Source organism: Pleurodeles waltl, chromosome 5 (genome assembly GCF_031143425.1).
Source record: "Pleurodeles waltl isolate 20211129_DDA chromosome 5, aPleWal1.hap1.20221129, whole genome shotgun sequence".
NCBI lineage: Eukaryota > Metazoa > Chordata > Amphibia > Caudata > Salamandridae > Pleurodeles > Pleurodeles waltl.
This window is the reverse complement of record NC_090444.1, coordinates 932,739,512-933,891,641: the sequence shown is the minus strand read 5'-3', so window position 1 is coordinate 933,891,641 and position 1,152,130 is coordinate 932,739,512. Positions and strand designations below refer to the sequence as shown.

At 44.6% G+C, this 1,152,130-nt stretch overlaps 2 protein-coding genes and 2 long non-coding RNA genes across 4 annotated transcripts; 2 read left to right on the top strand and 2 right to left on the bottom strand.

Annotated features, from left to right (window-relative positions):
- Positions 1–26,717: 26,717 nt before the first annotated feature.
- Positions 26,718–37,257, top strand: FBXO5 (F-box protein 5). The gene is made up of 5 exons (XM_069235058.1): positions 26,718–26,873; positions 29,400–30,099; positions 30,577–30,667; positions 34,568–34,747; positions 36,412–37,257. The coding sequence occupies exons 2-5, from the start codon at positions 29,429–29,431 to the stop codon at positions 36,664–36,666; spliced, it is 1,197 nt and encodes a 398-aa protein (XP_069091159.1). The 5' UTR covers positions 26,718–26,873; positions 29,400–29,428; the 3' UTR covers positions 36,667–37,257.
- A 209,058-nt stretch (positions 37,258–246,315) lies between these two features.
- MRPS5 (mitochondrial ribosomal protein S5) lies at positions 246,316–741,951 on the bottom strand. Its single transcript, XM_069235057.1, has 11 exons — positions 741,824–741,951; positions 629,584–629,721; positions 573,857–573,982; positions 563,035–563,268; positions 504,447–504,481; positions 325,546–325,636; positions 315,496–315,542; positions 312,930–312,987; positions 274,905–274,967; positions 254,149–254,285; positions 246,316–246,800 (listed from the first exon to the last, which is right to left on the bottom strand). Exons 1-11 carry the CDS (start codon positions 741,897–741,899, stop codon positions 246,576–246,578), a joined length of 1,230 nt encoding a protein of 409 aa, XP_069091158.1. The 5' UTR covers positions 741,900–741,951; the 3' UTR covers positions 246,316–246,575.
- Positions 394,385–405,208, bottom strand: LOC138296166 (uncharacterized). Its single transcript, XR_011203776.1, has 2 exons — positions 403,055–405,208; positions 394,385–402,982 (listed from the first exon to the last, which is right to left on the bottom strand). It is a non-coding gene; the product is annotated as an uncharacterized lncRNA (long non-coding RNA).
- LOC138297335 (uncharacterized) lies at positions 437,285–447,172 on the top strand. Its single transcript, XR_011204035.1, has 3 exons — positions 437,285–437,324; positions 437,400–437,493; positions 447,135–447,172. It is a non-coding gene; the product is annotated as an uncharacterized lncRNA (long non-coding RNA).
- Positions 741,952–1,152,130: the final 410,179 nt, after the last annotated feature.

The following is a 1,152,130-nucleotide window of genomic DNA, read 5'->3' as shown; positions in this document are numbered from 1 at the left end:
GTCTTATGGCCCCTTCGGTGGGATGTGGTCTGGGCAAGTATCTGCGTCCACACTACCAACTGTACCTGCCAGTTCACCACAATAACCAGTCCTTTCGAGAGCGAGGTCACAGATCACAATAAGGATGTGGGAGTCAGACCTAGTGTGTGTCCAGTCTCTCAGCACTCAGACCGCAGCAGCCTCTATGCCTCTTCAGTATGCCATTCACTCAGCACAGGGATCTCGTTGGCGACAGGATCAGGCACCACCTGCGACAACCTCTAGCAAGAGGGTGCTTCCAGTTGTGCCAGAGCATGCCATCCCATTTTGAAAATCCCTCTCCCTCTGCCTTTGCCGCCGTCCCAAGAGCGGCTGGCGGAGGACCATCTCTACTTAGTCTGTCAGGATCACTGGCTCTTCTGGCCAATGGAGCCAATAAAAATTAAAGCAAGTCAAATTTGCAACATGCATGAAAGTTCCCAGGTTTAGTGGGAAGTCATCTTTTTTTCTGTGTGACTCCAATAGTTTAACAATTTGTACATCACTTGTTTCAATCCACGTTACTCCCCATGGCACAAGACGCTTTTCTCCTTTCTCATGAGAACAGATCTTTTAAACAATAGTACTACTCTTCTTTCACTCATAAGGTTCTAATCTTGCAACATCCACGGACACTGCAGTGTAAAACTTACATATAATACAGTATGACTCTTCACGAATCATATGAAACAGCCTAGTGAAATAATTAATGTTGGAGAGAAAGAAATGATTCAACATTCTATGCTGCCGCAACTTTGAAGACCTCAGGTCTAGATATCCTAATACAAAATACAATGCATTAATATTGTCATTAATAAAGCACACATAATATGCAAACTTATTAATTCACCATTAATAATATATCAAAATAAGCAAAAGCATTGCATTAATAATTGAATCTTTGTAAAGGCACCACATTGAATATGACAGAGGTGCATTTATTTTTTGATAGACTTCTAGTTTCAGATTCCTTACCTTAGAATTTCCTCAGGTGTCACTGAATCTCGGCACGGTGACGTAAGTTCTTTACTTTCTTTGCCACCCGTAGATCTGAAGAGAGCTACCCTTGTCATTTTGTTGACTAAAGTAGACCTTTTTGACGTGTTTTTGTTACTTTTTTGTGTGTCAAGGGATGTCTCCAGAGACTGGCTTCAAACTGTGCGACGTCTGTCACCGCACGATGGCGGTCACGGACCGATACCTGGTCTGTTTATGGTGTCTGGAGCACAACCACGACCTGAAGCCGTGCTTCAAGTGCCGCGCCATGCACCCGAAGGCTTTGAGGGAGCGGTCCCAGAAGCTCATGGTGGCCCAGCACTCGACTTCGCATCGCTCCTGGTCTCACTCGAGAGAAAGGTCCCAAGACCGCTCATGGAGTCCTCACCACTCCTCCCTCTCCAGATCGTCTGGTCATTTAGGTAAGAAGTCAAAGAAGGCGAAGTGTTCTTCGACTTCACCCCGTCGCTCAGCCGATGCGACGGGAGACAAGCGTCGATGCTCAAGGCCTATGTCCGCGGGCCTACTTCTGGGTCCGCTCCACGCCTCCCCGAGTTTCCGGGAGCCGGAGTGGCCCCTGCCCAAATCAAAGAATTCTTTGAGGCCATACGCCTCATCCTTGGGCAGACCGACCCCTTGCAGTGCCTTAGGGGCGTAGGGGCTCGGATGGGGGTCCTTTGGGTTCTGCACCAGCAGCTTTGGCCTCTGAGGGCCCCTCCGGAACCATTAGCAGATCTGTGCCGACGCCAGTTGTACCATTGCAACCTTCCCCATTGCCACCTTAGACGTCGACACTCAGAGCGCTGGTTGGGCCCACAATGGTCATCGGCACAATCCTCATCCTCAATGAGCCAAAGCGGTGTCTGCTGACGCGCTTCCGACTTCAGTTTGGCCTACTCACCCCAGGTCAGATTTGCACCCTTTTTCTTATGGGTACGAATATGAGGAGGGATTGGAGAGGTTGCTGGACCCTTTAGAATGCCAGCTGGATAACCCTGACTTGGATTGGGCACAGGAATTGGGTGAGGCTATTGGTCTGGATACTTCTCCAGATGCTGGCATGCTTTCTCCTCCTACCGTGGCTACGGCGGAGGGAGCCTCTTACTCCATGGTGGTCGGTAGGGTGGCTGACGTCCTTGGCCTCAAGCGTTCCTCTGCAAGAGTCAGGACTAACCTCCTGACTCTTACAGAGGATGCTTCCACTTCGGAGCCTCTCCTCCCATTAAATGAAGCCCTCACAGATGTCCTTCTGGGTAGGTCCAGACCCAGCACAGAGGCTCCTGTGAATCTGACTATCGTCCAATACCATCAGCTCACTCCAAATGACTCTAAATTCCTGTCCAAACACCCCACGCCTGAGAGCCATGTCATCCAAGCTTTTTTTTCCTCTAGCGCATTCCCTCCGCTCCCTCAGGTCAGGAATCAAAGAAACTGGACCAGCTTGGGAAGATGATTTCTTCCTCCGGTCTGGCATTGCGGTCCGTGAACACCACATGCCTTTTGGGCTGTTACAGTAATTCATTATGGCATACAGTTGCGCAAGTCTAGCCGCAGATCCTAGAGGGGGCCCGGGCCTTCGTCTCCCAAGCTGTTGCTGATGGTAGGGACGCAGCTAAGTTCACGATTCGTTGTGGGCTGGACACAACCGACTCACTAGGCAGATTGGTTGCATTGACAGTGGCCTTGAGGCACCACGCCTGGTTGAGGATGTCTGGTTTTTCGGGGGAAGTCCAACAGACCCTTATGGACATGCCCTTCTATAGCACCGTCTCTTTGAAGACTATGCGGAATTGGTGCTCAAGAGGTTCAAGGAGTCCTGGGTTACGGCTCGGTCCCTTGGACCTCGCGACTGCGTGTGGTCACGGAAGGGTCTACTGTTGCATCCTTTCCCTACCGTCCACCGTGCAGAGCATGCAACTCATCCACTGCACGGCCTGGGATGAAGAATCCCACAGGCTTGTGGGACAGGTAACAAGAGGTCTGCCCAGTCCAGCCTCGCCCAGCTTCAGCCTTCAAACCCTCCTAGTCCATTCCCCCATTTGAACCAGTTGGAGCATCCTGCTGGTGACACATGAAAGGTGGCATATGCAGGCTCCTTAGTGGGATCTGAAGTTCCAGTGGGCGCAGCATCGGGGGAATCTCTCCGACATTGTCCAGATATCGGAGGGAACTTTGAAAGACATGCAGTGGTGGCTTTCGAATCACAATTGGGTCAATGGCAGATCCATCTCCCTTCCCCAATCAGTTTTTACAGTAGTGACAGATGTGTCACTCTTGGGATGGGGGGGCCACATAGGAGAGGCGGAGATCATAGGTCTCTAGCGGAGTCTGGACTCCACATCAGTCTCTTGGCGTTCCGGGTAATCAGACTTGCATTGAAAGCATTTCTCCCCTTTCTAAAAGGGAAAGTAGTGCAGCTGTTCACGGACAACACTACCGTCATGTGGTACTGCAACAAGCAGGGCGGAGTGGGGTTGTGGATCCTTTGTCAAGAGGCTGTACGTCTCTGGACATGGTTGGCACATCAGGACATAACCCTGGTGGTTCAACATCTGGTGGGCTTTCTGAACACCAGAGCAGATGAACACAGTCGTCGATACATAGTGGATCACGTATGGCATCTCCATCTGAATGGGATGCATGGCCTCTTTCGATAGTGGGGAGAGCCTTGGTTAGAGCTGTTCACCTCCGGAGAGAAAGTGCAGTGTCAGCTGTTTTGCATGTTGGAGTTTCCAAGGCCGCACTCGTTCTGCTGCGCTTTCGTCTCGAGTGTAACTCGGGCCCTCTTTACACCTTTGACCAATACCACTTCTGTCTAGAGTTCTGAATAAGATCAAGAGCGACTGAGGCCAAGTAATCATTGTGACTCTGGACCGGGCATGAAGAGTTCGGTATCAAGAGCTACTAAGCATGGCGAGGGATCCTCCGATCAGACTGCCCCTTCAGAAGGATCTTCTGTTGCCTTCATGCGTGTAGATTGAGCAGCGGCAGTTGATGGCATTCGACCTTCCGCCCGAAGTCTGTGATGTTATTTTGGCAGCCAGGCATCCCTCCACCAAATCGGTATACGCCTGTCGTTGGCATAAATTTGTGGCATGGTGTACCAACTAGTCAGTCGATCCCCTTTCTCCACATTTCTCTAAGGTCCTCTTGTTCATCCTTTCTTTGGCCCAGCTGGGCTCTGCGTTGGGCACCCTTAAAGGTTACTTTTCGTCTATCTCAGCCTTTCTTAGATTGCAAGACAAACCTTCCTTATTCATGTTGCCCATTGTTAGAAGGTTCTCTAAGGGACTCACCCATTTGTTTCCTCCCACCCCAGTGGGATTTGAACCGGGTCCTGACTTTCCTTATGTGTGCCCCTTTTGAGCCGCTGCACAATTGTCCCTTGTGGCTGGTCACAATCAAGACTGCTTTTCTGATTGCCATCACCTTTGCTCACCGAGTGAATGAGCTTCAAGCTCTGTCTTCCAAGCTCCCATTTTTGTCTGTCCACCCTGACAAAGTGGTGTTTTGTACCAGGGCCTCCTTCATTCCTAAGGTTGTTACACCTTTTCACATAGGCCAATCCATCACTTTGTCTCCTTTTTACGCACCCCCACATCCTTCTCATGAAGAAGAGAGACTCCATCGTCTGGATCCTAAAAGAGCATCTGCGTTCTACCTCAATCGCACTAAAAATTTCCAGGTAGACAATCGGCTCCTTGTTGGATAGGTGGGTGCGATGAAAGGGAAAGCGGTGCAGAAGCATACCATCTCACAATGGTTTTTGCTTTACATCAAAATGAGCTACTTTTTAGCAAAGAAGCAACACCCTGAGGACTTGCAGGCTCACTCGACCAGAGCAACTGCTGCTACCACAGCATTAGCACACAGAGTTCCTGTCCTTGCCATCTGCCAGGCAGGAACGTTGGCATCCTTGCACACATTCATAAGACATTGCTGCCTGGACAGTCAGGTCCGCAGAGACGGCTACTTTGGTCGTTCGGTCCTGCAGGACTTTTGAGTGTGATCTTGGTTCACAGCCCACATTCGTGATTGAGTATATTTTCTGAGGTAATTAATCTGCAACTAGAAGTCTCTATCACATGAACAAGTTACTTACCTTTTAGTCATGATTTTTCTGGTAGAAACATATTCTAGTTGCAGACTCCTTACCAACCCACCCATCCTCCCCGCTAGCGAACTGATTTCTAGGGACAGGGATTTCCCTCTCAGGGCCTTACCTCTGGTGCACCATTTTCAGTGTTTTTCATTGCTCCGTGCTGTGGCGTGGAAAGTCGTGAAAAGAAACTGACATCACCGAGGTGACGCCTATGTACAACTGCAACGTCATCACAGTGACCATGACGCTAACGACGGTGTGCCAATTTACTGCTCAAAGAAAAATCTACGGATCCAGTCTGACAGCTGGGGAAATTCTGAGGTAAGGAATATGCAACTAGAATGTGTCTCTACCAGTTAAATCGTTACCAAAAGTAAGTAACTTGTTCTTTCTGCACACATGTAACTTCATACTAATTAATCATAAATCATTATAAATCATATTAATTTCTACTAATAATAGTTCATTCTAATGAGTGAAGTATATTTCAACATTGTTTGAAATCATGTTATCACATTGTCAGTTCTGGTAAGCACATCTGCCATAAAAGTTGAACTTGCACACTTGAAAAATACATGTCAGTGCAGCTTTTTCGCTGTTAGGCTTTTAAACATGAATATAAATGTCACCTAATGCTGACGCCTGGTGCCCTAAAAGCATTACTAAAACGTATGATCCAAAAGTCACCCTTGATGGCAAACTATGCAGTCACAAAAAAGACACTCTTATTTCAATGAGACAACTCAAAGCCTGGTTGTTTGAGAATGTAAGAGCCTTGAGCTACTGAAATTCTTATTTCATTTCAGGTTCTTGTAACAATTGCTCCTAGTTTTCTCCATTTCAGTCTCTTCCCTCCTCTTTTTACTCTTAGCGCTTTCCAAAATGTGTATAACTTGTAAAATCCAAGTGCAACTACAGTACACAATGTCAGAGTCGATCTCAGAATCATTCTCACAATTCCCTTTCGCAAATCTCCAAATGATAATCCAACATCTACAAATCCTTTACCAATTGTCTCTGAGATATGTCTCCTTTAGATCTCTAAGGTCATTTTTCAGATTTGTCATGTTAGAGATAAACTTCCTTATCTCCTTACAGATGTCAGTATAAACGTTCAACAGTGTTGCACCTGTAAAGCTTTGCAGACTCCTCCTTCCTTTGCCAGTATGATGTCTAACGCAAGATGATTTTGCAAACGCATTGATCTCACAGCAACCATTTCTTTATCCATAAGCAACATTGCTCCAGCATAATCAGTAGACATCTTGTCCACAATTGTTGACAACTGTCTAATCTTGATATAATTCAAGTTCACACAAACTGGCGGAATAAAGGCACCAAATATATCACCCTTTTATCTCTGCTGAATTAGCCCATCTTCTGGTTCTGGATTTAGGTCTCTGCTTCCAGACTGGTTTTCAAAATTGTCCACGTTAGTTTTTCGGAAAGCCTACCCCTAAATATCATGTACCATACCAGCCTTTCGGAAGCTTGTAATAGGCATTTTTTCTACAAATTAAATAAACACCTGGTACGGCATGGTCTTGTCCAGTTAACATGAAATTCCAAACACTTGTAAACAAAAATACATGTTTACATTCACTAGTCCCCACAAACTCATTGTCAGCCTTTGACTGCGGCCTATATATGCACAGCTTCCCTGCAAGTTGTCAGTCTAAAGTTAAGCACCCTTGTGTATCAGCACCTCCAAGATGGGTAACATCTTTCTGCTAATCCTTTAAAACGACTCCCTTTTCTATTTTGGTTTTCATTGCTTTTCTCCTGCCATCACTTTGTTAATGAAATACTTCTCAACTTGTGTGAGATTACAGGTTAAATTATTTTATGTGTATAAGTAGTTCCAAACGTTAGCCTCCCTTTATGTCTATATTTATTATTTTAGCAGTACTACTCAAATGCTGGGTAATAGGCATAAAGGAAATCACAAGATCTACTTTGGGGTAGAAATACTGTATATACTCTTGGTTATACAATCGGGTTAGTAACAAACTGCAACTAATGCCATATGTTAAAGATGAGCTGTGATATGTGATTCCTTCCTGCACAGATGAAGGGACCTGTGTACACATGTAACAATCACACAGCTCCATGGAGTCAATGTAATTATACAGTAACCTGTAGTATACATTCAAAGACAAATCTACCTTTGAGTCATCAACATGGAGAAATAGCTCATCATCATACAAGGGATCTCGTTTTGTGTGCACCGACTCATGTACTGGTGTAATTGTGCTCTCAACATTGTCTTTTTCAGACACACTTGAGCTAGCAATCAATAAAATGCTCACAATCTTACACACTATTGCTAAACTTATACACACATACTTAGACTCACTCATTTAAACACATACTTACACTCACTCCGTTTAGCTTGATCCGGATTCATGACTTGTCTAGACTCAGACAAAAATCAATGATAAAAATGTAAAGCAGCTTTTAAAATGTTTTTTCTCTTAACGTTAACAAAGCAAAAACAAAATGAAAAATATTTCAGTCTTTTTGCACTTATTTACAACATTCTTGATCTTTCAAAAGTTCATCAAGTTGTTCTGTATTTGCAAATGTTAAAAATCTGTGCCAAAAGTTCAAATGTTTCTAGTAATGCACCATCTGGTAATCACTTATTAGAACTTCCAGGATGTAATGTCTCTGCTCATCGAGCAGCAATGAAATTTAAAAGTTCAGTTCAAGAGTAATTTAAAGTAGCTGGATCCGAATTGTCAAAACAAAGGTCGGTGTCAATGAATTCCTTTTCCCATTCTTTAGCAGCAGAGTATGTCCATTCAGGTGCTAAGTACCTGCGACTTGGCACTCTTATTCTTTTTGATCTCCTTGCTGCCCAATTTTTACTGTCTCTTTGAACTGATTTTTCAGCAACTTCAGCTATAGTTGGAAGCACATCTGCTACAGTTTGGACTTTTTGCGGGCCACTGGTTTCTTCTCACAGTTTTTCAATGTTCACTGAGCTAGCAGGATTACTGTGACTTGACCCTCCTGCACCTCTGACTGCTTTTGATGCACTCAGATTTTCACCAGCTTGTGCAGGCTCTGCGACAGCCACTTGTCCAGTCCTCACAGTTTGGCTATCCTGGACCTCTTCACTCACCAATTCCGACTCTAGAGGAACAGGCACTGTACCTTCAAGAGGAGTTGGAAGTATGGCTCGCATTAACCCAAATCAGAAGAGGAGCACACTAAACAACTGTTGTAGTCGCCAAGATAACTTGGAATGGCCCTTTCCAGCACGGTTCTAAGCAGGACTTTCTTACATGCTTCTTCACCTTAACCTAATTTCCTGAACATACCCCATGACACTGCTCTTCTGCTGTCTGAACATTTGCTTCTTCACCTCAACCTGGCGAGGCAAAGAGCGAACCGGATCAGCTAGTCCTTTGCAGTAATCCAGCACAAAGTAATCTGTAATGTTCACAAGTGCATTTGCAGTCGCAGCTGGCAACCTCCTAGCACGACCCATGAGTATCTCATGGGGGGACAGTCCTGTCTTCCTGTTGGGTGTTCTATGCATGCTCATCAGAACAAGTGGCAATACATCCGGCCATTTCAAAGTTGTAGATGCACACAATTTAGTCAGTCGAGACTTTGGAGTTCCAATCATTTGCTCGGCCAATCCAGATGCTTGTGGTCTGTAACTACAGTGCAATCTTTGCTTGATTTGTAATGCAGCACTCAACAATTTTATGATCTCATTATTAAAATGAGATCCTCAGTCTGATTCCAAAGGAGCCAGAAATGTTAACCGTGTTATCAACTCCCTCAAAAGAAGCATTGCAATGGTAAGGGTACCATTCCTGCTGCTGGGGTAAGTTTTTACCCAATGTGAAAAAACACAGGCATCTCAATTAAATCAAGTTGCATTCGGTTGGAAGGACCTTCTGATCTACCTATGTGGCTCAGGTTAACAACAGTGCGTTTCCCTGCATTCATCTGTTGACGTGTTACACATCTATGACACACAACTTCTGCAACCAATCTGAATCTGGGATTGTACTATGTTTTTCTGAAAGTCCTAATCATAGCATCTCTGCCAATGTGTGCTTGACCTTGGTAATATATTGCCATTGACTAACAAACTATATGGCAACACTGTTTTCCCTTCACTGGAAATCCAAGCATCTCATTGAACACAGCCTGCTCTACTCCAGCCTCTGCGTTTCTCTTCAGTCACTTCTTCCTGCAGTACTTTAACCTCTTCCCAGGTATCAATTGTAGTCATTAAGAAACGTTGGTTTGTCTCACTGTTGCTACTTCCATTGCCCCATTCCTTCTTAAAGGATTTGCCATAGAGTGCACAGTATCTGGACACTTGATCAGCATAGACATTGCCTAACAAAATGTAATCACTTGACTTTTGGTGTGCTGCACATTTCACAACTGCAATTTTCATTGGCAACTGTAATGCTTTCAGCAACTGATAGACTGTCACCATCTCGGATAGGTGATCCAGAAGAGGTCATAAAACCTCTCAGGGACCATAACTGGCCAAAATCATGACTACTCCAAAACCATATTGACTATCTCTGTAAGTGGTTACTTTGGGCTGTTCAGAAACACAGTATGCTATAGTAAGAGCCTCCAATTCGGCTACTTGGGCAGAAAAGACTCCTTGAAGCCATGAAGCTTCTATCACTCCTGAGATTGTGCACACTGCATAACCAGTTCTCAGAGTTCTGTCATTGTTTCTAAAACAGGAGCCATCAACAAGCATGACATAGTTATTTTCGTCTAAGGAGATTCAACACTGTGCACCGCTTAATGTTTACATTAGCCGACCCAAGGATCAGCTGCTCATATCGTGTCATACACACATTAGTCAGGTGTTGGGTCTTTGTTCGTGTCAAAAGGACATCGACTGAGTGAGGGACATATACTTCATGGTGTGGCCCATAACAATGCTTTAGCACTGGGCTATACTGATACTTGCGGCTGCCACCGCTTTTAAACAGCCAGGCAAAGCAGTAGCTACAGGGTCCGATGTGGCAGAAAAATAAGCCACTGATCTGTTGACTCCTCCATGTAATTGCGTGAAAACCGAAAGTGCACAACCATCACGCTAATGACAAAACAAAGAAAAACATTTGTTGTAATCAGGCATTCCCAGAGCTGAGGCTTGGCACGGGCTTCCTCTCAACTCGGAAGACTTTCATGCATGTGTCATCAATTGGTACCAGATCAGACACCTCCTTGTTTGTCAGTTTGAACATTGGCTTGGACAACTATGAAAAATTTGTGATCCAATGGTGCCAGTAGCCGACTATGACCATTAACATTCTGACATCTTTCTGTGTTACAGGGGGTTCATTTGCATGATTGCTGAAATTCTCTTTTGGGACACCTTTCCTGCACCTTTCTCAATGTGATGACCTAAGCATTTCACTTCTCCCTAACAATACTGTAATTATGCAGGGGATACATTATGGCTACTCTCACGCAAATGATTCAACAGGACAATGGTATCTCTCCTACAGGCTTCATGTGTTTTTGTTGCGACCATCAAATCTTCTACATACTGAACTAGGATTGAATGAAATGTCATGTTCATAGACTCTAAATTGTTTTTCAAGATCTGATTAAAAAGGGATGTGACTCCGTATATCCCTGTAGAGTATGACTCCAGGAATGTACACGGCTTCCGAATTTAAATGCAAATCATGAAGTGGAGCGGAAAAGAATGCCTGACACAGGTCACTGACAAAGAACCACTCTGCTTCATAAGGAATCTGGAACAAAATCACAACAGGATTTGGTACCACTGGAAAACAGGGAAACAACAATTGTGTTCACCTTTCTCAAATCTTGGACTATGCAGTATTTCCTTTGGGCTTCCTCAGTCCTAAAATAGGACAATTACATGGGCTTCCCATTATTTTTATTCAGGACACCCTGCATAACAAAACTTTCAATTATAGGAGTAATCCCTCCGGTCACTTCTGGGGTCATTTTATAAGGTGGTATTCTTGGAAACACTACATTTGGCTTTTCTGAGATTTTAACTGGCTCAGCACATCTAAGTAATCCTATATCTTTCTTTAAAATATCCCAAACCTTCACCCTCACTGCTCCCTGCAGCTCTTTGGGCAAATCATTAACGGTCATCATCGGGAATGGGGAATTGCTGGGTGTCTCATCACTATTTGTCTGTATGGCTATTCCACTGTGGCTGCAACTAATAGAACAATTTATTTTGCAGAACAGGTCACATCCTAGTAAACTCACAGGACTTGAATTGCAAACTACAAATTGGTGCAAATCCTCAAATGGCCCTGTTCTCACTGGAATAGGCTATGTAATTGGGTTTGTTAAATGTTGATTTGCTACTCCTACCGCCTATACGTTCCTTTCTGACAAGGGCACATTTGGCACTTCTGCGGTTCTGACAATGGAACGTGTTGCTGGAGTCTCGACTAGGAATGAAACCTTATGTCCTATAATGTTGGCATTTATATAGGAACCACGCTGATCCACCTCTAAGGATCCAGCCTGTTCACATTCTTCCTCATGTGTCCTGTTATATGTTTCGGGGACCTCATCATCACTGAAGTCAATTAATGGGTATGGTTTGATTAACTGTTTCACATTTTTGTTTGCTCCTGGATTTCTGTTTTGCTGAGGAACCATTACTTGCTGCTGTTGCATTGGGGCTTGAGGAGCCGTATTTGCTGAGGGACTTGAATCTGTTGGGGGACCTGCATCAGTTGCAATCCAGTAGGAACAGTCATATTTTGAATTCGGGGTCTTTGAACTCTCTGGATTTGAACTTGACTATTGTCCCACAGTCTGAGCAACACCACCATTCTGCACCAAATTATTCACATTACAGTACAAACAATCTCTCTTTCAGTGCCCGAAACTACCGCAAGCATGACTTGAACTTAGTTTCTTCATTGAGTGAACATCAACCATATTACCACTCTGATCTATCCAAACACCACATCCTCTACCTCTAAATTGAGGCATGCTGGTAACCTGCTGTTGCATGCCTTGCAACCCCCTAGTGTTCACCATCATTTGTGGATTCTGCAGTCCTGTCTGAGCTGACTTAATATTATCACCATCAGTTTCTCCTTCAACTTTTTCTGCTTCAATTCCTTTTCACTTCATCAACTGTTTATTCTGTCAGCAAATCAAATCAAATTATTCTGAATCATGCTGCTAATCTCAGGGTTCAGTTCTCGCACAAATCTAAACACAAAATGACTCCTGTCATTTGGCTCAATAACTTCAGACCTACTGTGCTGTTTGAAGGCTTGCCACAATCTCTCATAATAAGCATTAATTGACTCCTTTGTTTCCTGTGCTGTACTCTGTCATTTGCCAACCAACATCTTTTGGGGACATTTTGTTCTCTCAGTCACTTTGTAGTATCCTTTCATCACTTCTTCAGATAGCGCACCTGTTTTTGGATCTCTTGGTGTTTCACAAGTTGGCCAATCAACACTCCGTTTGCATTCAAACCACAAATCGATTGGAACCACAGTGTAAATAATGTATTCAGATCTTCCCACAAGCATTTTCAAAGTTTAACAAACCTCTCTGTTTGCTTGTACCATTCTACTGGTTTCACCCTCAATCTTGAGCTAATCCTTTGTGAATGACTATATGTCACTTCTGCGCCATGGGACATCAACTTAACCTCCACCTGGTATCTCTCTCATTGGCTTCATTTTTATGTTCTCCTCAGCTTGATTTGCTCTGGCCAGAGGCAAATTATGCCTTGCTTTTTTCTGATATCTTTTCTTTGCCGATCTGCCTTCCCATTTATCTAATGCTCCCCATGTTCGAACGTTTGTGACTAATTCTTTAATTAATGTGCATAATCGTGCCGGATGATCTCATGTTTGCAATGTCCTTTGAACTGAATTTTAATTTGGGCACATTCACTGACCTGTCTCTTTCTGGGGCCTCTTCTGTTCTAACACTGCTGTTTACCACACCCGTTGCTCAACTCAAGCTGTCTAGCTACTCAATCAACTGTTGTGCTGAAAATCCCTGCAAACTGATGCTGTTTCCCTATGCCATGTTCTGCAGGGTATTACAAAGTTCTTCTATAATCTGTTCTTGGATGGGCATGTGTGAAACTGGAGTTCCTGGAGGACATCTCACATCTGTTATTGGACTTGTTCGATATAACATCTGGTTGGGATCTTCAATTCGCATGAGGTCAAAGCTGGAACAGACATAGGTAGCCTTTCTATTTCCAAATTAGTCGACTACACTGATCTTTATGTATCGCACGGTGAAACCCCTGCAGATATGGGATTTGGGGTCTGGAGCCTACTCCCAGTATTACTTGGAGCATATAGTGGGATAAATGGACCTATGGTTACTTGGGCTGTCAATGCTTTGGGTCGTGTCCGATTCTGCTGGACCATCATCCCTGCGCTATGACGTGTTAATACTGCATTGAAAGTCTGTCCTGATTAGTTCTGGGCAGTATTTGGGGTTGTCTACACTGGGGAATACATGGGCATTGTCTGTCTCTGATTAGAATTGGTGGGTACTGTCACATTAGGCGTTGATTCCATCTGAATCATTTTTGTATGGGACATTATCTGATTCACAGCTGGGCTCATAATTTGCTGTGCTGTACTAACAGGAATTGCTGGATAAATTGCGGGTATCAACACAGAACTGACAAGTGCATTTGGGACGACCTGAATCGGACTCTGTGAAACTGGGGCTGTTGGCACACATGAAGCTACAATCTGAACTACTCTCTCAACTGAATATGGTGGGGGATTGATTCAATAAAAGCTGATTCATAAACTCGTCTTTAAAGTCACTATCATGTGCTGCTGCCTTTTTATTCTTATCTGCTGCCTGCTCTTTCTTGTCTGTCTACTTCTTTTTCATTTAGGTTTCTCACCCCTTCTAATGTTTATTTTCTCAACATTTTCTGTTCCTCATCCCATCTAGGTTCTGCAAATGTTTGCTCAGCTCTCCTCATTCTATTTTGAAATCTTTCCGTTTATTTGTGTCTCACAACAAGTTCCCAAATAACAAGAGCTTCAAATTGTGCGGCTCTTGGCGGAGGCTTTAATGCGCACAATACTCTCCTCAAATTTTCTAAGATTCTCAAATCAAAGGTTCCGTAACTTAGAAAAGCCTATGGGTCCTCTTTCTCCGTGATCTTACACCACTGTTTATCCCAAATGCATGCTGAAACTCCCCTTGCCTCTGCCACTTCATATGCTGGTGTTCCTTCAGGTGCTGGCTGCTCACTCTCCCTGACTATAATAAGCACATCTTCTCTTAGCACACTTCTTAAAGCTTTGATATTTTTTATTTTTGCACTAATTTCAATCAATAATGCGTATTTCAATGACACCAGAGAGTAAATTCAATCCCACAATTCTTTTCGCAAACTGTTCTCAACTAATGGCAACCCAGTATTAACCACCAATATGTGTGCGGCTTCTCACCAACCTACTTATCGCAGCGCTGAACAAATGACATTATGCTCACTTCACTGAGCAGCTGCACGTTGCTTCGCATCTGTTCCTTACACTACTCATGCATACACTAAATGCAAAATATTGCGAGCACTAGAAAAAACAAAAAACGGTTTGCCCACTAATGGGTAGGACTTAAACTCTTTGAAACACCCTACACATCGAGCTGTGGCTTTCTCAATTATGAAATTAAGACTTGACCAGCAAATCTCGCCCTGGTCGATACGGACCCACCACATGCCCTCAAGATTTACCTAATACCAACCAACAACTCAAACTCAGTCAAAGAAAACTACTTATATTGTCAATGACACCTCATGACAAACAGCTCACTGCAGACAATAAGTTAACCAAGTGTCTCCATAAACCTGTGCATTACTCCGGAGTCTCGCGCTGCGACGGACCCATCAACAAAAACTACAGACATTTTTGAGCACATAGCACCACAATCGCTTTGATTATGACGATTCCACAAACACCTCACAACATCACACTTCATAGCAATTTATAGCAGAAAGCACCGCGAACACAAATCCCTACTTACACATCCGCCGTACACTTGTAACCCAATGCTGAAATGTAATTAACGCTCAAACTAACCATAGAACAATTCTATTACCAAATTGGTCACCCTTAACACTCTTCACATAAATGGTTCCCCTCCTCAAGAGACTGAACGTCCTCTGCTATTAGCTTTTGGTAGTGCGTTTTCCTCACCCTTTTTAGGATTTGAAAACACCCTTTTCTTCCTCCCTCAAGCCGATGGATCTTTTTGTTTGTTTAAGTGTGTGGTAACCATATCAATCAATGCAAACCCAAACAACAAATTTAAACACCATGACCCATGTGGCCATGGAAGAAAACTCCAATCAATTGCTTTATTTTATAACCACAAAGCCAAAGTCACAGAAATTGTGCGCAGAATCAAGTTGTAAAGAGAAATGAACACCATAGGCTGTCTACATCTACGAAACAAGTTGAATCTACTCAACAACTACACCATTAAACATTCAAGAAGAACAATACATATTAAGAAAGCAATCACTTGTGAGACAGAGGCACATTGGAGTTTGGGTTGTAAATATATTAGTCAAATCAATTGCACAGATTAAGAATTCAGGGATGAGTGCATAGGTTCTCCCTAACCAAATTAGGACAAGCATTTGTTAGAGCAGGCTACACGAAAAGCAACGATCTTGGGCTAAGTTAATCTAATTAAAACAAAAGTGGCAGGTGCCAGCATGCTAACTTTACTCAGGAAAGCAGGTCAAGGGAAAATAACATTTGCATTAGAATATACCTCTCTTAAATTCATCATTCAATTCAGTTTTATCAGCAAAGCATGTAGATCATCAGCAAAGTCCGTTAGAAACATCATTGGGGGGGGAGTGCAGAACATAGGCTGCACATAGAAATCAGGAAACATCCAAGGGAACAAGTTAGCAGAACACGATTCTAAATGGAACTGCTGCCGAAACGTACAAGTCTTTCCCTTACTTGGAATTACTCAAATCAGTATGATTGGTCCATTCAATAAGTCCACATTACACAAAAGGGGCAACATCCAATACAAATTAAAGCACAAGCTGAATTTGCAACATCCAGGAAAGTTCCCAGGTTTGGTGTGAAGCCATCTCTCCTTTCCGTGTAGCTCCCAATAGTTTAACAATTTGTGCGTCACTTGTTGCACTCCACGTTCCTTCTCATTTCTCAGTACGGTTTTCTCCTTTCTCATGAGAACAGATTTGTTAAACAATAGTACCACTGTCCTTCCAGTCAACAGGTTTTAATGTTGCAACATCCAAGGACACAGCAGTGTAAAACTTGCACATAATACAATAGGACTCTTTGCTAATCATATGAAACAACCTAGTGAAATAATTTATGTTAGAGAGAAAGAAATAATTCAACATTCTATGCTGCTGCAAGTATGAAGACTTCAGGCCTAGTTATGCTAACACACAAAATACATTGCATTAATATTGTCATTAAAAACACACACATAATATGCAGACTTATGAATTCAGCATTAATAATATATCATCAAAATATGCAAAAGCATTGCATTCATAACTGAAATCTTTAAGGCACCAATTAAATATGACAGAGATGCGCACTTATTTTTCTGCACACATGTAACTTTATACTAATTAATCGTAAATCATTATAAAGCATATTCATTTCTACTAATAATAGTTCATTCTAATGAGTAAAATATATTACAACATTGTTTTAAATCATGTTAGCACATTGTCAGCTCTAGTAGGCACAACACAACGTCTACCATAAATATAAACGTGAACACTTAAAATGTGTCAGTGCAGCTTTTTCTCTGTTTGGCTTTTAAACTTGAATATAAATGTCACCAAATGTTGATGGGTGGTGCACTAAAAGCATTACTAACATTTATGCTCCAACTGTAGCCCGAGACCCATTGCAAATCAGAATTGAGTCTAGTAAGTACTGTCTATTAAAAGCGAACATTCAATTTTATGACTTCAGGAATCTTTGTAATGTATGTTCCACCTTGGTGAGGGAGGGGTGTTGGAAGTTTAATACGCCCACTTATCTTTATTACAACCATAATTTAACATCAAAATTAAACAGTGCTCTAAGTAATTACTCACAGACATTGCTGTCTAGGTGGCCATTTCTTGTCAACCATCTGTTTTTAGCAGTGAAAATACATATAAATCATAATTTTGTCGAAAAATCCATCTTTGTGGTTCTCCTGGCTTTTTAATCTGGGTAGGTGATATTTCTGACCAGTGGAAGGTAATGCGCTGCTAAACAGTTTTTATGGTGTGTGCATTTCCTTAAAGTTAGTAACTGTTTAAGCTAAAGTATTTAGCAGATTTGTCTTTTCTGTATGTTTGCTGTAAATTGCCACAGAGTATGCAGGTAGTGTAGGGGTCAAGCACCTCATTCTGGGATGAGCTGCAAGCATCTGGCACTACAGGCCAAGCCTACGTGTTGGTTTGCAACACAAACCTATCTTTAAATTTAAATCCAAAATCTCACATTATATAACGCAGGTGTCATTTTGACTTTCTGTAACAAAGTCGGACTACATAATGTTGAGATTTAAAACCTGGAATGTATCTCACTTGCAGATTCAGGTTAGCACACATTTCTAGTTAGCCTAAGACATGAACACCTCTTAATAAAGGATGGCAGGCTCAATGACACAGAAAATAGAGAAGGATCAGAGTATAGTCTTCGTTGGGAACAGCTAAAAGAAGTCAAACAACAATGAAATGTGAAGTTAGCATCCATAGGGAGGTACTTGAACATCAGCACTTAGGAAGGGGAGTCCTTGTCAGACAAGACACAGCTGGGGCCAGAGAGAAAGAAACAGCCTAATCAAGCCCATACAGCTGTCAGTAAATCAGAACTCACAAAGGGTAACCCTCTTCTTTTCCTACAGGCTAAGTCCTTAGAGAGTGGGCAGGCTTTCCAAGAAAAGATTGTGCAGCCCAAACAAGTGAGAGCAATAGATCAGGATAGGTATTTCATAACCTGCATATCACTGTGAGTGACCTGGGAACATAGAGGTAATATCGGCCTAAAAGCTGCACTCTCAATAATGCGCAAGAGAGGGGGGAACCCTAGAATATTACATGGACTCTAAAGTGAAAGAACCATGATAACAAATGCAATGCATCTGCAATTAGGCCAAGCACGAGTGGACTAGGACATAACCTCCAGGCCTAGCTGTGCTACATGCTTGCCCCACCCATAGAAGTAGAGCAGCAACAAAAGCCAATGTGTATACAGACAAATAAAATAACTCAAAACGTTATAATTCAAAAGGTGGTGGGGTACCAACAGCCTACCTAACCCACATAAGGAAAGAAATAGACTACTGATAATTGAACGTTCGTGGACACCAACTGGAAAGCCGGGACATTCCAAGTGGCAGATATAAACGAAAGACCTATCCGTTGGAGTTCTATGGGCACAGACAGACCTGAAGGGAGACAACTGTAAAATACAGCAAAAAACCTGCAGGTGAAAGACTCATTAGTCCAGAAAGAACGTCCTAAAGTTATCAAACAGTAATATTTGGAAACCTTCCTAATAGAAATCAAATAAGAGGTGGGTATGCTAAAAGCTCATCTACGTACCTTCCTACAAGAAGTATGCAGTGAAGTGTCAGAGTGGAGTAACTGCTAGGACACCATTGAGCTTGCGACTGACATAAAACAGAATATCAGGAGGAACTCTGGGTCAGAATCCAAGTTTTGGAAGACTAAAACATTGAATTTGAAGCTCTGCGGGAATACCTGCAAAACCACTACTGTAGAAATAACAATGACCAGAGGGGTCCCAAGTGAGCTGAAGGAGATCGTTACCAAGGCCTTGTAAGGAACTTACTATAGCACATCCATGGATACCCAGAGGCTCAAATAATTAAACTGGACAATGTGCACAAAGTGCAGTCAGCTGGCCACTTACTAAGGGCCACTTTTTTAATGAAAAGTTGGTTATTATGAAGCTAAAAGAATGGTGGATGAAATAAACGTCTGCAAGGGACTTAAGGTTCAAATATACCAGGACCTCTCACCCTTAACACCATACAGAAGAAAATAATTCTAGCCAGTGACAAAGGATCTTCAGAACCACAACATTGCATACCAGTGGGGCCAACCCTTTTGTGTTCTCTGTACAAGAAAACAGCAATTAAAAAGCAATATTCTCCTAAGACACAAAACATACTAGGACTGACGAGGGAGAATAATTCACTGGAAAACTTCCAAAGGACTACAAGAGATGAGAGTTAAAACCTGAAACCAATCTGCCAAAAAGATTAACCAAGAAGCCATTACATGCTGCCCAGAAGGAAGCTAAGGAAGGCATACTCCACCATCAACTGAGAACCATGGAAAAACACCAAGAGATGCTGACTAAGTAGACTAATGAAGTAATGAAGGCAGACAGCAGTGATGATGCCTAATGGGCTCTAAGGAACCATTAGCAAGGAAGGTGAAAAGAACGCTTAAGGGGTTGAGTACAGTCTGGGACACAGAAAGCTGGGGATACAAGTGGGAAGAGGGTGAACAGGAAGAAAGAGAGAACTATGCAACTAGCAACTGCTCTGCACCCCATGTGATGGGAATATCCTGATCCAGTAGATGGGAGGAGTCACGACCACTCTGATAATCCTAGAGTAGGGCAGTCGATCTCCTGGGCGCGTGCTGGTTTGCAGCTCTTAAAATAATTGTGATCACTTTTTAATTTTCATCACAGACTTCATGCCTCCTTTGCAGTGAAGGTACTGTGTCTTCTTGAATATAGGGTGTCTCAGATAAGGTGGCAATATACAGCTTGTTTACATTCAGCCCATACGTTTTTCAGAATGAATACTTTAAAAGGTATATTTAAATCTTCCCACAATACCTTTAAAATTGTTACAGTCTGATAGATTTGGGTATAACAATTTTCTGGGTTCTGCCTTGGCTTTAGAAGAGTATTCGTGAAGTGGACGAGATCTGCTTGGGACCAGGAAACTTGTACGTAGGCTCCTCTCAGCAGCTCCCTCAACATTGTCTTTTTCATTCCATATGGTTCCTAAATTCCATCTCACCTTTGGCCTTTCTTTTTTCAACCACTGCTCAATGAATTTCTCTTAAGATGCTCCATTCTCAGATGCATGCAATCAGCTCCTTCAGTGTTTTTAACCCTTTCAGTGGCTGTGACTTCAATTCCTTGTCACCTATGGTCATTAAATCAAACCCACATTAATTTTCCAGTCTCCATTTTTGCATACGTCTCATGTGGCTTACTTGCTCAAGTACACTAATTCATGCTTGCTATAAAACCCAAAAAGTCTATGCCTACATTGCCCTTCACAATCTCTTCCAGCTCAGACTTTAACTGTGCAATGTTTTCTCCTCTGAGAGCATCCTCCGTTACGCTGTTGGTTGTTTCAGGAGCTACAGATTGGGCAGGGGTGTCCCAAGTCCACTTTCCTGACTTCTAAAGGCCATGATTCTTGGTTAGTCTACAGCTTTTTGGGGAATGTTTAGGTCAGATTGGATTTGAGGTGCACTCTTGACTATAGGGGTAGAAGGAAGACTCATGCTACTTGGGGTCTTTGACGTGGTCAGAGTGCTTGGAGCTATTGTGGTCTGTGAGAATCAGGTCTTAGTATAACTTGGTAGTGCAGTGGCCTCATTAGAGGTCGATGTTGTGATTTCATTCCTGGGGGACCTCTGAGGTGCCATGCCTGTTGCTGGGCTACATTGTTTGGAGATGGACTTGTCCTCAAGAGTTCATCTTCTTGTCGCTGTCTCTTCTTCCGGATCCTTCTTTGATGTGGCCTTTTCCTTTTCTAGCGTTTCACTGTCTGCTGTCGCATGCTATGTACCTACTTTCTTAATCAACTCCTCCTGCCACCTTTTCTGCCCCTTGTCATCCTGTATGTGTAACCCTGAAAAGACCTTTTAGAGAGTATTAAGTGCAAATACTTTCCCGTTTTTTTTTTTTTCTTTTTTTTTTTTTTTACTTTCTGCTTCCAAAGTTTTAAAGCCTTAAATTGGGTGGGTCTAGTTTGGGATTTTAAATCCTATATTTTCCTCCTTAAATTCTCAAGCTTAATCATATCAAAGGTTCCGCACAAGAGGAACCGCAAATCACCATCCTTTTAAGTATATCAATGCCCTTGTTTGAGTAACACATATAGCCCCTCATTCTAACTTCGGCGGGCACCGCCCGCCGGGCGGGGACCGCCACTTGGCCGCTCCGCGGTCAAAAGACCGCGGAGGCCATTCTGGCTTTCCCGCTGGGCCGGCGGGCGCCTGCCAAAGGAGCGCCCGCCAGCCCAGCGGGAAAGGCCCTGCAACAATGAAGCCGGCTCCGAATGGAGCCGGCGGAGTTGCAGGGGTGCGACGGGAGCAGTTGCACCCGTCGCGATTTTCACTGTCTGCTAAGCAGACAGTGAAAATCTTTATGGGGCCCTGTTAGGGGGCCCCTGCACTGCCCATGCCAGTGGCATGGGCAGTGCAGGGGCCCCACGACACCCGTTCCCGCCATCCTGTTTCTGGCGGTGAAAACCGCCAGAAACAGGCTGGCGGGAAGGGGGTCAGAATCCCCATGGCGGCACTGCAAGCAGCGCCGCCATGGAGGATTCCCCCAGCCGGGGGAAATCCGGAGGGAAACTGCCAGACCCGGCTGGGCGACCGCGGCTTCACAGCCGCGGTCGGAATACCTAAGGAAGCACCGCCAGCCTGTTGGCGGTGCTTCCGTGGTCGTCGACCCTGGCGGTCGATGACCGCCAGGGTCAGAATGACCCCCATAATGTATAATCCTTTCTTTGCTGTGATCTCCCTAGCTGGTGTTCCTTCTGGTGGAAATTTTTGCCCCTGACTTGAGGGCTTTCTCAAAGAGAGATTCTTCATTTTTATTTTAAAGTCCACAATCGTCCCACCTTATAGTCCCTACACAAGCTTTCTTCAGTCACATAGCTCACAGTTCATCCACCAATACCAAGATGACTAAGACAAAGGTGAACCAATCACAGTGCTGTTCTGGCTTCTGCCAAACTATCCCTGTGTGGCACCTTATGATGCATCTAAACTAGCGTACAATCAATCCTCTTATGAGTTTGATTGAAAAACTCCTTCAAAACTATCTTTGTCTGCTGTCTCTAATGGAAAGGAGATTTTTACATTGCTCTTAAGACACAGAAAATGTATTTTGTAGGAATCGCACTCATACTATGGCAGACTCACGACCAGCAAGATTTGCTTTGACCAATGTGTCCACTCTTGTACGCAGAAGAATGAACAGTCATTGACATTTATTAGTACATTTGTTCAAATTATTAGTACGTCACTATGCCGGTGCCACTGATAGCGCTTTAGTGTACACCTCACTCTAGTAGACAAAATTACAATACTCGGGTAAATCTCAAGATTACAACCTCCAGAAGTCCTACCAACTTAACTGCTACTTTATGCATTGCGCGTATAAAAAAAACAGTTGTACAGCGTTGTCATCAAAATTCAAAGAAGGAAATTAAGAAAACACTTATCACAGTCCCTGAAAGTCCCAAAATCATAGCCAAATAATAGAGATTCCAATTCTGGCCACTGCATTCCAATGCTCTCTCCCCACTACAAACCCCAGCATGCACCATGTTGCTTTCTGTCCACTCACACCTTCTCACACTCTTTAATCCCTATTAATGCTTACTTTATTGACTTCCGGCAGCTGATTCAGTTTACTCACCTCTCCGCAGTTGCCATGGATCATGATTGAGGATGTGGACTAAGTCAATTTGAATCTCTGTGCATAGCCACCGGTACCGTGAAAGTAGAGTTCATGGTCTCTAAACCCAATTTACCTATGCAGGTCCAATCAATTCTTGATAGATCCATTCAGAACCACCAGCTTTGCTACCAGATCTGTCAGCACAAAAACCCACACAATTCTTATCAACCTGTATGTACTGATTTTCCAACAGGAAGGGTGTAGTCCTTGTGCGAACTTTCGTGCTCCCTAGTGAACCGGTCTCCCTTGTAATGGAAATACAGTGGTGCCTTGCCTCTTAATCACATACAGGCTCTTTAAGGACAACAGATCAGACTTTCTGAAATTTAAAGTTCTACTTCACAAATATTCAAAATATAAAGTGCAGTTAATCAATTAGTAGTTTAGTTAGTGTGTTAAGCCCAATATGCAGATAATCATAAACAAGTGTCCAGAGATAAAACTGACGGATTTGCCTTCTAAGAATAGTGAAAGGACTCCTCCCAACATCTCAAAATAGCATACTCTTATGGCATTGTCGAAAGAAAAAGGTTTCATAAGTTCACTACACTAGTACATGGTGCTCAGGCTCATAACCAATAGGATTCAAACAAAGGGAAACCTTTGCAACAGAAAACATTTGAGGATTTTCTCTCTTTTATTCTACACAGGATTTTTTGCTCACAGCGTCGGGTACATGGGGACACAGCTGTTACATAGTATGTTGTTCAGTCTAGGACAGAGACTCAGCCTTGAGCAAAGTACATTTTGTTTGGAACATTCAGTAAAGTTTTCTTCTTGCTCCATGGAGCCTAAAGTTATTTATTCTGACAGCTAATGTAACACCAAAGTTAATCACGGGGTGTGGCACAACATCAGGTTACAGTTGGATGATGGGCTAAATTAGCATGGTTCATTTAAAGCATGAATTCTTAGGTTGTTGATATTACATTCCTACAAATAGCATTCTTAATTGTTTAAATGGGCATCTCACAGTTGTTTCCCTTTGTTTATTGGACCCATGGGCCTTTTAGTTTTAGGATACTCATGGTCAGTGTATTTTTTTTTTGTATGATATGTTGTGTTATTTTATTGTAACATGGTTGCTGAGAATAAAAAGTGAGGAAGAGACTGTGTATCTGAAGCCTCTGGTCCTGTCAGAGAATCAGAAGTCTATGGGAAGGTAATTTTTCCATGCATGGTTTTAGGAGTATAATGGGAGGTTTTTGAGATAACATACAATCTGAGGATGCAAAACTGTAAAAATGTATATTTGCATGTGGGATAATGTTTATTTGGTACTTTGGGTGGGTACTAGAATCAGGCGAACAGTCTATCCACTGCTGGACTTAGACTACCACTTCAACAACAACAGCTGATCAACTAAGCTGTTCTAAGTGTAAATTTCTGGTTCAGTTAACCTATAGGTAAATAGTGAGAGCTTCAGGCTGTGCTTGGTGGAAGCATTAATGTCATGATCACAACAAATATATTAGGTATATAATTTAAGCACTGAAAGGAAGATACAACAAATACTTAGGTTGATGCTCTCTGATGTTCACCCCTAAAGTTTGTCTCACAGTATAAGTTACAGAATCAGAGTGGGACCCATTGTTGATGGCCTTTGGTCCAGCATTGCACAAGATGGAGAGTAGACACTGCTTCTGGGTGGGGGTGGGGATTCTTGAACCCCAGACGTCACATATAGTCGGTATGCAAATCCCACCACTGGTTGTTTGTACCTTTTCTCATCTACGTGAAGAGAGTGTTAGGAGCAATCATTAAAATATGTTTCTAATAACAGTGGCAACCTACGGATCTCCGCAGGAAGTGACAAGATTTGAATGAGTTTTAATAAAAAAATTTAAACAGGTATAGTTTGGGAAAGTTCATTTAAATAAGGAAAGGTGTAAGCTTTCGAAAAACAAATAACTGTCTCTGATGAGAGAATATGAATGTTTATGCATAAAGTGTTTGCACTCGGGATGTGGAGATCTCAGGATATGGTGACCAGCAGATGTGAGAAGAATATTCTCGGTTTAAAGTCAGCAAGCATCCCCTCTCTAGTATAAGGAACACATCCTATTATTATTCAACAAGGCATTAGTTTGCAACATGACAGTGTGTTCTAACTCTTGAGAACCCGTCATATTACTTCAGACTCTAGCAGCAGTTAAACTCCCCTCTTACTCAGGACAGCACAATGGTTCATGAGTGGCTATGTTCTTGAACTGTTATACTGGACAGACTGCTGGATGCAGTCAGCTTTTCCAACTAGTCCCTCTCCCATCCTGGCATGTTCTCCTACTTCCAGTGAAGACCTCACTATAAGTCATATAATACATAACAATAAACTGTTGTCTAGGTAGCAACAGGTGTCTGGGAAAGAACACAGCATCTGCAGTGGAAAAACACAACGTACAAAGCAAACAAATGAAATAGGCAGGCCTTTCAGCCTTAGACGTGTAAAATTTGACATTACTTAAGTTGCATAGCTTATAAATATGTTCAGTATGCAAATGACAAAATTACACGTCCCCACTTCTCAGACATGGAAGTATACTGGCTGCACTCCCGTGGCTGGAAGGTCATGGTTGATGGATCTGCTTTTAGGGGCAAGCTTAGGGTGACCAGGTGTCCTGGATTTGCTGGGACAGTCCTGTTTTTTCACCAGCTGTCCCGGGAGGATTCGGGAAATTTAGCTTATGTCCCGGTTTTTAGAGAGGATTGGCCTGAAAATGGCGGGAGGTGATTTTTTTTTTTTTTTGTTTTCCAACGAAGATAGCAGGTATTCTCCGAAAACAATTTAATTAATGGGTATTTTAATGGCTTTAAAAAATGCATTTTATTTATGTTCATAGTGCCTCTGCTGTAATTCTATGCTGATGAGCACTGTCATTCTGTGCGCTTGATTGAAGTAAAATTGTAATCCTATTTTTTGTGTGAAATGTCCCGGTTTTTGTCTTTAAAAAGCTAGTCACTCTAGGCAAGCTACACCCAAGTCTGCTCTAATTATTAATTTAATGACTTTACCACCTCGATATACTGGCGCAAATCTGCACACAGTCAGTTTACTTATGACTCAAAAATAGTTTTTCAGAGGGACAACCTACGCAAATGCATATAACTGACCCATACAGGTCAATGCCCCGATTTAGGCAAGAGGCTCTTGATTTTTATTGCAAAAATTATAGTTTGGCTTTCTCTTGCTTAAAACCTACTCCACTAGGAAGAAAATCCATGGTGTCTCGCACCCAGTACACATTTTCAGCGTAAGAGATCAGTTAGCCATAGTGTTCTAAATGTGGAAGTCCGGGGCTACGAGCCTTCTTCTGCAGAGATGTTCGGTGGCCATCTTGGAAGAGGTCTAGCTTGCTGCCAAGCATGTAATCTCATTGCATTATTAATAAAGCGAGCAAGGTTATCTCTATTTCGGTGCTGTTCATTATACTCTTGTAATCCTTTCACTACGCTTTACAGTCGCACGATATAATAAGTAATGTATTTATTGTAACTAACTATATGGTATTTATAAATGTGTATTTACAGTTATACTAGTATTGCAGAATGCTATACGAGCAGTGGTGGACAGTGAAGTCTCCTGCAATAACGGGCACGACTCGATGTTATGTTATGGTCGTCCTTCCTTGATGTCCCTAAACCGCCCTTCTCTGTACGTGCCCACTGTCCTGTGCGTCTGCCAAGGGTAGAGGAAAGGATTAGAAGGGGAGCACGGGAAATCCCGAGCGCTGGTTGGCTACCGCCACAGAATTGACTTCTGGAGCATTTCGATTGGTAGCTTCATGCCTTCCATCCCTCCCGCGTTCTTCTGATTGGCTGTGGGTACTTTTGGATACGAAATTCAAAGTGGTTTAAAGATTTCTCAGCTGGCGCTTTTTACTGCTTCAGTTCACAGTGCAGACTGCCCGCGTTCCGAATTCCCCAGAAAACACGCGGATCGGCTTGCCCGATCTCTGGAGAAATTTATGAGAGGCGCGCAGGGGGTGTCAGAGGTAGGTGGCTGGACTGCGTGCCGGTGATGTGTGAAGCTGACTGGTAGCAGTGTGAATGGACTGATCAGCCCCACCATGCCTTTGATATAATCAGCATCGGAGTAGGGATCGGACCATTGTGATACTGTTCTACACTGCCATAGGGGTGTGTGATATGTAAATACTTTCAGTAGCAAACTCTACTGTGCAAGATGGGATAGAATTCCGAGACGTACTTCATAAGTCACCACAAATGGGTAGTCACGGCATAGAGTATTTGTTCTCCTGTTTAAAGTGGAACCTAGCGCCTTTATTGTTGCTGTTTGTGCCCGGCGAGTCTGGTAAGCGCCGAAAATGAGTTGGGCAGCCCTTATGTATTTGAGAGCGAAGAGGCGGGTAGCGCCCAGCAGGGTCAGATTGGCCTGTTGGACAATCAAGCAGTACCCGATGGGCTGATCTGTCAGCTTACTGTGGGGGTCGTTTTTATTTTGGTTTCTGTGCTTATTTAGTGTCCTAGTCCTACTCTGGCGCCAAGAGTGTAGATGATTTCAAGAGCAATGACGAGTCAGTCAGGTGCCGCTTTCTATCCGAGTGAACGCGTTTGTGGAGAGTCGGCGGGATAACTTGTTCCTTTAACTGCTTGTGGCGCCGCGCCTAATCCAGGCCCCTACCTCCCTGCTGTAGACAACGTCCAGTGGCTACTAGTGGCGCTAAGAGCAGAATGCGATGTGGCAACTGAAGAATATATTATAATTGTGTTGTCTAGAAAGTTTCTTTTCACTTAAATGTGAGAGCGCGAGTAGGTCACATTTAGGCTCCAGTGCTATCTTTAGAGGTTGATGCCTGACTTCCCGGACGAGGGGGAAAGTCTTGCAAGACTATCTAGGTATATACGTCCGACTGTTTTCTCCCGCGTCCTTCTAGGAGCAGTGCGTGTCAGCTGTTATCAGCCGGCGTTAAAGCCAAAAGACAAAAGCTGATGGCGGCGTCTCGTGGCAGAGAGTTCCACCTGGGCCTGACTGATGAGGTTCGTTTAGTATATTGTCTGCATAGTGCTCTTCGTGAGGTATAGTACTCCCCCGGAGTCGCAGCACTTCCTGATGAGAAAACTAGAAGAAAGTGCCCCTAGACAGTGAATGCGACAATGTGTTTTTTATTTTATTCTATGAAACTATGAGTATGAAATGATGTCGACCACTGCAGAAAGAGTGAAAATAACAAAAAATATGCTTCGCGCCAAATGCCCCCTGGACCTAATGAACCCGTCCTTAGTCTTACTGGTCCTGTACGTGCATGCATTCCCTCTCTCATTAATAACGTATACTTTCCGCATTCTTTGGTGCTACTGTTGGACATCAGAGCAGAAAACAGTATATGTATGTGCACACATTAAATGCTTGGATCACCGAATTTTAGTATTCGCCGTTTCATTCAATTGAGTACTTTACTGCAGAAAACCGACCCATTTCGAGATGGTCACCTCCAGTCTTTGTTGTGTTTTTTTTTTTTTTTGGTTTGCTAGAAACATGGATAAGCTGAAACGGGCTCCTCTTCCAGTAACTTGTGTGAATGAACAGCAACCCCCCCCCCCCCCCCCCCCCCCCCCAAAAAAAAAAACACCATAACACGTAATCACTGCACCTAGCTTCTTTCAGCTCAAACTGCAAACAATGTATGCGTAATGGTTTTCGCTCCTAAAGCATGCCTACATGTTTCAGGACGTGGTAGTTGGAATGAGATGAGTGCATTTCCTCACCCCAAGAGTGCTCTGTGGCCGTTATGCTCCCACGGTAGACAGTCTCCTGTTGCTTCATGAGACGGAAGTACAGCTGGAGTCCAACTGTGAAACTATTGTCTCAGGGTCTGCCCCTTTTCAGTCTTCTATGCTTAAGAAGAGAGCTCAGAGCCCGATGTGGAGTTTGTGGTGTTTGAAGGGGGATAAAGCTTATATTTAGATCTGCAGGTGTGCAGACTCAGTGTCAAAAATGACTACCCCGCTTAGTGCCCCATATCGGGACCGGAATATAGAAGGCTTCTTTCTTCGTCACCATTAAAGTGCAACTGTGCATTTCCGATGACGTTTATTTTCTTTTGAGGGTGGTAATGAAAGCTTTGATGCTGCACTGAATGAAGTTTGTTCTACAAACCTTAGTAATCTCTGGATAGGCTGCTTTGTCCTTTCAGTATCGGCCTGGCTCTTGAGAGAGGGGTTCTGGGAGTTGCACCAGATAGTCTTTACATGCATTCGCTTCACTCTGCCTGACAATGTCATTTAATTTCTTCGTCAAAGTGTCCTTTACCCTGCCAGTAACTATGCAATCTCTCTTGTGCAGTCTGAATGCTTCCTGTAGTTCGAACTCGAATGCCAGCTACTCTAGCCAATCTTGCAATTCCGTGTTGGACCAGCTATGGGGTTTCAGCCTGTTTTCTACATTAAGAAAGCTGGGTTTTCTCTTTAGAGCACTAGTCACTGCTTTTGGCTGTATATTTTTTCCCTTGTATATACGATATCTGAAACAGCATTTGACATGTCTGTCTTCTTTTTAGGCTTCAATAAAAATTCCAGCTGTCTTAAGATGAAGTGCCATCTAAGTGAAACCACTACCAGGCTATCTCCAAAAAAGCAAGAACCACCAACAGACACAAAATTAGAAGATTTCTCCAGCCAAGACTACGAGGGAACGCCATGTGCTTGTCACCTAAAGGAACAGGGCACATACAGTGACTTGGATTGTGTGTCAGCAAGAACATTAGACAGTAAAGATGAGTACAAGCCAAAATATGACAAAGAAAATCAAAATGTTACTCCTCGACATGGAACTGATGTGTGTAGATCCCTGGATCTTAATTGTAGTGAATCCCAAGACGATAGTGGATATAATTCCATCCTGAACAGTGATTTAACAGAACCTGGAGATGGTGCACTTCTTGGAGATATTTCCTTAGCTGATGCACCGACTCCTTTACGTAGTCAGTCTCCACATCAACTCCTGAAACAAAATTTACCAATTGTCTGTTTTGAGGAAGTCGTGTGCTCAACTTTGAAAAAGGGTTCCAGGAGGAATGCAAAACTGGATTGGCATGTAGTGGACACTATGGTTTCCCAAAAAAATTTTGGACTAAAGAATGTGATTGGAAGAAAAATGGGCTTGGATCGAATGGATGTTCTGGGCGAACTTTTCCTAAGGGATTTCAGACACCTTGTGGCACAAATTTTAAGACATCTTAGTGAAATTGATTTAATAAAGTAAGTTTATTTTTGTCTGCAGCAAAATGTCATGTGTACTTTTCATGGTGGTTCTTAAGCCACAATACTTTTCTGGTTGATTTGGTCTTGTGATTGTGACCAATACATGATGTAGTGGAAGCAGTCTTCATTATTAGTCATCCCGCTTTTTAAATATTTTATATATATGTATATATATATATGTGTGTGTGTATACATATAGGTCACACTGGCTGATCTTCTTTTTTTTTTTTTTTTTTTTTTTTTAGAAGAATGCAGTCCCTATCCTTAAGCACTTATAATGCTCGTTCCATACTGCAGCTTGTCTGCTATGGATGAAGCTAAGTGTTGGTTATTCTTCAGCTGTAATCTGTAAATTGGGGGTGTGTGGGGAGGAGGTACTTGGGAATTTGGGTACACCAGCAAGTCTTAATTTCAATCAACATTTATTCAGAATTCTTGTATTAAGACTTGTCTTTTTTTTGTTCCTTTGAATAGTGTGGCAGGCGTAAGTAGAACCTGGAATACCATGTTAACAGCTGATAAGTGGGCGTTCCCATTATATTTGACCACGCTGGAAACAGTTATTGTAAGTATTCTGACCTTCCTTTGATATGGTCAAGTGTTGTCTTGTGTGTTTTTCTTCCTTGGCCTACACGTTGTCATAGACATTTAACACTAGTGCGCAGAATGCACAAAGCCCACCCTTATCTGAGGTTGTGTTAGGATTGGGCATAGTGGGGGGTTTATGAGTGACAGCAATGAATATTGATTGGCCACAGGCAAACGAGCGATGTGACCAACTTGAGGTTTTAGCCAGACATGTTGGGAGCTGGACATTGCTCCCTCACTACCCTCGATTGCCTCCTTGCTATCAGTTCTTGCCAATCCAGTTGCCTGTAACATGTTAGCTGGAGTGTTCAGTTCAAGTTTATGCGATATGTTGCTGAATAGGCAAATTAAACATTACAATCAACAGATAGGTACAAACTTTTTTTTAATGAAAGACAATACTATACGTCTAAAGCTGTAAGCACAAAATTCGATTCTGAATTGGATACATTTTGTTAAGAAAGAAAACTAAGCAAATTCACTATGTAAGATAATGAATAATAGACTTCAGCGTGCCTGCTCACTCTACATACTTTATGGTAGTGGTTCCCAACCTTTTGACTTCTGTGGACCCCCACTGAGTCATTACTAAAACCTAGGACCCCCACTGAGTTATTAAAAGCTGGGTATCTAGTCTGTTAATATAATTTCATTTTCTAAGCAGCCGTGGGCCCCCTCAGGGGCACCGGACCACAGGTTGGGAACTACTGCTTTATGGTATTTCATCTGTAGGAGGCTGGCCTGGCTTATAGTGGGTACCGATGGTACTTACACCTTGTGCCAGGTCCAGTTATCCCTTATTAGTAGAGTGTAGTAGTGTTCTAGCAGTTTAGGCTGATAGAGGTAGCTACAGCAGAGCAGCCAAGGCTGAACTAGGAGACATGTAAAGTTCATGCAATACACTTATATCAATAGGTACTATATCATAAGAAAGACAATACTCATAGTTACTTAAAAAATAAAGGTACTTCATTTTAGTGACAATGTGTCAAAAATATCTCGGAGGATATACTTCCTTAGGTGGTAAGTAACATACACAAAATATACACAACAAACCAAATCTGGTAAGTAAAACAGTCAGAAAGTAGTGCAAACACTGTAGAATACAATAGGATGCAAGAGGCCTAGGTGCAACACAAACCATGGATGACGGTGCAAAATGGCTGCCTCCGGATGAAAGAAGCTGAAAATTCTGCAAAAAGAAAAGTGATAGGAACTTCTTTCATGCAGAAGATGTCCCATGGAGTGCTGGAGGATGCAGAGTGGTTTCCTTGGCAAAATACTGCAAACAAGCCTTGCTAGCTGCAAGAGTCACAGTTCAAGAAAAAGGGTGCTGCCCAGGAAGGACCAGGATGTTGCCACTTGGGAGAGGAGACAAAGGGGGCCCTCAGCCATGTAGAGAGCCCACGCACAAGCAGGAAGCACCCGCAGAAGTCCTTGAACATGGGTTCAAGAAGTCTGAACACTGCGGTTGTCTCAACACTGCAAAAGAGGGTCCCACGATACCGGAGATCAGCTCAGGGAGCTGAGCATAGCAGGACAGGGTGCTCGGGACCTAGGCTTGGCCATGCATGCAGGAGTTTGTGGAAATGTGCACAGAATCCCTTGTAGCTGCAGTTCACACGGTACTCAGGATTAATGGAGAGGAGAGGGAAGGACTCCCCACCTCCGAATTTGGACAGTTGGACCACTGGACAGTCTGGTTTACTTGGGTCCACCACCTGTGTTCGAGGGGCCACGCTCGTCAGGATGAGATGGGTGACAGAGTACCGGTGACGCTGAAGTTTGGTGCCTGAAGAAATGCTGCAGCCCATAGATACATGTAAAATTGGGGGTAACATGCCAGGAAAGATGGTACTTTCTTACATCATCTATAGCCATCCTCCACATACTTTATAGTATTTTATCTATTGGCTAGACAAGAGGCCTCCATGATTAATTCCAGACTCCGATTGGTTTTAGTAGAATTCTTTGTACAGTCTTCCATCTTTTTAAGTGAAGCAAAATATGGAAACGCCAGAGTTCTACAATAGTACCGTGTTGGTTTCAAATAAAGTGCAAGATCCGATTGTCTAACTCCATACAGTTTGTTTTAGTGGTCATTTTAAGAGACTTTAAATCTATATAAACATAATTGGTAGATAAGTTCTATCTTTAACATCCCACCTCATCCAAATATCTATCGATTTCCCACCATCCAGCTCAAAAAGTTAAGAATGTTGCATAGCTATATATATATATATATATATATATTTTTTTTTTTTTTTTTTTTTTTTCTTGTGGTAAGGTAAGAACTCCTTTTATTCACACACATCCGCTTGAATGGTAATGTAGATACTTTTTTTTTTTTTTTCTGTCTTAAGGGGGGTTGCTGATGGTTTAACACAAGGCGGGTAGACCTTTATTGTTCACATTACGTTGGTAAAGGTTTTAGAACTTGTTTTAACTCATGCGTGGGAGTGGTCAGGACTGGGATACACATATGCTCCAGTCCCTAGTCCCATGCTTGGTCCTTCACACTTCATTCTCTAAGTATTTGTGAGCAGTTTGCTTTTGGCAGGGTACCAAGTAATTTGGCCCCAATTACCAGGCACCTTCTCCCGATGGCTGTAAGATGGCACCTACAGGGATGCCTCTCTCACACAGTCTGGCCCAGGCTTTGAACTGACTGTTCCCTATAATGGTAATGTGACGTGGATGAAAGGAATTATTGTGCCCCCACCAGCAACAGTTTGCATTTAGGTTATACTGGGGAAGCCTGCTGAGTGGCCAACCAGGAGTCTGTTTTTAAATGGCAAGGTTACTAGGCAGTGGTCTAGAAATATGCAATGTAATTTTTGAGCTTTTATGAATTTTGGAATGCAGATGGGATAATTTAATAATTACACAAGTGAGGATTAACCTATTAAATTGTGATCTCTTTAAGTCGAGAGGTCAGCTGACTGGCCCCAGTATACCTCAAGATGGTAAAGAATCCGCACCCAGGTAAATTAGTGTTATCCTGGTGTCTCATGAATATAATAGTGTGATCCTCACCCATAGGTACCACCAGTAGCAAGCTCCATCGGATCCTCACCCACAATTCCTAGTGTGAGTAGGTGGGCTCAACGTAGTTTGTAAGCGGATCTCTTTTACTACAGGATTACAATTGCAAGTTAAAATCCCCCTTCAGGATCTTAAATCAGATTTACCATCACTAGTCTTTGGTGAGAATAACAGTGAAATATTCAGTGGGAATGATGGCCCCTAACATAAGTGGGTCGACATGGTCCTGCCTGTAGGTGCCTCACAGGATCAGGCTTCCTCTCTTGAGAATCAAAAGTATTCATAGAATCCCTTGGGTATGTAGTTGATAATACCAACTTTGAATATTAGTTCACACAGACATCATGAAGCACACAAACATACAGGTCATAGTGGAGCTTTCCCTCTTTGTGTTCACTGAAAGTTATACTTCTGATAAGAGGTAGTTATGGCTCATGCTTAAGCGCACTTTGGTGGACACGTACAACAGTGCATGCAGACAATGTGAGTTACCCCTACAAGACGTGTGTGTGTGTGTATATATATAAATGTGTGTGTGTAAATAAAAGCAACATAAGTTTGCACATAGTGTCCAGCATGCACACAGGTGTATATCAGGTGGGGGCGACTGGGAGCAGATGGTGCTTGCAAAATCTTTTCATTAGTATTCCACCAAATTGATTGAAACATTTATGTCCGTGTACCAGTGTATTTCCTTTGCATTCATACATTAGTTTGCAGCATGCTTATGTCTTTCCCATGCAAGCTAGTTGATCAAATTATGTGTTGTTGTGCCCGTCCAGCTCATTTAATTAATATTGACCCTAATACTACTTTCTTTATCTAAAAACAGGCTAACACTGCAAAATTATCACCTGATGCTGCTACAAGGACTTATGCTCTGCGTCGTGCAGCATTGACATCGGTTCAAAAAGCTGCCAGTCCGAAATCCAAGTCCTCTAAAAAATCTACAAGGCAGTTGCAGACTAGCGAGGGAACTGTGCAATACAGTCGTCATGCTGAATTTACAGAGGTATATTGAACTTGCTTTAAATGTTTTTATCCTAACGAGAATTGAATTGCTACTCTATGACGTAGAAAATGGGATTGGGTGGAGATGTACAGTAGTTGTGTATCTGCCTTCAAACTGGCTTGCACCATCTATGTGCCTGCGTTTTTGCCCAGGTGTATCTAGTCCTAGGCTGTTAAAGGCACCAAAAAAAAATAAAAATACACTGGTGCAGTTTGAGCATAAGCCCTTATTAGCACAGATGAAGGAATCTGAATGGGAAGGTAGTAATTTTAAGCTAAAATGTACTAGCTGTATGCAACAGTGACTCAGTTGCATTTAGTTCTCTGAAATGCCTACACTGAAAAAATTGTAATCCAAATACGTTTTACGGGAATAAAGCGCCCCCTGCTGTACATTATAAGGAAATTGTAAGTCACCAAGGAGTTTCATAAATGTATAGAGGAACATGACTGAGCTCCTTTACAAAGTTTTGAACTCCAAGGTGACTTGCAATATCCTGATCATGCATTAGAGGGGGGTACCTCATCCCATATAATACATGGCTGCACCATCACATTTCCCACAGACCTCTTAAAACATTATGAAAGAGCCAGCCTGTTTGCAAACATGAATAAAAATAAAACCTACTGCAAAACTAAGCACACCAAAAACCTGCAATAGTTCTGAATGTAAAGGAACGTGCTGGAAGATTCTAGCTTATCAGAGGAGTGCAAAGAATAAACATTCTCTCTGCTTTTCATTGTAAACTATTAAAATAGAGCAGAAGGGTGAAGCAACGTCAATTACGTTTGTTTTAAACAGCTGCTTTAAATGTGCTCCGTGACTTCACCTTCCTTTTGCCTAAGCTGCTGGGTCTGGCAGTAGGCAATGACTTCACAGCGTTACTGTAATGGCCCTGTTCTGACATCTCTTCTTTATAATCAGCGACTTGGTACATCACAAGTCGCTGATTATAAAGAAATTAGTGGCTGTCATTTATACAGGGATTAGAGTCCCATGTGTTATAATGGTTTACACCCATCTTTCTAAACAACTTTTACTCTACCATCTGCTTTTTAACTCAACACCTCAAGGCTACAACTTCTGAGCATTTTCTTTGTTGTGAAATCTAAATCCTTAAGGAGCTGCAAGATGTTGATAGCGCTTGTATGTGCGAATATAGTATCTAGAAACGTAGTCTTTTTTTCGTCCTAAACATCATTTACTAAAATGATGCACTGGGTGTAGATTTAACACCAAAGTTATTTTTTGTATAAAATAATTAGGGCGCTGCCTGGCTATATTACGTAAAGATGACGATCTAGTACCATACCTGTGGCATCCAGATTGTGATCTCTGTTCTAGTATGTAGCATTTGATAAAATGCATTTGAAGTTAAATGTTGGTAATGCATCTTCCTAGTGGCACAGTTCAGGTTTGAAGTTACTTCAACAGCTAGAATTAACTGAATAGTGTAAACCAACTTGCTGAACTGACTGAAACACCAAAGCTTACTTGGTGCAACATTTTGTCCATATATGGGAGTTAGCAATGTAATCTTTAATTTTTGACATCCTACTTGGAACTATTAATGCAGCCAAAGCATAATTAATAACTAGATTTTTCATTCTCATTTGTAATTGCAACGATAGCTCTAATCTTAATATATATTTTTTTCTTTTCAGGCGGCAAAATCTCTAAAAAATGACGAGAGCCTTAGAGTTTGCGTGAGTTGTCTGTCCCCTGCAAAATATGATTCTTACACGCACAGGGCTACATGCAGCAGGGACAGTTGTGGCTTTGACTTTTGCACAAAATGCCACTGTAAGTATCACTTTTCAAAGGACTGTATGAGCAGCAGACCGCACACTTATGACATTGTCAGGCAAGGACCACTGCCAGGAAGCAAAAAAAGCAAACAGAATTTGCGAAGATTGTGACGAACCCCTATTGGAAACTACTGCTCTCTTTTTACTGGATCATTGGGTTAGTCTGTTCAACGAAGTTGTGATGTAACCGTTGTATTCAAAAACAAAAAACATTTTTTAATTCGTGTAATTTGCCATGCTTTTAATGTTGAGTTGCCAAGGAATTGGTGTTTAACCACAATTTTAAGGACCTGCTGCTCTTTGGTGAAAATCAAATCCGGTTTAAAGCAGTATGTGGCTGTTAGTGTTTATATAATTTAAAAAAAAAAAAGTATGCCGGTTGATTTTTAGATGGGCAGACGTTTACAACCTTTTTAACGTGCAACACAAAGCCGCCGCCCCTCAGGTTCCAGTTAAAAACTCCTGGACTGTTACGTCACATGCCAAAGAAAGGCAAACCTAGTGTATGATGTACTGACTAGCTTCCAGATTTTTCCTGGAGCAAATGAGCGCTTGTAAATATATTTTACAGATGCGTATGTATGTAGATAAATGTACTAATGCAATTCAGTTTTATGAATGAAATATGAACAGGTTTTCTTTGTTCTGATTTTTGCAACATGTTTTTTGCACCGTTTAAAATAAATTATTGTAAAACACTGACCTTTTCATGTTTCATTGAACCTATGTAGCCAATATTTGTATTTGGAAAATGTGTGTGTGATCATGCAGTCAACAATGTAAGTTAAAGCCAAGGAGGTCGATTTGGTGGGGCATCTGTTGCATGATTTGACTTCAAAAAGTATGATGGGTATCTAGGGATAATGTATCTGACATCCGTCTGACATTTCACCTGATAATTTAAGAATGGTAAACCAGTAGATTGGAAAGAGGGGGGGTGTGGGGTGGGGGGGGGGGGGGGTAAAGTAACCTGCAATTCCAAAGCAGGAAAACAGCTTGTGGTTGCATCAGCATATCTTCTAAAAAAAAAAAAAAAAGAAGCTTAGTAGAGAGTAAAAACACAACTTTCAATAACAATGAAATTCCTGTAGCCTCCTAAATCGTGTTTTTAAAGCCAGTCTATGGCCTAACAATGAACTTGCTACTATCACTTAACTATGTCGAGATTGTGTTTTTTTTTTTGTAATTTTTTTTTTAGGACGATATCTCTATCTGCCTGTTATATCTTTTTATGGTCCTTGCATTGCAGCAGTAGACAGACTTATTCAGCTTATATATTAAACTAATTTTACGGCTGGTGAAAATTCAAGATAGTGGAATGGAAAACTATGGAAAGCCTGGATAGGTTTTAGATATTTCAAGGGTTGTTGTCAGGGAGGTATGCTAAGATTCCGTTCAAAGGTTTGGTGCGCGCACACAAATTACTCATCTAAGTCCCAACTATAGTCCCAACTGCAAGGCCATTGCCCCTATATTCAACACACTGTCACTCTTCTACAGCCTGTCATAATCCAACCCTTTACTATACCTGTATCCCAGACCTTCCTGCTCCTTGGAATATACTAGTGTTCAGGACGCTGCATCCAAGCAGCACTTATTGGAACCACAAGCCAAGACCCCTCCAGAGTCTGCACTGGGTAGCAGTTGCCAGGAAATAGCAGAGATTCTCGATATAGGGGTTCTTTTTGCAGCATCCAGTAAAAGTATACATCAGCACTAGTCCTTATTTTCTCTATGCGTGCAGTACATGTATGTAGCCCAGTGATCTTCATGGGAGTAACTGTCACTCCATCATGACCTCTTTAAAGCAGTTTGCACGCATTATCGTGTATGCGCCAAGCAGCCTCAAGTGACTCAATCATTAGCACTTTCCATGCTGTGTATTTAAGCCTGGGCTAACATTAAGTGAAGTTTCAAGTCCTAGATTCTCTATGCTGTTTGCTGTAGATGACTTGGCAACATTAGCTAGATTTGTGAATCATAAGACAGTCCGAACGAAATGGTGAACTAAGATACTCTAAACTGGAATATCTGCACACATGCAGATTAGTTTTATCTGGGACTAAGGATGTTATATAGCCTTGATCTGTCTCCCTACCTAAAAGTGCCCAAGCCGTGCGGGGTGTTGAAAACTCAGACTAGCCAGCTGATCCTCTGCTGACATTCTCATTGGCTACCTGCATTATAAAAGCAGTGCAGCTTCCGGAGAGGCATAGGTACTATAAAACAGCAATCTCTATGGCTGTGCTTTCAGTATTATTATTAAACAAGATGCATCTGCTGTGTCACACTCTTCCCTTCTCGTCAGAAAGGTTGTACATCTTGTGGGGGTGGTGACGTCCTAGACTGGGAGAGGGCGGTGAGTAGTGCAACGTCTGCTGTGTGCCCATTGGCTGGTGGAACTGAAAGCGGCAGGCTTCAGAATGGCTTACACAATGTGGGTCTCAGTCTGGTCAAAGAAGAAACCACGATTGAATCAGAGACTCGGAATAAATAATTGTTAATCTGTCTAATTTAAAATCTCTGCCTACTATTGCCCCCCCCCAAATCAATGAACCTTTGAGTAAGTGAGATGGGAAAAACATTCTCAATACCTCAATTAACATTTCTTTTTATGAGTCGATGAGATTTGGATTCTGTTTTTAACCGTTCATTAAATCATTACTTTATCAATATCTTTGACAGGTCAATCAAGATCAATATAATGTACGGAACAATGCATATGGGTTGTCCCATAAATGTCTAATCACTGTTTTAATTTGTCTGGAAAAACTTAGTTCACCAGAACCCTTGAAGAGTTCTGGTCTCAGATGTGAACGCATACAATTTGCTGAAATGGGGTAGTAAGGGTGAGAGGTGCCGCACATCTGGAAAGTAAAAACCCAGTACAGTTGATGAGTATAAGTACAATAAATCTGGTGGCAAGTGGTCAAGTGCCTTACTACCCAGTAGGCACAAACTTGAGTACCAATGTACACAGTTAAAACAATTGCAGTGTGACCACAGCACACAGATATAAATAGTCCAATAACGTAGCAAGGATATGTATCCCTGATAGAACGGTTCAGGTTGGAGAAAGAATACGTGAAGATCCCAAGATTATTGAAGAAAATGTCTTTAATTATAGGCATACAATTTGCTAGTCAAGTGCCTCACTAGGATTTTCAGTAGAATCTCCCAGTAATAGGTTCAAATATAATAGTCTCAGAATTAACCCAAGACATCAGCAAAGAGAATAAAGCAAAAAGTGTTAGAATCATTGGACTCTCGTAGCGTCTCTAGGAAGTATCTGCATGTAAAGAGAATCTCAGAAGAGTGAATTTGCGAGCAAAGTCAGTTTGTGAGCTCAATAATATATCCTAGTCTTGGAACACACTTCTATAACATTTTACAATGAAACAAGTTACAAACCATTAGTCTACTGTACTGTTTCGGGCAATCATCTCTTGGTTTATTCATGTGAACAGGGCAACTTTAATTGATTTTGCAAGTTTGAACAAGGAACATTGTAAATATACAATACTTCCAAATATTTTCTAAACGGCAATGAAACACTTGTCTCTTCCCATGGATGAGGGTCTATGTGATAAAGAACAGTTTAGTAGACTTGATCCATTATCTTTTTTTTTCCATGGCAACACATTTTTTTTTTTTTTTTTAGAAAAAGCTGATTCATAAAGTTATGGTTTATCTGAAATTGCAGTATTTTTTTTCATAGGTTAAATGATCATGAAACGAAGCTCTAAAATAGTCTCTATTCATTAGCTTACAACAGGACATTTTCGTCATGAAATGTTATGCTTGTTGCAATGACACGGGTCAAAACTAACAGGACAGAAAGAACAAGATAAAAGAATTTGTCCTTATTAGCTCAGTCAAGTACATGTCGCCATGCAAGCTTCAAATGCAAATCCCACGTTTAAATGCAGTGTTTGGTAAAGGCCTAAAAAAATCCTTTTGTACAGATGAATGTGTTTTTAATCTTATAAAAGACTCACCACTCTGCTGGATTTTTGTGCCAGTGGGCAGGCTGGGGGGTTGTATTTTTTCATTTTTTTTTATATCTTCTGGTCCAGCTTTACATCAGAGCTGCCAGACCTTATGGGATTGCGAGCTCACAGGAGAGTCATTTACAATCTCATCTTTTGGGTCTTTTTAATTTGACTGAAATGCTGAGGGAGTTACCAATAAACAATTCAAGTTTTGTGAAATCTGTTTGGTGACAAAACGTTTCGAAAATATAGAACACGATCACTCATTCCATGAACGTACTTCAATCTATGCCTTCAGACCTCAACCTTTCTGGGTCTATCTTTCTATCTCATCAGCTCAGCCTTAAAATGCCCTGCTACTGGAACAAACTCAGTTATGCTCAAACTGCCACGCTAAGTAGCCACAGACCGACCTTCATCAGGTTTGCAACCTGTGCTTGTCTCCCGATCACAGGGGAAAAAGACTGTAAGGCATGTCAATTGTTTTGATTAAAGGAAACCTAAAGGACCAAATGGTGTGTCACAAAGAGATGCAGTGTCTGGAGGTCGAAGAAACACAGGACATCTTCGGTCAACAGGATCTTGAGGAGTAAGAACTCCACAAGGCCTCTACAGCTGAAGAATTGGCCTTTTCTGTTGAAAGCTCAGACCTGGAGAGTGACCTTCAGATGCAGGACCTTCCATTGGGTCAGCATACCGTGAGTACTAACGTCCTCATTCTGCCACCCAAAAAACATTCAGTCCCATTTGAACATACAGCTCCCCGGCCACCACTGCCAGCAGGCCATGGCAGGCACCGATCATCTGCTACGGATTCCCCACCCTCTGGCTCAGCACCAAAAGTAATAAGCACATTGATCTATTTGCAACTGTGCAAAAACATTGTTACTTTCTTCCTTTACGGCTCTCTAGGCTTGCCTACACTTCGATCAGCTTGCATTTAGGTGCAGTAGCTGCCTATCCACAAAATGGGCATCACTTATAAGGCATTCATGGAAGGCCTTAAAAGATGCACTCAGAGTTCCACCTGCACCCACATGAAATCTCTATTGTCCCCACCAGTTCAACGTTACATACCTGTCCCTCTATATTGAAATTCTTAAAATACCCTAAGAAGGGCATTGACCACGCTTGGCATGGTTGTCAGGAGAAGCTTCTGGATGACTCTGGTCCTCTTACAAAGTTACCTGATATGGGTTTCCATGCGAAGGAATCTGGGACTTCCATCGACCTTGAAGTTCTGGTTGGCTGGGCTCAACGGGCCTTGTGTTTTCTGGGAAAATCTTATTGTGCTATTTCCATGAAAGGCATTGTTCCGCTAAATGAACCCAAAATTGACTGATCTGGCCACTTCAGAGTCGGGACCCTTGGCTCTAGGGTTACTATTCTGAACCCTTTTCCTCAATGAATTATTTAAGTTTGCAGCATCATATGCAAATGTGGATAAGGCCCAGGGATCCATCAAGAAAGTTCTTTGTCCACTTTTTGCCAGATACTTCAGAGGGAGAGCCTTCAGCCACATCTACCAGCAAGGTACTCAGAGAGGCTCCTCCCATCAATCCAGAGGGGGCTACCAGGATTCCTCGTCCACCTTCTACCACTCCGTCCTCAGGCGGGTCGCAACCGCTTCTGGAGAGGAAAATCCAGAGGCTCCCAAGACTCCTATTGAGCCTAATTTCAATATCAGATGTGATGTGATTTTGGTGGGACGAACCACATTTCTACACAACTGGGAAAATATTACTCGGGGCACCTGGGTTCTAGACTCAATACAGGGTTACAAATTGGAACTCGGATTCCCCAGTTAGGAGTATTCCTACACCCTCCCCCCCCCCCCCGAATGTATTTTTCCCAACAAGATCAGGAGTTCATCTCCTCCGAGGTTTCAGGTCTCTTGCCAAATGGGCCATTGAGCAAACTTTTCCTCACCATTGTGGTGTCCTCAGTCCTATCTTCCTAGTGGAAAAGAAGGTGGGCGGATCCCACTTGGTTCTTAACCTGAGAGACTTCAATGAGTGGATTGTCTACTGCCATTTCAAGATGGAGGACATTCACTTGTTAAGAGAGATCCTACAGAAAGGGGATTGGATGGTCTGCATAGATTTAAATGATGCCTACTTGACCATTCCTATTTTTCCACCTCATTGATGGTTCCTGCTGTTTCTTTGGCAGGGGCGCTGCTAAGAGTACAAAGTTCTCCCCTTTGGCCTTTCATCAGCCTGTTGGTGCCTCACGAAAGTGATGCAACCAATAGTGGAATCTCTTTGAGCCAGAGATGTCTGTCTGCTAATTTATATAGATGATATCATTATCATGGCCCAATGTCCCCTTCTAATCCTGATGCACCTGGAATTGGATATTTCTCTTCAAGACAGGCTTCAATGTCAACATTCAGAAGCCCACCCGGATCCCTTCTCAGCGGATGGAGTTTCTGGGGTTTCAGGTGGATTCCACACAAGCCCAATTCCCCCGCCCCACCCCCTCCCGATCCGTAACATTAAGAAAGAACTGACATTGAATGTTGTGCAAACATACGGTATCATTGAGATGGATAGCAAGTATGGTAATTCTATCATCCTCAATTCAGACTATTTTCCCAGGTCCCATCCATTATCAGGCCCTTCAACATCTGAAAATTTCTCAACTCCAAAAGAGACTGTTAGACCTGGCCCTTGTGGCAGGTTCATCCCTGACTTTTTGCCTCCTTCCTCTTATTTATTTCTGTCCTCTTGCTGTTGGCTCTAGGACTCTAAGCACTTTATCACGGCTGATCAGTGCTAAAGTGCAGGTGCCCTCCCTTCTAGAGGATTGGTATGATTGGCTTATACCTAATTGCCATATTTAATTTGCCTGTAAGTTCCTTTTACTGTGGTATCTCTATACCCATGGCCTGTAAATTAAATGCTACCAGTGGGCCTGCAGCACTGCTTGCGTCACCCACTGAAGTAGCCTTTTAAACCGTTATCAGGCCTGCTAGCGCAGGGACTGTGTGCACTTTTCTGCTACAGGGACCTGGCATCTAAATTTACTTTCCAGGCCCAGAATGCCCCTTTTTACTACATGTAAGCCACCCCAAGGTAGGCCCTAGCTATCCCTATGGGCAGGGTGCTATGTATGTAGAAGGCAGGGCATGTGCCAGGTTGCGTAGCCTGTCCTGGTAGTGACAAACAGCCTAACTTGGTGTCTCACTGCTGTGAGGCTGCCTTCTTATAGGATTGCATTAGAAATGCCCTGCCTTATACGTAGGGGGTATTGTCTGATTTATGAGGGGTAGCGTAGGCATGTTTGGTATGGTTGTAGTGGTAAGAAATGCTACTTACTGGTGTAAGTGGATTGTTTATTATTATTACAGAAATGCCAGTTCTAGAAAGTGAGCATTTCTCTGTGCCAATGACTGGTGTTTTGCAGCTTGACTCCAATCCACGTCTGGGCAGAGTGACAGATCGGCTTTGTGCATACCTTTCAGACAGCCTGTATGCGGGGAGGGTGGAGGTGTCAGAGATGCATCTGCATACTAAATAGTCTTCCTGGGCTGGGAGAAGGGAGAGGCGGGGCTCGTCTGCATTTGTAAAGGCTGTGCCCTGGCCTCACACAATAGGGTGGTTTACCCCCAATTGATGTTTGGAGCCTGTGCTGGAGGAGAGAGGGGGCAACTGGCTGGAACCTCCTCGCCCCTTTCTTTGTGTAAACACTGTAAAACTGAGTATAAGTACAGGGGAATTTCCCCCACAATTTGGAGACCATTTGGAACTTACTTGAAACTGGACACAGAATGCTGGAGGAACTTACCAGGAACGACCATGGACTGCTGCTGCTGTGCTGACCTGTTGGTCACTGCAAGGAACTGCCACTTGCTTGCATTCACCTTGTGCTGGCCTACTGCTGGGCCCTGCTGCCTGTGCTCCTTTTCTGTTATTGCTGTCCCCCTGGGGCTGGATGCCGTGGCCCTGGACCCCTGCAACAAGTCCATAGCGACGTGAGAGCGATTTGCCATCTTTCCCTGAAGCGCTGGGAAGGAACTTTATTTCTGGCACACGTTTTTGCTTTCTCCATGTGTGCTGCAGTCTGCAGCACACATAGAAAGAGCAAAAGGCAAAGAATGATTGTATGTGTGCAGGAAGGTATTCTTTCTGCACGTGAACAATCATTAAAAAATGACGATTTGCTACTTCTATGTGCTGCATTCTGCAGCACATATAGAAGTGTTAAATTGCCATTCTAGATTGTTTATGTGCAGGAAAGGGCATCTTCCTGCACAATCATTCCCTTCAATGCAGATACCCTTGCACTATGGTTCAAATATGCCTGCATTGGCGCTGGCAGCTATATTTAGCTGCGGGAAAGAGGGAAACACGGGGGTGCTCCGTATTTTAGTAAATACAGTGCATCTCTGTGTTTGTAAAGTGATGCAGCGCTGCAAATTTTGGCCCAGCACCGCACTGCGCCACTTTGTAGTAAATCTGGCCCTAAGTTCATGGGTTGCTGAAACTGGTGTTCTCTCTGCCCGATATGGCCTAAATGAAATGTACGAAGTCGTTCAGCCTGGGTCAGCGGGTGGAGGGGTTCCAACAGGGCTGTGTCCTTGCTCCAATATTCTATTTATTCTATCTTAATGGGCTTGTCGAATTCTGCCATAAGGAGGCATGATATGGTACTTATTAAGAACAGTTTTGTCGCCATGTTAATGTACGCAAAAAATGCTGTTTTACTGTCCAGAATGTTCAAAGGGCATAAAACCCCAAAGGACACCTTTGCTGAATATAAGGCCACGTTGAATTTTAGAAATTAAACCAAGTAAAACCTCTGTTAAGGTTTTTGGTCACAGAATTTTTAAAATTCGGTGTTTGACTACCCAAGGCAAACCAATTGTGAGAATCAATTAGTTTTCATATCTTGAATATACCATTAATTTGTTGTCCCCTTGTATTGTGAGCACAAGATTGCACTTTACGACTTATGTTTGTTTTTAGTCTGGCATCAACCATAGGTAAGAAGCCAATTACCCCTTTTCTGGAAGTGTACAGAATAAAATGTATACCTTTTTTAACCATGGCTCAGGACTGTGGGTTATAATAAAGATAGTGGCTTGCAGGCTGAGGAGAATGGAGTCTGCAGTTGCCTTTTAGTTCTTCGTTCGAGTTGGCCTACCATTGCAATCCATTAGGAGCGTGGGCTTGATTATGTTGAAGACCAGGGTAATCTGGCCCACTTATGGTGCTCAGTCTGATGTAACCCCACGTCTCACTGAATAAAAAGGATATTTGATGACTGTTTGCCCTGCAATCTAGATAACTGATCCCTTGGTTGGATTATATTAGGCAGGCGAAAATTACTTTGGGCAGACCTACCATCTTTTTCAAGCCGCAAGAGCTAACTAAGATAGATCTTGAATCAGAAAGTTCTGTATGAATTTCAGGCAGTGGGAAGGGGAGGCAGTGGAGGTAATTAAGCCTCAAATTTGAGAATATATTTTGATTCAAACCTCACCAGGCCTGGAGCTGTATCTTGACCTATTGACAAAGACATGGGAACTGATGCTTTTAACTAGATTTAGATTTGGGGCTAATCAGATGTAATCTCTGCTTTCCTTTTGGACACTACGATTTTCCCAGCATTCTCGTATGCCCTTGTGATGAGCGATCGCCACAGAGTCTGCTCCAGTTTATATCTTTTTGTAAATTTTATTATTGTTTCACCAGAATTTTTTTTTCGCAAAGTATTTTTATTTGGTTTTTAATAAAAAAGGAAACCTACATATGTTAAAAAGGAGCAGCAGGCTACCATACTTCAAGCCCAGTTTGACTCGGGACAATACACCCATAGAAAAAAATGTGTGAAGCTGTGCCATCATAGTGCTCCTGGCAGCTGCTGGTAAGCTAATAAAGCAAACATAACAACAAATACACAACATTGTAGGAATAAGAAAAAGAAAAGAGAAAAAAATTAGAAAGATGGGATAGAAAAGGAAGAACAGGGGAAACAGGAGGCACCCCTATATGATACCCCGGCACTCAGTTTGTTTCTGGTTTGGGCCCGTCTTGGTAATCGAATTAGGGGGGTTAATATGGGCTGGCCTGCCAGGTGCATAAGGGTGGGAAATAAAAGGGTGACCCGGGTTGAACACCTGATGTTGACCAATGGTTAGCTGAGGTGGCAGGTAAGGGGGGGGGGGGGAGGGAGAAGTCTAGAGCCCTCTCCATGACCCCCGACGGGCAGGCTGGGCTATAAGGAGCACCTCAGGAGAATAACTGAGGACCCTGTGAAGCTTAGGGGAAGGAGAAACCCTGCAAGGCTTAGTGAAAGAGTTGGAGAGTTCAGAGCCTCTGGGGTTAGAAGCAGTGGAATTCCAGACTTGCAATATAGTCTATTAAAGGTTGCTACACTTAGGTCAAATAATCATCTGAGTAATTGAGTGTGTGTGTGTGTGTGTGTGTGTGTGTGTGTGTGTGTAAAATCTTTTCCCTGACAAGCACTTGCCACATTTTGTGGAACCTGTGGATCATGAATGGTGGTTTCAGCTTTTTCCAACTAAGCACCATAAGTTGTCTAGCACCCTAGCATGGGAAAGACAAGTGTTTTTATCATGGTGTGCAATGCCTTTTAAGGCAGGCAGCTAAATGCCAAGAAGGGTGGTGAGTGACTTGGTAGGTACGGGATAACCCAGTGTGCCTCTAACAAGGCCCAGGATCTCATTCCAGAATATATGTATGAGAGCACATACCCACCAAATACCTAGAAAGGCTCCCTCAGCCAGGCCACATCTCCAACAGAGCTGTGAGGTGTTTGAGTACATTCTGTGGAAGCGAACCTGAGTAAGATCTATGGATGCAATCGTTTGTAGGCAGATTCCTGTTGCCATATGCCACAGTGTTTTGGGAATGTCCCTTCAGAGCTCATTCCAAGCCTTGGTTCCAGTCTGCTCCCCAACGCTAGGTCCCAATTGGATTGATATGGGTGAGGGAGATTCAGTTTGGATGCTTGAATAGTTTTATTTGTCTGAGCTATCAGCCACAGAGAAAGACCTTGTAAAAGTCTCAAATGGCGACAGGTCTCACATCACTGCCTTTGCATTGGCCAGGTGTCGGGCCCTGTGTCATAATTGACCATATTGGAGTCTTGCTGTTTCAGTCATGTGAAATTCTTGGAAGCAGTGCGCAAACTACTTGATTCTGCCAATGAAGAACATGTCACTGCGACAGTCCACCTTCATCCAGTTATCGATGGTCCTAGGTTCCAGAGCCAGTGTCAAATCTGGGTTCTAAGCCATCTGTGTATTAGGTGAAGGGGAAGCTAGCCTTTTTTAGTAGCTACACGGTCACAGATATCTGACTGTTCTTGTTGGACTGACAGAGTAAGCGCCTCTGGGGCGAGCTGCTCAGGACAACCAGGCCAGATCCCACAAGAGATGACAGACGACCGCCCTGTCCATGTGGCACCAGTGTTTCTTGCTTTCCTATGAGGTTCCCTCCAAAATAAAGAAGAGGTGAGAATCACATTAGTATTCTAGAAGATTGGGGCAGGCAAGGCTGCCCCTCTCGTTGGGTAGCATTAGAATCTTATTTCATATGTATGGTTGCTTCCTGTTCCAGAAAAAAGTTAGTGTCTTTGCTGAAAGGTGGCAGTATCCACTTACGAGACAGGTGTGGGAAGGAACTAGAAGAGATAATAAACATGGGAGGACATTTATTTTACGTTGATGCTACCTAGCCAGGAGAAGTACAGTGGCTGACATCTTCGCAAAGTCTCAAGAATGTCTTTGTGGTAGTAGTTTCAATTGATAGTTGACTAGTCTTCAAGTCAAGTGGTAATCTGGAGGCTTAGATATCGCAAGGATGTTGAGGCCCAGTGGAACTGGGCTTAACCTTGTACGGCTTGTTAATCCTGTTGCCTTAACGTGAGGTTTAGTACCACATTTTTGTACTTGTTAAGTCAGATCCCAGAAACTAATTCAAAGTGGTCCAGCTGAAGTAGCAGTGCTAGTAAGCAATCTGTCAAATTAGTGAGGTTATAAAGGATATCATCTGTGAATTTACTAAGGGGCTTATTTACAGGAACTGACAAATCACTGCGGTAATGCAGCAATGCGTCAGAAAAACCTGCACTTCTATACAACCGTTTCCAACACCATAGATGTGTCGTATTTACGAGACTGCACACCATGGCATAAGGTCCCATAGTGCGTCAAAAAATGAAGCATTCGTGGGAGGGATGTCATAGGGAAAACTAGTGCATGTGCTGCAAAAGTGACACATGGTTGCTTTATGGCACGTAAAGCAAGGCAAATCAGCGTTGAGTAACTTTTGAGTGCATAATGCATCAGTAATCCTTCAAAAAGTGACAATTAAAAAAAAAAAATCCCTATACATCTAAAGGGAGAGATGAAGGAGGCGGCAGCAGACAGGGCAACAACCCCAATAACTCCAACACCAGACACGAAGTCCAGACAGAAGTCCAAGGGAAGAGGAAGAGTAATTTTAGAGAGGAGGAGAATCAAATACTTATAACCGAGGCGATAAAGTATAAATATCAACTCTTAGGTAAGAAAGAGGCCATTTGGAAGTCCATGGTGGATACAATCAACAGTGTAGGGCAATTCAAAAAGACAGTGACAGACTGCAATAAGAGCTGGAACAATTACAAGCGTAGGACCAAGGAGAAACTGGTCAGCAACCTGAAGGTACCCATGCGGACCAGAGGAGGAGGACCCGAGGTCCCAGAACAGTTGGTGTCCTTAAAGGTGCTGGTGGCAGCAGTCATCCCCGGGGTGTAGGTGGCAGGAGTGAAGGGACCCTACAGTGCAGCCTATGAGGACCAACAAGACTTACAGGGCAAGTGGCAACAAGGGACAATATCACCAAATATGTCATGCTCTCCAGCACAGCATCCTACGTTCTTGCATTGTGCTGAGTGTAAGGGAAGGGGATGGAATTGTCCACATGTCCAGACGTACATCATAGAAATGTAAGTCAAAATAACAGCCCAGTCCAGCGCCATCAAGTTTGTCCAGTCAATGTGTGATGTGTTGCACCAGTCCTGCTTCACCTTTGTATAATGGGACTTGTTCGACAATGTATAACACTAGTGACCAGGACTATAAGTCCCACAATACAAAGCAAAAGATCTGGGGGCATATTTACAACACAGTGGCTTAGGGCATTGCAACAAGTCACCTTGCTGCGCTGCCCTGCGCCACAGGGAAAGGGCGGGAATGCACCGTACTTAAAATAAAAAAAATATATGGAGCATTTCTGTCTCTCCCCCCTGCACAGGTGCACAATTGGGTGTCTAGCGCCAATGCAGGCACCATGGCGCAAGGGTGTCTGCATTGCATGCAAGATTGTGTTTGGGCAGGAAAGGACACCGTCCAGCACAAAAACATACCATGGAGGCCTTTTTCTCTGTCTGTGTGTGCAGCAGGAGCGAGGAAAATGAGGTGAAATAAAAATATGTCTCCTCGTTATGCCTCCCATGAGGAGGCATACGGTTTTGATGCCTTCACAGGTCTACGTGTCCTTGTAAATCTGGGAATGTGTCAAAATCCATGGCTGTTGCGTGAGAAAACTCACTGCATTGCCCATGTAATGCCCCATGATGCAGAGTAAGGCAATGCAGCAAATTGCGCTGCCTTGCCTTACTCCATATCTGCGAAGCCATGACGAGCCATGCAAAGTTGCTCGTAGATATGATTATGCACTTGGCGCTGCTGGACCCTGTGTTTGTCTTGGGGCTATGCATCAAAATCTGGACTGCAAAGCAATGGAATGGGGTTGTGAGAGGATAAACTTATCACTTGAGAGGGGAGTTGTGTGTTGGGCATGTGAAGTATCACCACATAGGAGCATGTAAAAAGTCACAATCCTAGTCCCTTGCTTGAAACTACATTGCACACAGCCACCCTGATGTGTGGGGTGTAAGCGCAAAGGTGTACCCTACCATGGTAGCCAAAACCCTATCTCCTGTTATGTACAAAAATTTAGAGGAGACGCAAGTGATGCATAAAATAGGATCATATAGTTGTAAAAACAACAGAGGGTGTGTGAGACTAGTGGGCCTCTGGTAGTGCTCTTCACGGTATCCCTCCCGTAGCTGTGGCTGAGAACATTGAACTGGCACTGTTTGAATGGGGGCACATTGCATAGCATGCATGGCATGCAAAGTGACATGTACTGCAAGGTAGCCTGAGCAATTCACATGCACTGCACACACATGTTATGTGGACCAGTGGTAAGATGTAGCACCTGTCATGAGGGACACAGAACAAAAAATCTCGTACCTGGCTATATACATCAAAGTAGGAGGACTGCAAACAGGTAATTTTGATGTGACTGGATGAGGCAGAATGCGTCAACTATGTGCATTATTCTGTGATTGTTAGAGACTGAGAAGTATGGGCCTGGTTGTGTGGCTAACCAGGGTAAGTACATATAACTGATTATTAAAAACTACCAGCATGTGTGGGTGCAGATTGCAACATAGCCCTCAAACACAGGCAGTCATGCTGGCGAATTGGAAGTGGTAAATCTTATTGTAGGTTTTGGTGTCACATGAGAGTCAATGTAGGATCAGATTTTCATCTGCATGTTACAGTAAGTAGAATCCCTGAGTTTAAAAGAGGATTGCCAGAGGAGACATATACACATAGAAGTGAGTGGGACAGAGTCAAACAATGTGTGATACTCTTCAGAAAACCACATCTGGCTGATGAAATGGGGTGAGCATCAGTGCCAGCAATCTACCTAGTGTGGGTGGCCCTTTCCCCTCAGAGTTAGCACACACTGCCCACTGTTTTCACCGATAACACAACCAAGGTAGGACATGCACTTACACATTCATGCAGTTTAGCAAGCTTGCTAGCTGTTTATAGTAGTGTGGATGCATGACCAATATAATCCTTGCCCACATGAATGCACAATGTGCATGCAAGATAGCACAACAAGGCATACTGCTGTGGTGTAATGTATTTAAGGCTGGCAGCAGGGTCCGATTAAATACATCACCGAACGGACTTCACTTTCACAGGAGCTGTGGCCTGAGTAGTGGCCAGAGGGAATGCATGGCACCCTGGTGACTTGGTGCAATGTGTACAGTAGTGCTGTCAATACATGAAAGTACATTATGAATAGCCATCACGAAGAAGAATGCTAATCGCTAAGGCAGATGTTGATCTTACCGGCACTGGCAGGTCAGCAAGCTGTGTAGCTATGTTGCAATGTGTGGTACCAAAACCACGAATATGTCCCTCATACAAAATGGGTTCCTAAAATTAGAATCCCCAAGTCCAAACAAACGGGTGTCTCAAGCCACTGACGTCCATGTGCATTTAAATGTATCTAGTGTCAAAAATCATGTTTTATTTATTTAATGATATATATATATGTTCGATGGCATGTGTAGCTGCAGGTACACATGCTGTGCACATCCCGCCATCTGGTGTTGGGCTCGGAGTGTTACAAGTTGTTTTTCTTTGAAGAAGTCTTTTCGAGTCACGAGACCGAGGGACTCCTCCCATTTCGGCTCCATTGCGCATGGGCGTCAACTCCATCTTAGATTGTTTTTTTTCCGCCATCGGGTTCGGACGTGTTCCTTTTCGCTCCGTGTTTCGGGTCAGAAAGTTAGTTAGAATCTCGGAAAAATCGTCGGTATTGTTTGCGTTCGGTATCGGGTTAGTTACAACAGATCGACACCGACTTTTGAAGAGCTCCGGTGGCCCTTTGTTTTTTTTTCGATCCCCCGTCGGGGCCTGGTCGGCCCGGCCACGTGTCTCTTCAAGGCTGATGGAACGGACCCCATTCCGCTTCTGCCCAAAATGCCATAACAAGTATCCATATACAGATCAGCATCTGGTCTGTAACTTGTGTTTGTCGCCGGAACACAAGGAAGATACTTGTGAAGCCTGTCGAGCTTTTCGGTCCAGGAAGACACTAAGAGACCGAAGAGCAAGGAGACTGCAAATGGCGTCGGCGCCGACAGGACAAGAGCGTTTCGAGGAGGAGGAAGAAACATTCTCCATCCAGGAATCGGACTCGGATGTGTGAGAAAGTAGCCTCTTTCTAGCCTTGTTACCCCCACTTTTGGCCTGTTTGTGAGTGTATGTCAGGGTGTTTTCACTGTCTCACTGGGATCCTGCTAGCCAGGGCCCAGTGCTCATAGTGAAAACCCTATGTTTTCAGTATGTTTGTTATGTGTCACTGGGACCCTGCTAGTCAGGACCCCAGTGCTCATAAGTTTGTGACCTATAGGTATGTGTTCCCTGTGTGATGCCTAACTGTCTCACTGAGGCTCTGCTAACCAGAACCTCAGTGGTTATGCTCCCTCATTTCTTTCAAATTGTCACTAACAGGCTAGTGACCAATTTTACCAATTTACATTGGCTTACTGGAACACCCTTATAATTCCCTAGTCTATGGTACTGAGGTACCCAGGGTATTGGGGTTCCAGGAGATCCCTATGGGCTGCAGCATTTCTTTTGCCACCCATAGGGAGCTCTGACAATTCTTACACAGGCCTGCCACTGCAGCCTGAGTGAAATAACGTCCACGTTATTTCACAGCCATTTTACACTGCACTTAAGTAACTTATAAGTCACCTATATGTCTAACCTTTACCTGGTAAAGGTTGGGTGCTAAGTTACTTAGTGTGTGGGCACCCTGGCACTAGCCAAGGTGCCCCCACATTGTTCAGGGCCAATTCCCCGGACTTTGTGAGTGCGGGGACACCATTACACGCGTGCACTACATATAGGTCACTACCTATATGTAGCTTCACAATGGTAACTCCGAATATGGCCATGTAACATGTCTATGATCATGGAATTGCCCCCTCTATACCATCCTGGCATAGTTGGCACAATCCCATGATCCCAGTGGTCTGTAGCACAGACCCTGGTACTGCCAAACTGCCTTTCCCGGGGTTTCACTGCAGCTGCTGCTGCTGCCAGCCCCTCAGACAGGCTTCTGCCCTCCTGGGGTCCAGCCAGGCCTGGCCTAGGATGGCAGAACAAAGGACTTCCTCTGAGAGAGGGTGTTACACCCTCTCCCTTTGGAAAATGGTGTGAAGGCAGGGGAGGAGTAGCCTCCCCCAGCCTCTGGAAATGCTTTCATGGGCACACATGGTGCCCATTTCTGCATAAGCCAGTCTACACCGGTTCAGGGACCCCTTAGCCCTGCTCTGGCGCGAAACTGGACAAAAGAAAGGGGTGTGACCACTCCCCTGACCTGTACCTCCCCTGGGAGGTGCCCAGAGCTCCTCCAGTGTGCCCCAGACCTCTGCCATCTTGGAAACAGAGGTGCTGCTGGCACACTGGACTGCTCTGAGTGGCCAGTGCCATCAGGTGACGTCAGAGACTCCTTCTGATAGGCTCCTTCAGGTGTTGCTAGCCTATCTTCTCTCCTAAGTAGCCAAACCCTCTTTTCTGGCTATTTAGGGTCTCTGCTTTGGGGATTTCCTTAGATAACGAATGCAAGAGCTCATCCGAGTTCCTCTGCATCTCTCTCTTCACCTTCTGCCGAGGAATCGACTGCTGACCGCGCTGGAAGCCTGCAAAACTGCAATAAAGTAGCAAAGACGACTACTGCAACTCTGTAACGCTGATCCTGCCGCCTTCTCGACTGTTTTCCTGGTGGTGCATGCTGTGGGGGTAGTCTGCCTCCTCTCTGCACTAGAAGCTCCGAAGAAATCTCCCGTGGGTCGGCGGAATCGTCCCCCTGCAACCGCAGGCACCAAAGAACTGCATCACCGGTACCCTGGGTCTCCTCTCAGCACGACGAGCGAGGTCCCTTGAATCCAGCAACTCTGTCCAAGTGACTCCCACAGTCCAGTGACTCTTCAGTCCAAGTTTGGTGGAGGTAAGTCCTTGCCTCCCCACGCCAGACTGCATTGCTGGGAACCGCGACTTTTGCAGCTACTCTGGCATCCGTGCACTTCCGGCAGAAATCCTTTGTGCACAGTCCAGCCTGGGTCCACGGCACTCTAACCTGCATTGCACGACCTCCTAAGTTGTCCTCCGGTGACGTGGGACTCCTTTGTGCGACTTCGGGTGAGCACCGTTTCTCTCCACTTCGTAGTGCCTGTTCCGGCACTTCTGCGGGTGCTGCCTGCTTCTGAGAGGGCTCCTTGTCTTGCTCGACACCCCCTCTGTCCCCAGACGCAATTGGCGACATCCTGGTCCCTCCTGGGCCACAGCAGCATCCAAAAACCCTAATCGCACGATTTGCAGCTAGCAAGGCTTGTTGGCGGTCTTTCTTCAGGAAAACACTTCTGCACGACTCTCCACGGCGTGGGGGATCCGTCCTCCAAAGGGGAAGTTCCTAGCCCTTGTCGTTCCTGCAGAATCTCCAGCTTCTACTGTCCAGTAGCAGCTTCTTTGCACCCACAGCTGGCATTTCCTGGGCATCTGCCCATCTCCGACTTGCTTGTGACTTTTGGACTTGGTCCCCTTGTTCCACAGGTACCCTCGACTGGAAATCCATCGTTGTTGCATTGCTGATTTGTGTCTTTCCTGCAGAATTCCCCTATCACGACTTCTATGTCCTTTGGGGAACTTTAGTGCACTTTGCACTCACTTTTCAGGGTCTTGGGGTGGGCTATTTTTCTAACCCTTACTATTTTCTAATAGTCCCAGCGACCCTCTACAAGGTCACATAGGTTTGGGGTCCATTCGTGGTTCGCATTCCACTTTTGGAGTATATGGTTTGTGTTGCCCCTATCCCTATGTGTCTCCATTGCATCCTATTGTAACTATACATTGTTTGCACTGTTTTCTAATACTATTACTGCATATTTTGGTATTGTGTACATATATCTTGTGTATATTTGCTATCCTCATACTGAGGGTACACTCTGAGATACTTTGGCATATTGTCATAAAAATAAAGTACCTTTATTTTTTGTATATCTGTGTATTGTGTTTTCTTATGATATTGTGCATATGACACTAGTGGTACTGTAGGAGCTTCACTCGTCTCCTAGTTCAGCCTAAGCTGCTCTGCTAAGTTACCATTATCTATCAGCCTATGCTGCTAGACACCCTATACACTAATAAGGGATAACTGGGCCTGGTGCAAGGTGTAAGTACCCCTAGGTACTCACTACAAGCCAGTCCAGCCTCCTACAGATGAGATCGATCCCAAAGAAACGCTGAAAACCGTGAGTAAGACGTCGAAACACAAAACTCACGAAAAAAACACTAAAGCCCAGGGGACGCCACCGCCAACAGGCCATGGCTTAACCCGAAAAATAGGTGACTGATCATCGGCACCGAAAAAGGGCACGCTGGTGGCGAAGTCATCCGACTCCGGTCGAGATACCGCCACACAGCAATCAAGGGCCCAAGATAGTGGCTCTGAGCAGGTTCGGCACCGAAATGGGTCGGCACCGAGAGACCACGACGCCGAAAGTAAAGAAGGCTTCGTCGGAACCGAAAAAAGCAGCCGAAAAGGTTTCGATACCGAAACATCCGGCCTCAGAACCGAAAACAAGTTCCTACACTGAGGAACAAGGACTGTCCACACAAATGAAGACACACAGATTTGGACAGGAATTGGAAACAATAGAGCCAGACTATACACAAAGAAGGCTCCATATCCAAAAAGAAACAGTGAAGATCAGTACTCTCCCTCCGATTAAAATGAAACGCAAACTTGCCTTCCAAGCAAAAGATAAGCAGCCACAGGCAAAGGTGGCTAAACAAGTAACCCCCCCACCATCTCCACAATGCTCTCCGCAACCATCACCGGTAGCCACTCCACCAATGATGCAATCCCCAACTCATACAGGAATGAGTCAAGATGACCCTGACGCTTGGGACCTTTATGACGCACCAGTGTCAGATAATAGTCCTGAATGTTATCCAGCTAGACCGTCGCCACCAGAGGATAGTACAGCCTACGCACTGGTGGTGTCGAGAGCAGCGGCATTTCATAATGTCAGCCTGCATGCTGAGCCCATAGAAGACGACTTTCTTTTTAACACTCTGTCGTCCACACACAGCCAGTATCAAAGTCTTCCTATGCTACCCGGAATGCTAAAACACTCCAAACAAGTGTTTGAAGAGCCTGTAAAAGGAAGGGCCTTTACTCCAAGAGTGGAGAAAAAATATAAACCGCCACCAACAGACCCCGTGTACATCACACAACAGCTAACACTGGACTCAGTTGTAGTAGGGGCAGCGCGCAAAAGAGCGAACTCACATACTTCAGGAGATGCACCACCTCCAGATAAAGAAAGTCGAAAATTTGACGCAGCAGGCAAGAGGGTGGCGGCACAGGCAGCAAACCAGTGGCGTATTGCCAATTCACAGGCTTTGTTGGCCAGATACAATAGGGCCCATTGGGACGAAATGCAACACTTTATAGAACATTTGCCCAAGGAGTTCCAAAAGAGAGCACAGCAGGTAGTAGAAGAAGGACAGAGTATCTCCAACAATCAGATACGGTCAGCAATGGATGCTGCAGACACAGCTGCTAGAACTGTCAACACAGCAGTAACAATAAGGAGACATGCATGGCTGCGTACATCAGGATTTAAACCAGAAATACAGCAAGCTGTGCTGAATATGCCATTCGACGGACAGCAGTTGTTTAGGCCGGAGGTGGACACTGCGATCGAAAAACTTAAGAAAGACACTGACACGGCCAAAGCCATGGGCGCACTCTACTCCCCACAGAGCAGAGGCACATTTCGAAAAACACAGTTTAGAGGGGGGTTTCGAGGACAAAGCACAGAACCCACAACCTCACAAACAAGACCCACTTACCAGAGCCAGTATCAGCGGGGAAGTTTTCAGGGACAATATAAAGGGGGACAATTCCAAAAGAATAGAGGGAAGTTCCAAAGTCCCAAAACTCCTCAAAACAAGCAGTGACTTCCAAGTCACAAATCCCCAACACATAACATCTGTGGAGGGGAGACTAACCAAGTTTTACAAACATTGGGAGGAAATAACAACAGACACTTGGGTCCTAGCAATTATCCAGCATGGTTATTGCATAGAATTTCTCAAATTCCCTCCAAACGTCCCACCGAAAACACACAATATGTCAAAACAACATATAGATCTTCTAGGACTAGAAGTTCAGGCATTGCTACAAAAAGAAGCAATAGAATTAGTACCAAACCAACAGAAAGGGACAGGAGTTTACTCTCTGTACTTTCTCATACCCAAAAAAGACAAGAGTCTGAGACCTATACTAGATCTCTGAACATTAAATACATACATCAAATCAGATCACTTTCACATGGTGACATTACAGGACGTAATCCCACTGCTCAAACAACAAGACTACATGACAACACTAGACCTAAAGGATGCATATTTCCATATACCGATACATCCGTCACACAGAAAGTACCTAAGGTTTGTATTCCAAGGGGTACATTACCAGTTCAAGGTGTTGCCATTCGGAATAACAACTGCGCCAAGAGTTTTTACAAAATGCCTAGCAGTAGTAGCTGCACATATCAGAAGGAAGCAAATACATGTGTTCCCGTACCTAGACGATTGGTTAATCAAAACCAACATGCTAAAACGGTGTTCACAACACACGAAGTACGTCATAGAAATCCTCCGCAATCTAGGTTTCTCAATCAACTACACAAAGTCACACCTTCTGCTGTGTCAAACACAGCAATACTTAGGGGCGACAATCAACACAGCAAAAGGGATTGCCACTCCAAGCCCACAAAGGGTTCAAGCATTTCACAATGTAATAAAGACCATGTATCCAAAACAAAAGATACAAGTCAAAATGGTGATGAAACTACTAGGCATGATGTCCTCATGCATAGCCATTGTCCCGAACGCAAGGTTGCACATGCGGCCCTTACAACAGTGCCTAGCATCACAATGGTCACAAGCACAGGGTCAACTTCTAGATCTGGTGTTGATAGACCGCCAAGCATACACCTCGCTTCAATGGTGGAGCAGTATAAATTTAAACCAAGGGCGGCCTTTCCAAGACACAGTGCCACAATATGTAATACCAACAGATGCCTCCATGATAGGGTGGGGAGCACACCTCAATCAACACAGCATCCAAGGACAATGGGACACTCAGCAAAAACAGTTTCACATAAATCACTTAGAACTATTGGCAGTATTTCTAGCGCTAAAAGCATTTCAACCCATAATAAGCCACAAACACATTCTTGTCAAAACAGACAACATGACAACAATGTATTACCTAAACAAACAGGGAGGGACACACTCAACACAGTTGTGTCTCCTGGCACAAAAAATATGGCATTGGGCGATTCACAACCACATTCGCCTAATAGCACAATTTATTCCAGGAATTCAGAACCAGTTAGCAGACAATCTCTCTTGGGATCACCAACAGATCCACAAATGGGAGATTCACCCCCAAATACTAAACAAATACTTCCAGAATTGGGGAACACCACAAATAGATCTATTTGCAACAAAGGAAAACGCAAAATGACGAAACTTCGCATCCAGGTACCCACAAGATCAGTCTCAGGGCAATGCGTTATGGATGAGCTGGTCCGGGATATTTGCTTGCGCTTTTCCCCCTCTCCCACTCCTTCCATATCTGGTAAACAAATTGAATCAAAACAAACTCAAACTCATACTGATAGCGCCAACATAGGCAAGACAACCTTGGTACACAACACTACTAGACCTCTCTGTAGTGCCTCATGTCAAACTACCAAACAGACCAGATCTATTAACACAACACAAACAACAGATCAGACATCCAAATCCAGCATCACTGAATCTAGCAATTTGGCTCCTGAAGTCCTAGAATTCGGACACTTAGACCTTACACAGGAATGTATGGAGGTCATAAAACAAGCTAGAAAACCTACCACTAGACATTGCTATGCAAATAAGTGGAAAAGATTTGTTTATTACTGCCATAATAATCAAATTCAACCCTTACACGCATCTGCCAAAGACATCGTAAGATACTTACTACATTTGCAAAAGTCAAAGCTAGCTTTCTCTTCCATAAAGATACATCTTACCGCAATTTCAGCTTACCTGCAAATTACGCACTCAACCTCACTATTTAGGATACCAGTCATAAAAGCGTTTATGGAAGGACTAAAGAGAATTATACCACCAAGAACACCACCAGTTCCTTCATGGAACCTCAACATTGTCTTAACACGACTCATGGGTCCACCTTTTGAGCCCATGCACTCTTGTGAAATGCAATACTTAACATGGAAAGTTGCATTTTTAATTGCCATCACATCTCTAAGAAGAGTGAGTGAAATTCAAACATTTACCATACAAGAACCATTTATTCAAATACACAAGCATAAAGTAGTTCTACGGACAAATCCAAAATTTTTACCAAAAGTTATATCACCGTTCCACTTGAATCAAACAGTAGAATTACCAGTGTTCTTCCCACAGCCAGACTCTGTAGCTGAAAGAGCACTACATACATTAGACATCAAAAGAGCGTTAATGTACTACATTGACAGAACAAAACTAATTTGAAAAACAAAACAATTATTTGTTGCTTTCCAAAAACCTCATACAGGTAATCCATTTTCTAAACAAGGCATTGCTAGATGGATAGTTAAGTGTATTCAAACCTGCTATCTTAAAGCAAAGAGAGAACTGCCTATTACACCAAAGGCACACTCAACCAGAAAGAAAGGTGCTACCATGGCCTTTCTAGGAAACATTCCAATGACTGAAATATGTAAGGCAGCTGCATGGTCTACGCCTCATACATTTACCAAACACTACTGTGTAGATGTGTTAACGGCACAACAAGCCACAGTAGGTCAAGCAGTACTACGAACATTGTTTCAAACAACTTCAACTCCTACAGGCTGAACCACCGCTTTTGGGGAGATAACTGCTTACTAGTCTATGCACAGCATGTGTATCTGCAGCTACACATGCCATCGAACGGAAAATGTCACTTACCCAGTGTACATCTGTTCGTGGCATTAGTCGCTGCAGATTCACATGCGCCCACCCGCCTCCCCGGAAGCCTGTAGCCGTTAAGAAGTTGATCTTGAACATTTGTAAATTTGTAAATTTGAAAATATATTACTTTAAACTACATTATGTACATTACTCCATTGCATGGGCACTATTACTAGCATACACAACTCCTACCTCACCCTCTGCGGGGGAAAACAATCTAAGATGGAGTCGACGCCCATGCGCAATGGAGCCGAAATGGGAGGAGTCCCTCGGTCTCGTGACTCGAAAAGACTTCTTCGAAGAAAAACAACTTGTAACACTCCGAGCCCAACACCAGATGGCGGGATGTGCACAGCATGTGAATCTGCAGCGACTAATGCCACGAACAGATGTACACTGGGTAAGTGACATTTTCCATATATATATATAAATAAACCCAATTATAACATAGAAAAACAATTACATAATAAAGGATTATTGTTATATCCCCTGGTAAATATCAATAAAATATTAAAACAGTGAACACAAACACCCCAAATCACTCATATAAAAAATACAACAAGGACAAGACATAGTTATGAATTACAATGTAGATAACAACACAGAATGTCCTTCCCCCGGATGGACCATCCTGTCTCACCAATTATGTTCCAACAAAGTTATAATTAGCCAATGTATCCAGCTTCATAGTCCACAGACTATCATATTTTAAGGAAGTCCTTTATTCCTATTATATTATTTATTGAATCAAAATTTCTTGTGTATAAATCTCATTCTTTTATATAAGTCTTTGTTCACATTGTTATATATTGGGGAGAAAATAGATTCAATGCAATGTCCTTGTGCTACATAGTAGTGCCAACGTATGTTTTGGTGATAAGTGGCCCCTCCGGGTCACTCACCTTCTTCTCAGGGCACATAGGGTTGATATGAATAAAAAAATCCCAGGGACAAATATATTATTCATCAGATATATATTCCTGAAATGTAAAGAACAAGTTTAATATACCTCTGGGCTTGAGACAGATGCTGTACAATACTAAAAAAGAAAAAGAAAGAACAAGAAAAACCAGGAAAGAAGAAAAAGAAAAATGAAGGTTTCCAATGTCACCCAAAGATGTGATTCTCATGCATAGAAAACAAAGGTGTGCCCTAAGTCACTCTCCAAGAAATGTAGTTTAGTGTCCCTAATCATGGATGGTTCATTATTTAATGTTTTTTCTTGACACAATCCTTGTGATTTTAAAAAATAGGCCATCAAAAGAGTGATCTAGGATAGCTTAAAGTTATTCATTGCGCCAATAAATGTAGTATCCAATATGTAATACTACAAAAGTACTCCCAAAGTCATGATCCATGGGAAGTGTCCCTCTATTTGAAAACCAAGGAGAGATAGAATGACTCCCTTACTTGAAACAGAAGAGCTGATAGAGTTCCTGTTACTTGCTTACGTAGAGGGAATGTCCCCTTAAACACCTCTTTATGGTCAAGGTACCTAAATACAATAAAAAGTAATATTCTAAGATGTGTAAAAACTTACAAAACTGCTTGTTTTAAACCATCAGCTATGAAGACCAAGGCAACCGGTCTCTCGACTGAGGGTATCTGATTACAACAGGATACTTTTTAGGTACTTCCTATTCCTTACCTCATAGATCTTGATATTACAATGTCAACAATGTTAAATCACTGTTACGTGCCCATACACTTATGTCACACATACTATTTTCCAAAGTTCAAAGGCCTCACCTGGGACTCCATAGTCGGAGATCTGTAGGGTGTAAAGGAATTTCAAAAGGGTGACCATCTTAAATGTAGCTGCTCTATCAAATATCGTGAGAGGCAGGTCTCTCCAAGGCATATAAATGTATCAAAGTAGGAACACCAGGAGTTAGATAACTTCTCACTGTGGCCTTGTCTGCTTTAGGCCCAGTAGAAAACAAGAAATACTCATATTATTTCAGCATTTATTTCAGCATTTATTTTAGCAGAGAACATGTTCTTAAAGAGACAGAATATTTTCTCATTACGTTAGTACAGTATTATTGTGAGAGCCGAAATCTAGCGTGAATCTTTTACGTAATCATACTTATGTACTAATTGTGTGAAATGATTAACCATAAAATGAATGTTAACACAGAAAGTGCCTTTTTATTGATGATCATCGAATTACAAGGCCTGCACATGTTTTAAAACACTGTATTAACGTTGTAATGAGAAAATATTCTGTATCTTTAAGAACATGTTCTCTACTAAAATAAATGCTGAAATAGTACGAGTATTTCTTGTTTTCTGCTGAGCCTCAAGCAGACAAGGCCGCAGGGAGAAGTTTTATAACACCTGATGTTCCTACTGTTGGTACATTTATATGCTTTCATGTCTGTTGTTTTACAGACTCCATTCATTGAATTCACATATTTATCTGTTGTTATGTTTCTAACTCATGTTTCTCTCTCGTGGATTTTCTGTAACAACCTGTCACAAAGCATATTTGGAATGTACCAAACAAAGAGTATAAGTATAAGTCAGAATTACGCAAAGGGAACAGAAGCGATTCAACAATCTAAAAGCTAACATTTTATGCAATTGTGATATTTGATGTTTTTGTAATTGGATGTTCTTTCTTCGCCTGATGTTTTTGTCCAATGGAAAATGTTTAGTAAGTTTAATTTGATTTTTGGGTGCTGGGAAGAGAGGGTCAGTCACCGTTCATCTTTCAGCGCATACTTTCCTGGTTTCCAGAGACTTCACTTTGTATCTTGGTGTGACCTGTCACTTTCACATTTCATGCTTTGCCAGTGCACTGACATTCTGGTACTTTATTATTTTCTGAGTTTGCTATGCCTGTTCAATAGAGAAAATGTGTCCTCAAACATCCAATGTGACTTTCCCCGGTCCTTGGAGTCTGCCTATGTTGTTGGGGAGTGTTCTCAGCGTTTTGTTGTTAGAATGAATGAAGTAGATTACGCACTTGCACAGCTTTAGCTAATTCGCAGGTGATTGAGTTCTTTGCGAGATTTTAGGGGAGTTGGCGTACTCCAAATGTTGTTGAAGAAGGATATCAATAAGTAATGGCACATGTGTAAAAATTACAATATAACAGTACATTTAATATGTCGAATTTATATATGAAAAATCAAAATAATATTATGTGCAAAATAATGTCCTTTCATGAGTTCAGAAACACAATGTTTATTTTAAATGAAATTTAGCAGTCCAAAATTACATGATCCGTCTGTGATTTCCACGTAAGGTATAATCCTACTTCCAAAGCAATCTCTGATCCAAAAAAGTCCCAAGTAATTTCGCATTCCGTTTGGTATTCAAAACAAATTCACATAGCAATATCCAAAAACAATTCCTTCAATTTTCACTTGCTTGTCCGTCAACACGTGTTTCATCCGGGGAGTGCCCCTGGATTTCTTCAGGACCTCCTAAAACAGTATTCCCATAAATAACATATCAGTATTCAACATGTATATTACATTCCAAGTCTCATGCTTAATAGTAAACATGTATATCCATGCCGAACAGTGGGAACCGTGCGAATTGTTCATATATAACACTTAGTGATATCCAACCATGTGATAATCTTATAAAATTAACTGTGTTATATGTAGGGCATGCTCATGAAGGTTAAGATACCACCATATATATGCTGTGTACCTTGTGTGGGCCCCAAGCGCCACCTCAAATCCAGACCAAAACGTGCATCCAAATAAATTAAATATACTATATACCTTTCATTTAGATATTGATTATTTCTCCAATTCTTTAGAAACCCGTTTTGTTATTAGGAACTTCACTGTGTCTATACATATAACTGAAATGGATAAAAATGACACAATTATTTAGTAATCCCATATTCTTCAAAAGATATGCATGTTGTAGTGATTTTAATCATCAGTACTTCTCACCTATCCCAGAATAAGATTCCATATGTTCTGTATATTACATTAGTCCATTGATGTCACTGACAGCGTCTCCTAAAATATATTCTATGAGAGAACCAGAAGTAAATTTTCTTTAACATCGTACCACCCTAGTAAACCGAAAACCTAGTGCTAAATAGCGTATCTTACCTGTGTATTGTCACATATCGTTATAACTCGTGCCCATTAACCAGTTTACGGCGAGTACGCCCACGAACAGCTATCAAAGCCGAGTTACTACAACTACGTCCTATTTGAGAGCTGCGGTCTTGTAATAACAATAGAAAACGGACTAAGAATTCTTAGCGTCCATGTATAGATAGAAAACAGACTGTATCTATTTAATATGAATGCCTTTTACCGATAGTTCCATATGTAATGGTACTATCGAATATAAAACAACAATTATATTGCATGAGATAATAAACAAAAAAGAGAATCAATGTAAGATTGTGTAAAACCTCCGTAGCAACCATAATAAGACCCACTTTTAAAATAATTTAATTTCTACCGCGAGTTCTATGTAGAATGTCCGAACCACATCAAACTGAAACGGGTTCCTATTCCCAACTCATACTACACTAAGTTATGCCAATACACGGAACATGCCCCACATGTATGCAATAAAGTACAATATACTAATATCAGTTCTTATGAAATTCCAAAATAATAAAGGCAAAATTCCTGAATCTAAATAATCCAAGAAAGCTACATTCTAAACCAATAGATTCAAAAAATTAAAAAGTTCAAAATGAGAGCAAACTTTAAAAGGTTTATCCACTATTAAACTTCAAAATTAATCACCAAACCAAAAATCCCAAAAGAAATGGTTGTCACCAGTTCTAATAGCTTCAGTCATCCAAATGTTGTTGAAGAAGGAGTTTGTGTACTCCAAAATTATGTTATAGGGTGGGTTTGTGTACTCCGAAGTGTTAGAATAGGGAAGTCTGCGAACTTCACATGTGTGTGGCACTTGCTGCTCAAAAATTGTCCACGTGGTTCTTGGTATATGGGTCCTGCATTGGTCTAAGACTCCGGAGTATATTGAAAAGTGTAATAAGACACTTGGGTTTTTGTTGTAATTTGTCTTTTTAGTAGGCCATGCCCAATTGGCCTGTTTAGTAGGCAAATCAGGCATGAATGGCAAGTTGAGTTTGTGAGACAAGTAGAGTGTAAGGTGTTTTCGACTGAGATTTGGCGAGTCCTATGCACACCAGGACAGTATCCATTGATCTGTTGAGAGTAAAATTTGCGGGTCGAAATTTGCTTGTGAATCTGGGGAACTGAGAAAGATAGAATAGCTGTTAGAACGAAAAGCCGTCAGTAAAAGTCTGTATGGTTCCTGAAGTGATTGTGATTTCCTCTACCTGTAGTAAACAGACAGATTTGTTTTTTATTGGTTTTGATGAAGTGCTCACAAATAATTTTGCATTAGTTTTGAATGTTTTTGTGTTTAGGAGGACAAGCCGGAAGACTTTGTCAGCCTCTGTATGTAAGTGTGACGTCATTTTGTGCCCTGCTGGGATAGGTTGGTTAGTGAGAAGGGCCGTGCACAGATTGGTGGACAACCGTGAAGCGCAGTTGGTTGAGAAGGGAGACGAAGAGGATTGTGGGAATAAAAGTCACTTCCTGATTATTGATTTTTGACATAAATTTGTGAAAATGAAGATTTTCAAAGCTTTAAAAAATGCTCTTTGGGGAGATTAATATAGTCCAGCTAGGGTAGGAGAAATTTGTCCACCAGAAGGTACTCCGCCATATATTGTAATTGAAGAGAAAGGTACTGGAGCCTGCCTTTGGTTAAATCATTGGTGTAAGATCCCAGGAAAAGAAGGGAGCTTAGCGTTTCCTGAAAATGGGACATTTCATTTGAGAATTTTAGAGAATTTGAGACAAGTGATGTATAGTTTAAAACCTCTGCCAAGACCAGCACAGTTCGAAGCATTAGCGATCTGGGAGCTAGTAGCCAGACAGCAACAAGCGTTGAAGTTTGAGAGAAAAATAAGAAGAGCAGAGAAGTCACTAGCAGAAGCTAGGTGGGACAATAACCAGTAACAGTGGAGATTCGATACCTTACATGGTATTAGGATCTTTCCTGTGATTTCAGAAGACAGTGAGAAAGAAGCGAAGAAAGCTTCTAATAAATCGAAAGTGAATTCATTTTCCGATGAAGATCAGAAATGCAGAAAGGCAAGGAAAGCTCTAACTCCTGATGAGGAATCGGACGATGATGAATTAATTTTACAGTTATTGAGAAATTGTCCACCACCATATGTGCCACAAGAAGGTCCAAGTACTAGTGTGAATCCCACTGCACTGCCACCGGTTAACATGACACAGAGTCCAGTACAGAGTAACCACAGCATGACTGAGAGTTCCATACAGGTTAGTACTAACATGAACCAGAGCTCAGCACAGACTAGTCCTTCTGTACAAATACCCAGATGTGCCTATTATAAATTCAACAGCTATTTTATTAATGCTGTCGGGGCAAGTTTACAAGAAACCAATGTTGGTACAGACAGAGCCATCTCCGATGTTACTGCATCAAATGCAGAATACCGGGGTAGTGCAGTCTCAAAACGTAACTGCCAGACCAAATTCAGATGCTGTATCTGTACCTATTAATATTGGTCCAATTATACCATTGTATGTACAGGGAAATGATGGAACAAATGGACAGGGAATCCTAAGTCAAAAGTTTGAGTGGGACAAAGTGAGAAAAGGACATAATGATAATGTCGGAATAGTTTCTCCGATGAGACAGACGTTTGATGGGACAGGGTCATTAATAGACCTGAGTCCTATTAGAGCTCCTTTAAATACTGAGACAGGGTCGCACATTGGCACCAACATGAGGTTACAAACACCTGAACGTCCGAGTCTAACTGTACCACAGCTACCTGGTAGTCAGCCTAATAACATCTCATTACAGTGTTTGACAGCTCAGCAATTAACCCAGTGGTTAGAAAAGCTGAGTACTTCATGAAACACTGCCAGTGGAGGAGATTATATTAACTACACTGGGCTTTAAATGGGAGGGGAGGAGCTTGTTGAAGGAACTATAGGTGTAAATAGGTTAGAGTCCTACACTGTAGAAGAGTTGCAATTCTTATGTCCAAAGTTTACAAAAGAAGCAGGTGAGATACATCAACAGTTAGCGGATGTAGCAGACAAATATGGACTATACCTTTCAAAAATGAAATGTTTAAAAAGGATTTACAGGTTGGATGTCGAGGCAAAAGCCTTCGAACACATGAGATCTGCAGGGGTAAAAATGCATCTTACAGAGTTGCTTCAGGGCGTCTAGATATGGAGAGCATTAGACAAATGGGAAGGCAGATGTGTGTACAATAGAGATAAGCTGAAAAAAGGTCCTGATACTTCTTCTGCAGAAGCACCACAGAACAGGGAAGAAGTGAAAGTTTTACCAGTGAAAGAAATTCTTGGAGAGAATTTTGTACATGTCCCTTAGAGCAGGAGTGACATTTTGTCATTTACAAATGATTACCCCAGGTTGAGGGAAAAACCAGTGGAATGGTACCAGCAGACAGATAGGTTTGTGAAGCTTGCAAAATGCCTGTGGGAGGATTTGAAGACTCTTTTAGAGATAATTGTTCTAGCAAGATTATGGATTGAATGCAAGAGGAGTGTGGATTGGCCAACAAGGGAGCCGCCAAGAGATCTAGCAACAGGTGCACCGTCTCCTGAAGTAACAAAATATTGCTATAAAGTCATTGAGTTTCTGAAAACTATAATTTCGCCCAAAAACATTGATTGGCAGCGCATAGATAGGACAGCTCAGGAAGCGAAAGAATCAATTAATGCATACTATGTGAGGTTGTTAAAAGCATTTAAACATTACAGAGGAACAGAAAGACATGATTCATTTTGTGTTCAGGTTTGTTGAAGGACTCAGACCAGCAATTAGTCAGATGATTAAGAGCCATTTGATGTGTTGGCAAGCCTAGCTGATTGATGAGGTGCTGCAGTATGCACAATATTGTAGTGATGAGATTGAATTGAAACAGAAAAAGTTGAAGGAGAGAGCGATGGTGATGCAGATTAAGGCTGCACAGACAGGGATTCAGGGAAGCTTTCAGCCTCAGCAGCAGCAGGGAAATGGCTTGTTTTAGAATCAAGGCATGTTTCAGAATGGAGGCAGAGGTAGAGGTTGTGGTGGTATGGGAAGTGGTAATCATGGTCCAGATTTTAATAGAGTCATGATACAAGGAGAGCCGTAAGGAAAGAAAAGTTACCTTGTCACGCTTGCAGGGGAATTGGGCATTGGAAACGGGATTGTCGATGGTGAATCAGGGAGGTATGGTTCAGCAGGTGAACGATATCAATTCATTTCAAAATGTGAGAGGACCAAGAATGAGAGGTAAAATTCAAAATTTCCAGAATAGTGTAAACCTGAATCAAAGTTTTCAACCTATGCAGCCCATGCAAAATGTACAGCCATTACAAATGCGAATGTCTCAGTTACAGCAAATGCAGCCACAGGTGCAGATGGAGCCTGCACAACAAATTCAAATGCCTGGACAACAAATTCAGATACCTCAAGCCCCTATGGATCAGCAGCAGGTGATGCTTTTTCTGACGGTCACAGGTCCAAATGTGGATCAGAGTAATAATACTATACACCAATTTCCATTACACAGTGAGGACGGAATAAACAGTGAATGGATGTCTGAGAGCTCACATGAAGAGGAATGTGTGATGACAGCTTCTTTAGAAGGGGATCAGAAAGGTCACAGAGTTTCATTTTTGGTTGACTCTGGAGCTACACGCTCAACGGTAAGATCTGCAGAAGTTGCAGATGTTCCCTTATCAGGGAAAACAGTTCAGATTGCAGGAGTTGCTAATCAATATTTGACAAATCCCATTATGGAACCAGTTTTGGTTAAAATTGGCAATTTTAAGGGTTTACACAAGTTTGTGATTCAAGTCCCGTGTCCTTACTGGGAAGGGTTTTATTGTGCAAAACAAGATGCTCAATTACTTGTTCAGACGAGGGTATTGAAATATGTGTGGCCAATGCACTATACGCCTGTGGAAAAGTGTTTGCTAAAACTGTTTGCCTATAGTTTGGTTATCACAAGGCCATTATGAGTAGGCCAGACAAAGGTGATAAAAACCAACTGGAAATATGTTACACATCTTCCTACAAAACATTGTTCAGAACCAGAGAGGGGTTACACCAACTTAGAATATGTGTTACCATTCATACCAGATGGGCATGTGTGCATTTACTGACAGATGACAACATTATAACCTGGAATGCTTCAGTGGGTGCTTCTTTGACATGAGTGAAATTCCATGTCATTAGGCCTAGATATCTTATTTTTAATTCTCTTTTTCTTTGTGTCATGTTTTTGGCTGCACACTTACATGGTGCACTAGGACTTACAGCATTGTTTATTTAACAATATGACACAACAGCACAGTCACATCCATTCAGGAAGGAAACAGTTCCATCCTTGCCTAATGGGGCAAGTGTGCCTGCATTGGGCCTAGGTAGCCGATCCATCACCGGCACAACTCCAGAGTCAACAATTATATGTATTAAGCATACTTATATTGCTATGTGCTAGAAAACATTGATGTACAATAGGGAGACTACCTTGGCTGCACTGTGCGCCAATGCACATTAAATGCCCCTATGTTCACAGTCATAGGAAAATAAGATCACTATACTGGCCTTCACAAATGTCAGGCAGGAAAAAATGTCAAGATGCACAACAAACACTCAGTCAACGCACATAGTTTATATCTACACTCCTTTGGATTGTGATAGGATGTCTGACGGTCTGTACACTGTGGCAACGCACATACTCTCAACATGTGCACACTGTTCTACATTTGTTTGGTTTGTGTCATCCCGAAGCATTTGTGTTTGACACATGGTATTGATATAAATGATATTGTCGTGGGGTGAGTGTAACCCCTAGCTACAGACCTTTGAGATGGGCCAAATTCAGGTTGATGAAATTTCAGTGTTTTGATTACAGTGACTGTGACATAAAATTACATACACAAAGGTAGAGTTCATGCATTTATTTACATTTTAAGTGTTAAAAGAAGTGTTTATGGCCATTAAGCTACATCGCAGTGGTGCTCAGTGAACTGCTCTACCTCCTGGTAGCTCCTCCAGTAAGTGCAGCCCGTGTCTGTTGAACTCTGACCATGGGCAGAAGTTCCAGGCCCTCCTCCATCCACAGGCTCCTGCCTGCGCCTCATCCCTGGTGTCTAGTGGGAGAGCTTTGCTCTTCTGCTAGGCTGTCCAACGGCTCTCAGCCTCTTTTTCTCTGTCTTCTCCCTTTTGCGCTTTTCTGCTTGCTGTATTGTGCCCTTGCGCTTTCTCTGATTTTTTCTATCTTATTCTTCTTTTTCTGTGCTCTACTTTTCTCACATTCTCTCTCATTTCTTTCTTTCAAGCTTTTTCCCAACTTTCCCTCTTCCCTCTTCCCGCAGCTGCTGACCCATGGCCCACCCCCCTTCTTGCAGTGCTGCTCCCGCTCCCACCTGTCCTCTCCTCCCCCCTCTCCCTACTTAATGGCGGCCGCTGTGCGGTAGGAAGAGCAAACTCACTGACCTGGTCAGTGAACTGCTCTGCCTCTGTGTAGCTCCTCCAGTAAGTGCAACCTGTGTCTGTTGAACTCTGAGCCCAGACAGAAGTTCGAGGCCCTCCTCCACCCGCAGGCTCCTTCCTGCGCCTCATCCCTGGTGTCTAGTGGGAAAGCTTTGCTCTTCTGCTAGGCTGTCCAACGGCCCTCAGCCTCTTTTCTCTGTCTTTTCCCTTTTGCGCTTTTCTGCTTGCTGTATTGTGCCCTTGCGCTTTCTCTGATTTTTTCTATCTTATTCTTCTTTTTCTGTGATTTTTAATCTCATTTTTCTCGCATTCTCTATCATTTCTTTCTTTCACACTTCATCCCAACTTTCACTCTTCCCTCTCCCCACATCTGCTAACCCGCCCTCCTTTTTCATGCTGTTTCTCCCGCTCCCACCTCCCAGCTGTCCTCTCCTCCCCTCTCCCTGCTAATTGGTGGCTGCTGTGCGGCTGCGCCACTGGCGCACCAAAGGCAAGTCAATCTGTGCACGACCAGCCCCAGGACCCCTGTACCTCCCACCCACCACCTCTACATGCCAGCAGCACTCCATGCACTCAACCCAGGACGCAACAACAACTGCAAGCCCTCATCACTGGCCAACACCCACAGACCCTTCAGCTGCCTCTGCTGCCGCCAATCCTACACCACCACCAAAACCTTCGACCCGGCACAACCCACCCACAACAACACACCCACACTGAAGATCCTGAAATGCATCCTTCTCAACGTCCGCTCCCTCCACAAACAGGCTACTGAAATCTAGGACCTCCTTGACAACACCACCCCGGATGTCGCATTCCTTACTCTTAACCTGGACCAACACCACCTCTGGCCCAGACATTGCCATCACCATTCCCCAAGGAGCGGGGGGCAATTCCATCATCCACAAGTATAACATCTGACTCTGAAGACCCCACAAGCCAGATAGAACACCTTCACTTCAAACTTCAGACAAGTCTAACGTCCACCTTCAGGGGAGCCCTCATCTACTGCCTCATCTACCGCCTCATCTACCACTCACCCTAGCCACGCGCACCTTTCTCCGACTCCATCACAGACAGTATCACCGTGCAAGCCATCGCAGCCTCCAACTACACCCTGCTGGGAGACCTCAACTTCCACCTCGACAACCTGCAAGACTCTAACACCGCATCCCTCCTAGACAACCTCCACAACATAGGACTCCAACAGATTGTGATGGTAACAACGCATTCAGCAGGACACACCCTCAATCCCATCTTCACAACAGGAACCTCCGTCACCTTCAACCACACCTCCGAACTTCCATGGACAAACCATTGATGCATCCATTTCACCTTCAAAACACCCCTCATCCTCATCCTCAGACCCCAACACCAACCATCTCATATAAGCTGGGCAAGAATCACCGACGACCAGCTCACCGCCACCCTCGCCAACACCGCCCTCCCATCACACACAACGATGACCCGAACATCGCAGCCCGCACCTTTCACAAATGGATCGTCGACTGCGCCAACACCCTAGTCCTGCTCAAAAAGAATAACAGCACCCACGCCAAGAAAGCCAGCTGGTTCACCGCAGAACTCAGAGAATAAAGATGCACATGTCGACGCCTCGAGAAAATCTGGAGAAACACCAAATCTACAGAAGCCCAAATCAACTTCAGAGCCGCCACCATTGTCATTGTCAATTTATTGCTCAGTTAATTAAAACCATTACAAATTCTGATAAGAAAAACACATGTGATTCAAATTCATTTTAAAACCAATAAAATTAAAACAGTACAATAGTCTTGTTTGTAACAAGGGATTGCTTACACGCGGTTAGAGTCCTTGAGTGCTCTGCTATCTATTGGGCTGCCTGGGCTAGCAGCCTCCTGAGAGCTTTCACATACTTTGCACATCTTGCCAGAGCCCAGGGCGTGGAGTGTGAAAAGCAAAGATTAGATACCTCCATACAGGACCGTGCTCCCTGCGCCAGCACCAGAGGAATTATTAGTTTTCTTCTTTCAGCTGCTAATTTGGGACAGCAGCACAGAAGTTGTAGCCAAGTTTCTCGGTGGTAAGAGCAGAGCCTACAGGCGCTTTTTTGCCTATATGCAGTCCAAGAAGGATTGAAGTCCTTGATTGGAAGGACTAATGTTTGTATATAGAGGATTTGGTGCCGGGTCCCTGCGTTTATTGCTGCTAGGAGGTATGGTTGAGGGGCTCCGACCAGACAAGAATCATTTAGCGCAGGCACTGTTGTGGGTGATTTAGTTAACGATAAGTCAGTCTCTAGTTCCTTTGCTCTTTTGTTAATCAATGTTTTACAAACACTGTAGGTCACTGTGTCTGATAACTGGATGGAGTCGGCCATTTTGAAAGTCCTCTGTGCCTTACGTAAATGCGTGTGCCACGGATTGCCAGGAGTCTAGAATATCGTTCTCAGGTGATGTTTTAACGTAAGGGAGTTGGCTTTCCTGAGACTGATGTAGTATTTCAAGATTGCAGCCTGGCAGTCTATCTGTGGTGACTTTAAGCCTATTTCTAATCTGAGCCTAGTGCGACATCTATACTTTGGTTGTTGTAGTATTTTTAAATATGCTCTGTAGTGATTTCCAAGGACCCCGGAAATGCCAGGTAACTGTATTGAAGAGCAGGGAGTAATGCCACCTTTGTTACTCTCAATATTGGTGCAGCCGAGGCACTTCTGAGTTGATTGTTCAATTTGGCAAGCTTGTATGTGATAACAACAGCCTTGTGTCTGATTGCATATTTCTGTGCCCATGCCTTGTTGTTTTCTGTGAACCACATCCCCAAGTAGTTGTATCTCCTGGCTGTGTGGATGATCTGACTTCCCAATTGCCAGGTTGTGATTTTTTTTTATTCTTGAACCTTCCAAATATAAGGACTTTAGTCTTTTCTTGATTGACCTGCTACTGATTGTCATTGTTAAAAATATTCAGGTCATTTAAAGCTCGCTGTAGTCCGGTTTTCGTACAGTCCATTATCACAATATTGTCTGCATGCTGGATGATTTGGAGTCTTGTGGAGCCCAACTTTGGTAAAACCAAACTACTAACTTTCAAATATTTCTCCAGGTCTGCAGTATTCAAGTTAAACAGTAGTGGAGCCAAAACACACCCCTGTTTAGGCCTCTGTTCGTTTCTATTTTCCGTGATAGTGATCTGGGCCCGGTGAGGACCCGGACCCAGTTTCTGGAGTAGAGAGAAATTATGGCTTTTAAGAGGTGTGTAGGAATGCCCCATAATGACAGCTTCTTCCACAGGGTTTCGCGGTCAAACCTGTCAAAGGCCACACTATAGGCTAAGGTTGACTGCCTGATGCTGTAAAAATGCAAGTGCCACTATATTATCCACTGTAGAGGCTCCTGCTCTGAAGTCAGAAAGGCAGTGGTGCGAGCTGACTCTACAAGCTGGAATGGATGTGCCCTTCTTGGGCCATTTGCTGATCTTGGTAGTTGCTCTGTATGCTGCGTGGCGTGACGTACTCCCTTTCCCCTTCCATACGTGTGCAATCTGTTATAATCCATACCGATAGTGTTTGCGGGCAGGGCCTTGCATGTTGGATCCTAAGGTCCTTGGAGGGGTTCTGAGGCCCTGGGATAATTGGTGAAGCGATTGGGCAGCTTTTCCTGCTAGCTGGAGTCACGCACGACCCAATGGTTTCTCCTGCATCATGGTCCCTTTGGGTCAGCGTTGTTAGCACTACTATTTGATCTTGTGATTGAGCCCGGGGTGCTGACCACAGTGAGGCAAATGTGGACATTTGTGCCCAAAATGGGGCTTTGCCCTTCCTACATTGTGGAGCCATCATCAGTTCAGCTGCCTGTTCGTGTTGCTGGGCTATTAGTTGAGTGCGTGCCTGAAATATTGGAAAATACTTCACAGTGCCACTGACTTCCTTTGCTTCTAAGACGTTATTTATTTTGTGCCCTTTAACTGATCTCATTTGGCACCTGTGTTTCCTAGCTTGTTTTTTCTGTTTCTTTCTTGCTCTCCTTGTAAGAGCTGTGAGAGGCTTTTGAGTGAACTTAACTGTCAGAAATTAGGCCAGGCGTGGTCCAGGTCTCGCCCGAAACTCTGCTGCGTGACTCTGCGGTGCTTTATGCGCACCACTTGTCATCCCCTCTTGTTCCAAAGGTGAGCATCAGCGTCGTCTGCCCTGTGGCAAAGCTCATAGAGCAGCAGGTTCAGGACACTGGTGGAAAAAATGCACTTATCAGTGGTATTCTATGAAGAGACTACAATTCCCATGTTTTTAGAGGCAGCAGCCATCTTGGGGTGTGGCAAGCCTATAAAGCCCAGCCACACCCAAGCACGTTGATCACTATTTTGAAGACTTCGATGCAGCCAGACCTCGTGGGGGTTTCTCTGGAGAAGAGCAGAGTTCCTGATTGGCAGAGTGTCATCCAACCAAAGTATCTTTGTTTCCATGGTGCATTCAAAAACCAGTAGGTCGTACTCGTAGCGGTAAGGCCTTGCTGAATCCAAGTTTGGAGGAAGTCGTTAGCATAACGAGCAAAAAGTTTTCAGTTTCCAGAGTACAGCGGCCTTGACTCAACAATCAAAGGCATTTCAGAGCACAGGTATAAAGCGCTCTTTTGCACAGCAATTCAGAGCGTTTCAAGTCACAGATGAAAAGTGCTCTTTTGCACAGCAATTAAAAGCGTTTCATTTCACAGATAAAAAGTGCTATTTTGCACAGCAATTCAAAGCGTTTCAGTTCACAGATGTAAAGCGCTCTTTTGCACAGCAATTCAAAGCGTTTCATTCACAGATGTAAAGCGCTCTAGGCACGGCAGTTCAAGCGCTTCAGTTCACATGTGCAAAGCGCTCTCGGCACGGCAATTCAAGCGCTTCAGTTCACAGATGTAAAGCGCTCTTGGCACGGCAATTTAAGCGCTTCAGTTCATAGAGGCAAAGTGCTCTTGGCACTGCAATTCAAGCGCTTCAGTTCACAGATGAAAAGTGCTCTTGGCACGGCAATTCAAGCGCTTCAGTTCACAGATGTAAAGCGCTCTTGGCACAACAATTCAAGCACTTCAGTTCACAGATGTAAAGCACTCTTGGTACAGCAATTCAAGTGCTTCAGTCCACAGGTTTAAAGTGCTCTTGGCACGACAATCAAAGCGCTTCAATTCACAGGAGTAACAGGTTCTTGGCACAACAATCAAGGTGATTTAGGCCACTTGAGTAAAAGCGCTTCCTGGTATTATTAAGTAAAGCGCTTCAAGTTCAATGAGTAAAAACTTTTTGGCCTTTATTGTTGTGAATGTGAAAGTATTTCTGGAGATAAGCAAATCATAGTTTTCGTTGTTCTTTGAAAAGCTTTTAAGATGTGAAAAGCATATTTAATTCTTTGAGATTTTCTAAGTCATGATCAAAGGTTTTATGTTGTGAATGCATAGAGCTTACACTATTGATATTCTGAGTATAATCGTAGTCCAAAGTTCTTGCCATCTCTTGATTCTGAAGTCGTAGTTTACTCTTGTTCCATGTTTCAAAGAAGGGGCTTTGCCCCAGTGGCGGTTGGTGAAGTTTGAGAGTGGTGGGGCTGGGCTTGGCCCGGGGTGGGGGGAGGAAGAGGTTCACATTGTGGGGAGTGAGAAGCATGGCAATATTTGGGATGCTAGTCACCATTTCAGTGTTTTCAATTTGGCACCAACCCATTTTTCTAAGTACAATCCATGTTATTTCCACATTATTGTAGGCTACTTAACACTGATCAGCGGATGGGGGCTAGTGAAGAATCATCTTTCCTTTGCAATATTACTTGATTACTTTAGTACACCCACTACATGTTATCCTATAGAGTATTATGTGCACTACATTGGTTAGCATGGTTTTAAATCACATATATCATGTTAATTGTACTGTCTGTTTTTACACCAACACTAAGATGGTGTCTGGAGAGAATCTGTCTCCCTGGCCACACAACATGTTTGCACTAATGGATGAATCCATCACTGCCCCCTAAACATGTTAATGGGCAGTTTCAACATATACCGTGTTTGGCATGTTTTTTCGGCCACAACTGTGCGCACACTTGGCACCTTGCCGTGCAGGAGTTTTAATGGTTTTGCATGCCCTTTGGGGACTTCTGGCCCAGCGTTCACTATATCTGCTCTGTGGCTGGTTCAAGGGAGAAGCCAGAAAATTGAAACACCACACACTTCGAACAAAAGCTCTTACTATATGGCACCAAGCAAACAAAGCAAGTCATCACATCCCTTCCCAAAAGAGCTCTCCTGTTTTAATTGTATCCATTCCCCATTTCCTCCTTCCATTCGCCTGCTGATATCCACCATTTCATTCTGTCATTCATTCATTCTTTCATCCATCATTCAGTCTTTCACCATTCTGTCCGAACACCCATACATTTCCAGTCTATTCATTCATCTCAATATGTAGCCATCAAACCTATCCATCCATGCACCTATCATTCATCCATCCTTTCACACATCCATCTTTTCACTCACTCATTCATCCATCCACCCTTTCATCAATCCATCGACCCTACCTTTCACTCATCCATCCGTTATTTCCCTCATCCATCTATTATTTCCCTCATCCATCTATCCACCCTTTAATCCATTTATCAATCCACCTTCCCTTTCACTCATCCTTCCATACTTTCACTCAGCCATCCTTTCACTCATCCATCCATCATTTTATCTCTCATAATCTTTCCATCCATCCATCCATTATCCACCTATCCATCCACCTTTCACTGACCCAACAATTCACTCTTTAATCCATCTATCTACCCTCCCTTTCACTCATCTATCCATTTTTTCACTCATCCACCCATCCACCCTTTAATCTATGCATCAACCCACTTTCACTCATCAATTCCTTCTTCTACTCATCCATCCTTTCACTCATCTGTGCATTCCTTCGTTCATCCATCTATCCACACTTTCACTCCATCCATCCATACCATCACTCAACCATCCATACCTTCTCTCATCATCCATCCACCCTTTCACTCATCCACCCATCCATACATTTACCCTTTCACCCTCTCTTTCATTCATCCATCCATTTTTTCATGTATTCATCATCCACCATTTTATCCATCCATCCACCCTCTTTCACTCATCCATCCTTTCTTTACTCACCAATCCATTCTTTTACTCACCCATCCTACATCCATCCTTTCACTCATATATCCACCCACCCACCCTTTTACTCACCCATCCATCCACCCTTTCATTCATACATCCATCCATCCTCCCTTTCACTCACACATCCATCCATCTGACTTTTCACTCAACCATCCATACTTTCACTCACTCAAGCATCCATAATTTCTCTCATCATCAATCCACACTTTCACTCATCCATCCTCCTTCCCTTTCACCCTCTCTTTCATTCATCCATCCATCATCCATTCTTGAACTTAATCATCCATTCGCCCTTTTACCCATCCATCCATCCTCTTTCACTCATCCATCCATTCTTTTACTCATCCATCCTACATCCATCCCTTCACTTTTACCCTCCAACTGTTTACTCACCCATCTATCCACCCTTTCACTCATACATCCATCCACCCACCCTTTCACTCACACATCCATCCATCAGCCATCCATCCATTCACTCACACATACACCCATTCACCCTTTCACATTATTTATGACCCCCAGCTGACATTTTTGTTGCCTCACCTGGTGACATGGAGGGAAGCTTCAAGCCAGTCGGGACTGACTAGTTAAAATAAACACACGCAAATGCAATGTGCAACACCTTGCTCTTTGCTTCACTGTCCCCACGAGTCTGCTTGCTGGCAGTAAATCTAAGGCATACCGGAGCTCAAAAGGCATCCAGCATAAACTGCAGCGTGGGAAGCAGCACCTCGAGTCTGCGCAGTGTGTCTTCAAAAGTCCAGCTCACACACTGCGCACACTCGATTTCGTGGCTTCCTGCTTGTAGTCTCTACCCCACTCGTCACAGGGTCTGGTACCACCCCACCCTGTGACAAGTTGGAAAAGGGTGTGGTGACAATGGTCTCCTCTCACTGATTGACGTGGAGGCCGAGAGCTCGAGGGCTTGAATCTGAAACGCCCAGAGCTAACTCTACCTCCGCGTCATCAGGGGGTGGAGACTGAACCTTGATGCAGTGTCTTTGCCGAGTTGTGACCTCACAGGCCTCAGGGATGTGAGATTGTCAGCCCAGCAAAATTCTCTAGACTTTGTGCCTGCCCAGGAAAGTGTCACTCCACTGTCATCACTGCAAGGAGTACAGTTCGTAGTGTAGAGCAGCCTTAGAAAGATAATTTAACATGTATATACACTGTGTTCACAAATTGTTTTAAGGAAGCAGTTTCAGCTTTGCTTCCATGCATTATTTTTCACCGAGAATGTAAAGGGGGCGGAGCCCCGACGCCCTTGAAGAGAAACCACCACTGCTTTGCCCTCATTTCAACAGGGGTCCCCATCTGATATCTTGCAGGGGCATTTAATCAAGAGTCTATTGATGAGTTGCATTTCTATGAATGAGTAAATGCATATTGCTCTAACCTTTTCTTTTCAGATCTCTCTCCCTGCTGTTCCCTACCCTAATTCCCTTCCCCCCGACTGGCCTCGCCATAACTCTGTGCTATAATAGCTTTCTGAGTTGGAGACGCCCGAAGGTGGGCCTTTTGTTCAGCGACGTGCAGATCCCGAGGAAAGGGCACTGTGAACTTAACAGAAGAAGTGCGTGATATCATGGTTTCACCGAGAGTTGTAATCACGCCTTCGACATTAGATTCCAATTTTTCATGTGCACAAGACATTGTGATTCTGCCTGGGCTAGGAAAAATGACCGGGGTTAGGCCGTTAGGCCCTGGAGCTAAACACAGTGAGCTGCTTGAGTTTGCTCTTGTTGTAACTATATTTTAGCCTTGAGTGAGGGCTATTTGGGTGAATTGACACCTTTGGGTAAGCAGGGTGGTTGTTATAACTTTATAAGTGCTTGATGACTCTTTGACTGCTTCGACTAGTTCATGCAAAATGTTTGGTAGAATGCTTAGCTTTTCAAGGATCGGAAAGCAAGAACATTGACCTCCCTTCATTGTAGTGGTGAGGAGGTTCTCTATATTTGTTACCTTTGTTCTGATTTCATGCAGATGTGTGGCCAGAGACTGAAATAAGTCCAGTTGCAGCTCCATCTTGTTTGACTGACATAGAAGCACCCTGGCCATAATATCCTGGGAAGCTCTGATGGCCGCCAGTTCTTGTGCATTTGTGAAATACTCGGTTGTTCTGACTGATGGACCATCTCCAGCCTCGTCCTTATCAAAGTGTTTCTTTGCCATTGTTGCTGTTACTGTTGTGGTAAAACAGAGTGTTCTGTTAATCTGCTCCTCTAAGTTGTTAAGGAACTCCTCGGAGAGTGCCCCTAGCTCCCGGTCTGTGAGACTAGACCTGCCCTGGGTAACTGGCAGATTTTTTGGGTTATCACCAGGTGAGGGTGATAGCTCTGGGGAGTTGACTGGCTCCGTTAGCTCCACTTGTACCAGAGACCACTCGAGTTCCCGGACTACTTGTGCAATTGTAGTCTGATTGTACATTTTGTGGCCAATCCCTGCGGGAATGTATTCCTCGGACTTGTTGGCATGCTAGTCGGCCATGTCTGCTGTAACAAGTGGGTCTTTGTACAACGATGTTTGTGGTATGAACCCTGGAGAGGAGCAGTCCACCACAGAATTAGGATACTGAATGGCGCTGTCTGCTGTGTTGGAAATGTCTCTGTTCAAGGGTGGCAGTAGTGCTGTGCCTGCGTGTGACGGGGAAAAATTGAAGACTGCAGAATCCTGGAGACCAGCTATTGATGCAGAGCTTGCAAGGGATCTGTGGGCTCTAGCACCTCTGTGGGTATATCTTTTTCTGTACAAATAACTGGCGAGTTCGTGCAAGGTGCGGGGATTTGCTACTATGTGCTTATCTGGCTATAGATTTCCTCCTCTGTTGCATGAGGCCTTACATGCTTTCTTCCCCGCTCTGGACACTCTGTTGCTGTTCTGCAAAGAAAGCGGACTATAGAGTCCTTGCCTTCAAGTCAGGCCTGTTAGGCCTGTGTTGATGCCTGGTACGGGAGGGGCTCATCTTCTTCCGGCACCCTGTCGGCCGTCGGGTAGGCGGCGCTCTCCCTGCGCATTTTGGTTGTGGAGTCGAGCAGTCTCCCATCCCTTGTCAACGAGTATTGTGTTTCCTTTTGGGCATTGCCCTTGAGGGCTGCAAGGGCCCCTGTGGAGTTTGGTGCGCTTGGTGGTCTTGGGGACCAGCCCCGCTCCTTGCTACTGACACTCCTGTCGTTGTCCCTCTACTGTGCCATGTGCTTTGCCCAAACTGGCTGACGTTCTGAGCGCTGCCTCTCCTCCACACCCTTGAAATGCAACCAGCACCGGGCTGGCACTCAGTGAGTGATGGAGATCGTAAAGGGGCACGAGCATGCAGGCGAGGTGAGTAGGTGGGCGGGAAGGGCTTCGGAGCGAGCAGAGCAAAGTCTGCGGAGGACTCAGCAGGCAAGGTAGTCACCCCCACTGCTGGCCTACTCGGGCACCTCTCCCCTACTGCCCTCCACAGGCTGCTCCCAACTTGCTGTGGGCTGGGCTGGGCTGGACTGGGCTGGGCTGGTGACAAGTCCCAGCCCGAGGGTCAGGGGCACTTCTTAACAGTGCTGTGCTGTGCGATGTCTGGCAGGCTGGCTCCGATCCTCACTGACCCCCGAGCTTCAAGCAGCGGCGTGAGCAGGAATGCCGGGAGGGAGAGGATGCGTTCTTGCCAGCCGGTTATTTGGTGTTGATGGTCTTTTGATGGTCTTTTTTCCTGCAACAGTGGTGATAGGAGGGCTCCCCTCACCCCCTGCAAGCCGCACCCAGCTAGGCCTGCTTCTGCAGGGGACTATGGGAGGAGCCACGGGAGGAGCTGCGGGTGGAGCCGCTCACCCAAGAGCTCTGGCGGATGGAATGCCCAGAGGCCTCTAGACATACTCCAGACTGCACCGATCGGGCCGCTTTCTGAGCTCCGGAGCTCAAACGGATGGAGTGCTGCACTCTCCTAGGGTGTCTTGTCACGTCTCGTCACGTTTCAGGTTCCAGTTCATGATGAAAGCCGTACCTGTGCTGTGGGCTGTAGTTGTTAAATTAAACGTGACCCTTCGAGGGGTAGGTCGCCACCACAGCACACCACACTCATCAAAAGCACCAGAAAGAAAGCAATACAAGAAAGCATCTCCTCACAAGCACACAACAGCAAGGAACTCTTCAGCATCATAAAGGAGTTCGCCCAACCCAACAGCGAAGCAACGGACATCCCACCCTTACAAGATCTCTGCAATAAACTCAACACATACTCCCACCACAAAATCAAGACCCTCTACAACAACTTCAGCGAGGACAACCTACATGCAAAACTCCCTCCACCGGAACCCGACACTAAAAAAACAACGATCACCGACTGGACCCCCCTCACCACTGAATATACACTGAAGGGAATGAGGACCATACACTCTGGGTCCCCCACAGACCCACGCCCCATGCCTCCACCACATCTTCAACAGAGCCGCTGAAACCATCGCCCCCAAGCTCTGCCTCACCATCAACCTCTCCCTAGCAGATGCCTCCTTCTCCGATGACTGGAAACACGCCGAGATCAACCCTCTCCTCAAGAAATCCTCGGCGGACCCCACCGGACTCAAGAACTACAGGTTCATCTTCCTTCTTCCTTTTCCAGTGAAAGTCATCGAGAAGGCCATCAACAGCCAACTCGCCACTTTCATCAAAGACCACAACATCCTTAACGCCTCCCAATCTGGCTTCAGAAAAAACCACTGCACCAAAACAACACTCCTAGCCGCAACGGCCAACATCCGCTCCCTGCTAGACAAGGGAGAGACTGCCGCCCTGATCCTGCTTGACCTCTTGGTGGCCTTTGACACAGTCTCCCACCACACTGATACGCAGACTTCAAGAGGCTGCCATCAGAGATAAGACCCCCCACTGGATCTGATGTTTCCTCTCTGGCAGAACTCAACTAGTAAGACTTCACCCCTTCGTCTCGGGCCCCACACCTACCACCTGTGAAGTTCCCCAGGGATCGTCCCTCAGCCCCATGCTGTTTAACATCTACATGGCCCCGCTAGCCGCCATCATCAGAAAGTACGGACTCAACACCGTCTCCTACGCTGACGACACCCAACTTGTTGTGCAGGCATTTTAGTTATAGCTCCATGCACGTTATTTTAGCACACTAGGCTTGCCGCTGTTCACTTTAACTTAGATATATTTTATTCAGCTTTGTTTATTATTTTAATAATAGCCACATTTGCGGTCTTGTTTGATTTATTTCTATCTAGCTGTTCTTTGCTTAGGCCAGCACTGTGTTCTTAAACAAGCACTCTGTGCTTCTCTCAAGGCTGCAGTGAGATAGGTTGCCGGTAAAACGTGGTAATGCTTTGTCTCTGGTATTCATAGAAACATACACATCCTTACATAGGGACATTTTCTCAGAACATTAGCTGTTTTATTATAAAAACACCTCCCTGTCCCATACACGTTAGAGGGAAATTCCAGCCAGATGACCCTGACTGTATGCTGATTGCTGAATGCTTCGCTACAGCTCCTTATGCAGACTTCAGACCTTTGCTCAGGTATGGGGATGATGTCTTTCCAGGGGAACCTGAAGGGCAGAACTAGAGCTTCACACGCTGTGCTCTAATATAGCCTAGGAAGGAATTAGTCTATTGACTCTAGTGACAATATGGTAGATTTATTTCTATGCTTTCCTCTCCTTGTCACAATGTTAATCCTGTCAAGCTTTATCGTCCTGGTTATTGCAGTACATGCTTTATTGTCTAAGATGCAGTTGCTTCATTAAAACCCTATTGAAACTTATACTGCCTCTGTTTGTCCTTGTATATGTGAGACTAATGTAACTGAGAGAAACGGATGAGATCTGAGTGACCACGATTTCCCTGAGGAGTCAATTGTGTCATGAGTTCGGCTGCCCAACCATCCCTGCTCTTGGGTGGAGATGAGGCACTGCTAGTTAGCTGGAACAAAACCCAGATTGGGGCAACAGGTGTCATCTGCAATGGGTCAGAGTCAGTCTCCCACACTGCAGGTGATTCTGCTGTTCAAATCCAGTAGTCTCATTAGAAGAATGAGAGCCTAAGCAACAAACTCATCCTCTCCCTATCCAACGAACCCAACACAGCAAGACACAACTTCTGCAAAGGCATGGGAGCAGTCGCCAAATGGATGAAAAGCAGCTGTCTGCAACTCAACCCAGACAAAACTGAAGTGCTCATCATGGGCCCTCAACCTGACGCGTGGAACAACTCCTGGTGGCCCCCCCACACTCGGAAGCCCGCCCACCCCCATGAACCAAGCCCGCAACCTCGGAATCACCCTGGACTCCAAACTCAACATGGACCACCAAATAAACTCAGTCGCATCCACCTGCTTCCACACCCTCAGCCTCCTACGCAAGACATTCAAATGGATACCCCCTCAAACACAGAAAGACCGTCATATACGCCCTTGTTACCAGCAGACTGGACTATGGCAACGCACTCCACACCAGAATCAACAAGAAACTCACCCGCAAACTACAGAATATCCAGAACGCCACTGCCAGACTGGTCCTCGACCTACCTTAACACTGTCACATCTCCTGGCACCTGTGCACACTACACTGGCTCCCCATAGAGAAAAGAATCACCTTCAAGATCCTCACCCACGCACACAAAGCCCTCCACGACATCAGCCTACCTGAACAGGCGACTCAATTTCTACGCACCCAACAGGACCCTATGCTCAGCCCAGCTCTCTCTCGCCGAAGTACTCCGCATCAGAAAAGCAAGAACAGGGGGGCGCTCATTCTCCTACCTCGCCACCACAGCCTGGAATGCCCTACTGCCCAATCTAAGACAGACTACACTCCTCCTCAACTTCACAAAAGAGCTGAAGACATGGCTATTTGAAGAACCACCGCGATGGATGCCACGCCCCCCTCACTAAGTGCCAGGTGCGCTAAATGAACTTGATTGATTGATCACATTTCAGAGAAGAAGTTCTGGGCAATGTGGTTGTGTCGCTGGGTAAAAAAAGAGAGGGACAGGGAAATTAATTAAGGTCCAGTGTACAGCCTCCCACACATTTTTACTTCTGTCCTCATCCTCATCCTGTGCTACCTGCTCCTTATGGGCCACGTCTCATTGGACATTTGTCCTCCCTCAGATGTTGTAGAGTAAACAACAGACTAGTATCACTTTGCACACCATAGGGGGACATATAGCAATCTTCCCCTGGACATATCTAAGAACTCAAAGCGAGACTTCAGGACCCTGAACATCTGCTCTACAATACTCATGATCTTGCCCAGTGGCTGGTTGTAATTGCGTTCTGCCTCTGTCTGGGGATATGCAAATGCGGTCATGACCCAGGGCTGCAGACCATATCCTTGGGCAGCTGAAAATACAAAAAAAGAAAAATCAGTCAATGATCATGGTGATTGATCCACACAGATTCAAGTACATGTCTGTTATATGCACTGAATGACCCGTACACATTTCTACCAGTATTGAACAATATTCCTTACATGTAGATTTGCAATTTTTTTCCCAGGTCCCTTCCTGTTCTCTGTGTCATATTGAATGATGTGCATGCCCTTTACTTTTGACACTGACACAAGGGCCCATATATTTAGAAATGTGGCACTGCACAGTCCTGAGTTTTCAAGTTGCACTGGCACACAACAGGCTGCATAGCACAGATACGGGCACAATTGCAGCATGGTGCTCATGTGGCTGCATTTCATGCAGGATTTACTTTGTGCATGAGGGGCCACCTTCTTGTACAGCATGAACTCTTAGAGGCCCGATAATCTATGTCTGTGTACCATGGAATGCACCACACATAGGTTGCAAGAGTGTGTTTGATGACTTAAGTTATTTTTCCATGTCACGCATGACATGGGGAGATCAATTGATTTGATACATTTCAGTTTTCCTGGTGCTAGATGCATGACATGCCTCATGAACCATGGAAGTTACATGTGGACTCACAGACAACAGCCATGGAAGCCTTTCCTTGTACACAGTGATGTAACACAACATTTTGCCTAGCATTGCATTGCTGTGGATCTTTCAACCATTGAAAGGCACAGTGGTTTTGAATGTCTTAACATGTGTGACTTGTTAGTTTGCATTGCACATGTCCCATGGTGTATGGTGCAAGTATGAGGCACACCTCTCCTACATATGCACTATCTCAGTCACCAAACAAAGAGATGGGTAACTTTCATACAATATTTACAGTTATTAAGGGGCATATTTATACTCTGTTTGCGCCGAATGTGCGTCAAATTTTTTTTACGCACAATCGCCGCAAACCCTGCCCCATATTTATACTTTGATGTCCGACCCCGCGGGCGTCAAAATTCCACCATGTGTGTCATTTTTTGGAAGGGGGAACCAGCCTTGCGTTAATTATATGCAAGGCAGGCGTTCCCTTCCAAAAAATGACTTTAAGGCCTGTGCCCCATATTTATACTCTGACGTCATTTTGACGCACAGGAGGGGGTGGGCCTTAAAAAACAGGGGTAAAATCTTTGACGCACAACTGCGTTGGCGCAGTTGTGCGTCAAAAAGTATAAATATGGGCCTAGGTCTGTTATGTACTTCAGATGTACTTACCAACCAGGCTATTTCCATATCGCCCATTCTGGGAGTGCTTGTTGATGATGGAGGGCCTGAAGACGTAGGCATCAAGAGCACTCATTGGGTACTTGGCCAACACATATGTAAACATCCCCAGATAGTCCACAATTTTCTGTACGCTGACTGAGTATGTGTGCTTTCTATTGCGGTAGAAGTGTGATGTTTCAACAGGAGGCACCAGTTGCAGATGCGTGCAATTCATAGCCCGAAGACATATGGAAAACCTGCAATGGTATAAAAGCCTTGCTTTGTGTCCAGTTGTTGTTGCTGTGTCTAGGGGAACATGAAGTACTGGGGTATCCGGCAGATGATGGCATCCAGGAGGGGGCGGTAGGAAGACAGAAAAAGATGGCTGGGAGTTTCCTGTCACTCTGGCTATACCGGTCTGGAATGACCCAGATGCCAGCATGTGGAGGACTGGCATCTGCTTGATCCGTGGAGGGATGTTGGTGGACCTCTGAGTTGTTGCCTATAGCCTTTGTGTAATCTGGTTCAGCAAGCATATGATAGACTTTGTCCTGAGTCTATAGCAGGTGATGACCTCCTCCTCCCAGAGGTCAATGAGGATAGTTCTTTGACGGTAGACATGCTCCTTTCTCCTGCACTGCTTACATGGTGAGGGGGTGGTAGTAGTGGAGGCGAGTGTGGTCTCCTCGCCAGTCTGAGTTGAAGTATTAGCACCTCCATGGGGTAGTTCAGTTTGCCAAAGTGATTTGTGTGTGTTCTGTGAAGGTACTAGTGCCAATGCATCAATTTTTTTTATGCCAGGGTTGCTGATGCACACAAATTTTGATGCATGTCATGATCTGTGCGCCGCTTTCTGACAGTGTCACTTTCCTGAAATTTGCAAATATCAATGCGTCGGTTTGTACGTTGGAATTTACGAAGATATTTTAGGATGTGCATGAGGCAGCCAGTTCTGGCACAGGTATTTTCTGAAGCAGGCCTTCGGAAAAAGTAACAAATTGGCCGAAATGCATTGGATTGTAAATATGGCATACTGCCTGTGTTGCTGGAGCGTTTTATGTTGGAATTTAGGAAAGAACGCCTACCTTGCATATTTTAGGATGTGCGCTGCACAGCCAGTTCTGGCACAGGTATTTTACAAAGCAGCCCTACAAAAATTGGAACATTGCCCTATATGCGTTGCCTTATAAATGTGAAGTACTGACTGTGCTGCAGGAGCGTAAAAAATAATGACACAACAGCAGTGCAAGCTGCTTGTAGAATATGCCCCTAAGTATATGTTTGATACCCTCAAACGGAATGGCAGTGATTGTTTGGTGCTGTTGTAGTGTCAGAGCTATGAGTTCCACCACAAGGGCAAACAGGAGAGGGAGAGGGGACAACTCTGTCTTTGCCCCTCATGAGTTTAATTGGGGCGGTGCAGTAACCATTGACCTGAATGACCGCTGATGGTGAGCCGTAAGCTGCTAGGATTTAGTTTTTCATTTTGGGAAATATCTGAATTTTATTAAGAACAATCTCCATGAACCCCCTACTGACTCGATCAAATGCTTTTTCAGCACCTAAAGAGATGAGGAATGTGGGAATGTCCCATTTTTGTGCTTTTTCTATGAGGTTGGCAAGTCACCGGAGGTTGTCCGCACCTTGGCGACGGAGAATGAAGCCCACCTGATCTGAGTCAATTAACCCAGGTGGGAGATGGTACAGGCAACGTGCCAGAATTTTAGTATAAAGCTTTGCATCTGTAGTTAACAAGGTGCTAGGGCGAAAGAAATGCAGAGAGCTGGGTCATTCCTGGATTTGGGAATCAGATAAATTTCAGCCTTGCACACACCCGGGGTGAGACTAGTCTACTTCATGAATGAGTTAAACAGGTTCCTAAGGGGTGCTAGTATCTCAGACAGAAATATTCTGTAGAAGGCCAGAGGGATTACCCATAGGGAGTAGCTTAAATGCCTACTGGATCTCATTGTCTGAGATTTTGGCCTCCAGAGGGTCCCAGTGATGTCTAGCAAGGGCTAGTGGCAATCTTGCAAATGTGCTCAGACCTCTTCTGGTTTATCTAAGGGCTGCATATAGATATCCGTACAGTATTTGTGGGAAGCCTCTCTCTTGCCTGCTTTCCCCATAGTGTAAGAGTCATAAGCCCTCTTAATTTGTGGGATAAGCTGCTTCGCTCTAATAGTTGAATCTTATGTGCTAGAAGGGAGCCAACGTTGTCTCCTTTATCATAAAACCTTTGCCCTAATGTTAGCAAGGCCCTTTCCACTGTGTTAGTCCTATGTGTTTTCGACTGGCCCCTGAGAATTTCAAGCTTGCTCATGTATGGTCCCTTTTATCCTCCTCCCGTGCCCTTAATCTTGGCAATGAGTTTGTCCTCCACCAGACATGATACTCTTGCCTTGTCTTACGCTAAGGAAATCAGAAACCCTCATATTGTCGCTGTGAATGCACCCCAAAGTGTGTGTTATAACACTACCTGTGAAGAGTTATGCTCAACATTTTCCTTGATTGCAATGAAAAGTGTCTCTCTGTGAACTGGGTCCGTGAGACATTGTGGGTCTATGCACCAGTCCGGTGGACCTTTTATGGTGGCAAATGTGTCTCTACATACGAAAGCCATGTGGGCACGGCCAGATATGCATATCTCAGACATAGAGACTAACGCTATGATAGGAAGGAGTGGGTGTGTGACTAGGATATTATGTATTCTTGAGTAGGATGTGTGCATGTGTGAGTAAAAGGAATAATCTCTCTCATCCGGATGCATGTAGTGCCATGCGTCTATCAGCCCTAATTCTGTAATCTCTTTCTTAAGGAGCACTGACACGACTCCAATGCCTTGATAGACATGAGTTTGTCTTTCCTGCTCAGCGTCCCAGACCAAATTGAGGTCGCCTCTAGCATCAAATGCCTACGATATACAGCAATATGCCCCCTATGACTATATGGGTTCAACTGTTGTGACAGGAGCCCATGGAGGTAAGTGTCTTGTCCTGTGTTTCGGGCATAGATGTTAAGCAGTGCAAGGGTGATTTGTCCCCAAGGAAGTGTAAAGTTTGCGAAAGCCCCCTTCTGGGTCTCTAACTACAGAGGAGAGGGTTCTCCCCAGATGTGACCTACAGAGAAAGCTTCTCCAGCAGTTTTCGTGGTGGGGAGACTCAATACTGGTCGAGATGGGTGGTGTGTCACATACGCTTTTGGTCCTCTTTAAGGAGAAGGATTTCCTGAATCATAATGATGTCCACTCTCTGCAGTAGGAGGTAATGCCAGAGCTGGCTATGCTTATAGGGGGAGTTCAGTCCCTATATATTGAGGACAGGACTTTCATTGTGTTGGGGGCGGACGATAAGTGGAAGGCCTTCCCAGTGTGCATGTCATATCAGTGACAGGTTGTAGCAGATGTGTCATGCAGAGCTGGAGCTCATGCTCAAATCCAATCAGCAGTTCACCCCTGAAGGTCATGAAGTCGGAACCCTCCATTCCAGGCAGTACTCCCCTGATACTTATGTTGTTATGTTGACAATGGTTCTCCAGATCGTCTTGCTTCCACTGTCAGTCGGATGTGCGTTTCTCCAAGCATTGGACCTGCCGGCACAACATCTCATTCTCTTCTACCTGCACAGCTGCTGTGCGCTCCAAGTCATCAACTCTGACCAATATCCGTGACCTCTTTTCTCAGTTCCTGGATGCAGGATTTGAAGTTACCAAGCAGCAGGCATATATTGGAGTGCATTTGTGCAAGAAACTTGCCCATGTAAACCTGAGTAATCTGAACTACGCCATCAGGTGGGTTTACTGGAGGAGGAGTTGCTGCCAATCCAGAGGGGCCCTTGAACACCTGTCTCCACATTGCTGTGACTAAGTTGTCCTTAAGATTGTTTACCCCTGACTATTTTGGCAGGGGATCAGGTGATCAGCAGGGCCCGGGAGCAGTCAGAGATGGAGGCTACAGGTGTGAAGTGCCCAAAGGATTGAAATAAGTAGCTTGTGTGGAAGTGGTCCAGGGTCAGTTCACTTCATCACCCAATCAATCTGTCAGGGCAGCAGGAGAGGACAGCTTCAATTGTAAGGTCAGCAAGTGTTTGACTAAGTCCGGTTCTATCGGACTCCTTTCCCAGCGAGACCTTAGATCCAGCGAGATGGGGCCCTTGTGCCTGGTCAGGAAAGCCCCTCCAACAATGTCAATGGGGCTCAGCAGAGTTTAGTCACAACCTCTCGTCACATCTCACTCTGCCCCTGGGGTCCGCTGCGGGGGAGACCATCAGGGTGGCACAGGTGCAACCAGTTCCCACTTAAGTGAAGGATCCAAAGGCCAGGGCCCAACACCACACCAGTCAGAATCTGTGGGCACAGTGTGGGGCTTGCTTCTCCACCCAGGTCTTTCCAAGGGGTCCCCAACCCCATGGTCGTTCTATGACCCTATATGATGAAGGGTGAGACCCCCCCACCACCATTGATCACTCACCAGGAGGGCTTCACTGGCCAGGTGCTTGCATCGTTGCCAGTTCTCCACATCCAGGGGACTCCCCTGTCACCAGCACCTCCAGCGCACACCCTCTCAGGTGCGGTCCGTCACTCTAGGATAGCCCCTGCACCAATGTGCTTTGTAGGTAGAGGGAGCTGATGTTCCCTACCAGGCCAGATCTCTGCCCAAAAGTTCAGCCTGCATTGGAGCCACCAGAAAGGCCACCCTGGGTGGGGGAGGTAGCCAATGCTTATTTCAATATGGTGACTGAGACCATCCTGGGGCCCTTCCACAATATTCAAATGGGCTACGGAAGAGCCCCGACAACTGCTTCATCATTCTGTGGGCAGAAGGCGGTCAGAGGGCCCAAGCTCAGGTTGTCAAGGTAGCCTCCATAGCCCCTGCCCATTCTGACTGCTTTGGGCCTCCCATGGCATCTGCCAAGATGTCAGCAGCACTCTTAGGACAGCAAGCTCCTTTGTCCAAAGACCCACCAGGAAGGCTTTCAAATGCAGCTTCTACCCTTTCAGGCCAGTTGTCACGGCTGTGGCATGTGGGAAGAGGAGAAGCCAGGACATTCAGCAAGAATGGGGTGCCACAAAGGTGGAGTGGAGCTCTAGCGGTGAGCATCCGACTCCATGATCGGCATGGCCATGCCCTCTCAACAGGAATTTTTTAATTACAGTCTTGAGGGATTTATTGTTATATCTCCAAACACTCAATACACATAGGGACATATTTAGCAAGGAGCTGCATCACCTTTGCACCATGCAAAGGAGTTCAAGGGGAATGCAATTACTAAGTTACATTTATCAAGTAATAGAAGGCCACCTTGTGTGGCCCTGAGTGGCTTGATAAATGTAGAGTAAAATGCAGCACAGCACAAATGACTGCATTGCATTACTTTGCCCCACGAAGGTGTTCCACAGGTGAAGCATGCTATGCCAATGCTACCCCCATGAATTTTGGCACATTCCCAGATTTACCATTACTGCTAGACCTGGTTATGCGTCAAAATGCTACAGCTCCCCAGGTGAGGCGTAACAAGAAGAAATATGTTTATTTCTCTTCGTTTTTCCTGCTTCTATGTGTGCTGCATTATGCAGGTGAAATATTGATAAATGTGCTCCCGATGTTTGTTTTGGTGTTTGTATTTTCCTCAAACATGCCTTCTGTACTAGGAAATGTGTGCATTTCTGAGCCAGGGAGATGAAGCTTTTTTTGTGATGTTATGGTAGGTACTTTGAGATCTACTTATTAATTATGATGAGTTTATCGTTTTATAACAATGGCAAAAACTTTGTCAGATGTATTTAATTTTAAATGTACTTACTCGATTTTATGATTATCATCTAATATTCAAATTAAGCCATTGATTGATTTATTTATTGTTTTGCATAGCGGGTACAAGGCCCTAGATCAGCTGAGTACTTAACGCAAAAGTAGAACAGTATTTAAAAAATGTAAAAGGAAAGATTAGTGGCTATAAACAACGATATCAATCTATTTGTTGTGGGAACTTATAAAATGATGTACACATTGAAACTGGAAATTCATATTTTTATGCTTCTTTATTCATAAATGGCAAAATAGAATGCAGCTTATACTGTCGGAGGAAGTAAAATGACAGACCAAACCGAAAGGACAAAACTAAAGTATCTGTTATGATTCAATGGCACAGAAGAATCTATGTCAGGGATATCAAGAGGATAGGTTGTAGTATTCTGGGCTTGTGCCAAAGATAGTATTCTGGGCTCGAGCCAAGTTTAGGCCCATATTTATACTTTTTGACGCTAAACTGCGCTAACGCAGTTTAGCGTCAAAAAGTTTTGCGCCGGCTAACGCCATTCTGAAGCGCCATGCGGGCGCCGTATTTATGGAATGGCGTTAGCCGGCGCAAGCAGACCGGCGCTGCCTGGTGTGCGCGAGAAAAACCACGTACACCAGGCAGCGCCGGCGTAGGGGGAAAATGGCGCATGGGCGTCTTAAAATGGGGCAAGTCAGGTTACGTCGAAAAAATCGTCGTAACCCGACTTGCGCCATTTATTTTCGACGCCCATCCCCCATCAACATGACTCCTATCATTGTAAAGATAGGAGTCATGCCCCCTTGCCCAATGGCCATGCCCAGGGGACTTCTGTCCCCTGGGCATGGTCATTGGGCATAGTGGCATGTAGGGGGGCACAAATCAGGCCCCCCTATGCCAAAAAAAATTATTAAAAACAAATAAAAAAATACTTACCTGAATGTCCCTGGGGTGGGTCCCTCCAGCCTTGGGTGTCCTCCTGGGGTGGGCAAGGGTGGCAGGGGGGGTCCCTGGGGGCAGGGGAGGGCACTCTGGGCTCATTTTGAGCCCACTTGTCCCTTAACGCCATGCCTGACCCAGGCGTTAAAAAGCGGCGCAAATGCGCCGTTTTTAGCCACGCCCACTCCCGGGCGTCTCTTTTGCCCGGGAGTATAAATACCACGTAAAGGCCTGGGAGTCATTTTTTAGACGGGAACGCCTCCCTTGCATATCATTAACGCAAGGAAGGGGTTCACGCTAAAAAATGACGCACATTCCGGGAACTTTGGCGCTATTCGCCTCTAACGCCATAGTATAAATATGGCGTTAGTTGGCGTTAGTTTAGCGTCGAATTTGCGTCGAAAAAAACGACGCAAATTCGGCGCAAACGGAGTATAAATACGGCCCTTAGGATCTCTACATGTAAGACATGGAGGCCCGTATTTATACTTTTTTTGCGCAGCATTTGCGTCGTTTTTTGACGCAAAAATGGCGCAAACTTGCAAAATGCCATTGTATTTTGTAGGTTTGTGCCGTTTTGCGTAAAAAAGCGGCGCAAAAGCGGCGCTAAAAAAAGTATAAATACGGGCCGGAATGTTTCGTACATTCCATGTCAGTTGGATAAATTTGTCGGTGCGTCGTGCCCGCGTCATTGCCATCAGTGGCAGCTCCTTATGTACAAATAAACAAGGATGGAACTACACTTTTTTGATGCTTATTAAAGTTCCTGAGAAACCACCCCATCTTTTGATGGCAACGAGCAGCTGGAGCTGTCACAGGACAAGCTTAAAACCAAATACTCTGCTAATTTTCCTTCAGCAAAACGCAAGTAACTATTTTAACTTTACATTTGAGACGTTTTACGCTCCATCTATTAACTGTGTTTGAAGCTGGAAATATGTACGGAGCCTAATCGAGCTCCCACATTAGAAACCTTAACGTCTTCCTTCTTAAGTCCATTTCTAAAGGGAAGATGCTAGTGTGCTTCTGATGGATACAACTACCTGTGGATTCCTCACCTAATGAATTCTCCCAATGCGCCAGTATTCTACGGAAATTTTCTTCCTACCTCCTCACGTCGACGAGGACATCACAATTGCACGGCACTGCACGCGACTACATCTGACATCATCGGAGCCATAAGAAGTCCTCGCCGGCGTGCTGGTGTCAATTCCTTTTTTTCCACGCCTTCGAAGCTAACGTTTTTTTCCTACCTCTTGGCAGTTACTGTTTTGAGGGAATTGTTTTAGAGTGCTATGGTGTCTCCACTGAAAAAATCAGGATTTAAGCCTTATAGCGAGTGCGCGGTGGTCACATGACGGTGACGGATCCGTATGAAAATTGCCTTTGGTGACTGAGCTCTGATTATGACGTGGAGGGGTGCGTGTCCTGCCAGCGGATGAACCCGAAAGCCTTGAAAGAGATAGAGGCTAAGCTTTTATTGGCAAAAGCTAAGAAGGAGCAGAGAGGTCGTTGAAGATCAAAGGCAAGGTACACTTTGTTGCATAGATCCTTGAAGTCGCTTAAGAAACAACACCAACAGCATGAATCTCGTCGTTTGTCCCGAGATCGGTCTCGGTCTACTCTGAGATGGCACCACACGGCGTGGGAGATCAGCCCTACAGTTTATCCTCAGAGTCCACAGGCTTCTCCGGCCTGACTTTAATTGAGATCTCTGATTCCCCGGCAAGCCCAATAGCTCATTTTTCTCCTGCATCCACTCATGATCAGGAGTCAGGTGTACAAGCATCAGATCCAGTCCAGCCACCTCAGGAGGAGCAAGGGTTTTTCCTGCCTTCCCGGCTCCGGGAGCGGATCCATCAGCATTCCTTAATGCTATGTTTAGCATTTTTAACAGAGCTATAGCCCTCTCTGGTGCACCTGCTGGTCCCACAGGCCCGTTGGCATTCACACCCGGCGTCCTACAAGCAGGCCCCGTTTTAATCTTTCTTCCATGTGAACGTATTGGTTCAGCGCTGATGACATCACCACTTCTACCCTGAATGATGGTGCCAGTGGCACCGACGGAGTTGATACCGACACCAGATTGATCCCGATCGGAGCGGAGTGTGGATTTGCCTCCCTCTCCTGTGCCAGAGCGACCTTCTACTTTGAAGCCAGTGTCATTGTTGTCGGTTAACTCTCTGTCGACACCACATTTGGATTCCAGGCTGAGAGCGAGAAGGCGGGCCTTGAACTCTTGGAGGAGCAAGAGTATCGACAACAAGTATTGGAGGAAGGAGAAATTCCAGATCCTGCAGGTGAATTTCAGCACCTAGACTCTGCTAGTGGTTTGGATACATCACCTGAGTGGGAATTGTCATCCTCTGGAGGTGAACTCACGGCAGAGGCAGCTTCTTACCACAGTGTGATGAGAAAGGCTGCTGAATGTTTGGACTTACTACTACCGGCATCGGAGAAAAAAAATATTTTAACTGACGTGCTGTATCCATCGGCTACATTTTCTGATCCTCTCCTCCCTTTCAATGATGCCCTAACTGAGCCCATTTTAGAAATTTGGAGGAAACCTGTCACAACACCGGTGGTTTGCAAGACTAGGAGGTGGCTAGGAGGTACAGAGTTGCTCCAGTAGATCCTCAGTTCCTATCACAGCATCCAACGCCTGAGAGCTTGGTGGTGGAAACCTCTTGTTCTGTGCGGTCAGCTCCTGGTTAGTTCCCTACGACTCCATCTGACAGGGAGTCTAAACGGATGGAGCAGACAGCTAAGAAGTGCTTCTCCTCAGGCAGCATGGCCTTAAAGTTTCTGAATGCTACATGTCTCCTGGGGAGGTATATCTATGCCTTAATGGATACAGCAAGAGCAGTTGTACCAAATTTGCCACAGGATGTGTAGGGGCACTTTGAATGACTCAGTTTTGCTCCTGCTTGACTATCCTGGAAGAGTTCATTAATCAGGTTTGGAAACTGCAGACCTGATTTCTAGGGCTTATGGCACTTCTGTAGCAACCAGGAGGCATGTATGGCTCAGGGGTTCTGGTTTCTCCTCTTATGTTCAGACTACGCAGATGGACCTCCCTTTTGATAATAAGAAGCGGTTTAGGGCTAAAGCAGATTCAGCCTTGGAAAGATTTAAAGAAAACAGGGCTACTACAAAAACTTTGGGTCTTCAAGAATCATCTTCTGCACCCTTTCGGTGTTTTTGGAGATTCAGAGGATTTGGCTGTGGGTCCTCATTTAGTGGAAAGCTACAACCCAACGTCTAGCAGCCTACCAACCCTCTCTACAGGGGCTGTAGGAAGGTTAGAATGCGAGGAGCCACGCACACATCAGCCTTCTGCTTCATCCTCATCCTCTGAGGGAGCCCAGCAAGTAAAGCAGCCCTAGTTTTCTCTCCATATTCCAGCATGTTTTACCTGTAGGGGGAAGGTTGTTACATTTTTTCCATGAGTGGGAGTTAATTACATCAGACTCTTGGGAGCTGAGTATAGTGTGAAAAGGTTATGCCCTTCCTTTTCGGGAGATACCCCACTTCTTCCCGCCCGTCATTTATTTTACACAGAAGAGCATCTACTGTTGCTTCAGCAGGAGGTGCATGCCCTTTTGTTAAAAGGTGCGTTGGAGTTGGTTCCACAGCAGGAAAAGGGTCAGGGATGTTATTCGAGGTATTTCCTGATTCCCAAGAAGGATGGTCGAATGCGGCCTATCCTGGATCCGAGGATTTTGAATTGGTTCCCAAAACAGGAGAAGTTCAGAATGCTGACTCTAGCACTGGTGCTTCTTGCGTTGAACAAGGAAGACTGGATAGTGGCTATTGACTTGCAGGATGCTTATTTTCATATCCCTATCCTGAAGTCGCACAGGAAGTGTCTCTGGTTTATGGTAGGGTTGCAACACTACCAGTTTGTGGTCCTTCATTTTGGTCTTACTTCTGCACCTTTAATCTTCACGAAGGTGATGGCAGTGGTTGCAGCAGATCTCAGAAGGAAGGAAATATCTGTATCCCTTACCTGGACTATTGGCTGATCAAAGCCGGGTCCCCAGAGCTCGTGCTGCATCACTTGCAGGTGACAACCCAGTTGTTGTTCAACCTGTGCTTTACAGTAAATGTGCCCAAATCTCACCTGGAGCCCTGGAGCCCTCTCAGCGCCTCCTGTTCATAGGGGCAGTACTGGACACAACATTGAATCGGGCCTACCCTCCTCCTAAGAGGATTCAGGATGTTCAGGTTTTGAGTCCAATGTTTCAAAACTGAGCGGCTGTTCCAGTCTTCAAGGTCCTACACCTGCTCGGTCTGTTTGCTTCATGCATTCTGTTGGTCACTCATGCACGCTGGCAGATGAGCGAGTCGATAACGATCTCCAGAGACGCTGCAGTGGATCTATGATGGTGGGCTGTGGACAGCAACCTCTCTCAAGAAAGGCCCTTTTGTCTTCCACCTCCAGTGACCACAGTCATAACGGATGTTTCCACTCTAGGGTGGGGAGCTCATCTGGGGGACCTGGAGATCAAAGGCCATTGGTCTCCAGTGGAACAGATGTTTCACATCAATCTGTTAGAATTGCGGGTGATACGTCTGGCTATTAAGACCTTCCTCCCGTCCATTCGCAGTCAGTAAGTTCAAGTCTTGACAGACAACACTACTGCAATGTGGTACATCAACAAGCAGGGAGGAGTAGGGTCATACCTTCTCTGTGGAGAGGCTCTGCGTCTCTGGTTCTGGGACAGGACCATCAGATTTGCATAGTAGCAAAGCATGCAGACAGTCTCAGTCGGCACTTCTCGACTGCTCACGAGTGGCGTCTCCATCTGGACGTGGTTCTTCACGTCTTCCGGATGTGGGGAGTTTCTCAGATAGACCTGTTTGTCATTCGTGAGAACACACACTGCCCATCGTTCTGCAGCCTCCAGGATCTGGTGGAGGGGGTGTTGGTGGACACTTTGCAGCTGTCTTGGTGCGACCAGCTACTTTAAGCCTTTCCCCCCATACCCTTGATTCCTCGAGTTCTGGGGAAGATTTGCCAAGATCAGCCTCAGGTTATTTTAATAGCCCCGGATTGACCAACAAGGGTGTGGTACACAGACCTTCTTCAACTCTCACTGTGCCTTCCGTTCAGTCTCCCTCACAGGGTAGACCTCCTCTTGCAGTCGCTGGGGCAGGTTCTACAACCCCACCTCCAGAGCCTGCACCTACATGCCTGAAGATTGAACAAGGCAATCTGAGTTCCTTTTTACTCCCTCCAGAAGTGGTGGATGTTATCTTATAGGCCTGGCGACTCTCCACCAAGACAGTCTATGCCGGCAGATGGGCAAAATTTGTTACTTGGTGTTGAGAGAGACAAATTGATCCCTTCACGGCCCATTTAGCTGATATTTTGCTTTTTGCCTTTTCCTTGGCACAGAAGGATTAGCGCAGTTGCAACAGTAAAAGGTTACTTGTCAACGCTGTTGGTTTTTCTTTGCCTTCCTGATCAGCCTTCATTATTTATGTCCCCTACAGTTCTTAGGCTTCTTAAAGGCTTAATTAACAAGTTTCCTCTCACTCCTTTTGTAATGCCTCAGTGGGATTTGAATTTAGTTCTGACTTTTTTAATGGGCTCACCATTTGAGCCTATGCATTCTTGCCTGTTGAGGCTTTTAGTTTTAAAAACACTTTTCCTAACAGCCATCACGTCTGCTAGACATGTGAGTGAGCTTCAGGCTCTAAGGGGCATATTTATACTCCGTTTGCGCCGAATTAGCGTCGTTTTTTTCGACGCAAATTCGGCGCAAAACTAACGCCATATTTATACTTTGGCGTTAGACGCGTCTAGCGCCAAAGTATGGGCAAATAGCGTAATTTTTTTCCGTGAACGCCTTCCTTGCGTTAATGAGATGCAAGGAAGGCGTTCCCGTCGGAAAAAATGACGGCGACGCAAATGCGTCGTATTTATACTCCCGGGCATAAATCACGCCCGGGAGTGGTCGGGTCAAAAAAACCCGCATTTGCGCCACTTTTTAACGCCTGGGTCAGGGTAGGCGTTAAGGGGCCTGTGGGCTCAAAATGAGCCCACAGGTGCCCTCCCCTGCCCCCAGGGACCTCCCCTGCCACCCTTGCCCACCCCAGGAGGACCCCCAAGGATGGAGGGACCCACCCCAGGGACATTCAGGTAAGTTCAGGTAAGTATAATTTTTTTTTTTTTTAAAATTTTTTGGTGGCATAGGGGGGCCTTATTTGTGCCCCCCTACATGCCACTATGCCCAATGACCATGCCCAGGGGACATAAGTCCCCTGGGCATGGCCATTGGGCAAGGGGGCATGACTCCTGTCTTTACTAAGACAGGAGTCATTTAAATGGCGTCTGGGCGTCGAAAAAAATGGCGCAAATCGGGTTGAGGCGATTTTTTTGCCTCAACCTGACTTGCCCCATTTTAAGACGCCCTAACGCCATTTTCCCTCTACGCCGGCGCTGCCTGGTCTACGTGGTTTTTTTCCACGCACACCAGGCAGCGCCGGTCTGCTAGCGCCGGCTAACGCCATTCCATAAATACGGCGCCCGCATGGCGCTTCAGAATGGCGTTAGACGGCGCTAAATTTTTTGACGCTAAACTGCGTTAGCGCAGTTTAGCGTCAAAAAGTATAAATATGGGCCTAAGTGTGAAACCTCCATTTACAACCTTTCATGCTCACAAGGTGGTACTGAGAACCAGGGCGGCTTTCCTTCCTAAAGTAGTTATTCCCTTTCATCTGGGACAATCAATAACACTCTTGTCCTTTTACCCACCTCCTCATCCTTCAAAGGAGGAGGAAAGACTGCACCACTTGGATCGAAGAAGGGCTCTGAGTTTCTACATTGAGAGGACGAGAGACTTCAGCATTGATTATCAACTCTTCATTGGATATGTGGACAAAATGAAGGGTAAAGCCATCCACAAGAGAACTCTTTCAAGGTGGGTCATTATTTGCATAAAGATTTGTTATTCACTAGTAAAGAAGGTTCATCCGGAAGGTATTAGGGCCCATTCCTCCAGGGCTAAGTCTGCCACTTTGTTATTAGCTAGAGGTGTAGCAGTTGTTTATATTTGTAAGGCAGCAACTTGGGCTACCCTCCACACTTTTGCAAAGCATTATTGCTTAGACTCAAAAGTTAGGAGAGATGGCCATTTTGCCCGATTTGTTTTGCAGGACTTCTTGGTTTGACTAGTCGGGCACCCACCTCCAAGTGCAGGACTGCTTTGGGATTCTATTTATAAGGTGAGGAATCCACAGTTAGTTGTATCCATCAGAAGAACAAGTTACTTATCTTCGGTAATGCTTTTTCTGGTGAATACAGTAGCTACCTATGGATTCTTCGCAGTCCCTCCCGCCTCCCTGTTGCCTGTCTGGTCATACCAAGACTTCAATTATCATAGATAGAATGTATATATTTTTGTTTTTATGTAAACAGATATTGTGATCTATATATATTTGTGTGCATGTACATGTATATGTATTTGCACATGTTGTGCTTGTGAGGTCGGTATTCACCTGTTCACCTTGTAGGCATAGTAAAAAATGGTGAAACTGATGTCAGCACGCCGGTAAGGACTTCTTATGGCTCTGATGACATCAGACTGAGTCGTGCGCGGAGCCGTGCAATTGTGACGTCCTCGTCAATGTGAGGAGGTAGGAAGAAAACGTCTGTTGAATATTGGCGCATTGGGAGAATTCATAAGGTAAGGAACCCACAGGTAGCTACTGTATCCACCAGAAGAAGCGTTACCGAATGTAAGTAACTTGTTCAACGGGAGCATTCCTGCCATTCTGAATCAGGCTTTTTCAAGTTTCTAAGTGTTTAAACTTAGGCCCATATTTATACTTTTTGACGCAAATCAGCACCAGGGCAGATTGGCGTAAAAAAGTTTACCGTCAGCAAACGCCCTTCCAACGCGCCAGCCAGATGCCTTATCTATGGAATGGCGTTAGCCGGCGCTGCGGCCTGGTTTGCGTCAAAATAAATGACGGTAACCGGGCAGCGGAGGCAAAGGGAAGACTGGGGGTTGTGCGCCAAAGAATGGTGCAAGTCAGGTTAAAGTCAAAAATATTGGCTCTAACCTGACCAGCGACATTTTTTGACGCACAACACCCATGGACATGACTTCTGTCTTAGCAAAGACAGGAGCCATGCCCCCCTGCCCAATGGCCATGCCCAGTGGACTTCTGTCCCCTGGGCATAGCCATTGGGCACAGTGGCATGTAGGGGGGCCCAAGTTAGGCCCCCCCATGGCACTTTAAAAAAATAAAAATGGATACTTACCTGCACATACCTGCACTAACAATGGATGGGTCCCCCCATCCATGGGTGTCCTCCAGGGGTGGGATAGGGTGGCAGGGGGTGTCCCTGGGTGCAGGGAAGGGCACCTGTCGACTGCTTCCATGGTCCCCCACCATGGAAATGAGCCCACAGGTCCCTTAATGCCTGCCCTGACCCAGGCGTTAAAAAACGGTGCAAATCCACCTGGGAGCCTTGTTTTAAGGCCCGCCTCCTCCTGTGCGTCATTTTGACGCCGGAGGATAAATAAGGCGCGAATGCCTTAGAGTCATCTTTTGCATGGGAACACCTACCTTGCATGTCATTAGCGCAAGGCAGGTTTTCACGTACAGAAAATTACTCAAACTCCATAACTTTGGCGCTAAATGGGTCTAGCGCCAAAGTATAAATATGGAGTTAAGTTCGCGCCGAATTTGCGTAAAAAAAAATGACACAAATCCGGCACAAACAGAGTATAAATATGGGCCCAAGCACTTTTATATTGTGACTTCTGGAAGCCAATAATGCGTGCCATTTTTAGACAAATTAAATTTATTTAAGAATGGAAGCACAAAAAAAGGCAGTCGTTTTCTGCATCAATGTATTTTTTTAAGCTTTTGAAAGTCACAGCACGGTGCTATTCTTGCTAAGTCATTTTCTGCTACTTTCTTCTTTTTGTGAAACTTTGCAGGCAGCGCCATCTACTGGTGCCAACGTTTGGAACAACATTGTCATCTATGGAAGTCATTCAGTGATCAGCACACTTTTAAATCGATGCTGGTTTGTTGACAATGATTAGCACACTATTGGGTGCTGATTACCCACAGTGTATTAGTTGCTCTTGTTAATAATAATGCTTCTCGAACCATGTAATGATTATTACTTCCAGTTTTTGGCCTGTCAACATAATGCTTAATCTAAAATACTACCTGCATATCAGAAAGTATAGCAGACTATTCTGTGATGCACACACTTACATATTGTGTTAATCTTTGCAGCACATCATAATTTTCAAAGCTATTCAGGACCAGTTTTACAGTGATACACACACTCGCCCATTACCTCGGAACACAAACATTTTACAATTGTTGCTTTCTTCACAGTGATGTGCACACTGTGATAGCCTGTCATTCCCAGTTTATTTGGTGATACTCACACAGTTACCAGTTTTCTCCCATGCAGTGATAGGCACACTCTTGTCTGCAGTTGTTTCTCCTTTGATCATAACAAAAAACTTAGTTGAGGGTGGATTATTTGTCTACTATACTTGGCCATGCAAGCAGCTTGCCTTCTGCCTCCATTTCTAGAATCACCTGGAAATCCCGCAGTGGTCTAGAGAAACTGGTTTGATGCAGTGCTTAATTTGTGCTTGTTGTTTCCGGTGCTGAGCACTTATTTTTGAGGGACGGGGCTTAGTCTTCTGCCCCCAGCACTTGCTGCGAGCAAAAGACACATATGGAAAAGACGAAGGAAGAGAAAAACAAATAAACGTCACAAAGGGAGAAAGTAGAAAGCTTCTAGAGTGAGCTGAAGAGGCAGGGAGTGGTGTTAAATAGATTGAGGAGGCCCGAGATGGCTTCGGGATTCTGCTGCCTCAGTATTCCGTGTTCCCACATTTAATTGCAGCAGCCACATGTTTCAGAAGAAGGCTTTGGGCACCGGCACTTTTTTATTTACAAATTAAGCACTGGTTTGATGCATTTGAAACTTAGGCCCATAATTTATACTTTTTTAGCCCCTCATTTGCGTCATGTTTATATATAATGGGGGTCATTCTGACCCTGGCTGTCCATGACCGCCATGGCGGAGGGCGGCGGGAGCACCGCCAACAGGCTGGCGGTGCTTCCTGGGCGATTCTGACCGCGGCGGTAAAGCCGCAGTCAGAAAAGGGGAGCCAGCGGTTTCCCGATGGTTTCCCGCTGGCCCAGGGTATCCGCCATGGCGGCGCTGCTTGCAGCACTGCCATGGGGATTCCGACCGCCTTCCCGCCAGCCTGTTTCTGGCGGTGTCCACCGCCAGAACCAGGATGGCGGGAACGGGTGCCATGGGGCCCCTGGGGGCCCCTGCACTGCCCATGCCACTGGCATGGGCAGTGCAGGGGCCCCCTAACAGGGGCCCTAACAGGGCCCCACAAAGATTTTCACTGTCTGCTTTGCAGACAGTGAAAATCGCGACGGTGCCACTGCACCTGTTGCACCCCTGCAACTCCGCCGGCTCCATTCCGAGCCGGCTTCATTGTTGTAGGGGCTTTCCCGCTGGGCCGGCCGGCGGTCTTCTGGCGGTCGCCCGCCGGCCCCGCAGGAAAGCCAGAATGGCCGCCGCGGTCTTTTGACTGCGGAACGGTCTTTCGGCGGGAACCGCTTGGCAGGCGGCGACTGCCGACCGCCGCGGTCAGAATGACCGCCAATATATATTTTGTAAGTTTGTGCCGCTTTTGCGTCAAAAAACGATGCAAATGCAGCGCTAAAAAAGTAGAAATATGGACCTTATTTGGGTGCAATAGGAGTTTTGAGATTTTGTCCTGAGAGGAAAAAATATTTATTATTATATTCCTGAGGTTTCGAAGGGCATGCTATTTATAAACATTTACCTGAATTGGAAGAAGTAGGTGAAGAACAGAGGGATGAGTACACCGATTGTGTAAAAAAAACTTGAATTGCGTTTCGACATCCAGCGAGCATTGTGGTTTTACGACATAAATTTCTAATTAGGAAACCACATATTGGGAAAAAATGTAGATATATATGTGTCTGCACTTTGGAGGCTGGTGGGCGACTGTCATTTTGAAAATTTTACAGGCCATTTAGTTGGTAATCAATTCATATGCCACTGTACAAACAAAGCAAAAACTATTGTCTCTAACAGATCTAACTCTTGAAGGAAAATTGCGTATAGCTGAGAGCTTTGAAACATCACAGTTATCTGTGAAACCACTGGAAGAAAAAAAAACAAAGGTAGTTAATGCCATAAGGCAGAAAAAGAAGACCAATGTAAAAGAGCCTGTTTTTGCTAAAGATGTAATTAAAGTGGAACATATTTTTGTGCAAACTAATGTGTGTGTCAGATTCAGAAATGTACCACATTTTAGGACTTGGAAACAGTGTCCTGCAAAAAATTTCATTTGTAGGAATTGTAATAAGAAGGGGCTTTTTGCCAAAGCTTGTCACAGCCTAAACACAACAAATAGGTAGAAATAACTCTATGGTAGCAAAACCTGGGGAAGAAGCTGGAGAGGTCCCCTTAGACAAACTCCAGAAATGGTTTTAGTGGTTAGTGAAGATCCAGTTAGTACAGACGACCCTTCTAATTGCATAGATCCTTATGCTGAAATCCAGATTGCTGACACATCTGTAATGCGAGTTATTTGAAGAGCTTTGGCCAGTTAAACTACTGGAACCCCCTGATTGTGCACCAGTATCATATCAAGGCAGGCGTATCAATTACTCAGGATTTTTTTGAAGATGTTTTAATTTTTAGGAACAGGAAATCTTTTGGTAAAGTTTACATGGCTGTTAAAGTTCTGTGTATTTTAGGAAGGTTTCACCAAGGCACGCAGTTTTGCGTCAAAAGTTTTACCGCCTGCTAACGCCATTTTGGTGCGCCGTGCGGGCGTCATATTTATACTTTGACGCACGTCGGCGCAAATCACACGAGGGAGTCATTATTTTTGACGCACACCGCAGCATCAAGTCGTAAAGCAAAACGACGTTAACACAGCGGAAATGACTGTGGGTCGATTTACAACCCAGCAAACCGGATATGCGCCGTTTTTTGACGCAATAGTGTAAAAAAAAAACGCGAACACTGCCATTACACCAGAGGAGAGCCAAAATGGATCCCAGATGCCACTATAGGCCCCAGGAAGATGACAGCAGACCATGAACCAGCCAGGAGGACCCACACAAGAACCAGGACACTTTTAAGAAGAAAAGAAAGTGTCGCTTTAGTGCAGAGGAGCAAGAAATTCTGGTGAAAGAGGTGACGGAACACCAGCACCAACTGTTTGTCACATCAAAGTTGCCAATCAGTAGGAGAGAGGCTATATGGCAACAAATTGTCGACAAGATTAACAGTGTGGCTGAAGTACGCAGAACAGTCATCGAGTGCAAGAAACGCTGGCATGACTGCAAGCGCAGGACCAAGGAAAAAATGGCCAGGAACAGGAAGGCAGCACTGCAGACTGGAGGGGGGAGTCCAGCACACCAGGAGGCCCTGGACCACATGGAGGAGATGGTGGCAGCCGTCATCCCTGAGGAGATCGTCACAGGGATTCAAGGACAGGACAGTGCAGACTACCAGGAGACAACGCACATGCAGGGTAAGTCACATGGGAAACTAAAATGCACTAATGTCAACTGTGAGCAGGGGGGGGATACCGCCCACTAAATGCATGGAAGTCATCTAATACATCGAGTGGCATGGGTAAAGGGGCTCGGCATGGGGGCATGGCCCGTTCTGTGAAGACCTGGGGCACACCATTACACAACACCAACAACAGTCCCATGGGGGCATGCTGTCATGCCAACAATGGAGCAAAGGGAAAGCCACGCCAGGAGGGAAGGCTACAAACATCAAACTGACATCCCGGCACACGTCAGCCACTATACCCCATACATTAACTAGGGCCCTATTAACAACCTCTAGCCATACCGACAACTGGAATGTAACTGCGACAACAGATGCCACTACCACCTCCGCTCTGTGTGCAGCTCAAGTAGCCAATGGCAGTAACTTCCCCATGGATCATACACACCTAAATTAGGGGGTGAGGATGACAACTTCAACAATCCCCAGAAACAAGACAAAGGCCCCAGTACTCTCAAATGTCAATGCCCATAGTTGTCGCAAACATCAGCCAATGTAAACAACAATAGGAGCTACACAGCACTAAGGACACACCCATGCTGCATATGTCAGGGTCCATCCTGTGCCTGGGTAACAATGCAACATTCCAAATGTCATACTGCTCAGACAACAGCATTGAGGGGTGGACACATGTAACTGGTCACTGAAATACACCTGCACAGTCAGAGGAGGAAATAGGACACTGATACGATTATCAGGGCAATCCAATGTAACACACATTCCCCAACATCAGCAGGACACATTACCAATGTCAACATCCATATCGATCATAACATTGCCATGCATAGGATATGCCACATGGCAATTACATTTAAGTGGATGTGAAAGATCAGAGATTGGGGCAGGTCCAGATTGTTAAATGTGCTGCCAGGGCCATCAGTACACCCAGAGACAGTGAAAGGTCTCACCATGAGAATGGATGTAGACAGAGGCTTGAGTAGGAAAAGAAGGTGGCAATTCTCTATTTGTCATAAACCAACACCTAGAGGCAATGAGGCTGACAAGTCTGATAACTCAATAACATACATGTGACACACAGGTGGGCCATAGGCCTGGAAGAATGCCCATCTGAAGGACTGGAGAAATTAACACAAAACAAGATCACAAAGTGAATTCATCAAAAGGCAGGCACGTCACATAAAAATTGCCACAACACAGGCACACTAATTGTACCCTGTTTCATTGCAGAGGAAGATGGATCTCCTGCCGATATGCCTGTCCCAGATTTCCCTGATGACATGGATGACGAGCTGATAAACATTCCCCAGGAGACTATCCAAAAGGCCCTTGACACCCTCCAGACCCCACCTTCAGTCACAAGGAGGAGCACAGAACAAGCAGCCATCGCAGAGGATCCACCCACAACCCCAATTGTAAGACCTGCCAGCTCCAATACAGCTGAGGACTCAGACGACACTGGCACCAGCTTTGAGAGAACTGTAGTTGGAGTACAGTGGGAGCTGGCCAAGGAGGTGCGGGTGGGGATGCAAACTATGGCAGCCAGCCTTGAGGGGATGCGTTCGTGCATGATGTCATCTGCAGATCAGGCAGCAGCTATGCAAACCCTAACATCCATACTGCAAGGACTACAAGAAACTGTCAAGGAATTCACCACTGCAGTAAGGGAGATGCCACAACACCTCGCACCCCAAACCTTCCACTGCATGCACAAATGCAATCATGACTCCATCAGGGCCGACCTGGCTGCCTACCATCGTGATGTGGCTGCTTTTCTCAAGAACCAGCAGACCCTCCTTGCTGCAGTAATGCCCTTAAGACCTTTACAGGGAGCAGCGACCGGGATGTCTGACTCCACGTCTTCTAACACTGAGCTGTGTGTTGCCCCTTCGCAACCACCACCACCAAGGACAGAAGAGGCAAAACACACATCAGAAGAAGAAGACATGGAACAGATCACCTTCACACGGAAAAGTACCCGGAAGCACTAGTCCCTGCCACATGGCCACCTATTACCAAGGTCCTGCGCTTTGTAACATGCCAGTCTTGCAACAACTTTACCCAAGCACTGTTCTGCAAACCACTGTATATCTTGTCACCCAGCCCAGTGATTGTCTCTCTCCTACTCATTGGCAAATCCTGTCCCTCTGGACTGTCTGAAACATCAACCCCAGCATGTCAAAAGCATTTCCGTAACCCCTTGTGTTGGATCACAATGTAAGATGTCACTATAATGGACTCACTATCATGGACAATGTACAGATAGCACTACAGCACGTTTCAATAAATAGCACTTACACAACAAATCTGTCTCTGGGTAATGTGACATATCAACTGTGCAGTAGATAACTGAAATGTGCCTACTGTCAAATTACGTAGCTTGTCAATACAACCGTCCTGATAATATGTAGTCAGAGAATTCTGCACAGTGCCCATGATTGCATCATACTCTGCCCATCCTGAGGGACAAATCAGATGAAGTGAGAAACCATACACCACTATGCTGTGTTGGACAGAAGAATGCTTCCTCAGGGGATAACTAAGTCATCAAATAGTGGCCGCAAAATGTTGTCAACATGCAAAAATAACACAATAAACATGCCACACTAATCTAAGTAACCACTAAAAAAACTGCATAAATGAAGGTGTCTGAGTTAACATACAAATAGGTAATCATGCCGAACTGTGTCACAAATGATGTATGAGGGTCATGAAGACAAGAATACAAGATTGCCAATGAGAACTCATCTTATAAGGGTGTGCATGATCATCACACTGCAGTCAGACCTAAAACTGTTTCCCCAAAACCAAGTCTGGAAGCACTGTTTGTGACTTTCAAAACACACTTATCAACAGAAACACATTGGGATCCATATTAACTGCGATTGGTGGTTGCAACGAAGGGTCAACACTTTGCAAGGTAGCTCTGGGCTAGCTGCCAATCGTACAGCTCAGTTGGGATTTGTTTGTAGCATAGGACACAGATGTTATAGTACAAAATTGATGTACACTGAATCCAAACCCACAATCTAGTACCATTCAACACATACTATTAAGGGTTAACCAAATATTTATTAAATGCTAATCACAGATGAGGAAACTGAGGGAAAAATCTTACCTACCCTAATCTACCCTGACTACTCATTACCCACAACTGTCCCTAACTAACCTAAGCTACACTTACTTATCACATGTAACTAAACATTCTAAACATCTACCCCCCACCCCCCTTATGAGACAGGACACATGGAGGACAACACACACTAACCTAAACACATACTATTCTATCCTATACAAATATATATTTATTGTAACTTTTTGGTAATTTTGTTCGTTTTTTTGGATTTTTTTTTTTAAAACACACAAGAACCCCAACATAGCCCAAACACATGCCCACCCACACATGTAATAAGTAAAAATAGAAACAAGCAGGACCCCCCACCCACTAACACTAACTAAACTAACAGCCTATACTAACCTAACACTAAGCCCCCTAAGCCCACTAACTATAAGAACAAGGAAAGAGGAGGGAGGGGAGGGAATCATGTCCATAGCAAAACGCCTAGAGGTTGGCCCTCCGGAGGGTCCTCTTAATGGACTAACACGCCGGTTAATGTGGCGCACATCCCGGCTCAGGTGGCTCAACTTGCGCAGCACTTTGTCCATCTTACGATCCATCCGGTTGAAGGCTGCAGGGTCAACAGATGGAGCAGTGGCAGTCTGGGTACCGGTGGAGGAGGTCTGTGTGGGTGTGGTGCCAGGCCTAGTGGGCTGTCCTGCACCGGTGGCAATGCTGGGGCCTGGAAGTCCAGCAGATGTCGGACCAACAGTGGCAGCTGTGGGTGGGGCCACCTGGCTCGGATTGGTGGTTGTGCTGGTGGTGGCTGTGGTGGGCAAAGTAGGCCCACCCTCTAGAAAGGCTCTCCATGCCCCGGAGGCCCGTTCATGGCGATATTGCCGGGCCGTCCTCCGGAACCCCGACTCCACCAGCAGGATGTGCTGGTATTGCATGGCCCGGCGCTGAAATTCATGGGCCTGGTCTGGAGTCATGTTAGCAGCTGTGAAGACAAATGCAAATATTCTACATTAGTAACTGCATTGTGTGAAATGGCACAGGAAGTTAATCAGACAATACATCTACTGTACTTGTAACAGCTCAAATCACAATACAGATCATTGAATGTCCCTGAGGAAGTACATGGCAGGCCAGACTACAAAGGTCAGATCACACATAGCACATCCATAACCTACAGGATGGGTAACAACTGGCTTTGACTTGCAATCTGAGTTCTGCCAGTTACCAGCTAAGAATCATGCTGCATATCCTCCGCCAAGACCTTTGCTACAAATGTCAGTGTACGGAAAGTAAAACTAAAGCAACATGGTCTGCAAGTCGTAACTGGACTTGCCAGTATAGTACCAAGTGCCAAACCTGAGTGTGTATACTAGTTTGCAACCAAACCGTCACTTATTCACATGTAGGTGTAACATACTGGTAGCATCAGTACTAGGTACCCCGTTCACAAATCCATGCCCATGTTTGAGTGGGGGGGGTGGGTGGATAAACAACTATAATTTGCCAACAACATGTACACCGAGGAGTGTATAGAAAACTCCACACATGTTTGTCTCTACAGACACACCACAGGTAAGGTCTATCTACAATTAGGAGTCAGCAAACCCTAGAGCACTCATAAGGTCAGACATGTCAGGAAATGCAGAACTTGGTACACAACATATACTTCCAGTGAGGCCTGACTTACATCAGACACAGAGTTGCTAGAACACCCATGATCATGAATTTCATGCACACCTAGGCCATTGCGCTCAAGTTCCACATACTTGTAGCACTACATGTGGAAGTACATGCTGCTAGGAGGTTCTACCTACTGTTTCAAACTTACGTAGGTAAATAGGGAAGCAGATGTCTATTGGAAAGCAATTTGTTGTACCAATCTGAGAGAATGTGGGTCTGACAGGCTGACTAAATCGGGGCTGACTTCCAGTGCGACTCTTGGTGATACAAGTGTCATACACATGACTAACCCCTGTACTCACAGTGGGGCCTATAGGAATGGCCAACAATCCCTACATGATACCATTTGATACGCATTGGCCAACTCAAAACATGTGAGAAACTGAATTCCCACTCATGGAACAAGAGAAAAGCTTGCCCAACGCATCACACCTTGCTATGCGTCCAACTCACACGAGTCCATAGCCAGCAAACACAACACATAACAAACATATCAACACTTACTGGAGTGGGTGGGGTACTCAAATTTCGCCACCTCTCCCACAGTGTAGGGTGCCGGTCCACCTGTAAGGTATGGAAGGAAGAAATGTGCTCAAAATCTGTGCACAGCGCAACAATTTCATAAACATATACAGGCCCATATTTATACTTTTTGACGCTAAACTGCGCTAACGCAGTTTAGCGTCAAAAAGTTTTGCGCCGTCTAACGCCATTCTGAAGCGCCATGCGGGCGCCGTATTTATGGAATGGCGTTAGACGGCGCAATCAGACCGGCGCTGCCTGGTTTGCGTGGGAAGAAACCACGTAGACCAGACAGCGCCGGCGTAGGGGGAAAATGGCGCATGGGCGTCTTAAAATGGGGCAAGTCAGGTTACGTCGAAAAAATCGTCTTAACCCGACTTGCGCCATTTTTTAACGACGCCCATCCCCCATCAACATGACTCCTATCATTGTAAAGATAGGAGTCATGCCCCCTTGCCCAATGGCCATGCCCAGGGGACTTCTGTCCCCTGGGCATGGTCATTGGGCATAGTGGCATGTAGGGGGGCACAAATAAGGCCCCCCTATGCCACCAAAATAAAATATAAAAAATAAAAAATAAAACTTACCTGAACTTACCTGAATGTCCCTGGGGTGGGTCCCTCCATCCTTGGGGGTCCTCCTGGGGTGGGCAAGGGTGGCAGGGGGGGTCCCTGGGGGCATGGGAGGGCACCTGTGGGCTCATTTTGAGCCCACAGGCCCCTTAACGCCTGCCCTGAGCAGGCGTTAAAAAGTGGCGCAAATGCGCCGTTTTTTGCCACGCCAACTCCCGGGCGTCTCTTTTGCCCGGGAGTATAAATACCACGTAAAGGCCTGGGAGTCATTTTTTAGACGGGAACGCCTCCCTTGCATATCATTAACGCAAGGAAGGGGTTCACGCTAAAAAATGACGCACATTCCGGGAACTTTGGCGCTATTCGCCTCTAACGCCATAGTATAAATATGGCGTTAGTTGGCGTTAGTTTTGCGTCGAAATTGCGTCAAAAAAAACGACGCAATTTCGGCGCAAACGGAGTATAAATATGGCCCACAATGTGTAGGCTGAATAAGGAAATGGCAGCCATTCAGACATGATGGTACTGCATCTGATACATCATGGCCAACTTGTACATAGCATGGGTCTCCTGTGACAGTTACACACATATCTCCACACATACATTGGCCCTATCATGTGGTTGCAAACATGCCCCTTAATTGGTGAGCAGAAAAAAATATGGAGTGTAATCGTCTCATCATGTGCATCCAAGAGAGACATCCAAAGCCTGGTTACTTGAGGACTGCATTACCAGTCAAACATGCCTTGTGGCCATGACACATTTATTACACATAGGTCCAATGTACAGAGGGAGGGGCAGGGACTTTTGTAAGCCATCCTCTTGTTACAGTTTATTCAATTGATGAGGCCCAGCTATGGTGATTTGCACCAACCATGGAGATGTGAAGCCATGTGCATACCTTTGGACTGCCATCAATATTTGGATTGTGGCACAACTAACTCCAACAAACATTCTAAGATGTTAGCTGAGGGCACCTTACACCTTTTCACGATGTTTTCAAATCCAGAACTGACATGTATCCAAAAAAGATCAAGGAACACAATAATCCCACACATTCATAGTGCTTCCGTGAATGCTTTCCTTCCACACTCACCAGACTCACATGAGACATATGTCTGAGCCACTTTGCTATTATCAATTGACGTGAAGGCAGCACTCATTTTCTGCATCATGTAGTGATTCTAAAGTCAGTCTAGCAATTGCATCAACAAAGTTGGCCTAAATGTTGGTACATCTGTACTTCTCTGTCAATAGTACCCTTTATAGACATGATTGGCTCATATTTTGTTAGCTTTTCTGACAAAAAGGCTGCACCAATTTCCTTCATGGAAAAGTAACCTGTAAGTTTGCTGAGCACGTGCTACCTGACAGCAATCAATTGTGATCCTTGCCATAGTGCATCAATGATCCCTTTATATTTCCCCAGCATTACACACAGTCAGCAAGTTAGCTGGCAGACATTGTACTAATCCCCTTATGTCACTACAGAGCATTTAATCGTGCACATTAACATGATTCGTACTCACCAACATTGCCACCAATCATGATTCCCAGGTGGTCCAAGAGATCCTGCTCCTTGGTGATGAGGTCAGCCTACCGGTGCTTCAGCTCATGGTCACTCCTCTGGCTGGCATACACACGCTGCAGGTGATGCAGCACCTTTCCCCACCGGATTCTGCGCGCCTCTATTGGATACCCCTGTATCACCCTGCCCCCTGCCTGGATCATGAGCAGCAAGAAATGCGTCACAAGCTAGATGAACCCCCCCAACTCCTCTTCCCCCATCCTGCCAAGACGTGGCCTACCAGACATACTTGGGAGTGAAAGGGAATAGGGGTAAAAGAAATAGAATGGGGAAAAGGGGGAAAGTAGGGGTACAAAGACAGATGAAAAGTAAACCTAACCACTAAAAGAGCCCAACTATCCCAAAACTAACACTACCCACAACAGACTCCCACAAACAACAAAAACACAAGATAAATGGACAAATGTACACAAAACACAGTAGTACGGTATACAGCAACAATTTTTATTTCACAAATTGAAAATACAGATAGCACACAGGACAAAAACAGCACAAAATCTCAGGACAACACTCTCTACAGAGCCACACAGTCTAAAAGGATCATAGACTGCAAAGTGAAAGTACAACCACTGTACATGATCTGTAAACAGGATATCCCATGACATCACTTCCTGTATGAAAAGTCCCGCCTTTTTTGCGTTATGCGTCATTTTTTGTTTACCAAAACTGTATTTGCGTCATTTTTTTTGACGCACAGAAGTGAAAATTAGCCCGCATCCACATAATAGTACATGGCCTGTACAAATATCTGGCTGCAGGCTAAATTTCACTCCTGTGCATCTAAAAAAATGACGCAAATACAGTTTTGGTAGTCAAAAAATGACGCATAACGCTAGGGACATCAAAATTACAGTGCATTAACTGGTTAGGGGCAATTTTACTTGTTTTTTGGTTATGTTACATTTGGGACACATCAGAGATAGGCTGATTGAAGACAATATGGTGTTGATGGTGTATGTTCACATGTGTGACATCATACTGCAGTGGACCATGATCGGCTACTCCCTTCACAGTATTTTTACAGTTGGCTGACGCAATAGTTGGTCATAAGTGTGGCCTACATATATGTGTTGCACAAATTGTGCATGTTTGGCATAAGGAGAGGATAGCAATGTGACGCAAATATGTACAATATCTAAATGCCTTTGGCTCAAATTGTGTGCTTTGGCAACTAATGTATTTGTTTACCAAGTGTGTGTGTATCCCATGAAGCATATTTGTACATATGCTTGTATGAATGTGACGTCCATGTGTCCAATCCTTAGATGCAAGTCATATTGGAAATGAGCGAGGGCATGTGCTAGTCATACATGTAACAACACCCGTAAAGTGGACTTCCAAGTTTTAGGGTCACGTAGACACCACATGTGACATAGCATGCACCAGATGGATGGCAGACGCTTGTTCATGTCAATGGTCCACATTTTCTACATCCTATGTCCTACAGTATTGGTTAGAGCTTCAAAGGCACTACTTGGTGAATCCCACAGTGAGTCATACACATGCATTGAGGAAGTGGGTATCATGTTGTTTGCACAGACAGACAAGGGTGAATCTCAAATGTATGATGACACCACAGTTGAGGCCATAGAAGTGAGCACCAACTATCAAGTGGCTGTGGTGGACCAGCTTACAAGACAGCACATGTCCACTTATTTCCAGTGATCAATTGCACATAGGTGTCTTGTTCAAGTGTGTGGTCCAATGATGATCCTGTATATTTTTTGGGGTGTAATTTGTCACAGTTCGGTCCAGGACTAATCATGAGTCAGTGACAGCTGTTCCTGTATCTACTGAGTATCCTTGGTTGATCTCAGGTGTCATGTTCTGGCAGGTGTCATTACAACATTTGTACACGGTTGGCCTCTGCACTTCCCACTGCATCTGGGAACATCATAGCCTCTGTGCGGATTATTCTCGCAGCTATTCACCACACACGGCCCATCACTATGTTGTGCGCACTGTGATTCTGTGTGTGAACTGTCATGGTCCTGACATTTGTGTATTATTCATGAACATTATCAGAGGTTGCTGGTTGTGCTGAAAGCCCCGTACCCAATCCCTGCCTATGGCCCTGGGACACTGTCACACTTTGTAATTCATGCATAAATGCAACCCAGACAAGGGATGGGCCATGAATTTTGCTTTTCCAAGAGGATGTAACTCAAATGGTACAGTTAAAAGGCAGATGATGCTATACAATATATTTGTGTATGCATTGAAGAAGCCCATGCCAAATACCCCCTGATGAATGAGAGGTTTGCTAACGCAAGTGTGGTACATATGTAGACACAGGGATACTTTAGTGTGATGCACAGACAGTTGCCAGTCAGGCTGACAGAATGCAAGGTGATTCAGGATCCAGCTACTTTACAAGTTACATAATCAGTGGTCTGACTAAGACTGTTTGGAGGACAAACTAGAGAGGTGACATGTCAAACTGTGTATGTCCTGTGTTTTTGAAGGTGACAAATTAACCCAGTGGCTGTGTTACACGGCTTAATTAGTATCAATGCTTAACAGTGTGTTTGACATAATGGCAACTCCTATGCTGTTCCAGGCATCAGCAGGGGCAGTGCTTTTTTAAATGGGTGGTGTGCATGGAGGTGATCACAGGTGTGGGGTGCATCTGTTTCTCACCAGTCCTGTAGGTGAGACTTGCATTCTAAGTGCCAACAGACATTTTCACAGGGGAAGCAATCTACATATGCTAACAGGGCTTTAAAACTAGAAGACAGTGTATAAATTGACCTGACGTCCTTCCAGTCAGATGTTCTACGACAATGGCATACCATAGGAAAGAGTGTATCACACTGGTTTGCTAATGTTGGTCTGTGTGTGTAGAGGAGGGAATATCAGGGTACACATCTTAGTATTCCAGGGACCTCTTCCGACAGGTGGGTTGTGACTAGGTGCATGGGTGTGTCAGTGTAGGAGGCTGGACTGGCTTGTAGTGAGTACCAAGGGGTACTTGCACCTTGCACCAGGCCCAGTTATCCCTTATTAGTGTATAGGGTGTCTAGCAGCTTAGGCTGATAGATAATGGTAGCTTAGCAGAGCAGCTTAGGCTGAACTAGGAGACGTGTGAAGCTACTACAGTACCACAAGTGTCACTTGCACAATATCATAAGAAAACACAATACACAGTTATACTAAAAATAAAGGTACTTTATTTTTATGACAATATGCCAAAGTATCTTAGAGTGTACCCTCAGTGAGAGGATAGGAAATATACACAAGATATATATACACAATAGCAAAAATATGCAGTATAGTCTTAGAAAACAGTGCAAACAATGTATAGTTACAATAGGATGCAATGGGGAAACATAGAGATAGGGGCAACACAAACCATATACTCCAAAAGTGGAATGCGAACCACGAATGGACCCCAAACCTATGTGACCTTGTAGAGGGTCGCTGGGGCTATTAGAAAATAGTGAGAGTTAGAAAAATAACCCTCCCCAAGACCCTGAAAAGTGAGTGCAAAGTGCACTAAAGTTCCCCTAAGGACAAAGAAGTCGTGTTAGAGGAATAATGCAGGAAAGACACAAACCAACAATGCAACAACTGTGGATTTCCAATCTAGGGTACCTGTGGAACAAGGGGACCAAGTCCAAAAGTCACAAGCAAGTCGGAGATGGGCAAATGCCCAGGAAATGCCAGCTGCGGGTGCAAAGAAGCTTCTACTGGACAGAAGAAGCTGAGGTTTCTGCAGGAACGAAAAGGGCTAGAGACTGCTAGAGACATTTGGTGGACGGATCCCTCTCGCCGTGGAGAGTCGTACAGAAGTATTTTCCCGCCGAAAGAACGCCAACAAGCCTTGCTAGCTGCAAATCGTGCGGTTAGCGTTTTTGGACGCTGCTGTGGCTCAGGAGGGACCAGGAGGTCGCAAATTGGACCAGGAGAGAGAGGGGACGTCGAGCAAGACAAGGAGCCCTCTCAGCAGCAGGTAGCACCCGGAGAAGTGCCAGAAACAGGCACTACGAGGATGCGTGAAACAGTGCTCACCCGAAGTTACACAAAGGAGTCCCACGTCGCCGGAGACCAACTTAGAAAGTCGTGCAATGCAGGTTAGAGTGCCGTGGACCCAGGCTTGGCTGTGCACAAAGGATTTCCACCGGAAGTGCACAGGGGCCGGAGTAGCTGCAAAAGTCGCGGTTCCCAGCAATGCAGCCCAGCGAGGTGAGGCAAGGACTTACCTCCACCAAACTTGGACTGAAGAGTCACTGGACTGTGGGGGTCACTTGGACAGAGTCGCTGGATTCGAGGGACCTCGCTCGTCGTGCTGAGAGGAGACCCAAGGGACCGATAATGCAGCTTTTTGGTGCCTGCGGTTGCAGGGGGAAGATTCCGTCGACCCACGGGAGATTTCTTCGGAGCTTCTGGTGCAGAGAGGAGGCAGACTACCCCCACAGCATGCACAAGCAGGAAAACAGTCGAGAAGGCGGCAGGATCAGCGTTACAGAGTTGCAGTAGTCGTCTTTGCTACTATGTTGTAGGTTTGCAGGCTTCCAGCGCGGTCAGCAGTCGATTCCTTGGCAGAAGGTGAAGAGAGAGATGTAGAGGAACTCGGATGAGCTCTTGCATTCGTTATCTAAAGTTTCCCCAGAGACAGAGACCCTAAATAGCCAGAAAAGAGGGTTTGGCTACCTAGGAGAGAGGATAGGCTAGCAACACCTGAAGGAGCCTATCACAAGGAGTCTCTGACGTCACCTGGTGGCACTGGCCACTCAGAGCAGTCCAGTGTGCCAGCAGCACCTCTGTTTCCAAGATGGCAGAGGTCTGGAGCACACTGGAGGAGCTCTGGACACCTCCCAGGGGAGGTGCAGGTCAGGGGAGTGGTCACTCCCCTTTCCTTTGTCCAGTTTCGCGCCAGAGCAGGGCTAAGGGGTCCCCTGAACCGGTGTAGACTGGCTTATGCAGAATTGGGCACATCTGTGCCCAAGAAAGCATTTCCAGAGGCTGGGGAAGGCTACTCCTCCCCTGCCTTCACACCATTTTCCAAAGGGAGAGGGTGTAACACCCTCTCTCAGAGGAAGTCCTTTGTTCTGCCATCCTGGGCCAGGCCTGGCTGGACCCCAGGAGGGCAGATGCCTGTCTGAGGGGTTGGCAGCAGCAGCAGCTGCAGTGAAACCCCAGGAAGGGCAGTTTGGCAGTACCACGGTCTGTGCTACAGACCACTGGGATCATGGGATTGTGCCAACTATGCCAGGATGGTATAGAGGGGGCAATTCCATGATCATAGACGTGTTACATGGCCATATTCGGAGTTACCATTGTGAAGCTACATATAGGTAGTGACCTATATGTAGTGCACGCGTGTAATGGTGTCCCCGCACTCACAAAGTTCAGGGAATTGGCTCTGAACAATGTGGGGGCACCTTGGCTAGTGCCAGGGTGCCCTCACACTAAGTAACTTTGCACCTAACCTTTACCATGTAAAGGTTAGACATATAGGTGACTTATAAGTTACTTAAGTGCAGTGTAAAATGGCTGTGAAATAACGTGGACGTTATTTCACTCAGGCTGCAGTGGCAGGCCTGTGTAAGAATTGTCAGAGCTCCCTATGGGTGGCAAAAGAAATGCTGCAGCCCATAGGGATCTCCTGGAACCCCAATACCCTGGGTACCTCAGTACCATATACTAGGGAATTATAAGGGTGTTCCAGTAAGCCAATGTAAATTGGTAAAATTGGTCACTAGCCTGTCAGTGACAATTTGAAATAAATGAGAGAGCATAACCACTGAGGTTCTGGTTAGCAGAGCCTCAGTGAGACAGTTAGGCACCACACAGGGAACACATACATATAGGCCACAAACTTATGAGCACTGGGGTCCTGGCTAGCAGGGTCCCAGTGACACATAACAAACATACTGAAAACATAGGGTTTTCACTATGAGCACTGGGCCCTGGCTAGCAGGATCCCAGTGAGACAGTGAAAACACCCTGACATACACTCACAAACAGGCCAAAAGTGGGGGTAACAAGGCTAGAAAGAGGCTACTTTCTCACAGTCAGGAGTTAAGAAATGGGCTGACATGTACATGGAATGTCATGTGTGCAATACTGCTCATATGTGTGGCACTTGTGCTGTCTCTGTTCTGCTTCTTTGGGACTCTGGTCACAGATATTCCTTGCAAATATTGGATGCAGTTGGACTTACTGCTGTCAAGGGTCTGGTCGGGAATTCATGTTACTGATGCAAAAGCACATTGACTGCCTCATGTATGAGGCTTGTTTTCCCCTTATTAAGTGATGGTGTCTTAGTTGTGTGCCATATGCTGCGTTGGACCTTGATTTCAACATGTATGTGTGAAATAGTTGTGGTCCTGCCTTCAAAGGAGAAATGTACATGATATATGTCATTAAGAGTGTGTGTGTGTATGTGACCATTGTATGTTAGGCATCACATTAGCTCTGGGATGTTCTGTGTCCTACTCAGTATCTCAGCAATGCTCCATGAGGCAACACTCTTATTCTGATAAGTAGAGATGAAGGTGTGCAAAAAGGAAAAGCCAGACCATGATATGGTGATTAGAATAGGTGTTCATTTAAATTTGTTAACTAAAGTGGTGAAGGTGATCATGTTAAAAAGAAATTGTCGACGATCTGTTGCCACCTGCGTATACCAGCAGCTGTGTTCTGTAGTTCCCCCTCATGTTGCAGGCCAGCATCCTCCTCTTCAGGCATGTGTGGCTCTGGTTCCAGGAGGGGAATGTTTCTTTTGATGCAAATGTTGTGCAATATTGCACAGGTTAAGATGATCCTACAGACCATCTCCGGGGAATATAGGAGGCTACCACCAGTGATGTTGAGGCACCGGAACCTTGTCTTGAGGATGCCAAAGGTCCTCTCGACAATGCTGCGTGTCCTCCTATGGGCACCGTTGTAGGCACGCACTGCAGCAGTACTTGGGTTGCCAAATGGTGTCATAATCCATGGCTGGATGCCATACCCCTGATCAGCTGCAAGAGAAAATGATTGGGATCATGTTGATGTAGCTGGCACTATTGAAATGACCTTTCATGGCAGTAGTTGTCTTGTGTTGTCTGTGACTCTTTTGTGTTATAATGTGGCATCCTATGCTTGTAGGATGTACCATCTGCATTGTGTTGTTTCCTTGTCTGAACGAGTGTTTGGCTGCTGACTGGTTGTCAGCAGTATGTTTTGGGATTTGCAGTACAGTGTGCCCTCCCTAGCATTGTGACTTGTGATACAGCTGTCCGTCTATCTTCACTGGGGGTGAGAAGGTAGTTCCATACACAGTTAAAATTGACAGTGTTGTTAACACGTTCATATCAATGTACCCTGGACATCCAATACCTTTAGACTTAAGCAATGGATTAATGTAAAGGTCATTGGGACACTTACATTTTGCAAGGTGACATTTGGGCAACCCACTCCACACGTTGTGATCTTTGACGTCTTAACATTAGGCTGTACAGTAATTTCCAATGTGTGACAGGTTCAATGGTGACCTAAGAAACATGGCTAGCGATGTCACGACCTCAGTATGTTCCTGTTCACATGTTGCTGTTGTGGTGTATGTGTTGTGTGTCCTAGAGGGTTGCTGTGCAGTGTGTGTATATAAGTAGGTTTATGTACTTACCAACAAGTAGTCCATTGCCATACCGTCCATCCTGGAAGTGTTCATTGATGGTGCAGTGACGGAAGATGTATGAGTCATGGACACTCCCGGGATATTTAGCCACGATGTTGGTGATCAATCCCTGGTGATCGACTATGGCCTGCACATTGATGGAATGTGTGTGCTTCCTGTTGCGGTAGAGGTGTTCAGTTGCAGCAGGTGGCACAAGGCGTACATGTGTGCAGTCGATTGCACCAAGGACGTATGGGAAGCCACTGTTGAGGTAGAACCCCTGTTTTGTTTCCTGCTGCTTCTGCAGGGTGTTAGGGAAGCAGATGTGGCGGGGTGTCAATCCAATGATGGCATCCAGTACTTTGGGCAAAAAGGCGGAGAATGATGGTTGTGATATTCCGCCAACCAGGGCACCAGTTGTTTGGAAAGAGCCACTTGCCAGCATGTGAAGTACGACAAGCAGCTTGGTTTCTGTTGGGATGGTGCAGGGTGTCACCAAAGTGGGGGCCAACTGCGGTTCAATGTTGCGCAGCAGCTGCTGAATGGCCTGCCAGTTCAACCGGTACCTCTGGAAGATGTCGTGTTCCCTGAGGCCCTGAAGGGTGGTTCTGGGGCGGAATATCCTTTCCTGCCTTCTGCGCTGCCTTTGTGGTCCCTGCTGGTGTTGTTGTAGATGCAGTTGTTGCTGCTGGGCTCTACGTCTGCGTGCACGCTGGATTAGAATCACCTCCATGGCTCCCTGTTGCTGCTCTGCTGCTCTGCTGTTTGTTCTGTGTGTTCTGATAAAATACAGGTGTGCTTGCCCCATTTTAACGCCGCCCTGACCCAGGCGTTAATTTTTTACGCAAATCGGGCTGTGCATCATTTTCTGGCTCCACCTCTCGGCCGTGCGTCATTTTTGCCCAAAAGCATAAATATGACGCACAGCCGTTTAAGCCATTTTTTGTACGGGAACGCCTACCTTGCATATAATTAATGCAAGGCGGGTTGCCGCACCCCAAAAATGACGCACATGGCAGAATTTTGTCGTCCGAGGGCTCGGGCGTCAAAGTTTAAATACGGGGCAATGTTTGCGCTGATTGTGCGTCAAATTGTTTGATGCACAATCGGCGCAGACGGAGTATAAATATGCCACCAAGTTTCTATAGTTTGTGAAAATCTGGTAAAGGAGGTGTGTGTCAAGTTTCCTTCTGGGTTTTCTGATAATTTGGAAAGCATTAAAGGGTTCCAAAACAAGATCAAAATAAAAGAAGGAGCTATTCCTGTGAAACACAAATTTTGCAGTGTCCTGTTCTCCATTAGAGAGAATCTTCAGAAAGAACTGCCAAGACTGTGTGACAATGGAATCATCAAACCTATTGATTCATCACTGTGCCTGTCACCCTTCGCAGGAGCAAGGAAATGGAATGGTGAGCTGAGAGTTAGGGTGGATTTATGCAGCCTTAAGAAGGCTATTTGCCTAGATTGACACCCCCTTCCTGAAAATCTCTGATCTGCTTGCAGTAGTGGCTGGTGTGAAGTGGTTCAGTACGTTAGTCCTAGCCTCCGCGTACCACCATATAATGTTAGAACCAGAATCCAGACATTATACTCCTTTTGTGTCACCAATGGTAACATTCCAGTTTGGTATATTGCCTCGACGGCATCCATATTCCAGAGAATAAGGTTTCAGATGTTCAGGGATGTGAAAGGAGTTGTAATGTTTCAGGACGATATATTGATACTTACAGAATCAAAAGAAGAACACCAAGCTTTTATTGATTGAGTGTCAACTATTTTGCAGGAGAAAGGGTTAGTCCTTAAGATTGAGTAATGTGAACTTTGCAAAAACAAAGTTGAATATTTGGGACATATTGTTTCTGGAGAGAGCATAGACCCAAGACCAGGTTTGGTTAGTACAATATAAGATGTACAGGCTCCCACTGATAGGACATTACTTAAGTCATTCATAGGTATGCGCAAGTTCTATGCTTGATTTATTCTTGATTATGTGTCTCACATCAAGCCTTTGACAGTTCTTTTGAAGAAAGATGTTTATTTCATGTGGGATGCCACATGTCAGTATTCTTTTGAGTGGGTGAAAAAACAACTTGCCATTTCTACAGTTCCTAAATCATTTGACCCTAAGCTTCCATGTTGCATAACTGCAACTAACCATGGTCTTGGTGCTGTTCTTACCCAAGATAATGGTGGAACAGAAAATACTGTTAGTTATACATCTAGAGTGTTGGGAAATGCTGAGATGCATTTTTCAACTATAGAAAAAGAGTTACTGGAATGTTGGTGGGGCATACAGAAATTCAAACCGTATATTTGGGGTACAAAGTTCACTGTTTAGACAGATCATAAACCTCTAATATCTATCCTAAAAGGGGAACAAATTAAGGTACAAACTCCACAACTTTCCAGATTTACAACAAAATTATTACAGTATCATTTTGACATCCAAGGGGGAAAAAATGTGCGTACAGATGTTTTGTCAAGGTTTGCTGTACAAGATAACACTATGGAAGATGCTGCAGACACTATCGCCTGATTTATGGAACGATTGCGCCGCCTTTGCATCATTTTTTTATGCAAAAGCAGTGCAAATTGACTAAATACAATTATATTTTGTAGATTTGCATCGCTTTTACGTAAAAAAATGACGCAAAGGCGGTGCAAACTTTTCATAAATCAGGCCCTAAGGATGAAAACTGTTTGATTGCAATGTTAGATCTAGAGGGAATGTGTGCAGTATCAGAGCATCAGAGCATGAATGGAAGAATGAAATGGAATTGGATGTAATTATGAAAGTTATATGGTCTTATATTGCCAAGGGATGGCCCACAGAGAGATCACTTGCTGGTCTGTGTCAATCATTTTGGAAGGTATCTGATGAGTTGTCATTGGATGATGGTCTAATTTTAAGGGGAGAGAGACTTGTACCTCCTGTTGGTCTGAGGTTCAAGCTCACGAGGATAGCTCATGAAGGACATTTGGGAGTCACCTTCCCAAAAAGACGTCTCAGACAAACACTGTGGTGGCCATTAATGGACAGGGAAGTTGATTGTTTTGTGACAAATTGTGCACTGTGTGCTAGTTCAGAGAAGGGTTCGGCAGTTAGGAAATCATTGTTGCAGCCAAATGACTGTCCATCTAGAGCTTGGAAAAAAGTAGGTATTGACTTAGTGGGTATGTTCAATAGGTTACCTAATCAATTTTGTTTTGCCTTGGTTAAAATGGATTTGTTTTCCAAATGGCCAGAAGTAATTTTTTTGCAAATAACTTTTCTTTTGTGAGGGATATCCTCAGTTCCTTATTTCTGACAATGGGGTTCAATTTGTCAATGTGGCAATTTCACTATACCATCCCTACAGCAATGGTAAGGATGAGTGCATGAATCAGGTGCTAGTGCATTGTGTGTGGAGGGCAATCACCAATATGTGTGTTATTATGAATGCTGTTCGGTCCATGTTGTGGTTTTACCGGACCAGCCTACAGTCGTCCACACAAGTTTCACCTTTGAAATTGTTGAGAAATAGTAAACCTGCCATCAGAATATGTCCAAGTTGGATGAGTAAGTGGGTAAAGTTTGGAGTAGAATGGAAGGATTGTGATAAGGCAAAACAAAATATGGCTGAAGCAAAACACAAACACTAAAATATTTGGACAACAGGAATCATGTGAAGGATGTGAATTTTAAGGTTTGTGACAAAGTATATAAAACAATTGGCTAAGTGAGGAAGGGTTATGAGAACTTCAGGGGACCATTTGTGGTGGACAAAGTGTGCGGAAATGCTGTAAGAGTCAATGGTGAAAATTGGTGGAGTGTGGCATGAGTGGTCAAGGCTAAATCCAACTAGGATATCACTGGAAACAGTTGGAGACATCAGGTGCATCTGGTGAGGACAAGGTTGTCAAAACGAGGAATGAAGAATTTAGAAACATTGGAAACAAGAATGGTGTGTGCGAAACATTGAGACCAAGAAATATCAATCCTGAAATTCGTAGTTGCATCCGTGTCAGACATGTTCCCCTTAGGTTCAGGTAATTTTTTGGGATCTTGATCATTTGGTTTGAATAACTTCGACCAGACTCTTTTGGTATTACTCTATATTTTATTGCCAGGCTTTGTTGTTCTTCATTGTGTATGCTTACATTGATGCTGCTTATGTTTCAAGGCAGTTTTTTTATGACTCATTAAAGTATTTTATAGTTTGTAGCTATTTTTCTTCTGTTTAGTTTGTTTTTTTAAGGGAAAAGGTAAATATAGTATCCTGGGCTCATGCCAATGATAGTGCTTTAGACTTGTGCCAAGGTTAGGATCTCCACATGTAAGACATGGAGGCCCACATTTATACTTTTTTTGCGCCGCCTTTGCATTGTTTTTTATGCAAAATTGGTGCAAACTTACAAAATACAATTGTATTTTGTAAGTTCGCACTGCTTTTGCATCAAAAAATGACACAAATGCGGCGCAAAAAAGTATAAATATGGGCCGGAATGTTTTGCACACTTCATGTCAGTTGGAGAAATGAGTTTATGGCAGTGCGTTGTGGCCGTGTCGTTGCCATGTGTGGCAGCTCCTTATGTATAAAGTAATAAGGATGAAACCATACCTTTTTGACGCTTATTCCAATTCCTGAGAAATCACCACACAGGCTCTAATTATCGATTGAAAGATTATGATGATTTTTTATGAGAGGCATGATAGCAATGCATACTCTAGGGAACATGCAGAAAGCTATTGGCTTAGGGTAAGTTTCTTGTTAAAAATTGGGGTTTCCCAGAAGAGGGACTCCTAGCTGCAAAAGAGACAGCGGCCCCTATAGATTTTCAACTTTGGATCTAAATAGAGAGATCAGTCATAATTGAAGATTTTCTGGCCCATATTTATACTTTTTGACGCAAAACTGCGCTAACGCAGTTTTGCGTCAAAAAAATTAGCGCCGGCTAACGCCATTCTGAAGCACCATGCGGGCGCCGTATTTATTGAATGACGTTAGCCGGCGTTAGCCGCCGGCGCCGTCTGGTGTGTGTTAAAAAAGACGACGTACACCAGGCAGCGCCGGCGTAGGGGGATATGGGGCTTGGGCGTCAAGAAATGGGGCAAGTCAGGTTGAGGCAATTTCTTCGCCTCAACCCGATTTGCGCCATTTTTTTTCCACTCCGAACCCCCATAGAAATGACTCCTGTCTTAGCAAAGACAGGAGTCATGCCCCCTTGCCCAATGGCCATGCCCAGGGGACTTCTGTCCCCTGGGCATGGTCATTGGGCATAGTGGCATGTAGGGGGGCACAAATCAGGCCCCCCTATGCCAATTTTTTTTTTTAAAAAAAACACTTACCTGAACTTACCTTAATGTCCCTGGGATGGGTCCCTCCAGCCTTGGGTGTCCTCCTGGGGTGGCCAAGGGTGACAGGGGGTGTCCCTGGGGGCATGGGAGGGCACCTCTGGGCTCCTTCAGAGCCCACAGGTCCCTTAACGCCTGCCTTTTGCAGGCGCTAAAAAACGGCCCAAAAGCGGCCGTACGTAATTTTTTTTGACCCGCCCACTCCCGGACGTGATTTTTGCCCGGGAGTATAAATCCGACGCACATGCCTCGGAGTCGATTTTTTAGACGGGAACGCCTACCTTGCATATAATTAACGCAAAGTAGGTGTCCACGCTAAAAGATGACGCTAACTCCATGGACTTTTGCGCTAGACGCGTCTAACGCCAAAGTATAAATATGGAGTTAGTTTTGCGTCGAAATTGCGTAAAAAAAAACGACGCAATTCCGGCGCAAACGGAGTATAAATATGCCCCTCTGTACGCAGCATGAATATTTATTTGTATACTATCCTTCCATCAACAGCGAACCAGCTCGGCGAGCAGAGTACAGGGGTAACGAGTTTACAACATCTGGTCCCAGAGATTAAACATATTGCGAAATGAAAACAAGCTATCAATAAAGATTTTAGGAATGCCATAATCAAGCCTATAGAGTGAAAGTGATTGGATCACATTTTGAGAACGTGTTCAGGTAGAAATAGTTTCATATCACAAATCAATCCAACTTGGTAGTTTTTCTTAGAAGCTATGGCATGGATATGTTTGTCAAGGTGTAGTTAGAGAAGAGTCCAGAATGAAGCCAAGAGATTTAACATTTTTAAAGACTTATATGGAGCAGCCAACAAAGTTGATAGAATCAAGCTAATCCTAAATCTGGGAGTGGTTGGATTGAGATGAGGAAGATCTCGGTCTCAGTAGCATTTCAGATGATGAGCAGTCATATAGTTTTGAATATTATCAAGTGTCAAGGTGACTAGGGTTATGTCATCAGGAGAGGTGACCTCAGGCAGAGCTAAGTTTCATTTCAACGTTGATTGTACGAAATCCTGAACTTTGTGATGATTGCAGGAAGAGACTGAACAGAGCTGGTGCTAACAGAGACACTTGTGGGATGCCTTGAGAGAGTGGCATGGGATGGGAAAGAGTTATAATTTCAGACCACTTGATTTGTAAGGTAAGATTAGAACTAGTTAAGCGTTTTTGCAATAACGTTTAAGTGTTGCTTTATGGTGAAAATGAGGTTGTCATGACTGACTGTCAAAAGTTGCTAAGAGATTGAAGATAATTCAGAAGCAGCAATTTCCGCAATCTGGACTGTGCAGTGCATCATTAATAATTTTTAAAAAGACTCTTTAGGTAATTTATTCAGTCTTGAAACCAGATTGGGGATTGCCCAGGAGCTTATTCCCATGGGCAAATTGTTTTATTTGATTATTCACACAACTTTCCAGAATTCTGGTGAAGAAGGGAAGGGCAGAAGCAGGCTGGAAGAAATTAAGATCCACTGGGTGTGCCTTTACTTCTTACGGGACACAAGACAGAAATTCCATTACGTATTGAAAGTTATTAGTAACAAGTCTTCAGTAATCAGTCCACATCATGATTCAATAAGAAGGTAGGCCATCCTTCTTCAGTACACAGTTTTTAAATCTTCGCGGAAGATGGAACACCATAGATTTTGAGTATGACTCTTCAATCAGCATGTCGTAGAGGCCCAAAATCAGTTTTTACCCATTCATTCTAAATAACTTTATCAATGAGGTTTCCAGGGCACCCAAGTTAAAGTTATAGTTAACAGAGAAATTGCAAAGAATCCAAATATATCTTCCCTTGAGCACTGTCATGAGGATAAGCCATACTTGGGATGAATGAGAAGCTGGGTTGTTGGTTGAGGGGTGTGAGCCCTGCTCAAGCAACAGTCACAATCCTTGTCATGGTGAACCACAAAAGTCAATAAATTAATTGGTGCTTAACCCTTTGGTAGCTTGGTACAAAGCAGTCAGGCTTACTTTAGAGGCAATGTATAAAGTACTTATGCAACATTTAAACAGTGATAAAGTGAAAACACAACACAAGGAAAATCCCACACCAATTTATTAAAAGAGCAACATTTTGGAAATTATTTGACACCAATAAAATAATAATCCAAGAAGAAGAACTGGAAATAAGCAATTTCAAAGATTTAAGGCAAGTATAACTCCTAAAGGCACTAAGGCCCTGATTTATACTTTTTGATGCAAATCTGTGTTAGCACAGGTTTGCGTCAAAAAGTTTACCGCCGGCTAGCGCCATTTATGGATGTCAGGCAGGTGCCATATTTAAGGAATTACGCCAGCCGGCGGTAAGGCCCTATTAGCGTCAAAATAAATTAGGCTAACCGGGTAGGGGAGGCGTTGGGGAAACAGGAGGTTATGCGTCAAAGAATGGCGCTAGTCAGGTTAGAGTCAGAAAAAGGACTTTTTACCTGACCAGTGTCATTTTTTGGCGCACAACCACCATGGACATGACTCTTGTCTTAGTAAATGCAAGAGTCATGCCCCCCAGCCCAATGGCCAGGACCAGGGGACTTATGTCCCCTGGGCCTGACCATTGGGCACAGCGCCATGTAGGGGTATCCAAGTTAGGCAACACCTGGCACTTTAAAAAAAAAATCATAACTTACCTCCACTTACTTTGGATGGGTCCCCCATCCATAGGTGTCCTCCAGGTGTGGGTGGGGGTGGGTGGGTTGAGTGGGGGTGTCACTAGGTGCAGAGAAGGGCACCTGTGGGCTGTTTCCATGGCCTCTGTCCATGGAAAATGGCGCACAGATCCCCTAATGCCTGCCCTGCCTTGACCCAGGCATTAAATAATGGCACTAAACAGGCTTAGCGCCATTATTTAAGGCCCTCCGCCTGAACGCCTACCTTGCATCTCATTGACACAAGGTAGTTTTCCGCAGGCTAAAAATGACGTTAATTCCAATATTTTGACGGTAGACAGGTCTAGCATCAAAATATAAATATGGAGTTAAGTTTGCACCGGATTTGCGTAAAAGAATTTACGCTAATCCGGTGCAAACAAAGTATAAATATGCTCCTAAACATCACTTGCGCTTATCATATCGAGAGTGACCAGGTGAAAGTCACAAGTTCAGAGTGACCACAATGAAGCAAGGGCTGGATAAGGGCCCCAGGCAGTGGTGGCTCCTTTGCAATGACAACGGAGTTTCGCTCCCTCTGGCTAAGCCAGAAGCTGAAGAAATAAAACCACATTTCTTTATCATTTTATTCTTTAGCTACTGGCTCATCCAGCAGCATGTGAAGAGAGGGGCAGGGCTGGCACGGGGGGAGTGTTGGAGATAGTTCACCCAAGTGTGCATGTGTGTTTGGCCAGCCGTCTTAGGTAGGCTAAACACACAGGCGCACTTAGGTTTCTCCAGCCCAGCTGTATTGAACATCTGGCTGGAGAAACTGCATAGACCCCAGGGCAGTGTCTGAGCAGCAGTCCAAATTGCTCATACCAATCCTGATGCTACTTTCATGCTAGTTTTAGCGTGAAAGCAGCACCAGGATTGCTGGGGAGCCTGTGCTGGTGTCTAAGTGAATGCTCAGACACCAGAAGAAGAGGAGTGAGGCAGCAGCAGGTGACGGGAGGAGGTAAGTTCTTTTTTTTAATTTATTTTTTTACCCCCCCCCTCCCATCCTAGTCCCTCGCCCCTGCCTGCTCCTCCTCTTGAGAATTGTGGCAGCCGTTACTGGGACCCGGTTTGCCTGCTGAAGAAGTTAACTTCTAAAGTCTAGCACGAAGAGTCAAGTTAGTGGTGAACACCACAAGCAGCAGGGAGATGGTTGTGGATGGTTGTGGCTGTAGCCAGAAGACTAGCCCGGTGTTGTGGACGGTCACCGCTTTAGCACTGGTGGTCACTGTGGGCTGTCGATGATATAGTGTGAAGTAAATATCTCGGATTGCCAGTCATCGCAGGTGGTCACTGTAGTGCAAAGAGTCGGATTCACCAGAGCTTTGCATTGGCAGTCGGTGTAGGCGGCAAGATCTTGGCAAGAATGGACATGGTCGCAAAAAGCCCCAAACTTCAGTATTTCTCCTTTTCTTGAAGGAGTAGCTCAACTGATGCAACACAAAGGGTCCAGGAACTGGAATGCACCTCTTGGGGATCAGGAAATCACGCCAGCAGAGTTTAGCAGGGCTCAGGAAGGTCTAGTTACAGGTCTAGACAGGGCTTGTTGCAGCAAGTCATCTGGGTAGCTACAGAGAGACCCCTGGAGCTTGCTGTGTCCCTGAAGCTCAAAACAGGAGATCAGTCAGCAAAAGCTTGGAGTCACTTAAGCCTGGGAAGAAGGGTGCAGGTCCAGTATTCCTTCTCAGAAAGCAGGGCAGGCCTCAAGCAGTATGGTAGCAGGGCGTCCTTCTGTAGTAGCCACAGGTCAGGAGTGTACTATACTGGTGCCCCCTTTAAAGTGGGAAGGTGCCTGGAGTTTTCCCTTTAGAGAAGTGTCTAGAATTTCCTACCACCTTGCCCTGAACCCAGAATGTCTGGGGTAACAATATGATAGTGTAAAGTCCTTTGTGTGTTATCTGGGCCAGTGCCTTTGAAGGGCAAGTATGGTAGGTGACAGCTCCGCCTCCCCATCCTGCTAGAGATGGCCTATTCTGCCAACACCAGACCCTCTACTGTGATGCTGTCTAGGAGGAATACACAAAGGCCAACTGCACCTTGTCATGTGACCCAGGAAACAGGCTATAGGCACCAAATGGTTAGGACAAGAAAATACCAACTTTCTAAAAGTGGCATTTTCAGAATTGTAACTTAAAATCTGACTATACCGTTAAAGAGTGATTTAAATTACAATTCCTCAGACACCAAACATGACTTTCCTCATCACTTATTAAAGGTGACAAAGTAACGCAATGTTATCCTATGGGGGAAGTAGGCCTTACAGTAGTGAAAAATGAATTTGGGAGTTTTCCACTACCAGGACATGCAAAGCTTAAACGTACATATTCAGCTTTTTAATTTCAATGCACCCTTCCCTATGGCAGTCTAGGGTCTATCTTTGGAGTGAAATATGTAAAAAAAAAAAGGGAGTTTTAGGGTTCGCACGGGGCTATTTTGCATTTGGCATTTTAAAACAGTATACAGACGGTTTTGGGGGCTACTTAAGTGGGCGGCACAACAAGTGCTGCAGGTCCACTAGTGGCATTTAAATTACCAGCCCTGGGTAAATGCTATATACTTTACTAGGGGTTTAAAAGTAAGAACGCAAATCAGGTGGACGCCAGTTTTACCATGTTTTAAGGAGTGAGCATAAGCACTGTAGCACTGGTTAGCAGTGGGAAAGTACACAGATTCCTAAGGCCAACAAAAATAAATTCATATAAATAGGAGGGGTGAAGGGAAAAAATTGTGTGTGACTCTGCAGAGAGAGTCAATTCAAACAGGATGGATCTGTCATGCTAGGCCAGTATGCATCTCTTGTTTTTTGTGCTCACTGTATCAAGTTTGTAGAAATGAAGTTTGTGCCTAGTTTTGCCATCAATAGGCATTAGAAACTCTAGGCTAGCCTTGGTCTGTTAGATGTGTCTAAATCACCTCTATCCAATTCTTAAGGGCTGCTGTGAGCCCAAGACTGTGTTTGGAATAGTATAGTCAGGGCCACTGGACTTATGCGGCAGGAGAGGGGCAAATTATGTGGCAGGGTTGAGGTATAAACAATTGTTTGTCAAAATCTGCAGATTATGCAGCAGATGATGGATCATATGGCAAATCTATAGTTATGTGCAAATTGCTGTGGTGGCACAATCATATAATTCCAGCAGCCCTGAATACAGTGTACAATATCACAATCAATCAAGAAGATGCTCCTGATTGTGTAATGAAGTCTTGTATTTCTGTACTTCTGTGATTATTTAAGATGATTTTTTAAAGATATTACTGACACAAAGGGGTATAATTAAAAAATTTCTTGCAACGTTGCATAAGAAGGAAAAATAAGGACGGAGCCCTATCTACAGAGATATTGTGTTGTCAGCTCTCTACCCAGGACTGGCACACAACAAGCTGCTGCTCCCACCACTCACACATCCTTGAACATTAGTGGAAAAGTATCTGTGTCAAGTGTAGCCAGGGATTTGTACTGAAAGAGTACCCTTCCAGTACAAAATACAATGCTTAGACTAACTTTTAAACTTTTTCGGCTTTACAGGTGTGCTGTACAGTGCAGCACACATGCAAAGTTTGGAAAAGAACAAAGAAACAAAAGTGTTTTTCCTCAATAGTAGTCAAAATGGCGTTATTGTTTTAGGCAAAGCCATGCCTACTTTTGTGTCAAAAACAATGGAGGGATTCATAGGACCACCCATGTACCAATCAATCAATCAATCAGGATTTATAAAGCACAGCTAATCACCTGATAAGGTATCCAGGCACTTTCAGGTCCCAGAGGGTTATTCGTGCAGCCAAGTCCTGATGGCCATTCGGAGTTCCGGAAGTGAGGTGATGGTCCAGAGGTGCATGGGGAAGATGTTCCAGGTATTTGCTGTTATGTGAAAAAAGAAGCATTCTACACTTCTGCTTCGGTAGATATGGGGAGTATGGGCAAGTGAAAAGGAGGCAGAGCCAAGTCTTCTTGGTGGCTGGTAGAAGTTCAGGCAGTGGTTAATAAACTTGGGTCCTTGGTTGTGTAGAGCCTTGTGTGTGGGGGTCAGCAGCTTGAATTGGCATCTCTTCTGTATGGGGAGCCAGTGGAGTTACCTGAGGTGGGGTGTGGTGTGGGTTCGTCGGGGAAGGCCGAGCATGAGTCTGGCTGTGGCATTCTGTATGGTTTGAAGTCTCTGTAGGAAGTGTGTTGTGATTCCTAAGTAGAGGGCATTGCCATAGTCCAGTCGACTGGTGATCAGGGCCTATGTCACGTACGTCTCATGTGTAGGGGTAGCCATTTGAAGATATCACACAGCATGCAAAAAGTGAGGAAGCAGATGGAGGAGAGAGTGTTGATCTGTGATTTCATGGAGAGCTTGTTGTCAATGATGATTCTGAGGTTTCTGGCATGGTCAGAGGGAGTGAGTGTGGGCCCTATGTCTGATGGCCAGCAGGAGCCATTCCATGTGTTGCTGTTGTTGCCAAATATCAGTACTTTTATCTTGTCTGTGTTCAGCTGCAGGTAGGTAATTGTTCTTCATCAAGTCAGCGACGCTTCTCATGCATCATTGGAAGTTGGTTGAGGTGGTGGGGGGGTCGTCGGTGAGTGAGAGGATGAGTTGGGTGTCACCTGCATAGGAAATTATGTTAAGACTGGGGGATCTGATAATGTTTGCCAGCGGGGTCATATATGCATTGAAGAGTGTGGGGCTGAGGGATGAGCCCTGGGGGACACCACAGGTGATCGCTTTAGGTTCGGAGGTGAAAGGTGGGAGGTGAATCCTCTGGGTTCTTCCTGTGAGGAAGGAGGTGATCCATCAGAGTGCGTCCCCTTGGACGTCTGCTTGGTGGAGTCTTTCCATCAGCCAAATCATCCATAAAATACCCATAAAATGCCCTGTGACAAAGTGATGCAAAGCAGCACTAGTCACTGCTTTGTGTTACTTTCTGGTGACTTAGAAACACAAAACAATCTTTTCGCTTGAAAGTACATATCAATTAAACATTTTGTGCAACTTTTCTGAAGCAAAGTTGATGCAAAATGTTAACAAATATACCCCTTAGTGTTTTTGACAGTTATAGATTTGTTATTTGGAATTACTGGAAATATAATGTAATTGTCCTGTATTTTGATAACCTTCTTTGGTCAAAATCAAATATTTATATTGTTCAGTTGAATACCTGATAAATCATTTGGATGTTTTTGATAAATGTAAAGCCCTCAAATTTGTACTAGATTGTTCAAGTGACTACAACGTATTCAATTGTGTATTGAATCTAAGCAAGTTATATAACCAACACGGGAAAAGGCCCTTCTGTAATTCATGGACATCAGAACTGTATAATTGTGTGTAATAAGGCTTCAGAACTTGATTGGCTGGGTGGATTCATGCACGTGAAGGCAGATACCAGGATACTGAGATATGTTAAATGAACTAAGAACAAAAGTGATAAGGGGAATGCTGCGGGTATTGAGGAAAACTCTCAAAGCGGAGATAAAACCTTGAAGAAAGTTATGCATTTTAGGAAAGATTCCGAAAAGCTACTGAAAATGACAAGCATAGACAGTAACACATGAGCTAGTTGCAGTAGCTAGTACCGCCAGATAGGGATTTAGAGAGCTAACGAACCACGAGGCTAGAGAAAAGCTAAATATTTTTTTTATTCTATGTATTTTTAAATGTTATAATAACATACACGTCATCAAGTGCAAAGATTTACAACTGAATGTAATTCCTAAAACCTAAGATCATATCACTTCAGTGATCTCAGTATATCTAAGTTCCAGTCTTTGATCGTATCACGCTACTAACATGATATGGCTCAGTGGTACAATAATAAACTAAAACATGCCTGCATTATGACTTCCGCCTCAGTGCGCCTCAATAAAAAATATTTTAACCGGTATGTTTATTTGAGGTATCGCATGAAGTCTACAGGTTCCCGCAGACAACTGCCCAATATAAGGCTCCCAAATGTCTTTGAAAATGTAATTGATCATTAATTTGATAGATTAGCCGCTCCTGTGACACCATTATCGTCACTGCTTTGACATTGGTAGAGATGTACTTCCTTTCCGGTGCTGCAGAATGCACACTCTAGATACAGCTAATACAGAATGAAATAGTCTCTTTTTGTGTTTGTTCAACTTAGGCATTCCTAGTGTATCATGAAATAAAGCACGCTCCGGTGATTTTACAATTTATAATGTGCTTGATTCGTTCAATTGAAGCCACACTATAACCATAAACTCTGCAAGATTGTGTAAAGACATAAGATATGTCCCACATCTCCCTCTCCTTGTTCACACCCCCAGCATCTTGCATTCGAGGTTAACTTTGCCCTGTACAATTTATATGATAACTAGAGCCGGTTGTAAGAGACCAGGCTTTTTGTAGGTTCCCCCCAACGTTTTGCCGTCTTTTGGACTACTAGCTGCTGGTTTTCAACTTTGAGAATGCACTGTGGCCTGCTGTCCAGACTTCAGTGTCAGTGTTCTTTCCACTCTCAAAATGGTATATTTAATTGGGTACCCCCAGCTGGCATGTGCTGACTTACTGGTAAGTTCCTAGTATATGGTACCCAGGTACCAAGCACATGTATGGCTTTTTGTCAACACAAGAGCTGCAGCACTGGTTGTGCCACTCTGTGTGTGACAAAAGGGAAACACAACTTTCAGCTGCCATTGCAGACTGAAAAGGCTGTGCATGCACTGCACACATTTACATTACCAATGTCAAAGCACCATAGTCCATTAGCTATATATATGTCTCCTCTAACGCAGGCCTATGAAACCCTTAAGCAAGGAGCTGTATATTCTTAACTCAGACATATATTTTTGATATGTCTGTGCAGTCAGCCATAAAGTGTTGGTGCTTACTGAGGACAGATAAGTAGCCTCATAAGGTTTACAGTTGGCACTCCAATGCTTCTAACTTCTGACAGAGGCTACCTAACTATGCCATGCCATGCCATGCCATGTTGAAATTAAAGGGGACATCAAATGTGACTCAATGGTACAGTCAATATTTAGGACTTTAGTACTTGCTGGATTTGGACCAATAACGAGAAGAAGACCACTTTGCACTTGTTGAAAGGGCTTCACTTTCAAGAGCATAGTTATACTCTATTTGCCCCATATTTAAACTATGACGCCCGACCCCACGGACGTCAAAAAACCTCAGTGTGCGTCATTTTTCTGGATGCGGAAAACCGCCTTGCGTTAATGACATGCAAGGTAGGCGTTCCCGACCCAAAAATGACATTAAGGCCTGTGTGCCTTATTTATACTCCTGAGTCATTTTGACGCACCGGATAGGGCGGGCCTTAAAAAATGGCACACAGCCTGATGTGAGCCGTTTTTTAATGCCTGGGTGAGGGCAGGCGTTAAGGGACCTGTGGGCTCATTTCCATGGTCTCAGACCATGGAAGCAGTCCAGAGGTGACCTTCCCTGACCCCAGGGACACCCCCTGCCACCCTCGCCCACCCCAGGAGGACACCCAGGTATGGGGGGACCCATCCCAGGTAAGTACAGATAAGTTGAGGTAAGCATTATTTTTGTATTTTTTAAAAAGGCATAGGGGGGCCTAACTTGGGCCCCCCTACATGCCACTGTGCCCAATGGCAATACCCAGGGGACATAACTCCCCTGGGCATGGCCATTGGGCAAGGGGGCATAACTCCTGTCTTTGCTAAGATAGGAGTCATTTCAATGGGGTTGTGCGTCAAAAAAGGTGAAAGTCCGGTTTGAGCCATGATTTTTTACTCAAACCTGACTTGCACCATTTTGTGACCCACAACCCCCATTTTCCCCTACGCCGGCGCTGCCTGGTTTGAGTCATTTCTTTTTAACGCTGACCAGCCAGCAGCACTGGCTAACGTCAATCCTTAAATAAGGCGCCCGCATGGCATAAGTCTGCGGTAAATTTTTTGATGCAAACCGGCTCCGGCGCTGGTTTGCGTCAAAAAGTATAAATATGGACCTCAATGTGGTAAGAGCTCTGTAGAAGTCTGGAACCAGGCCATTGGTTTCCCTTGCTTCTTTGAACATTTTCCCAAGCAGGGGAATGGAAAGCTTAGCTGTACATTAATCACATTTGATCAGGATGCCTTCCTACCCTTGGAAGTTCCCTGTCTACATGGTCTTAGGGGCTTCTATGATTTCCTCATCGGAGACCTTTCAATTGAGGTCTTCTCTCAGTTCTGCTGTTAAGCATAGGATAGGACTGCCCAAGAATTCCATCTGTGTACCTTCGTTAAACGCTGCTTCTGACTTGTAGAACGGGACAATAAATGCAGAAAATTATTTGACAATCACTCTAGGACAGATCACCAATGTGCTTTGCTCGCCAAATATCGGTAGTCTCACATATCTTTGTTTCAGCTAAACAGCAAGAAATCTTCTGGACTTTTCACCATGTTCTTAATGACGTCCTTTGATGCGTCAAGGAGCTTTTCCAGCTTGCATCGGCAGCCGGATATTTAATTCATACTTCAGTGTGAAAGCTTTAAGGTAGGACTCTGTTGAGATCGCTCTATTTTCCTTCCAGTCGCGCAATTCAGCCCATAATTTTGATTTCTGTTAATTGGCTTCCTTCTTTGCTATTGCAACATCGCACAACAAAAGATGCGATTTTCGTGCAGCATCCCACAGAGTTTGCATGGAGGATACAGAGTTCTAGTTTAGATCCAGGCATTCCCACATATGAGGAAGTAGTTGTTTTTCTATTCTGCAAGTCGGGGATAGTGTCCATTCTCCAGATTTTATCACCCCATTTTGCTAACTGTATATCTGGCTCTGAAACAATTGTTGCCTGGTCCAAAAGAAACCTAGATCCTGTTGTGCAATCTGTGAGTTTTAAAGAGTAGTCTTAAATCAAGAAATAGTCAGTCAGTTCTGGTTTCCGTTCTGTGTGGGGATTAAAAAATATATATTTCCATCCTGCTGGACTTCAGAATCTTAATGGGTGGATAAGTGGGTGATCTGACATCAGACCTTTTAAGATCCCCTGTCAGTATTACTTCTGACGTTTGGGTGACTTGAGCGATCTAGGATTGCGTCTATAAGTAAAAGTGACTTACCTCAATCACAATTATTCCTAGTACTCTGTGATTTTTGAAATAGTTACTGTTTTCTTTGTTTTGGTGGCATATACCAAGCCGATTACCATTACTTGTTTCTGGATCGTTAACTTCACAAAAACATAGCGGCCTGCTCGGTCTTGCCATGTTTTCTATGTGTGCTCACTAGTAAGGTTCTTTGGATCAGAATTAGAACCTCACATTTCCTGTGGGGCGTCGTCGTACGGTGCCGACTTTCTTGAGTGTGACAGACCATGAGGCAGCTGACACTGCTCCCACCCACAGGGGTGTAGGAGACAATACATTTCTGGGGGGACAGGGACAGCCTTGGGGACTTTTCAACCGACCCTATACAAATCGCTCATTGTACACACAGGAAGGCATGTTGTCACAGTCTGAAAGTATCTTTCATTGTTATTTACATTCACAAAGTACTTAGCTCAAATGTGAAAATAACATGTTGATTAACCTTGCATCTTCGTGAGCCAAGCAAATAAAGGGAGGAGGGGAAAAATGGAAGAACATACCCTTTGCGCCGCACACCCATCACGCCCCTCGCTTCATACCAATTGGAACAGCACTGGAGATGTCAAAAGCGATCAGGTACAACAGTTGTAAACTGTGCCCAGAAACCATAGTTCAAGCAACACTTCTACTCCTGTGTGTGATCTTGCGCAGCTCAGCTCCACATCAGTCATAACTGGAAGCATTTCAACTGAAGAAGCTCTTGGAGTTACAGGCAATAAAAACATGGGATTCTTTAATCCTTGTATGTGGGAGTATCAGACGTGTATCCGAGCGTAACGTCAAAGGAACGTCGGAGGAATCTGTTTCCGGTCCACGGCAGCAGCGGCAGCAGCAGGGCGAGAGAGCCGCGATGGAGCCGCGCTGCACAGCGGAAAAGGTGAGGGCCGCGAGTGCTGGGACTTCAGCCGGGATCCACAGCAATCAATCAATCAATCAAGGATTTATAGAGCACACTAATCATCCGTTAGGGTCTCAAGGCGCTTGGGGGGGGAGCTACTGGTCGTAGAGCCATGTCTTGAGGCGTTTCCTGAATGTCAAGAGGTCTTGGGTCTGGCGAAGGTGGAGCAGTAGGGAGTTCCAGGTCTTGACGGCTAGGTGAGAGAAGGATCTTCCTCCGGCGGTGGTGCAGCGGATGCGGGGGATGGAGGCGAGGGCGAGGCTGGCGGAACGAAGATTGCGGGTGGGGGTGTGGAAGGTGAGTCTGTCGTTGAGGTAGGCTGGGCCTGTGTTGTGGAGGGCATTGTGTGCGTGGATGAGGAGTTTGAAGGTGATACTCTTTGATACTGGTAGCCAGTGAAGGTCTCTGAGGTGGGGGGAAATGTGGTTGCAGCGTGGGATGTCCAGAATGAGGCAGGCGGATGCATTCTGGATTCTTTGCAGCTTTGTTAGGAGTTTGGTTGTTATTCCTGCATATAGGGCATTTCCGTAGTCCAATCGGCTGCTGACCAGGGCGTGGGTGACAGTTTTCCTGGTTTTGACAGGAATCCACTTGAAGATTTTGCGGAGCATGCGGAGAGTGTTGTAGCAGGAAGAGGAGATGGCATTGACCTGCTGAGTCATGCTGAGTGTGGAGTCCAAGATGAAGCTTAGATTGCGTGCGTGGGTGGTGGGTGAGGGCGCGGTTCCTAGGGAGGTGGGCCACCAGAAGTCATTCCAAGTTGAGGGGTTGGTGCCAAAGATGAGGATTTCTGTCTCGTCTGTGTTTAACTTGAGGTGGCTTGATTCCAACCAGCTGGCGATGGCGTGAAGTCCGTTGTGGAGGTTGTTCTTTGCAGTTGTAGGGTCTTTCGTGAGGGATAGGATGAGCTGAGTGTCGTCTGCGTAGGAAACTATGTTGATGTGGTGGGTTCGTGCGATGTTGGCGATGGGGGCCATGTAAACGTTGAAGAGCGTGGGGCTGAGCGAAGATCCTTGGGGAACGCCACAGATGATTCTGGAGGCTTCTGACAGGAACGGTGGGAGGCGGACTCTCTGGGTTCTGCCTGAGAGAAATGATGAGATCCAGTCGAGTGCCTTGTCGCAGATTCCAGAGTTGTGGAAGCGTGTGCGGAGAGTGTCATGACATACCGTGTCGAAAGCTGCTGAGAGGTCCAGGAGGATGAGTGCTGCTGTTTCTCCTTCGTCGAGCATGGTCCTAATGTCTTCTGTGGCAGCAATGAGTGCAGCCTCAGTGCTGTGGTTTCTGCGGAATCCGGTTTGGGAGGTGTCGAGTACCTTGCTGTCTTCCAGGAACCGGGATAGTTGGCTGTTTACAATTTTTTCGATGACCTTGGCTGGAAAGGGGAGGAGGGAGATCAGCCGGTAGTACTTGGGGTCGTCTGGGTCTGCCTTTGGTTTCTTCAGCAGGGCGTTGATTTTTGCGTGCTTCCATCTTTCTGGGAAGGTGGCTGACTCGATGGAGCTGTTAATGGTTTTGCAGAGGGGGGGCAATAATGATGTTTGCCTTATTGAAGATATGGTGTGGGCAGGGGTCCGATGGTGATCCGGAGTGGATGGAGGCCATGGTGGTGGCTGTGTCCTCTATGTTGACGGGGGTGCAGGTGTGGAGGAGGTGGGTTCTTGGGTGTTTGTAGTCAGCTGGTGGGTCTGGGGTTTGAAGCTATTGTGGATTTCTTCTATCTTTCAACGGAAGTGGGTTGCCAGAGAGTCGCAGAACTCCTGTGATGGCGGGGGTTTGTTGGTGCAGGTCCTGGGGGTGGAGAGCTCATTGACGATGCCGAAGAGCTCTTTACTGTTGTGAGTGTTGGCGTCGATGCGGTTTTTGAAGTGGGTCCTTTTGGTGGTGCGGATCAGTTGGTGATGTTTGCGTAGGGCATCCTTGAAAGCGATGTGGTTGGAGTTGGTAGGGTCAAAGTGCCAGGTTTTTTCCATTCTGCGACATAGACGTTTGGATTCCTGTAGTTCTGGGGTGAACCAGCTGGCCTTGATTCTGAGCCACAGCAGGGGACTGGCGCTGAAGCAGCGAGACTGCACCATGGGCAGGGAAGGGGCAAGGAAGTAAGCAGCAAGATGGAACAACGGGACGGGATCAGGACCAGGAGAGCTACGGTAAGAGGCAGAAGTGGCGCTTGGGTGTTCTCCTGCTCCGCAGCATCCCCCCGCCCTTCGCACGCCAGTGGTCTTCAGACCTCATTTTTTTCATCAAGGCCCTACTGGCCCTACCTGGCCCTACCTGACCTATCTGCGGGCTGTAGACTGTGGACTGTAGGCTGTAGAAAGCCACCCTGCCACCTCTCCTTTGGCGCCCGAGCTCCCAGCCCCTGAGGGCCTGAGTATAATACTGTACAGCCTGTCAGCGCCACAGCTCGCAAGACTGCTAAGACTGCACTAAGTCAGGCTGCCCCACCCTGAAGGACATAAAGACACTGAATTCCAAGCTGGGTGGCTTAGCTATCTAACTAGCTGGCAATCTAGCTCAAATATGTAATGGTTAAAAATGAAAAGACTATTGGGATCCCGGGCGACCCCAAGTGCTCCCCAGAACTCCAGAGGGGTGGCTTCACAAAAGAGAGAACACAGTCCGGTCAGCGGAAGTGGCCACGGATCTCCGTGGTGCGGTTTGCTGACTTAACCACAGACTCCCTTCACCAAACCTCTCCGTGACCTGAAACTTAACTTGGCTGGGATAGTACCAGAAGAGGACTACATTTGCTCATGCCCCTCAATCCAGAGGGTGGCGGCGTGTCCATCTGATGGAAAAGAAAAAAGGAAAGAAGACTGCTTGTGCCTTAATAGGAGCCAGCAGCCCATTTGGGCAGCATTTGAAGAGGATCACGCCCCTCACCTCTGAGGTGTGGCGGTGCACACTATCAGATAAAGTAAGGAGGAATATCTAAAGGAAATCTTCACAGACGGGGAAAATGGGATCAGGGAAGGAAGAGGCATTTCAGCCGCAATCCAAGAGAAACAAGAAGCAAATTAAGCCCATACTTTCACCATTAACACCAAAATGGGAAGGGAAAACAAAGACAAAGCATCAAGCCCTGATCTCCCATATAGCCCCTTTCTTCAGCAGGCTTCAACATCGGTAAGGGTCCCCCGAAAATCAGATTTTTTAAAGGCCCCTTTGGATAGGATTTTTTCTCTGCCTAATGGCTCCATGACCCTACCGCATCCAATCTTCCCCATAAAAAGTGCATGCAGCCTGCTATATGAGCAAGATGATAAAAGTAGATTTAAGGAGGAAAGGCAGTCTGGAAAATCTACCCTTGGAAAAAATAACAGTCAAATTTAAGATAATCCTAAAGAAAATGTTTGGGGTTCAATTAATGACCTAGAATTACTGACCCTCAGGTCGGCTTCGCCTTCCCCTGTTACCTCCAACTTTCCATCCTTGGAAAATCAAATGAACTTTCCCTATCTAGGTACTCAATTTCCATTTGAGGTAAATGTGATTATCAAAGGAGCAAATGATTCTTCCTCAAGTGAACCTGTTGTGAGGACACAGGAGCATGGCAAAGTGAGGCATTTGAATCATTCGTCAGAATCTAAACATATTTCTGAAAGTCTCAATAATCTGGACTCGTTAAACTTAAATCTTTCTTGCCAAAATAGCCACTCGAGCCCCACAATGTACATCTTTAACAAGCCGTTTTACAAAGATACAGGAGTGTCCCTGCAAGAAGACATAATTGCAGTCTCAGAAACACAAACGGATATCTCAGTCCTTAAATGCAGATCCCTAAATGCATCCTTTATATTAAATGAAAAAACAAGTGAATCTGAAGGTAAGGAGGAAAATAAGGAAAACTCCCTGCAAGCACGAAATACCAATCAGCAACTGGATCAAAATGCGGTATGGGATATCTTTTTGAAAACCTAACAGCTAACACTGGATGCTCTGTCCTATCAGTCCTCTAAAATGGATGTCCAGGTGGATATACTGAATGCCATGGCCAAATCAGTAGCAGGGATTGACCAGAAATTGGCAAATTTAAACAACTTGATTAAGCAAGCTCAGAATCTTGCCGAAATGTCAATAACAGAATGCACTTGTGAGCCGATAATTGATAAGTTGGCCACTCTCCCAGAAGCTCTAAACTCATTGATAACAAAGAAAATTTAAATATGAGAAAAGAGGAGGAAATTATAATCAAAGGATCCCCCTCGTATCAGAGGGAGGCGGGGGAAAATAAAAACTCGGGGAACAGAGCGAATTGGTGTACAATGAAATCAAAGGACAAAGAGATAGAATCCCTTGAAGAACCTAGATGTGATCAGGAAGGAGAATGTAAAGAACTTATAGGCTCTTTTGACTCCTCCAAATCAGTGGGGCCCCCGTTTCAATCAGTAAAGCCACCTACTAAAAGACAAAAGAAAAAGCAACGAAAAGCGAGAAATAAAAAAGAGGTGGCCTTAATGGGCCCCTTGGCTATAAAATTGAATATCTTCTTAAGCCAGGTCATAGGAGATGATATGCCAATGTCGAAAGACCTCGTGACAAACACAAAGAGTACTTCAACGGCAAATAAATTGTTTCCATTATTTAACACTAGAGCGAGGGGCCATATCATCCAAAACCAAAAGGGGCAAAATGAAATCGACCTACACTCCAATGAGGGGGATATAAAAAGTAATGACCAACGAATTATGGTAATGTTAGATGATATAAGTAAATCAGACCAGGAACCTCAAAATATTATATTACATCAACGGGAGACACACGCTGTAACAAGTCCTAGTCCTATAATAAATAGGAGGCCTTTTGAAGAAGAGGGTATCACAATTACGGTGGCAAATTCGGAATATGCAGGATATCATGGGGCTCAAATTGGAGCCCATTTGGCCCAACATCAAGCAAAAAAAGGAAGAATGCCAAGATCACCCCTGGAGGAAGAATACCTAAGTGGCTCAATAGCAAAACAAAAGGCTATAAAGTTAGAACGGTCCGATAGAGAGCCACCGTCAGGGAGTCAGGTAATAGAACATCTAAGGGCTGTCCAACTAGATGAACAGGTGGATACTATTGGTAGTTCCGAATTCATTCTGCCAAATGATTGTTTACAACTAATATTGGAACCACAATATCAATCTAGGGGACGATTTGATATCTTAAATAGAGGAAATATAGTAAAACTATTGCAAGCTATTCCTGCAATAAAAGATATAAAATCTACGGATATTGTCTCCATAGAGTTTTTACCTAGGGAAAATACAAATGAAAGAGGTCTAAACAAATTAACCATGGTAACCTGGAGGTCATCGCATTTAATAAGAAGAAAAACGCTCCTTCTTAAAATGGGGAATTAATTTCCGTATACCCAAACAAGTAGGCTATCTTGACCCGCTAGGGGAACAGATTAATTCGCCTAAACAATCAAAGCCAAAAGAGCTGGTTAAACATTTCTCTGTTCTTAGATCGGCAAGTGGAAGAATGGAAGATTTCCCCTTAGGACGTATCATATCCAATTCATGCTTACCAAACCTAGATTTAGCATGGATATCGGAAATAATCCACCTAGAACAACCTCATTGACTTATGAGTAGTAGGGTGCACAATGAGTTGACAATTGTGCATGAAAACCCTCTCCAAGTTTGCTCCTGGAATATAAATGGGGTAGATCAAATACCAAACAAAAAGGTCTATCAAGCCTACTAATGAAATTTCAAATTACTCCTCTCCAGGAGACCTGGGCAACTGACCCTTTTTCATTTGATGGATATATGGATTTATTTCCCCAGCAATAAAGGAGAAAAGGTACGGACATCCAAAGGGGGGATTAGAAATTGTTATCTCAGCAGGATTAAACATATTATGTACTCGATTATATGAGGAAAACACAGATTTCCTGCTAGTAAAGCTAGATGGGTGGAATAAGGAACATTCCAGCCTACCCCTGCTAAATAATGTCTATATCCATCTGTAGGAGGCTGGACTGGCTTGTAGTGAGTACCAAGGGGTACTTACACCTTGCACCAGGCCCAGGTATCCCTTATTAGTGTAGAGTGGTGTCTAGCAGCTTAGGCTGATAGAAAAGGTAGCTTAGCAGAGCAGCTTAGGCCGAACTAGGAGACGATTGAAGCTCCTACAGTACCACTAGTGTCATATGCACAATATCATAAGAAAACACAATACACAGATATACTAAAAATAAAGGTAGTTTATTTTTATGACAATATGCCAAAGTATCTCAGTGAGTACCCTCAGTATGAGGATAGCAAATATACACAAGATATATGTACACAATACCAAAATATGCAGTAATAGCAATAGAAAACAGTGCAAACAATGTATAGTCACAATAGAATGCAATGGGGGCACATAGGGATAGGGGCAACACAAACCATATACTCTAGAAGTGGAATGCGAACCACAAATGGACCCCAAACCTATGTGACCTCGTAGAGGGTCGCTGGGACTGTAAGAAAACAGTGAGGGTTAGAAAAATAGCCCACCCCAAGACCCTGAAAAGTGGGTGCAAAGTGCACCTAAGTTCCCCAAAGAGCACAGAAGTCGTGATAGGGGAATTCTGCAGGAAAGACCAACACCAGCAATGCAACAACGATGGATTTCCCGATGAGAGTACCTGTGAAACAAGGGGACCAAGTCCAAAAGTCACGATAAAGTCGGGAGTGGGCAGATGCCCAGGAAATGCCAGCTGTGGGTGCAAAGAAGCTGCCACCAGATGGTAGAAGCTGAGGATTCTGCATGAACGACAAGGGCTAGAAACTTTCCCTTTGGAGGATGGATGTCCCACGTCGTGAAGAGTCGTGCAGAAGTGTTTTCCCACAGAAATACCACAAACAAGCCTTGCTAGCTGCAAGGGTCGCAGTTAGGGTTTTTGGATGCTGCTGTGGCCCAGGAGGGACCAGGATGTCACCAATTGTGTGAGGGGACAGAGGGGGTGTTCAACAAGAGAAGAAGCCCACTCAGAAGCAAGCAGCTCCCACAGAAGTGCCAGAACAGGCACTACAAAGTGGAGTGAATCGGTGCTCACCTGAAGTTGCACAAGAGAGTCCCATGCTGCCGGAGGACAACTCAGGAGGTCGTGCAATGCAGGTTAGAGTGCCGGGGACCCAGGCTTGGCTGTGCACAAAGGAAATCCTCGGTGAGAGCACAGGAGCCGGAGTAGCTGCAAAACACGCAGTTCCCAGCAATGCAGTCTGGCGTGGGGAGGCAAGGACTTACCTCCACCAAACTTGGACTGAAGAGTCACTGGACTGTGGGAGTCACTTGGACAGAGTTGCAGAGTTCAAGGGACCTCGCTCGTTGTGCTGAGAGGAGACCCAGAGGACCAGTGATGCAGTTCTTTGGTGCCTGCGGTTGCAGGGGGAAGATTCCGTCGACCCATGGGATATTTCTTCGGAGCTTCTAGTGCAGAGAGGAGGCAGGCTACCCCCACAGCATGCACCACCAGGAAAACAGTCGAGAAGGCGGCAGGATCAACGTTACAATGTCGCAGTAGTCGTCTTTGCTACTTTGTTGCAGTTTTGCAGGCTTCCAGCACAGTCAGCAGTCAATTCCTTGGCAGAAGGTGAAGAGAGAGATGCAGAGGAACTCTGATGAGCTCTTGCATTCGTTATCTAAGGAATTCCCCAAAGCAGAGACCCTAAATAGCCAGAAAAGGAGGTTTGGCTACTTAGGAGAGAGGATAGGCTAGCAACACCTGAAGGAGCCTATCAGAAGGAGTCTCTGACGTCACCTGCTGGCCCTGGCCACTCAGAGCAGTCCAGTGTGCCAGCAGCACCTCTGTTTCCAAGATGGCAGAGGTCTGGAGCACACTGGAGGACCTCTGGGCACCACCCAGGGGAGGTGCAGGTCAGGGGAGTGGTCACTCCCCTTTCCTTTGTCCAGTTTCGCGCCAGAGCAGGGCTGAGGGATCCCTGAACCGGTGTAGACTGGCTTATGCAGAGATGGGCACCATCTGTGCCCATCAAAGCATTTCCAGAGGCTGGGGGAGGCTACTCCTCCCCAGCCCTGACACCTTATTCCAAAGGGAGAGGGTGTAACACCCTCTCTCTGAGGAAGTCATTTGTTCTGCCTTCCTGGGCCAAGCCTGGCTGGACCCCAGGAGGGCAGAAGCCTGTCTGAGGGGTTGGCAGCAGCAGCAGCTGCAGTGAAACCCTGGGAAAGGCAGTTTGGCAGTACCCGGGTCTGTGCTAGAGACCCGGGGACTCATGGGATTGTCTCCCCAATACCAGGATGGCATTGGTGGGGCAATTCCATGATCTTAGACATGTTACATGGCCATATTCGGAGTTACCATTGTGAAGCTACACATAGGTAGTGACCTGTATGTAGTGCACGCTTGTAATGGTATCCCCGCACTCACCAAGTCCGGGGAATTGGCCCTGAACAATGTGGGGGCACCTTGGCTAGTGCCAGGGTGCCCACACACTAAGTAACTTAGCACCCAACCTTTACCAGGTAAAGGTTAGACATATAGGTGACTTATAAGTTACTTAAGTGCAGTGTAAAATGGCTGTGAAATAACGTGGACGTTATTTCACTCAGGCTGCAGTGGCAGGCCTGTGTAAGAATTGTCAGAGCTCCCTATGGGTGGCAAAAGAAATGCTGCAGCCCATAGGGATCTCCTGGAACCCCAAGACCCTGGGTACCTCAGTACCATATACTAGGGAATTATAAGGGTGTTCCAGTATGCCAATGTGAATTGGTGAAATTGGTCACTAGCCTGTTAGTGACAATTTGTACAGAGAGAGCATAACCACTGAGGTTCTGGTTAGCAGAGCCTCAGTGAGACAGTTAGGCATCACACAGGGAACACATACATATAGGTCACAAACTTATGAGCACTGGGGTCCTGACTAGCAGGGTCCCAGTGACACATAACAAACATACTGAAAACATAGGGTTTTCACTATGAGCACTGGGCCCTGGCTAGCAGGATCCCAGTGAGACAGTGAAAACACCCTGACATACACTCACAAACAGGCCAAAAGTGGGGGTAACAAGGCTAGAAAGAGGCTACTTTCTCACACAACCCCCCCCCCCAAACGAAGGACAATAAGGCTAACCTTGGCCAGTTGAGACTTTATTGTCTAAGTGGTGATAAGTAGAGACTAGCTCTGCAATAGACTGGTTACTCCCTATATCATCCACTATATGGTTACTTCCCTGTGGGGATGTAAACCACCCTGTTTGAAGTTTTTTAGCTAAGCAACAATGTGAAGATGTATTTTCAGAGTTTTTATCAGTAAGTTTTAGTTTAGAGCAGTGGGAATTGTCCACTGAACCTATTTGTAGTGATGAAAATGCCAGACAGAGATGCTGTCTCAGTAAAGCCATAGCTGGGCAAATTTTTTGTCCATATGGCTGGAAGAGAGAACAGGGATGCTGTTTCTCTTGATTTGGAGCAGGGCAGGGATGCTGTCCTATGAGCTCCACACTAGGGCAGGGCTGCTGTCCTAAGTGTTGTGAGGCAGTGCAGGGTTTCTGCACTAAAGTTTCTCTGGGAGGGTTGGAAGGATGCTCCATGTTAACTAAAATGGTGCTCTTTTTCTCACCAATGTTAGTTATCCCACAGAGAGGTACTTCCACCTCAGGGAGTACAGCTATGCCAGCTGATGATTCCCTTGGGACAGGTGCCACCCCAGGAGAGGTTTCTCCCACCACAGGAATGGTATCCTGAATGGCAGAGTGGTTAGGGGATACTGTGATACCCTTTTTACCTGTTGATGGAGAGGGATTCTGAGTTTTCAGGCCTTCTCTCCTTTGCTTTTTCATTTCAGTAGAAATGAGAGGGAACAATTCCTCTGGGATGCCCAGCATGGCTGCATGGGCATAAAACTCTACATCAGCCCAACCTGAGGCCTCTAGGTCATTACCTAAGAGACAGTCTACAGGTAAGCTAGGTGATCCCACCACCTGCTTAGGGCCAGTAACTCCACCCCAACTAAACTGAATTATAGCTAAGGGAAGAAACTTAGTGGAGTTATGGACATCAATAATTTTATACTGTTGTCCAATGATGTGTTGTTCAGGAGCCACTAGGTTTTCAGTCACCAAAGTGATGCTGGCACCTGTGCCCCTGTAGGCCAAGGCCTCAACACCATTTATTGAAACTGTCTGCCTGTACTTATCCATTGTAAGGGGACAAGCAGCCAGTGTGGCAAGGCCAATGCCACTAGGTGTGACATAAACTGTCTTGGGACTGACTACCCCAGTTTCTATGATGGACCCATAAGTGAACCCAACTACACCCTTTGCTTGACTGTTGCCAGCAGTCCCACCACTAGTACCACTACTGCTAGGGGCACTAGAGCTTGATGTATTAGTGGTGGTAGGCTCAGGGGGTTTACCTGGACAGGACTTATCCCCTGGCCTATGGCCTCTGTTTTTACACACAAAGCACCAAGGCTTTTTAATTTGTGTAGGTTGAGAAGAAGAGGAAGAATTTGTTTTATCCCCACCCCCTGAAGAGTGTTTAAGATTAGAAGAAGGATCTTTGGTTTTACCCTTATCCCCATGCTTATCTTGAGATTTCTCACCATCTTTCTTCTTGCCATCATTGTCACCACCTGTATGAACTTTTCGGTTCACTCTTGTTCTGACCCATTTGTCTGCCTTCTTTCCCAATTCTTGGGGAGAGGTCAGATCTGAGTCCACTAGATACTGGTGCAACAAATCAGACACACAATTATTAAGTATATGCTCTCTCAGGGTTATGTTATATAGGCTTTCATAGTCAGAAACTTTTCTGCCATGTAACCACCCCTCCAAGGCCTTCACTGAATGGTCAACAAAGTCTACCCAGTCTTGTGAAGACTCCTTTTTGCTTTCTCTGAACTTCATCCTGTACTGTTCAGTGGTGAAGCCATAACCATCTAGGAGTGCATTCTTAAGAACTGCAAAATTATTGGCATCACTTTCCTTAACAGTAAGGAGCCTATCCCTACCCTTTCCACTGAAAGATAGCCATAGGATAGCAGCCCACTGCCTTTGAGGGACCTCCTGTACAACACAGGCCCTCTCAAGTGCAGCAAACCACTTTTTAATGTCATCCCCCTCCTTGTAAGGGGGAACTATCTTGTGCAGATTCCTAGAATCATGCTCTTTTGCAGGATGACTATTTGGAATACTGCTGCTGCCACCATGGGTTTCTAAACCCAATTTCTGTCTTTGTCTTTCTATTTCCAAGGACTGCCTATCTAAATCCAGCTGTTGCTTCTTGAGCTTCAGCCTGGATTGTTCCACTCTCAATCTATTGAGCTCCCCTTCTAACACTCTGTCATCAGGGTGGGTGGGTAGGGCATGTCTTGAAACAGAAGAATGGTGAGAATGAACAGAAGGAGACCTGGCCCTAACAGATGAAACACTAACATTCTGGCCTACAGAAGTGACACTTCTACTGTGATGAGAAACGACACTATTACTGTGATGTGAAGCAACACTCTTACTGTGATGTGAATTCACATCAGTACCAGCTATGCTAGGTGGCTTGCTAAGGGGCAGGTTGGAAAGATTCCCTCCCAACTCTTTTGCTAGGGGTGCCCCAGAATCTGAGTGGGAACCATCAGCTAATTTCTCACCAGAAGTACCAACAAAAGTCTTGTCTTGTTCAACTAGCATGTTAACTAATAGTTCTCTAGAGGGATTCTTCCCTACCCCTAAACCTCTTTCTACACAGAGACTCCTTGCTGCCTTCCAGCTAAGGTGACCATAAGCAGTCTTGGACAGATCAACAGTTTGGCCTGTCCCAGACATTATAGAACGTGTTTAAGGGATAGAAAAAGAAAGAAAAAGTTTTTAGAACTTTTTAAAGAACAGGAAAAAAAACTTTAAAAACTTTTAAAGAACTTTTTGAAAGTTTTAGAGGTACTTTTCAGCTCTTAGAAAAGAAGTGAGAGAAGAAAAGCAAAACGTTTTGGTTAGGTGTACATACACTGAACTTGTTTTGTATATTTTTCTCTTATGAAAAGTACAATGACAAAAGTGGTAAGTAGTTGCAAAGTACTTATCCCACCGCTGCACAACCAATGTAGGAGGCTGGACTGGCTTGTAGTGAGTACCAAGGGGTACTTACACCTTGCACCAGGCCCAGGTATCCCTTATTAGTGTAGAGGGGTGTCTAGCAGCTTAGGCTGATAGAAAAGGTAGCTTAGCAGAGCAGCTTAGGCTGAACTAGGAGACGAGTGAAGCTCCTACAGTACCACTAGTGTCATATGCACAATATCATAAGAAAACAGAATACACAGATATACTAAAAATAAAGGTAGTTTATTTTTATGACAATATGTCAAAGTATCTCAGTGAGTACCCTCAGTATGAGGATAGCAAATATATACAAGATATATGTACACAATACCAAAATATGCAGTAATAGCAATAGAAAACAGTTCAAACAATGTATAGTCACAATAGAATGCAATGGGGGCACATAGGGATAGGGGCAACACAAACCATATACTCTAGAAGTGGAATGCGAACCACGAATGGACCCCAAACCTATGTGACCTCGTAGAGGGTCGCTGGGACTGTAAGAAAACAGTGAGGGTTAGAAAAATAGCACACCCCAAGACCCTGAAAAGTGGGTGAAAAGTGCACCTAAGTTCCCCAAAGAGCACAGAAGTCGTGATAGGGGAATTCTGCAGGAAAGACCAACACCAGCAATGCAACAACAATGGATTTCCCGACGAGAGTACCTGTGAAACAAGGGGACCAAGTCCAAAAGTCACAATCAAGTCGGGAGTGGGCAGATGCCCAGGAAATGCCAGCTGTGGGTGCAAAGAAGCTGCCACCGGATGGTAGAAGCTGAGGATTCTGCATGAACGACAAGGGCTAGAAACTTCCCCTTTGCAGGATGGATGTCCCACGTCGTGAAGAGTCGTGCAGAAGTATTTTCCCGCAGAAAGACCGCAAACAAGCCTTGCTAGCTGCAAGGGTTGCAGTTAGGGTTTCTGGATGCTGCTGTGGCCCAGGAGGGACCAGGATGTCACCAATTGCGTGAGAGGACAGAGGGGGCGTTCAGCAAGAGAAGGAGCCCACTCAGAAGCAAGCAGCACCCGCAGAAGTGCCGGAACAGGCACTACGAAGTGGAGTGAATAGGTGCTCACCCGAAGTTGCACAAGAGAGTCCCACGCCGCCGGAGGACAACTCAGGAGGTCGTGCAATGCAGGTTAGAGTGCCGGGTACCCAGGCTTGGCTGTGCACGAAGGAAATCCTCGGTGAGTGCACAGGAGCCGGAGTAGCTGCAAAACACGCGGTTCCCAGCAATGCAGTCTGGCGTGGGGAGGCAAGGACTTACCTCCACCAAACTTGGACTGAAGAGTCACTGGACTGTGTGAGTCACTTGGACAGAGGTGCTGAGTTCAAGGGACCTCGCTCGTCGTGCTGAGAGGAGACCCAGAGGACCGGTGATGCAGTTCTTTGGTGCCTGCGGTTGCAGGGGGAAATTCCGTCGACCCACGGGAGATTTCTTCGGAGCTTCTAGTGCAGAGAGGAGGCAGGCTACCCCCACAGCATGCACCACCAGGAAAACAGTTGAGAAGACGGCAGGATCAGCGTTACAATGTCGCAGTAGTCGTCTTTGCTACTTTGTTGCAGTTTTGCAGGCTTCCAGCGCGGTCAGCAGTCGATTCCTTGGCAGAAGGTGAAGAGAGAGATGCAGAGGAACTCTGATGAGCTCTTGCATTCGTTATCTAAGGAATTCCCCAAAGCAGAGACCCCAAATAGCCAGAAAAGGAGGTTTGGCTACTTAGGAGAGAGGATAGGCTAGCAACACCTGAAGGAGCCTATCAGAAGGAGTCTCTGACGTCACCTGTTGGCCCTGACCACTCAGAGCAGTCCAGTGTGCCAGCAGCACCTCTGTTTCCAAGATGGCAGAGGTCTGGAGCACACAGGAGGAGCTCTGGGCACCTCTCAGGGGAGGTGCAGGTCAGGGGAGTGGTCACTCCCCTTTCCTTTTGTCCAGTTTCACGCCAGAGCAGGGCTGAGGGATCCCTGAACCGGTGTAGACTGGTTTATGCAGAGATGGGCACCATCTGTGCCCATCAAAGCATTTCCAGAGGCTGGGGGAGGCTACTCCTCCCCAGCCCTGACACCTTATTCCAAAGGGAGAGGGTGTAACACCCTCTCTGAGGAAGTCCTTTGTTCTGCCTTCCTGGGCCAAGCCTGGCTGGACCCCAGGAGGGCAGAAACCTGTCTGAGGGGTTGGCAGCAGCTGCAGTGAAACCCCGGGAAAGGCAGTTTGGCAGTACCCGGGTCTGAGCTACAGACCCGGGGAATCATGGGATTGTCTCCCCAATACCAGGATGGCATTGGTGGGGCAATTCCATGATCTTAGACATGTTACATGGCCATATTCGGAGTTACCATTGTGAAGCTACACATAGGTAGTGACCTATATGTAGTGCACGCTTGTAATGGTGTCCCCGCACTCACAAAGTCCGAGGAATTGGCCCTGAACAATGTGGGGGCACCTTGGCTAGTGCCAGGGTGCCCACACACTAAGTAACTTAGCACCCAACCTTTACCAGGTAAAGGTTAGACATATAGGTGACTTATAAGTTACTTAAGTGCAGTGTAAAATGGCTGTGAAATAACGTGGACGTTATTTCACTCAGGCTGCAGTGGCAGGCCTGTGTAAGAATTGTCAGAGCTCCCTATGGGTGGCAAAAGAAATGCTGCAGCCCATAGGGATCTCCTGGAACCCCAATACCCTGGGTACCTCAGTACCATATACTAGGGAATTATAAGGGTGTTCCAGTATGCCAATGTGAATTGGTGAAATTGGTCACTAGCCTGTTAGTGACAATTTGTACAGAGAGAGCATAACCACTGAGGTTCTGGTTAGCAGAGCCTCAGTGAGACAGTTAGGCATCACACGGGGAACACATACATATAGGTCACAAACTTATGAGCACTGGGGTCCTGACTAGCAGGGTCCCAGTGACACATAACAAACATACTGAAAACATAGGGTTTTCACTATGAGCACTGGGCCCTGGCTAGCAGGATCCCAGTGAGACAGTGAAAACACCCTGACATACACTCACAAACAGGCCAAAAGTGGGGGTAACAAGGCTAGAAATAGGCACTTTCTCACAAGTATGATAAAAAGAGATTGAAAAGATATGGTGCCAGCACACAGCCCTGTTTCAGTCCTTGTTTTGTTTTATTTCCCTTGAAAGGAAAGATCCATCCCCTATTTTAATTCTTACCCATGTATCTGTGTATAGCTGTTCAATTGCCTTTAACAGATTCTCCGGTATCCCCCAGGAGACTAATTTCTCCCATTGGAGAGGTCGCTGTTCCAGGTCAAAGGCTGATTTAAAATCTACAAAACACAGATACAAGGGTTGATTTTTTTGTTTAAACTTATCAATAATCAAGGATAGAGTTAAAATGTTTGCGGTAGTACCCAGGCCCTTCACAAAACCTGTCTGATTGGAGGGAATTATGCTATTTTCAATTGCCCACCTACGAAAATGCTCCAGCAAGATCCCTGCGTAATATTTAGCTTCTACATCTGTTAAGGTAATTAATCAATAACTCTCAGTTTGTGATTTATTACCACCTTTGAATATTGGATGAACTATCGCCCCCCTCCAAGATTTTGGAATACTTCCTAGCGCCATACAATGGTTGAAAGTCAAAGCCAGTTTCTCACCCCAAAAGGCAGGATTCTGTTTAAACAAGGCATTTGGAATCCCATTTGGACCAGGAGCTCACCCAGTTCTGCTGGTTTTTATTGAGCTCATAATTACAGCCATTGTAAATATTATTTCTTTGGTTTCCTTTTGGTGTATGAGGGGTTTTAATTTTACTCTTTTTAGGCTTAACTTTTTTGCTTCCTCTTCTAAATTTTGCTGGCTCTCTTTTGTTCACCAAAAAGTTGACTTAGGTAATCAAACCAGACGGCTTCCGAGATATTAGAGCTGGTCAGGGTCATCGGGGCTTTATTCAGGACATTCACCATTTTCCAAAAACCCTGCGTATTTGGGGCCATATTTATACTTTTTGACGCAAAACTGCGCTAACGCAGTTTAGCGTAAAAAAATTTAGCGCCGTCTAACGCCATTCTGAAGCGCCATGCGGGCGCCGTATTTATGGAATGGCGTTAGCCGGCGCAAGCAGACCGGCGCTGCTTGGTGTACGTGGAAAAAAACCACGTAGACCAGGCAGCGCCGGCGTTGGGCAAAAATGACGTTAGGGCGTCTTAAAATGGGGCAAGTCAGGTTGAGGCAAAAAAATCGTCTTAACCCGACTTGCGCCATTTTTTAACGACGCCCATCCCCCATCAACATGACTCCTATCATTGTAAAGATAGGAGTCATGCCCCCTTGCCCAATGGCCATGCCCAGGGGACTTATGTCCCCTGGGCATGGTCATTGGGCATAGTGGCATGTAGGGGGGCACAAATCAGGCCCCCCTATGCCAAAAAAAATTATTAAAAAAAACAAAAAAAATACTTACCTGAACTTACCTGAATGTCCCTGGGGTGGGTCCCTCCGTCCTTGGGTGTCCTCCTGGGGTGGGCAAGGGTGGCAGGGGGGGTCCCTGGGGGCAGGGGAGGGCACTCTGGGCTCATTTTGAGCCCACTTGTCCCTTAACGCTATGCCTGACCCAGGCGTTAAAAAGCGGCGCAAATGCGCCGTTTTTGGCCACGCCCACTCCCGGGCGTCATTTTTGCCCGGGAGTATAAATACCACGTAAAGGCCTGGGAGTCATTTTTTAAGACGGGAACGCCTCCCTTGCATATCATTAACGCAAGGAAGGGGTTCACGCTAAAAAATGACGCCCACTCCGGGCACTTTGGCGCCCGAAGCGTCTAACGCCATAGTATAAATATGGCGTTAGTTGGCGTTAGTTTAGCGTCGAATTTGCGTCGAAAAAAACGACGCAAATTCGGCGCAACCAGAGTATAAATACGGCCCTTGATTTTTTACTTAAGAATAGGGCCTATGCCCACAAATCATGGTTTTCCTGATGCTTGTATTCCCATATTTGTTTCCGATATATGTTGTTTAGATTTTTTAGGTCAGCTTTGAGATAAATGTTTGCTGGATTAGTAGTATGTTTTCAGTATGTTTGTTATGTGTCACTGGGACCCTGCTAGCCAGGACCCCAGTGCTCATAAGTTTGTGACGTATATGTATGTGTTCCCTGTGTGATGCCTAACTGTCTCACTGAGGCTCTGCTAACCAGAACCTCAGTGGTTATGCTCTCTCATTTCTTTCAAAATTGTCACTAACAGGCTAGTGACCAATTTCACCAATTTACATTGGCATACTGGAACACCCTTATAATTCCCTAGTATATGGTACTGAGGTACCCAGGGTATTGGGGTTCCAGGAGATCCCTATGGGCTGCAGCATTTCTTGTGCCACCCATAGGGAGATCTGACAATTCTTACACAGGCCTGCCAGTGCAGCCTGAGTGAAATAACGTCCACGTTATTTCACAGCCATTTTACACTGCACTTAAGTCACTTATAAGTCACCTATATGTCTAACCTTTACCTGGTAAAGGTTGGGTGCTAAGTTACTTAGGGGGTCATTCTGACCTCGGCGGTAAAAGCCGCTTACCGCCGGTCAGAAGACCGCCACAATACCGCCGCGGCCGCGGTCAGCCGCCACGGTCATTCTGACCCACAACTGCCAAACCTCCAAAAATCCGACCTCCATTGCAGTCCGCCACATCAGCGGCCAGCGATAAACTGGAGATGACCAAACCTCCACCGCCACGCCAACAGAAATACGCCCATGCCATTACGATCCACAAATCCACGCGGCGGTCTTTCAAACGCGGTAGTCTATTGGCGGTACACACCGCCGCGGTCAAAATACACACACCTTAACAAAACACTGCCACATTGGACAATTTGAAATACACACACCTGATACACATACAAACAACACTCCCACACATCCAATACAATATAAAACACACACCCACATCACCCACAAACCCCTACTACCAAAAATCAGAGACGAAGGAGAGAGAGACACATCAGAGAATAGAGAGCCAGACACAGAGAGGCACACTACAACATCACACACACCACATAGTAGCACAAAGCACCACACACCAACACACTCATCACCACATACACCACCCCACACCTCATCCACACCACCCCATGGCACCACAAAGGCACCCACGCTTTACGGACCAAGAACTCAGGGTGATGGTGGAGGAAATCCTAAGAGTGGAACCCCAGCTCTTCGGCTCACAGGTGCAGCACACCACCATAGCAAGGAAGGCGGAGCTATGGCAGCGGATCGTGGACAGGGTCAACGCGGTGGGACAGCATCCCAGAAATAGGGACGACATCCGCAAACGATGGAACGACCTACGGGGGGAAGGTGCGCTCGATGGTGTCGCGACACAACATCGCGGTGCAGAAGACCGGCTGAGGACCCCCCACCAGAATTCACAGCATGGGAGCAAGAAGTATTAAACATCCTGCATCCTGAGGACCTCGCTGGAGTACCCGGAGGAATGGACTCTGGTAAGTCCTATCTCATATACTTCACCCCCCCACCCCACCAGCATGGCAACCCACACCCCCACCCTCACCCCCAACCCACCATCACACATCATCCCTGAGAATGTTTCCCTAGCACAACCCACCCAACCCCTCACCAACCCTTGCATGCCACCACAAACATTGGACACCCATTACCTAAGCATGACCACTGCACATACCCATCCCCCCCACAAACCACCCTCACAACACCACCCACAAGGGAATGCCTGCACTGGAGGACAAGGGCACCCATAAATCGCACGCTTTTTCACACACAGAAACAATAACCATACTCTCTCACCCCATGCAGGACCCAAACGCCAACACACCGGTCTGGAGGGTCCTCAAATGTCCATCCCACCCCCGGAACAGGCCCCCAGTGAGGACAGCAGCTCTGTCGACCTGGAACCTGATGACCAGCCCGGACCATCGGGGACCTCTGGGCAGTGGGTTCCCCAAACACAGACACAGGCCACAGCAGACCCAAACCCCCCTGGGAACAACAGCACAGCTCCCACCCAGCGGGCCCATGCCTCTGTCTCTAGGACAGGTCAAGCAGCGGTGTGTCTGCCACTACAGGGCACCCAGGCTAACCCAACACCCCAACAACAACAGGGACCTGGGGGCAGTGGGAGTGGGCACACCGTCCAGGGGACAGAGGCCCAGGCAAACAGGGCAACTCGGAGGGCTGCCGTGCGACAGGGGGGGGAGGAGAGGCCCAGGGAACCCACTCTCCAAGAGGCCCTCACTACCATCATGGGAGCATACCACCACTCCCAAGAGACGATGGCGACGGTACTGGCCAGGTTCACCGAGATACAGGCACAGCAGGAAGAACGCTACATGGGGTTCAGCAACCAACTCACCACCATCGCTACCACCATGGGGAGCATGGTCCAGGCCCTCAACAGGATAGAAGACACGTTGCGGGACCATGTGGCACCACACAGGGCCACTGTCACTAGCCAGGAACAGCCTACCACCTCCGCCGGCGCTAGTGGACAGGAGGCCCACACACAACGACAGGCCACAAGAACCCCACCTCCTGCTGAAGAACAACCACCCCGCAAGAGGAGCCTAAGACCCCAAAAAAAACCAGAGTAGCATGCCAAGACCACCGCCAGCATGAGATACCCCCAGAAGTCATCCCACTGTCCCACATTGCCACCCTGTCCAAACTCAAACAGCCCCTGCTCCATCCTTCCACAGGCATATGGACAATAGACCTGTCAGACTGAGAACTGGACTCTGCCATGGACATTACTCCACCCCCACCCATCACCGTCTTCATATAATGTACCATTATCTAAGCACACAAAATAAAACAATTATTGCACAGAAAACCATTTGGAGTCATGCTGTATTCTCAAAAAATCATACAACACATAACAGTTCACAATATGTGATGTCAGTTAGTGATGACAACATACCAATGTCAATACGCTGTAGTACATGGCCAAACCAAGCAGAAGTCGGGCTATGAGTCATTAAGCACTGAGAAGGGAAGGGAAAAAGAATATGTTATTTAAAAGAGCTGGGGGGAAATACATAAAGTTGAGATGCATGAGGCTCTTAGTAACTGGGAAATGGCGTGGCTGAACCTTACCTGTGTGCTACTGAAAATACTGTTGTATGACAGCTTCCCTGTTGTCTGTTTCCTCACCGTCGTCTTCCTCCTCTTCACTCTCCACAGGCTCCACAGCTTCTACGACACCACCATCTGGACCATCCTCCTGCAGGAAAGGCACCTGGCGTCGCAAAGCCAGGTTGTGAAGCATACAGCAGGCCACGATGATGTGGCACACCTTCTTTGGTGAGTACATTAGGGATCCACCTGTCATATGCAGGCACCTGAACCTGGCCTTCAGGAGGCCGAAGGTCCTTTCAATGACCCTCCTAGTACGCCCATGGGCCTCATTGTACCGTTCCTCTGCCCTGGTCCTGGGATTCCTCACTGGGGTCAATAGCCACGGCAGGTTGGGGTAACCAGAGTCACCGATTAGCCACACACGCTGTCTCTGTAGCTGTTCCATCACATAGGGGACGCTGCTATTACGCATAACATACGCGTCATGCACTGACCCAGGGAACCTGGCATTTACATGGGAGATGTACTGGTCTGCCAAACAGACAACCTGCACATTCATAGAATGGTAATTGTTCCTATTTCTGTACACCTGTTCATCGTCATTTGGGGGTACTAATGCCACATGGGTCCCATCAATGGCACCAATGATGTTGGGGATATGTCCAAGGGCATAGAAATCACCCTTCACTGTGGCCAAATCAGCCTCTTCTGGGAATATGATGTAGCTCCTCATGAGTTTCATCAGGGCAGACAACACTCTGGACAGAATCTTTGAAAACATAGGCTGAGACATTCCAGATGACATGGCCACTGTTGTCTGGAATGAGCCAATTGCAAAGAAATGGAGGACTGATAGAACCTGCACTAGAGGGGGAATTCCTGTGGGTTGGCGGATGGGTGACATCAGGTCTGGCTCCAGCTGGGCACACAGTTCATGTATAGTGGCTCGGTCAAGTCGGTATCGGAGTATTATATGGCGTTCTTCCATTGTCGATAGGTCAACCAGCGGCCGGTACACGGGAGGATTCCTCCTTCTCCTCGCAAGTCCCTGCGGACGGTGCTTAGGAAGGACAACATGGAGCACTGAGTCAATCAACTCACAGGTACGTACAACACAGCTTGCACAGTACACGAAAATGTTTTGACTGCTATGTTTGTATGTGTGCAAATGCAAAGCCTAGGCCTGTGTGACGCAGTAGAATTTAAGCCATGTGGGCCCTTGAAATGGCAGCTGCCTGACCTCTAAACTGGGACAATGGGATGTGAGGTCAATGCGCTGGCGTGGCACACAGTGGCGGTAGGCGGTCGAAGACCGCTGTACGAAGTCGCATTGGTTAACATTGAACCCTATGGGATTCAGGAGCCAATGACGATGTGCGCCGGCGGTCGCGGTACGCACCGCCGTGGGCGTGACCGCCATTTTCTATCTGCTTAATCACTCAAGACCTGATCATCCACAGGAGAGGACCTATACTGCAAGTGCTGCTGTGAACTCGGTATGGAAGTGACAATGGCTGCTGCGACTGGGGAAAGGGCCCCTGCCTTCACGTCTGAAGAGTTGGAGAAACTCGTGGACGGGGTCCTCCCCCAGTATGCGCTACTCTACGGTCCTCCAGACCAACAGGTGAGTACACTGAGTGCACATTGAATGGGTAATGCCTGTGTGGAGTGGGGTGGCTGTCAGTTGGTGGGGTGGGGAGAAAATGAGGAATGCAACGCACGACTGATGAGAGTATGGGCCACATGGCAAGGGTGGGGAGGGGGGGCATGTACTCCAAACATGCAGAAATGTGACGTTTTCTCTTTCCCACCCTGTACATGTCAAACAGGTGAGCGCCCATCAGAAAATCGATATTTGGCGTGCCATCGCCAAGGAAGTCCGGGCCCTGGGGGTCTACACCAGACGGGGCACCCACTGTCGGAAGAGGTGGGAGGACATCCGCCGCGGAACCCGAAAGACCGCCGAGTCACTGCTGGGGATGGCCTCCCGACCTAGGAGGGGTGCCAGTCGTACCCTGACCCCCCTGATGTCCCGGATCCTGGCGGTGGCCTACCCTGATTTGGATGGGCGCTTGAGGACATCACAGCAGACACAATGGGGTGAGTATCAGCACATTCTCCTATCTATACGCGCAGTGGAGGCGTCTGGGTGGGGGAGGAGGGCTGTGGGTGACAGTAGGCCAGGGCGCTTTCTGTAGTGTAGTCCCCTCCCTTAGACATGGCCCTGTGCCCCCGCCCACCACCTCTGTAGGGTGCCAAGTGCAGCTATCCATGGTCCAACATCACCCATGAGCGCGTCTGTTGTCCCTAGACCTGTTGGCCTAGTCAGAAGTACAGAGTAGTGTACCCCAAGTTCGCGGCTTAGTGCATGAGGCACCTGTGTCTGTCCTCTCCGCCAAGGCTATTGACAAGGCATGCACTCAACTTTGTTTTCTTTCTCCCCCCACCATTATTCTTTGTTTCTTGTGCATTAGCATCATCAGGCGGAGGAGAATTGGCGTCGGAGCACGAGGGAGCTGCAGGTCACCAGGCCCCGGTGGGCACTGACACAGACACCGAGGGCACCAGTGATCCGGAGGGCGAGGGGAGCACCACAACGGGGGCCGGTGGAGACACCAGCGACACGGACACGTCCTCGTTTGGGAGCTCCCTAGCGTGGGCGGCAACATCTGTGCCCCCAGCAACAACAGGTACAGCTGCCACCCAGCGCACCAGCACCGCCCTCCCAGCAGCCCCTCAGTCTTCGCTCCGTGCCCGTTCGCCCAGGAAGGCGCGCGTCTCCTTCGCCCCAGGCACCTCAGCCCCTGCCTCTGTTACCCCTGCTGCCCTCAGTGCGGAGCTCATTGACCTCGTGAGGACCCTCATTGTTGGGCAGACTACCCTTTTGAATGCCATCCAGGGGGTGCAAAGGGAGGTGCAACAGAGCAATGCCTACCTGGAGGGCATTCATTCGGGTCAGGCTGCCCATCAACGAGCTTTCACTTCTCTGGCCTCAGCACTGACAGCAGCCATTGTCCCTGTCTCCAGTCTCCCTCTTCTAACTGCCTCCAGCCTTTCTCTGTCTCCTGTTCCTCAGCCTATCCCATCCACACCATCTGACCAGCCTGCACACACCTCAACACTCAAGGCCAGCTCATCCAAACATAAGCACCACAGAACACACAAGCATTCACCCAAGCAACACCCAGTTGCAGACATATCAACATTCACTACCACCTCTGTGTCCCCCTCCTCCTCGTCTCCCTCCTCCCTCCCTGTGACGTCTACACTCACACCTGCATGCACACCAACATCAGCCAGTTCTTCCATCACCAGCACACCCTCCACTACAGTCCTCACACGTGCAGTCACCACCCCCACTGCCATGTACACGTCCCCTGTGTCCTCTCCCACTGTGTCTGTCACCCCCTCTTCCAAGACACATAAACGTAGGCAGACACCCAAACAACAGCCAACCACCTCACGACAGCCTACGTCTCAGTCACCTGCACCCAAGGACAGCACACCTGACTCTCCTACAACCACACCCTATTCCTCCACTTCTATCTCCACTACTCCTACCCTTTACCCTGGTCCAAAGAAATATTACCTCTCAAATGTTGACCTCTTTCCCTCCCCTGACCCACCCCCTCCATCTGGGAAAAGTCCCAAAGACACCTCAGCCACCACCAGCCCAGCTTCCAAGGTACAAGTGGTGCATGGAATATGGAGTCCACCCTTTGGCGGCAGTGACACTTCACTGAGCAGCAAGGGGACTGGCAGCCCCCCCCCCAGGCAAGAGGACCCGGAAAGTGAAGGGCCGCCGTGAGCGGACTGAGACGGCTGCCCCCAAGGAGGTGACTCAGGCCACTTCACCTGCCACAACATCCAGGGGAGGCAAGGGCCCGAGAGCCCCATCTAAGGAGCGGAAGGGCAGCAGGGCGGAGAGGCCAGCCAGCAGGAGCGCGGAGCAGGAGGGCCCCACACGCCCCATCCCGCCTGCAAGGGACGACACCAAAGGGCCCAGGACTCCGTCTCCGCAGGGGCCTGACACTGCACGTTCGGAGGGCGAGTGAGCAGGTTGTCCAGGCCAGGTCTGACTCCCTACACTGACTGGAAGAGCACCGCTGAAGAGGGCCCCGCCGTGAAGACAAGCACCGCTGAACAGGGCCCCGCCGTGCAGAAGAGCACCGCTGAAGAGGGCCCCGCCGTGAAGACAAGCACCGCTGAACAGGGCCCCGCCGTGAAGACAAGCACCGCTGAACAGGGCCCCGCCGTGCAGAAGAGCACCGCTGAAGAGGGCCCCGCCGTGAAGACAAGCACCGCTGAAGAGGGCCCCGCCGTGCAGAAGAGCACCGCTGAAGAGGGCCCCGCTGTGAAGACAAGCACCGCTGAACAGGGCCCCGCCGTGCAGAAGAGCACCGCTGAAGAGGGCCCCGCCGTGAAGACAAGCACCGCTGAAGAGGGCCCCGCCGTGAAGACAAGCACCGCTGAACAGGGCCCCGCCGTGCAGAAGAGCACCGCTGAACAGGGCCCCGCCGTCTCAAGCACCGCTCCGCTGGGCCCTTCATCACAAGCACCGCTCCGCTGGGCCCTTCCTGTCAAGCACCGCTCCGCTGGGCCCCGCCGGGCCCCGCCGTCTCAAGCACCGCTCCGCTGGGCCCCGCCGTCTCAAGCACCGCTCCGCTGGGCCCCGCCGTCTCATGCACCGCTCCGCTGGGCCCTTCATCACAAGCACCGCTCCGCTGGGCCCTTCCTGTCAAGCACCGCTCCGCTGGGCCCTTCCTGTCAAGCACCGCTCCGCTGGGCCCCGCCGTCTCAAGCACCGCTCCGCTGGGCCCCGCCGTCTCAAGCACCGCTCCGCTGGGCCCTTCCTGTCAAGCACCGCTCCGCTGGGCCCTTCATCACAAGCACCGCTCCGCTGGGCCCTTCCTGTCAAGCACCGCTCCGCTGGGCCCCGCCGTCTCAAGCACCGCTCCGCTGGGCCCCGCCGTCTCAAGCACCGCTCCGCTGGGCCCTTCCTGTCAAGCACCGCTCCGCTGGGCCCTTCATCACAAGCACCGCTCCGCTGGGCCCTTCCTGTCAAGCACCGCTCCGCTGGGCCCTTCATCTCAAGCACCGCTCCGCTGGGCCCCGCCGTCTCAAGCACCGCTCCACTGGGCCCCGCCGTCTCAAGCACCGCTCCGCTGGGCCCTTCCTGTCAAGCACCGCTCCGCTGGGCCCTTCCTGTCAGGCACTGTTCAGGGTTCACTCTGCCCACCATGCATCCTCCTTGCCCAGTGGGGACATTTATCCACCTGATGGACTGTGGCTTTGCACTCCCCAGGATGGCACAGTGGGCAATCCACCCACTGTAGAGACTTTGCGAGACTGTGGCTTTGCACTCCCCAGGATGGCACAGTGGGCAACCCACCCACTGGAGAGACTTGAGAGACTGTGGCTTTGCACTCCCCAGGATGGCACAGTGGGCAACCCACCCACTGGAGAGACTTGAGAGACTGTGGCTTTGCACTCCCAGGATGGCACAGTGGGCATGGTGGGCCCTTCGTGGATCTGGCGTCGTGGACTCATGTGGCTGTGGTGCCCCCCCCTTCCCTTCCCCCTGAGGTGCCTGTAGTTTTGTCACCAGATGCCCCTGCAGTGTTCTCTCCAAAGGACTCAGGTCTCCTGTGTGGGCTTTGCCCTTGTTTCGCTACACTTTGGCCCACGGACATGATGGATTCGTAAGATGTGCAGGACTACTTGCTTCAGCTATCCACTGCTGTGTAAATAATTTGTTTATCAGAAGAAAGTTTTGATGGTTGAAAAATAATTTTCTGAGACTATTTTGTTCATAAATATTAATTCTCAATTTGGTTATGTGATTGTATTTTTTACGGGTGTTTGGGTGGTGTCACTGTGACTTGTTGCTCTGCATTGGTGTGTACATCTTGGGGGGGTGGTGGGGGTCGCATATGTGTGTGCCCGTAACCTTTCCTCCTCCCCCCCTCCTGTGTGTCGTAGGTGCAGTACTCACCGTTGACGTCTGCGGCGGAGTTCGTACTCGTGGTAGATGAGCAGGTAGACGAGAGCAGGTATGATGTTCAATTCGGGTTCCATGCTGTCCTCCGTCCTCGTGGAGTGCGTAGAGGTGAGCGTTTTCCCGTTCGTAGTCTGTTTCCGCCGTGTTTTTATCGGTGGGGCTCCCGCCCCGGAAAAGGTGGCGGATTGGTGAGTTGTGATAGGGTGGGCGGTAGATTGTCTGCCGCCTGCCTGTTGGCGGTGACCGCCGCGCTGTTTGTTTGTCCCGCCGTGGCGGTCGGAGTGTTAAAGTGGCGGTCTCTGTTGGCGGTTCCCGCCAGGGTCAGAATTCCATTTTTCGGACCGCCAGCCTGTTGGCGGGTTGGCTGCCGCTTTATCACCGACCGCCAGGGTCAGAATCACCCCCTTAGTGTGTGGGCACTAATCTGCTCGACAAACACCTCCTGTACTTTGCTGATTTGTTTTTCCTTCCGGTCAATCTTGATCGTAGATACTACCAGCTGTTATACAATGAGCAGCAACATGCCCTAGGCCATACGACTTCCCCTCCATGTTTGACAACGACGTGTCACAGTATATTGATGCAAGTTGATTACTACAGTCACATTGAATAGAGGGATATGACCCCTTTATATTTGTTTCCCATTGCTGCTGAACATGTTTAACATTTTTTCTATTTGATGGTTTGAGTTTTGATACTATAACATTTGTGTTTGTCCCCTTGCTATGTCTTTTTTCCATATGACAAGTAGTGTGTTTGTGAGCCTGGCTTACGGCCTGCGTGATCCCATGAAGCCCTGTCTCAATTTGGGAGGGTAAGCATATCTTTGTCTATTTATTTGGCATGGGAGTGTTATCACCGACACCATCACCGTGTGCCACACAGTTTATCATGTGTTTAGGGTCTTTCGATTGAAACAAGGGTATTTGGTATATAACCTATGTATTGATACCTTTTATACATTTCCAGGGTGACGAATAGGAACGGAAACCCGGGTCAGATTGGACTCCCGTAAGTGACTGACGATACTTTTTTAACTGTCAGCTATGGTGTGCAAGAGCCAATTTAGTTTATAGTTGGAGAAGTTTAATACATTAGGTCCTGAAGAAGCATCATTGGATCCTTGTGGACCACGGAGACGTGAAACATGTCGACCCTATTCTGAGGTGGGTCTTGTAGTTCCTGACCTCCTCGTTGTTAGATATAGTGTTAGAGAGTGGTCGAGCATCATCTCTATCTCACTCTCCTGTTAATTGTTTTAATCTTGGCCATCACCCCACACAGACAAATAAACATAGTACTTAGTGAGGGTCTTGAGCCAATTTTACTCTATTTTCTTTGAACTCTCCCCCCTCTTTTTCTCCTTACTCACTTGCGGGATAGTGTGGCATCATCGAGAAAAGATCTCCGGCAAAGAGCCCCCCTATGGGAGGTGCCCGTCAGACATTGCAGCGCCGGTCAGACGAGGAGCTCGTCCGATGATGAAGCATGACACCCAACTGGGTGTGTGAGGACTCTTGCTCCTGATAAATTGGACTCCCTAGTACTCACCCTTCTTCTTCTTTTTTACTTTCTTTTTGGAACAGTGTATTGCATTATTAAGTAACTTTCATTGGAGGGTATACACTGGACCATTAATCCTCCGAATCCCCTTATTAGTGAAATGTAGTAGTGTTCTAGCAGCTTAGGCTGATAGAGGTAGCTAGGCGACGTTGCTTAGCAACTTCCAGACGCGGAAGACGCGCTCCGAGACAGTATCGTCGAAGAACTAAGCGATACCAGCACACTCCGTAGCCGGTGGGCTTTATGAGCCTCAATGGTTTCTTTGGCCAAATATAAGCAATAATAGCTTGTCCCACCGCTCTAGAACGAGAGATAACTAATGGGCGTCTCCGGGCTTTTTTCACAAAATCACTTGTGCCCTTATCCAGTCCTGATGAGGCCCTAAATCAGCAGGCCGAAACGCGTTGACTTCATTCTCCTTACAAGTGCATTGGGTTCGCCGAACAAATGGACTATATTGTAAAAATTTAAAAATGCACTAGTTCACGCTTGTGTGAAAGAAATACACAATGCGGTGATAGTTAAGTGCATGAAAAGCCCATTGCCTTAGTTAATAGAAGTGGATCACATTGGGAGTTGTATAATAGTGACCACTATTTAAATGTGTAGGGTATGACTTTGTGTACGTTTTTTTCACTGTGTGTTTTATTGTGTTTTACTTGAGAGTATTGTAAATAATAGCTTAGTAATTGATGTAATGTGTATTAGGTTTTGGATTACACAACCATAGTTCCTTTTTGACTACATAATTTTTTTAAATAAATAAGAGAAAGAAATTAAACTCAGGATTAACAGAATTAATGACTGTTGATTTAATTCAGGATTAAATTTGTCCCTACCTGTCGTTTTCTCTTTTTTGATAGAGGTAGCTAGAGCAGAGCAGCTTAGGTTGAACTAGAAGACATACAAAGCTCCTGCAATACCACTTATAGTTACACAGTATGTATATACAAGTAAAGACAATACTCAGGCCCGTATTTATACTTTTTTTAGCGCTGCATTTGCGCCGCTTTTTGACGCAAAACGGCGCAAACCTACAAAATACAATGGCATTTTGCAAGTTTGCGCCGTTTTTGCGTCAAAAAACGACGCAAATGCGGCGCAAAAAAGGTATAAATACGGGCCTCAGTGTTACCAAAAATAAAGGTAGTTTATTTGGGTAACACAAGGCCAAAAATATCTTAGAGACAAAACTCCTTCTGGAGGTAAGTATTATACACAATATATACACTAGACACCAAAATAAGGTAAGCAATTAGACACTGGATAGTGCACACTGTAGTAAATGCTATAGAATACAACAGGAGAAAATAGGTCTAGGGGCAACACAAACCATATATTAAGAAAGTGGAATGCAAATCACGAATTCCCCCCTAGACAAGTGTAGTGTATAGAGAATTGCTGGGAGGGTAAGAAAACCACAAAGGTGAGTAAAATACCCCACCCCAGAGCCCAGGAAAGTAGGAGTAAAGTACTGTAAGTTTCCTTAGGACACACTACAAGTTATGATTAGAGTTATTGCAAGACCCAAGCGAGACTGCAAACAACAAATGGTGGATTCCTGGACCTGAAGACCTGCAAAGGAAGGAGACCAAGTCCAGAAGTTGGAAGAAGTTCCAGGAAGGACAGGAGCCCCTGCCAACCCAGAAGAGGGTGCAAAAGAAGAGTCCCCGGTTGGACGAAGACTGCAGAAATGCACCCAAGGAAGATGTCAGCGGGTTCCTCCATGATGCTATGGATGTTCTACAAAGAGATGTTGGCTGCAAGTGAGTTTTGGCGCTAGATTTGTCCAACAAGCCTTGGTTCCGCAAAGTCGTGTTTTACATCAAAGTGGCGCTGTATGGACCCAGGTGGAACCTGGGGGCCTCAACTCTGCGTGAGGAGGAAGAAGGGGATCTCAGCAATTCAAAGAGCCCTCAGTTAACCGGACAGCAGCCAGGACATGCGGACAAAGGAGGTGCAAAATGCAGTTGGTGCAGCACTACAAAGGAAGATCCCACGCTACCGGAGGTCAACTCAGCAAGTTGAGCATCACATGGTAGAGGCCTGGGGACCTGGGCCAGGCTGTGCATGAAGGAACTTTTCAAATAGTGCACAGAGGCCTCAGGAGGTGAAAAAGACACGGTGCTCAGGGGTACTGTCGTACTAGGAGAAGGCAAGCTCTTATCTCCTCTAAATTGGGACAGTAGGACCTTAGGACAGTCTGTGTTGAAGGGGTTCACCTCCTTTGTTCCAAGGAGCACGTTCGTCGCCAGGAGAGGAGTCCAAGAGAACCGGTTGTCGACTTAGAAGGTGCCTGTACGAACAGTGAAGTGACTCTGTCACTCCACGAGAGATTTCTTTGGTCCTCCTGGTGCAGGGTGAAGACAGGGAGTCCCCAGAGCGTGCACACCTTGGAAACTGTTGCAGTTGCTGGCTGGAGCTGAAGTTGCAGAGGAAAAGTAGCCCTTGTGCATACTTTGTTGCTGTTACAGCGGTTCCTGGAGCAGTCTGTGGTCGATCCGAGGTCAGAGGATGAAGTAGTAGTTGCAGAGGATTCCTGCTGGAAACTTGCAAGTAGAACCTGAAGAGAAACCCACAGGAGAGACCCTAAAATGCCCTGAGAGGGGGATTGGCTACCCTATCAGGTGTGACCTAAAAGGAGGGGTCTCTGACGTCACCTGCTGGCACTGGACACTCCGAGGCCTCTAGATTGTCCCCACACCTTGGAAAACAAGATGGCTGAAGTCTAGGACACACTGGAGGAGCTCTGGGCACCACCCCTGGGGTGGTGATGGACAGGGGAGTGATCACATCCCATTCCTTTGTCCAGTTTTGCACCACAGCAGGGACTGGGGGTCCCTGAACCAGTGTAGTCTACCTTATGCATGGAGAGCCCTATCGGTGCCCTTCAAAGCATTTCCAGAGGCTGGGGGGGCTACACCTCCTCAGCCTGTAACACCTATTTCCAAAGGGAGAGGGTGTAACACCCTGCTTCCAAAGGAAATGCTTTGTTCTGCCTTCCTGGGACTGAGCTGCTCAGACCCCAAGAGGGCAGAACCCTGTCTGTGAGGTGGCAGCAGCTGTAACTGCAGTGCAAGCCTCAGAGAGCTGGTTTGGCAGTACTAGGGGTCCATGGTGGAGCCTCCAGGATGCATGGAATTGGCTCCCCAATACCAAATTTGGAATGGGGGGACAATTCCATGATCTTAGACACCTTACATGGCCATATTCGGGGTTACCATTGTGAAGCTACATATACGTATTGACCTATATGTAGTGCACGCGTGTAATGGCGTACCCCACTCAAAAAGTCTGGGGAATTGGCCCTGGACTGTGTGGGGGCACCTTTGCTAGTACAAGGGTGCCCTCACACTTAGGCTCTGATTTATACTTGTTTTGCGCCTCGTGTCATGTTTTGTTGCAAAAGCGGCGTGAGCTTACAAAACGCTATTGTATTGTGTAAGTTTGCGCCGCTTTTGCGTCAAAACATGATGCTAATGCAGAGCAAAAAAAGGTCTTAGTAACTTTGCACCTAGCCTTCAGTAAATGAAGGTTAGGCATATAGGTGACTTATAAGTTTCTTAAGTGCAGTGAAAAATGGCTGTGAAATAGTGTGTGCACTAATTCACGCAGGCTGCAATGGCAGTCCTGTAAAAAGGGTTTGTCTGAGGTCCTTATGTGTGGCAAAAGAAATGCTGCAGCCCATAAGGATCTCCTGGAACCCCAATGCCCTGGGTACCTGGGTACCATATACTAGGAACTTATGAGGGGGGCCCAGTGTGCCAATTGAAGTTGGTAACTTAAGTCACTAGCCTATAGTGACAAAGTTAAAAGCAGAGAGAGCATAAGCACTGAGGTTATGGTTAGCAGAACGTCAGTGACACAGTTAAGCACTACTGACAACACACACATAGGCCACAAACTATGAGCACTGGGGTCCTGGCTAGCAGGATCCCAGTGAGACAGGCAAAACATACTGCCATATAGGGTTTTCACTATGAGCACTTGGGTACTGGCTAGTAGGACCCCAGTGACACAGTAAAAACACGCTTACACTAACTCACAAACAGGCCAAAAGTGGGGGTAACCATGCTGGAAAGAGGCTACTTTCTCACACACTCCAATAAACGGTGATATTAAAGTAGTATCCAAATGGAAGGTTTTGTGCATTTATTCAGTCAAAATATCAAAGATCAAATGTAGTGGGAAAACATCAACAGGGGAAATCAGGAAATACTTTGGTATTCGGGCATTACACAAGTTATCTGGATGACCCAATGTCACCAATTACAAGAAAAATGTAGACAGTAACCTGTATAGCACAGTGTTTAGCATCCACAATAGTGATTTACATGCTTTCATACACTGGCTTTTACATGAATGACACAAATAGTGAATCAAGACGTCATTAGCTCATAGTACCTATGCTTATGCCAACTTATGTGCAATATCACAAATTCAAGTGAAGGTACTTTGGCCGACAACATTTTGATCCCCTAGACAAGTATCAGGATCATCCTCAGCCTTAGTAATGCTTGAGATAAAAGGGTTACCAAGGGCTTTTAACCAAAAAGACCAAGATAAATCTGGCTCACGTCTCACATGAGTGAGAAGGCAGTCAATGGAAATCTGAATCTCTAATAAAGTGCCAATTCCATAAAGTAGTAGTAGAGTGGAGTAGTGTAAGAGTGTAGTAGAGTGTCGTAGAGTGGAGTGGCAGAGTGTCGTAGATTGTTGTGGAGTGGCAGAGTGTTGTGGAGTGGAAAGGCATAAAGAAGAGTGAAATGGCATAGAGAGAGTTGGGTAGAGTGTTGTTGAGCATAGTACATTGTTGTATAGTGGAGTGGCATAGAGGGTTTGGAGTGACATGGAGTAGAGTATCATAGATTGAAGTGGTATTGAGTGGCATGGAGGGGCATAATGGATTAAAGTGTAACGGAGTGCCATTTAGGGAGTTGTGAAGGGAGTTACAGAGTGGAGAAAGTGCTAGAGTTTAATGGAATAGAGCATCAGAGACTAGTACCGTGGAATGGAATGTCAGAGTGGAGTTGAGTGGCCTAGAGTGAAGTGGCATAGAGTACAGTGGTGCAAATTAGATTGTCATAAAGTGAAGTGGTATAGAGTGCATTGGTTTTGAGTAAAGTGGTGCAGAGTGCATTGGTGTAGAGTGCATTGGTGTAGAGTGCAGTAGCGTAGAGTGGTGAAGAGTATAGGGACACAGAGTGGAATGGCACAGCATAGATTTCAGTGGTGCAGCGTGCTGTGTTCTAGAGTGATGTGGTGCATGGCAGAGTGGAGTGGTGCAAAGAAGAGTAGACTGCTGTACAGTGCAGTGGTGGAGTGCAGTGATGTAGTGTAGAGTGGCATAGAGTGTAGTGGGATAGAGTACATTGGTGTAGAGTGCAGTAGAATGGCATAAAGTTGCACTGTGCAGAGTAGAGTGCCATGGTGCAGAATAGAGAGGAGTATAGTTCAGTGGCAGAGTGCAGTGTTGCAGAATAGAGTGTCATAAAGGGCAGTGGTGTACAGTAGAGTGGCATAGAATGCATTAGTGTACAATACAGTGACGTAGAGTGATGTAGAGAAGAGTGCCATGGAGTACAGTTGAGTGGAATAGAGTGCAGTGGCATAGAGTAGATTGTTGCAGAGTATAGTGGTGAAGAGTAGAGTTTTGCAGAGTAGAGCACAGTGATGTAGAGTGCAGTAGCATAGAGCAGATTGGAGTGGCGCAGGGTACATTTGAGTGGTGCAAGGTAGATTGGACTGGCATAGCATAGAGTGGAGTTGCGTAGATTGCAGTGGCATAGAGTAGATGGTTTCAAAGTAGAGTGAAGTGCCCTAAAGTGGAGTGGTGTAGGGTAGATTAGAGTGCAGTGGTGCAGAAAAGAGTGCAGTGGGCAAGAGTACAGTGGTTTTGAGTGCAGTGATGCTGAGTAGAGTGGCATGGAGTTCAGTGGCAGAGAGTGCAATGTTGCAGATTAGAGGGTCGTAGAGTACAGTGATGTATTGTAGAGTGGTGTAAAGTGCATTGGCATAGGGGGCTGTAGTGCAGAGTACAGCATAAATTGCAACGGCATAGTTAGAGTGCTACAGAGTAGACAGGTACAGCATAGATTGTAGTGATGTAGAGTGCAGTGGAGTAGAGTAGCACAGAGTGGAGAAAAGTGGTGTAGGATGCAGTGGCATAGGGTAGATTTTTTCAGAGTAGAGTGAAGAAAACACAGAGAAAAGATAATATTCTTCAATATGCTTTAGTATGTAACAATAACAACATAAATAATAACTCTAGGCATAACAGCCCAAAACGAAATATGGCTTCTCTATGTTAGCCACGCTGTAATCAAACCCTTTATTACTTAGATAAAAAAACATTAAGCATAAATGTTAGAAAAAGATACCCTTATAGTAGCTAAATTGTGTAGTGTGAAAAAGTAAAATCTGGGCTCAATCTTGACTTCCCTGTTTCACCAACTGGTGTGATCTTAGGCAAATACAAATATTGTGTTTCACATTCTCCTTTCCAGTCTGCAGGCGTCAGGTGGAGTGGGACTCAGTTTCCTCTTTAGATCTTCCTCATTGTCCTGCAGCTCCTCTTCAAGGCGTTCTGCAGCGTTCCTCTTCAAGGTGACAGTCGATGCAGACAGCAATCATCAAAAACACTTTTCTCCTCCCCACTCCCTTTGTTCTCATGGGCCCTTAATGCCCACAGCTGTAAACAGGACAAACAAAAGGGCAGAGGGCGAAGGTGGCCTTCTGACTCACCTTCATTCTGTGACCATCAGATTGGAGGCAGGTCAGTGCAGGGCTATTATAAGTAGAGCTTTAGTGTGCTAATGGCCCTGTGAATAATAGAACTGAAAGTGGAAATTCCCCTTGTCCCCCCCACCCTCCAAAATCTAGGGGGGATACATCCCCCACATCCCCCACACTTCCTAAGCCCATGCCCACCAAGTCCCTTTAAGTTTTTCTGCCTCTATTCGTGCCATATGAGTCTCCTGTAACAAAGCAATGTCCGGTCTCTGAAACATGAGGTAGCTCAGAACTTTCTTTCACTGTACATTGCTTTTTAGGCCATCAACACTGAGAGACCAACATGATAGTGCTTTACCTGTTCCTTATTTCTATGGATACAGCATGTCAAGTGATCCTGAGTAATGCCTCTTTGTTCTGCGTCCCCTCGAATCGTTTGAACTTCATAATAGTGTTGATTATTCCCTATGGAGAGAGCGTTATTTGCTTCTACCCTGCAGCGGTGAAGCTTCTCCCTGAGTTCCCACCAATTCCCCCCCCCCCTGCAAAAAAATGTTAGGATATCTGTTTTTTGCGCCTTTATGTGAAATTTTTGCTGAATCATTATCAGCCAAATTCAAATGTGGAGGAAGCTGTGGCCTCCATTTTCCCCTGTCTTTATTTTCATTAACGGTTCCTCCAAGGAATCAAGAAAGCATTCAAGATCGTGCAGGTCATATAATTTCTGCGTTCTTTGGTCTAATATCACCAGCATTGTTGCAGGATATATTAGGTTGTACCTGATGCCTCTTGCATGAGAGCTGTTACTGTGCTAGGATTTTTCCCAGAGTATATTGATCTCACAAGGGATGTCTGAGCTGAATATGATCTTTGGACCTTTGTAGGGGTATCGAAAGCACATGATCACTAGTCTAGTAGCGTCCAGATTGCTAGCCAATCACTGTGTTAGTCTGTTCGTCCTCTGGAATTTGATAGGTGGTTGAAATTCAGTATTCGCCAGTTTAGGGACTGTCGGGTCATTGCGGCGATGGTAAATAACGACACCGAAGCTGTTGGTGAACTGACCGGATACTGTACTTTTTTTTTTTCTGTCACAAACAAGCTTTATTCGGTTATATATTCAACATCAAAGCAATAACATCATAACGTTACAAGAATAAAATTAAATTCAAGAAAGAAAACACAACTATCATACTATCAAAGATAATTAAGAAAAAGAATGAAAACATAAATACTTAAAATCCTTAGCATACTTTTCCTGCAAATTATATTTAACCACCTAAAAGCCCATCTCTCTTATCATCCTCATAAAACTATTATATTAATCAAGAATAAATAATTAAAACTATAAAACTTGAGACAAGTCATTTTAGCTTTGTAGGTGACGTATGCGTATATGCCGTGCGGCCGCATGGAACTTGCTGACCGCACAGAATAAGGGAGTAGAGGTGTCCCTCATCATAATCCTTAGAGCATCTTCACAGTGTCTCATGCCCATATTCCTGCAAACTGAGCAGAGCCACTTCCGCCGAACAATCCTGTATGCAGGGCAGATAAACATAAAGGGGCATATTTATACTCCGTTTGCGCCGAATTTGCGTCGTTTTTTTCAACGCAAATTCGACGCAAAACTAACTCCATATTTATACTTTGGCGTTAGACGCGTCTAGCGCCAAAGTTCATGGAGTCAGCGTCATTTTTTTGCGTGAACACCTTCCTTGCGTTAATGATATGCAAGGTAGGCGTTCCCGTCTAAAAAAATGACTCCGATGCTATTGCGTCGAATTTATACTCCCGGGCAAAAATGACGCCCGGGAGTGGGCGGGACTAAAAAACCTGCATTTGCGCCGGATTTTAGCGCCTGGGTCAGGGCAGGCGTTAAGAGACCTGTGGGCTCAGAATGAGCCCAGAGGTGCCCTCCCAAGCCCCCAGGGACACCCCCTGCCACCCTTGCCCACCCCAGGAGGACACCCAAGGATGGAGGGACCCACCCCAGGGAAGAAAAGGTAAGTTGTGGTAAGTATTTTTTTATTATTTTTTTTGGCATAGGGGGGCCTGATTTGTGCCCCCCTACATGCCACTATGCCCAATGACCATGCCCAGGGGACAGAAGTCCCCTGGGCATGGCCATTGGGCAAGGGGGCATGACTCCTGTCTTTGCTAAGACAGGAGTCATGTTAATGGCGTCTGGGCGCCAAAAAAAATATGGCGCAAATCGGGTTAAGACGTTTTTTTTGCCTCAGCCTGACTTGCCCCATTTTTGGACGCCCGAACGCCATTTTTCCCTACGCCGGCGCTGCCTGGTGTACGTGTTTTTTTTTCACGCACACCAGGCAGCGCCGGTCGGCTAACGCCGGCTAACGCCATTCAATAAATACGGCGCCTGCATGGCGCTTCAGAATGGTGTTAGCCGGCGCTAATTTTTTGGGCGCAAAACTGCGTTAGCGCAGTTTTGCGTCAAAAAGTATAAATATGGCCCAAAATGTACTACGGTTTCTGAGGTACAATTGCAGCTGGGACATGAATCGATTATCAAGGCAGAACTCCAGGAGCTGCTAAAAGATTTGAGAGGTAAACATCCGTATCTAAACTGGACATACAAGCTTTTACTTAATGAGTCAAAGATTAGATCCATAAATGGTTCAAAGTGAGGGTACCATTTGAAGTCAAGGAATTGGGATATCAATCTGCAGTGTGACATACATAGCAAATAGTTTTCCCTGACATAAGCCCAATAAACTGTTTTCAAGTGTTTCTTGTGGTCCCTCCTGAGGTTGTGGGGTTGACTCCAGAAATTACTAAGTCCCAAAGTATGAAACCATCTTGAGATATACTTAAGCCAAGGAATGGAAAGTGCATTGGGTCTATCTAGGATGTATTAAAGAGACTCCTTGTATACAATTAATTCAGGAGTGGTGCAGATACGTACCCAGAAAAGCAGTGGTCTTAGGGCTATTACGTCTGAGATACGAGAAAGTACAAGATCCCAGAACATTGGGATCAATGGGCATTCCAAAAGCGACCTTATAAAGCTGTTTTCCCCCACGGAAAGTTTACTAACATTAGAGAATCACCAGACTTCTGCACCATAGGCCGCAGCGCCCTGAGCCTTCGCCAGAAAGATTTTAATGGCTGGAGAAACCGCTTTCTCAGTGGTGGATTTATAGAAACGCAAAATGGCCCCAGATCTGTACGATAGGAGGGATGTGCTTTTATCAATCTGGGCCTCCCATTGCCTGTTATTACTAATTCTTACCCCCAAGTAATTGATGCAACATACCTTGCTTAGGGGGGTCCCCTTGTGAAGGATGGTATATCTTTTAGTGAGGCCACAGCCCAGGGTCATAAGTTTAGTTTTATTATGATTAAGCTCCAATCCGTAATCAGCACAGAATGAACTGAACCTGTCCACTAGGACCTGAAGACCCATAGGTGTTTTGGAGATCCAAAGGGAATCATCAGCAAATAATAAAATCGGGATTTTGTGATTGTTCAAGGAGGGCGCGTCATTATGGCAATCGGTTACAATTTGCACCACCTCATTAATAAACAGGGTGAAAAGGGTCGGGGCAAGGACACAGCCCTGGCGCACCCCCTGCCTGATATCTTTTCTGTCGGTGAGTTCCCCCTGGCTGCTCCATCTTACTCGTGCGTATGTGTTCTCGTGCAACCTTTGAATTAAATGCACTAAGTTCCCTGGGGCACCAATTTTGTTCAGAACTTCCCATAGCTTCTCTCTAGGGACAAGGTCAAAGGCAGATCTTAAATCTACAAAAGCAACATACAATTTTTGTTTAGCTAAGATGACGTATTTCCAAAATAGCAATGAAAGCCTAAAGACTTGGTCCATGGTGCTGGTTTTTGGATGAAAACCGGCCTGAAGAGGGGATAAAACCTGGTTGTCTTGAACCCATTCCGTGAGCCTGTCTAGGACTTGCTTGGCAAAGATCTTTTGCAGGTTATCAATAAGACTGATTGGTCGGTAATTAGCTGGCAAACCCACATCACCTTTTTTATATATAGGGATTATTTCTGCCCCGTGCCACGAATCCGGAATGGGACTACCTGTTGCTATAGCATTTGACAGTGTATTTATATACCATGCCCATATGATGGGTTCGGATTTGAACAGGTCCCCCGGTATCTTATCAGGGCCAGGGGCCTTCGCTTCTCTCAAGGAATTGATGGCTGCTGTTGTTTCGGCTATTGTAAAAACAATGTCCTCCACAGTACCTTTGGCGGAAACTCTGCAGTCATCACACCCAATATCCGCAAAGTCCTGTTGGGCAGGGGAAATAAGCAACCCATCTTTCAGGCTGGATATACAAACTAATAGTGTCATTGCCCCCCCTTGATCTACTAGACAGCAGCCGCCGAAAGGAGCCATCGTCTCGATTCATGACTGCATCCAACAACCTCTGCCAAATCTCATATTTCCAGCTTTTTTTGGCTCGTTCCAGGGCCCTGGTGTACTTAAGTCTGGCATTCCTAATCTCCCCCTTTGAGGGATTTTTTAGAGCTGCTTTTAAGTTGGATCTTGCATTAACACAATCCTTATTAAACCATTCCCTTCATGGATTATTGTCAGATATCTGCCTAGAAGACGTTTCCTTATAAAAGATGGCCTGTAGGGTACCTACCATTTCTATATGAATAGTCATGATTTGGATAGTGGCAGCGGCAGCCTCTTGTTCCCCAAAACTAGAGAAACATTTTAGAAACAATAAATAGATTTCCTTGATCAGATATGGATTTGATATCACTTTTGGCCAACTGACACGGGTTTGTCTAAGATTCAAACAAGGAGTCGGAACAACAGTGGTCTCTAAGTGCTGGGCTCTTACAAATACATGATTAGTTAGAGTAAGACACAAAGGATTATGGTTGCTATCATGGCGAGATATTATTTCCATATCTAAGGTACTTGTCCAAAGCCTAATGTCCACCAGGAGGTAGTCAATGGTGCTAGAGGAAAACCCTTGCTTAAAGGTGGAAGCACGGTTAGGATCAGATCTAGTGCGGCCATTACATTCTCTTAGTCCAAATTTTAAACATAGGGAGGCCATCTGTGAGGCGACACAAGAAGCAGAGGGGGAGACAACCTCCTTAGATTGGGGAATACCCCATAGCTCATATTCCTCTGTTGTCAGGCTTCTAATAATGTTCTTTGATACAAAGGAACAGTTAAAATCACCTGCAAACATCAGGTAATCTGATGGATGCAGGAGCTCCATATAATCGACTAACTGAGTAAGAACATGAGACTCTATTGCACGTGAGACAGACCTTGCATAAACATTTATCATAATCACCTTGAAACCAGTCCGATATGTGAGTTGTACACCCAGTAGACCATGAGAGTTAAACCGTATTACTGAGTGGTCACATTTCAATCTGTTATTCAATGAAATCATGAGCCCCCCTATCCGTCTACCAAAACCCCCAGAAGCAGGTTGAGCCGCAGAAAAGTAGGTTGTAAACCCTTTTAGATGGTTCAATTTTGCAGTCCAGGTTTCCTGAAATAAACATATATCTTGCTGGTTAATAAAGCTAACCCACAAGGGATCCTCTAGCTTTTGCTCTATTCCTGCTACATTCCCGGACATAATGGTCAATTTTGGGGATGTGATTCCTGCCTTAATTCTCATTTGAAGGGCAATCTTTAGGTTCCCTGGGCATTCTGCTTGTCTCGCCTCAGTAGCTGCATTTAACGTCCCTACATAAGGGTCAGCATTTAGCCAGTCCAAATCAGATAACAAGGGAGAGGAATTCTCTGCCATAGATGGTGGGCAATTCTTAAATAAAACTTTGGCCCCACCCGCGCAGCCATCAGATGGACAGCAGCATCTGCACATCTTACCTCCAGGTGGATGCATACAAAGACTAATGGCAGTTTTTTCTGCCAACTCTTAAAGGGCCAGTCCGTGTATTAAAAGCTATGAGATTGTTCATGAGGGTGCTGTCAGTAAAAAGGATTGAGATGTAATCGAATTTCGACCCCGGTTGATTATTTCTACACACACCTCCAGGATGTCAGACCGGATAACAGTGAGACAATTCCTCTGTGTACGTAACCAATTTATAACTTTGTTAGTGAGAGAGTCAATAGACCCTCTCTGGCTAGTTGGCAACCTGGGAACCCCTGTCAAGAATATATGGACACCTTCCCTTCTCCAACCGTATCTCCCCTTCGTATCGTGGGTCTGTGTTGGTCTCAGTTGGCCAAGGGATGGAACTCTAGGGCAACTAACAGGTGCATATGCACCGAAAGCTCCCCCAGAGTCCTTGGTGGAGACTGTTTGGCAGACAATACCTGGATCCTGCAAACCAGGGGTATATTCATATTTATTTGTATCTAATTTGGAAATTCACCCGTTAGTAGCCGGTATGGTCGGGCAAATAGGCCTCTCATTCGCTAATGTGCTTCTAGACCTTGCCCCAAGGCCTTTGCATGTAGGATGGGTGGTCACTTTGCCACCAGTGTTATGTGTGATTGACATACTTGGCCCCTCAATCGATTCAAGATTATAGTCAACCTCATTGAGCATTTTACAGTTACATACCGGCCTCTGTTAAGTGAGTCCAGAAATGTTGTTCAAAAGTTTTACCAACAGGAGCTTTAGGTCATCCAACTTGTGAGAAATGGTTACCAATTCGGAGACACCATTGCTTTCCGACTTCCTGCCCTGATTCCCCTCGTCAAGTTCATCTGGAGCTAAGACTAGGGGACATTCTGGACTTTCACCAGGGGAAGACAAGGCCAAGAATCTATTTGAGCAGGGAACGTCAGTAGAAATTAGGGTCTTATGCCTTGGAGATGAAGGGTCCTTAGCATGAGTACGTTCAGCAGATTCCACATATGGAAGAAATCTCTTCGGAGGTGAAAGGATTACATCCTGGGTTTTTGGCGGGGAGTGAAGATCCACCTTTACATCCAATCTAGGCATCTGTACTTTTTTCCTGAAAAGATCAGGGATCCTCTGAGGCAAAGGAATATCTACTCCCAAAAGCGTGAACCTGCGCTGCTGTGGGTTTCAGTGGCGGTGGTTCAGTGAGGCTTCAATACACATCATCGGCCATGAGGTTGATCGACTCCCCAGTGTCGATTAGGGCGGAAACACGTTGGTGGTGCAGCTCTAATGGGCATGTGGGCAGTTGTCGGTGGCCGACAGTGCATACGACATGGACTACCTGTTGGTCATCGTCCATGTCATCTGTCGGATGTTGTGTTGGGAGATGCAGTCACTGCACGGATGGTCTTCTTGGTGGTGAGCGCCTTTGGTGTGGAACGGCAGATTTTTGCGAAGTGGTTTAGCTTGCCACATGCACTACACGATTTTCCTTGGGCTGGGCAGCCTGCTGGGTGAGGTAGTGGGTTGCCCCACCATTTGCAGACTTTGTCTCTGGGATTGCCTCTCGGGCGTCAGTTCTACTTTTTTGTGTGACTGCTGTCACAGCGTTTACCAGTTCTTTCTTGGACGCTCGGTGCCTGTTCAATGTGCGCTGCTCTCGTCTTGGAAAACTCCTATAAGCGGCCTACGGTGAGGATGTCTCTCATCTGCATGTTCGTTTCCTGTAGGATGCGTTCCCGGAGTTTGGACGAGGAACAGCCTTGGATGAATTGAGCCCTAATTTCGTCTTCCTCATCGGGCAAAGTGCATGTGCTGGCTAGCTCTCTTAAGCGTGCGTAGAACACGTCAACTGACTTGTCGGTGGTTTGGCGTGCTTGACGGAGCATAAAGTGTTCATAGTCCGGGTTGGACATAGGGCTCGAAATGTGCAGTGATCACCTTCTTCAGCGTGAGGTACGTGTGTGGTTTTGCTTCGTGTACTGACTTGGAAATCTTGTGGATGTCTGCCCCGCCTAGGTGGAGAAGTAGGGGCCTCCTCCTTTCATCTTTGACCTCAAGGGCCTCGAAATATGTTTTGAGGCGTTCCAGCCATGCCTTCCATCTAGCAGCCTGGGTGGGCGGGGCACTGGTGATGGTGAATGGCTCTAGGGCGGGGATTCCCGATATGGCGTTGATGTCAGGTGCGCTGGGCACTAAAGCCAGCACAAGGTGGAAACGATCAGGCCCTCAGAGCAGGAAGGCGAGGGAAAGATAGGGCGAAAGAGAAGAAAAAAAATCTTCACACCCAACCGGACACAAGCTGAGCAGGAGTTTGTGGGATGAGCTGTAGGTGGGCTCTTCCTTCAGATGCTGGCAGGCATTGGGGTGTGGCAGCCACAATAAAAAGGTGTTGCACATGGGGTGATCAGCCTGTGAATTGGGAGAGCAAGGCAGGCAATGGGCTTGGGACATCTGTTGGGGTGTCTTGGCCGTGAGAGGGGCCGGCAGACACATAGCACTCACAGCAGTATGGGCAGGCTGCCAGAGGAGGTCCGCCAACGGGGAAACGTGCTGCATGCTCCGTGGCTCCAGGCAGACTGCAGAAATGCGGGGCTGGAGGCACTGACAGGAGCGCTGGCAAGTAGGCAGCTCGTCGGTGGCTGTCAGAGGAGGGGCTCGGAGAACCAGTGGTCATGACCTGGATCAGGTGAGGCAGTGGGCTTCGCCCCCTTGTCGCCAATTGTTGGGTCGTTGCGGCGACGGTAAATAACGACACTGAAGCCGTTGGTGAACTGACCGGATACTGTACTTTTATTAAATGCTCTTCACAAACTCAGCTGCGTTGAGCGTCATTAACTAAAACTCGCGGCTTCGCGCTGCATTTAAGTATCCTAGGACACGTCATGCCTGGGCAATTACATATGGCCCACGAATGAGGGGAATCCCAGGATCGGCACCTGCAAAACAGTGCAGGGTGGGCTGATCCAAGCACAAGGGCCAATGCTACAGGGACAAGGTTTGCTAAAAAGCTCTGGACATTGTCTCTCTCTTTTGTTTCCGGAAGACGATAAAGACGCACATTGTCTCTGGTGCGTTTATCTTTAAGATCTGTAAATTTCTTGTGTAAATTCCATTTTCCTTTCCCAGTCTGGGGTTCCCAGTACTTTCTGCCCTAGATTTTCAAGGTGCTTCTCCGCAGAGGAAAGCTGTGCTTTCAAATGGGACATTTCAACAGGCATTGGTTTCAGTTATCGTATTTTTCTATGGAAAACGCCTCCCCAGAACTGAGGGAGGACTTAGGCCCATATTTATACTTTTTTAGCGCCGCATTTGTGTCATTTTTTTACGCCAAAGCGGTGCAAACTTACAAAATACAATTATATTTTGCTAGTTTGTGCCATTTTTGTGTCACAGAATAACGCAAATGCGGCGCTAAAAAAGTATAAATGTGGGCCTTAATCTCCTTTAGTTCTTTTAGGACATATGTACTCGCAAACATTTTCCCAGGGGCCAAAAATGTTGGTCTGTGATGTGCCTGGGGGCCGCATTGATGCCAGGGCAATGGCCGTTGGGTGGGGTGGGGTGGCTGGCGGGGATTAGGGGCAAGGTAGGTATAGAAGGAACAAAGAATATACATCTAGTGACTAAAATACACACTAGGAAACCGGAAAACCTGGAATGAATCCTGGTTTACCCACTTTTCCAAATTCTGTGATCCTAGGCAATTTTTTAATCTCTCTTTCCCTCCTTTCTCTGCATTATCACATTTAAGAGGACTTCAAAGTATATGATTCATGGTGTGCTGCACAAAACCTGCTTCTATATTTGATTTAATAAACTATAATGTTGTTCATGTATGATAAGAACACAGGCCACCCATAAAGTGCACATACCAAGTGACTTGCCTCTTTAATCTACTATTGGTGGTGTTCTCAGGGTAAGGGTAAGCATTAATGTTTCCAAATTTATGTTTGAAAACTATCACTTTTAAATGAATACATCTCAATGCACTGATAAAATAAATTGTGCTAAGACGAAAAGGTTTTGCATGTTAACTAAATACACTTTTTTAATTTTGAAGAGACTGTCTTAGTTTTACACTTATGCTGCAAGATGTCTTTAAAAATGAAGGGGTTTCTAGAGTTAAGTGCAGGAGTCCCAAGTTACTTCCTTTCTTCAACACCAATTAAGTTTGAAATAAATGTCTACGTTTGCTGATTCCATGGTATGTTGTTCAATTGCTGGATAAGTCTTATTTTTATTTCCTACTAGGTCTTCGAAGAAGAGTGATTGTTTTAATGCCTTGTGTCCAAACATTCACTGCAATCTGCTGATTTATTTGCTCTGGACTAATTGTGAATGTTAGTCACTATTGCTGCCTAACTTGAACCATTTTTTGTGGTCAAGAACTGTTAGTCACTATTCGGATGTTGTATAATGGTGCACTTTTTACCATTGACCATCAGATGGCAGCATATGCTTAAAATTCCATTACAATTCATAGATCGTGACAAATAGGGCAGCCTCTAAGGCACTAATACTAGCACTTCTTAGAAAGACCTGCTCAGAGGGGGGGCCTCGCGCAGTTTGACCCAGTAAGGTTAATGCAGACACACGCCCTACCATTTCTGCCTGTACATTTAGGGCCGTATTTATACTCCGTTTGCGCCGAATTTGCGTCGTTTTTTTCGACGCAAATTCGACGCTAAACTAACGCCAACTAACGCCATATTTATACTATGGCGTTAGAGGCGAATAGCGCCAAAGTTGCCGGAATGTGCGTCATTTTTTAGCGTGAACCCCTTCCTTGCGTTAATGATATGCAAGGGAGGCGTTCCCGTCTAAAAAATGACTCCCAGGCCTTTACGTGGTATTTATACTCCCGGGCAAAAGAGACGCCCGGGAGTGGGCGTGGCTAAAAACGGCGCATTTGCGCCGCTTTTTAACGCCTGGGTCAGGCATGGCGTTAAGGGACAAGTGGGCTCAAAATGAGCCCAGAGTGCCCTCCCCTGCCCCCAGGGACCCCCCCTGCCACCCTTGCCCACCCCAGGAGGACACCCAAGGCTGGAGGGACCCACCCCAGGGACATTCAGGTAAGTATTTTTTTATTTATTTTTTATAATTTTTTTGTGGCATAGGGGGGCCTGATTTGTGCCCCCCTACATGCCACTATGCCCAATGACCATGCCCAGGGGACAGAAGTCCCCTGGGCATGGCCATTGGGCAAGGGGGCATGACTCCTATCTTTACAATGATAGGAGTCATGTTGATGGGGGATGGGCGTCGTTAAAAAATGGCGCAAGTCGGGTTAAGACGATTTTTTCGACGTAACCTGACTTGCCCCATTTTAAGACGCCCATGCGCCATTTTCCCCCTACGCCGGCGCTGCCTGGTGTACGTGGTTTTTCTCGCGCACACCAGGCAGCGCCGGTCTGCTTGCGCCGGCTAACGCCATTCAATAAATACGGCGCCCGCATGGCGCTTCAGAATGGCGTTAGCCGGCGCAAAACTTTTTGACGCTAAACTGCGTTAGCGCAGTTTAGCGTCAAAAAGTATAAATATGGGCCTTATTGTGCTCAGCCCCAAGCTTTTTTTTTTCCTCCCCAATGGCTTCCAGAATGGGCTTCGCGTCTCTAGGTGGTATACCGTTCTCGCTAGGCGCTCCACGAGCTTGATGTCGCGCTCAGCAGTATAAGCAGAGATGCCTGACATTACTCCATCTCACCGCTTTGGTCTCGGCCCATCCATCTTCGGCACTGCCGGGCTCCGCCTCTAAGTAAATAGATTATATTAAAAATGGCAAAAAACCGAGATTCATAAATTCATTGTAAGTGTGGGGAATAGTTCAGGCACCCCGATCACTTTTCATAGCACTAAATATGAAGAACAGCGAATGAGGGAAGTAGAAGTGTTTAATAAACATGAGAAAATGGCTGTCAAAATGCCACAATCACTTTCACTACTGATGGACTAAGGAGACTTATAACGTGTACTTACGCCTCTAGGGTTCCGCTACCAGAAGGGGTTTGGGGGCAATAATAATAATAAAGCAGAGCTGAGAAGCGAGAATGTGAAGCTACAAGTGTGTTTCGTGGCTGTAGTAAATATACCCAGGAATTCTGGAGAGTTATTTGGTGAGATTTACAGTGAGAGATGGGTCCTAGAAATGTACCAAGCTGCAATCTTGATGCCACTGGAAAGCTCTGCATGCAATAGATCCTAAGGTATCTTTTGCAACAGGTGGCAGAGTTTAACATTCTCTCTTAACCCAAAAGGGAGAGAAGAGAGGCTCTTAACGAACACACGGCCTCCCAGTTCATAAATCGATTACCACAAAAAGTATGGCGGCAACATACACCACAAAGTTATTGCCTATCTCAGGTCAACACCGTCAAATCCCAGTTGGGGATTGGCGGGAGCGCTGATTGTAGCATGCAGGAAATTATTTTGTTATGGAAGAGACCAATATGTCGTGCTTCATCATTTACCATCTCTCCCACCCTGGTAGGATCATGCTACCAGTGCGGACCCAACCTCTTGGTGATATTAGACAAGAGGGAGTTCTTAGATAAAAAGCAACTGGAGAGTAGATGGGATCCAGATATGTTAAAATACCTTAAAAACTACTAGTATATTTGACCTTTATGGGTGGTATCCGTAGATATGGTTAAAAACATTGGGATGGTATTACTGAGAGCAATGGTTCAGACCATCTTTTTACACTGACATGTTTCTGCCTTTACAGTGAGCCTATTCAAGTGCCGTGGTGCAAGGGGGCCTGCATTGTAGGCATTATTGTTTTTGTGCAGGAACGAATATCTTCCTGCATAAAAATAATCCTCCAAGGCATTTTCCTCTTTCTGCGTTTGAAGCAGAATGCAGCTCACGTAGAAAGAGGAAACACTGAGGAGAAATACATGTATTTCTCCTTGTTACTCCTGCCTTGCAAAAGCCTAGCATTTTAACACATTCCCAGGTCTACCACTCACAGCAAATCTGGGAATGCATCAAAATCCATTGGTGGATGCATAGGAACACCCATGGAACACCTTCCTGGTGCAGAGTAATGGAAGGCAGCACTTGTGCTCCCTTGCGTTACTCCAGATTTACTGAGCCACGCAGGTCCATGCAAGGTGGCCTTGCATTGCTTGGTAAATCTCACTTTAGTGTTGCATTGCCTGTGCAGTGTCCCGTGATAATTCTGGCCCTAGGTCTGCTGAATGTGCAGCCCCCCCAAACCTAGGGGATGCATGTTTTTTCAGGCTCAGACATGGTTGCAGTTTTTCAGTGTACTTGTGAGAAAGCGTAGCTTATACAATCTATATTAAAATGAAATGCTTATGAACTAATGTATAGTAATATCGCATAGAAACTGTATTAATATGTTTTGCTAAATCGTGCATTTGAAATGTGCCCACGGTGGCCGCCAATGTATACGGGGACTAATAAAGATCACTAATGTTGATGAATTCTTATATTAAAGGATAGTTTTATACTAATTGTTAATGATTATGTTATTAAAGTTTTGCTAATAAATCATTAGGCCTTAGTTAGCATGAGTCGAGGCCTAGCTGCCTGGCTCTCATATTAAATGTATTTTTCCTAACGTGCAATGTGCTGACTTGCTAAAGGACATGAACTCTTGTTTTCTTCAAACTAGAATCTGAATGTAACTATAGTAGATCTCTTCTCATGAAGTTCACTGCGCTTGTAGAAATTTGTATTAACCAAATGCAACAGTGTAGACTAATGTTAAATACAAGGTCACCCAAGCCGGTACAGACAATGGAGCTACTGACCGAAGATGTGCAAAGAATTACAAAAGGATGAAATCATACTGGACATTCTACCTCTAAAGACGTCAATCAAATGGACCAATAAAATGCCTGAGAACTGATGCGGGGTGAAAGATTTAATGACATGATGTTAATTTAATTGGCTAAAGATAGTGGGGTGCAACCCCTTGACCAATTAGATTTTAGGGGAATGTACAACAAAAAAGGGATAAAAACCTATGACACGGGAAGTTACTTCGATTGGTTAGGGAAATGCTGATGATTTGATCCAGAAACTTTGTCACTCTGTTTGGTGACTTGCTGATTTTACTTAGAATAATCATTGTCCTTAGATTGCCCATATACACTTTACCTCCTCATGAGGGAAGTGCCCCTTTGCCCATCCTGCCTGAGCTTGGTTCCTGACTGATGGCGAATCAACTGATGTCCTGAAGACGAAGACTGAACCGGAGTGCTGACCCAAACCTTGGAGGGTAACTATATGACAATGAAATTGTGATTGTCTGTTTGCTTTTCCTTTCTAGGTACCAACTGCTTTTCCTTTGACAGAGACCATAGCTAAATGTTTTCCAAATTGGTGTTCTAAATTGTTTTGCATGAAGCCCAACATGCCAATGCTAATTCGAGGTTAGGTGAGGGGTACACTAAACTGACGCAAATAGACAAATGACTGAAATAATGCTTTGTTAACAATACTCTGCTAAGGATAGTTTATGTTTGCGACGTGTTATGTTCTGATGTTTGTGATTCTTGCTTTGATAAAATCTTACCAGAGTTGCCATATTGTGACTATGCTATTGTGTTTCTTGGTTTTGAGATTAATCAACTTGCTAGTAGTATTGTAACCAATAGGGAATAAATATCACTAAAATTACATTAAACTGGTGTGGTTATTCATGACTGAAAGGTCATGGTGGTGTCCTGAGTCTAACTAAATGTCATTAACTAAAGTGAAATGCATTGTGGTAATAAGCATTGACGATATTATTGACGTATTGATTGATATGCTGATTAGTTACCTCGTCCTAAGGTGTCTCTCAACAGGGTCAAAATATTCATTGGCCTAAAACAAGTCCTAATGTATAATAATTTATCATAAAGGGACGCGTTAACACTTGTATACTCCAATGATTTGGGTAAGAGACTTTAACTGGCCATTAGATGCCACAGTTGACTGATAGGCCCTGTGTATACCATACACTATTTATTGTTTTTTCAAGAGCGGATGCCAAATGAGGATGAAATAGAGAAGTATTTAGGGGAGCTGGTATGTTGCGTCTTACAGTGAAATCGGGAGAAGTTTTGAATGCTTAGTTAAACAAGAAGATATATGTTTCTATAGTGCAGATTTTTCCAAGTTGGGGGCTTGCCCGTTTGAGGGGCTGAATTGATTTCAGGGTGGAGCCAGGCACTGGTCAAGCGGAGCTGATGCTGAAAACATTGCTATGTTTTTAGTGAAAGACCAAGTAGCAATGAGCCACTGCTTTTTGGGCTATCAGTCTGATCTTTTGAAACTAGTGTCCTGGCCGGGATTAGGCGGTGCAAATAACTCTCAAACGTCTGATAAAGGACCACAGTGTGAATACTTTTACATTTTACGGAGACATGGCTTCCTATGGCATGTTGGCAACCATGTATGTATTCAACTGTATTTTTAAAAGTGATAACTGAACACAACTGCACCGTTGGAATTGTTAAATATATTTAGAGTTCTTAAATTTATAGTATATTTGTGAAAAAAATATTGTGTGTTTCTGAGGGGCCAGATGACTTTTTTTTTTCCGCACAAAGGGGATTGAAGAGTTCAATATGAAACAGTTGGAGTGCTATTGCTATAGACAGTGGGGCACTGGGAAGTCTAATGGGTCCAATGGGCACTCAGAGGAATTTTATCAGGCCAACACAGGCTTACTGGTGAACAGATCCATTGAAGTATAGGAGGTATCCAAGGCAGATGTACTGCCATGCTTCATGATGGAGGCACCGATTATAGAAGTGCCCAATACAGATGGAAACCAGGTATCATTGGTTATCAATGATTAACAGACAGCAAGAGCTCAGCAAGATACTGGCATCCTGATTGTTGAAAGTGAATCATACCTTGGTGCAACCGAATCAGTCGGGTTTTCCGACTAGTAGGGGCGCAATGACTAATATAAGGCAGTTCATGTGAAACAATTCCTGGGGACAATAGTGGGTGACTTCTCGGTGTGGCATCGCTCAACCACGAAAAAGCATTTGACATGGTTTACTGACAGTACCCCCTTGAATATCATGATTTTAAATTGAATTTCATAAGGTGAGTCAGTTTCCTCTGTGCTCTCCTGAGCGCTGTGGTTTGGTCTGGAGCCTCGATATCTGAGAGTTGGGATTTGGAGATGAGAACCAGACTAGGTTGCCCACTCTCCTCTCTTCTCCTTGCTTTTGTGATTGAGCCTGAGGCAGCTATTCTCAGTAACAATATGGACTCACACAAGGCTTCCTGAATCTGGCAGCAAATCTTGGGTGCTCCTGCATTTGGGAAGCTGAATCACTGTTCTGCTTCTGTTGATCACTTCCAGTTCCCCCTTCACACCTGCACACTGCTTCAGGGTGACAGCCCTTTCACTTCACAGCAGCCCACCTCTCATACTGGCATACTGGGTGTGAACAACAGCACACAGGGAGATGGCCCCTTCAGGTCACAGCACTGCGCAGGGTGATCGACTGTGTCTCATCACAAGGGTGAACCAACATACAAGGGTTGTGAGGAGGACGAACAAGGTAATAGCCCTCCTCTAGTAACATCGCTGCACAGGGCAACATCCCTTCTCTCGCATCAAGAGCGATAACTCTTACTCTGCATCGTGGCACCTACCTGGCATACGGGGGTCACAGCTGCGCACATGGGCAGACAGCACGATCGGTGGACTCATCCAGTGGACCTGAATTTCACACTCCTTTACTGGGATCCAATCAGCAGGATCCCCACTGGACCTCACTCATTCTAGATGATCTTCTCCTCACAGGGTCCTCTGGTGTTGGGTCAAGCAGAAGCTGGTGCTCCAGGCGAATGTTCTTGATTCCCTTGGGTGATGTCCCCTCACACAGCATGGGAGACTGGCAGACCCTTAGTTCACTGTCTTGGTCACAACAGGCAAAACTCGAGTTGAGCTTCTGATGTAGTTTTAGTTTGACTATTTGTGATTCTCAAGCTACTTTAAAAAAAATCAATTTCCAGAAACACATGTGATTAAGGCCCTCATTACAACCCTGGCGGACGGGGGAGAAGTGGCGGTAATACCGCCAACAGGCCGGCAAAAAAAAAATGTAATTATGATCAAGGCGGTTACCGCCATGGTCATCTGCCACTTCTCCACTCTGACCGCCAGGACGGTGATAACCGCTGGGCTGGAGACTTCGGTCTCCAGCCCGGCGGCCGTCACCAGACTGCCGGCGATATCACGACCCTGGATTTTGGGTGGTTTGGAACCGCCATGAAATCCATGGCGGTAGGCACTATCAGTGCCAGGGAATTCCTTCCCTGGCACTGATAGGGGTCACCCCCACCCCCCTCCCCAAGTCCTCCCCCCTCCCACCCACCCCCCTGCCACCCCAAAATGTGGCAGGACCCCCCTCCCCACCCCTAGCCCCAACATGCACAGATACACACCCCCTCCCCACGCCTACCCCCAACATGCACAGACACACACCCCTACACTGCACCAACACATACCCGCACACATACAAACAGACATGCACACAGACCGACCCGCACACATTTCCCATACACACGACACCTCCCGCATGCATACACGCACTCACACACCCCCTCTACATACTCACACGCACACCCCCATGCATGCATACAACACCCCCCACCCCCCTCCCCTAACGGACGATCGACTTACCTTGTCCGTTGATCCTCCGGAAGGGGGCGGGATCCATGGGGGCCAGCTCCCCGTCACCAGAACACCGCCACGCCGAATCATGGGACATGATTCGGTGGGCTGTATTCTGATGACGGGGCGGTGGAGCAACCTCCACTTCCCCGGCGACCGCCAGTATAGCTGCTGGCGGCTCTCCGTCCGAAAAAGGACGGAGGGCTGCCAGCAGTCATAATAAGCCAGACGGGAAACCGCCTGCACTGGCAGTCTTCAGCACAGCAGTTCCTCAGCGGTCTTTGAAAAAGAAAGCCAAGGTCATAATGAGGGCCTAAGTGTCTTTAAGGTGCACACTCCTTTTGTGTCCAGATCTCTGCTGATGCATGGTTGGACTTTCCATTCCAATACTTCAACAAGAGGATGTAAAAGTGAATACTGGGCTTTGGGGAAACTTGCTGTGACTTATTTGCTACAGCATGGGGACACTTTGATTCTTGTCAAGCCTTTTTGGAACTATTAAGACTTGAACTCACTAGTGTGGCTGAACCTGGATGTCACCTCATGTAACTGGGGAATAACAACAGACCTATGATGGGAGGGGGTGGGATATGAGAAGCTGGTACAGAGGAATGCTAAGGGACCTGCCTTGAGAAGACTGTAATATTTATGGTGTGACAAATTATACTTTGTTTTCATAGATCACTAGTACATAAAGCAAGTATTTGACTGGACAATTATTTATTGGGGATTGCTGGATGTATTTTGAGCCTGTGTGCGCCCTACTCCTACTTCCTACCACTAATAGTCAAGTGCTTGAAAGGGTAGTTGGCCCAGTTGCTCGGAGCTCATAGTGAGTCAGGCCTCAGGACATCAGGAGCCCTTAACCGTCACTGTTGGGCCCAGTAAATCCTGCTTGCCCGTGGCCCTCTGAAAGGGGTTCTGACACTTGTAAATGTAACCAGTAACCTTGGCTGTTGTTGATTAAGAGTGTTGTACCATGAAACACCAGCTGCCGTTATTTACAGAAATTATATATTCACTGAAAAACCCAAAGGTTTCAGGAACGTTATAGTTAGGAAATAGAATTAAAAAAACCTTTGCAATTCATTGAAAAAACAAAGGTTACAGAGACATTATTATAGTTAGGTTCAGATATACACACACCTATATGGGAGTGCGTGTGTGTATGTATGTATGTGTGAGTGTGTGTGTATATGTCCTGTTGAAGGCTTCGGCCGAAACGCGTAGACATTTGGTGGGGACAGCGTGTGTTTTTTGTATGGTGGGCACATTATTGATTTCCTTTTTGTGCTTATGTACCAACTTTTGCGGGTTCTTATTTACCTGCATACAAATCTTTTTCATTAAATAAGCAGCCGATTAAATTATTTAAAAGTGGTTTTTGATTATTTTACGAGCTGGTTTTGGATGATGTGCAGCCCTTGGTGTGCGATTACAATGCACCAGTTTCTTTGAATATATATATATATATATATATATATATATATATATATATATAAATAAAATGTGTGTGTGTATACATATACATACGATATCTCCAACTTCCAGACATCCAAGAAAGGAAGAACCACAATTAAAATCATCCTTTGTTTATTCCATAAACAAACAGTCAATTTACCATAAAAACACCAGACGTGTTTCGGTCACCAAGACCTTAATCACAAGCTTAAGTTACATAGTCCATCATTTGTGTTTATATACACCGGTTCTGTATACTGTGACAAAACAAAATTATTCAAATGCTGTGCTTACAAAACAGTAGAATTAAAACAAGGTTGCACAAAAAGATTTTTAGCAACAAATTACCAAAGAACGATATTACCAATTTGACCTGTACCATTCGTAAAGCACTGTTGACAATAAACACATACCCTGACAGTGCATTATGTTTTTTCAGTGAATTTCTATGTTTTTAACACAAAGTAATTTTAACTACTATATGTTAATCCAACCCCTATAACGACCCAGCTCTGCACTGCGTACATTTTAGGACTGTGCACGGTGGGTGTTGGCCACAGGGCCTGTCTCTGTGGGTGTGAGAATAGGTGTGAGAGGGTGTCTGTGGGTGGGAGAGTGGGTGCGACAGTGTAATGAATCCTAGTTTGTTTTAATCGGATACAGGATTTAGCTTAGCCTTTGACTTGCAGATTCGGGCCCCCATCACCTAGTGACTTTTACCGTACTTAGCTTGCTCTGTTTTAGCGCATTTATTTAATTAAATCTTTTAAGATGGCTGCCTTGTTTTTAGTTAGGCCCATGTTTTAGTTTGCATTATCAGTGCCACCGCGCTAAGGCCTCAATATAAAGCAACAAAGATAAACAAACTATAGGTGTTCACTTGAGGTACTTTCCCTCTTCACGCTTTCGAGGGAATTGTTTATATAAATTACCATCCCAAGCATGCCTTCTTATCTATCATTTGGGAACAGACTTCAGTCCGGGGTCCAAGTAGATCTGTATAAATACTCCTCACTTAAACAGATAGTCAGAGGGATTCAGACCAGATGCCATTGCTTCTATTGATGCTGCTCGTCGCCTTGATGCTGACCCGGTCTTCGTGTACCTACGGAGTCTGTGCTAGAGACCTCATTCCGAGGTAAAAAGGGTTGGGCGGCTCTTCTCATGGACATGGCATTGGCAGATTAGGTTTAACATACGTAGCTCTCTTTTAGGTTAGAGGTTAGGCTCATTATGCTAGGGTATTAGGCATATCCCATTGTTTATGTCTTTCTATGTTATTGGAAGATGGTGGGTGTCTTTGTATTAATGACTCTTATCTTTACCATTCTGTTTCTTGCATTATTCATTATAGTAATCATTGCAGCCCATGCAACTTATCGCATATTGCAGTTTTGTTAAATAAACCTATTGAAACTTTACTCCATCTTCTTCATTTGCTGTGTTTGATTAAGACATGGTGTTTGTGTGAGAAAGGGGTAATCTCCGTTTAACCACAACACTCCCTGAGATGTCACACCCTTGAGTTCATGCGTAAGAGCTTCCACAAATCACCTTTTACTGTTTGGGTTTTTGGTGAGGTGCTGCTTGTGAGCCGGGAGGTTTGGGACGACAGTTGCGAGTTGTGGTAGGACTGGCATAGTCGTCTACAAACATAAGTACTGTCATCCTTAAACCAGCAGTCTTGCCTAGAGCAAGAGTCCAACTACGACATGGCACCACCAACTATGGTATTTAGGCACTAATTTATGAATACCCTGACAATCATTGTCTCACAGACAACAGGTACCCTAAGTACCATTATACGGAGATCGCTGTGGTCTTGGGGAAGATCTTCCTTAGCTAAACAGGGATCACCTGATTAGGCTGTAGGTTGTCCTAGCTCGAACTCTTAAAAGGACTTTGCTTCCCATTTGGTGTTCCATCTCTCTACCCATTTCACAAAATAGCTAACGCTACAGACATTCCTGAGAATGCAATACAAGCATTAACACTACATCTAGTAGTGCATGGCTTAACAGATGAGGGCGGGGATGTCACATTCATAGGAGAAGCTAGGAAAACCAAAGATCTTTTACATTCCACACATACAGAATTGTAAACGTACCTCAACGGTACCAAGCATACGAGTATTTTGAGATTCTGATTACTTATCAAGAACACAAGTACTGGTTTAATGGCGCCCTACCACATGTAATACAACCCATGAGATTAGGTCTCTTAGGTAACGATGGACCAATGTGGCAAATGTTTGCCACATACACACCTCACGCAGGTATACAAAATATGCAGGCAGCAGACCTGCAAAACTTATATCTTGAATTAGTAACACTATACAGACGACTTGTTCTGTTTGCAATGCAAACTTTGAACACAACACCAGCGCGTCCAGTACCTGCTGGATACCAATTGGCTACTGGGATTAATCCACAAACACTACATACTAATATGGGTAAGGTACCAACAGAATGAGAAAAAATCCCGTTCTGGACAGCCCCCAAAACAAATCAGCTGGAAGCTGTGTTTCTCCATACAGGACCACAGGAGAAACAAAGAATTCTCACACTGTGCTTGCCCTTCGGGATGGTTCCTTCGGTGGATGACTGTGCCACATGGGGTACAATCTTTGCTGTAATTTATACTACCACACATGGTAACCCGACACGTGCCAATTTACCAGAAGTGTTAAAACAAATACAGAATGAGCCCGGGGCTGCACCAGCCCTAGATTTGGGCATGAAATTAATGCATAACTTCGACACAGCCTCCTCAATCATTCTCAGTAACATAAAAGGGGAAGCGGTAGCATTGGCTATACGCCAGCGTCTCCAAGAGATTCCACATATGGACCGGGAGAAGGAGGTACTGAAAATTATTTCCGATACCTATATGAGTATAGGATGGGATAGTTTGGGAGCCAAGCCGAAGAAGCTTGAATTACAGAGTACCACTATTAAGGAAGGTAATAAACAAGCACAGGAGGGTTCTAAGATGTGCTGGGATAAGCAGAAATAATTTAAGGATAGACTAAATCAGAGAGCAGATTCTCCACATCCGGAGAACTCCGAAAGGAGATACACTCTTAGAAATAGAGAAAGTATAAGAGCTCTGGACAGATATACTGATTTGCGTCCCTCTCGTTCCTTTCAGGACACACCAGATAGACATAGAGAGAGAGGGGGCTGTCCTGAATGACACCCTGAATATGTGAAACAGAAGAAAAACTCACCACAGTCTTCAGACAAAAAAGAATAAAAGTCCCCACAACAAAATCAACAGTTTAAAAAGAAAAAGGTGGCAGCACTGTCAATTAAAAATGACAGTACACTTGAGAACATTGCTGGAGAACAAGACGTGGGTAGTGATACTGTTAGACAGCGGAGCAGAGGTCACAATATGTCACCAGAGTCTGAAAGATCATCTGGATGCGACAGCAACTAGCGATTTTATTGCAGTTGAGACTGCGGACGGCTGCGTCCTCCACCCAACAGGGTTTATGATTTAAATATCCAAATTGAGGGAGACGTGGAGCGCACCACTGGTGTGATGTTTTGGGATGAACTTAGTCGCGATATCTTTCTGGTCAAAAGAGACTGGCCACCTGAGCATGTCCGTAAGCTCCCACATGGGGAAGATGTCATTTTGCCTTCATTCTCTGATCTTGTTCTGGAGGCGGTAAAACAAGCCCGCGCTGTCAATAGGGCTTTAGCGCAGGCACCTGGGTTGTACCGCAATCATGTAGGTTGGGACAAGGACTCTCCATGTCATGTAATACCTAACAGGTCTACACCCCAATCTCAGTCACAATAGCCTGTTAAATACGAAGCAAAAGCTCCAGTGAGGGAGACCCTCACTCAGCTTGAGTACCAGGGAGTAATTGAGCCCTGTGTCTTTGCAATGAATAACCCGTTATTCCTCGTTGCAAAACCAGTCCATTCCTACAGAACAGTCTTTAATTACAGACACTTAAACAGTCGTATATGTACAGACACTATACAAAATGTACATAGCACAGCACTAATCAATAATAAAGTGCCCAAAAAATACAAAACAACGTTGGATATTTCCAACGGGTTTTCCTGCCAGAATTTAGCACATGAAAGTCGGGACCTGAGTGCATTCTCATTTGGCTCACTGAAACGCTTTTGTCGTTTGCCCCAAGGTTACAAAAACAGCCCAAGGCTGTTCTCAGCCTGTGTAACATCAATATTACATTATATTGATTCCGAGGCGTTGTCCTATGTGGATGACATCTATCTCACAGATGACAATTTCTACATTCAGCTTGCCAGGGTCAATAGGATTGGCTTAGGATTCGCCACCCTTGGCTGCAAATTCAATTTTAGAAAAAATAAAATAAACTTTCTCAGCATACTGTACCTGGGATAGGAGCTATCAAACGAGGAGAGGAGCCTGGCCCGCACTCTCTAGAGAAATGTGCACAACTTCACCCACCTAACACTCTCCAGAAACTACAGTTGTTACTTGGTTTCTTTAATTTTAGCAGTACGTATATTTCTGACTATGCGCAACGTATCAAGCCACTCTATGATTTAATACACCCAGATTTGTCTAGCAAACACTGGACAGTTGAACACACACGCATCCTTAGGGAATTGCAGCAGGACATGCTAGAAGACAAACACTTCAACATCTGTGACAATAAAACAAATTTGGTCATCAGAATAATTGCTGGTGCCATTGGGTTTACTTATGTCACCTTTAATGAGGGCGACACAGTGCCCATAGCATATAAATAACATTTATACTCAGTGCTTAATTTGTAAATAAATAGGTGCCGGTGCCCAAAGCCCTCCTTTTAAACACGCGGCTGCCGCTATTAAATGTGCGAACACGGAATACTGAGGCAGCGTAATCCTGAAGCCATCTCGGGCCTCTTCAATCCATTATAAGGTACTTCCTGCCCCCACAGCTCACTCTTGCAGCTTTCTGCTTTCTCCCATTGTGACTCTTTTGTTTTTCTCTTCCTCAGTTTTTGCCATATGTGTCTTTTGCTCGCAGTGAGTGCTTGAGGCAGAAAGATACGCGCTGGCCCGCAAAAATAAGAGCCAGTGCTCAGCACCGGAAACAACAAGCACAAATTAAGCACTGTTTATACTCCAATGCAGAACAAAATTTTGCACCTACATAAAACATCCTAACTGCAGTTCAAATGGCTGTCATTAAAGAGAGGCCACTTGCCCAAGGGAAACTTATCATGGTCATTATCCCGGTGCCAGCCTTAGAGGCCGTCACCAAAGCAAGCATTCCTAACGCTAAAGCATTACATCCACACTGGATTAAGTGGGAAACCTCTCCGACTGCCACCGATGTAGACTACAGCTTTGATCCAAAACTTCAGACACAAGAATTTCTCCAATATGAACAGGAGTACCCCGCTCCTCTAGATTTTTTGCCATTTGACAGATACAGTAGTGTAATTTACACTGCTGGCTCAGCACAACCAGCTGTAGGTACCAAACATCAATATTCAGCCGCTTGCGCAGCCATGCGTGGAGTGAAGGATGGAGTTTTCCACCCTCACAATACCTACATGCAGATCCTAGGGGACTGCACAGCTCAGGTGGCTAAACTCAATTCCCTTATTTTAGCACTAGAACACACAGAGCAAGGATTGCTGACTTTAATTGTCTGTGACTCATACTAGTGCGTCCAGTCTTACAATGATTATCTCAATCATTGGAAACTGAACAGGCATAGAGATTCCAAAGGGAACACCATAAAACACAAAACATTGTGGGGGAGGGAGGCTGATCTCGAGGATAACCTACTGTGTGTCCATGTAGTACATACACTGGGCCACCAACGTGTAGAGTACACGTTATCGGCAATACTTTGGCTGATGAAGCAGTCAAATCCCTAGTAGCTACGGCTTCTGTGGCTGCAGTGACTCCTTCTCAGACAAGACTGGATAATGAAATTCTGACTGCTGTGAAATCTTCGGCTGAAGGCAAGTCTCTCTCAAACAGCATACCCTACAAAATATTCTTAACATATTAGTGCACAGAATGTTGCCTATGCAACAATTCCTGGGGTTGGAGATTGAGCGAACCCGAATAAAGACTAGAGATTAGATCTAATAAAAGCAGTGCATGAGGGTGTCGCTTCTACACATGCCGATATCTCAGCCACAGTAACACTCTTACAGAAACGCTTTTGGTGGCCAGTTCTATACAAACAGACCACACAATATGTCCTTTGTTGTGACATTTGCCAGCAAATCAAGGGCTCAAACATCAAACGCCCACCACAGACATCTCTCCTAGTGTCCAGCAGACCACTACAATGAGTGTACCTGGACCATTGCAGTCCACTTCAACTTGATGGTGCATACAAATACATCTTAGTCGCTGTAGATTCTTGTTCTAGATTCATGTGGGTATGGCCTCAGCAGTCGGCTGATGCTCGAACTGTTATAAAAGACTTGCTGATCTTTATCGGTACCTAATCGGTTGCAGCATTCTATTCAGACCAGGGCCCTGCATTCGCTCTCTAAGGCATTCAGCGACACCATGGGGACGATGGGTGTTGAACTCCATTACTCCTCACCATAAATTTGGTTGTGGAAAGGTAGAACAGTGATCTAAAGTAGTTCTTACCAGCTAGAGTATTAGGTTCTGGCCGCAGCTGGCTTCATCAGCTATATGGGGTCGAGAGAGGACTGAATAATCGCCAGGACGGTCCTTGGGGGGACGCACGCCCTATGAGGTTCTCTATGGCATACCTATGTATGTCCTAGATCTTGATGGCCCTGGTTTGGTGACAGCAGACACACCTTTTGACATAAATGAACATCTCACTGTTTTACAGGAGCTTTAGCAGTTTCATCAGCCAGTGCTGCCACCTTAAGAATAAGGGCTTTACCAACAACTTCCACTGGCTGGATTCCCAAAGTCGGGGATCTGGTTCGTGAGAAGTTCGCTGTGAAGAAGGAATTCGGTCCATCCTACAGAGCACCGGGCCCAGTTCTGGGAGTACAAGGTACCAGAACTGTCAACCTACCACCGCTGCCTGGTTCCAAAGGAAACGGATTCATTTCCATTGACGACATCAAACTTCACCATGTGGCCGATCCTGCACAGTAGACCCAGAGGTCCCTTGGATAGTTCTCAGTCCCCTCTCACTACTCAACAGGATATACCTCTTCAAAGCAAAAATAACAACTCTACTTCTGACTACTTTTGACTACACAAGCATGTCCCACTATGCTACAAATACCTCCTCGACCATGGGGAGGGCAGGAAATGAGATCTTGCGGATTCCAGTTACCACTTTAATGACTGCACATATCCAAGATTGGGCTGTTTTCTACATTATCACTTTACAGACTGACATCTTCTACTATGAGCCTCCACGAGAAGTTGATCCATCCACCAGCAATGCACCTGCTCCTGCGTTTGCAGAAACTGCCTCTGGTTATTTCATCGACATAGATGACTTTTCTTCAGACTCATCCACTCCAGTAATTAAAAATGTATCAAAGACACGTAAGCTGTACAAATGGCTTAAAAATAACTATTTAATTCACCCATGGAACTTTTTGTGGTTCTGCTTGACAGTTTTTGCATTGTTTTATGGATTGGTTTCATGACTGTTTTCATTTTACTCATAAATGATCATTACCTTCCTGAACACTCCTCGGTTGAACTTATGGATGAAGTCTTAACTCCATATCATTCCTCACATAAGAGACTTGTCCCTTGTGAACATTTCAGTGGTACCAATTCCTTATGGAACTGTGTGGGACAACATTCCATATGATATATACGGGCGTACTGAGGTCATTCAAATTCCATATGTATTCAACATTTCTTTGACAGATGTAATTACACCTGGTGTTGTATCTGATGATTGGGATGTCCAGACAGTGGATTCCATGTTAACTGAAATGAAGGACTATTTAGTGTTTGAAAGTGATGATGTATATAGATATACAATGAATTATGGGTAAATGTTCTGTTATAATAACTGGGGACATTACTACCTGCACCGTGCCACTAAACACAGACCAGTACTTAACTATAAACAGTGGGAACACAGTTCAACACCACCAGTGGGGAGCCCAAAACGCTATTTAGATAAATTGACTTATTTTTCTGGGCATGACACAAAACATCCAGAGTTGTATTATTTCAAGTTACCTCCTTCTAAAATTAGGAACATTTTGCTAACTAATACAAAGCTGATCTATTGTTTGTTTCCCGTCTTGCAGTTGAAGGTTACGAATACTGGAAGAACACTGTTGATTTAAAGAGTCTATGGCGAACAGAAGATTGCAAATATAGGGTAGGGAATCTTCATTTAGAGTTGCTGATTCCTGTGCAAATTACCTTTTTAAATGACACCATTCAACAGACATCCTGTCTGGGGTAGCAAAAATAAAAGAAATGAGCACGCCCAATATCCCCACACCGGGGAAGTTTAATGACTGGCAATTCTTCCTGAATGTCACAGAGGAAGAGCTAGAGGCAAAGGTTCAGGCTGATACCTATAACTCTTCACTTTTCAGTCCCAGCGGGTAGTTGATTTAGCCAGTAGACACCAATGGATGTCAGGTAAGATTTTTGAATTTCTCAGGCAGTTTCAAGATTAGCCAGCCAGACCCTCACTTCGTCTCGGTTCAACACACGGGTACAGTTACAACATACAGTGTGGGTAAACTGTACCAACAATGGGTATAGTCTAACATGTTTGCCGCAGTTGAAGAACACCTTAACACTCTTTCTGAAGATGCAGGACTTTTTGCTAGGTCCTAGAAAGACACGCTCTAAAAGATTCATCTATGCGATGTATAATGAGATCTGGAAGCTTTCTCAGACAGAAGCTGCTGCTGTTTAAGGCAGATAAATAAGGAAAACGTAGAAAAGGCTTTAGCTGTTGTCGATAATGGCATGAACACTCTGTCCAACAGGATTTATTCCCTAACAAACATAGGCCCTCATTACGACTCTGGCGGTCGGTGGTATAGTGGAGGTATTACCGCCAAAAGGCTGGTGGTACCTACCTCAACTATTATGACGGTTTGGCTGAAGCCCAACCGCCAATGCACCACACTAACCAGCATGGTGGTAACGACCGCCGGGCTGGAGACTTCAGTCTCCAGCCCGGCTGCCGTCACTAGGCCGCCCATAGCATTATGACCCCGCCCACCGCCATGGTTTCAGTGGTTTCAGTGGTTTCTGTCCCGCCACTGAAACCATGGCGGTAGGCACTATCAGTGCCAGGGTATTCCTTCCATGGCACTGATAGGGGTCTACCCCGTCCTCCCCCACCACCCCCTCCCGACCCCCGCACATTTACACACATACACACCAATACACACATGCATACACACATTCACCCACGCATTCATACACACTCCACTCCAGACACACACAAAATCTCGCGACACACATGCACGTCCACTCACACCCACTCATACCCACTCATGCACACACGCATTACACATGCATGCACGCATTCACACACAGTCACACCGCCACCACTCAAGCACACAACACCCCCCTCTCCTGCAAGAGAAGCCAACTTACCTGCTTGCAGGGGGTCCTCCGGCAGGAGACAGGACGCGGCGCTGCTGCCAGCAGCATCCACCAGCAAAACACCGCCAACCATATCATGGAACATGATACGGTAGGTGGAGTTTTGCTGGCGAGAAGCTGTTGCAAGCAGCAGCGCCACCTTACCGCTGTCCTCCGCCATGACCGTTGACGGAATTCTGCCAGCCTTCTGGCGGAATTCCGTCTACGGTCATAATGCCATGCACGGTCGGTAGCCACGGCGACGGTATGTTGGTGGCTGTTGTCTTGGCAGTAGGTGGCATTTGCTGCCAAGGCCCTAATGAGGGCCATAGTGTCATATGTGATTGATATCATTCAGACAGACATGTCCCTGTTATATCATGGACAAAGTCAGCTGCGTTCCATCATGCAGTTAGGTTGTACATTACAGACATTGAAAAACGGCTGAATTCCATGGAAATACATTAACAGTAGTGAATTGTTCACCGCTTTTAATTTATCCATGGGACAGCAGACAATGGCTAAAAGAGAAGCGAGTTTCACCATGCTTCATATAGAGAAGTTAGAAAAATTGCCTTTCGCAGTTGCAGAGTCCTTAAACAGTATGGCTCCTACATGGCATCATTAATCTGCCCATTTCCACTTTTCGTTTTTTGAAATGCCTGAAACATCTTGCTGTGGGTAGGTATGAGCCACTAGGCGATAGCTATATTAAAGAAGAGTGGGAGTTGCCCTTTGATAATAAATGTGGAACGGAAAAACAGAGGTCTTTCTTAGAGGAACCAAATGTGAGACTGTCATGTCATTCAATTATTCGAAAACAGGTGTCCCTTCACAGCCTTTGCAATGCGGGGGTCACAAACTTGGCCTGTTTTCTGAAGGGTACTGCCATCCCTTTGATTCGCCAGCATTTCATGTACTTTCAAATGGAAGATATGTGGTGCTGAACGACCAAAGCTGTTGCAGTATGCGACCAGGAATTGCATACGCAATTTCAGTCTCTAAGGTCGTTACATGTTGTTAACAAGTTTAATTCCCCCCCACATGAGAGATAAAAGTATCAGAAATGTGGCCTCACATTGATACTGTTAGTGTAAATTATGACAAGCTGAGCAAACTAAAGCCGCTACTGTTTCAAAAACAAGTCGCGTTGACATCAGCTATAGAGACGTATGCTCTCCAGATAGCGAGATCATCAGCCGAGGTATCATCCCTATTAAATACCAACTTCCTCAAGCACTTTGGAGAGCTGGTATCTAGAATATTCAACGCCTCGAGCACTACTGGGATTGTCCACTTCTTTAGGGCTGTTGGGTCTGGATTTGTCTCCATCTTCCAGACTGTCTCCGGAGTCTTCCCATCGGCCATCCATTCACTCTTTTCAAGTGTGTTTGTCAGTTTTCCTATATTTTTGGCATTGCTTGGAGGGAATACCACTGCTATTTCTTCTGATTCACAGTGGTTGTGTCTTTCCAGCTACGCAAAGCAATGGCATCACTGCCACCAGGTCAACTGTGCCGTGAACGCATGGTTCAGATCTTCGATGTTTCCTTGCTGGAGGAATTGGAGCGTGATTGGTCATGGTCATTCCGACCACTCCTATGGTGCGTGCAACTAGTCTTTCGCTGCGTATGGTGCCTCTTTGAACACTTGCCTACAGTGTGTCTCGCTGTTACTCCAGTGCCTCCTGAGGACCAAGAACTGCTGATGTCCCCGATGAGGGTTCATTCACAGTCATGCCCCTTGAGACTAAGGCTGATTCGCGGGGCCACTTATGAGCCATCCTTGTTGAACGATTTGACTCTTTGCACTATGAAGGATGCCCTTACTGCAGGTGGACCTGCACAAGAGACTACTATGCACTACCGTTCCGTGGATCCATCTACCTGTCCTGTGATCGATCTAACATCTGACGATGTGGCCTCTTTTCTGAGGTCCTTTCCATTTCGATAGCTTTGAAGATGCTCTTCAAGATCATGACTATTGTTAGAAAATTTGATGATTGGCCTATAATACCAAATTCAATATTTGCATTACTTGCCCTTACTTTGGCCAGCGGTGCTTGTCATGATCAACATTATGGGCTACATTGCAACCCCGGCGGCAGCCAAACACCGTCAGGTCGGCTACCAGCCATCCGCCCTATTATGAGCACAGCCGGATTTCCACCAGAAGGTTGGCGGAAATCCAGCTGAGGTGAAGCAGGCGGATAGCGTGCAGCAGCGCCACACCAGTAGACCACCGCAGAACATATAATAACCCATGATACAGCCTGGCGGTGTTCTGCTGGCGGACGCTGCTGCTGACAGCAACACCCCATCCAGTCTCCTGCCGGAGGACCCCATGACATCAGGTAAGTCAGGTGCTCTGACAGGGGAGGGGGGTGTTGTGTGTGTGTGTGTGAATGGATGTATGCATGTGTGGATGAATGTGGGTATAAGTGTGTGTGTGTGTGTGTATGCGTGTGCTCGTGTGTGCATGAAGGTGCATGTATGTAGTGGGGGGATCTGGGAAGTGGGTGGGTGGGCGGTGTCATAATCCTACAAGCAGGCAAGTGATGGCCACCGGGCTGGAGACTAAAGTCTCCAGCTTCACGGGCGTGACTGCCGTGGCGGTCGGTGTGGTACATTGGCGGTTTGGCTTTAGCCTCTCTGTCTCACTGTTAGACCTCTCTGTCGTTAGGTCCAAAACTGCTCCTCTTCACATTTACTGTATGATATTAGATTTACATGAGGAGCTCCCTGCCACAGTTTTGCTTTCTCCACATTGTTGATACCATGTTTTAAATTTGGGGTTCTTATGTGTTTCTGTGGTCTTTGTGGGTCTTCACCTGGCTCGTTACTGCTGAGTGTGGGGGGAAGGGGATTTACTTTTGTATTGTTATGTTTGAATTTAAGTTTAATGTTTATATCTTGACACATGCTGGCCAATCAAAACTCTCCCACCTGCGCCTTCCCCTGATGCTCCGATGTGTGCTACACGCAGACGTATGTCTGCACTTTTCCCTCACTTTTATGTCCTGGAACATCAGGGGTCTCAATAATGGCCATAAGGACAAACAGGTATTGCAGTATTTAAATAGACATGACATTCAATTGCCTTCCTACAGGAGATGCATCTTGTAATCTTGCACCCCGTTTCACATACACATTCGCATCACAACAAAGGCCCAATCGCTTATCCTCCAGTTACAATTCTTATTCCCATGGGGTTTGCATATTAATACACAGTAAAGTCCCCTTTTATCACAGCTCTACTGTGGACGATTCCAATGGCCGATTTCTGCTAGTTGAGGGCAAGATAGCTGGACATATAATCCTGCTAGTTAGCATTTATGCCCCAAGCACAGATGATGCAGACTTTTTCCAGACTCTGCTGACCCCACTTGCTAGAAATGACATAGTAAATGTAATCATTGGTGGAGATTTTAACATGATCAGGGATCCACTACTAGACATCACTGCTGTGAAACCTGTGCTGAAACATAAATTGTAGTGAGTTCTTCAGCATATTTGTGACACTTACTATCTACGTGTCCCACAGTGCGTTCCACTGCAGACAACGTTAGCATTTACACATTACTCGGCTCCTTATAACACGTGGACATGCATAGACTACTGGCTGATCTCCCCTCCAGTGGCCATTTGACTAACTGCTGTTTCGCACTTGCCTCGTACTCTATCTGACCCCTCTCCGGTGACAATGAAATGTTCTATCCCACATTCGGGCATGCACAAATGATACTGGCGCTTTCCCGCCTTGGCGCTCCCAGATGCACTGTTCCGCACTGAATTGCAGATAACAATCTCAGAGTACTACGCATTAAATACAGGAACATTCTCTACACATGCCCCATTTGGGATGCATTCAAGGGTATGCAAGGTTTATATGCACTGCAAAGCACTCCGGGTATTAAAAGACATACTCAACAGTCTGGTGTGGGTAGAGAATACACTGAGCAACCTGGACATGGTGGACACCGAAGACGGCAGCAACCCCATCCTAGAGAGACACACCATCCTCATGAAGGAGTTCTAAGACATAGCACACCATGAGCTCCTCTATTTGGGGAAATATGCTACCGCTCGCGGCTACAGCAAGGGTGACCATGTAGGGCGCACAATGGCTCGCCAGCTCAGGCCTCCCTGTCAATCGACATGTATCCCGAACTATACACCCCTGAAGGAACACACAAAGCTGGCACCAAGGAGGTACAATCAGAACTCCTCTCCTACTACACCACGCTCTATGGCAATCAATACCATCAGGAGGTCTCAATACTGACAATACCTGGAGGAGGTAGCTATGGTCTGGCTCACAACAGCACAATAACTAAGTGAGCCATTACCATGCAAAGAAATATGTTTATCTATAGATGCCTTGAGTAATTCCATGCCACACAGGCTTGATGGCTTCATTGGGGAGTTTTGCAAGACCTATAAGCAACACCAGGCCCAACACTTATTAGGGGTATACAGTGAGGCCCCTACACAGGGCACTCTGCCACCATCAATGAAGGAGGCTGTGTGCCTGGTTGCCCAAACGAGGCAAAGATCCTCATTGTTGAGAATCGTACAGACCATTATTGTTACTTAACTTTGATAAGATACCGGTGAAAGTTCTGGCCACACACCTGTCCCGGATGATGGACAAAATTATAGCTCAATGGCAGTCGGGCTTTAACTGCTGCACAGAATAGACGCCTCCACCCCAGCGGCAGTCACGTTTTTGGATGCCGAAAAGGAGTTCAACTCTCTTGAATGGCCCTTTCTTTTCGCCATTTTACACCTGCTAGGACTCCCTTGGGACTTCACTGCCCTGATCAAACTGCTATATTCCAACCCTCCTGCTTGAATCAGAGTAAGTGGCACTATCTCTAGCTCATTCCCTATTTAAAAGGGGGACCCATCAGGGCTGCCCTCTTTTCCCATTGCTTTTCATAATAGCCTTGGACCCCTTGTTCTGGCATCTGCCACAAAATCACCTTCAATGGGAGTTACAGTTTAATAACAGCCTGCTACTTCTCACTGTACATGGATGATATCTTGTTATTCATCATCTAGCAGAAAACTTAGCACCTAACCTGCATGAAAGCACCCATTCTGGTAACCAGTCAGGGCTTCAGATCAACTGGTCAAAGTCTGAATTATGTATAAGTCACAGACGCGATAGCGCCATTCGGCACATAATACCATTAAAATGGTGCACAGACACTGCTAAATATTTGGGTATACATGTACTTTGCAATAAAGAACAAATTCTTCACCTTAACTATGGGATAGTGATGGAGAAACTTGCCACATCAAATAGATCATTGGATTACATTGCCATTATCCCTTGCAGGGTGCATTGCCATAATTGAAATGGTGGTACTCCCTCAATTTCTATATTTCTTCACGAACATTCCCATACCCTTAACAAACTCCTTCTTTGCTGAACTTCCTAGATTGTTAACCCACCTCATATGAGCAGACAGGTGCACAAGGGTGCAGTGAGAAGTGCATGTTCTCCCCTATGAGAGGGGTGGCTTGACCCTGCCTCACTTTCAACTATATTACCTAGTGGCACAATGTTGTTTTTCATGCCACTGGTACCATCCAGACGTGCGCCTTCAATACACCATTCCAGAAAGGGATCTAGTACACCCTGCGTCGCTGCGCTCGTTCCTCCCACTGGGTCACCCTATGGACCCCCTCAGAGATACAGACAGTGTCCAGTGCATGCTGAGCCTGGGGTCCAATGGCCCGAATGCTAACTGGGGAACATTTTATTCCCCTGCAGTACCACTGGCTGACAACCCATGGCTGCCACTCAACTGTAAAAACATACACTAACGGCCTTGTCACTTACAACTGTGGGCGATCTGTTTCCCAATGGTCATGCTCTCTCTGAACAGACAATACATGTTTTATGTCCGCAACACACAGACTTCTTCATCCTCCGTAGACTAAAAAGTACACTATGTGCTATTATTCACCCTTACCTGCTTGCACCAGATGATCTTATACCCCTTATGCTACTTGTCACGGGCGCTGATGGTGCTAGACTGGTGTCTAGGATGTATAGAGCATGCTCGGACCTGTTACCAAAGCATGCTGCAAAATTTCGCAGCCAATGGGAAACCGACTTGGGATGTACCATATCAAATAAGATATGATCTGTCACACATATTTATAGTCTGTTTGCACCAAATTAGTGTCATTTCTTTCACTCTAATTCGGTGCAAAACTAACTCCATATTTATACTTTGGAGCTAGACCCGTCTAATTTATGGAGTTAGTCATTTTTTGGAAGTAGAAACCTACCTTGCCTTAATGAGATGCAAGGTAGGCGTTCCCGTACAAAAAATGACTATGGCCTTAACGCCATATTTATACTGCCGTGCAAAAATGGTGCAAGGGAGGGAGGAGGGATAAAAAAAAAAATGGTGCAAAACTTGCTTTGCCCCATTTTTTAACGCCTGGGTCAGGGCAGGCATTAGGGGACCTGAGGGCCTATTTCAATGGTGGTACACCATGGAATAAGCCCACAGGTGCCCTTCCCAGGCCCCAAGGACACCCCCACCCACACCAAAGGGACAGCGGAGTATGGGGGACCCCATCCCAGGTAAGTACAGAAAGTATTTTATTTAATTTTTAAGCCTACCTTGGCCATGCCCAGGGGACCCTGGCCATTGGGGTGGGGGCTTGACTCCTGTCTTTTCTAAGACAGGATTTGTGTGGTATGGATGGTTTTGTGTCAGAAAATGACTCTAGGCAGGTTAGAGACATTTCTTTACACTAACCTGCCTAACATCATTTTTTGGTGCAAAAACCCATTCTTCCATACTGCCAGCCCAACCCGACTAAAGTAATTTTTTTTGCCACTAGCCTACCCTTTGCACCAGCTTGCACCATTCCATAAATATGGTGCCTGGCTGGTGCCTAGAAATGGTGGAAGCCGTTGCTAAACTGTTTGGTGCAAAACTGAGTTAGTGCAGTTTTGTGCCAAAAAGAATAAATCAGGGCCCATGTATCTATGAATAACTGCCATGGACTGATACATCACAAATTCCTTCAGTGCATGTACGTGACACCTGCTGCAATTTACAAAATTGACTCTTTGCATCCCCAACACGTGCCCCAAGTGTCAGCAACCGATGGCAGATTTTACCCATATGACGTGGACGTGCTCTATTATTGCCGCATATTGGTGGGAAATATTCAACCGCCTTTCTCTCATGGTAGGAATACCGCTGAACCCTGACCTCCACCATGGTCTACTAGGACATGTTTCTGACCTTCCCAAGTCAGTCAGACACTAAGCTGCAATGGCACTTTTACTTGCTAAACAAAAGCTAGCTATACATTGGTGGTCCAAAAACATACCCAAAGTTGAGGTTTGGATTTGTAGTCTTATCTACTGTGACACTAACAGGGAAAGCTAGGCCTCTCTTAACCACCTGCATTACAACTTAAAAACATTTGGCAACCACTAAGACTACCTTAATACATACACGACTCACTGACGGAAGTGGGGGATGAAGGATAGAACGGAGCACAGTCACAGCACCCTGTCGCTGCAGACTTGAGGACACTTGTCATGGGTAGGGCCATTAATGCGATATGTCAAGTGCATGACAAGCACTAATACTGAAACTTAATCTTGCATGCCTATGGATGCTGTACCACCGTATGTTCTTGTTACAGCATCTGTCTCTCATTGACTGCAAACCTGCCTGATTAGCTCGTTTAAGGAGTTGTGAATGTCCCATGTGTCTTTTTCTTCTTCTGTTGTATTATATAACAATAAATAAAGTTATAAAAAAAAATACCTACTGATGACCGCCAGTAGGCAGTTATAGTTACAATCATGCTTCCACAGAAAAAGTGTTTTTTACTTTGCCTATATCTTTGGCATCGTTTGACGAATCTTCACAAAGTTTCCAAATAAAGCGTGTAGGTGATTTTTGTTGCGCATGCAAAGTTTTGGGGTGATACGTCAAGCGAGGGCTAAAAAAGAGGGGTCAAAAACATGTGCTTACCATGTTAATTCCCATGGGACTTTTGAACATGACTACAGCCCGAATCGCTAGATGGAATTATACCAATTTTGGCAGAAAGGCAGCTTTCAGTAGGCAGATTACGCTTTTTGTTATTTGGTGTAAATCCGTTCAGAAGTTTAGGAGAAATAAAAGCAAAACAAATTTGCATATCTAGGGTCGCGGATCCATTGCGACGTTTCCGCACCAATCGTGGCATATTCACAAATGCGCACGCCAACAGGAATGGTGTGATTGGCTGGACACAACCTGACCAGAAAATTGTTGCTGCCATTTGAGGTAACGGGACACGGTCCCCGAGATTGAAAAATAAAATGAAAACTGGCATAAGGGGTCAGGGTGGAGGCACCCTGACCCCAGGGCTGTGGTATAAGGTTCTTGGAGGGTGAAATTATGACCTTAAAATTATTTGTTTCACAACGCATGATATTCGTGAATATGTCGCAAACTCAAGCTTGGACCCCATGTAACGTTGCAACGCATTCGCGATATCAGTGAAAAAAAAAAAAGAAAAACATTCACAGTTTCATTCATACAATATTTAATTCACTCATAGTAGCATTCAGACACTCATGCAGCTACTGACATAGCCACACAGACACACACACACCTACTAGCAGCCCCACACAGACACTCGTGCGCCCATTCAGACTCTTACACACCCACTCATAGAGCCACTGAAACACTGACGCACCCACTCCGAGCCACTCAGAACTGACACACCCACCTACAGACCCTCTCAGATGTTACACATCCACTTAGACCCTCATGCAACCACTCACAGACCAACTCAGACCCTCACACATCCAACTCACAAACCCACTCAGAAACTCATGTACCCACTCTGATGCACCCATTCACAGACCCACTCACAGACTCACTCAGACTGTCAGACATCCACTCACAGAACCATTCACACCCTCACACACCCACTGTCCCACCCGGAGACATCTATTCTTTCACCCAAAATGACAGACCCTTCAGCCATGCATGGCGGGGCTTGAGTGGTTATAGGGGTTGGCTGCAGGGCCAACACCCGTGGCACAAAGTGGAGGGCCATATGCTGCAGTGGTTAGGTTAACATATAGGGGGTGATTCAGACTATGGCGGACGGCGGAGGCCGTCCGCCATAGTACCGCCGCCAAATGACCGCACCGGCCATTCAGACATTTCCTCTGGGCCGGCGGGCGCTCTCCAAAAGAGCGCCCGCCGGCCCAGAGGAAATGCCCCTGCAACGAGGACGCTGGCTCAGAATTGAGCCGGCGTAGTTGCAGGGGTGCGACGGGTGCAGTTGCACCCGTCGCGTATTTCAGTGTCTGCAAGGCAGACACTGAAATACTTAGCGGGGCCCTCTTACGGGGGCCCCTGCCGTGCCCATGCCATTGGCATGGGCACGGCAGGGGCCCCCAGGGGCCCCGCGGCACCCCCTACCGCCATCCTGTTCATGGCGGGTTTCCCGCCATGAACAGGATGGCGGTAGGGGCTGTCAGAATCCTCATGGCGGCGGAGCGCGCTCCGCCGCCATGAAGGATTCCCCCGAGCAGCGGTAAGTCGGCGGGAGCCCGCCGACTTGCCGCTTTCTGACCGCGGCTGAACCGCCGCGGTCAGAATGCTCGTGGGAGCACCGCCAGCCTGTTGGCGGTGCTCCCGTGGTTGGTGGCCCTGGCGGCCACCGGCCGCCAGGGTCAGAATGACCCCCATAGTAATTAAAATTACTTCATGTTAAAAATAAAAAATAAAAGACATTCACTGAAAAAAACAAAGATTATAGGGACGTTATAGTTAGGAAATAGATTTCAAAAATAGAAATTCACGTACAAATCCAAAGGTTACAGGGATGTTATAGGTTCTGAATTTACTTGTACAAAACCTAGAAGTTCAGCAGTTATAGTTACTTCAAGTAACTATAACTCGCATCCTCAACATGCACTTCTAATTACCCCAGATACTGCAGCAATCATGACAACTTTTATAAGGTCATTAAAAAAATCAGTTAAGCATGGGCAGTCTGTTACACTTGGCATCCTTGGCGTGATCTCCCCTAGGTTTCGCCTCTGCTTCCCAGGTTGTTGATGTGCGCTGGGCTCTGTTTTTAATACTCTGGGCACTTCACCACTGCTAACCAGAGCTAACGTGCAAGTGCTCCTATGTAAAATGTATGTGTAATTAGCTTATCCATGATTGGCATATTTGATTTTCTAGTAAGTACCTAGTAAAGTGCACTAGAGGTGCCCAGGGCCTGTAAATCAAATGCTACTAGTGGGCCTGCAGCACTGGTTGTGCCACTCACATTAATAGTCCAGTAAAAATGGCTCAGACCTGCCACTGCAGTGTCTGTGTTTGCAGTTTTAAACTGCCAATTTGACTTGGCAAGTGTACCAACTTACCAGGCCTAAACCTTCCCTTTCTATACATGTAAGGCACCCCCTATGGTAGGACCTAGGCAGCCCCATGGGTAGGGTGCAGTGTATGTTAAAGGTGGGGCATGTATTGATGTGTGTTACATGTCCTAACAGTAAAATACTGCTAAATTCAGTCTTCACTGTTGCAAGGCCTATATCTCTCATAGGTTAACATGGGGGCTGCCTTTAAATATTATTAAAGAGCAGATTCCCTTTGGGAACAGAACAAAATGTGGATTTTGGGGTCTCTGAACTCTCAGTTTAAAAATAGATATTTTAGTGAAGTTGATTTTTAGTTTGAAAATGCCTCTTTTAGAAAGTAGGTATTTTCTTGCTTACACCATTTTGTGACTCTGCTTGTTCGTGGATTCCCTTTCTGAGTCAGTTTGATAGTTGGGCTGTTTGTGAATCCCCTCTGGACAGTGAGACAATCTGTGCTAGAGTGGAGGGAGGAGTGGTCACTTGGGCTGTGCATGCCCTCTTGCAATGCAGTCTCCAACCCCCTGGTGTGTGTCTGGGCCTGGCCCGCGCAAGGCAGGATCTTGTGAACAACAGAGACTTTCCTTTGAAGTAGGCCTATTTCAAAGGCAGAAAGGGGTATAAGTATTGGACCCAAAACCCCTGAAAATTAGATCACTTCTGGAACCAAGAGGAACCTCTGCCAAGGAGAAGAGCTGAAAAGCTGAGAGGGAGTGCTGCCCCTGCCTGTGCTTTGTTGGGCTATCCTGCAGTTGCTGCTTCTACCTAAGAAAGGGGCAAAGACTGGACTTTTTGGTATATTCCTGCTTGTGAAGAATCTCGAAGGGCTTGAACTGAGCTTGCCTCCTGTTTTGAAGTCTCAGGGCCATCAAAGACATCCTCTGCTAACATCTGGACTCGCTGCTGAGACTCCTGCCCTGCCAAGTGGTATCCTATCCAGTCCCAGGGCCCTTGAAAGGTGAAGTTGGCAGACCAGAGCTGAAAATCTACACATAGAACGCCATGGGGGAAATTTTTTATGCACCTTCCGTGACGCGGCTGATGAATGACGCGCCGCCGGCTTTGTAGCTGACATCGATGCTCCAGCTGCATCGCGGCTGGGAGGTCGATGTGGAGAAAAGATGGGCAACATCCGCTTGCGGCTGCTGATAATGAGGCGAACTCCACACAGTGTAGTTTTCTAACACCGTACAACAAGATTTTCCACACATCATGTCTGGGCAGCAAAGTCAACCCGACTCTGTGCGGATCTGAGGTGCCCCGTCCAGAAATCAATGCATCGCTCTCTCCTGCGAGGGAGAAAAACAAAGCATCGCTAAGCCTGACCGGAGAAGAAAAGGCACACAGAAGGAAGGAATCGATGCATCACTGCCCTTTCCCATGCCTCCTCACCCATGCACCTTTATTTTTGACGCTAAACAAGTACTTTGTGCAAAATCAACGTTTCCATTGTTTTCTATAGAGTAAGACTCTTATTCTTTTGAAAACTCATATTTTAACTTGTGTATGTTGGATTTTTGTTGTTTTGGTCTTGTTGTATTTGGATAAATATTACCTATTTTTCTAAACTAGTGTGGTGTCCATTTTGTAGTGTTTTCACTGTATTACTGTGTGTGTTGTTACAAATACTTTACACATTGCTTCTGAGATAAGCCTATATGCTTTTGCCAAGCTACCAAGGAGGTAAGCAGGGGTTATATAAGTGTGTTTCTCCATTACCCTGACTAGAGTGAGGGTCCTTGCTTTGACTGGGGGCAACCTGACTGCCAACCAAAGACCACATTTCTAACACAGTCAAACTAGAGAAGAAAACACTGTGCATGGTGGGGAGCAAGAGAAAGTTACCATAGGGTGCAAGTTATAGTTACTTAAAATAACCAACTATAGCTTCTGAACCTAATACTATAACGTCCCCGTAACCTTTGGTTTTATAAGTGAATATATATATATTACATAGTGGCAGTTGCTGCTAGGTAGTTATCTTTAGGACCTTGTTTCTATATAAAAAGCGTTTTTGTTTACTTGCCTATATCTTTGTCACCGGTTGACGAACCTTCATGAAGCTTTCCAAAAAGAATTGCCAGTCATATCAGCTGCTGTCTGGAAAGTTTTGGGGTGATACGTCTGGGTGGGGGTGAGAAAAAGGGGGGGATCCCAAAACAAGTTTTCCCCATTCATTTTTCCATAGGGATTTTGAACAGCAATAGCGCTGAAACTACTAGACAGAATTACACCAGATTTTGCAGAAAGGTAGGTACTGGTCCCCCTTTTTTTTGGTGTAATTCCGTTCTGTAGTTTTAAGGGGAAAACAAATTTGTATCTACAGGGATGCGAAGGATTTGCAACACCTCCCGATCTCGTGCAGAGATCTGATTGGCTGTCAACTAGGAAGTGTTGGCAGCCATCTTGGGACTCAGTAGCCAAGTCCCAGAACAAAATGTAAAACAAAAAAAATGAAATAAGGCCAGGATACAGACAACATGACTCCTTAGCTCTGGAGGTGGAATCCCAGATGCCCCCCCCACCCCCCATGGCCGGGCTAAAAGCATTTTTTTTTTTTTTTTTTACAGATTTGCAATGGATCCACTGAACATGGTTAAAAAATGGAAGCATGGGCTTCTGTTTATTATGCCCCCGGATGGGTCAAGTCCAAGGGGCAATCTTTTTTTTGAGTGTGGGGGAGCCTCCTAGCCCCCGCAACCCCAGGGACCCCCCACCTCCCCAGGGAAAAATGGAAATTATGTGTGTGTGTGGGGGGGGGGGGGCTGTACCATCCCCCCCCAGTCCCTAGGAATCACCATCTCACCAGGGTGAAATAGTATGTTGGTGTGGGAGAGGACCATCAGCCTCCCCCTCAGCCCCAGGAACCGCCACCTCCCAGGGCTTCAATTACTCAACAAGTAGGGGCCATCCGCCCATCCCACCCACTGCCCTGGGGATTCCTCAGGACTATATCAAATAAATAGGGTGTGGGTGCCGGCCCCTCCCCTCCCCTTCCCCACCCCGGGGAACTTTAACCCAAGGGATCACCACCATCCCAGTGCTATGTGCACGTTGGAGGGGGGCTGCCACCCCTCAGGGCCGACTCCTGCTAAGTCCCGGGGTGCCCACCACCAGGACATAGCTGTTTGCTGTGGCTTGGCTGCAGCTCTGCAGCTGCAGCCAAGCAACAGCAAACACTTCAGTTTTTGACAGCAGGAACTGTCAAACAGGTCCAGCTGTCAAAAAGCAAAGCTTTCATCTCTGTTCCCTGCACGTGTGCAGGGAACAGAGATGAAATAGTTTAGCAACCAGGGAGTTGCTGATAAAGCAGTTCCGTTCTTGCTGAAGCAATGGCACCGCGAGGGAACCCTTCAAGCTTCCCCTGCGGTGCCATATAGCCCATAAAGGACCTTTTAAAACATCACAAATTAAAAAAATATATATATATAAGGAGAGACCGTGGGGGAGCCCTTGAGGGCTCCCTCGTGGTCCCAGATAGCCCATAAAGGGCTAAAAAAACAAAAAAAAGAAAAAAAGGAGTAGCTCAGTGTGAACTTTTCAGACCCTCACACTAAACACTCAAGGTTCAGGTCCAGGCAGACTCACTACCTTGTTTTTTTAAACATTTTTTTTTTTATGTACAAATTATTTTGCCATGTGCTATGTTGGAAATTGCCCTTTTTGCAAGGTTATCCCCAACATTTTTGCCTTCTTCCTCCTATTTTTTAGGTCTGTTTTTGCTGGACTATTGTCTCTGCGCACTGCTAATCAGTGCTAAAGTGCAGGTGCTCCCTAGGTAAATTGTATTGTTGATTGGTTTTTCCATGTCTGGCATATTTGATTTACTGATAAGTCCCTAGTAAAGTGCACTGGAGATGCCCAGGGCCTGTAAGTCAAATGCTACTAGTGGGCCTGCAGCACTGGTTGTGCCACCCACATTAGTAGCCCTGTAAACATGACTCAGACCTCCCACTGCAGTGCCTGTGTGTGCAGTTTTAAACTGCAGATTCGACTTGGCAAGTGTACCTGCTTGCCGGGCCTAAACCTTCCCTTTTACTACATATCAGGTACCCTAAGGTAGGCCCTATGTAGACCCAGGGGCAGGGTGCAGTGTATGTTTAAGGTAGGTCATATACAAGTGTGCTTTATATGTCCTAACAGTGAAATATTGCCAAATTCGGGTTTCACTGTGGAAGGCCTATCTCTCATAGGTTAACATGGAGGCTGCCTTTAAATGTCCTTAAAGCACAGATTCCCTTAGAGAGCAGATAAAGTTTAAAGCTTCTGAATTCACAATTTAAAAGTAATTTTTTTTAGTGAAGTTGGCTTTTAAATTGTCTGTTTGAAAATGTATCTTTTAGAAAGTAGGAAGTTTTCTTGCTTAAACCATTTTGTGACTCTGCCTGTTTGTGGATTGTCTGTCTGGGTCATTTTGACAGTTTGGCTGTTTTGCACCTCTCTAGACAGTGACACAAAAGGGGGTGGGGTGTAGCCTGCATATCCTGATGAGCCATCTGAGCTAGAGGTGAGGGAGGAGTGGTTGCTTACACCTGAAAGGACTGCGCCTACCCTCACACAATGCAGTCTCTGACCCCCTCTTGTACGTCTGGGTCCTGGCCTGGAGAAGGAAGGATCTTGCAAACACTTGAGACTTTGCTTTGAAGTTTGCCAACTTCAAAGCCAGTACAGGGTATAAGAAGAAGACCCAAAAGCCCAGACTTTTAGAATCTTTCTTGAATCAAGAGGAACCTCTGCCCAGGACAAGAGATGAAGCAGAAGCACTGTCCCTTTGCTGTGTTGCTTTGCTGGACTGGCCTGCAGTTGCTACTTCTGCCTGAAGAGTGCAAAGGGTGAACTTTGCTGTGTGTCCTGCTTGAGAAATTTCTACAAGGGCTTGGAGTAGAGCTTGCCTCCCGTTGGAAGTCTCAGGGACACCAAAGACTTCAGTTTCCTTGACCTGCAGCACTGGGAACTGTGTGCTTTGTGCTGTTCAAGAGGAGAAACAATTGCGACGCCACTGTCCTGCACCGTGACCTGCCAATGCCGCATGGAGTCGCAATGCCCTGCTTCACACCACGACCATGGTCTCACCGACGCTTTCATTGGATGACTTCACTGAGCCGCTACTTGCACCGTGACCTGTGGGCCCCGCACTCTGGCATTGCCTGCTCACACCGCAGCCTGGGCATCCCAGACGCAGCCATTCCTGCTGACGCAGGTGCCGCTGCCTGCCCCTTGGCCTGTGGACACCGCTCGTGAGGTACACGAAGCACTGTCCCATCCCACACGGCAGCCCCGGTCCACCAACGCCAGCATCATCGACTCCAGTGTCTTCACCAGGCATCTTGCCTTCAACGTGGCCTGTGGACACTGCTCGTGAGGGCATCCCGTCTCGCACCGATGGCTTGGGCTTTTCAATGACAGCGCTTCAACACTGACGCCACTTCCTGCACCGTGACCTGTGGAGACCGCACGTTGCACCGCCCCGCTTCACACCGTAGCCCTGGTCTCGCTGACGCCGCTGGACGCCATCACCAAGCCGCTGCCTGCACCATGACCTGTGGGCACTGCATGTTGCATTGACCTGCTTCGAACCACAGCCCGACGCCATCAAGCCCGGCGCCCCTGACTTCCTCAGGCCGGAATTCGATCTGCAAGGTGTGTGACTTCAAGAGCCAGACGACTCCTGCACCAACTCCGGAAGCAACACCTCAGCTTCAGCGACACCGCTCTCCGGAGCTCACCCAGAGGAGCACAACGCCTTACAAATCCAAGGTACTGTTTGTGGGTCTTACCGACACCGTAGCTGGCCCGTGACGCATGGCCTGAACTGTTGGTTTTGTTGATCACAACGCCGTGATAGCCCCAGATGGAGCTATCGACTTCAAGGAACTGTATTTTTTTAGTAGATATTGCAAGATTCATATCTTTAACACTGTATGTTGTTTTCTTATCGTTTTGGTCTTGTTTTGCACAGATAAATATTGGCTATATTTCTAAAACTGGGGTGGTTCCCTTTTGCAGTGTTTTCACTTGTTACTTTATGTTATGTGCAATTGCGTTACACATTGCTTTTGAGATAAGCCTGACTGCTCATGCCAAGCTACCAAGGGGGTGAGCAGGGGTTATCTGAGCGGTATCACCCTTATCCTAACTAGAGTGAGGGTCCCTACTTGGACAAGGGTCAAATCGACTGCCAACTAGAGACTCCATTTCGAACACACTGCTAATTACCCCACAATTTACGGCACTCAGGACATCTTTCATAATACCATTGATAATATCAATGTACTATTTGCAGTAATATTTTGATGAAAAAGCTGTGCATGGCTAGGGCGTGAGTTATAGTTACTATGTAGTTATAGTTAGGACCTAGTTTCCATAGATGGAGCTTTTTTTGTTTTGCCAATAACTGTGGTGCCACTTGATTAATCTTCACAAACTTTTCAAAACTTGAAGGTTGGTCAGTTCAGCTGCTGTCTTGAAAGTTTCAGGGAGATCTGTCCAGTGAGGACCAAGAAAAAGGTGGGTCCCAAAACAAATTCTCCCCATTTATTTTTCCATAGGACCTTTAGACATGCCTAGAGCTTGAAGCAATGAAAGGAATTACACCAAATTTGGTGAGAAGCTAGATTCTGTTCCGCAGATTGTGCTTTTAGTGGTTTGGTGCAAATCTGTTCAGTAGTTTTGGAGTAATTTAGGGCCAAACAATATAGGTACCTAGGAACGCTAATCGTCTGCGGTTCCAACTGTCCCTGTGCTGATATCTGATTGGCTGCCAACACTTCAACAAGGAAGTGTTGGTAACCATCTTGGGACCAGAGTCCCGGAAGAAAAAGGACAACAACAAAAAAAGAAGAGGGCCAGGGTAGAGTCATCCTGACCACTTAGCCCTGGGGTTGCGGTCCTTGAGGGATCCCACCAGGGCTAAAAAGCATTTCTTTTTTAAAACATCAGAAAAATCCACAGATGGCTCTGGGTGCCCCCCCCCCCGCCTCTAGACCACCACCTCTCCAGGGCAAAATGGGACCACCACCTCCCCTGGGCTTTAAGTAATTAACATGTGGGGAGGTCACCTCCCCCCCTGCTGCCCCAGGGGCCATCTCCTTCCTGAGGCTTTCTGAATTAAATGTGGGGGGGGGTAGCTTGGGCACCCGCTGCCCCCGGGGCTTTGTCCACATTGGAGGGGGGTTCCCGGCCCCTCTTGAGGAGACTCTGATGGCCCTAGGGATCGCCACCCCCAGTGCCGGCTCCTGCTATGTCCTGGGGTGCTCACCTCCAGGACCTAGCTGTTTGCTGTAGCTTGGCTGAAGATTTAAAGCTGCAGCCAACCCACAGCAAACACTCCGGTTTCTGACAGCAGAACCTGTCAAGCAGGTCCTGCTGTCAGAAAGCGGAGTTTTCATCTCTGTTCCCTGAACAGTTATGCATGCAGGGAATAGAGATGAAAGCTTTGCTTCAGCAACCAAGGAGAAGCTACTTAAAGTAGTCCCTTTCTTGCTGAAGCAATGGGACCGCGAGGGAGGCCTTGAGGCTTCACCGTGGCCTCAGCCTGTAAAGGGCATTTATAAACATTTGCTGCAATTCGGTGGTGTCCATGATGTCCTTGACTTGAGGAGGTGAATTTTTGGGGCTTTCGGAGCCCGACATGCACTGCCGCGACCTAAGCCCCTGGACTCCGGCTTTCATTGTGGTTTGTGAGATATATATGTATAAAACGCTCGGGAGTTCCCAGGTTTAGGTGGAAAGCAGCTCCGGAAGGGAGCATCCTGGAACACCAGCGACACTCTAGATTTGCTCACTTCAAATGTTTGTTTTTTAAGTATAGGATTGGCACAGTGCTATCCACGCCAAGCTAGAAAGGGACAACGTTTCTTGCCTTTTCTACAACAAAATCTATAAGCATAGGATTGGCACAGTGCTATCCTCACCAAATATATATTTAAAGTGTTACCATTCTTTTTAACCTTTTGTAAGATGTTAACTTTATTCTCTGGTATTACATGAGATAATGCCTAATATGTGTTAAAGTTTAGAACCTGCACCATGATGTGTGCTAATGTTCTGAGGAGGAGTCCACTTGGACTGTTCCATTAAATCATTTGATTAGGTTTTGGTCATGCTGCTTGCTCACCTATGCTCAACTACAACTCTTTGTTACTGTATTAGAGGCAAATCAACTGTATTGACTGTGAGGTCACTTGAAGAAGTCTCCTTGGATGTTGGCTTGAAATTTGACACATTAATAAGACAAGCTACAGGGAAACCCGTACACCAAGTTAAGACCTGGGTAATTTGTGGAATTGTCGAAGTAAGCCGAAGTAAGCCAAAGCAAGGCCTACTAGTGCAAGGGGTTTGCCCTTCTCTGTACAAAGTCCTCATACCATATAGGAAGAAGTTGGCACAGAAACTGAAATAAAAGACAAAGTTTATTAAACCTCAAGAGGTGGTACTACAGTTCAAACAGCACCCTTTGGTAATGTTTGAAGTAGCACACTGAACTAAGAGAGCATGGTCCTTTTATACCCACGCAGGGGCTAAAAGAAGGTGGTACAATTATAGAAGCAAGACTTATATACATATAAGGTCATATGGAAATGCACAGTCGACAGGTAGAAGGGGCTAACAGTTTTCAAGGACTAGTAGACACATTACTGTTGGTTACTAATTACTAACAGCTGCAGACCTTACTGGGCATGTGCAAAGTGGGAGATGTTAAATATAACTTGTCACTAGACAGATTTTCAAGAGTAGTTAACAGGAAGATAGGACAGAGCACATGGCAGCATGTGTCAGAGATAATGGCTGCCATGAATACAAAATGGATTCCGCGAAATGTTCACAATAGTTGCGAAATACAAGATGTCTTCTGCTAATGCTTAATCTAATCGCTGCTAAATTACAACAACGACCCTTTCAGCATTAGCTGAAGACATTTGTCTTTCTGGGACAATCTAAATATTCATCTTGTATATTTATGCTCATCATTTCAGCTATTTCCTTATCTAACGTGTTGTGCTTTCATTTCTGTAATATTTCTTTTGGTAGGCATACAAGCAGTAATACACCTGGAGCAGAACATTGGACCACACTGAATACAGATACAGCATGTGAAAAATATTGCAATCATAACACACAGGATAGTCAGTAGTTTCAAGCCCCAAGTGGAAACAAGAGCCCAAAACCATCCAGAAAAAGTCCAAGTACCAGTCTCTGTTGAATTTCTGCAGCAATTTTATGAAATTTAGATATTGCATCATATACTGAAGGTGAGTGATCTGGAATGAAAACGCAGAAACTACTACAGATGATGCGACATGCACCACCTCGATCAGCTAATATCACATCTAGTACCATACGATTTTGGAGCACTACAATCCTTGCAATTTGGAGCTCCTCAGTAATATTCCCAAGTGCCAGAGCTGCCTGATTGGTAACAGCTTCCACAACCCTAGTCAATCGTCTCACTTTCCTACTGTTTAACGCACCACCCACCAAGGAGAACAACCCTAAATTAAAATCAACATATTGTTGCAGGCTAGTGTCCGTTTGGTTGACCTCATTTGTACTTACTGTCCTTTTATATCTATTTTTAATAATGTCATTGAACAGTTTAAAATCTTAGTGATATGATGCAGGTGCCAAAACACAGGGGGTAATAGAAAAGATACATAACACACAACTGACCACCCAACAGGTAGTTGGTAATATCCATAGTTACCACAAACAAAATATGTATTATGTGAAGTTGTAAAACTACTAGTATTTACCCCCTCAGTAGTTAAAATCAATGTACAATCGCTTATCCACACTGGAATTCGCCCAATGCTACGTATACATAAATCTGCTTTAGTTTTTGTAACAGAAATCACAAATTGTTCTTTCTTGTCAGAGTCTCTTATATTTGTGAAGACATATGGTATTGAAACATTGTCCGGTTGATACTCTTCCCATTCCAATTTAGTTCCTTTGGCTTGGGGATACCCATCTTTGTCTTGGTAGCCTACTTTAAGGCAAAAAAGAAGTCCGCCCTCTGTACGTTTTCCAGATGCAAAAAAAAACGTATGCCAAGCTTGACAAGAACCATTGTGTGAAAAAAGAAGAGGAATGAAAGGTGTTCCTCCTTTCTTTTGATGCACAGGTATCATTCCACATACCCAACAGTTAGTAGTATTTGTAGCATTATGAGTATAATGCAACATCTGAATGAAAGTATTATTGAAGTACGATTGACGGTGCTTCTGCTCATGATAGGGAAGCGTAAAGTAATAGTGATCCTCTGGTACTGGAGTAGTGGCAACAAAAAACTCACGAGCAGGAGCCTTCTTGTCAACAAACCAGGTGATTATTGCTATAACCACCAAAACAACAACAAACCCCATAGTACTAATGATCACTTTGTTATTGATTTTAGCAACAGTGATAAACTACCCTCCCAGAAATTAATTAAAAACAATTGTTGGAGCTCTTATCCCTGGGCAGCCGCTGATTTCTTCACCACGGGCCAAGACGGGTGTCACTACTCTAATGCATGACTGACCCCTCCCCCTCCCCCCCCTTGCCACATTGGCTCTCTGTTTCACTAACCCAGGGCGGTAGCTCAACCAGTTTTCTCCAGCACTACAGATCTTTTCCTCGGTCTCAAATTATCACCAACAATGTCTCAACAGGTATCAATGTCTCAACAGGTATCAGACATGAGTCTATCAATTAGACACTGGTAGGTTCCCTCGGGCTAATCTCTTGAGTGAACCACATAGGTGTAGTCAAGTCTTTTTCTTTTGTCAGTCATTTATGTTGTTGTTTTAAGCGGCACCTCAGATGGGGAGTGGTTGTCGACAAAGGCGGATGCCCTCTTTTGTTGGTGTTGTTTTGGTTATTAGTTGTTTTGGTATACATTCCGGTCTTTTAATGGACATCTAGAATCTGATTCCAGCAGTTTTTGTTCTTTTCGAGACCAACTGTTGACTCATACTAAACCACAGGTAGTTGATTTCTACCCCCTTCCCCATACACCAATTTCTGTCTAGAGGCGGGTGCCTCCCTCTCTTGCCTTAAGGTAAGATAGGTTCTGACTTACTAAATACTTTTTATATACCTGCAGTTTTTGAAAACCTAATGTTTTTCCACAGATGGCCATGATTTCTTCTTATCAGCTGATGGGCTAAAAATCACCAATTTGTATTGGACCATATGTTTCCCTTCTGGCCAATTAGGACCTGTACAATATTTAGAGGCCTGTATTATTTATTGTGTCCTTATATAAATGAATTCTATGTAGATGACAATGTTGGCGTTACTTAGTAATTGTTTTATTTTGTACCTTATAGATTTCCTTTGGGGGATTGTTTCACCTCTGCTCGCTGTTTGTTCATCACTCCTGGTGCCTTACTGGAATAATCTGATGATTAATTCTGGGAAAACCACCTTACTTCTTCTATGTAGCACACTTCTTAGCCATGTAACAGGTCTGTGAGTTCTAAATTAACTCACTTTTACTCGCAGCCTTGGCTTTCTTTTCTTTTTTGTAATCAGAATCTTTCTTCGGTCAACACCACTACAATCTCTATGTGCAATGCTGTCCTGTTGATGACCTTGAGTTCCCATGGCCCAAACGTCGTTGACAACTGAAGCCGCGAATTGTGGCATTTGATTTATACCATGATATTTTAAAAATGTTGATATTGTCTTTCTTCTTCTCTTTCAAATCTCTATTTTGTCACACATTCGACCATAAAAGCACAGAAATAAACAACACAGCAAAATCTAATAACAAAACAATAAAAAAAACTCACCTCATAAAACAAATCATGAAGCAAATTGTTTCCTAAGCTTCAAAGCCAAAATACTAAATTTCAGAACAGCAAAGCATTCTGATGGTGACTCTGAATGTTGTACAATCAATAAACCTTCTAGATGCAAAGTGAAACATTTTCCTTGAAAAACTGGACATAAGAACTGTTTTCTGAAAACAGAATACTACGTACAAAACAACATAAAGTGCTTGGTAGACTGTGCAGAAGTCCCTTCACACAGGCAACAGGGTAACAAGGCAAACCATGGGCCTGAAGCAGGAAAAGCCCCCAAGAAATGAAATGTATTGGCTCAAAGCCAGGTTAAATAAAACTTGTGTTCAGGGTCCCTTATCTACATTAAGTAGGGTTCCATTCAATTGCATGTGGAAATCCGTATTTACATCTGCACTGAAGCCATATCAATGACTTTTGCTGGTCTTCCCCTCTTCCCAGTGGACGTAATACAGTTCCTTCACCTTGGCCTTAACCCCTTTGGCTGACCTTCTTTGGAGTCTTGAAAAGTGCCTTTTATGTAAGAAATCCAGGGGATAGCTAATGAATTGCTTAAATTAAGACAATCCTCCAAGATTCTACAGGTAAAATTCAGTTCTGAGGAAGACCAGACTTTAACCCATAATAGAATAGGTGCCAGGCCAACCAGATCTTCTAAAAACCCTAACCCCACTTTATAGTGAGAAATAAAACACGATGTGGATCTAGGGAGTCTTAAAAGCCTGCACAAGAACCTATTCTCTATTATCTGGAGAGGCTTTGGGGTCAAATGTCCCCAAACACCCACCCAATACGTGCCAATAGAGCGGCATTTACTTTTATATAACAGAATGAATTCTCTTGGTGGCTTTTGACCAAGTTCCTCGCTTACTTAAGCAGCAATTCACACCCTGCCTCCATCATTTGGGACCTTTGTAGACGTAAACAGTTCCTGGACCGATTTTCATAAAAAAAATGCCCAAGTAGCTAAAGTGCGTAATATTAGTGATTGGCATATCACCCATAAAAAAACATTTCAGAGCATGTATTCTTAGGGCCACATAATACAATGTGCAATTTATCACTGTTAATCTTAAGCCTCCACCCCTGCATAAAACTGAGAAATCTCATGTGGTTATCTTGCTGAAGTTTTTTTTTTTTCCCAACGTCTATGGGGGGTTGGGGGGGCAGAATCAACACCTGCTAGACCCATGATACCCCATAGTATGTACATGTTTACTAAATCAAAAGCACAGGAGAGGTCAATCAAAGGTATGGCCCCTTTCGTGGCATGGACATATTTACCACGAATCAGGGCTAAAGTTAATGCTTGCTCCGTAGTACCCCGACCCGGGCGAAAGCCATATATTACATCTGTAAAGAACAGGTTTTTCTCTGCCCAGGTTTCCACTGTCCCCAAAATAACTGTGCCAGAATGTTTCAATGAGGAATCAATCAAGGAGATAGGGCAATAAAAGGAGGGGGTATTTTTTCTACCTTTTTTATAAATAGGAACAGTAATTGACTGTTGCCATTACTTCAAGGGCTCTCCAATTATCAAGTATCTAAACACACTGGTCAACAATAGGGCCCAAAGGTCCAGGTGATGACTAAAAGATGTGCACGAAACCCCATCTGGACCTTGCACCTTCCCTGTTACAGAGTTTAGGATTGCCAATCGCACCTCTCCCAATGAAATAAATGTACTAAAATCTATGAAGGCCAAATGCAGCACACTAACAACCCCTGACAACGTCTTAGATTCAGCCAATGCAGGGTTAAATATTTTAGAAAAATAGGTAATCCATTTCTGCTCTAGTATATGACAATCAATCCTAGAAGGGCTCTTTTCAGTAAAAAGAAAACAGTCTGTTCATCACTTCTCAAAAAGCCCTGCTATCTTTTAAGATATCAGCACGTTCCTTATCATCCCAGGCCTTTGCTCTGATTTGTCATTCTTTTCTCGATGGCAGGTTTATAATTTCTTCTAGCTGCCCGTACCACTTAAGGATCTCATGGGATTATATTGGTAACACGTTTTAAAACTCTTAGGGTTTTAGTGCACTCAGAGTTGAACCAGGCAGGGACAGGTCGCTACCTCCACTGGCTGACCGTCAATAACAGATTAAAGACGACAGAGCAGATCTTAGTAAAACTGGAACAGATGATAACTGGAGCATGATCGTCAGTTAAACAGCTATCAACCTCTCCATGATAGTTACTAATCACTTCTGCTAAGAATTTATTGGTGTCGACATGATACCACTTTTTCCCAACCTCTTTTTGGGGACAAAAATTAAAGGTAAGTGCTGCCCCTGGGTGGAAAGGGTGATATTGGCGAATGATAGCTCAAAGGAGATCGAGTAGTGGTCACTCCAAGGGGAACAAAGAACCTCATATGTCCCAAGCTGCTGAGATAGGTCCTCAGACAATAAAACATGGTCTGTGGCTCTCCCCTTGCCCCTCCCAATGAAAGTTGGGGGCGTATGCAAAATATTAATCTCCTAAATTCAAAGCAAACTGTTAACTAACATTACTTGTGTTAGGGCTTCATCATACTCTGAATGGTAAAAATGGCCCACATGATCACCCTGGCCATTTATAATTTCACAGGCATGATGCCCATCATGGACACATTTAGATATGTTAAATTCACACACCCATAAACTGGAAGCGTTAGACTCCTTTTCCATGATTTCTAAGAGGATAATTTCCCATTTCCTCAATAATTCCCACAGGTTGACACCCATAGAAGTTATAATAAAAGTTAACAAGTATTATGTTAAATGTTTCAAGGTAGGATAACTTCAAAAGCTGGTATCAGAGATTTGTAAACAATTCCTCGGTTGTAAGTTGTGGTTCTGCAGTGGAAACCAGGACTAAAAGATCCCCCTTGCCCCTGCCAGCCACCGAATGAACCGCAGGGTAACAAAACGACAAACCTGTTGATGAATGGGCAATCTAACAATCAAGACCCTTGGCACGTATAATGTCATAGTCCTTGATGAAGCCCCACCACCCCTGGTTGATCAACTTAGGTCTGAGTCTTGCCACATTCCAAAAGAGAAACCGTAAAGCCATCAGGCACTGGAGAGCAGGGCTAGCCTTAATTACTGAACAATCATCCTGGGTTAAATTTGAGGCAATTATACTGGAGGGCAAGACTTCAGAACACTCCTCATGAATTGACCATCCTCACCCTTAACTGGGTTTGTTAGCAGAACAGGGCTTCTGGCCTACAATACATTTGAACTCCACATCAGACTGGCCCCTATCCACCCACTGGTGAAGTCAGGGACCACTGTATTACAGGCGGGGTCTCCCAAGCCATGAGGCACCCCTCCATGAGCAAACTGCTATTGCCCTAATGCAATGGAAACACCTAATAGGCAATGGGTCAATTAACCCTTTATCTGAGGGGGCTTCAAGCTGTCGAACAAGTCAATCATTGCAATCCGGCTCTGATGGCACCTGGAACCGGTTGCGTGTCGCAATCTCATGGTCTTCTCGTGCCACTGAGCAACAGAGAATGCAACAGCCTGCTCTCACCTTTGCCCTGTGAACATAAGGTAAACGATAAAACTCATCCAATGGGACAACCGACATCTGATTAGCAGCGCTTTTCTTCCAGCCCCTAAAACTCGATCTTATTAATCGGTGGACCAGCTCTGGATACCTACAATTAACAATAATACAGTCTCCTTTTAAAGCCTTGACAGACAGACCTACCCAGCCCACTTTCCTCACCACAAGGATATTATTGAACTCATGAATAGTAAAGTCAGTATTTCTAGAAAGCCAGTGACACACTTTATTTTCAAAGGCTGTGTAAGATTCATCAGCAGTACTTACTATGATAGGAACCCCTGTCAACACGGCCACATTCACAAACAATCAAGAGGCAAATGTAAAGGTTCCTGACCATGAGTAGAGCTGTGCTGATAAACTATCTCGAAGGTAGCTGAAATGAGTTGGCCTTTTAGTCCTATGACCATATGGTGGTTGCAAAATACCCTGTTCAGGCCCATGACATGTCACAGATGCAGCAGTGTGGTTTACCACTGTTGCGATGTGAATACCACTTGACCTCACAGGGCTACGAGCTGACATTCCTGTGGTAGTAGACTCGCAAACATTACAAACTGGTACATGGGCTGACTCAGAGAGCTGGCACTGTATGGGGCTGCAGGGCTGGTGGAGTAGGAGGGGGCACTTGCTTAGCAGTTCAGTCCTTAATAGCACCTTCAAAATCACCAAGTCTTTCAAAGACTGGAACAATTGCATCAACATTGAACGTCTTCATTGTGTCGACCAGGCACTCCCTGGATGAAATATGCTCCCCTGACATGTCTCATCTTCAGCAATGGTGCAAGGCTGGAAGATCCGTGTTCCAATAAAGCAGACTGTGGCTCAAAGTTTTAGAATTTACTGAAGGTGTAGGTGTTTCATTTTTCACCACAGGCTCTCCAATACACCAATTAAGGCTAGGCTTGGAAGTAACAAACGCTAAGCCCAGTATTGGCCCATCCTTCACATGCTTATCTAAAGCTGGAATTGGGGGTTCAGGGCACATGGTGTTTGTAGCGGCTCCCACGGCTGGGCCCAATATTTCAGCTGGTGGTGAAATTAAACGGAGGGCAGGGGTAATGTTTCCCCTAGCTCAAGTAACAGCCTCCTTTCTGCAAGTTCGATTTCCTTAGATACAACACTAACAGCCCGAATCAGAAATGAGTTTAAAGAAAGACCCTGCTTTAATAGGGTCACAGCAGAGTTTTGCCCTGTCACCAGCTTGCGTTTGCCCATTACTGGGAGCCAAACCCCCAGTAAGAGGAATAAATACACAATGTAAAATGATGGCAACGAGGAAGGACCAGAAGTGTAGGGTGGCCCGGCCCAGCATGGCCTCTTATGGTCAATAACAGGCAAAGATGGGCCAGGTTTTTGCCCGGGCGTGTCCCAGGTCACAGGTTATCGCACTTTATAGTATAGACCCTTGCCCCTCCTCCTTCTACTTCACTTAGAGTCAGGGATGATAGAGGATGTAGTCCCACCCCAGCATGATGTCACAGGATGGGGCTGCTGACAACAAAAAATATCCTGCACAAAGGACTGCCTATTGTGCTTTACAGCACATCTTGTGAGTCCCTGAACCCGCCTCCTCCTCTTCACCTCAGAGTCAGGGATGCTGCAGGACGTAGCCCTAACCCCAGCACGACAGGAGGGGTCTGCTGGCAACAAAAGTATGCTGTGCCGAAGGCTGTCTATTGCACTTTATAGTGCATATTGAGAGTCCCTGGCCCCACCTTCTTCCACTCCACCTTAGAGTCAGGGATGCTGGGGGACTTAGAGCCAGATTTATGGAAAGTTGTGCTGCACTAAGTAAAATACAGAGCACCATGGCGCAGGGTAGGGGGCAATAGTGTCATTTTTTTATGACGTTATTGATGTACTCTGCAGGAGTAGCAGCAAAATATTGCCGCTACTCCTGCAGAGTACATAGAAACCCATTCTAAAGAATGGAAGCCCTCTTAACTCCTGCTCTTGAGTGGGCGTTAAAAGTGCCAAAATAAATGGTGCAAGGATTTCCTTACGCCTTTTTTCCAGCTCCCCTAACGGGGTAACGCCTCCTTCGCATACATTATGCCTGGCGCAGGCATAATATAGCGCAAAGGGTTACAGAGTGACACAATGCATGCAATGTGCCACTCTGTAAATACAGCGGGAAAGATTTTGGCATCATTGGGCCACATTAACGTAAAAATAAATGATGTTACTGTGGTACAAGGGGCCTATAAATAAGCGCCTTAGTCCCGCCCCAGCGCGATGTCCCAGGAGGGGGCTACTGGCAAAAAAGTATCCGCCGCTGCAGGCAGTCTATTGAGCTTCATAGCGCGTCTCGTAAGTCCCTGGTCCTGCCTCCTTCCGCTCCACCTTAGAGTCAAGGATGCTGAGGGACATAGTCCCACCTCACCGCTGTCACAATAGGGGGCTGCTGACAACAAAAGTATCCCATGGCGTGGACTGTCATGCTTCATAGTTATAGGAGGCTGGACTGGCTTGTAGTGAGTACCAAGGGGTACTTACACCTTGCACCAGGCCCAGGTATCCCTTATTAGTGTAGAGGGGTGTCTAGCAGCTTAGGCTGATAGAAAAGGTAGCTTAGCAGAGCAGCTTAGGCTGAACTAGGAGACGAGTGAAGCTCCTACAGTACCACTATTGTCATATGCACAATATCATAAGAAAACACAATACACAGATATACTAAAAATAAAGGTACTTTATTTTTATGACAATATGCCAAAGTATCTCAGTGAGTACCCTCAGTATGAGGATAGCAAATATACACAAGATATATGTACACAATACCAAAATATGCAGTAATAGCAATAGAAAACAGTGCAAACAATGTATAGTCACAATAGAATGCAATGGGAAGCACATAGGGATAGGGGCAACACAAACCATATACTCTAGAAGTGGAATGCGAACCACGAATGGACCCAAAACCTATGTGACTTTGTAGAGGGTCGCTGGGACTGTAAGAAAACAGTGAGGGTTAGAAAAATAGCCCACCCCCAAGACCCTGAAAAGTGGGTGCAAAGTGCACCTAAGTTCCCCAAAGAGCACAGAAGTCGTGATAGGGGAATCCTGCAAGAAACAACACCACCAGCAATGCGGATTGATTTCCTGACGAGAGTACCTGTGGAACAAGGGGACCAAGTCCAAGAGTCACAATCAAGTCGGGAGTGGGCAGATGCCCCAGGAAATGACAGCTGTGGGTACAAAGAAGCTGCCACCGGATGGTAGAAGCTGAGGATTCTGCAGGAACGACAAGGGCTAGAAACTTCCCCTTTGGAGGATGGATGTCCCACGTCGTGAAGAGTCGTGCAGAAGTGTTTTCGTGCAGAAAGACCGCAAACAAGCCTTGCTAGCTGCAAGGGTCACGGTTAAGGTTTTTGGATGCTGCTGTGGCCCAGGACGGACCAGGATTTCACCAATTGCGTGAGGGGACAGAGGGGGCGTCCAGCAAGACAAAGATCCCACTCAGAAGAAAGCAGCACCCGCAGAAGTGCCGGAACAGGCACTACGAAGTGGAGTGAATCGGTGCGCACCCGAAGTTGCACAAGAGAGTCCCAAGCCGCCGGAGGGCAACTCAGGAGGTCGTGCAATGCAGGTTAGAGTGCCGGGGACAAAGGCTTGGCTGTGCACGAAGGAAATCCTCGGTGAGTGCACAGGAGCCGGAGTAGCTGCAAAACACTCGGTTCCCAGCAATGCAGTCTAGCGTGGGGAGGCAAGGACTTACCTCCATCAAACTTTGACTGAAGAGTCACTGGACTGTGGGAGTCACTTGGACAGAGTTGCTGAGTTCAAGGGACCTCGCTCGTCGTGCTGAGAGGAGACCCAGAGGACCGGTGATGCAGTTCTTTGGTGCCTGCGGTTGCAGGGGGAAGATTCCGTCGACCCACTGGAGATTTCTTCGACGCTTCTAGTGCAGAGAGGAGGCAGACTACCCCCACAGCATGCACCACCAGGACAACAGTCGAGAAGGCGGCAGGATCAGCGTTACAAGGTCGCAGTAGTCGTCTTTGTTACTTTGTTGCAGTTATGTAGGCTTCCAGCGTGGTCAGCAGTCGATTCCTTGGCAGAAGGTGAAGAGAGAGATGCAGAGGAACTCTGATGAGCTCTTGCATTCGTTATCTAAGGAATTCCCCAAAGCAGAGACCCTAAATAGCCAGAAAAGGAGGTTTGGCTACCTAGGAGAGAGGATAGGCTAGCAACACCTGAAGGAGCCTATCAGAAGGAGTCACTGACGTCACCTGCTGGCCCTGGCCACTCAGAGCATTCCAGTGTGCCAGCAGCACCTCTGTTTCCAAGATGGCAGAGGTCTGGAGCACACTGGAGGAGCTCTGGGCACCTCCCAGGGGAGGTGCAGGTCAGGGGAGTGGTCACTCCCCTTTCCTTTATCCAGTTTCGCGCCAGAGCAGGGCTGAGGGATCCCTGAACCGGTGTAGACTGGCTTATGCAGAGATGGGCACCATCTGTGCCCATCAAAGCATTTCCAGAGGCTGGGGGAGGCTACTCCTCCCCAGCCCTGACACCTTATTCCAAAGGGAGAGGGTGTAACACCCTCTCTCTGAGGAAGTCTTTTGTTCTGCCTTCCTGGGCCAAGCCTGGCTGGACCCCAGGAGGGCAGAAACCTGTCTGAGGAGTTGGCAGCAGCAGCAGCTGCAGTGAATCCCCGGGAAAGGCAGTTTGGCAGTACCCGGGTCTGTGCTAGAGACCCGGGGAATGGTGGGATTGTCTCCCCAATACCAGGATGCCATTGGGGGGGCAATTCCATGATCTTAGACATGTTACATGGCCATATTCGGAGTTACCATTGTGAAGCTATACATAGGTAGTGACCTATGTATAGTGCACGCGTGGAATGGTGTCCCCGCACTCACAAAGTCCGGGGAATTGGCCCTGAACAATGTGGGGGCACCTTGGCTAGTGCCAGGGTGTCCACACACTAAGTAACTTAGAACCCAACTTTTACCAGGTAAAGGTTAGACATATAGGTGACTTATAAGTTACTTAAGTGCAGTGGTAAATGGCTGTGAAATAACGTGGACGTTATTTCACTCAGGCTGCAGTGGCAGGCCTGTGTAAGAATTGTCAGAGCTCCCTATGGGTGGCAAAATAAATGCTGCAGCCCATAGGGATCTCCTGGAACCCCAATACCCTAGGTACCTCAGTACCATATACTAGGGAATTATAAGGGTGTTCCAGTATGCCAATGTAAATTGGTAAAATTGGTCACTAGCCTGTTAGTGACAATTTGTACAGAGAGAGCATAACCACTGAGGTTCTGGTTAGCAGAGCCTCAGTGATACAGTTAGGCATCACACAGGGAACACATACATATAGGCCACAAACTTATGAGCACTGGGGTCCTGGCTAGCAGGGTCCCAGTGACACATAACAAACATACTGAAAACATAGGGTTTTCACTATGAGCACGGGGCCCTGGCTAGCAGGATCCCAGTGAGACAGTGAAAACATCCTGACATACACTCACAAACAGGCCAAAAGTGGGGGTAACAAGGCTAGAAAGAGGCTACTTTCTCACAATAGTGTGTCTTGCAAGTCCCTGGTCCACCTCCTTCCACTCCACCTCAGAGTCAGGGATGCTGGAGGACGTACTCCCACCTCAGCATGGTCACAGGAAGGGGCTGCTGGCACAAAAGTATCCTGCGCTGTGGGCTATCGCACATCATAGCGTGTCTTGCAAGTCCCTGGCCCTGCTTCTTTCCACTCCACCTCAGTGTCAGGGATGTTGGGGGACGTAGACCCACCCCAGCGCAATTTTATAGGTGGGGGCTGCTGACAACAAAAGTATCCCACACTGCGGGCTATCTATTGCACTTTATAGCATGTCTTGTGAGACCCTGGCCCTGTCTCCTTCCACTCCACCTCAGAGTAAGGGATGTTGGGGGACACAGTCCCACTCTAGCGCGATGTCACTGGAAGGAGCTGCTTGCAATTAAGGTATTTTCTCAAAATACATGTACTAAAATCTTATAAGCCTTGCCAACATGCTGTTTTCTTCCTATTTGTTTTTGTTTGTGCTTTACATGCGCCGCATACAGGCACCTATTCACAAGCAGTGCTAATTTTTTCTTATTCACTGTACTCATTCTAGAGTAATATGGATGCTGTCATAATTGTGTGCAATATCCAACTTGAAGCTTCCTCCTTGCAATTTCGTTTTCTCTTATTCACTACTTTGTTTGAATCATGATCTTGATTGACTCCTGTTGAGACATTGCTGATCATACCAGAAATATGATATCTGCATGTTTCAACTTGTACTTTTGTTAAGACTACACAACACATAGTATTACCACACAGACATTTTGCTTTTCCTCATGTGGCTTCAATTAAAAAGGTGCTATTGCACTGACCTAAACTATTAGCACTATGGATCAGTCCCATCTTTGATCTGAAAAAGCTGAATGATTCCTATTTGGCCCTATTTAGTGTTTGCCATGCTTCAACACACTTTAGATAAGCGGTCTCTTTTTACAGTTTGTTTCTTGTTTTGCACGCCTGCCTTTGTATAGGGCAGACATCACTAATAGATGAACAAAGCTCAAACATTTGTTATGGTACTCCTTATACTATGTATGCTGATAGCCACAAAATGGCTCCTTCCATCAAGTCTGTCCTGACCAAGTGTGCTTTTACTTCCTCATCTCCCCAGGGTGGTGTTGCTTGTTTTTTCCTTCTCTGACTAGGGGGAAGGTTGATGGCCTCACTTTTCAAAGGCTGGCCCGCAGCGGTAACTCTCTTCCCATATGTCTCATAACCCAGTGTCTGACTTCACACTTCAGGCTTTCAATTTCTTTCTTCCTGGTACAGGAAATTGAGCCATTCAAGATTGTAGCTCTTTTGTGTTATGGATTTCTTCTAGACATTTCTACCTTTGTTCTAAGAAGCCAGTTTTTTCTTCTGAGAGGGTTTCGCTGGTCTCGAATAAGTATGTCACCAGATTGTTTGAGTTTTCTCATCCTGGAGTGCGCTTTCCTATAACAATTTTGAATCTTCCACTGGAATTTTAGGCCTACAGTTAACTCAATTTCAGCTACTAATAGAAGTGCCTTTAGATTTTCTTTTGACTAAGATCCTTTTCCTTGTGGCTATTACTTCGAGTAGGAGGATTGGGGAGCTTGGACTGCTGGTGCCCAGGAATCCCCCACTAAATTTTTTTTTCTTCTTAAAAGTGGTTTGTATTTTGACCTTCACCTGACATATGTCCAAAGATATTCCTCGATTTCCAAGATAACTAGGACACTGTGCTTTTCTTTTTTTTTATAGAGCGTTCTTTGGATGAGAAATCCCCTTGGCTTTGCCTGGATCTGGAAAAATCTATTGAGCTTTCTCACAATCACACTTTTAGATTCCCTATTTGTAAGCTTTGGTGCTTCTTGCAGGGGTAGGAAATCTTGATTTGCTTCTCTCAGTATATTAATTGAGCTAGCCTCCTTACAAGTGCAAAATCAGATGTTTCTCTTCGTACAGCCCACTGCACAAACAAAATAATTGATTCCTGGGTGGTGTGCAGGATGTTCGGTAAAACAGATTATGGTAAATAGTTGTTGCATTGCATGTCTTCAAAAACGTCCAGATTCTGGATAGGTACACGCAGTAGGAAGAACCTGAGGGAACAAAGACTTCTAAACAAATAATGGCACTACTCCACCATAGGGCTAAAAGTCCATGTGCCTACAGCCCACACCAGTCTAGCACTCAACAGAAGATTTCTGACTGGTTTAAACGTGCTTCATGTTGACATGTGATAAGTTGTGAAGAAACAGCACAATGAATGACAATACATTGTTACAGGAAATGGGGAAAATGGACGTGAAAATATAATGTAAGACACTGGCAGAGAGAGTTATGCAGATGCATGTAATAAAAGAACACTGCAAGCCCAAATCCAATACTGACCAGAATAAGGTGAAGAGTTCACTTGAGGACACACTGAAATGAGTAACTTGAAAGGGTTGCAGTTAAAAGCTAACTTGTGTTTAGCAAACACATAGGTATTCACAATTCTAGGCACACAGGTTCACTGGCACATACTTCATGTTTCTAAATAGATTGCAACCTGATTAGAAAATGAGTGCAGGAAATCTAATCAGTTCAGACTACATAGAGGTCTCAGGAATACAATGGTAAGGCACACTTGGAATTAAAGTCATATTTACTAAAAGTATATTTATTCCAGAGTGAAGAATGGTTAGTTTGTCGAGCACTATTAATGTCACAAGTGAAGTATGTGCAGACTAGTTTAGAATTAAGGGGATGCTAGTGTTCAAGTGTTTTTCTGTTTCAATCTATGACTGGCCAGTCAATTATTTAATAAAGCATTGTGTGATTCTGTATATATGAGGCTGTCTCTGGTACATCAACTTAAGACCAGCTGCCTGCCTGTGTGTTTGTCACTCTCCCTGTAGAGACAGTAAAGTTTTCAATTACCCTGCAACAGTGCTCTTGAACACCAACAGCAGAGCTTCATGCACAGAATGCCAGTACTTTACACCACAGGTAACTGCTAATACTAAAATGCTTATACGTGTTTACATTCCACTATGCTGACATAAGCAAGAGGACTGGAGAACAGACTCTATACACCTTTCTCCTTCACCAAATACAAGATAGTATAAAACGTGACCCTAACACAGAGCCATAAGAGAAACTTAGAAAGCAGGGCTAAAATAAAATAAACATATAGGATAACACAACAGATAACTAATAAACAAACTACATGGTTGAACTGAACATTTGGAAGCTAAATAATCAAATGTTTAGTGTATCATAAAATCTTTGTTCCCATCAGGTCTCTGACTAGCGTTAAGAGAGTGTGGAAGGCACATCTTGTCTTTAATCATTATTCGTCTTATTTGTTCCACCTTTCAAACAATAGGGCACAAAATCAACCTGGTCAGATGGTACCACAGCCAGCCTTTCTCTGTTACATACATTTCCACTGTTTGTACCACACTCAGTGACCAACTGGATCGGGGATGAGAAATTGAATTGGCTCTTTTGAACATAACCAGGTTTCTTTACTTTGAACCCACTCCATATCTACTGTTTTTCCTCCTATGACACCTTGCCTTTGGCTTCATGCTTTCCCTGCACTTATTTCCTCAAATCCACCACTTTGTATAATTGTGAAGTATTTATTAAAACCTCCCCATTCATTCACTATTTAGAATGGAAACTGGTACACGTCCTCTTGAAAGCACAAATGGAGTCACACCTGTGCTGGTATTGGAAGCCGTTTTAAAAGCCCACAGCATATTATCAAAGAGAACTGCAACTGATTGGCTTAGTTCTTGTTAAAGTGCTCAAAAACGCCATTTCATTTTGCATTATATAAAGATTTTCTTACATGTATGCAACCGTGCATTTCCAAAAACGTTCTCATCTCTTCTGAGACAAATTGCATGCTATTGTCTGTTATAAGTTCACTGGGGCATCCTCTCTCTGGAACACATTTTATAGAAAATGAATTACAATTTGTGTGCCAATATTGCTCACAAAAATAACTTAAAGCCACTGTCATATAATCAATAAGCAGTGTACTTAGAGATTTCACCTAGAACCTTGAAAGGGCCAGAGATGACCAGAACCAAGTTTGAGCGAGTGATCAGTAAAAGCTTAGTCACCTGTGACATGTAACCTAAAATACACAAACCATTCTGCTATTCTACCCACATGGGCCACTAGAAATCTTCCTGCTTTCTGTGCTTCATTGTATGGATTCCTATGTGACTTGTGAGTCAATACTTTCCTTATCAGATTTACAGGACCTCTAACTGTCCATACATCGCAGAAATCCTTACTCACCCTTTAGCTCTTGCACCACTTGCACATACGGCACCACTTCAGTATTCAACTTCTTAGTACTGAGCCATCCATTCACTACCCATGACATTTGTTTCAGAATTAAATCCTCATACCAACAATTTCTTCACTCTTCTACACAAAGAGCTACTACCAACACACCCCTGAGATAATGGTCATGCACACAATTTCATCATCTTCAAATGTCTTCACACATAAGTCCTATAAAGGCATCTTATAAAAGAAATCTGCCACCACATTGCCTTTACACTGCACATACTCAATATTGTGATTGCATTTTTGCAGACGAAATAGCCAATTAGTTTTTCCCCCTACCTGTGTGCTGAACACTGTGTAAAACAATCAATCAAAGGCTTGTGGTCTATACGAACAGCAAATGGAACACCTCAAATGTATGTTTTGAAATGTTGTGCCCCCACAATAATGCCAACACCTCTTTCTCTATACTAGAATATGCTGATTCTGCCCACCCTAGTACCTTCAACACAAAAAACATTACTGCTTCCCTTACATCATCCCTTCTTTGCATCAGCACAGCCACTAAACCAACATTACTAGCGTCCGCAATAATGATACAAGATTTCCTGGTACCAAAATGTTTTAATGGTTCTGCGGACACGTCTGCACTCACATCATCAAAAGCACGTTGACACTCACTGTTTGTTATATACGTCACTTCTTTCTGATGCAAAACTCTTAGCGCAGATTTTGTTTTGTGAAACACTGAGCAAAATTGAATAAAACTGAGTCCCCAGAAGGAGCGTGGACTTCCTTAATTGCTTTGAAAATGTTCAGTTTAACCTGTACCTCTTTCCTGGATATGTGTTGCCCCAAGTAGTCGCTCCTTAAATTTAAAAACCTTTGCCCACTTTCACTAGCCTGGCATAACGCTCCTCTACATCACTCCTGTAGATCAAAATGTCATGCTGAAAATAAAATACGCTCTCAATGTTACTAAACAATACTCTCATAAGGCTCTGGAACACAGAGGGCGCTGACCCTAAACTAAATGGCATTTCCTTGTAGAAAATGCTCCTTTTGGTGTAACAAAAGAGGGTAGACCACTGCTGGAGCAGGGATCATGGTCTAACTATCCGTTTATGAGATAAATCTTACCAACTCTAAAGGGGGAAATCCCAGTTTTTGGGCCGTAAGGATCTTTGACGTTGATGAGATTAACCAGGTGCTGTACAAAAGTTCCTATATCATCACATTCTATTTATTTTCAGTCAATATTGAGAGTTGATGTGAGCTTAACAGCTTTATTAATCAGATCTTTAAATAGCTTGCCTTTATTGAGTCAGTATTAAATTCATACATATCAATCATTAGTTAAGTCAATGATCACAAATAAGCAATCAATAATTCATAAACAATGTATGAAGTGTGTTCCATGAATGAAATAATCCCTATTCTAAGAATGAGGATGGTTAAGGGAAGAGAGAGAAGGTGCCATTCAGGACCTACAAAGAGCTCCAATTAGAGAGTTCAAAGCATAAAGCTGCAATATAAAATATCAGAATCATTCAAAGCAGAACTTCCAACAAAGAGGTTCAATAAACTCAGTAGAGTCTCAGCATGAGCAGCACAGATTCAGGCAGGGGAAATGGCATAAAAGAGAGTCTCTAACCTACTAAAAAAATATGCACTATTAAAGTCAGTAGAATTGAAGTGTTTGCAACATGGTGCTTTCTTCGTTCTTCAGTTAGCCAATCAGCTTTCAATGTCTATATGAGAACAGGAACAAACCTTGGTCTTCACACCAAGAATACAATAGTCTTGCATTTTAATCTTCCACACTCCCTCACTAAAATACAAGCTACTTAATTATTTATTCTGCAATCATCTTTGTGTAAGTAGAAACATTTACAGGGTTAAACAACATTTCAATACAACTACTGTATTGTGCAAAAAATGCCTAGGAGAAGGTCAGGCAACATGACATCTCACATTCTTGAACCAGGTCAGCGTGTCAGAAAATGCTGCTTTAGCAATTCAAGCCTACTACATTTAACTATGGCTGCTTAGTATGTTTCTTTGCAATTTAAAATGATTATTTTTCTTCTAAGGCCAGCATGTTAATCCCGCATGTTACTGTATTCATTTTTCAATATTAAAAACACCTTTTCACAGCTGACATATCAAGAGTCGTAAAAACAACTGCCCCTCATAAGTTAATAACATTTCAGATATGTTTGGTTGGGGCTCACAATCAATCCAAATATTGCAATTTAGATCACGTAGCACCACACAAATGCTCAATGAGTACTCACCTTTACGTACCAGGGTCAATCACTTCAACTTGCAATGGGCCCTATAATATCAAGTTCACACATTTTGTCTAATTGCTTGCACAATTCTTCCCTTAAACACAAACATACTTTCCACAACTTGTGAACTATTGAACTACAGGTGAGGCATTCTATTTTAAAACAATTGTGTGTAAACCTCCCTCTGATCTTCCTAAGTATTCTAAAAAGACGTCAGGAATATTGTGCACCCACTGATTCACATTCATACACCAACATTTTGGTTTAGAGATCACACAATTAAGGTGTTTAGCTTCCAGAATTGTGAGGATTGTGGTGTATCATATGGTATGATTGTGTGACCTTGTCTTGTAATACACTCACAAAACTGTCTTGGGTGCAGGCAGACTTGCTTGTAAAACATTTAGCTCAACTGTGGGCATTTGTGGCTTCGAGAGGCAAAGCTTAATGAAAGGAACTAGTGTAAAGCATTTAGAAGCACAAAAAGAAATCCAACATCAATTTATACAAATAGATTTTATTTTTATGAAATTTTAGACACCAAGATGAGCAAAATCCACTAGAGGTTTGCAAAGAAATAGATTTTTAAGGAACATTTTAATCTCAGCTTCTTAGTCCAAAGTGCAAACAAGTATTGGTAAACAAAGTTTAGAAACTTTTGAAAAGTTTGAAAGAGTTGTGTTTGGCTACTGCAGCCTGACTGTGGTGACCAAGTCCAACAGGGAGAAGGTCAAGGGGGACATTAAGTAATATTTGGACAATTAGCTGGTAACCAAACCAGTCTCAGTTCCACACTTTACATCAAGCCCACCATAGACTTCAATAGAGTGGTCCTGATGCTGGCCAGAAGTTAGACTGACAGCTTCTAGGTGGTGTGGGGTTGACTCAGTCTCCCACATTTGGTGGTGTTGCTGCCCTATACACGCAGTCTTATTACCATAGGAGCAATGAGACATGGCGCTACCAGCATTGGTCAGGTACTAATTTAACAGAGTAACTCTTTCTCACATGCCAAAGGTGCCCTAAGCAAACGTCTGTGGTGTTACGAAAAATCCTCCTTGGCAATACAGGTAGGTCCTATATTAGTCTGGAGGTGGTTCAAGCTTGAACCTTAAAAGGATTCCATGTTTGGTGTTTTTATCTCTGAATCGTAATTCCAGTGAACTGTAGACAAGCAGTTGTACAGTTTGTACTTACTAATGGGCTTCCTAATCGGGGTGAAGATGTTATGTTCGTAGTAGAGGCACACAATGTGTACAGAACAGATACTTTTTATTTCTGAGTTACTTTTTCTGCTGTTGATGCAAATTCAAACACTTAACACTTACACTGTCGCAAATCCACCTGCACATTACAGAGCTTATGCACATTTAAAATTACCACTCACTTATTAATAACACCTAAAATTGGTTTCAAGGAGCCCTTCCCCATGTTATTGGACACGTTAGATTAGGACCCATCAGTAATGATGGGGCCTTGCTGCTTACACACCATTCCAAAACATACAACATTTACACGCACCGGATCTTCACCTACTATATACTAATGTAGTTAAAATATACAGATGATTAATACAATTCGTAATGCGAACTTTGAATACTGCTTCAGCAAGGGCTGCTCCAGCTAACCAGCAATTTGCAACACATGGTAGAAATCCAGTAACTTAAGATGCAATTATGGGTAAGGTTCCCACCAAATGTTATACATGGTATACGTAAGCTTTTTAACTAGTTAAAACAGAATTATTTTATTCATCCATGGTACCACCTGTGGATTACACTGGCATTGCTTGTGTTTCTTCTATAGATTAGATTTATTGTCTTCTGTTAGCTGATACATGGCCATTATTTGCATAAACCCCCTGCTGTTGAACTGGTGGACAAAACCTTATTTGTCTTTCCACAAAGTGCTAAGAAACTTGTCCCTAGTGAACACTGCTGCTGTTCCAGTTCCTGATGAGATTGTTTGGGATAAAGTACCTTTTGATTTATTTGGACCAACTGAAACGAAACAAATTCCATATGTGTTTAAGATGTCTATGAGTGACGTTATTACATCTGGGGTTGTTTCTGATGACTGGGATGTTAAAACAGTTTATTCTATGCTTTCTGAATATTATACAGTATTTAAAAGGGAATATAAGTACATGAAACACGCAATTTACAGGGAATTGTTCTATTACCACTATTATGGACATCATTATTTACAATGAAGGTAGTACTCTAAGAACAGTTTTAATTATACTGTCAGACTCCTCCAGTAGGAAGTTTTAAAACATATGTTGGAAAATTCACCTATTTTTCTGGGCATGACATTACTAATCCTGAGTCATAGTATTTCAAATTACCAACGAAAGCAAGAAAAAAACTGCTTAAAGATATTACATTAATTTATTCAGACTCATTTGTTTCCCAGTTGGCCATACAAGGCTATGATTATTGGAAGAAATCAACTGATTTAAAAACAGGTGGGGAACAAAGATTGGTAGGTACGGGGCATGGAAGCCTTATTTAAGGCACATATATCTCCCTTGCAGATTTTTCGAAACAACACTGTCCAGCAGACTACTTACCTTGGATTAGCAAAAGTCAAAGAAATGAATGTGCCCAGTATTCTCTCCCCAGCTAAATTTGATAATTGGCAAAATATTATGAATATTTCAGATGAACAGATCAATGGTATGGTTAAGAACAGTACCTTTAATTCATCATTTTCAGGTCCCATTAGGTGGTATTTGTGGCCAGTGGACACAAATGGTTGTCATGCACTTTTCAGCAACTCCACACAGGGTTTTAGAGAGCGGAGACTGGACCATTGTTACGACATAACATTCATGCGTCGTTACCACATACAGCATGGGTAAATTATGCCAACAATGGTTGCAACATTCCACATTAACAGCTGTTAAAGAACACCTCTCTTTCCTTTCTGAAGAAACAAACTTACAAGATTTCTTATTTGTTTCCTAGAGAACCACGCTCAAAAAGATTTCTATATTCAATATATAACAAGATCTCGAAGCTTTAACAAATGAAAGTAACTACTCGTTTGAAGAAAATAGATAAGCTATATAAAGGAAATTTTGAGAAAGCGTTAGCTGTTGTCGATAATGCTATGAACACATTTTCACTCATTAAACATTGTATCTTCTGTTAATAACATTACTCAAAACTATATGTCATTTTTACATAATAGACAAAGTCGGCTTAGGTCCATTGTGCATTTGAGTTTGACTTTAATAGTTCTGAAGGTGGGCCACTTGCATCAGAAGCATGTGGACTCTAAAGAGTTGTTTGCTGCATTAAGTCTTAAACGTAAACAGATTGTTGTGACAAAATGAAGCTAATTACATAATTCTTAATGTAGATAAGCTAGAAAAGTTGCCTTTTACTATAGCTGAAGCACCATCAGCAGTGTGGTTAATACATGGGGTGAACTCAAGAGGTGTGGGAGCTGGACTTTGATTTCGAATGTGTGAGTGGTGAAAAGGAGGTTTTTCCTCAGCAGAAGTGAGAGGCTTCTGCAAGCCATTCAACAATTTGTAAATAGGTGCTGTTGCACGGCGCCTGCCAAGCGTCAGTAGCAAACTTAGCTTGCTGCTTGAAGGGTATTCCTGTCCCTGTGATGCACCCGGTATTTCAGTTACTTTCGAATGGGAATTACTTGATGCAGAGAGATCAAGGCTATTATGGGATGAGAGCAGGTGTTGCAAATGTGGTTTATTTTTCTCAAATAGTGACCTGTTGTGGAAATGTACTTTTTCCATCCACACAGGAGATAAAAGCAGTGATTATGTGGCCTAACATTGCTACTTCCAATGTACATTTTGCCAAGCTGAGCAGACTTAAGCAACTATTGTTTCAAAAACACGTGGCGCTTAAATCCGCCCGTGAGACCTGTGATCTACAAGTGGCAAGGTAATCAGCGGAGATGCAGTCCCTTTTAAATACAAACTTTCCAAGACACTTTGGTGAACTGATCAGTACATTTAACACTGCAGAGATTGTACACTATTTTAAAGCTGCCCGGCCTAAATTTGTGAGTGTGTTTCAGACCGTCTTTGGAATAATACCTTCTGCAATTTACTCACTTTTTTTTTGTTTGTGTTTTTAGAGGTTTTCTGGTTTTACTGGCATTAATTAGTGATAACATTCCTGTTGCTATTTTTGAGTCAAAATGGCTGCCCCTTCTCAACCAAGAAGAGTGATGGGGCACCCACCAGCTCAGCTGTGTTGTGAAACCATGATACAGTACTTTGGAGTACCACTGTTGGAAGAACTTGACAAAGACTGGTGACTGTCATTTGGACCAGTATCCTGATGTGTGCAGCCCATCTTCCGCTGGTCATGTTGAACCTTTGAACATGCACTGGAAGTGTGTCTTGTTCAGCAGCATTTTCTTTCATTTGTACTTTCTGTGGACATAAATCTGATGATGTTCTCAATGAGGGTTCATTGCTGGAGTTGTCCTATGAGACTGCAGTTGCTACGTGATGCCTTCTATGAACCGGCCCTTCCTGGTTCGAGTGACTGTGACGTCTGGTAACTTGTCATCTGAGACTGCGCAGAATGCTGCCTCCTCTGCTGTGGTTACTGCTGAGGCAAAGGACCATATGTGCTACTTTGGCCTTTTAAATTAGGAACTGGTGGATTTAATGTCTACCGAAGTGGAGTCTGTTCTGGATTCTGTCTCCATTGATGTACTGCATGACCTCCTGAGGGAATCCACTGACTTTTCATTTGGCTTTGTTTATTTGGTTGCTTTGCTTGTCGACCTGGATATTTTTTTCCTTATATATATTTTCAATATTCAGTTTAATGCTGTAGTGTTTAATTAGAAGTAGGTTAAAAAAAAAAAAAAGATTTTATGGGTTTTATTCTACTTTATATTTACTAAGATTTGCACTCCTGAACCGACAAGGGGAGGGTGTTGTAGTGGCCCTTTAGTGCTCGTTTAGACACCCATGGTTTAGTTAGTTTCACAGCCTGAGCATTTAAACACAGATATATTTGATTTATTGTCATCTATTTAGCAGAGCCTCCTTTTAGTGCATTGTTTTTACATTTTTAATCAGCTGCCTCTTTTTAGGAAGATAGATTATGTACGGCACATTTTTATCAGATTTTAGCACAACATGCATTCTGTGCCTTCTCCAAGGTTGTTACGTTCAGTACATGATATGCCAGCTTGGATTGTCACCTCAGGAGCAACACATAAGCCTAAGGAGGGCTGAGGGTATTTGAGTCATAACTGTCCTGTACACTATGCTGTAGCCAGATGTGCTGATCCTGACATGGATCCTTCAGCTCCTCTCGAGGACTGCCATCCAGACAACAGGCAGACCCCTGCTATCCAATTCAAGTATGGAGTTGAGGTCCGTTCCTTAGATTGGGTCCGGCAGATTGGTTACTACCACTATGCTCTCAAAAATAAGAGCTAGGCAGGAATCACTAGACCTTCTAGAACCATACAAAATGTTGGGGTTGTTTATCCATTTCAAGCTCATTGTAATAATAATGACTTTATTATATTTAATCTGCCTCATTATTGCAGCTCATGCTTTTTATACTAGGACGCAATTGCTTCAATAAATATATTGAAATCCAGCTTGCATACCACGTCTTGCCTTGGCATGTGCGAGTCTCTGAGTAACTGAGCAAAAGGGGTAGATCTGTTTCCACAAGTTCCCCGAGGAGTCAGAGTGTCAGGTTTAGGTTGCTACAAATCACCTTCTCCTTGCTAGGGTTAGGTGAGGTATTGCAGGCTAGCCAGGAGTTAGGCCTACAGCTTCCAGATGGTGTGGGGCTGACTCAGTCTCCCACACTCTGTGGTGCTGCTGCCTTAAACATGAAGTCTTATTACCATAATAAGAGCCACAAGACAGTTTGCGTACTTCACCCATGTGTCCTGACAAGATTAAAGTATGTTTCTAATACAGTGACTGTGTGGTGACAACTTATTTGTGAATTATGATAGATTTATCAATCTAAAACGGCGATCTTAATGAGTACGCAACATGTTGTGCTTCTCATGTCCTGTGTTGTATAGCAGCATCCTTGTCCTTACAGCTGCCTGACTTTCCCATATACAGGGAAGCACATAGTTCGCCTTGATCTCTGACGACTAGATTGATACACAATGAAGGCCACATCTTTAGGCAATTTAAAATGTATTGCTGTCAACTGTGCATGTGCACCTGAGTATCGGAATTGCCCAGGTATCGGCCCCAACGTTTCAATGATTCACTCAGCAGATTGGTGGCAGTGAGGTCATCATTAATAGCTCATTTAGGGTGGGAAGCGGGTGTTCAAAAGAAGCAAGTGCTGCCATTCCAACTCATCACCAGTGATAAGATGTGAAAAAGCACTACAGAGGATGGCAATGCATACTTTTATTGACTAATAGCAGATCTTTATGCAGCAAACACCACCACTTCACCCCACAGGTCACTACCAATATTAGAATGCTTATACATGTTTACATTCTACTGACATTACACACAAAAGGGCTGGAGAACTGGAGAACAGACTCTTCACAATAGTTTTAAATGAACACACAAATTTAGAATGTGTTTATTACTTGTGCACAGGTTGTCAACAGAAGCGGACCAAAATATTGTTTACAAAATTTAGAGAGAGCAATATATGATGAATTAAAATGGATGGCATACAATGCTTTAGCACAGGAAAGCCAAAAAAAACTCACACTGCTGTGACTTTTGTTGGATACTGAAAGTCTTTGGCTTTTCCTAATTATCAGGTTCATTTATTTCACATCTCATGCTACTGTTAAAACACCTGTTTACCACACTGTTCTTTTGACATTTGCCCAGACTGAACGCTTCATTCCTTGAGCAGCCTTTACATCATTCCAATCTAGCTTAGTGTCTGGAACTTCATCTTCAGGCTCCCCATCTTTGCGTACTAGTCCAGCCGGTGAGGCTACAACAAGAGGCAAGGGTCCACATTCCTCCCGAAATTCTACAACATGGAGTTGTTTCTTTTCTGCCAGTTCTTGATGAGTTTCCTGTTTGAAACCAGGAAGCAAAACAATTGGTGCTTTGATCCAATAACAAATTTTACTAAAACATTTTTTTCAAAGAACCACATATTAGTATAATGACAATCACTTGTACAGGGATCTAAAAAGTCTATCGAGCGAAGGAGGCAATAACCAACACTCAAATGTTGCCTAGAAAAAAAAAAGTCTGAACTATATTATTTGGGGCCCTAAAATAACACTGACCACTGCAATAATAAGTTAAGTATACTATTTAAAACTATGTAACACAATGTTAGCATCCTGGGCCAAATAAGCACAAAAAGCATCAGTTTGGCATGTTATATGTCCTAGAACTACCCTACTGCTTATGACTCAAACCCTGAAACAACAAACTGCGTTCCTCTTATAGTGGATATTCAGACTACATAGCTGTAAACACATGAAGGTAATTAAGTATACAAATTATTTGTTTTGGAATAATTTATAAATATATACTTTGCTTTCAGTTCATAGCCACATCGCACAATTAAAAAATATATTATCACCTCAGACAGTAGTGTGTTTATGGTATCTCTGTTGCATCTTACAAACGCTCCTGTTAGAATGTGTAGAAGCTGTGTTGTCTGGGAATGTTGTGGTTAGGAGTTGAAAATTGGATTGTTGGAGATTGGGTTGCTACGTAGTGGCTGCAAAACACATGAATAAAGGTGGTTTGAAATATCCATCAGTTCAGTGTACTTTTTTACCATGATGGATCTATGTCTAACCACCTTCTTTATTGTTATTCCTCTGGATCTCACAAATGTCCAGCGGTGGTGGTAGAAGATGACTGAGTATCATGATCCTCAGAGTGGCGAGAGAGTTGTACAGGTGCAGGATCGGAGTAAGAATGGGCCAATACACCATGTAAAAGTCAATAGGTTCAGAGTGAAAATGTTGTATGATTCAGGTTTAAAAACTTTCAGTTGTGCCTAGAGTGTTTTTTTATGAGCAACATCTAAAGAAAAAAGTAAAGTTATACAAAGCAAATATTAAACCAGTCACCCAACTAAACAGGTAGGTTATTTTCTTTGTGATTTGGAATACAGAGATCACATCACAACAGGAAAGATTTATTTTTCCTATAAGGATGACAGCATCATCAGCTTATTTCACCAAGAGACATGGGTTTAATGTTAGACCCGAACAGTATGCCTCCCATTGAATTGAGAGATACAGAAGCAGTGCCTGTTAATTATGTTCGAGAGAACTAAGTGAATTTGTTGTTAAACTACACTGCAAGTTTGCAGATGTCTTTTGTGATAGGATGTTTATTATATTATTTCCACAAAATAGTGTTTTAGGAAGATGCCATTTCAGTAGCCTGTAAAGTACGAGAAGTTCCCTTCAGCATGAGGCATGCAATGGTAGTGGAACTGGACAAGTTAATAAAGGAAGGGATCATTAAGAAGGTGGAGGCTACAGAGTGGGGTTGCTCCAGTTGAGTTGGAACGCAAAGCATTTGGGGAGGTAAGATTGTGTTGATCTGAGAAGCTTGAATAAAACAGTGCTGGTGGGTAGATATCCTCTACCTAACACAACAGAGTTGTTGTCCCAACTGGATGATGCTGTTTTATTTTCCATCTTAGATCTCAGGTCTGCTTACCTCCAGATTAGGCTTGATGGTCAATCCATTTATTTGACATCTTTTAGCACTCCTGTTGGTATGTTTAGATTCACAAGGATAACCTTTGGTCTGATATCTGAAGCATCAGCTTTTCAGAGGTCCATGGAGGGCCGTGCTGAATGGTATTTCAGTAATGAAAATTTATCAGGATGTTGTGTTGATATAAAGTGCTTCACAGGATGAACATGGCTACTTGTTAAGGTGTGTACTGGAAAGACCTAGGAACACAGGGCTCATGTTTAAAGAATCTAAATGTAAACTTAATTCTAAAGAAATCGTATATTTAGGTCACACATTAACTAGAGAGGGTGTGAAACCTAATGAGGATTTAGTGGTAACTAAAAACAAATTCTCTGTATCTGAAAGCAGAGATGAGTTGATCAAATTCCTAGGGATGGCAGAATACTAGAGCAAGTTTGTTTCTCTGTTACCTAGTCACACATGCAGGCCTTCAAAAATCATAAAGAAGTTATTAGACCTGAAGGTTGAGTAGTCCGAATAATCTACTCGACCTAACCGTAATGTACTTGGGCTGGAAACGGGTCTCAAATTGTGTCATCCTCGGGAAATATTGTATTTTACAAAGTCGCCTTTTACTTCATTCTCACATGGGTGCACCTTCAAATATGTGAGTTCAGCATTTCTGCTGTGAATAAAAACCTCTTGTTTGATTAAATAAACTCAGGGGCATGTTTACAAGCTCCTTACGCCGCCACAGCGTAATTTATTTTGATGCTGCAGTGGCACTAACCAGTTCCCCCATCCTGCGCCATATATACAAAGTGGTGCAACGGTAGCCACGTTGTAAACCTTTGTGCCACGTTATACCTGCGCCAGGTATAATGTATGCAAGGAAGGCATTCCCCAGCAGCAAGGCCCCAAAAAAAGGCCCAGTGAAATTTACAAGATTTCACTGTGCCATTCTAATGTCATTTTTTAACGCCTACTCAGGGCAGACGTTAAAGTGATGCTAGGCTACTTCCTATGGCACTCCCCGAGCTTTGCTGGACTAGTGTCAAAACTTTTGCCGCCACTCCAGCAAAGCACCACAATCATGTCAAAACCGTGGACACTATTGTGCTAAAGACCGCCATGGTGCACTGTATTGTAAATACAGAGCTACTTTAGTGTCATCAGGGGGGATACAGGTTGATTCAAGAAATCTACTGCATTGAAGCCGATGCACCAGTTCCTTGTAAATATGCCCCTAAAGATTTGCTCCATGTATAATAAATCTAGCCCACATATAGTGTACACATGATCCATGACTTGCCTCTTCGTTTACTAATAGCTTTGCCATCTCAGTTTATGTTTAAACACTCACTTTTAATAAGTATATTACTAATGCTTGATGTGGTAGCGCAATGTCATTTACAGGCAGTAAATTTCCAAGACATGTCCAAAAACCTTCCCACTAACTTGCAGTTTCAATGATTAAACTATATAGTGTGGAAACAATAAAGTGTTCTAATTTTTTCATCCTAATAAATTTGTTTTTCATCACAGAGAAGTAAAAAAAATGGTCTTTCACAGCTACTAAAATATATTTTTTTAATGTTTATAAAATTGACTGTTATATAAATGTTTTGTTTTGGGAAAATCCTGATACCCACAGCCTTTCATTTCAAACAGGTCAGACAGTTCACCTTACAAAATCCTGGAACTCTGCAGTCACACGGAAAAGTATTTGCAAGAAGACAAACTGACTTTTGGCCTCTGTCTCTGAACACAGAGCAAATATGACAAGAATAAGACTTAAAGGCATCTTAATTGCTAATTCAGTTTCTGACTGAATAGAACACCTGTTCTTTGCAAACTCACCATAAGGGGCGAGTAGGTTTTAAAAATAGCTCGCCCGGATCAAATATGACTCGCCATAGCGAGTGGTCCAGTATGTTTATCAAGCCCTGGCATGTAATAGGAGGATATTGTTAAAGAAGAGTATTACTTTTTTTTGGTCATCACAGTATGATTTAGAGTCTCAGGATATAAAAGAATCCTTGACAGATGCTTCATCTTTACAGACTTTTCGCACTACAAGGAAATCTATTCTGGTAAGGGATGACAGCGCTAAAAGGCTAGGATTGATTTTAAAGCAAGGGGAAAGCAATAGTGAGAGAATGATAATCTAAATTTCAAGATGTTTAAGAGGTCCAAAACATAGATCTTCAGTTAGAGAAAGAGAAGATATCTTTCTATAGTTTGGGCTACCTAAAAAGGTAAAAACGTTTGTAGGGTACCAACTTTGTGATTAAAACATATCACAAGCATCTTAAAGATGTTTTTGGCAAGAAAGGACTGGATGCTATTTCTATCAGAATTTGCGAATGGGTTATTACTCTGCAGGAGTTCAATTTTCATGTTATGTACATTCCAGGGGGCAACAACAGTGTGGTAGACTTTTGAGATTAGTCTATTCTGAGCCACTGGTAGATAACATAATGAAGGATGGGTGGGATTTAGTTGATCACAATGTCTGTGGGATCACAGGGGCATGGTAAGTCACGAAGAGTGGAAGAATTATATGATAGGTGATGCAACTTTGTAGGAGCTTGCTAAGCTAATTACCTGTGGGTGACAAAACATAATTTAAGTCAATAGTGTAAGACGTTTTGGGAGGTTAGAAATGAACCACCAGTGCAACAGGGTGTATTGGGGAGAGGAACAAAATTAATTCCTCCAGTCTGCATTAGAGAGTTGATAATTCATTTGGCTCATCAGGGCCATTTAGGTGTAGGCAAAACCACAAGGAGAAAATCATATTACATTTTTGGTGGCCGAGCTTGGATGTTCAAGTGAAGGGGGTCGTCAGAGATTGCTTGGACTGTATGACTAGTGATAGGACCATATGTATGGAACCTATTTGCAGTCGCAAAAGTTGATTCACGGAACCAGCCCATTTTCTAACGCAAAAAAGCATTTTGGTATGTATGAAACCCAAATTGCAATTGGGTAACATGTTACCAAATTGCTATTTGGAATTGCGAATACATATAGATTAGGAATTTAGAAAGGGCGTTTTTAGGGCGAGCCTTTCAACTACTGAATAGCAGTGGTATGTATTAATGTTCTGCAACTGAATGACGTTTGTAGATCATAATTTTTTATTGACTCCTAAAAGGCAGTTGTAACCATTCACAAATGGGAAGGGGTTCCGAAGTGACCCATTCCCATTTGAGAATGTAAATAGATATTTTTTAGAACCAGCAGAGGTCCCACGGACCACTGCACTGCCTACTCTTAAAACACACCCCGTTTACCTTCAAGGAAAATGGGCTGCATTTAAAAAAAATAATAAATAAAATAATAATACATGGTTGTCTGCTGACCGCAGCAGTCCACCATCATTCCTAATGACCATAGGTCCTAAAGGGTCCTAAACTCTAACCTATGTCATTATTATTCATGAGGTAGGTCCTAATGACCATAGGTCCTAAAGGGTCCTAAACTCTAACCTATGTCATTATTATTCATGAGGTAGGTCGATTCATGAACCGCTAGGAAGCTCTATTTAATATTTGTACATTTTCTTACACTAGGATTGTAATTTCGTACTTGAGATTCAGTAAGAATCGTAATTAGGAAATCACAATGCCAACTTTTTGAACATATGGCCCATGGTATACAGAATGGAAGTACAATCTGTGGTTGGGGGAAAATATTGCAATAAAACCATTAGAAGAAGCAGGGTTGAACATTTTGGGGTCAGTGATCAATAGAACAGGTCAATAATGTGTGTTTGTGCTTATTGGCATGTTCACTCGCTGGCCTAAGATCCACATTACCCAGGGTATTGAAATGCATAATGTGACTGCAATCTTAAGAGATGTGTTTGGCAAAGAAGGTTGACCTGATTATATTCTCATGGACAATGGTGTTCAGTTTGTTTAGTCAGGAATGGAAAGCTTTGTCTCAAAAAGGTATCAAGAATAAAAAGTGTTCTCTCTACTGCCAATAGTTTGGTGGAAAGATTTAATAGGGTTCTAAAAGAATCTAGTCACATTGCCAACCTACATGGTAAGGACTGGAGGGAGGAAATGTTGTCAAGAACGGGAGTATATTGTTTTGACTCTGCCTTCTGTCACCTGCAGAGTGCTCTTTGAACTTTTCAGAGGTAGGAAGCCTAATTCCCTGAATTGTCCTCCTTGAATGAACAAACTCAATACTGGCTCTTCTGATATGCCTGATGGCTGGTGAGATAAACAGGAGGAAAAGCTTTGTGAAAGGAAGAAGCTCTTAGATAGTCCATGTTCTGTACTGCACAATTAAGGTGCTGTTTATCTCTTAGTGAAGTTAAAGAAGCCACAAGGACCTGTTAATTTGTCAAAATGTCCACACCTGAAAGTAGTTAAATTGTTTCATGAAACTGTAGCAATTGCATCTTGAATGTAGGAAGGGTGGTTTAGGTGGATCGTGATGCTCATGAAGCCTGCGAAGGTGAACATATTTACACAGAAAGTAATAGCTTGGTAGAAAGAAGCAAGAGAATGGGACAACCACCATGAGTCAAGTAAGATTATGTATTTAATATTTGAATCTTTTTATTTAGAGTAACATTTTAGCTGTAACGTTGTGTTATAAAAGAAGAGAGTAGTGTGGTATCTCAATTGCATCTTACAAATGTTTTTGCTGTATTGTGGAGTAGCTATGTGTTCTGAGAATGTTGTGGTTCGGAGTTGAGAACTGGACAGTTGAAGAGCAGGTTGGTGTGTGGTGGTTGAGATGTTATTTTTGAAAGATACTTGAATAAAGGTTTTTGGAAATAGCCACCAATTCAGTGTTTTCACAGAGTTTCTGTGCAAATGTGTACAAAGCAGACCAGATGGTCTCAACATGTCTAGAAAAGTAACTGAAATAACTGGTGCGAGGAAGAGTTGTGGTTGATATGACATCCTTCTACATCAGAACAAATTTTACCTAAGTGCAGTCAATTGCACAATAGGTTTTCTAAGTAGTACTTTTTCTTCTAACGATTGCAAAATAATTGTCTGTTACATCACTCTTCCTTTTTAGCATCATGCTCAAAACTACCTTTTTAAATCCTCCATCAATAAATTTAGGACTGGTGACTGACTAGTTGAAACCTCTTATTTTCTCTTCCAGCCGTGTGCCAAGCTATTTAAAAACTGTTGCTCGTGTGTCAGATGGGACTATGAAGGAAAATTCAGCAGTGTCAGTGGTCCATCATATGACCATGACATGAAGAAAACAATGTTGTATAATGGTAGACAATTGTAAGCCTTCTTGAGGGCGTGAGGGAGAAATATCAAATCCAACTATTTCAGTCCCCACATGAAGCACAGCAATTGGCTTGCCCTGAATTCCCAAAATGCTGTAATAAAATACCTGTGTTGCAAAATTGGCTCCACTCACAGTGTACAGCATAAGCAGTAAGCTTAAAAACATTAACCCTGACTGTCCCACTGGCAAACTAAGCAGCAAAGAGGACAATAAACATGCAAAATATCTGAAGATAAATCTACAAAGCTAACTGGCCCACACTAAAAGCTATTCACATTCGTAACAACGTCTAGAATGATACATGGTATAGAAGAATACATTTTGAGGAGAGCAGCACGTGCTCTTTTTTTGCTGCGCCCTTTCAATTAAAGTGGCTCGACAGAAAAGCAACCCAAGCCTTGGCATGCTCCTCTCAAATGTATTAACATACAACGACGTCCAATGTTTCTATTAGAAAACAAATACCTGAGAAGTTAATCCAAGAAAAAGCGCTCTGGTGAGGTTGAGCATATTGATTGATCCAGAAACCTTTGCATACATATCGGTAATGCCAATCAACTTGCAGATAGTAATGATGGCTCGATGACAATGAAGACCATAACCTGAGAAATAGAATGCGGTTTATTGAAATTTTATCAAGACAACTTTGAAAGCAAACCGTCTTAAAGAAAGAACCTATCTGTGTCTGACACGCACGTTTTATAGTACATAAGGCCACACTAAACTTTACTTTGAACTCTCCTTAGAAAATCTAGCTGAAAATAGTTGCTAATCATCATTTTTACTCAATACTCATTTATAAATGTAACGTATATACTTTGATTTAGACTTTAAACAAAATAATATGTTACTAGTACGGAAATACATACAAGTTGTTTCTGTGCTTTACAGTTCGTAAATCTTTTTTAAACTTCACCAGGAGTCAGGCACAAATATTTTGGATTAGGTATTTCTACTTATCTATGCATCTGATCATTATTCTCTCCACCAGGGGCATGTCCGTATTTCCAATAAATATGTATACATGAGTATGCAAAGTGCAAGTATATAGATGGCATAATGCACAAACTATCTCCTGGGGTGTGTCACAGTGGTCAATACAGAAAAAAGGGAGAGGGATGGTATACAGCATCAGTGATGGGGAATAAAGCGGAGAGCGACGGGTACTTGGGTGAGTGTCCGTGTGAGGGCCAGAGGGAGGGGCAGAGCAGAAAGAAACAGAGAGAATGGGCAATGTCGGAATTCCCTGATTAAAAAAAAAACGTAACTTTCTGCGTTTATAGAGAACTTGTTCACCACCAGAACAGCATGCTGGCATTTACTAACCTGTTATTTATTGTTATCCAAAGCGATATACTCATTGTATAGAACTCGGAGCCAGGTTTCAAAATAACCACCGTTCATGGGGACTCAGTAAAAGTTAGTCTTTTTTTTTTTTTTTTTAAATCAGTCAACCCCCATTTGTAATGTCTGTACCCTGGGCTATACACTGATTTTTTAAGGCATCAGCACCACCAACAAATAATTTTTCGGTTCTATTTCACTAGGTCATGTCTTGTAGTTGTGAGTAATCGAGGAAAGTTTACTTTGTATAGATAATGTATTCACATGGTGATTTCAATACTCACATATGTAAGCAAGTTAGGAGTCCAATTAAAAGGGGTAGTGACCCTAAAATACATAAACGTATCATTGTGAAGGCCACATTAAAAACCTAAGAAGTGCCCAACTGATCTGACACATCACTTTGAACAAATAGCGGAATAAGTTTTGCACAAGGACAGAAAGAGACGATTTCAGATCACTCAATGCCAATAGGATATTGTGATTGAATAAGGACAATTTATGGTTTCCACAACCAAAGGTACGATACATGCATCCGATTCACCAAGGCTTCAAAACCCGATGAAAAAAGTAGGGGAGGCGAAATTCAACTCTGTTGCATTCTTCTGTGAAGATGTAATGGGGAGAATGTATAGCCAATCAGATTTGTTACAGCAAACGGGTTAGCATATTTTAACAAGCTCCACCTGATAACACCATTGCAGGGGCATACTCTGCACAGCACCTTCTAAAAGAATATCAAATCCATTCTATTCGAGGCCTTCTAGATATCCAAGGGCTCCAAGATCACCATTGTCTTATCGTATTCATGCTGTCTACAGGGAGCCATATACATTTGTTCATAAACAGCACAAGTGATGGACTTCCTGTTAATCCCAGACTAGTAATGTCTTCCCGGCAGAAAGGAGCTATCCAGTGTAAGCTTCTCAGACATACTATACAACCCGTAGGACTTTTGTTTAAGGCATGATAACGCCATTTCTGCCTGCTTTTTGTAGCCATACAGAGCAGCGAGCTGTGGTAATAAGGGATTTGCATTTTCAAAGAAACAGATTTCATATGTTTAACCTCCAGATTTCTATGTTCTGTCTCTAGTTTATGTGTAACCAACCTGTGAATACAATGTAAACAAGTGCTATGGTCTTACCTCAGAGAATGGCTTTAAAAGTGTCCCAAAAGGTGGACTATATCCTCAGATCTTCCATTAAGTGCAAAATAATCCACAATTATAGTACAAATCTTTCCTAAACACCAGATCCTGGTAAAGGCTTAGCTGCAAACTCTTTTGTCTAGTAAGCGAGCTAGCAGCGAATGAAGCAGACATCATGGCATGGGGAGAGAACATTATGAGGCACGGATGAGAGTCAGACATCTAAAATCATGGGACAGCTCAAAATTATGTAGTCAACTGTACAGTCTAACTGGAATGCAAAAGAGAATAGATATCTTTAATGTCAGATATCCAAGCGGCACATAACTTTTTAAATCCACCTTTAGTGATTACGTTTATCTCCAAGATCTATCAAGATTCCCATCCCAGACCAGCCTGAAGTCACCTGGGAGAATATTACTACCGTCATCAAATGTGGACATGGTCTATAAGAATAGAGGTATCAATTCTTCATGGATGGTGTTAGGGGCTAAGGAGTGGCATAACATTCCTACATTAACATTAATACCACATTATCCACGACAAACCTTCACGCCTCAACATGACATCTGACATCAAGAAGTGGGCATCCTAGTGAAAAAAATATGGCCATCACATTGGGCTCAAGAAGAAGAATAGGAGGAGAAGTAGTTTGGTTCATAAGGGTGATTAGTCAGTGCATGAGGTGTGTCTCCTGGAGATATAGGGCAACTGGCTTCAGATCTATGCAGTAGCTCCAGATCTTCACCCTCTTGCCCAGGGAGTCCAACCCTTCATGTGTCAATCTCAACCATAACTTTCAATTAGACCTGCTGATCTGTGTAGTAGAAACTATTGCATGCGTATGTCAGCAGCTGCCACCATCAACTAAATGCATCTATCTGCCAATGTAAGAAGAACCACATGAAGTTAATCCAATTCATAACACCTACACTCAAAACGGAAAGTGGGCCACTGAAAAAAGCAACATCAGAGTAATTCCCTTAGAGGTCACTGTGAAGTGCATCTATCTGGTGCATGTGCAATCTCAATTAAGTAAACATTACAACCTGCTGTCAAGGTCAATAACGGCTGTTAAAGGCCCTGGACCTGTGGCTCAGACCTATAAGGAGGGTGGGAGCCTTTAACAACAGCTAGAGTTCGAAGCACACGTGCAATAGGACTGGAAGAACATTCCATCCGTTGGGTGTAGAATGTTCGAAATTAAAATGGGAGAAACAGAAATGTAAAGATTAGAATGTTTGAGCAGAAGGTCTGCATCTCCAATTATTGTACCTGAGCCACTCCATTGTCTACACTGGAACTCCTATCATTCGAATATTCGAATATTGGGTAATGAAAATGTCACTTACCCAGTGTACATCTGTTCGTGGCATCAGTCGCAGTAGATTCGCATGTTCTGCAATAGCTCGCCATCTGGTGTTGGGCCGGAGTGTTACAAGTTGTTTTTCTTCGAAGAAGTCTTTCGAGTCACGGGACCGAGTGACTCCTCCTTTTGTCTCCATTGCGCATGGGCGTCGACTCCATCTTCGATTGTTTTTCCCCGCAGAGGGTGAGGTAGGAGTTGAATTGTAGTAATAGTGCCCATGCAATGGAGTGACTAAGTATGCACCTATTTAAGGTTGAGATGATACATATATAGATAATTGAAGGTAACTACCAAACTGCTACAGGCTCCCGGGGAGGCGGGTGGGCACATGCGAATCTACTGCGACTGATGCCACGAACAGATGTACACTGGGTAAGTGACATTTTCAGTTCGATGGCATCTGTCGCTGTAGATACGCATGTTCTGCAATAGACTAGTAAGCAGTTATTTCCCCAAAAGCGGTGGATCAGCCTGTAGGAGTGGAAGTAGTCTGAAATAATGTCCTTAATACAGCTTGACCTACTGTGGCTTGTTGTGCGGATAACACGTCTACACAGTAGTGCTTGGTGAATGTGTGAGGCGTAGACCATGTGGCTGCCTTACATATTTCTTGCATTGGGATGTTTCCTAGAAAGGCCATGGTAGCACCTTTCTTTCTGGTTGAGTGTGCCCTTGGTGTAATGGGCAGCTGTCGTTTAGCTTTAAGGTAGCAGATTTGGATGCATTTAACTATCCATCTGGCTATACCTTGTTTTGAAATTGGGTTTCCTGCATGAGGTTTTTGAAATGCAATAAAGAGTTGTTTAGTCTTTCTGATGTTCTTTGTTCTGTCAATGTAATACATTAATGCTCTTTTGACATCTAATGTATGTAGTGCCCTTTCAGCTACGGTATCTGGCTGTGGAAAGAACACTGGAAGTTCCACTGTTTGATTTAGATGGAACGGTGAAATAACCTTTTGCAAAAATTTAGGATTGGTCCTTAGGACGACTTTATTTTTGTGTAGTTGTATAAAAGGTTCCTGTATAGTAAACGCCTGAATCTCGCTTACTCTTCTCAGGGAAGTAATGGCGATGAGAAATGCCACCTTCCAGGTTAGGAACTGTATGTCGCAGGAGTGCATGGGTTCAAAAGGTGGACCCATAAGTCTAGTTAGGACAACATTTAGGTTCCATGAAGGAACAGGTAGTGTTCTTGGTGGTATAATTCTCCTAAGGCCCTCCATGAATGCTTTAATGACTGGTATTTTATATAGGGAAGTTGAATAGGTAGTCTGCAGGTATGCAGATATTGCTGCAAGGTGAATCTTAATGGAAGAGAAAGCTAGGTTAGATTTTTGTAAGTGAAGCAAGTAACCCACTACATGTTCTGGAGTTGTGTGTAATGGTTGTATTTGATTAATATGGCAGTAGCAAACAAACCTCTTCCATTTACTTGCATAGCAGTGCCTGGTGGATGGCCTTCTTGCTTGTTTTATGACTTCCATACATTCTTGGGTAAGTTGTAAGTGCCCGAATTCTAGGATTTCAGGAGCCAGATTGCTAGATTCAGCGATGCTGGATCTGGGTGTCTGATCTTTTGGTTGTGCTGTGTCAACAGATCTGCCCTGTTGGGCAATTTGATGCAGGGTACCACTGATAGGTCTAGCAGCGTTGTGTACCAGGGTTGCCTTGCCCAAGTTGGTGCTATCAATATGAGTTTGAGTTTGCTTTGACTGAGTTTGTTTACCAGGTAAGGAAGGAGAGGGAGAGGAGGAAAAGCGTACGCAAATATCCCTGACCAGTTCATCCATAGGGCATTGCCTTGGGATTGTTTGTGTGGGTATCTGGATGCGAAGTTTTGGCATTTTGCGTTCTCCCTTGTCGCAAACAAGTCTATCTGAGGTGTTCCCCAGAGTTTGAAATAAGTGTTCAGTATTTGGGGGTGAATTTCCCATTCGTGGACCTGTTGGTGATCTCGAGAGAGATTGTCTGCAAGTTGATTTTGTATCCCTGGTATAAACTGTGCAATTAGGCGAATTTGGTTGTGAATTGCCCAATGCCAAATTTTTTGTGCTAGCAGGCTTAACTGCGTGGAGTGCGTCCCTCCCTGCTTGTTTAGATAATACATTGTTGTCATGTTGTCTGTTTTGACGAGAATGTATTTGTGAACTATTATTGGTTGGAAAGCTTTTAGTGCTTGAAAAACTGCTAGAAGTTCTAGGTGATTGATATGCAGTTTTGTTTGATGTACGTTCCATTGTCCTTGTATGCTGTGTTGATTGAGGTGTGCTCCCCACCCTGTCATGGAAGCATCTGTTGTTATTACGTATTGTGGCACTGGGTCTTGGAAAGGCCGCCCCTTGTTTAAATTTATGTTGTTCCACCACAGAAGCGAGAGGTAAGTTTGGCGGTCTATTAACACCAGATCTAGGAGGTGACCCTGTGCTTGAGACCACTGTGATGCTAGGCATTGTTGTAAGGGCCTCATGTGCAGTCTTGCGTTTGGGACAATGGCTATGCATGATGACATCATGCCTAGGAGTTGTAATACCATCTTTGCCTGTATCTTTTGTGTTGGATACATGCGTTGTATGATGGTGTTGAAATTTTGAATTCTTTGTGGACTTGGAGTGGCTACTCCTTTTGATGTGTCTATTATGGCTCCCAGGTATTGTTGTACCTTGCGTGGCAGAATTTTGGATTTTGTGAAATTGACGGTGAACCCTAGTTTGAAGAGGGTTTGTATGATATGATTTGTGTGATTTGAGCACTCTATTAACGAATGGGCCTTGATTAGCCAGTCGTCTAGATATGGGAACACATGTATTTGCTGCCTTCTTATGTGTGCTGCGACTACTGCTAGACATTTGGTAAAGACTCTTGGTGCGGTTGTTAATCCGAAAGGCAGTACCTTGAATTGGTAATGTATTCCTTTGAATACAAACCTTAGGTATTTCCTGTGCGATGGGTGTATTGGTATATGGAAATAAGCATCCTTGAGGTCTAAAGTTGCCATGTAGTCGTGCAGTTTTAGCAATGGCAATACTTCTTGTAGTGTGACCATGTGGAAGTGGTCTGATTTGATGAAAGTGTTCACTACTCTGAGGTCTAGGATTGGTCTCAGCGTTTTGTCCTTCTTTGGTATCAGAAAGTACAGTGAGTAAACTCCTGTGTTTATTTGTGTGTTTGGCACTAATTCGATTGCATTCTTTTGCAATAGTGCCTGCACTTCTATCTCCAGGAGATTGGAATGGTGTGTTGTTAAATTTTGTGCTTTTGGTGGTATGTTTGGAGGGAATTGTAGAAATTCTATGCAATAACCATGTTGGATAATTGCTAGAACCCAAGTGTCTGTAGTGATTTCCTCCCATGCTTTGTAATAATGACCTATTCTTCCCCCCACTGGTGTTGTGTGGAGGGGGTGAGTGACATGTGAGTCATTGTTTTGTAGTAGGGGTTTTGGGGCTTTGAAATCTCCCTCTATTTCTAGGGAATTGCCCTCCTCTATATTGTCCCCGAAAACCTCCTCTATACTGTCCCTGGTAAGTGGACGGTGTTGCTTGTGAGGTGCTGGCTTGTGTGCTTTGACCCCGAAACCCCCCACGAAAGGGCGTTTTACGGAATGTGCTGTAATTCCCTCTGCTCTGCGGGGAGTAGAGTGCGCCCATGGCTTTGGCAGTGTCCGTATCTTTTTTGAGTTTCTCAATAGCTGTGTCCACTTCTGGACCGAACAGTTCTTTTTCATTAAAAGGTATATTGAGAACTGCTTGTTGAATCTCTGGTTTAAATCCAGACGTTCGGAGCCATGCATGCCTTCTGATAGTTACAGATGTATTAATTGTCCGTGCAGCTGTATCTGCAGCGTCCATGGAGGAACGTATCTGGTTGTTGGAGATGGTCTGTCCCTCCTCAACCACTTGTTTTGCCCTATTTTGGAAGTCTTTGGGCAGATGTTCAATGAGATGTTGCATCTCGTCCCAGTGGGCTCTGTCATAGCGCGCAAGTAGTGCCTGGGAGTTCGCGATGCGCCACTGGTTTGCAGCTTGTGCTGCGACTCTCTTACCAGCTGCATCGAACTTGCGGCTTTCTTTATCTGGGGGTGGTGCATCTCCAGATGTGTGAGAGTTGGCTCTTTTCCTAGCTGCTCCTACAACAACAGAGTCTGGTGGCAGCTGTGTTGTTTTGAAAACCGGGTCCGTAGGAGGCGGCTTATACTTTTTTTCCACCCTTGGTGTGATTGCCCTACTTTTGACCGGGTCCTTAAATATGTCCTTTGCGTGCCGGAGCATACCAGGGAGCATAGGCAGGCTTTGGTAGGAGCTGTGGGTGGAGGAGAGTGTGTTGAACAAGAAATCATCCTCGACCTGTTCTGAGTGGAGGCTTACGTTGTGAAATTGTGCTGCTCTAGCTACCACCTGAGAGTACGCGGTGCTGTCTTCTGGTGGAGATGGTTTTGTAGGGTATGCCTCCGGGCTGTTATCTGACACTGGGGCGTCGTATAGGTCCCATGCGTCCTGATCTTGGTCACCCTGGCTCATGGTGGTGTGAGCTGGGGAGTGTGATGGCGTTTGTGCTGGTGAAACGTTAATCACGGGCGGAGGAGAGGGTGGTGGTGTAACCCTTTTCACCACTTTTGGTTGTGGTGCTTGTTCCGTCTGGAACTCCAACCTTCTCTTTCTCCTAATGGGGGGAAGGGTGCTTATTTTTCCTGTCCCCTGCTGAATGAAGATACGCTTTTGCGTATGGTCCACATCAGTTGCTTGTAGCTCTTCCTCAAACCTATGCTTTTGCATTTGGGAGGTTAGCGAGTGCTCTTCTGTATAAGAGCCTGAAGCTGGGTCGCTTGCAGTTTGTTTCGGCATCAAAACTTTGTCTGCGTGTTTTTTCGGCTCCGAGGTGACTTTTTTCTTTTTCGGGGCCGAAACCTCTCGGCGTCGATCTGTTTCGGTGCCGCTGTCTCGGCGTCGAGCCGTGTCCACACCGGCATCTCGGTGTCGAGGCTTGTCTCCAGCACTTTCTCGGTCCCGAGAAGGCTGCGTGCCGGTGTCTCGACCGGAGTCGGACGATCTCGGCACTGTTTGGGCCTTTTTCGGTGCCGACGGTCGGTCACCGAATTTATGGGTCGAGCCATGGCCTGGTGGCAGTGGCGTCCCCTGGGCCTTGTAAATGTTTCTTTGTGTGGTTTTCGACGTCTTACTCACGGTTTGTGTATCGTCGAATCCTTCGGAGTCTGAGTCTTGGATCGAGAAGGTACCTTCCTCTTCTTGTTCCTCGAACTCCCGTTGGGCTGTCGGTGCGGACGCCATTTGAAGTCTTCTGGCTCGACGGTCTCGGAGTGTTTTTCGGGACCGGAACGCACGACAGGCCTCGCAGGTGTCTTCGCTGTGCTCAGGTGACAGGCACAGGTTGCAGACCAAGTGTTGGTCTGTGTAGGGGTATTTATTGTGGCATTTGGGGCAGAAACGGAACGGGGTCCGTTCCATCGGCGTTCCTCAGCACGCGGTCGGGCCGACCAGGCCCCGACGGAGGATCGAAAAACTACCCCGAAGGGCACCGGAGCTCTTCGATCTTCGATGCAGTGTTGAATCTAAGTACGCCGATCCCGAACGCAACAATTCCGACGAAAATCTTCCGAAATTAACTATTTTTTCCGTTCCGAAACTCGGAGCGACAGGAACACGTCCGAACCCGATGGCGGAAAAAAAACAATCGAAGATGGAGTCGACGCCCATGCGCAATGGAGACAAAAGGAGGAGTCACTCGGTCCCGTGACTCGAAAGACTTCTTCGAAGAAAAACAACTTGTAACACTCCGGCCCAACACCAGATGGCGAGCTATTGCAGAACATGCGTATCTACAGCGACAGATGCCATCGAACTATAGCTTATTGAAAACTATCTGCTGAGGTCACAATGTTCAAGTTTATTAGGAGAACATTCACTGTATATTATATTGCATTTCTTATAGCGAGGAGCTGGTGGCATGATAAAGAGAAGACTCAATCACAGATAATGAATCACATCAAAGAGGCACGAGTTTATTATCATATCACTCGATACCACTAAGAAGGCAGCAACACCTATCATTAATTACCTTAAAGTAATTCACTTAAAATGTGCTTAGTAAATGTGGTCTTTCTGGTCTACATAACTCTAGCAGCTTACATAGAACACTCTTATCAAATAGGGTAAAATAAGCCTTTCACACGCCACTAAACATCGAGTGTGTCTGATAAAAAGGCATTAAAAGAAGCTGATCACAAAGACGTGAATTTAGAACAAGCTGTACAGATCCATAAGGCTCGCAGGTTACAAGGTGCTATCTGGGAGGGTAGTGGGTATGCGTAACTGCAGTGGCGATCACTGTGCAATCTGCAGCTTACAGCTACCAATACTAGCAAGAATGAATGATTGGTTAATTAACCCTTCAGCATATATCTCCGTGTAGCATTCTCAAATGAGTACAATATTCCTAAGGGGGTGAACATGCCTAATGCAGACACCTGTTTGTAATGTTTTTTTTTACCGAATTTTGCAGTAATCAACTACAGCATAGCAACAAGACTATGCATTCAGGACTCATATACATAGGCCCTCATTACAACCCTGGCGGTCGGTGTTAAAGAGGCAGTAATACCGCCAACAGGCCGGCGGTGACAAAAATGGAATCATGATCACGGATGAAACCGCCAACACAGACAGCCACTCTAACACTCCGACCGCCACGGCGGTAGGAACAAACACTGCAACGGTAACTGCCAACAGCCAGGCAGAAGACAATGTACCACCCAGTCCATTACAACCCGCCCATCTGCCAGCTTTTCCAGGGTGGTACCAACGCCATCAAACGCACTGCGGAAACAGTACTTTGAAGGGAAACCACTCACCTCTCGACACTCAAGGAAGAACCAGGACGCCATGGAGCCCGAGCTCCAGGTCTTCCCCTTGCTGGTGTATCTGCTCACATACCAGGAGCACCGACGCTGGCGACGACGACCACGGTGAGTACTGCACCTAGCACACAAGGGAGGGGGGGGAGGAAAAAGAGTGACACCCCCACAACACGAAACACCCCCACCCCTAACCACACCCCCAACACCATACACACAAACACATGCAACAACATTACATATACACCCCATAACCCTCAGGAATAACAGAAGGACAAAACAAATTGAGTCAAATGAGTGCAATATTAGAAATACTTAGAACTACGTTCATAAATAAACAGTATGTACAATATATACAATATATACAAAATGAGGGACAATGTCCACACAAAAATATTCCATGGCCCACTGGGCCATAACACAAAGGCCAAGCCCACACTTGACTCCTGCCTCAAAACAGAGAGAACACTGCAGGGGCATCAGGTCGAAAACACACAGGCTCCTCAGGGAGATGGGGAAGGGGGGGTGGGACACCTCAGCCGGAAGATGGTAAAACGCCACTGCTCCTGGGGGGGCTCCATGTCCACTGCTTGGTCCTGGGGAGTGCAAAGCCACAGTCTCTCTAGTGGGTGGTTTGCCCACTGCTTGGTCTTGGGGAGTGCAAGGCCATAGTCTCTCTAGTGGGTGGTTTGCCCACTGCTTGGTCTTGGGGAGTGCAAGGCCACAGTCTCAAGTGGGTGGCTTCTTCACTGGTTCTGGAGGGGGCATTGTGACCAGTGTGCTTCATCCTGCCAAGGATAGGGTGAGTGGATGCCTTCTTCCACTGGTTCTGGAGGGGGCTTTGTGCCCAGTGTGCTTCATCCTGCCTAGGATAGGGTGAGTGGATGCCTTCTTCCACTGGTTCTGGCGGGGGCTTTGTGCCCAGTGTGCTTCATCCTGCCAAGGATAGGATGAGTGGATGCCTTCCTTCCACTGGTTCTGGAGGGGGCATTATGCCCAGTGTGCTTCATCCTGCCAAGGATAGGGTGAGTAGATGCCTTCTTCCACTGGTTCTGGAGGGGGCTGTGTGCTGGAGTCTTTGACGTGGCCTTGCTGGGTGGTTGTGGCTCCTTCTCCTTGCTGGATGCTGTCCCCTTCTTGACCTTGCCAGGTGGCGGAACATTCTTGGCTTTGGCAGGGGTTGGTGGTACACTGGTTGGGCTGACGGGTGCCCCCTTAGAGCCTCTGACAGCTGCAGAAACCACAGCGGACGTGGACTTGGTGGCTAAGGTGCTTGGCTGGGTTCTGGCAACCCTGGATCAAGGTGAAGTATGGGGGATGTGGGGAGGGGTAGGGAAGAGGTCAATGTTGGCCAGGAAAAGCTTATTTGGGACATTGGGGTGGGAAGAGGGTGAAGGTTTGGGAGTGGAGGTAGAGGGAGTGGTTGTAGGAGATGTCAGTCTGCTGTGTTTGGGTGCAGGTGCATGAGCTGGATGCTGTTGTGAGGTGGATGGCTGTTGGGTGGGTGTGTGCTTGCGTTTTTGTACTTTGGGAGGAGGGGTCACAGACACAGTGGGAGAGGACACAGAGGACGTGTGCATGGATGTGGTGGTGGTGACTTCCAGTGAGGGGCGTGTGGTGGTGGGTGTCTTGGTGATGGATGTAGTCCATGCAGGTGTGAGTGGAGACGCTACTGAGAGGGGGGTGGACGAGGAGGAGGAGCGGGACACAGTGGAGGCAGTGGATGTGGGTGTGTCTGAATGGGGATGGTGCATGTGTGAGTGCCTGTGAGATGAAGTGTGGTGCTTGTGTTTGCCTGAGCCACTTCTGTGTGTTGATTTGGGTGAATGCTGGTCTGAAGGTGTGCTTGGGATAGGCTGGGGTTGAGGGGATTGAGGCTGGGTAGAGGAAGTTGGATGGGGGAGGCTGGAGATAGGGGCAATGGCTGCCATCAGTGCGGAGGCCAGAGCCTGAAATGCTCTCTGTTGGGCCGCCGCGCCAGAGTGAATGCCCTCCAGGTATGCATTTGTTTGTTGCAAATGCCTTGCTACACCCTGGATGGCATTTAGTATGGTTGACTGCCCAACAGTGAGGGATCTCAGGAGGTCAATAGCCTCCTCACCGAGGGCAGCAGAGCTGACTGAGGCAGGGCCTGAGGTGCCTGGGGCGAAGCAGATGCCCACCCTCCTGGGTGAGCAGGCACGAGAAACACGCTGAGTGGCTGCTGGGAGGGCGGTGCTGGCACGGGGTGGCGGTTGTACCTGTTGTTGGAGTGGGCACAGAGGTGTCCGCCACCACCAGGGAGCTTCCATCGGAGGAGGAGTCACTGTCTGTAGTGTCCCCTCCGGTCTCTGATGTGGTGCTCTCCTCGCCCTCCATCCCACTGGTGCCCTCACTGTCGGTGGATTCGGCCTCCAGGCCCATGTGGGATGCAGCTCCCTCCTTCACCGGTGCCTCTGCTCCTACGCCAGATGATGCTACTGCACACAAGGACAGGGTGACAAAACAAGAAGGGGGAGAGAAAGGATACACTAGGTCAATGCCAGCAACAACACTACAGTTGGCGTACAAAACACACAGGAAGCAGCCCTATGCAGTAGGCCATGCACTACCAGTTACAAAGCTAGTCACCAGCCCATGGGGTACATAGCATAACAGCATCAGCTGCACACCTGAAACAAACAGGACCCTGCCCAGTAGTAGATGGCCACTAACACTATTGGCGTTGGAGTGCTTCAGAGCCTGCCCAACAAGGGACCTACCCTGCCAAGTTCACCCTGACCTAGGGGCACCCACAGCCCACATCCCTCACCCAGGTAAAACCTTAACATGCGCAAAGTCATGATTCTGAATCAGCAGTCACCCTCTTGTGGCTGCTGTGATGCCTTCAAGCACCCATCCAAATCCGGATAGGCCACCGCCAGGATGCAGAACATCAGGGGGGTCAGGGTACGACGGGCACCCCTTCCTGGTTGGGAGGCCAGACCCAGCTGGCCTCTAATGTCTTCCTTGCCCAGCGGTGCAGGTCCTCCCACTGTTTGCGGCAGTGGGTGCTCCGCCTGTCAAAGACCCCCAGGGTCCGCACCTCCTGGGCGATGGCACGCCAAATACCCTTTTTCTGATGGGCGCTGACCTGCAGGAACATGACAGCAGAAAAGGGATTAGTCATACCGTCTGGCCCACCAAATCCCTCCCATCCCCTTACGCACATATATTGACCACCATACATGCAGCACTCTGCCCAGGACTCCTCAGCCCCCCCCCCCCCCCCCCAACATGGGGCTTACACACACAGCACTCCATACATTTATGGCCCACGCATCATGCACACAGTGTACTCACCTGTTTGTCTGGAGAACCATAGAGTAAAGTGTACTGGGTAGGACCCCATCCACCAGTCTCTCTAACTCCTCCGAAGTGAAGGCAGAGGCCCTTTCCCCAGACACTTGAGCCATTGTCGCTTCCAGACACAGGTCACAGCAGCACTTACAGTGTAGGTCCTCAAGTGTTAAAAGTCAGGTAGCAAGTGAGTGAACAGATAGAAAATGGCGGTTACGTCCGCTATGGTGTGTACCGTCACTGCCAGCGTACAATGCCATTGGCTCCTGGAACCCTTAGGGCCAAATGTTAACCAATGCGAAGTTGCGTGGCGGTCGTGAACCGCCGACCGCTACGGCACACAATGCCAGCGGAATTACCTCATTTCCACTAGTCTCTCCTCAGAGGTCAGGCAGCCACCATTTCAGGGGGGCACAGGCCATGGCACCTAACTCTGTCACAGCAGACATTGGCACATCAACTGATTTTCTAATTCACGTACTGTTTCTGTAAAAGAAGAAATGCATCATTATTTCAACAGATGTATGAATATGACCCTCTGCTCACCGTTTTTCTCCCTAGACTTCAACCGCTGAGGATGAATATGAGATGGAGACATCCTCCCGTGTACAGACCCTGGTGGACCTGGCTACAATGGAGGACAGACATATTATCCTAACATACAGACTTGATAGGGCCACAATCCAAGAACTGTGTACCCAATTGGAGCCAGACCTGATTTCAGCTATCGGCCAGCCCACAGGTATCCCCCCTCTTGTGCAGGCCCTGTCAGTGCTCCATTTCCTGGCAAGTGGTTCATTCCAAGCGACAGTGGCCATGGCATCAGGCATGTCACAGCCTATGTTCTCAAACCTGTTGACCAGAGTTTTGTCTGCCCTGCTGAAACACATACGCAGCTACATCGTATTCCCCAGGTGGAGGATTTGGCCACAGTGAAAGCTAACTTCTATGCCCTGGGACATATCCCCAACATCATTGGTGCCATTGATGGTACACATGTAGCATTTGTCCCCCTCCCCCCCGAGGAATGAACAAGTGTTCAGGAACAGAAAAAGCTATCACTCTCTAAATGTGCAGATGGTGTGCTCGGCGGCCCAGAATATCTCCCATGTGAATGCCAAGTCTCCTGTCTCTGTGCATGATGCCTTCATCTTGAGGAATAGCAGTATTCCATATGTGATGTCTCAACTCCAGATGCACCGGGTGTGGCTAATAGGTGAGCCCATGGTCCCCACCCAGTTGATGTAGGTATATGGGTGTGGGGTTGTCCCTAAGGGTGAGTGTCTGTCTAACAAGTATCCCTCGAATATTTGCAGGTGACTCTGGTTACCCCAACCTCTCATGGCTACTGACCTCAGTGAGGAATACCAGGACAAGGGCAGAGGAATGTTACAATGAGGCACATCGGCGAACAAGGAGGACAAATGAAATAACCTTTGGCTTCCTGAAGGCCAGGTTCCGGTGCCTCCGTCTGAGAGGTGGATCCCTGTACTACTCACCCAAGAAGGTGTGCCAGATCATCGTTGCATGTTGCACAACCTGGCCTTGAGACGCCAGGTGCCTTTTCTGCAGGAAGATGAGGCTGGGGGAGGTCTTGTGGCAGTGGTGGAGCCTGTGGACAGTGAGGAAGAGGAGGCGGAGGAAGATGTGGACAACAGAGGTTCACTCATTCAACAGTTCTTCCAGTGACACACAGGTGAGACACTAACTTCACTTTCCATTGCAGTTTTGTGTTGGACATTGTACATGGCAGCCTGATTTTCCATATTGTATGGCCACTTACTGTACCCTTTGGCATCTCTATTTTCAGATCTCTGTGCCCTGCTCTGGCTCCTGGTGTGTTCCCTGCTGCCCACTACAGGTCATACCTATGTATACATGACTGTACAGTTGAATTGCAATGTTTACAGCTTGTTAAAGGAATACATATTTGAATCAATTGACAGACTCCATACTTGTATTAGTTCCAAGGGTGTTTATTTATGTGCTAATAAGTGGAGGGGGTATTGCAATGGGCTGGGTTGATGATGGAGGAAAGTCCAGGGTAGAGTCCAGTCTATTGGTATCATAGGTGCATTGTTCAATGGGTCATAGGAAGGGGAGCATTAGCAGTTCAAGGTGGACAGGCTAACAGAGTGGGACAGAAGGGTAACAATCAGGAGAGTCTTATTTCCTGGCGGGGGTCTTGGCAATGTTCTCTGGCTTCTGCCTGGATCGCAGGGACCTTTGGTGTGGTGGTTTTCCTTCTGCAGGGGGTGGGGTGCTGGTGCCCTGTTGTTCCTGTGGCGGGGCCTCCTGTCCACTAGCGCCGGCGGAGGTGGAAGGCTGTTCTTCAGTTTGGCTAGTGTCAGGGGCCCGTTGGTGTGCCATAGCCTCTCTCATGGTGTTGACCATGTCTGCCAGCACCCCTGCAGTGGTGACCAGGGTGGTGTGGATGTGTTTGAGGTCCTCCCTGATCCCCAGGTACTGTCCCTCCTGCAGCCGCTAGGTCTCCTGCAACTTGTACATTATCTGGCCCATGGCCTCCTAGGAATGGTGGTATGCTCCCAGGATCCCTGCAAGTGCCTCGTGAAGAGTGGGTTCCCTGGGCCTGTCCTCCCCCTGTCGCACAGAAGTCCTCCCAGCTTCCCTGTTGTCCTGTGCCTCTGTCCCCTGAACCGTGTGCCCACTGCCACTCACTCCAGGTCTCTGATTGTCTTGGGTTTGTGGGGTTGCCTGGGGTCCCTGTAGTGGTGGACACACTGCTGATTGACGTGTCCTGGGGACAGAGGGATGGGCCCGGTGCTGTGCTGTTGTTTCTTGAGGGGGAGGCTCTGTGGAGAGTTGGGACTGTGGCAGGGTAACAGACTGTCCAGAGGTCCCTGATGGGCGAGGTTGGTCATCATGATCCAGGCGTGCAGAGCTGCTGTCATCACTGTGGGCCTCTTCCAGGGGGGGGGGGGGACTGGATGTTGGTGGCACCTCCTCTCCAGTGACGTTGAGTGGGGGTCCTGTGGGGATGTAAATGCAGTGTTGTTGCTACTGAATGTATGTCGGAACAACGCATGCCTGAACAACGAGGTCGGAACAACGACTGCGTTGTTACCACTAATGCCTTTACCACGAATGCCTTAACAACGATTTTTCGTTATGAAGGCATTCCTGGTAAAGGCATTAGTGCTAGGCATGCATGGTCCCAGCATACGTCCCACCTGGCCCCCCACCCCTAAAAATTACCGTGACCCCCCCCACCCACTCCACTAAAACCACACCAACCCCCCACCCTTGCCCATAAAACTACCCCAACCCCCACCTCGTCCCTAAAATTACCGCGACTCCCACCCTGCCCCTAAAACAACCCCAACCCCCACCCCATCCCTGAAACCTAAAGTACCCCAACCCCCACCCCTTAAACCACCCCGCCCCTAAAACTACCCTGAGCCCCCCACCCCGCCCCTAAAACCTAAACCCCTCAACTCCCCCACCCTGCCCCTAAAATTACCCGACCCCCCAACCCACCCCTGAAACCTAAAACCACCCCAACAACCCCAACCCCCATCCCTAAAACCTAAACTACCCCAACCCCTACCCCTAAAACCACCCCAACCCCCACCCCTAAAATTACCGCAACCCCTCACCCCACCCCCTAAAAACCTAAAACCCCCACCCCACCCCTAAAAACCTAAACCACCACTCTGTTGCATGCAGGGCTTGGTATTGGGATGGGTGGGTTGTGATGGTGGGGTATATGTGAGGTGGTGGAGTGATGGGGTGAGGGTAGGGGTGGGAGTTTGTGATGGCATGCAGGTAGGGTGGGGGGGGGGGGTAAAGTAGTAAAAATTTGACTTACCAGAGTCCAGTCCTCCTGCGAGGCCCTCAGGATGCATGATCGCCAAGACTTGCTCCTCTCAGGTTGTTAGTTGTGGGGGAGGAGGTGGGGATCCACCGCCAGTCCTCTGTACGGCTACCTGGTGTCTTGCACCCACGGAACGCACCTTCCCCCGTAGGTCATTCCACCTCTTCCTGATGTCATCCCTTGTTCTGGGGTGCTGTCCCACGGTGTTGACCCTGTCCACGACTCTACGCCATAGCTCCATCTTCCTTGCAATGGACGTCTGCTGCACCTGTGATCTGAATAGCTGTGGCTCTACCCGGATGATTTCCTCCACCATGACCCTTAGCTCCTCCTCTGAAAACCTGGGGTGTTTTTGTGGTGCCATGGGTGTAGTGAGAGTGGCATGTGTGAGGGTGTGTGGGGTGATGTGTTGGGGTGTGTGCTGTGAGGTGTGTGGGTGGCGTATGGGTGATGGTGTTATGTGTCTCAGATTGAGTGGGTGCTCCTGGCTTGTCGCTCTGTCAGTTGGCAATATTTTTTTCCATTGTTAGGGATTGTGGGTAGTGTGGGTGTGTTTTATATTGGATTGGGTGTGTGGGTGTGGTTTGTGTATGTGTGTCAGTTGTGTGTCGTTTGAATTGTCCAATGTGGTGTAGTGTGTGTGTGTGTGTATTTTGAGCGCGGCGGTGTATACCGCCAATGGTTTACTGCAGTTGAAAGACCGCCGTGGTGATTCGTGGGTCCTGATGCTGTGGGCCTATTTCTGTTGGCTTAACGGTGTGGGTTTTGGTACCGCCAGTTTATCACTGACCTTTGGGCTGGCAGACTTGTGTGGGTGTCTGTACAGTGGCGGATTTCTCTGTGTGGGTCATAATACCCGTAACGGTATACCGCCGCAGTCACGGTATCCTGGCGGCCGTCAGCACGGCGGTCGGCAGCATTTACCACCAGGGTTGTAATGAGGGCCATAGAGTTGGTCGACAGACACATCCCAAATCACTGGAATTCACCGGGTAGGTATGAGGAGCAGGGAGCACCCTTTTGTAATTTGAAGATCACACTTTACTATCACAGAAAATCTGCACACATTGTTAATGTACCTCTCTTTTACTTTTCAGGTGACACATTACAGCTCTGTGCGATATCTTTGGGTTCTGGAGCAGGATGGGTGTATTGTTTTTTTTTTTTTTTGGAGGGGTAAGAGTAAGTTTGCAAAGGGGTAGTGCACACGTTGTTCAAATGTGCCTTTCACAAAATGGGCACAACTTCCAAGCCAAGTAACACAGCTTAGTGGGTATACCTGTATTGACAAGTTAGCCTTAGAGTGGAACAGTGAAAACATTATTTGATTATCAGGATCTTACGTACAAGAAATGCTTAAGGCATTGACAGAAAAGTTACTTGACTTCAATACCCATCTTTCTGATGGATACTCTATCTGCAGATTCCTCATCAGTTAAATATCGCCAGGCACCATTCTGAATCCGGACATTTTACCACAGCTTTCCCTCATTGGTAGGAAGTGCTGGTTACACCTTGGCACTGGAAGCAACCCTACAGTGATGTTATTTGAACCACAATGCATCCACCTGGACTCACAGACGTCAGCTGACCATCCTTTATATTTCTGTCCCATTAGAGGAAGATATGAGAATAATACAGATTTTGTAAGGCAGTGCAGTGCAACAATCTCCAGAATGAGGAGGATGGTGGGAAACCTACAGGTAGATACAGTATCCATCGGAAAGATCATTACTGAAAGTAAGTAACCTTTTTCCTCTGATGAATAACTACCTGCAGTATCTGGACATGCTGAGCAGATCCCAAAGCAGTACGACTCCCAGGTGGTGGGTCTGAAGGAATGGTGAGATGGTTACATTGTGGAGCATCGGCATGAAAAATAGCCATCCTTACTTACCTCTAAATCCAAACACTAACTCTTGCTAAGGTGTAGAAGGACACCTATGTCGCTAAATGACAGATACCCCCCACGGAAACATCCTTAGCCAGTGCTGAGATAGAGCGCTTCACAATGGTGGATTAGGTCCAGATTCCCTTAAGCGGTTCCTTTTTGGCAAAAGCATAGCACATCGTCAACATAGTATTATCAGTTGGGATAACGTCCTATTCTGCATGTATACCCCACAAACAGCTGTTCATCAGACCCGATATCCTTGGTGCAGTTCATGTAAAAAGTAATCTTTCCTTTTTGGTAGGATGAGGGAAAGGTAAAAAGAGTAATGGATTGACTGAGATGGAATGGGGTCAGCACCACAGGAAGGAAAGACACTTTAGTTCTGAGGACTAATTTGTCTGGGAAGAATTAGGCTTCAAACATGTCAACAATGGTCTGTGCCCTTTTTAAAAACAATTCGAGCAACTGGAGATGCTCCCCATCGAAGGGCATGTTGAGCAGATGCTACTGTACTTCAGGGCTAAAGCCCGAGGACATGCAGCCAGGTGTAGCAGCAAATCAGGACATGTGTAGTAATGCCACATCCTGCAGTGTCGGCTGCGTCAAGGGCACACCTAACAGAGGTGTTACATTTTATTTTATTGTCTGCAACAAGGTCTTGGTCTCTTTTTTTATACTGCTCTAGGAGTTGCTGAAGAAGCTTCTCTATCTCATCCCTTCTCTAGGAGTTACTAGAGGAGCTCCTCTGTCTCATCACAGAGTGCCCTGGTCATACCTTGAGAGAATGCCGACAGAACTGACGATACACCAATGTGTTGCTGACTGAGTAGTGACGTGTCTATTTTCTGCAACTATCTTTTTGCTCTCTTTATCAGATGGTGGTATCACCGATGCCTTGGGCATTGGCAGCTTTACAAGCTGTGTATACTACCACAGAATGTGGAGGAAGTGGTCTCCTAATGTATGGAGGGTCAGAAGATGAGACTCTGAACTCTTTGCCCACTCTTGGGTTGATTACCCAGGACTTAACAGACCCTTTGAAGCCCTTAGGGGTGTTTTTTAACATCCCTTTTAGCATTGCGAAGAACTGCATGGAGCACTGGGAAAATAGTCATCCTCTTGTGTTTTTTTTTCATTTCTATTTTGAGATAAATGGCTACCCTTTGCAGAACCTTATCTTAGGAGGTGGTGTCATTCTGTGGGGATGGCCTGGCCAGATACGGGTTGTCCTGTGGTTGTGGTCAACTGGTACAGCATAAGGATTTTGAAGTGAGCCTGCACAGAAATCACGTACAAAGACCACTTAGGATCTGGCAACAATTATAGTTACAAGATGTGCAGTATATAAGGCCTGGTGGTCTTCATTTCTTAGATACTCTGAATTCTATCCTTGAGACAGTAATAGCACACTTGTATTCATTAACACATTTGTTTAAATTACCTCTGTTTTTCTTCTTCATCCGGATGTTAGTTTGTCTGTAAGTTGTAGAAATATCATGATAAACTACAATAAAAGAAAGAAAATATATAAGAATAGTTTTGATATTCTCAAAGTAACTCACTCAGCCGATTCTGCATAACTAAGATGTGTCATAATTCGTAAAATACAAGCAAAATCTATGTAGTTTGTTTCTCGACTGAAATGAAGAGCAGCACTTCAGTCACATGTGTAAGAACAAGCATTGGCAAGGCCAATACATTTCGAATATTGCCTTTGACAATGCTTTTTAGAAAAGCTGAACACCACTGGAAAAAAGCAACATGCTTACTGGTGATGCTGAGAAGCATCGGCAAAAAAATGGGTGATTATGTTATATGTTGCGTCACTCAGGAGGCATAGACATGGATGACGACGTATGTATCATGCATATGTGCTACTGATTGACATGGATGCAATTTTGTTATTTTTTTTCAACTTTTTGATACAAGATGTTGGATGCCACTTAATGCTGTAAATGAAAAACAAAGTTTAACTCATGTGAAAGAGCTGTTTTAAAAGTGCAGTCGCCCAACAGCAAATGGCAGAGCGTGGGCCCTCCAAAAAAGGGTTTATTTTTGTTTTTGTTTTTTAAATGACTGCAAGTGCTGTGGGGATAACACAGGACCTGGTGGAAGGGAAGCCATGGAGAGTGGGCTTGGAAGGAGAATAATACAAAGCTAAGGAAAAGGAGGAAGCAAATGACAGGCTGGGAACAAGGAAACAACACGGCACACATGGGGGTGGGTATGGGACAGAGCACATAAGGGAGCGAGCTAGTGGAGTAGGAGGAGCAACAGAGTACTTGGGGAGGGGAAGCGAAGATTTAAAAAGGTGGGGGTGGGCAGCACATGAACGAGAAATCCTGAAAGCATATGTACTCATGCATTGCTTTAAGAAAACATCCATGTCCAATGACTGGTCTCTCAAAGCTATACTCAACTCTAAGCTGACAGTGGTCCCAGAGGAATCCCAAGTGGCTACTTCCTATTTTTAACCATCTATAGGATCCCCCTTACATTTATAACAACTTACACATCTCTGTGATAATTGCTTTCATTAGGTTAAGAATGGATTATCACAACTCTGTATCTCTGGTGTTACATGACAAACATCTACAACATATTTCCTCCCCTTGTTGTTTTAAATGACTATTAGTTATACTGTGCTTTTTTCAGCTAATTAATAACATAGAACTATTAGCTTTCAGTATTGCCATGGTCTAAGCACACTCAGAAAATGTCTGTCAACATTTTATCTGAGCAAGGAATGGACACTTCTTCAACTCTACTGTTCCTCTGAGAAGGTACATAAGATGAAACATTTCACTGTTACAGACTGTTCGGTCCTAACTCTATGAAGAAGGACCGTATTTGGGTAATGTGGCACAGCATTGGTTTCCCCGTCTGAGCCAGAGTGGTGAGTGGCAAAATTAGTTGGTAATACTTTAGAGATGAGGTAATCATGGTCTAACGTTGGCAACCCAGAGACGAAGGTTTGAAGAGACAGAAAATAATTGACATCCATTCAAGTGAAAAGAGAGACCAGCCAGGCGAAACCTCTGACCAGGAAATTAAAGGAGGGATCATTATTTTCAGTACCTGGGGGCATGCCATAACACCAACACACTAAGATCCCTTGAAAACACAGTCCTGAAACAGAAGCCTGATGGCAGAGACACAAAGGAAGGGTGGGAAGCTGTTTCAGTGCTGTGAGATATAAATGAAGAAAGGGGCAGAGACTCCAATTTCTTTTGGAATAAATTCCCCAAGTATTTTCTATTTCAATGTGTAAGCACACTGCTAATGAGCAAGATCCACTATTTTATCTTAAATCCTCAGCAGCCATGCAAATATTTGATACCACACATTTAAAAGTTAAATTCAGGAACCCTAATTGAGAAAATCTATTGCTTTTTTTGAGTTGATGCCTACCAGACAGCAAAGCTGTATGGTTTGCAAAGACTTCTTGGTGGTTATTTGAAAAACTTCCCTGTGAATACATTCTACCCGTTGCTTACCACTGGCTTTGTGATTTGTAACTCACAGTTGCTTGCTTTCTATTTTCAGGCTTTATTTGTTTTAGGCTGTCCAGTATGTCTTTGTCCCGTGTAGAATAGCCCATTTGCGTCCTTCTTGTACTCTGCCAAGACTGTTCGCTTTCTGTAAACAAGCCTTTAACTGTTGTTCTTATCTTGTCACGTGTGCTGACATTTTAAATGCCCAACACTAATGTCATTAGGCACGATTTATGCTCTGTAAAAGTGCCTTAAACAAATAAAACAGATTGTGAATTTCTGCTTGCATTTTAACCTTTGATCTCAGAGACACCCATTGTTGGATTTCGGAATGAAATTAGAAATTCTGTAACGAATCCCAGCTTAATCAAACGACTCCCAGCGTGAGCGAACTGTGATCCACCTAGACAAATACTTATTTTACAGAACCACCTCTTTGATCAGTATCACATTGAATGCACCTTCAAATACCTGTGTTCAGAATGTCCGCAGTTCAAAAATCCTTCATGTTTGAATTAATAGCCTAAAATGTTGCTCCAGCGTTTAGTAGAATTTAGGCCATATATGGGTACATACAACTAACTTGTCTCTTAATTCACTAATGGCATTAACATCAGGATGGCGCCAGGAACGTATTTCAGTAAATGTTTTAAAACTCTTATTTTTAATACTTCTAAAGGATTTACTCAGGGGAAAGCTTCAGAGTTTAACAGAAACGCACTTTTGTGAATTATGACCACACTATCATATTCTATGTAGATGTTGGTTCCATATGTTACATTTCATTTTTTTATGGCTTGGCTCTTGCACATGCTCTATGATTCGGAGGCCACCCTTTGCACGCCTCTAGCTCCGTTCTCCCAGTACATTTTTGGCATGCTCTCCTCTATTGCACAGCACACATCCTGAGCTTAAATATTTCCAGGTGATCACATATGCACTCGTGAGGTTATTAATCACACTAGAACAAGTGTGGCCTTGTTCTAGTATCGGTTTTCAGAAGCGAGGGACTTCACATTCCTGCTGTAAGTAGTGTCTGTTTCCTAATAAAACATCTGTTTATTTACACAAACTTACCTGTGATTCTTCATGAATAAATACCTATTTCCTGTAGGGAGTGTTGCCTTTTTTCTCATGTAAAAACAAATCTTATTCCCCTTGATGGTGCACCTGTGTTTTGTTATATTGGTATTTGTTCTTCCATCGTGAATTTTGTCTGAGAGCGCTCATAAGTTTCCTGCTCTGCACAGGCCTGTGTTTTCCCATGTACATGCATGTGTTCTCTCCTCAGAGTTACTTGTAGTGGTTATCAGACAAACCTCATCCATTAGTCAGTTGTTGCGTCATTCAAATATTTCTTGTGCCCACTCCAGCATGCATAATGGGGCAATGGGTCATCCCACTTCAGTCACTGACTGACTTCACTGTAATGCTGCCTTTCACAGTGACCACATTTACAAAGGAATTCCCTTCAATGCTAAGAACTACGTTAAATCTATTTTTGTGCCAGAAAAAAAATGCATTGTCATTTTTTTTTAAGACTGATGAGGGCTCGCCACCTTCCCTGACAAAGTTTTGTAATAATGCATGTCTGAACAAAACAAATTGTCAATTCCAAAAGTCTGGCGTGCGACACCAGACTCATTGGCTTTGTCAATGATTTTTTCTAAATGTGAGTGCACATCCCCGAGTCTTCTAAAGTTCATGGTATGTTCGTCCATATTTACTCAGAGTTCCCTGGAATCCTTGCCACATAGTCATGCAGCAGTTTCATGTCCCCTCCTCGAGGAAGGCTGGATACGGTAACTTGCTATGTTGCGCATACCGGATTGCAACAAATTCATGGGTATACACAATTCAATCATTTCAAATTACATTCTGTCATCCATTCAGTCTTTCATCCATTCAGTCTTTCATCCCTCCATCGTTAAGTCTTTCACCATTCCATTCTTTCATTGGTCAGTACATTCATCGTCATATACGGATGCATCCTTCCGTACATTCATCAATCTATACATTGATTATTTGATTTGCCCTTCCACCAATAATTCCATCCACCAGTTGATCATTTTATCCATCCGTCCTCGTTGATTTCCACACTGTCACTGGAGTCTCGAAATTAGTTCTTCTCAGATCCTGCCTCTCCAAGGACTGGCTGAATGAGGTAAAGCAGTTTAGCCAAGTCCAGAGAGAACGAGAGGCGGACGAAAGGCTCCTTTCACAGCCATTGCTGGTTGTGTTTAATGGTTACCTACAGTGGCACTGCAAGTGGATGTTAATTATTGAACATTCACAGCAACAGCTGTGAAACAAACTTATTGGAGCTGTGGACGATTTCAACACCCTAAGTCTCTGAGAGGTATTTGTTTTTTATTTAGGCCATTCCGGCCTCAAAGATAATAACCTTAAAGCCAGCCACAGCGGGCTATGTGGGTAACTGTTCTTTCCTTTATTATAGGTCCTTGCCTCCGGCTTGGGGCTATAACTCTGGAGTGGGCCTTTCATGGGCATTATAGTCTGTTACAGTAAGGCTACAATGTTATATTATGGTATCCAATCTAATGGTTTGTACTATTAGTTCATATTTGTTTTAATTGCTTTTGAGATTGGATGGTATTGAAAACAGTTCTGTGTTTTTCCTGTATATATTATGTGGAAGATGTTTATGGTGACATCTCTTAATATTATTTCCTAACTCCTTATGCAAATGTAGTAAAACTTATTATTGCAGTGAATTCAGGTTCATTTCTCTCTCCACAGGCAGATTACTAGCAACGATTTGTGAAGTCTGAATAACGACCACTGTTGTAAAACTGACAAAATTTATAGTCGGGATTCCAGGTTCTTACGGATGGAGCCGTTACAGCTTATGACGATTTTTGAAAGACAAGTCTCCAACACCAGTGGCTATTGGAAGTCTCAGCTCTGGCAAAGCATAGCAGAAATAAGTAACCCAGTGGTGCCTGCTGTTAGAACTGTTCAGAAGGTAAAAAAAAAAAAGATGGTATAACCTAAAGCAAAAAGTGAGGGACAATTTTAAAAATAACAGTCAAGCCTGCAAGATGATAGGCAGCGGGTCCTCCACTCGTGCTCATCATGAGGGCATTGAAATATTTATGCATGCTGTGATTGCCGCCACATCCATTTTGGGCCTCGATGGGGAAGCAGGAACGGATGTTTTTCCTCGTTAGTAATATTTATGTATCTTTTGAAGTACTGAGTCGAAATGCCTGGACCAATAATGTGTGGCCTCAAGTTAGAAAGTCAATGTGTTGGTTTTTTTCTACTGAAACTTTCAGCCATGCTCCTTGTCACTTGTGTAACATATGTATTACAGAGAGTGGAATGATCAAGTGTGAGCATTTCCCAAATTAGTCTTTGATGACAAACATTGACATATGCATGTCAGAAGATTACCCATTAAATCAAACTTCCACAGGAGCAGATGCCTTTTACCCAACTCCCTCCAACAGATGCGTACTCAGACTGACTGATTATCTGAACCCTGCATCCACTATGGGGAAAGGGGAATGGCAATAGAAAAAGAGAGACCGCCTCCAGATCCAGTTCCAGCATGCGTTTCCCACTTGAAGAAAGGATATTCAGTCGGGTGATAAGAGCATAGATAAGTACATTCCTACTGCGCATTCAACTGTTCAGCCATTCACTTTTACCCCATTCTATTGTTCTCCCAAACTGGATCTTTTGAGAGAATAGCCTCTCTCTAACAGAACAATGTTAACTTAATAACTTCTTTTCTCCAGGAGTCAGAGGTTTCAAAGGTTCTCTGCATAACAGTTCAAAAGTTCACAAATATACAAACTACTAATGTATCTTACAGGAAACGAAAATTCCTTCTTAAGGTTCAGTTTTCTCAACCACAGTCTCTAGGAATTAGTCTGAGCACTGAGGTGTGTCTCTAAGACTGACAAGTCTGCAAAGCAAAGAGTTCTTGAATATATATGTACATATATATATATTGGCAAGTCTAGAAGTCATACAAAAGGATTCCTTACTGCAGTTGCTTGAAGGTCTGTTAAGCCAAAACAAATTCCCCTCAGAAAGCCGATAGCCAGTTGTTGGAAGAAGGAAAAAATTCAGCTTATTCTAAAGGGAAAAGGTAGCTGGTGTACACACCGTAACAAGAAAAATACTTAATTACTCAAAACTGGAAGAATTCTCTATGAAACGAAGCGCCTCAGGACACTGCTCATTCTCCTCAGGATGACAGTTGAAGTGCAGGGCTCCCAGAGAGAAACAGATGGAGGGAAGCTTCAGCACAAGACTAAGGTAGAAACACTGGAGCGCTGACCTCACAAGGATTTGCAGCCACCATCTTGAGTGGCAGTTAAACCTAAAGAAGCTAGTTCTAAGAACAGCCTCCCCAAGAGCCACTGGGAGTGAGGACACCGCTGTAACCAACGTGGGTACAAGGAAAAGGGGAATAATTTCTGCTGAGGGAAAAACTTAACAACGCTGGCAATAGTTTTCTTGACAGTACCCACCTCCAAAGAACTCCCTCCCACAGAAGGTTTGTTGGGGAAAGTGTTATGAAATTGCTTTACCAACCTTGGAGCATGCACATTTTGGAAGGCTTCCCAGGACCTTTCTTCTGGGCCAAAACCTTTCCAATCAATGAGGTAATATAATGTTCTTTTTTTAAACTTTGAGTCCAAAATTCTATTCACTTCATGTTGCAAATGTGAATCTACTTGGATAGGATCTGGAGGGGGTGGTTGTCTTTTGAGTAGCAAGACATGGAATACTGGATGAACCTTAATCTGAGGCGGCAAGGCGAGTTTGACTGTTACTGGATTTACCATTTTCTTTTTTTTTTTTTTTTTTTTTTTTTTAAAGAATCCTACATATCTAGGCTGGAATTTTTGTTCCCTCTTAAATGTAAATGTCGAGTGGATAGCCAGACCTTCTCACCCTCGCAATAACCAGGGTTGCCTCTTCTCTTTTTGTCAGCATGTTTCTTGTAAGAGATCTTCACCTTGGTCAAGTGTTCTCTAGCGGATTGGTAGGTCTTTTGAATATTCTTTCTGAATTCATTCGCAGCTAGGACCGAGCCTCCAGACCTTCCTAAGATAATGTTTGGGTGCCTACCAGAGTTCAAATAGAAAGGAGAATAACCAGTGGAGGCATGAAAAGCATTGTTGCACGCAAATTCTGCTGTCCAAATGAAATCTGGCCAATCATTATTTTGGTCCAGGAGATATAAGCGTAGGTAGTGTTCTATCTCCTGGTTAACTCTTTCTGTCTGTCCATCAATTTCCGGATGATAACTGGTAGAATAACGTTAGTCTATTCCAAGTTGTTTCATAAAGCCCCTCCAGAACTGGAAAACAAATTGGGGACCTCAATCTGAGATTACAACCACTGGAATGCCATGAACTCTCACTATGTGCTGTGAAAACAACTGTGCTGAGAGGCTCTAGGAACCTTCTTCAGAGGGATGAAACAACTCATTTTAGAAAAGGTGGCTACAAAAACTAGGATTGTGTCAAAACCTTGACTTGAATGTAAATCTACAATCAAATCCATAGTAATGGTGTGCCAGGGATATGGTGCAATGGGAAGAGGCTGAAGCTCCCCTTCAGGAGCTAATCGTGTTGTCTTTCCCCGAATGCATTCATCACAGGTTTGAACGTATTGTCTTATTTGAGGGATCATTGCAGGCCACCAGAAATACCTCTTAATTAATTTGGTAGTCTTCAAAATTCCTTTATGGCCAGCAAAAGGATCATCATGCCATGCTTGTAGCGCTAGTTTTTGCAACTCACGAGTTGGCAAATATAAAGCATTTTCAACAAAAGGAAGATCTTCTAAACCCCTTCTTCATTCTTTTTTGTTGGCCCAACCTGAAATTTCTTGGTCAGACATGGACTCTCAAACTTCTTTTTTATTTCGGAAAATTGTAAGGTACAAACAAACTTGTCTGCTGGAATAATTGGAATCTTTTGAGCTTCTCTGGCTCCAGGTATATTATTCATTCTTGATAACGCATCTGCCTTGCCATTGGCGGAACCAGGTCGATAGGTAATGGTAAAATTAAAATCTGCAAAGTACAAGGACCATCTCAATTGCCTTGGAGTTAATATCTTAGCAGACTTTAAAAACTGAAGATTTTTATGATCGGTGAACACAGTGACTACATGACGAGTCCCTAATAAATAATGCCGCCATTTCTGAAAGGCATCCTTCACTGCCAATAGCTCTTTGTCAGCAATTGGATAGTTTCTTTCAGGAGGAGTTAATTTCCTGGATCGAAATTCGACTGGGTGAAGCTGACCTGTTTCCTTGCGCCTCTGAGACAATACACCACTAATCGCTTCCACAAAAAGCGGCAGCTTCCACAAAAAATAAAAAAAAAAAAAATAAAAATACAATCGCTCCTCAGGGATAGGATGGAGAAGGATTGGGGCTGTCGTAAAGGCTCTTTTGAGGAACTCAAGATTCTTCAGCATCAGTTGACCATTGGAAGGGTACTCCTTTTCTCAAACGTTTTGTAATGGGGACCACCTTTTTAGAAAACTCTTTTATAGGTTGGCAGTAGAAATTGGCAAAGCCAATAAAACTTTGCACCTCCTTCACCGTTTTAGGAGAAGGGCAATCCAGGATTGTTTGAATTTTAGCAGGATCCATGGAAACTCCATTTTCCGATATCCAAGAATTCTACTTCCTTCGCCGGAAAGGCACACTTTCCCAACTTCACATATAGGTTATTTTCCAACAATTTCTTTAGAACTGTTCTCACGTGTTCTACATGGCTTCGCAAATTCTGGGTGAAGATTAAAATATCATCAATGTAGACTACTACAAATTGATCTAAAAACTCTTTCAGAACAGCATTCACAAAGTGCTGGAAAGCAGCTGGCGCGTTACATAGCCCATAAGGCATCACTTGGTACTCGTATATACCAAACCGGGTGCGGAAGGCCATTTTCCTTTCGTCTCCCTTAGCAACTCGAATTAAATGGTACGCTCCGGGACGATCTAGTTTGGTGTAGATGTTTGCATCTTTTACCTGATCTAGAAGTACTGAAATCAAGGGCAGGGGATATCGATTCTTCACCGTAACTTGATTTAACGCTCTAAAATCGATACAAGTTCTTAATTCTTCATTCTTCTTCTTTGAGACAAAATAAAAGGGGAAAGAGACTGGGGATTGAGAGGGACAAATAAAACCGTTTGCCAAATATTCTTTTAGGAACTTGTTCTCCTTTTCAGTAAGGGCATAGATTCTACTGCAAGGTAGATTCGCACCTGGCTCAAGTTCGATCCTGCGATCATAAGATCGGTGAGGGGGTAGCTTCTCTGAATCTGCTTGGTCAAACACTGTAGACAATTCTTTATATTCTGGAGGAATGACAACCTTTTCCAGAGCACAAACCACATTGGATTTAGTAGCTAAAACTTGAGCGGGAGATGGTACACTACTTATCTCTTGAGGACCAATACAATGCTTCTCACAGTAACTTGAATTTAATTGGACGGTCCTCTTTTCCCAATTAATTTCAGGGTTGTGTTCCGTAAGCCACGGTATGCCCAAGATCAACTGAAATTGAGCAGCATCTGTGAGATTGAAAGATTTATTTTCTGGGTGTCCTAAATGATCTTTCACAACTATAGGTTCAGTTTAATCTGAGATAGGACCTGAAGACAAGTTTGTTCCATCCACCGCACGAACAGACTCTGCTATTCTCTTTTTTACAAAATGTATTCCCATTTTTGTGGCATACTGGATGTCACAGAAATGTCTCGTAGCTCCTGAGTCAATCATCACTGAAACCTCCTACAGTTCCTTTTCTCTGAAGATGAAGTCAAAAGAGATGGCAAGATGTGGGGAAGCAGACTGTAAGGTGTTTGCCACTAATTGGGATTCAGGGGCTGGTTGGTTTTGTAAGTCAACCAGGGCTACTGTATTGGTAGAATGAGTTTTCTCTTTTCCTAAATTATCTTGTTTAGGGCTCTTTGGGCATTCTCTTACAAAATTCCCAGACAACTCACAATAGAGACATAGATTCTTAGATCTTCGCTTGCCCTTTACCTCTTGAGACAGAGGACCTCTAACATTGCCGATTTGCACTGGGTCTTCCAAAGAGTGTGTCTCAGCGGTCTTGATACTTTCCACTTAACTCCTATCGAAACATTGTGGGATAGGACAAAATTCTCTCTTGCGTTCAGCTTTTCTTTCAAACATACACAGATCAATCTGTAAAACTAGATCAATTAATTTTGACATATCAGTAGGTCGATCTGGAATTTGGGCTAATGCATCTTTTAGTTCTTCTTGTAAACCTCTGTAAAAAAACACAGCCCTTATGCTCTCTGGCCAACCTGTCTCCACAATTAATTTGTTGAATTGGGCCAGATAAGAGATCAAATCCCTAGTACCTTGTTTTAAGTCTAGTAATTCATTATCTGTGGCTTGGGAATTTGTTCTGCAGTCAAAGATTCGAAGGAATTTGGTTTTAAAGACTTCAAAATCATATAATATAGGGTCATTTCGTGACACCAAAGCCATGGACCGTGAAGCCGCGTCTCCACTCAAATAAGACAAAATGAACGCTGTTTTTGACTGATCCTCTGTAAAAAAAAAAAAAATAAGACAACAAAGGAAGTGTAGGGAGCACTGGGTTAAAAATATCTGTGCCTTGTAAGGATCTGCACTAAAACGTTCAGGTGGGTCCAGGGAAATGATAGGGGAGATGGAATGAATTACTTATGTGGATATTTCTGAGGTAGAGGTAGGCAAGGTTTTACCTGAAACTCCACTAGCTCCTGTGGTTTTCCCAGATGCGGACTTATTTAATTTGTTCATGAGCTGTTGGGTCTCAACATGGGATCTTCTTATTTCCTCTCTCAAGTTTTTGTATTAATCTAAGGTATGGGTTAACTGTTTTCGCACTTCGTCCATAAGTGGCGCCAAGGCATTAAAATGTAAACCTTCAGCCATTCTGCTTGGGAAGAAATAAGTATTTTTAGGCACTTCAATCTGTCAGAAGATAACCCATTAAATCAAACTTCCACAGGAGATGCCTTTTACCCAACTCCCTACAACAGATGCGTGCTCAGACTTTAACTGATTATCTAAGCCCTGCATCCGCGAGGAGGAAAGGGGAACAGAAAAAGAGAGACAGCCTCCAGATCCGGTTCCAGCCTGTGTTTCCCACTTGAAGATAGGATATTCAGTGTGTGTATCTGAAAACCTGCACCTTTCTTTTTATTGGAATTTCTTTAAAGGAAGGACCTGCAGTCAGGTGATAAAAACATAGATATGTACATTCCTACTGCGCATTCAACTGTTCAGCCATTCTCACTTACCCAATTCCATTGCTCTCCTAACCTGGATCTTTTGAGAGACTAGCCTCCCTCTAACAGAACAATGTTAACTTAATATCTTCTTTTCTCCAGGAGTCAGAGGTTTCCAAGGTTTTTTGGGGAATAGTTCAAAAGTTCACAAATATACAAACTACTAATGTATTTTACAGGAAACAAAAACTCCTTCTCAAGGTTCAGTTTTCTCAATCACAGTCTCTAGGAATTTGTCTGAGCACTGAGGTTTGTCTCTAAGACTGACTAGTCTGCAAAGCAGAGTTCTTGAATATATATGTACATATATATATATTGGCAAGTCTGGAAATCATACAAAAGTATTCCTTATTGCAGTTGCTTGAAGTTCTGTTAAGGCAAAACTAATTCTTCTCAGTAAGCCGATAGCCAGTTGTCAGAAGAAAGAAAAAATTCAACTTCTTCAAAAGGGAAACAGTAGCTGGTGTGCACACCGTAGCAAGAAAAAGAATGAATTACTCAAAACTGGAAGAATTCTCTTTGAAACGAAGCGCCTCAGGAACACTGCTCCTCGGGATGACAGTTGGAAGTGCAGGGCTCCCAGAGAGAAACAGCTGGAGGGAAGCTTCAGCACAAGACTAAGGTAAAAACACTAGAGCACCGACCTCACAAGGATTTGTGGCCACCATCGTGAGTGGCAGTTAAACCTGAAGAAGCTAGTTCTAATGCATGAGCCACCGGAGGGAGGACGCCGCTGCAACCAACATGGGTACAAGGAAACGTGGAATCGTTTTTGCTGAGGGAGGAACTTGAAAATGCTGGCAATAGTTTTCCTGACAATGCGTTTCCACGCTTCATAAAGGATTTACTTTGAATCTTTCTAAACATGTTTATTTTTTCTAAAAATGTTTTCTTTCTCTCTTCAACAGATAATGCAAATGTCAAATATTCTTTAAAAAAAGCAGAAAATACACAAATAGAACTAACAGCCAAGAGTATTTTCACTGCATCAAATATTTTTACTGACATGTTAACACCTGCATCTGGGTCTATGAATAGATTACAGGAAAAAGTGTGGAGAAATTGAGGAAAATCTTTAAATTGCTGAGAGATCTAATCCATTTGAAACCGTGTGCTTATGTCAAATGTTAATTCACACTACCAATCAGCATATGTTTGAGATAGCTCCATGTGCCTCTGATTGTGTGAAAACTCTTGAGACAATTGAAAGACAAAATGTTGATTTTAATCACCTCAAGGGCATTAGTCGCTCAACAATGACAGAAGAAGACCATAATGGAACAGTGGTCCCAACAACTGATAATGAACAGGGTACTGTTGTTATAGCTTTTGACCAGTCCCATAAGGAACATGAGTTTAATTGGGGGAATGAAGCAGAATCAGCTGTACAAATCAATATTAAAGGACATATTCAGTTAATGAATGAAACATCTAATCCACATTAATAATTATAGATTGACAACAAGAAACGGCTATTGCTAAGCCACAGGAAGGGTTGGGGAACTGATTCACACAAGTATCATAGGCTCTGGCTCAGCCCCATTGTCGTGGAAAAATATAATCTGATGTAACATCAAATATATTAGGACAAGCAGAAGTTAACAATCAGACTATCAATGACGGAGGAACCGTTTTAAGTCAAATAAAAAAAATCAAAGAACAGTCAAATAGGTTAAGATCACATTTAGAAAATGTAAAATACATGTAAAGTATGTATCTCTAAGAAAGTGAGTAGGATCTAGACATTTTTATCTTTTTTTCTTATAAATCATAACTGGTATATTGTATAGTATACCGAATTAGAGTTGTCTGGCTGGCAAGTTGAAAAGCGAGTCTATGGAGGTGCACTACTTATAATAATTTTAAGGGGGTGGACAAATTGTAAATGAAAGTTATAACTAGAACTTTAGCATTTTTTTAAGTTTGTGCGGTTTAGGTTTGGCTTAATTATGGAAAAAGTGTTCTTAAGTATAACTAAGCTTTGATTTTTTTCACTGAAATTCAATGTTTAAAAAAAAATAATATTTCAAATCGTAACCTAGTGTCATCGAGTGGAGTGTCATGTGGAGTGTCGAACAGTACATACAGTGGAATGGTGTGTCAGAGGAGTGTAGTGGTGTATCATCAAGTATCATACAGTGTACTAGAATGGCTTGGAGTGGATGGGAGTAGAGTGCGTTGAGTGTTGTACAATAACTTTGCATACAGTGGAGTAGAGTGTCGCACAGTGGAGCAGTGTAGAGCAGAGGTAGATACATTGGTGTAGTATTGAGTGGGGTACACTGGTCTGGGCTATAGTAGAGTGAAGGGTCAGAGGGAATGGCATTTCGTAGACTATAGTGGGGTGGACAGCAGTGCAGTGGCGTACCTTGCAGTTGAGTAAAGTGTCATAAATTGAAGTACCGTTGTACAGAAGAGTGTAGAAGCGTAGAGTATTGGAAAGTGTTGTAGACTACAGTAGAGTGACATACAGTGTAGTTGAGTTGTGTGGTGTACAGTACAGTGAAGTGTAGTAGAGTGAATTGGCATACAGTGTTAAAGAGTGGAATAGCACAGAGTAGCATGGCGTACAGTGTAGTGAAGTACTGTGTCAGAGTGGAGTAAAGTGGGGATCTTGGGCATACAAGAAGTTGTGTTCAGTGTTGTATAGTGGACTAGAGTTTCATAGAGCAGCATAAATCTGAGTAGAGTGTTTTACAGTGGCACAGAGCATAGTACAATGTTGTTCACTGGAGTGTAGGGGTATAGAAAAGAGTAAAGTGTTGGAGAGTGGCATATGGTCTAGTATACTAATGTAGGGTAGAGTTGCATAGGGTACAGTAGGGTGTCACACTGCAGCTGCATAGAGTAAATTGTACAGTTATGTAGAGTGAGGTAAAGTCTTTACAGTGGAGTGGCATAACGAAGTGTGGAATAAAGCATGACGGAGTGCACTGGTGTGTCAGTGGTGTGGAGTGTTATAGCGTAGAGTTAAATAAAAATTATAAACGGAGTGGGGTCTCATACGTTAGGGTTGAGTGCTGTGTTGTAGAGTACAGAAAAGTGATGCATAGTGGAACAGAGGGTTATACAATTGAGTGTACAGGCTTAGAATGAAGCAGAGTTGGATAGTGGAGTGTATGGGGATAGAGTGGAGTACAGTGTTCTAGTGTGCCATAATGTGTAATAGAGTTTTATAGAGTGGAGGAGAGGGTTGTACAGGGAAGTGGCGTAGAGTGGAGGGGAGTATAGTGATGTGGTGTAGAGTGGACTACCATACAGTGGCGCAGTATACTGTGGAATATCGTTCAGTGGAACACCATACAGTGGATTGTAGGAGAATGGAGCGCAGAATGGAATAGCGTAGAGTGGAGTGGTGTACACTGAAGTAGTGTAACTGTTATGCACTGGAGTGGCCTCTCATATAGTAGAGTGGAGTGCTGTGTGTGTTGTATAGTGTTTTAAACTGTTGTAGAGTGTTGTACAATAGTGTGTAGGGACATGATTAGGGTAGAGGGGAATACCATATAGTAGAGTGGATATTCCAAAGTTGTGTACAGTGTATTTACGTACAGTAGAGTGGTGTTGAGTTGCATACAGTGGAATGACTGAGTGGAGTACAGTGGAGTTGTGTAGAGTGAACTAGTGTAGAGTGGAATAGAGTAAAGTAGAGTGGCACAAATTGAAGTGGTATACAGTGGAATGTGCTAGAGTGTAATAGCATACAGTGAAATTGCTTAGTGATATAGTGTTGAGTGGACTAGTGTAGAATGGAGTGGTGTATACTGGAGTGGTGTAGAATGGAACGGCTTATAGTGTAGTGGTATTCAGTGGAATATTGTAAAGTGCAGTAGAGTGAAAGAGCGAATAGAGGAGTAGTGTACAGTGCAGTGACATACAGTGGAGTGGTGTAGACTGAAATGGCATACACTGCAGCTGGGTAGAGAGTCATGGCATGCAGTGGAGTGGCATATAGCAGAGTGGTGCCCAAAGTAATAGTGCAGAACGAAGTGGTGTGGAGCAGCATACACTGGAGTGGCGTACAGTGCAGTAGCGTGGAGTGGCAGAGTAAAATAGCATAAATTGGAGTGTCCTAGATTCGATTGGCGTATAGTAGAAGAGCGTACAGTGGGGTTACATACAATGGAGTGGCAATAGGTGGAATAGCGTATAGTGGAACAGCTTACAGTGGAGTGGTATACAATAGAGTGGTGTATACTGTAGCGGCGTATAGTGGAGTGGGGTGAGTGTAAGAGTGTAGTGCGTACAAGACAGTTGCATACAGTGTAGTATCGCAGAGTGGATTGCTAGAGAGTGGACTCCTGTACAGTGGAGTGGCATGGGTAGAGTGAAATACCATATAGTGGTGTGGCATACAGTAGAGTGGTATACACTGGAGTAGCATAAACCAGAATAACAGAGTGGAGTGGTGTATAGTGTAATGGCGTACTGTGGGCTTGTGTACATACATATATATATATATATATATGACATTTTGCAGCAATGTAGATTATGGTGTGTAGAGTAACACGGAACAGCGAATTGTGCTGCCTTGCGTTTGTCTAGATTTACCAATCAACACAGGGACATTCATGGTTGCCTTGCACTGCTTTATGAATCTGAGTTAAGTATTGCGTTTCACTTGCGACACCATGCGTGACGCAAGGGTACCACAATATAATAATACAGCTTGGCCTTAGTTATATTTTGGGCCATGTTAATAACATTGCAGTATTCTGCAGCACATTGCGACAAGCCAGTAATATAATTGGGTATTGGCTGTTTTCAGAAAAGGAAAAGGCAGCCATATTGTTTTTACTACATTTTTGTCTGTGCTAGGGCCTCAGATATAGCTAAGTAATAGGTTTTATTGTAGCTACCTACCTATTATCACTGTATTAAAGTGGAAATAGGTAGCAAAATGTGTATTATTTTTTCACACATTTTTGAAAACGTTTACAGAGTACTGAGCTCGTACTTAGAGCAACATTTCTTTTTTTTTACATTTTTTAAAAATATTGTGCAGTATTTTTTATGAATTTTCATGCTGTTCTGTACACAGAATTAAATGTTATACATATGTAAATACACTCTACTACAATATATTTGTGAACTATAGTGTATTACAGTGTTTTTTTCAATTTTTAAAGATATTTATTTTTAAAAAAATGAACCTGCTGCTTCCTAGGTAGTACTGGGGTAAAAATAAATAGAAACTTATATTTACTGTTCCCTACCTATTACCACTTTACTAAAGTGGTATGAGGTAGGAAGACATATAAAACCTAACACTTACCTATATCTAAGGGCCTATGCCAGAACACGGGCAAAGAGGCCTAAAACTACATGGCTGCCAGAAACCTTTATAAAGGCAGTCATTATCCAATCAGACAATGACTTGTCATCCCCATGAACCGAGGTAGTTTAGTGAAATTTCGCAAACGTTGACCTATATACAGTCGTCACAGATATCACTAAGTTTAAATGCCTTATAACTTAAAAATAATTATACCTGCAGTACCCTAAAATGATCATCTGTGCACCATAATGTATAATCCTACCAAATTTTACGTAAATCTGTGCAGCAACTTTCAGGCTACTTCAAATACAATAGTCTATGGAAAATGCATTGGTCAAAAACAGATTTTGGGGCCTCCGTTTATCTTTCCAATCCCGTAAAGTTTCACCATGAAAAATGTCCTTAATCAAAAAATGTACAACAGAAATGTAGGTCTGGAAGGTTTTGTGGTGATTTGTCAAAAGGTGGAAAGTTATTAGGGTGCAAAAATCCAAAAAATCCCTATATCTGGGAATGCTATCTAGAACTATAAAGTGGCAATAAGATTTAATGTGATTTTTTTCTTTTTATCTATTGTATTTGTTTATTGGTTTACATAATCATGTGACCATACATGTGTCTTTTAGTTGTTCATGTAGTAGTTTTGAAACTTTATATATGACCTCTAGTTCATTATTTGGGGTTCCCTGTTACTTTTAGTAGTACTGTGCTACATATGAAACAACAGATATCACTAAGTTTTTGGCCCTTGCAACATCATAACCACTTCATAACATCTCTTGCAATAGCAAAAAGTATCTAGACACTATAATGTACATTAATAGCAAATTTAATCAAAATTCAATTTAGCCGTTTCTGTGCTACATCAGATACACAAGTCTAAGTAAAATACATTTGGGGAAACAAATATGTTTTAGGGCCCTCCCTTTTTATCTTTGCACCCCCTTAAGGAATCACCACAAAAATTTCCATCATTACAAAATGTAGAAAATGCGATCGGCCTTAGGGAGAAAAAACCTAACAAATTCCTATCTCTAGGGAATTCATATCTCCACAGATTACTGTCACTCTGTAAGCTAAGTATTTTTTATATGTGTGTATGTATATGTATATGGAAAATGTCACTTACCCAGTGTACATCTGTTCGTGGCATTAGTCGCTGCAGATTCACATGCTGTGCACAGTCCGCCATCTGGTGTTGGGCTCGGAGTGTTACAAGTTGTTTTTCTTCGAAGAAGTCTTTTCGAGTCACGAGACCGAGGGACTCCTCCCATTTCGATTCCATTGCGCATGGGCGTCGACTCCATCTTAGATTGTTTTCCCCGCAGAGGGTGAGGTAGGAGTTGTGTATGTTAGTAATAGTGCCCATGCAATGGAATGAATACGTATGTACATAATAAAGGTTAAAGTAATATGTTCACAAATGTACAAATGTTCAAGATCTACTTCTAAACGGCTACAGGCTACCGGGGAGGCGGGTGGGCGCATGTGAATCTGCAGCGACTAATGCCACGAACAGATGTACACTTGGTAAGTGACATTTTCCGTTCGATGGCATGTGTAGCTGCAGATACACATGCTGTGCATAGACTAGTAAGCAGTTATCTCCCCAAAAGCGGTGGTTCAGCCTGTAGGAGTTGAAGTAGTTTGAAATAATGTTCTTAGTACAGCTTGACCTACTGTGGCTTGTTGTGCAGTTAACACATCTACACAGTAGTGCTTGGTAAATGTATGAGGCTTAGACCATGTTGCTGCCTTACATATTTCGTTCATTGGAATATTTCCTAGAAAGGCCATGGTAGCACCTTTCTTTCTGATTGAGTGTGCCTTTAGTGTAATAGGCAGCTCTCTCTTTGCTTTAAGATAGCAGGTTTGAATACACTTAACTATCCACCTAGCGATGCCTTGTTTTGAAATTGGATTTCCTGTATGAGGTTTTTGAAAGGCAATAAATAGTTGTTTTGTTTTTCTAATTAGTTTTGTTCTGTCAATGTAGTACATTAGTGCTCTTTTGATGTCTAATGTATGTAGTGCTCTTTCAGCTACAGAATTTGGCTGTGGGAAGAACACTGGTAATTCTACTGTTTGATTTAAGTGGAACGGTGAGATAACCTTTGGTAAAAAATTTTGATTTGTCCTTAGAACTATTTTATTTTTATGTATTTGAATAAATGGTTCTTGTATGGTAAATGCTTGAATCTATCTCACTCTTCTTAGAGATGTGATGGCAATCAAAAATGCAACTTTCCACGTTAGGTATTTCATCTCACAAGAATGCATGGGCTCGAAAGGTGGACCCAGGAGTCTTGTTAAGACAATGTTGAGGTTCCATGAAGGAACAGGTGGTGTTCTTGGTGGTATAATTCTCTTTAGGCCTTCCATAAACGCTTTAATGACTGGTATTCTAAATAGTGAAGTTGAATGAGTAATTTGCAGGTAAGCTGATATTGCGGTGAGATGTATCTTTATGGAAGAGAAAACTAGATTTGATTTTTGCAAATGTAGTAAATATCCCACTATATCTTTTGGAGATGCGTATAATGGCTGAATTTGATTAATATGGCAGTAATACACAAATCTTTTCCACTTATTTGCATAGCAGTGTCTAGTGGTAGGTTTCCTAGCCTGTCTTATGACCTCCATACATTCTTGTGTGAGGTCTAAGTGTCCGAAATCTAGGATTTCAGGAGCCAAATTGCTAGATTCAAAGATGCTGGATTTGGATGTCTGATCTGTTGTTTGTGTTGTGTTAACAGATCTGGTCTGTTGGGTAGTTTGACATGAGGTACTACTGAAAGGTCTAGTAGTGTTGTGTACCAAGGTTGCCTTGCCCATGTTGGTGCTATTAGTATGAGTTTGAGTTTGTTTTGACTCAACCTGTTTACTAGATATGGAAGGAGAGGGGGAAAAGCGTACGCAAATATCCCTGACCAGTTCATCCATAGAGCATTGCCTTGGGATTGATCTTGTGGGTACCTGGATGCGAAGTTTTGGCATTTTGAGTTTTCCTTTGTTGCAAATAGATCTATTTGAGGTGTTCCCCAAATTTTAAAGTAATTGTTTAGTATTTGGGGGTGAATTTCCCATTCGTGGGTTTGTTGGTGATCTCGAGAGAGATTGTCTGCCAACTGGTTCTGAATCCCTGGAATAAATTGTGCTATTAGGCGAATGTGGCTGTGAATCGCCCAATGCCATATTTTTTGTGTTAGGAGGCACAACTGTGTCGAGTGTGTCCCTCCTTGTTTGTTTAGATAATACATGGTTTTCATGTTGTCTGTTTTGACAAGAATGTATTTTTGGGTTATTATGGGTTGAAATGCTTTCAGCGCTAGAAATACTGCTAACAGTTCTAAGTGATTTATGTGAAACTGCCTCTGATGTATGTCCCATTGTCCTTGGATGCTGTGTTGATTGAGGTGTGCTCCCCACCCTGTCATGGAAGCATCCGTTGTTATGACGTATTGTGGCACTGGGTCTTGGAAAGGCCGCCCTCAGTTTAAATTTGTACTGTTCCACCATGATGTATGTTTGGCGGTCTATCAACACCAGATCTAGAAGTTGACCCTGTGCTTGTGACCATTGTGATGCTAGGCACTGTTGTAAGGTCCGCATGTGCAATCTTGCGTTTGGGACAATGGCTATGCATGAAGACATCATGCCCAGGAGTTTCATTACCATTTTGACTTGTATCTTGTGTTGGATACATGGCCTGTATTACCTTGTGAAATGTTTGAACCCTTTGTGGACTTGGAGTGGCAATCCCTTTTGCTGTGTTGATTGTCGCTCCTAAGTATTGCTGTGTTTGACACGGCAAAAGGTGTGATTTCGCGTAGTTGATGGAGAAACCTAGCCTGTGAAGGGTCTGTATGACATATTTTGTGTGCTGTGAACACTGTCTTAGCGTGTTGGTTTTGATTAACCAGTCGTCTAAGTACGGGAACACATGTATTTGCTGCCTTCTGATATGTGCAGCTACTACTGCCAGGCATTTTGTAAAAACTCTTGGCGCAGTTGTTATTCCGAATGGCAGCACTTTGAATTGGTAATGTATTCCTTGGAATACGAACCTTAGGTATTTCCTGTGTGAAGGATGTATTGGTATATGGAAATACGCATCTTTTAGGTCTAATGTCATGTAGTCTTGCTGTTTGAGCAGTGGGATTACGTCTTGTAACGTGACCATGTGAAAGTGGTCTGATTTGATGTAGGTATTTAGTGTTCTGAGATCTAGTATTGGTCTCAGAGTTTTGTCCTTTTTGGGTATTAGAAAGTACAGTGAGTAAACTCCTGTGTTTTTTTTGTAGATTTGGTACTAATTCTATTGCGTCCTTTTGTAGCAATGCCTGAACTTCTAGTCCTAGAAGATCTATATGTTGTTTTGACATATTGTGTGTTTTCGGTGGGACGTTTGGAGGGAATTGGAGAAATTCTATGCAATAACCATGCTGGATAATTGCGAAGACCCAAGTGTCTGTTGTTATTTCCTCCCAAAGTTTGTAAAATTGGCTTAGTCTTCCCCCCACAGGTGTTATGTGATGGGGTTGTGTGACTTATGAGTCACTGTTTATTTTGAGGAGTTTTGGGGCCTTGGAATTTTCCTCGATTTCTTGGGAATTGGCCCCCTCTATATTGCCCCCGAAAACCTCCCCTCTGATATTGACCCTGGTAAGCAGGCCTTGTTTGTGAGGTTGTGGTTTCTGTGGGTTGACCTCGAAACCCTCCCCGAAAAGGTGTTTTCCGAAATGTGCCTCTGCTTTGCGGGGAGTAGAGTGCGCCCATGGCTTTGGCTGTATCGGTGCCTTTTTTGAGTTTCTCAATGGCAGTGTCTACCTCCGGCCCAAACAATTGCTGTTCATTAAATGGCATATTGAGCACAGCTTGTTGGATTTCCGGCTTGAACCCTGAAGTGCGCAGCCATGCGTGCCTTCATATTGTGATTGCAGTGTTTATTGTCCTTGTAGCTGTATCTGATGCATCCATGGAAGACCGTATCTGATTATTTGAGATACTTTGTCCCTCTTCCACCACCTGTTGTGCTCTTTTTTGGAACTCCTTGGGTAAGTGTTCGATGAAATGTTGCATTTCATCCCAATGAGCTCTGTCGTATCTTGCCAAAAGTGCTTGGGAATTGGCAATACGCCATTGATTTGCTGCTTGTGCTGCAACCCTTTTTCCCGCAGCATCAAATTTGCGGCTCTCTTTGTCTGGAGGTGGTGCGTCTCCTGAGGTATGAGAGTTGGCTCTCTTACCAGCTGCCCCGACAACTACTGAGTCTGGTGTTAGTTGTGTTGTAATATAGATTGGATCTGTTGGCGGTGGCTTGTACTTTTTCTCCACCCTTGGAGGTATGGCTCTGCCTTTAACTGGATCCTGAAATATTTGTTTTGAATGTCTTAGCATTCCTGGGAGCATGGGAAGGCTTTGGTACTGGCTATGGGTGGAGGATAGGGTGTTAAACAGAAAGTCATCCTCAATTGGTTCAGAATGTAAGGTGACGTTGTGAAATTCGGATGCTCTTGCGACCACCTGTGTGTAGGATGTACTGTCCTCAGGTGGTGAGGGTTTTGTAGGATAGGAGTCTGGGCTGTTGTCAGACACTGGAGCATCATAAAGGTCCCATGCATCGGGATCATCCTGACTCATTGTGGTATGAGCTGGTGAGTGCATCAGTGGTGGAGTTGTTGCTGGTGATGCATGTGTTGATGGTGGTGGGGAAGGTGGTGGGGTTGTTTTCTTTGCCACCTTTGCCTGTGGTTGCTTGTCCCCTTGTTGAAAGGCAAGTTTCCTTTTTATCCTGATTGGGGGAAGAGTGGTTATCTTCCCTGTGTCCTCATGAATATGAAGCCTTCTTTGCGTGTAGTCAGGCTCTACAGCTTGAAGCTCCTCTCCAAATCTATGTAATTGGGAGGTTAATCCTTGTTCCGCTGTATAGGAACTAGTTTTCGTCTCCGAGGCTGGATGTTTCGGAACCGAAACCTTTTCGGAAGTCTTTTTAGGCTCCGAAGAAACCTTCTTTGTTTTCAGCGTGGTGTCTCTGTGCCGAAATTCTTCGGTGCCGCTGTGTCTGTGCCGAAGTTTCTCGGAGCCGCTGTCTCAGCTCCGAGGTTGCTGTGTGGCGGTATCTCAACCGGAGTCGGATGACTTCGACACCAGCATGCCCTTTTTCGGTGCCTTGGATCGGTCACCTATTTTTTGGGTTAAGCCATAGGCCATGGCGGTGGCGTCCCCTGGGCTTTTGTGGACTTCTCGTGAGTCTTGATTTTCGACGTCTTACTCACGGTTTTGGTTGTTTCTTCGGCGTCGAGTTCTTCAGAATCCGACTCGTGGATGGAGAAAGCTTCTTCTTCCTCCTCGAAGCGTTCTTGACCTGTCGGCGTGGACGCCATTTGTAGTCTCCTGGCTCTTCGGTCTCTCAGCGTCTTCCTCGATCGAAACGCTCGACAGGCTTCACAAGTATCCTCCTTGTGCTCGGGGGACAAGCACAAGTTACAGACCAGATGCTGATCCGTATACGGATACTTGTTATGGCATTTTGGGCAGAAGCGGAATGGGGTCCGTTCCATCAGCCTTGAAGTCGCACGTGGCCGGGCCGACCAGGCCCCGACGAGGGATCGAAAAAACCCCGATGGGCCACCGGAGCTCTTCAAAATTCGGTGTTGATTTGTTCTAACTAACCCGATACCGAACGCAAACAATACCGACTATTTTTTCCGAGATTCTAACTAACTTTCCGACCCGAAACACGGAGCGAAAAGGAACACATCCGAACCTGATGGCGGAAAAAAAACAATCTAAGATGGAGTCGACGCCCATGCGCAATGGAATCGAAATGGGAGGAGTCCCTCGGTCTCGTGACTCGAAAAGACTTCTTCGAAGAAAAACAACTTGTAACACTCCGAGCCCAACACCAGATGGTGGACTGTGCACAGCATGTGTATCTGCAGCTACACATGCCATCGAACATATATATATATATATATATATATATATATATATATATATATATATATATATATAAAAAGAGGAGAAACTGGTTAGTTCCCAAGTTTAGGTGGAGAGCAGCTCCGCAGCTCCACTAAGAAGCACTCTGCAACACTCTATATTTGCTCACCTCAAATGTCTGTTTTTCTAGCAAAGTTTTTAAGCATAGGATTAGCACAGTGCCATCCACACCAAGCTAGAAAGTGACAAAGTATTTCGTTATTTTTACAGGAAAGACTTTAAGCATAGGATTAGCTAACAGTGGCCATGGGGGTCCACATCCCAGAGCCCAAGCAAATATTTAAAGGAGGAGGAGGGCACACGTACCTCATTCATGAGTCAATACTGACCCAGCGACCCCATTGTCCATGGCCTTACGTGAATGCCCTAATGCCCTCCCTCAGGCCCCTATACCATACACTGTTGAGGGCGACGTGGGGAGCACCACGGCCTTCATGGTGTCCATGGTCCATGGTCTCCACACGCACCCGTCCTGGGCTCACTGTTAGGTATCTTTGCTCCAGCACGGAGAGAGCAGGTATTTTTTCTTGCCATCTCTTGGTGGAAGGAATTTGGGTTTTTCTGCCCACAGAAGCACAGGCAGGTAAGGCATGCTGCTCCTTCCTGGTGGGAACTTTAAAAATGCTCGAGCTGCGTGGGAGCAGATTTTTGTTTTCCACTGTCTATGCTCCTAAGGGCAGAAAAACTATAGTGTCCCAGGTGTGGCCGCCCTGAGATACAGTGTTTGAGCAGACCTAAGAGTATGGGGTAATGATCTTGGCCCCATTGGGTAGGTTCACCAGGGCTGCCAGAGGCTTGGGAGAGGTGCTCTGCGCACTTCTCCTGAATTTGCTACAAAACAGAAAAATAAATGTTTTTGGTCACGGGGGTTACATGCCCAGGGGTCAGTGTATCTTTACCCTGCCCCTTATATCTTTTTTACATTTTTTCTATGACTTAGGACTGAGCCTCGAGTCCTAAGATGGCTGCTGCAACATCATCGTTGAAGTCGTGGTAGCCAGTCAGATCTCTGCTTGAGATCAGTTGGGTCCCATGGATCCTCTTGCGGGTTGAAATATACAGTTTTGAGCATTAATTGCTCAAAAACGACGGAACTGATTTATACCAAATCACAAAAAGCATGCTTTCTGGGGAAAACACATTTTGGAACCCTCCCCTTTCTTGTCCTCCACTTGATGGTACACCCCAAAACTTTCCAGGAAGGAGCTGAGGCGGAAAACATTTTTTTGGTAGAGTTGTGGAGATTCGTCAGACGACATCAAAGTTACAAGCAAACCAAAAAATGCTTTCCATACAGAAGGGCGATCCAAACTATATTTACCCAGTGGTGAGCGACACAGGGTTAACTCCTTGCTGCTAAGCCTCCCCTACCTCATGCTAAGCCTTTTTCATGACTAGGGGTAGTTTGCGCTTAGGCCCCCATAACTTTTTGTCCACATAAGGTATCCACGCCAAATAAGCGTCCTTTTTTCAAACATCCTGGGGATTCTTAAGGTACCCAGGGTTTGAGGATTCCTCTGGAAGGGACCGGGAAATAAGCCAAAATAGAGCTAAATTTGGGATTTCATCTGTAACTTCTAACTATGGCAGATTTTCAAATGCGATATATATACCTTTACTTCCGCTAGACCCTTTATGCTGCAGGGGTATATATACAGGGCTTGTAGGTTCACCAAGAACCCTAGGTACCCAGAGCTAATAACTGAGCTGCACCTTGCAACGGTTTTTCATTGTGTACCAGGTATGCAGTAATTAATTTGGTAAAATATAAAGAGTGAAAAATAAGTATTCAGGAAACCTATCTATTTCTGAAATGGGAACAAGATATGGAGTTTAGAAGCACATCACTGAATCTGGGGTTACCCATACTTGCATGTGAATTAGAGGGCATTTCTCAAAATGACTTCTTTCTTACACACTCTCTGCATTTGGGCCATCCAAATGTAAGACAAAGACAATTGGTATTAACACTTGTTCTGCTATTCTGTGTTCCTCTAGGTCTCCTGATAAAAATGTTATCTCACTTGTGTGGGTAGGCCAAGTGCCCGCAGCAGGAAATGGGCCAAAAAACAACAGATGTATCAAATGTTTCCATGCAAAACTGACCAGTTTTTTGCAAAGTGGGTAGCTGTGATTTTTAGGCCCTATCTCTGCTGCCACCTAGGGAAACCTAGCAAACCTATCTTTTTTTAAACTAGACACCTAGGGGAATCCAGGGAGGGGTGACTTATGTGTCTTTCACCAGATTGTTTTACCCTTAACACCCTGCAAACCTCAAACACTGACTAAAAGCATTGTTCTCCCCACATTTCTGTGATGGAAAGGTCTGGAATCTGCACACAGCCACAAACTTCCTTCACCCAACATACTCCTACGTCTTCTTATGAAAATGGTACCTCACTTATATGTGTAGGCCTAGTGTCCGCGACAGGAAACAGCCCAAACCAAAACATGGATACATCAAATTTTTCCCTGCAAAAATGATCCATTTTTGGAATGTGGGTAGCTGTGGGTTTTGGGCCCTGCCTCACCTGCCACCTAGGGAAACCTAGCAAACCTGTACATTATTGAAAACTAGACACTCCAGGGAATCGATGATGGTGTGACTGATGTGAGACTTACCAGGTAGTTTTACCCCAAATTCCTTGCGAACCTCAAACTTTGACTTAAAAAACACAATCTCCTCATATTTCTGTGATGGAAAGTTCTAGAATTTGCACAGAGCCACACACTTCCTTCCATCAAGCACTCTCCTAAGTCTTCTTATGAAAATGGTACCTCACTTGTGTGGATAGGCCTAGTGCCTGTGACATGAAACGGCCCAAAACGCAACATGGATACATCAAATTTTTCCTGGCCTGTTTTTTGCAAAGCGGGTAGCTGTGGTTATTGGGCCATACCTCACCTTCACCTAGGGAAAGCCGGCAAACCTGTACAAGTTTGAAACCTAGACTCCAAGGAGAATCCAGGATGGGGTGCCTTGTGTGGCGCTCATCAGGTTCTGTCACCCAGAATCCCTTGCAAACCTCAACATTTGTCTAACTTCTTCTCACATTTCTGTGATGGAACGTTCTGGAATCTGAGGGGAGTCACAAATTTCCTACCACCCAGCGTTTCACTCGGTCTCTCGATAAAAACTATACCTCACTTGTGTAGGAGGGCCAAGTGCCTGTGACAGGGAAGGGGAATACACATTTAGAAATTGAGGGGGAAACCAAAGAGGGTCCAAAAGGGCAGGCTTTTTAATAAATCTTTAGGCTGATTCTGATGTGGGCAACCACACAAACGGGGCAGAGTTTTTATCAGTACAGATGGGGCAATATTGGGTGATAGATTCTGAGTTTTCTTGTGGATTACAGACGTTTCCATCACAGAAATGTAGGGAAAATAAATGATTTCAGGCAAAGTTGGAGTTTTGGAGGGCATTATGGGTAAGAATATGGCTTGGGGTGCATGAGAAGCACACCACCCTGGGCTCCCCCAGATGTTGAAGTGCCTTGGAGTGGTAGGTTTTTCCAGGTGGCAGCGTATCCAAGTCCAGAAGTGCAGCCGCTCACCATTGCAAGTGGGACTATATTGGGAGTTAGCTAAGCTCTCTTAGCCCATAAGTGAACTCAAAACCCAAAAGAGTCAAATGTCCCCTTGCTTCCCTTTGGGACTAGATGCATTAGTCTCCATTGGGGGGGGGGGGGGGGGGTGAAAGGCTGTTGCCCCCTTCAGTTGGGGAGGGGGGATAACCATGCCCAAGGAGGCAGTCCACCCCACCCCTCTTAAAAAAAATTTTTTTTAAAAAGATTTTAAAAAAAGCTCCCCTGGTGTCTAGTGGGCGTTCTGCCCACCCAGGGGGGGCGGGGGGGCAGATTGGAGTTAGTAACCCCCCATCTGCCCCCAGAGGGACAGAAAAACACTGCCCATTTATTTGGGAAAGGGGGCATTCACATGCCCATTCGGGGCAGCCCCTACTCCTACATTACCAAAATAAAATCCTTGATGCTTTCTGCACCCCTCCCCCTTCAGAGGGCCATTTTTTGTTGTTGTGAGGGGTGGGGGCATTGCAATGCCCATTCTGGACAGCCCTCACCCCTAGATGAATAAAAAAAAATCCTTGGTGCCTCATGGCCTTTCTGTCCCCCCCACCCTTTCCCCAAGATCGGGGGCTATAAATCCCCATCTCCCCCATAGAGAGGAAGAAAGTCTGTGCTGGGGGGAAGAAGTGAGGGCATTGCAATGCCCATTCTGGGCAGTCCCCACTTCTAGATGAATGAAAAAAATCCTTGGAGCCTAGTGGATTCCTGCCCCCAGTGGATGGCAGATTGGGGGCTCTTGCTCCCATCTGCCCCCACTGGGTGGCAGAACGGGGGCTCTTGCCCCTATCTGCCCTCCAGGGGGGAGGCAGAAAAACTGTGCTGCTTTTTGGGAGGGGTTTGGGCATTACAATGTCTATTTAGGGTAGTCCCCACCCCTAGATGTATATAAATAATACATTCTTGGTTTCGAGTGGGTTTTCTGCCCCCACAGGGGTGCAGATCGGGTGCTACTGCCCCCATCAAGACTGACCATGCCCCAAAATAAGGAGGCGCAAAAGCCCTTGCGCAAGAGGCTACTCACCATCTATGGTGCCTAGTGGGTGGATCCCTGCTTAGGGATTGCCATCCTTTGGCGGTCCCCAAGCAGGGATCCACTTGCCTTTCCCATTATACCTCTCCTTTTTGACTCCATGCTTGGGGGGGGGCTGAGATGCCGCCCCCATGAGTACAGAGACAGTGAAAGTGAAAAGAGCCGATTGGTTCATTTCACGTTTGGTTTCAGTGAAATGATGTCAGTGCACCCCACGTGCTGGCCGTCATTTCACTGAAACAAAAGAAACAGCCTCTGGAGCTGGGGAAGCTTTTTCCCATCTCCCAAGGATGTTTCTTTCAGAAGGAAATCCCTCTGGTGTCTGCACCAGAGGGATTTCCTGTGCCAAGCGCAAAGACGGCTGGGAGCACCATCTGATGCATCGAAGCGGTTAAAATAATAAAATATAATATATAGATTTTCCTCATTACCTCCAGTCACACCACATCTCTTTTAATATACTCTTATAGGCTGCAGGTCTTTGATGGCTGGTACAGCCCATTATGTTCAGCTTTGAGGCTATTAGCACAATTAGCACATTCCGTCCCCTGAGGCAGTGGGGCTGGAACAGTTTTCAGAGTAGGGATGCTGTCATCACTAATACGTCACTTAAGTCATAGAGACTGTGAAAAAGTCAAGCATCACAGAAAGAACAACTGTAGCAAATGAATTCAAAAGGCAAGTAGTAAGGGTGGGGAATGAAGCTAATGATGCATTTTGTAACGCACAGTCACAAATTTATTACTGAAGTATGGTGTGGTAGTGTACAGGCATTTCCATGCAGCACATGCTCAAATGGCTACCTAAAATTGCAGAATTCGTTTTACTGGTGAAACTATACAGGGTTTCAGTGAGTATTTCATTTGCACATCATCAAGTGTATTGCTTTGCTTTGATCATTTTCAAATCTATTATTCCATCACACTTCAGATTTACAAAAGTTATACTTCATTTTCTGTGTTTCTAACTACTGATACTTGTTTAATATTTGTACAGTTCATTTACAGGTATTTAAATGTGTGTCAGAAAACAAAATTACATCCCACAGCCTTTCCTTTCACAATAGCTGTACCCAACATGATTGCACATAGTTCGCTTTACACAATGCTCTTACTTTACAGTCATAACAACCAACCTTTCAAAAGGAGAAACAACAATTTGTCTGAAGACATAGCTTGACATCTGACATGTGTCTTTGAATGTGACATGATAAAAACAACATTTAAAGGCATTTTTGATGCTCCTTCACCTTTTGAACTTCAGCATGAATATTTGACTTTCAGCGCCTATGCTCTCAGGGCAGACTGTCCCAACTTTAAAAAAGGCCTTTCAAGAGACAGAGGGTTGAAATCCACCTGCATCTTCAAAGCCTTTGCTTCACATCTGTTGCTGTGAACGTCCAACAGTTAACAGCTGTGTTCAGGGCCACAGTTGCTAACTGATGAACATTCACAGCAACAGCTGTGAAATAAGACTGAAGACTGCTCCTTGTTCTCCCTCAGCCAAACAGCTTTTCCTCATTCACCCAAACCAAGGAGATCCAGGGATTAATTGCAATTCTTCCCTCCCTCCTTCCGAGGCACCAGTGACACTTATTTACCGGATTGGGAGGGAGCTCCTATGGGCCCTGCTGCATAGGCTGACTTTCGCTTTTCCCTGCCAAAGCCATATAGTTTGGAAAGGCAGGGAAAAGAGGCACAGGCCATGTATTAGGACATTGTAGTGTTATGCGCAGAGGGCCCATACCAGGTTGTTTAGGCTGCTGCTGCCCTATTGTCTTCAATGGAGAGCTCAACATTCCAGTGTTTTAATATCCATTCATGGGCACCATAAACCCCTCTCATCAGTGGTGCATGGCCATTCACCATGCATCCAACTGTGGATTTTGATGCAAACCAATATTTGCAAAGACTTGTATACATGGATTTATTTCTAAAGAAATATGTTACGTACCCTGTAAGCATTTGTTTGTGACGTGTAGTGCTGTAGATTCACATGCTCTGCAAACTCCTACCATTTAGTGTTGGGTCCGGAGTTGTGCAAATAGTTTTTTTTACCAAAGAAGTCTTTTGAGTCACGAGGTTGAGTAACTCCTCCTCTCGGTGATACTGTGCATAGGCATCAACATAATTGTTAGATTGTTTTCCTGCAGGCGTGTAAAGTATGTATAAATAATACGATGTCCATGCTAAAGATAAGTGCATAGTGAAACTGCAATGGAATCCGGCACCGGGGAGGAGGGAGGGCGCATGAGAATCTACAGCACTACATGCCATGAACAGATGCTTACAGGCTAAGTAACATTCCACTCGATGGCATGTGTGGCTTTAGATACACTTACTCTGCATAGACTTGAAAGCAGCCCCTCCTTAGACGCAGTGGCTAGCCTGTGGATGTTGCAGTGGTTGAAAATTGGTACGTAGCACTGCCTGACCTACACTGGCTTGTTGGTGTGCTAGAACATCCATACATTAGTTGTTTGGTGAAGGTGTGTGGTGTGGACCAAGTAGCTGCCTTAAAAATGTCAGCTATGGGAATATTTCCTAAAAAGGTCATGGCTGATCCCTTTCTGTGAGTAGTGTGCGTTCTGGGAGAACAAGGTAAAGGTCCTTTGGCCTTGAAATAGCACATTTGTATGCATTTTACTATCCATTTGACTATGCCCAATTTAAATATAGGGTTGCCTTTGTTAGGTGGTGAAAAGGCGACAAAAAGTTGTTTAGACTTTCAAAAACGTTTAGTTCTATCATTGTAGAACATAAGTGTTCTTTTAACATCTAGTGTATGAAGAGCTCTATCCGCAACAGAATCTGGTTGAGAAAACAAAACTGGCAAGTCGATGGATTGGTTTAGATTAAATTGAGACACAACCTTAGATAGAAATTTAGGACTGGTGTGAAAAACCACCTAATCTCTATGTTTTTGGAAGAAAGGTACTTCTTAGGTTAAAGCCTGGAGCTCACTAACATACGTAAGTGAAGTGATGGCACAAATAAATGCCACTTTCCAATACAAACATTGAAGAGGGCATGAGCGTAGAGGATGAAATGAGGGACCCATGAGTCTTAAGTACTACATCGAGATTCCAAGACGGTGCAGGAGAAGTCCTAGGTGGAATCACTCGTTCAAGTCCTTCCATGAAGGCTTTGATGACCGGAATTTTGAAAGAGAAAGATGCTGCCTATTTTGTAAGAAGTGTTCGCTAGGTGTGTCTTCTGCAAATGAAGTAGGTAGCAGAGAATGTCTTGCACTGTGGCTTTGAAAGGGTCAAATTGCTTTGAGTGACAATATCAAACATAACGTTTCCATTTTGCTGCATGCTCTAGTGGTGGGTTAATGTGCTTCCTTAAGAATGTTCATACTTTCTTGTGGCAAGTTAAGGTAGCCAAACTCTATGACCTCAGGAGCCAGATTGCTAGGTTGAGAGCTTTGGGTTCTGGGTGTCTGATTAGTCCTTGATTCTGAGTCAGAAGGTACAGTCTGTTGGGGACCTTCTCATGTGGAACTACTGAGATATAGCAGTGTTGTGAACCTGGGCTGAAGCAATGTAATAATATGTGAGTTTTGACCACTGACTCCACGTTGCACTTAGGCTAGCACTAAACCATCACATTAGTGAACACCAGCTTCATTTTGCCTATTGACTTTATTTTAGCATTAGCCACTGCCACGTTAAAAGCTGCAAGTAGTTTTCCACGTTGAACTGTGCTCATGTTTATATTCTTCGTGTTTTTTCCCACCAAGGGCTTAGGTTGATAAGAATGTACTCAGATGGCAGGGACGGTCTTGTTTTGAATTAGCACCTTGGGTTTGTGGCCAAGTCCTGACGTGTTATTTTCAAAGCAGGCCTAAAGCAATCAGCATTTTCTGGAATAAATAAACTTCTGCAGGGAGAGAGAGGTTCTAGACTTTTCCACTCTTGTTTGTTCAAAATATAAGAGGCCGAGACCAGATGGACCGGGGACAGAGAGAGTTTGCAGATCTCAAGCACATCCGGGACGCTGGAGTGTGACAGCCTTCCCCTGAGGATAACTGATCTCTCTCTCCTCAATCGATTGTGGGATCTGGAGATCTGATGCTGAATAGGAGGGAGATGAGCAGTCATGCCCTTTTCTCATGGTGATGCATTTTTTAAAATTCATTATTTGCTTTGCATTACAATATAGATACAGATATTTGCTGTGTGTATATTGCAGTGGGGAATAATTTGCAGAGTCTTATTTCTTTGCTGTGACCTTTTTTGAATGTGTGCTTTCAGCATGCTAATCTCCTTTTAGGAACTTTGCGTAGTGAAATAATAAATGTCTTCCTTGGACTAAGAAGCGCAATCCTGAGATTTCTGTCAGTGCATGAGTGTTTCAGCTTGGTCATTAGTGAAGCGAAACGCGCGCCAAGTGGGAGCTACTACAATCATTGTGAGAGACGTCTGCCTGAGCTTCTGATCCAGAAGAGGAAGGAGAGGGAGAAGTGGAGAAGCGTAGGCAAATATCCATGACCAACTCATCCATTGCGCATTACCCTTGGATAGTGGGTGTGGAAACCTGGAGGTGAAGTTTGCAAATTTTGCCTTTTCTGCTGTGGCGAAAAGGTTTACTTGAGGGAACCCCCACTTTTGGAAGTATGACTAAAGGACCTGTGGGCGGAGTTCCCTCTAGTGGACTTGCTTCTGCATACTGATGAGCAAGTCTGCAAAGTCACTGTCTGTTCCTGGAAGGTATTCTGCTAACAGATGAATGTTGTGATGTAGAGCCCACTTCCAAATGGTCTGAGACAGGAGTGATAGTTATGAAGGCTGTGTCCCACCTTGTTACTGCAGGCCAGTGGTTCCCAACCTGTGGTCCAGGGACCCTTGGAGGTCCGCAAAGCCTTCTGAGGGGGTCCGCAACTACTTAGAAAATAAAAAAATATTAATAGATTAGGTCCCCAGCTTTCAGTAATGACTCAGTGGGGGTCCCTGGATACCAATAATGATTCAGGGGGGGTCCCCGGGTTCCAGTAATGATAAAGCGGGGGTCCGCAGAAGTCAAAAGGTTGGGAACCACTACTGTAGGCAAAACATGGTTGTCATATTGTCTGTCCTATTAAGACAACCTTGTGAGTAAGGTGAGGAAGGAATGCTTTCAATGCTAGGTGAATAGCTTGAAACTCTAAGTAGTCGATTTGGGGAGTCTGATGTCTGGCATCGCAGAGACCCTGAACTGTTAAGTCTAGTAGATGTGCACCCCATCAAGTCTCTGATGCGTGCTTTGTGAGAGTGATGTGGGAAACAGGGTCAAGAAAAGGAGCACTTTCAACTGATGGTTGGTGTTTCACCATTCAAGAGAACGGTGAGTATGGTGGACTATTAACACTAGATCCTCCACCTGACCCTGTGACCACCGACGAGATAGGCATTCCTGTAATGGATGCAAGTGTAGTCTTGCGTGGGGAACTATAGCAATGCATGAAGCCATAATTTCCAGTAGATGCACAGAGCTGGTGGTTTGTCTGAAATTGGGACAGCGTTGCTTGGAAGATGTGAATTAGTGCAGGATTGAGGTAGGCTAAGCCTATGTATTTAGGATTGCTCTTAAGTATGGTTGAACCTGTTGTGGTTGCAGGTGAGACTTGGGGATGTTGATAGTAAAGCCTAGTATGTGAAGATCTATTGTCATCTGAGTGTGTTGCTGGCACTGATGATGAGTGCTGGTTTTGATAAGCCAGACGTCCAGGTAGGGAACAGGTGGACATTTTGTATGTGTAGATGAACTGCGACCACTGCTAGGCATTTGGCGAACACACAAGGTGCGGTGGTTCACCCTGAAAGGAAGTACCTTGAAGTGGTAATGTTGGCCCGCTATGACAAATTTTATGTATGTTTGTCCGCTATAACAAATCTTAAGTATTGGCAATGAGCTGGATGTCTTGGCATGTGGAAGTAGGTGTCCTTCAGTAGGCATCCTTCTGATCTAGTTTTGCCATGAAGCCGCCATGTTGAAGCAGTGGGATGACATCCTGTAAGATGACCATATGGAAGGGCTCTGAAAGGACATATTTGTTTAAAGGCCTGAGATCTAAGTTTGGCCATAATGACCCATACGTTTGGGGATTAGGAAGTATAGAGAGTTTACCACTGAGCCCTGATGTCGTTTCCTGCTTGAGTAGTGTTCGATGTTCCTGCGTTAATCTGTGAGTGTGAGGTGGAATGTTGGGTGGTGTGGTAATGAGCTCCAGACAATAGCCATGTTGGATAATGGCTAATACCAATTTGTCAGTGATGATGGTATCTCAGACTGGGTGGAAATATTGTAGTCTGCCCCCGACAGGTGCTGTGTGGTCGGGGACAAGGGGAGATAATGCAGTCACTGTTTCGAGGAGGGTGTTGCTTGCAAGAGGAGGCACCCTTACCCCTACCCTTGTTATTATCTCCCCTTAACGAGCCTCTGTAGTAACCGTTGGTGTAAGAGGACTGGAGCTGTTTCTGTTGGGAGGTGGATGCCTTTGTGTAGGTGGACTAATAGATAACCCTGTAGCTTGGGTGACTAAAGGAGCCATTAGGAGTGGTAATTTGCAATGCTCCCGTAGCTTTGGCCATGGAATTGCCTTTTTTCATTTTTTCTATGGTAAAATCTACTTGTGGGCCAAAGAGGTGTTCCTTATCAAACAGCATATTGGGAACAGCCTGTTGTACCTCCTGCTTAAAGCCAAAACACCTGAGCCAAGCATATCGCCCATGAGGAACACTAGTATTTATTCCCCTAAATGCAGTTTCCACACCGTCAAGGCACAGCGAATAGAATTGTTGGTGAAGGTGTGCCTCTCTAAAACAATTTGTTGACCCCTCTTTCCGCATTCTTCCGGGAGGTACTGGAGGAACTCCTCTATCAAGTCCCAGTGGGCTCTGTCATAACGAGCCAAGAGGGCCTGATAATTGGCAATAAGCCAATGGTTAGCAGCCTGCGCTGCAACCCTATTTCATTCAGCATCTATATGCTTTCCTTTTCGATGGGGAGGAGTATCCCCTGTAGCCTGAGAATGGTCCCTTTTGAGTGTGACAGTGTTACGATGGAGTCTGGTGGCACATGACCCCGAATAAATAAGGGGTCTGATGGAGCTGCCTCATATTTTTTGCCCACCCTAGAGGTAATGACCCTGGCTCTAACAAGGTCCTTAAAGATGTCGTCTGCATGTCTCATCATGCCTGGTGACATTGGCAGATACTGTGGGGGTCATTACGACCCTGGTGGCCGGCGGTAAGCTGGCGGTAACACAGCCAACAGGCTGGCGGTGTTCCGCCAGCTATTATGACCGTGGCGCAATAGCCACGGCCATACCGCCGGCCCCTCCAACATACCGCCAGGCAAGCACCGCTGCCCTGGGGATTATGAGTCCCCGACCGCCAGCCTGTCCGTGGCGGTAAACACCGCCATGGTAAGGCTGGCGGTAAGGGGACTTGGGGTGCCCCTGGGGGCCCCTGCACTGCCCATGCACATGGCATGGGCAGTGCAGGGGCCCCCAGGCATAGCCCCGTCGCGCATTTCACTGTCCGAATTTCGGGCAGTAAAATGCGCGACGGGTGCTACTGCACCCGCTGCACATCAGCATTGCCGCCGGCTCTATTACGAGCCGGCAGCAATGTTGATGTGACTTTTCCGCTGGGCCAGCGGACGGTAACACTGTTACCATCCGCTGGCCCAGCGGAAAAGTCATAATAGGGAGCCAGGAATTCCGCCGGCAATGGCGGTATTCTGGCTCCCGCAGCCTCGGCGGTCTTTTTGAAAGACCGCCGAGGTTGTAATGAGGCCCTGTGTGTCCATGTGGTGGAAGCTAATGTGTTGAATAGGAAATCCTGTTTGACTGAAACTATAAGCAACTAAACATTATGGAGAGCAGCCACTCTTGTAATAACCTCCTGGTAGGAGGTTGCGTCCTCAGGAGGGGAGGGTCATGCTGGATACAGGTCAGGATTATTTGGTGTAGTGGGATCGGTGTCATAAATATCCCTTGGGTCAGGATCTCCTAATTGCCATCCTATCCCACCAGTGTCTTCTGTGGTGACCCCTGAGGTGAAGCAGCCAGTGGATCATCTGTTGTTGACAATGGATGAGGAGAATGAGGAGGGATGGTGGTGGAGGGGGAGGAGGTGGATGATAGGCAGGGCTAGAGGCCTTGTCCTTTGTTTTCTTCATGGGAGGAAGGAGAAAATCCAGTTCCTCCTCAAAAGTCAATTTCCTCTTCAGATGTGGAGGAGAGGAAGTGGAAGCAATAGTTCGCCCAGTCTTCACTTGCATCTGTATTTTCCTCTGCCGAATGTCCAACTTCTCCAGAATGGGCTTGACAGGAGACGTGGAAGCTGATGACACTGCAGTCTTTCGGTTCCGAAGGTTTCAGCACTGAGTGCTTTGTCTTTGAAGTGTGAGGCTTTGTCGACGCTGAAGGAGATGGAGTCGGCTGCTGGGGCGGCACCCAAGTCAGGGCGGTGCAGAAACATGCTCTCAGTCCGAGGAGGTCAATGCCAAAGGCTTAGCTTTTGTAGTAATCATTGGCGCGGAGGGCGGGCATCCAAAACAGTTATTTAGATCTGACCGTGGCCAAAAGGCAGTGGTGGTCTGACAACCTCTAATCGTGGTGTTGAAGCCGCAGATTTCTTGGTCAGCTTGGGTGGAGGAGCAGGGGTCACAGTACTCGCACATTGAGAAAAGTGGACTTCCTGCATCTACATGTTTATCTCAACGTCGGATCCGGAGCTGTACTCGATCGAGAAGGCCTCTTCTTCCTCAACGGTAGGTTCTTCTTGGGTGTTTTTCTTCACGAAAGTTGTCAGGAGTGTCGTTTGTGGCCTTTTGTGACATTTCAAGATAACAAGCCTTTCGGTCCTATAGGGTTTTCTTCAACCGAAACGACTTACATGCATCGCAGTCAGCTTCCTTGTGGTTGGGTGAAAGGCACAGATTGCACACAAGGTGTTGGTCTGTGTGTGGGTATTTCACATGGCAACCCGGGCAGAATCTAAAGGGTGTGCATTCCATCACCAGCATCACATCTCCAAAAGGGCTGGTAAGACGCTGAGGGAGGCACGAAAGGGTGGTGTTCCGAAGGGCTCTCGGGCAAACTAATTTGAACCGACGAGATTTTAAAAGACGCAGATGTTAAAAGCATGAACGAGATACCGTCAAGGACAGTAAAGAACCAAAGAATCAAGCTTGCCGGAGTTGAAGCACAGAGCAAAGGCACAGAAGTCTGAGCACGACGGCAGAAAGAAAACAATCTAAATATAGAGCCAATGCCCATGCACAGCATCACCGAATCACTCAACCTTGTGACTTGAAAGACTTATTGGAATAAAAACAACTTGTAAAACTCCGGACCCATTACCAGAAGGCCGAAGTATGTAGAACATGTGTATCTACAGCCACACATGCCATCGGATATTTTTTTCTCCCTAGTAATTTCTCTTTTCCATGTGTGCTACAAAGAGAAAATAGCCTGAAAGCTTTCCCTTCCTTCACAAAAGGTGTTGGTGTGACTGGCAAATTGTGTATCGAGTACTGGAAAGAGCCAGGTTGTGAGGTAGTCAAACTCATCAATGGCATAGCCTGCTGTACATGTAGATAGAAACAAGATTAGAAAGCTGATATACTGGACTTGAACACAGGGCTGAATGTTGTAATAGTGTGTGATATTTGGCATGTAAGACATCATTGTTATTTATGTTGCTTATGCTTGGGGGGAAAAAACAATTTAAAAAAAAAGATTAGAAAGCTGAATGTCTACTTACTTGTGTGGTCCTGGTATCTTTCTATGTAGTGCAAATAGTGAATTGCTCTGTTCTTTGCCTGTAAGTAAAAAAAAACAAGTTTTACCCAAAGCATTATGCGATTGACTGTAAAGTGTTTGCCTAGTTATTATCATGTTGTGCTCAATGTGTTGTTGCTTTTCTCCTTTCCACAGGATGACATCAACTGTGTGGTTCTTTAATAATGTGGAGTTACACCAGTGGGGAATGAAAGTTGGCCTACACTGATATTATGTCCTTCAGAAGAAAAGGTCTTTGCTCTTGCCTTTCCGTGGGCATCATAAAACCTGACACATAATGGGTTAAAAGCATCTTCACATAGGAGAGATCAGAAGGAAGGGCACCCTACTCATCACAGATGCAATGCCTCTTGCACTGCCCCTGGATGGATGAAGTGGACAGGAGAGCGGGGGATAAGGTCAGCCAAAAGAGCATCAAACATTTGAATTGTATCTTTTATTTGCAATTTGACTAAATGAATTCATAAGAATTTAAGAGACTTACCTTGTCCACATAAAACCAGTAGTAATGTCCCCAAAATTATGAAAACCTCAATCATGCACTATTCTTTTACATTATTTACTATTTTCCTGAAGTACTAGAGCACCCACGTATTGTCCTATATTGAAATATTTGTAATAAAATGTACCCTTTTTAACTAATACAAAAACATATACAAACTGAGTTGAGCTGATGATGACATGGTGAGTGCTGGACTGAGCGTTCCGATGGCTACTGTGAGTGTACTCAAACTGAATTAACTTAGCCTCCCATTTGAGTTGTAAAGACTGTAAAATGGGTAGCAGTAGCAGCACTCTGCTTGTCGGTAACTTCACTATTAGGGGCCCAGTGCTTGGTATGACATTTAAATTAGGGTGTCAGTCTGCATAACTTATGATTCCAATCCCTGCAGGGGCAGCTCTTCGATTAGGGTGGAGAAGCGTCACCCCCACCCCACTGCACCCCGTCAACAGCAGCGGCAAAACCTTTAAAAGAAAAGGATAATAAACTTTAATATGCTCTTCTTTTAAAGGGGTGGGGCCACAGGCGTGACGAGCAGCGAGGGGGAGCGCTCAGCACTTCCCCTCACTGCGCATGTATGGCCAGCCAAATACACATGCGCAGTAGGCTCTCTCCAGCCCGGCAACCCAGTTGCCGGGCTGAAGAGAGCCTGCACAGGTTCCCAGTCTGCCTGGACAATCCTGACGCTGCTTTGAGCAGCATCAGGATTGGCCGCAGGGCAGGCTGGGAGCCTGTGCCTGCTGCCTGGAGTGACGAGGGACAGAGGAGCGGTGCGCAGCGGAGGAGGTCCTGTTTTTTTTTTTTATTATTTATTTACCCTCCCCCTTCCACACGTTGTCCCATCCCTTCATGTTGTCGCAAGCCGCAACTGAATCCCGGTGCAAACAGGAGTGGGAATTGTGTGGGCTATTAGTATTTTCTGCCTTCTAGATGAATTGATGATTAAATTTTTCAGCTATCACAGCTTTGGTCAATTGGTATCTTTTGGCATATAATACTGAAATACTGACATTTCTGTTTTGCTGTTTTTAAGGGAGTCTATGTACCTACAGTTCCTAGAACAGGCACAATGTCAGAGGGGCATATAGAGCAATCAGGCAGTGTCCAATGTGCTGGTCTGACAGGTCTGTGTTAGGGCAGTTTTTTGGCTGTGCGCGTGCCTGTGTTATGGTTTGTTGGGCCAGGTATCACTGTTCATTTTCCTGATATTAAAACAAACATGCTTGTAGCTAGCTTCAAACGATGCAGTCTTCCATACCTTTTAAAATACTTGGCACGTCTTTACAAGTTCAAAACTGCCAAATTTGCAAATATGGGTCACTTCTGTAACTATGTAATTCAATAATGGGGGCAACTTCTATTTTGCTGTCCGGACCTATTTTTAGCCAGAGTCCGTCTCAGATAAGCCGCTCATGCAGAGACAGCAATTCCTGACTATTTAGGCTCTCATCATGAGTGACCAAGTAAATGGGATGGATTTTCCCCACCAACGTAGTTATTGTTAGTGGGGGGTAGTTTGGGTTACCGGTAACTCTACGGGTGGTGAAAATCTAGCCCATTACGACTGGTACCTGAAGGATCCAGTAAGAAAATACCAGCTACCCACTCCCTTCATTTACTGGCAGTTTCTATTTCCATCAGTCCATTCACTTCTTCTCTTCTGCCTCTCAGATCGTTTTCTCTCCAATACCCCCACATCCGCCTCTCTCTCGCTCTCTCATCCAGAAGCAGCCACTGTGCTTGTCGCAGGTAATGTCGGAAAGCAGGGAACACTGGTAGAGCCACAAGCAACGGCCCTGAATTGTCAAAATCGGCCACCAATGCCTCCAGGTCACTAGGAAAACGCCCGATGGAATAAAAGGCCAGGTAGGCCCTGGTGAGTAACCTTGAGTTATCCATGTTTACAACGAAGATACAAGTGCACTGGAAAAACAAGATCATTGGTCTCTTTCAATTCAACTTATTAAATTGATTTGTTAGAAGGTGCATTTAAAAGTCTATTATTGTAAGAGTTTAAAATACTTACTTTTCTGAGTGCAACTGTTCTCTCAGATGCCTTCCCTATTGCGAAGCCTACAAAAAAATCAAATTTAAAATGCATTTATGTACCGAGGAAGTATTGCTATATCAAGACACAAATAAAAATCGGAATGTGTATAGCCTCTGTAACGTGGAAAAATGAACAGTGAAATACCTTGCAAAGGTTCCTACACAGACATCCTGGTAAGCATAACCACATTGATTACTGCTGCCCCTTGAGGGCTTACAATAGCTGATATACCATATTATAATTGAGCTCTATGTGGAAACAAATGGAGGGGGAGCTAATAAACACACATACCAGAAGTCCTTTCTCATAATTGTGGCCTTATTTGAGGAGGAAAACTTTCTTAAAGAGCGATATCTCCTCAAAGTCCACACAGAGGTGTCAAATTCAACTGGAAAAGAATGCCTTTATCTTTTGAACAGGTGTTAAATGCTCCAGTCTACATATGTTCAATATTTACCTTGGCAGTACCTGCTCCTCATAAGCATGGCTGTTTCAGCACCAGATAAAAGTTGATTTCCTGGAACTGCTTACCAACATTTCTTTTATAGAACATTACAAATAACTTATCAAAAACAGAAATGTAATTTAGAATAAAAACAAATCTTGGAATTGCTGCCAAGGTGATAATAAGGAGAAACAAGAACAACAACATCTGGTCATTGTTACTGTAGTTTCACGTTCTTATAAATAACAGGTGTTATTATCGCCCTGAAGTAATGGCACTGTTTATAGGTCTCAAAAGGATACGAGACTTAGTGGGGCTGCCTTGTTAAAGATTACACTTACATCTCATTGGGAGGAGATGTTGTTAACTGCTAAGACCAGCGACTTTACAAGTGGTGTACCACGTTCAAATCCCAGACTCGCCTCAACATCCTGTAATCTTGGGCAAAATCACTTTACCATCAATAAACTTTATTTGGCCACGTAAATGACCATAAAAGCACAGTATTTAAAAACAGATCAAATCACATCCAGATCATAAACATTTAGTAATAAATACAACAATAAAATCACCAGTCCCCCCGTTAAAAATCATGTGGCATCCTTCCTCCTTATTCTCTGAGCCTGAATAATAAAATTCAAATTTTTGGTCACTCTAAACGCTGTACAATCATAAAACTCTCCTCATATGTTATAGGACGTTTCTCTCTAAAAATAGGGCATAAAAATGTTTTTAAAAACAGAGAACAATGTGCAAAATTGCATAAAGTGTGTTGTGGACTACTTAGAAACCCCATCACACAGGCAATGATGAAAACCATGACCCCGCTGACTGGAAGAGAACCCAAAAATGAATTGTATTGGCTCTAAGCCGCGTTAAGCAAAACTTATGTTCTGACCCCTTTATCCACGTCAAATAATACTCCGTGCCAATACCTGTCGAAATTGGTATGTACAATTGCAGTGAAAACATGTCGGCCACTTATACCATTTACAAACTATCCCTATGAGCCAGGTACAGTTCCTTAATGTGGGTCTTATAGTTCAACCATATATTCTCGGGGTTTTCAAAAAGGTGATTCAGACTTATATCCTGCAGTGCACTCTTCATATAAGAAATCCATGGGATAGCCAGGTATTTACTTTGTTTATGGTAGTCCTCTAGGATTTTACATGTACAATTCAGTTCTGGAGAGGACCAAACCTTGACCCATAATACAATGGGCACTAGACCCACCCAGTCCTTCAGGAACACCAGTCCTGCTTCAGAATGAGAAATAAAACTCGAAGTGGATCTAGGGAGCCCTAACAGTCTGCTCATAAATCTGTGTTCTATTAACTGGAGTGATGTGGGTGACATGTTCCCCCATAACCCACACCATATGTGCCTGCAGAAAGGCATTTGCCTTTATATAACTGGACCAATTCTTTTGGGGGTTTATGCCCCAACTTTTTTGCAAACCTAAACAATATTTCACACTCCACTTCCATAGTTTGTGACATCTAAGAAAATAAACAACCCCAGGATAGGTATCATCAAATAAAATTCCCAAATAACTAAAGTGCTTGATTTTTTTTAATGGGTATTGTACCCACATATTTCTTTTTTTCAGTGAATGTCTTTTGGGCCACAGGTTAAAATTTAAGATTTTTCATTGTTCACCTTAAGGTCCAGTCCTTGTGTAAAACTAAGGAACCTGTTTAAAAGTACCTACAGACCACTGGCTGAATGAGGTAAAAGAACCACCACATCTGCATAGAGCAGGACCGGGATAGGTCGTGAGCCAATTTTGGGCAGTCCAAAGTGAATGTCTTTAAAAAGGAATCCAATGCACTAATATAAAACAAAAATAAAAAAGGGGCCAAAGCGCTGCCCTGTCTCACCCCGTGAGTAACTGGGATAAGGTGCGTCAAGTCACCCAGATGGAAGTACCGCACTCTCATATAATGGTCTTGATGTAAATTTTTCAGAAAATCCAAGAGAGGGGGATCAATATCTGCTAAAGCCAAAGTATCCCAAAGTTTTTCCTTTCCACTAAATCAAAAGAGGTCCATAAAAGCCATATGAATGCACCTCCCCTGGCTTTTACATATTTACCTAGGGTAGGGAAAGATTTAGGGCTTGTTTTATCGTTCCCCAACCTAGGTGAAACCTGTATTGGAAATCAGTAAAGAACAAGTAATTTTTCGGCCCAGGTTTCCAATTTCCCAAAAATAACCCTGCCAAAAATCTTCAAAGAGGAAAAATTAAGGAGATGGGACAATACGCGGATCATTTTTATCTCTTTTTTTGTATATCAGAACTATGACTGACTGTTAACACTACTCCAAATTCCCCCATTATCAGCGACCCAAAGACGTTAGTAAACAAAGGGGCCAACAAATCAAGATTATGTTTAAAAAATTCACATGGGACACCATTCGAACCTGGTGCCCTTCCTGTAAGGGAGGGTCGAATGGCTGTTCGAACTTCTCCCACTGAGACAGAATTGCTTAACTCTTTAAGTTCTGCTAACCCCACAGACCTTTCTGTAAGGGGCAGCCTGTGATCAAACAGTACTGCATTAAATATTTTAGAAAATTGAGTAACTTACTCCTGCTCCATTATATGACAGTCTATCCCTGTGGGGGTCTTTTCTTTAAAAAAAAAAAAAGAGGATTTTAACAGCCTCTCAAAATAATCTACTATCTTTCAGAACAGCAGCTCGTTCCAGTTCCTTTCAGGCATTTGCTCTAATCTCACTTATTCTATTCTCAATACCTGCTCTATAGTTTCTTCTGACTTAATTGCGTGGTACGATATTTGTAACTTGTTCTAAAACCTTTGAGGTGTTTGTACATTCTGAATCAAACCAAGCAAAGAGGAGGGGGCGGGGTCTCTCCTTACAAGGATTCTCTATTAACAAGGAATCTGAAACGAAAGTATACATTTGGGTAAAAGGAAAACTGACTGTCTGGTTTAAAGTCATCCTTTAGGCAACAATTCACCTCTTTCATATTGTTGCCAACCATTTCTATTAACATTTTATTGGCATCAGCATATGTCCATTTTCTACGACCCCTTTTATTAGAGGTAAAAGTTAATGATGGGTATTTCTCTTGCCACAAAGGAGAACTAAATACATTGGTTAACTCAATCATAATTGGGTAATGATCACTCTACGAGGAATAGCACACCTCATACTTCCCATCTTTTGGCACAAATCTTCGGACAGAAGAATTTGATTTGTGGTGCTCCCCTTACCTCTCCCTACGAAAGTTAGATCAAGCATAGACTTACTATTTGACCTGATGCAAAAGACAGACTATTATCCAGTACTATTCTGGTTAGTGCTTCCCCATATGCTGTATGCTGAAAATGGCCCGTATGATCCCCCTGCCCATTTATAATCCCACAAGCGCCACTGTACCAGCATTTAATTATATTAAAATCACCTACTCATCATAGAGAAGCATTAGGTTGTTTTTTTTCTTAATTTCACAAAGCAGAGCTCCTAGCTCTTCAACAATACCCATTGGCTTGTACCCAAAAAATTATAATAAAAGTTAGTGAGGACAATATTATACACAGCAGGATAGGATAGCTTCAAAATTTGAAAATAAAAATTTGAAAAGACTACCTTGATTATAAGCCCCCCTTCCCACTACCAGCCACATAAGGGACCGTAGGGGAGCAAAAAGATATATACCCATTAATGAAAGGAATCAGGCAACCATGCCTCTTGGAAGCATATACGCCCTCATTACGACTTCGGCGGTCTTTCACAAAGACAGCCGAAGCCGCGGGTGCCACTATACTGCCACCGTTTCCGTCAGCTGGCCAAGCGGAAAAGTCACATCAACATTGCTGCTGGCTCATAATAGAGCCAGCGGCAATGTTGATGTGCAGCGGGTGCCGCAGCACCCGTCGCACATTTCACTGCCCGAAATTCGGACAGTAAAGTGCGCGATGGGGCTGTGCCTGGGGGCCCCTGCACTGCCATGCCAAGTCCATGGGCAGTGCAGGGGCCCTCAGGGGCACCCCAATCCCCTTTACCGCTAGCCTTTCCATGGCAGTGTTTAACCCATGGACAGGCTGGCAGTTGGGGACTCCTAATCCCCAGGGTAGTACTGCTTGCAGCGCTGCCCTGGGGATTATGACCACCAGGAGGAAGCCTGGCAGTCAAGTGGAGGGGCCGGCGCTATGGCCATGGCTAATGCGCCACGGTCATAATACACTGGCGGAACACCGCCAGCCTGTTGTCGGTGTTACTGCCAGTGTACCGCCGCCCACCAGGGTCACAATGAGGCCCATAATGTCAAAACATTCAAAGAAGCTCAACCATTCCTGATAAGTCTATTTGGACCTAAGCCCTGCCACATTCCAGGAAAGGAGATGTAAAAACTATGAGCGGGGTCTAACCATACTATCTGCAGTTGGTAAACAGACATTCTAGGGTGGAACGGGTGAGAAAGTAGCTAGTCTGTGTTCTACTTGCCCTGCTGACTCCAAAGGGGAAGGTTCGGGACGCTGCATAGTTGTTTCATGTGCCACTAAAATGTTAGCGGTACCAACTACTGGTGAGTTTAGGATGACTTAACTAGGCCAATTGTCTCCCCCAGCTTGAGTGAAAGACACCTTTCTGCCAATTCATTCTCCTTCGATACAACAGCAACAGTCCATACTAAAAAAGTCCAGGGAAGGGTCTTTTTTTTAAGGAGTTAGCAGCAGAGCCTTTGCTACCACCTTCCATTTTCCCATGATCTCAGTCTGAACCCCAAACTATAAAATGTATGTAAACTTACTTTACCAGTCAAGCCAGTAAACACCAAACCAAAGGGGATGGCCTGGCCCAGCCTCTTATGGCCGATGACAGGCCGGGTCTTGGCCTGGTCGCGTTCTGCGCTGTGGGTCATCCTGTGCAATTTTAGCACGTTCGCTGCAGGTGGCTGTCCCAACCTCTCCTCACCCAAAGGATGTTGGTGGACATAGTCCCACCCCAGCACGGCACAACAAACAGCGAGAAGGAGGAGGTCCACAAGTTCCAAGCGCCACAGGCACTCCTGCGTGCTTTTAGTGCTATGGTGCTGGCTGGCTGGCTGCTGTTTCCATCTCTCCTCACCCACAGGATGTAGTCCCAACCCAGCAAGGCACAACAAAGAGGTCCACAAGTGCCAAGCGCTGTGGCCCCATGTCTAGAAAATGGGTAGCGTAATATGTTTCTTTTGTAAAGCGACTCTGGTCAGTTTACTAATCTAGTTAGCATAATGCACATCACAACTTAAATTATATATAAGCTTTCAAATAAGAAACACCCTTTTTACCAAACTCAATGGCTCGCATTTTCTTGACTAGACTTTATCAATCTTCCTGGGCACAAGTAGCGAAAGAGAAAAGCTTAAATAAAAATAAAATTAGGGACATCTACGTTTGGGCCATACATATTAGCTGGCAGAAACTGCCTCCCGTCAACTACAATGACTACCCTGCCTGTCGTGTCAGTTATGTGTTTCACCAGCATAAAGTTTAGGGCTTTTCTGATCAGGATAACCACTCTCCTAGAATAGATGGAGTATGGGGAAAGCAGCAATGCAGGTCCAAAGCAGAGGCAAATGTGGGGTGACTCATCGGTGAGCAATGCGTATCATGCAGCATGGCAACATCTACCTTGTGCTGGTCTAAGTATAGTGTATAGTATAAGTATAGTAAAGGGGTTGTTTACTACACAAACATTCCCGGTTATAATATCTGGCATATGAACTCACAAGCAAACCGCCCACAACTGACTGCACCACAGGTGGCCAGGCCAACCAGCAATGCTCGTGCAGAAACATTGTCAGGGTGTCTGAATCTATCAAGATGGCTATGAATATACCAAAAAGAAACAGCAAAACAAAATCCTCCCCCTCCCGCTCTCATGCCAAACCCAATTGTCACCCTACCCCTGACAATCAACAAAAAAAGTTCCAACAATATGATAGATTTAAACATCATGAATGTGCTACACACATGGGGGTATCAGGGAGCATGGCTTTGCCATGGGCAGAATGCCCATAACTGTCAAGAATTTCTGTTCTACCTTTAGCCACCTTGTGGACTACCATCACTGTATGTTATGTAAGGTGCAAGACATTTAACTTACAGTAGTATATCAACGTACAAGCAGTAGAATTTTTCATTTTTAACATATAAATGCAATGAAATATTAAACATCTACATATTTGTGGTGAACACACCCTGGATCTGGACAAGATACCTTGTGTGAATCAGCCGCCTCAACGGAAGTGAGGTTATAGTTTAGTAAAAAATCAGTGTTAGCAGTCTGCTAAAAAGTGACGCCAATGGTGCCAGCCCTTCCTGGTGGAGGCTTGGCTGGTAGGCTCAGAGGACTAAGCTCTGAGGTGACATGTGATATCTGAGAATGTCTTGTGCCACACATTTTATCCAGTAGGTTCTCCACAAACAGCTCCATTTTGCTTCTTTTCGCAGATTCAGGGATGCTTACTATCCATATGTTGTTTCGCTGGGACTTGCCCTCCAAATCTTCATTTTTGGCCTTTATTGCTTTCAATTCACGTATAGTAGAGGAGAGGGCAACTTCTGTTTGATACTGCTTGTCCTCCATATCCAATACCCTTGCCTCTGCTTGTACAAGTCTAGTATCATACTTATCAACTTGCTCCTGAAATTGATCCATTCTAGAATCGAGTGTGTCTAATCTGCTGTCAATGGAGCCCAAATTGTCTTTTATTTCTTTTAACAGAGCAGCAATGTCCATGTCTTGAGTGTCAGGGCATGCAGTATCCTGACGTTCTGCCTGCACTGTGAAGTGAGTATTATCAAAGTGGAGCTTGATTTGTTTATGGTCAGCCTTCCCCAAGTTTCAGAACACAATAATCTACTTGCCCAACTGGAGGATGCAGATGAGCCACCAAGAGTGCAGCAATAAAAGCCCAGCTGTGAAAAAGACAGAGCAGTGGTGTAGCTACAGCAAAGTGTATTAGGGTTCCCGGAGCAGTCGAGGAGAAAGCACATAAATATTGCCAAAGTGTAGTAGAGGCAAAAAGTCAAGTAGTGCAAAGTTCCAGGTGGGGTCTGATGACAGTAGGAGAAGGCAGCAGAGAGGGAGGGTAATCAATTGTCTATCTACCTATGGCAGGTCAGAACATTATCCCCTCCCTCCTCCAAAAGCACCCTGGCCCAGGCAAGCAGCCTATTCCCACGCACCAATTGTGCAGGGAATCACTAGCCAGCATCCCATACCAGAGACAGGAGGGCACAACGTGAAGAGCAGGAGAGGCTCACAGTTCAGCCCAGCTGATGAACCCCAGTCAGTCCCCAGGATACTGAAGCGGCGCAGGGAGCAACAATACAGTGCAGGGTCCTCCCCAGGCATGCAGACAGCAGCGGGCGGCTGCACAGCAGCATTTTGAGGCCTCCACAGGCCACAGTCAGTGCACCCAGGCTGCACCTCCAAAGGGGGCTCACCAAGTTTTAGAGACTGCATGGCCAAGGCCCAGAGGTCTGAAGGAGGCAGACATGCAGCAGCGACTGCTCCCCCGGAAGGCACCAAGACCACCACGGGGTGGAAGCATACCCCCGATAAGAGGGACGTCAATGGGCAGTAAAGAGCGGTCCAGAGAGCCCGATTTGATTTACATTCTCTTTCCCCAGTGGGGGGGAGGCTCACAGTAACCTCCAACCCCGGGTCTAAACATTGCTCCAGTCCATGGCCACGGTGTTACCAGGCCTCGATTGGCCCCCCCATCAGCAGGTCGACAACTTACTCGTAACATCAATCCAGGCTGCCACAGAGTCGCTCCTCAACGCACTGGGATACCGCAACACTTGGTGCAGTTGTCAGAGACCTCCTAGCCCAGGTGCTTAGATTGGTGTGACTAGGCACTGCAAGCTGGGAATCAGGCCGCTTGAGAGAACCATACCTCCGTCTCACCACTGCAGCAATTAATCTGCCAGAATCCACTCTCTGCCTCGCTCCAAACAAGTCCACAATCAGTCTGGCAGATTCAGGGGTCTAGAGGCATCGCTAATGGAGCAGCCTTCCCCCTCTATACCGGCTGAGGTGCGACTTTATTTGAAGAGGGCCGCCTGTGGCCCAAACTAGGCAGCAATCCTTGGTGTGGACTCTCTGCTGCCCCTCCTTCGCTGTATTCAGACTTGAATGTTATTCAGCATTGTTATCTCCTCATTACTTACCTTCCTGTATTCACCACAATTCTAGGATTTATTTTTCGGAACTAGTAAATTGGAACTTCCGATCAGTCACATCACTGCCCTACCATAGCTCTTCACTTTCCACTGTAGTCATTTACATATTATTCAAGAATCCATTTGTCTTGTACATCCCAGTAAATAATCAGCGTGTGTGCAATCAAATCCAAATTGGATAGGCCTTTGTAATCTCAAAAAACACATGACAACTCCAATTCCCTCATTAGACCTTTGGGGACACAGCAAATATTCCATCTACCATGGTTCCTTCGAAGCAGGAATTTGCCTCCATTTTCACCACACTCATTACGGAATAAATCAAGCAACTTAAATTTTGATTGGCTCATATGAAGGATCAGCTCGAAAAAATGCGTTGCTCTCGGCAATATCATGTTGCATGAATGGACAATACTTTTGTGTCCCTTTAGTCTCTACCTTAACCTCAGGCAAGAACAACATAATAAGTATTAGCCACAGTACACATTATGATTTGTAACATTTCACCCTAATTTTGTCTAGACCCCCTTAAGACACTCAGCGACTAGGTTCTCAAGAGTTTCCAAATTCAAGAGACAAGTTATGGGGCACAAAATGTTTTTGGTACAAGCTCTTACATTATAGAATGTCCTTTCAAGCTGCTTGTAATCTTTGATGCAAGTCAAGACATTTTTCAAGCACCTAAAAACATGTCTATTTTTATAAATGAAAATGATAGAGCTAAAACCTGGGTTCTGCTTTCCCTTCTTCTAGTGCCATGCAACCAAGGAGCTGTAAGTAACAGTGCAGTCTTATGTTATGCTAACATAGAAGGAGATGCTCAGCTATAAAATAAAGTGTAGCTCCCTGTCGCTCAAGCAAAATATGCAGTGTTGTGCTCCAGGGACTTTCTTAGCGGCACATCTAAATATATGGTACAGATGTATTTGCCTACGTTTATTATCCCCATTCTATGTAAAAAAAATAATTAAAAAAAACACGTTTCACAAATACATTGTTGAGTAAGAGATATACTTCAACCTACTTCAAATCATTACTACTACAAGCGAGCAACTGCCAAGTCTCTTCGCCATTCTGGACCAAAAAAACCCGCACGCATGTTAAACCGTCTCATATTTCACAGAGGAAATGCTTGGTCGCACACACAAGAAATTACTAATTTGCAACGAAATTGAATATTACAGTTAGCCAAATTTGGGGTCTAAGGCATGACAGACTGAAGGTCTTTGAATGCCTGCCTCACACGTTCCAAGATGCAAATGATTCCAAAAGTATTTTGAGAGTTGTATTTATACGTGCATGACCAGGACAAAGAAATCGCTGTCAAAATCATTTAACCGAAATTCAGACAACAACAAAAAACATCCACTCACCTGCAGCACCATTTCCATTTCCCACCACCACCAGGGCACTCACAGATTTCTTCCTTCCTTCCTTGGCAGTCATATTAAATACATTTTTCAACTGTGAAAAATAAAGAACATACATTGTAAAATTACTATGTCTATTATTCAATTAAATAATCGAAAAGTCTTGTATTATGCACGGTGCACGATTGTTTTAACAATGCACAAAAATCTAAATATGGAGCCTTTTCAAGCATTATCAATGCACCAGACTGGTTTTAATTAATATCAAAGAGGAGCAAAACTACATTAGTTCAGAGACAAATTGATATTTAAACAAATATTTGCAAAGCTGATAGGTATGGTCTTTAATATCTGGCAGCAGGACGTTTCTCATACTTTGCTGTGAGCTTACTTTTCATAGATGACTGCCGTGTTGAAAGTAACACATCACCCACCTTGGACCATTAGTATTCTATAATAGCCATCCATGCACAGACCGCGGCTTTAAATGTTTTTGGCATATTTTATCATTTTTTACAGCTCTGCGATGGCCGACGCATTTAGAAGCAATGAGTCGGACAGCTTTGTCTGCACCACAGTAACCTACCTTGCCAAAACATATCCGTTAAACCTTCCAAGATGAAACAACTACTGCTGCACAAAGGTAAGCAAGCGTTAAGTAGCGCTGAGAAAACAGGTTCTCCTGGTCTATGTAATGGTGCTTTTGGCTGTCTGTGCCAAGGCCTTGGAATCACTGGAGATCACAATGTCTGGAAAGTGTGGAGAGGCAATGTGTGAAACGGCAGGTGTGCAATAGCAACATGAACAGAGGTATTGGCTTTTCTGGTGCTGCAGGTGGAGCAATGATGCCATTGAAATGTTTGGGGCAGGAGGACGACTCAGAAGAAATCAATTTACATGTGGTGGGGGCATGGAGAAAGGACTACCATGTGGGTTCAGAAAGAAACACCGATTTTTAAGACAGATGCATCAGTTTTATTTTAAATGTGTCAGTAAAGACATTTATATTGAGTATATATTATATGTACATGAAAAGATAATACTGGAGAAACGAAAAGACAGAGAGAAGCACAAGGCCTGATGTGACTAGGAGCTGAGTGGCATAGGGTGGGTAATGGCACCTCAGGAGCTGCTCCTGGCTATTAATGTAGATTTTCCGAGTATTTTATGATGGAAAGTCTTAATTTTATTAAAGACATGGAGGCGAGTATTATGCTTTCTTTTCCTGCATTATTTTAATAGCAGCCAAGAGAAAAACACCAATTCCAGAGGTTTGCGTAACAAGCAACCAATGGGAGACAAGACTAGTAACCCTAACCAATCAGCACAGTATACAACGTAACATATACCAATCCTGACTGCAGGCAGCCCTCTTTTCAGCTGCGAGACAGTCAAGAAAATGATTTGAATAAAGGTACAATACAACAAATGAAACATATTGCCAGGACTAGTGCGAAAAAGTATTGAATTCTGTCCAGGTTAGGTGAGTAGGACGGCTTGACAGGATGGTGAATGTAGGAGTCAATCTTCAATGGAGATTGCAGTGGATGAGTACTTCTAGTAGAATCGGCATCCGCTGAATTAATTTGAAGGTGATGCTGGAGCGTTAGTAGTAACTAAAAGGGTGGGAAAGAACAACATTAGTACAGTAAGCGGTGGGATAATACTCGCCTCTGTGTCTTTAATAAAATTAAGACTTTCCATCATAAAATACTCGGAAAATCTACATTTTATGACAAGACCAGAGGCTCCTATTATGCTTGTTTAAAGCATGTTAACTACTACAGAAGTTGCTGTATTAACAGGTTTACAATAAAACGTGCGAAAGGTAGAATCATTTGACCAATCTGCCGATCTTAAAATATCTTCCAAGCGTGAACCAGCCCAAAAGGCTTTTGACGCCATAGCCCCTCTAGCAGAATGGGAACCAAACTTTGACGTATCAATGCCCGCTAGAGACATTACCCATTTGACCCAACGAGCTAAGGTAGGGGAAGATACAGGTTTATAGGGTTTCCTGAAGGAAATTAAAAGTTGGGAAGCAGAAGATGTTCTAAGATCGGCCATTTTTTGTTCATAAACGTTTAAACAGTTTCCCACACAAAGCTTCGGATGATTGGGAAAAAAGGGGTAGAAAACAGAAGTAATGTTGGTTTTTGTACGACGAGAGACATTGAACAGTACACCAGTAGGGGTGAAGTGACGAGCTGAGATATCCAGGGCTTTTACATCTGACAGACGTTTGATAGATACTAGACAAAGTAACATTGTTAGTTCAGCGGAAAGCATTTTCAAAGATAATAAGTTATTATCCTGCCATGAAACAAACATTTGTAAGACAAGATTGACATCCCATAAAGTGGTCTATTTGGGAATTGGAGGATTGGAAAATTTTACTCCTTTTAAGAGACGACAAATGATAGGATATTCTCCTACGGGTTTTCCGTTTATAAAAGGGTGATGTAGGGATATAGCTGACCTACATAGGTTAATGGTTCTGTATGATTTGCCGGCACTAGCTTGAGAAGCATGAAAATTAGCTATCAGAGTAAGATCTGCTGAAAAGGGATCACATGCTTTTCCCAGACACCAACTAGACCAGATGGACCAAGCTGATTTGTAAGCCTTGGAAGTGCCTGGAGCCCATGAATTGTTGATGTAGGTTGAAGCTTCGAGTGAAATTCCTGGATAAGATTCGGAAGACCTGAAACTTTCCAGGCGGGTAGGAGAAGGGTTTTGTTGAGAACGAGGTTGTGAGGGAGACCTTGTGGATTGAGAAGGAGGGAGGGGAAGGAGGGAGGGGAAGGAGGGCAGAAGCACAGGGAAGTCGATAGATAATTCTAGAAGAGTGGGATACCACACTTGGGCTTGCCATAACGGGACTACTAAAACTACTGTGGCTTTTTGACGCCGAAGGTGGGTGAGAACTCTGTTTATCATGATGAAAGGAGGGAATGCGTAGTTTATTGCATGAGGCCACTGTTGAAGAAATGTGTTGGTCGCTAAAGCGTGAGGATCTGGCCTCCAGCTGAAGAAACGAGGAAGTTGGGCATTAAGATGGGATGCGAAGAGGTCCATATGGAAAGGACCCCATTTGCGATGAATAGAGTTGAAGACCGAAGAGTGAAGCTTCCAGTCGCTGTAGTCGGAAAGATGACGTGAAAACCAGTCTGCAACTGAGTTGAGTGAACCTGGCAAGTATTCTGCTTGAACTGAAATTTTTTGGTGAAGGCAGAATTCCCCAAAGTTTTTTTGCTAGTTCTGCTAGCGGTTTGGATTTGGTACCGCCGAGGTGATTGATATATTTTACCGCCGTGAGATTGTCCATACAAAGAAGTACGGAACAAGAGACTCTGTTTTTGGTGAAGCTTTTGATTGCAAAGGAGCCTGCAATCATCTCTAAATAGTTGATGTGCAATGAAGACTCCTGCAGAGACCATGTGCCTCCAGTCGATATCTGCCCACACCTTGCGCCCCAGCCTGTTTGGCTTGCATCGGATTCTAAGACAAGATCTGGGGCTGAGGCAAAGATGGTCCTGCCATTCCAAGCTTCAAGATGGTCGAGCCACCATTGAAGTTCTGTACGGGATTCGAGGTCGAGGGGGATGAAATCTGAATAAGCAAGACCTTTGCGTAAATGTCGAATTTTCAATCTCTGAAGAGCCCGATAGTGAAGAGGGCCTGGGAAAATTGCCTGTATCGAGGATGAAAGAAGACCTACAATCCTTGCAAGAGACCTGAGGGAGAGAAAAGTCTGCTGTAAAGGTAGGGTTATCTCTGATTTGATACTTTTTATTTTTGAGTTCGGAAGTTGTAGGAGGCCTTGAGAGGAATTGATTAGAAATCCTAGGAATTCCATTGTATGTGACGGGGTAAACATTGATTTCTCGGTGTTGACTAGAAAACCTAGATCTGAAAGGAGTGAGATTGTGTAAGAAAGTTGAGACCGAAGGATAGAGATGTCTTGATGCATTAGAAGGATATCGTCTAGATAGATTATCATTCTGAAGCCTTGAGATCAAAGAAGAGCTACAATAGGTTTCATTAACTTGGTGAAACACCAGGGGGCCGAAGAAAGCCCGAAGGGTAGGCAAGTAAACTGGTAGGTGTGATGTTTCCATTGGAACTGGAGAAACTTTCTGTGAGAGTGATGAATAGGAACTGTTAAGTAAGCGTCTTGAAGATCCAGACGGACCATCCAGTCGTTTAGAAGAAACGAGTCTCTTAATTGAAGAATTGTTTCCATCTTGAAATGTCGATAGACAACGAACTGATTGAATTGTCTGAGGTTGATGACTGGTCTGATTTTCTTGTTTTTTCTGATCTCTAAAAACAGGGGGCTTATGAAACCTGACGGAAGAGGAGGAGCTGGTTGGATAGCTTGTTTTTGAAGGAGATCTTGGATTTCTGTAGAAATGAGATTTGACATTTCTTCTGCAAATCTGAGGGGGAGAAGGCTGGGAAGGAGTTTCGTAAAATTCTATTAAATAGCCTTTGACGGTATTGAGAACCCAGGGGTCTGAGGTAATCTCTTTCCATTTGTGGAGAAAATTTTTTAGACAACCCCCTATAGAAAGATAGCCATAAGATTGGCTTACCTGAATTGTTATAGGACCTGCGTTGGTTCCTCCCTCTGAACCCTCTGGAACGCTGGGGGTAGAATTGTGGACGAAAGTCTTGTTGTTGTTGCTGTTGGTAGTTATGGGACCCTCTGAAGCCTTGATTCCTGAAGGACCGGCCGGTGGAGCGGCCTCTTCCTCTACCGGCCCTGGCAAAAACCTGTGAGTTAAACACTTTTTTTAATTGACTGTTGAGCTTTGTCTAGAGAAGCAAAGGTGGTAACGTATTTGCTTAGTTCCTTAATGAAGTTATCTCCAAAGAGCAAGCCGTCAGCTTTAGCTCCTGGATCCATAGCTGCCAGGTTAGCAAGCTTAGGATCTAGCTTGAGAAGGAGTCCTTTTCGACGCTCGTGCGTCATGGCCGAATTCGCGTTACCAAGCAAACAAAAAGCTCTCTGAATCCAGAGGGACAGTTCTTCAGGGTCAATTGACTCTTCGTTGATTCTTGCGGATTCTGCCAGGTCGAAAATGCGGGATAAGGGACCGACCAAATCAAGGACTTTATCCTGGCAGAGGGGCCAGGCTCTGTCCACCCCTTTTCGGGGATCTTTACCGAATTTGGAGAAAAATGTTAGAAGGGACGGATCTATAGAAGGGGTAGCAGTAATGTGTAGGGGAAGAGAGGGTCTGGGACATTCAGAACGTAGTTTTGCCCGTACTTGCTTATCTAGGGGAAGACGTAATTTTGCCAGAATGTAACTCGCAACATGTTCAGAAGGTAACCATTCAGTAGAATTGGGATGGTGAATTAAGCCAGGATCAAACATGGGATTACCATCAGAATCCAATAGAGGGGCATGAGCTTGGTCAGCTGATGCTGATTTAGATTTTTTTTGGGGGGGGGTCCAATCCAAAAATCAGTGGTGTTATCATCCTCATTGTCTGAGGAAGAAACATTGTTATCCCCATCATCATCAGTGTCTCTAATGCCCGCAATCACAATTTTATGGGTCTTAGACACATTTTTTGTTTTATTTTTACTTTTAGTACCCATAACTTTATTCCCCTCCGTAGTAGGAGGCCTTTGAGGAGCTTCGCCCTCCATCCTGAGTGAGTTTGACTCACCATCCATTAGCGCAGGCGAGGTGTTAGCCTGATTAAAAGAAGCCTCCGAGGCTTTGCGCTTTCTGCTTTACCCCGCAGAATGGGCCACTTGTGATTGGGATAAACAGGACGACACAGTAGATTGAATTTGCTTGGAAATTTTTCCCATAGAAGCAGAAACTGCTTTTTTAAAAGAAGATAGAATAAAATTATTTAAATTATAAGAAAAATTCTCTTCAGAATCATTTGTTGTGAAAAAATCTGAAAAATCCATTTTGCTATGGAAAGAAAAATAAACTGGTAAATAAGGGGTTAACTATGAAGGGCAGGGCTTTAAAATTAACAGGCTTGTGACTCACCAGGAAGTTAAAAGATGAGAGGCTGGAAACACAATGCCACGCCTCACCAGCAAGTAATTGGGTCAGCACTCGACGAGGTGAAAGGGAGGAAGAGCTGCTGGAATGTTTGTAGTAAGCGACGCCGGTAAAGGAAACGCGCGTTGAACAACGGGTGCGCTCAGGCTGCGCAAGGAAGGTAGGAATTGGTGAAAGCTTTAATTCTTGTTGAAAGGCAGAAGAATGACACGAGCGCTTCACAAGGAATGCGCTCGGGAATGCAGACACAGAGTCTGAGAAGCTCGCGTCAGCCGGCGTTCAAGTTAGAACGTTCACGGTTACGCGAATGGATGAGGCTGGGATAGAGGCTTCTCTCCGCGCGCGCGATGAAATATTTAAGAGAAATACATGCCAGAGGCAACGAAGACGCGCGAATTCAATTAAAACATTAGAAAATAGTATAACGTGAACATGAAACAGTAAAAGTACATTAATATTAAACAAACTGTATGGAGCAACGAAAGATATACTTATCTTGACTGCGAGCAGCAAGAAAAGAGGGCTGCCTGCAGTCAGGATTGGTATATGTTATGTTGTATAGTGTGCTGATTAAGGTTACTAGTCTTGTCTCCCATTGGTTGCTTGTTACGCAAACCTCTGGGATTGGTGTTTTTCTCTTGGCTGCTACTAACATCAAGCAGAAAAAGAAAGCATAATAGGAGCCTCCGGTCTTTTCATAAAATTACCTCATGTGAGGCATTATCTTAGTAGTGGCATTTTAAAACAGAACATACCAACAAAAAAAACAAACAAAAAAAAAAAAAAAACAGAATAGGGATAAATGCAATCTTCATTTTTTAGGGTTGCTACAATACATTTACCTAAACAAAACTGTGACAGATGAAAACAAGCATTTGCAATGCAACAGGTCTGCCATTTGCTTGAGTTAGATCTATTGGTGTTTTAAATTCATAACAGGACACATAAATTGGTCAAACCTGCCTCATAATTTCGCCTTTTCGGCCATGGAATTCCGGTGGCCCGGCAAATAACTAAAGCACTTCCATTTCCCTTCTTCCTCTTTCTGCAGCCAAAAATGAAAATGTTGCCATTTAGCATCTTAATTTAAATGCACCATGCTAATTCCAATAGAATACCACTTTCACCACCCCATCATCAGCATGGCTGACTGGCTAACACAATTCCTAAAAAAAGACACAAGACAGCCACAGAGGAGTAATGAGAGAAAGAAACTAAAAGGGTCACCCAAACATTGATGGCTCAGAGGCAGCCCTCGGTTTCCCCACCTGCTGCCCCTCCCTCTGACCGATCCCACCCCAGTGGCAGCTGATTTATTTGTTCTGTAGTGCTCAGATGCACCAACTGAAGTGTCTTCTGGGGTTCCCCTGTAAATGAAGATTGTAGGCGCGGATCGATGATCACATCAGCGACGTCTCCCCTGCCTTGAAGGCCATGCACTGGCTCCTAGAGGCTGGAAGAATCTCACCCAAGCTCCCTATATGGCTAACCCGGTGAGCCATAAGTCGGAGCCACATCTCTTCAGTTAAAACTACCGCTCTGCCACCAAGCGAGGACTGCCAGATAAAGGCTGGCACCACTGCTGACCACCTCTCCCTTATATAACCCCAAAAAGAAAATAAAAAAGGGGACAAAAGTCGATTGAGTGAGTAATCGGACTTGCAAACTTGGGAACACGCTCCCTAACAAACTAAGGATAACGACCTATCCGTGGGGTTCGGAATGGCCATAAAAACTTGGCTATTACCGGAAATAAACACAAAAAGTATAGTAGCATAAGAGAAGCCAAGACTTATTTCTCTACTTAGAGATACAAGTTTCAAAAGGGATGGCTTTCCTACATGACCTGACAGGATAACTGTGATCTGCAACTAGGGCTGGCTCTTGTATCTTTAATAAGTAAGTGAAGAAGTCTCGGTTTTTCCAGGGGCGTAGTTTGGTCAGTAAAACTGGGGGGAGGGGGTATTATGAGCTTCAGATTTTCCTACAATCAGGCTGGCATTTAATATTTACTACATTAGAAGACAAGCATGGTGCATGAGAGGAGCTTTAGGGACAGCGGGCACGGAAAGAACTGCGGATTAGTAGGAGTACTAAGAGAGGGAGAGAGTGTGCGTTTTTGTTTTGTGTATGTAAAACTTCCTGGTGAATTCCGACTGATTTCACAATCCCCGACAGAAAGCAGCTGAACCCAACTGTTTATCAGAAAATACACCCCCCCACATGCATCGTAGCCGCACCACAGGAATGACAGCATATATAATGATAACAATCTAAGGGCCTACTTACTAGACTAAACAGTAAGCAGTTTGTGTGTCGTCCATGTAGAGAAAGCGCGATCTTACTAACAAAAGAACATTATTATCAACGTTATATCTCATCTCTTAACGATTACACCAGAATAGTAAATGTTTGATACACTACCGCGCAATTAAAACACAATTTAATGAATAACTCACGCAGGATAGTTTTAGGATTACTGCACGTGGGTATGTAACTGAAGGAGGCTGAACATGCTCCTTCTGTCCGGACGGTGGCAATGTTGGCACACTAAAGATCTCCACCTCGCCTCACCATTCAGAAAACATTGTCCTTGTCAGCTGTTTCGGAACAGCTCTGAAGGGGAATGCATTCTGTCAGTCAACCATTAAAGTCGCATTTCTCTTCAACGCTGAAAGACCTTTCTAGACAAGGCTTCTGCGATTCATACAGAGGCTGTTATCACTTCAGCGCTGCGCTTTGCCAATGATGTTTAATCAAGAGAAGGATTTGCTTCCCTTATTTAAATCTCTTGTCCTGCTTCACTACAATCAAATACATGTGGGCTGCCAGAGCTGTACATCAGAACTGTACATCCTTAGCTATCCCAGCGTTAATCTAGTGACCTCGAAAATACTGTAATGCCTTTGCTTTACGTCTTCAAGAGTCCCTTCTACGTAGTATTTGTTTAGGAAAATAGCAGCAGAAGTGTGCCCCTCTTTATAACAAGTTACTTACCTTTGGTAACGCTCTTTAAGGTGGATACTCTGTCTAACAACGGTTTCCCCACCTTTTGAATCCCTACAGGTGCCAAACTGGAACAGAGATTGTTCTTAGCATCGGCCCCGCATGCTGATAGGTTGCGCAGTGTGGCTCAGCATGTGTGCATTCTCGCCCAAGCTTAAGGCATAAGACAAGGTGTGGTTTTCACAGCAGTTAAACATGGCTCTGGGAACTCTGGATATTTCTTGTTGCTGCCCAGTGGCATAACAAAACGTGAGGGCCACCCTGCAAAATACAGACTTGCACATTCAGCCCCAACTCCAGAAGCTCAGTAGCAGAAGAAATAGGAGTCCCTGCCGCCGACTTGCTCCCACGGTTCCTATATCATGGAGGGTGTACGAATCTAGCTCTGCCAATCGTACAGGAGCCGAGTGCCTCCAACTTCACGATTTCAGTGGCAGAGCTGAATTGTACCCATCTGAATTCCTGACTTGCATGAGAGCTGGGTCTGACAGATCAGCCCTCCAAAGAAATTCCTGACCCTCTATGATAATCCCACTACAGCATCCAAACTTCATTTTAAGCCATTTCGTGAAGGGTCCTGGGATGCTCCGATCCTGGTTAAACTGGTAATGATGGCTAGCAAAGGAGAACACCTCAAAGATATGCATTTGCCGCGACCCTCTAACAAAGAAAAACATTGGCAAAACCACATATCTCAGCTTTTGGGCTTATTGGCACAATTGTAAAAATGGTATGATGCAGGAGCTTGCCGCATCATTTTCTAGGAACATATATGAAGACGTATGTGAGTGCATAAAGCAATGTATGTGAGTGCATAATGCATTACATGTGCAAGCATGTAGGAATGGACACAGGTACTATTGTTTTTCTTTATGGATCCATGATGGTCCAGTAAAAATAAAAAAATAAATATATATATATATATATATATATATATATATATATATATATATATATTATTAAATATTAGATTTCACTACTGATTTTGTTTTTTGGAAAGACGGAGGGGGCTGGCAACAATTTTTTGACTGGCCCTCACAATAAAAAAAATTAAAATATGAAAAAAAAAACATTGGGGTGAGGCAGCAGCAACGGATGAGTGGAGGCGGAATAAAATACAAATAAAGCCATGTCAGGAGAGGAGGGGAAATGCAGCACACAAAGGAGAAAGCAACAAGGGTGTGGGGGAGACGCACATAAAGGAGAGAGCAACAAAGAGTGCAGAAGAGTTTGGCAGACGCAAAGCCTATCAGAGAGAGAATGGGCAACACAAAAAAGAGAGAAACATTGAGCGCAGGGGGGGTATTTAGGGGAGGACAAGCGCATGATAGAGAAAGCTGAAAAACACAGGCACTCTCATGAAGTGATTACCCAAAAACAAAAATGTAGTTCCATAAAAGTAAATAGTGGAAAGCTAGGGGTCCATGAATCAGAAGGTTAGTAAAGAGGCGATGCTTCAGGGTAGGAATAAACACAAGAAAAGGAAAGCAAGCCATCGAATAAACAAGCAAGCAAAAGTCAATGGTAAGCAGAGGGTCAACTGTTATACCACTATGTTTTTGGTAAGCTCGCAAAAAGTCTTTTGAAATAGACAGCTTGAGCTGTCTGGTAGGCAGGGCCTAACCAGTTAGGTTGAGGCATGTGTGAGAAAGTAAATCTGCAAGTAGGAGAGCATAGTCAGCAGAAATATAAATATTTGTAAAAGTAAAAAATTGTGGAAATAAGTAAATAAATTAAACCATATAGCAATAATAAAAAATATGACCATAACAAATATTAAAGTATAAGAGAAGTGGTTTCTAAAACGTTTTATAAGATGAAGCACAATGGGGGCGTACAACAATACTGTCTTCAGTCTTAGGAGCTGGTGAGTGACAAGAGATTGACATAAGCACACCCAGGTGATGCGGAATAAAGGCAGCTCCCAACAGTTTCCTCCCCGTGCCCTCCATGATGCTTTCTCCCAGCACCAATGTTATTTTTGCTTCCCCCCCCTTCCCCACTGTTGCTTTTGAGTCCACTCCCACCTCTCTCTTGTTGCTTTCACGTTCCCTCCTGTGTTCGTCAGCGTTCCCCCCAACCCACTATTTTTCTGCGACACAACCCTACCCTCTCCATGTTGCTTTCATTAACCCCCACACCCCCTTGTGTTGCTTTCTCTAAATCCTACCATCTCCTTTGTTGCTTGGCTGTTCGCTCCCCAGACTCCCCACATTGCTTTGCCATTCTCTTCATCCAACCCGGTCTCTCTCTTCTGCTAGCCCTCCTGCTTACAAAAAAGCACCCAAGTCACCTGGTAGTCGCTTGCCTGCATGTTGTGCATGCCTACAAAATGATGCAGGTGGCCTCGTTAAAGGAGTTTGTTTTTGTTTTGTTAAACCTTAGTCACAGTGTACAGCATCAAGGATGCCATTCAGCATGGTTAAAAACCATTGGCAAAGCCAGTAGGTCACAAAGGTGAGACCTTATGACTTTGCCAGTGCTTGCTGTTGGCAGAGTGGGAGTCTGGTATTCAGGAGTCACAAGGTTCGCTTCTCTAATAACAAATGTGCCATCTGAGAGTATTTTACAGAATGTTCCCTTTAATCTTTCGTAGCATTTCACCATGCAAATGAGAGCATTCCAGTGACTGTGTGTACATGTTGTTGTTAGCAAAGTATGCACAGAGGAAATGCACTTCCAGTACAATTTTCACTCTCTCAACATCCGCGAGTGGTGCATAGTTAGCTCAGCCCTAGAGGGGCATAGAAGAGCTATTGATCTCACTCATTTGAAATGCAGCTGCAGACGAAGAGGGTCCCAAATTCCCTTCAGTATTTATGCATAGGCTGTTAAGTCCACATAGACAATGGCAGTGTGTTTTGGTGCATAGGGCTAGACTAGAATTGCATCTATTGTTGCAGGAGATTCCCCACAAGGGTTAATGTTCTGGCCTGCACATCGACATGGAGTGGCCGCTCCATATCCGTGTCCTGCACAGTTTTGTGTTATTGAGCTAATTAGGTTGAAGCCTCTCGTTTGCTATCATCATCTTGGGGGCATTCAGAAAGCTTCCCTAGGAATGTATTTTACCTATTGCTTACCAATGACTATGTTTAATAACTCACATTTTCTGCCTTTCTATTTGCTGTTTTTATGTGTTTTAGGTTGTCCAGTTAGAGATTCTCCCTTTCGTTGCTTAAACACTATTTACTGTATTCAACCAACAGTACTGGATTTCTATAAACGGACATTTAAATCTTGTTCTTAGTTTGTCACATTTGCTGTGCATTCAAAGACAGAGGTCAAATGTCAGGTTCTGTCTTCAAGGGAGCTTGAAGTGTTCTTCTCTTTCTCCAACTTTAAAGTGAGAGGATTTATATGACAATCATGCTGGCTAGAGTGGGTATAATGCTTGAGGAAGGCTGTAAGATTTTATTGGTCTCTAGCACACAACAAAATTTAAATGTCTAAATGAGCTGTGCAGATATTTCAGAACATAACAAAATTAGGACAACACAAATTAAGCTCATTTTCGGGTAATTTTGATGTGTAGTGGAAACAAATATTTTAATAGGATCAAAACAAATCAAGACACTAGGTGATGAAGTTTCCACACATTATTGTTTGTGCGCTGTATATCAGTAAAACTGCATGTCTGTGCAAACGTATTGGTCTTTTCAATTGAAGATGTGTTGTTTGTAATGGAAGCACACTACCACACCTTGCAAACTCCACTTCAGTGGCGTAACACAAATAGAGGTGGCCCCCCTGCACAGAACATGGAGGGAGCCCCTCTCCAGACTTACTCAGGCTACGTGCTGTGCTGAGGGGTCCCATGGAGCTCTGAGACGCCCACATCGTGGGGGCCTTGGTTATGCCCCTGCTCCACTTTAGACTACTCCACTGTTCTCTGCACCACTCCACACCACTGCACTCTAGGCCACTCCACTCAACACTGTTACTGCACTCTACTCTGCATCACCCTACACTTCTCTGCTCTACACCACTCTACTCTATACCAATGCACTCTACCCCCACACTACTATACTATGCACCACTTGTTCCATGCTACTGCACTCTACATCACTTCACTCTATGCCACTCTACTCTGCAATAATGCACTCTACCCTGTACCACTCCACGCCAGTGCACTCTATGCCATTCCACTCTATGTCACATTAATCTACTCTGCATCACTGCACTCTACTTTACACCACTGTACTCTACGGTGCAACACTCCACTCTACTCTACTCTGAAACAAACCACTCTATGCAACTGCACTCTACTATGTGTCAGCATTCTACACCACTTAACTGAAAACCAGTGCACTCTAACCCACTGCACATCACGATACTCTGCAACACTCTACTCTGAGAAACAGCCTTTACTAAGCAACATTTACCATGCAATTCCTTTATAACAAAGTGGTAAATAAATATATATATATATTAATTAACACAAGTAGGTAGTTATAGTTAGGACCTAGTTTCCATAGAAAAGGAGTTTTTGACTTGGCTATATATTTAGGGCAGTTTAATGTATCTTTATGAAATTTTCCAATAAAAGTGTGCCCAAGGCTCTTGTACACACAAATTTTCAGGGTGATCCAGCAAAAGGAGCAGAGAAAAACGGGATGGTTAAAAATAATAAAAAAGGGCTTTCCCAATTTTTATTCCCATTGGAATTTTGAACACGACTACAGCCCAGGTCTATGGCCGGAATTACACCAAATTTGACAAAAAGATAGCTTATGGTACAGAAAGCACACTTTTTGTTATCTGGTATAAATCCGTTCAGGAGTTTTATGGAAACTAAAGGAAATCCACATACGTGTATCTAGGGTCACGACGACTTCATGAATACACCCGATCTCATGCAGAGATCTGACTGGCTGTCAATACTTCAACCAGGAAATGTTGACATCCCTAAAAGGGTGGGGGGCGGGTGGGGGGCGGGGGGGGGTCGGGGGTCAGGGTACAAATACTCTAACACCCTAGCAAGCGGGAGCTGTCAAAATGCTCCTGCTTGCTGAAAGCAGAGTTTTCATCTCTTTGTCTGTGCATACATACGGGCAGGAAAAGAGGTGAAAGTATTGCTCCAGTATAGAGGGAGCTGCATTACCAGCAGCTCCCTGCATGCAGAAGCAATGACAGCCCTGGGTGAGCCGGCTGGGGGGGTCTTCAGGCTCCCCACGCAGTCCGCTACAACAGTAAAATAATGAAAAAACACTCAATTGTGTTTTCTCTGCAGTACTACCTCTAATAGTTATCTGATGAAACCGCTTGAGGAACAATTACACTGGCAAAGTTACAGACTGGATTCATTAACTTGGCGTCCTTTAGCAGCTGTAGTGTAGGAGATGCACTATACATTTTCCCAATGAACTGGGTGTAAGGGTATTTTTAGAGTTTTGGGGTGGGAGACTTTAGGGGTTAAGCGTCGCTAAGGGAATATATAAATATATATTGTACATACACACATATATAGCTGTAAAAAAAAGGTGCATGTATATATATACATGTATATATATATTCATTGTAAAAAACAAAGGTTACAGGGAACGTTATAGTTAGGTTGATGTTTTACCCACACAATCATAGACATTAAGCAGGTATAGTTATACTTTGTTATACCTAAGTTAAGAAACTATAACTCATGCTCTAAAGTTACTTTAAGGCACAAAGTTAGTTTCGCCAGATAAGCAAACTATAGCTAGAACTGCTGAATTTCCATGGTGTTGTGTGGTTAAAACATCAACCTAACTATAACACCCCTGTAACCCCCGGCTTTTCAAGGGATTTTTCGATTTAAAAATAAAAATAAAGTAATATAACTCTTTATGTCAGTATTCATGTTCTAATTCCCCTCCCCAGCCGAGCCGACAAAGAAGTTGTGGCCAGCCAATCAGAGCCCTGCTTTTGCCCCAGAATCCACGTCTCCCGCCGGTAGATCCGTGAAGGATCCCCGTCCCTAAATATACAAATCTTTATTTCTTTTGTAACTTCAAGACTATTGAACAGATTTGCACCAAATAATAACAAGAGATCTTTCTGGAACAATATCTACCTTTCTGACACATTTGGTGTAAATCTTTTCAGTGGTATGGGCTGTAGCCGTGTTAAAAAAGGCAAAATCCCTACAGACATTGCATGGGGAAGTTTTTTAGGACCCCCTTTCCTAGACGAATCACCCCAAAACTTTCCACACAGCAGCAACAGTGTGTGGCAAACTAGTTTTGAACATTTTATGAGGGTTCATCAAACGGCACTAAAGTTAGTAGCAAAGCAAAAACTCTATGGTCCTAACTATAACTACCTACTGGCTATCACAATGCCTTTACACTGAAGTGGTAAGTACATATCAGGTAAGTGTACACACACACATATATATATGTATACACACACACACACACACACACACACACACACACACGGTTTTCACTGTCCTAATATATACTTACCATTTCACTGTAAAGGCATATGCGTGAAAGACTTGCATGGTGTGATAAAAGCTTTCACTGTAATGTCATACAACCCTCTACTTAATACCACTGCGCTCTATGTCACTTTATTCTCCATCACTCTACACAACTGCATTCTAATCAAATGCACTGTACGCCAGTCAACTATATGCCACTGCACTCTACTCTGCCCCACTCTACTGTACTCTACACCACTACACTCTGCACCACACTAATCTTCTGTGCACCACTGCACTCTACGCCACTTCACTATACTCAACACCACTCTACTCTACGCCACTGCACTTTACACCACTTGAGTCTAGGCCATTTCACTCTACTCTGCAGAACTCCACTTTGTCACTCTACTCTATGCCACTCTACGACGCTTCACTCTATTCTGCACCACTCTACTCCACACTACGAAGCACCACTGAACTCTACATCACTTCATACTAGGCCAGTTCACTCTACTCTGCATGACTCCACTCTACGCCACTGCACCACTCCACTCTACACCACTTTACTCTGTCACTGCACTCTGCTGCTCTACATCATTGCAATATACACCACGATATTCTACTCTGCACCATTGGAGATTATGCCACTGCTCTCTACACCACTCTACTCTAGGTCCATGCACTCTACAATACTTTACTCTGAAAGATTGCTCTCTCAGCCACTGAAATAAATGCCACTTGACTCTGTGCCTCTGCACTCTATGCCAATATACTCATTGACACTGCATTCTATGCCACTCTATTCTCCTCTGAACCACTATACTCTATACCAATGCTCTCGATGCCAATGCACTCTATGCCACTGCACTCTTCAACTCTTTACTGTGCAAGATTGCACTCTCCACCAATGGGCTCAATGCTCCGCTCTATGCCACTCTAATTTACTCCGCCCCACTGCATCCCAAGCCACTGCACTCTATTCCACGGCACTCCACACCATTCCACTCTACACTACTTTACTCTGAAACAATCTACTCTATGCCACTGCACTCTACAACACTGCAATCTATTCTGCACCACTGCACTCTATGCCAATATACTCTACTTCACTACACTCTACGCAAATGCACTCTGCACCACTGCACTCTATGCCAATCAACACTGCATAACTGCATAACTGTACTACTCTACAACACTCCACTCCATGATACTCTGCTCAATGGCATTCTACTCCATTAAAATCTAATACACTATGCCAATACGCCACTCTATGATGCTCTATGCAACTCAATGCCCCTTTACTCCACTCTATTCTATGACACACTACTCCACTCTTCCATTCTGTCCCACTCCACTCTATGCTATTCCACTCTCCTACACTACTCCACTCTGATAATCTACTCCGCTGCATGCCGCTCTACTCTACAACACTATACACAGAACCCTCTATGTCACTCCACTCTCTTCTACACCACTCCATGACACTGGCACCTCCATGACACTCCACAACACTATATGACACTCCACTTCATCCCAAACAACGCCACTCAACTCTAAGCCACTCCATAACACTTTACACTACTCCACTACAACACTCTATGCCACTCTCCTTTCCCCCACCAGCTTTCAGGTATACTGAACAGGAGCTGTGCAGGTATACAACATAGCTAAAACATTCTTACAAAGCTAATAGTTCTTGTATAGGCAAGACCTATTGGTTTTGCCAATGCTTGTTGTGATGTATTGTATCACTTGGATCCGTCGTAGAGGTCTTGGATGGCCTTTTTCATTAACTGCTTCAAATAAACAATAAAAAGTTTCAACACATAAGGAGAACACAAGCAGTTCATGGAGCACACAGCCCTAGCTTCACCAAATACATTCAGAATGGGTGGGCAAAAGCTCTGCGAGAGACAGCACGCGCCGTCAGTAAAAAATAAAAATAAAAAAAAATAATCCTCCCGTGAACCTTAACTGATCTTTACATTAACAATATGGAGTAATCCAACAAAGTAGGTCCTGTTGGATGGCTTCAGGTGTATAGAGCACATCCTGCATGAGGATGGAGTTTCATAATTTTTGTGAAGAATCCAGTGTTTAAAAATGCCTGTGACTGCATCATTGTAACAACATTAGCTAGGCATATAACAAAACACAAAGTAGAATTCCTAATTTGGAATGATTTCATAAGTGATCCTTTAACAACCAACCATTAAACTATCGAGAATGAAAATCCTCATGGTGGAGTAAAAATAATTTTAGAAAAAGATAGGAAATTCCTAGTCTGAACTAGATAATAGCTGCACATCGACATATTGCCAAAATAAATTGTCATCAGCTGCTCTGGAAAAGTAATACAACATTAAAAAGAAAAAATATACATGCTTTTAAGTATATTGAAAGAATTTCCAGATTTGTACATGATCTAATACAACGGTACTCAAAGTACGGCCCGCGGGCCGCCAGCGGCCCCACGGACCTAGCTTGGCGGCCCGCGAGACGCACACCAAACGCCACATCATAATGGCAGCAGTATGTAAACATAGAAGAGGGTCGCGGGAGCATGCTCCCGCGGCCCTCCTCTATGTTTACATACGGCGGACATTGTTTATGGCGTTGCCCTGACGATCCTGGAAGCCAAAGCCCCATAAAAGTCAGCGCTTGCAGCTAACTTTTATGGGGCTTTGGTCGTCTGCTTCCTGTCACCGGCTCCACGTCTGCTGCCCGCCTGCCTGCCTGCTGTTCCACATTTGTGGCATCTTTACAGTGCTTTGAGTCAGGTAAGGCTCTTTGGTTATTTATTTATTTGTTTTTAATGTAGTGTGTGTTACTGGAGTAGGCGTGAGAGCAGATTGCGCTGTGTGTGTGTGCGCTGTGTGTGTGCGCTGTGTGTGTGTGTTACTGGGGTAGGGGTGAGAGCAGATGGCGCTGTGTGTGTGCGCGCTGTGTGTGTTACTGGGGTAGGGGTGAGAGCAGATGGCGCTGTATGTGTGCGCGCTGTGTGTGTTACTGGGGTGGGGTGAGAGCAGATGGCGCTGTGTGCAGTTGGCGCAGTGTGTGTTACTGGGGTAGGGGTGAGAGCAGATGGCGCTGTGTGTGTTACTGGGGTAGGGGTGAGAGCAGATGGCGCTGTGTGTGTTACTGGGGTAGGGGTGAGAGCAGATGGCGCTGTGTGTGTTACTGGGGTAGGGGTGGGAGCAGATGGAGCTGTGTGCAGATGGCGCAGTGTGTGTTACTGGGGTAGGGGTGAGAGCAGATGGCGCTGTGTGCAGATGGCGCAGTGTGTGTTACTGGGGTAGAGGTGAGAGCAGATGGCGCTGTGTGTGTTACTGGGGTAGGGGTGAGAGCAGATGGCGCTGTGTGCAGATGGCGCTGTGTGTGTTACTGGGGTAGGGGTGGGAGCAGATGGCGCAGTGTGTGTTACTGGGGTAGGGGTGAGAGCAGATGGCGCTGTGTGTGTTACTGGGGTAGGGGTGAGAGCAGATGGCGCTGTGTGCAGATGGCGCTGTGTGTATTACTGGGGTAGGGGTGGGAGCAGATGGCGCTGTGTGCAGATGGCGCAGTGTGTGTTACTGGGGTAGGGGTGAGAGCAGATGGCGCTGTGTGCAGATGGCGCTGTGTGTGTTACTGGGGTAGGGGTGGGAGCAGATGGCGCAGTGTGTGTTACTGGGGTAGGGGTGAGAGCAGATGGCGCTGTGTGTGTTACTGGGGTAGGGGTGAGAGCAGATGGCGCTGTGTGTAGATGGCGCTGTGTGTATTACTGGGGTAGGGGTGGGAGCAGATGGCGCTGTGTGCAGATGGCGCAGTGTGTGTTACTGGGGTAGGGGTGAGAGCAGATGGCGCTGTGTGTGTTACTGGGGTAGGGGTGAGAGCAGATGGCGCTGTGTGTGCGCGCTGTGTGTGTTACTGGGGTAGGGGTGAGAGCAGATGGCGCTGTATGTGTGCGCGCTGTGTGTGTTACTGGGGTAGGGGTGAGAGCAGATGGCGCTGTATGTGTGCGCGCTGTGTGTGTTACTGGGGTAGGGGCATTGTTTTGAAAAAGGGGGTGGGGTGGTTGTTCCCCCTCTAAGCCCCGCCCCCCGCTGTCACTTCAGTGCGGCCCTCGGCCGCAAACCATACTGCAATTTTGGCCCCCGAGAAAAAGTTTGTGAGTACCCATGATCTAATAGATCATACGATGCGATCTGATTTTCAGCTTCAACACAAAGTTAGAAAATGCACTTAAGATCCCCGATCACCATCACGAAACTTTCATAGCACTTTTTCATTTAAATTCTCTGTTAATCAACATGTTTTCGCTTGTTGTTTGATTACATGACTTTTGCAATTTTAAAATGTTAAAATTCTGAGTAATTATAAAAATTAAAGACAGTGTAATTGCCTTTTCAGGACAAAATAGGAGAAATATGAAGACAGTGACAAATTGTTAAACTTCAACACGTAAACAGCAGTGATTAAAGATAACTCTATCCCTTTTCAAAAGTGTAGTGCGAATACAAAGTGTGCAAAAGCAAATGTAAATTCGATTGGTGTGTGCAAATAAAGCACGTGCGTTGAAACAGGATCAAACAAAACCGATGTGCTTAATCAAATATTTAAGGTTTGCTCCTATCTGATCTTGCTTTGTCAAATATTTACTCACTTAGTGATTACGTCTTCATCTTTCAAGCTGGTTTCCTGAAATGACCTGAAATTCTTTACTTAATCAATCAATATCATCTCTAGCTCAGGGAAAATCTATTTTTAATTAGTGCGGACAGATATGTCTGATTGAAGCGAGGCTGTGGCGTTATTGTCATGCAGATTTCTGCACGATGACCTTGAAGTGTTCCGATGTTGCAGAGTATTACCTTCATGGCCATCAAAACGCAGGCGCTCTGGGCCTTCTATTCTTCTTCACTCCACAAAAGCTTCAGCCTACCCTGTTCTGCAAAACTGCATGATTTGTTCTCGAGTAGGATGGACACAAATGTTTTATCTCTTCAGAGGCCATCTTTCGGCTAGTACGGAAGCCTCCCACATCACCACCACTATGATCAATGGGTAAAAAAATCTAATAAGGAAACAATGTAGAGGTGGATCTAGATTTCCTAAACGGAGTTTCATTAATTGCAATGCATTTAACATTTATTAATTTGTTATGCTAAACACATGCTATGTTTCCGCATAATGTGAACTTTCCAATGAAAACAGCCTACATGGGTCTTTTTTTGCTGTTAAATTGCCACAGTTAGCATATGTAAGTCGTCCACCCAGTACCCAGTGAGGTGGTGGTATCAGTAATGTGTCAAACGATCAAGTAGTTTTGTCCACGGATCTGAGACAATCGTTCTATCTTGCCTGGTTTATCTGCTTCTATGAGAAGCAACGACTTGTCCTTCAAAATGGAGAGTGAGGTTGTCCTGCATGGGGCAGGGGTGCTGGCATGGACTTGCTGACTTTTTGAAGTTATGCTGAGCAAAGTAATGTTTCCTGCAGAGGAGTGGATAGAGGTTGGGTCATTACTCTAGGTAGGATTAAGCTGATATCTTGAATGACAGAAAAGAGGCAATAAACGAGGTGATTAAGAGAACTACTAGGGTGACTGGCTGGGTAAAGAACTGCCAAGGGAGCTCCAGTATATGGACCGTTGATTATTCTAGCCTTAGCCAAATCCGATGGGCCCATTCTAACAGAAGGATGTTCTGTGTGACAGGATATGATCCATTGAAACTAGTCTTAGTGGGTGTAAGCTTTGCCACAACCAAATGCAATGATTTTGCCTCATTTCTAAAAGTGAGCTGCCAGGTTGTGGGTCAGGTCAACCCACTGTTGCTTGGTACATGATTATTGTTCCATAGATTGCTTTCAAGAGGATGCCTTTTGGCAGACTGAGCCAAACAGATGGGGTTCTGAAACAGTCCTATCCTTCACTAAATGGTGGTTACTAGACTGGCAGAAATTGCTTATTTGGCTCGATACACACACTGCGTTCTAGTCACTTTTGTTGCATTCTGTTCGCAGGTCACCTTGTTTTTTTTTTAGGTATAACACTGCAATAGTCGTTGAACTTGGATTCTTGCTTGAGTCCATACTGTTATTCTGCAAAGTAAAATAATCACTTGGGGCTTGTCTACTGCAGAGGGTAATAAGTAACTGTTTCAAAAAGATTAATACAATTCACCCCCAAAAGCTCTACCTTTGGCCTGGTGATATAATGACTGTACCTTCGAAAACTCCAGGCAAGTCACCCTCTATGATATTGGCAATTAGACTTCGCAATGCAACATTCCAATAAACCAGCCATATTTTTACTATTCAAGGGGCAAATTAATCGCTGGTGAAATGCAGTACCATAAAGTAAAGGGGCATCTACAGGCAGATTTGCTTCTCTGACCATAGTCTTCTTGTCTAAGGAGAGTACCTTCACTTTTCACTTAAAAGTAAACTCCAAACTAAAACTTTGACTTTTTTATGACATTTCCACCATTCTGATAACCCACGCTTACCCTTCTTTTTGGTCCAGTTGTAAAGTATCTTATTTGAGCCTTTTGGATTTTGAAACATACACCAATGGAAGAGTCCAAGTCTTGCATAGATTTCCATGATTTGCATCAATTTATCAAAGTGTCCTGAGGGTGCTGCTTCAATTTGTTAAACTGTTCTGTGATCAAACATTCTCCAGTAGAATTTCCCAGCTGGGATAGCACTGCAGCTTCTCTCACTGTTTGCTGGTAAGCTGCCTGCATGGCAGAAGATCCCTTGCTCAGACAGATAATAGTGGAAATTTACCCAGGACCACAGCCATGTCCTACTTTCATGTTAAGGGTCAGAGTAATAAGGCAAAAAGCCTGAAGTATGCATTTAGGAGCCTTCCATTTTGTGAAGCTACTTGTACACCTGTGACATCTGGTGCCAGGAAACTTTAAGGATCAACTATTGTGCTGCTGTCTGCTCTCACACCATTTCTAGGTCTTTAACGATCAAGTCCTTCCTTGCTGCAATTATGCAAGCATAAGACGAAATTCAGTCTGTAACTCCATGTACATTTGCAGAAAAACACACATTTTAAGTCACCCTTTAAGTGACAGAATTCTGATGAAAAACAAAACATCTAGACAGAAAGTAGAAGACTATCTCAACATGATCACCTTTTCAAGATTATCTAATGATTAGCAATAAGTGGTTAGAGCATTCTAGTTCAAGATCAGACTCTCTCAGTCGCTAATCCATCCTTGCTCCTAGAGATGGGTGCAATATGCAGGAGGGGACTGTTCACCATTGTCACAACACTTCCTATACGTGTTGATTTATGTAAGAGTCTCTCTGATTTAGCCTTCTCCAGCTGATTAGCTTGGCTTGGGGCTACCTTGTAAGCCTCTGCAGCTTGATATTTTGCCACTTGGGTTCATACAATCAGTTCTTTTCGGCTTGCAAACCTATTGGTGTATTGCTTGGCTGCTATATCATAATTTTTACAACAAGCACTAAGAACAAACCTATTTGTGTCTTAGGACTTGGCACTCCTATGCTCCCATCAATCTGCAAGTCTTTGCTTCAAAGACTGCAAGGCCCTACACCGCGATCTTTAGAGGTTATGAGTTCTGGCGCTGAGACTCCTATATGCACTGGAGTTGGCCTTGCCATTAACCCTTCCTGTTAAAGTGGATTATGCTCACTCTACTTATTCTATATTCTCCATGTTTCTACTCACTTTCCGCCATCCTTCCTTTGAGAAGTCAACCAAATATTATGATCCAAAATCCCCAAACAAGAAACCCCACCTATGAAAAAATTCTGTGTTGTCAACTTTTCTGGAATTTTAGTACAAATCAGGATGCAAGATTAGCCCAAGCATTCTAAATACTACAGGCACGTTTGTCTCTCTAGAACTGGATGGCTGTATAGATAGGTTGCACCAGCTTCAGACTACTATATTCTGGAGCACCTGGCTGAAGAGTGGCATATACAACATCAATCCACAATTTACAAACTCTATCACCTCCATTCCAAATCCTTTAGGAATGACACACCCTTGGTAATAATGAACACTTGGAAATTAAGATATAAGATGCTCATGGAACAAGAATATTAAGGGCATGATCTAACTTGAATTCAATTTTGAGCCTCCTTGCTAAATCATACAAATCAACTAACCTCCACCGGAACCTCTTTTCAAAGCTGCTACCATCTACAAATACATCTGGAACAATAATGTTCTATCAACCCTGAAAGGAAATTGAGTTTTTGACTGAGGGGGGGTGAAAACCTTTTGCAAGCATTTACCACAATCCTTCTGAAGGTGAATCATAAAAGTCACTAAATTAACCTGTGCTTAACCCTCTGATATCCTCAGCAGTCAGGCTTAACTAAGAGGCACTGCGTTAAGCATTTATGCAGCATGCAAACAGTAATGAAGTGAAAGCACAACACAAGAAAAATCCCAAACCAAATTAGATAAATTGAGTAAAATGTAATCCACAAAAGAAGACCAAAAGGACAAAAATCTAATCAGTAGAATCAGAGATATTAAATTTCAAAGGTTTAAGTAAAAATAGCGCCATGAAAAAAAAAGTGCTAACGGTGGGTATCAGGAAGTGCTAGGCCGGGAAATCACAAGTTTAGGATGACCACGATGGAGTGCAGGTCAGATACAGTGACTAGGTTAGTCCAGCTGAAAACGTTACCTTCTCAAAGTCCGGAGTGCAGACTTCAGAAATTCAGGATCACACAGGTGGAACTGATGCCAGCCATGGGTTCAGTACCTGTGGAAACACATCTTGGAGATCAGGAACTAACTCCAGCAGAGGCCAGCAGAGCTTAGGCAGGTCTAGTTGGAGGTAGGTCCAAGCAGGGCCAGTTGCAGAAGGTCAGACGGACAGTTGCAGGAAGGCACCTGGAACTTGCTGTGCCCTTGTAACTCAGAACAGGAAATCAGGCCCTTGGAGTCACTCTGGTAGTACTGGGTTCAAAGAGATTATCCTGTCTTCTTCAAGTAGCAAGGCAGGCTTCAAGCAGCCTGAGGGCAGGCCTCTAAAGAGCAAGGTAGGTCTCCAAAGAACAAGGCACGCCTATAGTAGCAGGGTAGTCCTCTGACACAAAAGGCAGGCTTCAAGCAGCAGGGCAGCTCTCTGAGTGCAAGGCAGCCCTTTGGAAGTCTTCTACAGGTCCAGGAATGTACTGAAGAGTTGGTTTAAGCACCTACTGTTTATACCTGATGCTAGCCCTGAAGTGAAAGAAACTTCTGGAATTTTTCCACCACAGATCGTCTGTGATTTCTTTCCTCCCTCCCTAGGCCCCAAGATGACTGGGGTGACAAAACGTTGGTGTCAAGTTCTTTGGAAGTGTGCAGAGGCAGCTCCTTTAAAATGTAAGTATACAGGGAACAGATCAACCACTCCCATTCTGGCAGGGTGACCCTCTCCCAGCTACACCCAAGTCCTAATGTTCCCTGTCGAGGCCCAATTTGCATTCCTGATGGGGGAGCAATTAACAGGCCCAGGTAGCTGGAAACTCCTAGATGACCTCAGAAACTTCAGTGGTGGGTAGTGGTACAGGGAGATAGGAGGGTTTTTAGGGGTCAGGGAAGGGTAGTGGGATAGAGTTTTTTTAGCATTCAGAGATGAGTAGTGGTAAACAGAGTTAAGGGGTTTTTAGGGTTCAGGGGCAGTTAGTGGTAAAGTGAAGTAAGTGGCTTTTAGGGTTCAGAGGGGGTTGTAGTAAATGGAGGTAAGGGTTTTTTAAGGTTCAAGGACTGTTAGTGGTAAGGGGTTGTGAGGGGTTTCTAGGGGTCAGGTGGGTAAAAAGAGGTAAGTGACTTCAAGGGTTCACAGTTGGGTAGTGGTAAATGATGATGAGCAGTTTTCAGGGTTCAGGGATGTGTAGCGGCAAAGGGAAGTGAGGGTTTTCTAGGAATAAGGGGTTACTGGTAAATGGAGGTAAGGTAATTTTGGGATTCTGTGGAGGTTAGTGGTCAAGGGTGGTAAGGGATTTCTAGGGTTTTGGGGTAGGTACTGGTAAAGGGAGTTAAGGGGCTTTTATGGTTAAGCAGCAGGTTGCAATGAAGGGAGGTAACGAGTTTTAGACTTTGGGGTCAGTTTGTTGTAAAGGGATTTCAAAAAGGGGGAAGTGGTTAACGCCCCCCCCCAAAAAAAAGGAAAAACAACTCAAAAACACTATATATATATATATATATATATATATATATATATATATATATATATATATATATATATATTAGGTGCACACCCTAGCCAAACAGAAACTCAATTTCTAACATTGGTGGCAGCGGAGGGATAGGACTTTGGCCTGCACAATAACATTGTGACTTACTGGTGCACCACAAACTGCACTTAGACCACTTAATGTTCTAATTCTCTTTTTAAAAAAAAATATTCTCCTGTTCTCTCAAACCAGTCATTTTAATTTAGTGCTCCTGTATCATATACTTGCACTTTGGACTCTGGTTGTTTTACGCCTGTGTTGTGCGCTTATCAAGATGGAGTCTACCTTTGACATGGATGAATTGTGGTATTACACTCTAAAAGAGTTAAAGGGATTCTGCAGGGAAAGAGGTCTTCCTGTTATGTGTGGAGAATCCAATGTGATGGTCTTCAAGAGAGCCCTTTTTAATTTTGAGGAGGCACACTGGATAGCAACAGTAAAGGAGGCTCAAGTGGGGGACAGTTCTGAGGGAGACCCTAAAGAGACCCATGAGAGTAGTGAGGACTGAGTGGGAGGGTCTCCAGTCCACACACCAGGGGGACAGTGGTCCCAGAGAGGTAGACACTGAGGGAGAAGATGACTGGCCAGGGACGCAAGTAGAGAGAGAGGACACCATAGATAGGGAGTGTCTTACTGGGTCCCTGCCAAACAGCAGCGCCACTTCCCATCCCCTGTCGCCTGAGCTCAGAGATAGGCGGAAAGAGAGGAATCTGAGGCTTCAGTTAGCCCAGCTAGCTGTAGAAGAGAGATGAGCTGAGGTCGAAAAGGCCTTAGTTCAGGACAGGATGGCAGAGGCTGAAAGGGCTTTTGCCAGGGAAAGACTCGCTCTAGAGCCCAGTCTGACTAATCTGGACTCATCAGCACTGCAGGTGGAGTCCATTGGTGGCAGCATTGATTGTAGTGTTAAGCACAATCCCTACATACCCACAGATTTAGTGCCTGGGTTCAAGGAGGGGGACAACCTAGGTCAGTGGCTGAGGGAGTATGAGGAAGCTCTATTTGTGCACAGGATCTTCGAGAAGGATTGGGGCACTGGCCTAGGGAGCTATATTCCTAAGGTGTGGTGGGATGCCCTACTGGCCCTAGAAGGGAGTGACAGGCAGGAGTATCCCCTCATCAAAAAGGCCGACAGAAAGGTATGGTCTCACTCCTGAAGACTACAGGTTGAGGTTCAGAGGCAGCAGCAAGCGGTCTCACCAGTCTTGGGTGGACTTTGTGGGGAATTGCTGCAAAGCACTAGAAGGATGGGTGGAGGGTAGCACAGCAACCACTTATGAAGGGCTGTTCAATCTCATTGTAAGGGAGCACATGTTCCGTTGCTGTATTCCTGAGCTACGCCAATACCTGTCACAGAGTAAGTTCTCTGACCTCAGGGAACTTGCAAAGAAGGCCAACCTCTGGCTGAGTGCTAGAGGAGCTGGTAAGGTACAAGGGGGTGATCCGAAAGGGAATGGCTTAGGTTCATTCCATCAAGGGGTCAGGGTAAATTAGGTGAGGTTCTGAGCGGGGAGGGTGCAGGTCCTAGATGGCCCTGTACCCCAAGGCATGTCTTGGACGGCACCCAGAAGGGGCCCCAGGGCAGGAACTTAAGTGACCACGACGAGGTTCTGAGTGGGGAAGGTGCAGGTCCAAGATGGTCCTGTACCCCACCACAGGTCTTGGACAGCACCCAGAGGGGGCTCCAAGGCAGGAAATTAGTCACTACCGAAGACCGATCCACTAAAAAGGATCCCTAGTGTCAAAAGGATTGGGAGGGACAACTGAGACCAGTGTCCCGCCAGCTCTGCTGACCAGCAGCACCACCCCACAAAGGAGGATGCAGATGCTTCCACTGAGGGGTTTGTAGGAGGGGGCCAATTCTCCCCTAACTCCAGTCTCACCCAAGGGTACAGATCCTAGGTGGAAGACCAGGTCCAGGGCAACCCTACTCAGTCTCTCTACCGATACTCGTAGGGGTATCACTCCTGGTGGGAGGGTGCGCAACTCTAGAAGAAGGGGCAGGAGGAGGAAAGGGTCTTTCCTGACCCCAGCTCAGCCAGCGGGGAAGGACCCTGGGTTGGGAAACCAGTTATAGAGGGGCTCCCCTGAACTGGTGGGTGAGCTGACCAGAACGACTGACACCAGCGCCCTGGCAGTTCTGGATTCTGGGGGTACCACTCCGACACAGAGCGTACGGAACCCTTGAAGGAGAGGTAGGGTGAGGAAGGACTTTCCTCTGACCCCTATTCAGGATATGGGGCCAGGTCCTAGGTTAGAGGACCAGTGGCAGGGTGTAACCCCTGAACTGGTGGGAAGCAGAGTGGAGAGAGGATGTTATGTATGCACCTGGGGCTACCCCCTCCCCCCAACTCAGAAAGGTTTCAGAAACCAGAGACCCCGGGATGGCCTGGGACCTGGCTCTGGCCACAGACAACTAGGACACATCCTTCGGTTAGCTTAGATTGTCTAGGGAGCATAGACGAGGTATCCAACTGGGTTCAGATTGGTGTAGAACTGGATCATGCCCCTGCAGTTGTGGGCCAGAGTCCTTGTTCTATCGCCTCAAGCAGGGAAGTCCATCAAGGTAATTTATTGGTTCCTCCTGGCTTTAGGCTGGTAGGGGGTCATGTTGGAACTGGCCCTTTTTACAGGGTCATTCCCCAAACCTTTTTGCCTTCTCCTCCTAATTATTCTGACCCTTTCTGGCTGCTAACCAGGGCTAAAGTGCATGTTCTCTCCCTTGTAAACTTGATATGATTGTTGGCAAGTCCCTTGTAAAGTGGTATCCCTATACCCAGGGCCTGTGTATTAAATACTAGTGGGCCTGGAGCACTACTTGCACCACCCACTGAAGTAGCCTTTCAAACCTGTCTCAGGCCTGCTAGCACAGGGCCTGAGTGTGCAGCTTTCTGCCACAGAGACCTGGCATCTAAATTTCCCTGCCAGGCCCAGAACTCCACTTTTACTACATGAAAGTCACCCCTAAGGTAGGCCCTAGCTAGCCCTATGAGCAGGGTGCTATGTACGTAGAAGGCAGGACATGTGCCTAGTAATATGGCCTGTCCTGGTAGTGACAAACAGCCTATTTGGTTTCTCACTGCTGAGAGTGCTGCCTTCTCATAGGATTGCATTGGAAATGCCCTGACCTATGTCTAGAGGGTATTGACTGATTTATGCTCGGTAGCTTAGGCATGTTTGATATGGATGTAATGGTATTAAGAAATGCTACTTACTGGTGTAAGTGGATTTTTTATTACTGTTACAGAAATGCCACTTCTAGAAAGTGAGCATTTCTCTGTGCTTATGACCCTGGTGTTTTGCAGCTTGACTCCAATCCGCGTCTGGGCAGAGTGACAGTTGGCCTTTGTGCATACTTTTCAGACACTCTGTACACAGGGAGGGTGGAGGTGTCACAGCGGTGCATATGCATACTTAACAGTCTGCCTGGACTGAGAGAAGGGAGAGGCAGGGCACACCTGAATTTGTAAAGGCTGTGCCCTGGCCTCACACAAAACGGTCATTTACCCCCAACTGATATTTGGAGCCTGTGCTGGAGGAGAGAGGGAGCACTCCCAGAACCAGTTGTAACTGGTTGGAACCTCCTCTCCCCTCTCTTTGTGAAACACACAATAAACTGAGTATAAGTTCAGGGGATTTTTCCCCACAATTTAGACATTCTTGGGACACCAGAAACTTACTTGGAACTGGACACAGGACACTGCTGGGAATAGGACTCACCAGGACCCACCTTGGACTGCTGCTGCTGTGCTGGCCTGTGACCTGCTGGGTCACTAGGAGGATCTGCCACCATCTGCATCCCTTGTGTTGGCCTGTTTTGGGCCTGGTAGCCCTGTGCTCCCCCCCTTCTGTCTCCAGGGGCACGGTGCAGTGGCCCCGAGCCCTGCAACGGCCGACAGCACAAAGAGTGCGTAAGCTGGAACCTCTATAGTGCCTAGGGAAGCGCCCTTGCTTGGAAACATAGCACCTTGTGAGCGCTTCCCCTGTAGTGCTGAAGCGCGCAGTGAGCGCTTCTGGTGTTCTTCTCTTTTAGCGCTTCGAATCGTGTCACTGTTGGAAATCATCACCGCAGCCCGGGTGTTGTTACTACCAGGTGCGTCACCCTTGCGCTTCATCAAGTGCCCCTGGAGCACCATCCGACATCCACTTCTGGGTCCAAATCACTGATGCGACCAGAGAGGTGTTCGCGCATCAGGGTGTGGGTACCATAAGGAGGAAGCAGGCTGCCGTCTCTGAAGAGCTTAAGGTGTGCCCCCTCCCCTTCCCCTCTACGTGGAGTCACAGCCTCGGGAGGTCCCCCTCCCTTGAAGCGACGCATCAGCCTGCCTTCTCGCCCCTGACTGCCACCTAAGGTGATGCGGCTGGGCAGGAACACACCCCAAGGAGCCCTGTGGCTCGGGGTATCGATAACCCCATTGGAGTTAAGCTACTTTCTCCCCCTCCAAAGAGGGTCAGTTGCGACCCAGGGGGCCCCAGAACGTGTCAGCACCAGTTTCGGCGCGAGCCCCAGGAGGGGCCCGACACTCCAAAGCCGAGGGGGTGCGTACCACCCTCGTCCCCCCAGGATCAACATATGGTCCCTGTTTTGCAAAGGGAGCGCCGGGGGCCCCGCTTGTCCACATCGCAGCACTAGAGGTGCCTTGGAAGCATAAAAATAGGTACTCTCACAGAACATATGACTTCAAATGTTCCTAATATCGACATGTTGAATTAATTATGTTAGCCTGTGTCTTTTTGCACCATATACGTGCTAATGTGCCTTTTAGGGACCGGACATACTGTATTGTGTTGATTACTTGTCATATGGCTTTATGATGTTCCTGGTTTGGGCATGTATGATACTTTTATGACAAGTGTATTTCTTTCTTCCTGTGATTCCTGCCTACTGCTTATTATTGCAGCGTATTAGTAACCTATGTAATGTTCTGACAACTGCTAAGGTAGCAGGATATTATTAACATGTAATGTTTGATCTGATTATGCTTTGTGCATTACAGTTTATTTTTACATAACTTGGTGTTGTGTCTCTTTGCGGTGTATCTACTGTGTCACGTTTGTTGTGCAAACGCTTTACACATTGCCTCCGGGTTAGGCCTGACTGCTCGTGCCATGCTACCAAGGGGGTGAGCAGGGGTTATCTTTGACGTGTAACTCCCTTGCCCTGACTAGAGTGGGTGGGTTCTGCCTGGCTAAGGTGCACACCTTAGCCAACCAGAAACCCCATTACTAACAATATATATATATATATATATATATATATATATATATATATATATATATATATATATATAAGAAAAGATGTCCTGATCTGCGTGTTACGGCGCACTTAATTCTCCGGTGGTGCTGGTTTGAGGCAGGACAACCATATTTTCAAAAAACAAGATTCTCTTTCTGTTTTAGCAAGAGAAAACCGCACTCTGTCGTTGTGCCAAAAATACCTTAACTTTTAATACATTAGTGAGATCATAAACAAACAAACAGGAATCCCCTGACGCGTTTCGGTCTCACCAGACCTTGTTCACAGGTGTTTCCTGTGTGCTAATTTCGGCGCTTAAAATAAAGTACTCCAAAGTAACAGAAAAAATACTATATATATATATATAGTTACTGTTGGGACCATGTTTCCATAGGAAGTGGATTTTTTTAAACTTTAATAATAACTTTAGTGTTGTTTGACAAATCTTTATGAAACTTTCCCCCCAAAAAACCCACAAGTACTTCAGTTCTTTCCTGGAAAACTACAGGGTGATGTGTCAAACGGAGCAGAGAAAAATAGGTGGTCCATTAACGTATTTTTCCCATGAAATATTCCATAGGCAAATCAGCCACAGCTACAGCCAAAACTGCGGACCGAAATTACAAGAAATTTAGCAAAATACTAGATCTTGTTGCAGAAAGTGTGCTTTGTGTTATTGGTGTAAACCCATGCAGTATATTTAAATAAATGAAGGTTTAAAAAATATTCATATATATGGAGACGCAGAGCATCTGTGGATCCACCAGATCGAAAGATAACAAATGTCTAGCTGCCAGCACATCAACAAAAATGTGGCTGCAGCCATTTTAGAAGTCAGAGATTCACTCCTCTGTCCTACAAAAATAATTAAAAAACATATATGGGGCAGGGGAGTCAATCAGGGCCAGAAACTTATTTTTTGTTTGAACGGTATTGCAGATCCCTGGAGAATCCACAGATAAAAAAAAAAAATTGTGGCCTTTTCAAGGCTCTCCATTGAATGACAGTGAGTTCTTCTGACTCTGAGGACGCCTGTCTGGAACACACTACGGTGAAAATTAGGCATTTTTAGAGTACTCATTATGACAAGCCAAAGAAGAGTGAGTGTAATTCTTATTGGTGTATTAAGGGATTCGAGTTTTGTCAGTTGGGAAGGTAAACCAAATACTTGGATTACTTTTGAATAGACACTCCCTAGTCTCATTCACTGGACAGGGGATGAGTAATTTGGTGATACAGGAAAAAAAAAAAAAAAGACACTCAAAACTGGATATATAGCATTGATTTAGGATCAACATATTTAATTTACCCCACTTGTTGTACTGGGTCAAAGAAGAAAGATTATGGGTGATAGGTCCTGAAGAAGGTGGTTAAAAGAACTTGATATTCACTGAAATCTTCACTGACCAATACTGTTTAAAGATCCCAAATCAGGACACAGCAATGAAAGACTAAATGAGGAGTCTCCTTGATTGTTTGATGAAGAACATTGCTTTGGGGGACAGGAAAATGACTGTATGGAGTGTGTATGAGCATCATGGTAAATGAGAGAGACTGATTTACGAGTTGGGAAATCAGTCATTTTCTATTGTATTGTTTTGATTTTGTTATTGTTGCATTGTTGGTGGGATAAAGGAACTAGTTTGTGGGCTTTGTTATAACAATAATTTGAAGAAAATAAGGACAATAAAAAAATGAAGTATATGAAAATGTGAAAAACTGAAAGGAAAAAAGATATGTAAAATGGAAGTATATTATGAATAACAAAATAAATACATAAATGAATTTTTCTGGGTCAGACTAGACTGGATTAATTCCATCTAAGAATGTATTTAGGTTAAACAGGATATTTATTCCCGATTGATGTACCTTGGAGTGGTGTACAGTGTGGTGTATTGGAGTAGCGTAAAGTGGAGTAGTGTAGAGTGTAGCAGAGTAGAGCTGAGTAGCATACAGTAGAGTAGTGCAGAGTGGAATAGCGCTGAGGTCACTGGCGTACAGTGTGGTGATGTAGAGTGGAATGGCACATAGTGGAGTGTAGTAGATTTGAGTGATATAAACTGGAATGTTGCATGTTGGAATAATGTAGAGCAGTGGTTCCCAACCTGTGGTCCGGAGACCCCTGGGTGTTCGCAAAGCCTCTTCAGGAGGTCCATGACTGCTTGGAAAATTAAATAATATTAACAGAATAATAAAGAGTATATAGATGAAGTTTTTAGAAACGTATTCTGCATTTCAGGTTACAGTCCTGGATATAGGTAACTAGTAAGTTTTATTGTTGTTCAATACCTATTAACACATTATTAAAGTGGTAATAGATAGAGAAATGTATTTATACATTTCTCTATATTTTTACAGAACTTTGGAGCAAACTGTGCATTTAAAAAAATGTTGTCTTAAGTGGCGCAATCATTTGTAGGTATTACTGTGTTACGCCATAGAATTTTTTTGTGCATATTTAAATATGTTAAAAATATAAAATACATTGCAGTACACTATATTTGTAAAACGTAGTGTATAAAAGTGTATTTTGAGTTAACTTTTATTTTGGTACCGCAGTACTCCTGAGGCAGTACTGCGGTACACATTTTTTAAAATATATAGAAACGTATAAATATTTCTTCCTACCTAGTCCCTCTTTAATAAAGTAGCAATAGGTAGGGAAAATATCAAATCTGAAACTTACCTTTATCAAAGGGCTAAACACAGAACACAGCAAAAGTGTACCTAAAAACAATATGGCTGCCTTTAACTTTTGTAAAGGCAGTCATTAGTAAATCACATAATGATTGTCATCGCTATGTACCACGGTACTTCTGTGAAATACCGCAAAATAGTGAGAAATTTCACAAAAGTACAGCAATTACATATAACACTAGGTTAAAATGCTTTATAATTTAAAAAAAACAAAGGGAAAAAAAAGGGGAAAAAAAACCAAAAAAAACCTACCCTACTTACCTGTAGTAGATCATCTACTCACCATAATGAGTAATTTTGCCAAATTTCATTCAAGTCTGGCTAGCCATTTTTGCGTTACACAGGAGTACAAAGTATATGGGCAATGCACTGGTGCCCAAATCTGTTTTAGGACCCCTCCCAATCTTTTTTCTTTGCACTCCCTTGATGAATCTCTGCGAAACCTTGCATGCTCCACCAATGTAGAAATAGGAACAGGTCTGTAAAGTTTCAGAAAATGGGTGCCATGGTATTAATGATGAGGGATCTGAGGAATTCCCATCTCTGTGAAATCTAATATACACACACGCACATGCCCACCGTACTTGTGGGGCTGGGAGATGCAGGAACCGTGGTACTCCAATGTAACCCAAGAAAGTCTTGCCTTAAGGTACTGCAGTATTCCAGCATGACCCACCACTCAAGCTTCACCCTCATAGTATTGTGGTATAGTGCAATCTTCAGCGAGGAAACCTGCACACTACTACAGTACCATGGAGAAAAGGCTCATAAAGCAGGAACCGCAGGAGTCTCGATGTAGCTGAAAACTATTTAAAGAACAAAGAAAGAAAATATGGGTTGGGTGGGGTTTGAAGGCCTGCTCAGAATGGGAATTGGGTGACAGCAAGTTAACTGGGTGCGGGGTCTGGTCTCAGGCCTGGCCCTGCAGTCTGCCCCCTGCTGTGCTCAGCTGAAGGCTCTGTGAAACAGGAAGTGATGGCTCAATAGGATTAAAAATTCAGAAATTGACTGAAAAAACACAAATGTTAAAGTCACATTACAGTTAGGTATGGGAATAGGATCTTAGCTAGCTTAAAAAAAAAAAACTAGGTATTCACTGATAAAACCAAAGTTAAAGTGATGTGACAGTTAGGTCTTAAAGTAATATATAAAACAATGTTTCAAACAGAAAAAACACACCACTGACGTTCACCAGTCATAGCTTACTGAGATGTGAATAGCACCCTTGCCGTGCACTACTTACGACCTCACACATTACATAATTCAGGACATGTGAAAGGACATCATTGATGACATCACTGATGACATTTCAAATTGTTATTATAGGTTTTATCGAGCACACAACTACCAACCGAGTGTCTCAGCGCTAGAGTCCCAACCCACAGTCAGAAACAGATGGCCATTACAACGCCTGCTTAAACAACCAGGTTTTTAAACCTCGTTTAAAGGACCACCCTCATCTTTATTGGCACGTAGGTAACAGGGGAGAGGGAAATTACATCACTAATTACATCATCCAGTCTTTGTGCCCGCATCCTATCAGGTTTGTGAGCTTGGCAGTAATTCAACATGCGACACTGTGGCTGATTTCCTAATCACCTAATGGGATTAAGTCAATAGGTTTATAGGTATGCATTTGACTCTGAAAAAGACACCTTTCTAAGGCCCTGTGGACAACCTTCCATTGTTTGGCAAAATACACTACACATATTCATGAGGACTCCATGGTATACAACCTTACAGCTACCCTTACAACGCCAGCCTGACAGAAAAACATCACTAAGTGGGAGACCCCCAAATTCTACATTATTCAACAATCTGCAATGCTACAAAATCTTAAGTGAAGTTCGAGTAATAAAATACACAACCTATAAATGTCCTTGCTCCATAGAATTTTACTTCAGCACTGTATTGCAGCGATTTAACATGGCCACATGCCCAGACATACCCTGGTGGGTTATCTAGTCTCAAAAGAAGCTGTGGCCTTCCAAACAGGTTTTTGGAACACACTTTGGCTTTTAGCCACAACCTACTTTCAATCATAAATCTGCAACCAATATCAGGTGCGATCAAACTTTACCTTGTTGAAGATGGGCTAATTCTTGTGCCGCAAACTTTAGTGATTTTAAAACAGTGCACCATATGGCTTTCAACATGCACAATCACATTTGCATCAAGGGTTTACACTATTTCCATGCTATGGACCCATATGTGTACACTCATCATCATCACAATTGTTTATTTTGGATTCGCAATCCATAAAACATACAATAAAATACAACAGATATCTCATAGCAGCAGTAACAAAGTGCATACTCCAAAGTTTAAAAACAATTAAAATGCGATCCGTTGTTAACGTGTCCATACCATGCAAGAATGACAATACAGCAACTATCTTAATAACATTTCACTACGTGCTTTCTGATCAGCACAAGGCCAATATTATTAGGTCCCAATAAAGTTTGAGAAAATAGCCACCTTCCAACTGGGATTTTTTTAAATGGGCTATGTTCTTAACAGTTCCTGTCTGATACTGTCAGAATGGAATCATAGTAATTGTCCATCGGCATGGGAGAAGAAACACAGACCACAGCTGCATAGTCTGATTAACCTTGTATGTCCTGCTTCCTAGAGCTAAAGCAGGCACATTGTAGATTCTCTTAGTCACTTACAGATAGACCAGGCGGCAGGAAGAAATATGGCCATGCCAACCACAATTACTTCCCCTGTATCAGACTTCAGGATCCGTAGGGCTATCTCTGGAGTCCCAAGACCTAGAAGTTGGCACAATGGGATCTTACACAGAAATCAGTAAGCAATTCAGAAAAATACAAAATGGGATGTAGGCTCAGGAGCACTGTTGAATGCTGGACAAGTTTTACTAGGCCTATTAAGGTATTCCAATCTGGTGTGAACTCAAATAATGGGAGTGTCCCATACCTAAACTTCAGATAGAGCTGCCTTGGGAAGGAACCTTGAATGGCATCTAACGAAGCTTCATAGAACTGCATGATCTTGTGATCACGAAATAGGTCTGACAGGCTGCCTGAGACAGCCCCTACACCGATCTTTGATCAGCTGCCGAGAAAAAACGGGTGGCCTCATCTGGATTATTCCAGAGGGTCTCAAGGGCTAAAGCATAAAACATACAGGATAACCAAGTAATTATTAAGTGGCCACTTGTATTTAAAAGCCCCCTAAGTGACTGCCTATAAGATTCTGGCTCTGGGGTTGACTAGAGCCCATGTCAGAATACTAATTGCCTCATTACAAGTTTGGTAGTCGTAATGTGGGATCCCCAAACTTGCGGGGAAGACGCCATCACCATGGCTGTGGCACCCTCCCCCCCCCACCCTATTACAGTGTTCCCGCCAGTCTGACCGCGGGAAACATTGTAATAAGGCGTTCCCGCTGGGCTGACTAGGGGGAACAGTGCTAACTCGTAGCACAAAGGGGGCCGAGCAGCACTCTTGACAGTGCGCATTCCGATGGTTCTGGGCAGGGGCATCCTTGTACACCCTCACCATGGACATGGGCAGTGGAGGGGCCCCCCTGTAGCCTCCAGCACACCCTTTTCATGCTGGTGAAACCGACATGGAAAGGCTGGCGGTGAGGGGAGTTGTAATCAGCCAGGTGGTGCCACCCTGGCTGAGTACAACTCAGACTGCCATCACCACATTGGAAACCAAGTGCCCGGCGGGGACGATGGTCACCTGGCAGGTCAACCTGGCAGGGTTGTAATTGGGCGGTCTGACCGCGCAGAGTGTGTCGGTCCGACTGTCAACGTGAGTGTGGCGGTCCTCAGGTGCCACACTCATAATGAGGCCCTAAGTGTCTCAGCTGAAAAATAAAAACAAATTAGATACAGGCCCATACCTTGAAGCAGGGGAAGAATGGGAGTGCTCTGCAAGAGGTTGGTTAGGTGCCCTAAGGAATCAATTCTCTACCACAGACAGCTCATTAGTGCCTGAATGGCCCCAAAGTTCTGCACCCTAGAGAGGGCAGTTTTTGCCTTTATTTTATAGAGCGTATACTCAGTAACTATGTTGTATATGATTAGGTGTTGTCAGTGATGTCATCAGGAATCATCTTTATTTGCATCGTTACTTAAACCCATTGCAATAAAACAACCTACATTTAAAACTAAAGTGTAAAACACCTAGTATTTACGACTTAAATATATAAAACAAATGGTGCTGCACATGGCCGTAAAATATGCATTTTTCCCTATAACAATTTAATAATTCCTAAAACGCAATGCATCGCATAATTTACCTATTCAGGAGGCCATCTTTAGGTCAATAAGCAGTGAGTGCAAATGTCATGGCCCTATCAGGTATTGTATGCTAAACAAAAATGTGGACTTTACTGACCTGCATGAAGTCAAGGTTACTTGAAATAAACAGTTACAGGTGCATATATACATATTACCTATTCGGGCTACTTATATCAAGTTGTTATGGTGGCCCATGCCGGTTCCTATTTGCCAGAGTAAGAAATTTTACCACCCACAGTTTAGCTGTGGATCACCAAAGGCAAAGCAGGCCAGCACGCCTGGTCTCCTTCTGTGTACGCTCCATTCATTAAATACGTTTTTCAGAAGTGATTTCCTTTCCGTTAAGAGCTTTTCGCAGGTGGGAAGCACATGCAATATGTCTTCAATGCCAGTGCAACAGACTGTATATGTCGAGTCTTTCAGGCTGGGGGTGTGCTTGAGACGCAAGTTGTTAATCCCAAATGGTACAGCAAAAACTGCTTTTTGGTGTGTCTTGAGAAGTCCAGGCCAAGGTAAGACTGTGGTATTAGTGAAGTATAAGAATGTAATGTCATCCAGGCGTGAACCCTCCCTGAGAAGGTCACCTTGTCCCCAATTAAAGATTGAAGCTTGATGGATTTCCGGACCACTTTTTTTTTTCTTCTTTTTTTTCTTTCAAGAGGAGGTGGCTAGTGGAAGTCTCCTATAGTTGGACTCGTTGAGGTATGTCCTGGCGGGCGAGGACGCCTTCTGCTGGAGCTCCTGAAATAGATGGTAGTTGAGGGTGTTGGGGGCTGCTACCATTATTTTGTTCCAGAATTAATGTAGGTGCCTTGTCTTGCAAAGGATTTATTTAACAGTCTAATTTGCATGGGAGAGGTGTGTTTCGGTAGACTGAAGACAATCCTGTACACTTTTATTAATGTGCAGTCTAAAGGTCAACTCATCCCTTCTTTTGAGATCTCACTAACATAAGTTATTGTGGGCAGAAGCTTTGCTTGCATTACCTGTAGAAGAGGTGTAAATAACGGCCCACTCAATTGGGGTTTCAGTCTTTATGGCTACTGTGAAGGCCTGGCCTTTCCCCAATATTGAGTTCCTTTGTTGCGCGTAGTTGCCTGATTTATCAACAGTCACTCCTAGATATTTGTATTTGTTTGCTTGCTGAAGCCGTGTCTTGCCACAGAGCCATTCGGGAGGTCCTTCCTCTTGTTACTAATTGTAATTAGGTGAGTTTTATCAAAATGTATACTCAGAATATTTTCTTTCGAGTATTCTTGAGTTGCATTGATAAGTCGCTGGAAGCCTACCGTGGTGGACCTGATTAGTACTAGATCGTCCTCATAAATGAGGCTCAACAAAGGCTGGTCCCCAAGCCTCGGGTGTGTGGATTACAGGTATCCAGGACCCTCGCTAAATCGGCTAAGTACAAGATGAACAATGGGGGAGCCGGAACGCACCCCTTTAGCACTTTGCTGGTTGGTATCCTCCTGGAGATGTGTGTGCCTGTTCCCAGCTTTACCTGTACCCAGGTATCAGTATGGAGACCTATTATCAGGTCCAGGAGGGGCTGTTGAATGTCCCAGAATGATAATTTTCTCCACAGCCTGATCCTCTCCACTTGGTCGACAGCTGCCCCAAAGTCAATAAAGCACAAATGCACTGATTGTTTAAGTGCCTTTGCCTTATCAATAAGGCGAGAGATGGCCATGATGTTCATTGTAGCACCTGATGTTTTTGAAAACCCAGTTTTGTTAAAGGGTATTATACCCTTTACTGCCGCCCAAGTTGACAGGTGTTCCAGCAAAGTTCCCGCAAAGTACTTTGCCTCGTTGTTGATGAGGGCGATTAAGCTGTAGTTTTTTGGCAGCGATCTGTCCCCACTTTTAAAAATAGGTGAAATTATGGATCCCCTCCAAGAGGGCGGAATTTTACCGGTTAGTCCAATTTCGATATAGAGGGTCTCCAGTACTTCAGCCCAGAAAGCCATGTTGTGTTTGAAGATGGCAGGAGGTATGCACTTAAATATTACGGTTTCTATATGTAAAGCATGTCACAAGGAAAATATACTCATCAAAGTGGTTGAGGGAAGATATTGAGTTAATAATGATGATTGTTAACATGTATGTAACTGAAATGTTATTATAGGAGGTCCTGACGAAGTCAAAGAGGGCACTCCCTATATGAAACACGTGTTGACAAATTGGCTGACAAATTGGATAATTGATGGTGATAATAAGAAGTGGTGACTTTGATGAAAGTATGAAACATGACAAGTGATGACCTAATCATGGAAACTTGGATTGCGATATTAGGATGATTGTGAAGAATAAATAAGAATTTGTTTATGGTATTGATCGGATGGAGACACTGTAGATGTTTTTGCAGCACTTTCTTTCTGTTACTCATTTTCACACTTGTGTTGATTAATAATCCATTCGTGTGCTGTTATATTTGAATGCATTGGATAACATTGGTTATTGTGTAGGGCTTTATTAGGGGTGCAGCTCTAGCATAGCAGCACCGTGAAATATTATATGATTAGGATATGGTGATATAGAGCGCCAGATACCCTTTTTTCACCCTTAATTGATTTGGTTTTTGTGTTTGAAGATGGCACGAGGTATGCGGTTAAGACCCAGAGCTCCTTTTCTCCTGCCTTTGGCGATCAGGCACCTGATTAAATTTGTCTTGTTAGGGCTCAAGTTGGTTGTTGCTATTAAAGGCTGTTGGGTGGTCTCGAAGGAGGAAGTTGTGCAAGCGCTTGTCAATCCTGTGATTGATAATACTTGGACAGCATGTGCCTGGTGAGTGTGAATGAAATGATCTCCGAGATGACTTGCCCAGACACCTTCCGGTGTGTGGGAAGTGATGCCCCCTTACGATGGACGCGAGAGCTTGCTTATTGTTCCACAAAATTGTGTGCTATTGCTGCTTTTAGCGTCTGCAAATAACTTTGCCCATACCTCATCCTCACGTGACCTGTTGATTGACCACTTGAGTTTCCTCAATGTCCTTTTTTGCTGTCTTAGGTCGTCTCGTAGGGCAAGGTCATCCGGTGTGTGTCAGAGGAGCCTTAAAGTGTTGTTTATCGAACTCTTGTGCTGCTGCAGTTTGGTCATTTGTGTCTTTGGGAAAGGAATTATTCCGGTAAGTACTGATTTGTGAGGAAGTGGTAACCGGTTTTGCAAAGATTCCCACTTTGCTGCTGGTTCACATGCAAGTTCCACTGCTGGTTGGGGTACATGTTCAATACTTGTTTGAGCGCATTTAATCCATTTGTAATTGATGGTGAAGGTAGTACTGGGAAGGGCCCTTGCTCTATCAAATTTGAGAACTGTGACTGAACGTACTGTCTCTTGGGGACAGTGATCACTTTCACCTCTATCCCCCAGATGGTAGGAAGCAACTTGTTCAAACAGTGGGAGGGAGAGGAAGGTATAATCTATTGTTGTGCAGTGGGACGTTGAGTAGAAGGAGGCAAGTGGGGGGGAATCTTCCTGGAATCAGTCATTCAAGGCCCTTAGATATAGTTATTCTAGACCACTGAGCAATGCCGCAGTGATCTTAGGTGCCCAGCCCAACTGTTTTTCCCTTGCGCTGGTATATCCCAGATTGAAGACGGTGCTACCACAGACTCATTAGAGAAGGCACCAAGCAAGTGGAAATTAAAGTCTCCAGAAACAATAATGTTCACTATGTCTCCCTTGCATATGTGTTCCACAAGTTGCTCGACCAGCTGGGTAGCTGCCTTAGTTTTGTATTTAGGATGAATTTAAGCATTTACTATTAATAGCTCAGTTGCCGGTTTCTCCACAGCTGTGGTACCTATAACAGCAAAAACAGATGAAAGGGTGGAGTGTAGGGACCTGGCTGTGACACAGCAAGCTAATGAGATATATGTGGAAAGATCACCCTGAAGGTGACCAACTTTTGCTCCTGATGGCTGGCGTAGAAAAGCACATATATCTATCCTTGCAGATGGTATGGTTCAGCCAGCCAGGTTTCCTGTATTAGGATGATGTCGAAAGATCTGATGTACCAGAGAAAGTCTTGATCCAAGATCTTGCCTACGAGACCATTGATGTTCCATGAGCAGAGCCACAGGATTGTTGGCTACTTTATCCAGAGATTGTCATTGGACACCATTTTGGTTGTTGATTGATCTAGAGATCCACCTGGGGTCAGTGTAGAGGAATTGTGGGTCTGTAGAGTTCCAGCTATTCCTACAGATTTCTGAAGTGGTGCTGGTCATAGTACTCGCTCTCCTCAATGAGTGCCCAAAGCACCCTTAAGGAAAGAGCAAGTGCAATTATTAAGTTGTTCTGATTTGATGCTGTGGTCCAAAGGCAGCAAAGGGAGGGGATACTCAGGTTTGCGATATGGAGTAATGTTTATGCCCTAGTTCTCAAAGGTGGCTCTTTAAGCAAGAATTGTCTGGGCAATTACATTTGTCCTCCATGTGGCCTTAGTGGCTTCACTTAATGACAGTGCTTCTGGGCGGATGAACTCTACTACTAGGGGAGCTGTTGTGCTCAAGCCAGCCGTAGCTGGGATGTGAGATAGCAGCCAGAGAATATTTTCCCTGTTCAAGATGTCCCCCATGCCTCTTGATTTGTAATGTGGCTTGAACATAAGGATGTGCGTATCCAGGTGCCAAACCAGCACCTTCCAGGTTTGAGGGGACTGAGCTTCCACATGGTTTTGTCTGAACCTTGTTTCTTCATCATCAATGAGGTTCTGAACCCCCATGGTGTCTTGCTCAGGTCCAGTTCTAACACTGGCGACGGTGTTTAAACCAAGCACTCTTGTATTGAGAGAGTTGGATGTAGCTTGAGCGGAAAAGATCACAGCTCCTTTGCTGTCCATTCGATGGATTGTTCTGTCGGAATACACTGTGCTCTGTTCAGTTACAATAGTGGTGAGAGTGTTAAATGTGGTTTGAGGCTGATAAGGTGCTCCATCCATATGTGGGGCCCAAAAGCTGTATTGGTCTTGCCAGTTAAGGGTGCTCTGGGGATCTTGCTTGATCCCTATTGTGTTGGAAAAGGCAGTATTCTCCCACCCTTTCCCGTGTGTTGAAAGGATTAGTGACAGTTTGAGACTGATGAAATACACCATCAGTATATTGGTCCGGGAGACTGGCTGTGTGCTCCCTCATTCGTGATTGTTACCCCTGGGACGACGTCCGTAGGCTTATTAACAGTCGCTGTTGAGGATGCTGCTTCTTCTGTTGAGTGCATTGTAACCGGTCTGCCAGTCTCAGATAGAATGTCCTGTGGCCCTGCAATAAATTTTCTCTACTCTCTTACTGTGTCAAAGGTGCCAATGCCTGCTGAAGTTGGAATTATAGCTTGTATTGAAAGAGCAGGCAGTCTAGCCGTAGTCTTAGTTGCTGTCCCTTTATGTTCTGGCTCACTTACTGTGTTAGTTTGTTCTTTGGAAAAGGCCGCTGGTGTGCTAACTGGAGCTATAGCGCCCCTGCAGAGATTGGTGGGAATTGCGTTCTCCTGTTCAATGGTAATAATAGGCTGTTGTTCTGTCGCTCCTTTGGCCTGAGGGCCCCCAGGTCCCTCTTGGGCCAATGCTGTTTGACTGGCCTCTGTTGGTGCGGACCTGATTTTAGGCCAGTCACTGACCTGAACATTAGGGCGATGTTTGCTGTAGCTCCGTGAGCTTTCTTGTTCCCCCCTTTTCTCCTGTGGGCCCGCCTTTGCTTAGCATTTGTCATTGGTTCTGCGGTGCTTTCCGGGGGCTTATTGTTTCCAACAGCTGAGCCTGAGATCTTTGTGAGTTCTAAACCATCCAAGGAGCATGTGCTACCCCTTTGTGGACCTTGGCCCCTTGCTCCTCTTTCGCACACTGTTCCCATTAGTGCATCTGTTGTATTTCCACTATGTCTTGAGGTTGGAAGGGATGCTTGCTCTTCTTAAGGCGGTGTACTCTGGTTGTTGTTGGATGGGGAAAAGCTGCTTGATACCCAAAGTTACAGGCCCTTGCACAGTTCGCTAAGCATGGAAGGTAGCGACGATAACTTGTCCACGACAGGGTCGCATCCACAACTGACGAGTGCAAAGCAGGTCAGACTGTGCCTGGGTAAAGCGTAGTTTCAAGTCACCTAACTTCCCGTCAATTCCCGCAACAAAGACTACCAAGGTGTTGAGTAATGTAAGTTGGAAATCCATTTTATCTGATTGATACTGGAGCGCCTCCACCAAGAGCTGCATAGTTTTAAATAGGGATGCCCACGCACTGTGGTTGAATTCTCCTTTCTGAGGTGTTCTCTTCTCCTGTAGCTTGGTCCGGGGCCGTTGCCACGCCCCGCCTGCAGGCAGCTATGTTGGGTAGAGGGGAGGTGTCCTGGAAATAAGCTGTTAACATATCCTCCCACTCTTGCCTACTGAGATACAATAGTATTCCTTCATCTTCTGTAGCAGGGTGTTGTCCTGCCTCTCAGTGCACTTGGAGTACAGGTGATGAGTAGTGTACGTTTTCACTAATTAGAGGTGGTTGCAAGGTAGGGGTTAGGTGAGTTGTCCCTTTGATAGGGTCTAAAGGTGGCAAGTTTCTTTCCTGGGGCGAGACTGATAGTGTCTCAATTAATTGGCAATTTTGCGCCTTAATATATTTTTTCTTTTTTGTTTTGGTCATTTTGAGCTACATGTGTTTCGTTAGGTTTTCCTTGTGACCCAGGCGTGTTAGTAGCTGGTGGAATATGGCTTTTTCCACCTTGTCTGGGAGATCCTAGCTCAAAGGCCAGCGCCTGTTCAGTGCTAATATCTGTTCAGACGATTAGCCCATGTTGTCCCGTGGCAAACGAGTATGGTCGCAACTGGGCTGAGTCTGGGCCCTCACTCCGCCACAGCAATGTGTAAACAAGGAGGGCTTTCTTCCCTGTAAATGGCTCATACTAGTGGTCGTAACGGGATCTGCAGTCCTTGGATCTTATTGTTGCTTGAAAAAAGGACTGAGACAGTATTTTCCAAAAAAACTAAACTGTGTGTATATTTTGGAATGATGTTCATTGGTGCTGCGTTTCTTTGCTTTAGCTGTTACCTTGCCTACCCTGTAGCTTACTTTGTCCTTCCTTGCCTATCTTGATCTCAAATCACGGAGGAACTGAGTATTTGCTTGCTTACCGGGGAGATGGGTGGTCCTCTTGAGCTTTCCTCCCATAGACTTGCTGAAGGGTGATCTTCTTACTTTCCGTGACCTCATGGTTTCTTCTCTAGCCTTTCCGATATGACTGCCATCTGTCTGTATTGAGACTGGTTTTGCATAGTAATTGGAGGATGCTTATATTAGTATGTGCCCTAGCTTGATCCTGGTATGGCCCTGGTGGGCTGCACGTGCAACTGATGGCACCGTCACACCCCCTCCCACTCTGGTTCGTTGTTAATGGGTGCGGGGGCACAAGCATGCTCGCCTGCTTTCCAGAGAGTTTGTCCTATGTACTCCATGGACCTTGTCAGCTTTAGCACCGCCACACCCCCTACCGCTATGACGGTACAGCAGGTGCTATAGATGCTACTATTAGTGGGTGGGGGGGCAGGAGCATGCTCCCCTGCCTTCCAGAGGGTATGCCTGTGTACTCCGTTTAAACTCAGTGGGCTCCAGTGCCACCACTCCTTCTCCCACAATGGGCATTATCAATAGATGCTTATAGTGGGTGGGAGAGCGCAAACGCACATGTGCTGTTCAGGGGGTGGACCCCATGGGCTCTATAACTGGTTCCAGGCTGCGAGTCTTGTAAGTGGAGACACTTTAGGCCAGTGGCGTCTATTCAGAGGAGGGCAGGAAAGTCTATAAGGCAAGTGAGGCTCACCAGGTCCCCGCAAGCAGCACCCAGCTTAGTCGCGTCACTTCTGTGGGGACACGAGGCACACTCTTTGCAGTGGCTGCGTACAGCCACTGCACTTGCCTACCAGCCAGTGTCTTCTGAGTCACCAGGAGCCTCCAATTCCTACCTCTGATTGTTAGAGCTTTGTGGTAGAGGGGGCAGGAGTGTAGATGTAGGGAGCAGGTACCCTGTTACCAGATCCTGACTTTCTGCCAAGTCTCTGCCAGTAGCACCATGTTCACAGTGCTCCGATGGGGCTTCTGCCGCGGGTCCACATGAGGTCCTCTCTGCCCAATCCACCTCCTCACCGCCACACATTTTGCCTTCGGCAGCATTGGGCAGCAGCTCTGCAAGCAGAACGGCATAAAGCAGGTCCTACTGTTAAAAAACAGACCTTTCATCTTGGTTACCTGCAAGCGGGTATGCATGTGGAGAACACAGATGAAAGGTTTGCTTCAGCAACAAATGGAGTTGCTGCTTTAATCAGCTCCGTGGTTGCTGAAGCAATCGGGCCAGAGGGGAAGCCTTGAGGCTCCCCCAGGGGTCTCAGATGGCCCATAAAGGGCTTGGTTTAAAATAATAAATAAAAGAAAAAACTATGTAGGGACTGCGGGGGGAGCCCTTGAGGGCTCTTCCGCAGTCCCAGATAGCCCTTAAAGGGCTAAATAAAATGGCACCAAATCAAAAGAAATGGATAGCTCAGTGTGAAGGTCACAGAGAAAGCAAGACAAAGGGGTTGAAAGAAATTGAGAAGAAAAATAAGACACTACAGGGAGGAAAAAACAAAGAAGGATGGAGAGGGAAGAAAGAAAAAGGAGGAAAATAAATAACAAAAGAATCTTTCAGACGAGGGTAGGCTGCATCATCATGCACTGTCAGCTTGTGAGTCCTCACAGAAATGAATACATGAACAGCTGCCTTATCAGTTGAGCAGCTGTATATTCTCAAGCCTGCTGACAGACAATTATTGTGTGCGAGCTACTCAGTGGCAGTCTGCTAGCTACTGATAGCTCATGTTTGACCTCAAGACCTCTGAATTATGAATTTTGCTTAAAAAGGAGCAGATAATTGCTGTTCCTGAAGACTCGTATTTGGTAGATTGTGTAAGTGAGGAGTGGGATTGCAGACTCCTATGTCAAGGATGGGAAACCTTTAAGTGAGGACTGGCCTTCTGTTTTCACCAATTGCTCCTTCAGTGGAGCTAATGGCACCCAGGTGTAGAAACATCACAACTCTTTGTTCCTATTTTTTTTTTAGGTGCATTGGGATAGAGACTACCAAGCTGTGAGAAGCATAACTCCATATGAAGGCTTTGTCTGGAAAACAGCCTGGAAAGCACACTTGAAAGGGGAACCCCCCCTGTTGGGATGAAAAAGTCCTCTGCATAATAAAAGATGTGTACCCCTTTTCGAAGTGCTCGACTGTACCATTCTCTGGATCTCAAATGCTGATTTTTGCAGTCACAGGAAAATAAGGATCATGCGTTTGTCCCATGACATATAACAGCATACCATGTAGTTATTAATAACAGTGCACAGGTCCCTAACCTGTGTCACTGGAGTAAGGCCTACAGGCTCACTCACCTTTAAAAAAAAGTCCCACTGCTGTGCGCTTAACTCACCCTTGCTAATGTGCTGCACAGCGCTGTGCAAGATTGGTGACTCTGCATTGGGCGCATGTGCATTTGGGACGGGGACAGTATAGGGACACAGCAGTGCTGTGCAGTACATGCATGTATTGAGTTTATGAATACCTGTGTGGAATACATTACATAAGAGATGTAGTATTGTGCAGTGCATGTGCAATGGAAGCATGTGCTGTGTCTGCTTCTGGAAAGTGCAATACATGAATTGTTAAGTGCTGCACAGTGCATGCATGATGAATGTGTGTACTGGTAGTATGGGTGTTTGCAAGTAGCACGCCATGGCACAACACAGGAAGGCTACAGAGATGATCATTGCACAGTGAGGATGTATGTGATGAATGTATGTGCATCTGTGAGGGCACAATGCATGGCGGAAACACTACCGAATAGAATATGTTCTGTGTCCCTACCTACTCTGATTTCAGGTGTCTGCAATGCTAAATTACATGGGGGACACTGGGTTCCATTTTGAGATGCCCAGGCCTAGCTGGTGAAGGTATAAGGAGTAGAGGAATACCCCAGACAGATTTGTGTAGTGTTGAATTCCCGTGAGCTGGGTGGGACACATTGGAGAAGGGAGAGAGAGTCTCCCCTTGCACACTTCAAAGTGTGCTATTTGATTCAGTGAGAGATTACAAGGATGGGGTCTGGATGCATCTCAGAAAGACGATGGGGCTAATAAGAGAATCATAAAGATAGGGCTTGGATCCCAGGATTAACCTTTTGATGCACATATCACTGTGGTTGACATCCAAGTGTGAACTCTAGTCAATCCCATGGTCTGTGTTGTGGGAGCATCACCTTCAAAGTCTCTCCTGCTGTGACAGAATTCCTTTCAAGAAGAAGGGAAGAGAGAAGGATCTACTTCAAAAGAAGAAGAACCCTAACATAAAACTTAAAAGACACAGACCCTAAATCACATTTGGTCTCTAGAAGTGGACTACAAGGAGGGCAGGATGAGATCCCAAACATTTGTCATCTGCCAAGCAGCCAGATGGGCTCCGAGGGATGGGAAGCACTACAAGACATCTGTCTGTGACCAGGGTCCAAGGTCTGCTAGTTTCCCTACTAGGTGAGGAGACATGCAGTTCCTGGTAGGATCCGAGACACTGAGACCACAACTGTAGAGGCCGGTCGGGGCTATGATTGTGTGTTGTGATAAACATGTGCTTGACCGCAAATGCCAAGGTATGACCAGCCCAAACAGGGGTTGTAACTATTGAAGGTGTACACAGCCTCTGTAACGTTGCAGCTACCAAACTCATGACCTACACAAGGTAGTAGCATCTGCTCAAGCTTTTCCTGGGCTGATTGGAGTCCTACTGGAGACCTGCCAGCCCCGGTGAGGACTCATCGCTAAAGATCTGAGGCCTAGGACACTCACTGATGGTCCTTTCAGGACCGTGCCACATAAGGACCGCTGCTTCTTACTCCTGTACACCAAAAGGATCCGGAGTGAATTAATGAATAATTTATTTACAGATAATAAAATTCAGTACAACAACAACAAAAAAGGAAATAAAAATCCAGTTCAGAAACTAAATCCATGCTAAAAACATGCTGTAATTAGGATACACATGGTATATTAAAAGGAAAGCGTTCCTGTCTAAAGTATAAAACAGTCCTAAAATATAAAATTAGAATAAACCACCAAGCCCAATAATCCACATAGTACTTGACAAACAGAATACACAAGCCCAGGCCTTAAAGTGCTTAGGTTTGCGTGAAACGAAATTCTTTGTACCTGAATTTGTACCATCACTTCCCATGAATTACAGCACAAGTGGTCTTTAAAATCAAGGTGAGTGGGTATCTATAGACAAATGTAGACAGAGTACAAGCAGGAGTCTATGTCACTATAAATTATAAGAATTAAACAGGAAGGGAGTCCGGATATAAATGAAGGCCTGATGATGACCCTCATTAGCTATTTAAGTACTGAAACACGGCCACAAAGGCACTTCTGGAAACTAATTTAATGCACAGTTCAATGGATTGAATAATACAGACTTTATAATAACAGCCATTCTTTGCAATCACTGTGTATGTAGTCTGTCCTTGCTCTGTTTGTTTACTCGTTCAGGCAGTCATGTCTGATTGCCAGCAACTTGCTCACTCTTCACACTGAGCATATATAGCTTTTACTCTGATTGATGGAATGCCCGTCTATCTCCTATGACTAGGACTGCTCCATTAATTTAACTGCTTATGGGGCTAAATTGAGTAACCCACTATAATTATTTTTTAACTTTCTTTTAATGACACCTGGTTGGGCTTCTACTATTACCCATGTCCAGCTTTGGTCTACCGGCCACTCATGTGTTTTATGTTATCGTCCACAGTAATAAGTCATAGCATTTTAATCCTCATTAAATATTTCAGGGCAATCCAGTGAGCAGCCACAAGGAGAGAGTCGTCCAACCCCACCTATTCTGCATACTATCACATCGTTGTCATGGAAATGACTGTAATTTGCCAAGAATATAGAAAAGCAGCAAAAAGCATGCATATGTCTGGTTATTTAGGTATAAACAGTTCGAAAGCAATATCCAGCCTGACCACATACCAACAACTAACTATTAAAAAACATTCAAAATAAATGCTTTGAAAGGAAGAGTACCCGCGCCTAAACAGACACAGGTTCCTATGTGCATGCACCCACTGTGCCCACTGCAAACAAAAGCGCACCACTGTAGCAGGCATCTCTTCATCATAGCCCTTCAGATTTCACCTCACACAACCTAACTCCCACCACCACTCAGATTAAATAGCCTCACCTGCAAATAAACTATTCAGCACTCAAAAGCCAATACCGAAAAGTATGTAGCTCAATTAGTACTTAATACAGGCTGCATGCAATCGGGAGAGGCAATAGTGATGTGTCAGTGTGACGCTTTTGCCATCTGTTGATGCAAACTCACAGTGGAGCTGGAAAGCACTAAGCAATGATCCATCTTTTCCTGCAAGAGGCCGGGCTAAGGGACACGTAAATCAGAAATCTTCCAAAATAGTCCATCATACAGATATTTCCGCGGCCGTAGGTCTATTCAGAAAAAAAAAATCTACATTGTCACTATAAGGAAATTATCAATTGACTAGTCGACCCTCATGAACAGAAATCGGCGCTCAAACCAAACCGGTAGCTGGGGATAAGGGTGCAGGGAGGAAACAAGCCCGTGGGGTAACATCAGTGCCCCGTTTATTGTGTGTACCTTTCTACAAATGCTGCTAAATACACGAGAAATATTCACTACATTAAATTCCTTTTGAAAACTCTGCTGCACAAGTCACTCGGATATGACTTTTGGAAATATAAAAAATGAAATTCCTGAATTGGGATGCAAACGGCCTGTTATAGAGGAAGGATGTAACAGAACTCCCCTCAAAAACAGTTCTGGCCCATCTGTTCTTTGTTTCACCACGTAGTAGGAAAATCTGGATGCTGCTCTTTCTGGTACAAAACTGCGATGGCTCTGCTTGTGAGACTGCCGCTGCTGGTGCTAATACAATTAAAAATGGTGGTGGGTCAGCTGTGGCATTTAGGCTGGTCTGTAGGTCATCATTTTCGTAGCCACCACCTCTGTGCTAGACAACCGTATAAAAGATTGCATGCTCGCAAGGAAAGCCCCGACTTACTAGCAGAAAATTCCCAATGGGTTGAGGAGTCTTGTCATGGGATACTGGAAATGCCTACTTACCCGCCACAGTATCCTCATGTGGTGATTGCTATTCTCCGTTAGCTATGCTATTAGCATTGCTATCAAAGTGCTGCCCCCCCACCTCAAGGGAGCGCCTACAACACAGATGTCGTCCCACCGTCATTCTCTTAATGAGCCCTTAAGTCTTTGCTATTGGAAACTCATATCAAAAGCCAAAACTTTCGCCGGAAATCGATGTTTTATAAAGGGAATCACACCCACCTCAGCAGTCTTTTATTCTCTAATACCATTTGATGTTATATCACTTGAGATTTCAGCTTGCTAGTCAACTTCCCTTTAATGAAAGTTCCAATTAGTTTAAAGTACAAGATGGATAACTACCAAATAAAATGTATTGTATTGTATTAGGCACTTATATAGCACATTGCTACCCTAGGGCATCCCAGCGCCTATAGTGTACTACACATTACACAGCGGTGACAATGTTAAACATCTACCATCAGAGCCAGGCGAGCAACAAAATTGTGCGAACTTCCAAGTCTTTAGCTGTTTGCAGAATGGCAATTCAATTTCAGCAGTCTGGAAGGAAGTAGGCATAGAATTCCATAGCTTGGAAACACTGTACCGGAAAGATCGGCTGTTTCTTCTCACTCTCTGGATCGGCAGAACCATAGCTAGGCGGGCGTTGGAAGAACACAAGCATTTTGTAGGGATAAAGGAGTGATCCATGTAAAAAGTATGGCTATGTGCCTTCTGTTTTTCCTTACCTCGACACAGTACCAGTTCCTTGTTATTTGTCAATTATTCTGATTCATGCATTGTCACTATTAAGCAAGACTGCCTCAATCAACCATGTATATAATCCAATTTACATAACTTAGGTATGTTAAGACAATTACGAAATAAATGTTTTTGTGAGAGTATAATAGATAAATTTAAAAAAACTAATAAGCATTTTTAAAACTGGTACAACCTTAATAGGAAACTGGGATGGCAGGACGGCTGAATTGGTTATTCCATTATTTAATCGTTGTTCGACTTGAATACGATATCAGAGGTGCACTTGATCATACAAGCTGGCATGCAACTGGTACAGTTATCATATTCCTTAAAGTTGATTTACTTTTTTATTAGTACTTGGGATCCATGCGTGACTGAAGGTACCTGATCCAAACAGGAAGCAGAAAAGGAGCCCTCAATCTGCTTCCTGGGTCGCATGCAATCTTGAACAGGAAGAGAGATGAACCTTCTTAATACACGCTTCCTATTTAAACGCTCACAAATTGCCTTTGTGTATGACGAGGACAGATCAAAGTAAGCTTTCATAGGCACTGAAACTAATCCAGTTAGTGTATTTTGAATGGTTTACGTTTCAGGTGTTTTTAAATGTTCTGCAGCCTATCTGTGATCAGGTCCCATTTCAAGGAAGAATTTCAGGCAGGAAATCAACTAACCCGTGAATAAAAATTCAGTACAAAAAGGAAGTGGATCGTCGGACATCATTCCTCCCAATCAGCCGATTCCTGTGTGGATGGTCACAAACAAGAAATCGTTCCATACGTTTGAGAATGAATCCTCTTATGTACATTTTGAGTGCCGTCAGTGACAGAACTCTCGGACATGGAGAGTACAGGCTGGCTCTAATTTGTGGCCAATCACACAGGGTTTTCGCAACATTGGCTACATTGTATGCCTACAGTTTATACTGATTTGGAGGACTACACCTTTTCCCTATACTGCAAGGGACGGCTCCATAGACTGCTGGATTACTCATTCTTTCGTGCCTTGAAAAAGTCTGTGTGGACGAAACACGTGTTGGCTGTTTCTTTGCCATGTTATGCCTTTCCTAACTTGTGGACGTGATGATCATTGAGCAGATATTGGAATTTTTCCAATACAAAGGATTAAAGCAATTCCTGCAAATCTACGTATCCCGGACTGAATATTTTGGAGTGCCCTGGTTGCCTTTTTCTCTTGCAGTGACAGAACTGTTTTCACAGAGAAATAATTCATGTGTCCCTTTGTGATGCTGAGGAAGTTTTGCGGGTGCACTCCATGTTTCTTTGATCTGTAAGCAGGAGCGAGAAAGAGTGGACATGCTTCCTCCTCCCCTTTGAAAGGAAGCACATTTTCATACTAACAGTTCTTCGGTTAGTTTAGCTCTGCCAACCAAGCAGTAAACTGGTACGACAGCAGTGTGTAAATTACTCTCAATGTAACCGAAAACTTCACTCGTTTCTATACTGCCTAAAAAGCCTTTGTTTTTAAGGAGTTTCTGTGGCGTTCACGAAATCCAGGTTCACTGCAGTTTTGCCGGATGCTGGACATTCTATTTACTATATTTATTCCTAACCAACGGCATTTGTTTCTACTCGGTCATCCTATCCTAGCCTCAATACTCCGACATTCCTTTGCAGCTCTGTAGTCTACAAATAAGATTCAATTTCCTTGAGATTACTTAACGCTCTTATGTCCTAGACTGACATACATCTTTACCTAGGCTCTTCCAATCCTCTTTACAACAAGGCCTGACAGCATTCTCTGGATCATACTTGGCGGTGGCCTTTCTCCTGTACCACTGATTGCTGCAGGACAACTAGCAGTACTGCATACAGTTTCGGCATTGAGACTATTGATAATTCCACTTCTAATTTTCACACTTGTCCAAAATACTCTGAGGCGCGAATGGGATGGTTAGCAGCACATCACAAAAATCCCACATAGGTAAATTAATTTACATATATGCAGGGGGAATTGGGAAACGTCCATGTTATCTCTTTTTCTAGCTTCCAAAACTTGCAAAACCTGCCATAAGGTGTATGTATGTTGGTGAAATATAGGCTTTTTATTTGAAAATAGCGGTTCCTGTGCATCTCTTAATGTCTTTGCAAGTCTGTTTGCCTCTTATTAATGCAGGCTTACTTGTGAGATGATTACCGTTGGACCTGGCCCTTTTTGCAGGGTAATCCCCATACTTTTTGCCTTCTTCCTCCTATTTTTTCTGACATAGTATTGTTGGCTTTAGGACTCTGAGCACTTTACCATTGCTGACAAGTGCCAAAGTGCATATGCTCTGTTTAAAATGAATTGGTGATTGATTTATCCATGACTGGTATATTTGATTTATTAGTAAGTCCCTAGTACAGTGCATGGTGTGTGCCCAGGGCCTGTAGATCAAATGCTACTAGTGGGCCTGCAACACTAATTGTGCCACCAACATCAGAAGGCCTGTAAATATGGCTCAGGCCTGCCACTGCAGTGTGTGTGAGTGCAGTTTTGAACTGCCATGTTGACCTGGCAAGTGCCCTCACTAGTCTCATTTTTATTTTTTTTGCTAATAACTTTGACGCCTTTTGATGAATCTTCACAAAATGTTTCCAAAAAATAATTAAAAAAAACAACAATGGCCACTTTAGATGCTGTCTGGAAAGTTCCGGTGTGATCTGTCAAGTGGGGGCCTATAAAAAAAAAAAAAAAAAAAAAGGAAAAAGAGGGGGTCCAAAACGTGTTTTCCCCCTTCATATTTTCATAGGGATTTAGAACACGGATAGCATCTAAACCGCTGAACTGAATTACACCAAATTTGGCAGAAAGGTAGATCTTGGCCCAGAAAGAGGCCTTTTCGTTATTTGGTGCAAATCCCTTCAATAGTGTTAGAGAAATAAACGGAAATTCAAATTTGTGTATAAACGGACGGGAGGGCTCCGTGAACCCTCCCGATCTCGTGCTGACATCCGATTGGCTGTCAACACTTCAACAAGGAAGTGTTGGCATCCACGTTTGGACTCGGCTTCAGCCAAGTACAAGGGAAAAAAAAAAAAAAGGAAAGGGACCAGGATAGGGACACCCTGACACCTTAGCTCTGGTGGTGGAGTCCCAGAGGCAATTTTTACATTTTCCGGTGGGCGTTACGGTGAATCCCCCAAAAATTCATAAAAAAAAAAAAAACAAGAACTCTGGCTTTTTTTTTTTTTAATAAGCCCCCAGGTGGGCCAGGTTCCAGGGGCATTGTTATTCTAATACTGGGGGAGGGGGGCTTTCCGGCCACCCTACTGCCCTGGGGACCACGACCTCCATGGGGCTACAAACAAATTCAATGCAGGGGGAAGCTTGCCCCCCCTCCCCTGCAGCCCCGGGGGGACCACCACCTCCCTGGGGCTTTTAGTAATGCGCTGCAGGGGGACTGCACGGCCTCCCTCGAGGAGCCACTGATGGCCCAGGGGACCACCACCCCCTAGGGGCTGCTCCTGCTAGGTGCCCACCACCGGGACATAGCTGTTTGCTTGGTGGGAGCTGACTGCTTCCAGCAAGCAAAAGCAAACAAAGTCTGGTTTCTGCAAGAGAGAGCTGTCAAGCAGCTCTCCGATGCAGTAAATGGATTTTCATCTGTCTTCCCTGCATGCAAATATGTATGCAGAGAAGACAGATGAACATTACGTTCACAAGCAGGGAGCTGCTACTTAAAGCTTCTCCCTGCTTGTGGGAGCAGTGCTGGCTCCCATAGGACACAGGGAGCCGGCTAGGGCCATGGGGGCCTTAAGGTCCCCCCCAACGGTCCTGTCACTCTCTCTTCCATCCCATAATGGGATGGAAGAGAGAGAGCTATTCATTGCAGTGGTCTCTCCATGCAATGACTTCAACACTGGAGGGTCCTGTGGCACAATGATTAAGGTCACAGACCCTCACACTGAAAGTTGAGGTTTCTAGTCCAGGTGTGTCTGTGGTCATTTTCATATTTTAATTTACTATTAACTTTAGAAGTTTAAGGTTCCTACTGAAAGGTGTTCTCACTCTGTTTAATTGACAAATGCATCTTTCTTTTGTATTTGTTCAGAAATATCTCATTTTAAGTATATCATTCACCAAAGTCTAAAAAATCACTCTCTCCCTCTTACTTTCATTCTCTTTTTCAATTTCTCTTTTTCAATCTTTCTCCCATTTACATACCCACTCAGACCCTTATGCACCAACTTTCAGACCCACTAAACCCTCAGAGACCCACTCACTCTCACGCACCCACTCACTCACAGACCCACTCAGACTCTCACACACCCCGTCACAGACCTACTGAAACACTCAAGCACCCACTCACAGACACACACAGATACTGATGCACCCCTTAAGGCACTGATGGACCCATTCTCACATCCAGACACTCATGCTCCTGCTCACAGATCCACTGACACTCACACACCCACTGAAACCATCATGCACCCACTCACAGACCCGCACACACACCCACTAAGACACTGATGCACCCACTCTCACACCCAGACAGCCACTATCACCTCCCCCAGATACACCCTCACACCCTGTTCTTACACAAAGAGAGAGAGGCCGTGGCCAACTCCTGCGGCTCATGGCCAAAGGGCTATGTGCAGCGTGAGGTTTGGAGGTCATGGGGGTTGGCTGTGGCCAGGCCCTGCTGCAGACCACCGTTGTGCATTGCCAAAGGCCAAAATTGCTTTACATTAGAAAAAAACATAGAAATTCACTTAAAAAAACAAAGGTTACAGGGACGTTATAGTTAGGCTCACATTTTAAATGTACAACACCATAGAAATTCACCTGTTATAGTTATCTCAAATAACTATAACTCGTGCCCTAAGGTAACTAAACCCGCACCCTGACCATGCACTGCTAATTACCTCACAAATTACGGCACTCATGAAATCTTTGATAACATCACTGATAATATCACTGTTATATTTGCAGTAAAAGTTTAGACAAAAAATGTGCATGGCAGGGATGCCAGCTATAGTTACCTTAGGGCACGAGTTAAAGTTACTTGAGATAACTCTAACATGTGAATTTGTATGATTTCGTGTGTTTAAAATGTGAGCCTAACCATAACGTTCCTGCTACTTTTGCTTTTTTGAGTGAATATATATATATATATATATATATATATATATATGGAAAATGTCACTTACCCAGTGTACATCTGTTCGTGGCATGAGACGCTGCAGATTCACATGCTGTGCACATCCCGCCATCTAGTGTTGGGCTCCGAGTGTTACAAGTTTTTTTTCTTCGAAGAAGTCTTTTCGAGTCACGAGATCGAGGGACTTCTCCCCTTTCGGCTCCATTGCGCATGGGCGTCGACTCCATCTTAGATTGTTTTCCCCGCAGAGGGTGAGGTAGGAGTTGTGTATATAGTAATAGTGCCCATGCAATGGTGTAAGTATGTATGTACATAAAGTGACTAAAAGTGATATGTTTATAGATTTACAAATGTACAAGTTTAATTTTTTGTCAACTTCTAACGGCTACAGGCTCCCGGGGAGGTGGGAGGGCGCATGTGAATCTGCAGCGTCTTATGCCACGAACAGATGTACACTGGGTAAGTGACATTTTCCGTTCGATGGCATGTGTAGCTGCAGATACACATGATAAGCAGTTATCTCCCCAAAAGCGGTGGTTTAGCCTGTAGGGGTTGAAGTTGTTTGAAATAATGTTCTTAATACTGCTTGTCCTACTGTGGCTTGTGTTGTTAACACATCCACGCAGTAATGCTTGGTAAATGTATGAGGCGTAGACCATGTGGCTGCCTTACAGATTTCAGTCATTGGTATGTTTCCTAGAAAAGCCATGGTGGCACCTTTCTTTCTAGTGGAGTGTGCCTTTGGTGTAATAGGCAGTTCTCTTTTTGCTTTTATATAACAGGTTTGAATACATTTTACTATCCATCTGGCAATGCCTTGTTTGGATATTGGATTCCCTGTAAGAGGTTTTTGGAAAGCAACAAACAATTGTTTTGTTTTGCGAATATGTTTGGTTCTATCAATGTAGTACATTAGTGCCCTTTTGATGTCTAATGTATGTAATGCTCTTTCAGCTACAGAATCTGGTTCTGGAAAGAACACTGGGAGTTCCACTGTTTGATTTAAGTGGAACGGCGAAATGACTTTAGGTAAGAATTTTGGATTTGTGTGTAGAACAACTTTATGTTTGTGTATTTGTATAAAGGTTTCTTGTATGGTAAATGCATGTATTTAACTTACTCTTCTGAGAGATGTGATAGCTATTAGAAAGGCTACTTTCCATGTTAAGTACTGTATTTCACATGAAGCATGGGTTCAAATGGTGGACCCATGAGTCGTGTTAATACGATGTTGAGGTTCCACGAAGGAACTGGTGGTGTTCTTGGTGGGATAATCCTTTTCAGACCCTCCATAAATGCTTTTATGACTGGGATTCTGAATAATGAAGTTGAGTGTGTAATTTGAAGATAAGCCGAAATTGCAGTCAGATGTATTTTAATGGATGAAAAAGCTAACTTAGACTTTTGTAAGTGTAGTAGGTAGCTTACGATGTTTTTAGCAGATGCGTGTAATGGTTGAATTTGATTATTATGGCAGTAATAAACAAATCTTTTCCACTTATTTGCGTAGCAATGTCTTGTGGTTAGTTTCCTTGCTTGTTTTATGACCTCCATGCATTCTTGTGTAAGGTCTAGGTGTCTGAATTCTAAGATTTCAGGAGCCAAATTGCTAGATTGAGCAATGCTGGATTCGGGTGTCTGATCTGCTGTTTGTGTTGAGTTAACAGATCTGGTCTGTTTGGCAGTTTGATATGAGGCACTACTGACAGGTCTAGTAGTGTTGTGTACCAAGGTTGTCTTGCCCAAGTTGGTGCTATCAGTATGAGTTTGAGTTTGTTTTGACTCAATTTGTTTACTAGATACGGAAGGAGTGGGAGAGGGGGAAAAGCGTATGCAAATATCCCTGACCAACTCATCCATAACGCATTGCCTTGAGAGTGAGCCTGTGGGTACCTGGATGCAAAGTTTTGTCATTTTGCGTTTTCTTTTGTTTCAAATAGGTCTATTTGCGGTGTTCCCCATCTTTGGAAGTAAGTTTTTAGTATTTGGGGATGCATTTCCCATTCGTGGATCTGTTGGTGATCCCGAGAGAGATTGTCGGCTAACTGATTTTGAATTCCTGGTATGAACTGCGCTATTAGGCGAATGTGGTTGTGAATCGCCCAATGCCATATCTTTTGAGCTAAGAGACACAATTGTGTCGAGTGTGTCCCTCCCTGTTTGTTCAGACAATACATTGTTGTCATATTATCTGTTTTGACAAGAATGTGTTTGTGGGTTATTAGAGGTTGAAATGCTTTCAACGCTAGAAATACTGCCAGCAGTTCTAAGTGATTTATATGAAGCTGTCTCTGCAGAGTGTCCCATTGTCCTTGGATGCTGTGTTGGTTGAGGTGTGCTCCCCACCCTACCATGGAAGCATCCGTTGTGATTACGTATTGAGGCACTGGGTCTTGGAAAGGCCGCCCTTTGTTTAAATTTATAGTATTCCACCATTGAAGCGAGGTGTATGTTAGGCGGTCTATCAACACTAGATCTTGAAGTTGACCCTGTGCTTGTGACCATTGTGATGCTAGGCTCTGTTGTAAGGGCCGCATGTGTAATCTTGCGTTTGGGACAATGGCTATGCATGACGACATCATGCCTAGTAGTTTCATTACAAATTTTACCTGGAACCTTTGGTTTGGGTGCATGGTCTGTATTACGTTTTGGAATGCTTGTACCCTTTGTGGACTTGGAATGGCAATCCCTTTTTTTGTGTTGATTGTTGCTCCTAAGTACTGTTGTATTTGACACGGCTGTAGGTGTGATTTGTTGTAATTGAGTGAGAACCCTAGCTTGTGAAGGGTTTCTATAACGTACTTTGTGTGTTGTGAACACCGTTCTTGCGTATTGGTTTTGATTAACCAATCGTCTAGATACGGGAACACATGTATTTGCGGTCTTCTGATATGGGCTGCCACTACGGCAAGGCATTTTGTAAAAACTCTTGGCGCTGTTGTTATTCCGAATGGCAACACTTTGAACTGGTAATGTACTCCTTGGATTACAAACCTTAAGTACTTTCTGTGGGAAGAATGTACGGGTATATGGAAATATGCATCCTTGCGGTCTAGTGTTGTCATGTAGTCTTGTTGTTTGAGCAATGGGATCACGTCTTGCAGTGTCACCATATGAAAGTGATCTGATTTGATGTAAATGTTTAATGTTCTGAGATCCAGGATGGGTCTTAGAGTTTTGTCTTTTTTGGGTATGAGAAAGTACAGGGAGTAAACACCTGTTCCTTTCTGATGAATTGGTACTAGTTCTATTGCGTCTTTTTGCAACAACGCTTGGACCTCCAGTTGTAATAGATCCATGTGTTGTTTGGAGATGTTGTGTGTTTTCGGTGGGACATTTGGAGGGAATTGAAGGAATTCTATGCAATAACCATGTTGGATATTTGCTAGCACCCACGTGTCTGTTGTTATTTCCTCCCAGTTTTTGTAAAAATGTGTTAGTCTCCCCCCCACTGGTGTTAGGTGTTGGGGATTTGGGACGCTGGAGTCACTGTTTATTTTGCGGTGTCTTGGGACTTTGGAACTTCCCTCTAGTTTTAGGGAACTGTCCCCCTCTGTATTGTCCCCGAAAAACTTCCCCTCTGATACTGGCTCTGGTATGTGGGCCTTGTTTGTGGGGTTGAGGGTTCTGTGCTCTGTCCTCGAAACCCCCCTCTAAACTGTGTTTTACAAATTGTGCCTCTGCTCTGTGGGGAGTAGACTGCGCCCATGGCCTTGGCCGTATCTGTATCCTTTTTAAGTTTCTCAATAGCAGTGTCCACTTCCGGCCCAAACAACTGCTGTCCGTTAAAAGGCATATTCAGCACCGCCTGTTGAATTTCTGGCTTGAATCCTGAGGTGTGTAGCCATGCGTGTCTCCGTATGGTGACTGTAGGAAGTTGGCTCTGTATGTGCTATTTCAAAGTAAGGAATAGCATGCACAGAGTCCAAGGGTTCCCCTTAGAGGTAAAATAGTGGTAAAAATAGATAATACTAATGCTCTATTTTGTGGTAGTGTGGTCGAGCAGTAGGCTTATCCAAGGAGTAGTGTTAAGCATTTGTTGTACATACACATAGACAATAAATGAGGTACACACACTCAGAGACAAATCCAGCCAATAGGTTTTTATATAGAAAAATATCTTTTCTTAGTTTATTTTAAGAACCACAGGTTCAAATTCTACATGTAATATCTCATTCGAAAGGTATTGCAGGTAAGTACTTTAGGAACTTCAAATCATCAAAATTGCATGTATACTTTTCAAGTTATTCACAAATAGCTGTTTTAAAAGTGGACACTTAGTGCAATTTTCACAGTTCCTAGGGGAGGTAAGTATTTGTTAGGTTAACCAGGTAAGTAAGACACTTACAGGGCTTAGTTCTTGGTCCAAGGTAGCCCACCGTTGGGGGTTCAGAGCAACCCCAAAGTCACCACACCAGCAGCTCAGGGCCGGTCAGGTGCAGAGTTCAAAGTGGTGCCCAAAACGCATAGGCTAGAATGGAGAGAAGGGGGTGCCCCGGTTCCGGTCTGCTTGCAGGTAAGTACCCGCGTCTTCGGAGGGCAGACCAGGGGGGTTTTGTAGGGCACCGGGGGGGACACAAGTCCACACAGAAATTTCACCCTCAGCGGCGCAGGGGCGGCCGGGTGCAGTGTAGAAACAAGCGTCGGGTTCGCAATGTTAGTCTATGAGAGATCTCGGGATCTCTTCAGCGCTGCAGGCAGGCAAGGGGGGGGTTCCTCGGGGAAACCTCCACTTGGGCAAGGGAGAGGGACTCCTGGGGGTCACTTCTCCAGTGAAAGTCCGGTCCTTCAGGTCCTGGGGGCTGCGGGTGCAGGGTCTCTCCCAGGCGTCGGGACTTTAGGTTCAAAGAGTCGCGGTCAGGGGAAGCCTCGGGATTCCCTCTGCAGGCGGCGCTGTGGGGGCTCAGGGGGGACAGGTTTTGGTACTCACAGTATCAGAGTAGTCCTGGGGCCCCTCCTGAGGTGTTGGATCGCCACCAGCCGAGTCGGGGTCGCCGGGTGCAGTGTTGCAAGTCTCACGCTTCTTGCGGGGAGCTTGCAGGGTTCTTTAAAGCTGCTGAAAACAAAGTTGCAGCTTTTCTTGGAGCAGGTCCGCTGTCCTCGGGAGTTTCTTGTCTTTTCGAAGCAGGGGCAGTCCTCAGAGGATGTCGAGGTCGCTGGTCCCTTTGGAAGGCGTCGCTGGAGCAGGATCTTTGAAAGGCAGGAGACAGGCCGGTGAGTTTCTGGAGCCAAGGCAGTTGTCGTCTTCTGGTCTTCCGCTGCAGGGGTTTTCAGCTGGGCAGTCCTTCTTCTTGTAGTTGCAGGAATCTGATTTTCTAGGGTTCAGGGTAGCCCTTAAATACTAAATTTAAGGGCGTGTTTAGGTCTGGGGGGTTAGTAGCCAATGGCTACTAGCCCTGAGGGTGGGTACACCCTCTTTGTGCCTCCTCCCAAGGGGAGGGGGTCACAATCCTAACCCTATTGGGGGAATCCTCCATCTGCAAGATGGAGGATTTCTAAAAGTTAGAGTCACTTCAGCTCAGGACACCTTAGGGGCTGTCCTGACTGGCCAGTGACTCCTCCTTGTTTTTCTCATTATTTTCTCCGGCCTTGCCGCCAAAAGTGGGGCCTGGCCGGAGGGGGCGGGCAACTCCACTAGCTGGAGTGTCCTGCTGGGTTGGCACAAAGGAGGTGAGCCTTTGAGGCTCACCGCCAGGTGTGACAATTCCTGCCTGGGGGAGGTGTTAGCATCTCCACCCAGTGCAGGCTTTGTTACTGGCCTCAGAGTGACAAAGGCACTCTCCCCATGGGGCCAGCAACATGTCTCGGTTTGTGGCAGGCTGCTAAAACTAGTCAGCCTACACAGATAGTCGGTTAAGTTTCAGGGGGCACCTCTAAGGTGCCCTCTGTGGTGTATTTTACAATAAAATGTACACTGGCATCAGTGTGCATTTATTGTGCTGAGAAGTTTTATAACAAACTTCCCAGTTTTCAGTGTAGCCATTATGGTGCTGTGGAGTTCGTGTTTGACAGACTCCCAGACCATATACTCTTATGGCTACCCTGCACTTACAATGTCTAAGGTTTTGTTTAGACACTGTAGGGGTACCATGCTCATGCACTGGTACCCTCACCTATGGTATAGTGCACCCTGCCTTAGGGCTGTAAGGCCTGCTAGAGGGGTGTCTTACCTATACTGCATAGGCAGTGAGAGGCTGGCATGGCACCCTGAGGGGAGTGCCATGTCGACTTACTCGTTTTGTCCTCACTAGCACACACAAGCTGGTAAGCAGTGTGTCTGTGCTGAGTGAGAGGTCTCCAGGGTGGCATAAGACATGCTGCAGCCCTTAGAGACCTTCCTTGGCATCAGGGCCCTTGGTACTAGAAGTACCAGTTACAAGGGACTTATCTGGATGCCAGGGTCTGCCAATTGTGGATACAAAAGTACAGGTTAGGGAAAGAACACTGGTGCTGGGGCCTGGTTAGCAGGCCTCAGCACACTTTCAATTGTAAACATAGCATCAGCAAAGGCAAAAAGTCAGGGGGCAACCATGCCAAGGAGGCATTTCCTTACAGTGACGCTATATTTACAGTTCTTGCAGCTCTGTCTGCTGCATCCATTGCCGACCGTATCTGGTTATTAGAGATACTCTGGCCTTCTTCCACCACTTGTTGCGCACGCTTTTGGAACTCTTTGGGTAAATGCTTGATGAAGTGTTGCATTTCGTCCCAATGAGCTCTATCGTATCTTGATAGCAAGGCCTGTGAATTGGCAATGCGCCATTGGTTGGCTGCCTGTGCCGCAACCCTTTTCCCCGCTGCGTCAAACTTGCGACTTTCCTTGTCGAGTGGTGGTGCATCCCCTGATGTGTGTGAGTTCGCCCTTTTGCGAGCTGCACCTACTACCACTGAGTCCGGTGTTAATTGCTGCGTGATGTATACAGGGTCTGTTGGTGGTGGTTTGTACTTTTTTTCCACCCTCGGAGTGATGGCCCTGCCTTTTACAGGCTCTTGTAAGACTTGTTTGGAGTGTTTCAACATTCCCGGTAACATAGGGAGACTCTGGTACTGACTATGTGTGGACGACAGAGTATTAAACAAAAAGTCATCATCAATTGGTTCTGCGTGCAGGGTGACATTGTGAAATGCGGCTGCTCTGGACACCACCTGTGTGTAAGCAGTACTGTCCTCAGGTGGTGATGCCCTCGCTGGGTAGCAGTCGGGACTGTTATCTGATACAGGCGCATCATAAAGATCCCATGCGTCAGGGTCATCTTGGCTCATCTCTGTATGCATTGGGGACTGCATCATTGGTGGAGTGGCCATTGGTGATGGTTGTGGTGAGCGATGTGGTGATGGTGGCGGAGTTACTTGTCTGGCCACCTTTGCTTGTGGCTGTTTGTCTTTCTCTTGGAAAGCAAGTTTCCTTTTCATTCGGATTGGAGGGAGAGTTCTTATTCTCCCTGTTTCTTTTTTAATGTGGAGCCTTCTTTGCGTGTAATCTGGCTCCCCAGCTTCTAACTCTTGGCCAAATTTGTGTCCTTGCAATTGTGAGGACAGTCCCTGCTCTTCAGTGTAGGAACTTGGTTTAGGCTCAGAAGCCGGATGTTTCGGTATCGAAACTTTTTCAACCGTCTTTTTCGGCTCCGAAGACACTTTTTTGGCTTTCGGTGTTCCGATTTCTCAGTGCCGATCTTTTTCGGTGCCGGTTTCTCGATGTCGAGATTGCTCTGACCCGGTGTCACGGGGTCGAGCCTGTTCTGTGCCGGTATCTCGCCCGGAGTCGGATGACTTCGACACGTGCGTGCCCTTTTTCGGTGCCGATGGCCGGTCACCTAATTTTCGGGTTAAGCCATGGCCTGCTGGCGGTGGCGTCCCCTGGGCTTTTATGTATTTTCCATGAGTTTTGGCCAGGGGAGTTCTACTCACGGTTTTCGGCGTCTGTCCGGTTTCGGCCTCGTCCGAATCCGCGATGGAGAAGGTTTCCTCTTCCTCCAAGTGTTGGTGTCCTGCCGGCGCCGACGCCATTTGAAGTCTTCTTGCGCTCCGGTCTCTTAGCGTTTTCCTCGACCGAAACGCTCGACAGGCCTCGCAGGTATCCTCTTTGTGTTCGGGAGACAAACACAAATTACAGACCAGATGCTGATCTGTGTAAGGATACTTGTTGTGGCATTCGGGGCAGAAACGGAATGGGGTCCGTTCCATTAGCCTTGAAGACACACGAAGTCGGGCCGACCAGGCCCCGCCGGGGAATCGAAACCCTGAAGGGCCACCGGAGCTCTTCAAAATTCGGTGTCGATCTGTTTTAACTAACCCGATCCCGAACGCAAACAATACCATCAAATTTTCCGAGATTTAACTAACTTTCCAAACCGAAACACAGAGCGAAGAGGAACACGTCCGAACCCGATGGCGGAAAGAAAACAATCTAAGATGGAGTCGACGCCCATGCGCAATGAAGCCGAAAGGGGAGAAGTCCCTCGATCTCGTGACTCGAAAAGACTTCTTCAAAGAAAAACAACTTGTAACACTCCGAGCCCAACACTAGATGGCGGGATGTGCACAGCATGTGTATCTGCAGCTACACATGCCATCGAACACACACACATATATATATATATATATACACACACACACACACACACACTGACATTATGTATTGTTACAGTTTGTACCCCACGTTTGCCACAAAATAGATTCATTCTTGTAGTGAAGAATGATGTTGTTGTGACATCACTTCATGTGTTAATTAACTTCATTCTACATTCCGTAAGTTATAGCCCTTTCAGTCTTATTTTAGTGGACTTTTTTCCCTGATCTCTGCGTTCACAGAAGGAACCTTAGGTGTCTGGCATTGACTGATTAAAAGTATATGGAAATAAAAAAATGAGTGGTTTTGTGCATACTTGACAAGTCTGAAGTGTGTGGTCTTTCCTCTGCATTTTGCACATGGCAATAGCCACATGGCCGAGTTACTTCATCAGTCGTGCAGTGTCTGGCCTCTTTGGAGCTGCTCATATGACCTGGTCCTCTCCCCTGTGGAGAACTATGCATACATGTGTTGCACTTCTCACATCACTAAGGTAGAAAGAAAAAGATGCAGAAGAAAAGGAAATAAAAAGATGGTAATATGGGACAGAGAAAGGACTGGCTGTAGATTATGATCAATATGTGAAAGTTCAGAGGATTACTACACCTACATGATAGGTTTGCATGTGTTCTTTGACAGGCTACATACAGTCTAAATATGATACCTTCTCCGGAGTACTCCACTTGGATTGTGGAACTTGTATGACAACTGATTAGAAATTATAAGCTTCCAACATTTTGCGCACACATTTAATGTCAATAATCTATTTGATTAAAATCAAGAAAAATATGTTCAATTATCGGTTAAGTGTGCAGGTTGAACACATATTTAATATGCAATGAATTGAATGTAAGGGCCAACAAAACAGTTACAGTATATTGAACTTCAACAGCAAGAATGCCATTTGCGGAGTGTGGGGATAGGAAGTCAGTCGTGACAGACAACACAAATGGGTTATTTAGAGCTACGTGGAAAGGGATTCCATCATAACTGTGGTGGATGTCCCATCACTTGTGTTACATGTGCAATTGAATACAATGTACATTTAACGCAGTGGATGGGACTTCTGCCACGGTTGTAACTTAGTACCTTGACTTTCAAACTCTAAATAAAGCCTTCATTCTTTTTGAAGTCCATTCACAAAACTGGTAGAACTGCAAAGGTTTTGTGCAGCATATTAATCTAATCAGCACCTGGAAAACTGCCACACATACTGTGGTCACAAGCTGCGCTATGGGAACACCCTCTGTGCTAGGATCAACAAAAAAACACCAGACAGCTGCAGACCATTCAGAACTCAGCAGCCAGAATCACTTTAATCTTCGCTCATCCAGACTCCTTTTTTGCCCAGATCCCAAGCATATGGAAAACTGGCACTCAATTTTCTCATACACTGCTTCTAAAGCATTGAATGACCTACCGCTACACATAAGAGCCTTGGTGTCACACCTTGAATTCTACAAGAAGCTGGAAACCTGTTGTTTTGAGTAGTCCCACTACGCCCTAGGTGTGCCTAGACTCTCACCTGGTCAGTGCTAGGATACTCTCTTGGGGGTAATAGTATGCTCTAAAATAGGCACTGCATGGCGGAACACTTAACATAACATAATACTGTTGACATAACCTGATTCACTTCTCCCTTACAACCTTTTGCTTTTGATTTTGCAAAACCTTAAGCCTAAATTAGCACAAACGGAAAGTCAGCAGATCCCCAAGATTAAAAGCTGTCCGCTGACAGGAGGAATACTTAGGAAATGTTGGTGTACAGCTCACTGGCTCAAATCCGGTCGAACCACTTTAATTCATAAAAGTATCTCAGGTTGATGATACCAACCGCAAGGACAAAGCAGCGTTTCCTAATATATTTCCATTTTCGATATAAGGGCGCATTCAAAGTTCAACAACACTTGGTCGGGAACTCTGTTTTCACCACATATAATTATTTGAATATTCAGGGAACCTGCCAACTGCATCCCATAAAGCGTAGCAACGCGCATCTCCTTGCTGTTGCAATATTCCTTTGTGAAATTATCAGATTCTCCCAACAGGCATATCTAGGAGGCTTTTTCTTTTTGATCCTAAGGCCAGATTGCACAAAGACACAATATCAGAGCTCCATTGATTGCCCAATAGTTTCTCTAATGTGCGCAGCACGTCCCGCTCACATTTAGCCGGAGTACAAACATGCCGTCCTACAGCATCCATCACAGACCTGGAGAAGCACTGTCCTTTAATACAGGCAGTCAACTTGATAGGTAAATCTCCAATTATTGACAAACAGAGGCAGTTAATCCATGACTCGAGATGCATGAAACAAGTATCTTTTCAGCCAGAAAGATAAAGAGTACAACTGAATGGACAGAGAAATACCATTCAGTGCTAGTGCTGCATCAGCACCTCAACGATGCCACTGCGGAGGTATCCATAATATTACTAGTGTATTTTTAGCGTATTTCTGCTCTGTGTGGCCTGGTAAGCTCACAGCTGTGCTGCAGGGTGTTGGTGCATACTCAGGGCTTTCCCGCTGACTGGAGTTATGGGACACTCTATCAATGTGTCTAGTTTCTTTAATGATGCATCTGTTCTGTGTGGTTCTTGGTGTTTTTCTTTTTGATTTAGTGGAAGACAGATGTGCAGTCCCTGTTTATCTGAGTTTGCATGGAATCGTTGTGATGTGCTTTTTGGTCAGGAATTAGCCAAGACTCTTTAATTTTAGTAAACTTTTATGTATCATAAACTTCCTTATAAAGGCTTTCAACCCTCTCTCTTTGTTGGTCTGTCAGTGTGTCATTTACATTTCTGTTCTGCCCACCACAGCATACAGCATGGGGCCAAGGTCAGCACATTTAATTGGCTTGCCTCTCTGTGTGCAATGACATTCTACCCTTGCACAATGTGCACTTGGACTGAAAAAGACGTCCACTTGTACAGTTTCACCAAAAATACTCATAAACTTTGGCAAAGCCTAAAGTTGGCAGCCCACGCTAGAACTGTTGGCTTTGCCAATGCCTGTTTGTGCTTGCATTCAGTGGCGGCTGGTGAGGCTTGTGAGTGGAGGGGCTGGGCTTGGCAGTGAGGGGGATGGGCGTGCGCATTTTTTCGGGAGGTTAGTAGGAATTTCCCTTTCTTCTGCAAATCCTATTTAACAAGATTGAGATACATTTTTTTAAATAAAAAAGAAATATCAAAATAGCTTTCATTGGCCTGGCTTGGTAGGCAAGCCTGACTTCCTTCTTTAGCAATGTGTACAGCATCAAGACATTTTGGGGTTGATATCTCACTCATCTCATAACCTATCAAGCCACTCTTCCATCCTTTCGCCTATCATCCCTCTGTCGAAGCCAAGTCATCGAAGCCCAGTCAGAGTATTCCAGATCCAGACAATTCAGGAAACAAACCGAGACCAGCCGCTCTTCTTTAGATTACTTTTAATAAGAACTAATAAGACACAATAAGAAATACGTGTACACGGAGACGTGAGCGAGCAAAATCTAGCTCGAACAGTCTGCCCAAAGAAGTAATGCATGATCTTTTATAGCACTAAACCGCAGACATTTGAATACATTTTCATTGGTTCTTGATAATGTCGTATGATTAAATGTTTCTATATAGCACACGTGATGTTCCATATAAGGGTTAGAATCATGAACAGGAAGCTTGCACAATGTCCTCTGAATCAAATGTCTTGTGATACATCTATATGTGGAGAAAGAGGAACCATAAGTGCATACGTTAGTACTTTTAGCAGTGAGGATTTCGCAAGCTAGCATGCGGTGGTGTCTCATGATGGCCATCAGTTTAGCAAGCCTTGCAACATAATGCGTTTCAAGCACAATAGACATTTCTTCAGGGCCTAGTTAATTCAACATTTTAATGTGTTCAACAGAAACAGGCCTGTATTTTCATTGTGTATCACAGGGTCTACTAGGTCCAAATGGATCCAGGAGAACGTGATTCCACATTCCGCCCTCTGATACCCAATGAAAACACTCATTGACCGTTTAATCATCCTGATGGACAGGTGTCATTTCAATATCATCATTTTCCCTGGTCTCATCCTCATGCCTTCTCTTATGATGGTGCTCAGTGTCCTTATGACACATTTTCTTCATTAACATGTTCAAACAGGAAGGACACACCCTTATCAACACACATAATGTTATAAATCCTACTATTCCCACCACCAGTACTTCTATCAGCCAGGATCCCCAACCACGGAACCATGCTGCGATGTCCTTTAGTATTCCTCCTATTTCCGTCACATCCGTCACATCCCTTGCTCCTTCTTCTACCACCTCTATTTTCCCTATTGCCATCCTCACATTCCCACTGTTGTCTGGTATTAAAACACAGCATTCCTGATGGATCACGTTACATACACCACCGGCTCTTGCTAAAATGATGTTTAATGCAAGTCTGTTCTGTATTACAACAGCTCTTAGGTCTGTAAGTTCTTCAATAATGTTACCTAAAGCTGCTGCAGTAGAACTTGCTAATGTTTCTACCAATACTGCCAATCTGTGTATTTGATATTCTGAATGCGCTATTCCTAATGGCATCACAACTATTCCTTCCACTGCTATGAACCTATCCAACCAAGTAGGTGCCCTTCTTCTTCGTACCCTACCCGGTGCCTTTTATGTTGCATTGGTCAAATTTGTTATATGCAACATTCGGGGTAGTACGAACGCCAGGTAGCAGGAGCCCTGCCACCCTGCAGGCAGTCTAAAATATGCAGATGTCCCGCATACTATGTATATTCCCCTTGGAGCTGAGAGACCTATAGACAAACCTTCTGGGCCCTTCCGTATGTTATCCAAATCAGAGTATTTGGAGCAGGTGCTTTCTCCTACTTTTATGCTGCTCTTATTATGGTTGGGGAGGTGTATGTTAGGGCATTTCATTACTGGTGTAACCATTCGACACACCTTATCATAAAATGTATTTGGTCTTGGGATGCTGCCTTTGAGGTATCGAAAACACCATGACCCCTTCTTCTCCTTATGTATCGAAAGGGATATTTGTGATATATCTATGTTCTTCTCCCCCTGTACATAACCCTCATCTCTTCCTATGTTAAATGCTTCCAGTAGCTCTGCTGTTGTGTCATTTCTTTTGTAGTCCAGGCTCAAAGTTGTATTGCAAATACTATGTCCCACATCAATTCCGTGTTCGCTAGTGTTTGCGTTACCTCTTGAGCATTTGAAACACCATGGTGCCTTTATTTCTGTATCTATGGCCAGGCATGGTATTCGTTGTTCTGAGCCATGATCCCTTTCAGTGTAACCCTTCCCTCTTTCTGTTGTAAATGCATTCAATACATTCTCTTCTTCTTTTTTTTTAAATTCTAATCTCCTACACTTCTTTCTTCTCCTTCTATCTTCTTCCTTCAATTTATTTGACACTCTTTCTACCAATTTTCCTTGCATATCACCTACATAAGGTTCAATTTATTTGACACTCTTTCTACCAATTTTCCTTGCATATCACCTACATAAGGTTCATCTTCCAAACCATACTCATCCCTTTTTCTCCTCATTTCTCCTTTGTTTATATTTTCTCTTATTCTCTCCTTTTTTTTTTTTTTTTTTCTTTTCCCTGTACTCATTCCTTTTAAATTTCCCCCTAACATATTATCTAATATGTTACGTGCCACGAATTCTGTGAGGGGCATTTAAGTGTAATTTCTTTTCTCCTGGCTAGTGGTCGGTAGGTGGGTACCTATATAACAATCAGACACATTTGCTAGTTCTTTGTACATTGATACCATTTGCACAAATGTATTGTCCTTATAATCTTCTCCATCTTCTTTCCATTTTGTATATTTCACCCATTTTGTTTTATCCTCCACCCTCTCATGTTATTTTGAGATATTGTTGTTCTCACCACCTGTTGTTCTTTCACCTTGGCCATTTTTGGGGATGTAGTGTTCCTGGTCGAGCCATGGAATGTGTATGTCGTCTTTATATACTATCAGTATTGTTGTTATTACTATAGCTGCTACTGGGGTGAGTAATGCTGTGACCACCACAGGCCACTTCTTCTGCTCCTTTTTCTTATGTTGTAATCTTAAATCCATGTCGCCTTATAGGGTGTGGTCAGATGTGGCTAGCACTTGAAACCAGTTCTATTGGTATGTAACCTTTGGTACCTCCTTATTCCTGTAGGAGTGCCACACGAGTAGTCTATTCCTTCTGTATATTTTCGGGGCGACGTTGAATGCTATTTGACACTTGTAGTTATGCAGAGTATAAAGGGATGAATCCCAGTGTCCAGTTCTAAGGGAGTTGAATGCGATAGTCCCGAGGGATGGCCCTTTTGTCCTATTTTTGCTATATTCCTAATTGGAAGAGGCACCTCCCAATGGGGCTACAAACCGCACTGATCCTAGTGACCAGCCGCTTCCGTAGGACTGGGATCTGTACCTCTTGGCGCAAATTTTTTCTAGCAGACTTTTAGTATTCTGTTCATTTATATCCTGATGTCTTTAATACTTAAGTGGCCTTGCTTGACTCTCTGACTCCTGTGGAGAGTAGCACGAGCAGTTCTGAAAGAATATCCTGGTGTCTTGAGGACCCGCTTGCACCCTCCGACTCCTGTGGGGTTGCAGCACGAGCAGTCCAAGAACAATGCTCTGGTGTACTGGGGAACCCGCTTACACTCTCCGACTCCTGTGGGAGTGTAGCACGAGCAGTTCCGTCAGTGTTGACTGGTGGCGCTTGTCGAACGAAGGTTGTACCGCTGTGGTGAAGGTGGCATTACTCTCATTGGCAACTTTGTTGGCGGCTGGTCGTCCTTTGGTCCAGCGGCCTTCTTGGTGTGTGAGGTATGGACCCAGGATGTGATGCCCTCACACTTGACTGCTGTGGCTGTTGTCAACAGGACTTGGTATGGTCCCCTCCACCGTAGTTGAAGGCAGTGACGTCTGGTGTGGCCTTTACCCACACCCAGTCTACAGGATGCAGTTGTGTTCCGGTGGTGTACCTTCTTGGTGTAATAGCTGTGGATCCAGGAGGTCATTCCCTCCTACTTTTCAGGAGACCCAAGCCCAATCTCCCTGTTGGAGATCATGTCCAGGTAGTGCTGTCCAGCCAGGAAGGGCCTGCAGCACCTAATGCTGAAGGTAAGGCAAACTGCTGTCAAAATGTCCTATCAGATAATAACTTCTCAGCACCAGACATGTTCATTGGCCAGTCAAACAGTATCTCAGTCGGTGCTCACTTTGACAACTTTGTCAAGGGTGCCTTTCTTGACCAATGAAGCAAGCGGTATTGCATCAATCTAGAACCGCTCAGCAGATGCACAAAATCTTATAAAGGGACATATCTGACTTGTTTATGGGGTAACTAGCACACTCTTAAACTCAAATAAACACTAAAAAATAAATAACAATTACACTCAGTAACAGTGGAATATTCACACAAACTATTTCACCAAACAAATGGTGATCCAAAGGTCAGGAGAAAACACATGTTACACTGGTATACAGCCAGTATAATTTTTTAACATAGCATTGTATCCTATTATTCTATTTCAACACCCTGAATTTCTGCATCAATACTGGAAGGGTTGGGACTTTGCAGGCATCACTGCCATCAGAAGTCACTTCCCCTTTCTCGTACAAGTGTGATGTTCTGAAATGCTGATGTTCCTTTAAGATATTATATTTATTTTATTTATTTATATTTGGCACCCTCATCATCAGAGGTATATTACTCATAGCTGTATTGCAGTACTACATAGCACATCCTAAGGTAGTAATAACTCTATCCTAATATAGGTATTTTCAATACCCAAAACCAGTTTTTGAGAATATTTAGTTGCAATCTACCAACACATGAAGGCAATCCATTTCACTGCGCTCATTTAAGATGTACCACGGAAGACTCCCATTAATTATGAAAACATAAAACGTAACATAGACAGACGGATACAGAAACCACATCTTCTCGTCCATGTTCTGAAACCTAGGGAAAAACATGGATAGAAAAATACTCCTACGTAGATACATACATCCTGTGTCCAGGGTGTATATAAAAAAAAAAATCCTATTCCATTCAGCTGTACATTTATTTTACATTTCTACTTGGAACGTCATGGTAACATATCGCAACAATCTGTGGCTTTGCCCTTGGAGTCATGCCCAGAGTCTGTGGTTTTCAGAAATGGGGAAGGTAATCTTAACTGCTACAATTTAATATAGGGACGGGACCTGGCAGATAAATGCACAAAATAAAATACCATAAAAATAAAACACATTTGTGACAAATGTGCTGCATTTATACCCATTCATTGCCCTTTTGACACCCTTGTTGCACTCACATGACTTCAACATACTACATGTACTGCAGATGTTTAAACATCCACTTGTGTTATTTTCTTTTAGCCTCTCATTAAGTGAAATAGATAAGTCACTAACACGTCATGTGTAATAATTATTACTGCACTAATGTGTTTATTTTAAATATCAATACACCTTAGTAGAAGTTTGTTATCACTTCATTAACTCACTCTACACCCCAACAATAACCCACATTTTTATATATCTCTTATTTACTTATATTATTTACAATTCATCACATTTAACACTTCTTTTAATTTCTATATCTCTTCTTTCATTGAACATGACTAAATTATTAGTATGTACTCTATAGAGCTATGAAGAAATACACAACCAGGGGTATGGAACTACAAATAAAAGCAAAATTTTGTTATTCCTTGCTTTCAAAATACCTTCACAAACAATGTAACTAGGAAAGAAACATTCTGCTAAACTACCATGATGTTTTAGGTGTCATTTCTTTGAAGCATCATTTAGTAAAATGTGCGGATGCATGGTGGTATTTCCAACATTTATATTCATAACAGGAAAAATCAATGTAACCTTTTCATCAAAGTTACACATTGCCATAGTAGTTCCTGGCATGAACAAAACTACTTTGTGCCAAAACTACTTTGTGCCAATATTCTTCGTATGGAAGAGCAGAATGGTGTCACTACCACTGAAGCCAGCCAATAAACAGAGAGACAGAATTCAAATAACAAAAGATCTGTGATAACCAGTTTATGGCAGAATTCTCAAAAAAAATCACAAAGTACACCCATGGTATCTGTTCCTGCATTAGTGCAAATTTACAGCTTTTATTATTGAGCTAGCATTTAATGAGGCAGACCAGGAAATCGAACTCCTAGACAATATTTGTAAACACCATTTTAGCAGGAGGAAAATATGCATGTCTTTTTACAGGACAAGTAGACTGATGACACAAACTGTCCCATGGACAATTTAGACATTTTATAAAATTCCACACTCCTGACAACATATTGTTAACTGCTGCAAATGAATCCTCTGTTCCCTCCAGACTAAATTTGTTCACTGTAAGAATTTTGGCAACCTTTGCATGGGTCAAATATTTTTAAATGTAATCCCTACATAAGAAAGTTCTAATTTGTTGTACACCTGTGGTTCCTAACCTTTTTACTCCTGGGGACCACCAGTGAAACGTTACTGGAAGCCAGGTACCCCCAAGCAATTTGCACAATTTAAATTTCAAACATGAAATCATTCTTTTTATATTGAAAAAATATGCAAAAATCTAAACATTTTATTGGAAATGTTGGTGCTGCATCTTGGCGACCAACTTTTCAATTTTTAACCATAAGTGCCTCTCTTCTCTCCCTATCCTTTTTGTCACATTTAATTAATTTTTATTATAGCATCTCTCATACCAGTGTAGGTGTTGGAGCACTTTACAGCACTTTAAAATGAAAGACTGGGAAAAAACAGCTTTCTAATTTGTGCTATGCAGTTGGCATGCAGCTCCTTAATTGCAGTTCATAGCTCAATGTGCTAGATTACTATTATGAACTGTACAGTAACTAAAGAATCTCTGTGACAAAAGCAGTAACCCACTGTGCCATCCACTGCCACTGTCCAAAACTCTCATTCCTCCCCAGCAGGTACATTAATCACTGGAGTTATCTTGACGCTTTTATTTTTTTGCTGTACAATGCTCTTTGCAGTACTTTTAAAGCAAATAACAAGTAATTAAGTCTGAATTTTGTGTCTTATTACGTGTGATAACTTAACAATTAAACTTAAATTTTCTACAGTGTGTAAGCATGTTACAGCCATCCCTTGTCTACTTGCAAACCTTTCCCATACTCAGTGTAGTGTCAAATTATAGTGTAGTAATTGGAGTAGTGGCCACATATTTCAGGCCAGTGTATCGCCTTCTTACAATCCTCCCACCAATCTCATGGTACAATAATGCTAAACAATGTATCCAGATCCTTCCAAAGCAGCCCTTCCCATGGCTATTATTCTGTTTAACTCTGTACATTTTTATGTACGTCGAGAGACTGTCTCTTGTGATCTCCAGCTGTGTGTTTGTATTGCTGAGCACCTCCTTCCACATCTTGATGTTATGCATTGTGTGATGTGCATACGTGGACATATCCCATAGTAAATTGTGTGATCCCTCTCGCCCCTTGCCAATACATTTTTCCATTTAATTTGATATCTGTTCGTACTTCTGTTCATTTTTTTCTTATTGCATTAGCCACTTCCTCTTTACCCTGGCTATGGAATAACTGTCTAATTCTTTCACAAGGTCTCTTACATTTTGCTTTTATTTTTCACTTCCTCATCCATCAAACGCCATTCCAGGGTGCGGCTTTCACGTTCCGTCTCTGCCTGCTGTTGTAGAGGCAGCTCAGAGTGTTTGGTCCCTGCTGTGGTGCCCTCACGTTGTAGTGTATTTCCCAAATGTCTTCAAACAAAATCGATATTTTGTTCCTGTGACTGTGCACTTGTCACAGGAAGAGAGCTTGACAAGCCCCTATGGATTTTTTTTTTTATCCTCCACATACAGGACAGCCCCACATTCAATGCACATCCCATATGCAACTAGCATGTAGGCAGCATTGTAAAGCACCACACATGTCCGCAAAGCTACAGAAACACTACTGTCATTTTCCTTGCAAAGTCAAAGTCTAAGTACAGTAGTGCCTATAGGCCTTCTTTCGCCTCTATTTGGTACGCTGGACTGTCCTTGGGGCTATGTTGATGTGTCTCTACTTTGCCTTTACTAAGAGGGTTCCTCGTGACTGTCTTACCCTAGCCTTTTGTTACATAACACGAAGACAATTACAATCGTTCCAGAAAACAGTAGGATGTCGGTGTATTTTTTTTACACCGCTCATACCCCGTGACACAGAAGGGATAACAATGGGTATATTCACACACGCAGCCTCTCTTTGCCAGCCGCAATTATTGATTAGTAAAAGCAGGAAGCAAGCCGGTCTGCATCCATGCCACAATTTCAGCCAGCCATGTCCACCTTAGCTCACAAAAAGTTTGAAATCAGACAGTACCCAAGGTGCTAGTGACGGCGTCCACACTGGCGTCCTTTGGGGTGAATCAAGAGATGACAGAATAGTCAGGAGGGACAGGGTGCGGCTGTATGATATTGGAAGCTGGACCAGATCCTTGGCCAGTGACACACAGATAATGCAATAGCGGTGAACAAGTCAAGCAACCACATGTGACGGCAGAACCATAGACAAGGGTCACAGTACAATTAGCCCTGTGGGGTGATCCTACTCCCAACCCTTGTATCAATATGTAGTGAGTGCAGGGGGGGTGTTTGTACTGTGTGATGTTTGCAGATTAAATCAGTCAATTGTCATAAAAATCTGTATTATGTCGCCCATGAGTCCACCCACCTAGTCTTAAATTTTCTAAAAATTCTTATCCTAAATCGCAAATGCATGAAGTCAAAATAAATTACAGTACACCACCTTGTTGTCAACCCTTCCTTCATCAATCAAAAACCACTTTCGCACACACACGTATTTATATCTCAAAAACCACTTTCAGACACACACACGTATTTATACCTCAAAAACCACTTTTGCACACACATGGATTTATACCTCAAAAACCACTTTCGTACACACACAGATTTATAACTCAAAAACCACTTTCGCACACACACGGATTTATACCTCAAAAACCACTTTTACACACACATGGATTTATACCTCAAAAACCACTTTTGCACACACACGGATTTATACCTCAAAAACCACTTTTACACACACATTGATTTATACCTCAAAAACCACTTCTACAGTTTACACCATTTCACATGAGTAGCCGATAGTTCAATATGCCATAAGCATTGTTCAAAGAGCTGCAATATTACAGGAAACAGATAACATAACAATTTTTTAACACAACAAACAGAGCCTGCCTGCTCCACTGGAATGAACCACAATCATCCAGTTACTGGAATGAAACACTATCACTCCTATAAACACAAGGAAGCTGAAATCACATGCCAGTTCCTCTTAAATGTACACATAGAACCTGGAACGGACTACTACCATCCCATATCTGGGCAACGCCCTTTTACAACACCCTCTCTGACCAGAGTTATCCGCCCCAGCCCCTCCGGCTGGGGACCTCAAACAGCGACTCGCACTGTGTTCTGAAGCAACACCGCTAGTTGCCTCTATTCCTCGGACTTCTTTTTTTTTTAACAGTAACAAGCTACATGAAATACAGGAAGCTATTCTAAGTATACAGCTGCAGCGCAGGGAGGAAGGAAATGGTGTAATACAATGGAAGAACCAAATTAACACAGAATGCTAGCAGCCGGCGGACAGCTATAGTTAACTATCTGAATGTTTTCACGAGGTGCATTATCGGAGCCCGCAACAGAGGACAACAGAGGAAGAAATGCCCTTGGCATGCCACCGGAGACAGAGAAATAAAAAGATGTCATTACAAAAAGCTGGCTAAGGGGTACGGCAAATAGAAATATTAAGCATAAATGCATAACCACTCTATGCATGAAACATATTAACGAAACACCCCAGTTACCTCCCTGTTTCGCAATATTTACACCGGAAAAACAGTAGAGCAAACAGCGAGAGCAGGACCACGAAGCAGCAATAGATACTCACGACAGCTCCAGACTCCGTCGCAGGAGGGGCCCTGTCCAATGGGTCAGCTGTCGCCCCAACCGAAACAGGAGCCGGGCTGAAGGAAACTATTCGCTGAACGAGACCGCAATTCTTCCATTCTCCACCAAATGTCGAAGCCAAGTCATCGAAGCCCAGTCAGAGTATTCCAGATCCAGACAATTCAGGAAACAAACCGAGACCAGCCGCTCTTCTTTAGATTACTTTTAATAAGAACTAATAAGACACAATAAGAAATACGTGTACACGGAGACGTGAGCGAGCAAAATCTAGCTCGAACAGTCTGCCCAAAGAAGTAATGCATGATCTTTTATAGCACTAAACCGCAGACATTTGAATACATTTTCATTGGTTCTTGATAATGTCGTATGATTAAATGTTTCTATATAGCACACGTGATGTTCCATATAAGGGTTAGAATCATGAACAGGAAGCTTGCACAATGTCCTCTGAATCAAATGTCTTGTGATACATCTATATGTGGAGAAAGAGGAACCATAAGTGCATACGTTAGTACTTTTAGCAGTGAGGATTTCGCAAGCTAGCATGCGGTGGTGTCTCATGATGGCCATCAGTTTAGCAAGCCTTGCAACATAATGCGTTTCAAGCACAATAGACATTTCTTCAGGGCCTAGTTAATTCAACATTTTAATGTGTTCAACAGAAACAGGCCTGTATTTTCATTGTGTATCACAGGGTCTACTAGGTCCAAATGGATCCAGGAGAACGTGATTCCACACCTCGATCCACCCATCCCTTTTACTCAGCCATCCATCCTTTCAGGCATCCATTCAACCTTTCCCTCGTCCATCTATTCAGCTTTTCACTCATCATCCATCCATCTAACTTTTCACTCACCCATCTTCCCTTTCACACAGTCATCCATTCTTTCACTCATCCATTTTTACATCATCATTTAATTTATCCATCCTACCTTCCACTCATCCATCCACACTTTTAGTCAGCTATCCATCCTTTTATTCATCCATCCACCCTTCCATTTACCCTTTCACTCAGCCATCTTTTTACTCACTCAGCCATTCATCTCTTCACTCATCCAACTATTCATCCACCCTTTCACTCATCCACCCACCCTTTCAGCTGGTCAGACATACACCCATTCATCCTCCCTTTCACTCATAGACCCAATCTTCCACCCATACATTTACGCTTTCAGTAACCCATTCATCTTCTCACTCATCCATGCATTCATCCTTTCATTCACTCATCAATCCATCCAGTGGTCATCAATCTACCCATCCACTCTTTCAGTGCTTTACTTCCTCTAGGAGAGCCTGCAGCTGCCCTCCTCTGAAATTCTGTGGTGCGCTAGCGGGGGAGACATTGGCGCCCAAACTCCCAAGGTCTGTACAAGTGTGTAACACAACACGTAGTACTCGTGACTGCAACATTTTATAAAAACACCACAACAGCAGAACTCGCTGGCATGTCTAAACCCACCTTAAAGGGCTCCTTGCACGGCACCGCTATATCATAAATATATATATTTATAGACATCTTCACCGATCTCCCCTCTTGTTTCACCGGCGCATGATTTAAGGTCTTGAAAAGCCCCTAGACGAACACTGAAATCACGGTCTGCACACCATAGCAAGGGTCAGCGGCGAGCGTGTAACTCCACCAGCTGCCCAGCCCTTGAAAAATCTTCAAATAAAACAGGCCTTTTCAGCAACTTAACCCTGCAAACTGCGGCAGTAATCTACTGGATGCGGGACGTATCGGACACACAAGTCCTGGACAAACAACTCTTGGCTGGCACAAGCAACAAGAAGCCATGTGCACCAAGCATCACTATATAACCCCACGGCCAGACCTGCCCACCCTGGAGCTGGGGAACCAGTTTTGAGTCTCTGCATCGGCTCAGCAGCCGGTGATTCTGGGCAAATCACTTCATTTCCCCATGCCTGAATGCGCCCTTGTTTAATTTAACTGGTGCTCATGAAAAGCGCTCCAATACCTGCGGGTCGAGTTAACACTATGTAAAACTGCAATGGAAAAAAAAAATGAAAATCGTATTTACTTTTAACAAATACATTCTGGGACTAGGGAGGTGTCTTGGTTGGCTTTGTTGGAAGATGTGACCCCTCCAAACTGGGAGTCACCTGGTAACTACTATCCACGCACCCCCGGGATCACCAGCCCTGAGACTGGGAGTGAACTCACCTTGGGGTCTCAGGTGCAACACCACTGACCGACAACAAGGCAGGAGAAGAAGGGGGTATAGCCTGGGTTGAAATCAGGAGATGGCGATAGTGCAACTCGGGGGGAGGGTCGTCAAATGAGCGAGACGCACAAGGGTGAAATTAGGAGACGAGTCACGAGGGTGAAATCAGGAGACTGTAAAGATGCAGCATGGGAAGCTCTAGACGAGTCACCAGGATGAAATCAGGAGACAAGGGTGAAATCAGGAAACACTGGGGGAACCCTCGATGACTCTGTGGCAGTAGGTCTTCATGACCATACATATATCTATTGACTAATAACGAGGCTTTCTGCTGAAGAACGTTAATGCAAACGGTTTCATAATGACTCATCGTAGAGGAAACTTTGGGCAGAAAAGAAAGGGAGAAAAAGCCGAGACAACCTGCGAAAGCGCATTCACAGAGACATTTATGGCTAATATTGATGATATTCACATACCTCCATTCAGTGATTCAGTCAATCTATCAATGCACTGTTTTTCTCGTGAAAGATTGATGCAATGCGAGTCTTCCGGCCTGCCACACCCTTTCCCAGCTCGTCACGGGGTGAGAGGTCCCACCACGCCCTCTGGCAAGTTGGGAAAGCGTGAGCTGACAAATGCCCTCCACTCCCTGATTGACGTGGAGGCTAAACGCTTCAGGGCTTGAATAAAAAAGGCCCGGGGCTAACTTGGCCTCTGTGTCATCAGGGGGTGGACACTAGGCCTTGATGCTGGGTCTTTGCTGATCTGATGACCTCACCGGCCTCAGGGCTGTGAGATTATCAGCCCGGCAATAGACTCACTTTGGGCTTGCCTACACGTACATGGGAGCAGTAGAAGTGAGCATGTGACGTTACGTCACTTCACTTGTCCAGCAACAATAATGCTGGTGTTGGGTGAGTGGGGGAGATAGTGCCCCCTGTTTTATAAAGTTTTATAGAGGTATTATTTTTTAATAAAAAAAAAATAATTGCTTTGTTTTTAAAGGGAGGCGGAGCCCCAACGCCCATGTAAAGAAACCGCCACTGCTTGCATTAATGAACACAGGGTCTCATTCTATTAGAGTGGGTGATTGCCTGGCTAATTGAGTGTGGGTTGTGATGGTAGAGGGTGTTGCTTTAAAAGGCACCACCAATTCCATTGGGTGGGCCTTTACCACCATTGTCGCCATTTGCCGCCATGCCTGGCTGGGGTCCATTGTTTTTTTTTTTGGGGCAGTGCCTAGTTGTCCCTCATGGACATACTGTTTGATAGGACTCACCAGTTTGGGCACAAGCCTAGTCCACTACTCCCCCCCCCCCCCCCCTTAGCCCCACCTGCAAAACCCCTTTGACGTTACCTTTAGAGGAGCACAATCACCAGGTGGGATGCAGGATCAGACGATTCTTGACGTGTTGGCTGGCCATATCATCAGGCAGGTGGGCTCTACCTTTCATTCTCTTGCTGCTGCATGTTCTACTGACACCACCCCTACCCCCCAAATGACTATTGCAGATCACCTCTCTATCTTGTGGCAGAAAGTGCAATCCCTTTTGGCCAAAGGGGCTATTGATAGGGTGCCCGGACCAAGAATTAGGATGTTGTTGTAATTCCTGCTACTGTGAAATGCCCAAGAAGGACGGAGGCCTTCATCTTATTTTAGACCAGTGCCCTCTAAGTGCCCTCCTCTGGAAAGATAAATTCAAAATGCTCACCCTGGTCTAGGTCATGGCTGCCCTCTAGCCTGTAGACTGCATTGTGGCATTGGGCCTGCAGGACAACTGTTTTCATATACTTGTTTTTCAGGCCCTTTGGAGCTACCTGCAGTGCGTGGCACAACAGAAGCATTTTCAATTTACTGTGCTCCCCTTTAGTCTCAGCAATGCCCCTCAGGTGGTGGCAAGATCACACTTTTGGATTTTGAGGGTGCCAGTCTTTCCCTACCTCAATGACTGGCTGTTAACCCCTTCGCTGCCAGGCCTTTTTCACCTCTGGTGCCAGGCCTTTTTTTTTTTTTGCTATTTGGGACAGTTCGCGCTTAGGCCCTCATAACTTTTTGTCCACATAAGCTACACAAGCAAAATTTGCCTTCTTCTTTTCCCAACATCCTAGGGATTCTAGAGGTAACCAGAGTTTGTGGGTTCCCCTGAAGCAGACCAAGAAATTAGCCAAAATAGAGCGAAAATTTCATTAAAAAATAAATAAAATGGAAAAAAGAGCTGCAGAAGAAGGCTTGTAACCGGTTCTTGCCCTGAAAATGGCAAGAACAAAGGGTTTGCGGTGCTAGAATCACCATTTTCCCAGCTTTCGGGAACAGGCAGACTTCACTCTGAAACCCACATTTTCCAACACAATTTTGGCATTTTACTGGGACATACCCCATTTGTACTATTTTTCGTGCTTTTAGCCTCCTTACAGAAATGGGTGTAAAACAATGCTGGTACCCGGAAAGCTAAACATTTCTGAAAAGTAGACAAAATTCTAAATTCAGCAAGGGGTCATTTGTGTAGATCCTACAAGGTTTTCCTACAGAAAATAACAGCTGAAATAAAAAGATATTGAAATTGAGCTAAAAAAACAGCCATTTTTCCTCCATGTTTTACTCGAACTTTTTCCTGAGATGTCAGATTTTTTAAAGCAATATACTGTTACGTCTGCTGGACTCTTCTGGTTGCGGGGATATATAGGGATTGTAGGTTCATCAAGAACCCTGCGTACCCAGAGCCAGTAAATGAGCTGCACCTTGCCATGGGTTTTCATTGTATATCGGGTATACAGCAATTAATTTCCTGAAATATAAAGACTGAAAAATAATGTATTTCCAAAATGGGCACAAGATAAGGTGCTGCGAAACAGTGGTTATTTGCACATCTCTGAATTTCGGGGTCCCCATCCTAGCATGCAAATTACAGGGCTTTCTCAAATAGACGTCTTTTGTTACACACTGTCTTACATTTAGAAGGAAAAAATGTAGAGAAAGACAAGGGGCAATAACACTTGTTCTACTATTCTGTGTTCCCCCAAGTCTCTCAATAAAAACGGTGCCTGACTTGCATGGGTAGGCCTAGTGTCCGCGAAACGAAATGCTGCAAAACACTATGTGGACACATCAACATTTTCAAATACAAAACTACCCGTTTTTGCGGGGGAAACCTGCGTTTTTAGCCCTGGGCTCAGCAGCCATATAGGGAAACCTACCAAACCCAAACATTTCTGGAAACTAGATACCCGAGGGAGTCCAGGGAGGTGTGACTCGTGTGGATCCCCCAGTGTTTTCTTACCCAGAATCCAAACCTCATATTTAGCTAAAAAAAAAAAAAAAAAACATTTTTTCCCCACATTTCTACGTGGGATCACTGCACCGGGACAAATTTCCTACCACCCAACATGAAAATTATACCTCACTTGTGTAGGTGGGCAAGTGCCTGTGACAGGAAAGAGCCAAAAACATGATGACATTGAGGGGGAACCAAAGCGGCTCCAAAAGGGCTATTTGAAAAAAAATATTTTAAAGCTGACAAGTAGGGCAGAATTTTTATCGGTATAGATGAAACAATGATGGGTGGTAGGAATTTTGTGGATTTCTGCAGATTCCGGAAGGTTCCATCACAAAATGTGTGAATTCCAGCGAAGTTTGAGGTTTGCAGGGCATTGTGGGTAAGAAAATGGTGCGGGTGCATGTAAAGCAAACCACCCTGGACTCACCCAGATGTTTAGTTTTCAGATGTGTCTAGGTCTTGTGGATTTTTCTACATGGCAGCGTCCCAAAGTCCAAAAAGTTGAGCCCTCACCATTCCAAGTGGGACGAGTTTGAGAGTTAGACAAGCTCTCATGGCCCACATGTGAAACCAAAATCCAAAATAATCAAATGTCCTTTTGTTTGCCGTGAGATAATATGTTTTAGTGTGCGGGGGAGAGCTGAAAGACTGTTACCCCCTACAGTTGGGGTCAGGGCATAGCATAACCATGCCCATACTGGTTGGTAGCCACCAGCCCACTATCTTTTTTTTTTTTTTTTTTAAATTCCCTGGAATCTAGTAGGCTTTCTGACCCCCCTCCTCCCCCTCCAAGGAGTGGATCGGGGGTAATTGCCCCATCTGCCCACCGGAGGGCAGAACAACTTTGGCCCCGTTTATTTGGGATGGGAGTATGGCCATCCCCCCACCCTGTTTTTTTGGAGAAAAAAATCTTCCCTGGTGTCTGGTGGGTATCTGCCCCCCGTGGGCCTTCCAAAAACATGCCGATATGCCCCCATGGGGGACCGATATGGCCAACAGTAATGTGCCCCCAAGGGTAGTGACCCTTGCCCAAGGGGCTGCCCCCACCGAACAAAACACACACATACACACACAATTCCTGGTGCCTAAGGGGTTTCTGCCCCCTCTGGGGGCAGATTGGCCTAATAGAAATAGGCCAATCTGCCCCCAAGGGGGGCAGAAATGGCCTAAAGTCAATTTGCCCTCCCAGGGGAGTGACCCAGGCCTAAGGGGTCGATCCCCTTGTGTGAAATTGATGAGAAAAAAATATCACTGGTGCCTAGGGGATTCTGCCCCCCCCTTATTAGCAGATCAGCTTGATAAAAAGTTGCGCACCAACATCATCAGGGTGGGTTGGAGGGGTTCTGGGATGGAAGGTGAAGCGAGTCCCCTAACATCCCTGCCCTGAGGTGGTGGGTTGGAGGCTGAGCCTGGTGTAATACGAACTGGTCTCGTCCTCGGCCGAGGACCAGACCAGCTCGCCCCAGGTACCCAAGGGGTTAAAGGCAGTCTCGCCCAAGTAGTCATCTACCACCTCCGGATTATGGTACTGCAAACCATCTGTTATATTGGGGGTTCATTATCAACTTTCCAAAACCACACCTGTCTCTTTCTCAGATATTTCCCTTCATTTGAGCCATTCTGAACATGGTACAGTTTTGTGTCTTTCCGCCGCAAAACAGAGTTCAGGACGTTTAGGCTATGACCCCGATCTTTCAGCCTCAGACCTGGATTTCAGTGAGGTTGACTCTGGGGCTGCCCTGCACTACAGACCTGCTGCATCCTGCTTCAAACACCTCAGGTGGCATATGCAGGGTCTGCAGTGGGGTCTGAAATCTGTGGGCCTGAGATCTAGGGGACCACACCAACCATGTTCAGGTTTCGTCAGAGAATGCAAACGATCTTCAGTAGTGGTTACTGAACTTTGTTTGGGTCAGCAGCAGACCCCTCTCACTTCCCAACCCAGAGCTGACATTGGTGACTGATGTATCACTTCTGGGTTGGCCATGGGGGAGAGGTAGAGATCAGAGGCTTCTGGTCTCCAGCTGACTCCGTCTACTTATCAGCCGCCGAGGGCCGTACGCTTTGCGTTGAAAGCCTCTTTTCCATCCATTAAGCAGAGGCTTGTTCAGATGCTTATGGACAACACCCGGGTCATGTGGTACTGCAACAAACAGAACACGATGGGGTCATGGGCCCTGTGCCAGCAGATGCTGCACCTCTGGAAATTGCCGGACCGCCAAGGTATTTTTCTGTTGGTGAACCAACAGGCAGGTTAGTTGAATGCTAGAGTAGACAAGCTCAGGCAAGTGCTCCTTGTGGATCACAAGGGGCAGTTGCACCCAGAGGTGGCATAGGATATCTTCTTCAAATGGAGAGATCCTTGGCTCAATGTGTTTGCCGTTGCAGAGAATGAACACTGTCAGCACTTCTGTGTGTTGAACTTTCTAAGGCATCTCTCGCTGGAGTTGCAGTCCGCCTTGAGTGGAACTCTGGACTGCTGTATGCCTTTCTACCCATACCACTCCTGTCCAGAGATCTCAAGAAAGTCAGGAGAGACCAGGCCCAGTTCAGTCTAGTGACCATTGATTGGGCAAGGAGAGTATGGGATCTAGAACTCCTAGGCATGAACATCTGTCCTCTGATCAAGCTGCCCCTCTGGGAGGATCTGCTGTTGCAGGGCAGGGTGGCTTCTCCACTCGACCTTCCGCACTTTCCACCCTCATGCTTGGAGATTGAGCAGTGACAGCTGAGCACCATTAGCCTTCCTCCAAAGGTGGTTGGTATCATCTTGGCAGCCAGGTGTCCCTCTATAATAAATAACTGTATACACCTGATGTTCGTACATATTTGTGAGTTGGTGTTATACATGGCAGATAGACCCCTGCAGGCATTGCTATCAGAAATTTAGTTGTCTGTTCTGTCCCTAGCCCTGCTAGGCTTTGCCTTTTACACTGTGAGTCATTTTGGCCCATTGCTTATGGTTGCCAGGTTAGCCCTCATTGTTTAAGCCTCCAATTGTTATGTTTTTTTAAGAAGTGTTACAGTCCCCATCTTCTCCTTTCATGCCACAGTGGGGTCTTAAATTAGTCCTAACATTTCGGATGTGCACCCCCTTCAAGCTGCTCCACAGCACCCCTTTGTGGTTTCTTACCCTCAAGAACATGTTCCTTGTCGCCGTAACTTTGGCACGGCTTGTAAGTGATCCTCAAGCTCTCCGAGAACCCGCAATATACCACCTTCTTCCCAGACAAGCTGATTTTTAGGACACTGATATGGAACAGCGTCACAACTGTAGTGTAGAAAGATGAGAGTCAGAACATCACATTACCAGTATCATGTACTTCGCCTCACTCCACTATGGAGAAGAAGAGACCCCATAACTTGGGCCACAAGAGAAAGCAGAGCTTTTACATGTATCATACCAAAGAACACCGGGAGAATGATCAGCTATTCGTGGGGTTCTCTGGAGTGTAAAAAGGCAAGGCTGTGCAGAAGAAAACACATTTTGCTGGTAGGTGATTTGCCTTAAGAGCTGCTACTTATTGACCAAAATGCAGCCTCCGGAAAGACTGTGTGCTCATTCTACCAGGATCAAAGCTACTACCAGTGTATGGGCACGTCAAGTCCCTGACCTAATCATTTGCCAGGCAGCTACGTTGACGTCCCTCAATACGTTCATGAAGAATTATTGTCTAGATAGGTTCGACAAGAGGGACATTTTGCCTGCTCGACCCTAAAGGACCTTCTGGTTTGACTCCAGCCACAGACCCATCTCCAAATGAGTAATGTTCTGTTGCTTATTCACAAGGTGCAAATAACCACTGCTTCTCAACACCTTATCTTGTGCCCATTTCGGAAATACAAAGGTTTCCTTGATACCTGTTTTTCACTCTTTGTATTTATATAAATGAATTTCTCTATTACTGGTATACAATCAAAACTTATTTCAAGGTGCAGCTCATTTATTGCCTCTGGGTACCTGGGGTTCTTGATGAACCTACAAGCCCTATCTATACCTGCAACCAGAAAGGTCCAGCAGACGTAACGTTCTATTGCTTTCAAAAATCTGCCATAGCTGGAAAAAAATAGAAGAAAACGTGGACCGAAATGGCTCTTTTTTTCCACCTCAAATTCAATAAAAAAAAATATTTTAGCTGTTACTTTCTGTAGGAAAACCTTGAAGGGTCTACATATATGACGCCTTGCTGAATTCAACATCTTGTCTACTTTTTAGAAATGTTTAGCATAGGATCCAGCACTGGTTTCACACCCATTTCTGTCACTAAGTGGAAGGAGGCTGAAAGCACAAAAAAATAGTAAAAATGGGATATGTCCTCGTAACGTGTTAAAATTGTGTTGAAAAGTGTGGTTTTGTGATTCAAGTCTGCCTTTTCCTGTAAGCTGGGAAGATGTCTCCTCTAGGGGAACTCACAAACTCTGGGTACCTTTAGAATCCCTAGGATGTTGGAAAAAAGGAGACAAATTTGGTGTGGATAGCTTATGTGGACAAAAAGTTTTGAGGGCCTAGGGGCGAACTGCCCCAAATAGCCAAAATAAAGCTTGGCACAGAAGTGGAAAAGGCCTGGCAGCGAAAGGGTTAAGCAAAGGAATTATATCTTCTCAACCCACAACCACTTAAAAAGGCCAAACTGTTTTTCTTTTTTTATACACAGGGGTATTACTACTGGTCTACAACCGAATGTGAAGATACCCACAAATCTGCCTAATATCCAATCTCACCTATACTTGTTTATGTCTAGTGTTCAACTACTCAAGAGAAGACTGAATATATTGCCTCTCTAGTTAACTTCCTTCCTGAAGAAGATGAAGTGAGATTTAGAGGAAGAACATAAACATGGATATTATCAGTTGCTTTCAATATGCAGTTGCGTTCTTTACCCATGAGTCCCCAGATATTGAAATAAGGGATTCCCAGTATTGGTGAAATCACTAGTAACTGACATCAAAACAGAACTGTTATGGCAGACTTTTAATATGCATTCAATAAAAGGGCATACTAACCCCAATACATCTGCTAATCAAAACTTTTGGATAGGAAAGAGGGAGAGTCAAGTTGAATATACTGCACTTAGTGCTGAAAGTTTGTTCCTGAGGTGACCATCTTGGAATACCTGATATGCGAAAGCGACACACTTGTTTGAAATTTTAATACTAAATTTGAACCAACGATGGAAGTAAGCATTAACCGATCTGATTATCTATAATAACTAATAAGCCATTGGAAAAAATCAAAGAAAAAAGGTGGTTATATTCCTAAGTTTTATTTAGACCATACTTCCTGCATTAGAGCACAGTTTTGATTTTGAAATCGATTTAGAGAATGACTTACAAAGTAATGATTAGTGTGATACAGATTTCTAAGAGAATGTAAAAGGGTAGGCATGCTACTCATTAAACTTGCAAAGGGAAAGATGCTAGATCTAAGTGTTAAATGCTATTGCGACCAAAACATTATTGAATCAAAAGAGCAATTTCTATGATGTCATATTTATAAAGAGGTAACTATGACTAAACTCTATACTGAAAGGGATGCATGTGGGGAAAATAAATTTTGCTTTTTTTCATTTACTTTTGTTGTAACATCCCATATGGCCATCGGCAGCATTATTGTAGTCCATGGACACGTTTGTATTCCCAGTACACTTGAGGGGAAAAATGCCAAATTGCTCTCCCTGGGCATCCTGGATGGACAGCTCAAAGAATATTCCATATTTTGTTTTATAAAAATAATTCCTCAGGTCTGTTCCCAACACACACCGGTATATTCCTCTAGCATACTATGCCTGGTCACATAACATCTGCTCCTCTGTTTCTCAAGATGAAAGACAGCACAATCCTTTCTATTTGTACTAAATAGATAAGAATATTTCCTGAATATTCCCATTTTAGATTTTTTTTGTGCGAATTTGCAAAGGCAATAACGGTACGTCAAAGTGCAGTCCTTTACGAATTCCATAATATCTTTGTGAATAGGAAGAGCATATACAAATATTAAAATTGTGCCCGAGTTTGTAAAATACATCTCTCCCAAAGGTGTTAAAGAATATCTGCTTGGCTCTGTATACTGCTCTTCTGTGTGATGTAGCTAACAAATTTTGACAGCAAAGAACTGATAAGATTGGCTTACAGTTAATAATCTCTTAGTTATTGCCAAGTAAAATAACGGAAAATTATGCACTTGCATGTTCACTAAAAAGGGTGTCTTGCACTGGGACCTCATCAGGAACTTTTTGTTTAGTAGTACTGCAAGGGGCTAAAAAGACATCCCATCAGGGCTGTCTATGGACCCGAATCGCTAATAGCCACCAACTTAAATTTCAATTCGTTAGTGTAAGAAACTGGGTCTCTAGTTGGCAGCGGTATGCACTCTGTCCAAGAAGGGATCACAATCCTAATGACAACCCACTCTAAATGATCCTGTGCTCACCCTCTAGTAGCTTGGCACACAGCAGTCAGGCTCAACTTAAGAGGCAATGTGTAAAGTGTTTGTGCAACATCCAAGTAGTAACACAGTGAAGACACCACAAAAACACTCCACACTAAGTTAGAAAAATAAAGAATGATTTTATGAACAAAACAAGACCAATGCAACAAAAATCTAATCACTGGAAGTTGGGAGATGATTTTTTAAATACTAAAAGTAAGTGTAGTGCTTAGAAGACCAAAGCATCAACCGGAGGTATTTGGTCACCCTAGACCAGGCCAAAGTCAAAAGATCAACCTTATCATGACAGGGCGCAGGCCGGCTCCAGGGCATGTACACATGCAGCAGGGACACCAAAGGGAAGCCCGTCTGCGTCTGTCCACGCCTGGCTGGGACCAGGGTCCAGAACTCCTGTCCGTTTAGATAAAAATATAATTAGGTATTCAGTCGAGTCATGATGCCCAGTTTTTAAACACTCCATGAGACCGTCCATCACAGACTATAGCTTAAACTCTGCCAATTTCTCCATATTATGAGATATTAATCTACACCTGGACAATAATAAGAGTGACGCCATTAAAAACGTTATCTCAGATTTAGAAGCCGTTCACCTTAGGCTTTGGCTGGAAACCCCCACCCACAATCAAGGACACTGACTAGATCCCATCTTCTCCAACTCTCTAGACAAAGTCGGATGCCACAAATGAGATTACCTGGTCAGATCATAAATGAATACCTTTTCGTCTGACCAAGCACAATAAATTAGCTGCCAAATCTGATTAGGCCAGGAATGGACGGACCTGGTCCAAGATTAACATTACACATTGGGAAAATCTACTTGCAGACTCCATCTCTTTCTTAGAAGGAGATTTAGATAATAGATATGACAGCTTTGAGAAATGGGTACAGAATACCCTTAATTCGGTACTGCCTATTCAACAATTAAAAGGCAGTCCGTACAGGAGGGAAAGCCCCATGGTTCATCACTGATCTCTGGCAATTGAAAAAAGAGACTAAAAGACTGGAAAGAGCATGGAGGAAAAAGTATGGCAAGACCAGTAAATTCACCTGTAAGAGGGCAGTTAGAGACTATTGCGATGCAATCAGGGATGGTAGAACCAGGTATTTTGTGGCAAAAATTGAGAATGACCCATACTCCACAAAACAACTCTATAGAATAGTAAATAATGTAATGGTAATCTCAAAGACCACCACAGACCCCCTCCATCAGAAGAAAGTTGCAATGAATTGGCAATTATTTTTCTGAAGAAAATCAATAATATCATTCAGAGATGAGGGGGCTATATTGACGGATCTGCTAGCTCAGGGGAAATTGTGTTCTTTTCCAGAAATGACACTTAAAGATACCATACAGAGTCTACTATCCCTTAGATCAGGTTCACTAGTTGCCCAGGACCCTCCAGATATTCTATTAAAAGAGGAAGTACCAGTCACACCCATTCTCTCTTAATATTTGTAATTTCTCCCTCAAACCAGGCATGGTACCTGCAGTATGGAAACATGCAATAGTGAAGCCTCTATTAAAAAAGGCACATGCTAATCCTCTGGCTTGTGAACACTAACGCCTGATCTCCCTATTGCCAGGGCCAAGAAAAATTCTTGAAAAATATGTAAATAAAATTCTGGCCTGTCACCTAGAGGAAAATTAAGTTCTACACTCCTCTCAAACTGGCTTTATAGCAGGGAACAGCACTGAGACAGCCCTTTTAGTTGTTTCAGAAAACCTAAGGGCTATGCTAGTAAAGGTCGATCTGCGGCCCTCATCTTTTTGCACCTGAATGCCGCTTTGACATGGTCTCCCATCCCACACGTATCAAGAGAGTGGCAGAAGCAGGAATCTCAGGAAGAATATTAATGTGGGTGGCTGCCTTCCTTCCAAACAGTACCTTTCAAGTCTTTGTTTTTCTCATTCAATCTGAGATCTTCTCCTGGAACTGCAGGTGTGCCACAGGGGTCTTCACTCAGCCCAACATTGTTTAACATTAATATATGCCAGTCCTTTGACTGAGATCATAAAAAAGTATGGTCTTACTACCATTTCATATGCGGACAACACTCAAATTATCATACGTCTTTTGCATCAGATAGACACGACGTCTGCCCTTCTTGATAAGTGTCTAAAGCATGTTGTGGATTGGATGGCTGCCAGCAGCCTCAAATCAAATGGGGATAAAAGTGAGGTGCTGGTACAAGGTAATAACCCTGCTCTGTGGTTAGATCTGAATTAGCCTGCCTACCCACCCCTAAAGAGGAGGTGAGAAGCCTTGGAGTCTTAATTGCTGAGAGGCTCACCATAGCAACTCAGGCCAGGAGACGGCAGCTATCTGCTTTGGCCTCCCTGAAACTCTTCGGAAATTACTGATATGTCTGCCCGACTCTACACGAAGAGTCACGGTGCAAGGCCTGATTATTTCATGCCTTGATTACGGAAACTTCTTATACTTGGGTAGACCCAAATCAGTCATCAGAAGACTGCAAACAATACAGAACGCTGCAGTTCGTATAGTTTTGAATAGTCCCAAGTTTCAGTCAGTAATATCTGCCAGGACCGCTCTGCGCTGGCTCCCAGTGCAAAAGAGAATACATTTCAATGTACACTGTATGGCACACAAAGCGATACACAATAAAGAAGCCACAATTATCCAGAATATTTTCACATTTCATCGGCTATCTAGATGTTTACGGTCATCTAACCAGAAACTGTTAACAGTTCCCAGGTCCTAAAGAGCAAGAGCTGGCAGGTGTGTTTTTTCTTTGCCATAATTACTCCTAAGTTCTGGAATACTCCTCCACTTCAAATAATGAAAACTGAATTTTAGCTCGCTTTCAGAAAACTGTTAAAAACATTCCTATTTGAGTAAAACAGCAACCTATATTTCTACCTGTTCTCTACTCAGCGCTGGGAAGCCCTGGTCAGCAGCTATGCACTTTATAACCCTGGAGACTAGACTAGGACTCACAATTGGTCCACAGGCCACAGCACGATTGTTGGAAGTCTGTTGTGTCACTGAGACCTCAAAAAACAGGAAGCAATCCCTTGGAGTCACTCTGGGTTCAAGTGATGCAGGTCTAGTCCTTCTTACCCAGACAGGGGAACAGCAGGCAGCAGGGCAGTTAAGCAACGCAAGAGTCAAGGAAGGCAAGAGTCAAGCAGGGCAGGGTTACAGCAGAATTGCTGTCCTCTAAGCAACAATGCAGTCCTTTTTCCTGGCACAGTGTTTACGGGTCCAGAGGTGTACTGATCTGGTAGGATCAAAGACCCAGTACTTACAGGGAGTGCAGAATTATTAGGCAAATGAGTATTTTGACCACATCATCCTCTTTATGCATGTTGTCTTACTCCAAGCTGTATAGGCTCGAAAGCCTACTACCAATTAAGCATATTAGGTGATGTGCATCTCTGTAATGAGAAGGGGTGTGGTCTAATGACATCACCACCCTATATCAGGTGTGCATAATTATTAGGCAACTTCCTTTCCTTTGGCAAAATGGGTCAAAAGAAGGACTTGACAGGCTCAGAAAAGTCAAAAATAGTGAGATATCTTGCAGAGGGATGCAGCACTCTTAAAATTGCAAAGCTTCTGAAGCGTGATCATCGAACAATCAAGCGTTTCATTCAAAATAGTCAACAGGGTCGCAAGAAGCGTGTGGAAAAACCAAGGCGCAAAATAACTGCCCATGAACTGAGAAAAGTCAAGCGTGCAGCTGCCACGATGCCACTTGCCACCAGTTTGGCCATATTTCAGAGCTGCAACATCACTGGAGTGCCCAAAAGCACAAGGTGTGCAATACTCAGAGACATGGCCAAGGTAAGAAAGGCTGAAAGACGACCACCACTGAACAAGACACACAAGCTGAAACGTCAAGACTGGGCCAAGAAATATCTCAAGACTGATTTTCTAAGGTTTTATGGACTGATGAAATGAGAGTGAGTCTTGATGGGCCAGATGGATGGGCCCGTGGCTGGATTGGTAAAGGGCAGAGAGCTCCAGTCCGACTCAGACGCCAGCAAGGTGGAGGTGGAGTACTGGTTTGGGCTGGTATCATCAAAGATGAGCTTGTGGGGCCTTTTTGGGTTGAGGATGGAGTCAAGCTCAACTCCCAGTCCTACTGCCAGTTCCTGGTAGACACCTTCTTCAAGCAGTGGTACAGGAAGAAGTCTGCATCCTTCAAGAAAAACATGATTTTCATGCAGGACAATGCTCCATCACACGCGTCCAAGTACTCCACAGCGTGGCTGGCAAGAAAGGGTATAAAAGAAGGAAATCTAATGACATGGCCTCCTTGTTCACCTGATCTGAACCCCATTGAGAACCTGTGGTCCATCATCAAATGTGAGATTTACAAGGAGGGAAAACAGTACACCTCTCTGAACAGTGTCTGGGAGGCTGTGGTTGCTGCTGCACGCAATGTTGATGGTGAACAGATCAAAACACTGACAGAATCCATGGATGGCAGGCTTTTGAGTGTCCTTGCAAAGAAAGGTGGCTATATTGGTCACTGATTTGTTTTTGTTTTGTTTTTGAATGTCAGACATGTATATTTGTGAATGTTGAGATGTTATATTGGTTTCACTGGTAATAATAAATAATTGAAATGGGTATATATTTGTTTTTTGTTAAGTTGCCTAATAATTATGCACAGTAATAGTCACCTGCACACACAGATATCCCCCTAACATAGCTAAAACTAAAAACAAACTAAAAACTACTTCCAAAAATATTCAGCTTTGATATTAATGAGTTTTTTGGGTTCATTGAGAACATGGTTGTTGTTCAATAATAAAATTAATCCTCAAAAATACAACTTGCCTAATAATTCTGCACTCCCTGTATACCCAGTTGTGCCTTTTTGAAGTGGAGGTGACTTCAAAGAAGTGTCTTTGAAATGCAGAGGTCCTTCCTTCCCAGCGCTGGCTCCAGACTATCAGTAGGAGGTAATCAGCGCTTTGTGTGTGGATAAACACTGCCTATTCAGGTGTGTCAGACCTCCCCTCCCTTCCTGCCCAGGAAGAGCCATCAGAATGTAGGTGAGTGCCCAGACACTTAAAGTTCCTATGTTTGCGGCTGTCTAGAAGGAATGCACAAAATGTAGCTGTCACCCACACCACACGTGTATTGGAGACGGCATAGGCACACAGAGCAGTAGGAGCATAGAAATATCCACTTTCTAAAAGTGACACTTTTAAAATAGTATTGTTAAATCCAACTTTACCAGCAAAGAGGATCTATCATTACCATTCCAGTGATATGAAACATGACATAGTTACTCCTTCTCAGTCAGGAATTGCAGGATAAAAGTGCATTATGGAATTCCCAGTTTTAACCTATGAGAGGGGTAGGCCTCACCGAAGAGAGTTAAAACTGGGAGTGTTTCACTACCAGGACATGCAAAAACCAAAAAAGTATATACCCTACTTTTTACCTAGACAGCACACTGCCCTATGCTACCTAGGGCCTACCTTAGGATGACGTGTGATCAAATGGGAGTTGAAGGCTTGGCAAAGGGTTTTAAATGCCAGGTCAAGGTGACAGTAAAACTGCACACACATGCTCTGTAATAGCAGGCCTGAGCCATGGTAAGGCGGCTACTGGAGTGGGGGGGAGACAATAAGTGCAGGAGGCCCACTAGTACCATTTAATCTACATCCCTCGGGCACAAATAGTGCACTTTACTAGGGACTTGTATGTAAATTAAATATGCCAATTGAGGTTAGGCCAATGTTACCACGATTTAGGGGCGAGAGCACAAACACTTCAGCACTGGTTAGCAGTGGTTAGAGTCCTAAAACCAGCAAAAATAAGTTCAGAAAATGGAGTGAGGCAGGCAAAACGTTAGAAGTGAAGTCCATCCTAAGGCTAACAAAGGGTATCGGGTCCAACAGATAGAAGTGTCTGATCAACGACAACTAAAAATAAAGGTACCTTTGCAAATTCTCATTAAAAATCAATCTCACTATACACTTTAATAAATATAAAATATATCATTCCCTTACACAACAGTAAACATTGAGAAAGACTAGTTAGCTCCCCAACCCCAAAATCAATTACCGACTCAGGTTACATTTATTGTAACCCAATTTCCTTGCCCCCTCACAAACACAAAAAGCTTACAAAAGAAGTAGAGGAAGCTTGAGTGCAATACAAACAGGCACTGGCAAAGTCGATAGGTACAGGTTAATGTGTTAACTCAGACAGCATTAGTACATTACTGCAGGGAAAGAGAGGACAGAGAGGACTATTGTTTTAAAGTAGCTCCTCCTACAGTTCAAAGCACTCTAGTGGAGTCCGGATACACCAGTTAAAAGCACTAGGTGAAATAGGAGAAAGAAGCATTTCACCATATTTGGGTGAGGGCTTACATCCTGGGCTCTAAGAGAGACGAATCAGGGAGTCTCTTATCCCAAGAAATTCGCCCATTTCGACAACTTGAAGGCCCAGCACGTGGGCTACCTTACTTCCGTGTTGACACAAGTAAATTGTGATAGTGTACAGCACCATCTATAATCCTTTCATCACTCAGTTCGCTTGGTTGCCCGTGAGAGAAAATGCTACTAAATAACCAATCACTCGCACATCACTGGAGAAGCCCTGTACACCAAACGCAATACAGATGACAACTCACTTGATAAGCCCTACAAGACAACAGCACAAGAACAGACTATTCTCCGGACTGGTCCTTTAACAGCCACTACACACATAGCGAGTGTGCTTCCAGTTCTCTACGGCAGAACGCGATGTTTACTGAAATCATATTTTTATACTCAAAACGCAAGGAAATCCACAAATTCATGGACTCATTGCCTTTGTTAGTGCTTGCTTACTTAGTCACAGGTCACGAACAACAAACAGTGATGAACGGATTTGGAAGGCATGAAAATGATTAATATTTATTTACCTGACAAGAATGATATTACTGCGGAGCCCTTGCAGGGGACGGCAAGGAGAACACGAATTCAGGATGAAAGGATTTCAGCAAATGAAATATTTCAGGGCAGCAAACGTTATGTTGAGTTATGTTGGCAAAGCAATCAAGCCGACGTGAACTCGCTAATGGAAAACTTCGGTCCGAACACCTCAAATCTGCTGACCTTCAAAGACGTTGTACGGCTTTTAAGTAGCTCTGCGCGGCCTCAAAACCACATTTATATTCCCAACCCAAAGCTATATCTGGACTCGTACAAAATCCACTGCAATCGGCGTTCCGGCAAGAAAATTGCAGTCCGTGTGCCATAAAATGATCTTCTAAGTGTGCCAAATCTATTTAAATGCATATTTAAACCATGTCCACAAATAACCAAAATTTTCTCAACCTTAAAAAAAAGGCCACCTAGAGCTGGAAAAGAAAAAGCATTACACTTGTAAGTGTATAACATATAGCAACAGCTTGGACTACATGATGGACACAATACAACGTCTGATCGGACATTATGCAAAGTGGGAAACTATGCCAGGCTTGCAATTTTGGAATTTAATGGCTAAACAAACGCAATATATATGCAAAATATACCCATCTATTGTTTGGATTAGTAACAAAAGCAAAATAGTGGAACCTACTAAGTGAAAATACGTTAATGGCTAGTTTCTAGTGTGTACTTTAACACAGAAAGTGTTCAAGACTAGTTTAAAAATCATCTACTTGCCACCTTGTGAATTAGGAATGGGCTTATCTATGTGAATGAAAGTAATTTTACCTATATTGCTTCCACAATGATCAAAAGAAATATTGATTGATACAATTAACTCTGACATCCCTTTGTCTACGGTGTCATGGCGCTAAATGATGTTTCTCCACTCCTCAAAGCACACAGGTACCATTGTGAGAATCGGCATTGTGCTATACCAAAACGTATAAATAAATAAACATAACAAACAACATTAGTATCAGCAAGAGGGATACGAAAGCAGTATGTGTACTCCTTAGGCCATGTAACTCGGTCAGAAATACGTGTCAGAGGCTAGCAGGATTAATCAAGGTGGAAGGTGTGCATTATAACCTTGTTCGGCACTCGTTACGCACATCAAAGGCACGTCGACTTAGGACACTTTATACCAGCAAGTCGTAAGGTGTTACAAGAGATTTAGAATAACTTGGAGTTAGATGTAATAACCATTTCTGTGGGAAGATACACTTTGAATCAGAGTCGACAACCACAAAAATTGATCTTCCAATGTACAAATCCTATGTTAGGAGTCTAAAGTTTTACAGGCTCAATGAGATTGCGAATGGAAACCAATTTGTCATCTGGAAGGGGCTTGTGTACCAAATGGGTATGTGATATATCAATCCTTTGTGACCAAAATCTGGATGCAAAAAACTGAAAAACTATCAACCCCTGAGATGTCAGGTAAATTGTTAACAAAAGGGAAGAGGTCCCTTTCCACCTTTGTGAATTTTTTGGCAGTGGGTCAGGGGACCACTGCCAAATCGCCCCCAAAATGTTTTCAAGTAAACTTTCTCTCTTTTTTTTTTTTTTTTTTTTTAATGCAGCCTCACCATTCAATAAACAAGTACTCTTCTTCCCATGCTGCCTGGAATGACCCGTGTTCACTCTGTATGGATCTGGGTCATTTGCAAGGCTTGGTAACTGGACTGCTGGCCATTGGAAAGCTCTGCGTCTGGTTTGTTATTCTGCAATAAGTAACAAGGATCAGGAATCAGATATCCCCCTCATGACTGATACTGCCTCCAAAACCGATGGATCGACACTGCCTCACGATCAATGGACCAACACCTTGGCTCAAGGCAAATGGACAACACATCTTGCTACAGACCTCTGTGACCAACAGCAAGTTTAAACATACATAGCAATGTGTAAAAAGGGAAGCATGTACACTGTGATTAAACATTTAATTGTCAACAAACATACTGGCCTTGATCCATTCCCAAAATAACATGTTATAATAAGGATTTTTGCAATTATGCTTGCAACTTGCTAGGTATCATAGTTTGATGGCTAAAAGATACCCCACTTGGCCACATCTAGTTTTATCTGACCACCCCGGAAGTGAAAGCAGCGACCAGCACTAAATTGCAAGTCAGCAAAAAAAGTGATAATGATGCCAATTAATGGTAAGTAGGCCCTTTTTTAGAGATCGTTTTTTAGGTTGAGCGTTAGCGTTCGGCCTGCTGTATACTAAAGTATACAATAGAGTGAGTTCCAGGGTTTTGATTTGTTAGTTGCAGTGTCCTTCAAAAATCCTTGCTTGCTAGTGGTCAGTTCTGCTTCTTTGTCCTGCCTTTTTTCACTTTGGGAGCAGTACAAAGTACTGTGTAATTACGCTATGTCCTGTTTATCTCTTCTGAAGGGGACTTTTTCTTTCAGTATTGGCCTGTTTGCCTTGCACTGTGGGTGTGTGTTCAGTCCCTCCTCCCCACCAGCTCCCTCTGTAAACATAAACCAACATCAGAGGGGGGGCTTTTCCAGGGGCAGCTCCCCCTCACTCTCGCTCTCGTCCTCTTGTTATTTTCAGTCTGTGTGGCAATAAAAGTCTAGTCAGTAATTTACAACGCTATGAGCTCTAACTCGAGCAAACACGAGACTATTGCATTCCAAATGCTTTTTGTAATTTGTTCACTCGCCTGGAGCATCGCCACATGACTTCTCAGCTTCCACTTTTTTTTATTTTATGTTCTGCTCAGGAACTTTTTTTCTTCTGCACTTCACACATGAAAACGTATTTTCAGTGGCTACGGGCATGCTTTCATCTTGTTTTGTTTCCTGCTCTTGTGTGCCCTCCCCCACCACCAACCCTTCCATTCTGAGGTCCGGTCAGTGTTCTAAAGCCCACAAGACTCCTAGGACTGCTTTCAGTACCATCCTGCCCCCTTTCTGCAGCCTTGTTTTAAAGTGTACATTAAAGACGATTAATATGCTCGTTTCTATCTGCTTTTGTTGCGTGTATATTTTTTTTAACAACTTCTTTAAGTTATGTAGTGTTGGGTTTGGTCTGGGCTTCTTTTGGCAACACAAGCACATTTTCTTTGTTTTTCCTTTCTTAGCAATCAAGCCTCGGCAAAGCTTGCCTTCCGTCTTCTTTTCCGCTTGGGTTTCCACACGGCTGCGTGTAACATACGCATGCCCTAATTCACAAATGGGTCCTTCGTGCACAGTGAGTGCAGGGTTTACTGGAAGGTTGTAGGGAGTGAAGCCACACTGAGCGCCCCCCACATCTATATCAGCACCGCTGCTGTCCCAGGGACTCCCACCCAAAATGCCTTGGAGGCAAGGGGAATTCAAAACACTTCATACTGTATTCTGAGTATTCACTCATAACTTGCTTCTAGCTAGCGCCCAACGCCGCAGTATGCAAACTCCGAGCAACACAGGCAACCAGATCCTCAAACATTCAATTTAAAGGCACAGAATATGTGCACACCAGAAGGGCGCCAGAGCAACCATCCGAAGCAACAACACAGAAAAAGGCTTCACCACAAAGGGGCCCTGGGGAAGCGAGGGGAGTGCTTGTTCCAAAAAAAAACACGGGAACTGCACATGGAGTTCGCCTACATCTGTGCACGGTGAGTGCGACACCCCATATCTGTGCATCATGAGTGAGCATCACAAAACCCTCAGACTGTATCAGAATTACACCCAACCTCTGTGCGTTGTCAGTGTGCACCTCAAAAGTCAATGCGACCACTTCAGTCACATCTGTGTGCAACTCAGAACTCACGGGTGCCATCAGTGCCACCCACTCCCTTTCCCTTCAGGCAAGCAAACTGGGTCAGAGGTATTGGTGCACTCACCACTCCGACAACACTGCTTGTTTTCTTGGTATTCATGATAACAATATTTAGAGCTGTTCACGTCAGGTTCGTGTTAATGGGCATTAATTGGTAGCTGTGCCAGTGAGCTGCCAGGAACCTAGTCACATCACACGCTTTGTGTACTGCCGATCTGTAACTTTCTTCATTGGCCTTTCACTTGAAAACCACATGTGCTTGGAAGCAGTTTGATACTTGCCATGTTGTGCACACTTTTTAAAAGATAAAATATATAACCTAGTATGCTGGAGGCTTAAATATCACACTATTTGTTTATGAGAAAGTATGGAAACCTTGAGGAGAAGGTGTGGTGTGATGTTATTTATGTGCACACACTTATCTGTCTTAAACAACATCTTAACACAAACTGTTTTGTAGAATTTTTATGCCTTGCAATTGGATCTTGTTCCCACAGAATCAAATCTAGTAGTATTTTCAAAAACATTAACAAAAATGCAAGTAATCTCCATTGAAATCAATAATGCATCAGTTCATGTCATGCATCTTATAGTGGGTGTTCTGAAAGCTGGATTCAAGTTTAATATTTGGTGGATTAGCAATCCATTTCTTTCTTTTTTTTTGTCCATCCATATGCACTGTAATTTTGGGAATTGTGTTAGCCAGCCAGCAACTCTGATGGTCGGGTAGTGAAAATGGTATTCTATTGTAATTAGCATGGCAGATTTAAATTAGGATTTTAAATGACAACATTTTCATTTTTTGCTGCAGTTAGAGGAAGAAGGTAAATGGAAGCGCTTTAGGTACATGCAGGCCCACTGGAATTATGTGGCAGGAAATGACCAAATTATGAGGCAGGGTTGAACAATTTATATGGCAAGAAAAGTCCAATTAATAGCTCTAACTCTCCCAAATGCGAGACCTATGGCATTGCAAATGCTTGTTTATTCTTCTGTACACTAGGTCACCAAGCAATACAAATTAATTGTGCATAAAAATAATGCCAGAAAACAAAACTAATACAGGACTTCAGCATATTTTAGAGGTGATAGATAAGGATTTAAACCACATTTTTGCTTTTTTAAATGTAATGGACATATACATATATATATATATATATATGTATACACACACACACATATTTCTTGCCATAGCAATATTTCAGCAGTTGTATTCCTCATCCACACACGTTCACGTGGAAGCACACTTATTTGACGTACTTGACCATTACTCTCTATGGACGCTGCAGAGGCAGTCCAAGGATTTGATGAGCATGTAATCTAAACCAATTTATGATCCACTGATGCTAATACGGGCTTGTTTTAACTTTAAAACCACCCCAGAGCAGTTACATTGTGTAATTTATTTTTAATCAGCCAGGGCTACTATGCTTCTCTGACCTGATGCATAGTAACAGGATGTTTCAGGCTAGCTTGCTTTTCTCTCAATGTATGGTTGCAGGCATGCTGTGTGGCCATACCATTTATCCAAATGTGAGGGTGTAATTCATTATCAAAAGCTTCAAGGTGGTAATCGCCATCAGGCCCAAAACCAGTTCTTTGAATCCTGTTTCATGCTGGGCATACATGACCTGATATTAAAGTCTTCCTAAAGCCTTCTCAAGTTTTATGGGTCCTGCTCTATATTTCTAATGTGATATATGTATGTACTCCTAATAAATACTGTCAATATTATTAGTTATACAGGGTTTTGTGTGTTGCTGACCAGAGTTTGCCATCTTTGCCCTGTTTTGACAAGCACCCAGTTCCCTGCTCGTAGACCCTTTGTTGCACACAGGGTATCTACCACATGGTGATCAGCAATAAATCTTTTCCTTTACATTTACAAATTAGCCTAATTGGTGTGCAACTGTCACCAAGTGGGATATTCTGTTCAGTACATTCATGGCACAGTTGGAAATGTGTAAATTAGTAGTTTTGGTAAGAATATGTAACTCAAATAATCAATAGTATACCTTTCACCAGGGGACATATTGTAGTTGGGGGAGAAAAAGAACGTATGTTATATAAAAGGTCATATGTAAACGAGCACTATCTGAAGTTCACTAGCCTAATTGAGGATGCTGCAAAGCCTTGCACAATGGAATCTGCAATTCCACCCTCACCCCTTCCACTTACCGAAGGCAGTGCCTTAGGAAATCTGATCAGCTGGCCCACTTCCTATTAAAGTCTCGTTTAGTGACCTTCCATTTCAGATAATTTAAAGCAGGTTCAAGATATTTTTAAAGCTATTCTTAGCTCAAAATAGGGTAATTTATAATATCTTTTCTCATGGACTTTTCTGCTTTGGCTTGCTTGTGAGAGGGTGTCACTGTAAGTGGCACACATTTGGTTGTTGAATAGCACTCTTAAGTACACTGAAACCTTGAAAATGACATACATATGTGCTGCAGGTGGGGGAGAGAGGGCTGGCTGCCGGCGGCGTGAGAAGAGCAGGATGTAGGTGGAAACGTTGCCAACAGAGAGGGCTGGCTGCAGGTGAAGTGAGAAGAGCAGGCTGCTGTAAGAGACACCTGCGATTAGCTGCAGCCAGGAGTCCGTCTCCTTGGCACCAATAATTTCTACTGCCTTCTGGGGTTGCTTGTGTTCTAGTTCATGGGAGGACCTCGCCTGGTAGTTTGAGTTGGGCTATTCCAACTGAAGCAGGGTGAAGAACGATTTGCATATTGCTGGGTCCAAACTGAGGTGGCATGGTGTGAAAAATAGTAATGAACTGAGATGCAGCCCGAGTAATTACGTGTAACTGAGATTAATTCAAGCATTCCATCCTTCACTTTTTGTATACCCCAGTATATTCACCCATCTAATCAGTGAATTACAGAAAAGTAAGAAAGAGAGAGAGAGAGAAAGAGGGAGTTAGGGATATATATATATATATATATATATATATATATATATATATATATATATATATATATATATATATATATATATCAAATGTACTTTGGCACAAATGAGCTGAAAAGAAGTTCCACTTTGCTTCTTTAAAAAAAAAAAAAAAAAAAAAAAAGCTGGAGTAGCTTTAAATGCCAAATGATAATCCTTTTAAAATAGCGTATGATGTTTTTAAAATACATTTAAAAATGAGCATAGGCAACAGACACGGTTTCCAAACTGTGTGGCTTGTTACTACCACCAATAAGCATTCTGAAATGGTGTTCTGTATGATGACGTCAGATGAGGTTTTGAAATGTACTGCAAGATATTTCCCTGGACGCCCCCTTTAACAGTTGGGTTACTAGTTGTATTTTTGGGAATAGACTACAGAAAGCAACATGAATTGGCTAGTTCTTTACCAGAAGGTCACCACCAAGATTCAGTTTGTTATGCGATGCAAGATGGCAGCATCCTTGAACATTATTAGAGCCTTCCTAATTGAAAAATAAATTATCTGTGACGGGTGACCTTCAAAAGGGAAGCTGTGCCTCAAGACATAATTCAGACCTGACAGAATCAAAAATGAACATTTTTCTCTTATTGGTTTTTATTTACTAATTTTAAGGAAATTACAGAACAAACGGTAAAATGAAATAGCATTCAGTTCTTAGGCTAAATCAGTGATAGCCAATTGTAGGGTAAACATATCTACAGCTGTTACTTGTCCATTAATTGGAGAAGTATTTTGACACGAAGTGAACAAGCTCTGCTTATTTGAGCTGGGCGGAAACGTAGTGAATTTCGGTATTTCCGTCTGCTTGCTTCTGCAGGAGTTTGGTGTTGTCAGATGATGAGCTTCCAATATGGTTAGTTTGCACCAGTCTCCGTTAAAGCCGCACTCTAATGATGTGGAGGCAAATGTATTTTATCAATTAAAGTGTATGACTCCTCAACTTGCCTCTGCTAAGTGTACTGACTATGTTCTCAAGATATCCGCAAGGGTTATTCCATTCTTGCACCCTTCCAATTCCCAAACATAAAACCTCATTCCCTGATTTCCAAGATAATACTCTGCATGATGGTGCAACCCTTGCTTACTACAAATGAGTCGTTCTTTTCGCTCTATCACCCTGTCTAAACTTTTCTATTTTCTCTTAAATACAAGAATGCCTTGTCTTTAACCACCTGACTGCTTTCAGTTCTAACAATCCTACTCAACTCTTTCCGATAAAACTTATGTGCTCTACACTGCACCGAGACAACCCTTAGGCATGCAGCTAATTTTATTACCTCTCCCCATAACAACCCTTTGCCTCTTCATATTTCCTGACTGATCTTCAATCTCTGACACTGTCATTATCTTGCTTTACCTTGCTCCTCAATGTCCTTGGGCACTGCATGCTCTGCCCTTAATTTGTTTTCTTTCCATCTCTCCAAATGGTACTTCTCGGTTGCCTCAACAGATCATCATCCACCCCCTCTGCCGGATGATGTCCCCCAAGAGTTTGACCTGGGTCATCTCCTCCCTCCCCAAACCTAGTCCCTTAGCAACTTTACCTCTTTTGTGTCCAGTTACCATTTATGTGTTAAGAATACCCAAATGCTTTCGTACCCAACTTCTTAACCCCTTATGCAATCAAGAATAGCTACTTTAGTGCTATTTGTCATCGGGTCAGAAAAATGTCAGGAAGGAATTGTGTTGTGCACAAGGTGTCACAAGGACCCTTTGGAACCTGGGTTGGTCACCCCTGTTTCAGTTTGGTTTTTCAATTTATGTTTTTATTCACATTTTACTCATGAAAGGCTGCTTTTTAGTGATGGCGTTTACACATTTTATCAGTTGCTTTTATTCTAGGAAAGCAAGGAACACGTTGCTCGTTTAGCTTAGCCTTTGCACAACATATAATCAGAACTTTCTATCCAAGGCTAAGGAACACGGAGCACAATATGCCAGTTTGTGTCACCCGTTCAGGAGACAGCTTCTATCACCTAGACACAGCATTGCATTGGAACTCTATTACCAGTGAGGTATGGTTTATTATATGAATAGTGCACTGACCCAAGAAGGCCAGATGGTATTCCAGCGACGACTATCCTGAAACGCACGTTGTGTGACATGCAGCTCGGCTGACACTGATCTGCCAGCTTCCTGAAAGGATTGGCATTCCCACCGCAGGCTCATTCATGACACTCTTTCAGGTCTGGGGCTGGGGTTAATTCCTTAGATTTGGCCAGGCAGATGGTTACAACCTCTATGCTCTCAAAACAGACATAGGGCTATGTAGGAGCCTCTAGTACGTCTAGAACCACATACATCATGGTTAGACTGTTTATATTCTTTATCATGTTTGTAATGCTTATTAAAATGCTTTATTTCATATGCCTAATTATCTCAGTTCATTCTTTATATGCTAGATTGCAATTGTTTCAATAAATGTATTGAAAACTTATTTTGCATTTTTTGCCTCTCCTTGGCATGCATGAGTAACAGTGCCCAAGGGATAAGATCTATTTCCACACTTTCCCTGGGGAGTCGGAGTGTCATGCTCAGGTTGCCATAATCATCTTTTACCCCGATGGGTTTGGACGGTTGGGTGAGGCACTGTGAGCTGGCCAGGAGTTAGGCCGGCAGTTACAAACTCCGCAGACAGAGTCAGTCTCCCACAGGGTGCTGTTCTGCCGTCCTAAACAAACAGTCCTATTACCTAAGTAGGAACTGCACAACACAGGTACGATAAAGCCAGTCTTCCAGTTTACAATAGGACATTCTGCATCAAAAAGTCTTAACTCACTCTGAAAAGGTTGTTGAAGGAGGAAAGTTCCCCCTTCATTATGCTGAGTGATGAAATGTCTTGTGCGCAGCACAATTTTATTAGAATGCAGACGGTGTGTCTTGGGAGAAGTGAATGGCTATTAGAGTATGCAGAGGAAGCAATCAGGACTTATGATGGACATCAGAGTAAAGAGCTGCAGACGGTGAGGAGCAACAGCTCATCATCAACTGCATAACTGCACAGTCTAAGACACCAAATGAATCCCTCTATGGAGAATGTCAAGGTTATTTACTGTGTCAATGCTCTCTGACTGGTCCCACAGGAGTAAGACAGTGGCATTCCCTTGAAACAAATCACTACAATGTGAACAACCTTTAATATTAAACCTTCAAAACTGAAAAAGTCAAATAAGTCAGGGAAATATTAAGACTTATTTGTATCCAAAGCATGGAATCATGTCTTATGTGTGGCAGCTTTCTAAAGAGATCCCCAATTTTCAGAATCTTACCCACTTTTTGCATTATTGATCTCATCAATCTTCAGCCTAACTGGAGAACTGAATGCAACAAGCATTAGCAAAGCAAATTGGTATAATGTGAAGCATTAGGCATGGCTAGCATTGGAATGGATATGCATTTGTGTGGAAGCAAAGAACCATAGAACAATATTGGTGTAGTTTCAAAAGTGAGGTGAGTTGCACTGTCAAGCCAGACCTACAAATCCATATAGGTTAATAACTGCCCTCCTCCCCATCTGTGCTGCTGTGCCACAGAAAAACATCATAAATTATCCAATTATCTAAGACACACTAATAGCATTACAATTTCATGTGTGTGCTTCTGAAAGTTGAAGCTCAGGCAGCTGAATAAACAATATGATCACAGCACTTTTTAAGTACACAACTTATGCCCAATCAAAATATGTACTCCTGGCTTCCACTATGTGGGCAGAGCCAAAGCCCCTCTACTGGTGATTCTTACATAATTGTCTGTAGACAGTTGTACTGTCAAGCCAGATGATGAGACTGGAAGATGGAGAAAATAAAGCAACCTTTTTTCCTGAGCCCCGGAAGAGAAACCTTCACATCCCTTTGTGCTCCCTTTAGGGGGGCACTGCTACACAGGCCCAAACCAAATTCATCCAGCTAAACGCCGGGGAGCCAGACATAAAATACAAAATAAGCCACAAACTGTTTCAAATTTCAACCAATGCAACTGTCAAAGTTTCTTTAATTGCCTCATTTCGAGCACTGACTGTGCAACAGTCTACCGGGTGCATGTTCCTAGGAGAGCATTCATGGCAGCCTGCCACCATGTTCCCCCGATACAGATTGTATATTGGCCAGAGGGAAGAGAGGGGGGTGTAGGAGTTCAGAGATACTTAACCCAAATAGCAACTCTTTGGAGAAGAGTAAAGAGAGTTGGCCCACTTTCAGCTCTCAAATGGTATAGACAAACCCCTTTATTAAGGTATTTTGGTACCTTCTTGATGACCCTAAAAAAAGCTTCAAAGCTCTTGAGGGGGATTGGGCGACCTGGCACTCCAACAAAGTGGCAAAGCAGGCAACCTACTGGTTCTTTCCCCTGATGTCTGCTACTGAGCGTTGATAACCCTCCCACCCCTCCCCCCGACACACACAAGATTCGCACATTAATATACATATTATGGAGAGTCAGAGGAGTGCCAGGTTGGTTCACAATGTAGATATCTTGCAGCTTCAACTTGAAGATACAGGGGGCCAGAGGTGATGTTCAGTGGAATGATGTCAAAAGAGAGAGCAGTCTCTGAAGTCCCCTCTATTATCCCCTTACTATTCTTAGAATATCACAATATTAACCAAATGGTTCCTCTTTCAAACAGATTTGATGCTCTGGAGGTACTTGAACCCTCAGATGCTTTTGGGAGCCATGGTAAATTTCCAGTTTTTTATGGTGCAAGATTTTATTCTGAGCACTGCTTTGTAAGTAAAATCAGTTGAGTATAAAGGAGTATCATGTGTGATCAGATGTGTGCCACGCCATGGAAGAAAAGCACTGGGCTTTGGGGAAGGGAATGGTTGAACTTTAGGGGTTGGGAGCATAGGTGCAAATGAAGTTCTCTGCCTCACTGAAGGTGATGTGAAACAACAAGATGGTAGTGCAAAGGACAGAGTTGGTCCAAAGCATAAAGGGAGATAGATGGACAGTCTAGCGATGGACCTCAACAAACATTTCAAATTAATTTGGAATGATTTCAAATTTAGCTGCAACATGTATATGGGGGTATATACATTGACTTCATTTGTAGACGTTATATATCTTTTTATTTACTATGTTAAGCTTAGCACATAACTGCCTCATGCAGTAGTTTTATAGCACTGGGTGTTGGTTTATGGGGGGTTACGTATCGGCTGTAATCAGCTGGGAGACTCCTGGAGGGGTATCTGGGATGGTGGGGAGCAAGTTGGGGAAATAAAAAATATTTGTCCTCCTCACCTAAGCAGTGCCTTCTCTTGGGAATCGGTTAATTACTACAACTAGGAAAGTGTGAAAATGATTTCATGTAATGTGTCCGGGTTGCGCATAAAGAAAAGGCAGAGATATGGTTTAGAGTTTTTATAAGTAAGCAGGGCCTATTTAATGGTATTACGGAAAAAAACATCTTACAAAGGCAGGCCTAAGGGCAGAGGCTGAAAGTAAGTCTTATATTCTAGGGGTGGTTTGTACTTCGCAGATAAGGTGCAATGAAGAGTCGGACTCCTGGTAATAAGTAATGCCAGGATTAATGTAATTTTGGTCAGAGACCGAAACGAACAGCAGATAGATAACACTTAATCAGCTGGTGCAACATCGTTTTTTTGTGTTGGTTTTTATAGTCCTAATTTTGATGACCCGTCTACTATTATACAATTATTCTTTATTAATTTCATAGTAAAAGGTATAGCTCTAGGATTGGTTCCTGGATGGTGGGCCAGTTAGAGGGGCGATTATGAGCTGGTTAGACACTATTCAGCTGCCCTCGCTTTACCTGCAGGATCAGGCAACTATGCCTATAAATACTACAGAGAAGGAGATTATAGGTGAGACATTACAGAAGAGAATACAAGTATTGCTAAAATAATGAAGGGGAAAACCCCTGGCCCAGATGGTATCCTGGAGGAAGTATATAGACAGCTTGCTGATCCGTTAGTTCTAATTTGGAAGGAATTATTTAACTAGGAGGCAACTACAGTGGTTATTTTAAAACTCAATGAGGACCCTTTGAAGTGTGACTCATACAGACCTAGGTCAATGTTAAATGCTGGTTACATGGTCTTTGCAGGTATACCAAATAAAAGAGACTCTCAGGTCATTGGGAAGTTGGTCAATGGAGACAATAGAGGCTTCATTCCTGGTAGACAGCTAGGTGAGGTGACTCTTCAAGTTATAGGGATTATAAACATAGCTATCTTCCGAACTTTGCTCCTGGCAATAGAGGCCATAGACGCAGCAAAAACGTGATCAAGTATGCTGGGAATAACTGTGGGTGTGTTTAGGAAACTTTGGTGTATCATAACCCCCGGCAAAGATTTGTGTAAGTAACTGTCACCCAAAAGGTTCTAGTAGGTAGAGCTATGTGGCAGGGGAGCCCTCTCTCGTCGATTCTGTTTCATTTGTTTATTGAATACCTAGCTGAGAAACTCAGGTTCGATGAGGCTATAATTCATTTTGAAGAGCCGAGGGTGTGGAAGAAAGTTGCACCAGATGCAGACATATTCCTGTTATTTACTAAGTGCCTAGAGGACTCGCTGTTTATTACTGAGTACGCAGAGAACGCGGTGTACAAATCTGAAGAAATCGTGGATAGTTTGGGTGCCCTTATTTCAACAAGGATAAAACAGAGGTAATGGCATGTAATATGGTTGGGGAAATTGAATAGTCTGTCAGCGCCACGGAAAGAATGAGATACTTCGGAATTGAAATCTAACACAGCATCAACTTAATTCCTACAGAGAATCTCCCCTTGTCGATTTATGACGGAGTTAACTTAGTTAAGATGTGTATCTTGCTTAAAATCTTGCTTTTAATAACATTCCATTCAGATTTGACCCTAAAGCCCTTTCAGCAACAATTTTATTTTAAACTTCTAAGGCTCTGAGCCTGGAAGAAGTTAAGAAGCAGATTAAGAAAAGGAGGGCTGCAGCTTCCATACATACAATCAGTGCTTCAAGTCGTCCGGTACTGAGTACCGGCACTTTTTTATTTTGAGAGGGAGAGTACCTGCTCTTCTAAAAAAAAATAAAAGTAATACTTTTAATTGGAGAGTAACGGGACTTCTCAGAAACAAGCAGGTACTCTAATACAGAGTACATGCACTACTATTTTTCCATTTCAAGCACTGCATACAATTACACTGTTGAGCATATCAACATAAGTCATTTAGGATGTTACTGGCGCATTTAGAAGGGTGCTCATGTCCGCGATTTCTTTGCTGAAGGTGAATAATGGGTTCCTCCGTGAGTTCGGCTCTCCCAAGTTCTTCCAGAAAGTGAGGTTCAAGGGTTTGGGGAACAGTTTATAACGACATTGCTCTAATCTGGTACTCCGGAGCGCTTTTTTAGGTGCTTTGAGTCAGCCACTGAGGGACGGAATTATCATCTAATTATGTAGACTGGGAGACTTAATAAGGATTGACAGCTCAATATCCTAGGGTCTGTTAGATACTGTGCCCAGAGGGAAACTCTCCAGGTTTAAATATAACCAAATTTCTTTGTGGTATTGTGGTACATGGGACAAAACAGGATAAAGTAGGATAGTGGGGGCTTCTTGAAAGAGCTCCACTCGGAGGGGGAACTCAAGAAAGAGGTGGCAAGATGGTACAGTGCACTGCTGAGGATAAGGAGAGACCTGCCATGCACAAAGTATGGGGTGGATAGTTGCTGGATGTGGAGCTGAAAACTTTATGGCAAATATTTTTGAATATTCTTTATACTATTGTAGGCCCAGCTAAGTTAAAGAGGAATCATCTTTTTACCTCCCACAGAGTATATTGGACCCTGAAAAGACTGGCTAAGTTGGCAGAAGGTAACGAGCTGAGTTGTAAGTAACGTGCTGCCCCTGATGCTGACGATGTGCATATGTTTGCCAATTGCTCAGAGCTTCTTTCTTTTTAAGACGCAGTTAGAAAGATTACAGCTGCAGTGATTCTTCAAAGACCGGAGGTAAACCAAACTATTGTGTTTGGAGTAGATATTGAGGACACGGGCAGGTGAGCATAAATAAGAAGTTGATATTTTACCTTATGTTGATCGCCAGGCATGTAATTTATAACAAATGGGTCGGGCGATCTCCATCGAACGTAAGACTGGTTAAATGAGGTATGCATGGAAAATAAGATTGATTGGCTTGCTTCTCAAGTGGGAGAATACAATTTTGGCAACAACTAACTGGCTAGATCAGTGGAAAGGGTCTAATGATTATGCCATGTGTTACACTCACTGATGCGCGGGCAGTAAATGGTCTCTCACAAATCAGAAAAAGGGGGAGTGAACCCCATCAATCTCTGTATCAGGGTCTTTCCAAATCAGTTTTGCGAACCCCCAACCACCATGTGTCACCATAGTGTAAATTATCTCCACTGGGATGATATAGTGGATAATTTCATCATTGGGTCTCGTTACCCAGCTACTGGATTACTGAGTTAAAAACAAGCACACCAAGGAGAAATGGTCTGGGTGACGGTATTGAGAGGGGGGGGGGGTGGAGGGGGAGTATTTGGGGGAGGGTATGTGTAAAAAAAAAAAAAAAATAATAATAATAATAATAATAATAATAATAATAATAGTAAAATTACCTCCTACACCTTCATGCGTAAATTTAATGAGGGGCAGGGTAGGGGTAAGATTAAAATCAGAAAGATCTAATTTGAACCCAGTGGTAAGCAATGGGCAGAATGCATTCCCAGGGAGCTTTCTGAATGTTCCCAAGGCGTGGTTAGCTCTGGTAGGCTTTGACCTAAAAAAAAAAAAAAAAGGCAAAGTGAACTGTATTCCCAACGAAATCTTATTCTCTGGAAAAAACTTCAAAATGAATTTTGCCTTTCCCAACACACCATGTCCTTTTCTGCTAATTAAAACTTTAAAAAAAAACTGGTGTTAACTACCCAAATAAAATTACTTCTGACAAAGTCACTAGGAACGTTATCAATGAAAGGAAACAAATGCTGCCCTTGTACCTACAACTTGTGCTCTCTTTCTGAAAGGAACCTATCAGGGGTGGGTAATTTGCATTTTTCATTTCAGGTATATTCAGTGCAAATGATTGAAATCTTACATTCTTTGTTAGGAAAAAAATAATCCTGCTAAATATTCTCTTTTCTTAAAGTCTCGGGTACTATGATTCTCTATCACAGTTTATTATTGCAATACTGAAATCCTGTTTACGTTTTTTTTTTTTTTTTGCCAAGTGTATGAGGGCCTCGTTTCATGCAAGCATACAGCAGGGCAACAAGAGATAACCTTTTTAGATTAGGCATTTCGCTCAGTTCACCAGGGTGACCTTACTTAATCAATAGCGGTTTAATTTATCAGAGTAATGAAACTGCATCGCACCAGCCCAAGAGATGTTATAAAACCCAGGAAGAATCAAGATGGATGCCCTCTTCCACCTTCAATAGCCTCCGCAAGGTCAGTGGGCTGACCTTTTGACAACGGCTGATTGCTGATACCGCATGAAATGAGTGCTTGCTTATCATCTGAGACAGGTTTCATTGTGTCGCTATGTGCTAATACTGTCTGCACTGAAATAGCATTTCCCAGGAAGTCGGAGGTTTTGTCAGTGCGCAGATGACGGAGCCGTGTAACACAGAACAGTCAGGAACTGAGAGAACAAACTTCCTCATTTGAAATCTGCGTGTGCTGCAGCCCAGTTGTGCAAGCTTGAAAGGATGCGTTTGAAGAGGCTTTGGCTTTGTCTTGGCAAATTAAAAAAATATTGTCACATTTTCAACAGAATAGTAGGACTGACTGCTCAAAGAGAAAACCGGGTACAATGTGCCCCCAAGATACTTTTGTCACTCTCTTCCCCATCTCTTTGCAGCATGTTCCTTTCTGAGCCTTTCACATGTCTCTGGCTATAGCACCCACCCTCTGCTGTCTGCCCTTACTCGGTCTCCCGTGGTCCTTGGTACCCTGGCATACTTCCTCTCGTGTACACCCTGGCCTCCCTCGTCCTGTGCCTTGTCAGTGTGTGCCCAATGATCACCTAGATCCCTTACTATACTTCATTGACCTCTCTACACCTCTTGCACACCCCAATACGCTACCTTCCCACAACCTCGGTGTAACAACCTCTCCAACCTTGGCCTCAAACAGCTCGTCACGACCCACTCCGCAGGACACACACTCGACCCTATTTTTTCTGCCAGCAATCACGTCACCATCAGCCACACCACCTAACTCCACTGGACAGACCACCACTGTATCCACTTCTCCTTCAAGAAACCCACAACACACCACCACCCACAACAGATCCCCCACTGCAGTTGGAACAAGGTCACCGAAGACCAACTTATCGTGACCCTTTCCAGGAACCCACCCATCAGTACCACTGACACAGATGCAGCTGCCCGCAACTTTAGGCAATGGGTTGACACCGGGGGCCAATATTCTCACCCCAATCAAGAATCCCTCCAACAGACGCACCAACAGAAAGGCCTTCTGGTTTACCGCCAACCTCCACGAATATAAGCAAACCTGCCGAAGACTCAAAAGAAAGTGGCACCAAGATCAGACTATGTACAACCACACAGCCTTCAAAAACGCCATCCGCACACACCACCAATTCATCTGAGCCACATAGAGAACCACCTTCAAAGACGGACTCAACAACAACGCACACTGCCACAAGGAGCTCTTCAACATCGTGAAGGAACTCTCAAATCCCAGCTCCAACGACATACCGCCATCCCAAGACCTCTACGACTCCAAAGCCTCCTACTTCCACAGCAAGATTGCAGACATCCACAAGAGCTTCAGCACCCAAAACCCCGACCCCCGGCAACCACCAACACCACAGATTCACCTCTGACCAACCTCCTGCTCTCCAGGAACCCCGTCAACGACAACAACACCATCAAAATCAGGAACACCATTCACTCTGGCTCTTCATCTGACCCCTGCCCTCACCACATCCTCAACAAAGCAAGCTCCGTCATTGCAGCCCAAGTACGGAAGATCATCAACAGCTCCTTCGAGTCTGCCACCTTCCCGGAGAGCTGGAAACATGCCGAGATCAATGCTCTCGTCAAAAAAACCCAAGGCGGACCCAAAGGACCAAAAGAACTTCCGGCCTATCTCCCTGCTCCCCGTCCCGGCAAAAGTCATTGAGAAGGCTGTCAACAGACAACTAACCTGCTTCCTTGAGGAGAACTGCACCCTGGACCCTTCCCAATCAGGATTCTGCAGCAACCACAGTACCAAAACTGCTGTCATCGCCGCCACCAATGACATCAGAATCATACTGGACAACGGCGAAAACCACTGCCCTCATCCTCCTGCACCTCTCAGCCGCGTTCAACACCGTCTGCCACCACACCCTACGCTCAAACCTCAGCAATGCCGAATGGATGAAGAGCAGCTGCCTCAAACTCAATTCCAACAAGACAGAAATCCTCATCTTCGGTTCCCACCGACCACGCACGAAACCTAGGATTCATCTTGGACTCGTCATTATCCATGACCCAGCAAGTCAATGTCATCTCCTCCTCCTACTTCAACACCCTCTGCATGCTCCAAAAGATCTACAAATGGATACCCACCAAAACCAGAAGAACAGTCACCCAGGCACTCGTATGCAGCAAACCGGACTACGGCAATGCCCTCTATGCAGGAACCATGGCCAAACTCCAGAAGATGCTGCAACGCATTTAGAACGCCTCCACACGCCTCATCCTGGACATCCCATGCCACATCACAGACCACCTGAGAAACCTGCACTGGCTCCGAGTCAACAAGAGAATTACATTCAAACTCCTCACCCACGCTCACAAAACACTGCACAACACTTGACCAGAATACTTCAGACAGCTCTCCTTCTACACCCCGACATCTCCGCTCCGCCGACCTCGCCCTCGCAACCGTCCCACGCGTCCGCCGAACTACAACTGGCGGTAGATCATTCTCGCACCTCACCCCCAAAATGTAGAACACTCTTCCCACCCACCTGCGCTAGACCACAGACCTCCTTACCTTCAGGAAACTTCTCAAGACCTGGCTGTTCGAGCAGTAGCAGCACATTCTCCCCACCCCACTCTCCCCCCCCCTCCTCCCCAGCACCTTGAGACCCTCACGGGTGAGTAGTGCGCTTTACAAATTCATGATTGACTTGAATTGCTCATTTTTCCTCTCATCTCTGCAGTTCATACTAGGGGCATCAATGTGCTATCTAAATACCAAACCATCTTTGCAGCACATGGAATTGTGTGTCCACTGGAATTCCTACACTTCTTATCCCATGAATACCATGACTGTGTGTGCATCCTGCACCCGCCATTGTCAATCTCAGCCCCTTCTTCATCCACAAATCAGCCTATCCATCATATGTGATCTCTGCATTCACCGATTGCCCCCTTTTGAGAGGGGGGGGGCATGCATGTGCCCTGTCGCGGTGCAGCACAGGCAAGTCACAACCTCTTGCCCTGTGCACCCCGCAGCACTCAGCTGTTGAAACACCCCTCCTCCAATCACTTACTCCTTAGCACCCGTCCATCCACAGCCGTTGCTTCTCCCTACCTAACTGGAAAATGTTTTTAACAAACCCACATAGTCCTCCCACACCAAGGCCCACTCCTGGAATTCATGGGCTGTGAAGGTTTGCTCTAACATGCAAATGCTGTTTCACAGATGCACAACCAGTGTTATTATAATTCACAGGAAAAGCACGAGTCAGAATGTGTTAATTCAAGGGAGAGGCAGCCTAGATGGAGTGACCGCATGCATGTGCTTGTCCATTTACCTAATCATGTGTAAATTCCTTTACCTACACACTGGGCTTTCTCTTACCCAAACAAATATGCGTCGCTTTATATAGATATATGTTTACACATCTAGAAATCTATTTATAAATGACCCTCTAGAGAAGACAAAATTGTAAGAAATACGATTAAACAGTTAAGAAGAAATATGATACTTGTAGTTTATTCCAGATACAAACAGAAGCCTTCCGCTTGCTTCGGTCTCCCATGGCAGAATCCCGGGACCCTCCAGCACCCACCCCACATTCCAATGCCCCCACATTCCATAACAACGTTCTGAAGATTACCTAGACATAACACATTTCCCTTCCTAAAACAGCAAAATTAAAATAAGAGGGAAACTATAAATAAAATTGCATAATCACAAATACACTGAAAAAATAAAGAACGAAAACAACAAAAATAAAATAATAACAGAGTATGCAAAACAACTTTTATACAACATTAACACTAAATTTCTAATTACACAAAATATCTAAGTTTGAACAGTGGACAACGTTTCCTCGCATTAAATTTCACTCTTGAAGCAACAGAATCCCTGTTCATTACATTGTCACTATAATTCCTTTGATCTCCAGCCACCCCTACCTCCTAATAGGTTTCTTCAGAGGCTTCAGCAGGGACAGACTGTCCATAATCTCTTTCGATTCCCACACACTCAACAAGTCGTGCAAATTCCTCACTAAAACCACTCCAACCTGCTACCAGGTGATCAATACACTTCCCTTCATTAACGTCATCACGGTTACCACAGCATTTCGCAACCCTTCTCACATTCCACACTTTGCCATCCTGCGTAACCACACTATTCCTTAACAGCTTGACCACCTTGATAGCCTTTCCAAATGTGCTTTTAGTCTTTCTTACAAACCCAGGCTTACGTATCTTAACCCAATCTCCAACTACAAAGTTAGGTTCCTCACACATTCCACTTTCTGTCATAGATTTCCTTAATCTTCAACTGTTTGCCATTGACCCTTTCCCTGACTTCTTCCAGAGACACATTTTCCCATTCTTTGCCACGCTTCCTCTTGAGTCATCATGGACATAACTTCGACACAGGATGTCTTCCCCTCAACAATCTGAAAGGACTTACACCTGTTGTGGATTGTGGAGTAATACGATAATGCCATAATATTTCTCTTAACTTTTCCTTCCACAGACCTCCAAAACTACGTGCCCAAATAATGCTGTTTTTAAGAACACAGTTAAATCTCTCCACCTGTCCGTTGCCTTGTGGTTCATACAAGGAGTAATAACTTGTTTAATGTTGCTGTACCTAAAGAAACTCTGTGTTTCACCAGCAATCAATTGGACCCCATTATCCGAAATCAAAACTTCTGGATAACCCTCCCTAGCAAAAATGTAATTGAAAAATTCTATGATAATACCCGTCGATACACACAGAACCATTTTTACCTCTGGCCACTTGGAAAAATTGTTGATAAGCACTAAAGCATAACGTGCATTAGCTGGAAGAGAATAAAATGGACCAATAATGTCAAATCCCAATTTCTGCCAGGGAGAGGTCGGCCAGGAGACAGGTGCCCAGAGGTGCAGGCACAGTTCTTAACATTTTTTCTGCGTTTGATACACAAACATCACATTCTCTGACAATTCTGTCTACCATTTTGTCTAATCCCGGCCACCAGAAACATGTGCGTACCAAATGTTTCATAGATGACATACCCGGGTGCCCCTCATGGGCTATACTCAAAATGGTCTGCATCAAACCTCTCGGAGGAATGCACTTCCCTTTCTTGAACAACATCTTGTTATGCACTTCCAGTTCATCCCTAACCTTAGCAAACGGTTCTAATTCCGCTGCAACCATACCTCTACCAGGCCAACCATCTCTCACATACTTTTTTACCTCCTGCAATACACAATCATTTTTCACACAATCCATCCATTCATCTTCTTTGATGCTCCCAAACTTTACAGTCATGTATCCTGACACAGTGGAAATTACTTCATTCTCCAACAGCTCACGGAATTCATTATCCTCCTTTGTCTCATTCTGTGGAAGTCTTGACAGACAATTTGCCACTGCATTACTCCTCCCGACACATATTCAACCTCAAAACAATACTCTTGCAATCTTGACACAAGTCTGGCAATACGAGCTGTGGCATTTCAAACTCCGCCTGGAGAAAGAATACCCACCAAGGGTTTATGATCAGTTTGAAGAATGAACTTCGTACCCCAAATATAATCCCTGAAATGTTCAACAGCCCAAGTACATGCTAACAATTTCTTCTCAATTACTGCGTATTTTCTCTCTGTGTCATTGAGCGTACGTGAGGCAAACAAGATATTCCACCTGTCCTTACCACATCTTTGAGATAACACGCCTCCAATTCCATACATGCTCGCATCCACCGTCACCACACATTGCACCCCCACACTGAAAGGTCTCAAAGTTGAAGCCCCCACAATTTCCCTTTTAATTCTCTCAAAGGCTTCACTTTGTCTTTCCGACCACATGTACTGGACCCCTTTCCGTGTGAGTTCTCTCAAAGGTTCCATTTTTGTGGCAGATTTGTCGATAAACTCACTATAGTACTCACATAATCCAGTAAATGATAGTAGTTTCTCCTGATTATCAGGAGCCGGAGCATTTACAATAGCATCCACCAAAGACTGTTTTGGAACTACACCATTGCCAGATATGGTATGACCCAACTATTCCATAGATTCGGCAACAAACGTACACTTTTTTCCCTTTAGAGTCAACCCATTCTCCCTCAATACATTACAAACATTTACCACATGTTTTGTGATCTTTTTCATCCCTGGAAAAAATTAATATGTCATCTTGAAAACATTTGACATATTTATCCATGTCTTTGAACAAGTGAAACATTGCCCTTTGAAAAACTGATGCCGCAGAGGCTAATCCAAAGGGCATCCTTTTGAACTGGAACAAGCCAAGCCCTTTTGGGGTGATAAAAGCTGTAAGATGCCTTGAGTCCTCTGTCAACTCTGTTTGATGATACGCTGATCTTAAATCTAGGGTGGTGAAAATGTTCGCTCCCTCTAGCAGACTGATCACCTCGTTGATTTTAGGCAGTGGGTGACAATTCACAATAATGTTCGTATTCACCGCTCTCAAATCCACGCATAACCTCAAAGATTTTTCGAGTTTACGGGTCAACACAATTGGAGAAACCCATTCAGAGGATTCAATTTCTTCTATAACATTGTGTTCTATCATCTCTGTCAAAATGTGTATAAGTTCTTCTCTAACACTTATAGGCACATTCCGGAGTTTTTGCACAACAGGTTTAGCATTAGTCTTAACCTTTATCTTATGGCTGTAATTCACCAATTTACCTAGCTTATTGGTGAAAACTTGTGGAAATTTGGAAATAATCCGCTCCCTGTTTTCCCAACTTCCTACTGCCAAGACAGGTTCCCTGCTCCTGGGGTTCAAAATTATGTTCAATTTACCCTGATCCTTCCAACCCAAAACATTCACATCTTTTGTTGCCACATACAACTTAATATTAGCTTTCCTTTCCTTAAACACGATTTCCGTCTACACAAACCCCATAACATCAATAGTTGTACCTTCAAAACTCTCAGCCACAATGTCAGGTTCATTTAAATCAGTTGTGTCCCAAATTCCTTCAAACATACGTTCAAAATAATCCTGCACAGCAATTGTCCACGGCGACCCCGAATCTGCCATAAGTACTAACTTTCTTCCTGCCACTAGCACCTCACACATTGGTCGTTTTGACACATTCCCATTTTCGCCATCACCACTCTTCAGCGACAACACTGTGCCACTATGTTCATCACCTTTCCCCTCACCGCCCCATCCATCCACTTCACATTTTCCAACATTCACACATGCCATTTTCCCTCTCGACATGTTATATATTTTTTTTACATCTCTGCATACCCTAGCAAAATGTCCTACTCTACCACATTTCTTGCACTCCTTTCCAATAGCAGGGCACTGAGATGACGACGCTAAGTGATTCAAACTACCTCACCGAAAACAAGCATGTTTATCCACCCTGTCATACCTTTCTTTTTTTCCTACAACACTGTTACTAGCACTTAAATTACTATTGGAATTCCCTCTCACAGCACCCACAACATCCAATTCCATATTACCAGTTTTGTCAGACTCTTGTATAGTTTTTATCAATTTTTCTGACTGCTCTAAAAGTTTAGCAATTGCAATAATATCTTGTAGTTTAGGATCTCCCATAACCCACAAATGTTCCTGAATTTTCCTACTTTTTACATGCACAATAATTTGGTCTCTGATCATTTTATCAGTCATTTCTCCAAAATTACAATGTACAGATAAACCACACAGTGCCGTCAAAAAATCATCAAAAGTTTCTTAAGGATGCTGTATTCTTGTGTAGAACTTGAATCTATTCAATGCAATGCTTGGTGTAAGCTTGAATCTATTTTCGATCTCATTAATGCTTCTTTAAACACATCCACATCTCCATCGCCTTGTCCCAAGATAGCAACAGGTGGTAAAGTTCTGAACACCATTTGTCCCTCTGAGCCTAAACTATGTAGCAAAATATATTTTTTTCTTTCTTGGGACATGTTTTCATCATCCATCGCCTTCATATAGGTCAAGAATTCTTCCTTCCATCTAGACCAAGGCATAGGTGGATCACCTTTTGTTTGCAAAAATTTAGCCGGTGGTTCAAATTGCATCTTGAAAAATATAGAGTAATGCTGGAAGTTTTTTTTTTTATATATCCTTTTTTTGTCTTGTAGTATAATATATTTTGTAGGTAAAATTAAATTCAAATACAAGTTGTTCACTATTATTCCTATGTGTGAGTCTTTCTTCGACTTTTATTGCAGTGCCTACAGTCCTCTTTCTATTATTACAGCAGGCAGGAAACCGGAAGCCCAACACTGGAAGTCCAGCAAGCTCCACCAGCTGTTCACAACAAGATGAGGTAAGCCGCTGTCTTGATTAATGCCAAACACGACGCGCAGCTAACGCGTCTCTAAATACGCGCACTGCAGCGCGAGTTGCTCCCAAGATTCCGATAAACAAGAGAAGCACGATGAGAACACTGCAGTGCGTGTTTCTTAAGCCGCTGAAACAGAATGCTGCCACGCGTTAAACCACTGTGCATGCGCAGCGTGTTTTGAACGTCGCTGTATCAACGGCTAAGTTCAATGTCGGTACAGTAAACCATACAGTAACTAACATTATAGTTACCACACACGGTCCGTCCTCAGCCAGGTGTCCTCCTCAGCCATACGTCATTGAGGGCCAGACGTCGAAGGTTTCAGTAACGCAAGAGAAAGATTTTTTTTTTTAAACTCACAGACGCGTCCACAATAGAGATACTGTATATCCAGCGAAAGTATCTCCAAACTCTTGTCGCCACTGTAAGAAATATGATTAAACAGTGGAGAAGAAATATGATACTTGTAGTTTATTCCAGATACAAACGGAAGCCTTCCGCTTGCTTCGGTCTCCCACGGCAGAATTACGGGACCGTCCAGCATCCACCCCACATTCCAATGCCCCCACATTCCATAACAACGTTCTGAAGCTTACCTAGACATAACAAAAATACATACTTCGAAGGTAAGAGAATGGCCCCTTCCTCGTTCAGTATACAGGACGAAGGACGCCCAGCTCCACATTATACAGGTATTAATGAGCAGTTCTGTGACATAATCTGCAGACTCAGATCCAGAAACAGAATTTTGGCATATAATTGTTTTATGCCTTATGTGTTTATCTCTGAAAAGCAGCGCTTATGTACAGAAATGGTACCACTCAGTGAAATAGGCAGCACTGCACAACAACATAATTTCTACACAAAACGTGTGCATGAATACTAGAACACTTAAGTAAAAAAAAAAAAAAAAACACACATCTTTGAATCTATTTTATTCCACCTGCACAAGATTTATAGAATATTGCACTCCCACCTGCGTGCTATAGTAATTGTACAGATTGTAGAGTTTATTGGCAGGGTTTGTGCTTCTGACATGCAGGACACCAGGATTGAATAATTATCCTTAAAATGTAGGCGCAGCTCAACGACATGTCTATAGAAACACTATTTTTTTTTATTCACAGAGACATTTAAAGCGCTATATAAAAAGTGTCCCCCTACACAACTAATTCATTGTTCCGTGAATGCGATCTCTGATTAAAACCAACTCCCCTGCCTCTGACCAATGGACCCCCAGGCATACATTATATAGCTAGCACAGGTCATGGGGCAGGACTGTGGGACATGGAACTTGCAGGTAATAATTGATGAATTCAAAGTAGAAGAGATTGTGTACACATTGTTTGATAGCTACTAGACAATGTTTTATGAACTCTAGAAACCCACATTCCGCTGTATAGAACACAACAACTTGGTAAACATAAAGGCCCGTAAATAACGTCTCTTTCGATGTGGCTTTCATAGCTCCCTGCCCTTGTTCGCCTCTCGGGTCCTTTGAATCCAGACATGTATAAGTAATTATTTTATGTACAGAGACCCTGTCTGTATAATTAACCACATCAATCTCGTTTCACGACTACTCAAGTGTCACCTATAGCTCATTCACCCCCCACCACAGACATCTTTTTTGATAATAGACCCCCAATTTGTATTTCTCCCTACTCGGGAGGCTGTATATGTAAATGAAACGTTTCAAATTAGATATAAGGTACATAGAATACACAGGATTTTGTACTCACTGTATAAACGGCAGTCATTAATTTGGTTATAATCGGTGACTTGTGATGCACCAAGTCGGCAATTGAAAAGAAAAGACGTCAGAACTCTACTGTTGTGATGTCGAGTTCTGACATCACAATGCATTCTACCAGAGCCAGCAGCTGAGATGAAAGGCAGGTGATGTCACAGAGCATAACTAAAGCAGCTGTTGAAAGCCGCAAATGGAACACTGCTTTATATTATTCTAATTTAATAGCTTACAATGACAAGCAGAAAGAATATGTTTATTTGTTGCTCTCCTCAGAAAGGAAAGCTGGAATCTTTCTGTATGTTTCTACAATGAGCAAATCCAGCATTTTTTTGTATTGAACTGTTTCTAATATCTGTTTGCGACAATACATAACAGGTTTTTGATGTGCTTAATTTTGCACTAGAGGTTTTATTTTTATTCTTCATGCTTGCAAGCATGCTCGCTCTTTCATATAAAAGAGCAACGCACCAAGGATTTATGTGGTTTGTGGGAAAGGAGACAGTGTGACTGTTAGAAATGGTGTCTCTAGTTGGCAGAGATATTCACCTTTGTTCAGAAAGGGACCACAATCCTAGTCAGGGTAAGTCACACACAATCCAAATTATCCTGTGCCCACCCTCTGGTAGCTTGGCACTGAGCAGTCAGGCTTAACATGGAAGGCAATGTGTAAAGGATTTATGCAATAAATCATACAGTAACACAGTGAAAACTCCACAAATATATATGATATTTATCTGGTTAAATTAAGGTAAAAACAATAAAGATTCAATAATCACAAGTTGAGATATAATTTTTGCAAGATTAAAAAGAGTCTTAAATCTTAGAAATCAACAGGTGTCTCTTGTTTGCACAAAGTACCAGGTTTGCGGGAAAAAAAAAAAAAAAAAAAAACACACGGAGTCCGCAGAGGAGGAGGTGCGTGGAAAAATAAGGTGTGCATCGGAATTTCTGGTGCAGCACTTTCAATGCGTCGTTTCTTACCAGGCTGCAGGGGGCTTTGCCTCGATTTCCGGCATGCCATTTTGGTTCCTCACTGCGATGCAGGGATCTTTTTGATGCCCCGGGACGATGCGTGGAAATCCTGGGCATGCGGGACAAAGTCACAGGCACTGCGCTGATCCGGGAGGCGATGAGTCAAATTTTCTGTCATACGGCAGCCATTGCGGTAATTCTTCACTTGGGAAGTCGGGCTGCATCGTTCCGGTTCAGCTGTGTGTCGATCCGATAGGGCTGTGTGTTGAATTTCCGGCCGCAAGGCAAGCGCTGCGTCGATTCTTCACTCAATAACTCGGGCTGGGTCACTCTGGTTCTGTTGTGCAACGATTTCTCGGTCACACCATGGCTGTCTCTCATTTCCGGCAGGCTGTGCATCCATTTGCGACGCACACAGAGTTCCATGAAGAGATTAAGTCTTTTTGGCCCCAAGACTTCTGAAAACAGGCGGTAAGCTCAATCCAAGCCGCTGGAGAGCACTTCTCAGCAAAGTCAGAGGGCAGCAGGGCAACAGCCCTTCTCAGAAAAGCAGTCCAGATGAGTCCTTAGGGAAGCCAGGCAGTTCCTCTTGATAGGTTGTAGGTTCAGGTGCAGTAGTGTCTGATTTGGTGGGGTCAGAGACCCAGTTTATATATCCAAAAATGCCTTTGAAGTAGGGGGAGACTTCAAAGAGTGATTTTGAAGTGCACAAGTTCCCCTTTCAGTACAGGTCTGTCTGCCAGGGTGCCAGTAGGGGGTTTGGCAGTCCATTGTGTGAAGACAGGCCACTAGCCTTTGAAATGTAAGTGTCAGGCTCTCCACCCTTCCAGCCCGGGAAGACCCATTCTCAATGGATCTCCATTGAGCAGGTGTGACAGAATATCCTGTGTTTGTGGTTGTCTGGGTGAAATGAACAAGGAAGCTGTCAGCCCAGCCCAGCCCAGCCCAGAGGTTGATTGGAGACAGGATGTCAGGCACAGATGGATTTTAAGTGCAGAGAAATGCTCACTTACTATTTTAGAAATGCAACTTATAGAAATATAAAATTCAACCTCACCAATAAGCAGGGTTTTCGATGATCATTCTGGCCATACTAAATATGAGCGGGTTACCCTTTTCTGATCAGAATCTACCACTCAAACAGTATATGAGGGTAGCCCTAATGCTATCATATGAAAGGAGCAGGCTTCATAGCAGTGAAAACGAATTTAGGAGTTTTCCGCTACCAGGACAGATAAAACACACATGTCCCTGTCCTGCTTTTACCTACATAGCAACCCGCCCTATGGGTTACCTAGGGCCTACCTTAGGGGTGACTTATGTAGAAAAAGGGGAGTTTAAGGTTTGGCAAGTACTTTTAAATGCCAAGTCGAAGTGGCAGTGAAACTGCACACTCAGGGCTTGCAATGGCAGGTCTGAGACATGGTTAACGGGCTACTTATGTGGGTGGCACAACCAGTGTTGCAGGCCCACTAGTAGCATTCAGTTTACAGGCCCTATGCACATGTAGTGCACTTTACTAGGGACTTACAAGTAAATCAAATATGCCAATTGAGAATGAACCAATGTTACCGTGTTTAAGGGAGAGAGCACATGCACTTTAGCACTGGTTAGCAGTGGGAAAGTATCCAGAGTCCTAAAGACCGCAAGAATGAGGTCAGAAAAAGAAGAAGAGGAAGGCAAAAAGTTTGGGGGTCACCCTGCAGAGAGGTCATTTCCAACAGTGACCATATATTATATTGGGCTAAAGTACACCCTGGCATACATGAGAAGTGATTGCAAAGTCGCCTTGGAGTTTCATAACCTTAGATAGGAACTTTGCCTTCAGGCTTGTTCTTCTATATGCTTATGCAACTCCTTGGTGACTTGCAATAACTTGATAATGTACAGCAAGGAGTACTTTATCCCTTCTATATGCAGTGCGCTATGTGTATTGGCTTCAGCTTCCCAAGGGTGATATTATGACAGCAGTCTTGAACCTTTTACCAGTGCCTGGTCCTAACTAAACCCTGCAGCTCCCCTTTTAAAACAGCTCACATACCCCACAGCCACTTATGTCCTGGTATATGAAGAGGATTCAGGGTGTGTATGTATGATGGCTATACAAAATGCTAGTATTAAACATACCATCAAGGGGGCACTTCAAAAAATTAGAATAGTCCTCCTGTACGCATAAGACACCCCCTTTCTGAACACTAGACTTATACAAGCAATTTCACGGTACTCCAAGGAAAAAAGTTGGTTTCTACAGGTCCCCCGCTTGCTAACAGGGGAAAGGCTATCTCTTGTGGTTATAACAGACATCCCATGCCCACTTCTATGTCAAGCAATAGACTACAATTTTCTTTATAACCCTCATTTAAAACAAGTAATAAAACACTGTTTAAACAGAGGGTGGTGTTCACAAAGTAAGTCACTCTGCCTGTACACATAATGGCTCCTCCTCAAACTAAGGGATTATCAACCGCACGTAAACCCTCCTCCCGCATGTCTACTGCATGCAGGGAAATATAGTACAGGAAGCCAAAAGCATCAACTTGTCTGTTGCTGACCCACTTTCCATTGGACTTATTCACCAGACATGTTTTGGGAGGAGATGAGGTAAATTTGAAAGGGAACATTGCACACATCACACACCTATCTTCCTCCTCCAACTTGAAAGGGGACGGCACAAGTGAGCCTCCCCATCTCTTAGTAACATCTCTTAGTAACACAACCCCAGAATGGATATCATACCGTCTGCACTCAAAAGCAATCCCAGGAATTTATATTTTTTGTACAGTGATCTAATGAATAGGAAAAATAAGTGTGCAATACAAGCACTGTTTAGGTGGAAGTACACAAGGTCTATCTAATCAAATTGTATAATCCTAACAACCAATATGTGGGTGTAACCAAAGTCCCTGTTGGTGATGCTCACATCACTGTCCTGCAACAGCTGCAATATCAAGCCAGGCCATGAAAAACAAGCATTGGCATCGCCTTTGGGACCTTGTAAGTGTTTAGCCATGGGCCAAAAAGCACCTTATAGACATTTAGCTCACGGAACAACGCTATGCAGGCTCAGCAGTAGTCTCCCTAAAGCCCAATGCGTAAAGTCACTTCAACTTTACACAGAGTCGGCCCTTCTCAGTCAGACGGGCCCCATCGCCACCTGGCACTGCCCGCCCTGCATGAAGAAGGCACGTTTCGGAGCACTTCACTAAAAGTGTTGGAAAGCACTTACATGCCTGGGAGTGTTGGAAGGGTCGTGGAGCACCGGATGAGATTCCCCTGCACAGTGCTTAGCACAGCTGTTTCCCCAGTAGGGGGAAGGTGGCATCAGCCAGGCATTCTGCAGGAAGCGGTTCGTCCATGCCCGCTCCAGCAGCCCTGTCACTGCTTGCTCTTCTTGCTGCTTTCCTTCCAGCCCAGCCACACAGGCTCTCCCATTCCCTCTACAGACACTTAACAAGAGGAACTGTGCTGGGCAGGAGAAGGACCCAATACGCCAAAAAACAGCTGCTCCATAAGAATACTGTTAGGCAACGAAGATGGAAGAACAAATTACTCAAACCATTAGTATCACTCAGTAAGATGAATGCTTACAAGAGAATGCAAAGTTCCTGACGAGTGCAGCACCAGCCCAAGCCTGCCACACTTATCTGACTACTGTCATACTGTACAGTAGACACAGAAAGGGGGCTACAAGTACACGCTGGCAGCCATGTTGGTATAGTGCATCTCTAGTGCATTCTGTGTGCATTTCCTCTGTTAGTCATAACCGCCACACGTGGTGTAACAATACTAACGCATTAGCAAAGCAGCCCGCACTGACGCTGCTTTTGTTTAAGATGTAAGCACCCCTTATCTGCTATTTGTCCACAGTTTATGCCTTTCTTAGTTACAGGCAAAACAAGTAATAAATATCACAGGTGGTGGACTGGAGGGAGAGCGGCCAGGGATAAACAAATGTTGCAGGACCCGAATACTCATGCTTAATGTTGGCGCCCCTGTATGCTTTTAAACAAGCAATAAATGTTGCGGGACAAACAAAAATGAATATGAAGCTAGAAGCACAGTGTCCACAAAGGGGGCGTCGTGCTGCTGTAACAAAAGCCCTGTGGACTCCACAAGCATACAATTAACCCAAGTTTGTTTACACAATGTACCTGGCTCTACCTCCAAAAGCACACACGCCACTTTGTGTAAAAATAAAACGAATGCATACGAACCCTGAAGCATGGCACACAGACTCCGTGCTGCTAAAATAAAAGCTAAAACAGTAGATGCTGTCAGCTGAGCGTCTTTCCCTCGAAAAGCACCAAAACACACTGTTCTGAACACACAATCAATAAATAAAGTAGCCTGTCGCAACTAACCAAAAGAAACAGGAGGAAACAAGTACATGTAAAAGGGCCAGTAGATATGGGAGTATACCAAACACTGAAAGGAGGGACAAATACAGCCAAAGCACCACTGAAAAGCCTTTGTTTTCAGATCGGCTCACAAAAGAACCAATTAAAAACGATTGGTGTGCTCAAGGCCCATAGAGGAGATACAGAATGTCTCGAAGGCAGCACATGCACTCTGCCTGGGCTCAACCTAAAAACTACAAGAGTGAGATAAAGAGGCAGGAAGTTTAGGCTGGTAGAAGGAGGAAGCAAGAGATGAAATGAAGACAAGGATTCTTTAAGACCACACTTAATTTTTTACTCCGAATCAGGCTTTGGATTCCCAGAATCCCTGTCAGAAAACATGCATAACTGCACTACTCAAAGAATGCTCACATGCAGAACTTTTTGACTGCTGATCTGCTCTCTCTAGAATGAGAGCAAAATACATTCTTACAAGACCAGAACACTAGAAACTTTCAGACGGACTTGAACCAGGAAAATACGAAAACCTTATTCAAAATTTGAGACTCTGTAGACACATATTGCAGTAAATATTGTCTATTTATTTAGAATAGCCTCAGGTTTTGAGATGTACATGTTGCTGCGAGAAACCAGATTGCACTGATCCAGTGGTATATGGGTGACGCTCATGCCTATTATTAAAGTGCTCACTTGTTATGAGTAGCTATCAATCCATGCTGCTGTAGGTGACCTGCACATTTCAGCTGTGTGTTTGACTATGCCTATGTGTGTTGAATGAAGACATATCGGTGGGATAGGGCCTAGAGAAATTATATTTTACATTCGCAAAATCTCACAAAAAACAGAAATCTTGCTTTACATGAATGTCATGTAATCTTACAAGATTTCACTGGCTTAAAATTTCATGTTTTTTTCCGAGTGGGAGACTGATTTGCACTGACAATGCCTCACTGGTACCACCAAAAACATAGTTCAAAGACATTTCCTCCTCAAAATAGCCTCTTTCCAGTAACTTTTATGATTTCTGAACATGATATTTTTCGTTGTAAACAACTTTCACATGAGATGTCAGTAGGCACGTTTTATGCAATTTCACATAATTTGTGCCTATTCTTGGGTGTGATGTAAGCATTCAAGGCTGCATCCTGTGGTCAGATATCCTGGACTGATTGTGCTGCCTGTGTCCGTGTGTCATGGGTGTTTATGAGAGTAGTGTGTTTGAGGGTAAGAACGTAGGGTTTGTTAATGTTACATTTTGATATTTATTTTTCTAGAGCAGTTACCATAGGTTCTTCCACCCACAGATAAAACCAGGGATGGGCGGTAAACTCTGCTTCACTGGCGCAGTTATGCCTAGTCTGCGCTCCACTTGGGGAGCATGGAGTTTGGCAAAAACTTCACCAACCACCAGGTGATGGAATTTACCGGCGTCCACCCCTAATTTGACATCTGGATGTTAAAGCAGTTTTGCAGCTGAAGGCATGGAACATGTGTAATTGCGATTTCTCGTCTTTGCCACACGCTGACAGTTCCTAAACTCCTTTGGCAGTGAGATAGTGCTTTAACTTCCTGAGGGAGTGCACCATGGTGAAGGTCGCATTGTTTTCATAGGACAGCAGCTTCTAAAACACAGCCCATAATATTCCACCTACATCTGCACACAAATGTGATTTATAGTGCACAGTTCAGGGAAATTAAAAATAAAATATTCCATCTTACTCAAAGTCTACTTTGCTTCCTATCATCACTGTAATAAAGAATTTGGGGAGTCACATCAATCCTGGGAAAATGTGATTCTGTGTACTTACAATGCATTTTACTGGACAAACTTGAATATTATACACATATCTTAAGGTGTGGTGTTTTAAAAAAAAAAAGATTCCGCAATTATTCGAAGCACAGGTGTGTGTGCAGAAGCTTGGAGTAGCTGGCACAACAGAAACGAAGGAAAGGAGATGGGAGGGTGACTGACAGTTTTTGTAGCTGCTTCTGCAAAGTGCCTCAAGTTAGATATTGTGAAACTGGCCCCTCCTGCCTCTGCACGGTGGATGAGAGGGTCTTATGAACACCTACAAAGGAAAATGTGCACATGTTCTGTGACAAGCCCACAACAGCCAACTGACAAATTAGCAACCTTTTCCAACCAACTCCAACCTATGAAATGTTTTTGAAGCGAGGGAGTCAATAAACACTGCGAACTCTATTAGTCAATCCCAAAACGAGAGTTAACCAACTAATCCAAGTTCATTATGCTTTGCCACACCTCCTAGAATATAGTTTCTACTTCTCGATGGCTGCAAGTACTTTCAGTGCCCATGCTTGTTATGTTATGTTACACAGTTTTAGAGCGCATGGATACCCTCGGGTTTCCCAGCGCTAATGGACCATAACCACAGAAAGGGATGAAGAAGATAAAGTGAGAAAGAGACCTAAAATACCCATGTTTTCAGGGTCTTTCGAAACTCCATTTCTTGCCCCATCAGCCGAATTTTGAGGGGCAACGAGTTCCAAAGTTTGCCAACTAAATATGTCAAAGAGGACCCACCCCATCTGGCTTTATTTTTGGTACGGTTGCTAAAGCTACTGTAACAGATCTCAAATCTCTGTTCGGCTTATAAAAAGTAGCCAAATTCTTAAGGAGCGGCGGCCCTCTGTCATGTAAAGCCCTGTGGATGTGACATAGGGCCTTATATTTAATCCGTTGTTCAACCGATAACCAGTGCAAGGACGCTAGCCCAGCTTGCACAGATAACCTTCTCGGAATATTGAGTAGTAGCCAAGCTGCCGCATTTTGAACTCTTTGTAATTTCTTTTTCACATAGACTGGGGAACCTAAGAAGAGGCCATTCCCATAGTCTAGTCTTCAGAGAATAACGACCTGCACAATAATTCTTCTAGCCAATGCCGGAAGGATAACAAAGACCTTCCTGAAAAAGTCTCAGTAGGGCAAAGCAAGTTGTAGATATATGCCTAGCATGAAGGTCTAACTTCAAAAGGGGGTCCAGACTGACCCCCAAACTCTTAACTTGCTTTTTGGGAGGTGGAAACTCACTAAGTGCCCAAGGACATGTACAAAGGATTCCAGGCCTTGGTTCTGGACCCAAAATCATCACTTCCGTCTTCTCCTCATTTAGTTGCAATTTGCTCTGGGTCATCCAACCTGAGACTGCTTGCATGCACGCAGAAAGAGTGACACCTTCTGAAGTCTCATTGGTAGAAAAAGAGACCACCATTTGGGTGTCATCAGCATAAGATACCAAAGCTAACCCAAATGATTCCACCAGGAAGGCCAGGGGAGCCATATAAATATTGAATAGTGTTGGACTAGGGGCAGAGCCCTGAGGTATCCCGCACCTACACTGTAGTTTGTTTGAGAGGAATGATCGGTCTAGGACCTGAAAGGATCTGTCCTGTAAGAAGGAGGTAAACCAGGCCAATGCCTGTTCCCTGATTCCCATGTCCTTCATTCTCTGAATCAATACCTGGTGGTCTACAGTGTCAAATGCTGCACTTAGGTCCAGCATAATGATCACTGTAGTACGACCCTGGTTAACCCTCTTCCTAGCCTCTTCCATAACCACAATTAGTGCAGTTTCTGTGCTATGACCCGCTCTGAAACCCATCTGAGAGGAATGGAGCAGCATATTTTCTTCTAGAAAGGCAGAGAGTTGAAGATTGATGTATTTGTCCAAAATTTGGGCGGGGTGGGCAAAAGAGAAATAGGTCTAAAATTCTTCAACACTGTAGGGTCAAGAATAGATTTTTTTTAAAGCGGTGTACTAAACCTTTTGCTAATGACTCATTAAGTAGCTGTGTCAGCACGGGAATTATAGCTTCCGCCACTTGAACCAATATGTGTGGAGAGGCAGGGTCCAAGGGGGATCCTGATTTGAGAGTACTCAAAAAAGTTAGTACTTGGGCTTGTGAAAGAGGAGTAAAGTGAGATAGGCACACTGCTCTATCACCAATAAGAAACTCCTCCTCTTCCAGTGAAGGACTATTGTCCCCAAAAGTGGCATAAATGTCCAGAATTTTTTGATGGAAAAATTCGGCTAGCATGTTGCTGTATTCAAAAGAGGCCTCTTTAGGATTGTCTTCAACCGGGACTTGAAGAATATCCTTTAGGACTTGGAAAACTACTTTGGGGGATCCTGACGCTTCTTCAATCTTATGCTGATAAAAATCACTCTGTGCAACCTTAATCTCAGAGTGATATCTTCTGATAGCCCCCTTATATGCTTCCTTATCTATCGGATCATATGACTTTCTCCAGGTTCTCTCTAATTTTTTACATTCTTTTTTTAGGAGAAGTAGTTGAGGGGTGAACCATGGGGCGCTAGCCTTCCTACGTAGGCCAAACTTTTTCCTCCGGGGAAGAACCACATCCAGGCTGTCCGTGATCCAAGCATTGAAGTCCTCAACTTCAAATTCCCGCTTGTTCAAGAAGTTGGACTTACGAGATTCCAAAGTAGCAAGAAAATTATCTCTGTTCAACTTACTCCACGATATCCCAACCTGAGCAGCGGGCTTAGTCTACCTTTCCACGGAGCCCGTGGCTAATTCAATAGGGATTAGAAAATGATCGGACCACGCTAGTGGAATAGGGGGTATACATGTCAAGGCAGGATACTGAAATCTCCTAAAATATTAAGACTAGGTCTGGAACATATAAAATCTGCTGTGCAGTCTAAAAGAGAGTCTAAAAACTTATCCGAGGGACCTGGGGGGCGATATAATAGGATCACTGAAAAAGTATAGCGGGGGTTAAGAGCAAGAGAAAAAAAAACCATACCTTTTCCCTCCACTAACTGAAGAGGCTGAAAGGTAAAGTTCAGGAAATCCCTGTAAATAATTCTGATTCCCCATCCTCTTGCCATCCCTCTGTCTAATCTGGAATTCGATATCCTAAGAGTTGGAGGCTTCATTCAGACATGTTTCAGTTAGAAACAATGCTGTGGGGGAAGCCTCCGGTAATAGTAAATTAATATTGAGTTTGTGGGCGGCCAATGAGCGGCAGTTTGTATAGAAAAAGGAGGTCGGTGGTTTGACACCCATATCCAGCCCAACCCCTTTCAGATCAAAAGTCCAATGGCAGGCGGGGCAACACCACATATCTCTAGTGACCTCTATACATGTAATACAATCCTTATTACCTAAGGGTCTCAGATCATGCAGATCCTTAGAGGAGTAACGATAAATAGGTAGGGCCTCTTTTACCTCCAAAGTAGAATCAAGGGGACAGGCCCCCAGGCCCGACCTGGCGCGGGCGGGCGCAGTCGGGCTTGCCTTTGGTGCGCCCGCTTAGCACTCGCCGCATCGCGCCTAATATAGTCTTGGAACCGGCAATTAGTGATCTAGAAGAAAAAATTAGATCGCTAACCATTCCAAGATGGCTGCCACAGATGGCACAAGGGCAGGAAAAGAAAAATGGCGGCAGCAAGTAAAAGAGCAGCCCCAAGACAAGTAAAAACAGAATTAAGTGAAGGCTACTGGACCACTAAACACAGATCACAGGTAGCATTCCCCTTCACAAGTAAAAACCCGTCCCCACCCCCAACCTCAATAGATTCCCAAAAAAGGGTAAATCAAGTAACCAAAGATAAAATCAATTTCACAGTTATTTTTTTTTAAAAGAGCCGCTTTTTATAAAAGAATTATAGGAGTCCAAAATCGTTTCAGAGAGGACCAGCAAGGCTCATCCCTAGCTTTTCCCCTGTTCGTTTCAATGTCAACATAGAATTTGTTACACAGTGGAAGCACTGCGTCGGTAAAGGTGTGCATGGGGTTGCCCCCACACTGCCGGTGACAATGAGCAGGGTAGTGCAAAAGCAGTGATGAGGTGGGTCTTTTACTCTGTTTGTGATGAGCACAGTCCGTTACGTAGTGGGTTCCAAAGCAGCACTCTCCAATGTGGTGATTGTCATGAAGCCCTTATAGAAGAGAATGGTACAGTTACAGAAAAATCTCTGAGACTGGTAACAGTAGCATTTTTCAAATTGCACTTGAGTCAAGGGAGATGTTGTGATGACGACATACATCTGTTGCCACAGTCCCACTCTTTTTTTTTTAGGTCCTATCTGGAGCATTGGAAGCGCGTAGTTTAGAAGAGAGTGCCTTTCTATGGTTGTAACAATGAAAGCTGAAGGAAGAAAATATGGAAGCAGAACCTGCATTTTTTAAAGTGACTGTCGGTGATAGTGATGGTGGCAGAGCAGGGGTATTGCACAGCGATGTAATACCACGGGCGTGAGTGTGGAGGATGTATGTAGAAGCAGCACCACGCACAACCTTAAAAACTACCCCCAGATATTTGTATAGGGCTCAGTTTGCTGAAAATATCCATGAAGTCCAGTGTTGACCTGGAGTGGTGGGCACGCGGCTGTTTGTATTAAAGAAAGCTAGAGTTGAAAGGTTAGTGAGTTTGGTAAGCCTGCATAATGTCGTAGTCCTAGTTGGCTCACCTTAATGTACATGTACAGTAGGCACTGGGTGTAAATGCCTATGGCCCCTCACTGAGGGGTGGGCGTTAGGTTCTGAAGGGAATGGATTTGACGCACTCACCTCACCCACCTCCTCAGGCTCACAATCTAACTCTGAAGTGACTGCAAAATTCCAATCATCTAAAAGCTGCACAATCTAAATGTAATACGCCATATCAAATTGGTCGGGCTTGCGGCTTGTTTGATCAAACTGCTGTGCACGGGCAAGTGTCCTGATCACTCAGGAGCCCACAGCATGTGACGATGGGAAGGATACCGCAAGGGTGGTTGGGCACAACAGGGAGGAGAACCGAGGTGGAAGGGAGCTAGGCATCATAGTGGATGAGGGAGCAAGGGTTCACTGGCACGCACAATGAGCTTCCCCTTTTTCGGATCACTGACAGGTAGGGGTGGACGGAACTCAGCAGAAGTTCACTGAGTTTTGAAGTAACTCCACAGAATTCAACAAGTAAAACTCTGTGAGTTCCGCCCAACCCTAGATAAAACACCACAACCTCATAAATAAAAAGATAAAACCAACAAGAGCTGCCAGGACCCAAATATCAATTGAAAGAAAAAAAAGCAAGGTCTCTATCATTCTAAAAAAAACAAAATAGGTGAGGAAGAGCTCGCATGAAGGTTATTCAAAGCCTTTAGTGAGGCCACAGAAAAATCAGATCACCAAAAGTCAGTATTGTTTTCTTTTAGGAATTTGTAGCCACCACAGGTTGGGGTCACCATGTGTGCTGTGGACTCTAACAAGAAAGTCTAGCCATCATAAAATAAAGTAGGGCTTAATGGATTGCCCAATGGATGAGAACAAGAGTTTGTATTATCTGTGGGTACGGATCTAACTGTACTTTTATGCATATTTGTGTTCTGTGAGCTGGGGACAGACAAACAATCCATCGCTGCAGAGACCAAAGTTGGCAAACATATTTAAAAATAAATCCAAACCCCCATAGGTTTATGTACTGTGTGATTCCCCACCACCAAAGTTTCTAAAGCAGTTACTATGGGAAGCCAGATACTGTAGTCTCATTCCTAGTAAAGGAACCCAGTTGGATTCATTCTGCATGGTGTTCAATTGTGTGGCACAAGTATGGAGGCCATACTCTAAACACACCAGGCTTAACTCATTGAGTGCTGAGAAGTATGTGCCGATGGCACTGCATTGCAATCACACTGCTCCCGGACTTTTAATGGCTATTGGACAAATTCCAGCAGAGGTTTGCATCAATTATAGCTTTCTTCTTTGTGGTTTGCTGGATTCATCTTATTTCAGAGAGGTGGCTTACGTGCCCTAAAGACGAGGACAGAATGGTTTGGTAACATACACCAACGTCTCTGATCACTGTTTGTAGCATACAGTGACCTGCCCCACTAGCAAAGGTACTGAAATATTATTGGTCCCATTCCAACATCATACTTGCTTCACAAAGTAAAACCGGATTAATATTGGTGAAATTCATGCAGTGACATATATACTCATTGAACAGGTGTCACCTTTGGGGATGTTAAAAATGGTCCTGATGTAATCCCAGAACATACTGGGGTGTGTGAGGTCAAGCCATGATAAGGAGCACAGCAATTCACAGAAACTGGAAAGCACTCAGCACCCAAATGTTGTTGAGGCGTATATTGCTTAGTGACACACTACTAAATTAAGTGTATAAATTGACAAAATTTCAGTGGAATCGTTTGCAGGTGAAATCAGAACCGTATAGCATACAATTGATTTTGTTGCATGCCAGCCTGTGCCTGTTTGCGGCACATGCTGTCACAGCCCTTCAAGTGTTTCCCTACAGATGAATGCACTGCATCACTTCTCTTTTGTTATTATTCTCAGTGTAGGCACTTCCTAGTTTAATGGTTCTGTTTTAGCACTGAGAAGCCTCCGGGTAGCCATGTGCTCTATAAATGCAGTAAACTTAACTAAACTTTCGCAAAAAAGAAGACACCAATCAATTACAAATGTGGTTTTCCCTGATGTCAGTGCTTGAACTGGCCAGATACTGTCAGGTACTGAGTTACTGCACTTTTTAAATTCCAAAATGGAAAGTAATGGGACAATACATGGGACAAAACATTTAACTGAGATTACCAGCACCTCTAAGGAGCAGATAGGTGCTACAACCAAAAGGGCTATCTAGAAAGTGAAGAAAACAATGTTGTCTCTACTTTCAACATTGGTGGTCACTGCTATTTGCTTTGTCAATGACAGCAGGCTTTAAAAGCCTGAAGCACTTGGCAAAGACAGTTGCGACCTACTGGCATTGGTTTTCAACCATGGTGAACAGCATCCCGTATGCCGTACAGCATGGCTAAAAAAAAAATTCAAAAAATAAAAATATATGACATGGCGACTGCACCACTTTGTAGGTGAGCACATCACACGTGTGAACCTATAAAATGGTACAATGTTTTTAAGTATTTATTTAAAGTTGGATTGGTAAATTACAAAAAATTGAGTGAGAACGTTTTTTTTTGTGGCACATGTCAGGGATGCATCATGGAGAGCCCGAGTGATGGTGGTGTGTGGGGAGGAGGGGGTTGAGGAAAGCATCACAAAGGATTAAGGTGGGTGGAAGCAGTAGAGAGGACATGAGTGGAGGAAAATCCATGGCATAGAAGTAGCGGGGTGGGAGAAACAAAATGGAGATCACAGGCTGGAGGGAAAACAACATGGAGGGCACAGGCTGGGGGGGGGGGACAACATGGAGGTCACAGTGGGGGGGAAACAACATGGAGGTCACAGGAGCGGGGAAACAGCAGAAGTCATGGTTGGTGGAACAACATGGAGATCACAGGTTGGAGGCACAACAGAGGTCACAGGTTGGGGGCACAACAGAGGTCACAGGTTGGGGGCACAACAGAGGTCACAGGTTGGGGGCACAACAGAGGTCACAGGTTGGGGGCACAACAGAGGCGTCACAGGTTGGGGGCACAACAGAGGCGTCACAGGTTGGGGGCACAACAGAGGCGTCACAGGTTGGGGGCACAACAGAGGCGTCACAGGTTGGGGGCACAACATAGAGGTCACAGGTTGGGGGCACAACATAGAGGTCACAGGTTGGGGGCACAACAGAGGTCACAGGTTGGGGGCACAACATAGAGGTCACAGGTTGGGGGCACAACAGAGGCGTCACAGGTTGGGGAATAACAGAGGTCACAGGTTGGGGAATAACAGAGGTCACAGGTTGGGGAATAACAGAGGTCACAGGTTGGGGAATAACAGAGGTCACAGGTTGGGGAAAACAGAGGTCACAGGTTGGGGAAAACAGAGGTCACAGGTTGGGGAAAACAGAGGTCACAGGTTGGGGAAAACAGAGGTCACAGGTTGGGGAAAACAGAGGTCACAGGTTGGGGAAAACAGAGGTCAAAGGTTGGGGAAAACAGAGGTCACAGGTTGGGGAAAACAGAGGTCACAGGTTGGGGAAAACAGAGGTCACAGGTTGGGGAAAACAGAGGTCACAGGTTGGGGAAAACAGAGGTCACAGGTTGGGGAAAACAGAGGTCACAGGTTGGGGAAAACAGAGGTCACAGGTTGGGGGGAACAACAACATGGAGGTCACAGGTTGGGGGAAACAACATGGAGGTCACAGGTTGGGGCAAAACACCACTGAGAGTGGGGGTGGGGTGAACAACGCTGTGGGGGGCAGAAGCAAAATGGAAGGTGCGGTGGGGGGGAGAAGCAACAGGTGAGAAAGTAACATGGAGCAAGTGGGGAAGAAGCACACAGGTAAGAAAGTAATTCAGGGGGAGTACACTAGAGAAAGAGCAACATTGAGGGAGAAGCACACAGGCAAAAGAGAGCAAACAGAGTGCGACCACAGGAGAGAAGTATACAAGAGAGACAACTGGGAAACACACATCCTAGCACTTACTGTTTAACCAAAAGAAAAGGGTAGTTCTTGAAAATCAAGCAGAGGAAGGACACAAGTGATACGTCAATGCTCCAGTAGAGGAACAAACACAAGAGAAAGAAGAGAATGTTTCTGAATTTGTGTTAGAAAACTATCACTTAAAAAGAAAATACTTCTCAATGCACTGATATGACCTGATGTGCTAAGGTGAAACGTTTCTGCATGTTATGAAATTGATTTTTTGAAGAGACCTTATCATATTTTAACACTTGCTGCAATACATCTTTAAAAATAAAGATGTTCCCAAAGTTAAAGGTACATGTCACTTCCTTTTTGTACCTTCATTTAATGTTTAAATAGAGGCTTGCCTGTTTATTTAACATCCTTTTAATCATAGGGCAGAGCTGAATAAACAGTAGCTCAGTGCTGCAGTTGACCAGGGTGCTTCATGTAAAGGTCAGGAGGGCTACATCAGACGGTCATACATTTTGCTAGAGGAAAATCTCACCTAGTTTCTCCTCACTTGCCATCAAAGGGTTCCCCTACAGTGGAGGGGAAGTTGCAACATCTTTGCCCTATCTCAAAGGCAGATTGTGAAAAACAATCTGGGCCTTGCTGGGAAGAAACCTGCGCAGAGAGTCTTTTCCATTCACGCTCCAACCCAAGGATTGCGGATCATGCTCCAATGGCACTGACAGAGCCGGTTCAGGACTTTTGGGACCCCAGACAGAAAGGGCATATGTATGGGTCCCCCCTAATTTGCATACAGTATGAAATCACAGATAATGACATAACAGGAAGTGCCATTGACTTGTTGAGCGACTTTGAAAGAAGCAACTTTCTTCGTGCGGATATGAGTAAAACCAAAACAAATATTAACACTAATAAAATAAATACATATTTCTATTACATTTCAATCGACTGGAAATACATTAGATTAGTCACACTAGATGGAAAGGTTTGGCCTAGGTCTCTCCAAAACGTATAAGTTCAATCAAATGTTAACAACTTGTTTCCAGATTAGAGCATTAGATACGCATATGTGTCTGAAGTATTTATATATCGCAAACCAAGCCGAAAGGCTGCTTAGCACTGTACAGAGTCAACAGTCACCATGTGATCAGAGAAGTAGATAGTTTATGTACTGTGACTGCATCATGATTTAGTTTTTTTTTTTTTTAAAGTGGAGTGTTTGCTGTTTCCTAAATTGAAGCTGACTTTGGGATGCCGATATGGATAAGGGAATAACATTCCAGATCTTTGGGGCATTCATGGGAAATGCATTTTTCTTGTTTTTTTCTCTTTTCAGCACATCTTCTGTCTGGAGTTGTCCTTGCTACAAGTATGCAGAGAGCCACTGGATATGGCAAGCTTATCGTCCAAGAAATCAGGGGTGTCAGTTGTATAGTATAAACCTAGCCAAATACAGCGGAGTACTGTAAAAGTAAATTACAAGCATAAAGTCAAGGCATGAAGGGAAAGGTAGCTGATTTGTGGACTGTTAACACATTGTGAGAGCTGTGTAGATAATGTAGCTGAGCTTTAAGATTGTGCAGGACGGCAAAGGAGGATCTGGGGAGTTCCATCACGTTCTTATGATATGGTCATAATTCTTAATGCCCTAGTGAGGTATGCTGCAGCAGGTAGAATGTGCTCATGGGGGCCAGTGTGAATGAAAATTCCATGATGGTTTCCCAGATACCCAGTACAAGACAGGGTATTTGAAAGAAAAAAGATATAAAAGTGTTGAACATACCTTGACTTCTAATAAAGGCATCAGCCGTATTACTGAAAAACACCAGAAACTATCAGAATGCAACCATATGTAGGCTAAAAGGGTTTAATGTCATAAGCCATGAGTCATGTCTACAACAAACCTATCAATGTCCTCTGAAACTTTTTAATGTTCTGATACTAATAATTAGTATACAAGTGGTTCCAGAGTGCATTTCATTTTGTAAAGTAGCATGACGCAGGTTCAGTTAACAGATTTGAGACATCTCCTCATTTGATTTCTCCTCGTTTTCAACAAAACCTACAAAGCAAATGCTTACAAGGGAATAAATGATGCTGCGACCCAGGTCCACTAACCGGTCCATTTCCTTAGGCCTCACAGTGATGGACTATGGCTGCAAGGCCCATGGGTGAGAGGCCAGGCCTCTAGGGTTGTGTTTGGTCAGTATAGTATATTCATGCCCAAAGCAGAGAAAAAAAAACCTCAATAGAGCCTCTAGGGATACAACAATATAGATCAACATATAGGAGCCTCATCAGCAAAGTAATTTGTTTCAAATTGGAAGTGCACAAAATATAAAGACAAATGGTGTAAGCAAAGGTCTTTAAATTAGGGTGAGGCTTCCATGGTGGACCTCAATTAATCATAGGGAGGCATCAGTCTCAGCATTGGTTGCGATTAATTCAAGCATTCCATTCTTCACTTTTGTATATTTAGTGAATCACCATAAGTGGGATGGGTAGGCCCAGATGTGGGTCCCGGGCACACCTGTCATTAGAACCAAACAATGCCTGGCTGATGATCCCTAACTAGGGTGACACATGTCCTGGGTTGCTTGTGTTCTGTGTCAAGGAGGACAGGGCCTGGTACTTCGGTCTCGAATGTTCCTCCTGAAGCAGAGTCAAGAATGATTTGCATATGGTTTGGTACAAACTGAGGTGGCATGGTGTGCAAAATAACAATGCAGTGGGATGTAGCCTGAGTAATTACCAGTTGCTGTGATTAATTCAAGCATTCCATTCATTACTTTTTGTATACTTGTTTGTGGAGAGTAAAATACAGCCATAATTTGGGAGTACTGGGCCCTTAACCCTGTGCGGCCACAGTCCCACTGCACTTGCTGCACTATTGATAGCTACGCTATTCAGAGGGGCCTATTGCCCTGGACCTTGCAGGCACAGACCAGTGGTGCAAGGCCCAAAAAAGCAGGCTTCCTACCTTGGGCTTCTCAGCACTGGACCACAGCTTATAGACCTAGGGGAGGATGGGCCTTTCTTGATCTTCGCAGCTCTGGATCATGGCTGTGCGGTGCCTGAGAGAAAGGACCAGTAGGAAAATAATGCCAGACAGTAAAGTCCAGCGATAATCTGGGTGCATTGGGTCCATAACATCCATAAGCCCTGGTGTCACTGCACCTGGTGCTCTAGGGATAGCTACACCCCTCCCTTGAGAGGACCCCAATGAACCTCACAGCCATACTCCTGCTCCACTAAGTTCATGGACTGGCGTCTCTTCCCCTGAGTGTCCAACCAATGCTGGCTGCAATGCCTAGGGGAGGAAGGGAGGGCCTTTCCAAAGCCTGACAGCTCTGAAACATGGCTGCAAAGCCCAAGGAAGAGAGGAAAGTAGCTCATGGGTGCTGTTGCAAACTAAAAGTGCCCCCTCACTTTTGTCCACTAGCTGCACAGTAAAATAAAGCCATAATCTGGGAATACTAGACACTTCATACCCCTAGGCCCAATGCCACTGCCCTTCTTGCACTACTAATAGCTATGCCCCTGACCGATGGCTAAGCCTAGGCAAAATGGAATGTGTTCAGACCCTCTAATTTATATGAATCCCAGGAAATGACAACATGGGGCATGGACCTTTACATCAACCTATACACAGAGCCATGGAACAGAGCTGTGAGACAGTTTCAATGGGGCCCACACGAGGTGCCTCCCACCTCTTGGGCCTTTCAGACACAGGGAGTAGGGGAGGGAGCCCACTAACTCATGGGCTTCGCAGCACGTTAGCATAGCTGCAAGGCCCAGGAGAGAGGGGCCCTCCCCATTGCCTTGCAATGCTACACCATTGCTACGAGGCAGAGGGTAGGGTCTCCACTCCCCTAGGCCTTGCAGCCATGATCTAGTGCTGCAAGGTGCAGGACTAGGGGACAGAGGATAGGGGAGCCCTCTGCCACTGGCCTCACAACAATAGTGTAGCATTGCAAACCCATGGGAAGGGTGGTTCCTCCCCATGGATCACTGCACCATGAACCACAGCTGTGAGGGCCATGGGAGTGTTGTTCCATCTTCTGGCCTCACAGATATGGTGTAGGGCTGCAAGGCCCATGGGATGTGGCCCCACTGCCCTGGGTTCCACAACCATGGTCTGGTGCTGCAAGACCCAGGAAAGGAGAGTCTGCTTCCCTGGCCCTCACAGCCAAGGTCCTGAGCCATCGCTGCAAGAGCCAAGTAAGGTGGCCAATTTCCACCATCTCTTCACAGGACAATTTATACCTTTGGCGAAACATTTTTCATGTACAGACACATTATGTGTGCAGAGGCTTCGAAGTATGTTTATTGCAGAGCAGGGGACCTAAGAGTCACATAGCAGATTTGTGTGATTTCATTCTAAATACCCCACTAAAACAGGCCAAGTCAAAAGATAACTCAGCTTGAGATTGAGTTTATCGAGTGTGATTACTTATTACACCATATTTGAGTTCTAACCACTTTACCACCTAGTGGGGTAAGGCCTGACTGCTCACAATTGCACATTTTGACCGACAAGTTCAGAAAATGAACTCTGGTATGCAGAACAAAATGAAATCATCTTAAGCTTTGAAACACCAGTTGTAACTATAAGTATCTACCCCACATACCGTCCAGTAAGTATTCACTGCCACAGGAACTGGTTCAACTGGTATGTTTTGGCCATGGAACCAGGATATTTGACAGCTAATCTCAGTTTTATGATGGAAATAATCACCATGTTCTGAAGCTGAGCAGGGCACATAAAAGGGTGGCAATTCTTGGGAGGGGCAGACCCTTCACCTTTCCCTCAGAATCACTGACACCCCAGTTGTGGTCTGGTGGACTAGTTGGAGATATGGAACCAGGAGACACGTTTTTCCAATCTTGGCCTCCCATATGGCCAGGTTGTGTGCGCTGGGCACTTGCGAGGGCCAGTGGAATTATACAATTGTGCGGTTGTTGCATTTTTCACATTATCATGGATTTGCCCATTTGTCACATAATCCATCACCTATTATATAATCTGCAGGTTTTAATAAAAAACAATGTTTGTTTCTAGCTCAAATGGTTCAAAGGTTCCTATTAGCACAACAAGTATTGCAGCCCAGCGTGAAGACCTGTTGCAAAGCTAGACTGGTTACCTTTCAGTTGCCTATTGCTGCATTTGGATGTTAAACTGGTAATAATTAAGGTCAGGAAATGCCCAGGAGTGTTAATAGGTGCAAAAATGGCAATACAGTGAAGTAATACCATCATAAAATATACTAAATTATGCTGTATAATATGACTTTCCTTGGTGCAAACTATCCTCATCCCTGCCTCTTAATTTGACCCTCCCCTGCCACATAATTCCAGTGGCCCTGTCTATTGCTCTGCTTCTTCCTATTTAGCAAGATTGGCAGCATTTTGATTCAATGTAAAAACGGATAGCCATCGAGATTTGTTTTAAATGTATGAATATTTCCTGAGAAGGAAGATGCCCAGTCATCTGTAATAGTCACCTAAATGCAATACGGTGGTAAATATATAACCTTTGTACCAAGAAGCAGTGTACTGCAGTCCTGGGTCTACTACTTTAACAAACTGTTTGATCCTGGGCAAATAATACTCTCCCTGTGCTTAGTCCACTGATCTGACAATGTGGCTTAATGTGAGATCTAGACACCAAAGGGGTACCTGTCTGGCTCTGCTTGAGGTCCAGTTTTAACCACAAATCCATAAAAAGATGAGCTTTCTCCCCACATGTTTCATGTTTTACTGGTGAGCATGCTAAATCTGACCGATTCCACAGTTCATTTCTTGCCCTGATTTCACCTAACAATTATGGGATATTAAGGCACTATCCTCAAAGGCATTTTCTTTCTTACAATTTAATTTCTCGCACACTGTATGTTTCCTAACCATATTTTAACCATGTCCTTATAAAGATCACTGTAAGACAGGAAATCTTTTTGGTAACAAGTACACCTGTTTTATGGATTTCTCTTGGTGAAGGGTCACCATTTGTTACACCTCAATAACATCCACGTTTGTACTCAGATAGCTTTTATATTTTATATTTGTTATTTTTCACTGCAACGTATTTTCCCTTTTTTCTCCCTGATAACAAAAGGATATTTTAATAGAAATAGATTTCATAGGAAAGTATCACAAGAAGTTCATTATCAATCAATCAATCAGGAATTTGTAAAGCGCACTACTCACCCTTGAGGGTCTCAAGGTGCTGAGGGAGGAAAGGGGGAAGATGAGGGGGAGGGGGAGGTGCTGCTACTGCTCAAGCAGCCAGGTCTTGAGAAGTGTCCTGAAGGTAAGGAGGTCTTTGGTCTGGCGCAGGTGGGTGGGAAGAGTGTTCCACGCTTTGGCGGTGAGGTGCGAGAATGATCTACCACGGGTTGTGGTTCTGCGGACGTGTGGCCGGTTGCGAGGTCGGCGGAGCGGAGATGCCGGGTTGGGGGGCAGAAGGAGAGTCGCCTGTTGAGGTATTCTGGTCTGGTGCTGTGCAGTGCTTTGGGAGTGTGGGTGAGGAGTTTGAAGGTGATTCTCTTGTTGACTGGGAGCCAGTGCAGGTTTTTGAGCTGGTCTGTGATATGGCAGTGGCAGGGGATGCCCAGGATGAGGCGTGTGGAGGCGTTCTGGATGCGTTGAAGCGTCTTCTGGAGTTTGGCCATGGTTCCTGCGTAGAGGGCATTGCCGTAGTCCAGCTTGATGCTTACGAGGGCTTGGGTGACTGTTCTGGTTTCAGTGGATATCCATTTGTAGATCTTTCGGAGCATGCAGAGGGTGTTGAAGCAGGAGGAGGAGATGGTGTTGATTTGCTGGGTCACAGATAGTGAGGGGTTCAAGATGAATCCTAGGTTTCGTGCGTGGTCGGTGGGAGTCGGAGTGGTTCTGAGAGTGGCAGGCCACCAGGAGTGATCCCATGCGAAGGGGGTGGAGCCGAAGATGAGGAATTGAGTTTGAGGCAGCTGCTCTTCATCCACTCGGCGATGGCCTTCATTCCTTCGTGGAGGTAGGTCTTGGCAGAGTCCTTGGTGAGGGACAGGATGAGCTGGGTGTCGTCGGCATATGAGATGAAGTTGAGGTTGTGGGATCGGGAGATGTTAGCGAGCGGGGCCATGTAGACGTTGAAGAGGGTCAGGCTGAGGGACTAACCCAAGGGTACGCCACAGATGATTTTGGTGGCCTCAGAGTGGAATGGGGGAGGTGGACTCTTTGGGTTCTGCCAGTGAGGAAGGAGGTGACCCAGTCCAGGGCTCTGTCGCGGATTCCAGCATTGCTGAGGTGTGAGCACAGGGTGTGGAGGCAGACAGTGTTGAACGCGGCTGAGAGGTCCAGGAGGATAAGAGGCGCATTTCGCCGCTGTCCAGTATGGCTCTGATGTCGTCGGTGGCGGCGAGGAGGGTGGTTTTGGGGCTGTGGTTGCTGCGGAATCCCGATTGGGAAGGGTCCAGGGAGTGGTTCTCCTCGAGGAAGCAGGTTAGTTGTCTGTTAACAGCCTTCTCGATTACCTTTGCCGGGAAGGGGAGTAGGGAGATAGGCCGGAAGTTCATGAGGTCCTTGGGGTCCACTTGAGTTTTTTGAGGAGGTCGTTGACCTCTGCGTTTTTCCAGCTCTCCAGGAAGGTGGCGGACTCGAAGGAACTGTTGATGATCTTCCGTAGTTGGGGTGAGATGACTGAGCTTGCTTTGTTGAGGATGTGGTAAGGGCTGGGGTCATATGGAGAGCCGGAATGGTTGGTGTTCATGATTTTGATGGTGTCGTTGGCGGGGGTCCAGAAGAGCAGGAGGTTGGTCGGAGGTGAATCTGTGGTGTAGTTGGTTGCCAGAGGGGTCTGGGTGCTCAAGCTGTCCTGGATGTCTGCAATCTTGCAGTAGAAGTAGGAGGCTAGGGAGTCGCACAGCTCTTGGGATGGCAGTATGTTGTTGGCGAGTTCCTTCACAACATTGAAGAGCTCCTTGTGGCTGTGTGCGTTGTTGTTGATTCGGTCTTTGAAGGCGGTTCCTCTTGGCGGCTCGGATGAGTTGGTGGTGTCTGCGGATGGCGTTTTTGAAGGCTGTGAGGTTGTACAGAGTCTGATCTTGGCGCCATATTCTTTTGAGTCTTTGGCAGCTTTGCTTAGATTCGTGGAGGTCTGTGGTAAACCAGAAGGCCTTTCTGTCGGTGCATCTGTTGGAGGGATTCTTGATTGGGGCAAGAGTATTGGCACAGGTGTTGACCCATTGCCTGAAGTTGCGGGCAGCTGCATCAGTGTGGGTGATGTCGATGGGTGGGTTCTAGGAGAGGGTCACGATAAGTTGATCTTCGGTGACCTTATTCCAACTGCGGTGGGGGATCCGTTGTGGGTGTTGGTGTATTGTGGGTTTTTTTAAGGAGAAATGGATGCAGCGGTGGTCTGTCCAGTGAAGTTCGGTGGTGTGGCTGAAAGAGACATGATTGCTGGCGGAGAAAATGGGGTCAAGTCGAGTGCTTGTCCTGCGGAGTGGGAAGGTGTCATGACGAGCTGTTTTAGGCCGAGGTTGGAGAGGTTGTCAAGCAGGGTGGCGGTGTTGTTGTCGTTGGTGTTCTCAATGTGGAAGTTTAAATCTCCGAGGAGCATGTATTCAGTGGATGCAAGAGCGTGCGTGCTGAAGATGTTGGTAATGGAATCGCTGAACTGCTGACGGGGGCCTGTAGATGAGAGTCCCTCGGAGGGTGGTGTTTGGTTCAGTGTGGATTTGGAGGTGCAGGAGTTTGGCGGTGCTGAGGGTGTCTTCGGTGTTGGTCGTGATCCTGAGGGTGTTCTTGTGGATGATGGCGATGCCTCCTCCTGGTTTGTTGGAGCTGTCCCTGCTGGTGATCTTGTAGCCGTCCGGGATGGCTATGGCGATGTCGATGTCAGGCGCTGAAGAGGGGTTCATCTAGGTCTTGGTCAGAAAGGCAACGTCTGGGGAGGCTGAGTCGAGTAGATTCCATAGCTCTACTGCGTGCTTGTGGATGGAGCGGGTGTTGAGGAGGATACATCCGAGATAGTTACGTCCTGCCTTGGTGGGTGGGTCGTTGGCATGGAGGCTGGTGAAGGTGCAGTTCCGGCAGGAGAAGGGTCCGCGGGTGGTCTGCGGGGAGGCTTCAAGGCAAGCGCAAGAGCGGCCGGTGTTAAGGGCGCAGAGGGTGGCATCGTCATAATAAAGACGTGTGTGGTGGTGGTGGGGGACACGGAAGCCAGGAGTTCTGGCGCTGCACGTAGTCCAGGCGTGGACGGGTGCAGATGGACTTGCCTTTGGCGCGACAGCGGCATGTCCGCTGCACGGCCACGCAGTAGCCGCCATTAAGTAGGGAGGTGGGGGGGAGGAGAGGACAGCTGGAAGGCGGGGGGGGTGAAAAACATCGCAAAAAAGGGGGTGAGCCGGAGGGGAGGTAGAGGGGGGAGAGCGAAAGTGAGAGAAAGAGCGGAGTGAGAGAGAAACGAGGAAAAGGAGCACTAAGGGGACAGTAGTGAAGCAGAGCAGAAAGCAAAGCAAAAGGAGGAGAGAGGCAGAAGGTAGCCTAGTAGGAAAGCAGAGCTCTCCCACTAGACACCAGGGATGAGGTGCAGGCAGAGGCCTGCGGGTGGAGGAGGGCCTCGAACTCCTGACAGGTGTCAGAAGTTCAGAGGAGCCAGGGAAAGGGCTCTACTTACAGGGTGGAGCCATGGGTGGCAGAGCAAATCACTGACTAGGTCAGTGGTATTGCCCAGCCTACCACACAGCGGCCGCCATTAAGTAGGGAGGTGGGGGGAGGAGAGGACAGCTGGGAGGCGGATGAAAAACGGCACAAAGAGGGGCAGAGCCTGAAAAAGGGGCAGGCAGCAACGGCAGGGGAGAGAGAGGGAGAGGGGGAGAGCGAAAATGAGTGAAAAAAGTGTGAGAGGAATGAGGAAAAGGAGCACTAAGGGACAGTAGTGAAGCAGAGCAGAGATCAAAGCAAAAGAAAGAGAGAGGCAGAAGGTAGACTAGTAGGAAAACAGAGCTCTCCCATGAGGCGCAGGCAGAAGCCTGCGGGTGGAGGAGGGCCTCGTACTCCTGACAGGGGTCAGGAGCTCAGAGGAGCCAGGGAAAGGGCTCTACTTACAGGATGGAGCCACAGGCGGCAGAGCAATGCACTGACCAGGTCATAAGCAAATTGTAAAGTATGATGTTGCCTGCCACCCTTCATCTAACCAGGATGTGGCATTACAGCTAGAGTTGCTGACTTTGTAACTGGAGACCCAGGTTCCAGTCTTGACATGAGGTCAAAATCCTGTGATTCTGGGCAAATCACTTAATCCCCCTGTGCCTAAAAAAAGAAATGCATGCTTGTGTAGTGTAACCGGTTCTCATGTAAAGTGCTCTAATACTTTAGGGATGTGTGTGCGCTATACAAAACTGAATAAAATGGTTTTCATTAATCATTCAAAACTGTTTGCATCTAGGGTTGCATCTGGCTGGTTTTCTGTCCAGTTCTCTCCTGTCTCATGTCCTGACCAGTACAAAAATAAGCAAATAACCTAAAGCCGTTACTTGTAGCCCTTATCAGCACATAGTCAAAACTGCAAATACAAACAGAAAACATATTTAAACGTCTTCTAGAGCTGCGTTGGATCCCAGAGTAATAATTAAGGTATTCAAGTCAGAAACGTCTTGTTACAAATGAATACATACGATTTTCTTTTAAGTGCTGGTTAGTGTTGTGTCCTGGTCTTTGCGGACTCCTAAAACAGCAACAAATGAACTGGATTGTTATGTTAGAAAGGTGTCATCCCATTACTTGAAGGTGATCCAGAACCTGCATGGCGCAGGACCGCTACTGCGCAGCAAATCCCCTCCCAGTCAGTGACAAGCATCGCTTTCACAGCTCACTAAGGGCTAAAAGTGTGAGTTGGTTGTAGTTCTGAAGGACCTTTCCTTAATCCTTGCAGCACTACGCCTGCTGCGAGGCCCAGGAGAGAAGTGCCCCTCCCCCGGGCCTCGCTGTGCGGGAGCATAGGTGCGGGACCCAGATCATGATGGACACCGGCGCCAGGCCCTGTGAAGCTGCCCATGCTACCCATTCCAAGCACTGGCACTGGAATGCCGGCACGAGCTCGCGCATGGTTGCAGAGTGAAGGAGGGCGAAGCTGTGCAGCCCAGAGGGAGATAGGCCCACTGTCACAAGGCTCCAGTACAAGGACTCCAAAGTGCTGAATGTAATACTACCAATGCAACGGCAGCAAAGCGCTAGTGAGGGGCACAGGGAGTTCGTGGGTGGGCACATCAGCTCTCCTCTCCAGCCACTGCTAAGTGCCTGCTGCAAAAGGCCCAGCGAGGGCTACAACGGAAGCATGCAACGACTAATTAGCTGCAGTGCAGGCGACGAACACTTTTCCTTAACAATCAACACTTCAGACCCCAATACATCTTTCAAAAGTGAGCCAAGTTAAATTAGTCTTTCACAGTCGGATTAAGGAGCTCCTGTCACGATAACAAGCTTTTACCCGATTCAAAATGCGCAAATATGAATTAAAGTGCCAGCAAATGCAATCTGCGAAAATTGGACAAAACAGGCATCTTTGTAGATAGCCTTTAATACCACTCAATCTTACTACTGAGGGATTAAGTGTTTTCCATTGCATTGTACTGTAGAATTTACACGGTACTTCATACAAATAAAGTTGTCACAAAGCACTTAGATTTGCATCATGTACTTGGATGTAGACTGGGCTATGTAGTGGTGAGATGCGTGAAGTTCAAAGGTGTCCCTCCATCGTGCTGCGGCAAATGGTGCTGTACATAAGTGTAAGGTGCAGCAGAGAACCTGACAACAGACCGTGCAACACATACCTATCAATGTAGGAGTGATCAATGTTGCAAAGGCTGTGTGCAACTGGATAGGTGGAGTATGGGAAATGGAGTAAATCAGTAGCCACAGAGACCCAGCCACTGGATGTGTTGCTAAACGGCCAGTGTATACACTGTGCAAGGTACAGCAAAAGAGGCACAACAGAGGAGGTACCGTGAAGCAAGCGGCGTAAGAATATGGTAAATGGAGAAATAGCACTTCCTGGAAGACAGTACATGCAAGAACACTGAACTTGGGGTCCCTGGGAACCTCTGAGAAAACCAAACTCATGCTTAGAAAGTATCCACATTGCCTCCTGCTAATCTGATTCCGGAACACATAGTCCAATCATGCTAACTCTTACCATGGTAGAATGAACACCTGCTGTTTTTATAAGAGGCTTTTAAGGTTATGTGGTATCTTTATTCAGTATGAATATATTATAGTGTATTATAGTGGCTTGAAAGTCCCACTAATGACCGTTATTGGTTTCCCTGTATAAGGTTCAGCTTCCCTGATTCATATTGAGGTAGGAACTTGCAAGCCTCTAAGGGCTCGGATCCATGGAGGTCTCCCTACTGAATAATCCTATGCTTCGGAAATGAAGAGTCTGTCCAAACGCAGTTGTGTTTCTCTCTGCTTGTGGACACTGTGTGCCTGGAGGCAGTCCACTGTTGGGCACTTTAGCCTGGGGATCAGCCTGGTCCAATCAGTGACTGTAAAACGCCGAGCCGGTTTAGACTGTTCACATCCAGCAAACCATGACACCTGAAGCACCCAAAAAGCTCTGGCTAGAAGTAAACACGTCGTACGTGCTTAGCTGCTACCGGCACGTGATCTTTCAGTAAGTGCCCTTTGAATCTGAAGCTTCAAGTCTCAACTCCTGCACAGAAGCAAAAGGGGTCAGCTATAATTGTGGAAGCTCGGTTAGATCAAATTCGCATTAATTTTAACATCCACATCTAACCTTCCAGTGATTTCCTCATGTATTCGTTTTCACACACATATATACGATTTATGGTGAGGTTCTCTTTTCACTCGCCATTGGTTAGGCTTTACAGTATCAATACAGGTATCTTCATAGAACTAATTGTTCATGGAACCTGGTGTCAATGCCCGCCGTAGTTGGCATCATTTAAAGGCAACAGCTGACGAACATTTCTTCTCAGCAAACATCTGTACCCACCAACTTTCAAAAGCTATCACAAATCATTTCTTTGAAGTGCCCATCATACTTGGTAGCTTGACTTTGGCTACACGGTCTGTCACTAAAGATAAAATGATCCCTTCTGAGAATGCTGCTTCGGAATGGAATCGTTGTCTGGCCAGACACAGAAAAAGGCAGATGGCAGCTGCAGAGAAACAGAAGGCTAATGACAAATCGGTGCAGACTGCGCAACTCGTCCATGAAAACAACATAAATCAGAGGTTTTATTGCCTCAATCGTGTATGGTTGTTCAACAAAGAACAAAATGGCACACCGGGCCGGAGTTAGCACTTTTGTGTAACAAGCAAAAGGGTCCAATAACGTAAAGCCTCTGTAAAACCAAGTTTAAAATGGGTCTGCTAAACAATGGAATTGCGTTTGGAAATTGCAAATCCTTATTCAAAGAAAAAGTGTGTATTCTTATGAACACAAATCAACGTTTTAATGAAGAAAACTATACCTACCAATCAGATTATCCACACGAGTAAAAGAAAAGGAAAATGGCTGTCGAGCCGACATGGTAGTGCAAATTGGTAGTACAAATTCTTGTTTGGAGGAAGACCTATATGGACAACTCACCCCCTTACCACAGACACAAACATAAATGTCTCACACCTTCTTTGTCTGCATCCAGAAAGCATTTTAATGTTCGACCCCCATTCCGGAAGTACACTGAAACCCCCGCTGGGAAGCTGCTGGGCCAAAAGAGAGAAGATAGTGCGCTTTAAGGGTGGAGTAAGGACCACCACCATGGGGACACCATGGGGAATGCACGTTTGGGCTGTCATTACTTATGCATATTAATTTCGGAAGTTCAAGCAAGAGGCATATGCAGAACATTTTTTAAATTTAAATGCACCGATTGAAGAATACATTTATGACATTCTCAAAAGTCTACTACAAAAGTTGGGGAAATCAACAAGTAGATTTGAAACTTTAAACATACCAAGCACAGCTGCTGTGCAAAATGCTATATTATTACAATTGTATTTATAAAGCGCTCATTACCCCCAACGAGTAGTCAAAGCCCTTTTTGGCAAGTAACACGTCACTCCGGAACACAAAAGGATTAGTGGTGGATTAGTATAGTGAAATATGAGTTAATTTGAGCGATGGACATGCGAGTCTGTTAGTTGGATTGAACAGAATAATGGACGGACAGAAGAGGAAGAGTCTAGAAAGTGTTAGTTGGGAGATCATAGTAGTAAGATGAGGTTTGGGATGACTAAAAGGAGAGATGGAGAAGTGAAGATTATGTAGAAAGGGATTAGGGAGATCATAAAAGTAAAACGAGGTTTGGGATGAGTCAAATGAGAGATACATGAGAGAAGAATTTAGTAGGGCTGTTTGGGAGATCATAGCAGTAAACTGAAGTTTGAGGTGAGCTAGGGGGAATAGAGGAGGGAAAGGTCTAAGAAGGGTTATTTAGGAGATCATAGTAGTAGAATGACGTTTCTAGTGAGTCAGAGTGGAGAAAAAGGATAGATTGAGAGGTCTAGGGTGAGACAGTAGTTTACTGGCGAGTGTGATTTTATTTCTCTTGTACAGCAGGAGTAAAGTAATAGATATATAGATAGATGATTAACTACGGAATGTATGTATAAGGAAGATAATCTACTGATATATAAATGTGTGTAGTATAAAATCCTAGGCGAGGGGGAAGATGTGACAGAGTTTTCATGGTGATGACGCTTGATCTGGCTAACCTGTATACTTGGCCATTCATTGTTAACTTGAGTCCATGGTAATTCCAAGGTTTCTTACTACCCTAGATACTTTAGGAGGTTGTCCCAGATCATCAGGCCAGGCACAGAGTGGGTCATAATATTTCCAATTGCCACATGTGAGTATTTCTGTTTTGGAAGCACCCAGTTTGAGATGGCTCCATGTCATCTACTGAACAAAGGCTGAGGCAACTGAAGATTTTTGAGTTTCCAATGCATTTTGGGCTTTCCAGTTTAAGGAGTATTTGTGTCATCTGCACAGTTGTAGCAAGTGAGTTCAAATTAATTGATCATTAATGGTAATGACTTCATGTAGATGTTGAAAGGCATGTGTGCGATTTGGCCTTGAAGGACCCCTGCATTTTTGAAGTACAGTTCGGATCAGAAAGGGGGAGTATGGATAACATTTGTTATGTTTTCAAGGTAGGATGTGATCCACTTGAGAGCAGTACCCTCTATGCCAGCTTCGTAGAGTCTTTGTATAGGATGTCATGGTTAACTGTGTCAAAAGCAGCCGAGAGGTCCAAGAGAACTAGTGCAACAACTCAATTGTAGTCTACTGTGTTTTCAAGGTCATCCCAGATGGCAATGAGGGCAGATTCTGTGCCTCTTCTTGGGTGGAATTCAGTTTGGTAGTCTAAAAGTATGATGTTATCTTCAATGAACTGTGACATCTAAAAGAATGCTGATCTTTCTATCAGTTTGCCCAGGAAAGGTCCATTCATAATTGGTCTGTGGTTGTGTGGGTCCAGATTTGTTTTCTTTTATAATGGGCATATGTATGACTTTTTTTAGGTCTTCTGGAAATATTTCCATAGTTAAAGAATTATTGAGGATTCTTCCTACTCAAGTAGCAGCAGAGGTAGACAAAAGAATGTTCTTGAAAATGTGTGGTGGAAAAGGGTCAGAAGTGCAGCCAGAAGGCCTGCTTACTTCGACCAGATCCATAAATTCACTTTGTGACATATGTTTGAAGGAATACAGAGGCTGGGTTGGCTTACTCTGAGGGGATTTTTGGATATAGGGTGGTGCTGGTGGCTTTCCTTGGTTTTAAATATGAGTTCAACATGACTGCTTTGGTCGTGCAACGATTTGTAAGTTTGTCTGTGAATTCTTGAGTAATGCAATGAGTTCCTTACATGTATTAACGTTTACAAAATTCAGTAAGAATTTTATAAAATTCTTTATTATCACATTTTGAATTGTCTGAATAGTATCTTTTTAGCTTTTTTGATTGACAATTTTTAAATTCAGTTATGTTTGCATACGTGGAGTTTAACTTGATTGCTGTTTGTTTTGAGCCAAGTTTGTTGCAGCCTTCTGATTTGCTCTTTTATCTTCTTTTAGTTCTGTATTTCTCCAGGGTGCTTGTTTTCTTTTGTCCTGTTTTGTTGTTCTTAGTTGCATTAGAGTTATTAAAAGCTTCCTGCAGCCACTCAAAGTTTTAGAATTGAATTTATTGTGTTTGGATCCTTGTTGGCTGTTAGTTGTGCTTCTAAGGTTTCACAATTGAGTTTGTTCTATTGTCAATAGGCGGATGCATGTACGGTAATTTTGGGTGTGTTTATTTGTATATTTTTATGTTGGAAAGCTACCAAATGGTGATCTGACCAGGTGACTGGAGCAATCCTTCGAAAGGCAACTAATGCTAAATTTGCAAAATTGACATCTGGGATGTGTCCGGCTCCGTGCCTGGGTTTCTGTACAATCTGATGAAGGTTCATCTTACCTAGGGCATATTGGGCTTGTTAAACAAAATGTTTAGATCCTCAAGAATACATAGGTTGGATTATAGTGTTAAAAGCTTCAAAGCTGTATCTAGAAACCTGCCTGGGAATGTTGCATTGCTAGGTTGTGGTTTGTAAAGGAGGAGGAAGTTACAGATGGAAGTAGGTGTATTGTTGCATCTGATGATGAGGACCTCAGAACCTTGTATGGAAATGTCAGTTTTGGTGAGATTTATTGTTTGCTTGAATATAACAACTAGTCTACCTCCTCCTTTGCCTGTAAGATTTTGCTTCATGCAACACTGGAGCCATGTCATCTCCCAACCATGATTCAGTTATGAAGAGTAAGTTTGTTTGTGTGTCAGTGAGTAGGTCGTAGATGTGGTGCTTGCTTTTAGAGTGTGATCGAGCATTTATTAGTAGGGAGTTTAGAGACTGTGTTTTGCTGGTTGTTAGAAATGGGGTCTTTGGGTGGCAGTCAAGTTACCCCCTGTCCAAGCAAGGACCCTCACTCTAGTCAGGGTAAGTCACACACAATCCAAATTATCCTGTGCCCACCCTCTGATAGCTTGGAACTGTGCAGTCAGGCTTAACTTAGAAGGCAATGTGCAAAGTATGTATCGAATAGGTCATGCAACACAGTAGAACACCACAAAAATACACCACACAGTGTTTTGAAAAATATATAATTTTTATCTGGATGAATGCAGATCAAAATGATTAAAATGCAATAAGTATATTTTGAAATATCTCTGTAAAAATGATATAAAGTGTCTTTAGTCTCCTAAAAGCAATAAATGTCTCTTGCAAGCACAAAGTACCTGGTTTGTGTTTAAAATCTCCACAAAGAACCGCAGAGGAGGAGATGTGTGGAAAACAGGGAGGTGTGCGTTGATTTCTCGGGTGGCACACAACGAGGCGTCGTTTATTTTTCATGCAGGGAAGGTTTTACGTCGATTTCCGGCGCTCAGTCTTGGATCCTCTTCAGGGTGCAGGGTTTTCGGAAACCCGGGGATGATGCGTTGAAATCCAGCACTGGCAGGACGAAGTCACAGGGGCTGCATCGATCCAGTGGGAGTTGCGGGGAGAATTCTACCACACTGAAGGCGATGCATCGATTCCTCCCAGGAAGTTAAGCTGCGCCGTTCGGCTCGGCTATGCGTCGATCCAGTGGGCCGTGCATCGAATTTCCAGTCCCTACGCTGGCGCTGCGCCATTCTTTTCCTTGCCAAGTCGGGCTGCGTAATTCCAGTTCGGCGTGCAGTGAATTTTTCTCCACTAGCAGGCTGTGCGTCGTTTTCTGCTGGCTATGTGTCAATTTCCGCAGCACAGGGAGGCCTTCTGGCAGGAATGACGTCTTTTTAGTCCTGAGACTTCAGGGAACAGGAGGTAAGCTCTATCCAAGCCCTTGGAGGGCACTTCTCAGCACAGCCAGAGAGCAGCAAGGCAGCAGGGCAACAGCAAGGCAGCAGTCCTTCACTGAGAGCAGTCAGGTGAGTCCTTTGGGCAGCGAGGCAGATCTTCTTGGCAGGTTGCAGGTTCTGGTTCTCTTCTCCAGGAAGTGTCTGAGTTTGTAGGGGCAGAGGCCCTGTTTAAATAACCAAATGTGCCTTTGAAGTGGGGGTGACTTCAAAGAGTGGCTTAGAAGTGCACAAGGTCCCTTTTCAGTTCAATCCTGTCTGCCAGGGTCCCAGTAGGGGGGGTGGCAGTCCTTTCTGTGAAGGCAGGCTACTGTCCTCTGGCATGTAAGTGTCAAGCCCTCCACCTCCCAGCCCGGAAGACCCCTTCAAAATCCAGATGTATGCAAGTGAGGCTGAGCATCCTGTGTTTGGGGCTTGTCTGAGGGAATGCACATGAGAGCTGTCAACTGAACCTAGCCAGACGTGTACTGTAAGGCACAGAAGGATTTAAGTGTTGAGAAAAGCTCACTTTCTAAAAGTGGCATTTCTAAACCAGTAATATTAAATCCAACTTCACCAGTCAGCTGGATTTTGTATTACCATCTGGCCATACTAAATATGACCTTCCTACTCCTTTCAGATCAGCAGCTACAACTCAAACAGTATATGAGGGTAGCCCTAATGTTAGCCTACGAAGGAGCAGGCCTCACAGCAGTGCAAAAACTAATTTAGGAGTTTTACACTACCAGGACATGTAAACTACACAGGCACATGTCCTGCCTTTTGTCTACACAGCACCCCACCCTATGGGTTACCTAGGGCCTACCTTAGGGGAAGACTTATATGTAGAAAAAGGAGAGTTTTAGGCTTGGCAAGTACTTTTAAATGCTAAGTTGAATTGGCAGCGAAACTGCACACAGAGGCCTTGCAATGGCAGGCCTGAGACATGGTTAAGGGGCTACTTACGTGGGTGGCACAATCAGTGCTGCAGGCCCCCTAGTAGCATTTAATTTACAGGCCCTGGGCACATATAGTGCAATTTAATAGGGACTTATAAGTAAATTAAATAATCCAATTGTGCATGATACAATGTCATCATGTTTAAAGGGAGACAGCATATGCACTTTAGCACTGGTTAGCAGTGGTAAAAAAGCACAGAGTCCTAAAACCAGCAAAAACCGTATCCAAAAAGCGGAGGGAGGCAGGCATAAAAGTTAGGGGTGACAACCCGAAGGCTGTCAGGTCTAACAGTGGTGGTCTGACTTTGTTTTCTAGAAGAGTAAGCAGTACATTTTGAACTTGCAGCAGGTGTGTCATTAGTGCTGGTATGAACTGTATGAGGGTCAAAATAGTGTTGTTTTTCTACATCAGCTTAAGTGTTGATTAATATTGACCCTGAGAGTTCCCTCCTTTATAGAGCTCTGCAGCCACTGTAACTGCCTTCTACAGGAAAGCCCGCTTCTTGTATGCTGTTTAATAAGTTATTTTGGATTTTAACTTCTAAACCATAAAGAAAATGAAATGTGATTAAAAAGGTCACACATCTTCTGGGTAAGACAGGGAAAAGAATAATAGTTAACTAGATTCCCTTTCAATTACTTATCAAAGGGCCATCGTTCTTCTGTAAGTCTTAGGCTCCGCTTTGATAGTGTCCTGTTCATTAAAACAAACATTAATGACACCATTAAAAATCCCTTGTTGAGACAACAACATTGAAAACACCCTAACACTCTTTTTGTTGTCTGCTGTCGGCCTCGCTTTGGTCTTGAAGTTTCTACTCTGCCTCTCTAAGGACAAGACCACACAAAAGTATGCCTGTCCTCCCTTAGAAGTTAAAAGGGTACAGTGGCCAGCTTAGCTGTGAGCCCAGTCGCTAACTTGGATGCCCTCATCAGACTATACCTCCTTTAACACTGAATTCACTTGGAAGTAACAGCTTGATTTCATCTTAGATGAATTACTCTTATGGAATCCACGTATTAACAAAACCTTGTTAAAATCTCCAACACAGCAAGTAAAACAAGTACAACTGCTTATAAAATGCTCGCTGCTGCTGTGTGTGCGTGTGTGGTGGAATCCAAACATGATCAACTAAGCCTCTAGGCCATTCAAGTTTGAGAGTGAGTAACATAGATCAGCAGCATTGTGCACTGCTACTGACGTTTAACTCTGCTTATGCTAGCTAACATTTGTACAGACCTCTTGAAATCTAAATGGGCAAGAATGCTGCAGTGTAAAAAACAGTAAACTAAACCTTGCTACAGACGTTAATACTTTAGTTGTAAACTTAACCTGCCATTTTATGAAATAAATGCAGGTAATTCAGCCACTAGGAGGCATTGTTGGAAACACGGCTAAACACTTAGTAAAATAGTCTGAAGATTAGTAATGCATGCAGCAATTTTAACTAGGGGTGGACGGTAAATTCTATGTCAGGACCGGAGGCCCCGATAATGCTTTCTCTTTCTTTACTGAACAAAACAGCAGCCAATCAAATACAAGTAACAGAAAAAACTACACATCCCAGGATGCCTAACATCCTATCACATGGTCCAATCACTGCCCATATCCTCTGCTATAAGTCCTTTGACCTTTGATGTCACTTCCTCTTTCTTTGCTGCTTCGCAGCAGATAAGTACACAATTTCATTCTCTTCTAAAAACTGTGGGTTTGTTTAATGTTTTAGAACATTATATATGTTTAGTTAGCGTTGCGATTCAGCGCGCTTCATTTGCTTTGATTGAGCGCTTATACGCTCCGATTTATTGGCCTTTTGCCAATATTTTCTAGAGCCGTTTTTCTTGGTGGAGCGGGAGCGGAGCTGCATTTGCACTCTCCTTTTCATTTTTCCTAGCGCACGCGCACACACGTCTCGACGAGCCGATTCCTTTAGTTTTCTGAATCGATCGGCTCGTGAGAGGTGCGGCGAGGGTGTCCTAGGCCCTTTTTCTGTTGCAGAAAGATTGCTCCCTGATGCCCAGCAGTAAGACTGCGTGGGTTGTAAAATTGTTAACAGGCTTCTGCCGAGAGTGCTTTTCAGGCAGCTCCCTCCACATTCTATTAAGGGCTCATTTTACTCTATTGCCTGAATTGGGGTTTTTGCACTCCCCCTTCCTTGATCTTTAGCTGAATTGCTTTAAAGGTATTTTACCTTATTAATCATGGCTCATCAATGGGAGGATCAAGGAGCAGAATATTATACCAATGATATAAGCAATCAACTAGAAGTTGATATTGTTGAAGCCCTTGATTCCAGAGTCCAACAATCGGTGAATGATGCTCTAGTGAGAGCTTTGGGCCCCTTTTCAGGACAATTATTTGACTATGCTCGTACACAGGGCTGGACACAAGAACAACAACCTCTTCCCGAGGCCAAGAAAGTGAAGGACAAAGCAAAAAACGTAGATCCTAGAGTAGAGGTTAGCAGTCTGCACGCAGACGTTTTTGAAAAACTACGTAAAAAACGTAGTGGAGAGCATAATAACAGCTCAAAAAAGGAAGTCTTCCTACATTCCTCGTCTTCCGATAAAAATTCCTCCTCTGATGATTCAGATGACTCCGACGCTCCTAGACCTAGTAAAAAAGCTAGGAAAGCGCCTCTTCCCTGCCAAGTGCTAGACTTTGATCACGCGGAAATCATTCATCCCAGAGCTTCTAATTGGTTTCCCCCACCCGAGGTGGCTCAATATGTACAATCTATTTACGAAAATGCTTTGACAAGGAAGTTCGATCACGCTTAAAAGCGGAATGTCCTAGACCTGATCTAGAGGGCAAGGTGTCCGAGACCCCAGAAATAGACCCCACAATGGTCACCTTTATGCGGAAATTCTCTAAGGACCCCAAAAAAGGTTTGGACCGCTCCTGGCGTAACTGCCAAGACAAGTTGTTGGACCTTTCAGGTCCTTTGACCAAGATTCTTGAAATGGCGTACGTGGCTAAAGAATCTGGAGATCCGGTGGACACTGATGTCCTAATAGGATGGGCACAGAGATCCATTTGTCTTCTGGGGAATTCGAATTGCGCTATTTCTGCGGAACGCAGAAAATCTGTGTTAATGCGCATTGACCCCAAGTTGTCTGATCTTGCATCTTCGGAAGCAGGACCTTCGGCTGAAGGGCTGCTCTTTGGCTCCTCTTTTATTAAAGATTTGTCCAAATTTTGCTCCACCTTCTCTACGCTGGATAAGGCTCAAATGTCCCTCAAGAAGGTCTTTAAACAAGGCCTTTTTCTCAGGGCCGGTCGTTATGGGGGACGTATGCCTGGCCGAGGAACTTACAATAGTCCCCAGAACTACTACCCAAGAGGCAGAGGTGGCTGGTACGGAGATCAAGACACCACCTTCTACCCCACTCGCTCTAGAGGAGGACGCCCCCGTTTCCGTAGAGGTCAACGCAGAGGGCAACAAGGAGCCATACAGGACTCAAGTTTCACAGGTGAGCATTATTCATTTTTCTCAGGTCAAACTAGGGGGCAGGGTAGCACTATGCCTGACAAATTGGAAGCGAATTTCAGGAGATCCTTGGATCCTCCAAACAGTAGAACGTTTTCGCTTGGAGTTTATCAGCACTCCCCAGCAGCTCCTCCCTCCTGTACAAATGTGTTTTTCCCCAGAAAATCAAAAATTTATAGACAAAGAAGTACAAGCTCTTTTAGACAAAGAAGGCGTCCAGTTTGCCTCTCCTCACCCTTACGGTTTCATCAGTCCTATTTTTGTAGTAGACAAGAAAGGAGGAGGTCACAGATTGGTCCTGAATCTGAAGGATTTTAATCATTGGATCCTTTACAGACACTTCAAGATGGAAGGCATCCATATGTTAAGGGACATCCTTTTAGAAGGAGATTGGATGGTTCGTCTGGATCTAAAAGATCCCTGTCGATGCCAATTTTTCCTCCTCACAGGAGATTTCTACAATTTCAATGGAAGGGACAGTACTTGGAGTTTCTAGCCCTTCCATTCGGCCTGTCGTCAGCCCCGTGGTGCTTCACGAAGCTTCTGAGACCTGTGATGGAATGGCTCAGAGCCAAAGGTGTCAGACTGATTATATATCTGGACGACATTCTGCTGATGGCCCAATCCCCTCAAGTTCTCCTATCTCACCTGGATTGGACCATCAATCTTCTGCAGGATTTAGGTTTCCTTATCAATGTGCAGAAGTCATTATGGAAACCCTCTCAGGTGATAGAATTCCTGGGATTCCAGATAAACTCCATATCTTGTCAACTCATTCTCTCCTCTCAGAAGATCCGCAACATCAAGAGGGAATTGAGATCAGTTCTAACCAGGCAGACCGTCTCTCTGAGGAATATTGCCAGAATAGTGGGCTTACCAGCTTCATCTATTCAGGCGATCTTCCCCGCACCCTTACACTACCGAGCGCTTCAAAGGCTCAAGATCAGGCATCAGCAACAGGGTCTGAGTTACTCAGAATTAATCCCCTTGACTGCCGAAGTACGCTCAGAGATCCAGTGGTGGCTTCATCACATGGAGGCCTGGAACGGCAGGGCAATTTTCGGGTCCCATCCAGAAGTGGTGATAGAATCCGATGCCAGCAGATGGGGTTGGGGAGCACGTTGCAACTCCCTAGTGACGGGGGGCAGATGGTCAGAATGGGAGCAAACTCTACATATCAATTGCCTGGAACTTCTAGCGGGATCTTTTGCCATAAAGAGTCTCTCCCCTCAGAAAACAGATTGTTGCATACTCTTACAGATGGACAATGTCTCAGCAGTAAGATATGTCAACAAACTAGGAGGCACGAAGTCCAGAATTCTGGCGGAGATTGCAAAGGATTTCTGGCATTATTGTCTAACCCAACGCCTAGTGGTCATAGCGGAATATCTCCCTGGGGATCAGAATATCATAGCAGAATGGAATTCCAGATACCTATCGGATTCCAGCGATTGGAAATTGGACCCTCTGATCTTCTCACTGATAATCAGGGAGTGGGGCAGTTGTGAGATAGATCTCTTTGCCTCGAGGATCAATTGCCAACTTCCAAAATTCTTCAGTTGGCATCCAGACCCTTATGCGCTAAAGACAGATGCTTTTCTTCAGGATTGGTCTCGGTTTCGAGGTTATGCCTTCCCTCCATTCCTGATGATTGCCAGGGTCTTGTCTCAGGTGAGGAGACAGAAGACAGAAGACAGAAATTGTTCTGGTGACCCCATTTTGGAGAGCACAGCCTTAGTTCCCTATAGCTCTTCATTTAGCTTGTGCCTCTCCTCTTCTGATTCCGCCTCGTCTGACTCTTCTGTTGAGCCCGGAGGGCCTTCAACATCCTCTGGTCTTGTCAGGGAAGTTGGTCCTTCTAGCCTGGTTAATTTCAGGTCGAGATGGAGTACCCCAGATGTTTCGAAACAAGCTGCGGAGTTCATTAAGCAGGCATGGGCCGATAGTACCCATAAAAGATATGACTCAGCTTGGCACAGATGGTCTAGTTGGTGTGATGGAAGGGGTGACAATCCAGTGGAAGCACACCTTGGTATGATTATTAACTTTTTGGAAGAACTAGCAAGTTCGGGTTTGGCTTATCAGACAATTAATAACTTTAGATCAGCTATATCAGCAGGGCACGCTCACCTTGAGGGTAAACCCATTGGTGAACATCCATTAATTTGCAAACTTTTAAGAGGTATACGTCTTTCCAAACCTCCTCAAGCTAAATATTCTGTATTATGGGATGTTAACATTATTTTAAAAAATTTGGATTCTTGGCCTACCAACAGGTATTTATCGCGCAAACAGCTCTCGGCTAAATTAACTATGCTCTTGTGCCTTATCTCTTGCAAGAGGGTTTCAGACGCAGAGCTTTGGATCTAGCTGGTAGAGTTTTCTCCCCTAAAGGGGTCACTTTTTCTGTGACAAGAAGAACTAAAACCAACTACAGGTCAGTATCCTACCCTATTTACACGGAAAATTCAAAATTGTGTGTAGTAAAATGTTTAAAAGATTATAAAGTAGTCACAGAAGAATTTTGTCAAAATTCTAAAGGGCAATTACTAATTTCTTTGCAAAAACCTTTTAAACCAGTGACTTCAGCCACTTTGGCTAGATGGTTGAGATGGTTGATGAGTGAAGCAGGAATTGACACTTCTATATTTGGGGCTCATTCTGTGAGAGGAGCTATGGCTTCCAAATCATTTGCCTTGGGTTCCCGGTTAGAAGACATTATGAAGGCAGCAGACTGGTCTTCAGAAAACACTTTTCGTAAGTTTTATCATAAACCGGTATTGGATGTAGCTACTGTAGTAATGGAACAGCTTTAAACTAGCATAATCGGAGCCTCCGGTCCTGACATAGAATAAAAAAAATTCTAGCTATTGCGTCAAGAATTTTCAATTCTATTAAGGACACGGAGGCGAGGATTATCCCCCCCTTTAAAATAATATAATGAATAAGTGAATTGTTAATTATTGTGTATAATTATGATTATTGTTATTGTCTCCCTCCCATTTGATTGTCTTTTATTGAACCATTGGTTTATTGAGAATTTTCATTTTTTGGAGATATTACCTGCCTGTTTTATTCTTACAGGATCTGATCAGAAAAATTCGTGAAGCTATTTTCAGCTGGAATAGTTTGGTTTTGCATGTTCTGGTTCGGCTGATGCCCGGTATCGAGTTGGCCAGGAGAGGGTTATCCTGGAAGAATAGATGTTAAGCCATCGGAGTTCGTGTTGGCGTAAGAAGTTTCATTTTCAAGTTGATATTATCTGTATTGATCAAAGAAAGAGGAAGTGACATCAAAGGACTTATAGCAGAGGATATGGACAGTGATTGGACCATGTGATAGGATGTTAGGCATCCTGGGATGTGTAGTTTTTTCTGTTACTTGTATTTGATTGGCTGCTGTTTTGTTCAGTAAAGAAAGAGAAAGCATAATCCTCGCCTCCGTGTCCTTAATAGAATTGAAAATTCTTGACGCGATAGCTAGAAATTTTTTTACTCTGCTCCTCGGGCGGAGCAAGGAGTTCATTAAAAAAAACTCCAACTTTGCCACATGGTGGTGCTTGCCAAAGCCCGCTACCCACCCCCACCTACCCAAGCTGTCCAACCTTGCAAGTGTTGTCTTCCTTTTTGGGTGTGAGAGGGGAGTCTCTGTTCACTCTGTGTATTTTTTGTCCCCCGTTGCTGACCGACACTGTCATACACAAAAATCACAACACTCCAAGCAAGCACAGAACCACGGGCCCAAAAATGAGGTGATGAAAATATTTCAACAATAAGAATGGCCAGAGTTGGCACCCCCGTGGATCTCCATCTCCCACTCAGACGTGCATATGTTTTCAGGCTCGATAAAAACTCACTTTACATAGATTTATAGAGCATGGAGCACTGAAGGTAAAAAAGACTTGCAGTTCGTAAAGCAGTACTGATAAGGCAGGGGGCCGTAAAACTGTTTAAAACTCACATGACATTCTTAAGAGTGGGGTGCTACAACACTTGGTGTTGCTTTAAAAATTGGTGTTCGTGCTGTGTCGAAGATATCTTATTTTTTACCAAGACTATGGCACTAGATTGCTGAAGTTGGAAGGATGCAAGGCTCAGTCTGCCTTACAGGCATTTGATGGTGTAACCTAAAGATCACAGTACTTTTCAGTAGCAAACGTTCTGCCTGAAAGCACCACCGACAGTTACCAATATCAGGCCATTTGTTCAAGTGAAGAACGCACAAGTGTTATCAATTTGGGCAAAATAGCGTGTTATAGCCATTGGACCACATTTTCTTCTCAAGGAAAACAATAACATTTTATAGTGTGGTGTCTGGCATTTCGAGGCGTTGAACATAACAGGTGTTACTCTCACCGAATTTAATGGCCGTCAAGCTATCAGCCAAGAACGAACTAAAGCTGGTACTGACGTGGTGCGATTCGAATTCATGGACTGCAGATGTCAGCGATGACCGGTAATTCACTGAGCCTTTTAAACGCTAGGAGGGTTGACATTGGTTTGCTTTAAACATCGATCTTTCCAGGTCCCCCTTGTACACTCAGTTTTTTTTTTTTTTTTTTTAAGTTGCAGTCTGGTCAATATTCGAGCCGTTCGTTCCCATGCAAACACAGAAGGATGCCACAGCGTCGTGCTACTTGGGTGCCCAAGAGAGTACTTGCGTGGTCTTGACAACCTGAACATCATCATCCTGAGGTGTCCACTCCTTGAACAAGTGCCTAGACACCTTACTCCACTGAGTACCCTACTGCACCCCTCTCCCCCTGCCCCCAACACACACACACCTGTTGTGATGTGTGTTTATACTGGCTAGTTTTCCCAGTCGGGCTATACTTTTATTCAGACTTCCCTTTTTCATCTAAACAGTACGACAAATCAGGCAATAACATCATGGTGTTTTAGGAGTTCTGAAAAAGACACTTAAAAAAAAAGAAATCCGAATCCCCAACTGCTGTGTAAAACACTAGACTCCAAGCAGTATCAACCAACCAAGTGTCACCTGGTCCTGTAAGCCACCACTATGGACAAGACCACATTATATGATAGAAATCTGCCAGCTCTGTCCCACATTGGGGGGCAGGAAACATCAGGGAGAAGACTCGTTCGGTGCAACTGAGCCAGGGAGAGGTAGGCAGAGAGAAGATAGTACGTCTGCATCAGTCCCAACCACGATGAGATTGCAAGTTCTCTCGGGCCATCAGAGCAGCTCTCCAGTCCTCATGCTCAATGGGGTCCAGCCATCCCTCGCATCAATCCTGAAGATGTTGCAGCGTTGATGGTGAGTTAATGTTCAGGTGCGTTAAATCAGAGAGACCCCCCACATGGCCTAAGTTGCCCATGAGGAGCTTCGCTTCCAGGTGACTAAACTCAGGTAGTGTTTCAGTAATTGTGACTTGAGCTTGTAAAGCATGTGAGTTGGAGTTATTCATAGAATTGAGTGGTTGCCAGTTGGTATGTTGCCGGAAGGTCCAAAAATTAAAAGATGTGTGTCCCGGCCCAAATGTCGCCTAGCTGGGAGTCACCAAAGAGGTCCCAGGACCTAAAGCTCTGCAGTTTCACAGCTTCCCCCCAACAACCTACCAAGCCAGAAGGGAGGTTGTTGTGAGTCTACTATCCCATTGCACATGTCGGAGCGTGGCCTGCAAGGCTACAAACACTTCTCTAGTAACCTGTGGCACAAAAGCTGGGTCAGGGGCACCACATAACAGGACCTGTAACCAGGAAAATCCTAGTTGAGACAGCTCCACCTGGTAAGTCGGGTCTGAACAAACCCCGTTAAATCGATCATGAAGGAAATGGCACCTGGCCGAGGTCGCAAAACGACTTCCTATGTAGGTATAGCAGGAGATTTTGAAAGACGTGGCAGGACCATCATTTTGTATAGTGCTATGAGCTGAGCGCGTTTAGTGGAAGAGCCCGCCATCTAGCAAGGTTAGCCTTGACCCTCCGGACCAGTGGCTGAAGGTTGAGAGTCCATGCGAACTCCATATGTAAGGCAATCCAAATGCCAAAATACTTCAAACTAAGTCAAAGAAGAGGAACGTTCGTGTGCCAATTGTAGCAGTCCCTAGTTGGGCCTAGTGGGACCAAAACGGATTTAAAAGAGTTTCATTTTAAGGCCTGATGCTTCTTCTAAGCACTGCAGCAAGTGAAGACACTGGGGACCACTGACAGCAGGGTTCATTAGGTACAGGAGGACGTCATCAGCGTATAATGCGAATCGATCCTCCCAACCATCTCTTCATCGACATCCCATAAACTGGCTGTCTGCTCGTATAAGCTGAGCTAGTGGTTCAACTGTTAGTGCAAAAGAAGTGGAGAGAGGACATACCTGTCTAGTCCCACGTTGTACTGTGAAGGCTTCGGAGAGGACCCCATTGATTTGGACCTGGGCAGTAGGATTAGCGTACAAGGCATGGACCATACCTCGGAATCTGGGGCTCAGGACAACACCAGGTGAATGTAACCTCAGTCCACAGTGTCAAAGGCTTTTTCAAAGTCTCTAAAAAACAGGGCCCGATCTGGAGGAAATTGTGATCGGTGTGCCAGGGCCATATAGAGTCCTCGAAGGCTCTGTCTCGTGCCCCTGGTTAGCATGAAGTCACACTGGTCTGGGTGTATCAATGTGGGTAGGAAGCGTTTAAGTTGGATAACCAGGGCAGTTGCACAGATTTTAACCTCCCTAATAAGGAGGGATTTTGAGGGAGGCTGCTTTTTAGGGAGCACTACTACAGTGGCCATATCCAGTTCCGGGGGAAGGCTCCAACCTGGTATGCCTCCATGTATAGTACCAAGAGACGGGGAATCAGGAGCTTACAAAATATGAAGTTATATTCTGGGGAAAACAGTCAGGACCAGGAGTCTTTCCGGGCTCCAATTTGGTTATTGTCTCTCCCACCTCCTCGGCTGTAAGGGTTTCATCAAGCATTTGTCTCTCTAGCACAGAATGGCAGGGCAAAGGAATCACCATGAGGAAACCTTTAGCCTCCAGGTTGTTGCTTATAGAGGTCATGTACAGAGTTGTATAGTAATGTGTGAAAGTCTGTGCGATCTCGGTGAGAGAAAGTCTCAGGTGACTGTTTTCATCTATAATTTCAGGGATTGTCTTCACCTAATAACGTGAGACTAGCCAGTACAGCAACTTCCCATTTTTGTCTCCCTAGCCATAAATCTTTGCATTTGTGGCACGCCAGAGATGTTCGACGGCCTCCTGGGAGTGCTGGTGGATTTCTTCCCGGATGAGGTCCAATTGGCGGCAGAGGTCTACCTGGGATCCTGCCCCAATACAATGCTCCAGACGCAGAGTGTGGCCCTCCAGTCTAGTTATCTGGAGGGAGCGGTCTCGCTCCCTGGCTCTGACACACCCCTTGCACATATAGTGGTCTTGCTGACTGCCAACAGGGTGTCCATTTTGGAAACCAATACTTCATTGTTGGCAAAGTAAGCCCAGAGCTCTGCATGTAGTGCCTGGACAAAGGATTTGTCCTGGAGCTTCCAGGCATTAAGACACCACATGGGTCGTGAGCCATCCCTATTGGGCCCGCATGAATAAGCAAGGAAGAGTGATCAGAGATTCCTCTTGGCAGTATTTGGGTAAGTTCCTGACACTCAGTAGTGGGCATAAAAAGTAGATCTATGAGGGACTGAGTGTAGTGGGCAGTCAATGTGTGTGTATATTGGCGTAGGCTCGGCAAGGCATCACAGAGGCCTAGGGCAGCCAACCAGTCGGTGAAGAGGTGTGCTCCGGTTGGCCTGGAGCCAGCGGGGAGCGCCCGCTGTATCGAGTTTTGGGTCTAGCACATCTCTGAAGTTGCCCCTATCATAGTAGTACTTGGGGGAGGGTGAGTAAGAGTCTGGAGAGGTCCTGTAGGCAGGCATGGGTGAGGGCTGGCAGATCACAGATGTACACAAGGGTGATTGCTAGTCCCTCGAGCGTGCCTGTGAGAGCGATAAAGCAGCCTTGTGGATCATGTGTTGTTTGGGCCACTGAAAGGAGGAAGGAGCATCAAAACAAAATAGCAACCCCTCTTCCGCCTCGGGAATACCCTGCATGGTACACTCTATTGTATCCCTTTCGTGCCAAGAAGGGACAGCGTTCCCCCATAAGGTGCGTTTCTTGTAATAGAACCTAAGGGCTTGACAATGGGCAAAAGCAAGAACAGCGGAGCCACTATATTCAGTCTTAAAAAAGTTCACATTCCAGGACAATATACGGAAGGTCAACATTGTGGAGGGGAGGTGTGGCAGCATAACGTGTATCGTGGGACTGAGATCTAATGTGGCCTCGTTTCCGTCTGGAAAGGGCCATGATGGGGCGATACCAGAGGTCACAGTCAGAGGTCCACTGCTACATCTATTATGGAGTTGTGTGTCCAAACCTAGGGGGTAGGGGAAAGGAAGGTAAACATGCATGCACTTTACCACTGAACATTGTAAATCCAACAGTTTGTAAATGAGTCCCCCCCCCCTCAACTCCCGCCCCTCCCCACACTTCTACCCTAGAAGCATCTGTCGACCTAATAGAAAAGGGGGTTAGCAAAAAGAACATCCAAAACATTTTAGTAACACCAGTGGAGAAACCCCCCACATTAGTAAATGTTTCATGGAAATACTAGCACAACTCATCATTCCATCATAAGGTGGGCTGCCCACAGAGAGAGCATTGGAGAAAAAGAGAGACAGGTCCAGCATCCAGACGGCCCTCCTGCTGAGATCCAGCAAAGACCAGGTCACAGTACGTTCAGGGGTCCGAACCCAGTCAAATCATGGGGCTACAAGAGAGATCCTTGTCAGCATGGAAACTAGTCACCTCTAGGTACCTCAGATCCGGAGAGCGACCCAGATCCTGGTCTCTCTTTTACCATTCCAGCTACGGATTCAGCTGTGTGGCCAGTCGGTGATGCCCGGTGCGACCAAGGAGTCTGAGAAGGTGTATCTGAGCATGCGGTATTTTGTCACCTCCGGGAGCGGGCGCGTCTACAGAACCTGGGCGGATCCGCTGGCACCGCAGGGTCTGCCAATATGTGCCTATTCGAGAAGGAGTTTGTGAGTCCAAGGAATGGCTAGTCTTCAGTGAGCCATTGCCAAGCGGATTCTGGATATTGAAGAAGTGCGATCCGTTGGCATGAATGACGCAGAGTTTGGCCAGGAACAGTAAGAGATACTGGAGTCCCATGGCTCTGGGTTTCTGTTTGACTTCCACGCAGGAGCGGAGTATGGCATCTCTGTCTCTATAGTTAAGGATGCAAGAAATTATTGGCCTAGGCGGCACTCCCGGAGGAAGCCTGGGCGTATCATTAGGAGAGATCCTCAAGAGGCATCCGCTGTTGCGCTTATATAAATTTTCGGTATCTTTGGCGCGCCTGTGCAGTTCAGTCATCCGGAAGAGAAAGTGGTGACCTGGGTCTTGAGGGTGGAGACATCATTCTCGACCATAGAAGCCCGTGACAGCCTCCGCCATCCGCCGTGGCATTCCGTAGATCCTGGCGGAGTAGCACCACATTCATCCCTAACCACTTCAATTTTCATTTCCACTGTAGCTTTTGACATCAGGATGGCTTGTAGAATGGTGGTAAGCTCAATAGAAATAGAAGCAGGCTCATCCCGAGTTGAGGGGCCTGAAGTAGCGGAGGCAGGCCCGGTGGTGTATTGGTCCATGCAAGTCAGGGACGTGAAGGAGCGGGTGGGCCTGCTCTTGCTCATTTTGATGGGGGTGGGGGGGGACTGAGAGGAGTCTGCCGCTTGCCACGATCGAGGTAGCATGAGCAACTGGCCCTCGACGGTCAACACACCAGGACTGGGCGATAAGTCACCAGGTAAGTGTCTCTTTTCTAACAGGCCTACAGGTCGCAGGAGGTCAGCTGCGCCTCTGGCATGAGGCCTTTAACCGCGCACCCCAGCTGATTTCCGCCGAGTCAGCTTGTGGACGGGTGAGGAGTCTGCACAATATGGGGTGCTTTGGTCATCCGTGGAGTGTGGGGTCAATTCACAGCTAGCCGTTCCAGAATAACTGAAGAAGGATGTTCAAGCACATCATTCCCTTGTGGCAGAGTTAGTCCCCAGACCTGGCAGATGGGCGGTCCGGAGGAAGAGGCTCTCCTGGCCCAGACAATCTCAAAAAGCATCCCAGACCCAGCAACCTCCCAGGCCCCAGGACATCAAGGGCCGCAAGAAGGGTCTATCTCTCTCAACTGGATGCAAGTAGTGCCAGACGGCAGGGAGGTCAAGGCGAGTAGCACCCGCCCCAACCAGCACCACAGCTCTGACGTTCCAGAAGGAGCAGCAGGGACTAGGAGCTCAAACTTATCCGCCAGGTGCCAACTGGGGGAGGGCAAACTCCAAGGTCCCCCTCAGTCAACAGGGAGGCAACCTTCATGCAGGAAGAGAGATTGTGTCTCTGGAGGCCTTTCACCGCCCCAGATGTGAGTTCATCCCGCAATCGTCTCCACTCCTCACAAAGCTGGACTCTCCATGCCCTCTCCCCATGCCGCCAGACCAGGAGGTTTGTAGAAAGACCAGGGGCCCCCCTCTAGTGTCAAGGTAGGGCACGCCACTCCGGTCCATGGCTCCCGGGCCCACTTCCACCATTGACAGAGTCCAGGGGGTGATGGGAGGAAGTAACATGTTTCTCGGAGTGTGCTCCCGGTCAGGGTCTTGCCACCAATCCCTCACCTTCTCTCCCCAGCTGCAGGTACGCCTCAGGTCTAGGCAGCGGGCCAGAGCATGTTTGAAGGATTTTACACACAGGCCCAATGCCAGCCCACCCCTCCACCCCTTCCCCCCTACTGCCAAAGCACTGTGCTGGAGGTCAGAGCTGCGGAGCCAACAGCGAGCCCCTCCACATGACCAGGTGGCAATCACCAGTTGCTCCTCAATCCTCGTCCCACGCCTCTAGCCTTCCCTGCAACAGCTGAGGTCGGGAGGGGCTGTCTCCCTCTCCGCACACCCTCTGGGTCCTGTGGCTGTCAAGCAGCACCAAGGAGGCCACAGCCGAGCTTCCAGCCGGTACCACCGTGAGGCGTTTAGTGGCTCAGTCCTCTCCTCAGGGGCACCCTGGGTGTGAAGGGGCAGTGTCCCGACTGCACTACTCGGAGAGTTGGGTTCAGGCAGTCAATGGAGGCTATAACCCAGGATTTATGTCAGATCCAAGGGGGTTCATTGTGGAATTACTAAGGATGCAGTCACCATGCTGGCGGTCCAAGCCACACCACCTGTGTTCTAAACATTTTTAGCAATATTTTTGTTTGTGATGTTTCCTCAGACAACTGGTAACAAGTGGGGAATTACTCTGAAAAATACAGAATACATTTGAGAAGGTACGCCAGTAACCCTGGTTAAATACAGGCCGGTGCAGGTAGACAGGGAGGGAAATCCTCTTTTATCAACACTTTTGAGAGGATTCATGCAATCACTATGGAACAACAAAATCTGGGAGTGCAAACAAACGCAAAAACAGTTTTTAGTAAGAAACTGCATGTTGGAGCAATACATTCAGTGGCACTCTCTTAACAACACGGAGCATCACATTAACTAGGTAACAAAGGCTCTGGCTTAAAGCAGAAACTGTTCCTTCAGCACTGGTACGTTTAGGAACTAAATAACTCATCATAAATACACTCTGGAATTATTCCTTGCACTCATGGATCCAATTCACTCAGCTACAGAACTATTATTGCATTCACCCACTCCTTCATCCACAATAAAACAAAAACAAGCTTATGGGAGATAAATTAAAAGAAAATCGGAAAAAAAAGAAAAATCCCTGACACACGCACATGGCAGGCACACCCTGCTATTAAAATAAGTACACTGAGGAATGATATTCTGTACAGCGTAATATTGTTGTATAGATCCAAGACAGCTGACATGTTGCTTCTAAAGTTTTGGACCATGTTGGAATTTTACAACAATACAGTACAGACAATATCCAAGATGACAGTCCAGCTCAGAAGAAGAGGCCAAGCGGGACGTGGGACACTACATATGAAATGAGCGACAACTGGCACTGTTGTGAAAGAGGTCGGGCAAAAGAAAAAAAGAAAAATTAAAAAAAATAAAAAAAACAAAATCAACAGGCCAATGAAAGAGCGCGATCACTCCAACATAATAGCAGGTGAATGGAAGTAAATGTTTGTGCAATATGCCAGGCCGTATACTGTCTGGAACTCATTATCTTGACAGTTGAAGCTGTGTGTAGACAGTATAAAAAGAGTTAAGAGGAAAGGGGGTCTACAAAAGGAGAAAAAGAAAAAAACTTATGACTGTCCTACGAGCGTTGGCACTGATGCACACTTATTTTAAGGTGGATGATGACATAAGCTCAAGTGAAATGCTGTAAATGTGAGGACAATTGCTGAAGTGGGATAATCCACTGCTCAATGCCAATATATTGCGCAGAAGCAACAGATCAATAACACTCAAACAGACTAATGGCTGAAGAGTGTAACCCAGAGCACCTCTCGGCATGTATGTGTGTGTATACATTTATTTACTTTTGTTTATTACATGAGCCTGGACAACAGCTAAAACTGTCAGGTCAAACCTAAAAATATGTACATATACTGATAAATACTACACAAAATCACAGAATGTCCAAAATTACTGTTGGAAAAACAATGTATTACCCTACGTGAGAGGGTCTAGAAAGTATAATCACAGTGCAAATATTCCTCCTCCTCCCCCTAGTGTTTGACAGAGGGGATAAACAACACCAAAATCATTGTTTAATCTGGTAATCTCTAAAGGTCGGAGTACCAAATTTATTTTCACAAAAAACACATCTATGCTATTGCATCGGACATAAAACGTTTCCAGTTAGCGAATCAGGCCTATCAACGTTATCATTGGATTGTCGCAATAGACAACACAGGCCTACTGAAATGATCATAAGATTATCCACAAGTCAACCATCAGTCATAACACCATAAGTGAACAAACATGTACAACATTACAGTTGACAATATAATATACAAACTCCTGAAAGAAGTACTTAAAAGCATTAGCACAGAACACATCTTCTAACCCTACCTACAGATGGGGTAACCTACACCAAAAGTCTTGCCTACTACAATAATCTTTGTGATTTCATGTAGCAAGATACCTGTCTACATACTTTACAAGAGAGTAATCATAATCCATCTGTAAAAGCCTTTTGGTTTTAACATATACTTTACACAATTAGCATGTTTGTTGTAACATTTTATGACAAACAGATCAGACCTCTGGCATTTACATAATTCTTCTCAAAGAACCAATCAGTCTCTACCAAGGCCAATCGTCAACATAACCATGAGAATATAATTTCCCAGAAATCAACCGTCAAGCATACAGTTAACAAATTACAAACCTGCACAAAATTACAACTGGCAAAACAATATGCAATATCTCAAAAGAAGGCTTAACAGGGATATTAACAGTGCAAACCTCTAAACCCCTATTTTTTCAGCAGGGCTTACCCAATATTAAAACAACTGCCCCTATAGTACCCTGTGAGATTCCATGTAACAAAACAGTCTACAGGCTTTGCCACTGTGTAATAACAATCCACTCAAAGGCAGTTTGACTTCAATACATAATTTTTACAATATATAAGTCAGGCTTGCTGCCTTCATCATAACGTTTCATAATAGACAGATCTGACCAATGGCATCTGACATAACATTTCTCAGTACAAAAATAAGGGCTGTATATTCTTTATCACTGTCTGGCCATCATAAAAAAAAAATCAGCCCTTCTGTATTGTATGTACGGATATGGAATTTTAATTGAACAGACCTAGCCAAAGGCAGCAGACCACTTTAGAGAATCAAAGACAGGCATACATTCAACAAGATAGGAGAGGGTTACACACGGTTACTGCATTGTGATGTAGTGTTCTTTAAAAAGGCAAGTCTTCAACTCTTTCCTACAATGGAGCAGGGCTGGGACAATCCTGATGTATGTAGGTATGTTCACACATGTTTAACATGGTGAGTGCACAGAAGTAAAAGGTATGTTGTCTTACTTTTTTCTTTTTTGCACTTCCTTGTCTGCAGTCTAATGATGTCTTGGCAGGGTGTGTGCTGCAGTGATGGTGAACTTGTTTACAAGATAAGAAGGGGTGCTGACGGCTTTGACAGTTATGCCACTAGTTATGAAGAAGGTGCAGACTTATCAAGGGAAGCCAATGGAATTCCAACAGAAAAGGAGTGTTATCATATTTTTTCAGGGACTGGATGGAATGTGCTGTGGTACGTTGGATGACTCTTAGGGGGGCCACTGTCGAGTCTGGGAGGCTATCGAACACAATGTATGGAGTACAAGCTTTTCTGTAAAAGATAAAGTGCAATATAAACACTCATTTCCACAGGGGACATACACCTCATGTTCCATCACAAGCTAGAAGAAAAGAAAATCAGCAAGTGGGGAGAGACAAAGACACTCAGTAGTGCTTATTAATGTTTTTTTGGGGTGATAACTTAGGATCTGGTTAAGGATGCTCTGTCAAATCAGACAGAAATAAAAAGAATTGGAAAATACAATGGGTCTGAGTTTAATGTGTAACCCATGCAGCGTAAGCAAAGTAAAGCCAGCAAGAGTAAATGGGGTGCACTATAATTGTAAAGTATTCCCTCGTGCAGGTCAATGTAAGCACTAAGTTGGAGGGAGAAACATCACCCAAACAGACAATAGCTTTAAGTGAGAGATGAATACTCCACTTGTCTGAGCCTAGAAGAGGTCGGAAAAGCCTAAAAGCTAATGGCTGAAACATGCAGGCCTAAGCAAACAAATGGTTGTAAGGGGCAGACCTAAAGCCCACCTAATGTATACTCTAAGCAACAAGTCTGTTTGACACCTATGCTGTCAAAACTCACATCTTAAAGAGGAGAGAGACAAAACCCAGAATTCCATATTGGACTTACCAATAGCATAAAACGGAACAAAGCGGGCAGGTTAACGCTGCATGTAGAATCAGAAGTTCTGTTGCCCTTCCACACCCATTAGATGCAACCAACCACTATTGCTCAGAACAGTCATAGCAGAACAGAATATTTTAGTCGCATAAACCTTTTCAGTAAGAGTGGATCTTTGAATGGAACTGAAAATATACGAATGATAATAAAATTATAGCTCATAAGGGAGTGATATGAATCAGTTCTCAATTTTCACTTTTTCTGAACTGGTTTTTCGCACTAAAATAGATATGCAGAGTTCTTAAATTAGAATTAATTTCAGCTTTCTTACACTGTAACTTAACAAGCACTTAACAGAATTAAAAGCTGGCTCCTGCAGTTTTGATTAAAACAGATGGGGTGAATGAGGAGTTACTTGGCGCACAATTTACTTCAGTAATTGAAAGAGGCAAAGCCGGCGTTCTTAATAAAGTGTAATGTGATGTCCTTTTACTCCGATATTTTGGAAATTCACAGAATTCTAAGGTACCATATATTGCAGAGGGGGTTAACGCATACAGCTGGATATCTGGATGGGTCTATGTTGTCTTAAAAAACAATCTCAACGATAAAGGTAATACTCTTACACTGTGTGCAAAGCTTTAACCGCATCACTTAGATCTGCAACCAGTTGTACACTAGCACACATTAGGAAAAGGGTGCAAATTGTGCTCTTTGGATCAGCAAGAGCACTTTGCATAAGGACGTACACATTTTGGTAACTCCCATTACAACTCAAGGTGCAAATGGCAATGTCGTTTACAAAATGGGCCCAATTACTTACACAAGGATTTAAATACCCCTTATGGCCCAGCACACGTTATTTGTGATGGGGATATCTAGCCCCCCCCCCCCATATTAGCACCCATTTGTGACAAGTGGCACATGTTAACAAATCTGCTTTGCGGGGATTACTGGCTCATGTAATCTCCCAGTGACCCACCATGTGGAGCAGCCTGCAATTTTCATGTGGCCGGAGGGCAGTTTTTTGGCTCGCAGAACACATTGCAAGCTGAATTCAAATGTTTAAAGTTTCAAGTTTAGAGCGAAAAAAACTACAGGAGTTCCACAACCGTTAACATTCTGAAATAGATTAAAATAAAATAAGAAAACAATATAATACTATCGCTGAAACAACATTTCTTCCAATTAACTCTCCTTTTCACAAAATGGCACTATTGAGTCAGAATTCTGTTAATCTTCCTCATCTCATCCTAATACATACGAGAAGGTGAACCCGTCTACCAAATGACCAGAAACTCGCTGCTTACCCTTAACCACAGTGTGTGACTCCAGGGTCATGCCCCGCATCCCTCCTGTGTAGCCTACTGGATGGATATTATAGGGTAGGGGGACCTCCCTCAAGCGGTTTCTGATGTTGAATGACAGTGTTGTTTGTACACGTGTCTGTCTTCATGTTGCTATGTATACATTAAATCACTGCTTAAGTACACAAGAAGACCACAAATAATTTGTACCTTGAAAGCGCTGTTTGCTCACTCATATAAGTGGTGATTTTGACTATGCACCCCCTGCGGTGCATGTGAAGAGTGAGACCATATAAGCAGATGCAATTTCCATGATGTTATTACTTTTTCTTACAGGACCCAAGAGGGAAACCCCACTGAAACAAGGACAACTGTGTCCGCTGGCATGTCATATATATGTTGCATGATGTGTGTTGTCCTTACTGAATGTAGTTAGGTTGTTTTACATAATTTACATTATTGCAGGGCAAAGTAACCTAGTCCTGACAAAAGCTCTGGACCTTATGGCCTCTTCAGTTTAGGGCTGAAACATGTTGGCTTCTATAGAGGGTGTGGGATCATTATTTTCATGGACACTCCCCTTAATACAATTTTTAATCATACAGGAACACCGTTAATAATGGGATACCTAGGTGTCCAGAGGTATTTTGATCATAAGGCCCCATCAGGAAAATATTCCAAGTGCTCTCTGGAATAGGTTTGAGCCTATCCTGGTTTTTAGGGACCAGGATGAGACTTGGTTATGAAGCCTGGCACCAACAGGGTTGGTGAGGATCTACCAAACACTAAGGGTCTTGTTTGATGATAAGAGGCATGCTTCACTTCATGTGTAAATTATCCTGGTTGTGCTATTCAGCTAGTGAATAAATGTATAGGATACCTTCTGTTGAAGTGAGTCTTAGATGGGAGAACCTATCCTATTGTCTTTTCATCCACTCTCTATCATAGCACCAGACTGATTTTTTATATCCATGGGCTACTGGTGCTATGTATACATGACATAAAAATGTTACACACAATATGTATAGGTGACTACCCTAATCATGCGCTGCTGCATTCCAGGCAGGAAAGAGGTATCATTTGCAACAGAGAAGCTTCAAGAGAAACAGTAAAAAAAAAATATATATATATATATATTTTATTTTCAAAGAAACAACGTGAAAAATAAATCCATTTAAGGAGAAATCGTTCTTTTTTGCCTTAAAGCTTTTTTTTTTTTTACTTTAGTCGTTTCTTCGGCCTATTTACTACAAAATGCAGAAATCAGACTTAGCAAATACTGTTCCGGCAACGACAATCACTTACCTCAATTACTCTCGAGTCAAAATCTTCATAAGTTTCTGTGAAGGTAAAAAGAAACCGTTATAGTTTTATGACATTTATTCCTAAAGCTCATTTTTCCTAAGAATGTACTGTCTTACTGTAAATAAATGAGGTGTCTCAGGAGTGATGTAGACAAGAAATTACCCATTTCAGGGTGAGTGAATGCTAACCAAATATAATTTATCCGTTTAGTCCCGTGGGGAGGGGTGAGCAACAGTGGCTACAAGAAACTGTTGAGGCTCGTTCCCACTTAACTTCTCTGTGTAATAAATCTGGGAAAACGTGTTGGGATTTATCATGGTGTTGGGGAAAGAAGCTCCACGGGAGCAAACAATGAAGTAAGGGTATCTTATAGTCTAGTTGGGTCTCTGGATATCAGACATGCATGTTCTCTTGGCCCTGACACTCTCTCGCTTTCAGCTGCCGGCTAATATGATGTTTAAGTTTCGATACATTTGTAATGAGTGTTTTCATAATCCAAAATGCACAAAAACACGTTTTATCAAAATGATCTATTAAACCTTGCCCTCTGTTGCTCCATCTCATTGTGTCGACTACATTTTTGGGTCCAGCATCCAAAGCCCCAAAAGATGAAAATAGCAGGTGCTTCTACGTGAACCTCCTACAGCAGTGTCATTCCTGCAGCGTCTGCGAAGTTCGAAGTGTCCTTCAGCAGGTCACCCGTCGGCATTCTCTTGACATAGTCTAGGAGAGTCTGCCCTATCGAGGAGAAGGAACACTCTAAGCCTCAAATGGCATGTATGATTTTCTCCATTCCTAGCTCATGCTTGCTTAGCCGAGGAGGAAATGTTTGGAAGGCAGCAACAAAAGGCTGAGTAGCCCTTATCTTTTATTCCTCTTAGCCTTATGTACATCAGCATCCAGCCTAGTATAACAATTCTAGGCCTCTTGGAATCATGGGGACTACGATCTTTTGAATGGCTCCTAGCACCCCCTGCCAAAAGCTGTTTAAATGCGGACCACCAGATGATATGTGATAATGTTCCCTTTTGCCAGCATCCTTTCCTGCACCTATCGGAGAAGTGTCCACCACGCTGTGGCGTCCAGTACCAATGGACAAATATGCTGCTGATTCAAAGCCTTGGGCCTAGTAATACCCCTGTGGGCGTTACAGGGAACTCTCTCTCACTGTGTTTCAGACAAGGACAACCCCAGTTTCTTTTCCTATCTAGTTTGGAGCCTCTCCCATAGTAACTCCACCTCTAACACAGAAGTAGTATTGGATATATTCTAACATGTTTCGTAAAAAGTAATGGTGCTATGATCACATGACCAAAGCTGTGTGTTTACCCCCAAACGGACTGAGGACCAGGAACGACTGAATTACGCTAGTCACTAAGGAAGATAATTCATCTGTAATGGTCGGACACTGGAACACAGTTTCCTATTTTGTCTCTTTTTAAATATTGAAAATACTTGGAACCCAACCCTTTCCTAGTCAAGCCACTCTGTGCACCTGCTCCTTATCAGTTACCAAGTTATACCTCTCACTTCACGCAACAGCAATGAAAATGCTATATGGGTAACACACTCAATGTTTCTCATGCTGCACATCACCGTGTGATCACTCTTTGTGCATAATATATCAAAATATGCCCACAGATTTTCTTTCATCATGTTGGTTATTGATGACCAAAAGCACAAACGTGAACAGATGTGGATGCCGGCACACAGTTGTTGTGACGGATGGCTACGGAAACTTGATGTATGACAACAAAAAGCTTTATTCTTTAGTAGGTAGTAAGAACTGCATATGACCACTCCCAGTGGTAATCTCCAACTCCCCCAACCAATACTGGTGGTACCTGAGAACAGTTACCTCAGCGACGCCAACAACATTCCACATTCTACCACTACCTAGAGAACATTCAATTAAAGAGAAACATACCCTTATCATAGCCTCTCGTGTAACACCGTATAACACACCTTCCACTTTACACAAACCAAAGATGAATAAATAAATAGGTAGGTAGAATAAAATCATGACAATGTAATCCATCAAATGTTTAGGAACAGAAGTACACCTTTGTGGTCTAGCATTAGTGGCAGGCAAATTTGAGTTTGTATAACACTCAACATCAGGCACTCTGGACGGTTCCCCATCACAATTCTGACTGTTTAATTGACCATACAATTTGGTTCCAACATCACTTCCATCAAGCCACCAGGAACTGACCCCAAAATAACTTACCTCTTGACCTTGACAACGCATCTTTTGTTCCATTCCCCACCATTAAGGTATGCTTAGAAACCAGAAACACACGTATACTAGGATATAATTTTGAATTTCCTTTCTCAGAACCTTGTGGCCTAGACTTTCACCATCTCTCCCACACAGAACTCAACTTCTGTCACCATTTTCAGATCATTGTATCCAGGTTTTCAATTTCCCTGAGACTGTGTCACCTTTTGGTACACCTCTTCCAAATTGATTTGCTTGTCTCCAGCTTTTCTCTCCGAACCAGGAGTAATTTCATTAGATGAATGCCAACCTCTTAACAAGACAAAAACTGCGCCACACCAGCAGTGGAAAGAGGAGTATTATGATAACTCCACAACCTTTCAGAGACTACATCAATGACTTTGCGACTAATTCTACTACCAACAGCATGGTGTCCTTAAACATTCTGTTAACCCTCTACACCATAGCAATACCTTGAGGAATGTATAGAGCAACAGTCAAGTGTTTCACACAAAACGAGAACAAAAACGCAATCACATTTCATGAGACTTGAACTGCACTCCATTATCAGTCACCAGACACTTGGGCACTCCTTCCCTCCTAAATAAGGATTTTAAAAACTCTACCATTGAATTCATACTAGGTTCCTTCAAAAATGTACACTCTACCCACTTGGAATGATAACCCACCAACAAATATACCTACAATACTCCTGTAAATTGTATGAAGGTCCAATAAAATCCATATCCAACATTTCCCAAAAGAACATTAGATGTACAAAGTGACTTATCAGCTTGGGCACTTATTGCACAACATTCCACAAACACATCCACCTCAGTGTCCAACACTGGCCACCAATAATATACTTGTAATTTTATTTTTTTCTCCATTTCAACTCACATGCCCTTGATGAGCAAATGCAAAGAAATAGGACCCCAGTGCCACTGGAAGAACCAAAAGACCTCCCGTCAAAATTAATCCTCCCTCAATAGACAACTCTTATTTTAATTAGGAATAGAACATAAGTTCCATATCCAGCTGATTCTCCCTAGGTCATTCGCAAAAAAAAATGGTCTCAAAAGGATCGTCAAACATCTCTAGTGCTACGCTGCCACCATTCCTGCAACATAATCACTTCCTTCGATACCATTACACCATCAAACAAACCTACCGCACATTCCTCATCCTCTCTAGTCTGTTCACTAAGAGAGGAAGTCAATGGACATCTCAACAAAAAATCTGCTCTAGAATTCTTGCCAACCGGAACATGCCTCACACTGAAGTTTAACTCATACATTTTAAAGAAAAATCTCACTAACTTAGGGCTAGCCTTATTAAGACTTCTTTCAGTCAACAGATGCATTAGTGGTTTGTGCCCATTGACCCAAACAAATATCTTACCCCACAAATACGTTTCAAACTGATTTGTGGCCCAAACACATGCTAAGGAGTCTCTGCCAATGGTGTTATGGTTTCATTCAGACTCAGTTACACTCCTTGATACAAATACAACAGTTTTCTCTTTACCTTTGGATATCAGACTAAAGACTGCCCTCAAGCTAACCCTACTCACATCCACGTTACCAACAGATTTGGCATTATCAGCTAGCAGAGCAAGGGAATCAATAATCAATGTTTTCATGGACTGAAATGCTGACACTTGCTCCTTCCCCCGACTCAGACTTGACTCCATTTTAAGCAACTTCCTCAAAGGCTCAGTTTGGGAAGCAAAACAATTCATAAACCTGAAATAATATCCATACAAATCCAGAAAAAATTGCAACTATCCTTATTACTAGGGGTTGGGCCGCATTATGGTTTTAACTGAATCAACTCAGGGTGTAATCCCGTTATCCGACATGCAATATCCGAAATACTTAATCTCTCTCACCATGAATTGACACTTATTCCTAATATTCATGACACCATGCGCACGCACAATTCTCAATACCTTATTCAAAATATTCAAATGATTTTGTTCCATATCAGAAATTACCAACATATCATCCTGGTAAGCCATTACTTCTTTCTTGGACCCAAACATAGTAAACATTAATTCATTAAACAGTAAACATTAATTTCTGAAAAAATGATGCTGCAGAGGCTAAGCCAAACGGCATGTGAGGAAATGTGAAGGCTCCAAAAGGAGTATTGAAAGCGGTCAAGTCATCAGGTTCTTGACTAAACTCTACTAGATGACACGCTTCCCTTAAGTGTAATACAGAAAATACTTTTTATCCATCCACTTGATTCAACTTCTCATGGATTTTGGGCAAGGGGAAACAGTCCACCAAAATGTTTTTGTTCAATGACCTGAGGTCACCACAAAGTCTCAATTCTCCAGTTTTATTTTTTGTTACTACAATGGGAGAAATCCACTGAGATGAGTCCACTGGTTCTATAACCACATCTGAATAAAGCTTGTCCAAATGTTCCTTCCATGGCACCCCTGATACTCAAAGGAACATCCCTCACTTTATGAACTACTAGGATAGCATCTGGTTTTTAAATAATTTTATATTCAAAACCTTTAATTACACCAAGCTTATCTGCAAACATGGTTTCATGCGTGGCAAGGAGCTGATTTAAAGAAGATACTGAATATTCTTTAATGTCAACAAGAGAAGTAGGACATTCTCTGCAGGGTCTTAACACCATCATAAAAGAACCTTGATCTCTCCATCCAAGAATGTTGTACTCTGCTTTTACCACATAAATCTTGGTGTATGTCTTCCTGTTTTTATGTGTGATGCACTCCTGAAAACAGCCCAACATATTATCGCCAATAACTCTAAATGCCACAGTATGCATATCAGAAGGAGATAGTTCTAACTGTTGCCATTCTTTTAAACACAGGTAATCAACTACAATAGTAATTGGTGAGCCCAATTTAACAGTGACTTCAATATAAACATCCCCTATATTAACATGACATGTAGGGTCCCCACTTTTCATGTTAAAACTGACTATCTTGACTGATAACACTATTCTGCTCATAACTGATCTTGTTTTTTCATCAATTTCCCCAGCAAACTCTTGTTCCGAAACGAAAACAACCTTCTGTACATTCTTGAAGGCTATGACAAAGTGTCCCACTTTTCTGCATTTGAGACAGGTTTTTCCACATACAGGGCAAGTTTTCAAGTTCGCTAAATGTGACTTAAAAGCACATCTGAAACAACTGTTGGTTGGCTGAGCAGGTGGTGTTTAAACAAAAGGCATGTTGTCGTCGTTAAAAGCAAGAGTGTTGGTAGGTTTTGATGTGACGTTAATATTTTGCATGCCCGACATTTGTGAAAATCTACCTAGTTCCTTTGATGTCATAACAGATCTTTGTATCCTACTGACAATTTCAAGGTTTCCTGTACCATACAGCAAAGTAAGTTTTCTTGTGTTCTTCTGTCAAAAGTATTGAGAACAATTTGATCCCTCAAATTATTATCAAAATTCCCATCAAACTCACAAGAAGCGGATAGTACTCCAACTAAGACTATCAATAGATTCATGTTGTCGACAGCGAGTAAAAACATTTGAGTCCTTCTACAATTATGCTGGTGTCTTCCTTAAAATGACTTTGCAGTCTATGAACTGACTCTTCTTAAATATCTCATTCATCTGAACTTGGAGGTAACAACATGAGCCGATGATCAACAATTATTTGCCTTTCAGATCCTAAGATATTATTATACAATAAGGCTTCTTTTCTTATGGGTTAAAATTTAATACCATCTATAGATATTTGGTAACTATCAAACGCTTTGAACCATTGGTTCCATTGTTTTTGTAAACACTGCAGTCATTAGTATTCTGCGTGGAGATAACTAAAAAGATCCACTGTAGCCAACTGGGAATCAAAGCATTAGAACAGTGTTGAAATATAATGTGACTTTAGTTTAAATGTAGAAATCCTCTCAAAGGTATTTGTATAACAACATCAAATCAGTAAACCACCTGTTTAAAGCGGTCCTCTAATTATCTAGAATAGACCAATGGCCAATTAGTAAATACAGTACAAGAACCAATCAGCATGCAGGACTTATTCCTAAAGTAGTTCACTTCAGACAGTGAATATGCTGATGCTGTGTCGTGAATAATTACTATCACTTGTTCATAAAGCACAGTTCACTCCACTTCCACTGTAGATCAATATAAGTAAGTTTTTTTTTTAGTAATCTAGGCAGCGCTGTATACGCTTGTGCGCACTGTGTCATGCACTCTAGCGCGATGTCATAATCTTTTGTGCTGCACAACTTTATGCTTCAGCTTTTGCACGTGCAATGCACTTGTAAATGCTCGAGCGCAATGTTGAATTCTTTTGTGCTGCGTGGCTTTATGCTGGAGCTTCGGTGCATGCAATGATCATGTAAATGTGGCTCACACAAGCTCTCTGAATACAAGGTTAACTATGCACAGACACCGCTGTAAAATCACAGCACTAATACAAAAATTAGAATGCCTGCATTTAGTACCGTTATAGTTGCTGAAAAGTTAATTTCAATGCGATATCATCGTGAAGATGCTGTTCTTGAGGATGTCCTGCTTACCAGAAAGTATGTTGTGATGGATGGCTATGGAAACTTGATGCTTGTTTTATTATTCAGTAGGTAGTAAAGAACAGCACAAAATGACTCCCAGTAGCAATCTCCAACTCCCCAAAACAACTCCCGGTGGAACCTGAGAACCGTCACCTCAGAAATGCCAACAACATTCTACATTCTACCAATACCTAAAGAACATGCAATGAAAGTGAAACATACCTTTATCATAACCTCTCATGAGTCACCCCATAACAAGAGTCTGTAGCAACACAGAAAAAAGTAGACAGGGGAAGGCAGGTGCAGCAGGACAGTGGTGTAAAGGTATCCAGCCCAACCTTGACAAAGGGGCAATTTTAAACAAGAAAAATGACTGCTCTGAAAGACTGCACGAAAAAGTCGTCAGTGAATATCAGTATTGCTGGAGTTCTCAGGTGGTGAAATGAGACTCACTGGGCCTTTAAAGTTCTGCAAGTACATTTTGAGGCATTTATTATCTTCTAGAATATCAACATTCTAAATTACATTTGTACTAGAGAGTTTTGTGTCACTGTTTGAAAAGAGAAAAGATAAGTGCACCAAACAGTTTTCAACATCTGATGGGGGTCCGGAGAACTTTGTGAACTATGTAAAAGTTACTTTGTGAATTATATAGAGGCCTGATTAAAAACATACTCCACATTCTCAGCCAAGAAGGACAGATTGCCCTTTAAGAACAAGTTACTTACCTTCAGTAATGCTCATTCTGGTACAGATTATTTAACTGTAGATTCCTCAACCCTTGAACATTTGTATCCAGGTGTCAGACTGGATACGGAAACCTTTGAACAGTACCTCCACACTCTGCTCCAGAATGACACAGGGGGCCCATATTGGCGCCACTCCTGCAAGCTGACATCAGCTGCTTTTCAGGTAGTCGGTGCCCCCACACACAGAGCCCCACCCAACAGCAAACTGGCTTTTACCAATGTGCAGATTCCTAGACTTGGGACGTTATTAACAGATAGTACCCAATTCACAGAATGGGGAGAATGTGAGGATGGGTGAGAAACCTGTGATTAGAATTTCTACGACAAAGAGTGCATTACCGGAGGTAAGTAACTTTTAACCTCAGATTCCTCACCTTTTCAATACATACCAAAGCAGTACCTAATGGAAGGTTGGTATGTGAATTGGCTCAAACCAAAATGTCCTTTAGAACAGAGTAGGCAAAATGCCCTCAGCAAAGCTGGCTTGTCCAGACAGTAGTGCTTCATGAACGTATGGTGTGATGCCCAAGTAGCCACCAGGCAGATTTCCAGGACAGGAACTGTGTGTGCAGTGCAGTTGTAAGCCTTAGTGGAATGAGCTTGCAGTCCTTCCGCAGGCTGCGCCTTGGCCAGTGCATGGTAGACTTTGATGCAAAGTACAATCCAGCAGGAGAGGGTCCTTTTCTAAAAGGCTTCGCAATTTTTAGCTCTAACGAACCATAGAAAGAGCTGATTGTCCACCCTGTGTTCTTTGGTACCATGGATGTGGACATTCAATGCTTTTTTGGGGTTCAAGTGAAGGAGTCTCCCCTCCTCAGAGGGTTGAGGCGGAGCACAGAAAGCAGCAGAGTGATGGTTTGACCAACACAGGACAGCATCAAAACATTTGGCAAAAAGGATGCAAAACCAGTTTATCTGAAAAGAACATAGTATACAGTGGATGGATGCAGAGATCCTGCAGTTCACTCATGACACACCAATTTTATTGTGATGAGGATCACGGTGTTGAGGGTAAGAAGCTGCAGATGGCAGCTAAGATCCAGCTCAAAGGGAGTGCACATCAAATATGTGAGAACAAAGTTAAGGTCCCATCATGGCATGACAAAGGGAGAGAGGGAAAACAAATGTTGTATTCCTTTCACAAAAAGTATCACAACTAGCGAATTAAATAATGCGGGCTGGCCTAGCAATCGTAACACGGCAGAAAGAGCCTAAGGGTACCCGTTAAATGTGCCCAAAGACTTGCCCAGCAAAAGGCAGAACCAAAAGAACATCAGATAACATGGCCTGGAGGTGGTCAATCTGACAAAATTAACCACCTCCTGAGGAAGGTCAAAGACATTCCGCTGTCATTGTTCAACCTCTATGCATGAAGGTGGAGACTGCAAAGGACTTCACTGAAACCAAGAACAGAGGCAGAAAGACTGGGATCATAGCCTGAAATGTCCTGGACTCTCCTTTCTGGATGAATGACATGAAACAGAACCATATCCAGAATGGCTCCGATGAACCGGAGCATGTAAGGAGTTGGGTGTGACTACAGCATGTTGATAGTGAACCTCAAAAATGACAAAGAGCTTTGCTGTAGTCTGGAAGTGGATGACGACTGCCTGGGAAGAGCCCCCCTTCCACAGCCAGTCATTCAGGTAGGTGAATACTGGAAGCCCCAAAGAACCAACCTCCACAGGTGGGCTGCTACCATCACCATCTATTTCCTGAACACACAAAGGGTGAAAGCAAAGGTGAGAACATCAAATTGAAAATGCCCTTGTCCCACCATGAATCGCAGGTGGCGAGAATGGGCTTGCAGAACGAGTATAAGGAAATAGGTGCCCTACATGTCTAACATCACCATCAAGTCTCCAGGGTCGAAGGCAGAGAACACGGGCTAGTGTATTTTGAATTTGTCCTTCCAGAAGAAGGCGTTCAGAGGACACAGGCCTAAAATAGTATGAAAGGCCTCAGTAAATCTTTGGCACCATGAAGTAGCAGGAATACCAACCACAACCTACTTCTGGCGCAGGCACTCGTTCGATAATCCCTTTGGCCAAAAGGGTTTCCTGCCATAACAGGAAGAAATGGCCTTCCGGCAGTCATCCCAGGGATGGTGGCAGGTGCTTGGGAGTGCCAATGAAGGGCAATGTGTACCCCTTCTGGTCTATAACCAAGGCCATCCTGTCTTATGTCATGGTCAGCCTACCTGGCAAGAATCACTAGGTCCTGACTCCAATAAACTGCCTGGGCTCCACTAAGGGCATGCTAAAGGAGTTTGGCAGGTGGGGTTGCGGTAGGTCGGGATCTTGGATAGTGGGCAGAGTGCATCACAAAATATGACCACAGGGTTAATGGGTGCCGGGGTCCTAGCTGTAAAACTGGTGGAACTTTGCTGAGGATGAATTGCCTGGTGGTATGAGGTACCACTGCCAAAATGAAGAGACAAACAGTAAGGCTGATACAGCTGTTGAGGGCATGTACATGAGGGGTGATTGGACATCACCTGAAAAAAGCCATTGACTGCATCCAGGCATGGTGTCGAATGGTTACGCTGGTGCCAATGGCTTGTCCGATGGAACCAGTGGTGTCCAAGCTGCAACAAACTGTGAACTTGGCCACATCACAATTGTCTTAATACAGCTTGGGTAAGGACAGGTTAGATGCCTTCCTGGACATCTTAAAGGATTTGAGCCACCAAATTCCAAAGAGCAGCAGGCCATTACCTAAGGGCCAAACTGGTGGAAGAAAATACCCTCTTTCCAGAGGTTTCTACTTGTTTGGACTCTCTATCTTGGGGAGTAGTCGGGATAGTACCCAGATTGGTCTGGCTAATCGATGCCTGCATGACTAAGCTCTCAGGAGAGAGATGCTGAGACAAAAATGCATAGTCCTCCAGGGTGGTCAGTGGCATCATGCGAATTGGTGGTTGACCGGGGAGACAGAGCCAGGTTTGTCCCAAGGCTACTAAAAGGGTATCAATAAGGGCCGTCTTAAAAGGCAGTAGGGTCTCAGTAGTATTTTGCTCAGGCTGTAGAACTTCAGTCAATATGTTGGTTTTGGCCTCTCAGGTGGGGAGTTGGAGGTCAAGAACTTCAGCCGCCCTCTGCATTACTGCAGCCCAAAAAACATACTTTCTTCAGTGATCAGATCTGGATGTGTGAGAAGGCCAGATTTAGAAGAGGTGTTGAAGCCGCTAGTGTCTTGTAGGTCATGATACCAGTTATCCTCAACGTAGGTTTTATCAATATCACATGCATCATAATCATATAGGAGTCTGTGCGAAACAAGGAATGTAATATGTGGGATCGTCTTTGTGAAGATGGAATATCAAGCGTGGGAGGTCGAGATTCAAAAGCAACTGAGCATGGTCTCAATCGAGATCATACCAGTGCCCACTCAGACAGCACAATAGGACAGGTTCTAAGGGCCTGAACAGCTCCAGGGATAACCGAGATGAAGGGCCTTGCAGCTCCATGAGTTCTGAAGGTACAACAGCAGGAGTTGAGAGGGATTTGAAGACTTGGAGTATGGCCTCACATAAATCTTGGATCTGCCTCGTTATCGCAGCAGTTCTGAATACTTGGCTTGTACTAGGACTAGTTCCGGTATGCTTCAATGCGACTAACTTTGGGATCAAGATCAGGAAGCATGCGACTGTCTGAATATGTGACGGAACAACTAGGTCCTAAACAACAATAGCCTTAACCACTACTGCTAAACAACTAAAAAGTCTCTACAACAAAGTACTGAACAACTACTGTCTAAACAACGATTCTGCGTGAATAACAATTGTCTGAACAACAAATCTTAAGGTAAGTTTTTCTTTTTATGGCTTATTAGTTGTTTATTTTTATGGTTTATTAGTTAAACAACTAATAAACCACGAAAAAAAAAGAAAAACTTACCTTAAAATTCATTGTTCAGGCAATCATTATTCAGGCAAAATCGTTTTTTAGACAGTAGTTGTTCAGTACTTCGTTGTAGAGACTTTTTAGTTGTTTAGCAGTAGCAGTTCAGGCAAGTAGTGGTTTAGACCTCGTTGTTCAGGATGTTTCCCGACTGTCCATGTGTCCTTTGAGGAGACTGAGGGGGGTGAAAAGGGGCAGTCACATTTGAATTTTTTGTGCTTTTACTTACCTGAAAACTTGGAGTGCGAAGACTACCAGCCCACGGATCGACTCCTGTGGCTCCTGCAGTGGGAACTGGACGAAGACCAACCCTTGGACTGGTCTCGACGTGGGGTCTAACAATGCTTGGCATCAGATCTTCTCCTCACAGTCCTGTATGACCTCGGGTTCATCATTGCATTGACACTGCAGGCCTTGGAGTCGTGGCTCGACCCCAGGAACCAAGCAAAGCTGGTGAAGATCTGTCACAGACATTTGTTTGCAACAGTTCTTACAGGGCTTGAAACCTGTTGTCTTGGTAGATGACATTTCTCTTGTACGCTGAAAACTTCTTTTTCAAAAAACTGTCTCAAATTGACTAGAGGTAGCTCCAGATCAGCGTCTGATGATGCAAAAAGTAAGGAACTGATGCCACTGCACGGGAGTTTCCAGTAAGGAATATCATCAGTGTAGAGCGGTATGGCACCACCGACCTGCGCTCTGAGGTACTGCTCAAAAGTTTACAGATTCAGTTTGATCGCTGGAGAATATTCTAAAGGTGAGGAATCTGCAGTTAGGTTCTATCAGAAGACTACTTTACACCACAACACCCCAGAAAAGGTCCTATGTGCAGGAGCCATGTCTAAAAAGGTCTCCTGGAAGGCAGGCGCTTGCAAATGTCATCAGACTTATAACTAAACTATGGAAAACAAGAAATAGTCCATAGTCTTTTCCTTCGCATCACTCAAGGTGGCTCAAATGAACAATTCAGTGACCGAAAAGGATTAATTGGCATGATTACTTATTCCCTTAGACAGCACATGTGCTGTCTCTGGCAAGACATTGTTTTGTAAGAATGGGCTTGGAAACTGTCCACTGCTTACAACTGGTTGGCTTTATGTCACTCTCATTAGCTTGTTCCTTATTGGTTAGCTGCCATATGTTTCAATCTTCTTTATGTGTTTGTCCCTCCCTTTGAGCCTGAAAGCATTACTTGTATCCTTCCACTGCTCATTTTTTAAGGTGATACTTTATTTTTGTTTAAGCACTCTACCAAAGTGTGCCTTTTACAGCAGACTCCCTTACGTACTTCTCCTCCCTCCAGGTTCCTCCCACCCGGTTACTTTTCGCTGTCCATCGCGTTACCTCCTCACTAGTCATCCCTCTGTTGTTTGTGTTGCACCAATGCACACCAATCCTGGCTCTGTAGCACCCTTCCCCCTCACCATCCCTGTGTTGTCGACGTTTACCCCACCACTACCACCTGTCAACAACAACAACAACAAATGGCTTTATCGGTTACTAGACCATCAAAGCAAAAAAAACAATCCAAATATAATAAGAGCATAAAAAGGAATAATACCACCTGTCATATCTTGGTTGTCGAGCTTCCCTTCACATCTGCCCTCCTTCTATTGTCTGTGCTGCCCATCGCACCTCCTTTGCCCCTCAAAGACATCATTCACACTGTCCATGCCGCATATGCCAAATTCTCCAGCCACCCACACTCTCCGCTCTCTGTGTTGCCTCTGCTGCCCACTCAGCATGCAACTGCTTGTGCTGCGACCCCAATGCCATAACACAAAAAAAAACAAAAAAAAAAACACACTGACTTGGGCCAATGCTGGCTGCTTCATAGCGCTTTTCCCCCACACCCTCCTTGTTCATGTTGCTTTCCCACAATCCCCATCTCTCCACATGTTGATTCTCACCAGCCATACAAATAAAGCGTTAGCTACATCATAGAGCTTTTCTTTACAACATGACTAAGAACACTGATAAAGCCAACACCTTCCACACCAGAAGCGCAGAGTCATGTAGGTTGCTAATGCACTAGTGTGCAGCACTAAGGACCTCATATGAGTACCCTATATGGAAAAATCTCTTCGCAGAGCAGGGAGGATGGGAGGACCAGTAAGGAATCCACAGCTCGGTAAGAGTCTCTACCAGATATGGAGCTACCTAAGTTAAGTAACTTGATCATATAGTAGAGGCTTCTAACGCAGATTCCTTACCTTAGAAAAGATACGAAGCAACACCTCTTCGGATGTGGGTCTGCAAACAGATTAAGTACAGGAAGTTCTGGATGACCAAATGGGCAAAGTGTTTCTCATGATGGACCAGAGTGTCCAGGCAGTAGTATTTTATGAATGTGTGCAAAGGCACACACGTTGCTGCCAAACAGATGTCCGTTATAAGGACTCCTGTGAGCTAATGCAGTAGTCACAACCTTGGCCCTGGAAGAATGAGCGTGTAAATCCTCTAGGGGTTGCTCCTTGGTCAATGCGTAGCATATCTTTATAAAGAGCACTATCCATCATGAGATGGTTCTTTTCTGCATGGCCTTTCCTTTCTTTGCCCCGACAGACTCAATGAAGACTTAATTGTCCATAAAGAACTCTCTGGTATGATAAATATAGAATGAAAATGCTATTTTGGGGTCCTGTTGGTGCGGTCTCTCCTCTTCTTTGGAAAGGTAAGGCCGGGCAAAGAAGGTAGGCAAAGTAATAAGTTGCCCTACATGAAAATATGTCATCACTGTAGGGAGAAAGGAGGCACAAGTTCTTAGAATCCTTTTATCTGGGTTGAATGTTGTGTAGGGAGGGTGCATAGAAAGTGCTTGTAGTTCACTGACCCTCCTGGCCTATTTTATGGACACTAGGTGGTGAGTAGACAGAGTGACAGCTGTGTGGAGGCTGGAAGGGCACTCACATGAGAAATGTAAAGACCAGATTGAGGTCCCACACTGGGGCATGATGAATGGTTGTGGATGAAATAGGTGTTGTAGTCCCTTTAGAAAACGAGTCTTGAACAAAGAAGGTTGGTCCGGCAACTGCAAAAAAGCCAAAATCCTTGAAAGATAAAATTTGACAGAGCCCACAGCAAAACCTTGCAGGGACTGTTGAAGAGTAAATAGCAAAACCTTGAATAAGGATGAGGAAAGAGGGTAAACATGCTTGGAGGCATACCATGATACAATTTGTCCCAACGGCTGGCATATAGAGTCATGGTTGATTGACGCCTGGCTACCAGAATGACAATGCAGACTTCAGGAAAAAGGTCAAAAACCGTCAGCTGTCACTGCTTGATCACCAAACATGAAGGCAGAGAGTGCACAGGTTCAGGTCTAAGACCTAACCCTGCTGCTGTGACAGAAGAGCCTCCTGAAGTGGCTGCCTGATCGGAGGACCAATGCGGACGCTCAGGCAATCTGGATACCAAACTCTCTGTTCCCAATCTAGCGTTACAAGAATGATTGGTGCCTAGTTGTTCCTGATCATCTTGAGAACTCTGGGTAGTAGAGGTTTTAGCAGAAAGGCATACAGGAGGTAGAGCTTCACTCAAACTAAAAGTGTCTCTGAGTGAGAGCTGACTCAGAGTGACAGCTGCCTTGGAAAATCCAGCATGCAGAATCGCTGGCATTGCAAGTTCTTGCAAGTGGCAAATAGATCTATCCAAGTCTCTTCTCCACAGTCTTCGAAGAGACCCTGCAAAACCTCTGGATGGAGAGTCCATTCATGTTTCGCTAGGCATCGACAGCTGAGTTTATCCGTTCTGGCGTTCAGAGAGCCCACAGGTGTTAAACCATTAGGGAAATGCTCCGACATTCCAGCCATGTCCAGGGACACAGAATCTCTTGCCACAGGGTCCACAAAACAACCCCACTGGTTTGTTGCAATACAACATAGAAGTGGTGTTGTCTGTAAACACCTAGCCTTTCCTTGATCGAAGGAAGAAAGGCTTTTAATGCCAACCGAATCACCCTCAGCTCCAACAAGCTAATGTGGAGCCGAGACCGCGCCGGTTACCAGAGTCCTATGATCTCTGCGTCTCCCAGATGGCCGACTCAGTCAAGAAATTATGCGTCTGTCACTACAGTCGACTCTTGTTGGGGAATTGAGAGGGGTCTGCCGCTGACCCAACTGTGGTTCAGCGGCCACCACAGAAGAAGACTGCATGTCTTTTGCAGTTCCCTCTGAGAGCTGGAGCACGTCAGAGACATTCCCCTGATGGCGCGCCCACAAGGCCGGAATATGACAATGGGCACATGTCAAAAGCAGGATGCAAGCGGCCACAAGGTCCGGCAGCATCAGAGTCAGACTCACCGAAATCCAGGATAGAGGCTGAAACATTAAAATTATATCCTGTATATTCTGAGCTCCCTTTTCAGGAGGTTAAGTCCAAAACGGCACTGTGTCCAGACAAGCTTTGATGAAAGGGAGGGTTTGAGAGGGAGTCAGGTGTATACCCAGCAAATGTAGGATGTCCGCCATAGTCTTGAGGTGGGAGACGACTGCCTAGGGCAAGCTCACCTTCAACAGCCAGTCGTCAAGTTAGAGGAAGACTGGAACCCCTGACCTCTGCAGATGTGCAGCAACCACTGCAGTCAAATTGGTGAACCCCTGAGGGATGCTGGTGAGCAAAAAAAAGCATAGCAAACCGGAAATGCCTGGAGCCCACTGTGAACCACAGGTGACACCTGTGGGCAGTCAGGACAGGGATGTGGAAATAGGCATCCTGCATGTCCAGCGCTACCAACAAGTCTCCTGGGTCGAGGGCAGACAGGACCCGAACTAACGTGAGCATCTTGAATTTCTCCTTCTTCAGGAAGAGATTGTGATGGCGCAGGTCTAGAGTAGAGAGGAGGCCTCAATCCTTTTTTGGCACCAGAAAGTAGCAGGAGCAGCAACCACAGCCTACTTCTGTTGATGGCAACCTCTCTATCTCCACATTGGCCAAAAGGAAATGAACTTCCTGACAGGGTAGAGAGAGATGGTCCTCCGTCAGCCAGCTGTAAGAAGGTGGCACGGGTGGTTAGGTTTTCAGAAAGGGAATAGATGTTATGAACATTCAGTGTTGCAGGCGATAGTGGATTCATTAGCTCACTGGATGTCCATGATGATAGTGGTCCCATGTTGTCCATGGGAACCAGAGCCATGGCCACAAAAAGGCTGTGAAGCCTGTTGGCCTTCATGGCTGGACAGGAAAGGACGCTGTTAGCCCTACCCTAACCACGGAGGAGGCGAAAGGAAGTCTGGGTGTTTCGAGGGGCCACAGGGAGGCCCAAGGACATGGCATTAGCCCAACTGTCCTCAAAGCTGTCCAGCTCTGAGTATGCTTCCTCACCAAAAAGGTGAGAGCCATCAAAGGACTTATCAATAAGGGAAGCTTGGACATTACCCAAGAAGCCAGTGTTTCTAAGCCAGGCATGGAACCTTAAGGCCACTGACGACGCAACGCTTTGCCCACTGAGTCGGTCGTATTCAATCCACAGCAAAAGGTGCTCTGCTGTGTCTCTGCAGTCTGCTATCACCTGTAACAGTATGGCTCAGGCTTCCTCCAAGAACATGGGCAGCACTATTACAACTGAATCCCAATCTGTGTGGGTGTATTGGTCCAAAAGGTATGTGGTGTTCACCAACTGCAATGCTAGGCTCTGGGAAGAGAATATCCTCTTGCCGAAGATATCCAGCCTCTTTGATTCGCTATCTGGTGGAGTGACAGGGAACACATCAGGGTTGACTCGAAGTGGAGGCTTTCTGGGGTAGTGTGCTGGGTGAGGAAACTGGGGTCCCCAGAAGTGGAGCAATGGCAGCACACAGTTGTCCTGTTCACAGGAGCCTTGATGCAGGGCTTGGACTACACCCCAAGCAGGGCATTTGTGAGTGTCTCATCAAATGGGAGGAGAGGTTCAGAGGGGACAACACCTGGCTGAAGCACCTCTAACGAAGACATTTGTCTTGACTCCCATCGAGGGCAGTTGAAAGTCAAAACCCTCAGCCGCCCTTCATACCACCATAGCAAAAGAAGCCCCTTCCTCTGTAGCCACTCTAGGGGGGGGTGGGGGCAAACCAGTGGCTGGTGAGGTGTCCAAACCACTGACATCCGCCAGTTCCTCATACCTGTTGTCCTTAAGTTCTTCAATAGCATTGTAAACGTAAGGGTCCTGAAACTCCTCCCAATCGTCTCCCTCTCCAAGTCTAGGAAAAAGGCATGGCTCCAACTCGTAGGCCATGGTCCCAATCAGTGGCATACAATGCCTATCTGGCTCAGTCTCAGAGTCGGCAGCAATGATGGGGTGGGCGCGCCAGGAACAACACCCCTGGAGTGGACTCTGTGGAAGGTTGCAGCCTCACAGAAGGAGCCATTCCATATCAAAGGGGCCCAAATGGTGCCGGGGCAAACCGCAGATGTGAAGGCTTCCTCCAAGTCCATGGGCCTAAAGGTGCTCCAGTGCACTGTCCAAAGACTTGCGCAGTGAAGTCCAAGAGGGCTTCGACTTCTTGCACTCCTTCGGTTTATGGAACTATCGGAAGAAAACTGAATGCGACTACAAACAATGCCACCTAGAAGCGCACAGGGGTGCCACTTGAAAAGTTTCTGAATCCAGACTGACGCCTGGGGGGTAACTGTAAGGTAAGAAATCTGCGGCTAGAAGGCTCTATCAGAATATTGTTTCTAAGGATATCACAGTAAACCGTTGCTGACTTTTTTATCGATTGGAAGAGCACTTCTGTGGCCCTCATACATAAGAAATTGAGGCCGAGAACTAAAAGAATTATGAATATAAGTGAGAAAATGTACAAGTCCAAGATGAAAACTCCAAGAAATTGTTATGAGTATGCTCTGTAATTTGTGTGGTGAGTAGTAGTTTTCTATGTTAATTCCACCTAGCGTTGTCTCTTAATACCACCACTGATCATGCAAAGTTAATGAGAGACTTTAATTCTCTTTACAAAACTAATTAGAATATATGTTGAAGGGTCGTGCCTGTGAAGGTTTTCAAAAGGTGCGGAAGAAATTGAGGAGCACACTGGCTAAGTAAAAATTTGATCGGACTTAGGGTATATTAAATTGGTACATAAGTGCTTGGACCAACAATTCAAAGAAGATAATGCATCATTCAAGAATGTAAACTGCAGGCCAACGGTTAAGGTGCGAAAGTGGATGGCGGTAAATAGTGAATCATTGTAAAGGCATGCAGGTTAACAGATTCTATGGGTGAAGAGCCTTAAGATGTAGGGTGGCTGGAGGTAGAAGGAAGTCGAATTGGTGCAATGAATGCGATGGTAATGGATGATCAGAATACGTTCAGGAAAGGGAGGGAGAGTTCGAGACTTTGGCAGCAGGCCGAGTCCCTTGCCCAAAAATGAAACGACAAAAGGGGTGAGACCAATTGATAAATTAAGCAGAGTGTTTTAGGATCAGCACAGTTAGGTTTATGCAAAGTCACTGATCGTAACTCATAATGGCCCTTCCTTATCTGACCCGCCCTCGGTGTACTTCTTTGTTCAAAACATCATAAATAAATGTATTTTTATTTTATCCGTAAAGAGGCGGAGTATGTTTTGCTCCCCGACTACTACCTTGCTATCAGTGTGTTGTATCAGATGTTCCTAGGCTCCTTGGGAACAGTTTTAGTCCATATTTTAAGCAGAGTGGCCACAAGAAGGACTAGGAGACATTAGCGTTTTCATTCCTTCACATGGCTTCTTTAGTGTCAATAAAGCTACAGGAAACGGACTTTCATTTCAGGGCTTTAAGCCTGCCCAACTCTTCTGCTACATACTAAAAGATCAATACAACACGAACACTCAGATCTATATTTAAAGGGGTGTTTGAATGCACTTTACTTATCCTTCGCAATGAAAGGGATTCTTACCAAGGGAACAATATTGCTTCAATGATTTCATGCACTCCCTTTGCGCTTCGATTTTAAAGAGAATGTTTCTTTGTATGAAAGATCAGGTCATTAATATACTGAGAGATATTTTTCAATAACGTTCAGGCCAACTTGCAAACTCGGATTACAAATCGACCACATCTAGAAAGAAGTATAGCAATTCTCTGTTTGCTTCATAACACCTTCGCTCTTAGTATTGACTGAAAGAGAATATAAAACGTGCTTACACTCAATGTTTTCTAAGAAAGGACGTCATGAGACAATCCATATAGACAGTATTCAACCTAACAGAATGAGAACTCACTTTTTATTTCTCTACTACACTTGGATCCCGCAGCAGTTGAGCAAGAGAATATATGTTAAAGTGTAATACAGAAAGAAAGCTGCATGTTTAGTACAGGCTATACGATTTAATTACAGTGTAGATGTAAATACTGCTAAGCACAGAGCCCTAAAACGATCTCAACATGATATTACTGAATCCGTCTCTCAGATTCTTTCTCTTAGTCTCTGTATTATGCATAGAAACCCTGGTGACTTTATATTAAGAACTACTACAGCCAGACGTTTATTTAGCACAGGTGAAAATGTTTGTTGGCATTGCTATCTATGATCGACTTGTGGAGAACGACTCAAGAAATGCTACAATCCCCATTACGATTACATAAAAACCAAGCACAACTTTGTAGTGCATCGAACAAAAAACATTAATCAGTGGAAATACAGTGTTTACAAAAGTGCAAACAAATGATAGTCAGTATTTTCAAAGGATGGAAAAGAGTAGCGTCTGTCGGTCAATTTGTCACCTCTGGTGGCACCGCAAACTAATGTTATGCTTTAAACCATTTATCATGTGCATTATCACTAGAAGTCCCAAGAAGAGACGACTAGGCAACCTACAAAAAACGGAGCTTTGTTAAGACAGATAAGCCTGACGATAGTGCTAAGTTCTAAGCCTTTGTATGAAATAGTGGATTTTTCAACAAAAGGTATGTGGCAGAGTATTCAAAGACCTGGTTGCAAAAAAGGTAAGCCTCTGGCTCTTGGTTTCCGACTTTTTGGGACTCTCAATAGAGTCGTTGAAGAAGAGAAAACGGTCCAACTCAGATTATATCTTTGGAAACGTCTACGGATAAATGTTGTAGTATCACTAATTGATGCCTTGTGTTCAATACATAGGGCTTTAAGTTGGATTCACTGCTTTGTAAGAGGTCAATAAAGTTTCTGAAACAGCGGGCTAGCAGGAGTACAGCATGGGAACCATTAATCAATTGAGTCACAGTTTATGTAACAAAAACTGGAGCGGCTCCAAGCAAAGGGAGTTGACGTAGTTGAGACAAGATCCCATGAGAACCGCAAAAGTCATATGTTTGCTGTCCAGAGAGAACAAAAGAAGAATATTTCTCAAAAGATAAAGATAAATACAAGATTATTTAAGAGAGAAGCCTTGGCAGTTAATGACAATTAGCAGTCAAACTTCACCCCAGTCTATTCACCTGCGAAGACGGAGATGGTAAAGGGCCCATCTCTGCTGGCAAATAAGCATCAAACCAGCAGTCTCTACACCCACTGACAGTAAGGATCTCTGTTTTGTGAGAGTTCAGTTTAACTATATTATACCTTTCTACGGCCAAATAAATCTCATATTTTGCTGAAACGCAGAGTGAATTGAGGGACTGCTGTCAAAACACATAAGCCATTGATTATCATCAGCATACATATTGCCCCTTTAGGCCAGGGCGCTCGCCAAAGAGCTCACATACAAATGAAGATCTCTGCCAGACAACACAGCTGACAGACAGCTTTTGTGCAGCGTACGATGCTAATTTTACTGCCTGTGTCCGATCAGATTAAAACAAGATTTAAACCACAAGAAGGCAGAATCTAGAATACCTGTCGCAGTGACACCATCCAATAAGACTGTTGCATGGGATTTCATTATCCTAATGAGGCTGCTATAGTTTGGCGGCAGCATCACCTGAATTGTAGGGAACCAAGTCCAATTCCACACCATGTGAAAACTTTCGGCCCAATCAGTTTCCAGCCAACTAGCAGCGCCTCATCCCTGCCCAATAGCAGGGATGATTTGTGGCAACCGGGTGCATGACAAGATGACTTCTCAGGGAAATCGTGGTGTATCAGATCTCATCCTTTTCTCTCAGTTACATTAGTCGCCCACATGCAAAGACAAACAGAGGCAGATAATGGTTCAATAAGATTTACTGAAGCAGCTGCATGTTAGATAAAATGGCATGAAATGCAATAATGAGTATGCTGAAACATACTAGAAGCAAAATGGTGACAAGGAAAGTGAAACAAGAAAAGTCCCACCCATACCGTAACGTCAGGTTCCTACCTAAGCTATGTTAGAGCAAAGCATGATAAGCCTTAATCTGCCCTTCAGGATTCCCCTCTGGGACGGCATCATCCCCCATACCTGAGCAAGGTGCCTGTTGTCTATAGAGACACCATCCCCATGTAGGCCAGGGAACCGGCAGTCCAGCAAGGAACAGTAGCAAAGTCAATCAGCATGTGGTTGTGGTCACCTGGCTGGAATCTCCCTCTAACGTGCATGGGACAGAGAAGTGGTTTTATAATAAAACAGCTGATGTTGTAAGAAAATGTCCCCACGTAAGGATGTGTGTTTCTGTGAACAATGGAGATGTAATGTACCACATGTGGCAGCAACCCTTGCTTGCTGCAACCTTGAGGAAAGCACCAAGCGAAAATAATATCTTGCTGAGTAACCCAATACTTTCCCAGGCAAAAGAACAACTAGCTAAAGAAAATAAAACACCACGAATGTGGCCTACTCTGCAATAATAAAAATGAAGCACAATGAGATGTAACTGATCTAAATGGCACAAGCAGAAGGCCTAGTTGCTAAAATAACATGCCCAGAAACAACACTAAAATGGCTATACAACAACTGAATGATCAACTATGTCAAAAGATGCAGACCAGTCCTAAAAGTCTAAGGCATTAACACGGCCAGCGTCCAGTTCTACTCTGAGGTCACCCAAGATGCAAAATAGAATGGACTCAGGGCTATGGCATAAGTGCCAACATTTTAGAGGTGTAAAGGGGGAGATTAAAAAGAAAATAATATATATATATATATATATATATATATATATATATATATATATATATATATATATATATATTGTTTTTGTTTTTTTTCAAATCAGGAGAAAGTATTACTCCAATTGACTTGTACTGAGAGAGAAAATTTCAGACAGGAGAAAGCCAAAGTAAAGGCACTATTTGCTTTAAAAAAAAATTTGTCCTCTGTCTGAATCGGGTCTTTTGGCAAGTATGCTACGGTAATAATTTAGCCTGCCTAATAACCAAGCAGTTGTTGGACTTCAGATGACTGCAAAATAGTTAAGCAACTTTCTTTTCCACAATTTTGGCCACAAAAGTTAGCAATGAATTCAGAGGGAAATTCTAAGTTAGTAGGCTCAACCACAGAATTTTTCAATAGGGGGATAACAGTAGCAGATTTAAACAAGCACTGGCAAAGTCAACAGGTCAGGCACTGGATGACAACATTTGGCTTTGCAAAAGTTTGTGGAAGATTTTTGTAAAACTGCACAAGGGGACTACTTTTGGTGAGAGAGTGCACAATGTGAAAGAGCAGAATGCCATCACTCACAGAGAGGTAAGCAAATGACTGTAGTGGGCTGACCATGTGCCCTTTACTGTACACTATGGTGGGCAGAACAAAAAATGTAATAGACACATTAACAGGCAAATGGATGAAGAGATCTGGATGAGAGCCCCTATAGCAATGGTCTCCAAACTTTTTAATGCTGCCCCCCCCCAGTTGAAAAAGAAAAATCATTGGGCCCCCCCTCGGAATTTTTCACAAATATTTTTATAAATATGGCAATCTTTTAATATGTCTAGATGTATTTAAACAATGCAGTTAAGTGCTGATACCTTTAAAAAAATGCAATAACATGTTTCTGTTTAAAACAAAACACTGCCATCTGTGCCATGCTTCTTATGGCCAGAGCCTGGCGCCCCCGAGGGTGGCCCACCTCCTAGTTTGAAGACCTCTGCCCTATAGGTTTATCATATATATATAATTTTATGGAAATCAAAAGGTCATGAACTAAATATAAGGTCACCACCCCTACAAACAAGGAGGAATTTATTAAGGCTAGAAGAAGTCTAACAGCCTGAAGTAGTTGTTTAAAAGGTTTGTATGAGATTTCATCGAAAAAAATATGATTTAATGGAATACCATTACTGGGAAACCGTTTAATCTGAACTGCTTAATGGAAATTTTCAGAATGGATGGCATTTACTTTTGCATGGAAACCAGTTCGTAGAATGTATTTTTGATTGAAATTGTCTTTTGAATGCTTATTGTTTTATGTGTAAATGCAATGGCTGCAGGTTTTACTTTAAGAAACAGTTTTGTTTCACTGCTTTAATCTAGGGGACATTACTTCCTATTTATACATTTCACACTGTGAAACAGTTACTTTGGATGTTTTTAATTTGCTGACTCGTCGCCATCTGTAAACACCATCCTTCGCTGAACCCTCAAACATCAATCCCTGCCCCCTAAAACTCATCACACCCAAACTACACACATCCCTGAAGCCTAGAAGCACTTTCTCCCCACAGATCCACCATCCTTGAACTATATCACACTACCCATAACTCACCCATCCCTCAGATCTAAAGACCCTCATCACCACCCTTAAACACCAGCCATCTATGACCCATATGAACTCATCATCTTAAACCACTTAGGGCAGAACCCTAAACAGCTACCTACTACATCTAAAGTTCAACCATTCCTGAACCCTTAAAACCCCTCACCGCCCTAAACTCCACCCCATCCTAAACCCTAAAAACTCTTCACCACCCCAGCTACTACCCATAATTGAAACTTAAAAACCCTCACCAGCCCCAAACTCTGCCAATCCATGAACCCTAAAAACCCTCAACATCTTACACTACACTCATCCCTGAAATCTAAAAACATCACACACCGTAACTCCACTCATTCATGAACCCTAAAATCCACTTACAACCCCTTACTGTCCACTAATCTCTGGACCCTAAAAAAAACCCTTTCTATGCCTTACCTCCAGTTATTCTTGACTCCTAAAAGAAACCCTCATCACCCTAAACATTCCTCATCCCTGAACCCAATTCCCCACAGCAGTTCTAAGCTTTGCCCAAGTTTAATGTGCTTTTGGATTTTTTCTTAAAATTATCTTTCCTTTAAAATGTTTAATTTTTGATTTTTTGTATTGCCTCAACATTGTCTAGCCTTAAAACAGTTTTTCCATTATTTGGTTTCCTCCAATGTGATTTCTCAGTTTTCATTCTTGATAAATTCACACATATCTGTTTAAAAATATGGAGAGGGCAGGGAATCAAGAGAAGAGCCTCACTAAGTGGCTTTAATAACCATATAAACCCTGCTTCCAATAGCAGAGATAGATTTTCCAGAGGTGTTGCAACAGTTATTTCAGTAGGCTCCAATAATGGGAAAGAATATAACTCAATCTCATTCCTTGTTGACGTTACTTATTTTCTCAATAAAAATAATACTTAAGCAATCACAAAGCTCTCGGGAAGGAACAAGTTACAGCTGGATTTTACTTATCTCAATTAGTTCATGGATGATCTGAAAGATCATCTTCTAAAAATTCCTGGAAGAGGCAATTTTGTTTGAACAGAAGGTTTGTTTGGTCTTAGAAGTCAGCTGCTGGTTTTAAATCAATTGTATTCTATAAAGCTTTCCAGTTTATCAGAGAGATGTGAACACCAAGCACGTGACAAAATTTAGTCTTGGTGTCTCTTAACTCTAGTGAATAATATGGAGCTAATTTAGTGTGAAAGGGTCAAAGGAACATGGCAATCTAACGCGGGAGTCGACCAAGTACTAAAAAGAGCTCAATCCTCCTCAGTCTGGGGTGGGGGAAATTATCGAGACATTTTTGTATTGTTAGGTAATTCCTCTAAGTTCAAAGCCTTCTAAGTTAGCAATCAGCAGGCCTCTTCTTATTCAGCATAGTTTTCACATGTATGGAAATAAATCTCCACTTAGGACAAAATGGTCAGACCATAGACACTGTTCTATATAGAGGTCCATAAAAATTATTGGATGTCCATAGATTTTAAGAATCTTTTTATTTTTTATCATAAAAGTCAGTGCACTTATAAAACTTTTCAACAAGTTCTTATACAGTAAAGATTCCTGCCACTTCTGTGTAATTGACATGCAGTATAAGCATCCTATCTCAAAACACATGTCAACAATTGTTACCTATATCTCCCCTCTGCTATGATCCCATGTGCTCCTGTCCAGGCAAGCAGGGCCCGACCTTACCATCCCGTGTATTCACCTCTCCTCGTCTGTCGTACTCTGACACTTCTTCATCCCTTCCCTGAAACCTCAACAGTGACTCCCACACCTGTAGATCTTCATCCACCTTATCTCATCTTCATCTTCTCAGATGGACTTCCTCAGCCACACCCATTCTGACATTTCTTTTCCACACATCCACATTGTGGCCCATTTGGCTCATCCATGTAATGGCCAACCTTCGTTTTGCTAATAATAGTGACAATTGGCTGAATTTGTGCATCATCCTCTTGACCTTGAATTACTTTATGTTCCTTGGTAAGCATACTGGCGGCTCTTGGGGAATAGTAATACTGCATTCAACTGTCACTGCACCCAAGAACGTCGCAACCAATGGACACTGCCATGCCAAATGCAGGAATGAAGCGTCTGTCTTGGGACAGCAGTGATATCCGCTATTTCTAGTAGAGTCTATTCTAAGCAGGAATATCAGAGTGACATATGTAAGCTGTAGATAGTTAAAGTGCACTAACTTAAATCTTGCATTGCAGGACACTGTACAAACCAACAAACATATCCTCTGCCAATGTGTGTCTTCCATTGGTGTCCCCAATTTATCCTTCCATGCTGCCGTGGCTGGAAATTGTGTCCTGGGCTAGTGTGTTATTATAGCTGTGTACAGCTGGGAAACCAGGTGTCGTGTTCCTCCCTATTCCAGTAGTGCCCGGAACATAAGCAAAAAGGGTGGTGCAGTCAGATACACGGGCCAAAAGTCCCAGACCATGTCAGCAAAACTAGCATAAGTCAAGAAATGGCCTCCTCCCACTGCAAAGGCTTCCTGTGCTGCCTCAAAGTGATAAACATCTTGCTGGGGTATGGATGGCCCAAGCTCTCACATCCTCCTTCCCTCCACATCGCGATATTCATGGTGTCAGCCAGGTTTTGGAAGGCAGGTAGGTCCCAAAAGTTAAATTCCTGGGTGAAGGGTGCCCTCCCAAGTACCACCTTCACTCCTTGTTTCCATAGTGGTGCTGTATGTTTAATGAGATAGGGAACTCTATCAGAGTCTTGTCCACAGGGAGTAAAAGCTGGGGGAACGAAGTGGCTCGCATCCCATCTGCCATGAGGGTCCTCTCCCAGTTTTCTTCATCCGCGTGCTGTGTGCTGTAGCTGAGATGCAAGATAATACAGCTCCATATTTAGAAATGTCAGCCCGACCTCTATTGTGGGAAAGTAAAAGTGCTCTCTAGCCACTCTACTCCTCCTGCCCGCCCAAATGAATATCATAAGGAAAGAGTGCAAGTGTCTGAAGGTCACACGTGGTAGTGCATCAAAAGCATATTGCAAAGTATAAAGACATTGTGGCAGGAAGACCATTTTTGCTACTGCAACACGCCCTATCAAACATAATGTGGGAAAGGTCCAGAATTGCACCGACGCCTGAAGACCCTCCATTATTTTATCTATGCTGTATTGCTTCTGTTTTTGTGGAGTAGGAGCCACCATGATTCCCAAATACTCTCCCTCTCCCTTGTAAAGGTAGAGGTGGCAGTGCAGCAGGATCCTCCCCCATTGGTCCCCCGTGCAGAAAAACTGGAGATTTATGCTATTTTATCCTCAAACCAGTGAGGTCTCCAAAGGTATCAATGTATCCCAGGAGCAAGGGCAGTAAGATCCTAGGAGTGGTTAGGTACACAATGCATCATTGGCATAAAGTGACTCTAAATGTGTCACCTTGCCCACTCAAATACTCTGTCATTTCTTGCCTGATCTGTGTCACTACGGGTTCCAGATCTATCGCAAAGAGCAGGAGGGACAGCAGACGGCCCTGCCATGTCCTCCCCCACCCATCCTCCATGGAGCAGTGGATAAGCGACCAAGTTGAACCCTAGCAATAGCATCAGTGTATAATAACCTGATCATGACCTGAACTGCGTCCAAATCCCATCACTTACAAGACAGCCATTAGATATTACCAGTCCACTGTGTCAAAGGCCTTGGCTATATCGACTGAGACAACCACCATTTCCTCCTCTCTTTCCTCAACCATTGTGCATAACATGCCTGAGTCTCGTTAGGTTCATAGTCGTGTTCCGCCCTGGTACGAACTTGCACTGGTCAGGATGTATCAGTTAGGAGATCACTGGCCATAGTTGAATGGCAAAAGCCTTTCAAAGGATTTAAGTGTCTGTGTTTATCATTGTGAGTGGACGATAAGATGACTGGTCCAATGCTCTAGAACCCGGTTAAGGAATCATAGTGATACAACCATCTCTCATGGATGGAGGCAGCATTCCTCAATCTTTTGCTTCCAGCTACAGCTCTCCTAGTCTCTGTGCTAAGTCCGATGAATAGGCTTGATAGAATTCAGCGGGGAAGCCGTCACTTCCAGGCAACATTCCCCCAGGAGGCACACCAATACCTGCCGTCCTTTCTCCAAAGTGAGGTCTGCCTCTAGCTTATGTGCTGCTAATTCCACCACCTGCAGGAGCGCTAAACCCACCAGGAAGACTGAAATCTGTTCTACATCCAGGACGTGAGGGCTGGTATACTCCAACGGCTGGTGGTCTCCAAGCGTGTGCATGATATCTTGCTGGCTATATACATCAGCCGGCGTTGGGGTCGTAAGGTGCAATAAGGGAGGTTGTAGTGTTTTGCACAGAAGGATCCAAGCCAGGAGGTGCCTAGAGATAGCTTCCTCTCTGTCTCTTACTGACGTCACTTGACGTTGCAAAGATAGCCTCCTTGCACTGTTTCCGCCCACTTCCAGGTGGAGATTATTGCAAGTCTGCCAGAGCATCCTCTTTACAAAGAGCTCAGCTTGGAGGGCTCTATGCACACCACACTTCAGGATCAAGTATCTGCCCCTCAGTACTGCCTTCATTGCCTCCCATTTTGTGGCATGACTATGTGGTCGTTCAGTTAACTGCAAGATAGTCTTTCAGTGCCTCCATTAGCGTTTCCCTACCCGTAGTGTCATGTAGCACTTCAGGCAGAAATCGCCAGGTGCATGGTGATTGGTGACCACCTCTCCATTCTAATAGGCATGTGACTGGTGTATTATCAGACAAATACCGTGATAAGTGGGTCACTTCAATCTCTAGGAGTCCATGATCTAGGCATCAGTATACGATCTAGCCTACTAAACGTGTTGTGTGTTGGTGAGTAACGTGCACTCCACTTCATCAGGTGTCTCTCTCTCCATATGTCACACAGCTCGAGGTGTGTCATCGCCCCGTGTAACTGTGATGTCATTCTTGGTTTAGTATTCTGGGGTGGAGGGTTGCGATCTAATGTGGAGTCAGTTATGTAATTAAAATCTTCCATTCAGAACAGGCCACTATGGACACAACATCTCTGCCACACCATAGAAGGCATCATCATCTTCCACATTCAGCCCATACAAATTTACAAAGGTCACATCCACTCCTTCTAAACTGCCCTGTAATACTAGGTATCTGCCCTCCACATCCGCCTCCATATATGTCAGCGCCAATGGGACGCCCCAGGCGAACCCCACCAAGACTCCTCACAAGTAGGTGGAATAAGTAGAAAAATACATCTGTCCCCTCCATTTTTTAGCCAACTTTCTTGCTTCTTCTTCTGTAAGATGCGTTTCCTGGAGGCAGGCTACATTCCCATCATGGCGCTTAAGCATGGATAACATTCTGTATTGTTTACGTGATGTACCCAGGCTAGCACATTGCAAGACAAGAATTTAAACGTACTTATCTGTGTCATTGATATCTCCGACAACTGCTCTCCCTACTCCATTCCCTGTATGTCAATCAGACATTGACCATAACACAATAACCATTCGAATAACTCAACAAAATTTCCCCCCCGCCGGCCCCCACCCAGGACAAGAAATAGCAACCAAATACTGCATACTTATCCACCCCATTCCATGTGCCAGAAGGTGCACTATCGTCACCCTTTAATTCGCCCCTACCCTTTCCCTTTTAAGTAAGCTTCTAATGAGTAAACCCACCCCAACCATCAGCATAAAACATCTAAAAGCACAATTTCCTCTAGTTTCTGTGACTAACATATAGTGATGTGGTCACTGCTATGGAAGCCTCTGTCCCCTGCTTAGTTCCTGATAAACAAACATTCCTAAGGATCAAGCCGGTGTCAGGAAAAACATGCCATGGTGCCGTCCTTTGCACATCTGCCCCCCCTCCTGTCCCTGTTACCGTACCACACCTCCCTCGCACTTGAGGGCAAATGTCTCTGTGCCATTTGGAGCAAGCCTATTTTGTAATATATAAGTCGTCTGCTCAGGTTTCACTGGTGTAGCAAGCAGGCGTCCCCAGAAGGACCTTAATATCAGAATGATAGCCCTCATAATGGGATCAAAGCATTTAAGGGAAGATAGGAGAGGTTATCCGGCCCTCTGTTTCTAGTACCGGAGGCTGATTCCGCCCCAGTTTCAGAGTTTGTGACCCTGTGTTTCTCCATCATAGTCTGCAGATCAGCAGGCTGCGCCGCCATTGTACCATCTTTGAGTATGACCACTCTGCCCCAGCCTCTCTTCTCCATGCGAGCTTTCTTTTCTGTGAAACTACGTTAAGACGTCCTCTGTTTACCGCTAGTGTTGAAAGCTTCAGTCTCCACAAAGGGACGTCTCTGGGACACACCCACCAAGTCCAACCAGAACCAAACGTCCTCTGGTGTGTCAAAGAAGTGCGTCTTTCATGCATCTATAACTTTCAGTTTGGCTGGATGTAACAGCATGTAGCGGAGGCCCATGGATCATGGCCACTTTGTCACCTTCATAAACGATTTACAACGTTCTTGCACCTTTTGCGTGTAGTCAGGGTACCTTGCAATGTTACGCCCTTCAAACTGTGGCATCGTGATCTCTCTGGCCACCTTCGGTATCTGATCCCTATCTCAATAAATCAACAGGTACTCTATTATCGCCCTCGGAGGGGTCCCTGGTGGCAGCATGGGTGTCAGTGCCCTGTGTGCACGTTCAATAATAAAGTGTTTGGACAGTCCTTTCACTTTCATTTCTTCAATCACTTGTTGTTCTAGGAATCGTTCCATTAAATGACCTTCCACACGCTCCAGGAATCCCACAAACCGTCTGGTTTTCTTCTAGAGCGGCCCTCTGTGTCTTCTGCTCGGTCTTCAAGAGCAGACAGTCATAGTCAGACGCGACACCTGATGTCGAAGTTGCCGCACTTTGCCTTGTAGTGTTGTAATGTTGGACTCCAGAGCACCCACTTCCTCAGCTAATTTGCACAGATCCACACACAGTAGATTTACTTCCATTGACACCCGAAAGGTCTGCCTCTTCAGCACCATCCTCGAACGCTATATGTCCTCCAGCAGTGCAGCCCTCGAGAGCTCTGGCGATCGCTCAGGGGTTCCTCCGCCCTGTCTAGTAACCCTGTGGACGGCCTGTTGAGGTGTCATGTTCCCCTAGTCAAGCATCCTCAGCCATAGGATCCCGCTATATGTTATGGTTGGTGTTAGAAATGGGGTCTCTGGTTGACAGTCAGGTTACCCCCTGTTCAAGCAAGGACCCTCACTCTAGTTAGGATAAAAGAGAATCACCCTCAGCTAACCCCTGCTTACCCCCTTGGTAGCTTGGCAGAGCAGTAGGCTTAACCTCAGAGTGCTGGGCGTAAAGTATTTGTACCAACACACACAGTAACTTAATGAAAACACTACAAAATGACACAACACCAGTTTAGAAAAATAGGAAATATTTATCTAGACAAAACAAGACCAAAACGACAAAAATCCAACATACACAAGTCAAGTTATGATTTTTTAAAGGTTTAAAATAAAAAAAGAGTCTTTAGGTAGTTGTAACAACACACTAGCGCTGCTAGCGTGTAAATGTACCTGGTTTGCGTCAAAAATAACCCCGCACGGGCGGTGTGCGTCGAAAATAACCCTGCACGGTTATATGCGTCGAAAACAGCTCGGCACGGCGAGGCGCGTCGAAAAAGCCAGCCACGCGACGGTCCGAAAGTCCCGCGGCGCTGGTTGCGATCTCTCAGCCTTCGTCAGCGATGCTGCGCGTCGTTTCTCCTGCTCCGGGCGTCGATTCTCCGGTCGCGTTTCCTGCGGCGTCGTTTCTCAGCTGCGGAGTCGGCGTCGCGTCGTTTTCTCAGCCGCGATCGGATTCGCGTCGATCTTTTCTCCGCACGGTGCTCGGTGCGTGTATTTTTGTCCTTAGGCTGCCAGCCTCTCCTTTCAGGGTCCCAGGAACTGGAAGGGCACCACAGAGCAGAGTAGGGGTCTCTCCAGAGACTCCAGGTGCTGGCAGGAAGAAGTCTTTGCTATCCCTGAGACTTCAATAACAGGAGGCAAGCTCTACATCAAGCCCTTGGAGATTTCTTCTTCAAGATGGAAGGCACACAAAGTCCAGTCTTTGCCCTCTTACTCTGGCAGAAGCAGCACTGCAGGAAAGCTCCACAAAGCACAGTCACAGGCAGGGCAGCACTTGTTCCTCAGCGATCAGCTCTTCTCCAGGCAGAGGTTCCTCTTGATTCCAGAAGTGTTTCTAAAGTTTGTAAGTTTGGGTGCCCTTCTTATACCCATGTTAGTCTTTGAAGTCACCTTCCTTCAAAGGGGACTCACACCTTCTTGTGCAACCCTGCCTTGCCCAGGCAAGGCCTCAGACACACACCAGGGGGCTGGAGACAGCATTGTCAGAGGCAGGCACAGTCCTTTCAGATGAGAGTGACCACTCCACCCCTCCCTCCTAGCAGAGATGGCTAATCAGGAAATGCAGATCACACCCCAGCTCCCTTTGTGTCACTGTCTGGTGTGAGGTGAAAAACAACCCAACTGTCAAACTGACCCAGACAGGGAATCCACAAACAAGGCAGAGTCACAGAATGGTTTAAGCAAGAAAATGCTCACTTTCTAAAAGTGGCATTTCCAAACGCACAATCTTAAAATCAACTTTACTAAAAGATGTATTTTTAAATTGTGAGTTCAGGGATCCCAAACTCCACATGTCCATCTACTCTCTAGGGGAATCTACACTTCAATCATATTTAAAGGTAGCCCCCATATTATCCTATGAGAGAGAGACAGACCTTGCAACAGTGAAAACGAAATTGGCAGTATTTCACTGTCAGGACATATAAACCACATTACTATATGTCCTACCTTATCCATACACTGCACCCTGCCCTTGGGGCTACCTAGGGCCTACCTTAGGGGTGCCTTACATGTAAGGAAAGGGAAGGTTTAGGCCTGGCAAGTGGGTACACTTGCCAAGTCGAATTTACAGTGTAAAAAATACACATACAGACACTGCAGTGGCAGGTCTGAGACATGATTACAGAGCTACTTATGTGGGTGGCACAACCAGTGCTGCAGGCCCACTAGTAGCATTTGATTTACAGGCCCTGGCACCTCTAGTGCACTTTACTAGGGACTTACTAGTAATTCAAATATGCCAATCATGGATAAACCACTTACATACAATTTAAACAGGAGAGCATATGCACTTTAGCACTGGTTAGCAGTGGTAAAGTGCTCAGAGTTGAAAAGCCAACAGCAACATGTCAGAAAAAAATAGGAGGCAGGAGGCAAAAAAAGTCTGGGGATGACCCTGCATAAGCAAAAGTCCAACACGACCCCCTACCAGCCTAAAGCCAGGGGAGAACAATCAATACCTTGATGTACTTCCCTGATTGGGGCGATAGAACAGGGACCCAGGCCCACAACAGCAGGGGCATGTTCCAGTTCTACGCCTTCCTGACTCCAGTTGGATCCCTCTGTCCATACTCTCAGGGCCCACTAGGCTAACCCATGGGGAACCCTTCTCCACATCTACAGACACCATCTGTGCAACACCTAACTTTACTTTGCTCACAGATGTACTGCAATGGGCAGATAGTACCACCAGGGCCAACACAGTGGTGTTGCCCACTCCACCCCCGGGGTGTGACTCTCGTCCTCCCCCCCCCAGGGGCAACTCTGTCCACCAGGACAGTAAGCCACAGTGGCCCCAGACAACTGTCAGGGATGAGAGCCCGACCTCAGGCCTCTCTAACCACTGTGACTGTGGAGAGTGGGGGGTGGTAGCCCCAGGTGCCTGGCACCCTTTGACCACTCTCTCTTCCACCAGGTCAGGGATGACAACCTGACCCTGGTCCTCCCCTCTGGGGCTCTGTACCCTCCCTGCAGAAGCGGCACCCCCAGAGTCCAAAACTGTCAGGGTGCTTGTAGAAGCAGTCCTGCACAATTCTTCCATCAGTGCAGGGATGTTAACCTGCAACTGATCCTCCAACCTGGGGTCTGTACCTTCAGGTTGGACCAGGGCCAGGGGTGAGGCTTCCCTCCCCCTGCCCTCTCTTCTGGGGTCCTGAACCACCCAACTAGGAGCGGCCCCCCCAGAAGACAACATGGTAGGGGTACTGTTAGCAGTAGCCCCTTCCTCCAGGTCAGGGGGGACACCCTTAACCTGGCCTCCCAATCCAGGGTCTGTACCCACAGACTGGATCACTGCCTGGCAACCCAGGACTTCCTGGGGGGCATACCTACCCCCTACCAGGTCAGAGTTTACCCTCTGAACCTGGTCATCCAACCCAGGGTCACCACCCTGCGGTTGAACCACTGCCTGGCACACCAGGACTTCCTTGGGAGCACACTTACCCCCCATCAGGTCAGAGTTTACCCCCTGAACCTGATCATTCAACCCAGAGTCACCACCCTGCGGTTGAACCATTGCCTGGCACACCAGGACTTCCAGGGGAGCACACCTACCCCCTACCAGATCAGAGCTTACCCCCTGAATCTGGCAATCCAACCCAGAGTCACTACCCTGCGGTTGAACCACTGCCTGGCACACCAGGACTTCCTTGGGAGCACACTTACCCCCCATCAGGTCAGAGTTTACCCCCTGAACCTGATCATTCAACCCAGAGTCACCACCCTGCGGTTGAACCATTGCCTGGCACACCAGGACTTCCTGGGGGGCACACCTACCCCCCACAAGGGAAACACTTTCCCCAAGGGCCATACAAGAGTCTGGCTGGCGCAGGTCTCCTGACCTCTGCCCATCTGACAGAGTCTGGATTCCCCCCAGCCCAGAAATGGTCTCACCAAGGTCATTCCTGGGGGGCTCTGCACTCAGAGCTGACCCCTGACCCTCCAGGTTCTCCACTGGGGTCCGCAACCCCCTCTCAACCCTCTGTCTGGACTTCTGCAACCCCTCACTAGGAGGGGTACTGCCAGACACCAGAACTGGTGGGACGCTGGCTACAGCCGCCCCCCCAAGTTCTCCTGACACTGTGGGGTCTCCCTCAGCAGATGGCCCTATGGTACAGGCTAGGCTCCCCTCCTGGGGTTCCCGCAGGGAACCCTCCAGGACCTGGGACCGGATCTCGGGCACCTTGGGCCTCAACCCATCCCCATTCCCTCTCCTCTGAGACTGGACATGGGGTCCCTCACCCATCCCACTACACTGGGACCTACCTGGGACACTACAATCCTTCCCTACCTCACCTGGTTGGGAACTACCTAGACCACTCCTCTCAGGAGCACCCCCAAATGCCTCTTCAGACTCTCTGGTACTCACCCAGAAGTCTGCCTCCATTGTAAGCTCCCTGGGGTCAGAGAACTCACACTCCACCTGGTGTTGGCATAGCTCTGGAAAATAAGGACTAGACATATGCTCTCCAGCAATTACATCACTCAGCCCCTCACATGAATTAACCAAAGTACCCTTCACCCAACCATCCAGTGACTCTGCTTTGAAAAAGCACCCCACATCACCCTCCTGAGACTGGTGAGACAGTACCTGACTGTCCCTGACACTCAACCCACACTCTTCTGGGATGTTTTCACCCTCCATAACCAGGACTTCTACCTGGGGGGAACCCCTCTCCCTGTCACTCTCACCTAGAGTCAGTAGAGTGTCCCTCCCACCAGTAGGAATATGACTCCCCATGCCAGTTCCCCAATCCACCTCAGGGACCCTGTGCATCACTGGAGCTACCTCATACCCCTGAACCTCCTGGCGTGTGTTAACTCCCTCCTTCAAGTAGGGCACCACATCTCTGGGCATGTGCACTTCTTCAGCAGTACTGGATACAAGATTTTTGCTGCCACCATCTGAACTGGACTCAGCCCTCATGGCCTCCAGCTTCAGCTCTTCACAGCTCAGCTCTTGAGCTGCAATCCTTTCTTTTTCCAGGACTAAGGCTCTCTCCTCCTCAGCCCTCTCAAGCTCTGCATCTAGCTCTTCCAGACTCCGGATTCGAGCTAGGAGCCACTCATCTCTTTCTGTTTCCTCCTCTTCGGAGTAGTCATCCTCCTCAGACTCATTTGGTGGTGTTGCCTGACAACGTTTCAATTCATACTGAAACAGGGCTGACTCAAGATCCTCCCTTCTGGATTTCCTGTTCACAGCCAGTCCCCTTTCCATGCAAAATGCTTTAAGCTGCCACTTTTTATACATAAATAGGTGCCAGAAATTGACTTCCATTCTGCAAAGGCTTCACAACCAAAAACCAAAGTCCAAAAATATTATCAATACTTCCAGGAGGACATCAGAGAACAAAAAGCAGAATCACAAGACAAGTAGTATGTGGTCACGTAGTGGTCTGAGATCAAAACAGTAGTGTACACTTAATTACTGTATGTCAAGTACAAATACAAGTCCAATCCCGACCGCTGGTCACCAATGTTAGAAATGGGGTCTCTGGTTGACAGTCAGGTTACCCCCTGTTCAAGCAAGGACCCTCACTCTAGTTAGGATAAAAGAGAATCACCCTCAGCTAACCCCTGCTTACCCCCTTGGTAGCTTGGCAGAGCAGTAGGCTTAACCTCAGAGTGCTGGGCGTAAAGTATTTGTACCAACACACACAGTAACTTAATGAAAACACTACAAAATGACACAACACCAGTTTAGAAAAATAGGACATATTTATCTAGACAAAACAAGACCAAAACGACAAAAATCCAACATACACAAGTCAAGTTATGATTTTTTAAAGGTTTAAAATAAAAAAAGAGTCTTTAGGTAGTTGTAACAACACACTAGCGCTGCTAGCGTGTAAATGTACCTGGTTTGCGTCAAAAATAACCCCGCACGGGCGGTGTGCGTCGAAAATAACCCTGCACGGTTATATGCGTCGAAAACAGCTCGGCACGGCGAGGCGCGTCGAAAAAGCCAGCCACGCGACGGTCCGAAAGTCCCGCGGCGCTGGTTGCGATCTCTCAGCCTTCGTCAGCGATGCTGCGCGTCGTTTCTCCTGCTCCGGGCGTCGATTCTCCGGTCGCGTTTCCTGCGGCGTCGTTTCTCAGCTGCGGAGTCGGCGTCGCGTCGTTTTCTCAGCCGCGATCGGATTCGCGTCGATCTTTTCTCCGCACGGTGCTCGGTGCGTGTATTTTTGTCCTTAGGCTGCCAGCCTCTCCTTTCAGGGTCCCAGGAACTGGAAGGGCACCACAGAGCAGAGTAGGGGTCTCTCCAGAGACTCCAGGTGCTGGCAGGAAGAAGTCTTTGCTATCCCTGAGACTTCAATAACAGGAGGCAAGCTCTACATCAAGCCCTTGGAGATTTCTTCTTCAAGATGGAAGGCACACAAAGTCCAGTCTTTGCCCTCTTACTCTGGCAGAAGCAGCACTGCAGGAAAGCTCCACAAAGCACAGTCACAGGCAGGGCAGCACTTGTTCCTCAGCGATCAGCTCTTCTCCAGGCAGAGGTTCCTCTTGATTCCAGAAGTGTTTCTAAAGTTTGTAAGTTTGGGTGCCCTTCTTATACCCATGTTAGTCTTTGAAGTCACCTTCCTTCAAAGGGGACTCACACCTTCTTGTGCAACCCTGCCTTGCCCAGGCAAGGCCTCAGACACACACCAGGGGGCTGGAGACAGCATTGTCAGAGGCAGGCACAGTCCTTTCAGATGAGAGTGACCACTCCACCCCTCCCTCCTAGCAGAGATGGCTAATCAGGAAATGCAGATCACACCCCAGCTCCCTTTGTGTCACTGTCTGGTGTGAGGTGAAAAACAACCCAACTGTCAAACTGACCCAGACAGGGAATCCACAAACAAGGCAGAGTCACAGAATGGTTTAAGCAAGAAAATGCTCACTTTCTAAAAGTGGCATTTCCAAACGCACAATCTTAAAATCAACTTTACTAAAAGATGTATTTTTAAATTGTGAGTTCAGGGATCCCAAACTCCACATGTCCATCTACTCTCTAGGGGAATCTACACTTCAATCATATTTAAAGGTAGCCCCCATATTATCCTATGAGAGAGAGACAGACCTTGCAACAGTGAAAACGAAATTGGCAGTATTTCACTGTCAGGACATATAAACCACATTACTATATGTCCTACCTTATCCATACACTGCACCCTGCCCTTGGGGCTACCTAGGGCCTACCTTAGGGGTGCCTTACATGTAAGGAAAGGGAAGGTTTAGGCCTGGCAAGTGGGTACACTTGCCAAGTCGAATTTACAGTGTAAAAAATACACATACAGACACTGCAGTGGCAGGTCTGAGACATGATTACAGAGCTACTTATGTGGGTGGCACAACCAGTGCTGCAGGCCCACTAGTAGCATTTGATTTACAGGCCCTGGCACCTCTAGTGCACTTTACTAGGGACTTACTAGTAATTCAAATATGCCAATCATGGATAAACCACTTACATACAATTTAAACAGGAGAGCATATGCACTTTAGCACTGGTTAGCAGTGGTAAAGTGCTCAGAGTTGAAAAGCCAACAGCAACATGTCAGAAAAAAATAGGAGGCAGGAGGCAAAAAAAGTCTGGGGATGACCCTGCATAAGCAAAAGTCCAACAGTTGGCACCAACACAGCAATATGGTCGGCTCCTTTCTCTTTGGGAGCTTGGCACCTATACATCCTATCGAGAGCAGTGATACCCCCTCCCCCACAACGTCACCAATCGGGTTCCTCTCCGTGGGCCAATGTGATCCTCTGCAGCTGCGTTCTAGGCTCTCAGTGAAGTCATGGGTTCAGGTATTTCATGATGTGTGTCCAAAGTTTGTTATTGAGGGCCTGGTTTGATGAGCCCCCGTCCCGATGCACCTGCTTCACTGATCAGGGCAGAGTCAATGTGGGATCGACATCCCCCTCTAGGACCAGTCTTCGGTTGTACTCACAGTGGCCCCAGGGGAGGAAAAAGTCAATAACACCCGTTTGCCTAATTGACACAGTATCTGTCACAGGTGTCATGTTCTCCACCATACGAGGCCTGGCGAGTGTAGATTGCAGCCCAGAGTCTGCATATGTCTCCAATGTCGGCTGAGCTCTACTCCAGGCCCCCACAAGGTTGCTTATTTGGGCCTTTAATCGTGCAGCACCGTACCCTCCGAACTGTCTCTCACATGTTCGCCAATCTATTGAGGCCCCGCTCTGCCATACCCGTCTTTGTCGTAATGCCCACCACCTTGTATGGCACAGTGACTGCAGATTGCTGCCCAGCATCTGCATGTGTCTGACGCTGTTTATGCACTTCTTCAGCCACCGCAAAGGTGCTTAATTGGCCCTCCAGCTGTGCAGCGCAGCACCCTCAGGTCTGCCCCACACACATCCTCTAAGAGGGCTCATGCCGGAGAAAGCCAATAAGTCGTACCTCTCCGCTCCCTGCTCGGCTGTCCCCCAGGCAAACAGAGAAAACTGGAGCAGCACCGCCATAATCCACAGTGCTCGCAGGTGTGCTCTCTGCCTTGATCAGCACGTTGCGCTCTTTCGCCTCCAGCTCCGGGGTAGCTGCTTGTTGTTCACTGCTCGCTGCCATGGCCCCTCCTCCAGGAAACATCTACATAGGCCGCAACAGGCCAGAGTCGCCCCCCCCCTCGGTCAAGTGCCCACTTCCACCTTTTTTTCAGGCACACCAGAACCCTGACGTTGTTTGGAGTGAAAGCTATATTAAGCAGGGGCAGTTTCTTGACTAGCAATGCAGGGGTTATGCAGGATTTAGTGGTGGGGGATCAGAGCGCGTCATGTTTGCCATCTTGCCTGCACCCTCCCTACCCACTGGGCATCCATCGCTGAACCAACTTATGACCCTTCACGTGAGTGGGGATCAAATATGTTAAACCATAGTCAAAGAAAGTAGTTTAGTAAATTTGGCAGCCTTAGGATCTGCTGCCAAATATGTTAAGTCTTGGTAATAATTAAGGGATCTAAGTAGTAGGAGTATAGCTAACTAAATAAAAACACCAAAGCGAAGTTGCTTGAGTAGCCTTTTAGGTGGTAAGTGAGAAAAATTAAAGTGTTAAAATAATTTGCATTGCAAAAGAACAGTTGTCAGAATCTGCTATATTAACCACAAGCAGAGATTTTATATATATATATATATATATATATATATATATATATATATGGAAAATGTCACTTACCCAGTGTACATCTGTTCGTGGCATTAGTCGCTGCAGATTCACATGCTGTGCACATCCCGCCATCTGGTGTTGGGCTCGGAGTGTTACAAGTTGTTTTTCTTCGAAGAAGTCTTTTCGAGTCACGAGACCGAGGGACTCCTCCCATTTCGACTCCATTGCGCATGGGCATCGACTCCATCTTAGATTGTTTTGCCCGCAGAGGGTGAGGTAGGAGTTGTGTATGCTAGTAATAGTGCCCATGCAATGGAGTGAATGCGTATGTACATAATAAAGTTTTAAGTAATATATTTACAAATGTACAAATGTTTAAGATCTACTTCTAAACGGCTACAGGCTCCCGGGGAGGCGGGTGGGCGCATGTGAATCTGCAGCGACTAATGCCACGAACAGATGTACACTGGGTAAGTGACATTTTCCGTTCGATGGCATGTGTAGCTGCAGATACACATGCTGTGCATAGACTAGTAAGCAGTTATCTCCCCAAAAGCGGTGGTTCAGCCTGTAGGAGTTGAAGTAGTTTGAAATAATGTTCTTAATACCGCTTGACCTACTGTTGCTTGTTGTGCAGTTAGCACATCTACACAGTAGTGCTTGGTAAATGTATGAGGCGTAGACCATGTTGCTGCCTTACATATTTCGTTCATTGGAATATTTCCTAGAAAGGCCATGGTAGCACCTTTCTTTCTGGTTGAGTGTGCCTTTGGTGTAATAGGCAGCTCTCTTTTAGCTTTAAGATAGCAGGTTTGAATGCACTTAACTATCCATCTAGCAATGCCTTGTTTTGAAATTGGATTTCCTGTATGAGGTTTTTGAAAGGCGATAAATAGTTGTTTTGTCTTTCGAATTAGTTTTGTTCCGTCAATGTAGTGCATTAGTGCTCTTTTGATGTCTAATGTATGTAGTGCTCTTTCAGCTACAGAATCTGGCTGTGGGAAGAACACTGGTAATTCTACCGTTTGATTTAAGTGGAACAGTGAGATTACTTTTGGTAAAAATTTAGGATTGGTCCGTAGAACAACTTTATTTTTGTGTATTTGAATATATGGTTCTTGAATGGTAAATGCTTGAATTTCACTCACTCTTCTTAGAGATGTGATGGCAATTAAAAATGCAACTTTCCACGTTAAGTATTGCATTTCACAAGAGTGCATGGGCTCAAAAGGTGGACCCATGAGTCGTGTTAGGACAATGTTGAGGTTCCATGAAGGAACTGGTGGTGTTCTTGGTGGTATAATTCTCTTTAGGCCTTCCATAAATGCCTTTATGACTGGTATCCTAAACAATGAAATTGAGTGCGTAATTTGTAGGTAAGCAGAAATTGCCTTAAGATGTATTTTAATGGAAGAGAAAGCTAGGTTAGATTTTTGCAAATGTAGTAAGTATCCTACTATTTCTTTTGCAGATGCGTGTAAAGGTTGAATTTGATTATTATGGCAGTAATAAACAAATCTTTTCCACTTATTTGCATAGCAGTGTCTAGTGGTAGGTTTTCTAGCTTGTTTTATGACCTCCATACATTCCTGTGTGAGGTCTAAGTGCCCGAATTCTAGGATTTCAGGAGCCAAATTGCTAGATTCAACGATGCTGGATTTGGATGTCCGATCTGTTGTTTGTGTTGTGTTAATAGATCTGGCCTGTTTGGCAGTTTGACATGAGGTACTACTGAAAGGTCTAGTAGTGTTGTGTACCAAGGTTGCCTTGCCCATGTTGGTGCTATTAGTATGAGTTTGAGTTTGTTTTGACTCAACTTGTTTACTAGATATGGATGAAGTGGGAGAGGGGGAAAAGCGTACGCAAATATCCCTGACCAGTTCATCCATAGTGCATTGCCCTGAGACTGATGTTGTGGGTACCTGGATGCGAAGTTTTGGCATTTTGAGTTTTCTTTTGTTGCAAATAGATCTATTTGTGGTATTCCCCACATTTGGAAGTAAGTGTTTAGTATTTGGGGTTGAATCTCCCATTCGTGGATCTGTTGGTGATCCCGAGAGAGATTGTCTGCTAACTGGTTCTGAATTCCTGGAATAAATTGTGCTATTAGGCGGATGTGGTTGTGAATCGCCCAATGCCATATTTTCTGTGTTAGGAGACACAACTGTGTTGAGTGTGTGCCTCCCTGTTTGTTTAGGTAATACATTGTTGTCATGTTGTCTGTTTTGACAAGAATGTGTTTGTGTCTTATTATGGGTTGAAATGCTTTGAGCGCTAGAAATACCGCTAACAGTTCTAAGTGATTTATGTGAAACTGTTTTTGCTGTATGTCCCATTGTCCTTGGATGCTGTGTTGATTGAGGTGTGCTCCCCACCCTATCATGGAAGCATCTGTTGTTATCACGTATTCTGGCACTGGGTCTTGGAAAGGCCGCCCTTGGTTTAAATTTATACTGTTCCACCATTGAAGCGAGATGTATGTTTGGCGGTCTATCAACACCAGATCTAGAAGCTGACCCTGTACTTGTGACCATTGTGATGCTAGGCACTGTTGTAAGGGCCGCATGTGCAACCTTGCGTTTGGGACAATGGCTATGCATGAAGACATCATGCCTAGTAGTTTCATCACCAGTTTGACTTGTATCTTTTGATTTGGATACATGGTCTGTATCACATTGTGAAATGTGTGAACTCTTTGTGGACTTGGAGTGGCAATCCCTTTTGCTGTGTTGATTGTTGCTCCTAAGTATTGCTGTGTTTGACACCGCAGAAGGTGTGACTTTGTGTAATTGATTGAGAAACCTAGTTTGTGGAGGATTTCTATGACATATTTTGTATGTTGTGAACACCGTCTTAGCGTGTTGGTTTTGATTAACCAATCGTCTAGGTACGGGAACACATGTATTTGCTGCCTTCTGATATGTGCAGCTACTACTGCTAGGCATTTTGTAAAAACTCTTGGTGCAGTTGTAATTCCGAATGGCAACACTTTGAATTGGTAATGTATCCCTTGGAATACAAACCTTAGGTACTTTCTGTGTGAAGGATGTATTGGTATATGGAAATATGCACCCTTTAGGTCTAGTGTTGTCATGTAGTCTTGTTGTTTGAGCAGTGGGATTACGTCTTGTAATGTAACCATGTGAAAGTGATCTGATTTGATGTAGGTATTTAATGTTCTGAGATCTAGTATAGGTCTCAGACTCTTGTCTTTTTTGGGTATTAGAAAGTAAAGGGAGTAAACTCCTGTGTTTATTTGTTGTTTTGGTACTAACTCTATTGCTTCTTTTTGTAGCAATGCCTGAACTTCTAGTCCTAGGAGATCTATAAGTTGTTTTGACATATTTTGTGTTTTCGGTGGGATGTTTGGAGGGAATTTGATAAATTCTATGCAATAACCATGCTGGATAATTGCTAAGACCCAAGTGTCTGTTGTTATTTCCTCCCAATGTTTGTAAAACTTGGTTAGTCTCCCCCCCACAGGTGTTATGTGTTGGGGATTTGTGACCTTGAAGCCACTGCTTGTTTGGAGGAGTTTTGGGACTTTGGAACTTTCCTCTGTTCCTTTGAAATTGTCCCCCTCTATATTGTCCCCGAAAACCTCCCCGCTGATACTGGCTCTGGTAAGTGGGCTTTGTTTGTGAGGTTGTGGCTTCTGTGGTTTGCCCTCGAAACCCCCCTCGAAATTGTGTCTTTCGAAATGTGCCTCTGCTCTGTGGGGAGTAGAGTGCGCCCATGGCTTTGGCCGTGTCAGTGTCTTTTTTAAGTTTTTCGATCGCAGTGTCCACCTCCGGCCCAAACAACTGCTGTCCGTTGAATGGCATATTCAGCACAGCTTGCTGTATCTCTGGTTTAAATCCTGATGTACGCAGCCATGCATGTCTCCTTATTGTTACAGCTGTGTTGACAGTTCTAGCAGCTGTGTCTGCAGCATCCATTGCTGACCGTATCTGATTATTTGATATACCCTGTCCTTCTTCTACTACTTGCTGCGCTCTTTTTTGGAACTCCTTGGATAAATGTTCAATAAGGTGTTGCATCTCATCCCAATGGGCCCTATCATATCTGGCTAGCAAAGCTTGCGAATTTGCAATACGCCACTGGTTTGCTGCCTGTGCCGCCACCCATTTGCCTGCAGCATCGAATTTTCGACTTTCTTTATCTGGAGGTGGTGCATCTCCTGAAGTATGAGAGTTGGCTCTTTTGCGCGCTGCTCCCACTACAACAGAGTCTGGTGTTAGCTGTTGTGTAATGTACACTGGGTCTGTTGGTGGCGGTTTGTATTTTTTATCTACTCTTGGAGTAATGGCTCTCCCTTTAACAGGCTCCTCAAACACTTGTTTGGAGTGTTTTAGCATTCCGGGTAGCATAGGAAGACTCTGATATTGGCTGTGTGTGGACGACAGTGTATTAAAAAGAAAGTCGTCTTCAATGGGCTCTGAATGAAGGCTGCAATTATGAAATGCAGCTGCTCTTGACACCACCTGTGCGTAGCCTGTACTATCCTCTGGTGGCGATGGTTTAGCTGGATAGCATTCTGGACTATTATCTGACACTGGTGCGTCATAAAGGTCCCATGCGTCAGGGTCATCTTGACTCATTCCTGTATGAGTTGGGGATTGCATCATTGGTGGAGTGGCTACGGGTGATGGTTGCGGAGAGTGATGTGGGGATGGTGGTGGTGTTACTTGTTTAGCCACCTTTGCGTGTGGCTGTTTGTCTTTGTCTTGGAAGGCAAGCTTGCGTTTCATTTTGACTGGAGGAAGAGTGCTGATCTTCCCTGTATCTTTTTGAATAAAGAGCCGTCTTTGTGTGTGATCTGGCTCTATTGCCTGTAATTCGTGTCCAAATCTATGTGTCTTCATTTGTGTGGACAGTCCTTGTTCCTCAGTGTAGGAACTTGTTTTCGGTTCCGAGGCCGGATATTTCAGTACCGAAACCTTTTCGGCTGCTTTTTTCGGCTCCGACGAAACCTTTTTTACTTTCGGCGTCGTGCTCTCTCGGTGCCGACCCGTTTCGGTGCCGCTGTCTCGGTGCCGAATCTTCTCTGAGCCACTATCTCGGGCCCGAGATTGCTATGTGCCGGTATCTCGACCGGAGTCGGATGACTTCGACACCAGCTCGCCCTTTTTCGGTGCCGATGAACGGTCACCTACTTTTCGGGTTAAGCCATGGCCTGTTGGCGGTGGCGTCCCCTGGGCTTTAGCACTTTTCTCGTGAGTTCTTGTTTTCGACGTCTTACTCACGGTTTTCAGCGTTTCCTCGGGATCGATCTCCTCAGAGTCTGACTCCTGGGTGGAGAATGTTTCTTCCTCCTCCTCGAAACGCTCTTGTCCTGTCGGCACCGACGCCATTTGCAGTCTTCTTGCTCTTCGGTCCCCGAGTGTCTTCCTGGACCGAAACGCTCGACAGGCCTCACAAGTATCCTCCTTGTGTTCTGGTGACAAACACAAGTTACAGACCAGATGTTGATCTGTATATGGATACTTGTTATGGCATCCTGGACAGAAGCGGAATGGGGTCCGTTCCATCAGCCTTGAAGAGACACGTGGCCGGGCCGACCAGGCCCCGACGGGGATGGAAGAAAACCCCGAAGGGCCACTGGAGCTCTTCTTAATTCGGTGTCGATCTGTTGTAACGAACCCGATACCGAACGCAAACAATACCGACGATTTTTCCGAGATTCTAACTAACTTTCCGACCCGAAACACGGAGCGAAAAGGAACACGTCCGAACCCGATGGCGGAAAAAAAAACAATCTAAGATGGAGTCGACGCCCATGCGCAATGGAGTCGAAATGGGAGGAGTCCCTCGGTCTCGTGACTCGAAAAGACTTCTTCGAAGAAAAACAACTTGTAACACTCCGAGCCCAACACCAGATGGTGGGATGTGCACAGCATGTGTATCTGCAGCTACACATGCCATCGAACATATATATATATATATATATATTTATATACACTTTTCTTAATAACTGCCACCCACCTCCATTTTATTTCAGAATTGCTATTCTGGTACAAAAATTTAGAGCTGTTGGGGATGGCCACAATCTTGTGCCATCCTCGAGATGGCACAAGCCATTTTCGAGACACATCGCTGATAAAAGTAACACTTACAAATTATTAGCGGTAATCAAGTCATTAACTTCTAACGCATGTTTTGGGAAGGAGTGTATATTAAAATATGCTAACTTTAAGCTAGAAATACAATGCATAGCAGAGGACGTACCAGAGCAAAAAGCATGATGCATTGTTTCTCTAAGAATACCACTTAAGTACATGGACCTTAACATTTCCTCAGGCAGCACATCTGATAAATTCCTAAGAAACAAAAGATCCTTTCAAGAATAATATACATAAGTGGCACAGTGGCTGGCCCCTGGACTCAGGCTACTTTCACGGAGGTGCATTGATAGGCTTGCTTTGGAGCATCTGCCCAGAACGTCCCATTGAATAATGGTTGTTATAGGTCTCACACTTCTCTCTGTGCCTGTCTCATAGGCCACCGTTGATAATTAGGCACTGTCAGAGGATGAGTGGTTGTTTTCAATTTGTTTCTCAGTCTTGTTTTAGACTTTACAAAAACTGCCATTTAAAGTCAAGACCTGTTAAGTTTCGAAGGATTAAGAAATGTCAATTGCTAAGCCAGAGTAACATAGTATAAGAAAGCAAACGTATTGTTATGTTAATTAAGCTTGATAGAGCGCACGATCGCCACAGGTTTCTTGGCGCTCGGAATAGGCTATGTAAATGCTATGAAAATTAATCAAAAGCTGATTAGCGCTTCAACGGTAGTAGGCTTCCCTAAATAGCCATGTTTTCAAGTTTTTCCTAAAAAGCCTGAAGAGAGAAACTATGGTCTCTTTTCTTCAAATATCTAAGTGTAATTAGTTGAAGTGGGATGTCCTTAGGATGCTTGGTGCAGGATACTTCTTAATCCTCCTAGCCACAACACGAGGTCCATTCCATTTACAACTTTTAAAAGTTAGGCAGCAGATTTTGAATTGAATCCTGTTTCACTGGTAACCAGTGAAGTTGTGTCGGCAGTGCGGTAGTGTAGGTGCTTTTAGGGAGTTTGTAAATGAGGTGAGCTGCCTCATTTTGCACCACTTGCAATCTGTGGTCAGCATTCTTGGGGAGGATTTAGTGGATGGAGTTCGCATTATCTAATCTTGATATAACGGAATTCATGATTACGATTTTTAAAACTAACGTAAGGAAAATGAGAACTAACTCCCTGATCATTTTCAATAGATATATGCATTTGGACACCAGTGCTCTAATCTGCGATTTCCTGGAAAGACAACTGTCAACAGTTATTCCAAGATTTTTGGAGTTGTCTGTGTTGCTGTATAATCTGCAGCCTCTTGCTCCTAGCTCCTTTACCAATGGCCTAGCATACCCATTAAATAGGCTTGGAGATAAGGAAAGTGCCCTGAGAGACTTCAGAGTTTGTATGTGTAGCAGCAGCTACAAAGGGTGATCAGTGAACTGCTTTAAATCCATCTTCAAAAAAACTATTTTACCCAATTCAATGTGGAACTATGAGGCCAGGCAGCCATCACATAGTCAACCAAGATGTAACGATCCACTGTGTCTAAACTGGTGGACAAATCCAGTAATTAGTCCCTTGTCACCATCCAGTTTAGATCACCCAGTACTGATAACACAGATTATATTTTATGCAGCGGGCAAAATCTGCCTGTAAAAGGTTAGGATGGCCAGAAGTCTTAAGTTTGGTACAAATCTCCCAGGCTACATGTGCTTCGAAACCCATTTTCAAGTAAGAAAGCAAAGATATTGGCCAATAGTTTTTAAAGGGTTGGATCATCGCTTTATCATTTTTAACAGTGGGAAGGCAATGGAATTTTCAGATGATTTCAGCACTGCAGCCTGTGCCAGGGATTTATTTATTAAAAATATGGGGCCTCTATCGCCGTTGCATTTTTTTTTTTAAGGTTACCAGAGGAACGGGATGTTATGGTGAGGCCGATTCAACTTTTGTCATCAGCTCTTGTAGGCGACCCTCGGTTATGGGGTTGAAAAATAGAAATAGGAAAAGAATTAGGTGAGGTTCTGCTGTCTTCTGTAATTTGGAATTTTTAACAATGTTGTCTCTAATTAATTTTATTCATAAAAAGACATCATTCAATTGGTTGAGTTGAGTTAGGCTTTGGTTGCAAACCTCTTGAGAAGGAGTTACACTTTGAGTAACAATCAGGAGATTGGGGCTCCTTCATTATCCTGAAAATGTCTTTCTGCTTCTTTGATTTTATTAAAGCAGCACACTGCCTGGTCTAAACGTGCTCTTACTTTCCTCGCTATTATCTTTGGATTTGAAAACACTGCAGCTGGGCATTATTCACTAGAATGGCCGCCATAAGGCGGATTAGGTGGTTAAGCCCACTTACCTTAATGGTTCTGGTATCCATGCCATAACTGCAGATCAATGTAACTTCTTTGAAAATGTTTAGGCTCTTCAGAATGAGTGGAGGGATAATGTATACATTCAAGTTGTATTACTCCCCCTTTTCTGCTTCAAAACTGAAGCATGTCTTCCCGTATAATGAAAATGTCACTTACCCAGTGTACATCTGTTCGTGGCATTAGTCGCTGCAGATTCACATGTTTGGCACAGTCCGCTGCCTGGTGTTGGGCTCGGAGTATTACAAGTTGTTTTTCTTCGAAGAAGTCTTTTTGGTCACGGGACCGAAGGACTCCTCCCTCTTTGGCTCCATTGCGCATGGGCGTCGACTCCATCTTAGATTGTTTTCCCCGCAGAGGGTGAGGATGGAGTTGTTTGGTATAAATAGTGCCCATGCAATGGAGTGAATATGTATGTATGATAAGAGTTTCTAAAAATTATTTACAAATGTTCAGATGTTTAAGGTTTATGATCTACTTCTAAACGGCTACAGGCTTCCCGGGGAGGTGGGAGGGTACATGTGAATCTGCAGCGACTAATGCCACGAACAGATGTACACTGGGTAAGTGACATTTTCAGTTCGATGGCATATGTTGCTGCAGATACACATGTTTGGCATAGACTGTAAAGCAGTTACCTCCCCTAAAAGCGGTGGTTTAGCCTGTAGGAGTTGAAGTAGTTTGGAATAATGTTCTTAGTACAGCTTGGCCCACTGTAGCTTGTTGTGCATTTAGTACGTCTACACAGTAGTGTTTAGTAAACGTATGAGGCGTAGACCAGGTTGCAGCCTTACATATTTCGCTCATAGGAATGTTTCCTAGAAAGGCCATTGTAGCACCTTTCTTTCTGGTTGAGTGTGCCTTTGGTGTAATAGGCAATTCTCTTTTGGCTTTAAGATAGCATGTTTGAATGCACCTGACTATCCATCTAGCAATGCCTTGTTTAGAGATTGGATTTCCTATGTGTGGTTTTTGAAAAGCTATGAACAGTTGTTTTGTTTTCCTGATTAGCTTTGTTCTGTCAATGTAATACATTAGTGCTCTTTTGATGTCCAATGTATGTAGTGCCCTTTCAGCCACAGAATTTGGTTGTGGGAAGAACACTGGCAATTCTACTGTTTGATTTAAATGGAATGGTGAGATTACTTTTGGCAGAAATTTAGGATTTGTTCTTAGAACTATTTTATTGTTGTGTATTTGAATAAATGGTTCTTGTATGGTAAATGCCTGTATTTCACTTACTCTTCTGAGGGATGTGATTGCAATGAGAAATGCGACCTTCCAGGTTAGATATTGCATTTCACAGGAATGCATGGGTTCGAAAGGGGGACCCATGAGTCTTGTTAAGACGATGTTAAGGTTCCATGAAGGAACTGGTGGTGTTCTTGGTGGTATAATTCTTTTTAGCCCTTCCATGAATGCTTTAATAACTGGTATTCTAAATAGAGACGATGAATGAGTAGTTTGTAGGTAAGCAGATATAGCTGCGAGGTGTATTTTTATAGATGAAAAAGCGAGATTCGCTTTTTGCAAATGTAGTAAGTATCCTACTATGTCTTTAGTAGAGGCATGTACTGGTTGTATTTGATTGGCATGGCAGTAGTAAACAAATCTTTTCCACTTAGATGCATAGCAGTGTCTAGTGGAAGGTTTTCTAGCTTGTTTTATGACCTCCATGCATTCTTGTGTGAGGTCCAAGTGTCCAAATTCTAGGATTTCAGGAGCCAAATTGCCAGATTCAATGATGCTGGGTTTGGATGTCTGATCTGTTGTTTGTGTTGTGTTAACAGATCTGGCCTGTTGGGTAGTTTGACATGCGGTACTAGTGAAAGGTCTAGTAGAGTTGTATACCAAGGTTGTCTTGCCCATGTGGGTGCTATCAGTATGAGTTTGAGTTGGTTTTGACTCAACTTGTTTACTAGATATGGAAGGAGAGGGAGAGGGGGAAAAGCGTACGCAAATATCCCTGACCAATTCATCCATAGAGCATTGCCTTGTGATTCGCGGTGTGGGTACCTGGATGCGAAGTTTTGGCATTTTGAGTTTTCTCTTGTTGCGAACAAATCTATCTGGGGTGTTCCCCAAATTTGAAAGTACTTGTTCAGAACTTGGGGGTGAATTTCCCATTCGTGGACTTGTTGGTGGTCTCGCGAAAGGTTGTCTGCTAGTTGGTTTTGTATTCCTGGAATAAATTGTGCTATTAGGCGAATGTTGTTGTGAATCGCCCACTGCCAAATTTTTTGTGTTAGGAGGCACAATTGTGTTGAGTGTGTTCCTCCTTGTTTGTTTAGATAATACATTGTTGTCATGTTGTCTGTTTTGACAAGAATGTATTTGTGTGTTATTATGGGTTGGAAGGCTTTTAACGCTAGAAATACTGCCAACAGTTCTAGGTAATTGATATGAAGTTTTGTTTCGTGTATATCCCATTGTCCTTGAATGCTGTGGTGATTGAGGTGTGCTCCCCACCCTGTCATGGAAGCATCTGTTGTTATAACGTATTGAGGCACTGGGTCCTGAAATGTCCGCCCTTTGTTTAAATTTTTGCTGTTCCACCATAGAAGCGAGAGGTATGTTTGGCGGTCTACCAACACCAGATTTTGAAGTTGACCCTGTGCCTGTGACCATTGTGATGCTAGACACTGTTGTAAGGGTCGCATGTGTAGTCTTGCGTTTGGGACAATGGCTATGCATGATGACATCATGCCTAGAAGTTTTAGCACAAGTTTTGCTTGTATCTTTTGGTTTGGAAACATAGCACTTATTAGCTTGTGGAATGCTTGCACTCTTTGTGGACTTGGAGTGGCAATTCCTTTTGATGTGTTGATGGTTGCTCCTAGATATTGTTGTGTTTGACACGGTTCTAGGTGTGATTTTGTGTAGTTGATGGAAAACCCCAGTTTGTGAAGGGTTTGTATGACAAAGGTGGTGTCGTTTGCGCATTTTTTTACTGTGTTGGTTTTGATTAGCCAGTCGTCTAGGTAAGGGAACACATGTATCTGTTGTCTCCTGATGTGTGCTGCTACTACTGCTAGACATTTTGTGAACACTCTTGGTGCAGTTGTTATTCCGAATGGCAACACCTTGAATTGGTAATGTATTCCTTTGAATACGAACCGTAGGTACTTTCTGTGAGAAGGGTGTATTGGTATATGAAAGTACGCATCCTTTAGGTCTAATGTGGTCATGTAATCTTGCTGTTTGAGCAGTGGAATGATGTCTTGTAGTGTGACCATGTGAAAATGGTCCGATATGATGTAGGTATTTAGTGTCCTGAGATCTAATATTGGTCTTAATGTTTCGTCTCTTTTTGGAATTAGAAAGTACAGGGAGTAAACTCCTGTGTTTTTTTGTTGTACTGGTACTAATTCTATTGCATCCTTTTGCAGTAGTGCTTGAACTTCTAGTCCTAAAAGTTCTAAATGATGTTGTGACATTTTGCGTGTTTTGGGGGGGATGTTTGGTGGGAAGTTGTGGAATTCTATGCAATAGCCATGTTGGATTATTGCTAATACCCAATTGTCTGTTGTAATCTGTTGCCAAGCTTGGTAGAATTGGCTTAGTCTTCCCCCCACTGGTGTTGAGTGAAGGGGTTGCGTGACTTGAAAGTCACTGTTTAGGTGGAGGTGTTTTTGGAGTCTGGAATCTTCCCCTACTCCTTGGGAATTGACCCCCCCGATATCCCCTGAAACCACCCCTTTGGAAGGAACCCTGATATGGTGTGGTTCTTGATTGTTGGCTGGTGGTGTCTGTGGGTTGGCCACGAAACCCCCCTCTAAATGGAGTTTTTCTGAAAGAGCCTCTGCTCTGCGGGGAGTAGAGTGCGCCCATGGCTTTGGCCGTGTCTGTGTCCTTTTTAAGTTTTTCAATGGCTGTATCCACTTCCGAGCCAAACAGTTGTTTCTCGTTGAAGGGCATATTAAGGACAGCCTGCTGGATTTCAGGTTTGAAGCCTGAAGTGCGTAGCCAAGCGTGTCTCCTTATGGTGACAGCAGTGTTGACTGTTCTTGCTGCAGTATCGGCTGCGTCTAGTGAAGAGCGGATTTGATTGTTTGAGATCGTTTGTCCCTCTTCCACTATTTGCTGCGCCCTTTTTTGGTATTCCTGGGGAAGATGGTCTACGAGAAGTTGCATCTCGTCCCAGTGTGCGCGGTCATATCTGGCCAGCAGCGCTTGTGAATTTGCGATGCGCCACTGGTTGGCTGCCTGTGACGCCACTCTTTTCCCTGCCGCGTCAAATTTTCTGCTTTCTTTGTCCGGAGGTGGGGCGTCGCCAGATGTATGTGAATTTGCTCTTTTGCGAGCTGCCCCTACTACCACAGAGTCGGGTGGTAACTGTGAAGTAATAAACACTGGGTCTGTGGGTGGTGGTTTGTATTTCTTATCCACCCTTGGGGTGATGGCTCTTGATTTTACGGGCTCCTCAAAAATTTGTTTTGCGTGCCGTAACATCCCTGGTAGCATTGGGAGACATTGATATTGGCTATGTGTAGCCGAGAGGGTGTTAAATAAGAAATCATCCTCTATAGGATCGGAATGCAGTTGGACATTGTGGAAGTCTGCAGCCCTAGCCACCAGTTGCGAGTATGAGGTACTGTCCTCTGGCGGTGACGGCTTTGTGGGGTATGACTCGGGATCATTGTCCGGCACTGGGGTGTCATACAGGTCCCAAGCGTCTTGATCCTGATCGTCATGACTTATGGTAGTTTGCGCTGGTGAGTGCATTTGTGGCGGTGTTTGTGTCGGCGATGCCTGTGGAGGAGAGGGCGGAGGCGTGACTTTTTTAACCACTTTGGCTTGTGGTTGTGTGTCATCCTTTGGAAGTCCGATCTTTCTTTTCCTCATGATTGGGGGAAGGGTTGATATCTTCCCTGTATCTTGCTGGATGCACAGTCTCTTTTGTGTGTAGTCCGATTCTACACTTTGGAGCTCTTGTCCAAATTTGTGCATTTGGCCACTTAGTCCTTGTTCCTCTGAGTAGGATGAAGGTGTGGTATTTTTCGGCGCCGAGAGAGAATGTTTTTTCGGTTTCGGCACCGACAGAATTTTTGTTCCTTTCGGCACGGATTCTCGGTGCCGATGTCTTTCGGTGCCGGTATCTTGTTTTTGTCTCTCGGAGCCGCTTTCTCGGCTCCGAGGTTGCTCCATGGCGGTCCCTCGACCGGAGTCGGGTGTCTTCGCTATGGGCGTGCCCTTTTTCGGCCCCTTCGACGGGTCGCCTGATTTATGGGTCGAGCCATGGCCTGTTGGCAGTGGCGTCCCCTGGGCTTTTGGTTTGTCGATGGATTTACTTTTCGACGTCTTACTCACAGTTTGTTGCTGTTGTTCGACGTCGGAGTCTCCGGATTCTGATTCCGGAACCGAGAATGTTTCCTCTTCGTCGTCGAAACGTTGTTTTGTCGACGTGGACGCCATTTGGTGACGCCTGGCTCTTCGGTCCCGGAGTGTTTTTCTGGACCGGAAGGCTCGACAGGCTTCACAGGTATCCTCCTTGTGCTCGGGGGACAAGCACAAGTTACAGACCAAGTGCTGATCTGTATAAGGATACTTACTGTGACATTTTGGGCAGAAACGAAACGGGGTCCGTTCCATCGGCTTCGATGTCGCACGCGGTCGGGCCGACCAGGCCCCGATGGGGGATCGAAACTGCCCCAAAGTCTTCCGATGATCGGTGTCGATGTACCTAACTATCCCGATACCGAACGGAACAATACCGACGCTTTCTTCCGAGATTCTGACTAACTTTCCGAACCGAAACACGGAGCGAAAAGGAATACGTCCGAACCCGACAGCGGAAAAAAAACAATCTAAGATGGAGTCGACGCCCATGCGCAATGGAGCCAAAGAGGGAGGAGTCCTTCGGTCCCGTGACCAAAAAGACTTCTTCGAAGAAAAACAACTTGTAATACTCCGAGCCCAACACCAGGCAGCGGACTGTGCCAAACATGTGTATCTGCAGCAACATATGCCATCGAACATGTAATTTCCTTAAAGACTCAGTACTTGCAACAGGGAGGAGAGCCCCCTCAGCCAAAAGAAAATTCATTTTCCTGGGTGTTCTGTTAGGCCTACTTCATTGAAGCATTGGACTAATTTGAGGATTAATATTAAGACCGGATTCATAAAACTGTGGGATGTGTCGGTTTTTCCTGCTCCAAACATATTTAAAGATTGTAAATTTATGGTGTAAAAATGGAGCAAAGAAGAATGTTGTCAATTCAGAATGCCATGCATATACGTACTTCTGTACTGCTTAACACTTGAAGACATGTATTAGCCTTAAAAAAATGCAGCTTTCTTGCATATGGTAGACAGGTTTTACGTAACCAAAAAAGGACTAGTAATAATTGAATGAATATAAATTTTATAGTGTAATTGAAAAAAATAGTTACAAAAAAGCAACTGGGTGCCATACCATAGGAAAGTAATACATCAGACACGTCAAACTTATCTTGACGATATCAGTGCCTTTGGCGAATAATTCCCTAAGCATGTTCCAGTAAGACCCTATGGATAAGAGTTAAATCTCGATGATCTGCATCTGCACTTCAGTCTAAGACAGGAAATGTGAAAAAAACAGTACATCGTGCAGAATGGCGTTCTGTACCACTAGCCAGTGACAGACTCAGTCTTATACAAATTACTGGGTTCTGGTGAAATATTTTCTGGAAGCTGCAGAGACCTCTAAGTTCTCAAAGGTGATGAAAATGCAAATCTTAAGGAGTCTAGAGTTCAAGCTGATCGATGGCAGGGAAGCATATACCACGCTCTCTTCCTTCATAGGGAGAAAGTCCCTTCTTTGGAGAATGGCAAATGTAGCTGCCTTGCAGAAGGTGTAGGTCAGAGTATCAAACTTGGAGAGGCCACCACAATCATGCACACCTTTGTCTCTCCACAACTTTCTGGAGAACTCTGTGAATATGAGCAATTGAGAAAAAAGTACAGACACGTCAGGGTCCAGACAAACATCCAGCCAATCTCAGTGAACCAGGTTCTCTGCCATCCAAGTAAACTTTGTGTTTACATGGGTTTCTAAAGTGTCTATGGGAGATCACAATCCCTAGGCCTCGAAGTCGGACTGGAGGATTTCCTACTCATCTGAAAACCAAAGCATCCTTTTCAAATGCCTGCTGTGGTGGTTTTGACACCTCCAATGAGATTAGGATAAACATGGCTTGTTGCAAATCAGTGTCCCACAGAGCTACAGCCAACAGGCAGACCTTGGGCATTGGGTGCCTCCTTGCTGAGTTAACCCCTTCAATGCGGGCGTCGGCCACTGGCCGATGCCTGCACTACCTCCCTGGTGCAGGTCATGACCAGTGGCCGACACCAGGGAGGGGGTTGCACCCGAGGATTTATTAATTATTTTTTTTTGCCCCAGGGAGACACGGAAGCTCTTCCGTGTCTCCCCCGCCCCCCACCCGCCCCTTTGTGACGTCAGCGCACCGCGAGGCGCGCTGACGTAACAAAGTTGATTCCCCCATCGGAGCAGGAAGCAGCCTTGCGGCCGCTTCCTGCTCCAACAGGGAAAACGGCCTTCCCCACGTTCGGGAAGGCCTCGTAAGAAAGGGGAGAGTCTCCCCTTTCTTACAAGGCCTTCCTGAAAGTGTTACCTGGTCCCCGATCGCAGCACAGCTGTATATATATATATCTCTTGGGAGCTCCCCAATTTAGTTCAGCCCCAAATCGTATTGTGGAGACATCAAAATTACCTATCGCAAAACAAACTGGTTTTGTAAGGCAGGCACCTGTGTTTTTGGTCCTGGGTTCGGCGGCCATATAGAGAAACACACTAAACCCAAACATTTCTGGAAACTAGACATTTGGGGGAGTCCACAGAGGTGTGACTTGTGTGGATTCCCCAAAGTTTTCTTACCCAGAATACCCTGCAAAGCTGAAATGTTGAATAATCACAAAATTCCTACCACCCAGTGATTCCTCACCTGTCCTGATAAAAACACTACCCCACTTGAGTGCCTACACCTAGTGCCTGCGTCAGGAATGGATCACCCCAGGGTCAACAGCTGCCTCATGTAAGGACCAACATTGACCGTTGTGTGATCTATTCCTGTCGCGGGCACCAGGCCTACCCACACAAGTGAGGTACCATTTTTACCGGGAGACTTGGGGGAATGCTGGGTGGATGGGAATTTGTGGCTCCTCTCAGATTCCAGAACTTTCTGTCACCGAAATGAGAGGAAAAAGTGTTTTTTTGGCCAAATTTTGATGTTTGCAAAGGATTCTGGGTAACAGAACCTGGTCAGAGCCCCACAAGTCACCCCATCCTGGATTCCCCTAGGTCTCTAGTTTAAAAAAATGCACAGGTTTGGTAGGTTTCCCTATGTTCCGGCTGAGCTAGAGGCCAAAATCTACAGGTAGGCACTTTGCATAAAACAGCTCTGTTTTCTGTCAAAAAATGGGATGTGTCCACGTTGAGTTTTGGGGCATATCCTGTCGCGGGCGCTAGGCCTACCCACACAAGTGAGGTATCATTTTTATCGGGAGACTTGGGGGAAAATAGAATAGCAAAACAAGTGTTATTGCCCCTTATCTTTCTCTACATTTTTTCCTTCCAAATATAAGAGAGTGTGTAAAAAAGACGTCTATTTGAGAAATGCCCTGCAATTCACATGCTAGTATGGGCACCCCGGAATTCAGAGATGTGCAAATAACCACTGCTCCTAAAAACCTTATCTTGAGCCCATTTTGGAAATGCAAAGGTTTTCTCGAAACCTATTTTTCACTCTTCATATTTCAGCAAATGAATTGCTGTATACCCAGTATAGAATGAAAACCAACTGCAGGGTGCAGCACATTTATTGGCTCTGGGTACCTAGGGTTCTTGATGAACCTACAAGCCCTTTATATCCCGCAACCAGAAGAGTCCAGCAGACATAACGGTATATTGCTTTAAAAAATCTGACATCGCAGGAAAAAGTTACAGAGTAAAACATAAAGAAAAATGGCTGTTGTTTTCAGCTCAATTTTAATATTTTTTTATTTCAGCTGTTATTTTCTGTAGGAAAACCTTGTAGGATCTACACAAATAACCCCTTGCTAAATTCAGAATTTTGTCTAGTTTTCAGAAATGTTTAGCTTTCTGGGATCCAGCATTGGTTTCACACCCATTCCTGTCACTAACTGGAAGGAGGCTGAAAGCACCAAAAATAGTAAAAATGGGGTATGTCCCAGTAAAATGCCAAATTTGTGATGAAAAATATGGTTTTCTGATTCAAGTCTGCCCGGTCCTGAAAGGTGGGAAGATGGTGATTTCAGCACCAGAAACCCTTTGTTGATGGCATTTTCAGGGGAAAAAACCACAAGCCTTCTTCGGCAGCCCTTTTTTCTAATTTTTTGGGAAAAAACGAAATTTTCACTGTATTTTGGCTAATTTCTTGGTCTCCTCCAGGGGAAACCACAAACTCTGGGTACCATTAGAATCCTTAGGATGTTGGAAAAAAAGGACGCAAATTTGGCGTGGATAGCTTATGTGGACAAAACGTTATGAAGGCCTAAGCACGAACTACCCCAAATAGCCAAAAAAGGGCTCAGCACTGGGGGGAGAAAAGGCCCAGCAGCTAAGAGGTTACAAGAGGCACATGGTGTTTTTTTGGTGTTTTTTTGCATGGGTTATTATTCTGAAATTCATTACTAGTATTAAGGTCTTCAACACACGATAATTGTATTTTTCAAAAGCTATAGATTGGTCCAACCCGTGATTTAGAGTTTGCTCTTGCTGAAACCCACCAATAACTTATCGTTCACATTGGCACCATAAAGGCACAATTCTGGCTTCTCCACCTAATATAAGCAGCACTGAACTGCGTACAACGATGTCTTCCACTGCCACTGGAACAATGGGTAACATCTGACATTCTTAAAATAGGTTAAATGTGCATGTGTGTGTCAGCATGTGCATAGGTTTTATGGGGGGGTGATGTGTGGGGGTTGTTTGAAAAAGAAGATGTGGAGAGAGAGAGAAAGGTCGTACATAACTCAGGAAAATATTGAGGTAAGACAGCATAAATGTTTGGAAAAAAGTATTGCCTCTCCACCTAGCATAAATTCTTTGAGGGAAAAAAACGCAAACCTCAAACTGGTGTGTGGCATGTGGGCACTATACATTATAAACTAGGTCTTGAAACCTAGAGACCATAATGATTGGCAATCGAAACAGCCTCAGTAATTAAAACTAGAGATATGGAAGTAGTCCAGTATAAATATGCATAGATACAAGTTCCATGAGCTTACCTCCATTTGGGCCAGGATCCGGTGCTCCAAGGCTGACACCTCCCCATGAGCTTCCAGTCCATCCTCGTTCTCTCTTCACCCTTGCTTTTCTTTTCTTGTCCCATTCGTCTCTTTGACGGATGATTTCTGCCTGCATCTCCTGCATCTGTGCTTGGTCTCGCTTGCCGATGGTTTGAATTGTGCCACTTTTTACAATTGGGGCGTTGAGGCCAGGCCACAAAAAGCCAGAACGTCCTAAAGTATATCAAATAAAGAATAAAAAGAATTTCCAGAAAATCTTAATCCAAATGGTAAATAGGCAGTGTGTGTTAAGTTATATTAACAAAACATCTATAGCACCTTGCACTATACAGCACCCTTCGGTATGAATCTGCTGCTCATGTGCATTTTGTTTCACAGTCTCTGGTTGACTATGTTAAGAGGGAGTTCTTAAATGGTTCATTTAATAACTGTTTTTGTGGAAGTGAACACATAATGGAAATAATTTGATAAAGCTAAATGTTTTGTAGAGTTCTACGGCTATGGATTGGTGACTTGAAGACGTTTTACATTTTTTCAGTTGGCTCGCCGGGTATACATTGTTTGGCACTGAAGAGCATTTTTCAACAAGCACAGATTTCTTGTGCAAAGGCCAAGGCAGAGGTATACAAAATGGCTCACTCACACACACAACACAGGTAACACACACAACATGCACTCAGTATGTTAGGGATAGGAACTGGATAAGCATACAGAAGCTGATCTTTACAAGAGTGAGTAAGTAGGCCTCTGCTTTAGTGAGCCACATAAAAGCTCTGATAAAGTACAGATTCAAAAAAACCCGTTTGCTGCCACAACTACTTATCGTGCTACTCATGACAAGGGCAGTAGACCACTGTCACCGACAGCACATTTAGTGCACCTCTATAGGACAAAATAAATAAATAATCAGGAAATCACAACTGTTCACTGCACAGGGGACATTCCTGTGCCAACATCAGAACGGCATCGAGGAGGGTTTACTTCTTAAGAAGTGGGTCTAAAGTTGATCAGCTTGGAAAAAAGGTATTTTTCTGGACCAAGGTGTAAACGTAAATGGAAAACTATACACAATAAATTAAAAGTAGTGATAAAAGAAGGGTGATCATTAAGGTGTTCAGTCAGAGAAAACATTAGGCAGGGACCTTATCTGTCTATCCTGAGTTGAGGTGTTTTATAATGAGTAAAGTGAAAGGTAAATGCTCCTTACCTTGTAAGCATCTGTTCATGACATGTTTATGTTGTAGATTCACATGTTGTGCATACTCCTGCCATCTAGTGTTGGGCTCATTTCTGTGCAAGTTTTTTTTGTTTTGTTTTTGTTTAAGAAGTCTTCAAGCCACGACGTACAGTGACTCCACCTATCACTGGTAATGCACATGGGAACCAGATCCATTGTTAGATTATTTTCTGCACAGCGGGTGAGGATGGAAATGGAGAGTAGCGATACAGAAAAGAGATTACCATTCTTAGAAAAAGTAAAGAATAAAGAACATCTGCAACAACAAAAGGGTTCCAGGGAGGAGGGTGGGCGCATGTGAATAGATAGCACTACATGGCGTGAAAAGATGCCTACAGAGTAAGTAGCATTTTTTGTTCGGGGCATGTGTGACTGTAGATACACATGCTGTGCAAAGACTGTAAGGCAGTCCTCCCCTAAGCAGTGGCTAGCCTCAGGCTGTTGCAGAGGATTGAATAAAACATACGGCGCACAGCCTGGTCAACATTATCTTAATGGTGTGCCACTAAAGCTACACAATAATGTTTAGTAAAAGTGAATGGTGTGGACAAGGTAGCTGCTTTGCAGATTTCACCTACAGGAATGTTTCCTAAGAAGGCCATAGAAGCCCCTTTTTACGGTAGGAGTGAGCACTAGGGGGAATAGGCAAAGGTCCCTTGGCTTTTGCATAGCATGTTTGAATATATTTAACAATTCACCTGGCTATGCCTGATTTATAAAGACCCCACCCCTTGTGCAGCTTGATAAGGCAACAAAAAGTTGTTGAGTCTTGCGAAAGGGTCTTTTCTAGCCACATAGTACATAAGGCCTGTTGCTTCATATCCAGAACATGGAGAGTACTTTCTGCAACTGAATCAGGCTGGGGAAAGAAAACTGGTAACTCTATAGATTGGTCAAGGTTGGAAGGGAGAAACCACATTAGGAAGAAACTTAGGGCCTGATTACAACTTTGGAGGACGGTGTTAATCCGTCCCAAATGTGACGGATATACCACCCACCGTATTATGAGTCCATTATATCCTATGGAACTCGTAATACGGTAGGTGGTATATCCGTCACATTTGGGGCGGATTAACACCGTCCTCCAAAGTTGTAATCAGGCCCTTAGTGTTTGTTTGGAGGACAATCCTATCTTTGTGAACTTGAAAGAAAGGTTCTTCCAGCATTAAAGCCTGGAGCTTACTGAGATGCCTCAGACAGGTGATAGCGACAAGGAAGGCTACGTTCCAGGAGAGGATGAAGAGGCTCAAAAGGAGGGCCCATGAGTCTTGTGGGAACAATATTTATGTTCCATACATGGCCTGGGGAGGACCCTTGAAAAAATGGAAGGGCTTGAGGTCTAGAACAGGACTGAGGTGCCCCTTGCCCTTGGTAGAAATGAGAAAATAGAGGGAGTACACTTGTGTGCCTTGCAAGTATGATGGCACTGGCTCTATGGTGCCCTTGTGGAAGACGGTGTCTACCGCTTCTCGAAATAGACAGTTTTGTGTGGCCAGAGAGTGTGCCTGCAGTGTTGGATGTTGGTGGAGTGGAAGTATGTTCTAAATAGTAATCATGGAGTATTATGTCTAACACCCACTGGTCTGTGGTAATCTTCTGCCATTTTGTGTAGAACCCTTGGAGTCAACAACTGACAGATGTCGCATGATCGGGGGATGGAGGGATAGGTCACTGGTTTCAGTTATATTGGGGGAACCACTGTTACCACTTCCTTTGGAGCTGGTGTTTCTGTAGGTACCACAGAAGTAACCCCTGGTGGCTGAGGCTGCGGCATTGGAAGGAGGTGGAAGCCTCTGGGGAAGTGGCCTAGGAACCACCTCTGTAGGTGGGATGCCGAAAAGTCCCACAACGGGAAGGTGTTTGGAGGGCACCCATGGCCTTGACTGTCTCTGTGCCCTTCTTGATCTTCTCCAGAATCTGTCCAACCTGCTGTAAGAGGTGTTAGCAGTCAAAGGGCAGATTGAGGAGATGCTGTTGAACATCTGACTCAAAACCAAAGACATGGAATCAAGCATGCCTATGGATGAGGATGCTAGAATTAATGAATTAATGCCATGCGCCACAGTGTCAGCAGCATCCAGGGAACAGCGAATGGAGGTGTTCGAGATGAACTTGGCTTCAGAGAAGCTCTTGAACTTTTTTTGCCATACTCATCTGGAAGGTGTTGGAGGAGCCCCTCCATTTCATCCCAGTGTGCTGATCAATAATACTGATGGAAGGGAAAAGAACCAAGAAGGCCAGAAGAGATCATCGCCAGGGTATTGATCTGGAACTCTGTAACACTGGCCAAACAGTGGAAAGAAAGCAATTTAACCTTGGAGTCAATGCCCATGCGCATTACCTGCAATGGGTGGAGTTTTTGTTCCTTCTGACTTCTGGACATCTAAGAAAAACAACTTGCACAACTCCAGCCCCAACACTTGATGGCAGGAGAATGAACAGCACGTGTATCAACAGCCACACATGCATCGAACACTACGTTTTCCGTCTTTCCTATGAAACTGCAACATTTGAAGTCATTTGCTATGCATAACACCAGAAACTTTATAACTTATCTGGCGAATATCTGCTGCTAAATATATCCTGCCGTGCTAATCACGGAGCTCCTGCCTTGAGTTCATCTGCATACTTCTCTCTATAATGTGTTTTATCTTAAGTTCAAACTCTTTGTGGTGCCATAAAATACTCTCTTGATATACTTAACATAATTAGCCCAACACTGGTAATTTAGTATTTAATTTGATGTGAACCTGCGTATCCTTAGTATCCGGCCACTGACAGTGTTTCACATTGGAACACGTCTTATGTGGATCATTCTAGACTATAAGTAGATTATAAAGACTGTTTCTGTTGCCTATACTTCTTGACATATACCTTACTCGCTTCTCAAGATTAGTGGCAAACCAAGCTTTCTCTAGAAGACAAAGTTTTGCCTTTTTACCACCTATGTCAAAGCCCTACAAAACTGTCAAGCTTTTGAGAAAGCTTGTGATCATCCATTCTTCACTAAATTCATGTGAAAATATAGATTGGCAGGGAATATACTCCAAGCAGAACACAGCCTGTGTACTGGTTTGAGTCCACTTCTATAGAGCAGACCATTATCCTAAGCTTTAAAGCCAAACCATAGGGGTTTCACATGACTCAATTACAATTCTTGATTCTAGATCAGATGAGGGTAAATATTCCAAATATCCCACTACCCATGTTCAAAGCTCTGCAGACAGAAAATGCCTGGAAAGGCATGGACTTACATCATCAGAATATTTCACTGACTCACCAAGAAGATTTGTTTTTTCCCTTTTCAATGTAATTATTAACTTGGCAATAGTTCATCATGACAATTTGCCATTTCCTTTTTCAAAATATGTATTAACTTGACACTGATCGACATCAAAAACACAGATATTTGCATATCTTGCTAATAATGTAAAATTTTACACACTTCCAATTAATACTGAAACCAGGATTACTTGGGGGAGAGGAGGGAGTCAACACCTGTGGATATTTTCTCTGCTCTGCCAAACCTGTCCTTCAGCTCCAGTACAGCTCCAAAGGTGGATGATGATCTGGCATTTACCCCCTTTCACTGCCAATCAGCATCATGCAGAACTTGGCAACTCACCTCCAACATAAATCAGCAGACAATCAGAACACAATTGAAAAAGCACTGCTTGCAATCTCAGTACCGGCTATGCTGTTAGTGATGCTACAGGCCTACTCACTTTTTTACTCACTCTCCCACTCCATTCTACTTTAGCATATGATTCCTTTCAACCCTGTGCTTACCATACAATTCATAGTCCCCTCCCACTCTGGGACCCTGCTGATCATTCTATCTAAACTGAGAGTCTGTAAGATTGTTTTTAATTCACAATCATGTTGTAAACCAAACAATGTCAGACAAATCTTTCACAACAAACAAGGTGATGGAATGAATGCTTGAATTAATCTCATCCACTGACAATCACTCAGACCAGATTATAGTCCATTGTTTTCCACCCACCGAGCTACTCTAGCAGAGACCAGCCACATGCAAATCAGTCTTGGCCCTTCTCCAACAGGCGTAGTCCAAACTGAACTGACAATCCAGGTATGCATCAGAAAGCCACAGAACCTGACTGTGACACTGTCCATTGCCACCGCTGTCAGCAATAGCCAATTGTAAAATTGAAACTAGATACACAGTTTTCAGGCCTCCAACATACTCATTCCACTCAGTTCACAAAAATCAAACACCACCAACCCAGCTTTACCTACACCAGCAGTCATATAGCTTTACAAGAAGAGCGCTACTGTTACTGCTGCAATCAATGCCAACTTGAGCCTTATAAAGTGGCAGACCACAACATCATATATCCCAGCAGACTCATACGGAGGCTGAATGGTAAATTGTGGCAACACTAAGATTTCTGATTACTTATAAAAGCTTGTTCTAACGGCAGAAAATCTCAATCATCTCAAAGAAAACTCCAGACAGCAAATATTGTTTTACTGGATACAATAAAAACACAATAGAATTGGTTAAAAACTAACTTCATATGACGTATAAATGACTCGTTACTAAAGAAGACATGAAAAAAGAGAAGAGACAGACTATGCTTTATATTTGTAGGCAGACACCATGTTCTTGATTACTCGTGCCTCACCAGCTCCAGAGCTTAATTTAACAATACAGCACCCCTATCAATGTTTGAGATCTAACTACTAATATAAGTCAATCAAAAGTATTCTGTGTGTCCCCAAAAATTATTAAGGCAAAATTTTGATAAAAGGAAACACACGTGGAGAGGGATCTCAGTTTGTTACACAGGAACGAAGTTTATAGCTAAACTCAACAAAGAGCCTCGCATTTGAAGAAATCACACCGCATCATGCCTTCACGAGGTCTGGAAGTGGGGCACGATAAACGTTAAAAACTAGCAATATGTTATATCCCTCCAGAACCTGTGTGCTGAGGGATAGTAACTTGGATGTTGGCAGCGAGACAGGTCAATATCTGTCCCTAAATGATGTTATTCACTTACTCACAGTGTCACAAATATCTTATTACGATGTCTTTGGGTTACTATTTGGTGCTCGGCCGTGTGAAATACTGATGATAGGTCATAAGCGAGTAAATGTAGTTTGTTTGGCCATTTGAAATACATGGCCAAACAATGATTGACTGATTGGTTTGCCATATTGTCTATTTCTACATGGAGGGTTCCGAAAGGGATATGGCTATGGATTTGTGGTAATTTAAAAAACAAATGGTATGTGTTTGTGCTGCTTGCAAAAAAACCAACAGATTATAATACATCAGGACTTGCAGTTTTCTCACATATAAGTGTTAACAACACTGGCAACAGATCCCTGGTAAGTCTACTTAAACGTCACTGCCCATTCACAGAATGCACTCCATCCAAATGCATTTATTTGCCCATAGTTACCTCTGTTTCTGAGACCTAAGATAAATGAATAGGTCATAAAGAGTGTAAAGGCTTCCTACACGGACGGGGGAGAAACCAGCACAAACATAGGTTTGTAGAGTGTGGGGATTTGGTTATTAGAACCAAACAAGAGAAGGGTCAATGGGAATTCTCCCAACAAGAGGTACCATGAAATCGTGCATGTTCTGCTAATTAGTCTTCTTGAAATACAGCTCAAGAAAATATGTGATGAATATTTTCATGCAAATCCTCCTGTTGAGGAATTAGGGCTAAGATTTTTTTTTATTGATGCCATGTTCTGGTATCTAACTCGAAAGTTCGTTATTGCCTGCCTTTCCTGCAATTATATAATTTTAGCAAGACTAAGTGCAATCTTACAGATTAAAGGTGACTTTTAAGTTCACTATTAGTCTGAGATTTTGAAGGAAATAAATGACAAAAACATATCTGACTATACAAACATGGCAAGTGCATAGCACATTTAATTATGGCAGGAAACCCTTTGACACCAGATGAATGGCTCTGAACTCCAACAGACTGCTAAGATGCAGGGCCACCTCTGGTGAAAAGAGTCCTCTGAACTCCACCTCCCACTGATGATGTCCTCAACCAAGTAGTAATGTATCCATCATCATCACCATTAACTCTGGGTTGGGAAGGGTGAGACACCTGCCACTAGAAAAGTTTTGTTTGAGCAGCCACTACTGCCGATCATAAGTGGTCTCTTCCAAACTTTGGATGCATTTGACAGATTTCTTTGGTGCTGGACCCAATGGAACTTCAAATTGCAATGCAGAGCCCGCATGCGCAACCTGACATAGTTGACCAGGAAGATACATGAGGCTAAGAAGCAAAGAGCCCTCAAAGCTGCACTCATCGAGATCAAGGACCAAGGCTGAAACATCAGGCTCACTGCCTGAAAGTACCAGTCTTGCTGTGGCGGTTAAAGCTTTGAATTGCACTGAGTGCAGGACTAGTCCCAATGAATGTCATAATAGGCAAAGGAATCAGGTGAAACTTTAATTTGTTCAACATGGAACCCCATGATGTCAAAAGGTTAGTCGTCTTCACAAGGTGGTCTGCGAAAGACTGTGGTGAGCCCACCATCAACAGCCAGTCGTTCAGGCAGGGGAAGACTGGTGTCCCAAACTTCCAAAGGTGTGACACAACCACCAAAGTCACTTTTGTGAACACCGAAGGGCTCTGGTGAGGCCACAACTTAGCATTGCAAAATGGAAATGCTCTTGTATGACCTTGAATTGCAAGTAACTCCTGTGGGACTGCAGCAAAGTTTTATGAAAGTATGAAACCTGCAGGTCCAAGGACACTATCCAGTCTACTACGTCCAGAGTGACCAATAGCTGGGGCAAGCGTGTGTATTTAGAATTTGACCTTATGACAGGAAGGTGTTCAGAGGTCGAAGGCCCAATAAAGGCCAGAGAACTCAGTCTTTTTTACAGAAAAAAAACAAATAGCAAAAGTATCAACTCTCTCTTCTATTAGAGTTTGGAACCCTCTTGATACCAACTTTGGACAGCAAACCACTCACACCACCTGTAAAATAATAGAGATGTTCCTCTCAAAGTCAGTCAGATGTGAGAGGAATATGTGGCAGAGCAAACAGAATGGATAGGGCATAACCAAGTCGAACATCCTGTGAAACCCGCCTGTCAGACATTATTAGAGAGAGTACCAACTCCTGCCACCCACAGCTTGGGTGTGCGTCACTAAGGGGAACCTAAAGTAGCTTATGGACTGTTGCTACAGGGGAGTGATACTACTGTCCCTCCTGGCCTGCACAGTGCCTGCCAAAACTCTGCCCTCAAAAAGACTGAGGTGACTGCTCACAGTGGCTGAGCGCCAGTCACTGTCTGTAGGTCAGCTCCCAGAGTAGCCCATGAGTTTCCTAAACTGATGCGGGAAATGCTTGGCGCAAGTCAAAGGACAAGGAAGTGTGCCATGGCTCTGCTGTCCTTAGATCGTTCCAGTGTAAAACAAGATTGTTCACCAAAAACTTAAAGCCATCTAAGGGCATATCCATGATCACCTCTCCAGAAAACCCTGTGTAATACATCCATATGTGACAGTGGAGAAACGTTCTGGTGCCATCCGATATCCCCAGCAAATTGGATGTGTTTAGGCCAGCAAGAATCACATACTTGGCTGTGTCTGTCCATCATGAATTGTTTGAGCCAGATAGACCTTAAGATCATTCGGGACTGGCAACAAGACCTCAGTCCCGGTGGGTATGTGTGTAGTGACCCAAACAACAGACTGCATTAACCAGTCTCGTCACCAGGCTAGCCAAGGAGATCTTACGCTTTTCAAATGCCTCAATACTCTTAGATCTTGTATCTGGAAGAGCCGTGGGAAGAGAAATGGCAATCACCATATTGATTGAAGCCTGAACCACCAGGCTATCTTGAGGGGAATGTCAAGTGTGACATTCAGGGTCAACAAACAGGAGTCTCTGTTGCATTGCCACCTGCCTATTTACTACTGGGACGGGAAAAGGACTTTGACCAAGTATCCATCAGAGTATCAGTGAGGGCCTCGTTGAAGTGGAGCAAAGACTCAGATGTGGCAGACCCAGGCTAGTTAATGCCTGTAAGGACAGAGACTTTGTGTGGATATTTGGCAGTTGTAAATCTAGGACCTCAGCTTGCAGTCTGACCACCACTGCAAATGACGGTGTCTCTTCAGTCGATGGACCAAATGGCAATTCCAGCCCCTTATCATGGGAGGCATCAAGCCCAATGGTATGAGGAAAATCCATACAAAAAGTGTCATCATCAGAATGGGGGGGTTGAGGGGGAAAGATCACCATCCCCTAACACGCCATTATTATCTCCCGCTGGGGGAATACCTTCCTTAGAGTCTGAGCCAAAAATGTAATGGAGCCTCTGTTGGCAAACTCACTTTAGCACAGGCACAAGAGCAGACTCAGACTGTATGACAACAGGCTGCACTTTAGAAATTTCATAGCAGGATATAGGTCTACTTTAGCCTGAAGACAGTTAGGGGTGAGACATCAGGATCAGAATTGGATTTTCCTCTGGTGCCGCTGGCATCAATACAGTGTCGCAAAGTGTAGGCCTGAGGCAGGCCCAGGAACCAGAGTAGGTGTCTGTACTGGAGCCATTATGGGACCCGGAACGGGTTCAAAGGGGTTAGTCAATGCCTGGGAAGGACGTGCCCGCAGAACCTGACTAGATGCCCAGGCGGGCCTTAGGGCCCCATAAGGTACTCAGACAGAGACAGAAAAACAGAGAAAATCTGAGCATGGCCTTTTTGAAGGCATTACATTTCTGCAGCACAACTGAGGGACAATGGAACTCTGGACACACAAGGACCAGTTGGGGAACCGTCTCTGCACTCACGGACCCTAGAGGCGACTGACTGGCACACACTCATGCCTTCTCCCTGGATGCAGAGTGGCAGGACTGGGTTGAATCTCAGGTCAATTTTTTATTTGCACAAAGACTTCGATTTCGGCTTATAGCACAATTCGGACCGTGAAGTAGACACCTCATGAAAATCAACCAGGGAGCGAGACCGAATCTACCCCCTGGAGCAGGGCAAATTTGAGAGTCTCAATGACTTCTCATGTTTGGTGATGTACAGCTTTGCCTGCTGGTCCTGGGTCGCCTGCATTAGGGTCCAATTGTATAAGAGTTTGAGTCATACCTCAAGCCCAAACATCAGAGACACCTCATGACTTGTTTTCTGCAATCACATCATGGCTTGAAGCCTGTCATTTTAGGAAAGGACACTGTTTTAAGGTTTCTAGAAGATATAAGGCTGATAAATGTGGGAGCAGAGCTCCAGAAGCTCATCGGAAGGCGTGGGAAGAAAGGAACTGATGTCAGCAGGCAGGGGTGGTGTTCATTTGTTGCTACTCTCCATGAGTTCTGGGACGGTAAAGAGCCAGCGCTGAGAAGCAAGATAACATCTAGTGGTGTGTGGGAGCATTGTTATGAAAGAGCTTCTGGATTCAGTCTGGTGCATGGGGAGTATTCTAAAGTGAGGAATATGTGGTTAGAAATTTCCATCGGACTTTCAGCAATAGATTGATTTTAAAAGTGAACTAATAGGGCAAGTAGCCATGGATAGAAAAGATAGGTTAGCTTACCTTCACCAAGACTTTGACCCCTGTTGAGATCTTTCTTCAGCTTTCTCTTGGTTCTCTTTCCTCTTCCCTTTCTTGCTCCGGGACCAGACTCCGCCAAAACCCCTTTCCAGAGATCATTTGCTGTCACTGAAAATACATGGAGAACGCAATTTGTTTCTTTTTACATTCCAGGCAGTGAGTGCTGCATTGAATGACTACTCATAGGACATTTATCACTTACCAGCATAATACATTCTGTGAGCCACACAACAGTACGAGGTCAGTCACACTGGCAAAAAAAAACTAAACATGACCTTACTGACATGCCCAGCAAGATGGACGAGAGCCCTGTAAAATCAACACAACTGCCAACAGGTAAGAACACTGAAGTACACCATTCACAAAACCAGGATCCCTAAACCAATTCGTACTACATTAAAATAATCGGATTACCTTATGTTAAAGCATAGAGCTTTCAAGTATGTATGAACTGTAAAAGTGTATTTTAAAACAGTGTTAAATTGCTTTAAGACGTACGTTGGAAAGTCTCTAACTGATCAGTATCAGCTCCCACATCATCATACATGCACAAATAGTGTGCATGTCAGTGCTCAGATGTCATGCTACCGAAACCTGCTGCCATTCTATCAAGATCTAGACGAAGACTTTTCTTTCTACCTCTCCGCTCTCGTCCCTGTGAGCACACACTCTTGCTGCAAATGTAATAAGTTCAATAGTGATGGATATTGTGCTATGCACTCCTGTTCATGGTGTGTCGAACTACTGCGAAATAGTGTATATTTCAGAGGTGAGCCAATGAAGAGGGCATCACTAGGAGCAGATTTATTTTCTGGTTAAGTTTCAATTAAGAACATGCTGTCACTCGACCGAATACTCATTCAACCAACAACTCTACCTTTCAGGCCTACAATTAATGTTAATAGTCCCCTAAATAACAGCCACGACGGGCGAAACATTAATTTACTACAAAACAAAAATATATGGTGTTGACAACATCACAATGAAGTAATATGTTCCATGTGAGTGAAAACAAATTTCAATTGTACCTTATCTAGAAAGTCCACCATCAGAGATGTATAACGATTTTACAATCTGTGTATCACCTTTATTGTGAAAGATATAATAAATTAAGTAATCTGCTACTCTACACAACTGTTTTCCTCACAAAGGTACACTACTTTTTCAGCACCTTCCTTTGCTGGCATTTGTCATACAGTGGAACTGGTTGTGCATTGGATTGGGGATGTTTTTGTGATTAAGGCAAATATAGATTTTTATATACCATACTGTTTAATTATAATATTATGCATTGTAATACAACTCAATTGCTCACTGTATTGTAACTTTAGTAAAACTTGTTATAATAATAAAAGGATTTGTCCGAGTAGCCAGATATTCTTAAGAATGTACATATTGCAAAACAATCTAGATTTAGGGGATTCTCAATCAGCATCTTTCGTTTTTCATGCCGTATAAAAAGAAAGAATCTGTGTTTGTTTCGTGCCTAAAGGAACAAAAGTCCTACTGCGTTTTTCATTTGAAAGTAAATCCCTTCTAACCTTCGGAATTGCAAATCTTTTCATAACACACTTAGCTACAAAGGCTGCCAGGTGGCCAGCTGTTTACTCATGTAAAATAAAATGGTTACTATTGACTGCTTTCTATTTCAAGGTCATTTGTTATTAGAAAAATTGTGTACCTAAACAAGACTGCTTATTACTCATACCAACCTGCAAATTAAGGACTAGTTTGAAAGACGTGACTCATAATTCACAAAGCTTATGACGGAGGAAAATACACGGGGCAGTGCATGCTGTTACTTGAAAATTTATCAAAATGTCATAAGGCGGGGCTCAATTTTGCATGTACGCCAATGACACTCCGCTCATCTTCAAGCTCCCTAGCTTAATGGATTCATCCAAACAGTGAGGGTCCTTTAACTGATACTCTTACAATTGTAAGGTGGTGGATGGCCAACAGTTTCCTTGGGCCGAATCCTTTCAGACAAGAGACTGTATTGACATCTGTTTCAAGGGCAGTCAAATGGATTCAAGTCATGGCCTAAATACCTCATTCCCCATCAAACACAGTGAGTAACTTGTTATTCCCTATGCAACACTCTTCTGTTAGACGCTCAATGTATACATGTAGCTTTCACGTGCTCAACTTCCTTCCTTAAGAGGACCCTTCCTTTAATCACACTTTACACATCTTAGTAGTCAACACCATTATTGAATCTCATCGTGAATACACGAACCCAATTTACAAAGGATTTCCAGATAAAATGTTGCACTGGCTGCAACTCATTCAGAATGCAACTGCTTGAGTACTCTCAAAGGTTTTACCTCTCCAGTACCAAGATCCTTAGTCTGGCTGACTATTCGTTCTCAGAAAGCTTTCGATGCCATAGCAATTGCACACAAAGCCATACACTTCCTCATTGCCCACTTTCATGGCCAATAAATTTGCCCCTTGTCACCCAACCTGTGCTTTCCCTCAGATCCACAAATATTTTACTGCTTTCTACAAGTACTAGAACGCTCACTTATGGAGAACAACCTTTTTCAACCACTGCTGCCAAACTGTGCAACTCCCTCCCTTTGTGCGTCTGTGCTGAAACAAATCTACTTAGTTTCAGACAGAAGCAGAACACCTGGATTTTAACAAATAAATACTCACTTTTTGTTCAACAATTCTTGTCTTTGGTATTCTTACGGTTGTGAGCTTTCTAAAGTGCCTAAAGTGCGTTGGTGCACTGACAATTAAGTAATAACAAATTGATAAGTCTATTAAAGTTTTGGATGTTGCTTTTACAGTCCAAATTCTGCTCGTCTGCAAAGTCGTGTAAGCAGTGTGTGGTGACTTCACTAAATGTTCCTTTTTTAATATTCTGTCATCAATGGCAGTTTATTTCTTTAGGTTAAGATGTAAATGTATTTGTAAAGGGCTGGCTAAGACATAGATGAAAACAGAGCAGATTACAAAGCTAGTAACAGGTAAAGTGAAATAGTGATTAAAAATAACCAACAGAAGGCTGAACAACGAAGATGCTACAAGAAATTTAAAAGGATATGGGTGCCTGTCTACTGGATCAGTGGTTCCCTGCATCCAGCATAGAGGAAGTTACAAACTCTGTGGTGATAAACTGGAAACCCTGTCAGTCCGTTTATGAGATAACTAAAATGAACACTAAGGAGTTGGGTAACAATCAGCATTTATCAGTAGCAAGAAACTACTTCAGTGTTGAAAATATAGAGTTACGTTAAAGAGAGGCATCATAAACGAAGTGCAGCATCTTATTAGCCAGGAAAAAAGGCGAGGGAATACTTGAAAATGAATGGATTCAGCTGGGAATGGAACAATAAGCAGCCATCAAGTCTAATGTCAGGCGGTGTGGAGTTCCAAATCCGCAGAGCAATAAAGCAGAAGACATGGTTGTAAGATTTTCTGTCTCACTCTGGGAGCTACCAGACAGAGTAAGGCGTCACATCTAGTTTCCTAGACTTCTTTCATGGGTGTAGGATTTCTTTGTTCAATAATAGGCTCGTAGAAGAGAGCAATGTTCTAAATCGCCACTTATCTTTCTGACAAGATAACAGGCTTCCAGAGGGACATCCCAGAGCTAGATAAGGAGGGGGCAATACTGTATGACCTTTCTGCGCCAAAAATAAGGTGACAAGTGAAGCAAGCTTAAGATTTCAGCTTGGATGAGCATGGATCTCTCAGAAAGATAGATAACCAGTTCAGGGAATTATGCAGGAAGCAGTTGACAGAGCTGAAGGGCTCAGAGGTCGGCTATCAATCTGGTGTCATTGGGCTGAGCGAGTGGAAGGTGATCTTGGAGGCAGTAATAAATAGGTGCGCCATACCCTCCTATGAAGTTGTTCTACGGGCGAAGGAAAATATCAACAGGGGTAAAATCCTGCTGATATTTTCCTTTCAGGGTACAAGACAGAGCAAGCTTGAAAGAGAAGGGATCTGTGTCAGCAATCCAATGTCTAAATGAGGAATGGGATAGGGGTTGACCAGGATAGAGACTCTGAGAAATCAATTTGCCCAAACCATCTCAAACAATGTGGGCTCATGTCGGATACTGTGTGGTATGTCTAGGAATGGTGTACCTCTCTCATAAACTGCCTTTATTTGCACTGTGCTATTTTTACCCAAAGCCGCTGGTTCTTAAACTCTGCACACTGGTGCACTACTATCCAGTTTCCAGTGTGTTGTGCTCTGACTCCTCCCTGCCATGGCATCACCTTCAGAGTAGGTGTGAAATTGCACCCAGAATAGGAACAATCCTTTATGCCTTTTGCCGGGATTGCATGTGTGTGAGAAATGGAGCTCGGCTTATCACCATGAAGGGCTGACTGGAAGGTCTAGAAACTACATTAACGTGAAAGAAACTTGGATAAAGCTTGTGCATTCACATAGTGTAAGGTGAGAGCTAGGAAGAGGAAGCCCTGAGATATACTCTAGCCAGAGGGGAGTGGTTCCCAGAACCATTTTGGTCTCAATAGGTAGGAGGGACTGCTCATTACCATGGATACATCGCTGGGTGGGCTACAAAACTCCTCTGCCGGGTTGGTTGTTACTGAGAATGCTGCACTGTGCCATACTCTGCTGTGTAAGAACAGTTTTATTTGTTCAATTAATTAAAAGTGATATAAAACGTTACCCTTCATAGAAGGGTTAAAAACAGTAAATAGAATGGAAGAACGAAGTTATGCAAACATGTTTTTACACACTGCTTAAAATGTTGAAATCGTCATGAATATGCATTCTGTTTAATAAAAATACCATTTAAAAAATGTTGCAAAGCAGGTGAGTTCTGAGACGTTTTCTGTGTTTAAACAATAACTCAGTGCGTCCTTGAATGTGCACATTCCACTTTTTGAAAAAAATAGATTTAACACTGTCTCTTTTTTCTTGCTCCAGTACAGCAGCATTAAAGGTGGACTATTTTCTCCTGACAAGTCCAAAGTCTGCAGAAATAACATTCGTGCAGGCTTCCTCGCTCCACTGCGGCCTGCAGGTACGCTGGTCTTGTTACTTTTTTTCAGTATTCAGAAAGTATTGCACCTTTCCTCCAAAGTGCAAGTGTGTGGAGTGTGTGTGTGTTTAGCAACATTTTAATGGCAAATTTGGCCATTCTTCTGTGACACCAAGGTCTGTATTAGCTTTCCAGAGCAGACAGAACGTAGTTTAAAAGAAAACTAAGATTCACTCTTGCATTTTGTTACTGATGGAAATATTTTAAGAAGGAAGCTTCGTGGACACGTTCTTAATTTTGAATATGTAAGCCACATCCCAACCGTATCTGACTTTATTTCGTCGTGTTTGGGAGGTTGAAAACTTCCCTAAAGAGTTTACATTGCAGTCTGTAGGAAAGCGTCGGCAGACATTTTGCTCAGATAAGGTTTAAAATGGCTTCGGCCGAAGTCCTTTTGAGTTTTGCATTTATCCTGCAAATGGCGAAAGTGTTGGTGAAGGAAATGCTTCTTGAGCAGGACAGCTGATATTTTCTACAGACCATACTTTTACAGACTTATTTTATATTTTCCAACAATCATGATTTTGGTTTTTGATTCGTTGGTCAATAATTTGTTCTGTTGGTTATATGCGTGCAGCTCATCAAGAGCATGCTACTGCCCTACCTTGGTTTGATCCAAGATGACCACATTGTTCGCAGAATTTCTGCTAGGTAAGAACATTCTTCCCATGGACAGAACAACTGCCATGTCAGCTGTATGTATTGAGAATATTAAGTGAGGAAGGACACATCCCCCTGTTTGAGTCAAGTGTTAGTCATAATTGGCTTTGTGTAGGAGGCTGGCCTGGTTTGTAGTGGGTACCTTGGGTACTTACACCTTATACCAGGTCCAGTTTACCCTTATTAGTGAAAGGTAGTAGTGTTTTAGCAGCTTAGGCAGATAGAGGTAGCTATAGCAGAACAGCTTAGGCTGACTTAGGAGACATGCAAAGCTCATACAATACCACTAATAGCGACACAGTACTTATACACAAGTAAAGACAATACTTAGTGTTATTAAAAATGAAGGTAGTTTATTTGGGTGACACAGTACCAAAATATCTTAGAGGCAATACTCCTTCTGGAGGTAAGTATTATACACAATATATACACTAGACACCAAAATAAGGCAAGTAATTAGACATAGGATAGTGCAAACAATAGGAAATGCTATAGAATGCAATGAGAGAAAATAGGTCTACGGGCAACACAAACCATATACTAAGAAAGTGGAATGCGAATCACAAATTCCCCCCCTAGAGAAGTGTAGTGTGTGCAGAATCACTGGGAGAGTAAGAATACAGTAAAGGTAAGTAAATTACCCCACCCCAGAGCCCAGAAAAACAGGAGTGAAGTACTGCAAGTTTCCTTAGGACACACTACACCTTGTGATTGGAATTACTGCAAGAACCAACCAAATCTGCAAACAACAAACTGGATTCCTGGACCTGAAGACCTGCAAAAGAAGGAGACGAAGCTCAGAAGTCGAAAGAAGTTCCAGGAAGGACAGGAGCCTCTGCCAACCCAGAAAAGGGTGCAAAAGAAGAGACCCCAGTTGGATGAAGACTGCAGAAATGCACCCTAGGAAGATGCCAGCGGTTTCCTGCGTGATGCAAAGGATGTCCCAAGTCGTGAAGATGGATGCAGGCGAGTTTTGGTGCTGGATTCCTCCAACAAGCCTTGGTTCCTGTAAAGTTGCGTTTTGCATCAACTATTCACTATCTGGACCCAGAAAGGACCTGGGGGCCTCAACTGTGTATGAGGAGGAAGAGGTGGCTCTCAGCACTTCAGAGAGCCCTCAGAGCACCAGATAGCACCCACGGGTGTCCAAGGACGAGGGGACAAAGGAGGTGCAAAATGCGGTTGGTGCAGCACTACAAAGGAAGGTCCCATGCCGCCGGAGATCAACCCAGAGAGTTGAGCGTCGCAGGATAGAGTGCTGGGGACCTGGGCCAGGCTGTGCACAAAGAAATTTTGCAAATAGTGCACAGAGGCCTCAGGAGGTGAAGAAGACGCAGTGCACAGGAGTACTGTCGTTCTGGGAGAAGGCAAGGTCCTACCTCCTCCAAATTGGACATCAGGACCTCAGGACAGTCTGTGTCGATGGGGTCCACCCTCTGTGTTCCAAGGAGCACGCTCATCACGTGAGAGGAGACCAAGAGAACCGGTCGTCGACTTAGGAGGTGCCTGCGTGAGCAGGGGAGTGACTCCGTCACCCCACGGGAGATTTCTTTGGTCCTTCTGGTGCAGGGTGAAGACAGGAAGTCCTCAGAGCATGCACACCGTGGAAACTGTTGCAGTTGCTGGCTGGAGCTCAAGTTGCAGAAGAAAAGTATCCCTTGTGGATACTTTGTTGCTGTTACAGCGGTTTCTGGAGCAGGCTGCGGTTGATCCGAGGTCAGAGAATTAAGTAGTAGTAGCAGAGGATTCCTGCTGGAAAATTGCAAGTAGAATCTGAAGAGAACCCACAGGAGAGATCCTAAATAGCCCTGAGAGGGGGATTGGCTACCTTATCAGGTAAGGACCTATCAGGAGGGGTCTCTGACGTCACCTGCTGGCACTGGCCACTCAGAGCCCTCCAGAGTGCCCCCCACACACCTTGCAAAGCAAGATGGCTGAAGTCTGGGACATACTGGAGGAGCTCTGGGCACCATCCCTAGGGTGGTGATGGACAGGGGAGTGGTCACTCCCCTTTCCTTTGTCCAGTTTTGCGCCAGAGCAGGGGAAAAGGGGTCCCTGAACCGGTGTAGACTGGCTTATGCAAGGAAGGCACCATCTGTGCCCTTCAAAGCTTTTCCAGAGGCTGGGGCAGGCGACCTCTCCCCAGCCTGAAATACCTATTTCCAAAGGGAGAGGGTGTAACATCCTGCTCCCAAAGGAAATGCTTTGTTCTGCTTTCCTGGGACTGAGCTGCTCAGACCCCAGGAGGGCAGAACTCTGACTGAGGCAGCAGCTGTAGCTGCAGTGCAAGCCTCAGAGAGCTGGTTTGGCAGTACTGGGGGTCCATAGTGGAGCCCCCAGGATGCATGGAATTGGCTTCCCCAATACCAGATTTGGAATGGGGGGGACAATTCCATGATCTTACCTTACAAGGCCATATTCGGAGTTACCATTGAGAAGCTACATATAGGAATTGACCTATATGTAGTGCACACGTGTAATGGCGTCCCCGCACTCACTAAGTCCCAGGAAATGGCCCTGAACTATGTGAGGGCACCTATGCTAGTGCAAGGGTGCCCTCACACTTAGTAACTTTGCACCTAACCTTCAGCAAGTGAAGGTTAGACATATAGGTGACTTGTAAGTTACTTAATTGAAGTGAAAGTGGCTCTGAAATAACGTGTGCGTTATTTCACGCAGGCTGCATGGGCAGTCCAGTGAAAGGGTTTGTCTGAGCTCCTTATGGGTGGCAAAAGAAATGCTGCAGCCAATAAGGATCTCCTGGAACCCCAATGCCCTTGGTACCTAGGTACCATATACTTGGGACTTATACGGGGGGTCTAGTGGCCAATTGAAATTGGTAAATGCAGTCACTAGCGTATAGTGACAAATTTAAAAGCAGAGAGAGCATAAGCATTGAGGTTCTGATTAGCAGAGCCTCAGTGATACAGTCAAGCACTATACAGACACACACATTAGGCCATAAACTATGAGCACAGGGGTCCTGACCGTCAGGATCCCAGTGAGACAGGCTAAAAACATACTCACATACATGTAAATATGGGGGTAACATGCCAAGAAAGATGGTATTTTCCTACACGCTGATACATGGTTTCTGGGGCCAGTAGGTATTCTCACTGAGGTGTCTGCATGGAGCAGGAGTCTTCAAACTGGGAGGTGGAGGGTCTCTAGTGAACCCAGGGGGCGCCATACTCTGGCCAAAAAAAGCATTATACAGATAACAGTGCTTTGTTTTAAGCAGAAACATGTTATTGCATTTTTTTTAAAGGTATTAGTACTTAACTGCAATGTTTAAATAAATCTAGACATTTAAACATTGCCATGTTAATAAAATAATTGTGAAAAATTCTGAATGGGGGGATGATTTTTATTTTTCAGCTGGGGGGACGCCACACCGAAAAGTTCGAAAACCACTGGTATAGAAGGATATAATTGCCTTAAGCAGAGTGGCCGAAATGCTCTATTTGAACAATCCGAACAAAAGGATATTTCGATTTACCTTGTAGAAAGCTACAAAATAATCCACAAACCAATCAAAAAACAGCAGACCGGATGAGTAGGTGGCTTTATAAGCTGCATAAGATAGAGCAAATATGTTTTCCATAGTACTGCTTTGTGGTTGGAAGCCAGTTTGATAAAATGCCACAATTTGCTTCTTGGTGACCCAACTTTCCAGGTACATAGCAGGATTCTTGCCCATGCCTTGGCTTCTGCATTGGAGGACGGCTGTCATATGACAGTTAATGGAGGTCAGGCCTCTCTCCTTTTTTGTGGATGGGAAAGAGGATAGTGCCTCTCCAAGAACGCAGGACTTCCACAAGTCAATCAATTTGGCAGAATGAGGATATAATCCATTTGCTCAGCTTCTGGGGTTCGATTTGGACTCTGAGGCATGTGTACCTTTCGGCCCTGGTGCTCAGTTTATTCTGAAGGAATTTATTGCCGACTTGACCCGTGCTACAATGATCATTTTCTTGGTCTTCCGTCATGCTAAGCATGATATTAGGATTAGATTTTTTTCGTTGGTAGTGAAAGTATTATTGTTCATCCCATCACATAGGCGATATAAGGCAATGATGTGTTCTCGCCAACTATGGAGGCCTACTCCCTTCCCCGTGTGACATGACTTTGGAGTGTTCAGGGCACTGATTACTTTCCAAAACTTACTTTGATCTTTCATACAAATAAGCTTATCATCAATTGCCACTTGTGTTTGTTATAATCTCTCGTTGTTTCTCAGGTTAATTTTTTAGGCTGCTTTTAGAGCTTAAGAATGACTGGGTTGTAGGGTCCAGTGTGAATGATTTTCTTCTTAAGAGCCCTAGGTTTTTGCGTGATGGATAGCACTGTGGTTCTATACCAGTGATTTACATGGTCTCTACGACGGCATATCCAGCGGTGACGTGCTAAACTCCAGTAATTATACAGATCTTTTATAAGCAAAGGCCCGGTGTCTAGGCACTTTGTGGGGTCTTCTAGTGCCAATAATAAAACCTTAACAGAATCTTAGAGTATCCGAGGACTTTAGGATATCCAGGTCTATGGTGCTCCATTTAATTCTTCCTGTTGGCTGGGTTGAGGTGTTGTGGTATCAGAGTTGTTTTTACTTTGGGTTTAAGTTGTAATTTGTGGATGATGACCACTCCTTTCCTGGTTTAATTTGAACTTTTAAGCAAGAGGAATATACCTTGTGTTTACGAAACTGTGATCTAGGATAGTAAACTTTATTCCTGATGCACAAGCGTGTGTTTTGGTTTAGTCCTTCATGTGACGTGATGGTAATGACCGCAGATTAAGTGTCCGAAAGATATATATTTTTTTTTTTAGAGGATTAACGTCAAATGCTTGAGCTGAGGCTGCTGTGCTCTCCCAGTCATAGGACTAAGTTTTGTTTAAGTTGTGCAGGTTGCAGTCACTGGCGCCACTGATTTTGAGACCAGAATATTGTAAAGAAAGGTCCTTCAAGACTTTTCTGAGTTTCAAAACATATTATGCATCTGAAAGACCAGGACTAACTGCCAAACCCCATTAAAAAAAGCTGTGACCTCAACACGTAAGAAAAGCAGGTTTTGCCAATCCGAACTGATGCCGCTCAGAAGACGGCTTCAGCGGACTCTTGTGACAAAGATATCTGGCGTTGACTCAGGCTGCCCAAATACAGCTTCTCAACTAGGCGTCCTCCTAGTGAAACACCGAGCTTCAAAAAAGACTAAGTCGCAATGCAGAAATCAGGACCAGGCGAAAACGGTCCAGGTATGATAACCTGCGCCTTATGTTGCTTCCACTGAGCATCATTTAACTGAGGCAGAATGGCCGCATCACAAAAAGTGCCACAAAAACATACTACACAGAGGTAGACCATTTGTAAATGTGAAATGTTTACTTTTTAGTTACAGAGTGCTGTAATGGGGAGTTAAACCGGTATTACATGGTTACAATATTTGCCCAGTGAGTATTAATGTGCGTTAAAATGACAAAAAAGCGAAGCAATACTGCCACAGAATGTGCTGCATAATTTGCCTTGTCACATAATTTAGCCAACGCTGCACATAGTGTGGTCCTCCGCTCTGGCATAATCCCAGTAGTCGTAGGTGACTGTGTTCAGGACAATATTCTCGATTCACAGAAAGATGAGTTTGTGATAAGATTTTGCCTTAGTGGCCAAAAATAATGTTTAAATTATAATAAATGATGTGGTTCCCAGACTGGCAAGAACGGGTGACGAAGTCTGTAGAATTTTCTTGTGGAAGAAGCTATCAGGAATGGCCCTGGAGATCACAACAGCTCCTAAAGTGCTGCACTGTTTAATTTGTGTCATAAAAATGCCAACGTCTGTGACACAATTCAGTCCATAGAATGCTGATAAGGATAAATATTTTCTAAAGACCTGTAACAAACCCATAGGGACTTCCTTCGGAATTGTGACCTACCTGCTAGATGTATGCCAATCCTAGGGTACGATCACATTTATCTATAATTATTTGTCATTTTTTATGCTACAGACCTTTCCTTGCACGGTGGCTCGTTCAAAAGCCATGCCTAATTGTGAACACCAGTCAAAAATAGCTTTATTCCAATAAATAGGTTCATTTTCCCATCAGCCCCCCTCTGTTATTCCATAACAGTGCAATCATGTGTTGTCCTGGGGAGGACAAATAGTTTATCATCCCTGAATTGCTAACACAGATGTCTTAATTAGAATTTTTTAATGAATGTTTATGTATTTTAAATAAGGTTTCATATAGAAAAATTGAATAACGTAAAAAAATAATATGCACATTTGAAATTGTGATCTCTGAGATTGGCCACCAGTGTTCACGAAATGTACTAAAATATAATACATCTATATGAAATATTGAAAATGTATTAGATTAATGTAGTAATATGTCAGTCAGTCAGTCAGTCAAAATAACTTTATTCGGCATACTGCCATAAAAGTACACATACATACATATAAATCATCATGGTATACAGTACTTATTTATATAATTCAAAGACAAATATATTAAATCTGCAAATCTATAAAATCTAAGTTTACCACTTAAGCCTACTAATCAATATAAAATACTTATAAAATCGTGTACAACAGTAAAACAATATCTACATTTCCTTAATTAATAATCACATTACTGATTCATATTGGTTCCTAATGGTGAGAGTGGATTTGATAAAACTTAAAATAGAGATGCACATTTGTTTGGATGAAAGGCTTTGGATGCCAATCAGTCCTTCTTTATAGGAAAGGGTGTGCAAATTATGCAAAATAGGTAATAACATTTTTTTCCTAGGAGCTGAGTAAAGTGTACAAAATAAAATAAAATGGCAAGTGCTTTGTTTTGAAAAATTATCACAAGGACATGGTGGTAATATTTTTTCCCACACACATTTTGTCGGAAACGCCACTCTAAAATGGATCAGGTTAAATCTAAAAAGTACAAGTAAAGAGTATAAGGAGGGAATCGGGAACCAAACAAAATAAGGTTCTAACGAATCTAAAGAGGAAATTTGTACATACGAATTAAAAGAACTCTCTGCCACTTGATATCTAAGGTTCATCACATGCTCTTTATGTCGGAGTTTAACAATTTCTTTCGCCTTGGCAGCTCTGGTTTGAGATACATATACTCCAAATCCAAGTTTCGAAAGCCATTGCGAACAGAATTTAACCAGGGAATTTTATTAAAATTTGCTAACAAGATACAGTCTTTTATACAATCATGTGTTAAAATGTCCGCCGGATTTGACCATACATTTATCCATAGCAGCAGTGGGGCAATATCTATCAGGTCTGTAATGTGACAAATTCTCAACTCCTCATGGCATATAATATTTGCTACGTTCTTGGGCACCATAAGTAACCGATGGAGAAATTTATTCTCTGCCAGTTGTAATATGCTTGAACTGGCATATCCCCAGAGGCCACTCCCATAAATCGCCGCCGAAACACATTTAGATTTATAGAGCGTAATGATCTGATGAACCGGTCTATGCCCTAATCTAGAGGCAAAGCGAAAAATTGCTTCAACATTTCTTTCCAGTAATATGTCATATTAAGGGTTATGAATTATGTTTTGCTTATTAATTGTAGGCCTTAACTTAGCGAGTGTCTTGACCTAGTATTGCCAGGCCTCATGCAGAAGCTGTATTTCCTAGCATCTAATGAAAAATGCAAACAGAGTAAACTAACTGCGAAATGCTTATTGTTTTAATAAAATGTTTAATAGAAGCTTTCTGTGAGAACCAACGGACAGGAGATGGTGTCTCTAGCAATGTATCTAATAGTGTGTAATGTGCATGAGATGTACTTTCCCAGAATGCGAACAATGAAGACACTGACTGGAGATGAAGATGAAGATGCAACAATTTTGATACCTGACGAGCTGGATGATGAGAACATCGTAAAGCTGACCAATCAACGACATGTGAACTGTGAAATATTAGAATTCATAGATTTGGTAAAAGGGACTTTATTGGGTAGAGTAATAACGCACGATTAATTGACCAATTGGAAATTGGGGGATGGTTTGGGGAAACTTGTTATACCGTGACAGAGGGAAAAATGTTCAGATGATGATGAGAGGAGATCTGCTGAGATACTGAGATTCAAGATTCTGTCATTGGGCTCATACTCTCTGACTGAGAACCTGAGGCATTGCTGATCGACAGATGACCTGAAGACGAAGACTGATTCTGCGTTCTGACCCATACCGTGGATAGGTAGATATAACAATGACTGAAGTGCATTTTTGTGCTTTTTCTTTCTAGGTACCAACTGCGCAGACTTATCACTTTTCCTTAGGTAGATGTTTCCCAAATTTGTGTTCTAAATTGTTTTGCATGAAACCCCACATGCTAATGCGAGTTAGTTACGGTTACTTACATGACGACTGACACATTAATGGGACACATGGTTTGATGGACTATCTTGCTGAACTTAATGGGTGTCATAGAGAGACTGAAGTGGGTTTGGTTAATGTCTTATGTTGATGCATTAGAATGTCTTTTGATTCAAGCTTTGATTAGGTCATGTCTTCTGTGACTTGCTGATTATCAAGTATTATTAGAACTGATTAGATTAAAAATTGATTATTAAAAATTCATGACTTAGTATTGTTAACGAAAAGGGAATAAACTTACTAAACTTATACCTAAAGGTGTGGTTATTCACTGCTGAAGGGTCATGGTGTGTGAAAGTTACTGACTCCAAAGTTTGTTGAATTGACTAATGGTTATTAACTATTGTGTATGGATTTCTGATTCTGTGTCAAAACTATGGTAAGAACACTTTATACGAATCAAAAGGTTAATCAACTTATATGTGTCCCCTTGCAAGTTTATGTACCAAGGACCGGCGCGCCAACAGTTATGGTAGCAGACCATAGGTGTTCGATAAAGAGTGACAGGTATTGACAGTTGTGTTAGGAGACTGATGGACATGTGTTCCCAGTTATGGTAATAGTTTGAAGATTGATCAGTTTGAGAATTCAGTATTATTGAGTTTTGGATTTTGTTTTTCAAAATGGCATTTGTAGAGAGAATGATGTCCCCTTAAGCCCAGAAATTACTTTTCCAGATCCTGGATCCTGCTAGTAGTGTTGAATATGTTCTCGGCGTTCCAGTGATAGAGCGAGAGAGATATGTTGTGCTTGCACTGCTTATGCAAATCGCAGGTGAATTGTGACATATGGGAGAATTTAGGGAGTCTGCGTACTCCAGATGACGTTTTAGTAGGAGTGTGTGTACTCCGCAGTATGAGAGTAGAGAAGTCGTCGAACTTCATGTGTGTGTGGTGGTTTGTGCACAAAAATTGTCCACGTGGTTGTTGATGTACAGACCCTGCGTGGTATAAGACTCCAGAGTATATTGAAAAAGTGTATGAAACACTTGGTTATATGTTGTAATCTGCCTGGTTTAGTAGGTTGATGAGGTGTGGTCAATAAGTCAGTGTGTCTGTTAAGTGGGCGAGAGAACAATTGTGACTGAGATTTGGCCAGTCCTCTGAGCACCAGGGCAAACCCATTGATCAGATGAGTCAAATTTGTGGGTCGAATTTTGCTTGCAAATCTGGGAGACCGAGAAAGCATATGCATTAGTTGAGTGAACTGGAGTTTAGGAGGAAGAGCCGCAAGACTTTGTCAGCCGCAGTGTGTGTGAGTGATACGTCACTGGAGCTGCACTGGGAGAAGTGAGAAGGGTGGCGCACGGATTGGCAGCCGCCTGTGAGAGGCAATTGGTTGAGAACGTGGGTGAAAGGCATCTTAGGACTAAAAGTCATTTCCTGATTTGATTTTGAATACATAAAAGTAGAAAAGATTAAGCTTTTCAAGGCATTAAAGAGTGCCCTAAAGGGAGATACTTACATTAAAGCGAGCGTAGGAGAGCCTACAACGCCAGAGAATACTCCGGCATACATTGTAATGGAACAGCAAGGTGTCGCGCCATGTCTCTGGTTGAAGCAGAGGTGCAAGTGGACAGCGATAAATGGGAGCTTAGCGTTTCCTGAGAATGGGACGTTTAATTTGAGAATTTTGGAGCAATTGCGGATGGCGCTATGAGAATCGAAGCCCCTTCCGAAATCAGCACAGTTTGAGGCATTAGTGGTTTGGAAAATGGTAGTGAGACAGCAACAGCAAATACATTTGAGCGGAGAGTGAGAAAGGGAGAGAAGTCATTAGCAGAGGGAAGATGCAATTGGGAGCAAAAGAAATGGAGAGTAGTGACATTGCAGGATGTTAAGTTATTTCCAGCAATTACGCAGGAAGACGGGACGGAAGGAAACAAATCGACTAAAAAGTCAAGTAAGGGGTCATCTGAAAGTAAGGAAGCAAGAAAACCTTCTATAGTAGAGGAGGACTCTGATACCGAGGACCTAATTACACAGATACTGAGAGATCAACCACCACTGTATGCAGTGCATGATGGTCCGAGTACTAGTGCTGATCTGACAGCTCCGGCACAGGCATTCGGGACAGTGAGTTCAGTACTAGTTAATACTAACCAGACACAAGGAGTGATGCAGGGACCTAATGTGTTGACTACTCCAGTGGTTCAAGCACAGATGCATCCGCCATCGATACAGAGAATCTATCTAGATGTGCCCGCCTTAGGGATGATTTCGAACTTAGTGGTACCTACGGAGCAAGTGGTTCCAAGACCACTGTTGGTTCAGACTGAGCCGACTCCGATTTTGTTGCCCCAGGTACAGCCGCAGGGGATACCAAGGTTTACGCCTATGACAGGGACACAGTCGGACTTGACACCGATTATGAATCAGAGCATGGGAGTTACTCTCCCACAATGTTCAGGGTCCAGAGCACCACCAGATGCAGTATCGCTGCTGATTACTGTTGGTCCAGTGGTACGATTATTTGCGCAGAAGTATACAGACATGAACGAGCAAGGGGAGATGTCTCAGAGTTAGTGAGGAGAGGACCGATTGAACAAGTGCAGGTAGTCTCTTCTATGGGTCAGACTTTTGATGGGTCAAGATCACTTTTAGATCTCAGTCCACTGGTTGCACTCCTGGATGCTGTAAATGGACCTAGTGCAGGTCAGAGCCTGAAAATATCGACACCACAGGCATCAACTGCAGTGGTACAGCAGGTGCCATCAATGAATGCGAGTAACATTTCGTTACAAGGACTGACAGCTCAGCAGCTGACCGAATGGTTGGACAAGCTGAATATCCCACAGAATGCTTCCAATGGTGAAGAACAGATCAATTGTGTAAGACTAAGCATGGAAGTGAATGAACTGGTTGAGGGAACAATGGGGGTGAATAGATTAGTCATACACAGAAGGAGAGTTGAGATACTTATGTCCGAGAATTACAAGAGAAGTGAGCAAGGTACATCAGAGGTTAGCAGACTTGGCAGAGAAACATGACATAGAAACTGAGAAAACGAAGCATCTGAAGAGAAGCTACAGATTGGATTTAGAGGCAAAGGATTTTGAGTATATGAGGTCAGCTGGAATGAAGGCACACCTTAAGGAATTACTGCAGAGTGCTCTGGTTTGGGCAGCATTAGAGAAGTGGGAAGGCAGATGGGCAAAGACCAAGGATAAAAGGAAACAAGACGCTATAAAGGTGACTGAGAATGTAAAACAGGGCAAGGATCCAGTAAAGATTTTACTGATGAAAGGGATTCCAGGAGGACAGTTTATTCATGTTCCTTGGCATAGGAGTGATATTCCGTCACTCACAAATGATTATCCAAAGTTGAGGGAAAAGCCAGTAGAATGGTATCAGCAGACCGACAGATTTGTTAAGCTCTCAAAATGTTTGTGGGAAGATCTGAGTATATTACTGGAGATAGTGGTTCCAGCAGACTTGTGGGTTGAGTGTAAAAGAGCTGTGGACTGGCCGACAATTGAGCCAGAGAGGGATAAGAATACGGGTGCACCATCACCTGAGGTACTGAAACATTATTATGAAGTGATTGAGTTCCTGAAGATGATGATTTCGCCCAAAAATACTGACATGCAGAGAATTGACAGGACAGTGCAGGAGGTGAAGGAGTCGATACATGCGTACTATGAGAGGTTGTTCAAAGCGTTTAAAGAGTACAGTGGCAAAGATGCAATTGAGCCAAAAGACATGCTGCATTTCGTGTTTAGGTTTGTGGAGGGACTGAGGCCTGAGATAGGTCAGATGATTAAGAGTCATTTGATTCGTTGGCAAGCAAAGCCGACTGATGAGGTGTTGCAGGATGCGAAATACTGTCGTGACGAGACTGAGTTGAAGCAGAAAAAGTTGAAAGAGAAGGCAATGGTAATGCAGATTAAGGCCGCTCAAACCGGAGTGCAAGGGACTTTTGTGCAACAGATGCCACGGCAACAGGGAAATGTCATGCTCCAGCCTCAAATAAGAGGTAGAGGTCGTAGAGGAAATATGATTTGTGGTCTGGATTTGAAAACCGTAGTGGTGCAGGGTGATGTGCAGGGAATGAAGAAGTTGTTGCCGTGTCACATCTGTGGGGTTTTGGGACACTGGAAGCGAGAGTGTCCGATGATGGTGCAGGAGGGTGTTGCTCAGCAAAATAGTGACGTTAATGCATTTCAGACTATGAGAGGACCGAGATCGAGGGGTCCTAATCCAAATTTGCAGAATAATATGATTCAAATGCAGAATTTTCAGCCTATGCAACAGGTGCAAATGCCCGTGCACAAATGTCACAGTTGCAGCAGCAGGTCACCATGGTACCTAGACAGCAAATGCAGATACCACAAGACCTGATGGAGCAGCAACAGATGATGCTTACTCAACAGGTCCGAGACAAGACAGAAGTAGTAATGCAGTACACCAATTCCAATTACATAGTGAGAATTAAATAATTGGTGACTGGGTGAATGATAGTTTGGATGAGGGGCCATGTGTGCTTGCAGCTTCCTTAGAAGTGGACCAGAGAGGACCTTATGTGAGGGGCAAGGTTATGTGTCATAGAGTCTTATTTTTGGTAGACACAGGAGCTACACGCTCTACAGTGAGAAGTGCAAAAGTTCCGAATTTTTCCCTTTTAGGTCGGACAGTTCAGGTTGTAGGGGTAGCAAATCAGTATTTGACAAATCCAATTACAGATCCAGTGAAAATTGAGATCGGTAATCTGCAGGGACAGCATAAATTCATAGTCTGTGATTCAAGCCCAGTATCCTTACTGGGAAGGAATTTACTGTGTAAGACAAAGTGTTTGATTACTTGTTCAACCGATGGAATTGAGATCCAGGTAAATAGCAATGATGAGGAAGATCCAGCTCCAGACCCCAAGTGTGAGACTACAAATGAGGAGTATCCCTTGATTGAGTTTCTCCCGATAGAGTTGCATTCTGATTTGCAGGGAACAGTGCAAGAAAATGTGTGGGACTTGACAGGGAAAGAAGTGGGTTTATTCAAAGGAGTGGAACTGATTAAGGTCATATTAAAGCCGAATGCTGAGTTTCCGCAGCTTCCCCAGTATAATATGACACAAGATGTACTGATGAAGGTGGCTCAGATACTTGAAAATTTTGTGAAGCAGGGAGTTTTGAAGGAGATGTTATGCAGCCCATGTAATTCACCGATAATGGGGTTGAAGGAGCCATGTGGGAAGGTTCTAATTGTTCAGGATTTGAGAAAAATAAATGACATTGTGGTCAAGTCTTGGCCCGTAGTGCCCAACCCAGCTGTAATAATGTTCCTGATTCCATGTCATGCAGAGTGGTTCACAGTGGTTGATTTGTCACAAGCATTCTTTTCTGTGCTTTTTCATGAAGATAGTCAATTTCTCTTCAGTTTTAAAATCATAGATCGCGTCTACTGCCAGTGTAGACTTCCATAAGGGTACACAGAGCCACCTTCCTTGTTTAATCAGATCTGGATAAAGAATTTGGCGTCATTGGAGTTACCTTTCCAATCAACTCTGGTGCAGTATATGGATGATTTGTTGATTGCATCAAGAACAAGGGACGAGTGCAAGTAGGACTCGATTGCCCTACTGAATCATTTGGGAAAGTTTGGTCATAAAGTGTCTCCATTGGAAATGCAATACTGCCAGAAGGTAGTGAAGTATTTGGGTCATCAGATTGAGAAAGGGTCGGTGGAAAATATTCAGAGAAAGGATCACAGTGATACTGCAGATGAACCCCCTGACTTCACAGAGAGATGTTAGAATGTTCCTGGGAATGGTGGGTTCCTGTCGCCAACGGATTCCAAATTTTGCAGAAATCTTAAAACCATTGCAGAAGTTGACTCATAAAGATGTCACAGGCCCTAAATCATTAGATGAAGATCAGATGTAAGCATTCACTGAATAGAGAGAGAGTTTGTGCAGAGCTCCAGCGTTGGGTATGCCTGACTACACAAAGCCTTTCACATTGTTTTGTCATGAGAGTGATGCATGTTCATTGTCTGTCTTGACACAGGTCCACGGAGGTGCTCATCGCCCAGTAGCATATTTTTCAGCTACCTTGGACCCAGTCGCAGCAGCCTTACCAGGTTGTTTGCGAGCCATTGCCGCAGTTGGTCAGAGTCTCTCAGTGTGAAGGAGCAGTGATGGGATATCCCCTGACTGTAATTGTCCCTCACTCAATTGAGATTTTACTGACAGGGATGAAAACCCAATAATTGACTGGTGCTAGACTGACAAGATATGAGACGAGCATTTTGGGTGCTCTAAATGTGACACTGAAAAGATGTACAGTGCTGAACCCAGCAACTTTACTTCCTAGTGATACAAAGAAATTGAGAAAGAGGAGGATGTTGAACATGATTGTCTCAAAGTAACTGAGTTATGCACGAAATCGAGACCTGACATTAGAGAGATACTCGACTGGAAGGAAATGACCAAATTGTTTTTGTCGATGGCACCTGTCTTAGAGACAATACAGGGACACTGAGAGCAGGGTATGCAGTGTGCACACTTACAGGTACCTTAGAAACTTCCTGGCTTCGAGGAGTGTATTCTGCTCTGGTAGCGGAATTGGTTGTTCTTACTAGGGCGTGCTATGTTTCTGCTCGATTGAGAGTTACTATCTTCACAGACAGCCAATACGGATTCGGAATAGTTCATGAACTAGGTCAATTGTGGTCACAGAGAGGTTTCCTGTCTTCTACCGGGTCACCAGTGAGAAATGGCGAGAGAATAAAAGAGTTGTTACATGTAATTCAACTGCCTGAAGAAATTGCTGTGGTGAAATGCAGTGCACATCTAGTCACAGGACTATGGGGGTCATTACAACCTTGGCGGTCAAAGACCGCCAGGGCTGTTGTGACGGAAGCACCGCCAACAGGCTGGCGGTGCTTCCCATGGCATTACGACCACAGCGGAAGCGCCGCGGTCGCACCGCTGGGGCCAGCGGTTTCCCACCACAATGGCCCCGGCAGTTTTAATCCACCAGGGCAGCGCTGCTTGCAGCGCCGCCCAGGGGATTACGAGTCCCCCTACCGCCAGCCTTTTCCTGGCGGTTTGAACCGCCAGGAAAAGGCTGGCGGTACGGGGAGTCGCGGGGCCCCCTGACAGGGCCCGTGCAGCTTTTCACTGTCTGCTATGCAGACAGTGAAAAGCGCGACGGGTGCAACTGCACCCGTCGCACGGCCGCAACACAGCCGGCTCCATTTGGAGCTGGCGCCTGTGTTGCGGCCGAGATCCCTGCTGGGCCGGCGGGCGGAATGAAAATGTCACTTACCCAGTGTACATCTGTTCGTGGCATCAGTCGCTGAAGATTCACATGTTGTGCATAGCCCGCCATCTGGTGTTGGGTCGGAGTGTTACAAGTTGTTTTTCTTCGAAGAAGTCTTTCGAGTCACGGGACCGAGGGACTCCTCCTCTTTGTCTCCATTGCGCATGGGCGTCGACTCCATCTTCGATTGTTTTCCCCGCAGAGGGTGAGGTAGGAGTTGTTTGTTAGTAATAGTGCCCATGCAATGGAGTGAATAAGTATGTACCTATTTAAGATTTAATATATTTACAAATCTACAAAGTTGAAGCTAACTTCCAAACGGCTACAGGCTCCCAGGGAGGTGGGTGGGCACATGTGAATCTTCAGCGACTGATGCCACGAACAGATGTACACTGGGTAAGTGACATTTTCAGTTCGATGGCATCTGTCGCTGTAGATACACATGTTGTGCATAGACTAGTAAGCAGTTATCTCCCCAAAAGCGGTGGCTCAGCCTGTAGGAGTGGAAGTAGTCTGAAATAAGGTTCTTAGTACGGCTTGACCTACTGTGGCTTGTTGTGCGGATAGCACGTCTACACAGTAGTGCTTGGTAAATGTGTGAGGCGTAGACCATGTGGCTGCCTTATATATTTCGTGCATTGGAATATTCCCTAGGAAGGCCATGGTAGCGCCTTTCTTTCTGGTTGAGTGTGCCCTTGGTGTAAGGGGCAGTTGTCTTTTTGCTTTAAGGTAGCAGATTTGGATGCACTTAACTATCCATCTGGCTATACCCTGTTTCGATATTGGGTTTCCTGCGTGAGGTTTTTGAAATGCAATAAACAGTTGTTTAGTTTTTCTGATGTTTTTAGTTCTGTCGATGTAGTACATTAGTGCTCTTTTGACGTCTAATGTATGTAGTGCCCTTTCAGCTATGGAATCTGGCTGTGGGAAGAACACTGGTAGCTCTACCGTTTGATTTAGGTGGAACGGTGAAATAACCTTTGGCAAAAATTTAGGATTGGTCCTTAGGACTACTTTATTTTTGTGTAGTTGGATAAAAGGTTCTTGTATTGTAAACGCCTGAATTTCACTTACTCTTCTTAGAGATGTGATGGCGATGAGAAATGCAACTTTCCAGGTTAGGAATTGTATTTCGCAAGAATGCATAGGTTCAAAGGGTGGACCCATGAGTCTTGTTAAGACGATGTTGAGGTTCCATGAAGGGACAGGTGGTGTCCTTGGTGGTATAATTCTTTTGAGGCCTTCCATAAACGCTTTAATGACAGGTATCCTAAATAGTGACGTTGAATGGGTAATCTGCAGGTATGCAGATATTGCTGCGAGGTGTATTTTAATGGAAGAGAAGGCCAGGTTCGATTTTTTAAAGTGTAGTAAGTAACCCACTACATCCTTTGGAGATGCGTGTAATGGTTGAATTTGATTATGATGGCAGTAGCAAACAAACCTTTTCCATTTGCTTGCATAGCAGTGTCTAGTGGATGGTCTTCTAGCTTGCTTTATGACTTCCATACATTCTTGTGTGAGGTTTAAGTGTCCGAATTCTAGGATTTCAGGAGCCAGATTGCTAGATTCAGCGATGCTGGGTTTGGATGCCTGATCTGTTGTTTGTGTTGTGTTAACAGATCTGGCCTGTTGGGCAACTTGACGTGGGGTACTACTGATAGGTCTAGCAGTGTTGTGTACCATGGTTGCCTTGCCCATGTTGGTGCTATCAGTATGAGTTTGAGTTTGTTTTGACTCAATTTGTTTACTAGATATGGAAGGAGAGGGAGAGGGGGAAAAGCGTACGCAAATATCCCTGACCAGTTCATCCATAGGGCATTGCCTTGAGACTGCCTGTGTGGGTATCTGGATGCGAAGTTTTGGCATTTTGCGTTCTCCTTTGTTGCAAATAAGTCTATTTGAGGTGTTCCCCAACGTTTGAAGTAAGTGTTTAGAATTTGGGGGTGAATTTCCCATTCGTGGACCTGTTGGTGATCTCGAGAGAGATTGTCTGCTAGTTGATTTTGGATCCCTGGAATAAATTGTGCTATTAGGCGAATGTGGTTGTGAATTGCCCATTGCCATATCTTTTGTGCCAGAAGGCACAGCTGTGTCGAGTGTGTCCCCCCCTGTTTGTTTAGATAATACATTGTTGTCATGTTGTCCGTTTTGACAAGAATGTATTTGTGAGTTATGATTGGTTGAAATGCTTTTAATGCTTGGAAAACTGCTAGTAGTTTGAGGTGATTTATATGCAGCTTTCTCTGATGTACATCCCATTGTCCTTGTATGCTGTGTTGATTGAGGTGTGCTCCCCACCCTGTCATGGAAGCATCTGTTGTTATCACGAATTGTGGCACTGGGTCTTGGAAAGGCCGCCCTTTGTTTAAATTTATATTGTTCCACCATAGAAGCGAGAGGTATGTTAGGCGGTCTATTAACACCAGATCTAGAAGGCGACCCTGTGCTTGTGACCATTGTGATGCTAGGCACTGTTGTAAGGGCCTCATGTGTAGTCTTGCGTTCGGGACAATGGCTATACATGAGGACATCATGCCTAGGAGTTGTAATATCATCTTCGCCTGTATTCTTTGTGTTGGATACATGCGTTGTATAATCTTTTGGAAATTTTTAACCCTTTGTGGACTTGGAGTGGCTATTCCCCTCGTTGTGTCTATTGTCGCTTCTAGGTATTGTTGTACTTTGCACGGCAGAATGTGTGATTTCGCATAGTTGATGGTGAAACCGAGTTTGTAGAGGGTTTGTATGACCTGATCTGTGTGGTGTGAGCACCTTGTCAGTGAGTCGGTCTTGATTAGCCAGTCGTCTAGATACGGGAATACGTGTATTTGCTGCCTTCTGATGTGTGCAGCCACTACTGCTAGGCATTTTGTGAAGACTCTTGGTGCAGTTGTTAAACCGAACGGCAATACTTTGAATTGGTAATGTATTCCTTTGAATACGAACCTTAGGTATTTTCTGTGCGACGGATGTATTGGTATGTGGAAATACGCGTCTTTGAGATCTAAGGTTGTCATGTAATCTTGTTGCTTTAGCAATGGTAACACTTCCTGTAGCGTGACCATGTGAAAGTGTTCTGATTTGATGTATGTGTTTAGTGTTCTGAGGTCTAGGATTGGCCTCAGTGTTTTGTCCTTCTTTGGTATTAGAAAGTACAGTGAGTAAACCCCTGTATTTGTTTGTGTATCTGGTACCAGTTCTATTGCGTTCTTTTGCAGTAATGCTGGAACTTCTATTTCTAGGAGGTCCGAATGTTGTTTTGATATATTCTGTGTTTTTGGTGGTATGTTTGGAGGGATTTGTAGAAATTCTATGCAATAACCATGTTGGATAATTGCTAAGACCCAAGTGTCTGTTGTTATTTTCTCCCACGCTTGGTAATACTGACTTATTCTTCCCCCCACTGGTGTTGTGTGGAGGGGATGAGTGACGTGTGAGTCACTGTTTGGTTGTAGGTGTTTTGGGGCTTTGAAATTTTCCCCTGCTTCTAGGGAATTGTCCTCCTCTGTATTGGCCCCGAAAGCCTCCCCTTTGGTACTGTCCCTGGTAGGTGGACGGTGTTGAATGTGAGGTACTGGCTTGTGTGGCTTGACCCCGAAACCCCCCTCTAAAGGTTGTCTTGCGGAAGGTGTTGAAAGTGCCTCTGCTCTGCGGGGAGTAGAGCGTGCCCATGGCTTTTGCAGTGTCAGTGTCCTTTTTTAGCTTCTCAATTGCCGTGTCCACTTCAGGTCCGAACAATTGTTGCTCATTGAATGGCATATTGAGCACCGCCTGCTGTATCTCTGGTTTAAAACCAGATGTTCGTAGCCACGCGTGCCTTCGTATGGTTACTGCCGTGTTAATTGTTCTTGCCCCTGTGTCCGCTGCGTCCATAGAGGAGCGTATCTGGTTATTGGAGATGTTTTGGCCCTCCTCAACCACTTGTTTCGCCCTCTTTTGTAGTTCTGTGGGTAGATGCTCAATGAGGTGTTGCATCTCGTCCCAGTGGGCTCTGTCATATCGCGCTAGGAGCGCTTGAGAGTTAGCGATGCACCACTGGTTTGCAGCCTGTACTGCGACCCTTTTACCGGCTGCATCGAACTTGCGGCTCTCCTTATCCGGGGGTGGTGCATCGCCCGATGTGTGAGAGTTTGCTCTCTTGCGAGCTGCCCCTACCACAACCGAATCTGGTGGCAGTTGTGAGGTGATGAAAGCTGGGTCTGTGGGAGGTGCTTTATATTTCTTTTCCACCCTCGGTGTTATTGCCCTACTCTTGACAGGCTCTTTGAATATGTCCTTTGCGTGCCTTAGCATTCCTGGGAGCATGGCAGGCTTTGGTAGGTGCTATGTGTGGAAGAGAGGGTGTTGAAGAGGAAGTCATCCTCGACAGGCTCCGAGTGTAGAGACACGTTATGGAACTCTGCTGCTCTAGCCACCACTTGTGAATATGCTGTGCTGTCTTCTAGTGGTGAGGGCTTTGTAGGATACGCCTCTGGACTGTTGTCTGACACTGGGGCGTCGTATAAGTCCCAAGCATCTTGGTCCTGGTCACCTTGGCTTAAGGTGGTGTGAGCCGGTGAATGTGACGGAGTCTGTGCCGGTGAAATGTGAGCTACAGGTGGAGGAGAGGGTGGCGGAGTTACCTTCTTCACCAGTTTTGTTTGTGGTGCTTGTTCTTGTTGGAATTCAAGTCTCCTCTTCCTCCTAATAGGGGGAAGGGTGCTTATTTTCCCTGTTCCACTCTGTATAAAAATCTGTTTTTGAGTGTGGTCCACCTCGGTGGATTGTAATTCCTCCTCGAATCTATGCTTTCGCATTTGAGAGGACAGTGATTGTTCCTCTGAATAGGAACCAGTAGTTGGCTCGGTTGCGGGTCGTTTTGGCACCGAAACTATGTCGACGCTCTTTTTCGGCTCTGAGGCGACTTTTCTCTTTTTCGGAGTCGAACCCTCTCGGCGTCGATCCTCCTCGGTGCCGCTGTCTCTGCGTCGAGCAGCTTCGGCTCCGATATCTCGGCGTCGATCTTTGTCGGCAGCACTATCTCGGTCCCGAGATGGCTGGGTGCCTGTGTCTCGACCCGAGTCGGATGACCTCGGCACTATTTCGGCCTTCTTCGGTGCCGATGGTCGGTCACCGCTTTTATGGGTTGAGCCATGGCCTGATGGCAGTGGCGTCCCCTGGGCCTTGTCAGTTTTCTTATGTGCTATCTTCGACGTCTTACTCACTGTTTCATGGTCGTCGAATTCGTCCGAGTCCGATTCATGGATCGAGAAGGCTTCTACTTCTTCTTGTTCCTCGAATTCTCGGTGTCCTGTCGGCGTGGACGCCATTTGCAGTCTTCTGGCTCGTCGGTCACGGAGCGTTTTTCGGGACCGGAACGCACGACAGGCCTCACAAGTTTCTTCCCTGTGCTCTGGCGACAGGCACAGGTTACAGACCAAATGTTGGTCTGTATATGGGTATTTGTTGTGGCATTTAGGACAGAATCGGAACGGGGTCTGTTCCATCAGCGTCGATGTCACGCGCGGTCGGGCCGACCAGGCCCCGACGGGGGATCGAAAACTACCCCGAAGGGCAACGGAGATGTTATCGTTTCGATTCGATGTCGATGCTATCTAACCCGATCCCGAACGCAACAATACCGACGTAATTTTTCGATTTTGAGCTAACTTTCCGTTCCGAAACCCGGAGCGAAAGGAACACGTCCGAACCCGATGGCGGAAAGAAAACAATCGAAGATGGAGTCGACGCCCATGCGCAATGGAGACAAAGAGGAGGAGTCCCTCGGTCCCGTGACTCGAAAGACTTCTTCGAAGAAAAACAATTTGTAACACTCCGACCCAACACCAGATGGCGGGCTATGCACAACATGTGTATCTACAGCGACAGATGCCATCGAACACTAGGTTTCCGCCCGCCGGCCCAGCGGGGATCTCCAAATGGCCGCAGCAGGGGTGCGGCCGCATTGGCAGCCGCCCGTCGGTCTGATCAAGGTCATAATGAGGGCCTATGTGTCCTTGGGAAATGGATATGCAGATCAAGCAGCAAGGTTTTGAGCATTGAACTGTATATCGTTCAAAGACAAGTGGGAATTGATGTCTGAAAAAGACACTGCATGTATAAGCTTTGCATTAAAAGTGATTGATACATTAGAAGAGTTAAAAACTTTGCAGAGTAATGTTGACAAGGAGGAGAAAAGGCCATGGGTCAAAATGAAGTGTGTCCAAAGACAGGATGAGCTGTGGGTATCTGAGGAAGGTCAGGTGGTCTTGCCAAATAGTTTGCTGTCCCAGATGGCGAGGTACTATCATGGTCAGGCACACATTGGGAGGGATGCCATGGTTCGTTTGTTTAAAATTGACTGGCTTAAACCCAAGTTTAGACAAGCAGCTGAAGCAATATGCCATCGTTGTGTCATTTGTCAGCAATTAAATACGGGGAAAGTGACCGTGGTGAATTTGAGCCACACTGGAAGACCAGGAGGTCCATTCAGCAGAATGCAATTAGATTTCATTGTGATGCCTGCATGTGGAGGTCTGAAATGTGTTTTGGTGATTGTGTGCATTTTTAGTCACTGGATTGAAGCGTATCCTACAAGGAGAAATGATAGCCCCACAGTAGCACAATTCCTGCTTAGGGAACTGATACCACATTTCGGATTTCCGATCTCTTTAGAATCGGATAGGGGAACCCACTTCAATAACGAAGTGATTAAACTTGTGTAGAGCACTAAACATTGAGCAGATGTTGCATTGTAGTTACCGCCCTGAAGCATCAGGACTAGTGGAGCAGATAAATGGTACCTTGAAATCACGAATTGCAAAAATGTGTGCAGCCACAAATCTGAAATGGCCAGATGCATTACCTCTGGTATTGATGTCAATGCGAAACACACCTGACAAGAAGACAGGATTGTCACCACATGAGATTCTCATGGGCAGAGCAATGAGGTTGCCAGCAGTTCCAGCCAAAGCACTTGTCAACATAACAGATGATATGGTGTTGGACTACTGCAAAGGTCTGGCTGATGTGGTTCACTCTTTCTCTCAGCAGGTGGAGGCACCCACACTGCCGCCAATCCACGATACAGGGCACACAACCTGAGGGACGGTGATTGGGTTGTTGTCCGCAAGCACGTATGCAAGACGTGCCTGGAGCCTTGTTGGCGGGGACCTTACCAGGTGATTTTAACAACTACGACAGCTGTGAAGTGTGCAGGGATCCTGAACTGGATTAACGCGAGTCACAAGAAGAAAGTGGCATGTCCACTGGACCATCAAGAAGCGTTGATGAGAGTACCAACAACTGTGAGACAAATCACAGCACCAGAACTGGAGAAGGCGCAAGGAAGAAATTAGGTTGAACCTGAGCTCATTGAGGATGGTTCTATTACCCCAGTGAGAGACGAAAGTGAAGCCCACCAGGAGGGTGTAGAAGAACCTATTGGAACTGAACCAACAGGAGAGTCAAGTACTGAGAGGGCTCTCACAGAAGCAGATGATTCTGAGAGACAAACAGAGCAAGTGCCAGACTAAGAAGGAGAGGGAGTTGAGCGGGATCAAAGCCAAAGTGATCTGACTCCTCCTGAACCTGTTGCAGGTCCATCAGGAGAAAACACCACAGAAGAAGAGAAGAGTTTGAGTTCAATCCTGAAGAGAATACTAACAGAAGGTACACATAAATGAGATAAGTGAGAGAAAAGGAAAGAGGTAATTGTCGATCAAACAATAGAGGAGGAAGTAGACACTACGAGAAAAGAAGAACTGAATGAAGGAGAGTTGGGTGGTGATCGAAAGTTGAATAGAAAGAGAATAGCAAGTCGAAGACACGCAGGTCCTGAATGGGCATATGCAACGACAAACGAATGGCAACACAAGTTTATGTCTTTTTGATTTGAGAGGGAAGTTCTGAGTCAGTATTTTCAAGTGACTTGAACAAGATTGATGAACTGAACTGATGAAACAATCTGAGGAAATCTTTTGAGAAAGAGACTAATGAAATAGCTGGATAAGACATTAAAAACCTGAGGTGACATTTGAAACTGATTTTGAGAAAGCTGCTCACCTATTTCGACAATGAGAAAGGTTGCTGGAAGTGAAACTGAACTGCTGAAAGAAGAGTTGTCTATTTTTGATTTTGCTGCACTTTTCTGAAGTTACTTCTGCTTTTTGATTCTTTACAGATCACGGCTGATGTAGATAAGCAAATTAGGGATGTTGGGTGCTGTAAATATATGAGCATTGGTTTGTCAATTATGTGTGGTATATTGTTTATAGTGTTGACTGTGGGTATGTCTGTTCTTGATGCAAAAGGAGCCAGCCATACTTCTGCTTTAGAGACTACTACACTAACGGCTTTGGAAAGATTTAAATTAGATGAGAAGTATTTGCATGACTTTACTAATGTTCAAGGACAGCTTTCTTCTAACGTTTTCTATCACTTATTGAGTGAGTATGTTGAGACGATGGATGCGAAGGATAGTCTTGTGTGTACGCAGATTCCTTCATCAGTCGAGGAAGAAGTCACTTACCACAGCCTTCCACTAACCTATGAGATAAGTTGTAGTCTGTTACTAACAAGATTCTATAATCAAGAGTGCATTCAATATTTTTATTCCAGTCACGACCTTGTGTTTTTATTTGTTCCTATTATTAGGTATTTGAGTAGAGTAGCTAAGGATATTGACATAGAATTAGTTAGAGGATTCTTGGAACCTACACTAACATTTGGGACTGCTTATGCTCATAAGAATAACCTGACTTGCTTGCTTACACCTTTAGAGAAGAGCTTCTTAGATCACACTGAAGACAGGAGAAAGGCACTTAAGGAGAGATTAGAAAAAGGCTTAGAGAAGAGGACTTATCAGAATGATGCTTATACTGCAATTAAAACGCATAGACAATTAGCTTTAGATGCACTACAAGTAGGGAAGCTTTGTGTATATATAGGCCTAAATTACGCACTGACACTTTATTTGTGGGTACGAGTGAATGTAGGCATGTGTTTCTGTTTCAGAGTAAATGGACATTTATGTTTAATGGGCAGGACCACTCGATTCCGGGGATCTACTATATTGCGGACTTAATGCCTATTACCGTCTTCCAAGAAGATGGTATGGGACAAGTTACTTGGGGACAGTATTCCCAAAGATTTACCAGATGGAGGATTTGAAAAAGTTTCCGAAAGTGACTGAATTATATCATAAGAGACAGAGGAAGGAGTCCTCTTCTGCAATAGTGTGAGATATATTTGGAGCAGTGATTCCTTCAGTGGGTGTCATTTTAAATTTGATTAAGATACGAAAGTTGTCTACTATTGTGGATAACATGATGACAAATTTTTCAGGGGCTATACTCCTGATAGATACTGAGTTGGCTGCGGATAGAGCTATGACTCTTGAAAATCGTCTTGCTTTAGACATTCTTTTAGCGAAAAATGGCAGAGTCTGTAAAATGATTAACTCTAGGCAATGTTGTTGTAATATACCTCACAGTAAGGAGATAAGAGACTTACTAACTAATCTGACTAACATTAGTAATGATTCAAAGGAGTTGAAAGAACCAGGTGTTTTTGAAAAGGTTGGTAAAGGGTTTGCTTCAGTGGGAAATTGGCTTAGTAGTATTTGGAATGGGGTACTATTAAAAATCATACAGGGAATATTAATTGTCATAATTTGCTTATTAGGAATGTGGGGATTATGTAAATTATGCAAAAATTATTTTTAAAAAGGTCCAAAAATAATCAGAGGAGGGAAAAAAGAAATAGGGAAAGAATCTATAGGGAAAACTTAAGGAGAAGACAAAATGTTGAAGAGTTTGAATTGTAAAATTGTGGGTGGTAAATTTAGTGTGATGACACATTTAGTCACCAGAGGAGGGATTGCTAACACAGATGTCTTAATTACAAATTTTATAATGAATATTTATGTATTTTGAATAAGGTTTTATGTAGATAATTGAATAACGTAGAAAAATAATGTGCACGTTTGAAATTGTGACCTCGGTGATTGGCCACCAGTGTTCACGAAATGTATTAAAATATGATTAATCTATATGAAATACTGAAAATGTATTAGATTAATATACTAATGTCATATTAAGGGTTATGAATTATGTTTTGCTTATTAATTATAGACCTTAACTTAGCGAATGTCTTGGCCTATTATTGCCAGGCCACACTATTTTGTAGCATCTAATGAAAAATGCTGACGGATTAAACTAACAGTGAAATGCTCATTGCTTTAATAAAATGTTCAATAGAAGCTTTCTGTAAGAACCGACGGACAGGAGATGATATCTCTAGCAATGTATCTAATAGTGTGTTATGTGCATGAGATGTACTTTTCCAGGATGCGAACAATGAAGACACTGACTGGAGATGAAGATGCAACACTTTCGCTACCTGACGAGCTGGATGATGAGAACATCGTAAAGCTGACCAATCAACGGCATGTGAACTGCAAAATATTAGAATTCGTAGATTTGATAAAGGGACTTTATTGGGTAGAGTAATAACTTATGATTAATTGACCAATTGGAAATTGGGGGATGGTTTGGGGAAACTTGATATAACAACGTGACAGAGGGAAAAGTCTTCAGTAGATGATAGGAGATTTGCTGCAATATTGAGATTAAAGATTCTGTCAATGGGCTCATACTCTCTGACCGAGAGCCTGATGCGTTGCTGATCAACTGATGACCTGAAGACGAAGACTGATTCTGCCTGCTGACTCATGCCGTGGATAGGTAGATATAACAATAACTGAATTGCATTCTTATGCTTTTTCTTTCTAGGTACCAACTGCGCTGACTTATCACTTTTCCTTAGGTGAATCTTTCCCAAATCTATGTTCTAAATTGTTTTGCATGAAGCCCCATATGCTGATGCTAATTGGAGTTAGTTAAGGTGAATTACATGACGACTGACAAATTACAGGGACATATGGTTTGACGGACTATTTTGCTGAACTTAATGGATGTCAGTTACTGAAGTGGGTTTCGTTAATGTCTTATGTTGATTCATTAGAATGTCTTTTGATTCAAGCTTTGATTAGGTCACATCTCCTGCGACTTGCTGATTAACAAGTATTATTAGAATTGATTCAATTAAAAACTGATGATTAAAAATTCATGACTTAGTATTGTTAACGGATAGGGGATAAACTTACTAAACGTATACCTAAAGGTGTGGTTATTCATGGCTGAAGAGTCATGGTGTGTGTAAGTTACTGACTTCAAAGATTGTTGAATTGACTAATGGTTATTAACTATTGTGTATTGATTTCTGATTCTGTGTCTAAACTATGTTAAGAACACTCCATACAAATCAAAAGGTTGATCGACCGATACGCGTCCCCTTTTAAGTTTACTTATCAAGGACCGGCGCGCCAACAGAATCAATGCATTATTGTTTGAGCCCGAGATGGCCACCTCAAGAAATTGTTTTTTATTTCTCTGCCAGTCTGACATCTCATTGAGCCCTGTAACACACCTCCTGCAAATATTAACAAACCATTTTGAAAGATGTCACCCTAAACTCAATGGTGCATCAAAAGCCATCAATGAATGCCAAACAGTGATGGCAGCAAGTTCACAGCTTGCAACATCTATCATGCATGTTAACTTTCATTAGAACACTGGAATGTTCGCAGCTCCATTTTAAACAATGGAGTGCTCCGGGCTTTTACTGACCGGTAAAAGCCCGCAGCGCCAACATTCCAATCTTCTTTGTTCACAGCAGCAGCTGTGAACAAAGCCTCACGGAGCCTGAGGGGACTGTAATCCCCTCCGGTTCCGTGAAGCCTTTGTTTTATTTAGGAGAACATTCTGCCCTCTAATGGCAGAATGTTCTAATAGCCTTAGAACCCGCCGTAGCGAGCTCTACCGCTATTAAAGGCCCTGTCCCTTGTTAAAGGGCCCTCGCCGACGCGGGAACGGCCTTTAATAGCCGGTAGAGCCCGCTATGGCGGGTTCTAAGGCTATATTAGAACATTGAAATGCTGAGCGCTCCATTGGAGACAATGGAGTAGTTCCAGGCTTCTAATGGCTCGTAAAAGCCCAGAGCTCCCACATTCCAATTTCTGTCTTTCACAGATGTTGCTGTGAACAAAGGCCTCACAGAGCCTGGGGGATTGCAACCTTTGTTTTACTAATTAGAACATTCTGCCTTCAAGGGGTGCAATGTTCTAATAGCCTTATAGCCCTCTATAGCTGGGCTATACTGGCCATTGAAGGCCCACTCCTTTGCTAAAGGCCCTCACCTTCAGCTCGGACCTTTAAAGCTGAAGTGGGCCTTTAATGGCCGGCATAGCCCACTACAGCAGGTCAAAAGGCTATATTCGACCACATTCTGTGATTTTATTATCTGGACGAAGCAATCTTTTGCTGTCGTTCTTAAGGTAAATGTGCAAATCTACTACTGTGAATAAAAGCCTCCTGGCGTGGAGCTCAAAGTGCATATCACAATGAAACCAACCAGAATGCTAGCAATTTGTCCACTATAAAAAGCAGGGACATGTGACATTTCCTGCAATCACCCACATTTTATCTCCATACAGCAGCTGCAGTTTCAACAGTTGGCTGTCCTACAACCTAGTAACAGGGCAGTCAATAGATGACAGTAGAAAACCTTAAAAGTACATAGAAAAACTGCTATATACGGTGTAAGGGACTAACGGCTCAATGTATCGAAGGGTTTTATTCATCTGTGCCTGTGAGGAAATTAGTAGATACATCAGGGACTACGGCCCCCATTACGAATTGCTGTTATTTCTGAAGGGGCTGGTAGCAGAAATTACCAGGCCAATCAGAATTATGAGTGCAGCAGAAAACACCACTGGTAGGGGATACTCCACCTGAAGGTTCCACTTGCTTCAAGCAGGCTCTGGGTGTTATACCGGAAGAAACATGCAGAAATCAGCACAGTAAGCCAGATTCCCACAGGTTATTTTGCCAAAAAGGCCTGTCTGGCTGGCCCCGGAGTTAGTGGGACCACTGTGATTGGTAAATCCAAGGCATGTAAAATAAACAGAATGATTATTGGTCACTTTTAATGGAGGCTTATGTACACAAAAGTTTGATGTTGGTGGCGGTGCGGATATCATGAGACCATGCTTTTACCTCTTCTACAAGTTTTCTTCTTTACATGTACTTTTATTAAAGGTATGGAGCGAAATACGCAGAGTAAAAAAAGGACTGTTAAATCAAATCTCTTTGAATCCATTGTCCTATTTCCACTTTAAAACAACTTCAAGTACAGGAACAAATATGAAGTGTTTCATTAAGAGAATCCAGAAAGATCTTGACATGTAAAATATTAACAGTCTAGTTTAGAGAATAAGCACACCTGCTGCAGAGATATATGTGTATTCAGAAGGACTTATTAGGGCATCCTACTGGTAAATGAGTTTCGATGGTTAAGCTTCCTGGAGATAGCGGTTTGTTATTGTTGGTAAAAGGCTTGATATCACAAAACAGCTAAGAAGGTAAACGCACCGGCTAGAGAACTGCGTATAACGTGTGGGTCACAGATTTATATTCTTTGTACTATAGGTGAAAGGGTTAATGAGTTTGGTGCAGAGAACCTTGTATAACTTGCATGTGCAATCTCATACACCCCTGATCATCCCACAGAACACACACAGACCCAGAGTTTTTACAGAGATGTAGAGATTGGGAAAATCTAATCCAAGTTTATCTGTGGTAAGTGGCAAAGTGAAATGCTGAGAGTGTTACCTACTTATGGTTTGGTAAATTTGGTGGCAAGATGCGCAGGACCAGTCGGGCTTCATTTGACCTCCAAAGTCTAAATCAAGCTTTTTTTGGGGAGTGGCAGGCCAAGGTGGCAGACACTCTCTAATAGAGTTCTGCGTCATACCCCTTAAATCCGCCAAATATCCAGTGCACTGATTAACACTGCTGCCTGAGATGAGGTGTCTGTGACCTCTATGTAGCACTGAGGTTGCTGCTGAATTTTAAACTCCCTACAGGCTCGGGACCAGCCCGTGGGGAAATGCATAAGTGAGCCCTGCCTAACGAGCAGGTGAAACCGCGCCTGATCCGGACTGCGCCCACTTTAGGTGGGGCGCCACATCTGTTATTCTCCCCCCGCCTGCCCTAATATCAGAACAGTGCAGTGCCGCCACCTCATTCTCCAGGACCCGGCGGCACATGGACGCTGGCCAGCCATGGGACACGGCACGCCCCAACCCAGTGGATACTCCTGAAGACACTGAGAGCCCCGGGGCACATGCTGTGACTGGCTGCACATTGGACTGACACTACTGCCGGAGGACCCGATGTGGGGCAACACCCTTCCACAGCCCCATTCCAGGTACGTGCTTGGCAGAGGGGAGTGGCCTGGTCTGGAGGTCCCTGCCACCTCCTCCGCTCACTTCTGCATGGTCGTGTTAGCACTGCCACCCCCACTGCTCCAGGCTGTTTCGATGCCTGCGTAAACCCGAACGGAGCTCATAGGCCAGAAAGGAAGATCTACCTGATTGCCGCTGGCATGTGGCCACCTGCTTACAGTGGTCTTGCCACATTTTGGGCCCCTGAGCCTAGCCTGATCACCTTCGGCAGAGCTGAGAGCCGCGCTGCGACACTACCAGCTGCCTTCCTACACTTTTCCTACTGCATGACCTAACAGACACCAGCGACCCACACAAACTGTCATGTTCTAGATCCTAAGGCACCAATATCTTTCAAATACATGGTAGTCATAACCCAGCTCTCCCAGAGAAGAAACTATGCAGGCGGCCAACTTCCATGGATAGTCTCATTGTCATGACCAGATTATAGGGGGGATGCTGGAGGACTCTGAAGCATCCACTGCATCTCCCAGATCATGGTGGACGTCCCTGGCCATGCATCGTCTTTGTTGAGATCCTGGATCCTACGCTTGGTCGCACCGGGAATGAGTAGCTCACTCCCCGACATCTTTGTGAACTATACTAGCCTCTGGCTTAATTACCTACCGTTTTTCAAGTGGAACTGAAGGGACATAACTGCTTTTACTGATGACAGCCTGACTGGGGCTGCACGTGCGGTGTGTCCCTTGGGTGTGCGGGCTGGCCCTGCCCAACCCATTGCCCTTGGACTGATCCTCTAGCCATCGTCAAGCCTCTGTGGTTGCTCCTGTCACTGTCAGTCATTTTGCAGAAGCCAATCTAGTGAATTCCCCTCAGCTGTGGCTGCATCTGGGACAAATGGGCGATCTGCTTGTGCTGCTGTGCAGTACTGTCACCTCTGGCACAAGGAAGCGGGCTCACGTCCACTATTCCGTGTTCTCCTAAAATCACCATGCTGCCTAGGCAACATGAGTCGCCTACGCTCTGGCACCATGGATGCAATGCCAATCTGTTGTACCTGGATCGCAGAGTGACACAGCAGGCCTTTCAAACTGCTCTGATGGCACCACAGCACTCGAAGTCAAAAAGGACATAGTATTGGCAGCCAATGAAAAATCATCTGAGAACAAGATTAACACGGTTGCAGAGGACTTCACTCTCTTTTACGCTGATTAGCGAAAGTTGGCAGATAAAGTGCACAAAGAACAATCTCTGGCTGCCTTGAAGCCCCAGGGGCGTGCAATGGAAACAAAAAACAACCACCTTACAGACCAAGTGCGCATACTGGAGGTGAGGGCGTATGATGGACTCCAGGCAGAATAACATTCATGTTGTGGGCCTTCCAGAAAATGTTGAGGGCCAGGATGCAGTTGCCTACATTGAACAATGGATCTGCGGACACATCCCTTCTTCGGCCCTCTCGCCATTATTCTCAGTTGAGAGGGCGCACTGTGCGCCTTCCAGGTAACCTCTGCCGGGAGCCAATCCCAGGCCTCTTGTCCTAAGGGTGCTATATTATCAAGACTGCAACCTCATCGTTAGAGAGGCCAGCATGGTCACTGACCTCATTTTGGACAATGCTCAAGTAATATTCCTTCCAGGTTATATACTGGCAGCAAAACGTAAAAGGGTCTCACTCCTGTAGGTCAAGCTCCGACTGCGCGAACTAGATATGAAGTATTCCCTTCTGTTCCCAGCTAAACCAAAGGTCCTGATGGATGGAAAATGATTTTCTTTTTTTTTTTATTTATTTTTTTTAAACTGATTACGAGGAGGCCTGGGACTGGACTGACGTGAAAGACCCCGAGTCTCAACACCCTTCTTGGACTGGAGATAAGACGCAGGCACTCCCACGTTGGGACCTCTGATGCAGAAGTGTTAGGTCCACACATAACCTGGAGCAGGTGTTTTAGGAGCGACAACATGTATTGCAGATGGCCACTAACATTCCGGAACACACATCCCAATCTGATGCTGATACAGACTTGGTTGGATCCCCCAGCAAGGATAGTTCATCTGCCACCTGGCCCTCCAAATCGGACACAGCAACACCACTGGAGGTTACACCACAAACAGCAGATAATCGCATAAATCACAGCCAACCTGCTACCACTCGCCCACTAATCATTACCCACTAACCGTAATGTGATGACCACACGCTGTTCACTACACACTGGCTATTAATTCCCACTTGGTTTACTCCTTATAGCTGCCCTTTCCTCCTCTCTTTCTCCTCCCGCTTATCCCTCTCTCCCTCTTCCTCCTCCCTTACCCCCAACCCCCTTCTCCTGCTACACTCACCCCTCCACCTTTTGGGTCAATGGTTAGACAGTCAGACTTTATATGTACGCCTTGTCACAGTAATTATTTTTCTGCAGACACCATACGTATTCCTGTGTGGTGTATCTTGTTTCCCTGCACCCCTTACATTGAACTAATCAACTTGGTTGGTCTATTACTTAATGTGTGAAACGTTAGTTTGGACAGACGCATGTTGCTGCTCTGCCCTTATGGCATTCTATGTTTGGACTTTACAGTTTCTTTTCTTTTGTTTAATGTTTGGTTCACTCATCTGCACCTAACCGACACACACACATTGCACCAGGTTTGGTACTTAAAGTTAATGCCAACACCACTAAGTCCTATCTAATTGAATGGGACACTTTTAAGGTCACGATAAGGAGACAATGTATTGGCACCACCTAGGATATCCATCACCAGTTAGACAAAGACATTGGGAAAATATAATCTGAAAGGCTGGGACATGAGACTTGCGCCCTCCAGGCCCCAGCACACTGGGTTCACTTGCTGCGCACACAGCAGAACATACTGCACTGTTGACTTCATTGTCTCAATTATGTGGCTCACTCCGCCAGAACACACGCGGAGGCTGACAAATCTGGTTCTTAGTTGGCTTGGCTAATTAGACAAGAACAACCCCATCATCCGATATTGGCCCAAGAGGATCTCCTCAGTACATAACATGACATACAAACATATGAAACTAACAAATCATTGTTCCTCATTGTACCAGGAAGTGACCACATCCACTACAGCTGAGGTAGATGCATTTCTCACAGGCCTCGAAGTCTCCCAAGTGGAGCCAGAACAGAAAATGAAATTTGACGGCCCCCTTATCCTCTTTGAAATTCGAGATACTATTCGTTTGTTGGCAACTGGTAAGTCACCCAAGCAGGATGGCCTGCCAGCTGAATTCTATAAAGCATATGCTCCACTGTTTGCTCCCCAGCTACTCACAGTCTATATTGACGCACTCCAGGCTTCATAGCTATCGGCATCGCAGCATGAAGCACTACTTATATGTCTCTCCGAACCTGATGGAGACCTGACTGCCATGGGCTACTATATACCATTGTCACTCTTAAGCACTGACTACAAGATCTTGACTAAGGTGCTTGTGGCTTGTCTGGCGCCACTAGTGCCAAAAATAATACACCCAACTAAGTGTTCTGTTCCGGCCTGCAGCACCGCTCTCAACTTGCACAGGTTCTTCAGGATACTGAAATATAACTTCCTGGAGTAGTCCTTCCTATTCAAGGTTCTACATCATTATGGTCTCCGACACAGTTTCATTCATCTAATTCAGCTCCTTTATACTCATCCACGGGCTGGGGTGAAGGATGGCGTACTTATCTCAGAGCCCATTTCACTTGCCAGGGTTTACTTTTCAGGGCTATCCTCTTTGCCCCCTTCTTTTTTATTTAGCCATTGAACCGCTTTCATTTGCCCTTCGAGCCTGTGGCCATACTTGGGGGATCCCACTAGGAGATGGTTTACATTCAGTATTTCAATATGTTGACGACCTCCTAATATATCTTAAGGATATCACAGTAATATCGGAAATTGTAGCCTCCATTTTTAAATTTGCAGCCTTGTCAGGCCTGAAGGTAAACTGGACAAAATCCTGCTTCTTCCCGTTCAGTCCCACGGTGGCGGACCCAGCCTCCACTCCCAACAGTATTCGCTTGCCTTAGCAGCCCAACATATTTTGATACTTGGGCATTCACCTTTACCATTCGCCAGCCAATCTCTATGACGGAATATCACTAGACTGCTGTCATCCATGCGAACACAGGTGGGGTTCTGGTAATCACTCCCACTTTCAGTGGCAAGCCATCTCACCCTTATTAGAATGATTATGCTACCTATGCTTCTATATTACTTCACTGATCTTCCCCTTTATATTTCGAAACCCTTTTTCACCTCCCTTGGGAGCTTTATGCGGGCCCCGATTTGGCATAACACTTGCTGCTGTGTGGCACTACAGAAACTCTATCTGCCCACAGACAAGTGGGGGCTAGCAGTCCCTAAATTTGAGTAATATTATTTGGCCTCTCAACTGCAGTGGGTAGATCGATGGATGGCTAGCTTATATCATAAGGATACCACTACTGTCTCTCCAGCATGGGACCCATCAGCCCTCCTTCATTTGTTTCACCCGTGCGACTTCTAAGGGTCGCTTAACACTGTTATAATTGTAGCTTTTTATCACCCAAAACATCCACCCTTATGCTCCAGCGATTCAGTTGCTCGGCAAACTGCGGCATTATCCGATCACATCACAAGCTGAATTGACCACCTAGCATGATGCAGGGATCCACATGCTCGGAGACCTGTATTGCGATGGTGTCCTCGTGCCACTGGGGACTCTGATGGATAATAAAGGCCTGCCCCTTGGTTAATTCTTTCTCTATAACTCGCTGCCCTGAGTCCTGGAGGGCAACTGGGGGTGATATAGAGCAGGTACACCCCATGCATCTCACTGTACAATACATACATGTCGAGGGAACGGGCACGCATTTGAGCCACTGGACTGGAGACTCCCTACGCGCACACACAGCACCATACTTCTCCCTCTACGTCGCCACTGGGAAGAAGATGTGAGCCGCCTAAGTACAGATAAAGACTGGAGCACAGAGCTGGAGAGTTCTATTCGGATCCCACAGAATGCTTGATTCTGCCTGGTACAACACTATGTCCTCCTCCATAGAGCTTACCTCACCCCACATAAGATCAATCGGTATTTTCTTTGCACTGACGTTGCCTGTCCCCATTGCCACCTCATCAATGCTGACATATTACACAAGCTATGGTTTTGTCCATCTTTACACTCATATTGGCATGAGGTCACAACTCACCTGGCTCACTGTACGGTGCATCCGGCAATGCACACCTGTGAAGTGCGTGTCTTGGGATTGCGCCATCATGGCGAAAACATAGAACCATAGAGAGGTTCCTTGAGCTAGGTCATTTATTAGCTAAGCGCATAATCACAAGAAAGTAGAAGACCCCCATCACTTTACTTACTTGCATGGGAACGCTTGGTCCTCGCTTGGGCACAGGCAGAGAGCGTCACTCTACACAGAGAAGACGCACTGGGATTAAGCAAAATATCCTGTCGCTAATAACTTGGACACAATACTTACAGACATCGAGACAGCTGATTTACCAGCAGAGAATTCTTAACGATGTTTCAGTTTGATATTCACATGCTGAAGTCAACACTGTGGACCATAGCATGCCCCACTTGAACACACTGGGACGCTCCTGCGCAACCTCATTTAGACCACTATATCACACAATAGGCTTTGAACAGTTATCTCCTGAATACACTGGTTTGGTGCAGCTCCATTCATAGTTTATCACAGTTGCCGTTTTCTTTGTATTTCGACATATCTGAATCTGTATTGTAGCCAACGCCATTTGGCTTTCATTCTGTAAATGTTTCGTAAGTTAATGCTACTGGTAATATTTTTGATATGCAATTACTATGCACCTCACATGTATTATCTCTATGACCGCACAGATAATAAATTTCACAGCCTAGTGCTCTATGATGATCTATGTATTGAATATCTGCTGATAGCATGATGCTATTGAGTCACTGTCATGTATTGCATGCATGGAACGATTGAAAAAAATATATATTAATAAACAGATTTTAACAATCCAGCATTTGTAGATGGGCTTCAACTGGATGGAAAGGGATTTCCTAACAACCCCCCACCTCCCAAAAGAGCCTAGAGAGCTGCTGCATAGATCCACCTATTGAATATGTAAGTTCATCTCTGCTTAGGTTCTGGTGATCGAAAATGGACACAGCTGGGATGAATCACTGGGTGGGATGAATCACTGGGGGTCAGCCATGAACATTATTGAAAAGCGCAAGAAGAGCTGCTGAAACCCTAATCTGGCTGGTTCTCATTCTGTTCTTTCATTAGTTATCCATAGCGACACGTACCACAATAGCAGTCATCTCTAACCACTGTAAATAACAGGTGTTAATATTAGCCTATATAAGGTACTTGGTTTGACGTCGTCCGAAAAACGGAAGGCAGAGCTGGCTGTGCTAGAATTCAAATTGGTAATCTGCAGGACATGGCAGATTTCAACAGCAAACTTTTAACTGCGTGATCTTGGTTGTGTTCCATATGTGAAAACTACATGTCTTGTAATGCAGTTCCACCTCTGCAGAGCATGCTGACATGTTGTGCCAAACCCATATTCCAATCCTTTTGCTAGGGGCAAAGAATCCTGAAAACACATTATCCTCAACTATTCAAATATTGAAGTTCGAATAGCAAATTATCCTGCCCTCGAAAATTTGGGCAGATTTCTATGCCTAACACTCTTGAGGATAAGGCCAGAAATACATCTGCTACAGGACAGCACTGACACAGGGAAGTTCAACTGCTTAAAATATTAGTTAAAATAAGCACCTCCTTGCAACTATTCAAGAAGCATTTTGTGTTAGCCGGGAGGCCTGCTGTCCATCATGCTGGAGGAGGACATTTAGTTCACCACCCTGATACCTTACTGCCTCGTATATTGTAAGGCAAAATCTCTTACTTTTGAGGTTCGTTTTGAAGGACTTATTGGTAAAACGCCTGTGCAACCAAGAATGGGACATCAGGTTGAGTTGCTTACAAGAAACCGATTTTTTAGTATTTGTGGTTACACTTCAGATGATATCGATGGGCAATTTTCACTGTGTATTGGAACTAAAAGTTAGATGGCCTCTTTCCCTTCCAGGATGAAAGGTAATTTGAAAAGGAAGACTAACCTGCCTGTCGAGCCTGCTTAATAGCATTTCATCACAGTGATAAAGTTGCTTTACTGTGACTTTCAACTCAAGGACATTTATGGTGATGTGAAACCAGAGAAAATGGTAGGAAATCGAAAAAAGAGGAGGGCAAGAGGAAAAGGTGGTAGGTCGGTCTCCTGGATTATGAAGAAGTTTGGAAGAACATTAAAGTTGAAAGAAGAATAGACGCTTAGATTCACGTTTTTGATTAGCAATGTAGTAAAACTTCGACATTTCAAACATGGAAAAAGATAAAGGGCCTTATTTCGACTTCGGCGGATAGAAAGGCCATTCGCCGAAGTCCTGCGGTCAGGTTACCACCAGTGTGGTCCCCTCACCTTACCAGTTCCCTGCTGGGTCAGCGGGCTGAAACTCTGTTTCAGCCCGCTGACACAGCAGGAAACAGCCCACAACATTGATGCCGGCTCATAATTGAGGTGGCTGCAATGCTGTGGGTGTAGGGTGCACCAGCACCCATTGCGCTTTTCACTGTCTGCAAAACTGACAGTGAAAAGTGTGACGGGGTTGCCCATGGGGCTCCTGCACTGCCCATGCCAAGTGCATGGGCAGTGCAGGGGCTCTCCACCAGCCTTTACATGGCGGGGCTACCACCACGTAATCGTCAGCGGAGAAGGGACTTGTAATCCCAAGGGCAGCACTGTTTTCAGCACTGCCCTGGTGGATTAGGACTGCCAGCCCCGCTAGTGGAGGTCAAGTGGCGGGTACTGGCGGTCGAGCCGTGGCGCAACCGCCACAGTTGTAATTCAGCTGTCAGACAGCCACATTGGCGGCGGTCCAACCACCACCGACAGACCGCCAGGGTTGTAATGAGGCCCAAAGTGTATAACAGAAAAAGGAAAAGGAAAAAAAAGCACTACAAATGGGTTGCTATCAGACTAGATGCAAGTGCATTATATGGCCAAACTGGCACTCGAGTCTAAATTGATAATTTGCAAAGATCCTTGTCCTTTTGCCTACTGTTCAAGCTGCATGAGCAGCAAAATAAATGACAAGAATCATTATGAACAACTGGCCTTCTCTGGCAGCATGTGAAAGAGACAGTCATTACCAGGATACCACCAAAAGTAAAAGAAAAAAAAAGTCTAACGTTTCAAACTGGTGAATCATTTCCTACTTGCTAGTCTCCTGTCAGCTGGGAACAGAAGGCTGTACACTGGAATACCAGAAACAATGCATTCAGGCACCAGAAAGAAAAGGTAGACAATTACATCTCACATCTGCAAAAATGGTTTTATCTTCTGAAGTATATGTAATATTAGCCCTTTCATTCAGGCCTGCAGTGGCAAGAAAAACATAGCTTGGGACACCCACGATCACTTGAAGGGACTGCTGCGCTTGCATAACTAGAGGTCCTTTCCAATTAGAGAGAAAGAGGAAAAGAGTACAGGAATTTATATGACCATTTAAAAGGGACTTAACTTTTTTCAATTCGGAATGCATACTGGTGACACTTAACAGTCAAAGGATGAAAAGGCCCTGAAGCCATTCACAAAGATCTAATATGACAAACCTCGAGGGGAATGTTGTACTGACCCCAATGCTCTGCTGATAATATTTAATCAAGCTCCTACAGAGGTATTAAATAATGTCAGTCCACTATAAGAAATTTACAAGAAAACCATTACGAAACAGAACCCCTGGCAACTGAGAGGATCCTGTTCTCCAGTGATTATTTTAATGAAGGTAAATGCATAAAGGGACTAGACCAGCTCAGACAAAAAGACTTACTTTAGCTCACATATAATCTACTGAAAGACGTACATCAACTTATTGGAAAACTGTATGCCATACCTGTAATCCAAAGTACAAGTCCTTCAAAATTACTTTGTGAGGATCGCTCCATTTTCAGTCAAGGAAAAACACTAAATATTACGAATGGTACTGCAGCTGAAACTATCCCTAGGTCTGTACATGGAGATAAAGAATGCAACCAAGAGACTCTAGCTCTTATAAAGTACTTGTTTCGTCTCCATCGTGCAAGAATGTCTCATTAAGGCTATAAACAGTCATCTCTTTGGATCTCCTTTTTTACCCTACACCATTAGACTCCTATTAAGTATGGAGCTAACACTTATCGGAAACTGTTCCTGACACAAGGCATTCAGAAGAACTGAAATAAGCTATTATGAATCCTCCGCTGTTGAAGTCTTCCCAGTTTTCCTTGGATTTGAATAACAGTAGACCAATATTACGTCATCCAATCTTTTGCAAAAACTAGTGTCCCGCAGCTCTAGAATTTTGTAGGACAGTGCGGCGTTTTTGACTGTTGCCAAGTGGTTTTGGACCCAGCAGAAGCACGGAGCTGCTGCCGGCATCAGCAAATGTGGACATGAGGAAGCTGGTAGACGGCAATGGCATTAGTTCTCTGGAACCACTCTGCTGCACTGGACACCACTAACCGTGCCATCCTCTTCACCAGACTTGCAAATGTATGCTTACAAAAGCAGTATTTAAGTGGCTTGTCTAATTTCTGACTAGTCACAATCAACCAGTCCCTCTACCTTCTTATAAATTTAAAGACAACCCTCTCAATTGCAGCATCCCAAGGGGTCGATACTCTCCTCTTTCCTTTTTTTAAACACCCATATGCATCCTCTGACCCACTTACTCCACCCCTTTGCAGACAGTTCCTACATATATGAGGATGACACACCCTTGCTCTGTGTGCTGTTCCGCACCTCACATTTTTCATCTTTGATGGATAGTCTTTCTAGATCCGCTGCTGGATGTAAAAACATTGCCTGAAAGAAATCCAGTTAAAACGGACCTTCTCTACAGGGGCTGCCATGGCACCAGAAGATCTACAATGGCGTGCTGTAATGGGTCTTCCCTCTACATCAACTTCCTCTGCCTGCAATCTGGGAATCTATTTTGCTGCTTCATGACTCCTCTGACTTACCAAATACAAGTTTTTACCTCCGGAATTGATTTAATACAGCCCTAGCAGTAGCCAAATAGGTACTATGAGGCACTGGAGAACAGCAACGAACCTGACAAATAAAAACTGGTGTCAAGACTCATTCACTATGTCTGTTGAACCAACAGAATTTTTAAAAATAATTTAACAGTTTTATATCATGATGCAAGTATGGGAGCGCTTTACTTATTAACATAACGATGATGCACTGTCACAAATAACACCGTCAATATTCAAGTACCAAATACATAACTAACACTCGCTACATCACAACAAGATAAGGGCAGGAAGGGACACTAGAGAGGAGCACAAGATGGGAGGTGAAGGAGGGAGAAAGAAGAGTATGTAACGAAAAGGAATGAGAGAAACAGGAACAGAAAGATTGAGTAAGTACAGAGACAGCAGTGGTGAGAGGGAGGAGACGAAATAAGAGGATAACTGAAGATAACGTGAGGGGAGAAGCCTAAGGGAAAGAAAGAATGGAGACACCGAGGGGAGGAATAGAGAACTGCAACAAAGGACTTTTGGGAGCAAAGTGGATGGAGGGAAGTCAGCGTGGGAGAAAAAAGGGGCTAGAAAGAGGGCCACAGCATATGTAGAAACAGACCTGGATGAGGGAGTGTAAGAACATTTTAAGAAATTGGGATATTAGTTGAGATGAGTGAGGGCCCCACTCATGTAATAAACACAATCCTCGTCAGGGTGAACCACAAAAGTCACTAAATAAACCTTTGCTTAACCGTCTAGTAAGAAGGCACAAAAGAAGACAAGCTTAACAATAAAGTGAATGTACAAACCAAGAAAAATCCCGAACCACATTAGAAAAGGAGAGTACATTTTAATACATGAAATTATACCAAAACAGCAAAAATCCAATCAGTAGAAATGGAGTTTTGATTTTTTTTAAATGTAAGGTGGAAATAGCACCATGAAACACTCTACCAAGTGAGTCGGTTGTATCAATTCCACAAACTACGTTGAACGTTGCTGCATTTCACACATCAGCAATAGCTTGGCTCAGTATGCCTTGGGCCTCCTCTGGAACCAAAGGCAGCACTTGCGCAATGAGTCCCATATCATAATACCGGTCCAATAGGCATGCGCTGTTCACTAAACTGCAGTGCTAAGCTGGAGGAAGAAAACATTATCTTGCCAAATTTATTCAGCCTCTTGGATTCCCTCTCTGGTGGAGTGGTAGGGAATGCACTGGGAATAATTCTGGATGGGGAGGCTCGGACCACCAAGCTCTCCAAAGTGGGGTGCTAGGTTAGGAAACTGGGATCCCTAGAAGCGGGGCGATGGCAGAGGGCAATCACCCTTTGTACAGGCACCTCCGTGCAGGGCTTGGACTAGGCCTGGAGTAGGACATCTGTAAGGGCTTCATTGATGGGGAGCAGGAGTTCATAAGGGGAGACTCCCAGCTAAAACACCTCTGTCACAATGTTAGTCTTGACTGCCAAGACCTCAGCTGCCCTATGCACCATCATTGCAAAAGAAGCTGCCTCCCCTGTAGCCATGGTAGGAGGAGATATCAGGTCAGTGTCAGGTAAGGTGTCTAACTCACTAGCCTCTGCCAATTCCTCATACCAGTTTGCCTCTTGCTGTTACTCCTATGAGAGCTGGTAGCCATAAGTCTCCCATCTGCCTCCCCCTCTGGGCTCATCAAACAAATAAGGCACTGGCGCCACTCCGGGAAGCATAGACCTGATCAGTGCCGCAGTCTAATTATGCCCATCCAGTCCTTGTCGGAGTTGAAAATAGCATTGAGGGTCGTGCCTTTTAGCAGCGTCCACAGTGGAGTGTGTGTCGAGTAAGGTCTTGGTCTCCCCTTGCGGCTCTGCCTAAGATCCAGCAAGAGATCCAAGGGACCAGACTCGCGCAGAGGGCAAACCCTCTGGTGGGGATGCAGTAGGGGCCCCTCCCATGCCTGTGGGGACGAAAGACACTCCAGAGAGGACAGGCTGCCCCAAAATGAGGTGCTTGGCCTCACAGAACTCCTTTAGCAGGATGAGCGTCACTCCAGCCCCGTGAAAATCCCAGATGCATGGAGCAGGCCCTGGTTCAGGTCCCACCGGCTGGTGGGGCCTGGAGTGCCAATGCTCTTGCGTCTCATCAGAAGAATTTGACGGATGCAGTGAGGTTGATGACTTCTTCGCCCTCTTGGACTTTCTATGTTTGTGGGACTTATTCTACTTCCCCAACAATTTGGAGTGCAACAACGACCGTCAGGAAGGACTCCACAAATGGATTCGGGACCTTGAGCGTGGCGGAAGCAACAGATTCTCTATGGGAGAGATGGCCTTTCCACAGTGAAAAACGACTATGTTTTTTTTACTGCCAGGAAAGGTCAAACTTGAGCACACATGTTCTACTTTTTAAATATCAGGTATCCTGCCCTATAGGCCTTAAGGGCCTACCTCAAGGGTGACTTCTAAGTATTAAAAAGGAAGGTTTATACCTGGCAAAATGTTTATTTTGCCAGGTCGAAATGGCAGTTTAAAACTGCACTACAGTTTGCAGTTGTAGACCCGAAACATATTATTCAGTGCTACTTTAATGGATATAACAATGAGTGTTGCAGCCCACTAGCAGCATTTAATTCACAGGTGCTGCGTACATGTAAAACTGTTTACTAGGAAATTATAAATAAACTAAATGTGCCAACTCTGTATATGCCAAATTTACCATGTTTAAAGGATAGAGCACAAGCACTTTCCCGCTGGTTAGCAGGGGGGAAGTTCACAGAGTCCTAATGCCAACACAAACTTAAGTTCAACAGAAATGATGGCGTGAAGGCAAAAAGTCTGGGGGGATTGCAATGCCAAGGATGTCAGGTCAACAGCAATGCTGTAGAAGGATGACAGAGGAGAAGGGAAGAATATGGTGGAAGAGGGAGGGCAGGGCCATAAGGAGAAATGTACTGAACATGCTTCCAGCTAACAGAACCATAGAAATACAGCATTATGATTTCCAGCTAGAGCATACAAAGTGTTGGATGACACGAGAGAGGTGGATGTAACTTGGTATCAGATTACACTGAAGTATGAAGTAATGAATTGGGATAGGCTTGGAGAATGGAATGCATTACACTCATGAGGCCCCTCCAGTGCTTGCCACAAACATACTTTATTTTTATTGGTTTAGGTAGCAGTTCACCATACATATCCGAAACTTGGCAGGGGTTTTGCTGGAGATGGGATGGGGGATTATACCTGCTAGGTAATATCTTTCGTTCTTGGTTTTGGTATAAGTAATAGTTTGGAAATATATTGATCTGTTTAGATCTAACACATGCATTTTAGCATGTTCTCAGAACTCCTGTATTGTAGAGAGATGCTGCTTAGTGTATCTCGTTGTTATGTAACTAAATGCTTCATAACCTTTTTATGGACACAGTTGTAAACTTGAACAATGTTATATGTTAGATATGTATTATTTGCAACGGTATTATACTTTGTTTGACTAAAAATGTTTCAAAGAGAACAGAGGGGTGGTGCTTTCTACATTAATTGATCATCTCCAAATATGTTGGTATCTCATATCAATAATGGCTCTCTATTTATGCCCTTTATATACCTAAAACAGATCTTAAACTCCATAAATAGTACATTTTGTGCAATATCTTCGAAGCACTAAGAGCTGTTGATGCACCATTAAAGGCAGTAAATGATTTGGTATAAATTATTTTTAGAACAAGAATCCATCTGTCCTGTCCCTTCGTTCTCAGGCAAGGATTAACCCTCACTCTGATGCAGATGAGCATCACAGGGGTCTCAGAACATATGATAGTTGGGTGTGTGAGGACTCATTCTCTGTTCTTTGCTAACTGTGCAGCCACACAGCTGACATACAACTATGCATTTCAGGCCATTTGGCAGCACAGGAAGTGAACTCTAGAAATAGGAAATTTGACAAACAGCTCCCCCACGTCTAACACTATGATGACAGACCGAGCTGGCAGGGCCAATAACCAATTTTCGTTTGGCAACTGTTTTATTCCCCACAAATCAGTGGCATCTTGTAATTACCAGAGTGCAATGTTTTGTGCACCAGCGAGTAACTTTTGCAGATGAGGCATGGGGGTTTAGGGAGGTCCAGCCTTTATGTGCCACAGACAATTGCAATTATGCAAGCTCCTGGTGCTCACCAATGGTTCCACACGATGGCAGAGTTAGATGAGACAGGCATTTTGCCCATTACAAGGTAAGTTGAATCGAATCTTCTGTTACACAGAAACGGAGAGTGGCTAATTTACCACCTAGGGCTTTATTTCACATTTTCAGTCGATTCTCAAGGAATGGAGAAGGCTGATCAAATCCCTCGGCTGCCTCACTTTAAACAACTACTGGTGTCTTTAGTAGTCTTCTCCGCCTGGACTCACTCCCATAAAACTACAAGGGAAAAACAAACAATTCCAAGCGCAAACACAGCAGACATGACAGCAAAATAAAAAGGTAACTACTTCAATGACCATGGCCTATTTGGAAAACTATGTAGCAACTACTGATCTCTTAAATGGCAATAAGGAGTACATGAAAACACAAAGTCTAGGCAATGTCAGTTCCACTTGCTACCAGGCTTTAGGGAGGACGGGGATTACTGACCCTAGCACCAAATAAAACTACTTAGTAATTTCTGAGCCATGTGGGACGGGAACGGTGAAGACATGGAGCGAGATGCTCTGGTTCACCACTTCCAAAGGAGCCACATACGCTGTAATAAGGCAAATTCAATTTGTCCTGGCTTGTTCACGCAAATACTGCAATGTTGGCGTGCACAACAGTTATTTTTCCTGTTAGCAAACAAACAGAAACGCAACCGTGTTACTTGCACTGTTAGCATCATGGTCTGTAAACGTCTAAATAACAAACTGTGCCACCTCTTCCCTACTACACCCCACAATCCGACAAGGACTACAAATAGTTGGATGGTGATAAAAACCTGTTGGTGTGGCACCTGAAACTCTGAGAATATTTTCCCTGCCGTCTTATAAAAGAAAAAAAGCTCTGTACACCTTTACATCAGGTACATAGTATCAGGCACAGATGTACAGCTTTCATCCTGTCATCAGCACCCCTGTAATACTGGGATCCACCAGCCCAAAAGCCCTCTGAAAATACCAGGCAGAGATGAGGTGCTGAGGCTAGAAGATGGGCATGTTATCACGAAGACTCAGTCCCATCAATGTGAGACAGTTCCAATAAACCTCAGTCTCTGCACCTTTTGGGGATGAAATCCAGCGTCATGAATTTCATAATTTTCCTTTTAATTACCAACAATGGACATTCCTTTGAGACACTTGGATGGTAGGGAAACACTTTCTTAATGTCTTGGAATCCTAAGTCATCGGCACTGATATCCTCCTTTGTTTGACACAGAAGTTGACAACCTATTTAAGTGAACAACAAAACTGTCTCCTATCTGGATTATACCAAGGTAAATCATCCATTATGCATCCGGATTTTGGATTTCAGCATTATCCACCGACCAGAGAGTGACCACCATTCTCAGGTAACATCTATTGGAATTAGCAAGAATAAACACGAGCCAGCAAAAACCCGGTAGGAAGACGTCCGCTCTCAAATTTGAAAACTTCTGAAGTGGAGCTCAAGCACTGTTAAAGCTCTGTCAGAAGATACTGTGAATACCCGTTAGTTTTTGCCCTCAGGGAGCCCAGCCCGATAGCAGCTTGGGAAAGTTTCACTGATTACCTGACAACCAAATATCAAGCCAAATGTGCAAGTAAGGGGGCTTGTTTTAGGCCCCGAAAGAGCCCAATCAGGGTGAGATCCATTCACCTGATGAGAGCCAAAATTGGCACAACCTTTAGGCAGCTACAACGCTCTCCTGAGAAACTAGAGCCTATAATGTGAACATTAATGAGGATGGTTGGGTCAAGTACATAAGGTCACATCTCACAGGAAGCATGATCAAGGCAACTTGCCCAGAACGTCACCCGGAAAACCTCAGGGCAAGTATTGCCATTAAGCCACTGGAGTACACACCCTCAGTGATAACGAAAATCATTGAGAATTCCCGATCTGACTGTGCCCCTGGTCCAAATGGAATCCCCAAGCTGTTTTTATACAAAATGCTTCTCAGTGGGTTCGTTTTTTGGCCTGGATGTTCAAGACCATTCTGGTAGAAGGGACCTTTCTGGGAAGTTGGAAAGTTTCAATAATTCACCTGATTTTCAAAGAAGGAGCCACCTCGCCTCCAAGCAATTATCGTTTAATAGCACTGCTGGATGTAGATATTAAGAATTTTTTATCACTACTGCTTCAAGATCTAGCGGCATAGGTGTTAGACACAGGCAGGCTACCTCTGACTCAAACGGGATTTAAGAAGAATCGAGGAACATTAACCTTATGACAGTAGGATTAATCCTGAGATGAGCAAAGGACAGAGACATGCCACTGTATCTGTGCCTTGTTGATTGCAAAGCAGGCTTTGACGCGCTCCATGTAATAAACTGTGGGAAAAGCTTCAACAGTAGGAAATCCCACACAACTTTTGGAGAGCAAGGTGGCTGCTTTACACTGACACTTGGGTCAAGATAAAGGTTGGGGATGAAACCCATCTGTCGAGAGAAGTGAGGACATCAATTGGCCTCAAATATGGGGGTTGTTCTTGCACCCCTTCAATTCAATTTATACATCTCAGAGCTCTCCCCAGCACTTGATGAGCTGGTATCTCATGCTCCCCGTCTTGGTGGCCTCTCGCTGTCGAACATTCTGTATGCAGATGACTTGCTCCTACTTAGTAACACAAGGATAGGACTGCAGAGACTAATCAGTCGTTTAGCAACATATGCAGATGGCAATGGGTTGGAGATCAATCTCACGAAAATGAAGGTAATTTCGCTAAATTGACGCATTTTAAATCAGCGTAAATGGTATCTTAATGGAGCCACGATAGATGAGACATCCACCTATGTTTATCTAGGAGTGGGGACAGACTCAAGGGCCTCGTCTGCACCTCAAAGGTTACAGGAAAAGCCCTGGCTCTAAATTTTGAGTTTTCAACTTTAGCAAAATCTCTTCAGAGGCATAATTACTTCAGCCAGGGGTTGAAGGTTAAGTCAAGGATGATGTCCATCCTCACACAGAGGTGGAATAATGATAGGGTCAGACATTAATTTACTGGATAAAATCGTAATTAAATCTTTAGAGCAAACATTTTGGCTGCCAAGATCAGCATCTCCTGCTCAATTCAGGCTCAAGTTCTCACTGATAAAGCAGTCCATTGCAAGGCGTGGAGCTTTTATAAAATGCTGCTACAAGTTGAGATCAGACACCAATGGGTTCATGCCATATGCTATAGCCAAATCCATTAACTGTATAGCGACATTTGATGTCTTTTGCCCAGAAACATTTTAAAGCCCAAGTCTGGACATTTAATCATTAGACTCGGTCTTGCCCATCCACAAAGCTATTTGTGTGTTACAGTCCCCTGCTATAATTTTTGCCACTCCCCTATGCAGTTTGCCAAGCATGTCTGAAAGTTGGTCAACCGTGATGGAAAAGCAACTTGATGGAACAGATCTTAAATATGTGTTCATTATAGCCACATACTTAATGCCTTATTCAGTGGGTGTGCTGATTTCTATGCCCAGGAGAGCACTACTCTCCGAGCAGACAACCTTTACTCTGGGGGAACAGGTCCAACCGTAGCCAGATCAGATGCATTCGAGGGGTTGGCATTTTTGTAAAAGTCATAAAGTCAGGCCTATGAACTTGAACAGTGGCCCATGTCTCCTGCAGGAGTATTATATGATGTGAATCTATGAAGCTTCCCCATTCAGGATCTGCAAGCTTAGCCTTGGGTTAGACGCTAGTTTACTGAATACAATCGTAACAAAAACCTTTAAGGAAACTTTTCAGCTGCCGAGATAAGCATCTCCCGCTCAATTGAGGCTGATAAGGCAGTCCGTGCAATGCCTCTAGCATTTATAAAATGCTGCCACAAGTTGAGCTCAGACTCCAAGGGTTCACTAGCTAACTTTGTTTGGTCCAAAATTAACCTCCAAAGAAGAAAGTGCAATTATAAAAGGTACCTTGAGGACAGCACAGAAAAACTTAGGCTGGGTGAGCTGTGGAAACTAGATACAACTGAACAAGTGTTTAGGAGGATGGTAAACAAAACTAACAAGCTGCTAAACTGGATAAAGGATAAGTGGCCCTACAAACGGGTGGCTGGTGTTAAACTCCCATGATGATCAAAAGGACCGGCCTCGCTTGGAAGCCAACTACTCCCTGAAGGTCAAGCAGAAGTTATTGTTGATGAGACTGGCAGAGCTCTCCACCCTGGATTTTAACCCAAAATGTCAAAAGTGGAACAAGAGGGGGGACATGAAGTGCTGTTTGTGCCACCAGACAAATGAGGAGCTGCAGCATGTCATTTGTATCTGCCCTTGTTTAGACCAACAGCCGATGTCCCTGTTGAGGAAGGAGTTCAAGGGATTGGGGATTAGGACATGTAGATCAGCATTAATATAACCTCTGAATCCCCGGAATATGATGCTTAATGTTCAACTAGTGCAGATTTTAGACATCTTTAAGGACCTTGTTAAGGAGAATAACACTGTTCAGTTTGGGGCAAAGGTTGTCACTTAAGATCTGATGGGTGTCCTTAATGGGAATCATAAAAAAGACTAAAGGTGGAAGGCAAAGGGGGTTTGTAAGATAAGGAGAGCCAAATTCACTACCAAGCCAATGTTAAGGTCTCATTACCATAGGCCTGAGGTCATGTGGCTTAGTGCTTGTGGGCTGTGAAAAGTCAATTCTGTTTACACCAAGGTGGGCTGTTGCACGCTTTTCTCCTACAGGATATTCTAAACCCCTTTCCTCTATCCTGCCTTGTTGGGAATCTGGCTCTCCAGGGGGCCTTAGATATGTACTAGGGCACTTATAAATGTTTTAGAGTTTAGGGGCAGTACTTGATTGTTCTTGTTTACACCATGGCAAGCTGCTAGGGAAGTAGCAAGATTTCTTTTATGATGCTTCAAATATCTATCCAGCCATGCTGGGTGTCCGCTTCCCCACAAGTTTTATACACACCTTGGCAATTTATCCACATGTATGCACTCCTGTGCAGGGATTAGTTAAACTTGCTAAGGCAAATTACTACTTAGAAGTCAACCCTGTTAAAAACAGGTGGGGTGCTAGGTAAGTAGCAAGCCTTTCTTAGGATGCTTCAACCTCCTAACCTGCCTTGGGGGTACCAATTATATTACAAGTTCCACATATGCACTTTCGCATCTTATGTGTCCTCTAGAACAGTCAACTTTGTAAAAGATCAATGCGGACTGCTAGGGAAGTAGCAAGCTTTCTCTCAGGATGCATCTAGACCCTACCCGGCCTCATGGGTACTAATTATATTTTAAGTTCTACATGCACCACAGCACTTTGTGTTGTTTAGCATTCAGGGGCTGCGACCAGTTAGTATTGATAAGAAAAACACCTTGGCATCTTACATGTGGCAGGCATCCCGTGCTTAGAATAAAGAAGGCCCTTTTTATAATGGGAGCGGGTTTTATATTTTGACGTCTTTACTCCACACAGTCTGTATATTTGTTTTTATTAGTTATTACTGTGACGTTAATTGTATGTTTAGATGATGCTTATGGTTTTCGTTCACTAATAAACTTATCACCTACTACTCTACTACTTAAGGGAACCAACGCTTTTGGAAAAACGTGTGTGCCATTGTACCCAGTGCTACCCAATTGTTCTTATCCTGAAAAAAACATTACAAACAATGATTTATCACACCTTTTTTCCCGTCATATTTTGTTCAAAAACTTAAATTAAAACAGCTGGCAATGTCAAACATTAAAACATTAAGACAGGAGCTAATGTTTCTTTATGATATAAAATGTTATCTACTTTGTTTAATAAGGTTTTCCCAAATGTACAAATGGATGAAAGGTTGCCCGCCTTACACATTTAAAGAAATGGCCCAGTCCTTGTTTTGAAGTCATCTCACTTACATTTATTGAAGAAACTGCTCTGTCTGCATTGTTGTATCGTAAAGCTGCAGGGCGCGGAGAAGGAACAGTGTGCTTGCAGAGTTCTGGCTAGGGGGGCGAACTGACAGCTGTTTCCAGATCCTGCGAAGGAGATGCCGCCTGTTGAAGGAAACAAAGAGTAATGATTTTAAATCAATCATGAGAGAAGCCTGCTTAAGGCGCTTATATCATCATATGGCCATTCAGGATTCTCTGGCTTACAGTTCTGAGCTCCCGTGTGTTACCCTAGCAATCCTAATAAGTACAATAGAGGACGAAGTGTACAACGCAAGTGGCTCACATGCTTAAATACTGTATACAATGACAAAATATTGTGCTGATGTGGCAACTATTAAATCGTAATATGGTGAGAAATATCTCAAATGACCAGTGTGCCCCCATTAAACTTTTTTGTCCACTCTTTAAACACAAAATTGATATTGCGTTTGCATCTTGTTCTCTAAATTCGTATTTAAAAGTAAACTATGCTTTATGCAGTACTTAAGTCTGCACATGAATTGACTTTGCTCTTCGTTTGAGTTGTTATCTTTACAAACACTGTTACTTGAAATGTATTTCAATGTAACATATAAGACCGGATTGACTAAGTCCTTTGAAAAAAATATGAAATCTGCCCCTTAAGGGGTACTTTGACGTCTGGACTACATTTCTAACTTTAGGACTGGCAACGATTCTCGGGAGTACTGCAGAAAACTCTATAATAATTGTTGATTACTGAGAGCTCCCTAATGGACGACAAGTGCCCCTGGACAAATGTGAATTTGAACCTGTACAGTAACATTTTGCTCCACATGGAAAACACTTTTCTTAAGGAGAAATACCTTTTCCTACACCGTCACTAAATAGAGGAGTGTTACCTTCCCTTCGCCATGTTCAAAATGCACTTCATACTGCCTCTTACATGAGTACATTTGTGTGTGGTCACAGAGAGGAAAAATACCTCCAAACAGCTTGTGACTACTAACAAACTTACTAGTTTCCGGGTATTCAATTCATTTTCTAGGTTTTCTTTTTTACTCCCACTTCCATAAAACATCCTATCAGGTATGGATACGATAAAGATCTTGATGTAAGTTTATTAAACATAAGTGTCCTGGACAGGAAAAGGATCCTGCTCAAGTGTGTGTCCAGCAACTGCCGCACCCATCATTACCCGGACCACAAGTTCCAATTCTAAAGGTTCTAAACATAGAACAGAATTAACTTGTGGCCACAAGTTCAAAACTAACTGTTAACGCGTCCCTTTATGACTAATTTATACACTCTGGGACTCGTTTTAGGCCGATGAATCTTTTGACCCTGATTGAAGACACCTTAGGACGAGATAGCTAATCAACATGACAATCAATATATCAATAACGTCATCAATATTTACTATCACAAGACAATTCACTTTAGTCAATGACATTAATAAAACTCTGAAACCACCATGACCTTGCAGTCATGAATAACCACACCAGTTTAGTATGAATTATTTATTCCCTATTGATTACAATTCTACTAGCACATTTATTAATCTCAAAACCAAGAAGCATATTAGCATGGTCACAATATGGCAACTCTGATAAGATTTCATCAAAGCAAGAATCACAAATATTAGAACATAACACAACGTCAACATAGGTTAGCCTTAGCAGAGTACATTAAGGCATTATTCAACAAAGCATAGATTCAGTCATTTGTCTATTTGCGTCAGTTTAGTGAACCCCTCACCTAACCTCGAATTAGCATTGGCATGTTGGGCTTCATGCAAAACAATTTAGAAAAACCTCTAACTATGGTCTCTGTCAAAAGTAGCAGTTGGTACCTAGAAAGGAAAAGCAAACAGACAATCACAATTCATTGTCAAATAGTTACGCTCCGTATTAGGTTAGCACTCGGGTTCAGTCTTCGTCCTCAGGACATCAGTTGATTCGCCATCAGCCAGGAACTCAGCTCAGGCAGGAAGGGTAAAAGGGGCACTTCCCTCATAAGGAGGTAAAGTGTAAACGGGCAATCTAAGGTACGAATGGTTTTAAGAACCAAACGGCAAAGTCTCTATGCAGAGTAACAAAGTGTCTGGGTCATAGCAAATCGCATCAGCATCTCCCTAACTAACTAACTCATTTCCGTGTGACAAGGGGTTTTATCCCTTTTCTGTTGTACATTCCCCTAAAATCAGGTTGGACAAGGGTTTGCACCCCACTATCTTTAACCAATTAACTTCAAATTAGCTCATCAAATTTGTCACCCCATAAAAGTTCTCACGTATTTTATTGGTCCTTATGATTGACGTCTTTAGCGGGTGGAATGTCCGGTATGATTTCATCCTCTCGTAGTCCTTTGCACATCTTCAGTCAGTGGCTCCATTGTCTGTACCGGTTTAGGCGACCTTGTACCTACGAGTGATCTACAGTGTTGCATTCAGCTAAAATGTTTCTACAAGCAAGTCGAATTTCATGAGAACGGATCTACTACAGTTACATTCAGCTTCTAGCTTTTGGAAAAAAAACAAGAGTTCATGTCCTTCAGCAAGTCAGCACACTGCACGTTAGAAAAACACATTTAATATGAGTCAGGCAGCTAGGCCTCGACTCATGCTAACTAAGGCCTAATAATTTATAAGCAAAACTCTAGTACATGTCCTTTTAGTATTAGTGTAAACTTATATTCTATAATAATATTTTAACATTATTAATCAGTCTCATTAGTCATTGTATATGGTGGTGGCCACTCCCTGTGGGCACATTTTCAAGCATGCATTTAGCAAAATACATTAATACATTTTCTATGCAGCATTCTTATATATTAGTCCATACTTATTTCATGTTAATATTGATTATATAAGCTACGCTCTCTCAACAACATACTAAAGAAAAATGCACAACAATGTAGAACAAGTTCACACATGATGGTGGTATGTGCAACGGCAAGGTTTTTAGAAGCAATATGGTATGTTAGAAGCAAATGTCTTTCTGGAAAAGCATAAACCCCATATTCATAATGGTTATTTATTAGCGCACATATCAAGTTGTTGCTATTACCAGAGAATACTACTGTTCGTTTGTATTAAGATTTGTAATTATAGTTGCGTCTACAAATTTAAAGGTGATTAGCATTGTGTAATTCTTTAAAGAACCTTTCTATTGACAATTTGCCTATTTAAAATACGTTCTTGATAACTTGCCAATTTGCACTACATGGATTTGAGAAAATCCAATGGCGTCTAGTATAATGTACTCTATAATATTCCATTGACAATTTGACCTAAATTAACATTTATACTGACAATCTTATAACTTTAAATTATATTCTTTTGGGGGTGTTTAGGATATGATTTTTATTATGGGCCTGATTTTGTTGATTGTTTTTAAGATGCTCAATTTCTTCTAGAGTCATGAATTGTTTTAGTATGCTTTTATGGTATTATGTGCGGAAATAAAGCTGGATTGAAAAGAATAGCTCCCTGAGCAACGGGTCTATACCTGACTGCCTCAAACAGGACTAAATCACTCCCCTGCCAAAAAGAAAAAAAAAAAAAAAAAAAAACAGGTGCAAACCTGGGGAACCTCAACAATTTAAGGCCGGTCTCCAACCTTCCTTTTCTGGCAAAAATTATCAAGATATTGTGTTCTTTTCCAACTCAACCAACACATAGATACCAATAACCTACTTAATTCACACCAGTCGGGATTCAGGAAGGGATGTATCATGGAAACAGCATTACTGAATATAACAGATGACATACACAAATCCGTAGACACCAACAGATGTTGCCTGCTCATCTTCTTGGACCTATCTGCGGCCTTCAGCATGCTCAACCATAAGCTAATTTTGAACTTCCTGCAACGACTAATCAGAGCAGATAGTACAGTTCTGAAGTGGTTCACTTTGTTTCTGCGCAAGCGCGGCCAACTAATAAAAATAAACAACTTGACGTCTGATATTCTGCCACCACCCAGGTTGTCCCTCAAGGTTCAATACTCTCACCGACACTCTCCAACGTCTACCTGGAGCCCCTCGCCACAATACTCAAACAAGCAAACATTGCCTACCACCTCTATGCAGATGATATCCAGCTCTACATGGAAATATCCTTTCTGGACGGCTTAACGCCACATTTAGAAAAGTTCAGAACTGGCTATCATACAATCACCTCAAACTCAACCAAAAAAAAAAAAAAGAAATTCTTGTCTTTTCCAACCTCGACCAGTCACCACAGACCCAAGAATGGATAAATAACCTGGACACTCTGAACTGCAAGCAGACTCTGGGGGAGCTCAGGCAAATCACTAGGGATCACTGTGTACTTTGGTTTGAACATGAGCACACACATTAGGTCTACAGTGAAGGGTGACTTTTATAACCTAAAACTGAAACAAATTAGGCCCTTCACCACTCCAAATGATCTACAAATTGCCATGCAAGCTCTTGTTCTTTCCAGACTAGACTATGGGAATGCCACCGTCACAGGTGCACCAAAAGCATACTTAACCTCACTGAGAGCCACTGTAAACTCAGCAGCAAGAATTGACACCGAAGCAAGAGAGACTATCAAATCTCCCACTCTCTGAAAAATCTAAAGTAGCTACCAATCAATGCACGCTGCTACTTCAAAACTACTTGTCTCACTGACAAAGTTCTACTCACTGGCAAACCAAACTACCTCACATCTAAACGCACTAAAGCAGGCCAAACGAGAAACCTAAGAAGCTCCAACACACTTATTCTCGTCATCCCTAAAAAACAAACAAAAACACTCTCTCGCTCTTTCTCAGGCAATGCACCAAAAATCTTGAACTCTTTCCCAGTACATACTGGGGCTAATCCCTTCTTCGTGAGCTTCAAAAAACAATTAAAAGAATTCCTCCTCGATCAGCACCTTAACCATCTTGATAATAACTTTTAATGCACACTGGAAAGCTACCATATTATACCCATTTATCTCCCAAGGTCCTTACAATGTCTAAACACTCGTCAATACAATTGTACTGTATTGTTTCTTTTTGACTCATAATGTTTGGACTCCTGAAACTACTACAATCATCCTGTATTGTGAATGACTTACGGAATGACTTATGATTCTGTAAAGCTCTCTGATACCCTCAGGTCTGCCGGCGCTATGAAAAAACTCTTTAAATAAAAATAAAATAAATAAATAAATAAACCAAATGGAATATACACTGCTTAAAAGAATTAGGGTTACAGATCCATCAGAGCCAAGTTATTACCAAGCCTAGGATGTGAACTAAGCACTTAGGCTTTCTTGCAGATGACCGGTATATAAGGCTCTTTAGAGAAATAAAAGATCTAAAAACTTCACTGTGATGCTGCGCTTTGTTTCCTGTAAGAGTGTCTCACATTTACTGGTATGGGGACCTTTTGGGTAGAATAGTTCCAATAGAAAGGCTTATATTCACCATATCTACTGTCTGCACCTTAGTCACATACCAAATTCCAAGGGAACTCAGAACTGTGTGCATTACTGCTCCTGAAGGCATACAAAGAAATACAAAGGAACATAGCTAGAGGGGGGTCAGCATTTGCAGATTTCAATTCAGAAAACCTTTTTCCACTGATGTAGTCTCCCACCATGGCACTGTGGGTAATGGTGAGGATACTAGCATGCTTGTGGCCCACTCTGTCAGAAGAGCAATGGAATCCAGGGCTTTTGTAGTGGGCTGCAAACTGGAGAACATTCTGATGTTGGTTGACCGGTCCTTATATTCTACATTTCAAATGTTTGTAGGGTTCCTTTCCCAGCACTTTCCCTGCCCGCATCCTTGCCTGCAAACTTGGACTCATTCCCTCAGCTGCCATTGAAATCAGTGGGTGGGGCCAGTGACTCACATTTAAAGGCCTCTTGGAGCCTGCAGCGCAGGTTCCTTTCTCTGCAGTTTCCGTGCCTGCAACCTTGCCTGCAGGCTTGGAGACAGCACAGCTGGGGTGGGACTTGGTCCCCCAGCTGCCATTGTAATCAGCAGGCAGGGCCAGTGACTCGCATTTAAAGGTCTCTTAGAGCCCGCAGCGCAGCTTCCTTTCTCTGCCCGCATCCTTGCCTGCACATTTGGAGACAGCACAGCTGGGGTGGGAATCAGTCCCCAAGCTGCCTTTGCAATCGGTGGGCAGAGCCAGTGACTCGCATTTAAAGGCCTCTTGGAGCCCGTAGCATGGGACGGGCTCAGGCCAAGACCGAGCCAAACAGGCCCTTCTTAGACCGTCATAGTCTCAAAGAGGCTGGGCTGGGCCACCCCTCTCGGTCTTGTTCTATACCGACCGGTTCTGTGTAGAAGACTGTGTTTAGTCGAGTTAAGATACTGTTTCTTCCCAATTGTTGCTTTAGCTTTTTTATTTGTTAGTCTCAGCCCAGAACACAATTTGATTTTAATTTAGTGTTTTTTATTTGTTACATATCTGCACTATGGGGAAAAGGAAACCTGAGGCTAGGAACTCCAAGGACAAATGCCCGAGATTCTATTTTAACCTTTTTAAATAATGCTGTGGGAGTTCTTGCTAATGAAATCTTGTCTGTTGAAGAACAAATAAGTAACTCAAGACAGGGTTTGGACTCTTTGGTTGTTAATTAGCCCTCTGTGTTCCATGTTTTAAATACTGAAGTGGCTGGATCTAATCAAAATTCTTTCTGTGAAGGGAATCCTGGGGCTGGTCTGAACCACTAAGTTGTGGCCGTCCCATTGGACGCTCAAGACAAGGTGGCGCAGGGGAGAAGTATCCCATCTTGTGGTAATAGAACCAAAAGTCAAAATGGCAAGTGGCATCTCTAAACCCCACCTTCTAATACCATTAACCTAAGGAAATCTAGGAAGGGTCAGTCAGTCGATGCAGTTGAGCATATTAATCGGAGTGCTCTCAGTTCTATGAAGCAAAAATCTTCCTGGCCCTAGAGAATCTAACTCTCAGGTTCAACAGGCTAGAAGACAGGGTAGGATCTCTGGCATGCTCCATTGGGTCCCTGACAGTCCAGATTAAATCCTTCTCAAGTAGCCACATATTTAGTTCACATGCCTCTGCTATTAGTACTCCGGCAGCTGAACCTATCGCAGAAATACCATTCAGCTCAAGCCAGTGTTTGATTTTCCAGATGGTATTAGGCACAGGGTGGACACTGATAAGATTTCAAGATTTGCTTGTGCCAATACACTGACATTCCCAAGCAACCTTTATGATGAACAGGCACCTCATGTAGGAAGAATCACCAATACAAGTCTAGGGGGTGGTCGTAGGCTGGTCCTTTCTGTAGATAAATCAAGTCAGAGGGATTCCCCATCTGTCCGGACAGTTCCAACAGGTGCCAGCAGTGATATTTTGCACCTCCCCCCGCTAGTACTCTGTATGCGCTGGTTTTGGCTAATGCCTCGTCTGTGGTGCAATCTGCAAGGGAGGATTATCAACAACTCTAAAACAAGACTGTCCATTGGCTTGGGGGAAGTTACCATTTGATATTAATACAGTATTTTATGATGAAGTAATTATGGGGCGCAGGGTGGGCTGGATAGGCTGTTCTTCCAAATCTTTTGAAGGGGATTGTATTGTCATCAATTTTCACAATATTTTTAGGGTGGGTCATTTGATTAGGAAAAGTGGGCCTGACACAGTAACATCTGGTGGTTGTGCAGTCTTACCCATAGGCTATTTTTATAAACCCACTGCCTTGAGGCATCCTCTTATTGCTTCTTCCCATGAGCTTGTTAATGCACCTGACAGTATTATTGGAACCAGACTGGGAATGAAGGCCAGAACCTTGCTCTGTCTCACCGCTTTGAATCTCTTAATGATCTGGATGACCAAGATCGACTGGTGCGGGAATTTAATCCGAGAGTTTCTGCCTTTTCTGTGTTAACACCTGCCCGGGTTAACTTTAAGTCATGTCTTGGAATATTGGAGGCCTTTTGGGGAAACTTGATGAGCCCAACTGATTGAATTCCCTTACGTCCTGTGATACAATATCCTTTCAGGAAACATGGTATCTTAAAAGGGGGGTTTCATTTGGATGGTTATGCTTCTTTCTCAATTAACACTTTGCCCTACCCCAATGGGAGGGCCAGTAGGGGATTGGTGACTTTGGTTAAGCTCGATTTAGAATATAACATGGAAAAGATTGTGGGCAGCTCTTCCCACATTCTCAGGGTGTTTCTCAACCTTAGGAACAATATTAGAATCCTTTGTATCAATGTTTACAATGCGGTACATGGGAACGATTGAGAGGATGTGATGGTATCTCTCAACATTTTATTCCATTCCTTTTATTCCTCTTATTCCAGTTTTTATATAGTCACATTGGTCCTCGGCAACTTTAATCTGCATCCCTGCAAAGATTGCTCTCTCTATAAGGGAGATGGGCTAGAGGGGTGGATTTTCAGGATCAAGTCCACCTCAAGCAGTCCGAACAAGGGGATGTGATGAACGATCGGTCAGCTGAATTTAACTTGGTTAATTTACTAAGCCTAGATAATCTTTTGGCGCCACACAATTCCCCCACCTTTAAGAGTCAAGGAAGTGGATTTTACATTGATTATAACTATGTCTCTGCGGCTTTGTTATACTCACCTATTTATTTCTCAGTGAACTGGAATTCTCTCAGTGATCATAATACTCTTGTTGCCTGTTTTTTTACTGGGCATTTCAGCCGGAGGAACCCTGTCGTCCTTTTAAACCTAAAGTTAGGCCATCTGAGCAGGGGCATAGACTTAAGTGGTGTAATGTTATTCCTGAGCAATTTACTACTAAATTAGTCACGTCTTGTCCCTTGGAATTCCAGACCTCTCCAAACCAAGGGCTTCTTATCAGAACATCCTGGAGGAATATGGCAAGACATGTTTAATATTAACAAAGCCCTCTCTAGGCCAGTCACGCCTGATTTCCCGACTCCCTGTCGTTGGTTTGATAATAGTTTTAGGTGCACACGTAAGGCACTCTTTTCTGCATTAAATAAATCTACCACAGGAAAGAGGGAGAGATTAGTGATTGCAGAACCATATACAGAGCTGCCATTAAATATCGGAAGATGGAGTTAAAAAAAAAAAAAAAAGTGTTGTAGGAGGACCTGCGTCAAGCCAGTCTACAGAAAGCAAGCGTTCTGTTCTGGAAAGTAATCAATCGCCTTTTTTTATTTATTTTTTATAAGGCGGATGAGACTGCGGCTCATGATGCACTAGTCCCTGTCCAGGACTTGGAGTCTCATTTCTCAACCCTGTATCAGGAGGATGAGTTGATTTTCCCTCCATTCCGCCCGGTTCAGGGAGCTAAAATTACATTATCTTGAGAAGAGGCAAGAGACGCTATTATATTGCTCCCTCTGGAGAACGTCCCAGGAGCATATGGTGTCACTGGGGACCTGTTTAAATCCCTTATTGGTCTCTTGACCCATCTTCTAACTCTACCTCAATACTGCTATCGGCCACTCCATCCCTGCCTCTTTGCATCATTTGGTTATTGTGCCTGTGCACAGGAAAGGGAACAGGAATGACCTTTCTTGTTACAGGCCAATTTCACTAATCGAGGTGGAGGTAAGATCATAGGTAGGAATATACTGAAGAGACTAATCCTTTGGGCGGAGAAATGTTATATTTTATCTGACATTCAATATGGGTTCCGTTCTGGGCGGGGTACAGTGGAGCAGAATCTTAATCTCCAGCTCATCCTCAATAAATATACCCTTGCAAGGAATGCTTCTCTGCATCCCGCCTTCATGGACCTTAGCTCAGTCTTTGACAAGGTTTATAGAGAAAAGCTCTGGGCTGTACTGGGTTCCATGGGGATGGATGAGACTTTGGTTAATTTTTGAGGGACCTTCACTGTGGGTTGACGTCTTCAGTATGCTATAGAAGAAATGGAAAATGCACCAGGAGCTTTCCCCTGGGAAGTGGGGTCTGTTAGGAATCTACCTTCGCTCCTTTCCTTTTCATTATGTACGTTAACAGCCTGGAGCAAGCACTTTTGCAACCAGGCCTTGATGTACCCAAAGTCGGGGGCAAATCACCCCCGGCTCTTTTATATGCAGATGATGCTGTCCTTTTTGCCCGTACTGCCATAAGTTTGCAATGGCTTTTAGATCTTTTCATTGATTTTAACCAGTTTGGATTTGCTTACTAATTTTTTTTAAACAAAACAAATGTGATCATTGTGTGGTTGAAAAATATGAAAAGTACTTGTTTTTCAGTTCAAGGCCAGGCCCTAAGCAAGGTGGAAAACTTTACCTACTTAGGAATCCTTAAAAACTCCAGACTTAGATGGAAACCCCTGAAAAGGAATATTGGTAATCTCAAAAGGGCCTGTGCTGGATTTTGTGCTTTTTCATCTAGGTTGGGTTACATGCCCTAAAAAACTATGTTGGAGATTTATAAAGCCAAATGTATTCCAATTTCAACTTTTGGTAGCAAGATCTGGGGTTATGTGAAGATAGGTTCTATTGGAGTGGCTGAGAATACATTTTATAGCAGTCTCCTGGAGGCTGGACAAAGTAACCTCACTGAGATAATTCATGAAGAATTAGAAATGAGGTACATTATGGATCTCATTCAGCTGAGGCCTTTGTTACTGTGGTGTGCCATTTGGCTCAAGAAAAAATTGAGCATTAACAGTCTAATCATCTGAGACTGCATGCAGTTGGAGAATATGTCCTGAATACTGTGGTTGGTATATATCAAGGAGAACTTCAGCGGTCTTGGGAGATCAGAGTTATTTTTGTATCCCCAGTGTATATTCAAACAGGATGTTGCTTCGCTAAAGGAGACTTTGTCGCATAGACTGGCAGTCGAGAGGGAAGCCTCAGCCCTGACAAAGATTTCAAACAGCGGTTTTTGAGATGGTAAAACCTGTCCCTAGGATAGAACCATATTCATCAGCGCAGGTTATATTTTATGTTAGGCATGTTCCATCAGCTGGTTTCTCCTGAGGCAACTGGCATTAATTTTCTGATCCATCTACATGTACCTGTGATTTAGTTTCCATCTGTGATACTTTGCACATTGCGTTGATGTGTCCTTTTTATACCTCTCTTTTGCACAAATTTCTAAAACCCTTTTTTTAACTCAGGATTTTTAGCAGGGTAGGCCTCTTTTTTTATATCTATACCTTTTAGCATCAGAAAAGGTCTGTTTTTATTTATCAAAGCTTCTCATGGGGGTTTTCTATGCTGCACGTTAGAAATGACTTAATGGTATGTGATTTCTTGATTCTATTTTGCATGTTGATTTATTTTATGCCTTCGCCTATTTTATGTCATTAAATCAAAGTAATATTTTTATTCATTATAAATCTGAACAAAGTTATCTTGGATATTAAGATTGTTCTGCTGCCTATAGTGTGCTGATTAGATCACTGCTACGTTCTGTTAATAGGTACTCTTAGTGTATTTCACCTAGCTGCTACTTCTTATCAGTATTGTGTGTGCTACATCTAGAGAATAGATTGTGGCAAGATACTAAATACTTTACATTTGAGAATGGCAATATGCACTTTATTGATTTTGAGTTGACGTGTTTTTATGTTATATGCCTTTAAACAGTTTTGTAATATCGGTTTCTGTCCTCTTGTGTGACTTTTATGGCATTAAGTTGCCAAAATAAAGCTAATGATCTCAATGTATTTTAAAATGATTTAAGATATATGACAGCACTCGTGGTGAATTCTGAAACAGCACAATCCTAGTCTTTGGCTCCACCATGGAATGTACAATTTTCTACCTAAAGAGAAAGTAAGTTAAAATTCTATTAATGACAAAGAGCAAGGACAGTTTGAATGTAATTCACACCTCTGTGTTCATAACAGAATTGTAACTTTGTTAGCTTGGAAATTTTACATTTCTTATATTTTCAGCTTGTGAGGTTTATGTTTTGGTCCTTCAAGCCATCAGTGTGACCATCAGCAGGACATAGTACTGAACTGGAACAATTCCTCACATTTCTATTGCCCACAATATAACAACTGATCCACTGACAAAACCAAATATGTCAACAATCAGACTCCGAATAAATGAAAGAGCAATCACTAAATTGGCAAAGGCAAATGGAATGGCAGCTGCGAAGGACCCCACAGACTGTCATCAAATAATGAATTAGGTTTGTAGAGAAAATTATCAATATTACTCACTTATTTGACAAATTAAATATTTAAAAAATGGTTAACTTTGCCTTCCTTCTGGAGGTCATCCCATAGCCCAGTAAACCGGCGGTTCCCTAATCATGCACCAGTCCACGCCCTTTTTCCATGCAGCCACAGACGGTGGAGATTTCGCCCGCCAGTGGCGCAACACATCCCTCTTAGCCAGTGTAAGACCCATCCAGAGAAGGGTCTTGGATCAGGGTAACCCGAAGGAAATTTCTGTTGTCTAAGGCTGAAGCTATATGATCCACGTAACCTGGGCAACTTCACAAAGACCCCACTATGTCACACACCTACCGTTAATAAGAGAGGTCTGAAGGGATTTTCAGCATTTCTGACATTCCAGTTGGTGCGTGGAGCTCTCCAATGGTGCTTGTGCTTGTGCTTACCCGGCTTGTGAGTTTTCTCTGGACAGTGTGCAAGGAACAGCTTGTATCTTTCAGGCTACTCGCACTTTCCTCTAATTTGCCAACCTTGACATAATGCCCGCACGTACGTACGTGGTGGCCATTTTGGATTGGGGAAATAACGAAGAATGGATGCATACTACGACAAGTAATCTGAAGACACAACTTGCGACACAATGTTTTATTTTCTGCTTTGGACAGCCTCTCACAGACTATGGAATTTGGCACAGCTTACCACTAACTGAGGTACTTACCTGAAGCATTTTGTTCTGCTTTTCGAAGGGCATTTCTTCTGATTTTACTTGTACATTTCTTTAACAGTAAAATACTAGCCTACCCTAAACACAGCAGAGGCAGTGGAAATACATTTTTTACAGGGTGGTTTAAGTTATGTTAACTGTTCTTCTGTATAATTATCAAATTATTGTTTGCAAGAACTTGAGGATCAGAACATTCTTATATTAGATCACTAAAATTGTTTTCATAATGGTAGCTGGCAACATGTCCCAATCTCCCCCATTTCCCTCTGAAAAAGGAGACCCTGTGCTACCCTAGAAACAATGGCAGAAACAGTTTGACTCCTAACTTCTAGCCTCTGAGGAGAAAGTTTTCAGTTATTTGAAAACAAGCAATACTTCTACACAGTCTAGGGGCGGAAGGGAGGAATGTAAGTTTCGGGAAGGTGAACCTGGAAATGTATTTGAGATGTCCATAATAATTATGGAAAAACATTTTGGTTCTCAAACAAATGTTGCATTAGAGAGACACAAATTCTTCACTAGAGTTCAAGGTAGAACAGAAAGAGTGGGTACCTTCATTGAGTCTCTTACAACATTATCATGAATGTGTGAATTTGGTAATCTATAGGACTGTGTTTTATCCACTTCACTATGGCAGTCAAGCAGCTGTGAGCTTCATCAGCCACCTTATACGATGTTTGGGAATAAGAAATCGGAGAAGTAGTTTGGTGAAGATAATATTGAATTGTTCCCTCTGGATATCAATCCCGTGGTGCATGGGTGAGATGATTGGACATACTTTGCAGAAAATACAATTTACAGATAGAGACACAGCAGGGAAGTTTTCAGTTGCCAAACAAGGTGGCAATCTATGGGTTGGCAACATCAAGGCGATATGGGTATCACCTTACATTCTGGTGATCAAATTGTTTTACTGTCTAATACTGATATCAGTGAGACAATGGTACAAGATTTTCCTAAAGTATTTGACAGGGAATTAAGATTATTGAAGGGTTTTAAGTATAAAATCATTTTGAAGAAGAATGGTACACCATGTGTGTACCCAATTTAGTGTCCCCAATGTGTGTACCCAATTAAGTGTTCGGTCCTCTGGGAGAAAAATTACAGAGGATGCTGAGGCTGAAAGTGGTAGAAGAGATCAAGTCATCAGAGTGGTTGGCTCTAGTGGTTTTGGCACATAAGGATGGTAACATACAAATAAGGATGTGTGTTGATTTGAGGGATTTTAATACGCATATATTGCTAGACTGTCATATTTCACATAACATTTACATTCCTGAGACTCTTTCCATTCTTAAGTAGCATGTTTTAGTGAAATAGATCTGTCCTCTGTGTACCACCATATGCCCTTGCATGCTGATTAAAGGCACCTGACCATTTATTGCACCACTGGCTACATACAGATTTAAGCGGATGCCTTTTGGATTAGCCTCTGTGGCTGCATGCTTTCAAGGGATTATGAAAAGAGTGTTAGTGGGAGTCCCAATGGTACATTCTTTCCAGAATAATATTTGGGTTTCAGGGAAGGGTAGGGTGGAACATAATGCTCTTTTAAGACAGGTGCTGAAAAGAGAGCTGCTATATTGACTTTAAAAAGGAAAAATATAAATGTGAGAGAGTCAAGCAATATAGAGAAGTACTTAGCTATCCAGTTTGGGGTCCATGTTAAGAAGAAAATCCAGGTACTCCACTATAGCATTTGACACCTTCATGGTAGCGAGCCACACCAATCCAAGGCTTACTAAAGGAGGTGAGGTGGGTTACACATTCAGAATACATTTTATACTGTTACACCATCTGATTGGACAAAAGCCAATCCAGTGCTTGAATTTATAAAACATAAGAAATGTAATTTTTTTTAAAACACCAAAAATATGCCACACATAGAGCAAAGATACCCAATGAAAATCAAATGTTTCTACCACCCGCTGGGAAGGGTTCTGATCCAAAACAATATTATAGTGCCACGACCCTAAGCACCAAAAACATAGTTAACACAGCTTGGCCTCTTTTAAAGTGGTGTTTGTTTCAAAATCGTTTTTTTGCTGTGACTGTGTGAATTCCCTTGCTAGTTTAGTGGCTCCCCCCCCCTGCCCCCCTTTTTTTTCACCCCTATTCTTTGTAAAAAGACTACATAGACCTTTCAGAGTGTGGTTTTAGGAGACTGTTTTTTAATCTGTTTGTGTGATTTAAATTGTGCTTACAAGCTGTCTGCCCCCCTGTCTTTTTTGCCTTAAAAAGCCCGATTTTTAGAGTGTGCGCCCAGAACTATTGCAGTGTTTGTCTCTTAAACAATCTCCCCCTTACCTGAAAAGTAGACTCTGCTAGCTTGAAAGTGTGGATTCAGCCTGTCTGTATCCAAGGAGATACTGAATAGAGCACCATTAGCCTCCCCCAGGCCCCAGGGACTGGACTTTAGTTAACTTGCTCCTTATATTTGTTCCTCGTGGTTGTTGCACATGCTGTTATGATAGGTTCTTTTGGGAGATGGTGTTTCATTGGTTGCTAGCTCCAGGGATGCATTTATGATTGGTGGATAGGGCTGGGATTCTGATTGGCTGTTGGTTTCTAGGGCTGTGATTGGTGGCAATCTATGGGTTGGCAACATCAAGGCGATATGGGTATCACCTTACATTCTGGTGATCAAATTGTTTTACTGTCTAATACTGATATCAGTGAGACAATGGTACAAGATTTTCCTAAAGTATTTGACAGGGAATTAAGATTATTGAAGGGTTTTAAGTATAAAATCATTTTGAAGAAGAATGGTACACCATGTGTGTACCCAATTTAGTGTCCCCAATGTGTGTACCCAATTAAGTGTTCGGTCCTCTGGGAGAAAAATTACAGAGGATGCTGAGGCTGAAAGTGGTAGAAGAGATCAAGTCATCAGAGTGGTTGGCTCTAGTGGTTTGGGCACATAAGGATGGTAACATACAAATAAGGATGTGTGTTGATTTGAGGGATTTTAATACGCATATATTGCTAGACTGTCATATTTCACATAACATTTACATTCCTGAGACTCTTTCCATTCTTAAGTAGCATGTTTTAGTGAAATAGATCTGTCCTCTGTGTACCACCATATGCCCTTGCATGCTGATTAAAGGCACCTGACCATTTATTGCACCACTGGCTACATACAGATTTAAGCGGATGCCTTTTGGATTAGCCTCTGTGGCTGCATGCTTTCAAGGGATTATGAAAAGAGTGTTAGTGGGAGTCCCAATGGTACATTCTTTCCAGAATAATATTTGGGTTTCAGGGAAGGGTAGGGTGGAACATAATGCTCTTTTAAGACAGGTGCTGAAAAGAGAGCTGCTATATTGACTTTAAAAAGGAAAAATATAAATGTGAGAGAGTCAAGCAATATAGAGAAGTACTTAGCTATCCAGTTTGGGGTCCATGTTAAGAAGAAAATCCAGGTACTCCACTATAGCATTTGACACCTTCATGGTAGCGAGCCACACCAATCCAAGGCTTACTAAAGGAGGTGAGGTGGGTTACACATTCAGAATACATTTTATACTGTTACACCATCTGATTGGACAAAAGCCAATCCAGTGCTTGAATTTATAAAACATAAGAAATGTAATTTTTTTTAAAACACCAAAAATATGCCACACATAGAGCAAAGATACCCAATGAAAATCAAATGTTTCTACCACCCGCTGGGAAGGGTTCTGATCCAAAACAATATTATAGTGCCACGACCCTAAGCACCAAAAACATAGTTAACACAGCTTGGCCTCTTTTAAAGTGGTGTTTGTTTCAAAATCGTTTTTTTGCTGTGACTGTGTGAATTCCCTTGCTAGTTTAGTGGCTCCCCCCCCCTGCCCCCCTTTTTTTTCACCCCTATTCTTTGTAAAAAGACTACATAGACCTTTCAGAGTGTGGTTTTAGGAGACTGTTTTTTAATCTGTTTGTGTGATTTAAATTGTGCTTACAAGCTGTCTGCCCCCCTGTCTTTTTTGCCTTAAAAAGCCCGATTTTTAGAGTGTGCGCCCAGAACTACTGCAGTGTTTGTCTCTTAAACAATCTCCCCCTTACCTGAAAAGTAGACTCTGCTAGCTTGAAAGTGTGGATTCAGCCTGTCTGTATCCAAGGAGATACTGAATAGAGCACCATTAGCCTCCCCCAGGCCCCAGGGACTGGACTTTAGTTAACTTGCTCCTTATATTTGTTCCTCGTGGTTGTTGCACATGCTGTTATGATAGGTTCTTTTGGGAGATGGTGTTTCATTGGTTGCTAGCTCCAGGGATGCATTTATGATTGGTGGATAGGGCTGGGATTCTGATTGGCTGTTGGTTTCTAGGGCTGTGATTGGTGGATAGGGCTGGATTTTCTGATTGGCTGTTGGTTCTAGGGCTGGGGCTGTGATTGGGGGTCAGGAAATAGGGCTGTGACTGGTGATTAGGGCTGGGTCTCCCACTAATTGGCTAAATTAGGGTTTAAAAATTGGATTGGCTAGGGTTAGGACCAGCTTCTTATTGGCCAGTAGGGCTATAAAAGGCTAGGATTCAGGGCGTCTGACCCCGGGCGTCGAGGCAAAGGGCGGAGAGGACAAGGGCAGCTGTCTGTTTGGGTCTGTTCGGGACAGGTAGGGACTAGGGACTAGGGCCAGAAATGCTGCCCAATTCCCAATTCCCATTCTCATTCCACCAGAAATGGTTTCTACCCCAACACATCCCTCAACATGCAAACACATTATCTGCAAAGATATCCAACTCATGCATCACAAACTGATTACAGACATAATGCATTGCCCCACCACCCAACACAATACCCTACATACAACACATATACACATACACCCCATAACTATTACAGTCAAACACCTTCATACTCACAGCAAACACTACTCTATCCCCTCCCACTAACACTACCTGCCACCGCCCACACAATACAAAACTACAACATACAACTCTCTCAGTTTCAGTCTCCCAGATACACACTCTCTACACATACTAACCAAAAACACTATCCGCTGTTCGCTTCACACAGACCGCCTGAACTCAGAACAATGCCAAAACCCTGCCTTCAAACACATCATCTACACACACTCTTCCCCTCTGCTCACCAATTACACACAACCATACAATTCCCACATTTCACTCCACCACACATATTACTTCTTCCAGTAATCTCAACTAATACTTATCTCCCTGACACACATCCATCACCTCATATACACCTCATACATTCATCTCCAAAACACATCAACACCCCATCTAACACTCAAATTCCACTTAACAGCACTAACTCGCATACAAGTCCCTCACCAAAAACAACTACACCAATAACCCCTCTCATTATTCCACAAAAACAATACCAACCACAAACATCAGCACATCAAAGCAACACAAACTTACATTACACTCTTCATCATACCCACTCTCACCCCCAAGACTACACACAGGATACAAATTCCACCCTATCTCCACCCCTACCCCCCCACTCTTCACAAACACCTACCACAAGCACCCCATCCCAGCAACCTTCATTCAGTCGCCTCTCCTCCATTGCACAATTTAGAGCCTTACATCATGATCCACATGCTCCTCCCCCACCCCTAACCCATACTCCTTCCACACTAAACAAACGCAAACATAATAAAAAAACATGCCACTCATAGCAACCTCGCATCCCCTTGTTTGTTTCATAATAAAACTACCCTACAAAAAACACTACACTCCTCATGGCTCTCTCAGCCACCAAGTTCACCACCCACACACACAGACCCAACAAAATGCCTCCTTAACCTGCTGGAAGAGGAACACTATGTTGAAAAGCAAGACTATTGTGAGCCTCAAACAGTCAACACAACTAGCAACACTCCTGCTTCAAGCTCACATTATACTACTTACCCTTCTACTAAACAAAACAACACTACCACTAACACACCCTATCTAAACTGCCAGCTCATAAATGCTCGATCACTCTCAAAAAACAAGCACCACATCTACGACCTGCTCACAGACACACAACCTGACTTACTATTCATTACGGAAACCTGGTTGGGAGATGACATGGCACCAGTATTGCACGAAGCCCTTCCTCCAGGCTATCAAACCATCACACAAAACCGTATAGGCAAGAGAGGAGGTGGACTAGCTATTATATTCAAACAGGCAATAAACCTCAGTAAAACAGACAACATCTCCATACAAGGTTGTGAAGCCCTCCTTACCAGATGCCACCCTACTCCAACTTCCACCTGTAACTTTCTCCTCCTTTACAGACCTCCACCTAACAACTCCACTTTCCCAGATGCCTTTCTTGACATAGTCTCAAACCTTATTACACTATACTCCAATCTATGCATTCTTGGGGATCTAAACATTTGGTTTGACAAACCCAATATGCCCCATCCAAAAGCTATCACCACTGGCCTACTCGCATTGAATCTACATCAGATTGTACACAATCCCACACACATCGCTGGTCACATCCTAGATGTCATTTTTGCTAAGCCTGAACTTGTTACTATTCATAGCATCACACCAACCACCTGGTCAGACCACCATCTGATAACTTTCCGACAGACAACTCCACAAATCAACACACCCCACAACCACCTACATACATACACCTATCGACCATGGAGAAAACTCAATTTGGATCACTTAGAAACACAACTAACAGCAAAGACAGATCTAGATACAATCAATTCTGTACCTAAACTTTATGAGTGGCTACAGGAAGCTTTTGATGTCCTAATACCACTCAGAAAAACTAAACATGACAAAAGAAAACCAACACCTTGGAGAAACACAGAACTTAAAAAGATTAAAAAACAAATCAGAAAGTTGCAGCGGACCTGGCTCAAAACAAACAACAGTCAAGAAAACTGCAGCTACACAAACTTAACAGGATATACAAATCATCAATCAAAAAAGCTAAAAAAAGATACTACTCAGACAGAATTCTAAATGCTCAATCTACAACCAAGGAATTTTACAAAATTCTCAATGAATTTCGAAAACCCACATGCATGGAAGGAAGTCATCCCACCACTCAAGATTTCACAAACAAATTGGCAACTCACTACACAACCAAGGCAGACACACTGGACTCCTATTTAAAACAGAAGAAAACCATCAGCACCAACCCCTTTACTAAAATACCCTTTAAGAATAAACCATCCCAACCTCTACAGTCCTTCAAACAAATATCCCATGATGAATTTATGGATTTGGTCAAAGCAAGCAAACCTTCTGGTTGCCCTTCTGACCCTTGCCCACCACAGATCTTCAAGAACATCCTGCTATCTACTTCCGCTGCCACACCTGTAAGAAGAATCATCAACAACTCTTTAACTTCAGGAACTTTTCCTACAGACCTGAAAAAGGCATACATACGACCATTATAAAAGAAAACAAATCTAGACCCGCAAGACCCAAACAACTACAGACCTATCACAAATGGACCTTTCCTGGGCAAATTGATAGAAAGAGCAGCATTCGCCCAGATGTCACAATTCATTGAAGACAACTCTATACTTTCAGACTTCCAAACTGGATTCCGCCCAGGAAGAAGCACTGAATCGGCACTCATGGCAATCTGGGACGATCTTAAAAACACAGTTGACCGAAATGGAGTTGCTGCACTACTTCTCTTGGACCTCTCAGCTGCCTTTGATACAGTTGACCATGACACCCTAACTCAAAGACTCCACGAAGCCGGCATACAAGGGATTGCGCTCGACTGGATTACTTCCTATCTCCAAAAAAGAACAAATATCATCCACTCACCCCCCTTCTCATCCGAACCCTACCTCACAAAAACAGGGGTCCCCCAAGGGTCAATCATCTCACCTTTGCTTTTTAACATCTACATGATATCTTTACCAGAACTGATCAATGATTTCCATCTCACATGCTACAACTATGCAGATGACACACAAATACTACTTCAATTAGAAGACCCCAAAAACATTGAAAACTCTCAAATCTTCAGTTGCCTCAGAGCCGTTGATCAGTGGATGACCTGGAGCCATCTCAAACTAAATACCTCCAAAACTGAAATACTCACATGTGGTGACTGGAAACATTATGACCCTCTGTGCGGCTGGCCTGACGATCTCGGACCACCTCCTCAATTATCCAAGGAAGTGAAAAACCTAGGAATCACCATGGATTCCAAACTAACTTTGAATGCCCAAGTAGACAAATTAGCACGCACAAGCTTCATCACCTTAAAGACTTTACGACGCATTTTCCCTCACCTCGGATTTCCACACAAGGTGCAAGCTACTATCTCACTTGTATTATCCAAACTGGATTATGCCAATAGCCTCTACCATGGATCATCTCTATCTGTTATGAAAAAACTACAACGTATCCAGAATTCCGCAGCCAGGCTACTACTACATATAAAGCCGCAAGCCCACATCTCCCCTGCCTTGAGAGCACTACACTGGCTACCCGTTGCCAGAAGATGCACTTTCAAGCTGCTTTGTATCACCCACAAAGCTATACATGGAACAGGACCGCTTTTCATCAGAAAGAAAATTACCAAATACATCCAACAAAGAACCCTCCGCTCAAGACTGGCACCCCGACTTAGAACACCACCATACAAGAAAAAGACTGTAGGTGGTACATCCTTCTCCGTCCAAGCAGCCAAACTATGGAATTCATTACCCCCAACTATAAGAGCCACAGATAACTTTCTTGTTTTCAGGAAACTACTCAAGAATTGGCTCTTTCCTTCATAACCACCTTTTTCAAACAACTATGAACTGCATATGCCTATGGGGATAATTATTTTTTTCAGATTATATGTATATTTCTATTGATTTATAGTTTCTTTGGAAACTAAAGCAAGGCTGTGCGCCCAGAGATCCCATAGCAGAAAAAGATCTAGAATCCTTCCTGGAGGTGAACTGATGATGTACTAGAGCGTAATCTGTATCTGACTGTGACGCGCAGGTTTCTATCTCCCTCTCCTGGAGACACAGAGTAGAAGGTTCTCCCTTTATGAAGCACCTGTAAGCTCCGCCCGCTGAGCCACGCCCCGTCCACCCTCGAAGTAGGTAAAGGAATTCCCGCCTTTTACCAGGATGACGGACAGCTTTCCAAAACGACCCCACTGCGTTTACCGCCGATTCCGGTGGTGCGTTGTTGATGCACAGAAGCACGAGGACATCTCCACAGAGACACACTAGTAACAATAACATTGCCAAAGGCACACAAGGTTGCTGGAGACGTTTTACCCCGTGGCCCATCAGGTACCCCTAGTGTACAATATAAACGGGGCGTATAAAACATGCTAGGTAACGCTTACTGACATACTCGTAGAAAATACTCCGGTTGGTTCGGTCACGATGCTCATTTTTACAGAAACTAAACCTCAACAGGAAACACTTACCAATATAAACGTAGCAGGTGCCCCAGTTGAAGCTCAGCTTCTGGAAAGGACAAGCCACCCTAACTCTCGGGCTTGGCAAAGATAAAGCAAGGCTGTGCGGTCAGAGATCCCATAGCAAAAAAAGATCCAGAATCCTTCCTGGAGGTGAACTGATGATGTACTAGAGCGTAATCTGTATCTGACTGTGACGCGCGGGTTCTATCTTCCTCTCCTGGAGACACAGAGTAGAAGGTTCTCCCTTTATGAAACACCTGTAAGCTCCGCCCGCTGAGCCACGCCCCGTCCACCCTCGAATGTAGGTAAAGGAATTCCCGCTTTTTACCAGGATGACGGACAGCTTTCCAAAACGACCCCACTGCGTTTACCGCCGATTCCGGTGGTGCGTTGTTGATGCACAGAAGCACGAGGACATCTCCACAGAGACACACTAGTAACAATAACATTGCCAATGGCACACAAGGTTGCTGGAGACGTTTACCCCGTGGCCCATCAGGTACCCCTAGTGTACAATATAAACGGGGCGTATAAAACATGCTAGGTAACGCTTACTGACATACTCGTAGAAAATACTCCGGTTGGTTCGGTCACGATGCTCATTTTTACAGAAACTAAACCTCAACAGGAAACACTTACCAATATAAACGTAGCAGGTGCCCCAGTTGAAGCTCAGCTTCTGGAAAGGACAAGCCACCCTAACTCTCGGGCTTGGCAAAGATAAAGCAAGGCTGTGCGCTCAGAGATCCCATAGCAAAAAAAGATCCAGAATCCTTCCCGGAGGTGAACTGATGATGTACTAGAGCGTAATCTGTATCTGACTGACGCGCGGGTTCTATCTTCCTCTCCTGGAGACACAGAGTAGAAGGTTCTCCCTTTATGAAGCACCTGTAAGCTCCGCCCGCTGAGCCACGCCCCGTCCACCCTCGAATGTAGGTAAAGGAATTCCCGCTTTTTACCAGGATGACGGACAGCTTTCCAAAACGACCCCACTGCGTTTACCGCCGATTCCGGTGGTGCGTTGTTGATGCACAGAAGCACGAGGACATCCCCACAGAGACACACTAGTAACAATAACATTGCCAAAGGCACACAAGGTTGCTGGAGACGTTTACCCCGTGGCCCATCAGGTACCCCTAGTGTACAATATAAACGGGGCGTATAAAACATGCTAGGTAACGCTTACTGACATACTCGTAGAAAATACTCCGGTTGGTTCGGTCACGATGCTCATTTTTACAGAAACTAAACCTCAACAGGAAACACTTACCAATATAAACGTAGCAGGTGCCCCAGTTGAAGCTCAGCTTCTGGAAAGGACAAGCCACCCTAACTCTCGGGCTTGGCAAAGATAAAGCAAGGCTGTGCGCTCAGAGATCCCATAGCAAAAAAAGATCCAGAATCCTTCCCGGAGGTGAACTGATGATGTACTAGAGCGTAATCTGTATCTGACTGTGACGCGCGGGTTCTATCTTCCTCTCCTGGAGACACAGAGTAGAAGGTTCTCCCTTTATGAAGCACCTGTAAGCTCCGCCCGCTGAGCCACGCCCCGTCCACCCTCGAATGTAGGTAAAGGAATTCCCGCTTTTTACCAGGATGACGGACAGCTTTCCAAAACGACCCCACTGCGTTTTCCGCCGATTCCTGTGGTGCGTTGTTGATGCACAGAAGCACGAGGACATCTCCACAGAGACACACTAGTAACAATAACATTGCCAAAGGCACACAAAGTTGCTGGAGACGTTTACCCCGTGGCCCGTCAGGTACCCCTAGTGTACAATATAAACGGGGCGTATAAAACATGCTAGGTAACGCTTACTGACATACTCGTAGAAAATACTCCGGATGGTTCGGTCACGATGCTCATTTTTACAGAAACTAAACCTCAACAGGAAACACTTACCAATATAAACGTAGCAGGTGCCCCAGTTGAAGCTCAGCTTCTGGAAAGGACAAGCCACCCTAACTCTCGGGCTTGGCAAAGATAAAGCAAGGCTGTGCGGTCAGAGATCCCATAGCAAAAAAAGATCCAGAATCCTTCCTGGAGGTGAACTGATGATGTACTAGAGCGTAATCTGTATCTGACTGTGACGCGCGGGTTCTATCTTCCTCTCCTGGAGGCACAGAGTAGAAGGTTCTCCCTTTATGAAGCACCTGTAAGCTCCGCCCGCTGAGCCACGCCCCGTCCACCCTCGAAGTAGGTAGGGAATTCCCGCCTCTTGCCAGGATGACGGACAGCTTTCCAAAACGACCCCACTGCGTTTTACCGCCGATTCCGGTGGTGTGTTGTTGATGCGCAGAAGCACGAGGACATCTCCACAAAGACGCACTAGTAACAATAACATTGCCAAAGGCACACAAGGTTGCTGGAGACGTTTACCCCGTGGCCCATCACGTACCCCTATTGTACAATATAAACAGGGTATATAAAACATGCCAGGTAACGCTTACTGACATACTCGTAGAAAATACTCCGGTTGTGTAGGCCACGATGCTCATTTTACAGAAACTAAACCTCAAAGGAGGCACTTACCAATATAAACGTAGCAGGTGCCGCAGTCGAAGCTCAGCTTCTGGAAAGGACAAGCCACCCTAACTCGCGGGCTTGGCAAAGATAAAGCAAGGCTGTGCGCTCAGAGATCCCATAGCAGAGGAAGATCCAGAATCCTTCCTGGAGGTGAACTGATGATGTACTGGAGCATAATCTGTATCTGACTGTGACGCGCGGTTTCTATCTTCCTCTCCTGGAGACACAGAGTAGAAGGTTCCCCCTTTATGAAGCACCTGTAAGCTCCGCCCGCTGAGCCACGCCCCGTCAACCCTCGAAATAGGTAGGGGAATTCCCACCTCTTGCCAGAATGATGGACAGCTTTCCAAGGCGACCCCACTGCGTTTGCCGCCGACTCGCGTGGTGCGTCGTTGATGCGCAGGTGCGCAAGGACATCTCCGCGGGGACGCACTAATGGCAATGACATTGCCGGGGGCACACAAGGTTGCTGAAGACGTTTTGCCCCCGTGGCCCATCACGTACCCTAGTGTACAATGTGGACGCGGCAGATGCCGCGGTTGAAGCTCACCTTCTGGAAAGGACGGCCCACCCTGGCTCTTGGGCTTAGCAGGGATGGGGCGGGGCGGGGCTGTGCGCTCAGAGATCCCATGGCGGAGGGGATCTGGAATCCTTCCTGGAGGTGAGCTGATGATGTGCTGGAGCGTGGTCTGTGTCTGACTGGGACGCGCGGTTTCGGTCTTCCTCTGCTGGAGACACAGAGTGGAGGGTTTCTCCCTTTGTGGAGCACCTGTGGGCTCCGCCCGCTGGGCCACGCCCCGTCCACCCTCGAGGTAGGTGGGGAAGTTACCGCCTTTTTACCAGGATGATGAATGGACGACTAAGTATTTTTTACCCATGTTTCTAATTATGTATTGTATGTGCAGATGTGTGTGTATAGTCATGTGTGTGTGTGTGTATAAATATATATATATATATATATATATATGTGTATATGTTGTTTCTGTGCCTGGCATGTTTCTATGAATTTCTGCTCTCTTTTTATCACACTTATCTACTCATCGCTCTTATGTCATGTCTCTATCAAACTATCCTCCTTTCTCACTCGGACTCATCCCAAATCCCTTCGACCACTTCCATCTCCTAAATATCTCTGCCTAAGCTCATCCCTCCGCCCCCACATCTAACTCACCAAACCTCACTCTACCTCTGTGACCTCCCACACAACCCTACTAAATTCTCCTGCATTCATCTCACCCTGCTACTATGCTCTCCCTAACCCTTCCACATCCTCTTTCCCCTCCGCCCCCCCTTTTATTCATCTCAAGCCTTTGGATTGAGCAAATGAAGGATAAACTCTCAATTAACACTTCTGGATTTCTTTCCCCCTCCATTACTCCAGTCAATCTAACTAACAAACTCTCATATCCGCAACTCAAATTAACTCATAATAATACTAAAACTGTACTCCTTATTAAATTATACTAATCCATCACTAATTCTTGTTGGGTACCGGAGTAGCGTGCTACTCATCGAAAAGCGCTTCGACGCCTCGTCAGGGGTAGTAAGCGCTATATAAATACGATTACAATTACAATTATACAGACCATGATGCACAAAGTTGATCTTCAAAAGCTAGTGCAAAACTTGTACTGCAAAACTTGTACTGTAGTGAAGTGGTTTCAGCAGTTGATATGAAATCAAATGTTCCTCATCCACCCACTGACCCACCACAAAAAGCAACAAAAGTGTTGACACTTCCTTGGTGAGGATACTGCCCTGGTAGTGTCAAGGGTCTGGTTAGCAGTGCCTGGTGTCTTACAACAGTTACTGGAGTCAGCTAATTCAGTAGTCACTGGGCTAGCTAAAGAATGGTACTGGCTGGCCATGGTGCCAGTCGAGCCGGACATCCTCACATGACACAAACAGGGCGGAAGCCTGTACCACAGATCACTGGTTGCAATCTAGAGTTTCTAATAGCAGGGAGCCCATGGGGGCTATGCAACATGCTACTAGAGCAGGACAAGAAAGGACAAAACTGGAGACTATGCAATCCCCGGGACAGACACCAAGGACTCAAACTCTAAGTTGTTCAATAGGGCACTCTTTCCCCATCTGCAGATGGTTAACTGGAAGCACCCACATGCTCCTACAGTACCATTGGTGGGGTCAGGAGAGAAACAGTCTCACCCTCAATAAGAGTTTGGTGCTCCACTGTCTCACTCAATGTTGATGAAAGTTTTGTTATCTTGAGCAGCTGTCTGCAGTCTCCTTCTGCTTCAAAACGCCAACCACCTCCATACGCCTCACAGATAACTTGTACTCTGTTAGGATGCCATCTGATGAGCTGAAGTCCACCCCCTTCTGTCAGACTGGCAAGTGCCTTTCAAGGGTAATCCCTCATAGAGACATCTTTTCATGTCAAAGCCCTGTTCCTGAGTCTGGGAGAATGGGAATCCAGGTCTCCTGCATTCCACTCCATCATCTTGGCTTCCTCAACACCCTGCTGGTGTCTGATCAGAAAAGGATAACAGCCATGAACAAACAATAAGCCAATGAGGCCAAACATTGATTATTTCCTGACTGAAAGGCTAATCCAAACAGGGAATCTGCTACTTTTGAAACTCGGAGAACATTCAGAGAATATGGCATATATCCTGCATGTTCACTGAATGATCAGTGCATAAGGAGAGCTTCCTGTCCCCTCCCTTCCCAGTCTCTTGGTACCTGTTCGGCCTATTCCCCAGAGAGGAATTTTAATTAACTCCAGACCAGGAGGCCCTGACCATCATCCAGCAGAAAGGAAGAGGGTCACCCCAGAAGAAGAAATATGAGCTAAATATAGATAAGAGCTAGTGCCTAACTCAACTTACCAAGGTTCTACAAAGAATAGGGAGGGACATGAGGGAACTGGGATGTCCTAAAGAACAGATACCAGCTTGGCTCACGTTAAAAATAATGACTCACCATCCTGACTATCAAAACACACATCCCTTATATCACGGAGGCAGAAATAACCCAAGCAAGATAAAGTACAAAGTCTTTACCAGTAGGATGCTACCAGGCACTCCTCCTAAAGGGCAGAGGGGTACTGGTACCCCGGAGTGTAGATTAATGATGCCACCAAGGTCAAGCTACCACAGCCTGGGTACAGAAGGCAGTAGCCACTCTCTTTAAATGAGGGTGAACTAACCATGCTCCTTCAACCTCTGAGCTAAACTCTGGGGTCTCGATGTAGGGAGGGACACACTCAGTGGACATGCACGATTCTCATGATCAGTGAGGTAGAGATCAAGAAAAACAGCAGCAACTTCCTAGTGACTTGCAAGGAGATCAGCATAGGACAGGGAAGCATGTTCTCCAGAGCCACGCAGAAGACTTCCCATTCCAAAACTCATTAATTTTCCTTAATCACTGGCTACACCGACAGGAGTGCAAACCACAAGGACAACTGTGTCCAGGTCAGCTGATGTCAAGGAGGCTTAATGGCCTCTAGGTTAATCAGGAGTCTTTCCAACTAGGTTTTGGCTCTTAAAAAAACCCATGGCTGGGGCAGAGTCACTCAAATAGAATTACTTTGCTCCAATACTATTGGCATATGAACCTCAGTGTATGGCATTGCTGCTTCATCACCGGATAAGCTCCCCTTTACCCCTAGATTATGAGATGTGTCTGTGAAGGAGAACAAGACTGGTGTTTCTAGAGTTTCTTGTGACTCATGCCAACAGGCAGTATGAAGGTTAATAGTTGTGTGATTTGGTAACAAAAATGAGCATTTTGTTTAGGACTGAAACAATCCAATGGAAATGTAAACTATATAGCACAGTCTGATTTGTTATTGAGAAACTGAAGCATAGATGCAGCCACTTGCATTGTAGTTTGGACCATCCTGCACTTCCAGAAAGCACACAGATCTTCTGTAGCGAGCACTCTCCTGGATAAAAGAGCTGATGATACAAAGTGGAAGCATGTTTTATCATCCATATTTCTGTCAGTTGAGAGAAGAGAGTAATTTGCTCTCTCGCTTCAGCTAGCCTGTAAATTGATATCAGGACTCCATGGATACCGTAGCACTGTGATCTAGCTAATGGCAATCGGAAGCCAAAAATGGGCGTATGAAAAGCCAAGGAAGAGGAGGCATCCAGGTCCAGTAGTTCCAGAACTCCTGCAGTCAAACTGCTACCTCATCAGGCAGTTCCTGTAATTTCCTGTTGATGCACTGAAATGTCAATTTTATTACAAGACCGGAGGCTCATATTATGCAGTCTTTTCTTATGCAGTCTTTTCTTGCTTTAATCTTCAATAGCAGCCAAGTAAAAACTACAATACCCAGAAAAACAAACTACAACGATGACATCATAGCTGAACAACCAATAGGATATCGAACACCAATATTAATATCTTAACTGCGAGCAACAAGTCCTCTTTTCTTGCTGCTCGCAGTCAAGATAAGTACCTCCATTATTTTCTACACTTCATACTTTATCAATATTTAATTTTATACGAGCGTGTTTTCTGTTCAGACGTGCGTTTTATTTTCTTTAGGCAGCGCGTCTTTCAACGGTCGTTTTCGGCCATTGTAGACGCGCGCGCATTCCGATCATTCTATGCATTCCTGAGGTACCTCTTTGACAGAACTCACGCTGGGACCGGCATTTCGAGCGTATTTTCCCTCGTTTTTCCCCGCTTGGTCTCAGCTCTCTGCCTTTGCTGCTCTGACGCTTTCACCATTCGGTCTCCTTTTAGGACTGCCTTTCGTTAGGGTAACCGCCCCTATTTCCTGGTTCCTGCCCCCTTTAGCCACTCCCTCTCTTTCTCATCACTTTTAACCCCTGTTTTACCAGTTCCTTCTCTAATTCAAGTTTAATATTTTTAATATATTTATTTTTTCTAAATTTAGTATATATTTACTGACTTTGTGGCCACAATGACTGAGGAAGAAGATACCCAAGTATTTCAAGAGAATTTGAAATCCTTTATTAAAGATTCGGTCCAGCAGGCAGTGGCTGTTTCCATGTCTGATATAACAAAAAATTTAGAAGCCTCTTTTTCCAAAATTACGTCTTCTTCCAAGGTGCCTTCTAACAAAGGCAAGAAACGTGCGGCTACCCTCCCGGTGCTGTCCAAAGGTGTTTCTTCTGGTCCTTCCACCCGAGAGGTATTTAAATTCGGTCCCCCTCCCTCTCCAGTTCATATTACACAGTTGAGAGACACTGATGATGACGATGATGACTCTCCTAGTCATACCGATGATATGGACGGATCTTCTGATCCATTTTTGTGTGGGCCTCTGGAGAAAAGGCGTAAAATTTCTCATGGTGACGGTGGTGACGTTCACCCTGTGTCTCATGTATTAGTCAACCATGCTGGCGAACCCTTATTTGACCCTTCCCTCATGGTTCATCCAAATTCAAAGGAGTGGTACCCGTCTGATCATGTGGCTGACTATGTCTCATTCTTTTTACGCCATCCCCTCGACAAAGCTACCCGCAATAAGCTTAAGTCTGAGTGTCCTCGTCCCTCATTACCGGATAACATTACTTCTACCCCGGTTATTGATCCCAATATGCTAATGTTTTTTACCAAATTTGGCAAGGATCCCAAGAAGGGTGTCGATAGAGCTTGGTCAGGTTGTCAGGACAAGCTCCTGGATTTGGTGGGTCATCTCACCAGAATTTTTGACTTGGCGGAAGAAGCCAAAATGGATAACAGTCCTATAGACCCTGAAGTTCTCTCGAACTGGGCGCAACGCGCTATCTGCATGTTGGGCAATGCCAATACTCAGCTATCTATTGAAAGGAGGAAAAGTCTCCTGTTGAAGATTGATCCTAAGCTGGTTTCTTTAGCCTCCAAGGATGATGGCCCGTCGGCTAAGGGACAACTATTTGGGGATTCTTTCATCAAAGATCTTGGGAAATATGTGTCCACCTTTGCCTCCCTGGACAACGCCCAACTTTCTATGAAAAAGATCTTTTCATCTCGGGTTTTTGCCAGGGCCGCCAAAGGCAGGAGTCGCTTTGCCGGCCGCTCCATCAGAGGCCAATACGCCAACAGAGACTCCTACAGTCAGCAATCCCAGCTTGAGACCTACACGGGATACAAGCCAAGATTCTATCCCCGTCGATCAAGAGGCTACCGTCACAGCGCTACGCCAACAGGGGAGACCAAACGTCCGGTAAGTGTTTACAGTTCTGGCCTTCCTCCAGTAGGAGGCAGATTGGCTCCGTTTCTAAATTCATGGCTTTCTCTCACTTCAGATCCCTGGGTAATTCAATCCATTCAAGGGTACCTGTTAGAGTTTTACCAAACCCCAATTCAATCCCGTGTTCCTCTTCCCTTAGTTTTTTCACAAGAACAAACCGAGCTTCTGGGTGTCGAAATCCAATCCCTCCTTTCCAAGCATGCGATAGAACCCGTCCCGTTCGACCCTTCAGGTTTCCTCAGCACCATCTTCCTCGTCCAAAAGAAAAATCTGAAATTTTGTTTAGTGTTGAACCTAAAGGCTTTCAACAATTTTATCATTTACCGACACTTCAAGATGGAAACTATTCTCCATCTCAGGGACATTCTGCTTCAACACGATTGGCTGGTCAGATTAGACCTTCAGGATGCTTACCTCACAGTGCCAATTCATCACTCACACAGGAAATTCCTTCAATTCCAGTGGCTAGACTCCTTTTATCAATTCAGAGTTCTTCCTTTCGGGCTTTCTTCTGCTCCTTGGTGTTTCACCAAAATTCTCAAACCCGTTGCGGCCTTTCTCCGCTCTCACGGGGTTCGTCTTATCCTTTATTTAGACGACTTTCTTTTGATGGCACAAGACAACCGTCTTCTTCTAGACCATCTTCAACTTTGTCAGAACCTTCTTCTCAGCTTAGGCTTCCTTATCAATTTTCAGAAGTCGGTCCTAATTCCGACTCAGAAGTTGGAGTTTCTCGGTTTTCTAATAGACACTACTCTGTCGGTGCTTCAGCTTCCTCAACACAAGGTATCCTTAACCAAAAAAGAGATTTGTCACTCCCTATCCCTTCCTCACATCTCCCTCAGGACTCTGGCACGTCTCGTAGGGCTTCTGGCCTCCTCTATCCAAGCCATCTTCCCAGGTCCTTTACATTATCGCGCCCTTCAGCGGCTCAAGATCCGCCATCTTCACAAGGGCCTCACTTATTCGGATCCCTTGGTCCTAGACGCCGAATCCAAGGAAGAACTTCTATGGTGGTTGACACATCTGGACGCCTGGAATGGCAGAACTATCTTCTCTGTCGCCCCAGATCTTGTATTAGAATCCGATGCAAGTCGGACCGGTTGGGGCGCAAGATGTGGTCAGTTCTCGACTGGAGGCGCATGGTATCTGAAGGAGTCCTTCTTGCACATAAACAGTTTAGAGATGCTTGCAGGTTCCTTTGCCATCCGCACTTTTGCAAAAAACAGAGTAAGTTGCCCCATCCTTCTGAGGATGGACAATTTGTCCGCGGTCAGGTATATCAACCACCTAGGCGGTACCAAGTCCAAGATTCTCTCCACTCTGGCAAAACATCTTTGGGAGTATTGTCTTTCTCGTCGGATCTCGGTCAAGGCAGTGTTTCTGCCAGGCAGGCTGAATACGGTAGCGGACTGGTATTCCAGACATCTTCACGATTCCAGCGATTGGCAATTGCACCCTTCAATATTCAGGCATCTTACTTCCATCTTTGGCGAAATGTCCATAGATCTTTTCGCTTCTCGCCTCAACTCCCACCTTCTTTCCTATTTCAGTTGGAGGCCAGATCCGCAGGCTCTAGCCACGGATGCTTTCCTTCAGACTTGGCCTTCATCCCTTCTTTAAGCCTTTCCTCCCTTCCTGTTCATTCCTCGAGTCCTTTCTCAAGCACGCAGACAACTATCCACTCTGGTACTTGTAACTCCTTTCTGGCAGACTCAACCTTGGTACCCAACTCTATTGGAGCTGGCAATCGATCGACCCGTCTGGATTCCTCACTTTCCCAACCTCCTCTTAGAACCCCAGGGCCAACAACATCAGTTGATTCTCAACGGCTCCTTGTTTCTCATAGCCTGGAGGATTTCGGGTCGTCCTGGAGAACCCCAGGAATTTCGGAGGATGCTGCTAAACTCATCCAGCAGGCCAGGGCCCCTGGTACCTCCAGAGCCTACAAGTCCGCCTGGGCCCTTTGGAGCAGCAGGTGTTTGGACAGGAATTCAGATCCCTTTTCAGCTAATGTAGTATTAGTGGTAAATTTCCTGGCTTCCTTAGCCTCTCAAGGTAAGGCCTATCGCACTATTAATATTTACAGATCTGCCATCTCTGCTGAACATCAAAGAGTGGATGGCAGGCCAATTGGTGAACATCCTCTCATCTGCCAATTATTAAAGGGAGTAAGATACGTTTTTCCACCATCTCCTAAATATAATGTCATGTGGGACGTTAATCTGGTATTACGATTTCTCACCACTTGGCCAGATAATGATTTGCTCTCTCTCAAACAGCTTTCAGCCAAGTTAACCATGCTTTTGTGTCTAGTCTCTATCAAACGTGTCTCAGATGTTAAGGCATTGGATGTTACTTCCTTTTTCTTCTCCCCCCCTTGGTGTTTCTTTTCAGATCAAGAGACGTACTAAAACTAATTTAGCTTGTGTTAATTATCCATTTTTTCCCTCTCAACCCAAACTATGTGTTGGAAATTGTTTGAAAAGTTATGTGACTCGTACTGCAGATTTGAGATCATCCTCTGCCTCCCAACTACTTATTTCCTTTCAGAAGCCTCATAACCCTGTTTCTTCCCCTACTCTGGCTCGTTGGGTTAAATGGGTCATGTTCCTAGCTGGCATTGATATAGGATCCTTCGGTGCCCATTCGGCTAGAGGGGCTATGGCCTCTCGCGCCTTTTGGGCAGGATCCTCTTTACAGGATATTCTCAAGTCTGCAGATTGGTCTAATGAAAGTACGTTTAGAACTTTTTATTGTAAGCTGATTTCTCATGTTTCAGATTCAGTCATTGCTATACTTTGAACATGCATAATATGAGCCTCCGGTCTTGTAATAAAATTTAGATTTTCCTAGCCTTGGTGTCTGAAAGGCTAGATTTTATTAAAGACACGGAGGCGAGTATTATCCCACCACTGTTTTTAACCCGCCCTGTATCTTTGTTTCAGTGCCAACTCCCTCTTCCAGCGTTGGCTCGTCATGATTCACACGGACAACTCCTACCGACTTTGGATTCGGCCTTCAGCGTCCACTCTTCCCAGACTGCACTCCGCTTTCGCCATTTTTGAGATTGTTGCATGGACATTGTGACAATGGTTTCTATTTTTTATGCCGTTTTGTTTGTTACTTCTCCTCTTTAGTTTCGCATCAAGAAAAGAGGACTTGTTGCTCGCAGTTAAGATATTAATATTGGTGTTCGATATCCTATTGGCTGTTCAGCTATGATGTCATCGTTGTAGTTTGTTTTTCTGGGTACTGTAGTTTTTACTTGGCTGCTATTGAAGATTAAAGCAAGAAAAGACTGCATAGGAAAAGACTGCATAATACTCGCCTCCGTGTCTTTAATAAAATCTAGCCTTTCAGACACCAAGGCTAGGAAAATCTAAATTATCACACAGGGAGGGAGGGTGTGTGCACTGATGATATACTGCTAATGTTAAATCCTCCCAATCTACTAAATTATTTGAGTCAGGGAGGGACAAAGCTTAGGAGTCCACAGTGCTCACCCAGTACCTCAGTCCTTTATTTAGTATTATTTAGTATTTGTGTACCCAATAATGTCTCCTCATCCATTACACCAAGTTCTTGCTTTTCGTGAAAAACGTAAGGCTTAAGCCTGGATGTGGGTTTTTTGGAATTGGCCTTGGATGCAGCAGTCCCCAAGGGAGAGGCAGGAGCTGCACAACCTAGGCACCTACTTTATAGACAGTGTTTATGTAGTAAGAGGAGCTGTGCACCAGCAGAGTTTGCATATGCTCCCCTCCTCTGTGCTGGAAAAGGCAACCCTAGAAACAGTCCTAACCATAAGCCAGAATAGGTTATCCTGATTAAACCATCCTACAAGAGTGAGGAGAAAGATGCATGCATATCAGTGCTCAGGTTAAAACTCTGAAGTGGTCTTATCCAATAAGTTGCAAGAGACCAATGTGTAAGGTCCTGAAAAACTGAAAGACCAAAAGCAATCAATGGGAGAATCTAACTTTTTGGACATGACTTAACAGGCTATCAGAAAGGGATATTTTCTTAATCAGAAACCAGATGCAATATGCTTCAACTATCATCATTTCCCTAGGTCGTATATATATATGTTCAAACAACATACAGCTTGAATGCATTTGACTATTCGTTCTTCACGATTTGCGTTATTTATATTAATTGCATATGCTCTTTGAATGCAGCAAGTGTTTCCCCACTTCCATTTTTGTCATATGTTAATTTTCCTACACAGCCTACTTCATATACAATGTAAAAGAACAGGAAACTTGAAAAAGCACTTTGACTTCTAGAACTACCTTTGCATCGGCAGAGCAAAATAAGGTGTTTACAAAAAGTGTCCTGGTGACTGCTTGGTGGTAGGGGTTGGGGCACACTAAATTCTTCGTTTTTTCACCACATAAACAATTTACGTAAAAATATCCATCACACTTATATTCTTCCAGAGGAAAGTCAATGAATTAATGTAGTCAAATATTCTAAACAAATATATAAATGTTCTAAGTATTCACATTCTCCCTTCACTTGGTATAGAATTGTATATGTACACAGAATTTACAATCCGAGCTTTAAAGGCTGAAGTACTGAGCATTAAATCACCAAGAACAGAGTATGCAGACTAGCTACTAGTCGATTTGCAAAGATTTATAGTAGTTACCATCATCTCAGGGGCACTGTTATAAGAGTCACGAAGTCTGAATGATGAATGGGAAGCTTTGTTCATTGCTGCAGACTGCCTAAATTCTAATTTAACGTTTTTGACCAAAGACAATAAATTAAATTGACTCACCTTGGAAACTAATCAGCTTCCCCTTAAGAAAAAGAAACCACAAAGTATAAAACCAAAGCAAGTTTAACTACTATATTCACATCAAGATTGTAACTGTTTTCACGCGAAAGTGTCCCTATACCTTGATAGAAAACTCTGGGAGCTTCAAGTATATCCTTCATTATTGTGAACGCATTACACCTCTGCAAAGAAACAGCTCTAGTTTGTTACATCATGGTACAAAGAGGAATGCATCTCTACTTCAATAGCCGAACATGGAATACAAGAAAAACAAATATATATATACACACACACAAACACACACACACATACACACACAAAAGCTTAAAATTTAAAGTTTTAAGTAACATCGACATACGCCACCTTAGCACATTTGTAAATTAATGTCCTTGGCCCAGTAATGACTCAAAGTTAGTGTTTTGTACAGTTTGCATAGCTCACAACATCCACTAAAGAGGAAGCCTCATTGCTCCTTGACTGTCCAGAGCGAATACAGGAGTACCTTGTCTGAAGATTGTGTGGTTGCAGTATGTTCTGTGAGGAAAGAGTTATGTGAGATTCTGACACATGCTCATAATGCGTGCCTATATATTCTAGATGTACCAAGGTGGGGCAGAGTTATTTTCATGTAGCATTTGGTCTACATACTCGACTGGTGAATAATGACACTGAAGGGTTTTATGTCAGCAAAGCGTTTAGGTCTTCGTGAGAATGTCTGGGAGATCCAGTCTGACAACTGCTATGTTTTTTTTAAATTACTGATTTTGGAGTAGATGGTTGTGGGTATAGAGCGTGCCAATGTGCTCATTGTAAAGGTGTAATGTGTTAATAGTAATGAAGGATATACTTGAAGCTTCCAGATTTTTCTATCAAGGTATAGGCTGACGTCTGCCTTACTGTAAGTGCCATATGATAGGATGCACTTTCAATAAAGTGAACGGGAGTAGCGCGCCCATCAAACTCTAAATCCGGCCCAAAGTCCTACAGAGCAGGTAAAGCTGATACCAGCATATGAAAAAGGCCGTTAGAAAGAAGGGTTCTGTAGTTATATCACTCACATAGTGCAAAGGAGAGGCTGCAACTGGAATTTATAGAAAATAACCCATAAGCAGGGCTCCATTCAGGAGTTTATGCGGCTCAGTTCCATTGAGACTAAATCGCACCATATCAGGCTTAAAGGGAGAAATCAACATTTTGAGGTGTGCCACAACAAAAAGTAGCACTCAATTCAGATTTCGTATCATTCAGATGTATCCTGATCTTGCCAGGGCAAACTTTGCCAGCAGAAGTACAGAAAGAAAAACTATTTTTGTTTACTGGTCCTGCTTTTTTTTAGGATCAGGTATCTACTGTGAGTTAATTATTCATATAACTAGGAACCAATACAGCCAAATACTTAGTCCTTCTGTTACAATTCTGAGAAGTAAAGATATCAACACAAACCAGCTATTTTACTTAAAAGCAGAGCACCTTGAAAGAGCTCCTACAGATAAAATATTAAGAAGCACATAGGGCCAGATGTATTACCACTTAATTTTGTAAGTCTCTAATTGCGATTCATTGCGAATGGGAATTAGGGTCTCGCAAAATTAAATGTACACATGTGTCTCGGACTCATTTAGCGATTCCCAATGGGGTCGCAAATGACATACATCATTAATATTCATGAGCTAGGTCACAATTTGCGACCCCATTGGGAATGGCCAGCACACACAGGGATGGTGGCCTGCTGGGGACAGCAGACCACCATGTCTGACTGCTTTTCAATAAAGCAGTTATTTTTTTTTTTTTTTTTTTTTTTTTTTTTTTAAATGCAGCCTGTTTTTCTTAAAAGAAAACAGGATGCATTTCAAAAAAGAAAAGTGAAAAGTTTTCTTTTCATTTTTTCCAGAACAGGCAGTGGTCCCTAGGACCACTGCCTGTTCTGAAAAAATATTGTTGCTACCATTCACAAAGAGGGAGGGATCCTAATGGGTTAACACCAATTTGAAATTGGTATTAACTGCAATTGTTCTACGACTGCATTCACGGTCACAAAACAATCATAGATACTATTCAGATTTGGTATTAAGAAGTGAGGCCCTGAGCACGCCTCTTCCTAATATCGAATCGCAAAACCCAAATTGTGATTCGGTAACAAGTTACCGATTCACAATCTGGGCTCTGTACATCCCAAAAAGCATTTTTCTAGTCACAAATGGGCCGATTCGCGTCTCAAAAAATGCTTTGTACATGTGGCCCTTAATGTGGCACACAATTACTCGCTATTTTTTTAAACAAATGTTTCTGTTTTGCCTGAATTCCGCTAATCAGTTGTTCGTACTCAAATCATGATCATGTTATTTTAATATCAGATATCTATATTAACTATGGGTCCTGCATTTATATGCTTCATTTTCTTTTCTTTACTGCTTTAAAGCGAATTATATCCCCCTTAGCACTTACGCTCATTTTGTCTTGGAGAAGTCTTGTGCTTGGTCTGCTACCACAAAAATAACAGTTTTCCTTTTAACTTTAAGAGTTCAATACTTGCCAATATGCTATGTAACCAAATCTATTTTGTTTGAGAATGATGGTTTATAGAGACTTTCAGTGTTTGTCGATTAGGGCTTGATAGAACAACTCATAAGACATTTTGCACAATACTGTTGTAAATCAAGTGCAGACATGAGAAAGTTAAACAGCCATGAAACAATTAACATCAACTTCAAAATGTACACAAGCTGGTGCCCTTGATAATTTTGTTCTTTTTTTATTGTAAGAATGTGCCACAAAAAAACGGACATCACGTGGCCAACTAAACCTGGTGGCCATGAGCTTGCAGTAACAATGTAAAATGGAAACAATAACTATAGCATATACTTTAATCAAAACAGCATGGGCAGTTTCTAGTAGGCAGACGTACTTAGAACAGGCAGAGGCACACATTTTAGTTTAAGAGCACATCACAGTAAAATAGGATTTCTTTTGGAGCAATGAAAATGTACTATTGGCTTTGAAATATTGTTACCTTGAAACATGGTTTTAACCCACAAGGAGGCGTAAAATAGGTTAAAATTGAAACTAAAACATTATTAAAGTAAAGTATGGCCTCTAGCCCTTGCTTAAAGTGCACTTCTTTTTAGTCATATGTATACGTGATCAGACAACATGCCGACACTCTAAATGCAGGACAGCGAACAGCAGAAGTGGGCTGACTTATTTCCCCATGCTGGTCGTTGTGGTAGGCAAAAACACAATGTGAACGGCAGCTGAAGGACGAAGAGGGCTGACCCAAAGCCCCTCTATGTTCGTATATATAGGTATTTTGTATCGATGATTTTTTATTACACAAAGCTTACACAAAATAATGCCGTCTCTAGACCAGACCTAAGAAAAAGATTATCATTTATTTGTAATAATAATACATTTTAAAAAACTCGGATTACGCTTGTTTGATAGACAGATGTTTTATAAAATAACCATTATTCATGGAGGAGCTCATCAGGTCATTAAAAGGAATAACGTAATACATATATTACAATATGAATTCACTCAGGCAGTTAAGTTACTGAGCTTTTTAAGACATTCTATCAAATTCTTTTCATGGGTTCATTTTTAGGTTTCACCTACCAGATGGCTCAAGCTGTCTGCTGGCAAAAAGACTTATTGTCACCTTACAGTGGGCATAGTGCCCTACCATCGCTTACTACTGATTGGCTTTGCATCCTCTCTCATTTGCTTTCTTTTTATTTGTTAGCTTGTGTGGGCATTCGTTCCTCTTCTTGTGCTTGTTCCTCCCCTGAAGCAGGGACGCATTACTTGAATCCTTCCACTGCTTCCTTTTCAAGCACTACATTTTTCTTTTAGGTTAAGCACTACAAGAGAATGCATGTGTTTACAGATGTGTCCTTCATGTACTTTCTACAGTGTATTGCTCTCTGGTGCCTGTGTGCTTCTCCTCTGTCCCTTTTATGTTGTGCTTACACTCATTTACTTCTCCCATCCACATTGCTTTCCCTCCATGTACTGCTCCCCCGGCCGCTTCAAGCAGTTTTCTCTTGCCTGTTACTTATCCCACTGCCCAGCCCCTCTGTGCTGCTCACCCCTTCCATTATCATGCTCCCTTGCAAACCAGATCAAAACGGTGTATGGAAATTTACATGCAAGCTCCAAAGTAACTTGTTTCTCTTGAAGTGATTGAGGGTCTGATACACAAAGCAATTTACATCAGTGCATCAGGCGTATGCACAAAAACTGTGCATTTGAGACTGCCAAGTGATTCATAAAGCCAGTGCTTCATGCAAAGTGGACACATATGCAAGCAAATATTACCCACTGTGATGGTATTTTCAGTATTTAAAAGTGTGTCCGGAAGAAGGAGTATTGGGAATTCATTATGGAGAGATCAGTGAAGTGAGCAGAACACCCAAAGGGATTCCATGAGTGTTTTCAGGAGTATTAAACAATTTGCGATTAATTATAGCGGATAAATCCAGATTTAAGTTGCTAGTATTTAAGAAAAATCCAGGATATACCTTGCATTTTCCTTTTCTTCCAGCAGCATGGGTGAGCAGTAACTCTTTACCCTTTTTTAATTTTAGGGGGATGGGCCCCTTCTGTCTCCTTATCCTTAATCCCACGGTTGCCCTTTCCATTTCACCTTAAACATTTCCATTACTCTCACCTATTAGTCATTCTAACCCTAAACTACCTTTTCTGTCATTATATTCCTATTACTATATATTTTCCTTAACCAAACCCTAAACCTTACACGCAGCCATCTCTATCCATACACTTGCACGTAGACTTCCAGTTTTTCCCTTCAATGTTTTCAAGTACCTTTATTTTTTTAATCAGATATTTATTTGTCCTAAGGTATATACTAGCATAAAAATTGTAATTATATCAGCGCTATAGGGTCTAAACTTGAGGGTAAGCAAAAATAATTACATTGTCTCTCCCAGATCTTTACACTTAAGTTATATATAAATCAAGTCGGCGTAAGAAGCAACGTGTGTATGAAGTAATTTCAGATGATTACATGTTATCTGTTGGACTTTTTTTGCTTATGCAGGGTCATCCGTAATCTTTTTGCCTACTGCCTCCTATTTTTTCTGACCTGTTGCTGTTGGCTTTTGAACTCTGAGCACTTTACCACTGCTAACCAGTGCTAAAGTGCATATGCTCTCTGTGTAAATTGTATTGTTGATTGGTTTATCCATGATTGGCATATTTGATTTACTAGTAAGTCCCTAGTAAAGTGCACTAGAGGTGCCAGGGCCGGTAAATCAAATGATCCTAGTGAGCCTGCAGCACTGGTTGTGCCACCCACATGAGTAGCTCTGTAATCATGTCTCAGACCTGCCATTGCAGTGTCTGTGTGTGCAGTTATAACTGTAAATTCGACTTGGCAAGTGTACCCACTTGCCAGGCCTAAACCTTCCTTTTTCTTACATGTAAGACACCCCTAAGGTAGGCCCTAGGTAGCCCCAAGGGCACAGTGCAGTGTATGGTTAAGGTATGACAAATAGTAATGTGTTTTACATGTCCTGACAGTGAAATATTGCTACATTCATTTTTCACTGTTGAAAGGCCTGTCCCTCTCATAGGTTAACATGGGGGCTACCTTTAAATATGATTAAAGTGTAGATTCCCTTTGGGAGCGGATGGACATGTGGAATTTGGGGTCTCTGAGCTCACAATTTAAAAATACATCTTTTAGTAAAGCTGATTTTGAGATTCTGTGTTTGAAAATGCCACTTTTAGTAAGTGAGCATTTTCTTGCTTATACCATTTCTGTGACTCTGCCTGTTTGTGGATTCCCTGTCTGGGTCAGTTTGACAGTTGGGCTGGTTGCACCTCACACTAGACAGTGACACAAAGGGAGCTGGGGTGTAGTCTGCATTTCCTGATGAGCCATCTGTGCTAGGAGGGAGGGGAGGAGTGGTCACTCACACCTGAAAGGGCTGTGCCTGTCCTCACACAATGCAGTCTCCAACCCCCTGGTGAGTGTCTGAGGCCTGGCCTTTGCAAGGCAGGATTTCACATTCAAGAGAGACTTTGCTTTGAACTAGGCCTACTTCAAAGGAGAAATTGGGTATAAGAAGGGCACCCAAAACCACAGACTTTAGAACACTTCTGGAAACCAAGAGGAACCTCTGCCTGGAGAAGAGCTGAAAAGCTGAGGAAAAAGAGCTGCCCTGTCTATGACTGTGCTTTGTGGAGCTATCCCGCAGTTGCTGCTTCCGCCAGACTAAGAGGGCAAAGACTGGACTTTGTGTGCCTTCCATCTTGAGAAGAACTCTCCAAGGGCTTGATTTAGAGCTTGCCTCCTGTTTTGTTTAAGTCTCAGGGACAGCAAAGACTTCTCTCTGCCAGCACCTGGAGTCTCTGGAGAGACTCCTACTCTGCCCTGTGGTGCCCATCCAGCTCCTGGGACCCTGAAAGGAGAAGCTGGCAGCCTAAGAGGAGGAAATCCACGCACAGAGCGCCGTGCGGGGAAAAGATAGAGGGGACTCTGCAGCTGAAGAAACGACGCGTCACCGGCTCCGTGGCTGAAATCTACACTCGCCGGAAACACAACCGACGAATCGACGCACACAGCTGGAGAAACGACACGCAGCATCGCTGACAGAGGCTGGGAGATCGCAACCCGTGCTGCGTGGTTTTCAGATCATTGTGCGGTTGGATTTCCAACGCAAACACCGCTGGGCGTGTAAAAATAACGCAAGGCCTGCCCGGACCAGAGAGTGCTGACCGGATCGATGCATCGCTCTCCTGCGGAGAAAAGCAGCGATTTGCCCGACCCGACGAAAGGAGAAATGACGCAAGGTCCCGCTCGTGAGTGGAATCGACGCATCGCAAGCACTTTTTGACGCACACTTGCTCGTGCAGGGTTATTTTTGACGCACCCTAGGTACATTTTCACGCTAACAGTGTTAGTGTGTGTTTTTAACTACATTAAGACTTTTTGCTTTTTAATTGATAACTTGCCGTGTGTATTGTGGATTTTTGTCATTTTGGTCTTGTTTTGTTTAGATAAATATTTTCTATTTTTCTAAACCTGTGTTGTGTCATTTTGTAGTGTTTTCACTGAGTTACTGTGTGTGTTGGTACAAATACTTTACACCTAGCACTCTGAAGTTAAGCCTATTGCTCTGCTAAGCTACCAAGGGGGTAAGCAGCGGTTAGCTGAGGGTGATTCTCTTTTACCCTGACTAGAGTGAGGGTCCTTGCTTGAACAGGGGGTAACCTGACTGTCAACCAAAGACCCAATTTCTAACATTATCTATATGAAGAAACAGGTTAAAAAATGGTGCAAAATTTAAAAAAATATCCTAGTGTTCTTCATAAAGCTTTACCACAATATTGGTAATTCATACACACAGGGTTAGAAAAGACAGCTATGTATCAGGGAAGCTGCAAAATGTGAAATAATGAATATGAAAAGGTGTGATAGTGCTGTAAATCATGCAAAAAAAACAACAACAAAAAACTTCACGACGTGAAGGCTTACCCTTTGTTATCCAGAGGTACACCGTTATTTTGTGAATCGGGACCAGTCTGAACAATTTTTTAGATTATGAAGGTATTGTGCCTGCTTTAACTGGTCAAAACAGGTCAAAGTTTAGATACTCTGAGTGTTCTCACCTAATCACTTTGCACGAATGTTGAAGAAACATGCAATCTGAATGTATATTTTCACAATTTTTGTTATCAAATTAGCGTTATTTGCAGAATTTGATTTTATGCTTCAAAAATGTTTGCCAAAACATGAGAACATGTTTCCATTTTTAAAGCCTTCAGTTAAATAAATGCACAGTTCAGAACTGTGAACTGCTGCTTAATCACTCAGGAATTAGTTGACACAAGGCCAAGGGCACGCATCGCTGAACCAAAATGTAAATAATTAATCATTAAATAATCATCAAATACTCAGAGGACTCGGAGTCAGAAAATGATCATCATGCTCAATTAGCAGTTTCCAGATCACCCCGACAATGTTCATAGCTTGACTCATGCTTTCCACTAACCTAGTGCTGTCTCTTGTACTCGAACAGGCACTCCATGGTAAACTGTTGTGATGACTTGAGGGTTTATATGTACCATTTGCGTTTGCCACTCCACTTTACGCTGCCGGTTTAACCCGTTAAGTGCGGGTGTCAACCACTGGCCGACACCCGCACTACCTCCCTGGTGCGGGCACCCAAGAATTATTATTTTTTTTTTAAACCCCTGGGAGACACGGAAGCTCTTCCGTGTCTCCCCCCACCTGCCCCTGTCGCGGGCACTAGGCCTACCCACACAAGTGAGGTACCATTTTTATTGGGAGACTTGGGGGAAATGCTGGGTGGAAGGACATTTGTGGCTCCTCTCAGATTCCAGAACTTTTTATCACCGAAATGTGAGGAAAAGGTGTTTTTTTTCCAAATATTGAGGTTAGCAAAGGATTCTGGGTAACAGAACCTGATCAGAGCCTCATAAATCACCCCATCCTGGATTCCCCTAGGTGTCTAGTTTTCAAAAATGCGCAGGCTTGGTAGGTTTCCCTAGGTGCCAGCTGAGCTAGAGGCCAAAATCCACAGCTAGGCACTTTGCAAAAAAACAGCTCTGTTTTCTTTGTAAAAATGTGATGTGTCCACGTTGTGTTTTGGGGCATTTCCTGTCGCGGTCGCTAGGTCTACCCCCACAACTGAGGTACCATTTTTATCGGGAGACTTGGGGGAACGCTGGGTGCAAGGAAATTTATGGCTCCTCTCAGAATCCAGAGCTTTCTGTCACCGAAATGTGAGGAGAAAGTGTTTTTTTAGCCACATTTTGAGGTTTGCAAAGGATTCTGGGTAACAGAACCTGATCAGAGCCCCACAAGTCACCCATCTTGGATTCTCCTAGGTGTCTAGTTTTCAAAAATGTCCTGCTTTGGTAGGTTTCCCTAGGTGTCTGCTGAGTTAGAGGCCAAAATCTACAGGTAGGCACTTTGCAAAAAACACGTCAGATTTCAATGTAAAAATGTGATGTGTCCATGTTGTCTTTCCTGTCGCAAGCATTAGGCCCACCCACGCAAGTGAGGTACCATTTTTATCGGGAGACTTGGGGGACCACAAAATAGCACAACAAGTGTTACTGCCCCTTGTCTTTCTCTACATTTTTTCCTTCCAAATGTAAGACAGTGTGTAAAAAAGACGTCTATTTGAGAAATGGCCTGTAATTCACATGCTAGTATGGGCACCCCGGAATTCAGAGATGGGCAAATAACCACTGCTGCTCAATACCTTATCTTATGCCCATTTTGGAAATACAAAGGTTTTCTTGATACCTATTTTTCACTCTTTATATTTCAGCAAATGAATTGCTGTATACCGGGTATAGAATGAAAACCCATTACAAGGTGCAGCTCATTTATTGGCTCTGGGTACCTAGGGATCTTGATGAACCTACAAGCCCTATATATCCCTGCAACCAGCACACGTAACGGTATATTGCTTTTAAAAATCTGACATTGCAGGAAAAAGTTTGAGTTAAACGTGGAGAAAAATGCCTGTTTTTTTAGCTCAATTTCAATATTTTATTTATTTCAGCTGTTATTTTCTGTAGGAAAACCTTGTAGGATCTACACAAATGACCCCTTGCTGAATTCAGAATTGTGTCCTCTTTTCAGAAATACTTATCTTTCCGGGATCCAGTGTTGGTTTCACACCCATTCCTATCACTAACTGGAAGAAGGATGAAAGCACCAAAAATAGTAAAAATGAAGTATGTCCCAGTAAAATGCCAAAATTGTGTTGAAAAATGCGGTTTTCTGATTCAAGTCTGCCTGTCCCTGAAAGCTGGGAAGATGGTGATTTTAGCACCACAAACCCTTTGTTGGTGCCATTTTCAGGAAAAAACCACAAGCCTTCTTCGGCAGCCCTTTTTTCCCATTTTTTTTAAAAAAAAAAAGAATTTTAGGTGTACTTTAGCTAATTTCTTGGTCTCCTCCAGGGAAACCCAGAAACTCCGAGTACCTTTAGAATCCCCAGGATGTTGGAAAAAAGGACGCAAATTTGGCGTGGATAGCTGATGTGGACAAAAAGTTATGAAGGCCTAAGCGTGAACTACCCCACATAGCCAAAGAAAGGGCTCAGCACTGGCGGAGAGAAAAGGCCCAGCAGTTAAGAGGTTAAGCAAAAGCTCATAGAGACAGCTGGAGGCCTCGAGCTAGTGGGGCACTCTACAACCCATGTAAATTCCATTTTGCTTCCTCCCTGACAATTCTGGACCGAATATATACATCCAGACGTTCGTGATTGATCAGCATGTAATGTACACTACCATCACTGGGTAAACTACATTCAGCATAGCTGTAAAGAGCCACTGTATACAGGAGCCTGTCTGCTCTGAACTGATGCATACGGGTGGTGGGGGAGGGATTAATTATTTTCAAGTTCTGGAAAGCAATGTATCTAGCACTCTGATTAAGTATCCTCTGATCATGTGAAAATAAGAGGATGGGAACAGGACTGTACCCAGCTTGGTGCAATATAAATTACTTACTTCTGAGTTATGATGGCCAAAATGCATCTACTCAAACAGAAAATTTGATGACAAGGGAGAGCGAGGGGATTGTCTGCCTCTTGGGGAAAGAAAGGAAGGAGGGGCCGTAAAATCTTTAGCCAGACTCCATAATTGCTCTGAGTTGCAGCTTTGAGGATCTTTTTAGGGCAGTGGTTCCCAAACTGTGTTCCACGGACCTCTGGGCTTCCACAAAGCCTCTTCAGGGGGTCCGCGACTGCTTAGAAAATTAAATAATATTAATAGATTAGGTCCCCAGGTATCAGTAATGACTCATTGGGGGGGGCCCAGATTTCAATAATGATTCATTGGGGGTCCCTGGATTCCAGTAATAATAAAGTGGGGGTCCACATAAGTCAAAAGGTTGGGAACCACTGTTTTAAGGAACATACCCGGAAAATGCAGGTGCCTATTCCACATATAATCACCTCCAATAGAAGTCCACCGCCTTATGGGAGAGGCTCCCTATTTGCACCGGCGAGCCCCCATCTGGAACAACTCTACGCTTCTTCATCACCAGGCATCTGTTCCATTGGGCGGCCTGGCGCAGCGAGGGCATACTCTGGCTTGATTATAAGGTATTGGAGCGCTTTACATGAGCACCAGTTACATTACACAAATACACATTCATTTTTTTGTAGGCTGTAAACGAAATTTGTGATCTGTTCAGAGTAAGCCTGGCATTACCGAAAGTTATCTCACTGCCTCTGAGCAACCGGTGCTCCCACTGCTGAGGACTTGACGCAAATGCCCACATTACTGTATCTTTGGGCTTTTGGTCGGTGCCGGGGTCCCGTCTCAGGCCTGTAGGTGACTCTAATTAAGGGTCATGACTATCGCTTGTTCCTTTTAATGGCTGGAGTGCTGGTCTCTTTTTCCCAGGCACCTTCTCAGCCTGGGGTACACAGACATTGTCTGCTGTGCTTTGTCCCTGGCATTTACCCTGGTTGGCATCTGTCATATCACGGACACTGTTTGCATCCTGCTGGTACTCAGACGCCTAAGCACCCCCCCCCTCAACCCCCTACCCCCACCCGTAATGCTTCTGAGGTCTCCCCACGTTCTTCGGTGGATTTCCACGCAGAATTCAGACCACAATTACATGTCAGGACTGGAGGCTTCGGATTATACTTTCTCTTTCTTTATCATCAAGCACAGCAGGCAATAAAAAAAACATTACTACATTTCCCATGAGACCAACACAGTCTCTATATGACCTACCTGCCAGGACCCACCTTACACTATATAGTCCTTCACAGACATAGGGGGTGATTCTAACCCCGGCGGTCTTAGACCGCCGGGGCCAGGGTCGGCGGGAGCACTGCCGACAGACAGGCGGTGCCCCGCAGGGCATTCTGACCGCGGCGCTTTGGCCGCGGTCAGTGCAGGAAAACCGGCGGTCTCCCGCCGGTTTTCCGCTGCCCCTTGGAATCCTCCAAGGCGGCGCAGCTTGCTGCGCCACCGAGGGGATTCCGACCCCCCCTACCGCCATCCAGTTCCCGGCGGTCCGCCCGCCGGGAACCGGATGGCGGTAGGGGGGGTCGCGGGGCCCCTGGGGGCCCCTGCAGTGCCCATGCCGCTGGCATGAGCACTGCAGGGGCCCCCGTAAGAGGGCCCCTAAATGTATTTCACTGTCTGCTGCGCAGACAGTGAAATACGCGACGGGTGCAACTGCACCCGTCGCACAGCTTCCACTCCGCCGGCTCGATTCCGAGCCGGCTTCATCGTGGAAGCCTCTTTCCCGCTGGGCTGGCGGGCGGCCCAGGCCGCCCGCCAGCCCAGCGGGAATGTCAGAATTACCGCCGCGGTCTTTCGACCGCGGAACGGTAACCTGACGGCGGGACTTTGGCGGGCGGCCTCCGCCGCCCGCCAAGGTCAGGATGAGGGCCATAGTCCGTCCTCTTTCTTTGCTGCTTACACAGAGCTAAGTACATTTCACTTAATTCACTGTTATTATACATGTGACTGACGAAAAGCGGCATGGCTTATTGCCTTCAAGCTCGTGCCAAAGTTTTTCTAGTTCGGTATTGCGTTCGCGAACATGCCATTTTTCCTCTTATTTTGAGACAGCGTACGTCTTTATTCAATTACTGTCGGGCCGGTGAGGAGCGGATTGGGGGAGGCCGTGCGACTCCGTCAGACAGTCCTCTTTCTGCCAGGAGACTCACACAGCACCGCTTGGAGCCCTCTGCGCGCGCTATCCCTCAACAGCAGAACACATTGGTTTCTCTGTGTGCCTCCCTCATTACACCCAAAGGGGCTGCAATAATACCACAGAGCTTTGCTCCAGGGGATTTGGTACTCCCTCCTCAGGTTTTATTCCAGGTTTTATCCTGTGTTTTTCTTCTAGTCACCGGCAATGGCCTTTTTAAGTGCCCTGTTAGCACTTGGGTGCCCCCACAATATATTTAAAGTGCAATTACATTTTGATCTCTACTTGTTTTATAAGAAATAATTTGCACTAAAATGGCACAACAATTCACAGATGATGATCAATATGGGGAATATGGTGCAGATCAGCATATGGAAGAGCGTCTAGTGGAAGATTTAGACTTCCATGTTCAGGATTCAGTTAACAAGGCACTAGTTAAAGCCCTGCGCCCTTTGGCACAACCTATTTTCAATTTTGGCTTTAGGTGCTTTTGGTGCAGGCTCAGGGACCCCCGCCCCTTTAGAGGTTAATATAAATGAATCTGGCCGGTCCAGACCATTTTGAGCAGACTATTGAGTCAGTCCTAAAGGACCATGTTTATGGCTCTGCTCAGAGTCAGGAGGCCTTCTCATCCTCCTTTCAGACCTCCCAACAGACGACAGATGACTCCAGCTCTTCAGAGTCAGATGAGAATATGGCTTCCTTAAAAACCAAAGGGCAAACGTAAGCGCAAATCGTGCAATAGTGAGAAGTCGCCTTCCCCTCCTCCTAGCAAGAACTTGCAGTTTAACCCGGATAATATTGTACATCCTCGGTCCACGAAGTGGACCCCATGCCAAGAAGTGGCACTGTACGTTCAGTAACGTCTTCGGAAGGGATTTAAGAAAGACATTTGCAATATGTTGCGGTCGGAATGCCCTCGCCCTTCTCTATCAACTAAAATGGCGGATACCCTAGAATTAGATCCTCACATGGTTAAATTCCTTAAGATATATGCGAAGGATCCTGAAAAAGGCATAGGCAGGGCCTGGCGCAGATGCCAGGATAAATTACTGGACTTGCCAGGACCTCTCACAAAAATCCTGGAATTAGCAGTCCAAGCCAAGGACGCACAAGAACCCATCCACCTTGATGTCCTCTGGGAGTGGGCTCAACAAGCTGTGTGCTCGTTAGGAAATGCTAATTGTTCCATTTCGACTGGAAGACTGAAATCTTTATTGATGCGCATTGACCCCAATTTGGCGGAAATGATGCAGGTCCATCGGGTAATGGACTTTTATTTGGCGACAAAGTCATAAAAGACCTTGGCAAAGATGTTGCCACCATTTCAGCTTTAAATAAAGCTCAATCTTTGATCAAGAAAGTTTTTCATAGTGACCTTTTTCAGAGGGCTGGATGATACAGAGGTTGCATGTCGGCCTGTGGCAGCCCCCAGACCTCCCGACCATATTACAGAGGCAAAGGGAACTCTGGTTACCAAGGGAATTCCAATTTCTACCCATCTCGAGGCCAAGGATACAGAGGCCGTAACTCCAAAGGGTATCACCGAGGAAGACAATACAACCAAAGCTCCTCTTAAACAGGTAACACCTATTCCTTCTGAGGAGGTTGAATTGGGGGAGGCACAGTGAGTTTGCCTGCACAAAATTGGTTACTAATTACGCAAGATGCATTGGTCTAGGAGACAATAACAGGCTATCATCTCTGATTTTATTCAACTGCTTATCAAACATTGCCTCCTCCTCCTCCTAGTTTTTCCCATCAAGCGAGTGTTTTTATAGATCAAGAAGTAGCACCACTTTTTCAAAAAGCAGCAATTGTCATTGCTCAACACCAAACCAGGGGCTTCATTAGCACGATCTTTCTGGTTCAAAAGAAGGGAGGGGGCTCTTGATTGGTGTTCAATCTACATCAGTTCAACTCTTGGATTGTCTACAGACATTTCAAGATGGAGGGCATTCACCTCCTCCGAGAGACCTTTGACAAGAGGGGGATTGGATGGTGCGCCTGGACATCAAAGATGCCTAACTGACCATTCCTGTTTTTGCTCCTCATCGTCAGTTCCTTCAATTATTTTGGTGAGACAAGTGCTACAAATTCTCAGCCCTCCCATTTGGTCTCTACTCTGCCTCTTGGAGTTTCACCAATACCATGCATCCAGTAATGCAGTGGCTCATGGAGAAAGGTGTTCGTCTGTTAGTTTATCTAGATGATATCCTCATCATGGTTCAAGAAAAAACTCTGGTTCTCCTTCATCTGTCCTGGATGATTCAACTGCTTCAGGATCTGGGGTTCATTATCAACAGAAAAAAAATACTCTATGGTTCCGTCTCAGAATATGGACTTCCTGGGTTTCAGTATCAATTTGGTCCAAGCCCAACTCAAACTTACCCTGACCATGCGACTGGCTATCAAGAAGGAGTTGAGGAAAGCATTGTCGGCTCCTTCGATTTCACTGAGGGTGCTTACCCGATTGGAGGACTTCCTAGCTTCGTCTATCCAGGCCACATTCCTGGGTCCCTTACTATATAGGGCCTTGCAGAGGTTAAAAATTCTGCATCTCCACAGAGGTCTCTTCTATTCGGAAATGATTGCTTTGTCGCAGGAAGCCAGAACAGAGCTTCAATGGTGGCTGATTCATATGGATGCCTGGAATGGCAGGGTGATTTTCGCTTTAATTCCGGAAGGAGTCAGATGCTAGCAGATTGGGGGGGGGTCAGAAGCGGTCAATTGGAAACCGAGGGACGTGGTCCACGGAGGAACTTCAGTTCGATATCAACAATCAGGAACTTTTGCCGGGTCTTTTGCAATCAAAACTCTATCCCCAGTCAAGACAAAATATTGTATTCTCCTGAGGATGGACAACATTTCGGCAGTAAGGTACATCAACAAACTTGGGGGAACTCGAAACCGGATGCTAGTGGAAATTGCAGAAGACTTTTTGCATTTCTGGCTGGAGCATCAGATTTCAGTAACAGCAGAATATATTCCAGGCAGGGTGAATGTAGTGGTAGACTGGGACTCTCAGTATCTCCAGGGACCCAGCGACTGTCAACTACATCCCCGGGGTGTTCCAGTTTCTGGATCACCTTTGGGGTCCATGCTCGGTGGACCTTTTTGCGTCTCGGCTGAATACCCAACTTCCACAGTTTTAAAGCTGGAAACCGGACCTGTTAGCTGTCAGTTCGGATGCCTTCCTACTGTCTTGGACGGGGGAACTGAGCTATATATTTCCCCCTTTTTCCGTGATTCACAGAGTCTATCCCAGGAATGTCGTCAAACAGCTGAGCTGGTTCTAGTAACTCCATTCTGGAGAGCTCAATCGTGGTTTCCGGTGGAAATAAATCTGTGTTGTGCTCCTCCAGTGCAGATCCTGCCATCGGAGGATCTGTTATTGGATCCAATGGGGCATCCACATCCTCTAATTAAAGAGGAACAATTGTCTCATGGCACGGAGGATTTCCAGGGACTTGAGCAAATCTCAGAATTTTCAGAAAACACCAGATTCTTTCTCTGCTTGGAAGCAATGGTTGGTTTGGTGCAGTGAGAGAGGCGTGGATCTCTTGGGGGCATCGGTGCAAATGACTGTCAATTTGTTGTCTCATTTAGTATCGCAAGGTTTAGCCTACAGAACAATCAACAATTTTAGGTCGTCCATTTCAGCCAAATATCCACACATTAACGGTTAGGCAATTGGGACACATCCTTTAATTTGTAAACTCCTGCACGGCGTGTGTATGGTCTATTCATCTCTCTGGGATGTGAATGTGGTCTTGAAATTCTTACAAACCTGGCTGGCTAATAAAGACCTTTGAAAAAAGCAATTATCATCAAAACTGACGATCTTGCTTTGCTTGATCTCCTGTCGGAGAGTGTCATGTGTCAAGGCTCTGGACATCGCAGGCAGAGTTTTTACCCCAACCGGGGTTTATTTTTGTATTTCCAAACACACACAATCAAATTCTAAATGTATTAGTTACCAGAGATTCAGAGATATGCTAACTTGAGTGTGGTGCAATGCATAAAGGTATACAAAGACATTACCCGTGAATTTCGCAGACACCATTCTAGGCAGTTGTTCATTTCACTTCAAAAACCTTTTGGCCCTGTCTCTTCATCGACTCTGGCAAGATGGGTCAGATGGTTGTTGCAAGAGTCGTGGGTAGATATATCTAATTTTAGGGTTCATTCTGTGAGGGGAACAATAGCTTCAAAACCTTTTGCCTAAGGCTCAAGGTTAGAAGATATTATGACGGCAGCAGATTGGTCATCAGATTCACATTTTAGACTGTTCTATCACAAACCTATTGTGGAAGTTGCTTCCAGAATTATCGCCCAGCTTTAAACTAGCATAATCCGAAGCCTCCGGTCCCAATTATTTTTTTTAGCATTCTAGCACATTTTCATGTCTTGTCATTTTGATATTGTGTTATGATAAATTGTTTTCCCACCCAATATAGCAGATGCAGTATTCTTTAGTCATGGATGTTACCACATTATTTTTCTTGCAGATGAAAAACCTACATGAGAAGGTCAGTGGCATTCTACCTGAAGCTGAAGAAGTGAAGAAGAGCCAGTCAAGGTTGCACTGGTTGTGCTGGTTCATTGCTGTTCATCAAGGCTGATACCAAGGGGTGGTTCAGACTTCTATGTTGGTCTGTGGAACTAGTTCAAGTTTTCAATGTATTATCAATGGACTGTGATGAGCAAAGGAAGAGGACGGACTATGTCTGGGAAGCACTATATAGTGTACGGTGGGCCCTGGTTGGTGGGTCATATGGAGGCTGTGTTGGTCTCATGGGAAATGTAGTAATGTTGTTTTTATTGGCCTCTGTGTTCGGCAGTAAAGAAAGAGAAAGCTTAATCCTCGCCTCATTGTCCTTAATAGAACTGAATATTCTAGAAGGGAATCCATTTTTTGAGATCCAAATTTATACTCGAAACAAAACAGTTAAGTGCCCAACGTGTCCCAGAGCAGTCAATGGAAACATAATTTATTCAACAGTTTAGAAAAATTACAACAATTTTTCCACAGCCTTGTACCTAAATGGGGAAAATCCAATGTATTCATTAACATTTACGCAGAGAAGAGCACTTTTTATCGCTGGGGGTACCAGTTGCAACAATTTATTTGGCACCCTTCCCAATTTCCGGCTTTTGCGTGGATTTCCTCATTACCACCCTCTAACAGTGCCACTCATCTCTAAATAGTACCTTTCCCAGATTCATTTAGTTTGGTTTATAGCGCCTTTCATACCAGAGTAGTGTGCCAGAGCATTGTATATATCAAACACACTTTATAAATAGACAATGAAACGTGTTTAAATCTATAGAAAATGCTCTATAAGACAGCGACGATTAGAAAGTGTAGGAATCACGTCATCCATACTAGTAGGCCATATATTATATGAATGTTTGGTCTGGAGAAGCACAAGCTCAGGATTTAAAACGTACCACAGCTTTACAATTAAGAATGTATTTGCAGACAAATCCTTCAGCAATATTAGGGTATAGACAGGGGAAAACAAAACGTTCTAACCTATACCAAGCAGTTTGCATGCAGCTCTTGGATGACAGTTCATAGGTCACTGTGCTATATGTTAGGTTTGAAACTTATGAACTGCAAGCAACAAAAGGATTCTCCGTGACAAAGCAGTAACCCACTAAATTATGCAGATAACATGCAGTTCTGTGATCCACATGAGACACGTTCTTTGCAACAGACATAATAACAATTTGCGCTATTTTATGAAGAAAATTACTCAGAGTTATCCTAACATTTTTATTGTTGTCTGAAAACTGCTGGACAACTTACTCTCCAGCAGGTCCGTTTAAACCCAAAAGTTATTTTTAACTCATGGGTTTAAAAAAAGCCCCCCCCTCCTGGCCAATCCTCCTCCCCAGCTCAGCGTCCGTCAGGTATGGCTGTATCAGTTGCATCGCACTAAAGCCGTTCAGAGGGAAAGGCGAGATTATAGTACACCCGCAATACAGCTCTCCTCTTTAGCTCCCTGCTGAGCAGCTGCTCATCACTGGGTTACAGCCAATATCAAATTTTATTTTGAACTTTAGAGTGCACCAAACTTTTCGTAGACGCCGTGGATGTTACCAATGTCGATGATACAAATGTCAATGTTTCCAGCTGTATACAGTTTACAAATGAATGGAAATAAATCAGCAAACTAGGAGAGGCTATGTTCGTGCAGCTCCCGGGCCTACTCTGCCATTCCTGAAAGCAGAGACTCAGACCACACTCCCGTTTGTCCTGAGTGAATGAACGACCTTGGGACCTGTGTGCCCCACCTGGGTTGGGTGGTGGTGGGGAGATGGAGGGGGAGTTTGAACCAGCAAGAACTATCAAAGCCGTAACACCAACAGCTGCAGGTGACTGCTGCATTATTCTGCTGGTGCATGGTACCGAAGAACACGAAGACATGAAGAAAGTTCAGCACTGACAAGTCCCACACATAACCGGTTAGAGTAACGTATTGTGGGCCAATTCCCTGCAAGGACACAAGATTGTCACGCAATCAGCTAAGTATTTAAGCTGATTGTTTTCCTGCACAGCAACCTTGCTCAGGCCGACTCAGTTTTCCTCTCTCAAGTTGCAGGCATTGACAATAAGACATTGAGGCTGATCCGCTGAGCTAAATAATGTCAGAGGATCAGTGCTCACCCGCATTGGATGGTTCTGTCTATTTTCCAATTGAATAAAGTATTGCCTCACTTGACGTACCCTTCTCAACGTGGTCATGCCTATCGCTGCCGTGCGTTGGCAGCGCTGCTTGAGTACAATTGTATCTTTCATTTGGGAGCCCCGAACAACAAGAAGTCACCGGTGACGAGAGAAAGAGTGGAAGTCAGACATGGAATGCATCCCTGAAGTAAAAGCACAAAACACAAGTCTTTGACAATAGTAACAAGATGCAGCTTGTAGACTATATACTGTTAAAGACTTGCACAATCACGCTTTTACAACTGCTATTGGCACTTTCATATACCTACTGGGGCTTTTAAAAACGCTGTTGCTTTAAATGAATTTTGGTCAAGTCCCACATATTGCGCTTCACACTGGTTGGGGTGGACTAGGTGGAAGGAGTGAGTCAGAGCTCCTACCCTAGTAAACACTGGCGGCACTGTGGACGCGCAGTTAACAAACGGCAGCTTGTAGACTATACACTGTTGGAGATTTGCACTATAATGCTTTTTATAACTGCTATTTGCACTTTAAAATACCTAATGGGGCTTTAAAAAAAAAAAAAAAATCGCAGTAGCTTTTACTGAATCTTGGTCAAGTCGCGCTGATCTCGCTTTGCCTTGGTGTGGAGGGGGGGGGGGGGGGAGGGAGGTGGTCAGATGTGAGAAGTCAGTCAGAGCTCCTACCCTACTAAACACTGGGGGGCCGCATGAGGGCACTGGAGGTAAAACAGCTACAGCTCTAACAGAAACATTAACCAGTCTTAACTTCAATCAGCACGTGTATGAACCTACTCATGTCAAAGGCTATAATTCAGACCACGTTTGGTCACTTAATATAATTATTTCTCACCCTACTGTTTCTCCTTGTATATGGTCCGACCACTATTTTATTAAGTTTGTTCTGAAAGACTTTCCTCGGATGAAACCCCCTCCATCCCCAGGCTCTACAGCTAGGAACTGGAACCTAATTAATCTTAAATCATTGTGCGATACCTTGACACATCCTTTACCGATTCCCACTGTAGATTTGGATAAATCTGAAGAGGAAATAAAGAACTGGCTAAAGGGAGCCAGCGACACTCATGCTCCTTTTCGGAAAATAAAAAGACCTAGGCATCATGACGCCTTCAAATGGTTCAGGGAAGAGCTCAAATCTGCACAATCGGTACTTCAGCAAGCCGAACAGAATGGCATAACTCTTATTTGGCCGAATACAGGGAAATGTTTGGCCAATGCCTAAAAAATAATGAAAAAATATATATATATATATATATATATATATATATATATATATATATATATATATATATATATATTTGATAGGCTAAATCTACTTTTTTTCCCAATAAAATGTTAAATTCAGAAAACAAAACTAAGGATATTTTTGAGATTGGGGAACTATCCAATCCATATACAGTAACCATACAATGGGTCCAGACACAAGAACTTTGTAATACTTTAAACTCTTTCTTTGTAGACAAAATAAAGACAATAAAAGATAGTATCGCTCCCGAGTTCACTCATCATAACAACCTTGCCTAGAGGTAGTAATTCTAAGATCCTCTCGGACTTTCTGCCGATTAATGAAGATTGCATTTTTGAACTGATGTCTAAGGTTGAATTGGCCTCCCTAAGTGACATATGTCCCCCCCAGGATTCTTAAAATTATTTTTTCCCGATTTCTGGAGACAGCTACATCTTTTCTTAACCCCTCTCTTAGTCATGAAATGGCTCCACACGCCCTTAAAGATGCAATTGCACGTCCTTTCTCAAAAACCCAAAGATGACCCAGCTGCTCTGAAAAACGATAGGACAATTTCTTTACTCCCATATCTAGCAAAGCTGCTAGAGACTCATGTGGTTCAACATCTCTTCACCTTCCTGGAGGAGTCTGGCTTTCTTGAGCCACATCAGGCTGGGTTTCAGCCACATCAGGACGGGTTTCAGCCATCCCACTCCACTGAATCTGTAATTTTTGCTGTCATGGATGACTTGAGGAAAGAAGCCGACGCGGCGGCCTTCTGACACAGTCAATCATACTATTCTGATCGAAAGAGTCAGGGTTGCAGAGCTACAGGGCTATTGCTTGGATCGAATCCTATCTGAAAGATCGCTTTCAATCCATCCACCTCTCTACTTTCTCATCACCCAAGGTTCAACTAACTTGTGGTGTGTGTCCCAAGTTCTGTGTTGTCCCCGCTCTCTTTAAAACACCTGCCCCTTATACATTTCCTTCAGCAACGGAAGGTGAAAATATATAATTATGCAGACGAAATGCAGTTGATTTTCACCATCAATGACACTTTGGAGTCCAAGATCTTTTGACAAGACATTAAGTTATACATCAGGGACTGGATGAATTACCACCAATTGAAGCTTAACTCTGATGAAACGGAGATAGCAAAGACTGAAAACAAAATCCAATAATGGGACCCTTTCTTTGGGCTGCCTGAAATGGGGACTTCTCCAACACCCAAGAAAGCAGTGAAAAGCCTTGGGATACTAACTGACAAGGGCCTTTCTATGAAATCTCAGATAAGTGTGGTGACATCCTCATGTTTTCTTCAAATTAGGAGAATCAGGAAGTATTTTACCTACGAGACTATAACTTAAAGCATCATTGTCTTAGTAATGTCCCGCACAGATTATGCCAATGCCTAAATGATAGTCTGCAGCTAGCGCAAAATCAAGCCGCCAGGTTGGTTCTTAGCCAACCTATACATTGTCATATCACACCCTTGATGGGCAAGCTTCATTGGCTTCCTGTGGCTAGGAGGTATATTTTCAAACCTGGCTGTCTGATTTTTGAATCATCATATGGCAATAGTCCTGCTTTTATTTCTGAAAGAATTCGGCATTACATTCCTAACTGACAACTTTGATCAGCCCAGCTGAACCTGTTGACTGTACCCAGAAGCAAAGGGAAGAGGCTGGGAGGGACTAGGTTCTCAGTAATTGGCCCCACACTTGGAACTCTCTTCAGTTAGATTTGAGGTCTAATACCAATTATATGGGAATTGGAAAACAGCTAAAAACTTGGTTATTCAGACAAGCATATGTCTAGCTCCCATGCCGTATAGCTGTCCAGTTGTCCTTTTACCTAGAGCCAAAATACTTTTTTTGGTATATGTGCGCTTAATAAGTTCTCCTAACACAACATAACATCGTTTATTGAGGTTTAAGATCAGAGAGTGGGCCTAAAAAGCAGGGGACCCGTACAAAACGCAGCCGTGCCTTGGCTTTGTGACAATGCACGTAGCTTTAGAATTGTCTTTGAGCCTTCTCTTTACTTTATGTCCCAGACATCAGCCTCTGTGACATTAAACTTTCCTTGCTACTTGTTTTAGCACACTGCTAGCAATAAACAGTGCATACCACTTCTCACATTTCTCCATTTATTTTAGGTCCCCTCCTCTTGCTATTCCACCCAAGGTCTGGCTTTGCCTGGTGATAGGGTCTTTTGTTGGGCAATGCCCCTGCTTCAAACATGCTCCTTTCATCCAGGTGTCTGACACTGCCCAATTTCCTTATACACAAACTTTTAAAGATGCAGTCGCCTGTTCTGTAGCCTGTGATATGAAGTTGCAGAAGTCTTTGACCATCACCAAACATAAACAGCTTTTTGCACTACAGCAGGGGTTGGGACATATGTCCTCCAGGAGTCCCTCAGAAATGGGGATAAGAAGAGATGAGAGGGGAAGTGAAAGTTATAGACAAGGGAGAAAAAGGGGCCTGCATGTAATTCTCATACTGAGATGGGAGAGACGAGGATGAGAGGGGTGGAGATAAGGGGGAATGTGACAGTAGAAGAAGAAATAAAACAGGGGGAAAAAGTGTGAGAGGGAAGTAGTAAGAAAGAAAGCGTGAGGGACGAGAAGGGCAAAAGGACAATGGAGTCATGGAGAGGGTAGGAGAGAAAGGGGGATGATAGAAGAGAATGAGTAGATAGTACAAAGTTGGATAGAGGAATACGGCACTGAGGGATGCAATGACAGCTACAGAAGTAGAGCTGATTAAGCTCTCATGTAGTCCCTGATCTGGTCCAGTGGTACTAGCATACAAGGCTGCCTCACCAGCATAATCCAGAACTTATGTTCTGTGTGGATTGCAGGGGCCTGAACTCAGTCTCCATGACGGATGCACAATCCCATCCCCAGAGTTTATGAGCTCATTTATCAGTTGGAAGCTGCCACAAGTTTCTGAACCTGATATCAGGTTACTAGCAGATTGCCTCAACGAAGGAGGGCAAAGAGAGATCAGCATTTTCAACACCAGAGGGCACACTTCTAATTGTGAATGGAGCCCTTTGGATTAAAGAATGGCATTGCCACCTTCTAGGAGGTTGTCAACCAGGTCCTAGCTGGGTTGAGGGAATTTAGTGCCCTCTACCTGAATGACACTGCAGTCTTCAACTCCAGAGCGGGGATAACCATGTACACTAAGTTCAGGAAGTGCTTCTGTCCCTGCAACTGGCAGGCCTGACTATCAAGGCCAGTAAGTGTTGCATAGTGCATGGATTGTTTGTGTACTTGGGCCACCAAGTCGATGGGGGAAAAGTGCAGCCCCTTCAGCCCAAGATACAAACCACGATGGCTTGGGAGCCATCCAAGACCCAGAATACATTGAGAGCCTTCTTAACCTAATGGAAGACTACAGGATATTTTTTTAAGGGTTACAGCACCATAGCTACTACTTTAAGAAGCAGCCCTAGAAGGTGATCTGGACGGATGAGTGTCAGAAAGTGTTTGATACCTTGAAGGAAGTCATGTGCACAGCACCAGTGCTCAAGACACCCAACTTCTCTTAAGAATCCATAGTGCAGACAGTTGCTACAGAGCAAGGCATTGGGGGTTATCATGCCATAGTGAAAGGGAAAGGATATGGGCTTGGACTAACCTGCTGCTATGAATCATCAGGAGGCTACTTCACAGGGACATGGGTGAAGTGCAATTTAAAGGAAAGCATTGATATTGGTCTAAAGCTTGACAAAGTCATCAAGACCATGCTTGTTTGGCACTCGCATCAGAATTCAGACAGACCACAGGCCCCTCACATGGATGATGCAGATAAGTGGTGAGAAACAAAAACTGGTGAAGCAGTGAAAAGAAAAAAAAGTAGTTCCCTGGAAGTGAGCACTGGAAGGATACAAGTCAGCCAACCAAAAGGATGGCAGAGATCATATGCTCCAGGGAAGCAACAAACACAAGAAGAGGAAGGTAAGACAATGGATGACTAAGCAAATAAGACTGACAAGAAGCAATTGTCGGGCTGTAAGACCACAGTTAGTTCTTGGTAAGCCCACAATAGGTCTTTTGCAAACAGACAGTCTGCGCTGCCTGGTAGGCATGACTTAAACATGGAGCTGTTGCTCCTATCGTTAAGGGTATGTAGGTCATCCCTAGGGGACTCCAATCTGGCATTGCATTGGGAAGATTAAATAAAATCATTGTACATTTCCATCCGATAAAGAAAAAAAAAAAAAAAAAAAAAAACTTTTCACCACATACATCAGTGATTCATTTCATCTTATAAAAAATACTCTTTGAAATTTTTTTAAAAAAAATCTTCCTATCTTTATCAAAAGAAGTCTTGTGCGGGGAGCTGCCTACAGCACCAAACTTACTGCTATAAGTCATCCATCTTCTGATGTTTAAAACATGCAAAAGGGCAAAGTAAAGCGCTTCCATGTGGGTTGTTCATAGTTAAAGCAGAAGACACAGCGAGATTTAAAATTTGACCATTTCCACCCAGTTTACCAAGAAAGGGCCCTGTGCAAAAAACTGTTTAGAGTGCACAACCTTCCTCCTACAATTCATACTATACAGATGCCTAAAACATGAAAAAAATGTAAAATCAACCCTTGCCACCTTGCTTGCCTAGAAACCTGACGCTTAAAACGTGCAAAAGAAGCAAAATAAAGCACACAGTCCTCAATGTGGTTTAGTTGTAGTTTAGTCCTTTTGGGTATTTGCAGCATGGCTTCTTTTAACAGGTTCTAGCCACCAGCATAGATTTACCAAATTGTGACAAATCTAAGGATGTAGTGCTAGTAAAGAGGACTGTAAACGCTTCCACACAGGTCCAGGCCCCTTTGGAGAAGAACACTGGTTTTAGTAGATCTGTCATGGCTGTTGCAGAGTCGGATAGCAGCATATAAGATGCAGTAGTGACTATTTTCTATAGTCGAATAGCTTGCATCCAATAATGTGGAATAGGTGTTTCCAAGATGTGTTTATTTCTCTCAGACATTTCTTGCCCTGGGCTTGACTCGATATGGCTGAATTTTGTGGGTCTAATAAAATGTTACAAGCGCAGTATACATTTGTTTTTCCTGGAGTCCATTGATGTCAGCTTTCCATGATAGCTGATGTAATTGTTTATGTTTTGCTGCCTTTAAAGCTGTGTAACTTATGCCTTCAGCTTTCCAATTCTCAGATTTAGAGAGATTTGGAGTCTCTATTGCTGTGTCTAGATAGGTGCTCCCAGGGTTGTTCTTTGCACTCAATATTGGTTTTAATACTTCCTTCACGTAGACTGCTGGGGCGTTGATGACCAAATAGTAATACTTTGCATGCGTACCCATGACTTAGCATGTTTGCTGGGTGAGGCTCAACTCTAGTTGTATGAGACTAATGCGAGTATGTGGTAGTAACTAGAAGATATGCTTTTACACTTGACTTTAACTTTTTTCTCATTGGGTCTCCTTTGCCCTGGAAATGCCTGTTGCCCATAGCCCACTGTGGACAGCAACTTTCCCTTAATGACTCTGCTGATCGCCACAGTTGTTGGGCTATGTAGTTTTGCATTGTGTGGTCTAACAATAGCAGATCGTCTGCATACTGCATTAAATACACTTTCTTCTGACCTATTTTCAGGGTTGCAGACTGGCTTTTTGCAGCACCTTGCCCAAATCCGTCATGTACAGATTGAAAAGTGTTGGGGCATAGATGGAACCTGGTTTTAAGCCCTGAATTCTACAGAATTCTGAAGAAACCATATCCCCTGCTAATTTTACTTGAAACCAGGTCCCACTGTAGAGAGAGATGACAGCATTCTGTTTCAGATTTGGAGCTTCCTCCAAAGGTTGTTATGAACTACCCCGTCAAAAGTGGCGGAATAGTCTACAAAACAAGATAACACAGGCATACTGCTTTTACCGGAGGATTGCTTGCTGCACAAAGGAGGATAGAGCAATAATGTTATCAATGGTTGAGCCTTCTTCACGAAAGCCAGTTTGATAAAAGCATAATCTCTTCTTCGATCCATTTTCTTAGTTCTATCAATAATGTGTTCGCATATGCCCTCCCCTTAATATTTAAGAGGACGATTAGACTATGGTTTTTTGAGGTCACTGTTTTCACCTTTCTTAAATATTGGATGGAGCAGCGACCCTTTCCATGAATCAGGCACTTCTGCATTCATTCTACATGCAAGCACAATGGAGAGAGGGCCCCAGCCCAGAACTTTGGGTCCTTCCTGAACATTACTCCTAGGAGTTCATTTTGGCCTGGAGCACCTTCTTTTCTTATCTTTCTTATTTTTGCTACTGACTGATTGCCCAACCATTTAACGCCCTTTGCAGACATTAGGCCATCCTCAGTGTCTCTTATTATAGATATTTCTCAGGCATCGAAAAATCTACTAGCCCACTCGCTATGGCGAGTCATATTTTATCAGGTCCAGCTATCTTTAGGACCTACAGGCCCCTTCTGGCTAGTGGACAAAGAACAGGTGCTCTGTTTGGTCAAAAGTGTTGGAGCAATAAAGAAGTCTTCAAATCTTGTTCTTGTCACATTTGCTCTGTGTTCTGAGACAGAGGTCCAAAGTCACTTTGTTTTACAATTAATTGTCCTTCTGACTACAGAGTTCCAAGATTTTGTATGGTGAATTGTCTGACCTGTTGTAGAAAGAGTGTGAAATAAAAGGTTGTAGGATGTCAGGTTTTTCCTAACACACAACATTTAAAAAAACTAAGTTAACTGTACCAGCATTTCAAAGTATATTTCAGTAGTTGTAAAAGCCATTGTTTGAACGTTTGTGTGATGCAAAAAATAATTTAATATGAAGAAAACATATCAGAGCACTTTACTTGGTGATGTGCAAAGAATACATGTTTTCTGAAACCCAATTTTCACATAATGTTAATACATTATATAGTTTTATCAGTAAAGCTGCAAGTTAGTGGGAAGGTTTTTTGACATTTCTTGGAAATTTACTATCAGTAAATGACAGTATGTGGCCACTGCATGCTTTAGTAATATATTTATTAAAAGTGAGTGCTTAAACTGAGAAACACTCCTGTCCTGATAGCAATGCTATTAGTAAACTAAGAGAGAAGTCATGGATTATGAGTCCCCTATATTTGGGCTAGATTCTTTTCATGCATGTAGCAAACATCTAGGGGGTTATTACAACTTTGGAGGAGGTGTTAATCCATCCCAAAAGTGACGGATATACCACCAGCCGTATTACGAGTTCCATAGGATATAATGGACTCGTAATACGGCTGGTGGTATATCCGTCACTTTACCGTCACTTTTGGGACGGATTAACACCTCCTCCAAAGTTGTAATAACCCCCTTAGTCTATTTAATAAAACAGGAGTTTTTTGGTACAGCAGAAATGCTGAGCTCACATATTTGAAGATGCTCTCATATGTGAGAATGAAGAAGAAGGTGACTGTAAATAAAATATTTGCTTAGGATCACACACTTTGAGACCGGTTTCCGGGTCAAGTCCATTACAGTTATGGTGGGGTATATTATTCAAGTTACTCGACCTGCAGGTCTAGTACCATTTTTATGATTTTACAAGTCCTGTTTCTGATCTTTTCTGGGCTTTCAATATACATGTTCGCCACATGGGTTAGACATGCTTCCTTGGCTACAGAGCTATGCCTGCCATTTTTTGTTCATTATCTAACTTAGTTATATATTCCCAGAACTGCTGCTGTTTGCTTCTTCCTAATAGATAATCAATTTTAGTCCATCCTCTGTCATAATGGTTGCATCTTAGGTTCCAACTGAGGGTTTTACATTCCTATTTTGCCTCTTTTAGCTTTTTTTTTTTTAATTGAAACTGCGGTTCCTGCTCTAGGATGATCTCATATAACCCCCCCACTTGGCTTGCTGGTTCATTCCTTTAACTTATGGTTATAGCCAAATCTATAACTTTTCTGTCAAAACCAGTTTGATCTGTCCCTGTGCAGCAGGGTGGAACACAGATCCTCAATCCAATCAGGCCAATCATTACTTAGAAGTTTGGGATGCATGTCCACTAGCCTACCTTCCCATCTGTTGTTCCAGTCCTCTGTCTTGGCTGTTGCATGCATTCTATTTGATCCTTTTTATCAGTGTGTGTTCTTTGACTTCTTTTATTTGATCCACAGCTACCGTTTCTTCTCAGAGTCTTCCATGGAGATTGAAATTGGCACTGAGCATTGCACGGTCATTTTCTTTGTGCCAAAACATCACAAAACCTGTGGTTATTTTTTTGAGGTTTGGGCTTAGGAAAATATAATTGACAATTGTTCTATTATTGAAGGAATAGACAGAAAGGTGCTCTTTAATGGATGCAGACCAGGTCAGACGATTGGGCTGGCCTTGTTCGAAGAACTCTGTCCCACTTCTCTCAGAGAACAATCTTATAGACAAGGAGGGATAAAAAGTAGATCTATTGGTTGTCAATCTATCCCCAGGGCAATCTCAACCTCACTTTTCAAGCTGGTGGTACAGATGGATTCTACCACATCACACCTGCATCATCCATAGAAGGATGCAAACTCTACCATTTAAGACAGTTGCTAACCACTGGTTTCAGGCAGGCTATTGATTGAGGATGATCCACAACCAGCGGCTCAAGTAATGGAATGATTGCAGCAAACTGACCTGCTAAGAATTTAATCTGGGACGTTAGCTCCTCAAAAATTCACAATTTACTTGGCTATGTCCGAGCCCATGAGAGAGTGTTAGCTAATGTTGTTAGGTGAGTCAAAAAGTCTTTGGGTGGGTTAGGCTGGCAAAAAGCCTCAGGCTGTAGTGTTGGCAAAACAGAGAACTGGTTAGTGCAGAGAACAGCCGGCTCGTGGGAGACCGTCTCTAAGATAAACTTTTCATCTGTGCCAGCTTCAATTTAAGGAGCATTCAGTAGTGCTAATAAATGGCAGGTGGTAGTGATCAGAGCGGTGATGGGAGTGGAGGCAGCATGGGACGCAGTAAAACGCAGAAGCAGCACCAACCTAATGTTGGCTGCTTCCGCATGGTGTGTGGTGCTGTAGCCTAGTGCCCGGCTGCCTTCCTGCACCACGCTTCGCACCCCGCTGTGTTTGATCCCGCTCTCTCTGCTGTGGTGCACTGTGCGTTGGACTTGGCCGCACTTCCGTGCCCAGCCACCTCCTCTAGCCCGCGGGCAGACGACGCCCGAGTGCTAATGACTTGCTGAAGGTTGGTTAAGGGGTTGCCGGGAAGCGGGCAGGAGGCTTGATGCATATAAGAATGGAAAACATGTAATGTTCACACAAAAAAATAAAACTGGACCTAAGAGTTGACCACAGAAAATGTTAATATATTGAAAAACACCTATTTAAAGGTTTTTGATTAACCAAATAAACAATTAAAAAAAAAAAGTTAAAAAAAAAAAAAACACTTGCTTAACAAATTGAGACCAATATGTTTTTAGAACTGGATAACAAGGCAACAAAGCACCACAAAAGAAACCATCTTCTCATAAATAAAGTACAACCCAAGTTACACAATAGTGTATAGACTGTGAGATGTCAAAATGGCACAAAAATGAGAAAGCAATACTTTTTTGGGAAAATTACCTAGACCTCCATTCCAGCATATTGTATTAGCTGCATGAAGCCTCACTGTTTCCTCATGCACAGTCATCAATATTACACACCTCTGAGTGAAGACAAAGCTCTCTAAGCACATTTACTTTTTAAGGAACCACACAAACAGGAAACAGAATAAAAGTGCACAGTTGAGAGCTAAATGGTTCAAATCACTGTAGGTGCAGCGGAAGCGAGTGGGTCAGAAACTAGACTAGACAAATACCAAGCTATACCAATAGGTATAGCTTCCATTGTACGCCCACCAAATTATTTGATACAAACCACAGTTTCTCACATCTCATTGTTATGTGCTGATGGTTCTAATCTCAAGGAAAATGAAAAGTTCCTAACTGGAATTCGCAATTTAGGAAATGCAAAACCCCAGGGTGCTGGGGGCCTAACGCCCCCTCTGCTGCACCCCAAAGAAATGTTTCAGGACATGTAAGGTGCACACATGCCAAAGGGGCATGTATGCGTACCATGTCAATTTTAAAAATGCATTTTTAAAATTTGCACATGGTTACCACCAAGTTTTGCTTGGTGGTAATTGCGATTCCTTAATGCCCAATTTGCATTAAGGAAAAGCTTGATACATGTGCTTAAGAAATCGCAAATAAGGATTCCTTATTTGCGATCTCTTTTTCAGAGAATCGCAATTTGCGATTCTCTAAACGGGCTCGAAATTATAAGGAATCGCTATTTTAGCGATTCCTTAAAATTGCATAGCGAATGCCTTTCATACATAATGAAAGGCATTTTTGCATTCGCAAACGGCCATTCGCACCGTTTGCGAATGCAAAAAAGCTTGATACATCTGGTCCCAAAGTTGCTTAATTGACTGTGTTACAACTACAGTGCTTGATTTTTCAGATTCCTTAATGTCGTGGGACCGCTAGTGCGAGCTTTACGCGACTTCTGTGGTTCACTGGGCGCGGTGTGGTCCATCCACAACTAGAGGGCGCTACTTCAAGTGAGTCTCTGTGGCACTGCGATGCACAGACCCCACACAGTGGGAGTCGGATTAGTGCCATCTGGGCCGGCAACCGCAGAGCCTTGTCTCTCTGCTGCCCAGGTGACTCCCAGTAAATCTGTATTTCCCTTCCAAAAACTCATGACGCCCCCCTCGGGTCTGTATTGTGGATTTCTGTTTCAGAGATAGGACGCTCTGTGGGGTCTGTATATTTCACGGCCGCGGAAAGCCTAAAACAAATAAAGCCAGCGAATAGAAAGTGAGCAAAGGTGAGTGACAAAAGCAATGGTAACAAATGGGTGGAATTCATTCTTAGGTAAGTTCCTAATCTATCTTTGCAACTTTCGACCTAAACCTTATTTGTACCCTTCGACCTAAAAATGGCATGGAGAGTTGTGAGCAATAACTGGTCCTCTCTCATGGATTCCCATCAGGAACTCAGCAAGGCACAATTAATATTCAGATATATTCAAATCTTTTATGACAGGTACTTGTTGCCATAACACTTCAAAGCTATTAACTTTAGCCCCAACTCAACTGTTGGAGATGAAAACAAAGTGACTGTGCTATAGTGCACATCATCTGGTCCGGCCCAAAATTAAACAGATACTGTCCTAGAATAAGAGGCTATGAAAAAGTATTTCAGATTTCCCTTTTCTTTATCTATGTCATTGGCCGTTCTACACAACATGTTACAAATGCCAGGCCTGTGTAATGATCAGAGATGGTTCTCAATGTTGCTAGCACTGGTCAAAGTATGCAACTTAAGAAAATGATAGACATTGCATGCAAAGATGCATCAAGATGATTGTTAGGGCTGGATATGAACATCCAATATAATTGCCTCAATGATCAAGCACAGAGATTTTAAGTCACTTTCGTTTTAACATCAGTTTAGAAAACTTAAGTTCCCAGGTTTTTGTGGGCAATGAATAGCTGTAGTTTTTTAACCTTGCCTAATTTCCCATCTATATTCTGTTTGTATGCTAATTTGGATGCAAACGTTTCTTTTTATTCACTATTCTCCTTAGTCACACAGCCTCCGATATTCCTTTTCCATGTGGTCCAGGAATCTGTTTCTGATGCTGTAAATTTCCTGATATTGATATTAGAATATACTTTTATCAAAGGAATCAGGTCATCCAATATCAAACACCACTTCAAGGAATATGAAGGCAAACTTACTCGAGTAGAGTTTGTCCTAAGGTTTGCATGTAGTAAAACTGCTACTTTATATTCTTTTATAAAACAGTTACAAAAAGGTTTAATGAAATTACCAGTGTTAGTTAAAAAAAAAAATACCATGGATGACAAACAGGAACACTTGACTGATTCTTGTGAGCTTGCTTCATCTGACGTGGGTTAGTAGAATAGAGCCTCTGATATGACAACTTGCCATGTCTCATAAAACATGTCTGGTTAGCAGCATTTATGTTCATACTTAGATTCTGATAACTTTTTAACATGTTTAACAAAACAAACAAAATTAAACCATCGGTCGCAAACACAGGTAAGCTCCCAAAATTTGGTTTATAAAACCACATAATGGATGTCGGCTAAGAACTTATCTTATTTAATAAAGAAATTAAGTTATCAAAATCACTTCTTACAAGTCTCTCATCTTTGACAGCCTTAATACAGTGAAAATGTAAAAATGTAATTCAGTCTACAACCTGCAATTATTTCGGACATCAACTGTTGAGTACTCGTGACTGCAATGCTAATGTAAAGAGTTTTGGAAAATATGGTTGGGATATTTAGCAGAAGGAATGCAAGTATTAGTAGAATATTCACTGTAACACCATTCTAGTGCTTCTGAACATTATGGATGAGGAGGGTCTTTGGTCCTTAAATGGCAAATCTTTGATTGCTTTCCCTACACAATACAATTTCCAAAGTCGTAGGTTGAGATCAACTATACATTACATCTGCTGGAAGCTTGAAGACCTTTACTATTTAGCAAAGATCATTGTTGTAACACAGCAAGAGCGTTAGCATCACCCTCTTCATACAGATGTAGGGGGTAATAAAGTAGTTACAATATTTGAAAACTGCAGGATAACGTATCATTTGGATGCAGGATAGAAAAACGATGAACAAAATAAAGAAGAATCATGTTATATAATTAAACAAAAAATGCCAGCGACAGGAATGGATCCAACTGATGTCAACAGGAATCTCCACGCAAAGGCTCCCACTGTCCTTTGGTAAGTTCCTGTCACTAGCACTAGGCCCAGCCACACAAGTGGTGCAGCATTTTTATCGGCACATAAGAGTCAATGCTGGGTATTAAGAATGTTGAGGATTCCTGTGGATTCTGTAAGCTTCCATCAAAGAAATATAAGGAAAATGTGTGATTTCAGGCATAGTTTATGGTCTGTCGGGCATTATGGGTAAAAAGAACCTCATGGGATCTATGCAAGTCACCCCCCTGGATTACACTAGGTGTCTACTTTTCAGACATGTACAGGTTTGCTAGGTTTCCCTAGGTGCTGGCTGAGCAAGAGCATAAAAACTACAGCTACCCGCTTTGCAAGAAACGGGTCAGTTTTGCGTAGAAAAAATTGATGTATCCATGTTGTGTTTTGCACGGTTTCCTGTTGCGGGCACTAGGCCTACCAACACAATTGAGGTACCATTTTGATCAAAAGACTTAGGAGAATGCTGGGTGGAAGGAAGTTTGTGGCTCTGTGCAGATTTCAGAACTTTCCATCACAGAAATGTGAGGAAAAGTAGTTTTTTAGTCAAAGTTTGAGGTTTGCAAGGGATGCTGGGTAAAACAACCTGGAGAGAGCTAACAGTAATTATCCTTCTGAGAAGCAGACTCGTACTTGACAGTTGAGAAAGTAGAGCAATTGAAAGTGAAAAGAGCCCTTTCCAGAACATTTCTTTAGCTATGAGGAGTCCTAAGCAACCTTTTTCTGGTAAAGAAAAAGGACAAGATCTTACCTGCTGTGATAAACATTACAGAATTAAATGAGTGAATTCTCTACAGCCAATTCAAAATGGAGGGCATTTACCTCCTTAGGGACACCCTTTGCCCACGCTGATGAAAAGTATTGATTGGACCTCTTGGATTAATTCCTTACGATTTCCATATTCAAGCCACAGCTCCTTCAGTTTGTCTGGAAAAGCTAGATGTAGAAATTCAAGACGCTTGCCTTTAAGCCCGTCATTGGCCCTTTGGTGATTCACCATGGTCCTGAAGCCAGCAGTGGAAGCACTTAAAGCACTGGGTATTTGGCTTATAGTGTATTTGTCCAACATTCTATTGATTGATCAATGACTGAGGAGACTTGCCAACCAACTGCCAAACTCAGTCTTCCTCTTGGAAGTTTTGAGTTTCGTCATCAACGAAGAGAAGTAGCTGATGAAACCCAAAGAACAAGTAACTCTCCTGGGATTTTTCATAGATTCAGTGAAATCATCACTGTCATCTATCAAAAAAGATTGCTTAGATATGGCAAAAAATTAGAAGAGCTCTGTCCAAACCCAGCCACTAACTGTGCCAGATCACAAGAATAGTGGACCTGCTCTCCTCATCAATACACGTGGAATTCCTGATACTTCTCCACTACAGAGCACTTCAAATGCTCACAGTTCCCAACTAAGGAAATGCCTCACCTATTTAGAAGTATTTTTCTTCTCCGGGAAAGCCAAGGAGGAAATGTGATGACAGCTGGCCCATATGGAGGTATGTACCAGGAGAGCCACCTTTTGCTCCAACCTAGATCTGATAACAGGCTTGCACGTCAGCAGAACCGGCTGGGGAGCAAGATGTGTTGAATTATCTGCAGGGTGGGTATAGTCCAAGCATGAGTTCAAACTTGCATCAACTGGCTGAACTCCTGGTAAGTTCATTTGTGGTCAGATGTTGGACCAAATAAAAAGCTTAGTGCTGCGTACAGATGAAAATGGACAACATGTCAGCGGTATGCCACATAAATTCCCTTCAGGGGACTTGGTTGAAGATCCTAACAGATAAAGCAAAATAATTTTGGCACTTCTGCCTGGAAAATCCAGAGGTAGTGATGGTGGAATACCTTTTTGTGGCAAAGAACATGCTAGCCGACTCACACTCCAGATCTCCGCAGAATTTGAACATACGGAAGTATGACCAAGATGTGTTCGACAAACTGTATCAGACATAGGAACAGTTTATGGCAATCTCTCTGCATCAAGGCTGGATCACCAAAGAGAAAAGTACTGCAGTTGGGGACCGGATCCAGCTGAAGCAGCAACCGAAGTCTTTCTCCAGGATTGGACACAAGACAAAGCTAATGTTTTACCGCCATTTAATATGAACACAAGAGAAACAGCACAAGTAAGAAGACAGAAGTTGGAGGTGGTGACCATCACTCCGATTTGGAAATCCGAAGTTTGGTATCTGGTACTTCTGGAACTTTCTTGGGATTCTCTGAGCCGCGTCCAGCTCTACTGTCATTATTTGGAATTCAGAGATTCTCCCTCATCACTCTTGAGGGAGGACAGTCTGCGCTTAATGGACTGGAGGATTATAAGGGACGCTGGAATATCCCAGGCCTATCGGAAAAATCTGAGGAACTCATTCAGAATAATTGGGAACAGATTTCACAATCATACACCAAAAATTGTTAGAACTTTGTCAACAACATTTAACTATTTTTATCTGTTCTGTATGGCAACAACATCTGCCCACAAATGCCAATAGGAATTAAAAAAAAAAAATATATCTAGATGCCAAGTGATGACGTTTATACCTGGGCTGAAATATATTATAAAAAATGCTCTGGAAAACAAATCCACCATAGGTTACATCTAAAGAGAGCAGTGCTCCCCAAGGTGAAGAATTCAGGCTGAAAGTGGGCACAGAAGTTTCAAGCTACAAGTACAAAAGATTGCACTTTTTGTTTTGTTTTTTGTCTAAAGTGCAGCTGCCAATGAAAGACTGGATTATCCAATCCTAAATGAAAAATCAGGAGCAGAGAAAGAAAAAAAAAAAACTAAGATCTAGAACTAAAAAACCTCAGGAGCCAAACAAAGACCAGGTTTTAACTATTCCTTCCCAGACAATTATTGCTCAGCAAAAACAAGTATTGTCCATAGGCACTTCCTTTGTGTGCATGTATCACACCAGCAAACTCAAGGTTGAAATCATTTTTTTCAGGTTCATAAGAAGCTTAACTTAGAAATATTTTTCAGTAATCTACCCACTTCAGACTCTGGTTGAGACGACCGCGGCTAATAAAATAATATTCAACACAAATAGTCCATTCCTGATTTCACAAAAGACACTGGGATCACTTGGAGGCATTAGTCCACAATCACCTTAGTCAAATGAGTTGCAATAACAGTGTCTTTCACATAAATTTGAGCCAGAACGTTCACAGCATTCTACACTCACTGTCAAAAAACATAAGAGCATCATTCTTCAAATAGCAGATAAGGGTGGAGCATTAATCACACTAGCCACCAAACATTAACATTCAAGTTTAATGAGCATGTGAGCGATCAAAATGTCTGTATTAAATTACAAGGAGATTCGACATGAGAATTCCAAGAAAAACTTGACACACTTGCAGGTAAGAAGAAGAACTATAGTGGATTGACATCAACACAAAAAAAAAAATCCTCAGTACTGGTTGTCCTAGACTGCCAAAACTTTATACGATTTCAAAAGTGCACAAAAATCTCATATTCCCTTTCGACCCTTAGAGTCAATATCTGGTTCAATACTCAAACCTCTGTGATTCATTTTTACAACCAATTGGACAAAAACAACATGTTCTTAGGACGCACAACTGATTTTCTACAAAAACTGAAGACAGTTATTCTGTCAGAATGGATGTGTACAGAACGTGAATGCACTGTATCCTTCTATACCGCATTCTCAAAGACTGGAAGTTGAGGAATAGGCACTCTTATGGGAAGATAATATAAGGGTTAATGAAGTGTTCATTATTTAAATCCTCCAATTGTCTCCTTATCATAGCTGTTTTGATTGGAACATTGAGCGCTCTCTGCAATAAAAAAATAAAATAAAATTAAAATAAGAACTTCTATGCATTTTTCCAAGAGCTCCCAGATACGCCAACATGTTTATGACCTAGTTCGAGGAAGAACACATTTTTAAAAATATGACTGGACAATTGGTTTGATTATGTACCAGAGGCACATTGACAACATTTTTGTCACTTGGAAAGACACCTCAGAAACATCCAAACAAGCTCAACCAAAAAAAACAAAAAAAACGCATCTAGTTTTCTTACAATATTAGAAATGAACACATTGTTTTTCTAGATGTACTGGTCCATTTAAGGCAAGGGTTGAGAAGCACTAAAGTGTGCTGCTAGTCCAACGAAAGGAATGATATGTTACACTTTTTGAGCTTCCATCCTGATTCTCTTAAGAAGCACTTGCACTTTTCACAATTCACATAGCCAAAAATAATTAAATCAGTAGTAGACTGACTGAAACCTATTCTAGAGTAATACAGGCAAAGACTCCTGGAGAGAAGATATCCTGACACTATCATTCATAAGGCCTTGGTAGGAGTTAAACGCAACAAGCAACATTTACTGAATAAACAGGTTAAAAAAAAAAAAAAAAAGTCCCGCTCTATTTCACCTTCATTTCTCGGTTCTCTCTGAGCAGCAGCACAATATGCAGAATTCTCAACGTAAGATGAGAAATGCTGTTTTGCTTCCAAGGGAAACCATGGTTTGCTTACAAAAGATCTCAAAATCTAAACTACTCATTACTAAAAAGGACTTTAAACAAATTCAGTGCCCAACACAAGCAGCCATGTTTACTTGCTATAACTGAATACACTAACATCGTATTGGGGTAAAAATAAAATCAAACGAAAGGACTTCATAAATTGAAACCCACAACAAATGTGTATATGCAATTTTCATAACTGTTTTATTATTTCTCATCAACAACATCAACAGTGAAGCCATAATAAAATATATTCAGAACATAACTGTGTGTGTAATAAGCATGGATATCAGAAGCACATTCTTGGCACTGTACAGATAATATTCACATATTTACAACAGCATGTGTTTGTGGAGCAATAGCGTGTGGGGCGGTGGGGAGAAGAGGTCGCACCTCAGTAGGTGCGGTTGTGGGGGGTCAGGGGTCACAAATCATTACAGAGGTACCTAAAGGCTTAAGCAATGGTAAAGAGGGTTCCCAGGGCACTGGTAACACATCCCATGACAGTGGTCTGCTTCGGTTCCTCAGTGCAAAAGGGCTGGGAGCCCAACAGGCAGATCTTATGTGTCAATCTATGCAACAGTGAGTGGTGTCCCACAAATGTGTATATGCACTTAAATGTCCCTGCAGACTTCTGTACTTCAGGAAGACCAAAAGGATAATCAAACTGTGTATCACTGAACATAAAAGCAGTATAAACAAACTTAACATGAAACCTACGGTGGAAGAGCCAAAATGGCGGCTGCGACGGATGCCTAAAGCGTGGGCTCCGACTCGGGCTCACGAAAAATTATCCTGACGGGCGCGCCTGGAGCGATGTTCGAAGCCCAAGAAGTATAGCAAAACTGCCCGTGAAGTCAACGTGCCGTTGACGAGCCGAGCAGCGCCGCAAGTGGAGGTGCAGCGGACGGGGCTGGGCGAGGGCCTTGTGCGAGCCGGCTGCCGCGGCCTCGAGTAGTCCTCGGGGGCCGTGGAGGCGAGGGCGGCGCTGGAGGCCATCCACTGGGCCAGCCAGGAGACACCGGCGCGAGTTGAGGTAAGCGGGTCAGAGGGGTTTTCAGAGGGGAGAGACAGAACTGCCTATGGCCTCTCCCCCTCTTCCTCAGACAACAGCGGTCGCCGCGCTCTCCTCGTTTCCCCCCCAGCGGGGCATCTCTTCGAGCGAGGAGTTGCTGCGGAGAGGATCGCGCCCCGAGGACCGGAGGCGCGCGCTACTCCTCCACATCTATCTTCCTGCCGGGGGAGCAGCTGGGGTAATAGAGGTGATTTAGGTGTGGAACGTGCATAGTGGAGCCACGCCATGCCAGAAAATATACGCCCAGGTCCGGCGGTGACGCTTGCAAAGCTGAGTGACAATAACCTCCACACTGTCCACATCGGAATTCTTCTTCGAATTCTTCTTCCCTCTGTCAGCGGGGGCAATAGCCCCATATGATCTAAGAGGTGGCTGGGCAGTCGTGGGAGACCGAGTCCCCCCCTTCTTCCTTTCATCATTTCTCTCCGGCCCCGCCCGCGGTCAAATTTGCATGGAAGAATAGTGCATCGGGCGGGTCGGCTGGGGAAACTCAGGTCACCAAAAACACCATCTCACTTTCAGTGGCTGAACAACCCGGGCGAAGTCGACTGCTCATGACCCAGGACACTCATTCATTAGCGGGAGCGCTAAACATTTATCTGCTTGTAACCCGCGCCGCTGCCGCCCAACGCGTTCATGGGGCAGCGCAGACGGACTTGGGCTACGCCATAGTGAGGAACCACACACCATGAGGCAGGTGCGTACTAATAGTGGAATCCGACGTCCAAGCAACGCATAGTCACACTGCCCTGAACCACGAAAGTTGAACAACATAAACGTGTCATGGCCGGGAAATCCAAATCCGCAAAAGGCCAAGAACGAAACACACCTGGACCGGCACCAAGTGATCAACAGTTAATACCAACCTTACAGTCGTTAGAAAGCACACTCCAAGCCCACTCTACACAATTTGAAAAAGTATTGCATGGACACTAAATCCTCTTTAGAAAACAAAATAGACACAGTATCACAAGACCTGAACCTACTTAGAGTGGACCACCGCAACCTAGCGGAGAGAGTGAAGTCAGCAGAAGATTTGTTAAATGAGTTGAACCCTACGGCCACGAACAATCAAAAACAAATTCAACGACTAGATGCAGAGGTGAAGGTCCTATGGCGACCTGCTGAAGAAGCTTAAGGCGGATGCCAGCCCAATAATGTACGCTTGCTAGGGTTCCCTGAGAAATTGGCAGAGCAGAGCACGGAAATATTCTTGGAGCAATGGCTAATCAAAGAAGTGCTAAATGGGGCCCCATCGAAGTTCTTCTCTGTGGAAAGGGCGCACAGAGTTCCGGGGAGGCCACCGGCTCGAGGCCAACCACCTAGACCACTGATAGCAAGATTCTTGAACTATAGAGACCGCAATACAATATTACAGCAGTTCCGTAGCAAAGGCCCATTCCGACACGAGGACTCAGTTGTTAATGCCTACCCAGACTTTACCCAAGAGGTACAAAGACAACGTAACTCCTATGCGAAAATCAAACAATGCCTCCGTGAGCATAATATTAAATACGCCCTAATGTTCCCTGCTAAATTAAGAGTGATAACAGATAATCGTACCCATGTATTCACCTCCCCAGAAGACGCCTGGACGTGGTTGCACGCCAAAGGGCTGGCACCATCCTAAGAGGGCACGGGCGAAGGAGAGGAATGGCTTACCTCTTCGTCGCGTAAGCGCACCAGGAAACGATCCAAGGGACAACCCACTGTAAAACAGGCAGCAGAAAAAAGGGCAAAGGTATTGAAAGAAACATCCCTACACACACAGAATTATTTTGAGGCACTATGGGCGGTTACCATCGACAACACAGATTCCGATTCGATCAGCTCAGACTCCACGATAACAGAGGTGTTCAAGGGTCCGAAGCTCACCCCCAGATCTGCGGATGCACTGTAAATGCAAGCTGGCAGAGCGCTACTCCACCCGAACTGAGTAATAAGTAGAAGGGCGGCAAAGGACAACTGTGAGGAAAACCACATGGAGGACGTAGCTGTCACCTATGAGTATCTTTTGAACAATTTATCTTTTTCTCGATAACAATGATTAATGACATTGTACATGTAGTGTGGGAGCGGCTAACACTCCGGGAGCGCCCATACGTATACACAGACCACGACTGTGGAAGGATGTGAGCCCCGTATAAGAGCCACATCCGGTTGTCAAAATAGCTCGCCTAAAGTTATTCACATTGATACAGGTTTTCTTAAGTAGTAGTGTGTTGTGTAGCTTATTATGAGTTCATAGTAGCGCGAGGGAATTAGTTGGGGCGGGAGGCGGGGGGAGACAGTTAAGTTGTATATTATAGGTCAAGTCAGAACACAAGAAACATTGCTGCAGCTGTTAGTCTTAATTATATATTTGGTGGCGATGGTGTGGGTCTGGACGGGTATTGAAATTTGGAGTGCGTCACATGTAGGTACACCACATAATACTACATGGCTCAAAATGTAAATCATACCACACATGAATATGAAATAGTCATGTGGAATGTGAGGGGACTGGGTGCACCAAGCAAAAGATCTCAGGTATATGTCCGCCTCAGACGTCAGGGAGTACATATCGCCATTCTACAAGAAACACACCTACTGGAGTCTGACTTACAGGAGATGCATGGGAAATGGGGAGGACAGATTATAGGCACAACATACTCAGCTTTTGCTAGAGTATTGGTGTGGATAGCAGGTGGTGTCCCATATGTCCAAACCTTGCAGATACGTGGTAATAGAGGGGCAATTAGATGGGAGACAATTTTCGATAATCGGGATCTATGCCCCCAACAGTGCGATAGCTGAGTTCCTGGGCACACTTACTCCAGCATTATTGGTAAACCCCGAAGCCCCAGCCGTCTGGGGTGGTGACTTCAATGGCACACCAGATGTAGTATTGGACAGGTCAAACACACACCAGAGAGGATCAACAAATAGAAGCACCAGGGGCCCATTGCTGGCCTGGGCAGGCGACATGAGACTTTATGATGTATGGTGCATGAAACACCCACAGCAGAGGGAATACTCATTCTACTCAATACCCCACAAAGTACACACCAGAATAGATATAATATGGGGAACCCTTGACATATGCGCACTGATTAAAAGGACAGAATACCTGGCCAAGACACGGTCTGATCACTCGCCGCTTAGACTAATCCTGAATTGGGGCAGGAGACGCTCAGCAATCCCTACCTGGCGATTGCAGGTGGAGGCTCTCCGGGATCAGGCGTTTGTAGAAGGATTGAACACAAAAGTGAGATAGTACTGGGAAATCAATAAGGACACCACAGACACAAGAGCGGTAGAGTGGGACGCCACAAGGCTGTAGTTAGAGGACATTGTATCTCAACCACCTGGGGAGTGAGGCGCACCCTCTACGCAGAGGTCAGCAAATTGGAAAAGGAACTGAGAGTATTGAAATTGCAGTGGCACAAAATGAGACACCATACACAGCGCTAAAAGAGGCGCGTACAAAATACACTGAAGCGGATTCACGTCTCCGCCAACACGATCACAAATATCATCTGATGCGCTTACAAACAGAGGGAGACAGATCGGGTAGGCTGCTGGTGTGGCTCCTTCGTGAGAACCGTCAGCAGTCCCCCATAGGGACTATAAGGCTAGATGGAGGCAAAATGGCCACCACGCAAGAAGAGATTAATGGGGCGTTTAAGGAATATCACACAAACCTCTATACCAAACGCACAGTTTGCACTGCCCAATAACTTGAATCCTTTCTTGCAGAATCACCCTAGGCAAAACTGTCGCAGGCAGATAGGGAGACGCTGGAGGCTCCTTTAAGAATGGAGGAATTGGACTTAGCTCTGGCGCAGATGCTAAGGAACAAAGCGCCAGGAATAGATGGCCTCCCAATAGAATACTACTCTACTTATTCGAAATACTTAAAACCTCACTTGCTGAAAGTGTTCGAGGAGGCATGGACCTGCAAGCTATTGCCCCCAACTCCGAGAGAGGCAATGATAGTGGTTCTCCATAAGCAAGGTTGTGATCCCACAGAAGTTAAATCTTATAGACCACTCTCGCTTCTAAATCTCGATTGCAAAATCCTATGTAAAATACTGGCTAACAGGATAGCTCCCATTATACACACCTTGATACATGACGACTAAAACAGATTTATTCCAAAACGCAATACTTTTCTAAACATCCGCAGATTGTGGAGTGTCATGGGAGATACCCATCCGGATGCCCATGATGAAGAGGTATTATCATTAGATATCGAGAAGGCATTTGATACACTAGGTTGGGACTTTCTGTTTGCCACTATGCAGAGTATGGGAATTTGCCCTAACTACATACAATGGGTACAGACACTGGAAGCCAATCCACAATCTAGGGTGAAAACGGGAGGGGTTATATCCGATAGGTTCCCGATCACCAGAGGCACTAGGCAGGGATGCCCCCTTTCTCCCTTACTGTTTGCTATAGCGATGGAACCATTAGCGACTCAATTACGTGCAATGAAAGATAGATGGGGAATCATCAGGAGTGGGCTGCACCATGTTATATCATTATATGCAGATGACGCCCTAATATATGTGCGGAAAGGAAGTGAGGTGATACCCTCAGTGATCTCACTCTTGACTGAATATGGGGAGATATCAGGCTTGGTGGTAAACTGGGAAAAATCATGAGTGTTTCCACTAACAATCTGGTCCCCGATGAGAAAAGAAACTGCCCCCATAGAACGCCTAAAGTGGTGTTTTGATACATTAAAATATCTGGGGGTCCACATTTACCATAGAACCGAGGATCTTAGAGATGGGAACCTGGGGCACGCACTAAGCTCTATGAAAGGGTCACTGCGTTTCTGGCGTAAATTGCCATCATAACCCCTGGGCAGGGTGGCGAACATGCTGTTACTGCCCCGGCTGTTATATTACTTCGCGGCATTGCCAGTCAAAGTTCCCAAAAGCTTCTTCCGGGATTTGAACTCAGTCCTACTGCAGCTCATATGGGGAGGGGGCAGAGCGCGTGTCGCACTTACCACACTGCAGCGCCCAATCAACGAGGGAGGTCTGGGCGCCCCCAACTTTGAACTCTACTACGCTGCTGCACAGTTACAGTGGATACTGAACTGGATACATAGACCCACACTGGCAGAATCCACATGGGTGTTGGCGCGATTACATGGAGAACCATTGGTCACATGGCTAACAAACAAAACAGTGAAAAGGGCACCTGATAATCTGTTAATGGCAGTGGCACACGCATGTTGGAAGAGATACATACAAAAAGGTTGCAGGGTATGCCCCTATTCCCCACTCATTCCCCTGGGACTGATTCCTGGATGGGCTAACGCGGCTAGAACACACTCACTTACGGACTGGACGGAGGCGGTATACTGATGTTAGGAGACTGCTTTGAAGAGGGGAGATTAATTACATTTGAATCCATACAAGCCCTCACAGCAGTGAATCCAGGGCAATTTATAGCTTATTATGCTATATGTCACTTAATCAAAAAGACATGGGCGGCTGGCAACCAAGAACCAGAGATCTCCCCCACACTACATCATGTGCTGCAATATGATAATCAAATAAAAGTAGTAACGAACTTATATAAAATTCTGAATAAATCCCCTGAACCTAATTTGGAGAATGTAAGAGAAAGATGGAATATAGTACTGCCAAACCCGATATCACAAGATGACTGGTCGAAAGTACTATACCATACTCGGGGGTATCGAGAAATCCTAGATTTCGCTACACTCAGTTCAACTTCACACACCAAACATACCTATCACTAGCTAGGATTAAACGCATGTTTCCTGCATCGGACCCAGCCTGCCCGCGATGTAATGCCCCACTGGCACACTTTTACCATATGGTCTGGGAGTGTGCCCAGGTGCATAGGGAGTGGAATGGTGTGGTAGAAGAAGTTTCAGGATTGACGGGTCATGCATTTGCAGTTGACCCTAAATCCTGTCTGTTGGGGCTGAGACCGAGCGAAAAGAAACATAGTCACCTACATAAATTTGCAGACCTAGCAGACGTGATGTACAAAAGATTGGTAGCCATGAATTGGAATGCGCCCAGAGCACCAGATTTGAAAACTTGGCACTCCCTGACACTGCACTGGACCCGTACAGAATATCAGGTATTACACTAGCAGGGGAGGGCCAACCACACACAGGATGCAAAACCTGGGAAACATTAGTAACCAAACTAGAGGATAAGAATGATGAGAGACCACCATGAACTGGACAACGATACGGTACCAGAGATAAGTTAGATAGTTCTTGACCACCTCTAACATCACACAACGAATCGGATGAGCCACGCCATACTAGCTGAGAGTGCACCCACAATTTGTTGGTCTCCACAGCGGAAATCACGTGATGAGTAAATAATCAGAACACGAACAATAAGTATAGCTACATCACACACCAAAAAAAGACATCAGTCCAGCCTCCCCCACCATCACAAACAGAGCATGAAACAGCAGGGAACAATGTAACCAAGTAGCTGAATGGGCGACAAACCAAGTATTACACAGCAAGACACAGTAACCAGCCACAGCAGACAAATATACTGAGTGAAGCAACAAGACCTAATTTATGTTATTTCTGTTTTGTTTGAATGTAAACGTTATAGCTGATCAATCGAATCCTACCATTGTAAACACAAAATTATTGTAACATGATCTGCAATGAAAATTTAATAAAACATTAAAAAAAAAAAAAAAAAAAACATGAAACCTACGGTAGCACATTACCAAAAATTCAATAACTAATGTTCTTAATCAAACTAATCTTTTGGCTTAAACGACTGGACCCTTTTCAACCAAAAGGTCTAAATCATTGGCAACCCCTTGCTTTCTGTAAATGTGTTGTTCTTGTGGGCCCCTCTGCACAAGTATCAAACACTGTTGTTCGTTGCAACTGATATATATTTTCATTGATCTACCAGTTTTATCTTTGCAAACATTTTACATATTACACTCTATTCCACATGTTAGTAGTTACTTCAGTCTACTTTTTCTTTTGCCTTATCAATTATTAAACTTTTTAATACATTTACATGCCATCACAGCATTGCACTGCATAAATAGATGATTTTTCCATTTATATGACCAGGATGAGGCTCTTATTTCCATACACTAATCCAACCGACCTAAGATTTGATAAACATGCGTATTCCGTGAAGGGTATTCAGTCTGATACAGTACACACACTCATTTATCAAGAAAATACAATTTTGCTCTTTTGGCAATCAATTTCCAATTGATGTTAGAATTAAAAAATTTCGGCATGGCGGCTGTTTTAGACCTTCATATGGCGGAAGTTTTAGATCTTTTAGCAATCACATAACGCAGTCTAGTTTACGTACGCCTAAAATAGGACGAGTACGTAACGTGCCAGTCTCTGGCTTTTTACACCGATATGAAAACATAACTGGTATCTTGTTTATATGGAAGGGTGCCTTGTGAGCACTGCATCCCACAGCCTATACCAATGAACTACATCACAGCAGGTGTCTGGGGCATTTTTCTTAACGATCATTGTCTACAATAACCACACAAATCATTTCACAACAGTTTGATAGAGTCAACGCGCTTTACTACTGCTTTATAATGGAAACTTCAGGGTAATCAGTTTGGTGCAGCGCGCATATTAAAGTTAAGTTGTTGCACAGTGGACATGCTCATATATTAACAATAAAAAATGTTTGCTCTTTTGCTGAACCAAATACGAACTGATGTTAAAATAAACATTTCCAGAAATAGGGGTTATTTTTTACCTCTAGCGTGCCTCTCATTTATTTACACCTAGATGCAATGACACATCCTGCCAGTCTCTGCCTTCTTATGCCGATGTGAAAACATAACGGGTACCTTGCTTATACAAAGGCCTTGTGAACTTTCCACTATATACCACTAATTGATGAAAACAGCAAGTTTCGGGTGTACTTTTCTTTTCTTAACAACCATTGTCTTCTAAACTGACACTAGCTAGTTGTGAGAGAAGTATGTTCAAACCAAAATGTCAGTGCTACCAGGCCATGCAATATGGCTTTATTCACAATTTTTTACATCAGTTTTTATACTAGTTTGATAATCCTTGTTAGGCAGCAGGCCACATACAGTTTACAACTCCACGATCATCTATATAACATAGAACCTAGTGAGATACTCATAACTACGAGTACTTCAAATGTAATCAAATACGTTTTATTCGGTTTTTGAACAAACCATAAAAATATCACCTTAAAAATACCAATCACAAATTTCCAAGCAAAAGTCCTTGTGCAAAACAGTGCGTGCAAAGGTTTGAAAGTAAAAAAAAAAAAAAAAAAAAAAAAAAAAAAGGCGGCACTTGGGGGAAATGGCCGCAGGAGCTCCAGTCATGCTCTGTGGCTGAGCCACAGACGGAGAGAGAGAGCGCTAGAATCAGATGCGCTGCGAGGCTCCGAGCGATTCACAGAACGGAATGCAGAAGCACAACGGCCCCAGAGGCTGACTCCGAAGCAGTTACCAGCGACGCCGAGTTAGACGCTCTCTGTGGGCCTCCAAGACGCGGAAATGCAGAAGTGAAGCGAAGCTGTCTCCAGGATACAGAGGACGCGGCGGCTGATGCCGGGGCAGTCTCAGGGTGGCATCTAGGGCGCTGAGTCAAAGGATCTTCAGCCGAGGAGGTGCAAAACAGCGATCTCTGGGGGATGTGAAGTTACAAGCTGAGTATTTTTGACAGATTGTCAGTGAGGCAGTATTGCTACAAGCAGAACATCAAAGATTACGTGCCCCAGGGGGAGGGGGAGCCGGATGTCAAATATTATACTTGGTTTGACTTGATCCCTGCTGATCACCAAGCTTTCAGCCTCACCCCGCCCAGTACACAGAGCTAGACGCTCCAAGGAACAGTCCAAGGAGAGAAAATAGGGGAAAGATTGAGCTAGGAAAGAAGGGAAGAAGGGGGGCAGGAAAAAAAAAAAAAGGACTGCTATATAATGTTTACAAAAAAGTTGGTTTTCTTTTGTTTTTTTTCCCCCTCCTTTTTTTTTTTTTTTTCTCTTTCTTCTGAGGGAGTCTGTTTGTCATCGCCCCAGTTGCTAGGGGGATTGTATTGAAAAAGAGTAAAGGAGGGAAGGGGGATAAAAATGTTTTTTTTTTTATTCTGCCCTCCTATGAATCCTGTGAGCTCAGTCATATCTGGATGCTGTAATTTTGAGAGTCGAGAAGTATCCACTTAAGGCATGGATTTTGAGGCTGATCCTTGGTACGACCTGCCGGACCCTCCTTGACACTTAGCTAATAACTCAATCTAATCAAACCTGAGGGGGACAGGGCAGGAGCCCCCCCACTTTTTTTTTTTTCCATCGTTACATGGCTACTCAGTGTAATTCTGGGAAGATGCAGCATTCTCCACATTATGCAGGTTGCTCTGCCGCCAGGGTTCCTAGAGCAACACGTACTGCCAAACAGAAACACCCTGTACCTTCAGATAATCAATTGCACAAGGCTCCGGCTTCCGTACCTCCCCTACCTTCCGCTATAGATTCAGCCTCTAACCCTATTTCACCACTTCCTCTTAATCTACCATCCTCCGGAACTAACTTGTCAGCCCTCCCCTCAGCTTGGACTGCCCATCTGACGAATCAAGGGCTCTGCCAGCCGATTCAGATCCTAGCCCGGGGTCATTCGAAGGCTCTCCATTGCTCACTCAGTCGCCCCCCAGCTGGAACTCTGAGACCTCTTGCGATCAGACGACGGACATGGGATCTGATTCCAGACCCCTCTATCCCTTGTTTGGGGGAGGGAAAAATCATAAGGAGGGTACCCCTGCACCAATTGTCAGCTGCACTCCTGCCCCTCTGGTAAACAGCTCTGCCTCTTTACTAGCGCACAAGTTAATCAGCAGGGGTGGGACAGACACAGCAGCTGAATCTTCTGCCCACATTGCTACTCCTGCTCTGTCTTCCGGATTTAATGGCCAAAATGGGGCTCTTTCTCAGGGGCCGAAAGATATGGCAAGCACTAGCGCTCCCCCGGAAAACTTACAATATCATTATCCTCACACTCACTATCCTCATAGTCCAATATGTCACCCTTGTAGCCTTCCCCCGTCCCGCCACCCCTTACTTGTCCCAGCTGCTCAGAGTTCTGAATTGCATGTAACAAGGACTTAGCAGCATCAACTGTGTGAATACATTTTGAGCGACTCTGAAAAGATACTTTAAGTTTGGATTGTTGCACAAGACCAGCCTGGGCCGCTGCTTTTTGAAATGCTGGAATAATCCCTTTCAATTCTCTTCTCCGATGTGCTGCCACCACCGACATGTCTGAGAAAATCTTGAACGCATAGTCGCCGGGGATCTGGAAGATTTTAGTCATAATTGCTTTCTGGAAGATCTGTTCCTTAATACGAAAGTCACCAAAGTTCACTAGAATAGTGCAAGGATATTTAGAGTTTGGCGGCTGGACTGCAGGGACCCGGTGAGCCCGCATAATTGTGAGATCTGGATGCTTGTCCATTAGTCCTACTAAAACATGACTTTTAATAAGATCAGTTACCAAATCTATGAATTTTGCTCCTTTACTTCAGAAAACTCAGGCTCTGCTGACTCGTTGGGGGTCTCTCCCCCTCTCTATATTAGGCCGAATCGCGTTAATTAAAATGTCAATTTTACCACTTTTCAATTTCTTGTTTGCGGCTATTCCGTGTGTTCTAACGCAAAAAAAAATTTGAAAACTGGAATCCCTATTTCGTCCATTTATTTGGCAGAACCGAAAGGCCGAGCCGCTTTAAGTATACTGTATGCCGAAAAAGAAAAGGGGGGGGGGGACTGGCCTTGCCAAATTTCAAAGATTATTATGCATTTTTTGCACATTATTATGCCAGCTTTAATTTGGATCATTTCGCAGGCTCCAGGTTTTTTTATTGATTTTCGGGTATTAATATGTAGGGAGCATAATATTCGGAACCCAGCACTCTTGGCGAAATCACCTAAAAAAGTTTGTTATAAGACTTTTAAATGTTTTTTCAAGAGAAGATCAGATTTCTTTAGAAAATATTCAATCCCTTCTTTACATTTTGACACTCCACTTTCACAGATTTTTCTGCACTCCGGGGCTCAGCTTAATGAAGACTTAGTAAAGAGGTGGGAGCTCATTGGATTCAGTAAGATTGGAGATTTTCGTGCTAAGGACAACTGGGAAACTCCATTAAATATCCTGATTACTGTTAAAAATTATTTTTTGTTGGTCGGATCTTATAATATTTTGTTACATTTTTTTAGGGATTTAGACGTTAATTCTGTCGTTAACGTCCAGCCATTGGTAACAGAATTGGTCAACCCTCCTGGGATAAGGAATGCAGGGTCACGGAGAAGGCTTCTGGCAGAAAAGGTCAAAGCAGATCTTGGGACAAAAGCTCAGACGAAATGGGCTCGTCAGGAGGGCCTAGAGGTTTCAAGTGATTACTGGGACACCATTAATCGCCTGAATTTCTCTGTGCTTCGAGGGGCTAACTAGCACTGAATTATATTTTTTAGTAATGGGTTATTGTATCGAACCCCGCAGGCCCTATCTCGCATGGGGACTGGCTATCCTGATATGTATGTATGTATGTATGTATGTATGTATGGAGGTATTTGTAGAGCGCATTCCGGCCCGGGGGCATGTCAGAGAAAGAAATCAGACAATTATCGAGGAAACAGCCAAGTCTTGACCAGTTTCTTAAAGATCAGATAGTTATGCTCTTTCCTCAGCTCCAGCGAAAGAGAATTCCAAGTCCTCGCAGCCGCTATAGTGAAGGCTTTATCCCCCCACTTCACCTTCTTAGTGCGGGGCACCTGAATGAGAAAGGTATTGGCCGACCGCAGCAACCGTGTGGGTCGGTGCCAATGAAGTTTAGTAGTGAGATACTTGGGCCCAATCCCGTGCACGGCTTTATGGGAAATACAGAGCGCCTTAAAGGATAGCCGTTGGGCTATTGGAAGCCAATGAAGATTTTTAAGGCTTTCCTTAGCAGAGGCAGATCGTGGCAGATTCAGAATTAGTCTAGCAGCTGTGTTCTGTATCAGCTGCAGTCTTTTAAGAGATTTTTTATCCAAGTTAAGCAGAAGGGCATTACCATAGTCCAATCTGGATCCGACCAACGCCAAAGTAGCCGTCACTCTCCATTCTTTAGTTAGAAAAGGGAAAATTTTCTTCAGCTTCTTCAACGTCCATAAGCAGGTTTTTATAGTCAGATTAACTTGCGGATGGAAAGACAAATGATCGTCGAAAAGAAATCCTAGGTTTCTGGATGTGGAACCCGGTAGGGGCAGAGTGCTGCACTCTTTAGGTCACCAACTAGGGGACCATAGAGCCTTACTTGTCCCAAAACAGAGAACTTCTGTCTTCTCACAGTTCAATTTCAGCCAGTTGGCCTTCATCCAACTTCTTACTGCTGACATATAGCTGTTAAACCGAGCCGCGACTATCTCCCCATCATTGTTGATAGGAATAATAATCTGCGTGTCGTCTGCATATAAGGTGGGGGTGAAACCAAAAGAACGTATAAGTTCTGCCAGAGGGGCCACATAAACATTAAACAAAGTGGGGCTAAGTGAGGATCCCTGAGGGACCCCACAGGGCAGAAGGTAGGCCGGGAACCTAAAGTCTCCGCAACTTACGGTAGACCACCTGTCCGTGAGGAAGGACTCGAGCAGCTTCAGATATGTGTTTTCGCTGCAAAGAAGTAGGAGTGGCAGGTTGGATCCATATGATTGCGACATGCCTATGTATACAGGGATATTGGGAGGGAGTTTTTGCGATGTTAACAACTATAGCGTCAGTATCCATATCTCCCACCATTCGGTTAATGAGGTTGGGCTACGATGCCGAGGCAAGGCTCTCTTCTAGATGGGAGAAGCTCGTATTCATAGCCACTGCGGTTGCTAGGTCGCTTCTGCTGAGAAATTGGCGTTCCGAGCTGTCTCCTACTAGTCAAGAATGGCATTGTGAAATGGTGCAAGTTAGACTTCAGGAGATGAGATATGCTAGCAGAATAGGTAGTGTTAAAAAGTTCTCTCTGATCTGGGGGATTATTTCTTAGATAAATTTGGCTGATTTTGTTTTGTTTCGTTTTCTTAAAGTGACAATGTATCTTGTTTTGTTTTGGTGTTTCTTTATCCTGGTAATAAATTAAAAAAATAATTAAAAAAAAAAAAAGAAGACATGTTTATACGATAAAATGAGTAGATAAAACACACTAAAATTACATATGTACACATGTAGAATGAGCAGACAAAGTACGGTCCATCCTAAAAATGGCATGTTAGTGTTCACAGCTATTTCTCAACCTCACAGTGGTTTAAAAAAAAAAAAATGACCACATTCAGAATGATATCAACTGAAAGCATTTGGAGATACAGGAGAGCTGGTGGAACTTGAGTAAAATGTGTTCTCTTCACTATAGGGATGATTAAAGTTTTTCTGGGGGCCACATAAAAATTACAAAATATTGTGAAATGAAGTGTAATCCTGTGGGGACGTGTAGTGAATCCTATTTAGTTTTACTGGGATTCAGGGGAATAGCTTAGCCCTTTAGCTTGCAGGCCTGTGCCCCCTCACCTAGTGACTTTTAACCTACTTAGCGTGCTCTGTTTTAGTCCATTTATTTTATTATTTCTTTTAAGATGGATGCCATTGTTCATAGTTAAAAAATGTTTTGATTTGCATTATCAGTGCCACTCTGTGAAGGCGTCACTATCAGAGCCATAATCAAGTGATGTACATCGGTATTCACATCATGTCCCTTTCTCACTTATGTGTGACAGGAACATAATGTACACTTGCTGGGATTTGTTTACATAATTGCCACCACAACTCTCCCTCCTTATCAACTGTTTGGGAACATACCTACATAAGGGGTCCTACATGATCTATATAATACAGAGGGATTCCTTCCAGATGTCATCTACACTGCACGTCACCTTGCTGCAGAAATCAGTCTTTTTGTCACCACAGAGTCTGACCTAGAGACCTCTTTCCAAGGTAACAAGGGTTGGGAGGCTCTTATGGACATGCCACTGGCAGATTAAGTTCATCACACCTAGCTCTCGTTAGATTAGGGATTAGGTTCTCTTGCTAGGAATTTTACATTTCATGTTTATTGCAAGATGGTGTGGGTCTTTGTATTCACAACTCTCTTAATTATGATTCTTTTATAGTTTGTTATCCTAATCATTGTAGCTCATGCATTTTACAGTAGATTGCAGTCTTTTCAATAAACCTATTGAAAACTTTCCTGCTTCTCCTTTATTGCCTGTGTGTGACAAACTTATTGCTGACGTTAGAAAGGGATAACTTCTATTTCACCACAGTTCCCCTGAGATGTTGCAATCTAGAGTCCATGCGTAAGGCTGCCTGAAATCACCTTTTAATGTTTGGGGTTATTTGGCGAGGTACTGCTTGTGAGCCGGGAGGTTTAGGCTAACAGTTGCGACTTGTTGTGGAAGTGTCTCAGTCGCCTACCAACAAAAGTGCTGTCATCCCTAAACCAGCAGTCTCACCTAGGAGTGAGAATCCAACTACGACACATGCTGTTGCAGCCGCAGGGCCCCAATCTGTAGCCCCTCGAGCTGCCCCGCGGAACTGCTAATAGGTAGTGCAGCAGGTCCAATCTGAACCTAGTGAGTAAAAAGAAATCAATTGTACGTGCTAAGTACCACTGATAAATAGGGCTCCATATTGGGAACTGTTTTCAACAAGAAATGGTTACATATAGATGGCTTGGTTACAGAGATCGGCTCTACGGCCAGGGCCCTTTGCTGAAGAAACTGAGCTTTAAGGTATATCTGGTCAGCCTTTACTATATGCTCTGGAGTATCAAATAGCTGATCCCTGCCTAAAGTCTGCAAAGGTATCCTGGATATATTTAAGCCAAGGAATACAATAAACATGATGGAGACAGACAATCCTTTAAAATCTCTTTATTCAGCTTTGTATCGGGGCTAGACCAAATAGCTAACCAAAGATAAAGGGGGCGAAAGCTGTGATGTCCATTATGTAACCAACTTTCAGCTTTTAATGCACTGAAAAAATAGGGGGACACCTCGAAACGCAAAGGAAACAGCGCAAAAAAATATTTTCCACAGTCTGTAGCTCGGCATGCTTGGCATATCCCCACACTTAACTCCCATATACCACCTTGGAGACACATTTGGCTCAATACACTTATAACAAGGCCCTCACTATTTGTTTACCAAGACGAGCAGCTAAGTTAAACACAGCAACATTTGCACATACAAACTTCTATTTTTTCTTATTAACTAGAGGGCACCAATTCAAGAAAGAGTTTAACAATATACCTAAATAAGTAAATGCTCTGGTCTTAGGAAAGGCGCTGGCACCTCCATGAAACGTTTTAGCTTTAGTGGAGCGAGAACCAACCACCATAACAAAAGATTCCTTAACATTTACCATATTATTCATTTCTTCCATGAATGTGCCAAAGGCATTTAACAGAGACTGGAGACCCATTGGTGTTTTAGCCATTGTCTGCCTACAGGAGCACCAGGTAGGCGTCGGTGCCCCATCTGGGTTAATGATAATCAATGTCTGCTCTAGTTCGTTCACATACAGATTGAAGGGGCCATAATGCAGCCTACAACGCTTTCGTTTTCTACGATTTCCTTGTTTTAGGGCCTTAATCACGCATGTGTGAACCACGTACATGCGTGGTTAAGGCACAGAAGAAGGGAGTCGATGCGGTGAAGGAGGAAGTAAGTTGGGCTGGGACTGGGGCGGGGGAGGGGGGTCAGGGTCTAGGTTTTAGGGGTGGATTGGATGTTTGGGGTGCTTTAGGTTTTAGGGGCGGGGGTGGGGACTCGGGGTATTTTTAGTTTTGGGGTGGGGTGGGGGGCTCGGGGTGATTAGGGTTTAGGGGCAGGGAAGGGGGGCAGGGTTTAGGTTTTAGGGGAGGAGATTGGGGTTGTGGTAATTTTGGGGGTGGGGGGGTTGGGGTGGTTGTGGGGGTGAGTGGGTTCGCAGTAATTTTTAGGGGTGGGGGGCCAGGGAGGAGGCATGCTGGAACCATGCATGCTGATCACTAATGCCTTTAGCAGGAATGCCTTTAAAACAAAAAATCGTTGTTAAGGCATTCGTGGTAAAGGCATTAGTGATAACAACGAGGTTGTTGTTCCGACCTCGTTGTTGAGGCATAGGTGGTTGAAGCACTCGTCGTTTCAACATATAACCCATGTACATTTGAGATCTTTGGAGTAGCGCACTGATGCCATGGTGTTCTGGTGTAGGTCGATGAGAAAACGGACTATATCCCGCTCCACCCCCATCAATAGCATAAAAAGCCACAGTTTCTCTCTCGAAACCCGATCAAAGGCTGAGGTAATGTCCATGAACCCAAGGTGCATAGATCTCTGGCGAGTCGTGCTATATTTACCCAGGACCATGTACTAGTTTAAGAACTGGTCAACTGTAGAGCATCCAGGTCAAAAACATACTGGACATCAGATAGTAAGATAAGTTACTCAATTCAAGTCCCTAATCAGTTCAATATAACACCCCAGTCATTTCACAACAGAATCGAGTAGTGAAATGGGCCTGTAACAGTGGGGGTTGCCCCTACCACCATTCTTAAACACAGAAACAATAACTGATGTATCCCAAGACTGTGGAGGACCCTCAATAACAGCTGTGTTAATGACTGAAGTCAAGGTGGGAGACCTAACCTCAATGTCATTTATATATACAGGGGGGATTCAATCAGGAGCCTTGTTCTTAGATAAACCCAGTATCCTCGCTTTAATTTTGTCAAGGGTGAAGGACAACTTAGAAGTTCTATTTACTAAGTTATCGTCACTATGGTCAGTGCCCTGAATTGCATCATAAGCCTCCTCAAGTGGGACACCCAGCTATCCTCAGCGATATGGAAACCCAAATGACTTCCTGGTTCTGGAGCTAAAAAAGGGCAGTTGATTATGCTCCAGAATGTAACGCTACCTTTCAGCATACTCGCCTCTAAAAGAGGCTCTGAAGCAGTGTCCCTTGAAACATTCTTCTGCCTTGCCAATTCCTGTTTGTACTGCTTAAAGCTGGTTTTAACAAGGGCAGAATCCTTGGGCCTAGAACTCAAAGTGTGCAGAAGTTTCTTTAAAGTTAGGAAGCATCCCCTGTCAAAACATTTTGGGGTCTTAGTTGTAGTCCTCTGTGCCCCTGATTTGAAAAGGCAGGATACCATGGTGGTGATCATCGTGAAGGCTTCCAAGATACCACAAAAACTAGACATAGCTGATCAACAGATACTAAATTCCATTTCACAGCATGAATAGAGTGTCCTAAAGAAGCTATCGGGGACAACCGGGGATCACCTAAATCTTCTCCCATTGTTGGTTGACCTTAAGGTACATGTTGCACCAGGCACTCGCGCCTGTAGGGGTAGATACCAGCATAATGATAAAGCCACTGGATTATGGTCACTAAAGGGGCTCGACTGAATTTCAACCTTTGTCACACAAGGAAAAAAAAAAAGGAGGCATAGAAACAAATTCAATAAAGGATTCATACACCCCCTCCCGGAATACGTAGGATTAATGACACTGTCTTTAGAGGCAGCAACCTTATCAAGAGATAATACTAAGTTGTGCTTGTTCATGATAACATTTAAGGCTGAGACTTGATTTGAATGTCCCATATGGAGTCCAGATAGGCCAATAAAATGAGTTAGAATCCTGCTCTCCCTGAGATCCCCACACAAATGAACATTAAAATGCCCTGCCAAAATAATGTTGCTTCTAGACCCTATTGATCAGTTAAGTTTTTTCATAAAAGAACCCAACAATTGAATATGACACAGATCTGCCTTGGAATTTTAAAAATTCAACAGTACCATGTTGGGAAAACCTGGCATAGAAAAAGATATAGTCTGAATGGTTGAGGATCCTGTAGGAAGGACCTCCAGCCTTCCCTTTAACGCCAAGGAGACAAAGACAATCAAGCCCTCTTTTGGTCTGCCCACACGGGATTCAATGGCAGGGATGAAAACGGTCTTGTACCCCTCAAGAAAATAACAGTTTGTAATAACCCAGGTTTCTTGTGGACAGATCACCCTAACTCGTCTGATAAAAACAGCCAGGCAGGATCCTCAAACTTGGGCACAAGCCCTGCAATGTTCCAACTAACAAGATCAGGCACCTATGGACTGGATGTTATGGAGACTTGAGTACATTGTCCTCATGGGACCCCTTCCTCTTTTGAATGGTATCTAAAATGTTTTTTTGAGAGCACAGACCACTGCCTACTCTTGCTAGAAGGTCAGTAAACACTTTCAACTGGCAAGATCAGCAGTTCACCATTTTATAGATGGTGTCGATGGTGCAAAAAACCCTTTCCTTATTCGCCTCTTTCCTTGCCTTTGATACCAAACTTTGGGGATGTAAATACAGTGTTGAATTCTCTCCTTTCGTGGCGTCAGAACAAGTATCTGGGCAGGAAGGAACTGTTGGTTAAAACAGAAATGTTGCCAAGAATGGTGTTCTCTAGGAGAGTGTTCAATGTCAGGGCCTTAGATTTAACAGAAAGATTTTTCGCTGCTGAGGGTCTCACAATCAATTTGAGTAAAGGCCCAGATTCTCATTCCAGAGTTATTTCATTTCCAGAACTACAAGATTACCCTAAAATGTGTGACGTGGAATGTGCAAAGACACATGAGAGTGTCACAGACTAGGTTAGACATCAGGGTGAAAAACAGCTACTCATTTCCATCAAAAAGCAGTTCAAGGCTGGGTCCTCAAGTGCCATTGCCAGGTGGGTATGCTGGGTCACACAGGAGGCAGGTAGGGACGCCGGCCTGTTTCCGGCTCACATAACCAGGGGGGCCATGGCATCAAAGGCTTTTTCGCTAGGAGCAATGCTGGAGGACAATTTGAATACAGCGGATAGGCCTTCTGATTCCACCTTCAGGAGGTTTTACTTCAAACTGGTGGTGGATGTAGCCTCTCTTGTGGTAAGTACGCTTTGAACTTGAATAATGCTTGTATTCAGTCTTGACAGAATAAAACAATTCCTAGCAATGGTAAATGGTTCAACTATATTAAGGACATAGAGGCTAGCATTATACCACCTGTGGTTGTGAAACCTTCCCTAATGTCAGGGTCATGTTGAAACTACTTATGAGATCACAAATTGAATAGATTTGAATGAATAGTTCCCAAGTAAGTAACATGTTTATGGGCCTTGGATTTTCTTTTGCTCCTTGTAAGAGGTCGAGACCCTTGATGGTGTTTCATTATTCTTTGTGCAATGGCAAAGTTCTCAATGATGCTTTATAATAATTGTGACTTTTATAGGGTTTTACAGCATTATCATGATAAACCTTCTTGTTTATCAAAAGAAATGATCAGAAGCTGGATTAAGGAAGGAAATATCAAGCTCCCAGCAGATGCTGCACAAAGAAAGAAGGAGCACAATAGACGGAAGACCTTCTTCAAGGAATACTACGGTTGTGATTGGTTGTGGTGTTGACTTTTCCCAGTGTTTTTGGGAGCTGTAGTTTTATACTTGTTACACAACACTGACAGAGAAGAAAATTCATGCATAATCCTTGCCTCCATGTCCTTAATAGAACATATACTTTCATTTACAACAGATACAAAAGGTTTCATACTCCCTTCATTATATTAGTTGTAGGGACAATGACACTAACAATATATTTGCATAGATGTATTTTATTGACTGCTTTTCCCACCTACAGATTGTATAGGTGATTCAGGCAAGCTAAACAATAACTTCCTTTTGTTAAGTTGCAGAGCAAAAACAGGAATATATGGATTAAATAGCATGTGATTGCTTGCAGCAAAGAATATTATATATATATATATATATATATATATATATATATATACACACACACACTTTTGCAATAAAGGAGTAAGATGTTTATTGCCAGCACTTTAATAAATTGACAAGAATGTTATGTATGAAAATACACTGATGATAATATAAAAAGCAAGTAGATGGTGCAATAAACTCCCAAATAATGTTTGAACAAGTGAACTTTGACCTAGGAAATTAAGTAACGCACTCCGGCTGTGAAACATTGAAAAGCATGGAAAAAGAGACCCTGTGACTTTAATGGCATGGTTTAAATGGAAGGCTAAACAGGAGGTTATTTTTTCCAATCAGGAGATACCTATGATTAAGGCTGAGAAGGACAGCCGAAACGCGTCAGGACATTTGAAAGAGAATGAATGAATCTGCTTCTGAGGAATGAAATAATTTTTTGCCATTGTGATCAGAAAATGAACATTAAAGTACCTCACTTTCATTGTGAGCCAGAGCATGGCGCTTTTCTCTGTGTGGATATTTTTGGATTGTGTTTGCGAGGGTGCTCCGGTCCCTGCGCGCCAGCCGCCCTGTTTGGATTGGGCTCTGTGACACAGAGAATAGAGGTGGTATATATATATATATATATATATATATATATATATATATATATATATATAGTATTTATATAGCGCTTACTACCCCTGACGAGGCGTTGAAGCGCTTTTGGGTGCTTTTACAGTTGTCACCAGTGTTTATGTGCGTTACTGGATTGTTTTATTGGATGAACTCCCATCTTAGGAGTCACAGTTTTTCTTCTAAACACTATGGACATTTTAGGTCTTTATACATGCTATCATGGTTTAGTGTCATTTATGTGGCTGTTAAATAAATGGCAAAACGCAGAATGCATAATCCTTGCTTACTGTCTGTATTAGAACTAAACTTTCTTGTCCACAAATGCTAGAAACTTTTCGATTAGCAGACCAAAAAGAAAGAAGGGAAGGATGGTTTGGAGGAAAAATTAAAGGGTGGGTGGTGGGGGAGGGGTCAGCGGTCCTACCCAGCCATAACAGGCCCAAACACGAAACTTGTAATGGGAAGTAGCCCTAAGCCTCTCCATTCTTCACTTCCATACAGATGCCTTGAAAGGAGATCTTAAGAGGTTCGGTGGGGTACACTTTGTACCGTATAGTAAGGATGTATAGGTATGTTAAATATGTCAATTAGGTGTAGCAGTTTCATCAAGTTAAAAAGGTGAGAATAGGCACTTTACCAGTGGTTAGCAGGGGTAAGGTGCACAGAGTTCTACAGTCAGCAAAAATAGTCAAGTCAAAATCTGGGGGTACACCACGGAAAAAACAGATCATTTCCAACAAAGGGTATTTTTCTGCATTTATTTCAGTCACAATTGTTTTGCATCCAATAACCCTACTGTCCGTCAGGAATTGAATCGGAGTCACTGTGGCTTTCATATATATTGCGTTGCACTGGATTGGTCGCCATTTACAGGTCATCTTCATTAGTCTGTTACTTGCCACAGTCATCACCATTTGAGAAAAAAGCTCTTGTGAACAGAACCCCCAAAGCAAAACACTGAGCACACTAGTTTCCCTTTTCCCCAAGAAGGTTGACTTTCTCAGTCACAATTACCATAAAAAGATAGTTGACCCCCTTAACATCCTGTATTTCACAAGCCTCAAATCCATGCCTGAAGCCGTGCTACTCCTCCTCGGTTGGGAAGGCTGACATACCCAAACTGTGGGAAGGAAGTCTCGGACTCTGAGTAATGAAGATTACTGGTAAGTAATTGGGGCACTATCCTTAGTCTGTCTTCCTCGCCACATTCATCATTATGAGCTGAAACCAAAGCCTAAGTCGGATTCATGACCCTATAACAAAAGTAACACATACAAAATTCAAATAACAACATAAAGATATGATGAAATTAAACACTTTCGGATTTCTTACACTTAATATGTTGCTGCACATATTAGTGTTCTGAAACTGCACTTAACACTGAAGAAGCAAATACTGTATAAGTTCTGTCTCCCAGCTGGAACTAACAGAGGTCCATAAATGTATGAGGCTGTATTACAACCCTCCTGAATTGATGCAGCCTTGAATAATTCCAAATATGCAGACATACTCCATGTTGATTGTTGGATCTGGCCCTTTTTGCAGGGTCATCCCCAAACTTTTTGCCTCCTTACTCCCATTTTTCTGACCTGTTTTTGTTGGCTTTAGGGCTCTTTGCACTTTACCACTGCTAACCAGTGCTAAAGTGCATATGCTCTTTGTGTAAATTGTATTAATGATTGGTTTATCCATGACTGACGTATCTAATTTACGAGTAAGTCCTTAGGAAAGTGCACTAGAGGTGCCCAGGGCCTGTAAATCGGATGCTACTTGTGGGCCTGCAGCACTGATTGTGCCACCCATGTGAGTAGCCCTGTAAAGATGTCTCAGACTTTCCACTGCAGTGTTTGTGTGCGCGCAGTTTTAAACTGCCAATTCAGCCTGGCAAGTGTACCCACTTGCCAAGCCCAAACCTTTCCTTTTACTACATGTAAGTCACCCCTAAGGTAGTCCTTAGGTAGCTCAAAGGGCAGGGTGCTGTGCCTTTAAAAAGCAGGACATGTACTGGTGTGTTTTACATTTCCCGGCAAAGGAATGCTGTAAAGTGTGTTTTTCCCTATTGCAAAGCCTATCTCTCCAATAGGTTAACATGGGGGAGTGCATTTAAATATCTTTTAAGTGCACTTTCCCATTGGGAGCAGATAGAGAATTTAAAAGTACATCTTCTGGTAGAGTTGATTTTTAGACTGTCTGTTTGAAAAGGCCCCTTATAGAAACTGGGCATGTCCTTGCTTAACCATTCTGTGCCTCTGCCTGTCTGTGGAATACACATCTGGGTCAGACTGTCAGTTGGGCTGTTTGTGAATTCCATCTAGACAGTGACACAAAGGGAGCTGGGGTGTAGCCGACATATCCTGATGAGTCTCCTGGGTTCGAGTGGGAAGGGAGGAGCTGACACTTATACCTGAAAGAGCAGTGCCTGTCCTCATACAATGCAGTCTCCAACCCCCTGGTGTGTGTCTGGGGCCAAGCCTGGGCAAGGCAGGATCTTGTGAACAACAGAGACTTTCCTTTGAAGTTTGCCTACTTCAAAAGGCAGAAAGGAGTATAAGTAATGGACCCATATGTTACTTCTGGATCAAGAGGATATCTGCAAAGGAGAAGAGCTGAAGAGCTGGAGGAGGAGTACTGTCCCTTTGCCTGCAAGTGCGCTTTGCTGAGTTGGCCTACAGTTGCTGCTTCTGCCTGAGAGAGGACAAAGACTGGACTTTGCTGTGTTTTGCTGCTTGGGAAGTGTCTCCAAGGTCTTAGACTGAGCTTGCCCTCTGCTCTGAATTCTCAGGGCCATCAAAGACTTCCTCTGCCAACACCTGGGCTCTCTTGCTGAGACTCCTACCCTGCCAAGTTGTGCCTAATCCAGTCCCTGGGCCCTTGAAAAGAAAAGCTGGTGGAACCAAGATTAAAATCCACGCATATGAGCCGTGAGTGAAAAAAAAAAAAAAACCTGCATGGCGGCTGCCAAAATAGACATTACCCACACAATGCGGCTCTTCACCACCGTGCACCAGAATTTCGCATGCATCATTGCTGGACGTCAAAACTACAGTGAACCTGCGGGACCAGAGGCTGCCTGTCAGGAAATCAACGCATCGCTCTTCTGCGGGAGAGAAAAACAACGCATCGCCTACCCAACCAGAAAAGAAACGATGCACAGCCTCACTTGCGAATAAGGAATCGATGCATCGCTGACTTTTCCGACGCACGCGCTCGCCCTTGTGGCTTTATTTTTTAAGGAAACCAGTTACTTTGTGTAAAAACAATGCATCTATTGATTTCTATGGATTAATACTCTTTTTAATTTAAAAAGTCATAACTTTGCTCGTGTATGTTGGATCTTTATCATCATTTTGGTATTGTTTGATTTAGATAAATATTGGGTATTTTTCTAAACTGGTGTTGTGTCCCTTTTGTGGTGTTGTCACTATTACCGTGTGTGGTGGTACAAATACTTTACTCATTACGTTTGAGATAAGCCTGACTGCTTGTGCCAAGCTACCAAGGGGGGAGCAGGGGTAAACCTAGGTGTGCATCTCCCTTACCCTGACTATAGTGAGGGTCCTTGCTTGGACAGAGTGCAAAATGAATGCCTACCAGATACCCCATTTCTAACACTGATCATCCCTGAATCTGATTTACCACATCTCTACCCTGAGATTCATAAGCTGGCACAATTGCATGCTTGATCCATCTACTCATAATATAGTTAAAAGTTTTTCAACCTTTCCCAACCTTACTGAATTTCACAAATAGGTTATCCATCTTTCTGAAGGCCTCTATTCTCACCAAATAAATGAGGAGAGCTGCTTTTACATCTAACATGTGTAACAAACATTTCTCACCTGTCTGAGGATCTGGAGGTAAGACTGGAGCCACTTCCCTGGACTGGTGAAAAAAGAAAGGGACCTTTGGTATGAACTCATGGCTAAGTCTCAATACCCGAGAATATTTCCATAAAACGTTCAGATTTTAAGAATGACCCCAATAACCCTATACTCCTGCCAGAAGAAATGGCTATTGTGAATACCACAGTTAGGGTAAAGAATCTGCAGTAACCTTCTCCAGTGGATCAAAATGATAATCCTGTAGCACTCTTAAAACCAGAGTTAGATCCCATAAATGTTAAGATCACACATCAATCTCTTGGGAGGAAAAATAACTTAATCTCAATACCAATGGCTCCAGTTGGTCCACACGAGGACTCCTGAATGCTCTCACCACTGAACACCTTGCACTAAGAGTAGAAGTAGCAAATCCCAAAAGACATCCTCTCTTAGGAAACCCACTCTCATGGGGCCCACTGAGAAAGACTCGAAACCTCTCTCCCCACACCACATCTGAACATTTCTTTAAAGCGGAGAATCGGCCGTTAGAGCAAATGGGCATCTGGAGTGTTGAATCACGTACACTACTCCAAAGGAACACCCCTTAAAAAATAGGTATACCCTCCCACAAGCTAAGTCTGAAGATGCATTCACACTAACATGTTGAAAAGCAGGTGATATCCTGCTAGATAAGGATCTGAGATTACCCAATGAGGCTAGATCCCTAGCTGTAACAAGAGGGGATACCAAGGGCGCCTCTCCCAACCTGGACGTACCATTAGGACTAGAGCCCTGTCCTCTATGATCTTCTGGAGTTCCCTTGAAATTACTGGGATGGGGTAGGAACACACACTGCAAGCCTGTTGGCCACCTGAATTACATGGCATTCAATTTCCATGCCACTTGTCAGGGAATAATTGTGCAGAAACTTGGGAGAAGGACATTCTCTCTTGAGGCAAATATCTACTGCTGGATACTCAAACTACTTCTGCAACTGGCAGACCACCTCATTAATCGAAGATACTGAGTTCATCAAAGAAAACACCTTGCTTAATTTGTCCGCTGCTCAATTCTCCTTACCTGGATGGTAAACTACTCTTCTGGAACTCAGATTGGACTCTGCCCAGGGGAAAACGCTTGAGCTAGAAAGTTGAGACTCTACACTCTGCAGCCTCCTGATGGTTTACATATCCCAGCATGACCCTGTTGTCGGTCTTGATCTGTACGAGATAAACTAACAGCTGGGGAGAAAACTCTCTAAAGGCCAGATGGAAAGCCTCAAGCTGTCTCCAATTAGAATAACTGGCGGAGTACTGTACTGTCCATCTCTAATTATTTAACCAATATATAATTAGAAGAACTGGCTGTCTGTTGCACTGTCCATCGCTAATTATTTACCCAAGGTAAGGTCCCTCTTGATCTAATCAAAGTTTTTAGTTCCACAAACCTGCTTTCTTAAATAACCTTTAAGGTTATAAAAGGGTCTCCACCCACAAATCTTCGTGGAATGCTTCATAATTGGGCCCTAACCCTATGACTGACTCTGCTCGACCAGTGATATGGAATTTCTTGAATATTGTAGGGATGAAAGGAAATGGAATAAAACTATCTAGGATGTTACCATGTACATAGTTATTTATTAGTGATCATTCTGATTAAATTCAAGAAGTACTGTAGTACTAAGTGGTGGGACATGAGGGTAGTAATGGGCTCTATGTCCACTATTTTGGTCTACATGTTACAGCCATATAATTTGCTTATTTTGGTGAAAATTATATAATTGTGTCAAATGGCAGGCACACACTGAGCATTCAAATTCAAATTTGCAGGAGGACACATTTGTCATCTGTTTAAAGGAGGATAGAAAAATAAAATCACCAGAGCACTTCATTTTTTTTGTGATGATCATCTGTGAAGCACTGCAAATGTGTTGACACCTGACACACTAGTGGATGTGGCAGTGAAAAAAGTGCATACTCAATTGTACAGACACAGACAACTGATGACAAAACTGAGATTAAATGCCAATATATACGTGTCTGTTGTAGTCAGAGTTACCCCTAACTCGGAGTATATACTAGCCACCATAGGGTGTGTGGTGGGACAGGCTCAGCAGTCACACACTGTGTGACAGCATAAAACTGAGCACAACTGAGGAGTGTAAACAAAACGTTTATGGCCTATGGTCGTCTTTTTAGAAGGAATAATTTGGCCATCAGAAATAAAGTAACGTTTCAAAGATTCCTGAATCACTTACTTTGTCAATAGCTTCAGTGGGTGGTCTAAGCCATTATGCTATTGCGCCCCTATGTCTTACCATAAGGCACAGTAGTCTTGCTGTTTGAGGCATCCACCTTCCACTGTGCAGCTCATGTGTGGTGACGATGTTAGACATTTCACGTCATGCCGATCTGCCCATGATCAGGAATACCACTCTATGCAATATCAGTGTCATTACTTGGGAAATAGGCCTGATTAGCCATAACTTACTTTTAATACTGCCTCCTATCAAAAAAGATAAAGTCAATGAACACGCACACAAAGAAATGCCCTTTTATTATGTATCCTTTTGTGAACAGGTTAATGCGCATGGGGCTGTATATTTTATGTGAACCTGACCATTGTGAAAATGGGGCTGTATTCCCTCACCTCCTGTGGACTAGCAGTCTAGAGTTGCCCTCAAAACCAGTTTGCTGGCATCACTCGTGACCATCTTTGATGGTCTTATATGAAACATAAGACCCCTACCTATATTCTCCTCATTCCTCCGCACCTGAACAATGACTAGCATACCTTGCTCAAATCCTCTAATCTAGGTATCCAATGTGCGCATAAATTACTTATCATGGGGTACATAAACTAACGTGTTCAAGGAATGACTGCAAGAGTAGACCTAATGAGTGCCTACAGTCTCAACCATTGTCTTGCTGGAGGAATCTCTTGTTCAAGTAAATCCAGAACGTCTGCTTTTAGCTTCCGTCTTCTCTCCATGGGTAGGAACACCTGTCCTACATCTGTTCTAAAGTGTGCTCCAACAAAGTGTATGCCCGGTGTGGAAGCTAGGCAAGACTTGCTGTGATTTAGTAAAAGTCAATAATCTTGTACCGTGTTACACACCTCTTAAACTTGCAAAATAACCTTAGAGAGAGAAGTAGTAGAAATGATCAAATCATTAACATAAGGAAATACTTGAACTTGTGTCTTATGGTGCTGGTACTTTAGTGAGTACTCTAGGTGAAGAGGAAAGGCCAAAGGAAAGTACCCTGAATTGGTAGTGTTGGACCTTCAAACAAAATCAGAGAATCCTCTGTGACCTACGATGAATAGGTATGTGGAGATAAGCATCCAATAAATCCAGAGATGCTAGAAAATCTCTGTGATTGATGACTGCCAGGATCTACTGCAGAGACATCTTGAATTTTACATGTGGAATGTAAGAATTCACACTCTGGAGATCGAGGACCAGTGTAAATTGCCTAACAGATTTCTCCACCAAAAAAGTACTGGAAAAAAGTATTGAATACACTCCCTTGCCTCTTTGGTAAGCAGGTACATGCACAACTGCTTCCTTCAAGAGTAGTTTTTAAACTTCCTCCAGTACAGCATGCCTTTTTACTGGACATGGTGGAAAAGGAATGGCAAAAAACAAAATATGACAGTAGGGTGCTGAAAACAATTTGGAATGCCTCCTTTATTAATTACAGCATCAATTTATCTAATAGTGTATTTTTCCAAACTACCACAAAATGAAATATCTGACCTTCCTATAGAGAGTTGTTCCTGTTTATATAGTAAGTCTTGAGCTGGATTACTAAACTGTTAAGACTTGTATTAATTTGGTGCTGGGATACCCCAGCAGCACCCTATTATGATCCCGGCCCTCCACAAATACTGCCACATGAGGATAGGGGATTAACATGTGCTTTACTTCTTGGTCCTAATGGAGCACAGGAAACATGTAGCTTCTTTGCCAGCATCCAGGTAACTTATTTCAGGACCCTCAGCTGGTCGTTCCAATCATTGGAATTCCCAGCATGTGTTGCATGCTGGGAATTCCTCAAGTACAACACATCCACACCCTTGACATAAACATAGTACATTCAAAACATAAAATCTTACATAAATACATGCAATAATTTATTTTGAAGATACATACTCCTCTAGCTACAAGTATAACTTTCAAACACTACAATGACTGAGATTCACGGATCTTGTTTGAATTGCTAATTACATAACATAATCATGCAAATATTATGGAATTCTACGAGCACTTGGATTAACCTCTCATATTTGAATTCCATGACCAATATCCGGTGTCTGATTACAGTTCTCTCCTTTGTTTTATTACTATTCAATAATTCTTCACCATTCATGAGTAAGAAGCTGCTACACCTCTCATGGTCAACTTCAACTTTCCTTTCCTCCCCTTTGTTACTTGTACTGTGGAGGGCTACTCTCCTTTTATTCCACCATTCATCCTTCCCCAACACAACATAGAAGTCATTGACTTTCTTCACTTTGTACAGAATTTGGTAAGACCTCCTTCCACATGCCCAGATCTTATTTTCACCAAATCTCCTTTTTTTATGCCACATTTCAAACTAACCTTCTAGATAGGTGTTTCCACCTCACCTTTACCGTCAAATAATGCAGACATCCAAGCAGGATTCACTTTTGTGCTGCCTTCCTTCCTCCCATTACCTCAAAAGGTATCTTGTCCTTCACACCATTTTTCGTAGTGAAATAAGCTCATACTAAATCGTTCACCATTATGCACACATTCTTTCGCTGCTTAATGCCATTTGAAAAACGCCTTTCACCATCCGATTACATCTTTCAACTATTCCATTTGCCTGTAGATTATATAAAGAGGTGCGAGAGTGACATATCCCACATGGTTTTAGAAATTTCTCCATCTCAATTGTAACCAATTGTGTCCCATTATCTGTAATCAATCTTACAGGACAGCCTTCCTCAAGAGAGACTTCTTACATTGCTTTAATAGTGTTTACAGTAGTGAGTTACCTCACGAACTTGACAATCAACTACTTTGAGTGAATATCCACCATCACTAGTGCACATTTCAAATCAGACCCAACCCCACCTAATGGACCAATAAAGTCCATGCATCTGCTATGTCAAGCTTTTCCAGGGTGTGGTATTTCTTGTATTATATTGTGTTTCCCCACTTTCAACCTTTTTTTCACCTTCCTTACAGTACAATCTATAAATCTTTCTACCCAATCATTCACATCTCTATTGATACCAGGCCACCAACATTTTCCTTCAATCTTCTTTTGGTTAGGGTTTGGCCTATGTATCCTTCATGTGCCAATTTTAAGCAATTTATGTCTTACACCATCAGGAGGAACAAACCTGTCTTCCTTCACAACAATGTCTTTTGTACTCAACAATTGACAATTCTTCTAACACCTTTATAAACGGTCTAATATGAACACTCACTGTACTTGTTCTTCTCCCTCCTCCTATGATCATTTTAATTACCCCCTTTATTGCTGCATCATCTTCTATACTCTTACGCCATTCTTCTTGTGATACTATGCCTTGGGTACATTCTACTACATCATCAACACTCACCACTGCTCCTTTCTCACGCTTTTTAACATGTTCCTTGTCTACTTCTTGCCAATCTTGTGGTTGACAGGATAGACAGTCTGCCTGGACATTACACCATCCTGGAATATATTCAACTGTAAACTGGTATTCTTGTAGCTGTTCTGCTAGTCTAGCTAACCGTGCAGACACTTTGCCTACACCTCAGGGCAATAACACCCTTAATAACAGTTTAAGTCCTAAAATGCTCAATACCCCACGCTGCAGCAAGAGTCTCTTTTTCAAATACAGAATAATTTATTTCTGTCTTAGTCAGTGATAGTGAAGCAAATGCTACTGTTTTTTCCTTCCCAAATTGTACTTGTGTTATTATCGCCCCAAACCAATTGCACTTCCATCAACCGTAACAACAGTTTTTGAATTCACATCGAATGGTACCAATACTTTTGCTTCACACGTATGCTCTTTTTTGTCTTGAAATGTGATTTCTTGTTTTTCTTCCCACTGAAAATTCTGTCCACTGTGCAAAAGTTTCCTTAGACTTTCTGTTTTGTCTACAAAGTTCTTTATAAATTTCAAATAATATTCAATAAGTCCCAGAGACGACCTTAATTGATCATTGTCTTGGGAGAAGGAGTCTTTCTGATTGCTTCCAGCAAACTTTTCTTTGGTTTAACCCCTTGTTCCGATGATGTATAACCTAAGTATGCAATCTAATTGATGAAAAAATATACATTTCTCTTTCCTTAATGTAAGACCAGCTCTCTTGGTTTTGTCCAGTACACACTTTAAGGTGCTGTTATGGTTCTCCATTGTGTCGCCAAAAACTAAAATGTCATCCTGAAAAAAGATAACATTACTTACATCTTTAAATTCCTTGCTCATCATCCTCTGAAATACTCCCGCAGCGGAGGCAAGAACAAATGGCATCCTTGTGAACTAGAGGCCCTTTCCATTGTAATGACTGCTGCAAGTTCTTTGGAATCATTATGTAATTTAATTTGGTGGTAAGCACGCCTAAGGTCTAATTCAGAGAAATACTTCCCCCCCTTTTAACAATAAGACTAATTCTTTTATTGTTAGGCAATGGATAGCTATCTACTAAAATATTCTGGTTGAGTGAATGAAGGTCAAGACAAAATCTCAATCTACTGTCTGCTTTTCCTGTAATCACTACTGGAGAGATCCACCTAGATGTTTCAATCTGTTCAGTTATACATTCCCGTATCATGTTTCTAGTCATTTTTTTGACTTCCTGGCATGCCGAGATAGGTACCTTCCTCACCTTGTCTGGAATGGGAACTGCATCATTTCTCACCAAATTCTTATGTATATATCCCTTCAGTTCTCCTAATCTATTAGTAAAGACTTTCTAGTTTTCCTCTAAAATATTTTCAAATGTCATGTCTTCTACTAACATAACTCGATTTAGTGCCCTTCGGTATACATTAATGTGCAAGTCGTATTGGTGATGGCAGCCTACAATTCTTGGACCACTAACCGCTACATAAACTTTTCCCTCTATCCGTCTTTTGTGGAATTCAATTTTTGTTAACATGTAACAAATTATGTCTATCTTTTTTCCATGGTAACTGCCTGGATTAATGTCTTTTGGTAGGAGACGTACATTAGGCCATTCTTGTCAGAACATTTCTTCGGGTATTATGGTATACAGTGTCCCTGAATCTACCGTTAACTGAACACTCTTCCCCCTCACTGTAAAGGTGGCTGTTGGTCTGTGTGGTCTGACTGAATAATTATTTCCTTCCATCTTTTTATCTACTGACAAAACTATCTGTTCCTTCTTCACATGCTAAATACTTTTCATGGACAACTCCTACTCTAGACTTGGATCGAGTTTTACACATGCATGCAAAATGCCCCCTTCTCACACATTTCTTGCATTCTTTTCCTAAAGCAAAACATGTCTTGGACTCCGTGTTATGAAATTTGCTTCCACACCTAGTGCACGCCTTATTATTAGATTTGCCAGTATTGCTGTACACACTTTTGTTATTATGCTTATACATTCCCTTAGCACTAGCCAAAACATCACTATCATATTTGACTACACTATTAACATCAGTTCCAGCTTAATTTCCTTTGCCCTTCCTTTTCATTTCCCTCTTGCAATATTCATAATGTTCCCACTATCTTCATTATTTCAGTAGCATTTTTTAACATCCTGTTCTTTGCTGCCCACACCCTTTCTTGCATTTTCTTGCTTCAACACTGTACAATCAATTGGTCGCATATTAATTAATCAGTCGTAGTTCCAAATTGGCATTGAATATACAGTTCTCGTAATCTTGAAACAAACTCATCTATACTTTCTCCTATTCCTTGTGGCTGGGTATACAACTGGTGCTTCGTCATAAGAATATTAACCTCCTTTGCAAATCTTTTCATTGCTTCTTTGTATACATCTGACACTTGTTGCCCATCCTGCTCTACCACCACAGGCAAATATTTGAATATATGTTGTCCTTCCTGTCCCAAAGTGCCGAGAAGGATTACTTTCTTTCTTACAGGTCGTAAATTTTGGCCATTTAATGCCACAAAATAATTTTCAAACATGTCCACCCACGCTTCCCATGAAATAGATGGATTACCTGACTGGGTAAGGAATAAAGGTGGTGGTACTATTCCTTGGCTATTTGCCATCATAAAGATTATTAATATAAATGTCTTAAGATTTATTTATTTTTTAAATACAATTATGTTATTTTACACAATAGTCGTAAATGTTGCTGTTAATGCTTTACTTTGTGCTTATTACTTGGCTTATTTATTTTCCCCGAGATATTGTGCATTGTTGTCTGGATTTATGAGCGTGATTGTCGCTGATGGACAAAACCTGAAAAATATCTTGTGAACTCAAGTGGTTTCTCCGCAGTTCATTATAAATTGTGTTCCCAACTTCAAAATATGGCCTCCAGACGTTGATATAGGTCTTGTTTTTATGTGAAATAGAGCCTGCTGTGATGCAACTTGGCTGCGCATATGTTTTCATAGTCAATCACGCTTGTTTCTCTAGGATGAAATGCTGGCTCATGCTTTGTAAGTGTTTGCGTGCCAATGCGTACCTTTGCTAATGTGCCCTATTACTGATATTAATTATCTGTTGTCAGAAACACATTCCATACCTTTAAACAAACATGGGCTGTTTTCCAATGGTCCTGCAATTGTTATTATGAAAGAAATCTAGGGAAGGAGTGTTTATTGACCTCTTTCCATTCAATCTCCATCACTTTCTTAATGGAGGTATGTAAAGGGAGCGTATTTGGATAGTCAAAAAAGAATGTCTCATTTCCCTCTTGATTCTGGGAATGCCAATTTTTCTCTGATGAGCAGAAGGACCTCCTTTAATTCCTGTCCCTCTACATATCTCCCTCTGTCATACTCTTCTCCCCCTTCTGGATCATCTTTCACTCAGGTCTCCATACCAGGGCTTTTTGTGGAACGAGGCATGTATTATTCTTTAGAAGCAGCACCCATCACTGCCTGGATCATCTGCTTTATGGCTGCCACAGTTGGTACTTTAATAGATTCCTCTGCAGCTTCCTTGATGTTATAGGTCTTCTGCTTTGCCTTTCCTGGCATCTCCATTTTATCTTACTACACAAAGGCAAGATAAAGAAGCACCTCACACTACTTTATAGTTGGTAAGAATCGGCTATGAAATGCTAACCCATGTGTCACTACTTCCTAGCAACTATAAATCATGTCCATAATGTGTGCACTCCACTGGAGGGAGACTTCACAGTAGCAAGGAACTTCAGCAACTCATGCTGTCGGTTAAGAGACACTCCAGATTGTCATTTGTTAATTAACAATGAGTCCAATCAACAGAACATAATATTTCCATCATACTGAGCCCACTAGAGCAAGGCCTCGTGATAACCACCTGCAAAACGCACCCAGTTGGAATTTTAAAAAGCTGTGGAGTCTGCTCAAGCAGGACATCAAATATATAGGAAGATTAAAATTAGCTGCAGCTATATTATAAAACTTATATCTTGCCTGGTAAGTGCTGGAAATGGAACAAGTCTACTTCTTGACTCCACAAATTGGGGGTCAAGGTGAGGGAGGAGAAAGGGGGTGGAGTCGCAAGGGCTGAAGCTTGAAAAGCATACATTTATTTTTTTTAATCTGCTGCAAAGAAATTGGCAACAAGAACATATGTGACACCAAATTTGTTCTAGATTACTTAACTGGCCAGAAAGAGGGTGCATTTTAAAATATATTACAGCATTAAAAGACCTGCTGCAAAGATTATTGTGTATTTCCAACGTTGAAGGGATTAAATAGTGGTAAGCTAGTTCTAGTGGTTAACAACGATCTGACATCCTGCACTGGGATGAGTATTGTTTTAAAAAAACACAAAATTAGTATATGCCATTTAAAACAATATTTGTGTAATTTCTCATACAGACTGATAAATCTTGCATTATTACAGTGTAAACATCTCTTATAGGAAGTTGAACAAAGTCAAAAACTGCCTCAAATAGTTTCTACTATCTACTTGCTAAGTGATAACAAGCTGCAAGCCTTTGTTTCCTTCCACTGTACTGGCCTCTAGGTATTAGACTCCAGATGGCTTCCAGTCTGGATAATACTTGAACAAAAGGCGGGCTGATGACCCTTGGGCCTTAAATCAGGCCTCTGTTTCGGGCCTAGATGGAAGTTAAAATACAAAAGACCTCTTTCTGCTTGCAGGTTGCTGCCCCAAACAGAATGCACGCAATGTGCGGGTGCAGCTGATATATGTCACTGTGTCGGTAAATGATACCAGGACAAATTCAGCAAGTTTTCCTGGGTCGGCCAGATTTCAGATCCGGCCCAGAAACAGCTGCTGGAAACAGGATCCAGCAGGATACCACTAGTTTCCAGCACTGTACCTGAAAGTTGCTTGGGGATCTCACACTCAACACAGAAACTAAACAAGCATTGGCAAAGCCATTAGGTCTCACCTTCATAGTACAAGTGATAAGCTGCTCTCTTTGCCAGTCTTTCACTGTATTACATGTGTGTGTGTGTGTGTGCGCACGTGTTGTTGTATGTGCTCCTGCTTCCACTATATGTGCTTTTGTTGCTGCAGTCTGTGCACTTGTGGTCTGCATTTAGTGATGCAATTGTTAATAGTATGTATTTGTGTGTGCTATGTTGCCTTTTCCTTGGTGGTCACTGGATGTTTAATGTGCTTTGAGTGAGGAAGGTGTACACAAAAGTGTCATCTGGAGTATTTATTTCTGACACATCAGTTCAATGACACAATGGTTTTGTGTTTGTATGCGCTGGGGATGAAGCAGAGAAAGGGAGGGCAGGACAGAAGAGTGCAGGAGAGTGACAGAGTTGCTGAACGCCCAGTTTCTCTTGCAATCTTTTCTCTTAGCAAGATTGCCGCAAAGGTCACACAAAGGAGTAGTGGTGAAGCTAGTAGGTACTGGATAGTAAACAGGGCTGTGACTGGGTCATAGAAACCTTCAGATTCATTGCGCAGATGGGGGGCACTGCCTGCCACAGACACAGTGATATGAACTCTTCCAGTGCGTGAAGTTTCAGGGCTGCAATTACACACTGCTTCCTCTCACGGAATGCCGTTTTTTATTTATTTTTTAAACAAAGGAACGAATTTCGGTCGGACAGAAACCAGCACAATTTGCCAGTATTTTCTCGAAAACAAAATACTAGGATGAAAAAAAAAGTTATTGTCTGTGTGACTTAGAGTGGAAAAGGAGCATGTCACAGTTTCAGAACACACAGAAAATGATGAACAATGTGAGGCTGTGCAGTGCCCCCCGTACTTTGTTCGTGTATTCACTTCGCTGGGGCTCTTTTGTGGTTAATAAGCGCAGCACACTAGGATTGGCTAAGGGATAAGTAAAAGAAACAAAGAAAAGGAATGACGCAGCCACCATTGACTGCATCATAACTCCGAAAAATAGTACCTGAAATCTTGCACGGGCAGCAGAAGACCAGCGGAGGGTCACCAATTTACTATGCTAAAGATGTGGGTGGGTCCTGAGCAATATCTTTTAGAAATCAAGGATGTGAGGGAATGGTCTCTCATAACTCGTTTTCGCTTGGGGATCATTAGAAGTAATTTGTGTTTCCCCCTAGGTCAGTATGGGGAGAAATGTATTAGACCCTGCCCCTGTGATGGGGTATCCCATCAGACTTTGATCCATTTTACACTGTTCTGTGTCTTCTATGCTCCATTTAGAACCCGATTCCTACTACCGCTCCTTAGGCCCAAAGGTTTTGTGCAATATCGTCCGGCTTTCATGTGGCTGCAAATGGCCTCAGATGTACTGGTATGGAAGGGCCTGGGATCATTTCTGAAGGGAGCTACTACTTGGCGCAAAAATTTAGAATGTTTAGAATGATCTTATTTATTTTTCTTCAGTTTTTTTATTTTATTATTATTTTTATTTTATTATTTTTCTATATAAATATATATATATATATATATATATATATATATATACATGTTTTTATGATGGGTGGTTTTATTATACATGGTTTTTATTGGTATTCTTATAATGTTTTGATGATTATGTGTTGTAATGGATGAATTTTTTTATACCGAATAAAGCTTCTTCTTCTTCACTTCGCTGAGGCTCTTTTGTGGTTAATAAGCGCAGCACACTAGGATTGGCTAAGGGATAAGTAAAAGAAACGAAGAAAAGGAATGACGCAGCCAGCATTGACTGCATCATAACTCCGAAATATAGTACCTGAAATCTTGCACGGGCAGCAGAAGACCAGCGGAGGGTCACCAATCAAATAGGTAATTAATCTGTACTTGTTCCATGGGCCAGCAACAGACGTGACGCATAGTAAGCACTACCCAACAAGAATGCATCAAAGAAGAGTGACAATGATGGAAACGAATGGAAAGCTACGGGTGGGTTCCAAGTCACTTATTGGCTACAAGAGTCGCCAGTGGGAGCACACACGCAGGCTCGACCTAAAAACTGGATGTTAAGGGATCTTGCTCCCTTTTTAATGCTATCTGGGAAGAAGCTGAAGTCTGCCATCCGGGGAGGAAGGCAAACTAGTGAGCTCAATGTTGGGCTTATTTGGAACTCCTTTCCCCAGGAACTGTTGCTCATATGGCAATGACTATGGCGAGGAGGACGGATGAGAAGGGAATACCTGACTGCACAAACTGAAGGCCAGTCATAGTAAGAGGGAACAACACCATCCTAAATCAAAGGACGAAAAGCAGACCCTTTAGAAAAGAAAAAGGATAGCGCCACTTTGAAGTGCACTGCACATGGTGCGTAGAGAAAGGATAACAAAAAGGAGTACACAGGCACAGGTCTAAACATTGTGACAGGTTTATTCCAATTTACGACACATTACAATATTGCCAAGAGCCTTACGTATGTTCGCCCCGTCAGTCTAACAAGATACGTAAGGCGAAGTGTATTTCAATGGGAGAAGCCTGATTTTATTCTCTCAGTGACCCATCAACTTCTCAATTACAACTTCACATCTTAGGGGAGTAAGGAGTTCGGTTGGTGTCAGAAAAAACTGACAAACTTTTATTGCAGAAAGCGAAGGGCATGCCTCAACCAAAAGTGCACCGTAAAATCCCCAGACGTGCATGTCGTTGCTATATTGTCAATGCAAATAGCAGCAGTAACCTTGGGCTGCCATATACAAGGTAAGCAATCTGACGCGCGGCACGCATTATAACGAATTGGAAAAGGCGCAATAACAACAACAACAACAAAACCACATAAAAAAAAAATCATGCAGTGAGAGGAAAAATTCATAATACTTCACCTTTCAACACCGTACTGAGGACACGAGAACTCCATCTGGTCGCCGCCATGCCTGTGCGTGGAATGCAAAGTAACATAGGATGTTCAAAAGAAAAGTGATTACAGCGTCGCCATGTTTTTGAGGGTATTTTGTATCAACATTGAAACGCGGCTCTATGTCAAGTTCCGATCATGGCAGCGGCCATATTGTAGTAGTCAATATCATTGAAGCATTCAACTGTGTTGTGATAATAATACTATTAATGAAAAAATATTTCATTATTGTTTCCGAAAGTAAGGACCATTTGCTAATACGCGTATAGCTGGAATAAAATAATATTATATTGGCAATCTTATGCAGGAGTAAGGAAGAAGTATGTAGCTTAATGTAGTTAATGCACAGTTTCTTGGAATGTTAAAGTATGACTCTGCGTAAGTCTATAGATGTTAGCGTAATGCGGCATCTTATATTTAGAAAAGGCGGTTTGCGTATAAACTGACCAGAATTTCAAACCCCTACCTGGGTTTAATTTAAAGTTAGGACTACAATTTGACTGTAACATTTGAAAGAGAAGGACGACATTTACAGACTCTCCCATCACATTACACATGGGTAACGCTAGAGTTGGACAGCCAGCATTGGCAAAGGCTATTATATCTTGAGGTCTCGCGCATACGAGATCTATTTTTTTGTCAATGTTTTTGAAGCCATATTGTCCAACTTTTGAACAAAATGTGTGTGTGTGTGTGCGTCATACATGCCAATATTTTAAACCTGTAGGTGGGAGAATTTGAAAACGAAATTGGAAAAATGTATTTTCCCCATTTACTTTTTTTTGAAGCAGAGGCAATTTAAGGCGGCAGGCAGCTTTAAATTAAGCCATTTTTAGTTTAAACAAGCGGTAGTGTCCCACCTAAAGTAGATTTTCCTAGTTTTAATGACGGAAAGTCTTAATTTTATTAAAGACACGGAGGCGAGTATTATGCGTTTCTTTTCTTGCTTTAATAAAACAGCAGCAAGTGAAGAAAACTACAATTCCCATGAGCGCAGAGAAAACCAGCCAATGGGAAACAAGTTGTAGTCCACTTACAATAACCAATGAATAACCACGTATGCCATTATGACGTAACTGGACAGCGAACAGCCCTCTTTTCTTGCGCTTAAAGTTCAGCTGGCACGAAATAAAGGGAAAATAGAATCCAAAATGAGAGCAGCCATAATAAAAGATAACAACTAGGAGCAAAAATTCATAAGTCCAGGAAACTTCCGGTGAAGAGAAGCACACTTGTGATCCGCCAAATAGAGAAGTGGATAAGGTGACAGAGTAGACGTTGATGGAGCATCCACACCATGAAGCGATGACTTAGGTAGCAGGTTGAACAGACGATGATGACACTAAAGGGATGGGAGAAGTAGAAACAAACACTAGTTACTAAAGTAAGGGTGGGATAATACTCGCCTCCGTGTCTTTAATAAAATTAAGACTTTCCGTCATTAAAACTAGGAAAATCTACATTTTATAACAAGACTGGAGGCTCCTATTATGCATGTTTAAAGCAAATTAATGACATTCGTAGAAACATTATCAACAGGTTTACAATAAAAGACTCTAAATACATTGTCATTAGACCAATCTGCAGATCTAAGAATGTCTTCAAGACGGGAACCCGTCCAAAAGGCTTTGGATGCCAGAGCGCCTCTGGAAGAGTGGGCTCCAAATTTAGAGGTGTCAATCCCAGCCAAAGACATAATCCACTTAACCCAGCGAGCCAAAGTAGCCGAAGACACAGGCTTGTAAGGCTTCCTGAAGGAAATAAGGAGTTGATGAGTTGAGGACGTTCTTAGATGAGCAGTCATATGCTCGTAAACTTTTAAACATTGTGCTACACATAATTTTATGACAAGACCGGAGGCTCCTATTATGCGTTTCTTTTCTTGCTTTATTAAACAGCAGCAAGTGAAGAAAACTACAAATTCCATAGGTGAAGAGAAAACGAACCAATGGGAAAAGATTTGTAGTCCATATTAACAAGAACCAATAAACAGCACAGTATGCTATTATGACGTAACTTGACTGCGAACAGCTCTCTTTTCTTGCTGCTCGCAGCCAAGTTAAGTCCTTTTTATTATTACGCTCCGTATATTTCTGTGTTTTCATGTCATTTGTTTGGTTATTTAATTGTTCGCTTGTTAAATGTAGCGCGCTTCGCGCATCGCTCGAATGTTGTGTTTCTAAACATTTTCTGTAGCCGGCAAGTTGCCGCATACGTCTTTTCTTTTAGTGCCTCTCAATACCTTTCCTCACGCGCTGCCCTCGCACGCGCTCCTTTTCCCAACGGTTCTACCGCTTCTGACGCGTCGGACCGGCATTTCCCGTTCTGCGCGTCAGGAGCGAGGAGCCTCACCTTCTGTTCCACGCTCCGGAGCCCCTTGCCTTCTCGTGTCGGTGTGCCGGAGAGCAGTAAGGCTTTCCCCATCCATGCCTAGGGGCGGGGTTTGCTTTCCTGGACAGAAAAAATTAACCCTTTCCTCACTATTTGTTCTGTATCTGCCTCTAACCCATTTTTTCATTAATTTGGGGGGGTTTTCACTCAGGTCAACATGGAAACTAATACTTCCTCTTCCATTCAGGTTGACCCTGAGGAAGTTTCTTCTATCAAGAAGGATATTAATATATTTATTCAGAATTCTGTTCAACAGGCTGTGAACAGTTCCATAAATAAATGATCTAAAAACCTTCAATCGTCGGTTCCAAAAATGTTGAATCAAACCAGGTCTGCCCAGTCTGCAGGGGAGTGCAGACAGCACCTGTCCCCCAGCTCCCAGTCAAAAGGTATTAAAAAATTGGCGCTAAAGATTAGTGAGGTCCCCTCACCCATGGCGGAGGACGCGGTTTCTCAAAAGACTCCGTCTAAGAAGAATAAAAATCAAGAAAATTTGAATGTTTCCCAAAAACGCTAATCCAAAACCAAGCATATTGTGTCCCCCTTGGTGATTTCGTCCATTCAGGACACTGACAATGACTTACCTGACGCAAGCTCAGACTTGGACCCCTCTGACCAGGGTGATTCCTGTACCTCTCCTATAGCAAAGAAAGCCAAACACTCTTTCGAACCCTCTAATTGTACACCTCTGCTAGACTGCGAGGGTTTACCGATCTTTGATCCTTCCTTTATCTTGCATCCCAATTCTACCGAATGGTTTCCAGCCGCTCATGTGGGCGACTATGTGTCCGTCAAACTTTTCAGCCCCCTAGATAAGCAAACAAGGGCCAAGCTCAAGTCTGAGTGTCCACGCCCTTCTCTTGCACACAAGTCTTCTCTCACTCCTACCATTGATCAGCCCATACTAACTTTCTTTACCAAGTTCGGCAAAGATCCTTGTAAAGGCATTGACAAAGCCTGGTCCTCCTGTCAGGACAAGTTGATGGATGTCATCGGTCCCCTTACCCGCATATTCTACATCGCTGAGGCGGCCAGGATCGATGGCTCCATTATTGATCCTGAAGAACTCAGGGTTCTGGGTTCAGAGATCGGTCTGTCTCCTCGGAAATGCCAATGCTGTCATTTCTCAAGAAAGACGTAAGGGTCTCTTACTCAAACTGGACTCAAAACTCGTCAACTTGGCATCGATCCAACCTCAAGCGAAAACAGAGGGTCTTCTGTTTGGTGACAGTTTTATCAAAGAACTCGGCAGATATGAGATACCTCTTTAGATAAAGCCCAACAATCTCTAAAGAAGATGTTTAATCAACGGGTTTTCGCCAGGGCCGGCAGAGACAGGAGCCGCTTTGCCGGTCGTTCTTCCTAATACAATCAAGGCTCCTGTGGCGCTTACAACTCAGCCTACCAGGATTTTAGACCACAGTTTTACCCACAAAGGGCCAGAGGCTTCCGGTCCAGAGGCTACAGGAGCTCCAGGAATTCCAATCAATCAGATAAATCACTCTCTTTCCCAGTTTCCTGTGGGTGGTTGTATTTGTCATTTCTTCCCAAATTGGCTATCAATCACCTCAGACCCATGGGTGCTAAACACGGTCCAAGGTTATATGATAGAGTTTTATTCAACCCCGATTCAGACCCTGCTACCTCCTCCTCCACTTTTTTCTATAGACATGTCCGCTCTCATTTCTTCAGAGGTCCAGTCTCTTTTGCAAAAACAAGCTATTGCAATTACTCGTCTCGATCCTGCCGGTTTTACCAGCTCCATTTTCCTAGTCCAAAAGAAGAACAAGAAAATGCGTCCGGTTATCAATCTAAAATTCTTCAACCAATTTGTGTTTTATCGACATTTCAAGATGGAAACCATTCTCCATCTCAGGGATTCTCTTCTTCAGGAGGACTGGATGGTTCACCTGGACTTACAAGACGCGTATCTAGTTGTTCCAATTCATCCAGATCACAGGAAGTTTCTCCAATTCCAGTGGCTGGATCAAACATTTCATTTTACGTTGCTACCCTTCGGTCTTTCATCTGCTCCTTGGTGTTTCACCAAGCTTCTGAAGCCAGTGGTGGCTCACCTCAGGGCTCAGGGAGTAAGACTTCTTATTTATCTCGACGACATTCTTCTGATGAGTCAATCTCCACAATTGCTTCTAAATCATCTCAACCTGACCAGTTCGCTTCTTTCGAACTTTGGTTTCATCATCAACAAAGAGAAGTCCCTCCTTTGCCCTACCCAAATTATAGAATTCTTAGGTTTCCAAATCAATTAGCTCTCGACTACCCTGCTTCTTCCTTCTGCAAATATAAAATCTATAAAATCAGAAATTCTTCATATTCTACGTCACCCTTACATTTCTCTAAGAACACTCGCCCGCGTAGTCGGTCTTCTTTCTTCCTCAGTTCAGGCCATATTCCCAGGTCCCTTACACTATCGGGCCCTTCAGCGACTAAAGATTCTACATTTGCGCAAAGGCCTCTCATACGCAGACTCCATTCCACTAGATCACGATTCTCGCACAGAATTGCAATGGTGGATAGACCATTTATATGCCTGGAACGGAAGAGCTATCTTTCCATCAGCCCCAGATCTTGTATTAGAATCAGATGCAAGTCTGACGGGTTGGGGAGACCGGTGTGGTCCAATCTCGACTGGCGGGACATGGTCATTACAGGAGTCCAGATTGCATATCAATTGTTTAGAGATGCTTGCAGGCTCCTTTGCAATCAGAAGCCTCGCAAAGGACAGGGCTCGTTGTGCCATCCTTCTCAGAATGGACAACATTTCAGCAGTCCGTTATATAAATCATCTAAGAGGTACCAGATCCAAACCTCTTGCAGAATTAGCAAAGGGATTTTGGGAGTTCTGCCTTGCAAACCAAATTTCGGTTCACGCAGAGTATCTTCCAGGAACCCTCAACTCCATCGCCGATTGGCACTCTCGTCATCTCCACGATTCCAGTGATTGGAAGCTCCATCCCGAGATCTTTCAATTTCTTCAACACACGTGGGGTCCATTGTCGATCGATCTATTCGCATCTCGCCTAAATTGCCAACTTCCTCTATTTTACAGTTGGTGTCCGGATCCTTTGGCAATGGCCTCAGATGCATTTCTTCAAGATTGGTCCAAGTCCCTCTCTTACGCTTTTCCCCCTTTTGCTATGATCAGCAGGGTGCTAGCGCAGGTCCAACGTCAACATGCCACTCTAGTCATAATTACTCCTTTTTGGCAATCCCAGATTTGGTTTCCAACCCTTCTAGAACTTGCCATAGATTGTCCTTTCATTATTTCTCCTTTTCCGGATCTTCTTCTAGACCCCGTTCAGCGTCCTCACAGTCTTGTCCTGCACAAATTTCTTTATCTTTCTGCATGGAAAATTTCGGGAATTCCTCATCTTTTCCTCTTATTTCGGTGCAAGCTGTGGACTATATCAGACAGGCCTGGGCTCCAGGAACTAGAAAGGCCTATAAGTCAGCATGGGCTTTATGGCATAGCTGGTGTTTGGGAAAACACATCGATTCCTTTTCAGCAGATGCCACCTTTATCGTGAACTTTCTGGCCGCCGAAGCCAGCAAAGGCAAAGCTTTCCGTACTATCAATCTGTCCAGATCAGCTATTTTCTCTGGTCATCAGTTCGTTAATGGAAAACCTGTGGGTGAACACCCCCTCATTTGTCGTCTGTTAAAGGGAGTAAAGTTTTCTAATCCATCTTTACCTAAATATAGGTTTTTATGGGATGTTAATGTAGTGTTGAAGTTCCTCCTTGCATGGCCGGATAATTCCTCTCTTACTTTGAAAATGATATCTGCAAAACTCACTATACTGTTATGTCTCATTTCTATTAAGCGTATTTCTGATGTTAAAGCGTTGGATATCTCTTCCAGGCAATTTACCCCTTCTGGTGTATTATTTTCTATATCTCGCAGAACAAAAACAAATTTACATACTGTCTTTGATCCATATTTTCCGGACCAACCCAAATTATGTGTTGCACAAATTTTTAAAAGTTTATGAACAGATGACAGCTTATTTAAGAACGTCCTCAACTCCACAACTCCTTATTTCTTTCAGGAGTCCTTATCGTCCTGTGTCTGTGGCTACTTTAGCTCGCTGGGTTAAATGGATAATGTCTTTGGCCGGCATTGACACCTCCAGATTTGGAGCTCACTCTTCCAGAGGTGCTATGGCATCTAAAGCCTTCTGAACGGGTTCCCGCCTTGAGGACATTCTTAGATCCGCTGATTGGTCTAATGATAATGTTTTCAGAATTTTTTACTGTAAACCGGTTGATAATGTCTCTACCAATGTTGTTAATTTGCTTTGAACTCGCATAATAGGAGCCTCTAGTCTTGTCATAAAATGTAGATTTTCCTAGTTTTAATGACGGAAAGTCTTAATTTTTATTAAAGACACGGAGGAGAGTATTATCCCACCTCTATTATCAGTAACTGCTGTTTGTTTTCTGTGTTTCCCCCCCCCCCCCTTCATTGTCAACATCAGCTGTTCAACCGGCCTCCTGAGAAGTTATCTCACTCTTCGGATGTTCCACCATCGTTTATTCGTCCTTCCTCTTCTACACGCCTTGGTGTGACAGACCACCAGTGTGCTTCTATTCATCTACATTGTCCTGTACACGCAAGAAAAGAGGGCTGTTCGCAGTCAAGTTACGTCATAATAGCATACTGTGCTGTTTATTGGTTCTTGTTAATATGGACTACAAATCTTTTCCCATTGGTTCGTTTTCTCTTCACCTATGGGGTTTGTAGTTTTCTTCACTTGCTGCTGTTTAATAAAGCAAGAAAAGAAACGCATAATACTCACCTTCGTGTCTTTAATAAAATTAAGACTTTCCGTCATTAAAACTAGGAAAATCTACATTTGGGATGATCTGGAAAGTATGGGTAAAAAACAGACTGTAAATTTGTTTTTGTTCTTCGAGACACAGTAAGTAACACACCTGAAGGAGTAAACTGTCTAGAGGAAATATCTAAAGCTTTGACATCAGAAATCCGTTTAATAGAAATAAGACACAACAACATAGTGAGTTTGGCCGACAACATCTTCAGAGTAAGAGAAGAATTGTCGGGCCATGAGAGTAAGAAATTCAGAACTATATTAACATCCCACAAGAATTTGTATTTAGGTAGCGGTGGATTAGAAAACTTTACTCCCTTTAAATGGCGGCAAATAAGGGGGTGTTCACCCACCGGCTTTCCATTGACGAACTGGTAATTAGAGGAGATGGCTGACCTGTACAAATTAATAGTACGAAAGGCTTTACCCTTACTAGCCTCAACTGCAAGAAAATTCACTATAAAAGTGACATCTGCTGAAAGGGAACCAATGTGTTTTCCCAGACACCAGCTCTGCCATAAAGCCCAAGCTGATTTATAGGCTTTTCTTGTTCCAGGATCCCAGCATTGTCTGATATAATCCGAAGCTTGTGACGAAATGAGAGGGAAATGTTGGGAATTCCCGAAATTTTCCAAACTGAAAGAGAAAGAAGGTTGTCCAAAATGAGGTTGTGTGGGCGTTGCAGAGGGTCCAAAAGGAGGTCTGGGAAAGAAGGGATGAGAAAAGGAAAATCTATGGCTAGTTCCAGAAGAGTTGGAAACCAAATCCGGGATTACCAGAATGGAGCAATAAGAATTAAAGTGGCTTGCTGACGACGAACCTGAGCTAGAACCATGCTGATCATAACAAAGGGGGGAAAAGCGTAAGAAAGGGACTTGGACCAGTCTTGAAGAAATGCGTCGGAGGCCAGGGCCAAAGGATCCAGACGCCAACTGTAAAATTGAGGTAGTTGCGAGTTGAGGCGAGACGCGAACAAGTCGATCGGCAAGGGCCCCCATTTGTCTTGTAGAAAATGAAGGATCGTGGGATGGAGCTTCCAATCGCTTGAGTCGTGGAGATGACGAGAGTGCCAATCGGCAATGGAGTTGAGAGTTCCCGGAAGATACTCTGCATGAACTGAAATTTATATGCAATTTGGACTCCTCTAATGACCATGAACCTCCAGTCGAGATTGGACCACAATGGGCCCCCCAGCCGGTTAGGCTTGCATCTGACTCTAATACAAGATCTGGGGCTGATGGAAAGATAGTTCTCCCGTTCCAGGCATCTAAATGGTCTATCCACCATTGCAGTTCTGTATGAGAATCGTGATCCAGAGGAATAGTGTCTGTGTAAGAAAGCCCTTTGCGTAAATGTTGAATCTTTAAACGCTGAAGGGCCCGATAATGCAAGGGACCTGGAAATATGGAAGAGGAAAGAAGACCGACGACGCGGGCGAGAGTTCTTAGGGAAATGGACGAATGACGTAATACTTGAAGAATCTCTGACTTTATAGATTTTATTTTTGAAGAAGGAAGTAGCAGGGTGGCTGAAACTGAATTTATTAGAAAACCTAAGAATTCTATACTTTGGGTAGGTAGAAGAAGAGATTTCTCCTTGTTGATGATGAAACCCAAGTCCGATAGAAGAACACAGGTTAAGTTGAGGTGAGTTGTAAGTAATTGTGGCGATTGACTCATGAGGAGAATATCGTCCAGATAAATGAGAAGTCTTACACCCTGAGCCCTGAGGTGCGCCACCACTGGCTTCATGAGTTTGGTGAAACACCATGGAGCTGAAGAGAGACCGAAAGGTAGAGATGTAAAGTGAAAGAGTTGGTCGAGCCATTGAAATTGAAGAAATTTCCTGTGCTCTGGGTGGATCAGGACGACCAAGTAAGCATCCTGCAAATCTAAACAGACCATCCAATCGTTCTGAAGCAGAGAGTCTCTGAGATGGAGGATGGTTTCCATCTTGAAATGGCGGTAAACAACAAATTGGTTGAAGAACTTGAGATTGATAACAGGTCTCATTTTCTTGTTCTTCTTTTGAACCAAGAAAATGGAGCTGGTGAAACCTGAAGGATCTGGTATAGTGAGAGCAATGGCTCGTTTCTGCAGAAGAGAGTGGACTTCCGAGGAAATAAGAGCGGACATATCTGTAAAGAAACTAGGAAGAGGAGGAGCAACGGTTCGCACTGGAGTTGAGTAGAATTCTATCGTATAACCCCGAATGGTATTTAGAACCCAAGGATCTGAGGTGATTAATAACCAATTTGGGAAAAAATTACAAAGGCGACCGCCCACGGAGACATGAGAAAGGAAAGGATGTACCTGTTTGATTGGCATTTCTGCATTCCTGAAGCCTCTGGTGCGAAAACCTCTGGCCCTTTGTGGATAAAACTGTGGCCTGAATTCTTGGTAGGTTGAGTTGTAGTTGCCACGGGAGCCTTGATTGTAGTAGGAGTGGCTGGCAAAGTGGCTCCTGCCTCTGCCGGCCCTGGCAAAAACCCGCTGGCTAAACATTTTCTTTAAAGACTGTTGAGCCTTGTCCAGCGAGGTATACGTATTTGCCCAGTTCTTTAATAAAGTTATCACCAAATAGAAAGCCCTCTGTTTTAACCTGCGATGGATTGTGGCTAGGTGTACCAGTTTAGGGTCTAGTTTGAGTAGAATATCTTTGCGCCTTTCTTGAGAAATAGCAGCGTTAGCATTCCCCAGAAGGCAAACAGACCTTTGAACCCATAGAGAGAGTTCCTCGGGATCAATAAAGGAGGGATCAATTCTGGCGGACTCAGCCATGTCGAATATACGGGTGAGAGGGCCAATGACGTCCAACAGTTTGTCCTGACAAGAGGACCAGGCTTTATCAACTCCTTTCCGAGGATCCTTGCTGAATTTGGTGAAGAACGTTAGGATGGGTTGATCAATGGTAGGCGTAGTGGAAGACTTATGCGCCAGAGAGGGAGGAGGACACTCTGATCTGAGCTTGGCTCGTGTTTGTTTATCCAGAGGACAAAATCATTTGGCCGATACATAATCCCCCACATGAGCGGCTGGGAACCATTCAGTTGAATTGGGGTGTAAAATAAAAGAGGGATCAAACATAGGCAAGCCTTCGCAATCCAGAAGCGGTGTGGGAGTGAAGGCCTCAGAGGAGGAAAATTTAGGCTTCTTGGAAATAGGTGAAGAACAAAAATCATCGTGGTCAGATGGATCAGCATCTGAATCAGCATCAGGTACATCATCATCAGTGTCCGGTATGGAGGAAATTATTAAAGGAGACATAGGTGGTCATTACAACCTCAGCGGTCTTTTTACAAGACCGCCGAGGGACCACCGTGTGGAAGACCGCCAGTAGTGGCGGTTTGCCACTCTGCGTATTATGACTGTTGGCTGCTCTCCGTCCTTTTTCCAACAGAGAGCCGCCAACAGCCATACTGGCGGGCGGCGGGGAAGTGGAGGTTGCTCCACCTTCACCGCCACGCCAACAGAACACCGCCCACCGAATCACGTCCTGTGATTTGGCGTGGCGGTGTTCTGTTGGCGGTGTGGTGTCGGCTGAGCAGCCACCATGGATCCCGTCCCCTCCCGGAGGATCGACGGAACAGGTAAGTCGATCGTCCGTTAGGGGACGGGGGTGGGGGGTGTTGTGTGTTGTGTGGGTGCATGGGGGTGTGCATCTGTGTATGTAGAGGGGGTGTGTGAGTGCGTGTATGCTTGCGGGGGTGTTGCGTGTTTTGGGAATGAGTGCGTGTATGTCTGTGGGTATGTCTGTATGGATGTGTGCGTGTATGTATGTGGGTGTGCGTGTCTGACTGTGTGTGTGGATGTAGGCATGTATGTCAGTGTGTGTGCATGTGTGTGTTGGTGGTGCCTGCGTGCGTGTCGTGTGTGTGTGAGTTTCTGTGATGGGGGTCGGGGTGGGAGGGGGGCCCTGCCACCTTTGGGGGGTGACAGGGGTAGTGGGGGGTGTAGGGGAGGGAGTCGGGGTGGGGGAGACCCCTATCAGTGCCAAGGAAGGAATTCCCTGGCACTGATAGTGCTTACCGCCATGGATTTCATGGCGGTTCCAACCGCAGGAAATCCACGGCGGTAAGCCGGGTCAAAATACCGCTGGAGGTATAGTGACGGCCGCCGGGCTGGAGACCTGGGTCGTAACCGCCATGGTCATAATTCCACAAAGTAATACCGCCAGCCTGTTGGCGGTCTTACCGCCGCTTCTCCGCCTTCCGCCAGGGTCATAATGAACCCCATAATGTGTTTAGTTTTTGCCTTGCGTTTTTTAGATGTACCTTCTGGAATTTTATTCTCCTTAGTTGGAGCCTTTTGAGGAACCGCGTTCTCTGCCATGGGTGAGGGAACCTCACAAACCTTTAGCGCCGGATTTTGTGTATTTTTTTACATGGGTGAAGGGCACTGTCTGCACTCCCCTGCAGACTGGGCTGATAATGACTTGTTAAGCATTTTCAAAACTGAGGATTCCAGATTTTTTGATAATTTATTTATAGAACTATTTACAGCTTGCTGTACAGAATTTTGAATAAACACATTTATGTCTTGTTTGATGGCAGAAACTTCCTTAGGATCCACCTGAAGTGAAGTGGAACTGCCAGATTCCATATTTACTGAAGGGACAAGAGGTAGCCAATGAAATCAGGAGTTTAAGGGTTAACTGGGAAAGGACAGGGGAAAAAAACCAAGAAACTCCACCCCTGGACGTGAACAAAAACTTCCTACTGTGAAGCCACACAGAATAGAGGAGCTCTTCAGGTGAAAAAACGTGTCCGGTGAGCGAGGGGCTGAAAACCCTTTGTTTATGTAATGCGAGGCAGACGCGCGTCAGGCGGTGTTCCTGAAGTGCGAGGCAGACGGCAAACAGCTCGGTCCTCAAGCGCAGGCCGAGAATAACGGCGTGATGCATGAGGAATGGTTGGAACCGTTCCTAAGGAGCACAGCGCATGCGGAGGAGGGTGCGCAAGCAGGGGAAAAGGAATGCTGCAACTTGACGACTAGGAAGAAAGAACCAAGTTAATAATATCACAAAGCAGCGCGAGCAAAGCGCTATAAAGTACACAAATTAAAACTAACATTTACAGTGAAAACCCATAATAAACGTAGAGTAATGAAGAAAAATGACATAACTGGCTGCGAGCAGCAAGAAAAGAGGGCTGTTCGCAGTCCAGTTACGTCATAATGGCATACATGGTTGTTCATTGGTTATTGTAAATGGACTACAACTTGTTTCCCATTGGCTGGTTTTCTCTGCGCTCATGGGAATTGTAGTTTTCTTCACTTGCTGCTGTTTTATTAAAGCAAGAAAAGAAACGCATAATAGGAGCCTCCGGTCTTGTCTTAAAATTCGGGTCTATTGGCATGTTTGATGTGTCTGTAATCGAACACAGACAAAAACTAGAACAATTTAGACTTCATCCTTTACATGCCAATCATTGCGCTTGTATACCTTTATATTTGACATTATATATACTGTGTATTTTAATATTATTAATGTATGTGCATATATGTAAACATATTAATTAAATGTAACTGAAATACTGCAACATGGTTATATTTTTATATGTATTCAAAATGCATAGTAAATGTTTAGTTAAAGTTATCCTGACTAAAGTCCTTAATTCTGAAGTGCCTTTTTTTCTTTGGTTAGTGTAGGAAGTTGGCTCTGTATGCACTATTTCAAAGTACAGAATAGTATGCACAGAGTCCAAGGGTTCCCCTTAGAGGTAAGATAGTGGCAAAAAGAGATAATACTAATGCTCTATTTTGTGGTAGTGTGGTCGAGCAGTAGGCTTATCAAAGGAGTAGTGTTAAGCATTTGTTGTACACACACAAGCAATAAATGAGGAACACACACTCAGAGACAATTCCAGGCCAATAGGTTTTTGTATAGAAAAATATATTTTCTTAGTTTATTTTAAGAACCACAGGTTCAAGATTTACATGTAATACTTCAAAGGAAAGGTATTGCAGGTAGGTACTTTAGGAACTTTGAATTAGCAAAATAGCATTTACAGTTTTCACATAAATCACATATAGCTATTTTAAAAGTAGACACTGTGCAATTTTCAACAGTTCCTGGGGGGAGTAAGTGTTTGTTAGTTTTTGCAGGTAAGTAAACCACCTACGGGGTTCAAGTTTGGGTCCAAGGTAGCCCACCGTTGGGGGTTCAGAGCAACCCCAAAGTTACCACACCAGCAGCTCAGGGCCGGTCAGGTGCAGAGGTCAAAGTGTTGCCCAAAACGCATAGGCTTCAATGGAGATGGGGGTGCCCCAGTTACAGTCTGCCAGCAGGTAAGTACCCGCGTCTTCGGAGGGCAGACCAGGGGGGTTTTGTAGGGCACCGGGGGGGGGACACAAGTCCACACAGAAAGTACACCCTCAGCGGCACGGGGGCGGCCGGGTGCAGTGTGCAAACAAGCGTCGGGTTTGTAATAGAAAGCAATGGGAGACCAAGGGGTCTCTTCAGCGATGCAGGCAGGCAAGGGGGGGGCTCCTCGGGGTAGCCACCACCTGGGCAAGGGAGAGGGCCACCTGGGGGTCGCTCCTGCACTGGAGGTCGGATCCTTCAGGTCCTGGGGGCTGCGGGTGCAGTGTCCCTACCAGGCGTCGGGTCTTTGAAGCAGGCAGTCGCTGTCAGGGTGAGCCTCGGGATTCCCTCTGCAGGCGTCGCTGTGGGGGCTCAGGGGGGTCGACTCTGGCTACTCACGGTCTCATAGTCGCCGGGGAGTCCTCCCTGAAGTGATTGTTCTCCACAAGTCGAGCCGGGGGCGTCGGGTGCAGAGTGCCAAGTCTCACGCTTCCGGCGGGAAACGCAAGTTGTTTCAAAGTTGCTTCTTTGTTGCAAAGTTGCAGTCTTTGGTGAACAGAGCCACTGTCCTTGGGAGTTCTTGGTCCTTCTAGATGCAGGGCATTCCTCTGAGGCTTCAGAGGTCGCTGGTCCCTGTGGAAAGCGTAGCTGGAGCAGTGTCTTTAGAAGTGGGGAGACAGGCCGGTAGAGCTGGGGCCAAAGCAGTTGGTGTCTCCGTCTTTTCTGCAGGGTTTTTCAGCTTAGCAGTCTTCTTCTTAGGTTGCAGGAATCTGAGTTCCTAGGTTCTGGGGAGCCCTTAAATACTAAATTTAAGGGCGTGTTTAGGTCTGGGGGGTTAGTAGCCAATGGCTACTAGCCCTGAGGGTGGGTACACCCTCTTTGTGCCTCCTCCCTGAGGGGAGGGGGGCCCATCCCTAATCCTATTGGGGGAATCCTCCATCTGCAAGATGGAGGATTTCTAAAAGTTAGAGTCACCTCAGCTCAGGACACCTTAGGGGCTGTCCAGACTGGCCAGTGACTCCTCCTTGTTTTTCTCATTATCTCCTCCGGCCTTGCTGCCAAAAGTGGGGCCGTGGCCGGAGGGGGCGGGCAACTCCACTGGCTGGAGTGCCCTGGGGTGCAGTAACAAAGGGGGTGAGCCTTTGAGGCTCACCGCCAGGTGTTACAGTTCCTGCAGGGGGAGGTGTGAAGCACCTAGACCCAGTACAGGCTTTGATACTAGCCACAGAGTGACAAAGGCACTCTCCCCATGTGGCAAGCAACATGTCTGGTGTGTGGCAGGCTGCTAAAACTAGTCAGCCTACACGGATAGTCGGTTAAGGTTTCAGGGGGCACCTCTAAGGTGCCCTCTGGGGTGTATGTTACAATAAAATGTACACTGGCATCAGTGTGCATTTATTGTTCTGAGAAGTTTGATACCAAACTTCACAGTTTTCAGTGTAGCCATTATGGTGCTGTGGAGTTCGGGCCTGACAGACTCCCAGACCATATACTCTTATGGCTAACCTGCACTTACAATGTCTAAGGTTTTGCTTAGACACTGTAGGGGCATAGTGCTCATGCACTTATGCCCTCACCTATGGTATAGTGCACCCTGCCTTAGGGCTGTAAGGCCTGCTAGAGGGGTGACTTATCTAAACTGCATAGGCAGTGTGAGGTTGGCATGGCACCCTGAGGGTAGTGCCATGTCGACTTAGTCTTTTTATCCCCACTAGCACACACAAGCTGGCAAGCAGTGTGTCTGTGCTGAGTGAGGGGTCCCCAGGGTGGCATAAGATATGCTGCAGCCCTTAGAGACCTTCCCTGGCATCAGGGCCCTTGGTACCAGGGGTACCAGTTACAAGGGACTTACCTGGATGCCAGGGTGTGCCAATTGTGGAAACAAAAGTACAGGTTAGGGAAAGAACACTGGTGCTGGGGCCTGGTTAGCAGGCCTCAGCACACTTTCAAATCAAAACTTAGCATCAGCAAAGGCAAAAAGTCAGGGGGTAACCATGCCAAGGAGGCATTTCCTTACAGTTAGCATGTTCTTTTTTGGCAAGTGCGTAACAAGGCTTCAGTAGCTTGAGAAAGGGAATATAACTTGTGTTATTAGCTTCACAGGTAGTAAGGCCTGAGAAGAGAAAATTAAGAAGAACCTCTAGACCTGGCTCTTCGATGGAACTGCTACTACCCTGCTTAGCACCTCAATACCTGCATAGGTGATTAGCCACGCTTTACAAAAACCTTGATTGATTGATTGGCACGAGACATGAAGATTTTATGAGCAGCTAAAGTCTCCTATTCATTGTGTATAATGAACACGAGATGTTCAAGATTGCAGAGACTGTTCGAGTTTGTTGGGTTGAGAAATCTAGGTAATGTTACAATTTATGAGACGGATGAAAACCTCATTTGTCCCTGGAAGGGAGAGGAAAATTCCACTGATGTTGAAGGTTCTGTTTGTTTTAATTAATGCTTATGCTGTCAGAAGTTGAGGCAGATTTCCTTAGACTTTGAGGGATACAGACCTCTCCGCTTCTTTTATTCTTGCAAGTGTGAAGCTTTATGCTAAACACTTATTCCTATTTGGAAGACTTCTACTGAAGTCTTCACTATGCTGACAACTTCTCACATTCCCATATTGTCCTAAGCAACTTTTCAACCATCCTTAAGATTTATTTCCGAACCATCCTCATTTCTCATGGAGAGAGAGAGAACAGGAGTTTCTTTATGGAAAACCTATTTCTAATTTTCAGTTTCTTTACTGCTGTGATTGTAATTGCTCTGTACCCTAATTTATTGAGACTGAATTGACTGCAATGTTTCAGCTTGCCAGCTGCGATTCTGTATCTTTTTTATTATTTTCATGACGTGCAAATATATGTATCGGATTGGGAATAAACCGATTTAACTTCAATTACCAATTCCTAGTCCTTATTGTGGGGCCAAATGGACTTCAGAGGAATTTGAATTGTTTATTATTGTTAACTCCCTTGTGTATCTCGATCGACGTAGAAAGGTCTGTTGTACAAGAGGGTAACATCACCCTAATGCTTGATCTAAAATGGTAGGTTGTTGAATGGTTCTGTTATTGAGATCAAGGGAGTTAATGTATCCATGCCCAGTTGCCCAAGTCCATTCCTGATTCCGAGGAGGAGTGGTATTCCAAAGTTTGTAATGAAGTTGGAGCAGCAGAGGAGTGAATATAAATAGGGCCACACACTGTAACTGCTTATGATTAGCTCTCGGTGTTCTGCTGAGGTTTCATGAGATGATGCAATGGTATGTTAAGTTGCTATGTGGATGTGGAAGTGATTCATTCTAAGTTGAAGTGGTTATCGGGATCGACATAGCCTAAGATCGGAGGACAATAATAAGTCATCAGTGTAGAAGACACTGGGCCTCATTATGACCCTGGCGGGCGGCGGAGGCCGCCCGCCAAGATCCCGCCCTCCATTATACCGCTCCGCGGTCTGAAGACCGCGGAGGGTATTATGAGTTTTTCCCTGGGCTGGCGGGCGGTCTCCAAAAGACCGCCCGCCAGCCCAGGGAAAAACTCCCTTCCCACGAGGATGCCGGCTCGTAATCGAGCCGGCGGAGTGGGAAGGTGCGACGGGTGCAGTGGCACCCGTCGCGTATTTCAGTGTCTGCAAGGCAGACACTGAAATACTTTGCGGGGCCCTCTTACGGGGGCCCCTGCCGTGCCCATGCCATTGTCATGGGCACGGCAGGGGCCCCCAGGGGCCCCGCGACCCCCCCTACCGCCATCCTGTTCATGGCGGCTTTCCCTCCATGAACAGGATGGCGGTAGGGGGGGTCAGAATCCCCTCGGCGGCGCAGCGAGCTGCGCTGCCTTGGAGGATTCTAAGGTCAGTGGAAAACCGGCGGGAGACCGCCGGTTTTCCCGTTCTGACCGCGGCCAAAGCGCCGCGGTCAGAATGACCAAGGGAGCACCGCCGGCCTGTCGGCGGTGCTCCCGCCCCCGTTGGCCCTGGCGGTAGAGAACCGCCAGGGTCAGAATGAGGGCCACTGTGTTATAATTTTATTTGTGACTGCTGATATTGTTGGAAAATTAAATGCTTTAAGGCTTTATGGGATTTGATTAGAGTAGATGTGAAATACCTGTTCGAGAGGGAGAGCAAGCACCACCCAAAGGCACGCCAGATTATTATATGGCTTAAATGTAGGGCTTTATACATATATTTGGCTGTGTCAGTGGCATCAGATCACAGAGAAAGAAGGTGCATTGATATTTCCATTTTATGGCACATTTAATCTGAGAATCATTGAAAATCTGAGAAGAGTATTGTACAAAATGAAGCCAACTCCTAGACCCGCACAGTTTGAAGAGCTTAATGCTTCGGAGCACATACCTCATGTTAGCGAAAGGGTAAAATATAAAGGAAGAGTTCGAAAGACAATCCGTAGCTGTGCCAATTCTAAATGGGATGCAAAGCAGAAGCGGTGGAGGACTGATATGATAGAGGGAGCTAGATTGTATCCTGCATTGACAAATGAAAAATCTGAGAAAAAGAACGAAAGAAAAGGAAAGAGGGAGGAAAAGATAGGAAACCCAGAGTTCAGGTGAAGAAAGCAATAGTGATTCTAACGATGATATCCTAGATGTGTTGTCATCAGCGGTCCACCTCCATATACTCTCACCCAAACTGAACGAATGGGTCGTGTTGTTACCAATGTAAACTCTGGAGTAGCTACTGCACCAGAGAATGTAAGTCAAAACATGGTGGTTCAGGGATTTGTGCCCCTGTTAACTCCCCTCTACCAAATACCCCAGATGCAATCACTGTTCCAATCACTATAGGTCCAGCAGTTCCTTTGTATAAATCTGAGTCAGCAGGAATTACAACACATACTTTCACAGTTCCTTCTGGAGTAGATATGTAGTGAACGCTCCTGTAGTCTCAAGAATGGGAATAACTTCTTTGGCCTCAACTCAGACAAATACTCCTTGTGTTGCCTCCATTCTATCAATCATGAAACAGACTGGACTTATTCCTGTAGGAGAGTCCACTCCAAGATCACAAAATCCTAACATGTCTAATTGGAACTCACCTCAGGGTGATACCAAAAGTAATTGCAGAGAAAGCGTAGAGTCCAGTACCCCTATGGTATGAAATGGTATTGATCCCGAGTACTAGACGATTTGATTAGATTCTATATTGGGTCCCCGAGAGGAAGTGAAGGATTAGGATATGGCAGAGAATTAATGCAGTGCCCCGTGAGGGAAAATGCAGTGGATGTGATGAGATTAGACACCTATCAAGAGAACAAACTTGTATTCCTGTGTAAAGATATTACTAAACGGGCAGGACAAGCTCATCACAAGTTGTCTGAATTGACTCAAACGTATGAGGTAGACTTAAATAGAATCAAGTCATTGCAGAGATGCTATCATGTATGCTTTCATGAGAATGATATCTGCAGTATGATAGTACCAGGAATGAAAATGCTAATCAAGGAATTAATTAGAAGCAATCGAAAATTGATTGAGTTAGATAAGTAGAAAAGCAGACGTAAGAAAAAGAAAGAACAAAAGAAACTGAAAAGGCAGCCACCTTCGTCTTTAAAGGATAGAGAGGGCATTTCAAATTTCCCATTTAGGGAAGTGCTTGGTGAAAGTTCTGTTCATGTGCCTTGGAGTAGGAGTGATCTTGCGTCACTTACTAATGACTTCCCAAGATTGAGAGAAAAACCAGTGGAATGTCGTAAACTGGTTGAGCAATTTGTGAAGATTTCACAGATTTTGTGGGAGGATTTGAGCACCTTCTTTGACATTGTGGTACCAAATGACCTGTGGGCAGAATGTAAAATGTCTGTAGAGTGTCCAGAAAGGGAACCTGAAAGAAATCAGATAGCAAATGCCCTTTCACCATTGGTGATGAAAAGGTATCATCAGATGATGATGTTTTTGAAAGGAAAGATACAGCAAAGGACATTGATTGGGTTAAGATTGACAGAATGAAATAAGAGCCCAAAGAGTCAGGGCCTACCTACTATGAGAGATAGTTGCAGGTTTTAACACAGCATAGTCTAAGGGAGACTCTCAAAGCGAAAGACATGGGAAATTTGTGCCCGGTTTATGACAGGATTGAGACTTGAGATTAGCTTCATGATTCAACAACACTTGATCTGTTGGCAGAAGAAATCAGTTGATGAGATCCAGAGATATGTGATATATTGTAGTGATAAAACAGAAATGAAGCAGAAACGATTGACGGTGAAGTTGATGGTGACAAAAAATGAAAGCAGACCAAAGAGGAAGTCAGAGTCAACCTTTTGTAGGGAACGCTGGTTCTAGGCAAGGAGTCTATCAGCAAGGAGCTCCTATGATGCAAGGTGGAAATGGATTTCTGCAACAAGGTAGAGGTCATTGTGTTACAATTGATCTTTGTACTGGTATTGTTGTGGTTACTTTGAAAAGATTGAATCCTTGTAATTATTGCAACAAGTACCATTGAATGCAGGAATCCGAATAAAGTGAAGAGTGAAAACCAGGTTCAGAATTCATGGTTTGTACAGCCCCAGAGCAATAACTTTGTACAATCACATAATGTACTGAGACCGAAAATACAAAACACTAATGCAACACAAGCTCCGGTGATGCAAGTTCCACAAGCCCCGATGCCAAAACAAAATGCAATCCCGATTTCATTTGAATCAAGTCCCAAATCTAAACCAAAATTATTTTTCAAAATCAGACCCCTTTACAGCAGTTTCCTGTGTTTGATGCCTTTGAGGGCTTCAACTCGGACCAGTCACAATTATGGTGCCTGAGGAGGGAGGAAGATTGCATACTTGGTGCAGTCTTAGAGGTAGACCAGAGTGGTCTATTCATAGAAGATGAAGTGAATGGCCACCTTGTATCATCTGTGATTGATACTGGTGCTACCCACTGTACTGTTAGAAAAGTAGAGGTTCCAAACCTACCCTTTCAGGAAGAATAATTTAAATTGTAGGAGATGCAAACAAGCAAATTACATATCCTGTAATAAAAAAAGTACCTGTTAAAATAGGGTCCTTTGAGGACAATCACCGGTTTGTGGTGTGCGATTTGGGTCCTGTGAGTTTACCAGGATGTAAATTGTTATGCACAATGAACTGCCCTATCTATTGCACACTGAAAGGTGTTGAGTTCCAAACAAATGATGAGGACGTCAGTTTTAAACTGATGAGTTCAAGGGCCAGAAGTTGGGATGTATCCTATGATGACATCTGAAGACTTGCCACAGGATTTTAAAGAAAAAATGAAGTCTGAGGTCTGGGACTTTTCAGGAAAGAGACTGGTCTCCTGAAAGGAGCTGAGCCAATTCACATAAAAGTAGAGCCCAATGTTGAGTACCCAAGAATCCCACAGTACAATCTGACCTCTGAAACAATTGCTGGGATTACCCCCGTAATTGAGTCAATGATACTACAAGACATTTTGAAGGAAGTAATGGGAAGTCCATGTCATTCACCCTTTATGGGCATGTAGAACCCTAGCGGTAAGTACTGCATAGTGCAGGACCTGAGAATGATTAACACTGTTGTTGTTCCCTGTTGCCCTGTAGCACCACATCCAGCTGTGATCTTGTTTCAAATGCCAAATGAGGCTGAGTGGTTCACTGTTAGAAATTTGGTCTCTAGTTGGTAAAGATATGCAGCCTGTCCAAGTAGGGACCACAATCCTAGTCAGGGTAAGCCAGATACATACTTCAAATTAACCTGTGCAGGACTGTGGAATTAAATAGAATATCTACTTGTCCATGGGACAGGTTGCTTCTTAAATCTACTTGTCCTGTAAAAAAATCTACTTGTCCCTTTGGTGCCATGTAGTGCATTGGCAAATTATGGCAGCAATCTCATTATGTAAGTGCCCTGATAATAGCTTCTCTGGTTATGCTAGGGCTACTACTATAGTAGGGCTTGAATTCTTGCAATTTCAATCCCTACTATAGCAATTTCCTTATTTTGCCACCTTTCCGCAGATCTACATACTGTGGCTGAAGGAAGCAGCAAGCAACAGTTCCAGGGCTGGAATGCCTTTGAGTCTGCAAACCTACTAACTTGTTTTAAGTATTTTCACCAGCTCTTCTCCAATTTTTTCCCATAATGAGAAAGTTGGAAATTTACTCCTGACAATGGCAGAAGTACAAGTTCTTCTAGGGTTGGGAACAATGTGGTTGGAGGGAAGGTGAATTTGTAAACGCTCAGTAGATTTTCACATGAGCAAATCTACACATGCATATTTGTTCGTGCTAAAATACAGTTCACAAATATTTTCTAGGAGAACGATTTCCTGGTCTAGTTCTGTAAGTTCTTGTGAATTCATGAAGGACACACATTTTAAGACATATGCTATGGGTGCACTTTTGTGACTTTCTTTAAGAATTGGGTCCCTAATTAGGTCTTGTGTTCACAAAGACATTTTGTTTTTATTAAACTTCTGTTTCTCTCTCTATCTATCAGCTGGCTTTACTGTGTGTGATCACATTCTGCTCTTCCACAAGGACCATATTGGCACACAAAGTAGTTTTGTTCAGTGCCAGGAACTACTGAGGCAATCAGTGGCATAACAAAATAGGAGGGGGGTGGCCTGCAAAGAACATGGAGGGCCCCCTTCAGGACACACTCAGGGCAGGTGCTGTGCTGAGGGGGCCCCCTGGAGGGTCCCTCCCGCACCACAGGGGCTGTGGGGTCTTCGTTACACCAATGGTAGCAATATGTGCTTTTTGAGACCAAAAATACTTTTTTGCTTTTTGCCAGTGTTTGTGTCATTGGTGAGGACCTGGCAACTCCCACAACAATAATGTGTTACAAAACCCATGTCAAAAGAAGACGTGCACTGAGAAAACCAAAAGACTCACAACAAATGTCTGATCAGGTGGCTTTGCCAGTGCTGGTTTATTTCCATGCTTCCCATAGTGGTGTTGAAAATGGTTACACTAATTTTCCATTAGGAATATTTTTGGGAAATACTAGCATGCATCAACACATTTTACTAAATGGCGCTTCAAAGATATAGCACCTAAAATGTAATAGTAGCAAAACTTTTTTTTTACCTACTTCCAGTTTTTTCTGAACATTTTATTTTGAAAGCAAAGAATCATCACTCTAGCTTACAAGCTTCTGCAAATATTTGCATCTAGTCCTAGAGCATTATACTAAGCCTCATATTATTAAACTTTTCAAACGTGTGTACTCTTTTTCTTTTCTTTCTTTACTGGATCCACTGTCAGTAGTGCAGTGTGATCTTGAAACATTTATTTACAGCGCTCACCCTAATAATGAAGGCTTTTCATTAATAAACCATAAATACAAGTTCGAGCAGCATTAACATATGGACACACATATTACCTCAACTGCAGACAGTGCCTTTCTCTGTAAACAGGCAGTCAAAGGGTTTGTTTCTGCAGGGGATTGGGCCTACGTGTCCCAAGGACATAATAAACATGAACATGTGTTGCCCTTAATCCCAAACAATATGTCCCGGGCGTAGGGCTATAGGAAATCCACATCCCTGCTGTGTTCACCCTCTGGTAGCTTGGCAAAGAGCAGGCAGGCTTAACTTAAGAAGCAATGTGTGAAGTATGTGTGCAACACACACATACAGTAACACAACACGTTAAAAAAAATAGAGAATATTTATCTGAGAAAACAAGACCAAAACAACAAAAACCCAATCAGTAGAAGTCAAGAGGCTAATTTTGAAGGTTAAATGTGAACTAGTGCTTAGAAGTCACAAGGAGTCAAAAGGTTGCATGAGGTTGCGAGGTTCTGGTGCAAATCCAAAGTTCAGGCCGACCCTTATGGAGGGTAGGCCAGCTACAGGACCCAGGCAGGTCCTGCTAACAAAGTACAGTGAATGGAGCTTTGGTCAGCATCGAGAATCCACTGCATCGCCGTCGAGCCACACAAAGGGGGTCCTGCATTGTCGTCATGCTCCATTGAAGTCAATGCAATACGTCGTCGGGCTGTGCCGAACGTCGGCATCCAGCTTCACTGACTACAAGTCTGATGTCGCCAAGCAACCTCTGCATCGAAGGGTGATGCAGCAAAAGTTTGCACGCACTCAAGGCAATGGGTCCGTTTTTGCAGGAATCCCCTGCGGAACCCACTTCTGAGGTCCAGGTCTGGAAAAAGGTCAAATCAGGCAAGGACAGGACTCAAAGATGGCACAGTCCAGCAGCACCAGGAGAGTTGCAGGCAATCTTTGTTATCCCGGAGACTGCAGAAGAACAGGGAGCAAGACAGCAAGCCCTTAGAAACACTCTAGTTCAGCAGGAAGGGTCCAGTCCTTGTCCTCAGCAGGGCAGAGATCAGCAGGGAGCAAGGCAGCACAGCAAAGCAAAGCAGAGAACCAGTTCCTTGGAACAGTCAGTCCAGGCCCAGTTGAAATCTTACATAATAGCAGTCTTTACTCCAGTTGAGTTCTTTCCAAGTCCAGTAGTGATCTGATTTGGAAGGGTCAGTGTCCCAGTACTTATATCAAAAAGTACCTTTGAAGTGGAGATGACTTCAAAGCAGCTCCTTGAAGTGCACAGGTCTCCCTTTCATCCAAGCCCTGACTCCAGACTATCAGTAGGGGATAATCTGACGTTTGTGTGGAGACAGGAAGTTCCCTATTGAAGTGTAAGAGTGAGCGTTCCTCCACCTTTCCTGCCCAGAAAGGCCCTTCAGAATGCAGATGAATGCTCTGTCACACCCACTTTTCCTATGTTTGTAGCTGTCTAGAGGGAATGCACAAAGTGTAGCTGTCACCTAGCCCAGACGTGTATTAGAGACAAGCTGTAAGGCACACAGAGCAGTAAGAGCAGAGAAATGCCCACATTCTACATGTGGCATTTCTAAAATAGTAATGATAAATCTGACTTCATCAGGAAAAAGGATTTAGCATTACCATTCCAATTATATGAAACATTATATAGCTACTCCTTTCTGATTATGAATTACAGGCCTCACAATAATGAAAAACGACTTTGTGAGTTTTTCATTATCAGGACATGTAAAACTTAAAAGTACATGTCCTGCCTTTTATGCCTTTTACTTACATAGCACCTTGCTCAGTGGGCTACCTGAGGCCTACCTTAGGGGTGACATATATGTAGTTAAAGGGGAGTTTACGTCATGGCAAGAGGTTTTAAATGCCAAGTTGAAGAGGCAGTGAAATCGCACACAGAGGCCCTGCAGTGGCAGGCCTGAGACAGGGTTGAAAGGCTACTGGTGTGGTGGTACAATCAGTACTGCAGGCCTACTAGTAGCATTTAATTTATATGCCTTGGGTATATGATATACGAATTTACAAGGGACTCACAAATAAATTTAATATGGCAATTGTGTATACACCAATGTTACCATGTTATAGGGGAGAAGCACATGCACTTTAGCATTGATCAGCAGTGGTAAAGTGCTCAGAGTCCTAAGGTCGACAAAAACAAGGTCTGAAAAAGAGGAGGATGAAGGCAAAAAGTTTGGGGTAACCCTGCCAGAAGGGTGGTTTTCATTATTTACTGTCATTGATTTGTGACAGGCCTTCTTCTTCTGTTCCCTTGCATGCGGACAGTACCTTTTTGCTTTTCAATTCCAGAACGATGCCTTGGCATGGTGCCAAATCCCACAAGGGTATACAGAGAGTTTCTCAATTTTTAATCAGATTCTCAAAAATAATCTTAAGTCTCTGATCATGCCCTGTAATTCAGTTCTGATACAATATATGAACGACCTGCTAGTGACGTCTAATTCTCAAAAAGCTTGTAAAAGAGACACCATTGCCTGAGAATGGAAATAAAGGTGGTCATTACAACTCTGGCGGTCGGTGTTAAAACGGCAGTAAAACCAGCAACAGGCCAGTGGTAAAAAAATGGAATCACGACCGTGGCGGAAACCGCCAGCATAGACAGCCACTTTAACACTCCGACCGCTACGGCGGTACAAACAAACACCGCAGCGGTAACTGCCAACAGACAGGCGGAAGACAAGGCTCTGCCCACTGTATTACAACAGGCCAATCCACCACCTTTTCCGGGGCGGATTCACTGCAAACAAAAACACGGCGGAAACAGGACTTGGAAGGGAAAACGCTCACCTCTACACACCCCATGAGGAATCAGGACGCCATGGAACCCGAGCTCCAGATACTGCCAGCCTTTATCTTCCTGCTTCTCTACCAGGAACAACAAAGGCGGTGGCGAAGACCACAGTGAGTACTGCACCTACGACACAGGGGAGGGGGGAGGGAAAAAAGAGTGACACACACATGCAACACTCCCACCCCCACCCTCACCCACTACAACACACACAAGTACATGTTGATACATTACATTAACAACCCCAACTCCCCCTGGAAGAATGCAAGGACAAAAGGAAATGAGTCGAACGTTTGTAATCTATTCAAAAGCAGTAATCAAAAATATATACATTCATATACATATATTTACACTAGAAACAAATATATACACCAAGAATACAAGTCCAAGGTATTCCACCATCATAGTCCGTGGAACACTGGGCCCAAAATGCATGGGCGAGGCCCACACTCAATACCCGATCAAAACTGAGAGAACACTGCTGGGGCATCAGATAGAAATACAACAAGCACCTTAGGGGGAAGGGAAGAGGGGGCACCTCAGCCGGATGAGTGCACGACGCCAGATCCACGAGGGGGCTCCATGCCCATTTATGTATCCTGGGGAGTGCAAAGCCACAGTCTCTCAAGTCTCTACAGTGGGTGGTTTGCCCACTGCTGCATCCTGGGGAGTGCAAAGCCACAGTCTCTCAAGTGGGTGGTTTGCCCACTGCTGCATCCTGGGGAGTGCAAAGCCACAGTCTCTCAAGTCTCTCAAGTGGGTGGTTTGCCCACTGCTGCATCCTGGGGAGTGCAAAGCCACAGTCTCTCAAGTCTCTCAAGTGGGTGGTTTGCCCACTGCTGCATCCTGGGGAGTGCAAAGCCACAGTCTCTCAAGTCACTCAAGTGGGTGGTTTGCCCACTGCTTTATCATGGGGAGTGCAAAGCCACAGTCTCTCAAGTCTCTCCAGTGGGTGGTTTGCCCACTTCTTTATCCTGGGGAGTACAAAGCCACAGTCTCTCAAGTCTCTCCAGTGGGTGGTTTTGTCCACTGCTTTATCCTGGAGAGTGCAAAGCCACATTCTGTCAAGTCTCTCCAGTGGGTGGTTTGCTCACTGCTTTATCCTGGGGAGTGCAAAACCACAGGCTCTCAAGTGGATGCCTTTCTCCACTGGTTCTGGAAGAGGCTTTGTGCCCAGAGTGCTTCATCCTGCCAAGGACTGAGGTAGTGGATGTGAATCTCCACTGGCTCTGGAGTGGGCTTTGTGCCCAGAGTGCTTTATCCTGCCAAGGACTGAGGTAGTGGATGCCTTTCTCCACTGGTTCTGGGGGGGGGCTTTGTGCCCAGGGTGCTTCATCCTGCCAAGGACTGAGGTAGTGGATGTGAATCTCCACTGGTTCTGGAGGGGGCTTTGTGCCCAGAGTGCTTCCTCCTGCCAAGGACTGAGGTAGTGGATGCCTTTCTCCACTGGTTCTGGAGGGGGCTTTGTGCCCAGAGTGCTTCATCCTGCTCATGGCGGCCTCAGTAGCGTCGGAATCTTTGGCGCTCACTGGCCTGCGGTGCTTGTTGCGGTGGTGTCCTGTTCAGCGGTGCTGGTGGCAGCAGTGTCCTGTTCAGCGGTGCTGGTGGTGGCGGTGTCCTGTTCAGCGGTGCTTGTTGTGGTGGTGTCCTGTTCAGTGGTGCTGGTGGCGGCGGTGTCCTGTTCAGCAGTGCTGGTGCCGGCGGTGTCCTGTTCAGCACTGCTGGTGGCGACGGTGTCCTGTTCAGCGATGCTTGTGGCGGCGGTGTCCTGTTCAGCGGTGCTGGTGGCGGCGGTGTCCTATTCAGCGGTGCTTGTGGCGGCGGTGTCCGCCGTACAGGTTTTCCCAGACTTGACTGTTTTACTGTGCCCTTTCCCCACCTTGGATGGTGGCGCAGCTGTCTCCACACTCCCAACTGTACCCCTGAGAGAGGCTTTGGTGGAAGAGTTTTTTCCTCTCTCCCGCCGGGCACTGGCCAACTTTTTGTGCTTTTGAGGTGGGGGACTGTCTGTGCTCTGGCTCCTTGGCACACTGGCTGCCCTGCTGCCTAGCGCACTCCAGAAGCCGGTTACTACTGGCACCACTGTTCCCGCTGATGTTGTGGCTGAGGCGCTGTGTTGGGACCTGGAAAGGCGGGCCCTAGGAGACTGAAGGGGTGGGGGAGGTGAGGGGAAGACGTCAAGGTTGGACAGGAAAAGTATTTTGGACACACTGGGATGGGTAGGTGGAGGGGGTTTGGGAGTGGAGGAAGAGGTAGTGGTTGTAGGAGGTGTACATTTGGTGACTTTGGGTGAAGGTGCATGGGGTGGAGGCTGTCGTGAGGTGGATGGCTGTTGGGTGGGTGTGTAGCTGCGTTTGTGTACCTTGGGAGGTGGGCTTACAGACACACTGGGAGAGGACACAGGGGATGTGTGAATGGTAGTGGGGGTGGTGACTGCACGTGAGCGGGGTGTGCTGGTGGGTGTGCTGGTGATGGAGGTAGTGGCTGACGATGTAGGGCATGCAGGTGTGAGTGGAGACGAGACTGGGAGGGAGGAGGGAGACGAGGAGGAGGGGGACACAGTAGAGGCAGTGGCTGTTGGTATGTCTGCATGTGTATGATGCTTGCGTGAGTGCCTGTGGGATGTGTGGTGCTTATGTTTGCCTGAGCTTCCCTTGTGTGCTGACGTGTGTGCACGCTGGTGCTTGGGATAGGCTGATATATAGGGGTTTGGGTCTGGGTGGAGGAAGTTGGTGGGGGGAGGCTAGAGACAGGGACAATGGCTGCCATCAGTGCTGAGGCCAGAGTCTGAAAAGCTCGCTGATGGCTGCCTGACCAGAATGAATGCCCTCCAGGTATGCATTGGTCTGTTGCAACTGCCTCTCTACACCCTGGATGGCATTCAAAATGGTAGACTGCCCAACAGTGAGGGACCTGAGGAGGTCAATGGCCTCCTCACTGAGGGCAGCAGGGCTGACTGGGGCAGGGCCTGAGGTGCTTGGGGCGAAGGAGATGCCCACCCTCCTGGGTGAGCGGCCAAGGGGCAAACGCCTAGGGGCTGCTGGGAGGGCGGTGCTGGTAGGGGGGGTGGCGGCTGTACCTGTAGATGCGGGGGGCACAGAGGGGCCAGCCACCGCAAGGGAGCTCCCATCAGAGGAGGAGTCAGTGTCACTGGTCTCAGCTCCTGACCCCGCCGTGGAGCTCCCCTCGCCCTCCGTCCCACTGGTGAATTCTGACTCCGTTGTGTCGCCCTCCAGGGCCATGTGGGATGCAGCTCCCTCCTGCTCCGGTGCCACTGCTCCTCCGTCTGATGATGCTAATGCACACAAGCACAGGGAGACCAAAAAAAGGGCGGGGGAGACAGAAGAGAGACATGTTGAGTGCATCCAATACCGCTACCGTTGGCGGACACTACAGACACAGAAGCCCCCTGCACTACGCCGTGCACTTCACAGGGACATGGGTTACAAGGCTATGCCCGATTGCTGCACACATGGAAGTCACAGGAACCTGACTAGGTGTAGTTGGCTCTGTACACAGGTGGGGTGGGGTGCCACAGGGCCTGCCGGAAGGGACTTTGCCTACTAAACTCGCCCTGGCCTAGGGGAACCCACAGCCCACCTCCCCCACCCAGACACCTACAATGTGCGCTGAATCAGCTGAATGAGAGTGTACTCACCCCCTTGTGGCTGCTGTGATGCCCTCAAGCGCCCATCCAACTCCGGGTACGCCACCGCCAGGATCCGGAACATCAGGGGGGTCATGGTGCGACGGGCACCGCTCCCACGTTGGGAGGCCATCCCCAGCTGGGCCTCCGCCGTCTTCTTGCTCCAGCGGCAAATGTCCTCCCATCTTTTTTGGCAGTGGGTGATCTGTCTGTGGTAGACCCCCAGGGTCCGGACTTCCTTGGCGATGGCACGCCAAATATCCTTCTTCTGGTGGGCGCTGACCTACAGGAATAGGACAGGGGAAAAGGAGAAGATATAACCGTCCGCACCGTCACAGTCATTGGCCCGCACCCCTACCCTTGCCATGACGCACATGCACTCACCGTCGTTTCATGCACGCCTCATTCTCCCCCCCCTATCTTTCATCCACACCACTCCAAACAGGCATTGCCCATAAAGCATGCTCACAGTGTGCTCACCTGTTTGTCTGGAGGACCGTAGAGTAGCGTGTACTGGGGGTGGACCCCATCCACTTGTTTCTCCAACTCCTCCATGCTGAAAGTAGGGGCCCTTTCCCCAGACACACGAGCCATTGTCTCTTCCAGACTGAGGTCACAGCACTTGCAGTGTAGGTCCTCTCCTGTCGAAGATCAGGTATCAAGTGATTGAACAGACAGAAAATGGCGGTGACGTCCGCGGCGGTGCGTACCGTCACCACCGGCGTACATCGTCATTGGCTCCTGGGACCCAAAGGGTCCAATGTTAACCAATGCAGGATTGCGCTGCGGTCTTCGACCGCCTACCGCGACGGTGTACAACGCCAGCGCAGTTACCTCATATCCCTTTGTCCCACATTACAGGTCAGGCAGCCGCCATTTCAGGGGGCCACATGGCATTATTTTTGACTGCGTCACACATATCTAGGCCTTGCTTAAACACTAATACAGCCATATGTCGATTTTAAAACATTTTCCGATTAAGTTGTGTTTACGTACTTCAGTGTTGGTTGACCCTCTGCTCGCTGTTCTCCTCCATAGAGCACGTCCGCTGGGGCAGGTGAGGAGATGGCAGCATCCTCCAGTGTACAGACCGCTGGTGTACCTGTCGACAATGGAGGAGCGACATGTAATTATCACCTACAGACTTGATCGTACCACAATCCTGGAACTGTGTGCCCAGTTGGAGCCAGACCTGATGTCAGCTATCCACCATCCCACAGGAATCCCCCCTCTAGAGCAGGTGCTGTCAGTACTCCATTTCCTGTCAAGTGGGTCTTTTCAGACGACAGTGGCCATAGCATCAGGGATGTCCCAGCCTATGTTCTCCAACGTGTTGTCCGGAGTGTTGTCTGCCCTGCTGAAACACATGTGCAGCGACATCGTTTTCCCTCAGGTGGAGGATTTGCCTACAGTGAAAGGTGACTTCTATGCCCTGGGACATATCCCCAACATCATAGGTGCCATTGATGGGACACATGTGGCCTTGGTACCCCCCAAGTAAGCAGGAGTGAACAGGTGTACCGTAATCAGAAGAGTTACCATTCTATGAATGTGCAGATGGTGTGTTTGGCAGGCCAGTACATCTCCCATGTGCCAAATTTCCTGGCTCAGTGCATGACGCTTACATTCTGCGGAATAGCAGCATCCCTTATGTGATGGGGCAACTCCAGAGGCACTGTGTGTGGCTATTAGGTGAGGACATGGACCCAATACAGTGTGACTAGGTGTCTGGGGATGTCCATAAGAGTTAGTGTGTGTCTAACAGTTGTCCCTCGACATTTGCATGTGACTCTGGTTACCCCAACCTGTCATGGCTACTGACCCCAGTGAGGAATCCCGGGACAAGGGCAGAGGAACGCTACAATAAGGCCCATGGGCGTACTAGGAGGATTATATAGAGGATGTTCGGCCTCCTGAAGGCCACGTTCCGGTGCCTCCATATGACAGGTGGTTCCCTATTCTACTCACCAAAGAAGGTGTGCCACATCATTGTGGCCTGCTGTATGCTTCACAACTTGGCTTTGCGACAACAGGTGCCTTTTCTGCAGGAGGATGGTCCAGATGGAGGTGTTGTGGCAGCTGTGGAGCCTGTGGACAGTGAAGAGGAGGAAGCGGAAGAAGAGGACATAGACAACAGGAACACGGTGATCCAGCAATACTTCCAGTGAGACACAGGTAAGAAGACAACACTGCCTGCTACATCTGATTTAATTCTTCTAGCTCTCATCTGTCTGTCATTTTCACCCAGTGTATGGACACTGAGTTGTCACTTTCCCTTTCGATTTCACAGATGTGGGTCCCACTGTGGATATAGCATTTTGCCACTGTTATTGCTAATACACATTTTTGAAAGCACAGACTGACTCCAGATTGTTTTGTGATTTAAGGGTGTTTATTTAAGTGCAAAATAGTGGAGGGGGGTTGTAAAATGGTCAGGGGTGATGGTGGAGGAATGTCCATGGCAGAGTCCAGTCTATTAGTCTCACAGGTGCATTGTCCAACGGGGCACAGGAAGTGGAGCTGGGGCAGGTGATGGATGGACTTGCCGACAAAGTGGGACAGAAGGATGACAATCAGGGTGGTCTCATTTCTTGGCGGGGGTCTTGGCATTGTTCTCTGTCTTTCTCCTGGATCTCAGGGACTGCTTGCGGGGTGGTTCTCCATCTGCAGGGGGTGGATGCTGGTGTTGTGGTCCTGTGCCGGTGCCTCCTGTCCACTAGCACCGGCGGAGGTGGTGGCAGATCATCGTCCAGGCTAGTGTCAGGGGCCCCTTGTTGTGCCACAGTGTCCCTCCTGGTGTTGACGAGTTCCTTCAGCACCCCTACAATGGTGCCCAGGATGGAATTGATGAATTTGAGTTCCTCCCTGAACCCCAAAGACTATTCCCCCTGCAGCCGCTGGGTCTCCTGAAACTTGGCCAGTACCGTTGCCATTGTCTCCTGGGAATGGTGGTAGGCTCCCATGATGTTGGAGAGGGCCTCGTGGAGAGTGGGTTACCTGGGCCTGTCCTCCCCCTGTCGCACAGCAGCCCTCCCAGTTCCCCTGTTTCCCTGGGCCTCTGTCGCCTGAACCGTGTGCCCACTACCACTGCCCCCAGGTCCCTGGTGTTGTTGGGGTGGTGGGTTAGCCTGGGTTCCCTGTAGTGGTGGACACACTGTTGCTTGACGTGTCCTGGGGACAGAGGTATGGGCTTGCTGGGTGGGTGCTGTGCTTGTGTTTCTAGAGGGGGGAGGCTCTGTTGTGGCTTGTGCCAGTGTGAGGGGACCCGACTGTCCTGAGGTCCCAGATGGGCCGGGCTGGTCATCTAGATCCAGTTGGACAGAGCTGCTGTCATCACTGTGGGCCTCTTCTGTGGGTGGAGTGGACATGTCTGGACCCTCCTGTCCGGCGACGTTGGGTAGGGGTCCTGCAGGGGTGTAAAAGCATGATTATTGCATCTGTGTGTGCCATGTGTGCAATGGGTGGGTGACCCTGTAGCCCAGTGCTTGCATTCTTGTGTGGGACCTTGTGTGATAGTGGTTTAGGGGGTATATGGTTATGTGCAGTGGACATGCTTTGGTGATGGGTGTCCATGCTTTGGTGTTACATGCAGGGCTTGGGTTTGGGATGTGTGGTTTGCGATATTGGGATATATGTGAGGAGTTGGAGTGATGGGGGTGAGGGCGAGGGTAGGGGTATGTGATAGCATGCAGGTGTGTGGGGGATGAAGTAGTTAAAGGTTTGACTTACCAGAGTCCATTCCTCCAGCTACTCCTGCAAGGCCCTCAGGATGCAGCATAGCCAAGACCTGCTCCTCCCATGTATTGAGTTCTGAGGGAGGAGGTGGGGGTCCACCGCCAGTCCTCTGAACCGCAATCTGGTGTCTTGAGACCACGGAACGCACCTTCCTCCGTAGGTCGTTACACCTTTTCCTGATGTCATCCCTAGTTCTTGGGTGCTGTCCCACTGCGTTGACCCTGTCCACGATTCTTTGCCATAGCTCCATCTTCCTAGCTATGGTGGTGTGCTGCACCTGTGAGCCGAATAGCTGTGGCTCTACCCGGATGATTTCCTCCATCATGACCCTGAGCTCCTCCTCAGAAAACCTGGGGTGTCTTTGCGGTGCCATGGGGTGGTATGGGTGATGTGTGGGGTGGTGTGTGCTGTGATGTGTGGGGTGCTATTTAGAGGTGTGTTGTGTGAGGTGCGTGGATGTTGTGTGAGGGATGGTGTTGAGTGCCTGTGGATGCTATTGTTCTTTCTGGTGGTGTCTCTCTCTGGCCTTTTGTCGCAATTGTTGTCGTAAGGGTTTGTGGGTGATGTGGGTGTGTGTTTTATAGTGTATTGAGTGTGTGGGAGTGGTGTGTGTATGTGTATCATGTGTGTATTTTGAATTGTCCAATGTGGTTATTTTTTGTAAGTGAATGTGTATTTTGAGCGTGGCGGTGTGTACCGCCAATGGAATACCGCGGTTGAAAGACCGCCGCGTGGATTCGTGGGTCGTGATTGTGTGGGCGAATTCCTGTTGGCGTGACGGTGGAGGTTTTGTTATCGCCAGTTTATCACTGACCTTTGGTGTGGCGGACTTGTGTGGGTGTCTAGATTTTGGCGGATTCAGAGCTGTGGGTCATAATGGCAGTGGCGGTATTCCGCGGCAGTGTGTTGGCGGTCTTCTGCATGGCGTTAAGCGGCTTTTACCACCAATGTTGTAATGACCCCCCAAAGTGTCCCCAGGTAAGTTGCAGTATTGTCAAAAGTAAATTCTGTGTCTCGGACATCACATTGAGAAAGACGTGAGGAAGCTGCCACAAGAAATGATCTCAACAACTTTAAAATGAATCCGTCGACCACCCAGAGAGAAGTCAGGATATTTTGGGGAATGATGGTCTACTGTCATCAGCGAATACCCTCAATATGGACCTCAATTGAGTTCAGAATCATAAATAAAGTAAAATTGAATTGAATACCCAACTTTTCCCTTGTGTCCAAGCCTTTACAGAAGCTGACACACAAAGATGTGTCTGATCCGATACTATGGGATAACAACTGCTTGGTTACCTTTTGTACAGCTGAGAAAAAGTCTCTGTTGTGTCCTGGCACTGGGAATGCCTGATTACAATAAAGCTTTTACTCTTTTCTACAGTGAGAGGGAGGACTGCACTCTCTCAGTGCTTACACAGATGCATGGGAATTCGGGATGCCCTATGGCCTACTTCTCTCCTATTCCTTACCCTGTGGCTGCAGGACTGCCCGGTTGTCTTAAAGCTGCGGTAGCTGTTGGTGTTAGTATTGCATTAGCATTCTGATGGGACACTCTTTATCTATTCTTGTCCCACATTCAGTTAAAGTATTTTTGACACGTACGCTTAGACAGCACCTTACCAACAGCCGCTTGACGAAGTACAAGCAGATTCTATTTGCTGCGGACAATGTCACCCTTAGACAATGTGCTATTTTAAATCTTGCCACAATTATGCCTCTTCCAGAGAATGAAAATGATTATGGGGAGGTTGAACATGATTGTCTCAATGTCACCAAACTATGCACCACACCAAGACCAGATATACAGGATGAGCCACTGTTAGAATCGGATCACACACTGTTTGTGGATGGGTCTTGTCTGAGAGACAATAAGGGAAACTTGAGAGCTGCCTATGCAGTCTGTACTGTCTCAGGAGTAGTGGAAGCCTCCTGGTTTCGAGTGACGTTCTCTGCACAAGTAGCTCAATTGATAACTGTTAATAAAGCTTGCTGTGTCTCCGACCAGCTCAGAATGACTATATTTACAGATTGTTCAGTACAGCTTTGGTGTCCTTCATGATTTTGGGCAGTTATGACAACTATTTGAAATGGGTTCTCTGGTTGGCAGTCAGTTTGCACTCTGTCCAAGCAGGGACCCTCACTCTAGTCAGGGCAGTGGAGATACACACTTAAGATAACCCCTGCTCACCCCCTTGCTAGTTTGCCACAAATCAATATGTAAAGTATTTTTGCCAAAACACACAGTAAAACAGTGAAAACACCACAAAATGGACACCACATGAGTTCAGTTTAGAAAAATAGCCAATTTTTATCTAAATAAAACAAGACCAAAATCCAACATACACAAGTCAAGATATGACTTTTTAAAATAAAAAGAGTCTTACTCCATGGAAAACAATGGAAACATTGCTTTTACACAAAGTACCTGGCTTGCGTAAAAAATAAAGCTGCAGGGGCGGGTGTGTGTCAGAAAAGTTAGTAATGTATAGATTCCTTACACGCAAGTGAGGCCGTGCGTCGTTCCTTCTCCGGTTGGGTAGACGATGTGTTGTTTTCTCTCCCGCAAGAGAGCAATGAGTCGATTTCCAGATGGAGCACTTTGGATCCGCACAGCTTCCCAATGATTTTGACACCCACCAACAATGCAAGTGAAATCTGGCCACATGGTGATGGAAAAAACGCACTGTGAGGGATTGCGTTGTTTATATGGCCACGTTGCAGGTGGCACTTCAAACTTTTCCTTGCACGGTGTCCTGTGCATGGATTTCAAACCTTTTTCTACCAGCTTCACCTTTCAAAGGCCGAAGGACTGGAAAGGGCATCACTTGGCAGGGCAGGAGTCTCAGCAGAAAGTCCAAGTGCTTACAGAGGAATTCTTTGATGGCCCTGAGACTTCAAGACAGGAGGCAAGCTCAATCCAAGCCCCTGGAGATTCTTCACAAGCAGGAATGTACCACAGAGTCCAGTCTTTGTCCTCTTTCAGGCAGAAACATCAACTGCAGACCAACCCAGCGAAGCACAATTACAGGCAAAGAGGCAGCTCTTCTCCTTGGCAGAGGTTCCTCTTGGTTCCAGAAGTAATCTGAAAATCTAGAGTTTTCAGTCCACTCCTTATATGTCAGAATCACCAGATCCTCGGGGTCTGTGCACGTTCCCAACACGTCCACCACTGAACAGCTCCAAGACTCTGATAGATAAATCACAGAGACTGAGAGAGTTCAAGAGGGGAAGAGGGGATTAGGAAGGGAACAGCTGGGAAGGAGACCTGTAGTAAGAAAAAGGTTAGAACACACAATATGAAAATTATATCTCCTGAAATCAATACTAGACTATGATTCTAAGCCTAGTCACTCTGAAAACATGAACAATCTAAGAGTTAAGTTTTAAATGACTAAGTTTCAAGATGGCCAGATACCTCTAGGGGAATCAAGATGAATTAAATGAAAACTTTCTTATTCAAGTACTTTCCTTTACATGAGAATCAGAAAAAACATTATGACTAAATTTTAAACCATTCATATAAATCCTGTTTTGAGAATGTATACTAGGAACATACAATATTGCATCTAGAAACTCTGGCCTTCTGTGTACTCTTAAAATGTTTCAACACAAATTGCGCATATTGCATATATATATATATATATATATATATATATATATATATATATAGTAAACACCATAAAAGGATTGTGCACCATGAATAACACAATATGGATTCAGGAAACAAATCACATAACTTGTCAACTCGAATATTACATAATATCTATCTTAGAATAGTAGCATACAGTAAACAACATGAATTAAACTCGAGGAGAGAATCGTGCGTCTTGCCAATTCGAGTGTTACCATGTAAAATACCAAGAAATGGTAGCACGCAATGAATATCAAAGTCAAATCAGCATTAATCGAATTGCGCGTCTTGCCGATTCGTAAAACACGATGTAAATGTCAAGGAATAACAGCTCACAATAAATAACAAGATCAAAGTACAACGAAACAAATTGCGCTTCTTTTGCCGATTCTTAAGCCACCATGTAAAATGTCAAAAAATGGTAGCGCGCAATGAACCACAAAGTTAAATGCTCATGAAATAAGTTGTGCGTCTTGCCAGTTCGTAAAACATCATGTAAATGTCAAGAAATAGTAGCGCGCAATGGACAACAATGTTTAAAAACCATAAAACGAATTGCGCGTCTTGCCGATTCTTAAGCCACCATGTAAATGTCAAGAAATGGTAGCGCGCTATGAATAACAAAGTCAAACCTTTATGAAATAAATCGCGCGTCTTGCCTATTTGTAAACTACCATATAAATGTCAAGAAATGGTAGCGCGCAAGTGATCTGTTACTCATTTAAGAATTTAAACCAAGAATATGAAATTTCTAAATAGCGGTGTCGGGACAGTCCAACCACCATCTTACCGCCTGGAACAATGATCACCAATGAAGGATTAGGGCAGAAGACTGGAAGATCCAAATAGGCCGCCGGGACAGGAGCTCAGGAAGAAGCTGCTGCTCTGCACCGGGACCTCTGAATAGTGAGCACTGGGAGTTGGGCTGGCTCTCTTTTATAGAGTCTTGGCCCAGCCCAGAACCACGCCCAGGCATGTTGCAGGGAAAGTCTCTGGAAGGCCCTGGAAAGGGGCCACACCCTAACACACTCTGAAAACCTGCAGCAATACATTGCAAAGGAACAGTATTTGTAAGCATATTAAAAATACGTTTTCAGGATTGAACTCTGCAATGCAAAAGGTTAAACCACAACATATCAGCACAATGCATAAATTATTTTGTTTTGAGAGTGCTGGGTTTTTGCATTTTTTTCGGCAATAGAGCGCGTACTGCTCTGGTGTTGACATTATATTCCTTTCTGCCTTTGAAGTAGGCAAACTTCAAAGGGAAGTCTCTGTTGTTCACAAGATCCTGTCTTGCCCAGACCTGGTCCCAGACTCACACCAGGGGGTTAGAGACTGCATTGTGTGAGGGCAGGCACATCCCATTCAGTTGTAAGTGACCACCACTCCCTCCACTCTAGCCCAAATGGCCCCTTTGTGTCACTGTCTAGTGGAGATTCACAAACAGCCCAACTGTCAGTCTAACCCAGGCAGGGAATACACAAGCAGGCAGACTCACAGAATGGTTTAAGCAAGAAAATGCCCACTTTCTAAAAGTGGCATTTTCAAACTGACAATATAAAAACCAACTCTACCAAAAGATGTATTTTTCAATTGTGAGTTCAGAGACCCCAAACTCCGCATCTCTAGCTGCTCCGAAAGGGAAACTGCACTTAAAAGAAATTTAAAGGCAGCCCCCCTGTTAATCTATGAGAGAAATAGGCCTTTCAAAAGTGAAAACTGAATTTGAGAGTATTTCATTGTTAGGACCTGTAAAACACATCAGTCAGTACATACTCACCTTTAACATTCACTGCACCCTGCCATTGGGGCTACCTAGGGCCTACGTTAGGGGTGCCTTACATGTATAAAAATGGAAGGTTTGGGCTTGGCAGGTGTGTACACTTACCAATGCGAATCAGCAGTCTAATACTGCACACACAGAGACCACAAAGGCAGGTCTGAACCATGTTTAGGGTCTACTCATGTGGGTGGCATAATCAGTGCTGCAGGCCCACTAGTAGCATTTTGATTTACAGGCCCTGGGCACCTCTAGTGCACTTTACTAGGGACTTACCAGTAAATCAAATTAGCCAATCATGGAAAAGCCAATTGCACAATCAATTTACACAGGGAGCATTTGCACTTTAGCACTGGTCAGCCATGGTAAAGTGCCTAGAGTACCAAAAACAACAAAAACAGAGTCCAGCACACAGTCAAAACATGGGAAGCAGAGGCAAAAAAGACAGGGGAGACTACGCCAAGGATGCCAGGTCTAACAGCCACAATAGGGACTTATGTGGTCACCTGGCTCTCCAATTCATAACAGAGAATTTGTCATGAAGCTACTTGATACATTACAACCGACTGTACAAAAATGTGTTTGTAAAGTGCTCTGCTCACCACAGTGGTGATGATTATGTAACAGTGAGCAACCGTTATGATGATGAAGTTGCCCGATATGGTGCATATGGATCACAAACGTTCAATGGTGAGTATATAAATGAGTCTAAAGTCTGAAGGTGAGACCAAATTTAACCTGCTGTTGGCAACATCTAATACCTGTGAGGAAGTGAAGAGATTCCAAGAAGAAGTGATAGAGGCAGAACAGCAAGGCTGGGTTAGAGCAGGATGTGTGAAAAGAGATGATAATATATGGGTTTCTGCAGATGGAAGACCAATGTTTCCAGACCGAATGCTATCCCCAATGGCAAGACACTTCCATGGACCTCCCTATGCTGGGAGGGATGCCATGGTTAGGTTATTCAAGTGACATTAGTTTAACCCATGATTTAAGTTAGTAACTGAACAATTGTGTCACAGATGTGTTGTGTGCCAACAAAGGAATATAGATAAAAGAACTCCAGTGACATTGAGCCACATAGAACGGTCAGGAGGGCCGTGTAATCGAATACAGATGGGCTTTATCAAAATGCCTGTGAGCAACTGGCTGAGATATGTTCTGGGGAACGTGTGCATCTTCTTGCGTTGAGTGAAGGCCTACCCGACCAGGAGAAATGACAGTTTCACAGTAGCCAAGTTGTTGTTGAGGGAGTTGATACCAAGGTTTTGTTTCCTGACTTCACTGGAGTCAGACGGGGAAACTCATTTCAGTAATGAGGTCCTGAAAATGTTATGTGCAGCATTACAAGTGGAGCAGAGACTACATTGCAGTTATCTGCCAGATTCTTCTGGCATCGTGGAGCAAGTGAGTTGCACGTTGAAAGCCAGATTAGCCAAAGTGTGTGCATCAACATCTTTGAAGTGGCCAGACGCTTTGCCCCTCATAAGATAATCATGGGGAGAGCTATGAGATTGCCTGCAGTGCCTAAATATGCACTTGTAATCATTACTGATGAAATGGATATTGACTATTGCAATGGACTAGCTGTTGTGGTCCATTCTGTGTCCCACCAGGTTGAAGTTGTTGCTGCCACTCCAAGTCTGAAGCAGTGCCATGACCTCAGTCTTGACGATTGGGCCTTGGTGAAAACGCACGTTTGGAAGATGTGTCTGGAGTCTAACTGGATTCATGGAGCCTACAATCGAAGAGTGGAGTGTCCTTTTGATGATTTGACAGCACTTCCTCCTGAAGTGCAACCCTCAACTGAGAGACAGCAAGAAGACTGTACACAGAGTCTTGAGACTCAGCAAGAGCATGTGACAGTACATCCCCAGTCTAAAGAGGGGGGCGGGGTCTTGATGAACTGACAATTGAGGAGTCTTGGCCTGAACCGCTACCTGAGCCAGACTCCGACCCTGATTAAGGGCCCAGTGGTGTGTCATGGTGAGTAGAGACTGAGGACGGTTGGCTGAGAAGGCAAGAAAGAGAGAGATTAAGATTGCTAACAGAACAAGGCCTGAGTACTGTCCGGGAAAATACTGAGGATTCTGACATGAGTGAAAGAGAATGTGAACAATCTGTACCCAGGAGATTAAAAAGAGCTAGAGTGCCATGTCAGAGGTACTCATCCCCTGAATGGATATACTTCACTGATAACGATTACAAGGAGGAAACTTGTGAGTTAAAAGACAAGAGTGAGATATGAGTTGAACCTCCATGAACTTGAGATGTAACCTGAACTAAGCTTAAACTTGTACTCTCATTGAATGAACTGATTTGAAATATTATTGACATGATCATTTGAGCTTAACTTTGACTTGTAAATAATTAAGAGGGAATTATTTAAAGGAATTAAGAAGAGTCCCCAGACCCTAGGCAGTTGAAGGAGCCTAAGGGTGTAATTTAGAAAAAGATGGAGTAGGATTAAGGAAATCTCACAAAGATTTTGTAAATTACGTGATTGCACATTGCATGAAAATTGTTTTGCCATTTGCACAAGTAGAAACCTACAGATAAGACTTCGTTTGCTGCTAATTTGTACTCAGCGATCTGATTCTGGAGAAATCATGGAAAATAACACCAATAGACATAGATATGTATTAGCTAGAGTGTTGTTGGTTATTATTGTAGTACTAATTGTTCTTCTTGTAGGATTATCTTCACCCACACCTTCCACAGTAGTTAAGCCTAAACCTAGTGTTACCCCTTTGATCTGGAGTCTTATAGACAGTAGCTCACACACACTGGATTATGGGTTTTGCATCTATATGCATCTAGAGGAGATTATTTCTGAAATGTTTATTTTAAATTGCTTTATGAATATGTTGACACTATGGATTCAAAAGACTGTTATGTGTGTAACCAGATAGCTGCATCAGCAGCAGAGGGAATTACCTATCATCATCCTGGTATGTATGGTTTTATGTGTAGCCTTCTGTTAAGTTTCTTTTATGGGACAAGATGTTTTCAGTATTATTTGTTTAATTCTGACTTGGTATTTTACTAAAGTTTCTTTGTTGAAGCATTTGAATCATCATTTCTATGCTAAGACGATGGAGACAGCTAGCAATTTCCTTAAAACGCTCAAGACACTGGACACAGCTTATGCTCATAGACACAATCTGACATGATCTTTAAATAAATTAAATTTAGAAGAAATAGTTTGATTAAGTAGAATACAGAAAGAGAGCAATAGATGAAGGGGGAAACAAAGATTGGGATGAGAAGTATAAAGGACAGTAGAATGAAAAACAAGGAAAACACCAAGATTTAGGTGTTATGCCTGTACTACTTTTAGATTGGTAACATAAAGGGACATTATGTGTGAGTAGCAATGCATCTTCCCTTAACACAAATTTAATTGGAAAGATGGAGTGTGACCATGATTTCAAATATGAAGATATTTGACTTGATTTTTTGGGAGGATGTGATCCTGTTATTCCTGGAGTTTATTTTATTCATAGGGATTGAGCATATTTCAAATTGCCCAAGTGATGGTATAATGCGTGTTATTTAGTTGTTGTCTTTCAAAGGTATATCATGTGGAGCATTTGAATCATCCCAGAAGGCAGATGAAACCTAGAATGAAAAGAGGTGCAAGTGGTGCTGAAATTGTGGGAGGTGTTTTTGGTGCAGTGATTTCAAATGTGGGTGTGACCTTGAATGATCTCAAGATTTAAAAAGTCTGTCCAGCATAGTGGATAACCTTTATACGAATACAGCAAGTTCCTTACTGGCAATAGATATTGAAATTATAGTTAAGAGATCCATGGTTTTGCTGAATCATCTTATGTTAGGCAACTTTCTCACACAAAAAAGGCAGAGTCTTGCAAGATATTAAAGGTCCAGCAATCCTGCACCTACATCCGGACAAGAGTGATGATCTGAGGATATACATTGAAACCTTAGTGACCTGAGTGGAGCTTTGCAGGAATTCAAAGCTATAGGTGTTTGGGAAGCACTTGGAGATGAGTTATCTAGGGTTGGCAGATGGTTTGGAAATCTGGGAAGTGGAAAAATGGGATCTATCTTGAGAACTCTTATCACTCTCGCCATTTGTGTGCTATGCATGTTCTTTATTTTTAAGTGATACATATAGGTAAAGGCAAGGAAGAAAATACTAGGTGACGGTTGTTGAGAACTTCAAAGCTTTGACTTGATGTCATCCAAAATTGATTCATATGTGTATTATTGTGATGGCTTACATTACTAGCCGAGGAAGGATTGGAGTAGCGCAATTTAGACTCCATCCTTTACACATCAATTATTGTGCAGATGTACCTTTATATTTGACATCATATATATATATATATATATATATATGTATATATATATATATATATATATATATATATATATATATATATCTTGTGTGCTTTAATATTATTAACGTGTGTGCACAAATGTAAATGTATTAATGACATTTAACCACTGAAAGACTGAAGCTTTATAGACGTGCACACTAATGTTCATTTAAAATGGTTACATATATTAATTATTCATGTTCTACATTTATATAAGTTGTATATGTTAAACTAACATTTATTTTGTTATTTGCTTATAATATGATAAAGTTTAACTTGTGCATATGTATAACCATGATTTCAAAATGCATATTACATGTTTAGTTATCCTGACTAAAGGCCTTAATTCTGAAATGCATTTTTTGTCTGGTTAGCGTGTTCTTTCTTTGCAAGTGCGTTTCAAGGCTTTGGTAGCTGGAGGAAAGGAGTACAACTTGTGTATTAGGTTCACTGATACTAAGGCCTGAGAAGAGAAATTCTTGGTACGAGATGTAAAGATTTAATGAGCAGCTGAAGTCTCCCAATCATCGTGCACCAGGAACGTGGGACATTCAAGGTTGCAGAGACTGTTCAAGTTCCATGAGTTGAGAAATCTAGGTGATGTTTCAATTTATGAGGCAGATGAAAAGCTCACTGGTCCCTGACAGGTAGGGAAAAATGTGACTGATGTTGAAGGTTCCATTTGTTTTAATGCTTACACTGTTAGAAGTTAAGGTAGTTTCCCTTAGACTTTAAGGGATACAGAACTCGCTGCTTCTTTTTTTCTTGCAAGTGTGAAGCTTTATGCTAAAAACATATTCCTGTTTGGAAGACTTCTACTGAAGTCTTTACTACGTTGACACCTTCTCACATTCCTAAATTGCCCTAAGCAACTTTCTAAACATTGAACCATCTTCATATTCCACTTAGAATTCTTGCTATATGGTTTTAGAATTATTTCATTTTTAGGCGAGAGAACAGGAGTTTCTTTATGGAGCACCTATTTCTAATTCTCAGCTTCTGTATTGATGTGATTGTAATTACTCTGTACCTTAATCAATTAAGACTGAATCAATTGAGATATTTCAGCTTGCCAACTGTAATTCTGTATCTTTTTAATATTTTCATGACATGCATATATGTTCGATTGATTATAGATTGGGAATACATGGACTTAACTTCTGTTAACGATTCATGGTCCTTATTGTGGGGCCAAATGGGCTTCACAGAAATTTGAATTGTTTATTATTGTTAACTCCCTTGTGTATTGCAAGCAACATAGAAAGGTCCATCAGATGAGAGAATAAAATCACGCGTAAAGTGCGCGCGCACACACACACACACACACACACACACACAGTATGGTCTGCCACTGTATAGTACAGTATGATAAGGTATTGCCTATCATTGAATGGTGTAGTATGGTATGGCCTTTCATGACATGGCATGGTACGGTATGTGATATGGGTTGTCATTGCATGGTATGGTATGGTATGGCATGGTATGGCATGATATGGTATGCATACATGCCAACAGACCCAATTCACGTGGTCTACTTCAGAATTGTAAAGCCAAAATGGCTTTATTTTAGCTGATTACCACCTAAAATTGCATCTGTTTCAATCTAAGTCAATGGGGAAAAGAACCACATTTTTCACTGTCTCCCGCTTTTCTGGGCTGACATAGTGACATATGGGTATGTATGGTTTGCTATGGTGTGGAGATTATGGTATGGTGAGGTATGATTGGTGTACCTTGTCATTGTATAGTATGGTATGGCCTTTCATTAAATGTATGGTATGACATGGAATGACCTTTGCGGTATAGTATGTTATGGTATGGTATTATATGGTATAGTATGGCCTGGCATTGAATAGTATGGTATGTTATGGCCTGTCATTGTATAGTATGGTATGTTATGGCCTGTCATTGTATAGTATTATATGTTATGGCCTGATATGGTACAGTATAGTATGGTATGACCTGTCATTGTATAGTATTTTATGGTAAAGCTTGTTGTATAGTATGGTTTGGTCTGTCATATAATATGGTATGGTATAGTATAGCCTGCCTTTGTTTATTGTGGGAGGAGTGGTATGTATAGCCTGTCATTGTATGATATGTAATGGTATGGTACAGTTCACTATGGTATGGTATAGTATATTATGGTATAGTATAGACTGTCATAGTATAGCATGGTATGAATGTATGGTACAATATGGCCTATCTTGTATAGCATGGTACAGTATGGCTGGTTCTGTCTGTCATAGTATGGAATGGTATGTATGATATGGTATGGACTGTCATTGAATAGTATGGTTTGGTATAGCCTCTCATTTTATGGTATGGTATGGCCTGTAATTGTATAGTATTGTGTGGTATGGCCTGTCATTGTAAAGCATGGTATGTTACATTATAATATGCCCTGTCAAGGTATGGTATGGAATGGCATGGCATTGTATAGCATATCCTAGGCCTATCGTATAGCATAGAATGGTATGTTATGCTCTGTCATTATATGGCAAGGTACAGTATGTTATGGTATGGCCTGTCATTAATAGTATGGTATGTTATGGTATGACCTATCACTGTACAGTTTGTTATGGTATGGTATTTTATGGTATAGTATGGCCTGTCTGTGTTAAGTATGGTTTGGCCTGATATTGTTTAATATGGTATAGTATGTTATGATACGCCCTGTCATTGTATAGTGTGTTATGGTATGGTATGGCCTTCCATTCTATAGTATGATATGGTATTATGTGATATGGAATGGTATGGTATGGCCTGTCAGTGTTTAGTATGGAATGTTATGGTATGATATGGTATAGTATGGTATGATATGGCATCATTGTATAGTGTGGTATGGAATAGCCTGCCATTGTTTAGTATGGTATGGAACAATATGGTATGGCATGTCATTGTATGTTATGGTACTGTTTGGTATGCTATGGTGTGGTATAGTATATTATGGTATTGTATGGCCTGTCATAGTGTACTATGGTATCGTGGTATGGTACGGTATGCCTGACTTGTATGGTAGAGTATGACTTGTCATTTTGTTTTTTGTTATGGTATTGTATGGTATGGTATGGTAGAGTATGGTATGATGTGTCATTGTATAGAGTAGTATAATAAAGTGTGATTTATTTTACGAAAATACTAGGAAATATCAAAAATCTAACCACTACATTTCATGGTACAATCAAAAATAAAGAACATTTTGAAGTCTAAATAACAGTTTCAGTTTAAATCTTATATGTTAGTCAAAGAAAGAAATCCCACGGTCTTCAATTGGATACTTAAAAGGGAAGTCTTCAGCTGTATGCCTAAGGAAACCTAATATCTTCAATTGGATCTCAGTTCAGTAGGTTACCAGGATTTATTCAGGAATGATTTTCTAAGCTTTAATTCAGTTCATGTTCCTGAAGACTCTTCAGAAATGAATTTGCAATCTGCCAGATCAATGGTTTCTGTATCTGGTTGCTCAGTTTGTTGGATATCAACTACATATGACCATACAGGACCTCCATACTTTTCTAGGCACTTTCAGGCTCTTACCTCTTTTGACTGTTCTTCGTAGCATTCACTTTTCTCTTCTTGCACTATTTCTCCTTCAATGCCATCAGCTCTTTTCTCTCCTTTTGGTATTCTTTTTCTTGCTCCATTTGGCCACCTTTCTTCACAATATACTCTCTTCACCGAGGTGCTTAAGATTAGCTCTGATTCACAATTCTCATTTCCACCTTCACATCTGTTTTAATCACAGGTTGTGTCTTCACTTCATTTGCTGCTGGTTGAGGATTATTTTAACCTCAATCATCCTCACAGCAATCCATTATTCACCAGGAATTGAGTGATATTAAGCTTGATTTTTAATCTTTACCTCTTTTTCTGGATGCAGGACTCTTGAGTATCTAACCTTCATCTTGCCCTTGTAGCTCTAGGGCTTGACCAGGCTGACTCTGCTGGTGTCTGTCTTGCAGAGATTCAACTTGTGATTCTTCCCCTTCAGGATACACGTCAGATTGGCATCTGTCTTGGTGAATTGGTGACTGCTGTCACCACGTCTTTGTCAACATGCCTCACACTTATAGTAAGAGACGCATGAATCTGTTGTGGCAATCCAGCACATTTCAGAGCAGTGTTGGTCACAAGGATTACCTGACACAGGCCCCTCTAACAGGCTTCAAACAGTTCTTGTGCATATGTTTCTTCACCAGGATCCAGTCTCTTGCATTGCGATCATAGCACAATCCTTGCTTTGCAGATGGAGGTGCCGAATCGATTTGACAAAAGATAGAACACATCACATCAGACAGTCCTCAGGAGTATTGAAGACCAATGTCATCTGTGATGTTTACAAGTGGAGTTGCAGGTATAGATGTAATAAAGATGCCTCTCCCCATTAACATTTCAGTGGGGGGTGAGTCCTCTTCTTGTTTGGCATGCATCTGACACTCATCAAGATAAGGGGGAGTGCATCTGGTCATTTGATAGAGGTGGAGGTGCATCCCTTGACCAATCTGAATTTCAATATACCATTGACTTATTCCACTACTGCTTAAGCCTCTGGTCTGTAACCACAGAATTTCTGATCTATGTCGAGTTAGGCAGAGACACTCCATGACGGTTTTGAAGTGAGTACCACGATCTGATTCAAAAGAAGGAGGCATGTCAAAACGGGGAATTAACTCCTACAACAGCAATTTGGCCACAGTGAGACTGTCACTCCTAGTCAAGTATGCCTTCACCCAACAGGGGAAAAGGTAGACAGCAACCAGTTTGTACCTTAAGTCCTGGCAAAAAGGCATTTTGACTAACTCAACCTGAACATGAGTTTAAGAGCTGTATGACATTCCTATGTAATTCATATTAAAAACAGTTTTCTTGCCGATATTTAACTGCTGGCATGTAATGCATCACTGACACAAGCTTACAGCCAAGGAACTGAACTGAGTATTGAACCAAACCCTCTGAAAGGTATGGATCATTCCATCCCTCTCCGCATGGATAGGGCCATGAAAGCATTGGCCTGTTGTGGGCAGTATACAGTCCGGCAGCACCGGCTTCCCATCACGTACAACTCCGGAATTGGTCTCATCCCTGCTGCATCCCACTCTGACCCACATTTCCTTTTCACTGTCAGGTGTCTCACCTTGAGTGTCTACATTAACTTAATTTATGGTGTTCACTGTGTGAAGAATATATTTGTCACATTAACACTGTCAATTTTACATGATTCATCTAGATTGAATTAGCTGGACTCAGGAGCACAATATTTGGCCACCTGGTCAGCATGTTGATTTCTGGATGTGACCATGTCATCACAGGTCTTCTGTGCAGCGCATTTCACAGCTACTTTTTTGGGTAACTGCAGTACATCCAGAAGACTGAAAATGTGAATCCCATTGTGACGGGCCGTTGCAAATAGCAACAGACCCGCCCGAGTCTATGGACTTGCACGACTCTGCTGCTCCCGACCCGGAAGGGGAATGTGAGCGGTCCAATCCCCTAGTACATCCGGGAGCGGCAGGGCAGAGTAAGCGGCTTCGCGCCACTGATCAGTTAAAGCCAGAGTTGGAGAAAGATGGAGGGGAGGAGACGAACGGGAGACGCAAGAGGAGCAGCAGCACAGCGGAGAGCCTCACCGGGAGCCAAGGAGATGCCACGGACGACAGAGGAGCCGAAGCACAACGCGGAGATCCAGAGACCAGCACCAGGGTGCAGGAGGTGCCCAGCGAGAATTCCGGCCACGCTTAGGGAAAAGCGTGGCCCTCCCAGGTGGGTGGCAAACCTAAGCTGGGGAAAGGAAGGGGCGGACGGGAGGGGACTACAACGCTACAGTGTTTGTTTTGTTTATCCTGCCTTTTGGTTTGTTTGTGGGTACTTAGAGAGAAGGGGAGGGGACAACACAGAAAAAGGAATGACAGATGGCTATTTTGGTGAAGGGGCAGCACAGAGAAGGGATTATCAAACAGGAATTGTTGTGAGGGGACAGTACAAAATAAGGGAACAACAGAAAGGAATGAGAGGGAGGAGACAAGACCCCGAGAACTTAGAAAGAAGTAGAAAGTGAAACAGGAGGCAAGAAATAGTAGCACGCAAAGAAAAGGAAAGACCCAGGAAAACAGAAAGAAACCTAGCAAGAGGAAAAGGAACAACAAGGAAGCTGAATACAGAAGAAGAGAAACTAAGAAAAGAGAGAAGCCGCCACCATTTGACAAAAGTAAAAGAGAGATAGAGAGAAGGTCAGAGAGAAAACAGAAGGGGAGAAGGGGAAGGAAGGACAGGAAATAGGAAGAAAACAAAAACCCGTAACTAAGGGCAGCCTATACTTACCGGTTCTTTGTCTTGTTTTCCCACATGCGCCTCCTGGGAGTCCTGAAACAAGAAGACAAGGAGAAGAATTACTGAAACAGACATCATAGATGCAGGAAACATAAACTACTGGACTCATACCTTTAACTGTAAATAAGAACTCACCGTAGCATTCAACCACTGACTACGTGTCCTCATTGCGCCGCCTGGCTACACCCATATTTCACAGGGGAACCTAAGGATGCCATAAAATACTTTTATGACCACAACTGTCCAAAATCATGGACCACGTCAAATCCATACTGGCTGTCATTGTCAAGGGTAACTCTTAATTTATTGGCCACAGGACATGCTCTAGTTAGCACAATTAATTCACCTACTTATGCAGAGGTTACATTGTTCAAGTAGGGCGCTTCTATGATTCCAAGGGCCAGATGTATCATTATTCACAATAGCGATTACCTAATTGTGAGTTTCATACTGCGATTCGCATGGGCTCGCAAATGGACCTACCTCTTCAATATTCATGAGGTAGGTTGCAATTTGGCTGCAATCAAAGGGATAGTAGCCTGCTGCTCTCAGCAGACCACCATGTCTGTGATTGCTTTTCAATAAAGCAATCTTTTTTTTTTTAAATGCAGCCCGTTTTCCTTAAAGGAAAATGGGATGCATTTAAAAATGGAAAATGAAAAGTTTTTTTTTCATTTTTTAAGAGTAGACAGTGGTCCGTGGGACCACTGCCTGCTCTTAATTTTTTTTTTTGCATGCATTCACAAAGGGGAAGGGGTCCCTTGGGGACCCCTTTCCCTTTCTGAATGGGTTCCCACCTACTTGAAGTAGGTGGTAACTGTGATTGTTTTGCGACTGCATTCACGGTCACAAAACAATCATACATACCTCTGCGATTCGGTATTAGGAAGGGACACCCTTGACACGCCCCTTCCTAGTACCGAATCGGTATGTATTCACAAATCCAGTTTGCTACATACCAAAACAAATTTGTGCGATCGCAAACGGCCCATTGGGCCGTTTGAGATCGCACAGATGTTTGATACATCTGGCCCCAAATGTGGGGCAGACTGCAGATGCAGCTCTCAAGGTTCCATAAGGATTTCATAAAACAAGAGCCACCTTGAAAAAGAGGTATTTCGACTGATTCAAGTGGCACATCCAATGTGTTGGATCTTGGCTTTGTACATAATTCTGTGATACCCACACAGTCATGGTCAAATTCACTGTCCTCATCATCGGGATCTGAAATTGGCAAAAGCATTGCAGAGTTCAAGATGTTACACCTGTGAAATATTAGAATAATTTGTTCTTATCTGGTCAATTGGCTGTTTGTTATGTGCTGAGTTTAAGTACGTATAATGAGAATCTCAACTGAGTGAGGGACCCTCACACTGAGGGTATAGCCCAATACAATCACTTTACTTACTGGAGACTAATGCACACATCAGAAACATCTTTTAAGCAGCTGTGAAGTTCCAATGCCACGGTGTCCAGTGCAGCTGAAAAGTAAACCAAGGGCCACTTCACGTTTCCGTGGGTCTGTGCCAACACATTCAATGTGCTCCTGTCATGTTTTTGACAGAAAAGGAATAAATCATTCTTATAATCAGGCATTCGTAGAGCTGGCGCCACAGAGATTGTTTCTGAGCTATAGGAAGGCACTCATGTATTTCTCATCTCAGGGTACTGGATCACTCACATAACTATGAGTAAGCTCCTGTAGAGGCTGTTCCACAAGGGAAAAGAAAAGTTTGGAATCCACAAGCAACAGTAGCTAACAATTTTCTAGAAAGAGCATGGCCTCTTTTTGTGTTCTAGGTGGTTTCATTTTCAGGATTGCAGATGTGTTCTTGGTCACGTTTCTCATTCTCTGCTCTAAACAGTGTCCCGTGCATATGGCCTCTCTCTGACGGTACTCGAGTTTACATGGAGATACCTTTTGTCTGTTTTCTGCTAGATGATTTAACAGGGCAATCGTGCCCAATTTACAGCTTTCTTTCCTTTTAGACACCAATAGGTCTTCTATATATTCTACTAACAACACTGAATTATAGGGCAGCTGTAAGGTGTCCAAATTGTTCCTCGGTATTTGATTAAAGATTGAGGGGCTTTCTGTATACTCCTGTGGGACACTATACCAAAGTAGGGTGTTTATCAAAAAATATGTATGTCAAAAAGGAACTGACTGCCCTCATGTTGGGGAAAGGTAAGAATGATTGGCACAGGTCTGTGACCTTGAATAATTCCACATTTAATAGAATCTGAAAAAGGATTATGGCAGGATTAGGTGCCACATGACAATATATGTTTCCAATTTGATTGTTTTTTCTAAGATTCTGTACTATTCTTCATGGATTATTTGCTTTTTGAAGACCCATGATTGGTGAATTATAAGGACTACCGAAGACTTATTTTAAAATGCCTTGGTGTATTATCTGCTTGATCACTGGAATTATTCCCTTAGTCACCACAGGCGTGATTTATACTGAGATGTTCGTGGATAGACAGCATCTGAGCCAGATGTACAACTTTTTATATTGCAACGTGCAATTTGCAATCCGTTTGCGAATTGCAATTCGCAAAACAAAATTAACAACAGTGTTAACCACACTTTGTGTGATTCCCAAATGGGTTGCAAGGGACCTGCCACATTAATATTCATGTGGCGGGTTGCAATTTGCGACCCATTTGGGAATGGCCACATTCACAGAGATGATGGCCCGCTGGGGTCAGCAGACCACCATGTCTGTCACTGCTTGTTCAATAAAGTCGTTTTTTAAAATAAAATGCAGCCCATTTTCCATAAAGGGATGCATTTCAAAAATGAAAATGAAAAATATTCTTTTCATTTTTTCAGAGTAGGCAGTGGTCTGTGGGTCCACTGCCTGCTCTGAAAAACATTTTCGCTACCATTCACGAAGGGGTTCCCTGGAGACCCCTCCCATTTGCAAATGGGTTAACACCAATTTGTAATTGGTGTTAACTGTGATTGTTTTTCGACCTCCTTCATGATCACAAACAATCATACATCCCATTACGAGTCGCAATTAGGAAGGGACACCGTCGGAATGCTCCTTCCTAATTGAGAGTCGCACTCCCTATTTTGCAAGTTGGTAACTGTATACCGACTCACAAAATAGGGATGGTACATTGTACAAGATTATTTTTGGGTCTCAAATGGTAATTTTCACCTTTTGTGACAACAAATTCACGTTGTACATCTACCCTTTTCCTTTATTATCAATCTAATGCCTTTGCCAGTGAAATCTCAAACTTTCTCCTTCACTGTGTTTTAAGTCAGAAAGTACGTCTATTTCTCAAAATGGAGAACAAGTAGACTTCTGACTCTTGCAATTTTATTTCAAAGTCAGCATCTGTATCATGGCTCTGAATTGCTTCTCCATCTAGTGTGCATAAGATTGTGCAATTAATTTTTCACAAACGGTTCCATCCCAGTGAATGAACAGGACATGTGTCACATATAGTGAACTCATGGGTATCTTCAATAGGACCGATCTTTACAGGGAAGTTTTCTGTGACTTGATTTGTAATTAACTTTTTTGACATGCCTACAACTTGGATTTCTGTTCCTGAGAGGAATAGGTTTGGAACCTCCATCAGACACACCATGGAGCAATTAGCCCCTTCCTCATATGGGCCTTTCTGGTCTACCTCTAAGATTGCACCAAGCATACATTCCTCCCCTCTCAGGCACTGTCATTGTGATTGATTAGGGCCACGTGCAATGGGACTTTCACTAGCTGCAAAAAACCAGGGGACACTATCATCGAAAATTGAAGAGTTCTGCTGAAATCTTTTCTTTTTTAACCAGAAATTAAATTCTTTATTTCCCATGTGTTGCAGCACCATTGCGGCTTGTGACAATTTTACATGATTTGCATCTCTGATTTTACATGTTTTGCACAGGAGTCAGTTGGGCTGGAGTTGCTGACAATATCGCCCCAGTGTGAGAGATTACACTCATGTTCTGAACTCACCTGTGCATCACTCCTAACTCTATTAGGATTCAGTCTACATTCTCACTTCCAATGTCTAACCTTGTTACACATCTGGCTAACAGTGCTCTTTATCAGGGCACTAATGCTGACATTTGCATTCAAGCTATCTCCAAAACCTGAGAGTGCTTGAGGAATAATATTCCCTATAGACACATACTCAACACTACTTTGAATACTAACTTCCTGCATATCCATGTGCATATATGAAACCGGATCCGCACCCTAAACCACCATGGAAGAATTCCTCTGCTCACTTCTCTGTGTCAGATTTGTCTGTGCCACAATGTACCTTGCCTTAATCTTTCTTTGCTTGGCCTCAGGGGTATCACTGCAGTGCTTCTTAGTCTTAAATCCACAGATTTTGTCTGCCAGCACATCACATTCTGCTGTATCTCAGACTGGGAAGCTCTGGGAGCAACCTAAGAATGAACACTAAAACAAAACCACTGAGACCTTCACAGGCTGGATCTTCTCTTACATTGTTCTGTTGGTAAATATGCTTAACCCTCTCATAAGAAGCATCCGTTGATTGCTTGGGCTCTTGGGTTGCCCTCATAATTTTGGACCAACTCACTTCGTTCTGTATGAATTTTAGCATCAAGTTCTCAATTACTTTTGTGTACTTGGTCATAACATCAGTGGATAGACCATTGTGGGCCTATTCACAAATCACTTGCAGTACATTCACAAATCTTTATGGACAACAGCCTCAAACAACATATTCAGATTCTCTAACAGTACTTTTGACACAGTCACAATCCTTTCTACCTCTTCTTACTATTTACATGGCTTTTCCCTCAGCTTTAGGAGATTCTTGGTGAATGAAAGAAGATCAGGATGACTACAAGGCACATGCACATATGGTCCTCCATGTGTCTCAAAGGGTATTCAGTAATCACTCCAGCCTCAGACTCACACCCCTTCAGCTTCATACACTGTCTTTTTTCACCTTGACCCCTTCCATCGTTGACCATTTGTCTTTGAACTTCTTTAATTTAATTATTTTCACTGTTTTGTGTTTTTTTCATTAATGCTGTAATTCACACCTTCAGATTTGGTACTTTAATTATCTTTATTTCCTTATCACTCATGACTAGTCTGAAATTCTCCCTCAAAGTTATCTTCTCATTTATATTAATCTTATATACTTAGACCAATGCCTCTAATTTCTTATGTGCCTCGTGGGCATGCCTAAAAGCTTCCTGGCTCAAGTATCTCCACTCAGCCTCATCATAAGTGTTCAATCTCTCTGGAATGATAGTCCCCTTCAAAATATCATTGAATTCTATGCTTACTCTTGATACATGAATCTGTTTGGCCACTGCTTCTCTGTGGGGAAGCTGTGATTCTAGGTCTGCAACAATGCTTGCTTCAGTCTCAATGTAGCACTCAACGTTAACTTGCCAATCCTAATGTGGCACCAACTGACATAATCAATGAACCACAACATGACTCATGACACAGTCAACCAATTGCAGCTCGTCCAGTTCAAAGGTTAACCAATCACAGTGCGGCTCCAAAGGCAATCACCCAATCTCAGCGCGACATCCAATGACAATCTCCAGCCATAGCACGACACACAGCTTACTTCGTGATGTTGCACAGGAATTAATAAATATCATTACCGTGTATCTGCTCTACCTAAATGGGAAAGGAAAATTAAATTTCTTCTGAAGAAATCACACAAACAGGAGAAGTTAGGTTCTTGACCAGCAGTAACCTACACTTGGTTAACGCATTTACTCCTATGCACTAAAGTATGGACAAAACCACCCTGAATTAATATGCGGTAACAACTAGACCTTTTATTAAATCCCTATCATGGTGCCAATGTGGCACCTGACAAAACATAACATACGTTTAGGAGATATTTACCAATAACAATTTTATATCTCACAATCTTGGATTTTCAATGGCATCTGATAATGTAAAATTAGTATGTAGATAGGAATGAAAGAAGCCAAGAAGCATGAATAAACACTAAAAATGTTATTATCAATGCAAAGTCCTCTTGAACACCGCTTGAACATCATGTAATCACAACTGAAACATAAGACAAAGGCCCATCACATCTGCAATTCTTAAGCAATTAGTTCATGAATCACAATGCGCACATGAAATAAATGTGAACAAACGCCTAAAATTCATCACAGAAGTATAGCCCTCTCAAACATGATTTGGACACCAGAAAACTGCAATTCAAATATGAAACAATGGTTTCAAAATCACAATAACCAAAGTTCCTAGAATTCCACAAATCAATGCAGCATAACCAGAGAGCTTACAACCTGCATTCATCTCACCTGGAAACTGAAACAAGAACTAAAAATTCCAAAATGTACTGCTCAAAAAGTGTAATACAATGCAATTAAAGACCTAATTTACCAAGTGGCCTTACTCTACTTATACTTGTTACTCCTTTAATCACAGTTCAGCCTCAGGAACACCTGCAACACTGTCATTAATCTACACAGGGTGAAGAAGTATGTAGGGACATGTTAGTTTCTGGACTTAAGTCAATGAACCACATAGGTCATTCAAAATCCAATTAACCTATCAAGATCCAGTTGTAACGATCCATGTCTAGGCTGTAACCATCCTCTGCTACCAGTTTTTGATGCATCGTTTTTTCTCTGGTTTATATTATCAAAAATGTTTCTGATGAACCAGGAGTGATGTTAATCCCCTAAGCATTTTGTTGCTCTACAACTGGACTTGTCAACATGGAAACTCAACATCAATGACATTTCAGAATTAAATGTAAAGCACATTAGGCTTCTCAATAAAGACGGACGAGTATTATAATGCAAACCATGAAGGTTTCTTGAAAAGTTACTGGCATTTTATAAAACAATTAAATGGCAAAGTAAGTCAGTTAGTCAATTGTCACACAGAAGCATGAAGCTGAGAATCAAATACAAATCATGTGATAGCAGATCAGAATAAAACGAAGCTCAGTAAATAAGTCATATCAGTAATCAGACCTGCAGAGCATCACCTTAAACCTAATTTTATAGGGTGAAATGCAATAGGCTCTTTACATTTGGTAAGAGCATGCAAAGTCCCAAAAATCCCACCTCATCATTATACACAAAGAATGATACAGTTTAAAATCACATTTGTCAGCACTGTGTCACAGATAAAAAATAATGTACTTGTCTTCCCTTGTTCTCCCATGAAACCTTAAAGTTAGTACAACATTTATTACAGTCAAGGTTAAGTTCTCATGAAAATCGAATTGTGATTCCAACGGGTCAGACCTTGAAAATATATTTATTGTTAGCCCAGCATGAAAATAAAGCTTGAGAAAGAAGCATCATGTTGTACATGAGAGAATTATATAGTGTTTAAAACATTATTTACAAATTAACAACTGTGTGCTGATTGCATGGTGGAGAAAGGGCAGAGAGTTCGCTGGGTGCGCCGGAAGGTAGCGACAGTCAGCAACAACCATTTTGAAATCAAGACTTACATTATCCAAATGTTAAAATAAACATAGCTTCCCAGCAAAACATCTTGAATTTGTTATGTGTTAATTACACACTGTTGATAAAAATATGCATTTTCATTAAAAAAAAACAATGGAATCAAAACTGTAAAACCTAAACCTTTTCCTAAAAATTTAACAAAATGAGGGTTGTTTTCTCTTAGAAATTATCATTTTTGTTCTAGAAAGCTATAATGAGGAATAAAGGTTTCAATTAGCAACAAAGGGCTTTAAAACTAGTTGCTGTGTTTATGTTGTTTATCCAGTTGATCACTTGAATATGTGTTGCACAAGTTACTTAAACATTTTGCACACTTCTGTCTTTGGGTTATATTTGGGCTACATGGGGCTAAGCAATGTCTGGGCTATCTATGGGCTCCTTTTCCTAAGGAAGCCATCTTTGGAGACATTTTTGCTATCAAGCTTGCTCATTTACTACCGTGAGCTCTGTAGGAAATGCTCTCACTTTGATTCAATCAATATGGCTTTGGGTGTGCCACACTTTTGTCATAAATAAAAATATTTACACTCTGGTTTTCCATTAGAACACTATGGGAGGCTGTAGTACAGCAATGAAGAACCAACTCACAGGCTGCTGCTGATTTTGGAAGTGCATGTTTTACTCAGTAGATATGACTTTATTCTCACGTGGTTGAGGTATATTGTGTGAATTTTTTGAAGATATTCTCTCATTTTAGTTTCTGGAGAACCTTGAGAAAATCACAAGAGTGTTACAGCGCTTTGCACCATGTAGATTTCTGTACTGAAGTACAGCTGCACTCAAAGCGATGGAACTTTAGTTCCAAACTGAGGCTGACACAACAAATCAATACATTTCAATAATATAATGTGAAGCACATTGAGCCCCACAAAGAACATGAGAATATTACATTTGCAAACCATTGACAGATGAGCAAAGTTACAAATTCAAATCATCTAATTAGTCGTTGCTCAGTAGCCAATACATGAAATCATTGGACGATATATTTCAAAGCAATCTGAAATCATAAATGCAAAGTCAAAATTTTATAAAGTAATAAAACAAATCAAAGCGGGACTCAGTTTCCCATGAATGCAAAATCCTTACTTATCTATGCTAGGAAAGGTCAGGAACGTTGGGCAAAAGTCACATAGAACATGTCAGCATGAAAAGCATCTAATAGGCAGAATCAAATGAATCAAATAAAGATTTGTCATCGGAAGTGGGATAGATATTTGCAAAAGAGTCTAACCACTTCAGGTGAGTGAAAAAAGTATCAAGTCTAAAGGGAGCAAGGAAAGCTTCTACCAACTAACTCTGCATTGCTTTAGTACAAATCATCTTTTTTCTCCAGTCTATACACCTATACATGATTCCTATGAAAGGAACCAATCAGGATAAAGTATATTTTTATAACATAAGCTTTCTTCTTTTCCATGATTAATACAAAATGAAGCTTCTGCTGAATGACCTTCAGCTCAATAGCTACAGCAAGATGATACATTTCTGAAAAGATGTTTTAATTGGAAGGTGCCCGCTCATGAATTTGTCCAGAGAAAAAATACAAAGATATTAGTTCACATGAGAATTTTATAAGAGATTTAAAATGTAAAATACACTTTTTTATGTGTGTTACATGGTTTTGAAAAACAAACACATTTCTCTGAAAAATGTCTGTAATAGACTACCTCACATAACTCATACAAAAGATAAATTAAAGGAAAACGGTATTTAAAACAATCTATGTTTAAGAATCATTCAAAGTCATTAGGGCAGGACTGGGTAGAGAACTGAGCCAGATCTATCAAGGGATCCCCTGAAAGGCTGGGGCCCTGGGCCAGAGCCCACTTTGTCCATGCCTTAAAACGTCTTTGAGATAGTACCAACACCAGGGAGGGATACACTCCTGGCTCTAGAAGAGGAGGTAGCTGACCCCTATTCTCATGAATGAGGCCCTTGTGCAGAAGTTTAGTCTCACACCTAAGGTGTACCGGAAGAAGTTCCGGGATACACACAAAGCGTGCAACAATCATGGGATGACTTTGTAGATGCCTCACTAAAAGTCCTAGAGGGCTGGGTAAAAGGCAATATAGTCACTATGATGGGCTATAAAATTTATTCCTGGAGTAACACATCTTGAATAATTGTCATTCAGATTTACACCAGCATATAGCAGATTACAAATTGTCTGACCCCAGGCAGTTTGCTAAGGCAGCTGATGTTTGGGTGTATACTAAGGTATCTAAAAATTCCCACTGCATGGACCCCAAGATAGGTAGTTCAGCCCCCCTCAGGGGAAAGAGGGAAGCACCAACGATAAAAGGAAGAAGTTCTCACAAGTTCCCCAAACGTTCACTCAAGGGGTGGGTCCTGTGCCTTTCCAAACTTAAGTATGGAGGGTGCAAGAGGAAGAAACCTTTTGACCCTATAAAGGCTGGGGTGTACCTGGACTGCCACAATTCAGGACATAAAAAGCCTGCCAGGTCTTCGACATCCACTCGACCCGCAGAGACTAAGGTGGCTTAAGTCCAACTCCTGGTCTCCCCTGGGCAACCTTCCACCCCTATTCCTTCACTTGCAATCCCTTAGCACTGCCCATCTGTGGGAGACTTCTTGGAACAGAGTAAGTATTGGAATGGAGTATTCCACGAGACTGAAGTCTAGGAGCAGGGGAATACCAGTAGAACCCACTGGATCTGCTGGGAAGAGGGTGCCCTATACAGCGAGGATAGGGACCCAAGCCTGTAGCAGCCAGGAGAAGGATGACCCCCAGCAGTACAGGGCATTCCTCTTAAAGGTAGCCCATGATATCCCCTTGGCCTGGTATTTGTGACAACACAGAACCTTGAACAGGTTGATCAACCACTTTTACTGCCCCAGATGTCTGAGAAGGTGAAGGAGGTCTGTCACTCCTGCACCACCTGTCAAGCTGGTGGCAAGACAGGAAGGCAACCCATGGCTCCCCTGATCCCACTAGCTTTTGTGAGGACACCTTTTGAGAGGGTGGGAATTTCCATTATCAGCTTCAGTGAATAGGTTCATCTTTGTGGTGGTGGACCATGCCACTAGGTCCCTTGAAGCCATACCTCTAATGATAGTGACTGTGCCTGTGGTGGCCAGGGCCCTCCTTGATATCATCATCAGAGCAGGGTTCCCCAAAGAGGTAATCTCAGATGGGGGAAAACTCCATGTCTGTGTACTTAAGGGTAAGTAGGATGAGTGTGATTGTGACTTACAAGTTCACCACCCTTTATCACCCCCAAACCAATGGGCTTATTGAGAGATCCAAAAAGACCCTAGAAGATATGATTATGAGGTTGATTGAGAAGCGCCATAGGAAGTGACGTGTCCTACTCCCATGTATTTGTTTGCCTACAGGGAGGTACTGGAATCCAAAGAGGGTATTGTTGACTATGTGCTGGACCTGTGTTCCCACACTGTTGAGTACATGTCTAGGTTTTATACCAACAGTCAGCCAGGAGCTTACTAAGCACTGGTATGACCAAAAAGCAGCAACCTTAGTGGAATATCAGCCAGGTCAGAAAGTGTGAGTTGTGGAGCCTGTGGCTTCTAGGCTAAGGCCCTCCAGGGCAAATGGACTGAGCTCTACACAGCACTAGAGGAGATTGGTGAAATCACCTACCTGGTGGGTGTTGGTACCCCAAGACACCCCAACAGGGTGATACGAATCAACCGTCTGAAGCTCAATTTTGACAGGAGAGATGGGACTATGCTCATGGTCAGGAGAGTAAGCATTTCCCAGACCTACTATCCAATAGTGCGAAAGAGAGTTTACTGGAAGGAGTAGTGCTCTCCCCTCCACTGACAGAAGAGAAGCGGAGAAACTTTCTCCAATTGTTGGGACAGTTTGCTAGACCATTCTCACTGACACCTGAACTGACCCAATGGTGTGTTATTGAAACTGATAGTAGTGACAGCTTAACTGTCAAAAACAAACAAATAGGTTGTCAGACAAACTAAAGGTCAGCAACAAAGAAGAAGCTTATAAAAAGGTGTCCCTGAGGGTGATTGAGACCTCGAGTAGTCCCTGGTCCGGCACAGTGGTGCTGATGTCCAAGGCCAATCAGAAAGGGGGTACTCCAGAGGTCAGGTTCTGCATGGAGTATAGAGGACTGATGGAGGACAGAGGAATGACTTGGACCCTTTTTCCAGAGCTGACAAGCTCATTGACCAGTTAGTAGCTGCCAAGTATATCAGCACATTCGATCTTCCGGGTACTGCCAGATTGCCTTGGCTGCTGAGAGAGCAAAGGAGAGACTAGCATTCCCAAATCCTGAGGGTCACTTTCAATTTAAAGTAATGCCCTTTGGGTTGAAGAATTCTCCGTCACCTTCCATAAGCTACTGAACAAGGTACTGCCTGGGCTGGGAGTCCTTTAGTGCAGTATATCTAGATAGCATTGCTGTCTTTTGCTCCACCCAGATCCTGCAACAGGCATGGCTGACTATCAGTGCCAAAAACTACCAGGTAGAGCAGGGGTCAGCAGTGTACCTGGGCCACCACGTTGGCAGAGGACATAGGCAGCCTTTTGAGCCCAAGATCCAGACATTTATAGCTTGAGAACCTCCCAAACCCCAGACTCAGAGCAGATATTTCCTTAGGTTGACAGGTTACTACAGAAGGTTTGTCAAGGGGTATGGCACTGTTGTAGCCCCCCTGAAAGAGTTGACTTCAAAGAAGCAGCCAAATAAGATCATATGGACTGAGGAGAGTCAGAAGACCTTTAACACCCTGGAAAAGGCACTGTGCACAGCACCTGTACTCAAGCACCTGATTTCAGCAAGGTGGTTGTAGTCCGAACAGATGCTTATATTTGGGGATTGGAGCAGTCTTGTTACATATAAATGATGATGGTCAGGATCAACCAGTTGTCTTTTTCAGAAAGCGACTACTCCCCAGAGAGCAAGTTTGGAATGTCGTAGAGAGGGAAGTCTTGCTGTTGATTGGTCACTGAAGAAGCTGAGACCCTCCTTGTTTGGACTCACTTGAGGGTTCAAAACTGACCACAGGCCTCTTCGGTGGCTCATGGAGATTAGAGGGGAAACCCCATACTGTTGAGGTGGTCCTTCATTCTACAGAGTATGAAATTTACAGTGGAGCACAGACTTGGGACTGACTATACCAATGCAGATGGCCTTTCCAGGTTCTTCCCCTTATATGATTTTGAGTTTCTTTTGATCTTTTGTCCAGAGAGGGGAACGTAGAATAATGCCACTTTTTGAATAACGACCTCCATTCTTATGGACTGATGCATCTGATTATTTTACTCTCCACATTGGAGCTCTGCTAACCAGGTCCCAGAACATGTGCTCTGATACCTAAAACATGTTGAAATACTTAACTTGCCTATAAGTCCCTAACATGTGGTACAAAGTATCCCCAGGGCTTATGGGTTAAATGTCACAAGTGAACTGCAGCATACATTGTGGTACCACGAGACAGTGCAAAACATGGCTTACTGGCCTGTCACTATAGCCTGTCTGTGCAGTTTTAAAACGGCGAATCAAACCTGTCAAAATAACCCTTTTGACAGGCCTAAACCTTACTTTTACCAACTAGTAAGTCACCCCTATGTGGACCTTAATGCCCTATGAGGCAAGGTGCTTGTTATGTAAAAGAACATGTAAAAGTGAAATGACAAAACATCTCCTTACATTGACAAGGCCCTAACATCTATTTTCACTGCAGCAGGGTAGGTGTTCCATTGCAATGCACTGGAACATAATATTAAAATGAAATAATATTATCTCCATGGGAACCAGGTCAAAAGTTAATTCTTGAACATTTTAAAACATTTAGTACAAGCCCAATTCATTGGTAAAGTCATATTTGTACTAAACCTTTACAAAAGATACTTTCAAAAAGTCACTACTGGCATATCTATATCTTTTAAGAGCCCGACATATGCTTCCAACTGTCACCCCCTGGACAGCTCATCTGATGAGGTGTGAAGTTGGTCTCAGAGCTTAGACAAAGGCATTGGGTGGGGAGGTGCTCTGGTCCTCTAATAGAATGACTGCCTGGGAACTTAACTTCTAAAAGGTCTATCCTATAACAGGTAGATGTAGCTAACCTGGCCCTTCACCCCCTCATTTACACTTCTAGTCAGCCAGCCACCAATCCAAGTGGGAGAGGAGCTGGTCCAAGACTGACTTTGAGTGACCACAGGGGAGGGATTGCTAATTTCCCTGGCCCTACCTCCAGGGTATGCCCAAGAGCTCTGCACAGGTGAAGGAACGTTACGTTGTGCCTTGTTGGGTTTAGAAAGAGAGGGACACTGTGGTATTGTTTGCAGTAGGGCACACAGAAACTTCTGCACAAGTGGGTGGGATTACCCCTGGAAAATTGTTTCCATATTGGTTAGGAAGGGGTCATGAGTCACCCCACTACAGGCTAGTGCCAGGCATAAATGAGGTAGCCCTGGGCACCCTCTGCAGAACCGTACTGGACCTGTGGAAGACAGAATAAGGACTGCACATGCTATGGATGTTTGTGAGGAAAACCCTTATTGCCGGACCTGCTCTCACTGTACTCAGGACAAAGAAGGGGGGCTCCAAGGCTCAGTTGGTCAACCGCCAGTTAAGTTACAGGTACACAAAAGCTGCAAGTAGCCAACCTTCCTGGAGGAGCCCAGCTGATCATTTTCTAGAGGACCTGCCTGGACCCTGCTGGCGGCTTCTATGGTGTAAGTCCTGACCCACAAGTAAAATTTTAGAGGTCCTAGAGTGTACTCCTCCTGCCTAACCCTAAAAATTGGAGACTTAGAAAAATATTGCTAACCGTTTGCCTGAAGAACCGTCGAGGGACTGAGACCAACCTGCCAGCTGATCCGCTGAAGGTGCATCGTCTGTAGGTTTCACTTTGCTGTAGCCCCTGCAATGTTCTCTTGATTCTGGAATCCACTGACCCAGAAGCTCTCCTTGGTACCCAGCCACAGTTTCATCATCACCGTCATCCATCAATGCCAAACACCTCTGGTGCGCAAAAAGTTCAACTTCTCCTGTCTGAGCTTTTCCTTCCTAAACCAACAGTTTAGCTGAGCCCCAATCTCGACAGTGGAAGCTATTAACATAGAGCCCTTTACCTTTGACAGCAGCCCACTTCCTGCTTTCAATGAAGGCTGTTGACGCTGGAAGGCAACTTTACTACTAAGATGCACCTGCTCCTTGTATCTGACCAGCACTCCATCTCCGTTGGCCTGAACACTTACCTTTGACCCTCTCTAGTGTGACTAGTTGCCCGTGGTTGCTGCTTTGCAGTTTTTGTTGCTATTTTTATCTAAGACTTTAAAAATTCATATCCCTGGTTTTTGTCATTTGGCACCATTTTGTTTATTTAAATATTCTTTCATTTTGATAAATTAATGTGGGATTATTACTGTTTTGTGTTTTTAACTTTTTTACTGTTTTGGTAATTCTAAATGCTTTACACATTTCTTAAGTTAAGCTTGTCTTCTCTGTCTCTTAGCCAGTGTTTTAAATAGAAATATAGAAGCGCAGGTACTCATTATTGAGAGTACCTGTTTGCTCCTGAGAAGTGCCAACACTACTCTCCCACAAAATTTATTGCAGCAGTGAGGAGAAGTACTTTCCCTTTCAAATTTATAGAAGTGCTGGTATTCAGTACCCAACAGTACCTACCCATTTAAAGCACTGGCCATAGCTACCAGGAGTTGAGTTTAGGTTTAAATTACTGAAACCATTACCGGACCTTACAAGAATAGTGACATTGCTACTTGTAGTAGACTACCATCCACCCCAACTAATAATCCACTTTCTCATGCATGCTTACAATTAATATAATATGGTGATAATCTTTTTAGTAAACCATCACTAACCTCATGAGTCCATTTTACTCAATCATTTACCAATTCAACTGAATCATTCATTAACTGATTCCCACACGCCAGTTTTTACCCAAAAATGTACATTTCTCGAAACTTTAGGTAGTTTATCAATATAGCTTTCATTGTTCATGCTGGTATTTGCCACAAACCTACAACATTGCTGGACTTTAATTATACAACACACTCCCTGTTATTGCCAGAATCATATCTAAACCAAGCTTATTCCAGATCACTGTTTCGTAAATATCTTCATTAATTTTAGTTAAGGCCCCTGCAGTATTAGAAACAAAGCTTTCAACCAAAGTAGAGAACTTTTTAAATCCTAACATCATTCAAAGCAACACCAATAGAGGGAATCAACGTAACAAAGACATCCAAAATAGCCTGTTGCACTCTCAGTTTCTCTCTTTTATAATTCATTTCACTCTCTTCATTTAAGCTATTCACAAGGTATAATTTAGGAAATCCCAAAGGTAAATAACAAAAACCTACACATTCATGTGAAATGTTAAAATAAGCAGTTTCACGACAAATGTGATAAATGCCTCTCAATGTAGGGTTTTGACCCTATATAATTTCTTATCTACTGTATAATTATGATCACAGACACATATTCCAATCACACCAGAAATATCACATATATCGCATCTCATTCACATCATACACGCAACTTCTTTATTCTCTTTCGAAATCCTAAGTCTAGGATGTATCTGTGCATTCATAATCATGGTCTCATTTTTCAATTAAAGCTCCATTCCCTCAACACCATTCATATTAAATTTCACTCTTCTTTCAGTATGTCGTCTAATAAAATTATGTTCTGCATCAGTCAACTTACATATACTCTTCTTATCATAATGGGACTATTCTATTTAGTAGAGAATCGAATTTTACAATTTAAGGCATATGATCTATAGAAAAATTATATTCTACTTCATAGTCTTCTGAGAAGTCTTGATTCATCAAAATACTAAAATAAGCAGAACACGGTAACCCATAGGAATGAGGAAGCTGTATATATGTATCATTTTCTGAAAAAAAGATGGTACGTGCGTGCAAAAACAGCAATTATAAACATTCATAATCTATTTCTAAGCACTATGCAAATTAGCAGAAGTATTTCCTTCATAATTTCCATATTTTTTTTTTCCATGAACTAAACCTATCCAAGAGGACAGAAAAATATTGATTCCATAAGATATAAATCAATATTATCAAAATAAAAATATTGACAATTGGTTTAAGAGCAAAACACTTTTTTTTGCATGTAGCCATTTTTTATGCTTAAAATTATAGTTTCAATAAACAAAATGCAATAATTCTCCTTAATTGTTAGATCTAATATTGTGTGAATATTTCCAAAAATATCCCTTCAAACAATAAATGCCAGTACATTTTGAAACAATGTAAACAAATATTTTTCTTTAACGGTCTGTTAAAATTTCAAGCAAGCATAAAAATTCTTCAAAGCAATGTGGGCAACTATACTTTTGAATTCAGGCAGAAAACTATTAAACTATGCAAGTATAAAAACCTATCCTGAACTATAATCTATGATGGTGCAAAAGTTAGTCTTCTAAAGATAAGGAAGTATTTTTGAAAATGCAGGCAAAAATCAAATTTCTTTATCTAAGAGAGCTATGCAAGCCCATTTAAAACAGGAAACATCACTAGCAACGTGGTTAATGCAATGCTATGCATCGACTGCGCTGCCATTAATACGCATATGTATTTACTGCGTATGTGTTTAGCATGCATATTCGTGGTAACGGCAGAGAGAGCAGTCTAGGCGGAAAAGGAAGGAGTAGCGACCAGAGGAGAGAGAGAGGTAAATGGGGCCAGGTTGGAGTAGTTTTTAGGACAGGGTCAGAGGGTAGGGGTAGTTTTTAAGATAGGGTGGGGAAGGTTTTGGGTTTGGGGTAGTTTTTAGGACAGGGTAGCTTTTAGGGTTTAGGGTGGGGTGGGATAGTTTGTAGGAAAGGACAGGACGGGGTAGGTTTTTAGGACAGGGCAGCTTTTAGGGTTTAGGGCGTGGTAGTTTTTAGGACAGGACAGGGTAGGTTTTAGGGTTTAGAGCGGGGTAGTTTTTACGACAGGACGGGTAGGTTTTGGACAGGGCAGCTTTTAAGGTTTAGGGCGAAGGCGGGGGTCGGGTTAGTTTTTAGGACAGCGCAGGGTAGGTTTTAGGATACAGAGTGGGGGGGTTTGGGGTAGTTTTTAGGACAGGGTGGGTTCGCTTGTAGGACGACAGGGTAAGTTTTAGGGTATAGGTCTGGGTAGTTTTTAGGACAGTGCAGGGTAGGTTTTAGGACAGAGTAGGGTAGCTTTTAGGGTGGGGGCAGAGTCAAGGTTGTTTTTAGGGCAGGGTAGGGTTGAGGGCAGGGGATGAGGGTAGTTTTTAGGACAGGGTGGGGTAGTTTTTAAGACAGGGTAGGTTTTAGGGTTTCAGGTGAGGGCGGGGTAATTTTTAGGACAGTGCGTGGGAGGTTTTAGGACAGGGCAGGATAGCTTTTAGGGTTTAGGGTGGGGTAGTTTTTAGGATAGGGTGGGGTAGGTTTTAGGGCAGAGCAGGGTAGCTTTTAGGGTTTAGGGCAAAGGCGGGGATCGGGGAAGTTTTTAGGACAGGGTGGAGTAGGTTTTAGGGTTCAGGGTGGGGGCAGCATCAGAGTAGTTTTTAGGACAGGGTGGGTTAGTTTTTAGGGCAGAGCAGGGTAGCTTTTAGGGTTTAGGATGTGGGCAGGAGGCGGGGTAGTTTGTAGGGCAGGGTAAGTTTTATGACCGGACGGGGTAGGTTTTAGGACAGGGCAGGGTAGCTTTTTGGGTTTAGGGCGGGGGTGATAGTTTTAGGGCTGGGTTGGATTTAGGGCGGGGACTCAGGGTCATTTTTAGGACAGGTTGGGGTAGGTTTTAGGATATGTTTTAGGGTTTGAGGCCAGGGGGGTCAGGTAGTTTTTAGTACAGGGCAAGGTAGGTCTTAGGACAGGGTAGGGTAGCTTTTAGAGTTCAGGGCGGGGGGTCGGGTAGTTTTTAGGACAGGGTGGGGTGGGTTTTAGGACATGGCAAGGTCATTTTTACAGTTTATGGTGGGGGGTCATGCTAGGTTTTAGGACAGGCCGGTGTAGGTTTTAGGTTTCGGGGCGGAAGCCAAGGTAGTTTTTGGGTCAGGGAGAAGTAGTTTTTAGGACAGTGTAAATTTCATGGTATAGGGTGGGGGTAGTTTTCAGGACAGGGGTAGGCTTTAGGACAGGGCAGGGTAGCCTTTAGGGTTTAGGGTGGGATTGGGGTAGTTTTTAGGACAGGGCACGGTAGGTTAAGGGTTTAGGGCGGAAGGGTAGTTTTAGTACAGGGTAGGTTTTAGGGTTTAGAGTGTGGTCGTTTTCAGGATAGGGTAGGTTTTAGGGTTTAGGGTGGAGGATCAGGGTAGTTTTTAGAACAGGGCGAGGTAGGGTTTAGGCCAGAGCAGGGTAGCTTTTAGAGTTTAGGGCAAAGGCGTGGGTTGGGGTAGTTTTTAGGACAGGGCAGTGTAGGTTTTAGGGTTCAGGGTGGGGGCAGGGGGTCAGAGTAGTTTTTAAGACAGGGTGGGTTAGTTTTTAGGACAGGGTAAGTTTTAGGGTTTAGGGCGGGGGTTTGGATAGTTTCTAGGACAGGGCAGGATAGGTTGTAGTACAAAGCAGGGTAACCTTTAGGGTTTAGGATCAAGGGGAGGAAGGGTAGTTTTAGGGCAGGGTAGGTTTTTGGGCAGGGGATCAGGGTAGTTTTTAGGACAGGGTGGGGTAGGTTTTAGGACAGGGTAAGTGTTAGGGTTTGAGGCTGGGGGGTCAGGGTAGTTTTTGGTGCAGGGCAGAGTATGTCTTCGGACAGGGCAGGGTAGCTTTCGTAGTTCAGGGCGGGTGGGTCAGGTAGTTTTCAGGAGAGGGTGGGGTAGGCTTTAGGACATTGCAGGGTCGCTTTTAGAGTTTAGGGTGGGGGGGTTGGTGTAGTTTTTCAGACAGGGTGGGGTCGGTTTTAGGTTTCGGGGGGATTGAGGTAGTTTTTGGGACAGGGAGAGGTCGTTTTTAGGTTTGTGTAGGTTTTATGGTATAGAGCAGGGGGTCGGGTATTTTTTAGGACAAGGCGGGGCAGGTTTTAGGAAGGGGCAGGGTAGCCTTTATGGTTTTGGGTGGGGTTGGGTAGTTTTTAGGACAGGGCACAGTAGGTTTTAAGGTTTAGGGTGGCGGGTAGTTTTTAGGACAGGGTTGGTTAGTTTTTAGGACAGGGTAGGTTTTAGGGTTTAGGGCAGGGTAGCTTTTAGGGTTGAGGGCGGGGTAGTTATTAGGAGAGGGCAGGGTAGATTTTAGGGTTTAGGGTGGGGTGGGGTAGTTTTAAGGACAGGGCGGGGTAGGTTTTCGGACAGAGCAGGGTAGATTTTAGGGTTTAGGATGGGGTGTGAGGTGGGATAATTTTTAGGGCAGGGTAGGTTTTAGGACAGGGCGGGGTAGTTTTTACATTTCAGGGCAGGGGTTTGGGGAAGTTTTTAGGACAGGGAGGGGTAGTTTTTAGGACAGGTAGGTTTTACGGTTTAGGGCGGGGTCAGATATATTTAGGACAGGGCGAGGTAGGTTTTAGGGTGGGGTCGGGGTCGGATAGTTTTTAGGACAGGGTGGGGTAGGTTTTGGGACAGGGTAGGGTGGGGGTTATGGCTCAAGGCAAGGGGTGGAAGGGCCATTTTTAAGGGCTTGGGTGGGTAGAGTATGCTGTCAGGTGTAGGGTGCGGGGATAATTTACCACGCATGTTCCTTTACCAAACATGCTTTTACAACAAATTTCATGTAAATGCATGCGTTGTAAGGGCATGTGTGGGAAAGACAGTCGTTGTAGAGACCGCGTTGTAAAGGCATGCGTGATATACGCATGCGTTGTTCCTACGTACATCCATTTGAAACATTCTCAAAAATTGGTATTTCAACAATTCTTCTCAAAGTTTCAAAGCTTCAGTCCAATTTCAGGAAATGATTCAATGTTGTTCATCTTCAGGCTCAGTTTGTGTACCTCATGGAAGTCCTTGAAACAGAAGAACGAGTTACTTACCTTCGGTAACGATTTTTCTGGTGGATACATTAGCTACCTGTGGATTCCTCACCTAATGAATACTCCCATGGCGCCAGCATTCGACGGAAATCTTCTTACTAGTCTCTGCACGTCGACGAGGACGTCACTCTAGCCCACGCGACGCCGTCTGACGTCATACAGGCAATAAGAGGTCCTCGCCGACGTGCCGATGACAGTACCAACATTTTTTACGTGCATGAGAATAATAATAACCCAATGTAATGAAAGAGCAAAGCAACATCTCTTAATATTGTAAATCACACAACATTGCAATAAAATAGCTGTAGATTTAATATAACCTTCTTTTTTTTTTTTTTTTTAAACAAATAAATATATTTATACATACGAATCATGTATATACACAATATATATAGATTTATATATAAATATACACATATATACAAATATCATATATGCAAAATGTATTGCAACTTTGAAGACCAAAAGGAGCACACTCAAGGATTGCTTGGAGAGACCAAAAAGGCAACGGGGAGGCGGGTGGGACCGTGAGGAATCCACAGGTAGCTAATGTATCCACCAGAAAAATCTTTACCGAAGGTAAGTAACTCGTTCTTCTGATGGATACAACTACCTGTGGATTCCTCACCTAATGAATAGAGTCCCAAAGCAGTACCACGCCCGGCGGTGGGTGCCTAAATGGTCAAACCAAGAAATCCTGCAGCACTGACCGTGCAAAATGACCGTCCCTTCTGACCTCAGAGTCCAAACAGTAATGTTTCACAAAAGTGTGAAGGGACGACCAAGTTGCGGCCTTGCAGATGTCGACCACAGGAACACCCCTGGCCAAGGCCGAAGAGGCCGACTTAGCTCTGGTGGAGTGAGCTCTAATGCCCTCAGGCGGATCCTTCTTTGCCAAAGAGTAACAGATTTTAATGCAAAGAACAACCCACCTGGAGAGTGTTCTCTTGTGGACTGCCTTTCCTCTCCTCTTGCCCACGTATCCGACAAACAGCTGATCCTCCAGCCTGATATCCTTTATTCTGTCGATATAGAAGCTCAACGCCCTTTTTGGGTCCAGGCGATGTAGTCTTTCTTCCTCCTTTGAAGGATGAGGCGGAGGATAAAACGTGGACAAAGTGATTGTCTGAGCCAAATGGAAGGGTGAAACAACCTTCGGAAGGAAAGCAGCCTTGGTCCTCAACACCACCTTATCCCCATAAAACGTTATATAAGGGGGTTTAACCGATAAGGCCTGCAACTCACTCACTCTCCTTGCAGATGTTATAGCTACCAGGAATACTGTTTTAATAACCAAATACCTTAAGGGGCAAGAATGCATAGGCTCAAAAGGGGACCCCATAAGGAAAGTCAGGACCAAGGACAAATCCCATTGAGGCATAACGAATGGTTTTGGAGGATATTGATTCAGAAGACCTTTCAAGAATCTGAGAACAATAGGGGATTTAAATAACAATGGTTGGTCTGGAAGACAAATGAAGGCTGACAAGGCCGACAAATAACCCTTAATGTTAGCCACTGCACAACCTTTCTGCGCTAGAGACAGTGCAAAAGACAAAACATGTGACAGATGAGCATGTAAGGGATCAATCTGTCTCTCTCCACACCACATAACAAATTTAGACCACCTATTAGCGTAGATAGATTTAGTGGAGTGTCGCCTGGCCGCTAAGATAACATCCACTACATCAGGCGGGAGAGAGAAGGAACTCAGGTTGCCCCGTTCAATCTCCAAGCATGTAGGTGCAGACTCTGGAGGTTGGGGTGTAAAACCTGCCCCTGCGACTGCGAGAGGAGGTCTGCCCTGAGAGGGAGACGGAGCGGAGGGCACAGTGAGAGTTGGAGAAGGTCGGAGTACCATACCCTCCTTGTCCAATCCGGAGCTATTAAGATGACTTGGGCCCGGTCTTGGCGAATTTTCCTCAACACTCGAGGAATCAAGGGTATGGGGGGAAACGCGTAAAGCAACTGGTCGCACCAGGTTATCTGAAACGCGTCCCCCAACGCTCCCTGCATCGGATACTGGAGGCTGCAGAATAACGGGCAATGCGCGTTCTCTAGAGTGGCAAACAGATCTATCCGAGGAAACCCCCATATCTGGAAGATTAGACAGACCTGATCTGGATGGAGACGCCACTCGTGGTCTGCCGAGAATTGGCGACTGAGACTGTCCGCACCTACATTCAAGACCCCGGCCAGATGATTTGCCACCAAGCAAATCTGATGGTCCTTTGCCCAGGACCATAGCCGAAGAGCTTCTCTGCAGAGAAGGTACGACCCTACTCCTCCCTGTTTGTTTATGTACCACATCGTGGTAGTATTGTCCGTCAGACCTGTACCGACTGACCACGAAGGGATGGGAGGAAGGCCTTGAGAGCCAGACGTACAGCCCGTAACTCCAACAGATTGATATGAAACACCTGTTCCTCTGGAGACCAAAGCCCTTTGATCTCCAGATCCCCCAGATGAGCTCCCCATCCTAGGGTGGAAGCATCCGTTATGACCGTGGCCACTGGTGGCGACTGCGCGAACGGCTTTCCCTGTGAAAGATTGTTGCCCGCAATCCACCACTTCAATTCCACAGCAGCATCTCTGGAGATCTTGACAGTACCTTCTAAATCTCCCTTGTGTTGAGACCACTGCCTTCGGAGGCACCACCGAAGAGCCCTCATGTGCCAGCGAGCATGCGTGACCAACAGAATGCAGGAGGCGAACAGACCGAGCAGACGAAGGACCTTGAGGACTGGAACTACCGCTCCATTTCGAAACATTGGAACCAATTCCTGAATATCTTGAATCCGCTGAGGCGGAGGAAAGGCTCGACTCAATGTTGTATCCAGTACCGCCCCTATGAACAGGAGGCGCTGAGAGGACTCCAGGTGAGATTTGGGCACGTTCACCAAAAAGCCCAGGTCGAACAACAACTGGGTTGTTGACTGCAGATGATGCGACACAAGCTCCGGGGACTTGGCTTTGATCAACCAGTCGTCCAAGTAAGGGAATACTGCTATCCCCTTCCTTCTGAGCTCCGCCGCAACCACTGACATCACCTTTGTGAAGACTCGAGGTGCTGAAGTAAGACCAAACGGGAGGACCGCAAACTGATAGTGCTGCGACCCTACCACAAACCGGAGATACTTCCTGTGCGACTTGAGTATCGGGATATGAAAGTAAGCATCCTGCAAGTCGACAGACACCATCCAATCTTCCTTGTTCAACGCCAAAAGCACCTGTGCTAGGGTCAGCATCTTGAACTTTTCCTGTTTGAGGAACCAATTCAAGATCCTCAGATCCAGGATTGGTCTCAACCGACCATCCTTTTTGGGAATCAGGAAGTATCTTGAGTAACAACCTCGACCCCTTTCCTGCTCTGGGACCAACTCTACCGCGCCCTTTGAAAGGAGGACTTGAACCTCCTGTTCTAGCAACAGGAGGTGTTCTTCTGAACAATAAGATGGGCGGGGCGGGATGAGGGGCGGGAACTCCCGAAAGGGAAGGGCGTAGCCTTTCCCCACAATGCCGAGAACCCAAGTGTCCGTTGTGATAGACTTCCACTTGTGGAGAAAATGCTGTAATCTTCCCCCTACAGGAGATGAGTGAGTGGGAAACGGTGGAAGCCTAAGGCTGCTTCCCCTGCTGCACCCCTCCAGAGGACGAGGAAGAGGCAGAGTGCTGTTGAGAGGCTCCTCTGGTACGGGCCCCACCCCTCCCCCTCCCTCTAAATGACCTATAGGGGAGGGAAGAGGCGGGTTGCTGGAACCTCCCCCGAAAGGAAGAGGAAGAAGAGCCACGCCCAAATCCCCGAAACCTCCTGAAAAATCTAGAAGAGGCAGAGGAAGAAGGAGCTTGCAGTCCTAACGATTTGGCTGTGGCTCTGCTCTCCTTAAATCGTTCCAAGGCCGAATCTGCCTTGGCTCCAAACAGTCTGTCCCCATCAAACGGGAGGTCCAGCAGGGTCGACTGCACATCCGCAGAAAACCCTGAGTTTCGGAGCCAGGCCTGTCTTCTTGCCACCACAGCCGTACCCATCGCCCTGGCCACCGAGTCGGTCGTATCCAGCCCAGACTGGATAATCTGGGTCGCGGCAGCCTGGGCGTCCGAGACCACATCCAAGAGACCCTGGGGGAGCTCCGTAAATGAAGACGAAATATCATCCATCAGAGCATGGATGTACCTCCCCAGAATGCACATTGCGTTGGTGGCCTTCAACGCCAAACTGCATGACGAAAATATTTTCTTGGACTGCGCATCCAGTTTCTTGGAGTCTCTGTCTTCAGGCACCGTTGGGAAGGAACCAGGCGCTGACTTTGAGGAACAGGAGGCTTGCACCACCAAGCTCTCCGGCGTAGGGTGTCTAGAGAGAAAGCCAGGGTCAGATGGTGCAGCTCGATACCTCCTGGCCACAGCCCTATGAACGGCCGAGGAAGACACCGGCTTCTTCCACACCTCCAACACCGGATCCAGCAAAGCCTCATTAAATGGCAAGAGAGGCTCAGCTGCAGCAGAGGCCGGATGCAATACCTCTGTCAGCAAATTCTGCTTCGCCTCTGCCACCGGCAAAGGCAGGTCCAAAAAGCTCGCTGCCTTCCTCACCACAGCATGAAAGGAAGCAGCCTCCTCCGTATATTCCCCTGGAGATGAAAGGTCCCACTCAGGGGAAGTGTCCAGCCCACTGGCTGTATCCAGACCATGTAGTCCGTCTCCAGAGTCCTCAATCTCTCCCTCCTCTAAGACTCGCTGGTACTCCTGCTCTTCTAAAAGACGGAGAGCACGCCTCCTCGAATGAAGTCTCTCCTCGATACGCGGAGTCGACATGGCCTCCGCCGACGCCGAGGTAGGAGCCGGAGGACGAGGTCTTGGAGCCGATGGACCAACCGGAGTCACAGGGCAAAATCCTGACTTCGACGGAAGGGCAACCTCCGGGGCCGAAACATCCGAAGCCACCGGAGCAGGCACCGACGCCGGCACCGGCGCCGAGCCCACATTCCCAAAAGGGAGAAAGGGCATAAAGGGTGCCGGCCGAAGAGGCGCAGGATCACCCAACGAAAAGGCCAAGGGCCCCGAAGGACCAGCCGGAGCAGCTCCTGGAGCCATCTGCTGAAAGATGGTATACATCGCATTAAGAAACGCGGTACTATCGGCTCCAGGAGTGGGAAAAGCCGGATACTGGAGTGCCTGGATCGAGGGCGACCCCGACCCCGGCCTCGACATCTGCGACGCCGGAGAAAACACAAGAGGCTGCACCACCTCAATCACCGACGCCTGACCAGGCGAAGTCGGCGACGCCGGAGAGGGCAACGGCGTCGATGGATGCGGCGTGACCGTGGGGCTGACCTCCCAAGTCCTCCGACGCCGAGCCGAAGGTGACCTCGAACGAGACTCCTTGCTGGAATGACGTCGTGAGTCTCTACGGCGCCGGGAGTCTCGATGACGCCGGTGAGACCTTGGCGAAGAAGACTTCTTATGATGTTTCTCCTTCTTCTTTGACTTTGCCATGAATAACTTGGCCTCACGCTCTTTGAGGGCCTTCGGATTCATGTGTTGACATGAATCGCAAGTCGAGACGTCGTGGTCGGAGCTCAAACACCATAGACAGTCGGAGTGAGGATCTGTAACTGACATCTTGCCCCCACACTCTCGACAGGGCTTGAAACCCGACTTCCTCTGAGACATTATTACCGCAGAGAAGACTACGCAGCAGACAATACACTGTAACCACGAAGGTAACAGTAGCTCCCTCGAAGATAACCGTTTCGAATGCACGGAAAAAAGGGAACTGTCATCGGCACGTCGGCGAGGACCTCTTATTGCCTGTATGACGTCAGACGGCGTCGCGTGGGCTAGAGTGACGTCCTCGTCGACGTGCAGAGACTAGTAAGATTTCCGTTGAATGCTGGCGCCATGGGAGTATTCATTAGGTGAGGAATCCACAGGTAGTTGTATCCATCAGAAATCAAAAATCTATCAGAACAATATCTCTTTCTTCTGGCACCATTTTTTTAGATACATCCATTCAGGAGCTGTGTATTATTTATTTGGCACTCTTACTCTTGGGATCTTCTGATTTTTGAGTAAGTAGTCTCTTTGTCGGTCAAACCTGTTACTGCTTCAGCTGATTTTTTTCACTTCTTTTCAGACGGTTAAATCTTTGTAACACACTCCTTCATTCTCTCATACCTTCAGACCATTCAGCTTGAATCAAGCTTTTAATTTCTTAATTTGTTTCTTGATTTGCAACCTTTTCAAGTGGAGTTCAGATTAAATTTTTAAACATTTGATTTTCTTGATTTTTATTTTGTTGTTGTTCTTTCTCCTTCAACTCTTTGTTTTCTCTTCTTGTCCTTCTTGAACTCTTTGTTTTCCATTCCATGGATCCACATAGTGAACTTGAGCTTGACTTTGTGAATCAGAAGCTTGTACCACTGCTTATTCACCTGTATTCCTCACCCTATTCATGTAAGATACGTGGATCCAATACGGCAAACCTCCACGCTTCACAAAAAGGTTCATCAGAATTTGACTTTTTCCACAGTAATTCTTTATTACGTTTTCATCGTATAGGCCCACACATTAAAGGACACAGAGGAAGTACTTATTGCAAGAGTGTGTCACCCATTTGAAAAGGTCTCTAAGCCAAAGGGACATTGCGGGTGTGAAATGCAGGAAGATCACATGAGACACAGGTTTCTTCCTTCAAGACTTTATTTAACAAACTTGTACAGACGACCCTAACCACCAACACCTGACAACCGTCACCTTCTCTCTCTCTCTCTGCTCATGCTCTCGCTCACCTTCTGGAACCTAGAAGAGATTCCAGAACACAAGATTTGACTTTTTCCACAGTAATTCTTTATTAAGTTTTCATTGTATAGGCCCACACATTAAAGGACACAGAGGAAGTACTTGTTGCAAGAGTGTGTCACCCATTTGAAAAGGTCTCTAAGCCAAAGGGACAATGGGGAGCCTATCTATACAATGTTTTAACAGGATATAGGCCTGGTCTACAAATCTTGTGACATATTTGTTCTTGTGTGTACGAGATGTCAATCCCAACAGTCTAGGGAATCCAGCTTTCACAGATGTCCCATGATGTTTGTTATCGTAGCCACAATGTCCATCCAGTATCATGGAAATTTTTTGGCCAGGCTCGCACCATGTGGTGAAAGTCTATTTTCGAACAAATGCACCATGGGCATTTCGGGTCCACCCCAAGAAGATGTGGTGTAGGTGCCCAGGAATAAGATATGTCTGCTGAAGGTAGTTTAACTGAGTGTATTTTAAACGTGGGTTCTTGGAAACCCTATAGACATTCGCCAGTGCAAGGGACTACTGCCTGTCTGTGAGCTTTTACTCTAGTGAGAAGGCCTATTTATCCCTCAGGACATAGAAACTGGGGCTAAAGGATTCCTGCAGCGTCCTGTAAGTTAATGTATTCGCTCATCTACCCGCACCTTGCTTCAACATCAATTGCAACGTTTGGGATATGGTGGATTCTCTATGGTCGGACACCCATAGGGTCTCTAATGTGGCTGTCAGAGCATAGTGGGTCAGAAATTGGCCCTCACAATATTATGAAGCTCTCCGAGGTTGTAGAAGGCCATGAAAGTTTTGTGTTTGTACAAATCACCTAGATTGAGTATGGCAGCCTCCATCCACGTTCGTATATTGTGCCATTCAGCCACAATGCAAAATGCTGGAACTACTCATAACGACAGGCTAGGTGTGTATGACATGGAACTGCATCTGTGTTGTACAGCCAGCAATGTTTGGCCACCGTGGCATGCCGTCCCAAGTATGGGGAGCATCACCGCGGAGCCATAAGCCAGTCCAACATATAATGCCTCTGAAGGCTCACAAAACAGAAAAGAGGTCTGGCGCGTCGGATAGCCAACGCATAGGCCACTGCAGCTGGGCTGTTGCAAAATACAGCTCATATTGAGGGACCTCCAATCAATCCCCACTTTCTAAAGGGCCATATAATTTATAGAGGGCAATTCTTTTCCTCCCAGTTTCCCCTATCAAGTCAGATAACACAGTAATTAAGTCTCGGAAGAAACATCGGGGAAAGGGAAGTTGGAGCTCAGAAAAGTGGTACAGCAGCTTAGGGAGGACTATCATCTTTGCTATCACAACTCTACCCATTGGGTAGACCAGTCAGAGCATCAGAGAGCAGTGCACGCCAGCAATCACCACCCCCCTGTTGCCCTGTGCTAGCATGTGTTCTGAGTGATAAATATTAACCCCCCAAGTCTCTGGTGTCATACTGCCTCATTAAACCCATGTGATGGATCCCTTTGCGCTTTAAGTCTGGAAGTCATCAGAGAGGGAAGATGCAGGAATTGGCCTAGTTCAATTTCAAGCCAGAGGGAGCTTTTAAAGTTGTCTAGCATTTCCAGCACCCAGGCAGGTCCCTACGGGCATCACTAAGATATACTAGGGCATCATTCCCATACAGCAAGGTCTCTTCCCACTCGTCTCTGCTCAGTATCCTCCACTGGAAAGCCTGTAGCTGAAATAAGCCAGCGAGTTGCTCCAGCGCCAGTGTGAAAATAATCTGTCAGAGCGGGCAACCCTGGGTAGTGCCTCTGCCCACCAAAGGCTGAGGACATCTCCCTACCAGTGAATTCCTGAGCAACCGGTGCTGCTCACTGGAAACCTATCCATTACAGAATTTTGGGTCCCAAGCCCACTCTGAGTAGCGCTCCTTCTAAGTAGGGCCAACCCAACATATCAAAGGCTTTTTCTTTGTCAAGGAAAAGCGCAACATGTGAAGGTGATTCTTGGTGGTGTGCCCCCGTGAGACAGAAGAGATGTCTCAGATTAAAAATGTATTCCTCCTCAGGATTAAACTTTTGTCTTCTTGGTATACCAGCATGGTGAGGTAAACCAGCAGCCTGTTCATGATTATTTTCCCAAGAATCTTATAGTCTGTATTGAGAAGAGAGAGGGGCTTCTTTGGGTGCACCCCCAGCAGGTCGTAGCTCGGTTTAGGGAAGACTATGATCAATAACTCTTATAAGGACATTGGTAGAGCACATGTGTCATTAGCAAGCTGAAAAATGTGAAGTAATCTTGGGGCAAGGATCTCTTTATTGGTTGCATAAAACTTCACAAGGAGCCCATCTGGTCCTGAGGTTTTATTGCACGCCATCTGGCCTATCATACGTTGGACCTTATCCACTATGAGTGTTCATCAAGAGAGTGGTTTTGCAAGGGGTCTAAGTGTGGGATGAGTACATTAATGTCCCCTAGGGACTTTGAGAATGTCTCTGGTTTGGGTTCTAAGAGCATTCATTTAGTGTTGGTCAGCTTGTGAGCGCATCAGTTAAACCAGTATACACCCTGCTGCTTTTCTCTCTACGTGTTGTGTGGCTGCATATTCTGCATAATCCAGTTTCCCAAGCCTATCCACCAGGGCCCTATGATCCGCCCTAGGAGCAGGAAGTTAATCTCTCCAGCCCACACATCTGCCTTTTGAATATCCTTTTTTCTGGTAACTATTTACCATCGTAGTGTGAGTTTCATGCCATACTTGGTCTTAATGCATAGGTCCGCATGACAAGCTTGAAGGAATTTCACTCCACCCCTTCATCAGAAGTTATTAGACCTGACAGGCTAAGGAAGGGCTTCCCTCTCAGCTTTTTTGCTTACCTCATCCTTTTTTCTGACCTATTTTTTGCTGGTATTAACGCTCTGTGCACTTTACCACTGCTAACCAGTGCTAAAGTGATTGTGCTCTCTCCCCTTAACATGGTAGTATTGGTGTATCTCCAATTGGCTTTTTTTTTTATTTACTGATAAGTTCCTAGTAATGTAGTACTATGTGTACCCAGGTCCTGTAAATTAAATGCTACTAGTGGGCTTACAACACTGATTGTGCTACCCACTTGATTAGCCCTTTAATCATGCCTCAGGCCTGTCATTGCAGAGCCTGTGTTTGCAGTTTTACTCTGCCATGTCGACTTGGCAAAATAACCCTTTTGTCAGGCCCAAACCTTGCCTTTTTATACACGTAGGTCATGGGCAAACCAGAGGACAGGGTTCAATGTATTTAAAAGGCAGGGCATGTACCTTTTAGTTTTACATGGCTTGGTAGTGAAAATCTCCCAAAGTCATTTTTCTGCACTGCAAGGTCTATATCTCCCATTGGATAACATTGGAATCACCTTATGACATTTTTTAAAGTGTAAGTCCCAATTGTGAAGAGATAGACTTCTCAAGTTTGGCATCCCTGGAATTACAATTCAACATCCGATCTTAAGATGAAGTCAGATTTTAAAATGCAATTCTGAAAATGCCACTTTTAGAAAGTTGCCATTTCCTTACTTTAGCCATTTGGTGCCTACTGCCTGTCCCTGATCACATGTTTGGGGTGGGTGACAGCTGTGCTTTGTGTATTCCCCCTAGACAGTGATACACAATAGGAGCTTAGGTGTCATTCTGGCAGGATGGTAGCGAGGAGCTGGACCCAGCCTTACTTACACCCAAATAGGCTGTTTATTATTGCCACACAACGGGATGCATACCCCCATGCAGCCAATCTGGACCCAGGGCAGGAAGGGCAGGGCCTCTGTGCACTTCAAAGGCCTATCTTTGACGTCTCCCCCACTTCAAAAACACCACGGAGTATAAGTACTGGACCCTGAACGCCACCACTTTAGAACACGGCTGGGCCTGTGGATACTCTGCCCGGAAGAAGGACTGCTGTCCTGCTGAAGGGCTGTTACTCTGCTGGACTACACTCTGCTGGACTTCTGCTTTGCTGACCTGCTGCCTGCTGCCCTCTGCCTGGGGGAGAAGAACTGGATCTGCATCACTTGAACCCAGAAGCCAGAGTGACTCCAAGGGCTAGTTGGCTGGACCTCTGAGTTTAAGTCTCAGGGACATAAAAGACTTTCAACAACCCTGCTTCTGCACCTGTGCTCTGCCAACTGTGAGTTATCCCTTCCAAGTGGTCCCAACCCAGTCTTGGAATCTTGGAAGTGGGCCTCAGGTGCTTACCAGTGGAGCCAATGCATCCTCTCAGCTGAGCAATACACCCTGAGCAGAACGAGCGGCTCAACCTCTTTCAGAGCCATCGTACTGCAGCAGCTGCATAGATTGCACCTATCGCAAAAGACTTGCATTGCTCCTGCAGCCCTGCATCTTGGGTTTGATGCATCGCTTACAGAACCTCTGCTGTGCACTGCTTTTCACAGTCCAAGCTTCTCGCATCTCCCATTAACTGCAGCCTCGACGCTGATGCTGAAACTCCGCCTTGCAGCTTCACTGTTTATCAGAACCAATGCATCGCTTCAACTACACAATGCATCCTCAACACTGACCTTCACATCACAAGCCCCATCAACAGGATCTTTGACATCAATGCAACAGGGCCTCGACCATAGCCTCACCGCATCTTGGATCTGATGCATCACCTCGGCTGCGCAACAAATCTTCGACATGGATCCAGGCAACGCTCCACAACCAGGACTTAAGGTACTTTTTTCAGCAGGCCTAACTGGGTCCCTGTAGCCTGAACTTGTGACTTTGTTCTGGTCTGGCGTGACCAGATATCCCGATAGCACTTTGTGGTTCTTGGTGCTGCTTTTACTTAAAACTTTGAAATTCAATAACACCAGTTCTACTGATTGGATTTTTGTTGTTTTGGTCTTTTTTATTTATTACATTATTATCTATTGTTCTAACCAGCTGTGGAAAGGTTATTTTGCCTGTACCCTACCCTGACTAGGATTGTGGTTGCTACTTGACTATTGATTACACCCCAGTCAACGAACTACCCAATGTCTAATACTGGTAATCAGCAGTGAGATAAGGACTTGTGTTTGTGCAGTGTCATACAGTGACTTGGTGTAAATTAACACTTTACAGCTAAGACCACTTCAAACTTCTAATTCTCCCTTATTAGCATTTTTTTTATTTTTCCTCAAAATCATGTCTCTGCCTGTTGGATCTACAACCACATGCATGGAATTTGAGATGGCCTATATAGAAGGATACACTGTGGCCGAACTCAGAGACTTCTGCAAGGAATTGGGACTTCCTGCAGAGAGCACAACCAAGAAAGTGGAGTTGCAAAAGGTCCCGAGGGCCCAGGCAGAAGCTCACTCCGTATTGGAAGAAAACACAGCTGATGGGCTGGAGGAACCAGCTGCAGTGGATGAGCAGGATGTGAGCCCTGAATTGGAGCTTCCTGCCAGAGCAGGGAACAGTGTTCAGTTTCTCTTTCTGTGGCCTGTCCTCAAAGGAACTGACAGAGAGGAGGGAAGAGAGAGAATTCAAGCTGCTGATGGCTAAAATAAAAATGGAGGCAGATGAGAAAAAGCCATAAAGTGCTTTAGCAGAGAAGAATATTACACTGGCTCATCAACTGAGTCTGAAGGACCTGAATATCAGGGGCAGGCACACAGATTCCAGCAGGGTGTTGGTGGCAGCATACTCCAGTACCCGAAGGAGAAAAATTAGTTTGCATGCCCTAGGATTTGGTGGCCAGTTATGTGGTGGGAGATGACATACACAAATGTTTTCTTTGCTTATGAGGTTGCTCTGAGAGTTCACAAGGTTCTTGAAGAGTACTGGGAGACGGGGTGATCTATGGAAACACATGCCTATTGTGAGGAGTGACACACTTCTATTACTAGAGGTTGGGGACCAAGCCATGAAAGCCATTTTACTTCAAAGTTTGGGCTGACCCCTGAGAAGTACAGCCAAAAGTTCAGAGAAATCCAGAATCTCTCATACCAGTCTTGAGTAGATTTTGTGGATTACTCCATCAAGGCACCAAATGGTTGGGTGCAGAGCAGCAAAGTTAAGGATTATTTTGGGTTGCATATTTTAATAATGTGCGAGCACATGCTCAGTGTCCGTTTTTCAGAGCTACCCCAGCACCCAGTTGACAATAAGCTGACTTATCACAGGAAGCATGCTGAGGAGCCAGTACCAGGAAGTCCAAAAAGATACCTGGGGGGAGGGATTACCACAGAGGTGGTCAGGGTTCCAACCAGAAGAAAGGGTGGGAGAACAACTTAAAAGTAAGGAGTTCTCTAAAGTCCCCCATAATAATTTCTAAGGGAGTAGTAGGAATCAGTCTCAGTCTGATCTTAAAAAGAAGGGGTTCATTGACCACATGACAGGGAGGTTTGTACCCCAATGCACTGAGTGCTACAACCATGGGCACTCCAAAGGCAAATCCAAATGTCCCAAGAGGGCACATCCCCCCACTGATGGACAGACACCTGGGTTGGCAAGTGTAGTGGTTGGGGAAGAGGCAGTCCCAGTTAGCTCTGAGAAGCAGATAGAGGTAACCCGATTGTCCCTGGGGAAATAAGGCAGTGGTCCCCAAAGCCCACATGCCTGCAAATACTTCAAAGTATAGGCAGTGGGTCACCATCTATCAGCAACATGTAGAGGCTCTGTGAGACCAAGGAACTAGCATCACTACTGTGAGATGTTAGATGGTGACTGCAGGGCAGGCCCTACAAGCACATTCCACCAAGTCATAGTCGCCGAGAATTTTGAGAGCCATCTGCCAGTGGCTCTGGTTCCCTTTGAGTAGGGGGGCCTGAGGTTCTCTGAAAGTAGCTGTAAGCCCTGCCATGCCTGTAGATTATCAGTTAGGCAATGACATGGAGCACACTACCTGGAAGGAGGTGGCGCTCAGGTCTTACTTTGAAATGTTGGGATTGTTTGAGTAAGTTCTGTCTGACCACATGGTCCATGGCTTCCTAGTAAGGGAATCAAGGGCATCTGGTGCCTGGAACAATGGCCCTGACAACTGCAGAGGAGAGAGGCAAGGAATTTGGGAGGCCAGCCCCTGAAGTTCCTATGGTGGAGGTTGACGGCGACCCTGAAAAGGAGGCCCCCAGGCCATTTGGGGAGGACATTACTGCTCTAGGTGACATGCCTGAGCTTTCTAGCTGGCAAGTTGAGGGTGTGTCCACCAGGGAGGAATTCTGCAAGATGCAGAAGGAGTGTCCCACTCTTGAAGGCTTGAGGCTGCAAGCCACAGGCCAGGCGGCATGTGAAGCCTCTGGGGATCACCTAATCTACTGGGAGATGTCTATGTCAACATACATGAAGTCCATGTGGGATGAGTATGGTGTAACATACAAGTTAACTTCACACTCTCACCCCCAAATGAATTGTCTTGTGGAGAGATTCAACAAGACCCTGAAGGGAATGATTATGGGCCTGCCTGACACATTAGTGGAATGTTCTCTTGCCTTCCCTTCTCTGTGCCTACAGGGATGTGGCACAGAAAGGAGTAGGGTTCAGCCTCTTTGAACTCCTCTGTGGCCATCCTGTTAAGGGAACTATGCGCCTTGTCAAGCAGGGGTGGGAGCAAGTACCCATGAAACCTGCACATACATATAGGCCTGGTATACAGATATGAAAAAGGATATAGTTCCTCAGTTCATATCACTTGGTCTTCTGTCATGGGACCAGAGGTCCGGTGGGATATCTTCTAAATCAAAGGCCTATTCCCTCTCTGAGGGATACACCCTGTGATCAAGCAAACTCTCTGACTGACTATTACAAGACTCCAGTTCATGTATTGCACGTGCACGCTCCCTCGCTGCCTGCTCCTTCGTAGGCCTCCCTTTGAGGTTTCTGTACTGCCACTGTCTGGGCTTCCAGTGTCAGAAGACTCTGGGTAGTAGTGAGTCACGTGGCAACGATGTGTCTCCCTTCCCCTTTGCTGGCATCATAAAGAAAAGCGTATGTCCGGAGTGTATGATGCGTAATTTGGCTGGGATCATAAGTGAATATCAAAGACCTTACAGTCAAAGTTTCTGTATAACAAGCATGAACAAACCCACCTGCCTTTGTAGATCCACTGTGTAGTCTGGATGTTCACTGAATTGTTATCTACATGCCAGGGGCCTTTATGTGGGCAACATTTGAGATATAATTGCGGTCTCGGTAATGAGAGACATGCTGCCATCGTCTTGGAAAAGCTCCCAAGGGAGATGTCCTGCCATGGACCCTCTGGGCCTGTTCAACCAAGAAGTAGGTGGGTCTTTTGACTCCCAAAACTTTGTTAAGCAAGCAGCCCTCAGGGAGCTTTGTTGCAGTGTTATTGTCCTTCCACAGCATCTGCTCTGGTGCGTAGCAAAGTCAATTCAGCTAAAATGGCCTTTAGTTAGGAGTATATATCTGCCATCGACGGTCTCATGCCCACCATGGCAAATTCATTTGATTCCACTCTGTCCCGCAGTTTGGCTTGGTTATCCCACAGCAGGCCCATTTCGGTTGTCAACATGTCCAACATGGGTTCCAAAGTGGTCTTGACATCTTTGATGGCCTGTAAATGAACCTGTTTGCCCGTGATGCCCCGGCACAGGCAGTGGTACCATCCACGTCTCCTGCTGTTTAAGAGGTGGCAGTGAAGCGTGGCTCTTCCTATCCTTCCGAACCTCCTTTAGGGTGGCGTTGCTTAACAATGGGTACAAAGTTTCTGATATGGCCGTCACACCTTCAGGCCAATGGGGAGAAGCACAAAGGAAGGGTGAGGGAAGGAGGTCCAGTGACCACTGTATACACCTGGCGTATCTAAACCTCAGGTGCCCTGCTGTCGTTTGTCTGGCCTCCAAAGTCTGTGCGCTAAGCAGTCCCCTGCTATGCGGATGAAGTGGCTGGGCAATGTTCTACTATCCCAGCAGTGTGCACATACCTCGATGTGGGTAGGCATCTTCTGGTGGTCACAGCGACAGGCTGCAGCAGGGCAAACTGTAATGCTGTGGGGGCCCGCTTCCTGTAGCAAGTAACAAGTCCACCCCCCAGTGGCAGCCACACTTCTCTGCTGCGGCTGTCACTTCCTGCATGCCTTCATGAAAAGGCAGGGGGGACAAGAGAAGCCAGGATGAGGTTGGGGATTTTTTCTGGTGTAGTGTCGCAGGTCCCATGCAGTCAGGGTGTCTCTAGGGGAAAGTCCGCAGAGGGAGTTCACTGTGGCATACTGCTCTGGCTCGAACTAGGCCACAGTCCTAATTTGTCGCCCTCTACTGTGTCTCCTACCCCCCCCTGATGTTGAATCCAGGGGAGGCATTCAGAGATGAGATGAACACCCAGGGACCAGCCATTGTGCAGCACAGGAGGGCGATTAACCAGATCAGCGGCCCCCATACAATAAAGGCTGAACTCCTGCCTTACGGTCTTCTATTGCTGTCTGTCAGTCACCAGCACCAAATCCGGGTGAGGCTTTTGGATGGGGGCTCTGAATCTGGGAAGGGCATCGGGGGGCAGGGGTTACACAAAGTTGTCCAGGTTCAGGGCTGCGTCAAAGCACGGGCCTGATGCAGCAGCTCTGTGGTTCCAGCAGACGAGCTCAGGAGGATAGGCACATGGGGACACAGCTTGTCCTAGGCTGCAGACCCACCAATCAGGCCACCATCAGATCTCTTCAGTGCCCTATCACCATGCTCAGCCCCACCAGCTCCAGGGATCAGCCTAGTGGGCCCCCACACAGCCAAGGAGGAGATGTTTACACATTAGAAAGGTGCTAGGCAGGCAGACTGCACGTAGCTCCATAAAGTTTGCCTGCCCGGTCGGAATCTTGGCCACATTCCCTATCACCAAAATTACTTTGTAAGGGCCATTCCACTGGGCTTTAAAAAGAACTTCCGAAAGTGCTTCTTTACAGTGACCCATTACAGTTTCTAGATCGTGACAAGTTCATTGCTTGCGGAAGATGTAACAAGCTTCATCTGGTTGAAGATAGAGTGTACCATATAAGCCGAACCTATGCAGCAATGCAGAACTAGATCATCAATAATAGTCAGCTGATGGAATACCAGGAATCCCTATGGCTATCCTCATTAGCTTTACTTGGGTTACTCTTCATGCTGAATAGAACTAAATGGAGAGCATTTGGCCATTCCAATGATATTGAAGTATAGACTTAAGCCAATTTAGCTTTCATTGTACCACTACCCATTTCCACTGTACCTGTTGCTTCGGGATAGTAAATACAATGGAACTTTTTCTTGATCTTCAATACTGCACATTTGATCCCTGATTATCAGATATTTAAAATAAGTTCCCTTATCTGATTGTTAAAGTTTGCATACTGAATCTCAGGATTAACTCAATAATATCTTAGCTGCAGTCAGAGTTGCATATCCAAGCTGGACATGCATTGATCCATTTTGAAAACAAACAAATGATCACTAGAATATGTTTAAGGTCATTGCAGGTGGCATCTCTACGAAATCCACCTGCAGCCGTGTTAAAAGATCTTATTATTTACCAAAGCGATTCTTAGTCACCAGTTTTCTCCTCTCCACATAATAGGCACATTACACACCTTTGGCTCAAAATTTCTGCAATATATTTAGAAATAAGGATTAAACCAAGACTTTTTGAAGATATTTATCATGCCTACTGAACCGCACCCGGCTTTCCTGCCTATATGCTCCCCCTATACCACTAGCTCACAACCCCATGCTCCCTCTGTTGATTAATGAGGGAACTAGACGATGGACTCACTGGCAAACTTCTGTCATGCTTGGGGATCTCTACCCAGATGGTTGGTTTCTACCTCCATTTGTAGCTGACGAACACCCTGTTCCACTGCTCTCAACACTCTTCTCTACCACCGGCTCTGGGCTGCATGCCGAACACTACACAACATGTTTCCTGCACCTCCCCCCAGGCTGCATGCTCTAGACCACCTGTTCCTCCCTTTGTAAGTTGGTCCCTCTTTTATATACTATAATGCAGGTGAAGGCGTGGTGTGCGTCCCTGCAGCCCACGCAGCTTGGGAACACAACATCATCCCTTCCATCTCTGAGGTGCAACAGACATATTGTGATCAATCTGCTGCTGTGTGGCCCAATTACAGACTCCGGCTTATGCATGTTCCTGCATCGATTATACTGCACACCACTGCAGCTCCATCGCATGGCCTCGCAGAGGAGGCACGCTGCCTGAGGTGCGCAGCCGCACTGACTACCTTTCTCCATCTCGCATGGGACTGCCCACAGGTGACCAGCTAGTTGACTGATGTCTTTAGTGAGCTGGCTCAGATTACCGGTCACACGTCGGCATGGACACCATAGGTGGGCCTCCTAGGTTACATCAAAAATGTCCCTCCCGGGGTTCGATGCCTAACTTCAATGTTACTTTTACAGGGTAAATGATGTGTGGCAATCTACTGGGGCAGGTGGCCTGCACCTAAGGTGGAGGACTGGCTGCACGATGCTGCATACTGCCTAGAACAGCTCTTCAATTACTGGGAGCTTCTGCCAATATGCTCTTGTCTAAAAGACATATGGGGCCCCCTGGTGCTTCACCTGGGAAAGAAGGAAGCAACTGGACTTTTATCTGCTGCAGTGACATAGCCAATCACAGAGTCTCTCCCACCCCTACTAATAAAGCCTGTTTGGAAGACTGATCAACTCCTCTGTATTATGTCTCCAGTTATATGCGCCAAATGACCTTAGCTTTCTTTACTCCTTCATACTCTTGTCGTCTCTGTCTTCACGGTGTTTCCTTGCCCACATTTCATATTCATGAGCACAGGCTTTGCTGTGCACTGCATGTACTCTGTCCCCGCTCCTCTCCCCAACCCTTGCCCAGTGAACCTTACTTTGTTGTTGTTGATTATTTCTGAAATACCAAAAAGCAAATAAATAAAAAAAATAAAAAGATACTCATCAGAACATCACATTCCATGCATGTATCTTGCCATCTGTAGTGATATTGAGTCTGGTAACACATACCTGCCATCAGCTGATCTCAATAAATTATTTATATCTTGTGTATCTCTCTATTTTTCCCAACTTTTGTTTTTATCCTGCTATGTCTCTTTTTGCAAATTTTCAGGTTCTTGAAGAGTTTTTAACTGATATTGACACAAAATTGTTTACATTGTCAATTTCTGTTTTGGAATTCCCATTTGGTGCCATGTACTAGACAGAAGAAAACAGCTCGTTTAAGCTTTTCTGCAAACTTGTTGTCCAATGAAACCATCTTATGTCCTCTCTTTTGTGCAGCACATTTTACAACAGAAATTTTATTTGCCCATTCTAATTCATTGAGCAGATCAAAAACACGTGGGCTGTTCATTATTGGGGTGCCATCAGGCATCATGGAACCCTGCTGTGGCCACAATTGCCCAAAGTCATGGACCACTACAAAACTATATTGACTATCAGTGTAGATTGTGACACTGAACTCACTGGCTTCCCAGTAGGCTTTTGCAATGGCAGTCAGTTCTGCTATTTGTGCTGGTTACATTTCACAAGTATGATGCCTCCACAACATATGTCAATGTGCAGGCTACATATGTTGCTTGAACAAATCAATGATGGTCTCTTAAACATTAGCCATCCACAAATCAAATAAAATCAGTCATCTCAAGTGGTGCATCGTGAATGTCTAGTCTTGGTTTGATACACAACTCTGTCTCAACAATCAATCAATCAATCAATCAATCAATCAGGGAACTTGTAAAGCACACTACTCACCATGAGGTTCTGAAGGAGCTGAGGGGGAGGGAGGAGGGGCTGCTACTGTTCGAAAAAGCCATGTCTTGAGATGTCTCCTTAAGGTAAGGAGGTCCTTGGTCTGACACAGGTGGGAGGGAAGAGTGTTCCCCATCTTGGCGGCGAGGTATAAGAATGATCTGCCACCAGGGGTTGTTCTGCAGATGCATGGGACGTGGCGAGGGCAAGGTCAGCAGAGTGAAGCTGTCGGGTCAGGTTGTTGTAGGAGAGCTGTCTGTTGAGGTATTATGGTCTGGTGTTGGAGGAGTTTGAAGGTGATTCTCTTGTTGACGGGGAGCAAATGCAGGTCTCTCAGGTGGGCTGTGATTTGGCAGTGATGGGAGATGTCCAGGATGTGGTGTGCGGAGGCATCTGGATGTGTTGCAGTCTTTTCTGGAGTTTGCCCACATTTTTTAAAGACCCACCATTAACTTTTCCGTAGTCAATTTATTTTTCACATCACAAAAATCACTACAATATTTAGCATATGTCAAAATCTCATTTATAGATTTTTCTTTACATCACACTCTGCCAAAGATGTGGACTGATCTCTGTAAGCAATCTTATCCCAAAAGCAGAAGTAAATCCTGACAAGGCTTCCTTTGCCGGATCATCAACTGCATCATGCTGTCTATAAATCTGCATTAATCTCTCATGATATGCATGTACTGACTCAGTCACATTTTGTGTCACTCTCATGATTCTCTGGAACCTTTCCTTTCAAATGCTCAATTATCAGAGTTTATGTCTGCATGACAACAGGGGAAGGCTTAAAACTAGAACATTCTCCACTCGGTCCGTCAACGGGCCAATGTACTACAGTCTTGTATGCCTTCTACAAGTCTTTAGGCACAACAAATGAAAACAGCACATCCAGATCTTCCTAAAGCCCCTTTGACATGGTTACAATGTTCTTTACCCCAGAATACCACCTTTCTGGCTTCTTTCCAAGGTTTGGAAAATTATTCGTAAATGTCCCCAAGTCCTGCTGAGTCCAGAATGCAAGGATGCATGAACAGAGGCTCCATCAGGCACTTCTCTCAATGGAAACTCTTCTTCAACTGTCTCTTTTAACTTTTTAGACTTGTCAGAAACCTCTGTCCATTTGTCACATTTTCCAAGTGTTTGAACACATTAGGTAATTCTCTTAGATTGTCTTGCAATGGTCTATCCATTTGTTTTTACAACTCACATTATGTTAGTCTCACCCTAAAACTTTTACATATTCTGTTTTTAGATAAATCTGCTTTCAATTCTTCAGCCAAGTTCTAAAGTTTTTCACAGGCATGATGAGCATGTTTCCCTGCGTCTTCACTCAAAAACACTGATTCATCTAGTGGAAATGTTATTGCTATAAACTGATGTTTGCACCCTTTTATCTTCACCTTTGTCAATAACAGTAGGTTCCCCATAATTGCCTCATCTTCGCTAGAATGAAAAGGGAGTTTGATTTGTTCAACATTCATAAATTCATGAGATCTCTCTCATCTTTTAACTACATCTACACATGCCACAATGCTGCACAATTTCCACTCTGTAAAACTATGTTGTCACATCCATCTTTGTTTCACACCATGCAAGAAACATTCCTGGCGGGACACATTTTGTTTTCATTCTGCTGTGTAGTGCCACTACACCTGAAACAAATGTTGTTCCATGTTCTGGTGAATGTGTACAGTAGGCAATATCCAACAGGTGTGTGGTAGTGAATGTTGTACAATCCAAGTTTTTATTTGAATTTATGAATTCATGAAGTGCATACAACCGAACAAGGCATCAATGTGCATTGTGTTTTTTTCACACAGCATCCCACTCCATCGCTAAGGTTTCTCATTTTGAATTGTTAAGAGGGTGGATACCTTCTTCAGAATTATGTCTTAGGTAGATGTCCAAGTAGGTGAAACAGTGTGTGCCTGTGAATGACTTTGATAATGTAGTCAGGAAGAATGTGGCAGAGGCAAAAAGAGGTGTTTGACAAAAGAAGAAATGTCTGTGTGATAGCTTTTAAGGTAGAAGATGTTGTGTAAATTAAACTCCCTACTCATTCTAAGAAAGGTGAGGTAAAATATGGTGAACCCACTGTTGTTGACAAGGTTTGTGGGCACACTATCAGAGTGAAGGCACTTTGAGCAGAATACAGAAAGAGTGGTAAGAGCAAACAAATCTGACATGGAGTGGTGTAATGTTAAATGATGAGGCCACCCTGGAGAATGGGATGATGGCCCTGAGTCTCCCTTTTGTCACAGATATTTATTGACTTAGGTCTGATTGGGAGGCTCTCTGAAGGGTTAAGGGCCTCCTGGAAGGGTTGAGCCCCCCCCCATACACTGTGGGGGCTTGTGTTACGCAATTGCTGACATGCAACTGAGCTCAACGTGAAACTGAGACCAGTTGTCCAGAGGGCACCAATGAGGTTCCAGTAGATTCTGCTATTATGGTCCTCCTATTTGGTTTGTAGTTAGCTGCAGACATTGTATTTTAATGTTTTTTATTCACTGTGATTTAGTACCTGTTGCTCTTATTTTTATTTTGCAGTATGCTTGCATTTGTTTTTTCCTTGTTTTGTTTTTGAAAGGGGAAAAGTCGTGTAGTGGTCTGTGCTGTGTTTCTCTTTCTCCTTGCTGCAGGTCAGTTCTTTTGTCATGCTTCCACAGTTACACTTAAGGTGCTGTGCCCTGTGCCATATTTACAAGGCGCCGTTAAGCCACTTTTTGTGGCTTAACGCCACCTTGTAAATATAGACCCTCCTGACATCATTTTCTGTGGCAGAGGGGCATGCATTGGGTGTTGCTGTGGGTGTGTGTGCACACCTATTGCTTTTTGACACTGCCTCAGATTTATAAGGAAATGTAAATCTGAGGCAGCGCCAAAAACTAATGCCACCCCAGGGGTGGTGTTAGCATGGCACAATGAGGAGACATACTTTTATTTCTCCTCACTTTTTCTTTTTCTATGTGTGCTGCATTCTGTAGCGCACATAGAAAGAGCAAAAGGCCAGTAATGATTGTCTGTGTGCAGGAAGGTGTCCCTTCCCGCACATAAACAATCATTAAATAATGACGATTTGCTACTTCAAATCGCCGTTATTGTGAGAAAATGGGGAATGTGCAAAGATGGCAGATAGGTTTTTGTACTTTAAACTGGTTTCAGTCACTAGGTGTCTGTTGTTGATTTCATGAACTTCTTTATGTATAGGACACATTCATTCTACCTTCTTTACCGTGAACAAGGCTAGGGCCAAAACGTGTAGGTGGAGGTATATTTGGAGAATAAATTCTTTGCAATTCAGGAGTTGTCCACAACATCCTTTACTGGTGGATGTGAGTTGATGTTATGTTGGGCGTCTGGAGTCCATTGCAGACCGCCCCTTCTGAGCCCCTGAACTCAGTCCTTGGGCCAATCTTCGCCCTGAGGACCCCATGCCCCAGGACCCAACCATAAACAAATAGGGGAAGGGTCCTTCCTCACCAGACCCCATCCCCTGGGACCCGGTCCTCATTCAATATGGGAGGCGGATTGCGCGGCTCCCTCTCGGGCTGATTTCAGCCCTGGGGACCCATCCACCGAAGCCCGGCCTGCATTCAATAGGATGAGAAGGACTGCACAGCCTTCCTCCCTTGGCTGATTTTAGCCCTGGAGACCCCATCCCTTGGGGCCCGGCCATGTCTCCTGGGTGTCCCACAAGGCACCCAGTGTGCTATGGGACTGTGTGGGGAGCCTCAAGGCCCACGTAGTCCCACCCGGCTCCCCACCTTTGCAGACAGGGAGCTGCTAAACATGCAAGAGCAATCATTTAGGCCCTCATTACAACATTGGTGGTATTGACCGCCTACCGCCACAGTGCCGGCAGCCAACATACCGTCGCCATGGCTACCAGCCACCCACCCGCATTATGACTGTAGATGGAATTCTGCCAGAAGGCTGGCGGAATACCATCAACGGTCATGGCAGCAGACGGCGGTAAGGTGGTGCTGCTGTCAGCGCCACACCACCAGAACACCGCCAACCGTATCATGAGCAATGATACGGCCTGGCGGTGTTTTGCTGGCGGATGCTGCTGCTGGCAGCAGCGCCACGTCCTGTCTCCTGCCGGAGGACCCCCTGCAAGCAGGTAAGAGGGAGGGGGACGGTGGGGGAGGATTCTGGGGAGGGGGGTGGGGAGACCCCTATCAGTGCCAGGGAACGAATTCCATGGCACTGATAGTGCCTACCGCCATGGTTTTTGTGGCGGTACCCTTGCTACGAAAACCATGGCGGTAGGCGGGGTCATAATCTCGAGGGTAGGATTGTGACCGCCATCTGGCTGGAGACCGAAGTCTCCAGCCCAGCAGTCGTTACCACCCTGGAGGTCGGTGTGTTAAAGTGGCTGGCTGTCTGACCGGTTTCCACTGTTGTCATAATTCCTTTTTTTTTACTGCTGGCCTGTTCGCGGTACTACTGCAGCTTTATCACCGACCTCCAGGGTTGTAATTAAGGCCTTAATCTCTTTCCCTTTTTCCTTCACATGTCTGAAGGCAGGGAAAGAGATGAAATCTCCGCTTCCAGCAGGTGAGAGCACTTTGACAGCTCTTGCCTGCTGAGAGTGGAGTGTTTGCCCTGACTTGGCAAGAGCTGTCAAAGCTCCCACCAAGTCAGAGCAAACAGCTATGCCCCAGGGGATGGGCATCCTGCGATATAGCAGGAGCTGGCCCTGGGGGGTGGCGGCCCCAGGGCCATGTATGACTCCAAAACGGTGCCCCTCTTCAGTGTTTAATTTAGTCCCAGGCAGGTGCAGTCCCTGGGGCTGCGGGGGGGGTCGCACAGACCCCCCTGCATTCATTTAATTTTGTCTTGGGGAGGTGGCAGTCCCTGGGGATGCAGGGTGTCATGTGGGCCCTCCCAGATTAATATCATGATTTGCCCTGGGAATGTGGTGGTCTCGGGGGCAAGGGCGGGCCCAGCAGGCTCGTCAAAAAACTTATATTTAAGTGCCCGCGGAGCTGGTGGTCCCCTAGCTGGGTGGCCCCATGCATCTCCCTCCAATTTTCACCCCTTAATGCCCTGGGACCTGGCCCACCCAGGAGCAAAGAAAAGGAAAAGCCCAATAAGCCACACTTTTTTATTTAAATCTCAGAAAAATCTGCTGATCCATCCACTGATTTTTCTGATATCTTTTATTTAAAAAAAATGCTTTTCAGCTCTGGCCTGGTTCCTGAGGGACCCCTAGACCAAGGCTAGGGTCTCAGAGTGACGCTACCCTTGTCCCTTTTCTTTTTTGTTGATCTTTTTTTCAGGGACTTGGCTGAAGCAATGTCACATAATGAGTGCCAACTCTGCCTGGTTGAAGTGCTGGCAGTCAATCAGATCTCAGCACGAGATCGGGAGGCTTTACAGTGCCTCAGTGTTCCTATATATACAAATTTGATTTTTTTTATATCTCAAAAACTTCTCAATGAATTTACACCAAATAACAAAAAGGGTGGTTTCTGGACCAAAAGCTACCTTTCTGCCTAATTTGGTGTAATTCCGTCCACTCGTTTGGGTTGTTGTCTCGTTCAAAAACCCTAAGTGAGTTAACATGAGGAGAATGCATTTTGGGACCACCACCTTTTTCTCTGTCTCCGCTTGATGGATCTCTCCGAAACTTTCCAGACAGCAGCTGTAGTGAGCGTCCAATTTTTTGGGAAAATATAGTGAACATTCATCAACAGGCGCCAAAGATAGAGGCAAGCCAAAAAATGCTTTCTCTATTGAAACTAGTTCCTAACTCTAACTACCTATTGGCAACCACTACTAGGTAATATATGTGTAGTTTTAATTAGGTCATAGTTTCTATAAGAACGTTTTTGTTTTGTTAATAATATTGGTGTCTTTGACAAATTTTCACTAAAATTAGCAAAAGGAAAAATTCATTCTCCTCCAGGCCTTACTGGAAAGTCTCAGAGTGATTTGTCAAGCAGGGACAAAGAAAAAGTGGGAGTCCAAAACTAGTTTTTCTCATAACATTTCCACTTGGAACTTTTGGAAGCATTTTAGAAAAAAATGAATGAACATAATTACACTAAATCTGACAGAAATCTAGATCCTTACTGCGAAAGCGCACTTTTGTGAGATTTCACGTAGATCTGTCCAGCCATGTTTGTGAAATTAAGGTTCAAAAGTCAGGGGATGGGTGCCATGAGAGTGCAGTCGCAAATTTAAAAAATAGAGCAATGTGATTGGTCAAGAGGGTTTTTTCCTCATCGCCACTTCAGTACTGAAGGCCATCAACAGCACAGGACTTGCAATCCCCCAGGGGTGGGGGCAGACCCTGAAGCTAGCCCCACACCCGCAGGGCCAAAGTCCATGCATGAGGGGGCCTTGACTGCCAGAGGGAGTTGGACACAGGCTTTGTGGCAAATGCCATACTGAGCAGGGCCAAAGACTGTGCGTGGTGGGTGGTTGGGCGTAAGGCTTGGCTGCAGGGCATGCCTAGCAACCAATTGTCTACTGCATGCTGTTAAAAGGTGTGCTCAGTGAGGGATTATGATAAATTTTCTCAAAAAACAGAAGTTCACTGAAAACATGGCTTTATTGTTATGTATGGTAATGTGACCTTATGGTTTGTCAAAACAATGTTTGAAAGTCACTAAAAAACAAAGATTCAAGTGATGTTTAAGTTAGGCCTTCTAATTATGTAAAAACGATCATTTTAAAACACAAAACACTGAAATTCACTAGTTATAGTTCATTGAGCTGACTTTAACTTGCACCCAGTCATGCACTGTTTATGACCTTCTGTATTACATCACTTATGATATGTCAAATTATATAGTTGATGACATCACTGATGACATTTCAAATGACATAATTGATATATTACTGATGGCATCAAACAGTCTTTGTGGCACTGTCCAATAGGATTTTGGCCCTGAAATAATTATGCATGCTATATGCGTGGCCAGGTTTCTATCCACTTTAATAGGATTATCCAATTCAATATTTACCATGATCTGCAATTGTTAATGAAGAGGTTGACAGATATGCATTTGCCACTGTAAAGTCACTTTTTCCAGACCCTATGGACTACAATTCATAGTTTAGTAGAATATATTACACACATTCTTGAAATGGAGAGGGTGGCATACAACCTTAGAGCCATTGTTATGACACCAGAGACAGGTAAAGCACTTCTATGTGGTACACCCCTACATTCTAGTTATTCAGCAATATCCAATGCCTCAAGATCTTCAGTGCAATCACAGAACAATTACTAGGGTAATAATCAGGACAGATATTATTGAGGCCTTACAAATATATAAGAGGTCTACTCTAAGTTAAGCTTTGTTCCAGGATTACACAGGCCCAAATTGGAGATAAAGGCTGCAAACGTTATCTATGTACTCTTGTGTAGAGTAATGATCTTTTTACTAAGAGTAGGTGCAAATATAGCCACTTGTTTATCTATTGCATTTATAATATAACACTTCTGTACGTTTACCAATGAAACTCAATACATTCTTAAACTATGACCACAACTATGTCTACCTATAACTGGTATATGCATTATGTGGGTGAACCATGATGAGCATCTGCTTTTGTAATATCATGTTTTACATACGAGGGAAAAGGATAGATTTAGGACCATGCAGGTTCATAAAACACTATGGGGCTAATTAACAAAGATTTTGCTATGAGTAAGTGTGACTTACTCATGTAGCCCTCCTTCCCTAATACTGCATCTCAAGAGTAAGATAGGTGTACTATTTTTGAGAATTTAATTGAGCTCTAATGCTCCGAGGGTGCTAGGATGGGGTCTATTCACAAAGTAAAACTTGAGTGTAAACATAAATTTACAACCAAATGTAACTTTTTAAAGACTGCTTGGAATTCTTAAAGGGAATGCTGGCAGGCAACAATGCATTATCCATAGTAATAAATCCATTGGCAGGCGGTGACCCTCAACAGTGGAGGGTTGTCGAGCCAAGCGCAAAACCCAGTGGCAGGCCCTGTAATAAATCAAGATGCCTTTAGGCTCAAATTCCAAAGCTCTCAATCATGGCTTGTTAACAGATTTAATAACGGACCATGACTGAGAGTTTTGGAATTACGGCTGAAAGCAATGCGAGTTTCTCACAGTGCCTGTCACTGGGTGAAAAAAGGTAAAAATAAAATGAAAAACAAATTTACCTTTTTCGTCTTGATTGCAGTCAGCGCAAATCCTCCTGGAGCCTCAGCCAGCTACCTTCTCCAAATCCCGACGCTGCTTTCATGCTGCAGATGAGCAGTATGAGAGCAGCACAAGGATTAGCTGGAGCTGGCTGCCCCGAAGCTCCAGCAGGCACAGGGGGCCTTTGCTTGCTATCCACACAGCTGCCTTACACAGCTAGGTGGAGAGGTTTACACTGCGCATGTCAGACTGGCCGTCGCAAGACAGCCAGCCAAACTTGCATGCACAGTGTAAACAGGTGGAGGGAGCACCGCTCCCCTGCTGCCAGTCAGCAGCAATGCCCCGCCCCCAAACAATGCTCGAGCTGGGAGCAGTGAAAAATAAAATGGTAATTAATTTTATTATCATTTTGTTTTTCACATTTGCTGCACTGGCAGCAGGGGGGCGATGCTCATCTGCCCTAATGGGGGGGCCGTCGATGACGTTTGTGTTTGTGGCATTTCCAAACTCGTGCTCATACCATTTTCACCCTGGAAATGATCTGACGTTTACTGCAGCCAATGACTAGAATAACTCCCTTTCCAGGATGGGGAGGGGAGCATATCACCCTTAGATTTTGTGGGAGTATTGAAGAAGGGCTTTCTCTACAAGGAAAAGTATTTTTCCACAGATTAAAATACAGAAAAAGGTGCACTTGCACAGGTGCCACCAGTTCCTCTATATTGTTTTTTACTCTAAGGAAAAATGCACGGAGGAGGGGGGGCAGCATAGAAGCCTTCACAAACGATCACATGACTTTGCCATATGCAGCTTTCCAGGCGTACTTCTGCGAATGTTTATGAATTACAACAAACTGGCAAAGTATGCTATAGTTGAGGCGTAAATATCTCAATTTTTCTTGTGTTTTTGTGATTCGGACCTATGTCTTTAAACTGATTAACATTAAAAAAAGACTTTGCTTGTCAATGCATAATTGAGATACTCAAATGCAACGTCAGTCTAATATATCTGAATGTATTCTAAGCTTCAAAAACAAAGGGCCCTGATCAGTGAACACAGACTCTTCTGTTATATGTGATTATGATTCATAGGATTATGGAAAAGTTAATTTGCAGCTAATTATACTTCAGTGATGCTAAATATATAATGCTTGATTAATGGAGGTTCCACATAGAATACTAGTGTGCAACTTACTGCCATCTTTCCTCTGTGGGCAGATCGTTCATGTTCAAAATTTGCAGTTTTAATATGAAATGTAAAGTCAATAATTTCCCTGCTTTGGCTTTTAGGCAATTTAGCACCCAGCAGTTTCCACATCGTTGGATTGACTTGCCGCCGAAAATACAAATGAAATAGACTAAACCTAAATGCAGTCCAAACCTCACAAAAGGATTTGTTTTTTTAATTAAAGTTCTGATTTGTTTGCCTTTTGCTTTTTCTTACTATATTATCTGTGGTGTTTAGACGCTTTAGTAACATTCTATCAGCCCTGGTGCTTAACTCATGTCACCCAGAAATGTTCAGTGCAAGGAGATATGCTTCTTTGCAATGGCGAATTGGTATGTATATCGTTTTTGTGAAGTAAAATCTACTCAAACTAATCAAGATCGTTTTCCAGCCAGGTCGTTCATTTTGCCGCGATGCTTTTTTACCACTGCCTGTAATCAAAGGTGTTGCTGAGAAACTGTACAAACTGAGCGCATAAGTGTCTACGACATTCTAATTGCCCCTCTCTGAATGCAAGATGACCATAATCTGTAATACTACCTGGCTTCACATTTTGATTAAGGCTTCATAAACCTATTTTGCAAGAATAAGTGGAGGATTTATGATTGCTAGGCATTCACAATGGGTGATTTAGCAGCCTTAAGTGCTTTTTCTCCTGTGTGGTTGTATGTCATGACTACGTACAATTACTCAGAACCATGTCCCACAAAAGAGTTGGGAAGTGGTATGATAGAGGAGTGGCTGCCTTGCGAGTTTGTCAACTTCAGCGTGAGCATTCTCAGAATCTTCTCGGATGTTTTCCTGCCATGGAAGTGGTCGGAAGTTTGCTGCCGGAAAGAACTTGAAGTAAAGTTCCTTCCAGGATAGGAAGAGGAATTAAACACCCCCAAAATTCGTGGGGAATTGGAAAGGGGTCACGTACGTGGAAAATAATGCATAATGACACCTTAGCAGTGCCTTACATGGGCAGGTGTAATCAGGTACTGAGTACCTGCACTGCCTTAATTTGAAGGGGAAAGTACCAGCCCTTCTCAGCACCGGTGCAATATTTGTAATGGGAGAGTACCGGCACTTCAGTGTAGCAAACACGCACTTTGCACAGTGAGTTCCTGAACTTCTATATTTCCATTTAAAGCAGGGCACATGAGCTGCCTTTTTCATATGTGGAAACATATCAGTTTAGCACGGGGCAATAGCAATGCCAACAAACTCACATATTCCCAGGAGTAAACCTGGAAAGGTGTGACTAACACACATTGATACTCCACATGGCCATTTTAAGTTCCCTTTCTCCACCATTTGTGATGCACCAGTCACCAAGGTGATAAGGCAGGTCAACATACTGTCCAGGCTTTCTCTGATAAACTTTGATGGATTGTTGCTGCTTTGCTTTTAAGTAATACTCTTCACTTCATTGTGGCCGGAAGGTGCAGACTCTCATAACAAATAACTATGAGGGTCTGCTAAAGAAAACTATGGAAAAAGTGATACGATTTGGGAGGGGTTGCATCTGGCTGCGCTCACCCTTTCATTGGTCAAGGTAATGCTAAGAAAGACTGCTAAAGCACCTGATAAACCCTAGAGCAAAGGACTGCTGAGCCATGCACCATGTACATTTCTGAACTGTTGCTGCTTTCTTTTTTTAGTAGGCACTGGTTGCCTACTTGTTGGATTGCACCTATAGATCCCTGTATCCATTGATATATAAAGTCTTGCCATTCAGGAGAACTACAGTGAACGTGGCAGGAGAAGGCCCTGTGCTTCCATATCTACTCATTCATTCAGCCATTGATCAACTAAAAATGTTTAAGTAAATTAAAAAGGGCCCATTGTTGCACGCACTGGATGACGATACACAATACATGAACCAAGGGTTGTATTTCTAATAACTGCACAGACTCAGTGCAGAGCCGGCCGTCTGTTTTTTGAGTTTGATGTGTCTAAATTTAATACTGATTTTTTTTTCGAATTCAGCCCTACCAAGTACCATACATCAGGGGTTAGACTAGCACATTTTAGTGTGGTGATGCACATCACCGCACTAGAATATGTGGTATATTTAGGAAAAGTGGCCTTTATCGTTCCCCTACCGCCACCATTTGTGTGTCGTATTTAAAATATGGTGAGCCATGGCGCAGGGTAGGGGCCAATAGCGTAATTTTTCATGATGCTATCGATGTACTCTGCTGCAACATATTGGTGCTACTGCTACAGAGTACATAGGGGCCTATTATAAATAATGGAAGCCCCCTTTTAACTCCTGCTCTGAGCAGGCATTAAAAGTGCTGTAAAAAATGATGCATGGAAATCTGTTAGATTTCCTTGCGCCATTATTTTGGCCCTCTTAATTTGGGAAACCCCCCTTTGCATATATTATGCCTGGTGCAGTCATAATGTAGCGCAAAGGGTTACAAAATGGTGCAATGCATGCATTGCGCGACTTTGTAAATATGACGCAAGGATTTTGGCCACATTAGCGTAAAAAACAATTACGCTAATGTGGCGCAAGGTGGTGCTAGGGGCTTATAAATATGCCCCTACATGTCATGCATTTATAGCACCTCCTGACAACACTGGCGCCGAGGCAGACACAAGCGAGAGAGTAGAGCCACCCTATAGAAGCACTCATTGAACAAGCAGCGTAGATGTGTTCTGCTGCACAGTCTGACTGCACTGACTGCACTCTGTGCAGTGCTACCCTAGTACAGTTAAAAGGTTTACGCATTAGAATGCCAGGAGAGGTTTGCTGCGGCCTGGGGACTCAGATTCACTGGCTGCATTCATTATCACAGCTGCTGCTGAGACTCAGCTCAGGCCGCCCACGCGGCATTCATGTGATGTCACGTGACTGCAACAATGATCACATGGTCAGTGTGTGTCCATTTGCCAATAGGAACTCACTGAGTGAGACAGGCTGTGCCACGAGGTGCAGTTATGTTTCCTTAGTTCGGGGACTGTCTGCACTGCTGCCTGTGCCGCCACTTTAATTGGTGCCAACAGTGCCTCATCATGCGCGACCATTCATTGGTTGATGAAATGTTGAACATTTGTCACAGAGCCATGATTAGAAATCTGGATCTGATTGTCTCTGGTACCATACTGTCAGACTCGTTGCTGCTCTCCTCACTCAGGTCTGTGTGATTACTATTGTTGATAATATTTAAATATAATTTATAGGCTGAGCCTGTAGTTCATTGCTCACCTCAGACTGGTACCGCAGCGGGCTGGTCTCAGTGGACTCAGATTGGAATATTGATTAATACTAGCTGAGATCAACTGCGTCACCATGGCTGCTGTCATGCGTCCTATTTGTTTGCTTGCATTAGTAAGCTAAGCAAATGAATCCAGAAGGGCGGCACCTTCCCTGTTGTTAAGTGTTTTTCTGGCAACTGGCCCAACCCCTAGTGTCAGTGACCTTTCGACGGCCTGAGCTGGGCCCCAGAATGGGGTCCTGGGGTGGCATCCCATGGATGTTTGCCCCTGTGGATATTCGGGTGGGTGGTACAAGCCAGGCAAATGGTTCTTTAAACTTGGTAGTTTAGATTTGGGGGTGGGATTAAGGTGACAGCTTTAGGCCGCTGTCCCTTACATCAATTCCCTTCTTACAACAGGTGGTCCTGGAGCTGTCCAGTTTGTGCCTACTCTCTTTCCCCCTCCCTCAGATTAGAGAATTGTTCAGGCTTAGCTTGTTGAGGTAGGTTGGCAGACTTAGTTGTCACTTAGGACAGGTGCAGAAATGGGGAACCTCAAGACAGGATGGAAAGATTGGGGGCCTGGCTTGGTAAGCGGGGCTCAGGGAATGCTAGGGACAGATGGTTGGGGTGGAGTTCTGGAGGACAGAGTAGGAAGGAAGGTGATTAGGAGGAATGAGTGTTTGGTTGTCTTTGGGATACTGTTTTGTTTGGAGGGGAAAGTTCAAGGGTGGGGGTGTTAGGAATTCTGTTGTATTTCTGAGACTGAGGTTGTTAATTATATTTTGTGAACTTAATATGAGTCTGGATACCTGTCCTAATAAAGTGGCCTTTTGCTCTCAAAATTGCCTGGTTACTGTGCCTTTCCACCCAATAGGGCATTCAGAATCAAAATGCAGCCACATGTGGGTGAATCCTCTGGTGCCTTGCCTTTTGTTGTTTTATTTCAGGCAAGGCACTTAGTCACCGCCACTCATGCAGCAGACTGTCCCCGAGGAGTGGCCACAGCTTTGTGTGTTTTTGTGGAGTTGCCTGTACCAAAGCAACCATCAGTTCTCTGCCTCTTCTCTATGCTGGTAGAAGGGTTCTTCCCCTCTGACTCCTGTCTCCAGCACATCAGAGTGTCTCTGTCTTGTAGCAGAGCATCTGCCTGCTGTGAGTGTGATTCCACAGACTGGCAATAGCTTGAGGCACCAGGCATTATTCCCAGCACTGACAATGATTGACTTAAAAAGTCAAAAACCTGCTTGAGAGAGCTCAGAGTATTGTCTAGTAGCATTTTTGAGTTGTCACACCATAAAGTAGTGCAGCGAGGTAATATTCCTGCTGCAAAGAATATGAACCATAATATCAGAAAACTGTATTTTATGTAGATAGCTCATTTGGTTGCTGCTTTTGCCACAGAGACCCTTTTGTTACTTGTGGTTCAGCCGCACCTGTGGCTAAGCTGTGGGAGGAGGTGCTGTGCTTAGACATAACATGGGTGTAAAAACTCCTGCTGGAAAGTTACTTCTGTGTCCAGTGATTTTTAATTAACTATAACAATTCTTTAAGTTAATTGATGATTAATGTTCAGAAATCGGAGTTTTGTTCAATAGCAGTTGGGACTCGCCATGAAAGAGCACCCAGGGTTAAAATGCCTTCTGCACAGTTCAGGGGCTTTGCACCATTGTCAAGATCTTCATAGATCAAATCGGTGTAATTTCTGATATGTATCTTTTTGTGTGGACTTCATTCCTTGATTTTGTCCAGAGAAAGTGGCACACGAAGTGGCACCCATTTGGTCATTTAATGTAACTCATAAGTACTCTGAAACCATGAAAACGTCACACAGAAGCAATCTGACATTTTGACAGCTATGCAAATTGATTCATGAAACGAAGTCAACACATGCCACTAAGAGTGAGCAGATTTACCTCTCTGTTTCCAACTTGTGCTGGGTAAAGTTCATGCCTAAACTTGGAGAATTTCGCTAACAAAACAGGCACACATTGCTTCAAAATACAGCCCCAGATGTGCAAATGTCATCACCGTTGTGCTGTCTTGATATTTGGGCTAAGGGGAGACAGGGAAGTTTTTTCTCTGTATTTTGAAGTGAATCCCTTTAAGAGTGGCCAACAAATAAAGATACATTTGATTATTTGATGTTATATTAATATTTAAGAAATGCTATTGTAACCTTTAGTGAGTACCATGACCATGGAAAGGCTTATAAGAAAATAACCTATGTTGAAGAATAAAAAGTGAAGGTTTTGGCACAAGATGTGGTTCCCAGTTCTGACAATGAATTCTTTTGAGAAAAAGCGCTGACTCTTTTCACTCCGATCAAAGATTTTATTACAAAACACGGAGGCTCCTATTATGCCATCTTCTCTTGCTTTAATTCCAATTGCAGCCAAGAAAAACTACAACTCCCAGAAAACCTGGCTGGGAAACTACCCAGTACATGTCATAAAGGAAACAACCAATCAGGATAACAGGTGAGTATAAACTTCTTGACTGAGAATAACTCTTTTCTTGCTGCTCGCAATCTATCTTACTACTTCTATTATTATATACGTTTTTCAGGGTTATACTTCCATGTTAACTGTATTGTTGTGCTATACAGTGTTTATAATTGTACTAGTTTAAAAAATATTGTTTTTTTTCCTTGCCCGCGTTTAGTTTGTCAACATACTAAAGCGAGCGCATTCAGCGCGTACTGGGTAACCGCCTAGTGCGTCCGTTACACGCTTATCGACGGCGCTCTGAGCGATCAGCTGTTCTTCTCAGCTGTTCGTCAGGATCGGTCACGCTTCGTCAAACGCGTCCGCTTTCACATAAATTACCCTTCGCGAGCGTCTGTCAGCTGTTCTCTCATCTCCGACACGCCTTCTCAAGCGCGACCGCTTCAGGCATTTCCAAGCCCTACATTTAGCGGTATTACAGTCAGCTGTTTCCCTTCTGGTTCTCTCCGTCTGGGGAAACCCTGCCTCGCCCTCTCCAGCTTCTGGCCTAAACACACGGAGGTGTGCTCAGCCACGCCTCTTATTGATTTAGGCAGCTTTTTTTCTTACGGAAAGCCACTTCCTCGTTCTGCCTTTGTGCACAGCTTAACCCTTTCCTCTCTGGACACTTTTTGTTCCTGTGTCAGTTTTCTTATTACTCACCGTTAGTTATTATTATTGGTGTTTAAAATTTATTGTACAGTTCATTATGGAAAAAATTTCTGATGATGAAGAGGCTCAAAATATTAAAGATGATTTGGATTCCTTTATTAAGGACTCCGTTCAAAAAGCGGTTTCAAATTCAATTTCTGACTTTTCTAAGACTTTTGAAGCCTCCGTCAGGAAATTATTGTCTGTTGATAAGTCATCTGCCCCTTCGAAGAAAACTAAGAAAAGAAGGGCAGACAATGCGGCCCCTAATTCGGACTCTCCGTTAAAAAAATACCTCTACTCAACCGTCCACTTCCTCTAACATTACCTTTCCCATTCAAATTACCAGCCTGGGAGATACAGACGATGACATGGGTGATAAAGACACGGATAAGGAGGATCCAGACATAATGATCTGGTCAGGGCCTGTGGAGAAGAGGCGTAAAACTTCTCTGAATTTATTGGGAGAATCATCCAAGTCAAATGACAACAATAATTCCTTACTGGATTTTGCGGGTCAACTGATGTTTGACCTGACGCTTATCCGTCACCCTAACTCCACTGAATGGACTCCCTGGGACCACGTGGCGGCATATGTATCAAAAAATTTACGACAACCTTTAGACAAATTAGTGCGTAACAGACTCAAATCGGAATGCCCCAGACCTTCCCTCCCCAACAATATAACCGCCACTCCTGTTATTGATCCCAATATGTTGATGTTCTTTACAAAGTTTGGGAAGGACCCTAAGAAAGGGGTAGACAGGGCCTGGAACAACTGCCAGGACAGATTGCTGGATCTCTCGGGTCCTCTCACGACAATTTTGGATTTGGTCGAAGAAGCCAGGATGGAGGGCAAGAAAGTTAACCCGGTTATCCTTTCGAATTGGGCTCAAAAGGCGATTTGCCTCCTTGGCAACAAGGAGATGGGACTTGAGGCCAATGGACTGCTGTTTGGGGACTCTTTTATCAAGGAGCTCAGTAAATACGTGGCCACTTTTACTTCTATGGACAAAGCCCAGTCTTCCATGCAAAAACTTTTTCACGCTCACGTGTTTTTGGAAGAGCCGGCAAAGGCAGGAGCCGCTTTGCCGGCCGATACACCCACAGAGGTGCGGTCAACCAGATCAGAGTCTCCACTTCCTATTAACAGGAATTCAAGTCACAATTCTACCCACAGAGAAAACGTTCCTTCAGAAGTGGCTTCAGATCCAGAGGCTCACAAAACTCAGATAAGCGCTCCTACTTCTGGTCCATTGTTGGTGGGATGATGGACAGGCTTATTTCTAAAAAATTGGCAGATGTTGACAACAGACCCGTGGGTACTGCAGACGGTTTCAGGCTATTGTATAGAGCTCTATTCCACTCCAATCCAACATTGTATTCCAAAACCTTTAATGTTTTCAAAACAACAAGACAGTTTGCTCTCTCACAAGATTAATTCCCTCATTCTCAAACAAGCAATAGAGTCATGCTCCCCTCTTCCCTCAGGGTTCACCAGTACACTATTTCTAGTTAAAAAAAAAGAACAAAAAATTTAGTCCAGTTATAAACCTAAAAATTTTCAACAAATTTGTAGTTTATCATCACTTCAAGATGGAAACTATTCTCCATCTTCGGGATTCGCTATTGGCAAACGATTGGATGGTTCGTTTAGAGCTGCAAGATGCTTATCTTTCCATCCCAATTCATCAGTCCTTCAGGAAATTTCTTCAGTTTCAATGGAAGGACCAATTTTTTCGCTTCACATGCCTTCCTTTTGGTCTCTCTTCAGCTCCTTGGTGTTTCACCAAGGTATTAAAACCAGTGGTGACACACATGAGAGCTCAAGGTGTCAGGATCATGGTCTACATAGACGATTATCTCATTTTATATCAGGACAGATCCATCCTGATGGAACACTTAGACAAATTTATTTCCCTCCTTCAGGGCCTTGGCTTTCTCATCAACAGAGAAAAATCCGATCTGATTCCGTCTCGTCAGATGGAGTTTCTAGGGTTTCTCATAGATTCTGTCAAAGCTACCCTTCACCTTCCAGCTCAAAAGATTTCCCATATAAAAAAGGAAATACTGTCGGTTCTGAACAAATCACAACTTACGATCAAAGGTCTAGCCCGGATAATCGGTCTCCTTGCCTCGTCTATCCAGGCCATATTTCCAGGTCCTCTTCATTATCGAGCGCTCCAGCAGTTAAAAATTCGACACCTTCGCAAAGGATTCGGATACGAGGATCTAGTGTCGCTGGATCACGATTCTCAGATTGAACTCCAATGGTGGCTCGATCACCTGGGCGCATGGAATGGCCGGGCAATTTTCTCTACAGCACCAGATCTTGTCTTAGAATCCGATGCAAGTCGGACTGGTTGGGGCGCAAGATGCGCTCAGTTCTCGACTGGAGGTCTATGGTCAAGAGAGGAGTCATCACTGCATTTAAATTGTTTAGAGATTCTTGCAGGTTCCTTTGCAATCCAAACCTTCGCCAAAGACAAGGTAAGTTGTTCTATTCTCCTCCGGATGGACAACCTTTCGGCGGTTAGGTATATAAATCATCTAGGAGGTACACGGTCAAAACCTCTCGCCGAGTTAGCAAAAAGTCTGTGGGAATTTTGTCTTCAGAATCAAATTTCCCTACGAGCGGAGTACCTTCCGGGAAACATGAACACAATCGCAGATTGGTGCTCCAGGTATCTTCAAAACTCCAGCGACTGGCAGCTTCACCCTTCTAACTTCAAACACCTTTCTTCCAGATTTGGTCCCTTCTCTATCGAACTCTTTGCCTCTTGTTTGAATTCTCAGCTCCCTCAATTCTACAGTTGGCGACCGGATCCTCAAGCGTTGGCTTTCAACGCTTTTCAACAAGACTGGTCCAACCAAACAAATTACGCTTTCCCTCCCTTCATTATAATCTCCAGAGTTTTGGCTCAGATCCACCGTCAATCCACCAGAATCTTACTAATCACGCCCTTTTGGCAGGGACAACCCTGGTTCCCTTCAGCTCTCGAAATACTGATAGACTTCCCTGTTCTTCTTCCTCTCTTTCCCTCTCTTTTGTTGAATCCCAAGGGTCAACCTCACGAATTGGTACTCAACCACTCCCTTCAGTTAGTCGCATGGATGGTTTCGGGTCTTCCTGGAGAACCCCAGGGGTTTCGCAAGAAGCTGCTAGCTTCATCCGGCAGGCCTGGGCTCCCGGCACAACCAAAGCGTACAAATCAGCCTGGTCAGCCTGGCATAATTGGTGTCTGGTCAGGGGTGCCGATCCCTTTTCAGGCAGCCCAGGGTAAAGCATGTAGAACAGTGAACATGTACAGGTCCGCGATCTCTGCGGAACATGTTCGAGTCAACAACAAGCCAATTGGTGAACATCCTCTGATCTGCCGACTGTTAAAGGGAGTATGTTTTGCCAAACCTCCTTTAGCTAAGTATAATTCTATGTGGGATGTCAATGTGATTTTACAGTTCCTTTTGTCTCAACAAACCTAATTCTCTCCTATCCTTGAAATTCCTTTCGGCTAAACTTACCATTCTCCTCTGTCTGGTTTCTCTCAAACGCATTTCTGATGTTAGAGCTTTGGATGTAACTTCTGTACAATATACTCCTGCAGGTGTTTTCTTTCAGGTTTGAAGAAGAACAAAGACTAATCTGATGTCAGTTTTTTATCCGTATTTCCCTGGTCCTGTGGAATTGTGTGTGGGTAGTTGTTTGAGAGAGTATATATCAGGAACAAAAGATTTGAGAAAGCCTTCTGAAACTCAACTCCTCGTCTCTTTTAGGTCCCCTCACAATCCTGTCTCATCCACTACCTTAGCCCGTTGGGTGAAATGGATTATGAACCTTGCTTGTATTGACATTTCTGTCTTTGGGGCTCATTCCACTAGAGGAGCTATGGCTTCCAAGGCCTTTTGGGCAGGATTGAGTTTAGTTGACATTCTCAAATCAGCAGATTGGTCTAATGTCTCAACTTTTAGAACGTTCTATTGCAAACCTGTTTCTTATGTTGCCAGTTCAGTGATTTCTATGCTTTGAACTAGCATAATAAGAGCCTCTGTGTTTTATAATAAAATTGAGATTTTCTTAGCTTAAGTGGAAGAAAGTCTTGATTTTATTAAAGACACAGAGGCGAGTATTATCCCACCACTTTTTTTCCCTTTTTACCCTCCCTTTGTTTTTCATCAGGTCCATCTACCTCTACCAACCAGACATCTTAGTAGTTTTCCTCCACCGCAACATGATGATCCGACGGGTCTATCTACTTTTGTGCAGAAGAGTTTGCTACTTCAAGCCTTCCAGCACTCCTGTTTAATCCAAACTTTGATGGAAAGACTTTCAACATCATATACCGTTTGGAGGCCTTCTTTTCACTTCTGTTGGCGGGCATTATTTTACCTTTGATTGTTCCTTTATTCAGAGTTGACTAACTGCTCTGCAAGAAAAGAGAACTTGTTGCTCTCAGTCAAGATGTTTATACTCACCTGTTATCCTGATTGGTTGTTTCCTTTATGACATGTACTGGGTAGTTTCCCAGCCAGGTTTTCTGGGAGTTGTAGTTTTTCTTTGCTGCTATTGGAATTAAAGCAAGAGAAGATAGCATAATACTCGCCTCCGTGTCTTTAATAAAATCAAGACTTTCTTTCACTTAAGCTAAGAAAATCTCCATTTTATCAAATACACTTTTCACCACTGACCTATCAATGATAAGCTAAGTATTATATTGATGTACCAAACCTCTTCTTTAACCAAACGACTGGCAAAGGTAAACAAAAATGGAAGTGGATTCAACTAAATGTACCAGGCTAAATTCAACACAAGTAACAATAGGTCAGCATATGCAATAACTAGAAAGGGATGGGCAATAGTGAAAAAAAAAAGAAATCAAAGTGAGATAGTGGTCAGCACTGGAGTGGGGAGATGAAAGAGCGAATTGCTCACAAACATGCGCAGTGAATGGAGTGGGAGCATGTTAAACAATAGGTCTCAGTTACAATCAGCTAAATTTGTGTCCGAGACCTAAAAAATGGCCAGACCGACTTGTTCTGCCAGTGCTTGTTGTGTCTGACTTTATGAAAGCTACAAAGCTGCATTGAAGTATGTCAAAGCCTAATGCATTTGTCACACAATGTACATTTAATACAATATTATTTCTTTTTATGGTCCCATTTATGACAACATTTAACCATCTCACTTATTGTTATGGAATCTATGTAATCTGCCAATATTGAGAGGAGATTTTAATTTTCTTCCTTTACCAAGGTTAGACTCCTCAAATCCAAACCGACTGCAACATAATAGAAGTATGGAACAAATCTTTAATGATCTTTGTGTTCGGTTAGGGCCTACAAGATGTATGGTGCAATTAAATCCAACCACCAAGGTATACTTGTGTTATTCTAAGAAGTATCAGTCTGCTTCACAGATAGGGTTATTCCTATCTCCCTTAGCTATCCCTAAAATGTCCTCGAAATATTACACAGGGTTTTTTCGGGTCATTCTGTGATTGTTTTACAATTCCGTTCAATTGATTCAACAGTAATTAAAAGGTGGATTATGGATTAATCATTGCTGAGCCGAGATTCACATGTTCAGATAATGTTGACAGAGATTGAACACTTTTTAAAATTAATGATAGCACAGCGGACGGGACTACAGTTTGGGAGGCTCTAACTCCACAGTTCAAAGGGCTTATAATCTTGATCTCTGCTTCTTGAAGAAAGAAATTAAAAAAACAAGATAGCTTACAAAAAGCAGTAGATGAGGTGTTCTATAAAAGTTTGGTGGAGCATTTCACCTAGACCTTACATATGTGGCAGGGAAATAAATCAATCAATCAGCATTTACAAAGCGCAACTTATCACCCAGGGGGTCTCAAGGCACTAGCTGGGGGATGGGGGTCAGTCGAAGAGCCAGGTCTTGAGGTCCTTCCTGAACTGAGTCAGCGAGGGGGACTGCCTGAGGTGGAGCGGCATTGTGTTACAGGTCTGCGCAGTGAGGTAGGAGAAGGATCTTCCTCCATCTGTGTTCTTCCAGATCCTGGGGATGGTGGTGAGGGCCAATTAGGTAGGCAGGTCTGATGTTTTGAAGAGCCTTGTACGTGTGTATCAGGAGCTTGGAGGTGATGTCTTTGTTGACGGGGATCCAGTGTAGGTCTCAGGTGGGAGGAGATGTGGCTGTTGTGGGAGATGTCCAGGATCAGTCTGGCTGCGGCGTTCTGTACTCTCAGAAGTCTAGTTTGTAGTATCTTGTTGATTCCGGCATTGAGTGTGTTGCCGTAGTCAAGTTTATTGCTGACGAGTGCCTGGGTGACTGTCCTTCTTGTGTCAATGGGTATCCACTTGAAGATCTTCCAGAGTAGGTGGAGAGTGTGGAAGCATGAGGATAAGATGCAGTTGACTTGGCGGGTCATGGAAAGTGACAAGTTGAGGATGATGCAGAGGTTGCATGCATGGTTGGTAGGAGAAAGTAGCAGTTCCGAGGTTGCTGGCCACCAGGAGCCGTTCCATGCAGTAGTGGTGGGGCCCTGAATGGCGCTCTCCATCTTGTCCGAGTTGAGCTTGAGGCAGCTGTCTCTCATCCAGTTGGCGACTGCCTTAATTCTGTTGTGAAAGTTCTCTTTGGCTGTTGATGGTTCGTCGAGAGGGAGAGAATGAGCTGCGTACCATCGGCGTATGAGACGATGTTGAGCTCGTGGTGTCTGACGATCTCGGCGAGCAAGGTCATGTAGAGGTTGAAGAGGGTGAGGTTCAGGGAGGAGCCCTGGGGAATTCCGCATCTGGTTTCTGTTGACTTCAAGGTGAAAGGTGGGAGCCTGACTCTCTGGTTCTGGAAGGGTAAAGGGCCATGAAAGATATTTTTGGAGAAAGAAATCCTGCTGAACCACCAATAGTCGAGTGTATGAAGAGGATGAGAAAATGAGACGCTTCTTGGCTTGGATTTCCAAAGAAAAAAGCAACTGAAATTTGATTACTAAAATTAAAGATCCGTGTACGGAAAAAATAGAAGAAGATAATAGGGAATATTTTTCTGGATTACTATGACTCATTACATAAAGGGGAACTAGATGTATGGGACCCAGCCTTAGCAGAACAGTTTTTCCTAGAAGTACAGCTCACAGAGTTAAGCAGAAAGTCTGATGCCCTTCTGAAACTTCCAATTAGTGATGACAAATACAAAAATGTTATAAAAGAATCACCATGATCTAAAACCCTGGGGAAAGACTGCATTGGGGTAGAAGTTTATAAGTGTTTTAGTTCCCTATTAGTGGCTCCTCAAAATAAGTTATTTAATTCCATTTTACTTGGGGATCTATTCCACCCTCTTTCAAAAAAATCAAGAGCAGTTACGGAAAGGGCTACCTCGCTATCACTTTCTGACAGGATTTGTTTGAGGTTTAGTTGTCTCTCTGAGGTTTTTCTATCTCCTGATGTGTTAGGATGTCCTTGAGAAAACAGGTTTTTAAACCTTTGGTGCCTGTCACCCCACCATATTGCTGACGGACTCATACCTCGTGTGCTTGTGGTGCCTGGAAAATACCCACAACTCCAAATCGCGCTCTGAGTGCCGGACCAAGGCGTCGAAGGATTTGAGTGAGCAGCTCCTGCAGCTGCTAGCGGCTCAGCAGGTGACTCCACGTCATGCAACTCCTCGGAGGTCCCAGTCCTGGTCGAGGGCAAGGTCCTGGGATCGTTCCAGGATTCCTAAGTCCTCTTCCTCCCACTCAAAGTCCTTGGGACATTCAGGTAAGAGGCAAAAAAAACACAAGAAGTTGAACCACACTTCACCATCTACTCGTCCTTCGGCCAACGCGACAAAGGAACATAGGCATTGAGACATGGTTCTTCAGAGCCGATTTTGCACCTCCTCACCTTTACGGGAACTGGAGTGACCCCCAGTTCAAATGAAGGAATTTTATGAGGCCATGTGCCTAATTTTTTAGCTGACTGACCCCTCCAGAGCGCCTTCAGGCCCCTGGGGGTCAGAGCTGGCTCCATCAGGGTCCGTGCCGGTGGCTTCAGCTCCGATGTGCCCTCATGGATCCGATCATGGATCTGGACTGGCGCCAGTCATGCCACTGCGACCTTCCCCAAAGCCAATCCCAACACCAACACTGCCAGTACCATTGATGCCCACCGGAGGTGCCAAACCATTGTCATCCCCAAATCTGACACAGAGCCAGAACAAGGTCGACCAGCACTGATTCCAGCGCCGACAGGGCCCTTGTATTCCAGGTCGTTGCCTCAGCCTTATTCTGAAGGGCTAGGCCTCGGGGAAGAATGGGAGGGGTCACTGGACCCCTTAGAATGCCCGTCAGAACAGCAGTATATAGACTGGTGTGAGGAATTGGGTGATGCCAGGGGTCTGTACACATCCCCAGATACCAGCATGCATCTACCGTGGCTACAGAGGAGGGAGCTAACTATGCTCATCTGTGCAGATCAGGGGTTTCAGTCTTCCACTATCTTGATGACTGGCTGCTGAAGGCAGGCTCACCCCAGGCCGTTGTCTCCCACCTCCAGACTATGGCGGACCTCCTGCATTCGCTGGAGTGCACTATAAATGTGCCAAAGTCACACCTCACTCCCTCTCAGACGCTTTCTTTCATCGGAGCTGTCCTGGACGCAGGGCAGTTTTGGGTTTATCCTCCAAGCGGCAAGTCCAGGCTATTCAGGCTAAGATACCAATATTTCAGCCTCTAGCCTGGGTTTCGGTGAGACTGACTCTGAGGATGCTGGGCCTCATGACATCCTGTATCTTGCTAGTGACACATGCCAGATGGCATGTGCAGGCTCTGCTTTGGGACCTGAAGTTCCAGTGGATGCAGCATCAGGGGAATCTCTCTGACAAGGTCCAGATCTCTGATGGAACTGCAAAGGACCTGTAGTGGTGGCTAATGGACCACGATTCGGTCAGAGGCAGACCCCTCTTCTTTCCACAATCAGATCTGACAGTAGTGACATATGCATCACTCCTAGGCTGGGCGGCCATCTGGGAGACGTGGAGATCAGAGGACTCTGGTCTCTGATGGAATCCGGACTCCACATAAATGTGCTGGAGCTCGTGCGATCTGACTGACATTGAAAGCCTTTCTACCCTCCATGAAGGCAAGGCTAATGCAGGTGTTCACAGACAACACCACGGCCTTGTGATTCTGCAACAAACAGGGCATGGTGGCAGGTTCCCTGAATGCCAGAGCGGACAAACTCAACCATCAATGCCTAGTGGATTACGAATGGCGTCTCCACCCATAGGTGGGGCAAGGTCTCTGTCAGCAGTGGGGAGAGCCTTGGTTAGATCATTTCGCCTCTGCAGGCAACACACAATGTCAGCAGTTTCACGCGCTCAAGTTTCCAAGGTGGCTCAGAGCTTTCAAGATGATCAGGAATGATCGGGCCCAAGTCATCCCTGTGGCCCCAGACTGGGCACGGAGAGTCTGGTATCCTGAGCTACTGAACATGAGTGTCGATACTCCGATCAGGCTGCCCCTTCAGGAGGATCTTCTGTCGCCGCAGCAGGGGAGGGGCCTCCACCTGAACCTGTCATCTCTTTGCCTTCTTGTGAGGAGATTAAGCAGCATCAGTTGACAGCTTTCAACCTTCCTCCTGAAGTCTGCAATGTTATTCTGGTGGCCAGGTGGCCCTCCACCAGAACAGTATATGCCTCCCTGTGGAAGAGTTTTGTATCATATTGTACAGAAAAGTCCATTGATCCTCTTTCTGCTTCCCTTTTCTGATGTTTTGCTTTTTATCCTTACCTGTGCCCAGCAGGGCTCTGCTTTGGGTAGTCTGAAGGTTATCTCTGCCCTGTCTGCCTTCTTGCAGCTGCCAGACCAACCCTCTTAAGTCCCCTATTGGACATAGATTTTTGAAGAGTCTTGTACATATATTCCCCCCTTCTCCTTTTATTATGCCTCAGTGGAACCTTAATTTGGCCCTAGCTTCTTGATGTGTGCTCCTTTTGAGCCCTGCCACAGTTGTCCACTCCGTTGCTGATCAATAAAATAGCCTTCCTTGTGGCCATTACATCTGCCTGGAGAATGAATGAGCTGCAGGCTTTATCTTCCAAGCCTTCTTGTTAGTTTATGCAGACAAACTGGTGCTTTGCATGAGGGCCTCTTTCCTGCAGAAAGTGGGACAATCTGTCACCTTGCCACCTTTTATGCTCCTTCACATCCCTCTGAGGAAGAGGAGTGTTACCTTGATCAAACTAAAGAGTTCCAGGTTGACAACCAGCTCTTCGTGGGGTATGTTGGAGTGAAGAAAGGTCGGGCGGTGCAGAAATGGACCACCTATCAATGGGTTGTTCTCTGCATCAAAATCTGCTATGCACTGGTGAAAAAGCTGCCGCTACTGCGTTAGCCTGTGGAGTCCAAGTCCAGGATAGCTGCCAGGCAGCAATGTGTGCTTCCCTACGCACATTACGAAGCACTTATGCCTGGAGAGTCTGGTCCGTAAGGACATGCATTTCACTTGTTTGGTCCTGCAGGACTTCCTCATTTATAGTAATTCTTGGGTATCTATTCAAAGGTGAAATCGCCTTCAGATGAACAAGTTACTCACCTTTGATAAGCATTATCTGGTAGAGACAATATCTAGCCACAGATTCCTTATTGACCTACCCATCCTCCCCGCTCTACAGACAGATTTCTAGGTTCTCTTCATTGCACCGCACTTCTGGCGTGGAAAGTTGTGAAAAGTAACTGCCATCAGCACGCCGAGGTGGCACCTATATAAGTGAAGCAAACATCACTTCCAGCATGAATGCCGTGGTGGCGCAGAGCCAACCGATGCCCTCTAACACTGCACAGGGACACTCACGAACAATCTTCCAGTTCCAGGCTGATGCCTGGGGAGAATTTGAAAGGTAAGGGATCTGAGGCTAGATATTGTCTCTACCAGCTAATGCAATACTGAAGGTAAAAATTTCTTCATTAACGTTATATTGAACCATTTGATCTACCCTGACCAAAATGGTTGCATTAGGGGAATGTAGGTTGAGGGACAATACTTATTACTTGACTGAGTTCATTGATTTTTTACAACTGATAACATCCCTGTGTCTGTAGTGCTGTTGGATGCTGAAAAGGTTTTTAACCCTGTGAGCTGGGATTTTCTAAATACAAATTTGGGGAAATTTCATTTTGCGATATAGCTCATAAAGTGAATCACCACATATTATGAAAACACCTCTGCCCAAATTACAATACCTGTGTGGAACTGGATTCCCCCAGAGGAACCCTCTAAGGCTGTCCATTATTGCCTAGTTTATTTGCTTTATTCTTACAACAGTTGGCCCAAATAATCAGTTTCCATAAGGGAAAAGCCCACCCACTGATAGACGCTGCCAAAATAAAATTATATGTGGACAATTTTGCTTTGTATCTATTTTCTGATAGGGATATTGAGACAGCACTTCAGGCGATCAGAGACGCACTAAGTGAGGGGATTACAAAATCAGTGAAACGAAGATCAAATTGATTTTGTTTAATACCATACCAGAAGTGCTACCCCCGATATAAGGTTTAACTTTAATCCACACCCTAAAAGGTATTTAGGGATATTCTACTGCAACTAAGTTTCACATAGTTATCACATACATTTTTTCCCTCTACTATCAAAAATTATTTTCTGGCAATTTGGAAATCTCTCCCTATGTCAGTGATTGGATGGATATCGTTAATTAAAATGCCTATTTTAGCCCTCATATTGTTCCTTTTTATAAATGCCCTTTGCAAACTGGAGGCTGTTTTTTTATCAAGCTGGAGAGCAGTTTGATGTTATTATATAGAGGAATACATCTCCAAGAGCCAGCCTAAAGATATTACAACTAAGACTGAGAGAAAATTTGCATTCCAATGTTTTAGAATTTCCTATTTAAGGTCCATTCCTTTGCAGGTTCATCACTTTTCGATGCAGTTCTCCCATTCTGATAATTTTATTATCTCAGATGTGCTGCATAGGTACGGGAAAGGCAGTTTAATGAGGGCTATTAATGAACTCAAAATACCGACAAACTGAGGTATAAGACCAGGCAAAATGTTTGGGCTCACAAACGAAAATTTCCAGAAAATATAAAATACTGGTGAACCATACTGAGACGGCCCTCGTTTGCTGTATGCCTTTCTCCCAGTCTTTTATTGGCTGTCATTAAAAGATGGAAAAATAGTAACATCAATAAAATCAGAGGTTTTTTAGACCAGAACAGAATTAAGTTTGAACCGTGTGATGTCTCTTTTAGCTTTTCTTATAGGCAGATGGCCTCTGTTCTTAATAGTTTTTCTTTAACAAGACTTTACCCTGCATGTGTATTGGTTAAACATTTATTCAGATTTGTAAAGGTGAATGATTCTCTAAGGTATTGGAATAAAGAACTTCAACAGGATAACTCCTAGACTATTGTAAACATATGTGTGAAATGGCTGGGGCATGCAGAGATAGAGGTCGACAGGAATACCTAATTGAGATATTTTGATTAAGGGTTTACATTGCTGAAAGGGGCAAATCGTCATAGAATTAAGCTTTTAATGGTTGGATGCTTTATTATACCCCTAAGAGGCTTAACAAAATGATTACAACTACCAATAGAAAATGCCCCAGATGTAAAGGAGTAGGAGACTAGGAACACGTGTTTTGGTTGTCTTATGCAGTTTCCAGGTTTTGGATACAGATCTTTCAGTATATTTCACTAAAATAGGATACACAGTTAAACACTCATCTTGTATCGCCTAGTTAGGCTTTTCCATTTCGTCACACTTTGGGAAAAGGTGTGCACAATTTATTTATATTTCTACATTGGTGGCTAGGTCTATTATTGCGTGTTATTGGAATTCATCAGTGAATCACACATTTGGGGAATGGCTTTGCAAGATGAGGAAAGTCAGCACAAGGCAACAATTGTAATATGCCAGGGTGAACAAAATACAATGCTATGAGGAGATATGGAGAGCCCTTGCTATCTCTTTTTGATATAGAGGGAAACAAGCACTTTATCTGCACTGTCACTTCAGTGAGCTAATTAGTGCTCAACTATGTGGGTTATGTAAGTACTGTATCTGCACTGTCACTTTAATTAGTCAGCTGTTGAACCACCATACACATGGTGCTTTGGAATTACAATCTGTTCATGGAACAATAGATTGTTTATGAAAGACTGCTGAATTTTAGCACCGTAAGATCAAGGATATTGTGTAGTATTGATTAAGTACTAGGAAAGATTTTTTTTGAGGAAATTAATTTCCAGCTATTGATATTTGGGCAATAAGTAAATCTGTAAATTTGCATGCACTTGCACTTTAAGGTCAATGTGGCGGCGGTTTATTTTTACTGAACAGTTGCATAAATGATGTTTAAACTGTATCCCAAACATTCTAAACAAATAAAAAAAATCTAAGATGATGTTCCATACCAGGTCCAATGGCTATGGTACTATACAGTGAGACTTTGTTTTGGGTAGAATCTATGCTGTTCCTATTATTTCTTGACCACCTCCAAAAGTAATTCTTAAATTTTTGCTTATAAGCCATTGTAAGCATCTCAGGGTTGGAATAAAATGTATGTGTGCCAAGGCCTTGTTGTAATCTTTATATATATTAATCATGGAATTTTAGAAACTTTATCTAACTTCACACAATCCATAATCACCATGCAGTTAAAATCAGGCTTTGGCCAGATAGATAGCCACAATAGAAGTGGTTGACGCTGAATAATATCACTAATAGAATCGAGGCTTAATTCAGAATGGCAAATGAAGGTGGATGTGCTGTGCGGAACCACCAAAAATCTCTGTAGACGGTCATTTTCTTTTTTTAACTTTTTTTATTATTGGCATATCGATCAAAAATAACCAAGGTGACTTTAAGTACAGACATAATAGTACACAGTACAGTGGCATTGTGCAATATGGATCCAGTAAACATTCATCCATGCCATCTCTCCCCCAGCCATTACCAGTGACCTTCACATTTACACTCATGTCCATCCCCCCTCGGTCCCAAGCATTGCTAGTGGTATCCAATATAGGAGTGCACAAGTGCCCTGATACTCATTCCATTTCCCTCACAATTTACTCTAGACACTCATTTTCAATCCTCTGAATAATGGGATAATCTTTAATCGCCCAAATCCCTGATCCGTAAGATGCAACTGAAGTACATTTGGCTTTACAAACTTTCACCAGTTCATTTTAAACTTGAAGAGTGCTTCCACACTATGTTGGTCATTATGATACTGGTGGTGAGTGATAAAGTGACGGAAATACTGCCAACAGGCTGGCAGTAATTACCACCAAATTATGACCAGGGCGGTGATAACTCCCATTGACAGCCAATGTACCACGCCATCTGCCAGGGCGTTAACACCAAGCACCAGGGCGGTAGCCATCAACAGCCAGGCAGAAGACAAGGTACTGCCCACCATATCATGACCCTGCAATCCTCCACAATTTCTGGGGCCGACCAACGCCATCAAAAGCCTGGCGGAAACACTGGACAGAAGATCAAAGACTCATTATCAGAGACACAGAGAAGAACAACGCCTCCATGGAACCGGAAGTGCAAGACTTCCCGATACTCTTCTACGCCATGCTCCACCTGGAACACCAACGCCGACGAAGACGACGGTGAGTACAGCCACCTAGCACACAAGGGAGGGAGGGAGAAAAAGGAGAGTGACACACACACGCACATCACACACCAGACACACACACACACCATACACACAACCAGCTGCAGAGGAAAACCAATGGCAACACTGCATAATAATACAAGGACTAGAATACGGAAGTACTGAAAATGTATTTGCAAGGCAAAAGTCACCACATGAACCAATTGAAAACAAAAGGATATGTACAATTGTCCACAAAGGACCAATGCCCAGTCCAAAGTACTAAAGGCTCACATGGCCACACGGCACAGTCCATGGCCCAACTTGTTTCCTGACAACACCCTCACAGAACTGTGTAGGGGCATCATCATTGAAGTGGGCAGGCCCCTCAGGGAGCGGGGGTGGGGGGTACCTCATCCGAAGTCGAGGACTTGCCCACTGGTTCTGGAGGGGGCTCCATGCCCATTTCCCAATGCTGGGGAGTGCAAGGTCACAGTCACTGAGGTGGGGAACTTGCCCACTGGTGCTGGAAGGGGCTTCATGCCCATTTCCCAATGCTGGGGAGCGCAAGGTCACAGTCTCTGAGGTGAAGAACTTGCCCACTGGTTTTGGAGGGGGCTCCATGCCCATTTCTCTTTGATGGGGAGTGCAAGGTCACAGTCTCTGAGGTGGGGAACTTGCCCACTGGTTTTGGAGGTGGCTCCATGCTCATTTCCCAATGCTGGGGAGTGGAAGGTCACACTCTCTGAGGTGAGGAACGTGCCCACTGGTTCTGGAGGGGGCTCCATGTCCATTTCTTTTTGCTGGGAAGTGCAAGGTCACAGTCTCTGAGGTGGCGAACTTGCCCACTGGTTCTGAAGGGGGCTCCTTGTACAGCAGTCCCTGGAGGGTGGCCTACATGTCCGCTGCTGGAGGTGAGGGCTGCACACTCTCAGCTGGAGGTGAGGACTCTGTGACCACTGGTGGTGGTAGTGGTACCCTGACATCCTCTACAGTGTCTTAGCTGTTGAAGGTGCCTCCTGGGCAGCCTCTGCAGGAGGTGAAGGCTGCTGTGTCTCAGCTGGGGAAGGTGCCTCCTGGGCAGCCTCTGCAGGAGGTGAGGGCTGCTGTGTCTCAACAGGGGATGAGGGCCAGTGCCCACTGGTGGTGTTGGTGTTTGTACCCTGCCAGTCTCTGCAGGCGGTGAGGGCTGCTGTGTCTCAGCAGGGGAAGAGGCCTCTTGGGCAGCCTCTGTTGGAGGTGAGGGCTGCTGTGTGCCAGCTGGAGGTGAAGGCTTCTTCGCTTTCATGGCAGGAGGTGAGGTTTCCTTCCCCTTCCTGCTTGGTGGAGTGGGATCCTTCCCCTTCCTGGCTGGTGGATTGAGATCATTCCCCTTCCAGGTTCCTGGAGTGGGATCCTTACACTTCCTTGCTGCTGGAGTGGGATCCTTACCCTTCCTGGCTGCTGGAGTGGGATCCTTTACTGTCTTGCCTCCACGACTAAGAGGTGCCTCCACTGTCCCCGTGGACTGTTTGGCTGAGGTGCTGGGCTGGGTCGTTGGGACCCTGCTCTTACTGGCAGGACAGGAGAAGGAGGGGGAGGGAGAAGGTCAAGTTGGGCACGGAAAAGTTTCTTAGGGACAGTGGAGAGAGATGAGGGATGGGAGTGGAGGTTGAGGGAGTGGTTGTTGGAGGAGTATGTCTGCTAGACTTGGTTGCAGGTGCATGGGTAGTGTGCTGATGTGAGGTAGATGGCTGTTGGGTGTCTGAGTGCCTGCGTTTGTGTCCTTTGGGGGGACAGACAGGGTAGGAGAGGACACAGGGGACGCGTGCATGTATGTTGTGGAGGTGACTACCAGTGAGGTGTGTGTGCTTGGTGTGGTGATGCTGGTAGTGGCTGTTGAAGCAGTGCATGCAGGTGTGAGTGTGGACGTGACAGTGAGGGAGGTGGAGGAGGAGGAGGGGGGCAGACAGTGGAGGCAGTGGATGTGGTTGTGTGTGCAACTGTCTGTTGTTTGCGTGAGCACTTGTGGACTGAAGTGTGGTGCCTGTGTTTGACTATGCCACTCTTGTGGGTTGTCTTGTGTGCATGCTTATCTGTATGTGTGCATGGGATTGGTTGGGGTTAAGGAAACTGGTATTGGAAAGTGGTAGTTGGAAGGGGGATGGTAGGACAGAATGACAGAAGAAAAAAGGGGGGAGAGATAGAAAGGGAACACTGGGTCAATTACATCACGAACACCACAGTTGGCATACACAGCACCGTCACACACAGGGATCAGGATTGAGCACTATGCATTGCACTGGCATTGATTTCGCTAGATGGCACAGCAAGATGAGGGCCAAACATCGCCAACTGCACCCCTCCTGGGACCCACAATGCCCTGACTGACTTGGAATGCAAACAAACTAGGTTACTTGCATTTGCCATACACCCATTACCCTTGAGCTGGATCACGCTGCAATGTCTGGCCTGGCATTAAGGGACACCCACTAACTCACACGCACCAACCGGATCCCATGCCACCTACCACTTATTGTAGTAACGCCCTCTGTACTCACCCGCTTGTGGCTGCTGTGATGCCCTCAAGCGCCCATCCAGCTCTGGGTAGGCCACCACCAGTATGTGGGCCATCAGGGGGGTCAGGTTCCGACGGGCACCCCATCCTCGTTGGGAGGCCATCCCCAGCTGGGCCTCCCTGGTCTTCTGTGCCCAGCATCTCAGGACCTCCCACCATTTCCTGCAGTGGTTGCTCCGGCTGCTGTAGACCCCCAGGGTTCACACGTCCTTGGTGATGGCATGCACAATTCCTACTTTTGATGGGCGCTGACCTGCAGAGGTGATACGGACGGGAGGACACCATTTACACATGCAATCCAGCCTGTCACACATATTGCCCACCAATCCCGTTTCTATCACCATTGGCACACACACATCGCTCGGCGCCCACCATGTACACTACCATCAGACATTTCCCCCCACCGATTACACAATGCTAGTCCACACATCTCCATGCATCCTTCCCACAAGCATTGTGCCCAGGGTGTACTCCCCTGTTGGTCTGGAGGCTCATACAGAAGTCTATACTGGGGTAGGACCCCATCCACCAGTCGCTCCAACGCCACCGAAGTGAAGGCAGGGGCCCTTCCCCCGGTCACACGGGCCATGGTAGGTTCCAAAAACAGGTCATAACAGCACACGTAATGTCGGTGTTGTCCTGTGGAAAGTCAGGAAACTAGTGAGGATTTAGTTAGAAAATGGCGGTCACGTCCGCGGTGGTGTACACCGTCACCGCCGGCGCTGATCCCCATTGGGCATTGTACTCCATGGATCCCCATAATAGCCAATGAGGAATTGCACGGCAGTGCAAGACTGCCTTCCGCCACGACGCCCAACGTCGCAGAGTTACCTCACTTCCACCTGTCCCAAGATACAGGACAGTCGGTCACCATTTCAACGACAACGATCAGATAAACCATAACTGCATCATTGCCTAAAATTGCACATACATTGCCATTCCCACTGTTTCATCACATTGATGCTGTATGTACACTGAGGTTGTGGTTCCATTGATCAAATTGTGACAGCCTACTCACTCTTGTGTCCCTTAGATACCTACTTCTGTGGATGAATAGGAGGAGGAGACAAACCCCCGTGTACAGAACCCTTGTGGACTTGGCTACACTGGAGGACAGGCACATAATACTCACCTATAGACTGGACAGGGCCACAATCACAGAGCTGTGTGTCCAATTGGAGCCTGACCTGATATCATCCATCCGTCATTTCACTGGAATCCCCCCCTCTAGTGCAACTGCTAGCAGTGCTCCATTTCCTGGCAGCTGGTTCTTTCCAAGTGACAGTGGGCTTGGCAGCAGGAATGTCACAGCCAATGTTCTCAGACTTGCTGGCAAGGGTTTTGTATGCCCTGGTGAAACACATGTGCAGCTACATTGTTTTCCCCCAGGTGGAAGTTTTGGCCATGGTGAAGGCAGGATTCTATGCAGTGGGGCATATCCCCAATATTACTGGGGCGATTGACTGTACACATGTTGCGTTTGTCTCCCCCCACCAGAATGAACAGGTGTTCAGGAATCAGAAGAGTTTCCAGTCACTGAATGTGCAAATGGTGTGCCTGGCGGACCAGTACATCTCCCACGTCACTGCCAAGTATCCTGGGTCAGTGCATGACACCTTTGTCTAGAGGAATAGCAGCATCCCAAATGTGATGGCCCAGCTACAGAGACACAGGGTGTGACTAATAGGTGAGTCAGAGTCCCCACCCACTGTATGTCACTGTATGTAATTTAGTTATGGAGACAAGGACCTTATCCCCATAGCATTGTGTTAGGCTAATGTTTGTCCCTCAATACTTGCAAGTGATTCTGGCTACCCAAACCTACTGTGGCTCCTGACCCCTGTGAGGAATGCCAGGACATGGGCTGAGAACCGTCGTAATGAGGTACATGGGCGAAGGCCAGGTTCAGGTGCCTCCATCTGACAGGTGGATCCCTGTGCTACTCACCCGGGAAGGTCTGCCAGATAGTAGTGGCATGCTGCATGTTGCACAACCTGGCCCTCAGACCACATATGCCTTTTCTGCAGGAGGAAAGAGACTGGAGATGCCCCTGTAGAAGCAGTGGACCCTGAGGACAGTGAGGATGAGGAGGCAGAGGATGAGGATGTGTACAACAGAACATCAGTTATATGTCAATACGTCCAATGACACAGGTGGGACAGTGGAACTGATCATTGTTCTGACTATTGATTGCATCTGTGTGACTGTGGCATGATGACATTCGCTTCCTTTGCATCTCAACTCACTGTCACCTATGGCTTGTGTGAGAAAGTAGCCTCTTTCTAGCACGGTTACCCCCACTTTTGGCGTGTTTGTGAGTGTGTGTCAATGTGTTTTTACTGTGTCACTGGGATCCTGCTAGCCAGGACCCCAGTGCTCATAGTGAAAACCCTATATGTCAGTGTGTTTTGCCTGTCTCACTGGGATCCTGCTGGTCAGGACTCCAGTGATCATAGTTTGTGGCCTAATGTGTGTGTTGTCAGTAGTGCTTAACTATGTCACAGAGGCTCTGCTAACCAGAACCTCAGTGCTTATGCTCTCCCTGCTTCTAAATTTTGTCAATCTAGGCTAGGGTTCTGCCCTCCTGGGGTCTGAGCAGCTCAGTCCCAGGAAGGCAGAAATAGGTGTTACAGGCTTGGGAGGGGTAGCCTCCCAGAGCCTATGGAAATGCTTTGAAGGGCACAGATGGTGCCCTCCTCGCATAAGCCAGTCTACACCAGTTCAGGGACTGCTCTGGCATGAAACTGGACAAAGGAAAGGGGAGTGACTACTCTCCTGTCCATCATCACCCCAGGGGTGGTGCCCAGAGCTCCTCCAGTGTGTCCCTGACTTCAGCCATCTTATTTTCCAAGGTGTGGGGACACTCTGGAGGCCTCTGAGTGGCCAGTGCCAGCAGGTGACGTCAGAGACCCCTCCTGATAGATCCATACCTGATAGGGTAGCCAATCCCCCTCTCAGGACTATTTAGGGACTCTCTTGTGGGTTTCGCTTCAGATTCTGCTTGCAAGTTTCGATCAGGAATCCTCTGCAACTACTACTTCATCCTCTGACCTCGGATCGACTGCAGACTGCTCCAGGAACCGCTGTAACTGCAACAAAGTATCCAAAAGGGCTAGTTCGACTCTGCAACTTCAGCTCCAGCCAGCAACTGCAACAGTTTCCACAGTGTGCACGCTTTTGGGACTCCCTGCCTTCACCTGGCACCAGAAGGACCGAAGAAATCTCCAGTGGAGTGACGGAGTCACTTCCCTGCTCCAGAAGGCACCTTCTAAGATGATGACCGGTTCTCTTGGACTCCTCTCCTGGTGACGACCGTGCTCCTTGGAACACAGGTGGTGACCTCTTCGACACAGACTGTCCTAAGGTCCTGCTGTCCAAATTTGGAAGAGGTAAGAGCTTGCCTTCCCCATTTGCGATAGTATCCCTGTGCACTGCATCATCTTCACCTCCTGAGGCCTCTGCGCACTATTTGCAAGAATCCTTCACGCACAGCCTGGCCTGTAACGCTCAACTCGCTGAGTTGTTCTCCGGTGGCATGGGACCTTCTTTTGTAGTGCTGCAACAACTGCAATTTGTACCTTCTTTGTCTCTGTGTCCTGGGACCTCTGTGGGTGCTGCCTGGTCATCTATTGGTTCCCTCCGGTGTTGGGAGCCCCCTCTGCCTCCTAAGTCTGAGTTGAGGCCCCCAGGTCCCTCCTGGGTCCAGGCAGCGCTACTTTGATGCAATCTGTGACATTGCTTGAACAAAGGCTTGTTGGACGAATCCAGCACTGCAACTCGCCTGCATCCAACATCTCCACGTGCGACATCCTTTGCATCATGCAGGGACCCGCTGCCATCTTCCTTGGTGCTGTTCTGCAGTCTTCTTCCAACCGGAGACTCCTCTTTTGCACCATCTTCTAGGTTGGCAGGGACTTCTGTCCTTCCTGGAATCTTCTGCGACTTCTGGACTTGGTCTCCTCTCTTTACAGGTCTTCAGGTCCAGGAATCCACCAATTGTTGCTTGCAGTCTTGCTTGGTTCTTGCAATAACTCTAATCACGACTTGTAGTGTGTCCTAAGGGAACTTGCAGTACTTTACTCCTACTTTCCTAGGCTCTGGGGTGGGGTATTTTACTCACCTTTGTGATTTTGCTACTCTCCCAGCAATTCTCTACTTACTACACTTGTCTAGAGGGGAATTCGTGATTCGCATTCCACTTTCTTAGTATATGGTTTGTGTTGCCCCTAGATCTATTTCTTCCTATTACATTCTATAGCATTTCCTATTGTCTGCACTATCCTATGTCTAATTACTTACCTTATTTTTGTGTCTAGTGTACATATTGTGCATAATACTAACCTCCAGAAGGAGTAATGCCTCTAAGATATTTTTGGCCTTGTGTCACTAAAATAAACTACCTTTATTTTTGGTAACACTGAGTATTGTCTTTACTTGTGTATAAGTACTGTGTAACTATAGTGGTATTGCAGGAGCTTTGCATGTCTCCTATTTCAGCCTAAGCTCCTCTGCTAGAGCTACCTCTATCAGCCTAAGCTGCTAGAACACTACTACATTTCATTAATAAGGGATAACTGGACCTGGTATAAGGTGTAAGTACCCAAGGTACCCACTACAAACCAGGCCATCTTCCTACAACAGAACATCAGTTATACGTCAATACTTCCAATGACACAGGTGAGACAGTGGAACTGGTCATTGTTCTGACTATTGATTGCATCTGTGTGACTGTGGCATGATGGCATTCGCTTCCTTTGCATCTCAACTCGCTGTCACCTATGGCTTGTCATTTTACAGATGTCGGTGATATGACAACAGTGTCCTGATGTGATTACTACAGACAGTTGCAGGTCATTAATTGTATGCTATCACAGTGTTCTTATCATTTGCACCAGATGTGACTGTTCCCCTGAATGCACATCCTCAACACATAAAATACTATCAGTCAAGTTGTGTTCAAGAATGTTTATTGTAGTGCCATAAAATTGAGGGTAAAGTGCATTGGAATGGGGTGATGGTAGAGGAAAGTCCAGGGTATTGTTTCAGTCTGTTTGTAGCACAGGTGCGGTGTCCAAGGGGGCATGGGAAGGGGAGCAAAGGCAGTTCAAAGTGGACAAGGTGACAGGGTGGGACACAAGGCGGACAATCAGGAGAGTCTCATTTCGGGGCGGTGGGCTTGGTCTTGGCAAGTATCTCTGGCTTCTGTCTGGTTCGCAGGGAACGTTTATTAGGCATTTATCCTGTTGGAAGCCGTTATCGCAGGACTGCTGTCAGAACGACATACTTTTTGCAGAGGCACCTTATATTTGGAATATCAGGCAAATTTAGGACCTATATAAACATCTCTTTACAATGAAGCTTATGAATCAAAGATTTTTCGTGACCTTTGGAATATAGTTTGGCCCAACATTTCGTTTTCAAACAACATTTATAATAATAAGAAAGCCTTGATAAAGTCCCTTATAAGGACGAAACACGTGTTGGCTGAATTTGGAAGAACTGGACAGTTTCTATTTCTATTTGGATGAAGATAATCTTTCCGCTTCCTAATTGTCAGAGTGGACAACTTCTATCCCAATAACCACCTCTCTCTCTTTTGGACTTTGAATGGCTATATTAGGGGACCAACCACTCTTGTGTTGATTTAACATGTAATTTTGTTTTATGTTGGTTGAATGTTTGTATATATTGTATAGGTCACTTGTTATCAAATTCTAGTTTTTGTTTTCATTAGGTTTTTATGGAATCTACTTTCCTTTAAATCAGATTAATTCTATGTCTTACCTATTAAAATTCTTTTTTGCTTTTCTGAACTTTGTAATGGTTACATTTTGCACTGATACCACGTTAGTGGATATTCATATTATGTTTTCCTGATAGGATTAAGTGTGCAATGATTTTTTGACTTTTGATAATAGAGGGACCTTATCTACCTTCCGTGTGCTCCATTCGCCCCTTTTTTTTTATAAACGTTTATGGGGTGGTTCTCCTTCTGCTGCGGGAGGTTTGCTGGTGGCCTGTGGGTCCTGTGGCGGGGTCTCCTGACCACTAGCTGCAGCGGAAGTGGTGGGCTGGTCAATAGACTGGCTAGTGGTAGGGGCCCGCTGGTGTGCTGTTGATTCCCTCATGATGTTGGCCATGTCTGGCAGCACCCCTGCTATGGAGATAATGGTGATGTTGAGAGCCTGCAAGTCCTACCTGATCTCCTGATGGTGTTCCTCCTGCAGCCGCTTGTTCTCCTGCATGTTGTCAAGGTTCTGGCCCATCGTGTCCTGGGATTGTTGGTAGGCATCCAGGATCTTGGTGAGTGCCTCCTGGGGAGTCGGTTCCCCGGGCCTGTCCTCCCCCTGGCGCACATCGGTCCTCCCAGTGCCCCTGTTTCCCTGTGCCTCTGTCCCCTGAACGGTGTGCACACTGCCACTGACCCCAGGACCCTGATTGTCTTTGGTGTGAGGTGTGGACTGGGGTCCCTGTACAGGTGGGCACACTTCTAATTGACGTGTCCTGGGGACAGAGGCGTGGGGGCACCGGGTGGGTGCTGTGGTATTGAATACTGAAGGGGGAGGCTCTATGGTGGACTGTGAGTGGGCTGGGCAGGCCGATTGTCCAGTGGTCCCTGATAGGCCAGGTTGCTGATCCAGGTCCTAAAGTCCAGAGTTATTGTCATCACGGGGGCATCTTCTGTTGGGGGACTGGTTTGTCCTGGCACCTCCTCTCTGCTGAGATTGGCTGGGGCACCTTTGGGATGTAAGTGATGTATTATGCTTCAAGCCTGTGACATATTGTACATCCCTAGCTTCTCCTCTATCATTCCTGTTGCCCTGCCACCTTGGTTTGTGTCTGTTGATGTATTGTGGGATTGTTAGTTCCCCTATGCTGTGCATGCTTTAGTGATGTGTGTCCATGCAGGACGGGGAAGGCTGTCCACGCATTGGTATAGCATGCAGGGCTGGGCATTGGGATTTGTCATATGTGTAGGTGCAGTGTGTGGGATGGAGTGGAGTGATGGGAGTGTGGGTGTGAGATGGCATGCGGGTATGGGGGTTGATAAGTAGTAAATGTTGACTCACCAGAGTCCAGTCCTCCGGCTACTCCAGTGAGACCCTAAGGATGCAGTAATGCCAAGACTTTCTCCTCCCATGCTGTGAGCTGTAGGGGAGGAAGTGGGGGTCCACTGCCAGTCCTCTGTGTGGTGAGCTGGTGCCTCGCTGCTATGGAACGTACCTTCCCTCGTAGATTGTTCCACCTCTTCCTGATGTTGCCACATGTTCTTGGAAGCTGTCCCACAGTGTTCATCCTGTCCACGATTCTCCGCCACAGCTCCATCTTCCTGCCAATGGATATTTGCTGTAGCTGTGCTCCTAACAGCTGTGGCTCTACCCTGACTATTTCCTCCACAATGACCCACAACTCCGCATCTGTGAAACAGGGGTGCCTTTGTGGGTGTGTAAGTGTATGGGTGTTGGGTACTGTGGTTGGGTGTGCGAAGTAGGGTGCGTAAGAGATGTATGGGTCTATGTGGTGTGTGTCTAGTTGTCGCAGTGGTCTTGGTGTCAGTCTGGTGGCAATAATTTGTATTCATAAAGGGTTGTGTGTGATGTGGGTATGTGTTTTATAGTAATGTGGGTGGGTGGGTTTGGTGTGTGTATGAGTGTCAAGTGTGTGTTTTTGGTATTGGCCAGTGTTGTGCAGTTTAATATTTGGGTGTCCATTCTGAGCTCGCCGGTGTGTACCGCCAATGGTTTACCGTCATTGAATGTTCACCGTGGAGATTCGTGAGTCATGATGTAGTGAGCGTTGTTTTGTTGGCGTAACGGCATGGGTGTTGGTACCCCCAGTTTAACACTGACCTTTGGGCTGGCAGATTTGTGTATGTGGCAGTATTCTGTCGGATCGGTATGTGTGTGTCATAAAATGGCGAATGGATATTCGTCACGGCAGTGGTATGTTGGCGGCCGTCACGGTGGCGGTAAGCAGAATTTACCGCCAATGTCATAATGAGTGCCTATGTTCTAATATACCTGCAACTTCAATGCCTAGTGGACACCATTTAAAATTATCATTCAAAAAGCAGGCCTAAATATGGGAAGTAGGGAACTGGTATAAGTTTTTTTACAGTTAACCACAAATTACCTGTTTCTGCTTGCCCTGGACATGTAAATCATGGTATGGGTTTTAAATGGTTGACAGTTAGCTCCAAGCCATTCATAAAGCTGACAGAATTATCAAGAACTTTATGCAACCCTAATTTGTTTATGGAGACAAGGACAGCATCGCCCAATGCAGTAGAACAAGAACTGGGCAGTTCCAGGCCATTTATATATAAGGCATACAAAAATAGCCCCAAGAAGCACCCTTGACTCACACATTGGGAAAGTTGAAAAGGGTTCATGACTTTACTCATTGGACCATAGGTCGAAAGCAGATTTTAAATTCATGAAGGCTAAATAGATGTGTTTTGATTTAGCTAAGGTATACTTATGAATTAGTAAATGTAATTTTAAACACAGTTCAATGGTGTTCAATCCTGCCCTAAACAAATATTGAAGGTCTGAAAAAATACAGTTCTTTCTGGCCCAGACCTCAAGGCGATCTAAAATAATTCTGCTCATTATGTTAGTAACAGATTTAATCAAAGAGATGGGGTGGTAGCTTTTAGGATCACTTCTACACCTTTCTTGAATATAGGCATAATTATTGAATGTGACCATGGTTTGGGAGGCCCTGGCTTGCTAGGTGCGTTCAAAACGTTGGTCAGCAGGGGAGCCCAGAAGCTGACGTTATCTTTGAAAATATCAGCTGAGACCCCATCGGTACAGGTGCTTTACTCCTGGACCACTTATTTATTGCCTCAATAACTTCATGCAACTGAATTTCCAATCCAGCCTTGTTTAGTGACTAGATGTTAGTGAGTTGATCACAAGGGTAAAAGTGCAATGAAAGATTACCAAACACTTCCTTAAAGTGCTTGACCCAAGTGATTATTTCATTTTATTTTAAATGTTTTATATGGTGTGAACATGTCCACTGAAGGTATCAGAGCACTTTACAAATGATCAAAAACAGAACATACAGAACCAAAAATACTTAATCGAGATCAATATCAGATGTAGCAACTTCCAGATTGAGGGAGAGATCACCTCAAAGTCAAAATCAACAATTCGAAAACATTATCATAACATGCGAAATATAGACACGGGTGTAATCAATGTGCCATGACAGGCACAAGAGATGAATTCAAGGGTTTTAGGGCAGAAATTTGTTCTTTAGTAGTATTTTAACTTTGTCTTGAAAGATGCAGTTGAGGTATTCAGTCTGACTTCGGGGGGCAAGGCATTACAAATTCTCAGGGCGATTCCAGAGAAGGCTCCATTGTAAGTTTTCTTTTTATACAGTAGAATTTCTGTGGTTTCAACAGTAAAGTGCTGGAACTTCTAGAGGATCTGGAGCCACTAGGAAGTTCCAGATTCTGTGCAAGGTATTTCGGGTATTGAAGTGTAGGGCTTTATAGGTTATGCAGGCAATGTTTAACTATAGTCTTGCATCATACAGGAGCCAGTTTAGAGATTTCATGTAGAGAGTGATGTGGTTGTTTCTTTTAGATCCAGTGATGAGCCTTGCAGCCAGGTTAAGATATGCCCTTAAAGAAGCTGTCTTAGATCTGTGAATCTGCAAAGTACAACCTGGGAATCACTAGGGCTTACATATCAGACTTGAAGTCATTGAGTAGGAGGCCAGTGACCATAACCCTTTGAGTATAAAATTATCCTTTAAAACTAGAGTAATCTTACCTAGGATTGCATATAAAGGGAAAGAGGTGTTTAAAAGAAATTCTGGCCCTCGCATAAGGGGGGAGAGAGTAAACCCTAACACTTTCCATACGAACCTTATTACTCAAAATAAGGCTGACATCAACATTTGCTTGTCCCTGCAATCCACTCCATTCCACCTTATAACTGCCTTTGAATCTTTAAGCTGTGCTATTTCTCATGCACTGATGTGTGCCCAATATCCCAAAGGTGCAAAACCTCAACGGTGGTTCAATTCTGCCTGAACGGCTGCCCATAGAGATCTAAAGTCAGCGATCAAAACTATTCCATGTAATCGGGATTTAATTAAACAGGCCAGGGGCCGATATAAATCAGTCCTTGAAGAGAGAAAGAATGAAATACGCACTAGCGCTTGGGAAGACCTTATGGCAGCGACGGAACTACGGGATCCCTCTCAATTTTGGAAGGTGGTTAATCACCCATATTTTTCAGGAAAGGAAAATAGGGATGACGACTGTTTGATACCAGAGGGGGTTTGGGTAGACCATTTTTCATCTGTATTTCAATCTGCAAATAATCCCAATGACGGAGGGGAGGTATGTGGCCTCCCACGTTTGGCTACTCCAATTCCAGTTAAGAGCGGCATTTTACTTGAGGCACATGAGATCAGTGCAGCAATAACTAAAATGAAACTAAGGAAAGCTCCTGGCCCTGATGGCATACCTGTGGACCTATTTAAATCTCTACCTGATCTGTGGGTTCCATTAATCACAAATGTTCTGAACAGTGCTATTCAAAGTGCTATCCCCTCCTCATGGTTAATGGCAATAATCGTTCCGATCTTCAAAAAGGGTAACAGGCTTGACCCCTTCTGCTATAGACCCATCTCTTTAATAGACTCCACGGCAAAGATACTGGGGAGTGTCATTCTGACCCGGCTCGAGGATTGGGTTGTAAGGACAAACATTTTATCGCCAATTCAATATGGGTTTAGGCCTGGATTAGGCACAGTGGACCAGGCCCTAAATTTACATCTTATCCTCAGTAAATATGTTATTGCCAAAAGGGAACCTATCCACTTAGCATTTATAGATCTGTCTAGTGCATTTGATATGGGAACAGAGCAAAACTGTGGGACATAATGGATACAATGGGGATTGAGCAAGATTTGTTAATTTTGATCAAACGCTTATACTCTGACCTCTATATTTTAATTCAGTTTGGACAACACGGCGAAAGGTCCCATCCCCTTGTTTCCAATCGAGGTGTTAGACAGGGCTGCACACTGGCACCTTTCCTGTTTTTACTGTACATAAACGGCTTGTATAATTGTTTGGTCCAAAATGGTAAGGATTTCCCAAGGATGAGCTTTAGACAATTGCCAATTTTATTATATGCCGATGATGCTGTTTTAATTGCCCGCACGGCCAATGGTCTACAGACTCTCCTGGATCTTTTTTTAACACACACACGAAAGCTTGATTTGAAAGTCAATTTTAAAAAATCACACGTTATGACCTGCGGTCCTAAAAACACTCGTACCAGATGTTTTAGAATGGGGGGGAATACTTTGACAAAGGTAAAAGACTTTTGCTATCTAGGTCTGTATCTAAGTTCCACTCTGTCTTGGAAATTCCATTTGAATTTTAAGTTTCAACAACTGGCAAGAAATGTTGAGGCAATCTTTCGCTTTGCCCGCAGATTAGGGCATAGACCGGTCCACCAGATCCTCACGCTCTACAACTCTAAATGTGTTTCGGCGGCGATTTATGGGGGTGGCCTTTGGGGATATACCAGTCCAAGCATTTTACAGCTTGCAGAGAATAAATTCCTTTATCTGTTACTTATGGTACCTAAGAACATAGCGAACATTTTATGCCATGAGGAACTGGGAATCTACTACATTACAGATTTGATAGATATTGCCCCACTTTTGCTATGGATAAAAGTATGGTCAAATCTGGCGGCTACTTTAACACACGATTGTGTAAAAGATTGTATTTCACTAACAAACTGTAACAAAATTCCATGGCAAAATTTTGTTCACAATGGCTTCCGAAACTTGGATTTGGAGTATATGTATTTTAAACCAGAGCTCCTGCCAGCTAATGCGAAAGAAATTGTTAAACTTCGACATAAAGAGCATGTTATGAATCTTAGATACCAAGTGACGGAGAAATTGAGCTCTTTTAATTCATACATACAAATTCTATCATCAGACTTGCTAGAACCTTATTTTGTTTGGTTCCCGACCCCTTCTTTATACTCTTTACTCGTACTTTTTAGATTTAATCTGATCCATTTTAGAGTGGCGTTCCCGATAAAATGTGTGTGGGAAAAAACACTACCGCCATGCCCTTGTGATAACTTTTCGAAACAAAGTACTTGCCACTGTATTTTATTCTGTAAACTTTACTCAGTTCCCAGGAAATCCTTTTTAGTACCCATTTTGCGTAACTTGCACACTTCTTCCTACAAAGAAGGATTGACTGGCATCCAAAGCCTCTCATCCAAACAAATCTGCATTTCTATTCTTAGTTTTATTAAATACGCTATCACCATTAGAAACCGATATGAACTGGTAATGTGACTATTTATTAAGAGAAATTAGGCATTGTCTTATTACTATATTGTCTTATAATTATATACTCTTTTATAAGTATTTATTATCTTATACTGTTTTAGTAAGCTTGGGCGGTAAGCTTAGACTTAATAGATTTGCTTTTTATGAATGCCATAAGTACTGTATTTTATGATGACTTTTATGTATGTATGTATACTTTTATGGCTAAACGCCGAATAAAGTTATTTTGACTGAGTAGGAGGCAGGGTTTTATTTTTCTTGAGATGTTCAATGGAGGATTGCTCCTTTGGTGGCAGCACTGATCTGCTTCTTCATGTTTAAGTACTTGTCTAGAGTTATTTCCACTGAGCTTGCAGAATCTATAACAAGTGGCAAGCAGTTAAGAGTTGTTAGTTGCTTGATCCATTCCTCAATAACGGGTGTCAGTTTAGTCAGGGCGATTAGTAGAACTTCTATTTTGAGAGTGTTTAGTTGGAGGTGGTTGCATGTCAGCCCATTTTAGATTTTTTGAAGAGTTATATTAAGGGGCCTGATGTCTTTGGGGGAGGTGACTTCCAGGTCCATTGTGTGTCATCAGTGTACAGGTGATAGTGGATGTTGGATGATCTCAAAATTTCTGTTAAAGGCTCCGTGAGCAGGTTAAAGAGAGTGGGTGAGAACACGGATCCCTGTGGAACCCCCAATGTGATCGGAGTGGACCTAGGCAGGGAAATTAATTAACCTTGAATCTTTGAGTTCTGTAGTGGAGAAATGAAGCAAACCAGTTTAAGATGGACCCTGATAACCCCATCCAATGTTCCAACAAGTCTAATAGGTTATCATGCTTAATCGTATTGAATGCTGATGATAGGTCAAGGAGGATTAGTAGACAGAATTTGTTCTGATCTAACATTTGTAATGGGTCATCCACTATGTGTGTAAGAACCACTTTGTTGGTGTGACCCTGACAGAAGCCGGATTGGAATTGGTCTAAGATTTGAAATTGCTCTATGTGGTTACAGATTTGGACGTGAACACATGTTTTGAGAAGCTTCACCAGAGTAGGAATGTTGGAGTTTGGGCAGAAGGAATTTAGGTCCGTGGTATCTGCTATTGTTTTTTTCAGGATGGTGAAAACCTGACCAGACTTTAGTCAGTCAGGGATAGTGCCTTAAAGTAGAGAGGCATTTAATATCTTGATCCAAAGTGGGAGTATAGAAGATTTGAGCTTACTGAAGAAGTTAGGAGGTAGAGGGCTATTGAAATGATTTGAAGGTTTCAGTGTTGCTAGATATTTGAGAATAGCAATTTCTTCAAAGGTTTTGAAAACTTTCTGAAGCGTTGTTTTTAGGTGTGTGCCCAGGAGGACATGAGGGCTCTGCAATCTGGGAAGAGGAGAAGCTGGAGTGAGGTTTGATCGGACAATGCTCCAATGCCATCTGCAAGTTATTTCCAATCTTTGCCGTCTTTTCAAAGAAAGAAGAAGGAGGCAGATTCTTCAAGGTTTGGTTGTGGAGTAGATCCAGGTGTGGAAGGGTTGGGTAACTATTTGATTGTAGTTTGATGAGCTCGAAAAGTTTTTTTGGTTGTTTTTTTAGCTTGATAAAGTTGGATTCTAAAGAAACTCTGTAGTATGCGTTCCTCAGAGCTCTCAAATGCTTGAGGTGTTGGTGATGGTGAGGGTCTCCACAATCAATCAGCTAGTCTCAGATTACATCTTTCAGCATTTAGGCTCCTATTGCACCATGGTTTGGAGTCCTTAGTGGGAATTCTTTTCAGCTTACGGGGCGCAGTCTAGTTTAGAATATTCTTCACTGAACATTTGCAGTGGTCTGTGAAGATCATGGATATCTGACATGTTCACAGGATGAGACAGAATGATGTTGCTTAGGGATGGATCAGAGTACATTGAAATGACAATCAATTCCCCTCAATTCCCCTCAATCGGTGATACCCCTCCAGTGCGGCATCAGAGGTTAACCAGCACATGATGCTGCCTTAGGTACTTTGTGGAACAATTGAAACAGGACTCGCTTGCAACCTGTATTCCTCGGAGGTGTGCAGCATGAGCAGTCCTATGAAGAATCAACACAGGGCCCGCTTGCACCCTAAAGCCTCTGGGAAGGTGCAGGATGAGCAGCTCCATCAGTATTCACCTGCTACTTTTGTGGAGTGGAGTTTCTATTGTTGTGGTGGAGGTGGAACTGCTGGTTTTGCCACTGATATCTGCTGCCTATCGTTTGGCTCCGCTGCCTTTTTGGTGTGAGAACCATGGGTCCAGGAGATCAGCCCCTCAAACTTGATGGCTGTGGCAGTGTTCATCAGGACCTGGTATGGTCCCTTCCACCGTGATTGAAGGCAGTGTTGTCTGGTGTGGGCCTATACCCAGAGCTGCAGTGTGTGTTCTGCTGGTGTGTCTGCTTTAGGTAGGACCTGCAGCACCTGGCGATGAAGACAGTGCAATGTTTCTGTTAGTTTCTTGCAATATTGTAACAATAAATCATCTGATACTGATAATGGAGCAATGGACATGTGGCCTTGAATGTTCATGGGACACCCGAACAAAATTTAATGTGGACTCCGTTTTGTGACTCTATCAGGGGTGCTCCTCATTGCCAACAATTCTAGTGCCAATGCATCAATCCAGGAGAGCTTGGTGGATGCACAAATCTTCCCTATCTTATTTTTGAACACCCCATTCTTTCTTTCAATGGCTCCACAGCTGGTGGGTGATATGCACAATGTAGTTTCTGTGTGACTCCCACCCCACTGCATATTCTCTGAATCAATGGGAGACAAATTCCTGTCTGTTGTCAGAGCTCAAAAGTGCTGATACCCCAAAACGTGGGATCAGTTCTTTTAAAGGGCATTTAGCAACAGTTTGTGCATCACGCGTCCTTGTCTTGTATGCCTCAGTCCATTTGCTAAATATGCACACGATAACCAAACATACTTGTACTTTTGTACAGGAGGCATTTCAGAAGTGTCAGGGTTGTGTCAGACACTCATCAACAGGTTGCCCTGTCATGCCAACTGCTGTAATTTGTGTTCCCGAAGTGGTGCCTCCGGCATCTCAGATGGTTTCAGCATTGATCTTGTAGCTCCAGTATTGACCAAAAAAGGAACAGTTTTGTTTAGTACAGTCCCCTCCACCTACGGACCCTCCTGGTCCAATGGTGTCACTGGAGCTATTGGGCTGTCTCTCATTCTCAGGCACCCCTAGAAGTATGTCTCTAGAGGTGGCTGGGGGTATGGTGGGTAGCCCTCAGTCTGTTCTCTGCCCTCCCTTGGTGTGGGTTGTAATGTAGAGACTTGTGTTGGAGCATAACAGGATTGTGTGGTCCTCTGCGTCTAAAGTCCTTGCGTATTGGTAGTTGCATCAAATATGTTGTCAGTGTATGGTGGTGGTGCATTTCGTTGATGGTGGGGCTGCCTTTGGGGTCTTCTGTCCCTTGACCTGTCATTCAACAATGGACCGTCTGCCTTCCAATGCCCTGGCTCATTACAGTGGAAGCAAGTTGTTCCATGTAGGGGATGGGAGGATTCTCTGCTATTTGTTCCTCGACCCCGTCCCCTCCATTGTCCTCTTCCCTGCGCCCGTTGTCTTCTACTCTTTAAAACTTCACCTTTTCCCTATTCACCTTTTCTGCCTCTATAGCTTGTAAATGTACCTGGCAGTCAGCGCAGTATTTGGCTCCTGCCAGAACTTTCTCAATAGGCCGCTGCTGCCAACAAACAAAAGATGTCTGCAGGTCATTTCGTGTTGTTCGCCTCAAACCACAGACAAAGGTGGTAACAAAAGCTGGAATAGTAACCCCCAATGAGTTTTGCATGCCACTAATCTGCTGATAAACCTGCAAAGGGTGGTCATTATAAGAATTCACACTTTCATCTTTCTCCTGCCTGATGTGTGTTATTTTTGACCAATCTATCTTGTCTTCCGGCACCTTGTCCTTTAAATATTTTACTACCTCCTTCATTCTCTCCATTACATCTTCCCCAGGGCCCTCACTTGTTCCATCTGTAGTTCCTCTTTTGGCCATTTTATTGATTTTTTGCAGTCCTCCCCCTGGTCTTTTGGCACCCTAGTATTGAATAGTATATCCAGATCCTTCCAAAGTAGCCCACTCATCGCCAATATTCTATTCAACTCTATATACCACTTGTGTGTTCTTCTTGTAGTTTAAGGAAGTCCTTTGGGAATGACATAAGGTCCGCTCTAGTCCATGGGACGTGTATGTATGTCGGGGTGTTTGAGACTTCCCCTGATGGTGCAGTTGGCACCTTGCACAGGGGCATAGTCAATACTGGCTTTGCTATCACTGGAAATGTACTGGCACCCACCCCATTCACTACATAGTAATGGGAGTATAGCATTCTTTTCCATTGCTGTAGCTTATTTATAGCGTACTGTAAGCGTCTGCTATTCTAGCATCTTCGCAGGACTGCAGGTCATCGTAAGTGAAACTAAGCTTCGATGTGTTCAACTCATAAGTCTGTTGTAGGGTATTGGCTGCCTCGTTTGTGGGCTGCACATAAATGTGAAAACTCGGGGCCCTCGGCCATCAACCTACAGCTTGCCAAAAATAGTATTTCTTCCTTATATTGTCTAGCGTGTGTTTCAACAAAATCTTTCCATGGCACCTTGCTCTCTCCTAGGTCTGTTAGCAGGGTATTGCATTTGAGGGTGTCCTTCTTAAGGAACATTTTCCTTTGTGATGTTGGGGAACTTCATGGGGTGGACTGCTTAGCGCTAGGCTTGGAGAGGCTGTCCCTCTCCCGCCCTGGTATGGGATTCGGGTTTTCTGTTAGCACCTTCATATTATGTGTCATGTGATGTACCTAAATATGTGTCACATATCAGTGTATGCATTCCTTCAACATCCAGAGCGTAATCCCCAGAGTCATCTGAATAATATTGCCTCCACATTGTGTTAATCAGAAACTGTATTTTCACCCCCTTTTTCCCATTATTTTGGTAGCTTGCCACTGTCCTTATCTAATTTGTTAAACTCCACATGAAGTGTCATATAATAGGGAAAAAGTATGTTAATTATTATCACGTCAGTGAAAACCTTAATTAATCACTGGAAAGTAAAATGTTTGCTATATGGAACTCTTTCTGCAATTATTTCTTTGTCTCGCACAATCCCACTCTTTACCATAAAAACATGAATGCAATTTTACATACAAAACAAAATACAAAATACATCTCAACACATTAAGACATATGTACATACCAACAAAATACTTATAACATACAAAACCAATAGAACAAGGTGGTGGAGTAACCATCATACTCCAATCTTCCTGCGTTATTTATATATAAAATGGCTGTAAAGCACAGTCCGTATAGTAATGAGGTAGTTGGAACCGCGGATTAAGAATATCCTTTATCCATGTTTATTCAACCAGTTCGATCCCTTTTCATGTGTGCCATTCATGAATCCAAATATCTAATTTGTAGGCAGCATGTGCTGCTTCCTCTCTGTAGGAAAGTACCATCTTTCTTGGCATGTTACCCCCAATTTCTGCCTGTTTGTCATTGTGTTTTTACTGTCTCACTGGGATCCTTCTAGCCAGAACCCCAGTGCTCATAGTTTGTGGTCTATATGTGTTGTAAATAAGCTTGACTGTGCAACTAGAGTTCTTTCTCTGTTTACCAAATTTGTCTTGCCGCCCATAAGGAGCTCATACAAATACTCCTTCAGGACTGCCATTGCAGCCTGAGTGAAATAGTGCACACATTATTTCACAGCCATTTGTCACTGCACCAGGTAACTTAAAAGTCACCTATATGTCTAACCTTCATTTACTGAAGGCTAGGTGAAAAGTTACTGTGTGTAAGGGCAAGCATGCACTAGCAAAGGTGCCCCCACATTGTTCAGAGCCAATTCCCCGGACTTCGTGAGTGCAGAGACACCATTTTAAGTGTGCACTACATATATGTCAACACATATATGTAGGTTCACAATGATAACTCTGAATATGGCTATGTGAGGTGTCTAAGATTGTGAAATTGAACCCCCAATCCAAATCTGGTATTGGGGGGCCAACTCCATGCACCCTGGGGGCTCCACCATGGACCCCCAGTACTGGCATGTCAACTCTCTGAGGTTTCCACTGCAGCCCCAGCTGCTGCCACCTCACAGACAGGTTTCTGCCCTCCTGGGGATTGAGCAGCTCAATACCAGGAAGGCAGAACAATGCATTTCCTTTAGGAGAGGGGTGTTTCACCCTCTCCCATTGGAAATAGGTGTTACAGGCATGGGAGGGGTATCCTCCAAGAGCCTCTGGAAATGCTTTGAAGGGCACAGATGGTGTCCTCCGTGCATACGCCAGTCTCCACCGGTTCAGGGCACCCTAGTCCCTGCTCTGGTGCGAAACTGGACAAAGGAAAGGGGAGTGACCACTCCCCTGTCCATCAACACCCCAGGGGTGGTGGTGCCCAGAGTGTCCCTGGCGTTAGCCATCTTGGATTCCAAGGGGTGGAGACCCTCTGAAGACCTCTGAGTGGCCAGTGCCAGCAGGTGACTTCAGAGACCCCTCCTGATAGGTGCATACCTGGGTAGGTAGCCAATCCCCCTCTCAGGGCTATTTAGGGTCTCTCCTCTGGGTGCTTCCTGAGATTCGGTTTTCAAGATTCCTACAGAACAGCCTGCATTTGCAACAGTTTCCAAGGTGTGCACGCTCTGAGGACTGCCTGTCTTCACCCTGCACCAGAAGAACCAAAGGAATCCCCCGTGGAGTTACTGAGTCACTTCTCTGCTTCTCCAGGCACCCTTCTGGGACGACGACTGGTACTCTGGGACTCCTCTCCTGACAACGAGCCTGCTCCCTGGAACGCAGGTGGTGGACCGAAGTAACCCAGACTGTCCAAAGGTCCAGCTGTTTAAATTTGGTGGAGGTAAGAGCTTGCCTCCCCGTGCCGCGTCAGTATCCCTGAGCACTGCGTCTTCTGCAGCTCCTTGGGCTTCTGTGCACTTCTTCCAAGAATCCTTCATGCACAGTGTATCCCAGGTCCCCAGCACTCCATCCTGCGACGCACAGCTCCCTGAGTTGTTCTCTGGCAGTGTGGGACCTTCCAGTGTAGTGCTGCGATGACCGCACTTTGCATCTTCTTTGTCCCCATGTTCTGGACTCCCGTGGGTGCTGCCTGGTCTTCTGAGTTCTCTCTGAAGTGCTGAGAGCCCCCTCGGTCTCCCCCAGTTGGAGTTGAGACCCCCAGGTCCCTCCTGGGTCCAGGCTGCTCCTCTTTGACGCAAACCACGCACACGCTTGAACCAAGGCTTGTTGGCAGAATCCAGCGACACAAAAAGCCTGCATCCAACAACTCGATGTGGGACATCACCTGCACCAAGCAGGAACCCACAGCCATCTTCTTTGTTGCTCCTCTGTACTGTTCTTCTTACCGGAGAATCCACTTTTGCACCTTCTTCTAGGTTCTTCGACTTCTGGATTTGGTCTCCTCTCTCCATAGGTCTTCAAGTCCAGGAATCCATCATTTGTTGCTTGCAGTCTTGCTCGGTCCTTGCAAAATCTCTTATCACAACTTGTAGTGTGTCCTGAGGAAACTTGCTGTACTTACCCCTGCTTTCCTGGACTCTGGGTGGGGTACTTTACTTACCTTTGGTGTTTTCCTACACTCCCAGCACCCCTCTTCACACCTCACTTGCCTAGGAGGGGAATTCAACATTCACATTCCAGTATTTTAGTATATGGTTTGTGTTGCTCCTAGGCCCATTGCAACCTATTGTATTTTTCACTGTTTGCACTATTCTATGACTGTTTACGTACCTGATTTTGGTTACTAGTGTACATATTGGGTATAATACTTACCTCCAGTAGGAGTATTTTCTCTAAGATATTATTGGCCTTGTGTCAGTACCTTTATTTTTGATAACACTGAGTATTGTCTTTTATTGTGTATAAGTTCTGTGTGACTATAGTGGTATTGCAAGAGCTTTGTCTGTCTCCTAGTTCAGCCTTGGCTGCTCTGCTACAGCTACCCCTAGACAGTCTAAGCTGCTAGACCCCTACATTTCACTAATAAGGGATAACTGGAGCTGGTATAAGGTGGAAGTACCTTAGGTACCCACTACAAACCAGGCCAGCCTCCTACACTCTCTATTTTCTTTCAAAGAGTTTATGTCTGAAACACCCTCAAGTGATGTTCTTTGTACTTGTTCACTTATTAGGCGTCGTGCCCAGGCACATCATTCTGCCTGCTGTATTGAAATCAGCTCAGTGTGTTCAGTACTTGTGGAGTGCGACGGATCGTTACTTGCTTTAGTTGCCTCCGGTGTGGATCCTTTGGTACCCTCATCCTACCCATTACTACATCTTCTATTAATGGGTCTTCCATGTTATCTTGTTCCTCTGACTGTGCACCTGTCACAGGAAGAGATGGGAACATTCTGGTATCCTCTAACTGGTCTTTCCTCCTATTCTCCTTTGTATCTTGTTCCTTTTTTCCCAGAACCCTTTCTTCAGTTCCAATAGTTCCTTGTGCAACATATCCTTCACATCATTGGTGGCTCACAACTCACGCAACATTGCATCCCACATCCAAAACACTTCCCACTAAAGCGACATTATCTTTTTTCCTTCAAGAATCAGTATTTGTTTCAAATAAGTCAACTTAGCCATGTCATAGGTACTGGTCAGTGGGAACTGTAGGTTTGTTCTCTTGGGTGACAGTGTGTGCCATTTTTCAAGATAAATAAAGGCAGTGAAACCTTGGCATATAGCCACCTAATGTGTGGGGAAATCGTTTTGTGGGGCTGGCTGACTAGTATCAAGGTCTCTTTTGCTCAGTGGGTTCTCCATTGTGTGAAGCTAACTCAATCTATGATTGCGCATGTGTACAATTCAATTATGCTTGGCAAAATAAAAGGGGTCGGTAAACTTCTTTCACTGCTCATACCCCAGCCACATTAGGTGAGCAAATGTCACATTCAGAGGGTACTCTAATTGTTCATCTAACCTGCAGTCTGTTTTGTTAGTTAAAGTGAAGAAGTCAGCATCTCACTTCAAAGACATTTAATTTGGTACTAGTTCACCATAAGCATTCATCACTGGGAAGTAAGAAGGGGATAAAGGTGCTGGTTTCCTGACATCCTTGCAGCCAGAAGAGAGGTGACAGGAAGGCAAGAATAAGTACAGTATCTGCACCCCGTTGTGATCCTCCCCACAGGAGAATTTGAGGCTGGAAGCAGATGAAGCTTACTGAAGCCACAGTCAGTGGCACACAGATTTAAGCAGATGATGGTGAATTCTGCATACACTTTACACAATAATACAAATAAAGTACAATAAGCAGGTGAGCTGTCCCTGAGCTATTCCAGTGCACCCTACCCTTTGCACTGGAATGCACCTACCAGTCTAGCAAGCCAAACAGGAGTTGCAATACCAGCAGTGTGATGAGGAAGTCAACCCACACAAGAGCAGTAATGTAAGGTAAGGCTAGTGGCATTGTACAGTCCAGGAGGTAACATGTGAAGGCAGGTGGCATCATAAGGTACAACTCTTCGCATTAGGGCCATAACGCAGATCCATAAAGCCACACTCATACAAACAATGTCTTGGTATGGATAGCAGCCTAATAATGTCAGTTTCCTTGCAATGTCAAAACACACCCATTTGAAAAGGAAGAGAAGGCCCTTATCAGGATAAAACAGACAGCAAAAATCATACGATATGGAAAACAATGCAATGCCACAATGTGACAAAAGGCAACATGGACTATACAACGTCTATATATAACATCTGAAATACTCCAACCACCACCCTCCTCTTGTACCTCAGGCCGACAGTTCTTGGGGACAACCCAGAGGCCCCCCCAGGCGCAGGCATCCGGAAGACGGGTGCACAGAAGAGCCAACCCGAGGTGGTGACAGGCAAATCAGCAGTGCATCACCTGCCCGCTGGACCAGATAGACCCCTACCACCCCTGCTGACCAGAGAAGGAAAGAGAAGTGTATGCACAGCCCCATTGGCTGTGAGAACCCAAAGTTCACAACTTGCATGCACAGCCCCAGCAGCTGTAAATACTCAAGTGCACAACCTGCACGCACAGCCCCACCAGCTGTGAAAACTCAAAAGAGAGATTGCCACTCGTGCATGCCACCAAAATAGGTGTACTGCTAATACAAAGGCTCCTCCGAGTGAGCGGTGTACCACTAACACACGGACTCAGCATCCTCCATCTGCCGGAGAACCACCAATGGAGAATCATGAGCAACGGTACCAACTGAGGTGGGGTGCCGTGCATGAAAGCAAATACAATGCAAAAAGAGAGCCAGGAAAAAAAACACCCCAGAAGAAGAGAGGCAGAAAACAATAATACCAAGTGTCTCCATTGAGAAAAGAAGGCGCACAAAGTACGAGAACGAAAGAATGTATTGATGTGACATGGGGACCTATGACTTGAGAGGCCAAGTCCAAGAGTCCGGGTTGCCGAACTTCCAATCTAATCTTTTATTTCTGTAAACCACAAAGGGTGTGGCTAGGCGTTTAATTAATTATCCAGTTAAACTTCAGCACATGATCATTTCTCGATTGATTCCATACTTGAAAGGAAGAAATACAATTCCACATTGCTCGATAGCTGGCTAAGTTGGAGTGCTAGGGTCATATGGGACATGTTGCTGGGTGCGATTTGAGGTTTTGAGGATGACATAGGTTGAGCCATGGGGAGGGTCTGGGGTATAGTAGGAGTGAAGATGTTTCTTCTGTGGTTTTGTAACTCTGAGATATCTGCTCTGGATGTGTGCTGTGTGTAGTCTAGTTTAGCGATTGATGGAGGGGGCACAGCCCCGCCGATTGATGGTAAAGAATTTGAGTTGCATGGCAAGTTAGGATCACCTTGAGAGGGGATGGATTCAGTACTAGTCACACCTTTTTTGATGAAAGGGAAAATGTAATCAAATATCTCTAGGCCGCGGTTTGATGACTGGATGAGGATAATCCTATTGTTGTAAGGGGAGATGGTTGCTTTTACTCTGTAAATAGAGGAGGGGGTAACAGAAAGTCTTAGACCATTAGGAGTTTTCATGGATGTGGAGATTGAGAGTAAAATACAGGGTTTTCTTCCATTGTGCTAGCCTTTTCATGTAAAGTATAAAGTCACTAACTATAGCTCCTTTATCCGAGCAAAAGTAGGGGTCAGAAATGAGGGTTTCTGGGTGGGACCATCTACAGGAGTTTGTCCTAGCCATTGGATTTTCGTCGGGTTAGCATTGATCTAATTGATATGACCAATGTTTCAAAACATTTAATGATGCTGGTACGAGATTATTCTGCATTCAAGCACATCATTCTAGCTTCGATGTTATGTATAACTATGCTTCTAGGCACTGGGATTTGTCAAGCCATTCCAACGTCTGTAAGAATCCTTGGTTTCTCAATGACACTTAAGATATAGGCATTCTGTTAGTCTTCCTGTATGATTCGCTACAGATTCAGCAGCGGCTGCTGCAAATCTAAAGGAGGGGTAGAGGGAGTGGGGTACAGGGTGGGAATAAAAGAATATTTAAAAAAAACGTATCTGCTGCAGCCGCCACCTGCCTCGATCCTCTTCCTGCAATTGTGCTGTGTCCCAGCAGTCCCTGGGACACAAGCACAGGCTCCCCAGAAGTCGTAGAGCCACTGTCATGCTATACCTAGCATGAGAGCAGCATCAGGATTGGTTTGAGCAGCTTGTTCTGCTGCTTAGATGGTGCCCTGGGGTCTGTGCAGTTTCTCTAACCCAGTTGTAACTCAGCCAGGTTGGAGAAACCTAAGACTGAGACTGCTGGACAAAGTGACATACACACTTAGTGTACACTGACTCTTCTCCTCCTCTTCCCCCCTCCCATGGACCAGCTCCGCCCCTCCCTGCTGGCTGAGCCAGCTGCTGAAAAATGAAACAATATTAAAGTATTTTATTTTTCAGCTGCTGGCTCAGCCAGTGGGACGACCCGCTTTCGCCATTGCGAAGGATCTCCCTCTGTAACTGATTACAGATAAAAAAATATGTGAAGCATACATGGTCACAGATTGCATTTTCCAGAACATCACAATGGGAGAACAAACAAAGCAAATCATCAGAGAACAAAATAAAATCAATAATACTAAAACAATCTCTTCTGGTAAGTGTGGGCTTTTTTGAACCCGTGAATCAGTGAATGAGTCAAGTGGAAAGCGATATTTGACAACAAACTCGTTACGTGCATCGTCATAAGGTTTATGAGTGAAGTGAATTAGGGGGTCAGTATACTCATCACCCAACCCACAAACACCAAGACCATCCTGGTTATAACATTGGACTTTCAAACACTAGCTAAATCAGGTGGAAGGAACTAGAGGCAAGACTTGATTTAATAACACGACCAGGGAATATGGTCGATATTAAGGTCAGTAACCCTCCTTTGAGCTTGCCACTAGTTTCGGTTGTTGGTGTAAACAAAAATATATATAGCTCTCCAGATGCCGGGGGCTGATGGACCAAGCCTCTTGTAAGGTAATTGTGTCATGGCTGCATATTACCTCTACCCACTGTACAATATTTGTTTTTGAATCCAAACCAGCCACATTCCATGATCCTGTTCATCTTGGTTAATTGATATTAGTGCCTCAGTGATGTCAAACCGGACTTGTCCTGTATTTGCCGGTAAGGTTTGTTAAAGCTGCAAGCCTACCATGGACAGTCAGGTCCCCTGCTGGCTATAAGGGGGTGAAACGTTTGGTTGTCAGTCAACAGGGTCACACCCAGCCTGAGCAGCCTATTTATTCCACACAGGAATCTGCTTTGCTACATTGATATAGTCTTCCCGACCCTGTGCCCATAAAGGGTTCTCATGCTCAGAAAAAAAAATGGCTTGTAAAAGAACCCAGAGGGACCAGTTCAATTTTACCTTGGTTAATATCATTATAGCGGTCTCCAGAAAAATGCTTCTCACCATCTATTCATTTTTAAAATGTACCACAATCAAATCACTTTCGTCCGTTTTGAGGCTTTTGCCGATACAGGCTATTATTTACACCATACTGATATCCTGGTGAAATGTATGTCTGTCATTCAACCGATTAGCAAACTAGTTATTAAATAATTGAATATTTTTTCTCCATTCCCTGAGTCAAAGGCAGTACTCCAGTAAGGACAATTATAAAAGGAGTGGCTGGAGGGGGAAGACATGAAACTCGCGTATGCACACCCTGTGAGGTGATTAAAAGTGCTCAAATTAATGTGCAGGGGTCTTTCCTTCGTCTGGGTGCTGGCAGAGGAAACACCCCTGATATACACTGTCCTGGTTCTTGAGTTGAAGTTGAAGCATTCTTTTTTTGCTGGCTCGGTCGAAGTCCTGCGCTAGGATTAAAGCTCATAACTACATTTTCAATTGCTCCAAGTCGACTCAGCACCATGTCCGTAAACGCAACCAACTGTTCCTCCGGGTGGCCAAAAGCAAAACTAGGAGTTCCTTTGTCCCTAACTTCTTTGATAAAAGATTTGCTAGTACCATTACAAACGGGCTGAAGAGGGCGCAAAGTTGAAACTTTTCAGGATGCTGTTAGCTGGGACAGCCAAGCCTTTTTTCTTAATAGCTGGAGCCTGGAGGTGAAACACACAGTAGTTCCAAGCAGTTCTTGGGGCCTGACAACCCATCCTCTTCAATTAAAACAGGTGTGTCTGATAAACAAGGATTGATCCTAGACACTCTTTTTCTCGAGTCAAACAAATTAGGCTCAGCTGACCTTAAAGCTGACAATGGGCTGAGTATGACAGCGTGATTACTTGTGGTAACTCCAGAAGAATCATTATTGACCCTTGTAACAGTGTTAATCTCATCCATTACAGCATCAAGCTCATGTTCAATAACCGGTTTGATGCTGCTCCTTCCCTTTACCCATAGTTACAAGAAGGCACGAGCAAGTAGTTCAGAAAAAGTGCAAAAAAAAACAGGGTCAAGAAGGGTTGTTCAACCTCCTGGGCTCTGACTGGCTTGCTCTTGGCCCTGTCTTTGCCCTGGTGCATCCAGCCTCACCCTCCTCCCCAGGCACATTACAGCACTCGGGGCCTGAAAGAGACCCTCCTCCTGGCTCTCCTGATGGCTGATGGGGTTTCCCCTGAAGAGCCAAAACAGAGTTATTTAATGCATCACAATTTTAAATAATGCCCAAATGCATTGCTCCTGTTTAGCTCCAAAATCCATTAGAAACCTTTTGCAGCCTGTTTCTATTTTTTTGGGATCTGCCTCATTCTAAAACTCCCTACCACAGCAGGAATAGTGGGTCACAAAGAGTAGACACCATAAAAAAAACTGTACTAAATCATCACCCATACAAGTATGCCTTTGTAGGTGTGCAGGATTACAACTTTTTGGAAGTCAAATATTTCCTGCAGCAGTTCTGGAAAGCTGAGTCAAGTGCAAGTGTATTACTGGGAGTATCCACACAACCTGGAACAACAGATATCAATCTGGTGCTCCTGTGGGGGGGGGGGGGTGGGGGTGGATCTGGGTGGAATGAGAGGTAAGGATATAGGATATGACCTCCCTACTGAAAATCTCTCCAACCAGAGGTATCCTATGTAATTACAATATTTCACTTTAAAAATCCCAGGTCTACATCTAGAGTATACAAAAGGAAAGAGGCACACAACAAGTCACAGAAAAAGAAGAAGAAAAGAGGCAAAAGATACATTTCCAAGGCCTGGCAATGCTGGAAGCATCCTTTTTAGAGAACTAATTCCCTCATCCACCCAAAGGTGACATGCTTCATCATAGGGAACCTCGTCGTGCCATAATCACTGAACACGGTGTGGGCTACTGCCTCTTTGAGTAGGAGGGGGGCGCTATTACAGATATTTTCAGAGGTATAACTTGCCTATGATAATGAGATAGGTGGAGTGAGGGGGCAGAGTATGTGTCAGTGTAAAGTGGATTAAGACAAACTCCAGGGTATGCTTGCAACTTTGTTAGTGTATCCCTGGGTCAGGATTAAAGACCAGGAGAGACTAGGTATAAACGGAAGCTGATAAACAATCTGAAAAACACGAAAAACCTAAAAAGTAAAAGATTCAATGGGAAAAGGAGACAAAAGATGAAACAAAATCAGACACTGATATTGATTCAGGAGATGATTTTTTGGATGAGTTATTGGATGAAGCTCCACCACCTTATGTTATTCCTATGACATATAATAATAGGATGACATCTAAAAATGTGACAGTGGCTGCAGCCCCTGTAGATCCAAACGTATATCAAATTGAAAGACCATTACCAATGATCTAGCCCATTGTAACACAATCCGTTAAATGAGATGGGTCCAGTCCTTTCTCAGCAGGGTAGAGGGCATCAGGGCAGCACTGCAGAAAAACAATTCTTCCAAAGAAGCAGTAAATAGTGGCAGTCCTTGTAGCACACAGCAGTGCTTCATCCTAGCAGAGGTTTTCACAGGTCCAGCAGTGTTCTGAGTTGGTAGGGTCAGAGGTCCAGTACTTATACCCAGCTGTGTCTTTTAAGTGGGAATGACTACAAAGAAGGGTCTTTGATGTGCACAGAGATCTGTCCTTCCTGCCCTGGCTCCAGATTTACTTCAGGGGTTAATGCAACATTTTATGTTGAAGTTGGCACTGCCTACACAGGTGTAAGTGTCAGCTCCTCCCTTCCTATCTGCCCAGGATGACCCATCAGGATGTTGATGGCACATCAGTCACACCTAAGCTCTCTTTTTATATGGCTGTCTAGAGGGAATGCACCAAGTGCAGCTGTCACCCAGCCCAGATGTGTATTGGAGACAGACTGCAGGCACACAGTGTTGAGCCTGCTGGCGAGCAACTCCGACCTGCATACATGCTGAGGGCATGGCTGGAGTCTTCATCAGCGATGCAGGCCCTGCGCGCTGTCCATAAGATGCATGCTATCCTCTGTGAAGATACTTGCCATTCTACTCTTTTCAGCTGCAGCTTCCTGGCATCACTTCACTTCCCTGTTCACCCCGGGCGCTCATCTGTATTCTCCTTTGGTGTTTCTGCATCCTCAGGGTTGGCTTCTTATAAATGGGACAATTTTTTGTATTCCTTGGCTTACCACGCCCTCGACTTTCTACTGAACAGGGGCACTTACCTGATTCCCTGGCATGCTGTGTCCTTGTCAGCGGTTCCTGTGTAAATTTTGCGTCTGGTATTGATCCTCTTCGGCATTAGTGGAGCGTCATCCCACAAAGCTCTACAAGCAAAAGAAAAAGATAAGAATCAGGACTTGCATAACAATTGCTGGTAATGTGCTTAGCGCTAAAAGACTATGCATAAACTTAAGAAAGACATCTAATTGAGAGAGAACTTGGGGATTTCTCCTTGCATTTCTAGCACTCAAAAATTCTGCTTTGTGGTGAACTGCAAAACAAAGGGTTGAGAAACAAGCATTAGTAGATAGATTCTCTGTTATTTGGGCTGCTATCTTGAGCTCTTAGAAAAAGGGACTTGTTATGCTTAATGCGTGATGCATAATGCGTTTTCTGAGTTACTTTTGTTATGTGTTTAGTTATTGATTTTGCAGAGTGCTGCCATTATTCCTGAACACAAAAAGAAGACTAATTAGGCATTTAGCACATCCAACTGTGTCCAATTGGTCAAATCATCCCACATTTTGGAAAAGGTGAAACTCCAGGGAGAACAGCAGGTAGACACATCCGAGACTGAAGTGTAGTGCTCTCCTTTTTGGATATTCTGTGCTCTCTGTCTCCCATTCTAATTTTCCCCATTGGTCGAATCAAGTCTTTGACCCTGTTGGGCCCTTTCGACCGAAAGGGAAGTTGGGATTACGATTCGTGTCCTTGTCTTCGCTCCTACGGAATCTAAACAAGGTGAGAAGTTGTCACACAGGCCTAACAGCAGGGTAATACCAACACTCTAAAAGTGGCATTTTAAAAATTGTAACCATAAATCCTACTTTACCATAAAAGAGGATTTATTAATACAATTCTTTGAGGGGGTAGGCCTCACTACTGTGAAAAACGAATTTGGGAATTTTTCACTACCAGGACATGTAAAACTTAAAGGTATATGTCCTGCCTTTTAATTACATAACACCTGCCCTATGAGCTACCTAGGGCTTGTCTCAAGGGTGAGGTATATGTAGTAAAAGTTGAGTTTAAGGCTTGGCAAGTTGTGTTTAAATGCTAAGTCGACATGGCAGTGTAAACTGCACATATGGGCTCTACAGTGGCAGGCCTGAGACATGTTTAAGGGCTAATGGAGTGGGTGGAACAAGCAGTGCTGCAGCCCCACTAGTAGCATTTCATTTACAGGCCCTGGGCACGTCGTGCACTTTACCAGAGACCTATAAGTAAATTAAATATGCCAATTATGGATGTACTAATCAAACCATTTTTGGGGGGAGTGAGCACAGGCACTTTGGCACTGGTCTGCAGTGGTAAAATGCTCAGAGTCCTAAGGCCAACAAAAATAAATCATCAAAAATATGAGGCAAACAGACACAAAGGGGGTCATTACAACATTGGCGGTAAAAGCCGCTTACCGCCGTGCAGAAGACCGCCAATACACCGCCGTGGCCGCGGAAATCTGCCACAGCTATTATGATCCACATCTCGGAATCCGCTGAAATTCAGACACCCACACAAGTCCGCCACACCAAAGGTCAGTGATAAACTGGAGAAAACAAATCCTCCACCGTCACGCCAACAGAAACACGGCCATGCTATCACGACCCACGAATCCACGCGGCAGTCTTTCAACCGCGGTATTCCATTGGCGGTACACACCGCCACGCTCAAATACACACACATCTCCAAAACACCGCCACATTGGACAATTCGAATTACACACACCTGATACGCATACAAACACCACTCCCACACACCCAACACAATATAAAACACACACCCACATCACCCACAAACCCCTATGACCAAAACTGATTGACTAAGGCCAGAGAGAGAGCACAGAATAGACAACCCCACCACACAGAGGCACACAACACCATCACCCACACAACATCCACGCACAAAACACCACACACCACTACACATCACCACGCTCATCACCACATACACCACCCCACACATCACCTACACCACCCCATGGCACGGCAAAGACACCCCAGGTTCTCCGAGGAGGAGCTCCGGGTCATGGTGGAGGAAATCGTACGGGTAGAGCCACAGCTATTTGGATCACAGGTGCAGCACACCTCCATAGCTAGGAAGATGGAGCTATGGCGAAGAATAGTCGACAGGGTCAACGCAGTGGGACAGCACCCAAGAAATCGGGACGACATCAGGAAGAGGTGGAACGACCTACGGGGGAAGGTGCGTTCCGTGGTCTCCAGGCACAACATCGCGGTACAGCGGACTGGCGGCGGACCCCCATCTCCTCCCCCACAACTCACAACATGGGAGGAGCAGGTCTTGGCCATTATGCATCCTGAGGGCCTCAGAGGAGTCGGTGGAGGAATGGACACTGGTAAGTCAAATCTTAACTATCATATCCCCCACCCTACCTGCATGCTATCACACACCCCCACCCTCACCCCCTCCCCTATCACTCCAACTCCTCACTAATGTACTAATAACACAAACCACCCATCCCAGCACCAAGCCCTGCATGACACAACAAAGCACGGACACCCCTCACTAAAGCATGCCCACTGTACATACCCATAACACCCCCCCAACCATCATCACACAAGCCCCCACACAGGAATGCTAGCACTGGGGTACACGCTCACCCACCCATTGCACACCATGACACACACACATGCAATAATCATGCTTTTACACCCCTGCAGGACCACTACCTAACGTCACCAGACAGGAGGGTCCAGACATCTCTACCCCACCCACAGAAGAGGCCCACAGTGATGACAGCAGCTCTGGCCAACTGGATCCGGATGACCAGCCCGGACCATCGTGGGCCTCGGGACAGCCGGTTCCCCTCGCACAGGCACAGCCCAACACAGACCTTTCACCCTCTGGAAACACCAGCACAGCACCCACCCAGCGGGCCCACGCCGCCGTCCCCAGGACACGTCAATCAGCTGTGTGTCCACCACTACAGGGAACCCAAGATAACCCACCACCCCAACAACAACAGGGACCTGGGGACAGTGGTAGTGGGCACACGGTCCGGGGGATGGAGGCCCAGGAACACAGGGGAACTGGGAGGGCTGCCGTGCGACAGGGGGCGGACAGACCAAGGGAACCAACTCTTCACGAGGCCCTCTCCTCCATCATGGGAGCATACCACCACTCCCAGGAGACGAGGGCTCCGGTCCTGGCCAAGTTTCAGGAGACCCAGCGCCTGCAGGAGGAACAGTATTTGGGCTTCAGGGAGGAACTCAGAACCATCAGCTCCGCCCTGAGCACCATCGCAGGGGTGCTGAAGGACATACAGAACACCTTGAGAGACACCTTGGCACTCCAAGCGGCCCCTGACACTAGCATGGACGATGAACTGCCCACCACCCCCGCCGGCGCTAGTGGACAGGACGCCCCGCCACAGGACCACCACACCAGCACCCCACCCCCTGCAGATAGAGAACCACCCAGCAAGCGGTCCCTGAGATCCAGGAACAGGACAGAGCATGATGGCAAGACCCCCACCAAGAAATGAGACCACCCTGATTGTCATCCCACTGTCCCACTTTGTAACCCTGTCCATATTGGAACTGCCCCAGCTCCACTTCCTATGCCCATATGGGCAGTGCACCTGTGAGACTAATAGACTGGACTCTGCCATGGGCATTCCTCCACCATTACCCCTCACCATTTTACCACCCCCTCCAATAATTAGCACTTCAATAAACACCCTTGAAGCACAAAACAATCTGGTGTCAGTCTGTGATTTAGAAAATGTGTATTAGCTATGACAGTGACAAAATCCGTTCTCAATAGTAATGTCAACATACCTATGGCACACATCACAAGTCCATGAAGGATGCAAGCAGATGACACACATTGATAACCACACCTGTGAAACCGCAATGGAAATGTACAACTCAGTTACCAAATACTGGTTGAAATTGACAGACAGGATAGAGGTAGAAGTGTGAAAGTACTTGTAGTAGTCAAGAAAGTGTTCTCACCTGTGTGTCACTGGAAATATTACTGTATGACTGAGTCCCTATTGTCAATGTCTTCTTCCTCTGCTTCCTCCTCATCACTGTCCACAGGCTCCACAGCTGCCACAACAACGTCATCTGGACCATCCTCCTGCAGAAAAGGCACCTGGCGTTGCAAAGCAAGATTGTGAAGGATACAGCAGGCAATGATGATCTGGCACGCCTTCCTTGGTGAGTAGGATAGGGAACCACCTGTCATATGGAGGCACCTGAACCTGGCCTTCAGGAGGCCGAAGGTGCATTCGATCACCCTCCTAGTCCGCCAATGGGCCTCATTGTAGCGTTCCTCTGACCTTGTCCTGGGATTCCTCACTGGGGTCAGTAGCCATGACAGGTTGGGGTAACCAGAGTCCCCTAATAGCCACACACGGTGTCTCTGGAGTTGACCCATCACATAAGGGATTCTGCTATTCCGCAGGATGTAGGCGTCATGCACAGAGTCAGGGAACATAGCATTTACCTGGGAGATGTACTGGTCTGCCAAACGTACCATCTGTACATTCATCGAATGATAACTCTTCCGGTTCCTGTACACTTGTTCACTCCTGTGGGGGGGGACCAGAGCTACATGGGTCCCATCAATGTCACCTATGATGTTAGGGATATGTCCAAGGGCATAGAAGTCACCTTTACCAGTAGCCAAATCCTCCACCTGAGGGAAAACGATGTAGCTCCTCATGTGTTTCAGCAGGGCAGACAACACTCTGGACAACACGTTGGAAAACATAGGCTGGGACATCCCTGATGCCATGGCCACTGTTGTTTGAAATGACCCACTTGCAAGGAAATGGAGCACTGATAGCACCTTCACTTGAGGGGGGATTCCTGTGGGATGGCAGATTGCTGAAATCAGGTCTGGCTCCAACTGGGTACACAGTTCTTGGATTGTGGCACGGTCAAACCTGTAGGTGATGATTAAATGTCGCTCCTCCATTGTCAACAGGTCCACCAGCGGTCGGTACACCGGAGGATTCCGCCATCTCCTCACATGTCCCAGCTGACGGTGCCTAGGAAGGACAACAGCGACCACAGAGTCAAGCAACTCAGAGGTATGTACCCACAGCTACACAGAACACGAAACATAATCCAAAAATTTGTCTGTAAGTGTGTTGAGTCCAGGTCTAGGTATGTGTGACGCAGTTGAAAATGAAGCCATGTGGGCCCCTGAAATGGCGGCTGCCTGACCTCTAAACTGGGACAATGGGATGTGAGGTAACTGCGCTGGCGTTGTACACCGTCGCGGTAGGCGGTCGAAGACCGCTGCGCAATGCTGCATTGGTTAACATTGGACCCTATGGGTCCCAGGAGCCAATGACGAAGTGCGCCGGCGGTGATGATATGCACCGCCGCGGACGTCACCGCCGCGGACGTGACCGCCATTTTCTGTCTGTTGAATCACTCGATACCTGATCTTCGACAGGAGAGGACCTATACTGCAAGTGCTGCTGTGACCTCGGTCTGGAAGAGACAATGGCTCGTGCGTCTGCCTTCACTGCACAGGAGTTGGAGAAGCTCGTGGACGGGGTCCTCTCCCAGTACACGCTACTCTACGGTCCTCCAGACCAACAGGTGAGTACATAGGGTGCAAGTTGTATGGGCTATGCCTGGGTGGAGAGGGCTGGTCGTAAGAAGGAAGGGGGCAGAGTTCTGCGAGCATGAAGGACTGTGAATGCATGTGCCACATGGCAAGGGCAGGGATGTGGGCCACTCACTTCGACGGTGCAGTTGGTAATGACTTCTCTTCTTCCCCTGTACATATCGTGTAGGTCAGCGCCCACCAGAAGAAGGATATTTGGCGTGCCATCGCCAAGGACGTCCGGACCCTGGGGGTCCACCAGAGACAGAGCACCCACTGCTGTAAAAGATGGGAGGACATTCGCCACTGGAGCAAGAAGACGGCGGAGGCTCAGCTGGGGATGGCCTCCCAACGTGGGAGGGGTGCCCGTCGCACCATGACCCCCCCTGATGTTCCGGATCCTCGCGATGGCCTACCCTGAGTTGGATGGGCGCTTGAGGGCATCACAGCAGACACAAGGGGGTGAGTACACTCTCATTCAGCTGACTTTGCGTGCAGTAGAGTGGGTGTGGGTGGAGGAGGAGGGCTGTGGGTTTCCCTAGGCCAGAGAGAGTTCCGTAGGCTAGGCCCCTCTGTAATGCAGGCCATGTGCCACTCCACCTCACCTCTGTAGAGTGCCAAGTACAGGTATACATGCCCCTGTGTCATCTATGTGTGCAGATGTCCACCATAGCCATGTAGGCCATATCCCAGGAACTGCGTCTGTATAGCCCAACAGCGCGGCGTAGTGCAGGGGGCTGCTGTGTCTGTATTGTCTGCCAACGGTAGCGGTAAGCCATGCACTCAACCTGCTTTCTTCTGTCGTCCCCCCCCTTTTTGTGCTCTCCCTGTTCTTTTGTGCATCAGCATCATCAGGCGGAGGTACAGTGGCACCGGAGCACGAGGGGGCTGCATCCCACATGGCCATGGAGGGCCACACCACAGACTCAGAATACACCAGTGGGACGGAGGGGAGCTTCACGGCGGTCACCGGATCAGCAACCAGCGACACGGACTCGTCCTCCGATGGGAGCTCCCTTGTGGTGCGGCAACATCTGTGCCCCCCACTTCTACAGGTACAGCCGCCACCCCCCTACCAGCACCGCCCTCCCAGCAGCCCCTCAGCCTTCGCCCCGTGCCCGCTCACCCAGGAGGGTGGGCATCACCTTCGCCCCAGGCACCTCAGCCCCTGTCACCTCTGCTGCCCTCAGTGAGGAGGCCATTGACCTCCTCAGGTCACTCACTGTTGGGCCGTCTACCATTGTGAATGCCATCCAGGGTGTAGAAAGGGAGTTGCAACACACTAATGCATTCCTGGAGGGCATTCATTCTGGTCAGGCTGCCCATCATCGAACCTTGCAATCTCTGGCATCAGTACTGAGACAGCCATTGTCCCTGTCTCTAGCCTCCCCCCTCCAACTTCCTCCACCCAGACCCAATCCCCTGTACCTCTGCCTATCCCAAGCACATCATCAGACCAGCCTGCACACACGTCAACACACAAGGGAAGCTCAGGCAAACATAGGCACCACACATCCCACAGGCACTCACACAAGCATCACCCACATACAGACACACCAACATCCACTGCCTCCACTGTGTCCCCCTCCTCCCTCCCAGTGTCGTCTACACTCTCACCTGCATGCACTACCACTACAGCCACTAGGACTTGCACCAGCACACCCACCACCACAACCCGCTCACCTGCACTCACCACCCCCACTGCCATTTACACGTCCCCTGTGTCCTCTCCCAGTGTGTCTGTGACTCCCTCTCCCAAAGTACACAAACGCGGGCACACACACACCCAACATCCATCCACCTCACGACAGCCTCCAGAACATGCACCTGCACCCAAATCATCAAAAGTTACACCTCCTACAACCACCTCCTCTTCCTCCACTCCCAGACCCCCTCCAGCTACCCGTACCAGTGTTCCTAAGAAACTTTTCCTGAGCAACGTTGACCTCTTTCCCACCACCCCCCCTCCAATTCATAGGTCCCGTACTAGCACCTCAGCCCAAAAATCTCCAGTACCAGTGGTGCCTGTTAGAGGTATGTGGAGTGCACCGGGCACCAGGGCAGCCAGTGTGACACGGAGCCAAAGCACAGCCAGTCCCCCCCCTGTGAAGCACCAGAAGTTGGACAGTGCCCGACGGGATAGGGGACAGACTCCAGCCGGCAAAGCCGCTCACAAAGGTCCCGGGGGGAGTGTCGACTCAGCTGTGACTCCTCCCAAGGTGGGGAAGGGGCAGAAGAAAGTGCCAAAGTCTGGGAAGAGCAGCACGGCGGAGAAGGCCACCATCATCCCCGCTGCCCAGGAGGCCATGGCCAGCCCGATCGTCACTGGTCAGGACGCCACCGCCAGAGTCAGTGCCCAGGAGGGCAGTCCCATTGTCACTGGTCAGGAGACCACCGCCAGAGTCAGTGCCCAGGAGGGCCCCGGCAGCCACAGCCCCTCTGGGCAATGAGGGACCGCCATGGCAAACACCGCTGCACTGATCAGAGACAGCAAAGTCAAGCACCGCTGAACAGGGCAAGCACCGCTGATCAGGGCAAAGACCGCCATGGCAAGCACCGCTGAACAGGTCAGAAACTGCAAAGTCAAGCACCGCTGGACAGGGCAAAGACCGCCATGGCAAGCACCGCTAAACAGGGCAAAGACCGCCATGGCAAGCACCGCTGAACAGGTCAGAAACTGTAAAGTCAAGCACCGCTGAACAGGGCAAAGACCGCCATGGCAAGCACCGCTGAACAGGGCAAGCACCGCCAACTCAAGCACTGGTAGCCCATGTGTGGCAGGGGCAATGACGGAACTGGGACCGTCACGGGGAGAGAGATGTACTCTGGGCACCAGTCCCCCTCCAGAACCAGTGGAGAACAGCATCCACTACCTCAGTCCTTAACAGGATGAAGCACTCTGGGCATCAGTCCCCCTCCAGAACCAGTGGAGACTGTCATCCACTTGAGAGACTGTGGCTTTGCACTCCCCAGGATGGTACAGTGGGCAAACCACCCACTGAAAAGACTTGTGAGACTGTGGCTTTGCACTCCCCAGGATAAAGCAGTGGGCAAACCACCCACTGTAGAGACTTGAGAGAATGTGGCTTTGCACTCCCCAGGATACATCAATGGGCATGGAGACCCCTCGTGGATCTGGCGTGGTGCTGTCATCCGGCTGAGGTGCCCCCCCTTCCTTTCCCCCTGAGGTGCCTGTTGTATTTCGATCTGATGCCCCTGCAGTGTTCTCTCCGTTTTGCTCAGGTATCGTGTGTGGGCCTCGCCCATGCATTTTGGGCCCAGTGGTCCACGGACGTGGAATGGTGCATACCTGCACTACTAATCGTGATGTATATTTTGTTGAATGTGTATATATATCTGTATATATTAGCTTACTGTATTTTTATACATTACAATGGTTGCACTCATTTCCTTTTGTCTTTGCATTCTTCCGGGGGGGTTGGGGGTTGTTACTGTGATGTTTGGATATGCATTGGTGTGTGTGTTGTAGTGGATGAGGGTCGGGGTGGGGGTGTTGCGTGTGTGTGTCCCTGACTTTTGCCTCCCCTATGTCGTAGGTGCAGTACTCACCGTTGTCTTCGGCGCCGGCGTTGCTGATGATCGTACAGGAGCAGGAAGACTATCGCAGGGAGTATTTGGAGTTCCGGCTCCATGGTGCCCTCCTTCCTCGTGGAGTGTGTAGAGGTGAGCGTTTTCCCTTTGAAATGGCTGTTTCCGCCCTGTTTTTATCCACGGTGAATCCGCCCCAGAAAAGGTGGCGGATTGGTAGGTTGTGATACTGTGGGCGGTACTTTGTCTCCCGCCTGTCTGTTGGCGGTGACCGCCGCGCTGCTTGTCTATACCGCTGTGGCGGTCGGAGTGTTAAAGTGGCTGTCTTTGTTGGCGGTTTCCGCCACGGTCATAATTCCCTATTTTTTCCCGCCGGACTGTTTGCGGTCTTACTGCCGCTTTAACACCGTGGTTGTAATGACCCCCAAAGTTTGGTTCAGACCGCCCTAAGGCAGTCAGGTCTAGGAGACCTGTTAAATGAGCACCTGCTACAAGGTTTATCCCAACTTCACAGAATTCACAGATTGTTGTATGGACACCACCCCAGACTCTTCAATCATTAATTGAATGGAGAAGAATTGTCTTTACGACACAGACAGCACAAGGTGAGACAAATTTGTTTGAAGATGGGATTTTACCCCCATGGTTTGAGGAAGCTGCAAGGAAAAATTACAAAGACAGAGAATGCAGAAAGCCCAGTTACTACTCAGAGTGCAAATAAAGAGAGACCATTAAATGCCCTGAGATGAAAAATAGGATTACAAAGAAATAGTTAGAGGATGTTTGGATCTTGAACATGTGGAGCAATACCAAGAAAAGAACTGATTTATTAGTGCAAAGAAATTACTAGGAGAGCTGCAACTGTACAAGACAAATTGACTAAAGTAGCAAATAAATATAAAGCCTATCTCTCAAAAAGCATCCCATTGCAGAAATGCTTCAGGGTACATTGAAGGCTGAAGCAATTGAGACAATGCTTTCTTCGGGAATACAGTGGTACATTATTGAATTAGTTAAATGCTTTCGCAGATGGAGTGTGTTTGGGAAATTACAGAATAAAGGAGCAGAGAAACATGAAAAGAAAGGAAATCAACAGAGGCAACTGAAGAAAAGAGAAAACCACTTCCAGGTTCCCAAGATGATGGAGAAGCTTCGGCTTATCCATTAAGAGAAATACCAGCTAGAGGGTATAGTCATGTGTCTTGGAGTATGGGAGATATTGCAGCATTTACTAAAAAGTTCCCCAAGTTGAGAAAAATTTGTGATTTGTGAAGATGTGGAAAGTATTGTAGACTGATTTGAATACATTCTTTGATATTGATTTTCCAAATGATTTGTGATCTAAATGTAAATCTGCTGCACATTGGCCAAATTCAGAGCCACTTGGAGATTTCAAAACAAATGCGCTATCACCTACTGTGATGGAGAAATACAATGAGGTGGTTACTTTCCTGAAAGGCAGAGTTCCTCCAAAGGATTTTAATTATGGCAGGTTGAACAGGATTTAGCAGGAGGTGAAAGAGTTGTGCATGTTGTTGAAAACATTGTAGCAGCATACAGATCAAACAAATCTTGAGCCTAATATTATGCAATTCCTTACTTTGCAGTTTGTGCTCAGATTGAGACCTCAGATTAAGCAGCACATACAGCAGAATGTGATTTGTTTGCAGACAATGTCATTGAAATATGTGAAGTACGGAAGCGATGAACAGGAAATGAAGTAGAAAAAGTTGAAGGAAAAAATTCATGATGGCACAAACAAAAATGGTCCAGAAAAGTTTTCAGAATCAGTCATTTGCAGGAAATGTTGGTGCAATCCAAGGTGTCAGTTTTCAGAATGGCCTGTGGAGAGTAGGGTTTCAAGCTGGATCACAAGCTATTGAAGGAGGTATGGTTGCTTCACAGGGTAGAGGTAGAAGAGTTCCCATTGATCCGAATACTGGTGTAGATGTTGCAACGTTGAAGAAAATGACTCCTTGACACTTCTGTAACAAGAACAGGCATTGGAAGAGGGAGCACAGGCTTAATCCAGATAGAATTAATGCTAATATTCAAATGCAAAGAGGGAATCAGATACAAATACAAAATGTACCTGTTCAGCAAATGCAAGTGCCAATGAAAACTCAAGCTCCAATGATGCAGGTCGCACAAGCCCTTATGGCTCAACAGAAGGTTGGTAATTCTAAAATTAATATGAATTAGATGCCCCGAGTAAAGAAAAACCAATTTCAGGTCCAGAGTCAAAATGCGTTTCAACAGGTTTCCCAAGCTAGAGAGTAAGAGCTTTCACTTTGATACGGCACAATGACAGTGCCTGAGACAGGAGGCCGATTGTGTGCTTGGCGCGGTCTTTGAGGTAGACCAGAGTGGACCATTTGTAGAAGGTTAGGTAAATGGCCACCAAGTGTAATTTCTTATTGACACCAGAGCTAACCATTCCACTGTTAGAATAGCAGAAATTCATGAACTACCCTCTCTGGAAAGAAGATCCAAGTTGTAGGAGCTACAAATAAACAGATTATAAATCCAGTTTCAAAAGAAGTTCCCCCAAAAATAGGTTGGTTGGAAGAAAATCAGCAGTTTGTTGTGTGTGACTCGAGTCCTGCAATCCTGCTAGGATGTGATTTACTGTGCAAGTTAAATTGCACAAACTATTGCACTCACAATGGAGATGAGTTCCAGAGGCTTTAGAGAGTGAGAAATGTAGAGGGATTGCCCCCTGATATGAGAGAAACTGTGAGTCCAGAAGTGGGAGATTTCACTGGGAAAGAGACTGAACTAATAAAATGTGTAGAACCAGTCCGTACTACAGTGAAAGCCAAATGCAATTTTCCAAAGAACACCACCATATCATCCGACCCCAGAAATAGTGGCAGCAATAACACCAATATTTGAAGAGAAGTTGAAGAAAGGGATCTTGAGGGAAATAATTGGGAGTCCCTGCAACTCACCGATTATGGGTTTACAGAAAGATTGATAAATCATAATTCCATGTTGTCCTGCGGTAGCAAATCCAGCCATCATACTTTATCGTATTCCGTGCACAGCAGAATGCTTCACTGTCATGGACCTTTACCTGCCTTTCTTTTTGACTCCATTGCATGAGGATAGCCAATTCCTGTTCTCATTTCTGGTTAAAGAGAGAGTTTTGCCATGGTGCCGAGTTCCACAAGACTATACTGAGAGTCCTTCAATCTTTTATCAGATCACAAAGATAAATCTGGACGTCTTGCAGAGGCCTTCTAATTCGATCTTTGTGCAGGAAATTGATGTCCTGCTTGTGGCATCAATCAGAAGAGAACCTTGTTACTGGATACCTGCCCCTCTAAATCACTTAGGTAAGAATGGCCATAAAGGCCCTCATTATCTCATTGGTGGTAATGACCGCTTACCGCCACAGTGACGGCTGCCAAAACACCGTTGTAACGGCTACCTACCGTCTGTTATGACTGTAGCCGGAAGTCGTCTAGAAGGCTGGCAGAATTCCAGCTGCGGTCATGGAGGTGGATGGCGGTAAGGTGGTGCTGCTGCCAGCAGCAGCGTCATGCCAGTACACCGCCGCAGACCGTATCATGACCCATGATACGGCCTGGTGGTGTTCTGCTGGCAGATGCGGCTGCTGGCGGATGCTGCCGCTGGCAGCAGCGTCACGTCCTGTCTCCTGCCGGAGGACCCCCTGCAGCAGGTAAGTCGGGTGGTCTGACAGGGGAGGGCGGTGGGGAGGTTGTGTGTGTGTGGCGGTGTGGGTGTATGTTTGTGTATGCATGCATGTGGGTGCGTGGTGTGTGGAATGCGTGTGTGCATGAATGAGTGTGAGTGTATGTTTTGTGTGAATGTATGTATGCATGCGTGGGTGATTGTGGGTATGAGTGTGTGTATGCGTGTGTATGTTGGTGCGTGAATGTGCATGTATGTCGTGGGGGTGGGAAGGGGAGGACTCTGGGGCAGGGGATGGGCAGGGGAGACCCTTATCAGTGTCAGGGAAGGAATTCCCTGGCACTGTTTGTGCCTACCGCCATGGTTTTCGTGGCGGTAAGGAAGCCACGAAAACTATGGTGGTAGGCGGGGTCATAATCCCGCAGGTCAGACAGTGACGGCCGCCTGGCTGGAGACTGAAGTCTCCAGCCCCTCGGCTGGTACTGCCCTGATGGACGGAGTGGTACATTGGCAGGTTGGCTTGAGCTAAACCACCAATGTCATACTTTGGGGACAGGTACCGCCAGCCTGTTGGCAGTACCTTTCTCCAAAATACCACCGTCCGCCAGGGTTGTAATGAGGGCCAAAGTGTCTCTAAGTAAACTGCAGTGCTGTCGAAAAGAAGTCCAATATGTGGGAAATATCATTGAAAAAGGAATGAGAAAGGTGTCACTAGAGGGAGTGTAGGCTATTCTAAGGATGGATTCTTCAAAAACACAAAGAGAATTCAGAATGTTTCTGATAATGGTTGGCTACTGTAGACAGTGAATACCTAACTTTTCCCTGGTGGCTAAGCCTTTACCGAGGCTGACACACAGAAATGTGTCTGATCCACTTCCATGGGACAGCGAATGCATGAAAGCTTACCTAGAGCTGAGAGAAAGTCTCTGCCATGCCCCAGCACAGGGAATGTCAGATTATACCAAGATGTTTACTCTGTTTTGCAGTGAGAGGGAGAGCTGTGCTCTCTCAGTGTTTACTCAGTTACAAGGTAAAGCAAGAAGGCCTGTGGCCTACTTTTCAATTACTCTTGACCCCTTCCCTGCAGGAATTCCTGGTTGTCTAAAATCAGTGGTGGCTTTGAGCACAAGCCTCGAGAGGTGTGAAAGCACAGTGATGGGACATCCTTTAACTGCTATGGTCCCTCACTCTGTTGGGATTTTACTTACAAGAACCGAAACCCAATATATGACAAACTCCTGTCTTACTAAATATGAGCAGCAAATTATTGTGTCTGATAATGTGACTCTTAGAAGGTGTCAGGTTTTGAACTCCAGTACTTTGCTTCCCTTGCCTAAAACGGATGTATTTGATACATTTGAAGGTGACTGTTTAGATGTTACAGATTTATGCACCAAGCCAAGCCCCAGCATAAAAGATTAGACTTTTATTGGACCTGGTTATGTGCTTTTTGCTGATGGCTCATGTTTAAAGGACAATTATGGTTCATTTGGAGCAGCTTATGCTGTCAGTACAATCCAATACATTGTGGAAGCCTCCTGGGTAATTGCCCTTACCCGAGCTTGCAGTTTAATAGCCCAAATGAGAGTAACTATATTTACATGTAGTCAGTATGGCTTTGGTGTGGTCCATGACTTTGGTCAGTTATGGTCACAAAGAGGTTTCATGACATCATCTGTTTCATCTATACGAAATGGTGAGCATGTGTGAAAACTGTAACACGCTTTGCAACTCCCAACTAAAATTTCCGTCATTAAATGTGCAGTTCACAGGAGTGGCAATGGTTATGTCACAGTTGGCAACAGATATGCAGACAATATGCATGTTACTGTGCAGCTTTGGTCTGCACATTTAAATGGAACATTCACAGATGAATTTCACTGTCTTTTTAATGTTGATGTCTATAGCTGACACATGGGAAGAACTTAAAAGTTTGCACAAAAATGTTACATAGGCAGAACAGCAGGGATCAATCAGAACAGGATGTTGAAAGGATCCTGATGACATTTGGATTTCATCAAATGAGAGACCATGTTGCCAGACAGTTTATTATCACCCATTACACAACATTTCCATGGCCACACACACTTAGAGGATCATTAAGAGTATGGCAATTTCAGGACTGCCATATTGGCAGTGGTGGTCGAACCGCCAACAGGCTGGCAGAGAAGACCTCCAAATTATGACCATTGCGCTAAATGCAACAGAATACAGCCAAACCACCCCTGGCACCACCAGTGCAGTCAGGCTGTGTAGGAAGTTGGCTCTGTATGTGCTATTTCAAAGTAAGGAATAGTATGCACAGAGTCCAAGGGTTCCCCTTAGAGGTAAAATAGTGGTAAAAAGAGATAATACTAATGCTCTATTTTGTGGTAGTGTGGTCGAGCAGTAGGCTTATCCAAGGAGTAGTGTTAAGCATTTGTTGTACATACACATAGACAATAAATGAGGTACACACACTCAGAGACAAATCCAGCCAATAGGTTTTTGTATAGAAAAATATATTTTCTTAGTTTATTTTAAGAACCACAGGTTCAAATTCTACATGTAATATCTCATTCGAAAGGTATTGCAGGTAAGTACTTTAGGAACTTCAAATCATCAAAATTGCATGTATACTTTTCAAGTTATTCACAAATAGCTGTTTTAAAAGTGGACACAGTGCAATTTTCACAGTTCCTAGGGGAGGTAAGTATTTGTTAGGTTAACCAGGTAAGTAAGACACTTACAGGGCTTAGTTCTTGGTCCAAGGTAGCCCACTGTTGGGGGTTCAGAGCAACCCCAAAGTCACCACACCAGCAGCTCAGGGCCGGTCAGGTGCAGAGTTCAAAGTGGTGCCCAAAACACATAGGCTAGAATGGAGAGAAGGGGGTGCCCCGGTTCCGGTCTGCTTGCAGGTAAGTACCCGCGTCTTCGGAGGGCAGACCAGGGGGGTTTGTAGGGCACCGGGGGGGACACAAGCCCACACAGAAATTTCACCCTCAGCAGCGCGGGGGCGGCCGGGTGCAGTGTAGAAACAAGCGTCGGGTTCGCAATGTTAGTCTATGAGAGATCTCGGGATCTCTTCAGCGCTGCAGGCAGGCAAGGGGGGGATTCCTCGGGGAAACCTCCACTTGGGCAAGGGAGAGGGACTCCTGGGGGTCACTTCTCCAGTGAAAGTCCGGTCCTTCAGGTCCTGGGGGCTGCGGGTGCAGGGTCTTTTCCAGGCGTCGGGACTTAGGTTTCAGAGAGTCGCGGTCAGGGGAAGCCTCGGGATTCCCTCTGCAGGCGGCGCTGTGGGGGCTCAGGGGGGACAGGTTTTGGTACTCACAGTCGGAGAGTAGTCCGGGGGTCCTCCCTGAGGTGTTGGTTCTCCACCAGCCGAGTCGGGGTCGCCGGGTGCAGTGTTGCAAGTCTCACGCTTCTTGCGGGGAGTTGCAGGGGTCTTTAAAGCTGCTTCTTGAAACAAAGTTGCAGTCTTTTTGGAGCAGGTCCGCTGTCCTCGGGAGTTTCTTGTCTTTTTCGAAGCAGGGCAGTCCTCAGAGGATTCAGAGGTCGCTGGTCCCTTGGAAGGCGTCGCTGGAGCAGAGTTCTTTGGAAGGCAGGAGACAGGCCGGTGAGTTTCTGGAGCCAAGGCAGTTGTCGTCTTCTGGTCTTCCTCTGCAGGGGTTTTCAGCTAGGCAGTCCTTCTTCTTGTAGTTTGCAGGAATCTAATTTTCTAGGGTTCAGGGTAGCCCTTAAATACTAAATTTAAGGGCGTGTTTAGGTCTGGGGGGTTAGTAGCCAATGGCTACTAGCCCTGAGGGTGGGTACACCCTCTTTGTGCCTCCTCCCAAGGGGAGGGGGTCACAATCCTAACCCTATTGGGGGAATCCTCCATCTGCAAGATGGAGGATTTCTAAAAGTTAGAGTCACTTCAGCTCAGGACACCTTAGGGGCTGTCCTGACTGGCCAGTGACTCCTCCTTGTTTTTCTCATTATTTTCTCCGGCCTTGCCGCCAAAAGTGGGGCCTGGCCGGAGGGGGCGGGCAACTCCACTAGCTGGAGTGTCCTGCTGGGTTGGCACAAAGGAGGTGAGCCTTTGAGGCTCACCGCCAGGTGTGACAATTCCTGCCTGGGGGAGGTGTTAGCATCTCCACCCAGTGCAGGCTTTGTTACTGGCCTCAGAGTGACAAAGGCACTCTCCCCATGGGGCCAGCAACATGTCTCGGTTTGTGGCAGGCTGCTAAAACTAGTCAGCCTACACAGATAGTCGGTTAAGTTTCAGGGGGCACCTCTAAGGTGCCCTCTGGGGTGTATTTTACAATAAAATGTACACTGGCATCAGTGTGCATTTATTGTGCTGAGAAGTTTGATACCAAACTTCCCAGTTTTCAGTGTAGCCATTATGGTGCTGTGGAGTTCGTGTTTGACAAACTCCCAGACCATATACTCTTATGGCTACCCTGCACTTACAATGTCTAAGGTTTTGTTTAGACACTGTAGGGGTACCATGCTCATGCACTGGTACCCTCACCTATGGTATAGTGCACCCTGCCTTAGGGCTGTAAGGCCTGCTAGAGGGGTGTCTTACCTATACTGCATAGGCAGTGAGAGGCTGGCATGGCACCCTGAGGGGAGTGCCATGTCGACTTACTCGTTTTGTCCTCACTAGCACACACAAGCTGGCAAGCAGAGTGTCTGTGCTTAGTGAGAGGTCTCCAGGGTGGCATAAGACATGCTGCAGCCCTTAGAGACCTTCCTTGGCATCAGGGCCCTTGGTACTAGAAGTACCAGTTACAAGGGACTTATCTGGATGCCAGGGTCTGCCAATTGTGGATACAAAAGTACAGGTTAGGGAAAGAACACTGGTGCTGGGGCCTGGTTAGCAGGCCTCAGCACACTTTCAATTGTAAACATAGCATCAGCAAAGGCAAAAAGTCAGGGGGCAACCATGCCAAGGAGGCATTTCCTTACACAACCCCCCCCCCAAACGAAAGAGGATGAGACTAACCTTTCCCAAGAGAGTCTTCATTTTCTAAGTGGAAGAACCTGGAAAGGCCATCTGCATTGGCATGGGCAGTCCCAGGTCTGTGTTCCACTATAAAGTCCATTCCCTGTAGGGAGATGGACCACCTCAACAGTTTAGGATTTTCACCTTTCATTTGCATCAGCCATTTGAGAGGTCTGTGGTCAGTTTGAACTAGGAAGTGAGTCCCAAAGAGGTATGGTCTCAGCTTCTTCAGGGACCAAACCACAGCAAAGGCCTCCCTCTCAATGGCACTCCAACGCTGCTCCCTGGGGAGTAACCTCCTGCTAATGAAAGCAACAGGCTGGTCAAGGCCATCATCATTTGTTTGGGACAAAACTGCCCCTATCCCATGTTCAGAGGCATCAGTCTGCACAATGAACTGCTTAGAATAATCTGGAGCTTTTAGAACTGGTGCTGAGCACATTGCTTGTTTCAGGGTGTCAAAGGCCTGTTGGCATTCCACAGTCCAGTTCACTTTCTTGGGCATTTTCTTGGAGGTGAGTTCAGTGAGGGCTGTCACAATGGATCCATATCCCTTCACAAACCTCCTGTAATACCCAGTCAAGCCAAGGAATGCCCTGACTTGAGTCTGGGTTTTTGGAGCTACCCAGTCCAGAATAGTCTGGATCTTGGGTTGGAGTGGCTGAACTTGGCCTCCACCTACAAGGTGGCCCAAGTAAACCACAGTTCCCTGCCCTATCTGGCATTTGGATGCCTTGATAGAGAGGCCTGCAGATTGCAGAGCCTTCAAAACCTTCCTCAGGTGGACCAGGTGATCCTGCCAGGTGGAGCTAAAGACAGCAATATCATCAAGATAAGCTGTGCTAAAGGACTCCAAGCCAGCAAGGACTTGATTCACCAACCTTTGGAAGGTGGCAGGGGCATTCTTTAAACCAAAGGGCATGACAGTAAACTGATAATGCCCATCAGGTGTGGAGAATGCTGTTTTCTCTTTTGCTCCAGGTGCCATTTTTATTTGCCAGTACCCTGCTGTCAAGTCAAAGGTACTTAAGAATTTGGCAGCACCTAATTTGTCTATGAGCTCATCAGCTCTTGGAATTGGATGAGCATCTGTCTTGGTGACAGAATTGAGCCCTCTGTAGTCCACACAAAACCTCATCTCTTTCTTTCCATCTTTGGTGTGAGGTTTGGGGACTAAGACCACTGGGCTAGCCCAGGGGCTGTCAGAGCGCTCAATTACTCCCAATTCCAGCATCTTGTGGACTTCCACCTTGATGCTTTCCTTAACATGGTCAGACTGTCTAAAGATTTTGTTTTTGACAGGCATGCTGTCTCCTGTGTCCACATCATGGGTACACAGGTGTGTCTGACCAGGGGTTAAGGAGAAGAGTTCAGGAAACTGTTGTAGGACTCTCCTACAATCAGCTTGCTGTTGGCCAGAGAGGGTGTCTGAGTAGATCACTCCATCTACTGTGCCATCTTTTGGGTCTGATGACAGAAGATCAGGGAGAGGTTCACTCTCTGCCTCCTGATCCTCATCTGTTACCATCAACAGATTCACATCAGCCCTGTCATGGAAGAGCTTAAGGCGGTTCACATGGATCACCCTCTTGGGGCTCCTGCTTGTGCCCAGGTCCACCAGGTAGGTGACCTGACTCTTCCTTTCTAGCACTGGGTAAGGGCCACTCCATTTGTCCTGGAGTGCCCTGGGAGCCACAGGCTCCAGAACCCAGACTTTCTGCCCTGGTTGGAACTCAACCAGTGCAGCCTTTTGGTCATACCAAAACTTCTGGAGCTGTTGGCTGGCCTCAAGGTTTTTGGTTGCCTTTTCCATGTACTCTGCCATTCTAGAGCGAAGGCCAAGTACATAGTCCACTATGTCCTGTTTAGGCTCATGGAGAGGTCTCTCCCAGCCTTCTTTAACAAGGGCAAGTGGTCCCCTTACAGGATGACCAAACAGAAGTTCAAAGGGTGAGAATCCTACTCCCTTCTGTGGCACCTCTCTGTAAGCGAAAAGCAGACATGGCAAGAGGACATCCCATCTCCTTTTGAGTTTTTCTGGGAGCCCCATGATCATGCCTTTTAATGTCTTGTTGAATCTCTCAACCAAGCCATTAGTTTGTGGATGGTATGGTGTAGTGAATTTATAAGTCACTCCACACTCATTCCACATGTGCTTTAGGTATGCTGACATGAAGTTGGTACCTCTGTCAGACACCACCTCCTTAGGGAAACCCACTCTGGTAAAGATACCAATGAGGGCCTTGGCTACTGCAGGGGCAGTAGTCGACCTAAGGGGAATAGCTTCAGGATACCTGGTAGCATGATCCACTACTACCAGGATATACATATTTCCTGAGGCTGTGGGAGGTTCTAGTGGACCAACTATGTCCACACCCACTCTTTCAAAGGGAACCCCCACCACTGGAAGTGGAATGAGGGGGGCCTTTGGATGCCCACCTGTCTTACCACTGGCTTGACAGGTGGGGCAGGAGAGGCAAAACTCCTTAACCATGTTGGACATATTGGGCCAGTAGAAGTGGTTGACTAACCTCTCCCACGTCTTGGTTTGTCCCAAATGTCCAGCAAGGGGAATGTCATGGGCCAATGTTAGGATGAACTTCCTGAACAGCTGAGGCACTACCACTCTCCTAGTGGCACCAGGTTTGGGGTCTCTGGCCTCAGTGTACAGGAGTCCATCTTCCCAATAGACCCTATGTGTTCCATTTTTCTTGCCTTTGGACTCTTCAGCAGCTTGCTGCCTAAGGCCTTCAAGAGAGGGACAGGTTTCTTGTCCCTTACACAGCTCCTCCCTTGAGGGTCCCCCTGGGCCTAAGAGCTCAACCTGGTAAGGTTCAAGCTCCAAAGGCTCAGTTCCCTCAGAGGGCAGAACTTCTTCCTGAGAAGAGAGGTTCCCTTTCTTTTGCTGTGTTGCAGTTGGTTTCCCAACTGACTTTCCTGTTCTCTTGGTAGGCTGGGGCATTCTTCCAGACTCCAGCTCTACTTGTTCACCCTGTGCCTTGCATTGTGCTCTTGTTTTTACACACACCAGTTCAGGGATACCCAGCATGGCTGCATGGGTTTTTAGTTCTACCTCAGCCCATGCTGAGGACTCCAGGTCATTTCCAAGCAGACAGTCTACTGGGATGTTTGAGGAGACCACCACCTGTTTCAGGCCATTGACCCCTCCCCATTCTAAAGTTACCATTGCCATGGGATGTGCTTTAGTCTGATTGTCAGCGTTGGTGACTGTATACGTTTTTCCAGTCAGGTATTGGCCAGGGGAAACCAGTTTCTCTGTCACCATGGTGACACTGGCACCTGTATCCCTCAGGCCCTCTACACTTGTCCCATTAATAAAGAGCTGCTGCCTGTATTTTTGCATGTTAGGAGGCCAGGCAGCTAGTGTGGCTAAATCCACCCCACCCTCAGAGACTAGAGTAGCTTCAGTGTGGACCCTGATTTGCTCTGGGCACACTGTTGATCCCACTTGGAGACTAGCCATTCCAGTGTTACCTGGATTGGAGTTTGGAGTGGAACTTTTCTTGGGACAGGCCTTGTCTCCAGTTTGGTGTCCAGACTGACTACAGTTTCGACACCAGGCCTTTTTGGGATCAAAGTTTTTACCCTTGTACCCAGGATTGTTTTGTGAAGAGGCTCTGGACCCACCCTCCTGTGCAGGTTTTTGGGGGCCTGTAGAAGACTCTTTACTATTTTTATTTTTGGCTGTCTCACCACCTTTCCCCTGGGGAGGTTTTGTGACCCCTTTCTTTTGGTCACCCCCTGTGGAAGTTTTGGACACCCTAGTCTTGACCCAATGGTCCGCCTTCTTTCCCAATTCTTGGGGAGAAATTGGTCCTAGGTCTACCAGATGCTGATGCAGTTTATCATTGAAACAATTACTTAACAGGTGTTCTTTCACAAATAAATTGTACAGCCCATCATAATTACTTACACCACTGCCTTGAATCCAACCATCTAGTGTTTTTACTGAGTAGTCTACAAAGTCAACCCAGGTCTGGCTCGAGGATTTTTGAGCCCCCCTGAATCTAATCCTATACTCCTCAGTGGAGAATCCAAAGCCCTCAATCAGGGTACCCTTCATGAGGTCATAAGATTCTGCATCTTTTCCAGAGAGTGTGAGGAGTCTATCCCTACACTTTCCTGTGAACATTTCCCAAAGGAGAGCACCCCAGTGAGATCTGTTCACTTTTCTGGTTACTCAAGCCCTCTCAAAAGCTGTGAACCATTTGGTGATGTCATCACCATCTTCATATTTAGTTACAATCCCTTTAGGGATTTTCAACATGTCAGGAGAATCTCTGACCCTAGTTATGTTGCTGCCACCATTGATGGGTCCTAGGCCCATCTCTTGTCTTTCCCTCTCTATGGCTAGGATCTGTCTTTCCAAAGCCAATCTTTTGGCCATCCTGGCTAACTGGATGTCCTCTTCACTGGGGTTATCCTCAGTGATTTCAGAGTTGTTGGTCCCTCCTGTGAGGGACCCAGCATCTCTGACTATTATTTGTGGAGTCAGGGCTTGAGAAGCCCTGCTCTCCCTAAGTAGGACTGGAGGGGGGGAATTTCCCTCCAAGTCACTATCTTCATCCTCTGAGTTGCCATCCTCAGAGGGGTTGGCCTTTTCAAACTCTGCCAAAAGCTCCTGGAGCTGTACTTTGGTAGGTTTGGGGCCCATTGCTATTTTCTTTAGTTTACAGAGTGACCTTAGCTCTCTCATCTGTAGATGGAGGTAAGGTGTGGTGTCGAGTTCCACCACAGTCACATCTGTGCTAGACATTTTGCTTCTAAAAGTTGGAATACTTTTTAAGAATCTAAAACTGGTTCTAGAATCTAATTCAAACTTTTACAAACTTTTAAACTCTAAAAGAAATGCTAAACAGGATCTAACACAAGGCCCCAGCAGGTCTTTTAAGAATTTAGAAAACTTTTCAAATTGCAAAAATCAATTTCTAATGACAATTTTGGAATTTGTCGTGTGATCAGGTATTGGCTGAGTAGTCCAGCAAATGCAAAGTCTTGTACCCCACCGCTGATCCACCAATGTAGGAAGTTGGCTCTGTATGTGCTATTTCAAAGTAAGGAATAGTATGCACAGAGTCCAAGGGTTCCCCTTAGAGGTAAAATAGTGGTAAAAAGAGATAATACTAATGCTCTATTTTGTGGTAGTGTGGTCGAGCAGTAGGCTTATCCAAGGAGTAGTGTTAAGCATTTGTTGTACATACACATAGACAATACATGAGGTACACACACTCAGAGACAAATCCAGCCAATAGGTTTTTGTATAGAAAAATATCTTTTCTTAGTTTATTTTAAGAACCACAGGTTCAAATTCTACATGTAATATCTAATTCGAAAGGTATTGCAGGTAAGTACTTTAGGAACTTCAAATCATCAAAATTGCATGTATACTTTTCAAGTTATTCACAAATAGCTGTTTTAAAAGTGGACACAGTGCAATTTTCACAGTTCCTAGGGGAGGTAAGTATTTGTTAGGTTAACCAGGTAAGTAAGACACTTACAGGGCTTAGTTCTTGGTCCAAGGTAGCCCACTGTTGGGGGTTCAGAGCAACCCCAAAGTCACCACACCAGCAGCTCAGGGCCGGTCAGGTGCAGAGTTCAAAGTGGTGCCCAAAACACATAGGCTAGAATGGAGAGAAGGGGGTGCCCCGGTTCCGGTCTGCTTGCAGGTAAGTACCCGCGTCTTCGGAGGGCAGACCAGGGGGGTTTGTAGGGCACCGGGGGGGACACAAGCCCACACAGAAATTTCACCCTCAGCAGCGCGGGGGCGGCCGGGTGCAGTGTAGAAACAAGCGTCGGGTTCGCAATGTTAGTCTATGAGAGATCTCGGGATCTCTTCAGCGCTGCAGGCAGGCAAGGGGGGGATTCCTCGGGGAAACCTCCACTTGGGCAAGGGAGAGGGACTCCTGGGGGTCACTTCTCCAGTGAAAGTCCGGTCCTTCAGGTCCTGGGGGCTGCGGGTGCAGGGTCTTTTCCAGGCGTCGGGACTTAGGTTTCAGAGAGTCGCGGTCAGGGGAAGCCTCGGGATTCCCTCTGCAGGCGGCGCTGTGGGGGCTCAGGGGGGACAGGTTTTGGTACTCACAGTCGGAGAGTAGTCCGGGGGTCCTCCCTGAGGTGTTGGTTCTCCACCAGCCGAGTCGGGGTCGCCGGGTGCAGTGTTGCAAGTCTCACGCTTCTTGCGGGGAGTTGCAGGGGTCTTTAAAGCTGCTTCTTGAAACAAAGTTGCAGTCTTTTTGGAGCAGGTCCGCTGTCCTCGGGAGTTTCTTGTCTTTTTCGAAGCAGGGCAGTCCTCAGAGGATTCAGAGGTCGCTGGTCCCTTGGAAGGCGTCGCTGGAGCAGAGTTCTTTGGAAGGCAGGAGACAGGCCGGTGAGTTTCTGGAGCCAAGGCAGTTGTCGTCTTCTGGTCTTCCTCTGCAGGGGTTTTCAGCTAGGCAGTCCTTCTTCTTGTAGTTTGCAGGAATCTAATTTTCTAGGGTTCAGGGTAGCCCTTAAATACTAAATTTAAGGGCGTGTTTAGGTCTGGGGGGTTAGTAGCCAATGGCTACTAGCCCTGAGGGTGGGTACACCCTCTTTGTGCCTCCTCCCAAGGGGAGGGGGTCACAATCCTAACCCTATTGGGGGAATCCTCCATCTGCAAGATGGAGGATTTCTAAAAGTTAGAGTCACTTCAGCTCAGGACACCTTAGGGGCTGTCCTGACTGGCCAGTGACTCCTCCTTGTTTTTCTCATTATTTTCTCCGGCCTTGCCGCCAAAAGTGGGGCCTGGCCGGAGGGGGCGGGCAACTCCACTAGCTGGAGTGTCCTGCTGGGTTGGCACAAAGGAGGTGAGCCTTTGAGGCTCACCGCCAGGTGTGACAATTCCTGCCTGGGGGAGGTGTTAGCATCTCCACCCAGTGCAGGCTTTGTTACTGGCCTCAGAGTGACAAAGGCACTCTCCCCATGGGGCCAGCAACATGTCTCGGTTTGTGGCAGGCTGCTAAAACTAGTCAGCCTACACAGATAGTCGGTTAAGTTTCAGGGGGCACCTCTAAGGTGCCCTCTGGGGTGTATTTTACAATAAAATGTACACTGGCATCAGTGTGCATTTATTGTGCTGAGAAGTTTGATACCAAACTTCCCAGTTTTCAGTGTAGCCATTATGGTGCTGTGGAGTTCGTGTTTGACAAACTCCCAGACCATATACTCTTATGGCTACCCTGCACTTACAATGTCTAAGGTTTTGTTTAGACACTGTAGGGGTACCATGCTCATGCACTGGTACCCTCACCTATGGTATAGTGCACCCTGCCTTAGGGCTGTAAGGCCTGCTAGAGGGGTGTCTTACCTATACTGCATAGGCAGTGAGAGGCTGGCATGGCACCCTGAGGGGAGTGCCATGTCGACTTACTCGTTTTGTCCTCACTAGCACACACAAGCTGGCAAGCAGAGTGTCTGTGCTTAGTGAGAGGTCTCCAGGGTGGCATAAGACATGCTGCAGCCCTTAGAGACCTTCCTTGGCATCAGGGCCCTTGGTACTAGAAGTACCAGTTACAAGGGACTTATCTGGATGCCAGGGTCTGCCAATTGTGGATACAAAAGTACAGGTTAGGGAAAGAACACTGGTGCTGGGGCCTGGTTAGCAGGCCTCAGCACACTTTCAATTGTAAACATAGCATCAGCAAAGGCAAAAAGTCAGGGGGCAACCATGCCAAGGAGGCATTTCCTTACAGGCTGCCACGGACATTGGTAGCCTCCTGAAGGCCGGCAGAGACCATGTTTCTGTCGGACAGATTACGAGGTTGTACACTGCCAAGATTTCCTCCGCGGTCACACCACCACAGAAACCCAGGCAGAAACCAACTATCTAAAAGGAGACATTCACCTTCAGGAAGGCATACTTGTCCAGAGCCGCCATGGAACCAGAACTACACATCTTCCCGCTGCTCCTGCTCACACAACGACTTCAGAACCAGCAACGACAACAGCAACTGTGAGTACACACACTTACCTGTCACTGTGGTGAATTGTCAAAGTACCTACGCACACATAACATACAAATCGAGAGCTGGTGGCGAGGGTGACACACACACGTAACCCCATGTCGACATGCACACTCACACATAGCCACATGCACACCCGCACATACATGGTGTACGCCCTATGGCCATCACACACACACACACACATCTAAAACACACACCAATCCCCAGATACACAGCACCGGCACAGTCACACACAACAACAAACAACACCACCAAATGACCCAACTACACCACAATCGCTACATCATCAAAGCATTGTCAAGGACACACAAAAGACAATACCCCTCGACAAATCATATATATAACACCACGTACCACCACCAGCGAATGAACACACAATCACACATCTAAAAAATGCAGTATACAACATATACCTCAAACACACTTCACAATGCATCTGCCATACCATTCTCCACACACACACACACACAGTCCAAGCACACAAAGACACACAAGACTGCAACGCTACATGTTGAAACAAACACCACACAATACCAACACAACAATGGGGGTGATTCTGAGCTTGGCGGGCGGCGGTAGCCGCCCGCCAAGCGGGAACCGCCAGAAGACCGTACCGCGGTCAAAAGACCGCGGCGGTCATTCTGGGTTTCCCACTGGGCTGGCGGGCGACCGCCGAAAGTCCGCCCGCCAGCCCAGCGGGAAACACCCTTCCCACGAGGAAGCCGGCTCAGAATTGAGCCGGCGGAGTGGGAAGGTGCGACGGGTGCAGTTGCACCCGTCGCGAATTTCAGTGTCTGCTAGGCAGACACTGAAATTCTTTTTGGGGCCCTCTTACGGGGGCCCCTGCAGTGCCCATGCCATTGGCATGGGCACTGCAGGGGCCCCCAGGGGCCCCGCGGCATCCCCTACCGCCATCCTGTTCCTGGCGGGAGAGCCGCCAGGAACAGGATGGCGGTAGGGGGTGTCAGAATCCCCATGGCGGCGGAGCGCGCTCCGCCGCCATGGAGGATTCTCAAGGGCAGCGGTAAGTCGGCGGGACACTGCCGACTTTCCGTTTCTGGCCGCGGCTGAACCGCCGCGGTCAGAATGCCCAGCGGTGCACCGCCAGCCTGTTGGCGGTGCTACCGCCGACCTCCGCCATGGCGGTAATTACCGCCAGGGTCAGAATGACCCCCAATATGTCCCCAACATACACTTAGCCATCACACATCACACCCATCACTGGTGGACAAATGCAATGCACACAACCACATATGCTGCCCAAACAGAACATACAGCACAACCACCACTGACACACAAATGCTCACACACAAACAATGTCAGCCAAGACCAAATCTGGCCTAAATAAAGAAATGCAGGACAAAGATATGACGTCGAAACCAACAACAGATCGGTCCTAATATATATTAAAAGTAAAAAGATATTATCAATGTCCAAGGTCTGAGGCCAGTCAAACAATTTTGAGTGCAACATGCACACAAAACACATGTTTGTGCCCATAACTTGACTCCTGACTGCCATGTAACCTCCACAGGTAGGGGCATCAAGGGGGCCAGCAAGCACCTCAGGGATTGGGGGGGGGGGGTTGGGCTTTGGATTGGGAGGGGGACCTTTGGGTTTTGGTTTGGGAGGGTGGGCTTAGAACAAGGCTTTGGGGAGGGTTGGGTACTCTTGGGCGGGCTAGACTTCTTGGTGGGGGAAGGGCATGGGCACTAGCAGGGGGGCTAGGGAGGTCTTGGAGGTGGAAGGGCTTGACTTGGGGAGGAACACAGAATGTTTAGGGGTATCACAGGGTGGGAGAGGAGTAGGGAAAAGGGAAATCTTTGAGAGGAAAGCTTTCTTTGACAGACTGGGACGGTCATAGCAAAAGGGTTTGGGTGTGAAGGGAGAGGGAGCGGTTGTCTGAGGTGTAGTTGTGGATGTCTTTGGTGCATGTGTATGCGAGGTAACGCTTGTGGGTGGTGGGTATCTGTTGGGTGCGTGAGTGTGGGTGTGCATGTGTTTTGGAGGAGGGGGTGGAGGTGCTGGGAAATGCCGTGGTGATGGGTGACTGCTGGGGTGGTGACTGCAGGTATGGTGGGTGTGCTGCATGCAGGCATGTCTGTGGTTATAGTGTCTGCTGATGTGGTGACTGGGGTGGATGACTGAGGGTCTGCTGTTGTGATGTCTGTGGGTAAGATAGATGTAGTGGCTGAATCTGTGAATGCTGGTGTGGTGTCTGCAAGTGTGTCAGGTGTTGGATCTGTGATGCTGAGGGTGGTAAAGGTGTCAGGGCAGGTTGTGACTGCTGATGTGTCTGCAGGTTTATGTTGCTTATGTGCATGCCAGTGGTGTGTCCTGTGGTGCTTGTGTTAGTCTGAGCTACCCCTGAATTTTGAGGTGGATCTTTGCTTGTCTGTCTGTGTGCTTTGGCTGTGGGGGAGAAGAGGGGTTTGGGATTGGGAATAGTTAGTTGGAGAGGGGACTGAAGACAACGAGTGGCTGGCCAGAGCCTGAAAGAATATCTGTAGGTCAGCCAGTGCACCGTGAATGCCCTCCAGGAATGCATTACTCTGTTGCACTTGAGTTGCAAGTCCCTGGATGGTATTCACGATGATCAACTGACCCACAGAGATCGACCTCAGGCAGTCAATAGCCTCTTCACTGAGGGCAGCAGGGCTGACAGGGGCAGGGCAGATGTGCCTGTGGCAAAGGAAACGCCCACCCCCTTGGGTGAGCGGGCACGGACAAATGGGTGGGGAGCTACAGGCAGGTCAGTGATAGAAAGGGGGGTGGCGGGCAAAGATGGTGCTGGGGTAGTCCCAAATGGATCAGCCACCACCAGGGAGTGGCCACTAGAGGGGGATTCCTGGGATGATGATGGTGATCCTGTTTCCCCGATGGCACTCCCCTCACCCTCCGGGCCACTGGGTCCGTTGCTGTCGGTGGTCTCAGCACTCCGGGTCCCATGGCCTGCAGCATCCTCACTCACCTGTGCCTCGTCTCCTTCGCCTGCCGATGCTGATACACACAAACAGAGAGAGAGGAGAATTGAGAGGGAGAGAGAGGGTCATAACATTTTTCACATAAACACCTTACAACATGCTCAACTGTAGGTATACATCTCCTTCCAGGGAAGTCCAGTTTAAAACCCTCAGATCTTAAGTATGATACTTCAAACTACCCCATTTGTCATATGTCTCACAGACATCCTAAGCCAAGCATTTGACACTGCTTGACCATCCCATCAAATCACTTGTAACTCTAAGTCAGTATGTTCATCATGGCCTTGCTAAAGCACGTATTTCATCATCATACAGCTCATCACTGTCCATCATCCTATCAGTCTAAGGAAATTCATTTGACAGATAGCACCATATTATGGCTATTCCGCTTACACACCTGCCCAGGCCATCAACAAAAGTCATGGTCCATGCAAGAAATGTCATCTCTCATCACATACAACACAGCACCTAGCCTTCCATTCATATGCCTAGCTGATCCTCCTGTACATACCTGACACAATGGCAACATACACTAATGAATACACAACATGTGACAGCCCCATACAGTGGCCATCATAATTTGATATTTCATGTCTGGAGAACAGCTATGCCAATACATGTACCAAATCTGACAGGATTTTCTGCAGTCACTATTCACAGACATTGCCAAATATACCATGACTCCATGTACTGCAACTGTGGGCTACCTAGCACACATGATACATCCACAGACAATCACAGAGAGCATAGCTGCAACATGGATAGCCTACAGTTTTCTAGGAGGGCTCATAACATTCATTCTGACATGCAGATTTAGAGCCACGACATGACAACATGAGTACACCTACTTCACTTACAGCTGTCCTGGCATGTGTTTCCCACGAGCTAAATCCTGACATACACTTACCCCACAGAAAACCAATGTACACATGAATTACTCATGCAACTACATGACTGCTATTTCACTGACAACAAATCTCACAAAAACAACAGGTGTATGTAAAATGGAAGTACAGCTAAACAATGAAATCTGGCTAAAATGAAGTGAGCCAAGACCAAATCGTGTCCAAACATCCCACATCAGCTAAAGTAGGAGTAGAAAAGGATAGCCCCCTACACATTATCAGCCACCAAGTATCCATTGAGGCATGATGTAGGCAGGTAATGCCATATGTAGCACTCTTATAGGTATGGCATTGGCATATCTAGCATGGACAAAGCACATTGTCTAAGGGTAAAACTGCTTAGTCACTCACCTCCTCTGCAACAAAGGCATTGGGACACAAGTTATTTGTCCACATGTCAATGTACTGCCAAGAAATGTTAAGGGCTAATACACGAGTTCCCCCATTGTTGGATGCGCTTCCGTTACAAACTTCACATACCCTATTGTATGATTTTGAGTTGACAATGGGGACACCTCCTCAAACCACATATGGATAGTACTCTATTGACCACACCAATTGCCTGAATGAGATGCCAACCTCACATGAAGTATACAACTGTTTCAGAACACTGGATAACTAAGCCCTGTAACTAACATGTCAGGCCCTATAATGCACACAGAGCAGATCAATTTTAATGGGAGTGATATTACAACTTAGAGCTACCATAAACACTAATTGGATTATTGGACCTGAGAACACTAGATGGGAAGGATGATACACCACAATTCAAAGAATACACAGTTCCACTGAGGGATAAAAATATAAATCCCTGAATAGAGCTAGGAAAAGAGAGAGAAAAAAAGGGACATGGGATTGGTATGAAAAGGTTACTATTAAAAATGGCTAGAGGTAAAAACGATAATTTATTTGGTGTTAAACCTCTGTCATGATTAAAAACAACAATGGTGGGAGAGAAAAAGATAAGGTCTAGTCTCCCCTAATCAAGTAAGATGTCGGAACTACACTAACCCTATGGTCTGATCGTTCACGTCTTGTCAGTGCTACACTTCTTGGCCACAGGGTCCCTTTAGAATACATTGAATCTAACAGCAGGGATGTCTCAGCCCATATTCAGCCTGGTTTTGAAGGATGTACTGTGTGTATTGTTCAGACACCTGGACAGCTACATCAGGTTTCCCCACCAAGTGGATTTGGCCTATGTGAAGGCAGACTTTTATGAGCTGGGACACATTCCACATGTGGAAGGAGGCATTAGTGGCACCCTTGTAGCCTTGATCCCTCGCAGTGCAAATGAACATGTGCATAGGAACAGGAAAAACTACCACTCAATCAAAGTTCAGGTGGTGTGTTTGGCAGACCAGTTCATCTCACAAGTCACAGTCAAGTATCCCGGTCTGTGCATGATACCTTCATCATGAGAAACAGTAATATATATATATACCCATATATACATAATATATATACATTTCTCTTCCTCTCTCTCTCTCTATATATATATATCTATATATCTATATATCTATATAGATATATATATATATATATATATATATATATATATATATATATACAGGGAGTGCAGAATTATTAGGCAAGTTGTATTTTTGAGGATTAATTTTATTATTGAACAACAACCATGTTCTCAATGAACCCAAAAAACTCATTAATATCAAAGCTGAATATTTTTGGAAGTAGTTTTTAGTTTGTTTTTAGTTTTAGCTATGTTAGGGGGATATCTGTGTGTGCAGGTGACTATTACTGTGCATAATTATTAGGCAACTCAACAAAAAAAAATATATACCCATTTCAATTATTTATTATTACCAGTGAAACCAATATAACATCTCAACATTCACAAATATACATTTCTGACATTCAAAAACAAAACAAAAACAAATCAGTGACCAATATAGCCACCTTTCTTTGCAAGGACACTCAAAAGCCTGCCATCCATGGATTCTGTCAGTGTTTTGATCTGTTCACCATCAACATTGCGTGCAGCAGCAACCACAGCCTGACACTGTTCAGAGAGGTGTACCGTTTTCCCTCCTTGTAAATCTCACATTTGATGATGGACCACAGGTTCTCAATGGGGTTCAGATCAGGTGAACAAGGAGGCCATGTCATTAGATTTCCTTCTTTTATACCCTTTCTTGCCAGCCACGCTGTGGAGTACTTGGACGCGTGTGATGGAGCATTGTCCTGCATGAAAATCATGTTTTTCTTGAAGGATGCAGACTTCTTCCTGTACCACTGCTTGAAGAAGGTGTCTTCCAGGAACTGGCAGTAGGACTGGGAGTTGAGCTTGACTCCATCCTCAACCCGAAAAGGCCCCACAAGCTCATCTTTGATGATACCAGCCCAAACCAGTACTCCACCTCCACCTTGCTGGCGTCTGAGTCGGACTGGAGCTCTCTGCCCTTTACCAATCCAGCCACGGGCCCATCCATCTGGCCCATCAAGACTCACTCTCATTTCATCAGTCCATAAAACCTTTGAAAAATCAGTTTTCAGCTATTTCTTGGCCCAGTCTTGACGTTTCAGCTTGTGTGTCTTGTTCAGTGGTGGTCGTCTTTCAGCCTTTCTTACCTTGGCCATGTCTCTGAGTATTGCACACCTTGTGCTTTTGGGCACTCCAGTGATGTTGCAGCTCTGAAATATGGCCAAACTGGTGGCAAGTGGCATCGTGGCAGCTGCACGCTTGACTTTTTTCAGTTCATGGGCAGTTATTTTGCGCCTTGGTTTTTCCACATGCTTCTTGCGACCCTGTTGACTATTTTGAATGAAACGCTTGATTGTTCGATGATCACGCTTCAGAAGCTTTGCAATTTTAAGAGTGCTGCATCCCTCTGCAAGATATCTCACTATTTTTGACTTTTCTGAGCCTGTCAAGTCCTTCTTTTGACCCATTTTGCCAAAGGAAAGGAAGTTGCCTAATAATTATGCACACCTGATATAGGGTGTTGATGTCATTAGACCACACCCCTTCTCATTACAGAGATGCACATCACCTAATATGCTTAATTGGTAGTAGGCCTTCGAGCCTATACAGCTTGGAGTAAGACAACATGCATAAAGAGGATGATGTGGTCAAAATACTCATTTGCCTAATAATTCTGCACTTCCTGTATATTCATATATATATATCTATATATATATATACAAACACACCTTTCCACCGAAAAACCCTACCTATCCTAAACCCTAAAAATTACTTTACCACCCCAAAACCCATACCCACCCTAAAACCTAAACACCCTTTACCACCCCATACCCACCCTAAAACCTAAAAATGCCCTTACCACCCCAAAACGCATAACCACCCTAAAACCTAAAAATACCCTTACCATCCCAAAACCCATACCCACCCTAAAACCTAAACACCCCTTATGACCCCAAACCCCATACCCACCCTAAAACCTAAAAATACCCTTACCACCCTAAAACCCATGCCCACCCTAAAACCTAAGAAAGCCCTTATCACCCCAAAACCATACCCACCCTAAAACCTAAAAATGCCCCTCCCACCCCAAAAGCCATACCCACCCTAAAACCAAAAAATGCCCTTACCACCCCAAAACCCATACCCACCCTAAAACTCTAAAATGTGCTTACCACCCCAAAACCCATGCCCACCCTAAACCTAAAAATGCCCTTACCACCCCAAAATCCATACCCACCCTAAAACCTAAAAATGCCCTTACCACCCCAAAACCCATACCCACCCTAAAATCTAAAAATGCCCTCACCACCCCAAAACCCATGCCAACCCTAAAACCTAAAAATGCCCTTACCACCCCAAAACACATACCCACCCTAAAACCTAAAAATGCCCTTACCACCCCCAAAACCCATGCCCAACCTAAAACCTAAAAATGCCCCTACCACCCCAAACCCAATGCCCACCCTAAAATTTAAAAATGTCCTTAACACCCCAATGGCCATGCCCACCCTAAAACTTAAAAATGCAATTACCACCAATAACTGTTATATATATATATACATATATATATATATATACACCACTCAACTCACTTAATACTTACCTGTACTTAAATTTTAAACCTTTACCATGCAAACACCTTTACCATTCATGCCTTTACAATGAAATTCGTTGTAAAGGCATGCGTGGTAAAGCCATGCGTGGTAAACGCATATGCGTTGTATATGCATTGTGGTAAATGCATTTTGCTGCATTCACCGCGATGTAAGTGATGTTTCCCGCATCACACCTACTTACTCGCTTCATCTGTGGGGTATAACGAGCTCCAATGTCTATGAGTCAGTTGTGAATGCATACTGAAAGTCTGCATTGTGTACAGGACAGTTTGTTCTGTATTTACATGTATTGTTACAGCAGATGCTAACTTACACTTCTGGTAATGACTTTTCAGATGTGAGGTATGTTTTGTGAAATTTCCTATCCTCTTTCCCTTTCACTCACAGATTTGCCGAGATCCTGTTTGGCTCTGCAACCTTGGCTTGAGGAATACTGAGTTAAAAGCAGGTGGGAATTGCTGACAGACATGTGAGTTGTACATGACAGATACCTGGTAATATCAGTTTAGTTTAAGTGGGGCGTAAGCTTGATGGTTTTACGGTCATAAAATGGGAGTAGTAAATAGTTTCTCCTTTTCTTTCACCTGTGGGGTAGAGAAGGATGTCAAATGGTGTATTATGTGTCTGGAGAAAGTGTGGCACATGTGTAAAGGTTGGATGATAGCCTCCCACTTCACAGTAGGTGGAGTAAATTGTGATCGCCATTGGACCTAGCTGTCATTTTGTTCTGACTTTGCAGTCCAAGGTGCATGTCACTGTAGACTGAAATAGGTGAGTGACAACTAACAAATGTTAGTGTATGGTTTCAATACTGAGTACCTCTGTTATAATCTTTCTATGTTCCATGAGATAAGTGAATTAGAAGCTATGGTATGGGTATGTGAAGAGCCTATTCCAGGTGATAGAGAGGACCTATCAGTGTGCCCCTCCTTTTTAGGTAAATTACCATGAGCCTGACTTCTGTATCCTGTGTCTATGCATTTTATGACACCATTGCATACATCATGATAGTACTCTCAGTTATGCTGAATGTGCTGTATTGACCTTGATTTCAACCTCTTTTACATCTGTCCTGTAACATTTCTGTTGTAAAGAGTCTCCTGCTGATGGTGTTTCCATTTGATATCCATTAGAATGGCTGTTCGATACGGAGGGATTACCACACCAAAAGTGGCATGCATAACTATTGTACATGGATTATAAAGGACACATACACAGTACCTGTGTTTAAGTGTGATGTATTGTGCAGATCAAGAGCAAAACTGTAACCATCATACTAATATATATGAACATAACAGTGATGGGTGAGGTCATGGTGGATGATTTCATCGGGGTAGCTGCTACACCAGTTGGTAACACAAGTCCAATGTCCTTATACTATGGGATAATGGAGTTAGCTTTCAGAACAGTCAACAGGGTGTATGTGTGGCACACAAGGGGGGATAATCAAGAGAGGTTCACTTTCGGGCAGTGGGTTTGGTCTTGGTGGCATCTGCCCCTGCTGGATGTGTAGGTGGATGTCCAAGTTTACGGGGGTTCTTCAGCTACAGAGAGAGTGGTGTCTGAGGCATGAGTTTCCCCTCACAGTGCCTCCATTCCACCAGCAGCCACAGTTGTTGAAGCGGCAGATGTTACATTTCTAGTGGAAGGGGCCAGATGACATGTAGAGAAACTAATCAGGGTGGTATTGATGTCCCTCAGGACCCCTGCAGTGGTAGCAATGTGGGCATTTTGTGCCTGCCACTGCTGCATGACTTCCTGGTGGTGGTCTCTCTGTGCCTTTGAATTCCCCCCAACATAGTGATGAGTTGGCCCATCCTGTCTTGGGAAATGTGGTATGCTCCCAAGACTTGGGAGATGGTTTACCGGTCAGTTGTGTCCGTTGGAATGCCCATCCTCTGGCCCACGTCATCCCTCCCACCCTACCCACTCATGCCTGTGCCCGCTCCCAGTGGTTGCAGGTTCATCATTGTCAGGGGTGGCAAGGTGAGACTCAGGTAACTGTGGAACAACAATACATGATACAGTCCTTAGGACACAGGTTTGGGGGTGAATGGTTGCCTGTGACGTACATGCAATAGGGTTGGTAGGAGTTGATGTGGGCAGGGTGAGGCTGAGAGTCGTTGACTGACCAGGTGTCCCAGATAGGCCAGGTTGTTTGTCAGTGTCCAGACATCCAAAGCTATTGTCCTCACTGGGGCCTTCATCCTGAGGGGGACTGACAGTCTCAGGTATCCTCTCCATGGTGGCAATGGCAAGGTTACCTGTGGAGGGAGGGAGACACGGAGTTCAGATTAAAATGTGTGTTTAGTTGCATTTATGTGAGATGCAGACAGTGGCCTAACAGAAATTCCTACAATTAGATTTACAGTTGCTGCACCGCATACCTTTTTTGTTCATACAACTCTGTGACTTGATTTCCATACTCCATGTTTAGAGTTGTTACATTAGGTTGGTATAGATTTCACTGCAGATGTGATCTGTTATTGTCTGATTATTGACATGACTGTTCACCTCTGTCACCTAGTGAATAGTCAGGCTTGCTAGACATCACACATCAAAGCTGCACAATGCACAATGGTGTCCTAATGGGAACACAGTATGTAGGTATGCAAGGGAAATAGTCCTGTATCTAGATGTTGTGCATGTGCATCGACACAGCCATCTTACTTTCCAACCCAGGTCAGTCAGTTTTTGATTTGGGATATTTGATCTGTGGCCAGTAGGAATGGTCACTCAGCTGTAGCTGTGTCTTGCTTTGGTTGCCATTGTGAATGTGCCATTGTATTACTGTCATTGCCATGTACTGGTCCTCACTGGAACAATGTAGATGGTTTAGCTAGCAATTGAGTTGTACATGCATTACATGTGATGTATTGTGCACATTCCAGGTTTTCACAATGGTGGGTTAGTGCATTTTGGGAGTCATAGTGATATGATTAGCCTGTAGTTAATGTGCCATTTCCAAGGGCTGTGAGGGCAGTTGGGCTAGTTGAGAGGTGGTATGCCAGAGAGGGGTATTAGGTGATTTGGTGAGAGGTGTAGTGGCTAAAATAGTTTATGAGGGTGGGTTTGGGTGGTGAAGAAGCTTGCAGGACATAATCATTGCGGGTACTTACCAGACTCCAGTCCCCCTGGTATGCCTGTCAGGCCCTGAGGATGTAGCATATCCAAGACCTTTTCCTCTCATGATGTAAAGGTGGGGGAGGAAGTGGGGGCCCAACACCAGTCTTCTGTATGGCTAACAGGTGCCTGGATGCCATGGAAGGCACCTTCCCCCGTATGTCATTCCACCTCTTCCTGATGTCCTCCCTTGTGCGCAGATGACTGCCTACAGAATTGACCCTGTCGACTATCCTTTGCAACAACTCAATTTTCCTATGAATAGATGTTTGTTGGACCTGTGCTCCAAACAGGTGTGGTTCTACCCTTACAATTTCATCTACCATGACCCTCAACTCATCATCAGTGAAACGTGGGTGTGGGGACATGTTTGCAATTGTACAGACAGTGTATGGGGTGTTGTGAGTGTAAGGATGTGGTGTTGGGTAATTGGTGAGGTGAGGGTGCTGCAATGTGAGCTGGAGACAGTTGTAGTGGATTGTGTGTGCAAGTGATGTGTGTATTGTGATAGTTGTGCTGATGTGGCGTGTGTGCTGAGGGAAATGTGTATGTGTGCCTGTAGTGTACAAGAGCTAAATCTAATATTTTGGGGTTTTTGGTATATGTCTCTGGCATTCTGGATGCAAAGGATTGTGGGTTGTGTGGGGTGTGTTGTATAGTGCTGTGAGTTGGTGTGGATGTGTGTCAGGTATGGGGTATTCAAACTATCCAATGTGGCGGGATGTTCTGACAGAAGTGAGTTTTGACTGCCGCATTTTGGACCACCTGTAGTTTTCCGCCATGGAAGAACCAAAGTGGTGATTTGTTGATCGTAATTTGGTGAGTGGAACTGGCTCTTTTCCCTCCAGTGTTCTGGGGGTTTCGGAATTTTGGCTGTTTTTGGCGGACTTCACAGTGTGACTCTTAATATGGCGGTCAGATTACCGCCTTTTGGCGGCCACCACTGCAGCAGTCTTTCCAAAAGATTGCCAAAGTCATAATGAGGCCCTTAGGGAGGAATGCAATGGTCAGGTCCTTTAGAAAGGACTGGTTTAATCCCAGATTCAGGATGCATGCAGAAGATCTGTGTCACCATAAGGTAACAAGTCCACAGATAAATGTAGGGAAACAAGCACCAGTTACACTGACTCATGTAGGGCGATCAGGTAGTCCCTTCGACCAGATGCACATGGACATGGACTTTACTGAAATGCCTCTTTGTAATGGGCTGAGATACATCCTGGACATAGTGTGCATTTTCTCTTGATGGGTGGACACCTACCCAACAAGGCGAAATGACAGTAACCAAACTGCTGTTAAGAGAGATGGTACCAACGTGTGGAATGCCAGGTTTTCTGTCAGATCAAGGGACTCAATTAAACAATGAGAGCCTTAAGATGTTGTGTGCAGCATTACAAGTGGAGCGGAAATTGCATTGTAGCTATTGACCAGAAGCTTCTGCTACAGGTGAGCAGCTTAATGGAAAAACCAAGTCCCAATTGGCAAAAGTCTGTGGGGGTCATTCCAACGCTGGCGGTCGGTGTTAAAGCGGCGGCCAACCCGCCAACAGGCAGGCGGTAAAAAAAATGGAATTCTGACCCTGGTGGGAACCGCCAACACAGACTGCCACTTTAACACTCCGACCGCCACGGCGGGACAAACAAACAGCGCGGCGGTCACCGCCAACAGACAGGCGGCAGACAATGTACCGCCCACCCTATCACAACTCACCAATCCGCCACCTTTTCTGGGGCGGGAGCCCCGCCGATAAAAACACGGCGGAAACAGACTACGAACGGGAAAACGCTCACCCTACACACTCCACGAGGAATCTGGACAGCATGGAACCAGAACTACACATCCTACCAGCAATTGTCTACCTGCTCCTCTACCAGGAGCACGAACGCCGGCGCAGAAGACAACGGTGAGTACTGCACCTACGACACAGGGGAGGGGGGAGAAGAAAAGAATACGGGCACACACATATGCGACACCCCCCCACCCCAACTACCAACACACCAATGCAGAGCAACAACTCAGAGTGACACCCCCCAAACCCCCTGGAAGAATGCAAAGACAAAATAATATGTTATTGGAATTCAAATATATTGTAAGGCTAAGTAAATAAGTAAGTCGAACATCCCATACCTATATACACATATGTAAAATGTTCCGTCAAAATTGGCTTTCTGTCATTGTACGTGGGCCAATGGTCCTCAACACATGGGCAAAGCCCACACATGAGACCTGAATCCATTGGAGAGAAGACTGCAGGGGCATCAGATAGGAAAACTACAGGCACCTCAGGGGGAAGGGAAGGGGGGGCACCTCAGCCACATGAGTCCACGACGCCAGATCCACGAGGGGCCTCCATGGCCACTGTTCAATCCTGGGGAGTGCAAAGCCACAGTCTCTCAAGTCCATACAGTGGGTGGCTTGCCCACTGTGCCATCCTGGGGAGTGCAAAGCCACAGTCTCTCAAGTCCCTACAGTGGGTGGCCTGCCCACTATGCCATCATGGGGAGTGCAAAGCCACAGTCTCTCAAGTCCCTACAGTGGGTGGCTTGCCCACTGTGCAATCCTGGGGAGCGCAAAGCCACAGTCTCTCAAGTCCCTACAGTGGGTGGCTTGCCCACTGTGCCATCCTGGGGAGTGCAAAGCCACAGTCTCACAAGTGGATGACAGACTCCAGCGGTACTGGAGGAGTCTTGGTGCCCAGAGTGTATCGTGCAGCCCTGTCCGACACTGATCCGGGCCTGCCCCTTCTGCCAATGTGTCAGCGGTGCTTGAGTTGAAGGGCCCAGCGGAGCGGTGCAGAGACGGCGGTGCCCAGCGGAGCGGTGCTTGGGAGGAAGGGCCCAGCGGAGCGGTGCTTGAGTTGAAGGGCCCAGCGGAGCGGTGCTTGAGAGGAAGGGCCCAGCGGAGCGGTGCTTGAGAGGAAGTGCCCAGTGGAGCGGTGCTTGAGTTGAAGGGCCCAGCGGAGCGGTGCAGAGACGGCGGTGCCCAGCGGAGCAGTACTTGGGAGGAAGGGCCCAGCGGAGCGGTGCTTGAGAGGAAGGGCCCAGCGGTGCTTGAGAGGAAGGGCCCAGCGGAGCGGTGCTTGGGAGGAAGGGCCCAGCGGAGCGGTGCTTGAGAGGAAGGGCCCAGCGGAGCGGTGCTTGAGAGGAAGGTCCCAGCGGAGCGGTGCTTGAGGGGAAGGGACCAGCGGAGCGGTGCAGAGACTGCGGTGCCCAGCGGAGCGGTGCTTGGGAGGAAGGGCCCAGCGGAGCGGTGCTTGAGAGGAAGGGCCCAGCGGAGCGGTGCTTGAGAGGAAGGTCCCAGCGGAGCGGTGCTTGAGAGGAAGTGCCCAGCGGAGCGGTGCTTGAGAGGAAGTGCCCAGCGGAGCGGTGCTTGAGTTGAAGGGCCCAGCGGAGCGGTGCTTGAGTTGAAGGGCCCAGCGGAGCGGTGCTTGAGAGGTAGGGCCCAGCGGAGCGGTGCAGAGATGGCGGTGCCCAGCTGGAGCGGTGCTGGTCTTGAAGGGCCCTGTTCAGCGGTGCTTGTCTTGAAGGGCCCTGTTCAGCGGTTCTTGAGACGGCGGGGCCCTGTTCATTGGTGCTTGTCTTGAAGGGCCCTGTTCAGCGGTTCTTGAGACGGCGGGCCCTGTTCAGCGGTGCTTGTCTTAAAGGGCCCAGTTCAGCGGTGCTTGTCTTGAAGGGCCATGTTCAGCGGTTCTTGAGACGGCGGGGCCCTGTTCAGCGGTGCTTGTCTTGAAGGGCCCTGTTCAGCGGTTCTTGAGACGGCGGGGCCCTGTTCAGCGGTGCTTGTCTTGAAGGACCCTGTTCAGCGGTGCTTGTCTTGAAGGGCCCTGTTCAGCGGTTCTTGAGACGGCAGGGCCCTGTTCAGCGGTGCATGTCTTGAAGGGCCCTGTTCAGTGGTGCTTGTCTTGAAGGGCCCTGTTCAGCGGTTCAGCGGTGCTTGTCTTGAAGGGCCCTGTTCAGCGGTGCATGTCTTGAAGGGCCCTGTTCAGCGGTTCTTGAGACGGCGGGGCCCTGTTCAGCGGTGCTTGTCTTGAAGGGCCCTGTTCAGCGGTGCTTGTCTTGAAGGGCCCTGTTCAGCGGTTCTTGAGACGGCGGGCCCTGTTCAGCGGTGCTTGTCTTGAAGGGCCCTGTTCAGCGGTGCTTGTCTTGAAGGACCCTGTTCAGCGGTTCTTGAGACGGCGGGCCCTGTTCAGAGGTGCTTGTCTTGAAGGGCCCTGTTCAGCGGTGCATGTCTTGAAGGGCCCTGTTCAGCGGTTCTTGAGATGGCGGGGCCCTGTTCAGCGGTGCTTGTCTTGAAGGGCCCTGTTCAGCGGTGCTTGTCTTGAAGGGCCCTGTTCAGCGGTTCTTGAGACGGCGGGGCCCTGTTCAGCGGTGCTTGTCTTGAAGGGCCCTGTTCAGCGGTTCTTGAGACGGCGGGGCCCTGTTCAGCGGTTCTTGAGACGGCGGGCCCTGTTCAGCGGTGCTTGTCTTAAAGGGCCCAGTTCAGCGGTGCTTGTCTTGAAGGGCCATGTTCAGCGGTTCTTGAGACGGCGGGGCCCTGTTCAGCGGTGCTTGTCTTGAAGGGCCCTGTTCAGCGGTTCTTGAGACGGCGGGGCCCTGTTCAGCGGTGCTTGTCTTGAAGGACCCTGTTCAGCGGTGCTTGTCTTGAAGGGCCCTGTTCAGCGGTTCTTGAGACGGCAGGGCCCTGTTCAGCGGTGCTTGTCTTGAAGGGCCCTGTTCAGTGGTGCTTGTCTTGAAGGGCCCTGTTCAGCGGTTCTTGAGACGGCGGGCCCTGTTCAGTGGTGCTTGTCTTGAAGGGCCCTGTTCAGCGGTGCATGTCTTGAAGGGCCCTGTTCAGCGGTTCTTGAGACGGCGGGGCCCTGTTCAGCGGTGCTTGTCTTGAAGGGCCCTGTTCAGTGGTGCTTGTCTTGAAGGGCCCTGTTCAGCGGTTCTTGAGACGGCGGGCCCTGTTCAGCGGTGCTTGTCTTGAAGGGCCCTGTTCAGCGGTGCATGTCTTGAAGGGCCCTGTTCAGCGGTTCTTGAGACGGCGGGGCCCTGTTCAGCGGTGCTTGTCTTGAAGGGCCCTGTTCAGCGGTGCTTGTCTTGAAGGGCCCTGTTCAGCGGTTCTTGAGACGGCGGGCCCTGTTCAGCGGTGCTTGTCTTGAAGGGCCCTGTTCAGCGGTGCTTGTCTTGAAGGACCCTGTTCAGCGGTTCTTGAGACGGCGGGCCCTGTTCAGAGGTGCTTGTCTTGAAGGGCCCTGTTCAGCGGTGCATGTCTTGAAGGGCCCTGTTCAGCGGTTCTTGAGATGGCGGGGCCCTGTTCAGCGGTGCTTGTCTTGAAGGGCCCTGTTCAGCGGTGCTTGTCTTGAAGGGCCCTGTTCAGCGGTTCTTGAGACGGCGGGGCCCTGTTCAGCGGTGCTTGTCTTGAAGGGCCCTGTTCAGCGGTTCTTGAGACGGCGGGGCCCTGTTCAGCGGTTCTTGAGACGGCGGGCCCTGTTCAGCGGTGCTTGTCTTAAAGGGCCCAGTTCAGCGGTGCTTGTCTTGAAGGGCCATGTTCAGCGGTTCTTGAGACGGCGGGGCCCTGTTCAGCGGTGCTTGTCTTGAAGGGCCCTGTTCAGCGGTTCTTGAGACGGCGGGGCCCTGTTCAGCGGTGCTTGTCTTGAAGGACCCTGTTCAGCGGTGCTTGTCTTGAAGGGCCCTGTTCAGCGGTTCTTGAGACGGCAGGGCCCTGTTCAGCGGTGCTTGTCTTGAAGGGCCCTGTTCAGTGGTGCTTGTCTTGAAGGGCCCTGTTCAGCGGTTCTTGAGACGGCGGGCCCTGTTCAGCGGTGCTTGTCTTGAAGGGCCCTGTTCAGCGGTGCATGTCTTGAAGGGCCCTGTTCAGCGGTTCTTGAGATGGCGGGGCCCTGTTCAGCGGTGCTTGTCTTGAAGGGCCCTGTTCAGCGGTTCTTGAGACGGCGGGCCCTGTTCAGAGGTGCTTGTCTTGAAGGGCCCTGTTCAGCGGTGCATGTCTTGAAGGGCCCTGTTCAGCGGTTCTTGAGATGGCGGGGCCCTGTTCAGCGGTGCTTGTCTTGAAGGGCCCTGTTCAGCGGTGCTTGTCTTGAAGGGCCCTGTTCAGCGGTTCTTGAGACGGTGGGGCCCTGTTCAGCGGTGCTTGTCTTGAAGGGCCCTGTTCAGTGGTTCTTGAGACGGCGGGGGCCTGTTCAGCGGTTCTTCACATGTGTCTCCAGGGCACCAGATCTGGCCAATATCTGGTGTTCACTCGCCGTCCGACTTCTCGCTTGCGGGGCCCTCCTGTGCTGGTGTCCCGTGCCCATGGGTGTACTCCTTCACCCCCGGAATGGGTCTGGTGGGGCCCTCCTGGGCAGCTCGCCTGCTGCCGGACTTGTCGGGCGTGCTGCCCTTGCCATCCTTGCCTGATCCTCAGTGTCCCTTGCCTCCCTTTGGAGATGTGCCAGGTGGCACCCCACTTCCTGACGGTGCCAGTGTGGTGCCTGTGGAGGCTGCCGTCTCTGTCCTCTCGCGCCGGCCCTTTCCTTTTTTGTTTTTTTTCCAAGGGGGTGGGCTGGCTGTCCCTTTGCTGCTGGCCGATGTAGCTGCCCTCGAAGGTGGTGGACTCCAATATCCCTGGACTATGGTCCTTGTAGGTCCAGGGCTTGTGGTGGCTGAGGTGCTGATTGGACTTTTACGAGATGGAGGGGGTGGGTCAGGTGATGGAAAGAGGTTAAGTTTGGAGAGGAAAAACTTTTTAGGAGCAATGGGAAGGGTAGGTGCAGTGGGTATGGGAGTGGAGGAAGAGGATGTGGTTGTAGGAGAGTCAAGTGTGCTGTTGTTGGGTGCAGGTGCTTGTGACGGAGGCTGTCGTGAGGTGGATGGCTGTTGGGTGGGTGGCTGCCTGCGTTTGTGTGGTTTGGAAGAGGGGGTGACAGACACACTGGGAGAGGACACAGGGGACGTGTAAATGGCAGTGGGGGTGGTGACTGCACGTGTGCGGAGTGTTCTGGTGGGTGTGCTGGTGATGGACGTAGTGGCTGATGAAGTGGTGCATGCAAGTGTGAGTGGAGACGTCACAGGGAGGGAGGAGGGAGATGAGGAGGAGGGGGACACAGAGGAGGCAGTGGCTGTTGGCATGTCTGCATGTGGATGTTGCTTGTGTGAATGCTTGTGGGATGTGTGGTGCTTATGTTTGGATGAGCTGACCTTGGGTGTTGAGGTGTGTGCAGGCTGGTCTGTAGGTGTGTCTGGGATAGGCAGAGGAACAGGGGAGTGGGACTGGGTGGAGGGAGTTGGAGGAGGGAGGCAGGAGACAGGGACAATGGCTGCCGTCAGTGCTGAGGCCAGAGCGTTGAACGATCGCTGATGGGCAGCCTGACCCGAAGGAATGCCCTTCAGGTATGCATTGCTCCGATGCACCTCCCTTTCCACCCCCTGGATGGCATTCAAAAGGGTAGACTGCCCAACATTGAGCGTCCGGAGGAGGTCAATGACCTCCTCACTGAGGGCAGCAGGGGTAACTGGGGCAGGGCCTGAGGTGCCTGGGGCGAAGGAGATGCCCGCCTTGGTGTGCGAGCGGGCACGGGGCGAACGCTGAGGGGCTGCTTGGAGGGCGGAGCTGGTGCGCTGGGTGGCGGCTGTACCTGTTGTTGCGGTGGGCATGGATGTTGCCGCCACCACAAGGGAGCTCCCTTCCGAGGACGTGTCGGTGTCGCTGATGTCTCCACGTGTCCCCGTTGTGGAGCCCCCCTCGCCCTCCGTCTCACTGGTGAAATCAGAGTCTGTTGCATGGCCCTCCGGGGCCATGTGAGATGCAGCTCCCTCGTGCTCCAATGCCACTTCTCCTCCGCCAGATGATGCTAATGCACACATGAACAGGAAGAGCAGACAAAAAAAGGGGGGGGAGAGAAATAAAGACATGTTGAGTGCATGCATTGGCAACACAGTTGGCGGAGAGGACAGACACAGAAGCCCCCTGCACTACGCCGCGCACTTGGGGTACACTACTCAATCAGTGAGACTTGGCCTACAAGCCAATGGACGACATCTGCACACATAGGTGACACAAGGCCATGGATAGGTGTACTTGGCACCCTACAGAGGTGGAGGGCGGGGGCACAGGGCCATGCCTTACGGAGGGGACTAGCCTACAGAAATCGCCCTGGCCTAGGGATACCCACATCCCTCCTCCCCCACCCAGACACCTCCACTGCGCGCGAAGATAGCAGAATGTGCTTGTACTCACCCCCTTGTGTCTGCTGTGATGTCCTCATGCGCCCATCCAAATCTGGGTAGGTCACCGCCAGGATCCGAGACATCAGGGGGGTCAATTGACGGGTGGCACCCCTCCTACGTTGGGAGGCCATCCCCAGCAGAGCCTCCGCGGTCTTTCTGCTCCCGCGGCGGATGTCCTCCCACCTCTTGCGGCAGTGGGTGCCCCGTCTGTTGTGGACCCCCAGGGTCTGGACGTCCTTGGCGATGGCACGCCAAATGTCGACTTTCTGATGGGCGCTGACCTATGTGACACGTACAGGGAGAGAAAATAAAATATCAACATTTTTTGCATGCTCGATGTGAGTGTCCCCCCATCCTCACCCTTGCCATGTGGCACATGCTCTCATCTGTTGTTTGATGCATGCCTCATACGCTCCCCTCACCACCTTCGTTCATTCACCCCACTCAACCCAGGCATTGCCCACAAAGCATGGTCCCAGTGTACTAACCTGTTGGTCTGGACGACCGTAGAGTAGCGCATACTGGGGGAGGACCCCATCCACGAGTTTCTCTAATTCTTCAGAAGTGAAGGCAGTTGCCCTTTCCCCAGTCGCAGCAGCCATTCTCTCTTCCAGACCGAGGTCACAGCAGCACTTGCAGTATAGGTCCTCTCCTGTGGATGATCAGGTCTCGAGTGATTAAGCTGATAGTAAATGGCAGGCACGCCCGTGGCGGTGCGTACCGCGGCGGTGCGTACCGCGCCCGCCGGCGCACTTCGTCATTGGCTCCTGAAACCCATAGGGTTCTATGTTAACCAATGTGGCTTTGCACCGCGGTCTTCGACCGCCTACCGCCACGGTGTGCCACGCCAGCGCATTGACCTCACATCCCATTGTCACACTTCACAGGTCAGGCAGCCGCCATTTCAAGGGCCCACATGGCTTAATTTCTGCTGCGTCACACAGGCCTAGGCCTTGCATTGCCACTCATACAAGCCATTCAATGCATAGTGAATCGTGTACTGTGCAAGCTGTGGGAACGTACCTGTGGTTTGCTTGACTCTGTGCTCCATGTTGTCCTTCCTAGGCACCGTCCGCTGGGACTTGCGAGGAGATGGAGGAATGTTCCCGTGTACTAGACCACTGGTGGACCTGTCGACAATGGAAGAAAGACATGTCATACTGACATACAGACTTGACCGAGCCACTATACAGGAACTGTGTGCCCAGCTGGAGCCAGACCTGATGTCACCCATTCGCCAACCCACAGGGATTCCCCCTCTGGTGCAGGTTCTGTCAGTACTCCATTTTTTGGCAAGTGGGTCATTTCAAACAACAGTGGCCATTTCATCAGGGATGTCTCAGCCTATGTTTTCTAAGGTTTTGTCCAGAGTGTTGTCTGCCCTGATGAAATACATGCGGACCTACATTGTTTTCCCTGAGGTGGGCGATTTGGCTACAGTGAAGGGTGATTTCTATGCCCTTGGACATATTCCCAACATCATTGGTGCTATTGATGGGACCCAAGTGGCTTTGGTTCCCCCCAGTGAAAGTGAACAGGTGTACAGGAACAGAAAAAGTTATCATTCTATGAATGTCCAGGTGGTCTGTTTGGCTGACCAGTATACATCTCCCATGTAAATGCCAAGTTCCCTGGGTCAGTGCATGACGCGTACATCATGCGAAATAGCAGCATCCCTTATGTGATGGAACAGCTACAGAGACACCGTGTGTGGCTAATTGGTGACTCTGGTTACCCCAACCTGTCGTGGCTACTGACCCCAGTGAGGAATCCCCGGACCAGGGCAGAGGAACGGTACAATGAGGCCCATGGGCGGACTAGGAGGGTGATCGAGCGGACCTTCGGCCTCCTGAAGGGCAGGTTTAGGTGCATGCATATGACAGGTGGATCCCTAATGTACTCACCGAAGAAGGTGTGCCAGATCATCGTGGCCTGCTGTATGCTTCACAACCTGGCTTTGCGACGCCAGGTGCCTTTCCTGCAGGAGGATGGTCCAGAGGGTTGTGTTGTGGCAGCTGTGGAGCCTGTGGAGAGTGAAGAGGAGGAAGACGACGGGGACGACACAGACAACAGGGACACAGTGATACAACAGTATTTTCAATAACACACAGGTACGAATCAACACCGCCATTTTACATGTACTTACAGTCTCCTGCCTCTCTACTGTCTGAGTTTCCCCCAGTTTATGTTAACTGAGTTGTGACTTTCCCGTCCGTTTTCAGAGATGTGGGCCCCACTGCGTGACCTCTGCGTTGTTTGCCCATGGACTACAGCTGTGTGACAGTGGTATGTTGTCATCACAATGTAACTGAACATTTTGGCACCATTATGTCTAATACATTTGTTCAAAAGACAAGCAGACTCCAGATAATTTTAGTGCAATAAGTGAATTTATTTAAGTGCTAAATTTAGGGACATGCTTGAAAATCGGTGATGGGTGATGGTGGAGTAATGTCCATGGCAGAGTCCAGATTTTCAGACTCACAGGTGCATTGTCCATATGCCTGTGGAAGGATGGAGCAGGGGCAGTTCAAGGTTGGACAGGGTGACAATGTGGGACAGTGGGATGACATCAGGGGGTATCCTTTGCTGGCGGGGGTCTTGGCATCCTACTCTGTCTTCTTCCTAGATCTCAGGTACCGCTTGCGGGGTGGTTCTTCTTCTGCAGGAGGTGGGGTTCTGGTGGCCTGTTGTTGTGTGGGGGCCTCCTGTCCACTAGCGCCAGCGGAGGTGGTAGGCTGTTCCTGGTCCATGCTAGTGACAGGGGCCCTTTGTGGTGCCACATGGTCCCGCAATGTGGTGACAATCTGGGTAAGAGCCACAACGATGGTCCCCATTGCGGAACTAATGGCTCAGAGTTCTTCCCTGAACCCCATGTACTGTTCCTCCTGCAGTACCTGGATCTCCTGGAACCTGGCCAGTACCGTAGCCATCGTCTCCTGGGAGCGGTGGTATGCTCCCATGATGGAGAAGAGGGCCTCGTGGAGAGTTGGTTCCCTGGGCCTGTCCCCCCCCTGTCGCACAGCAGCCCTCCCAGTTCCCCTGTTTCCCTGGGCCTCTGTCCCCTGGACCGTGTGCCCACTACCACTGCCCCCAGGTCCCTGCTGTTGTTGGGGTGGTGGGTCAACCTGGGTGCCCTGTAGTGGTGGACACACCGCTGATTGACGTGTCCTGGAGACAGAGGCATGGGCCCGCTGGGTGGGAGCTGTGCTGGTGTTCCCAGAGGGGGGTAGGTCTGCTGTGGCCTGTGGCTGTGTGAGGGGAACCGACTGTCCTGAGGTCCCCGATGGGCCGGGCTGGTCATCTGGGTCCAGGGAGACAGAGCTGCTGTCATCACTGGGGGCCTCTTCTGGGGGTGGGATGGACATTTCTGGACCCTCCTGGGCGGTGTGGTGGCGTTCAGGTCCTGCAGGGGTATAAGAGTATAGTTATTGCTTCTGTGTGTGCCATAGTGTGCAATGGGTGGGTGGCCGTGTACCCCAGTGCTGGCATTCCCTTGTGGGAGCTGTTGTGACGGTGGCTTGTGGGGGAGATGGGTATGTGCAGTGGGCATGCTTTGGTGATGGGTGTCCATGCTTTGTGGACGCATGCAGGGCTAGGTGTTGGGATGGGTGGGTTGTGATGGTGAGCCATTTGCAAGGAGTTGGTGTGATGGGGGTGGGGGTGAGGGTGGGGGTATGATTTGGCATGCAGGTGGGGTGGGGGGAATGAAGTAGTGAAGATTTGACTTACCAGAGTCCATTCCTCCAGCTACTCCTGCGAGGCCCTCAGAATGCAGGATGTGCAAGACTTGCTCCTCCCATGCTGTAAATTCTGGGGGAGTAGGTGGGGGTCCGCCGCCAGTCTTCTGCACCGCAATGTTGTGCCTTGATACCATGGAACGCACCTTCCCCCGTAGGTCGTTCCACCGCTTCCTGATATCGTCCCGATTTCGTGGATGCTGTCCCACAGCGTTGACCCTGTCCACTATTCTTTGCCATAGCTCCATCTTCCTGGCAATGATGGTGTGCTGCACCTGTGTCCCGAAGAGCTGGGGCTCTACCCGAACTATTTCCTCCACCATGACCCTGAGTTCTGCGTCAGAAAACCTGCGGTGTCTTTGGGGTGCCATGGGGTGGTGTGGATGAGGTGTGGGATGGTGTATGTGTTGTAGAGTGTGGTGAGTGTGGTGGTGTATGGTGTTTTGTGTGTGGATATTGTGTGGGTGATGTTGTGATTTGCCTCTGTGTGATTGTGTACTCTATTCTGTGCTGTCTCTCTCTGGCCTTCAGTCGCAGTTGTGGTCATAAGGGTTTGTGGGTGATGTAGGTGTGTGTTTTATATTGTAATGGGTGTGTGGGAGTGGTGTGCGTATGTGTCTCAGGTGTGTGTATTTTGAATTGTCCAATGTGGCTGTGTTTTGTAACGGTGTGTGCATTTTGAGCGCGGCGGTGTGTACCGCCAATGGAATACCGCGGTTGAAAGACCGCTGCGGGGATTTGTGGGTCGGAATAGCATGGGCGTATTTCTGTTGGCGTGAAGGTGGAGGTTTGGTCATCGCCAGTTTTTAGCTGGCCGTTGGTGTGGCGGACTTTTGTTGTTGTCGGGTTTTTGGCGGTTTGCCAGTTGCGGGTCAGAATGACCGTGGCGGTTTACCACGACCGCAGCGGTGTTATGGCGGTCTTCTGACCGGCGGTAAGCGCCTTTTACCGCTGAGGTCAGAATGACCCCCTGTGTCTCCACTTCACTGAAATTACCTGATGCTTTGCATTGGTGTTGATGAGCCTTTGAAGTACACCTGTCAGTAAGACTGGTTTATCTCCTCACAAGTTCCTTATGGGAGGAGCCATTAAACTGCATGCTGTACCTGCAAATGCACTTTTGAACATAGCAGATGACATGGTACTTGATTACTGCAAAGGATTTGGCTAACATGGGGCATTCTGTTTCTTGACAGGTTGAAGCTGTCACTGCAAATCCTCACCAAGAACAGTGCCATGATTTGAACCCAGGGACCTGGGTACTCATTAAAAAGCATTTGAGAAAGTCCTCTCTGGAGCCAAGTGGAAAGGCCCCTGCCTTGTGATATTAATCACGAACACTGCTATTATATGTGCTGGAGTGCCAAACTGGGTGCATGCTTCGCATACCCAAAGAACAAGAGATCCGTATGAAGAAATAGGCCCTCATTACAACCCTGGTGGTAAATCCTGCTTACCGCCGTGCTGACGGCCGTCAAGATACCATGGCGGAAAACCGCTACAGGCATTACGACCCACATCTCGTAACCCCCCACAATACAGACACCCACACAAGTCTGCCACACGACAGGTCAGTGATAAACTGGTGATAGCAAAACCTACACCGTCACGCCAACAGGAACTATCATGACCCACGAATCAACGTGGCGGTCATTCAACCGCGGTAATCCATTGGCGGTACACACCGCTGTGCTCAAAATACACACACATTTACAAAACACAACCACATTGGACAATTCAAAATACACACACCTGATACACATACACACACCACACCCACACACTCACAACACTATAAAGCACACACCCACATTACCCACAAACCCTTACAACAAATTCTTTGGAAGAAGCACAGAGAGAATAGCAAACACAACACCAGCATCCACAGGCACACAACACCATCACTTATACAACATCCACCCACCTCAAATAACACACACCAACACAACACATCATAACAAAAAGCACCTCACACATCACCCAGACCACATTATGGCACCTCAAAGCACCCGAGGTTTTCTGAGGAGGAGCTCAGGGTCATGGTGGAGGAAATCATCCGGGTAGAGCCACAGCTTTTCAGATCACTGACAGCAGCAGACATCCATTGCAAGGAAGATGGAGCTATGGCGGAGAATTGTCGACAGGGTCAACGCAGTGGGACAGCACCCCAGAACACGGGATGACATCAGGAAGAGGTGGAACGACCGACGGGGGAAGGTGCGTTCCGTGGTATCAAGACACCAGGTGGCAGTACAGAGGACTGGCGGTGGACCCCCACCTCCTCTCCCACAACTAACAACATGGGAGGAGCAAGTCTTGGCAATAATGCATCCTGAGGGCCTCACAGGAGTAGCAGGAGGACTGGACTCTGGTAAGTCATATCTTTACTACTATATCCCCCCTACCTTACCTGCATGCTATCACAAACTCCTAGCCCAACCCTCACACCCATCACCCCAACACCCCACAGATACCCCACTATCACAATCCACACATCCCAAAACCAAGCCCTGCATGTCACACCAATGCATGGACACCCATCACCAAAGCATGTCCAGTACAGATACTCACCCAGGCCCCAAAATCATCAATCACACAAGAGCAAAGACAATAAGCCAAGCACAGGAGTAGACGGTAACTCACACATTGCACAAGGTGGCCCACACAGATACAATAACTATGCATTTACACCCCAACAGGACCCATACCCAACGTCACCGGACAGGAGGTGCCAGACATATCTAGTCCCCCCACAGAAGAGGCCCACAGTGACGACAGCAGCTCTCCACGCCTGGATCAAGAGGACCAGCCCGGCCCATCAGGGACCTCTGGACAGTCGGTTCCCCTGCCACAGTCACAAACCACCACTGAACCTCCCCCTCAGGAAACACCACCACAGCACCCACCCAGCGGGCCCATCCCTCTGTCCCCAGGACATGTCAATCAGCAGTGTGTCCACCACTACAGGGACCCCAGGCAGACCCACCAACCCAAGACAATCAGGGACCTGGGGTCAGTGGCAGTGGGCACGGTTCAGGGGACAGAGGCAGAGGATAGCAGGGAAACTGTGAGGACTGCTGTGCGTCAGGGGGAGGACAGGCCCAGGGAACCCACTCTCCGCGAGGCTCTCTCCAACATCATGGGAGCATACCATCATCCCCAGGAGACCATGGGCACGGTACTGGCCAAGTTTCAGGGGACCCAGCGGCTGCAGGAGGAACAGTACCTGGGGATCAGGGAGGACTTGAAGTCCATTAACACCACCCTGGTCACCATTGCAGGGGTGCTGGCAGACATGGCCAACACCATGAGGGACACAGTGGCACACCAACGGGTCCCTGACACTAGCCTGAATGATGAACACCCCTCCACCTCCGCCGGCGCTAGTGGACAGGAGGCCCCGCCACAGGAACAACAGGCCACCAGCACCCCACCCCCTGCAGAAGGAGAACCAGCCCGCAAACGGTCCCTGAGATCCAGGAACAAGACAGAGAACATTGCCAAGACCCCCGCCAGGAAATAAGACTCTCCTGATTGTCACCCTTCTGTCCCACTATGTCACCCTGACAACCTTGACCTGCCATTACTCCACGTTCTAGGCCCCCTTGGACAATGCACCTGTGATACCAATAGACTGGTCTCTACCATTGACATCCCTCCACCATCACCCCAGCCCATTGCACAGCCCCCTCTACTTATTAGCACAGAAATAAAACCCTTGAATCACAAATCAATCTGGAGTCAGTCTGTACTTTCTCAAATGTGTAATTGCAACCTCTCAGAAAAATAGCAAAGTCAATGTTCATTTTCACATACCAATGTTGGACATTTGTTGGGCATCAGTAAACATAGCAGAACGCAGAAAGTGGTACCCAGATCTGTGAAATGGAAAGGCAAAGTGAAATATCAGGGTCCATACACAGAGGTAAAAACGCAGAATCATGCAATGTCCTACAGTACTATGATATGAGAGGAGCAGTGCCAGTCTCTTACCTGTGTGTCACTGGAAGTATTGCATGATGATGTTGTTTTGGTTGTCTATATCTTCTTCTTCTGCCTCCTCTTCTTCACTGTCCACAAGCTCCACAGCTGCCACAAGACCAACATCAGGCCCATCCTCCTGCAGAAAAGGCACCTGATGTCGAAAGCCAGGTTGTGTTACATACAGCATGCCATGATGATCTGGCACACCTTCTTCGGTGAGTAGTATAGGGAGCCACCTGTCAGATGAAGGCACTGGAACCTGGCCTTCAGGAGGCCGAAAGTGTGCTCAATTATCCTCCTAGTTCGCCCATGTGCCTCATTGTAACGTTCCTCTGCCCTTGTCCTGGGATTCCTCACTGGGGTCAGTAGCCATGACAGGTTGGGGTAACCAGAGTCACTTGCAAATATCGAGGGACAACTGTTAGAGAGACACTAACCATTAGGGACAACCCCAGACCCAGACACCTATATCAAGTGTGTTGGGACCTTGGGCTCACCTATTAGCCACACACGGTGCATCTGGAGTTGCCCATCACATAAGGGATGCTGCTATTTCTCAAAATGTAAGCGTCATGCAATGAGCCAGGATACTTGGCATTCACATGGGAGATGTACTGGTCTGCCAAACAGACCATCTGCACATTCATGGAATGGTAGCTTTTGGGGTTTCTGTACACCTGTCCATTCCTGGGGTGGGGGGGGGACAAAAGCCACATGTGTAGCATAAGTGGCACCAATGATGTTGGGGATATGTCCCAGGGCATAGAAGTCACCTTTCACTGTGGGCAAATCCTCCACCTGAGGGAAAACGATGTAGCTGCGCATGTGTTTCAGCAGGGCAGACAACACTCTGGACAACATGTTAGAGAACATTGGCTGTGACATCCCTGATGCCATGGCCACTGTTGTCTGAAAGGACCCACTGGCCAGGAAATGGGGTACTGCAGGACCTGCACTAGAGGGGAGATTCCTGTGGGATGGCGGATAGAGGACATCAGGTCTGGCTCCAACTGGGCACACAGTTCTTGGATTGTGGCCCTATCAAGTCTGTAGGTGATAATGATGTGTCTATCTTCCATTGTCGACAGGTCCACCAGGGGTCTGTATACCGGAGGATGACGCCATCTCATCATCTGCCCCAGCGGACGTGCCCTATGGAGGAGAAAGGTGAGCAGAGGTTCACACACCACATAGCTTGCACAATGGTGTTTAGAACAATCGTGATGTAATAGTTGTGTTGCGCTGTCTGTCCGTATTCCTGCCCAGAAGTGCTGTGACGCAGTTAGTTGCCCTGCCATGTGCCCCCCTGAAATGGCGGCTGCCTGACCTGTAAGGAAGGTCAAGGGGAAATGAGATAACTGCGCTGGCATTGTGCAGCGTCGCGGTAGGCGGCGAAGACCGCAGCGCAAATCAGCATTGGTTATCGTTGGGCCCTATGGGTTCCAGGAGCCAATGACGATGTACGACGGTGGTGACGGTACGCACCGCCGCGGATGTGACCGCCATTTTCTCTCTGTTCACTCACTTGATACCTGACCTTCAACAGGAGAGGACCTACACTGCAAGTGCTGCTGTGACCTGAGTCTGGAAGCAACAATGGATATAGTGTCTGGGAATGGGCCCCTGCCTTCATCGCAGAGGAGTTGGACAACCTGGTGGCTGGGGTCCTCCCCCAGTACACGCTACTCTACGGTCCTCCAGACAAACAGGTGAGTACACTGTGAGCATGATGGATGGGACATGGATGTATGGAGTGGCGTGGATGGAAGATACGGGGGGAGGCCAGCATGTGAGGAGGGTCAGTGTATGTGTTTCTGGCCAGGGTGGGAGGTTTGGGGCCAATGAGTAAGAAGAACCGGACGGGGAGTAAAATCCATTCTTACTCAACTTTTCCTCAAGGTCAGAGCCCACCAGAAGAAGGGTATTTGGCGTGCCATCGCAAGGAAGTGCAGACCCACTGCCGCAAAAAATGGGAGGACCTGCGCCGCTGGAGCAAGAAGATGGCGGAGGCCCAGCTGGGGATGGCCTCCCAATGTGGAAGGGGTGCCTGTCGCACCATGACCCCCCTGATGTACCGGATCCTGCCGGTGGCATATCCTGAGTTGGATGGGCGCTTGAGGGCATCACAGCAGCCACAAGGGGGTGAGTACAGTCTCCTTCAGCTGACTCTGCGTGCTTTATGAGGTTTCTGGGTGGGGGAAGTGGGCTGTGGGTTCCCCTAGGCCAGGGCAGACATGCCAGGGTAGATCCATTGTTAGGCAGGCTCAGTGGCAGTCAAACCCCAAAAGTGGTAGTGGCCCTCTACACTTAGTCAGGCTCCTGTGGGTTCCAGGTGTGTATCAAATGGGTCTAGGCACCGTCCCCCATGGGCATGTGATTTTCCCCTGAACTGTTAGTGCATGGCCTAGTGCATAGGGCTGCTCCCTGTGTGTTGTGTCCACCAACGGTAGTGGTGTTGCAGGCATTGACCATGTGTCTCTTCTGTCTTTCCTCCCCCTTTTGTTTTGTCACCTTGTCTTTGTGTGCATTAGCATCATCTGGCGGAGGAGCATTGGCACCGGAGCAAGAGGGAGCTGCAACCCACATGGCCCTGGAGGGTGAATGTACGGAGTCTGAAGGCACCAGTGGGACAGAAGGTGAGGGGAGGTCCACGACGGGGACAGGAGGAGACACCAGTGACAGCAGCTCCTCCTCTGATGGGAGCTTCCTTGAGGTGGCGAGCACATCTGTGCCCACCGCATCAACAGGTACAGCCGCCACCCCCCCTACCAGCACTGCCCTCCCAGCAGCCCCTCAGCATGTTTCCCGTGCTCGTCCACCCAGGAGGGTGGGCATCTCCTTCGCCACAGGCACCTCAGGCCCTGCCTCAGTCAGCCCTGCTGCCCTCAGTGAGGAGGCTATTGACCTCCTGAGATCCCTCACTGTTGGGCAGTCAACCATTCTGAATGCCATCCAGGGTGTCGAGAGGCATTTGCAACAAACAAATGCATACCTGGAGGGCATTCATTCTGGCGTGGTAGCCCAACAGAGAGCATTTCAGGCTCTGGCCTCAGCACTGATGGCAGCCATTGTCCCTGTGTCCAGCCTCCCCCCTCCAATTTCCACTACCCAGACCCAATCCCCTCTACCTTAGCCTATCCCAAGCACACCATCAGACCAGCGTGCACACTCATCAACACACAAGAGTGGACATGGCAAACATAAGCACCACACATCCCACAGGCACTCACACAAGCACCATCCCCATGCAGACACACCAACATCCACTGCCTCCACTGTGTCCCCCTCCTCCATGTCCTCCTCCTCCCTCCCAGTCTCTTCTCCACTAACATCTGCATGCACTACATCTTCAGCCACTACGTCCATCACCAGCACGCCCATCACCACACACCGCTCACGTGCAATCACCACCCCCACTACCATGCACACGTCCCCTGTGTCCTCTCCCAGTGTGTCTGTGAGCCCTCCTCCCAAAGTACACAAACGCAGGCACACACCCACTCAACAGCCACCCACCTCACAACATCCTCCAGCCTATGCACCCTCACCTAAACTCAGCCGACGTACACCTCCTACAACCACTACTTCTTCCTCCACTCCCAAACCCTCTCCATATTCCTGTCCCAGTGTGTCTGAAAAACTTTTACTGGCTAACACTGACCTCTTCCCTAGCAGATCCCAGCTCAGCACCTCAGCCACAAAATCCTCGAGCACTGTGGTCCCTGCAAGTCCAGTAACATCAAAGGTGGCACCCATCAGGGCTGCCAGTGTGCCACCTAGTGAGGCCAAGGATCACCCTATTCCGCCACCTGCCAAGGTGAAGAAGGGGCCCACCTGCCGTAGGGAAAAGCCGCACTAACCACCCAGCAAGCCATCATCCAAGACAAAAGAGGAAAGTGCCAAGGTCCCAGCAGCGACTTCCAAGATGAGGAAGGGACACAAGGCTAAAGGGAAATCAGCTCAGGGCACGAAGCCTCCGGGTGAGGAACTGGTGTCACCCCTTCTGCAAGACAGAACAGCAACCTGTACGGTGGTGGCCAATGCCGCAAACACCTCCACCTGCACCGCCACCTGCACCGCCACCTGCACTGCCACCAGCACGTCTGCTGCCTCTGCAACAGTCCCCAGCATCAGCCCCAGTTGGCAGCCGTCCGGGGCTGCAGGAGACGTCCAGCTGTCTCCCTCCACAAATGCTGACACATGCACCACTGCCAGCATCTCCACCACAGATACCGCCGCAACCACCGCCACCTGCCCCGCGACGTGCTCAGACAGTGCCACCACAGCTGACATGAACATCATTCCCAGTGGGCAGCCGTCGGAGGCTGCAGGAGACGTCCTGGACCCTGCACAGACTACATGAGGCACCACAACTGGCAGTACCAGCAGTTGGCAGGCAAAGTCCCCTCAGGGTGGAGTGTGTCTCTGCCTCCATGGAGTATCATGCTACCTGTTCCCATAAAATCTTGTGGCTCACACCCAGGTGAGGGAATGGGAACTGCCACACACCATGTGCAGCACTCTGGGCACCAAGCCCCCTCCAGAACCATTGGAGAAAAGCATCCACTGCTCCAGTCCTTGGCAGGATGAAGCACTCTGGGCACCAAGCCCCCTCCAGAACCATTGGAGAAAAGGATCCACTAGAGAGACTGTGCCTTTGCATTCCCCAGGACCAAACAGTGGGCAACCCACCCACTTGAGAGACTTGTGAGACTGTGGCTTTGCACTCCCCAGGACCAATCAGTGGGCAACCCACCCACTTGAGAGACTTGAGAGACTGTGGTTTTGCACTCCCCATGACCAGGCAGTGGGCATGGAGCCCCCTCGTGGCGCAGTGGCGTCCTCCCATCATCCGGCTGAGGTGCCCCCCCCTTCCTCCAAGGTGCCTGTTTATTTTCGACCTGATGCCCCTGCAGTGTTCTCTCCGTCCACGCATTTTGGGCCCACTGGCCCACGGACAATGAATGGAACACTATCTGGACTTGTTGTTATGCCCAGGTTCGGCGCACGCTGCTGCGTGCCGAACCCGAGCTGCCTCAGTCGCGTCTGTGGGGGGCTCGAGCGAGGCGGGGAGACGGTTGGACGGAGGTGAAGCTGCCGGGCAGACGCGACTGCGGCGCTCTTCATCTTGATGGATTTTCAAATAAAGAAAACGTAAAACGCTTACCTCTGTGTCTCCAGAGTTGAATACAACACTTGTGTAGTTGCTGTACATTTTTTACATATGCTCTCTTACAGACCTGTTTCCCTATCTGGATTTTCGATGATTACACTCGTTAAAATCATTTCATTTGGTCCTTGCGTTCTTCCAGGGGGTTACGGGGTGTAACTGTAATGTTGCTGCAGATAGGTGAATGAATCCAATTCTCAGATATAGAAGGAGGAGAAGCAAGAACCCAAACTGAAGTAACAGTTGAGACACTTTTTAGAGCAACAAGAAGATCCAGGAGAAGGAACAAGTACTCAATCAAGATCAAGAAGTGATGAGCACAATGCTAAGTGGCCAAGAACCTACAGATGAAAGAAATTGAAATCAAGTGTAACAGTTGGATCCATATCGCCAACAATTGATGAGGAGACAGAGGCAAGCGGTGGAAGCAACACAGAAGGAGATCAACAAACACTCAGAAGATCCAAAAAAGCAAGAGTACCTTGTTGGAGGTTTTCTACATCTGAATGGACTTACTATGTGAGCCAAGTGCTAAATATCCCAATATGAGGTTTGATTGACTGGAGTAAAGAACTATCTGAGCCACCTTGAAGTTGTTTGAAAATGCAGTTAGGAAAAGTTGAATAGATTGAAATAAAAACTAATTTGCTATGCAAAAATAATTAAGAAGATATATCTAGGCTCAAGGCTGCAGTAGAAGAGTAGGGACAACATTTTGGAAGAACACTGAGTAGGTTTAAGGAAGGCTATATGAAGATTGCTGTAAATCTGCAAGAAATGAACTGAATTACAAAGAAAAGAAAAAGAATAAAGACTTTGTGTAAATAAATAACTTTTGAATCAAAGAATTAACACTTGCTGCTACACTTCTCATTTTATAAGATCTGACTTTAAACAAACATGTGTTCTTACCTGAACTAGAAGCAAGATTATTATAGGTATGAAATGTTTATTTGTAGTTTTATTAGCTATATAATTGTTATTAGTGATATACGTTACGCCAGAGAAAGAGAAATCTGTATTTTAATTTGCTAACATGACGTGTTCCCTACATAAATGAGGATGAGGCGAAAGCCTAATTCGTAGGCTACATGAAAGGAGATTATTTAACAAATGTTTTTTTCAAAATTAGCTCAAGAGTATACACAAGCTTTAGATGCAAAGGATTGTTATGTGTGTGCGCAGTTACCTTCATCGTCTGATGAGGAAGTGGCATGCCATCACATTTCTCTTTCATATGCTACCTCATACAGTATATTACTTTCGTTTAAGGGCAACAACATTTTGAACATTATTATTCTAACTTTGACATGTTTCTTTCAAAAGTACCTTTATTAAAATACATGAATTTACATCCACAGGCAAAAGAAATGGAGACAGATTGACATTATTTAAGACTTTTTCTTCCTATAGACACTGCTAAGGCAAATTAAAATAACCTAACTTGCTTACCGAGGCCATTTGAGAAAGCAGTTATCATGATATTAGAGGAAGGGAGAACACACTTTGCAGGCAGTACTAATAAGAATTAGGAGGTTTTGAAGAATGTTGGAAAAAAGGAAGAAGTAAAATGTTTTACCCAAAACTAAAGTTAGAAAGGAGACATAAGTGGAAAGTATGTGTTTTTAGAAGATAGATTCAAAATAGAAAGAAACCTGTAGGTAATAGTAATTGTGAGTACACATTTGAATTATCAGGAGGTTTGTGGCAAATGTTACAAGGTAATGATCCAATTATACCTGGAGTTTACTTCATTTGTGGAGAAAATACATATGTCAGTTTACCTGATTGGGAGGGTGTGTGCTATTTAGCTTTGCTATTTAAATAATGTATCATGTACAGAGTTTAGACGCTTTGACGATGACACTTGCACACAGACACTCACGTAGCATTAGGGAAGGAACACAACTAGTAGGAGACATATTTGGAGCAATTATTCAAGCGTTGGAAGGGAAGTGATGCTAAATGATGAACAGATTAGAAAACTTTCAACAGCAGTGGACAAGCTGGCACCTTGGGCATCTGGAGCCTTATTAGTTGAAAACAAAGACCTAATAGCAATTAGTTGAAAACAAAGACGTAATAGCAATTGGTTCAATGGTTTTACAAAATAAGTATTTTTTAGACATTTTACTTGCAGAGAAAGGCAGAATCTTCAAGATATTAAGACATTTTTAGAATATGCAAAAATATTTCTGACATAAAACATGATTTGGAACCATTAGAAACCACAAGCAATGTTAAAAGTTCCACAAAGAGAGTTTCTGCAAAAGGCAACTGGATTGCAACAGCAGGAGGAGGAATCCTCAAAACAATATTAGTACCTACATTAATTATATTTGCCTGCTTCCTGACCGCATTAGGAGTATTAAGCGCTATCAATAGTATATTACAAAACAAAAAGAACAGAGAAAAAAATAAATGAAGAAAGATTTGGAATTAAGTGACTACATTAACAAAGAATATAAGTGACAAAAAATTTGAACATTTAAAAAGAAAGAGAAAAGACTCAACTGAAGATAAAAATGTTAATTCTGATGCCATCTGTGAATCATTTATGATGGTTAGAAAACATCGGGGGGGAGGTTGCTAACCTGTTTAAATAATAACAAATAATGCAATTAACATGTTGAAATAATGTGTAGGCCTCAGAAATAAAATGTATTTTGAAAGCAATTTAGAGCACTAGGTTTTAAGTTTGAAATGCTGCGGAATGCATTTTTTCTTTTCTTGTTACAAACCATGACCGAGGTCAGAAATATGAAATGCTAAACTTTCCTAGACATGTGCATACTGAGAAATGCATGATTTAATAGAAAATTTTAGATTTTGACATTACAATGGGCATAGGTTTCAGAGTAGTAATGTATTAAAATGTTTAGTTAATTTTTGTAGAATGTTTCACATGAACAATGAGGCTTGTTAGGTCAAATGGCTTAGAAACCCATTACCTAATGGTGTAATGTAGAGGCCTAATCATGAACTGTAATTGCTTATAGTAAGTGAATGTTGGGATTCGTTCTGTGACTTGCACAATGTCTCACCTAGGCCAGTATTTATACTTTTTCACACAAAACTGCACTAACGCAGTTTTGCGTGAAAAAGCTTACCGCTGGCTAGCGCCATCCCAAGATGCCGGCAGAGCGTCTTATTTATGGAATGGTGCAATCCGGTGCAAAGGGTGGGATACTGCCAAGGAAAATTAGGTTAGCCGGGTGGGGTGGCGGCATGAAAGAAGGAGGTTTTGCACTAAAAAAATATGTTAGGCTGATTAAAGTAAAAAATGGCGACTCTAACAAGCCCAACATCATTTCTTGATGTAAAATCTACCATACCACATGACTCCTGTCTTAGAAAAGACAGGAGTCATTCCCACCACCCCAATGACCAGCACAGGGGATAAGGGTCCCCTGGGAATGGCCATTGCAAACAGTGCCATGTGGGGGGGGGGCAATTCAGGGCCCCCAATGGCATTTTAAAAAATAATGCTAAATTCGTACCTCTACTTACCTGGGATAGGGTCCCCCATCCTCCGCTATCCCTTTGGTGTGGGTGGTGGTGTCCCTGGGGAGGGCACTTGTGGACTTATTCCATGGTGTTCCAACATGGAAATGGGCCCACAGGTCCTCTAATTCCTGTCCTGACCCATACGTTAAATAATGGCCCGCCTCCCTCCCGTGCACCATTTTTGCACAGGAGGATAAATAAGGCATCTGGTCCTTGGAGTCATTTTTTGCTCAGGAACACCTACTGTGCACCTCATTTACACAAGGTAGTTTCCCGCTAGCAGAAAATTACTTTAACTCCATAACTTTGGTGCTAGACGGGTCTAGCGCCAAAGTATAAATATGGCCTTAGGTTTGCACTGAATTCGCGTAAAAAAAATGACTTTAATTCAGCGCAAAGCTAGTATAAATCTAGGCCCTAATGTTTCATTGTAAAGTTTAACATCTGTGAGCCATTGTCTCTTCACTGCTCGTGCGCTGATTGGATGAGCTGCCGAAGTATGCAACAACTTCTTTTGACTCTTGATATGAAAATGCTATATAAATATGTGTGCGCCTAGAGTAGGACAGAACTCCCTCTTTGCTAAGTCCACAAACCTCTCTGCAGAGCTATTTGCAGACGCTTCTCAGATTCATTCTGAGAGACTCTTTTATATTTCCTAAATAAATCTATGCTGCTCTGAGACTCTACTGAATTTCTTGAACCTCTCTTTATGGGATATTCTGCTTTGATTAATAATTGAGATGTATTGCTAAAAGCTTCATGGTTTGACCTCTCAAATTTAGAGCTCTTTATGGGTTCTAACTGGTGATTTTCTCTCAGTCCCCATAGTTTAGAATAGGGATTTTTCCTTTACGGAATGCGCTTTATGCACTTGTTTCAATCTTTATGATTTGTATTGGTTATTGCTAAGTGATTATTGAGATGATGAACAGTAAATATTTACTTACTAAAAGATGTTAAATAAAGCTTAGAAACTCTCACCAACCCTCATCATTGACTCCCAAAGATGACATTGAAAACTGTGATGATTAGTTGAGTTTCAACTACTTAAGCTTCTGATTACTCTCATCTATAACAAAGTCTGTCACCTGGACCCGGATAAGAAAGAGGGGACTTTTGTCCAAATGAGTTGACAAGATTGAACCTCTAAACCAAATATTTAACCTTTACGGAGTGCGCTTTATGCACTTGTTTCAATCTTAATGATTTGTATTGGTTATTGCTTATTGATTATTGAGATGATGAACAGTAAATATTTACTTACTAAAAGATGTTAAATAAAGCTTAGAAACTCTCACCAACCTTCATCATTGACTCCCAAAGATGACATTGAAAACTGTGATGATTAGTTGAGTTTCAACTACTTAAGCTTCTGATTACTCTCATCTATAACAAAGTCTGTCACCTGGACCCGGATAAGAAAGAGGGGACTTTTGTCCAAATGAGTTGACAAGATTGAACCTCTAAACCAAATATTTAACCTTTACGGAATGCGCTTTATGCACTTGTTTCAATCTTAATGATTTGTATTGGTTATTGCTTATTGATTATTGAGATGATGAACAGTAAATATTTACTCACTAAAAGATGTTAAATAAAGCTTAGAAACTCTCACCAACCCTCATCATTGACTCCCAAAGATGACATTGAAAACTGTGATGATTAGTTGAGTTTCAACTACTTAAGCTTCTGATTACTCTCATCTATAACATAGTCTGTCACCTGGACCCGGATAAGAAAGAGGGGACTTTTGTCCAAATGAGTTGACAAGATTGAACCTCTAAACCAAATATTTAACTAAAGTCCCTGCTCCACAAGGGCAAATTCATTCTTTCAATTCTTTTTTTTAAATTTCCTGCTTTCCTCTTTCAATATGTTGGCATGTATAAACATGGTGCTTGCACTTTAAATGGTAGAATTATAGTGCAAGGACAAGCTTTGCCCTCACCCCCTTGATAGCTGGATTTGGATGATGTAGTTGTACTGGCCCTGAAAGGATTAGCATTTTCCCACTCCAGTAGTTTCATGGCACACCAAAGTTCAACTGATCTTAATGTTTTCACTCTACAGTGGCACCTCATGCAAACTGGAAACTCATAACTGACCTTCACCTCTTGATTACTTTCCGTGGAGAGACTTGAAAATTGTGAACTGTGCTTCAGCCTCACTATGGCTCTGGCAAGGTGCTTGGTCAAGGAATGCTCATGGCGCACTGCAACAGTTTTAGTGAAGCACTTGTAGGTAACATGCACAATTTCACTGCTTCCCACACAGTTATTACCTTGTCCCTTGGTAGCTCAGATTCCTATTTAACCTTATAAACTCACGAAGTGTGATAAGTTCTTCATCCAGAGCTCAAATATCTGTGATGCCAGTGACTCACCAGACCTCTGTAGCATTTCCTGAAATTAGTTGATAGGATTGCATATTTCTGCTGTCTATTTCCTTTCTGCAAACAAGCATTCATTCAAAGCATACTTGCTTGCAATCCCTTCTCCCTCCTGCAGTGGACTTTATAAATACTACAGATGTGACTGCGCACACAATTGGTAAACATTTGTCAAAATTTAATGTGACTCTCGCAAAAGGTGCATAGTAGGTCATGGTTTTGAGGATCACCCATCAACAGAAGAACCTTTTCTTCTCTCCCTAAGCCCAATGTTCTACTTCATCAAAGGAAGTGTGAGCTACTGTGCAGTTGTACTTATCCAGTTGATTAATCAAATGGCTATCTGAGAATTTCAGTTAATGTATTACTCTGAACCGCATGGCTCTTTCTTAAAATATTTGAAGAAGGACATCTAAAAATGTGAAAAGGAAATTTCTACGAGGCCTGCATTTCTCCACAGACTGCTTTAATTCTTATTTTCTTTGTTAGCACACAAGAGTGCACTCTTATTGGCTTAAAGGTGGCAGCTGCAAACAACTTATGTACACCCTTGGAAAGAATTTAAAACATTTGTGACATTTTGCTTTTTGAAAGTTAGCCTCCCATTTGACCTAAGCCTTCTCACCTAGGTATTTGTGGTTGAATTGCTTCCCATACTATTTTTCGATGAAGAGGGATCCTGCACATATCCCTCCTGCTAATTGCAGAACTGCAGGAACCTAAACCCCGTCCAAAAATTGACTTTTCCTTTGCAACATTGCCAGCACAAGCCATTTTTCAAAGGCATCTCTGTTTGTCCATGCAGATAAACTGCTTGCCAAAGAGCAGGCTTGTCTCTCCTTGCATTAAAACAAACGCACTTTACCCCAGCCACCAAAGGGTCATGCACTTTGTACTCCCTAGGGGCCAGATGTATCATCACGGCCCTTTGCGATTCGGAAATAGCGATTTTTAAGAAATCGCTATTTCCGACTCGCAAAGTGCCATGTATCACATTTGCGATTTGGTAATAACGATTTCTTAAAAATCGCAAATGCTATTACCGAATCGCAAATTGCGATACCGGCCATATTTGCAGCTAAGGGCCTCTTGGCCCATAGCTGCGATTTTTTTGCATTTCCAAAATTGCGATTTCTGAACCAGAAATCGCAATTTTGGAAATGCAAATGCCCAGGGTGCTGGGGGCCTATGGCCCCCTCTGCTGCACCCCAAAAATGTTTTGGGGGACATTTAAGGTGCACACATGCCAAAAGGGCATGTGTGCTTTACATGTTCAATTTAAAAAAGCATTTTAAATGCATTTTTAAATTTTGCACCAGGTTACCACCTGGTTTCAATCCATGGTATTTTGCATGTGCAAAATGCCATTCTGCGAAAAATCGCAAGTTCCGATTTTTTGCAGCATCGCCTTGTGATGTGAATTTTGCAAATCGCAAATTGTGACTTGCAAAAACAGGTTGCAATGCAAGAAATCGCAAATTTTGCAATTTCTTATTTGTGGTCTGCGAATGCCTTTCATGCATCGCAGACCACTTTTTTGCACTCGCAAACGGCTGAATTTTGCGATTCGCACCGTTTGCGAGTGCAAAAAATGTTCATACATCTGGCCCTAAATCTTTAATCATATCCACACACACCACCTTTCACTGCTCTAGGTGCAACTTTTGACTTCCCCAGTGTGTTTCTGTAACCAGAACACAGAATGTGTGTCAATTACTAAAATGATCTACTGATAATGATTATCTTTATGATCCTTTGGTATTATTAACTCTGATCTAAGCAGATGTCAATGAATTCTGATATGCACTTCTCTTCCCCACCACTGGCAGCAGTGTAAACATGTTGACGTATTTCTATCTGAGGACCACCTAACACATGCAACTCATGCTCTTATTTTCCTCTATCACTTTATCTGAAAATCAACATGGCCTCTTCTATTGTGTGCCAGAATGAAACCACACGTCAACTACTTCCTATATTGACCCAGCTCTTCAAAACCGTCCACATCTTTCATCTTACAGTCTTTTCGGTCATTACCTGCTCCTCAATTAATTGTATTCCTATTTCTTATATGCTATAATAATGCTATTGCCTACTAAAATCCCTCCAGGTTCGGGCCCTCTTCACCAACTTCCATTTTCTTCCTTTAGGCCACCTTCCTTGGCCTGAATTGCTTCTTTGACTTCTCCTGAACCAGTCAGTGTACCTCTTCCTTTCATAAGGCTTCAGGCAGCATCTCCAAATCTTCTTTTATTTATATATAGTCCCACTCCACATCCCTTTCCTTCTCTTCACTTACCTCCCTCTTTTTGTATCCTAAGCTTCTTTTAACTATTTGGTTTAAACTTGTCAGGAATAAGGCTGTGCGCGGTCCAGGTCCTGCCCGAAACTCCGCTGCGCGGATGTGCATCGCTTTATGCGCACCCTCTTGTTTCAAAAGTGCCCATTAACGTCTTCTGCCCTGTGGTAAAGCTCATTGTGAGAAACTGGGGCTGATTGCAGAGGCCCCCTAACTTTTTGCCCCCATTTTCCACTTTATGCTGGTGTTTTCCTGACTCTGCTGGTGCCCTGGGTACTGCTAACCAGTCCCAGGGCCTGTGCTCTGTGTAAAATGGATATGCAAATTAGGCTAATTATAATTGGCTAAGTTAACCTACCTATAAGTCCCTAGTATATGGTAGGGCATGTAGGTTTAGGGACCACAGCATAGGTGGTGCACACCTAGGTGCATTGCTGAGGTGCCCAGTGTCATTTTAAAAGCAAGCCTGCCTTGCTGGCTGCTTTTAAATTAAAGTTATATGCAAATTCGACTTTGGAATTAAAGGTACTTCCAAAGTCTTAAACTACCTTATTTTTACATATAAGTCACCCCTAAGGTGTGCCCTATGTGCCCCTAGGGCTGGGTGCCATGTAACTATAAGCAGGGACTTTATAAAAATAGATTTATAAGCCCTGGTGAGGTAAAAACAGCCAAATTCGTTTTTCCCTCATTGAAGTAAATGGCCTTCATAGGCTAGAATGGGCAGACTTTATTTTAAATTTTAAAGTCTCCTTAAATGTTACATACCAAGAATTTGGTATCAAATTGATTGTTATAATAAATCCCACAACTTCCAGTTGTTGGATTTAATATAACTAGTGCAGGTAAAAAGTTTAGACTTTACCTAAAAAGTTGCCAATTTCAGCTCTGCATTGTTTTTGCTCCTGTGCTCTGATTGGCCAGCCTGCAGCAGCTTCTGCCAGGCTACTTTAATGAGGTGTGAAGTGGCCTGACTTCACACAAAGGAATGTGCTTGGGGGAGAGAATCTCCCCTCAGCAGATGGTGAGGCAGGAAGGGGGAGGGCTGCCAAACTGGTCTTCAAAGGCAGAGAAGGACATCTGGAGCACCCAACAACACCCCCACATCCTGCAACCCCAGACAGCTAGGTGCCCCCTTGATTAGATTAGGAGAGGGCAGGAGAGGGGTGTGTTTATGATTTTTAGCCACACCAGTGGGTGGGCTCAGCCAGATCTCTCCTCCAAAAATCAGATTCATCCATTTTGGATTTTTAGAGACTGTTGCCTTCTGGGATGGATTTTTGCCACACTTCCCAGGAAGTGGTCATCACAGGGGGACGACCCTGTCCCTGATTGGAGAACCAGAGCCCCCCTGCTTTTCACCCAGGAGCAAGGATAAAACTGGCAGACCTGCACCCACGCCTGAGATCCCCACCAAATTTCAAGAAGAAAGAACTACAAGGAGAAGAAGGACTGCCCTGCTGGACCCCTGGCCTGCACCTGGACCCTGCACTCAGAAAGACTGCACCAGCTGCACACTTGGGCTTCACCACAAGAAGGACTTTGCCTGGCTTCCACTGGTTCAAGGAGGGACTCCCTGTTTGCTACAGGTGAAAAATTGCTAACCAGAGTCCCCTGCACCAACTCCTGAAAAAGTGACCAGCTGACCACTGTCCAGTGGCCAAAAAGGAGTTTGCGCCAGGTGTATTCTGGGAGTTGAAGTCTGCACTTCCCAAGGACCATCACAGAACTTCTGGACCCTTGGGGTGAGCTGTGGACCCCAAAAGAACCTTAAAAGAACATCTGGGTGAAGCCCCAGAAGTTTGGAAAAGATTGGAGAAATTTTGGAAAAAAGCTCCATAAAGTGACCGACCCGACGCGGAAATTCTAGCCGGCTTGCCTCAACCGCGACCCGGCCTGACTTCGTGGTTCGTCCCGGTAAAGAAAAACATCCGAAAAAAAGACTAAGTCCGAACGTAAAAAGTTGACCGGGACCTTCCAGCCATCGTATCCGAGAAGGGCTCCACGGATGTCGGATCAAGATCCAGGTTTACCCCGGTCGAAGGATTTTCATCTCGAAAAAACGACTAAGTCCGAAGGTAGAAATCACCACCGAGGAAACCGACTTCGCGTATCCGGACAAGGGCTCCAGGAGGTCGGATCCAACTGGCAGGTTCGTCCCGGTGAAGAAAAACTTCAAAATAAAGACTAAGTCAGAAGGTAACTTTTTAACCGAGGCCTCCCGCGACCTGTAGCCGAGCAGGGCTCCATCGCGGTCGGCCTGAAAGTTTGACTTTGTCCCGGTCCTGGTGCAACCAGATGACCCGATTGGCGCTTTTTGTTTCTATGCGCTAGAAAATAATAATACTTTAAAAATTCATATCTCCGGTTCCCCTGAACCGATTTTAATCGTTTTTGTGTCATTTTAAAGATAAAAATATAAGCTATTTTTATAAATTGGTTTTGGATTTTTAAACTGTTTCCTGTGTTTTATTTAATTACTGTTTTGTGATATTTGAATGCTTTACACTTTGTCTCCTAAGTTAAGCCTTGACGCTCGATGCCAAGCTACCAAGGGTAGAGCTGGGATTAATTTACTGAGACCTAACTGTACTTTTGTGGAGGTTTGTGGCTTGTTGCTAGGTGTAGGTACCTACCTGCCCTATCAATAACCCATTTTCCAACACTCATGTAGCTGCAGGTTCAGGACATTGGTGGTCAAAATGCACTTTTCAGTGCTATTCTATGAAGGGACTACAATTCCCATGTTTTTAGAGGCAGCAGCCATCTTGGGGTGTGGCAGGCCTATAAAGCCCAGCCACACCTAAGCATGTTGCTCACTATTTTGAAGACTTCGATGTAGTCAGACCTCGTGGGGGTTCCTCTGAAGAAGAGCAGATTTCCTGCATGGCTGATGGACGGCAATCGGAGTATCCATGTTTCCATGGTGAATTCAGATACGAGTACGTCGTACTTGTAGCGGTAAGGTCTTGATGAGCTCAAACTTGAAGGGAGGTGTAACTTCCAAAAAGTAAAGTGCCCCTTAGCACAACGAGCAAAGTGTTCTCAGTTTTCAGAGTGAAGCAGCATTGGCGCGACGATTAAAGTGCTTCGGAGCACAGAAGAAAAAGCGCCCCTTAGCACAACGAGCAAAGCGCTTCAGTCCACATGAGTAAAGCGCTCTTGGCACAGCAATCAAAGCGCTTCAGTCCGCATGAGTAAAGCAGTTTTGGCACAGCAATCTAAGCGCTTCAGTCCGCATGGGTAAATTCCTGTGGGATGGCGGATAGAGGACATCAGGTCTGGCTCCAACTGGGCACACAGTTCTTGGATTGTGGCCCTATCAAGTCTGTAGGTGATAATGATGTGTCTATCTTCCATTGTCGACAGGTCCACCAGGGGTCTGTATACCGGAGGATGACGCCATCTCATCATCTGCCCCAGCGGACGTGCCCTATGGAGGAGAAGGGTGAGCAGAGGGTCACACACCACATAGCTTGCACAATGGTGTTTAGAACAATCGTGATGTAATAGTTGTGTTGCGCTGTCTGTCCGTATTCCTGCCCAGAAGTGCTGTGATGCAGTTAGTTGCCCTGCCATGTGCCCCCCTGAAATGGCGGCTGCCTGACCTGTAAGGAAGGTCAAGGGGAAATCAGGTAACTGCGCTGGCATTGTGCAGCGTCGCGGTAGGCGGCGAAGACCGCAGCGCAAATCAGCATTGGTTATCGTTGGGCCCTATGGGTTCCAGGAGACAATGACGATGTATGCCGGTGACGGTACGCACCGCCGCGGATGTGACCGCCATTTTCTATCTGTTCACTCACTTGATACCTGACCTTCAACAGGAGAGGACCTACACTGCAAGTGCTGCTGTGACCTGAGTCTGGAAGCGACAATGGCTATAGTGCTGGGGAAAGGGCCCCTGCCTTCACCGCAGAGGAGTTGGACAACCTAGTGCCTGGGGTCCTCCCCCAGTACACGCTACTCTTCGGTCCTCCAGACAAACAGGTGAGTACACTGTGAGCATGATGGATGGGACATGGATGTATGGAGTGGCGTGGATGGAAGATGCAGGGGGGAGGCCAGCATGTGAGGATGGTCAGTGTATGTGTTTCTGGGCCAGGGTGGGAGGGTTGGGGCCAATGAGTAAGAAGAACCGGATGGGGGAGTAAATCCATTCTTACTCAACTTTTCCTCTAGGTCAGCGCCCACCAGAAGAAGGGTATTTGGCGTGCCATCGCCAAGGAAGTGCAGATCCACTGCCGCAAAAGATGGGAGGACCTGCGCCGCTGGAGCAAGAAGATGGCGGAGGCCCAGCTGGGGATGGCCTCCCAACGTGGAAGGGGTGCCTGTCGCACCATGACCCCCCTGATGTACCGGATCCTGCCGGTGGCATATCCTGAGATGGATGGGCGCTTGAGAGCATCACAGCAGCCACAAGGGGGTGAGTACAGTCTCCTTCAGCTGACTCTGCGCGCTTTATGAGGTTTCTGGGTGGGGGAAGTGGGCTGTGGGTTCCCCTAGGCCAGGGCAGACATGCCAGGGTAGATCCATAGTTAGGCAGGCTCAGTGGCAGTCAAACCCCAAAAGTGGTAGTGGCCCTCTACACCTAGTCAGGCTCCTGTGGGTTCCAGGTGTGTATCAAATGGGTCTAGGCACCGTCCCCCATGGGCATGTGATTTTCCCCTGAACTGTTAGTGCATGGCCTAGTGCATAGGGCTGCTCCCTGTGTGTTGTGTCCACCAACGGTAGTGGTGTTGCAGGCATTGACCATGTGTCTCTTCTGTCTTTCCTCTCCCTTTTGTTTTGTCACCTTGTCCTTGTGTGCATTAGCATCATCTGGCGGAGGAGCATTGGCACCGGAGCAAGAGGGAGCTGCAACCCACATGGCCCTGGAGGGTGAATGTACGGAGTCTGAAGGCACCAGTGGGACGGAGGGTGAGGGGAGGTCCACGACGGGGACACCAGTGACAGCAGCTCCTCCTCTGATGGGAGCTTCCTTGCGGTGGCGAGCACATCTGTGCCCACCGCATCAACAGGTACAGCTGCCACCCCCCCTACCAGCACTGCCCTCCCAGCAGCCCCTCAGCGTGTTTCCCGTGCCTGCCCACCCAGGAGGGTGGGCATCTCCTTCGCCCCAGGCACCTCACGCCCTGCCTCAGTCAGCCCTGCTGCCCTCAGTGAGGAGGCTATTGACCTCCTGAGATCCCTCACTGTTGGGCAGTCAACCATTCTGAATGCCATCCAGGGTGTCGAGAGGCATTTGCAACAAACAAATGCATACTTGGAGGGCATTCATTCTGGCGTGGTAGCCCAACAGAGAGCATTTCAGGCTTTGGCCTCAGCACTGATGGCAGCCATTGTCCCTGTGTCCAGCCTCCCCCCTCCAATTTCCACTACCCAGACCCAGTCCCCTCTACTTCAGCCTATCCCAAGCACACCATCAGACCAGCGTGCACACTCATCAACACACAAGAGTGGACATGGCAAACATAAGCACCACACATCCCACAGGCACTCACACAAGCATCATCCCCATGCAGACACACCCACATCCACTGCCTCCACTGTGTCCCCCTCCTCCATGTCCTCCTCCTCCCTCCCGGTCTCTTCTCCACTGACATCTGCATGCACTACATCTTCAGCCACTACCTCCATCACCAGCATGCCCATCACCACACACCGCTCACGTGCAATCACCACCCCCACTACCATGCACACGTCCCCTGTGTCCTCTCCCAGTGTGCCTGTGAGCCCTCCTCCCAAAGTACACAAATGCAGGCACACACCCACTCAACAGCCATCCACCTCACAACAGCCTCCAGCCTATGCACCCTCACCTAAACTCAGCCGACGTACACCTCCTACAACCACTACTTCTTCCTCCACTCCCAAACCCCCTCCATCTTCCTGTCCCAGTGTGTCTGAAAAACTTTTCCTGGCTAACACTGACCTCTTCCCTACACCCCCCCGTCCTTCCGCTAGGGCCAGGATGTCCAGATCCCAGCTCAGCACCTCAGCCACAAAATCCTCGAGCACTGTGGTCCCTGCAAGTCCAATAACATCAAAGGTGGCACCCATCAGGGCTGCCAGTGTGCCAGCTAGTGAGGCCAAGGATCACCCTATTCCGCCACCTGCCAAGGTGAAGAAGGGGCCCACATGCCGTAGGGAAAAGCCGCACTAACCACCCAGCGATGCCATCAACCAAGACAAAAGAGGAAAGTGCCAAGGTCCCAGCAGCGACTTCCAAGGTGAGGAAGGAACACAAGGCTAAAGGGAAATCAGCTCAGGGCACGGAGCCTCCGGGTGAGGAACAGGTGTCACCCCTTCTGCAAGACAGAACAGCAACCTGGACGGTGGTGGCCAATGCCGCAAACACCTCCACCTGCACCGCCACCTGCACTGCCACCAGCACGTCTGCTGCCTCTGCAACAGTCCCCAGCATCAGCCCCAGTGGGCAGCCATCCGGGGCTGCAGGAGATGTCCAGCTGTCTCCCTCCACAGATGCTGACACAAGCACCACTGCCAGCATCTCCACCACAGACACCGCCGCAACCACCGCCACCTGCCCAGCGAAGTGCTCAGACAGTGCCACCATAGCCGACATGAACATCACTCCCAGTGGGCAGCCATCCGAGGCTGCAGGAGAATTCCTGGACCCTGCACAGACTACTTGAGGCACCACAACCAGCACTGGCAGTACCAGCAGTTGGCAGGCAAAGTCGCCGCAGGGTGGAGTGTGTCTCTGACTCCATGGAGTATCATGCTACCTGTTCCCAGAAAATATTGTGGCTCACACACCCAGGTGAGGGAATGGGAACTGCCACACACCATGTGCAGCACTCTGGGCACCAAGCCCCCTCCAGAACCATTGGAGAAAAGCATCCACTACCCCAGTCCTTGGCAGGATGAAGCACTCTGGGCACCAAGCCCCCTCCAGAACCAGTGAAGAAAAGGATCCACTAGAGAGACTGTGGCTTTGCACTCCCCAGGACCAAACAGTGGGCAACCCACCCACTTGAGAGACTTGTGAGACTGTGGCTTTGCACTCCCCAGGACCAATCAGTGGGCAACCCACCCACTTGAGAGACTTGAGAGACTGTGGTTTTGCACTCCCCAGGACCAGGAGTGGGCATGGAGCCCCCTCGTGGCGCAGTGGCGTCGTCCCATCATACGGCTGAGGTGCCCCCCTCCCCTTCCCCCAAGGTGCCTGTTTATTTTTGACCTGATGCCCCTGCAGTGTTCTCTCCGTTTTGAGGCAGGTATCATGTGTGGGCTTCACCCACGCATTTTGGGCCCACTGGCCCACGGACAATGAATGGAACACTATCTGGACTTGTGTAGTTGCTGGACATTTTTTACATATTGCTCTTTTACAGACCTGTTTCCCTATCTGGATTTTTGATGATTACACTCGTTAAAATCATTTCATTTGGTCCTTGCGTTCTTCTAGGGGGTTTTGGGGTGTAACTATAATGTTGCTGCATGTATTTGTGTGTATGGTGTTGTGGGTGAGTGTGGGGGTGGGGCTGTTGCATGTGTGTGTCACTCTCTTTTTCCTCCCACCCTCCACTGTGTGCCAGGTGCAGTACTCACCGTGGTCGTCATTGCTGTCTTTGATGTTCCTGGTAGAAGAGGAGGTAAACCAACATTGGTAACACCTGTAACTCGGGCTCCATGGCATCCTGGTTCCTCGTTGGGTGTCGAGAGGTGAGTGGTTTCCGTTCCAAGTCCTGTTTCAGCTGTGCTTTTGATGGCGTTGGTACCGCCCCGGAAAAGCTGGCGGATTGGTGCCTTGTAATACAGTGGGCGGTACATTGTCTTTCGCATGTCTGTTGGCGGTTACCGCCGCTGTGTTTGTTCCTACCGCCGTGGCGGTCGGAGTGTTAAAGTGGCTGTCTATGTTGGCGGTTTCCGCCATGGTCATCATCCATTTTTTTTTACCGCCGGCCTGTTGGAGCTATTACCGCCACTTTAACACTGACCGCCAGGGTTGTAATGTGGGCCATAGTGTTCTATGAGCTAGAACCGAGAAATGAGAACACTGGTGACTGTACCACTGCAAACAGTACAAGTTGTACTAGTACAAGGAGCAAAACCCAAGTGGCACAACAGCAACAAGAAAGGGGTGAAGAACTACAGATAGGTGAATTAATCCAATTCTCAGATATAGAAGGAGGAGAAGCAAGAACCCAAACTGAAGTAACAGTTGAGACACTTTTTAGAGCAACAAGAAGATCCAGGAGAAGGAACAAGTACTCAATCAAGATCAAGAAGTGATGAGCACAATGCTAAGTGGCCGAGAACCTACAGTTGAAAGACATTGAAATCAAGTGTATCAGTTGGATCCATATCGCCAACAATTGATGAGGAGACAGAGGCAAGTGGTAGAAGCAACACTCAGAAGATTAAAAAAAGCAAGAGTACCTTGTCGGAAGTTTTCTACACCTGAATGGACGTCCACAGGCAAAAGAAATGGAGACAGATTGACATTATTTAAGACTTTTTCTTCCTATAGACACTGCTAAGGCAAATGAAAATAACCTAACTTGCTTAATGAGGCCATTAGAGAAAGCATTTATCATGATATTAGAGGAAGGGAGAACACACTTTGCAGGCAGTACTAATAAGAATTAGGAGGTTTTGAAGAATGTTTGAAAAAAGGAAGAAGTAAAATGTTTTACCCAAAACTAAAGTTAGAAAGGAGACATAAGTGGAAAGTATGTGTTTTTAGAAGATAGATACAAAATAGAAAGAAACCTGTAGGTAATAGTAATTGTGAGTACACATTTGAATTATCAAGAGGTTTGTGGCAAATGTTACAAGGTAATGATCCAATTATACCTGGAGTTTACTTCATTTGTGGAGAAAATACATATGTCAGTTTACCTGCTGATTGGGAGGGTGTGTGCTATTTAGCTTTGCTATTTAAACAATGTATCATGTACAGAGTTTAGACGCTTTGACGATGACACCTGCACACAGACACTCATGTAGCATTAGGGAAGGAACACAACTAGTAGGAGACATATTTGGAGCAATTATTCAAGCAGTGGAAGGGAAGTGATACTAAATGATGAACAGATTAGAAAACTTTCAACAGCAGTGGACAAGCTGGCACCTTGGGCATCTGGAGCTTTATTAGTTGAAAACAAAGACCTAATAGCAATTAGTTGAAAACAAAGACGTAATAGCAATTGGTTCAATGGTTTTACAAAATAAGTATTTTTTAGACATTTTACTTGCAGAGAAAGGCAGAATCTTCAAGATATTAAGACATTTTTAGAATATGCAAAAATATTTCTGACATAAAACATGATTTGGAACCATTAGAAACCACAAGCAATGTTAAAAGTTCCACAAAGAGAGTTTCTGCAAATGCAACTGGATTGCAACAGCAGGAGGAGGAATCCTCAAAACAACATTAGTACCTACATTAATTATATTTGCCTGCTTCCTGACCGCATTAGGAGTATTAAGGGCTATCAATAGTATATTACAAAACAAAAAGAACAGAGAAAAAAATAAATGAAGAAAGATTTGGAATTAAGTGACTACATTAACAAAGAATATAAGTGACTAAAAATTTGAATATTTAAAAAGAAAGAGAAAAGACTCAACTGAAGATAATTTTTTTAATTCTGATGCCATATGTGAATCATTTATGATGGTTAGAAAACATCGGGGGGGTTTGCTAACCTGTTTAAATAATAACAAATAATGCAATTAACATGTTGAAATAATGTGTAGGCCTCAGAAAAAAATGTATTTTGAAAGCAAGTGAGAACACTAGGTTTTAAGTTTGAAATGCTGCGGAATGCATTTTTTCTTTTCTTGTTACAAACCATGACCGAGGTCAGAAATATGAAATGCTAAACTTTCCTAGACATGTGCATACTGAGAAATGCATGATTTAATAGAAAATTTTAGATTGTGACCTTACAATGGGCATAGGTTTCATAGTAGTAATGTATTAAAATGTTTAGTTAATTTTTGTAGAATGTTTCACATGAACAATGAGGCTTGTTAGGTCAAATGGTTTAGAAACCCATTACCTAATGGTGTAATGTAGAGGCCTAATCATGAACTGTAATTGCTTATAGTAAGTGAATGTTGGGATTCGTTCTATGACTTGCACAATGTCTCACCTAGGCCTGTATTTATACTTTTTCACACAAAACTGCGCTAACGCAGTTTTGAGTGAAAAAGCTTACCGCTGGCTAGCGCCATTCCAAGACGCCGGCAGAGCGTCTTATTTATGGAATGGTGCAATCCGGTGCAAAAGGTAGGCTAATGCCAAGGAAAATTAGGTTAGCCGGGTGGGGGTGGCGGCATGAAAGAAGGAGGTTTTGCACGAAAAAAATATGTTAGGCTGATTAAAGTAAAAAATGGCGACTCTAACCAGCCCAGCATCATTTCTTGATGTAAAATCTACCATACCACATGACTCCTGTCTTAGAAAAGACAGGAGTCATTCCCACCACCCCAATGACCAGCACAGGGGATAAGGGTCCCCTGGGAATGGCCATTGCAAACAGTGCCATGTGGGGAGGGGGTGGGGGGTGGGGGGGAATTCAGGGCCCCCAATGGCATTTTAAAAAATAATGCTAAATTTGTACCTCTACTTACCTGGGATAGGGTCCCCCATCCTCCGCTATCCCTTTGGTGTGGGTGGTGGTGTCCCTGGGGAGGGCACTTGTGGACTTATTCCATGGTGTTCCACCATGGAAATGGGCCCACAGGTCCTCTAATGCCTGTCCTGACCCATACGTTAAATAATGGCCCGCCTCTTTCCCGTGCACCATTTTTGCACAGGAGGATAAATAAGGCATCTGGTCCTTGGAGTCATTTTTTGCCCAGGAACTCCTACTGTGCATCTCATTTACGCAAGGTAGTTTCCCACTAGTAGAAAATTACTTTAACTCCATAACTTTGGTGCTAGACGGGTCTAGCGCCAAAGTATAAATATGGCCTTAGGTTTGCACTGAATTCGTGTAAAAAAAATGACTTTAATTCAGCGCAAAGCTAGTATAAATCTAGGCCCTAATGTTTCATTGTAAAGTTTAACATCTGTGAGCCATTGTCTCTTCACTGCTCGTGCGCTGATTGGATGAGCTGCCGAAGACTGCAACAACTTCTTTTGACTCTTGATATGAAAATGCTATATAAATATGTGTGCGCCTAGAGTAGGACAGAACTCCCTCTTTGCTAACTCCACAAACCTCTCTGCAGAGCTATTTGCAGACGCTTCTCAGATTCATTCTGAGAGACTCTTTTATATTTCCTGAATAAATCTATGCTGCTCTGAGACTCTACTAAATTTCTTGAACCTCCCTTTATGGGATATTCTGCTTTGATTAATAATTGAGATGTATTGCTAAAAGCTTCATGGTTTGACCTCTCAAATTTAGAGCTCTTTATGGGTTCTAACTGGTGATTTTCTCTCAGTCCCCATAGTTTAGAATAGGGATTTTTCCTTTACGGAATGCGCTTTATGCACTTGTTTCAATCTTAATGATTTGTATTGGTTATTGCTAAGTGATTATTGAGATGATGAACAGTAAATATTTACTTACTAAAAGATGTTAAATAAAGCTTAGAAACTCTCACCAACCCTCATCATTGACTCCCAAAGATGACATTGAAAACTGTGATGATTAGTTGAGTTTCAACTACTTAAGCTTCTGATTACTCTCATCTATAACAAAGTCTGTCACCTGGACCCGGATAAGAAAGAGGGGACTTTTGTCCAAATGAGTTGACAAGATTGAACCTCTAAACCAAATATTTAACCTTTACGGAATGCGCTTTATGCACTTGTTTCAATCTTAATGATTTGTATTGGTTATTGCTTATTGATTAATGAGATGATGAACAGTAAATATTTACTTACTAAAAGATGTTAAATAAAGCTTAGAAACTCTCACCAACCCTCATCATTGACTCCCAAAGATGACATTGAAAACTGTGATGATTAGTTGAGTTTCAACTACTTAAGCTTCTGATTACTCTCATCTATAACAAAGTCTGTCACCTGGACCCGGATAAGAAAGAGGGGACTTTTGTCCAAATGAGTTGACAAGATTGAACCTCTAAACCAAATATTTAACTAAAGTCCCTGCTCCACAAGGGCAAATTCATTCTTTCAATTCTTTTTTTTTTATTTCCTGCTTTCCTCTTTCAATATGTTGGCATGTATAAACATGGTGCTTGCACTTTAAATGGTAGAATTATAGTGCAAGGACAAGCTTTGCCCTCACCCCCTTGATAGCTGGATTTGGATGATGTAGTTGTACTGGCCCTGAAAGGATTAGCATTTTCCCACTCCAGTAGTTTCATGGCACACCAAAGTTCAACTGATCTTAATGTTTCCACTCTACAGTGGCACCTCATGCAAACTGGAAACTCATAACTGACCTTCACCTCTTGATTACTTTCCGTGGAGAGACTTGAAAATTGTGAACTGTGCTTCAGCCTCACTGTGGCTCTGGCAAGGTGCTTGGTCAAGGAATGCTACATGGGTATCACCTTGTTTGTAAAGTATTTCACCCTATGGTGCACTGCAGCAGTTTTAGTGAAGCACTTGTAGGTAACATGCACAATTTCTCTGCTTCCCACACAGTTATTACCTTGTCCCTTGGTAGCTCAGATTCCTATTTAACCTTATAAACTCACGAAGTGTGATAGGTTCTTCATCCAGAGCTCAAATATCTGTGATGCCAGTGACTCACCAGACCTCTGTAGCATTTCCTGAAATTAGTTGATAGGATTGCATATTTCTGCTGTCTATTTCCTTTCTGCAAACAAGCATTCATTCAAAGTATACTTGCTTGCAATCCCTTCTCCCTCCTGCAGTGGACTTTATAAATACTACAGATGTGACTGCGCACACAATTGGTAAACATTTGTCAAAATTTAAAGAGACTCTCGCAAAAGGTGCATAGTAGGTCATAGTTTTGAGGATCACCCATCAACAGAAGAACCTTTTCTTCTCTCCCTAAGCCCAATGTTCTACTTCATCAAAGGAAGTGTGAGCTACTGTGCAGTTGTACTTATCCAGTTGATTAATCAAATGGCTATCTGAGAATTTCAGGTAATGTATTACTCTGAACCGCATGGCTCTTTCTTAAAATATTTGAAGAAGGACATCTAAAAATGTGAAAAGGAAATTTCTACGAGGCCTGCATTTCTCCACAGACTGCTTTAATTCTTATTTTCTTTGTTAGCACACAAGGGTGCACTCTTATTGGCTTAAAGGTGGCTGCTGCAAACAACTTATGTACACCCTTGGAAAGAATTAAAAACATTTGTGACATTTTGCTTTTTGAAAGTTAGCCTCCCATTTGACCTAAGCCTTCTCACCTAGGTATTTGTGGTTGAATTGCTTCCCATACTATTTTTCGATGAAGAGGGATCCTGCACATATCCCTCCTGCTAATTGCAGAACTGCGGGAACCTAAACCCAGTCCAAAAATTGACTTTTCCTTTGCAACATTGCCAGCACGAGCCATTTTTCAAAGGCATCTCCGTTTGTCCATGCACATAGACTGCTTGCCAAAGAGCAGGCTTGTCTCTCCTTGCATTAAAACAAACGCACTTTACCCCAGCCACCAAAGGGTCATGCACTTTGTACTCCCTAGGGGCCAGATGTATCATCACGGCCCTTTGCGATTCGGAAATAGCGATTTTTAAGAAATCGCTATTTCCGACTCGCAAAGTGCCATGTATCACATTTGCGATTTGGTAATAGCGATTTCTTCAAAATCGCAAATGCTATTACCGAATCGCAAATTGCGATACCGGCCCTATTCGCAGCTATGGGCCTCTTGGCCCATAGCTGCGAATTTTTTGCATTTCCAAAATTGCGATTTCTGAACCAGAAATCGCAATTTTGGAAATGCAAATGCCCAGGGTGCTGGGGGCCTATGGCCCCCTCTGCTGCACCCCAAAAATGTTTTGGGGGACATTTAAGGTGCACACATGCCAAAAGGGCATGTGTGCTTTACATGTTCAATTTAAAAAAGCATTTTAAATGCATTTTTAAATTTTGCACCAGGTTACCACCTGGTTTCAATCCATGGTATTTTGCATGTGCAAAATGCCATTCTGCGAAAAATCGCAAGTTCCGATTTTTTGCAGCATCGCCTTGTGATGTGAATTTTGCAAATCGCAAATTGTGACTCGCAAAACCAGGTCGCAACGCAAGAAATCGCAAATTTTGCGATTTCTTATTTGTGGTCTGCGAATGCCTTTCATGCATCGCAGACCACTTTTTTGCACTCGCAAACGGCTGAAGTTTGCAATTCGCACCGTTTGCGAGTGCAAAAAATGTTCATACATCTGGCCCTAAATCTTTAATCATATCCACACACACCACCTTTCACTGCTCTAGGTGCAACTTTTGACTTCCCCAGTGTGTTTCTGTAACCAGAACACAGAATGTGTGTCAATTACTAAAATGATCTACTGTTAATGATTATCTTCATGATCCTTTGGTATTATTAACTCTGATCTACGCAGATGTCAATGAATTCTGATATGCACTTCTCTTCCCCACCACTGGCAGCAGTGTAAACATGTTGACGTATTTCTATCTGAGGACCACCTAACACATACAACTCATGCTCTTATTTTCCTCTATCACTTTATCTGAAAATCAACATGGCCTCTTCTATTGTGTGCCAGAATGAAACCACATGTGAACTACTTCCTATATTGACCCAGCTCTTCAAAACCGTCCACATCTTTCATCTTACAGTCTTTTCGGTCAATACCTGCTCCTCAATTAATTGTATTCCTATTTCTTATATGCTATAATAATGCTATTGCCTACTAAAATCACTCCAGGTTCGGGCCCTCTTCACCAACTTCCATTTTCTTCCTTTAGGCCACCTTCCTTGGCCTGCATTGCTTCTTTGACTTCTCCTGAACCAGTCAGTGTACCTCTTCCTTTCATGAGGCTTCAGGCAGCATCTCCAAATCTTCTTTTATTTATATATAGTCCCACTCCACATCCCTTTCCTTCACTTCACTTACCTCCCTGTTTTTGTATCCTCTGCTTCTTTAGCTATTTGGTTTAAACTTGTCAGGAATAAGGCTGTGCGCGGTCCAGGTCCTGCCCGAAACTCCGCTGCGCGGATTTGTGGCGCTTTATGCGCACCCTCTTGTTTCAAAAGTGCCCATTAACGTCGTCTGCCCTGTGGTAAAGCTCATGTAGCTGCAGGTTCAGGACATTGGTGGTCAAAATGCACTTTTCAGTGCTATTCTATGAAGGGACTACAATTCCCATGTTTTTAGAGGCAGCAGCCATCTTGGGGTGTGGCAGGCCTATAAAGCCCGGCCGCACCTAAGCACGTTGCTCACTATTTTGAAGACTTCGATGCAGTCAGACCTCGTGGGGTTTCCTCTGAAGAAGAGCAGATTTCCTGCATGGCAGATGGATGGCAATCGGAATATCCTTGTTTCCATGGTGAATTCAGATACGAGTAGGTCGTACTTGTAGCGGTAAGGTCTTGATGAGCTCAAACTTGAAGGGAGGTGTAACTTCCAAAAAGTAAAGTGCCCCTTAGCACTATGAGCAAAGTGTTCTCAGTTTTCAGAGTGAAGCAGCCTTGGCGCGACGATTAAAGCGTTTCGGAGCACAGAAGTAAAGCGCCCCTTAGCACAACGAGCAAAGCGCTTCAGTCCACCTGAGTAAAGCGCTCTTGGCACAGCAATCAAAGCGCTTCAGTCCGCATGAGTAAAGCGGTCTTGGCACAGCAATCTAAGCGCTTCAGTCCGCATGGGTAAATTCCTGTGGGATGGCGGATAGAGGACATCAGGTCTGGCTCCAACTGGGCACACAGTTCTTGGATTGTGGCCCTATCAAGTCTGTAGGTGATAATGATGTGTCTATCTTCCATTGTCGACAGGTCCACCAGGGGTCTGTATACCGGAGGATGACGCCATCTCATCATCTGCCCCAGCGGACGTGCCCTATGGAGAAGAAGGGTGAGCAGAGGGTCACACACCACATAGCTTGCACAATGGTGTTTAGAACAATCGTGATGTAATAGTTGTGTTGCGCTGTCTGTCCGTATTCCTGCCCAGAAGTGCTGTGACGCACTTAGTTGCCCTGCCATGTGCCCCCCTGAAATGGCGGCTGCCTGACCTGTAAGGAAGGTCAAGAGGAAATCAGGTAACTGCGCTGGCATTGTGCAGCGTCGCGGTAGGCGGCGAAGACCGCAGCGCAAATCAGCATTGGTTATCGTTGGGCTCTATGGGTTCCAGGAGCTAATGACGATGTATGCCGGTGGTGACGGTACGCACCGCCGCGGATGTGACCGCCATTTTCTATCTGTTCACTCACTTGATACCTGACCTTCAACAGGAGAGGACCTACACTGCAAGTGCTGCTGTGACCTGAGTCTGGAAGCGACGATGGCTATAGTGTCTGGGGAAAGGGCCCCTGCCTTCACCGCAGAGGAGTTGGACAACCTAGTGCCTGGGGTCCTCCCCCAGTACACGCTACTCTACGGTCCTCCAGACAAACAGGTGAGTACACTGTGAGCATGATGGATGGGACATGGATATATGGAGTGGCGTGGATGGAAGATGCGGTTGGGAGGCCAGCATGTGAGGATGGTCAGTGTATGTGTTTCTGGGCCAGGGTGGGAGGGTTGGGGCCAATGAGTAAGAAGAACCGGACGGGGGAGTAACATCCATTCTTACTCAACTTTTCCTCTAGGTCAGCACCCACCAGAAGAAGGGTATTTGGCGTGCCATCGCCAAGGAAGTGCAGACCCACTGCTGCAAAAGATGGGAGGACCTGCGCCGCTGGAGCAAGAAGATGGCGGAGGCCCAGCTGGGGATGGCCTCCCAGCGTGGAAGGGGTGCCTGTCGCACCATGACCCACCTGATGTACCGGATCCTGCTGGTGGCATATCCTGAGTTGGATGGGCGCTTGAGGGCATCACAGCAGCCACAAGGGGGTGAGTACAGTCTCCTTCAGCTGGCTCTGCGCGCTTTATGAGGTTTCTGGGTGGGGGAAGTGGGCTGTGGATCGCCCTAGGCCAGGGCAGACATGCCAGGGTAGATCCATTGTTAGGCAGGCTCAGTGGCAGTCAAACCCCAAAAGTGGTAGTGGCCCTCTACACCTAGTCAGGCTCCTGTGGGTTCCAGGTGTGTATCAAATGGGTCTAGGCACCGTCCCCCATGGGCATGTGATTTTCCCCTGAACTGTTAGTGCATGGCCTAGTGCATAGGGCTGCTCCCTGTGTGTTGTGTCCACCAACGGTAGAGGTGTTGCAGGCATTGACCATGTGTCTCTTCTGTCTTTCCTCCCCCTTTTGTTTTGTCACCTTGTCCTTGTGTGCATTAGCATCATCTGGCGGAGGAGCATTGGCACCAGAGCAAGAGGGAGCTGCAACCCACATGGCCCTGGAGGGTGAATGTATGGAGTCTGAAGGCACCAGTGGGATGGAGGGTGAGGGGAGGTCCACGGCGGGGACAGGAGGAGACACCAGTGACACCAGCTCCTCCTCTGATGGGAGCTCCCTTGCGGTGGCGAGCACATCTGTGCCCACCGCATCAACAGGTACAGCCGCCATCCCCCCTACCAGCACTGCCCTCCCAGCAGCCCCTCAGCGTGTTTCCCGTGCCTGCCCACCCAGGAGGGTGGGCATCTCCTTCGCCCCAGGCACCTCACGCCCTGCCTCAGTCAGCCCTGCTGCCCTCAGTGAGGAGGCTATTGACCTCCTGAGATCCCTCACTGTTGGGCAGTCAACCATTCTGAATGCCATCCAGGGTGTCGAGAGGCATTTGCAACAAACAAATGCATACCTGGAGGACATTCATTCTGGCGTGGTAGCTCAACAGAGAGCATTTCAGGCTCTGGCCTCAGCACTGATGGCAGCCATTGTCCCTGTGTCCAGCCTCCCCCCTCCAATTTCCACTACCCAGACCCAATCTCCTCTACCTCAGCTTATCCCAAGCACACCATCAGACCAGCGTGCACACTCATCAACACACAAGAGTGGACATGGCAAACATAAGCACCACACATCCCACAGGCACTCACACAAGCATCATCCCCATGCAGACACACCAACATCCACTGCCTCCATTGTGTCCCCCTCCTCCATGTACTCCTCCTCCCTCCCAGTCTCTTCTCCACTGACATCTGCATGCACTACATCTTCAGCCACTACCTCCATCACCAGCATGCCCATCACCACACACCGCTCACGTGCAATCACCACCCCCACTACCATGCACACGTCCCCTGTGTCCTCTCCCAGTGTGCCTGTGAGCCCTCCTCCCAAAGTACACAAACGCAGGCACACACCCACTCAACAGCCATCCACCTCACAACAGCCTCCAGCCTATGCACCCTCACCTAAACTCAGCCGACGTACACCTCCTACAACCACTACTTCTTCCTCCACTCCCAAACCCCCTCCATCTTCCTGTCCAATTGTGTCTGAAAAACTTTTCCTTGCTAACACTGTCCTCTTCCCTACACCCCCCCGTCCTTCCGCTAGGGCAAGGATGTCCAGATCCCAGCTCAGCACCTCAGCCACAAAATCCTCGAGCACTGTGGTCCCTGCAAGTCCAGTAACATCAAAGGTGGCACCCATCAGGGCTGCCAGTGTGCCACCTAGTGAGGCCAAGGATCACCCTATTCTGCCACCTGCCAAGGTGAAGAAGGGGCCCACATGCCGTAGGGAAAAGCCGCACTAACCACCCAGCGATGCCATCAACCAAGACAAAAGAGGAAAGTGCCAAGGTCCCAGCAGCGACTTCCAAGGTGAGGAAGGGACACAAGGCTAAAGGGAAATCAGCTCAGGGCACGGAGCCTCCGGGTGAGGAACTGGTGTCACCCCTTCTGCAAGACAGAACAGCAACCTGTACGGTGGTGGCCAATGCCGCAAACACCTCCACCTGCACCGCCACCTGCACCGCCACCTGCACTGCCACCAGCACGTCTGCTGCCTCTGCAACAGTCCCCAGCATCAGCCCCAGTGGGCAGCCGTCCGGGGCTGCAGGAGACGTCCAGCTGTCTCCCTCCACAGATGCTGACACATGCACCACTGCCAGCATCTCCACCACAGACACTGCTGCAACCACCGCCACCTGCCCAGCGACGTGCTCAGACAGTGCCACCATAGCCGACATGAACATCATTCCCAGTGGGCAGCCATCCGAGGCTGCAGGAGACGTCCTGGACCCTGCACAGACTACATGAGGCACCACAACCAGCACTGGCAGTACCAGCAGTTGGCAGGCAAAGTCGCCGCAGGGTGGAGTGTGTCTCTGCCTCCATGGAGTATCATGCTACCTGTTCCCAGAAAATCTTGTGGCTCACACACCCAGGTGAGGGAATGGGAACTGCCACACACCATGTGCAGCACTCTGGGCACCAAGCCCACTCCAGAACCATTGGAGAAAAGCATCCACTACCCCAGTCCTTGGCAGGATGAAGCACTCTGGGCACCAAGCCCCCTTCAGAACCAGTGGAGAAAAGGATCCACTAGAGAGACTGTGGCTTTGCACTCCCCAGGACCAAACAGTGGGCAACCCACCCACTTGAGAGACTTGTGAGACTGTGGCTTTGCACTCCCCAGGACCAATCAGTGGGCAACCCACCCACTTGAGAGACTTGAGAGACTGTGGTTTTGCACTCCCCAGGACCATTTTGGGACCACTGGCCCACGGACAATGAATGGAACACTATCTGGACTTGTGTAGTTGCCGTACATTTTTTACATATTGCTCTTTTACAGACCTGTTTCCCTATCTGGATTTTCGATGATTACACTCGTTAAAATCATTTCATTTGGTCCTTGCGTTCTTCTTGGGGGTTATGGGGTGTAACTGTAATGTTGCTGCATGTATTTGTGTGTATGGTGTTGTGGGTGAGTGTGGGGGTGGGGCTGTTGCATGTGTGTGTCACTCTCTTTTTCCTCCCACCCTCCCCTGTGTGCTAGGTGCAGTACTCACTGTGGTCGTCGTTGCTGTCTTTGATGTTCCTGGTAGAAGAGGAGGTAAACCAACATTGGTAACACCTGTAACTCGGGCTTCATGGCATCCTGGTTCCTTGTTGGGTGTCGAGAGGTGAGTGGTTTCCGTTCCAAGTCCTGTTTCTGCTGTGCTTTTGATGGCGTTGGTACCGCCCCGGAAAAGCTGGCGGATTGGTGCCTTGTAATACAGTGGGCGGTACATTGTCTTCCGCCTGTCTGTTGGCGGTTACCGCCGCGGTGTTTGTTCCTACCGCCGTGGCGGTCGGAGTGTTAAAGTGGCTGTCTATGTTGGCGGTTTCCGCCATGGTCGTCATCCCTTTTTTTTACCTCCGGCCTGTTGGAGCTATTACCGCCACTTTAACACCGACCGCCAGGGTTGTAATGTGGGCCATAGTGTTCTATCAGCTAGAACCGAGAACTGAGAACACTGGTGACTGTACCACTGAAAACAGTACAAGCTGTACTAGTACAAGGAGCAAAACCCCAAGTGGCACAACAGCAACAAGAAAGGGGTGAAGAACTACAGATAGGTGAATGAATCAAATTCTCGGATATAGAAGGAGGAGAAGCAAGAACCCAAACTGAAGTAACAGTTGAGACACTTTTTAGAGCAACAAGAAGATCCAGGAGAAGGAACAAGTACTCAATCAAGATCAAGAAGTGATGAGCACAGTGCTAAGTGGCCTAGAACCTACAGTTGAAAGAAATTGAAATCAAGTGTGTCAGTTGGATCCATATCGCCAACAATTGATGAGGAGACAGAGGCAAGCGGTAGAAGCAACACAGAAGGAGATCAACAAACACTCAGAAGATTAAAAAAAGCAAGAGTACCTTGTCGGAAGTTTTCTACACCTGAATGGACTTACTATGTGAGCCAAGTGCTAAATATCCCAATATAAGGTTTGATTGACTGGAGTAAAGAACTATCTGAGCCACCTTGAGGTTGTTTGAAAATGCAGTTAGGAAAAGTTGAATAGATTGAAATAAAAACTAATTTGCTATGCAAAAATAATTAAGAAGATATATCTAGGCTCAAGGCTGCAGTAGAAGAGTAGAGACAACATTTTGGAAGAACACTGAGTAGGTTTAAGGAAGGCTATATGAAGATTGCTGTAAATCTGCAAGAAATGAACTGAATTACAAAGAAAAAGAATAAAGACTTTATGTAAATAGGTAACTTTGGAAGCAAAGAATTAACACTTGCTCCTACACTTCTCATTTTATAAGATCTGACTTTAAACAAACATGTGTTCTTACCTGAGCTAGAAGCAAGATTATTATGGGTATGAAATGTTTATTTTTAGTTTTATTAGCTATATAATTGTTATTAGTGATATACGTTACACCAGAGAAAGAGAAATCTGTATTTTAATTTGCTAACATGACGTGTTCCCTACATAAATGAGGATGAGGCGAAAGCCTAATTCGTAGGCTACATGTAAGGAGATTATTTAACAAATGTTTTTTTCAAAATTAGCTGAAGAGTATACACAAGCTTTAGATGCAAAGGATTGTTATGTGTGTGCGCAGTTACCTTCATTGTCTGATGAGGAAGTGGCCTGCCATCACATTTCTCTTTCATATGCTACCTCATAAAGCATATTACTTTTGTTTAAAGGCAACAACATTTTGAACATTATTATTCTAACTTTGACATGTTTCTTTCAAAAGTACCTTTACTAAAATACATGAATTTACATCCACAGGCAAAAGAAATGGAGACAGATTTACATTATTTAAGACTTTTTCTTCCTATAGACACTGCTAAGGCAAATGAAAATAACCTAACTTGCTTAATGAGGCCATTAGAGAAAGCATTTATCATGATATTAGAGGAAGGGAGAACACACTTTGCAGGCAGTACTAATAAGAATTAGGAGGTTTTGAAGAATGTTTGAAAAAAGGAAGAAGTAAAATGTTTTACCCAAAACTAAAGTTAGAAAGGAGACATAAGTGGAAAGTATGTGTTTTTAGAAGATAGATACAAAATAGAAAGAAACCTGTAGGTAATAGTAATTGTGAGTACACATTTGAATTATCAGGAGGTTTGTGGCAAATGTTACAAGGTAATGATCCAATTATACCTGGAGTTTACTTCATTTGTGGAGAAAATACATATGTCAGTTTACCTGCTGATTGGGAGGGTGTGTGCTATTTAGCTTTGCTATTTAAACAATGTATCATGTACAGAGTTTAGACGCTTTGACGATGACACCTGCACACAGACACTCACGGAGCATTAGGGAAGGAACACAACTAGTAGGAGACATATTTGGAGCAATTATTTGGAAAGGCAGAATCTTCAAGATATTAAGACATTTTTAGAATATGCAAAAATATTTCTGACATAAAACATGATTTGCAACCATTAGAAACCACAAGCAATGTTAAAAGTTCCACAAAGAGAGTTTCTGCAAAAGGCAACTGGATTGCAACAGCAGGAGGAGGAATCCTCAAAACAATATTAGTACCTACATTAATTATAGTTGCCTGCTTCCTGACCGCATTAGGAGTATTAAGGGCTATCAATAGTATATTACAAAACAAAAAGAACAGAGAAAAAAATAAATGAAGAAAGATTTGGAATTAAGTGACTATATTAACAAAGAATATAAGTGACTAAAAATTAGAACATTTAAAAAGAAAGAGAAAAGACTCAACTGAAGATAAAAATGTTAATTCTGATGCCATCTGTGAATCATTTATGATGGTTAGAAAACATCGGGGGGGAGGTTGCTAACCTGTTTAAATAATAACAAATAATGCAATTAACATGTTGAAATAATGTGTAGGCCTCAGAAAAAAAATGTATTTTGAAAGCAAGTGAGAGAACTAGGTTTTAAGTTTGTAATGCTGCGGAATGCATTTTTTCTTTTCTTGTTACAAACCATGACCGAGGTCAGAAATATGAAATGCTAAACTTTCCTAGACATGTGCATACTGAGAAATGTATGATTTAATAGAAAATTTTAGATTTTGACCTTACAATAGGCATAGGTTTCATAGTAGTAATGTATTAAAATGTTTAGTTAATTTTTGTAGAATGTTTCACATGAACAATGAGGCTTGTTAGGTCAAATGGTTTAGAAACCCATTACCTAATGGTGTAATGTAGAGACCTAATCATGAACTGTAATTGCTTATAGTAAGTGAATGTTGGGATTCGTTCTATGAGTTGCACAATGTCTCACCTAGGCCCGTATTTATACTTTTTCACTCAAAAAAAGCTTACCGCTGGCTAGCGCCATTCCAAGACGCTGGCAGAGCGTCTTATTTATGGAATGATGCAATCCGGTGCAAAGGGTGGGCTAATGCCAAGGAAAATTAGGTTAGCCGGGTTGGGGTGGCGGCATGAGAGAAGGAGGTTTTGCACTAAAAAAAGATGTTAGGCTGATTAAAGTAAAAAATGGCGACTCTAACCAGCCCAGCATCATTTCTTGATGTAAAATCTACCATACCACATGACTCCTGTCTTAGAAAAGACAGGAGTCATGCCCACCACCCCAATGACCAGCACAGGGAATAAGGGTCCCCTGGGCATGGCCATTGCAACCAGTGTCATGTGGGGGGGGGCAATTCAGGGCCCCCAATGGCATTTAAAAAAATAATGCTAAATTCGTACCTCTACTTACCTGGGATAGGGTCCCCCATCCTCCGCTATCCCTTTGGTGTGGATGGTTGTGTCCCTGGGGAGGGCACTTGTGGACTTATTCCATGGTGTTCCACCATGGAAATGGGCCCACAGGTCCTCTAATGCCTGTCCTGACCCATACGTTAAATAATGGCTCGCCTCCCTCCCGTGCACCATTTTTGCACAGGAGGATAAATAAGAGTCATTTTTTGCCCAGGAACACCTACTGTGCATCTCATTGACACAAGGTAGTTTCCCGCTAGCAGAAAATTACTTTAACTCCATAACTTTGGTGCTAGACGGGTCTAGCTCCAAAGTATAAATATGGCCTTAGGTTTGCACTGAATTCGCGTAAAAAAAATGACTTTAATTCAGCGCAAAGCTAGTATAAATCTAGACCCTAATGTTTCATTGTAAAGTTTAACATCTGTGAGCCATTGTCTCTTCACTGCTCGTGCGCTGATTGGATGAGCTGCCGAAGACTGCAACAACTTCTTTTGACTCTTGATATGAAAATGCTATATAAATATGTGTGCGCCTAGAGTAGGACAGAACTCCCTCTTTGCTAACTCCACAAACCTCTCTGCAGAGCCATTTGCAGACGCTTTTCAGATTCATTCTGAGAGACTCTTTTATATTTCCTGAATAAATCTATGCTGCTCTGAGACTCTACCGAATTTCTTGAACCTCTCTTTATGGGATATTCTGCTTTGATTAATAATTGAGATGTATTGCTAAAAGCTTCATGCTTTGACCTCTCAAATTTAGAGCTCTTTATGGGTTCTAACTGGTGATTTTCTCTCAGTCCCCATAGTTTAGAATAGGGATTTTTCCTTTACGGTATGCGCTTTATGCACTTGTTTCAATCTTAATGATTTGTATTGGTTATTGCTAAGTGATTATTGAGATGATGAACAGTAAATATTTACTTACTAAAAGATGTTAAATAAAGCTTAGAAACTCTCACCAACCCTCATCATTGACTCCCAAAGATGACATTGAAAACTGTGATGATTAGTTGAGTTTCAACTACTTAAGCTTCTGATTACTCTCATCTATAACAAAGTCTGTCACCTGGACCCGGATAAGAAAGAGGGGACTTTTGTCCAAATGAGTTGACAAGATTGAACCTCTAAACCAAATATTTAACTAAAGTCCCTGCTCCACAAGGGCAAATTCATTCTTCCAATTCTTTTTTTTTTATTTCCTGCTTTCCTCTTTCAGTATGTTGGCATGTATAAACATGGTGCTTGCACTTTAAATGGTAGAATTATAGTGCAAGGACAAGCTTTGCCCTCACCCCCTTGATAGCTGGATTTGGATGATGTAGTTGTACTGGCCCTGAAAGGATTAGCATTTTCCCACTCCAGTAGTTTCATGGCACACCAAAGTTCAACTGATCTTAATGTTTTCACTCTACAGTGGCACCTCATGCAAACTGGAAACTCATAACTGACCTTCACCTCTTGATTACTTTCCGTGGAGAGACTTGAAAATTGTGAACTGTGCTTCAGCCTCACTGTGGCTCTGGCAAGGTGCTTGGTCAAGGAATGCTACATGGGTATCACCTTGTTTGTAAAGTATTTCACCCTATGGCGCACTGCAACAGTTTTAGTGAAGCACTTGTAGGTAACATGCACAATTTCACTGCTTCCCACACAGTTATTACCTTGTGCCTTGGTAGCTCAGATTCCTACGTAACCTTATAAACTCACGAAGTGTGATAGGTTCTTCATCCAGAGATCAAATATCTGTGATGCCAGTGACTCACCAGACCTCTGTAGCATTTCCTGAAATTAGTTGATAGGATTGCATATTTCTGCTGTCTATTTCCTTTCTGCAAACAAGCATTCATTCAAAGCATACTTGCTTGCAATCCCTTCTCCCTCCTGCAGTGGATTTTATAAATACTACAGATGTGACTGCGCACACAATTGGTAAACATTTGTCAAAATTTAAGGTGACTCTCGCAAAAGGTGCATAGTAGGTCATAGTTTTGAGGATCACCCATCAACAGCAGAACTTTTTCTTCTCTCCCTAAGCCCAATGTTCTACTTCATCAAAGGAAGTGTGAGCTACTGTGCAGTTGTACTTATCCAGTTGATTAATGGCTATCTGAGAATTTCAGGTAATGTATTACTCTGAACCGCATGGCTCTTTCTTAAAATATTTGAAGGAGGACATCTAAAAATGTGAAAAGGAAATTTCTACGAGGCCTGCATTTCTCCACAGACTGCTTTAATTCTTATTTTCTTTGTTAGCACACAAGGGTGCACTCTTATTGGCTTAAAGGTGGCTGCTGCAAACAACTTATGTACACCCTTGGAAAGAATTAAAAACATTTGTGACATTTTGCTTTTTGAAAGTTAGCCTCCCATTTGACCTAAGCCTTCTCACCTAGGTATTTGTGGTTGAATTGCTTCCCATACTATTTTTCGATGAAGAGGGATCCTGCACATATCCCTCCTGCTAATTGCAGAACTGCAGGAACCTAAACCCCGTCCAAAAATTGACTTTTCCTTTGCAACATTGCCAGCACAAGCCATTTTTCAAAGGCATCTCCGTTTGTCCATGCAGATAGACTGCTTGCCAAAGAGCAGGCTTGTCTCTCCTTGCATTAAAACAAACGCACTTTACCCCAGCCACCAAAGGGTCATGCACTTTGTACTCCCTAGGGGCCAGATGTATCATCACGGCCCTTTGCGATTCGGAAATAGCGATTTTTAAGAAATCGCTATTTCCGACTCGCAAAGTGCCATGTATCACATTTGCGATTTGGTAATAGCGATTTCTTCAAAATCGCAAATGCTATTACCGAATCGCAAATTGCGATACCGGCCCTATTCGCAGCTATGGGCCTCTTGGCCCATAGCTGCGAATTTTTTGCATTTCCAAAATTGCGATTTCTGAACCAGAAATCGCAATTTTGGAAATGCAAATGCCCAGGGTGCTGGGCGCCTATGTCCCCCTCTGTTGCACCCCAAAAATGTTTTGGGGGACATTTAAGGTGTACACATGCCAAAAGGGCATGTGTGCTTTACATGTTCAATTTAAATAAGCATTTTAAATGCATTTTTTAATTTTGCACCAGGTTACCACCTGGTTTCAATCCATGGTATTTTGCATGTGCAAAATGCCATTCTGCGAAAAATCGCAAGTTTCGATTTTTTGCAGCATTGCCTTGCGATGTGCATTTTGCAAATCGCAAATTGCGACTCGCAAAACCAGGTCGCAACCCAAGAAATCGCAAATTTTGCGATTTCTTATTTGTGGTCTGCGAATGCCTTTCATACATCGCAGGCCTCTTTTTTGCACTCGCAAACGGCTGAATTTTGCGATTCGCACCATTTGCGAGTGCAAACAATGTTCATACATCTGGCCCTAAATCTTTAATCATATCCACACATACCACCTTTCACTGCTCTAGGTGCAACTTTTGACTTCCCCAGTGTGTTTCTGTAACCAGAACACAGAATGTGTGTCAATTACTAAAACGATCTACTGTTAATGATTATCTTCATGATCCTTTGGTATTATTAACTCTGGTCGAAGCAGATGTCAATGAATTCTGATATGCACTTCTCTTCCCCACTACTGGCAGCAGTGTAATCATGTTGACGTATTTCTATCTGAGGACCACCTAACACATGCAACTCATGCTCTTATTTTCCTCTATCACTTTATCTGAAAATCAACATGACCTCTTCTATTGAGTGCCAGAATTAAACCACACGTCAACTACTTCCTATATTGACCCAGCTCTTCAAAACCGTCCACATCTTTCATCTTACAGTCTTTTCGGTCATTACCTGTTCCTCAATTATTTGTATTCCTATTTCTTATATGCTATAATAATGTTATTGCCTACTAAAATCCCTCCAGTTTCCGGCCCTCTTCACCAACTGCCATTTTCTTCCTTTAGGCGACCATCCTTGGCCTGCATTGCTTCTTTGACTTCTCCTGAACCAGTCAGTGTACCTCTTCCTTTCATGAGGCTTCAGGCAGCATTTCCAAATCTTCTTTTATTTATATGTAGTCCCACTCCACATCCCTTTCCTTCACTTCACTTACCTCTCTGTTTTTGTATCCTCCGCTTCTTTAAGTATTTGGTTTAAACTTGTCAGGAATAAGGCTGTGCGCGGTCCAGGTCCCGCCCGAAACTCTGCTGCGCGGATGTGCGTCGCTTTATGCGCACCCTCTTGTTTCAAAAGTGCCCATTAACGTCATCTGCCCTGTGGTAAAGCTCATGTAGCTGCAGGTTCAGGACATTGGTGGTCAAGATGCACTTTTCAGTGCTATTCTATGAAGGGACTACAATTCCCATGTTTTTAGAGGCAGCAGCCATCTTGGGGTGTGGCAGGCCTATAAAGCCCAGCCACACCTAAGCACGTTACTCACTATTTTGAAGACTTCGATGCAGTCAGACCTCGTGGGGGTTCCTCTGAAGAAGAGCAGATTTCCTGCATGGCAGATGGACGGCAATCGGAGTATCCTTGTTTCCATGGTGAATTCAGATACGAGTAGGTCGTACTTGTAGCGGTAAGGTCTTGATGAGCTCAAAATTGAAGGGAGGTGTAACTTCCAAAAAGTAAAGTGCCCCTTAGCCCAACGAGCCAAGTGTTCTCAGTTTTCAGAGCGAAGCAGCCTTGGCGCGACGATTAAAGCGCTTCGGAGCATAGAAGTAAAGTGCTCTTGGCACAGCAATCAAATCGCTTTAGTCCGCATGAGTAAAGCGCTCTTGGCACAGCAAACTAAGCGCTTCAGTCCGCATGAGTAAAGCGCCCTTGGCACAGCAATCAAAGAGCTTCAGTCCGCATGAGTAAAGCGCCCTTGGCACGGCAATCGAAGCGCTTCAGTCCACTTGAGGTAAGCGCCCTTGGCACGGCAATCAAAGCGCTTCAGTCCACTTGAGGAAAGCGCCCTTGGCACGACAATCAAAGCGCTTCAGTCCACTTGAGGAAAGCGCCCTTGGCACGGCAATCAAAGCACTTCAGTTCACATGAGTAAAGCGCCCTTGGCGCGGTAATCAAAGTGCTTCAGTCCACATGAGTAAAAAGCCCTTGGCACAACATTCAAAGTAATTCTGGTCACATGAGTAAGGCGCCCTTAGCATAACGAGCGTAGCGCTTCAGATGAAACAAGTGAAAGCGCTATCTGGCATAAGGAACAAAGCGCTTCAAGTTCAATGAGTAAAACTTTCCGGCCTATAGTTGTGATTGTGAAAGCATTTTGGAGATAAGCAAATTATAGATTTCATTGTGTTTTTGGAAAGTATAATATGTGAAAAGTGTATTTTAATTCTTTGAGAATTTCTAGGCTATGATCAAAAGGTTATATTATGAATGCATAGTTGTTACAGATTTGATATTCAGAGTATGATCATAGTCCAAAGCTCTTGCCATCTCTTGGTTCTGAGGTTGTAGTTTGTTCTTGTTCCATGATTCAAAGAAGGGGCTTTTGCCTAATTTCAAAAGGGGTCTCAATCTGATATCACGGAGACGCCTTTGATCAAGAGTCTATTGATGAGTTATATTGCTATTGCATGAGTATATGCATATTTGTTCTAAACTTTTCTTTTCAGATCTCTCTCCCTGCAGTTCCTTACCCTAAGCTTTCTGAGTTGGTGATGCCGGGAGGTGGGCCTTTTGTTCAGCAACGTGAAGATCCCGAGGAAAGGACACTGTGACAAAACTCCTCAAAAGCTTATTTTGCTTCTCATTCACTTCCCTCATAATGTATGCTATTTTTGCCACCAAAACCAAAATCACCACCTTCAGATGCTTCTTTGTTTCCCTCAGATATTTCTCTACCATCTTTGTTAAGCCACAAGCTGGAATGACAGGGATCCTTAAGGTATCAGGATTGATTCTTGCAGCCATTGGAGAGGCAGGCTCACATCAACTGACTTTTATGCGTCTTTTCCTTGCAACATAAGTTTAGCACTGCTTACACTGCTAGCTCTAGTAGTGACTACTGCTCTAAGACTTGCTATAGTAGACCCTGCTGGGTCAGACCCTCTGTGTGTCTTTGTGACTGATAGAGCAGGGTTTCTTGAATTTCAACCTCTTGGTGAAACTAGCACACAGAATCCCCTAGTGATCATATTGATCTTTGATTGTCAATGTGAAATGTAACAAAGCAGCTAACATCAGAAATACATTGCAAGTACAGTAAAATCAGTATGGCTCAACAAAAATGACAAGGAGGAGGGTGCCCAAGCCTTAAGGGTTTTGTTAACAAATTTAGTTCAGGTTACATATCAAATCAATCAGCAAAGCCGATTACAAAATATGGTAGAAATGTACAAATTTAAATGTTCATGCAGTCTCAATGTATATATAATCAAAAAGAATATTCAAAACAGAATAACATGCAGCAACCAAAATATGACCCAAGCAGGTTCCACAAAGAAACTTCCCTATTCTAAATAAAGTATAAAAAGTGGTAAAGAGAAATTCTATGAGGAAGGTGCCCGAATCAGATGAACTAAATTTAAGGTTCAATGGAAAGAGTCTGAGTTTTCAAGCATGAAGTTTAACTTTCTGGGCACAGGAAATCAGCTGAGTTGAGAAGAGGTCTTCTCTCAGTAGAAGTCAGGATAGAGTGGGTTTCCAGAAGGACTCTTCTTATCATGTTCCACTGAACAAACCAATCAAATGACACGCAGGAAGACTTTCTTTTTTCCCAGCTTCCATCAAAGAAGCAATCACCTGGACGACTTTGGATGTAACATCAGTCCGGTCCCCTTGGTACAGGATGCTGTCGCCCACTGTCTCAGTCTCCATATCCGTAGCCAAAATTGAATTAAAACATCAGTGGTCTGCTTGTCTAATACAATTAACAATTAACTTATTCTTAGCTAGCGAGGACATAGACACAGAAGGGTGAAAACAAGACATTTGCTAAATATTTTATAAAACGTTACCTGTGCACTGCGGTCTGGTTACAGAGTAGGCCAAAACTAGATTTAAACATGTTCTAAATGAATACAGTTAGTCTAAGTGATTATAAGCTGAAACTAAACGAAGGATGAAGAGCTACCCTAGAATTACATTTTATACATGGATACATTCCAACAGATCATGATGCAACAATATTTATCTTATAATGGATGTCAACAATATTGTAGTGACTATATGTCCAATCTAGGGCTACATCAATGTCATAGCCTTCACTTCAACAAATATAATTTCATGGAAACATAGAATAATTTATCAATGTTTTATTATATAATATCAAATACATTATAAAACAGACAATACCTAAGATCAATCATACCACATACACTCAAAACTAATATATACAACAATACACAGAAATGGGTTCAAAAAGTATATACATACAGTACTAATATGATATATTATCAATATGGATACACATACACAAGGAGTTGTAAGCTTCACTATCACAATATTCTTGTATGATACTAAAAAAGCATAATCAGAACCAAAGACCAATAACACAATTTTCTTGTATAATACTCCAAGATCAAAGTAGGAACCAAAGGTCTACGCGCGTTTCGGGGATCCTCTCATAGTGAGGCCACCTTCATCAGGGCCGTTCCCAGACTTGTGTTCCAACAGTGGATTCAAGCGCCATAGGAAGGACATATATGTTGAACAAAGTGCCGATATTTTAATAAATGCCACATTAGATGAAGATATCTAATACATAGAACACATAAAGAAAAAGACAACCTTGAAATCGCGGAGTCCAATGTCCTAGATGTTGGATATATACAAAACATAAGCTACCCATAAACGAAAATAAGAATGACAACCACAAAAAGATATAGACTGAAGTTAGAATAGGACAGGGTGCAAATACGCTTATTAGAGAGGCCCATTGGGGTAGTATACACCAAGACCACCAATAGAAAAGATAGTACCTTTTAACCATTAAAGCATGTCTCATCATGCACTAGGGCCTTAATATCCACCGGTGGTATCTATTAATCAATACATGCCGTATGTTACCTTAAATATGCTTCACCCAAAAAGTGTTATAGAACCTGAGTCCAACTACTCCCCACAGGCAATTGTAATCATGCATTTACCTGTAAAGGTCTCTAAATAAACATTATAACCGAGAGTGGACGGTCTTCCAAAGGTAGTAAGAGAGAAACCGCTTGCTAAAAGCGATATCGTCCACGCTAATATTTCAAATTGTGGGTTACCTATAAGGTAAAACCAAAAGGTGTCTATAAAGATAGGTACTTAAATTCTAGTGATTATAATGCCTTACGGGGCCAAAATCCCCTTATATCCCATTTAGCTCCATTGCTGGATGGATCATTGTGGAAAGAACAACTTCTATGGCCCACTGTTGTTAAGGTTTAAAGACGTTGCTCCGGTGTATACGTCGGCTATATTGTTCTAAAAAAGGGGGAAGAATAGATTGAGCATTTTCTAATTAACTTAGAACAAATGTACGTTTGCTCCACACATGGACTGGATGTTATATTATGCCAACAGATTAAGGGGGTCATTCCGACCCCGGCGGGCGCCGCCCGCCGGGCGGAGACCACCAGAAGACCGCACCGCGGTCAAATGACCGCGGCGGTCATTCTGACTTTCCCGCTGGGCGGGCGGGCGACCGCCAAAAGGCCGCCCGCCCGCCCAGCGGGAAAGCCCCAGCAACGATGAAGCCGGCTCCGAATGGAGCCGGCGGAGTTGCTGGTGTGCGACGGGTGCAGTGGAACCCGTCGCGATTTTCAGTGTCTGCTTTGCAGACACTGAAAATCTGAATGGGGCCCTGTTAGGGGGCCCCACGACACCCGTTCCCGCCAGCCTCTTCCTGGCGGTGTAAACCTCCAGGAACAGGCTGGCGGGAAGGGGGTCGGAATCCCCATGGCGGCGCTGCTTGCAGCGCCGCCGTGGAGGATTCTCTGGGGCAGGGGAAAACCGGTGGGAAACCGTCGGTTCCCCTTTTCTGACCGCGGCTTTACCGCCGCGGTCAGAATTGCCCCTGAAGCACCGCCAGCCTGTTGGCGGTGCTTCCTCCGTCCCCGGCCCTGGCGGTCCATGACCGCCAGGGTCGGAATGACCCCCTAAGTGTTCTCGCCAAAAAAACTCACCGCAAGAAAGGATAAACAGACAAACGTCTTCCTAATAGGGGCGTCTACCTCGTAGATGCGCCTATAGCAGTCACTTCCTTTTGACCTCCTAGTCACGTGACTGTATATGGTCTAAGGATTACATAGGCCGTAATTGGACCCAATGTTCATAGATAGTGTTCATTCTACAGGCGGTCGCCATATTGGCATAGAGTAGTTCATTTGTTTTAATTGCATAGAGCCTTCACATGTATGATACCCGAATACAGAACGTGAACTAGGGCCCAAGCCACAAAACCTACCCCCAAACCAAACCAAAATAAAAAGATAGAAAAATAAACATAACAAAATGTAAAACACCCGAACACCTTCAAAGATATATAAATATATTTACAAAAAATCTATAGTTCATCCAGATTTTTTGATTCTTGCAAGACAATGTCATTGAGACACTTAAATCTACAGGATTATGAACAAACATCCTGTTTTATATATAGAAAGGAGAATAAGTTGAACCAAACTAGAGGGTCTTCATATTTGGTTCACCAATAAAGCGATACCATTAATTGTCAAAGACCTAAAATGGAAATAGGTGTCTATGGGACCAAAAATGAACAAATCTAGGTGAAAGAAGATGACCCATGGGCTAATGACAGATCATTCCGAAAGAGTTTAAAAGCTCCCTAGAGTCTTATATATATTCCTAACATATATGGGTGCCATTTTACGTATTTTTAATGGAAGGAGCTCTCTAATTTGTAAAGGAATTTAACCAATTAGGTTTTCCCATGGAGTATATGCATTCAATTAATTTTTACAGGTATCCAGGGTAAAAATCCAATATACTTCTCGTTTTTTTCTAACTGTATTATCGTCAACTCCTCCTGGTTTCCTTATCTTTTCTAGGATAGTCCATGTCAGATCCTCTATTTTATATCCCAAATTTTTCCAATGTTGTACCAAGGGAGCTCCCTCCCTATTATTGCGTATATTGGACATATGCTCCAAAATCCTCACTCTTATCTCTCGTCCCGTTTCGCCAACATATCCTAAAGCACAGGGACAACGGATCAAATATATACAATTAGCTGTTCTGCAGTTTGTCATGTCAAGAAGTCTAAATCTTTTGCAGTTCCACTGCATTATATCACCTACGATGGCTCCAGGACATGCCTTGCATGTTCCACACTTGTGGTTACCCTTAATGGGCTGTAGTCCCCTTATCGATTTTTGGCAAAAATCTTGATCTTTTGACATATAAGATATAAACAGTTTATTGCAGATATTCTGATTTTTCTTAAAGGCAAGTAACAGGCGTGCAAGAGGTGGTAGATCTTGGTCACTATTTAGAATGTGCCAATTGTTTAAAATAATTTTTCTAATTCTCTTATTCAAGTTGGAATGTTGTATAACATAAACCATTTGAGATTTTGTGTCTTTGTCTTGTTTTTCAAACATGCTCTCCTTATTGTAATATTTGGCTCTCTTATAGGATTCCCTAATTACTCCTTTGGGGTCTCCTCGTAGTAAAAGTTTTTGTTGGAAGATGTCCGCATGATGGTCATAGTCTCGCATATTTGTACAGTTCCCACAAATATGTAGAAACTGACTAAAGGGTATTCCCTGCTTTTGACTTCTTGGATGAAAGCTGTCAAAGTGTAGTATGGTGTTCTTGGCAGTAGGCTCGTATATAGTGACATTTCTAATTGAAGATTGTTATGTCCTATCCAAATGTCTAGAAACTCAACCTTGTCTCTGCTTTTATCTATGGTAAACCTCAAATTAGGATCACAAACATTAATCCATTCACAAAATTCAATGAGTGATTCCTCTTGCCCCGTCCAGATGAAAACAATTTCATCAATGTATCGAGACCAGAGTTGGACATTTTCATAGAAAGGAGCCATTTCATTGTAGATATGGGTTTCCTCAAAGTTCCCCACATAAATATTCGCTACACTCAGGGCACAGGCCGCCCCCATGCTGACTCCTTTCCTTTGTTGATATATAGTTCCATCAAACTCAAAGAAATTTTCTTGAAGGACAATATCAAGACATTGGAGGATAAATTCAAGATGATCAGTCATCCCTACTTTCTCAAATAAAAGGGCAACAGCCTGCCATGCTTCCTTTTGAGGGATGTTGGTGTATAAGGCTTCAATATCCATAGTTACCAAAATCTGAGAGATCGGGTTGTAGGAGATACCTTCTAATTTCGAAATGATGTGCCCAGTATCTTTTATAGAACCACTCTCTGTTTTAGAAATTTTTCTACATATTTTGATTGTGGTTTAGTAAGTGAGCCAACAGTAGACACAATCGGACGAAGGGGAGAATCCACCTTGTTTTTATGTATCTTTGGTGCCCCATAAAGAACTGGGGTCCTGGTAGTTAGTGGATTCAGATATTGATATTCCTGCTGACAGATGATACCCTTATTGAATGCCTCATCCATTTTCTTCTGTATTTTTTGTTTAATATGAATTAGCCAATTGTTTTTACCCTTAGTATAATGTTCAGGGTTATTTAGCATAAGTTGCATCTTTTGTTTATATTTTTCTGTCTCCATCAAAACTATACCACCCCCTTTGTCACAAGGTTTAACTGTGATATGTTTCTCCTGTTGGAGTCTCACAAGGGCCTGTTGCTCACATTTCGTGAGATTGTGAGGGGTTTTCGATGTAGATCTAAGCATGGCTTTGATTTTTTCTAAAACAACATTCTCAAATATCTTAATTTCTGGTCCCACCATGTCCAAATTTGGTACAAAAGTCGATATAGGTTTAAAACCCGATATATATTGGTCTCCATGTTTGCATGTCTCCCTTCAAAATATCTCTTCAATCGAATATGTCTAAAGAAGGCAAAAAGATCAGAGATAAGTCCAAAATGATTAATGGGAACACTCAGGACAAAAGACAGTCCTTTCTTGAGTAGGGTGTCAGTACCTTTATCTATCGGGACAGAACTGAGATTGAAAACTGGTATAGTCTTCAGTCCCTCCCGTATTGTTGCCTCTGTGTTTGTAGTACATGTTGTGGGTTGTCTGTGTTGTGATACCTCCCTCTTTGGGGGTTTCTAAATCTGGTCCGATGTGCTCCTCTCCTGGATAAAAAATTATTGGCACGATTAGACCCCTCATTTTGACCTGTTCTATTACCATATTGGTCAAACTGGTTCGAGTTGCCTTCCCCATCTGATTCAGAAGTGTCAGAGAAGGTAACAATCTTTTTACTAGTCCACAACTGACGGTCCTGTTCAGGGCCATTGAGTTGTTGGTTTTGATAGTATTTCTCTGAAGTGATTATGCCAAAAGCAATTTTAAAGAAACCATACATTCCTTTCATGAGGATTACATTTATTATAATTCAGCTGAATATATGAGTGGCTATTATTGAAAGAAATATACAGCTACTTACTGCTAATGATTAATCAAATGCACACATATTAATACAATTAAATACACGTTCACCACCTATGTTGCATGTGAAAGGGTGAGCACTAAACTATGCAGCTCCATGATCTAGTAGCTGTCCCTGATTCAATGTCTCAGTGAGCTTGGTTGTTGCTTCTTTGGATTGCAGCATTTTGGTTTCCCCAATAGCCTACTGCCCACATTTGCCCCCGCCCCCACCCCTGTTCCCAATTACTACAGAACTTGTCTGTTTATCCTAGTCCCCAGTTTGTATGACAGAACATTGTATTGTTTGCCATGGTAGCATAGTGTCCGAATACCATGTCCTTTTTCCCCCTTTAAACCCATTTGTTGCAAACCATGCAACTCAAGGAACTTACTGCCTTTCTAGTAGCTTGTTACATAATTTGGGGATCAGGGATGGGTACCCAAATTACACAGCAGAATTGAGGTGATGCAGCAGCGCAAGGCAACTATCTCAGAAAAGTCACGTTTTGTACACGGTGACCATTCCTCAACAGTACAAAGATTCGTTGGGTCACGGGCCATCGCCTGCACTCAAAGGGTGCATTATCCTCTGCAGTATGGGGCTGAGCAGTTTATGAGGTGCCATTTCAACAACTAGGCCCCAGTGGCATAGAAATACAGTTCCAGTAGCAATGTCTGTATATTGAAGATCTGACTTTGTTAATCTGTCAGCCAGACTGTGAGGAGAGATGCTACACTTAAAATCAATGTGATTGGGAGGAAAAAATGGAATTGGGGAGATGTGATAAGAGATAGTCAGGCTTACTGCAAGTTTTTAGTTTTTAGAGAAGTCACGGCCAGCCTTATAGAATGATTTACTAAAATGCAGTATAGTATCACGACATTTCCGTAGGTTGCTTACACTACACTTTTCTTTGGGCCTCATTATGAGTGGCTCGTTAACTTCCGTCCCCTGCATAAACAAACCCTTCTTTTCCCATGTGACAAAATTATGAGTTTGGTATTATTTAACACATCTGATAAATATCGAATGCTTTAAATAATCCAGCATTACATTTTTGCAGGTCATCCTGCCAAAATTTAGCAGGGGAAAACACGCAGTAGTTGCCGTAGCATGCAGATTTTGGTGTATTAAACACCAATGGCCTGATTTAAGAAAGGTGGTGCTGCACCCAGTGCAGTGCCACTTTTCTTCCACCCTTTAGTGCCCCCCCAACGCCACCATGTGTGCGTCATCTCTAAATTACGACACACCATGGCGGTACCTAGCAGAACTAACGTCAAAAACGTTTACGCTAGTTTGGAGGTTTGCAAGATTAGTGTAAAAAATTTTGACACTAATCCTGCAAAGCCCATTGAGGGACGTTGTAAACAATGATGTGCCTCCTTTTAATGCCTGCGCTGAGCAGGCATTAAAAGTGCCGAAAAAAAGTATTAAAGAAATCTCTAAGATTTATTTGCACCATTTTTTCACCCCCTCCCCCTAACAGGGGAAAGCCCCCTTTGCATACATTATGCCTGGCACAGGCATAATGTCTTCCAAAGGGTTAGAAAGTGGCGCAGTGTATGCATTGTGCCACTTTGTAAATTTGGCAGGACAATTTTGTCCTTGTTCATCCACATTAGCATCAAAAAATGATGCTAATATGGCACAAGGAGGCGCTAGCGGCTCTTAAATCAGCCCCCAAAATCTGCATATTTTTTTCTTATAGATTCAAAATAGATGTATTTTATCGCACCTGATAAATAATGTGGTATTGTTATTTATTAGGGGCGATAACTAACACCTCAACTTGTAATCAGACCCTGAGTAATTACAATGTGATCAATGGTCACCAATAACCTAAAAGTAAATTTATCACACTACAACATTACTCTAAATGTGGATTTAGCTTTGCAGTGTTCCGACGGCGGGAAATGGCCAGTCATAGTGGGTCCTGTGGCTCTTATTTTTGGCTAATTAGGACGTAAATAACTAAATTAAATTGGCTTTCTCTTACATTTCTGATGTACTCGTGAACTATTTCCAAATTCTGGCCAAAGACCAAATTGTGTCATCTAAACACTACATTCTTATTTGCTTCAAGAACTGAGCCGCATTACAACGTTTGTTGTTGCAATGCATCCAGTGTAAAGATCATTTTCACACTCCATTATACTAACTTTAACCGATATTCTCTAAATATTCTATAAATAACAGAAATGTATTTGTATTTAACCACCTTCAAAGCTCTTTAAGGTAGAATCTAATGCTATCAGAGACACGGCATCAGCACTGTAATTGGCAGATAAAAATCTTAATTGATTTTTTTAATGGTTGTATAAGAAAGGATTGTTTCTGAATATAAAAAGAGTAGGACAAAACAAGGCTTCTTTTTCTGTTCTTTACAAGTTCTCTTAAGCTTAGAAGCTGCAAAATTGATGCATGCGAATAAAATAGTAGCAAATGCAACATACATTATTGCAACACAAATGAATAAAAAATGTTTATATAGAAACTGCTGAAAACCAACAAGCTTATCCATGTATAACTTGCTTTCTGAGCAGAATATCCTCCTTAAAGTAGGAGTTGGCAAAAGGTAAAACTTCGAAATATTATATTTTCTGTGAGGTATGCGTCTATTCAATTGAGGTTAAAGTTGCTTTATGAATGGCTTATAGCTTGCCGTCTTCAGAGAAATTTTCAGTCGTTCCGTAATGCTGATGCAACATATGACAGTTTTGGCCATTTTTATATATGTAACCACTGTTTATTGGAAGTGGTAGGCTGTAGAGAACGGTTGGTGTAAGAGAATGTTGAATGAATCCGTATGGAGTCTGCTACATCTCACACGTTTTGTTTTCCTTGGTGCCGTTTCTGACTTCAGTTTCTGACCCTTTATAAAGCTCATGAGAGCCACATATTTCTGTTTAAACCTTTAACTGAAGAGTGATTTCCTCTGAGTGCTGAATCATCTTTTGATATTTGGTACATTTTGAGCTTAAGCCTTCATATTTTTTGTTCACAAAATATATCCAAGCCAAATTTACATTCTTTGGGACTGAATTAGAGTTGGGTAGATAGGTACTCTGCACAAATGTGATTAATATCTTGTCATCCTCATTACAAGTGCCATAAAATACAATGCACATTTAACATGGCGAATGGGCTATCCCTAATATTTGGAATTGTAAAGGTATACAGGATCTGAGATTTATCCCACAGGGATGTCAGAAAAAAGGCAAATATAATTAGTTTTTAGAAAAATATGAAAAATTGCTGTGCAAGAGGGATTTTTCTACAACAATTGTGCTAACATCACCTTCTTCCCAGCTCTTAGATGCATAGGCTGTTATTTATGGGCTTTGTGGCGCAGGGCAGTGCAACAAGTCACCTTGCTCCACTGCCCTGCATCACAGGGAAGGGGCAGGAGTGCGTGGTATTCAGAAGAATACTGCAAATTCCTGTCCTTTCCCATGTGCTGGTGCCACTTAGGCAGCCTTGTGCCAACGTATGCACCCTTGCACTATGATGCAAGGGTGTCTCCATTTCAATCCCAAGAGGCTTTTACACATAGAAAGAGGAAAAAATGAGGAGAAATAAATGTATTTCTTTGTTATGCATCTCCTCGGGAGATGCATTTTTTTGGAGCATTCCCAGGTTTCCAAGTTCTTGGAAATCTGGGGATGCATCAAAATTCATGGATGTTGCATGGAAACACCCACACAACACCCATGGAAACGTCTCTCTGGTACAAAATAATGTAATGCTGAGATTTACATTACTCAATATTTATGAAGCCATGCAGGGCCACGCAAAGTTGTCTTGTGTGGCTTCATAATTCTCACTTAAGGTTTGCATCGCTCTTGCACCACATTGCATGGTGCAAGAGTGATGCAAACTGGGTCATAAATATGGGCCAAAGTGGCTAAAAATATTTGTTTTTGTGTATATCTTTAATGGTATTCCCAAATAATAGTAGATTTTAGTGAAAGAAAAAACAGAAATAGGTAATGTTTTGCATATAAGATTTTGCACTTCAGGGCAGTGTATGAAAATAATATACCATAGCATTCCCTGGACTCTCAGAGTCACAGACAAATTCCGTTCTGTTGGTGATAACTGTTCTCTTTGGGCCTGGGATCAGAAGGTGCTCATTAATTCTGGGCATTTATGAAAACAAGAGATCAAGAGAAATCCTTGTTGGCGTGTTTTGCATTGATTCCACCACATTTTGCTACCTAGTCTGCCCTGGAAATGCCAAAGAATAGGGGAAATTACAACTTTCTGACAATGATGTTACAGAACACTCTGAAACTTCGAACAATGGCAAAAGTCGTAATAACTTGTACTCTTCTCCAGATAAAATGGTATCTATATGAGTGGGTGAGCTTATTATGAGATATAGAAATGGGTCAAAACTGTGACAATGAGAAGGCAATGTAATGGTCATTTGGTCGTCACATGGTCACAATATTACTCTGTTCTTGTCATGTATGAAAGGGCCATCCACACGTGCTGTGGTATGATTTGTATCAGCAGAAGTGTAAACATGTGGGATGGTAGAACATTTGGTATTGGCTGGAAGTTCCAGAGTTTTGGTTGCATCATTGTGATGTTATTGAGTCTATATGTTTCAGGAAGGCACAGAGTTGGCAGGGTTCCCAGTGTACCAGCTAACCCCAGACCAAAAAATACTGCAACCATCACCCTAGCCCTAGCGCACTAGGTTAGGAAACTTGCAGGGATACACCCAAAGCACACCACCATTGAATGTCTGGATCTATATTTTTCAGAAATGCTAAGGGTTGGTAGGGCTTGCTGTGTTCTGTCTGACCCCTGGCTCACAAAGCAAATCAATGCTGTCAAGCATTGCTTTCTGCCCACCTTTGTGGCAGTAAGGAGCTAACACCCTCAATCTGTCCTCAAAGAGGGATATAAAGACTATAAAAATACTTGAAGTACAGGAGCACAGCCAATGCAATACAGGCCTGTCCCCAACTCATTCAGGTGACCTCAATAGTTCTTTTGTGTTGAGTGGGACAGGGACTAAACCTGCAATCTGCCTTCCTGAGGGCTGAGAGGCCTGTGCAAATCCCTGGGATGAAGAGGTTCATTCTGATTCAAAATGGCCCTCATCACACTCCATTCATGCCCAAAAAGTCCCCGTGTCTGGCTCCTTGAAGATGCCATAGCAGTTAGTGTGCCTCCATTGAAAAACCACATAGAGCATGTGTACAAAATACTCTTCAAGCTGGTGAGTGACCAACAATCCAAGATGGTGGGATCAAACACTTCTCAGTGGGAGGTTAGCCCAAAAGTGGCATTATTTTCAATACTTTATGAAAGAGACCAGAACAAAATTATAGTGTTCACAACTTATGTTTCAACAGTGGTGTTAGATTCAAATGTTGCAAGGTAAAGTCGTGGTGATCCAGTGTCCTTAGTGTCTTTCTCTGTATTCAGGGAAGGGACAGGGTCTAAAGTGTGACCTTTTTACTAATTTCGTAGTCAACATGGACATTATTTGGGGGTTCATGCTGGACTGTCCCTGTTGGAGTGCAAACATGGCTAGACTGTTTTATAATTATTTATAATGGCAGAGTGAGAAAAAATGGAATGCCCCTAGAGTGATAAAAAGTGAATAAGATTATTTCAAATATCCCTCTTGTGTTTCTAAGTGAGTCACCTTACTTGGCTCAATATGCTTTAGGGACTCAAAATTATTGATGAGGTTTATCAAGTCCAAACATATTAGATATTGCATTTTGTGTAGTATTCTCAGTTTCGTCTATACTGAATATCCTTGGAACATATGAGATGTTGATGAAAGCCATTACTGTGCTTCATTTGTCTGATGTAGTAGAATTTTTAGGACTCTCTCTAATGTCACAGTGATCATCTGTACATGACAGTTTATGCATTATTTTAATCAAAGTAGTAATAGTTCTGATGTAAAGTGGTGAACTGAGAAGCCATATTAATGTGCGTCCACTGTAAGTTAGCCATTAGGATGTATGTGGTATAGATTAAGCACGCACGGGCACCACAAAAGATGGCTGCTTAATTTAACTCCAGATCTCCCGGTTGGCTCTGACGAATGGACGACGCTGCGGCTTCCTATGACTTTGTTCTGTCTGACGAAGTATGTGAGCACACATTGAAAGTACATCGCTTTTGCCCCATGTCTTTTTCATGTATTTTTTTTTCAATATTAAGGAGGAGAATTCCTTTACTCTTTTATCGCAACATCACTACGACCACCATTTTGAATTCTCTTTCAATATTCCGAGGTAACATTGTTATATGAATAACTTAAAGATAACCCTAATTGCATGTGCTCTTTTGCCATTACTCGGATTTACAGATTTGTTTTGATAATTCACTACTTCAGATAGTAATCTATGAGGGGAATTCTTTAACAAAACTCATCTCAAGTGATTGCTGGAATGAGGAATACTCCTGAAGTATCATGTAAATGACTATAGATACTTTCTTTGGCAATGGTTAAAGCCTGGCATAAGCAGTTCATTTTCTTTTGCATGTTGCTGCAGAGGAACTTAAGGCTATGTTTTCTTTTTTACATCCCTCTTCTTAACCTTTTCAATTACATCACCCATCCTCTTAATTTAGGACCCTCAACTTATAAACATCCTCACTCCTCATGGGCAGACCTCATAAACTGATATATAAATCGAATTCACCGTCCATTGTTGCCAAGCCTACCATAAATTGAGTGCACGTGGGCGCCGCATAATATGGCTGCTAACTCTGGAGCTTCCGTTTGGCTCTGACGAACGGACGACGCAGCGCTTTCTCTGATTTTGTTCTGTCTGATGAAACACATGAGCACACGTCAGAAGTACAGCACTTTTGCCCCATGTCTTTTTCATGTATTTTTTTTTCAATATTAAGTAGGAGAATTCATTTACTCTTTTATCTCAACATCACTCCGTCCGCCATTTTGAATTCTCTTTCGATATTCTGAGGTAAAATTGTTACATAAATAATTTAAGGATAACCCTGATTGCATGTGCTCTTTTGCCATTACTCGGATTTACATATTTTTTTGATAATTCCCTACTTCAGACAGTAATCTATGAGGGAAATTTTTTAATAAAACATATCTCAAGTGATTGCTGGAATGAGAAATACTTCTGAAGTATCATGTAAACAGCTATAGATACTTTCATGATTTCTTTGGCTATGGTTAACGCCAGGCATAAGCAGTTAATTTTCTTGTGCATGCTGCTGCAGAGGAACTTAAGGTTATGTATTTTATTTTTTACATCCCTCTTCTTAACCTTTTCAATTACATCACCCATTCTCTTCATTTAGGAGCCTCAACTTATAAACATTCTCACTCCTCATGGGCAAACCTCATAAACTGAAATATAAATTGAATTCAACGTCCATTGTTGCCATGCCTACCATCAGGAAACCTCATCATCAAAAGAACATTTATCCGAACTATATTACAGCTATAATGGAGAGAGATTGCGACTGCAAGGAGGCCTCACTGTCACCTGTGACAGGGGCATTTCCAAGAAGACGCCTGGGTCAGTGAAACATCCCAAAAAGAATATAGACTCTCCCTCCAAGTCTCCTTCTCCTTTTATTTTGGAGGATACTATGGAAGAGATTAGAACCTTAAAGCCATTAGTTGTTGAGACAAACGTCTCAATTCAATGTATTGAAGAAAAATTGCCTTCTCATGATCAACAACTTTCAGCTACTGAGCAAAGAGCCAGTGATGTTGAGGATTTCCTGCCTAATGTAACTCATCTCCTAAAAGAAATATGACAACTCAAGAAATCTACAGAGGATTTGGAAAACAGGAATCGCAGGAACAATGTTAGGCTTTATGGCATATGAAAAATTCAGAAGGTTCCAATATTATTGCCTTCCTGCAAAATATCATCCCTACAATAGTTAACTAACAAAATCACAATCCTCTTAGCATTCAAAGAGCTCATCATTTGGGTCCTAAGTCTGCAGCATCTGCAACTTCTAAGCCAAGAGGGATCATTATTCCTTTTTTTTACAGTTTTCTGAACTGTTCAGATATTAAGTGCAGCCAAACAAATTCATAATCTGCACTGGTCAGGAAATAAAGTCTACTTACACAAGACGTTTCTAATGCAACTGCACAGAAATGATTTCTGGAGATGAGACCTCCATTAAAATCCTTAAATATCAGATATGGTCTTCTACATCCTTGTTTTTTCAAAATTACTTATCAAAACAAACAATTCTCATTTGAAGAACCGGATGATTTTCAAACTTTTCTTCAGCAATATAGTGATGAAAACTGTTACGAATGCCTTAACATGATATGATCACATATTCGCTAGCAAACAGAGGCCAGGGAACACCCGTATAGTAGATCCAGGAAATGTTCAGGAATTAAGTAGACGTCCGGCAAGCAACGTGATGTTGGGTATTTATTTTAGATGCAAGTAAGTAGTCAAAGTCTCAGTAAAATGACTATGTGTACAATAAGTCCATGTAGCAAAACAGCCAGATGAAAATGAGTGGTCAAAGTTACAATCAGATGACCACATGCAATAAAAGTCCACACAGCAAAAAACAGCCAACACGTGTTTCGTCTTCAAGACTTTGTCAAGGCTTAAGCTATGCGAACATGCGTATGTAGATAGGAGTAGATAATTATCCAACCAATGGTTGTCATGGATCTCCAAGTAGAGTCAATTATAGGTGGAAAAAATCAGGAATGGCCATTATAAGCCTAGTGAGGTCAAAATCCATAAACACCTGTGCCGGTCGCGTCGGGATCCGATGACTCTTCAGTGTGTGGCCCTCTGACACCTGTGGTGGCAGGTGTATGGCTAGCCTGGCACCCATTACTATTTGGTTCGCATAAATAGACTATTCTTGGATTCTACACTGGATTGACCTGTGCTGATGTGCGAGCACCTTCTGGCATTTTCCACCCATATTCGCTAGCGTTATGTTACAACTATTCATGATTATTTTTTTCAGGTTATATTCTATTAGATGATGATACTGAATTACCTTCTCTCTCTTTTGTTACAGTATATAGCCATGTCAGATTACCCCATACCTCAGTGTACTTCCCTTGCATGAGTTATGTCCATTGACATCATCTTCCTTTGTCATGAATGGTAAGTTTGTAATACATATGCCTTTTTGTTATCTCCTTTACCATACCTTTCCTATTATTGTCTCTATTCATTGTGTTTACTGTTTAATATTATATCCGTGTTCGTTCGGAGTTGAGCCATGCCCATCTTCCTTAGGTGGTCGGACCCCCCACATCCTTTGAGATGTTATATATATATATTTTTTTTGTATTTCACTCTGAACTAAAGGAAGTTGCTTTCCTGTATTGCCTGGTCTATATACCTGGTCTGGTCTATCTACATTTCTCAGGTTCTTTCTTTATTCCCCTTTCCCTTCTAGTTATACTTGCTTGCATCTCTTATAACTTATTTTTTTTCTTTGTTTGTATATCCTTGTATGTTCTTATAAATATAGTGCATGCTTTCACACATGTTTTTAAGTTGTTATTATGTCTGACCAAGCAGTTAATTTACGAGTTGTTATATGGAATGTTAAGGGTCTAAAGAACCCTTTTAAATGTCAGCAAGTTTTGTCACAATTTTTCTATTCTCAAATGTCAAATTGCCCTTCTTCAAGAAACACATGTGTAGGAAAGTACCATCTTGCCTGGCATGTTACCCCCATTTTTACTTGTGTGTCAGTTTGTTTTTACCTGTCTCATTGGGATCCTGCTAGCCAGGACCCCAGTGCTCATAGTTGTGGCCTGAATGTGTGTTACCTGTGTAGTGACTAACTGTGTCACTGAGGCTCTGCTAATCAGAACCTGCAGTGCTTATGCTCTCTCTGCCTTTAAAATTGTCACTGCAGGCTAGTGACCATTTTCACCAATTCTAATTGACACACTGGAACACCCTTATGATTCCCTAGTATATGGTACCTGGGTACCCAGGGTATTGGGGTTCCAGGAGATCCCTATGGGCTGCAGAATTTCTTTTGCCACCCATAGGGAGCTCAGACCAATATTACACAGGACTGCCACTGCAGCCTGAGTGAAATAACATCCACATTATTTCACAGCCATTTTACACTGCACTTAAGTAACTTATAAGTCACCCATATGTCTAACCCTCACTTAGTGAAGGTTAGGTGCAAAGTTACTAAATGTGAGGGCATCCTGGCACTAGCCAAGGTGCCCCCACATAGTTCAGGGCAATTTCCCCGAACTTTGTGAGTGGGGGACACCATTACACGCGTGCACTACACATAGGTCAATACCTATATGTAGCTTCACATTGGTAACTCTGAATATGGCCATGTAACATGTGTAAGATCATGGAATTGTCCCCCCATGCCAAATCTGGTAAGGAGGTGCCAATCCCATGCATCCCCAGGGCTCCACCATGGACCCCGGCTACTGCCAAACCAGCTCTCTGGGGTTTTCACTGCAGCTACCGCTGCTGCCAACCCACAGACAGGCTTCTGCCCTCCTGGGGTCTGGGCAGCCCAGTCCCAGGAAGGCAGAACAAAGGATTTCCTCTGAGAGAGGTTGTTACACCCTCTCCCTTTGGAATAGGTGTTAAGGGCCTGAGAGGAGTAGCCTCTCCTGGCCTCTGGAAATGTCTTTGAAGGGCACAGATGGTGCCCTCCTTGTATAAACCAGTCGACGCCGGTTCAGGGAACCCCCAGCCCTGCTCTGGAGCGAAACTGGACAAAGGAAAGGGGAGTGACCACTCCCCTATCCATTACCACCCCAGGGGTGGTGCCCAGAGCTCCTCCAGGGTGCCCCAGACCTCTGCCATCTTGAATCCAGAGGTGTGAGGGCACAATGGAGGCCTCTGAGTGGCCAGTGCCAGCAGGTGACGTCAGAGACCCCTCCTGATAGGTGCTTACCTGACTAGGTGGCCAATCCTCCTCTGAGGGCTATTTAGGGTCTCTCCTGTGGGCTTCTCTGCAGATAACGAATGCAAGAGCTCACCAGAGTTCCTCTGCATCTCCCTCTTCGACTTCTGCCAAGGATCGACCGCTGACTGCTCTAGGACGGCTTCAAAACTGCAACAAAGTAGCAAGGAGACTACCAGCAACATTGTAGCACCTAATCCTGCTTTCTCGACTGTTTCCTGGTGGTGCATGCTCTGGGGGCTGTCTGCCTTCACCCTGCACTGAAGCCAAGAAGAAATCTCCCGTGGGTTGACGGAATCTTCCCCCTGCTGACGCAGGCACAAAACTTCTGCTTCAACGGTCCTCTGGATCCGCTCTCATCGTGATGAGCGTGGTCCCTGGAACACAGGAGCTAGAACCAAGTGACTCCGACAGTCCAGTGGTCCATCTGTCCAAATTTGGCAGAGGTTAGTCCTTGCCTCCCCTCGCCAGACAGTAATCCTGTGTACTGCATGAACTGCAGCTGCTAGGGCTTCTGTGGACTTTTGCAAGGAATCCTTTGTGCACAGCACAGCCCAGGTCCCCAGCACGCCGTCCTGCATTGCTCAACTCGCTGAGTTGACCACCGGCTTCGTGGGACCCTCCTTTGTAGTGTTGAGATAACCGCCATGCTCCGTTTCCTTGAACCCATGTTCAAGTACTTCTGCGGGTGCCGCCTTCTTCTGTGCAGGCTCTCTGTGTTGCTGAGGGCCCCCTCTGTCTCCTCTTCCAAGTGGCGACCTCCTGATCCTTCGTGGGCCTGGGCAGCATCCTTTTTCTTCAACCGCGACATTTGCAGCCAGCAAGGCGTGTTTGTAGTCTTTCTGCATCGAAACAACTCTTCATCCTTCAGCATTTGGTGGGATATCTTCTGTGCAAAGGAGAAGTTCCTGGCATCTTCCGTTGTTGCAGAATCTTCAGCTTCTTCCACTTAGAGGCAGCCATTTTGCTCCTTCATCTGGGGTTTAGTGGGCTCCTGCCCCCCGTAGACACTGTCGTGACTCTTGGACTTGGTCCCCTTCCTTTACACGTCCTCAGGTCCAGGAATCCGTCTTCAGTGCTTTGCAGTCAGTTGTGGTCTTTGCAGAATCTCCTATCACAACTGTAGTGTGTTTCTGGGGAAGTGGGTTCACTTTACTCCTACTTTTCAGGGTCTTGGGGTGGGGTATCTTGGACACCCTTAGTGTTTTCTTTCACTCCCTACGACCCTCTACACACTACACTAGGCCAGGGGTCCCTAGGTGGTTTGCATTCCACTTTCTTAGTATTTGGTTTGTGTTGCCCCTAGGCCTATTGCATCCTATTGTATTCTACAGTGTTTGCACTACTTTTCTAACTGTTTACTTACCGGATTTTGGTTTGTGTGTATATTTTGTGTATTTTACTTACCTCCTAAGGAACCATATCCTCTGAGATATTTTTGGCACACTGTCACTAAAATAAAGTACCTTTATTTTTAGTAACTCCGAGTATTGGGATTCTTATGCTATAGTGCTATATGATATAAGTGGTATAGTAGGAACTTTGCATGTCTACTAGTTCAGCCTAAGCTCTGCTATAGCTACCTCTATCAGCCTAAGCTGCTAGAACACTACTAATCTACTAATAAGGGATAACTGGACCTGGCACAAGGTGTAAGTCCCATCAGTACCCACTATAAGCCAGACCAGCCTCCTACAGCATCTTACTGACAAAGAAGTAGGCTTGTTAAATAAAACTTTGGTTGGTAACTTGTATTTTTCTTCTTCTATTAATTGCAAAAATTGAGTTATTATTTTATGTCATAAACACCTTAATATTTCATTTGATTTTTGAGGAATGTGATGATGAAGGCAGATGGATAGTGGTAAAGCTTACCATTAATGATATCCCCGTCACTCTTTATAATGTTTACGGTCCAACACATCCAGACCCTAATTTTTGGACAGTAATATCTCATAAAATTACGCAATATTTTTCACAAAATTTCAAATTGGGGGGACTGTAATCAGGTTTTAGATCCCTTCCTTGTCCGCTCTTCCTCTGCAAAATCTGTACCTCATAAAGCACACAAAGCGTTTCAACATACTATTTCTCAACACTCCCTCTCTGACTCCTGGAAAATATATAACCCAGACCTTGAAGAATATTCCTTCTATTCTTCCCCTCATCAATCCAAAACTAGAATCTATTATATATTTTTAAGTATAAATCTTCTAAAACACTCAACTTACTCCAAGGTAGGATCAGTTTTGGTTTCTGATCATGCCCCTGTAATAACGGATCTGGAAATCTTACCTACTAGCAACCACAAGTCAAGAAGGCGATTCAACAACTCATTGCTTTCAGATAAAGCATTTCTCATTGCATTTGAATCCTTTGCTTCCAATTTTTTTTCAACAGTATGATACTGGTGATATTGACTTTCATTTTGTATGAGATGCATTTGAAGCAGCATCTAGCATTATTAACTATGTTTCATCTAGGAGAAAAGTCAGGAAAAAAGAGATTACACTCTTAATAACTAAAATTAAAAGCTTAGAGCACACATATTATACCTCCAAAAATAATAAAGAAGACTTAGAAAAGTTGATTGCAGCAAGGATGCAGTGTAATAAGATGTCTACTGAAAAAGTATGTAGTATGCTTCTTAAAGTAAATGCTCGCTATGACGGTGGTGTAAATAAGGCTGGTGCATTACTTTCTAATTATTTGAAACAAAGAAAAGAAAAGAATGTTATAAAGACCATCACTAACTCTATGGGCACCCAATTACTTTGTGACGCTGATATAGCAGATTGTTTTGCACATTATTACAAAACACTTTGGCCCATATTTATAGGAAAATGACGGAGAGCGACTCTGCCCTAAAATTGGCAGCGCCGTGCTCTGTCATTTTCACAACACAGGGATGTGCCGTGTTTAATTGAATACGGCGCACCCCTGTGTTGTCCCCTGTGCTGGCACTAAGTTTAGCTGCCAATGCAGGCATCTTGTACCATAATGTAAGGATGTCTGCATTGAGGGGTGTGATTGTTTATGTGCGGGAAGGTGTCCCATCATGCACATAAACAAACAACAATGGTGATTTGGCACTTCTGTGTGTGCTGCAGAATGCACACGCACAGCAACACCCGTTGCACGCCCCTTCCAGGCAAAGGGCTGCATGTGAAGGGGTTGTATTTACAAGGTGGCGTTAAGCCACAAAAAGTGGCTTAACGCCACCTTGCAAATACAGCACAGGGCATAGCGCCACTGGAGCGTCAGGAAAAGTGAGGCTCAGGTGGCCGTAGGGGCTCATAAATATGCCCCTTTATACCCTGGATAATAACCCTTCAGAAGCCCTTATAGATTCTTACTTTACCAGCCTTCAACCTCGTTATACCATCAATTCTGATATGTCATTCCTAGAAACTGAATTCAGTTTAGATGAATTTCAAAGAGTGTTTAAATGCTTACCAAAAGGTAAAGCCTCCTGGCCCAGATAGTTTTACCATTGAATTCTACCTTCAGTTTTCTCTGATTTTATTTCCTCACCTTTTTAAACACTATTAATTACTTCCTCTCTAATAATTCTTCCACTGGTTCCTTCTCAGAAGTAATGATTTATATCATTTCAAAAAAGGATTGTAACTTTACCTTTTGTAAAAATTATCGTCCTATCTCTTTGATCACCTCAGATTGTAAAGTCTTAGCCACAGCCCTTGCTCTTCGACTAATGACATAGTACCAGATATCATTTCTCACGAACAGTCCGGCTTTGTCAAAAATAGAAACATTACAGACAATTCACATGTCTTCTTGAATATTATTAATAGCGCAAATAAACTTACATCTCCTCTAGCGGCACTCACTTTAGATGCAGAAAAGGCATTTGACAGAGTTAATTGGCTATTTCTTAAGAAATCCTTAAAATTGCATGGTTTTGGTCCCAAATTCTTACAATTGATCTCCTTATTGAATTCTTCACCTCGTTCTACAGTATTGGTTAATGGAATCCAATTCCCATACTTTCATCTTAAGAGAAGTAAAGGATGCCTCTTATCCCCCACTTTATTCATATTAGCACTAGAACCCTTCCTCCATCATCTTAAAACTTCTGACACGTTACATGGGTTTCAAGTCAAAGATACTCATGTCAAGTATACTGCATATGCTGATAATAGTCTTCCTTTCATTTCACAATCTGACACATCCCTACCATCTTTTTTTAATGAGCTGAGTTCCTACTCCGCAGTCTCGGGTTAAAAGCTTACTTTAGACAAATCTGAAGTTTTACCTCTTAATAAATACTTCACTAAACATTCCTTAACAACAGCAGGAATTTCATGGAATCCTTTTAAGATTAAGTCCCTCATTATGAGTTTGGCGGTCTTTTGGCAAGACCGCTGCTGTGGTGGCCACCAAAAGACTGCCAGAGTTGATGGTATCCCGCCTGCCTTAATAAGAGTCCACAATGAAGACCGCCAAAAAAAAGCCACAAATCCGATACCACCAGGTCAACCAGGGCGGGATAGAGGTGGTCCGACCACCAGCACCACCACGCCAAGTACATTCCACCCTCCAGATTACAACCCACAAATCAGCACAGTGGTTGTGCACGGCAGAAAACCATTGGCAGTAGAACCGCTGCGGACATAACACCACCTCAGCCAGAACACAACACCACATTGTATAGTACGAATATCCCGCACCTGAGACACATACATAACACCACACACACTTACACACTGCACTATATAGCACACCCCACACAACCCACAACCCTTTGCAATCACAACTACTAACACAGACAACGAGGATCACACAAACTGAAGACTCTGCACTTGTACACCTTAGGCACTATCACACTCAACACTCAGCACACATCACACAACTGCACCATCAACACAATACACACGTGGCTACTGCACACAAATGCCACATCCAACCAGCACACACAACCAAACACCCTCCACCCCTCCAAGCACCCATACTGCACCCTTCCACACAACACACACCACCACCCACAACACAACCTCCTTGTCCCATCAAAAGCACGCACGCTTCACAGACATTGAGTTGAGCATCATGGTCCATGAAATCGTTAGGGTAGAGCCACAACTGTTTGGAGCACAGGTACAGTAAACCTCCATAGCCAGGAAAATGGAGTTGTGGCAGAAAATTGTCGATTGGATCAACTCAATGGGCAATCATCCACGCACAAAGGAGGACATCAGGAAGAGGTGGAACAACCTCAGAGAGGTCTGTTCCATGGCATCCAAATTGCTGTGATGAAGACTGGTGGTAGCCCCCACCTCCTCCCCCAGAGTTTGCAATGTGGGAGGAGAAGGTTTTAGACATCTTGCAATAAGGGACTGATTTGAATACCCAGAGGACTGGACTCTGGTAAGTAACTATCACTCCCCTTGCACTATGTATTCCTGTCCAGCATGCTTCCTCACCACCCTATCACTCCCCAAGTCACCCTATCTTCCTCTCCACCTCCCACCCAATCACCTAATGCCCCTCTCCTGCAAGCCATACCACCACCCAGCCACAATGCCCACACAGTCGTTGCCAAGTGCACGGATAGCGCTGCCAATAGGAATCACTACAAATCTCACAATGCACCATCCCATATACATCAAAACCTGCTATGTCTACTTCACAGTGCAACTTCTGCATGTATAACTATTGCACCTGTTCTCCAACTGGATGCTTCGACTGAGGACCACTATATGGCAATGACAGCGATGCAATCCTCATTTCTCAACCCTCAATGGAACATGGTACCAATGTCACAATCCATGACCCATGAACAATATCTGCAGTGCTGCATCTGTCATTGCCATAACTGGGAATCAAGTCAAGCCACTGCATGCATCAGAATAACGGACAACCAATCACAACTCCACCATGTAACCCTCTTCTACCGCATCCACAAGTACCCCTGCCACTGCCACCATGTAGAGAATGCCAGAGACAGCCAGCCCTCCCCAGGATGAAGGCCCCTGTGAGGACAACACCTCTGGATGTCTGGACATTGATGACTTACCTGGCCCATCTGGGACACCTAGTCAGTCCACCACTCCCAGACTCACCCTACCCACATCCAACCCCCCACCCTGTGGCATCAACAGCACAGCCAACCCCTCGTCCCCAAACCTGTGTCCCGAGGACTGTACAATCAATAGTGTGCCCCACAGTACAGGGACCAGAGTCGACCCCTCACACCCAAGACAATGAAGGTCCTGGTGACACTGGGTGTGGGCACACCGCACCAGGGGCACAGGCACAGGGGGTATGGGGCATGGGAGGGCACCTGTGGGCCAGTGTACAGGACAGCCAAGGGAGTCAACTGACCAGGAGACCATCTCCCCAGTCCTGGGAGCATACCTGCAATCCCAGGACAAGATGGGCTAAATTCTCACCATCTTGGGGGAAAACCAAAGACTTCAGAGGGAATACCACCTATGCAGCAGTGGCAGGCCCACAAAGCCACCATGGCCTCTGGAGACATGCAGGCACCTCAATATTGCCTTCAGTAGACCAAATGTTTCTATTACACGCTTCGTGCAGGCCCCTTCTTCTAGCCACATACCAACTGAGCCATCCAGATCTGCAGCAGCCAGTGGAATGGAGGCACTGCCAGGGGAACCACAGGCCACTGGCGCCACTCCCTCTGCAGCTGAGGAACCCCCCACAAATATGGTCATCCATCCAGACATCCGGCTGGAGCAGATGCCAAGACAAAACCCACTGCCAGGAAATGGCCGGCTCCTGAACATTCTCCCTTGTGTGCCACTGAGACACCCTGTAAACTGCTCAATGTCATGTCTCCACATAGCCGTGGCCCTTGGACACTGGACTTGTACTAGCTACAGCTAGGCCATCTACTCTGATGATTTCATCCACCATAACCCCACTCATCAGCTGTTGGATAATATATGCACAATAAACACTGTAAATCACAGCAACTGCATGTGTGTCTTTATTTTTAGATGAACAAATGTGTGGTCAGCAAATATGTTATGTGTGGATATTCCCCTTAACCAACAGCCAGTGAAATGGACAGTAGAGGGAGGCATCCTCTGCAGGGGACACAGTACAACAGACAAGTCCCAAAATCAAATGTAAGGGAGTCATTAGTCCAGCCACACACCAGAGTAGATCCACTTATACAACCTGCAAAAAGACCAAGACAGGGGCACACATCAGGATGTTAGGCATGGTGGCACTCAAAGCACATATGCAGTTCATTGTTGTTGTGCCCAGTGTGTATTAGTAAGGAAACAGGGCACAACATATGGCACTTCTACATCAACAATTTCAGGATATAAATGACTAATACGCTGTAGCTGTCAGCTGTACTGGGCTAAACTGTACACTTTCACCTGATAGCAAAGCCTAATGTAGATGAATGGCTCAAGGAACGGGTAAGAGAGGGATAGATTCAAAGTACACAGCGAACTGCTGAAATTACATCTGGACATAAGATTGGAGGACACATAGCACACTACAGGCCTGTCCATAGGAGATGTTAACCTTGCATCCTGCATTGAGAACACGTCAGAGTTGAGCCCAGTAACACTGCTCCTGACATGCAATCTGTCTCCTATCACAACCCACACATAGGGATAGGTACACTGAAAATCTCTACTGATGTACCTAACCAGGAGGAGCATTGTTATCAATCAAAGTGGAAACATAACACCTGCTACTACATCAACAACATACCTGTGTTAGAAATGGGGTCTTTGGTTGGCAGTCAGGTTACCCCCTATCCAAGCAAGGACCCTCACTCTAGTCAGGGTAAAGGAGAATCACCCTCAGCTAATCCCCACTCACCCCCTTGGTAGTATGGCATGAGCAGGCAGGCTTAACTTCAGAGTCTAGGTGTAAAGTATTTGTACCAACACACACAGTAACTCGGTGAAAACACCACAAAATGACACAACACAGGTTTAGAAAAATAGGAAATATTTATCTAAACACAACAAACCAAAATGACAAAAAAACAACATACACAAGTCAAGTTATTAATTTTAAATGCAAAAGAGTCTTAAATACTTTCGTAAATAGTAAAAACACTTTTAGTGTTGAAAAGTACCTGGGTAGCATCAAAATAACACACACGGGCGCACATTGAAAAAGGTTGTTGATGCGTCGATTTCTCATCTACAATCAAGACTGTGTGTTGTTTCTCCTTCTCCGGTCGGGTCGGCGTGTGTCGTTTTTCCTCTCCGCAGGAGAGCGATGCATCGATCCGGGCAAGCACTCGGGTCTGGGCAGACGTTGCGTTGTTTTTCCACGGCCAGCAAGGTTTGCATCAAAAATCCTGCCACATGGTATCAGCAAAACTGCGCAATGCGGGTTGCGACGTTATCAGCCTCCGTCAGCTGGTGTTGTGCGTCGTTTCTCCAACTGCGTGCACCGATCTTCCAGCCGCTATGCCGCTGGTACATGGATTTCTGCTGTCTCAGAAGTGGATTTTCAGTCTTGGTTTGACAGCTTCACCTGTCAAGGCCCTGGGAACTGGATAGGGCCCCACTTGGCAGGGCAGGAGTCTCAGCAGAGAGTCCAGGTGCTTGCAGTAGAAGTCTTTGATGGCCCTGAGACTTTAGCAACAGGAGGCAAGCTCAGGACAAGCCCTTGGAGATTTCTCCACGAGCATGAATGCACAACAAAGTCCAGCCTTTGTCCTCTTGCACAGGCAGAAGCAGCAACTGCAGGATAGCTTCACAAAGCACAGTCACAGACAGGGGAGCACTTCTCCTCAGCTCTTCAGCTCTTCAGCTCTTCTCCAGGCAGATGTTCCTCTTGATGTCCAGAAGTAATCTAAAGTCTGGGGTTTTGGGTGCTCTTCTTATACCCATTTTGGCCTTTGAAGTAGGACTACTTCAAAGGAAAGTCTATCTTGTTTGTGAAATCCTGCCTTCCCCAGGCCAGGCCCCAGACACACACCAGGGGGTTGGAGACTGCATTGTGTGAATGCAGGCACAGCCCTTTCAGGTGTAAGTGACCACTCCTCCCCTCCCTCCTAGCACAGATGGCTCATCAGGATATGCAGGCTACACCTCAGCCTCCTTTGTGTCACTATTTAGAGGGAGGTGCAAACAGACCAACTGTCAAACTGACCTAAACAGGGAATCCACAAATAGGCAGAGTCACAGAATGGTTTAAGCAAGAAAATGCTCACTTTCTAAAAGTGGCATTTTCAAACACGCAATCTTAAAATAAACTTTACTAAAAGATGTATTTTTAAATTGTAAGCTCAGAGACTCCAAACTCCACATGTCTATCCGCTCCCAAAGGGAATCTACGCTTTAATTATATTTAAAGGCAGCCCCCATGTTAACCTATGAGAGGGAAAGGCCTTGCAACAGTGAAAACCAAATTTAGCAGTATTTCACTGTTAGGACATATAAACCACATTAGGATATATCCTACCTTAAACATACACTGCACCCTGCCCATGGGGCTACCTAGGGCCTACCTTAGTGGTGTCTTACATGTAAGAAAAGGGAAGGTTTAGGCCTGGCAAGTGGGTACACTTGCCAAGTCAAATTGGCAGTTAAAATCTGCACACACAGACACTGCAGTGGCAGGTCTGAGCCATGTTTGCCGAGTTACTAATGTGGGTGGCACAACCAGTGCTGCAGGCCCACTGGAAGATTTTGATTTACAGGCCCTGGGCACCTCTAGTGCACTATGCTAGGGACTTACCAGTAAATCAAATATCATTTCCAATCATGGAAATCCAATCAACAATACAATTTACACAGAGAGCATATGCACTTTAGCACTGGTTAGCAGTAGTAAAGTGCTCAGAGTTCTAAAGCCAACAACAACAGGTCAGAGAAAATAGGAGTAAGGAAGCAAAAAGATTGGAGATGACCCTGCATAAGCAAAAAAGTCCAACAACCTGTATGTCACTGTAAGTGCTGATTGATCAGCTCAGTTCTAGTGTCAGCTGCACCATCCTCATTTGCCTCCTCATCACTTTGCATGTCACCATTGCCAGCCATTGGGGACCATGCTGCCTCTGCATCATCAGCCAGTAATGGGATCTGAAGTCTCAGGGCAAGATTGTGGAGCATATAGCAGGCAACTATGATCTGGTATACCTTTTGTGGAGTGTAGAGAAGGGCACCTCCGGAGACGTGCAGACACCTCAATCTTGCCTTCAGTAGACCAAATGTTTCTGTCACAGGCTTAGTGCTGCCGTCCTGCTGTGGGCCTTATTGAAAAAATGTTCCCCATCCGTGGCAGGGTACCTCACTGGTGTTAACAGCAAGGGAAGGTTAGGATAGCCTGAGTCACCTGTATGAATAAAGGTAGGACCTGTTACAATGCAGGTACAGCCGCAGAAAAGATTGTGATGACAGGTGCCACAACAGAGACACACATCCAAATGCATACATACCAATGAGCTAAGCCCTCTTCCTCTGTAGTTGTGCCATCATGTGTGAGACATTGCTGTTCCTCTGAATGTAGGAGTCATGGACAGATCCCGGAAACATGGCTGTCACTTGGGAAATGTACTGGCCTGCCAGACACACCACCTCTACATTTATGGAGTGATAGTTTTTCCTGTTCCTACACACTTGTTCAATTGCGCTGGGAGAGACCAAAGCAATATGAGTGCCATCAATGGTCCCTATCACATGAGGGATGTGTCCAATATCAATGAAGTCTGCCTTCACAGTGGGCAAATCTGCAGCTTGAGGGAACCTGATGTAGCTGTCCAGGTGTTTCAGAAAAGCACACAGTACATCCTTCAACACAAGACTGAACATGGGCTGTGACATCCCCGCTGCCAAGCTCAATGTAACCCGAAAGGACCCTGTGGCAAGAAAGTGTAGCGCTGACAGGACTTGTATTGTTGGAGAGATGGCATAGGGATTAAGTATGGCAGGCAATAGATCTGGCACCAACCGGCTACATAGATCCATGATGATTAGCTGATTCAGATGATGTGTCTGGGTGATGTGCCTCTCTTTCAGGGTAGCAAGGTCGACTAGTGGATAGTACCCTGGTGCATTTCTCCATCTCCCCATGACAGGGTATCTAGGATAGAAAGGAGAGAATGTACAATGTGATAAGCCCTCCACACATGTCACCTGAACAATTTACTGTGGCACACACCTAACAATGTAGACATGCATGAACAGTTGACACATGCTACATTGGGCATGCAGAAGCGCAATTCAACCATCCATGCTGCCCATTGCGGGCCCTGTACAATAGTTACTGGAACATAATACATGTATAACGTTCCATGTTGTGTGCACAGATGGGTCCTGCACGGACCATGTATGTACTGATGACAGTGATCTACATGGTTACACCACCTACGAGGCACCAAGTAGCTGGACATGCACTTCATGTGACATCCGCCTATATAACAGCACTGTGCCATGAATGTCACATGTATGAGCCTAACCATGGTGGCAGAACATAGGCCTGCTTAGCATTCTGGACGTATCACTACCATGACACACTTATTTTTCTTCAACAAGCCATTAGCTGTTCATAAAATGGCAGCCGCCTGTCTTGCTTTCTCTAAACAAATAGAAGTGAGCTAAGTCCGCTGGCATATGTCGTCATGGCGGCAGGCGGTCGCAACTGCTGTGCAAGTTCTCACTGGATAACATTGCTGCCTATGGGGGACTGAGGCCAATGATGATCACCGCTGGCGGTGACGGTCATGTATGCGGCGGCCGTGACCGCCATTTTCTGCCACCTAGCTCAATTGACTCCTGACACTCCTGCAAGCAAGACCTCCACAACGTGAGCTACTGTGAACTGTCTCTGAGAGCCATCATGCCACGTCCTGCAGGTGATAGGGCCCCAGCCTTCACCCAAGAAGAGCTGGAGAAGCTTGTTGAAGGGATCCTACCCCTGTATGGACAGCGGTATGGGGCGCCAGAGGAGCCGATGAGCCCAATACCATTGTCCTGTGTGATAGGGGTGTGTGTCAAGGTGAATGGTGTAGGCACACCCGCCGGGGAGTACATGCATGCGAAGCATGGAGTTAAGGCGTGTTAACCGTTACAATGGATTTGTGTGGGCAATTGGTGTGTCTGATGTGTGTAGTCCACTGCTGTTGATGCAGTGCCAGTCTTCATTACTTTCTCCTTCTGTCTGTGTTACCCATCCAGGTCAGCGCCCATCAGAAGAAGGGGATTTGGCATGCCATGACCAAGCAAGTGCGGACCCTGGGGGACCAGAGACGGCAGGGCATCCATTGCAGAAACCAGTGGGAAGACCTGAGACACTGGGCCCGGAATACCACGGAGGCCCAGCTGGGGATGTCCTCCCAACAAGGGAGGGGTGCCCATCGGACCCTGACCCCCCTAATGGCCCACATTTTGGTGGTGACCTACCCTGAGGTGGATGGGCGTTTGAGGGCAGCACAGCAGCTACAAGGGGGAGAGTACTGACACCATCCTCGGACTTGACAGGCCTTAAACGAGATTGGGTGGCTTACTGCTGGGAAAATGTGATTGTGGTCAATGCTACATGCACATTGTCAATGGAAAATCAGTATCATACCCTGGTAAAGTATCTTTTGTAGACCTGTGACTACACTGTGCTGTCAGTGGATGTACATTTCCCATTTCCATTCCTCAACATGTTTGTAATGTGTAGATGCACCAATGACATGGGCACATGTGTGACTCCATCCTGGCCATACAATGGTTGTGAGTGTTTGGATCACCCTAAGCATAGCGTATGACCAGCTCCATCCATCTGTATTAGTGTATCTGAGGTGTAAGTGCAATCCCATCTGTGTAGCCACCTGTATGCGCTACTGTGTTACTCTCCTATAATTACCGAGACAATATACATCTTGTACAGTAGCTGGCATAGACTGATTATGGGGCTGGCATTACAGTTCCACCACATGAAGGGCTTCAATGGGACAGAAGTGTTGCCCTGAAAGCTGACTATGCATATATAGGTAATCTACAGAGTGTAGGGTATGTGTAGAAAAACAACCATGGTATACTGATAAATGAAATTTTATGAGGACAGAATCCACAGTTTATGCAGTGCTTGGAGCTATTTAGTGGGAATTTGGCCTTTCCACAATGGGATGGTTACCAGATGTGATAGGTGGCCTGGGGGTCTCTGATTTTTCACCATTGTGTGTTTTTGTCATGTATGACAAAGCCCTAGCAATTCCTATGCTGCAATGGAGATAACCTGCCTTCATCATGTCAATATGTTAAACTGGGTGCACATCTGATGTCCTATGACTAGTACAGCTTGGCTTGGGCAATAGGTAGTGTCAGAATTGGAGTGGTATTGGAATGGCATGACACACTGCATGTTCATGTGATGATCATTTACAATCCAGGCTCCTCATGCTGGCTTATGTGGTAGTGCGATGTGTAGGTGCAGATGAAGCTGTGGTATTTGTCCATATGTGCCATATGATAGCACATTATTCCCCTCTAAGATGTGTGTTGTCTGGGTTCACTCAGCGGATGTGTGATGTGTGGTACATGGCCCATGGTTGATGCAGTAAACAGTATGCTGAGTAGTGATGTATGTTTTGGGGGTCAGCTGTGCTTACTATGTAATAGGGTCTGACTGGTCAAATGGGTATGCCAGAGGTTCACATGGGAAGCCTCAGATGTGAACTGCTTGGGTGTGTGACTTGTATTGGCTGGATCCAAGTGGTACTCCATTTTGCCATCACTGTTTTGAGCTGGCGGGCGGGTAATATGACAGCTAAATGCTGTGTGGTCTGTGAGTGGAGTTTTCTCCAGTGTAATGGACATGTTACAGTGGACGTGGAGTAATCAGGTGTTGTAAATGTAGAGGCCTGAAGTGTTACGTTCTGTCAGGTGTCCATCCAATGGTTGAAAGGGGAATGAAATGGAGAGGTGAGATCCAAATTCAGTCATATTATAGCTACAGCATCCAGGGCATGATGTGCTAGCTTAAATGCCTTTGGTTGGCATCATGGGGATGACTCCAGTAGTATAGTCTTACTTAGGTATTGTTGTAGGTGTGTTAGCATACAGGTGTGGGTAGTAGCGACATGTAATGACATGATGTTGGCTATATGTATTTTCACATGCAATTGCCTAGCCATGATATGTAATATAAGAAATGCAAATGTTCACATGTGTCAGTGGGAGGTATGTTTTGACCCTTTTCCACTCTATCTTTCTCTCTCTCCCCCCTCTCTTTCTCTCTCTTTGTGTGCATCAGCATCATCAGGCGAAGGAGAAGGGGCACAGGTGAGTGGGGAAGCAGCAACCCACAGGACCCAGGAAGCTGGTACCAGTGAAGCAGAGGAGTCCAGTGGGACGGAGGGCGAGGGGAATGCCACAGGGGAGACCAGATCTACCAACTCTTCTTTGGAATCTTCCTCCAGTGGACATTCCCTGGTAGTGGCGGACCCATCTAGGAGCTCCCCAGCACCAGTATTGTCCTCCACTCCCCTTACTAGCACTGCCCTTCCTGTAGCTCCCCATCCAGTTGCCCATGCCCACTCACCCAGGAGGGTGGGCATCTCCTTTGCTGCAGACACCTCTGCCCCTGCCCCTTTCAGCCCTCCTCAGTGAGGAGGCTACTGGGCTCCTGAGGTCCATCTCTGTCAGTGAGTCCACCATTGTGAATGCCATCCAGGGACTGGCAGCTCAAGTCCAACAGAGCAATGCATTCCTGGAAGGCATTCAGGGAGCCCTGGCTGGCCTCCAGAGATACTTTCAGGCTCTGGCCTCCTCACTGACAGCAGCCAGTGTCCCTTTGTCTACCGTCCCCCCTCCACCTACCTCTTCCCAATCCCAAACCCCTCTTCGCACACCCATCCAGACACACATTCACACAGGAATGGATCCACCTCAACAGACATGGTTGTCACTGACAAACACAAGCACCACAAGACCCACCACCAGCATGCACACAGACATCACCAACCTGCAAACACAACAACATCCACTCCATGCACAGACTCCCTCACCTCCCCCTCCTTCACAGCCACTAAACCTGACACTCTTGCAGCCAGCACATCATCATTTGCAGATCCAGCCACCAGTTCCATCTTACCCACAGTCACCACAATATCAGACCCTCAGACATCCACACCTCACCACAACCACCGACACCCCCACATGCAGCACATGTACCACACCTGCAGACACCAACCCAACAGACAGTCACCCAATGCAGCATGGCATCTCCCAGCGCCTCCTCTCACCTTCCTCCCAAGACACCTATCTGCCAGCACTCATCCACCCAACAGACACCCAGCACACACATGCATTCCATGCATGCACCTGCACCCAAGACGCCCAAAAAGACACATCTTACCACCACTCCCTCCATTCCCAAACCCTTTTCCCATGACCGCTCTTGTGTGCCAAAGAAACGTTTCCTCTATGAGTTTTCCCTGTTCCCTACCCCTCTCCCACCCCGTGACACCCCAGAGCGCTCTGTGGCCCTCCCCAAGTCCAGCCCTGCCACCTCCAAGTCCTCCCCTGCCACCCCTGGTAGTGCCCATGCCCCTCCCATGCCAAAAAGCCGACCCCCGCTAAGGCCAAGGACCCCCCTTCCCAAGCCCAGACCCAAGGACCCCTCCTCCAAACCCAACCCAAGGACTTCCCCTCAAGCCCACACCCAAACCCAAGGCCCCCCTTCCTAACCCCAAACTTCCCCTCCAACCTCCCCCCTTCAGCACTAAGGTGCCTAACTGCCCCCTTGATTCCCATACCCTTTGGAGGTAATTTTGCAGCCAGGAGTCAAGTTGGGGCACAGTGAGGTGCCTAATGTGCCTTTGGCACCTCTGACATTGGACTGGCCTATGGCCTTTTATTGTATATAGTTATTGTTTATTTATTTATTTCCATGATTTAATACATCTGGGCCAACAAGATGTTGGCCTCCATCGAACATTACTCGTCCTACCTTTCTTTCTCCATGTTGGATTTGTGTTTGTGGTCCTTAGTTTGTGTGTGTGTGATGTGTGTGTGTTGGTTGTGCGTGCTGTTGTGCATGGCCTGCATGTGTGTGTGTGTGCCCTGCCATCAGTCCTGCTGTGATGGGTGTGTATTGTGTGTGGGATATGATTGTGTAGTAACATGCATGTGTGTAGCTATATTGTGTATTATTTGTGGTCTGATGTGTTGTAATGGTGTTGTGTGCCATTGTGTGGTTGTTGTGTGTGTGTCTGTGTATGTGGTGATGGCTATGTCATATGCGTTGTGTGTTGTGCGAGCGTGGTGTGAGGTGTGACATTTGGCACATTGTATGGGTGTGTAATGGTGTTGATTGGTTGTGAGTTGTTGTTCCGTGTTGTTTTCAGCATGTGTTGTCATGTGTATGTGTGCAGTGCAATGGCTTACCACGGCGATGTGTAGTTGCAGTTGTGATGTCGTTGTGTGACTCAGTGGTGTTGTGTTTGTGTGTGTTAGCCAGTGGCGGTGATGTGTGTGTGCGGGGTGGTGTGTGGTTGGCACTTGTGTGTTGGCCGTGGTGTGTATATTTTTGGTGTGTGTGTGGTTTGTGTGTGTGTGTTAGTATGGATGTGTGGTTGCGTGTGTGTGTGTGGCCATCTCTCACCGTCCCGGCTGTGTGTGTTCTGTGTGCATGTGTTCTAGTAGCTTTCCCTCCAGTATGTGCCAGGTGGGTGTACTTACGATTGTTGTTTTCGTCGTAGCTATTGCTGGTTCCAGAGTCGTAGTGTGAGCAGGAGCAATGGGAGGACTTCGACTTCTAGTTCCATGTCTCCTTTTATTGAGTTTGCTTCCACCAGGGTTTGATGGCGGTGCGACCGCGTCGGAAACCTTGGCGGTGTGCAGCCTCATAATGTGTCCGGGGGTAACATGGTCCCCACCGGTCTGAAGGTGTCTACGGCTCTCCGCGATGGCCTGACCGCACTGGCAGTACTGGTGGTAGTTTGGCTGTGTTCTGTTGAGAACACTGCCATGGTCATAAATTGGCGGTCTTCACCACCAGGCCATAGGCAGTGCTACCGCCACCAACATGGCGGTCCAGGGATCGTCAAACTCGCAATGACCCAGACCTTTTTTACACTAACAATCTCAAAGCTACACTTAAACTCAACCTTGATAGTATACTCACTAGAATGACTTATTTTACCCAGAAATGGTCACCCGTCTTTTTATCTTGGTGGGGACGCCTTGACACAATTATAATGATGATTCTTGCCATTATTAATTTTTACCTTCTGATTTTACCAATTAAGAATCCTAAGAAAAATGTTATTCTTATGGAATCGGAAAAAAGCTTGCATTATCATTGAATAGGCTTCATTTTCCCAAAGTATCGGGTGGCGTTAATTTCCCTGACTTCTATCTTTACCACAAGGCATTTGGTATTAAGCAAATTCAGTCTTTTATCTTTCATCCTGATGTCACTGCACCTAAGTTATGGTTTATATTAGAATCTTCCATGGTTTCCCTTTTTCACACGAACAAGTTAATAATGTGTCTCAACCTCCAAAGTTTTGGTTGCATCCACTTATATCACATTCCTGTTCCCTGATAAAACCACTTCTTATTGCCAATGTATCTTTAGCTCAGCAATTTCATCACAGTCCTATTTGGTATAATAAAATGCTTCTTTATAAAGGAAATCCTCTTTTGTGGAACATATGGATTATTAAAGGTTGTATTACTGTATCTCAACTCATAACAAAAAGCTCAATTATCCCTTTCTCAATCTTTTCCAAATCATTTAAACAACCATTAACATTAATTACTCAATATAATATATTACACCTTGTTTCAGTTGCTCTTATCTTCCTCTCAATCCTTCTACTGGCACAGTTGTCACACAGCAACCTAATTATTCACCACATAAAACTTCCACAGCCTCTTTTATTTATAAACAACCATACCAAATAGACCAAAGTCTACACAAGAAATTCTATGGGAGACTGTCTTCCAGCTCACCTGGCCACTCTCTTCATGGGACAAAATGTGGGCAAAAATACATTCTACAGGTCGCTCAGCCAATTTGACACGGACATTATTTTATTTTTACAAAAGGATGTTTTATAGGCCTACACATATGCTCAAACTCAAACTTATTAATCAAGATACATGCTGGCGTTGCAATTCATATCCTGGTACTTATATTCATATTTTCTTTCATTGTCAAATAGTTGCTAATTTCTGGAAAATCTTAATATTCAGCAATGGTGAAACTTAGTCTGTTACAACCATAGACTCGACAGGTATAATTTACAATCTTTTCCTTTGATGGTTAAAAAATATATTTTATGGTCTCCTCCCACTACATATCTTTCTACTGTTTCTAAAACTTGAATTGTTTAAATATTCCATGTGCTTCATTTATACTTAGCGATTTAGTGTGTGACTAATCAGTCATATGATAGAATGTTTTCCTCATTCTATAGTGTTCCATATTATTGCCTCTGAATGTATATAATTCATACTTTCCCTTTTTGTTTTTCTTTCTACCTTCTTCCTCTTTATAATCTTTCCTTTCCTTTCTCTCTATATTTCCTTGGCCCTTCATAACAAATGCCATTAATTTTTTGATCCTGATGACTGCATGCACATTGTTTGATTTCTCTCTGTAGGTCATAGTCTATGTATTAGTTTTCATATTTTTCTTCTATCAAATGGCAACATCGTCACATGTCTAATTGTTTCTTTATTGAAAATAAAAATTCTTAAACTAAAACAAAAAGATGTATGTGGTATAGCCATTAAAGATCATGTATAATAAACAAATGTGTGATTATGTTATAATTCATGATGAAAAGTAATAGTGATAATAGATATTTTAAAAGTGATGTGTGAATGAGAAATTGTAGTAATACATTATAGATACATGAAAGAGTTAACAGATTTTTTTGTTTTAATTGTATTGTAACATGAACAAGTCTGGTAGCTTATTAATATTGAGATATGGTTTAGGATGTTAAATGTGTTGAAATGCATAAATGAATGCACTGTTTTAATTGATTAGCCTAAGTGAGGACTGCAAGGCCAGTTTTGTGATTGTACAGAAAATGTTTAGTCATTTTTGTTAATGTGAATTCTTTTTAGATTTACTTCTCATAAGAATGTTAGCTTAGTAATAGATGTTCTATTGTTTTGAAAATCGAGAGCTTGGGAACCTGGTCTTGAGCTCAGTGCATTCAGAACTGTGAAACTGGTAACATATACAAATGTTTCAACTCGCGTGAATGAGACCAAATGAAATATTTTCTACCTGTTTGTAATGAGAACTTTTGTCGATGTTGCAGCCTGTGTCGCATGATCGGTTTCTATTGGATGTTGCATTTTCTGCGTCATATGGATTGATGGATTGACAAATAATCTTGCCCTATGAATTTTAATATATCGTTCCCTAGATGGATTTGCAGCATTCATTTAGCATTCTTCCTTGAGCACTCTCCTCACTTTCCCTATTTGTGCTTTTTGTCTGTTTACCTACCTGTGTTTAGCCTAGTATATGTTAGTCCTTGATCGTTTAATCTGTAGGGTTTAGCCTTGGCTAAATTGGCTAAACTTAGATGACTTTAAATTATTTTAGTGCTTGTAAAAACTGAACCACTCTTGTCCTCTGTACATCAGGTGATTCTTCTGATGTTCTGTATTGTTTTTGTTGAATGTTTAGTTCTGCTAATGTTAGTTCATTTTAATATTTTCCGTTGCCTTGGTCAACCCTTGGTGATTCTGTATCTTTATAATTTTGTCTTGAGAATTGTCTACATGAATTTCAGTTTGGGCTTGTAATAAAATGCCTTAACTTTATTTCAGACTGGAGTTTTCCTTGTATGGCCACATTGGTCATACTGTTGTATTTGAATTGATTTGCTGTGAAATGTAAAGACTTTTCCTCCACACCCTCAAGCTGGGTCCAAAGATTCAATGATCCCGTTCAAAGCATTATCTTGTGAAGGAGAAATGCTACAGCATGTCTAATGTTTAAGCCTAAAATAGATTTCTTTCAGTACTCACTAGTATTACTGCTACTAACATCAGTTTATCCCCAATATACCACATTTCCCTACAAGAAGTGCTCCCAATGATTTTGCTGGATTTATATTTTGTAAATTCAGCTTACTCTGTAAATTTTGTACTTCAGCTTACTCTGACACCGTGTCCAGGTTCAGTGATTTAAAAGTATGAACTCTAGGCTGGACACCGGTGTGTGTAGAAGGGTAGCGATGGAGAAATCTTTCAGTCCAAGCTTATATCCAATTTTGTATAAAACTAGCAGTGAAACCCTACCTTCTATATGCCAACAAAAGGAAGCACTGTCACTTATTTACGGAATTCAGGCTCAACCAACTGCTACATCAAGGTACCTGCCTGCTTGACGTAGCAAGGCACCCTCCTGTACCTAAGAAAACATGGCATCTCACTGCCGTGTGAGCAGCTAGTGGCAACATGCAAGCAAAAAATGTGTGTTGCAAGGACATGTGCCCCTTGTGATGAAACAATGCCACCAAACTCAATATTGTAGACACAGGAAGCAGGAAAGAAAACAGTGACAGTCACTAGGACTGCAAAAGTGGCAAGACCATTTATGCTCTCCCAGCATGGTTGATAAACAGTAAGGGCCACCAGCCCAATGACCAGTACCACCACCAGGATCCCACATGCAGGTTGGGTCCACCCTGCACACATCAATTATGCCTCTGTTTAGTGAACTGGCAGACCAAGCAATAGTGTCCTCACAAGGGAAATAGATGTCACAGTAAAGAGGTCCCTGCTTTTAAACTTTGCAGGAGAGGAAATATTCAACATTTTTAAGAACCTGCCAGATATAGGAGCTGACCTTGACTAAGAAGTAGCAGGTGCAGTATTAAATGCCCATTTTGGTCTGAAACTTAATATGGACTATGAAGGTTTTAAGTTGCGGCAGGCCTGGGAAAGGAAGGTGAAACAATGATGGGTCTAGTCCTGGCTGACAGAATTAGCCAAAGCATAGGTCATCCAAGGGTGCCAGTTATTGGTGCTAAGACACTACGTGCTATACCAACCAGTCATTAAAATGGAAGATATCTTACTCCTCACCAGATCACACAAACTGTCAAATAGTAGAGGTGTGAAGATGTAGATAGCCCTGACTAAAGGCCTGGTGGAACAGAGGCACATGAGAAAGACACCCATGAAAGAGGAAGCAGTAGATATGATAACATTAAAACCATGCCCAAAGAATCAGCTGTAGTGCAATAACAATTGACCAACAACAGGAGAAACTGTGATAAATGCCCTCATACTGGATAAGTGCCCTGCCCAGACTAAGACATGCTGGCAAGCTAAATCATTTTGCCCAAGTATGCAGAGGTGGCGGTAGAGGACAAAAACCCCTATCGAACCATGCCCACTTTGTGACAGCTGACACTAGAGGACAAACAGCAGTCCAGTACTGCAGGAGCCATGATGCTGAACAGAAGGAGTATCTACAATGAAGTAGAGATTTGTTTACACTAAACAACACAAGCCTGGCCGGAAACCACAGCCCATCCATGAAGTAGTCATCACAAACACAACAGTAACTGTGCTCATTGATACAGAGGTATCTGTGAATGTCATCAATATTGAACTATACCAAAGTCTGCAGCCCTGACCCCCCTGTTTCCCCACAGCCACCAAGAGTTATGCCTACAGAGGACAACAGCTCCTCACACTGAAAGCATCATTTAAGTGACAATTTGTCATGGGATTACAGAGACATACTTTGACTTACATATCGCCACTGAATAGGAGAGGACACTTCTGGGCTGTCATATGGCAGAAGACTTAGGCCTAGTGTTCTTCACCCGGAAGGTGCAGGACAACTAAGCTGACAACACACTAAGAGACTTCCATAGTTGTTCAAGGGATTAGGTTGCCTCAAAGGTTTTCCAATCCAATTGCAGATTGCTTAGACCACACAGTCTTCAGCCCTCTGGCACCAAAACGTACCTCTTCATCTCACCTGCAAGTGGCAAAGAACTTGAACAGCTTGAACAAATTAATGTTATCAAGAATGTGTTTGGCCCAACAACATGGGTATCCCCCATGGTCATCACCACAAAGCCAAACCAACCAGGAGCTGTTCAGCTTTGTATTGACATGTGACTACCCAACAAGGCCATAAGGCAAGTACAGTATATAAGGCCCATGAAGGATATTATCATTGTGAACCTCAATAGAGTACAATGGTTCACCAGGCTGGTTTTGATCCACCTATCCAGGTCATGACAACCTTTCCAACAAACCTCTATATAAAAAGGTATAAACATTTAATTTAGGCTATCCCTGGCAGCAAGGTGTTTCAAAATATCCCTGGAGCAACCCTGTGGTAAACATAGCTCTTTCTAAACATCAGTGATGACATCATGATCTTCCCCACAACATTGAAGATTATGTCAATCTAGTTTCCTAGACTAGCTGCTCGAAGGCCATGTACCAAGAAGAAATTAGACGACTTAGAGAGAAGATGAATGTATAGAGAGAACTATGATCAAATTGCGACAAAATGGATAAAAAGTCTTCCTGAGATGCTCTGACCAGTGGGACCAGACAAGCTAGTCGATACTCACGACCATAAGGAGTCAGAGAAGAACTGATTTCAGCCGAAGGTGGACTCCTGTTTCAAGAGCGGGGAACTGTAGTGCCCAAGGTGCCTCAAAACAGGATGGTGGAACTAGGCCACAAAAAACATCAAGGGACTGACAAGACCAAATCTTAACTCATGTGAAGGTGTGAATCCCTGGATTAGATGAAGAGGAACCGGTAGAGGAAATGGTAAAGTCACACCAAGCGTTCCAGTTGATGGGAGAGTCAGGACACCCACGCCCTATCTTAGCAGAGAACATGTGCAGACAACCATGGATGAAAGCGAACATGGAATTTTGCAGTTTTCCCCTATGGCTGACTGACACTTGTAATAGTTGATGGCCACTTCAAGTAGTTGAGATGGCTACTGCAACATCATTTCACAAGGCCCATATTATGATATAAAATGTGTTTGCCATGTTTGATTAACCAACAGAATAGATAATGGGTCCCTTTTCCAAGGGGCTGAGTTTAGCGCATACCAAGACCACCTGGAGATTAAGCACTGGAAAGTATGGCTACTGTGACCACAAGGGACTGGAGAAGTGGAACGTTTCATGCTCACTCTCACACATGCCCTGTTCATAGTGGAACAAGGGGATGGATTAGAATGGAGTCTTCATCACTTCCTAACAATATACTGCACGGCATCTTTTCCCTTATGGCACTAATAGTCTTTGCGGTTCTGACAGCTGTTTTGTTGAATAGCAGGTTCCCTTGAGAGATTGGTAGGGTTAGGGCACATCGAAATACGTTTTTCAAGCTCAAAAAGCCTCCTTAAAATCCATTTCCCCCAAAGCTCTGATGGATGTCCTAAAGCCTTGAATATATAACTAAGTTTGGGATATTTCTGACATGTCTTGATGAATCACGACACAAAATGTCCATGAAGATTATATGAATTTACAAAATGTATTTTCCGAGCTGATGATTTTTTTTAAAGATGTTTCTCCAAAGGAGAGATACGGCTCTTTAATCGTGATGGATATTACTTTCGGAAGCCTATTCTCCCTCATTTTGTACTTAACTGGTGCTGCGAGAGAGCTAAAAATCAAATCATATTTTTTACATTATGTTTAAATGTCAAGGTTTCAAGCTACGATTTCAACTTGAATTAACTTGTTATAATTCAAAAAAGTCTGGCTCTGACATTTCAGGAAGTAGTTATACCTTATGCTGAAATTCCCTGACATGCAGTCTTTTACTAATGAAATATATAGTATTACAAACGAAAAGATTTGAATGCATCATCAGTTTTTTTCCCCCTTAAAATTCAATAACAAGTTTAAACAGGAGAGTGTAATTTCATCTTTATGCATATGCAATATTCCAGCAACTCTCTTTTCTCTTACTAATTAAAAATGATACTCGGACATTTAGAATATTTGGATTTAACCACTCCTCAAAAAATCGAAAACATAATGCAAAGCACACTGCAAATAGCTGAGTGTATGTTAGGTGCATCAGTGTCCTAGGAAGGTACTTAAATAGGACGTTTGAATTCTTGTTGACTCAGAGACTGAATATATATATATGGTTATTGATAATGAGTTAACCCTTTTTAGGCAGTTGCCCAATAACTCAGCCACTCCGTCCCTGAGTCAGCCAGTCACTCACTCTGTTCGCTCACTCACTCAGCTGACTCACTCACCTCTCTCACATACCTTGTCATTGTATGACAGCTAGAACTTTGAACAATTTCCACCACCTCAGCAGCAAGGCAATCCCTATCTCTTATAATATTTTCAACCGCTGAAAAACGTTTAGAATATGAATTTCTTTATTAAGCAATATCCACAGTTAGGTTAGGTATACAGTAAGACTGGAATGGCAAAAGACTGGGATCATACAAAACCTAATTGACATCATAATTAATCATTTCAATTATGAGGAAGGTTTACTTGTTACCAATAGGTGCCTATCCTGGAGGTGGGCAGAAGGGAGAGTGAAAGATCAGAAAGGATTTATCCTGTGAAAGATAATTAGTGAGCTGACACATCTGGCCATTTATACAACGATTTAGCTAATCAGAAAATCTGAAGCCCTGGCCTTTATATCTCTTAACAACTATTGAGACTGTCAAAGCATTTGATATGGTGAGCTAGATCTTTATATATAGTAAAACAGCTCTAAACAGTACCTTTGGCACAAACCAAAATAACGATTCCCTAACAAATAAGATATTTATTACTAGAAGCATCAGATAGGAATGTTCACTCTCTCCCTTTCTTTTTGATTTGTATCTCAGCCCAGTGCTTCAGGAAGATGAACCAATAATCCCTTTGGTTTTCCAGGTTTTGAAAAGGATATTGCTCTGTATGCTGATTACATTATAGGGTACAAAATGACCCGAATAAGTCTCTAGGGTGAATAGAGGAGTTAATTAATAGTGTCAAGGCTGTATCAGGTTATCTCATAAATACATGTAAAACTGAAATCATGGGCTGGAACCTCGTATATACACCTCCACGAAACGATCCTAAGCTAAGTTACATGATAGAAAACACACAAAAACTAGAAGAGATTCCAAAGGTAAATCTGAAAAGAGTCAACAGGCCGCTTAACAGATGGCAGAGCCTCCAGTTGATGGTTTTTGGGTGCACTAATTTAATGAAGATGTGGGTCCTCTCAAAGTTACCTTATCTCCTTGATAATATCCCATAGAATTTTCCAAGATACTCCATAGCTAAGATTCAAAGCAGCGTAGGCTGGGTTGGAAAAAGCTGAGAAGAAGGGAGGCTTGCACATCATGACATTCCGTTGTACTTTCACGCCTTTCAGTTTAGGAATTGTAGGTTTTTATTTTCAAACTGGGATCCCTCTAGTAAGGAGGTATACTCTTGCATGCTAAGGGACCTAGGACAGGATCACTTCCTGTATAAATTCGGAGATCCTACGTTTTTTAAGAAAGTCCGACTAAAGTTTGAAAGAAGCCATTTAGCACATATTGCGATAAATCTGCAAACTATATATTTATGGGCAAAAGTGATGCACCAGTGATGCAAGGGGCCTGTAAATAAGCCCCTGATTGTGGTTTGTCAATTTATCACAATATGTGCTGCAATAGTCGGTCTGATGTTGTGGTGTGTTGTTTTTAGGTCTAGCGTAAGCGTTCAACCTCCTGTATACTTCTAGTATACTTCTTATGGCTTAAAGAAATTTGGTTTTCCTGATTCCAGTGTCCTTTAAAAATTATTGTCGCTAGTGGTCAGTTCTGCATTTTTCTCCCTCCTTTTGCTGTTTTAGAGCAGTGACTAACTACTGTATTATTCCACTTTGGTTTCTTTATCTGTTGCTGTGACAGACTATTTTTTTTATTTCTTTGGTGCTCCCCTTTCACTGTGGGTGTTTTAGGCTTGTAGCTGCCTGCCTTTTATTTCAGCATTCCGTTCCTCCCATCTCCTCCCATGCCACTGACATTTATTTTGGCTTTATTCCAGTGCTGTCCTTGTTTACCTCTGGCTCCTAAAATAAGCAAACACTTGGTTGTTCAGCTCAATGCTCTCGAAAGCCACAAGATGCCCTTTCTGGTAGAATGTACCTAAACCTAGAAACAATGATGTGAAACTTGCTTAGTCTTGCATGGCATCTCGAGTCTCTCTCTCCAGGGCCCCTCCCTGCCATCACACACTACATCGCACCTAGGGCATTGCTTATCTCCTTTATTGGGGCCATAAATCTTCTCACGCTGCTCTGCTCATTGAAATGCAAGGCAAGAATGCTGGCAAGACTTTTCATTCTGTTAAAATAAAAATAAAATACTTATCCAGCCTTATTTTCCAATTTCTGTTCAACAGTGCAGATATCTGGTCTGTTGATGTCTGCAGAACCACAGTGTTTTCGAGAATTGCTCCGGACACACCTGTTTGATAGCTGGCTCGGACAGTTAAATTGCTGCTTGATCCACCTACCTTCTCTTTGTAGTTGGGAGTGTTAGGCTGTGAATTTGGCAAAGAGAAAGAGGGGATTCATAGTGCCATCACTGTGTCTGCTTTCCCGGGAGCCAGGGAGGCAGGACGTGGGTGGGGCAGTGGTGCAGCCCAGCTAGTTTTCCCAACTTTAAGGGAATTGAAAGTGCAGCATACGAGGAGGCTTTGAGCCCTGTGATAGGTTACAGTTGGAGGAGGTATTTGGACCACATCCAGTGATGAGTCTCACTTTGGGGTGCATCTTTTTAAATTTGTTTAATTTTGGATTTCTGGCTTGGAGACTAAAACTACTACTTTTGGACAAGTAACTTGAAGAAGGAATAAACAGGCTAAAATGTGAGTGGTGTCGGCGGCACAGCACATCCACTGAAAGAACTGATTTGCTCATAGGACAAACTGATTACACTGCAGACTTTAAAAAGCTGTTCCAGGGCCCACTACATTTCTCTCTAACCATCTAAATATAAGGCTAAACAGCTATGGATCAGTCCAAAATCTGTGTCAGTTTGAAATTGGAAGTGTCCCCTAGAACATGCTGTCAAATGAGTTTGGCATTCAGACAATAATAACATGAAACCTATGGAGAGGCAGAGTCCAGGAAAAAGAGCTGCAGGGCCGTATACTAGAAGAAAGCGTTACTTTGGATAGTTCAATTGGGACAAAGACATCTGATGGTCCAAATAATGCTATGAAAGGTGAAGTGGAGACTTTTAACACATGACCACTGGTTAAATCACTAAGGGATTTTGTGGGCAAACATTTTAAGTGCATGCCTATCCCAGATTTAAAATAAATTCCTCATGGCCTAGGTGTAAATCTGGGTGAACTAGAGGAACTAGAGGAAAACAGGTTTAACCAGTCAGAGTCTGGTCTGCTCCAGGAGTTCATAATAAGTAACTATATAGATTCAAAAGATATGGATGACTTACCAGGCCTATTAAGCAATGCTCGGAACCCAGGTTGTTCTTCTCTCCTGTTTCCTGACAAATACATCTGAATAAACTTCACACCTAGACAACATCTGGGATTCGGCAGAGAATCTAGATTCTCTGAATATAAATATAGATCAAATATTAAAAAGTGGTGTGGACGCTGGTCCTCATGATGTTATTTTGGGAAAAGAATGCTCTGCAATAGAGGACCCTCATTCCACCTTAATTATTGACATGTTCTACTCCCAACGTTTTTGGTAGGAATGTAATTCTACTGATGCAAACAACATTGCAAGTCAACAGTTACAGCGTTAAATGATGATGTTTTAAACCCCCTAAAAATGAACTTACAGATAACAGCTTCAGAACTAAAATAAATGAATTCATATATGCTATCTCTGGTGAGACCAATTAAAATATTCAGGGCCTGATTCGTGAAAAGTTAGTGCCGCCTTTGCATAATTTATTTACACAAAAGCGGCACAAGCGTACAAAATATAATTATATCTTGTACGTTTGTGCTGCTTTTGCATCAAAAAATGATGCAAAGGCGGTGCTATCTTTTCATAAATCAGGCCCTGAATATGCAAACCTCTCAGGAAGGTGGTAAGGAGCCACGTGAGGTAGTGAATAGGGATACTGCTGCTTCCTCGGTTTACACCTCTAATTTGCCTAAGATAATTAAAAGGCGAGGGACATATCTGGCCCACGTAAGTTATCTTCCATGCAGTAAAAGAGTTGTGAAGAAGGTAGAAAGAGTGGAAAGGACTAAACTAGTGAAGAAAAAGCAAGGACTACCAATTAGTAATATCACAGAGGATGATGCTCAAGAAAAAATTAAGTGGGCGGTAGATGCAACATGAAGTCCGGAAGACCAAGGGGAAAGTACTGAATATAGGTATAATTTACGATTTGTGACTATAGCCCAGAGAAACTAAATCCAAGCGTCCAGCAATTAAGGACAATTAAAACATCATACTAGTGGAATGTACCTTGTGGTTCCCTTTAGAAGGTGAGATATAGGAGTTAAATTGAAGGGTAATTCAGGACACCAGAATGAAAAGAATCTGTGAGTGTATGCAGAGCCCCTTGAGAAGGGAAAAATGGTAAAATGAAAATGAATCCATTGAATGGGTCTCAGTTGCTTAATGCCTTTTTGAACTGCCCGAGCCTGTGAACACTCTATAAAACAGTGTAGTGATTACTTTATTTTGTTAAAAACCATGAAAGCATACATCATTATAAAATATACATTAGTAGAACAGTCGATATAAAGTGCACGCATAATTATAATAATTAGGGCAAAAGAAAAATATATTATTTGAACCTGCTTAAGATAAAATCTTTAAAATGCATATACAAACAAGTAGGGCAAATACTTATTTAAAAGCAATACTACCCAAGTAAACCATCAGCTGCCCAGAACAGGATCATGTTGCTGCCTGAGAGTATGCAGTGATAATTTCTTCCAATACATCACAATCAGAAGCCCAAAAGGCTTCCCAAATGTATATAGCGGATGGGGGCAGTCCACCTCCAGAATATATTATTTGGAGCTACCTAGAGTAAAATCTGCAGAAAAATAAACTAGATACATGTTCAAAACCTGAAGTGTGCTTAAATATGTCATCAGCTACTCATACCAAAATCACCTGACCCATGTTGGTTGCCTAGGAGTGTACTATGATAATTTCTTCCATTATGTCCCAATTGGACAGCCCAAGAGGCTTCCTAGAGATATGTAACGAATTGGGACGGCCCACCTCCAGGCCAAGATCTGGCCAAGTGACTCTCAAAGGTTGTTGATACAATTCAAAGTTATTCATATATTCAACTTGGTTACATGCCTCTATAGACACAAAGAACGCAGTATGTACAATCAATTAATTGAAATTTCCAGTAGAGCAACCCCGTCTGTCTAATATACCATGTGTGCTCTAAGTATTTTGCTACTGCGAATATCATCACAGCCTTTGTTTCATATTTAAGGATTCTCAGGGCCTCCCAATAGTGCCTAGCGTTCAGAAGCTTACAGACCGCAATTATACATTTTCTGAGAGCCTATGTATACTGAGGGCAGAAAAAAAGAAAATGGCCTTTGGTTTCTTTATCCGATGGGCAGAAGTGGCAAAACATTGGGGACTCTTTCTTGTCCCATTTGGCTGGTACGGTTCCTAAAGGTAAGGACCAATATCTAAATTGGAGAGAAAGCCGTTTGGCAATGAGTTGATAGATTTTATTCATAAACTCCTCATAAGCTGGAGAGCATTTTACATTTAGGAATTGCCCATTCAAATTCTCATTATCATAGTTCAACCAAATCTGTTCCAGGGCGTAATTCCAATAAGCACTTTTCAGTTTTAGCATGGCTCCCTTAGCAGCAACTGCTGGTGAGTTCCAAAGGTCTGTCATTTTCAACTACTTGCACTTCCTCTCAACATTTTTTAGCCATGGCGTAACTACCCTTGAATCACAGGAGATCAAATCACTTAGGTAGTCCCTACATGGTGTCAGCTCCTCGTTTGTCCACAGCCTTACCCAGTATCAAAAGGGTTTTATAGCCACCTCCAAGTTAACAGGGTTGAATGCTAAATCCAACCTCAGTGGGACTAGGGACGTGCCCTTACCTATCTTAAATAAACCCCTTATGAAATTGTTTTTAGCTACTAAGAGGGCCATAGCATTCACAAATCCCAAGATTCTGGCCCCATATGTAGCTGCCGGTACAGCCACAGCTTTATAAACCTGAAAGACCGGAGACACCGCCCCCCTCCACCCGCTACCTTCTGTTTCTTGCTGATTGGGTAGGTTCTCTGATTAAGAAGGTTTTTACTCTTTTCTATTTTGTCAGCCCAAGTCATTGTGTCAGAAAGCCGGACCCGTAAATAATCAAAATGTTTGACCTGTTCAATTTGGAGCCTTCAATTACCATTCTCCCCTTGAATGATTTATGGGTAGTAATACCCATACATTTTGTTTTCAGAGTGTTGTCCTCAAGGCCCCTCATCTTGCAGAAGGCCACAAAAGAATCCAGCTCTGCCTGGAGACCAAAAGTGGTTCTAGAAATGAGCAAGGTGTCATCCGCAAACATTAATATCGGATCTGCGGTTCAAGCTAGGTTAGGGGTACTGTGCATACATTGGGAGAGCCATTTAACTGCCCCATTAATATAAAGGCTAAATAATGTCAGAGCCAATACACAGCCTTGCTTTACCCAACCACCCCCGATGAATCATAATTTTGCCTGTTAGATTCCCACCCAAATTCCACCTCACTTTCGTACAGGTATTTGAAAGGAGAGCTCCTAAAATCCATAATAGTTTGTCAGGGATCCCCATAAGCTTCAAGTACCTTCCACAAACTACCCCTTGGGACTAAGTGAAATGCCGACCTCAGATCTATAAAGGCAACGTACAAATGATCTTTCTTCAGGGTAATATACTTCCAACACAGCAGCTTAAACCGGAAGGCCTGGTCATGGGTACTAGTAAAGCACCTAAATCCTGCCTGGACGTCTTCAAGAATATGGTTACCTGTGACTCAAGTTTGTAGCTTTGCCAGTACCTGTCTACAGATATTTTTGGTGCATTATCCAGCAAGCTAATTGGTCTATAGTTGGAGGGTAGGTCCCTTCTCCCTTTTCCATAGATTAGTACAATAACCGCTGCAAGCCAAGTGGGCGAACTTTCTTAGCTCCTCAAAATGGCATTGCTAAGAACATTGAGATAGGGAGTCTACACCTCAGGATGAGATAGAAATAGGTCACATAGAATACCATTGAGCCCAGGAGTATTTTCCTTCTTTATTTGTATTATTGCTATCTTTGTATCTTCCAGGGAGCAGCAGTGATTTGTTGAGAGTAAGGTAGGAGATGAGGTAACAGAGATTACTTTTTCCACACTGCTGCTAAAAGAAGCTGTGCGAAAGGCAGAGTGAAAGATCCTAAAACAAGGCATTAAACTTGTTAATGAAACAAAAATTTAGAGCATAGAAGACACAGAAAAAAACTTGCTATGGTGTCATGCTGGCCTGGGAAAAAATAGATAAAGCTGTCCCACAGAGAACAGGAAAAAAAATGCAGGGACAAAGATGGCTGGATAGCTATTAGGAAGGCCTCATAAGAGTCACAGTCCCTCAAGAAAAGCCTTGTAGAGAAAAGAAAATCAATGACTGGAACACACATAACTGTTTAAACATCCCCAAAGATCTAGATAAAAGCATATATGGACTGAGTGTTTCTTCGCACAAATTGCATTGATCTCCTCGAATGTACATAGATTTAAGAATCTAATAAATTTAGAAGTGTTCAATTTTATATCTTATTTTTATGGGATTTTGTGTTTCCAGGAGACTTGGGGCCTGATTTAGATCTTAGCAGAGGGGAACACTCTGTCACAAATGTGACAGATATCCCATTCGCCATATATTACGATCCCATTATATCCTATAGAGATCGTAACATGGTTTCCCAGAAATCCATCATGTTTGTGACGGAGTAACCCCTTTGCCAAAATCCAAATCAGGCCCTTGGTTGTGCGAACCACCCCTAAGATTGTTTTTTTCACAAGTCTAGCAAAGAGTTCTAAAGAACTCTGTGGGATGCCGACTAGAGATATTCTGACTCTGATATCTACAAAGATAGTTAAAAATGTGTTTGTGATCAATGCTATGATTAAATTAGTTTAATCGTACAGTACTGTAATGAATTTAGATTTTATAATCACGGTAAATTTATATTTAAATGTTTCAAATGCAATTAATTTTAATGCTGAAATAGAAACCTTCATGGAACATCTTACTAGGATTTTTTCAGCTTAGCCAAGGTATCTCATTGTCTTGGTGGGAGATCTTTTTTTTATATATATCTTTATTGTCATTTTTCATATACAGTTACAGTCTCCATTTGTTATGACTACATTTCTTGCATTTCATATACATGCAGTCGACAGATAAAAATAATAATATTCTGAAGTAATACTCTGCTATGACATTGCACCTGTTAAATGTCTCCCATCCAAGCTTGTCTCCTCTAATATATCAACTGAATGGGATGTTAGAAGGATAGATACCGTGTTGGTGAGGGCTCAGTATGACCACCCAGAGCAGATTAGGTTGTATGTGGGATTCTGACTGTCCACTGCACATCTAGTCTGTGAGGATGTGGATGTTTCTTGCCCAGGGGAGTACATGCTGTGGGGAGAGGAAATCAATTGCTTATGCTTTTTCTTTCTTAAACTTAAACTATGAACTGAACTAAACATGCCTGGGAATGAGGTAGACAGCAAAGTGATATTGCCAGGAGGAAGGCACCTGATCTGCATCTCTGTCCATGACAGTAATTATTGGTACTGTGAGGGTATGAGGGTGGGGTTTAAGAGTTGGCTCACTAAGTTTGCATACATAGGGGAAGGGGCATGTTTACATACAGGGCTGCAGCAGGTTGTTCCCCATCTCTGCCCTTAGCTTGTCCTGTCTGGTTCCTAATTTAGGACCCCTCTGGATTGTGCCCACCACTTGTACTTTCATCATCTGTTGTGTCCTATTCACTATCTACCAGCAACTCTGTTGGGATGTCCCAACTATTCAATACCTCCAACCACAGCTCGGCCATCTGCCGCATTCTGAGGACCTTTGCATCCACCCAATGGAGGGCTCCTTCTTCAGCCCTGGCCAATGTGTTGACATCTTTTACCCAGGCCTTGACTACCATCTCTGACTGGGATTTCGCTTTGAGTGCGTCCAAGGGTAATTTTCCCATGGCAGTCAGTGCTTCAGATATCCAGGTCACTTATCATCGGGCAGAGCCTACCGTAAGCACTGAATGCATTACTAAGTGTTGTGGAGGTTCCTCCCTCCCTGCTCCCCACAGGACTCTGAAGGATCGCACCAGTGCTTCGTACAACAGGAATTGGCCTCTATGTAACGAGAATCTGTCAAGTAGGTCCTCTAAAGGGACAAGGGTCCCCGTCTCTAATCAGATTCCCGATGTTGTTACCCCCACTGCAGTCCATGACCTTAATTGAGTATTAGTGAAGTAGCTAACCGGTGTACCTTGCGGTAGGCCCACCAGTGGCAATGCTTGTGCATATAGCAGAGCTTTCTGTGTTCGCACCACACTTCAATGCCACCCATAGAGAGCCACATTTAGGAACATGCTCATCTGGTGGAGGGGAGTATAAGGACGTAGTAATTTAACTAGGAGAGTACTCTGATGTGGTTTTAGTCCCAAACTATCCAAAACACAGCCGCTAGCATCGCCCAGCCACCCGGCCACCGATTGTAATTGGGCATTAATATAAGTCAAAGGCTGGCGCCCCACGGTGTCCTGTGTCATTGATTTACGTAACAGCTGGAGCGCAACTCTGTGTCTGTCCCCATTCCAAAATAGGTTCCAGAGCAGAACATCAAGTTCCTTGAACCATGTTCCCAGAAGCTTCACCGAGGCATTTGCAAAATAATATAGCAGCCTGGGCAGCATCACCATCTTTGAAAATGCCACATGGGCCATAAGTGGTAGGCTCAGGGTTCTTTAGAAGGCAGCACTGGCTCGCAGAGAGCATAATGCCTTGTCTAGGTTCCACTTTTTCATATCAACAAGCTGGTGATAGATTTGAATAACGAGATATTTAAAGCTTTCTGGTGCCCACTGAAGTCCTTCAGGGAGGTGTGGTAGTAGTGGGGTATCATGCTTGCATGAGAGTAGATAGGTTTTAGATTTGTTGACCCATAGCCCAGAAATTGAGCCTATGTCGTCAAAATGATGAATGCCTTTCAATGCCCCTGCCACCTACTGCGGCACCATGGAATCCTAGCTATTACTTAAACCGAATAGTGAATTCTGCACTAGAGGTCAATGGACCGACACAACATAGGAATGAGGGGATGTCATCAATAAGGATATGTAAGCATCAACAATAATCAATATAATCAAAAATCTTGAACCTCAAACAATAACCACACCAGTTTATTAAGAAGAATTATAACATTTATTTCCCTAGATTAACAATGCTAAAGTCACGAAAATAACTCTCAAACACAACGGTAAGCATATAGGATTAATAGTGGTTGATTAGAACGACTTATATATCTGAGTTTATTCAAAACAATCAAGCAAATAATCTCAAAATAATTACACTGATTAAGAGCACCAGAATTTGTAATAATGGCAAAGTATACATTAGTACAAACATTCAAAAGTTGTCAGTATACATCTTGAACATTCTAAATTAATTCCCTCACTAACCACAAATTAGCATCAACATGTTGGGCTTCATGTAAAAGAATTTAGAAACACAACTTTAGGAGAACTTTCTAACTTGGGTTATTATAAAAACATTACTAATATGCAGCATTCAAATTATAATTTGGCACCTGGTACCTGCAAAGCAAAGGAGACACATATAACATTACGAAGTCATACATTACCCTAATTGAAAAACAACAGGCAGACTACTTCAGCAAGGGGACATCATCAGGTATGACTTCAAAGAAATCAGGCCTAATGACAGCTAAACCCACACTGCTAATACGACTAGGATGACCATCAGCAAGAACTCTGGAATCTAATGACTTCAATCTAAACGCTAGCACCATCATCTTTTTCTAACACAGGAAAATCTTACTACGGTTGTTATACTTATCTTCAAAAAGCTTATGATTGGTCAATACATGAGGTGGTCATGATTCATCCAATAATAATTCTAATTGATAGCTAAAATGAAACGACGTCACAATAGCCAGGACATATTATGAACAGTGACTTTTCCTCTTCTGTCTGGTCTGTAGCTCCATTGTTCCATCTCGTCTAAACTTCTCTTCTCAAGAAGAAACTTTCACACTTGTTACATTCACTTCCATCCTCGAGGAAGAAACCACGTATTAGTAACATTCTCAAACAATAGAATATGTAACTTATGCAATGTTCGATCAAAACATGGCCTTGTAAGACATAATGCAGCAACCCAATATGGGTAGCTGTGTACACATCTACAAAATCATTTAACACACTTTTATGTAAACATTGAACCATGGAAAATAACCACAACATTTAGTTATAATTTTGCTCAGTTAGGAACAGAAATGAACAATGATGACCATTTTCAAAAGTCATCTGTTTTCACATGTTAATTCACTATATAATTAATATACCATAATCATTAATAAACATGTTAGAAAATTCACACTCTCACACCTGATAAGTATAGGAGGATTTCATTGGCATAAAGGGAGATGATATACTCTAGGCCATCCACCGAGATACCGTCCACTTTCCCACATTGTCTAAAGAGTTCTGCCAGAGGCTCTATAGCCAGGGCGAACATAAAGGGTGATAACAGGCAGCCCTGTCTCATGCCTCGGTAGATATTATAGTCTTTAAAATTGTCAGTTACTGTTTTAACCCTTGCAGTTGGTTTTTCGTACAATAAGGTGACCCATTTAAACCAGCCCTCTCCAAGTGCCTTCTTGCGCATTACCCCATCAGATAATCCCATCTCACTGAGTCAAAGGCCTTCTCAAGGTCTACAGACATAATGTGTGCTGCTGGCTGCTCCAGAGTTTCTGGATGATAAAGAACCTGATAGAGCCTCCTAAGGTTGACTGACGTGTTCCGTTGTGGATACAACCATTTTGGTCTTCATAGATGAGAGACTGCATGCCAGGGAGCAATGTGGTTGCTAAGATTTTGCAAATGATTTTAAAATCCATATTAAGCATCGGTAACGGACAAAATGCACTAACTGGGGCCCTGGTGTTGCAGTCTTGGGAAGAGGTACAACAGATATGAGTTGTATCAGGAAGGCAGCCATATCTTAAGAATTCAACGTAAAGAGTTTCCAATTTCAGTGCCAGTATGGTAACACATTGAATAGAACTCTGTCGGGAGTCTGTCTGTGCCTGGGGTTTTACTCCTTGCCAGTTCTTTGATAGCCTGTCTAATTTCTAGAGCTGTAATCAGTCCTCCTAGTGCTGTCCTTGCTTCAGAGGGATCCCATCTAGGAAGTCATTAATTGTGTAGCCCAAAGGAGTGGTTGGTGCGCTGTATATGGCTTCATAATATTTCAGGAATTCTCAGTGTATCTCCCCTGGCCGGTGAACCTGTGTGCCTACCTCAGTTGTCAGGTGAGTGACGGGGGAACCCCAGGATTTGGGCAATGGCTGCTATCAGTGCTGAGGCCAGAGTCTGAAAAGCTCGCTGAAGGGCTGCTTGACCAGAATGAATGCCCTCCAGGAATGCATTGGTTTGTTGCAACTGCCTCTCTACACCCTGGATGGCATTCAAAATGGTAGACTGCCCAACAGTGAGGGACCTGAGGAGGTCAATGGCCTCCTCACTGAGGGCAGCAGGGGTGACTGGGGCAGGGACTGAGGTGCCTGGGGCGAAGGTGATGCCCCCCCTCCTGGGTGAGCGGGCAAGGGGGAAAGGCTGAGCGGCTGCTGGGAGGGCGGTGCTGGGGGGGGTGGCGGCTGTACCTGTAGATGCGGGGGGCACAGATGGGCCCGCCACTGCAAGGGAGCCCCCATCAGAGGATGAGTCTGTATCACTGGTGTCAGCTCCTGTGCCCGCCGAGGAGCTCCCCTCCGTCCCACTGGTGAATTCGGAGTCCGTAGTCTCGCCCTCCAGGGCCATGTGGGATGCAGCTCCCTCCTGCTCCGGTGCCACTGCTCCTCCGCCTGATGATGCTAATGCACACAAGTACAGGGAGACCACAAAAAGGGGGGGAGACAGAAGTAAGACATGTTGAGTGCATGCATTGCCGCTACCGTTGGCGGCTACGACAGAAACAGAAGCCCCCTGCACTACACCGTGCACTTGGGGTCCACTATTCAGTCCCTGGTACATGGCCTACAAGGCTATGGCCGATATCTACACACATGGATGTCACAGGAGCCTGACTAGGTGTAGTTGGCACTGTACCCAGGTGGGGTGGGGTGCCACAGGGTCTGCCTGAAAAAGTGGACTTAACTAGCAAACTTGCCCTAGTCTAGGGGAACCCACAGCCCACCTCCCCACCCAGACACCTCCACTGCGCGCTGAATCAGCAGAATGAGAGTGTACTCACCCCCTTGTTGCTGCTGTGATGCCCTCAAGCGCCCATCCAACTCCGGATACGCCACCGCCAGGATCCTGAACATCAGGGGGGTCATGGTGCGACAGGCACCCCTCCCACGTTGGGAGGCCATCCTCAGCTGGGCCTCCGCCGTCTTCTTGCTCCAGCGGCGAATGTCCTCCCATCTTTTCCGGCAGTGGGTGCTCCGTCTGTGGTAGACCCCCAGGGTCCGGACGTCCTTGGTGATGGCCCGCCAAATATCCTTCTTCTGGTGGGCGCTGACCTGCAGGAATTGTACAGGGGAAAAAGAGAAGTTATGACCAACTGCACCGTCACAGTCATTGGCCCGCATCCCTACCCTTGCCATGTGGCACATGCCCTCACCGTTGTTTCATGCACGCCTCATTCTCCCCCCATCTTTCATCCACACCACTCCACACAGGCATTGCCCATACAGCATGCTCCCAGTGTACTTACCTGTTTGTCTGGAGGACCGTAGAGTAGCGTGTACTGGGGGAGGACCCCATCCACGTGTTTCTCCAACTCCTCGGTGGTGAAGGTAGGGGTCACAGTGTAGGTCTTCTCCTGTTGAAGATCAGGTATCGAGTGATTGAACAGATAGAAAATGGCAGTCACGTCCGCGGTGGTTCGTACCGTCACCGCTGGCGTACATCGTCATTGGTTCCTGGGACCCATAGGGTCCAATGTTAACCAATGCAGAATTGCGCGACGGTGTACAACACCAGCGCAGTTACCTCACATTCCATTGTCCCACTTTTCAGGTCAGGTAGCCGCCATTTAAGCCATTTCAGGGGCCCACATGGCTGTATTTTTAACTGCGTCACACATACCTAGGCCTTGGCTCAACACTCATACAGGCAAATTTTGGTTTATGAATAGTTTTCTGTGTAAGCTGTGTTTATGTACCTCAGAGTTGGTTGACTCTGTGCTCGCTGTTGTCCTCCATAGGCCCTGTCCGCTGGGACATGTGAGGAGATGGCGGCATCCTCCGGTGTACAGACCGCTGGTGTACCTGTCGACAATGGAGGAAAGACATGTAATCCTCACCTACAGGCTTCATCGTGCCACAATCCTGGAATTGTGTGCCCAGTTGGAGCCAGACCTGATGTCAGCTATCCGCCATCCCACAGGAGTCCCCCCTCAAGTGCAGGTGCTGTCAGTACTCCTTTACCTTGCAAGTGGGTCATTTCAAACAACTGTGGCCATAGCATCAGGGATGTCCCAGCCTATGTTTTCCAACTTGTTGTCCAGAGTGTTGTCTGCCCTGCGATGTAACACATGCGGAGCTACATCGTTTTCCCTCAGGTGGAGGATTTGCCAACAGTGAAAGGTGACTTCTATGCCCTGGGACATATCCCCAGCATCATAGGTGCCATTGATGGGACACATGTGGCCTTGGTCCCCCCGCAGGAGTGAACAGGTGTACAGAAACCAGAAGAGTTACCATTCAATGAATGTGCAGATGGTGTGTTTGGCAGACCGGTACATCTCCCATGTTAATGCCAAATTCCCTGGCTCAGTGCATGACGCTTACATCCTACGGGATAGCAGCATCCTTAATGTGTTGGGGCAACTACAGAGGCACCATGTGTGGCTACTAGGTGAGCAGCTGGAACCAAATCAGTGGGAATAGTTGTCTGGGTCTGGGGATATCCCTACGAGTTAGTGTGTCTCTAACAATTGTCCCTCGCCATTTGCAGGTGACTCTGTTACCCCAACCTGTCATGGCTACTGACCCCAGTGAGGAATCCCAGGACAAGGGCAGAGGAACGCTACAATGAGGCACATGGGCGAACTAGGAGGGTTATAGAGAGGACCTTCGGCCTCCTGAAGGCCAGGTTCCGGTGCCTCCATATGACAGGTGGTTCCCTATTCTACTCACCAAAGAAGGTATGCCAGATCATCGTGGCCTGCTGTATGCTTCACAACTTGGCTTTGCTACGACAGGTGCCTTTTCTGCAGGAGGATAGTCCAGATGGAGGTGTTGTGGCAGCTGTGGACCCTGTGGACAGTGAAGACGAGGAAGCAGAAGAAGAGGACATCGACAACAGGAACTCTATGATCCTGCAATACTTCCAGTGAGACACAGGTAAGAAGACAAACCTGCCTACTACATATACTTTAACACTACTACCTCTCTACTGTCTGTCCTTTTCACAAAGTGTATGGTCACTGAGTTGTCACTTTCCCTTACGGTTTCACAGATGTGGGTCCCACTGTGTGACATCTGCTTTGTTTCCTCATGGACTAAAGCTGTGTGACATAGGTATGTTGACATTACAATTGAAAGAGCATTTTGTCACTGTAATTGCTAATACACTAATTTGAAATCACAGACAGACTCCAGATTGTTTTGTACTTTAAGGGTGTTTATTTAAGTGCTCAATATTGGAGGGGGTTGTAAAATGGTGAGGGGTGATGGTGGAGGAATGTCCATGGCAGAGCCAGTCTATTAGTCTCACAGTTGCATTGTCCAAAGTTGCATAGGAAGTGGAGCTGGGGCAGTTTGAGGATGGACAGGGTGACAAGGTGGGACAAAAGGATGACAATCAGGGTGGTCTCATTTCTTGGCGGTGGTCTTGGCATCGTTGTCTGTCTTTGTCCTGGTCCCAGGGACCGTTTGCGGGGTGTTTCTCCATCTGCAGAGGGTGGGGTGCTGGTGTGGCGGTCCTGTGGCGGTGCCTCCTGTCCACTAGCACCGGCGGAGGTCATCGTCCATGCTAGTGTCAGGGGCCCCTTGTAGTGCCACAGTGTCCCTCCTGGTGTTGAGTACTTCCTTCAGCACCCGTACGATGGTACCCAGGGTGGAATTGATGGATCTGAGTTCCTCCCTGAAGCCCAAATACTGTTCCTCCTGCAGGCGCTGGGTCTCCTGAATCTTGGCCAGTACCGTTGCCATCGTCTCCTGGGAGTGGTGGTAGGCTCCCATGATGGAGGAGAGGGCCTCGTGGAGAGTGGGTTCCTTTGGCCTGTCCTCCCCCTGTCGCACAGCAGCCCTCCCAGTTCCCCTGTGTTCCTGGGCCTCCGTCCCCTGGACTGTGTGCCCACTGCCACTGCCCCCAGGTTCCTGTTGTTGTTGGGGTGGTGGGTTAGCCTGGGCTCCCTGTAGTGGTGGACACACTGCTGATTGACGTGTCCTGGGGACGGAGGTATGGGCCCGCTGGGTGGGTGCTGTGCTGGTGTTTCCAGAGGGGGGAAGCTATGTAGTGGCCTGTGACTGTGTGATGGGAACCGAGTGTCCTGAAGTCCCCGATGGGCCGGGCTGGTCATCTAGATCAAGTTGGACAGAGGTGCTGTCATCACTGTGGGCCTCTTCTGTTGGTGGTGTGGACATGTGTGGACCCTCCTGTCTGGTGACGTTGGGTAGGGGTCCTGAAGGGGTATAAAAGGATGTTTATTACATCTGTGTGTGGCATGGTGTGCAATGGGTGGGTGACCGTGTACCCCAGGGCTTGCATTCCTGTGTGGGACCTTGTGTGATGATGTTTTAGGGGGGTGTATGGGTATAGTGTAGTGGACATGCTTTAGTGATGTGTGTCCATGCTTTGTTGTTGCATGCAGGGCTTGGTGCTGGGATGGGTGGTTTGTGATGTTAGGACATTTGTGAGGAGTTGGAGTGATGGGGTGAGGGTGAGGGTGGGGGTATGTGATGGCATGCAGGTAGGGTGGGGGATGTAATAGTTAAGATTTGACTTACCAGAGTCCATCCCTCCAGCTAGTCCTGCGAGGTCCTCAGGATGCAGAATCGCCAAGACCTGCTCCTACCAAGTTGTTAGTTGTGGGGGAGGAGGTGGGGGTCCGCCGCCGGTCCGCTGAACCGCAAGATGGTGTCTTGAGACCACGGAATGCACCTTCCCCCGTAGGTCGTTCCACCTCTTCCTGATGTCATCCCGATTTCTTGGGTGCTGTCCCACTGCGTTGACCCTGTCCACTATTATGCGCCATAGCTCCATCTTCCTTGCAATGGAGGTGTGCTGCACCTGTGATCCGAATAGCTGTGGCTCTAGCCGGACGATTTCCTCCACCATCACCCTGAGCTCCTCCTCCAAGAACCTGGGGTGTCTTTGCCGTGCCATGGGGTGGTGTGGGTGATGTGTGGGGTGGTGTGTGGGGTGATAAGTGTGCTGATATGTAGTGGTGTGTTGTGTGAGGTGCGTGGAAGTTATGTGGGTGATGGTGTTGTGTGCTTGTGGATGCTAGTATTGTTGATGGTGGTGTCTCTTTCTGGCCTTCTCTCAGTAATTGTGGTCGTAGGGGTTTGTGGGTGATGTGGGTGTGTGTTTTATATTGTATTGGGTGTGTGGTAGTGGTGTGTGTATGTGTATCAGGTGTGTGTATTTCAAATTGTCCAATGTGGCTGTGTTTTGTATATGTGTGTGTATTTTGAGCGCGGCGGTGTGTACCGCCAATGGAATACCATGGTTGAAAGACTGCTGCATGGATTCGTGGGTCGTGATAGTGTGGGCGTATTCCTGTTGGCGTGACGTTGGAGGTTTTGTTATCACCAGTTTATCACTGACCTTTGGTGTGGTGGACTTGTGTGGGTGTCTAAATTTTGGCATATTCCGAGCTGTGGGTCATAATGACCGTGGCGTAATTCCGCTGCTGCGGCGGTGTGTTGGCGGTCTTCTGCACGGTGGTAAGCAGCTTTTACCGCTAATGTTGTAATGACCACCATTGTCACTTATCTTAGTTTATAATGGCTTAGGGCCTGATTTAGAACTTGAAGGATAGGTTACTCGATCGATCAATCAATCAATCAATCAGGGATGTGTAAAGCGCACTGCTCACCTGTGACGGTCTCAAGGCACTGAGGAGGAGAGGGGGGAGAAGGTGGGAGGGAGGGTGCTGCTACTGCCCGAACAGCCAGGTCTTGAGAAGTTTCCTGAAGGTAAGGAGGTCTTTGGTCTGGCACAGGTGGCTGGGAAGAGTGTTCCACATTTTGGCAGCAAGGTGCAAGAATGATCTACCACCGGTTGTAGTTCTGCAGATGCGTGGGACAGTTGCGAGGGTGAGGTTGGAGGAGCGGAGATGCCGGGTCGGGGTGTAGAAGGAGAGTCGTCTGTTGAGGTATTCTGGTCCGGTGTTGTGCAGTGCTTTGTGAGCATGGGTGAGGAGTTTGAAGGTGTTTCTCTTGTTGACTGGGAGCCAGTGCAGGTTTTTCAGGTGTTTCTGTGAAGTGGCAGTGGCAGGGGATGTCCAGGATGAGGCGTGAGGAGGCGTTCTGGATGCATTGCAGCCTCTTCTGGAGTTTGCCGTGATTCCTGCGTAGAGGACATTGCTGTAGTCCAGTTTGCTGCTTACGGGGGCTTGGGTGACTGTTCTTCAGGTTTCGGTGGGTATCTATTTGTAAATCTTTCGGTCACAATGGTGACAGATATCCTGGCTACTGAAAGCTAAATACCACTATATTAATTAGGGATTAGATTTTGGTGGACAGGACATCATTGCCACAGAGTAACCGATCCATCAAGTTCTAAATCAGGCCGTTACTGTACCTTCTGGCAGCCCAACTAGGTAAACTTTCATAAGTGGTATGCAAAGTTACCCAATTGACTATGTGTTTACACATGCATGTTATTTTAATCAGATTGGGCATTTTTAAGTTTTGCAATTAAAAGGCAGTGCTGATTTTTCATTTCCATTTCCATTTAATAAAAGGTGACTTATATAGGCAAAATGTGACTCACCTCTTTCAGATAGAGTTTCCTCAGCGTCTTATTAGAAAGATCACCAAAAAGTATCTACCTTTGCTGAGGACTTTTTAGCATCATACTCAAAAAAGTACACTGTTCCAAAAACAAATATGAAGATTCCAAAGGTGTCTAGAATAGAATTACATCAGAAGCAAGGGCCCTCAGGTTTCATCATCAGGCTTGCTCCACGCCAGACTGGCACTGCAATGTCTGATGGGACCCTCAATGGGGTCACTAGGCCAAACCTCTGTGTAAAGCAAACAAAACAGTGAAGAGAAAAAAGAGTGAAAACAAACATCAAAATAAAATTGACTCAACTCTCCTCAGGAACTTCTTTTAATTAGTGACAGAGGATGTTGGTCAAGGTTAAAAACATCAAGAGACTTCAAGGGAAATAATGGCCCTTTACTCTTTGAAAACCATGGTTGAGAATGCTGCTTCTGACACCACTAAATAAGTCAACATGTTTCGCGCCTACTTTAGTCTTAACAGATTTCTTGGCGCTTCTTCAGGACTGTCAACAATCATCTCCAATCAAAAAACAGATCAATTAATATTGTCGCACAGGTATCAAATGGTGAGACTCTACTCACTCAATTATTCACTGAACTCCTGCACGTTTCCCAGACCTGGAATCAAAACAACACAGTGACAGTCTATTACTAGTACATTAAATTATCTTTTGTATTTGTACGCGACTGTAACAATAAAAAAGTTTAACAAAGAAGACTGAGAAAATAAATGCTCTTCTATTGAAAAAACGAGAAAAACACAGAAAAGGAAAAAAAGCCAGGCTTACCTCCCCAATCTGGAGGCATGGTATCTCCCACATGAGGGCACCTTGACAATTTGCCATATTTCTGGAAAAGGAAAAAAAAAGTGTGCCCAAGAACCAAAGGTAAAAAGCTTCTAAATATATGCAAGCTCCTGGCAGGAGTGAGCATGACACATCCCAATTATCTCAATTGTAATGGTCTGTCGTGATAGCAGACTTTTTGCTCCAAATGACATTTTAGGATGAAGGAATACATGATTTGTAACGTAAACTTCATAGGTGAGTACTGGGAACAAAAGCACAGTAAACTATTGCCGATAAGACCGCTGGGACCACTAATGGTGCTTGGATAAACAGTAGTTAAGGTAGGATATGGTTTGAAAATAAGTTACAATGGTTAGGTCACATCAGCACCCTACAGGTAAAGGCATTCATGTATGTCAGTGGACTTGGGAAGTTCAACCGTGTGTGGCCAAGATTGCCTGGGTAACATGATGGTGCCCATTTGTGGGGCCCCCATAAGTGAGTACTGTGTTGAGCCACACTTGACCAATAAGGAGATGTCTATTTAATAGTGAATCTAGGCAGCTTAAATAGCAAAAGTTGCATACTGGGGGGGCGAGTGTGCATACATTGTTTTACATGGTACTCCTACACCCATGATAAATCTGCAGACCGAATGTGATTCCACTTTCGATTTAACTACAGGTTCAAGCCTAGTATTGTTTAAAGTCAGAAGCTCGATACAAAACGTATGCTGACAATATTACAATATAAGAACCTATGCTGATATTATTATGATATAATGGAGCAATAGTGCTATGTCACCTAAAAAAGAACAGACCTCTTTTCCTGTAGTCAAGCCTGAAAACTTCAACTGGCTCATGTTAGACTATAAAAACATCAACTCCAATAGGTGCATGCAGTGGATGTAGAATGCCTACACCATTTGCATCATGATAAATTAGTATGCAACAAGTGCAAAATGACCCTTGACATAGTTTTTATTTTGCTAAGTCCAATTACAATGCCTGAATCACAATGTATGATTCCCTCCAGGTTGGATTGCACCTACACTCGATTACCTATAAAAATATCCCAGGGTTATTCTCAGCCATAACTATTGAAGTCCTACTGAAGGCCCCGAAAGTAATTTAATTTATTATTTAAACTTGCTTTACTAACAGAGATGTATATGAACATTTAGAAACAGTAGATAGGATAGTGTCTGTACCAGTCAAAAAGTAGTATAAAATAAACTGTTGAAAATCTAAATTTGTTTTTCTTATTGTGATATTTTTGATGTATTAATTATCCAGAGGAGGCAAAGGATTGGAGTCAGAATTTCAATAGAAAAGTGCTACCATGCATTCTCCAAATATATTATGAAATTTATAAGCTTTTATGGGGAATTTGAATTTTAGAAAAGCGTACCTGTCTCACTTCGCTGATTGGGCAGAACCATATTATAGGTTAGTTACTCCCATGTTTTCATGGAAGAATAAGACTAATACCCATATCTCCATTTTGTGTGGTCTACAGGTGGACATAGTAGAAACCATATTTTTGCAAATTAATTTCCTCACATTTCAGTCTAAACAGAAATATATATTGTATAGCGAGGCTCAAACCATTCCAGTAGCCTAGAAATCAGTGTTCAGTTTTGTGCTTAATGTGAGCCTGTGATTGTCGGTGATGTGCGGCACTTGCTTTACTGCACCAGACATTTACCAATAGCAAGAGGGGGAATAACTCAAAAAGTTGAAAGACGGAGGAAAAGAAAAAACGAAAATACTTTACAAATGGCATAAGAAGAAACCTGCTAGAGTGAGCTAAAGAAGGGAGTGTCTGGTATTGGATTTCATTAAAAACACAGAGGCTAGCATTATGCATTAATCTTTTATTGCTACTCCATTACAGCACTTTAAACAAACAATAACCACACTTAAAATTCTAGAATTAAAAATATACTGCAGTCCATATAACTGTGAACTCTTCAGCCATCTTTCTTTTTACATCTGGTCCGACGCTAAAACATCTTGAACTGAACTTCCAAAAAAATAACAAAAAGATCCAACTTCCCACACCTTCCCAAATGCCAAACATTTCCAAATTTACTGATCCTCTGAAAAAAATAATGTTGAAAAGAAATGTAAAATGACCTCCATTCTCAAAGTCAGCAAAAATAACCACTGAAATAATCTATAAACTTTTCAACTACCTTAAAACCAACTCTCCTTCTGAAAAATATATTATCTGGGAAGGGAGGGAGGGATAATGCCAGCCTCCGTGTCTTTAATAAGATCCGGATTCTCTCTTCACAAATTTGGAGAATCTACATTTTATATCAAGAAAGAAGACCTGCATTATACATGTTCAAGGCTGGGAAAACAAAGCATGTGAAACATGTTCCAATATGTTGCAAATAAAACTTAGCAAACACATCAGCATTAAACCAATCAGTTGCTTTCAAAATGCCCTCCAACCACTCTCCTGAAGAAAAAACCTTACTTGCCATCACACATATAACTGAATGTGAGCCAAATCTTTGCATATCTACTTCTGCCTCAATCCTACAAAATCTCCCACAACATGCCATAGTCGCTGAACAAACTGGATTGAAAGGTTTTACATAAGAAATCAATATTTGTGTCACTCCATCCCTTCTAAGCTCATCTATCCTAGTTCCATATTCCTTTAAACAATGCATCACACACAACTTAGAATGTTCAGCAAATCTTCGGTAGAAAACAGAAGTAGACATTGTCTTAGTTCTTTTTGTAATTGAAAAATAACTTTATCTGGATTATAAAAATGATTACTCACCTCCAAAGATCTCACATTTGAAATCCTTCTAATACATATCAAACAAAATAAAGTTGCCAACTTGCAAGATAACTGGTGTGGACTCCAATACTTATTAGAAGGCCAGCTTTCCAATTTCTGAAAAATGTAATTCACATCCCATAGGCTACTATACCAAAGTTTTGGCGGCCTATGTAACTTAATACTCTTCATTATTCTGCAGTTCAAAGAATCTTTCTATATAGAAGAACCTCTTACAGGAGTGTGACCTGCTGCCACTGCTGACCTATAATAATTTATAGTCCTATAACTCATACCTTTGTCATATAAACGTAATAAAAAAACTTTGAAAGATCTATAGAAGTTGCCTCCACAAGCTCCAAGTTCCTCTCCATGCTCCAAACTCATTTCCTCTATGCTCCAATATAGCACTTCCTAGTCCCTAGAGCTCAGGACACTTGAAGCAACTCCTGAGCCTTTTGTGAAAGCCCTGCAAACTGCTTTTTTTTCTCCTGGAATCTTCAAACAAGAAGGTTCAATACCCCTTCCGTAACCAAAGGATGAATTTCTCCTTCTGGCCCTACTAACATTCTCTCTGAAACTGGAACTCAAACAGCTCCTTTATTGCCAACTCTAACAACCCTGGAAACCAAGACTGTGCTGTCCAAAATGGAGTGATCAGAAGAATGTGACATCTCTGCCTCTTCACCATCCATCAACAAAACTCTCTGTATCATTGCAAATGGAAGGAACACATATCCTTGAAGTCCTTTCCAGATCTAAGTAAAAACTTACCCACATTTAAATACAATTGTTTTTCTCAGAGGTACCGCTCATCAAAATAAGCTGTACAAAGATTCCCCAACTAAAAAAAACACCAAAAGTAAAAATCATCAAACCTAGGAATTAGCTTTCTCAAACATGTACCCACTGCTTCTGCCTGGGGATCTGGTCCCCAGCTGAAATAACAGGGTAAGTGGAATGTCAGCCTTGAGACAAAAATGTCCCCTTCTAACGACTCCAAACTCTCTGAATCCCTTCAACAAGCTGCACATCCAATTCCCAATTGCTGTAATCCCTGAGATATCTTGAATTCAAGTGTGCCAGTGAATTCAACAAACCAGGAAAATACTCTGCTTGCAATCCTATCCTCTGATCTAGGCAGCAATTCCAAATGTCCTTTGCAACCTGAGTTAGATACCTTGACTTGCTGCCACCTAACAGATTTATATATATCGTGCTGCTGAAACATTGTCCATTTTCAACAAAACATTATAATTCCTTGATGTCTTCCAAAACCATATCAAATGCAAAAAGACCTGCTTTCATCTCCAAACCATCTACATCATTCCCACTCTCCTTCGAAGACCACCTCACACCAGTCTCCTACTGATCCAAAAAGGCGTCCCATCCAAAAAGACTTGCATCTCTCTCCAAAACATAATCTGGACATATTCCAAAAATTGCCTTGACCATTTCAAGTTTCTAAATTGTTCACCCAACAAATCAACTCCTGTCTGGCCTCCGCTAATATCTGTACCTGGTCTTCATACCATAAACCTTTTTTAAGCCTTCCGACTTCAACCTCTGCAAAGCTTTGTAATGAAGAGGTCCTGGACAGACTGCTTGAATTGAAGAAAACAAACCTATAAGCCTGGTGAAAGATCTCAACTGAATGAACTGTTGTTTCAAAACCTGCTTCACCTCTGCCTTTATTTTCACCACTGGCTTCACCTGAAACTCCAGGAATTCTATCTCCTGACATGGACCAGAACCGATTTCTCTATATTGATTAAAAACCCTAAATACTCCAAAAGCTCTAAAGCCAAAAGAAGTTGTGTCCTCAACTCCCCCAATCCTGGGACATAATCAGGAAATTCTCCAGATACATAATCATTAAAATCCCTCTCTCTCTCTCTCTCTGAGAAAGGCTGCAACTGGCCTCAACACTTTTGTGAAACGCGAAAGGGCTGAAGCCAGGCCAAAGTGCTGGCAAGTGAACTGATAAAGGTCTCCCAACCATCTGAATTGTAGACACTTGCAACTCTCTTCTGCTATTGAAATGATAAAGTAAGTATCCTTCAAATTCAACTTTGTCATCTAATCATTCTTCTCCAGTATTTCTCTTAAAAGATGGATACCCTCCATCTTGAAATGCCTGTAAACCAAAAATCAATTCAGATCTCGTAAATGTATTACTGGTTGCCAACCATTGTCCTCTTTTCCTTCTTAAAAATTGTGCTCACAAACATAGCATTTTCTCTATTGCTCCCTTTTTTAAAACATCTTGTGAATTTCAAAATCTACCTGCTCTTCCTGATCTTCCCTAAACATCTTCTGCCTTGACTCTAGATTTTGAACTGAACTTTCCCTGAGTTCTATTCTCTATCCCTGGACAGCTTCTAGGACCCATTGATCTTTTGTTAAAACATTCAATTTTTTTTAAAAATATCTTCAGTGACACCCTGCCTTTCCTAGGAAAGAACCAAAATTCATCCTTGTACTCACCCAGGACCCCCAGGGTGAAATCTGCCCTTCCTCTGGACTGTCATCTTCTGTTACTTCTTCCTCTTTGGGGATAAAATCTAGTAGTCGACAGAAGTCCCAGAAGGATCCACATCCATGTGATTGGTATTGGGACCTTGTAAATGACCAGTCAGAGAATCAGCCTCTTGCTCCGGCCCTGTCAAAAACACACCCCACCAAAGACTCAAAAGATGATTGAGCTTTATCTATAGTAGTGAAGGTGGACACATATTTACCAACATCCTTCACCAAACCATCTTCAAACAAATAACCTTTAGGATCTTCACTGGGCTCCTTTTTTTGCAAAGTCCCCTAATTTGGGACTAATGCGCATGAGGATCGTCTCCGTCTTTGTCAGCTATTAAGGCTGCAGTAGTGTTTCCCAGGGAACAAATAGCCTTGTGTGACCAACCTCTCAACAATTCAGTATCCATATGGACTGATCTAGAATTTGCCTCTTCTGCCACGTGTAGAATTCTAGCAAGAGGTCCAATAATATCCAGTAGTCTATCCTGACACTATTTAGGTGCCCTCTCCAGACATTTTCTGGGATCATGTCCCATTTTAAAAAGAAAACTAATAAAATCTGGATCTAAGGCTGGGATCACACAGGCCTTACCCTCAACAACAGGGTGTGAGCACTCTGCTCTCATCACAGCCCTTGACTCTTTCTTTAACTGTAACCTTAACCACAATTTTATAAAATTTGACTCATATGACATACGCCAACAATCCACACTTCGAGGATGCTTTATCGTTTCAGGACTAAATATGTGCACAACTTGTGGGCCCTTAATTATTCCTTTCTCCTTTTTCATGTTTTCAACCCTATCCTCATCTATATATCAACCATTATCCTCATAATTATTGAGAACAAGTTCATCATAACTGTCATCATTCTGGATATAGATATTCTCATAATTAGGTGTAACCTGAATCTCTTTTGTGCCGGTATGGACACCATCCTTTGTGCCGCAATGGACATCTTCCTCTTCTGTGGTGCTAAGACCACCTCTCTGAAAAGATAACAAAGTATCCTCCTCATCAAACTAAGTATTCTTCCTCTTCATCTTCCTTTTTCCCTGTGTTCTTAACCTTATCTGAGTTCTCCTCCTGTAAGGACCAAAATTCCTTAGCTGAAGACTCTCCGATCTTCCTTTTTCTCTTCAAAACTGATGCGAGAACCTCCTTCACTGAGGCCCTCACTTCTTCTTGAACCATCGTTTTTAATGTACTCTCTCCACTACCTACCCCTGATGGTTCACCTGCTTCACTCACCTTTCTTCTATTATTTATTTATTTATTTATCTAATTCTCTCTGGGTTTTAAATAGTGAGGATTTACAAACTCCTCCTCTTTAACTTGGAATTAACAAATCCTTCTTCTTAATATAAAAAATCATACCTTTCTCTTTTTTTATGTTCATATATTATGTTTTTTACACCTAACCCCAAAAAGCACACTGACTTATGACAAAGATTCTGACGAATGACAAGAACCTCTGTAACAAATTTGCCTTGCGCTCTTACTTAATTGTAATGGCCACTGTATGCCTCAGGTTCTATATTGTCAACAGTATTACCAAAATGGCTGGCTTATTTATGTGACGCCGTCATGCCCGCCTTGTGAGCGATGTCACCTGACTAAGAAACCTGAAGCAGTGTCAAAAGTGAGCCCAACACAGTGCGCTCCTCGCCCCAAAATAGGGAAGACAGAGAAGTCTTGACTCATGCTTAGACTGTTAGGATTGAATAACGCACTCTAAGTGCTACCCGATCTGAGAAACTGCAGGCAAGTCAAAATTTACCAACATTTAAATAAAATTGTTACTCTCAAAGGCATCGCTCATCAAAATAAGCTGTACAAAGATTCCCCAACTAATCAAAATTCTAAAAAGTTTGCCTTCAGTAAAGAAGATAGGGCAAAAAGTAAAAACCATCAACCCTAAGAATTAGCTTTCTCAAACATACCCATCTGTAAACATAAATTTTATAAAAACAATCTACGATTACAAACAAATTTAAATAAACTAATAATGAAACATGTAGATACTTAACTGGCACGGAGCAGCAATCAAAACAGGAAGATGGCTGCTGAGTTCAGAGTTGTATGGACTGCAGTATGGTTCTAATGCTGGGATTTTAAGTATGGTTATTGTTTGCTTGAAAGTGCTGCGAGGGAGTAGCAATGAAGGATTAATGCATAATACTAGCCTCTGTCTTCACTTGGAATTCCCTTCAGCAGGGAAAAGTCTCACTGTGGTGTGGTTGAAAATGCAGATGGATAATAATCTCAGTGTTAAAAGCTCGATTCCTAATCACACGGAGATGGAAAAAGATGAGCCTCATGAGTTCTTTGAACACACTCAGAAGATGGTACAAATCGGGAAGTTCAAGTACAGTTACATCAAGTGTATAAAATCGGGATGAACAGACCCACCCCGGTTTTTATGTGAAGTGCGCCGAGGAGCTGGCAGCAGAGGGGCCTCACTGTCAGCACAATTCACTGAATTTATAAGGAGTGCAGAGCTGGGACTTGGCACCTACCTTGGCAGCACAGAGATTACTTTGATCAAGCACATTTAATATTATATGTTAAAACGGATGTGCGTAGATTGAATATTGGTATTGCAACTTGTAAGTTTAATATAATATGAAAAGTGTTTGACAAGAGCTTAATTTACGACAAGTAATTAACATAGGGCAAATAAAGAGGAGGAGTAAGCTTTGTTTAAGGGGCAAAAAGTATTTTTTGGGATGGCAAAGCATGGCTGTGCATTCACACTTGCACTTTCATGTTTTTCTTTTTTTTTCTTTTTTTTAAAATAAAACATCAGTAATCCTTCATATTTGCCTTTCATGTATGTTTCAAAAAATATTTTTATGCATTACTTTTTCTACTGTAAATTACTGAAGTCAATGCAAATAGATACAATAAAGACATAGAATTTGAGTATGCCCTCACACTTGACTATCAAGAGGTTTTGTATTATCAATAACTAGTACCACTAACTGCATATATTCTAAGCATAAAGTTGTATAAGAGTGTTTTCAATACAAATGGCTCAGCACAGCATGAAGTGAGTACTAGATAAACATATTCAGCTGCTTGCATGTGCTGCAGTCGAATGAATGTTTTAAGCTGAAATGCGAAAATGTTATGTGATTTTACTTCACAAATAGAAGAAATTTAACCCCTCCTGGATATTCCTGCAGAAAGCTGGTCCTTCAGATCATACGTTTTATAGTATCAGATTATGCTTTTAGCATGCAAGGTTTCATCGTAGACCTATGCCACTGACACCTAAATGTAATCATACATTCCAAAGGTAAACTGATAAAAGTTAAAGTGCTTTTGGGAAGGGAACGGTGGATATCATAAATGATATGCTACCAGTGACCAATGAACTGTATGTAATGGCCAATAAAAATGAAAGCATTGATACTAAATGGAAATGTGCAGCTGATCTACCAAGTAAAACAGCTGTTCAAATGGTAAATTTGCTGCTATTACTCATTCTAAATCCAAGATCACTGCTGATATCATAATGGCAAAACTGCCAGTGTCGAAAGGGGACAAATCCTCTGCACATTTCCCAGCTAAATACTTCTACACACTATCTCAAGGCAGCATTCTAATTTTTGGGATAGGCATTTGACCAATCAGGCTATTAGACTATACCACATACAGACAGGCCACAGGAGAAATACATATTCATGAAGTAACTGAAAAGTATGCATAACAGTGACCTATATTTCACCAGTTAACCCCTCTTTCTTCCACTGTCAGGACCACTGCCATTTGTCCCATGATATCAGATGATCCATTTGATGTGTGACTATCTCAACCACTTTGGGCCTTTGCACCCTTTAAATCAGCATACATAAATTCTTGATGTGGTTGAATTGTGTTCTGGTCACAAAAGACTGCCACTGCTTTAGTGGTCATACAATGCTTGTAGATCCCAAAAGCAAAAGTAGCAGTGTAGTGCTTTCTTTCAGACAGTGGTCTGACATTCCCCACAAAAGCTTACACTAACACAATGTAAGCTCTGTAAGTGTGTCTGCTATTCTTGCACCACTCCTAACAATAATCAAAACAGAATTGCCCAGTGAGCTAATACTACACTTAACAAGCCTTAACTGCTATGATATTGGATACAGGATTATTGTGATGCCACAATTAATATCAGGCCCAGAGCGATCTACATAAACTGCAGAGAGGTGTATTACAAAATTGCTCACAGTATGAGATGTTGTTTTATATCTCTATGTAAGTAGCAGATCGCATTTTCCCTGGGGAGACAAAGTTACAAGCTAAGTCATTTCTCAATCTATGCAAGAATTGAAAATGGAACTTTCAGTCTTGAAGGGCTCCAGGACTCCACCCCTGAAACAAAATCTGTTGGAGGATGGCTGCTCGAGCAGGGAGAATTCATCCATAAGAAGATTCTGGACAAAATACCTTCCTTTCAACAACCACTTCCAGTTCTTTTGGTAGAAGAGACTATTTATTAATCACATCACAAAGCCTCAGATGGCCAATCCTGCTTTGCAGGGTGTCACCAACCACTGATACTTTGCGTGGCAAACGGTTGTCACTGTAGAGAGAAGAGCAGGCCTAGCATCGAAGACGGTTGTCATTGGAGCTTTGCGTTGGCGATCACTGCGGGCTGACATTGCTATAATGTGAGGTGCCACTCATTGTTTGTGGTTGTTGTAGCGCGAAGAGTGGGGTTCACTGTAGCTGCGTAATGCGGTCATCACAGGCGGCAGAAACTCAACAATAACAGGCCCGATTGTGGTTCTGAAAAACCTCAAACCTCAGGAATTCACCGTACTTTACAGGAGGTGCTCCACTGTTGCCAACCATGGGTTCAGGACATGGTTGGGATTAGGAATTCACTTCTGCAGAGGTCAGCAGGACGTAGACAGGTTGAATTGCCTGTCCAGGCAGGTCCTATGCAGCAGGTCAGCTGGGCAATTGCAGGGAAGCCTCCAGAGATTGTTGTGTCTCTATGGGTCAGATAGGAGGTCAGTCAACTGACCTTTGGAGTCACTCAGGGTAGCCTGGAATAGGGGAGCATAAAAGATGCGGAGTATGTTTTTATTCTTTCACTGCACAAGCCTTCTAACGAGCTAAAGAGTGCAGAGCACAATCTTGTATCCTTATTTTGTTTAATTGCATGAACCAGAGCAGGTAAAGAAAATAGTGCATTGAGAACTACATTGGCATAGCAGTTGATTCCAGGGACGTTTGAGAACCACTAACCTACAATTTCCCCAGCATTTGTAGCATAGTTTTTCTCCAATACTTCTTTCTTCTCATTTTGCCTCTTTTTCTCAAGAACATCAGTATGATCCCATCAAAATCTTTCATGTTGGTAATATTCTAGACTTTTCAACTGTCGCATGAGACGCACTCAGGCGGCTCAAATGGTTATATTCTATCACACAACTTAAATCAGAGTTTACTTTACTATCATCAAACTTTGAGATACAAACCAGACAATGTTCTCACCTGTAAAAATGCTACATATGACATACCTTCTATCAATACTATGCTACCAATGTTAATAAATGCAGCATTCACACTTGGACCTTGAGGCTTATGTATCATTACAGAATATGCTAGAGATATTGGAAACTGTTTTCTTTTAACATACAAGTCTTTTATAACGAGAAACGCACAACCGACCTTGCTATCTGTTTTACACCTTCAAGTTCATCAAATTGAATTGCTAGATATTCAACCTTATTTCTCTTTGGATATAAAATGAAATACAATATTTTACCTCTGGATGCATTAACTAATCCTTCATCAACAATTAGATTACACAGCAAAACCACCCTACAGTTCTTACAAACACGTAAACACTTTTCTAAACCTGCACCTTTGGAAACTGACTTCGCCAAACAATTGAGGTTTGATTGTAGTTTTTCAGCCAACAGTATGGTCACTCCTTGGTGTTCCATTGTATCGATTGATGTCAACTTCAATATTTATTCTTTCTCCAGTTGTAGTAATTGCTCACTGAAAGAGGTACATCCTTGATGAGTAGACATTAGACACAGAATGGATTTTTGTTGTTGACTAAATTCAAACATTATCTGTGCTGCGGATTTTGTGGAAGGAAATTAGTTCTTTATTAGTCGGATATGCAAGCAGCGTTTTCCTTCTTTTGACAGCATTCCTACTCAAATATCCTTCAGAATATTTCCATATTGTATATCAGATGATTGACGCACGTTTCTAATTCATTTTTTGTATTGGAAATTCAACTAAATGTTTAAATTTCAAATGCTTCCTAAGGAATTCCGAGTTTATTTATGTAAGAGTGTCTTAAAGACAGGCTGTCCTGTTACCAGGGTAAGTTGCAATAAATCACCAAAACCAATTACATGCGTTCCTCCAAAAAGTACATCATACTCTGTTTTCAGTATCTGCTGCATTCTCAAATGCATGAAGGTAAGCATTGAGTTTGAGACCATGCTCACCTCATTAATGATTAAAAGCTTTAATTCCTTCAACTCTCTAGAAACATAATGGCAAGGTTCATCAGATAACTTTTTCCAGTTTATTATTCTGTTCAATAGGTAACATAAGTAGACAATACAAGATAATTGATTTGATGATGTGTGTAGCTAATCCAGCACAGGCTGTTACTACACACAACAAAATGAAGTCTGTATTCTTCTATAGATCCGTGGTTAGAACTTATATTAAAAGGTTTCCCCAGTGCCAGCTTGTCTGCTGACAAGATAAAAGAATTGGCTTGAAACTTGAATTGCATTAATGCTTCTCATGTAGGAATCCATGCTCTATTTTTTCTTTGACTTCCATATATATTTCTTTCTGCTCATCATCTAGTTGTTCTACTAACTGTTGCAAGTGGACATTTTCTTCTCTTGCTTGTGCATTTCTGTTTCCACCTCATTAATAGCTATGGCAGCTTTATTTTCAATTGTTGGCTCTCTAAGGAGATCTTGACTGAGAGGTCCAGAACGCTGGCTGCTTTGTGAACTATTCTTTGCTATCTCAGTGGCAATTGTTTCTTCTTGTTCACTTTCTTCATTTATCATTCTAAGGTAGTTGAGAAATATTGGACACTTAATGCTTTCTTTTATAGCATTGAAAGAGTCTTCGTAGCAGTCATATTGTCCAAGTAACTCCGTTCAGAACATCAAGGTTTAAGTAGCTGTGACAGTGCTAAATAGAAAAATATTTTTTTACTCAGCAGTTTGACAAGTAAGTTTTCCATTGCTTTTTAAGTTACCTTTATCATGCCATTGCAACCAACCACAGCATATTTCCCTTCACTGATTTTTTTGGTCACATTATGTTTGTACCTATAGCATTGCATATTCATAAAGACACATATTTTCAAGGTGTGGATGACTTCTTGGATAGTAGGTATCCAATATATTTGTTTTACAATATCTGTACTCTCCTGATCAAACTGTGCTAGGTACTGAATTTCTGGGAATGATTTCAAGACTCTGCTTTGCGTGTTAGCAAGGCCTAGACTAACCCAAACAATTCCCCTAGACTTCAGTCTGAACTCAATCTGTTACATCACTCAAATGAGTGTATCTCTCTATGAGGAGCATTTTCTAGCTGAAAATGTATAATTTATTCAATAGAGATTTCTCTGCAGAAGTCTCCGCACTTGTTTCCTTCATCTCTGTTTTTTCTGATTTTGTGATGTATGAAGTGACATAGCGAGCAACAGCACTGGAACTGTCTGCAACAAACTGTATGCCCATATTTGCATTCCATACTTTCAGAATGACAGGATTATAATCATTAATATATTTAGAGGCCTCAGATATTTTCAGATTATTTTTTAGTGGTTTTCTTGTCATTGAATGCTTCACTGCAGACGAAAAGCTGTCCACTCTTCCTCTTGAAATGATAGGTCTTGGAAATCCAAAACAACATCATCTATAAAAATTTCCTTTACATCTATATCTTCGGTGGCAATACTTCCCACATCTATGTGTTTGGAAGCATAGCACTTTTTGTCATAGGCTTTTGTCACTATTCTCATCTGTGATGGTGCATGTAATATACTGTTCTATGAAAGACAGTACACACTCATCAGTGTCGTTCCAAATTTTGGTACATCCTTTAACCATAGGAACATGTGTATATGAGGAGCACCTCTTGACGGATTTTCTTTTCTCTGAAAAAAATCTGTAACTATCTCAAGAGGAGGATTTGTTTTATTTCAGATAAAACAAAGCATCGCTTGAAACTTGTTATTGAAATGCCTGTTTACAGAAGCAGGATCCAAAGAGCAACGTTCTCCTGCTGTCCTCAAATGGATATCCTTAATATTAGAGTTTGCTTGTCTTAGAAATTCTAGTAAATCAACCCATGCGTACTCTTCACAACTAGGTGTTACAAACTAAGTAGGTGAACCTTCATTTTGGAGCACACATTTAAGTTATCCATGATGATGGTACCAGTATTCATTAGTTCCATGTTGACATGCCATCAAATTCAGTAAGTTGTATTCGAGATTTTTCATCCTTACCTTGTATTTTATCGGCATACTCCCTTGGAGAAAGATTTTGACGATTAACTCCTGACTCAAGAATATGGTTCACAATATAAGAGAGTCCTGACAGTCACTCTCAGATAAAAGATGGAATATATAGGGAATACATTGTCAAAACCTCAGGTCCTCTGACTATAGTCTTGCTTGACCTGCTTTCAGTTGCCGGTGTTTGTAGAGGGCGGTCATCATAGCGGCCCCCTATTTCTGTGGGAAATAGCTGTGGAAAACAGCAAGCCTCTTAACATTTTCCCCACACACTCTTTGGATCTCCTCTAGTTTGTTTCATTTGAAAAAAATCAATAGCATCCCAAACAACTTCTTTTTAATGAAGTGGACGAATATTATAGTGCTCATGTATTTCTTATGATTTCTGCTTCTCCACTTTTTATATTTGTCAACTTCATTGTAGTGCTTCATCATCAATACACCTTACATCTCCAATAATGTCAACATTTTTGTAAAAAAACATTATTTTCTTTCAAGGATAATGTGGCTTTTTTGACTTTATGCACATCAACTAACTCTTGTCAGATTTATTTTTACTTTTCGTAGGCACTCCATTTACTAGAATAATGAGTAGCTGATCTACATCTTTCTCAACATCCACAGTGTCTATATTTTTTTCAATCTAAAGGTAAATACACAACACTTCTTTTAAGTCCTTTTGTAGTTCTTTTGCTGGCAGTTTCCCTGTCTTTGGCTCCATTCGAATGATTGCTTGTAATGGATGAACAGTTTTTATTAGAACTGATTCATGCACATGCAATTGGTAAAGTTCTTCTTGCATTCGTACCAATTCTAATCTATTATGAATTGCTCTAGGTGGCATCTTATTATCCTCTAATTTGTCATAATACTTACATATTCTTTGCCTTGTGTCTAAGTCAAAATGTTCTTCTACAAATAGGTATGCACCAAATTCTGCCACTCATCATTGTTATCTTGCTCAGTTTTAGAAAACACAACTACAAGTTTGTTTTTTTGTAGTGAGTGCAGCACCAACAAAAATACAAACAAATTCAGTTTTCTCAGATCGCAGGACATTGCTCCTTTGTAAAATTTTCAGTGCTAATCGCTGTATCCACTTCATCTACATCTTTCGTCACTACCTCCTCATTTTCTGTATTATGCTCTCCAGGCCCAAAGAAACGGAACTGAATGTCTTCAGAAACTTTCTCAACTTCTGCCAGACTACCATGTAACAGAGCTCTATTCAAATCTCCTAAACATAAAGCTGGAATTGTTACATAATAAAGTTTCCTAACTAAATTGCGCATTTTTGAATGATGTACAGTTAACATTCTAAAGTGATGAAAACTGCTTTTGCACACTTTCTTAGAAAGACATGCTAATAAATGGCCTTGTAAGTTAGTGTATTTACTGACTTTGATCGAATCTAATTCTTGAAACATTTTCATTTTCGGTTTGAGACTTCTCCATGAAAATTCTTCAGCTATCACTTATTCCACATTCCCAATAACTATCTCTTCTTTTTCTATGGGAGTACCATCCTTTACTTCATAGCAATGCCCATTTATGTCAACTGCATGCATTAATGTGTTCTCTTGCAATATTTCTGTTCATTAAAAAAGGGTTCTGTGCTAGATGTGTGCATCCATTAAACTTTAAAAATTATACAATAAAAAAAATTGTATTGATAATGTTATTTTTCTCATACATTGTACTGTTTTGTCTAGTGTCTTCATTCTGTTCAATATTAGGATAAAACATTTCCTTTTAAAACAAATGTTTGTCCACCATACTCTCAATAAGTTGCTTTTGCTTAATTATAGCACTTCCTCTCTTATACGTCTTCATCTTCTTTAGCAAATTTTGTATTACTCTAGTGACATTTTCACTCTTATCTCCTTAAACCATTTTTGTCTCCAAGTCAAATTCTTTCTTTTCTTATTAAATGTTCTACTTTTACAATCATGTAGTCCCTCCTCTTTATCAGTTGATTCAGAAATCCTCTTTTTACTGGAGATTTTTTTTTCAGTTTGCAATTTTCCACATACTTTTCTCAGAAACTGCTTAGTGCTCTTACCATTTGTTCTTTTTTTCTTGTCCATATTCTCCACCTTATCTGCCTTTTTACTGTCAGTTTGAATTAGGAAGTATTGTTTCCTCTTTTTCTTTCTTGTTTGTCTCTGATTAGGCATTTTGATTCTTCTTTTTCCGGTACAAGTGAATATCTGGAAATTAAATAAAAAATACATTTACCTCTACATAACAGTATGAAATGACTAGAACTAAGTAGGTCTGCCATTGTGTTCACTGCTAAATACATGCCACTTAGTCATTTTCTAATTGAGGAATGAGGTATTTGTACTAGAGGTAGACTTTAAAGCTGGACAAATGCATTTTAATGCCAGCTCAAGGTAGGAGTAAAAGTGCACACTTAGGATCTGCAGTTGTACACTCAAGCCATGTTTAAAGGAGTACCTATCTGTATGGATGACTAGTTTGTGTCAGTACCTGGTTATATATCTGAGTGAGTGCATGAGTCCCTCTATAAGTGTGTCACCAGATGTTTAAGTAAATATGACAGTATATCACTGGCTCTTTTACTAAGTCTATGAGTCTGTAATTGTGTCTCTAAGTGACTATTAATAGTTTACTGGCTGTGTTGGTCACTACAGTAGTATTTAACTTTGTGTGCAATGGCCTCTCATACTGCTGCCTACCTAACTACTGCGTAGTTATGTGCATTAATTTATAAGCAACCATCTAATTCTGTAATTAATATCACTATAAAAGTATGCCTGTAGCTATAACAGTGGATGTGAGACTCTGTGTCAGTGTGTGAGAGCCAGTGTGAGAATGTCTGGGTGTTAGAGTGGGTGTGAGAGTGTCTGTTTTAGTCTGAGAGGGAGTGTGAAAGCATCTATCTAGGTGTGAAAGTGGGTGTGAGAGTGCCTGTCTGGATGTGAGAGTGAGTGTGTGTCTGAGTGTGAGTGGGTGTGAGAGTCTCTGTATGGATGTAAGAGTGGGTGTACGAGTATCTGTCTGGGTGTGAGAGTAGGTGTCAGTCTTTCTCTAGGTGTGAGAGTGGGTGTTTGTGGGGATCTGAGAGTAGGTGTGAGAGTGTCTGTCTGGGTGTGACAGTTGGTAGAAACGGGTCTACATGGATGTAGGAGTGGGTGTAACAGCATCTGTCTAGGTGTGAGAGTGGGTGTAACAGTGTCTGCCTGGGAGGGAGAGCAGTTCTGAGAGTATGTCTGTGTGTTTTAGTGGGTGTGAGAGTGTCTCTCTGGGTGTAAGAGTGGGTGTGAGGGGATATCTCTGGGTGTGACAGTGGGTGCGAGAGTGCATCTCTGGGTGTGAGAGTGGGTGTGTCAGAGGATATACCCTTTTGTTATTAGCTATTTCATTTCTTCAATAGCCTGCACGCTGCATATATAAGTGAGCACAAAGTCTGCAAGTACATCTCGAAGTCAGTGAGACTTAGAAGAATATGCATAATGGTTTAAACACAAACCAACCTGCTGTATCATCTACGTACATAGTAGCTGAGTGCTCAATTTTGTGTAGTAAAATGATACTTTGAGGACTGTCAAGCAGCCTTTTTAATTTTTTAATGGAAACTCTACCTCACAATAAAGGTGTACATTTACATTGTGCATTAGTAGGCCTGACTCATGTTTAAAGTAGTACTTGTTTAGATAGGTGTCTTATCCATGTGAAGGGTTGACACCTGTTCGGTATAAGTCAATAAGGACGCTCAATGAAGGACCACACGCCAATTATTAATACAATTTAGCTTTACTAGAATTTCAGGTAAATGTAGGCATTTAGCACATTAACAATAGTAGAATAAGAATAGCAATGAAAAGCATCTATTTATATATACGTACATTACAAAGAGCATCTATGCATATATGTAAGCAAAGAGTTCATTGACATATATAAGCTTCGATTAACTGTATACCAAAATGCATCACACTACGATGTTCAGGAATCAAAATATAAATGAGTTGAATACTTCAGATAAGATTTGATTTACTGCACACCCAAATGCATGTTTCAATTACTGCAGCAGGCTCACACTACGATGTTCAGGATGCAAAATATAAACAAGCTGAATACTTCAGGTTATAAACACAGTGCAAGCATAAATAATCAATCATAATAAAAGAGCAGAGAAACAAAGGCCTTTCATCCCTGTGTGGAACTTAACTTAGTCCACAAAATGCTGGGAAGCCCTCTACTGCCTGCTTGGACCTCTCTCCCCCTCAAGCATCACGGTCAGCAAAACAGGGAGGCAGGGCGGGGCCATGGCAGCTTTCACAACTCCATCTGCGAGCTTCAGATCCCTCACCCGCACTTCAGTGCTTAAATAACTCGAAGCTTGGATTCTATCTCTTTCTGGCATTTCCTAGCTATGTTATCAGCACTTGGCTGTTCTGCCCTTCCCAAGCCTTTGTTTTCATTCCATCTTCTCCCTGTACTATCGTTCTCAAGGTTGAGACGGAGTCTTCTACACAAACAAGCTTGAAAATAATATCAGGAACTTTTCCACTTTGTTCAGTGATTTCAGCAGGCATCACGCTCATCTACACTGCTCAAGCTAATTAACCCTTCACGTCACAATGTCTTCCGCACATTTTCCTATACTGATCAATGGGTGAATAGGATGTCTCAGTATTTCTCTACATATCGGAGAAAGTGTAACAGTACATCTATCAGTGTCCCATCATATGGTTACATAAACAAGATGAATGCAAGGATATGTAACTCAGGTGCTCATTCCGAGTTAGGCGGTAACCGAACCACCACGCCGATGGCGGTCTTCTGACTGCTGGCAGGGTGACAGTGAAGACTGCCAAACAACAAGTAAGGCAGTGAACCTAAGGCAATACAGACAACTCACTGCCAGCACCGCTAATGCCGATGAATAGCATCTGCCAGCAGAAGGCAACTTCAGGCAGGCGGAAGCCAACGTCCTGCCCTCCATATTCCGAGTAAACATTCCGCCAGGATATCCGCTGGGGCCTTACCGCAATGAAAATCCTGGCGTAAACAGAAAGTTCAAAAGGAAACACCCACCTCCAGGCACAGAGCCGCCGCCGCCATGGCAAATGAACTGCTAGTCTTCCCAGCGTTGTATCTCGCCATACACCTTGAGGACCACCAACAACGACGAAGACGACAACCATAATTATACCTAGCACAGAGGGGAGGGAAATGGCAGTGATACACTCCCACACATAACACACATAACCCACACACACAGTAAAGGCCACACACAGGCACACACAACATAAGTCAATGCCAAATACCTAATACACACACAAAGCCATGCAGATACATGCCAAACATACAGCACAACGCACAACAACACAACCAACACACCTCACAACTACACAACAACAACTACCCCACAAACACCTCAACGCTGGCATAGACAGGCACGTTGTGTGACACCACACTTACACACACACACCACGAACTCTATGTAGCAATGACACACACATGCAGCACTATACACATGGACACACACAACACCACATCCAAACACACAAGCAAGCAGACACACACATCACATCCCCATGGCCCAAACCATCTACCAAGTGCATGCAACATCATAGACACAATCCACACACAGACCTCACGCACCTTTGCACACATATGTCACACCACCATGTAGAAGGAAACCAGGACAACCATCTTATCTTGCCAACCACAGCAATGTGGGCAGTTATATTTCAAAAATAGAAACGGAAAGGAACTATGTACAAAATGTGCCAATGGCAAGTCCAATGTCCACTTCAGTAGGACACATTGTCCATTAATTTGGACCCAACTTGACAACACCTCTGAGATGAATTCCCTGCATACAACAGCTTTCACTCCATCCCACAGAACTAATGTCTATGTTTCCGAGGCATCATTACAATGTATGTATTCTGTGATTATTTGTCTGACTTGCTCAATAACCATGCCATTTTTCAGCAGGCTATCTTTTAGCCGCCATATATATGAAGGAATGTCAGTGCGTTGGTCTTGCAAACCAATCATAAAAATATGAGAGATTGGAGAGGGAAGATGTCTCAGTGCTGTTATGCTATACCATGGCCAGAGCGTGTGTTGTGGCAATCAAGTTGTCCAATCTAGCATAGTTTTGTGTAGTCCCACTGTAAGGGGTTTAATTCCTGCCAGGTATCCACCAGCCAAGGTCCGGCATCCATTTTAACCCCAATTTCAAGAAATTCCCCAACCTGTTGAACTGAGTGGTCCTTGACAGAGTCCATTACTATATTTAGATCTCGACAGTCAAGATTTCTTAGTATGGTGATATCACAACTTGTGAGAATGTCCCGACCTGTTGAACTGAACGATCCTTGAGAGAGTCCATCACTATATTTAGATCCAGCCAGTCAAGATTTCTTAGTATGGTGATATCACAACTTGCGAGAACGCCTTCTATGGATTTTTTCCTGATTTTTGTTAGGTTCATAGACAGAGTGCAAAGGGATAATCTGAGGAACCAGTGATATGCGAACTGCCAATAGTAATGCCAGTATTTCGATGAGTGTGTCAAGAGTTTTTCCTTTAAATGTGTTAGCGAGGAATATTGCCACCACCCCTATTTTTTTATGCCAGAAGAGAAGAGCTATCTAGTAAATCAGTGGGCCTAGAATCAAGACAAGACCTCCTTGATAAGGTGTTTCTCTTGTAGGAGGTAGAAATCAAAGTTTGGTGAGTATGGCAAGTTGCCTTGCTGGGGTGTTAATGTCCCTAACACTGAAGCTCAGTATATTTGCCTTATGGAATAAAAATGTGATAGGTAGTGTCCCAGACTGATCCAGTACTTGGTTTGTCTTCTACCATAAAATCCCATTATTTATGTCCCTATTACAGTCACAGAGCAAGTCTCAATGGAATTTCCCTGCCCCAACAACCATGTAATTATTCTTTGGCAACCACTCTCTGCCCTCCTTGAAGTTGCCCTTATTTGGGTCAGGCCTGTATGTCCAGCCCATTGGGCCCATTACTTTGTCCACCTGTGGCAAGGAATTCCCTCTTTTCCCCCTACTCCTGCCTACCGCCCTTCAGCAATCAAGGTAACCACCCCTTGTTCCTCTCAGGGGTGCATTTTCAAGGCTGGTTCCACAATGGAAAGGAGGGTGAATCCCATTGTCCACTAGAGTCAGCATTATCCCAGCTCTTCATGTGGACAGAGCCATAGCAGTCATGCCAGCCCTCCTTCATCTACCTAGAGCTTATCTATAATTTAATTTCTCTCCCGTTAGATATGTTCTTGCAAGGTCTGAAGTAATAAATGGATGGTTGTTCTGCCAATTTTAGTATTGCATGGGCCTCCTATGTCATATACACTGTATGGGTTGTGCTGAATAGGGCAAACGGTAAGCTAAATGGGTATACCCAGTGATATATTGTGCTTTTCTCCATGAGGTAGACAGTGACAGTGCAAAACCAGTGTTGCCTCTGCAATGAAATGGAGAATAAGCCTTGATAAAGGTATAGTGTGGCACCCTCTAAAGAGACAGCTCAAGCCATACAGGCCACTGCCATTATGGCTTCTTTTTGTTTGAAGTGATGTACACAGATGAGGACGTCTGCTTGGTCCTCCTGGTTTCTGCAGGTCTCCAGACTGCGGCCCATATTGCTAACGCAGTTTAGCGTCCAAAAATTTAGCGCCGTCTAACGCCATTCTGAAGCGCCATGCGGGCGCCGTATTTATGGAATGGCGTTAGCCGGCGCTAGCAGACCGGCGCATCCTGGTGTGCGTGGAAAAAAACCACGTAGACCAGGCAGCGCCGGCGTAGGGGGAAAATGGCGTTAGGGCGTCTTAAAATGGGGCAAGTCAGGTTGAGGCAAAAAAAATCGCCTCAACCTGATTTGCGCCATTATTTTCGCCGCCCAGACGCCATTTAAATGACTCCTGTCTTAGTAAAGACAGGAGTCATGCCCCCTTGCCCAATGGCCATGCCCAGGGGACTTATGTCCCCTGGGCATGGTCATTGGGCATAGTGGCATGTAGGGGGGCACAAATAAGGCCCCCCTATGCCACCCAAAAAAAATAAAAAAATATAAAAAAATTATACTTACCTGAACTTACCTGAATGTCCCTGGGGTGGGTCCCTCCATCCTTGGGTGTCCTCCTGGGGTGGGCAGGGGTGGCAGGGGGGGTCCCTGGGGGCAGGGGAGGGCACCTGTGGGCTCATTTTGAGCCCACAGGCCCCTTAACGCCTACCCTGACCCAGGCGTTAAATAGTGGCGCAAATGCGGGGTTTTTTGACCCGCCACCTCCCGGGCGTGACTTTTGCCCGGGAGTATAAATACGACGCATTTGCGTCGCCGTCATTTTTTTAGACGGGAACGCCTTCCTTGCATCTCATTAACGCAAGGAAGGCGTTCACGCAAAAAAATGACGCTATTTGCCCATACTTTGGCGCTAGACGCGTCTAACGCCAAAGTATAAATATGGCGTTAGTTTTGCGCCGAATTTGCGTCGAAAAAAACGACGCTAATTCGGCGCAAACGGAGTATAAATACGGGCCAGTGTGTGTGTCTTCCATAGCCAAGCCAGGCAGAATGTTGTGGGTATTGTGGCAGAGATATTTAACATAGTTCTCTAAAGCCCGTGCATTGATCATGCCATTTATGCCCTTAATGGATGTTTTGGACTGCTGTGATCTTTTTTCGACGGTGTCCCTGTAGATCTATGTTTTGGTCTTGGAGTTCCATTACTTCCTTATGAAAAGCATTAAGTTCTTCCTCCCTGGAGTGCCCTGCCATTTCCAATGTAAAGACATGCTGCCAGGGGCTCCCAGGTCAACAAATGCCTCTTTTATTTCCTTAGAGATGTTTTCCTTTCAGAGCTGCAATATCACCTTGAAGTTTGCCAAAGAGGTCCTCCATGAACGTGCATTTAAGAGGTGCCACAGATGCAATGTAATTATATCTATGTGGGAGGGCTCGCAACTTTCTCCAATCTCTCCTCTTTTGCCTGTACACCCAATTGCCTTTTTAGCTACCACATTGTTCAGGATGTCCTTTAGAATTGCATCCTTCTTATGTTTTTTGGCAGCAATAGCTTTAGGAGATGTCTCTTATGGTATGGGGAGGGACAGTGCTTTGGGTCACTCAGTTAGAAGGGAGAGCAACAGTATGGCAGAATTGTCCCCTTGCATCCATCCCAGATGTTTGATACGCCACTCCCCGTGGTGCTGAGCACCCTGCAGCTGGATCAAATGCTTCTTGAGGTCTGGGAATGCTATGTGGGACAGTGAGAGGCTATATTTATGTACCAGAAAGCACTCTCCTGTCCACTTGATCTAGTGGCTTGGTCTCACTGGCCTGATTGTCCACCTCTGACCGTATAAGATGATACTCCAGCTGTGCCCATTTTGAATCATCATTGTTGCAGTTTGGCCCCAGGGATGGGCATTGCTACAAATCTCCAGTATTTAAACAAGATGTCGTAGCATGCCATCATTTTGTGCTCCAGGTCCTCTACTACCCCCAGCTAGTCCAAAGTCTCATTGTGGGGAGTGGAATGGATGGGTGGGTTGACAGGCTCTAAAGCACCCACTGCTTCTCAGCAAAGAACTGTCCACTCTTCACATCGGCCTGTATCGATGGGCCCTTTCACCTTATGCTTCCTGCAATCACAGCACTTCCCCACCAGTCATATTAGGCATTCCTGAAGGATAGCAGCGGGGGAAGCACTACTCTGTTGTGATTGTTGTCAGCCCCTCTGTCTCCAGCTTTGGTCTCTCCAAGGCCCACCTCGGGTTGGCCGTGCTCAATGGTAGGGGGGCATTACTGGAGAGCTGTGACATTCATGCTCCGCACTCAGCTTTCACGGGGCCACGGGTAAGTGCAGGCAGGTCAAGGGGTGCATATACTCCCCTAGCTTGGGGAAAACTTGCCTGGTCTGGGGGATTCTACCAACAGCTGAAGGCTTAATTCATAGCCACAATTTTCACATCACTGGTGGTCGAGCCGTCACACAAGCAGCCAGTTTCCCTGCAGTGCGGGGCTCGAGGAGCAGTCATCTTCAGTGGGTCAACTTCCCTTTACCACTGGCTGCCCCCTTCTAGGTTTGGGCACCCCCCGGGATGGCAGCAGAGGATGGTGCTGTGCAGACAAAGCTCGGAGCAAGGAGAAGGAGCTCCCATTCCCTCCCCATTTTGGACATGTCCTAAGTTTTTTTTTTTAAGAGTAATCTTAAGGATTGTGGTCTGCTGACCCTAGCAGGCTACCATCCCTGTGATTTTAGCCATTCGTAGTTTGTCACAAATTGCAACCTGATATTCACTGGACAGTTTGGTTTGCTTTATTTTGACAACTGACCTTTGAATTTGCAAAACGTCTTTACTATTTTTGAAATGTGATCGTAGTACATTTGGTTCCAAAGCTTTAAATTGTATCTAGCACATTTAATAGATTTCTAGTCACTAAAACAAGGTTAAACCACCTGACAGTACAATGTAAACCAAGTTACTGGTGGAAAAGAATGGCATTTACTATAGAGTCTATTTATATCCTTGAGGTTTAGGAAAAAGACGCACATTTTCTTCTTTTTTTGTCCATGGTACAAAAATGTAGGGGTAGACCTTCCGCTACACCTACTGCTACCTACCTAAGTGAAGAGAGACGGCATTTGTGATTGTAAAGCAACTATGTGGTACTTACTGTTGTCAATTTGATTTGGTTGTTTTATTCAATCTAGGGTGATGTCTTAGTTGTCTATTAAGGATAAGGGCTTAAAATAGTCATTTTCTGAAGAATCATGCCAGCTGTTTCCAAGTGGCAGTTAATTAGCTGCAATCTTTCTTTTCTGGTCTGATATATTTAGTGGGTCAGATCAAATGTAATTATCCAGAGCAAAGTTTGAGACAGCCCTGTGGTGTCTGGATGATAACATTTCTATGTCAATTTGCCTAAATTGACCTGATGTGTGAATCCTTGCTAGACTGATTATTGTGGAGATGAACATTTTGGACGATATGTGGAGGGAGGATTTCTATGAAGTTGCATTATTATAGCTACAAATGTGACTTGATACTATCATTGTTAACACATCTTGGGCAACAAAGATTTGCTAATGATATATAGGTGATATGAAGTGATGGTGATTATGTGTGACCCAGAATCTAATGAATTAAGATGCATCTGTGATTTCATGCAAGGAAAATCACTTTAATTAACTTTTCATTCCTAACAATTAGAAGTTTTGATAGTTTTTTATATATTGTTCAGGCTTTGAACTCAAATAAAGCACCAAAATAAAAAATAAACATTTTTTAGCTAAGTCTATGAAGTTATTGATGGTCATCAATTGAGTTTTTATCAGACTTGCACCCTAGCCTTGTGGTCCTCATTTAGAATCTTTTGGGTAATCCATCTATCTCACTAGGTCAACAGAGATCGTCTCTTCACTCTCCAATGGAAGATCGTCACACCACTTAGATTTCCCTGCCTGCCTGGCGGACATCTTTTTGTAGAAAGGACATTCACTACACTTTTGCAGCTAGGGTCAAGGGTTTCCGATGGTACAGTCGGCTGAGGCTCTGCTGCCGGAAACCTAGGACTTCCTCCACATGGGGGGGGGGGAAATACAAGTTTGGCAGAGTAAGTGCTCTGACAGATTATAACACATCTCCTGGTAAGCCAAACCCAAATTCCCCCTTTGAAGATTTTTCTCCGTGTATTGGATTTTTATAATTATTTTATTGCTCTTTATTTTGTTTTGAGATGTATGTGCAATAGTGTATAGTTTCATGTGATCGCCAGTGCCTCAATATGTGAGTGTTTGAAAGTGACCTGTTTTTTGATGGTCACCCCCCATTTTTTCATTGTTTTGGGACTCACTTACTGGAATTCTTTAAATATAACACTGGGACACTTCTATCCAGTGTTCTCTGTTTGTGTTCTTACCCTTACAATAAGTCAAAATTGATGTAATATCTATTTGGCACATTTAAGTTTCCTATAAACCATAGTATGTGGTGCAGAAAAAGGCCCATGGCACGGAAAGCAAAACACCACTTGTGGACTGCAGCGTGTATTGTGCCACTCACTACAGTAGCACTAAAACATGAGGCTACCCTGTGTAACATCATTGCTGTAGTGTAAAACTATCCCTTTTTGACAGGTAAAGACCTCCCTTTTAAATATTAGTAAGTCATCCCTACATAGACCTTGTAGCTGACCAGGCAGGGTGCAAGGTATTAAAGTGGAACATATAGGAACTTAATGTTACTATATCCCTACAGTGACAAGGCCCCAAGAGTAGGCAGACCTCGCTGTCCTCTGTAGAAAACAATAGTACAGATTAAAATAGAAATACTGCCATCTCCAGAATGGCAATCAGCTAGAAAAATTATTAAACTTATTTTTTTAATAGTTATTATAATCCAAGTCAATGATGAATTCAAATTTATAGTAGATTTAAAGTAAAGTAAAGTAACTTTTACAAACTTCTTTTACCTGCTAGAGCCTTTAAGAGGTGTAAATGTCCTCCCTGAAGCAATACAGTAGGTCAGTTTGATTGACAGGTCATCCCGAATGAGCAGATAAGACTCCTTTAAGCTCAACAGAATATTCATGGTGGTGGCTCTGATCATCCTGTTGGCAGAACAATGTCAATTCCTGCCTTATGTGTATGAAGAATATATAATATAGCTGCACCTTTAAAACGAATCACACAGGACCAGAAAAAAAATTATTGTGCATCCCCTGTCTGCTTGCAGAAAGGACTTACCTTGTCCTACCAGACACTCTCTCCTCTTTTGTTGTGAGTCCAGGGAATGCTTCAAACCGGACGTTAGTGTTAGGTGTGAGAGGACACTGGAGTTTTCATTAGAACTCTACCATTCACACCTCCACCCCTCAGAGCTCAAGTTTATTGTGACTGAAGGCTTTGTTCATCTTTGAATTACCTTGACACAACCAGTGCAACCAGGAACAACTGAAAAGTAGGTAGGCCGGAGTCTGGGAACTCTTAGTCAGTATAGGACTAGGAGCATTTTAACTTGCCCCCCCTCTACAGGCTGATCAATACCACAAAGTTGGACTGTCTCAGCCTTCCTAAGAACAGTTTCTGGACCTGTGGATGATTAGAAGAGTAAAAACAACAAGTGATGGACAGAATGCTGAACATTGTCAAACATTCACCCCCAGTACAGTGATCTGGGCCTAAATCCATCATTTATTTGCTGCCCATGCCATTCCAGTTTGGACCCAACCATATGCAAATCAGTCTTGACCCTCTTCCCCATGGGAACAGTCCAGCCCGAACTGCTAGTTCAGGTCTTCCCTGGACTGGAAACAGGCATCCTGGGACCGGTTTCGGGGTTTCACCCCTCATCAGCCAGGCTAGCTTGAATCCAGTGGCATGGGAAGCACGGGACCCACGTCTGCGCATACCCTTCCCACTTAGGGCGACAAATGCAAAAACAACAAGTGATGGACGGAATGCTGAACATTGTCAAACATTCACCCCCAGTACATTGATCTGGGCCTAAATCCATCGTTTTTTTGCTGCCCATGACATTCCAGTTTGGACCCAGCCATATGCAAATCAGTCTTGACCATGTTCCTCATGGGAACAGTCCAGCCCGAACTGCTAGGCCAGGTCTTCCCTTGACTGGAAACAAGCATCCTGGGACCGGTTTTGGGGTTTCACCCCTCATCAGCCAGGCTAGCTTGAATCCAGTGGCATGGGAAGCACGGGACCCACGTCTGGGCATACCCTTCCCACTTAGGGCGAACCTGGCTTGACAGTTCGGGCTGGACTGATCCCATGAGGAACAGGGTCAAGACTGATTTGCATATGGCTGGGTCCAAACTGGGGTGGCATGGTGAGCAAAAGAACGATGGATTAAACCCAGATCTGTGACTGGGGGTGAGTGTTTGCATTGTTCAACACTCCGTCCATCATCCTTTTGTTTTGCTAAAGTTGCCCTAAGTGGGAAGGGTATGCCCAGACGTGGGTCCCTTGCTCACTGTACCACTGGATTCAAGCTAGCCTGGCTGATGAAGGGTGAAACCCTGAAACCAGTCCCACAATGCTTGTTTCTGATCCAGGGAGAACCTGGCTTGGCAGTTCGGACTGGACTGATCCCATGAGGTACAGGGTCAAGACTGATTTGCATATGGCTGGGTCCAAACTGGGGTGGCATGGTGAGCAAAAGAACGATGGGTTAAACCCAGATCTGTGACTGGGGGTGAGTGTTTGCATTGTTCAACACTATGTCCATCATCCTTTTGTTTTGCTGAAGATCAGAAGAGGACTGAACCTGCTCTCTGTGACCTCAGAGGAGTCCTGAAGGAGTGGGCCTGCCCCTTATTTTACCCAGAGCACAGAAGTTGACTTCAAGCTCATTTGGCTGATTTCTAGTGTGGCTACAGGAACACAACAAGCTGCAAGAAGCTTTTTTGTGGAAATGCCCAGTTGAACAATAGCAACCAGAACTGGACTGGATTTTGTGTTAGCCTCTGCCTGACACCCTGAGAGTCTCTATGTACCATCCCCTAAGGTTGTAAGGACCTTAGAAGTGGGTTCTGGAGGCTGTTTGGGTAGCAGGGAAAGGTTTGCAAACTTCTGAAAACATTTCCCCTAGAGTCTCATTGGAAACTGCCAGAAACAATTTCTGACAAGCAGTTCAATGGAGTCAGATTGAATTACAGTCTCAGCCCACTGAAGGCTTCCAGTATCTCCAAAATAAATGACTTAGGGCATGATTTAGATCTTGGTGGTAACGGTCCCGTTGTCGGTTTTCCATCAGAAAACCTGTTCACCGCCTTGGAGGTCCATCCGCCCGACTTAGGTGTTGGCAGGACCATAGATGGAAAATCAACTAGGTCCTGCAGACTCCACCAGGACTCTCCAGCCACATCGACAACACCATTAAAGACAGTGGCTGGCATCAGGGCTCCAGCCACCTTTCCCACCGAGCAGATTACGATGTGCCTTCCGGCCAAACCAACTGTGGCAGTGATACCTCCACACCTGAGTTGGTAGATTGGAAGGGTAATGTGTCACGTTGTAGATGCTCCTCAGACTCGGCGCGATGCAAATAAGGGTCCGCCTCCTGACTCCACCAAGTCACCTATATAAACCACGGTGCATTGGAGTAATCGGGTGAGGGAAGGAAGGGGAAGGAACAGCAGGGACGGGATATCTGTAAAGAGAGGAATACACAGAGTTAATATCACATTGCCTGTCTACTCTCGCAATGTCTCGCTAAAGTACCAACGACCGTACCTGCCCATAACTCATGAGGGCAGAACTAATCCAACACCTATCCGTGCTCCATCTGAATCATAGATGGACGCCCCAAGCCAACAATTAATACCGATGATCTCCAAGGGGTTGCTCAACACCCACATTTATACAAGATAGTCACGAAATAATGAGGAGACAGAACAAAGAGAAAGGGAATAAAATTAACGATGATAAGAACATATCTCGTAGTCCTTTCTATGACTCAGTTAATCCACTAAGCCCCAGGTCATAGTCACGCAATTTGTAGGACTAACCCGGTGTTAATTCATTACGTATCGAAAAGAAAAATCGTCCCGGCAGTTCAATTCCCGCAAAAATAAACATTAACCCCTTGTCGAAGCCAAAACTATAATGTTCTCTGGCCCCAAGGATAATCGTGCTTTATTGGTAACTCAAACAAAAGACCGCCGTGCTTCAGAAGTTACCAGTGTCCTTATCGAACTGAAAAAGAAAGGTGAGGGATTCCGGCACCAAATCATCTCACCGCTACCACTTCTCCTTCGTGGCAGGTTCCTCTGGGAAAATAAACTCGACACTCCCCCTGATATTGGGAAGGTCCCAGGCTCCACGGAAAACCGAAGGAGGAATTAAACCTCCTTGCAAACAACTCAACCTCGGAAACGCCGTCAGCAAGAGCCCTCGTTGCCCCTCCGACTGGTTTCTAGGAAACGAATAACGCACATTACTTCCTGTATGTGCTTGCTTTTTAAGCGACCTCTTCCCCTCTAGGCGTCATGGGATATGTAGTCCAAAAGGACTATGTTATCCCGATCGGCAATGTAGGCGCCGTGGCTAACACCTGACAGTACGCCCGCCTCCAAAGCGCCTCCTAGGACCAGGTTTAGAGGGATGACGGGCATGAAACAGCCGTACTGCCCTAGGGGCATGGACATTGCTTTCCGGCTCCCATGAATCGTCCTCAGCATTGTACCCCTTCCATGAAACCAAGTACCACAGCTGACCCCCCAGTCGTTTGGAATCCAACACTCTGCGCACCTCGTACTCCAGCTGCCCATCTCTGACCACCGGAGGAACCGCCTGCCGGGTCGCTGAAAGAGCCGGTTTCAAAAGGCTGCAATGAAATACCGGATGGATCCTTAAGGAAGCAGGTAAGTTGAGACGGTAAGCCACAGGGTTTATCTGGCGTAACACCTCATAGGGACCAATGTAACGAGGATGAAAGACGCTACGCATCTTGAAGCGTATATACTTGGTGGAAAGCCACACTCTATCGCCTGGCTGATATGCCGGCCCCTCACGCCGATGTTCATCACCCCACCTTTTATACTGTTCTTTGGCCTTCTCTAGATTGAGTCTTATCTTCTTTTGCACGGATTGCAGATTCTTAATCATGGCATGAACCGTAGGTTGATCCGTGACTTCCCTAGGTATGTTTATGGCCAACATTTCCGCGTGGAACCCCGTGTTAGCACGAAAAGGAGATTCTCGTATCGAACTATGCCAAGCATTGTTGTATGATAGTTCTGCCAGCCATAGCAACGAAACCCAGGATTCGTGAGCGTCCTTTGCATAGCACCTCAGATATTTTTTCAGGGTTTGATTGAGGCGCTCCGTCTGGCCATCGGTTTGTGGGTGAAAACTGGTGGACAGTGCGGATTCAATGCGCAGCACCTTGCACCACATACGCCAAAACCTAGCAACAAACTGGGGGCCTCTGTCCGAAATAATGGTTCTCGGTAGACCATGAAACCGCACCACTTGAGACAAAATTAGATGGGCGGTTTGACTGGCTGTAGGCAGATTTCTACAAGGGAGAAAATGACCCATCTTGGTAAGGCTATCGATTACCACCATGATAGCGTTGTACCCCTGATCCATTGGTAATCCTACCACAAAATCCACGCTAATGGTTTGCCATGGTTTATCCGGAGTGGGCAAAGGTATCAGTTTGCCCTGGCTCTTCGCGTTTTCTCCCTTGGCCCGTGCACATATCTCACACCGAGCCACCCAGGCCGCAACGTCTTTAGCCCAACCTTCCCACCTGAAATGTCGTCGAACTATTTGCGCCGTTTTGGTGTAACCAGGATGACCAGCCGTTACCGCATCATGACACCAATTAAAGGCTTGCACTCGGAGTTCACGTGTTGGCAAATACAAACGATTACCTTGCAACGGTATTCCATGCTTAAGGGTACGGTCCTGACTTAACTCCGCCCATTTCTTCCACTGAGCAGCAGACTTATGCTTAGAAACCTTTTCTAAGAAATGGGAGATATGAAGGGCACAAAGCACTCGTTCAGGTTTGATGATTGCTTCCTCAGGTCTTGAAGCGATGGTTCTCACGTCCTCTTGTCGAGACAGTGAATCTGCCTTGCGATTGTCAACCCCAGGACGGAAGGTCACCACAAACTCGTATTCTGAAAAAAACAGCATCCACCTCATTTGCCGCTGGGTAAGTTGTCTTGCCTCCTTCATATACTGCAGATTTCGGTGATCCGTATATACCGTGACCGGGTGTTGAGCTCCCCATAGGTAGTGTCGCCATTCTTGGAATGCCTTTTTGATGGCTAACAATTCCTTTTCTGCCACCGTATAGTTAAGTTCCGCAGCCGATAGTTTCCTAGATAAAAACGCAACAGGATGAAGCTGTCCGGAGGTTTTGTTTCTTTGTGATAACACGGCCCCTATCGCTATATCCGAGGCATCCGCTTCGACGATAAAAGGGGCATCCGGCTGGGGATGTTGAAGTATAGGTGCGGAGCAGAAGGCCTCTTTCAAAAAGCAAAAGGCCTCCTCTGCTTCCTCTGACCAAACAAAAGACACCCCCTTTCTTAGCAACCTTGTTATAGGTGACACAATGTGAGAAAAATGAAAGATGAATCTTCTATAGTAATTGGAAAACCCAAGGAAGCATTGCACGCCTCTCACACTAGTGGGTACTGGCCACTCCTGAACAGCCTGTATTTTTCTTGTCGACTTGCAAAACCCTTCAGGGCTTAAATCCACCCCCAAGAACTCAACCTTCCGGACATGGAACTCGCATTTGCTCAGTTTGCAAAAAAGACTATGCTGTCGCAATGCTAGGAGTACTAAGGAAACATGGTCAGAGTGGCGCTCCAGGGATGTGGAATACACCAGAATGTCATCTATATAAACGATCACGAAACGGTCTACGTATTCCTTGAGAACATCGTTCAGAAAATACTGGAATGCCGCCGGGGCGTTACACAACCCGAACGGCATTACCAAGTACTCAAACAGACCATAACGGGTTTTAAACGCCGTTTTCCACTCGTCCCCTTCGCGGACTCTGACCAAATGGTAAGCTCCCTTCAGGTCCAACCTTGTATAGATTACCGCCTCTTTCACCTGTTCCAATAACACAGGAATGAGAGGAAGAGGGTATCTATTCCTCACTGTATTCTTGTTCAGCATTCGATAATCGATGCAGGTTCTCAACTCTTTATTAGCTTTAGCTATGAAAAAGAGTGGAGAGGCTGCCGGAGAACAAGATGGTCTAATGAACCCGATCTCCAGGAAGTGATCCAAGTATTTTCTCAAATGCTTGGTTTCTGGGTCTGATAGAGCATATACCCTACAGGAAGGAAGGAGAGCTCCAGGAATCAGATCTATCTTGCAATCATATACACGATGGGGTGGCAATGTCTCAGCCTGACCTTCGTCGAACACATCCTTGAACTCGGCATAAACAGAGGGCAATATCACTGTTTTCTCCATCACTGTGGCCAACTGTAACCCTTGAGCCAATGCTAACATGGGGGATTCGTCATACAAGAAGCAGTTATTCTCACACCTCGAGGACTGAAAACTAAAAGTCTTGGTTTGCCAATCTATAACAGGATTGTGTTTTCTTAACCAGGGCATTCCTAAAATAATTTCATACTGAGGAGCCTCTATTATATCCAGTCTAATTCTTTCTTTATGTTCCGGAGATACCCCCTTGAAGATCAACCCAACGTCCTCAGTATGTTCTGTAAGGGGCCCAGATTTCAGCGGTGTACCATCAACCGCCAATACTATTTCGGGGTCCTTTCTCGGAATGCTAGGAAGTCCCAATCTCCTAACCACCCCTGCATCTATGAAATTTCCCGTGGCTCCGGAGTCTATCATCGCCCATACTGGAAAATTTCGTTCTTTGGACACCAGCTCCACTGCTAACAAAAGGTGGGACGCCTTTTGCTCCTGTGGAAAAAGGGCTAAGGAAGTTAACCGTAACACCGGTTGGGGTTCTATAACGGGCAATTCCTCTTTCTCCGATGTTTTTCCTGCCGTAACCGCTGCCTTTTGGGTGGGGGAGTAGGAGAATCTCTTACGTGGTTTCTGGGGACACTCTCTTACATAATGACCCTTCCTGCCGCAATACATGCACAACCCCTGTACCCTCCTACTCTCCTTCTCGGACTTCGACAAGGGTGCCCTAATGGCTCCCACGTCCATAGGCTCCCCACCTATATCATTGGGAGTAGAAACAGATCGCACTTCCCTTTCTGGAATGCCTGGTCGCCTATCCCCCGCTCTACGCTCTCCCCTTCTTTCTGCTAATCTGTGATTCAGTCTCAGGGTAAGATTCATAAGATCTGTACAAGTGGAAGGCTGCGGGTCTATTTGAGCGAGTATATCCTTCATGTCGTCTCGTAAACCTTGATAGTAGAGAGACATTCTCTTCTCTTCTGGCCACCCTGATTCTGCCACCAATCTATTAAAGGTCGTGAGATAAGAGACCAGATCAGACCTCCCCTGTCTCAACTCCAGTAATTCCCTGTCAGCACTAAAAGTGGTTGTTCTATGATCAAACACCCTCTCGAACGCCGTCCGAAAGGCATTCCAGTCTGATAACAAGGGGTCATCGTTCCTGACTAATGGTACGGCCCAATTGGCTGCGTCTCCCAAGAGATAAGAAATAGCGAACATTACCGTGGAAAGGTTAGAGGGAAAAGACGCGGGTCTACAAGAGAATTGTAGAGACAACTGAGTTAGAAAGGCCTGAACTTTCCTGGGGTCCCCTGAATACCGTTCCGGGCTGGCCAAAGGGATAGGAGGGGAGACATTCACGGTTACCTGTGGTGTGGATGCTGAAGCATCAAAGGGATTCCTAGTAAGCCTTTCTACCTTTTCCTTTAACGCTGCTGCCTCCACCCTAGAATTAGCCAACTCTTGTTGCACTACTACTAACGCCTGTAATACATCATCCATAGACGCCATCTTTGCATTACACCGAGCGGGAGGAGCGTTATTCGTGGGTGCGTTATTCTGTCACGTTGTAGATGCTCCTCAGACTCGGCGCGATGCAAATAAGGGTCCGCCTCCTGACTCCACCAAGTCACCTATATAAACCACGGTGCATTGGAGTAATCGGGTGAGGGAAGGAAGGGGAAGGAACAGCAGGGACGGGATATCTGTAAAGAGAGGAATATACAGAGTTAATATCACATTGCCTGTCTACTCTCGCAATGTCTCGCTAAAGTACCAACGACCGTACCTGCCCATAACTCATGAGGGCAGAACTAATCCAACACCTATCCGTGCTCCATCTGAATCATAGATGGACGCCCCAAGCCAACAATTAATACCGATGATCTCCAAGGGGTTGCTCAACACCCACATTTATACAAGATAGTCACGAAATAATGAGGAGACAGAACAAAGAGAAAGGGAATAAAATTAACGATGATAAGAACATATCTCGTAGTCCTTTCTATGACTCAGTTAATCCACTAAGCCCCAGGTCATAGTCACGCAATTTGTAGGACTAACCCGGTGTTAATTCATTACGTATCGAAAAGAAAAATCGTCCCGGCAGTTCAATTCCCGCAAAAATAAACATTAACCCCTTGTCGAAGCCAAAACTATAATGTTCTCTGGCCCCAAGGATAATCGTGCTTTATTGGTAACTCAAACAAAAGACCGCCGTGCTTCAGAAGTTACCAGTGTCCTTATCGAACTGAAAAAGAAAGGTGAGGGATTCCGGCACCAAATCGTCTCACCGCTACCACTTCTCCTTCGTGGCAGGTTCCTCTGGGAAAATAAACTCGACACTCCCCCTGATATTGGGAAGGTCCCAGGCTCCACGGAAAACCGAAGGAGGAATTAAACCTCCTTGCAAACAACTCAACCTCGGAAACGCCGTCAACAAGAGCCCTCGTTGCCCCTCCGACTGGTTTCTAGGAAACGAATAACGCACATTACTTCCTGTATGTGCTTGCTTTTTAAGCGACCTCTTCCCCTCTAGGCGTCATGGGATATGTAGTCCAAAAGGACTATGTTATCCCGATCGGCAATGTAGGCGCCGTGGCTAACACCTGACATAATGAGGTAGAAAACCTACTTTTTTTCCTGTTTCCACTTCCGTTTTCGACAGGACACAACTGGACCAGACCTGCTGTCTCTGCTGTCACTGGACCACAGAGGACCGCCATCGCCAGACTCAAAGGTAGGGATTCCGCATTATCTGTGTATGTTGTGTCATCACTGCACATGAGTTCGGGACCACTGCAGTCACATACATGTCACAGTAATTTTTTTAAAATACCTGTGACATGCATATGTCGGGAAAGCATTTGTGTCAGCGATTAATGGTGACACACTGTTACATGAAACATATTGATCACATACACAATTGTTATTTTGATGTTAGTATTCATTGCCAAATAAATGCTGGTACCACAATAACAATGACATTACACTTGTCAACCATGCCTGTGTGTGCACATTGCAAGGGGACTTGTCCCTGTAATGTTGTGTTTCCAGTAATGTATGTGAGTCTGTACGTGCATGTGTGTGTGAGATTGGATTGGCTGGTTGAGGTGGAGGGAACTGGAGTGTGTGATGTGGTTGTGTCAGTATGTATGTCTTTTGCATACGGGTCTGACGTTGTTGTGTATGTTTGGTTGTGTATTGTGTTGCTGTGTGCAGCATTCAGGTGAGTGTTGTTGTGTGGTGTTGTTGTGGTGTTTGCAGTTGTACTTTTGTGTGAGTGTGTTTGTGTAGATGAGCTTGTACTTGTGGTTTTTGTGGTTGTGTTGTGGGTGGGTGTAGTGTCTATAGTCTTTGTATGTTGTGTCATGAATGTATGGCAATGTGTGTTTTCAGCATGTACATGTTGTGTGGTGGAATGTCAATGTATAACTGAGTGTATGAAATGTGTTGTGAAGTGTGTTTTGTGCAGGTGAACACATATGGCTAAGGTACAGTGTGTGTATGTGTGTAACTTTCCTCTATTCCACAGCCACTGCCATTGTACAGTGTAAATTGGCTCCTGAGATGGGCTCTTTTCTTCAGCAATCCGCCGCCAGTACACTGCCTGCAGAACTGTAACATCTGAATATGGTTGGCGGGAACCAGCCAGCCTGACAGCTCAGAAGAATTCTCTGTTGTGACAGTCGGTGGCTTAGCCACAAGAAATCTAAATACAGCAGTCGGAACACCCTCAAATTGACGGAGTACTCTTGTCTGTCACTGTGACAGGTCGGCGGTAATACCACCGAGATCTAAATCAGGTCCTAAGTCCTATTTTGTGTTGGAACTAGGAAAGAAGACATCACCAAAGCTCCAGAGCTCCATTGAGACCAAGTACCTTGACTTCTTTTCCATGGCAGCGCTTATAATCCTAGCAGCAGCGGCAGAGAGGATTTTTCTTCTCAAAAACTGACAGAATGTCAATGCTTTTCTCCAGAAAAGTGACAAAATGCCTTTCTGAAATGAGACTTAGAACCTTTTTTGAACTTTTTGACTTCCAGACTTTCACTGGGACCATTCCAATTGGTATATCTGACCAGGGCTTCATTGCAGTCAGCCTCAAAATGTGCCTAGGTCCCAGTCTACCGTGACCATTGACCAACTGAAGCTGTGCACCTCTTGGTGCTATTTTCTCTTAAACATTTAAAAATTCATATAGCCAATTCATATCGCCGATACCCCTTATAGACTTTCTGTTCCTTTTGTTTTATTTTACTCATAACATTTTTCATTTTGTTTTAAGCCATTTCATACATTGGATGCACAATGTACAGTGTAGCACACATCCAATGAGTGAAATGTTAGGAGAAGTTAAAATAACAACATAAGGCCTGTCTCAAGTAGACATTATTTTTACTTAAAGCCAGGCGTAATACCCTTTGTAGATCTTGCTTTCAATTAAAAACCATGGGTGGTAAGTTTAGAACATCCACAAACACACCCATAGAATGCCCCATTGTCATAAAGCAATGCCAAGTAGTGCACAATGTTTGGCTTGTCCTCCTTACTAGTATTAGTAGGAGGAATATCTGTTATCCTCATATGGATACCTTACTGTGTGACTAATCAAAAGACATACACTTTTGCTAAGATCTGAATCTGTTCAGAGGTTATTTTCCTTCACCCTAAGGCCTCTCTTTCACAACTATATTAATAAAGTGCTTGGACACACATGCACTTTCATTAACGTCCAATCCATGGACAGCCATGGTATTTGCACAAAGGTTTTCACCCTCAGTCACAATAAGAAATCTGTGTTTAAGAGCCAGGTGACAATACACTTAAAAATCCATTCTGAGACAAACACCTCATATATTACTCCTGTTGTCCTCGCCCCATTCATCACAGGTTAGGTGAATCCACCTCGCCACACATAAAAAGGAACAGAAGATGCTAGTAGTAATTTCCCTTCCCCACAATGCTGGGGACTATAAAGCCAATACTTACTCTGAGTTCCTCCTGAGCTACTAAACCTTTCCATATGAAGGCCAGCAATTCCGGGAGGGAAAGAATGAGGGGCATGATGAATGGAATGAGGGCAGCAGGACCCAGAGTAACAACAGAATGCAACACACCCAATCCATTCTGTAACTGGTAATGTTTAACCAAAGTGTTTGGAGTAGCCCAAGTGGGTGCTCGACAAATTTCTAAAATGGTAACCCCTTTTAATTCTGCCCAGGTAGCAGAAATCCCCTGGTGGAATTACCCTGAATCCCAGTTGGGGGAGGAGTCCCTGACAAAGAATAGGTCGAAGAAATCAACAGCTTGATACTCCAACTGACTGACATAGAGGAAGCCTTATCAACCTTACTTGAAGCTCCAAAAGATACAAACAAGGTATTTGGCTTTTGAAAAGTCTTTTTTTTTTAGATATACCAAGAGGACGCTCTTAACATCCAGTAACTGCCACTGTAATTCAGCCTTGAATCCTCACTAGGGTTCAACGCAAGAACCATCCCCTCCTGATCCCTGTGAACCTGGGAAGAGACATTGGGCGCAAATGAACAATCAAGATGAAGAACCACACCATCCTCAAAAAAAGTCAAAAAAGCCGCCTTACTAGCCATAAGATCCCCCAACTTTCCAATCTGCTTTGCTGAGGTGATTGTCCACCAGAGAAACTAGCATAAAGGTCACAACTTGAAATCAGGGGTCTCCAAAGGCTTGAAGTCCTCTACATCTAAAAAATTTCCCCTAGGATCCTGGAAACCCCAAATGGCTGTCCAGTGGCCACGCAAGGAGGAAACTAACAGATGCCTCTCCAAACCGTCCCATTAAAATTGCAGGACATCATTCAAGTTACATTCCAAAGGAGTTAATGCTGAGGTGAACACTAATACCGAAAACTACCCCAATGCCTTTCCTAAGACTTAAAAGTAAACGGCTTTCGTGACAGTTGAGTCGCCACTGCTAAATGTCAAGGACAGTCCTTTTGCTGCAATCCCCTCCTTTTTATTTCCATAGCGAGAGGTAAAGCTTCTGAAAAAGCAGGAAGGGGAAGACCTTAGAGGGGAGGTGTTAGACCTGACAGCGTTAGGGTGGTCATCCCAAACTTTTTGCCTGTCTCCCTCCACTTTTTTGACACTGTTTTTACAGGTTTTAGGTCTCTGCGAACTTTACCACTACTAACCAATGCTAAAGTGCATATGCTCTCTCCCTTAAACATGGTAACATTGGTTAATTCCCAATTGGCATATTTGATTTACTTGTAAGTCCTTAGTAAAGTGCCTGTGCCCAGGGCCTTTAAATTAAATGCTACTAGTGGGCCTGCAGCACTGATAGTGCCACCCGCGTAAGTAGTCCCTTAACCATGTCTCAGGCCTGCCATTGCAAGGCTTGCGTGTGCAGTTTAACTGACACTTCGACTTGCCATTTAAAAGTACTTGCCAAGCCTTAAACTCCCCTTTTTCTACATATAAGTCAACCCAAAGGTAGGACCTAGGTAAACCATAGGGCAGGGTGCTATGTAGATAAAAGGCAGGACATATACCTGCAGTGGCGGCCCGTCCTTTAGGGCGGAGGGGCCACACACCCCACCTTTTGCCCCTCATGAAGAGTGTCTGTCAGGCTGAACAGAGACCAGCCTGACAGACACTCTTCATTTTCAGCTCAGACAGCCAGGAGTGAGCCATGTGTGATTTGCGCAGACTCCTGGCTGCCTGAGCTGAACTTTGCTGGGCTGAGGAATTCACAGCTGCTATGGGCGAGACCTCCTCCCCTCAGCAAAGGTGCCTCGAGGCCCTCCCCTGGGTGACGAGGAAAGCGTTACCCATTGACACTTCGTCACAGAGTGGGGTGGGGTCAGCAGTCTCACTGACCCCATTCCACTCTGTGACGAGACTGGGACTGCTGCCTTCCCTCATTGGCTGACCTGAAGTCAGCCAATGAAGGAAGGCAGCAGTCCCAACCCTCCTGGGACCTGGAGGCTGAAGGTAAGTGTGTGTGTGTGTATGCGTGTGATGTTTGAAATTGAATGTTTGGTGCGCGCGTGCATGTTTGAGTGTTGTGAGTGTTGTTAATGGATGTGTGTGTGTGTGAAAGAATGAGTGTGTGTGATCTTTTAAAATAAATGTTTGGTGCATGCGTGCATGTTTGAATGTTATGAGTGTTAATGGATGTGCGTGCGTGTGTGAAAGAATGAGTGTGTGTGATGTTTTAAAATGAATGTTTGGTGCGTGCGTGCATGTTTGAATGCTATGAGTGTTGTTAATGGATGTGCGTGCGTGTGTGAAAGAATGAGTGTGTGTGTGTGCTTCTTGCCCGCCCCCCTCCCTCCTAAAGCTGCCGACCGCCACTGTATACCTATGTGTTTTATATGTCCTGGTAGTGGAACTACCACTACTACTGTGAGGCCTGCTCGTTTCATAGGCTAGCATTACATCTGCCCTCATATACTTTTTGAGTGGTAGATTCTGATCAGAAAGGGGTAGATAGGTCATGTTTAGTATGGCCAGACTGGTAATAGAAAATCCTGCCTATTGATGAGTTCGGATTTTATATTACTATTTTAGAAATGGCACTTTCAGAAAGTAAGCATTTCTCTGCGCTTAAAATCCTTTTGTGCCTTACAGCCTGTCTCCAATCAACATCTGCGCTAGGCTGGTTGACAGCTTCCTTGTGCATTTCACTCAGACAACCACAAACACAGGATACTCAGTCACACCTGCACTCATATGCAAACTGAATGGGTCTTCCTGGGCTGGAAGGGTGGAGGGCCTGACACTTACATTTCAAAGGTTGGTACCATGCCCTTACATAATGGACTGCCAAACCCCCTACTGGGACCCTGGCAGACAGACCTGTACAGAAAAGTCACCTAGTGCGCTTCAAATCCACTCTTTGAGGTCTTCCCCACTTCAAAGGCATTTTTGAGTATATTAACTTGGTCCCTGACCCCACCAACTCTGACACTTCTGGACCTGAACCTGCAACCTGTCAAGAGGAACTGCCTGGCTGCCCAAAGGACTCACCTGGACTGCTTTGCTGTGAAAGACTGCCGCCTTGCTATTGCCCTGCTGCCTTGCTGACCTCTGACTTTGCTGAGAAGTGCTCTTCAAGGGCTTGGATTGAGCTTGCCTCCTGTTTTCTGAAGTCTCAGGGCCAAAAAGGCTTAGGCCCTCATTATGACATTGGCGGTAAATCCCACTTATTACCATGCTGACTACAGCCAACATACCGCTGCGGCGGCGAATATCCGTTCACCATATTATGACACACACACACCAATCCGTCACTATTCAGGTGCAGACACAAGTCTGCCACACCAAAGGTCAGTGTTAAACTGGTGGTAATAAAACCCACTCTGTTACGCCTACAGAACAATGCCCATCACATTATGACTCACGAATCACCACAGCGGACATTCAATGGCGGTAAACCATTGGCAGTACATACTGCTGTGCTCAAAATACACACACACATACAAAACAACACTACATTGGTCAATTCAAATGACACACACCTGACACACATACATACACCACACCCACACCACTATAAAACACACACCCACATTACCCACAATCCTTTATGAATACAAACCATTGGCACGAGACAGACACCACGAATACAGACAAAACCAGAGTCACACACCACCTACACCTATACACCACCCACGCACCCCACATCACACACCCCAACAAATCACCCTACACACCCTCACCTACACAACTCACACAACACACATGGTACCACAAAGACACCGCAGATTCTCGGAGGAGGAGCTAAGGGTCATGGTGGAGGAAATCATCAGGATAGAGCCACAGCTATTTGAAGCACAGGTGCAGCAGATATCCATTGCTAGGAAGATGGAGCTATGGCGGAGGATCGTGGACAGGGTCAACGCCATGGGAGAGCACCCCAGAACAAGGGATGACATCAGGAAGAGGTGGAACGACCTACGGGGGAAGGTGCGTTCCATTGCAGCAAGACACCAACTAACTGTACAGAGGACTAGCGGTGGATCCCCACCTCTTCCCCCACAAATAACAACATGGGAGGAGCAAGTCTTGGCAATCAATATCCTGAGGGCCTGGCCAAAGTAGCAGGAGGATTGGACTCTGGTAAGTCAACTCTCTACTACTACTACCCCCCTACCTGCATGCCATCACATACCCCCACCCTCACCCTCACTCCCATCACTCCACCACCTCCCACACACCCCACCATCACATCTCACTCATCCCAATGCCAAGCCCTGCATGCCATACCAATGCATGGACACCACTCACAGACCTACATAGACACCTATCACTAAAGCATGCACACTAGAGAGAACTAATCATCCCACCATACACCAATGTACACAAGTGAAAGCTGCCAGGGCAAATACAAACAAAGAGGGAAACCAACTGATGCACAAAATGTCACACACAGAAACAATAACACTGCATTTACATCCCCACAGGTATACCAGCCAATGCCAGTGGAGAAGAGGTGCCAGCACTATCCAGCCCCCCAACTGAAGAGGCCCACAGTGATGACAGCAACTCTGGCCGCCTGGATCAGGATAACCAACATATCCCCCATCAGGGACCTCAGGACAGTTGGTTACCCAGCCAAAGTCATACACCACTACAGAGCCTCCCCCATCTTGAAACACCACCACAGCACTCACCCAGCGTACCCATGCCTCTGTCCCCAGGACACGTGAATCAGCAGTGTGTCCACTACTACAGGGACCCCAGGGCACCCCTCATACCCAAGACAATCAGGGACCTGGGGTCAGTGGCAGTGGGCACATGGTTCAGTGGACAGAGGCACAGGACAACAGGGAAACTGGGAGGAGAGCTGTGCGCCAGGGAGAGGACAGGCCCAGGGAACCGACTCTCCAGGAGGCACTTGCAGAGATCCTGGGAGACTCCCAACATTCCGAGGATATGCTGGGCCAGATCCTGGACAACGTGCAGGAGAACAGGCGGCTGCAGGAGGGACCGTACCAGGGGATCATGGAGGACTTGCAGGCCATCAACAGCACCCTGGTCTCCATAGCAGGGGTGCTGGCAGACATGGCCAACATTATGAGGGAGTCAGTCTCACACCAGCGGGCCCCTGACAATAGCCAGATATCTGATCTGCCTTCCACATCCGCTGCCGCTAGTGGACAGGGGGCCCCACCACAGGACCAACAGGCCACCAGCACCTCTCTCCCTGCAGAAGGTGAACCACCCCACAAACATTCCTTGTGATCCAGGCAGAAGCCAGAGACTATTGCCAAGACCCCCACTAGAAAATGAGACTCTCCTGATTGTCACCCTTGTGTCCCACTCTGCCACCCTGTCCACCTTGAACTGACATTGCTCCCCTTCCTATGTCCCATTTGACAATGCACCTGTGCTACAAATAGACTGGAACAATACCCTGGACTTTCCTCCATCATCACCCCATCCCAATGCACTTGCCCCTCTTCTTCTTAGCACTTCAATAAACACCCCTTGAAATAATACAGAGTATGTCAAACTTTTTAAAGAATGTATTTGTATAACCAGGTTCAAACATTGCAATTCAACTGCACAGTAATGTTTACATAGGAAAGACCTGTAGTTGGCTGCAGTGATAACACCAGGGGCGATAGTGGGGCAACAACATCTGCAAAATGAATTGCCAAAGGGTACAGTGAGTGGGCAAGGCAGTGGGAAATAACAGCATGCCAGTGCCAAAGATAATCTAAATAATGACAATGAAATGTGAAGTAACATTGTTTTACCGGTGTGTCATTGGAAGTTTTGTCGTATCACTGCTGTTCTGTTGTCCTCATCCTCATCCTCATCCTCATCCTCTGCCTCCTCATTCTCACTGTCCTCAGGGTCCACTGCTGCCACATTGCCATCTCCAGCCTCCTCCTCCTGCAGAAAAAGCACATGGCGTCTCAAGGCAAGGTTGTGCAACATACAGCATGCCACGATTATCTGGCAGACCTTCTTGGGTGAGTAGCACAAGGATCCCCCAGTTAGATGGAGGCACCTCAACCTGGCCTTCAGGAGGCCAAAGGTCCTTTCGATTATCCTTCTTGTTCACCCATGTGCCTCATTGTAACGTTCTTCTGCCCTTGTCCTGGCATTCCTCACAGTGGTCAGTAGCCATGATAGATTGGGGTAACCTGAGTCACCTGCAAATATCGAGGGACAACATTTAGCCACACACTATCCTATATGGTCCGCACCATACTCACACACCAACATCTACTGGGTGGGAACCAGGGCTCACCTATTAGCCACACCCTGTGCTTCTGTAGTTGGGCCATCACATTTGGGATGCTGCTATTCCTCAGGATAAAGGCATCATGCATCGACCCAGGATACTTAGCAATGACATGGGAGATGTACTGGTCTGCAAAGCACACCATCTGTACATTCATGGAGTAGAATCTCTTTTGATTTCTGAACACCTGTTCATTTTGCTGGGGGGGGCAAATGCAATATGAGTTCAATCTATCGCCCCAATTATGTTGGGGATATGTCCGATTGCATAGAAGTCAGCCTTCACTGTGGCCAAATCCTCCACCTGGGGGAAAATAATGTAGCAGCACATGTGTTTAATCAGGGCAGACAACACTTTTGTCAGCACTATTGAGAACATTGGCTGTGACATTCCTGCTGCCAAGCCCACTGTCACTTGGAAAGAACAAGTTGCCAAGAAATCGAGCACAGATATGACTTGCACAAGAGGGGGGATCCCAGTGAGGTTATAAATAGCAGATATCAGGTCAGGCTCCAGGTGGGCACACAGCTCTGTGATTGTGGCCCTGTCAAGTATATAGGTGAGGATAATGTGCCTGTCCTCCAGTGTTGCCAATTCCACCAGGGGTCTGTACACGGGGGAATGTCTTCATCTCCTATTCATCCACAGCGGTTGCAGTCTAAGGGACAAAAGAGTGAGGACCCGGTCACAAACTGAACATCGGAGCCATAACAGTACAATGCATGATGTTAATTTGTAATGGTTACGTGGTATTTGTCCTGTATGTCCTATTTTTAACTGTGACGCAGTTATTATCCAGGGCCTCACCCCCCCCGAAATGGTGTCTGCCTGTCCTGTGTGGAAGGACAGGTGGAAGTGAGGTAATTCCGCTCACGTTGTGCACTGTTGCGGTAGGCGGTCGGGAACCGCAGGGCAGCTCCTCATTGATTAACATTGGGCCCTATGGGGTACAGTGGCCAATGATGATGTATGCAGGCGGTGACGGTATGCACCGCCGCGGACGTGACTGCCATTTTCTATCTGATCACTCACTTGCTACCTGACCTTCCATAGGAGAGGGCCTACACTGCATGTGCTGCTGTGACCTTTGTCTGGAACCCACCATGGCCCGTGTGATTGGGGAAAGGGCCCCTGCCTTCACCTCAGCAGGGTTGGAGCGACTGCTGGATGGGGTCCTACCCCCGAAACGGACTGCTGTATGGTCCTCCAGACCAACAGGTGAGTACACTTTGAGCACAATGTATGTGGCATGAATGCATGAAATAGTGTGTGTGAAGGCCTCATGTGGGGGGGTGGGTGGATGTCCCCTGGGCGATGCACAGCTTGTGTGCTGGGCCATGTGTGTGTAAATGGTGATGTGAAGGGGTATGGTGGGCCATAAGTGTAACAGGCAGGACGGTCTGACTGATACCATTTCCTGTGTGTATTACTCTGCAGGTCAGTGCCCATCAAAAGAAGGGTATATAGTGTGCCATCACCAAGGACGTGTGAACCCTGGGGGTCTACGGTAGGCAGAGCACCCACTGTCGGAAACAGTGGGAGGACCTGAGACACTGGGCATGGAAGACCAGGGAGGCCCAGCTGGGGATGGCCTCCCAACGAGGAAGGGGTGCCCGTCGAACCCTGACACCCCTGATGGCCCGCATATTGGCGGTGGCCTATCCAGAGCTGGATGGGCGCTTGAGGGCATCACAGCAGCCACAAGGGGGTGAGTACAGTGCTCATCATTACAACTTACACATGCTAGGGGGTACCCGGGTGGGGGATGTGTGTCAGTGGGTGCCCCATGCGAGGCCTGACATTGCAGAGTAGGCCCCATGTTGCCCAGGGTTCTGAAGTGATAATCCTGCTACCTAGCTCGTAGGCATCCACAACTGGTTAGGGCTGTGGGGGTTCCAGGTGTGCTGCATGTGGCAGTATGTGCCCCTCCCCATGCCGTGCTGGCTAGCATTATAACTGGTAGTGCAATGCACAGTGCGTAGGGCTGTTCTGTGTGTGTGACGGTGGTATGTACGCCAACGGTGGTGTTGGTGCCGCCACTGACCCAGTGTTTCCTTTGTCTCTTCCCCCCCTTTTTTGTTTTGTCACCCTGTCCTTATGTCCATTAGCATCATCTGGCTTAGGAGCAGAGGCACCGGCGACAGAGGGAGCTGCATCCCACAGGACCCACGAGGCAAAGTCCACCGACGGTGAGGGCACTAGTGGGACAGAGGGCGAGGGGAACACCACAGCAGAGACAGGAGGGGATATGTCCTCTGATGGAAGCTCCCTAGTTAGTGGCAGACATCTCTGTGCCCACCCAAGCCACAGGTACAGCCACCACCCCCGTACCACCACCGCCCTCTCAGAAGCCCCTCATGGAGTTGCCCGTGCTCACTCACCCAGGAGGGTGGGCATCTCCTTCGCTCCAGGCACCTCAGGCCCTGCCCCAGTTAGCCCTGCTGCCCTAAGTGAGGAGGTTATTGACCTCCTGAGATCCATTTCTGTAGGGCAGTAAACCATTGTGAATGCCATCCAGGGGCTGGCAGCCCATATGCAACAGACTAATGCATTCTTGGAGGGCATTCACACTGGCTTGGCGGCCCAACAGAGATCAATCCAGGCTATTCCCTCCTCTCTGATGGCAAACATTGTCCCTGTTTCCACTCTCCCCCCTCCAACTTTCTCTTCCCAATCCCATTCCCTCAACCCCAACCTATCCCAAGCACCCAGGCAGACAAGCATGCACACAAGACAACAAACAAGAGTGGTACAGGCAAAAACAAGCACTACACATCATCCCACAGACACTCACACAAATACCATCCAAATGCAGACATGCCAACATCCACAATTTCCAATATGTCCCCCTCCTCCTCCTCCTCCACCTCCTTCCCAATTCCGTCTACACTCACACCTGCATGCACTACATCCTCATCCTCTACCAGCATCACCACCACACCTAGCAGAAGACACACCTCACTGGCAGACACCTCCACAACAGCCATGCACACGTCCCCTGTGCCCTCTCCCACTGTGTCTGTCCCCCCCTCCCAAGGTACACAAACGCAAGCACTCAGACACCCTAAAGCCATCCACCTCACAACAGCATCCAGCCCATGCACCCAAACACAGCAGACAGACACCTCCTACTACCACTCCCTCTTCCTCCACTCCCAAACCTTCTCCCTCTTCCCGCCCCAATATCCCTAAGAAGTTTTTCCTCTTCACCACGGACCTCTTCTCTACCCCCCATCCTTCACATCTGGCCAGGGTGGCAAAAAACTCAGGCAAGCACCTCAGCCACCCAGTCCACGGGCCCTGTAGTCTCCATACCCACTCGTGGGGGAAAGGATCGAGGGCACATGTCGAGAGGTTAAAGGAGCCTGCACCAGGCAGTGTCAAGGAAAGGGTGCCTGCCCCAGCTGCAGCCCAGAAGACCAAGGTGCCTGCCCCAGCTGCTGCCAGGAAGGGCAAGGAGCCTGCCCCAGCTGCTGCCAGGAAATCCAAGGAGCCAGCCCCAGCTGCTGCCAGGAAGGGAAAGGAGCCAGCTGCTGCGAGGACGGGCAAGGAGCCAGCAACAGACGGCAGGAAGGACAAGGGGCCTGGTGCAGGGACTCAGACGGAGCCCCCACCATGAACCATGGTTGTGCAGCCATCGGAGGATGCAGGCGATGGGCTGTAGCCTCCCCCGACCACCACCAGCAGCAGCACCACCATCAGTGAGCATACATCTGAGGCTGCAGGGTATGAGCTGGAGCCTCCCCCCACCAGAGGCTGCAGCAGCATCACTACCACCACTGAGCAGCCGTCACCACCGGTGGACGGTATGTAGTTTTGCCTCCATGGGCTGCCATGCGGCTTGCCCTCTGCAAATCCAGCGGGTAAGACACCCATCATCCCCAGCCTCCCCAGGATCAGAAGCACAGGGCACGATGCCCCCTCCAGAACCAGTGGGGAAGACACCCACCAACCCCAGCCTCCCTGGATCAGAAGCACAGGGCACAATGCCCCCTCCAGAACCAGCATGGAAGACAACTGCCAACCCCAGCCTCCTCAGGATCAGGAGCACAGGGAATTATGCTCCCTCCAGAACCAGTGGGGAAGACACCCACCAACCCCAGCCTCCCCATGATCAAGAGCACAGGGCACCAGGTCCCCTCCAGAACCAGTGGGGAAGACACACACCAACCCCAGCCTTTGCAGGATCAGAATCACAGGGCACGAAGCCCCCTCCAGAACCAGTGGGCAAGTCACCCACTTGAGAGACTGTGGCCCTGCACTCCCCAGGATCAAGCAAAGGGCATGTTGCCCCCTCCAGAGCATGTGGGCAAGTCACCCACTTGAGAGACTGTGGCCTTGCACTCCCCAGGACCACGCACAGGGCATGTTACCCCCTTAAGAGCATGTGGGCAAGTCACCCACTTGAGAGACTGTGGCCATGCACTCCTCAGGACCAAGCACAGGGCACGATACCCCCTCCAGAACCAGTGGGCAAGTCACCCACTTGAGAGACTGTGGCCTTCCACTCCCCAGGACCAAGCTCAGGGCATGTTGCCCCCTCCAGAGCATGTGGGCAAGTCACCCACTTGAAAGACTGTGGCCTTGCACTCACCAGGACCAAGCACGGGGCATGTTGCCCCTCCAGAGCATGTGGGCAAGCCAACGACTTGATAGACTGTGACCTTGCACTCCCCAGGATCAAGCACAGGGCATGTTGCCCCTCCAGAGCATGTGGGCAAGTCAACCACTTGAGAGAAGGTGGCCTTGCACTACCCGCGACCAAGCACAGGGCATGTTGCCCACTCCAGAGCATGTGGGCAAGTCACCCACTTGAGAGACTGTGGCCTTGCACTCCCCAGGACCAAGCACAGGGCATGTTGCCCCCTCCAGAGCATGTGGGCAAGTCACCCACTTGAGAGACTGTGGCCTTGCACTCCCCAGGACCAAGCACAGGGCATGTTGCCCCCTTTAGAGCATGTGGGAAAGTCACCCACTTGAGAGACTGTGGCCTTGCACTCCCCAGGATCAAGCACAGGGCATATTGCCCCCTCCAGAACCAGTGATCTTGTTCCATCTGCCAGCTGAGGTGCCCCCGGGTTCCCCGTCTCCCTGAGGTGTCTGCCTATTTTCCAACTGATGCCCTTGCAGTGTTCTCTCTGTGTTGGTGCAGGTAACAAGTGGGGCCTAGGACTTTGGCCTGTGGCCCTGTGGCCCACACACAATGAGGACTGGGCAGTGTCCCTTGAACTGTACATATGTATATACCATTACATTGCATTTTAGTATTTCTACTGTGTTGTTATTATCACACTCACTTTTGCACATTCCTGTAGTCCTTGCATTATTCCTCAGGGGTACGGGGTAAATTTGTTTTATTACCGCAGCTGATTGTGTGTATTGTGTTGGGGGTGGGGGTGTGTGTTTTGCGTGTGTGTGTCACTCTCTTTTTCCTCCCCTGTGTGCTAGGCGGCTGTACTCACCGCCGTCGTCTTCGCCGTCATTGGTGTTCATGGTGGAGCAGGACGTAGAAAATCATTGGAAATATTTGCAGTTCAGGCTCCATGGCGGTGTGCTTCTTCCCTGTGTCTCCAAAGATGAGTCCTTTCCCTTCTGCGCAGTGTTTTCGCCAGGCTTTTGATGTCGTTGGTACCGCCCCGGAAAAGGTGGCGGTTTCCTGTCTCATAATACGGTAGGCGGAACATTGACTTCCGCCTGGCTGTTGGCGGCTACCGCCGTGGTGGCTGTTGTTTCTGTCCTGGCGGTCGGTGTGGTAAAGTGGCTGTCTACCTGAGTTCTCACCGCCATGGTCATAATTTGGCAGTAGTTACCGCCAGCCTGTTGGCGGTACTACCGCCACTTTATCACTTGTAATGAGGGCCTTAATCTCTTCAAGGAAATTCCTTGTGAGACAAAAATTGATGCACAGCCTGCTGGAAAGAATGCACAGCCTGCCTTGCGACAAGTAAATTGCCGCACAGCAAAACCAGAACGATGCAGCCCGACTTCCTGAGTGAAGAATCCACGCAGCACCTGCCGTATGACAGAAAAGTCTACGCATTGCCTACTGGAGTGATGCAACGCATGTAACTTCATCCCGCACGCCCAGGATTTCCAAGCATCGTCCAAAGATCCCCGCATCACAGTGAGGAACCGAGACTGCATGCCGGAAATCGACGCAAAGCCTCTTGCAGCGTGGAAATGACGCATTGTCTGTGCCGCATTGGAAAATCGAACGCACACCTTATTTTTCCACACATCTCCTCCTCTGCGGTCTCCGTGTGTGATAATTTTGACGCAAACCAGGTACTTTGTGCACACAAGAGACAACTGTTGATGTTTAAGATTTAAGACTCTTGACCTTAATTTAACTAGGTAAATATCATATATTTTTCTAAACCTGTGTGGTGTATGTTTGTGGTGTTTTCACTGTGTTATTGCATGAGTTATTGCACAAATACTTTACACATTGCCTTCTAAGTTAAGCCTGACTGCTCAGTGCCAAGCTACCAGAGGGTGGGCACAGGATAATTTGGATTGTGTGTGATTTACCCTGTCTAGGATTGTGGTCCGTATTTGGACAAAGGCGAATATGTCTGCCAACTAGAGACCCCATTTCTAACATTGGTGAGAGGTGGTGAGGATAGGACTTGTGTTTGTGCAATGACATACAATAGCTATGTGTACACTACCTACCCACAGTTAAAGGTCAATTAGATTTTTTCTCTTTTTGCTGCAATTATTTCCTGCTTGAAATTTTTATCTAATCCTAAACAACATATCTCTGGCTGGGTTTCAAGGAGGAGCTGGGGGGTTTGACCTAGCTAAGCTGGAGACATACACTGTCAGCCAGCTGAAAGGGTTCTGCAAGGGAATGGGAGTACCTACCCCGGGTGCCTTCAGAAAGGAGGAGTACCAAAAGGCGTTGAGGGCCTGGGCAGAAGCCTGTTCACAAGAGGATGTTGAGGTGGAGGAGTGAGAGGATAGCTCCCCAGAGGATTCGCCAATAACACCCCTGGATTTGTACCCCCTGCTAGACCAGGGAGCAGTGTCTCAAGTCACGGCCTGACCGTAGAGGAAAGGAGGGAGGAGAGAGAGTTCCAACTACAATTGGCCATATTAAAACTGGAGGAAGAGAGCAGTGAGGGAGGCAGAGGAAAGAGCAGCTGAGAGGGCCTTGGCTGAAAAGAAACTACTTCTCGCTCATGAACTGAGTCTCAAAGAGCTGGACCTCAAGTCTAAGCAGTCTGAGTCCAGTAGTGATGGTGGCAGCATACATACAGGACCTGCTGGAGACAACAAGGTATGTATATCCAAAGATGTGGTGCCAAATTATGTGGTGAGAGACAACATTGACAAATGGTTTAATGCCTATGAAGTTGCACTAACGGCTCATGGGGTTCCTGAAGAGCAGTGGGGGGCGGGCTTGTGGAAACATGTATCAATAGTTGGGAGGGACACACTTCTCACATTAGAAAAGAAGGACCAGAACACATACCAGCTCATGAAAGCCATTTTAATTACCAAGTTTGGACTGACTCCTGAAAAGTATCGCCAGAAATTCAGGAATAGTACCAAACTCTCCAACCAAACTTGAGTAAACTTTTATGATTTTTCCAGAAAGGCACTGAATGGATGGGTGCGGGCAGTAAAGTCAATTATTATGTGGGGTTGTACAATTTGATACTGAGAGAGCATATGCTCAATGTTTGCTTTATAGAGTTGCCCCACCACATGATTGACAGTAGGCTGAATGATCCTAGGAAGCTTGCTGAGGAGGCAGACCTCTGGGCTAGTACCACAGTGTTCAAAAAGGTATCTGGGGGGGGACACCCACAAAGGTGGTCAGGGTTCCCACCAGAAGAAAGAGGGGGAGAAAAACTTTAAAAATGGAGTTTTCCAAAGGCCCCCGAAATAATTCCCAAGGGGATAGTGGTAACCAGTCACAACCTGATTCTGCAAAGAAACCAGGATTCTTTGACTGCAAGAAAGGGAGGTTTGTACCCCAATGACCAGAGTGCACTAAGTATGGTCACTCTAAGTGTGGCTCCAAGTGTCCCAAGAGGGCATAGCCTCCCACTGGAGGGCAGACACGTGTAGATTGTCTGTTAGGCAACGACCTTGTGCACACTACCCGGAAGGAGGTAGAGCTCAAGTCTCACCTGGAGATGTTAGGTTTACCTGAGTGGGTCTGCATGACCACAAGGTCCATGGCTGCCCAGGAAGGGAGTCAAGGGCGCCTGGAGCCTGGAACATGGCCCAGACAGCTGCCAAGGAGAGGGGCAAGGGGCGCGGGAAACCAGTCCCAGATGTTCCCACTGCGGATGACGGAGTTCCTGAGGAGGAGGCCCCTGAGCCAACTGGGAAGAATATTGCTGCCCTGTGTAACCTGCCTGAGCTTGCTGGCTGGCAAGTTGAGGGTGGCCAACCATGGAGGAATTCTGCAAGGCACAGAAACAATGCCCCACTCTTGAGGGTCTGAGGCAGCAGGCCTCAGCCCAAGCAGCAGGTGAAGCCTCTGGCGATCACCATCTATATTGAGAGAATGATCTCCTTTACAGTGAGTCTAAGGTACCAGAGGCTGGGGCAGCATGTGTGTTGGTGGTCCCCCAGTGCTACTAGGCCTTCCTACTGAGTCTGGCTCACGGCATCCCCCTGACGGGAAATTTTGGGCAAGAAAAGACCTTTGCTAGGCTTGTCACCCACTTTTATTGGCCGCATAAGCGGATAGTGTCAGATGCATTCTGTAGGTCCTGTCCAACCTGCCAGGCTAGTGGGAAGGCAGGGAGAAGGCTCAAGCCCACCCTGTTTCCCCTCCCAGTCATTGGCTCCCCCTATGAAAGGGTGGGCATCAATGTCATTGGTCCTCTGGACCCCAAGACTGCCTTAGGCAATAGGCTTAGCCTGGTTTTGTTGGACCATGCCACCCGCTATCCAGAGGCAATCCATCTGAGGACAGTGACTGCACCAGTGGTGACCAGAGCTCTGATGGGGATATTTACCCATGTGGGATTCCCAAAGGAGATTGTGTCTGACAGAGGCACAAACTTCATGTCTGCATACATGACATCCATGTGGGATGCATGTGGGGTGACCTACAGGTTCAACACCCCTTACCATCCTCAATCCAATAGTCTTGTGGAGAGATTCAACAAGACCTTGAAAGGCATGATCACATGCCTCCCTGAGGCCATTAGGCGTAAGTGGGACATCCTCTTGCCATGCCTTCTCTTTGCTTATAGAGAGGTGCCCCAGAATGGGGTGGGGTTCATTATCTTGTCAAGGGACCCCTAAGCATAGTAAAAGAGGGGTGGGAGAAAGCTCCTAGAACCCCCTCCAGAATGTGGTTAGTTACATGCTGGCGCTCCACAACCAGATGCAGTGCTTCCTGAAAAGGACCAAGAGCAACCTTGAGGCCAGTCAAGAGGTTATGAAACAGTGGCATAACCAGAAGGCCACCCTGGTAGGGTTTCAACCTGGTGACAAAGTTTGGTTGATGGAGCCAGTAAAGCTTAGGGCTCTCTAGCACCACTGTACTGGCCCATTTGAAATCAGGGAGCGGAAGGGGGAGGCCACTTACTTAGTGGACCTCAAGTCCCCTAGAAACCCACTAAGGGTGCTCCATCAGAACCGACTGAAGCTTCCTTTTGAAAGGTCTGAAGTCAACATTCTTCTGGTGACAGATGAGGGTATGGAAGAGGAGAGTGAACCTCTCCCTGATCTCCTCTCTGCCGAGGAAGGCGCTGGGTCAGTGAAGGGTGTCAATCTCTGACTCCCTGACCCTGGATCAGAGAGGGGACTGCTACCAGTTACTGCAGTGGCTCCCAAACTTTTTCGGCCTGCGGCTCCCTTGACCTATTGGCCATTGGCCATGGCTCCCAGTTACGTCACTTTTTTTTTTCACGGGTGAGGGGATGTAAGCCAGGTCTCGGGAGCACTTTCATTTTTCTCCCTGAAAATAATTGGGATGAAGCCGATAAAGGGCTTCTGCGACAGGTGTGTCTTCTATAACTCCCCCACATGGCATTCCCACATTGGTTACCTGGGGCCACAAATGCACATTACAAAAACCTAACAAGTTTTATTTATTTGCACTGTGATTCTTTATTTTTCACACTAACGTACAGCTTCCTTCTAAACGTCATGTCTTTAGAACGGAGCCATATGGTAGCATGAAAGAGAAATAATTACAATGTAAATAAATTAAACTTGTTAGGTTTTTGCAGTGTTATAATGTAAATTGTAAAACCCATAATGTTTGGATTGTTTCCACTGCAAGTCTTTCTCTTTCATACTACCTTGTGGCTTCGTTAGCTGTATGGTAGTTTGAAAGAGAAATAATCGCAGTGGAAGCAGTGCTTAATATGAGACCGTGGTTTCCGGTGGAGGGCACCAGCACTTATTTTTTAGGGCTGGCACTTAGTTTTCTGCATCAAGCATTTACTGCATTCAAAAGGCACATATGGGGAAGACGAAGGAAGAGGAGGGAAGAGCTCCACATTGGGAGAAATCAGAAAGCTGCAGGAGTGAGCTGAAGGGGCAGAGAGAGGCTTTAAATGGATTAAAGAGGCCCAAGAGGCCCAAAATGGCTGAAACCTCAGTATTCTGTGCTTGCACATTTAATTGCAGCAGCTGCATATTTCAGAGGAGAGCTTTCAGCACTGGCTCATTTTTGTTTACAAATTAAGCACTGACTTGATGAGTTTTACAATTTACAACATAACATTGCACGATCCTAAAAAGTTTGATTTATTTGAACTGTAATTCTTTCTTTTTCATACTAAGTACTGTAGTGTGGCCATTTTTAATATAGCTTCATGCACGTTAGTTTCTCGTATTAGGCCGCTGTGCACTTTGCCCTAGATATATTTTATTCAACTTTGCACTGTTATTTTACAATAACCAGTTTTACGGTCTTGTTTTAATTCCTTCTATCGCACTGTTTAGCTTAGTTCAGCACTGTGTTCTTAAATAATGCATTCTTGATCTCTCTGTGATTTAGTCAAGGCTACAGTCTGGTACATTGCCGGTAAACGTGGTAGAAGTTTAGTCTCCAGCATTCGTAGAAAATACACATCCTTACGTAGGGACATTTTCTTAGAACATCTGCGTGTTAGTTATAAAAACACTTCCTAGTCTTAGTACACGTCAAGAGGGAGATTCTGGCCAGGAACCTACAACTAGATGCTGAATGCCCGGTTGCAGATGCTGATGCAGATTACAGGCCTTTGCTCAGGTATGAGGGTTGATGTCCTCCAGGGGGAACCTGAAAGTCAGGCTTAGAGCTTCACATGCTGTGCTCGAAATATAACTTAGAGAGAAAATAATCTAGTGGCACAATGATAGCCTTATTCCATTATACTATTTTAATCCTACTGTGTTGTGTAGTTCTGGTTATTGCAGCTCACGCTTTGCTATCTAAAATGCAGTCGTTTTATTAAACCAATCTTTAAAACTTAAACTGCCTTTGTCATTTGTATATGAGACCGAACTGTGTATGAGAGAACCAGTTGTGACCTGAGTGACCACGACTTCCCTGGGAAGTGCTAAGATGTCATGTGCTCGGCTGCCCAATTGTCTCTTCCATTTGGGAGAGATGAGGAACTGCTAGTTAGCCGGAACAAAACTCGGATTTAGAGTGACAAGGGTCCTCCTCCGTGGGTTAGACTTAGTCCCCCACACTGTGAACGATCTTGCCGTAAAAATCCAGTAGTCTCATTAGGACAATGAGAGCCTACGCGACCCTACCATATGGCTCCATTCTAAACGTAACATGGCTTTAAGATGGAGCTATGCAGTAGTATGAAAAATAAAGAATAGCAGTGCAAATAAATCAAACTTGTTAGGTTTTTGCAATGTTACGATGTAAAATGTAAAAGGCATCAAGTTTGATTTGTTTCCACTGCGAGTTTTTCTTTTCATACTACCATGAGGCTTTGTTAGCTGTACGGTAGTAAGAAAGAGAAAGACTCTAAGTGGAAACACATCAAACTTGATGGGTTTTACAATTTACAAGGGAACATTGCAGAAACCTAACAAGTTTGATTTATTTGCACAGTGATGCTTTCTTTTTCATGCTACTGCACGGCTCCATTCTAAATATAAAATGGCTTTAGAATGGAGCTGTGCAGTAGTATGGAAGAGAAGGACTTGCGATGAAAAAAATCATACATGTTAGGGTTTTGCAATGTTGTGATGTAAACTGTAAAATCCATCAAGTTTGATTTGTTTACACTGCGAGTCTTGCTTTCACACAGTGAAAGCATTTCCAATGTTCCCAAGGTGTGCGCGGCGCCCCTGGTGAGTTCTGACAGCGCACTGGGGTGCTGCGGTGCACACTTTTCGGAAACAATGAATTACTGAAACAGTACTGAAACAATACTCCTCCCTGTTTTCCCTCTCCCCTGGACTCACACACTTGTTTGTCCATGATATTGACATGGGAGACAGTCCCCCTGTAAAGAACAAAATTTACATGTTGTCAGACAAGGTGCGGGCTAGCATCAAGGAGGAAGTTGCCAAGATGCTGGCTCTTGGGGTGATTGAGAAATCCAGCAGTCCCTGGTCCAGCCCTGTGGTGCTAGTTCCCAAGGTTGCTGCTTCCGGTGCAGAGCCAGAACTTAGGTTCTGTGTGGAATACCGGGGTCTGAACTCTGTCACAAAGACAGACGCTGCCAAATTCCTCAGTCCTTTTGATCTCACATCAGGGCACTGGCAGATCACCTTCACTGAGGGGGCTAAAGAGAGATCTGCTGTTTCTACTTCTGAAGGACATTCCCAGTTCAGAGTAATGCCCTTTGGGTTGAAAAATGCCCCCGCTAACTTCCAACGGTTGGTTAACAGGATCCTAGCTGGGAAAGGGCATTCTGGGCAGCCTACTTAGATGACATCGCTGTCTACAGTTCCAGCGGGGAGGAACACCTGCTCCACCTCAAGGAGGTGCTTCAGGCTCTACAACAGACAGGCCTGACCATCAAGGCCAATAAGTGCCAGATTGGGCAGGGTTCCGTGGTATACTTGGGACACCTAGTAGGTGGTGGCAAGGTGCCAATGTCAACACATATGTCACCACTAAGGTAGGCCCTAGGTATCCCATAGTGCAGGGCCCTATGTAGCTAAAAGGCAGGACATACACCTGTGTGTTTTACTTGTCCTGGTAGTGGGAAACTCCTAAATTAGTTTCCCACTACTGCGAGGCTGGCTCCTGTCATAGGCTAGCATTACGTCTGCCCTCATATACTGTTTGAGTGGTAGATTCTGATTAGAAAGGGGTAGATAGTTGATGTTTAGTATGGCCAGAATGGTAATAAAAAATCCTGCTCATTGGTGGCGTAGGATTTTATATTACTATTTTAGAAATGCAACTTTTAGAACGTGAGCATTTCTCTGCACTTAAAATCCATCTGTGCCTTACAGCCTGTCTCCAATCAATGTCTGGGTTGGGCTGCTTGACAGCTTCCTTGTGCATTTCACACAGCCAACCACAAACATAGGATACTCAGTCACACCTGCACTCATCTGCATACTGAATGGGTATTCCTGGCTAGAAGGGTGGACGGCCTGACACTTACATTTCAAAGGCTGGTAGCCTGCCCTCACACAATGGGCTGCTAAACCCCGTCCTGGGACCCAGGCAGACAGACCTGTACTAAAAGGGGACCACCTTGTGCACTTCAAAACCACTCTTTGAAGTCTCTTCCACTTCAAAGGCATTTTTGGGTATATAAACTGGGTCCCTGACCCCACCAACTCAGACACTTCTGGATCTGAACCTGCAACCTGTCAAGGGCTTTGATTAAGCTTGCCTCCTGTTTTCTGAAGTCTCTGGGCCGAACATCGACGCACAACCGCTGGAAACGATGCATAGCCTGCCTTGTGACGATAAAATCGCCGTGCCTGTGTTGCAACTGGAAATTCATCGCACAGCCCTACTGGATCGACACACTGCCGAGCCGGAACAACGCAGCCCAACTTCCTGAGTGAACAACTGGTGCAGCACGTGCCTTGCGACAGAAAATTTGATGAATTGCCTACCAGATCGATGCAATGCCTGTGACTTCGTCCCGCACACCCAGGATTTCCACGCATTGTCCCTGGGCATCCAAAAATCCCCGCATCACAGTGAGGAACCAAGACTGCGTGCCAGAAATTGATGCGAAGCCCCTCATAGTGTGGAAAGAAACAACGCATTGTCTGTGCCGCATCGGAAAATCCTATGCACACCTTATTTTTCCACGTCTCACTTCCTCTGCAGTCTCCGTGTGTGATCATTTTGATGCAAACAAGGTTCTTTGTGCACACAAGAGACAACTGTTGACTTTTAAGATTTAAGACTCTTTTTAATCTTGCAAAAGTGATATTTCAACTTATACTTATTGAATCTTTATCGTTTTGACCTTAGTTTAATGAGATACAAATCAAATATTTTTCTAAATATGTGTGGTTTTTCTTTTTGTGGTGTTTTCACTGTGTTATTGCATGATTTATTGCACAAATAATGTACACATCGCCTTCTAAGTTAAGCCTGACTGCTCAGTGCCAAGCTAGGAGAGGGTGGGCACAGGATAATTTGGATTGTGTATGACTTACCCTGACTAGGATTGTGGTCCCTATTTGGACAAAGGTGAATGCCTCTCCCAACTAGAGACTCCATTTCTAACAGGAAGGATGACACAGGATCATCTACTGACCCTGAATTGTTAGTGACTTGAGCATAGGAAACCATGAGAGCTGTGGCCAAAATGGGACCACCATCTCCCTGGGCTAAACCAAGTCAGGCAACCAAGTTGGAAATCAGATGAATGGGTGAAAAGGCATACAATAGACAATCTGGCCATGTAAGAGTCAGGGCCTGCACCCCCTAAGTTCCTACTTGAGGACTCCTGGAACAAAACCTGGGAATCGGATCATTGTGCCTAGAAGCAAATAGGTCAAGGAAAGGAACATCAAACTTCTCGCACAGCTGATGGAAGGCTGCCCTTTTTCAAAGACATTCTTGGGATTAGGGGCAGATCCAGCTGAGAGAATCCGACACCCTGTTGTTCACTCCTATGGTATGGATCGCTAATAGTTACAGCAAGTGAGGCTTCACCCAATGAAATAGCAGAGTAGACACTGCATTCAAGGATCTTGACCTGGTACCCCCTGATTGTTGAGATAGGCCACAGTGATCAAATTGTCCGATCCCATCACCAAGTTGCACCCCACAAGATGCTACTGGAACCCCATCACTTCCCTGTACAAAGCTGTAAGTTTCCCCCAGCTGGAAGAATGCCTGCTTTCCTGCAGAGACAACTTCTTCTAAAGAGACAGGGGACTAAGTGTGGCACCCTAAACAAAGGAATTGGCATCTGTTGTTGAAACTTTTGGGGGAATTCTGATGAAGAACAGCCTCCATGGACAGAGAGTCTGGTAGAGTCAACCACACCAAATTCCTCCATATCTCTCGTGGCACTGAGACCATGACCTCAAAGTCCCCCGACTTTGGGCCCCAACAGGGATACAGAAGACTCCAGAGTAGGCAAAAACAAAATTCGGCCCAAGGAACAGCAGAGACCGCCAGTCATATGTTCTGGAAGCTTTAGTTATTTATGCACTGGAAGGGACTGGTTGCCCAGCACCCGATGAGCCAGTGACCTCTAGGTGGCCAATCTGGAATCCAGAAGGAACGCTCTGTTGAGGTCAGTGCTAAACCTGGCCCTGATGAAAGTCAAGTCCATTGAAGGGGTCAATTGCATTTCTCCAAGTCCAGGTCTCAAAGCAACTGCTCCCTGGACGGTGCATTCAGGAGCCACTCGTCCAGGTAAGGATAAATGTGAATCCCCTGCAAATAAAGGGAAGCCACCAAAGGAGTCACCACCTTCGTGAACACTGTGGCAATGGATTTCAACCCAAAAGACAACACCAGAACTGAAAGTCCCTCTTCTTGATGCAAAATATCAGGTGCTTCTGATGTACCAGATGCATCAAGATATTATAGTGGACATCCTGAAGATCCAACATGCACATGAATGTCCTTTGACCACCAGCAGAATCCCCTCTGTAATGTCTCCAATTTGAAGGGCAGGGTTTGAACAAACTTGTTGAGGGCCTTCAGATCCAAAACAATGCGAGATGCCCTCTGACTAGAAAGACGATTAAATGAAAGGGCTTGCCCGTCTCCGCAAGGGGAGACTCCAAAATTGCTGTCTACTGGAAATAGGCCTCGATCCCCTGACAGAGGGCCTGCCTCTTCAACTCCTTGGAAGGCAATGGGGATGGTCTTAATCTGAGTCCTCCGGGAGTGATACAATATCAATGCTGTATCCCACTCAGATTATATGAAGAACCCATTTTTCTGAGGTAGAGGCCTCCAGCTCCTTCAGAAAGTGCTGAATCCTTCCTCTCACCACACACTCCTGGCCAACCTGCCATACAGTCGGGACCTCAGTTTTGTAGGTGACTTGATTTCTTACTGCCATTATGCATGCTTCCCTAGACAGCCCTGTAACTCTCACCACATCAAAGGCAATATCCGACATGTATTCAACCTGTCGTTCAATATGCTGAGCAGCCTAAAACAATCAGAAGAATCCTCCAAAGAACAAAACAGCTGTTTAATATCAGAGATCAATGACAGATCCACATATGTTTCATGAATGCCAGCTCAAAGGGCTAAGTGAGAACCTGAATAGACTTTCTTCAGGGCTGAGCCAATCTTTTTCGCAGTGGAGTCCTTAATAATAGCATCCTCAGTCAGGGAATTTTTCCCCACAAGTCTGGCCACAACGGAATCAATAGGTAGTGTCTGGTAAATGTTGCTGCATGTTGTGAAAAGAATAGACAGTTTAGCCATGAAACGTGGTAAGATTATCTTATCGATGTCCTTCCATTCCCTCTTAAGGACCTCAGTAATGTAGGGGTGCATCAGGAAATCCAAAGCTGCAGAACTCTGGAATTCTCTAAGGAGAGACCTACAGGAAGTTTCAGGCATCTTCTCCTCTGAAACTCCCATTTTACTCTTGACATGTGAAATTACCTCTGGCAACAAATCCTTTAGGACATATTTCCCCTTGTGTTCCTTTGCCATAGGACTGTCCTCTCTTCAATCAGAAGCCTCAAAGGACTGCACCAATTGTTTTGCTCGCACCTGATCTTTATCTTGGGCAAGCTCCAACAGAATCTTTCTTCTAGGCGCTTCAACCTGCCCTCCTTACTCTCCAAGCACCTCTTGGGAGGATAGGGACAACCAGAAAAATCCGAGAAGGATGAACCAAGCATGCCTCCATTTCCTTAAGTGTTAATCCATAATGCCAGCTACTGCCCAAAAACTGACAAGGGAACAAACAGCAGGACACCAAACTTCCACAATTTTGTTGCCCAGATATCCAAAAACAGATTGCTATCTAGACTTACCTTAGCACCTGCCATTGAACTCTCTCTCACTTCTTGAAAACCGAAAGAAGAGAGACATGCTGATGCATGTGAGCATGCCCACTTGCCCGCACGCATGCTGTTGCAAAACCAGGAAGTAACAATGCCCCCCACCGAGTCCGACGATGCCATTTTCAGACACCACTCCAGGCCACGTTTCCCTCCAAGCCTTGCAGGCAGGAATATGCTCAGAACACCGACCAGCATTTCCACACTGATGAAATGAAGGCCAAGTCACAAACACTCTGCAGCTAAAGCCCAGCAGGAGCCAGCCACCCTCTTTTCGCATTCGTGAGACAGAAAAAAATAACAGGAGGAATGCTGGTATGTACTGCCTAGTTAAGCTCCAGCCTTATGGAAGGGGGCAGTGATTACTAGAATTATTCTGCTCTTTTTTCTGTCTTGCGAGATGGAGCTGCCTCACTTGTGATGAATGGGATGAGGACAAGGGGGAACAGGGGGTAATTACTTACCATACTGCATTTGCCCAGCTGAAAAAATGATTATGGCTCTGAAACACAAGCAATCACGGAACCAGAAAAATATCGTGAAATTCTCCTCCAATAAATGCTACATCACTGAATTAGAAGTGATTTTTTCTTACACGAGCGAAGTCTCACATAGATCACGGTCACTGGGTTAACTGTACTACTGTATATCAGGACGTTTTCACTTTTGCTATGTTTCGGTAGAGGTATTTTTATCACAGCAAAATTGCAATATTTCCTCCTAAGTGCTAGTTGTCACTCCTAAAAGCCACTTACATTCTGTAGCAACAGATTGATTACATCGTCCCTCTACAGAAAGATCTTCACTGACTTTGAACTTAAGCTCGAACCAATTTCAAACTGGCTTGTCTCATCGTCATGTCTACTCTCCTGAAACATCCAACATACCTTGCCTCATCCCTGAAGATATCTGATTAAATGAAAAACTGAGGAGTAAATGTGATTTGAGACCAGAAACAAGGAAATTCATGGTCTCATTTACAAGCGTCCTGCGTTGCATCACTTTTTTTTTTTATACTGGTGGCGAATCCTGGACAGCCATACCTACTAGGCCACTCAAAGCCAATTTGCGTGGTTTTACCTGGCATTGTAGATATAGCCCCCTTTCACACATTACTCTGCATGAAAGGGGCGTTCTGTGGGTGTTGCTATGGGTGTTCCCATGCAACACCCATGGAATCTGACACCTTCCCAGATTTATAAGGCTTTGTAAACCTGGGAATGCGTCAGTGTCCTACGGGTTGGCGCAACAGGAAAAAAATAATTTGTTTCTCCCTCATTTTTACTTCTAGAAGGAGGAAAACACCTCTTGTGATTGTTTTTGTGGAGGAAGGTGTCCTTTCCAGCACAAAAACAATCATCCCCACAAAGCAGGCACCCTTGCACCATAGTGCAAGGGTCCCCTGCGTTGCCGCATGGCAGCAATTTTACACCAGCGCAGGGGACAAGGACAGGAATGCGCTATATCTTGTAGATACAGCGTATTCGTGCCCTTTTGTTTTGACACAGGGCAGTGCAGCAAAAAGGCTTGCGACACTTTCCTGCGCCAAAACTTTGTAAATGAGGCCTTCAGTTTTCGTCCAGCTACATCACAATTATTTACAGGGGCACTTCAAACCTTGAGAAACTTGCTTCCAGAGAAATCAGAAGCCAAGAAAACCTACTTCAATTTAGAAGAAAACCCAAAACTATGGAGTTCATGCAAAATGTTGTCAAAAAATCATCATCTGTTTCTGGCATTTACTGAACGCGCTGGTAACGCAAAGAGAATTGGATTAATGCATTCAGCATAACTCCTATCACAGTTCTGTTTACAATGTCCTCACACGTAAAATGTACTATTATAGAAAATGTAATATTAAAGAAAATTTAATATTATAGAAAATGTAATAATAACCAAGACACTGTTGCTGTGAAACCACTTGCCCAATTTTCGGCTATGTGAATATATATTACTGCCCTTCCACAAATTATAATACAATCTCATTTCGAACTTGCTCATACCGCCTTGGCACTAAGAAAGCGGAGTGCAGTAAAGAACATCTGCTGATTCATATTTATGGGCCACACTACAAACAGGACACTTTCAAACTACTTTTGCCATTTTTAACAACGATTAACCTCCCGCGTGTGGTACACGGATTTGGCCAAGATGTTATTCATAACGATCATATCTGACAGACCTTTTTCCTTTAATACGGTAAATAGCTTTAGGGAGTTCAATTAGTAGCGTAGCACAGGTTTTTAGTGTGCTGTTCATCGCTTTCAGTTAAAAGTTTACCCCCTGCTTCATGACTTCAAATCCATTCATATGAAAAATCTGGGACCTTCTGTTATGTGCAGCATTCCTCTATTCTGCTCCTACTAATATTTATCACTTATAGGTGCTGGGGTATATACCAATGAGCTGTCCACCGACCTGAGACTTGAACAGGATCCGGCTCCTCTGCTATGGTGCGGCTCACCCACCATGGCGGAAGAGCATTGCCACCCCACTAGCAGCAGCAGCTGCAAACCTTTTACTACTAAATGATAATGAACTATGTTTATTATCGTTTTGTAGTAAAAGGGGCAGGGCTACCAGCTATGATGGGGACTCAGCACTCCTCCTCAGCGTGCATGTATGTTTGGCCGGTCATCTCGGGCCAGCAGAAAACACATGTGCACTGTGCTCTCTCCAGTCTGCCTGGGAGCACCCTGGCTGGGAGCTCTGGCCAGCCCGAACGCTCCTGTCACCAGCGTTCGGATTGGCTGCAGGCAGGCTGGGAGCCTGTGCTTGTAGCTGCAGCAGCACCAGTGGAGCGGCGTGGTGGCGGCAGCGGTGATGCAGGTAAGTGTTTTTTTCTTTTTAATTAATGCCCCCCAACATGTGCTGCCCCGCCCCTACAAAGAGCCGCAGGCCTCTCCTAAGGATTTGCCATTTTACCTAATTGGTCCGTGAGGTGAAGACAGGAAAGGGGGATTTGTTCTCTAAGATACTGGAGGTTATGTTAATCCGAACTCTTTGACGGCATGGAATAATCTACACCTAAAATAGATAAATGCACCTTCTACTTGGTTTTCCCCTTTTTGAAATTGTACATTACTTTGGATATTTGAAAAAAATCAACATGGTTTACATTTTGTTGCAAGACAAACAACAATATCATTGCAATGGAAACACATTAGACTGTTTTCAGTTAATAAAACACTGGCCCAACAAGATGTGTGTGTAAAGTATTCTACTATTTATTTGAACTTTTAACCAACCAAACTGTCTAACACAAGACTCAATACATAATTTCGTTTTTTTCTTTTACATTATGTAAAATTATATATTCACCATAATTGCTTACATGACTGTGGGGGTGATTCTGAGCTTGGCGGGCGGCGGTAGCCGCCCGCCAAGGGGGAACCGCCAGAAGACCGTACCGCGGTCAAAAGACCGCGGCGGTCATTCTGGGTTTCCCACTGGGCTGGCGGGCGACCGCCGAAAGTCCGCCCGCCAGCCCAGCGGGAAACACCCTTCCCACGAGGACGCCGGCTCAGAATTGAGCCGGCGGAGTGGGAAGGTGCGACGGGTGCAGTTGCACCCGTTGCGAATTTCAGTGTCTGCTAGGCAGACACTGAAATTCTTTTTGGGGGCCTCTTACGGGGGCCCCTGCAGTGCCCATGCCATTGGCATGGGCACTGCAGGGGCCCCCAGGGGCCCCGCGGCACCCCCTACCGCCATCCTGTTCCCGGCGGGAGAACCGCCAGGAACAGGATGGCGGTAGGGGGTTTCAGAATCCCCATGGCGGCGGAGCGCGAGATTCTCAAGGGCAGCGGAAAGTCGGCGGGACACCGCCGACTTTCCGTTTTTGGCCGCGACTGAACCGCCGCGGTCAGAATGCCCAGCGGTGCACCGCCAGCCTGTTGGCGGTGCTACCGCAGTCGTTCGCCCTGGTGGTTTTTACCGCCAGGGTTAGAATGACCCCCTGTATCTCATTAGGTCTGAGCTTTGATAGCACAGTTATTAAGCATATCTAGTGATTAATACGCTTAGAGTTGACATTTGGGCATCCCTTTCAAGCAATTACTTTTTTAACTAGTCTCTTTCAGCCATAGGCTTGCAGCACAGTCAATCACATATTGGTTCAGCCAAGAAAAATAAATATCTCTCACCTAACACTATTGGCTGTTTTGGTGTATCCTTCCTCCTACAATGAACTGCCTGTCTTAAAGTGCATGATGAACTGCTATGCAACTACAGGCATGTTGGTTGACTTATTGATGTTCTTTCCCATCTCTCCCATTTTCCCCCTTGTATCTGCTGCTACTTGCACCTTCCCACCCTCTCTTTTTCCCCAAGTGGTTTACTCGCTATATCGGCCTCGACGCCCTCCCTATATTGTTCCTCCTTACCGCTCCTTTCTAATTCCCTTGTTTGTCGCTGCTTGCTGTCCCGACTGTTCTTATTTTTTCTTTCTAGACCATTGTCAGACTCAGTTTGAGGGACTACAGGGCAGACACAGGCTTCTGGGCCATTACTCTTGTGGTTGGGGTCATTTGGCACAGGTGACCTGGAATTCATCCTACTGTGGCTCTCCAAACTGGGCCAAATACACCCTTACCACTGGGCCAAGAGCACTCTTACCACAATTTACTCGCAGGGTAGTGAAGGCATGCAGTCAAAGGCTTCTCAGCAAGGTAATCTGTGAGTTCAGAACTCAACCGTCATCCAACAGACACAGTAATAGCCACAATCTTTAATGTGGATAACTAAAGTCAATGAATCAACCTAAACTCAATCCCCTGGTAGGGATGGCTCAGAACAGACAGACTTAACTTAGAGGCAATATGTAAAGTATTTATAAAGTAACAAAACAGTAATTAAGTCAAACTACAACACAACAAATCCCAAATCAATTTAGAAACATAGTGCACATTTTAATAAATAAAATGACATAAAAACAATGAAAATCCAATAAAGGGATTTTAATTTTTTGCATATTGTGCAAAATAGAACCAAAAAGTGTTTTATAACACCAACGGCGTTTAACTGGGGTTACCTGGTCGCAGTAGACAGGGACTCAAGCATGATTTGAGGCTGACCATGATGGAGCTTGGGTCATTTTCAGAAACTAGATTCAACCTGGTTGGAAGTTTTATCTTTGGGCTTAGTCTGTGAAATGGAAGAAAAAACTCCTCAGTTAGGCAAGACAGCAGGCTGTGGCTGAGGAGGGCTCCATGTCATTACATAGCCAGTGGACAAGGTCTTGCTGAAGATGTTGGCTTTTGGTGGGAAAGCTCTGAGTGGGAGAAATTTGAAATTCATGCCAGGGAAAGTCCCTTGCTCGCTAGATACTTTTGGTGCCTTCGCCCAGAGAAGATGTCTATTATTTGGAGCTAATCACTTTTTTGGGAGTGTGGATCCATCCAGCGGAGCAAGGCTGTACCCGAACAGGGCTCCACAACACCAGAGAGCTTGTCTGTGAGGTCCCACAGAACTGGATTTGCTGCTTTCGAAAAGCTCTGAGCACAGTACACCTGAACCCTCAGCCTAGTGACAATGCACCTTCGGTGGATCAGCTTGGCAGGTTAGTCCAAGTTCTCTGGATGTCTTTGGAGACAAAAAGTTTGGAAGTCCCATTTTTCACAGGATATTAGGAGGAGTGCCCAACCCTGGAAAAGCACTTGGGGTCAAGACTCATTCCAGCAGAAGCCACCAGCAGGGTCAAGGGCAGTTCCAGCTGGGTAGTTGAAGGAAAGACATCTTGTAGCTTGTTGTGACCCTGTAGCTTGTACAAGAGGTCAACCTTATGACTTTTGGAGTCCACTTCTTCGTCCTAGGTACAAAAGGTAGAGCAGGTCCTCTTTTCTAGGATATTCTCAGGTCTCAGAAAGCAAGCTCAATCCTCTTCTGATCTTTTACAGGTCTTTTAGTGTTCTGATAAATGTACTGTGGGTGCTACGGTCCCTAGTGATTGCCATTGGCTGAGATTAGTTCAAGCATTCCATCCATCCCTTTGTTTTTAAAACCTAAAGTGTGACGAATATGCCCAGATGTGTGACCCATGCTCATTGTGCTGCTGGAACCAAGTTATGTCTGCCTGTATGTGGGAGTGACTCTTGGCTCCCCCCTTGCTAATGGGGTAAGGTTCCCAGGGGTGCTCTGCCCACTTTTTCAGCATTTCCTCTGTGCCCTACTGCAAATCCCACAGTGCCTCTCCTACAGGTATGTCTAGGAAATGAGCAACTCCTCATCTATGGTCACCCTAAACCAGTTCTGGGGCAGTTCCCCACCCGCTGTAATTAGAGCCTGTCTGACTGGGGGAACAAGGAAGTGTCCTGCCTAGGTGTCAGCTATCCTTTGCCTGTGACAGGGTATGGCTTCTTTGAAGTTAATCAAGCACAGCCCAAATGGTCATATTGCCATGGGAACAGAAACACCTCTCCACAGACAAGTCTTTGTCTCCTGCTCTGGGAGCAGTTTCACACCTCATTCAGGTTTAAGCACTTTGGGATGGCAGCTAGAGGCTAATCAAATTAGCCTACAGAGGCTCTAGACAGGAAAAAGGTAATCTTATAAAAGTAGCTTAAAATAATTGTGATTAAAAATCTGACTTCACCAGTGAATTGAGATTTTAATAAATATTTTGAGAAGTCCAAGAATGACATTTCTACATGCTTCCTAGCCAGAGATAACATTATTACATTTAATGCTGTATCTCAATGCTTTCCTATGGAACAACAAGGCTTTCTACAATGAAAATAGATTTTGGTGCTTTGTCACTGTAAGAGCATGCCCTACATTTAAATATCATGCACCATGCCTTTTGGGCAGAAAGGCCAATTTAGAGGTTACTTATTAATACTTAAAAGGAAGGTTTTGAACTGTCTAAGGGATTTATTTTGATAGGTTGAAATGCTGTTTAAAAGCTGCTTTGGTCAGGCTGTAATGGCAGGCCTGAAGCCGTTTTACACTGTTACTAGATTGAAGGGCACATGGGGTGCAGCAGACTACTAGTGACATTCAACTTATAGGCCTTGGGTAAAGTTTGCACCATATACTAGGGACCTATAGGTAAGGTTACAATGCCAATTGGGGCGATACCAATATACAAATTTGTGGGGATTGCCAGTGGCTGATATTATTTTAAGGATTTCATCTCTCACTTTTGTGATGCTCTAAGTGTGACAGGTATATCCAGATGTGGGGCCCATGCTCACTGTGCCAAAGGAATCAAGCTATGCCTGGCTGATGAGTCCTAATATGGGAAAACCAGTCCTGGGTTCCATGTGTTCTGGTTCAGGGAGGACCCGGCCTTGGAGTTCCCCCTGGAAGATCCAATTGGAGCAGGGTCAAGACTGATTTGCATATGGCTGGGTCCAATCTGAGGTGGCATGGTAGACAAAAAAAAGATGGGCTGGGATGCAGTCCCTACTGATTGCCAGTGGCTGAGATTAGTTCAAGCATTCCATTATCCATCCATCACTTTGTATTTTATGCCCAAAGTGTGACAGATATGCCCAGATTTATGTCCCATGCTCTCTGTGCTGCTGGAACCAAGCCATATCTGGCTGGTGATACCTAAAATGGGCAAAACTGGTCCTGGGTTGCTTGTGTTCCAGTTCAGGGAGGACCTGACCTGGTAGTACCAGCTGGACTGTTCCCATTGAAACAGGGTCAAGCCTGATTTGTATATGGCTGGGTCTAAACTGAGAGGGCATGGTGGGAAAAAAATGATGGATTGGGATGGGACCCAGAGCAGTTTCCAGTGGCTGAGATTAATTCAACCATTCCATCTATCACTTTGTTTTTGATGACACATGTGTGACAGTAAGCCCAGACATGGGTTCCCTGCTGACTGTGCCACTAGAACCAAATCACCCCTAGCTAGTAAGCCCTTGTTTTTTACCCCCTCCTATGAAGCACTGGCATAGACACTGACTAGGCACAAATGCAGTTCATTTTATCACACCGGCTAAAGCATAGATCAGTCCAGCAGTTTATGCCATAAAGACTTCAAATGGGCAAAAGCCTAGTATTCTTATAGAAGATGTCCTCTGCACATTGTGTTTCAGCCTTCTGAGGTCTACACCCCACTTTAGCTTCTTGGTGGAGATATGGCTCCTGCAACACTGGCATCTGCTGTTTAACTAACCTGTTACTATAGGAGTAGCTTCAATGAGGTAGGACCTTGGCGTCAGTCTCACTCTGGACATGGACAGCTGGATGGGGATTGGTTTAGCAATATTGCATGACAGGAGCTTGCCTTTGTCAGTTGTGGCCTCCCACGCAGGTTGCAGACCAGTGCTCAGCTTTGGCACTTGCAGTCTGGGCTGGATTTGAAGTGGATGTTTGTCTTTTGCATTTTTGGCCTCTGGGCCAGATCAGGGCCTCTGCATCAGTGGTGACAATGGCTCTTCTTGCGTGGCAGCACCAATGTTGGTCAGCATCAGTGCTAGTCTTTCAGGCATGCACAAAGGTTTTGGATGATATCATGTTTGTTTTAGTTGAAGATTTTGGTGCAGTTCACAATGAGCACAACCCATTGAGAGCAGGTGTCCCCTCAAAGCATAGGTTGACTTGGATCCTCTCCCATGGGGCATCAACTTTTACTTCTTGACACTATACTCCTTCAGGGCCTGGTACTCTTCTTCCCTCTCTGAGCATAGAGGTAGGCTTCTAGGCAGACCAGGAAGCTGAAGATTAGACTTCCAGTGATGTTCTCTAATCTCTTGGAGTCTAGCTGTCATGCAGACACCAGCCCTTGGCACACATCAGCTCTTCAAGTACTCTTTGCAGCAAAACCTTCCTTAGTCAAAAATAACTGTGGGGTGGTTTGGATGCACCATTAATACTCATTTTCCAGTCAGGAGCAGAGGATCCAGTGTCTATGGCTTTGGAAATGGCTTGTGGTAGTTCTCTTTTAAATGTCATTATCTAGCTGTCTTGTAGACACAGCCTTTGTGTAAGGTGATGGCTCTCATGGCAGGTAGCAATGATATTGGATGCAAGCAGGAGTTTAAAAAACAACAGCACAATAAATTGTGAGATTTCTGCACCTGGCTGTCAGTACCCTTCCAAAAAATAGGGCAGGCAATGCTAAGAGGTTTCCCTAACTTGACCAGCATAAACTGCTAGCTGACCACTCTCCCCTACCATGTACCAAATGCCAGTGTTCAGGAAGAACAAACGAGCTGCTATTTGCTCTTTGAACTACTAAGGGTAGCCCTGTCTCCATCCTTTATTACATTGGTGAATAGGTATCCACCCTGCGGCCACAGGAATCAACTGTCTAGGGAAGCTGTATCCACCATCCATTCTGTTGCATACCAGATGAGGGGTCACAAAAAAGAACCCCACTCGTCCCATTACTAAGACTCCTACCACACACAGTCTTACTACCACACATATGCTACACTGCCACTCCACTTACATACACTGGATACAAACAGAATGTCAGCGCAGTTGCTCATATTAAACCAGAACTTTATATAAGTGAGGTCCGTAGACCACATTGTCTTCTGACACAGAAAAAGATCTGGTAAAGACAATTGATTAACAAAACTCTCCATGCTGCCACCTATCCTATCTTATCTTTTCTCATTTTATATGTATTTATATAGTTTACGACTCATCTGGAAGGGTATACTGGCATTTTAGCAAGAGCTGAATGGGCCAATCCATGGCCAGGATTAAGTGAAGATTCAGGGCTTCAGTTTCTTGCAGAATTCAAAAACTGAGGAAGTGGCTCTGATGGGCAAGGGCAAGTTGATCAAGGCTTTAGGACTGAGGTAGTAGAAGGCATGACTGACAGATCTTATTCTGCATACGTAGGGCGTGTGTTTGCTAAGTTGAGGTATCTAAAAGGTTTGTGGAAGTGTATGTGGATGTTGAGGTACATGCAGCCAATGCTGTGTAAGGCTTTGAATGTTTGTGAGGAGTTTGAAAAGTGTTAATTTGTCTACTGGGAGCTAGTAGAGCTCTTTGAGGAATGGGTGATGTGAATGTGGTATGGAAAGTTAAGTGTGGCATGGAAGGTTAAGGGTGAGCCTGGCTGTTACATTTTGTAGGGTCTGGAGTCTTATGGTAAGTAGAGTGTTGATTTCAGCATATAATCAGTTGTCATAGTCCAGCTAACTGGTGATGAGGACTTAAGTGACAGTTTGAGAGTGGTGGTAGGGAACCATATGAGGATCTTCTTAAGCATCTTCAATGTGTGGAAGCAGGAGATGGATACTGTGTTCACTTGGCCGGTCATGGTGAGTTCGTTGCTGATTATTATTCTGAGGTTCTTTGAGTGGGTTGCTGAGAGGGGTGTCTTTCTGAGTACCGCAGCCACCAGGTGGGGTCCAAGAGCAAGATGTCTGAGCCAAAGATTACTACTCCTTTCTTGGCTGTGTTGAGCTTGAGGTAGTTGATTTTCATCCATCTGGTGACTTAGGACAGGCAGGCGGAAAAATTGCTCTGGGTTTTTGGCATCTTGTCGGAGAGGGAGATTATAAGCTGAGTGTTGTCAGCAGAGGATATGATGTTGTTTCCGTGGATGCAGATAACGCTGGCAGGTGGGGTCATGTCAGAGTTCAATAAAACAGGTGTTTTGTATGACTAATTCAGGACATTAACAGGAGTAAACTGTCAACCATGAAGGCAGCTTGGAGTACTTCTCTAGTCACAGAGTAAGTTCTGGGCCACATGTTACCATGAACAGGCCTAGGTCTCTATACGCACACTACATTAGTTTGGTTGTGTGGCCAGACAAAAGGTTTTGATACCAGTTTCACATGCAGCCGAGCACTCAGACAGGGTTACAGACCTGTATACCATGCAGGAGACATTCCTGCACTAACAGTCATAGAAACTATAAGACTATAAAGAAGGCTTTCCGGCCATCTGGCCTTCATGTCATATAAAAATAAAAGCATGGCTGTACTGAAGGCTATGGAGTCTTAAAAAAAACTCCAATTTAGTTTCTTGTATTGCTCTAGCTTTGATGTGCAAACATTGTCTTTCCATGCAGTAGTACATTAAATCGAGACTGATTGGCTTTGCTAGTTTCTATTTTAACTGTAGTCTAAAAACCTCTCAGTCTGAATTGGATTTAAAATTGAACAGCACTACTGAAATTCAATCAGCATTTGTAGTGTGAAATTAATGTACTTCCAATTACTGCAATACTCCTGATGTGAAAGTCATGGTGAGTACCTCTCACATAAACTATCCAAATGACTATCCATTCGACTACAGTGAATATTTTAAAGTGGCTGTAATGCAAATTTGTAGGACATAGTTTTCTCTGTGGAAGCTCAGTACCTCTCCGATTTTCTTTCCATGATAGGAGTGGCACTTCTGTGTGGCTGCTGTCAACCACCTCCCACACAGTACACTCACCATTCACTTTTCTCAGTCTTACCTGATGGCTGTTTTCCACAATCACAAATGGGAAATTACTCAATTTCCTCTGGGTCCACCTGTCAACCTGCTGCTCGCAAACTGAGGGAGAGTGTGGTTTAATTAAACACAGTTTATGTTCTCAGGAACCTGGGACTTGTGTCTGAGCAAGCCTGAGGGAAGCGCCAGGAAACTCTAAAATATGTATTACGCAGCGGTTGACATTAGTAAGGAGGGATACCTTCTGCCATCATGCAAAAAGTGACAGTTGTGCTAGTCACGTGCTCATGGTTCTACCATGTAGTTAGGATGCTGTCAGGACAGTTACAGCCCCATTGCCCTGTGTCTAGGGCTTTGCCACAGGCAAAATTGCAACACTCTCTGTGGTGCACAATATGTGAGGCTCTAACAAGACAACAGAGGGCATGTTCAGACAGCCGCAGTCTTGAAATCTTGAGACAAATGAAGGGCTCCCCCACTGAGAGGCCTGGGCAAATACACAGACGGAACCCCCCAGGGCTCCACTGTCTCCCTAAGTCCATCTGTCTTATCTTGGATGGTGCATATTTGACCTAAAAAGGTCTTTTGTTAGAAATGTCTAGACAAATTCATAATTGAATCACAACTGCTATGAAAATCAACCCATAAGCAGATAGCTGGTACTCCTCAACTCCCCAAAGTGCTCCCATCTAATAATTAGCAAGATCTACTAAGTATAAAATGCCATCTCAAGGCCTCATACACACAATCAGAAGCAACCAACTGCCATAAAATGGAACCTATAGGCAGATGGCTGGTACTCTTCAACTCTCCAAAGTGGACCCATTCATGTTTAGCAAGCCATACTAAGTAAAAAATGCCGCCCCAATGATGCACACACACAATCAGAAGCAGCAAGGAAACGTTGAGTTTAAGTTTGTAAACTGAGGGGCCCCAAGCAAGATGGAGGAAAGCTTTGAGCTGAATTGCCGGGAGCAACCAGGCAATACAGGATAACTTCTGCTTCAGGTAAAAACAATGATAGCATATCTCTTTTAAATTAATTTTTTCCATTCAGTGTGTTGCATGGAGAAGGCAGTTTCCATTTTTCCTGGTCTGAAGAATGTCTGCTTCTTTTATGGTTTGAAACAAACCCAGTGTATTAGCTTAACCTCACAGTGGCTTAGTTTAGCGTTCTGCAGGTAGTGTGTAAATCTGTGTTTTAAAAAAACGTACAAATAAAATCCATTGTTCAAACCATGGGTTTGCAAGAGGTTAAAAGTCAGCAACATGCTTTGAATGTGTTTTCAAAAGTCATGAGCAACAGGATCTGGGGTTGGGGTGTGTAGAAAGAAAAACTGTATGTGTTTTGTGCAAGCGTTGATAAGGAGTTATTTCTAATTTGGTTTGAGCAGTTCTGTAACAGGCTAATTTAAAAGTGTAAAATGTTGACAAGGTAGCCCTTGACGGCTCAAGGACTTCTGTTGAGGTTGAGGGCACAGTAGCTAAACCATGTTGTTTGTTTCATTGTGTCGCATCTGCTTAAGAGGCTGCAGGCCTTGTGAAAATAAAATCTGTTGTTTAAAACACGATTTGCCACAGGTTAAAGGTTTGCAGCAGGCTTTGAACTGGACTGCAATGCAGGCTGCGACAGGCCACAACCTAATGAGTAGGTTGTGATAAATGCCTCATCGCAGGATAGGACTCTGTAGTCAGATTTGTGCTTGATCCAAAGGTTGGAGTCATTGTGATTGAGTTTGAAGTCCCTTCTTGTGTGAACAAATTTCTTAGCACATTCATTCAGACAAAATTCAAATGGTATACCATTATGGCCTATACCTCAAAAGTGTATGACCCGTTCTTTACTATGCAAAATATGATTTGTGAAAAGGTGCCTGTAGAACTCATCACTCAGGGCTCCAAACTGATGCTGCTAATGGATGTACCTTTACATATAAGGTTCATTGATAATTTGAATTATCTACTCATGACGTTAAGTGAGTTGCCAAAAGCCTTTGGTTTTCCAGTTTGCAATGATTATTTCCCCCACTTTTCTAATACCTGGGTGAATCAGAATTATGAGGGTTCCAAACCTCATCCCGACATCTGCGGTGTTGAGTACATGATGCCGGAGGAAAAAGAGAGCTTTCTACATTGGTATAGTGAAAACCGTGAAAAGAAGTTTCATTTTCAAACCGAGTTGAAAGCTTACTGTTAGGCAGATGTAATGATCTTGAGAAAAGCTTGCAATCTCTTCAGAGATGTTGTTGTAGAGATGACAAAAAACAAGAAAAGGTTCTGAATCCCAATACTGCCAAGATGACGAAATCCATAGAGTACATTGACCCTTTTCAACACGTCACACTGGCTTCACAGTGTATGTCTCTCTACAAGCAAATCTTTTTACAACCTGAAAGCATAGCTCTAGTGCCACCCGACCTCTATAGCATTAAACAGAAGCGTTACTCTACCCCCTCTATTCAATGGCTCATGTATGTCTCTGACAAAGAAAATATCTTCGTCCAACACGCCTTAAAGGGTGGTGAATACCGTGTGGGGACTTATTTCATAGATGGGTACGATGTACTCAACAGCGTGCCAACGGCCTTTGAATACAACAGTTACTTTTACCACGGTTGTCCCCACTGCTACAAACCCCACTACTTTAATAAGGTCTTGGGTACCAAATTCGAACATTTGCAACATGCGTACTCTGTTAAAGGTGCAATATGTTGAAAACTATAGTTTTATTCTGAGATCCCTCTGGGAGCATGAGTGGCTATATATGTTAACATCAGATGGAACTCTGCTCCTTCATTAAGGCAATGAGTTACCCAAAGCTTTGGAGCCCAGCGACGCCTCATTTGGGGGGTCGTATACATACTGAACAGATCTACAGGGCCATGGGAGAGGGTGAGAAAATACATTATTACGATTTTTCCGAGTCTGTATCCATTTGTGAACAAGATGAATTTATACCCCGTAGGTCACCCCAGCATCATATATAGGGATTTTAAAGTAATAGACAAATACTTTGGGTTAGTTGAATGTCAAGACTACCCACCAAGGAGGCTTTACTTCCCCATAGACAAGCAGAAGGCATCAGAGTTTCCAGAATGGTCCATTAACGAGGCATCAAAGAAAAAATATATTAATGATTACTACACTCACCAGGGTATATGTTTGAGACCCGAGTTCATCGAAGTCAACCCCAACGGATGACAGTTAGCCGAGCTGTGCCTCAATTCCTTATGGGGAAAATTCACACAGCGTACAAACTTGTGAAATGCCGTGTTAAGAGGTGTCCAGCTACGAGTGTATCGGAAAGGAAAGGATGATTACATAGTCCAGTTCACTTCATCTGGGCCCAAGGCCTATTCTTACAGAACTTCTAACAATGCAGTATGTATGAAAGTCAAAGGCATCACCCTAAATGTAAACAAGAGCCTCAAAATCAATTTTGAAGGTCTAAAGGATCTGGTGAATGAATACTCTACCTCGAGCAACTGTGAAAATTATAAAACAATCGTAAAACAACCTAGCATAGTCCGGTCCACAAAGCGGTGGGAAATTACAACCCAGCCATTGCATAAAACCTTGCATGTAGTGTTTGATAAAAGAGTCCTGACTGAAGACTGCAAAACCCTACCGTACAGTTATGGAAGGTGCATTAGAGTCTTACTTCCCAGACCATGGACACCAGGATGCAGCAACCGTTCTCCTGTGTTTTAGAAGGCCCCTCAAATTGCGGTAAAAGCTATTTTATAAAGAATATTTTAGAAAATGCCCCCAGTGTTTTATCCCAAACCCCTAACAATATTGTTTGGCTTTATTTGCACTGGCAAGATCTTTATACAGAGCTATCCCTAAGATTCCCACACATCAAATTTATAAAAGGCATACACAATAATTTCAATGACAATGCATTGTTGCCTACAGGTCTTGTAAACATGGTGATTGTAGATGACCTTATGAGTGAAGGTGGGAGTCACACACTGAGAGAGAAAGCTTTTACTCAATATTCACACCATTGAAATCTAAGCATATGTCACATCAGAGCAGCTGTTCTATAGCTCTCAGTGCTTATACCTGATTTTATTCAAACCCTGAGACAAACAACAGATATCTGTTATAGGTAAACAGATGTACCCTGAAAAACACCCAGTTTTTCTTGGGAGCCTTTAACGATGCTACCGAGAAACACCATGGTTACTTACAGGTAGACTAAACACCCAATACTCTAGAAGACTACAGACTACATGCTGGTATTTTCCCACCCAATCTCCCCATCGCGTACATACTTAAAGTCAAGCCTAAAGCCTATAAAAAATTAAAAAAAATTGTTAAAGAGACTCCAGTACCATTTACACTCTACCCCTTAAAATACCTGGTACTGACCATGTTGCCGCGTCTATGCCATAATCTAGCCCTCCTAAAAATGCTAGTCACAGCTAACCCTCAGCAAAGAAAGGCCATCCTGTGTGCGGCTTCGGACGATTTAGTGGCTTCCGTTTCAGGAATAGCCCTAAACATCCTGAAAGGTAATGTTCCTATATCAGAGTGCCAGGTCCATGTTTTGAAGAAGAAGCGCCACTTTATCAAGAAGCTCAGTAATAAAATGGCTTCTTTCATTTCTAAGAAGAAACTGTTAAACAGTTGGGAAGTTTTATAGGTTCTTTGTTGTGTATAGCTATACTGCTAATTTCAAGTCTCCTAACTGGAATCTAATGGATCATGCCCAAAAGATGAAGTTGATACCATGACAGCAGCTGGAACAGTTGGGGACGTCTATGGGAGAAACCTGGGATGTCTGGGAAAATGAGAAGCAGCACCTGGATGCCGAGATTAAAGACATTTTGAACCGTACTGATTCAAAACCTTATGACAAAGCAAGTCTTTACTCCACTGCTCTTCAAAACTTTTTAAAATATTACAGACAATTGAATCCTGAAAAAAACAGCTTGACTCTATATGCTCCTGACTTTGAACAGCCTCCACAACCCCCTTCAATGCCTCAAGAACCACCACCACCATCCTCAGACATTGTTGTTGAAGAACTTTTGAAACATATAAGTAAAAGGTACAGCGGTGTGGTGCAAATGTTGCTAATTAAATTGGACTGGGATTGCTAATAGAAGGTCTCCTGAAGATGGGAGGACATCACCTGGTTTTGGCAAGTCTTGCTGACAGGGGCTGTGAGTCTGCCAGTGACCCTGGGAACTACCTGCCTGCGTGCTGAGAAGAGTAAGCCTTGTCCTGCAGGGTCCTGCCTGCCAGTGAAGGAGAACCCAGCTTCCGAGCCCAGTGTGAGAGGCAGCCAAGAGGGATCAGAGCCAAGAGGGGCCAAGAGGGATGTGAGGGTTCCAAGAAGATCAGTGAGCGGGAAAGATAGTTCACGGCATACCTACCATGTGCTTGTGCCACCCTGCCCTTGGTAATCCAGAGTGAACACTACTCCATGTTATCCCATATGTTTGCGGGACACTGACTGCCATCTTTTGGCTAACAGAGGTTGTGGGACAATTTAACAAACACTGCGATCCGTGCACAAGAACTGGATAATTATTTGCTGCAAACTGGCCAACAAGTCACAAAATGCTAGGAAGCTGCTCTACTGCAACCTAGTGAACCGGCACCTAAGCTTTTATCGTTATTACTTCCAAATGTTCATTCTGTGGGTAACCCCATAGAGCCATAATGCATCCCTGTAGATTCCCTTATTCCATATATATGATAGCAAGTTCTTATGTGACTAAAACACTTATCTTTTACTACAGAGATTAGCTGAGAATTGGTGTCACTCAATTGCATTTATTGTGTGCCTGCGTTCTTAGTCTCAGCTCGCCACACTGCCTCCCAGAGATACCTCTGGGTTGTTTGTCCTTGTTACCCTGAGGGAAAATGTGTGGCATGGTTGTACTTAGCCCAGATTGAAGACCCATAGTAGGACGGTCCCAGCACACAACAAAATAACCTTGAACGCCAGGGATGGGGCCCAGCAGTCCCTGTCTGCCCTGTGACAGGGGCTCGCTCCAAGAATTACAGTAATCTCCATTCAGCCCTGAAAGCGGTGTTTACTGTCTAATTGGGAATACAAAGTGGGCGGTATCACTGCAATGCTAAACAGTTTTTTCTGCACATATTTATTCACAAAAATCCAGGTGAAATATGTGGGAGAGAAAGTGCCTGGATGAAAGCAAAAGCATGTAATTGCACCAATAGCGCTGTAATCCCCTTTTCCGACCACTGAAACTCATAATGCTCTGGAATTTGTAACCCTAGAAACACCGATTTCTGTGGTTCCGGTATTTCTAATTTTGTCCTTTCCCTTATCGCAAAGAAGGCAAATTCTTGGGAGATGACCGTGTCATCAGAGAGTGAAAATTGAATCAAACAGTTGTAGTTGGGATCCAATTCAATAGCACGAAGATATCGCAATATTTATTATGAAATTATTTTCAATTACATTGATTTGCCAGCATTATTTTTGATAGCATGAGCAAACCACCGATCGCTGTGCAATTTTATACAAAATCACGTTGTTTTAATGTTATTTCAGCACAAGTTATAACCAGATAAATGCAAGCGTGAGTGGCTCTATCGAAGCTCTCATTGTGGCAAAAATATAGGTACGCCATTTCCCTACATGACAAGGAAATATACATGTCTGTACGATCTCATTGTAAAGATGAGAAAAATGCGTCTCCCAGGAGAGTTCAAACAGCACTGCACTGGAGAGATTAAAGAACGTCAATTTACCTCATATAATATGCTCCCATCCCCCTCCCTATTCCCTTTTAGGGGAACAAACTGCTTTCCTGCACAGGCATATTGATATGGATGGCGTCAGATGCACGCCTCAGGGCAAGCACGTTCATTCACACGCCTGTAAATTTGCAAAGGCACAACCAATCTACATAATTTTAATATGAAGGTATTGGTTATTTAAAAATTGATAAAGCGAAATTGTATGGTAGTACTCGAGGCTCGACCTATGCTACTTTAATTACAAGCGAAAATTGCACTAGCTAGGAGCGTTTGGGAACAAAAAGGTTCAGAAATGACCAGTCTCTCCCTCCCACATTTGCTGTCAGAGTCCGCCATAGTACACTCATTTGCAGTTAGTCAGTCTTCTATATTTTGTTGCCACTGCTGGCAGAAGTAGGAAGGCTTTAACTCTCTGTTGTCTCCTAGTTTTCTTTGTTAGACATTTAGGCCCATATTTAAACTCGGTTTGCGCTGCATTAGCATCATTTTTTTTTTTACGCTAGTTCAGCGCAAACCTAACTCCATATTTATACTTTGGCACTAGACACGTCTAGCGCCAAAATTATGGAGTTAACGCAGTTTTCTGGATGTGAAAACCTACCTTGCGTCAATGAGATGCAAGGTAGGAGTTCCTGTCCAGAAAAGGACGATATGGTTGTGGTGCCATAATTATCCCCCTGTGCTAAAATCCAGTATGGGGGGAATGGGGTTCTTAAATAATGGCGCTAAGCTTGCTTAGCGCCATTATTTAACGCCTGGGTATGGGCAGATGTTAGGGGACCTGTAGGCATATTTCCATAGTCAGAGACCATGGACGGTGCCCACAGGTGCCCTTCCCTGGCCCCAGGGACACCCCACCCACCCCCACCTACACCAGAGGGACACCACAGGATGGGGGACCCATCCAAGGTAAGTCCCGGTAAGCATATTTTTTTTTATATTACCCCGCTCGTGGGCACTGACTTGGGGCCCCATGCGCGGCGCTGGCCCCAATGGCCATGCCCAGGGGACATTCGTCCTCTGGGCATGGCCACTGGGGTGGTGGGCATGGCTCCTGTCTTTACAAAGACAGGAGCCATGTCCATGGGGGTTGTGCGCCAGAAAATGGCGCTACACTGCTAAGAGGCAATTTTTCTTCCTCTAAACAGTGTAGTGCCATAATTCGGCGCACAAGCCCCGGTTTCCCCTACTCCTCCCCCACCCTGTTAGCGTCCTTTCTAAGGACGCTAACAGGGCATTAGCGCCTGCTAGCGCCATTCCATAAATATGGCACCAGGCCAGCGTCTTGGAATGGCATTAGCCGCCGCTATACTTCTTCACGCAAAACTGCGCTAATGCAGTTTTGTGTGAAAAAGTATAAATCTGGCCCCTAATATTCTTGACTCTGTTCTGTCAGAACGCCTTATGAGCTTGGAGCAGTGAAATTGTTGGAGTGTGACTTTTAAAACTGAATATTAACATTAAAAGCTTGCAATATATTCTGTAATGATGCTGCATAGAAATGTGTTAATGTAGAAAATAATTCACACGTTTGAAATGTGCCCACGGGGAGTGGACACTAAATGTATATGAAGACTAATGAGACTAATTAATGATGAAATAATAATGTACTAATGTATGGTTTTGTATTAGCGTATCTTAATTAGAGTCATGTATTGGGGTTTGTCAACTTAAATTACTAGGCCTTAGTTAGCGAGGGTCTGGGCCTAGCTGCCTGATCTCATATTAAACTAAGCTTTTCCTAAGGTGCAATGTGCTGCTTTTCTGAAGGACACGAAGCTGTACTTTTCCAGGAGCTAGAGATATGTGTGTAGCCGTAGTAAATTCTTTCTCATGGGACCCGACTTGCTCAAGAAGACATTCTTGCCAAATGCAACAGTGTAATTTGTAACAGGTACAAGGTTGTCTAGTCCAGGAGAAGACAATGAGACTACTGACTGGAGCGTAAAGTGTAACTTTTCTTACCTGACATTCCTGCTGATGAAGACGTCAACGACGTTAGCCATTCGGATGCATGAGAACTGTGTTTCATGGAAAATTCGAGTAAGGTGTGTGGAGAATTATTGGACAGAGATAATGATGCACCAAAATTGATCCAATAGGGAATTAAGGACTAGTTCGATAGTGTTGATATAACAGCTTGACCCGAGGAGAAATCAGCCATTCCTCACTGCCCCTTGCCACTTTACCGAGAATTATTATACTTTGAGACTTTACTGTTCTGTTATCTTAATCATCCTATATTGAATCCTTACCTGATACTTACTTCGCCTCCTTATGAGGGAAGTGCCTTATTCTTAGCTATGCCATACTGAGACTTTGCCCTGTCCTATCTTTGCTGATGCTGAAATTGACCGATGTCCTGCATGAAGTCCAACATGCTGATGCTAACTCAAAGTTAGTTAAGGAGTTCACTAAAATTCTGATGCAAATAGACAAATGACAAGATTCTTGCTTTTTTGAATAATGCACTAATGATACTCTGCTAAAGTTGATTTATACTAACATCGTGCTACATTCTAAATGTTCATGATCTATGCTTGATAAAGTTTTGCTCTGATTGCCAAGTCATAGTGGTTTTGATGTGTTTGTTGTTATTGAAACTAATAAATATAATATTAGATTGTAACTAATACGGAATAAATATCCTAACACTTATCTGGATTTGTGTGGTTATTCGTGGCTGAAAGGTCATGGTGCGTTCGTTGCATTGATCTATATTAAATGTTAAATGTTATTGATTAGTTTGATTAGTTAGTTATTGGGATTATTGATGGGGTTATTGACCTATTGATTGTGATGCCAAAAAGATATCTTGTTCTGGGAAGTCTCCAAACGTGGTCAAAAGGTTCATCGGCCTGGGCGTGCCTCCTGGTAAGTTTACTTATCAAGGTTCCGACGCGCTATCAGTTTTGGTAGCAGAGGATGGTTTGGCCCTTTGGGGCCCCAGGACGAGGGACCACAGTTTGATGAAATTGTTGGTTCAAAATGTCCGAAGGTCTGGTAGATATTGATGAGCATAGTTTGGAAGTAAGCAGGTGTATCGGAAAATGGGAAAATTGTTCTTTTTCAATGATGCTAATTGGAGAAATGATGTGCCCCTAAATCCTGAATGACTTTCCCGGAATCTCGGAGCCTACTGAAGTGAGTTGGGTATGTTCTCGGCATTTTAGTGATAGTGTGAATGAAGTAGGGTTTTGCGCTTGCAGCTTATGCATATCGCAGGTTAATTGTGAAGTTTGTGAGAATTTTAAGCCAGGTAATGTTTTAGTAGGAGTGTGTGTACTCCGCAATATGAGAGTAGGGAAGTCGGCGAACTTCATGTGAGTGTCGCGCTTTGTGCTAAAAAATTGTCCACGTGGTTGTTGGTGATGTACGGACCATGCGTGGTCTAAGACTCCGGAGTATATTGATAAGCGTGTTAGACACTTGGCTTATGTTGTAATTTGCGCGGTTTAATAGGTCAATCGGGCGTGGTTGACGAGTCGAGTTTGAGTCAACGTGAGTGAATGAAAACTTCAAGGGAGATTTGGTAGTTCTAAAGTGCACTAGAACAACCCATTGACAAGTCGAGAGTAGAATTTGCGGGCAAATTTTGCTTGCGAGTGCAGGATCTGAGAAGGAGAGAGTAGCGGCCGAGGCTAAGCAAAATCTCTGTAAAGTTCTGAAGCGATTGTGTTACCCTTTCCTGTAGTAAACCGGCAAATTTGAGTTTTTTTGGTGCTCGCAATATATTGCATTAGTTTTTGCGTGAATAGAGAGTGAGGAAGACAAGCCGCAAGACTTTGTCAGTCGCAGTGTGTGTGAGTGTGACGTCATTGGAGCCGCGCTGGGATAGGTCGGTTAGTGAGAAGGGTCGCGTACAAATTGGCAGCCGTCCGTGAGAGGCAATTGGTTGAGAAGGTAAGCGAAGAGAGTTCTGGGAATTAAAGTCACTTCCTGATTTGATTGTAAACAAAATAAAAGACGCAAAAATGAAGTTTTTCAAGGCTTTAAAAAGCGCTTTGAGGGGGGATGCATATATTACTGCGAGTGTAGGGGAGGTTAAACTGCCAGAGGATACACCGGCTTATGCCGTAATGGAAGAGAGGGGAGTCCCGCCATGTCTTTGGCTAAAGCAATGGTGCAAAGCAACAGAGAAAGAAGGGTGTTTGGCGTTTCTGGGGCACAGAATGTTCAATATAAGGATTTTGGAAATTTGCGGAGGGTGCTAAATGAGCTAAAGCCACCTCTGAGGCCAGCACAGTTTGAGGCGTCGGCAATTTGGGAACTAATGGAAATATGACAGCAGCAACAGAAATTCGAGAGGAGAATGAGGAAAGCGGAAAAGACACTAGAGGAGGCTAGGTCGGACAGTGCGCAGAGAGTCTGGAGAAGAGAAACAAAAGATGGAGTTAGGATGTTTCCAGCAATAGCTCAAGAGAATGAGAACAATGGTGGAAAAGCCACGTGTAAGACTGACAAGAGTTCCTCAAAAGACAAAGAGGCTAAGAAGCCCTGGTCAGAGATGGATGACTCAGACGATGATGAGTTTCTTAATCAGTTACTGAATGACGGACCACCGCCATACGTAATAGATGACAACAGACCGAGCACTAGTACAGGCCCTGTAAGTTCAACCCAGAACAAGGTGACAGTAAATCCAGTACAGGTTAGTACTGTCTCGACACCAGCTCCAGTGCAGAGTAGTATTAGTATGTCTTCTGTTCCAGAGATGCAATCTCAACTAGAGTCACCGCAGGTTCAGAGACTTTGCCCTGATGTTCCGATATTAGAGACTACCACGAATTTGATGGTGCTGTCAGATCCGACATATACAAGACCAAAGCTGATACAGACCGAGCCAACTCCACAGTTGTTGCCCCAGGCACAGCAACAGATGGTCCCGAATTACACTTCGGTCACAGGGCCGCAGTCAGCCATAGCACCAGTAATGAATCAGAATATGGGAGTTAATGCTCCACAGGTTTTGGGAAACAGGCAGACACCAGTCGCCATATCCTTGCCCATTACAATTGGTCCACCAGTACCATTGTATGCACAGGCGAAGCCTAGTGTATGTGATCAGGGAATAATGACCCAAGAAATGACAAGAGGAGGATTCGTAGGGAGCTCTCAAGGGATGACTGCAATGGAGCTGACATTAGAAAGATCTAGATATTTGTTAGCTTCAGTCCGATTGGGGCTCCTCCAGATGTCATGAGACAATCAGGTTTGGGATTGTTGACACCACAGATCTTGAGTGCAAACTTACCGCAAACCCCGATAATGTAGGCTGGAAATATCTCCCTGCAAGGTTTAACTGCGCAACAGTTGAACGATTGGTTAGACAAGCTGAACTCACCACAGACTACTCATGCAGCAGCAGGGAGATCAGAAGGAGAAGAGTACCTGAATTTTGTGAGGTTGGGCATGGAGGGAAATGAACTAGTTGAGGGGAGCATGGGAGTGAACAGGCTGGAATCGTACACGGAAGCAGAATTGAGGTATCTGTGTCCAAAAATAACAAAAGAAGTGAGCAGGGTGCACCAGAGGTTGGCAAATTTGGCAGATAAATATGAAATAGACTTAGACAATACCAACCATCTAAAGAGGAGTTACAGGTTAGACTTTGAGCCTAAAGATTTTGAACACATGAGATCTACTGGGATGAAGGCACACCTTAAAGAAATACTGCAAAGTGCACAAGTTGGGGGAGCCTTAGAGAAGTGGGAAGGCAGATAGGCGAAGAAAAGAGACAAGAGGAAAAGTGACTGCATAGAGCAGCCAGCCAAGGCTTCACAGGATGTGGGTGCGATAAAGATGTTACCGATGAGAGAGATGGCTGGAGGGGTTCTCGTCCATGTGCCGTGGACTAGAGGTGATATCCTGTCATTTACAAATGACTTTCCCAGGCTAAGGGAGAAACCAATAGAGTCGTATCAGCAGACGGACAGGTTTGTGAAGCTTGCAAAATGTCTTTGGGAAGACGTGAATACTCTTTGAGATTATAGTTCTGGCCGATTTGTGGCTTGAGTGCAAGAGAAGTGTGGATTGGCCGGCTGCGGAACCAGCAAGGGATAGAGCTATAATAGAGTATAGTGAAGTATTACTATAAGGTGATTGAATTTCTGAAACAGAGAGTTTTGCAGCAGAATGTTGATTGGCAAAAGATTGACCGGACAGCACAGGAACCCAAGGAGTCGATACATGCCTATTATGAGAGGTTGTTGAAAGGACATGAATCACCTTGTGTTCAGATTTGTTGAAGGGTTGAGACCTGACATTAGCCAGATGATTAAGAATCATTTGATCTGTTGTCAAGCGAAGCCAATTGACGAGGTGTTGCAGTATGCGAAATACAGTAGTGACGAGATTGAGTTGAATCAGAGGAAGCTGAAGGAGAAAGCAATGATGATGCAAATTAAGGCAGCACAGTCAGGGTTGCAGGGAGGTTGTCTACAACAGATGGTGCAACAGCCGCAAGGAAACAGGATGTTTCAGGCTCAAGTGAGAGGCAGAGGTCGAGGAGGTTTTGTGAACAGAAGCACAGACTTGAATACTGTAGTGGTTCAAAATGATGTGCTGGGGATAAAGAAGATGTTAACTTGTCATGCTTGCGGGGGCGTTGGACATTGGAAGCGGGAGTGCCCTATGATGGTGCAGGAGGGTGTTGTTCAACAAAGCAATGATGTCAGTGCATTTCAAAATGTGAAGGGACCGAGGATGAGACGTCCTAACCTGAATTTTCAAAATAACATGGTTCAGATGCAGGATTTCCAACCCATGCAGCAGGTACAGATGCCACGTGTACAACCGATGCAGATGCAGCAAATGCAACAGCAGGTTCCCAAGGTACCTAGACAGCAAATGCAGTTGCCCTTAGCACCAATGGAACAGCAACAGGTGATGCTTCCTCAACAGGTCACAGGTCAAAGAATGAGTCAAAGTAACGCAGTACAACAGTTCCCATTACGTGGTGAGAATGCAATAAACGATGAATGGTCGGATGAGATTTCAGATGGTGAGGAGTGCAGGCTTACAGCATCCCTAGAAGTAAATCATAGAAAGGGGAAGGTGATGGGTCACAAGGTTTCATTCTTGGTTGACACAGAAGCCACACGGTCTACAGTTAGAAGTGCAGAGGTTCCGAAACTGCCTCTTCCGTGGCGTACAGTCAAGGTAGTAGGAGTGGCGAATCAGCTCCTGACTAACCCAATCACAGATCCGGTTGAAGTTGAGCTTGGCACCTTTCAGGGATTGCACCAATTTGTGGTTTGCGATTCGAGTCCTGTGTCCCTACTGGGAAGAGACTTACTGTGCAAGACAAGGTGTTCGATCACCTGTTCCAATGAGGGGATTGTGGTTCAGACAAACAGTGATGATGAAGGAGATGACGGGCAGGTTTCAGAGCCTGAAACAGAGACCACAGATGAGGAAGACCCTCTGATTATCTTCTTCCCAATGTTTACAGTGACTGATCTGCCAGCAGACTTGCAGGGGATGGTAAAGGAGAAAGTGTGGGACTTGACAGGGAAAGAAGTAGGGCTGATAAAAGGAGTAGAACCGGTCAAAGTCTGTGTGAAGCCAAATGCTGTGTTCCCCCAGGTACCGCAGTACCATATGGCGCAAGATGTCCCTATAAAGGTGCTGCAGTTAATTGCAGACTTTGTGAAACAGCGAGTCTTGAAAGAAGTGATGAGTAGCCCATGTAATTCACCAATAATGTGGCTTAGAAAGCCTTGTGGAAAAGTTTGAATTGTCCAAGACTTGAGAAAAATTAATGACATAGTGGTGAAATGTTGCCCAGTGGTGCCAAATCCAGCTGTGATTATGTTTCAGGTTCCATGTGATGCAGAATGGTTCACAGTGGTTGATTTGTCACAAGTGTTCTTTTCTGTGCCTCTTCATGAGGGCAGTCATTTTCTTTTCAGTTTCAAATTCCTGGATAAGGTTTACAATTGATGTTGAATTTCTCAAGGGTTTTTGGAATCACCTTCCATATTCAACCAGATCCTAAAGAAGGATTTGGAGTCATTGGAATTGCCTTTTCAATCGACTCTAGTGCAGTACATTGATGATCTGTTGATTGCATCCAAAATGAGGGATGAGTGCAAGTATGATTTGATGGCCTTACTGAGCCATTCGGGAAAGAACGGACACAAAGTGTCTCCAAAGAAGCTGCAATATTGTCAGAAAGAAGTAAAATACTTAGGTCATCAAATCGAGAAAGGGTTGAGAAAATTGTCCAGGGAAAGAGTGACTGCCCTGTTACAGATGAATCCCCCAACGACATGGAGAGATGTTAGGATGTTTCTGGGAATGGTGGGCTACTTTAGTCAGTGGATCCTGAATTTCTCAGTCATCTCCAAGCCATTGGTGAGACTGACGGTTAAGGATGGGCCAGATGTCATAGTACTGTCAGAGAAAGAAATGAAGGCATTCACTGAGTTAAGGGAGAGCATGTGCAGGGCTTCAGCTTTAGGTATGCCTGACTACACAAAGCCTTTTGTTCTGTTTTGTCATGAATGTGATGCAGGTACTTTGTCTGTCCTGACACAGGTCCATGGAGGTGTAAACCGACCAGTAGTATATTTTTCAGCTACTTTGGACCCAGTTGCAGCAGCCTTACCGGGTTGTCTGCGTGCAGTAGCAGCAGTTGGTCAGAGCCTCACACAGTGTGAAAGCATACTGATTGGACATCCTTTAACAGCTATGGTCCCTCACTCAGTTGAGATCCTGTTGACTCGTACCAAAACGCAACTCATGACAAATGCAAGGCTGACAAAATATGAAACTATCATATTGGGGTCACCAAATGTAATGTTGAAAAGATGTACAGTGTTGAACCCGGCAACTTTGCTTCCAAATGAAAACACAGAAGTTGAAGATGTTGAAGGTGTAGAACATGATTGTCTTGAGGTAACAGAAATGTGCACCAAACCGAGGCCCGATATTATGGATTCCCATTTAGAAGAAAATGACAAAATTATCTTTGTTGATGGTTCATGCTTAAGAGACTCAGTAGGAGTGTTGAGAGCCAGATACGCTGGAGGTACGTTCTCAGGTATCCTTGAAGCGTCTTGGCTCGAGAGAGTATATTCTGCTCAAGTGGCTGAATTGGTTGCTCTTACTAGAGCGCGCCATGCTTCTGCCCAGCTGAGAGTGACTGTCTATACTGATAGCAGATACGGATTTGAAATTGTCCATGACTTTGGCCAACTATGGTTACAGAGGGGTTTCCTGACCTCTTCTGGTTCTCCTGTGAAAAATGGTGAAAGAATTAAGGAGTTGTTGCTCGCACTTCAGTTACCTCATGAAATTGCTGTGGTGAAATGCAGCGCTCATTTGAAATCACAAGACTTTCTGTCAATGGGAAATGGATATGCGGATCAGGTCGCAAGGTTTTGTGCATTGAACTGCATATCGTTTAAGGATCAGTGGGAATTGTTACCTGAAAGAGAAAATGAGACATGCACAGGTTACGCATTGAGGGTGATTGACACTTTAGAAGAATTAAGATTGTTGCAGGGATGTGCCAGCTAACATGAGAAGCGTTCTTGGGTTAGGATGCAATGTGTACAAAGACCAGATGACTTATGGGTCTCAGATGAGGAGAAAATGGCTTTGCCGAACAGTCTCCTGTCACAGTTTGCAAGGTTTTACCATGGGCAAGCACATATTGGGAGAGATACCATGATCAGGTTATTCAAACTTGATTGGTTTAACCCGAAGTTCAGACAAGCCGCAGAAGTGATCTGTCATAGGTGTATCATCTGTCAACAGATGAACGCGGGAAAAGGGACAGTGGTGAATTTGAGCCACATAGGGAGAGCAGGAGGTCCATTTAGCAGAATGCAATTGGATTTTATTGAGATGCCTGTGTGTGGAGGTCTGAGATATGTGTTAGTGATTGTGTGTATCTTTAGTCACTGGATTGAAGCATACCCTACACGTAGGAATAACAGTCTCACAGTAGCGAAGCTGCTGCTTAAGGAATTAATACCACGTTTCAGGTTTCCGATTTCTTTTGAATCAGATAGGGGAAGTCACTTCAACAATGAGGTGGTTAAGCTATTGTGTGCAGCATTGAACATTGAACAGAAGTTGCATTGTAGTTACCGCCCTGAAGCATCAGGACTAGTGGAGCAGATGAATGGTACCCTGAAGTCGAGAATGGCAAAAATGTGTGCAGCCACAAATTCGAAATGGCCTGATGCGTTGCCCTTTGTGCTAATGTCAATGAGAAATACGCCCAACAAGAAAACAGGACTGTCTCCTCATGAGATACTCAAGGGTCGAGCCATGAGACTGCACGCAGTGCCTGGGAATGCTCTTGTGAATGTCACGGATGATATGGTGTTGGACTACTGCAAGGGTCTGGCTGCCGTGGCCCGCTCTTTCTTTCACCAGGTGGAAGCTACCACCCTGCCTCCGATAAATGATCCAGGGCAGAATCTGAAGGCAGGTGACCGAGTTGTCATGAAGAAACACGTAAGGAAGTTCTGTTTGGAGCCACGTTGGAAGGGGCCATGTCAAGTGATACTAATGACTACTACTGCTGTAAAGTGTGCGGGAATTCCAAACTGGATCCATGTCAGTCACACGAAAAAGGTGACGTGTCCAACTGATGAGGAAGTTGAGTTGTTGAAAGTACCAACAACATAGAAAAAAGTCTCAGGGCCGGAGAGTGATCGAAGGGGAACTGAGACAGAAGGAGAGCCCGTTGAGGACGACTTGGTCACTCCAGTAAGAGACGAAGGAGAAGAGACCCAGAGGGGTGACGGTGAGCCTATCTCAACAGAGGCACCAGGAGGACCAGGTCAGAAGCAGGTTCTCCCAGAAGCAGATGAATGTGGAATTGAGCTAGAGCCCCTGACAGACCCAGAAGGCGAAGGAGTTGAGGCGGAAGAGAGTCAGAGTGTCCAGGTTCCTCCTGAGCAAATTGCAGGTCCATCAAGAGAGAACACCATAGAGTCAGAGGAGGATGAAGGATTGCCCCAGGAAAGACCAAAGACCAGAGAGCCCCTGAAAGGAGATAAGTGGCCGGAATTGCAAGTGACAAAGTGGTTGTCGAGGATGCAATTGAGGAAGAGGTTGACACAACAAGGAGAGAAGATCTAAGTGAAGGAGAGTTGCAAGGTGATCGCAAATTGACAAGAAAGAGAGTAGCAAATAGAAGGTACACAGATCCTGAATGGGCGTACGCAACATCAGCTGAATGGCAGCAAGAGTTCTTGGCATTTTGCTTTGATCGAGAAGTCTCGAGAAGCTGCTAACTGAAATTGACAAGGATCCTGGGAGTGAAAGTGAAAGCTGTAAATAACTGCTGAAGAAAAACTTTTTGCTCGCTTTAATTGTGCTGAACACAATTAATAATAAGTTTCAACCATCCTGTGTTGGTTGTTGTATGAACTAATCATTCTTCACTTTCTGATTCTTTAAAGATCATGGCTACTATTAGAGATGATAATAGGGGAAGTAGGCGTTGTAAATGTTTGGGTGTTGGTTTTGGTGTCGTGTGTGTGATATTCATCATAGTTGTGGTTGTGGGTAAGAATGGAACTAACAATGGTACAATTCCTGAGACCGCCACTGCAATAACAGCTTGGGAGAGGTTTGAGCAGGATACGAAATATTTGCATGAGGGAACTTACACAAAAGGGGAACTATCCACTAATGTTTTCTATCACTTGCTGAGTGAATATGATGACACTATGGATGCGAAAGATTGTTATGTGTGTACACAGATTCCTGTTTCGGTACAAGAAGGGGTTACCTATCATAGTTTGCCTTTAACATATGGGATAAACTGTAGTCTGTTACTAACAAGATTCTATAACCAGGAAGAGATTCGATATATTTACTCCAATCACGATCTTGTGTTTTCTTATGTGCCTATCATAGAGGATTTGAGTAGTGTGGCCAAGTACTATAGCATCAAATTAGTTAAGGGGTTCTTTGAGGTGACACTACCAATTAGTACATCATATGCACACCGCAATGATTTGACATGTTTGCTTACACCTGTAGAGAAAAGCTTTTTAGATCACACGGAAGATAGAAGGAGGGCATTGAAGGTAGAGTTAGAGAAAGGATTACAGCAGCGAGCTTTTGCTAGTGCTGAGAGTTACAGTGCGGCTAGGGAACAGGGGAAGTTGGCTTTAGATGCACTACACGTAGGGAAGCTTCGCATATCTAGGCCGAAGTCGTACTATGACTATGACTATGACTATGACAATGTCTTTGTGGGAATGAGTGAATGTAAGCATGTGTAAGTTGTTTCAGAGTAAGTGGACGTTCATGTTAAATGGACAGGATCCAGCACTCCCTGGGATCTATTATATATTTGGACTTAATGCTTATTACCGTCTTCCTAAGGGATGGTATGGGACATGTTATTTGGGGATAGTTTTCCCAAACATATGTCAATTAGAAGACTTGAAAAGGTTTCCGAAATTGTCTGAATTACATCGTACTAGACAAACGAGAGAGACTGCTGCTGGTGTAGTAGGAGACATATTTGGGGCGATAATTCCTTCAGTGGGAGTTATCTTAAACTCCATAAAGATTCAAAAGTTGTCTACTATTGTGGGTAACATGCTGACAAATTTCACAGGGGCTACACTCCTGATAGATACTGAACTTGCTGCAGAGAGGGCTATGACTCTTCAAAACAGGCTTGCTTTAGACATTCTTCTAGCGAAAAATTGTGAAGTTTTTAAAATGCTTAAAGAGCGTCATTGTTGTACATATTTACCTGACAATAGTAATGAGATTAGAAGTATGCTTACTAACTTGACTAGGGATACTACAGATTTGAAGGAACTGAAAGAGCCAGGGGTTTGGGAAAAGGTTGGAAGAGGACTTGCTACAGTGGGAGGTTGGTTTAGGAGTATTTGGCATGGGATATTGGTGAAAATAATACAGGGAATATTAATTGTGATAGCTTGTTTATTTGGATTATGGCTGTCATGCAAAATTAGTAAGCAAATTAAATCGAAAATGGCAAAAAATAATAAGAGGAGGGAAGAAAAGAAAAGGGAAAAATTGTTCAGAGAAAAATCACAGGGTGAAAGATTGAGAGAGGAAATTGAGATGAAGGAATTTTAAAATGTATGGGGAAAGGTTTATGTGATGACAAGAGTCATCAGAGGAGGGATTGTTGGAGTGTGACTTTTAAAACTAATATTAACTTGAAAAGCTTGCAATATATTCTGTAATGATTCTACATAGAAATGTGTTAATGTAGAAAATAATGCACATGTTTGAAATGTGCCCACGGGGAGTGGCCACCAAATGTATACAAAGACTAATGAGACTAATTAATGATGAATTAATAATGTACTAATGTATGGTTTTATATTAGCGTATCTTAATTAGAGTAATGTATTAGGGTTTTTTCCGACGCGCTATCACAATTAAGACTCCATCCTTCACATCTCATCATTGTACGAAATACTCATTTACATATAACATTATATTTACTGTGTGCCTTAACATTATGAACATGGATAGATATTCAAATTCATTAATGGAATGTAACCACTGAAAGACTGAAGCTTTATAAACGTGCACATCAATATTCTTTCAAAATGCCTAAATATATGAATTATTTATGTTTTATATTCACTCAAGTTGTATTTGTAGAAATGAGCATATATTCCTTATGCATGTTCAGCATTTATTTTGACGAGTGTATGTGTGTGCAGCTATAATCATGTATTTAACGTGTACGTTCATTGTTGGTTAAAGTTAGCCTGACTAAAGGCCTTAATTCCAAAATGTATTTTACTTGGATAGTAAGTTTTTTCTTTTGTAGGTAACTTTCAAGGCTTTGTTAATTAAAGAAAATGTGTATTGTTCTATGTATTAGTTTGCTGGTAGTAAGGCCTAAGAAGAGAAATCTTGGCAAGATATGTGAAGATCTAACAAGCAACTAAGCAGCTCAAGTCTCCTATTCATCATGAACCATGAACAGGGGATATTCAAGGGTGCAGTAACAGTCCGGGTTCTGTGGGTTGAGAAAGTTGGGTGGTGTGCTGCATGTAACGATGGAGCAGGAGCTGATTGGTTTTTGGAGGGGAGGAAAGAGATAACATTAACGTTGTTTTAATTAATTCTTATGCTGTTAGAAGTTAAGCTAGATTTCCTTAGACTTTGGGGGGTATAGATCTCTATGTTTCCTTTATTCTTTCAAGTCGAAGCTTCATACTTAGTATTGTTCATACATATTCATTTTCTCTGGAGGACTTTGAATGAAGCCTTCATTATTCTGACGCCTTCTTGCTTTTCTGAATTTCCCTAACATTTCATTTCAACCATCTTTATTCCTGATTTATAACCCAGACTAAATTATTTTAGAAGTGTTCCATGTTTAGGAGAGAGAGCAGTGGTTTCTTTATAGAACATCTATTTCTAATTCTCAGTTTCTGTATTGCTGTGGTGTTATTGCCTTTTATCTTAATTTGATGGGATTGAACCAATTGCGATATTTCAGCTTGCCAGCTTTAATTCTGTATCTTTTCAAAATTTTCATGGCTTGAGTAAATATTGGGTTGGATATTGATAGGAAATAAATTGCTTAACTTCCAATTTCGATTCTTGGTCCTTATTATGTGGCCAAATGGGCTTCACAGGCATCTAAATTGTTTAATATTTTTGATTCCCTCAGTGTCTCAGTCAACTAGAAAAGAACTATCAGAGGAGAGATTTTAAATCATGCTCTCAAGCTTTACTTTATTTTAGGCTAATTTTATCCATTTCTTTGCATTGTTGGCTGTGCTGGCTTGAAGTCAGAATAACTTTCTACATAGTGGGCTTGGCTGAGCAGTTAGTGTCCTGCTGTTGTTTGTCATCTGTCCAAGTATCCATATTGGTAGATTTCCACACAAGGAGGTGCAACAAATAGCACACACAAGAATAACATGAGTGAAAGGCCCATCCACTCTGAATGTCATCAAATGCCCCAATCAACCAGGAAATCAGTGAAGAAGCAATTTTGATGACAGTGTAGTTGTAGCACAGATTTCACACACTGCCTTGCTTGGCACACGCCCACATGCATACTGTTTGTGCACATAGTGGTGGCCATTGCATGCTCGATTCAAGTCACACAGTAAGTGTTCATTTGCAAGCAAGTTTGGCTATTTATTCATGCTATCTTCCCTCAGGTTTTCTCAACATAACCCAGTGTAGTTTTAGCGGTTTCTGTTGCAATGCACAACAGACAGCATGAAGTGGCTTTCCACCTCAGGGCAAGAAGAGAGACACAAGTGTGAAATTAAATTGGCAGATATGTTTGCCGGCTTCAATGATTTCTCTTTTTCAGAGAGAAGCTTTATATGTTATGTGATCCATGAAAGTTTAACCAGAACATGCAAAACCTTTCAACTTGGTTGAGACTGGCTTGTAAACTGATTACATGTGCAAGAAGGTGATGCGGAGAACTACAGGATTGCTACTGCTAAGGTCCTGGGACTCTTTACGTGAAGCGCATTGGTTTTCTTTCTGTAATATGGATATGTTTTCTCAATTTGATAAACATTCCCATCAAGATTTTAGATTTAGTTGAGGACCAGGTTCTAAATAAAACATTGGTTATCAAAATGCTTCAATACTAGCCACAAAACATATATTTTTTACTGATCAGTATGAATATTGCCATCTCCCAATATCAAAATGATTGAACATCAAGCTCAACACAAAGTTTGGAGAATATACTTCTTTTAAAGGTGACAGTAGGAGCCTAAGCAGTTTTCTTTTCATCATGTCCTCTGACATGCTATGGTGTGCTTGGAGGTGCAGAGCTCCACAGACAGTCCTGCCCGGTAATCAATACATTCTGGTAAAACTTCTGAACAAATTCAAATTAATCATTCCAGTTAATTTCATTGGAATCCATTTAAAGACAGTATTAGGCTATGTTAAAGAAATCTCTAAGGGCCTTATTACGAGTCTGGCGGTCGGACCGCTAGGAACATGGGGCCAGATGTAGGTACGTTGCAAATTGCGACTCGCAATTTGCGAGTCTGAGTGACTCGCAAATTGCAACTCGCAATTTGCTATGCAGAACGGTGTCTCAGACACCTTCTGCAACTCGCAATGGGGTCGCAAAGGCCCACCTCATTAATATTAATGAGGTGGGTCGCAGTTTGCGACCCTGTTGCGAGTCTAGGCACTCACGGGGATGGTGGCCTGCTGGAGACAGCAGACCACCATGTCCGTGACTGCTTTTCAATAAAGCAGTTTTTTTTTTTCCATCTGCAGCCCGTTTTCCTTAAAGGAAAACGAGCTGCACTTGATGGAAAATACCAAAACCTTTTGAAAATCTTTTTTTGTGTTCATTCACAAAGGGGAAGGGGTCCCATGGGGACCCCTTCCCGTTTGCGAATGAGTTACCATCCACTTCAAGTGGATGGTAACTGCGAATTGATTTGCGACCGCTTTCGCAGTCGCAAATCAACTTACATTGCGTTGCGAGTCGCAAATAGGAAGGGAACACCCCTTCCTATTTGCGAGTCGGAAACGCATTTTGCGAGTCGGTTCCGACTTGCAAAATGCGTTTCTGCATAGCGTGAGGGCTTTTGCGCCTCGCAAACGGCGTTTTTTGCCGTTTGCGAGGTGCAAAAGCCTTGCTACATCTGGCCCATGGTTCCCTATGGACTGATGGTGGTCAGACTCGTGGTCAGCCATGACAGCACTGAACTCAGTGCCGCCATGCTGATCACAACTCCTGATTCCAGCACCCTCAGAATGCGCACTGTATGCTGCTGTATTGGCCTTGGGTCCATTAAGGTTGCCAAGACCAATACACTAGCACTGTCCCCGCGGGGCTGACAGGCAGAAACGTTGTAATATGATGTTCCCACCAGTCAGCCGTGGGGGGGGGGTGAGGCAACCGGGTTGATGGCCGCCTCATCCCGCTAGTTTGGCAGTCGGCTCGTCTGACTGCCAAACTCATAATGAGCCCCTAAGTCTTATTGGAAATTAACTGCCTTGGTGTTGATGTTGGGCAAAAGAAGAGTTGCAGTGAACTGCAGGGGCAAAAGCACCCCCACTTGCGCAATGTGGATGTGAGATTTACCTACTTGCTCTATGGAGGGTGATACATACAGTACTTTGCTGCCAATTGCAGCCAGACCCAGGGATAATTGGGTCATGTTACTTACTTTCTTTACTACAACTAATGGGCAACTAAGATAGTCAACTGTGATCTTGCATTTTTGTGTTTCTTGAGGCTGTGAGTCTACCCCTTCACCTATCCAAACATTTTCTATGGGACTTGTGTTAAGTAAAGATGTTTGCCAGCTCTAAAAATTAGTACCAGAGTTAAGAAAACTGGAGCTGCACCCAGTGCAGCAGCACTTTTTTTGCTTCCTTAGTGCCCCCCTAATGCCACCATGTGTGAGCCGTATATAAGATACATCACACCATGGTGGTAGATAGGCTACTAGCGTTGAAATATTTGGCGCTAGTTCGGAGCTTTGCAGGATTAGCAAAAAAAGTGTAGACACTAATCCTGCAAAGACCATTGTAAACAATGGCGTGCCTCCTTTTAACACCTGCTCTAAGCAGGAATTAAAAGTGCCAAAAAAATGGTGGGAGCAGGTAGCAGGAAAAACACAGAGGGATGGGATGCAACATGGATGGCGGGGGGATGGAAGCAGCACAGAGCGCAAGGGTGAGTGTGTAGAGAAACACCGTACTAGAGAGAGCAGAGTGGAGCACGTGGGGCAGAGGCACACAAGAGAGAAAACAACACAGGGGAGAAGTATATGAGGCCAAGTGCAACATGTTGCGGTGGGGGAAAAGCAAACGGATGACAAAGGACAACACAGAGTGTGAGTGGAGAGAAGTACATAAAGGAGACAGCTGGATAACACATGCACTCTCATGTTAACCCAGAAGAAAAATGTAGTGCTTGAAAAGAAAGCAATGGAAGGATACAATTTATGTGTCCATGCTGCAGGAGAGGAACACACATAAGAAGAGATAAGAACGCCCACACAAGCTATGCTAATGAACAACAAGCAAGCAAAAGAGAATGATGTTAAAGACAACTATTGTTAATGAATATGTGGGCTCTATACTAAGCTGACAGTATGCCTTTTCTCCATGAGATAATGTATACTGTCTAGTAGGTAATATCTAAAAAGAATTGGAGTAAAAGGCTTTTAGCACTAATGATGCTCTTTCAGTAGCACAACCTCTTTTTTCAACCATTTTTGTTCCAGCATCATACTAAAATGGATAAAGTTGATCATTTTAGGAATGTCTTGCTTTGAGGACATTGTAGAGTCTCATTTGATTTAAACGATTTGAATCTTTCTGTCTTTGTGTGTAGATGTGGGTTGAATGACCTACTACTGCATACATTGGAGTGATGGAATGAGCTAACATTCTACATTACTTGGATATTTAATTTCCCTGTGGAGTAATCCTATTGAGTAGGGTCTCCCAAAATCTCAGATGGAATACCTTGCATTCTGCTGACCTGGGTCCCCTTGAAATTTCTCATAAACTTCCTCTGCTGTCTCAACCACAAAACCAGTTTGTATAAACCATGGGGAATGTCAGTGAATTTTATTGACCTCTGTGCTGCCAATCAGAATACACTGAATCCAGGGGCTAATCTGATTATTTAAAGCTGTGTGTGATCTTCAGAGCGCAGGAAGACTGCTGATTATTTCAGCAAATATTTTTCTTGTTTTACTGGGTAAATATTTTATACTTTTCAAGTTCTTCTCATTCATATTGACTATAGGCTTGTACCTTATCATCATCAATAAAAATATTGATTCCGTACGAAGCACATGAAATATATTAGAAATAACACTGTGAAAATAGAAAATATAATGCAATTAATTTACAATGAAATTAAAAAAGTTAAATTGAAATTCAGTGGGGACGTGGCAAAGGCAGCCAAAATTTCCAAAGACGTTCCATGAATGCACTGGGTCCTTCACAGTCTGTGCCCATCGTGCTGCTGGAGCTTTTCACAGTCTCCCTATCCCTGCCAGAAATATGACTCTTGCACCCCAGGGCATGCGGTGCCAGCCTTGGCGTGCCGTGCACCTGGGCCTGCCACCATCTCCAGCTCTGTTGGTGGACAATCAGGCTGTGAGGAGCATCAGATGGAGACCTTTCAATTTGTTAGGCAGAGGTAGGCCTGCCAGAGATGAAGGGGAGGTGTCCGGCCCCAGTAGTGAGGCTGAGCAGGCCCTGGCATGGGGTCCCACTCTGGAGTCCTAACCCGTGGTATATGGACATGGGCAATATTGGTGAGAGTGTAGTGTACTCAGGACACAGGGATGCACATGCTGCCTCTTCTGATTCACAAGGCAAGCAGGCGGGGTGTGACTGAGTGGTGGCACACCCAAGTGGATTTGGTGACATTTTCCCATGCATCTGCTGGTCGACGGAGGTTAAGGGCAGAGCTCAGGCTGCAAAGGACTTCCTGACAGTGGCAGCTGGGAAACACTCATACTCTGTACCCTGCCAATTACAGCCTTGAACCCTAAGCGCACTTGGGGGGACTGGCGCTGGACCCTACTGGGGGGCCATAGTGGGGGCCTCTACAGGGCTGAACAGAGTTCCCTGCCAACAGCAGCTTAGGATCCCGACCAAGGGTATTGGGATCGGTCCCTTCTGAGGATCTTTGGAGCCTCATTTAAGCCTCTACTAGGACTGGAAAGAGCAGACAGATGAAAAGGGCAATTACAATTCTGGGCAGAAGATCTGGACTAGATCTTGGGGTGCCCACTACCTGGGGATCACATACACTGAACCTGACCCTTACACAACTCCATCTTCATCTCATTTGACATAAATGAGGTGCTTCACCACACAAATGGGGGAAAGATAAAGGCTCTCACATGGAAACGCAGCCCCAAATTGACAAATATACTACTCCATCATTAGACCTCCTGCTGTGAGTCCCCATGACCAGGATCAGGTAGATTCCATGGAGGTTGCAAAAATTTAGCAAAAAACTCATAATCGGGCCCATAGTGTGGCACTGCTCCAGTATTGCAGTCTACTGACAACAGATCGAAAAAACCCTAACCAGGATGCTAGACAGACCTGTAAACTTGTCACCAAAAATATCTCTATTGGTTCTATTAGAGGACGTGGATGGCGCCACCTGGAGGACGCATTGGTTGGTATGACAAAGTTGATTGCTAAAAGGGACAGTACACTCCACTTGGAATCCCCCATCTGCCTACGTTGTCAGCATAGAGATCTGTGGTGGATTGGTGTGTGCAGCAGGAAGAACCCATTTACAGGGCCAGAGGATGGCCCAAGAAGCACTCCACAATATGGGGTAGGTGGTGGGAATAATATTGAACTGATGACTTGGCCCAATCACGCACTTAGCTCTGAGAAGATCCTTAAAAGTGGACAATGCGAGAGAGATGTGGGATGGCTATGCCGTCTTTCTTCTGTTTCTTATGCTGTTTCATTGTATAAGCGCAGTTTAAATAATAAAATGTGATTATTAAAAAAAATGATGCCATGCAACGGAGCACAAGGACTTCACAAAACCTAAGTAAGACTTATCAGGGCACATAAGGCTATCTTGCATGGTCTGTCATGGCTTGATGAATCCAGAGTAGCACAAAGCAGTACAAATCACTGTCTCGCCTTACACTGCAGAAGGGAGGCATTCCACGGGTGGAGTGTGTGTTCGAGTTGCTGGATGTTGGTACATTCCCAGATTTAGCATTAGTGGTAAATGTGGGAGTGTGTCAAAATGCCCTGCCTCCCCAGGTATGTTGTAACAAGGATTACTATCTTTATTTCTCCTCATGTTTTCCTCTTTCTACATGTGCTGCATTCTGCAGCACACATAGAAAGAGAAAAATGCCTCTCAGGCTTGGTTTTGTGTGGGAAGGTGTCCGTTCCTGCCCAAAAACAATCCTGCCTACAATGGAGACACTCCTGCAACATGATGCAAGTGTGCTGCATTGGCACCAGGCAGCCAAAAGTGTGTCAGCACTAGAAGAGGACAGAAATGCACTGCATAATGGTAAATATGTCGCACTCCTGTCCCTTCCTTTTCACGTATTATAGCAGGGTAGCATACTGCATTGTGCTGCATGAAAAAATAATAAATCTTCCTGTGGCTGTTTAGGGGATAAGAGTGGAAGATTTCTAGAAAGTGGATATTTTAGTGTAAATTTAATGATAATTACATCAATGAGATGTGAATTAGTATTGTAAAACTTTAAATATATTTTGTTTTATTAATAATTTTCATAAATAATTATTCTTAGTTAATTAGAATATATAATTATATTAAATAATTTTTTATTGTAAATATTAAACTAAATATTTAAATGACAAAAACCTTTAAGCATTACAATATTTTAAATCAAATTCAATAAAGTAAAACATATTTTAATTCTTTTCAATAACTTTTTTTTAATTTGTTAAACAATTAACGAAAAACAATATTTTTACTTTTTTATTGGAAAATTATTATGTAATTGTAAAAATATTTCTTAAAACATTTTTATTTTGAAATTTTAGTTTATTAGTTTTTCAATTGTATTATTGTTAATTTTGTATTATGATTTTTTTTTATGGTTAAAAGTTTAAGAATGGCAGTAAATATAAAAAAATATATAATAATTATTTATAGTGATAAAATATCCTTTTAAATTTTAATGTTTAATTATGACTCTATGGGTGTGTAGTTTTGGTTAGTGTTTTTTCTAAGTAAATTTTATAGATCAAAAATTGTGTGTGAGTACGAAGTACGTATTGTGTATATAACATGTTTAATGTGCAGCACCTTGTATAAAATGTTTTAGATTGCATTAGAAATAGTAATTTTCACCCCTTTAATGTCCCTTCCCCAAATTGGCTTAGATTGAAGTGGGAATGGTAAATGTCATCCCTTTAGTGTCCAACACCATCCCCAAACTGGGTTCAGTTGGAGTGGGAGTGGTAAATATCACCCTTTTAGTGTACAACGCCGTGCCCAGATTGGTATATGTTGGAGTGGGAACAGTAAATGTGACCCTTTTAGTGTCCATGCCTTTGGCAAATTAGTGTAGAATGGACTGGGAATAGTAAATGTCACCCCTTTAGTGTTCAACACCTTCTCCAAATTGGTATCAATTGGAGTGGGAATAGTAAATGTCATCCCTTTAGTTTCCATCATGTTTCCCAAATTAGTTAAAATTGGAGAGCAAAGGATAAATGCTACCTTTGGTATCCAACACTTTCTATAAATATTTCATGTTGGAGTGTTATTATTTAATTTTATAATGTTAATGTGAAATCATTTTCTAAATTGTATTTGTTTGTAGTAAAAATAGTTTATGTTGTTTGATTGTTGGTGTTTAGAAATATGATGAAAAATAGTTAGTTGTTTTTTGTAATAAATATTATTATTGTTAATGCCATTTTTATAGAATAAATACATGTGACATATTTTTTTTTTTTTTTTTTTTACAGTTTATTTAATATATATTTTACATTCCTAAATATATATATTTCAACTTAAAAATAAACATTTTTATATAGATTGATAAAGCATTATTAATACATTTTCTCTACTATATCAAATGTAAATCATATTTAAATAGTACTTTATATTGTACATTTTCCACTTTTTTTTGCATTGTTTAGCATGTTTTTAACATGTCCTAAATTTCTTTTTATACATATTTAGAACATCATTTTAACATGTTTTTTCAGTGTATATTACATAAACGTATTTATTTTGTACTATTATTTAATTTATACTTTACAAGTTTTCACTATTTTTATAACCTTTTTGACACATTTTACATGTTTGATAGTTTTTGCATCTTGTAATACTTTTCTTCAACATGTTTAAATTATTTCCCATTTATTTCTATAGGGAGATAGTCTTTTTTTTAGTTTCATTTGGAAGCCATTTTTTTAAACTGCTACTTTCTATTTGGTAGTCTATCTGTGTCAGTTTTAGTCTATTTTCCTGGCTCTAGGTTGCAGAAAGGAGATGCTCTTCGTCTGAACAGGTAAGTCCTTACCGTTTTAATGTTTTTTTTTAAGGCTTTTGAAGGTAGTAGGGATGTAGCGGAGAGGTCTAGAAGTAAGTTATAATGCTGTTTGTGGGTTTTTGTACATTTTGCTCTATTAATAGGAGTGTTTTTACTAGTGATAGGTTTGTGTTTTTGTACACTGTTTTATTAATGTATCATTATGGCATGTTATATTGTGTTATGTTACTTATTTTTACGATGATTAAGTGTAATGTATATGTATTTTTGGGAATGTAATGTTTTTCTGAGGTGGGTTTTCTTCTTTACTTAGCAGATTTTTGTCTATGAATGTAATCTATGTACAGTGGGAATTACTGCTTTTTTGTAAGGAAATCACTTTTGGTTTATAATAA

Excerpts from the sequence above, each read along its gene's own strand:
- FBXO5 (XM_069235058.1), top strand. The coding sequence starts at position 29,429 with ATGAAGTGCCATCTAAGTGAAACCACTACCAGGCTATCTCCAAAAAAG. Across the intron at positions 30,100-30,576 it reads AGTGAAATTGATTTAATAAA|TGTGGCAGGCGTAAGTAGAA; the intron begins GTAAGTTTATTT and ends TCCTTTGAATAG. Across the intron at positions 34,748-36,411 it reads GTCATGCTGAATTTACAGAG|GCGGCAAAATCTCTAAAAAA; the intron begins GTATATTGAACT and ends TTTTCTTTTCAG.
- MRPS5 (XM_069235057.1), bottom strand. The coding sequence starts at position 741,899 with ATGTTACTTTGCATTCCACGCACAGGCATGGCGGCGACCAGATGGAGT. Across the intron at positions 312,988-315,495 it reads GAACAGTTGCACTCAGAAAA|GCAAAGAACAGAGCAATTCA; the intron begins GTAAGTATTTTA and ends TTTTACTTACAG. Across the intron at positions 274,968-312,929 it reads AAGATACCAGGACCACACAA|TTTATCATGATATTTCTACA; the intron begins GTAAGTAGACAT and ends CTTTTATTGTAG.